We start from the raw sequence: 993,244 nt of genomic DNA, 5'->3' as shown, positions 1-993,244 counted from the left end.
TTTATTTTTGAGACCAAGTCTCGCTCTGTTGCCCAGGCTGGAGTGCAGTGGCTGGATCTTGGCTCACTGCATCCTCTGCCTCCCGGGTTCAAGGGATTCCTCATGCCTCAGCCTCCCAGATGGGATTTCAGGCACAGGCCACCACACCCAGCTAAGTTTTTTTGTTTTTTTTTTTTTGAGATGGAGTCTTGCTCTTTCTCTCAGGCTGGAGTGCAGTGGCACGATCTCGGCTCACTGCAACCTCCGCCTCCCAGATTCAAATGATTCTCCTGCTTCAGCCTCCCGAGTAGATGAGATTTCAGGCACCCGCCACCACACCCAGCTAATTTTTTTGTGTTTTTAGTATAGACAGTGTTTCACTGTGTTGGCCAGGCTGGTCTCAAATTCCTGACACTGTGAGCCACCTGCCTTGGCCTCCCAAAGTGCTGAGATTGCAAGCGTGAGCCACTGTGACTGGCCCAACATCTTTTTTAATTAAAAAATTAAAGCCAAGTGTAGCGGTGCATGCCTGTAGTCCCAGCTACTCAGGAGACTGGGTCCGGAGGATTGTTTGAGCCCAGGAGTTTGAGGCTGCAGCGAGCCATGATCAACCCACAGCACTCCAGCCTGGGTTACAGAGCAAGAGGTCTTATCCCTGGAAAAAAAAAAAGATATAGCAGAGAAGCCCATTTTGTGTTTGAGAAAGAGCTGAACTCGTAGGATTGGATCTGGAGGATGGTGTGGGAAATATGGGGTATTGCAGCTCTAAAGTAGGCAGAGCTATGTATGGGTCTCATCCTCATCTCTTAATTTTTTTTGGTGGGGAGGGGTGGACAGAGTCTCGCTCTGTCACCCAGGCTGCAGTACAGTGGTGCAATCTTGGCTCACTGAAACCCCTGCCTCTCTGGTTCAAGTGATTCTTGTGCCTCAGCCTCCTGAGTAGCTGGGATTACAGACATGCACCACCACGCCTGGCTAATTTTTGTATTTTTAGTAGAGACGGGGTTTCACCATGTTGGCCAGGCTGGTCTCAAACTCCTAACCTCAGGTGATCCGCCCACCTCGGCCTCTCAAAGTGCGTGAGCCACTGCACCTGGCCTCATCTGTTACTTTAAAATAAAATAACAATAAATTATTTTAAAATAGAGGCTGGGCATGGTGCCTCACACCTGTAATCCAAGCACTTTGGGAGACCGAAAGTGGATCACAAGTCCAGGTGGATCGCAAGGTTAGGAGTTTGAGACTAGTCTGGTCAACATGGTGAAACCCCGTCTCTACTAAAAATACAAAAATCAGCCAGACATGGTGGCACTTGGGGAGGCTGAGGCAGGAGAATCGCTGGAACCCAGGAGGCGGAGGTTGCAGTAAGCTGAGATGGCGCCACTACACTCCAGCGTGGTGACAGAGCAAGACTCTGTCTTGGAAAAAGAAAAAATAGGGACGAGGTCTTGCTATGTTGCCCAGGCTGGTCTCAAACTCCTGGGCTCAAGCGATCCTCCTGCCTCAGCCTCCCAAAGTGTTGGGATTACAGGCGTGAGCCACTGTGCCTGATCTCATCTTCATCACTTACTTACACCTCATGAAGCCTCATTTTCTCTCCTGTAAAATGGGTGTCCCCCAAAAGTTGTGACCATTCAATAAGGCAGAAGCTATAAAGCACTGAACTGAGCACAGGAGCCTGCAATGAATGGGCGCTTCCGTTATCTTTATCATCCTGAAGTTATTTCTCACTCCCTGCCTGTCTGCTGGCACTTCAGCTGCCCCCTGCCTGACTTCAGTACTGTTGGATCCAACCACGGAATCTGTGACCTGGGAAGGCGGTGAGGCACCCCCTTCCTGGAAGTTTGCAAGCAGAAGCTCTGCACAGTAGCAGAGGCCCACATGCACTGTAGAAGGGACTTTGTACCCCATGATGTGTCATGGCCACTGCAGGCATGAGCATGTCAGTATAGGTCTATGAACAAGCCTGTGAGGTCCCAAGGACCAGGTGGGTCGGTCTCTCACTATCACGTTCCCCTCCAGTGCCCAGGATAGCGTTCTGCACATCATATGTGCTCCCTCCAGCTTCCATTGCGACTGACACTAGTGATGTCATGTCGAAGGAGGACAGTCTTGGTCCTCAGAGAGAAAGATCTATTTAAACAGATAATTGCACGCACACAAAATCATGTTGAATGTGAGGCTTGCCATGAAGGAGGAGTTTAGGACACTGGGGAGGGGGTGATAATAATGGCAGGCCTGACCTAGTTGGGAGGCGGGGTGCAGAAATGTCCTCTCTGATGAAGGGTAATTAGCTGAGGTTGAAGGCTGAATGCTACTTGGTGGGGCAAGATGGGGGAGAAAAATCCATGTTTCACACAGCCAGGCACGGTGGCTCATGCCTGTAATCCCAGCGCTTTGGGAGCCAAGGTGGGCGGATCACCTGAGCTCAGGAGTTTGAGACCAGCCTGATCAACATGGTGAAACCCTGTCTCTACTAAAAATACCAAAATTAGCCGGGCATAGTGGCGGGTGCCTGTAATCCCAGCTACTCAGGAGGCTGAGGCAGGAGAATCGCTTGAGCCTGGGAAGTGGAGGTTGCAGTGAGCAGAGATCCCGCCACTGCACTCCAGCCTGGGCCACAGAGCAAGACTCCGTCTCAAAAAAAAAAAAAAAAAAAAAGAGGGCCCAGCACAGTGGCTCATGCCTGTAGTCCCAGCACTTTGGGAAGCCGGGGTGGGTGGATCACGAGGTCAGGAGTTCAAGGCCACCCTGGCCAAGATGGTAAAACCCCATCTCTACTAAAAATACCAAAATTAGCCAGGCGTGGTGGCAGGAACCTGTAATCCCAGCTACTTGAGAGTCTGAGGCAGAGAATTGCTTGAACCCAGGAGGTCGAGGTTGCAGTGAGCCGAGATCACGCCACTGCACTCCAGCCTGGGTGACAGAGTGAGACTCCATCTCAAAAAAAAAAAAAAAATCCATATTTCATAAGCCCTGAGGTGGGATGGAGCAGGGCTAGTCTGAGGATGTGAAATCTCAGTGTGGCTAGAGAATGGGGAGGGGAAGTCGGGGGGAGGGACTGGCAGGGGCCCCCAGTGCCGTGTTTGGAGTCTGACTTTCTCTCCAGGACAGTGGAAGCCACAGAAGGTTAGAAGTGGGGGAATGGCAAGGTCATATCTGTGTCTACAACAATTCCTCTGGCTCCCAGTGAGGAATGCATGGGGGGCTGGAGGTAGGGAGGCCAGTTCCCGGGACTTGGGGTGGCAGTGGAGCTGGGGAGAGGTGACAGCTTGGCCACTGAAGGAGTGAGAGGGAATTTATCAGCCTGAGGCCAGGTGACAGACGGAACAGGCTGTGAGCTGCGGACCTCTCCACCACCCAACAGTTAATAAAGAGAGGAGGTCTGGGCTGGGTGCCAGGGTCCCTTCTGCACAATGGGCCATGCCAACTGGGTAAACAGAGGTAGATACATGATATTCCTTAAAAACAAAATCCTGATTCATTCACACTCCTTGCTGTTTACTGGAGGTGTTTGTTTTTTTTCTCCTGGTCTATTTCAGGTTTGACAGGTTTGTGGGGAGAGCAGAGCTGGGACTCCGTGCCAACTGGGAGGGAGAGGGACTCACGGGGAGAGAAAGGGCCCCTCCTTCTTCCTATAGGACTAGGAAGGGGTCTTGGGCTGGGCTCCTGTGGAATGCTCTTGGGCAAATTGCTTTCCTTCTCTGGGTCTTGGTCCAAGCTCTGGCTCTGACCCTCTGAACCCTCCCTTTCAAAGCCAAATATTATTATTCTTCGCCCTTGGGTCCCTGCTTCCAAATATGCTTGAGGGTGTGGTGGGGATGGGAGGGGCGGGGCAGGTTTGCAGGGAGGCAGTGGGCAGAAGCCACTTCCAGAGAAAGGCCTGATGAGTCAGGAGCTGTAGGTGGCATTCTCCGTTCAAGAGGGGCAGGCCCAGCAGGTGGGCAGGGAGAACCTTTCCTCTCTGCTCCAGATGTAGATGATTGCCACCCTTTGTCCACAGCCCTGGCATTTTCCACCAGGTTCTGGGGCCTGAGCCAAGAAAAGGGAGTGGGAGCCCCTGGTGAATAGAGACAGTGTCCAGAGTCTTAGAAAAAGAACAGAGATCCCTCCGCCTTGCAGATTTCAGAAATCCTTGCTATAGAAAGAGCTCTTACAAATCAATAAGAAAAAGATAGACATTCCCACAGAAAAGCAGGCAGAGGATATAAATTTTAAAAGCCACAAATGGCCAGGCTGGGTGCGGTGGCTCATACCTGTAATCCCAGCACTTTGAGAGGCCAAGGGAGGCAGATCACTTGTGGTCAGGAGTTCCAGACCAGCCTGGCCAACGTAGTGAAACCCCATTTCTACTAAAAATACAAAAATTAGCCAGGCATGGTGGCGGGTGCCTGTAATCCCAGCTACTCAGGAAGCTGAGGCAGGAGAATTGCTTGAACCCAGAAGGTAGGTAGAGATTGCAGTGAGCAGAGATCATGCCAGTGCAGTCTAGCCTGGGCAACAGAACGAGACCCTGTCTCCAAATAAAAAAAAATAAAACCCACAAATGGCCACTAAATGTGTGAAAAGATGTTTCCATTTACTCAAAAGTAACAAGGGGACATCAAAATGGCCTTCAGCGTGAGGGCAGGGGTTTCCAGCATTTTAGAGTTGAGAAATTCTCTGATGTCAAACTTCCTGGAATCCTTCGTAGTGCTGATGACTATATTTATTTTTCTTTCCTTAAAAAAAAAAAAGGGCAAATAACTTCATTCCTTCCTCACCCAAAGACTGTAACTTTTTGTGTTACAAGAATTGATTTCTTAACATATAGTAGAGAGAGTTTAGAATGTTTAAAGAGCTTTACAATCTTTCCAGAGTGAAAAAAAACAACAACAAATTCTGTTGTGGATGCTCAGGTTGCCTCCTCATCTGGGGTCCCACCAGTCCATGCCAGGGCCCACCCCTCCTTCCCTGCGGGAAGTCCTAGATCAGCCATCTGGCTTGGGCCCCACAAGGACTCACCTTGCTTCCTTTTGCTCACACTCACGCCTTTACCTGTCACACCTTCTCTTTGCCTACCTGTTCCAGTGTTTGAACAAGGATTGCCGTATGCATATGATGGAATATATATACATATGTACATACATATATATATAAAGAGGCAAGGTCTCACTCTGTCACCCAAGCTGGAGTGTAGGGGCAAGATCATAGCACACTGCAGCCTCAAATTCCTGGGCTCAAGGTCTTACTGCTTTGGCCTCCTAGTAGCTGGGACTACAAGCATGAACCACCAGGCCCAGCTAATTTTTAAAAAAATTATTTAAGCGGGCGGGGCTCAGCCGTATCCAGCTTGGGGGGGGGCGGATGAGTCAGGACGAGCCACGGTGAACTTCTACTAAAAAAAATTACCGGTGGGGCTGTACACTATGACAGGAATCTAACCTGGAGGGGAGCTGCAGTGAACGGTGGCCTGCACTCAGCTGGGCACAGAGCTACTCGTCTCAAAAAAAAAAAAAAAAAAAAAAATTATTTAACAACAGGGTCTCTTTCTGTTGCCTATGCTGGTCTCAAACTCCTGGCCTCAAGCGCTCCTCTTGCCTCAGCTTCCCAAAGTGCTGGCATTATGAGTGTGAGCCACCGTGCTCAGCCTGAATATCATTTAAAAAAAAAAATCCTTGCAACAAGGTATTCAACTCTAAAATGGGCTTTATCATTCCTACCCCAGAAGCTATGAGGACAGTAGGAGGCAGAGAAGTCCTTGGTGTGACACCTGGTCTGTGGTCCATCTCCATAAATGGCAGCTATTTCTGAACCTTCTTCAAGCAGGCTCCTTCTTGCCAATCAGGTCCCAAGGCACCGTCTCCTCCTCCTTCCTAGAACACTTTCCTAGATGGCATCCCACCCCAACCCCACTTGTCACCCTATCCCATCGTAATGTTTATTACTCTCTGAAGTCATTTTATTTATTTGTTGTATTTTTTCATAAGACTATAACCTCTGTGAAGATGAGGACCGTGACTTTCTTGCATGCTGATATATCCCCGATACCTAGAATAGCACCCAACACATAGTAGGTGCTTGCATGTTTATTTTTTCACTCTAAAATAAATGGTGGCTCACACCTGTAATCCCAGCACTCTGGGAGGCTTAGGCGGGAGGATCCCTTGAGCTCAGGAGTTGGAGACCACACTGGGCAGCATGGTGAGATCCCATCTCTATGAAAAACATTTTTTAATTAGCTGGGTGTGGTAGCCCAAGGGTGAGATTGGAGGATGCCTTGAGCCCAGGAGGCCAAGGCTGCACTGAGTCCATGTTTGCCCCACTGCACTCCAGCCTGGGCAACAGAGAGAGACCTTGTCTCAAAAATAAAAATAAAATAAACTTTGTTGAAGCATAATTTTGATATAATAAAATGCATCTGTTTGATGCATCTGTACAGTTTGATAAATTTAGATAAATATGTACTCTTACCAACACCTCAGTCAAGACATAGGACCATTTTTATCCCCCTGAAGTTCCCTCCAGATTTTTTTTTGCCATCAATTCTCCTTCATCCCACCCCTAGACAAGGCAGGTTTTTTTTTGGTGTGAAATGAATGAATCTTGAATTGTCAGGGACTGGCCCCAGATTTGCGGAGAGCTATTCACATGTGTGCATAGCACCCTACTGTTTACAATGCCTTTCCACTTTTTTCTTTTTTCTTTTTTTTTTTTTTTTTTTGAGATGGAGTCTTGCTCTGTCACCCAGGCTGGAGTGCAGTGGCGCGATCTTGGCTCACTGCAACCTCTGCCTCCCGGATTCAAGCGATTCTTCTGCCTCGGCCTTCTGAGCAGCTGGGACTACAGGTACGTGCCACCATGCCCAGCTAATTTTTGCATTTTTAATAGAGATGGGGTTTCACCATATTGGCCAGGCTGGTCTCGAACTCCTGATCTCGTGATCTGCCTGCCTCGGCCTCCCAAAATGCTGGGATTACAGGTGTGAGCCACTGCGCCCGGCCGCCTTTCCACTTTCATCTCATGTGCCTCTCACATATGAGGCCATGGATGCTCAAATGGATTAGGTGACATGTGACAGAAGGTCTCCAAAGCAAGAGGAGACCTTCTGGATGCTCAAGTTGCCTCCCCATCTGGGGTCCCACCCTGGGCCAGGGTGGAACCCGTCCCTGGGCCAGGGGCCTCACACGGTAGGCAGGCTGTGGGTGTTCCAGGCTTGGGTGTGCCATGAAGGCTGGGGAAAGGCCACTGTGGCCCCATCTCTACCCCACCTGGCCTAGGCCTCCAGCCCAGCCGAGAAGATGCCTCTGGTGTCCAGATGCCAGCTAGCTCCAGCTAGCTCCTCCCTGGGCAGAGCAGACCCTGCAGTTTGGGCTATGAGAAAAACGAAGCGAGGTTATCAGCATCACTTGCTTCTGGTTGCTCAGAGAGAATCAGACACTGGGTGCCAGGAGACTTGGCCTTTGGCCAGGTTCTCCCTCTGCCTCACTGTGTGCCCTTAGCAAGTCACTTTCCCTCTCTGGGCCTCAGTTTCCACCTCTATAAAAGGAAACTAGTGATCCCTACCAGCATGACTTCAACTCCACCTGATGATGACTCTTTGACGCATGAATGCATCCTGCCCTTCAAAGGCTGGGCCCCTGCCCACGCTGTCCCCACTCCCTGGAATGCTGTTTCTCAGTATCTGCTGTCAAAAGTCTTGTTTTTCAACTTCCAGTTCTGGTCCTACCCCCTCTGTGATTTTCCTTCAAACAGAATGTTCTGCTCCTTCCTCAAGCTTTGCTAAGCTCTTGAGGGCAGGGACTATGAAGAATAGAATGACACGTTCTGTTTATTGAGAGATGATGGACCTGGTGCCAGGCACCATGCTGGGCATTTTGTGATATCATTTAACCCTCCCCCAAAAAGCATCATTCTCTTTTGACAGATGAGGTAGCTGACGTTCAAAGAGGTAATACCACTTGTCCAGGGTCACAGAGGGGAGGGCAGCTTGGGCTTCCTCCTCTTTTCACCCCCAGCATCTAGCAGAGGGCCTGGCACACAGGTGTTGACCCCCCGTTGCTGAATGACTGGTAAGTGACTGAATGCATAAATGAATGCCTGCCTCACTTTAATCCATTTCAAACCTACCTCCTGTGGTGTGCACAGGCCTGAAGTACAGGTGCTCAGCAAATTTAACTGTTATCATCATCACTTCCTGCCTTATGCCACAGTTACACTAAGCTGTCCAATAACAGCCTGAAATGCGTGAGAGAAGTGACTGCTTAGTTACCAGGGGTCAACAGGCAGAAAGTGGATGGCCTTGTCCCAGTGCAGATCAGGAGATCTGAGCACCAGCAGCCAAAGAAGGATTGAGATCTGGGGATCCCACTTGTTAACCTGACTGTCTCCCCTGCCAGCTTGGGAGGTCCTGAAACTGAAACACATTCCCCTGGCACTGAGACCCACCCATGCCCAGCCCCATAGGCTGGGTCTCCGGGTTTTGATTCTGGTAGTCTTTTGCAAACTGTAAAGTGCTACTGCTTTTTCCTTTTCTGATTTGCTCTGTCCCCCAAGCCGCCTCCTGAGTGAAATGCCAATATGCTGGGCCTGAGGCTAGCCCGCCTGCCACTGGGACGGGGGTGCCTTCGGGCCCGAGCCTTCCTCACCCCCTTCCTATAGCTATTGTGCAAGACCGGCCGGCACACCTTCTGGGGCAGGTCGAATTAAGGCCAGGGAACTTCCTGAGCGCGGGCAGTGGCGGGCGGGACTGGGGGGGCAGGGGGCACTGTTCAGGGAAGAGGAGGGGGCGAATGCCGAATTCCGGCCCCTAGGTCCAGGCGTCCCCTGCCAGTGCCCCACATCCTCCTCGGCGCGATTCTTTTCCCGCGCAGGCAGGGTTGGGGAGGGGAGGGGACGGGGGTGACACTCAGGCTGGAGTCCCCCAGAGCACCCCCAGTTTTTCAGATGCCCCCACCAGCCCCGTCTCTTTCTCTGCTTAGGTACAGGGCGGGTGCGCTCTCCGCAGTCTCTCCGCGGTCTCCCTTTCTGGGACCTTCTCTTTGTCTCCTTCTCCAGGGCGGTCCCGGCGTCCCCCGCCCCTGTGCCCCGCCCGCCCGAGGCAGCGGAGGGGGCGGGGCATACGGGGCGAGCCCTGGAGGGGTTGGGTGGGGCGCAGGGGTGCAGGACCGAGGGCGGGGCGGGGCGCGGCGGGCGCAGGGGTGCAGGGCAGCGGGCGGGAAAGGCGGGGTTGGCCTGCGGGGGCGTGGTCTGGTGGGGCGGGGCGGGGCGCAGGGGTGCAGGGCGGAGGGCAGGGAGGGGGCCAAGGCGGCCGGCGGGAGGGACGGGGCCCGACCGGGAGCGGAGCCGGAGCGGAAGCCGCAGCCGGGCGGCGGGAGCGGCGGGAGCGGCGGGAGCGGCGGGAGCGGGGGAAGCAGGGCGGGCCGGGCTCCATGGCGCCAGCGGCGTCCTCCTGAGCAGCGCGGGCAACAGCGGCGGCGTCGGCCGGATCGGGCCGCGACTCCTCCTGGCCATGGGGGACGTGCTGTCCACGCACCTGGACGACGCCCGGCGCCAGCACATCGCAGGTGAGGGTCGCGCCGCGCCACGCGCGCCCAGGGTCCCGCCGGAACCCCCCGACCACGCCCCCGCCCCGGCCAGCAGTAGGCGCCGGGGCCGGGGTCTCGGGGGAGTCAGGCCGGGAGAGTGGGAGCTGCCAGGGAGCGTGCCCCGCGTCCGAGCTCGTTCCCTCCGAGCCTGGGCGCCCCTTCCCGCGCTCTTCTGAGCGCCACCTTTCCCGACTCAAGGGGACTCGGAACGCCTTCTCTCCCGGAACCCCTTCGGACCCCGGGCTTGGCGGATCCCCAGCCCACGACCCCGGGCCGAGCTGGGGCAGGGGTCGCAGCCCGCTGCCCACCCTTGACTGTCCCCGCCCAGAAGCGTTCCAAGCCCATCCGCTACCAGCTTTGGGATCTCCCAGGCCCAGCCAGCACGCGCTCACCTTCCTCCCCAGCCGTCCCGTCTCCAGCTCCGCCGGGCCCCAGCCCTGGTACACGTGGCGGAGGCTTCCTGAGGACGGGCCCATGAAGGCCCGGGACTGATCCTGGGGAGTGGGGCCAGGGATCGATGGGGCGCCCCGGAGGCGGTGGGGTTCCATGTCCTTTGGCGCAGACAGCAGGCTGCCCCTGCCAGCAGCAGGGGCCAGGGGACCGGTCAGCAGAGTGGGGGACCCTCAGGGCCGGTCGCCAGCCCCTTCAACCCCGTCCTTCAGCCATCCCTGCTCTCAGCCTATTACTGCACAGTGGCCACTTCTCCCAGGGACAGCTGTCCCCAAGGCTCCTGGGGAAGCCGGAGCTGCAGCGGGGGCCTGGGTTCCTTTTCCCCACAGACTCTGGAGAAGGGGGAGATAGGATGAGGATCTCGGCTGCCTGAGAAACTCCTCGCTGGCCGATCTCTCCTGGCTGGTGGAGCTGCCCTGGGTGGAATCCCAGCATTTGCTTCCCAGACATCTGTCCTGTACACCTTGGTTTTCTCCTCTTTGAAATGGGGTCAGTGATTTCTTCCTTATTAATGAGTTGTTGGGAGGCTTACGTGAAGTAACTCATGTGGCTTGCTTAGCACAGGGCCTGGCATAGGAGAGGTACTTGTACATGGGGTGACGGTTCAGGTGGGTCACCCCTCGCTGTCTAGTGGCCCCTGAGCACCGCGTCCGCCTGCACTTATTTTTGTGTCCTGTAGAATTTCACCACCGTGTTCTACACGCTCCCTTAAGAGTAGGAAGCCCTGAGAGCAGTGGCCAGGTGTCCTTTAACTCCATGTCTCCAGGGCCACACCCATGCTGGGCACTAGGGAGGTGCTGGGGAGGTCTGCCAAGTGACTGTGGGCCAAGTCCCAAGGCCAGAGTCCCTCCTTTGTGCCAGGCCTGGGGCTGGCTGGGCACAGGGGTGACTGGGATGATGTGGAAATGAATCGGACCCTCTCTAGCCTCTGACCAGCATGGGGTTAAGTCCTGGAAAGCCTCCTTGTCCGACCAGGCCTGGACTCTGGGAGGAGGAAGGGCCAGGGCGGAGTCTTCCTGTCCCCTCCCTGTCGCAACAAGCTCCTGGGGCTCTGTAACAGTTCCTCCATTCAGGACCTCCTGTTGAGGCCCCTCGAGGGGCCTGGGTGGGGTGTGCCATGCGTTTGGTGGGGTTTTTCCTCTCCCCATGCTCAGTGCTGGGCCTCCGTCTTCCTGTCTCCTAGGCTGAGAATTGCCAGCCCACCCTCTCTCCCCTGGCATGTTACAGAGGAGGGGACTGAGACCACAGAAGGTGAAGTGTCCTTTACTGGAGAGAGTTGGATTTGTTTTCTGGATACCAGGCTGGGTGGAAGAAAGTTGTGCCCACTCAGAGCCTGCTGGTCTCTCTTCTCCACACTTCAGTGCTATTTATAATCCTCTTTAAATGCCTCGAATTCCTGGTCCAGACTCACCTGAGAGGAGTTCCTGATGTGGGGGGGTGGGTGTTGGAAGGGGGCAGCCGGGAAGCCTCCCAGCCTCCTCCAGAGGAAGTGAGCTGCCTTTAAAATCTCTGCTGGAAGGGAATGAGGGCGTGTGTTTGCCGCCTCCAGTGATCCAGGCACCCTCCTCACCCCACCCAAGGAGCAGTAGGTACTCTCAAAGCTGGCAATTAAAATTCCAGAGCCCTCCCTACCTGAGGCCTTGTTCTCTGCCCCAGTAGAAACGTCACAGTTAGAAACATCCCTTCCCACAGTGCTCTGAGCTCCCAGGCCTGTTAGGGTTCTGAGGTTTGACCTGCAGCTTCATGCCCGCCCTGAGCAGGTGAGCAGGTGAATGCCAGCCTGCCTGCAAGTCCTGGCAAAGGTCAAGTGTGCTCCCGGCCACGGTGCTGTTTTGCTGCCATGGCATCTTTCATCCTGGGATTTCAAAGCCCCTGGCAAGCAGAGGCTTGTTTCCACACCAGGAGCCCCTCGGGGCTGGTGGCAGGATGACTCCTGCCTCCTTACACGAGGGAGTGTGCGGGGAGGAAGAATCCTTGGCCCGGGATCTGGGAGGCCTGAGGATCCTTGGGCAGGCCACTTCCTCTCCCTGGGTCTTAGTTTCCCTAGTTGTGAACCGAAGTGGGTGGGCCACTCGATGGCTGAAGTCCCTTTCAGCTCTGAGGGCCTAACAATCCCAAATTTTCCCCACAGATCTCCCCCAGACTGAAGCCAGCTCAAGGTCCCAATATAACTCCTGCAACCTTGGAGTAATATCTTTTTTTTTTTTTTTTTTTTTTGAGACAGGGTCTTGCTCTGTCACCCAGGCTGGAGTGCAGTGGCATCATCATAGCTAACTGCAGCCTCGACCTCCTGGGCTCAAGTGATCCTCCCACCTCAGCCTCCCAAGTAGCTGGGACTACAGGCATGTGCCACCATGCCGAGCTAGTGTGTGTGTGTGTGTGTGTGTGGTGTGGTGTGTGTGTGGAGAGAGAGAGAGAGAGGAGAGAGAGAGAGAGAGAGAGACAGGGTCTCCCTATGTTGCCCAGGCTGGTCTTGAACTCCTGGGCTCAAGCAATCCTCCTTTGGGAGCCTTGGCCTCCCAAAGTGCTAGGATTACAGGTGTGAGCTTCCCACCCATGAACTAACATCTTTTTTTTTTTGTTTTGTTTTGAGACAGAGTCTCACTCTGTCTCCCAGGCTGGAGTCCAGTGGCACAATCTTGGCCCACTGCAACCTCCACCTCCTGGGTTCAAGTGATTCTCCTGCTTCAGCCCTTTGTTACAGGTACGCACCACCATGCTCGGCTGATTTTTGTATTTTTAGTGGAGACGGGGGTTTCACCATATTGGTCAGGCTGGTCTCGAACTCCTGACCTCAGGTGATCCACCCTCCTCAGCCTCCCAAAATGCCAAGATTATAGGTGTGAGCCACCACGCCCAGCCAAAATAATAGCTTTATTGAGGCATAATTCACATACCATACAATTCACCCACCTAAAGTGTACACTTCAGTGGTTTTTAGTATATTCACAGAATTGCACAACCATTGCCACCATCAATGTTGGAGCATTTTCATCAGCCCTGAAAGAAATCCTCTACTCCTTAATAGTCGCTCCTGTTTCCTCCTAGTCCCTCCCAACTCTAGGCAACCACTGAACATTTTGTCTAATTGCAAAAGTAATGTGTGCACAGGCCAGGCATGGTGGCTCACGCCTGTAATCTCAACACTTTGGGAGGCTGCAGAGGGTGGATTGCTTGAGCTGGGGAGTTCAAGACCAGCCTGGGCAACATGGCAAAGCCCATGTTGTATTTGTAAAAATACAAAAAATTAGCCGGGCATTGTCGTGTGCGCCTGTGGTTCCAGCTATATGGGAGACTGAGGTGGAAGAATTGCCTGAGCAAAAGTAACGCATGCACAAACAATTTAGGAGGGTAAAATAAAACATGAAAGCACCCTCCATCTTTCTCCCTTAAATCCCACTTCCCAGAAGAAGTCACTTAAGTGTGGTGTGTCACCATTTCCAAGCCTGCCTCTCTCTGTACATGCTCATAATAGCTTGGTATATAAAAACAGATTTTTTTTTTTTTTTTTGAGGTGGCGTCTCACTCTGTCACTCAGGCTGGAGTGCAGTGGCAAGATCTCAGCTCACTGCAACCTTTGCCTCCCAGGTTCAAGCAATTCTCCTGCCCCAGCCTCCTGAGTAGCTGGGATTACAGGCGTGCACCACCATGCCCGGCTAATTTTGGTATTTTTAGTAGAGACAGGGTTTCACCATGTTGGCCAGGCTGGTCTCAAACTCCTGACCTCAGGTGATCCACCCACCTCAACCTCCCAAAGTGCTGGGATTACAGGCATGAGCCACCATGCCCAACCTATAAAAAGAGATATTACTCTATGCTTCTGTGGTTTGATTTTTTTCACTCGGTAAATTGGTGGACATCTTTCTGTGTCAGAACACACAAGACTACCTCATTCTTTTCTTGGTGAGTTCGTTTCTGTGCATGGATGGTTTGTCTACCCAGCCCTCTGTGAATGGGCATTTGGGTTGTTTCCAGTATTTTGCTAGTATTCACAGTGCTGCTTGAACCTGCTGGTACAAACCCTCTGTAATATTCCAGTATGAGAGAGGCCCTGAAATGGAACTCCTGGGTCACCTTTTTTTTTTTTTTTTTTTTTTTTTTCCTGAGACAGAGTCTCACTCTGTCGCCTGGGCTGGAGTGCAGTAGCATGATCTCGGCTCATTGTAACCTCCGCGTCCTGGGTTCAAGCAATTCTCCTGTCTTAGCCTCCCGAGTAGCTGGGACTACAGGTGCCCGCCACCACACCTGGCTAATTTTTGTATTTTTAGTAGAGACGGGGTTTTACCATATTGGTCAAGTTGGTCTCAAACTCTTGACCTCAGGTGATACATCTGCCTCGGCCTGCCAAATTGCTGGGATTATAGGCATGAGCCACCATGCCCTGCCTGGGTCACCTTTTGATAGATGGACACATAGCCTTTAAGAAGGCAGCAGGTGTTTGACACTCTCCTGCCAAGATGGACCTTAGCATTGAGCATTTTCATCCTTTTGACAACCAGATATGAGAAGAAGGGTGTCTTAATTATTTATTGAGCAAAACAAGTAATGCCTCTTTCCAAAGTGATTTTAAAAACTTACCTCTCTGCTGGGCGCGGTGACTCACGCTTGTAATTCCAGCACTTTGGGAGACCGAGGCAGGCAGATCACCTGAGGTCAAGAGTTTGAGACCAGCCTGGCATACATGATGAAACCCTGTCTCTACTAAAAAATTAGCCGGGCCTGGTGGTGCGTGCCTGTAGTCCCAGCTACTTGGGAGGCTGAGGCACAAGAATCGCTTGAACCCGGGAGGTGGAGGTTGCAGTGAGACAAGATCGCACCATTGCTCTCCAGCCTGGGTGACAGAGTAAGACTCTGTCTCAAAAAAAAAAAAAAAAAAAAATCTACCTCTCAGCATTTGGGAAGTAGCTGTGAAGAGTGAAGGGATGGAGGGGTTCCACCTTCTGCCACCCCTTACCCTGCTGTGTGGCTTCCTCATTGCTCCCCTGGACTTTGCAGAGAGACCAGCCTGGCCGGAAGCAGTGCCTGGGCCTGGGGGCTGCTGCCCTTAGCCAAGGTCCGGGTCAGCCCCTGGGGGCGAAGCGTCTGGGCATGATGCTGTCTCTCTGTTGGGTCTTACATAACATGCGTTTGTTGGCTTTGACCCTGCCTTCCCCTCCATCCAGCCTCCTCTAGTCCCCCCGACTCTGTTCCTTTCCCACTGCTGGGGCCTGAGTGCCGGCCTCTCCTACTCAGAGCTGCTCCAGCCTTCTCGGAGCCTCTAGTCCTTCCTACACACACTGCCAAAGAGACCTTTCTAAACCCACGCTGGGCCATGGCTGCCCTCCCTGCTGTCCGAGGAGTGAAGCGGAAAAACAGGAATAGGAACCACTCACCCGCCATCCTGCGATAACCACTTCATCCTCTGGGAGTACTTCCCTTCTGTGTCGATCATTACACTTTGCCGGGACCATGACTCAAGTTTGTGTCTCACTTCTTTCACTACGTGATCTATAATAAACATCTCTCCCAGGTCATTAAAAGCTCCCTGGAAGCATCCCCAAAGGCTGCATTTTATTCCATTTGAGGACAGAGGGACACTTTCCCAGCTTTTTCCCTAATGCTGGACATGAGGTTGTTTCTCACATGTTGGTCTGTAGGGGCAAACAGAGCCACTGTGTGTGTTTCTTTTCTGGCTCCAGTCAACTTCCCTGTCGAAGACCGATTCATCTCCCAGCCCAACTCTTCCCGTGCTCTGCTTCCACCAACCTGGGCATTTACAGGGAGTCTCCTTCCTGACATCTCTGAGCATCGTTCGGGGCTAGTGGGCTTGAAGGGGCTGCCTGTGTATTGGGGACGGGGACTGATGACCATGGCTTCTGGGTGTGTGGCCATACAGTCTAGCCTGCGGTGTGTAGGAATGGATATATTTTCTGTCTGAAGACATGGTTGATAGAGCAGGGAGGAGCAGTAATCAGGCTCGGGGTGATAACTGTAAACATTAGCAACGGTTTAACTGAGCACTTGCTATGTGCCAAGCCTTCCTTTGTCTGTATTATCTTATTGAATCCGCACCTCAGTGGCAGGCCTGGATCGGATAGTCCAAGGCCTTAGCTATTTAAACCACATTCTGCTATGACTATGTCGTCCGTGGTGCCCAGATTGGGCAGGGGGACACTGTGAAAAAGGCCTCCAAGCGAGGTAAGCTTTTGGAGGCGGGGAGAGGAAGTGGGAGGAGGAGCCGAGTGGGAATAGAGCAGCTTGTGTCAGGCTCCCTCCCATAGGTTGCACAAATCTATCCCGCCCGTCATTACTCAGTCCGAGAGTCACAGCCTCTGACCAGCCCCATTCTCCTTCCCCGCGCCCCCCTCCTCCTTCCCCGCGGGCAGAGCTCATGACTCACTCCACCCCGGGCTCCTGCAAGCATCATCCTGTGGTTGCAGAAATTCCTGCACTGCTTTTTCCTTCCCCTGCCCCACCCCATCCACTTCTGTGCTGGAGGAAGAAGGGTATTCTGTAGACGCTGCTGGGCAGAGGTTTAAGGAAGGAGTCGGGGCAGATGCCTAGGTTTAAAACCCGTGAGGGTGGAGCAAAGCCATTCTCTTCTCCTGGTAGAATCTTAGGGCCTGAGTCATGGAAGGCTACAATCTTTTGATCTCACAAATTTTAAAACTGGAAGAACAGGAAGTGTCCACCCCTCAGGACTGGTCCCATTTTTCTGGAGCTGGGCTGCTTCTGGCCCACGAAGGTGAAGGGGCCTGCCTGGTGAGGTAGTGGATGGTAAGCCTGAAGATGCAGGGAGCCCAGAGGTTTTGGGGCAAGGCTTTGCAGGCAGACTGGGTTTGAGTCCTGGCTCTGCCACTGGATGGACTGGTGTTTAGGGGCAAGTCAGTCACCCTATCTGAGTCTTAGAGCCCTCCTTACATGAGGATGATAGTTCTGGCGTCTCAAGATATGAAGGTCAAGTCCCCTGGTCGGTGCAGAACAGCGTTGGTGGGAGGTGACAATACATGAGTGATATCTGTTATGATTATGACTTTACTGAGCTAACTTGACACCCAGGGAGATGTGTCTGGTCTGTCTGTGGCCTCGTGCATCCCCTGCTCCCTGCCATGTGCTCCAGGAAGTTGACATGACCCACTCCCTTCCTAAGCAGCCCTAAATATGAGAACCTTCTTCCCTTCCAAGGTCAGAGGAGCACCAGCCTATGGCCCTGGACACCTGGGGTATTCAGCGAGTTCCTGGAGGGCGGTGGGATGGAGCTGTGGTTCCAGCAACGTCAGTCACTCTGCAGCAGCATCCATCTGTGCCTGGCATTTGGCAGTGCACAGAGGAAAAGGGTGAGAAGATGGATGGGAACATGCTCCCTCCTTGCCCACCCATGTGTCTTAAGCCTGGTCCCATTGACCACTTGCTGTGTGACTCTGGACCCAATGGCCATGCCTCTCTGTGCCTTTTCTCCCCATCTGTGACCTCAAGGCCAGTATCTACTCTTGGGAATTCTCTGCCTCTGAAAACCCTTTTGTAGGGGTCTCAAGATGCCTTCCAAAGGCAGGGCTGGTGGCTTCTATGTAGAAATAGAGGTGCATGCCTGTGAGACCATCAAGGGGTGTGATGAGCTGTGGCCCCCAACACACGTAGTCCTTATTTCTTGTATTACTTCAATCAATAGTTATTGAACACCTACTGTGTGCCCGGCGCTGTGCTGGGCACCAGGGACACACAGCTACACAATCACATGGTGCCTGCCTGCGTGTGCTTCCTGGCTGGCTGTCCCTCCTCAGGGCAAGCAATGTTCCCAAAGGGAAAGGCCTTCCTCGGGAAGGTGTAAGGGAGACTGGCCAGGGGTGGGCCCGCCTGCTGGGACTCAGGATGGGGGAGGTAGAGGGAACCGCAAAGGCCGGTCTTGGCGAGGTGGGGCCTTTGTCCTTAGGGTCCCGGGGAGGCCTTGGAGGCATTTTCAGGCAGAAGTGGCACCGGTGGGTCAGCTGTGAGTGAGTGTGGATGGGAGGAGGTGAACCCCATGGTGAGAGGGACTGGACCTGCGTGGGTGGGGGTCGGGTGCAGTGAGGGACAGAGGAGTGGCGTGGCCAGGCTTCAGTGATGGTGCTGTGCAGGGCTGGGGCAAGCTGATGTCCGTGACTCTTGGCTACAGAGAAACCTGTCTGGATTCTGTAGTTTGTTTTATCAAGGCAGACCTTCAACCACTGGTCTTGCAGCCTCCGCTCCCACTCCTCCAGTGACAGGAAACTCAGTCCCTTCCCAGGCAGCCCTGAAAATGAGAACCTTCTTCCCCTCCAAGTGTAGAGTAGAAAGAGGCCGGGAGTCGGACGACCTGGTTTTGAGATGCTGCCAGGACTGCCCTGTCATTTGGCAGCTGCCCTCCCTTCTCTGGACCTCAAATTCCTCATCTGTAAAGTGGGCACAACAGTATCCCAGGCCCCTGAGGTTGTTGTGCAGGGACGGTGAGATGATGTGGCCTTAGCTCTTTGAGCTTAGGGAACATCGGCTCCTGGTTCATCCACTGTTACCGTTATGTGTGGTTCACACAGGACATTGGCCAAGGGAGGCCCTCCTCTTGCAGATCAGAAGTGCCGGGTGTGGGTCAGGGTGCTGGGTGGAGGGTCCACGTGCAGGGGTGGGGGCCCAGGAAGTAACTGGGCATCCAGGAGGGGAGGAAGAATGAACTGTGGTTTGCAAAGTGCAGACCCCACTTTCCCACCTGCCCGTCTGTGGCCAAGCCAACTGCAGCTGCCGTCCGTCTTTCCCATGCCCCATGCTGAGCAGAACTATTTGTGTCCAGCCGAATTTGTGAAGCTTAGCACCTTCTAGAAAAGGAGTCCCTTGGGAAGAAGCTGCCCACCCACTCGTGCTCCAGTCACCTCTGATTTATTCCACCTGCCAGGAACCACTGGTGGGTGTGGGCTAGGAGGCAGGCTCCCCAGGATGGGTGCCTGGAGGCCTCTGACAAGCCCTTCCTTCTCTCTGTGCCTCCTCCTCACTTTGCCTATCTGTGCAACGGGCATGCCCTTCCAGCTCTGACCTCTTAGGAACCTGTGGGCCTTGGGCTGCACTGAAGGCACAGAGCAGGTGCAGCACCTCCACATTGCAGGAGGCCATCTTGCTGTTGAAGGAAGAGCTTGCTCTGAAAGCTGTCCTGTGCCTGGCCTGAGCTGGGAACTGGGGACGAAGCAGTGACATGAGCCCTGATCTCATGGAACTCATGCCAGCCAAGAAGGTTCCATCAAGCTGGATGTGCTGTGGCTCATGTTACAAAGCCCGTGGATCTTTATGTTTCCCAGAGTGTATGTTGGTTTCAGCACTCAGTCGGCCCATCTCAAGAGGCAGCGTGTCTGGCCCTGACCTGGTGGCAGTATGCTTCCGCCACTGAAAGCTGTGTGGCCTTCAGCACATAGCTCTCCTCCTTGGAGGTCCAGTTGTCGCTAAGGTGGGATTGGTGCTCCCTGCCTTTGGGGTGGGTGAAGGTTCTGGGAGGTGCACTGCGCAGTTCCTGGCTTGTGCACGGTGCTCAGTAAACAGCAATTGCGTTTTAGCTGAGTTCTTAGGGAAGCTGTGTGTCACTTGCCTGGCCTGTCAGAGATTTAAGGGGTGATTCAGGCATCTAGAGGAGGAGGAAGCTGACAATTGCACTTCTGTTTTGCTTTTTGTTTTTGCTTTTTTTGAGAGCAGTGTTCTCTGGGAGGCGAAGGGTAGAAAAGAGAGCTGAGTTTGAGCTTTGGGGAGGGCAGGCCTGGTGGGCTGGGGGAGGTGTCTGCCTCTCACCCTACCGCACCTCCCCCAGCCCTGCCTTGATTTTTGAGGTGCTGATGAGAAGTGTTTGCTTTTCTTTTTCAGGCCCAGACCCTTCCTCCTCCTAGCCCTGGAGGACCCCATGAGCTCCTCTAACCAATCCCCTCCTTTTTCTCACGCCCGAGTAAACTGAGGCCCAGGAAGGGGATGGGACATGCCTGTGCTCTCAGGGGCACCAGAGCTTGGCTGGAACCCAGGGCCTTGACCCCAGCATGAAGCTTTTCCCTCTCCGACTTCGTACTCCCATCCTCCGCACCCGTGCGGGGCTCCAGACAGCAAGGGATGGTGAGGGAAGGAATGATTGGGCCGGGTGGGGCTGCAGAACTTATAATTATGAAAACTGGGTAAACAAACAAGCTCTCTGGGAGAGAAGCAAGCCCTGTGCGGGCCTCACAGATGGGCCTGTGTCCGAGGAGACAGCCCAGGCCTGTCTATGCGCAGACAGTGAGGGGCTGTGTTGGACTTAAAAAGCCAAAGCCACACTCCCCTCCCACCCCCACTCCTATATTTCAGGCTGCCAGGAAAAGAGGGGGGGGAAAGGGCAACTCTTCCTTCTAAGGAGGTAGGGGCCGACCCCCTAGGACTCTCCTGGGGTCAGCCCTCCTGGCCCAGCTTGGGACAGTCACAGCTCACTCTGTGACCTTGGTCAAGGGGCATCTCTCCTCTGGGCCTCAGTTCCCCATCTCTAGAGTGGAGGTCACCCCATCTCTCAAGGAGGGTGGCAGGATGGGGAAATATTTGAGCCAACTGGTTGAATACACTGAGCCCTTTCACTCACCCTGACCCGAGGCCAACTGGGATCTCAGAAACTCTTCATTTCTCTCTGGCCAGAGGCAGGGGCCCCTCTTGGAGCAGAGGAGTGACTTTCTCAGTGACCTGAGAGCCGGCCTGGTCCTGGGAGGCCAAACCTCCAATCCTGGCCTGACTGTAGCAGGCTGCCCAGCTCAGCTTTCCTGTCTTCCTGCTGAGATTGTGGCAGAATCCGAGAGGAGCTGTTTCTGGTGCCTGCCCTGCAGGCTGGGGGCTGGGCAGCTTGCCCTACCTGGAGGCCCCTGGGTGGAGCCTGGCAGACTTCCTGTGCAATTGGGGCTGAGCCCCTGCCCTCCTTCCCCTCTTCTTGCAGTCTCCTGTGTGGCTTCTGGGAGTCCAGCTCTGTAGATGGGAGGCCGGTCCTGCTTCAGACCTCTGTGGCCTTGGGTGAACTCCTGCCTCTCCTCCAAGCCTCAGTTTCCCCCATGGTTCAATGGTGGGGTTGGATAAGAGCCTCTGGTAGTAGAGTGACCTTGCTACTAACCATGTGTCACCCTCCTTCAGACTGACCCTTCCAGTCTGTCCTGTGTCCTCGAGGTCAAGCCCAGATCCTGAAATGCCCTCACAGACCAAGCCCTGCAGCCAGTAGCCCCACTCCTGGTAGGCTGGATCAGGCTCTTCCTCTGAGCTCCCACAGCCCCTTGGCCACCCGTGTGTACCTGTAGCCCTTCTCACATGGTTGTGATTCGTTTTTGTTTTTCAGACAGGGTCTTGCACTGTTGCCCAGGCTGGAGTGCAGTATTGCAATCACAGCTTACTGCAGCCTCGACCTCCTGGGCTCCAGCAATCCTTCTGCCTCAGTCTTCCCAGTAGCTGGGACCCCAGGTGTGCACCACCACATGGGGTGAATTTATTTTTATATTTTGTATAGGCAGAGTCTCCCTGTGTTACCCAGGCTGGTCTCAATCAAACTCCTGAGCTAAGCGATCCTCCTGCCTGGCCTCCCAAAGTGCTGGGATTACAGGTGTTTGAGCCACCACGCCCAGCCCATGGTTGTGATTCTAATTCCCATCTGTGATATGAGTACCTGAGGGCTAACTCACCATGGGTTCCCCTGAGGTGGACAGGTGGCCTCACAGCTCAGACTTGCTCCACCAGCAGCTGAACAAGTGCCCCTAGGTCAGGTGCCGTGACACTTTATGCCTTAGTTTCATTAGCTGTAAAATGGGCATGATGATACTTCTACTCCACTGGATTGTAAAGGTTATTATTAAATTATGTGTGTAAAGCACAAGAAATGCTGAGGAGTCAATAACTATAATGAACATTTATTAATGCCAATTGTTTTAGTTCCCTAGCAGGAATGAATGAATGAATGAATGAATGAATGCCATTGCAAGGTCCTACATCCTGGGAGCATAGGGATCCCAAAGCTCTCTGGATGAAGGGCCTGGTAGGTGCAGAATGTGTGTGTGTGTGGTTGGTGGGGGTTGGTTACAGAGGGGCAGGGCAGATGTGGGAGGGGTTTGGGGTGGTGACTTCCCCCCTGCCCTTGTGGAAGGAGTGGTTTGGGCCCCTCCGTGTCTCAGACCCGCAGGCACAAAGCCATGTGGCCATCCACAACTTCCTTCCTCCTGCCTGTATTCCTCGAAGCGTGACTCACTGGCTTTGAGCCCTTCATTCTTGTCCTTGAGCCCCGAGGGTGAGGCGGGTAGAGAGTCTTTCTTGGAAGGGTGGCTCTCTCTCTGGGTTCCTCTCTATTCCTGGCCCTTCTGCAGCTTCTGAGTGTGACAGGCAGGGATGGAGGGGTGGGGGTAGGGGGGGTGGACACCTGGGTCCTGGTCCTGGTGGCCCCAATGACCCCCTGTGTGTCAGGCTTGGGGTGGGCACCCACTGAGGGCCCACCCAGGGCTTGGATCTGAGCTGGTGCGGCTGAAACAGCCCAGTCAAGCTCACCTGGGCCCTGCCCTTGTAGAGCTCCTGGCTGGTCAGGAGACACACGGAACAATTACCACCCAGTCATTAATTAAAATCATTACTGGAGGGTGAATTGCTATAAAGAAATGGCCACTCTTCCTAGGAGCTCATGTGTTGTGGGATCTCCCCAGCAGTGCCTGTGGTTTGCTCTCCTGTCACAGAAGAGGAAACACAGCCCACCGAGTGGGAAAGAGAGCAGGCTCAGCTCTGGGGCAAGTCCTGTGCCCACCTGGGGCCTCAGGATCTCGTCACCCGTCTTAGAGGTGTGCTGTTCAAGTGATCTGCCTGTCTTGGCCTCCCAAAGTGCTGGTATGACAGACATGAGCTGCCGCTCCCCGCTAAGGTGTGCTGTTCAGGAGGCCCGGGGTCGCCGCTGGCCCCCCATAGTACTGGGTGGGTGGGCTGGCATTGGGGTTTTAGCCTGGGGACTGTGGAACTGCAGTGACAGCTGGGTTTGTTGTCTTGAAATCCCTCCTTTGTGTGTCCCTAGACAGAAATACGGGGTCTAGAAACCGCTGTGACTAAAGTATTGGGACCTTCTAAAGGCTAGGCAGGAAATGGGGGCTGGCAAGGGTGGTCGTCCCCCTTCCCACTCCCTCTACCAATACACAGGACAGCAGAAAGGTGGCCCAAAGCCCTGGGAGAAACCCACCCCAACATTTCACATCTAGAATGTACCCCATTAGGTAACAAAATGGTTACATTACAGCATGGGGGATGGAATGGAAGCAGTGTATTAACAGGCATTGTTCAATGGCATAATATGAAGCCATTAAAAGTGATGATTCAGTTTTGTATCTCTGAAAGTGTGTATGTTTATATAGGGATAGAACAAAATAAGGAAAGAAATTCACCAAAATATAAATAGAGGTTATTTTGGGGTGGCAGGATAATGGATTATTTAAATTTTTTCATTCTCTCCTGATTTTTTTTTTTTTTTTTTTTTTTTTTTACAGTGAGTGGATTAAATAAAAAAGAATAACCTGGCTGGGTGCGGTGGTTCAGGCTGTAATCCCAGCACTTTGGTGGCTCACGCCTGTAATCCCAGCACTTTGGGAGGCTGAGGTGGGCAGATCACCTGAGGTCAGGAGTTTGAGACGAGCCTGGCCAACATGGTGATGAAACCCTGTTTCTACTAAAAATACAAAAATTAGCCGGGCATGGGGTGCACGCCTGTGGTCCCAGCTACTCGAGAGGCTGAGGCAGGAGAATCGCTTTAACTTGGGAGGCTGAGGTTGCGGTGAGCCAAGATCATGCCATTGCACTCCAGCCTGGGTGACAGAGCGAGACCTTGTCTCAAAAAGCAAAAAAAAAAAAAAAAAAAAAGAATAACCCTATTGACTGTTTTAGTGGAACAATTTGATTCCTGTCTGACTTCAGAATCTAAGCCATGCTGGCCCGACTGGAGCCCCAAGGGGGTTGCAAGCACAGGGCAGGCTCCAGAGCGGAGAAGAGAGAAGAGAAAATTCTGGAAGAGGGGTGTTTGAGCTGAATCTTGGAGGACAGGAGGGATTTTATCCAGCAGAGTTGGGGTAAGGGTGAGTGGAGGGCGTGGCCTGGCGTAGACCCTTGCTTATCCAAGGTGGGGAGCTGAGCACAGCCTTGAGTGCCAGGCAAAGGGGTTGGGGAATGGGGAGTCTTTCTCATGAACACGAGGACTCAATTTCTGTGACGAGAGCAAGGAGCGCAACAAACTTGTGTTAGGTAGTCTCTGTCTGTGTGCCTAGTCTCTGAGCCCCCAGTGGCTGTGAGCAGATAGGATTGTGGTAGTTTAGCCCAGAGATGGCAGATGGATTCCACAAATAAGGAGTCTCTCTCTGTGGTGAGTGCTGAAGGCCGGGCGTGGGTGGGGGCATTGGGGTGGTGAGGAGTGGTTGGGTACCATCCAACTGGGAAAGCCTATGACCCATCAGACCTCCAGTCCGGAGGTGCCCCTGCTAATTAAAAAAAAATTAGCCAGGCATGGTGGCACAAGCCTATAGTCCCAGCTACTCTGGAGGCTGAGGTGGGAGGATTGCTTGAGCCCAGGAGGTTGAGGCTGCAATTAGCTGGATCATGCTACTGCTCTCCAGCCTGGGCAACTGAGCAAGATAGGGCTCCAGGCCAGACAGAGCTCCAGGTCCCCAGGGTAATATGCACAGGATGCTGGTATCTGGCATAGAACTTGGGTGGCCAGAAGCATGCGCTGCACGAGGCTGAGCACGAAGACCCCATTCTGCTGTGTTTGGGGCTTCCCTTCCGCCTGTCTCCATGATGACCTCAGCTCTCTGCTTCTCCTTACCCATCTGTAGCATGGGGATGGTTGCAGCTACCTTCAAGAGGGTTGTTGTGAGCTTTATGTCAGGGCCACCCTGGTACCTGGCACACAGCAAACACTCAGGAAGAGTTTCTGTCCTCGGGGTTCAGTCCCCAGCCAGGGAACTCCTTCCCTCCTGGAGGAGCCTCAGCAGCCTGAACTTGATGGCCAGGATGGTATTAGATCAGGTTGCTTGGCAGTGAGCTCTGACCTCCCCCTCAGACCCACTGTGGCTCCCACCTGGCAGCATCTGCCAAAGGGCAGGTTCTCACAGCTCTGGAGGTTTGGTCTTTCAACTTTGAGCTTCCCCAGTCTTCCCCCTTTATTATTTTTCCCCTTTTATCATTATTGTTCTTGTTACATAAGCAATAGCTAGTGGTCAAAGAAAATTAGAAAATACAGATAAGTAATAGGAAGAAAATGAAAATCACCAATAATCCTACCACCCAGAAAAGACTTTCGGGCACCTTCCTGATGCATAATTTGTTCTTCTACCTTAATAGTGGGTAGTGCCTCCTTGTGAATGGATACAGAATATTCCATTATGGCTGAGCGAGGAGGCTCATGCCTGTAATCCCAGCATTTTGGGAGGCTGAGACAGGCAGATCACCTGAGTCAGGAGTTGGAGACCAGCCTGGCCAACATGGTGAAACCCCGTCTCTACTTAAAATACAAAAATTAGCCAGGCATGGTGGTCGCGGACACCTGTAATCTCAGCTACTCGGGAGGCTGATGCAGGAGAATTGCTTGAACCCGGGAGGCAGAGGTTGCAGTGAGCCGAGATCACACCACTGTACTCCAGCCTGGGTGACAGAGCAAGACTCTGTCTCAAAAAAAAAAAAAAAAAAGAAAGAAAGAATATTCCATTACGCCTCAGTAGTCTGTATTTTAACTTACTGAGCCAAAGCCCTGTTGCCAGGCAGTTAGGCTTTTTCTATTTTTCTTTTTTTGTTTGTTTGTTTGTTTTTGAGATGGCATCTTGCTCTGCTGCCCAGGCTTGAGGGCAGTGGCACCATCATGGCCAATTGCAGCCTCAATCTCCTGGGCTCAGGCAATCCTCCCACCTCAGCCTCCCAAGTAGCTGGGACTACAGGCTTGTGCCACCATGCCTGGCTAATTTTTAAAAAAAATCTTCTGTAGAGATGGATTCTCACTTTGTCATCCAGACTAGTCCGAAACTCCTGGCCTTAAGTGATCCTCCTGCCTCAGCCTCCCAAAGTGCTGGGATTACAGGCATGAGCCATGGTGTCCGGCTCTATTTTTTGTTGTTGTAAACAGTGCTGTGTTGGAAAGCTTAAATCAATTAATGGGATTGATCCATTGATTCCACATGGTTTGAGAGCCATCTCTGCTCAGTGTCAGGCTGTGTGCTGGGACTAGGGGTGTTGGGTGGGGAGGCGGCCATGGTCCTCACCCTCCTGGGGACCCCTGTCTGGGGAAGACAGGCCCAGCATGGCACACCAGCAGAGGTGGGGGCTTAGGGCATCTTTGGGAGCCAGGGAGCAGCCCTAACCCAGACCTGGAGAGTCATGGGAGGCCCAGCTGAGGACACCTGCAGCTGGTGACCTGAGGGTGGGGCAAGCCCTGCACCTGCTGCTGGCCGAACTCATGGGAGGGGACCTCTCAGGTGAGCCACAAAGGATACAGGAGGAGAGAGTTTCAGGCAGAGGGCAGCTCTGCAGAGGCCCAGAGTAGACAGAGCATGGGCATTGAGGGAACCAAAACTTCCCAGAGATCGGTGTTGTGGTTCTTGCCAGCCTGGCAGCAGCTCCCATGTGCATGACACTGTGGTAGTTCTTTTCTTTTTCTTTCTTTCTTTCTTTTTTTTTTTTAAGATGGAGTTTTGCTCTTGTTGCCCAGGCTGGAGTGCAGTGGTGTGATCTCAGCTCACTGCAACCTCCGCCTCCTGGGTTCTAGCAATTCTCCTGCCTCAGCCTCCCAAGTAGCTGAGACTACAGGCATGTGCACCACGCCTGGCTAATTTTGTATGTACGTATGTATGTATGTGTTTATTTATTTATTTATATTTTTATTTATTTATTTTTGAGACAGAGTCTCGCTCTGTTGCCCGGGCTGGAGTGCAATGGCACAATCTCCACTCACTGCAACCTCTGCCTCTTGGGTTCAAGCGATTCTCATGCCTCAGCCTCCCAAGTAGCTGAGATTACAGGTGCCCATCACTGTACCCAGCTAGTTTTTGTGTTTTTAGTAGAGACAGGGTTTCACCATGTTGCCCAGGCTGGTCTTGAACTCCTGATCTCAGGTGATCTGCCTATCTCAGCCTCCCAAAGTGCTGGGATTACAGGCATGAGCCACAGCACCCTGCCAATTTTGTATTTTTAGTAGAGACGGGGTTTCACTATGTTGGCCAGGCTGGTCTCAAACTCCCGACCTCAGGTGATCCACCCACCTTGGCCTCCTAAAGTGTTGGGATTACAGACATGAGCCACCGTAACTAGCCGGTAGTTTTTTTTCAAAGTGCCGTTCTATCTGTCCCTTTGTGGGGTGGGGATCACTGGCTTCCCTTTTCTTAATGAGAACACAGAAGCAGAGTGATGTGCGTGCCCCAGGGGAGTGGCTGGCAGACCCAGGCCTTTCGCTGGCCCAGCACACAGGGGACCGGGGGTTGAAGTGCAGGATCCGCCAGCTCTGGTTTCCCGGCTCTTTGCAGGTGCCGGATCATTTGACAGGATCCAAGCAGGAAGAGGACGCAGAGGATCTGAGCTTAGGTGACAGCCTTAGTTTCCATGAGGAGGTAGTGACCTTTTCTGCTGCTGATGTGTGACCTTGGCCTGACCCAGCCCCAAACCCAGCCCTATATTTGCAGGAAGGGTGCTGCCTCTTGGGCCATACTGGGATTGGAGAGGCCCTGGTTTATATGGACCTTGGGGGCTGGGAAATGTCTGTCCCCAAGCTGGAGTTCACCTTTCTGGGAATACGCCATCCTCCTCTGTGTCTGAACTGCAGAGCTCTGGTCTAATGTCACACAGTCAGGGGATAAATATTTCTGTGCAAAGTGCTGTGCTAGATGCTGGGCATATGTTATGAGTGAGACAGACAGGGTCCCTGCCCTCCTAGGGCAAATGGAGATGGAACAATGAATTATTAAAGCAAAGTTGTGCTAATGACTAACAGAGGGGTCTGACCTGTGTGAGCAAGCTGGCAACAGTCAGGGACAGTGCTTTTCAGGACCCTAGACTGGCAGTTAGGACTCAGGTCAGTTCGATCAAGGCTTAATGGTGGGCTCCCCTGAGCTTCCCAATGTGTCGGGAAGGAGCGTTGTCTCATGTCCCAGGTGGAGGGCATCAGGGCATTGAGGGTCCAGCACCATGGTGTCCAGTCCCTTCACGATACGGGGAGGAGACAGGGAGCCAGGAAGGGTGAGGGGCTTGTCCTTGTCACCCAGCAGCAGTCAGGTACCTGGACTCGGGGCCCAGTGCTCTTAGCCCTGTATCACCACCCCATTTCACTGGCCAGTGATGGGGAGACATTGAAGCGGTCCCCACTCACCCTCAAGGGACTCCCCCAGGGAAGCAGACCAAGACCACAGAGCCTGTTGGCTGTGTAGGGTCTCTCAGGGAGCACAAATGGGGTCACCCAGGCACCTGAGACAGAGAATGGGAGGCTGGCGGGGCTAGGAGGGGAGCCATTCCCCCACCTCCCCTTCTGGTCCCCTCTGGAGCCTGAGGACACCTGCAGCTGGTGACCTGAGGGTGGGGCAAGCCCTGCACCTGCTGCTGGCCGAGCTTAGAGTACAGACCAAGGGAGTCTTGTTATTTGAATAAACTTTCCTTCTATCCATGTAAAGGGTCCCTGGCATTCCAATCTGAGATGGGGTTTCCTCTGGCCCAGCAGCAAGCACATGAGTGGATTTTCATATTGGCTCGTCTTTCTTGTTCTCTTCTCCCCCATCTTTCCCTCCCTGGCTTTGAGAAGGTAGAATCCCCCCTCCTCAATCCCACTCGCTGAGAGGACCCTGCGAGCCAGAAGCTGCAGACAGCAGCATGCATGTGTGTGCACATGTGTAAGCGTGCATATGTGTGTGAGTGGATGCACGTGTGTGAGTGTATATGCGTGTGTGCCTGCACATGTGAGTGCATGCGTGTGGGTGTGCATGTGTGTGCATGTGCGTGTGCATGCACATGTGAGTGCATGTGTGTGGCGTGCAAGTGAGTGTGAGTGTGCATGCGTGTGGGCATACACATGTGTGTGTGAGTGTGGGTGAGCAGGGGTCACGAGGCAGCTTGGGAAGAACCTGACTTGGACTTAGGGAAAGGATATTAGCAGTAGAGGGTGCTTGGCTGATGAGATGTGTGGGGTTTGTGTATCCGAGTTTAGTCCTTTTCTATTGGGGTTGCGTCACAGTGACTGGCACTTATTAGCTGTTAGTTCTTATTGGAACAGAAGCTGGCATTTATTGGGCTCTTCCTGGGAGTCAGGCAGGGTGACAGGTGCATCTCACACATCTTATTTAGTCCTCACACCAACTCTTGGAGGTGGGTGCTCTTTGGCCCTCCAGCCTCTGCTTACACACCTCCAGTGATGAGGCCCTCCCTACCCACCAGGGTCCCCTCTCCTGGGCATCTGAGGCAGGTAGAAAGCCCTTGCTGGGATCTTGTCTGTCTTCTGTGGATGACTTGAGAATGGGCTCTGTTTGGCAATAGGGCGTGGCTACGGCTGGGCTTCCCCAGCGTCTGTTTTCAGGGAATTGTCCAACTCTAAGGTTTGGGGAGAGGAACGAAGTCCTCCCTCCTTTCCCCGAGCAGCCCCTATGTGGTACTTAGCCCGTCACAGCTTCATTTGTCACATACCAAGCAAGTCTGAAACTTAATGTTGAAACCCTAGAGGTATTTGCATTAGCATCGATCTGGCTGTCTTAGTCAATGCAATAAGACAAGAGAAAAAAAAGAGAAGTATAAATACAAGACAGCGGGAAAGCCCTTGTGGAGTTCGGGGACTGGCGACAACAAAGCACTGTTGGTCTTTGGACTTCACCCGCTAAGGCTGCCTACAGGAAGCAGAGTTTTGGAGAGACCAGAACTTGCCCAGGGCCACACATGAGTTGGCGGCAGAGCTGGACGAGGACTCAGGGCCTTTGATTTTCCCAACCAGCATCTCTGCTGATGGATGCAGCAGCTAAGGGAGAGGCGGCAAGGCCAGAGCATCCTCCGTGCCAGCGTCGCAGAGCAGGGGGGCTGTGGTCCGCCATGGTTCTCGGGTGCGGTTCGTTTGGGTGTTGGCTTTCAGGAGTCTTCACTGATGTTTCTCACTCCGCTTCTCCTTCCTGATGAATTAGCCTGAGGGATGAGGGTCCAGAAAGATTGGACCCCAAGCATGTCACCTTCTAATCTCATGACCCACCAGCTGAAGGACCAGGGAGGTGCTGTTCCAGTCGCCCTTTGCTGGTTCCCGTTGCGTGGCGTGAAACATGGGACAGAGAACTGCCGTGAACATTAATGAGAGACGCCAGTGGGCGCCCTGACCATTCATGTCCTGGCCACCAATACTGGGACAGATGGAGCTCCTTCGAGAGGTTCCATCACTGCCATTGATAACACAAGCCCACATTTGCCCAGGCTCTGTGGGTTTATTCATTTCATTGAATCCTTATGACACCCTGAAAGATGGGGGATTGTAAAGTTGCTGGGGTTTTTTGTTTTTTTTTGTTTTTGTTTTTGAGGTGGAGTTTCGCTCTTGTTGCCCAGGCTGGAGTGCAATGGTGTGATCTCTGCTCACCGCAACCTCCACCTCTAGGGTTCAAGCGATTCTCCTGCCTCAGCCTCCCGAGTAGCTGGGATTACAGGTATGCGCCACCACGCCTGGCTAATTTTGTATATTTAGTAGAGACAGGGTTTCTTCATGTTGGTCAGGCTGGTCTCGAACTCCTGACCTCAGATGATCCACCCACCTTGGCCTCCCAAAGTGCTAGGATTACAGGCGTGAGCCACTGCGCCTGGCGTTGCTGTTTTTTTTTGTTGTTGTATTTTTTGAGATGGAATCTCGCTCTGTCGCCCAGGCTGGAGTGCAGTGGTGTGATCTCAGCTCACTGCAACCTCCGCTTTCTAGGTTCAAGTGATTCTCCTGCCTGAAGCTTCCGAGTAGTTGGGATTATAGGCATGCGCCACCATGCCTAGCTAATTTTTGTATTTTTAGTAGAGGTGGTGTTTCACCACGTTGGCAAGGCTGGTCTCAAACTCCTGACCTTAGGTGACCTCCCAAAGTGCTAGGATTATAGGCATGAGCCACTGCACCTGGCCAGGTTGCTGTTACTCCCATGTTACAGCTGAGGAAACAGAGGTTCAGAGAGAATTGAGCCATGTGTTGCTCAAAGTCCTATAGCCAGCAAAGGGTGGAGTTAGGATTTGAACTGAGATCTGGTTCCAGGACCTTGACACTGCACTGTTGAAGGGCCCTTCTTGACCTAGGACATGCTGATAAATCTTTGTGGAATGGATTAACTCTTTCATGCCTGTCCGAATCTTGGCCTTTCCTGGGTCTTCTGCTTGGCACACACTCCCTTCCCAGTGTCCTCCCTCCCCTAGCAGGGACTCTTCGTGTCTCAGCTGCTACCTCCCTCTGGGAGGCTTCTGTGACCCTGCAGGCTGGGTCAGTCGCCTTCCTGGGCTCCTGTGACCTCCTGTGCTTCTCCCAGTTGGGGCTCCTAATAATTGTAGTTTTTGTTGACAATCTGCCTCCCTCTTTAGGGTACTCTCTCCTGAGTACCCAATGGCCCGGATTGCTGAATGAATGAGTGAGGGCAACATAAACCCTTTCTTGGCCATCGTGATGAAGCCTCAGAGCCTCGCCTGAACTTGGTGACTCGCCTGACATCTGCCATTTTGGCTTGGCCTGCGCTGGCTGATGGAGGACATGGGATCTGGGCTGGGTCGTGTCCTCAGCCCTGCCCCAGTGGTTGTGACCTGTCTGATGGGGTGGGGCTGGGTGGTGACACTGGGGACATCTTGGGGGAAGGGCTTGACCACAGGCTCTTCCTGCATATCTCAAGGTCCAACTCCAGGGTGGATGCTGAGGGGAACATTGGTGGTGGCTTCTCAGGCCTAGGGCAGGCGTCCAGGCCTGTGGGGGGCACCTGCCAATGTGCACGAGCCACAGCAGAGCACCCTGGGTTCCCAGTCCAGCCTCGGCCCTGGATGTGACTGAGAGAAGGGGTATGAGGAGCACCTGTGGACAGGCGTGGGGATGCTCCTCTGGGGCCTGGGGCAATTTTGACAGGTGGCTGGCTAAGGCTCAGGCTCCTGTGGGGGTGGTGAGGATGACAAGAAAGGAATGAAGGCCAGGGACATTGCTGAGAAAAAGTCAACAGGAATGGGTGACTCCATGTGAGGGGAGAGGAAGGTCGTGTCTACACAGTCACTGTCATAGATCAGCCTCCTCAGGCGTGGCCTCAGCCGGGGGGCTGCAGGACGGAAGCCCTGGAGTGTGGGTCTTGCTCTGGGCGGTGACGCTGCTGGGGGCCTGGGTACCCCCTGGGCTGCCCTCCCAGCAAGGATCTGTGTTCCCAGACGGCAGGCATGCCTCATCCTGGGCTCCCAGAACAAGCTGCCACTGTGGGCTGTGGGCTGGGGCCGCTGCCAGGCAGGCGGGGTGGGGGGCAGGAGGGGATGAGAGGGCTTTTGTTTCCTTCTGTTTGTGTCAAGATGGGAATGGACTTCCTCCCACCCAGGCGGCCTCGAGGTGTAAAGGAAAGGGCAGCCCCAGTGGGCGGGTTTTTGGTCACCCGTTTTTTGGAAGGCATTTCTCTGGGCTCCTGCCTCAGCCCCGCCCTCTCCTCCCAGCCCTCCTGCCTCAAAGCTCACCCTTCCCCACCAGACCTGTTGTGGCCCAGCCCTGGTTAAATATTTGCCAACCGAGAAGAGTTTTCAAGGCAGCCTTGTGAAAAACCCCAGCTGACTCCTGGCTCTGTTGGGCCTGACCTGCCTCTGTGATGAGACCCAGACGGCCTGTGCCCTCAGACTGCGTCCCAGCCCACCATGGCCTCCCTGGTGACCTGTTTGGCGTCTGAGGCTGGGTGATTTAACACTTGTTCGGCACTTGTTTATCAAGCACCCCCCTGGGCCTGGCGGGAGCCGGGTGCTGGGGAGACAGCAGAGAGCAGTCCCAATCCGGGGAGCGTCTTAGATGAGGCATTAACTGCGGTTGAGGGCAGTGCTGGGGAGCAGGCCAGGGGCTGTGGGGGTGGAGGCCAGGGAGGCTGTGGAGACCTGGGAGGCCGGGACTTGTCTGGAGGGAGGGTTCCGAGGAGGTGGCACTTGAGCCTGGGGAGGAGAAAGAGGAGTTGGCCAGGCACAAGGGGTGGACGCTAGAAGGGCACTCTAGACATGGGACCCCAAGGCCAGAGGCCAGATTTCCTCTGCTGAGGAGGAAGCTGAGGGGCTGAGGCTGCGGTTCACTTGGGTTCGCTGGGTGTGAAAGCCCATTCACTTGTTTCTCCCCAAGCTGGTCTCAGAGGAGCTGGGACACTAACAGGGCAATGGGACCCTGGGCAGCTTTTCCCCATTTCCCCAGCCTCAATTTCCCCATCTGTCCAAAAGATAGGTTGGACTTGATCTTGGAGGTCCCTTCCCAGGTCCAGTGGCCTGTTAGGAGTATGTGGCTGGCCCGTGAATGAGGGAATGTGTCATGGCAGGGATTCTACCAGCACCAAAGGCCAAGATAACAGCCATGGCCAGGTGCAGTGGCTCACGCCTGTAATCCTAGCACTTTGGGAGGCCGAGGCGGGTGGATCACCTTAGGTCAGGAGTTCGAGACCAGCCTGGCCAACATGGTGAAACCCCGTCTCTACTAAAAATACAAAAATCAGCTGGGTGTGGTGGCACATGCCTGTAATCCCAGCTGCTCAGGAGGCTGAGGCAGCAGAATCGTTTGAACCTGGGAGGCAGAGATTGCAGTGAGCCGAGATCATGCCACTGCACTCCAGCCTGGGCAACAGAGTACTCCATCTCAAAAGAAAAAAAATTAATTAATTAATTAAATAAAAGAAAAAAGAAAAAGATAACAGCCATGTGCCCTTATAGGGCTCACCCAGCCCTATCCTGGTGTTAGCAACAAAAGCCAACATCTCGTGAGTGCCCCCGCCCCAGCAACCTTGTGAGGTGGTGGTGGGGGACTATGACATTAGACCCATTTTACCGATAAGGAAACTGAGGCCCAGAGAGGCTGTTCTGAGCTCAGGGTTTGCTTCTTGTTTTAAGCATGGCTCCAGAAATACTCATCTCTGTGAGAAACCCACCCTCCTCTCCCAAGGCCAGTGCCATGTTAGGTACCAGGGATACAGAAGTGAACAAGATACCATTCCAACCCGGGAAGCTGCCAGTCGAGCGAGGAATGTCCCAGCAGAGAGTCAGCAAATGGTTCTAGCTCTTCTGTCTTCCAGCACAGTTTGAGCAGTGAACAGAAGCAGGCTTGGGTTCACATCCCAGTTTTGCTCTTACCTGTGTAATATTGGGAAAGTCACTTAACTTCTCAGGAGCCTCAGATGCCTTATCCATAAAATGGGTTTGGCAGTACGTCCCAGTGAGGGTTAAATGAAATAACGTTGACTATAATTTTTAGCATATATGGGATCTGCCTCTGTGCCTGGCACGGAGCTGTTACATGCATTAGCTCATGTTGCAATTATGATTATAATTATACGCAAATGGGGAACTGAAGAACGGTGTGATGGAGGAGAGGTTGGGTGAGCAGGGCCTTGAAAGTCTGGCTAAGATTGTGAACTGTGGAATTGAAGGGAAGGGCGGTCCAGCCAGAGGACACAGCCTGGATGAAGATATGGAGGTAGGAAATGTGTAGTGGAGGCGAGAGATGCCGAGGGTGTGGGGATGGGAAGGAGAGCGGGGCTGAGGTTGCGGATCTTGGGTGTGATTCTGTGTAACATGCTTGTGGGCTTCAGTGTGCCAGGCCTGTGGTGACAGGTGAGTCCACAGTCTCTTGGGGCCATCAGAGCCCAGAGAGATCCTTTACAAAGTGCTTCATGCAACCATCTTCCAGATGTTTCCACGGCCCGTGGAGTCTACGTTCAGCCAGCCTGGGCTCACACCCCAGCTTGGATTTTGGCTCCCTGCTTGACAGCTGGCTGACCTGGGACAAGGCCCTGGACCTTCCAGCCTCTGTCTTGATCGGGGGTGATTCCTATACCACTTCCTGCAGCTGTTGTCCAGGTCTATGTCAAATGGCATGAGGTGTCCCCAGCCAGCGTGACACCCATTAGCTTTGGGTTGGGGGGGCTCCCTAACTGTTCTGTGCCTTTTTGTTCCTGGTGTGGAGACAGAGCCTTCCTCCCTGGGCCATTTTGAGAGTCAAGAATGATCTCACACTGGAAGTCCCTAGCTGAGGGCTGGCTCATGCAGGGTCACACGGCTGTCATTGTCTGGCCTTGGCGTGCTGAGGGATGCTGTCTTTAAGGGAAGAGGTTTTTCCTTGTTGATAACTGGCCTTGGGGCCAGGCACAGTAGCTCACGCCTGTAACCCCAGCACTTTGGGAGGCTGAGGCGGGTGGATCACCTGAGGTCAGGAATTCGAGGCCAGCCTGGCCAACATGGTGAAACCCCATCTTTACTAAAAATACAAAAAATTAGCCAGGTGTGATGGTGGGCGCCTGTAATCCCAGCTACTGGGGAGGCTGAGGCAGGAGAATTGCTTGAACCTGGGAGGCAGAGGTTGCAGTGAGCCGAGATTGTGCCACTGCACTCCAGCCTGGGCAACAGAGCCAGACTCCGTCTCAAAACAAAACAAAACAAAGCAAAACAAAACAAATCTGGCCTCAGGGAAGGGTGACGCAGCCAAGGGCCCCTTCAGGGCACCTAAGGCCAGCAAGGGGGGAGATGTCGGTGACGGCTACCTTCCCAAGGAAGGACAGCACAGTGTACATTTCCTCATCCCCAGGACCCAGCCAAGAGCCTGCTGGGATGTCAGCCTCTGTTTCCATGGTGAGGAATCTCCGGGGTGTGTGGGGGCTTATTGCTCAGTGGCTTGGTGGCTCTCTTTTGGGGGTGGGTCTGGCCTGAGATTGCCACTTCTGGCCTGTTGCTGTAGGCTTCCCTTCCTTTTCCACTGTGTGCCAGGCCCTGCCCCAGGACCGGGGGTGCTGCCTGTGGGAGCCACATGAGGAACAGACCTTTACCCACCAGGAAGCCAGCGGTGGGCTGCGGGAATAGGCGGAGGGCTCTCAACCAGCCTGGGGCTTTCCAGGGGAAAGACTCACGGTGGCGGGCTGAGGAGTGAGCTTGGCGGAAGACTGTATTCTGGACATGGGGAGCAGCCTCTGCAAGACCCCAGATGCCTCGGGCCTGCGGGCATGGTAAGGAGCTCAGCTCCATCCCAGAGGCAGTAGGAGCTGTACCACTGGAAAGTTTCTGAGCCAGGAAGCTTTGGGCAACTCCCCTGTGGCCCCTGTGTGTGGGAAGGATCAGAGGCAGCCAGGATGGAGTAGGCAGGACTTCGGTGGCTGCGGCAGGCACAGGACAGGAGTGGCCTGGCTGGGGGGCAGTGACTAGAGGCACAGGCTGGGTGGCCCCTTGACTGGCCTCTGGGCGCTGGGGAACCTACCTCACCCTGTTGGGCTTGTGCTAGGGGGCAGATCGTGGTGGGGGTGGGAATCCCATAGGCCCTGTTTCTCTCAGGCCCAGAAGGGGGGTCCCAGGGGTCTGCCCTTGTACCCGTTCTTCCAGGGATGGCTCATGGAGGGACCCTGAATCCGTCCCTTGCCTTCTCTGGTATGGTCCCCCTTCTGGACAGGAGTTGATTGGGTGGGGGACACTCAGCTGTTCTCATCTTTGGCCTGCCAGATTCTGGCTGCTGGCTCAGGCTCTTCTCGTGGATGGGCTGCTGGCCCCCCTCCTGCTGCTTGATGGAGCCTGTCATTACCCCTCCCACCCCCTGCTTCCCACCTGATTACAGGTCCTGAGCAGGAGCCGTGTGTCTGCCCTTCCCATGGAGGCCACCCACGGCTGGTGCTGCGTGGAAGCCGGGGTGAGATGGTTTTGCCCAAACGTTGGTTCCCTGTTCTGAGTTCATGTCATTTACAAGCTGTGTGTCCCTGGAGAAGTCGCTTAACCTCTCTGAGCCTCAGTGTTCTCTGGGAAGTGGGGACAGTGCATGAAATAATGAGTGTGCATGTGCAGTGCTGTGCTGGGCACAGAGGTGGTGCTGACAAGTGGCTGCTGCTATTGTGTGTTGATTGTGACAGTAGGTGGGGGGGGCGGGTAGAAAGGTCCTGGGCAAGGCACTGGTCTATGCCTACCCAGCTCTGTTGGACATGCTGTGTGGCCCTAGGAGAGTGTCACCACCTTTCTGGACCCCAAGCTCTCCCTGCTGTCCCAGGCACATGATGGAGATGGTGGTGCTTTGCACAATCTGAGATCTGGGAAAATGGAGTCCCTGCCCCAACTCTGCCTCTGCTGGTCCCTGGGCTCTGGGGTGGGTGGGGTCGGCACCCCCCTCCTTCCCCCACCTCCCCATGCTGGACCTGCTCCCCATACCCTGGGAACCAGGCGGGCAGGTTCTGAGCCCGCCCCACCCTACAGGGTGCTGCTACCTGCCTGGTTTCAGTCGGCAAACCTCTCAGCCCTGAAACCCTGAAACCAGGCCGGGCCTTGTGGGTGAGGTGTGTCCCTGGAGCCCACTGGAGAGACCGGATGAGCCAGGAATGGGTCTGGCACAGCGCCCTCCGCTTGGACCAAACCAGGGCTGGCGCCGGCGTGCAGCCCCCGTGGTGGACGTGAGCTGGATGTGGTCACAGCTGGAGATGACCTTCTTCCTCTTGGGCCCACCATCCGTGTGCAGCAGGGTCTCAGGCTTACGCACCAGGTCGGGACCAGGGTGCAGATCCTACCTCTGCCTCTTCTCAGCAGTGGGATTTGGCAGAGGTACCCAGTTCTCGGTCACCCGGTCTGAAATGTTCTGCCAGTACCAATACCACCTGGCCTGAGGTTGAGTTGAAGAATCGGGGGCGTGGGTCCAAGCAAAATGCTTAGCACAGGTGCGGCACATGGTGGCTTTGGGGAGCGGCATGAGAAGGCAAAGAAGGAACTCCTTAGCTTGGCATTCGAGGCCCTCCGGGATGCACCTTTTTAGGTCCATTTTCTGAGAACCCCTGGACTCCTTCCTCCATTCTCAGCTCAGCAAGCCTCCTCTCCTCTCTGAGCCTCAGTTCCGCTATCTGCACAGTGGGCCCGGTACCCCATCCCCCAGCTCCCCAAGCCTCCAGGCCACCCTGGGGCCTCCCCAGTTCTTGCCCAGCCTCGCTATCTGCACAGGAAGTAGCGTGGCCCTTAACATTGTCAGTTTGGAAAATCAGAGATTAATTAATGTCCTGGCCGCCTTGGCTGCTGTTGGAGCTGGTCCTGGGGTGGGCCAGGCTGCGTGCTCAGCCTCTGTTTCAAGGGCCTCACTGTGGGTTAGAGGAACCTTGACAAGAGGCACTTCTTAGGAGCCCCCATTGGTGATGTGCCCCCTTCTTGCCAGGGTAAAGGGCTTCATGCTCAGTAGCCCGTTTGTCCTCATAACCTAGTCAGGCAGATACTGTTGTGCCATTTTGCAGAGGGGAAAATAAAGGCTCAGAGAGGGGAAGTGCCTTAGCCAAGGCCACACAGCTCATAGGTGGCAGAGCTGGGACTTGAACCCAGAGCCTGTGTGTCCATGTAGAAATGGTGCCTTGTTTGCAGGTGGTGGGGGGTGCCTAGTTCTCCCCCTGGTCGTTTTGTCTGGCCCGAGAGGGTTGTGATCAGCTGCTGGTCAGAGCTGACTCACCAGCAGCTCACAGGAGGTGCTGAGGCCAGCATCCCGGTCAGTTCCTGGGGCCAGGGCAGCACTGATTAGATTGTCGTTGAGATTTTCAGTCAGCTGAGCTGACAGGGACCCACCCTCCCATTTTAAAGGTAGGAAAATTAGGGCCCAGCGAGGATGAAGAAGTAAGGCTCCAGTGTGTCTGATGATTCTCCACCAGCTCCAACCCGACAGGGGCCAGTGGAGCTGGAAACCCTAGACCTCAGTCCCGGCTCTGACACCTGCCAGCTGTGGCCTCGGGAAAGTCACTTTGCCCTCTGAGCCTCAGTTTCCTCATCTGTAAGATGAGGATAGTAAAGCCTTGTGTTGCCTCGTTCTTGGGATTGGGCAAGAACCCAGCAAGAGAGTGGAAAACCAGGGCTTTGAAAGCGGCATTGCGGGTCCTCATGAGGGGTCACTGGGATGAGACGCTTTGCGGGGTGGGGCTCTGTGCAGGCTTTGGTGGGAGACAAGGTCAAAACCCACCTCTTTCCCCTCCAGGCTGTGTGTCTTTGAGTGAGTCAGTGAGTCTCTCTGAGCCTCACTTTTCTTCCTTTCTTTTTTTTGACTGACCCAAATTAGATCTTTATTGTATTTTTCCACATATCTATCATTCCCCAAAGATCAGTCAGCTCGATCCTTACTTTTTCTTACTATGAGATGTCCCTAATACAGTCTTTATATAAATTATCCATTTTAAGTATATAGTGAATTCCAGATGTGATCACAACTGCATTTCTTTCTTTTTTTTTTTTTTCTTTTTTTGAGATGGAGTCTCACTGTGTCTCCCAGTCTAGAGTACAATGGCGCAATCTCAGCTCACTGCAGCCTCCGTCTCCCGGGTTCAAGCAATTATCCTGCCTCAGTCTTCCGAGTAGCTGGGATTACAGGCGCCCGCCACCATGCCTGGCTAATTTTTGTATTTTTAGTAGAGATGGGGTTTCACCATGTTGGCCAGGCTGGTCTCAAACTCCTGACCTCAAGTGATCTGCCTGCCTCGGCCTCCCAAAGTGCTGGGATTACAGGCGTGAGCCACTGTGCCCGGCAGCACAACTGCATTTCTTTCTTTTTTTCTTTCTTTGAGATGGAGTCTCACTCTGTCACCCAGGTTGGAGTACAGTGGCGCGATCTCGGCTCACAGCAACCTCTGCCTCTCAGATTCAAGTGATTCTCCTGCCTCAGCCTCCTGAGTAGCTGGGATTGCAGGCACGCATCACCATGCCCGGCCACACAACTGCGTTTCTAAATAGCCATGTGACACTGACTGAGTGCTTCCTGGGTGGCAGCTGCTGTGTTTAGCCTGAGTCTCACTTTTCTTATCTGTCAGATGGGATACTAATACCTGTTAGGATTAAACAGGCTGTGGAGCATGCAGTAAGTTGTCGGTGGATAGGCACCTATCCCTGGCAAACCCTGGGGATCCAAGGGCAGAGTTAGGAGGACTGGCTTGTGAGGGGGTCTTTCTCAGTCACCCTCAATAGCTCGATAGGGTGCAGCCCGTGGAGACAGGGTTCCAATCATATGGGGAGCAGAGCCCCCCGAGATCCACAGAGCACCCCCTTATTCAACCAACTTGCTGAAAGGCTTGACTCTCAGCTCCACAACAAACCCACAAGTGTGCGTTGTGAGTTTTGCCCTGGACCTGCATTCCCAAAAGTGGCCTCTTCAGAGGTGGATGCAGCCCAGTACCCATAGAGACACCACGTGGAGACAGAGGCCTGGGATGGGAGTGGCTCCCTGAGGTCCCTGGGCACAGACCAGGACTCAACTCCACTCCCAGAATCCACACGCTGCCCTCTTGGGCTAAGAAGGGAACCGGCACCCCTACAGGCAGGTGCCTTTTGTGACAACCTCTGCGAGGGGCCTCGGCAGGTTTTGTGGACTGACAGAGCGGACTTTCCTGAGCCGTTTAATTGTGCTGAGCCTCAGTTCATACAGCTATAAAGTGGGGGTTGTATTTCCCTGTACTCACCTCTGGGCCATTTGAAGAATGGTGTGTGTTGGGGCAAAGAACAGGTGGGCCCTGTGTCCGATGGGCGTGGGCTTACCTCCTGCTGGCAGAAGGCGAAAAGGGGGCAACCAATGGCTCTGGGTGCCAGCAGAGGCTGAGGGTTATGCCAGGGGATCCCAGCCATGGTCAGGCGGGACCCGCCTCCCTATCACACACAGGGCCCTGCTGTCCCCCTTGGCTCCCTGACGTCTGTGATCTTTGTTTGTGGAAGGCCTCCCATTATTATCATTATTATTTTGTGATTCTTGACCCGGTTCTTCAGAAAACAAATCTTTATTGGATTATTTCAAACTATAAAAGTTATACTGCTAAGAAACATTTCAAACAGTCTCTTATGACTGCCGTTCTCAGCTGAGGACTGTGATGATTAACAGTGATGTTTATGGAGGCCTGGAGCTGAGCACCTGAAACGCTATCAGGTCCTGCAGAGCTCAGAGCTCGGGAGTGGCTTCGGAGAGGCCCATTTACAAATGAAGAATGTGAGGCTCTGAGAGCCAGGCGCTTGTAGGGCTGGCATATGGCAGGGCGGGGACTCTGGTCCTGACTTCAAGCTCCTCACCAGGAGTCCGGGCACCTGGGGCCGCAGGGCAGGCTCTGTGAGTCCTGCCCCACTCCATCCCCTGCCTTCTCACTCAGCAGCACCTGGGGCTGAGTCAGTGCAGGGAGGCAGAATGGATGAGATAATGTGGAAAGTGACGAAGCTGGCACACACCTTCAGACCGCCCCACCCCAGCCTCTCTGTAGCTACAGAAGCGAGTGATCGCTACCAGCAGCTGGAGCCTCCCAGTTCCTGGGCCCAGGACCTGCGGGCCAGCCCTGCTTCTGTAGATGGGGGCACAGCCTGTTTCCTCTCTGCCCTCTAAGGGGAGGTAGGGGGCCTGTGGGGCCCTGTAGACAATGGCCAGAGCCAGGACGAGGAGGGTGGCATGCAGCCGGCTATGGCTCGAACCTGATTGCCTCTGTCTGGCTGTGTGACCTCAGCTGAGCTGCTCACCCTCTCTGGCTCACATTCCTCTAACAGGGTGGTAAGCCTGAGTGTTGGAGGCCCTGTCCAACATCTGTCCCAAATCCGTGGCGTGTGGTGTCTCCAGAGGCTGTGGGAGGAAATGGAAAGAGCTGCTGTGGGCAAGTATGGAGGAAAGAGGGGTGCCCGGGCTCAGGACCCCCACAGACACCCAGGCCGGGACGCTGTGTGGGAATTTGAATTGTAAAATCCTGAAGCCACAATGCCAGGGGGAGAGCCACTGCAGGGAGCAAGAAGGAAAAGTGGGGTACTGGGTGGGGCCTGCCTGGACTGCAGCCCCAGAGCTCAGCAGGTAAGGTGGTGGCCAGGCTGGGTCCTCTGGTTGAGCCCCCACCAGGGCTGCAGTGCCCGCCTGGGTCCTCTTTCAGCAGGGTCCAGCCAGGAAGGCCCCTGCAAGCCCTTTGTCCAGGCTGGCCCCCTCCGAGTGCTGCTGGCCTTTTGGGTCCCTCTGGCTTCCACACCTGGGGCCCCCAGCACTCGAGTCCTCATCTTCTGTGTCTCTGGGTTACTTCCTCTGTACAAAGCACGTGGCGGTTCCTTCCATGCTGGCTGAGGACATCTCTCAAGAATGTGCTCAGGGCTGCCCCTGCCAAGAAGCCATCCGTGGCCCTGTTTCCCATGGTCCTCCCTTTCTAGCTCTCCCTTGGTCGCCACCTTTCTTCTGAGTGGGGCTGGCTTCCCGGTGCTGCCTGGGCGCCGTCCTTAAGGTCCTTAACCCCTTGCTAATGCCGTCCCCCTACCTGCAGCATGGTGCTCCCTCAGAATCCCCCCGATGCCTGCCCCACGGCCTTCCCTTGTTTGGACTTAGTAACTATTTGGCTGCTGGACCAACCCCCCACTCTTCCTCCCCTTGCCGACATCTGCTTGTGCCAGGCCTGGTGTCCAGGATCCAGTGGTGAGCAAAAGGAGACCAGAACCCCCCCCCCCGCCCCGCCCCCAGCAGAGTTCCCGGCCTTTAGCCTTGACCTTCAGCCTTGACCTTCAGCTCCTGCCCTGACAGGCAGTGGGTCCCCACGCTCCCATGTCTCCTGTCCTCAGAGCTTCCTGCAGCTTCCTCTCCTGTCCACAGCCCTGGCCCAACTTGGGCCTCAACTGTCCCTCGGTGGGACATGCCTGGGCCTTCTCCTGGCTCAGTCTTGCCCTCTTGTGTCCTCCCCAGCCCAGCCCAGGGGCCTTTCTGAACCCAGCTCCTCCCTGCCTGGACTCCATATCTGGACTGTGCTGTCCGGGCAGCTGAGCATGGGATGCGGTCAGGCAGACCTGTGTTTGAGTCCTCACAGCAATGGCAGCTCCCTCCGGGGCCTGGCTCCCTGAGGGCCAGGGTGGCAGACTCCAGCCCTTTGGGATCTGTCTGAGGGCTGGGTGCACCGGGGCTGGCTGGGGGCCCTGGAGCCATGGCCAAAGGACCCCTGAGACCTGCGGGCCCAAGCCTGCCCATCCTGCCGGCCACGTTGATAGAATGCCTGGGGGGTGCGTGGCTTAACACCTCATTCCTGAAATAGGAAAACCACAGCACTTGCTCCCTGGGGTTCTCATGGAGATTCTCTGGGTTCACATACATAAAACCTGCCGTAGCACGGGTTTAATGCTCCGCGAGTGGTGGCTATGATGATGACAACCGTGGTACCGATGTTATTGTCAGCTTCCATCCTCTTTTCTCTATTAGCCCCAATGTATGACTCTCTTCCACTTGCCCCCTCTCTGCCTCATCATTTTTCAAAACAATTCCCATGGTCTCAGAGAGAGTTCTGGTTGTTTATGGTTTTTAAAAAATAGGCATTCAAAGCAAATTCCTCATTTGTTCTCCCCTTCCTCCCCTCAAACTGGAATCTGGACAGACATGACCTCATTTCAGGAAAGGGGAGCACAGGGAGGGACAGGGTCTGTGGAGAGGGTTTGGGGGGCATCCCCCCACCCCCATCACCGAGGCAGGGCCCAGGGTGTGGGCAGACACCCAGGAAGGTCATGTGCCTGGGACCCTGGTTATGAGCTGTGAGGCATGGCGTGTGGCATGCCCTCTCAGCCCTCCTCCCAGGCCGCCACCTCCTGTTGGGGGCCCAGGACTGCATCCCAGCTCTACCACCCACTGGCTGTGTGACCTTATGCCAGTGACTTAACCTCCCTGGGCCTCAGTTACCTCCTCTGTAAAGTGGGGATAACAGAGGCTCTCCCTCACAGAACTATAGAGAGGATGGAATGAAATGTCATCCTAGCCAGGTGCCCTCAGTACCTGGAGACTGGCCACGGGAGGGGCGGGGTCCTGCCGGCTCCTTTTTTGAGAAAGGACCAGGTCTTTGAAACCTGGAATCCAAGACTGTCAGAGGTGGCAGGGCCTGTCCGTCATCGAATGCAGCTTCTCAGTGCATGGGGGGAAACCGAGGCCCAGAGAGGGGAGCCGCACAGCGGGCCAGCACAAATCCCGGTCGGGACACGAGCTGCAGCTTCTTAGCACCAGGAAGCCTCTCCCCTCATGGTTCTGAGACCCTCTCTGGGCCTCCTCCTTCATCTGAACATGGGGGTGCCCAGGAGCACACTTGCTGAGCCTGATGTGGCCTGGGCCTGCCCTCAAGTCCATAGCACTCACCTCTATTCAGAAACCATGCAGAAGACAGGAGCAAATGGCCAGTGAAAGCAGAAAGGTTGTTCACTTGGTAGAGGCATTAATTTTAGAGTGTTTATTTTTTATTATGAAAGGAATCATGATTGTAAAATAATTTGAATGCTATAAAAGGAAATAAACAGAAAATGAAGTTCACTCTGCACTCCCCACTCCCGCACCAGAGGTCCTGCCTTCCCCGCCTGGCATGCTGCCTTCCAGACCTCCTCCACGCACCCAAGCCCAAGTAATCTATATGCACAAATAGGAGGAGTTTTGGTTTTGTTATGTGTGTGTTGAGACAGGGTCTTGCTCTGTCGCCCAGGCTGGAGTGCCGTGGCACGATCATAGCTCGCTGCAGCCTCGACCTCCCTGGGCTTAAGTGACCCTCCCATCTCAACTTCCTGAATAGCTGGGACTACAGGCACATGCCACCACACCTGGCTAATTTTGTTTTGTTTTGTTTTTTGAGACGGAGTCTCGCTCTGTCGCCCAGGCTAGAGTGCAGTGGCACGATCTCGGCTCACTGCAGGCTCCGCCTCCCGGGTTCATGCCATTCTCCTGCCTCAGCCTCCCGAGTAGCTGGGACTACAGGGCCCGCCACCACGCCTGGCTAATTTTTTCTATTTTTTATTAGAGACGGGGTTTCACCGTGTTAGCCAGAATGGTCTTGATCTCCTGAACACGTGATCCGCCCACCTCGGCCTCCCACAGTGCTGGGATTACAGGCGTGAGCCACTGTGCCCGGCCTTTTTTTTTTTTTTTTATTTAAGATAGAGTCTTGCTTTGCCACCCAGGATGGGGTGCAGTGGTACGATCTTGGTTCACTGCAACATCTGCCTCCTGGGTTCAAGTGATTCTCCTGCCTCAGCCTCCTGAGTAGCTGGGATTACAGACGCCCCCCACCATGCCTGGCTAATTTTTCTATTTTTAGTAGAGACGGGGTTTCACCATGTTGGCCAGGCTGGTCTTGAACTCCTGACCTCAGGTGATCTGTCTACCTTGTGCTCCCAAAGTGCTGTGAACCACCGTGCCTGGCCAAACTTTTGTATTTTTTGTAGAGATGAGGTCTTGCTGTGTTGTCAGGCTGATCTCAAACTCCTGGGCTCAAGCGATTCACCTGCCTTAGTCTCCCAACGTGCTGGGATTATAGGTGTGAGCCACTGCACCTGGCCAGAAAGCGGTTTTTTTTTTTTTTTTTTTTTAATGAGATGATAGTCAACAGATGACTCTGTCACTTGCTTTCTTTCCCTAATGGAGCATGAGCCCTTTCCTTTTATTGGCACCTATCCGGATAGGTCCCTCCATCTTTTTTTTTTCTTTAAGGAGTCTCGCTCTGTCACCCAGGCTGGAGTGCAGTGGTGCAATCTCGACTCACTGAAACCTCTGCCTTCCACCAAACTTCCAGGTTCAAGTGATTCTCCTGCTTCAGCCTCCTGAGTAGCTGGGCTTACAGGCGCCTGCCACCATGCCCGGCTGATTTTTGTATTTTTAGTAGAGACAGGGTTTCGCCATGTTGGCCAGGCTGGTCTTGAACTCCTGACCTCAGGTGATCCACCCGCCTTGGCCTTGAAAAGTTCTGGGAGCCACCATGCCCGGTCCCCCTCCATCTTTTTACTTTTTACTGTCCTGGGTGAACCGACGTATACCGATCATTGCTAGAGATCACATTCAGCTGCTCCCCGTTATGGCCTCTGCACATTCGCCTTTGTGTCCTCCTGCGAATCGTTCTATGGGGGCAGATTCCTAGAGGTGGGAGCATCCAAGGACAGGACACCCACCCTCCGAAGTGGCTGTCCCCATTCCCGGCACCCCCAGCTCTGAGTGACATGGCCTGTTTTTGGACGTCCCCACCAGTGTGACTAGAGGAAATGGAGTCTTGGTTCTGTTTCCATTTGTTTGATTCTCTGTCTATGGCCATTGCCTGCTTTCCCATCTGGAGGTTCACCCTTTCCAAGGCAGTTGGTTTTCACAGGAAATGTGGGGCTCTGGCCAGAAATGCAGCGCAGATGAGCGCGAGGAGCCTGTGCAAACAATTCCACATGCAGGAATTTGGGGCTTTGCAGCCACTCCCGCCTAGGGGAAGGATCGCGATGTATCAGCATCCCTGAGGACCTCAAGCTCCTGCTTGTCCTTCTCTTCCAGAAAAAACCGGGAAGATCCTGACGGAGTTCCTCCAGTTCTACGAAGACCAGTATGGCGTGGCTCTCTTCAACAGCATGCGCCATGAGATTGAGGGCACGGGGCTGCCGCAGGCCCAGCTGCTGTGGCGCAAGGTGAGAGGTGCCTGGAGGGCTCGGGTATGTTCTGCTACTTTTCGCCATATGTGGCCTCCGGGGAGTGACTTTACTTTTCTGGGCCTCAGTTTCTCATTGTTACTGTGATGGCCTCTAAGGGTCTCCCTAGCTTTTTTAAAAATTATTTTTTCTTTTTTGAGACAGTCTCAGTCTGTCACTCAGGCTGGAGTGCAGTGGCGCAATCTCAGCTCACTGCAACCTCCACCTCCCAGGTTCAAGGCACTCTCCTGACTCAGCCTCCCGAGTAGCTGGGACCACAGGCATGCACCACCACGCCCAGCTAAGTTTTTATATTTTTAGTAGAGACGGGGTTTCGCCATGTTGGCCAGGCTGGTCTCAAACTCCTGACCTCAAGCCACGTGACTGCCTCAGCCTCCCAAAATGCTGGGATTACAGGCAGGTGTGAGCCACCATGTGTGGCTTATTAATTTTTTTTTTTTTGAGACTGGGTCTTGCTGTTGCCCAGGCTGGAGTGCAGTGGCGCAATCATGCCTCGCTGCAGCCTCAACCTTCCTGGCTCAAGTGATCCTTCCACCTTAGTCTCCCCAGTTGCTGGGACTACAGGTGCACACCATCACTCTAGGCTAATTTTTGCATTTTTTGTAGAGATGGGGTTTTGCTGTGTTGCCCAGGCTGGTCTCAAACTGCTGGGCTCAAGTGATCCTCCAGCCTCAGTTCTCCAAAAGTGCTGGGATTACAGGTGTGAGCCACCATGCCTAGCCTCCTTCCCACTTCTGAATAGGTGGGTAACCCAGGTCGTGTTGTTGAGACCCCTTCAGTGACCATGGATGACTTCTCCCAGCTCACCTCCTCCACCGTCAGAGCTGGGGCTCTAGAGTCTTGATAATCTCCAATTCAAGGCAAGCTCCTCCAGTAAGAGCCTCAGTTTACTCATCTGTCAAATGGGATGAGAACACCTCCTTCACAGGGTGGTTGTGCCTGAAGCAGGGAAGGCGCTGTCACTGGCTTCATCATGATCTGCTATGATATAAATAGTAGGATGCTGTTTGCTAAGGAAATATTTGTTGAATGAGGGATTAGAAGCTGCCTGGCTCTACCCTGAGGGTCAATATGGGCCAGAGGGGGCTGGCAAAGCCTTCTGGGAAGAGGAACCTGTGATTGACTCGGACACGGGGCCGGGGGCGGGACTCGAGATCCTCCCACCTTGGCCTCCCAAAGTGCTGGGATTACAGGCCTCAGCTGCCACACCTGGCCAAGGCTGAGCCTTTAAGTGGCTCATTCAGGATGGCAGAGGCCGGGCCAGCCCAGGGCCCTTTCTGCCGTGACTGCAACCTGGCCGGTGGAGGGAGGTCAGAACTGTGTGTTGGAGCTGCTCAGAGCATCACCTTTGCTTTTGGACCCAGAAAAGGTTGCCTCTTCCCCCGTGTCATGGTAACCTCTTGACCCTGTGGCAGCAGAGCGGCAGAGGGGCCCTGGCTGTGGCCTGGCCTGGGTGTCTGGCAGGTGCGTATCTGTGTGGTAGGAAAGGAAAGAAAAGGAGGCCTTGGATGCAGCCCAGGTGAGCGGGGCCAGAATGGCTCCCCTGTCTGGAAAGAAATGTCATGGGCAGCCCAAGTCCCTATAATCCAAGACAAGTGGGCACTGGCTGAGGGCGTGAAGCATTTCCTCTGCGTGAGGCCTCATTTAAGTCTGGGGAGGCAGGAGTGCATGTTTATTGTAGAAAAATAGCAACATGTAAGCAAGGAGAGTGAAATGAGATCACTCACCCACAATCCCTGAAAAGCAGTATTTTTGGTCTCATTTTGCCACTCAGGAAACCGATCGTCACAATGCAAAGTTACGATGACATCATAATACTAGAAATAATACTAATCAGTGGTGATCAAAACAACAGTGGTTTTTATTAGAAACAATAATAGAATACAAATAAAAATAGTGATAATAATGATAACATCATAAGACAACAGAAATAATAAAACAGCAGTTGTTTTTTTGTTTGTTTTTTGCTTTTTTGAGATGGAGTCTCACTCTGTTGCCCAGGCTGGAGTGCAGTGGCACAGTCTCGGCTCACTGCAACCTCCACCTCCCGGGTTCAAGCGATTCTCATACCTCAGCTTCCCCACTAGCTGGGATCACAGGCGTCCACCACCACACCCGGCTAATTTTTTATATTTTTATTAGAGACAGGGTTTCACCATGTTGGCCAGGCTGGTCTCGAACTCCTGACCTTAGGTGATCCACCTGCCTTGGCCTCCCAAAGTGCTGGGATTACAGGTGTGAGCCACATCGCCCGGCTAAAACAGCAGTTATCTTGTGCCCGTACTGTTTGCTCAGCCCCATGGCCCCACTCTGAGGGAGGGGCTATGATGATGCCTGCATCACAGATGTAGACATTGAGGCTCAGAGATGTGGAGCTACTTGTCCAGGATCTGGCGGTGGGTGGTGCCAACACAGGAGTCCCAGTTGTCTGACCTTGGGGCCTGTGCTCTCTCTGACTGAGGCATTGGAGAGCTTTGCAGAGTCTAAAATATTTTGCCTGGGCTGTCGAGTTCTGTTTCATTTCCTGCAGGCCTTCCAATTGAACACGACTCTGCCATTTGAAAGTCTTAAAAATAAAACCCAAACCCACAGCCAGCCACCCACTGCCAGCTCCCCAGGGTCTGGGGGCGGACTGGGTGGTGGGGGTTGTTGAGCCTGCCTGGGCCACAAGCCTGCTTCTGCACAGCCTCCTGCTGGGACTGGCCCTGTCCCGGAGTGCCGGTCCCTGTGTCCCGGGGCTCCTGCCCTAAGCAGGGATGAAGACAAAAACCAGAGGCCTGTTGCTAGGGAGTTATGAGAGCTCTGTCTGCTCTTTCTAGAAAAGACAGGGATTTGAGCTGGGTGTGGGCAGTTTATATATAGACGGCTGAGGGCAGCTCTGGCTTGGGCAAAGCCCACTGTGTGTGGGGGTGGTAGGGGAACCATTTTCTTTTCCTGTAAATATTTTTATCCCCGGTAGGAAGAAGCCTGCAGGTCCTATTGTGTGAGCACAATGGGCTCTCCTTCTCCAGGAGTGTTTTGTGTTTCCCCTTGAAGAGCAGCAGGGAGGGAGCTGGGGAGAGGGGGACATGGTGAAGGGGGCGGAGGGTCAAGAGGAGATGGGACTGCAGGGATGGGCCAGGGCAGAGCCAGGAAGCCAGGAAGGTGCAGGCATGATGGCAATCACCCTTTCCCCATGACTGCCTCTGAGAAATGTTTCTTTTTGCAAAACGCACCTTATTTATTGTAGAACAAATAGAATTTGCAGAAGAACACCGTACTCCCCTGGGTTCCCTCCCATCCAAGACGAAGCCTCTTCCATTGTGGTCTATCTCCTTCCAGAAGCTTCCTGGTGCTTGTCTGCTCAGGACGCCTCGCACCTGGCCATAGCTTCCGCTTGGGCCCCCAACCCTGGTTTAAAGATCTCCCTTCTCCTTCCCCATCCCCAGATAAGTCAGTCCCTGAGGATTGGAGGCTGTCACAGACGCTGAGTCCTACCAGTAGTAGTCATGGCGGTCCTGTGTATTATGCACCTGCCTGTCAGGTGCCAACTCTTACTGTTCCCATTTTACAGATGAGGAAACTGCTGCTCAAAGTGACTAGACACACTGTGAGTCGGCAGAGCTAGGGCTTTGTAGGAAGGTCCGGGTGTTTCTGCAGCCCACGTAGATCACCAGCCTGCCAGGACACGGGTCAGACATCAAACACCCCCAGACAGAGGCCCCCTCCATTCCCCCCCCATTTTTAGGGATGCGTCTCATCAGCCTTCAGAGCTGACAGGCTCTCTGGAGCCACCTTGTTCAAGTTGTCATTGCCCTGAGGGAAAACAGAAGCCTAGAGCTGGGGAGAGACTTGCCCAGGCACTGGGGCCCTCGCAGTCCTGGCCCCTGGGTGTGCCCCCTGTGCCTGGAGCGACCTTGGGGCACCAGTGCTATAGCTGTAGGTGGGTGGGGAGTAACCATCTCCCCAGACCCTTCCAAGGTAGCTGTGACTGCCCAAGGCTGGGATGGAGAGGGAGAGCCTGACTGTGGCCAGACCCTGCATCAGTGCCTGTCCTGAGTTCCAGTCCTGACAGCACCACCCTGCCTGGACCCTGGGTTGATTCCCTCCACGGCTCCGAGTCTCACTCCTCATCTGCAGAATGGATGAGATGCAGCCTGGCCTCAGGGGCCTTGGGAGGACTTGGGGAGATCCAAAGTGGAGGACATGCTAGGCAGGGGGTGCGCACACAGGCTCTGCTGGCTGGGCCATCAGCTTCATGGGGAGCACCCCCCACCCAGACCTAGGCCTCACTCCCCGCCCCCTCCTGCCCACAGGTGCCACTGGATGAGCGCGTCATCTTCTCGGGGAACCTCTTCCAGTACCAGGAGGACAGCAAGAAGTGGAGGAACCGCTTCAGCCTCGTGCCCCACAACTACGGGCTGGTGCTCTACGACAACAAAGTGGTGAGGCCTGGCCCCGGGCGCCACACTGAGCCTCCCTGCTTCCTCCATGTGTGCCCCCTCGCCCCACTCGGAAACTTAGGCCCCAGATGCCACCGTCACAGCCTGCACGCAGTCACCAGGGCCAGAGCACAACCTCAGCCCCCTCCCCTCCCCCAAACTGGGCTGCCCTGGGTGCCCTGTCTGCACAGCAGCTCATTCTTCATCTCTGGGGAATATCGCTGACTCCTTCTGTCCCTTATAACCAACTGTCACTTACTCCTCCCCATCCCTCCTGATCTCTCTTCAGTCCCTCCAGCTGGCTCCAGGGCGTTCCTCCTGCCACCTCCTTGTCACTGGGCTTCCTGCCTGTCCTCCAAACCCTCCCATCCTTGACAGCCACAGTGAGCTGTTGGAGGCACAATCTGGCCATTCCTTGCCGTGGCTTGGCCCTGCCCTGAGGGTGGGTAGGTGTCCGAGAAGGACATCCTGTGGGAGCATTGTGCCTTATCTTTTCCCGGAGCCCTCGGGGAAGCCCCACCTGGTTGAGCCACAGACCTGATTTCTTCAATTGCTCATTTCTCCAGAGCAGCCAGAAGGACAGGCCTGGGCCCTGTATTTCAGGGAAGATCAATGTTAGAGCAACATAAAGTCAAGAACAACCTCGTGCTACAGAGTAGTGGTTCTCAACTGGTATCACCTGAAGGGCTTGCTGAAAGATACGTTGCTGGGCTTTCCCCCAGAGTTTGATTCAGGTTGGGAGCCAAGATTTGCGTTTTTTTTTTTTTTTTTTTGAGATGAAGTCTAGCTCTGTCGCCAGGCTGGAGTGCAGTGGCGCCATCTCGACTCACTGCAACCTCCACCTCCCTGGTTCAAGTGATTCTCCTGCCTCAGCCTCCCGAGTAGCTGGGACTACAGGCGTGCGCCACCATGCCCAGCTAATTTCTGTGTTTTTAGTAGAGACTGGTTTTCACTATTTGGCCCAGATGGTCTTGATCTCCTGACCTCATGATCTGCCCACCTCGGCCTCCCAAAGTGCTGAGATTACAGGCGTGAGCCACCGCACCTGGCCTGTAAAGATTTGCATTTCTAATAAGTTCTAGGGTGGTGTTGAAGATTAGAGACCACGTTTTGCAAATCAGTGCCCTACAGGGTCTGAGCTACTTTCAGGAACTGTTGTATAGTGACACCTAGTGGCAGGGAGTAGCATGGTAGCCCTGCTGTATGAGCTATTCCGTCAGAACTGCTTTGCCCCCTGCTACTGGTGGAAGTTTCTAGACCTAATTCTCCTCCAGAGGTTGCTTGTGTGATGCTCAGAACCTAGGAAATTGGTGGGGGCAGTTCAGGGTAATGGTCAAATACCCCAGGCTCTGGAGATAGATAGCCCTGGTTCATGTCCTACATCTGCTACTTCCCAACTGTGTGAAGTTGTGGGTGATCCACCTTTTGGATTGGGAAAATTTTGTGAAATTAAGCATGCAATGCCCTTAGCACAGGGCCTGATATGTAAGAAACGCTTAACTAGTGGAGCTGCTGGGAACAGAGGCAATAGCAGCAGTAGCAACAGTAAGAACAACAACCTCGGCCAAGTTCGCTGAGTCCTTGTGGTGTGCCAGGCACTGCAGATTATCTCACTCAATCCTCACATGGCTCTGTGAGGCAGGAATGGTTATTACCCTGGTTTTGTTTTTATTTTAAAATGTTTTCCCCATCCTGAATATTCTTGATTCCCTGGTTTTATAGATGAAGAAGCTGAAGTTTAGGCATTTAAGAAATTTTATCCTCAGCATCACACAGACACTACCCGGTGAAGCCAGGAATTGAGCCCAGAGCTGGGGTCTAGGTTGCTGTGGATGCCACACTGCCCCAATCACCACGATAGTGACATTCTCCCCTCTGTTCCTCTCTTGCCTCCTCTTCTTCCTTCCCCTTCTCCTCCCCACTTTGGGCCACACTGAGTAGGGCCTTGAAGCCTGGTGGGATTTGGGCTTGGCTGCACCCTTAACCCTCAGGGACCCTCTCTCTTGCCTCCCTCAGGCCTATGAGCGGCAGGTCCCACCACGAGCCGTCATCAACAGTGCAGGCTACAAAATCCTCACGTCCGTGGACCAATACCTGGAGCTCATTGGCAACTCCTTACCAGGTAAAGGAGCACCCATCCCAGGCCACGATGCCCTGCACAGGCCTCTGGAACTGGCCAGGGGAGGGGTGGCCCTGAGCCCATTGCTTTCAGCTCCACTTTTGCGGAGAGACCAACTAGGCTTAGAGCTGTGGATGGGGACCTTGCTGTTTGCCTTTCCCATCTCCCTAAGTCCTTGAGAGCCTCCTGGAAGATGTTCAGTGACCTTCACTCATAAACCTGTGGGTCAGCACTGTGTTCGTCAGGAGTTAACTCTTCTTGGCATTCTGCTTTTGCTTCACCTTGGCTGAAATTCCCTAGAAGCCTTACAGAACAACACTGGCCTCTCTGATGATCCCTGGGAACTAGAGGGCGGGGGACATGCCTGCCTGGGGGGCAGGTCGTGCCCTAGGGACTTGAGAGTAGAGTCATGCCTCCATTCTGTGGTGATGGAGGGCCTGGGCATTCCTGGATTCCAGCGTGACTCTGTCTTTGTTTCACAGTGGACTCTGTCTTTGTTTCACAGTGTCTGCTCCGGCGAGTCACTCCCCCCTCTGAATCTCAGCCTCTTCAGTGTCTACAAAGCACAGGCACTAAGAGGATTGCCCTCAGGGTGTTGTGTGGACCCTGGAGGGATACAGGCCAACCCAGAGCCAGGGCAGAAAGAAGAATTGTTATTGTCATATCATTAACAGCAGTGGCAGGGTCGCAGCCCAGGACCAGTTATCTCACTGGATCTTACATATCCTTGAGAATGAAATCGAAGGAGGGAAAAATTCCTTTTGCTGTATTTTGTTCCTCCCCACATGCCTCCCTCCCCATGTGGACACTTAAGCCACACTTTGGCCTCCACAGCCGAAATTTGAAGGGAAACCCAAGAAGATAGTGCTTGACCCTTGAACCTGGGGGCTCTGACCTTGTGTTGTTTGTGCTTTACACAGAGTTTAAAACCTAACCCAAGAGTGGGGTGGATGTGACTTATTACCCACTGTAAGAAATGGGTCTACACAGATGCTGGACTCAGGTTTTGGGCTGAGGAGGACACAGCCAGAAAGAAGGCTGCTCCCGCCCCCCCTGGCTCGCTGGTCACCCTGGGACAGGCTGGCCTTCTCTGGGCCTGAGCCTGACCTCAGAGCTGATGCCAAGGGATCAGTTCTCTGCCATCCTCTGGTGGAGGGCAACCACAGAGGGCAGCTGCTCAAAAGGAACTGTCTCCACAGGGACCACGGCAAAGTCGGGCAGTGCCCCCATCCTCAAGTGCCCCACACAGTTCCCACTCATCCTCTGGCATCCTTATGCACGTCACTACTACTTCTGCATGATGACGGAAGCCGAGCAGGACAAGTGGCAGGCTGTGCTGCAGGACTGCATCCGGCACTGCAACAATGGTGAGTGGCCTGTGGGTGCAGGGGCGGTGGGAGAGAGGGGCAGGACCTGGGTTATTGCTGAATGGTGACACCTAGTGGCTGAGTATGGTGTGGCAACCCTGCTCTACAGGCTGTTCTAATTTCCCTTCTGGGGTTATAAGAAACCATGTAATACCACCCTTAGTCTTCTTCCTTGATGAAAACAGTTTTGTGCTGCTCAGGAAAGAAGTAGGAAGTTATTCACAGAGGGGTGTGGTTGTTGAGCCCTTGGACCCTGAGTCACAAAGTCACAATCCTGATTCTGCCATTTATTATATCTTTTTTTTTTTTTTTTTTTTTTTTTTTTTTTTTTTTTTTTTTTTTTTTTTTTTTTTTTTTTTTTAAACCACCAACCTGCAGGGTGATTTGGAAACTTCACTGCCTCCCTCAGGGCCTCATTGCTCTCATCTGTAAACTTATGGGGTGACTCTTCCAGCTCAGTCATTTATTCAACAAACATTTTTAGTGTCTACTCTGATTTTAGTGTCTACTCAGATTTAGGCACTGGGGGTGCAACAAGGGAGCAAGAAACATTCCCTGCCCTCCTACAATTGGCAGTCTGGTAGGGGAGACAGATGATGGACAGAAGAGGATGCCGGGATAATGGCTTACAGCTGTGCTGGGTGCTGGGTGGAGCCATCCCGGGAGCCGTGAGGGTGTGTGTGTGTTGGGGGAGCGGTTGATCAGGGCAGGCTCCTTTGAGGAGGTTATGGTTCAGCTTCAGCAGAGACCTGAAGGAGAAGTCCCAGACCTGAAGGAGGAGATGCCAGCAGTCCCAGGGCCCCTCACATCCTGCATAGAGGAGAGGGGAGGAGTGTTCCAGGCAGAGGTAGGCAGTCAGCATGAAGGGAGACCCACAGGTGGTAGGGGTAGGCCCGGAGGAGGAACTGCACGAGGCCCTGAAGCAGGGAGGGGGTGACCTGAAAGGGGCTGGAGGGAGGCCTCTGGATCAGGTCTGGAAGAGCCTTGAAGGCCTCTAAGGAATTTGAACAGAAAGGCTGAGGATGGTCTTCCAAGGTGAGGGTGGGTCCCTGGGGGTCTTTCTGCCCCTGAGGAAGGAACAACCCAGTCTTGGACACTGAACTGCTTCCAGGTGATCTGGCCTGAGGGAAGCTCCTGCCCCCACCCCACCCTTGGGCGCAGTGCCACATGGTGCAGAGGTGGAAGGTTGCAGGGGACGGAGTGGGCCACCAGTGGCCTCTGGGCTGCTGCTGCGGGACTCAGCTCACCCCCACCCCTCCTGCTCGCCTCTCCAGAGCCACCTCTGCCCTGTCTGGAATCTGCCAAGCAGGAGGAACCAGGTCTTCTGTCAGGCCAGCCCCTGCCACCTGGGCCCAGCTGCCCACAAAGGGCCTCCTGTTCCCAGGTCTCGGGGACTGTGGGCTGGGACTGGGTGGAGGCACTCAAGGCTCTGGCTGCCTGGCCCAGGGCCCTCCCGCCTCCCCAGCCCCTGGCCTGGTGCCATCTCTCCAGGTTTCCAAGGCTAACGGCTGACCTGGCCTGGCAGGGTAGGTGACCTGCGCCAGATAGGGAAGGGATGGGCACAGAACAAGGTAGGGAAGGGCCACCGCAGTCCCCCATGTGTGCAGTGGAGATGATGATAAACTTGAGCTCGAGAGATGATTGGGAAGAGCTGGTCTGGGTGGGGCACTTGGCCGTGAGCCTGGCACGCACAGTGAGCACTCAGCGGGGAGGCCATGGGGGAGTTCTTGGTTCTAGGGTGCAGTAGACCAGAGGGAGGCCCAGGAGAGCTGCTGGGCCAGGGAATGAAGGGGTGTCCCATGCCAGGAAGGTGTCCTGCCAGGTGGCCCCTTCTTCCCAGGGCGGGAGCTGGTGAGGCTGGTTTCAGGTCTTCCTTCCACCCCACGGACTGTGAGAAAGTTCTCTGCTTCCTCCGTCTTGGAGGCTGGGCTTGGAATTTGTGGAGCCTGGAATTGCTCACTCCGGGGGCTGCCAGGAAGTAGGGGGTGGGGGGAAGGAGGCCAAGCTGGGCGGACACCAGCGGTCCCAGGGACCCCTTCACATCCTGCATTCCTGGAGCAGCTGGGGGTGGCAGGAGGCAGCTGGGGCACTGGCTGTGCCGGGTCCTCAGTGTTGGCCTGGGGTGCAGAGGTCAAGGCTTCTTCCTGTCTGACCGTGGTCCCCCTCTGTCTGCTGTCTGGGAGTGAGGAATGCAGTTTCCTTTCTTGGAAGGTCTCCAGGTCTGGCTAGAGTCAGCTGGTCCTGAGTTCAAGCCCCGCTCTGCCGTCCACTAGCTGAGTAGCCTGGAGCAGTAACTGCCTCTCTGAGCCTCAGTTCTTTCCCTGGGAAAAGTAGGGCACAGTGAGCTGAGGATTCAACGAGCTGATGTGTGTGCAGCCTCAGCCAGGGCTGGGGCCTCAGTTTCCCAAGACTGCCATAACGAATACCACAGACCGGGCGGCTACACAGCAGAAATCTGTTCTCTCCCAGCTGGAGGTCTGAGTCGAGGTCAAGGTGTCAGCAGGGGTGGTTTCTCCGAGACCTCTCTCCTTGGCTGGTGGCCGGCTGCCTTCTCCCTGGGTCCTCACAGGGTCATGCCTCTGTGTGCCTGTGTTTTCTCTTCTTTCAAGAAGAAACGTACTTTTCTTTTTTTCTTTTTCTTTTTTCTTCTTTTTTGAGACAGAGTCTTGTTCTGTTGCCCAGGCTGGAGTGCAGTGGTGCAGTCTCGGCTCACTGCAACCTCCACCTCCCAGGTTCAAGTGATTCTCCTGCCTCAGCCTCCCGAGTAGCTGGGACTACAGGCGTGTGCCACCACACCTGGCTAACTTTTTGTAGCCAGAATGGTCTTGATCTCCTGATCTTGGGATCCTGCCGCCTAGGCATCCCAAAGTGCTGGGATTACAGGCGTGAGCCACCGTGCCCGGCCAAAATGTACTGTTCTTTTAAGGGCACTAGTTGTATTGGATTTGGTCCCATCCTCATCTCCTCCATTTAACTTACTTCTTTAACACTCTGGGACCAAGGGCGGGTGTGGTGGCTCAGACCTGTAATCCCAGCACTTTGGGAGGCTGAGGTGGGTGGATCTCTTGAGGTCAAGAGTTTGAGACCAACCTGGCCAACATGGTGAAATCCCATCTCTACTAAAAATACAAAAATTAGCCGGACATAGTGGCGGGTGCCTATAGTCCCAGCTACTCGGGAGCCTGAGGCGGGAGAATGGCTTGAACCTGGGAGGCGGAGGCTGCAGTGAGCCAAGATTGCACCACTGAACTCCAGCCTGGGTGACAGAGTGAGACTCTAATCAGGAAAAAAAAAAAAAAAAAAGACCCTGGGTCCAAATACAATCACGTCCTGGGGTACTGGGGGTTAGGACTCCAGCATATGAATTTGGGGGGTGTGGAGACACTTCAGCCCCTAAGAGCTGGCCTCACGGGAAGAGCTCAGGAGGGGTGACCCTGAAACTTGTCACACTCAGCGGCTGGGTGTGCAGAAAGAGAGAATCCCAAGGGTCAAGGCTGGCCGGCCTCCCTCCCGCTGTCCCGGCCCTGACTTGGTGCGCGCAGGATGAAAATTCCCTCTCCTTGTGGCAGAGCCTGCAGGTAACACACTGTCCAGATTTTCTAGTCAAAACTTGGTTTCTAGGAGACCATGCCCTTCTGAGAGGCAGGTGGGGTGGCCGGGGGACCTCCTCCCTAGCCCAGGTGGGCAGCCCCCACCCAGGGCTCTGCATGCTGCTCTGGCTGGAACATCCCTGCCCTGTTCCTGTCACTCCTGCCTGACTTCAGGTCCCTGAAATGCAGGAGTGAGACTCCCACAGGGCCCCGTCCCCATCCAGGCAGCTGCGCTGTAGGGATGAGGGCTGGGCCTCCCCCTGCTCAGCTCCCATGCGGCTCTGACAGGCAGTGATTTCTGTGGTCAGCTGGGTGTGGGGAGGGGAGGGACCCAGAGAGGGGCTTTTTCTCTGCCGGTGGTGACTCAGCCCATAGTCATGGCAGTGGGAGCCTTGGGTTTCTGATGCACAGGCTTCCGTTTCCCCTTCCTGGGCTCTGGGGATGCGGCGGTCAGAGGCACGCGGCCAGGGGAGTCTGCCTGCTGCCTGGCTCGACAGTGTTTAACCACCTTCCTACCCCAAGTCAGATTTTGCAACTTCCTGCCAATTGCCTCCCGGGCACTGAATCTGGAGGTCCACGCCTCACTCAGGGGTTCACCTCGCTGGCATTTGGGCCACTGACAGCACCAACAATGACAAAAATTCAGAAATGGTGTTTTTCTAGCTGTTATTTATAGTAAACCCTTCCATTCTTTTTTCTTTCTTTCTCTTTTTTTGAGACAGAGTCTCACTCTGTCACCCAGGCTAGAGTGCAGTGGCGCAATCTCGGCTCACTGCAACCTCTGCCTCCTGGGTTCAAGCGATTCTCCTGCCTCAGCCTCCCTAGTAGCTGGGATTACAGGCGCCTTCCACCACGCCCAGCTAATTTTTGTATTTTTAGTAGAGATGGGGTTTCGCCATGTTAGCCAGGCTGGTCTCAAACTCCTGACCTCAAGTGATTTCCCTTACCTCAGCCTCCCAAAGTACTGGGATTGCAGGCGTGAGCCAGTGCACCCGGCTTCGTTATTTAACAAAGTTATTCAAGCATCTGTGCCAGGTACTGACCTGGACTCAGCAGTGAACAGGACAGACCCCGGGCCCAGTGGGGCAGGCAGCTGGCTCCTCAGTTATTGATAAAAAGTGTGGCGCAGGGCAGTGCTGGGCCCTGATCTCCTGTCCCTACACTGTGGCCCAGGGAGCCCCACAGTGGACCTGTGAGGCCATTGTTCCATTGTTCGGAAGAGGAAACAGGCCGTTTGGGGTTCAGTGATCTAGAACCAGGCTCTGCAACCTATGGCCTATGGGCCCAGATCAGCCAATCGCCTGTTTCTGTCAACAAAGTTTATTGGAGCAGAGGCATGCTCATTTGTTTCTGGATGGTCCATGGCTGTTTTTGTGCTGCGACTGTAGAGGCGAGCATTGTGGGAGGGGTTTTATGGCCTGCTGGGCTGAGAATATCTACTGCCTAGCCTGTTGCAGGCAAAGTTCAAAGGGCCCTGATCCAGCAGTAAGGGAGGAACCGGGGCTCGAACAAGGGTCTCTGGGTGCCTCTAGGGCCATTCTGGGTGGCTGCTCATGGGACGGGAACTTCTAGTCCTGGCTGCCACTCCCTGCCCTGTGACCCTGGGCCCGTGGCCTGGCCTCTAACCAGTTGTCTCTTCATCTGTAATCATCTGTAAAGCAATAAGGCAAATGATAGTGCCCAGGTCTTGGGGTGGTTGGGAGGATTTCAGGAGCTAAGGTGGAGGCAAGGGGGGCTGCCTCGTTGCTGTTGGTGGTGGGGTCATTACTGCTGTTGCCTGTCAGATACAACCATGACTGCTCTGATGACGAGGGGAGTGAGGGTCCCAGCTGCCCCTCCTGAGGTGCATGCCGTGTGTGTGTGGGGGGGGTTCTGGTCAGTTGTCAGTTGGTCTTGGTAGAGGCCGCTGGGCCATGTGCTGACCTCCTCTCTCCCTCCGTCTCCTGGGCAGGAATCCCCGAGGACTCCAAGGTGGAGGGCCCTGCGTTCACAGATGCCATCCGCATGTACCGACAGTCCAAGGAGCTTTACGGCACTTGGGAGATGCTGTGTGGGAATGAGGTGCAGGTGAGGCCAGACAGGCTGGTGAGGAAACCTCGGAAGTCACCTGAGGACCCAGCAGGGGAGGGCAGGGGGCGGGGTGCAGAGATGGGGCTCTGGGGCGCTGCCGGTTTGGAAGGAGATGACGTGCTTAGATTTGGACAAGTGCAGGGCCAGTGGCCGTGGAGATACTCGCTGTTTTATTCATCACTTACTGGGCATCTGAGCACTTACCCTGGACGAGGCACTGGGGTGCAGCTGGGAACGATGTGGGCACATCCCTGGCCCTCAGGGAGCTCTCTGTCTAGCAGGAGAAACAGACATTTGGCAAATAAATGTACACTTCCACGTGCAGGCAAAGCAGGGAGGGAATATGGTATTCTAGGTAGGGAAGGCAGCCTGTGCAGAGGCCCTGGGGCTGGCCCTTGAGTCTGAGGATCCTATAGGACACCCAGGCAGATCAGTTGGGACCTGTGGGAATGAAGCTCAGGAGAGAGGGCAGCGGGGAGGGTGAAGCAATGGGCCAGTCACGGAGGAGGTGGGGGCTGGAGCGGCCCGGCTTGTGGGAATGCAGAGAGAAACAGGCCAGCTGAGCGCTCTCCAGCCCCTGGCCTGGCTTGTGCCTCCTCAACCTAGATCCTGAGCAACCTGGTGATGGAGGAGCTGGGCCCCGAGCTGAAGGCAGAGCTCGGCCCGCGGCTGAAGGGGAAACCGCAGGAGCGGCAGCGGCAGTGGATCCAGGTGGGTGGGCCTGGGGCCCTGGAGTGGGGATGGGACCTGCAGCTGGTGCGGTGCCCTCAGCCCTGGTGCCGATTCAGCTGCTCTGCCCACAGATCTCGGATGCTGTGTATCGCATGGTGTACGAGCAGGCCAAGGCGCGCTTCGAAGAGGTGCTGTCCAAGGTGCAGCAGGTGCAGCCAGCCATGCAGGCCGTCATCCGAACCGACATGGACCAAATTATTACCTCCAAGGAGCACCTTGCCAGCAAGATCCGAGGTAGGCAGCCACCCCCGTGCTCGACGGGCCCTCCAGGGGCCAAGGTGGACTTTCTTTTTATTTCATGATCCATGTAAATTTCACAACAATGACTTGCTCATTGATCATTTGTAAGAATTAGAGTCAAATCTGCACTGTGGTACTCCAACCCCTGTGAGTTGTTTTGTGGCTATTATTTCTATAAGCCCAGAACTTGAAGAGAAAAATTTTTGTTCTGGAGGTTCAAGCCTTCTTTTCATCTCTGACTCGTCACAGATTTTTACCATGTGTCATTTTAAAGTACATTTACGTTCAGCAAGTATAGCTTTCCCAGGTCAGTTTATTCTGTCACCCAGGCTGGAATGCAATGGTGCGATCTCTGCTCACCACAACCGCCGCCTTGCGGGTTCAAACAATTCTCCTGCCTCAGCCTCCTGAGTAGCTGGGACTACAGGCGCACGTGCGCCACCACTCCCGGCTAATTTTTGTATATTTAGTAGTGATGGGGTTTCACCATGTTGGCCAGGCTGATCTTGAACTCCTGACCTCGTGATCTGCCTGCCTTGGCCTCCCAAAGTGCTAGGATTACAGGCATGAGCCACTGTGCCCAGCCTGTATGCCTTTCTCTTCCCAGCAAGATGGCATCCTTTCACCAGCTTGGTCCCCATAACACATCTGCAGAGCTCAGTTTTAGCAATTGTCACTTTCCCATAGGACGTTCTTTTTATTTTATTTTATTTATTTCATTTTATTTTCTTTGAGACAGGGTCTCACTCTGTCACCCAGGCTACAGTGCAATAGCACGACCTTGGCTCATTGCAGTCTCTACCATCCTCCCACTTCAACCCCCCAAGTAGCTGAGACTACAGGCACGTGCCACCACGCCCAGCACATTTTTGTATTTTTTGTAGAGACAGGGTTTTGCCATGTTGCCCAGGCTGGTCTCAAATGCCTGAGCTCAAGCAATCCACCCACCTCGGCTTCCCAAAGTGCTAGGATTACAGATGTGAGCAACTGTGCCCAGCCATTATTATTATTATTATTATTATTTTGAGATGGAGTCTTGCTCTGTCGCCCAGGCTGGAGTGCAGGGGCGCAATCTTGGCTCACTGCAACCTTGCCTCTCGGGTTCAAGCAATTCTCCTGCCTCAGCCCCTCAAGTAGCTGGGATTACAGGCACCCGCCACCATGCCCAGCTAATTTTTGTATTTTTAGTAGAGACAGGGTTTTGCCATGTTGGCCAGGCTGGTCTCAAATTCTTAACCTCAGGTGATCCACCTGCCTTGGCTTCCCGAAGTGCTGGGATTACAGGCGTGAGCCACTGTGCCTGGCCTGTTTTTTTTTTTTTTTTTTTTTTGAGACGGAGTCTCGCTCTGTCACCCAGGCTGGAGTGCAGTGGTGTGATCTTGGCTCACTGCAAGCTCCGCCTCCCGGGTTCACGCCATTCTCCTGCCTCAGCCTCCCGAGTAGCTGGGACTACAGGCGCCCGCCACCATGCCTACCTAATTTTTTGTATTTTTAGTAGAGACAGGGTTTCACCGTGTTAGCCAGGACGGTCTCCATCTCCTGACCTCGTGATCCACCCATCTCGGCCTCCCAAAATGCTGGGATTATAGGCGTGAGCCACCGCGCCGGGCTGCCCAGTCTGTTTTTTAAGAGACAGAGTCTTGCTCTGTCTTCCAGATGGAGAGCAGTGGTACAATCTTGGTTCACTGCATGACCTCCTGAGCTCAAGTAGTCTTCCCACTTCAGCCTCCTGCGTAACTGGGACTACAGGTGCATGCCACCACGCCTGGCTAATTTTTAAATTGTTTGTAGAGAAGGGTTCTTGGCTGGGCAAAAGTCTGTCTCTTTTAAAAATTTTTTAAAGAGAGAGAAGGGGGTCTTACTGTGTTGCCCAGGCTGGTCTCGAACTCCTGGCCTCAGACAATCCTCCTGCCTCAGCCTCCCAAAGCACTGGGATTACAGGCATGAGTGGCCACGCCTGGTCTCCTGTAGGTTATTCTTTACTAGCCAGATCCTGAGTATTGGTTGACAGCTGGATAGGACACTGAGAGTTGACATTTCTTGTGTGGAACAAAGAACATTAGCTGGGCTGGGATGGGGGTGGACATCTAAATATTCTCGGGTGAAAATGCTTTGGTCAGAATGTTCTGGAGATGGTCCCCACCCACAAGGAAGAAGCCTTTTACATAATTATGCAGAGCCAGCCACACTATTCCAGAGAGGATCAGCCCAGTTTTTGTAAAACCAAGAGGCTCATTGAATCTACTAACGTGTTTTTCGTTGCTATTTTTCTTTTTGTTCAAACGAAGAAGCAAGACCCATCCTAAAGGAGTTTTTGTCTACTTCTAGCTAAGCAGAACACTGCTGACACCTCTGGGCTGGCAGTTTTCTTATTTTATTTTCATTTTTAATTTTTGTGGGTACATAGTAGGTGTGCATATTTATGGGGTACATGAGATGTTTTGATCAGGCATGCAATGTGTAATAATCACATCATGGGAAATGGGGTATCTATCCCCTCAAGCATTTATCCTTTTTGTTACAAACAATCCAAGTATATTCTTTTAGTTTTTTTTTTTTTGGACACAGAGTCTCACTCTCGTTGCCCAGGCTGGAGTGCAGTGGTGCCATCTCAGCTCACCACAACCCTTGCCTCCCAGGCTCAAGTGATTCTTCTGTCTCAGCCTCCCAAGTAGCTGGGATTACAGGCATGTACCACCACACTCGGCTAATTTTTGTATTTTTAGTAGAGATGGGATTTCACCATGTTGGCCAGGCTGGTCTCAAACTCCTGACCTCAAGTGATCTTCCCGCCTCGGCCTCCCAAAGTGCTGGGATTACAGGCGTGAGCCATTGCACCTGCGCAGCCTCTTTTAGTTACTTTTAAGTGTACAATTAAATTATTATTGATTATAGTCACCCTCTTGCGCTATCAAATACTAGGGCTTATTCATTCTATAACCAGAAAGGGGTCCTGATCCAGACCCCGAGAGAGGGTTCTTGGATCTTGAACAAGAAAGAATTCAAGATGAGTCCATAGAGTTAAAGCAAGTTTATTAAGAAAGTGAAGGAATAAAAGAATGGCTACTGCATAGACAGAGCATGAGGGCTGCTGGTTGCCCATTTTGATGGTTATTTCTTGATGACATGCTAAACAAGGGGTGGATTATTCATGTCTCCCTTTTTAGAGCATATAGGGAGACTTCCTGACCTTGCCATGGCATCTGTAACCTGTCGTGGTGCTGGCAGGAATGTAGCAGTGAGGACGACCGAGGTCACTCTCGTCACCATCTTGGTTTTGGTGGGTTTTGGGCCACTTTCTTTACTGCAACCTGTTTTATCAGCATGGTCTTCATGACCTGTATCTTGTGCCGACCTCCTATCTCATCCTGTGACTTAGAATGCCTTCACTGTCTGGCAGTGCAGCCCGGTAGGTCTCAGCCTCATTTTACCCAGCTCCTATTTAAGACACAGTTGCTCTGATTCAAACGCCTCTGGCATTTCTATTTTTTGTGCCCATTAACCATCCCCATCTCCCCCTCGCCCCCCAACTACCCTCTCCAGCCTCTGGTAACCATCTTTCTACTCTATCTCCATGGGCTCGATTGCTTTGTTTTCTGTTTATTTGTTTGTTTGTTTTTACCTTTTTTGTTGCTCCCACAGGGGAGGCCCCCTCCAAAATGTCAATTTGCTTTAATTTTTAGACCCCACAAATAAGTGAGGACATGCGATGTTTATCTCTCTGTGCCGTGTTGTTGCAAATGACTGAAACTCGTTCTTTTTTGCGGCTGAATAGTACCCCATTGTGTATATGTACCGCATTTTCTTTATCCGTTCGTCTGTTATGGACACTTAGGTTGCTTCCAAATCTTGGTTGTTGTGAACAGAGCTGCAACAAACATGGGAGTGCAGATATCGCTGTGATGGGCTGATTTTCTTTATTTGGGTATATACCCTGCAGTGGGATTGCTGGATCATATGGTAGCTCTATTAGTTTTTTGAGGAACCTCCAAACTGTTCTCCATAGTGGTTGTACTAATTTACATTCCCACTGTGAACCCTGAAAATTTGAGACAGGTCTCAGTTAAATTAGAAAGTTGATTTTGCCAAGTTGGGGACACGCACTCGTGACACAGCCTCAGAAGGAACTGATGACATGTGCCCAGGTGGTCAGAGCACAGCTTGGTTTTATACATTTTAGGGAAACCTGAGCCATCAATCAACATATGTAAAATGGGCCAAGCGCAGCAGCTCTAGCTGTAATCCCAGGACTTTGGGAGGCTGAGGTGGGTGGATCACTTGAGGTTAGGAGTTCGAGACCAGCCTGGCCAACATGGTGAAACCCCGTCTCTACTAAAAATACAAAGCTTAGCTGGATGTGGTGGTGGCGCATGCCTGTAGTCCCAGCAGCTCTTAGGAGGCTGAGGCGTGAGAATTGCTTGAACCCGGGAGGCAGAGGCTGCAGTGAGCCGAGATCGAGCCACTATATTCCAGCCTGGTCAACAGAGTGAGACCCTGTCTCAAAAAAAAAAAATGTAAAATGAACATGGTTCAGTCCAGAAGGGCGGGACAACTTGAAGGAAAAGCAGGACAACTCAACGCAGGCATGGAGCTTCCAGGTCATAGGAAGAAAAGAGACAAATAGTTGCATTCTTTTGAGTTGATGATTAGCCTCTCCAAAGGAGGGAAGCAGATATGCATTAATCTCAGTCAGCGGAGGGGTGACTTTGAATAGAATGGGAGGCGGGTTTGCTCTAAGCAATTCCCAGCTTGACTTTTCCCTTTAGCTTTGTAATTCTGGGGGCTTAAGATATTTTCATTTCACACCACCAACAGCGTACAGAGGTTCCCTTTTCTCCACATCCTCATCAGCATTTGTTATTGCCTGTCTTTTGGATAAAGCCATTTTAACTGGGGTGACGTGGCATCTCATTGTAGTTTTGATTTGCAATTCTCTGATCAGTGATGTCAAGTACCTTTTCATATGCCTGTTTTGTGTTGAGTACCTTTCATATGCCTGTCTGCCATTTATATGTCTTCTTTGGGGAAATGTGTATTCAAATCTTTTGCCCATTTTTAATTGGATTACTAGGATTTTTTTTCCTATAGACTTGTTTGAGATCCTTATATTTTCTGATTATTAATCTCTTGTCAGATGGCAGTTTTCTTAGTTTTTTGCCATCATGGTTTCAGAAAGATCAGGGTCCAATCTCAGAACACCTTGTCATTTATCCTGCATGGATTTCTCATCTTTATCCACTGTTTCTCTGAAATCATTCAGCTTGCTAATGTTACCCCCAGTGGTTTTCTTTAAAAATAATATTGGCCAGGTGCGGTGGCTCATGCCTGTAATCCCAGCACTTGGGAGGCCAAGGCAGGAGGATCGCTTGAGCCCAGGGAGTTTGAGACCAGCCTGGATAAACATAGACCCTGCCTCTTAAAATAATAATAATAATAAAAGTATTGATGGGGGCTGAGGGCGGTGGCTCACGCCTGTAATCCCAGCACTTTGGGAGGCCAAGGTGGGCGGGTCACCTGAGATTGGGAGTTTGAGACCAGCCTGGCCAATATGGTGAAACCCCGTCTCTGCTAAAAATACAAAAAAAAATTCACCGGGCATGGTGGCGCGCACCTGTAGTCCCAGCTACTTGGGAGGCTGAGGCATGAGAATCACTTGAACCTGGGAGGCAGTGGTTGCAGTGAGCTGAGATCGTGCCATTGCATTCCAGACTGGGTGACAGCATGAGACTGTGTCTCAAAAATTAATTAATAACAATAATATGATGGGAAGAGAGAGTTGAGAGAGGGCTGAAAAATCACTTTTTGGGCACTGTGCTCATTACTTGGGTGATGAGATCAATCCCACCCAAAACCTCAGCGTCACACAATGTACCCGTGGAACAAGCCTGCAGTGTACCCCCTGCATCTAAAATAAAAGTCGAAATAAAAATGATAATAATATTAGGAGGCTGAAGTGGGAGGATTGCTTGAGCCCAGGAGTTTGAGGCTGCAGTGAGCTTTGATTATTCCACTGCACTCCAGCCTGGACAACAGAGTAAGACCCTATCTCAAATAAAATAATAATAGGCCGGGCATGGTGGCTCATGCCTGTAATCCCAGCACTTTGGGAGGCTGAGGCGGGTGGATCACGAGGTGAGGAGTTTGAGACCAGCCTGACCAACATGGTGAAACCCCGTCTCTACTAAAAATATAAAAATTAGCTGGGCACAGTGGCATGCACCTGTAGTCCCAGCTACTCAGGAGGCTGAGGCAGGAGAATTGCTTGAACCTGGGAGGTGGAGGTTGCAGTGAGCTGAGATCGCGCCACTGCACTCCAGCCTGGGTGACAGAGTGAGACTCTGTCTCAAAAAAAAAAAAAAAAAAAATAGTAATAATAGTAATACAGTAGCCTCCAGCACCTGGGCTCTGGAATGGCTGGGAGGTGCTCCTTGGGGAGCCCCTGCTGACCCGGCTCCCTCGGGGCACAGCCTTCATCCTCCCCAAGGCAGAGGTGTGCGTGCGGAACCACGTCCAGCCCTACATCCCGTCCATCCTGGAGGCCCTGATGGTCCCCACCAGCCAGGGCTTCACCGAGGTGCGAGATGTCTTCTTCAAGGAGGTCACGGACATGAACCTGAACGTCATCAATGAGGGCGGCATTGACAAGCTGGGTGAGGTGAGGCCGGCACCGCCCCTGGGAGGGGGTCTCCTGAGAGTACGTCTGGTCTGTCCCAGAGGGCCCCAGCTGCGTGACTCAGGGCAGCCGTTCCCCTCCAAGGCTGTCCCTGTAGACGGGGAGGGGCTGCTGGGGACTAGGGGCAGAGGCCGTGAGGCCAGGGCTGTTGGAGTCCTTGTGGGGCCTGCAGTTAGAGGAAAGAGGGAACATTAGCTCCCGGCCATCAGCTTTTAGAAACCAAGAGTGGTGCTAAAATAGAAAAGAATTTAACAGAGAAGAGAGGGAAGGAGGGAAAGAAGGAGGGAAGGAGAGGAGGGGAGAGGGATGGGCGGGCTTCAGGTGGAGCAATGAGATCGATAAGGCAGAATTCACAAGTCACGCGCCCTCCAAATAGAGACAGCCGTTGCCCTTACTTGACCTCAGTTATCTGGCTCTCGGGGTGGACGTCCTTCCACAGTCTCCATCTTGAGGTGGCTGCCCGGAGCCCACGTAGTTGTCAGATCGAATTTATCCTGTATCTTAGTTTCCTCCTTTTTTTTTTTTGAGATGGAGTCTTGCTCTGTCACCCAGGCTGGAGTGCAGTGGCGCGATCTCGGCTCACTGCAAGCTCCGCCTCCCGGGTTTATGCCATTCTCCTGCCTCAGCTTCCCAAGTAGCTGGGACTACAGGCGCCCGCCACCACACCCAGCTAATTTTTTGTTTTTTAGTACAGACGGGGTTTCACCGTGTTAGCCAGGATGGTCTCGATCTCCAGACTTCGTGATCCACCCACCTCGGCCTCCCAAAGTGCTGGGATTACAGGCGTGAGCCACCCCGCCCAGCCAGTTTCCTCCTTTATACTCTGAAATGGGGAGTCCACAGGCCATAATAATCCCAGAATCTGAGACCTGGAGAGGACCTTGGAGAGCATGAAAGCTCTCTCCCAGTTTTGAAGCTGAGGAAACTGAGGCCCAGAGAGGGTGAATGACTTGCCCAAGGTCGCCCAGCACCTCAGAAGGGATGAGAGCCTTCTCCCGGCACCTAGGCTGCCTCTCCACAGCGCTGTGCCACTGGGCTGCGCCCTCCGTGCCTTCAGAGCCTCATGCTTCTGTCCTGGGCCCTCCTGGGTTTACCTTTGTGGCCATGAGCACCAGGTGGCCATCCTTGGTAGCAGGCGCCAGCCCCAGGGCCTGGACTTCGAGGACCCAGGCAAAGTGTGTGGGGGGTGCTGCCTGGCCACAGGGTGGCCCCGCTCAGCCCCCGCGGCCCCACTCCCTGCAGTACATGGAGAAGCTGTCCCGGCTGGCGTACCACCCCCTGAAGATGCAGAGCTGCTATGAGAAGATGGAGTCGCTGCGGCTGGACGGGCTGCAGCAGCGATTTGATGTGTCCAGCACGTCTGTGTTCAAGCAGCGAGCCCAGATCCACATGCGGGAGGTAGACCTGAGGCTACGATCCCCACTCCACACCCTGCCCACCGCCTTCCACAGGCCCCCTCGCCCGGGGGGTCCCCTCTGCTCCATTCCCTGTCACACCCTAGCCATGCTTGCCTGGGATGCTCTCTCCTCCTCTGCTTGGAACATCTGTGCTTCTGCCCACCTGGCTAATTCTGACTCACTTCCCAGGTCTCAGCTTAGAGACCCCCTTCCTCCAGGAAGCTCTCCTTGCTTCCCCAGGCCCCTTCCCATATTTCCTGTTGTCTTGAGGCAGGGACTGGCCCCAGCGTGCAGCGCTGTGAGTGGGCAAATGAGTGAGTGGGCACAGACCGCTCGCCATTCCTCCCTGGCAGGCCTCGGGGTGGGGGGCTGGCTGAGGATGACCCCTCAACGGCACCCAGGAAGGGGCTGTGGTCACCCCGGGGGCTTCACGTGTCCGCGGTATGCCCCGCAGCAAATGGACAATGCCGTGTATACGTTTGAGACCCTCCTGCACCAGGAGCTGGGGAAGGGGCCCACAAAGGAGGAGCTGTGCAAGTCCATCCAGCGGGTCCTGGAGCGGGTGCTGAAGGTGAGTGGCCCCACGCCCTGCCCCGGACGGTCCTAGGTGAGGCCAAGCCCCGAGCCCCATCCCCGGCCACCACCAGGATTGCTGTCCCTGCAAGGAGGCGCCATGGTCCTCTTGTGTGGATGAGGACTCAGAGGCTTGGGTCAGACCACTGGCCTCGTCCTACCCTCAGGGCCAACGGAACCCACTGACCTGCAGAACCCCCTACCCCCTTGTTCCTGCAGAAGTACGACTATGACAGCAGCTCTGTGCGGAAGAGGTTCTTCCGGGAGGCGCTGCTGCAGATCGGCATCCCGTTCCTGCTCAAGAAGCTGGCTCCTACCTGCAAGTCGGTGAGCAGCCCCCACCTGCTCCAGCCGTTTGGGCCCTAAGTTGGGGGATGGAGCCCACAGACCTCCCTCTACCCTTGGCCCTGACCTCTCATCTCTGCTGCCCCACCCGGGCAGGAGCTGCCCCGGTTCCAGGAGCTGATCTTCGAGGACTTTGCCAGGTTCATCCTGGTGGAAAACACTTATGAGGAGGTGGTGCTGCAGACCGTCATGAAGGACATCCTGCAGGGTGGGTGCCGTCCTGGGGTGGGGACTATTGCCAGGAGGATGCTGGGGGGGGGCAGCTGAGAAGTGGTGGGAGCTGAGGGGGTCAGCTAAGGCTCAAAGAAAAGCCCAGACTTGCACCTGGGGGCTGGGTGAAGCCCACTGTTCGCTGTGTGGCCCCAGGAGTGGCCTTAGCCTTGCATCTCTGTGCTTTAGTTTCTTCTCGCATCCTTGGCTTTGCTGGGAGGGTCAGATGAGTGATTAGATGACATGTGGTCACCAGCCTGGGCCTGGAGTTAGCATCACAGCGTTGCTGCTTTTAGCAATGAGGCCTGGAATGAGTCACATCCCAATCACAGAGCCCCATGGCGGGATGAGACGGTTCTCCTTTGAGCAGAGTCCAGCGCAGGAGCGGCTGTGGGATCAGTGCTGTGTCCTGACCCTTCCCCTGTGGCCCTGCAGCTGTGAAGGAGGCCGCGGTGCAGAGGAAGCACAACCTATACCGGGACAGCATGGTCATGCACAACAGCGACCCCAACCTGCACCTGCTGGCCGAGGGCGCCCCCATCGACTGGGGCGAGAAGTACAGCAACAGCGGCGGGGGCAGCAGCCCCAGCCCCAGCACCCCGGAAGCAGCCACCCTCTCGGAAAAGCGACGGCGCGCCAAGCAGGTGGTCTCCGTGGTCCAGGATGAGGAGGCGGGGCTGCCCTTTGAGGCTAGCCCTGAGTCACCACCACCTGCGTCCCCGGACAGTGTCACCGAGATCCGAGGCCTGCTGGCCCAAGGTCTGCGGGCTGAGAGCCCCTCGCCAGCGGGCCCCCTGTTCAACGGGGCCCCTGCCGGGGAGAGTCCTCAGCCCGAGGCCGCCCCTGAGGCCTCCTCACCGCCTGCCTCACCCCTCCAGCATCTCCTGCCTGGAAAGGCTGTGGACCTTGGGCCCCCCAAGCCCAGTGACCAGGAGACTGGAGAGCAGGTGTCCAGCCCCAGCAGCCACCCCGCCCTCCACACCACCACCGAGGACAGCGCAGGGGTGCAGACTGAGTTCTAGGCCAGTGGGTCCCTGGCTGCTGCACATGGCACAGGCCGTTCCCTTCCGGACCCAGGCAGGCTCGGCTCTGGGGAGGGCACCCTGGTCTGTGCCTTGTGGGTGGCAGCAGGGCAGGGCTGTGTGGTGCCGCCAGGGGGCGCCCACCTGAGTCACTTTATGGGGTTCAGTCAACACTTTCTTGCTCCCTGTTTTCTCTTCTGTGGGATGATCTCAGATGCAGGGGCTGGTTTTGGGGTTTTCCTGCTTGTGCCGAGGGCTGGACACTGCTGGGGGGGCTGGAAAGCCCCTCCCTTCCTGTCCTTCTGTGGCCTCCGTCCCCTCATGGGTGCTGCCATCCTTCCTGGAGAGAGGGAGGTGAAAGCTGGTGTGAGGCCAGTGGGTTCCCGCCCACTCACCCAGGAGCTGGCTGGGCCAGGACCGGGAGAGGGAGCGCTGCTGCCCTCCTGGCCCTGCTCCTTCCACAGTTAGGGGTGGACCCAGCCTTGCTTTCCCCACTGTTCTGGAGGGAAAGGGAAGGAGGGGGTCTTCAGAAGGCTGGAGCCAGGCTGGGGGTGCTGGGTGGAGGGATGAGATTTAGGAGGTGCCTCATGGGGTGGGTGGGCCTGGGGTGAAATGAGAAAGGCCCAGAACGTGCAGGTCTGCGGAGGGGAAGTGTCCCGAGTGAAGGAGGGGACCCCCATCCTGGGGGATGCTGGGAGTGAGTGAGTGAGTGAGATGGCTGAGTGAGGGTTATGGGGAGCCTGAGGTTTTATGGGCCTGTGTATCCCCTTCTCCCGGCCCCAGCCTGCCTCCCTCCTGCCCACCTGGCCCACAGGTCTCCCTCTGGTCCCCCTCCCTCTGGTGCTTGGGGATGGAGCGGGAGCGAGGGGTGTAGTGGGGCTGGGTTCTGTCTTCTACAGGCCACCCCGAGGTCCTCAGTGGTTGCCTGGGGACCCGGACGGGGCTCCTGAGGGGTACAGGTTGGGTGGGCCCTCCCTGAGGTTCTGGGGTCAGGCTATGGTTTGACCTCTGCTGCCTCTCAGTCACCAAGTCACCTCCCTCTGAAAACCCAGTCCCCTCTTTGGATGTCCTTATGAGTCACTCTGGGCCTGGCTGTCATCCCTCCTCAGCTTCTTGTTCCTGGGACAAGGGTCAAGCCAGGATGGGCCCAGGCCTGGCATCCCCCACCCCAGGGCCCCCCAGCCCCCTCCCCTGCTGCTTTGCGGGGGGCAGGGCAGAAATAGGCTCCTTCAGGGTCCTCGAGGTGGGGTCCCCTCCCAGCCCTGCATCCTCTCTGCCCTAGATCTGCTCCCCAGAGGAGGGGCCTTGACCCACAGGACGTGTGGTGGCGCCTGGCACTCAGGGACCCCCAGCTGCCCCAGCCCTGGTCTCTGGCGCATCTCTTCCCTCTTGTCCCGAAGATCTGCGCCTCTAGTGCCTTTTGAGGGGTTCCCATCATCCCTCCCTGATATTGTATTGAAAATATTATGCACACCGTTCATGCTTCTACTAATCAATAAACGCTTTATTTAAAGCCAGTTGCCTTGAGTGGTGCTGTGGGGGTAGGGGACAGGGGACAGGGGGGCCTTGGCTGGGGACTGTGTCTAGGCCCCCATATGGCTTGGCTTTCTGGGCTTCTCGACTGAGTGCCGCTGTGTTTATGATCTGCGTTCTTATTCCATTTTACAGAGGAGGAAACAGGCTCAGCGAGAAGGGACTCGTCCAAGGTGACCTGCCTTCTGGTGGCAGCTCAGGCAGCTTCCTCAGCCAGACCTGTGCCGGGTGCCCCTCAGGCAGCCTTGGGCGATGGTGAGGCCAAGAGGGACGACGGCAGGCAGCAGCTTCAAGACCATTCAGGGCCCTGGGGTGCCCACAGCGGGGTGGGCCCAGGCTCGGGCTGGATCCAAACAGTGATGCCGGCTCCTTCAACGCTCCCGATCACACACTACTGTTTACCAAGCGCTCACTCCGGGCCAAGCACTTTGTGTGCGGGAACAGCAGCCTCAAGAGAGCTCTAGAAAGTGGACACTGTCATCACCACCATTTCACCGACGTGTAAACTGAGGCCTTGGAAGGTAGGAACCTGGGCTGAGCTTATGTGGCACGGGAACAACCCTTAAGCCCCTGCAGCTGTTGAGGGTGGGTTGCCCCATCTATGGGTAAAAACATGTCCCTGCTGGGTGGGGTGGTAGCCAGTCACCTTGGGGATGTTGGCTTCCCTGATGCCAGCCTCTCCATGGTGGCCTAGGGCTTGGGCCTGGCCTTCTCTCGGTCAACAAGGGCTGAGGTGCAAAACAGGGCTGTGTGGCCAGAGACCAGGGATGCAGCTGTCCCTTGCTGTTGTCCTTGGCAGGTCACTGAGCCTCGAGCTCCTCCGTGAGGCCTCCCTGGGCCCTAGTGAGAGCGTAAGGAGATTTGCAAAGCACTGCGCTCTAGGAGGTAGCCCCACCTGCCTCAGCCTCTCCCCTCTTGGCCAAGTTGAGCCCAGGAGGGTGTTGGGAGGAGGGGGAACTGAGGGGGAACTGTCGGTGGGAAAAGGCCACCCAGCTCCTGCCTGGGAAATGACTCACACGACAAAGGGTATTCACCTGCCCTGTTCAGTGCACAGGACTGATGGTCTCAGTGAGAGGGAAACAGGCCCAGGCGTAGGGATTTTTCTGCCACCCCAGGACCTGAACTCTCCTGCCTGCTTCTGCAGACGCTGTACTTGGGGCAAGCACTCAGCGCCCCCTGGAGGCCACCAGCCGGTCAGGGCTGCATCACATCCTATGTTGAATGCATAGGGAAATGGGCCCAAACACTGTCTAGGATCACTGAGTGAGCTGGAGGCAGAGCCCAGGTGCTCCGAGCAGGCCTGCCACGAGCCCAAGGAAGAGGCTGCACCTGGCTCAACACCGTGTGCCAGAAAATGCGTAATCAACGTGCACCTCTGCAGCGAGTGCAAGTGTATATGGCTCCAAGAATTGTGCAGTGACCAACCGGCACAACTGCACGGGTTTGAGGGTGAGGATGCTTCTGGGCCTCAAACCCTGCATCACCATGTCCCAGTTGCAAGGCCCTGGGCATTTACCCCCATCAGCCTCAGCTGCCTCAATGGGATAATGGACGGAACATACAGGGCTCCTCCGCTCATGGAGGCACAGGCCACAGCCATCACCGGCCCTGGCTGCCTCTGGGCTCTGGTCTCTCCACCTGTGAAGGGGGCGCTGAGATAATGCGACATTCAAGATGGCCCTACCTGACCTCTCCTCTCGACTGAGGTGCAGCCCACTCCTGGCTCCTTCCCCGAGAAGAGCTGCCCTCTGCCCGAGCCCCATCCCCAGACCTCGTCCCCTCCCCTCCCTGGACTCCCATGAGAACCCAGTGATGACTCAGGCCAAAGGCGCGCTGAAGACAGGTTTATTGACACTCCTGCTTCGGATCGAGCTACATGGGGTAAGGAGGGACAGTTGTGGAGAGCAGGAGGGCCCCAGGGTTCTGGGGAGCGCAGAGAGGGAGGCCCAGGGGTGCTGCTGCCACTGTGAGCACAGGCCTGCACCACACACCTTCCCAGGAAGGCCTCCCCTCACCCAGCCAGGCCCTCCTGCTCCCTTCCACATGCAGAGTGGGACGGGACTGTGCATGGCCCCCAGATGAGGACCCAAGCTCCTGCAGGGGCGGTGGCCTTCAGTCAAGACAGCTGGGAGGCAGCAAATCTGTGATTAGGCTGGGACGCTCGCTCCCAGGCTCGGGTGGTCGTGCAGCGGACTCTCCAGCCCCAGCCCCCGGGACCATTCAGACTGGTGGTGTCATGGATCAGGAGCACCTCTGCCTGGCCCAGACGTGCTTGGAGCTTAGGATGGGGGCTCCTGGGCGGTGGGGAAGGGGCCCAGGGCAGGAGGAGCCTCATACGAGTCTGGCTGGCACAAGGCTGAGCAGGAGCCCGGGGCCCACAGTGGCTGAAGGCAGGGCCAGGACCAGGCCCAGGTGGGCAGGCAGCACTCAGCTGCTGTGGTAGATCCGGAGGCGCTGGGCAATGTCCTGGCGGCACAGCGGGCAGGTGCGCAGTGGCTGGCAGCACTGCTGGCAGCAGCAGACGTGGCCACAGTTGAGGAAGATCATCTGGGCCTGGGGAGGGAGAGCGGGAGCATGTGGCCGGCCCTACCGGGTTCCAGGAGTCCCAGGCCCCGGGCCTTTTTTTTTTTTTATTTGTTTGTTTTTGAGACAGAGTCTCACTCTGTTGCCCAGGCTAGAGTGCAGTGATGTGATCTCGGCTCACTGCAACCTCAGCCTCCCGGGTTTAAGTGATTCTCCTGCCTCAGCTCCCAAATAGCTGGGACTACAGGCGCGCACCACCACGCCTGGCTAAATTTTTTGTATTTTTAGTAGAGACGGGGCTTCACCATGTTGGTCAGGCTGGTCTCGAACTCCTGACCTCAGGTGATCTGCCTGCCTCGGCCTCCCAAAGTGCTGGGATTACAGGCGTGAGCCACCGTGCCCGGCCAAAAGATGATTTTCTAAAGCCTCTTCAGAGTAAATCATGTTGTATTTCATGATTTGGGAAATTTTTTCCTAACATATTTATTAAGTAGGAACAAAAAGAAAAAGGTCCGGAAAATGATGTGAGCACAGCTCATATTTGGGTCATGGGACCGGGGGTCATTTTTATTTCCTGCATTCTTTCTAGATGAGCACAGTCTACTTAGATAACTGGAGAAAACACGTTCAGAGACAACCCTGTACCTGGAGAATCTGAGGAGGGTGGCCACAGGGAGGGCAGGCGGGTGGGGAGGGTCCCGGACTTACCTCCCGTTCCAGGCACACGACACACTCTGAGGCCTGCACCTCCAGCTCTGCAGGGGGAGCGGATGGCCTCACAGACTCAGGAGGCTCCTGGGGGGCCATAGGGGTGACGACCTCACCCGTTGGTGGTTTCGGCTCTGTGGGGACCAGACAGACAGACTGAGCCAGAGTCATCTCCGCTGACCCCAACCCCTAGGGGCTCATCGTGGCCCTGCCCATCCCCATGGTGAGTGAGCTGGAGGGGTGCGGGAGCCTCTGCTCTCAGATCTGAGGGAAGTGCTCTCCTTGCCACACACTCTCCTCTCCTCTGAGCCTCATTTCCCATCTGCGGAATGGGAGTGAAGTCTCTCTCTGCAGGGATGGCCGCAGTGCTTGTTAAGTGGGTCCTCTGATCTCTAATGTCTCCAGGACCCTTCATAGCCACCCTGCAAGTAGGGCTTGGCACTTTCAGAGATGAGACATTTGAGGCTCAGAGACAGGGAGTCACTCAACCCAGGGCCATGTGGCCATCTGGTGATGCAGCTGCAGATCCCTGGGGCAGGAGCTCTCAGTGAAGGGCCAGCTCTTGGCTTCTCCACCTGGTTGCCCAGGAGACAGGATGGGCTGCTGCCCATCAGGTGACCCAGGGGAGCAGAATGAGAGGCTCCCCCCAAGGCTTCTCCCCTTCCCCCAGCCCCACAGAGTCCCCAGCATGCTGGCTGCTCTGCCCTGGAGCTAGCATCCCCTGCTAAGACATCAGAAGCAGCCCTTACAAAATGCTAAGTCTCTTTTTTTTTGAGACAGTCTCGCTCTGTCACCCAGGCTGGAGTACAGTGGTGCGATCTCGGCTCACTGCAACCTCTGCCTCCCAGGTTCAAGCAATTCTCCAGCCTCAGCCTCCCAAGTAGCTGGGATCACAGGTGCCCACCATCACGACAGGCTAATTTTTATATCTTTAGTAGAGACGGGGTTTCACCATGTTGGCCAGGCTGGTCTCAAGCTTTTAACTTCAGGTCATCTGCCCACCTCAGCCTCCCAAAGTGCTGGGATTACAGGCGTGAGCCAATGCACCTGGCTGCTAAGTCTCTTTTTCTATCAGGCAATGTGAGCTACCCACTTCCTTGACTCTATCCCTCGTTCCCTTCCTGATCACGGTTCACTTTATTCTACGGCTTGAATTACAAGCATTATTTTTTTATAACAGGAAAAAAACTAAAGTTTTTTTAGGCTGGAGTGCAGTGTGGTGTGATCTCAGCTCACTGCAACCTCCGCCTCCTGGGTTCAAGTGATTCTCCTGCCTCAGCCTCTCCTCTTGCGTATCTGGGACTACAGGCACACGCCACCGTGCCCAGCTAATTTTAGTAGAGAACGGGGTTTCACCATGTTGGCCAGGATGGTCTTGATCTCCTGACCTCGTGATCCGCCCGCCTCGGCCTCCCAAAGTGCTGGGATTACAGGTGTGACAGCCACCGCGCCCGGCCAGAACTAAAGATTTTTTTAAAGGCTGTTACAACACTAGACCCTCTAAGGGTATCAGTGCTGCCCCCAAACCACCATTTTGAGAGGGCATTCATATATATAATATATATATATATATATATATATATATATGTATTTTTTTTTTTTTTTTTTTTTTAGACAGGGTCTTGCTCTGTCACCCAGGCTGGAGCGTAGTATCATGATCACAGCTTACTGCAGCCTCAACCTCCCAGGCTCAAGCAATCCTCCTACCTCAGCCTCCGAAGTAGCTGGGATGATGCCTTGCTAATTTTATTTTTTTGTTTTGTTTTGTTTTTGAGATAGTCTCACTCTTTTCCAGGCTGGCGTGCAGAGGCACAATCATGGCTCACTGCAGCCTTGACCTCCCAAGCTCAAGTAATCCTCTCACCTTTGCCCCCCAAGTAGCTGGAACTAAGGTGTGCACCACCACACTCAGCTAATTTTATTTTATTTTTTGTAGAGAAGGGGTCTCCCTATGTTGCCCAGGCTGGTCTCAAACTCCTGGGCTCGAGTGTAGGCCTCCTCCCGCGTAGGCCTCCCAAAGTGTGGGATTACAGCCATGAGCCACTGCGCCCAGCTTCTATATTTGTTTTTTCTTTTTCTTTTTTTTTTTGAGACAGAGTTTCACTTTGTCACCCAGGCTGGAATGCAATGGCATGATCTTGGCTCACTGTAACTTCCGCCTCCTGGGTTCAAGCAATTCTGCTGCCTCAGCCTCCTGAGTCTGGGACTACAGGTGCACGCCACCACGCCTGGCTAATTTTTGTATTTTTAGTAGAGACAGGGTTTCACCATGTTGGCCAGGGTGGACTCAAACTCCTGACCTCAGGTGATCCGCCCACCTCAGCCTCCCAAAGTGCTGGGATTACAGGTGTGAGCCATCACACCTGGCCCCAGCCTCTATGTTTGATATAAAGTATACCGATTTCTGGGAGTAATGAGAATTGCTAGGAAATTGAGGGTTTCCCTTGCCTTCTGGAACTGAGGATGGATCCCACCATGGCCCCTTCCCCTGCCAATGGGCACAAGCAGGAAGCCCTGAGCAGCCCAGGCATCCATTTTCTGCATGTGGCCACAGATCCTCATGGCCGATCTGCTATGGAGAGGAAGAACCTGCTTGTTTGCTCCAGGGATGACTCAAACAGTGAGAAGCAGCCGGTCCTGAGGACTGCTGGGCTCAGAGGCACTGCACGCCGCTCAGGGTGAAGGGCACCTGTTTGTGACTCCTGCTCACGTGAGGCTTGTCTGCCAGGGGTGACCCCAACTCCTGATGGAAAACTCTTCTGATCTCCAGTCTGAGAGCTGGGGGTTCAGGAACATCCAGAAGGGGCCTATTCTGCATATGACTTGATATCAAAAAGCTAAGAAGTTTAATGACTTTTTGGGGGTTGAATCAATGTCCTTGGAGTAAAAGTGGCTGCAAAACTGGTGCCTGAAGCTATCCTGGGGCTGCAGTCAGCCCAGCCCCCTGGAGCCCCGGGACCTCCCCACTGAGGTCCAGTCCAGAACTCCACCTTTGCCTCAGCTCCTCTGCCTCTTCCTTGGCTCTGGCTAAAAATGCCCTGCCCAGAGCCTCGCCCAGCCCAGCAGCACAAGCCTGCCCTCTCCTTCACCCCTGCTCTGGCCCCTCACCTCTTCCCCAGGGAAGCAGTCAAGCCCAGTGGTTCCACCATTTGCCAGCAATGGGACCTGACAGGGGACATGCTAACCTCTTTCCGCTTCAGTTTCCTCATCTTGAAAATGAGGACCACAACAGTGCCTCCTCACGGGGTTGATCTGGAGGTTCCGCAACGTGGTTCATGCACAGCGGTGGGCAGGTGCCGGGCTCCCAGATCATGCTCAGCACATGGCAGACCCCAGACTCCACACCTGCCCCTTCTCCCCACGGGCCTCATGACCTGCCTTCGCCCCTTCACAGCCTGTTGTGGACATCTCTCCACGTCCACAGGCATGCCTCAGGCCCAGCATTGGGCATACTGCAGGTCCTGGGGACAGGCTATTTCTCCCTCTAGTCCAGAGGCCCTCAGTGTGTGGATACCAGCGTCTGTAGGGTAGACTGAGGGAAGGCTATGGGACAGGGAGCTGGGGGGGGCCCCTCCACTGCTACGTGGAGGTCTCCTGTTCTCCCAATTTGGTGGCCCGTTTTTCCCATCTGTAAAACGGGCTCACTGATCCCTAAGCCTGCTCCTTGGGAGGGAACCTTACCAACCAGCAGAGGCTAGAACCAACCCTCAGGACTCATCCCGAAATGTAAGCAAATGACTGTCCCCACCAGAGCCCACACGTACGGCTGGAGGCCTGCCCGGAAGAGGCCGGAGCTGTGCTGGTACCTGGCTGGATCCTGGCTGCATCCAGCAGTTCCTGGACTCTACGGAGGATCTCGTGCTGCAGGCCAGCTTCTGAGACACCCACCTGTGACAGTTCAAGGAAGTGCAGACTGTGGCCTGGGCGGGAGCCCGCTAAATGGTGTGAGCCACCTGGCACAGGCCCAGGCTCACAGGACCGTCGACATCTCCTGCTGGAAATGTGGAAGCCTTCCGGGGCCTGGCGGGGCCCACGGTCAGGATGAGGCAGTGCAGCACCATAGCTGTGAGGGCAACCTCCCCAGGCCTCAGCCCAACAATCAGTGTGGCAGGGGTTGGGGGGAAACTGAGGCCCAAAGGGAAACCAGCACTAGCAACAGCTATGGTTTGGCAGCTGCTTCCTGGTGCCAGGCTTCACCTGCACACCTCAGCCACTTCCCCACCAGGTGGGGCAGGAGAGAAGCCTTGGAGGCCAAGCCACTAAGCAGCAGCAGCACGTGAGCCCCACAGTCCCTCAGCCTCCAGAGCCTGAGTGGCACGGCCCGTGACCCTCAGGGCCATCCAGTCCTCTTGGACCCTGGTGTCTGCATCTGTCCAGGGAGGGGCAGGACAGTCTCATGGCAAAGAACACGAACTCTGGGGCCACACTGCTTGGGGTAGAGACCTCACTCTGCAGTGTGACCTTGAGCCAAGTTATTGCCTTACTGGGTCTCAACTGAAAGATGATGATAACGATATGTACCCCACTGGGCTGTCGGGAGCATTCAGTGAGTTCGAATACAAAAAGTGCTTAAAATGGTGCCCAGCACGTGCAGGTGCTACAAAGTTAGCTGGCACAGCGATGATTATTCTGTTTTGAAGAATAAGTGGATTAATGTGCTGTAAAGAGCTCAGCTTGTGCCCAGAAAGGAACAGGGGCTCAGGCAGTGCTACGGCCATGACAGTCTGTGACACCATGAGGCAGGGCAGAAGCTGGATCGGATAATCCCCAAGGGCCTGTCTTGTCCCTCCAGTCTGAGCAGGTCAGCAGGACCCACCTCCCCAGGATTTCCCAGTGAGACAGTGTGCAGGGCACACACAGGTGGCTGGGGCAGATGGGCAGGTGTTCTGGCCATCTGGAAGCAAGGTGACCCTGGGCCATTAGGTAAGCACAGGCCTCAGTGAGGACTACACAAGGAGCAGGTCAACCCCTGGCTGGTCAGGACAGCGGCCTTGTGCACCCCTCCCCTCCCTGCGGACGGCTGCTGCCCACCTTGGCCAGGTCCCTGGGGCTCATTTGGCTCAGCAGGTCCAGTGAGAGGCGGTGGTGTGCAAAGATGGGCAGGTAGTGCTCAGCTGACAGCTCCTCCAGGAGGGCCACCAGCTGGCGCTCCATCCCCTCTTCCTGCAAGACAGAAACGTGTACCATGAGCGGGAAGGAAGAAAAGATCCCACTATTTACAACAGGAAATGAAGGGTTTGAATATACATAACATAATACATAGAATGTACTCGGGATTTTTCCTACAAAAACTCATATGTAGGCACCCAGAGATAGATAGGCCCAGGGGTTCACTGCCGCTCTGTCTGCAAACCTGAAAATAATAAGCAACTTGAGCATCCACCAAGAGGGGGCTGTTTCAACTGCCTTTCTGTCCCTGCAGGTGCTGGACAGACAGTGGCTCCCGGCACAGGCTTTGGTCTACTGTGGGCTCAGTGGTCTCTGCCCTGCACAGCAGTGACCAGTGCCTTGTCGTCCCCCTCACCAGAATGAACACTCCCTTCTCTCACTTCTGTCTCCGTTGGGGCTTGGCACAGGATCTGGCATGTTAGAGTCACCAGAAAAGTAACAAGAAGCAGAGCATGGTGGAGGCCCCACAGGCGCCTCTGGGAGGAGGTCCCCGGGGCTCCCTGGCCAGGGTAGGCACCAGCAGTCCTTACTTGCAGCTTCAAGGACAAGGGCTTCTGGTTCAAAAGCCGTTGATATTGAATCAGCCAGTAATTTTCCTGCCTGGTTTCACTTTTGGCTTCTAACTCCATCTGCCAGGAATGAAGCAGGCAATGTTAGTCACAAAACGGTAATAAAACCTGTAATAACAATGATGGTTGCCAGGCGCAGTGGCTCATGCCTGTAATCCCAGCTACTCGAGAGGCTGAGGCAGGAGAATCTCTTGAGCCCGGGAGGCGGAGGTTGCAGTGAGCTGAGATCGTGCCACTGCACTCTAGCCTGGGCAACAAGAGCGAAACTCCGTCTCAAAAAAACAAAACAAAACAAAAATGATGGTTATGAACTATGCTCCTCTGAGCGGGTGAACAGCACTTGGTACTTTATTTTTGAGATGGACTCTTGCTCTGTCACCCAGGCTGGAGTGCCCAAGTAGCTGGGACTATAGGTGTGTGCCACCACGCCCGGCTAATTTTTATATTTTTTAGTAGAGATGGGGTTTTCACCATGTTGGCCAGGCTGGTCTCAAACTCCTGACCTCAAGTGATCAGACCACCTTGGCCTCCCAAAGTGCTGGGATTACAGGCGTGAGCCACTGTGACCGGCTGGCACTTATTTTACAGAGAACTTTTCCACCCGCTTATTGTCTATAGTTTATAGAAATGAGAAAAGCAGGAAGCATCACTGTCTCCAATTTACTGCTGAGACGATCTCAGAGAAGGCAGCTGACCTGCCCGACGCCACACACCTGGTCAGGGGGAGCGCCTGAACCTGAGCTTCTGCCACCTGGTACCACACTCTGCCACTCCCTCTGGGAGGTACCCCCTGTCTGTCTGTGGGAGAGCAAGCATTATGCAGCCCAAGCTGCCTCCTGGGTGCCAGGAAAGGGGGACACAGGTGCTAAGGACACCTTCAGCTTCTAGAGTGGGCTTCACTGTCTGACGGAGCTGAAGAATGATCAATGTGCTATTGATCATGTTTTTTTTTTTTTTTTTTTTTGAGACAGTTTCACTTTTGTTGCCCAGGCTGGAGTGCAATGGCATGATCTTGGCTTACTGCAACCTCTACCTCCCGGGTTCAAGTGATTCTCCTGCCTCAGCCTCCCGGGTAGCTGGGATTACAGGCATGCGCCACCACACCTGGCTAATTTTGTATTTTTAGTAGAGACGGGGTTTCTTCATGTTGGCCAGGCTGGTCCTGAACTCCCACCTTAGGTGATCCGTCCGCCTCGGCCTCCCAAAGTGCTGGGATTACAGGCGTGAGCCACCACGCCCGGCCTGAATATGATTATTTTATTTCGCCATTTGATAACTCTTCGTTGAGTACTGTTCTAGGTGCTGGGAATACAGCAGTGAACAAACGATGCTGATAACGGCCACGGTGACAACAGGCATAGCCGACATGTTCACAGTACCATGTGCCAGACCATGCTGTGCACCTAAAGATGCCATCATTAATTCTCACAACTCCGTGAAGGAGATTCTACCTCCCAGGTGAGGAAGCTGAGGTTCAGGGTGATGAGTAACCTGCCCAGGGTGGGGCCAAGAATCAGACCCAGGCCTGTCTTGCTCCAGAGCCCATGCTCAGAACAATGGAGCTGCTCAGTGAGGGCTGGCATGACATGGGGAGTGGGATCAGCACAGGCGTTTCCCAATCCCTGCTGGGCCTGACTGCCCTTTAGGGGCCCCTCCTGGACCTGGCCACGCCCACTGTTCCCTTCCGCCGTTGGCCCTCCCGGGCTGCAGCCCCTCTCTTCCAGCGCCCAGGAGCTGGACGGGCTGTGTTCTGCTGGGGTGGTGCTTCCTCCTTTGGTGGTGACCCCCAAGGCCTACAAGGGCAGGAGCACCAGCCACAGTACCTGGCTGCTACAGCACAGCGCCAAAGCACCATCTGCAAAGTAACCTGATGTGTAGGAGATGGCAGTAGGGCACCGTGAGGAACAGGCAGCTTCCTCTGATGGGCACAGGCACCACTTGGCTTGTTCAGGGCTCCAGAAGAAGCTGGTCTTTCTCTTCTAAACCTGCATGGGGCCCGGTCTAGGACGCAGCTCAGAGGGCGTCTGGTGCATTCACAGGGACACAGGAACGACTCGGTCTTTCCCACCCCAGATGGTGAGCCTGGCCTCTGTCCTCATTGCTTGGATGCCCTCTGGGTCTAGAGGAGACACTCTCAAGGGGGCCTCTGCCACGCTGAAAATGTGCCAGTGTCAAACCCATCAGGGGACAGGGGACAGCTGGGCCACTCCTGCCAAAAGCTTATCAAACGGCCTGCCCTGGACATAGCGAGTCCTGTCTGGAGTGAATACTCATGGCTGTTCCCGAATATTCGACTACAAAGGCATTCGGAGAGCATCGCCTAGAAAAGTTTAAAAACCAGAAGTAATCCACATACTCAACAATAGGGGCCAAGCACAGCCTTGAGAAAGGACGTCAAGGAATAGTTTAATGACTTGAAAAGAATGTGCGGAAACAGGCTGCTCAAAAAGGGTATGCAGCATGTCACGTTTAAAAGGCACATACACGAATAGCTATAAAGATGCATCACAATGTTTGGAAAATATGCATCAAAACAGCAGGAGAGGCTGGGCGCGGTGGCTCACGCCTGTAAAACCAGCACTTTCGGAGGCCAAGGCAGACAGAGCGTTTGAGCCCAGGAGTTGGAGACCAGCCTGGGCAACATGGCAAAACCCCATCTCTACGAAAAATAAAAAAATTTGCCAGGCATGGTGGTGATGCCTGTAGACCCAGCTACTCGGGAGGCTGAGGTGGGAGGATCACTTGAGCCCAGGAAGTCAAGGCTGCAGTGAGCTAAGCACTCCAGCCTGGGCGACAGAGTGAGACCCTGTCTCAAACAAACAAACAAACAAAAAATAGCAGGAGATAACGCTTGGAAATGCAATCATTTTCCTTTGTACTTTCCAGTTTTTCTTTGATGAATAACTCTTACTTGAATAACAGGTGTTTCTAAAAATGGCAAGTCTGTTAAAGAAAAGCAAACGCGTGTGTGATGCTGAGCACAGAAGCCAAACACATACCAGGATTTCCCGGAGCTCTTCCTCTCGCTGCTGCTTCTCTTTGAGCAGCTGCTGGAGCAGGGAGCTGAGGGCCCAGCGCTGCTCCGAGATCATCTCCTGCAAACAAGACCACACCCCGCACCACCGTGAGCTGGTGGCAGCGCAGGAGTCCCGCAGTGGCACGATGGAGAAGGGCCTGGCCTCCCATTCACTCGGTTCTCTGCCCAATGCCTCCAGGCTGAGTTGGGGGACAAAGCTAAGAGGCCTTTCTGCCCCCCTTCCCCTAAGCCTGCATCTCTCTTCCTTGTGGGGTTAAGTCAGGCATGGGATCCTGGTGACTGATGACAATGGGATGGTAAGAAACATCAAACAAAAGAAATGACAAGCCGCAGGTGCCTGCCTTTGGTCTCCCAGACAACAGAGCACATGGGCAGAAGCAAATGGCGGGGAGGGGTGTGGGGCCCCACACAAATGGAGGTGCATGCAAACCAGAGCCTGGGGTCCCTGCTTCACTCCCGCACCTGCTCTTGGAAACCCCATGGGGGCCCTGACAGCCAGAGCCCTGTCGCACTCGTGGGCAGGGACTAGGGCACCCACCAGGCACAATGGCTGCAGCTTCTCTGAGAGCAGCCCCAGTCCCCTCATCTCTGGAGATCGTTTCAAGGCTCACAAAGGGCTTTCCCTTGCTAGCTCAGCCTTCTCCGATGGCCTGATGGCACAGGCTGGGCCTGGAGGACCGCTGCCATCTTATGGAGTAGGGGAAGAAGTCCTGGAGGGGCAGAGGCCTGTCTAAGGGCACACAGCACACCTGTAGTGCACCTGAGACCAGGGATCTGGACCCCAGACCCTTCACTGCACTGAGGAGTCCATGGGCTGGCTTGAGACTTCTCCACTGAGAACAGACACAGGGACAGTGACAGACCGAAGGCTCTGCTCAAACTCCTGGCACGGGCACATGTCCTCACACACCACCCCATCCAGCCCTCCATCTGCAGCTGGAGAGGCTGAGGTTCAGAGAGGGGAAAGGGCTGCCTCTCCTCCCCCACCTGCCAAAGTTGCACAGCAGGCTGTGCCGGGCCACACCCGGCCCCCAGGCATCCAGTCCAGGACGCCAGCTGCCAGTCCCTGCTGCCCTCTCATCTGTGTGGGCAGGACTCCCGGGCTGGAGCCCCAGAGATGCTGCCTGCAGGGAGTTACACAGATGTGGCTGGGCCCTCTCCTCCAGACAACCCGGGACACCCAAAAGCTCCAGCCCTAGAGGATGTCTGCCCGGGGGCCTAAAGCATGGCCTACAGAGAGACAGGAGCTCAGTGGCAGGCCCGCACCCAGCACAGGAAACGCAGTGGAGATGGAGCAGGGGAACCTTGGCAATGAAACCCTCCTTCCTCTGACCCTCCTGCCTCGCAACAGGCTGACCACCTCTAACCTTGGCCTGCGCTGGGCCTTCTGGGGCTTGGGGGTGTCCTCTGGTGTCACAGCCACAGAGGAGCTCTGCCCTCTGTCTGCTGGGGAAGCCCTTGACTCCCAGGGGCTGGCGAGCAGCTGCCAGGGGCTGGTAGGGAGCACCAGGTAGGGGTCTCACCACGTGAAGGAGGGCAGGGGCAGGGAGCCCTACATACCTGGAGCGTCTCTGTGTCCAGGGACTTCCTCTTTAACTCCAGCTGTGTCAGCTGCAATAACTCAGTTTCTATTAACTTAATCTAAACAAAAGACGAGACGGGTTTTTTTTACTCACATTAACCACAGTTCAGTTTTGTGCTGCCACTCTCTGGTGACCAAGTGGGTCTAAGAAGCCTTTCTGGGGAGGCTGGGGAGGCTCTGGAATGAGGGGAACCTGTAGGCCTGGGAACCTTATCAAGGGGCTTGAACAAGAATTCGTTCCTTCATGGCCTCGCGTTCCTGGGGTCATGGACTTGCTTGTTGTGGCCAAAATTGTTTACCAAGAGGCCAGCACAGGATCTGTCCTAGAGTGCGCACAGGATAAAGGCTTGTGCAATGGAGAGGGGGCTTTCCTTCGGGATTCAGACCAGAGTAAAGCACAGACAGAGCTATCACCCAGCCTCCTGCTGGTCAAGTTCTCTTGTCCCTCGCATCGCTGTTGCAGGGGAGAGCAGAGGGTAATGGGAGTGACTGAGTAACAGTGGTAGTAGCAGCTGGTGTGTCTTGAGCACCTACCATGTGCTAGGCCTGTGCTGCACACTTGATGTATCATATTTTATCAGTTCTCTGGCTGTTAGGAAGTATTATTGCCTCCATTTTATAGACAAGAAAACTGAGGCTCGGAGAGGTTGTCACTTGCCCAAGGGCACAGAGCAGGTAAGGGAGAGATCCCTTTCTCTGGGATGCCTCAGCTCAGGGTTTAAGGGCAACAGCTGACCTGGTCAAAACCATCTGCAGTGAGAATGTCGGGGGCCCTCGCACACTCTCCAGGGTGTGTCTAGGGGATTTTAGCCCTGGGCAGGGGTGGGGGTCAGACCCCACAGCCAGTACTTCTCTATCCTGTGCCCATGACCCTGTGACCCTCATCCCTAAGTCCCTATGACACCACCAACCCCTGGTCAGAGGAATGAGCTTCATGTCCGGCAATGTGGAATTGAAATTAAAGAGGGAAATTAAAAAGGTAAATTGGTCCAAAAAAAAGAAAGAAAGAAAGAAAGAAAAATAGAGAACGAAAGAAGAAAAACATGCAAAAACGCAAAATTCAGTGTGCTGAACATGATGCAGGAGCACTCCCATAGCCTGACACTCACTTCAGCCCCAGCCCCACTCCACAGGCGGTGACCACCAGGCCATGTAGATGGGCTTGCCCAAGGACAGCTCAAAGGTCAGCAGCCAGCCTGCCCGGGGGCGGGGGTTCTTGTCATATGAGGGAGGGTCTATGAGGAGGAACACCTCCTCCTGGGCCGAGGTCATTTTTCAGCAGGCGTCAGGACCACGGTGGCTCACAGCTCCCCCTGCCCTCTTCTGGGGGAAATACTATATGCCCCTGAGACACCTCTGTCTGTCTGAGCTGTAGGAGCGCTGGGGCCTGCACTGGCTGCTTTTCCCAGTGGGGAAGTCCTGCCTGGAGCACGGACAGCAGGAGGCAGCCAGAGCAGTCAAAGCCACACATCAGCACTGCCCTCCCTGGCCCAGGCGTGGTGGAGACCCGCCTCGCTGGCAAGACCCTCGCCAGACCCTGGAATAGGAGGCCTCTAGGCACCCTCCCAGCAGCCCTGACACAAGGTTGGGAGCAAAGGGAGGTTCTGAGGCCAAGGCCTCGACCTCTTGCTGGGCTAGCAAGCCAAGGAGCTGGGGTTCAAACCTCAACTGCTGCGACCTGCCGCCCTGGAAGGCCACTCTGCAAGTCTCTGAGAGAGCAGGTCCAGGGATCACGGCCCCAGTGCTCACCTGGCTCCTGATCTGCCGATGCATCAGGTCTTTCTTCACCTGGAGTGCCTCGAATGCAGCCTTCTGCATCGCGCTCTGCAACACAGACCACCAGCCCTCAGCAGGGGCTATGCCCATACTTTTCCCTGCAGCCCCATCCCTGTGAAAAGCAAAAGCTGTGTACAAAGCACCTTAATGGATGGGTTTTTTTCTGAGAGAGGGAGAAGATTTCACCTCGCTTGTGTAAACCTTAAAATGATACTAGGGGCTCACTTCGGGCGGCCTCTACTTGATGCACTTCCGGCATCACACCCTGAGTTTCCAACACAGTGGACCGTGGGGGTGTTTTTACTGCCCCGCTTCACAGATGGGGAGTGACACTCAGAGGCATGAATCAGCGGCGCTGGGACACACACCAAGCCTATCCAGCTCCCGAGCCCCACTTAACCACAAGGCAGATGCCTCCTCTGAGAAATGGAGAATTTTCCTCAGACAAGCTCCACAGATACTAAGTCAAACCATTTTAGAACAGAGATTGAAATTAGGGAGGAAGGAGCAGGGAGGGATGACAAACACACAGAGAACAGGGGAGAAAGGCGAGGGAAGAAGGGAGGCAGCCGCAAGACTCCCACAGGGCTGCAGGAAAGAGCTGAACAGGCCGGTGGCTCACGTCTATAATCCCAGCACTTTGGGAGGCAGAGGCAGGAGGATTGCTTGAGCCCAGGAGTTTGAGACCAGCCTGAGCAACATAGGGAGACTCTGTCTCTACAAAAAATAAAAAAAAATTAGCTGGGCATGGTGGCCCTATAGTCTCAGCTACTCAGGAGGCAAAGGTGGGAGGATCGTTTGAGCCCAGGAGTTTGAGGCTACAGTGAACTGTGATCACATCACTTCACTCATCCTGGGCAACAGAGCAAGACCTTGTCTTAAAAAAAAAGAAAAGAAAAAAAGGAAAATAAAAAGCTAAGCAGGCCAGGCGCGGTGTCTGATGCCTGTAAATCCAGCACTTTGGGAGGCTGACGCGGGTGGATCAGCTGAGGTCAGGAGTTCGAGACCAGCCTGGCCAACGTGGCAAAACCCCGTCTCTACTAAAAATACAAAAATTAGTTCGGCGTGTTGGTAGGCGCCAGTAATCCTAGCTACTTGGGAGGCTGAGGCAGGAGAATCACTTGAACCTGGGAGACAGAGGTTGCAGTGAGCTGAGATCGCACCACTGCACTCCAAACTGGGCAACAAGAGGGAAACTCCATCTCAAAAAAAGAAAACAAAAACGCCAAACAGAGTAATATGGACACTGAAGGGGAGGAGGTCACGGGGGCCCTTCGTTTCATCCACTCAAGGGCCCTGCCAGGCACCTCCTGAGCACCACAGAGGTGAAAGAGCAGATAGCAGCACAGCAGGTCTGGGCATGAGAAGAGGCCAGAGGTCCCACAGCGTCCTCTGTGGCCTGACCTCATGGTGTGGTCACCATCACCTCCTGCCACTTAAGTCCGTCCAGTGGAGCCCCCTACACAGGATGGGGGTAGGAGCCTCCCAGAGAGCAGGTGGAGGTGCTTCTGTGGATTTTAGTGACCAGAAGACCATCCCCCGGGCCCCCACTCAGCCTCTCTCTACCCCTCACCCTGATCACTTGTACACTTCTATGGTCACAAACCTCTGTGGTCCCACATGCTGTCTAGGAAGGGCTCTGTGTGGAGCTCTGCGCTCTGCCCTGGCTCCTGAACCTCCCTCCCGAGCCCCCACCCTCAGGCCCTGGGCAAGGGCTCACCTCCTGCAGGATCTGGCTGATGGCTTTGTTCTGATCCATTTGCTGCCATGACAGAATCTGCTGGAATCGTTCATCCATTTCGGCCATGCTGCCAGAAAGACAGCAAATTCATTCATTCTTGGAACGTTTCCCGAGCACCTACTATGTGCCAGTCCCCTTGGAGGAGATCAAGATAACCCATTTCTTCAGTGGACCACACTCATGGAGTACCTGCTGGGAGCTGGGCCCTGGGTGGGCCACAGACACTGAGTCTGTCTGAATCCCATGGCCTGGAGGGAAGGGGATCGAGTTGGGAGCTGGGAGAGAGAAGCTTCCAGGTCCTCTCACCCAACCCGCCACCAGAATCCCCTCCACAGCATCCCCCGGAAGTGGATGCCTGGCCTCTGCCCAGCCACCTCCATAGGTGGGGAGCTCCTGACTCCCATGGGTGGTGAGCCACCAAAGTGTGACAAAGTTGTCCTTCTCGGCATTCTCACCCTGGGCAGGAGCAGGGAGCAGCCCTTGATTTGGGCACAAGAACCTGCAGCTTCACGTATGATGTCTGTGCTTTGGCACCATCTTGGTTGTTTGTTGTTGGTTTTTTTTTTTTTGAGACAGAGTCTTGCTCTGTCACCCGGGCTAGAGTGCAGTGGTGTGATCTTGGCTCACTGCAACCTTCACCTCCCAGGTTCAAGCAATTTTCCTGCCTCAGTCTCCCAAGTAGCTGGGATTACACGCACCTACTGCCATGTTTGGCTAATTTTTTGTATTTTTAGTAGAGACAGGGTTTTACCATGTTGGCCAGGCTGGTCTCGAACTCCTGACCTCAGGTGACCCACCCACCTTGGCCTCCCAAAGTGCTGGGATTACAGGTGTGAGCCACTGCACCCAGCCACCATCTTGGTTTTGTTTGTTTCATAATAGCAATTATTTTTTTCCAGTGAGGTCCCTGCTTCACAACAATAGCAAGTATTTATTGGACCTTTATGCACTAGACATTATGCTCATTAACACTCATCAAATCCTCCACCAACTCTACAGGTAGGTACTATGATTTACCTGATAAGGAATCTGAAGCCCAAGGAAGGAGACTTGCCTGAGACCTCACGGTTAGTGAGCAGAAGTGGGACCTGGATCCAGGTCTGTTTGACCCCTGCGCTTGCAACTCCTAAGCACAGTGTCATATATCAGGAAAGGGGGGAGAAATTCCCACATCTGCAGGGACCCATGGGAGGCCGGCACAGTCCAGGTGCCCTGGAGGGTGGCAGCTGTGCCAGCCACCTGCATGGGAGGAGAAACAGGGCATCCAGGGCTGCTGGCCTGTCCCTGTCTGGGGCTCCTGGGCACTGACTGAGTTTTCCCCACTGGCTCTGCTGGGCACCTGTGGAACCTCCAACAAACCCACAGTGCACAGTGAGCACAGGGAGCCGGACCCCAGAGCGGCCATCAGCATGAAAGCAACCCCTTCACTTATCCCTCCAGGGCATCCCACCCCCAACTGTGGGGGTCCTCAGACACTGATGAGTGTACCACAGTCAAGAGCACACTCCTCCCCTCTGCCGGGCTCAAATCCTGGCTCCGCCACCTGCTGGCTGTGCTTCCTTGGGTGCGTTATACAGTTTCTCAGAACCTGAGTCGCGATTGTGAAATTGGGCTAATAACAATGCAGTCCCTCCTAAAATCAATCAGCGAATGCGGTTCATCGCTTAGCCGAGTGCCTGCCACACAGAGAGTGCAAAAGAAATGGGAGTGACTGTTACCACTTTAACACAGCCCAACGCTGAATCATGGACCAGGCTAGAAAACTCAAGAAGAGCAGCCATCACTTGCCCCTAATGGCAGAGCGGAGGCTGGGGTGGCCCAGGGCGGGAGGTTTAGTGCCCAGCTCTCATCCCACGGACTTGGGCCCTGAGCCAGCTCCCCCAGCTCCCTCACCTGGGAGTCCTCTTCCTTACCTTACCTGTAACAAGCCTGCTGGACCAAGTTCTGCCTCTGAGATTCGTAGGCCATCTGGATGAGCCGGTTCTTACAGCTCTCAGTCAGCATCTGCTGCATGGCAGCTGTGGGAACATGAGGTGGGGACAGCTGAGTGGAGTGGCTGCTCCTGGGGCGCCTGGGCAGGGAGGCAGCAGGGATTTCCACGGGAACTGAGGAACAGGCCTTCAGGCCTCACCTGGTTACCTACCTGATAGTCACCTTAAAAAAACCCTTTGTTCCTTTTTGTTTTGTTTTGTTTTTTGAGATGGAGTCTCACTCTGTCACCCAGGCTGGAGTGCAGTGGTGCGATCTTGGCTCACTGCAAGCTCTGCCTCCCAGGTTCACGCCATTCTCCTCCTCAGCCTCCCGAGTAGGTGGGACTACAGGCGCCCGCCACCACACCTGGCTAATTTTTTGTATCATTAATGGAGACGGGTAATGTGTTAGCCAGGATGGTCTCGATCTCTTGACCTCACGATCCGCCCGCCTTGGCCTCCCAAAGTGCTGGGATTACAGGCGTGAGCCACTGCGCCTGGCCTGTTCTTTTTAACTATAAAAGCAACGTATGCTGGGAAGGCTAATTGTAAAACACTGAATAGCACATACATAAAATCTCCTGTGATCTTGTCATCCAGAAATATTATTCCATTTTGATATATATTCTTCTAGTCAATTTTTATGCATTTAGGAGTTAAAAAAATGAAAATAGGCCAGGCATGGTGGCTTATGCCTGTAATCCCAGCACTTTGGGAAGCCAAGGCAGATGGATCACCTGAGGTCAGGAGTTCGAGACCAGCCTGGCCAACATGGCAAAACTGTGTCTCTACTAAAAATACAAAAATTAGCCAGGCATGGTGGCAGGTGCCTGTAATCCCAGCTACTTGGGAGTCTGAGGCAGGAGAATCGCTTGAACCTGGGAGGCAGAGGTTGCAGTGAGCTGAGATCATGCCACTGCACTCCAGCCTGGGCAACAGAGCAAGACCCTATCTCAAAAAAAAAAAAAAAAAAAAAAAGAAAAGGGAAAAGAAAAGAAAAATAAAAAAATTAAAATAATTGAAAGAAGGAACTAGAATAGATATTTGTACACACAAATTTGTAGCATTATTCATAACAGTCAAAAAGTGGAAACAACCCAAATACCCATTGATAGATGAATGGATAAATAAAATGTAGAGGCTGGACATGGCGGCTCACACCTGTAATATAAGCACTTACGGGAGGCCAAGGTGGGAGGACTGCTTGAGCCCAGGAGTTTGAGACCGGCCTGGGCAACAGAGTGAGACCCTATCTCAAAAAGAAAAAAAATTAGCCAGGTGAGGTGGTGTATGTCTGTAGTCCCCACTACTTGGGAGGCTGTAGTGGGAGGATTGCTTGAGCCCAGGAGGTGGAGGCTGCAGTGAGCATGTTCACACCACTGCCCTCCAGCCTGGTGACAGAGCAAGGAAAAAAGAAAGATAGAAAGAAAATGTGGCATATACAGGCAATGCAACGTTATTTAGTATTAAAAAGGAAGAAAATTTTTCCCTGGTAGGCCAGTGTTTAGAAATAAAGAAACAGGAAAAAAAAAAAAAAGGGGGAAAGAAATTCAAACACATGCTACAACATGGATGAACCCGAGGACATTATGCTAAGTGAAATACAGTAGACACAAAAGGAGAAATATTGTATGATTCCACATATAGGAGGTACTTATAACAGTCAAATCCATACACAGAAAGTAGAATGTTGATTCCCAGGGGCTGAGGGGAAGGGGGCACAGGGAGTTAGTGTTTACTAGGGACAGTTTCAGTTGAGGAAGATGAAAAAGTTCTGGCGATGGATGGTGGTGGCAGTTGTACAACAATAATGCCACAGAACTAATAAATTTTAAAATGAAGGCCAGGCACGGTGGCTCATGCCTGTAATCCCAGAACTTCAGGAGGTCGAGGCAGGCGATCACTTGAGGTCAGGAGTTCAAGAGCAGCCTGGCCAACAAGGCAAAACCCCATCTCTACTAAAAATACAAAAATTAGTCTGGTGAGCCAGGTGCAGTCGCTCACGCTTGTAATCCCAGCACTTTGGGAGGCCGAGGCGGGCGGATCACGAGGTCAGGAGATCGAGACCACGGTGAAACCCCGTCTCTACTAAAAATACAAAAAAATTAGCCGGGTGTGGTGGCGGGCACCTATAGTCCCAGCTACTTGGAGAGGCTGAGGCAGGAGAATGGCGTGAACCCGGGAGGCGGAGCTTGCAGCGAGCCGAGATTGCGCCACTGCACTCCAGCCTGGGCAACAGAGCAAGACTCTGTCTCAAAAAAAAAAAAAAAATTAGTCTGGTGTGGTGGTGTGCGTCTGTGATCCCAGCTACTCGGAGGCTGAGGCAGGAGAATCGCTTAAACCTGGGAGGCGGAGGTTGCAGTGATCCAAGATCGCACCACTGTACTCCAGCCTGAGTGACAGAGCGAGACTTTGTCTCAAAACAGAAATAAAATAAAGTGATTAAGATGGTAAAGTTTACATGATGCATATTTTACAATTAAAAAAATGAAAATGGTATCATCCCACTTCCCACTTTTTATGAACACTCCCCATGATAACATGCTAATGGATGCTAATACTGCAGAGTGCCACAGCACATGGATCACTAACATTTATTCAAACAATCCTCTATTTGGGGGCATTTGGACTTTCTTTTTGTTTTTTTGAGAAATGGTCTTGCTGTGTTACCCAGGCTGGAGTGCAGTAGTGTGATCACAGCTCACTGCAGCCTTGAACTCCTGGGCTCATGTGATCCTCTAGCCTCGGCTTCCTAAAGCACTGGGATTACAGGCATGAGCCCCCACACCTGGCCCATTTCCTCCATTTTATAACTAAGAAAATCGAGGCTTAGAAAAGTTGGGGAGCAGTGAGCAGTAATGTCCCTAAGGTCACATGGTGAGTGTCTGAACTGGGACTCTGCATCCATGTCTAGGCTGACCCCAGAGCCTGTGCTCCATGGCAGGACTTGACTGCCTCTCTCGAGGGCTAACACTCAGGGCCCTCCCTGCATGGCCAACAGAGGGAGGGCCATCCACCCTGCCAGCCCAGCCAGCAGGCAGCGTGCTCACGAGCTCCCCATCCCGAAACTCACAGGCAACCTCACGTCGCCGCAGGTTCTCAGTCTCCTCCTGGGTTATGGACATCAACTGTTCCATTCTTATTCTAGAAAAAAATCCGTCCATTCATTCAGCAAATTTAACATTTCCAACAGGGAATCCCAGCAGATAAACACCACCTCCTCCAGGAAGTCCTCCTTAATTTGGCAACCTACACCTGGATGGGCTCTCTGGACGCCTACCGCATCACAAGCAACGCTTGGGGCCCTGTTCGCCTTCAGCCTGTAGTTCGAGTGTCTTGTGTAAAAAGATGGACACTTCCTTAAAAAATGGGCAAAAAAAGCAAATAGCCAATGCTGAAATTCAAGTGATCAATAAACATCTGGAAAGATGCTTAACATAACTGGTAACTAAAGAAAGTAAAATCTTTTCACCTACTAGGTTGGTTGACAGTAAGAAAACTGGTAAACTGCTGGTGATGGTGATGGTGGTGGAGAAATGGGCACTTTCCTACACTGCTGAGAGGAGTGTAAACTGGCAGAATGTTTTTGGGAAGGTAAGTTGGCACCTAGCAAAATGTCCTTTAAATATTTCCTTCACAAATAGTCACATGGCTGGGTGTGGTAGCTCACACCTGTAATCCCAGCACTTTGGGAGCCTGAGGCAGGAGGATGACTTGAGGTCAGGAGTTTGAGACCAGCCTGGCCAACATGGTGAAACCCCATCTCTACTAAAAATACAAAAATCAGCTGGACCTGGTGGTATGCGCCTGTAGTCCCAGCTACTCAGGATGCTGAGGCAGGAGAATCACTTGAACCTGGGAAGTGAAGGTTGCAGTGAGCCGAGATCATGCCACTGCACTCCAGCCTGGGTGACAGAGTGAGACTCCGTCTCAAAAAAAAAAAAAAAAAAAGATATCCTAAAAATTCTGCTATAAATATAGCCTGTCACTTTTTCCATTAGCAATATGTTATGTTTTCCCTTAATGAGAAATATTATTCAGTAAGACATTTAATGGCTGCAGGTTATTCCTCCATACATAATTTATATAACTAAATAATTTTTCTTTCCAGAAATGTAGATTTTTTTTCTGAAATTTTTTTGTTTTAGCTGGAACCACAGGCGCCTGCCACCACTCCTGGCTAAGTTTTGATTTTTAGTAGAGACAGGGTTTTGCCATGTTGGCCAGGATGGTCTCAAATTCCTGACCTCAAGTGATCCACCCACCTCGGCCTCCCAAAGTGCTGGGATTACAGATGTGAGCCGCTGCGCCTGGCCTGAACTTTTTATACTAGGAATATAGTTGGACATTATATATCTAGCCTTATTCATGTCTCTGAATGTTTTTCAGGAGTGTATATGTTTTAATGAACTTGAAGACAATGATTCTTTGTAATTAAATATCGTCTAAGGAGGTGAATCTCCTCATAGCTTTAGGGAAATGTCCTGGCATAATCCTCTGGAGAATCACAAGACATTCTCTCCTCAAAGCTGCCCTCCTCGGCTGGGAGCAGTGGCTCATGCCTACAATCCCAGCACTTTGGGAGGCCGAGGCGGGCGGATCACGAGGTCAGGAGATCGAGACCATCCTGGCCAACATAACATGGTGAAACCCCATCTATACTAAAATACAAAAAATTAGCTGGTGGTGGTATGCGCCTGTAGTCCCAGCTACTCGGGAGGCTGAGGCAGGGGAATCGCTTGGACCCGGGCGGCAGCAGTTGCATTGAGCCAAGATTGCACCACTGCACTCCAGCCTGGCGACGGTGCAAGACTCCATCTCAAAAAAAAAAAAAAAAAAAAAAAAAAAATGCTGCCCTCCCCTGGAAGAACACTTACCTTTCATTTTCCAGCGATTTCAAAATCTCGGAGCTTTTCTTTTGTCTGTGGAGAAAATCATAAAAGGTCCTGGCAGTCACCAGCAGGCCTGTTTCCTGTCTCACTGCGTTAGCTGCGCAGAGGGGCTTAGGAAATGGGCTGGGGGCACCTTAGCTCCACCACCCTGAAGCTCTGGGTTCTTAGCCAGTTACTGAAACCACTCAAGTCCCAGGTTTCCTCACCTATGAAATTAGAAGAATAAAAAAACCCAGGCGAGCACGGTGGCTCACATCTGTAATCCCAGCACTTTGGGAGGCTGAAGTGGATAGATCACTTGAGGTCAGAAGTTCGAGACCAGCCTGGTCAACATGGAGAAACCCTGTCTCTACAAAAATTAGCTGGGCGTGGTGGCACAAGCCTGTAGTCCCAGCTCCTTGGGAGGCTGAGGCAAGATAATTGCTTGAACCTGGGAGGAGGAGGTTGCAGTGAGCCGAGATCACACCACTGCACTCTAGCCTCAGTGAGACAGCGAGACTCTGTCTCAAACAAAACACAGTGAAAACAACCCAGCTTCTTGATGCATTTGTAAAGAGTTAATGAGGAAATAGACATAACAAGCTTGGCACATAAAAAGCACCCAACAAGTGACTGGTTTCCTGAACTCATGCAGGTACTTTTGAAACTGACAGGTGAGGGAGGAACGAGTAAATCAGGGTTAGAAAAAAGAGGCCTAGAAGCAGCAGGGCACATGGCTAGAGCCTGTTTCTGGAATTGACCTGCAATGGACCCCCTCACTAGACTTCTCAGGCTTTTCTGGTGCCATGTCTCCCCGGCCCCATCAAAATCTGCTCTTAGTAGCTCCTGCCTTGCACAGGGTTTGTTAAGGCAAATCTCACTACAGGTGAATAGCTGACCTCAGTGCAACAGGTTACGTAGAACCCAAAATATGGAGCAGGATGTGATCCCAACTATCTTGTCAAACCCACTCACTTTATAGATGGGAAGCTTGGGGCCCAAGTGGGGACACACTTGCCCGAGGCCACAGGTCCAATCTGGTAGCAGTCTCATGCTAAGAAACCAGACTTTGTAATGCCTGGGTCAGATTCTTTTCTCTGTACGCTGTGCCAGTTGAAGCACCCAGATTGGATCCTGACAAGGGAAGCCCAGGGCAGGGGCAGAGGCGGTGAGGGAGAAACACACTCCTCCTGGCTCCTCAGGGGACTGCATGGGGAAGGACTCGGGCTGGGGCCGAGGAGCAGAGCCTGACCTCTGATTGTCCCGCAGCAGCTTCTGGATCCGGCTGGAGATGTTCTGTTCTGTCTGCTTCAGCTGCTCCTGCAGCCGCTGCCGCTCTGCGTCGAGGTGGCGCTGGCGCTCACTCAGGCCCTGCTCCAGCCGGGACCGCTCCTGCAGCAGGAGGTAGGGGTCCTGAGCCCCTGGGACCCCCTCAAACACTGTGAGGGGTACTGACTGGGGTTAGGAGGCTGGCTTTCCCACCCCGCTTTGCCAGTCCTTTCTGTGTGACCTTGGGCCGGCTCCTCCCAGTAGGCTACAGAGTGTCCACCTGCACACAGGGAGGCTGGGCTGGGTGATCTGTAAGGGCCCTCCCAGGTACTGGGGGACAGAAGGAAGTGACATCTTCATTCCATTGCCTTTCCACATCCCAGGGACCTTGGCCCAAGCCAGGAGGCCACTGGTTGGGGGGTGCAGCCAGGCTGGACCCTAGCAGGCAGCTCACAAACCTCCTTGACCGTCTGAAGGATCTCATCCTTCTGGCTGCTGCTCTGCTGAAGGAGCTGGGCGTGCTCCCGCTGCCCCAGTTCCAGGCGCCGTTCAAACTCGAGTTTCTCCAGCATCTTCTCTTCCTGCAAGACACAGATCCTGGTGACTGTCAGCACAGGCCCTGGGGGAGTTAGGACACAGAAGTCAGGAGAATCCATCCTTCAACACTGACAGGGCAGGCTCCAGGTCTTCATGCTGAGCAACCCCCACTCCCCTCCAGGGCCCAACTGTAATAAAACAAGCTGTTATAACAGGAAGAGGCTAGTGGTCTACAGCCCGGTGCTGGGCTCAACCCCACTGAGCCTCGGTCTCTGCACCTGTCCCATGGATGCTCTACCACCCACCTGAGGCACGTGAGGATGCAGCAGACCATGTATGTAAGAGGAAGGCATTACTGTGACCTCTAATTCTGAGCTGGGAATTAGTCATTTTCTCAAATATTTTATGAGTTGAGTTGAGATCTTTAATGAGAAAAGAGTGACAGAAGGGTAAAGGCATTTTCTTACCTTCCTCTTCTCATAGTCTGAGAACCTGTTCTGGGAGGAAAAAAAGACAGTGGTCAAGAGAGGGTGGCAGCAGTGGTTCTCCCTGGCATGGGCACCAGGAACCCCCGGGTGGCCTGATGTTATACAGACTCTGGCCCACCCCAGACCACTGCCTCAGAATGGTGGGGTCGGGGGATGAGGGGATCCATATTGATCAAGGGCACCAGGTGGTTCCAGTGGACACCTGATGAGAACCCCTGGGCTGCCACTGTGTGCATGGCACTGTAGGAGGGGGCTCTTCAAGCCATTTCTGGGATGCAGCCCTGAGCAGGGATGGTGGTCTGAAGAGCAGAGCAGGAAATGGGATATCTGATGCCCATGGATGTCTGCGTAACACACCTACAGCACCGAGTTCCAGTCCACCAAAATACTCACAATGCACAAAAGTGTGGGTACAACTTCTTGCAAAATTATTCAAAAGAGCAAAAACACTGGAAATAACTCATACATCTATCGATGTCTGTCCATAAGTCATGGTGCATCCATACAGTGGACTATTACATAACTGCCAACGGGGCAAATGCGTGAGATCCCTCACCTGTGTGTAGCACGATTCTACTTTTGCAAAGACATCATCAAGAAAACTCAACTCTGGGCATATGTGTGAAGGTATTGAGTCAAACATCAAGAAGGACAGTCATTAATCAATCAACGATGACTACCTCCAGGCAGTGGGAGTGCAGGGTGGAAGGGTTGACATTCACTTGGTTTGTAATTGTCTGTATTGTTTAAATTTATAACAAGGAGCAGGTATTAAACATCAATAATGTAATGTAATTATTGGTGTTTAATTAATTATTATTGGTGTAATTAAACAGCAATACATACACACACAAGAGTTAGGTTTTGTTTTTTTTTTGAGACAGAGTTTTGCTCTTGTTGCCCAGGCTGGAGTGCAATGGCACAATCTTGGCTCACTGCAACCTCCACCTCCCGGGTTCAAGCAATTCTCCTGCCTCAGCCTCCTGAGTAGCTGGGATTACAGGCACCCACCACCATACCTGGCTGATTTTTTGTATTTTTAGTAGAGACAGGGTTTCACCATGTTGGCCAAGCTGGTCTCAAACTCCTGACCTCAGGTGATCCATTTGCCTCAAGCTTCCCACAGTGCTGGGATTATAGGCATGAGCCACCGCGCCCGGCCCACACAAGTTTTTTCTTTGAGATGGAGTCTCACTCTTGCCCACGCTGGAGTGCAGTGGCACAATCTCAGCTCACTGCAGCCTCGACCTCCTGGGCTCTAGTGATCCTCCCACCTCAGCCTCCTAAGTAGCTGGGACTGCAGGCACGCACCCACCATCCCTGGCTAATTTTTTGTATTTTTGGTGGAGACGATGTCTTGCTATGTTACCCAGGATGGTCTCAAACTCCTGAGCTCAAACATCCGCCCGACTCGGCCTCCCAAAGTGCTGGGATTATAGGCGTGAGCCACTGCGCCCGGCACACGGGTATTTTTTGAATGGTCCTTCTATTTAGTTATCCTGCTCTGACAACAGGATCAGTCTCTGAATTATAAAAGCAGCAACCTATAAATAGGATTTTTCCTATGCCAATGGTAGGAATATAATTTTAAAATTAATCTTCAATTATACAGATAACATCTCAATATATTCTCCTTGTAAAAGTTTGAAACATGGTATAAAAAACCTAAAGCACCTACTAAGCACTCCAGCCTAACCGTGGTTCCCCTCCCATCCCACACCTCCTGTCAGGTGTAACTGTCATTATCAGGCCCAAGGCATGCATCTGTACATATACAATTTGTGCCTTTGGGAAAGAAATATATTTGTATTTGTGGGCATATATAAACGTATTTTTTAATCAAGTATAATCTATTTACTGTAATTCACCCAATATAAGTGAACAATTCTATGAATCTTTATATATGCATAGAGTTCTGTAACCTCTAAACACAATCAAGATAGAAAACAATTCTGGGCCAGGCGCGGTGGCTCACGCTTGTAATCCCAGCACTTTGGGAGGCCGAGGCGGGCGGATCACAAGGTCAGGAGATCGAGGCCATCCTGGCTAACATGGTGAAACCCCGTCTCTACTAAAAAATACAAAAAATTAGCCGGGCATGGTGGCGGGCACCTGTAGTCCCAGCTACTCGGGTGGCTGAGGCAGGAGAATGGTGTGAACCTGGGAGGCGGAGCTTGCAGTGAGCCGAGATTGCGCCACTGCACTCCAGCCTGGGTGACAGAGCGAGACTCCGTCTCAAAAAAATAAAATAAAATAAAAAATAAAAAATAAAAATAAATAAATAAAAATAAATAAATAAAATAAATAAATAAATGAAAACAATTCTGGCCAGGCGCAGTGGCTCACGCCTATAATCCCAGCACTTTGGGAGGCTGAGGCAGGTGGATCACTTGAGTTCAGGAGTTCAAGACCAGACTGGCCGGCATGGTGAAACCCCATCTCTACTAACAAAATACAAAACTTAGCCAGGCGTGGTGGCGGGCGCCTGTAATCCCAGCTACCCGGGAGGCTAAGGCAGGAGAATTGCTTGAACCTGACAGGCAGAGGTTGCAGTGAGCTGAGATCACACCACTGCACTCCAGCCTGGGCGATAGAGTGAGACTCTGTCTCAAAAAGAAAAAAGAAAACAATTCCATTACCCTCAAAAATTCCCTCATGCCACTTCATCATCAAATCCTCTTCCCACTCCAGCCACTGGCAACTACCTGTTTCCTTTTTTTGTTCTGAGTTTTTTCTTTCTTTTTTGAGACAGGGGCTAGTTCTGTTACTCAGGGTGGGGTGCAGTGGCATAATCTTGGCTCACTGCAAACTCCAACCTCCTGGGCTTAAGCCATCCTCCCACTTTAGCCTCCCTAGTAGCAGGGACCACAGGCACGTGCCACCATGCCTAGCTAATTTTTTTGTATTTTTTGTAGAGACAGGGTCTCGCCACATTGCCCAGGCTGGTGTTAAGTTTTCTTTTTAAACATAAAAATGGAAATAGACTAGCCCATCCTGTTCTGCAATCGGCCCTTTTCACTAATCCATGCATCCTGGCGAACCGAGGCTCAAATGCTCCCTCTCATGGTGTGCAAATGACCCAGGGGCAGCCCCTTCTCACTGACAAACATTTGGGGGAAATCCAATACTACAAATAAGGCTGCAATAAACACTCCTGCAAATGTCTCCTCATGCAAGCATTTCTCTTGGGTATACATTGAGAAGCAGAACTTCTGGATCATGGGCTGTGCCCATGAAAATTTTTGATATCTGGCGGGTGTGGTGGCTCACACCTGTAATCCCAGCACTTCGGGAAGCCGAGGTGGGCGGATCACTTGAGGTCAGGAGTTCCTGACCAGCCTGGCCAACATGGCAAAACCCCGTCTCTACTAAAAATACAAAATTAGCCGGGCATGATGGTGAATGCCTGTAATCCCAGCTACTTGGGAGGCTGAGGCAGGAGAATCGCTTGAACCTGGAAGGCGGAGGTTGTAGTGAGCCGAGATTGCACCACTGCACTCCAGCCTGGGCAACAGAGTGAGACTCCATCTCAAAATAAATAAATAAATAATAAAAAAATTTTTTTTGACATTTACTGTCAAATTATCCTCCAAAGTAGTGATACCAATTTTCACTCCTAAGAGCAGTTTATGAGGACACCTGTTTTCCCACACTCTGGCCAACAGAAATTGTCATGTCAAAATGTGTGCCAATCTTGAGGAAGGAAATAGTATTTCAATGTTGTTTTAACTTACATGCCTCTCCTCTGATTACCAGCAAAGTTGGCATTTTTAAATGTTTATTTATTTGTTTGAGACAGAGTCTCACTCTGTCACCTGGACAGGCTGGAGTGCAGTGGCGCAATCTCAGCATACTGCAACCTCCGCCTCCTGGATTCAAGTGATTCTTGTGCCTCAGCCTCCCGAGTAGCTGGGATTACAGGTGCACGCCACCGTGCCTGGCTAAGTTTTGCATTTTCAGTAGAGACAGGGTTTTACTACGTTGACCAAGCTTGTCTCAAACTCCTGGCCTCAAGTGATCCACCTGCTTTGGCCTCCCAGTATTTTTTCTATTGGGATGGTTTTCTTCTTACTCATTGGAAAGAGTTCTTTTTTTTTTTTGAGATGGAGTCTTGCTCTGTCGCCCAGGCTGGAGTGCAGTGGCGCAATCTCAGCTCACTGCAAACTCCGCCTCCCGGGTTCATGCCATTCTCCTGCCTCAGCCTCCCGAGTAGTTGGGACTACAGGCGCCCGCCACTGCGCCCGGCTAATTTTTTGTTTTTTTAGTAGAGACAGGGTTTCACTGTGTTAGCCAGGATGGTCTCGATCTCCTGACCTCATGATCCACCCGCCTCGGCCTCCCAAAGTGCTGGGATTACAGGCGTAAGCCACCGCGCCCGGTGGAAAGAGTTCTTTCTATGCTCAATCTACGGATCCTTCAGCAAGTGACTGTGTTGCAAATATTTTCTGAGAACGTGAACTGGCACAATTTTCCCATACAGCCTTCTCCTTCCCTCTCTAATTCTTGTTGAACTATAAAATAATAATAATAATAATAAAATCCCAAATGCATTCCCAGCAGCCGTGGAAAACGGGAAAGGGTGGCATCTAGGGACCAGAGATTAAGAGTCAGTGGAAGATATGAAGCCAAATGCTCGGCAGCTGGCACTCCTGCCCGGTGATGGCCTCTCCCATCTACCAGCCAGCAGAGGACCCTGGATCGTGAGCCTTGGGGATGGGGGCAGAGGGTGCACCCAGGCTAATGTGGCAAACCCTGAGCTTTCTCCTCTGTGTCGTCCTGTGCTAGCTTGTCTCCAGGACCTGACAGGGCCAGCCTGTCACTGGTGCTCACACATGTGCGTGTCTGACTCCTTCACTAGACCCAGAGCATAGTGGGTGTGTGTCCCAGACAGTGAGTAGCATTTTGTCCAGAAGTATTTGCTGAGAGATAGCAATGAACATTACAGACACAATCCCTATTCTCACAAAGCTTCATCCAGCAGGGGAGACAGACATGAGACAGATCATTTCCCATAGAGTTCCTTATCAATTTAGCGCTGTGGTAAGTGCTACCAAGGAACTGTGCAGGGCACTCTGATAACACACAACAGGAGACCTGACCTCGACTGGAGCTTCTCAGAGGATGTAATATTTAAACTGGGAACTGAAGGAGGCTGAGCATGGTGGCTCATGCCTATAATCCCAGCACTTTGGGAGTCTGACGCGGGAGGATCACTTGAGCCCGGGAGGTTAAGGCTGCAGTGAGCTATGATCACACCACTGCACTCCAGCCTGGGTGACAGAGCAAGACCCTGTCTCAAAAAAAGGAACAAAAAAAAAAAAAAAAAAAGAACTGAAGGATAAGACAAGTGAGTGGGGAAATTCCAGACAGAGGGAGCTGCTTGTTCAAAGGCCCTGAAGAGGGAAGGATCGTGGTTAGTTCAGGGAACAGACAGTAGCAGGGCACAGCTTGTGCTTGGCAAGCTGGTGGGGTGAGGCTGCCACAGCAGGCCTTGAAAAAGCAGTTCACCCCTCCCTCCCTCCTTCCTTCCTTTTCTTTTTTGAGACGGTTTCCCTCTGTTACCCAGGCTGGAGTGCAGTGGCGTGATCTCGGCTCACTGCAACCTCCCTGCCTTGGGCTCCTGTGATTCTCCTGCCTCAGCCTGCCGAGTGCCTGGGATTGCAGGCACGCACCGCCACGCCTGGCTGGTTTTTGTATTTTTGGTGGAGACGGGGTTTCGCCATGTTGGCCAGGCTGGTCTCCAACTCCTGACCTCGAGTGATCTGCCTGCCTCGGCCTCCCGAAGTGCTGGGATTACAGACGGAGTCTCGCTCACTCAGTGCTCAATGTTGCCCAGGCTGGAATGCAGTGATCTCGGCTCCCTACAACCTCCACCTCCCAGCCGCCTGCCTTGGCCTCCCAAAGTGCTAAGATTACAGCCTCTATCCGGCTGCCACCAGTCTAGGAAGTGAGGAGCGTCTCTGCCTGGTCGCCCATTGTCTGGGATGTGAGGAGCCCCTCTGTCCAGCCACCCTGTCTAGGAAGTGAGGAGCACCTCTGCCCGGCCACCACCCCATCTGGGATGTGAGGAGCGCCTCTGCCTGGCCGCCACCCCGTCTAGGAAGTGAGGAGCGCCTGTGCCCGGCCGCCCTGTCTGGGAAGTGAGGAACGCCTCTGCCTGGCCACCCCATCTGGGTGAGAGCGCCCTGCAGCCCCTGTCTGGAACGAGAGCCCTCTGCCTGCCGCCACCCCGTCGGGATGGAGCGCCTCTGCCCCGCCACCCCGTCTAGGAAGTGAGGAGCGCCTGTGCCCCCCCCCGCTGGGAACGCCTCCCCGCCCCTCTGGAGGGCCTCTGCCGGCCCCCCTCTGGGAAGTGAGGAGCGCCTCTGCCCCCCCCCTCTGGGCGCCTCTGCCCCCCCCCTCTGAGACGCCTCCCCCGCCCCTCTGGGAAGTGAGGAGCGCCTCCCGCCCCCTCTAGGAGGCCCCCCCCACCCCTCTGGGAGGGGCTCTGCGGTCTGGGAAGTGAGGAGCGCCTCTGCCTGGCCGCTGTGCAACCTTCCAAGTGTGAAGTGACAGCCTTTCTGCAAGTGTACCCAACAGCTCCAAAGAGACAGCGACCATCGAGAATGGGCCATGATGACGATGGCGGTTTTGTCGAAAAGAAAAGGGGGCAATGTGGGGAAAAGAAAGAGAGATCAGATTGTTACTGTGTCTGTGTAGAAAGAAGTAGACATAGGAGACTCCATTTTGTTCTGTACTAAGAAAAATTCTTCTGCCTTGGGATGCTGTTAATCTATAACCTTACCCCCAACCCCGTGCTCTCTGAAACATGTGCTGTGTCAACTCAGGGTTAAATGGACTAAGGGCTGTACAAGATGTGCTTTGTTAAACAGATGCTTGAAGGCAAAAAATAAAATAAAATAAAATAAAAAAATAAAAAAGAAAGAAAGAAAGAAGTTATATGGAAAAAAAAAAATAAAGAAAAAGCAGTTCAACTCGTCAGGAGGCCAGTTCTAGTTCTATGGAGGAATCTGGGAGCTGCAGCTCTGAACCACCGCCCCCTTCCATTCCCAGCTCCCTCAACACACACACACACGCACGCACACGCACATGCACACATGTATGCGTGCAGCAGACTGGCTTGTCTTACCTGCCACTCTAACTCCTCCCTTGAGAATCTGTCCGTGGGCCCATCAGGGCTGTCCCGAGAGTTCTCGGTTCCATCTTGCTCCAGAACTGGCAGCAAGTACTGAGAAGGGGGGTAGTATTCCAGCCCTGACTCTGTAAGAGAGGGGACACAAGCTGACCAGGAAGGAGGAGACAGCTGAGGTACCCAGAGACACCCGCTCCCACTGCCAGGGCAGCCGGCCCCACCCTGACTCAGCCACTGCTCTCCTCTCCCCTAGCCTGGGCACTCCGTGTTTTTCACCGGTCCTGGCCCTGGACCTGGAATGTGGCAGGTGCTCAGTAAATGTCAGTGGAGTGAGTCAATGGGTACTGGCTACACTTTCCACCTCTTTACCATCCAAGTGAGAATGAGGTGATGAAAAAGCCTGAGATAAGAAGTCAAACCTGCGTCCTAGATCCAGCTCTACCAATAATTCCCTGAATGTGAGACCTTGGGCAAGAAGCTTTCCTTCTCTGGCCATGTGTAGTTTTGCCTGTAAAATTTCAAAGGGTTCATACTTTAGACTCACTTCCTATTTGGCTGTTTGTCTTTTTCCTGTTGATTTGTAGGTGCTCTTTATATATTGTAGTTAATAACCTTAGGTCTATAATATGTTGTAACTATCTTCTTCCAGGTGGTAACTGGTCTTTTAACTTCGATGATGGTGTCCTTCCGGGGTAAACAAGTTGTAAGTTTTGATGTACTCAAAGTTATCTTTTTTCCCCTCATGGGAAGGATACAGTCATGTCACAAGAAATACTAAAAATGGGCAGGAGACGTATGAAAAATATTCACAGAATCAAGGAAGTGACATTAGAATAATAAGGGGCTCTCTTGTTATCCATCCGATTAGCAGACTCTTTAAGAAAATACTGCGTGTTATGCAGGTTGTGAAGGGGGAGAGAGGTCCTCCCAGCCACTCCTCATGGGATGGAGACTGGTGGGACCTCTTCCCAGGCACCCTAGGGCGCTCGTGCCTTCTCACCCACCCTAGGGGAAAGTGCATACGGTGACAGAGAGGTGTCGGTTCAAATGTTCAGAACAGCAGGAAACTGGAAATGCCCTCCAAGTTCACCACAGGGATGGCTACGAAGCTACAAGTGCCACCACATGAAATCCTGTGACCAGTTTAAGGGGACATTCAAACTATATTATGAGACAGGAAAATACCCAAGACTTTTCTTGAGAGAAAAAAAAGCAAGGCATAGAATCACATCATATGATATCTTTTATGGTTTCTTTAATGTTTATTTTTATTTTTTTTTTATTTGAGATGGAGTCTTGCTCTGTCACCCGGGCTGGAGTGCAGTGGCGCAATCTCGGCTCACTGTAACCTCCGCCTCCTGGGTTAAAGCGATTCTCCTGCCTCAGCCTCCCGAGTAGCTGGGATTACAGGCACGTGCCACTACGCCCAGCTAATTTTGTATTTTTAGTAGAGACAGGGTTTCCGCATGTTAGTAAGGGTGGTCTCGAACTCCTGACCTCAGGGGATCCGCCAGCCTTGGTCTCCCGAAGTTATGGGACTATAGGTGTGAGCCACCATGCCCAGCCTCTTTAATGTTTTTAAAAAGGTCAAAAAACAAATTTTACATATATATGTATACTTCTACATAGTTTAGGTAAATTGAAAAATTATTTCTTGGCCAGGCATGGTGTCTCACGCCTGTAATCCCAGCACTTTGGGAGGCTGAGGCAGGTAGATCATGAGGTCAGGAGTTCGAGACCAGCTTGACCAACATGGTGAAACCCCGTCTCTACTAAAAATACAAAAATTAGCCAGGCGTGGTGGTGGGCACCTGTAATCCCAGCTAATCAGGAGGCTGAGGCAGGAGAATCGCTTGAACTCGGGAGGCGGAGGTTGTAGTGAGCCAAGATTGCGCCACTGCACTCCAGCCTGGGCGACAGTGAGACTCTGTCTCAAAAAAAAAATTATTTCTTGCTGGGCGTGGTGGCTCACACCTGTAATCCCAGCACTTTGGGAGGCCGAGGTGGGTGGATCACCTTAGGTCAAGAGTATGAGACCAGCCTGGCCATCATGGCGAAACCCTGTCTCTACTAAAAACACAAAAATTAGCCAGATGTGGTGGCTAATTTTTCTTTTTTTTTTGAGATGGAGTGTTGCTCTGTCGCCCAGGCTGGAGCGCAGTGGCGAGATCCCAGCTCACTGCAGCCTCCGCCTCCTGGGTTCAAGCAATTCTCCTGCCTCAGCCTCCTGAGTAGCTGGGATTACAGGCATGCGTCACCACGCCTGGCTAGTTTTTGTATTTTTAGTAGAGATGGCGTTTCTCCATGTTGGTCGGGCTGGTCTGGAACTCCTGACCTCAGGTGATCCACCCGCCTCGGCCTCCCAAAGTGCTCAGATTACAGGCGTGAGCCACCAAGCCCAGCCCAAAATCTTTTTTTTTTTTTTTTTTTTTTTTTTAACACAAGGTCTCTCTCTGTCACCCAGGCTGGAGTGCAGCGGCACAATCTTGGCTCACTGCAACCTCCACTTCTTAGGCTCAAGCAATCCTCCCACCTAAGCCTCCCGAGCAGCTGGCACTACAGGTGTGCCACCAAGCTGGGCTAATTTTTGCATTTTTTGTAGAGATGAAGTTTTGCCACGTTGGCCATGTTGAACTCCTGGGCTCAAGCGATCCACCCGTCTTGGCCTCCCGAAATGTTGGGATTACAGGCGTGAGCCACCTTGTTCAGCCCCAAAATCTTTTTAAAGAAAATAAAGGCATTGGTCTAGCTAGCTCAGCCATTGGCCAGGGTGTATACTGGAATCACCTGTTGCTCAAAGACTCTAATTTGCATATGTGTGGCCTGGTGGCTATGACTGTAGCCACCCCCCTCCACTTTCTTTTAAAGTAAAATATAACATACATACAGAAAAGAGCACAAAATCTTTCTCTTTAAGATTAGTCAAGTGCAGCGGTGAGAAGAGGGGAAAGAGTAGAACAAGGACTTAAATCTGTAACTGACTGTGAGCAATCAGTTGAGGTAACTCACTGCCTTTGGGCCAACCGAGAGCACAGAATCTTCATGCAGAGCTTGATGAATGTTTAAAGGTGAACACACTCTCATGACCAGGAACCAGTGCTGCTTCAAAGCTCTGTGGTGACTGATAGGAGCACATATTCCTTTGTGAATGGCTTCTCACACTCCACATTGTTTGTGAGACTCATCCAGGTTGTCCGAAGGAGCAGTCGCTCATTCTTTCCACTTGCTGTGTGGTATCCACACATGAGTATAAAACAGTTTAGTTATCCATTCTACTCTTGATGGACATTAAGGCTGTTTCCAGTTTGGACTGGCATAAATAGTGCTGCTATGAACATTTTTGCACATGGCTTTTGGCATTTATTCATATGCATTTCTGATGGGCATTGATATGGTCTGGCTCTGTGTCCCCACCTAAATCTCTGAATTGTAATCCCCACGTGTTGGGGGCGGGACCTCGTGGGAGGTGATTAGATCATGGGAGCAGTTCCCCCATGCTATTCTTATGGTGGTGGGTGAGTTCTCATGAAATCTGATGGTTTTATCAGGGGCTTCCCTCTTCACTTGGCATTAATTCTCTCTCCTGCTGCCCTGTGAAGAGTTGCCTTCCTCCATGACTGTAAGTTTCCTGAGGCCTCCCGGCCATGTGAAACTGTGAGTCAATTAAACTTCTTTTCTTTATAAAGAATTTCTTCATAGCAGTGTGAGAACAGACGAATACAGACATGTACCTAGGAATGGAACTCATGGGCCACAGGAGATCTAAATGTTCAGCTTCAGTAGATATTGAGAATAACTTTTAAAGTAATTTTCTTTTTTTTTTTTTTTGAGACGGAGTCTCGCTCTGACGCCCAGGCTGGAGTGCAGTGGCGCAATCTCGGCTCACTGCAAGCTCCGCCTCCCGGGTTCACGCCATTCTCCTGCCTCAGCCTCTCCGAGTAGCTGGGACTACAGGCGCTCGCCACCACGCCCGGCTAATTTTTTTTTTTTGTATTTTTAGTAGAGACGGGGTTTCACCATGGTCTCGATCTCCTGACCTCGTGATCCGCCCGCCTCAGCCTCCCAAAGTGCTGGGATTACAAGCGTGAGCCACCACGCCCGGCTAAAGTAATTTTCACTTTACATTCCCACCTGCAGTATGTGGAAGTTCCTGTTGCTCCACATCTTTGCTAATTCTTGGTATTGCCAGTTCAATTTTGGCCATTTTATTTTATTTTATTTTTCTGAAATGGAGTCTTGCTGTCTCCCAGGCTGGAGTGCAGTGGTGCAATCTTGGCTCACTGCAAGCTCCTCCTCCTGGGTTCACACCATTCTCCTGCCTCAGCCTCCCGAGTAGCTGGGACTACAGGTGCCCGCCACCACGCCTTGCTAATTTTTTTTGTATTTTTAGTAGAGACGGGGTTTCACTGTGTTAGTCAGGATGGTCTCGATCTTCTGACCTCATGATCCGCCCACCTCGGCCTCCCAAAGTGCTGGGATTACAGGCGTGAGCCACCGTGCCCAGCCTATTTTTTGTTTTTTATTTCTGGTTGACTTGTCAGCAGGAAGTTTTTTTTTTTTTTTTTCCATTGAAAAGTTTTGGCCATTTTAGTGGGTGTGTCAAAGTATCTCTTTGCAGCTTTAATTTGCATTTTCCCATTGACTAAGATGATGTTGTGCACTTTTTTCAGATACTGTTTGTTATCTGTATATCGTCTCTTTTTTTTTTTTTCTTTTTGAGATGGAGTTTTGCTCTGTCACCCAGACTGGAGCACAGTAGCACAATCTCAGCTCACTGCAACCTCCATCTCCCAGGTTCAAGTGATTCTCCTGCCTCAGCCTCCTGAGTAGCTGGGATTACAGGTGCCTGCCACCATGCCCAGTTAGTTTTTGTATTTTTAGTAGGGATGGAGTTTTACCATGTTGACTAGGCTGGTCTCAAACTCCTAACCTCAGGTTATCTGCCCACCTTGGCCTCCCAGAGTGCTCGGATTACAGGTGTGAGCCACCGTGTGGATATTCTCTTTTGTAAAAATTCTTAGTCAAGTCTTTTGCTAACGTCTTTTCCTCGTGGATCTGTAGGATTTCTGTTTATAGTCCAGATCCCAGTCCTCTGTTGGATATATATGTATTGCAAATATCATCTCTAACTTTACGGCTTTCCTTTTCTTTCTCTAAATGGTATCTTTTGAGGAAGAGAAATTTTGATTTTAATTAAACTTTTTTTTTTTTTTTTGAGATAGGGTATCGCTTTGTTGGAATCTTGCTCCAGGCTGGAGTGCAGTGGCATGACCACAGCTCAGGCTCAAGTGATCCTTCCACCTCAGCCTCCCAAGTAGCTGGGAACACAGGCACATGCCACCACGCCTGGCTGATTTTTGCATTTTTTTTTTGTAGAGACAGGGTTTCACCATGTTGCCTAGGCTGGTCTCAAACTCCTGGGCTCGAGATCCTCCTGTCTCGGCCTCCCATAGGGCTGGGATTACAGGCGCAAGCCACCATGTCTGGCCTTAATTAAATCTAAGGTACCAATCTTTTATAATGAGTACTAGCCTGCTTCCTGTTTGAGGAAGAGGTTAAAGTTCATTTTTTCCACAGGGACATCCAGTTGATTCACAATCAGCTATTGAAAAGACCATCCTTCCCCACTGCTTTGCAATGGCCATGATAAGTCATAGGCATGTGTGTCTTGGTTGCATTCTGAAAGTCCCATAGGTGACCAGAACCACTAGCTAAGAACTTCCAGCCTGACAGGGCATCCTGTTCTCCTCCCGCCTCCAGCCAGTGCTGGCTCCGGGTTTTAGCTCCTTCTGCTGTGCGTCTCTCCTGGATGACCCCGACAGCCTCCTAACTGGTCCCCTGTCCTGCACTCTTTCTTTCCTTTTCCAATCCCTTCTCCTCCCTGCCACCTAATGACTGATCACATGCTCTCCCACTGGACACTGGGCCCGGGCACTGTCTTTGGCTTCCCCCATCTCTCTTCTCTCTGCTTCCTCACTCCAGCTACACTGGCCCTCTCTCTGTCAAACTTCCCATCAAGGCCCTTCCATATGCACCTACTGGCGGAACAGCTTTCTGATTTTTCTAGATCTTAACCATGACTCCATGTCAGTGGAGCCACACTCTCAAAGACAGGCCTTCCCTGTGGCCCCAACCTAAATCAGCCGCGCCACTGTACTCCCATAACCACAGTCTGTAACTATTTCCCTGTAATCATTTGTTTTGCCTGTTTCCCCTGCCAGACCTCGAACTCCAAGCAGGTAGGCACTGTGGCCATTTCTGTCTCTGCTGTTCCCCAGCCTGGGCTGGCACAGGGTGGCCGTGGGGGTCATAGTTCCTCAGTGAGGGGAGGAGGCAGTGGCCTGGCTTTACCTTTGCAGAGGAACTGCAAAATGGCCGCGGTGCCGGCACCACACACCTCCTGCGGTGGGTAGACCATGGCCGAGGCGTCGAGGCTCAGCATCTGCAGACACAAGGGTAACCCGCTTTACTGTGCAGTTCACTACCAACGCAACCAGAGACCACGTGATTTCCTTATCAATTTGTGTGTTCTCTGTCACCTCCACCCAGCAGGCATGGCCTGACAGCAGAGGTGGCTGAGCTGTCTTGTTACTTACAGCTGTGTTCCCAGCGCCTGGGATGACTGTAGGCAGGCAGTGTGATACCCTACCTTGTTTTAACCTGAGTGACTCTCTCCTAGCAGAGAGAGAGCCAGACAGACTCCATTTTAGTTTCTTCACTTGCAGCCCCCTTTACCTCCCTCCCTTAAGGGCATAACTAGCGTAAACTGACTCAAAGCACGTCCAGGAATGCACTTACTGATAAGATATTGAGGCGAGCTGCACCTGCAGCTCCTGGGGACACACGCACTGGATGGCACACAAAGCCCCTGCATTTATCCCTTTGTGATAGTTTAAGCCCCTGCACCTGGAACTGTTTATTTTTTGTAACTGCTTTTGTAACCAATTAATTTTTTAACTTTTTGCCAGTTCTCCTTCTGTAAAAATTGCTTCAGCTAAACTCCCCCCTCCCCTATTTAGACCACAGTATAAAAACAAAACTAGCCCCTCCCTCGGGGCCGAGAGAATTTTGAGCATTAGCTGCCTCTCGGTTGCCGGCTAATAAAGGACTCCTTAATTTGTCTCAAAGTGTGGTGTTTCTCTATAACTCGCTTGGTTACAACAGCAGCAAGCACTTTTTTACATTTTTCTGAGACAGGGTCTCACTCCCATCGCCCAGACTGGAGTGCAGTGGCACAAACACTGCAGTCTCGACCTCCCCAGGTTTAAGCGATCCTCCCACTTCAGCCTCCTGAGTAGCTGGGTCTATAGGCACATGCCACCATGCCCAATTTTTGTATTTTTTGTAGAGATAAGGTCCCACTATGTTGCCCAGGCTGGTCTCAAAGCCTTGGGCCCGGGCAATTCGCCCACCTCCCAAAGTGCTGGAATTACAGGCATGAGTCATGCACCTGGCCTCTCAGTTCAGTTTGGATACATACATAAGTGAGTGAAAAAAAAAGGAAGTTATAGGACAGCATATAGAATATGATTCCACTGGCTGGGTGTGGTGGCTCATGCCTGTAATCCCAGCACTTTGGGAGGCCAAGGTGGGAGGATCACTTGAGCCCAGGAGTTCGAGACCAGCCTGGGCAACATAGCGACACCCCATCTCTATTAAAATATACATATATATATATATATATATATATATATATATATATATAGGATTCTTCCTTTGTTAGATAATACATTCATACACTTTCACATTAATATTTTATAGAAAAAAATTGGAGGAATATATATCAAACTCAAAGTGATTTCCTCTAAAAGGAGATTCTGGGTTACTATCTACATGAAATGCTATTATTATTTGAGACAGAGTCTTGCTCTGTGACACAGGCTGGAGTGCAGTGGTGTGATCTCAGCTCACTGCAACCTCTGCCTCCCCGGTTCAAGCAATTCTCCTGCCTCAGCCTCCTGAGTAGCTGGAACTATAGGCACGCGCCACCACACCCAGCTAATTTTTGTATTTTTAGTAGAGATGGGGTTTCACCATGTTGGCCAGGCTGGTCTTGAACTCCTGACCTCAAGTAATCCACCCACCTCGTCTTCCCAAAGTGCTAGGATTACAAGCTTGAGCCACTATGCCCGGCAGAAATGTTTCTTAATATTTGCATTTTTTTTTTTTTTTTTTTTACAATATACAGTATGACTTTTAAATTCTGTAACAATTTAAAAGTCATCAGTGCACACATGCAGATGCCTCCGTGTTTATGAAGCCCAGGAAGCAGGGGCCTCAGCTCACAGCCACAGAACTGCCCCGTCCACGGTGTGAGTTGTGTTGGACCCAGCCCTCCCCCTGCCAACCTTTAACTTCCCACAGGCCCTCTGATCCCACTGAGTGCTGGCAGGCACTGATATCCTCTATGCCTGGGTATCAGGGGAGTCCTGGAAAAGCAGAAGGCCTGGGAAGCTCTGATTTTGCTGTAGCACAAGTGGCTGGGTGGGAAGGGTGGCTCAGGTCCCCCAGCCCTGGCCAGCCCAGCCCTCACACAGTGGGTGTTGAGTGAACGTGCTTTGCACAGGGGAGTGGGAGACTGCCCCAGGGAAAAGGAACTGACTGCCCAGATGCTGAGGGCCCAACAGCAGAAAACCCCATACCTGGAAGCAAATGAACCCCACACGGGTGCTCTTAGTTACCATCAGTAAAGCTTGGTGGCTTAAGGGCATGGACTGTGGGCTATACCAGGATGCTGGCTATAAGCCATGTGTGACCATTTACGGTTACATTTTAAGTAAATGAAGATAAATCTGATTTAAAGTTTGAGTCCATGGTTGGTTGCAGTCACATTTCAGGGATCCAGCAGCTACAAGTGGCCGGGGTGACCATGTCGGCTGCATAGATTATAGAGCATTCTAATCGTGGGCAGCAGGAGCAGTGACTGGACATTGCTGTGCCAAAGACACTGACGTGGCTTCAGATCCCGGCCCACTGCATGCTGGCCGTGTGTTTGCTTGATCAGGCCCCTTAGTGTCCCGGGGCTGTGGTCTCCTTGTAGCCAAACAGGCAGTGTTACCGACCTGGGGGGCTGTTTGGTGGGTGGCGTGCGTGACGCCTGAAGAAGATCTTGCCCACAGTACGGCCTGAACTCGAATCAAAATAAAATGAAGTGTCCAGGTTGGGTGCGGTGGCTCACGCCTATAATCCTACCTACTTGGGAGTCAAGGCGGGAGGATTGCTTGAGCCCCAAGACTTCAAGACCAGCCTGGGCAACACAGTGGGACTTCATCTCTACAAAAAATAAAATAATTAGCCAAGTGTGATGGGATACACCTGTGGTCCCAGTTTCTTGGGAGGATGAAGAGGAGGATCTCTTGAGCCCAGGAGTTTGAGGCTGCAGTGAGCTATGACTGAGTCACTGCACTCCAGCCTGGGTGACAACATGAGACCCTGTCTCAAAGAAAAAACAAATTGAAGTGTCCAGAACTCGTACTAGATGTCGAGGATGGCTTCAGAATTGGGAACGTGCTCTGAGCTACGTTGTCTAAAATGGTAGCCACTAAGGACCCACGGCTATTTAAATATAAATTAATTAAAATTCAATGAAATCAAACTTTTAGTTCCTGGCTGTACACACAAGCCAATTCCAGGTGCTTGATAGATACATGTGGCCAGCGGCTGCCGCTCTGGACAGCACAGTCACCAGGTGCTCGTCAGATACACATGGCCAGTGGCTGCCGCTCTGGACAGCACGGTCACCAGGTGCTCGTTAGATACACATGGCCAGTGGCCGCCGCTCTGGACAGCACGGTCACCAGGTGCTCGAGAGATATGCATGGCCAGCAGCTGCCGCTCTGGACAGCATGGTCACTGAACATTTCCATCATTGCAGAAAGTTCCAGTGGGCAGCAGAGAGGACAAGCCATGTTGGCCCGTCTCCCCAGCCGTCCCTTCCTCAGGCAGGAGGGCCCCGGCTGCTGAGGTCAGTCCTTCCTCTGCTGTCTCTGTGCTCACCCACCCACTCTGACACAGACGCCTCTGCTCGGCAGGCTGAGCTGGCTGAGAGTGGGGCCAACTCCAGGCCACTCCGGAATGCTGGCCAGACTGCGTGCCACCATGAATGGAGAAGTCCCTGTTCCAGAAGCCGAGTCATACAGAGGTGGGGAGCACAGGCGTCAACTTCAGACGGCCCGGTTTACAACTATCTCTGCTGTCAGTGACTGTGTGGCCCTTGGGCAAGTTTCTTAAACTGCCTGTGCCTCAGTTTCTTCATCTACAAAGTAGCACAACAGTATCTGCCTCATAAGATTTCTGTGACGATACACGGAGCGATTCCAGGTTATGCCCAGTCTTAGAAAGCCCCAGATAAAGGTGAGCCACCTCATCAGCATGACTGTGAGAGCCACATTCCCTGAGCAGCTGCCCGTCAGTGTCTGTCATGGGCTGAACCGTGTCCCCCTCCCAAGTTCCTATGTGGAAATCCTAATCCCCCCATCCCTCAGAACGTGGCTGTATGTGGAGACAGCATCTTTAAGGAGGTAATTAAGTTAAAAAGGGGTCACTAGGCTGGGCCCTAATCCAATATGACTGGTGTGCTTCTAAGAGGAGGAAATTTGGACACGGACATGTACACAGGGAAGATGAGGTGAAGACACAGGGAGGGAAGACAGCACCTACAAGCCAAGGAGAGAGGCCTCAGAAGTCACCAACCCTGCCAACACCTTGGTCTTGGACTTCTAGCCTGTAGAACTCCCCTGGCCTGGATAATTCTGAAGCCCCATCCCGACGGCTCCCTACCTCCTTCTCTCCCTCCCAGCTTTCTGGGCCCCATATCACACAGTCTCAGCAGCTTCCAACCACATCACTTCCTCGCCCCTCCCTGAGACAACCTGTGCTTCCCACCACCTGCCTCCTCCACCTGGGCTGCCCCTGTTATCCAGGTCTGCTCAGAATTTTTTTTTTTTTTTTTTTTTGAGACAAAGTCTTGCTTTGTTGCCCAGGCTGGAGTGCAATGGCACAATCTCGGCTCACTGCAATCTCCAGCTCCTGTAATTGCTCCAGCAATTCTCCTGTCTCAGCATCCCCCGAGTAGCTGGGATTACAGGTGTGCACCACCACGCCTGGATAATTTCTTGTATTTTTAGTAGAGACAGGGTTTCACCATGTTGGCCAGGCTGGTCTCAAACTCCTAACCTCAAGTGATCCACTTGCTTTGGCCTCCCAAAGTGCTGGGATTACAGGCGTGAGCCACAGCGCCCAGCCCAGAAATCTTATTCCTCCTTTAAGATCTGACTTGAATATCACAACTTTTTTTTTTTAACTTTTTTTTTCTCCTGCAACTTTTACTTTAAGCTCAGGGGTACATGTGCAGCATGTGCAGGTTTGTTACAAAGGTAAACATGTGCCACGGTGGTTTGCTGCACAGATAATCCCATCACCCAGGTTTTAAGCCCAGAATCCATTAGCTTTTCTTCCTGATGCTCTCCCTCCCCACAACCCCCCTCTGACAGGCCTCAGTGTGTGTTGTTCCCCCACTGACAACTTTCTTAAAGTGTCAGCTTCTTCTGGATTGAGGATTCTTTCTTCTTCATTCTTAATGTACATTTTTCTGCCTCTATTATGGCAGCAAAGGTCATAGAATTACGAACGTTCACACATCAGCCTCTCTACAAGCTTCCAAGGACCATGCCTTGGGATCTCTGTGTGACCCTGGCACCGTAAGATCAGAGCAGGCACTCAGTAAAGTGGGAGAGAGGGTAGGTAGGCAGGCCAGAGAGCACCCCAGGTAAAAACAGCTTCCCATTTACCTCCAGGGTTCGAACGTGAGCCAGCATCTGTGGCAACCTCTGGATCTCGTTTCCACTGATGTTGAGGGTACGCAGGCTTCGAAGCTCCCCCAGGGTGTCTGGAAGCTCCTTCAGCTTGTTGTCTGCAGAGACCCCAATAGCACAGCTCAACACCCCAAATCCCCATCACCAGCTTCCTGCCTGATGCCCGCTGGGAGCCACTCTGACCTCTGGGGCACACACCAGGTCCCGGACCTTGAGGTTTCGTAGGATCAAGAAGGTGGAGTTCCAGTTCAAGTCCCCACTATACCAATTACTAGCCAAGAGACTCTAGACAGCTGGCTTTGCCTCCCTGTGCCAGTTTTCTCACCTGGAAAATGGGAACGACACTGCTACCCAGCCTTATAAGAACACGGGGAGATTGGAGGTTCAGGTAGATGATGTGTGAGATCCTCCGCACAGGGCCCCTCACGCTGTAATGACTGAGCAATGGGGCGCCACTGTTGTTCTCATTATTCATATGTTACAGTTGATAAACAGAAGCACTCTGCAGGAAGTGCTTAAGGACAGCCAGGAGAAGGGAGAGAGCTGGGTGTGGTGAGCAGAGCGCTCCTGTGGGTAAGGCGCCTGTGCAGTGGTCTTGGCTCTGTCACCATCCCACGGGGTGGTCTTGAGCAAGTCACACTTGATTTCCCGGGCCTTGTTTTCCTCGTATGTAAACTGAGGATGGCACCACTGCCCTCAGCCTGCCCCGTGGACTCCTCAGGAGGCTTGTTGCGTCACTGGAGGTGATAGCACTGCTCAGAACCTTACTGCGGCTCCTTAGGAGCTCTCGCCCCATCAGTCCACTACACTCACCATTATAAATACGAGTGACTGAGGCTCGGGGCCCAGCTGCCCGCCTCCCCATATGGCCATATGGCCCTGGCTCTGAGGAGCCACAGGAACCCTCCAGACAGCCTGTCTCTGGTTACCGTGGAGACAGCTGACCCAACAGGGGTCAGTCCATTTACAGCGACCCCTGGAGACTGGCTGCCTCCTGCTCAATGGCTCCTGGGCGGGGCAGCCTGTGGATCCAGGCCAGGACGGCCCAGAGCTGATGGAGGGTCACACGGACACGGCTTCTTGGTCCCTACCTTTAACATTGAGAGTCTGGAGCTGGGTCAGTTTCCCAATGGAACGCGGGAGCTGCATCAGTTGATTCTTTTCCACGTTTAAGACCTAAGAAAGAGGAAGAGGCAGCCAGGCGCAGTGGCTCATGCCCCCAGCACTTTGGGAGGCTGAGGCAGGTGGATCACAAGGTCAGGAGTTCAAGACCAGCCTGGCCAACATAGTGAAACCCCATCTCTACTAAAAATACAAAAATTAGCTGGGCATGGTGGCACACGCCTGTAGTCCCAGCTACTCAGGAGGCTGAGGCAGGAGAATTGCTTGAACCCAGGAGGTGGAGGTTGCGGTGAGCTGAGATTGCACCATTGCACTCTGGCCTGGGCAACAGAGCGAGACTCTATCTCAAAAATAAGAAAGAGTAAGAGGTGACACGAGAACCCACACACAGATCACAGTGATGACCCCTGCACCCCTTGCCCTGCCGGGCCAGGGCACCCAGGCACTACACACACAAGCCCTTATCTCCCCCTGCTGGCCCTTGAGGAAGACAGAAATTCTTAAGTTTCCCCTGGAGATAGGAAAAAACTGAAGCTCCGGGTGGTGAAGTCGTGTGTTCAGGAGAGCAGAGCCAGGCCTTGAACTGCTTCTGGCTTATACCGACCACAAAATGCTCAGTAACTGCCCCACCATCAGGGAGGGAGGAAGAAGGGGACTACAGACTCAGGGATCTGGGGAGGCGGCACAGGAGGCTCTAGTTCCCCCCGCATTAAGGAAAAGGCTGCCCCAAGGCTGTGTGATCCACCCAAGGCCTCAGGCCGGCAGTGGTGCTGGGACTGAGCCAGGACTTGTTGGATTCTGAAGCTGTGCTCCCTCCAGAAGGTGGCACCTTGAGGTGAGCGAGGCCAACAGGATGACACACTGAGTGACCATTAAAAATAGATGCAATGGGGGCCAGGCGCGGTGGCTCACGTCTGTAATCCCAGCACTTTGGGAGGCTGAGGTGGGTGGATCACGAGGTCAGGAGATCGAGACCATCCTGGCAAACATGGTGAAACCCCGTCTCTACTAAAATACAAAAAATTAGCTGGGCGTAGTGGCGGGCGCCTGTAATTCCAGCTACTCAGGAGGCTGAGGCAGGGGAATTGCTTGAAACCGGGAGGTGGAGATTGCAGTGAGCTGAGATCACGCCACTGCACTCCAGCTTGGTGACAGGGCGAGACTCCATCTCAAAAAAACAAACAAGCAACAACAAAAAAATGACGCAATGGAAAGCTAAGTAGCCATTAAAAATAATAAGATGAATATTTGATGAGCCAAACGATGCTACGAGTTATTGTCAGGTATCCAAAAGTTACAAATTAGTGAATGCAGCAATTCTATAAAAATACACCTACTGGCCAGGTGCAGTGACTCATGCCTGTAATTCCAGCACTTTGGGAGGCCAAGACGGGTGGATCACCTGAGGCCAGGAGTTTGAGGTCAGCCTGGCCAACATGGTGAAAACAAGTCTCTACTGAAAATACAAAAATTATCCAGGTGTGGTGGCATGTGCCTGTAATCCCAGATACTCAGGAGGCTGAGGCATGAGAATCTCTTGAACCCGGGAGGCAGATGTTGCAGTGGGTTGAGATGGTGCCACTGCACTCCATCCAGCCTGGGTGACAGAGTGAGAAAAAAAAATACACATACAAAAAGTCCTACACCAAGGTATTTATTGTGGCTCAAAGTGGTACAATTGGTCAGGCGTGGTGGCTCACACCTGTAATCCCAGCACTTTGGGGGGCCAAAGTGAGTGGATCACTTGAGGTCAGGAGTTCGAGACCAGCCAGGCCAACATGGTGAAACACCATCTCTACTAAAAATATAAAAACTAGCCGGGAGTGGCCATCTCTACTAAAAATATAAAAACTAGCTGGGAGTGGTGGCACACGCCTGTAATCCCAGCTACTAGGGAGGATGAGGCAGGAGAATCGCTTGAACTCAGGAGGCAGAGGTTGCCTCTGCAACTCTGATGGTGCCACTGCACTCCAGCCTGGGCAACGCAGTGAGACACTGTCTCAAAAAAAAAAAAAAAAAAAAACAAACCGAAGAGCCAAGGGGAGGGTGGAGCTGGCACTGAGTGCAGCCTGCTTCCACTGGCTGGAGCCTGGCCAGAACATTCCAGGCTTGAGTGACTGCCTGGTCTCACTAGGGCCATCCGAGGTGGGTTTCTGTTTCTGCAGCCTTACCTGGAGGGCAGTCAGCTGCCCCAGATCATCAGGAAGGGCTGTCAGCTGATTATCGTGGAGATCTAGAACCTGCAGAAGGAAAACCCCTGTGAGTCTCCAAGTGAGAAAGTCTCTCAGACTCCGGGCTCCAGAGCGGTGAGGAGGGGCTGGGGCCACCTCACACCCCCAGTGCAGAAACAGAGTGCCTGCCGCTCCTTTCCCACTCAGTGTTGATCATTCCCGCCTCATTTTCCTTCTCAAACCATTATACCATTTTCTTATTTTATGTATATTTATTTTTACTGTTAACTGAAAAACTATGCTATAAAACAGTATGCCTAGATACTAATATGTTAAAAAGAAACACCCCATTGTGTAAATATATAAGACTTTCAAATATGCGATAAAATATTGATAGTGGTACTCCACAGTGTAAAATTATAGATGTTTCCCCTTTTGCTTAACTGTACTTGCTAATTTTTAATTTTATTTAATTTTATTTTGAGACAGAGTCTCACTCTGTCACCCAGGCTGGAGTGCAGTGGCATGACCTCAGCTCACTGCAACCTCCACCTCCTGGGTTCAAGTGATTCTCGTGCCTCAACCCCCCAAGTAGCTGGGATTACAGGCACATGCCACCATGCTCTGCTGGTCTTTTTGTATTTTTAGTAGAGATGGGGTTTCGCCATGTTGGCCAGGCTGGTCTTGAACTCCCGACCTCAAGTGACCCACCCGCCTTGGACTCCCAAAGTGCTAGGATTACGAGTGTGAGCCACCACAACTGGCCGCTAATTTTTTAAAAATGAAAATGCACAAAAAAGGCCTTGGAGAAATATTTATACATGCGCACACACAGGTACCCTCCATATCTATGGATTCAACCAAACTCATGTTCAAAATATTAAAAGAAAAAAAAAAGCAAGCATCTGTAGTGAACACATACAGGCTTTTCTCATCATTATTCCCTAAACAATATAGTATAACAGATTGGGCCTGTGCTGCCGGGCTGACACCTGTGCTGCTGGCCTCCTCTGAAGGTGCATACCACTCTCCCAAGCTCAGGTCTGCACACAACAACCCTGGGCTCACACCTCCCACATCTTGTGAATGCCTCCCAGCCTGTCCAGGGAGGAGCTCACAGTCAGCAGGGAGTCCTTCCAGATCACCTGGGTGTCCCTCCTCTTCCTTCTTGCCTAGGACTGTCAGTCTCCTCGCCCTCTGTTAGCTGACTCGCCATGAGGCTGTCACTTGGCTTTCCTCCTAGCACGTAAACTCCCCAGGGACAGGGCCTGTGGCTGGTCATCTTTGTCACCCTATCCCACACACAGCCCACAGAAGTATCCAATAAACCATGCTGATCAAATCCCAGATTGACTGGTAAATTGGGCCCCTCTGACATACAAGAGGTGGCCCAAAGGGAGCAGGCGCTCAGCTGCCGCCTGGAACCCCATGCAGAGCCCCAGCTGCCTGGGAAGAGGGCCCAGTACCTTGATGGTTGCCAGACTAAGGAGGCTGCAGGATTTGGGAAGCAGGGAAGTGAGGTGATTCGTGTGGACGATCAGCACCTGTGTGGAGAGATGTGCGGCCATGTTGGGCTGAGGAAGAGCAGCAAGCAGGGCAGGATAAGGGCCTGGGAGCCAGCCCAGCACCCTGCCACGTCCCACCATCTTGCTCTCCCAGATACCACAACAGGGGATGCGGGTCAGGATCATGAACTCTCCCAGTGGGGAATCTGATGCCCTTCCTTAAAATCCGGATCTTCAAGGGTGAAAGAGACCTTAGAGGTCTACATCTTCCTTCCATCTGAGAAAGGATCCCCCTGCAGCCATCCTGATCATAACCTTCCTAGCGCCAGCGTCTTCATGTGGAAAATAGAGAATAATAAAGTGCCTGCCTCCCAGGGCTGCCATGATGTTAAATAAAAGCTCATGCACAAAATGTCCAGGGCTGGCAGAGGGGCCAGGGCTCAGTCCAGGTCATCTACTGCTATTTTTCTTTCTTTTTTTTTTTTTTTGAGACCAAATCTTGCTCTGTCGCCCAAGCTGGAGAGCAGTGGTGCAATCTCAGCTCACTGCAACCTCCACCTCCTGGGTTCAAACAATTCTCCTGTCTCGCCCTCCTGAGTAGCTGGGACTACAGGCGCGTGCCACCATACCCAGCTGATTTTTTTTAATTTTTGACAGAGACGGGGTTTCACCATGTTAGCCAGGATGGTCTTGATCTCCTGACCTCGTGATCTGCCCGCCTCGGCCTCCCAAAGTGCTAGCATTACAGGCATGAACCACCGCACCTGGCCGATCTATTGCTATTTTTCTTAGGCATCGACTGCTGCCTAACACTTCCAGCACAGACTGGGCGTGATGGCTCACACCTGTAATCCCAGCACTTTGGCAGGCTGAGGCGGGTGGATCACTTGAGGTCAGGAGTTCGAGACCAGCCTGGCCAACATGGCGAAACCTCATCTCTACTAAAAATACAAAAATTAGTTGGGCGTGGTGGTGGGCGCCTATAATCCCAGCTACTCAGGAGACTGAGGCAGGAGAATCACTTGAACCCAGGAGGCGGAGGTTTCAGTGAGCCGAGATTGCACCACTGCACTCCAGCCTGGGTGACAGAGCAGAGCGAGTGTCCATCTTCAAAAAAAAAAAAAAAACCTTCCAGCGCCAAGGACCTCACTACTCTGGCGGCATGATGGAACACTTTTTTTTTTTTTTTGCATATTCTCATTTAGATACCTCACTTAGAGCACTTCTACCCATCTGCATTCAAAGTCGCAACGCTCTGCTGAAAAATCATTCACTCCGCTCGGAATATCCCCGGGTGACCAGAATAAAAGGGGTGAGTTTCTATTACTACTAACACCGGGGTTCATAAGCCTTTACTACGCGGCAGGCATGTACACTCAGTATAGTTCTATCTCTATCTAGTTATCTACCACTCATTTAATTCTCACCGTACCTCAGAAAGGAGAACTATGAATGTCTTCATTTCACAGGGGAAGAAACTGAGAAGTAAGAGTTTAAGGAAGTTGCCGAAGTCATGAAGCCAGTGAGGGCAGAGTTAGAATGTGACACAGGAAGGTCCAACCCCAAAGCCTACTCTCCTATCTGTGAAAACACCTGCTGCAGGCCAAGAGCATAAGAAGCAGAGAGAAAGGAGGTGTCTACGCTGGGAAGACAACTCCTCAAAGTCCCTCGTGGGTTCAAACAAGCAGACATGCAGTAAGAAAGTCTCTGAAGATGAAGCTCCATCTTACCTTCTTCTGCAGAACTTTGCATGTTGCAAAAGCTCCAAATGGAATCTAAGATAAGATAAACAAAAGTTAAGTGTCTCCCCTCCTGCCAGTTTTTAGCTTGTTCTCTGAGTGCATTCACGTGAGGAACAGACAGGCAGGAGGTGAACAACGGCAAAACGCCACAGCAGGTGGCAGTGCTGAGCCCAGGGGCAAGGCTGGCAGGCAGTGGTGCTGGGGATGTGGCCGGCCCTTCCCTCAGTCAGCTTGCAGGAGACTGCCCTGCCCCACCCACCCTGTCCCCATTGTGAACCCCTTCAGGGGCCGGAGAATGCCAGGCCCTTCCAGCAACCTAGGAGCCTGTGGGTACATTTTCTACCTAGACTCCTTGACTCTTGGAGACTACGTTATATTGAGGCCTTTTGGACAAGAACAAAATCTAAGGAAACATCTCGTGACTGGAGCTTCTGGCCTTTCTAAAGCCCCAGTCCACCTCTGTCTTTCCTAGGGGCACATGATCCAAGAAAACGGGACAGATCCAATTCACAGCCCAACACTATGCTCAGTTTACCTCTGAAAGCTCACATTTAGAGATGTCGAGAATGTCATCTGCCCCAGCTTCTTTTGCCTAAGGATAAAAAGAATTTTTAAAAAGTATTAAGACAAAACATCTTTGCAGAGTGGACAAGCCAGACAAAGAACATAAATGGAAATAGCTGCAAAGGACCATAGACACTATCTGGTTCCACTGGTCCATTTGGCAGGTGAACCAATGACCCCTGCTTCCCCGGAGCTTGAGGCCCAGAGGGATGAGGAACTGAAAAGCAATGACAGTGCGCTCAGTCTACAGGGAAGAAGCACCCTTGACGGGGGTCCTCATCTGTTGGGTCTAAGTAAGGTATTTCTTCTGTGGGTGGGGGAGGCAGATGGGAGGGAGCACGGCTTGTCGGGGGCAGTGCGGAGGCCTACTCCATGGGGACCGAGGAGGAGATGGGATAGAGTTAGAGGAAACCCACTTTCCCTCACCAAACACATCTGGTACTCCAGGCGTTTCCGAGCCTCCTCACTGGGTTTCCGCTTCCGGAAGAAGAGCGGCATCCTTCCCTTTTCCCAGAGCAATCTTTAGGACCCTGGGACACAGGAGAGAAGTTAGGGACTGGGGAATTTGTCACAGCCCCCAACACCTGGGACAGGTAGTGCAGTAACACAGAGCATGCAGCTGGTCTGCTGGACCATGAGTTCCATGGAGGCAGGGGCTGTGTCTCCCTAATGAGTTCCATGGAGGCAGCGGCTGTGTCTTTCTAGAGAGTTCCACGGAGGCAGCGACTGTCTTTCCCGTGAGTTCCACGGGGGCAGGGCTGCGTCTTTCCCGTGAGTTCCACGGGGGCAGGGGCTGCGTCTTTCCCGTGAGTTCCACGGCGGCAGGGGCTGCGTCTTTCCCGTGAGTTCCACGGCGGCAGGGGCTGCGTCTTTCCCGTGAGTTCCACGGGGGCAGGGGCTGCGTCTTTCCCGTGAGTTCCACGGGGGCAGGGGCTGCGTCTTTCCCGTGAGTTCCACGGGGCAGGGGCTGCGTCTTTCCCGTGAGTTCCACGGGGGCAGGGGCTGCGTCTTTCCCGTGAGTTCCACGGGGGCAGGGGCTGCGTCTTTCCCGTGAGTTCCACGGGGGCAGGGGCTGCGTCTTTCCCGTGAGTTCCACGGGGGCAGGGGCTGCGTCTTTCCGGTGAGTTCCACGGGGGCAGGGGCTGCGTCTTTCCGGTGAGTTCCACGGGGGCAGGGGCTGCGTCTTTCCGGTGAGTTCCACGGGGGCGGGGGCAGGGGCTGCGTCTTTCCGGTGAGTTCCACGGGGGCGGGGGCAGGGGCTGCGTCTTTCCGGTGAGTTCCACGGGGGCAGGGGCTGCGTCTTTCCGGTGAGGTCCACGGGGGCAGGGGCTGCGACTTTCTGGTGAGTTCCACGGGGGCAGGGGCTGCGACTTTCCGGTGAGTTCCACGGGGGCAGGGGCCATGTCTTTCTAGTGAGTTCCATGGGGTCAGGGGCTGCGTCTTTCTAGTTCTTCCATCTGTGTCCTGAGCCCACCGCAGGCACTCAGTACTCCTTGTTCTTTGTTGACTAAACATTGAGCAGCAGGATGAGGTGGAGACAGACAAGCCAGATGACCTGGGTTGGGGCCCACATTTGCCACTGACCCATAGTGAGGCCTTGGCATTATCCTTTTCCTGTTCTAGGGAAACTTAGAGACGTTTCCTCAGGCGCTTTCCAAGGCTGTTCTTTGAGGACTCTAACAGACTCTGCCAATCAATCACTTCCAGCCTCCCAAACACTGTCAGAGCAGGATCAGCAGGAGCAATCCAGAGCCAGCCAGGACCTCAGGGAGCTCAACTACATCATGACCAAAGAGACCTCTGCGGTGAATACAAATTAAAAAGCAATTCTCAGCTTACCACCCTCAGTTACTATTCCATTTTGTTCTCACCATATCCCTTTTTAAAGTGAAGAAACAGGCCGGATGTGGTGGCTCATGCCTGTAATCCCAGCACTTTGGGAGGCCAAGACAGGTGGGTCACTTGAGCCAAGGAGTTCGAGACCAGCCTGGGTAACATGGCGAAACCCCGTCTCTACTAAAAATACACAAAGTAGCTGGACGTGGTGATGTGCACCTGTAGTCCCAGCTACTTGGAAGGCTGAGGAACGAGAATCGCTTGAACCCAGGAGGTGGAGGTTGCAGTGAGCCAAGATCACGCCACTGCACTCCAGCCTGGGTGACAGAGGTAGTCTCTGTCTCAGAAAATAATAATAAATAAATAAAGTGAAGAAGCAGATGCTTATTAAGTTCAGTGGCCTGGCTGTACAGCCTGGATTGCAGCCTGGAACCGTGGTCTCTCAAGTCCTGACCTGTGGGATTTGCCCAACTGCTTGGTGCTCACATAACTTGGCACACACGAAGTACACTGTCCTGAACTCAGAGCCAGGTGCTCACTGCCTGCCCAGGGCCTGCACAGTGTCTGTAAATACCAGAGCTGGATAAGGGATGGCAATGAGCCAGGAAGCAATCACCCAGGGAAGTGCATGGTGAGCAGCACAGGCTTTGGGATGAAAGAGAACTGAGTTTGAATCCAAAATCTGCCACCCACAACTGCAGAGGTCACCTTGGCTCACCTCTCAGAGCCTCAGTTTCCTCATCTGTAAACTGTGAGTAACCATGCTACCAACACTGGCTTCTGTCCTCCAATGACTTCATGTATGTCAAGCCCGTAGTACAATACCTGGCACACGAGCGCTCAATAAATGTTAGCCACAAAGCACCCCACATGCAAGCAACATTGATTCAGGGCCCGCTAGAGGAGCTAGGGAGAAGATGGTCATGGGAGGAGATGCAGCTGAAGAAGACACACACCCAGTCCTCAGAGGGATGGGTGAGATGGCAGCTCTGCACCCACGGGGGCGGGGCTGTCTGGGGAGGCAGCCAGGCCTGCAGAGCCAGTTCAGGCCCCTCTTGTCACCCCACCTGCCTGCAAGGACGGGGAATGGTTTGAAAACAGCCCTCCCCCATCCCTCCCTGATGACCAGCACTTATCCTTCTACTCCCCAGTCACTAACCCTCCTGCACCCCCTTCCGATGTGCAGCTCTCCCCACTTCCTCCCAACCACCATCGCTCTCCCACCCCTCCCCGAAGATCAGTTCTTTCCAGGCTGCCCCACATGCCTGTCCCTCCCTCTCCGACGTCCAGCCTAGATGCGGGGGGAGGGCCACACCCATATTTCCTGGGGTGGGGTGGGCAGTGGCTGACCTGGCTTTGCGGATGGAGGGGTCCCCCACGTTGGGACCCGCTGGTGCACCCGAGGGCAGGTCGATTACTCGGAGGGCTTGGTCACGGACTCGGGGCCGCAGACCACCCGGCACGGGCCGGGCGGAGCCGGAGTCTGGTCTCCTTCAAAGGCAGGCGCTGGGGACAGAAACTCAGAATCTCAGAAAGTCACGCAGACCGGGATGACGAAGTCTGAGGCTCTAGGAACCGCGGACTCTCCGAATGAACAGCGGGACTGGATTTCCACATAAATAGACTGTTTTCATAACTAAAGTGCACACACCAAGTGCTCGAGGGAGCAGGGGTCGCCGCGGTACTGGGGTCTCGGAATGGGACTACGGACCCCTCAGGGGAGGGGCGGGGCTCTGGGATTGGGTGACGGGGACCGGGGTGACACTCACGATAAAGGAATATGGGAAACAGCTAGGCCTGGGATCACGGGAGCAACCCCTCTTCTCAGACTTCTCCGGAGCGAACTACCCGAACCCCCTTTCGGAATCTCTAGCTTCAGCGCACCGCGGTGCCCGGCTTACCAGCCATCAGCCTCAGGCGCCTGCCCACAACAAACATGGCGACAAGGGCGTCTCTGGAAGGCTGGGCAGTGACGACAGTTCTCGCGATAGCCGTGTTTTCCTGCCTATATCCGGCTTGTCCGCGCGATTTCCTGCCTCTCGGCTTTCGGCTCGGAGGAGGCCAAGGTGCAACTTTCTTCGGTCGTCCCGAATCCGGGTTCATCCGACACTAGCCGCCTCCATCATGCCGCCGAAGTTCGACCCCAACGAGATCAAAGTCGGTGCGTGCTGTAGTTGTGGCCGGGGCTGCGGGATGGAGCATCCCTCGGCCCCGCCCCGCGTGCAAAGCTTTCCCCGTATGGGGCTCTTAAAGCCGCTGCCTCCTAGAGGTCTTCCCGGTGCTGCGCTGCCCCGGCCAAGCCTCAGCCTTTCTGGGCCTTAGCTTCTTCACGTGTAGGTGGGGAGGGAGGACTGGACCACCTGTGGCGGCTTGGGAGCCCGCACGCCCTAGGGTAAGGCTTGTCTCCGGGCGTTTCGCCCCACTGGCCTGGGTTCGCGGGCGACGGGGCTCTCTCCACGCCTCCCCGGTGTGAGTTTCGGAGCTGCCCACACCCGAGGGAGGAGCGGGTGGCCCGCCTCGCGCTCTGTGCTGTTTCGAGAAGAGGCAGAGGGTGGTGTGTCCAGCCCCGGAAAGACGCTGAGAGGGCTGTGGCTCCGGGGCTCCCTCTGCAGAGACACTAACTCTTTTTCTCCCCCAGTATACCTGAGGTGCACCGGAGGTGAAGTCGGTGCCACTTCTGCCCTGGCCCCCAAGATCGGCCCCCTGGGTCTGGTACGTTATTCCCTCCAAGGGGCATTTTTTCACATTTGTTTGACTTTAAGCGCCGGCTCGTGGAGTCACGACTGTGCCAGAGGTGCCCTCGTGGCTTGGACTGTCACCCTCAGTAGGCCTGAGCCAGCGAACTAGTACTAGGTACCTTAGGAAGGTCGTGCGTGAATAATCGAACCCGGTGCCTTTAAATTGTAATTAGCTCCATGTGTCTCCACTGCTGCTTTGGTGTATCTGCGGGGTGGGCCCAAGGGGGAGTTTTGAAGTTAGGAGTGGCTTAGTGACGTTGGGCAGCCAATATCTATTTCCTCGTCAGGAAGTGGGCATGGCATTGTTGGGAAGATTAAATGGGGTGTGGGTGAAGATCCAGTGAGCGTTTCCAGCTGTGTCGTAGATGTAAACCTAGCAGTTAATGTGACAGGCTGTGTCTCATGCCTGCTGAGTAACTGCTGGCTTCCCCGTCATTCTGTCCTCTTGGATTTCCCTGAATTTCATTAGGCCTTTATTTAATCCTTGCACAGTGGTCCCCTGCCCCAAATGCTCTTCCCCATTGGTCTTTTTTAACTTGTATCTTAACTATTCTTCCTTGGTCGTTAGCTGGCACTTAAGGGACACTTAGCCTCCTGTTGAGGCTAAGGATTACTAGAGAAGAATTTCAGAGTAGCAAATAATCAGACCTCCATCCAGGAAGATGGACGTGGGTGGTCTGACATGGGAGCCTAGTATTTTGAAAGCTCCTTAGGTGACTCTAATGTCAGCAGGGCTGAAAATCCCCCTCCTTAAGCACATGGGCACTTAGGAGGGGGTCTAGGTTACATTGTGGCCAAGTCTGCACTTTACAGTTCTGGACAAGACAACCCCAACCCCCAGTTTATGCTATGGTGATATCTGTGCTCTGATTGAGATGGTGCCCTTAGGTACTTGAGATAGCTTCCTTTGTTGCCAAGTGAGAAGTGGTGGGCAGGTTTCAAGGCCGTGGTTGACCTCTGGACACCATGTTGATTACATGCCTTTATTTCTAGTCTCCAAAAAAGGTTGGTGATGACATTGCCAAGGCAACAGGTGACTGGAAGGGCCTGAGGATTACAGTGAAACTGACCATTCAGAACAGACAGGCCCAGGTATTTACTTGTGCTTGGTTTCGGAGAGGAGGGTGGGGGGACAGAGGTAGCAACCCTCTGGGATTCCTGAAGAGTATTTCTGCCACCAGAGGTGAGCTGAGAGTGATTTTACCTTGTTGGGGAGGCTTTGTCAAGAGTACGGACTTAGGGCAAAGACTTGGACAGTGTGTGGCCATGATTTTTGAGAGCCAGCGTGCATGGCAGTATTCACTGGAGGTGGAGTATTCACTCAAGAATCTCTTCTGCAGATTGAGGTGGTGCCTTCTGCCTCTGCCCTGATCATCAAAGCCCTCAAGGAACCACCAAGAGACAGAAAGAAACAGAAAAACAGTGAGTTGTCTTTTCCCTAGTTTGGTTTTGGTAATGGTTTGTGAGATGTTTGATATATGTGGCTGTATTTTCCCTTAAAGGAAACCTGGGGTTGACACGGGTATTGGGTGTTGATATGGTTAAGGTTGCTAGAGCCAGGTAGTATCAAAAAGTGCCACGTATGCTGGGTGGCTCACACCTGTAATCCCAGCACTCTGGGAGGCTGAGGCGGGCGGATCACTTGAGATCAGGAGTTCAAGACCAGCCTGGCCAACATGGTGAAACCCCATCTCCACCAAAAAGTACAAAAATTAGCCTGGTGGTGCTCGCCTGTAGTCCTGGCTACTCAGACGGCTGAGGCAGGAGAATCACTTGAACCCAGGAGGTGTGGGGGTTGTAGCAATGAGCCAAGATCGTGGCACTGCACTCCAGCCTGGGTGACAGTGAGACTCTGTCTCAAAAAAAAAAAAAAAAAAAAGTGCCACGTAGTCCCTGTGTGGGGCAGGCCCCAATCAGTGCATGTGGGGAAGATGTCAGCAACAATGACCTATAATCAGGAGACCACATACAGCTGTCAGGTACTGTGCAGTTTAACTGTCCCTGGCAATTTAAGCTTGTCATTTCTCTAAAACTGTTTCTGCCATGTCAGATTTGTGAAGGCTTGGTTTTGCCCTCAGCCACCCGCCACTGCACCTGACCAGGTCTCTGTTGGCTGGTGCAATCCAGTGGTGAGCTGATAGTAAATGCCAGCTTAGGAAACAGGGTTGTTCTTCATGTGGATGACTCTGTGCCGAAAGCATGGGAACAGCCTAGAAACAAAATGAAGGACACATGATCTGCTTTGGCTTCAGACTCTAACAAAGCTTTTGCTGTTTTTTCTTCTGCAGTTAAACACAGTGGGAATATCACTTTTGATGAGATCGTCAACATTGCTCGACAGATGCGGCACCGATCCTTAGCCAGAGAACTCTCTGGTAAGAGCAGGACAATGTGTAACCGCCGTAACTGTAGTTGTGTTTTCACTGAGTGATAACATTCTTCCTATTGAAGGGTGCTCAGTGAGACCCAAGATGGGGTGCAGTTTTCTGGGACTGAAAGAAAGGATGGATGGTAAATTGGATGTGTTTAATCTGGGCATCAAGGACCCATGGAAGCTTTGCATTCTGGGTTGTGGAACTAGATGGAGCTCTATATTCTATATTAGGGGAGCAGGAACCTCATTCCTTCCATTGCCTGCTATGAACCCCTTCAGTATTCCCCAGTATCTGTGGATTGTGAGGGACTGAGCCAGCACCTCCAATGCCACCATTTCTTAAAGGAACCATTAAAGAGATCTTGGGGACTGCCCAGTCTGTGGGCTGTAATGTTGATGGCCGCCACCCTCATGACATCATAGATGACATCAACAGTGGTGCTGTGGAATGCCCAGCCGTAAGTGACATTTTCATTGTTACAATAGGGGTGAAAGGGGGGCCACCCAGTGTATTCACAGAGATAAGCTGGGAAGTTTTGGAAATGGTTACTGGTGGGGTGGGATAATCCTTTTAAACTTTTCCTTTTACTGATTTTTTTTTTTTCTTTCCCACAGAGTTAAGCACAAAGGAAAATATTTAAATAAAGGATCGTTTGACAACTGGTGGATTTTCTGGTGTGGTGTCTTCCTTGAGGGAGCTAGCTCCTTTGTGGGGTGGTCAGTGGAGTCGGGGTGGCAGAACCTGTGGAGAAGTAACAAGCACCTTGTGGTGGGTAACAAAACTGCCCTGTATGGGCTGGGCTGAGCTCAGAAAGGAAGCCTTTCTTTTTTTTTTGAGACAGAGTTTCACTCTTGTTGCCCAGGCTGGAGTGCAATGGTGCAATCTCGGCTCACCACGACCTCTGCCTTCCAGGTTCAAGCAATTCTCCAGCCTCAGCCTTCCTGAGTAGCTGGGATTACAGGCACGTGCTACCACGCCCGGCTAATTTTCATTTTTAGTAAAGACAGGGTTTCTCCATGTTGGTCAGGCCGGTCTCGAACTCCTGCCTTTGGCCTCCCAAACTGTTGGGATTATAGGCATGAGCCACCATGCCTGGCCAGGAAGCACCTTTTGTAGACTATCAATCATGAAGCCTTTCCTAAGAAATGCTCTAACAGAAAACTGGAACACATGGGGAGTATAGCTCTCCATCCCTGACCAACTGAAGTTATGAGTGGGTTGGGGGCCCAGGACCCATTTTGCTAGCCATTCCAGTGCACAGCCAGGGCTCAGAACCACTGACCTGACCACTCTGCAAGTCCTGGACTAATCCTTTGGTCCTGTGAAAGTGAGGTTCACGTCATCTGTTGAAGTAACCATAAACTATTACTCCAACCTTTTCTCTGAACTCACGTGGCTTAAAGTATTTTCTGCTGTCTCTCTCACCTTTCTCAAGTCTCATCTTCCCACAGTTCTGTTCCTTCTGATGAACTTTCTAGAGCCTGTATTCATCACTGCCTTTTGTTTTGGGATGAACCCTGAAGCACTCCTGAGCAGCTTGAAGCACTGCCTGGGAGAGGATTCTGGGTACTGGAGTAAAGGGAGTTGGAAGTTGTAGCCCAGAGAAATTGATTTCCCCTATATGACTCATTTCTTTGCACATTAGTTTTTGCCAGTGTCTCTAGGTCAGTGCTTTTATGTCACCTCAGGTTGGAGAACTGCCTTAAGTGGAAAGGACTAACTACCTGGACCCCCTGAGTTAGGGAGAGGATTCTATTTCGGATACAGTGGCTTGTGCCTGTAATCCCAGCACTTTGGGAGGCTGTGGCAGGAGCATTCCTTGAGGTCAGGAATTAAGACCAGCCTGGGCAGCATAGCCAGACACTTTCTCCAGAAAACTAGCTGGGTGTGGTGGTGTGTGTGCCTGGCTACTTGGGATGCCGAGGTAGGAGGGTGCAGGAGTAGAGATTTCAGCAAGCTATGATTGTACCACTGCACTCCAGCCTAGGTGGTGAGAGGGAGGGGCTGGCACAAAAGCATTCCACTGTCCTAGAAGGGACTACCAAGTCACCAAGGAAACAGTAAAGACAGCAGGCCAAAGGCAAAAATCTGGATCTCTAATACAAGGGGTACACAACTGTTCTCCATGAGGGAGGAGTGAGAAGGAGGAGCCTGGGGCAGTTTATGACACCTGCCTCTGAGTCCAGCATGGCTGTCACACACCTCCCCATTCTCGGTGCTTCCTATTCTCCATGGAAAGGGATGTGCCTCTCGGTTCATTAGCAGCACGCTCTACCCTCAACACCAGTAACCTCTGGGTGGGCTATTTTTTTGTTAAGACGGAGTCTTGCTCTCACCCAGGCTGGAGTGCAGTGTTGTGATCTTGGCCCACTGCAACCTCTGCCTTCTGGGTTCAAGTGATTCTCCTGCTTCAGCCTCCTGAGTAGCTGAGATTATAGGCACATGCCACCACACCCGGCAAGTTTTTGTATTTTTAGTAGAGATGGGGTTTCACCATGTTGGTCAGGCTGGTCTCAAACTCCTGACCTTGTGATCTGCCTGGGTGGCCTCTAACAGCAACAAGCTCTACAAAGGCTGGGCCTGGCTGTGCTTTTCTCAGTTTTGGAACATCAAGGAATGTTCCCCACTTCAAGGAGATTGTGGTATTTCATAGGTGGCTCTAGAATCCCTTTTCTCACTTGTATTTACACCTCCCGCTGCCCCAAATTTGATGGTTTTTCAATCGTTTCTGGCCAACGCTCAGTTCTTTCACAACATTTCTCATTACTTCCAGGAGAAACTGCCAGCATTGCCCAAAGACTGGGCCAAGTTCTTTACTCATTGATCTGGTCACTTAACGCCGAATACTCAGGTTTCTGGAATGCTTACCAAATAAAGTGCTTTGGCCCACTGTCTGAATAAAGGCAAACCTGCAATTGAATGGAGCCCTGGATCTTTTGATGATTACAGAAGGTGTTAGCTGAGCGTCCACACACAGCATGTGAAATAGTGGCTATTTATTGAAGGTGTTTTTGCATGTGGCTCTGGGCTGCAGACTGTAAGTTAGATGTCTTCAGATGCTTTCAAGCCTTTAGCATTTCTCAGATCCTCACCCATCTGTCCTGAGTTGGCATGTCCAGGACTGTCTCCACTTCTACCATGTTCCTAGTTACTCTCCGGTGTGGAGTCTCTGATGTCTAACGAAGGCAGAGCTGCACCGGAAGGCCTTCCCACACTCGTTGCATTTGTAGGGTTTCACGCCTGTGTGGATTCTCTGATGCTGACTAAGGGACGAGCTCTGGTTAAACGCTTTACCACACTCATTACACTCATAAGGTTTTTCTCCGGTGTGAATTATGTGATGTCGAATGAGGGCTGAGCTCTCACTGAAGAATTTCCCACATTCATTACATTTATATGGCTTCTCCCCAGTGTGGGTCTTTTGGTGGATTATGAGATTGGTACTTTGGCTGAAGGCCTTCCCACACTCGCTGCACTTGTAGGGTTTCTCCCCAGTGTGAGTCCTCTGATGGTTTGTGAGGTTTGCACTCTGGCTGAAGGCCTTCCCACATGCGGCACATCTATAGGGCTTCTCCCCGGTGTGAATCCTCTGGTGCTGAATGAATGCTGCGCAGTAACTGAAGGCCTTCCCACACTCGCTGCACTTGTAGGGCTTCTCCCCGGTGTGAGTCCTCTGGTGGTTCGTGAGGTTTGCACTGTGACGGAAGGCCTTCCCACAGTCACTGCATTCGTAGGGCTTCTCTCCAGTATGAATTCTCTGATGCTGAACAAGAGCTGAGCAGTCACTGAAGGCCTTCTCACACTCGCTGCATCTGTAGGGCTTCTCTCCGGTGTGGGTTCGCTGGTGTTTGGTGAGGTTGGCGTTCTGGCTGAAGGCTCTTCCACATTCACTGCACTTGTAAGGTTTCTCTCCAGTGTGAATCCTCTGGTGCTGAATGAGAGATGAGCTCTGGCTGAAGGCCTTCCCGCACTCACTGCACTCATAGGGCTTCTCTCCAGTGTGGCTCTTCTGATGCTGAGAAAGGGAAGAACAGTAACTGAAGGTTTTGCCACATTCATTACATGCATATGGCTTTGCTCTGTGAGGTTTCAGGATTTCCGAGTTCTTGAAGCTCTTGGTGTGCGTCTCACATTTGCGAGGTCTCGCTTCCACGGGCACTGTCTGTTGCAGAGAGAGGACTGGTCTCAGATTGAAGCTCTTCTCAAGTTCACTGGTCCCATGGTCTGAATCCCCAGGGGGCATCTCTACACGTGGATCTTGGAATGAAGCTTCAGAAAGGGGTTGCTCTGGTGGTGATCCAGATATAATCTTCCAGCCTGAAAAAAAAAATGAAAAGCTGTTGTGTTCCCTTGGTGGCAGGAATACCAAAGGCTGAAGGAGTCTGGCCAAGCTCTTACACACACGTTTGGTGACTCATCTTTTTTTTTTTTTTTTTTTTTTTTTTTTGGAGCTGGAGTCTTGCTCTATCACCCAGGCTGGAGTGCAGTGGCGCAATCTCAGCTCACTGCAACCTCTGCCTCCTGGGTTCACACCATTCTTCTGCCTCAGCCTCCCAAGTAGCTAGGACTACAGGTGCCCACCACCACGCCTGGCTAATTTTTTGTATTTTTAGTAGAGACAGGGCTTCACCGTGTTAGCCAGGATGGTCTCGATTTCCCGACCTCGTGATCCACCCGCCTTGGCCTCCCAAAGTGCTGGGATTACAGGCATGTGCCACCACGCCCGGCCACCTCCTTTCATAAGAGTGTAATGGAGCCTACTACCTACTGAATTCAAGGCCATTGTAATGTCGTGGTGCAACGCATTACTCACGTTAGTGGTGATGCTGGTGTAAATAAACTTACTGCGCTGCCAGTCATATGAAAGTACAGCACATGATACTTAATAAACAACTATGTTACCAGATTATACATTTACTAAATATATATTTCTGAGACAGAGTCTCACTCAGGCTGGAGGGCGGTGGCACAGTCACAGCTCACTGCAGCCTCAACCTCCTGGGCTCAAGCAATCCTGCCAACTCAGCCTCCTGAATAGCTGGAACTATAGGAGCACAACACCATGCCTGGGTAATTTTGATATTTTGGAGAGACAGGGTCTCCCCACATTGGCCAGGCTGGTCTCGAACTCCTGGACTCAAGCGACCCTCCCGCCTCGGCCTCCCAAAGTGCTGGGGATTACAGGTGTGAGCCACCACACCCAGCCTATACCATGCTTTTAGTAGTTATTTTACCCTGTACTCCTTCCACTAAAAAAAAAGTTATCTGTAAAACAGCCTCAGGCGGGTCCTTCAGGAGGTTTCCCAGAAGGCATTGTTATTTTAGAGATGACAGCTCTGTGCTTGTTGTTGGCCCTGAAGATCTTCCAGTTGGACAAGATGTGGAGGTGGAGACAGTGATATGCATGATCCTGTCAGGTCTAGGCTAATGTGCGAGTTGCTTAGTTTTTAACAAGAGTTTAAAAAGTAAAAAATAGTACTACACACACACACACAGACACAGATTTTGAGACAGGATCTCACTGTCACCCAGGCTGGAGCATGGTGGCACGATCATGGCTCACTGCAGCCTCGACCTCCTGGGCTCAAGTGATCCTCCCAACTCAGCCTCTGAGCAGCTGGGACTACAGGCCCGTGCTACCACATCCAGCTAAGTTTTGTATTTTTTGCTGAGATAGGGTTTTGCCAAGTTGCCTGGGCTAGTCTCAAACTCCTAGGCTCAAGGGATCCACCCACCTCAGCCTCCCAAAGAAAAATGTGTAAAGTAAACTTAGTGTAGCCTAAGTGCACAGTGTTTCTAAAGTCTACGTACAGCAATGCCCTCAGCCTTCACACCCACCCACTCACCCAAAGTCCTGCAAGCTCCACTCATGGAAAGTGCCCTATACAGGTGTACCATTTTTTATCTTTTATACTGTATTTTTACCATACCTTTTCTTTTTTTTTTTTTTTGAGATGGAGTTTCGCTCTTGTTGCCCAGGCTGGAGTGCAATGGCGCGATCTTGGCTCACTGCAACCTTTGCCTCCTGAGTTCAAGCAATTCTCCTGCCTCAGCTTCCCGAGTAGCTGCGGTTACAGGCGCCCGCCACCACGCCTGGGTAATTTTTGTATTTTTGGTAGAGACAGAGTTTTACCATGTTGGCCAGGCTGATCTTAAACTCCTGACCTCAGGTGATCCACTCACCTCGGCCTCCCGAAGTGCTGGGATTACAGGCATGAGCTACCACGGCCGGCCTGATATGGAGCTTTGCTCTTGTTGCCCAGGCTGGAGTGCAATAGTGCGATCTCAGCTCACTGCAACCTCCACCTCCCAGGTTCAAGCAATTTTCCTGCCTCAACCTCCCAAGTAGCTAGGATTACAGGCATGTGCCACCACACCCGGCTAATTTTCTATTTCTTTTTTTTTTTTTTTTTTTGAGACGGAGTCTCACTCTGTCACCCAGGCTGGAGTGCAGTGGCACGATCTCGGCTCACTGCAAGCTCTGCCTCCCGGGTTCACACCATTCTCCTGCCTCAGCCTCCCAAGTTAGCTGGGATTACAGATGCCTGCCACCACGCCCGGCTAATTTTTTTATTTTTAGTAGAGACAGGGTTTCACCGTGTTAGCCAGGATGGTCTCGATCTTCTGACCTTGTGATCTGCCCGCCTCGGCCTCCCAAAGTGCTGGGATTACAGGCGTGAGCCACCGTGCCTGGCCAATTTTGTATTTTTAGTAGAGATGGGGTTTCAACATGTTGGTCAGGCTGGTCTCGAACTCCTGACCTCAGGTGATCCACCTACCTCGGCCTCCCAAAGTGCTGGGATTACAGGTGTGAGCCACCGCACCCGACCGTTTCCTGGAATTTCTATACACAGTCTTCAACCAGACTGCCTGGGTTCAAATCTGGGCTCCACCTCTTACGTGCTCTGTGACTTTGGGCAACTTATGTAATCTTTTGAAACCTTGGATTTATCACCTGTGAAAGCAGCTCCCTCATAGAATCACCGTGAGGATTAAATGAGTTAAGACACATAAAGGACCCAGAATGGTAGTTGAGACACAGTAAGTGCTATCTGCGTGGTTCTTGTTATCCTGGACCTTCTCCTTATAAACTATCCTAAAGCATTAAGTAGGCTTCCCTCAGAACTGCAAGTGCACACCAATGCCCCCAGTCAACCAAGAGCACAGAGGCCCCCATTGCAGGCTGAGAGCGTCTCTGTGTAACTTGGAGTCCGATCATCTATGGGTTTGACAGTTTTTGAAAGCAGACCATCTATTTGAGTAAAAAAATACAAAAGGAGAGGAAGAGTGACAAGAAGCCATGGGAAGAAGGGGCAATTCAGAGGACCACGTGATGCTCACAAATGGCCTGTCCCTCAGCTCACCTCTCTCGAGTGCTGGCTCCAGTAGAAGACTGATGACATCTCAGGCCTGACACACCCCAAACAGAGCTACTGATCTCCCTTTTAACCCAGCGCCTTTGTTAATCTTCCTACTTACCCAACTGTTCAGGCCAAAACCTAGGGTCATCCTTAATGCATCCTCCCCTACATCTCACATCCAATCCACCAGCAAGTCCTGTTGGCTTTAACACCAAAATATGTCCTGACCCCTCTCTTACAGGCCACCATCACCTCACATTCCCATGTCTGCAAAAGCCGCCTCCTGACATCCCCGCTCCCATGCCTGACCCCCGAATGTCCATTCTTCACGCATAACGCTGAATTCTTTTTCATTTTTTTTCAGCAGGGTCACTTGCCAAATGCTGAATTCTTTTAAAACATAAATCTCATCCCTTCCCTGCATCAAAACTCTTTAATGGCTTATTTTCTTAGGTGACTAAAATCCAATGCCTTACCATGGCTCCAGTGCCCCCACACAATCTGTCCCCTGCACACCACTCTTCCTCGTGTTTACTAAGCTCTGGCCACACAGGTCTTCTAATCCTTAAGCAAGCTCATTCCCACATCAAGGTCTCCACATATGCTGTGGCCCAGAATGTTCCTCTCCTAGGTCTCCTCCACACAGCTGGCTCATCCCCTTCCTTCAGATCTCGGCTCCCATATCACCTCTAAAGAGTCTTTCCTCTTCATCAGCTCCCAAACAGCTCCCTCCCCTCTATTCCCGACTCAGCCTTGTGCCCCACTCACTAATCCCTTGTGCCGCTTTATTTTCTTCACACAACTCATCACCATAAAAAGTAGATTAGTGGATCGGACACGGTGGCTTACACCTGTACCAGCACTTTGGGAGGCCGAGGCAGGCGGATCACAAGGTCAGGAGATTGAGACCATCCTGGCTAACACGGTGAAACCCCGTCTCTACTAAAACTACAAAAAATTAGCTGGGCGTGGTGGCGGGCGCCTATAGTCCCAGCTACTCGGGAGGCTGAGGCAGGAGAATGGCGTGAACCCAGGAGGTGGAGCTTGCAGTGAGCCGAGATCGCGCCACTGCACTCCAGCCTGGGAGACAGAACGAGACTCCGTCTCAAAAAAAAAAAGAAAAAAAGTAGATTAGTTATTGTTTGCTCAGTTTATGTTCTTCACGAAGATGTAGGCAGAGACTATGTCCTCATCCACCCTCAACAAAGGGGATACATATTACCCATGGCAGCTAAAATGATGCCAGGTATGTACCAAATGCTTAAGGCACATTTGCTGTTTGATGAATGATTCAATGAATCAGAATGAGTAGAACTGGCCGGCAGGGTCTGCGAAAGTGTTAACACCCACCACAGAAGTCCCTAAAGTGAGCAGCAGGGAGAATGGCAGTTTCAACTCCTGGGTCTGTCACTTGGGAGGGGTAGGGTAGAATAACCCAGGGCCCAAACCCAGCCCTCGGAGGCACAGTGATGCCCAGGACATGCTGTTAGAGCAGAGGCCATGTTGAGCTCCTCTAATAGCTAGAGTGCAAACTTGCCCCTGGCGACTTCTGTTCACTATCATATAGCTTACATAACTCTACAGCTGACAACTTTTTTCATATATATGTTAACTGGTGAAATAAGAAAGATTTTATCATCTACATTTTTCATATATGGAAACATGACTACATAATTCAGTGGTGTGTCTGGAATCCATGTAGTTAATGCATGGCAAGCAGGGATTGTGAGTATGTGTCTTTCATATTCACTGAGATATGAGATATACGTGTATATGTATGTGTGCGTGCATTGTGTGTGTATTTCACCCACAGTTCCTGGTTCATAACTCCCATAGCCACTGCTACAGTCTTTCTTTTTTTTTTTGAGACAGAGTCTCGCTTAGTTGCCCAGGCTGAAGTGCAATGGCACGATCTTGGCTCATGGCAGTCTCTGCCTCCCGAGTTCAAGCGATTCTCATGCCTCAGCCTCCCAAGTAGCTGGGACTATAGGTGTGTGCTACCACGCCCAGCTAATTTTTATATTTTTAGTAGAGATGGGGTTTCCCTATGTTGGCCAGGCTGGTCTGAAACTCCTGACCTTGGGTGATCTGCCCAACTCGGCCTCCCAAAGTGCTAGGATTACAAGCGTGAGCCACTGCGCCCAGCCATTGCTACAGTCTTTTGTTAAAACGTAACAGCACTTTAGGCCTCGGAAACAGAATCTCTCTCTCTCTGACCTCCCCCTGCCCTTCTTTCACCTGCCCAAGCAGGACTCTAATCTGACTGTGGGCCATATGACCCCCATTCCAGAGAATATCCTGCCCCATGCCCTGGAGGAAGGAATGCTGCACAGAGGCCAGGAAGAATCTGCACAGACAGGCTCTGCCAGGTGTCCCCACTCAGTCTACGGTGTTCAGTCAGGCGCTTTCTGTCCAATCTTATCTCAACATGCTGTCCGTGTTTCAATCACGCCTATCCAATGAATCAAAGGCCCAGGAGGGCAGGGTTTAGAGAGCTTCCAGAGAGCTGAACACATGGAGGCTCCTGCAGGGCGGTGGTCCAGGGAAGGCATGAAAGCTCCCTGCACCTTCCCCACCCCTCGTCCCATGCATCTCTTCATCTTCATCTTTTCTAAAATAAGTGCTTCCCCAAGTTCTGTGTCCTTTCTCTAATAAATTAATGTAATCCAAAGCGGGGTCGTGGGAACCCCAATCTGAAGCCAGTGTAGTTCTGGAGGCCTGGACTTGCGACTGGTGGGAAGGGGCAGGGGGCGCCTTGTGGGACTGAGCCCTCAACCAGTGGGATCTGATGCTATCTCCAGGTAGATGGTGTCTGCGTGCTTGGTGTGTGGGGGAAAACCTCAGCCCTTTTTGCTGACGGAAGTCTCCTATGTTGACTCCTGCTGTGTGTAAGGGCAGAGGTTGTGGTTTTCCGCTCAGGGGCACCCACACCAAGAGCTGCTTCTACTGCCCTACACTGCTGCCTCAGAGCACCTTCTTGGTGGAAATGCCCCTTTCCAACTCCTGTTTCTAAGGATGTGATGATTTCAACCTTTGGGGCCACTGTACTGGGGTGAACAGCGCCCCCATATCACGTCCACCTCAAAGTACAGAATGTGTCTGTGCTTGGAAACAAGGTCTTTGTAAATGTAGTCAAGCTAAAATGAGGCCATACTGGATTAGGGTATTTTAATGCCCTAAAAAGAAGGAAATGCAGACACAGATCGAGAATGCCACATGATGACAGGAACAGAGATTGGCGTGATGCAGCTAAAAGCCAATGAATGCTGAAGATTGCTGGCAACCACCAGAAACTAGAAAGAGGCAAGGGAAGATCCTTCCCAGAGCCTGCAGAGGGAGCCCGGCCCTGCTGACACCTCAGTTTCAGACCTCTAGCCTCCAGAACTGTGAGCGAATCAACTGCTATTGTTTTAGTCCACCCAGTTTGTGGTTATTTCTTATGAGAGCCCCAAAAAACTAATACAGCGACCTTTTCAGGGTCTTGAACCCCTCTGAGACTATGATGAACACTCTTCCCAGAAAAATGCCATTGTTCCCCTCGCCACTAAACACTGCTCTCAATTTCTGAAGCTCCACAGAGGACTTCAATCCTCTGTATAGACTGTAGAGAACACAGAGATGCCCAGGCAGCGGGGGCCTTGGGAGAAGGAAGCAGCAAGGCCAGGGAGGCTTCCTGCCACAGGCAGTGTCAACAAGCATGAGTGGTGCTGGGCACGCCACGAGGTTGAGGTAACATGCAACAGGCTGCTTAGAGGATGGTAAGATGGGAAGGAGAAGAGGCAGCCCCAGGGAACCATGCAAAGAATGCTCCAGGGGCTTTGTGCCCATTGCCCTATCAGTAGCAATAACTTACAACTTAAGAAATAAAGCGACAAATAGACAGGCTGCCTCTTTTTTTTTTTTTTTAAGACAGAGTTTCACTCTTGTCACCCAGGCTGGAGTGCAATGGCATGATCTCGGCTCACTGCAACCTCTGCCTCCCAGATCAAGTGATTCTCCTGCCTCAGCCTCCTGAAGTAGCTGGCATTACATGCGCCCGCCACCACACCCAGCTAATTTTTTTGTATTTTTAGTTGAGACGGGGTTTTACCATGTTGGCCAGGCTGGTCTTGAACTCCTAACCTCAGGTGATCCACCTGCCTCGGCCTCCCCAAGTGCTGGGATTACAGGCATGAGCCACCACGCCCGGCCCAGGCTGCATCTTTAGAAACATGTCAAATGTTGTCACCTCAAAGTGGTTTAATTCATTTGTACCTTTGATGCCTTAAGTCTCAAACATCAAGTGACTGGGTCCCCAGGGAAAAGCTGCTGAGGCCCTGCCAGAGGTGGCACCAGGGCAGAGGCTGAGAGAGATGAGGGGAGAGAGCAGCTGTACATGGGTGGTAAGAGAGATGCAGTGGAAACTATGGTCTCCTTTCCTTCTGTTTTCCTGGAGTTTCTTAGTATCAGCCCTTTGGAAAATTCTGGCATGGCCACGCAGTGAGAAAGGAGGAGCAGAATGAATTAAGGGGCCAGATGGGGTGGCAGCAGGAGCTGTGACCTGGCAGCAGGCCATACCCAGTGGCATGGGTAAAGGTGGCACCTAGGCTCCTCAGTGAGGGAGACCCCAAGCAGGGAATGTGCCAGCAAAGATGACTCTTGCTTCCCAACAATAAGGAAGGATACTCTTTAGAGGCCTGGAACATCACACATGCCCCCAAACACCTCCTGGCCCTGGGAGCCTCCATAAGGATGAGGTGAGGAAGAGTGTGTTTTAGAGGCAGACAGAGCTTGCTTCAAATCCCAGCCTTGCCACTATCTAGCTGTGAAGCTTTGAACCAGTGAGCCAGCCTCTCTCAGCTCCATTTCCTCATCTATAGAATGGGGGTAATAGCACCTCACAGTTGTTATGATAATCAAATGCATTCATGTGTGATTTAAAGGCGCTTTTGCTCCCAAGACTCCCACTGGCTAAGTGCTTGCTCACGTACCTGGAGAGGGACTTCGCAGGTCTTCGCCCTCCAGCATCCATGTGCCTTCCCTTTGTTCCAACTGGGAGTTCATGCCAGGCTGGGAAACTGGAAGTCCTATTCAACGGGAAAAAACAGGCTTTAGAAATTGTAAGTAAGTATGAACAGCCACCCAGAACTCAGGGGAGAGCAAGCAGGCCAGTCAGCCTGTTCATTTCATTCAGCCAACAAATACTTATTGAGCACTTACTTGGTGCCTGCACCAGGGGCTATAGCAGTACATACGAGACATGGTGCCAAGGTCTTTTTAAACATCCTTTTAATTTTAGAGGCAGGGTCTCATTGTGTTCCTCTGGCTGGTCTCAGGTGACTGTTCCACCTTGGCCTCCCAAAATGCTGGGATTACAGGTGTGAGCCACCTCACCCAGCCATGCCAAGGCTACATAAAACATTTCTGGAAGGAGCTAGGAAACAGCCTCAAGGAGGGGTCAAGCCAGGGAGCTAAGCTAAACTCACAAGTTCCCAATTTAGGAAGATGGAAACGTACTGAACATAGAGGAAATGACCTGAGGGTTACCCCACCTCTCCTGCGAAATGAGAGAATGGGGAGGTGTAGCCTTGGGGAAAGCAAAGGGAAACTGCCTATTTGCCAAGTGGGCATGCAGAGACCTTCCCCAAGAGAACAAGAGGAATAAACACCATCCCTCTGGTACATCACAGCAGTCAGAAACCCCTTCATACTGGAAAGCAAGTGCAACAGATTTTCAGAATTGAGTGATTCTAAATCTTAAAGAAACAGTTTCCTTACCTAGTAGGACAAGGTTCCTGCACTTTCCTGGTATCCCCTCCTTGAACTTGTCCCGTGGAGTAGACACGAGGCACCTCCACCCTTTCTGTGCAAAAGCTACTGTCACACTGCTGAAGAATGTGGATCCCTGAAAAAACAGGCACATTTCATCTTGCCAGTGGCCTTAGGATCTAGGGTGATAGGGGTGGTTAACGTTGGCAGTTTTGGGGGAGCTGGAAAAGAGTCTTTGAAAAGATTCAGGTCTCTGGGTAGTTGAAGAAAATGGCCAGGTGCGGTGGCTCATGCCTGTAATCCCAGCGCCTTGTGAGGCCAGGAGGTGAGGCAGGCGGATCACTTGAGGCCAGGAGTTCAAGACCAGCCTGGCCAACATGGCAAAACCCTGTCTCTACTAAAAATACAAAAATTATTTGGGCGTGGTGGCACATGCCTGTAATCCCAGCTTCTCAGGAGGCTAAGGCAGGTGAATTGCTTGAACCCAGGAGGCAGAGGTTGCAGTGAGCCGAGATCGCGCCACTGCACTCCAGCCTGTGTGACATGGCAAGACTCTGTCTCAAAAAACAGAGAAAGCATTTATTGATCACCAGCATTGCAGTGCCTAACACTATGATAATTTGACACACACACACACACCACTGTCTCTTGTCTTCACACATTTATAATTCTGGTAGACTTTATGTATAAATAGAGTGTGTGTGTGCGTGTGAAGTAACTGGGCAAAAATTAATGGGTGCTTGGGACTTGAAGAGGTAATATAGAAAGAGCAAAATTAGAATGTGAGTTGATGCAGTAAAGAATCAGGTACAAATTATCAAAGAAATGTGAAAGATGAATTTTCAAAACATTTAACAAATATTTCTGTGAACGCAGATATCACCCAGTACAGCAGGAGAGCCAGGTATGAGCACAATCAAATGTAGCAGGAGTCAAAGAAATAGACAGACAAGTTGCCAGGAGAACAGAAAGGCGGGGAGGGAGGACCACAGAGAGAAAGCAATTACTGAGCTGGCTTTGAAGGAGAAGGTTCCCAGATGGAGCAAGAGAAGGCTATCCAAGGCAGGAGAGGCACCATGAGTAGAAGCATGGAGGTGACACAGTCCTCGTATGTTTAGGAAATGGCAGGCAGTTTGGGTGAGGGGATGAAGAGTGGCAGAAAGGTTGTTGAGGTCAGAATGTAAAAAGCCTTGAATCACTTGATAAACGTGATGCTTTTATCCCTCAGGCAACAGGGAGCCGCTGGAAGGCAACTGTGTCTTGAGATGGAGGCATGGAGAGGTGGTTTTAAGAACTCCAACGGTGTCAGTGTCGAGTTGAGAGAGGATCCTGCTTGAGGAAAGGGACTAGATGCAAGGCCAGAAATGAACTTTGTGAGAGAAGAGCTGAGAATGAATCGAAGATGTTTCCTGCTTGAAAGACCAGACAGATGACAGTGTCATCACAAAGAGAAGAAACATGGGAAGAAGGGGTCTGTTAGCAAGGTAACTAGTTTGTTTTGGGGCCCACAGAGTTTAAGGTGGCCATAGGAAATCCAGGTGCAGATGTTCTATCACAGGTGAAAACACGGATCTGGAGTTAGGAGACTCTGGGCAGGAGCTGTAAGGCACACAGGTCAGCTGAAGAGTTCATGTAACAAAGCGGCACCTACTCTATGTAATGCATCCTCTGCTAGGTGCGGGGCGGGAGGACAGGGATAGCCAGATGGAAAGGGAAGAAACCAATCAGGAGATAACACACGGTATTAACCTAAGGCAGAAATCGTCTCCTGGTCAGGCCCCACAGGAACCTCAAACTCAACAAAATGCAACAGAGAAACCCATCTTCACCTGCTGTTCCTTGTCTGTTCCCAGCTCAGGGAACGAGGCCTCTGTTCACCTAGCTGGCCAAGCCAGCAACCTGGGTGTTATCCTCTCCTTTCCCGCGGCATCAATCCCTATTGATTCTTCCTCCTAATATCATGAGAAGTCACCCGTTTATTTCCACTCCCCTACCACTGCCTTGCAAACCAGCAACAATTTCCATATTGGAACCAGTCTCCAGGCCTCTGATTTTACCTGCTCTTCCAGTCCATTCATCACACCGAGAGGTACATTCAGTGGAACAAAGAGGGTCATCTTTTAAAACGAAGAAATATTTATGCCGGGCACGATGGCTCATGCCTGTAATCCCAGCACTCTGGGAGGCCAAAGCAGGTGGATCACCTGTGGTCAGGAGTTCAAGACAACCCTGGCCAACATGGTGAAACCCCATCTCTACTAAAAATACAAAAAACTAAAAAATATTTAAAATCTTTGTGTAACTTCAAAATAATCAGGAAAGTAATATCCATTATAAAGATATAAATGTCATGAACCAAATAACAAAGAAATATATAATACGTAAAGAAAAAGCTGCAGGAAACGCTAAGAGAAATTTAGAATATTAGGGTTTTGAGAGATGTTAAAATAACCCAGTCATTGACAATCCGCCCAAAGTGAATAAACAACAAAAAGAATAAAGATATGGAAGATGGAGCAATTTAATAAGGCTGAGCTGACAAGAGCTATCAAACTCTATACCCTGCAATCAGACTGTGCTGGCATTTTTTGTTGACAAGAGACACAAACTCCATCCTCATAAAGCACAGACCAGCCAAATGGGCAGATAAAGAAAGCAAAATAATAATTTTGGAATATCTAAAAAAAATAAAATACACAGCCAAAAAATCTCAACGTAAACAAGGAAGAAGGTGAGTTAAGGATTCAACTCAAGAAGTTAAAAAATGAATTTTTGGCCGGGCACGGTGGCTCACGCCTATAATCCCGGCACTTTGGGAGACCGAGGCGGGTGGATCACCTGAGGTCAGGAGATCGAGACCATCCTGGCTAACATGGTGAAACCCCATCTCTACTGAAAATACAAAAAAATTAGCCGGGTGTGGTGGCGGGCGCCTATATTCCCAGCTACTCGGGAGGCTGAGGCAGGAGAATGGCATGAACCCGGGAGGCGGAGCTTGCAGTGAGCCGAGATCGCACCACTGCACTCCAGCCTGGGCGAAACGGCCAGACTCCGTCAAAAAAAAAAAAAAAAAAAGAATTTTAAAATAAACCTGAGGAAAGCAGAAGCAAAAGATTAATAAAGAAAAAAATATATTAATAAAGGGCAGAACTGACAAGGAAATCCAAGAGCAAACTTTAAAAACGAAAATAAATAGCTAATTACCTAGTCAAGAAAAAAGGACAGTTCCTACTCTCATAGGACTATGTGAAAGAAACAATGTGTTAGAGAGCACCGCACTGGGACAAAAACAGACACGTAGATCCAGAAAGGAGAACCCAGAAATAAAGCTGCACACCTCTAACCACCTGATCTTCAACAAAGCCCACAGAAACAAGCAATGGGAAAAAGACTCCCTACTCAATCAGTGGTGCTGGGATAGCTGGCTAGCCATATGCAGAAGAGTGAAACTGGGCCCCTACCTTTCACCATCTACAAAAATTAACTCAAGATAGATTGAAGATTTAAATGTAAATCCTTAAACTATAAAAACCATAGGAGAAAAACAAGGAAATACCCTTCTCGACCTTGGGTCTGGAAAAGAATTCTTGGCTTAAGTCCTCAAAAGCAATTGCAACAAAAACAAAAACTGACAAGTGGGACCTGACTAAAGAGCTTCTATACAGCAAAAGAAACTATTAGGGCCAGGCACAGTGGCTCACACTTGTAATCTTAGCACTTTGGAAGGCCAAGGCAGGAGGATCACCAGAGGTTAGGAGTTTGAGAACAGCCTAGCCAAAAAGGTAAAACTCCATCTCTACTAAAAATACAAAAATTAGCCAGGTCTGGTGGTAATCCCAGCTACTCAGGAGGCTGAGGCACGAGAATCACTTGAGCCTGGGGGGCTGGAGGTTGCAGTGAGCTGAGATTGTGCCACTGCACTCCAGACTGGGTGACAGAGTGAGACTCTGTCTCCAAAAAAAAAGAAAAGAAAAAGCAACTATCAACAGACTCAACACACAACTGACAGAATGGGAAAAGATATTCAAAAGTTTGCATCTGACGAAGGTCTAATATCCAGAATCCATAAGAAACTTAAAGCAACAAACAAAAAACAAACAACCACGTTAAAAAGCAGGCAAAAGACATGAGCAGACACACTTAAAAGACATATAAGTGGCCAAAAAAGAGATGAAAAAAATGCTCATCATCACTAATCATCATAGAAATGCAAATCAAAACCATGACGAGATATTCTCTCACACCAGAAATAATGGCTAATATGAAAAACTAAAAAATAACAGATGCTGGCAAGGCTGCAGAGAAAAGGGAAAGGTTATCACTGCTGATGGGAAAGTTAACTAAATTAGTTCAGTCACTCCGGAAAAACAGTTCGGAGATTTCTCAAAAAACTTAAAACAGAGCTACCATTCGACCCGGCAATCCCATTACTGTGTAAATACTCAAAGGAAAAGAAATCATTCTACCAAAAGATGCATGCATGCGCATGTTCCTCGTCATGCTGTTCACAACAGCCAAGACATGGAGTCAACCCAGGTGCCCGCCAATGGTGGTCTAGATAAAGAAAATATACACGTGGAACAGGAAATGCATGTGGAATATGATGCAGCCATAAAAAAATGAAGTCATGTCCTTTGCAGTGACATGGATGCATCTGGAGTCCATTATCTTAAGTGAATTAATGCAGGAACAGAAAACCAAATACCGCATGTTCTTATTGATAAGTGGGGAAGCTAAACATCAAGTATATATGGACACAAAGATGGGAACAAAAACCGCTGGGGACTACTAGAGGGAGGAGAGAGGAAAGGGGGCATCAGCTGAAAAACTACCTATGGGGTACTATGCTCCCTTGAGTGATGGTATATCATCTGTACCCCAAACCCTGGCATCACATAATACAACCATTTAACAAGCCTGCACACGTACCCCTCAATCTAAAATAGTAAGGTGAAATTATTTAAGAAAAAAAAAAAAAAAAGAATGTGTTAGACATGATTTGATAGAATACGCAGTGAAATGGGAGAATGTTCATCGAATTCTGATGAGTGGAAATAAAAACATTACTGAGCAGAATAAACCCACTTTGGGAAAAATATAGAAAAGAGAGAATATGACCTGGGCACAGTGGCTCACACCTACAGTTCCAGCACTTTGGGAGGCTGAGGCAGGTGGATCACTTGAGGTCAGGAGTTCCAGGCCAGCCTGGCCAACACGGTGAGCCCCATCTCTACTAAAAATACAAAAATTAGCCAGGCATGGTAGGGCGCACCTGTAATTCCAGCTACTTGGGAGGCTGAGGCAGGAGAATCGCTTGAACCTGGGAGGTGGAGGTTGCAATGAGCCGAGATTGTGCCATTACACTCCGGCCTGGGCGACAGAGCAAGACTCCATCAAAAAAAAAAAAAAAAAAAAAGGAAAAAGAAAGAAAAGAGAGAATATGACTGAGGACACAACCCAAAATGTTAGGTGCCATCTTTCTGTGGGATTAAGAGTGATTTTTAACTTTTTGTGTTTTCTCTATTTTCCAGGTTTTCTGCGGTGAACATAAATTACTTTGTTCACCGCAGAAAACTTGTAAAAAACAAAACAAAACAAAACCAACAATGACGGGGTGGGGTGGCCCACACCTGTAATCTCAGCACTTTGGGAGGCAAAGGCTGGAGGATGGCTTGAGCCCAGGAGTTCAAGACCAGACTGGGCAACATGGCAAAACCCTGACTCTACAAAACTTAAAAAAAAAAAAAAAAAAAAGAGTTGGGCATGGTGGCACGAGCTGTGGTCCCAGCTACTTGGGAGGCTGAGGTGGGAAGATCGCTTGAGCTCAGGAGGTCGAGGCTGCAGTGAGTCGTGATTTCACCACGGTGCTGCGTTCTAGGTGACAGACTGAGGCCCTGTCTCAAAAAAAATAAAACAGGCCAGCCACAGTGGCTCACACCTGTAATCCCAGCACTTTGGGAGGCCAAGTCAGGCAGATCACTTGAGGTCAGGACCTCGAGACCAGCCTGGCCAACATGGTGAAACCCCATCTCTACTAAAAATACAAAAAAATTAGCTGGGTGTGGTGATGCGTGCCTGTAATCCCAGCTACCCGGGAGCTGAGGAAGAGAATCGCCTGAACCCAGGATGTGGGTGGAGGTTGTAGTGAGCTGAGATCATGCCACTGCACTCCAGCCTGGGTGACAGAGTGAGACTCAGTCTCAAAAAATAAAGAAAGAAAGAAAACAAACAAATGACAACAAAAAACAAGCCAACCCTATCACTAATATTAGGGGTGAAGAAAAGGATGCCTTCCAAAGTTAATTTCCAACTTACCCGGGGCCCAGCTGTGAGGAGACCAGCAGCCATTCCTTCCTCTCCTGTGTTTTCCTCTTGGGGAAGGGCAGAGTCTGGGGAAGGCAGTACTAGAGAAAGAGAAAAAAACTAATAAGGTTAAAAGCAGTTTATGAAGTCACCAATTCTCACTGTGAAGAGGGGACATAGCAAGTACCAGGGCACGTGGGCTGAATCTGCAGACCTGTAGTGTGATGTAAATTTCTCCATTCCCTCCTACCTCAGAAATTCCATCAACTCACTCAGATGTAGGGAGGCATTAGAGGGTTCACAGACTCCCAAGTATCCATGATCTACCACTCAGCAGCAGTGTGCAAATCACGTAACCTCTCTAAGTCTCATTTTTCTCATCTGCAAAATGGGGATGATAATCCCTTGTAAGGGATAATGTGCTGTGAAGATTAAAGGAACATACAGATAAAGCAGTCAGCAAATGCCCAGCACATAAGTATACAGTTTAAAGAGATTATCTATTGCTTAGTTCTTTGGAGAAAGTGACTCTGCAAATTTAAGGCATTTGCTTAAATGAAAAGAAGAGGGCTGGGCAGAGAGTCTCACTTCACACCATATATAAAAATTGACCCCAAATAGATCAGAGACCTAAAGTTAAGAAGTAACTCTTGGCTAGGTGCAGTGGTTCATGCCTGTAATGCCAGCACTTTGGGAGGCTGATGTGGGCAGACTGCTTGAGCCCAGGAGTTTGAGACCAGCCTGGGCAACATGGCGAGACCCCGTCTCTATTAAAAATACAAAAATTAGCCAGGCTTGGTGGTGCGTACGCATAGCCCTAGCTACTTGGGGGACTGAGGTGGAAGGATCGCTTGAGCCAGGGAGGTCGAGGCTGCAGCAAGTTGTGATCACACCACTACACTCCAGCCTGGTTGACAGAGTGAGACACTATCTCAAAAAAAAGAAAAAGGGGTAGAACTCTTAGAAGAAAACCATACATCTTTGAGAGGTTGGATTAGGCATTGATTTCTTAGATATGACACCAAAAGCACAAGCAGCAAAAGAGAAAATAGGTAAGTTGGATTTCTTCAAAATTAAAAACTTTGTGCTCCAAAAGGCTCTGTCAAGAAAGTGAAGAGGCTGAGTGAAATGACTCACATCTGTAATCACAGCCCTTAGGGAGCCCAAGAGTTCGAGATCAGCCTGGGCAACATACTGAAACTCCGTCTCTACTAAAAATACAAAAATTAGCCGTGGTGGCGCACACCTGCAGGCCCAGCTACCTGGGAGGCTGAGGTGGAAAGATGGCTTGAGCCCAGGAGGCAGAGGTTGCAGTGACCTGAGATCACACCATTACGCTCCAGCCTGGGCAACAAAGCAAGACGCTGCCTCAAAAAAAAAAGAATTTAGTTATTGACTGGGTACAGTGGCTCACACCTCTAATCCCAGCACTTTGGGAGGCTGAAATGCTGGCTTAGCACATAATTTTCTGTGTGTATTTTTTTTTTTTTTTTGAGACGGAGTTTCGCTTTTGTTGCCCAGACTAGAGTGCAATGGCACAATCTCGGCTCACTGCAACCTCCACCTCCCGACCTCCCGGGTTCAAGGGATTCTCCTACCTCAGCCTCCCGAGTAGCTGGGATTACAGGCGCGCACCACTACGCCCGGCTAAATTTTTTTTTTTTAGTAGATGGGGTTTCACCACGTTGGCCAGGCTGGTCTCAAACTCCTGACCTCAAGTAATCTGCTTGCCTAAGCCTCCCAAAGTGCTGGGATGACAGGTGTGAGCCACTGCGCCTGGCCCTACTAAATTCTTAAATGGGCAAAAGATTTGAACAGATATTTCTCCAAGCAAGAGATACAAATAGCCATTCCCTACGTGAAACTGAACATCATTAGTCGTTGGGGAACAGCAAATGAAAAGCACAATGAGAGAACACATCACACCTACTAACATGACTATAATAAACAAGATGGAGAATAACAAGTGTTGATGAGGGTGTAAGGAAACTGGAAACCTCATACACTGCTGAGAATAGAAAATGATGCGGCCACAGTGGAAAAAGTTCAGCAGTTCCTGTGAAAGTTAAACAGGGTTGTATGACGTAGTAGTTCCACTTCTAGGTATATGCCCAAGAGAAATAAAACATACACAAAAATTCATTGAAGAATGGATACACAAAATGTGATCTCTCCATACGATGGAATATTATTCTACCATAAAAAGGGATGAAGTACTGACGCATGGTATAACCTGGATGAACCTTGAAAATGATGTGCTAAGTGAGACACAAAAGGTCACATATTGGCGGGTGGATCGCCTGAGGTCAGGAGTTCAAGACCAGCCTGGCCAACATAGTGAAACCCCGTCTCTACTAAAAATACAAAAAATTAGCTGGGCGTGGTGGCGGGTGCCTGTAATCCCAACTACTCAGGAGGCTGAGGCAGGAGAATCGCTTGAACACGGGAGGCGGAGGTTGCGGTGAGCTGAGATTGCACCATCGCACTCCAGCCTGGGCAACAAGAGCAAAACTCTGTCTCAAGAAAAAAAAAAAAAAAGTCACATATTATGAGTCCACTTATTTGAAATGTCCTAGGCAAATCCATAGTGACAGAAAGTAGATTAGTGATTGCCAGAGACTTGTAGAGAAATGAGGGACTGGGGAGTGACTCCTAAAGGCTACGGGGTTTCTTCTTCAGATAACAAAAATGTTCTGGAATTAAACAGTGATGGTTGAAGACTGTGAAAATACTAAAAACCACCGAATTGTTCACTTTAAAAGGGTGAATATTATGGTATGTGAATGATATCTGAATAAAATATAGATCTGGATCCTGATCTTAGGACAGACCTTCTGTTACTAAGAGTTATCTAACGTGACAGCCCTTCCTTTCCTCTTTTGTAGTATGGGGAAGATGACGACCCATCTGCTCTGCTTTCCCGGGTCTCTGGGAAAGATAACACAAAATACTGGATGTGAAATTGCACTCTCTACTCTTCAAGTGCAAGACCAAACATAAGGATCTCTTGGCCAGGAGCAGTGGCTCACGCCTGTAATCCCAGCACTTTGGGAGGCCGAAGCCAGTGGATCACTTGAGGTCAGGAGTTTGAGACCAGCTTGGCCAACATGGTGAAACCCCGTCTCTACTAAAAATACAAAAATTAGCCGGACGTGGTGTCGGGCACCTGTAGTCCCAGCTACTCAGGAGGCTGAGGTGGGAGAATCGCTTGAACCTGGGAGGCGGAGGTTGCAGTGAGCCGAGATTGCGCCACTGCACTCCAGCTTCGGCGACAGAGCGAGACTCCGTCTCAAAAACAAAACAAAGCAAATATAAGGACCTCTTGATCTTGGGGACAGCACCAAATTCTGGATGTAAAATTGCACTTGTAGAGTAACAGACCAAATACAGTTGATCTAGGGGTGAACAGCAGAGGTGTTGGTGGTTAAGACTTAAAAGAGGTTGCCTGCTTACACATTTGTTCTGTACCACATTCAGGGTGCTTTCAAAAGTGTTATTTCATTTGAGAATTACAATTCTCAGAGGTAAGCAAAGTAGTTAACGTTATTTTGTCCTTTCTTCCATGGAGAAATACAGGTTAAGAGACCTGGCTGGTACCTCACAGCTTTCACAAGAACCTGTGCCTTCTAATTGCAAATTCCCCTGTCCTCCACAACTTCACAGTCCTACTGGGCTGGCCTGCCCTCAAACTTTCCCGGGCTTCCAGGCATCCCTGGCTGCTTCGAGAAGGGCTAGAAAGAGAAAAGCGACAGAGGAGTCCTCAGGAACCCACTTCTCCTACTCTCCACTGTCATTGGTCCATCAGGCAGACTGGGGTACGTGGTACAATACTCAGAACTCACGCAGGTCTAAGGTCCTCAAACTTTTTTGACCCCCGAATTCTTTACTCAAAAAAGGACTGTAGGGGGCACATGTTCTCAAGATCTCCGGGGGCTGTGTCACGGGCAAAGAAAGAAAAAATGATTGTTTCCAACTACCTGTAGGAGAGATAAAGAGAGTTCTGATCCGGCTCACACAGCGGCAGTCGTGGGCAAACGAAGCAGCAGCCGATCTCTTGACGATCGCTCCCTCTACCACTCCTCACCTCCTTCCTCCAGCATTTGAGTCCCACCTTGCGCCACAGCCTCCCAGCAGTTCTCTGGGCGTCAGGGTCTATCTACAGCAGCCCCCACCCCGTTCTGCAGGGCTGCTCTGACGGTTCCCAGGCTGGACTCTTCCTCTCCAGCGTCTCCCCGTAGAGGCACGGTCTGATCCTGCGGTGCTGGGTCGCGGGAGCCCGGACTGGGCCTGCCCAGCCGGGTGTTCTACTTCGTCTCCCGAGTCACAGCCACTCTTTGGCTCGGCCTCAAGCAGGACGCGGTGAAAATGCCGCTGCTGGCTTTCTGAAAAACGATTGGCAGCTGGCAACTGTCAACAATCGACGGGCAACCGCGAGAGCTTAAGAACCGCTGTCCAAGTACTGCCCAGCGCCAGGTCCTTGCTCCGGCGCCAGAGGGACGCGCCTGATTGGCGCCACTTCCGGTCACGCGCACATGCCCCGCGGCGACCCCACCGCGGACTCCATTTCCCAGAAGTCGCCGCGGGCCTGTTTCTGGCCAAAATCATTTTCATTCCTGCCGCCAGGTTTGTGATACACACACGCTCAGGGATTGTACTTCCCAGAGAGGCTTCCGCCTGTGCTTGCTCCCAGAATCTATTATCCAGCGTGCTTTTTTGTTGCACACGTCTTTATTTAATTTAATTTAATTTAATTTTATTTTATTTTATTTTTTTGAGACGGAGTCTCGCTCTGTCTCCCAGGCTGGAGTGCAGTGGCGCAATCTCGGCTCACTGCAAGCTCCGCCTCCCAGGTTCACGCCATTCTCCTGCCTCAGCCTGTCCGAGTAGCTGGGACTACAGGCGCCCGCCACCACGCCCGGCTAATTTTTTTTTTTTTTTTTTTTTTTTTTGTATTTTTAGTAGAGACAGGGTTTCACCGTGGTCTCGATTTCCTGACCTCATGATCCGCCCGACTCGGCCTCCCAAAGTGCTGGGATTACAAGCGTGAGCCACCGCGCCCGGCCACACACGTCTTTAAAGTCCACCAGAATCCAACGATACACGGAGCCTCGAGGACAGGAAGCGGCTTAGCCGCGAAGGATCCTGGGAACGCTGGGCTTACGCGGGCGCAAATCGTCGCTGGCGCTAGGTACCTGGTTTTCTCTCCGCGGCTCGCTGCGCACGGTATCCCTGTCCCTCCTTGGCCTTCCACTCAGGGCAATCCCCAGCCACTCTCAGGGTGTTCTTGAGCCGTACTGAAAGTTTGGGAAGACTAAAGGAAATGAGAGGTCCCTCAGTCTGAACAGGACAGCGGTGGGTGGGTGGCCAGGGATCCTCAAAGTATGAAAACCTATCGGCCGGCAGGAACTGCTTCAGTCATTTCAGGGGCAGAAATGTTTGATCAGCACTTCTGCGGGAGGAGGTTCCTGAATCCTGTGTTCCTTAAGGGCTTCCTTGCTGCAGGCTGGGGATGTTTCAATGGGCTTTCCCTTGAGCCCGTTGGAAATTACTTCTCAAGCAATTTTCCGATGATCAACTCCTTTTTATAGGCAGTTTGTCGTTAAGGGGAGGGGACTGGGTTACCCAGGAAATAAGTGAGTATAGGGATTCTAAGGCCCCTTTTCATTTTGTCTTGTCTCTGTCCCTTTCAATCACAGCTGGTGGCATTTTTGCCAATGTAAGTTTCTTAATTTTGTGGGTCTTCCTATGAATCTTAATGGGATTCGCTCCATCGGACAAGCCACACTCACAAATGTCTTTGAGCTAGCCCTTCTGTACATTGGGCAGCTGTAGTTTGGGGCTTACAGTTTTCTAAGAAGTCTGAAGTGGGTCTCACTGGGCTAAAATCAAGGTGTCGACGGTGCTGCATTCCTTCTGGAGGTTCCAGGGGAGAATCTTTTCTTGCCTTTTCCAACTTCCAGAGGCTGCCTGCATCCTTGACTCGCAGCCCTTTCTTCCAACTTCAAAGTAGCAACCTCAGCCAGAGTCCGTCCATTGCTGCCCTCTGTATGGTTCTCTCTCCTCCGCAGCCCTCTTCCACTTTTAAGGACCCTCATGGTTAACACTGGGCTCACCCAGCTAATTGAGGAGAATCTTTAAGGCCAGCTGATTAGCAACCTTAATTCCATTTGCAATTTTATTCCCGTTTGTCATGTAACCTAACATATTCAGAGGTTCCGGGGATTAGGACATGGATATCTTTGGGGGGGGTGGTATTCAGCTGACCACAGCGGGATTAGAAAACCAGATGGAAGTGAATGGATACCAGGAATCTAGGATCCAGCTGGCTGTGAGGCTGGCAGAGGTATCCCAGACCTGTCAACTCTCAGGAAAGCTGCATCCAGAGTGCTTTTTGGATCACTGGGGGATACCTGGCCTCACTCTAGACTCACTGCCTTGGTCGTTTCAGGATTGAACCCATGATCAGGAAATGTTCCCAGTGTTGCTGATGTACTCCTTCCACACTTGAGAGTCCTGAATCCCGTCTCCTGAGGAGAGGAATTGGGCTCAAGTGGCTAGAGAGAAGTTTCTTGTCAGAGAAATCTTGTTACCTTGAGGAGAGGAAGCATAACTAGACTGGGATGGATAGGACACTTAGGGAAGAGGAAGTGTTTCATATCCCTGGACCAGGAGGCCAGAATGAGGCAAACTTGACCCTCTGTCTGGCCTCCTGTGTTGAGGAGGCCTGAGGTGGCAGAAGGAAGATGGGAGAAGGGCCCCCAAGAAAGCTCTAGTCAGCCTCAGGCTGTCCCCACCCCACCCCGCTGATGTAGCATATGTGGAGATAAGGCAGCACGCAGGAGCAAGTGTCACCCCTCCCCTCCCAACAGCAGCCAAAAGGGTCATGGCCCTGGCTGCTCTAACTTGGCCCTTGTGTGTCCTGAAGCACAGACACACTGCTTAGAAAGATCATCCTGGTCGTGGTGTCTCACGCCTGTAATCGCAGCACTTTGGGAGGCCGAGGTGGGCAGATCATGAGGTCAGGAGTTCGAGACCAGCCTGACCAACATGGTGAAGCCCCGCCTCTATTAAAAATACAAAAATTAGCTGGGCGTGGTGGCACGCACCTGTAATCCCAGCTACTCAGGGAACTGGAGCAGGAGAATCGCTTGAACCCGGAGGCAGAGGTTGCAGTGAGCTGAGATCACACCACTGCATTCCAGCCTGGGCGACAAAGCAAGACTCCATCTCAAAAAAAAAAAAAAAAAAAAAGAGATTCTCCTTTGTCTTGCCTCTCAGCTGTCATAAGCAATCAGTGTCCTGTCCCCTTAATAATATGGTGGTTCTCAAAGTGGGATCCCCAGGCTAGCAGCAGCATCATCCCCCTTAAAAGTTGTTAGAAAACCAAATTCTGGGGTCCCACTCCACACCTATAAAACAAATTCTGGGGTCAGGGCTTAGCAGCCTCTGTTTTGACAATCCTTCTAGTTGACATGCTATAAAGTTTGAGAATCACTGACTCAGAGGAAATAGCTTTGTGGCAAAAATGAGCCAAGGCCGGGCGCGGTGGCTCACGCCTGTAATTCCAGCACTTTGGGAGGCTGAGGCAGGTGCATCACCTGAGGTCAGGAGTTTGAGACCAGCCTGGCCAACATGGTGAAACCCCATCTCGACTAAAAATACAAAAAATAACTGGGTGTGGTGGCACACACCTGTAATCCCAGCTACTCAGGAGGCTGAGGCGGAACAATCACTTGAACCCGGGATGCAGAGGTTGCAGTGAGCTGAGAGCTCACTGGGAGACAAAGTGAGACTCTGTCTCAAAAAAACAAAAAAGGAAAGAAACGAGCCGTAGGAAAGGCCACAAGACAGCTACTTCCTTCCACAAGCACATGCTGGGGCTCCCTGCCTCTCCTTTTGCTCAGAGCCACACTGGCTCTTAATGGCTTCAGGAGGTCACACCAGCCTCCGTCCTGCCACACGACCTTTGCACTTGCGGAGCCGTGACCAGCAGCACTCAACAAGGCTGGCCGCTTCTCATGCATGATGTCTGAGCGTACGTCTCAGGAGGGGCCGTCACTTAGTACCCTGTATAGTAACAGCCCTTGCTGCTCCCATGGTGACTTTTTATTTCCTTTTAGCATTTTCTACTTTTGAATAAGTTCACATAGATTGGTTTACTTTTTTTTTTTCTTCTTAATTTAGACACAGTGTCCTGCTCTGTCACCCAGGCTGGAGTGCAGTGGCACGCCACTCATATAGCTCACCACAACCTTGGACTTCTGAGCTTAAGCAGTCCTCCCGCCTCAGCCTTCTGAGTAGCTGGGATTACAGGTCTGCACCACCACACCTGGCTAATTTTATTATTTATTTATTTACTTATTTTTTTAGACAGAGTTTCGCTCTTGTTGCCCAGGCTGGAGCGCAATGGCATGATCTTGGCTCACCACAACCTCCGCCTCCTGGGTTGAAGCGATTCTCCTGCCTCAGCCTCCCGAGTAGCTGGGATTACAGGCATGTGCCACCAGGCCCGGCTAATTTTTTGTACTTTTAGTAGAGACAGAGTTTCTCCATGTTGGTCAGGCTGGTCTTGAACTCCCAACCTCAGGTGATCAGCCTGCCTTGGCCTCCCAAAATGCTGGGATTACAGGCATAAACTACTGTACCTGGCCTATACATATATATACACATATATATGTGTATATATAGATATGTATTTGTATATATATGTGTGTGTGTGTGTGTGTATATATATATATATATATTTTTTTTTTTTTTTTTTTTTTTTGAGATGGAGTCTCGCTCTGATGCCCAGGCTAGAGTGCAGTGGTGTGATCTCGGCTCACTGCAATCTCCGCCTCCCAGGTTCAAGCGATTTTCCTGTCTCAGCCTCCCGAGTAGCTGGGATTACAGACATGCACCACCATACCCGGCTAGTTTTTGTATTTTTAGTAGTGATGGGGTTTTACCATGTTGGCTAGGCTGGTCTTGAACTTCTCACCTCAGGTGATCTGCCCACCTCGGCCTCCCAAAGTGCTGGGATTATAGGCGTGAGCCAACATGCCAGGCCAGACCTGGCTAATTTTTTAAAAAAATACTCCCAAAGCACTGGGCTGACGGGTGTGAGCTGTTTACTTCTTTTGTTTGTTTCTTTACTTCTTATTGTCTGCCTCTCTTCAGAAGCTAATTCCCATTACAGCAGGGTGCCGTATTCTTTGCCGCCACCATATCACCAGTGTCTACAACTGCCTGACACACAGTAGGTAGTCAGATGCTGAAAGAGTGAATGAATGATGTTCCCTGAGGGCAGGCATGGGTTCTCCAAGTGCCTATTTCAATACTCCTCCCATGCCACCACCCCTAGACCCAAGCTTGGCATTCCTTTTTTCCTGAGTGATCAGGAAGGCACAGCCACTGTCCTCGGCCTAGTGTGTGATGTCTGTAACTAAGCAAAAGGCTCCGTCCTTGCCTCAGCTCTGAGGGGTGGGGCCTCAGAGATAAGGAGGACCCTACCCTTGTGTTGCTGGCCCTTCTTTTCAGCATGTCAGATGAATTTGTGATTTCAACCCCAGCCTTTCCCTGCCTTAGCCATAGTTGATAAGGCAACAATTGGGCCTCAATTTCCTGATGACCAGAGTCCACCAATGGCTGCTATCATCGTGTTATCTCCTGGTCAGCTATTCATGGCACCATCTCAGCAGTGCCCCAGTCTGGCCAATGCAGAGGAAATCACCAAGGAGGCTGGGAGGAGAAGCCTCAAGTTTTGCAGAAACTATACACGGCACCTGCTCTGTCACACCTCCTATGTGCTGTTCCCTTCCTTTGGGTGCCTCTCTTGTCTCCTGGCCTGCTCTTTTGTCATCAAGGCTGGGCTCGAAGCCTTCTCTGGGAAGCCCCTGCAGATGCTTCAGGCACAACGATCCCTTCTGTGCAAGCCCGCAGAGCCTTTCCTGTCTCACTGCTCAGTGACTGACCTGCCCTAAGTCCTTTTCTCCTAGATTTGCTCCCCAAAGACCAAGGAGGGTCTTGGTCATTTCATCTGGTGTCAAGCAAGGTGTGCCTCGGTCTCCCGTGCATAGCAGGTGTTCCAACAGTGGGACCTCTGGCACATTGACAGAATCCTAATGACCCAGGGACTGAGACCCATCATCACGTGGGTGGTCAGGACAGCAGGACTGAGGCGGTGACTTAGCTACAGCAGAGGAAGCCAGACCAGACCCTACTGGGTGTCCCCCCAACACAGTGTCCCATGTGAGGTTGCAGCGCCCATGCCACCACCCCCGATGTCCTTGAGGGCGAGTTGGGTTCCCCTTCTGGAGGCCATTAGTGCTTGTCACAGCAGCGTGTTGGGAGATGGAGTCTGAGGGCCGTGATCTGTGCTCCCTCTGGGAGTGTGGTCTGGAAGGGACAGAGGAAAGAGGAGCAGGAGGAGCCAGAAAGCAAGCAGGCGCGGTGGCTCACGCCTGGAATCCCAGCACTTTGGGAGGACGAGGCAGGCGGATCACCTGAGGTCAGGAGTTTGAGACCAGCCTGGCCAACATGGTGAAACCTGTCTCTACTAAAAATACAAAAAATTAGCTGGGCATTGTGGTGCACGCCTGTAATCCCAGCTACTCGGTTGGCTGAGGCAGGAGAATCGCTTGAAGCATGGAGGCGGACATTGCAGTGAGCCGAGATCACACCACTGCACTGCAGCCTGGGCGACAGAGTGATACTCTGTCTCAAAAACAATCAAACAAACAAAAGAAACCAAGCAGAAGCAGGTTTCACCCCCTTCGGCTGATCCTGCCTTGTCCAGCAGGCTGAATGAGCTTTGGAGCCATAATCAATCACTCTCCACTCTGTTGGGGACCAGAGGCAGCGTCATCCTGCCCAGGCCACAAGGCAGCAGCAGAGAGCGTCACAAGTCAGCTGGTGGGATTCTGCCCACAGCTCCAGGCTCAGTAGGTGCCAACCCCAATGGCCACTACAGGGTTGCTGGCTTAGCCCTGGGATCCCGCATACGCCCACCAGGAGGTAGCTGAGTGTGTCTTGCTCTAGCTGATGCACTTCCACCCCTGGTCCCCAGGGGGTGTCAGGGACAAGTCTCTGGTTTGCAGAAGCCAAGTTACTCTGGGGCAGGAGCTGGGATGGTGTAAGCGGGTAGTGGGCGTCCGTGGGCCGTGCAGATTTCGGTCCTGGGCTGGGTAAAGCAAGCTTATGCTGCACCTGTCCCCTGGGGCTGTTCTATCCAGTGCTTCTCTCCATAATCCTTTCCTGATGGCGCCAGGCTGGGCTTCTGGGGCCCCTACAGGATGGTCAATGGGGGCTGGCTATGGGTCCGCGAAGCATTCTGTGCTCTGATGGGAAGGCTTAAAGGGAAATTAAGGGACCTCTGAAGAGTATGCATCCCGTTATTGGCACCGGTAAGTGGGTACTGGTAGCAACAGCAGGTGGTGCGGGTGGGAGTTGCCAAGAGGGCAAGGTAGGAAATAGAATATAAGGAGAAAAATGATTGAAGATCTCAAATGTCCCTTTATGAACCCCCCCGGGGCCTCCCACCCGCCTAGCACAGCTCCCCACCTTCACCACGCCCCCTGCCCCACCCGCACTCACACCAGTAACAACAGCGGCCATTGCCTGAGCACTTACTCTGTCCCATCACCAGGTTCAGGTGCTTTACATAATTCTTGCCTTTCATCCTCACAACTCCATGAGGGAGGTAGTGCCATGATGCCCATTTTACAGATGAAGAAACAGAGGCTGAGAGGGGTCAGGTGAGTTGTCCACATCACGTAGGCAGGGAGTGGAACAACCAGAATTGGAACTAAGCACACTGACTCTTAGCCTCCGTGCAGACTCCAGCAGAGAGCAAAGGAGAGAGGCTGAGGAAGAGTTCGAAGCCACATTGACATGTTCCTTGCCCACATGTTTACCATCTCTCTTGTAGCCTGGGGGCTGACACATCCTCCTGCCTTCCCTCTTTTTTCTTGTGCAAGCCCTGGTTTGCAGAGGCTGGAGAACAGCCAAGCCAGAGCTGGGAGCAGTCTCTGGCCTGAAGCCCCAGTTGGAGAAGTCATCCAGAACAAAGACCAGTCTTCTGTGAGGTGGATGAGAGTGGGTGTCCCGAGCAGAGGCTGTAGTTTAGGGAGGTTAGGCTGATTGCCCAAGCCCTGTGTGGCCTGAGATATCAAGCAAAACAGCTGTCTCAGTCATTAGATACCTAATGTGTGCATGAACCTGTCTCGGGTCCTCTTCCTTGGTCCATGGTGTGGACTCCCCGATAACTGATTTGGAGATGAGGGAATAGGTCCCTTTGAGACGCAGCCCATGTGTAACCTTCTGGGGTGTAATAGCTTTGACAATGTACACCCCTTGGCCAGCAGTGACACCTCTAATGCTCTAATGTTCCCTCCTATGGAAGTTTCTGTTCAGTTAGGCACAGGTCTCTCTTTTTTTTTTTTTTTTTTTTTTTTTGAGACAGAGTCTTGCTCTGTTGCCAGGCTGGAGTGCAATGGTGCGATCTTGGCTCACTGCAGCCTCCACCTCCCTGGTTCAAGTGATTCTCCTACCTCAGCCTCCTGAGTAGCTGAGACTACAGCCACGCACCACCACTCCCAGCTAATTGTTTGTTTTTGTAGAGACGGGGTTTCACCATGTTGGCCAGGATGGTCTCAATCTCTTGACCTTGTGATCTGTCTGCCTCGGCCTCCCAAAGTGCTGGGATTACAGGCATGAGCCACCACGCCCAGCTGGCACAGGTCTATCTCTAGTTCTACCATCTCTATCTCCAACTCCATCATCTCCATTTTCCCCACCATCACCATCACCTCTATCTCCATCTCCGTCACTCATCTCCATCATCTCTCTTCTGTGCCACTGCTCTCCCCTCTCTCTTTGATGCTGCTATTGTCTCTCTCATCTTCCTCTAAATTTATATCTATATAATAGCAAAATTAGCAATAAGCAGAAAACTGGAAACAACGTAAATGTGGAGCAATTGGAGTTAAGTTCTGATGTATTTAATATGGGGTTGACTTCAGTTCTGACATATTTATATGATGAAATAATCCTACATTCAACATATTTGAGTACCTGTCTTTGCCAGGCACCACGATTCCAAAGGCAAACAAATACTAAGTAATTATTAAAATGATGCAGAAAGTTTAGTTCAAGATGGTGAATTAAACTTACACATTTACCTCCTTTTCTCCCTTGCCAAATCCCACTGAAATGACATTGGAGATGTATAGAAATGAACACATCCATAACAAAACATAGAATAGGTAGAGAGGTGGGGGAGGGGGAAGACTTATAACAGCTACTGCAGTTAAGCTGCCTAGTTCTTTATTCCTAAATATGGACAACTGAAGCTCACCAGATATTTGAGATAAACCAGCAGCATAAAAGAGATGGCCCAACATAAACAAGCAGATCACCTGATCCCAGAGGAAGTCACAGAACAGAAGACAACTTTGAAAAAGCGTGTAAGTAGCTGTATTCCTCATAGTGAATGCCAGGTTTGGTGTGGTGGAGGATGTGAGCAGCTGGAACACTCCTACACTGCTGGTGGGAATGCAAAATGGTGCAGCCACTTTGGAAAACAGTTTGGCAGCTTCTTAAACATATGACATGACCCAGCGAGTCCACTCCACACAAAGACTTGTATGCAAATGTTTACAGTGGCTTTATTCATATAGCCCCAAGTTGGAAATAGCTGCACCACCATGCTGTTATATGGGCTGAAAGAGGTTTCCTCACTACACCAGGGTCCACCATCATTAATGCTTTAATAAAAATTCTTCTCAAGGCTGCTTTACTTCCAAAGGAAGCTGGAGTCATTCACTGCAAAGGCCATCAAAAAGCCTCACACTCCATTGCTCAAGGCAACAATTATGCTGATAAGACAGAAAAAGAAGCAGCCACTATTCTTACTTCTGTCCCTCATGGCCAGTTTTTCTCCTTCTCATCAGTCACGCCTACTTACTCTCCCACTGAAGTTTCCACCTATCGATCCCTCCCCACTGAAGGCAAATGGTTCTTAGACCAAGGAAATACTTCCTTTCACTCTCACAGGCTCATTCCATTCTGTTGTCCTTTCATAACCTCTTCCATGTAGGTTACAAGCCACTAGCCTGCCTCGTAGAACCTCTCATTTCCTTTAAGACATTTGCCCTGCATTTCACTCCATCCTTGGCTACCTTCCCCCTGTAAGCCAGAGCGGGTGTGAGGAGGGGAGACGGTAGAAGGATTATAGGGTTGGGGAGCAGAAGCTGAGGAAGAATTAGGACGTGGCTCAGCCTGGCGAGGAGCAGCTTGGGGAGGAGGGAAGAGGTCAGATGGGTCCATAGAAAAGGAGGATTCAAAGGACTTGCAGCTTGGGGTGGAGACTGAAGGAATAGACAGGAGAGAAAGAAGAAAGATTTAGGACGAGTCACACTGGGAGCAGAGACTAGGGAGGGACAAATGTGTAAAAGAATGCCTGGACATCAGGCACCTCAGACTATGCCCATTTTACAACAAAAATTATCTAGTTCTTGTAGGATGGAGAAATTGAAAGCACCGTTTTCTGGCTATTTAGAACCATTATCGAGTTTGTACTGGGGCTAAGTGGTGTTGCAGAAGAAAATAAGACACTTAGGTTTTAGGTCAGGTGAAAGTTGAAGAGGTTTTACGCTTTTGAGAACAGAGGCTAAGGGAGAAGAAGGGGGAATGGAGGGTGGAAGGTTGCCCATAGTGAAGGAGGCAAGCCCAGAGAAAAGAGAGGGTGGAGACACAGAGAGGGGGGCGGGTACTTGCCACCCAGGGGGGTGGTACTTGCTACCCAGGGGAGGTGGTACTTGCCACCAAGGTGAAGGATCAAGGCAGGCCTCCCCATGGTGATCAGACATCTCTAGAATGGGGGTGAATAATCAGGCAGGCATCCCTGCAGTGATTAAACACCAAGGGAAGACTGTCTTCCCGAGTCCATGACCGGTGCCGGCGTTTTTGGTTCACAGATAAAACGTGTCTCAGGCCGGGCGCAGTGGCTCACGCCTGTAATCCCAGCACTTTGGGAGGCTGAGGCAGGTGGATCACGAAGTCAGGAGATCGAGACCATCCTGGCTAACACGGTGAAACCCCGTCCCTACTAAAAATACAAAAAAAAATTAGCTGGACGTGGTGGCGGGCACCTGTAGTCCCAGCTACTCGGGAGGCTGAGGCAGGAGAATGGCATGAACCCTGGAGGTGGAGCTTACAGTGAGCCAAGATCGCGCCACTGCACTCCAGCCTGGGCGACAGAGCAAAACTCTGTCTCAAAAAAAAAAAAAAAAAGTGTCTCCTCTGTCTCTACTGGAAAAGGAAAGGAACTGAAATTAAGGGAAGGGAGAGACTGAAGGGTGGCGCCGAAATTGAAAGAGGTTGGGGGATAATGAGAGGTTGGAGAAGAGTAAAAAGTGGCTGCTTACCCGATTTAAAATTGGTGAGGTGTTTCTTGGGCTGGTCTGAGGACCCGAGCTTGTGGGTGGATTTTTCTCATGGAGCAAAGAGCAGGAGGACAGGGGATTGATCTCCCAAGGGAGGTCCCCCGATCCGAGTCACAGCACCAAATGTCATGCGTGTCTGTGTAAAGAGACCACCAACAGGCTTTGTGTGAGCAATAAAGCTTTTTAATCACCTGGGTGCAGGTGGGCTGAGTCCGTAAAAGGAGTCAGCAAAGGGAGATAGGGGTGGGGCACTTTTATGGGATTTGGGTGGGTAGTGGAAAATTATAGTCAAAGGGGGTCATTCTCTTACGGGCAGGGGCGGGGGTCACAAGGTGCTCAGTGAAGGAGCTTCTGAGCCAGGAGAAAGAATTTCACAAGGTAATGTCATCAGTTAAGGCAGGAACTGGCCATTTTTCACTTCTTTTGTGATTCTTCAGGCTATCTGGATGTATACATGCAGGCTTGGGCTCAGAGGCCTGTCAGTTACATGACTGTATACATTTGTCATAAGTCATTAGATTTTATACTTACAATTATTGAATTTTACTTAAGTAAGTAATGCCTCAATCAAAGCTGTTTTTTTTGAGACAGAGTCATGCTCTGTCGCCCAGGCTGGAGTACGGTGGTGTGATCTCAGCTCACTGCAACCTCCTCCTTCCAGGTTCAAGCAATTCTCCTGCCTCAGCCTCCTGAATAGCTGGAATTAGAGGCGTATACCACCATGCCTGGCTAATTTTTGTATTTTTAGTAGAGACAAGGATTTGCGATGTTGGCCAGGCTGGTCTCGAACTCCTGACCTCAAATGATCCGCCCACCTTGGCCTCCCAAAGTGTTGGGATTTCAGGTGTGAGTCACTGTGCCCAGCCTAAAGCTGATATTTAAAAAGTGAAAATATGTATCCTTAGAGAAAGTCAAACAGGCAAGCCATTAAAAAGAAGAGCACAGGATGCTACAAAAAAGGCACAGGTTTAGAAGATACCAAGGAAACCAGGAAAATTAAAAAAAAATAATAAATAAAATAAAAAGGCACAGGGAACAAGACAGTATTAGAAATTACTGCCAAAACAGAGTGGCGATTTTCATGTCAGACAGGGTCAGACCTCAGAACAAGGGGCAGTACCAGGGATAAAGAGGGCCATTTCCTAAAGATAAAGGATGGAGCAATCAGGAGAACAGTACAATCCTAAATGCACAGGTGCCTAAGAACAGAGCTCCCAAATGCCAGACAAAGGCCAACGAACTACAGAGCTGGACAATACACATGCAGAGGTGAGATTCCAACACCCTCTCTCAGTAATCGACAGAATCAGTGGACAGAAAACCTGGATTTAGAAGACGTGATAGTTAATTTTATGTGTCAACCTGACAGGTCAAATATTATTCTGTAAAGGTGTTTTTGGATGAAATTAACATTTGAATCAGTAGACTGAGTGAAGCAGATTGCCCCCCTCAATGTAGGTGGGCCTCAGCCAATCCCTTGAAGGCCTGAGTAGAACGAAAGTAAGGGGAAACGCTTCCTGACTATCTTGAGTGGGGATGAGAATCTTTTCCTGCCTTCAGACTTGAACTGCAATATTGGTTCTTCCTGTATCTCCAGCCTGCTGGCCTTTGGATTGAAACTGCACCATCAGCTCTCCTGGGCCTCCAGCTGCTAACTCACCCTGCAGATCTTGTGACCTCAGCCTCCGTAGTCATGTGAACTGATTTTTTTTCTTTCTTTTTTTTTTTTTTTTTGAGACAGTCTCTGTTGCCCAGGCTGGAGTGCAGTGGTGCGATCTTGGCTCACTGCAGCCTCTGCCTCCCAGGTTCAAGCGATTCTCCTGCCTCAGCCTCCCAAGTGGCTGGGATTACAAGAGTATGCCACCATGCCCAGCTAATTTTTTTGTATTTTTAGTAGAGACAGGGTTTCATCATGTTGGCCATGCTGGTCTCAAACTCCTGACCTCAAGTGGTCTGCCTGCTTTGGCCTCCCAAAGTGCTGGGATTACAGGCATGAGCCGCTGCATGCTTGGCCTTCATGTGAACTGATTTCTTATTTCTCTCTCTCTCTATATCTCTCTCTGCATACACATACAACCCCCCCCCACACACACACACCATTAGTTTAATCTCTGGAGAACCCTGATTAATACAGAAGCAGACTATTAAACAACTTGACCTAAGTGACATTTATAGAACACTCTGCCCAGCAAACAGCACAGTCCATATTCTTTTCAATTGCACATGGAACCTTCACCAAGATAGGTCTCAATACATTTAAAAGGATCAAAATTATGTTAAACATGATTAACAAAACAGAACATTTTGTAGAAGAGCTAGAGGATTAAGTAAAAAAAATTGCTAGAATACAAAGACACTGAAAGAGTATATAAGTGAAAAATTGAGGGAGGATACTGTGCCAGGAAGCACAGTGTCTGCTAGAAATTTCAGAGGAAACAGAGAAAATCAGGGGCTGGGATGTGAGGATGAAGAAGTAAAAGAAGAACAAGTTCCCAGAAGAAAGTATTGAGATTCAAAATCTCATGGTATCAGAGGCGTTTGAACCAGAGCAACTTCATCTTGAGTAGGGGCGGGGTAAAATGAGGCTGAGACCTACTGGGCTGCATCGCCAATGCCAATGGTGAAGGCATTCTAAGTCATAGGATGAGATGGGAGGTCACCACAAGATGCAGGTCATAAAGACCTTGCTGATAAAACAGGTTGCGATAAAGAAGTCGGCCCCAAACCCACGAAAACCGAGATGGCAACCAGAGTGATCTCGGTCGTCCTCACTGCTACACTCCCACCAGCGCCATGACAGTTGACAGATGCCATGGCAATGTCAGGAAGTTCCTTTATATGGTCTGAAAAAGGGTGGCATGAATAATCCACCTCTTGTTTAGCATATAATCAAGAAATAACCATAAAAATGGGCAACCAGCAGCACTTGGGGCTGCTCTATGGAGTAGCTTTTCTTTATTCCTTTACTTTTGCTAATAAACTTGCTTTCACTTTACTGTATGGACTCGCCCTGTCTCTACGAAAAAGAAAGAAAAAGTGACAGTAAAATAAAGGCTTTTTAGGCATGGAGAAACTTGCTCCCTCTGTACCTGTCCTGAAAAAATCACTGATATCAGACATGGTAGCCCTGTGAAGGTGTAGCCCTGCAAATTGAAATGGAATCCAAGAGGCCGGGCACGGTGGCTTATGCCTGTAATCCCAGCACTTTGGGAGGCTGAGGTGGGCGGATCACTTGAGGTCAGGAGTTCAAGACCAGCCTGGCCAACATGGTGAAATCCCGTCTCTACTAAAAATACAAAAAGTTAGCCTGGCATGGTGGCGGGTGCCTGTAATCCCAGCTACTCGGGAGGCTGAGGCAGGAGAATCACTTGAACCCAGGAGGCGGAGGTTGCAGTGAGCCAAGATCGAGCCATTGCACTCCAGCTTGGGGAAAAAGAGCGAAACCCTGTCTCAAAAAAAAAAAAGAAAGAAAAAAAGAAATGGAATCCAAGGAGCAAGGTGTGGAACCCAAGAAGCAGAGAAATTAACCCAGGAATCAATGAAAAGAAAACAGCTTTGCAGCAGGTCCCCCAAAACAAAAGGTCAGAAGGAGAAAAAAATGGATTCCATGCAACAGCTAGCATATTACAAAGGGGAAAGACCTCAGTCACGTGGTGAAGAAAATGATGCGTTTCTTAAGAAGGAAGAAACAAAAAAACAAACTCCAAGAGAAAAAGAAATCTAATATTATCATGTCCTAAATAAGGTACAAACTCAAATCTGGCATTATTTTAATTAACTGATGTAGTATAAGAGAAAATCCATTTTATATTGCTGCTTAGAATATTCCTTTTTGGGGCCGGGCATGGTGGCTCACGCCTGTAATCCCAGCACTTTGGGAGGCGGAGGTGGGCGGATCACGAGGTCAGGAGATCAAGACCATCCTGGCTAATACGGTGAAACTCCGTCTCTACTAAAAATACAAAAAATTAGCCGGGCAAGGTGGCAGGCGCCTGTAGTCCCAGCTATGCGGGAGGCTGAGGCAGAAGAATGGCGTGAACCCTGGGGGGCGGAGCCTGCAGTGAGCCGAGATCGCGCCACTGCACTCCAGCCTGGGTGAAAGAGCGAGACTCCGTCTCAAAAAAAAAAAAAAAAAAAAAAGAATATTCCTTTTTGAGTAACACAGGCTGACTGACATAGGATTATGTCTTTAAGTCCATTTCGTTAGGTTTACAGTAATGATGTTTATATAACCATAATGTTGTGAATACTTCCTCCCCGCATTCATAAGCTCTGGGTTTTATATATTACTAACCTAAAGCCATGTATCAGTGGCTTTGCTTGAGCAAAGGATCATCTGGACTCAGAAAGCTTATTTTCAAGGCAGCTTTAAAAAAGTCGAGTGGCAGGGCAGCACTGTTCACATTTTGATGTGCACCTCCCCATCACCTCCCCCCACCTCCCCATCACCTCCCCCCACCTCCCCATCATCTCCCCCCACCTCCCCATCACCTCCCCCCACTTCACCATGATCTCCCCCCACCTCCCCATCACCTCCCACCTCCCTATCACCTCCCCCACTTCCCCATCACCTCCCCCCACCACCCCATCACCTCCCCCACCTCCCCATCATCTCCCCCCACCTCCCCATTGTCTCCACCCACCTCCCCATCGTCTCCCCCACCTCCCTATCATCTCCCCCACCTCCCTATCATCTCCCCCACCTCCCCATCGTCTCCCCCTACCTCCCCATCGTCTCCCCCACCTCCTCATCGTCTCTCCCATCTCCCCATCATCTCCCCCGGCCTCCCCATCTTTTTCCCCACCTCCCTATCTCCCCCCACCTCCCCATCGTCTCCCCCACCTCCCCATCGTCTCCCCCCACCTCCCCATCTCCACCTCCCCATCATCTCCCCCACCTCCCCATCATCTCTCCCACCTCCCCATCGTCTCCCCCACTTCCCCATCGTCTCCCCCACCTCCCCATCGTCTCCCCCTACCTCCCCATCGTCTCCCCCACCTCCCCGTTGTCTCCCCCACCTCCCCATCGTCTCCCCCACCTCCCCATCTCCCTCCACCTCCCCATCGTCTCCCCCACCTCCCCATCGTCTCCCCCACCTCCCCATCGTCTCCCCCACCTCCCCATCTCCCCCCACCCCCCATCATCTCCCCCACCTCCCCATCGTCTCCCTCCACCTCCCCATCATCTCCCTCCACCTCCCCATCGTCTCCCTCCACCTCCCCATCGTCTCCCTCCACCTCCCCATCTTCTCCCCCCACCTCCCCATCATCTCCACCTCCCCATCTCCCCCACCTCCCCATCATCTCCCCCCACCTCCCCATCATCTCCCCCCACCTCCCCATCATCTCCCCCCACCTCCCCATCATCTCCCCCCACCTCCCCATCATCTCCCCCCACCTCCCCATCATCTCCCCCACCTCCCCATCATCTCCCCCCACCTCCCCATCATCTCCCCCCACCTCCCCATCATCTCCCACCTCCCCATCATCTTCCCCACCTCCCCATCATCTCCCCCAACCTCCCCATCTCTCCTACATGCTTGCTTTGGCCCATGTTAAGCTTCAGTCTGAAGCTCCAGTCGGTGGCAAGAGGGCAGCCAGAGCCCTACATCCATAACCTCCAAGCACAAAGCTGATGGTAAGAATATATCTCTAATGATTTTTATTTTATGTATGTATGTATGTATGTATGTATGTATGTATGTATGTATGTGAGTCTGTATTTTTGAGACAGATTCTCATTCTGTCCCCCAGGCTGGAGTACAGCGGCGCGATCTTGGCTCCCTGCAACCTCCGCCTCCTAGGTTCAAGGGATTCTCCCACCTCAGCCTCAGCAATTCTCCTGCCTCAGCCTCCTGAGTAGCTGGGATTACAGGCAGGCGCCACCATGCCCAGCTAATTTTCTATTTTTAGTAGAGACAAGGGTTTCACCATGTTAGTCAGGCTGGTCTTGAACTCCTGACTCCACACGCCTTGGCCTCCCAAAGTGTTGGGATTACAGGCGTGAGCCACCGTGCCCGGTTCCCCTTTGTATTTTACTTTTATTGTTAAATGGTTTACAAAAGCATATACAATTTTATACCAGTCTGGAAAAAAAAGTGCTTGATAAATTGCTACTATTACTTCATTGAGATGCAAAAAGCAATATGGTTCTCACCCGATTAGTGGACTGCCACGCAAGCACTGGTAATGCGGATGCCGAGGTGCGGCCATTGCCACGGGAGATGCTCCTGCGAGGAGACAGGACCCTGCTTCTGGAAGGCCCGCGGGGAAACTGGATTTGCTACAGCTGAGAGTTGTTCAAAGTCCTGTGCACGGTTTCACACTTCACTGAAATCAGAGCAGCTGCTGCAGATCTGGAACTGATGTGATGCGGCGCCTTGCTCTGCCTGGTCCACGCTGTACTTCAAGTGTCGCAAAAACAGGCCCTTGCTCTCTGCCCTCATGATGTGACTTAATGGGAGATGCCAAGGTGGGCAGGCGCTGGGGCTGCAGGTCTGGGAAGTGGACAAAGCAGCCGTGAGATGGGAAGAATTGTTCCCTCTACGTAGTGTCGCTAGACAGCCTGTGTGTTGGAAGTGAGATCTTTCAAGATAGAACTGAAATCTTTTTTTTTTTTTTTTTTTTGCAGGGGTGGGGTTGGGGTCTCGTTCTGTCTCCCAGGCTGGAGTACAGTGGTGCAGCCTCGAATTCCTGGGCTCAAGAGATCCTCCTGCCTCAGCCTCCCAAAGCACTGGGATTAAAGGTGTGAGCCACCATGCCTGGCAGAACAAAATCCCAACAGAGATGTTATCTCTGGAAAGGGGTGGCTGGAAATAGTTTTATCACTGTTTATCCAAATAAACGAGTTAATATTTGTAAAGTGCTTAGGACAGTGCCTAGCAGCTGGTGAACAGCTATAAAAATGATATTAAATCTGCTTTTTAATTTCCCTACAATGAATACATATTAGCTAATTAATAACAAAATTATAAAAGACTTCTGGCTCCATTAAAGTCAACAGAACAAAAGGTTTTTTTTTTTTTTTTTTCTGTCCATTTTTTAAACTCAACAAGATTTGATGGCTGATGACCCAGGGAACTGAGCCCAAGGAAGGAGCCAGAAATGACTTCTCCGTGCCAAGGGTAAGCTTGGCTGACCATGAGCAAGTAAAGCCACAGGGTGTCCCGGGCAGCGCCTGTCTAGTCCTGGAAGTGATGGGAATAAACCCTTTTCAAACAGCTTGCACAAAGCCCAGAGACACTGACCTGATTTTCTGTGTCAATCTTTATTTGGCAAACAATGTTCCTTCCCGATAAGGCAGCCCCGTGAGAGGAGCGACCGGGTGCCCAGCACCCAACCTCCAAAAGCACCTCCAGCCAGAAGACAAAGATCCCAGAGGCCCACCTCCCCTTCCGCTGCTTTAGTGTTGCGCATGGAGGGCTGACCGCAGGTCTGCAAAGCTCGAAGGTGTTCCCGAGTCCGCAGAGCAGCAGCAGGAGCTGGAACAGGAGGCAGTGAGCCTCCTAGCCCCGGGTCGTGGGCTGGAGGGAGCATGACAGGAAGGAGGGACCCTGCAAACCAAGGCTCCGAGGGACTGTGCTCCTGGATTCTGGCTCCCCTGGGGCAGGCAGGGGCTCTGGGCTTGGGCCTAGCTTGGAGTCACAGGCTTGCTCCATCCCCTAGTGAGTGGCTGTCATCGCCCCTCAAAATGGGCTGTGATTTGTTCCAGAGTCTTTCCTTTAGTTTCAGGGACACAGAACAAAGTGAAAAGGACACTGAAGATGCAGAAAGCGGAGGCAAGCCAGAAGGCACCATAGGGCCTGAGGACCTCCTGCAGAGAGAGGAAAGGCCACGGGTGGACACGGGGAGACATCAGGAGGCCCCACGCAATCACTGAGACAGCTCTGCCACACCGGGTGGTCCAATCCCCTGACCCAGCCTGCCCTGCCCAAGGCCACACCCATTTTGTCTCCACCCAGCTCTGGGACATGGAGGATAGTCTGGCATCCAGCCTGGTGGCTTGGGCCGAGCACTGTCCAAGATACCGAGGTCGTATGGCTGGGGAAACTGAGGCTCACAGCAATGAAGTGACTGCCTCAAGGCCAGAGACCCGCTATCCAGTGACAGCTGGGCTCCTGCTCCAGGTCTGACTCCAGGGCCCACAGACCGACCCTCCACCCTCAGCTTTGGCCCCACCCTGAGGCCCCCAGGGGGTTCTTTCGTAGTGTGGTGGAAATGGGTGAGACAGGGCAAAGTGAGCATGGCCCCAGGAGCACATGGGGACTCTCAGGGCTAGTGGCATGGAGGCAGGAGTGAGCCGTCCCCTTCAGTCAGAACCCGTCCCTGCCATCCCCCACCACTGTGACCTCCCATGTGCCAGAACTAAAAAGGTGCTTCGCAGCTCCTGGTCCTCCGGGACCTGCTGATCTCTCCCTCCTTGAAGGCCTTCTCTTGGCCTCTTGGACAGTTTCTCTCCTAAAAAAGGACTGTTAGGTCCTTCGTCACCTCCTTCTTGGCTTCTTTTCCTCCTTCCTTTGCTGCCCATCCCCTCCCAGCTGCAGCAAGTAATCTCCACCCCCAGGCATCGGCCCGGCCCCCCGATGTGCTGCCTAAGCGGGTCCCAAGCCCTGCACAGACCCCAGGCTGGCCCCTCACTCACCCGCCCCACCACATCCTAACCCAGCCCCACTGGGGTTCATTCCCCCGCCACTGCCATGGCCTTTCCCATCCTTGTCATAAAGGGGACCCTGTCCATCTTGTTCATTGCTCTCCCTGGTGCCTTGAATGGGCACATGCCAGGAGACCTGGAGGGCACAAATGACTGAACAAACAACCAGATCATCTACCCCAGAACTGTCTGTGTTGGCTGGGAAGCCCCGGGATAGGGACCACACCTGTGCCAGTCCATCTGTGAGAAGGCAGCAACAGGATGAACTGAATTAATGCTCCCATCAGTCTTAAGAGCAAGCTGCTGTTACTCTCCTCCAGTTTCAGCCAAAGAAGCGGGCTCAGAGAAGGTAAGCATCATACCCAAGGTCACACAGCAAGGAAGTAGCCAGGGTGGGGCTGCAGCCCAGTCCTGTCAACTCTTCCCATGTAGACCTTAGGCTCAAGGCCCGCTTTCCTGACATTCACTAAGGGGAGAGGCCAGCTGTGCTGTCTGACTGCCAAGACAGGCAGAGGACTCCCAAGGGGTCACAGCCTGGGTTCCCCATCTGGCCCAGCCCATCTGCCTCCACTTCGCCTTGCCCAAGATGGCCAGTGGCCCGGGCATGGTGGGGCTCAGGCTGCACGTAAGGCCACGACCTTGGGTCTTCTGCAATACAAGTGGTTTTAGAAAGTGCTTCTCGACTGACTACACGAACGTGGTGCTGGTGGAGCCTGCACTCACCATGAGGCTGCTGAACTCCTTGGTCACGAGAAAGGCCATGAGCCAGTTGGTGAGGACGCAGATGCCTGTCGCCACGCCCTTGACATGCAGAGGGAAGATCTCTGACATGAGGAGCCAGGGGATGGGCCCCCAGCCCACCGCAAAGCCTGTGGGAGTGAGACAGGCAAGACAGGCAGCAGGGCCCGCGGGGCTGGGCTCCTTGGCTCACTGCAGAGCCAAGAGACCCAGCTTCCCAGCCTGTGGGGCTGTGGGGTCCTGGATCCCAGTGTGGTCCCGCCAGCTCCATGCTTTCCTGCCAAGGCCGCGGCCAGCCTCTTCCCTCCTCAGGCACAGGCTCTGTCTCTGAGATGGGGTCACAACGGGGCCTGCTCGAGGGCCGCTCAGGGGATTAAGTGAAAGGAACGCAGAGGGGCCTAGTTCAGCAGCTGCATGTGGTCAGAGCTATAAACGCAGAGCTTGGAACCTACGAGGCGAGAGGTGAGGCTGGGGAAGACCTGCCAGGAGCCGCCAGAGCAGGGCCGGGGGATCACCTCCCACTCCTCGCCCAGCTTCCCACAGGCCCCCTTACCGGCGATGAAGAGGCACATGCTGCCCACAGCCAGCCAGGCCAGCCCCACGCTGGCATCAACAGGCTCTGCGGAGACAGGCGCCGAGAGGGCCACGTGCGAGGAGTTGCCAGCGCCACCCTGGGTCAGCTTGAAGTAGGCGCCGAAGGCACTCGTGCTGAACACCATGACCACACCTGCAGGCGGGAGGGCGGCAGTGGGCAGGGCACCCGGGGACAGCCCAAGGCGAGGCAGCATGGCCTGGATGCTTCTGAGAGGGGCAGGCCCGGCTCCCAGAGAGCGGCCAGCTTGGTGTTCTGGCACCTTGGCCGCAGGAGGCCTGACTGGGTGGCAGCCACCCCGCCTTGGACCTCAGCGAACTGCAAATAGTTCCTGGAGCAGACCCTCTGGGCCGAGGAAACGGGAGGTACCGGCGCAGAAGCAGCAGCAGGTAACCCTCAGCCCCGACGGTCGTCTTTGCAGCAGCTGCTGGGTACCAAATGTCCATGCGCCGCAGCTCTTGCTGAAGGCCTCACGTGGATCACCTCCCACTCCTCAGAATGGCTCTGAGGGAGGCGCTGCTATTACCCCCATTTCCCAGAGGGGGAGACTGAGGCTCAGAGAGGTAAAGTCACTTGTCCAAAAGGACCACAAACTCCTGAGTCACTTGACCTTCCTGGCCCTCAGTTTTCCCATCATAAGCTGGGGCTGTGACGGTGCCTTCTGGTGGGTTCACCACAGAGGTTAAAGGCATGGTGTGGGAGTGCCACTAGCATGGACAGGCCTGCAGTGAGTGCTTGGTTACGAGCTGCTGTCAAATCACGGCCGCATTAGTCCACAATGTTTGTCATCACAAATATTCCCTTTCCTCCTCCTGCAATGTGGTGGCCTTGGCAAAGGCCCTCCAGCCCATGGCGGGGAGGCTGCACAGGGGTGAACCCTCACCTGACAAGACCAGGAGCAGCCTCCGCCCTGCTCTGTCCATGATGAGAGCTGCCACAGCTGTGAACAGCACCTGGATGACACCCACGATGACCGAGGCCAGGCTGCTGTCCTGGGGGAGACAGAGCCCAGGCAGGTCAGGCGGGCCAGCCGAGAGCTGGGTCCCTCCCTCTCCGGGCCTGTGCTGGGTGGCTGGGCCCTGGGCTTGGGGAGGAAGCTCCATCTATGTGGGGGCTGGAGGAGGCAGGCCAGGCAGAGGCCCTTTTACCTTGAACTTGGCCTCTTCAAAGATGGTCTCTGCATAGAACATGACGGCGTTGACGCCTGACAGCTGCTGGAAGGCCATCAGGGAGACACCGATGATGAAGGGCTTGTAGATGCCGGGCTGCCGCAGCAGGGCCAGGTGGAAGCTCTGCTTGACGGATACTGGCCATCAGGATTTCTCTCTCCCCTCCCGCAAGCGGCCCCCCTCTGTGGGCCTGCTGTCCTAAGGCTTGGAGAGTGTCTCGGCGCCTCATCCCAGTGCCCCCTGTGTCCTCAGGTGTGCAGACAAGTCCCAGCCTCCCCATGTGTCAGGTGAAATGACCCTCACCTGCCCAGGGCACTTCCTGATAGGTGGGGGGAGCCACAAAGAGGTAATCTGGGCAAAGAGCAAGCTGCCGCCCTCATCCCTGCCACCACCAACACATCCAACACCTGCCTCAGGTCTGGGCCTGGCCCTAGCTGAGCACCTCCTACAGCTCTCTCCACTGACCCCTCCCCCTCCCACTGACCCCACCCTCCTCACTGACCCCACCCTCCTCACTGACCCCACCCTCCTCATTAAGCCCCACCCTCCCCACCAAGTCCACCCTCTGAGCCCCACCCTCCCCACTGAGCCCCGCCCTCCTCCCTAAGCCCCACCTTCCTTCCCCCCACTGAGCCCCACCTACCACTGTCAAGCATGTGCTGACTCCCATGTCACAGGTGAAGAGCTAAGGCTTAGGTGAGGGGCAGTGTGGGGGCTTCAAACCCATGTCTGGGTGACTCTAAAACCCAGACTTTTAACCCCCTATCCTGCCTTACAACTCCCTTGTTAAATCCAAGTCCTCAGCTCTGCCTCTGTATCCCCCACCAGGCCTGGCCATTCTCTTCCTGGGACAGTAAGGGTCAAAACTCGGGCTTTGCTGGTGACTTTGAAGGCCAGGGCCCAGCTCCGTGGGGCTCCAGCTGTCTTGACCTGCTCAAAGACAGGACACACTGGGCCTGTCCTCGCTGAGGGTGGAGGGTGGACAGGCACCTCCCTGTCCCCCACCCACCAAGGGTGTGGCCTTGGAAACAGGCTGTGCTACCTTCCTGTGACTGCTGTCCCAGTCCTGTCAGCTCTGCCTTCCAGCCTCTCACCTGCTCAGCCCCGATAGGGGGGTCTTCCCAGCCCTGCTCGGAGCCCCACAGGAACCGCAGGGCGGCCATGGCCTCCTGGTGCCTGTGCTGAGTCAGCAGGAAGCGTGGGGTCTCGGGCATGAAGCACATGAGCAGCAGCATGAGGGAGGGGGGCACGCAGCCCAGCACGGCCAGCCAGCGCCACTCCAGCACCCAGCCTGCGGGGGGTGGGTGGGGGAGGCTGGCGTCAGAGCCAGGGTGAGCCAGCCTGGGCCTTGCCAGCCTCAAAGACTCAGCTTCAGAGATGGGGCCTCACTGCCTCTGCACATCTGCCCTTGTGTTTGCTACTGACATTGCCATTATCACAACTGTTCATGAGGGCACATGGCACGGGCCAATCACGCCAGCTGTGGAAGCGACGGTGGATTATGACAACACGGACATTACTAGGCTGCATCTGTTCAGCGAAACATTTATGTAGCCACAAAACAAAGGATGAGGTGCTTGCTGCATGTCCGCGTGGTACGATGTGGCACCATTTGTAGAAGAGGTCGGGGAGGGAGGATAAATATGCATATCCCTCATAGGAACAGACTCTCTGAAGGCTACCAAGAAACAGGCAATGGGGGCTCCCCCAGACAAGAAAGGGACAGAGGCGGAGGAAACTTTTCACTGGACATCTCTCCACTCTGGCACTTGAGTGTTGAGTCATTTGAATGCATTATCTATTCAAAGTATACATGAAAGTAGAGAGGTGAGAGGATTTTGCTGTCTTGACGTATGAAGGACAGCATTTAAGTGCAGAATTACCTAGGTTTATATAAAGTTAAAAGCTTCTCTTACAAAGGGGCCCTGGAATAAATGAGTCTAGGGCATTGCTGCTTTAATTATTAATTTTTCGTAAGCCCAAGGCTTACCCATCCCTGGTTCCCAGTGGAAAAATACCTCTAAGACAGCCATGATGTCCCTATTTTTCTTCTGTGCTGGGGGTGAAGACAATCGTTCTATGAAGTCTAGTTGTTGGAACATGATTGCCCCAATGTGAAGCAAACGTTGTCACCACCATGTCACTTTGTGGAGTTATTAGAGTTCACCCACCCCAGTGGATCAAAACTCACAGAAATTGATCAGGAAAGGCAGGAGAAGCAACAAGCACATATTAAGATGAGCTGAAGATAGTGCCACGGGTGGGTGGACACCCAGTACCTGTCCCCGAAATGATGAATGTCAACACCTGCACACAGTGGGGGCTTTGGTTTATTCAGGTCTCCCAAGGTAGCCAGATCGCTGGCAGGATTCTGAATTTGTTAGGGTGGTTAAGTGGGTAAAAATGAAACACCAAAGACCTGTGTATCATCCACCCTGAAGATGCAGAGGGCTTGTGCCCTGGGCCAGGCCATAGCCCGTCAGGCCCCTGAGGCCTCCTACCCCGATGATCCCCATGGTTCTCATGTCATCCCTTGACAATTCTCATGTGGAACCCACTGTTAGGCCCTTTTCATGTGTCACTTAATTTAATGGACAGGTACTGGACTAGATGAGGTTATGCCCATTTCAAGACAGAGAAACTGAGGCTTCCAGAGGTGGTGTGACTTGGCCAAGGTCACACAGCACGTAGGACAGGCTATCCCCAAACCCAGGATGGTCAGATGTGAAGCCTGCCCTCGTTTTTTCTTTTTTTTTTTTTGAGACAGAGTCTCACTGTGTCGCCCACACGGGAGTGCAGTGGCGCGATCTCAACTCACTGAAACCTCAGCCTCCCGGGTTCAAGCCATTCTTGCGCCTCAGCCCCCCAAGGAGCTGGGATTACAGGTGCCCACCACCACGCCTGGCTAATTTTTGTATTTTTAATAGAAATGGGGTTTCACCATGTTGGCCAGGCTGATCTCCAACTCCTGACCTCAAGTGATATGCCCGCCTTGGCCTCCCAAAGTGCTGGGATTACAGGTGTGAGCCACTGGGTCTGGCCTCTAAAGCCTGGCCTCTTTCTAATGAGAACACACCTGCCTCCTGAAGCTTCTTCATGCTGGCCCAGCTTTGCCCTTTGGGGTCCCTAGGACCTGGCCTCCTTCACGTTGCAACTCGCTGACATGGTGAATCCGGCACTGACATTCTCAGGGGGACTCGCTCAGCCCTTTATGTGCCTGGGCTGAAGATTTTTACAGGGACCCACCCACCTCTGGAGCCCTCTGGTTTGTCACTGCACAGTAAGGTACTGACCTAACCAGTCAGCCCTTCCCACACCCCTAGAGGGGGCTTCAGGAAAGATGAGGATATCACCTTCTCCAGCTCTCCCTGGAACTCAGTCATAAGACACAACTATCGGCTGGGCGCAGTGGCGCACACCTGTAATCCCAGCGCTTTGGGAAGCTGAGGTGGGCGGATCATGAGGTCAGGAGATCGAGACCATCCTGGCTAACACGGTGAAACCCCGTTTCTACTAAAAATACAAACAGCCAGGTGTGGTGGCACATGCCTGTAGTCCCAGCTACTTGGGAAGCTGAGACAGGAGAATTGCTTGAACCCAGGAGGCGGAGGTTGCAGTGAGCCGCCACTGCGCTCCAGCCTGGGCGACAGAGTGAGACTCCATCTCAAAAAAAAAAAAAAAAAAAAAAAGACTCACCTATCCCAAGGTCCCAGGAAGGTAAGCCTGGCATGTTGGGCACTGGCTGTGTGACCTCAGACAAGTCCCTTGACCTCACTGAACCTCTGTTTACACATCTGTAAAATGGCCACATGACCACAAATGGGAAGCAAGAGATAATGACAACTATACCTGCCAGGTAGGCCAGGAGGATGCCGACGACGACCATCAGCTGCACACAGGAGCCGAGCAACCCCCGGACTGCTGGGTAGGCGATTTCGGAGATGTAGACCTGCCAGCAATAAGATGAGGATTTATGGCTGGGTGCAGTGGCTCACGCCTGCAATCCCAGCACTTTGGGAGGCCGAGGCGGGCAGATTACCAGAGGTTGGGAGTTTGAGACTGGCCTGACCAACAGGGAGAAACCCTGTCTCTACTAAAAATACAAAATTAGCTGGGTCTGGTGGCGCGCATCTGTAATCCCAGCTACTCAGGAGGCTGAGGGAGGAGAATCACCTGAACCCGGGAGGTGGAGGTTGCGGTGAGCCAAGATCCCACCACTGCACTCCAGCCTGGGCAACATGAGCGAAACTCCATCTCAAAAACAAATAAATAAAAATTTTAAAAATTTTTAAAATTTAAAAAATTAAAAAAAAAAAGATGAGGCTTTACTTGGGCTCCAAGATTTCTTAAAATGGAAAGGTCTCAGCCATTCCGAGCTGAGGAAAGTCCTTGCAGGGGGTTATGGCAGGCCCTGAGGCCCCTTAGTGGAACCTGCCTAGGTGAGCAGAGCCATCCCCAGGTCCCCACAACTGAAAGATCTGTGGCAGGTGTTTAAAAGGGATTAAGGGTAATGGAGAGGGCTGCATATGATGACGAGAGGCGGTGGGCACAGAGCATCTCAAGCCTTCGTTTAATGTGCACAGACACCCTGGATAAAACGTAGATTCCGATGCAGTAGGTCTGGACAGGCGAAAGATTCCACCTTGCTAACCAGCTCCACGTGATGCCCACCCAGGATCCTAGCCCAGGGCCCACGCTTTGAGTGGTGGCCTTGGACCAGAAGCATGAACTCTCTGCCTCGGTCACTACCAGTGGCTGCCACTGCTCCCTCCTGGGCCCACAGGCCACCAGGCCCTCACCCATGCATCTAAGGTTATTCCATAGCTTAGGCCCCTAACACAGGTGTGCTTCTGCCCAGTTAAAAAAACCAAAGTGGCCAGGCGCGGTGGCTCATGCCTGTAATCCCAGCACTTTGGGTGGCCGAGGTGGGAGGATCACCTGAGGTTGGGAGTTCGAGACCAGACTGACCCACATGGAGAAACCGTATCTCTACTAAAAATACAAAATTAGCTGGGCTTCGTGGCGCATGCCTATAATCCCAGCTACTTGGGAAGGCTGAGGCAGGAGAATCGCTTGAACCTGGGAGGTGGAGGTTGCGGTGAGCCAAGATCGCACCATTGCATTCCAGCCTGGGCAACAAGAGCAAAACTCTTGTCTCATAAAAAAAAAAAAAAAATACCAAAGACATAAAAGGCCCAGCTTCTTCCCCACCCTCTTCTGGTCCAACTGCTGCTGCTGGTTAGCAAATGTTGGTGAAATGAGCACCCAGGGAGGGGCTTGAGCGGCTACTTTCAACCTCACTTGGGTGAGATATTGTCCAAGCCCATGGCTGGGGGCAGTTCATGGTTCACCAAGCTGTCAGGATCCAGTCCTCCACAAGCCATGCCAGGGGCTGTCTATCCAAAGTCCCACTGAATCCTGACCACTACCTCAGGGGCTAATGCCGTAATCCCTGTTTTCCAGAGAAGGAAACTGAGGCCCAGGGAGGCACTCTGCTCAGGTTAGTGGCAGAACCAGGATTTGATCCAGATGTTCGGGGCTCCCAAGTGGGCAGTCTGGGTCAGGAAGGGGAAAGGGGGAAGATGGGGAAGCCAGAAGGGCTGGCCTGTGAGAAGGGAAGGGGAATACAGAGGCCAGCAGCCTTTGCCCCAAGAGAAATCAGGACAGGAACTTCCTGCTAATTGCAGCCATTGACCCGAAGCCAGGGATGAAAACCAAAATGTAGGGAGTGGGCTCCTGTGGATCATCCGCAGGTTTGTAGAGCAAAAGAGGGGCACAGCTAAGTGGGACAACCCTGAACCAGCAACTGCTTCCCCTCTGACTAGCTGTGGACCCTGCCTGGGCAAAGGACTTCACCTTTCCGAGACTACATGTCATGACCTCAGTGTAAAATGGAGAGAACAGCAGGATCCTTCCCAGGGTCGATGGGAGGGACCGCGAGATAACGCAGGGACTTCAAGCCTGGCACCCAGAACGTCCCGCCAGGGGGAGCCGCGCCCCCAGGCCTGGGGAGCGGCTTGTCCCACTCCACCTCGGTCTCAGGCCGCGAGACAGGACACTCGCGAGACGGGACACTCACCGGGGCCACTAGGGAGGCAACACCGCAGGCCAGGCCGGTGAGGAGGCGGCCCCCCAGCAGCATCCACACGTCCTGGGCCGCGGTGATGACGGCAAAGCCGGCCACGAAGGGCATGGAGCACAGCAGGAGGCTCAGCTTGCGCCCGACGCGGTCCACCAGCCAGCCGCCCAGCACTCCCCCCGCCGCGGCACCCAGGGTCACGACGGCCTGGAGGCGGGCGGCTGCTGAGGAGGGGGCGCCGAAGCCACAGCCCATCCTTCCCCTCCGCCCACCCCCCGCGGGCTCGGAGGCAAAGGAGCCGGGGGCCCGGCGCCCGTCCCGAGGGGAGGGGTGGGGGCTGAGGGGCTCGACGCCCGTCCCGAGGGAAGGGATGGGGGACAGAGAGGCCCGATGCCCGTCTCGTGGGGAAAGGTGGTGGCAGCGGGGCCCGATGCCTGTCCCGAGGGGAAGGGTGGGGGGCGGAGGGTCCCGATGCCCGTCCCGAGAGGAGGGCGCGGGGTCCCAGGGCTGGAGGAGCGAGCCCGGGGCCTCACCCCGAACCAGGAGGCGGCGGCGTCGTCCAGGCGCGGGGCCGGGGGCGCGGCGCGCTGCAGGCTCGGGATGGCCGGGGAGCTGTAGCCGAGCGCGAAGCCGAAGCTGAGTGGGCCCAGGGCAGCGGCGAAGGCGGCGAGGAAGACGCGGCGGCCGCGCGGCGCGCTGCGGGGACAGGGCCGGGGGTGAGCGGAGCGGACTCGGAGGGGCGGGAGGGCGAGGCCGCGTCCGGGCGTGGGTTCCCCGGAGCTCACCTGCCGCCAGGAGGCCCCAGAAGCGGCTGGGTTTCCTCTGGGTCCTCAGGCGTCATGTCCGCGGCCAGCTCTGGCGCCCGAATCGCCACCTGCCGCGCGAGTGCGGCCCGCACCGGCCTCTCGCAGCCAAGGGCGGCGGGGGGCGGGGGACGGTGCTGGGTGGGATCGGAACCGCGGAGCTGGAGCAGCCAATAGGAACGCAAGGCGGGGCTAGTGAATACGCTAGGACCCGCCCTTCACGTTAAAGCAGACCAATGGAAGCATAGAGTCGATTAGCGAAGCGCGCTGGAACCGCCCCTAGGGCGGAGCCGCCCAAGATACAGGTGGGGCGGAGTTTCCGTCCGGGAGAACAACCACCCAATTGGAGTGTAGTGCGAGCCCGTAGACGGGACCAGAGAACTGCCTCAGAACTGAGCTGGCCAATGAGGTTGGAGGGAGGAGTTTTTTTTCTGGCACCTCCTCTCAATCTGGCTTCAACCAATGAGGGTAGGGGCGGGGCGAAGGCGAAGCACGTGGGCCTCAGCCGGAGACTTCCCGCCCCCAACTCCGAGAAGCTGCATCTGTCCTGCCCGGTCCGGTCTGCAGTTCCTGCCCCGCGTTAATCGCTGCCCTGGGGCCTGTATTGGAGGCGTCTGACCTCTGCCTGGGCCCAGCTCTGCAGGGGAGAGAGCCTCTAAGCAGACTGTCCTGGAGCGCCTCCCTCTCCTCTAGGAGGCCGAGACTGGTCAGACACTCCCGCTGGGCTGCTGGCGGCGGAGGCGTGGCCCTGTGCACCGAAACCCACTTTCATGCTTCTCAGATTGCTGAAGGCTCGGGTCTCCAGGTGCTGAGGACCGGTGGTAGGTGGGGTCCCCCAGATTTGTATGTGTGACAAATCTGGGCTCCACTCCCGCTCTTAAGTGCCACTCACTTCACAGGGAGTCCTGACTCTTGAATCTTCATCTACCTGCCTCCATATTTTGAGTTCCCTGTGGATTTTAATGCCACCTTCTCCCCGTGTGCACCCAAGTCGAATGATGAGGCACTGTTGGATCTCACCACTTGTACCCAATTCATACCCAACACACTGGGTGCAGGCAGCTGCGGTGGAATACTAGTGTAATTCTGGAAAGAGCCAGGGCATGGGAGTAAGAGGCTTGGCTTGTAATCCCTCTCTGGGCCTTGTGTTTCCTCATCTCTAAGTGGGGATGACCATTATCTTCCAGGAGAGTTGTGAAGCAAGGTAATGTATGTAAGACATGTGAAGCACTCAAAGGCTAACCGGTATGATGAAGATAGTCATTTGACATATTGCAGTCACCTGATGGTTCTAGCAGCCAACATTTTTCAATATGACCACAAGACTATCTTTAAAGACTTAGGCAACTGCCCTGTACTCCCACAGCATCTAATGCTTGATAACTCGAGCACTACATGTGTATTCTTATCACAGCATTTATCACTGCTTTGTGATCTCCTGTTTACTTCCGTCCTTCCCCCAATGGACATGACCTCCTCTGGAGAGGAGGCACTTGGTGTCTGGATAGTGGATCAATGCCTCAAACTCCATAGGTAGACACTGCAGTTAGATGATTTTCTGTGTGACTCAGCCAGTCGGGTACACAGAAAGGATTATGTAGGCAGGATGCTCCTACCCTGTGGCCGATGGCTTCCCTTCCCATGAGTGTGCAGAACTCACTTCTTGGCCTTTGTAAACAAATAATGTTGCCAGAACAGCCTCTTGCCCCCTTTTCATAGGCAAAGCACCATCAGCCTGATCAGTAGGGTCCACCTCTTGCCCTCGCTACATCACTCCTCAGACCTGTGACTCTTGTCAAATTGTGGGTGGCTCTAATGCTGCTGATTTGGAAGAATGCTCTAAAATAGTCCTTGGGTTTTTTAATGCTACACTGTGAAGCAAGAAACTTCAGGAAAAAAAGGAAAAACATAGATACAAGCTCATAAAGCTTACAAATTAGTTTAACATGAAAAACACCAGCCAGATCCAGCTGACACAAGGCACTTAGCCTGGCTCTGCATGGCAGACATGGGGAAAGCATGGGCTCTGGAGTCAAAGAACTTGCGGGTTCAAACCATTTCCCCTTTCTAAGCCTGTTTCCTTATTTGAAAAGCAAAAGGCCGGGTGCAGTGGCTCATGCTTGTAATCCCAGCACTTTGGGAGGCCAAGGTGGGCGGATCACGAGGTCAGGAGATCCAGACCACGGTGAAACCCTGTCTCTACTAAAAATACAAAAAAATTAGCCGGGCGTGGTGGCGGGCGCCTGTAGTCCCAGCTACTCGGAGGGGCTGAGGCAGGAGAATGGCGTGAACCCAGGAGGCAGAGCTTGCAGTGAGCGGAGATTGCGCCACTGCACTCCAGCCTGGGCGACAGAGCGAGACTCCATCTCAAAAAAAAAAAAAAAGAAAAGCAAGAATAATAAAACATAATTCATTAAACTGTTGGTGGGGTTGAGACACAGTGTTTTTTTCCCCCTATATAGGAAAAGGGCATAAAAAACACAAAGGAAGAATGGGCATGCTAACTGCTGCAAAGAATATGAGCAGCCGCATTTGGTTATAAACAGCCCCATCTGGGTATATCCAAAAAGCACTGTCTTTACTACTCTTGCCTCTTGCCTTCTGCCAAAGATGAACCAAGCAACCTTCAGCTTGGGCTATCATGCTGATCCGTTTGTACAAAAGACAGAGAGGGGAGCTTTCCCCACAGTGTGCAAGGCCCACTAGGAGGTACGACCCAAACTTCTATAAAATCTGTCAGACCAAGGTCCTGTCAAACTCAGTTCTCCACACTCACAAAGAAGGCCTGCTGGCCGGGCGTAGTGGCTCACACCTGTAATCCCAGCACTTTGGGAGGCCAAGGCGGGTGGATCACGAGGTCAGGAGTTCGAGACCAGCCTGGCCAACATGGTGAAACCCCATCTCTACTAAAATACAAAAATTAGCTGGGTTTGGTGGTGCGTTCCTGTAATCCCAGCTACTCAGGAGGCTGAGGCAGGAGAATCGCTTGAACCTGGGAGGCGGAGGTTGCAGAGAGCTGAGATCGTGCCACTGCACTCCAGCTTGGGCAATAGAGTGAGACTCTGTTTAAAAAAAAAAAAAAAAAGAAGGCCTGCAGAAGAACTCTTCTGAGCTGCTTTAACAGGGTAACAGGAAGTTTCTTTTGATGAATAATGTAAGTAGGAAGAGATAGAATAAAATTGAATTGGGTAGACTAAAGCCAAAGGTAAAATACCTTCTTCACACAGATTAAAATATTTGCAAACAATGCTAGTGAAACTGGATCTCCCCTTGGCTTGTGGCTGAGATTTAACTATTTCTTTTGCACTTGGCCCAGTCTCATTTCTTTCTGCTCACACTGGAGAGGGAGCCAGGAAAGGCAGGTAAACCAAATTATTATCTTCATATCATTTATGTGAAAGAGTGAGGGGGACTCAAAAAGAAGGAGGAGTTTGAAAATGCTTTCTTTTTTTTTTCTTTTCTCTTTTCTTTCTTTTCCTTTTTTTTTTTTTTTTTGAGACAGAGTCTCTCTCTGTTGCCCAGACTGGAGTACAGTGGTGCAATCTTAGCTCACTGCAGCCTTGAACTCCTGGGCACAAATGATCCTTCCACCTTGGCCTCTCAAAGCGCTGGGATTACAATGAGAATACTTTTAACCACAAGGAGTAGCTGTTCTCTGGTTACATTATTGCAGAGTAACAATAAAACCACACAAAATAATCTGAAGACTTTTGACAAGCTCCTATGTCTTAATATTTTTCATGAGATGCAGGAAAGAAGGAGGAGCTTCTAAGATCTAACCAGCTTTTCTCAAAAGTCTACAGGCAGGAATGCAGCTGGTTCCAATCACAGTGAACTGAAACAGCATCCGGGGCCAAAGGTGCAGAAAGAAAACTTACTTATAATAAAGTTAAAAAGCAATGACTTTTCTTTATAAAAGAAACACATTATGTGACATAAATCAAAACTGTAATGAAAAAATAATTTTCCATCTAAGTATATAAAATATGAGAAGGTTGCAGTAAATAAGAATGAATATTTCTGATTTATTCAAAGTTTCAATCTAAAACCTCAATGAAATCTACCACCTTTATTACAAGGGGACTGATGGTTCCTGAACAGAAAGAAACAAAGGTCAGGAAAGATGGCACTGGACATTGGAGAGGGAACTGGCCGAGTGTGCAGAAGGTTTGGTCCAATAGATCACTGACAGGCTAAAAGCCACATTTTGTTGAGAAATTACATCAGAACTGTTTAAAGAGTATAAACCTCCATAGGAAAACTAAAGATGGCAAATGAGATTTCAACTCTGTTACTTCAAGTCAATAATGTCTTCATCGGAGAAAGCCGTGAGCTGGAAGGGGCTGCTGCCGGAGACCGGGCTGCCCTCTCTGTCTGCCACAGGGTCCTGGTCAGAGCTGGTTGAGTGCCCCTCAGGGTTGGCTTCGGAAGTAGAAGCACTTTCCAAGAAGCCTGATGGGATCCTAGAAGAGACAAGTCACTGTAAGAGGATCCTTGGGAGTACCACGGAACTGGGCCTATTTTTTTCTGGCAATTTCCTGCTCATCTGAGCTCATGAGTTTGGCTCCCCAAACCCTCACTGTTATGTGGTAGAGGTGGGGAAGTGATGGAATGCCACCCCCATCACCTCAGGGGGTTGTGAGGATTAAAGGCTGAGTGTGTGACACATGGAAGGTGTTTGTGAGGCATTATTTACCTACCTTTCTAAAGTGCAAATCCAGATAATGTCACCCTGCCTAAGACCCTCCCATGGGTGCCCAGGGCCTGAGGATCAGGCTGAAACTCATAGCCAAGGTTCCGGGACCAGGCCTGTGACCCCTCCAGCCTCCCAGGGCACCCCTGACTCCCTCTGTTTCCTCCAGCTCCTCAGGACTCTCTCAGTAGCTGCATATTAATTTGACCAATATTGGTTTGCACTTCTCAGGGAGTTCATGCATTCCACAAATACTCATTGGCCTGCAAAAGCCCACCCAGCCCAGCCGCTGCCCACTCTCGGCCTCACACAGTTCCTGGCTCCGTTCTCTCTGCTCAAGCCTGTCCACTCTTCCTCCCGCCTTTTAACTGGCCATGCTAGGCCTGCTTCGGGGCCCTTGCCCTGAGGTTGTTGCTATCAGAAGGGCTGTTCCCCTAGCTTCTTACCATTCATTCCAAGCCCAGCCCAATGCTATTTCCTCAAAAAGCTTTCCTTGACCCTTCTCTCAGAGTAGACCTTCTATGTGCCAGCCCCGTCACTTCTTTTCAATTTCTTTGTCGTCCTTGTCACTATTTGAAATGATTTTATTTGCTTACTTGTTTACAGGTTTGCTGTCTGTTTTCCCACACTAGAATGCAAAGTCCCTGAGGGCAGGGGCCTTGTCAGGTTATGACTTCTGAGAGGAGGCTCAGCCTCCCCTGATGTTTGAGACCCTCCCTGCCCCAGGTGTGGGCTGGATGGCAACCCTCCTTACACATCACCTGCCATGCTGGAATGCAGTAATTGTCTGGACCCTTGTTGGTCTTTGCCACTGGCCTGGGAACCCCTTGAAAGCACAGGTGGGGGCTTAGTCCTTTCCATATCTTAATACCCAACTAAGTCCTAGGTGCTCCAAGAATGTGTGTTGAGTGAATGAATGAAGCTTGGACATACGAACTATCACTCCCCACACTGGAGCACGTGTGATGTTGCTTGAAGGATAACAGAGATCTTATAGGACAAATCAGTGTGACTTAACTACTATTCATTGACATGTGATGCTGACCTGGCATTCAGATAGGCTGGACTGTGTATATGCTACCAGTACTGCATTACTGCATAGAGAGCACCTGTTTCCCTGCAGTCTTACTAAGTGTTTTTTGTTTGTTTGTTTGTTTGTTTTGAGATGGGGTCTTGCTCTGTTACCCAGGCTGGAATGCAGTGGTGTGATCATGGCTCACTGCAGCCTTGACCTCCCAGAAGGAGGTGATCTTTCCACCTTAGCCTCCCAAGTAACTGGGACTACAGGCACATGCCACCAGACCCAGCTAATATATATATATATATATATATATATATTTTTTTTTTTGTAGAGCTGGGTCTTGCCGTGTTGCCCAGGCTCAGATTGAACTCTTAGGCTCATGTGATCTTCTCTTCTCATCCTCCCAAAGTGGTGAGATTATAGGCATGAGCCACCATGCCTAGCCAGCATTTTTATTTTAAAAACTCTCTGTCAATCTGGTGAGGAAAAAGTCTCTCTCTCTCTCTACATATATATAATATATATATTAAATATATAAACATAAAATATATAATAAATATATATTAAAATATATATTTTATATATATATTTTTTGAGATGGAGTCTTGCTCTGTTGCCCAGGCTGGAGTGCAGTGGCACGATCTTGGCTGACTGCAGCCTCCGCCTCTCACGTTCAAGCGATTCTTCTGCCTCAACCTCCCAAGTAGCTGGGACCACAGGGATGCGCCACCACGCCCGGCTATTTTTTGTATTTTTAGTAGAGATGGGGTTTCACTGTGTTGGCCAGCCTAGTCTCGAACTCCTGACCTCAGGTGATCTGCCCGCCTTGGCCTCCCAAAGTGCTGGGATTAAAGGTGTGAGCCACTGTGCCTGGCCAGGTCTCAATATATTTGAATTAGCTTTTGACTGCTGGTAAGGGTGCCCATTTGTCTAGCTCCCTCCTTGGCAAGCCTGAGGGTGTGGGGACCCTCAGAGAGGAACAGGCTGCTGGCCCTCTGCTGTAGCTGCCAAAGGGGCCACTAGTGGCATTATCAATCCACAGAAGGGGCCTCCTGGGCGGTGCTGTGACTCATAGGTCCACCACCCCAAACAGGGGCCTCTCCCTCTCTTTACCTGTCACTGCTAGATGACCTCACTGCCCCTGGCTTGGGGCCTCCTTGGCTTTCTTCTAACCGCTTCCGGGGTTTTGATTTGGCCTTTGGCGCTCCTTCTGACTTGGGTCCACCTTCATCCGAGAGGCCTGGATTGAGAATCATAGGTCAGAGGGTCACTACCACAGGGCTGCCACGGAGACAGAAAAGACCCTTATTTTTTCTCGGTTGGGAACTGGTGCATTGTTGTGCTGGAGTCAGGAAGAAAGATGATAGAATATATATTTTCAAATTATTGGTTTTCTGGTTGGTAGAAGGTTTTTCTTTTCTGATTATAAAGTATATACACTTTGCAAAAAATTTAGACTCAAAGAGCCTAATGAGGACAGATGATTTACAGTCCTACCGTTGATAACCCTGTAATTCTCCAATTCAGAGGTTCCGTTTTGCAAAAGCTCAGTGGTTTGTAAACAGTGCAGATCAAGCTTTGATATGGAAGACTGCATCAAAAATAGCAATACATTTATTTTAAAAACACAGTGGAAGGCACCAACTGGAAAAACCAATGGACTTTGTTAGTGTCAAGTCCTGCCCTGTCAGGTGGCCTGAATCCCCTCCTCCAGTTATTCAGGGAATATTACTGCAGGGCAGGGATGTGCTCAGGCCAACGTTCATGCAGATCCCATTCTAAGTTTTCAAACCAGTTTCTCCTGGTTTAACATGTCACTTCCATTTTTCCTTATTTTGTTTCCACAAATCTGAACAAAAAGGTTTCTAACAGTCTAACATTTTCACACTTACCTGGGGCTTTATGTTTCTCTGGTTTGGCCTCTCATCTTTTTTTTTTTTTTTTTAAAGACAGAGTGTCACTCTGTCACCCAGGCTGGAGTGCAGTGGTGTAATCATGGGTCCCTGTAGCCTTGACCTCCTGGACTCAATCGATTCTCTTGCCTCAGCTTCTTGAGTAGCTGGGCCTATAGGCACATGCCACCATAGCTGGCTAATCTGTATTTTTTGTAGAGATGGGGTTTCACTATGTTACCCAGGCTGGTCTTGAACTCCTGAACTCAAGTGATCTGCCTGCCTCAGCCTCTCCCAAAATGCTGGGATAACAGGTGTGAGCCCAGTCCCATAGTTATACTGAGAGAAGCTAAGAGCTCAACACATATCTTGCATCTGTTCTATCCACAGACCTGCCCCCACTGTCTAGGGCTGGGAGAAGTAATAAGGGAACTGAACACACACGTGTAAAAACATGGTACGTTTCCACTTTGGGATACACCAACATAAAATGTTGCCTGAGGACTGTGGGATATAAATCCTTCTAGATACCTTTCTAGGAAATCATACATAGATTGGTACTTTTATTTTTAAAAATGGTATCAGACTAGACATAGTGTTTTATAAACTGCCCATTTCCCTCCTTCACATGGCTTGAGCAGCTTTCCACACCAATCAATATAGATCAACAACATCACTGTTGGTGGCTACACTATAGTGTATTCCTTGGTATAGATGTATTAGAACTTACTTAAAAATCCCTTCTTAAAAGGAAACTTTCCTTTTAAACTCATTGTTTCTGAGGACAATTCATATCCAAAGATAAAACCAGCTGGTCTGTTCACAGACAGTGGAAACCAAGATTGAGAACCATTACCCAGTAGTTCCCTGCGGGTCCTGCTTGCTATTTCTTTGATCTCCATGCGAGACAGGGACAAGGAGTGCGTGACAGGAATGGCAGCGAGGCCCACACTGATGGGAGTGGGTGGGGTGATGACCTTGGAGACTAAGGGCGACTTCAGAGGTCGTTCGATGCTTCTGCCCACGAGGTTTCTAAGTGGAATCTTGTACAGATTTTTTGATTGAATTTCACCTGAAATGTGATTTCAAAAACAACATCAGAACTTTCAGAAAAGTTCATATTATTTACAAGAGAGTAATTTCTTGTTCCTTAACATAGCATGAAGGAAGATTTTATGTCACACGCTGAACTGTGATGTCCCACTGGGAGGGCTGGCCGGGGGCACTAATTTGAGGGCGCCTGATGGCTTTGTGTTTTCTAAGAGTATTTTCATGTGGAAATTAGGTAAAATGCACTCACGACTGCACAGGAAAAAAGACTAGACAAGAAAAGCAAAAAGTTGCCCTGCTTGGGGAATTCTGTGCTTTATTTTAACTGTGTGCAATAAAGACGAGTGATGTGGTAAGAATGTATGAAAAGCGCTGTATTCAAAGCGATGAGGTAACCACAGCAGAGGCCTCTGGGGTTTGCGGGCAAAGCCAGATAGAGTGAAAGACTGCATGTGCTGGGGAATGTCTAGGCTTGATGACTCTATTCTTTTAGCTTTCAAAACCCACTACTGTTAACAGCCCTGAAGGAAAAATAACAGCTGTTGCAAGTTGGAAACTCTATAGCCTTTAACTCCCTCCTCTCCACTGAAACTTTTTGTTTTTTTTTTTTTTTGAGACAAGGTCTTGTTCTGTCACTCAGGCTGGAGTGCAATGATGCAATCATGACTTACTGTAGCCTTGACCTCCCAGGCTCAAGTGATCCTCCCACCTCAGCCTCCTGGGTAGCTGCGACCATAGGTGCATGCCACCACAGCCAGCTAATTTAATTTTAGTTTTTGTAGAGACAGGGTCTCACTCTGTTGCCCAGGCTGGAGTGCAGAGGTGCAATCCTGCCTCAATGCAGCCTTGACCTCCGGTGCTCAGGTGATCCTCCCACCTCAGCCTCCCAAGTACCTGGGACTACAGGCACATGTTACCAAGCCCAGCTAGTTTTTGTATTTTTTTTTTGTTTAGAGACAGGGTTTTGCCGTGTTGCCCAGCTGGTCTTGAACTGCTGGGCTCAAGTGATCCATCTGCCTCAGCCTGCCAAAGTGCTGTGAGCCACAGTGCCTAGCCCAGTTTATTTATTTATTTATTTATTTTTATAATGGAGTTTTGTTGTTGTTATCACAAGGTTTCTTAAGAACACAACCAATGTATTCAGACTGCAAGATTTCTTCTTTTTTTTTTTTTAGATGGAGTCTCGCTCTGTTGCCCAGGCTGGAGTGCAATGGTGCGATCTTGGCTCACTGCAACCTCCACCTCCCAGGTTCAAGCGATTCTCCTGCCTCAGCCTCCCAAGTAGCTGGGATTACAGGTGCGTGCCACCACACCCGGCTAACTTTTGTATTTTTAGTAGAGACGGGGTTTCACCATGTTGGTCAGGCTGGTCCTGAACTCCTGGCCTCAGGTGATCCACCCACCTCGGCTTCCCAAAGTGCTGGGATTACAGGCGTGAGCCACCGCACTCGGCTGGTTTCTTTTTTTAATGGCTTTAAATAGTAACTTCTTTAAGCAGTAATCGCATGTAGATATTAGACAATGAACTAGAGAAATTAGAGTGGATTACGAATATTAATAAAACAGTAAAACTTGGACTTCACCTTCCCCCAGGGAAGAAGGAAATACTGGAGTATCTCGGCCCGGGGGTGTCTGAGGAGAATTTCGGGCACTGGCCCCCTTGGAGCTGCCTCCAGATGAGACCTCATTCACAGCTGCAGTTGCTGTGAAGTATATATCCGACTAGAAAGAAAGAGAGAGCATTACCAGGCTGCCTCGTGTTCTAGGCCTTGCATCCACTGGCCCTCCTGCCATCACTGCAAACCCTCCAACTGGTCCCCATCCTTGGAGCATGCAGTGCAGTGTGGGATGCCAGGGTAAGGGATGGAGGGAGCCTTCTGGAGGAAAGCCCAGCGTGGCTAGTTACACTTTTCCTGAATATTCCACTCCCCACCACTTTTCATCATCTATTTGTTGATCCACAATAGAAAACAGTCAGTGTTCCACCACACATCTTCTGCAATCACAAACACAGCACACGCTTCCCTAACAGGAATCTCAGGCACCTGGAGTGTTAGAACGGGAAAGATCTTAGGGATTCAGTTAGGCCCATTTGGCAGATGGGGAAATGGATTCTTCATTCACTGATCCGGCAGATACTCATGCACACCCACGATGCGCTGGCGCTGCTGCTAACAGCAGTGGTGTGCTGGATGTGATTTATGAGATCCAATTTTCAGGAATTTTGCAAACTGGCTGTTAAACACATGATTAGAAATTAAATTATACAAACCTAAAAAAACAAAGGCCCTAAATATCCAAATCCAGCCATTCCTAATTATTTGACTGTGCTTACTATTACATCTGCTCTGGAGTTATTGACACCAACAGTGTCTGTGTGGAGCTTGGGGGAGAGATACTGCACCATGGGGCATAACGCACGTCTCCCCAACACCACCTGCAGTGGCGTCACGCTGGGAGCTTGGAATCAATCATGGAGGGACTCTTTACACCATGGAATCCAGCGAAGACTGTCAGTTTGACTTTGATTTGTTGTTTTGTTGATTGTCTAGACTTACAGTGATGGAGAAAGTACTAGTGTAATGAACAAGAAATGTGGAAGTGTGTTTAGTCAGGTACAGAAGCTGAAAGAAGTTTCAGTTTAATGACTGAATTATATGAGGGTGAAAAATAGTTTTATAGCAGATTACCTATCAGATTAAATGACAATAAACATTGGAAAAAAATGACCGGATTGAGATATAACTCCAAGTGTAAAATCATGGTTGAACTGCAACTGTAGGTTGGCTATGGGTACAAGAGTTCAGCAAATATTAACAAAAACATTTTGTAAGAACCAATTGGCTAAGTGGATTTTTATGATAAACAGCATTGTATATTTATTATTTGTAAATTGTAAGCAATTTACAATCAACTAATGTACATGCATATAATACATACATGCACATATGTACACATATCATACATATATGCACATATGTGCACACACACACGTTTTCCAGAGCATTGCGGGACCGAAGCATTCAGCACACCACTGGTACTATGATGGTAGACAGCATGGCGTCTGCTCTCACAGAACCATCAGTGCAGCAGCAAAGATGAACAAATAAGCAGTCACCTACCACCAAATGTGATGGATGTCAGGACCAGGGAAGGGAACAGGGGACACAGCGGGGGAGCCAGCCCAGTCTGGCAGGGCTGGGGAGGACTTTGTGGGCCTGACTCAGGGGAGGGGACTAGAACAAGAACCCCCAGATTATGTGCCAGCGACAAAAGACCTCTTGGAAGGCATCTTTGTTCCTGCGTCCCTCCGTTTTGCCCTAGCTCTGGGTTATGAGGCATGGATTAATCAGTTAACCATGTTTCATAGGCTATGAATTCAAATTGAGGATAGAGGGTGGGAAAGGAAGAAAGATTGCAAGCTCTGACTTTTCTAGACTTGGACTGTCCTCCAGGGCAGCAGTGACATGAATAACTGACCCAGTCTCTGATTGGTGATATCTCTTTTCATCTAAGTGCTCCCCAGCTGCCACCAGCACCGAATGACCATTAACAAAGCTGGGGCGTGTTCTGAAAGCCCACTGAAGTCACACATGAAAACCCAGCAGATCAGTCTGGTCTCAGGCTTTCCATCTCGCACTGACGTTGTGACACAGGTCTTCATCAGCCTAACTTGACAAGAGGCGGCTTCTGTGCTCACCTGAAATCCCACAGTGCGGGGGTCCCCCAAACCGCTCAGAGATAAAATCCCAGTCCTACTCACCCTGGAGGCCACGAGCTGCAGCTGCGGCACGACTGCGGTGTGGACCAGGTTCCCGTTCACCACCAGGCGGATCTCCATGGAGTCGGTGGTGAAGGCCAAGAGATACGGGAAAGCACAGACTGCAAGGGAACGGCAGTGTCACCTCCCAGCTGCTGGCTTGGTGGCCGCGAAGGGGCTGTGACTGTGTCATAGTCACACTCACTTCTCTAGAAACTTCCATCTCTCATTCCTCTGGCTGCTTCTCTCCTTCCTTCACATGTGCATGTAGCCCTGATCCTAAGGTAGCCTTGGCTCCCAAGACAGCCTCCCCTCGGTTGCCACACTGCGCCTCCCAGGAGGTGTGCACTGTCACCATGCTTGCTGCCATTTTCCCCTATGGAAACCCCATTGCCTGATCTTCCAGCGAGGCAGCTCACTTGCCAAAGTCCTGTGGGGAGTCCCTTCTGTTGTTCAGATGCCAGCCTGACATTCTGTCTGCAGGCCCAGGCCATCCTGCCTGGGACCCTTCCCTTTGGTTGGTCGCTCTTCAAAGCCCAGCCCTGGTGTCCCTCAGTGCCCCTCGCTCCTCCCCTGTGCTCCTCCAGCTGCACGTCTGAGCTGGGGCTGCATGTCTGAGCTGGGGCTGCATCTTATTCCTCACTGGCCCTCGCAGTGTCCCTCGGGATCAATGGGTTTGCTGAGTTATTTGTTAAGGGCTGGCCCCTCTGCTTGAAATGATTTGGATGACACACTGGCTTCCAGGCACTGTGCCTGCCCTGGCTGCCCTGTGGCACACCTCTTTCTTCCTGGCCTTTGTGTCGTCCCCTTCTTCACACTGGCTCTCTCTGCACTCTTTCCGTGGATGAGCACATCTGCTCTCCTGGCTTTCCTGGTGACTCTGCCTACCACATCTATGCCTCTAGCCATGACTTTCAAGCCCCTCCAGCAACATGGTTCAAAACCTCCCTTTCCTGTCTACCAGGTCTAATCTGTCATCAAGTCTGACTGGTCCTCCCAGGATCTTAGGTTGGTCCCTCTGCCTTCCTCTCAAAATGCTGTCCTGTGGACCTATTAACACATAGTTTTATTGTGAGGACAAAAGAATGAACTGGAACATTCTCGGCTCTGATCTGACTCCCAAAAGGCAATGGCCAGTTGTGGATCTTGAGTCACAAACACAAAGCATCGCTGCTCACGTCCTGACATTTTAGTGGCAGGCAGGTACCTGAGTTTCTATGAAACATACCGATGGCCCTGAAAGCATTGTGCTTCTCCCCGAGGTCAGTCAGCATTTTGAGGCTGGAGACCTTACACTTGAATTTTAGAAAAAGGAAAGTGAGGCCCAGAAATGAACTGAGGTGCTGAAATGACAACCAAGTACTGAAAAATGACATTTAATTGCTCTCAAATGCACATGCTCAGGCACTGAGAGAAACTAGGAGGAACAGTAGAAGACGATAGTCCCGAAAGGGGAACAAAAAGAAAAGAAAAAGAAAAAGAACGCTGTGAATACTCATCATGCGCATATAATTTACAGCAATTTCGCAGTAAGCCAGTGATTTGCTTACATAGGAGTTGCTTACAATAGTTCAGACATATCTATGAAGGGGAAAAGCGTTATGATAAAGATTTTTCTTACCAATTGCACAGGGAGCCTGGTTCCAACAGAACTGGAAATCTGACGCAGAAGGTTGAACCAAAAAAGAGCCACCATTAAAGGGACAAACCTTTTTATAGATGCAACTGTCTGCAATGAAAACAACAGCAACTCATTTTTGTTAGAGACGACACTTAGATGACTGTAATTAAAGAAATGAAAAACAGGCAACAAGAATAGTATCCTATCTGCTAGTTCTTTATAAATAGCCAGTATGAATACCGCCATGATGCTGGATACTTAGGGTCAAAGGCATTCTGAGCCAGAATAATATTACTACTACAAACAATAAGAGCTGCTGTTTTGGGAGAATTTACTATGTGCCAGGCACTGAGCTTTAAAGCCATTATCCCATTTAATCTGTAGAACTTCACAGAGTAGATACCATTATTACACTCACTTTACAGATGAGAAAATTGAGGTTAGGAGAGGTGAAGTAGTTTGTCCAAAGTCTCACAAGCACTGTGTGGGGGAAGCAGGGTTTGAACACAGGTCTGTGTGACTGCAGAGCCTGTGTGCTGCATGCCTATGCCCTACTGTCTCCCACACTTGTGAACGGTCAAGAAGGGACACCTGATGGCAGCCCTTGGGTGGAGAATGCCCTCCTGCAAGGCGGATCACACCTTGAGCCTCATTCAGGACAAGGGTGGTGGGAGCCAGATACCCCCAAACATTTTATTATTATTCAAGAGGACTTGAAGCCATACACTTGTATCCTCTTGGTGAACCTCAACCAGTATTAGATGAACACAAGGTTCATTCGAGTACATTGTTCCTGGCCTGCTGCAAGCTCTGAACACAAGTCCACGTGGTTCAGACCACGTGGTTTCTCTTAGAGTGAGAAAGTCCAAGGAGAAACAAAGGCCCCATTTATTACAGCGGTCCATCACATTTTTAAATTAAAAAAAATTTTTTTGGAGACGTCTTGTTCTGTTGCAAAGGCTGGAGTGCAGTGGCATGATTACAGCTGACTGCAGCCTCCCCATCCCAGGCTAAAGTGAGCCTCCTACTTTAAATCCCCCAGTAGCTGGGACTACAGGTGCACACCGGCACAGCCAGCTAATTTTTTTTTTTTTTTTTTCAGTAGAGACAAGGTCTCTCTATGTTGCCTAGGCTGGTTTCCAATTCCTGAGCTCAAGCAATCCCTTGGTCTCGGCCTCCCAAACCATCATGTTTTAGCCATGCATTTCTTTCTCAATGAAAGACCGAGTTATTATTATTATTATTTTTTTAATTTTTGAGATGGAGTCTTGCTCTGTCACCCGGACTGGAGTGCAGTGGTGAGATCTCGGCTCATTGTAACCTCTGCCTCCCAGGTTCAAGCGATTCTTCTGCCTCAGCCTCCCAAGTAGCTGGGACTACAGGCACCCGCCACCATGCCCAGCTAGTTTTTGCATTTTTAGTAGAGGCGAGGTTTCTCCATTTGGCCAGGCTGGTGTCGAACTCCTGACCTCAAGTGATCCACCCGCCCCGGCCTCCCACAGTGCTGGGATTACAGGCATGAGCCACCGTGCCAGCCTAAATTTTTATTAACATCATAAAGAATGGATGTTAATAAATATCTGAATGTTAATTATTGACACACAACAGGGATGACTCACAGACATAATATTGAGCAAAAAAAGAAAAGCGGCCAGGCGCGGTGGCTCACGCTTGTAATCCTGGCACTCTGTGAGGCCCAGGCGGGAGGATCACGAGGTCAGGAGATCAAGACCATCCTGGCTAACACGGTGAAACCCCATCTCTACTAAAAATACAAAAAAAAAAAAAAAAAAAATTAGCTGGGCATGGTGGCAGGCACCTGTAGTCCCAGCTACTTGGGAGGCTGAGGCAGGAGAATGGCGTGAACCCGGGAGGCAGGAGAATGGCGTGAACCCAGGAGGCGGAGCTTGCAGTGAGCTGAGATCATGCCACTGCACTCCAGCTTGGGTGACAGAGCGAGGCTCCATCTCAAAAAAAAAAAAAAAAAAAAAAAAAAAAAGACAAGCTGGAAGCTAGATATCTGAGCACATACTGTATAATTTCATTCATTTAAATGTTTAAAACTGTCTACAGAGGGTAGAGGTAAAGACGGTAGTGTTACTCTGAGAAGAGATAATGACATGTAAGACCAGTATCTTGGGTTCTGCTAATGCATTTTAGTTCACAAAATGTCCTCACCTACATTTTAGAATCACATTTCTAATTTCTGAAAAAAAAGGAAGAAAACATGATATAATTAGCAACTTGATGAGTCTGTAGATACAGGGTTTTGTTGCAATTGGGTCTTGGCTGCATTAGTATGTGTACTGTTTGAAAAATAATGAAACCAATTTTATTTTTTAATTATTAAAAATAACAGCTTTACTGAGATCATTTATAGACCACAAAATTCATCCATTAAAAATGTACAATTCAGGCAGGTGTAGTGGCTCTCGCCTGTAATCCTAGCACTTTGGGAGGCCGAGGGGGGCGGATCACGAGGTCAGGAGATTGAGGCCATCCTGGCCAACATGGTGAAATGCTGTCTCTACTAAAAATAAAAATTAGCTGGGCGTGGTGGCGCATGCTTTTAATCCCAGCTACTCGGGAGGCTGAGGCAGGAGAATCACTTGAACCCGGGAGGTAGAGGTTGCAGTGAGCCAAGATCGTGCCACTGCACTCCAGCCTGGCAACAAAGCTAGACTGTCTCGAAAAAATAAAATGTACAATTCAATGAATTTTAGCATATTTACAGGGTTGTCCGACATCACCATGATCTAATTTTAGAACTCTCATCACCCTAAAATGAACCCTCACTCCCCATTTCTTCCCCTAGCCCTGGTCAATCAGTTTATTTGCTTCTGTGTCTGTAGATTTGCCTTTTCTGGACATTTCATATAAATGGCATCATGCAACATGTGGCCTTTTGTGTCTGGCTTCTTTGACTGAGCTCGATGTTTTTGAGGCTCACCCACGTGTCAGTGCATCATTCCTTTTTATGGCCAAATAATATTCCACTGTATGAATAGCCTACATTTTGTTGATCTACTTACCATTTGATGGGCATTTGGGTTGTTTCTGCTTTTTGCTATTGTTAATAAAGATGCTATGAACATTCCTGTACAAGTCTGCATGGACATATATTCATTTCTCTTGTATAGATTGCTGGGTTATATGTAAGTCACATGATTTTTATTCAGAATGTTATTTACTGTTAAATACTTTGTATTTACTGTTAAATACTTCATTTTTTTTCCTGTGTTTTGTTGTATAATATTTGAGGAACAAAGAGAAACATAAAGAAGAAAATTTTAAAAACCATCTGCAACCCTATGTCCCAGGGAGAAATACTGAGACACACACACACACACACACACACACACACACACACACATATATATTTTTTGAGACAGAGTCTTGCTCTATCACCCAGGCTGGAGTGCAGTGGCGCGATTTTGGCTCACTGCAACCTATGCCTCTTGGGTTCTGCCTCTCGAGTTCAAGCGATTCTCCTGCCTCAGCCTCCTGAGTAGCTAGGATTACAGGCATGTGGTTTAGTAGAGACGGGGTTTCACCATGTTGGCCAGTCTTGTCTCGAACTCCTGACCTCAAGCGATCTGCCCACCTTAGCCTCCCAAAGTGCTGGGATTACAGGTGTGAGCCACCCCACCCGGCCGGCTTCTGCTTTAATGTCGTCCTTAGAAAGGCTCTCTCCACCGCTAAGACTTGGTACACAGTGGTTCATGTTTCCTTTTATAAATTTCAGACACTGACTTTTTATATTTCACTTTTAATTTATTTAGAACTAAAAACAGAGGCATATATTTACTTTTTCCAAAAGTTTGTCCAATTGTCCTAACGTTATTTTTCAAAAAATTCATCATGTCTCTACAGATTTGAAATGCTACTTTCATCGTATACATTTTATATATACTTGAGTTTATTTCTGGACTTTATTCTGTTGTATTGAGTGGCTTGTCTGTTCTTGTACCAGCATCATACTGTGGTAATTATTGTAGCTTTGCAATAAATTATAATGTTAAAGAAATAATCATCCTTCATGACAAATCTTTTAAAAAATTTTCTGGCAAATCATTCATCTAATCACTTAGCAGATATTTATGGAGTGCCTACTACATGCCAGGCACAAAGAGAAAAGAATTGGGATTCTGACTGGAATCACATTAATTTATTTCATCTGAGGAGAAATATACATCTTTGTAAGATGAAGTCTTCCCATTCAGTAGCATAGTATATTTGTCCACTTGTTCAAACTTTTTCTTAGATTCTACAGTGATGTTGGATTGTCCTTGTCCCAAATTCCACGAGGGTTGGGACCCTTTTGTGGAGGCTAGTTTTTAAAAAACTTTCCAATATCTTCTATACTTACTGACTCAATCAGGTTTTCTGCCATTTTTTAGGACAATTTTAGGACTTTATTTTCAACTACAAAATTGTTCTTCTTACCTAGATTTCAAAACCTACCATATTTCATTGAATCTAGGATGTCACTGAATAAAAGATGTACCGTTTTTCTGGCAAAAGTAATAAGACATCATTTAAAATGTCCCATAAAAAAGAAAGAAAGAAAGCTGTCCACTATAATTATAAGATGCATGCTAAATTCAGAGATGTTAAAATGTTAAGAGGCTGGCCGAGCACGGTGACTCACGCCTGTAATCCCAGCACTTTGGGAGGCCAAAGCGGGCAGATCACGAGGTCAGGAGATCGAGACCATCCTGGCTAACACAGTGAAATCCCGTCTCTACCAAAAATACAAAAAATTAGCTGGGCGTGGTAGCACACGCCTGTAGTCCCGGCTACTCAGGAAGCTGAGGCAGGAGAATGCCGTGAACCCGGGGGGCGGAGCCTGCAGTGAGCGAGACTCGGTCTCAAAAAAAAAAAAAAAAAAAAAAAATGTTAAGAGGCTGGGTGCAGTGGCTCACGCCTCTAATCCAAGTATTTTGGGAGGCTGAGGCAGGTGGATCACTTGAGGTCAGGAGTTCGAGACCAGCCTGGCTGACATGGTGAAACCCTGTCTTTACCAAAAATACAAAAATTAGCCGGGCGTGGTGGTGCGTGCCTGTAATGCCAGCTTACTTGGGAGGCTGAGGCATGAGAATCGCTTGAACCCAGGAAGCAGGGGTTGCAGTGAGCCAAGATCACGCCACTACACTCCAGCCTGGGTGACAGAGTAAGACTCTGTCTCACAAACAAACAAACAAAAAAAGATGTCATTGGAGGTTACAGTCATCAGAAGGCTTGACTTGGGTCTGCTTCCAAGATGGTGCACTCACATGGTTCTTGGCAGAGGACTTAGTTCCTCACCACAAGGACCTCTCCCCTGGGCTGCTTGAGTGTCCTCAGGACATGGCAGCTGGCTTCTCCAGAGTAAGTGACACAAGAAGGAACAATAAGGCAGTCGCAATGCCTTTTTTGACCTAGTCTTAGAAGTCGCATACCTTCACTTCTACCATATTCTGTTCGGTAGACAGGAATCACTAAGTCCAGCCTGCCTACAAAGGAAGAGGAATGATCTCCACCTCTTGAGGGAAGAAGTATCAAAGAACTTGTGGACATATTTTAAAACCTCCACAATGGACATTTGTGTTGTTTTCAGTTTCGGGCTAATACAAATAATGCTGCTATGAATATTTGGATACAAATCTTTGTGGGGACATACATATGCTTTCATTTCTTTTTTGTTTGTTTGTTTCGAGACAGAGTCTTGCTCTGTCACCCAGGCTGGAGTGCAGTGGCACAATCTTGGCTCACTGAAACCTCTGCCTCCCGGGTTCAAGCAATTCTCCTGCCTCAGCCTCCCGAGTAGCTAGAATTACAGGTGCCTGCCACCGTGCCTGGCTAATTTTTTTTTGTATTTTCAGTAGAGCCAGGGTTTCACCATGTTGACCAGGCTGGTCTTGAACTCCTAACCTTAGGTGATCTGCCTGCCTTGGCCTCTCAAAGTGCTGAGATTACAGGTGTGAGCCACCGCACCCAGCCTGTGCTTTCATTTCTTTTGCATCCATTCCTAGAAGTGGAACGGCTGGGCCATATGGCGAGTGAATGTTTAACTTTTTGAAGAACTGTTTTCCAAAGTGATTATACCAATTTACATTTCCACCAGCCACACATGAGAAAGCCATTTTCTTCACATCCTTACCAACACTGATTACGAGCAATCGTTTTCATTTTAGCCATTTAATAGTTGTGTGGTGGTATCTCATTGTAGTTTTTTAAAAAAGTTTTTTTTTTTTTTTTTTTTTTTTTTGTAGAGATGGAGTCTCACGATACTGCCCAGGCTAATCTTGAACTCTGGCCTCAAGTGTTCCTCCCATCTCAGCCTCCCAAAGTGTTGGGATTACAGGTGTAGGCCACTTTGTCCAGCCCTCATCGTGGTTTTGATTTGCATTGCCCTAATAGCTAACGATATTGAACATCTTTTCATGTGCTTATTTACCATGCATAAATCTTCTTTGATGGACTACCTGACCAAGTGTTTTGACCCCTTTTTAACTGGGTTATTTTCTTATTATTGAGAGTTCTTTATATTTTCCCTTTACCAGTCCTGTATGAGATAGGTGATTTGCAAATATTTTCTCTGTCTGTGTCTTGCCTTTTCATTTGCTTGTGTTTTTCAAGGAAGAGTTCTTAGTTTTGACGAAGTTCAATTTATTAATTTTTTCTTTTATGGATTATGCTTTTGGTGCGATATCTAAGAAATTTTTGCCAATCCAAGCTCATAAATATCTTCTATGCTTTCTTGTAGAAGTTTTTATTAGGTTTTAGGTTTTTCATGTAGTTTTATGATCCATTTTGAATGAATTTTTAAATCTGATGTGAGAGGAGTCTTTCCTTTTTTTTTTTTTTTGAGACAGAGTTTTGCTCTTGTTGCCCAGGCTGGAGTGCAATGGCACAATCTCAGCTCACCACAACCTCTGCCTCCTGGGTTCAAGTGATTCTCCTGCCTCAGCCTCCCAAGTAGCTGAGATTACAGGCATGCGCCGCCATGCCTGGCTAATTTTTTGTATTTAGTAGAGGCGAGGTTTTACCATGTTGGTCAGGCTGCTCTCGAACTCCTGACCTCAGGTGATCCACCCACCTTGGCCTCCTGAAGTGCTGGGATTACAAGCACGAAGCACCACCCCCAGCCTCTTTTTTTTTGAGACGGAGTCTCACTCTGTCATCCAGGCTGGAGTGCAGTAGCCTGATCTTGGCTCACTGCAGTCTCCGCCTCTTGGGTTCAGGTGATTCTTGTGCCTCGGTCTCCCAAGTAGCTGGGATTGGAGGTGTGCACCACCATGCCCAGCTAATTTTTTGTAATTTTAGTAGAGACAGGGTTTCACCATGTTGGCCAGACTCAAGTGATCTGCCCACCTCAACCTCCCAAAGTGTTGGGATTACAGGCGTGAGCCATGGTGCCCAGCCAGGAGTCTTTCTAAACAGCAGCAAAATGAAAGTGGCCGATATTTTTATTCACTCTTCCACCAAGGGGGTGACAGATCATGTATTATCTCTGCAACCTGAAAGACCTCTTTTGTACTTTTAGGCTTTGATGTTCTTTTTTTTAGAGACCAGGGTCTCACTATATTGCTCAGGCCGGTCTTGAACTCCTGGCCTCAAGAGATCCTCCCACCTCAGCCTCCCAAAGTGCTGGGAAAACAGGTGTGAGCCATCGGACCCGGCCGATTTTATCTTTCTAAAAAGGCTGGGTGGGTGCCAGTATAACAGCGTCTAGGACCAAATCACTGTAAATTGTCTTGAACTCAGCCACTCAAAGTTATAGCACCACCTACACATTTAACCTATATTCCTATGTTGTTGTTTTGGTTCCCAGAACTCATGTAGGCCACCTGATCTCAACCTAACTCACTAAAACACCCACTCTGATGCCTATACGCTACAGCAATAGCAATACTTGAGGCTTCTTTTCAGTTCTCTAGGAAGGTCCCTGGTTCATCTGGTGGTTCGATCTTACTCACTTTAAAATTCTCTGGGACTTGCAATCCATGGAGTATTTGTTTTCCCTTTCCTAGGATTTAGCTTCCCAACAAGAAGTACATTCTCTTTGTTCTAAGAAAGTAGCAAGTTTTGTTTGAGCCTGAATATTTCTTCTCTGGCTTTTGAATGACATCAGGCTCACAAATTATCTATTAGGTAACACACAACTTTCTATGCATATTCTCAAGGACAGCCTTCAAAATTTAATTCAGCTGTAATTTTGTTCTTCATAATAATGTGGTTACAGCTAGGTAGGCCCCTTTATCTTCTGGAGTCCACCCCTGACTCCATGCTTCCACACTGGGAAGTATATTCAAATGTTAAAATTCCCAAAAGGCAATCAACACAGAGGGTTTTCTGCAACTGGTACTTCTCTGGTTCTTGCATTATCTGGGTATAGTTCAAAGTTTGAAGCAAAGTAGCAGATCTAATAAAAAGCCAGTTTTGAACTGTAGCGTTTTGTGTTTTTGTCTCTTAATTTGATAAACACATTCCAAAGCTGTTGCCACCAGTCTGTGCAAAAACAAGTGTGTTGTTCCTTAGTGTGTCTCAACATTCAGATAAAACACATATTGCACTATGTAGAGCTAATATTTACAAAGTAAGTAAGATCCAGGAAAACTTGAGAGGTCCCAGAGTTCTTACATAATTTTAATTTGCCAGCATAAAAACTACTATTGTCCTTAAAAGATATTTTGTACAAGTCAGATATCATTATGTGGACCATTGTTTTACAAATACAGATTAAGAATACATAGTAGACTAAACACATATTACCATTATCTCCTACAGGAAACACTTCTTGTATCCCCATCCCCACAAACACCCATAACCTCATGGCTTCTTTCTTGGTACTCTTATTCCCCTACACATCTCCTATAGCACATTGCACCAATTTGTTTATGTGTCAAGAATCCTGGGATGGAGATGGGCAAGGATAGTGTCTTCCTCCTCTAAAACAATACTTGACATATTGTACTTCTTTATTTATATATTCTGAATAAATGGGTGAATGCTTTGAAGAAAAATGAATGAATGAATGAATGTGAGGTATGGATCAAAGTTTTTGGTTAGCCGGGCATGGTGGCACGCACCTGTAATCCCAGCTACTTGGGAGGCTGAGGCAGGAGAATCATTTGGACCTAGGAGGCTGAGGTTTCCGTGAGCCAAAATCGTGCCACCGCACTTCAGCCTGGGCAACAAGAGCTAAACTCCAACTCAAAAAAATTTTTTTTTGCATATGTCTATCCAATTATTCCGGTATCATTTGTTAAAAAAGACTCTTATTTTGCCATTGAATAGCCTTCGCACCTTTGTCAAAAATCAATTTACCAAATATGTGTAAATCTATTTCTGGATTCTTTATTTTGTTCAATTGACAAATTTGTTTATGTAATTATATGTGATAACAAAATACATAACACATTAATGATATACTGTTATTGACTCACTTGATTAAAAAACATTTAAAATATATTTTGTCATTATGAAATCAAAAACTATGACATTGAAAATCTTGAATAAAGTCTATGGCACTTTTTCTGTAATAGCATTTTATATTCTACATAAAATTTGCCTTGAACCAAGGCACAGCTGGCAGGTAAATAGATGGGGAATGTATCCCTCGATCTTCAGCCTCTTGCTCAGAACAAGACTGGTGAGCTGCTCCCGTTGTCACCCAACACTATGACACACACAGCCTGCACCAGTTCCTTCTGTGCTTCCCACAGAATCACGGCACACTTTCTCCTGTCTCCAGGAATCTCTGGAAGTCACATAGGGACTTCCTATGTGAAGGAAGGCAGAGGGAGGCAGAGGCCGGCTTAGGGAAGGGAGTCCTGGCTAGGGAAAATGAGAGGATCGCATTAGGGTTTTAGGAAGCTGACTCGAGCAGCAGTGCAGAGGGGAGAGGTGGGTTGCTCTAAGATGGAGCCAAAGTCCAAGAAATTCCGTGCGTGGTACACTGACCAGGAGAGGAGTGACTGGTCCATAAAAGATAGGCCATTTGGAATGAATCTGAGCTGTGTGGGAAGACAGCTTGGAGATGGGGAGTAAAGGCAGGGAGAAGTCCATTGTGCCAACTGTGTCTCTGGCTTGGCTGATGGGTGGAGGGGTGCTGCCCTTGCACTGGGGTGGGGCACATCAGAGGAGGAGCACATGTGAGGAGGAAAGATCTTGAGTTCAGGGTGGATAGGTTGAGTCCAAGGTGCCCTTGAGCTGCTGAAGTGGGCTGTACGGTAAGGAGTGTGATGCACTGGTGCAGTTTCAGCAGTGGGTCTGGACTGGAGAGACCTGGGAGTCAGCAGCAGCACACTGGCGATCAAGCTTGCAGGGGAGAATGAGCACGCCAGATGGAAAGGCGAGGACAGGGCCCTCTGGAATGCCAGTGTTTAAGGGGTGACTGGAGAAGAGACTGAACGGCACGGCACTGAGACAAGAAAGCCAGAGGGGCAGAAAGAAAGCAAGAGGATGGGACAGAAGCTGGGAGAGAAAGAAGTCTGAAAAGGAGAGTGGACAGCAGTGTCAGAAAGGCGGGGACAGAAAAGTCTCCTTGGATAGATCTGCCTCTGATATGGCTCTCTGATACAGGGCACAGGTTTGGCTCAGTCCAGCAAAGTTTATGGACACAAGCACTGTGCCAGCTGGGTCCTGGGGTCCGGGCCAGAGAGCTGGGCCATGGTCTGGCCTTCTGGATGTTTGTGGTTCACTGAAGGAGGCTCTCCCCTTCTTTTCTTTTCATGCCATCTGCTTCCTTGTTCCCTTCTCTCTGGGCAGCACACTTTCAACGGCATCCTGTCATATGGAATCCTGTACAGTTTAACAGTTCTTTTTTTAAACTCCTGATATTTCCCACTTCCGTGGGAGAGAGAGATGTAGAAAGCCGGAGCTTGGGATCAAGGCCTGCGCTGCGGGGCAGGAACAGGGGAGGTGACAGCGCCATCGGAAGCTCCAGAAACAAGTACCTCTCCCACCATGTCGAATCTTTTTGGAATGTCCTGGCCCATCGGGCTTAGGGACTCCTTTGATGTGGCCACTGTGCCTTGTAAAACAGTTATCTTAGTGTCTTACAGTTGTGTATCTGACAGAGTGAGTTAAGACAAAAAGCTAACCACAGTCAAGGGAGCCCTTACTTCCCGAGAGAACAAATGCTCCAGAGAGGACACCTTGGGCACCACTGCCACGGCTGCCTGTGGCTCTGATGCTCTCAGGTGTGGCCAATCCTTCCTCTTCCCACTGTGTCCTGATGGCTTCCACAGATGCAGGGACTTGCTCCAGCAATTCTCCCCCTCTCCCTGACACCACTAGTCCTCCCTTCCCTATTGGAGCTTCCCCCATGGCCTTACAAACTTACTATTTATCCCACACTTCAGAAAAACAAAAAGACCCTTCCTGTAGCTATTACACCCCGCCTCTCTCTTTTTCCCTTAAAGCGAGTCTCTGAAGAATCATCTGTGCTCCCAGTCTGCTTTCTCTTCTCCCACTGCCTCACAACCCATGTGAGCAAGTGTCCCCCCTGCTTTCCAGAGATGCCCGCTCTTGTCTTCCAAATGACCTCCACCTCGCTGGGTCCAAGGGTCCCTCTCAGACAGGCCTCGCCTGCTCTGGCGGGGGCACAGGCGGGGATGCCCTCCTTCCTGCAGGCTCCTGGTAATCCCTGCCTTTCTGGGCACTCTTCCTCAGTCTACTTTGCTGGTACCTCTGTCTCTCCCTTCCCCTTGGTAATTTCTTTAGTTTCATGACTTTAAACATCATTTATATGCTAATGAAAGAGTTCCAGGCACAGCTCTTTCTTGAGTGCCTTGGACTTGCACATGCAGGTCACTGGGCATCTCCATGGGGGTACAGGAAGGCACTGATGGGTCCAGGCTGGACTCTTGAGCTTTTCCTCAAACTTGCTCTTGGCCGAGCTTTCCTCATTCAGGAAGCCGTGTTCTTCCTTCTCCCAGCTGCTCAGGCTCCAAACTGCAGAGTCTTCCCTTTTTTTCGTCTTCCTCTCGCATCCCAAATTTGATTTATCAGCAAATTAGCTTGTTTTTTTTTTTTTTTTTTTTTTTTTTTTTTTTTAAACTGAACACCATTTAATAAAAAAGCAGTATTGTAAACAGGAAAGCTGCACGAAGATACCGTGTTGCTGTGGAAGGCTGGTGCTTGCTGCTGGGAAGCTGAAGGCAGGGGAAGCAGCAGATTTGAGGGATGTGTACTGGATCTCTGTTCTTACATTTGAAATGTTTTTGTTTTGTTTTGTTTTGACAGCCTTGCTCTGTCACCCAACCTGGAGTGCAGTGGTGAGATCTCAGCTCACTGCAATCTCCACCTTCTGGGCTCAAGCGATTCTCCTGCCTCAGTCACCCCAGTAGATAGGACTACAGGCGCGCACCAACACTCCCGGCTGATTTTTGTATTTTTAGTAGAGACGGGGTTTCACCATGTTGGCTAGGCTGGTTTTGAACTCCTGACCTCAAATGATCTGCCCGTCTCAGCCTCTCAAAGTGCTGGGATTACAGGCATGAGCCACTGTGCTTGGCCCTTATATCTGAAATGCATTTCGGGGTGGGCACAGTGGTTCACGCCTGTAATCCCAGCACTTTGGGAGGCTGAGGCAGGTGGATCACCTGAGGTCAGGAGTTCGAGACCAGCCTGACCAACATGGTGAAACCCCGTCTCTAACTAAAAATACAAAAGTTGGCCTGGTGTGGTGCCACGTGCCTGTAATCCCAGCTACTCAGGAGGCTGAGACAGGAGAATCGCTTGAACTTGGGAGGCAGAGGTTGCAATGAGCTGAGATTGTGCCACTGCACTCCAGCTTGGGCTACAGAGCTAGACTCTATCTGAAAAAAAAAAAAAAAAAAAAAAAAAAAAGGAAATGTATTTTGGACCTGACCTTCTCAGCATCTCCACTGCTGTAGTTCTGGTCCCACTGCTGTCCTCTCATCAGACATATGCAGTCGCCTTCTCCCTGGTCTCCCTGCCCCTACCCCTTCGGTGAATGTCCCATAGCAGCCAGAGTGCTCCTCTTCAACCTTGTGGATCCTGTCGCCTCTCTATTATATAGGAGGCTGAGGCAGGAGAATCGCTTGAACCCGGGAGGTGGAGGTTGCAATGAGCCGAGATCACACCACTATACTCCAGCCTAGGCAACAAGAGTGAAACTCCACCTCAAAAAAAAAAAAATAAAGTCTATGAAGGTTAAAAAACTGAGTTCTGAATAAATACTCTGATGATTCTGGAATAAATAGTGGGAAAATAAAATCCTGTCATGTCAGGCAATGTGTTATGGGCTTTACAGGTATCATCCTGCTTAGTACTTACAACAGTTGTAAGAAGCAGGTTTTGTATTCTTACTATTACTTATCTGGAAGTGAAGACTTAGTGAGGTTAAATATGATCGCATCAAAAACAAGAGGCACTTATGCGAGCTTTTCTAGTTTTCCTGGCATGGTTGTCTTTAAAGCATCATCAGCAAACCCAAGAGTTCACCCTTAGCACTGAAATTACTTGAATTAAAGGTGAATGACTACTGGGTGCTAAGGGCAGAGCCAAGTTTTCTTTTTGTCTTTTTAAACAGTTAAAGACAGACTTTGGTAATAAAAATAGAGTTTAATTATTTAAAAAATCCAACATTAGTAGCATATTGAACAATTTATCCTATTTTTTCCCCTGAAGTTTACCATGTGAATATGTATTTTTTTCAAATAACACATAACTGAAAGTTGCAATCTCCATTATAAAATATTTTCAACTTTAACATATCTGAGATAAAAATTCCTCCACATAAAATTTATTTTTAATTTTGCTTTATTTTTAATACAGAAAAAACTTCAATGATACAAATCAGTTTCAAATTTTGGGGAGAGCATTATCATTCTGCAGCACCTTGTTGAAAAGGGGTTTTATTGTACAGGCATCTATGATCAAGTCAAGAACATAGACTAAACAGGCAAATTCCACGTGTGCTGTGTGTGCAGGAATGAGTTAGAGAAGTGACCTGGATGACCGTGGGGAGAGAACTGTTTTATTGGTGTTGTTCACCAGATGCCTCCCAATGTCTTGGGAAAAAGAAATATGGAAAACAAAAGCCAGATTCCTGACCCAAAGAAACGGGAGGAAGTGGCATGGTTTGGGGTAGACTGAAGCTATGGGAACCTCTGAGGTTGCCAGGGCCTTGACCTTGGGATGTAAAGATACAGAGATGTAAAGATACTTCTGATGTAGTGGACCTGTGAAAACAGACCCACACCGATCCCATCCTGAGATGAAGTCAGAGCCTGAAGCTGGAAGATGAGCAAAGCCATGGGAAATGGAACTCCCAAGGAAGGGCTCCGTGAGACCCAGAGGCTGTGGGAACCACAGCTAATGCAGCAGCTACTGAGTGAGGAGCCCGGCCTGTTCCAGTCAGCACTGGCAAGTCTGGCACAGAGCCCATGGCATCCACATTTGTTTCCATGCCCTCTTTTTGTTTGGGATTAATTCTCCCACTCTAAAAACCTGCTCTTTCTGTTCCTAACTTCTCTTCCACCTAAAATCCCTTCCATCCTTTCACACGGTTAAAGGATAAAAAAAATCCAAATCAGTTTTTAAAACATTCTGCCCACAAGTTATTCTCATAGATGTCTCAGAAAAAAGAGCATACTTTAGAAAGGTGAATTTCTTACAGAAGTGACTTCTACCACACAGCCTCATCCCCTCCTTGTCCCCATAAACCTGGGGATGCAGGGCAGCAGGAGCGGCAGCGGCCTGGCCCATGGGGTGTGGGAGAGTGGCCTGTTCCTGCTGCCTTGATGGGGCCCTTCTCATCACATGGGCCTTTAAAGACCCGCTGTTCTGAGGAGGGTGCACAGTTCTGTGCATAAAATGTCCCCAAAGAGCAATTTATTGTTGAAGAGGTTCAACCACCTTCTCCTAATTTATTCCCCATAAATCTCGAATTTTGAAAGATGTTTATAAAACAACCTTCTCTACTAATAATTAGCTTTCTTATACTTATTAATCAAATATTAATTAATCAAAACATCTGATCCAGCATCACCACTCTAAATTGATAAAATCCTAGGCTGAAAAACAAACATGTTTTATGTCTTGTTAGACTGGGCAGCTTTATCTAGGAAAATAGCTTACTTCTTTTCTTTTACCCTTAAAAAATCATTTTTATGAAAATGTATTACAATATTAGCTTTTGAAATGCTGAAAATCCTTAAAGATCCCATTTGATACCTTTGGTCTGCCCAACACCTACCCTGCCACCTAATCCAAACTAGCCCAACTGAGGCTGGATACCCTGGCTGAGGCTGATTTCATTAATACCTGAGAAACAGCAAAATGTAGAATAGTGACAGTGGTTAAAATTGTGGGTGCTGGAGTCAACAGAGCACCAGATGCAAACCCTGGCCCTGCTGCTTAGTAGCCACAAGACCTTGACGAGTTCACCTCTCTAGGCCTCAGTTGCCTCATCTCTAAACTGGGGATAATAACCGAGCCTGCTGCAGGCATTCCTTGTGAGAATCAAGTGAGACAATGACCACAGCATACCGAGCACAGCACCTGGCACACAGTAAGGGCCCCCTAACTGGAAGCCACCGTCATCACTGGCGCATCCTGGAGACAGCACCACAAGTGCCAGTTCTTGCACTGTGTCACCAAGAGGCCTGGTGCGCAGCAGGAGACGCAGGGAGGAAGGTATTTTTCAGTTCCTTCCTGGAAGGCAATTACAAACCCAGGAATGATACACTGGGTAAATCTAAGGACAATCTTCTTAAATTGCCCAGAAAAAAAACAGTCCATTTAAACAAATAAAGATAAAAGCACATCTTTAACTTACAGTTGTAACACAACAGCAAACCAGCTTCTCCGTCTTCGTACACATCAATAGCTGCAACAAAATTAACCTGCAATGATAACGGGCAACGGTAGTGGGCAGGCTGGATGCTGACCCTGTGAAAAGACTTTTTCAAGTTGTGAGCATTTGCAGGGGCCGTGGCCCTCTGTGATGCAGGTGCCATAGGGTCATGTCTGCCCCACCAGCACCCACAATGCACATCGGGGGTTGGGATTATAATACAATGGAAGTGAGAAAGAAAAGAAAAGAAAAGATAAAAAAGAAAGAAAAGTCTCTCCATTCTTTCTTCTCTGGGACTTTCTCATCATCTTTTCATAGCTGTTGAGAAGCTCTGTGTTTGATATGTCTCCTCTCTCTATTGAAATGCCTCAGGTTTATATGCCATTATTTCCAATGGCAAAAACCGCAATTACTTTTGCATCAACCTAATATTATTGACATTATGGTATAATTATCATTTTACAGAAGATAAAAGTGAGGCTCAGGGTGAAGTCACTTAAGTCCCTTGGCTGGTACACGCCACAGCCAACATCTGAACTAAGGTTCTGGTTCTCTTTCAACCTTACCGCTCTCATACCTCCAGCGAGGCATCCTTCTGCCTCCAACAGATAAAGTCTGTGCACCTTAAAATCGCCACGGCATGTCTTCACACTTTATTCTTTCTCTGTTCTTCATGTCAAGAGAGGCAGCATGGTGCAATGAAAAGGGTGTCAGAACACCTAGTTCCATGGTCTGGGGCAAACTCCTTTCTCTGGGCCTCAGTTTCTGCATTTGAGAGGAGGGCACTCAACCTGATGGCGTCCTTGGTCCTTCTTGATTTTCAAAACTCCAGCCCTCTAAGAGCCTCATGCTCCTTTCACTTCCTCACTTGTATTCTCAACCCTTAGAGCCTGGTCTCCCGTGCTTTCAGGAAAATCACCCTTTGAGCTCAGCCAAGATCTCCTTCTCCCCAACCGAAGGCCTTGGCCGCTGCTCATCTGTCCATCCTGCCCTCTGCAGCCTCTGATGGGTGACATCTTCTGCCTCCTGCCCTCTCTCCCACCTCAGATTATTCTTCAATTTCTTGGCTCTTCTCTCCTTAGTAAAACCCCACTTCTATAGCTACACATTTTGCTTTGCGCTCAAAACTCTAAATCCACGGGCTCAGGCACACATTCTCCACAGGGCTGCAGCCCCTAGACTATGTCATTTGTTCTCAGATGCAACTGATTCCACATCCAAGTCATTAAAAGCAGGAGGTAGTGGGTTGGGGGTGGGGGGGTTGGAGAGGCACAGACTGGGCAGACAGACAGGAGATCAAGCCCTGTCTACGCCACTTACTGCCTCTGTGGTGTGTGGCAAATGGCTTAGCCTCTGGCCTTAGGTCTTTGTCTATAAAGCAGGCATAATGAGAACACCGACCTTGCTGGATCGTAATGGGAATTCAGTGAGACAAGGCAGAGATTTTAGCACAGGGCCTCATGAATGATGAGCACTCAGTGAAGGCTATTGGCTTTTTATCTCCCACACAACCAGCTTTCCTTCTAAACCTCCTCCTTTTTGCTAGCATAACTATTCTCAAAGTCTCAGGGCCGCCTCCAACCCAAGTCCAGCAGCAGCCTCTTCACACAGTTTCTCAGGTATCTTTTTTGTGCCCCTGCTGCTGTTCTAGGCTAAGCCCTGACCTCCTCGCAGGAGCACCATGTTGTGGGCTCCTGCTGGCTCCTCTGTCCCAGCCCTTCCGTCCACACTGTGCTCCTCCCACTGGCCCTGCACTGGTTGACTCTCCTCTTCACTGGTGTCACCAGAACACAGCCTTCACCTCTAAATGGTCTCATTATGGTGCCAAGGCACCAACTGGCCATCCTCAGCCAGTGCCACTGCCTGGGCTTGGGTGCCCCTTCCAATGGAATCCCCAGCTCTCTCCCATCTGTCATTATCTAGCACTGTACTCGGTGCCATTAGGATACAGAAAAGAATAAGGTGAGGTTGACCCCTTAAGAAAAAAAAAACAGAAAAGCACATAAGTACATAAAACAGGGTATAATGGGGCAAATGCCTCAACCAAAAGTTGCGGGAGCTCAGCAGGGAGTGACAGTGAGGACCAGTGGCCAAGAGCTTCAGCACTGGCATTGGAGAGACCTGCGGGTTGTCAAATCCAAAATAATCCCCATGGCTCCTATCATGCCCTGTGTTTTAGGCTCTCTGCAGAGCGTGCCTCACCCTCTGGTGCTCTCTTGTCTGTTTGTTCCCTGTGGCTCCCCTCCCCATGAGATCTAAGGCTCATGACACAAAGGCCTGTCTGTGCTGCTCACTGCTGGCCCCTCAGCATCCAGATCAGGGCCTGGCAGGTGGCAAGGATAGAATAAACTCATCGGATGGACAAGTGAGTAAATGAAATCCCAGCTCTATCACTTTAGAGGCGTGTGCACTCACGCCAGTTGTTTCCCCTCTCAGACCTTCAGTTTCTTCATTTGTAAGATGGTAGAAAATAAGAGTATCTAGGCCTACTGGCTTGAGGACTCCAGGAGGTAACTTATCTAAGCACCTAGCACAGGGAATGGAGCTTGGTAAATGCTCAATGTTGGCTGATATCTTCATTTAGATAAGGAACCAGCACCAATGGGTATATTACACGAAGGATGGTCCTGGAGTCCCCTCTGACCCCAGAAAGGAGCCTTCCTGGCCCCACCACTTTGACTTAGAATCACTTCCTCCTCAGATGTCCTTGTACATGTTAGTTTTACTTCACTATCTCAGCTAGAGGCTTCGTGCTGCACCGTGTCTGCTCTGCCAGACTGGGAGCTTCTCCACGGGAGGGGCCGAGTGCTACCAGCTTTGTGGCTGGACCTGCCATCGCCACCAGCTGTGGGAACATGGTCTCTGGAGTCAGCCAGCTGGGGTCCAAGTCCTGCCTCTGCCACTTACTAGCTGTGTGTTCTGGGGTAAATAAGTGACTTCTTCCTTCTGACTTCAGTTTCCTTTTCAACAAAAATGGAGAAATGGGCCAGGCATGGTGGCTCATGCCTGTAATCCCAGCACTTTGGGAGGCTGAGGCGGGCCTGAGGTCAGGAGTTCGAGACAAGCCTGGCCAGCATGGCAAAACCCTGTCACTACTAAAAATACAGAAAAAGGGGCCAGGCACGGTGGCTCACGCCTGTAATCCCAGCACTTTGGGAGGTCGAGGTGGGCGGATCACGAGGTCAGGAGATCGAGACCATCCTGGCTAACACGGTGAAACCCCCGTCTCTACTAAAAATACAAAAAATTAGCCAGGCATGGTGGCGGGCGCCTGTAGTCCCAACTACTCGGGAGGCTGAGGCAGGAGAATGGCATGAAGTCCTGGGAGGCAGAGCTTGCAGTGAGCCGAGATCGTGCCACTGCACTCTGGCCTGGGCAAAAGAGCAAGACTCTGTCTCAAAAAAAAAAAAAAAAAAAAAAAAAAAAATTAGTCGGGTGTGGTGGTGGGCCCCTATAATCCCAGCTACTTGGGAGGCTGAGGCAGGAGAATTGCTTGAACTTGGGAGGTGGAGGTTGCATTGAGCCGAGATCACGCCATTGCACTCCAGCCTGGGGTACAAGAGCGAAACTCTGTCTCAAAAAAAAAAAAAAAAAAAAAAAGGAGAAATGAAGAGCCCCTCCAAGACATAACGCTTATGACATGCTCTGACCCAGGGCCTGGTACACAGAGGTGGCCATTCAGTGGTGGCCACAATTATTATAATTATGGGAGGGTTGACTGCAGTGGGAAAGGTGGAACTAGACAGCCTTTTAGTTTACAGATAAGGCCTGTATGTGTGTTTGGGGTGGGGTGAGGGAGGGTGGTAGTGGTGACACGTATGGAGGAAGTTCAGGCAGCCTTTTAGACCAAGATCTATGCACAGTGACCACAGACACCAGGGGGGTTCTTGGCATCAAGTAAGTCTAACAAGGGGCTCCAACGCTGTGCTGACAGGCAGACAGACGTGGCAATATTCAGAGAGTTGGGCTGCAGGGCAGGTGGTAGCAGGCTTCAGCCCCAGGGCCAGGTTTCAGGAACAGGCTTGGACTTAACCCTTAACCACTTCCTCCTCAGGCATGCCACAGCACTTTATTATTCAGACCTTTATTAACACTTATCACAATGAGACCTATTTTATGCTTTGATATAGGTGTCTGTCTCCACCTTGGGAGAGGGGCCTGGAGGGGTTCTTGCTCCTAGAGATCCTGATACGGCAGGTCTGTTGTAGGACATACGCATTAAATCTTTATTTCATAAGTTTGATTAAAAATAAGTAGTTCTGGCTGGGCATGGTGGCTCACGTCTGTAATTTCAGTGCTTTGGTAGGCCAAGAAGGGAGAATTGAACTATGATTGCACCACTGCACTCCAGCCTGGGACAGAGCTAGACCCTGTCTCTCTCTCTCTCTTAAAAAAAAAAAATGTAATATGTAGTTCATTTTATTGGTATTTCAAAATGATAACAAATAATATATGGTGGTTGTAAAAATTCAAAACACAGACTTGCAACAAGTGAAGTAGGAACTGTACCTCCCCTAGCTGGCTCTGCCTTCAGCCTTCCCTGTGATTCTGGATTCAGTCCCCAGCTGAGAACCACTGGATTCTGGGCAGATGTCAAGATGAGGAACTGAGCCCCTCTCATAAACCAGGGACCCATGGCCATGCGCAGTTCCCCCTAGAGGAGCACTTGGTTTTGGGAATGAGGTCAGTGCTGGTGGCTAAAGCAGCGGCAGTGGGTCACAGCAGGCCCACTGGTACACTGAACTTGACAGTGACTTTCAGAATGTTGCTTTAGTGCTTCTTAAACATTTCCTCTCTTGAGCTAGGATTGTTATAGAACCTGGGGTGGGTAGAAGCCTGAAATAGGGATCAAGTGGTCCTGGCTAAGAGAGGAGGAACGGGAGCAGGAAGCGAGGCCTGCCCAGTTAACACTGGTGCCCGCAAAAGTGGGCAGGCAGCAAGTGTAGACGGAATGGAAATGAAATTCCAATGACCTACGCTGTGTCAGCTTCTCTCTGCTGTCCCCACTGCCCTGGTGCTGAGCTGCAGGAATATCTTGGTAAAAAGCTAGTCCTGTTCCCCCAAGGCCTATTTCTAACCAGCTATTAGAAAACATGCAGCTCATTATCTTTTTCATTTTCTTAGGGCTCATCTCCCCAATCAGACAGTACCCTCCTTGAAAGATGAGTGAGTGCATCTGACTAAGCACGTGTGCCTGCTGGGAGCCGTGCAGCCGCCATTCCACCACGGGAGGGCTGTACATGCTGATCCTCTCAGAGCCAGGAAACAGGGAAGGGTTTTTTTTTCCTCTTTTTGCCTTAAAAACTTTTTTTTCTTGTCTGGGTGCGGTGGCTCACGGCTGTAATCCTAGCACTTTGGGAGGCCGAGGTGGGCGGGATCACGAGGTCAGGAGATTGAGACCATCCTGGCCAACATGGTGAAACCCTGTCTCTACTAAAAATACAAAAATTAGCTGGGCGTGGTGGCCATGCCTGTAATCCCAGCTACTCGGGAGGCTGAGGCAGGAGAATCGCATGAACCAGGGAGTCAGAGGTTGCAGTGAGCCAAGATCACGCCACTGCACTCCAGCCTGGGTGACAGAGCGACATTCAGTCTCAACAACAAAAAAAAATAATTTTTTTTTTCTCTTAGGAAAAAACTTTGTATATTTGTCTTTTAAGAAGCACATAGAAGAAAGGACAGAAAACTTGAGAGTCGTTCCTGACAGCCATCCAAAAGACAAAACACAGAAGTCATCAAAGAAAATGGTTTTTAACACAATTTATCCAGGGTCTTTACAAATCATAGGAAAAAGAAATTCTATAATGAATTATAGGACATTAAATATAGGTAAATAATAAAAACCATCATACAAAAGAAATTTCATAAAATGACATTCTCTATAGCTACCCTGATGAGTAAGTAAACTGCATAATTTTCATCCACTTAAGCATGATTTATTTTAAAATAGAACTTGTCAGAAAGTTTCTCTGAAATGAGGTGAGGACTTTTCCACTAGCAAAAGCTGGCTAAGTCTTAGGAAACTAGTTGCCAGGAAAAGGACTGATTGAACAAGGACCTGCTGCACCATGGCATTTCTGCTTTGTTTGGCTGCTTACACAGTTTTGAGAAGGAAGAAGGGGGTGAGAACTTTTTTTTTTTTTTTTTTGAGATGGAGTCTCACTCTGTCGCCAGGCTGGAGTGCAGTGGCACGATCTTGGCTCACTGCAACCTCCACCTCCTGGCTTCAAGCGATTCTCCTTCCTCAGCTTCCTGAGTAGCTAGGATTACAGGTGTGTGCCACCAGACCCGGCTAATTTTTGTATATTTAGTACAGATGGGGTTTCGCCATGTTGGCCAGGCTGGTCTCGAACTCCTGACCTCAGGTGATCCGCCGGCCTTGGCCGCCCAAAGTGCTGGGATTACAGGTGTGAGCCACTGTGCCCGGCCAAGGGGGTGAGAACTTTTAAAGTACAAATCAGGGCCCCAGCTCTTCAGAAGTCAGTGGGCGGGAAGACATGCTGGTCCAGGGATGCCCAGGCAGTGGGGGGAGTGGGCAGCATTCCTCCCAGCTTTAAATTAGGAAGTTTCAGGACCCACTCCTTCTCCTAGGTCTATATTAGTATCACCTGGGGGCAGACTTAAAAAAATATTGGTTCTCAAGTACCACACACCCCCAGATTCTGATATAATTGGCTTGGCCTGGGGTCAGACACTGATCTTTTTAAAGCTCTCCAAGGGATGACAGCCAGGGTTGCAAAGCAATGAAATATACCAGGGATTCCCAACTTGGCTAAATATTAAAATTATCTGGGGACCATTTAAACATACCCAAACCCATGCCACGCCCCAGACCCAGGAAATCCCTGGAGGAGGAACACAGGCAGTGGTAGCTTTTCAAACCCCTCAGATGACTCCAATTGCAGACAAGTCTGGCCACTACCAATATAGATAAGAGAAATGATAGACCACTCTATGATCAATAATAGCTGAAGACAAGAAGGCCTCCTAATCACAACTACAGTTTTCTATTTCTGATTTTTCTGTTTCTTAAAATTTTGCTCTAATTAGGTCTTAGGTCTTCCTAAAATAGTAATCAGCAATTTTAATATTGATACAGAGCATATTTACAATTAATACAAGTTGTAAAGCATAATTGGAAGAATTCTGCAGTCTGTCTGATTTAGTTGAACAGGACTGGAGGTAGCCTGTGGGTCCGGAAGCCCTCACTAGGAACTACAGTTTCCCTGGGGCTGACATCCCCATTCTGTGGTTTCCTTAGTACCTAGGCCAGAATACTGGCTTGCACTGCATGATGAAAACCTCAATGGCTCACTGACAGCAGGCCTTGTCCTGCCTCACAGAGATACATATGTGGGCTGAAGAGCTCTGTGATCTGCTAATGTCAGTGTCAGTGTTGAACGCTCTCCAGTGACAGACAGGCTGCCAGGCCTCAGGGTGGTGAGTGCTCACCACTGTCCAGTGGGCGCCAAGGTTCAAACCCCACACAGTCACCTTTAGAACATGAGTGCAGTTTTGGGTGGCCCTAGATTTTGTGCCACACTAGGACATCCTTGTTCTCTGTGCATCAGGCCAGGGGTGTAGACTCTCAGGGCAAATCTGCCTGCTCACTCTCTCCTAATGGTTTTCTACCCCTTATTCCTTTCCTACTGGGCTTTTAAGGGGGTAGGGAGGGTGCGGTACCCACCCCGGACACCCAGTCCCCAAGATGAGAGTCTGCAGTGCCTCAGAGGTCAAACTTATTCTCCAAGGACCCACCCAGGACAAATCATCTAACAAATGCTCTCATTTATTTAGTTATTATATTCAGCCTTTTGACTCTTCATGTCTTTTTTTAATTTTAAATACAGACAGGGTCTTGCCATGTTGCCAAGACCAGTCTCGAACTCCTGGGCTCAGGCAATCCTCCTGCCTCGGCCTCCCAAACTGCTGGGATTACAGGCGTGAGCCATCGCGCCCAGCCTTTTCATATCTCTTATTCGGAAGGATGGAATGGCAAGGAAAGATCTGAAAACTAAACAGGGCAAACGGGACAGTCACATGATAATAGAACCATTCTCACCTATAAAAATGGCAACTTCACATGGCTCAGTCTAAATAGTGAATCACATAATACTGATGTGATGAATAGTACATAATTTTAAAGAAATCCAAATCATGGCATCTCAGGGTTAGAATACACAATGATGATTAGTCTTTTCTGATTCTCACTTGTCCCCACAACCACTGGCTTACCCTGTTGGCCTCCACGTGGTGCAGCCTGAAGGCTTCTCCTGTGCTCTCGTTCACCACATCAAATTGGTGTCGATAAGCCACACAGATGAGATTGTCACTCTCTTCAGCTGGCCCATCCACTAAGGTCATCACCATGGGAGAGTCGGACAGACAGATCTCCTGTGTGGTTGGTGAGGATATAAGAGACAGGGGTGAGAACAGAGCAGCCAGCTCCATGCCAAGCCCCACTGCCCATTCCCTCCTAACAGAGAAGGCACCCTCTCCAGGCTCCTGCAGAGCCCCATGCTACAGGGAAGAAGGGACAAGAGAGCAGTGCCAGGGGTCACATCAGACATCTCCTTCCCATAACCTGTCCTCAAGACTCAGGCCTCTGTCTACTGGAAAGGGTCGAGGCCAGGAAACAATTAAACAAAATGCAATCAACAGCATGGTCTGCTTTATCCCTTACGTCGTCTGGTCCTGTCCTGGGATTCAGTAATAGTATTAATAATTGCTAACTAATCTATTTGTGTACTTAACATGTGCTAGGCACTGTTCTCATTGAATCCTACTTATAAGGTAGGTACAGCTACTATTCTGTCTTACAGATGAGGAAACTGAGGCTTAAAAGTCAATCACAAAGTTTACACAGGGTAGAGCTAAGATATAAACTCAGGAGATCTAATTTCAGTGCTCATATTACATAAATGTATATGTTGCATGTAAATCTTCATTAAAATAGCAAATCACTATAGGAAGAAAGCTAACACTTAAGTAGAGCAAGATTTTAACGTGTTTTAACTTAACTGTCATGTTGCTGTGTCCCATGAAGTTGAACATTAGCAGATGTGTTTTAACTTAACTGTCACGTTGCTTTGTCCCCTGAAGATGAACATTAGCAGACATGTTTTAACTTAACTGTCATGTTGCTCTGTCCCCTGAAGTTGAACATTAGCAGAAATTGATAGGCATAATTCAAAAGGCCTTAACTCTAGGCAAAAAATACCTTCTCAGCTCTCCAGTAGAAATACTCCATCTTAGTGGCCAATGCTAGATATATTCCATACCTTAATGTACCCTAGTCTTTAAAGGATAAGAGATGGTGACGTCAGGGAGGGAACTTGAGCCTGGAGGAGGTTTCTCTCACAAGGCTCCCCCTTCAATCTCCCAGCAAATCCTGCTGACTGAGGCAAGCAGGAAAGCATTGCCCACTGCTTCTTCCCATCTTTCCTGCTACCAAAGCCACCAGGATCCTGCACTGGTCTCGTAGCAGGCCTTCTTATTTCCACCCTTGGCCTCTTAAGCTCCCCTCTACCCAGAAGCCAGAACAATCTTTTCAAAACATGCCACTTCTCTGCTTCAAACCTTCCAATGGTTTCCCATCTCACTCAGAGTCAAGGCCAAAGTCTTTGCAATGGCCTGAGGGCTCAAGAGTATATTTCCCAGTTCTCTCTGACCTGCCTGCCCTGTTCCCTCTGCTCTTGACTGTGCCTTCAATAGGACCTCAGGGGCCTTGCCTGGCTGCTCCCGCTGCCTGGAATATCCTTTCCCTAGATATCCACATCACTCACTTCCATACTTCTTTTGGATCTCTGCTCACAGGTAACCTATTCAGAGAGGGCTTCCTGGGACATTCTTTCTAAACAGAATCTCCCAACTCCCTGCTCCATTATCCTTTGTTCCCTGGCCCTCCTCTATGTTTAATTTTAGTATTTCTTTATGCCAGCCATCATAGCTTTATTTGCTTATTTCTGTTAACTGTCAACTGGAAAGTAATCCCCATCAGAAGACTTTGTTTTGGTCATCACTGTGTCCTTCGTACCTAGAACAGCACCCGTAGATGTTCACTGGAATGAATGAATGAGCTTTAGCTTTAGTCTTCTGGGGGAAACAAGGGCACCAGAGATGAGGGTTTCCCTAGTTGGCTACTAAACAGTGGGACAACCTCAGTGGGTAACAAACTCTGGAAGGACAGAGTCTGCTTCAAGACAACTTGGCTGGGAGATAAATGATTTAAAGAGCAAACCTACCCTGATGTACTGGAATTCTTCAACAGGTGACTCAGACAGGGGAGATAACAATGAGGTGCTGGTGACCCCGCTTGGCTTGTTGTGTTTTCTTGTGATCAGAAGCAGTTTATTCCGAATTGCGACCACAATCCTCAGCTCTCTGCTGTGGTGAGTGTTAACAGCATATAGGTGGCAGCCTGGGAGGAGAAAGAAATGATGCCCTACACATGACATGCGGGTGTGGAAGCCCCCAGGCCTTGACAATTTGGCAATACCTAGGAACCCTGGAAATTAAGCATAACTCAGTGAATGGACTAAGAATGTTTCTGATACTAGGCAAAACAGAGACTAGATATTAAAATTAGGTTGAGTTACAGGAAAATTAAGAAAGTCCTATTCCCAGCTGGGTGCGGTGGTTCACGCCTATAATCCCAGCACTTAAGAGAGGCCGAGGCCAACAAAAAACCTGAGGTTGGGAATTCGAGACCAGTCTGGCCAACTTGGTGGAACCCCATCTCTACTAAAAATACAAAAATTAGCTGGGCATGGTGGTGGGCACCTGTAATCCCAGCTACTTAGGAGGCTGAGGCAGGAGAATCGCTTGAACCCCAGAGGCAGAGGTTGCAGTGAGCCGAGATCGTGCCACTGCACTCCAGCCTGGGCAACAAGAGTGAGACTCTGCTGAAAGGAAAGGAAAAAGGAAGGGAAAGGAAAGAAAGTCCTATTTCCTATATTCTAGAGTTTGTGAACTTAACTTCATACCTACTACATGATATCAATTAAAGTAATCAGAGCTCCGGGAACCAAAGTCTAAACATTTCTTCAGTAACAGATTTGCTAATAGAGTTTAATGCATCTCTAGAACCTGTTATGCAAGGCCTAGAATTTCTTCTAGTCCTCAACGTGTTTGTCTAGCTTTCAAGCTCCTTATGGAAACAGTGATGCTATTTTTGTGATGTTTCCAAACAAAAAACAAACTAATAAGATCAAATTCCTACTCATTTTTATTTTCAGTAATAAAATTTTCAGGGCAGCCTGAGAGAAAAAAAACGAATTGAATGGAATCTACCAATCTATCAAGTCACCTTTTGTTTTCTCCAACTTGTTTTCTCTGCAGTCAGACCTGCTCTTCCCAGCCTGCTTCCCCTCAAGGCCCTTTTGCAGAGCGCTTAGCCTGAAGACAAAGAGGCGAGCGTCTTTTCCTGGTGACGTAAAAAAGACAGAGGAGGAGATTAAATGGAAAAGTAAGGTAACCTGGAAGGCCTCCAAGGGCAGACTGTGTAGAAAAACTAGGATTGGAGGTGTTCTGGAATTCAGGAGGCACCCCACACCACTTTAATCTGACAATGTAATTACGTATGCACCCCTTTCCCCCCACGGCTTCCCTCCCCAGAGAACAAAGGGGCCACTGAGGGATCCCAAGCACTGGGCATCAGGAAAGGAAACAGCTGGCAGAACCTATGCAGTCAGACCCTGGCGACCTGTGGTGTGGGCCGCAGAAGGCAACTGTTTTCCTTCCTTCACAGCATGCCACCCAGCAGGGGATACCACCTTTGTCTGCTCTGAGAACCAGAAGGTCCAGGGTCTCGAGCACATGCATCTGCTTCACTGGCAGAGTTCTGTCAAACACGGGCACTGATGGAAGGTCATCTGGAAAAGGAAACCTGGTTATCCATCACTGCAACCCAGCCCACGCTTTCCAGAACCCATCAAACGTGCCTGTGGGTAGTTTTGAACCCAAGTTATCTCTAGGCAAGGAAGGAAGTCAGCTTCTAGGGCTTTCATAAGCTATACAAAATACGTTCAAGCACTATTCTCCTCCTAGCTCAGGAAGAAGTACTGATGCTTTCTTCCCATAGGCAATTCTATATTCCGAACTCTATATATAGGGGGCGTAGCAGCAGAGGCATGAAAACGCTATTTGTGTTCATCAAAGAAAAAGCAACATCTCTCAATACCAATTTTTACTAGGGTTGTACCAAAGGCCTGAACACCAAGTTAAAAAAAAAAAAAAAAGAGCAGCCATTTTTCTCAAGTATTTTCTTATTTTTATGTAATATTTGAAATTGCATTATATCTTAGGTCATATTGTATATATCTCAAGAAAGCAAAATCAAAATTTCCTTTTGGACTTAAGATAAATACAAACACACTCTACCCTAACATGTCCCGTGTTTGTAGCAATAGTAGTTTGCCTATACATTTTCAGTATTTTTTCCCAAAGGAATAGGAAATCTCCTTTTTAGACAAAAACATAAAGAGAAATATTAACTAAATTGCCAAAACAGCAGGAAAAACACACTGAAGTGGAAATGCTCAGGGAAATCTCCAATAAAGTGATGGTGCAGGACATTGCACTTCCACACACGATTTGTTGTTGAGGTTACTTACTGGGAATCTAAGTTGCTAACAATTACTTTGCTCCTAGGGGCCCCGAGGACACAGGGGGCTAAAAGAATTACTAAGGCTGTTCCATTCAGTTCTGTAAGCAAAAGGGTCTGTTCTGAGATGGATGGCAGAATCAGGGCAAGGCAGAGGTGTCCGGGATGGTGGAGACATTTGGGGCAGGAGAAGTGGCTGGCTCATTCCTTACCTGCATTTATTCTGCAAATGCTCTGCTGTGGGGGTGGGTTTAATTAAAATTTAGGAGCAAGGGGCCCTGAGGATCTTTTCTTTTCCAGAAATCTAAGTGTGGTTGGGAGTTCATCCCTTCCTGGATGGTCCAGGAGGGAGCAGAGCTTTCACCATCAGGATTAATAACTGCCCCACAGTGGGGAGAGGAGCTCCCACTCCTGTAGGCCTCTGAGGGCTCCGATTTGTCAGAGCACAGACTAAGCTAAGTTTAGGATTACACCTAGGGCTTGTCTCTTGTTCCTCTCAATTACTGAGGCAAATGTAAATTTTATGATAGCTCATCAACCACTTTTCTTCCTCCTCTACCCTGGGCTCCCACAAAATGGAACTAATTCTCAGGGTCTTTGTACTTCCGCTGGGGCAGACTTAATTTTTCAAAACACCAGATGATCACCCTCATACCCATCATCATAGTTGGCTAAATAACTATAATTATTCCATTTGTGGGAGAAGAGAAGTCACAGCAAGGACAGGTAACATATACTAAGGGCTTTCCATATGCCAGACCCTAATGCTTAGGGTTTCATATGTTTAAATTAAATGTCCCAATGACCTTATTAGGTAGGAACTTACAATACTCCCATTGAAGAAACGAGGAGCCTGAGGCTTGGTGTTAATAACTTGTCTGAGGTCACGCCACCAGCATGTGGAGCCCAAGCCTGTGCAAGGACAAAGCCATGCTCTTCACCAGTGTTGGAACATAAAATGGGATGTTGGAGTAGCCCCATATCCCAGTGGATAGAGATGCGACCACAGCTGCAACAGCACTCCAACAAATTAATAAATGACAGAGGCCCTTCATTTTACATAGGAACAGAGGTATACATTGTACAGTTGCCGAGCTGTGTACAGAGTGAATTAGCACTTAATCTCCATCCAGTCTTTCTCAGATGGCTGAACAGGTTTGTATACAACACAAGAAGGAGGAGGAGGCAAGGACCTGACAGAGCGACAGGTGGATTTAATGACTGATTGATGACAATGCTTTCCTTCCTGTAATCTCTTTATGAAGAACAATCTTTTAGAACCAGCTTTTCTGTTACTGCAAAACCAAAACACATGGCGAGAGCATATTTAATCAGTATTTAGTTTCCTTTCAAAGTAGGTTTTGCTAACTTAGGATACAAAAGGTCTTGATTTTTAATAATGACCTTGAAAGGAGTAGACTCTCAAGGGATACATCTAATGAAATTAAGCAAAGGCTAATGGGATAGAGTGGAACTCAGTCTGAAACAAAATGGATGGATTCACTCATGGAAACATCTCATAATATGATTAAATGTAGACAAGAAAAAGGTAAACAAAGAAGAGAATTGTGGCTTAAAAGCACAACAAGAAATACAAAGAAGGCCCTTAAGATTCTTCTTTTTTTTTTAAGCAAAAACAAACAGAAGCATCATTGTACAATAAGGACATGAAAAAACTAATTTAAATCATAAATCTAATCCAGTGGTGGGTGTAAACAGCTACACCCACCATCCTGTTGAAGGCGACTTCCTTCAAATTTGGAAGAAAGAGTTTCCTGGCAAATCACAATACTCCTTATATCTGACATTTCCATTAAATTTTGGATCCTTAAGATAAAAATTTCAGAAAGGAACTTGGTAATTTTGGTTTGGATTTTGCATTTAAAAAAATAGAGGCAACTCAAATAGAATCTTTTGGTTTTAGGGAAGCTTACGAATAGTCATTATGAAGCATGCTTTCTCTTTCCCAAAAGGGCAAAAGGGAAGGAGTGAACATTCTTTAAATCACAAAATTTGTCATAATTATTTGCCCAGGGCTATATTTTTGGAAATCTGTGTTAGAGACATTGGTAGAGTTTAATATAATGTAGTTGGTTTAGTGGAAAGAGCCCTGGACTAACAATCACATCTGGGTACTAGTTCCAGATGTGCCACTAACCAGTTTTGTGATCTTGGGTAACTCACATCATTTATTTAGGCCTCAGCTTGTTCATCAATAAAACTAACAGACTGCACTAAACCTCTAAAGTCTGTTTTTTGCATTCCTTTTTTTGTTGTTGTTGTTTCACTTTTGGCAAGATCTAAGGATTTTATTACTTTTCTTTTTTTTTTTAGATGGAGTCTTGCTCTGTTGCCCAGGCTGGAGTGCAGTGGTGCGATCTTGGCTCACTGCAACTTCCGCCTCCCAGGTTCAAGTGATTCTCCTGCTTCAGCCTCCTGAGCAGCTGGGATTACAGGCATCCACCACCACATCCGGCTAATTTTTGTATTTTTTTAGTTAGAGACGGGGTTTCACCATATTAGCCAGGCTGGTCTCGAACACCTGATCTTGTGATCTGCTCACCTCGGACTCCCAAAGTCCTGGGATTACAGGCATGAGCCACTGCACCCGGAAGGATTTTATTACCTCTTAGCAAGTTCATAGAGACATAGTAAAGATAATAGCTGCCATTTAATAAGTTACTACTATGTGCCAACTACTATGTAAACACTTAATACAGATAACTTTATTTAGCCCCTACAATCCCCTCCTTCTAGTTGTGATCATCATCCCATTTTGTTTCACCAATTTTCATCATTATAAACTATTTTCAGCATCTTAAAAAATTATCCCCAATTTACAGAAACTCGAGGCTCATAGAGGTTTTCTTTAAGATCACAGTTTCCAATCATTTTGTAATTTCAAAAATTACATATTGAATTTAAATGATAAATTTATGAATTTTAAATTATCTGCCTTAAGTTCATTATAGATACAATGACTATGGGCACACAATTGAAACACATATCAAAAATAACAGATGAGGTCAGAAATAGATCCATTATGAAGCATGGCTCACATCTCCTATCATGCTTCAGAAGGCACCTGGCATGGGGCCCTGGCATACAGGAGGTGCTTGGTAAATGTGCCCAGTAAGCGTCGGAGGGAGGACGTATAGGTTGTACTGATGGATGCGAAGATGCTACAGTTTTAGGCCATTATGTCATTCTCACAGTGGTGGCTTCGGGATTCTCACAAAATGTCACTATGGTAACCAGGGACTGGGCAGCTGTTTCTGAGCAGTCCGAGGAAATGCCCTTTGACGACATTGTCTCTGTGCCTATGGCTCCCTCTGAAGCCCAGGAGACAACCTGTTACTAGTGTTTAGCTCCTCCGTCATTCATTCAGGGTCTGGAATAATCTAAACGGGACTCTTGATGGAAGGGACCACACTGTCCTTGAGTCTACACCTGCTCTGAATTTGCACCCTCTCTGGGCGACGGTGGCTGATCTGTGGCGACAGAGAACTGACTAACCCCCCAGGCAGGCTAATCTATCTGGCTGCCAGAATGTGTGATTTTATATTGAGCTGGAATCTGTTTCCTTGTCAAAATCTTTTTGTTTCTACATCCATCAAAAACGGGTTATCTAAGATTCTTATTGTTTGTTTTGGACATCAGTACTTTTTGAATCAGAAATCTTTTTTTTTTAAGACTTCGAGAGAGGGAATGTCCCAGAGACAGTGGTTCTAAATAATGTATCCCTGTTGATTTAAAGTAAAATGTTGGAGCGATAATAAGTATTGGCTGAAAAGGAGATTCTTTTTGCAGGTCATTTGATATCCACAGTCCCATCATATATTTTGGGAAGAGAACCTATGGCCCACCCTCCAGCATGCTTGGTTCAGAGTATATTTCCTCTGCTTGCCCTGGAAACAAGGGTTTAATTTCATAAGGAAATAAAACTTTGCTAAACTCTCTGCAGATCACACATTTATGGCCCAAAGGGAGTTGGTTGGTGGTCACTCATCTTAGAAGTACTACAAGTAATATGAAAAAGACATTTGTAGGAGCAGCTACTCACTAACCATCCACTAGCAAGACGCCAGCATCAGTGGAAACCAGCAAGGCCTGGCCCCAGGGATCTGCACACACGGCTTCGTGAGGGAAATTACTGCAGAAACACTGGGGCTCCCACGGCTGTGAGGCAATACAAGCATCGGAAGATAAGTGCACCAGAAAAAATACACTGCAGCCCACCAAATGGAAATGTACAGTACCACACCTGAAACAGTAACACAGATACCCCCGTGGGAGCGGAGTCACTCCAAACCCTGGGGTCTGGACTCAATTACCTTTCTTAGGAAGAAAAGTCTCCTTTCAAATACGTATGCAATAGGAAAAGAGTGAATTCACAGGTTTCTGGCACCATAACCTGTCTCCGTATTATAATGTTTCTCAGGGGCAATTGACGCATTCGTAATGGTTTCTAAGGAAACATTTCCCTTTAACACCTGGGAGTTGGGCCAAATGGTGCCTCTGTTTTAGAGAATTCATATTAGTTCATCATTAAAGGAAGTCCCACATAATTCTATAAAAAGTCAGATTCCTGTGTTGCTGATTCAGCAAATTAGTAAAACATACATGATGCATTAAAAGGTTGATATTGTTTTCACGTGAAAATGCTTATTGACCCACATAAGATACAAAATCTTAAAGAAAAAATAACATCTGTTTGGCAAGTGCTGTAAACAGAGCTAGTCAGGTTTCCGCATGACACATCTGTATCAAGCAAACTCTTCTTCGTTCATTTCCATCTCAGGCATAAAGGGGGAGCCTTACAGCCACATGTGGATGTGTGGAGTAGGAGGCATTGTGTACCGTGATCTTAGTCACACCAGAATTGTGGACATTTTCAACAGAATTCTTAGCTTCCCTCCAAAGCACTGGATGAGCCTCAATGAGTTTGTGGAGATTCTCGGGCCCAAGTTGAAGCCTTACATCTTCACTTTTACTCTCAGTCAGGCATCAGGGCCTGATGTGTCCCACCTGGGGCTGTAGTAGAGCCTGTGTGTGTACATGTAGGTGTGTTCTTAAGTACCCAGGCAAACATGCACTTGCATACTCAAGGTAAAGCAAAGGGCTCTGAGGACCACCTTTCAAAATGGCATTAGGGCTGAGGGTAAATACTGTGTGTTACTGCTCTCTTAGAAAAGGAAAGGATGCTCTCCCTTTAGGAAATGCATGGCCTCAAAAAGAATATTCTAATTGCTAAGATGGAACTTGTGATGTTCTAAAAAGATCCCCTAAAGAATGTGAAAACATTTTGTAAATGGAAAAAAGGCTAAACAAATGCAGGTCATTAATTGAAATGGCATTTCCCCAAGAAAATTTCTGGCAATTCTGAGTTTGTGACTTACACCAAAAGGACATAAAAAAAGCAAAGTTAATATAAATGTCAATAGGGAGAAGACACAGACATCAGCAGTAGGTAACACCAAGACAGAACAACCAGTTCTTAGTAACAATATGTTTTCTGCCCAGAAGACACAAGTTTGGAACACTAAGGCAGAAAGTTCTTCCCCCATAAGATCCAAGGGCCCTACAGGATCCACAGAGGTCTCAAGGAGGTCTGTGAAACCCCCAAAATTGTACTCAAATGCTGCATATATATGCCATTTTAACTTTTTTTTTTTTTTTGAGACAAGGTCTTGCTCTGTCACCCAGGCCGGAGTGCAGTGGTGTGAACATGGCTCACTGCAGCCTTGACCTCCTGGGCTCAAGTGATCCTCCTGCCTCAGCCTCCTGAGTAGTTGGGACCATAGGCATGAGCCACCATGCCCGGCTAATTTTTTTGATTTTTTTTGTGGAGACAGGGTCTCACCATGTTGCCCATGGTGGTCTCCAATCCTGGGCTCAAGTAGTCCTCCTGCCTTAGCCTCCCAAAGTGCTGGGATTATAGGCATGAACCACTGCACCCAGCCCCATTTTAATGGGCGGGTGCATGCAGGGTGTCCATTGCTTTACACGGGTGCCAGTGACCATGTGAGGTCTGAGGAACTGTTGAATATTGGGGTGTGCAGTGTCAGCAGCAAACTCAGATCTGGTCCCACAGTTGCTCTGGTCTGACGACAGACAGTGTTTGCCATTGCCCTGGACTCCCTTCCACGGGGGAGCCTTCATGAGGATTCCACCAGGTGAGAATGTGGTCTCCAGGCTTTCATGTCTACGTGCAGACTCTTCCTGGGTTCTCTCTAAGAACATGACCACACAGCTCATGAAATGATGAGTGCTGAACAGGTGGGCAAAGCCAGGTTCTCTGGGCACAGAACACTCTTGGGAACAGCAGGGGACTCTGGCCTCTGCAGAGCCAACTGCATAGCAGCAGCCCATGGGGCCCTCTGGAGCTGAGTTTCTCTGAGGTGGTCTATGGCCTGCGGGTGGGTTATAAGTACTGACCTCAACAATGGACGCTCACTCTTTGTTATTACCTGGTGAACAAGTTATGGTTCCACAACTTCTGTTTTTAATATAAGCCTAAGAACTTCTTATCGTTATTAAATCTTACTGGAATCTGTATCTATAACGTGCTTGGAAACAGTAAATTCCTACTATGCATGGGAACAGGCAGACACTGGAACTGCTGCAGCCTTTGGGAAAGATGCTTTTCCAGTAGTCTTGTCTGAAGTTGGTTGTGGTTTTTAGGGTTAATTATATTTTGAGCTCATCATTTTCCTGAAACCAGACTTTAAAGCACGTAGGCTCACATCATCTATACCTTTATTAGTAAGGTAAATGTATTCATAATTATTTTGCTTTTATAATGGACACTTCTCTGGTGATGTGCTGTAAATCTGTCCCATTTAACTTTTATGTATTCTGAATGGAGATATAATTAAGTACATGGGGTACTGTTCTACAATACAAAATCATATTCATAATATAATTTGTGTATTTTTATCTGTTCTATTTTTGATAATCACCTAGTTTTTACCCCCATGGAAAGTGGAACAAGATGTAGATAAATAGCCAAAGAATTTTTTGGCTGGCTGAGTGAAATGTAGATTAAGCATTGGTTTTTCAGCTGTGGTCCTCTAACCAACAGCATCAGGATCACCTGGGAAGCCATTAGAGCTGCAAACTTTCGGGTCCCACCCCAGACCTGCTCAATCAGAAACTCTGGGGGTGAATTCAATACACACTAAAGCTTGAGCAGCACTGCCCAGGAGCCTTGCTGTTTAAAGCGTGTCTGTGGTCAGCAGCACAGGAACCACGTGCAAGTTTGTTGGAAACACAGACTCTCAGCCCCACTCCAGACCTACTGGATCAGAACATGCATTTAGTCAAGGTGTCCAAGTGATGTGTATGTACATAAAGCTTGAGAGGCCCTGTGGGGCCTGGCCTGCCTGACCAGGTCGGTCCTCCAGCAGCTCTGCTCCATTGAAGCAGGTGAAGGCATGCGCATACCACGGCAACTCAGAGGCTCTCACTAAATGGCCACTCAATTTTATCTAGGGCTTTCCCTGAGGACTCTGCAGTAGACATGCTCTTCTTCCTTCTGCTCTCAAACCTTTTTCCAATAATCTCAATCATTTCATTAAGGAAAAGGGGAATTCAAAGTTCGAATTGAAAGTATCATGAACTCACCTCTTTTTTACAGATCCCTGAAGCTGCCAAGCTTGATGGAGCATCTCCTCTCACAATGGATTTCAGTTTTAGTGCCTTACAGAACAGAGATCTCTATTAAAGTTTACCAGGCGGCAAAAGTACAGCAGGATAAACAATTATGATTTGACAAAAATTTAATAAAACAGGAGTAATTGCAGGCTAACATTTCGGGTTCCTCTACTGACTTGTTAATCAAGAATTGAAGTTAGCTGGACACAGTGAAGCCTTAATGACAATGTCCCAACCCAAATTATCCAAATGCATTTTGTCATTTCATTTAATCAATATATCATTACTGTGATTTATAAACCATGAGCTGAAAAAATGCAGATTCTCCAGTCCCTCCTCAAACTTGATGAATCAGAATCTCTGGGAATAAAGTCTGGGTATCTTTAAACAAGAACCAATGTTTGAGAACCTTGTAACTAAGCTTCCTTTGATTACATGGCTTTCCTCTCTCCACCTGCCTTGTCCAGGTTTCTACTTCTGGGCCAGAACCTTATTTGCAGCTGAGGGTACTCCTCCTTCTCTATGCTGTGATGTGCGATCAAGGCAGACAGCTGTGTCACTTCCCGGAAGTGAGAAATGCCAGTGTCACATGCGAGCAGGGCAAAGAGAGAGTGATTTTCTCCAATGCCTGGAAAAAGGGGATGACTGGGCACCACCTAACTTCATGGTGACTTGGATTGTTTCCAAGTCATAGGGTGGTAATTCAAGTCTTCTGTGAGTGCCACTGCCACTCTGTGCTTCCTCCTGCCAGTCATGGGTTTAAGGGGCATTTCCCAAATTGGCTCCTCACTCTTCAGAAAATTCCTAGGAGGCAGGCAAGTGATCTGTGCTCTCTGGAAGAGGGGGGCCCAGAGCTGGACCCTGTGGCTACCTGCCTTGAGGCAGTAGCATTCCTACCTCTGCAGAGTGCTGCTCTCTCAGTGATGCCTGCAGAGAACTGCACCTACTCAGTTCTCAAAAATCTTACTCGTGGTTGCCACAACAATCCTAAGAGAAATTACAGAGCTCCTACAGCAGCAGGCAAACAAAGTCTTTGCACGTGGGCCATCTGGTTAGGATGGGACTCAAAACTACATGTCTTGCAGAAAAGGTTTCAGAAGAAAACCCACCTGCCCTATTCTAACAAACTCTGCCTGGCGGGCCTCCTCTTTCTTCCGCGCTGACTTGGGTGACTCTGGTAAGACATCACTAAAAGATCGTCTATTAAGCATGTTCTAAAAAAGAAAAACAAGTTATGAATTCCACAAACAGTTGTTAAGTCTCATCTTTTGGCTTCTCATAGTGCACAAAACTATTTATCCAAATGGTCCTATTTCTACCTTCTGTTTCATTCACTCAATAAGCATTGATGGAGCACCTGCTGTGTACCAGGTCCATGGTAGATACTAGATTCAGTCACTAGGTGGAGAGCCAGCATTGCATGGGGGCTGAGGACATGGCTTTGAAATCAGCAGACCTGCAGCTCTATCACTTACTAACTTACTAACAGTGTGACCTGGGCCACCACATTGCACAGCTCTGGGATGCCAATCTTACGCAGCAGCACCCCCTGGAACACAACAAACTGAATTCTATGAGAACAGTACCCCTAGAGCTGTGCAAATCTGCAGCCCTGTGGGTCGCCTTGAGCAAATTAGTTAATTTCCGAATCTCAGTGTCTTTGTGTGGTTAATACCTGTCTCCTAGGTGTGTTATGAGGTTTAAACGAGGCAATGCATGTAAGGTACTTCGCACAGTGCCTAGTGCATACTTAGTAATGTTAGTTCTCTTTAAAACTGTAGTTACTGAATGGGGTACAGTCATTTAATCAGCAAGTACTGACTGAGCACCTAGTCCTCTGCCAGATTTTGGGAATGTGATAGACATAGTCTCTCTTTGTGGAGCACAGAGTCTACTGGGAAGGCAGATTAAGTAATGACATGTTTAGCACATGTGATCACTGCTATGAAGGGGAAGTGTGGCAAGTATATGAAAACATTTAACAGGGGACCTGGCTTCAACTGGGGGGCTAGGGAAGCCTGGCTCAGGCAGTGATGCTTCAGCTGGGATATGATTACTCATCTTGAAGGACATCATTACTCATCTTGGTACCCTCTCTGTATCTTCCCTGACCTTAGGGAATTGACAGATTACCAATTAAGGTTTGCTCTTTAGGGTCCTGGGGTTAGCCTGGCCCAATCCCTGTAAGTAGTTGGGGTATACCGACCAGACAAGAGTCAAGGAGTGCCTATAAAATGGTGCTGGTCGGCTGGGTGCAGTGACTCATGACAGTAATCCCAGCACTTTGGGAGGCCAAGGCAGGTGGATCACCTGAAGTTGGGAGTTTGAGACCAGCCTGACCACCATGGAGAAACCCCATCTCTACTAAAAATACAAAAAATTAGCCAGGTGCAGTGGTGTATGCCTATAACCCCAGCTACTTGGGAGGCTGAGGTAGGAGAATCGCTTGAACCCAGGAGGTGGAGGTTGCGGTGAGCCGAGATCACGCCACTGCACTCCAGCCTGGGCAACAAGAGAAGCTCTGTCTCCAAAAAGAAAAAAAAAGAAAAGAAAAGAGCACATGTGCACCTGAAGTGATAGAAAGGTGTTGGGTCTCATCAGTGTGGCTATGCCTCAGGCCTACGAAGTATCTGCGTCTTCAGTAAATGGGAATGCTTGTTTCAGTGCCTGAATATGGGGCTGGCCAATAAATCTCCAAAAAAAGCACCCTATGTCTTTCTAAAATCCCACTTTTGCCTGCCCATCGGCTCACATGACTCGCAATGCTGAGTAGTATTACCAAGAACAGCCACCCCAAAAAAAGCACTCTTCAATGCTCCACAGATTGCTGATTGATACCCAACCTACCTGTCCCTGGTTTGCACCTTGATTTCCACAGGTCCTGGCTTTCTGGAAATTGCATTCCTGTGTATGGAAACCCAATGTCCTTCCTTCTTGTGTCACAATGAGAGACTGTCAGCCCATGGTGGCAACAGCACAGTCCTGACAGCAAGGATCAAGACGCCTCCTATGCTTTTCTCACCAGGGCCTCATCGCTGAGTTGAGGACTTGTGTTCTCAACTCAGACCCAGTAAGAAGGAAAGAAGACCATGGACCCGGAATTACCTTATGCAAATCTGGCATCAAATCCTGGTGTAAAGATCTAATCAACATATCCAGGGTACGCCGACGTTTCTGGGCAAATGTTGGGGTTTCCAAAGTGGCTTTTTCACCATTAATTACTAAAATAAATCAAGTTAAAAAGGGAATTACAAGATATCTCTTGACACACACACAAGAATTGAAACTATGCATGTCTGTTCTTTTCTTTAGTTCTGTGACTGGGAATTTTTTTGTTTGAGGTTTTTTTTTTCTGCTTAGTACCTTGGAACAATCCATTTTAAAGCCTCGTTTCGGCTGAATAAAGGAAAAGGTCAAGATTTTTGTTGAAATACCATTTCCTGTAATCTCGGAGTTTTCAACCTCGCTGCTCAATCCACTTTGGAATTCCAAGACCCTCTGATCCCCCGGCTGCTACCTGTCCTCTCAGTGCACCAACCCCTCCTGGTCCTTCCTGGCTCCACACTCCATCTCCTCAACACACCCTCTCCATCACCTTGAGCCTGCATTCTTCTGCTGTTTCCACTTTCAAATCTTCAACGTCAAATCAACCCAGCCCTTTGTTTCATTTCACCCCAAGTCTTTGACAACGCTGATGAAAGTCCCTCTGTTGACTGGCTCCACTTACAAGCTGGGTCCTTAGTGCTGCTGAATGATCTCTAATTGGTGGTTACAGGTCTTTAGTGGCCCCTTCCTTGCCACAGGCCACCTACAGTGAATGCTGTCTTCCTGAGCCCCATGCTGCCAACACTCTTTCAGCTTCCAGTAGCTATACCCACTCTGTTGCTGACTCTGTTTCAGATCTGTTTCTTGCTCTCTATCTGATCCTCTGGACTTGAACACATGAGACTCAGACAATTTCACATACAATTTCAGCTTTCTGGCTTGATTTGAAAACTCAGAGTATCTGGCAACCCTGGCCATGGTGCATGCTCTGAAAGGCCTCAGCTGGATGGAGTGAGTACACGCTCTCAAGTGTGTCACAGCTCCCAGCACTCCTGACTGTCCTCCACTCAGCCCGCCTCACTTGCTCATGCTCCCTGCCTCGCTCTCCAGGCATCTGAGTTTGGGACCTTGTTGTAGCATTTGAAATAATGAGTATAAACACTGGAAAGGGAGGGACAAAATCATCTGTTGCACATGGTTTGCAATGTCTGCTGCCTCTAATGTGTCGAGGGAGACATCACCCATGGACCCTGGTATAGGTTGGAGTATGGGAGGTAACAATGCTGGTGGTCCAGCTGGGAAGAGAGGGAGCCCAGCTGGAATGCAGAGGGAGCCTCAGCAAAGGTGTCTTTCATGTCTCTGTTCTCCAGGAGAAAGTTGTGGAATCATGCCGAGGTCTCTGTAAGGGAAGGGAGGGGTTTCCTATGGAAGAGAGGCTATCAAACAGCCTGGCCAGGACTTGGATGTTTCTGGTGACTAGAACTGACACTCATGCTTGGCACTGTTTCTGTGCAGGAGAAGTCATGTTTGGGACTGTGAAGGAGTGACTGGGGAGATAGGAAGACAGAGAAGAGACAACATGTGCCTGTCCCTTGCCCTGGTCTGAGGGACTGGTTTGCGCCAGTACTGGAGTAGGATTAAGATTGGAGGGTGGGTAACACTTGTCCATGTAGGACTCAGTGGGGCTTTGGGCTCAGTCAATGCTTCCTTGAGGCCAGGTGACCAGGATGGACAGAGAGAAGAGAGGGAATTCTAGATGTCTCAGAGCTGCACGGCAACAGTGACAGACTTAGGCAAAGACTGTAGTGGGGAGGAGTTGGGGGTGGGGACAGGAGGCAGCCAGCAAAGCAGCTGCAATGCCCAGCATACCTGGCAGGAGGCTGGAAAGCAGTATCTTCATGGAGGGCACAGATCGAGCAGCCCTGCCAGGGTGTGTGGCTGGCAAGCTGCGGCAGATGAACCCGAGTAACTTGTTTCTGATCAGCAATGACACAGTCCCACCATGGGACTACCAGAAATAATTCCCAGGGGTGCCCTGAGGAGGGATGCACAGAGCTCTTGTGCTTTAGCAGATGTGGCCTCAGAGTTGGGTATTTGGATATTACCAGTAGAGTGAAAATACGTGCTCGCCAGCAAGTGATGCCTGGCAGTCACGGTCTACACACATTATGTTCTCATTCTGTCTTTCTCTTTCCCACACATGTGCATGGGTGCACATATACACTCACACAAGTGTGCACACACATTCCCCAACAACTCTCCCTATCCCTAAGCATATACCCACAACCACTCTTTCCCCCACCTACAACCCACTCTCTGACAGATACAGATACATATACAAGCAGAGATTCAGCATTGTATATGTATATATATCTAATGACTCTATCAGAACACAGGGCAGAAAGGCGAATTTGAGGCCTGAGGGTCCTTAGTGAACGAGTGTAGAGAAGCTTCAAGGCAGGTGGCAGGATGGAAGGTGGGGATGAAAACATAGGAGAAAACGTGCACAACGTGACCAGAATACTAACACATGTTGTGCAAAGAATTAATGGAACATAGAATGCTTAAACAATGACATTCCCTTAAACAGCATCCTGGGAGAATCTGAAGAAATGTATTCTGACATAGAACAAGTTGCAAAATGGTTTCAAAACAGAAACTTACATTTCACTAGCAAAAAGTCCCTGAATTCCTGGTGGTCTGTAAACACTGGTGGAGTTGGCAAGGGAGGGCCAAAGAGTGGTACACTCTCTTCTGAAAATATTTTCAGCCTACGTAGAGAACATTACAGAATTAATATTACCACTTGATATGGTTTGGCTGTGTCCCCACCCAAATCTCCACTTGAATTGTATCTCCCAGAATTCCCACATGCCATGGGTGGGACCCAGGGGGAGGTAATTGAATCATGGGGGCCAGTCTTTCCTGTGCTATTCTTGTGATAGTGAATAAGTCTCATGAGATCTGATAGGCTTATCAGGGGTTTCTGCTTTTGTTTCCTCCTCATTTTCTCTTGCCGCCACCATGTAAGACATGCCTTTAGCCTCCCACCATAATTCTGAGGCCTCCCCAGCCATGTGGAACTGTAAGTACAATTAAACCTCTTTTTTTTTTTTTTTTTTTTTTTGAGATGGGAGTCTTGCTCTGTCGCCCGGGCTAGAGTGCAGTGGTGCGATCTCGGCTCACTGCAAGCTCCGCCTCCTGGGTTCACACCATTCTCCTGCCTCAGCCTCCCAAGTAGCTGGGACTACAGGCACCCGCCACCACGCCCTGCTAATTTTTTGTATTTTTAGTACAGACGGGGTTTCACCATGTTAGCCAGGATGGTCTCGATCTCCTGACCTTGTGATCTGCCCACCTCAGCCTTCCAAAGTGCTGGGATTACAGGCACGAGCCACCGTACCCGGCCCAATTAAAGCTCTTTTTCTTCCCAGTCTTGGGTATGTCTTTATTAGCAGTATAAAAATGAACTAATACACCACTATTCTGTCCTTCCATTTATCCAGCTGCATATGGGATGTGTCAGAAATATTTGTTCCATGCCAGGAGTGCCTTCTCTGGTCTGCCAGAGCCGAGGCCACTACCTCGCTTTCCCCTCCAGCTTAGTCAATGTGCTTTGAGGGTAGAGACCAGGTCTTCCCAAATCCTTCATGGTCCAACCCATCAAGCCAGGTACCCAGGAAGAAGAGCAATGGCCATCACTGAGCACCTGCTGCATACCAGGCAGCATACTTGGTATTTTAAGATACAGTATTGCCTCTGATTGTCACTACACCTGCCAGGGTAGTGTCATTACCTTCACTCTACACAGAAGGCCTGAGGCTCCAAGAAGATAAAACATTTTTTTCAAAGCCTCAAATAAATGATAGAGCTGGGATTCGAACTCAAATCTATTTGGCTCAAAGTTCAGGTTCTTTTTACAACATATTACCTTTTAGCAGATTAATATTTGAGAACAGAAAGATAAGCAGGCAAGAATGTAGACTAGGAAAGGATGAAGATCAAATATATCAAACCTGTTCCCATGGTAAAGTACAATAAAATATCAAACTAACCCTGACCCCTAGGTCTCCTGCATGGAACAACACTGGATGGAGTAAATGTTTCCTGAAGAGACAGTGGCCTTGAAGAAAGTTTTGTCAGGTGAGGGCACTCATATTAAATCAATCAAGAAATATGTATATCAGGAGTCTTATAAAAATCAATGCGAAATTAACAAGCATGAGAATTAGAAGAAGCAATTGAGACAAAGTCATTACCTACCTGTAATTGTCATTTTGTTGATCATACCTCACTAAGGCAAAAATATCTGTGGTGATGGTTAAGGGAACTAATCACAACACTGATGCTCACAACTGACAGCTTGCACTCCGAAAATCCCTTGTGCAGAGTCATTCTCGACCAGCGCTTCTGTGCTTAGGGCACCTATCACTCTTAGGTTGGGACAGAACCTATACTTCTTTCCAAGAGACAGCCCAGGGAGACTTATGTGAGGGCACCATGAGTAGGTTCAATGTTTGTATCTGCATCCTTTGGGGAAAAGGTTTAAATCTCCAAAGCTGTCAGAAAAGCAATAGAAATATAGCTATTAAACAACTAAGCAGTCAGCAAAGCAAAAAGAGCAGTTCCCTTGCCTGGAAGTACAAACAAGATCCCAATAGGAAATTAGTAATACATTTCATCTCACACATTTGGAAAGGCAAAGCAATTTAAATGTTTCCGCTGTATACCTTCCCTTTCTCTCCTTTTGGGTTTGGTAGACAAAACAAAACAAGCCTGTTGTAGCTGGTGGCAGATTCTGAGCAGAATCTACTTAGCTTGTGCTGGGGTTTGTGCAGTCTAAAATAGCAGGAAAGAATCCATCCAGATTCTTCCTTTCTCCCACCCTTCTTCCTCCCCTTCCACCTCCACCCACCATCTCCCAACCCCTGCTTTCCTTAGCTAGGGCTATGGAGCTATCAATTCCTTAGTGTCTCCATTTCTAGGCTCCCTGGAATGAATCTGCCTTAATGATCTGCTTGCCCCTTTTCAGGAACAAATGTGCCAAGCCCCAAATCTAAAACATATAACTCAGGGAAATTCTAAAAAATAATGACTACCTCTCAATCACCTGAACAGTCACCTCACCACTGCTTCTACTGTGAAGTTGGAGAAGTTTTCTGTTATACAAGAAGAACCACCTCTAGAAAGGGGAAATATTAGTCCTAAATCCCAGGGGACAGGGGCAGATATTACTCAGAAAGCAGGGATGAAAAGGGAAGAAAATTCTAACCAAGGTGCAAGTGCATATCGTTTGCTTCCCTACCCTCATGGAAGAAAGTTTGGAAACTGTTAACTTTTAAACACTTACTTCCATCCTCTATTTTTATGTCACAAGGAACAAGTCCAAGTCTCCAGATGCAATGAGTCACCGTGGGCCTGTCTCCAAACATGTTTACTTGGAGCCTCCAGGGAAATGAGTAACTCGACTAGAATTTATTCTGAAAATGCTGATTTGTTGCCTTTTGCTCATTATGTATAACCAGTAGAGCCACCAACTTTGGGTTTTGCTGTCATGGTCTGGGACCCAGAGCAACAGGGCCACAACTGAGTGTCCGCTGGGCGGGTCAAGCTCATGCCCCATGCCTGTCTGGCAGAGCCGAGCTCAGACACTGCAGAAGCTTCAGCCCCACTGCTGGACTTTGCCAGCAATATGAGCTGAACAGGGATTAGGGGAATCAGATAAAAATACTATTAATTCTATCATTTCTCAGATTTCAAGAGATGGTAATACAACAGCTATTACCAGGGCTTAAATCAACAAGAAAAATTATTTTGGCCTTTTATCTTAACTTGCAAGTTTTTATGCCTAAAGCAAATTTCTCAGAGAATTCACTACCTATAATTCTTCTAAATCATTTATGACTAAAGGATAGCAGGAAGTTTTCCTCATTTTGCAGACTACCTGAGGAAAGAGACCATATTTCAGGAGTCAAGAATTCTCTGAGAATTAATCCATCTACTACTGAAATGGAAGGAGAGAGGAAGGGGGAACTATACACAATGCTTAGGAAAAATTCCCCAAAAGTGGGTCTAAAGCTAGCATTACAAAACAAGTCCATGACAAGATTTGGTTTAAGGGTCATGGAAGTCCAATGAGGCTGAACCACAGCTTGCCACACTGGAGCATTTACAAAGGCCCAGGATACGTGTAAAGTGGGAGCGGATCATGGAAGGCTTAAAGGCAGGAGAAGATTCCTCTCCTTCTTGGAACACAATGGTGACAATATCGTTTCCGATGTGGCGTTTCCTTTCCACCTGTAGTGAGCATAAATAATATTACTGAGAAAGACTCTCAAACACGGCACATTCACAGAGTTAAAAAACCATAACCCAATATAACAAACCACAGCCACTATGACAGAGCCTTGAACTTCAGACATCTTTGACTTCAGGCCTCCCATGTTTTGCCAGCCTAGGCCCTTGCTCTCCAACCCATCTCCTCTGCTCCTGTCTCAGTGGCCAAGCTCTGGGGTGGGTGAGGAGTATCTTAGAGGTTTTTTCCCAGCCTGGCACAGCCCATGTAGATACTCAGTGTTAACTTCCTGCAGTGACCTAAAAACAATACTTGTCAACCATCACACAGGACCACTTATGATATGTCCTGGATAGTCTCATTTTGACAAGACACAAGGCACACTGAGAGAAGGCACAGAGAAAAGGTAACACCTATACAAAATAGACTCTCAAGAGTCCATGTTGGATAGAAGAATGTTTGAATCAAATATATTTAAAAAAAAGAGACAAAAAAGTCTATGAAACCACACTCGCACACATACAAATACCTATACATGTTTACACATAAACACGCACGCACATTATTATCTCTGACCCCTTATTTCTCTAAGGTGACAGCACCAGTGAGAATAGCTCTTCCTAAGATTTGTTGAAAGTTCCAATACAGACCACCAAAAGCATCCCTAAATTGGTGGCTGCAGTTCAGCTCATATGTTAACCGGCATAGCCTCTAATTCTATGGAATCATAATGGTGCCCTCTCCACACTCACATCACTGTTTGATGATTTGTATGTTCACATGTACCTGCTGCTTGTTCTCTTTGGAATATGGCAACATGGTGGAAACATGAAACATGATCTCATGCCCTTGGTACACAGTATAAACTGAATGTATCCCTGTGGTATCATCTGCAAAATATAAATATGCATTCAGTGAGCACAGAGAATTTGAGTCAAAAGGAAAGCGTTTTCATTTGCAGACTAGGGAAATACTGTACACAAGACATTCTCAAAGATATTTGGATTATCCACCTTCACGGAAGCAACAACCCTCCACTTGAAGCAACCCCCCACGTGGAAAGGCCTCTTCCTCTCTCCCTAAGCTCACTTGCTGTCCGATTCATGCCTTGCCTCAGAATGGAGGAGGTCATAAGAAGTCCAGGCTAAAGAGGAGAGTATTGCGCTTCCTTGCCTTGCAGTTGCTGTGGGAGGTACAGGATGAAATTAACACAAGATGACACAAACAATTATGTCCATAAACCAAAAGGAAGTGGTATTTGTGACAGAACTGTTTGTGATTAAAAGCAAAGGCTTTACAATGAGGCCGACTTGGATTCAATTTGTCATTGGCTATGTGGCTTTTGACAAGTTACCTCACTTCTCTCTGAGCCTCAGTTCCTTAATTTGAAAATGAGGATAAAAGTCATATCTAACTCCTAGGGATATTGGGGAGACTCAATGAGATTATATTTGCAAAGTGCTTAGCAGAATGCCTGGCTGTATCAGGGGCTCAGTGGATGGTTGTTATGACCATATCGGAGACGCTAAGGGTTGGCAGTGGGGGTATGAGTGGCAGGCATTGAAGAATTCACCTTGTGCACTCTATGTGTGTTCGAGTGAAGCTGGAGCCTGACAACTGGGGCTCAATCCCCCATCCCTGCATCTGTCAGTTAGGGCACACTTAGCTCTCCCGAATTCGGAATCCGTGATGCCATGGCGGGCTGGTGGGAAGATGAGGCTCCCAGAGGGTAAGGGTACCTGCACTCGAAGCCTATCACTATTAGGCCAAAAGGGCCTCACACCCGCTGCCTGACTTACCTCAAGGACTGACTGTGAAGATCAAATAAAGCAAAAAAACAGACACAAAGGGAAAAGCTAGCAACGCTACACAAAGATGAGATGGTGAAAGAACTTCCAAACCTAAGCTTGTAATCTTACCTACCTTCCCCACTCAGGCCCCCATCCTCAAAATGCTTCCTTTCAGGTGTTTCCAATCTCACTGCCGGTGCCAACCCCACGCAGCTACCCAGGGCAGAAACCCTGAAGTGTCTTCAAGTACTGTCTCCTCTTTCATACTCCACTTGCCAATTCTACCATGAAAATGGCTCTTGAATTAGTCCCCCTGTCTCCCTTCTGACCTGTGGCCCTCTCCCAAGGCAACCCTATCTCGTTTGGACTGTTGCCACAGCCTCTGAGAGCAGGCTTCTCCTCTGCCTCCCCTGTCTGCTCAAAGGTACAGATCTAATCTCACCACTCCCCTACTTGAAACCCCTTAATGACAGAATAAATTATTAATTTATTCTTATTAATATAACCTCAGACTTATTAATATAACCTCAAAACTCCCTTCAGGGTCATGCCCCGTCTCCTACTCCAGGCCACATTGCATCATTCTCAGTGCCTCGTTCCCTCCAGCCATAAACACATTCTCTTAGTTTCTAGAACACAACATGTTCTTTTCTGCCTGAAGGTCTTCATGGATGTTCTCTCTGCTTGGAATTCTCTTCTCCCCTCGAGACCCTCTAATTACTCCGACTTGCTCCTCCCTCTGGTCTCAAAAAAGCTCAGAGAAGCCTTCCCTAATCCCCCAGATTAGGCAAAATGCCCCATAGCACTCTGTACTTTTTCTTCTTAGTTGCCTTCTGTACTTAATGCTAAATCATTTGATAATTATCTGCATAACATCTGCTGGATGTCCCCTGGACTGCAGGCACCTAGAAAGGAGGACCCCATGTTGGTTTATCCACTTTTATATCCCCAGAGTCCTGACACACAGATGGTGCTGAGCAGTAATATTCATGGGCAGATCAGGACTTCTGACACTGTCCAGGGCTGTGAGGGCTGATTTAGTTTTACGAAGCTCAATGGAAGTGCCAAACAGGTCCGTGACTCTATGTTGAACAGGGTGTGGCGCTCACCTCCCTCCAGTCTTCTGTCATCCATCCCTTCCCCCATCTCTGGTATAAGTTCAGACATGGGTCAGGCTGACTTACAAAAGTTATACAAATTACAACAGAATAGATCAAGAGGCAGGCTTACTTTTGGTATCCAGACCGCCACGGTAGCCCGTCCAGCCCTTTAGAGTGATTGTGTCACCCAGAAGATTTAAAAATTTTTGAAAAGCCTCGCTTCCAATTTCTGCAGGAAGAGGTAGAGTATGAGGAAAGTATGGGCATCAACAAGTCCTCATTTTCTAACTATGCACTGGAATCGCTGGAAAATTAACCAGGCTCTGCCGATTGATGCATGGTAAACGGCATGGGTAAGTCACATTTGCTTCTTCTTGAGGACCATGAGGAAGGCCCACAATTCCCAGGACTCCAAGGAAAGGAAAACTGCAGAATCAGATGAACCCAGCTTACTACTGCCAGCCTGGGACCACAGGTGTTTACTATCACAAAACAAAAATGTTATTACTGCTTGCATTCAGAATAAGCAGGTATTTAACACGAAAAGTGCTAAATATTAGGAAGATGACGCCATCTTATAATTCTCCCTCTCATAAAAATCACAGAAAAATCTTCCACTGCTCTTGGGACTGTGTAGAACCAAATTCTCCAAATCCCATGTGCTCTTCTGTCTCTCCAGTGCCCGGAACAGTGACTGGGTACAAACAAGGTAGTCAATAAATATTTGCCAAATGAATGAAACTGGGCAACAACTGCCCTACAAAATTCATGCTGAAATTGTGTAAAACTATCTCCTCGTATTAAAGACTCCAACTCAACAGACAAGTTAAGCTCCAACTGGCAAGAATGCAACAAAGCAGGACAGGGTCTCTGGCAGCAGAGAGCGGGAGATCACTCACCATTGCTGAACATCTCATCATCAGTGAGCTGCCCGTCTTTGGCAAAAAGAACCCCAAACTTGAAATTCACAGAGCCCTTAGGATAATAATAAAAGGTGTTACAGTTAATTTTATCATCACAGCATATATAGTTCTGAGATGTGCTGTTCGTGACTTAGCACAATGGCAGTCACCAGGATGGACAGTCGGGGTATCCCTTCCTCCCATCCATCCGGGTTTTGACCAATGTTAACAACAATCATTCCTTCATTTTTATAGGTATTTGTAGCTTACAGATGAGACTGTATGCCTTTATGAATTAGTTCATTTGTAATTTATTATAATGGCATCTCTAGGATACCAGTCCTGTTCTGTGGCAAAACAGGGTTCCAACAAATGGCCACAGGAACTCATAGGCCTGGCACCATCTTCCAATCAACCCATGAGCAACAGTCCAAATCCCAGTCAGCAAAGAAGAGTTCGTTGTAATTCAAAGCTTAACATAATCTCAGGCTGATATATTGTGGACTCTTTTAGAAACAGAAATGAAAATTATAGGCAATTTATACTAAAAGCTCATTTTCCCCAATTCCTAAAGATATTCGATCTGAAGAAGTCACAAAACAGATGTGGGAAAAAAAAAAAAAAAAAAAGCAAGCCCAAGCCAAGCAAGCAGTAGCTGGTACAAACGTGCAATCTACCATCTCCAACTTTAAACCAAATTAATTCTGATCTGGTGGAAATGATAAATAGCAGCTTCCACAGGGAAGGGAGGAAGACAGAGGAACAGGGTCAGGGAGTCATAAACAGGGACTCGATCATATTTTTAATGTTTCTTTTCCTTAAATTGGGTAGTGGTTTTTTTTTTTCTCTCTGTTTTTTGAGACAGAGTCTCACTCTGTCACCCAGGCTGGAGTGCAGTGGCGTGATCTTGGCTCACTGCAACCTCCACCTCCCTGGTTCAAGTAATTCCCCTGCCTCAGCCTCCCGAGTAGCTGGGATTACAAGCGTATGCCACCATGCCCGGCTAAATTTTTTGTATTTTTAGTAGAGATGGGGTTTCACCATGTTGGCCAGACTGGTCTCGAACTCCTGACCTCAGGCAATCCGCCTGCCTCAGCCTCCTAAAGTGCTGGGATTACAGGCGTGAGCCACCATGCCCGGCCGGTAGTGGTTTTGTAGGTCTTCATTATGTTATTCTCTATACTTTTTTTTGTACGCCTGAAGTATTTCATAATAAACACAAAATCAAATGTTGGAAGAGAATCAACCTCTACAAGGTTGGTTGACCCACCACTAGATAAGGTTTTGGTGGTCAATTAAGGGTAGACAAGGGACAAAGATACTTAAAGCACACTGGCCAATGGGTCAGAGGCAGGAAGTCAAGGCGATTGCCAGGATTCAGGATAGCTGGATCTGGGAGTATTAAGAATCTGAAAATCCAAGTTCTAAGGCTGTGCATCCGAACATTTTTCTGTCCCCAACACACCTGAGATGCACATTTATCACTAACAGTGGTTTTCTATACAGGAAGAGGGAGGACACTCCCAGACTGACCCCTCCACCTGGAACTCTTCCACAGTTCCGAGGATGACTGGCTCTCTCCCATCACGCGGGTTTCAGCTCAAGTGTCAATTTCCAGAGTGGCCTTTCCTGATCTCCCCATATAAAGCCACCCTCCTTCCTGCTGTTATTCTCCATCAGGGAACCTTGTTTATTCTCCTAGAAGCACTATTTACACTCCGTAAATCTTTTATTGAACTTGCGTATCTGTTTCTACCACTAGAACCTGAGTCCTGTGCAGGAGAAATCATACAGTTTTCTTTCCATTGAATCCCCAGTGTTGACCATAGTACACTGGAAAAGATTAATAAATATTCATGACATAAGTGACTGTATGCATAATAAATGAGAAAAGAAACTTTGTCAGAAACAACTTATTTTTCATACGATGTCTCCAAATGATCACTGCTTCCTTACAAACTAGCTTTTGATAAATTTCTTAGAATGTTTTCAGGGACCTCTATTCACTTTAGGGTTTTATGGTTTGTAACTTTTCTTTCTCTGTTTTGGAAATGATGACAGCAAGCACATGTCTCAACAGTCCCTTAAAAAGCACCTACAGTAATTTGGGGTCTGACATATGATCCTCTTAGAATAATAGTGCAGGAACTACAGTTGTGGTTCTCAAAGTTGACTAGGCATCAGAATCACCTGAAGGGCTTGTTAAACTAAAGATTGCTGGGTTCCACCTCAGGAGTTTTCAATTCAGTAGGTTTGGGATAGGGCCTGATAATTTGCATTTCTTTCTAAGTTCCCAGGTGATGCTGATACTGCTGGCCTAGGGGCCCCACTTTGAGAATCACTGGACTAGAGAAAAAACCAAGAGGCTGTCAGGAGGCCCAGGATCAGGTCCAGCTGAGCTGACAGCTAGCAAGAAGGACTAGGTCAATGACCATAACTCTGAGCCATAAACTGACAGCTTGCTAAAACCAGAAAGGACCCTATAGTCTACTGAGTCCATGCTTTTAAGACAGGACAGGGAAGCTCAGGGAAGACAGGGACTTGCGCGTGGCTGGAACTAATTAAACGGTAGGACCGGAGCTGGAACTTGGGTCTTCTGACTTTTGATCCAGCATTCTTTCCAATATCATGGCATAATCTTCTCTGAAAAGTTTCGAGTGAAACTGAGATATACAAGCAGAGATGGGGCCTACTACCACCTGATCACTGGCCAATGCTTTTAAAAGCTTTTATAGGGTTGCTCTGAGACTGGCACCATGCTACCATACCCTGCTGAGGACCTCTTCTGCTTCAGGTGGAGACTCCAGAAAGACTGGTTTTGCAAGGTCTTGTCAAGTCTTCATCACAAGTTATTAGGGTCAGACAAGAGCAAAGTCTCTAAGGCATCAAGGGTTGCATGATGGGGGTCTTTTAAGTACCTGTGCACCCAAGGGTGTAGGATCTTCAAGGTAGGGAGATCATGTGTCCAAGTTTGCCAAGACAGCCCTGGCTTATACCTGTTTTATCTGTTGTCCTGATGTTATTAATAATTACTCTCAAAGGGTTCCTGTTTAAATGATAAATTATATGAATTCCTCCTGCTTCAGGTGGAGATTCCAGAAAGACTGGAAGTACTTGTTAAGTACTTGAACCTACTTATAGAGCCTCATTTAGGTAATATGGAGTCCAGGACTTCCCAAATTATGTCCGTGACTAACAGTTTTCACCTATCTCCAGAAATCAAGGTATGGCTCATAATAATGAGGTATTTCATATTTTAGGAGGGGATAGTTTGATCTGGTGTAAGTGGACTGTCACAGATAATATTTTAACCAGCCATTCAGAGCTCTCAAGGTCTGAAGGCCAGACCTGGGTCCCTGGACGGAGGTGCTGCTGGAGGGAATTCACAGGTACTGGTTTTCTCAGGATGTAAGTCTTGCTCAAACATTCAACATACAGGTAAGGTCACATCTGTCATTCCTGCTTGGATGGAATTTAAATTTTCTAAGTTCTAAATTTTACAAGACAAAACTCAACCTGATTACAAACCAACAGGCAGTCACATTCTTGGAAATCAGTAGTATGCTATGAATTAGAGTTCTTCCGAGAAACACAAACTATGAGGGGAAACTAAGGTCCCAATGATTCCAGAAGAATTTTTTGGAACTGAGAAATGATGGCCTTATTCAAAATGAGACACCCCTGGTTCCTTGTTACTCCTGTTTAGGCAACGCCTCCATATTTCTAGGGTTCCAAAGGTTCCTACACATCTCTCTCCATGTGTAGTACAGCTTGGGATGCCGTGTTCTCTTGTGGGGGTGCCTCTCTATGCAGCAAACAAAGCATGGGTTTCAGGACACTGACATCATTTTACCAAAGTGCTAACCTTTCGGGAGCCTCACTAGTATTCTTCATTGGATTATCTGCCCATCTTTGCAGCTAATAGTTTACCACTAGAATAGGCTGGAATTGGGATAAATGCTCCCAATTTATTCCAGTTGAGAAGCAGCAGGGTTAAATAGAGTGCCTCGCCACACAGCTCTCAGAAGCTCTGGAGGATCATGGTCATTGTTCACACTTCGAGATGTCATGACAAGTGACTAGTGTTGCCTCAAGCTAATATTCCCTTAGTAAGGAAATAAAATTGAGAAATAAAGAGATCAGCAACTTATTTTTCACAACTTGGGAGTTTCAGAAAAAGCAGAGGAGGATGCAATGAACAGTGAACAGGCGTTCTTTCAGGGGCTGGAAGTGGTGAAGTCGGGGCAGGGGGAGTGTTCACATTTCCCATCGGTACATTCTCTCTATTGTTTGTTTCTTACAACAGGCATGTGCATGCACTCAATGGGTGCTCAATAAATATCTGTGGATTAATGAACAGAGTAATTTTGAGATATAAAAGCTATATATAATCCTAATTTTATATAAAATGTAAAAAACATATATACCAAAATGTTGATAGCAGTCATCTTTGTGACTGCAGGTGATTTTTTTCCTTTTATCTTTTGTGTATTTCTTTATTTTTCAAATTTTTACCAGAAATGTGATTATTTTTACTTTTTGCCTTTTACAAATTATACATGAAGTCCATAAATTCTCCTGCAACAAGCATGAATCTAAGATGGACAAAATATGGATAAAAATGTAGTCAGGTATGGTGGTATGAGCCTGTAGTTCCAGCTATTCAGGAGGCTGAGCCGGGAGGATCACTTGAACCCAGGAGGTGGAAGTCAGCCTGGGCAATATAGAGAGACCCTCTCTTAAAAAATAAAAAAAGCAGGCATCTCCCTTTGCCTGCTCTCTGCTGTATCCCACCCCAGTTCCACTGTCCTGCCCAAAAGTAACTCCTGCCAACAATTTGGGGTGCATCCTTTCAGCCCCTTCTTTGTATTTACATCTACATGTTCAAGAATCAGCTGAGGTGTCACTGCCTCAGAGAAACCTTCTCTGTTCAATGTAAAAAACCTACCCTTTACTGCACACCCCACCTCTGTGCATTACTTTCTTCACAGCTCTTGGGGTTACTGGTCTTACCATGTTTCTGTTTGTTTGTTTACTTGTTTAGCTTGTCTTACCCCACCAGACTGTAAGCTCTGTGAAGAAGAGACCTTGTCTTGCTCATTGATGTATCCCCAACGCCTCAAACGGTACATGGTACATGCATGGTGGGAGCTCAATAAGTATGTGTTGAATCAATGAATGAATGAATATACATACAAATATTTGTTTATAAAAACATAATTGGGATTATATGTAAATAATGTCCCGTGAGTTGCTTTTTTCAGTAAATACTATGTGGTGGAAATCTTTCCATGCCAATAAGTAAAGGTCTATGTCTTGGTCTATTTGGGTTGCTATAACAAAATACCATAGACTGGGTGGCTTAAAAACAACAGAAATTTATTTCTCACAGTTCTGGAGGCTGGGAGGTCCAAGATCAAGGCAGTGGCAGATTCGGTGTCTGGGGTGGGGCATATTCTGGGTTCACAGATGGTTCCTTCTTGCTAAATACCCACATGGTGAAAGGGGCGAATAAACTCCCTTGTTTATAAGGGCACTAATCCCATTCACAAGGGCTCCCCCCCATGACCTAATCACTTCCCAAGGCCCCACCTCCTAATACCACCACATTGGTAGGCAGGCTTTAACATATGAATTTTGAGGGGATACAAGCATTCAGACCATGGCACTCTATCTCACTCTCGCACTATGGGTGCATAGCAAGTATATTATATATTAGTATTACATATTAGGTGTATTATATATTAGTAGGTATATTTATGAGGTACATGAGATGTTTTGATAATAATCACATCATGGGGAATGGGGTATATATCCTCTCAGGCATTTATCCTTTGTGTTACTACCTTATTTTTTCTAATGGCATCATAGCATTTCATAATATATTCATTCAATCAATCAATCAATCAATCACTTGTTCAACCAACAAATATTTACTCATAGTGCTTATAGTCTCTGCTCTCATGGTGCTTTTATTCTCATGGGGGAGACAGATAATAAGCACACAATGAAAATACCAGCATTAAGACAAATCAAAGAGGCTAAGGGTGAGAGGCAGGGTATACTGTTCTAGACAGAGTGGTCAGGGAAGGTCTCTCTGAGCAGAGGTCCTGATTAAGTGAGGACATCTGGGGGACAAGCATCCCCAGCAGTGGGAACTATAGGCTTTTTCTGAGGAGATGGAAGAATAAGGAATTCAGTATGGTTAGTGTGGAGTTGACGACTGGAGAGGTAGAGGGGCCAGATCATGCAGGCTCCAGCAGGCCACGGTCAGGATCTGGGGCTTCCCTTTGAACAGGACAGGAAGGCTTTAGAGTTTTGAGCAGAGAGATGACCTGATTCCACATGTTTCAAAAGGACAACTGGCTACTATCTGGAAACCAGAAGAGAGGGTGAGAGTGGAAGCTAGGAGAAGAGTTAGGAGAGTCTGCAGAGCCCAGGCAAGAGAGGATGGGGTGGTAGAAGTGTTGAGAAGTGTTTGGATTAGGGATAGTTTATGAAGAGGTGTCACCAGGATGTGCTGATAGGTTAGATATAGGATGAGAGAGAAAGATATGGATTAAGGATTTTTCCAAGTTTGGCCTGAGCAACAAGACAAAAGATACTGCTATTTACTGAGAGGGATAAGATACATAAACCATAATTTATTTACTCCATTGCCTATTGATAATATTTTAGATGTTTCCCTATGTTAGTTATATACTTAGAAAATCCAATATATTTATATTTTTAATGGGGGCAACAGGGAATGGCAACATGCAAATAAATTCAGCATTTTGTATATTAAGAGCATCCTAATAAAGCATAAACACCCTACTTTAATGAAAATTAAAACCTCATTACTCACCCTGATCATAAGCTTAACACATTAAATGTTTCCAAGCAGATTTAAGTAGTTTGTTTTCATAGCTTTATAGCTAGATGCATAGAAAATTCTAAAATATACCTTAAAAATACATGCCAGTAAGTTCTTTCCATGCAATGTGTCCCACTGTGCAAATCTGCATGGAGATTTGGCTGAAAGCAAAGGCTGGGTTCACAGTGAAAGGAGAAGTATATTTACAAACATGGAGGCAGAGGAGGTGCAAATATCTCCATAGAATTACTCACCTCTTGTTCTTCAAGAACCAGCAAGTCCTGTCAAATAAAGTTTTAAAAGTTACATCCAGGCATAACAGTAATTATTTCATTTTGACTTGCTGTGAAAGCCAAGCTTCGGTTTGCTCACACTGACATTTTGAAAATAATTTTAAAAGTTGGTTATAGGAGCTTTGTTTGGGGGAAAAAAACCCAACAACTATGACAAAGGTGGGTGCCAAGAGTCTTGGATCTTTTTCCCCTATAAGACCATCTTGTAAGAGCAGCATGGAGCAACAAACCTAAACAATCCTTTGAATCCCTGCTGTCGCATTCTTAACTGTGTTTGGGCACAAGTCATTTAATCTATTTGGGTCTCTCCTTCCTTCTGTCTTAACCCCTGTGAAGATCACTGTCAGTGTGTGTGGAAGACCTGGTACACAACGGAGATTTAATCAACTTAAATTACTTTCCTTTTCATTCTCAGTCACCCCATATAAAAGTTTGTAAACTTATTACAAGGAAGTCCCATCTTTTCCAGAATTTCTAAAAAAGTAGATTCTGGTTGATAAGCGGACACCAAAGCCAACGCTCTGACAGGGACCCTGTGGCTGAACGGAGGGGGAAGGAATGGCCAAGGTGAGTCATGGGGACAGTGCAGAGGCGACGAGGGTCAGGATGCAGGCAGGGAGGCTGGAGGGACCCTCACCCTCTTTCTGGCCCAAGACTCTCTGGGGAAGAGCTGTGTCAACTGGTGACATGGCAATTCTGAAAGAACTGTAAGAGGCAAACAAACCTCCATTTTATTTAACAGAAAGTCTCTTTCGTTCAGAACTCAGCCATCTTTATTATTTTATTCTTTCTTTTTTTGTTTTTTTAAGGAGACAGGGTCTGGCTCTGTCCCCCAGGCTGGAGCACAGTGGTGTGACCTTGGCTCATTGCAGCCTCGACCTCATGAGCTCAAGTAATCCTCCCACCTCAGCTTCCCAAGTAGCTGGGACTATGGGCGTGTACCATCATACCCAGCTATTTTTTTGTATTATTTGTAGAGATGGGGTTCCGCTATATTGCCCAGACTGGTCTCCAATTCCTGGGCTCAAGCGATCCTCCTGCTTCAGTCTCCCAAAGTGCTGGGATTACAAGCGTGAGCCACCATGCCTGGCTGTATTATTTCTGAATTCTGGGAAAAAATAAAATTATGTTACACATTTTTTACATTGGGACTTTATGTTTGCATGTCACTGTATATGTCATTACAAAATTCTCTCTTTCCATGGTTTACTTTGATCTTCCTCAACACCTTGTGGTTTTTTATTAATTTTTTTATTTTTAATTTTTATGGGTACACCAGTAGGTGTATATATTTATTTATGGGGGGTGCACTTTAATTGTTCCTGAATCACAGGTGGAGGAATTGGATCTCCAGTTAAGGTCATGTGGCCTGTAAGTGTCAGCTCTGAATCTCATGCCCAGTCCTTTTAATACCCACGCCAGTGCTCCTTCTTGCTAACTGTGGTGAATAAGAAAAGGGTCGCACCTCTCAGCTTCTCAATTGCCACTAGCCCTGCAAGCATTAGGACTGGGATGTTTTGCAACCAGTCCCTGGCCTGGTAATAGAGGCTGCTCCTCAGTGGGCTAGGCTGAAGGAATCAGAGCCTTGCAACAGGAGTCCCCGCTGAGCTCAGGGCTAGAGTCTCAACACTCAGCTGTAGAGGCAGGAGGGATGTCATAGGCTGTCAGGTTACATTTGTGTTACAGTTTCTTTATTTTGGATTACATTTGTTCAGAAGCGAATAGTTCTGCAATTTGCCCTGGTTTGCCAATGTCCCACTTAACACAATTCAGATTTTTAAAATATTCTTGTTCCTGAATTTGTGAGCATCGAAAGTCCTCTTTTTTGCTGCTTTCTAGTGTGTAATTTTAGCCCAGAAGGTATAATTTTGGCTAGCAATGGTGTTTCTCAATACAGTCCTACTGGCATTGCTTTTGATGTATGCATGATTCTAATCATTAGTTTGAGGCTGACACTGATTTTTTTCATATATATGAGATTTGGGAGAGTGATTTTACATACATTTTTTAAACCTAGAAATGTTTTAAAAATCAAATTTAGCTCTACAGGTTTTTATAAAATACCTGGTCATTTAGGAAACATATCGCAACTATCTGGGAACAAACTTGATGGGTAGGAGTGGGAAGAAACACACAGATACCCTGATTTCTCTATCCATTTAAAGCTAGCTTAATCACACATTGCTTCTGGATTTTGGTCAAGGAAAATGTTACTACAGTATAGCAGCCAGAAACAGACAAATAACATTTAAAAACAGCACCAGCCACCTCCCCTCTTTGTGGAAAGATGCCTTCTTTATAACACAATTGGTTTACTTACTGTTTACTCTCTGGCTCCTACCATTTTTAAGAACTCTTTCCTCTCTACCTAAAGCCAGTTGCTCAACTGTTCCTAAGGGAAATCTACAGAAATGTGACAACAGCCTTCACCCTGCGTCTCTGAGCCTCACACACATGTGCAAATTCACACACACATGCACACTCACACAGAGGACAAGGGGAAAGTTCACGAAGGGTACCTTTTGTTAAGGGGAAAAAAGCCAAAATACAAATGTAGGAAAGCATAAAGGTACCTTTTGTTTGGTAAAAACAGGCACAGAGTTGTGATATAAATAGGCAGAATGCTGTTATATCTTTTTTTTTCTTTTCCTCTTCTAGAAAAATCAGACAGGGATGACTGAGCAGAGATGAGCTCTGCCGAGGGAACTGGCTCAGTAGCAAGTGGCAGAAAGAAGCGTCACAGAGCTGGCTCTGTGGGTTTTGGGGCTCCGTGTCTGGGAAGCAGAATTGGTGTGGGGGATCAGACCAAGGCTTAAAGAAGGATTAAGAATAATAACCTGTGTGAGTGAAGTAATAAGGGTACATGGGTACTGACATATTTATAATTCTAATTTGTTTTAAAATTTGCTATAAAGTGTCACTTGTAATAAGCCTGGATGGCTTAAAGTCGCTTACAGTTTAACCTAACATACCCATTTTTGCCTGAGTTCTGTCTGGGGTTGAGGCTGGGTGTAAATACTATTTTAAAAATTACCTCAAAACAAAAGATATGGGAATTCACAATTCTCTATATTTGGGGTAAGCCAAGAGCTGATAACCTTATTTTAAAAGCTAAACGTATTTTAAAGATATGCAAGCAAAGATTGTTCATGTTCCAATCAATCCTCCTCTTGCTATTTACCTAAAAGCAAATTTGAGCATGATGCTCCCTGCTTAAATATTCTACTGGCTCCCTGCTGCCTCCTGGATAGAATTCTAGCCTGCCTCTCCAGCCTCCTCTCTTGTCACCCATCCCTGGCATACCCAACTACTTCAGTCTCAGCTTCACACATGACAGGCACACTACTAGTGATGGCTGTGTTTGTAAGTTTCAAAGCTAAATTGGTTATAACTACAAGACAAAAGTTTGGTTGACATTTTTCTGATAAACCATCACCTAAATTATGACTAAATTTTTTTCTCTCCCAAGGCAGACTGTTTTCCCTTAACAGTAAGACCTAAGAAAACAGGAATGGCTTTCTGGATACCTTTTATCCTCGATGGTAGCCAGCGCAGTCTACTATATGAGTAAGAGCTCAATCAACCACATTTTGTATTTATTAATTTTTTAAAAATCTCTTTAACATTCCGGGCTGGGCGTGGTGGCTCACGCCTGTAATCCCAGCACCTTTGGGAGCCTGAGGCAGGTGGATCACCTGAGGTCAGGAGTTTGAGACCAGCTAACATGGTGAAACCCCATCTCTACTAAATTAGCTGGGCATGGTGGCGGGCGCCTGTAATCCCAGCTACTAGAGGCTGAAGCAGGAGAATCGCTTGAACCCGGGAGGCGGAGGTTGCTGTGATCTGAGATCGCACCATTGCACTCTAGCCTGGGCCACAAGAACGAAATTCCGTTTCGAAAAAAAAAATTATTTAACATTCTACACAATTCTATATTACTCAGTAAAAAGGGTGGCTTTTAAGCCAATAAGATTTTTCTGAATGTACACCCTATTGGTTCGTGGATTGAGGACAGTTCTGCGGTTCTCAGGAGTGGCTATGCATCAGAATCACCTGAGGAACTTCTGAAAAACTCAGATACCCAGGCCCTACCCTACACCCATCAAATCAGAACCTTAGGTGTGAGGTTCTCCCATGATGATTTTTTTAAAGTTACATAGGTGATTTGGCTTTGTATCCTAGGCTAAGGATTACTGATGACCTGTCAGTTCTATCCTAACACTGTAATCAATTTTGTACAATTATGAAGCATAAAATTGTCTGTTACCTTTTGTATTTCAGGATGAAAAATTTCCCTGGGGCCTTTCTCAAATTTGTCCAGATTCATGGCACTGAAATAGAATGGACAGGATGAGCTGCAGCATTAGAGAAGCTAAAAAGGAGCTTCTAGAAAATCACAGCTGTTTTCCCTAAAGGGCCTGACACTCAGAAGATACAAATCAACAAATGAGTGATCAATGAACAAACAGATGAAAGTAACCAACACCACATGTACTTGACTTATATAACTGGCTCCTAGTGATACTCATAAGAGAGGGAAAGAGAAATCAGGAACATCTGTTTCAGGTAACCTTGGCTATTCTTCCAGATTCTTATTTTTATTTACTAAAAGTGATGAATGTAATTAAGATTTAACTGAAATTTCTATGCCACATAGGGCAAAAGACCATCCTTAATAAGGCTTTTTAAAATGTTTTACTTTGGACAAGCAATGTAAATTCCCTTGAACCTAAGTTCCCATAGAGGTAAAACAAGGAGATTGAAACAGATGATCTCAAACCTGCACATTGTGCACATGTACCCTAAAACTTAAAGTATAATAATAATAATAATAAAAAGAAATAGATGATCTCTAGAGTTCCTTTCAGCTAATATTCTAATATTTATAAGTGAAAGCCGAAAATAATAACGAACTTCTAGACTACTTACAATACACCAGACACTGTGATAAATGCTTTTCATGAATTGTCTCATTTAGTCCTTATGAGGCAAGTACTATTTTAGCCCCATTTTAAAGATGAGGAAATTGAAGCTCAGAAGTTAAATAACAGGATAAAAATCTGGTAAAAAGCAGAGCCAGGACTTGAATCTAGGCTTATGTGACTCTATAGCATTTATATTTTAATTTCCTTTTAAGTTTTCAAGTTCATTCTTGTAACAAAAGAAGATAAAATCTTTTCTTCTGCTGGCAGCAACTGTAGAATGTGCAGTTTGTCATATCTTTTAAAATCTTGCTGTACCTTGCTCTGGCTATGAGGGTGTACTGAAAAGCTAAGACTTGCTCATACAACTAAATGAAATTATAACAAATGAAATGCCTAGTTTTTAAACATAAATAAGAAAGGAGCTAGAGTAAACTTCTTTTTAGAAAAAATAATTCACAGAAATCTTAAACCAGTATAATTTAAGGTATTACTCTCCAAGCAAATTAAGATTTATAGTTCCTTGAAAGCAGCAGGATATTTCTGTGCTCAGCAAAAATGTTAGCCTCTTGGTGGAGAGGCTTAACTCAGGCTTTAGAACTGCTCAGAAGAAAAATCAGAAGGCACAGAGCAGACAGGAAAAGGTCTGCAATCTGGAGACCAAACTAAGCTTGAAAGTGGGATATAACATTTTTCACTTCTTAATCTTGGTTCCTTTATTTTTTTATTTTTTTATTTTTTGAGACAGAGTCTCACTCTGTCACCCAGGCTGGAGTGCAATGGCATGGTCTTGGCTCACTGCAACCTCCACCTCCCAGGTGCAAGCAATTCTCCCACTTCAGCCTCCTGAGTAGCTGAGACTACAGGTGTGTGCCACCACACCTGGCTAATTTTTGTATTTTAGTAGAGATGGGGTTTCACGATATTGGCCGGGCTGGTCTCGAACTCCTGACCTCATGATCCGCCCGCCTCGGCATCCCAAAGTGCTGGGATTACAGGTGTGTGCCACTGCGCCTGGCCTTAGTGCCGTTTAATCAGCCAGATGCAATCCCCAACAGATAGGGTCAAGTTTGTCACTGTAAGAGCCATTTTGGTAAGGATGAGTTGTAGCTATTACGTGTCACCTGGGAACACTGGAAACACATCTACCATCATGTAGCTGCAGATGAATAGAGAGGAAATCACTAGGGCTCTGAGATAAGCTTTGTCCTTCATACGATAGGGCATTAGTGGTTAAACAGCCCAAGCTCTGGAGTCACATGGACTCCAGCTCTGTGATTTACCAGCTGTGAGATCTTTGTCAGATCCCTTCACCTCTCTGAGGCTCCAATTCCTGATAAGTGGAGTGGAATAATAATAGATCTACTTCATGGAGCTAGTTTAAAGATTGACTCAGAGAACACTCATAAAGCATTCATAACAGTGCCTGACAAACAGAAGCTACCATAACTATGATGTAACATCTTAGCTGGTAACAAAGCAACAGGCTGGATCCAAGTGGCGGCATTCCCTAGGGGAGGCTGCCACCTAAGCATGGGAAAGAGATGAGAGGGAGGTGGGAGGGTGGGGGAACAAGAGGCGGCTGAGCAGGGAGCAGCCAGATGTTCCATCCATTTAACGTTTTGTCTGGCGAAGAATAAGTACATTCTTTGCTGACATCTGGGTTTCTATTTCGAGGTAGAAAAATGGAAGGAAAAATATTTCTTGATTATCTTTATAAAACTAAAGTATCTGAGTGCATGCAAGAAAAAAGAAGCTGACAACTAATGTGGTACGGAGAGATGTCTAAGAGCAATGCTCAAAATCAGTTGGACCTGGACTCAGGCCTTGGTTCCACTACACACTTGCTATGTGATCTTGTGGCTTTCTCTCTCTGAACCTCCATTTCCTCATCTATAAAATGGGCACAGTCACAGCACCTGCCCTACAGGGTTGCTGTGATGATGACACGAGGTGATGCATGTCATGTCAAGTGCTTAGCAAAATGTCTCACACACAGTCAAGGCTCAAGACAATGGAAAGGTAACATCAGAATGATCACAGGCAAAAACAGTGTATAATGGGCTCCAAATCCATGCGTGGGCTTTCTACCCATTAGAACTCACCTTAAGATGGACTTCACAGAAAGAGTTTTTGTGGGACTGTAGGGAAGGCATATTTTCTGGGTACCCTGGAAAAGTCCAAACATCAAATCAGTGACAAGTTCTACAACTTCCTTCTCCAAAAGAGCCTCTCTGGTCATTCAAAAGAAACCCATGCCCAGTCTTTCTCCTTTCTCCTCAAGGGTCATGTACATGAATAAACACATTCTATGAGTGAAAACAATCTTGCTCAGGTTTGATAGCAACTTCCAGGATCTCTCCATCCCAACATGTGTGGATTTCAGCATGGCCTTCAACATACAGGTCTTCAGTGTCTTAGGTATTATGGAGAGCACTTGAGCCATCTGAACCAGATGAGAAGGGAATTTGTTTTTTCGTTGTTGTTGTTTTCCTTTTTTCTTTTTTTTTTTTTTTTTTTTGAGACGGAGTCTCGCTCTTTCACCCAGGCTGGACTGCAGTGGCGCTATCTCGGCTCACTGCAAGCTCTGCCTCCCGGGTTCACACCATTTTCCTGCCTCAGCCTCCTGGGTAGCTGGGATTACAGGCGCCCGCCACCACGCCCAGCTAATTTTTTGTATTTTTAGTAGAGATGGGGTTTCACTGTGTTAGCCAAGATGGTCTCAATCTCCTGACCTCGTGATCCACCCGCCTTGGCCTCCCAAAGTGCTGGGATCACAGGCGTGAGCCACCGCACCCGGCCTGTTGTTTTGTTTTGTTTTTGAGACAGAGTCTGGCTCTGTCGCTTAGGCTGGAGTGCAGTGGTGTGATCTCGGCTCATGCAACCTCCGCCTCCTGGGTTCAAGCAATTCTCCTGCCTCAGCCTCCCGAGTAGCTGGGATTACAGGCATGCGCCACCGTGCCCGGCTGGGAATTTGGTCTCTGAGCCAAGCATCAAATAAGCTTCAAAGACCATAAGAAAACAGTCTCCACATGTTCAATAGCATCCAAAAATAATGTCTCCCAGTCAAAAACTTTTTGAACTAGAAATTCCCTGAATCTTTCAGAGAGGTTTTCATAATGCACACTTTTATATTTATCTGTGTTTTCTTATTTAAAGTCTCTTTTCTCCTAAATGAGCATCAACTGTGACTCATTCATAGGAATATTCAATGAATATATTTTGACTAAAAAGGGAATGAAGAATTGCCTAACTGATTGAGTCTCAGGTCCACACCACCCGGAACAGATGAGTGGTATTCTCTTCCTAATCGTCTAAGAAGAGGTGACATAGATTTAGGATCCACAAAGCTTCACACTACACAGTTAGCAAAAGGGATTATCATATACCACACATTTAAAACTTTCTTCCTGACTTCGATTAGTAATACAGTTGTCATCACAAATGGCTAGAGGAGGGTAAGAACATTTCTTTTAGGGAATGGGCAAAGAAATATGATTTTTCTTGTGCTACTGGGACACATCTGCCAATTCATCTGTCCAAGCTCTGAACAATGGCAAGGGAGAGGAGTTCTTTGAGCTTTCCAGGCCCATGGTCTCTTTGCATAAACAAAACTTTCATGCCTACACCCTTGGAGGCCTGCTACTCTCACCCCTCTCCAGGCCAGGGAGGAGGATGTCTTTGGAGCTGAGGATGAGTAGCTGCACTAGAGAGAGCCCTTCTTATGGGTTCTCCATTAGCCAAGGAAACTGGGCTGAGCTTTTCTTTTTGTAGTTTGTGTTACAGAGATTAAATTTTTTTCCAATTATAGAGGAATATTAAGATAGAAATACACGTTTTCTGATTTTACAGGTCCTTCCCATTGAAACCTGAGTTCTTCTGTGGCTTTGCTTTTTAACTGGCCCCAGCCTACAGTACACCCCCTGTCTAAGAGATGGTCTTGAATCTGCCCCTCTAGCTCAGATCCTACCTTGTCTACCTTTTCTTCTTACCCAACACACCAAAGGCAGTTTTATTTTTATTTTTTTGTAGCAGGCAGGGTCTATGTTGCCCAGGCTAGTCTCAAACTCCTGGTCCCATGCAATCCCTCTGCCTTGACCTACCAAAGGGCTGGGATTATAGGCATGAGCCACCATGCCCAGCCCAAAGGCAGTTTTAAAGAGAAGCCAAGGGCAGCTTGGGGGAATGTGTGGCATAGCAGAGGGCTCCAGTGCTGCACTGGGTGACAGTGACACCTTCATGAGCTGCCTATGTGGGTGCAAAACCCAGGGCTCCTGGGATTGTGGGTTTGTGTTTTTCTTCACCACAAACTGGTAAAGCTCTTCCTCATCTCCTCCCTTTTGTAGCTTCCAGAGTCAATGTTCAAGTAAAACGGTTCTGTGTTCAGTGGAAATATCAAATGCACAGGTAGAGTCAAGTCCATGTATGTATCAGGCAACACCCAGTGAGCACAGCAAGGATGCAGAAGTGCATGTCGAAGATTACCCTGTGTAACAGGTGTGTGTGTGCAGGTGTGTGTCTACATGGATGGATGTCTAGAAGCCTGTTGCAGTGATTATCTCTGAGGAGTTGGATTCTTTTCACTTGCTGTATTGTTTGGATAGAATTTTTACAATAAGTATAAATCATTTTTCATATTTTGTGTGAGCCATTTCTGTGTATTTAGAAGAAACACAGTAGAGATATGCAAGACTGTGTAGAGTTATATGTTTAGCTAGTTTTTTTTTTTTCTCTTTCTTTCTTGCTTTGATTTTGTAGAGACAGGGTCTTGCTCTGTTGCTCAGGCTGGAGTGCAGTGGTACAATCATAGCTCACTGCAGCCTTGAACTCCTGGACCCAAGCCGTCTTCCTGCCTTACCCTCCCAAAGAGCTGGGATTACAGGTATAAGCCACCATGCATGGCTAAGTTTTTATTTTATTTTTCGTAGAGACAAGGTTTTGCTATGTTGCCCAGGCTGGTCTTGAACTCCTGCGCTCAAGTGCTCCTCCCACCTCGACCTCCCAAAATGTTGGGATTACAGGCATGAGCCACTGTGCCGGGCCTAGCTAGTTTTCTAACTACTTTATAACCTAGAAGATGTGTGCTGGCAGTTGGGATAGCGAGGGTTGAATCACATATTTCTGTGGACTTCCCATAGCCTCTAGCACTAGTTTTAGGCCAAGAGGGGCTTAATAACTGACCCCTTGTACCAATGCTCAGTTTTGATTTATCAGTTCTTCCCTCCCTTCAGCACTTCCATCAATAGCTGAGAACTCTCTCACTGTCGTTGGCACATAACTGAAGGCTAAGGGAAGAGGTGTTGGGTGAAGGCACTGGCACTTCTCATCATGCCCTGCCCCTATGCTGCCTTCACAGCAGTCCTGGGGTTTAAATTCCACCTCCTTGGCTTCTCTAATACCAGGTATGAGTAAACCTTGTTTGTCTCGCATTTGTTGCTCCTTCTACCTGGAACACTCTCTGATTCCCCTTCTACTCGTCAAATGACTGGCTCCCTTCCATCTTCAGGCCTCTGTTTGCTGGGCGCCGCCTCAGGAGGATTTCCCTAAACTGTCTCATCTAAGTGGGGCTCCTGCAGCATGCTCTGTCATTCTCTGTCTTCAGAGTGCTTATCACAGCTTATAATGTCATATAGACAGTATCTTTGGAAATTAAAATAAGCAAATGTTCCCCCTGCATTTGTCCCACTCTGTCTCTCCTCATACATGGCAGCCATCTCAGTGAGGATGTCTACTTGCCACTTCCTGGAGGAAGAAGATATGGACATTGAGAAAGTCCATTCCAGAAAAGTGGAAGAAGTGGGAAACCCACCCTCTCCTGCCTTGGAGGGAGGGAGAGGGAGGGTGAAGGAGGGGGAGGGAGGAAGGAAAGGAGGAAGGAAGGGGGGAAGGAAGGGGGGAAGGAAGAAAGGCCGGCCAAGAGGTGGATGCCAGGGCCCTTGATGCCCCCATGCCAAGGACAGGCTTTGAAGGCGTTGTGGGATGCTGTAACTCTGTCAAGGGAAGACCTGGAGGCACCTCAGAACCAGAGGCACCTGTGAACCAGAGGCCCCTTCCCGGGCATGGCCTTGCACGGGAATCTTAAGTCCAGGCAGCACCTGGTTTGAACTTGGTGAAGGGTAGCAACTCAGTGGCTGCAAGTGTTTATGACCAGAAATATGATACACGCAGGCCTATGGCAATGGTCCTGCCTCCTCACATCTGACCTATAGCTCATAGGAGATGTGCCCCAGGAGGGGATGGAGAGCTTCTAAGAGATTCAGAGACTGGCAGAGACATGGGATCAGGACAAGGAGTGACTTCACAACAAGAGGCAAATAGCTGGCACCATGGGTTTCAGGGGCAGATGCTTTCCAATGACCCAAAAGAGCCAGAGGAATTATATCTCCGTGGTCACGAGTTCAGAGGTTGGATCAGTCACTCCACAATGGAAGTCAGACAGAACTCAGAGGGCCCACGTGGATCCACGGTTCTCTTCTGTGACCATTAGATCTCATAAGCCCTCTCCCCATGTGCACAAATACCAACCGCAAGAGGAGCAGGAGGAAGCGAAAAAATTGGAAAGGCTTGATTCTTTGCCCAAAAGAGACAGAGTCATCCCAAAGAAAATATTTAAACTAGAAAAGACTAGAATGCTGTAATTAGCAAACATAAAATAAATAAGTTTTTTTTTAAAAAAAGGCCAGAAAACAGTCTCCTGGTGCAGAAAATAAGGTGCTTTGGGCAAAGGCACTGTCAGCTTCTCAGAGGTGAATCACGGGAAGACTATGAGGCATGCCCTGGAAGAAATTGGCACACAGTTCCACAACACAGGGGTTATCTCCTGAAACTGATGCATACATTTTGCTTCAAGTGTGAGCCATCTACTTACTGTTTTTCTCCAAAGAATTGCACGGTATTGAGGGACACGTTGATTGTTTTGGTCAGAAAGGGTCACGGACAAGAAGAAAGGGCTCTTCTCTGCATCGTTTCCAATGTAGTTCTGATGGACTGGAAAAGAAAGGTTTAGAATAGTGAGAATGCAACTGATCCTGCCAGTCACAGATGGTAGAGGACACTGCAGGTGGTGTCCAGCCCTTCCCACATGCTCAGGGAACAATAATCCCAAAGCCAGCTTGGGATGGACCCTGATCTCTCTCGGGGGATCATGTATTCCTCTTCCCCTTGCTCTTGACTGGTTCAGGAACGAACATGTGACCAAATTCTGGCCAATGAGACTGGAGAAATCGACCAAGGGGCTTCTAGAGAGGCTTCCTCACTCCTAAATATGGCCTTCTTCTTCCTCTGGACCTGGTGGAGTCTAGAAGTGATGCCTGGAATTCCTGAAACCATCTTGTGACCCTGAACAGGGCCAGCCCAAGGGCCAAGTTGCCACACTGAGGATGGGGAAGCAGAAAAAGGGAAAAGGCCTGGGTCCTTGACATTACCGGGCCTCTGAATCCCCCAACCCTGGGGCTTGCCCTGCCTCTGGGTTTTTTGTTATATCCTTTACTGTTTGTGCCAGTTTGAGTCAGGTTTTCTGTACTGCACCTGAAGGCATCCAAACTCATGGCACCATTTTTCTCTAAAGTCCTTACTGCTCTGAGCACTACTTGGAAGCATTTGGGAAGATGACAGTTTTCCTGCTGATTTCCTTTTTTTAAACAAAAGCTTCTATATCCCCCCCACACCAGTAAACTTTGCCTGGCCAAATAAAAGAACTTCTTACAATAATACACAGTCAGATTTCTTTAAAGGCATCATTTAGGTCTGCTCACTCTCATTTCATCATTCAAGCATCATATCTACAAATGAATACATTAGCCTGAGAAGCAATTTCTCTAACTCATTCTGAATCCCAAAATAGTGATTATTCTTCCATTCTCCAAATCTTTTGTCATTAATCACATTCCTGTTTTCCACCTTTCTGTATATTTTCACTTGAGCCCTTCACTTTAAATGTACATGGCTATTAATGACTGAGCTGTTGGTATGTGCCAGGCACTGGGCTTAGTGTTATTCCTGCATATCTCATTGAAACTTCCATTCAAACCTACTAGATATGCACTTGTAATATCTCCACTTTACAGAAAGGAAAACTGAGTCTCAGAGAAATGGAGAGTAGCTAGTGTAAGGTCCTTTGATTAATAATGACAGGATCAGGATCCAAACCCATATCATGAGTGTCTTTGCCACTGTATCCCCATTGCTCTGCACATTGCCTGGCATGTAGTAGGTGATAAATACTTGTCATGGTTGAATGTATGAATGATGCCAGAGTCTACAGTCTAATGTCTCTCTAGTTCTATACAGGCCCTGGAGCTCAGGGAACCAATTATCTCCCTCATTGCCTTGAACTAAGTATTCAAAACTCAGTATAGACAGGGCAATTGCCTTGTTAGGTCTAAAGTTGTTTTTCCACCCTGGAAAATTCATCTTATCTCTCAAATCACTTTTTCAGATGATCTAATCTTTAGCTCTCCAGGGATAAAAATGACTGTCCATAAAAAAAGGAAACTATGAGCAAAAACTCTTAGGGCTGAGACTCTGAATTTAATCTTTTAACCTACGAAGCTTACTACCGACCTTGAAGTGAAATGCCCTGATGTTAGTGTTCCTAAAATGGCTAGTTTCACTCATATAGGATACCAGCAATTATATGAACACTAACTTCCATTTTGAATACCCTTTCTTCCCTACCACCACAATAGCATAATTACCTTGTCCTAAAAAATATTTGAAATACCATCTGGTGTGGTATTCTGGGTTCTCTAAGTGCACGTCTGTTCTTCGCCAAGTACCAGGCAGGGCAGTTGCATTCTGTAATGGAACAAAGTTGTGACATTAAGAGGCTTATTCAGAAAGTAAACATGAAGCTGGCAATGAACCAGAGGCCAAAGAACCAGAAAAATCATTGTTAAAAGCATACACCCAAGGGCTGTGGCTGCATGTTCTCATTAGAAAAGACACCCAGTCTAAATTCACATCGTGGAAGCATCCAGGAAGCCTTTGGGGTGTAGGAAAAATAACCAGTGAACCGGTGAGTTCAGCTATTCCTAAAATGGGTACCAAGTACCTCTCCTTTCTGGGCTGAAACTTACACAATATTTGGGAGTTGGTGCCCCCTAGAGGAACCCCCTCCTTTTTGTTACCCCTGTAACAGGCACAATTCATCTAGAATCCATCCATGTTTTGGTAGGTTTTTTCTGTTGTTTTTTTTTCCCCCATGCATATACATATGTATTTTTCTTAATAAGATGAAATTATATTGAATATACAGTTTTGTGGCTTGCTTTGCCAATAACTATTTTACATGTCAATAAATATAATCCTATGTTATTGGCTGTATACTCTTTTATTATATAGATACAACTAATAATACTGGACAATTAGGCTGCTTCCAATTTTTGTTATTGTAAATAAAATTTATCATCTTCTAATTCCACGTTTGCATACTTGTTCAATTATTTCTTTAGGATAATTCTTAGAAGTTAAGTTTCTTTGTCAAAGGGTATGTACATTGTCGAGGATCTGCAACACAATGCCAATCTGACATCTAGGAGGACTGATACAAAATTATAGATCCACCAGCAATGGCTGAGGGTACCATATTCCCTACACTGTCAACATTGCCTCTTTACAATTTAATGGCAAAATGTATTTTTTTTTTTTTTTTTGAGACAGAGTCTTACTCTGTTGCCCAGGCTGGAGTGCCGTGGTGCCATCTTGGCTCACTGCAACCTCCACCTCCTGGGCTCAAGTGATTTGCCTGTCTCAGCCTCCTGAGTAGCAGGGATCACAGGCACATGCCACCTTGCCTGGCTAATTTTTGTATTTTTAGTAGAGATGCGGTTTCACCATGTTGGCCAGGCTGGTCTCGAACTCCTGGCCTCAAGTGATTATTGGTCTCCCAAAGTGCTGGGATTACAGGTATGAGCCACTACGCCTGGCCTGTATAACATTTAGATTGAAGCTCTTCTTCATATTTTTATTGGTCATTTACAATTATTTTGTGGGTTACCTGTTTATGTCCTTTGCCAGTTTTCTGATTATTGTATTCTTTTGTGAAATCTTTGAAATAGATTGCAAATAATTTCTTCTGATCAAATTTTTGCTTTTAAACTTGTTCTATGGTATTTGTGGCCACATAGATGTTTCAAAATGTTTACATAAGCAAATTTTTCATTTTTTTCCCTTTATGGCTTTTGCCTAATTAGTATCAAAAATTCCCCCATCCCAGCATTAACAAAACTGTTTACCTCTATATTCTTTTAGATGTTTCATTTTATAGTTCATTCCTTATCATTTATTTTGATGTATGCTCTGAGGTAAGGATCAATTTTCCCCAAATCATTTATCAATTAACTCGGTTCTACTTATTGAATACTCTTATCATTCTCAATCCTTATAAGGCATTAAATTACTGTTTACAGTAAATGTCTGAATCTTGCATGGTGTGGGCTGAGACTGTGTTAGATGTCAGTTTTCCCGCATGACTGATGTCACTCTATTGCAGCTTTGTTGGTATCTCCATCATGCCACGTATGTAAGACAGACTACTGGAACATACTCTCTGACTTTGACATGCCTCTAGCGATTTACTAGATGTCTGTGGTCAGTTTCTTTATCATGCTGAAGATGTTTCCTTCAATTTGAAGTTTACAAAGAGGCTTTTCTCAGGAAGGAAAATTGAATTTACCAAAAGCTTTTTTTGGGGGACAACTATTGAGAGAACAGGTTAAATGGGGGGAATCACAGTATGTAATGTAATGAATGAATAATGAATATAGTAATAGCTCTTCTGGCATTGAAAGGTTCTTACATTTCTGGAATGCACCCTACTAGGTCATGGTATAGTATTCTTTTAAGATATTGCTTGACTTTAACAAATGATTTACGTATCATATTTGTTTGTGTGATAGATCTATAGGCTTCCTTTCTATTTGTATTTCTGTCATGCTTTCAGGGTTATGTTACCTTATAAAATGAAACGGGAAGCTCTCTGTCCTTGTCATTACTCTGGAAATACTGACATGCATTGAGAGAGTGCTAAATGCCAAGTATTAGGCTAAGCATTTTATATGCATTATCTCCAGAACCACCCATCAACCTTATGAGATAGATTCTATTTTATCCCCCTACTTTCAGATGAGGAAATTGAGACTTAGTTTAAATATGTTGCCCAAGGTTACAGAGATAATAAGTAGTGGAGCTGGAACTGAAACCAGTTCCAATTCCAGAGGTTTCTTCTTTTTTCTTTTTTTATCTTAACCATTACATCATCTTCTGTGTCCTTTTTTATGTCCTGCCTTTTAGGCCTATTAAGGAGTAAAAACATAGGTGAAAATTTTAGTATTATTTTGCTTTTATCTGATTTTCTGGAATTTTAAAAAACTAGCTATTGCTACATACATATGAATTTTTATTTGGAAATAATTTTAAATTTATATAAAAGCTGCAAGAATAAGAGCAGTGTAAAAAAGTATGTTTACCTTTTACTTACCAGATTTACCTACCGTTAATGTTTTACCCCACTGGCTCATTTGTTCACAACCCCCAACACACACACAAACATACACACATATACAATATTTTTTCTGAACCATTTAAGACTCAGATGTAAAATAATAGCCTTCATCCCTAAATGCTTCAGTGTGTGTTTCACAAGAGTAGGGCTACGTTCTTACATAACCACAGTGGAGCTTTATCAACTTTTCTAAGTCTAACATTGATGCCATCTGTATTCTAATGTTGTCAATTGAGTCAACAATGTCATTTTAAGCATTTTCTCTCTTCAGTACAGGATCATTTCATTGTTTCTTTAGACTCCCTTCATCTGCAACATTTCCACTGACTCTGTCTTTATGACATTGACATTTTTTTTGGCTGTCACTATTTTTTTTTCTTTCCAATTTGTATTTTAGGTTGAAGGGGTACATGTGCAGCCTTGTTACATGGGCAAATTGTGTGTTGCAGGGGTTTGGTAAACAGATAACTTTGTCACTCAGGTAATCAGCATAATACCCAATAGGTAATTTTTCTTTTTTTTTTTTTTTTTTTTTTTTTTGAGACGGAGTCTCGCTCTGTCGCCCAGGCTGGAGTGCAGTGGCGCAATATCTCGGCTCACTGCAAGCTCCGCCTCCCGGGTTCACGCCATTCTCCTGCCTCAGCCTCTCCGAGTAGCTGGGACTATAGGCGCCCGCCACCTCGCCTGGCTAATTTTTTGTATTTTTTAGTAGAGACGGGGTTTCACCATGGTCTCGATCTCCTGACCTCATGATCCGCCCACCTCGGCCTCCCAAAGTGCTGGGATTACAAGCGTAAGCCACCACGCCCGGCCAATAGGTAATTTTTCAATCTTTACCTTCCACCCCCAAGTAGGCCCCAGTGTCTATAGTTCCCTTCTTTGTGTCTGATATTGACATTTTTGAAGAATGCAGCATCTTCCCTCCTCATTTTGGGTTTGTCTGATGTTTCCCCAGTTCGATTCCGGGTATGCAGACTTGGCTGGAATACCATGTAAGTGAGGTTTGTCCTCAGCTTATCATATTTCAAAATACCCATCTGTTCCTCAGTGGTGATGTTAATTTTGATTACCTATTCAAGATATTACCTCTTAGTTTTGACCTTTGGTGAAAGCATATCATTGGATTTTGCTCCTTGTAGGATTTTCGCATGATTCATTATCAACAGTTATTTACTTTATAACCATGAACTACTGGCAGTACTCTTGGTATCCAGGTCTTTCCACTATGCCACTGCGGGGCATGCAGCGATGGCATGACCCACCAGCCAGCCTTAGGCATCAGCTGACCAGACATAGAGGGAGTCCAGCCAAGGAAGCTGGCCTCACCCAGACTCCACAGTGGTTGGTGTCATGGTCCCAAGGCCTTGGATCCTACAAAGCTAGAGCAGAGCCTAGAGAGTAAACTTTTTATTTTATTTTTTTTATTTTTTAGTATTTTTAAAACTTTTATTTACTTGATACATTAAAAAAAAACTTGTTAGCCCTATTAGAAAACAAAGGTTAAACAAAAATCACCTGAATTTTCAAATTAACATTTTCGTGTAATGTTCCACAATTTTTCATTTGCATATATAGAGATCATAATATGCATACTATTTGGTATCACATTTTCCCACTATGACTATTCACAAATATGTATTTACATCATAACAACTCCATGTATTCACTGCATAATTGCATATTATTGTGCTTGATCAGTCGCCTATCACAGTTATTTTTCTTTGTTCTACTAAAAGCAACACTGTCATGAACGTCTTTCTCTCTCGCCTAGAGAGTAAACTCTTAAGCTGTCATCAGAACGTTTAAACTTCTGGGGCCTCCAAGAGATGCGTCGATGGCACAGAGAAGCTTCTTGCAGGTAGCAGCAACAGATCTTAGTTCTGTGCTTCTCAAATTTGTTAAAATGTGTACTCTTGGGCCCATCGTAAACTTCTTCCTTAAGATCTCTACGAGTGGGGCACCAGCATCTATTTTACAAGTGGTTCTGATGAAAACTGAACTTTGAGAAACAATGCTCTATGCCAGTTCTAAAAGAATTCAGCACAGAGAGCGGGGCATAAACTTGGATGGGGCAAAACAAATATAATTTTATTTTCCCTAAGTTCTAACTAAAATTTAGTGTTTCATTCAGTTATGAATATATGCAAAAAAACTATAGAATGGACAGTCCTGGTAACCATGCTGACAAAAAAAAAATCAAAGATATTTCCAGAATTCATTATAGTGATTGCAGATATCTCAAAATACTGTTTACACTCTTCACTTTTCAAAATTACAGTATTTATGAGGCCTGCTGCTAGATTTATTATTTAATGTATAATTAATTAATTAATGTATTTATTTTTTGTTGAGACGGAGTCTTGCTCTGTTGCCCATGCTGGAGTGCAGTGGCGTGATCTCGGCTCACTGCAACCTCTGCTTCTGAGGTTCAAATAATTCTACTACCTCAGCCTCCCGAGTAGATAGGATTACAGGTGTGTGCCACCACACCAGCTAATTTTTTTTTTTTTTTTTTTTTGAGACAGAATTTCGCTCTGTCACCCAGGCTGGAGTACAGTGGCGCGATCTCGACTCACTGCAAGCTCCGCCTCCTGGGTTCACGTCATTCTCCTGCCTCAGCCTCCTGAGTAGCTGGGACTACAGGCGCCTGCCACCACGCCCAGCTAATTTTTTGTATTTTTAGTAGAGATGGGGTTTCACCGTGATAGCCTGGATGGTCTCGATCTCCCGACCTCGTGATCCGCACACCTCGGCCTCCCAAAGTGTTGGGATTACAGGCGTGAGCCACTACGCCCGGCCACACCTGACTGCTTTTTGTATTTTTAGTAGAGTCGGGGTTTCGTCACGTTGGCCAGGCTGGTCTCGAACTCCTGACCTCAAGCCATCCGCACACCTCAGCCTCCCAAAGTGTTGGGATTACAGGCGTGAGCCACTACATCTGGCTTATTTAATGTATTTTAAAATCATATATATTACTGTATCATAAATCAGGTTTCAAAAATCATGTTGATAATTATTTCAATACAACTGTTTTCCTTCGTAATCCTATGTATTTAATTTCATGTATTTAAAAACATTATTCTGAGAAGGGGTCTACAGGTTTACCAGATTTCCAAGGGGATTCAAAGGCATGGAAAATGACCTGCATGCTCTAGGCTTCTGAAGCACTTGCATCTGTCTGCCTCCCAGAGATTTGAACACTGCCAAGTGTAGAATGGAACACCACAGGGAGGCGCAAGGCGCCGCTCAGCATCGCAGAGGGAGAGATGGGACTCCAGAGGCAGTGGCATGCTGAATACCAACTGTCAATATGAAGAGTTTTCTTTAATGATTAAAAAATTACTGGGCTAGACATAGTGGCTCATGCCTATAATCCCAGCATTTTGAGAGGCCGAGTTGGGAGGATCATTTGAGGCCAGGAGTTCAAGACTAGCCTGGGTAACATAGTTAAATCCTGTCTTTACAAGAAATAAATAAATAAAATTCAAAAATAAAAAATAGCCAGGTATGGTGGTGTGTGCCTGTAGTCCCAGCTACTGGGAAGGCTAAGGTGGGAGGATCACTTGAACCCAGAAGGCTGAGGCTGCAGTGAGCCATGATAGTGATACTGCACTCCAGCCTGGGCAACAGAGCAAGACCCTGTTTCTTAAAAAAAAAATTAAAAATTAAAATAAATTAAAATAAAAGTTACCTATTTCACTTTCCTCTTCACTGAATACTTAACCAAAACACAGGGGAAATAACCCAACTCCAAAAATGTTGTGAGTCTCACAGAGCAAGACACATCCCATCCCTTGCTAAAACCACATTTGACGAGGTGTAAAGACAAAAACACATACAGGAACTGACAAAGGTAATGGAGACTAGGCAACAAAAAACAACAAAAAAAATCCCGCTTTTCCCAGGACCCTGAAGAAGAACTCTGAACACAAGCTCCAGGTTCCGATGGTGTGTAGTACTAGTGGACAGTAAAGGGCACAAAGAAGTGCAGAGCCAAAGAATTTGTTTTACATTTATACACCCTCATAACCATTACCTAGATCAATATAGAAAATATTTTCAGTATTCCAGAAGGCTCCCTTGGTCATTTCCCCCGTCACATCCCAAGTATAGTAGGGGTGGGGGATATGAAGCAGTGAGAGCTTTGTGCTTTCATCTGATGCAGAATGATTCAGACTTTTGGTCTTGTGGCATGTACACATGAATGCACATGGACCTTGAGTTATTTCCTTTGTTGTAGGCTTTCACAAATGTTTACCTAAAGGCATAAAATAAGCATGAGTTTGACATGCCAAAAGAGAACCACTGTCCTAACTTCTATCACCATGGATTAGTTTTACCTGCTCTTGAGCATTACGAAAATGAAATCATATGATGTGTATTTGAGTCAGGCTTTTTATCCTTTGTCATTAGGTCTGCAACATTCACCTGTGTTACTGGTGTGGCAGTGGTTCACTCTTTCTCATGGCCACGTAGTAGTCCACCGGATGAATACCACAATTTACGCATTCATTCTTCTATTGATGGACATTTGGATTGTTTCTGGTTTTTGGCTATTAAGAATAAAGCCACTGGCTGGGATTGGTGGCTCACGCTTGTAATCCCAGCACTTTGGGAGGCCGAGGTGGGTGGATCACCTGAGGTCAGGAGTTTGAGACCAGTCTGGCCAACAGAGCTAAACCCTGTCTCTACAAAAAATACGAAAAATTAGCCAGGTGTGGTGGCACATGCCTGTAGTCCCAGCTACTCGGGAGGCTGAGGCACAAGAATCACTGGAATCCAAGAGATGGAGGTTGCAGTGAGCTAAGATCACACCACTGCACTCCAGCCTGGGTGACAGAGTGAGACTCTGTCTCAAAAAAAAAAAAAAAAAAAAAAAAAAGAATAAAGCCACTATGACCATTATTGAGTCTGTCTTTTGGTGGATACAAGTACTCATTTCTGTTGGGTATACATCCGGGGACACAGATGATGCGTGTGTTCAGTTTTAGTAGATACTGCCAAAAAATTTTCCAAAGAGGATACACACACCAATTTAAACTCCTATTAGCAAGATATATGAGAGCTCTAGCTGTTCCACGTTCTCTGACCAAACTTTTAGCTTTTCAGTCCTTGCAGTTCTAGAGTGGGTGAAGTAGTACCTAATTGTGGTTTTAACCTACAATAAATCCTAACTAATTTAAGTGTCACCTATTTTACAAAAGATCTTGGAGATATAGAAACTCTGTCTATAGCAGTTTAAGGCAACAATGAAACAGGAATACATTATTCATTTGGCATCAACTAGAAAGTTAGGAGAAAATAGGCTGATGAGTACATTTTCCAGATAACTGAAGTTTAACATTGCAAACACTCATGCTTATTTTATGCCCTTTAGGTAAACATTTGTGAAAGCCTACAACAAAGGGAAATGAACTCAAGCTGCTCCATGCTGCATTCATGCCTGTACATGCCCACAGAGACCCAAAAGTCCTGAATCATTTCTGCATCAGATCCAAAGCCCACCAAAGCTTCTCACTGCCTTCATTATCTTCCCCCACCCCCTACTTATACTTGTGGGATGTGACGGAGGAAGACTGAATCTGGCCAGGATATTTTGAGGAGAATGTAATAAAAATCCATATATGACACCCTGATTTTATTTGAGTGTTCTCAAATATTTGACTTTAAGCAGGGAATCCACAAAATACAGACACTCAGAATACAAATGGTATCCAGTTTTAAAATAATTCCTTTGATTTTTCATAGAGTCTATTCCAGAGTGAGTTCAATACATGAATGAATGCAGTTACGCTGATTTCACTTCAGTCCCTAGGTTAAACTGCTGAGATAACATAGCAGTAGGGAAGATGGATTCTTTTAAAAAACAAACTAAAACTTTTAAAAAATTACAAATGTAAGCATGAAAGATGATTACAAAAACTTGAAACCACACAAAAGTTAAAATCTTTTTCTTTCCCCCATCCTCCATGACCCAACCTACTTCTTTTCCCTCTAATAACCATGCTACTAGATTGGTCTGAATAATCCCAGATCTTTTTATGCATTTACAAAGATGTGTTTACTTTATACATACATACACACATATTACACATTCACATACATATATACATACAAAAATATATATCCATACATAAGCCTATATATACATATGCATAATTTGTTTTCATAAATGGAACAGTAGTATAGATATTACACTGAAAAATTTTTCTCTGCTAAAGAAAATATCTTGGGAATATTTATTTTTATTTTTATTTTTTTTGAGATGGAGTCTCGCTCTGTCGCCCAGGCTGGAGTCCAGTGGTGCGATCTCGGCTCACTGCAAGCTCCGCCTCCCAGGTTCACGCCATTCTCCTGCCTCAGCCTCCCAAGTAGCTGGGACTACAGGCACCCATCATCATGCCCGGCTAATTTTTTCTATTTTTAGTTCAGACGGGGTTTCACCGTGTTAGCCAGGATGGTCTTGATCTCCTGACCTCGTGATCCGCCTGCCTCGGCCTCCCAAAGTGCTGGGATCACAGGCGTGAGCCACTGCGCCCAGCCCGGGAATATTTCTATGTCAGTACATATAGATCTACTTTGTTCTTTTTAACAACTACATAGATTCTTCTTTTAAAAAATTCAACTCTTCAGTTGAATGAATATAAGCTTGTAAAATATGTAAACAGTATATGAGGGCATCGAATGGAAAGTTAAGGTCCTCCAGCTCCAGCTTCTTTCCTGAGCTCCCATTTCCATTCTCCAGAAATGATTACTATTATATTCTTACGTATCTTTTCAGAAATTTTCTCGCATCTTGACGAACATATTTCCCATTTTTTTGTTTTTAAGAAAAATGGCATGATATTAAACAAGTCATTCTGGAACTTGCCTTTATGTCTAACACTGTATCTTAAACACTTTTTGTGTGGTAGTACATATGTGTCTACCTGATTCTAATGGCCACTAACCAGTTCATTGTGTAAATGGACCATAGTTTACATAATAATTCCTCCACTGAAAGAAATTGATGCTGTTTCCAGTTTTTTTCCTATTTTAAATAATGCTACGATATACGTCCTAGCAATAGAAGGTCTTGCCAAATGGTATACACATTTTTAATTATTGCTAATTGCCTTCCCAAAAGATTGTACTAATTTACATATCCTCCAACTGTATAAGAGTCCTCCCGACCGAGCGTGGTGGCTCACGCCTATAATCCAAGCACTTTGGGAGGCTGAGGCGGGTGGATCATGAGGTCAGGAGATCGAGACCATCCTGGCTAACATGGTGAAACCCTGTATCTACTAAAAATAGAAAAAATTAGTCAGGTGTGGTGACAGGCGCCTGTAGTCCCAGCTACTCGGGAGGCTGAGGCAGGAGAATGGCGTGAACCCAGGAGGTGGAGCTTGCAGTGAGCCGAGATCGCGCCACTATACTCCAGCCTGGGTGACAGAGCGAGACTCCATTTCAAAAAAAAAAAAATGAGTCCTCCCAATGCTAAGGAAGATAGATTTGTAAAAAGCTGAAAGATTGTCCCCTCTGCTGCACCATCTACTAATTGATACATACAAGTGAACTGTAAGGGAGGTCCCCAGTGATCCACCCAGGGGTCACACTCATTTTAATTAATAATCTGAATAAGCACACAGATGGCAAGACAAGCACATCTGAAGGTAAAATAAAGCTGCTCAGTGGGTTAGCTAACAGGACAGGTGACAGAATCAAGATGTCACCAAAAAGTCTCGACAATTAGGAATTATGAGACACACTAATGAGATTAAATTCAATGTAGACAATGCAAGATCCTACACTTAGATACAAAACACAAATTACTGAAGGACAAGGTCAGATGGTATAAGGAAGGATTTCCCCTCTCTTTTTACCCATTAGGAAATTGAGGCACAGAGACACTGAATTGTAAACTATAGAGTGAGAGCTGAGGTTTGAATCCAGGTTTGTTTGACTCCAAAATAGTCTCCATTATATCATAGTGCTGCCCCACAGCTAAACACCAGCACATGTGAAAAAGATGGGGGGTGGGCAAAGTAGCATATTATAGGTTCATAATGAGTCATTAGGGTCCATAAAAAGAGGTAGAGTGTCTACAGCAAGGAAGGCGATGAGCCTGCTCCACTCTGTGGCTGTGTGGAGCATGCCCAGAGCCCTGTGTTCAGTTCTGAGCACTTCAGTCCAAAAGGTTCATTAACAACCTCACATGTGTCCAAGGAACAGCAATAAGGATGACAATGATGGAACTGATCCTGTGTCTTAGGAGGAAAACAACAGATGTCACACTGAAGAGGGCTCAGACTTATAGTCTGGGGCTATGGAGAACATAAACAGAAACTCTGAGTGGAAAATACAGACGATAGTTCCATGTGTTGCTTCAACTGGCAATAGCGGAGGGAACCACCTGGGTTTGTGAAATGGCTGCAGACATTTCTGAATCCAATGGGGCCAAGTGCAAAGGAGACCTAAGGAACAGGGCCGAGTTAGATGCTGATTACCCACTGTGAGTCCTTTATTGTGGAGTCTGTTCATTACCAACAGGCTACTGTAAATATATGCCTAATGTTGCTAAATGTAGACAATGGTTAGAGAAGAATTTTCCAAATGAATTTGCAAAACTTACTTTAGAAAATTTACCCAAACAGGGCCGGGCGCGGTGGCTCATGCCTGTAATCCCAGCACTTTTGGAGGCCGAGGGAGACAGATCACTTGAGGTCAGGAGTTCAAGACCAGCCTGGCCAACATGGTGAAACCCCATCTCTACTAACAGCACAAAAATTAGCCAAGCATGGTGGCACATGCCTGTAGTCCCAGCTACTCGGGAGGCTGAGGCAGGAGAATCACTTGAACCTGGGAGGTGGTGGTTGCAGTGAGCCGAGATCCCGCCACTGCACTCCAGTCTACGTCTCAAAAAACAACAACAAAAAGAAAACTCACCCAAACATGAAGCTGGAATTAATGAGGGTCAAGGACCAGGAGGGGTAGAAGAGGAGAAGAAAATACAAAAGAGAGGTGAAAGGGGTCAAATAAAACAAAGAAAAGAAGGCCGTACCAGAAAAGGTTACACAGCCAAAATTCCCAGAGCAGAGAAGAAACATGTAACATGAATGTGTGGCCTCTAACTTTTGAAATTGATCTTAAAAAAGCACAAAGATTTTTTGATCAAAAATTGTGTGGTGCCTCAGTAACAGAAGAGGAAGAAATTATCATTCAGGAAGACTTTACAGATGATGTAATTGATGTTATTCAGGAAAACTGGCCAGAGGTAAATGATGACAGCATTGAAGATCTTGGAGAAGTAAAGAAGCGGTTTTGAAAATCTGCCTGTTTTTAATGACCTCAGCTTAATCTTGATATGGCCAAAGGGAGACAGGCCTTTAAAAAAAAATGTATATATGGCCAGACATGGTGGCTCATGCCTGTAATCCCAGCACTTTGGGAGGCCGACGCAGGTGGATCACCTGAGGTCAGGAGTTCAATACCAGCCCAGCCAATATGGTGAAACCCCATCTCTACTAAAAGTACAAAACAATTGGCTGGGCGCGGTGGCTCACACCTGTAATCCCAGCACTTTGGGACGCCAAGGCGGGCGGATCACAAGGTCAGGAGATCGAGACCATCCTGGCTATGGTGAAACCAGTCTCTACTAAAAATACAAAAATTAGCCAGGTGTGGTGGCTGGCGCCTGTAGTCCCAGCTACTTGGGAGGCTGAGGCAGGAGAATGGCATGAACCCGGGAGGCGCAGCTTGCAGTGAGCTGAGATCACACCACTGCACTCCAGCCTAGGCGACACAGCGAGACTCCATCTCAAAAAAACAAAACAAAACAAAACAAAAACAAAAAAATTAGCCGGGCGCCTGCAATCCCAGTTACTCAGGAAGCTGAGGTGGGAGAATCGCTTGAACCTGGGAGGCAGAAGTTGCAGTGAGCCAAGATCGCACCATTGCACTCCATCCTGGGTGACAAAAGCGAAACTCTGTCTCAAAAAAAAAAAAAAAAAGTATATATATGTTCTACAGTAAAACTGCAGACTACCCTCGTCCTTGGCATTTTCACTGTTCTGTACAAGGCTGCTTGTTTTTTTATTGCGAAAGTCAGATAAACAGGGGAGACTGTCACGCTTATGCATGGAATAGAATTTAGTCAAATAAAAAATTTTGGTCATTTGGTACTAACTTTTCTGTCTTTTTTTTTTTTTTTGAGACGGAGTCTCGTACTGTTGCCCAGGCTGGAGTGCAGTGGTGCTGACTGCAAGCTCCGCCTCCTGGGTTCATGCCATTCTCCTGCCTCAGCCTCCCGAGTAGCTGGGTCTACAGGCGCCCACCACCACACCCGGCTAATTTTTTTGTATTTTTAGTAGAGACGGGGTTTCACCGTGTTAGCCAGGATGGTCTCAGTCTCCTGACCTTGTGATCCACTCGCCTCGGCCTCCTAAAGTGCTGGGATTATAGGCGTGAGCCACCGTGCCTGGCCTGACTTTTCTCTTTCTCTCTTTTTAACTTTATTTTTGGAAAAGCCCTGTAGGCTTTTTGTGGGAAGCATTTCTGTTGACTATTTTACAGATCTAAAGTTGAGTAATTTTTTTTAAAGAATTTGAATTTGGCTTCCTCACCAGTAATACATCTTCTTGCTTCTTTGATGTAATAATCTTGAGATAGGGGAGAATCTAATACACTTGTGGTTGAATTTGCTTCATTGTTAGCAAGTTGACTCTGGAGGCATAATAACATACTGTCAGTAGGACTTTTTTGAGCTACTCTGGAGATTATTCAGTAAATTATATTAAAAGCCTTAAAACCACATGTACTGTTTGAACCATTAAGCCACTTCTTTGATATTATTCTAAAGAAATAACCAGTCTTGCATAAAACTTATGGATGAAGGTGTTCATTACAATATTATTTATAATATAAAAAATTACAAGTATAAAATGATAGAAATGAACAACTGGGAAATAAAGAAGTGATGGTGTATCACGTGGTAGAGTATTATGCATAGAGTTAAAAACCATATTTTCTAAGAAAACCTGGAAGCAGGCCAGGCATGGTGGCTCATGCCGATAATCCTAGTGCTTTGGGAGGCCGAAGTGGGTGGATCACCTGACGTCAGGAGTTTGAGAACAGCTTGGCCACACGGTGAAACCCTGTCTCTACTGAAAATACAAAAATTAGCCAGGCGTGGTGGCAGGTGCCTGTAATCCCAGCTATTTGGGAGGCTGAGGCAGGAGATTCACTTGAACCCAGAAGGCAGAGGTTGCAGTGAGCCGAGATTGCGCCATTGCACTCCAGTCTGGGCAACAAGAGCCAAGACTCCGTCTCAAAAAAAACCCCAAAAAACCAAAAACAAAAACTTGGAAACATGTTTGGTGACATCAAGTTGGGGCAGACCCCAGATACATTTTAGACATTTATTATCATCACTGTTTTGAGTGGAAGGCCATTCAGAGAGGCTAGAGGTTTTTATTCCGGCTATAAATTGTGTGAGTAATTCTACTAACCAAATAAAAACAATACACACGCATGCTCAACAGATAGTTTGGGAAATAGCAATTGAAACATGTCTTTCTCACAAGAGAAACTGAACAGCTTTAATGAGTACATTCGATGAATTTAAACTCTAAGTCAGGTGCTGCAAATTGAAAAGAAGACTTGTGTTTTAAATTGCCATAGACAGCTTTAAGAAACTTAGAATCCATGAAGCCACTGTTTATTGCCATGCAAATTACAATCTGGAATGACTTTTTAAAAATAAAAAATGTGTAATAAAGATGTAAATTTTAAAAATGGGATTCTGCATTAACTGAATTTTACTAAATAGAATTACCTGGTGAAGCAAATTTATCCATCAAGATCATTCGGTATGTGTTATGTATGTATTCTGTTGGTGCTAGAAGATGTCTATGTGCCTATATCGACACATGTGACTTCATGTAAAGTTTCTTAATGTTCACAGTTCTTAGCAAATGCAGTTTCAATTCATAGATAGCTAGCAATGGATGTTGTTATACTACAGGAAAATGTAGGATTAAAATTGTCCTTGTGTTAAAAAAGAAAAAAAAGAAAATACAGGCTAGGCTCAGTGGCTCACAGCTGAAATCCCAAAACTTTGGGAGGCTGAGGCAGGCAAATCACTTGAGCCCAGGAGTTTAAGACCAGCCTGGGCAACATGGCGAAACCCCATCTCTACAAAAAATACAAATATTAGCTAGGCGTGGTGGCCTGCGCCTGTAGGCCCAGCTGCACAGGAGGCTGAGGTTGGAGGATCACCTGAGCCATGGAGGTCGAGGCTTCATTGAGCCATCACTGCACCACTGCACTCCAGCCTGGTGACAGAGGGAGGGAGACTGCGTCTCAAAAAAAAAAAGAAAAAAAGAAAAAGAAAATACAGTAGACAGGTGAATTATGTTCAATAAAAAGACCTTTTTAGCAATTAAGAGATTCTGAAAAATGGAATCAACTGCTTTAGGGGTGTGGTATAATGGGAATATGTATTTGGTCTTTGTTACTGGTTCCTAGCACAGAGCTCCTGAGTGATAAGGGTGACAGGAGCATCTTTTGTTCTAAGGAGGGGACTCTCAGGGGGTTCCCAGATAGCTGCAGGATTGGGGGTGGCTGCCAGAAAGACTAAGCCTTGATTAGAAACTTGGAACTTTCAGCCCCATACCCCAACTTCCAGGGTGAGAGAGGGTTTGAAGATTGAGGCAGTCATCCATGGCCAATGATTTAATTAATCATGCCTACCTGGCCAGGCGTGGTGGCTCATGCCTGTAATCCCAGCACTTTGGGAAGCCAAGGTGAGCGGATCACCTGAGGTCAGATCATCAGCAGCATTAGATTCTCGCAGGAGCATGAACCCTATCGTGAAATGCACATGCGAGGGGTCTAGGTTGTGTGCTCCTTATGAGAATCCAATGCCTGATGATTTGTCACTGTCTCCTATAACTCCCAGATGGAACTGTCTAGTTGCAGGAAAACAAGTTCAGGGCTCCCACTGATTCTACGTTATGGTGAGTTGTATAATTATTTCATTATATATTACAATGTAATAATAATAATAGAAGTAAAGTGCACAATAACTGTAATGTGCTTGAATCATCCTGAAACCATCTCCCACTGCCTGGTCCGTGGAAAAACTGTCTTCCACAAAACTGGTCCCTGGTGCCAAAAAGGTTGGGGACTGATGCTTTATATCAGTAATAGTAAAAAAAAAAAAAAGTGCTTCCATGAATTCTGTGAGTGATTTTAGGGAATTATGGAAGCTGAGGAAGAGGCTGTGGTAATGGCTACCTGACTTTGTAGCCAAGTTGGTCAGAAATGTGGAATGTAGGTAACCTGGGGACCCAATGCTTGTGACTGGCTTCTGAAATGAGGACAGTCTTGTGGGACTGAGCCCTTAAACCTGTGGAGTCTGACGCTAACTCCAGGTAGTTGGTGTGAGAATTGAATTGTAGGACACTCAGTTGGTGTCAGAATTGATTGGTGTCAGGAGGAAAAAAGTCCTATCAAGGAGGTATCAAGTTTCCCATTACTGGAGATATACTCAAGCAGGAACAGATCGGCTAACTGCTGGCAAAGCTGATGCAGGAACTCATGCATTGGGAAGGGGATTGGCCCAGATGAACTCTAAGACAGGAAAGTATGGTCCATTCTGATGGATGCCAATCTGCAAACTGTTTACTAGCCCATGACAAGGTGTACAAGAAACCTTTACAGTGTTCTGACATGCCTGTGGCATATAAGTACATGCTCAGTGGATTCATCTCATGAAACAGTCCAGACCAATCTGGATGATATCCAATTCCTTGATGAGTTGCATAAGGTGGGTTCTGTGTACTAGTTATGCAGAGTAGGACCACATATTTAATTTCCTGCAACTGGCCGGAAATTAAAAAGATGGACAGTCTGGGAAGCACTGCTCAGAGGCTCGGCCTCACTGGCTGTCTCTGGTAAGGGCTTTCTGATGACCCCATCTTAAATAGGGCTCTTCCTGTTTCTTTGCACCATGGTCCTCTGTTTTTGCCACAGTAGTTACCAAAATTTGCAATCCTTCTATGTGTTTGTATTGTTTACTGATGGCTCTCCCTGCCATCTGTAGGCCCCTAGGAGCAGGGACCTCAGCAGGCTTATTCAATCCTACATCCAGGGCTCAGCCTGACTGGCACTAGGAAATGACCCTATGAATGCCAGTTGAATGAATGTTTTGTCATGTTATATGAAAAGCACTCCCAATATAACTTATGTTTTTGGTAATGGCAGGCTAGGTTATTCAGATCAACCCTCCCACTGAAAAAACTAAAAGTACTAGAAAAATATTAAAATCATCTCCTTAAAAGCACTGAAGGCTGGGCACAGTGGCTCATGCCTGTAATCCCAGCACGTTCGGAGGCCCAGGCTGGCGGATCATGAGGTCAGGAGTTCGAGACCAGCCTAGCCAACATGGTGAAATCCCGTCTCTACTAAAAATACAAAAATTAGCCAGGCATGGTGGCACACACCTGTAATCCCAGCTACTTGGGAGGCTGAGGCAGGAGAATTGCTTGAACCCAGGAGGCGGAGGTTGCAGTGAGCCGAGATAGTGTCACTGCACTCCAGCCTGGGTGACAGAGCAAGACTCCATCTTGGAGGGGGGAGGGGTGGGAAAAAAGCACTACAGTGCTTACCAGATAGTAGGAATTGCCAACTAAAACTGAAAGGCAAGTGGGAACCTGTGAAAGCCCATTTTGGCTTGAGGATGTTTGTCAATCCCAGCAAAATTGAATTTGGGTTTTGGTGACCTCGTGGGGGACAAAGAGTCAAATCCCAAGACCCACTGGGGTAGGCAAGTCCAATAGGAGCCCTGCCCCACATTATGCTAGGATCCCAAAGGGCTGCACACTCAAGGAAGAGGGAATCAGAAGAAACCACCTCCACCACCAAAAACTACAAGGAAGTTGTCACAGCACCAAGAAGAGCTGAGCAGGGAATGTCTCTGAGGTGTGGTGACCACAAGCTGGCTTTCACATAAATCTGTAGCTGTAATCTGCAGCACTTTGGTAGTTTAAAAGGTCTCAAGCTGGGTATTTGGTTTAAAGGTATCTGGCAAAAGCAAACATAAGTCCTCCCTACCAAAAAGCAACTCATCTTAGGCCTCATATTATTCCTAAAAAGTAATTTTTAGGAACAACAAATAGCACACAATCAGGCAGCCTAGCACACAAAGAAGCACATTACATGAGGAGCACAGGCCAGAGGAAAACAATTAAACAACAGCCACAAAAACTTCGCATATTGGAATTCTCGGTCGCAGATGATAAAACCATTACACTATGTTTAAAGAAATAAAAGACAAATTTGACATTGTCTCAAGGGAACAGTAAACTATAAAAAGTGACAAAGCAACCTCGGATTAGGTAATGATTTCTCAGACATGACAACGGAAGTGCAGGCAATGAAAGAAAAAAATAGACAAACTAGACATGATCTAATCTTAAAGCTTTTGTGCTTCAAAGGACACAACCAAGAAAGTGCAAAGATAACCCACAGAATGGGAGAAAACTTTTGCCAATCATATATCTGATAAGTGTCTAATTATCCAGACTATATAAAAAACTCTTACAATTGAATAATAAAAGGACAAATAACCCCAAAACAAAATTTGCAATTTGGTTTGTTCAGAGGTTTGAAATTTTTAAGCAACTATATATAGTGAGTCCTTTACTGCACTAACTGCTTTAACTAATTCAGAGCAAGCCAGCTGTTTTTTCCCTCTGGAAGTCAAGTGCCCATAAGGTCTTTTATCAGGCTAGAAAGTACCATTGGCCAGAAACTTTTAATTGAAGACCACCAATACAAAACAGCCAAGGTGCTCCAATGGAGCATCATGCTCAGTAGTTTTGGTGGAAATAAAACCTAAAACGGTATTCGATCCTTGATATTATATTTCCAGAGAAGCAATTTGAGACAGGACTGTGTTTTGAACACAACAGACTGCAATGACTTGTGAAATCAGTAACTCCCCCAAATTGTTCCCAAGATGTCGACTGAATTGCCCAAGGCCACATTGCTGGTGAGTTGTAGGGCCATGATTTGAACCCTGGGAAGTCTGACTCTTAAGCCACTCCTGATCATGACCCAAGCACAGGTTATTTTTAACCCCTGACTGGGTCCCAGAACCTATCCTCTGGTGTATGGCAGAGCCAGGTGAGCAGTGTTTGACTGCCAAGTGTATGGTGATTAAGGATCACATGAAGGCCCCATTGATGTCTTTCCTGGGAGGTGTGTATTTCCTCCAGACACTGGATGCGGCAGGGGCCAGAGTTGTGCTTACATAGGGTGGCAAAGTCCAGTTTGGTTTGTCCATTTCAGGCTGGGCTGAAGTTCTGCAAAATTTTGGTAGCAGAAAGATGTCTCAAGGTATACAGCCTCCATGGGCTCTCAAAGTAGAAACTCAGCATGGTGGCCACTAGCTTTCCAAGCACTGGAGAGCAACAACTCAATGCCTCTGTGCCTGGCTTAGCTACTGAGAACCCTTGGCTGCCTGAGCTTGTGGACGTGAGGCTATCTAGTCCCAGGGGCCAGGCCATTTGGAGAGGGCTGTTTCTAAGGTTCAGAAGCAAAATTCTCCATGAGTTCCTTCTTCTATGTGGGTCAGCTAACATCATTCTGAACAAGAAGTATGTGGGTACCTATTCAGGGGTATTCAGCCTCCATTTGGCTAACATGTCAATGGCAAGGGTCAGGTAAATGTATATGGCTAAGGCCAAGGGTAAAAATGAGCAATCACTTCCCAAATGTCATGAGCTTTCAAGTTAAATTCATAGCTCTTTACTGAGAATTTGCATTAGGAGGTGGTCAGGAGAAAACTGGCAATGTGGCAGTGATGACAATAACAATAACCATCAATAGCATCATAACTAGCACTTGAAGCTTACTATGTGCCAGGCATAGTGCTAGGAGTTTTACAAACACAGCTCGCTGAATTCTTGCAATAATCTTGAGACAGTTTCTAATTTACAGATGAAAAAAACTGAGGCTCAGGGTGGCTGGGGTCCTTGCCCAGGGTCAGGGTCAGGGAGCTAGAGCTATGATGAGCCACCGTGCAAAAAGGCAGCAAAGAAGAAAAAGGCTGGGGAGTTTTTGCCATACTCTGCAGTTGAAAGGGTAAACCCCGTGAGATAGAGAGAGTAGTGGCAAAAAAAAAAAAAAAAAAAAAGCAAGATGAGTCCCTGTGGCCTGCAGCAAGGAGGACCCAGAGAGCCCAGAAAGTGGGCGTGGCCCAAGGAGCAGTAGGCAGTACCAGCCTCTTTTCCTGGTGACATTTTGTCATTGCAGTAATTTTTGGCATCTCCCTCCTGGACCCTGGCACTGCTCGGATGGCTGTGCCAAGCTGATCAGCCTGGCAGAGGAAGTACTGGGACTCGGGGCCATTCACAGAGGGTGGCAGAATTGTCTTTGGTGCCACCGCTGGCAGAACAACTTCCTGTGTCTACCTGGTTTTAACATAGATCTTTTAAAGGGTATGTGTCATCCTATGAATAGCATCTTCCATGCCAGAATACTGACATTTCCCTTCCATTTGCTTCAAGCAAAGCTCTGAAAAGCTCTATTTACCTCTTCCAGAACTCTTTCACTGCTATATCCCAGGCACTATAATCATGTGCTTGGTGGCATTACAGGAAGTGGGGAGGCTTCCTTACCTCATCTGAAGAGCCATTTTCCACTCTGAATCTTCCAGCCCTTTGGATGGCTCCATCAGCATCACTGGAAATAAGCTATGGGGGAAAAAGCATTCAATTAGGAAGCATTTACAATGTCTCTTCTATCTGTATGTAACTATCCTGTAAGTAAGCCACATCTAAGGACACAGGCTGGAGTGCCCAGCCTAGAAGCTAACAGTTTTTTTAAAGCTCTATCAGCCAGGTACTCATACAGTTGGCTCCCACTGTCCTTGGGAACCCAAGAGTAAGGAATGCCTAACCTGCGAGAGTAGAAGAAAACAAGGGCATCACATTTAAATTTGAACACATTCCGATACTGATGCTCCCAGCAAAAACAATCTTAATATACACCACATGTGGACAAGCGGCAGTTCACAGATGGCAAGACCAAAAGCCAACTCTCAAGTTCAGCCGCCTTCACAGGAAAGCCTAAAGAACAATTAGCGGCTGGCAAGAACTCCAGGCTCTACCACCATCGGAGAAAGCGCCTGTGTTTCATTCAGTTTTAAACAGTTTCCAAAAGGCCAATTAGTCCCTCCCCAGGCAGGCAGACTGTGTTTTAGCTCTGGCAAGGTGATGCTTGCAAACAGACAGTCTCCAAGGGGCCCGATGTTCGAAAGAGGTGAGTGAACACACCGGGGCTTGGCACTTGAGTCCAAAATTACTGACTCAAGATTTAACTTATTTTCTCCTTCTAGATTTTCTCAGTAGTGACTTGGGAAAGCAACACATCTTTTTTTAGCCTTTAAATCTACCCACAATTTGCAACAAAGATCTGCAGCAGACTCATCAGAACGCATCTGCCCTAAGGGGCACTTCTCACCTCTCTAACTCAGAGCTCGCTCCGCAAAACAGAAATGTGATTTCTCAGGAAAGATAGTTACCTCATATTTTCACTAGCGCTTAAGAGATACAATGGTATAAAAATTAATAGAAAAAAATTTAGGGAAAAACTCCAAAGAATTTTCTCAAGGAAAATTATTTAAAAGAGATTGATAAATTTTTCCTACGATAAATATAAAAACAGTATCTGGTATTTGTTGAATGCCATGCATTCTTTTGCTCTTAATATGTATTATCTCATTTAGTTCTCATAATAACACAAGGTAGGTATTATTATTATTCTCATTTATGAACTAGGAAACTGAGGCAGAGAAGGGTAAAATAACGGGCTACAGTCACTTAACGAGTTAGTACAGGTAGAGCTGGGATGTGAACAGAGGTAGCCAGACCCCAGAAACCCATTGTCCTCATCTAACCACCACCCTCCCTAACCATCTTCCAGAGAATGTCCACGATTAGGTTCAGTTTTTATATTTCATCTCTCTCCTGCAAAATAATTTCTAAAAGCAAATGTTTTTGATGACATCAGATCATTACACTATCGCTAAACTGAGGATGAGCCCAAGAGGCTGTGTAGTCATGAATTTCAACTTGTCCAAACAGAGGTCTAGCCTTTGTCCTCAGCTACTGGGAGGTGATCTCTAAGACCTGGGAATGACCTCTGTTAGTGTCTGATTACTTAGGGGCTCTGAGCCACACTGATTTATAGTGCGGGCTTTGGGTCACACAGTATCAGCTCTACCTCTGGAGGGGCTGAAGGCTCAGGTAGGCCACGTGGGTGGTCAACCACATCTACGGATCAAGCCCTGCTAAAAACTCTGGATACCACAACTCAGGTGAGCTTCTTTGATGAGTAACATTCCACTCGGTGCTGATGTTGCCACACATCATCACCAGGAGGAGTTAATGCTGTCTACAACTCCATCAGGAGAGGACAATGGGAAGCTCTGCAATGGAACACTCCCGAACTCTGTCCCATGCACCTCTTCCCTTGGCTAATCTTAATGTGTATCCTTTTGTTGTAATAAACCATAAGTGAGCTTAGCAGCTTTTAGTGAATTCTGTGAGTCCTTCTAGCAAACTATCAAACCTGAGAGTGGTCTTGGGGACTCCTGAACGCTGTAGTAGCTGGTGTCAGAAGTGAGGGTAATCTGGTGGACTGTCTCTAACTTTACAGAGGCCAATTTTAAAGTACAAGAGAAAGATAAATTTAGACATCATAGGGTCACTGCCGTTTTCACAGGGGAAGTATAGAGGATTCAGCATCAGCAGCTTCTTTGTGGGTTTCTACTCACTGTTAAAATAGAGGGAAAAGCAAGCAGATTTCAGGTAGAGTGTTACTGGTATAGGCTGCCTCAAGGGCTTTGGGAGAAGCATTCTGAGATGACATCTGGACTTGGCAAGAAAAGAGCACTATGATCAATTAATAATGTCTAACATAGGTCTATAGAGACATGGGACACACCCTCACCTTACTTGTTACCCTTAAAATAGAGGTTGCTAGAGATAGTCCTGACTATAACTAGTCTCATCAAGGAGTCGAAGCCTTGGGAGAAGAGCTGATAGTCATTCATTCATATAAAAATGTAAATTAAACATCATAAAACACACTATATTTTAGACACAGGCATATGTAATAATGCTCTTTTCATTTGTTGGGTTTAGAACAAGAAGCATATTGCTTGTCTTGCTTAAAAAGTTCAAGAAAAAAAGGAAGAACAAATTTAACGATTTGATGGTAAAAAGAAATTCAGCTCCCTTTGAACTCATGAAATCCATAAAGACAGAGCTCACGCTAATGGTTTTGACTATCACCTTTACCATTTCACCATCCCCATCTTCATTCAAGTCACAATAATCTGTCACCTTGATGACCACAACCACCTCCTACTGAGTCTAGACACCCATCTACCACTGCTCCTCTCCAAGCAGCTCCTCACACCGAAGCCTGCAGCCTGGGTGATTATGCAAACTGCAAATATGACTGTGCCACAATCCCACCTCTATTCCAGCATCCCCACTTCTTCTCACCGAAGGACACATGCTTGGGACTTCCTGGCTTGGAAGGCCCTCCTTTCTCACCTTCCCCTAAAAAACTCTACTACTCATCCTTCAGTTCCACCAAAGTCCCCCTCCTTCTGTATACCTTCCCTGACCCACTGCCTGGGAAGATGACCCTGTCGTCAGTTCTTGGGGCACTCTGCAGAGTTGTGATTTACATTTCTCTGTCATTACTTGGTTCGCACCTGTCTTTCCTCAGGCGCTCTCTCTGCTCTCCAGCAAACGTCAAAAAGACAGCAGCTATATTTATTTGTTCTCACCACTGCATCTCCAGAGCTAAGCACAACACCTGACATAGTATCGATCTCATTGAATATTCATAAACAAGAAATACGGGAATAGATGAATGCCAAATTTCTACTGCAAATGGCCAAAGGGATATAAAAACAGGGGTAAGACCTATACTGGCCCTGGAAAGCAGAGAAGGTTCATTAATCATACAAGAAATGTCAAAGAAATTCTACCAGCTCTATCATGAAGAAAAGGCCAAAGTGAAGGGCAGGCCAGATAACCGGAAGCACCACAGGCTGGGGAAAGTCGGTTGGGAAGTAACTTAATCAAACCATGCAGGTTCACACCAACACCCTGAGCTCATGCTGGCAGGACCTGCCTGAGGAGAGCATGGGTAGGAGGGCAGTAGGTGGGCAGGAGATCCTACTGGTCACGCTCAGGGCCAGCACAGAGTGGCAGTCTCAGTGCTCCCCCACCCCAGCTGGCTCACACAGCTTGCTAACTAAAGCAGAGGGGGCTGTGGTGGCTGGGGCCTGATGAAGACCAGTATATCAGCTGCTGTGAAAGGAGAAAGTGCCCCAGCAAACTAGGGAATGAAAAAACTAACATTTCAGGAAAAAATCTTTTTAACACAGTAGAGAAGCTGATTATCAGGTAGCTATCTCTGTCCATTTTCTTTCTATTATCCTCACAAACCTTTGATCTGGCCAATTACAACTATAAAAAATCTACACTTTCTTTTTTTGGGAGAAGATTTGGCTCAGGAATGACATAATCTCTATCAGAACCCATCTAAATGTCAAAACTGCACAACCTAGAAGCCCTCTCCCTCAATTCATCCAGATGGTACAGAGCTCCAGCTGCCACCAAAATCCACTCTCGCCATTTGTCACAGTGCAGAATCATAGCTGGACAAAAAGCTAGACCCCATTTCCCTAGAGGTGGCCATTTGACTGAATTAACTCCACTTGAAGGTGGGCCAAAGCTCACCTGGGTACATTTATGGACCCAGGCCCTTTAGGAGAGGGGAGGTACCTCTTCCATGCACTTTTTCCTTCTCCACTGGCTAGAACCCCAATGACCAGAGGGATCCTGGAAATTCACGTTGAAGACAGCAGATTTTCTTGAGCCTGCATGTGTGATGCAGACCCACCACCCACTTAGAATTCCTGGCTGCATATGAGAGAGAAATGAACTTGTTGTTTTTTACCGCACCGTGACATTCTAAGCCAACTAATACACCCAATAAGGAAGAATCAAGAGAATAATCACTGATCCTATGATAATTTCATAGTATAAAATGTAAAATCTGAAATATCAGAGAAAACATTCTATGAAACAGATTTACTACAAAAAGTACAAGGAATGTTTTGAAAATTTCTAATTATGGTAATAATTTGGGAGCATATTGGATCTATGAAAATGGGACAATCTATAATCAGCTTTCAGATGAAAAGTGTAATTACTGAATTTCAAAATGTAGTGACCATGGTGAACCAAAAACTAAAGAAAATGCCCCTAAAGAGTAATCAGAATATCAGTTTGAGATAAATAGAGGAAAATCATTATGAAAAACAGAGAACATATCTGGGAGAAAGTGTAAAGAATGGACTGGGGTGTTACGAAAGTGGTCCTTGGGCAGAGAACAGAACACAGGAATAAGCAAATCATCTCCTACACTAACTACCCCCTCTAGCAAGGTTCTCTACTAATGAGTGAGACCAAGACTAAAGGAGGACTGCTAGTGAAGGCAGATCAGCCTACATGGTGTAGAAAGAAAGAGGACAGCAAGGCAGTCTGAGATCTTACCCCTCCAAAGCCAGCAAAGAGGAAGTTGGTTAGGTCTCCTCTCACAATGGAATGCATCCAGCCCTTTGTTATTCTTCTGGGAGAAGGGTCCAGAAAAGAGACTTTTGCATGTGTGCTCTGACCTTTGCAAATATAGCTCTGTCTATCCAGGAGTTTAGTAATTAGTAAGATGTTATCTAATCTGATCAATCCAGATCTGTACTCCTGAAGGATGGAGTGAGAGGGAGGGATAAAATGAGCAAGTGGATAAAGAGCCTGGAACTCCTCCTAAAGGTAAACAGAACAGCATAGATGTTTTAATAAATATGAATTGGTTACATTTCCCTACTAAAACAAAAGACTTGATCAGTAACATAAATGAAATATATTAAATACAATAAAGCAATCATGAAAAAGAAAGGCAAAGTAAAAAATATTCTAGGCAAATTGGGACAAAAAGAAAGTAAGGGAATAATAAAATCACAAAGTAGAACTTAGGAGAAAAAGACATCAAATAAAAAAAGTTATTTTATATGGATAATTAGAACCACCCATCTCCAAAATTTAACTATAAACATTTATGTAATGAATAACAACCTATAATTATAAAACAAAAACTATTATAACTAGAAAGAAGAGTTAATAAAATTATAATTGTAATGGGAAATTTTAGTACTTTTCTCTCTGATAGGTCAAGGCAAAAATGAGTAAGGATTTATAAAGGAATCAAATAATAAATTTAATAAACATGATTTAATAGACACATATTGACTGTATCAAGGTACAGAGAATACACACCTTTAAAAATATCTAGTAAACTTTAAAAAAACCGACCTAATATTGAAAAGAAAGAAAAGCGAGTTTCACTCTTGCTGCCCAGGCTGGAGTGCAATGGCGTGATCTCGACTCACTGCAACCTCTGACTCCCGAGTTCAAGCGATTCTCCTGCCTCAGCCTCCCGAGTAGCTGGGATTACAGGCATGCACCACCATGCCCAGCTAATTTTGTATTTTTAGTAGAGACGGGGTTTCTCCATGTTGGTCAGGCTGGTCTCAAACTCCCGACCTCAGGTGATCTGCCTGCCTTGGCCTCCCAAAGTGCCGAGGCATGAGCCACCATGTCTGGCCCAGAAAAGCAAGAAAAAGTTCTACAGAACAATATAAAATAAAAAACTTCTAAAATATTCTATAAAACTGTACAGGTCATTTTTAGCATAATGCGACTGAATAAGAAATTAGTATCAAAAGGATTTTAAAAACTGAAAATCAGAAAATATGCATCTCAGCCTATTGTGCCTATTGTCCCAGCTACTTGGGAGGCTGAAGCAGGAGGATCGCTTGAGACCAGGAGTTCAGTGATATAGTGTGCCATGATCATACCTATCAATAGCCACTGCACTCCAGCCTGGGCAACACAGTGATATCCCATCTCTTTAAATATACGCATATATAAATAAATTTATATATGCATATATACATATATAAATTCTTGAGTCAAATAGGAATAGTAAAATTAGATACTATTCAGATGTGAACAATAAGAACAGTACATATCAAAACACATAATGTCATAGGTGCTATATTTACAGAAAAATTCACATTTTCAATGCTTTTATTATTAAACAAAAAAGGATAAAAACAATGAACTAAGCATTAACCACTAGAAGATAAAAAAAGAACAATGAAATAAGCCCAGGGAAAGCAGGGGAAAGGAATCAATAAAAGATCAGAGCAGAAATTACAAAACTAGAAAGATAGTATAATTGATTAATATATCCAAGATATTCCAAGGCAAGTCTGATATTAAAAAGCAAAGAACAAAGACAAATACATATAGTGATAATAAAGAAAATAGAACCACTAAGAAGAAAGAGATTTCTAAAAGATTAAGAGAATGAAATTATATTCATTCATTCTATATGAAATTACACCAATATCATCAAAAAGTTCAATGAAATGGCAAATTTTCTAGGAAAATATACACAATGAAAACTATTTTAAGAAAGAAATCTGAGTAGACCAAAAGCTAGTTGCAAAACTGAAGATCTTGTCAGAACACTGCCCCACAAAGGCAGCCCTGGCCCAGAGCGTCTTCTGAGGAGGTGAAGGATCTGATGCTCCACACCAGAGCTACACGAGAGCCACATGAGAGCCACATAAGAGCCACACACTCACAGAAAAGTGGGGCAGTTTCCTTCGAGAAGAGGCACCAGATCTTTTGCATTCATTTTGATGGATATGTTTAGGAAAAGGGTATTAACATGTATGTGTAACATCACTAATGCTAAGAAAAGAGGACAGGATTTTTTTAACTTTATTTGGTCTTACATCTCTGCTATGGTCATACACCAAATAATCAGATTCTGAGGAAGACCGTGCCCAGGAGGCAGAAAAAGGAAACAAACAAACAAACAACAACAACAACAAAACGACTTTAATGATCATTTGGCTAGGATCTGCCAGGCACCGTGAGTGATTCCTTCTGAGTTCTTGCACTGTCCAATACTGTGGCCACCAGCCTTGTTTAAATTAAATTAAATTTTATTTTTTTTTATTTTTTGAGACAAGGTCTTGCTGTCTCCCAAGCTGGAGTGTAGTGGCACAATTATGGCTCACTGCAGCTTTGACCTGTTGGGCTCAAGCAATCTTCCTGCTTCAGCCTCCCAAGTAGCTGGGACCACAGGCACATGCCACCACGCCTGGCTGCTTTTTTATTTTTCATAAAGACAGGGTCTCACTATGTTGTCCAGACTGGTCTCGAATTTTTAGTCTCAAGTGATCCTCCTGCTAGGGTCTCCCAAAGTGCTGGGATTACAGGCGTGAGCCACTGTGCCCAGCCTAGATTTAATTTTAATTAAAATAAAAAACATTCAGTTCCTGAGTGCACTAGTCACATTTCAAGTGCTCAGTGGCTATGTGTGACTACTACACTGGACAGCACAGATAAAAATATTTCCATAATTGCAGAAAGTTCTACTGGACAGGGCCACAGCCCTGTCCAATTATACGTATTTTTATGTATAATGACGTGCTGCACATTCATGCAGCTCGGGTGACCCGAATCAAATTGGTTTCCCATTCAGTTAGTTAAGTAGTGAAAATTCATGTTATTTAACATCCTGAGTAGAGGCCTTGGTCTAATCTCAGCAAAACTAACTGTTTCATTTAACACTGAACAGCGTTCAATGTATTAGATGTTTTATCTCAGGAAAAAAAATAAGATCCAAGCAAGAATACTTGTTTGTAGAATTTAACAAATTAATTTTTTTCAAATAGAAAGCATAAAATGTTATTAACTATAAATAAAAACATTATTAGTTTCAAATTGTAGGCAATTATTACTAAATGAGGATCTTTCTTAGATTAATACAAATATGTAATTTTTCAAAAATAAAAAGCACTTCCTCATCTATTTCACTGCTTTGTTTCATTGGGCTGGTGCTTGTTTCCATTCTAAATCGGTGCTGGGATTCCCTATGATCTCCGTTCAGCATGCACTGTGTACCTGGCATTCAGGAATATAAATCACAGGAACAGTATTTTTACTTAGAAAAAAACTCAAAAAGGTTATGTAAAGTACATCTTTAAGCATAATATGTAATATTTTCTCCTAGATCCCCTTTCTTTAAAATGAGTGGTTATGAGTATGGGTTTTGGAGCTCAACTGACCAGGTTCAAATCTCAGTTCCATATTTGTTAGCCGTGTGACCTTGGGAAAATCACTTAATTTTTCCTCTCTAAATTTTAGTTTCCTTATGTCTAAAATGGGGACAATGACTATACCTACTTCTAGGCTTGTGGTGAGGATTTAATAATGTAAAATGTATAACGAGCCTAGAATAGTACCTGGACATAATAAGTGGTCAATAAATGTTATGATGCTGTAATATATATTGTAGTAATATGATAGTGATTCATATAAAATGCTCTGATTAGCATGATTAAGCCACTTTATGCTACATTTAAACTCTTGGAAGATCTGTTTAAATATTTGTCCATCTAGCAAACATTACTGAAACTATTTTTTTCAGGGCCTGTACTAACTGCTGGACAAAGATAAATCCAACATGATCCCTGCCCTAGAGGACTGCAAATCCTAGAGGGAGTGAGAGACACATATACATATAATCAGATAAATCACAATACAACCTGGTTAAATGCCATAACAACAGACAAAAGAACAGGGGACAGACACTGGAGAGACCAACTCTGCCTGGGGAAACTGGGGAAGGTTGCATTGCTGTAATGCAATTTATTCTGGAAGATGTACAGGACCTTTGAGAAATGATTTCCAACATAAGCAGGTTTATTTAAACTGCAAATACTGGTCAAGAAAGCAGATCCATTTGACCCTGCACATGCAAATTACAGACAGACACAGACACAGACACATCCCTGACTTAGAAAGTACTACTATTCAGAAAGGAAGAAAGAAAAGTTTAAATGTCTGCATCAAAAAGAGAGGGTGAGAAAAGGCATAAACATGGGTAGAATGAGCCATCCCCTCACTGCTGAGTGCTGCCCTGGGGCCTCTCTTCTGGTCTCTTTTAGTCCACTTCTGTGCCTGCAGGGAAAGGCAAGGGAGAAGGAGCCAGTGCGAGGACCAGAGTAGGGGGAAGGGGCAGGTTTTTTTCTCCTCCTTCCACTCCTCACCTTGATCCTATTCTGCCTGTGTCGGGGGACAGGGAGATCTGGGTGACTGGGCAGCTGGGGTGCTGAGAGCACCATGGCGCATACAGAACCAACCAGGTGGCAGGCAGATTCCCCAGCCAGGAGGATAAATGTTGGCTGGAGGAGAGCCACCAAGGCCCTGGATCTGGACTCAGACTTTTCTTATCATCCTTGTCCCTGGCCCCTGTCCTCAGCAAACTCAACACCCATCACTATGATTGATCTGACAGCCTGAGCTCATATTCTTCTGCCTTTTCAAATCGAATACCTCCCAACTCCATGGCTCTGCCACCCATGCCTAACTCCAACAGCATCCTCTCCTTGTCACTGGCACAGCTGTGGCATCATGGGACCTACCTCATAACCCAATCGGGCTCTTTTTGGCATGGGTTCTATCTGGGGATCTGTGGTTAATCAGGCTGCACTTACCACCCCACAGACCTTGCATGCTGCTCACTCCTCCTCATGCCACCAAGTCAAGTCACTCGCTCACCCCCTGCCAACTGAACTCTCACTCTTTTTCTGTGTTCAAAGAAGAGTTTACATCTGACCAGGCCTACAACATGCTTATGCTATTTGACTATGGCTAGATCCTCACCACCATCCAATCTTTTGAGCCATTATTTTTTTACTTCCCATCACATCCTCCACCTTATCTGTCACACGTTACCACTACAGAAACACCCTTTCTCCTAACAGATGACCTTTCTGCTATTTTACTGAGAAACGTGAGGCAATTCAGGATGAGCACTGTCATGTAGCTTTCCAGCTCAAAATATACCTGTCTTGGCTTTCTAATTAAAATCATATCTGAATAGTAGTCCCTGACGTTCCATTTCCCAGTAAAAGACTTGTGAAAATTCACCACAAATGATGACAATTCTTTTGAATATTAAGAAGGAATGATTGGCAATCCTATGTCCAAAATATCAAGATATTTTCTACTTACTATATGGCCAATGGAGAAGAATCGAGAAATGTATTTGGTGACTGGCTTTGTTGCTTGGAACAGAACAAATCTGTGATAATTATGGAAGGTTGGAAGGCACTTTTTTATTATATTATTATTATACTTTAAGTTTTAGGGTACATGTACACAATGTGCAGGTTTGTTACATATGTATCCATGTGCCATGTTGGTGTGCTGCACTCATTAACTCGTCATTTAGCATTAGGTATATCTCCTAATGCTATCCCTCCCCCCTCCCCCAACCCCACAACAGTTCCCGGAGTGTGATGTTCCCCTGGAAGGCACTTTAATCTTCCCCACACCATCTAATTTTAGCTAAGAAACATTGGGTCTTTCAGAAGAGTAAGAATAAAACACTAGGAATCATCTTTTTACTGCATGGGCACTGCATTTTGAGGTAGCCTCACTCGTACAAGCACTTCTTTTTCATGACAAGAAAACATTGGACAAGAAGTAGGGAGGGAGAGTGAGTCCATCTTAGAGAATGCAGTCCTCATAAACCAAGTGCCCTAGGTGGGGAGCGAGACATGGAGGTCCTGAGGGCAGAGCATCTTAGGGAGTTTAGTTTCCCCAACATGCCAAGGGGCTGGGAGAGATTTAACCTCTTCACAATCTGCATCCTGTTTTTTGATCTAGACAGCTGGCATTTTCTCAAGCTTATGTAAAGAGCTAAGCAAACATTACTTCAATACGCCTCTTTCAACCAGACTGCTACTGGTAGTTCCTAAGCCCCTGTCATGTATAAATTCTAGAGCCACTGGTACAGAGCAGCAAAAAGCCAAGCACAGGAGAACATCCTATCTCACTCCAGCAGAGCTTTATAAGATAAACACCAACTAGACCCTGGAAATTGATCAAGGAGCTTTGTATAATCTCCAGCCATCCAGTTGTTTAACTCAGAGAAGCTACAGTCCCAAATGAACAACGATAGCGGAGAGCCAGTTATACATTCTGAATGTTGAAAAAAAGAGTCTGAATAGCTCTTTGTTTTTGTTTGAAGTAAAACAAAAACAAAAACAAAACAAAAAAAACATGGGGGCTATGAAAAAATGCTACACATAATTCTGAAAACTAAAAGAGGGAAGCATACCTCTAACCATCTTTACTATGAAACCAAAATAAAATTTCAGAATAGCCATTGCTGTCCTCAGGGAGAGAGAAGACATGAGCTCTTTGCAATAGTGTAGAAACCTTGTGCAAGTGGGTGAGATAAAAGAGGGCGAAAAAATGCAAATGTAGGATTAAAATCTTCACTGGAGGAGGAAAACAAAATGTTAATTTTAGGGAACTAAAACAGTAATATCTCCATCATTTTAGATGCTGATTATAGAATGGAAAGGAACAAAACAAAATGAAAATAAAAAGAAAGAAAAGACAGTCTTGGAGGACACAGAAAATGGTCTTTACTGTTTTAGGGGAAAAAATAAGCAATAATCAAAGATATAACGGAAGAAAATATTCATCATTGATTAAAGGACTGGATCTAAGAATCCCAGAGGTGCAATGTTTTAAGGAAAATGAATGAAAATAGAAAGGTGCAGATAAATTATGGGAAACATGTAAAAAATGAAAGATGAAAAGAAAAAAAAATTTAAGAAAAACCCAGCCAGAAAAGATCACCAAGAAAGAAACTGAATTGGAACTGGCTCAGATTTCTCTTCAGAACACTAAAGGGCAAAAGGTAACTGTACTGGTTGAATAGTGTCCCCTCCAAATTCAGGTCCACCTGGAACCTCAGAATATGGTCTTATTTGCAAATGGGGTCTTTGCAGATGTAATTTGTTGATATAAGGTCCTACTGGATTCAGGTAGGACTTAAATCCCATGACTGATGTCTTTATAAGAGAAAAGGAGAGGGTGATTCGGATACAGAGATACAGAGAGAAGGTGATGTGATAACAGAGGCAGAGACCGGAGTGATGCAGCTACAAGCCAAAGGGGGTTAAGGATTGCTGCAACCCCAGAAACTAGAAGAGGCAAGGAAGGATTCTTCCCCAGGGCCCTCAGAGGGAGGATGGCCCTGCTACACCTTGATTTTGAACTGTTAGCCTCCAGAACTGTAAGAGAATAGACTTCTGTTGTTTTAAGTGACCCAGCCACCCAGTTTATGATAAACTCTTACAGCAGGCCTAGGAAACTAACACAATAACAGATCAACATTTGTGAAGTTTTAAAGGAAAAAGGTGATGACTCAGACACTTAAAAGCAGGTAAAGTTGTTCTTGTGAAAGCTATGAATCAGAGACATGCTCAGACATGTAATGATTAAGAAAAGACACCCTCATGTATAGCCTTAAAAACTTACCTGAAACTCCAGGACAAGGACATCTGCAACTATTGCTATTTATGATTGCTTTGGAGGTCATAGCCAACGCAATTACACATGAAGAAGAAAAAAGAGATTTGGATATAAGGAAATGAAGTCATTTACGGAAGACAACTTTATGCCTAAAAAGACTATACTTTGTTTTTAAGTAAAGAAGCCCAATAAAATACATAAACCCATTTTGTACACAAATTCAATTACTAAATCGATGTGTACTAAATCATAATAGTGATTATTTGTAGGATTACATATGAATTTAATTTTCTTCTCTGTGCTTTTCATTATATTTCAAATTTTCTATAATGACTATGTATTCCTTTCATAATCAGAAAAATATATATTAAAAAGTATATCAGCATCACATGCAATACACAAATACTATGAAGTAATATAAAAAATTTAAGAAAAAGAATTTATTAGAGATATTTTTGGCAAAACCCATCTTCTAGCTGATTCGTGGATGTCTGGCAATGAGCCAAGTACTGCTGGGGATACAATAAGAAAAGCACCATAATCTCTGCCTACTAGGACAGGTAAGAAATGCTCACAAATAATGACAATGTAAAATATGACAGGTACCATAGAGAAATGCAAACAATTGTGGGGTTCTAGATAGCGAAAGATGACTTTCCCATAGGGGAATCAGGTAAGGCTAAATGGAAAAAATGAGACTCAACAGAGGCATATTTCAAGAGGGCATTCTAGAATGATGAAAAGGTATAAGGAAGTCTCAGGCCTGGGCAATGGTGGGTAAAGGCCCGTTTGCTGGATCATGGATGGGTCACATGAGCTAAGTAAGGCTCACAGATAGGTTGGAGCAAGACTGCAGAAAGCCTTGAATGTCAAGCTAAAGACTACCTACTTTATCTCATAAGCAAAAAAGAGATGCTGAAGGTTTGCTGTTGTTATTACAGCAGGAATTTGTTTGTATGAATGCATAAAGATGATGTTGCCAGAGCTGTACATTAGGGAAAGTACTCTTTACAGCATTAAGGAAATCAAAGCTCCCAGGATTAGGTTAATTATATCTGAGGACATGGACAAACTAGATGTAATCTTATCAAGAATTTGTTAAATGGAATTTTTGAGAAGTCAGGGAGAGCAAGAGAAAGTGCCAGCAGCTCAGGGAAAGAGGAAATGATACCAATGTCACACAAAAGAAGGACTACATAGAAGCAAACATCCTGTTCTTTTCTTACTTGTATTTCTTCAAGAGTCTAAATAAGAAACACATAAGGAATTAAAAGTCACTTTCAAAATGTAAGCTTGTAAAAAATGCACACGACTCAGTCCACTCCAGATATGCCAAATCAGAACATGGGTTTTAAACAAACTGCTCAAGTGATTTTTATGCATAATCAAGTTTGAGGGGCACTGGAGCAGCCTGTAACAGCAGCAAGATCATGGATCTTTCAAGTAAATAAAATCTATTGTGGATGGGAGTTGGGGGACACCCCCTACACTTACCACTTGACCTTGGACAAGTTAATTTACCTCTCTGAATCTCAGTTAACTCATCTGTAAGATGGGGATGATAACAGTACTCCCATCTCATTAGGTCATTGTGAAACGTAGTTTACACATACGAAGCACTCAAAAGGCTGTCTGACACTGGCTGTACACAGTGATGTGAATAAAGAGCAACTGGCCATGAAATCCATTGAGAATATATAATAGAACTAATGGGATTTGGTAAGAGACTGGGACATGGCTATGTGTGATTTCTTGGTTTCTAGAATTAGCAACTGAAAGGAAGATGGTGCCATTCACTCAGTGGTTTGGCACAAGAGAGACAGGGTGAGTTCAGTTTGGGGCATGTTGCAGTTTAGTTGCCTATGGGTCATCCCAGGAGAGATTGCCTGTGGGCATTTAGGCAAATGGGCCCATGCAAAGAAATCTGTGGATAGAAATCTGGACTCAATATATGGATCTGGGAGTCACCAGTTTTAAGACAGGGAAAGATTACCTACAAAGAGCTGGAGGCAGAATCTGGATGAGCACCAACATTTAAGGGCCAGGCAGAAGAGAAGGGATCAAAAAAAAAAAAAATGCAGAGAAGGTGAAGCAGGGAGGCAGGAGGAAAAGCTGATAGTATGGAGATGTCAAGAGAGGAGAAAGTTTTAACAGGGCTACAGAGTTGTCATGTAAGATGAAGACTGACCTGTAATCCCAGTCTTGCCTTGGGAGGCTAAGGTGGGAGGATCACTTGAGGCCAGGAGTCTGAGATCAGCCTGGATAACATAATAAGACCCCATCTATACAATCAATCAACCAATTCAAAATGTTTTTTTTAAAAAAAGGCAGAGTTGAAGAATGCCAACTGGATTTGGTAGCAAGGAAGTCTTTGGTGACCTTGGCAAGAACAGTTTCAGTGGAGTACAAGGGAAGCATCAAAAGGAGAAAGTAAGAAGGGAAACTGTGGAACCATTACAAGGAGCAAAAAGAGAATTTAGAGAATGGCTGAAATGTACTCCCAAAGTAATTAAAAAGCCTTCATATCTATTATGCACGCACAGTTTGAGATTATATTTTAAAAGACTGCAACACAATGATAACTGCAATAGACCAATTAAAAAGTTGAGGCCAAAAAGCATACAATCCTTTTCTTACACATAAAAGAACCCAAGGTAACTGCTTTAATTATGTGGGTAAAATAGTTCAATATAAAAATATTACTTATAGCTCAACTAACAGTAGCAGTGTGATACCATGAGCCAGCCATTTATGGTAAGCCAATCATGGCAAGCTACGCTGGATTTTTTTGCATGACTTTCCCTAAATTTGATTAGTGATATAAAAGGGAAGCAAATTTCAGAACCCACAGATGTTCCCCTCCTTAACAAACAGGGCCAAAAGCTCTTCTAACCCATGGAATGGATATGTGCCCTATGAAAACAGAAACTTGCCTTGAGGCAGGAGAAAGCTGAAAGGCAAGGGGTTCATCTTAAGGGCACCAAGAGAGACTTTGATGAAGCCTCAAATTCTCTTGGATCCTGCATCCCAGGGAAACTTGTTCCAAGTTGCCTGCCAAGGGGCAGTTAATAAGTTAAATAGGCTAGACTTTTCTCTGAGGGCCTAAAAAAAGAGCTCTTAAAGTCCACAGCCCATGTGGGGAAAGGTTGGCAAAAACACCAAATTCCTCTTCATCTTTAACAGCCTCAAAGAGGTAAAAGAGTGGTTTTCAAACTCTGTGCATGTTTATGGCACGTGAATACCACAATTTTGAGGGAAGACCTGCATAAGTTCAGAAGAAAACATAGGTTCTGAAAAAAAGCAACTTTGAGAAAACAAAATATATTCTATTGCTAAGAGCAGTACATAAAGGTATATTACATTATACATTTTAATCAAGTTTAAAATTTATTCCTGTTACAACAGATGATGCATACTGCTGAGCCTGGTCTTGCTTATCTGAAAGTTGAGGCAGGTACATGACAAGCCATGATGCAGGGCAGAGAATGATCTGGGACAAGTAAGGTGTGAACAGCAACGGCTGTTACCAAACAGACACCAAGAAAGTCTGCGTGTTTAGAGACTTATGTGAATTTTGCCTCCTGAGTATATGAAACCACAATCAAGGTAGAAAACTGCTCTACTCAATTTCCTTTGCTGAAGAGTTAACCAGGTAAGTGGCGTGTTCACAGTTTGTATTTCTGGTTATATGAAAAATAAACTATTATACATTGATCAAAATTTGGAAGTGTTTTTATATACATCAGGGGACCATATCCCATCAGTTGAAGACTACTGGAGTCAAAGAACAGAGACTCCCAGGATACCAGCATAAGGTTGAGGAGCCTGAGATTGTGAGCCAAGCCAAGGTGGCTGCAGGAGAGCAGCACAGAGGCACAGACAGGCTTGCCCTGAGGAGGAGAGCCTTGAGTGGCACAGGAATGGGAGACTCCTGTGGCCTCTAGGGAGAGCATGAGGAAGCCAGGACTCAGAAAGGAGGGAGTGGGGTGCCTGTAACTCTGGTTTTGAAACTAGAGAGCATGCTGATGTCTGGTATCACTGAGGTGGCTCTTCTCAAGGTTGATTTTGTCTGGGAAAATTTGGAGAAGTTATCTGGTATTCTTATTACAGCATGTGTTCAGCTTGTGGATTTGTTAGTTTGTGACCCAGCTATGCATGTCATTAACACAGCACTTGGAGCTCAAGATGGTCACCAAATGGCTGGTCAGGTGGTGTTAATTCTCCCCAAGTTTTGTTGATCCTAGAAAAATAGGTCATAAAACCATACTGTATCAAAAAGTAGGGTAGGGAGGAGACAAGCATCAAAGTTATTCTACAAACCAAAATCCTGTCAACGGAGGATGAAGGATTATGCTGTTAAGGCTAGATACAGAAAACTTTTATGTTTATGCTCTACCTTATTTTTTAGAAAGGATTTAAAAGCAGCCTACTTAAATATATCTTACTTAAAGGATAAAAGGAGATACTGAGCACACTCAGAACAAGGAAAAATCAAGTGTAGGTAAATAAACTGAAAACAAGAGAATGAGATGAGGATGTATGTTATAAAGTCCTTTAAGACTGTTAGAGATAAGCCACAAATGGAGTTCTGAGCTTCCTAGGAGCCAATGCAAAGAGGAAAAGCCCTTTCATTTACAGGATTCCCACTGCTTATAAGGTTAACAACAAGCCAGCTTCTCAGGAGAAGCATGACACTTTTTGGTCCTGAGAAAAATTTTTTCTCATAGGTCTTTTTAAAGGAGACTCTGTATATGACAAACATAAAATTCTTAGCAGCATCCTACAAGCAACACACCACCAAGATCTGTCTGGCTGCTTTCCACTCTGTCCATCAATGCAGGTTAAAGGCATAATGCCATGGTACAAGTCAAGAAAAGCAAATCTGAGAGGGGCCAACAAAGGCAGGCCAAGTGTTTGTAGCTAACTTATGGTTGGGCTTGATCTAGGAATTAAATTTAAACCATTTAAGGCATGGGCATATCTTTGGATAACTTCTTATGGACATTCTTAATAGCAAGCTTTTGTTAAGATTTGGACGAAAAACAGTTTGAAATTATATGTTGGAATGGAAATCTAAAGCAGAGCTACTTTATGCTTTTGATTAAGGACAGCGGTATTTGTTCTAACAATCAACCTAATTTTCTTAGGAAACACTCTATAGACAGCAGGGCTTTAAGAGCATGGGCTTGCAGGCGAAGAGATTAAGCGCAGGGGCTCTCGGAGGCACATAGACCTGGGTTTAAATGTCACTCCTGCTTCTTCCTAGCTGTGGGACCACTCTGATATCATCAGTTAAATGGGAATCCATTTAATATTCACAAATGTCTTCTGAGCATCTACAGTGTGTGGCCTAGTCAAATAATGCCTACCTCATATGGTTTTTTGTGGGGATTAAATAAGTAAATACATCTAAAGTATTCAATAGAGACTGGTACATGGTAAGCATTCAATAAAATGTTAAAACTAATAATAAAAATAATAAAATAATAACCTTAATAAAATATTTCTGATTCCATTCTAATGTACAAAAAGTAATTATTAAAGTCTCAAAATTCTACATCACAGAAAATGGTTACAATAATTTTGGCCTGAAAAAGTTTGAAAGTGAGCACTACCAATCACCAACAGAGGCAGTAAAAATATCAAAAAAGCACCATCCATAGTTTTAAAACATGTTAACTTGTTGGTGAATGTTCTGATATACGTTGTATCTGGAGTTATCCACAGGAGTTGACTGGGAGGCCGAGGCAGGTGGATCACGAGGTCAGGAGATCAAGACCATCTTGGCCAACATGGTGAAACCTGTCTCTACTAAAAATACAAAAATTAGCCGGGTGTGGTGGTGTGCGCCTGTAGTCCCAGCTACTCAGGAGGCTGAGGCAGGAGAATTGCTTGAACCTGGGAGGCAGAGGTTGCAGTGAGCCAAGATCGAGCCACCAGCCTGGGGGACACAGCGAGACTCCTCAAAAAAAAAAAAAAAAAAAAGAGTTGGCCTCCTATGTGAGACACAGATATAAGCCAGATAAATTTTAAAGAACATCTGTCAAAATTATGATTTTAGCCGTACAACGCTGAAGTCTTGATGTTTTGATGTTCCTGAGGGAAATATGCTGGTACCCTCACTAATCTCTCAGTTCGGTAATACTAGACAGAATATAATTTCTCCCATAAAATGCCTTTGAAAGTAAAAACCCTACTTAACCCTGAGTAGAGCACAAAACTGAGTTGTGTTAGGGATGCTTGACAGGCAGTTAAATCACTCATTAGCAAAGCATCATCTTTCTTTACAACAGTCCCACAGGTATAATTCCAATCTGTGCCTGAACAAAAATACAAATTACTACACATCAGACTTCCAAGAGTCCTCAAACAGTCAAAACCTCAAATGTTAAAATCTGCAGATGCCAAGCAAGTTCATCATCAACCGTTCTTTTGATAGTTATGAGACAGTACAGCCAGATACCCTTTGAGGCTACCCTGAGTTCATGACAATAAAATCATGCTATCTGTATAGAGAAGCACTGATATATTTATTTTCTATATAGCAGGGGAGCATGCACGTGGCTCATCTAAATGCAGGTTTGAGTCATTAAGAAACAAGCTTAAAAAGGAACGGACAATATACTATCCTGTTTTATCTTGACTTGAAATCACCAGTAGATCATTACTTACCCAGAAGTATCAAGATATGGGGTTTTATGAGAGTCAGCAGCTAGGCTGGGGAGGGGAGAGGTGCTCAATAAATGGTATTGTGCTCATACCATTTATCACTGATACTGTATCAATTTCCTAGCCATCCAGTTTAAAGGCCAAAAAAAATCAATAAAAGCTACAAACAATCTTGTGCTTTTTCTGACAGATTTCAATATAAAGTGATGAAGAATGGTTGATGGTGTGATAGCTGTGTCTTGCCTAGAATGCTGCCATGAGAGACAAGACTTGCAATTCATCAAGAAGAAAAATGGCATATGCTTTTGATGAAATGCACTGTCAGCTAATGAGCCTAAGTATTTTGGCTGAGGGGGGCAATCAAAGAGGCTTGTTTTCTCTTTCCTTTATTTATTTTTGATGGGTTAGACCACTTTCTAATTTCAACCAAATTGGATCATTCATTCATTCAATCAATTGTTACTAAGTAACTAATGCTAAGCATTGTGCTTGGTTCTAGAGATACAGTGGCAAATAAACATTATTCCTATTTTTAGGGAGCTCATAATCTATATCTTTATTTATGGTATTTAAAAAAGTACAGAGATAAGGGAGTCCATCAGCCGAGGAAGAAATTTTCACTAAGTGCTTTTAGTTTGAGCTTTTAAATTCTCGCTATATGAAGGAATGTTAATGGACACATTTGGGAGTTTCAGCTCAGCTCATGCCCTTCTTTGAAACTGACTTGTCTATATCATCTCCAGAGAAAATCTGCCCTGCTCCAGAAGCATTGCTGAGGGTATGGGCCTCAAAAGCCATGTTTATAGTCTATGACCCCACTACCCTGAGCACAAGTGTTTGAATCAGGGATAGATACCTGAACAAAGAGGAAACAATCCATAGTATTCTATTTGGAATTTGAAATTAGGATCCAAGAATGAAGAGACCACGGTGGCCAACAGAGCTGTAACCCATGTAAACCAGGGGGATTGGGGGGCCAGAAATCAATTCAGTAATAAAAAAACATTTATAAGAACTTAGTATGTGCCAGGCGCTGTGCCAGGTTCTAGAAATTAAACAATGAACAATACAGAGTAGTAAGTAAGTGGTAAATGAAATGAATATAGATTGTGATAAGCACTGCTAAGAAAACAAATAGGATGTTGAGTTAGAGAATAGCAGAGGAGGGAACTAATGTTGATGGGATGGTCAGGGGAGGCCCCTCTGAGAAGATGGTATTTAAGCTGAGATCAGTCGTGAGAAGCCCCAAGAATTCATCAGTAAGAATGACTAGTAAGCGCAGGGATCCTGGGACAGGGAAGAGCTCAGTGTGTTCTAGAGACCAGGATAAAGGCCAGATGTTTGAGGCACAGTGAGGAAGCGGCATGAAAGACGGTGAAAGAGAAAGGCAGGGTAAGGATCACATAGGTTCTTGTAGGGCTTGGTACATGGTCTGGCCTTGAAGTACAATGAATACCTGAAGAAACATTTTAAGAAGGAAAATACATTGTATTGTCAACATTTTAAAACATCATTCTGTCATAAGGACAGACATATGGACCAATGAAACAGAACGGAAGCCCAGAAACTAACCCTCACATCTATAGTCAATTGATTTCTGACAAGGGTACCAGGCCATTCAGTAGGGAAAGAACAGTCTTTTCAACCACTGGTGCTGGGAAAGCTGGATGTCCACATTCAAGAGAATGCAGCTGGACTCTTACCTCACACCATATAGAAACAATGAACTCAAAATGGCTCAAAGACATAAAATGGCTCAAAGACAGCTAAAACCATAAAAGCCTTAGAAGAAAACATATGGGAGAATCTTCTGGACATTGAATTTAGCAATAATTTTTTGGATATAACACCAAAAGCACAGGCAACAAAATAAATAATAGATAAATTTGACTTCATCAAAATTAAAAACTTTTGTGCATTAAAGGCACTGTCAACAGAGTAAATAAGCCACAGAATGGAAGAAAATATTTGGAAATCATCTGATAAGGGAAAATAACCAGAATATAAAAAGAACTCCTACAACTTGACATAAAAAAAAAAACCCAAAAAAAACAAAAAAAAAAACAAAAAACCAAAACAAAACAAAAACCCCAAAAACCCAATTCAAGAATGAACAAAGAATTCGAATAGTCATTACTCCAAAGAAGATACACAAATGGCCAATAAGCACATGAAAAGATGCTCAACATCACTAATCACTAGGGAAATGCAAATCAAAGCCACAATGAGATACCACTTCACACTATTACAATGACTAGTATTTTAAAAATGGAAAATAACAGGTGTTGGCAAGATTGTGGAGAAATAGAAACTTTGTGCATTACTGGTGGAAATGTAAAACGGTACAGCCACAGTGGAAACAAGTTTGGCAGTTTCTCAAAAAGCTAAAAACAGAATCACCTTATGATCCAGCAATTCCACTCCTAGTTAATATACTCCAAAGAATTAAAGCAGGACTCCAACAGGTATCTGTACACCAGTGTTCACAGCAGCATTAATTTTAATAGCTAAAATGTAGAAACAACGCAAGTGTTCATCAACAGATGAATCAATAAACACGCTGGGTGCGGTGGCTCATGCCTGTAATCCTAGCACTTTGGGAGGCCAAGGCAGGAGGACTGCTTGAGGCCAGGATTTTGAGACAAGATTTTGAGACCAGCCTGGACAACATAGAGAGACCTTGTCTCTACTAAAAGTCAAAAAAATTAGCCAGGTGTGGTGGTATGCATCTGTAATACCAGCTACTTGGGAGGCTGAGGTGGGAGGATTACTTGAGCCCAGGAGGTCAAGGCTGCAGTGAGCCATGACTGTGCCACTGCACCCCAGCCTGGGTGACAAGGCGAGATCCTGTCTCACAAACAGACAAACAAAACAGATAAATGGATAAACAAAATGTGGTGTATCCATACAATGGAATATTATTCAGCCATAAAAAGGAATGAAATTCTGCTACACACTATCACATGGATGAACCTTGAAAACATTATGCTAAGAGAAATAAAACCAGATACAAAAGGACAAATATTGTATGATTTCACTTATAGGAGGTATCTAGAATAGGCAAATTCATAGAGACAGAAAGTAGAATAGAGGCTACCTGGGGCTGGGAAGCTCTGTTTTTAGCTTTTGAGGAACTGCCAAATAGGAATCCAGTGTTTAATTGATAAAGAGTTTCATTTTGGGATGACGGAAAACATTCTGAAAGTGTATAGCAGTGATGGTTGTACACCAGTGTGAATGTATTTAATGCTCCCTGAACTGTACACTTAAAAATAGTCGAAATGGCAAAGTTTATGTTCTGTTTTACCACAATAAAAAATAAACTAAAAAAGAAAACACCACTCTGGCTGCTGGGAAAATGAGCTGGAGAGAGGCAACTGTGCCATCAGAAGAAGCTGTTCTGCAGAGAGGAGAGTGATACAGACACAGAGAAATGTAAAGACAAGAAAGCATATGGACCAGAGAGAAAGAGAAAATAGTGGCTTGCTGGCTTTCCATCACATGAGGTGCAGCTGCACTTCCCTTCCGTGAGATTTACCCATATCCTTTCAGTGAATTGCTTTATACTTGACCTAGACTCAACAGATCTCTGTTCTTCACAAGGAAACAATCCCTGGTTAAGGCAGGGAAACAGCTGAGATCCAGATATAACACAGCCTGGGGACACAGTGTGAGGCTGCTGGTTTCTAAAGCGAAGGCTCCATGAGAGCAGAAAAATGGTTTTGCTTTTCCCCCCTCACTCTCAGTGACTCGCACAGTGCCTGACACATGGATGACCCTCAGTAAATATGTGTTGAAAGAATGCTAAGTAGTTCTTCCCACGAGTCTGTCAAGATCTGGGTTTCCATCTTCTCATCACCAAACTAATGCAGGATTGAAACCTAGAGAACTAAGCCCTAAGTCTTCTCTCACTACTGATATGAATGGCCGAGCTTCATTCTTCACAAGACTTGTGACTTGTTCAAGGTCAGGAGAAGTTCATGCTAAAATTTCAATTTTATATAACCTTAGATGCCTTTCTGGAAAGTTTGAGTTCCAAGATGCCCAATACTTATTGGGTTCCCAACAATTTTCATCACAGCAGGCATAAGAAAAGTCAAACTCACTTTTTCATAAACCTACAACACATAATGGTTTGTAATTTAATAATACTCTGTTGTTCAGAAGTGAGAGGAAACATCACTCTCCTCTTAAAACACTGCAGTCAGAATTTCAGGAGATCCTCAGATAACAAGAACGGAGCTCTGCTCATTTCACTTTTCCCAACCTTTCTGACCACCAGCACACATGTCATTTTTAATACGGGAAAATGAGAAACAACCTAATTTTACAAAATTTACACAGATAATCATTTATCACTATGTTGGCCTATCATGTACCCATTAAAATATGACTCTGAAGACTATATAAGAAGACATTTAGAAAATACAGTATAAATGGAAAAAGAGGAATGCCAAATTAAATTAAATATATAATTTCATTATAACAATATAAAAATGAAGTTTGTAGCTATAAGGACTGGAAGGTACCAAAAGGAGATGAAAACAGTTGCTGCAAGGTAAGATTATACATGGAATTTTAAAATATATTTAAAATGTATTTTATAATATTCTAAAAAGTCAACTACAAATACGCATACACACGGTCATGGCCCCAGAGGAAAAATGTGAACAAATGGATTGAAGAATGTTTGGTCAATTGGATACCTCATCAGGCTGAGGATAACTGATAACCTAGCTGAGATCCTCTAAGGCAGAGCTTCTTAAAGTGTGATCTGGGACCAGCAATATCAATATCAATCTGGCAACTTGTTAGAATTGCAAATTGTAGGGTAACCTTGGATCTACTGAATTTGAAACTCTGGGACTAGGGCCCAGCAATCTATGTTTTAATCAGCCTTCCAGAGAGTTCTGATGTCTGCTCAAGTTTGAGAACCACTGCTCTCAAGTACTTTTCCATTCTGATATTCTGTGATTTCCCCACATCTTTAAAGAGTCCATCTTTCACACCCTTGTTATCTCCCCCAAGTAGTATTGTCACTGTTTATAAGAGCTCCATATTACTTGCTAGGCCAAGTCCAAAGTGTTCACCTGACAGCCAGGGCTCTACTTTTGCTACTGAATTTTGTCTTTATGACTGCAGCTAGTTAACATAAACTGTGCTTATGTGCTAAGTACTTTATGTACATGATCTCATTTAATCCTCATAACAACCCTCTAAGGTAGATAATAGAAATATCCCCATTTTATAGATGAGAAAACTGATGCCAAAGGAAGTCCAAGATCATACAATAAGTGAATGATGAAACAAGAATGACTTCAGAGCACATGTTCTTCAGCATTACTGAGGTTCAGAGAAGTAACCTGACTGGTCATAAAGATAAGTAATAGACCTGGTATGGGAACCCAGGCCTACCTGATTCCAAAGCTTGCTTGCTTTGTAATCACAAAGCTCTTTGCTAGGCAGGACCATTTGCTCGCTGTCTTGGAACACAGCATTGCCAGGAATCATACTGTTAGCTCATACCTACTGTCTATCCTCTCTGCCACCAACCCACATCCCACAGCTCTCTGCAAAGTCTTCCATGGTGTGTCTCTGAGACCCCTGGCCAGAATGGGTGATCCCTCCCTTCTCTGAACCCCCGTGGTGCTCTACATGCATCTCTTTCACAGTACCAATTCCTACTCTGACTTATAGCTATGCACCTGCTCCTTCAGGGGAGGTGGTGGTCTAAGTGGCGTGGTGTCACCAGTGACAGACAGAACAGGTGTTGACTGAATCAACTGAGGTATCTTTTATGTGGCTAAATTCATTCTTCGGATATTTTATGTGTCTTATCTGCCCAGCCAGAGGACAGTAAGCTCCTTAAGAACAAAGATCATATCTTACTCATTTTATATTTTCAAGAATACCCAGCTCCAGGCTAGGTACAGTCAAGTCCATAATATATGCTTGAGTTCAAGTAGAACACCACTGGTACACAACTCCAGTATAAATTTTTCTACTACTTAAACTCTGCAAGGATGCAGCTCATATTAATAGGGGAAAATTGGGTACTACACAAATAGATACAAGCAACTCATTTTTAATAAATAGAAATAGTAGATGATGTCATTAATAGTGTTAAATAATAATCAATATAATTTTATGAGCACATTTCTTTTCTGAAAATTTGTTCAGATTTTCATGTAATTGGAAAAAATCACATTCTATCTTTAAAAAATATTGAGACTATTATATGCTTTCATTATGGCTCTTTTAAAATGAAAACATATAATTTTTAAAAATGATAGCACAAACACTAATGTCTCTCATTAAGGAAAATGTAGATATTTTCATTCCAAATATTGATCATCCATAATAGTCATTTATCTAGTCCAACCAATATGCTTTTAACGGGAAAAACAGCTCTCATAAATATTCTAACTCCTACCACACACCCAAAAAGCAAACATACAGAAAATCAGAATACGTATTTCAATAATATTTAAACCTTGAAAACTAGATTTATAAACTTTTAGGAAAAAGATCATATATAAGCCAAATGCCACCTTTCTTAATTCATAAATTGTTTTATTTAATTATATACACAGAGAAAAATAGCAAGCCATAACATATTTTTAACAAACTGGAAGACAAGATTAAAAAGTATGTAACAATAAAAACAAATAGATAAAGATGATCAAATTATCATAGCCTTTGTATAGTTATTTATTCCAATCCAATCCTTACACTGTACCCACATGGTCTAACAGTAAATATACAACAAAAGATCTGATGAGCTTGGCGATCATCTCTAAATCTAAATCAATGTACTACCACTGAACAGACAGCATAAACTTACCAGCTCCACAGATCCATAATGTTTCCTACTGAAATCCCCACGTCTACAGCCTAGGTCTTCCGAGACAGAGCTGGAACAAAAATGCTTCATCAGTATTATACATAGCGATCTGGCCACAAACCTTCTGCAAAAATCAACTACCATTTGCAAAAAGGGCTGCTATGGAATAGACTTGCAGTGCCCCAGCTCCTCACTGCAGGGGAGCCTCCTTGCAACAGACACAGTCCCCAGCAGCCATTGCAGAGCCTGGCTTTCATGGAGCCCTCAATAAAAAGCAAATGCCAGAGTCATCCCTGGAAGCATAGGCAATGATTGAATTAAATATTTAGTCATTTGGAATCGATTGAAATTTCCAAGGCTACTGGTGGTTCATAATTTCATTTCTGTATAACCAGAGAGGAGAGAAGCCCTGCAGTAAACTTGAGGCAAGGGACAAAGCTGCTGAACCGGATCTTGCAATTATCTTTCATTTAAGAGAGGCTCTTTGTCCCAAATATGCAACATAAAAATAACCAGCATTATTTAATGCTATATTTTAAGTAAGAGAAAGAAACTTCACAATCTTGGTAGGCTCCACCCCCTGTCCCCCTTTAATTTAGGATTTTTATGTGGCAATATGAAAAAAGACCAGAACTAACAGAAAATCTAATGTCCAAGTATATTCAGCTTTTTACATAGCAGCAGCTACCCACCCCCCAAAAAGGCTTAAATCAGATTTCAAAAATCACATGTTGTTGAAGAGTAATTAAAACAAGGGCAAAATTGTTACTACGTTTTCATCCTGAATGCACAGTTGCACACTCAAAAGGCACGAATCTTACTAGTTAGTATATTTAGCACTCAAGCAATACTCATGAAACCACATGAGATCCACAAAATATAAAGTTTTAATAAGTTTGATTCTAATATGTCATGCAAATAACTCTACGATAACATAGAAAATAAAATTATATAGGAAAAACATGTTTACTATATTCAAAACATTTGGGATCTAACATGCAAAGAAAGGTGCATTTAATACCTTTTCATCCTTCCTTAAAAGGTAGGTTGCATTTTCTAAATTACAGCCCTCTTGGCACATGCAGAAAGAGACTGACTCTGATGTTTAGCAACCAGAGAACTGACTCTCTGCCAGGACACTGTTTGATAGGCTCCAAGAAAGACAGCATGAGAGAAATGAGATTAGAGAGTCTAATGGTATTCTGCTTCCACCATTTCACAGAGATGGCTGAATTAATCTTACATGAGAAATTTAACCTTTTGTAGTCCTCCCTCTCTTAGCTGAAAATGGGCAACACATCAATGCATGCAGTTTGAAAGAGTGTTCCAGATATTACCCAGGCTACATTCTTGCTTCTAGTGATATGATTTTCTACCCAAAAATCTCCAAAAAAGAATAAAAACCTTCCCTCCATGGTCTATTCCAATCTGTATGAAATATGTCCTCTATGCCCATTTTCTTAGCTCATTTTGAAAACCTTCCTGGAGGCTACTGCCATTGCCCTACATATCAGTTGCCAAGCCCGCATCACTGGCGGCTCCAGTGAGAGGAGTGCCGGTGGACTTGGACAGAGATCGGGCACAGAGCAGATGCCCAATGGCTGTTGACTAAATGCTCTGTGTGCCCAGAGCTCAGCCCGCCGCTTCAATTTCAGCCAGGCCCACTAGGAAATCAACAACAGCAACAGCTTCTAACATGAATGGCCAGTAATACGAAAAAAGCGAGGATGTGGAGCACTGGGTCCTCCCTGTGCTGCCATCAGCTCTGCTGAGGGGGTTCTGAGACACGGTGCCAATTCCCTAACTTTACCAGCAGCCAGACACAAACACATAACCCTATATCCTATACCCACCACCTTCCTTAGATGCCTCACAGAAGGAAAACAGCATCCTATGAAAACAACCAGGGAGCGAGCTATAAAGAGAATGTCCACTATGTGTTGCCCTCCCTTCCCCCATATTACATTTCATTCAATATACCGCAGAGGGATGCTTGCTAATAGTGGAAACCAGGCTGACCTATATGGGCTGCATTTCTTGGGTTGTAGGAGGCATTCAAACCAGCCAAGTTAAAAAGACCTAGCCGCTTCCCTCTTCCTTTCCCAGGATCTCTGGCCTCTAGGCCTCCAGCACAAGGGTTAGGAGTAGAATGGCTCACCCAGAGCTCCAAGGGGAGCTTTGTTCTCCTCCTAAGGCCCCAGTGTCTGGCCTACTGCTTGGCACATAGTGGACATGCAGTAAATGCTTACTGCATTAATGAAGGTATTTGTATATCTTTTGAATCATACTAGCTAATGCCTGACAGCACCTCTTCTACCAGGGCAGGCTGCCCACTGCCACCCCTACTAATGAGCCATTATTATTCCCTGCTGGCCATTATTCCCTCAGTCCAGAGTCCTGGCCTATAAGGCAGCCGCTGCTATGTGCATGCCAAAACCTGTTCTCCTTTTGTCTTGGGCTTGGACTACCTTTCCCAGCCCCTCTTGCAGGATGTGTGGCCATGCGACTGAGCTCTGGCCAAGACAACACAGGCCAAAGTGATGGATATGCATCACTTCCAGCACATCCTCTGAAATGTGCCTGATCTCCTAGCCTGTGGCCAGCTGGACAGAGAGGCTGTAGAGACCTGCAGGAGGGCAGAGCTTCAAGATAGAAAAACATGGGTCTCTGATTGACCACATGGAAGGCCACACCATGAAGAACGTCTGTATGGAAGGCTACACCACAAAAAACATCTGTACTAGAATATGATGTGAGCCAAATGTAAACATTTAGTTGCGTTAATCAGGTAGAATTTGAGTCTACCAGTTAAAGCTGCCGTTTTACCTGAACTAATACAGAAGTAGGTATCTTGCAGTGGGGTGCCGCAATAGCAACAACCTAAAGTAGTAGGCAGACAGCAGCCAGTGAGGAAATGGATCTCAGAGGCTGGAAAGAGAAATCTGTATTAGATGGTAGCAAAATATTTGGTAAAACTTATACCTGCAGTCATTCAGAAGGTGGACCGTGTACTCAGCGAGCCTGCAGATCTAGGGAAAGTGGCTAGAAACAATCATAGTGAAGTTGAGCACCGGCTCCTCTTGGCTGAACTTAGCAAGGTTCTTCACAATGAAGAGACAATTCCAGGAAAGAATTGGAGGGGTTTCAAGCAAACATAGATGAAAACAGAATGAATCTAGAGACCAAGGGCCTCATGGACTTGAGAAATCAGTTTCTGGATCCCAAACAATAACAGCTCTGGCCAAAGAAATATGGGTAGAAATGAGGGGCACCTCTACCAGACCCAGCCCATAAAAACTTCCCATGAAGGCCGGGCGCGGTGGCTCACGCCTGTAATCCCAGCATTTTGGGAGGCCGAAAGGGGCAGATTACCTGAGATCGGGAGTTCGAGACCAGCATGACCAACATGGAGAAACCCTGTCTCTACTAAAAAAAATACAAAATTAGCCAGGCATAGTGGCGCATGCCTGTAATCCCAGCTAATTGGGAGGCTGAGGCAGGAGAATCACTTGAATCCGGGAGGCAGAGGTTGCAGTGAGCTGAGATTGTGCCATTGCACTCCAGCCTGAGCAACAAGAGCAAAACTCCATCTCAAAAAAAAAAAAAAAAACCAAACAAAAAAAAACCCAACAAAAAAAACCTTCCCATGAATAATCCTTGGTCTCTTTCCTCATCTGCCAGCTGCATGGAGAGGACTCTGGGGCCCAAGAGGGATACAGCCACAATATGAAGGGGCCTGGGTCTTAAATGACCACATAGAAGATTCTTTTTTTTTTTTTTTTTTTTTGAGACAGAGTTTTGCTCTTGTTGCCCAGGCTGGAGTGCAATGGTGCAGTCTCAGCTCACTGCAACCTCCACCTCCTGGGTTCAAGCAATTCTCATGCCTCAGCCTCCCAAGTAGCTGGGATTACAGGTGCCCGCCACCACACCGAGCTAATTTTCGTATTTTTAGTAGAGATGGGGTTTCACCATGTTGGCCAGGCTGGTCTCGAACTCCTGACCTCAGGTGATCCGCCTGCCTTGACCTCCCAAAGTGTTGGGATTACGGGCATGAGCCACCGCGCCCGGCCCACATAGAAGATTCTAACCAGGAGTAGCCTCATTGGGCTCTGATATAAGTGAGCAATAACTTTTATTGCCTTAAGTCACTAGGATTCAGGGTTTATCTGCTACATTAGGCAATTTTATCTTAGTTGATACAGCTCTACATAGGTAATAGAAAGTAGTGTAAGAATAAGTTCCACAAACACGGGTTGTCAGAGGGCTGGTGGGCCAGGATGACTCTAGATCAGGGGTTGGCAAACTACAGCCCAATTCAGCCCACTGCTTGTTTTTGAAAGCGAAGTTTTATTGGAGCATAGCCATGCCCAGTGGTTATGAACTGTCTATGGCTGCTTTTGGATTATAACAGCAGAGTTGAATTGCTCCAACAGAGACCCATATGGCCCACAAAGCCCAAACTATTTACGAACTGACCCTTTAAAGAAAAAGTTTGCCAATCCCTGTAGTATAGTCTCCTGAATCCCTACTGTTGGTTTTAGGCCTACCCAGAAACTGATTAGTGTGTCAGTGAAAAAAATTCTGACACCATGTCAGAGGATATGTTCCTCAGACTTTAGAGTCTGAGCTTTGCAAAAATGCAGATTCCCTGGCCCTATTCTGAGAGGTTGTAAGTCAGTTAATCTGTGATTTTAACAAGCAGCCAGGGGAATTCTGATGCAGGTGGTCCACAAACAATGCTTTGAAACATACTCCTTTTCCAGATGACTCAGGAATCCTGGGAAACCTGTAAACCATTCTGTAGCACTCTTTATAAGGAAGGACAAGGCTAACTTAATCCAGGTTTCTATCCACGGGAGGAGATGCAATGTAGTCCCTCAGAGCACGCACTTCAGTCACAGATATGGGTTCTCAACCTCTCCAGGCATTAGTTCCTTCATCTGTACAATGCAATTGAAAATATCATCTACTTAGCAGGGTTATAAAGAATAAACAAGAAAAAGTAGGCAAGGTTCTAAACACAATGTCTGTTGCCCAGGCTAGAGTGCAGTGGTGTAATCATAGCTTACTGCAGGCTTGAACTCCTGGGTTTAATCGATCCTCCTACGTTAGCCTCTTGAGTAGATGGGACTACATGCCTGGTTAATTAAAAAAAATTTTTTTTGTAGAGATGGGGGGGGCGTCTCACAATGTTTCCATGGCTGGTCTCGAACTCTGGCCTCAAGTGATCCTCCCACCTCAGTTTTCCAAAGTGCTGGGATTACAGGTATGAGCCACCACATCCAGCCAGCTCTTATTAGTAATATGAATTCCTCTCAGGTTTTTAGAAAGGGACCTGGAAAGTTAGCATAAATGATTACTAAATTTTAAAATAATTTTAAATAAAATGCTTTGCCTTTTATCCCCAGGTAGCAGTAAGGGAGACCCAGGGCCAAGCAGCAGGCTTCCCAGGGCAGCGCTGAGGATGGCATCATGCTTCAGCACTACATCTCCTCCCTAAAAGCGTTGGCCTAGCACTTTGACCTCACCTAGAAAATACCTGGGACCCCCTGTTGCCATGACAAGGGGAAGAGACTTTGAAACCTGGCTAGAGGAAGTGACCTAAACAAGGCAAGTACCAAAAAGAACTTCAAGTTTCCCACAGGCAACGTGGTCCAGGCTCTAAATATAAACCCTTCTGCTTTGGCAATTTAACATGTGAGGATGCTGAATCACACTTCGCAGGCATGAACAGAGCTGAGGACCTACATGTTAAATCTCTAAATACGGCCTGGGATGAGAGCAAAGATTTCCAGCTCCACGTAGAAGCTAGACAGATTTCCATGATGTAAGTCACATTCCTGGAAAGCAGGACAACCTCCTCCAAAGAGTCAAGAGTTCTTAAAACTGACAAGGAAAGAAAAGGAGTCAGCCAGCCCCCAAGGGCAAGCCAAACTCAGAGATCCAGGTCATCACCCAACTGACACTGAGATTAGTGCTGACCTCACAACAGACCCCGCAAGGCCAGGCCTCAGCAGTGTCCAGGCCTGGTGGAAGAGGTAAGGGCAACAGTGACAAGGGAGACTCTTCCTAGATCAGTAGAGAGAATTTGTGAGAAGTAACAGGCAATTGTTCAGAAGCCTACCAACAGTTAGGAGCTCTAGGAAAAGGCCTCAGCCCCTGCTCTACGATAGGCAGACAGTAAGAAACAGATGGAAGGGATTCTCCTTATTGAGGGACAGAGAAGCTAAACCATGTGCCAGACTGTAGTTTTAGGCTTGTAGGGAGCCCAGGGCCTCCTAACAACAGGTGCTAGAATAGCTTCTTGCACAGAAGGGACCAGCTGTCTCTCCTCCTGAAGATAAGTGCCACAGAAAAGCAGGGATGCGATGACATTAATTTCTTTTCTTTTTTTCTTTTGAGACAGGGTCTCACTCTTTGGCCCAGGCTGGAGTGCAGTGGCAGCATCACAGCTCACTGCAGCCTCGAACTCCCAGGTTCAAGCAATCCTCCCACCTTAGCCTCTCAAGTAGCTGGGACTACAGGCATGCACCACCACACCTGGCTAATTTTCATATTTTTGTAGAGATAGGATTTTGCCATGCTGTCCAGGTTGGTCTCAAACTCCTGGGCTCAAGCAATCCATCTGCCTCGGCCTCCTAAAGTGTTGGGATTACAGGTGTGAGCCATTGCACCTGGCCCACATTAACTTCTAATAATGAAATGGAACAATTCTGTCTTCTTGAAGGCCTTTGAGACATACGACATAGGAAGTAAGCAGAAAGATTGCCAAAGCAAAAGGGGACCCAGGAAATCAGGGCACTTTGATTCTTCTAACTCTCCAGACAGCTCCCTGCTCCGCTGTTGTATTTCTGGGGGTACAATACCATGTGTTCCTTGTACCAGGATCTTAAGTTTACCATCCCTTAGCAAGATCCACCAACCATAAAGTGGTTAGATACTCCTGGATTTGAATTTCAGCTCCATCACACATGACCACCGTGACTTCAGACAAGTTACTTATCCTCTCTGAACCTGTTTCCTCATTGCAACAGGGGGTTAAAACAGTATCTGTCTCCATGGGAGGACTGAAAGAGATCATATGGCACACAGTAGCTACTAAATAAATCCTGGTTATTCTAACTGTCATGGATCTTACCTGTCTTGGCCATCACCATGCCCTGATGCACCTTACAGAGTTCCTGGTTCATAACAGGCCACTTGATAAATATTTGCTGAATAAATTAATTGTGAATAAATTACTACATTTGCTCTACTTGAACACAGGTGGGTTCCTTTCCCTTTCTCTTCTCCCTGCACCCCCCCCAACAACTGCCAGTATACATTCTCAGACATACTTTCAAGTACATTTGAAGTTACTGTTTACCGTTTTTCAGTCACCTTTCTCATTCTACTTCTCTTTTCTCTAATTCTGGAAAGCACACCTCCTACAGAATCGGTGTGTCCACTAAGTTTCTGATGCAGACATGTGCCCCTGGAATTTATGTGGTTCACTAGCATTAATAAAGACTTGTGGAAATTCACGGCAAGATTCTTTTCAATAACGATCTCTATCAGTGCCTTTACTACCATATCTCTAAAATAAAAAATAGTAACCATACCAAATGCTGGCAAGGAAGTGGAGAAGCTGGACCAGTCATCCATTGCAGGTGGGACTATAAAATTTTAAGCTAAGCCTCTTCAGAAAACAGTTTGGCGGTTTCTTATAAGTGAAATATGCAGTTACCATGTGACCCAGCAATTGCACTGTTGGGCATTTATCCCAGAAAAATGAAAATGTATGGTCAACACCCTGCACAAAACTGTTCAAAGCAGCTTTACTGATAACAGTCAAAAACTGGAAACCACTTAGATGTCCTTCAAAGGGCAAACAGTCAAACAAACTGTGGTACATCCACACCACAGAATATTACTGAGTAATTAAAAGGAACAAACTACTGATGTATGCAACAACTTGGATTAATCTCCAGGGAATTATGCTGAATGGAAAATGTCAATCCCAAAAGGTTACAAATTGTGTGATTCATTCTTGAAATGACCAAATTATAGAGGGAGGATGGAGGGAGGTGTGGTTATAAAAGGGCAACATGAGAGAGCCTTTGGGGATGGAACTGTTCTGTATCTTGTCTGTGAATACAGGTAGATACAGGAACCTACACATGTAATAAAACTGCATGTAAAACTGGGCAAATCTAAACCAGTGGATTATATCAATGTCAATTTCCTGCTTGCAATACAGTACTATAGTTACTATAGTTACACAAGATGCTGCCCCTGGGGGAAACCTGGTAAAGAGTACATGAGATGTCTGTGTTATTTCTTACCACTGCACATGAATCTATAATTATCTCAAAATAAAAAGTTTAGGCCGGGCGCGGTGGCTCACGCTTGTAATCCCAGCACTTTGGGAGGCCGAGGCGGGCGGATCACGAGGTCAGGAGATCGAGACCACGGTGAAACCCCATCTCTACTAAAAATACAAAAAAAAAAAAAAATTAGCCGGGCGTGGTGGCAGGCGCCTGTAGTCCCAGCTACTCGGAGAGGCTGAGGCAGGAGAATGGCCAGAACCCGAGAGGCAGAGCTTGCAGTGAGCCGAGATTGCGCCACTGCACTCCAGCCTGGGTGACAGAGCGAGACTCCGTCTCAAAAAAAAAAAAAAAAGTTTAATTTAAAATATTGTATCTGAGTGAAAATTCTTTCACTCACTTAATAAACGGTTACTGAGTACCTGCAAGGTACCAGGCACTGTGCCAGGTGCTGAACCTGAGATATGTGGTCCCTGATCTCATACAGCTTACAGTGCAGTGGGAAAGAAAGATACAAAGTACACAGGACTTCACAGGAACAAAAATATTGTGCAAGCAAAGCATAATATGTATATAGCAAATCTGGCAAACTGTAAAACAGCCTCTTTTTATCCCCTTCGTCAGTAGCATATGCAGTCTTCGGGTGTGGGTGCCCACAGCAGAAGCCGGGGAGGTCTGTCACACTCTTCTCAGCTCAAGACCCATCATCCAGAAACCTGGGAAACATTACTAACTAAGTGGTTCCTGTGAAGTACGATGTTTTGCACACCTGCTCCCTCCTTTCTTAACTCTTCAGTGACAGCGACCTTGGCTTCTCTTTTCCTGTAAGGTCAAGACTTGAAGGTTTTCCAGCCCAGAGTATAATTTAGTTTGGGAAACATCACTCCATGTGGGATCTATAAATGCATGACCAAATTGTATTAAACGGAAACTTAATACAAGGAAAATAATTCAGTAGACAACATATGTTGTGGCATACCTCCCTTAACCACCTGCAGATCTACCTCTTTGGGGAAATCCCTTGAAAGTCTGTCTCTCCAGGTTCATAAGGCTTCCCTGCTGGGATTCACAAGATCTGCCCCCAGCTGTGCCCAGACCTTCAAGGGATGCCTACTATTTGGAACAGGTGTTTCTGCACAGTCCCTAGGTAGCGAGATTCCTAGAGAACACCAAGGTCATTGTGATTCTGCTGCTCAGTGTGGTCTTTTGATATGAGCTGGTGAGAAATGCAATGTCCAGGACCCACTCCAGACCTAAGAAACAGAATCAGCATTTTAACAAGATTTCCCTGGGATTCATATGCACATTGAAATCTGAGAAGCACTGATTGTAGATCTTGGTTCTCAAACCTAGCTATGTATCAGAATCACCTGGAATTTTGTCTCTAACTTGTTCTATTATCAAATATTTCAAGATACAGAATAATGAAGAATAATATAATGAACATTACAGATATACTTAAAACCCCCGTGTACCTCTCCCTGACCCCATTTACATCTCTCCCTCCCCTGAAACAATCACTAATTGGGCTTATACTGCCTGCTCATAGTTTTATATTTATACTATGTACTTACTCATTTCCAATATACTGCATTGTTTAGCATGTTTTAAAAATTTACACAAGTAAATTCTATACCATGCATATCTTCCTGCAACTAGCTCATCTGGCTGAACAATTTGCTCTTGAGATTTGTTCATGGTGATGCCTGTAGCTCTAACCCACCCACTTTAGCTGCAATTTGATATCCTGCTGCATCAATATTCTCCATTCTCCTATTGTTGGACATTTTGGTTGTTTCCAATGTTTAAATAAAGCTGTAATGAACATCCTTTTACACACCACCTTGAATACCAGTGCAATCATATCCCTAGATTCCATACCCAGGAGTGAAGCTGCAAGGTCATGATGCGTGCACTCTTATTTTTTCTACATAGTGTCACATTTGCTTTCCAAAGTGAGTATGCCAATTTACCCACTCATGAGCAGCAGCATATGCATTCTAGTTGCTCCACAGTCTAGCTAACACTTGCGATTGTCAGACATTAGTTTTTGCCAGTCTGAAGAGTATGAAATGGTATCTCACTGAGGTACGGCTTTAATTTGCATTCCTCTGATAGCTCAAGAGCTTGAACATCTTTCTCTTTGCTTATTGGCCTTTTGGGCTACCTTTTCCATGATTTGCCTATTCCAAATCTTTTGCCCCCTCCTTTTTTGTATGTTGTTGGTTTTTTTCCAATTAATTGGTAGATTTTTTTTTTTTTTTTTTTGAGACAGAATCTCGCTCTGTCACCCAGGCTGGAGTACAGTGGCGCAATCTTGGCTCATTGTAACCTCCACCTCCCAGGTTCAAGCGATTCTCCTGCCTCCGCCTCCCGAGTGGCTGGGATTACAGGCACGTGCCACCACATCTGGTTAATTTTTGTATTTTTAGTAGAGATGGGGTTTCACCATGTTGGCCAGGCTGGTCTCAAACTCCTGATCTCAAGTGATCCGCCTGCCTCGGCCTCCTAAAGTGCTGGGATTACAGGTGTGAGAATTGGTAGATATTATTTGTATATTCCAAATACTAACACTTTTTTTGTTAACAAATTACAGATGTCTTCTTCCAGATAGTTGTTTTTCTTTTTAAATTTTGTTTCTGATATCTTTGATCATGGATAAGTTTTCAAATTCTAATGCAGACATTTTCAACATTTTCTTTAATGGTCTTTGTTTTTCTGACTTAAGAAATCCTTCACCATCATGATTTCCTGAAGAGTCTCTATTGTTCCATGCAAAAGTTTTAAAGTTTGCTTTATAATTTTTTTCATCTAAATAAGTAAATGTCCAGTTCCTACCCCAGACCTCCTCAATTAGAATCTTCAGGAATGGGATCCAAGCACCTAAATTTTAAACTAAAATACATTTAATAGGTGATTTTGTTACAGTTACCCTGAGAGATGCTGACCAACTCATTTCCCACCCACCAGATGCCAATGAAAGGTATCTTCTCTACAAAATCCCATGAAGACATCTCACCTCTGTCTCTTTCACTGGGTTAGAAGAGACTTCAGAGACTTCCAGGTCCAGAGACTTAAGGACCTTCTAATGTCTAATCTTTTATCTGCAATTGTGTGTCCTTTACCAGATACTTGAAAAATAGCCATCCAGTCTCTACTGGCACACTCTCAGTGATAAGAAACACCCCCACAACCCAGGTCCTCCCTTCTTCCTGTTAAACAGATTTTTCTATATTGAGTTGAAATCCATCACACCTTTATCTCCACCAGCTGGTCCTACACCTACACCCTTCATCTTTTCTTAACTTCCTCATCATCACTCCCACACCCCCAACCACCTGCCTAGTCTGGCACCACTCCCTGCTCAGCACTCCAGCCATACTGCCTTTCTCCTATTCCCTTCCATTTGCTGAGCTGCCCTTAGCACCTAGAATGCTCCCTCCAAACTCCTCCTTCTTCCTGACTCTCCCTCCCAAACTGGGAATTACAAAGAGGGAATCTGATTAACACCCGCCTCCCCACCTACAATTTAAGCTTCACAATGGGTTCCCTGTTTTCAGTACTGAGCCTAACCACCTAACATACTATCTGGAACAGACTTAGTTCTTAGTAGGGTTTTGTTAAATGAAAGAGTGAATGAATGCAAGCAAGCCAGCCAGTCCTTTGGGGCCATATAAAACAAGTTAAAATCACTTGTATAGGAAAGCCCTTCAAATATCTCAAATATCTGAGGACAGCCATCATGCCCCCTCGGTTTTTTTCCTTCTGTAAAGGAGGCTGGGAGTAACAGGGGAGGGTGAGGCCAGCTATACTGGGGAAGTGTCTAAAGAAGGGACAGGGCAAACACACAGACCAGTTCATAACTTTCTGTAGGGTCAGGCCCATGAGACAATCCCTTGGCTCACAATCCCACTAACAGCTGAAGTGAACTGCCTTATACAGCATATTCATGAAATTTGTTTTTGAGTCAGACATAAAAATGCTATAAATTTTGCCTCAGGTTCATCTAAAAAAATTCATTTCAGGGGTTAATACAATGCCACTAATGTAAGTGAACAAAGAAAATACTGTGGGAGCAATCACAATGAATAAATTGTGACATGGCTCACTAGCTGTCAGTTCACGATGACATTCCCCATGTCTAGAGATTGATGTTTCTCAATACATAGATAATGCAATTACGTGGAACTGACTGGCACCATAACATTAAAAAATCAATCAGCTACAACTGTCAAAATTCATCCCACTGTATATTTAAGATATCTGCATTTTACTGCATGTAAATTACAGCTTAACAAAAAATTCCAAAACAAAGATTACATACAGAAAATATAGAACTCTGAACTTAAACTTAAATAAATATGTACATGTGTAGAGAAATTATATGTGCGTAAATGTTGCTTGGTATCTACTTAGCCCTGTCTGACTCACCACTAACTCACTGCTTGATCTTAGGCAACAAACATCGCCTTCATGGACCTCAGTTCCTACAACTATACAATGGGGTTTGTTGGTTTGATTAATGAATTAACTCAACAAATATTTATCATCATAGTGTCTTCCCATCGGATTTAATGAAAAAAGACATATGAAGCACTTATTGTGGTGTCCAGCTTACACAATAAATATTTGAATAAAAGGCTGTGTATCCATGCTTCTCATCAACAACAGAGAAGAAAAAAGGTCTCTGTAGATGGCTAGGAGCAAGCCAGAATTTGCTGGAGTCTACAATTTTGTTGCTTTAGGAACATAACCATGAGGGAAGAAAAACTTCCTCTACCCTCTTAGTTCTTTCCCTGAGGCCTGCAAATTTAACTGGAAAAAGACAGATTGACAGGAGAAAAAGTATACAAGTGTTTTTTATGTTTAATTTTATATGCAGGGAGGTTCCACAGAAAACAAATAAAAATCCAAAAAGGCACTTACACTGGGGGGCTTATATGCTATTTTGACAAAGGGCGATAAATTTGGGAGAAATGACTAGACAAAGGAAAAAGGGTTTGGGGTTTCTAGGGCTGGCAACTTATTGGAAGGTATATGTGGGAGAAACTAACAGTAGTTAAAGATTATTTAGTAGAGTTTGTCTCATCTCTATCTCCATCTCTGGTGATAAGTGTTGTTCTCCCCTTGGTGCAGTTAAGGGGAGGGAGCATCTTCACAAGGGGAAATTTATGCCCTGCTTTTAGGCAGATAGAAAAAGGGCAGAGAGTTCTTCTTGTGTCTGCTTTTTTTCAACTGCCTTCAGCTCAAAATAATCCTTTTGCCAAAGTGGTGTATTTTGGGGTGGCATATTCTGATCCCTCTCATTGCCAATACCAATATGTGAGAAATTCTTAGTCTCAAACATAAAAATAAATGTTGTGGAACTGACATGAATTTTGCCTTAAGGGATTGGGAGGCACAGAGCTACTTTTCAAATGGTCTCTATACTGTATTCCAAATTTCTGGACCAATTTAGGTCCACTCCATGTTATCTGTGCTCTGTTTGTCTTCAGGCACATTCAGACCACGTAGTGGAAGAAAAGCAGCTTACTCTGTGCTTTTAAGGTCAAACTATATTTTTGAAAGATTTTCTAAAATATTTACTTCACTAAGCTGCTCTGATTCTGAGATACTCTCCTGAAAAAAAAAATTATGAAATCAATGGTGATTGAGAGTGATGAGGGAAGGGGGGATGTTCTTCAAAGAAAGCAGAATAATAGATAAGCCAAACTCATGGAAATATAGGAAGCAAAAGTATTTGAACTAAGAACATTTATTACTATAGGAGATGACGAGAAAACAACCAGCCTGTTTCTAAGGACGAAATTAGATTTATAAAAATGAGTGCTGGCTAAGGTGAATTTAGGGCAGGGCAGCCCAAACAATTGCCTTTTGCCTCTTAAAAGCACTGATTAAAAATAGTAATACTATCTAATCCCTATTTATAGTGTGCCCTTATGGTGTGCTGTACTGTACTTTGAGATAAGGTTAGCACCAAAAATGGGTTACTGGTCCTTGAGGAACATGAAAGTTGAAAGACCTGAAGACTGGAATAGTCAAAGGAATAGAATTCTTAGTAATGGCATAACCTCCTTGAGGAAAAATGATTACTTTTAGCAGTTATTCCTGCAGGGGATGCTGAGCTCAACAGTGAGCAGGGCATCCAGAAAAGGGCCAGGACGTCCTGGCAGGGAGCGAGACCATCCTCCTCCCTGTTCTTAGGGCACAAGGAGCAGCAACAAACGAGTTCGGTTCTGTGCTTGCAGTCTAGGAGCAGCATCCTTAACTCTGTGTCACCTTGAATGGTGAAGATCCACATCCCTCTCCCTTCAATTCAGTCCACCTCCCTCCCCGAAAATCTCGACAGTGCCTGAGTCTTCACATATTAGCTCTGTTCTAATGACTCTCCAAACCAAACCTCCAACTTGAATCTTTCTCCCCAACTGCAGACTCAGACTTCAAAATACTGAACATGGTTCCATGGATACCCCAGCAGCCCCCAAAATATCATGTGCCCCTAATCAGACTTACTGCCACTCCTGCATTCCTGACTCTGTTAGCAGAGGGGCTGCCTTCTTACCAGTCACTCAAGCTACAAAGTTCAGAGTCATCTCCCATGTCTTCTCTCACATTCCACATCTAATCAGTCACCAGGCCTGCTACTGCTCCCACCACCACGTTGCTTTTGAAACATGTATGACTGTATCTATGTATTTGTATTTTATTATTTAAAGATATAACACATTCAGTTGGTTCAAAACTCAGAGTACACAAGGCTGTACAGGAAAAAGTCTCCCCAACTTCTGCCTCCCAGCCCCCATTTCCTCTCCCCACAGGCAACCTTTATTTTTTCTTGCACAACTCCCAGAGGTATTGTATGTATTTAAAAGAAAAAGAAATACATCTTCCCCTTTCCCCTTTTTTGTGTAATGGTAGCACACTACACCAATCCTACTCCTTGTTCTTTTCATTTAATGTATCTCAGCAATCCTTCCAAATCAATAACAAAAAAGCTCTTGTATTCTTTCTTTTTTTTTCAGACAGAGTTTCACTCTTGTTGCCCAGGCTAGAGCCCAAAGGCGCGATCTCGGCTCCCTGCAACCTCTGCCTCCTGGGTTCAAGCGATTCTCCTGCCTCAGCCTCCCGAGTAGCTGGGATTACAGGCGTCTGCCACCACGTCTGGCTAATTTTTTGTATTTTTAGTAGAGACAGGGTTTCACCATGTTGGCCAGGCTGGTCTCAAACTGCTGACCTCAGGTCATCCACCCACCTCAGCCTCCCAAAGTGCTGGGATTACAGGCATGAGCCACCACACCTGGGCCTCTTGTATTCTTTCTTATATTGAGTAGACATACCATATTTTACTTAACCAAGCCCCTAGTTAAATGGTTTTCAATAATGATGCTGCAATGCATAATCTTTTATTTATTTATTTATTTATTTATTTATTTTAAGACAAGTTCTCACTCTATTACCCAGGCAGAAGTGCAGTGACACAATCATGGCTCACTGCAGCCTCAACTTCCTGGGCTCAGGTGATCCTCCCACCTCAGCCTCCCAGGTAGCTGAGACCACAGGCACACACCACCATGCCCGGCTAATTTTCCTGCATCTTTGGTAGAGATGGGGTTTCAGCATGTTGCCCAGGCTGGTCTTGAACTCCTGGGCTCAAGTGATCCACCCACCTCAGCCTCGCAAAGTGCTGGGATTAGAGATGTGAGCCACTGCACCTGGTCCATAATATTGTATATGCCATTTTTCACATGAGAATACTCGTAGAATTCCACCCTGTCATAGTTTCTTGCCCCTTCTCCCCTTTCCATTTTTACTTTCTTTACTTTAGCTCAGATCTTCACTGCTACAGAGGCCTTCTAACTGGCATCTCTACTCTAGTACCCTTAACTTACACACAACAAATAGTAAGCATTTTTTACATGCCAGGTACTCTATTAAGACAGGGAAGAAAAAGGAAATAAAAAAGAAAACCCAGCCCAAAAATCCTCACCTGTCTCATAGTCGTTGGAGCTTTGGGAACTTATTAATAAACAAACCCTTTCTTGCCTTTTTGGAATTAGTTGGGAATTAGTGACAGGAGTCAGGCAAATGAAAAACAAAATACTGGCCAGGCGCGGTGGCTCATTCCTGTAATCCAAGCACTTTGGGAGGCTGAGGCAGGCAGATCTCTTTGAGTTCAGGAGTTCAAGACCAGCCCGGGCAACATGGCGAAACCATGTCTCTACCAAAAATACAAAAACATTAACTGGGCATGGTGGCATACACCTGTGGTCCTAGATAATCAGGAGGCTGAGGTGGGAGGATCACTTGAGCCCAGGAAATGGAGGCTGCAGTGAACCGAGATCACACCACTGCACTCCAGCTTGGACAATGGAGTGAGACCCTGTCTCCAAAAAAAAAAAAAAAAAGAAAGAAAAAAGAAAAAGAAAATAAGAAATTTCCTTGCTGTCAGTGTTTCATTGACAAACAAAGCTGAGTTCAAAAGCAAATGGGTTTCCTACTACTTCCCAGAAGTTTAGACCCTGGGGCAACCCTCCTGTGGGAGAGTCTGATCTGCAGACAGGCAGACACCTGCCAAGTTGGCTGCAAAGGAAATAGTCTCAGGACTGTCAAGCTCCAACAGGGGAATGGAAACAGATGGGCCCCCACGCCTACCTCTAGAAGACTCGGGTGTATTTTCCCACATAGAAATAGGAGGCGAGGTAACACACAAGCTCTGTGGGCAACCAGATCCCAAAAGGAAGAGAGGAAAGAGGGCAGGGGACAAGTCAGCCACCCTTCCAACCTCTCTCCTCCATGGGAGTAAAGCAGAAGTTTCTAATGGAAACACAAGGGCAGGGGAATAGAATTCCTCCTAACAGTAAACTAAAAGCTTACTTTCTGGCACTTGTTTTAAAATACAGTAGCTCTACGCTTAGGAGCAAACTAGCTATTTCAAAGCTTCTGAAAGCTATTAAAAAGGGTCTAAATACAAACTTCACATGTTTTTACTTATTTGTGGAATTAAATATTAAAATAATAGAACTCACGGAGATAGAGAGTAGGAGGAGGGCTACCAGAGGCTGGGAAGGATAGTAGGGGACAGGGGGTAGTGGGAAGCTTTAATTAATGAGTACAAAAAAATAGAAAGGATGAGTAAGACCTAGTATTTGCTAGCACAACAAGGTGACTATAGTAAAAAATAATTTAACTGTATATTTTTAAATAACTAAAAGAGTATAATTGGGTTATTTGTAACACAAAGAATAAATGCTTAAGGCGAGGGATACCCCAATTACCCTGATGTGATTATAACACATTACATAACTGTATCAAAATATCCCAGGTATCCCATAAATATATACACCTACTATGTACCCACAAAACTAAAAACAAATAATAAAAAATAAAATTTTAAAAAATATCTAAATAACAAAATTGCCTACTATTTGTTAAATGCCTTGGTGACAAACTCAAACACATGGCAACTTTGCTCAAAAGATCAAAAAGTAAAATATGGACAGTAGGAGACAGGGAGGCTGGCAGGCATCAAGAAGCACGGGGAAAGGGAGAAAAGGAGGTGAAGGAATAGGAGACAACCATCTGACTTGACAGCATTGAGGCCCTGGATCTAATCAGCCCTGAAGCCAGATCCGTCCCTTTTCTTAGTTTGGGTTCCATGAACCCATACATTCTCTTTTTGGCCTAAGCTAATTTGAGTTGGGTTTCTGTCACTTACGACCAAGAAGCCCCTCACTAGTCCAGCCCGTAACTGGGCTCTTCAGTGTACACAACAGTGAAACTAATTTTCTAAAGCAGACATCAAACCACCACTTGCCTGTCTCAAAAGCCATTCAGCACCTCCCAATGACTCCAGGATTCAGTACAACATCTTGCACAATATGTCCCTCAATTTGACTTTCCAGACTTTCACTACTTCACCACACAAGAGGCAAACTAAGACAGCTGTTATTCCTCAAAAATGCGCTGAGTGTCCCTGCTTTGTGCCTTTGCCATGCCAATCTCACCATCTAGAATCCTCTCCTCCCCAATCTTTGCCTATTAAAATTGATGCAAAAAAAAAAAAAAAAAAAAAGAAGGAAGGTCTACTCCTTTCTCAAGGTCCATTTCACCTTCTCTCCAAGAAGACTTTCCTAAGTGCCTCCTGTTCCCGAAGATATTACTGTACCCTTCTTCAGCCCTGACAGCAAATTTTTTTTTTTTTGAGACAGAGTCTCACTCTGTTGCCCAGGCTGGAGTGCTGTGATGCAATCTCGGCTCACTGCAACCTCTGCCTCCTGGGCTAAAGTGATTCTCCTGCCTCAGCCTCCCACGTAGCTGGGACTACAGGCGCGTGTCACCCTACCTGGCTGATTTTTTGTACTTTTAGTAGAGACGGGGTTTCACCTTGTTGGCCAGGCTGGTCTCGAACTCCTGACCTCAGATGATCCACCCACCTTGGCCTCTCAAAGTGCTGGGATTAAGGGCATGAGCCACTGTTCCTGGCCCCTGATATCATTTTCTACATGATCTTTGCTTTATTCTATCTTATATTTTGTGCTTTCTCATCTCAGTGCCCTCTTATTAATGACAACACCAACTACTCAGCTCCCTGAGTTGAAGCTTTGAGCCTCACTTCCTCACCCCACAACCCACACGCTTACCAGATCCACTCTAATCTTTCTCAAAATACTTCCCAAATCAATCCCATCATTCCTGTTGCTCATCAGAACTCTTAACATCTACCTTCATATCTTCTGCTCTGATAGGTCTTCCTGCCACCAGCCTCATCCTACTGAAATCCAGTTGCCTACTGATGCCAATTATCTTTTCAACTTTCAAATCTGAGCATGCTATGCCACCTTCTAGAGAGTCAAGACCAATGGCTCCCACTCCCCAATGGGTTGATTTCTGTCTCCCTTTACAGGCTCATTGCCCACCACTCCCTAAGAAGCACCAACTTCAAAGTAGGTCTTTGAGGTACTGTGGTACCTAGTGTAAGACCCAACTTGGTGCTTGGTCAACTTCATTGGTGTTCTGCACTGGACTGTTGTTATATATACTTCACTGGACAGCAACGCGAAGCCCTGTGGATGCTGCCATCCCATAAATATTTTTCTCTTGATTGCACGCCTGAGTGTGCTGAGGTTAAGAGATGGGCACTGGACCAGACAGACCGAAGTATAATCCCTGTTCTGTCACTTCCAAGCTGTGTGTCCCAGAAAAGGCTGGGCCTCTGCACCCTTACTTGTAAAGTGGAGATAACAGCACCTATCTCATTGGGGTTTTGTGAATAAATGAGAAAATGCATTTAGGATGCTTGGGCAAGGTGCCTGGTACACAGGTGATCAATAAATATTTGTTCAATGAAGGAGTTAATGAACAGAAGGCCCACAAAATGGTAGTGGTTCTTAAAGACACATCTTTCCAGGGAACCCAATCTCCGGCTGCCTTGCAATTTGGTTTCAAGTCCGGCCCCTAAGTCTGGGGTCCAGAGCAAGGCCTGACTCCACCCATTTCTACATGCCGCTGGGTGAGATCAGCGGGTGAGGCCACGCAAGTCCAGAATCTGCCGCTGGGCTCCTTCCTAAGGACGGAGGTGTGCACACTACTTGGTCCTACCCGGCAGCAATCGCAGTCCCGCAGCCCCCACCCCGTGCGCGTGGCAGCTTTGCCATCCCTCCGGCCGCCAATCACCAGGGCTCGGTCTCACCCTGATCGGATTCACCAATAGGGCCGGAAGGCGGCCCCTCGGGGTGCTTCCGCTGTGCTCATAGGCTCTCCAGCGGTCCCGCCCGCCCCTGTTACACGTCATCCGCGCGGTGCACTGTGGGCCTTGCAGTCTGGAAAGGAGGCAACGCGGGCTAGCTGCATTGCCGGGACTTTAACTCCTGCTCCGAGCTCCAGCGCTGAGCGTCCCCGGGTTACCTCCAACCCCCCTCCGGACACAAATTCCTTCTCCTAATTAGTGATAAAGTGGGAAGACGGGGCTACCCACCCGCCCCACCTTTGGAGCTGACACCCTGGGTTCCCTCCCCTCCTCTGCAGTGGGCTGGGGCCACCGAGGACCCGCGAGACTACCGGGTCCATCTTGCTCAGATAATTCAGTATCGCCTGAAATTTGAAATTCCCATTTCAGATCAAGGAGACATTCAATATCTTATTCACCTAAGAGGCAGTTTCTGGAAGGTGCGGAAGCTCTGAAAAGCCAACAGTGACTCCTGGCTTCGCTAGTTTCCCTTAAGAATCCGCCACAGAACTGACCATCACGATTTTATCTAAACGATGTGACCTGTTTACATTCCAAACTGCATCACTTCTTAAGTGCATAAAAGCTGTCAATGGTGCCCATTGCTTAAGATGTAAGGTTCAGGCCCCTGAGCTAGGCATATAAGGTGCTTCATAATTATTTTGTATTTACTTATTTGCGGTTACATTTCTTAAAAGCAGCGTTTTTCAACGTCTACCCCACGTCAGAATCACCTGGGGAGCTTTGTAAAAATACGAGTTCTTGTGTCCCACCCTAGACCTCAGAATTTTGGAGGGACAGGGCAGACTTCTATGTTTTTAAAGCTACCCTGGGTAATTTTCACGTGCAACCCGGGTTAAGAACTGTTGGTTTACTGCGTATCAACACAGCCTCATGCATGTGAGCCTTTGCTTTGTGGCATCCTCGTTTTAAAGAGGTCTTCTTCCCTCTCTCTTGCCTCATCAATGCTCATCCTACAAGGCCAAGCTCAACTGTTATCCCTTCTCTTCCCTGTCCTCCAGCAGGTGATGGTTTCCTTTAGCACGTTATTCACGCTGCTTCTCCAGCATCACTGGCATGACCTGGTGACTTGTCTGTCTCCCTGGATAAGTAGGGAGTTCCTTGAGGGCAGACAAAGTGTCTTCCTTCACCCACTTCAGATCCACTGAATCAGAATCTCAAGGGGCAGGTCTCAGGCATAAATGACTTTTAAAGTCCCACTGGTGATTCTGATCCATGTCCCTATCGAGGAACTCGCTTCACAAAAGCACTGGGTACAGTAAGTAAGCATACAAATATTTGTTGCATTGAATTGATGAAGCATCTCATTTGTTTTGAAGTCAATCGTGTTGTTGCATCTGGCTGCCTTTGATTACCCCTGGAAAGCTAAGTACCCCTCTCTTGTATCATCTTTATTCATTTACTTATTCATTTATCCGAGTATTATCATACACCATAACAAAGGCCTGGGGATTCAGGAGTAAATATAAAAACACGGTTACCACCCTATAGGCCTTAGAGTCTACTGATGTATTAATTCTATTCTAGTTATTATTAAAATTTATTTTGTATTACATTGGAATGTTTTTGCTTCCATATACTATTTATATTCAAAGGTAGGTAAAATGTCTTATTCTCTAATATCCCCAGTAGGTTGCTGGCACAGAGAAGACATTCTGTAAATGTTTATTGAATCAAGGCAGCACATTTCATAGAGCTTATTACAATTTGTTAGTATTTATTTATGTGATTATTTGAGTAATGGCTATCTGTCCCATGTGCTGCAAGCCCACTGATGACAAGAACTGAATCTATTTTGCTCATAATGTCTGACACAGGACCTGGACGGAGTAGGTGCTCAATGAATATTACTAAATACACAAATAAGAACAGAAACGCAGTCTCCCAACCAAACATCCACTCCTCTCTCCCTCCCCACTATCCCCCCAAAAGTAAAAAGTATATTCTTCCTAAACATGGAGATTTCAAGCTATGGTGAACATAAACCCAAACTGAGATGATGCTTCTTTTACTTACTTACAGGTTGACCTGGGACTCTAGTTCAGGGTCTTTCGTTGGCCATGTCTGAAGGGGCTGGATGCCGAAGGAGAGAGACGACTTTGCTTTCCATAGAATGGTTTGTGCCATCTGACTCCCACAGGGCCCCTTCGTTAATGGGTCCATCAGTGGGCCTGGAAGCTGGGCAGCTGTCCTGAAGCAGAAGAGTTGGGAAGGGCACTAAGAGACAGAGAAGAACAGCAGGCCAATCCCTGACCTGCTTTACCCTCCTCCCAAAGGGCAGCCCCACTGGTAAGCAAGGAAGAGGGTGACACTGAAGCACCCTCAAGACCCAGGGGCCCCACCAAGACCGCATATGACCTTACTGCATCAAGGAAGCATTGGGCCATGGAACCATCCGAGTCCTGTTACATCCCTCAGCAATCAGTTAAGTCAGTGGAGTGTAAAATAAAAGGAGGCCCAGTGAGCATTTGAACAATCACAAACTTGTTTAGAGAAAGGCAGTATGAATTTGGTAAGGGAAGCTAAGTCTAGAATGCTTCTGGAGAATCACTGGTGGTAGGACTTCATGGCCATCACTGCGGTAATCCAGGAGCACTTGGTTTATCTTCTAATTTAAAAATCCAAGAAAAGCCATAAAAAGGGCCTAGACTGGCAACAACACTGGAGACAAGGACCAAAGCCCACAGTTCAAGAGTAATAGCATATAGTATATATAAGCAGTAAATGCTTGCTGAATTAATAAATGGCTTGTTCATGGGAATAAACTGAGAAATGCATTCCTGAGATGTGTTTGCTCCTTTCTCTGATGATGCATCAAGGAAGGTGGAAAAGGCAGTTGTGGGATGATGGGGCTACTTTGTTAGGAAATGCAAGCATCATGCTCCTTCTGACTGAAATTATTTTCTGAGCCAGTTGGCAGGGCTCTTCACTCACCTCTACCTCAATTGACAGACAAACAAGCCAGCAAAATCCAATTACTTGGAAATGGAAAAATAAAAAGCAATCCTATATAACACTTTGGTCAAAGGGGACTCTATAATGTCTTCTTAAGAAACATGTGACATCTCTGGCTGGAGTCGTGAGTGAATTTAAAAAAGAAAGAAAGAAAGACTGTGACAAGACAAAAGGCCTAATGGCTCAGAAAGGTTTTATGTATGAGAAGGGAGTGCTGTGAGGCTGGAGACCAAGAAAAGCGACTCCACACAAGTTGGGGCTTTGGAATCAGATAGGCACTGGCCACTCTGAAGGTTCTATAGTGGTGCCAATTAGACCCAAGGCTGCAGGCATATTAAAAAACAAACAACAACAACAACAAACCAGGCCGGGCATGGTGGCTTACGCCTGTAATCCTAGCTATCTGGGAGGCTGAGGCAGAGGAATCACTTGAACCCAGGAGGTAGGGGTTACAGTGAGCTGAGATCGCACCACTGCACTCCAGCCTGGGTGACAGAGTGAGACTGTCTCAAACAAAACAAAACAAAACAAACAAAAAACCTCAAAAAAGTCACCATAATGACCTGTGCCTAATGCAGGAAGGATTCAAGACTCACATAACCTCCTACCTGTCCCCTTTGTCTTCTCTCTTGCCAGGTCCCTCTGGTATTCCTCTTATAAATGATGACCTGGCTTCCCCCATCGCCTTTCCTGGGCCCAAGAGGCCACATGCTGCATACCTGACCCAGACTTCTAGGTGATCTCACTGTAGGCTGCCTTCAGGCCATTTATCTTGGCAGCAACTAGATAGACATCAAAGGCTGAAGTCGCCACTTATGACAAAGCGCAAGAAACCAGGGTTCTGTTATCAGTTGTTCTTTACCCAAAGGAACCCCGAGTTTTCTAAAACCCAGTGTCACTTGAGTTTACGGCTACCTTAGTGATACACCAACAAATAAATAACAAATCAGGGCTTTGGGATGAGAGACACTTTCTTTTTCTTTTGAACCTCCCAGATTTAATTACAAAGATAATACTTGTATGCAAAAGATTTATTAAGCAGTGCTCTCAAAAGATACCGATAAGGGAGTGGAGGAAGCAGGACAGGGAACGAGAAGAAACCCAGTGAAACTTCAGTTTCAGGCAGAGCCCTGTGGAGGAACAGCTTCCACGTGACTGACGCTGTGCTGTCCGACTTGGTAGCCACTAGCCACTACTGAGCAACTGAAATGGGGACATCCCAAGTGAAGTGTGTTATACACTGGGTTTTGAAGACTTAGTACAAATAAAAATGAATTTTAAACATTTCAATACTTTTTCACACTGATTACATGTTGAATGATATAAATACATTGTTAGAATGATTTTAATTAAAAAAAATTTTTTTGAGACAGGGTCTCACTCTGCCACCCAGGATGGAGTGCAGTGGCACAATCATAACTCACTATAACTTCGAGTTCCCAGGCTCAGGAGATACTCCTGCCTCAACCTCCTGAGTAGCTGGGACCACAGGTGTGCACCATCATACCTGGCTAATTTTTTAAAACATTAATTGTATAGACATGGGTCTCCCTGTGTTGCCCACAGTGGTCTGAAACTCCTCAGCTCAAGTGATCCTCCCACCTCAACTTCCCAAAGTGTTGGGATTATAAGCATGAGTGCCATGCCTAGCCCCTTATTAAAATGAATTTTAATGTGGCTACTAGAAAATGTAAAGTCACATATGTAGCTTGCTTTATATTTTGGACACTGCTGCTCAAGGCAACTGACATCTCAGACTTGTCCCCACCTGAGACAAGGGGCGAGGCTTCCATTTCCTGCAGCCTCAGTCACTGGCTGAGGGCCACAGGGTGGGAGTGAGGATGGGGTGCTGTAAAGGCCCAAGTGAATCCTTCAAGCTGTCTACGCATGTGGGGTGCAAGGGTGCAAAGGCAGTTCACCTGCGAGTCACCATTTTGAGTGCTGGCGGTGCATGGAACTCAGGATGGGAAAAAGAGCACAGAAACGGTAAAAGGACCTGAGAGCATCTAAGGGGACTGGCTGACGATGTCCATGACACCCCCCACCCCACTCCCTTTCCTCTTCAGTAGCTCCCTACCACTTCAGTAGTTTGGTCTCCTACCATTCTTTTCTCTATCTGCAAACCTTTATGCAATATATATGCTCAGACTATACAATGTTCTGTGACTTGCTTTTCTTTCTAAACTAGAGGTCTTATACATCTTTCTACATCAGTAAATATGCATGCATCCTTAATTTGGAATACTACAGAATACACTGTTTACATTCTTCTTAGCTTTTTAATCTTTAAATACTAAGATGATTTAATTGTCTTACCATGTTCTTTTCCAGCCCTTTAATATTTAAGATTTTACTAAAAATTTAAAAGGCTAGCCTTTTTAAACCTTTTCTCTCATTTAATTTTATCTTTTTGCCATCTTTACTCTTAGAGTTCTTTTTTTGCACTTTCATCTAATTCTTTGACTTCTGAAACTGTTCAGATTTTGTCTCATCACTGTTAATTTTAATCTATTTACTCATTTCTTTTGTTTTTTCTAGTCCTAACTTTCTAATTTTAAAAAATATGTTCCTCTTAACCTTCTGACATATTTTACCTTTATCTTCTCACTATTTAAAATATATAGCAGTTGAAGAACTTCTTGGAAAGAAGTGGAGTAAGTACTCATCTGCATAATTACTCCTTGGCGCTCTTGGAAAAAAGCAAAAAATAGCTCAATATATAAAGACAACTTATTGAAACAAGAGAGTGGGCAAACTCCATGCTAGAACTCTGAGATCTGCTACATATGATTAAGTGTAGACAAACTGAAAGAGATCATTGAGAGTCTGTACATCTCCCATAATGTGAGGGAAATGACCTGGCGTGTCCTGAAGGCCTGGCCAGGCTTGATTTGGAGGGGTGAGGACTGGCAGCAAGGGTGGGACTGGGCAGAGGGTTTCCTCTTCTTTTTGTTTTTTTTCACTGTCCCAGCTTTCTAATGAGAAAGGGTGACCTTCTGAAGACAGGCTGCAAAGAAGAGAAGGATAAGTATGTCTTAGGAGCCACTTAGATCTCTTGAAAGATATTAACCAAAGTACACGTGAACCTGCCCAAAGAAAAACTACAAGTCAGGGGAAATCACACTGACCCACAGAGGGTCTTGCCTTGAAGTGGGGGGTGAAGGCTGGAAATTCAAGGGAAGCCCTGCCAGGGGGGTCAGATACAGCACAGGAACAGGGAATTGGGTGGACTGATGGGAAAATGTGGGACTGGTAAGAAGAGATGGCACATTCCTATTGCCTCTGTACCCTCCCCACTTCCTGAGGCCAGACCTCAAGCTCAGGTTCTAAAAGAGAAGATCCAACCATTGCTCAGATAGAGCGGGAAGGAGTCTAGGTGGTTCCACCCACATTATTAGTGGATACGTGACCCAGGAGAGCTGCTTCTAGTCAAAGATGAACATGCAAGACTACCAAGCACAGGACCTATGAGAAACGGCAGCACTGGGCAGATGAGGAGTACAGATCAGGTGGTTTCCACAGGGAGCACATGAAAAATAAGACACCAAGAGAACAAAGGTTCTCTCAAAACGTCAAATACTGCAATAGGCAGATTTCACAAGGCTCTAGGATAAATATCCCAGAATAAGGTAGGAGAAAGGATGATTCAGTGTGGAGGTGCTTTCTCGGGGCAGTGGACCTGTAGGAGAGGACATGGGGGTATTCCCTGAGCAGCTCTCCTATGGAAAGTGTTTTTGTATGTATGTGGTTTCCTATTTGACAGAGGACAGCACTGAGAAGCATACAGTTTACAGTTTTCCCCTCCTGTGTTGTGACTCCCAAGCCCTAGGTGTGCCTTGAGTCTCACTATTGTGAGTCCAAAGGGATGGGGGTAGAGAGAAACATAGCCTACTTCACAGGCCTCTCCTCAAGGCCACAAGGAAGTAACAGCAGTCCAGAGAACTTGTATGGGAGTTGGACTGGGCCCCTCTAGCTGTGGCAGCCACAGCCAGGCCTGATGAGGCCTAATTATGAAGTCTCAAAGAGACCATACTTTGGGAGGCCGAGGTGGGCGGATCATGAGGTCAGGAGTTCGAGACCAGCCTGGCCAACATGGTGAAATCCCGTCTCTACTAAAGATACAAAAAAATTAGCCAGGCATGGTGGCATGCTCCTGTAATCCCAGCTACTCAGGAGGCTAAGGCAGGAGAATCGCTTCCTGGGAGGCAGAGGTTGCAGTGAGCTGAGATCACACCATTGCACTCTAGCTTGGGTGACAGGGTGAGACTCTCTCCTCAAAAAAAAAAAAAAAAAAAAAAAAAGGCCAGGTGCGGTGGCTCACGCCTGTAATCCCAGCACTTTGCAAGGCCGAGGTGGGTGGATCACCTGAGGTCGAGAGTTCAAGACCAGCCTGACCAACATGGAAAAACCCTGTCTCTACTAAAAATACAAAATTAGCCGGGGTGGTGGCACATGCCTGTAATCCCAGCTACTTGGGAGGCTGAGGCAGGAGAATCGCTTGAACCCGGGAGACGGAGTTTGCGGTGAGCCAAGATCGTGCCATTGCACTCCAGCCTGGGCAACAAGAGCAAAACTCCGTCTCCAGAAAAAAAAAAAAAAAAGACCACGGAAGAACACAACTGTGCCCAGAAGGCATCTCAAATGTTAGTAGGGAGACCCCTGAATGCAGCACAACAGCAAAAAGGACAAGATCTCAGTTTTGGCTCCTTCAACTTGGCAGCCACTTCACCACCCTGATCACTGACCTTCAGCCATATCCCACAGGGAACATGGGAAGCTTCAGGGAGCTACACCCACTCACTTGCACCCTTAATCTTGCACACTCCTTGTTCTGATTGTTCACTGAAAACTACCTGGACCCAGTCATAAATCATCATTCTTGCAGGTCTTCAAACCAATATCAGCTTTTGGGGTTGGAGTGATGCAGCCACCAAGTGAGCAGCAACCCCCACAGAGCTGGCGTAGTGGGAGGCTACAGTGAGCAGCCGGCTGTCAGTGGACGAATCAGGAGTGGACATCAGATTCCCTGTCACCAAATCTAAACTGGCCCCTCCCATGCACACTCCTTATATGCTATCACCTCCTACTCCATAGCCCTCATCACTGTTGGAAGTCATCCTAGTTACGCATTTGTTTATTGGGACATGGTCTATCTCCCTCCACTAGAATGTCAGCTCCATGAGGGGGCAGGAACCTCATCTGTTTTGTTCATGGTGTATCCCAAGCACTTAGCACATAGCAGTCTCCACAAATAGCTGCTGAATGAATACATGACTATGTGAATGCGAAAAGCATGAGAGAGATGTTCATCTGGCATAGGGAGAACATGTCAGGTTGATCTGGCCTTTCTTGAATGAGGTCACTGCTGGCTTCAGTCAGGCGGATGGGAAACCTGTTCCACGGCTTTACCAGTCTCTGATAGGCAGCTGCTTTGTGAGGACTGTGACAAGTACACAGGAGCAAAGACAATCCATCTGCAAAACATCAACCTGGGCTTGATCTATGGAACTGACACTGGGGAATACTTAGTGGCTGGCAGTGCTTCTAGAGACACTTTTTTCTCTGGTCATAAAATGCAAGACAGATATTTATGTCCTTACTTTCATTTGTGCTGAAACTATGCAATTGCTGACACTTATGGTTGGAAAGTCTACCTCAAGCACCCAACTGAAGCTGGACTGCCCATTTTTACCTCTTCACCCAATAAGGTGGTTCCCACATGGGCATGCCAGCTATGCAACAGCACACCCATGTACAGGGAACCTTTGGCTACTGTGTGACCAACTTTCCATCAATATGTCTCATTTATTTTTGTTATGATTGGAGAAAAATATTGTCTGTGGCAGATACTGTGGAATGACTTGCTCAATACCCACTTCAGTCCCCTTCCACTGTGCAAAAGTTGGAAAGCTAAAACTTAAATGTTCTCAACTCCTTTGCAGTTAGAGTTCTGGATGTGATTTAGATTCCACAAGTCAGATGCACTCATGAGAGACTCTGACTTGGAACTGAGTCAGTGGTGCAAAAGAGAGGATACAAGCATCATTCTGGTTTTACAGACAGTGACAAGGGTATCATGGTTCTAGAGTCAGCAGCTTCTTGATTCTCCAGCTTTCTGAAGTAGCAGTGGTGGCTCTGGGGATCCAGGCAGAGTCGGCAGCATGGGTCTGTAGTTAGTCAAGGTGCCAGGAGCTCCTTGCTTCTTGATTGATCAGCTTCTTGACATGATGTGGCAGCTTCCCTTTCCTGAAGACAGCAGAGCAGAGTGGTCCTGGGAGCTCAGACAGCAGTCGGCTCTCCAGCCCTTCCAACAAAATTGTACACACTTAATTCCCTGGATCAGTACAACATCCTTTACTGCTTATGTTGGGTAGAGTGGATTCTGTTGTCTGCAGCAGATTACTAACTGATATGCCTTTTTTAGTGTCTGTCAGATTGGATTGTGAGCTTAACAGTTTAAATGACCCTGTGCACAGCGTAGAGTAGGGCACAAATTTCTTCTTCTGGCAGAAGTAATGGATAACCTCCAGGGCAACAAAAAGAGACTGCATATTTTTATTGGAATACATAGGAATGTTGTCTTTTAGAACAAAAGAGAGCCTGCTCAAAGCACTAGGTATTTCTGCTCAAGCAGCAAAGAAATGTTGAGGAGCAACCAAAAGAATAGCACACCAGGGTTGTGTGGAGGCTCACACCTATAATCCCAGCACTTTGGGAGGCCGAAGCAAGGGGAACTGAGGCCAGGAGTTCGAGACCAGCAAGGGCAACATAGTGAGACCTTGTCTACAAAAAGTTTAGTCCTAGTTACTCAAGAGGCTGAGGTGGGAGGATCAGGTGAGAAGATCACTTGAGCCCAGAAGTTCAAAGTTACAGTGAGCTATGATCACGCCACTGTGCACCTGACTGTCTGGTCTAGAGACAATAGGTCTAGAGACCCTGTTTCTAACAGCACACTAATTGAGAATACTTCTGAGGTCACCGTTACACTGGAGTGTGATTGTGCTATCACTGGTGCTGACCTGCTTAGCATTGTTTTGAGTCTTTTCAAGTTTGTTACCAAAAATTATATTCAAAAGTGTGCAGAAAACATAAAATAGTTGAGAAATACTAGTCTAACTTAGAGATGCTTTGACATTTCCAATAACATTTTTTACTGCTCCTTATAGTAAGCCATCCTAGCTTGGAGCAGAACTAACTGTAGGAATGTACTTTCAGGTGCTGAGTCCAGCCAGTTTTAGCATACCTCATACCCCCTGTGATTTCAGGTCTAGCCAACGGCCATACGCCGAGTGAACCTAATTTCTCTGTAAATGAAACCCTGTCAACTGTGGTAAGGCTGCTGTCATATCCTCCATGAATTTTCTTTTTCATGTAAAACACTACTCTCCCATATTGATTTTTTCCCTTTTTGGATCACTTCCATCAGATATAAACATCTTTATAAAACAAGAGCTAAAAAACCCAAACAAAAACATACAAACAAAAACAAATTTTCAACTCACATTCCCTCCACCTGTGCAAAGAGTTGATTATATTCGTTGTTTCCAATCATCTCCTCTCATTATCTCTTGAAGCCAGTCCAGTGAGATTTTCACCCTCACTGTTCCAAAGAAACAGTTTTGTCAAAGGCCACCAATGGACCAATGATGCTAAACCCAGTGGTCAACTCTTAGTTCTTCATTTTGTTTGACCTATCAACATATGACACAGAAAATCACTCCCTCTTTTTCTTAAAAAAAACAAAAAACAAACAAACAAAAAAAACTATATGAATCTTACTTCCCCCAAATAAAAAAATGTCAATCATATTATGTATCCATGACACAATGATTTCACATTCAAGTCTCAAGTCTACATTTCACTTGAGATTTATATGAACAATTAATCAAAGTCTACCAAATCACAGGTTACCTTTCCTGACTAATAAAGTTTCTGTAGTGATTCTCTTTCCTAACATCTCCTGATATTCCTTTTTTCCACAAAATTTTTATGTTTCCCTATTTCACTGTGATTCACAGTCACATTAAATAACAAAGCTAAACAAAACAAAAACCTTGGTGCATTCTTTCAAACGTTTCCTACCTGAGGATCCATATCTGCTCTGTCCTAAGGCAGCCACCAACCACAGGTGGCTACTCAGCACTTAAAATGTGGCTAGCCTGAAGTGAGATGTGCTATAAGTATAAAATGCATACTAGATTTTGAAGACAGTATGGGAAAAAAGGAAACTTTCTCAATAATTTGGCCACTAGAATTTTTAAATTACATATGCAATTCTGTACCCTGGCTATTGCCAGAAGCTGCTTATTTCTCTTCACTTAACACATATGTATATGCTAGGTATCTTTCCAAGCAGAAATATAAATTCTAACAGATTATTTATATTATATTGACATACTTCTGATGGACTTAAAAATAAAACTTTTATAAGTGCTATGGTCTAATGTCTGTGTCTCTCCAAAATTCATATGTTGAAACTTAATCCCCAACGTGATAGTATTAAGAGGTGGGGTCTTTGGGAGGACACGAGGGGTCAGCTCTCATGAATATGTCCTTTTGTGTCCGTATAACAGAATCCCAAGAGAGCTTATTCACCTCTTCTACCACATGAGGACACAAAAGGCGCTGTAACAGGCCCTCACCAGACACCAAATCTGCTGGTACCTGGATCTTGGACTTTACAGCCTCCAGAAGTGTGAACAATAAATTTCTGTTGTTTATAAATTACTCAATCTAAAGGATTTTGCTTTAGCAGCCCAAATGGACTAGGGCAACAAGCAATCCTACAGTGAATAGCCTTCTTCTTAAATCTCTTTGGGCAGTCACACCTCATTGCTAACTCATACTTGCTTACTGTCCTCTAAGATCCTAGCTCTAGAGACAACCAGATGTGGGGTTTCTATTTTCCCACATCTCTACACTCTCTGCCTCTGTATATCTCTGCATGCCGCTGTAGAACTTCTCCTCCCAGGAAAACCAGCCGTGAGTCTCACTGTAAAGGACAAATCTTTTATAATTTTCCTACAGCACTGTTTGTCAGACTTTATCTCTCTTAAGATCTTTAACTCTAGAAACCAGACAACCAAGCATAATCTCTCATATTAACCTTCTAAAGCAAAACTAATTTGACTATTGTCTTCCTCCAAGAAAGGAAGCTGGTTTGCATTAATTTAAAATCTTAGTGAATAATAAAAGTTGTTTTTTCTCTGCTCTTAGGAGAACAGACATAATATGAAAATTAATTTTCTTCTGCTGGCCCTAAGAGCCCATTATGTCAGCCCAATACAAGACAGCTTTTAATAGTCTTTCCCAAGAAGACTGTTGTTTTTCCAAAAGAAAACTGACAGCAGCAGATTTATTTGTGATTAAATACTTAAGGGCCTGATACAAAAAAAAGAGTAATAACCTAACACAGAGGAATGAAGACTGTGAAAAAAGCTCACGTTAAAATATTTGTTCACAAAACTACCTGAAAAAAAGAAAGTCTGGAAAACTACAAGAAAAACAAACTCTAAGAGTCCCAAGAAACATACGGAAGAAGAAAAGGAGGCACCCCGATGCATAATGGATAACTGCTCTTTTCTGAACTTATCTTGGCCTGGAAAGCAACATTCAGGAACAAGAAAGCATTTGTCTTGGCATCGAATTTGTTCTCACAAGGCGTGGGTTCTATGCATTACTAATAAGGAAACCACCATGTACAGAGCAATATTTGGGAAAGTAGAAAATATGTTTTCCATTTGTAATTCAAAATCTTCTGTCTATGGTAGGGCTCTGCACCCACAGTGGCTAAACTTAGCAAGCATAATTTAACCACTTAACTAAGGCAGTCTTTTACAACAAAAACTAAAAAAAATACAGAAACCCCAATTCTGTGACCCTGGGTGGCATCTGGGTATCCATATTTTGGAAAACCATTCCAGATATAATGACTTTTTTTTTCTGCCAACCCACTATCAATTCCCTTCTTCTGGTAATAGCACTGTGGTTTTCCTTTGAGAAATCGCTACCTCTTGGTCTTTGTGAATGGAAGATTTCAGCATGTGACCAGGCCCAGCCAATCAGCATGTTTCACCCTCTTCTAGCCAAAGCAATTGGTTCAAGGATAACCATGGAACCCAAGAGAGCCAATGAATGTCAACTCAGGGACATATGCTAGAATTATTATTGTTATTGTTATTTTAAGAGACAGGGTTTCACTCTGTCACCCAGGCTGGAGTGCAGTGGCATGATCCTGGCTCACTGTAGCCTCAAGCTCCTACTCTAGTGATCCTCTCATCTCAGCCCCCTGAGTAGTTGGGACTACAGGCATGCAACACCATGCCCAACCAATTTTTATTTTATTTTTTATTTTCTTTTGAGACAAGGTCTTGCTCTGTCACCCAGGCCGGAGTGTAGTGGTATAATCATGAGTCACTGAAACCTCGATCTCCTGGACTCAAAAATTTTGGGATTACAGGCACAAGCCACCATGCCAAGTCATATGCTAGAATTATTGAGAAAGCAGCACTATATTTCTGCTGGAATCCTACATTGAAAGTAAGTCTGGAGTAGTTAACTTTCTTTGCCTCGATGAGGAAAGGCCTTGAGAATAAAGTCAACTCAGAAGATGAAGACTACTAATATCATTATTTAAGCACCTGGAGCCATCTTTTCCTAACGCTTGGTCTACCCCAGCATTTTGCAATTGCAGGAACCAATAACTCTCCTTTGCTTGTCATTCATAGCTTTTGACAATATTAAGAAAAAATTTAACTACTGGTAAGGCACTGATATCAGCCAATCAGGAAAGATGCTAATGCAGGCTGGGCATGGTGCCTCATGCCTATAATCCTAGTGCTTTGATAGGCCAAGGTGGAAGGATCACTTGAGCCTAGGAGTTCGAGGCCAGCCTGGGCAACACAGGAAGACCTCATTTCTACAAAAAAATTTAAAAATTAGCCAGGAGTAGTTGTGCATACTTGTAGTTCTAGCTACTTAGGAGGCCGAGGCAGGAGGATCATTGAGCCCAGGAGTTCAAGGCTGCAGTGAGCTATGATCATACCACTGTACTCCAGCCTGGGCAACAGAGTGAGACTCTGTCTTTTAAAAAGACAAAAAGAAAGGATGTTGATGAGTTACTATTCCTGCTTCAGTAGCTGAAGGAGAAGGGTTCAATGGTGATTACAAGTGGGTAAGAGCCACCTGACAAGGCTACACCTGGAATCAGCCTACGAACATTGGTACTACAAGTGGCCATGAGAGCATCATGAGTGATGGGTGGCAAGAATAATGAGGCAAGCTTTGACTTCACTCTCAGGGAAAGATAATGCAGCTGCTCAATACTAAAAAGGCTTGCTTTATGAAGTGGTGGGCTCCTGGACCTTAGATGTAAGAAACAGAAGCCAGATGATCAACTACAAAGGTTGTTGCAGGAAAGATTCTGGTATTACTCAGAGGGTGGGTTTTCGAAGTACTGTATGTCCCTGGGCCAGCAGTATGGCATTACTTATGAGCGTGTTAAAAACAGATTCAGAGAACCCACTGATGACCTTGTGAATCAGAATCTCTGGGGGTGGGGCCCAGGCAACTGTGTTTTAAGAAGCCCTCCTCCTGTCTATGCTCTGTTTGAGAACTGTATTAGCAATCTGACTCAGTTTCATGAGCCCCATTCCACAGATTCCGACTAAGTAGATTTGGGGTGAGGCTTGAGAATTTGTATTTCTAACAAGATCTTAGGGAATGCTGATGCTGCTGGTCCAGGGACCACACTTTGAGAAGCACTGTCTGAGCAGTTGACCTAGGTGATGTCTAAAGTTCCATTCAAAGTTGAGATTATTTGATCTTCAGGATTTACCTCACAAATTCAATCCTACTAATATATAACCCTGTTAATGTGGTAGCTCATATGTGGTTTGGCCTCTATGAAATATTGCAGCCAAAATGACACAGCTCAGCAATCGAAAATAATTTAAAATAACTCTGGTTCATCAATTGCTTGATCACCACAAAGGGACAAAAGACAACAGATATATGTCTTAAAATATTGTTTGCCTGGCCAGGCATGGTGGCTCACGCCTGTAATCCCAGCACTTCGGGAGACCGAGGCAGGCGGATCACGAGGTCAGGAGATCTAGACCATCCTGGCTAATACAGTGAAACCCCGTCTCTACTAAAAATACCAAAAAAAAAAAAAAAAAATTAGCTGGACGTGGTGGTGGGCGCCTGTAGTCCCAGCTACTAGGAAAGCTGAGGCAGGAGAATGGCGTGAGCCCGGAAGGCAGAGCTTGCAGTGAGCTGAGATCGCACCACTGCACTCCAGCCTGGGCGACAAAGCAAGACTCTGTCTCAAAAAAAAAAAAAAAAAAAAAAAAAAAAAAATATATATATATATATATATATATATATGTGTATACATATATATATGTGTGTATACATATATATGTGTGTATACATATATATACACACACATACACACATATGTATATATTATATATGTGTGTATATATGTATATATTATATATGTGTGTATATATATGTGTATATATATTATATATGTGTGTATATATACATATATATGTGTGTGTATATATATATCATTTGCCTGTATTAGCCTCCCTCACACAAAGTAGGTTTTCCTGTATGTTTCACCTCTAAACACCCCTAAAAGTTTTGTTCAGCCAATTTTAACCATTTCCCTAGGTACCTATTGTCCTTTTCCTCACCTCCTCTCTTCCTAAATCTGCAGCTCAAAAATGCAACAAAGCAAAGCGGAACCTTATTCTGAGGGCAGGGAAGGAGGAAAAACTGAATAGGCAAAGCCGAAGTTTCAATCAGGCAAGGGGAGGAAAAGGTTGAGAAGAATTTTTATGTAAATGTCTTTTTTTTTTTTTTTTTTTTTTTTTTTGTGAGATGGAGTTTCACTCTTGTTGCCCAGGCTGGAGTGCAATGGCACGATCTTGGCTCCCTGCAACCTCTGCCTCCTGGGTTCATGCGATTCTCTTGCCTCAGCCTCCTGAGTAGCTGGGATTACAGGCATGCGTCACCACGCCGGCTAATTTTGTATTTTTAGTAGAGACGGGGTTTCTCCATGTTGGTCAGGCTCGAACCCCCGACCTCAGGTGATCTGCCTGCCTCGGCCTCCCAAAGTGCTGGGATTACAGGCATGAGCCACCACGCCCGGCTGAATGTTAGTTACCATTTACTAAAGCTTTGTGCCAGGTACTGTTTTTTAGCACTTTGCATAAATTAGTTCATTTAAAGCTGACAGCAATACTTTGAGGCAGGTCATTTTATAAAGGAGTTAACCAAGGCTCAGAGGGGTTACGCAACTTGTCCAAGTTCACAAGTGGTGAGTGAAAAGACAGAAACTTGAACCAAGTCTGTCTCACTCCAAAGCCCTTGTTCTTTAACACTATCTGATGTGCCTTCCTACAAAATGATGGCAAATACATCCAGGGCAAGTGGTTTAACAGCATAAGTGTCTTACTCTACTGCATCCAGGTTTCCCAGCTACTCTCTCACTGCCCCTGCCTGGAGGCCTAATGCCTGGGGCTATTCCCATCGCCTTTACATTAATCCGTTTGCTGTGTCTGCAGGCTAGTTAGTTATCAGAGCTGACATCAGATATTTAGCCAACAGAGTTGCCAAAGTGAAAATAAGGCCTTTCTTCTCCTGATGCCAACAAGATGCTTAGGTAAATATGGCTAAACCAGATTCTGAAAGGCCCTAAACATGAGGCATTTAAACTGCTGGGTATGGTGGCTCAAGCCTGTAACCCAGCACTTTGGGAAGCCAAGGCAGGGGCATAGCTTGAGGCCAGGATTTTGAGATCAGCCTGGGAAACAAAGTGAGATCAAGTCTCTACACAAAATTTTAAAAATTAGCTGGGCATGGTGGCGCTCACCTGTAGTCTCAACTACTCGGGAGGCTGGGGTTGGAGAATCGCTTGAGTCCAAGAGTTCAAGGATGCAATGAGCTATGATTGTGCCACTGCACTCCAGCCTGGGCAATAGAGTGAGACTTTGTCTCAAAAATAAATGAATAAATAAATAAAATTGATACAACAGGAAATGAGAAAGAATTCAGGACTCTGGATAAGGGAGGCTAATCTGGTAACAGGCCCACAATTGAGGCAGGCGCTGTTGCCTCTGAAGCACCTGCAGAGCTTTCTGAACATCCACAGGCCCAGTGCCACTCTGGACTTTCTCAATCAACAGGCCTGGAGCAGGGGCACCCATATGCACCTGTATGGCTAAGATGGTCCACAGGTGATTCTGACGCACAGTCAGGGTTGTGAGGTAACTTGGATTAATGAATTAAGGAGGTAGATTTTTGAGGCAACAAAAATAAGGGGAGAAGGTATAAACAGATGAATATTTATCTGTTTTAAGTTAAGGAATTCACTTTTACCTAAGCATGAACAGGGCCAGGCACAGTGACTCACACCTGTAATCCCAGCACTTTGGGAGGCCGAGGCGGGTGGATCACTTGAGGTCAGGAGTTTGAGACCAGCCTGGCCATCATGGTGAAACCCCGTCTCTACTAAAAAATACAAAAGTTAGCCGACTGTGGTGGCATGCGCCTGTAATCCCAGCTACTCAAGGCTGAGGCAGAAGAATCGCTTGAACCCAGGAGGCGGAGGTTGCAGTGAGCCGAGATTGAGCCACTGTCCTCCAGCCTGGGTGACAGAGCAAGACTGTGCCTCAAAAAAAAAAAAAAAAAAAAAAAAGCATAAACAGGAGGAAGATCTGACTAAATTTTAAAACAACAACCACAATTTTAAAAAGCTTTATCAGAAACATAAAGAAAATAAAAAGGCAAATAATAAACTGGAAAAAGTATTTGCTATATATTTGACCCAAACAATTAATTTCCTTAATAAATAAATAAAAAGTGCTTCAATTCAATAAGGAAAGCATAAGCATTCCAAAGGAAAATAGACAAAGTGTATGCATCTATATTTCATAAAAATAAGTACAAATTATGGATAAATATAAGGAAAAGTTTCACCTCACTATGAAACAAAGAAATTCAAATTAAAACAAGGTACCACTTTGGCAAATATTTATAAATGGTAATGCCTAGTATTGAGAGTGGGGAAAAACAGGCACACTCATATGCCCTTGGGGGACTATAAATTGGTACAACTCTCTGGTGGGCAATTTAGCATTATGCTTCAAAAGGCTTTAAAATGTTCATTTTCTTTGATCCAATAACTCCCATCACTTCTATAAATTTATGATGACCTCTTTATAAAAGTTGACCTCTTCATAGCAAACAAATGCACATGGATTTACAGCCTCTTTAGTAAGAGTGAAAAACTATAAGTAAACTACATATGTCCAATAAATAAATGGTAATATATCCATATGACAGAATACCAGGTAGCAATTTAAAATAGATTTCAGAAATGTTTAAGGATGTGTGGAAATCCTTACACTATATTAAGTGGAAAAGCAAGTTAAAACATTAATATAAATATACACATACATAGTTAAGAAAAAAGGCTAGTTAATACCTAGTGGTATTATGGGTAAATAAAAATTTAATTATCCTTTTATATTTTTCTTGATTTTTCAGATTTCTTCTCACAAACACAAATTAGTTTTATTTTATTTTATTGAGATACGGTCTTGCTCTGTTGCCCAGGCTGGGGTGCAGTGATGCAATCACAGCTCACTGTAACCTCAAACTCCTGGGCTCAAGTGATCCTCCTGACTCAGCCTCTGGAGTAGCTGAGACTACAGGCATGTGCCCCTATGCCTGGCTAATTTCTTTTAATTTTTGTAGGGATGGGGTCTTGCTATGTAGCCCAGGCTAGTCTTGAACTCCTGAGGCCTCAAGTGGTCCTCGTGCCTCAGCCTCCCAATGCACTGAGTATAGGTGTGAGCTGCTATGCCCAGCCACAAATTAGTTTTGTCTTGTTTTGTTTTGTTTTGAGATGGAGTCTCACTCTTGTGGCCCAGGCTGGAGTGCAGTGGCGCAATCTCAGCTCACTACAACCTCTGCCTCCTGGGTTCAAACAACTCTCCTACGTCAGCCTGCTCAGTAGTTGGGATTACAGGCACCCACCACCACACCCGGCTAATTTTTGTATTTTTAGTAGAGATGGGGTCTCACCATGTTGTGCCAAGCTGGTCTCAAACTCCTGACCTCAAATGATCCATCCGCCTTGGCTTCCCAAAGTACTGGGATTACAGGCATGAGCCACTGCGCCTAGCCCACAAATTAGTTTTATACTCAGAAAAAATGATAATCATTATTATCCTACAGCTGATAAGATAATGTCATGGAGTATCAAATAGAGAATAAGAAAACTCTGGAGGCCAGGAAATCATTAGTCTTTCAGGTGTAAGGTTATAAAGACAAAGGAGAGGGTAATAAAAGTGGGAATTCAAAGGAAAACATTTTCTAAACTGGCACTGCCCAATATGGTAGACTTTAGTCCTAGGCGGTTAAATTAATTAAAGCTAAATAAAATGTAAAATTCAGTTCCTTAGTTCAAGTAGCCACATTACAAGTGCTGCATGGCCACAGGTGGCTAGAGGCTACCATAACAGACAGCATGGATTATATGTTTCCATCACTGTGGAAAATTCCATGGGACAGCGCTGCTCCATGCATTCCACTTCAGGCCTGAGGGATCCAGCTTCCGGCTTGTCTCTTCAGCCTCATCCCCTGGTTCAGTTTCTCACATCCTTCATGCTCCAGCAACAGGCATGTAAGCACCATGAGCACAAAGACCGTATCTGTCTGGTTCTCCAAGTCTAGTGGGGGAGACATACTACCTGGGTAACTACACGCAGTGTTATGTGGCCTTGAAGACAGGTGCGCAGATTATTAACACAGCAAAGAGCTCAATCTGGGGTTCAAGGAAGACTTCCGAAGGAGGAGGGGTGGGCGTATACAGAGAGGAAAGGAAAGAAAATTCTAAGTAGACAGAAGAGTATGATATGAATAAGGGCCCAGAAGAGAAACAGTGCAGCACAAGGGAGGAAGCACTAGCGGGTCAGACACTGACTCATACAACACACAGTTGATGTCCCATGGGCCAGGCCTGAGACAGCTCTGGGCACCCAGCAGTGACCAGGCCAGCTCTGTTCCCTGCCCTCGCGATGCTTATATGCCAGGCTCACCAGTACTGCTGGAGCGCCAAGGGTGAAGCAGGGAATGCCAAGAACTGAGGATGGAGGGAAAAGGCCAAGTCGAGGGCCCCGCACCTCACCTTAAGGATCCTGGTTAGTTTGCTTTTTATCCTAGCAATAGAATCCTCTTATTGGCCTCAGTGCCGGTCGGAGTCCACATCCTTCTCTCTCTCTGTCCCCCACTCTGGTCCCTACCACTGCTGCGGGTGATGGGGAGCTCCTCAACGGGTGTTGGCCGCGAAGGGCACAGTCATGGCTTTAGGGAGACCCCTTTCGCGGCCGGCTGGGGTGTGGATTTCAGAGGTGTCAGAACAGAGACGGGAAGTGTGGCTGAGAGGACGCTGGAGTCATCTCCAAGACCTGAGAAAATGGTAGGGCCGACTTGAGCGACGTCGAAGCAGGAGAATCCGTTCCAAGTTCAGGGAATGCCAGGGAAGCTGAGGGAGGGCACGCGCCCGGGCGGCGGTCGTCCCGTGAGAGGCCCCGGGGGAAGAGCAGCCGAGGGGCGCCGGCGGCCCAGGCAGAGGCCAGCGTCGCGAGGGAGAGGGGCGCGCGGGCCGCGGGCGCCAGGCCGAGCCGGGCCGCGGAGGCAGCAGGTGTGCAGCTGCCAGGGCACGCGGGCGCCGGAAGGAAGCCTCCAGTGGACGGAGGGGTGAGCTCCCGACCTTGCCCTTGAGGGTTTACCAGAGGTGGGCAGGGCACGTTCTCCTCAGCTCATGCCCCGCCGAAGCCGCGGGCGTGCGGGGCCTGCCACTGGACCGACGCTTCTGGACGCCCGACACCCGTCCCTGCACCTCCCGCGCGACGGCCCGGCCCCTCCCACAGCCCACGGCCGCTCAGCCCGGGCTCCGCGCCCGGTCTCCTCAGAACCTCCGCCGACCCTTCCCACGCCACGGCCTCGCCCCGCTGTCCCTTTACATCGCCATCCCCCCACGTGGCCAGCACCCCGTCCGGCCGCACCCCTCCCCGGCCGCAGTACCTTGGGCTCTCGAAGCTGCACCCCCTGCGCCGCAGCGCCGCCCTCTTCTGCCGCAGGATCGCAGCGGCCACCCCGCCGGGCTCCGGCTCCATCGCCCCGGGCGGGGGCCGCGGGCTCGGGCGCACTCGGGTGGGCTCGGGCCTCGGCCGGCCGCTCGGCTCGCGCGCCGCAGCCCACGTCCCGCCCCACGCCCCTCGCTGGACCCAGGCCCCGCCCCGGCCCCGCCCCGAACCACGGCCCAGCCCGCGTCGCGCCTCTCATCCTGGCTCAGGCCCCGCCCCAGCCCCGCCCCGAACCCCAGCCTGCCCGGACGCTCCGCTGGGCCCAAGCCCCGCCCCACGATCATTCACCTTGGTCCCGGCCCCGCCCCGCGGCCGCTCAGCCTGTTACAGACCCCGCCCCGTGCCCGCTCAGCCTTTTACAGGCCCCGCCCCGGCCCCGCTCCCAACTCCAGCTCTGCTTCCCCCGCGCCCTCGGCCCAGAGCAGGCCCCGCCCACGCCCCGCCCACGCCCCGCCCCGCGCTCCGGTAACGCCCCTCCCGCGCCAGCCCCGCAGGGGTCTTGCCGCCGGCTTTCTGCTCCTCTGCGGGGCCCACAGGCCCAAAACGCCCACCCTAACCTCGACTGTCCCGTCCACGACCCCGCCCCTCCTGCTGCTTGCCCCTCGGCACAGACCCAGGCCCTGCTCACCTACCCCTGCACTACTGAGCTCGCGCAAGGCCCTCGCCCTCACCTCAAACCTCTGCTTCCTCGAGCGTCGTCCCTTGGAGTTCGGCCTCTCCTCGCCTCAGCACCTCCTGGCCCTTTCTATATTAGCTCCGCCCCTCGGGCCCTCCTTTCCCATGTCCCGTCCACAGGTATGGCTCCGCCCCCAGGAGCCCGCCTTTTCCCTTCGAAGCCCCCACTCCTTGCCCGGACCAGACCCAGCTCCACCGCCTGCTCAGTTCTGCTCTGACAGGGCCCGCCACAGCCCCGCCCAGCCACGAGAGGCCCCGCCCGCACTCGGTGGCCCCGCCCAACCACTCCCTCCTCCCGCGCCCTCGCCCAGCCTGCCCGCAGGCTCTGAGCTGGGTAGATGCCCGCACCCGGGGCTAAAGCGTCGTTCCGCCGTCTGGTCTGCGTTGGCTCCGGGATCCCGCCATCCATCAAGGCGGAGGTACTGCTGTCTCCTGGTGGCCGTTTGTGGCGCCTGACGCCTTGAGGCTAAGGGGCTGGAACTTTGCAGGATACCAGTTGTGGGTTCGAGTCTTGACTGTTTAGTTTTCAACTGTGACAACCCCCAACCCCATCCCCACTTCGCTAAGTCAAATGCATTCTTCTCAGGGCCCTTGAACACTGCACTGTGACTGAAGGCAGCGACCCTATCTGGGTAAAGCTGGGGCCACCGTGCCGTCTAAATCAGGAGGAGGAGGTAAGCTAGGGCTACCTCGGCAAGCGGGGTTTTGTCGTAGCTAGGGAGGTGTGGCCATGCTGGCCTAGAACTGGGATGGTGGAGCAGAGCCCGAGGAGTGTGCTTGTTGGGGGGAACCTGTGCTTGGGGGACTGGCCACTGCAGCTTTGGAAGGCACTGGCTGGGAAACTGAGGCAGACCGGGCCAGGGGATCCTATAGTCAACTTGGATCACATCACCCCCTGGTGCACACTTCCTCAATGACTTCCAGGTTCTTTCTTAGTAAGGCCTGAACTTTGTGAGAGAATGAAGGGGCTGCCCAGATAGCACTGAAAGATGTAGAGGAGGCCTGTTTCTCCTTCCAGCCCCTCTAGAGATGCCCCTGGTCCTCCCCTCAGGTTTCCATGAGATAACCCTTTTAAGACAGCCCTCCTTTTTCTCCAAGCGAGGTATAGTGGCGTTCTGGATTTTTGCCTAACATCATGAAGTCCTCCCAACGTATCTTTTCAGACTTAAATCCCATTACCCCCGCGAAACCTGTACTCAGTGAGATCAGGTTGCCTCCTTTTCCCCAGCCTCATCCTGCTCCTTCTCATTTCTGTCTCCCTATTGCCCCCACCCTTCCTGTGTTCTGCAACCTCTGAACTGAATCTCCAAATACCCACTGCTCTCTAAAGCATCCCCAGGTCTCCTGCCTCTCTCCCTGGAGTGCCTGTCCCTTCCTGAGGATGCTGCTCCTGCATGGTTTTTATGTTCTGGTTACGTCCTAGCTGAGTTTTGGGCACCCCATGCCTCCTTTGTGTCTATCTGAAACAGCAACTGTTTGCTAAGTGAATGTGTGTGACTTTAATAAACTGAGCAATATTCATTGGAAAACACATTTAATTTCAAAGTAAACAAAGATGTTTGTACATTATTTAATTAGTGAAATAATTATCATCAATGTAACAAGCTGAAAAATACAGCAACTTGATACAAGACTGAGGTAACAAAATACTTCACCAAAAATCTAAAGAACCCCATGGAGGGCTGATTGATGTTCAGTGGTTACTGCGGGTGAGACAATTCACAAGAATTAGAGAAAGTCCTTACACAACTGCATGCAGGGGTCTGCTGGAAAAAAAGACAGCCCTGGAGAGTGCAACAGATTTAACAGGAAACGAATTAAAATGTAGAAACTGATTTTCAACTTACTTCGAAGAGTACATAAGAAATTGAAAACTACTCTCTATGCAACATTTTGAATGCTAAGTGGAAAACCATGCATTTTGGCACGAAATGTATTAAAGATTATACCATACTAATAAATTAATTACTATTATTTCATTACTGAATAGTCACAGTCATTCAGCAATGGATAAAGAGATCAATGGTTCTAAAATGGACAGATGAGCTCCTGTGTTGCTGCTGTAAGCGGGGTTTTGAGGCTGCCCAGGGGGTGTACACGCTTGTGCAGTATAGGGCTGCAAGGCGGTCTCAAGTCCATGGTACAAGTTCTCAATACCCAAGAAAATGCAGTTCTCGCTCATATTGTAGTTGTATTTAACATTGAAATTAAAAACAGAAACCTATGGAGCAAATACTGTGACATTTTGACCCTACTCTCTCATTCCACCTTTGGAATCCTTGGCATGCCCAACTGCAGCTCTGTGCTTGGCTCTTCTGGGCCAAGCAGCCTCTAGGATAGTGACTTCATCCTCATTGCAACTGAACTCGCAGACCAAGAGGATATTCAGTCTGTTGAGCCTTTTGATGCCTTTCTGGAGGATCTATGCACAGGATTTATACTCAGGACTAGGAGAGAGGCAGTCTTGCCTAAGGAGATAGGTGTGGTGGGGACTGCTCGTTGAGTGGTCAGGTCCATGAGGGCAGGGATCAGATCTGACTTGTTCTTAGCACAGGCAGCACTTGCTAGTGATGTGAATGAATAAATGAATGAATGGGTGGTTTTGTGCACAGAATCTGTTATTTCTAAAGGACTAGGAGTTTGTTTTTTAACATGAAACCACTTGATATGTAAAAAGGATGTAAAGCTCTTTTAAGTCATTTATGGGCTCACAAACCAGAAAGCTGTATTTTTGGCAGTGCTCCCCAGTGGTTACAGCCATCAGCAGTCTCAGGGAAGGGCTCTGGGCCCCACCCGAGGAACAGAGCAGATGTTGCTTACAAGTGGCTTCCTGTTTCATGGAGCATTTCCGCCTGTAAAATGGCATCTGAAAAAGTACACCTCTTGGGGCTTGGGAGGTGGGGGTAAGATGATAACTGGCCATCTTGGTAAGAAAAAAAATGCTCTATAAATTCAATTGGCAAAAGAGAGTGAGTTTCTTCCTAAACAAAATCTCTTCAAGTATCTACTTCCTCAGGTTCCAGAGCCTTATAGGGAGGGAGGGGGCCAAAGTCTCTCACTGGGCACAGTGACAACAAGGTTTCTACTGCTCTCTACCGAACCAATCCTCCATCGAGTACGTCCGTTGCCAGAATGCACCTGACTGATCTTGAACGACAAAACACGTTCAACAGAGAGACAAAAATTAGTCCTAGGGAGAGAGGTGAGTTGTTCTTGGGACAACAATGTTACCAGCTACCAACTCCACAGTTGTAGACAGCTTTCTATAACTTTCATTTTGGGGTGCCATGATCCATTTGCTTAAAAAATACAGCATATGCATATAAGAAATAATCCCTTCAATGGCTTTATGAACATTTGTACACTCTGGGCAGTCAAGGAGCAAAAACTAGAAATGCTTCCCTCCAGGGGGGAGGGTCCACCCATGGACTTTCCCGCCTTGTGGTTGGTGCCTGGCCCTCTCTGTCTCAGACTCACAGGGTTCAAACCAACACCGGGAAGACAAGCAGCACTTAACGGCCATGTTTGGCCGAGCCCCTGCTTAGAGAGCTGAGTGTCTTCCAGCTTTAGCTCCAGGACTCTTCCGGTGTGGTCAAGGCTCTTACTGCTTCTATAAGGCTTTTACCAACAAAATCTAAAGAGATTCTTCAAGAGTCCAAGCTAAGAATGTTCTTGAGAGAGGACGAGGAAGCAGACTCAATTAGTGAGAAGACTAACCATTTTGAATTGTGATTGTGCTATTTCAAGTTAGGCTAAGAGATGTTTGTGAAAGAAAAGACAAACTTGTAAGGGATTGAAAATTACCTGTTTTTGCAGTGCCTGAAATTCTGAGGTTTTGGATTGGCATCTATAATACTTCATTGGTGTGAAAAACCAGGACAGTTTACAGAGTGGAAAAACCCAAGGAAAATAGGTAGTTGATGTTCCACATCTTGCACTTTCATCCAAACTTACAACTTTTTAAAAGTTAACAGGTAGAATCAGATTCAATGTAGGTTAAAGTGTTAACACTGCATGGTTCTGATCAGAGGTGGGGTGTTTGGCATTGTCATTCAGCCTCTAGATGCTGATTTGAATAGTCATCGGGAGAATGAGGTGCAACATCCGCGTGGGTGTGCAAAGCACCCAGTGTCAAGGTTTGATGGCATCAACTTTATCACCTGGGAGTTTCTCTTAGAAGGAAAGTATTCTAGTCTTCGCTCAAAAAGAAGATGAAGTACTAAGCACTGTAAGGCTCAACTACAAAATGAAGCCCTGGTGACAACTACTTTCCTCACCAAGCCATTCAAATTTCTAGAGAAGTTGTCATTATTTGGTCAAAATACAGTGATGGGTCTTTTGGTCATTTTGAAACTGACCTATTACAGTTTACTGGTGTTGATGTTGTTCTGAAGCATCCAGCCCAGAAACTCTTGAGGGTAGCTTGATGCCTGATTAGTCTGAGCTCTGAAACCATCACAGCTGCAAGGACCCAGAAATTCAGTCTCTTCCAGAAAACTGTTTAAGGGTTAACTTCTCAGAGTTAGGCTATCCAAACTAAAGGGGAAGGGGGAAGAGAAGATACTGTGATAAAGAGTGATTTATTATTTTGAATAAAAATTATTTGTGCAAAATAAAAATCACTTTAAAATGTGACAAAAGGTGACAGATAAGGATGTGGTTCATGTAAAGAGCTCCTAACTGAATGCAGAGGTTGGACTGTTCACTCCCCGGGGCTTTGCTCTGTTGTCACACGGTCATCAACAATTGTGCCCTTGGACTTGGAAAATGGAAAACTTGCTGGTGACTGCATTTGGGGCCAAGACTGGGGAAGCTTAAGGCCTCAGGGTCACTCAGCTTCCCGTCATGATCAGGAATCTTGGTGGGCCCCACCCTGGCAGTGCAGGCAAAGGGGTGAGATGATGGGGGCACAGGCTTTGCCCTGCGGGGAGAGGTCGGTGCCTCGTGGCTCCTGCACAGCTGATCACTATGAGCACGTTGGTTGGAGCTGCAATGTCACAACTTCCCATTCTGGCATGGTGGGAAGGGTGAGAAGAGGAGGGCCTCAGGCCCTGCTAGGAATGGGGAAGGGAGGAAGCAAGCAGGCTAGCAGCCCAGTCCACAGTCCTGAAGCCAGGTCCTGTCTCAGAAGGGCTGACAGCAAAGAGGCCTGGAAGCAGGCCTTCCAGATGAATAGCACCCATAGGAACAGAAAACAAGACACAATTTAAGGCATTGTTTGTTTACAGTAAAAGAATGCGAGGGACCCTTAACACAGGAGGAATCTAGGCTCTCACGCTGACCTTCCTCGGTGGACAGGGCTGTAACTTAAGGTTAAAGCAGGGCCTCAAAGCGAATGAAGTGTGTGATGTCACAAGTCTTGTGCCAAAATGCATGTTTCTTGAAGAGTTCACACTCGCTCACACACACACGTACAGCACGCACACGCAGAGGACGCTTCGGGGTTGTACAAAATCTGAGGCAGCCCTGTGGGCGAGCAACCCCGTGCACTTGGGGTGTAAAAAGCCTGTTCCACAGCTGTTCCTTCTCTCGGGTCCCTCTCGCAGGTTAGTTAGCGCTGTCCACTCTGCGCAGTAGAAAGCACTGAGAACCCAACGTGGGCGGGGCCTTCTCTAGTCGCAGATGCAGGTGGTGGGCCCAGAGAGGGAGAGCGGGGTGTCCAGTCTGGGGTCTCACCACTGCCCCAAGAGGCAGTGCTGCAGAATGAGTGTCATGAGAGTCGCTGGGGACTGACAGGTGGATCCCACACTGGTGAAGCCCTCTGGGATGGTGAGGCCACAGGCCGTGTCCCCTGAGTCCGGCTGTGAGTTTCCCAGCACCCTGGCTCACAGCCTGTGCCCAGGACTGCTCTTCACCACCAGGCCCAGCCTGGGTTCCCAGAAGCCTCTGAAGTCACTCCACATCCTGCAGAGACTTACTCAAATGACATAAGGTTTGCAGGTACCTAGAAGAGAAAGCTCAGCCTCTTGTTAAAGTTCCAACCTCAGAGAAGGACAAGGGGTGGTCCCTAGGGGAAGGGACAGGCCTTTCCCTGTGAGTCTGGGAATGAACAGGTTGGGGAGGGAGAGGGTATGGCAATAACAATAGCCACCCCATGTGAAGCAGCAGCTGCATGCCAGGCACTGCTCTGAATCCACCGCATGCACTGCGTTCTTGAGTCCTCACTTCAACCCCATGGGGCAGGCACTGGGATCGTCCTCATTACAAAGACAGGAAACTGAGGCTTAGAGAGGTTCAGTACACAGCAAGTAAGCAGCAGGGCTAAGAACCCAGAGCCCACGCTCTCAACCTATCTCCTTCAGTGAAAATCAAACTGCGCTTGGGGCAGAGAGACAAATCCTGAAGGCCTGAGGTGTGTGCAGAGGGTGGGTGGCTGGAGTTGGCAAAGGGAAGCATGGGAGAAAGAGTCAGTTCGGGGATATCAGAAACCCCAAGACCTTCCCATAGCTCTGCCCCCAGGACAAGATCCTAGCCCCCTTTACTGGCGGGACCACTAGCCCCAAGGTCAGAGTGTTTCTGCCACCCCCCAAAGCTGCCAACAGGCCCTCAGCCCCAGACCTCCTCCCTCAGCACTGCTGTGGGAGGATTTGATTAGAAATAATTTCATTTAAAAAAATCCATTTTGGTGTCAGTTTGGTCAAACGATGAATTAGGAAAAAATGCATCTCCATGTACCAGGAGACAGTTAAAAGAATGGTCATTAGCAGCACTGTTCACTATAGCGAAAAAGTGGAAAATCAGTCCTGGGATGCCCAACAGAAGAACTAATAAAAACAAAATCAGTAAAAATAAATGAATGACTGCTACATGTGGTAACACAGATGAATCCTAGGAACGTGTTATAGGAGAAAAGCAAGACATAAGAAAATGCATCGTTATGGTTCTATTTATAAGAAAGTTTAAAAATGCACCCCAGGCTGGGCGCGGTGGCTCACGCTTGTAATCCCAGCACTTTGGGAGGCCGAGGCGGGCGGATCACAAGGTCAGGAGATTGAGGCCACGGTGAAACCCCGTCTCTACTAAAAATACAAAAAAATTAGCCGGGCGTGGTGGCAGGCGCCTGTAGTCCCAGCTACTCAGAGAGGCTGAGGCAGGAGAATGGCGTGAACCCGGGAGGCGGAGCTTGCAGTGAGCCGAGATTCAGCCACTGCACTCCAGCCTGGGCGACAGAGCGAGACTCCGTCTCAAAAAAAAAAAAAGAAAAACATGCACCCCAGACAATACATGAAGGAATCAAGTACGTGACCTGCAATTCTAAAGGAATAATCAGCAAACAAATCAGGAGAGTGGTTCTGGGGCATAGGTGGGAGGGAGAGAAACCGAATTAGGAAGAGGCCACTGTGAGGGACAGCATTCCAAGGCCCTGGTGGCTCTGCTGTTAGGCGCATGGTGGCAATAAGGTGTTTTATTGCTGTTGTTTATAGCTATACATATGTTATAGATAAGGTTTAAGTGTATTCAGTGTTAATAAAAACAAGTTTAGGACATGCAGTTCCACAGAATAGAAAATCAATCTAGTCACTGCGATGTTTCCTCGTGAATAGATGCATTTCTGTCACACTCTTTCTTACACCCTCCTGGCACTCCATCACACGGATGTACTGTGATTCACTTAAATCATCCTCTGCTGTTGAATATTTCAGTTGTTGTCAACTTTTTATTATTACATATAGCACAGAGTGGGAATATTTGGTTGAAAGTAAATTAGAAATAAAAAAAGGGAAAAGTAGGAAGAAAAATCCCCTCCTCCAGGTCTGAAAATCAGACAAAAATCCTTAAAAGTTGTAGCCTTGCCATGCTACACCACATTTGCCAATACATGAAACTGACCCATTAGTGCTCTGCTGGATCAGCCTGCCCAGGCACTGCTGCCTGCTGGGGCTGTTGTCATCCTCTGGCTGCTCCTCCAAAGAGGGACAATGGGTTTTACTCAGGGCTACCACTGCTGCTCCTGACTGGGGCCACCATGGTGCCCAGGCTTCAGGCACAGGGCCCTGCCTCCTTCCCCACACCGCCCTCCAGGTGGTACACCTCGGGGATGTCAGTTCCTGTTGGACCTGGAGCTGCTCCGGCTTCCTGTGTGTGGCAGGTGAGCTTCAGTGCGCTGTGCTCTTAGAGAGTGGCCCTCAGAGCTACTGAGGGACCCCAGACACACATGGTGTGACCAGTGTGAGGAGGCCAGGATGCTCTTCCTCTCTTAATGCAAGCTAGGGTGGCGGCAGCCTTGTTCAGGTCTTGGCACCTTGTCTCAAGGGATCACCTTAAGATGGCTGCCGACCAAAACCCTTGTCTTCCTGTCATATGGATGGCTAATTACATTTATTCAATGTACAAACCATACATAAAGCTCTCTAGAAACTATAGAATTACCATTTCTTGTGTATCATCTTAGAACTTTTATACAGATGAGATCATCCTTTCCAAATGTTTTTGCCCTGATCTGCCTCTTTCTAATAACTATCAAATGTCACATAATAGGGACCCCCTGAGGGTCACAGAGGCTTCCAGGGTTTTGTTCCTATCAAGAACAATGCTGCGGTGAACATTCTTAAACACATCTTTGAGCACATGTGTGAGCACATCCCTAGGACAAATTCCCCAAAGTCAGACGGGTGAGTCAAGGGAATCAAGTGCAATTTATTTGGAACCTCCCTGTGGCACCTCATGTTTCTTCTTGTATTGGTCTTGTCCTATGTTAGTTGGTTGAAGACTAATTCTGAGAATTAGACTAATTCTGAGAACTTGCTAATTCTGCTTTCTAGCTTCTTATCATCTATAATTTCAATCAGCTTCTCATATTTGTCCTCATCTGTGTTACACACCAAGCTGAGCACAGAGCCCTAGGACCTGTCACTGTCACTAGAGACCTCCCTCCAGCTTCCAGAACCACTTGGAGGGACCAAGAAGTCTGTGACTGTGCCGTGTGGCACCATGAAGTCCCCATCCTCCTGGACCCAAATGCCTGGTATGAACTTGCCTTTGCTGAGGTCCCCCACACTTCAGAGCTGCTGCCTGCAAGGGGCCTGCTGAGTCTACTCCCAGGCACTACCCCTAACTGTCCTCCTTGAAGGGCCACCCTCTATGCCATGCGCCTAGCCCTCCCAAGATGGGCTAGGAGAGGACTCCTGCTTCCCCCGCTCCTCCTCTTGCTGATCCCTGGGGAAAACACACATGGACACTTAGGGACAGGAGCATCAATGCTGCCCACCTGACCCCCAGGGAGCAGGAGGCTTCAGCCCGCCCCCATCTGCTGCTGAGGGCTCAGGTAGCCATTTCTCTCACAAGCCTGGACAGCTGGGGATGTGCTCCCAGTCTTTTGCTCAGCTGCAGGGGTTACCAGGGAAGTGGAGGCAGGAGGGCTCAGGGGCAACAAGTAGAGAAGCAGGGGAGTCAGGCGGACCTGGGTTCAATCCCAGCTCCACTGCTCACTAATGTGGGACCTTAAACATGTGTCTGCCCCTTTCTGAGCCTCAGGACCCTCAGCATAAAATGGAGACAGTAAGAGAATCTACCTCACAGGGATGTTGGGAGAATTCAGCCAATTCCTGCATGTGAAACATTTTGCATAACACCCTTCGTGGGACGGCTGGGGGTGACCGGGGAGGGGGCCATACCATGAGCCAGGCCCAGCAGGCCAGAGGGCGCCTACGTCAAGACAGATCCCACTGGTTCAAACACACTGAGAAGCTAGGGACTCCCCTTCACCAGCAGCCTTGCGTGGCCCATGGCTGGCTGTCAGTAAGTTAGCTAGCAGCATTATTCCCAAGGGTTGTGGGGCAGGGAGGCCCTTTAGTGAGTTTGGAGTATTCCCATGAAGTCAGCTCTTGGCAGGGATGACCTAAACAGATGCTAGAACCTGATCCTGGGGTGATATCACAGCTGCTCATAATTACCCCCCAGTGGGTGTTTCTGTGGCATTTCCTATTGTGGGAAAGACACAGGAACCAGATTCAAAGTTCTGGTCTGGAGCTGGGCTTAGTTCTAAGCTGAGCAAGGGGGTGCCTTGTCTCAAGGGAAGATGCTGATCAGAAGAGGGTATCTGAGAGTGTGGCCAGTGGGCTCTGAAAGAAGAAGGGAACCCTGTTTTCTAAAGACCCTTAGTTCCAAGGGTAGGAGAGGATATTTCAGGTGACAAGCAGGATTTTGGTGACTTTACCTGAGGCCTGTTGCTTTTACATGCATCATCCAAATGCTTGTGCCACAGTATTGCATGAAATCGGGAACCAGTCTGAAACTTGTAAACATTGCCTGATGGGTAGAGAAACCGTGAGTTAAGAAGAGGGCCACGTAGGAGGGTCAGCTGGTGACTGTGGCATAAAGAGAAATGTAAACACGGGTAACTAAACTAGGAAGGTCGGCCCCAGGTGAGCTGGAACGTGCAGAGAAAGCAGCCTCCAGGGCTCCCTCCAGTGGTCTCTTTGGACCATGGCTTTTAACCATTTTGGGGCCATGGTGCCTTTGGCTGTCTGGTTAAATCTGTGGGCCATCCTCAGAATAATGTTTCCAAATGTGTAAAATACAAAGGAAATCGATAATACTCAAATACAGTTATTAAACTACTAAAAAACAAACCAGCGGTATAATTCTATAGGTGCTTCTACATTAAAGCACTAAGAACAAGATCTAGTACAGGTCTGATACTGCACTGTAATTTCAAAGAGATGAGCATAAGTGACATTTTGAAATGTAACAATATGTGATTCCTCTTGGAGATAAAGTCACAGGTATTGTTAACATTTTTGTTGTTGGATGCTTATACTCATAACTGAAGGAGTCAGAAGTCACTGAAAACAAAGATGCATTTCTTTTTCCACCCAAGTTCACAGACCTCTTGAATTCTATCCATGGGCCCTGGCCACCCCCGTGTCACATTTCCTTAAGAAACCACTGCTAATCCGGTCCAGACTGTAGAGGGAAGAAGAAACTCAAATGGTATCCAAACTCAGGACACACTGCCACATGTGTGCAACAAATGTGGCTTCAGTCACTCAGACACGGAGCAGAGAACTTGGCAATTTATTATCTCTTCCCCATTCCAGGCTCCTGGAGGCTCCCTTTGTTTCTCTGCTTCTCAGCTAAGAACACTAGAGCCTGACACTGAAGGCATGGTCTCCCCACCAGCACTGCCATCTGCATCGCCCGGGAGCTTGTTGGAAATGCAGAATCTTGGTCTCTACCCCCAGATCTGTTGAATCCAAATCTGAATTTTAACCGATCCCCAGGTGATTTGTGTGTTCATGAACCCTACAGTAGAACATTCCTGTTAAGGTGTGAAAATGCATGGGGATTTTCCAGCCCCAATCAGTTTGCCTGGTTGGAATCCAATTGACCCAGGCAATTTTGGGTTTTTGTCATGTGACATGGGTTACTGAGGAGACCCACCATAGTCTGTTCTGAATGTCAGTGAAGACGGGGCTACTGGACAGGATGGCATCCAGAATCTCTCCTCCTTCCCAGCATGATCATGAAGTGGTAACCAGGAGGAACTGGGAGATAGCTAGAGAAGGCTGGAGCTTTGGGAAGTTAAAAGGGTTCTTCTCTGAGTTGGCCTTGGATCTGGACACTGCCAGTCTTATGGCACAGGCACGTGAGGGGATCCCTGAAATCTCCCCAGAGCCAAGACCCTTCCAGCCTCATGGCCCTGCCTCATCCAGCCTTACTATATTTTCCAAGACCATGAGGCTACAGCTCCTGGAGTGATGGGCCCCAGCAGCCATAGGTAAGGCTGCAAAAAGGATTCCAGCACCCTGTGCCTCGTACCCTGCTCAATGGACATGCCAACCATGATCTATGCAGCTTTTGTGGACTAGCGTGGACCGAATGAACATCAGAATCTAAAGCAAAGGGAAGGCAGCAGCCTCAAAAGCTCCTAATAACTTCAAAATGCACGCTGTGCAGGAGAGGAAATGGGCAGAGAGCAGCTGCAGGCGCCAGCTCTGGCCTGCTGCCTACCTTTGTCAGGGTTGTTCAGCTGGAAGATATCTGGGTGCTCGGGGTCATCAGGCAGCTGCACCATCCAGCCCACGATGGAAACCTTTTTGCCAGGTGTGGATTTATACTGGAGGAGAGCAACAACACAGCCGGAGACCCGGGCCCAGCCCTCCACTCCACAAGGGAGGCCGACCTGGGCCAGGCAAGGCTCCCTCCCTCCCCTGCCACCTTCCCACCCACATCCTCCGCAGTTCACATAGATCCCTTTCCCACCCCCATCCTCCACAGTTCACGGAAGTCCCTTTCCCACTAGAGGAAGTCCCAGCACTAGAGTCCTTTCAAGGGACTTACGTGTTTTCTCTCTGTGCCCCGCAAGGATTTGGCTCCATAGTACAGGAGGGTGGATCCTGAGAGTATGACCCAGTACCTGGTCCACGAGGACAGCTACAGAGGAAGGGGAGGCTGAGTGACGCCACCAGGGGTCGTGGGGGTAGAGGACCCCTGGCTGATTACAGACCCAGCCATCCCATCAATGCCAGTGCAGGCCCCATCTCTTCCCTGGCCCTCCACCACCCCCTGGCAATGCCAGCTTCCACCTAGGACCAAGAGAGCAGGCGTCTTCCCTCCCCTCTCTTGCTCCTTTACTCAAGGAGCCTTTCCTTTGTTCATTTTAAGGCAGTGTCAGGTATAATTCCTGAGTTCAGCTCCCTGCACGCCCAATGCAAGCAGAGCCTCTGCCACACATGTGACTTTCTTGCTGAGACCTCTAGGAGTGGGCACTATTTACAGATGGGGAAGCCCCTGCTGCCTCGGGTGGATGTGGGTCTGTACTTACTGCAGGCTTCCGCCCTTCCTTGAGCAGGGTTTTTCTTCTCAGAGGCCCCTCCATGGTGGGCATAGCTGCGGAGTTCCCCAGAGAACAGATGCATGGGCCGGTGGGGCTGAGGAGAGACTACCAGTCAGACATCGCCCTGGAGGAGCTGAGGTCAAGCACCCTCTCACTCACTGGGGACCACAGGTGCCCCACTACCAAGTCCATGACGTCCCAGCAGTCCAGACTCAACGGTGCAGGGCAAGGCCCGGAGAAGAAGGCCAGGTGATAACACACATGAAGGGCCCACTGCCAAGGACTCCCACACCCGTCTCTCTGGGGCTGCAAAGCTCCAGGCTTGGTGACCAAGTTCTTCATAACCCAGGCCCTGATCAGCACCCCCACCCTATCCTAAGGGATGCTTTTGTCGCTGCTGCAGCCTGGCCGCTCCCTGGGGCTGGCGTGGGCTCCTCCACACCTGAGGAGCTGATGCCTGTGAAGCCCCAGCTCCAGCAGCCCCTCCTTCTGGTGTTGGCAGGAGCCTCAGAGGAGCAGCGAGGAAGGGAGGAGGCGGTGTGGAGTGACAGGAGTGACGTGAGCCCACACGCACCATTCCCCACATCTTTCCCAGGCTCTTCACTCACCCTCTCCCTTGGGGACTCAAGCACCACCTACAGATGAAGGCGCCCAAGGGCATGGCAGTCCACACCTCCCTCCTGAGCTCCAGATCTGCCCATGCCCTAGGAATGGCACCACCCCCTACTGGCTGCTTCAGCCAGAAAGTGGGGGTTTTCTTCCTCTCGGATGCCCCTGCAACCTAATCATTCCCAAGGATGCACTGGGGATCAGGTACTAAATATGTCTGACCATCCATCTTAGCCATCCCACCACACCTTAGGCCACCAGACCTTCCTTTGAGCCACTGCCCAGTGTGCTCCACGGGCCTTCCTGGGTCCACACCGGCCAGTGCCTCCACCCTCCCCCTCTCCTCTCCTCTACCCGCCCACAGCAAGCCCCTTTCATGGCTCCCTGTTGCTTTTAAGGTCTGAACCACCATTCTCACCCCTGCTGGATGCTAGATGCTGGATGAGGCTCCAGCTCATCTCATGTTCCTGCCCTCTCTCATTCCTTCGAACACTCCCTTCCCTTCACTCGAATCATCAGGCTCTTTCTGCCTCAGAGCCCATGCTGTCCCTTTGCTGGGAGCATTCTCATTGCCCTTCCACTTCCAATTATTTGGCGAATTCCTATCATTCTTCCAGTCTCTTCTTCAGGGAGGCCTTCCGTGATCTCCCGAACCAAGTGAGCTCCCCCTCCTCTTCCTGAGTGCTCCTCACCTCCTCTGGGACAGCCAGTGCACCTGGCAGTAGCCTCATGGAGGCAAAGGCTGTGTCCGTTTCTTTTGGCAGCCTCTAGCACAGTGCTTGGCATCCAACAGGCCACATAACAAGCTATGTGTCAAACAAATGAACACATGAACACATGAATACCTGTAGACACAGCTCCGGGTTCTGGGAGAATTCCTAACTGGAACCCGCCAGTTGGGCCCCAGGGTGGCATAGAGACGTCCCCTGCTTCAGAGGAAAAGGGTTAAATTTTAGCAACAGCTTTGAAAGACCAGATGCTCCTGAGGGAGGCAAGAGCAGCCTGGACTACATAGTCAATTAGCTCAGGAAGCCCTGCAGAGCAACCTCCCTCCCTCCCCAACTCCTCCCAGCCGCCTCGGCCACACTACAAGCACACCTGGAGCTGCCAGGCCAGTAAACACAGCACCCCTCAGAGTCTCCAAGTCTCTGGGTAATTCTTTCAATTTTTTATTGAGTGTTCACCCTTTTTCCAGTGTCAAGAACATGATTAAAATCCAGGCATGCCCACTTGCCTCAGCATGGAGCTGAGATGTTTCATAGCAAACACTGTACAGCCCAGAGAGTCCATGGCAAGTCCACATGAAAAGTGCACACAGAATTGTGGGCAACCTTGCAGGTTGGGCCTGGGGGTCATTCACCAGGACACAACTGGAGCCTTCTGTTTGCTGCATCCTCTCCACTGGACAGTCTCCTCTGTGGCTCCGCCAGGCCCCTGCAAACTTGCTCTGTGACCTGCTGCAGCATCCAGGAGTCCATGCTCCAAGCTTGCTCCGTGGGCGGCCCTCTGGCTTTCCTCTCACCTGCACTCCCCGGCAGTGAGCCTTTCCAGGGCAACGTGCAGCTTCCTGCTCAGCCTCTTTGCGGGGAGGCACCCTCTTTCTCCTTTAGCCTCTCTGCTTAGAAGACTCACTTCCTGTATCCACTTGATGTTCCAACCTTCTCCCTACCCTTGAGGCATGGCCTATTCTCTGACCACAGCTCTTCTTGCCCATTGGCCAGACAACAATGTAATCAACTTAATAAAGTCAGATGAGGCCCAGAGTTCCTTTATAAGATCCCCTCAGTCCTCCATGGTCAGCTGTAGGTTGCTGCATGTTGCTCTGTGACACCAGTACCTGTGGGTAGTGTGGGGCCGCCCTCACGCATTGTAGCAGGTACATCGTACCTGCCCAGGGGCCTCTGTCCTCCTCCCAGGAAGGAGCTCTTCTTGATGACCATCTCAGGTCCACTGTCTGGGGGCCCAATTTCAGGGCTGGTGGGAGTCTGATGGTTAGCTGGGACGGCTGCTCCAGGCCCTCGAGCCTCCTGCCCCCCGAGCCTCCTGCCCATCGGCTCCTCCTCTCTGGGTGATGGTGTACCATAGCATGTGCTTGGCCCCCCTGTCCTCTAACATAACGGGTGTCAGGGTGGTCATAGGCTGACCCCACCACCACCCACACTGAGCTGCAGCACAGACGAGAGAGGCCCTGGTGTGCTCAACTCCCAGGCCACTGGCCCATTGGCCACCTCCATCTCAGAAAGAGGGGTGGAATGCAGCAAGTGAACGTGACCCATGCAGATAACCATGATTCTCTCATTTTGGACAAGTCAAACAGTCACCAACTTCACTGTTGCTGGCACCACGTGCTGGGTACCTCGCAAGTGAGTGCAATAGCACAGCAGGTCCCGAGCCCATGCAGAAGCAGCACGGCTCAGGGGAACCGGCCACGGCTGCCTCCGGGGCTGCTCTTCTTCCAGCCATAACTGGGGATTTCTTCTGAGCAGGGTCCTGACAATGGACTTTTCTGCAGTGAGATCCTTTGTGGCTTTGTCTGCTACCCAGGGATGTTTCCTCCTCACCTGGGCCAGATTCCAGCTCTGAGCTGCCGACTGTTGGAAGTTGAGGATGGAGTCCCCCTTCCCAGAGCTGGGCCCTCTGGCCCCTTTGCCACTTTTCTTCTCATGAGTCTTTTTCCCTGTTACCTGAGGAGAATGTGATGGCAGTGGACCATCTGCAGTTCCCACAGTACCTGAGACAGGGCACAGTGGCCAGCGCGGCTACTACCTTCTTCCCATCATTCTCTCCTTTTGCGTGAGACAGTGCGTGGCTTCATATTTCACAGATGTTTGAAGGAACTGACATCTGCTGATGGAGAGCTTGAAACGAGCATCTTCCAAGCAGGCTAGCCTCGTAAGCAGCCTTTCCTCATGTCCTCCCTAAAGGAGTGAGGAGCGGACTGGCGGGGAGCACAGGGACACCAAGGGTCTCTGGGTACGTCTTGACAGACCAAGCAGTCACTAGGTAGTGAGCACTCACATGCTCTGATGCCCCTGCAACTTCATCGAGTGCACTCGCACTGCCACCGAAGCTTTGTGTAAAGCACCCTTACCCTCCCCACAATGAGGAAACTGAGGCTCAGTGATGTGAATCTACTTGACCAAGGCATGAGCCTTGTAAGCTAGGACTTGAACCCAGGACTGTCTGACTCTGCAGCCCAAGTTCGTCACCACACTGTGAGATGCAGCCTTTCAGGAGAAGGGAGAGGCGGCAGCGTCAACATGGTGGGGTCTGTCATTGGGACTGGGCCCACTGTGGGGGCCCTTTCTGGCATTCTCCTCTCAAAGGCACCTCTACTTGTGGATCCCCACCTGCACTCATGCTGCCTGGGATTTGTCAGTGTCTGAGACCAAATGACCACAAGATTCTTAGGCTTGGGGATCTCCCAGGTCTCCTGGTCCCTTGGTGGCCCCAGTGGAGCAGTCTCCTGGCAGTTGCTGCCTGGCACTGAAGAGCAGCTGCCTCTTCTCAACTGCACGCCATGTGCCAACTACATGCTTTCACACAAGAGCATGCCCAGCTCTGTGAGAGGGGCCCTGTTCTCACAGTTTTAGATGAGAAAACTGAGGCTCAAAGAGGCGAAGCCACTTGTCCCACCCTACTGGCCTGTCATTAGAGACAGAGACTCAAGTGTTCACAAAGGGAGGCTCATTTTCTGGTGCGGGTGGAGGGCCTGTGCCGGGGTGGCTGCTCCAGGCTATGGAAGTCAGAGCCTGCTCTCTCTGGAGCCACAGGGAGCGACCCCAGGCCTTGAAGGGCGGCACCAGTGTGACCTTTCTCCAGGCCAGCCTTTAGGAACACAGAGTCAGGGTGGAAGTGGCCAGCCTTCCCTCCACGTGAGCCCTCCAGAGCTGGAGGAGGACCGTGCTGGACAGGACAACTCTGGCTGCCTGGCAGGCCAGCATCAGCATAGAGGAGCTAGGATCTTCAGCCACTGGAAAACCAGACAACCTGAAAGTGTCTGGAAATGTCCCTGCTTTGAGAAAATTTGTTATTTGAATGTTCAGGGCCAGAAAATGCAAAATGATTAGGTGGTGGTATCAGAGGAACTCCACCGGAAATCATAGTTTTTGTTTTTGGGTTTTTTTTTTTTTTTTTTTTGGTAACTGACATAGGGGCTCACAGCCCAGAACCACAGACACCTTTTCCAGTGTCATTCTGAGAACCTGTGGCTGAACACAGTGTCCTAGGAAGGCCATTTGACTAAGATCCCTCTTAGGGATCTTAGGTGGAGTCAGAAGGAGGACGGCAACAGGCAATTGAGGCTTGCCCAGACCAGGAGCTTGTGGGAACCTGGGTCTGGGGAAGACATCGACTGACAACAAAGTACAACACTTCAGTCCCAAGGGGTGTACAAGGTGATGATGAGCAGGAGGATGGGGCCATGGGATGATGATAATGATGGGACAATGAGATGATGGGATAACGATGGTGGTGGTGGTGGCGGTGGTGACAGTAAAAGTGGGAGGATGAAATGAGGACGGTGATAGTGGTAACAGTGGCGGTGGTGGTGATGAGACAATGGGTGCCAGGCAATGTGCTAAGCAGGATTTGCTCAGCATCTCATTTATTCATATAACACTGTGAGGTAGGCACTATTATTATCCCCACCTTATAGATAAAGAACCTGATGCTTGGAGACGTGGAGTCACTTGCCCAAGATCACGACACTGGGAAGAGGCAGAATGGGTGGTGCTATTGAGGTGGAAGTGGCCAGGGCACTTCCTGGGCCAACAGCATCATGAGAATTCAGACTAGTCAAGCAGGTCTGAAAGGCCATCTTCACTCCATCATTTACTACATACACATTAGGTTGTAGGTATCCTGGGGATTACATTTCATAAAGCCCTAAGTCCCTGTTTCTGGGCTAGGAGGTTGGGGAGCAACCTCCCCAGAAAATAATTATGTTGAGGCCTTGGTAATGTTGGTCTTAGTAGAAGTAGGGTCCCTCCCTGATATGGTTTGGCTGTGTCCCCACCCAAATCTCATCTTGAATTGTAGTTCCCATAATCTCCATGTGTCATGGGAGGGACCCAGTGGGAGGTAATTGAATCATGGGGGTGGTTACCCCCATGCTGCTGTTCTCATGATAGTGAGTGAGTTCTCATGAGATCTGATGGTTTTCTAAGGGTCTTTTCCCCCTTTTGCTCAGCACTTCTCCTTGCTGCCACCATGTGAAGAAGAACGTGTTTGCTTCGCCTTCTACCATGATTATAAGTTTCCTGAGGCCTCTCCAGCCATGCTGAACTGTGAGTCAATTAAACCTTTCCTTTATAAATTACCTAGTCTCGGGTATGTCTTCATTAGCAGCGTGGTAACAGACTAATATACTTCCCCTAATCTTCTGTACACAGAGCCCCAGCCTCAAGTCCACAGAGCCTGGGTAGGAGTGCACATGTGGAAGGGCCCAGGTGATGCTACTGATCAGTAGTGTCCACCTGCGCCTGCACACCCTGGATGGGAAGCCATCCAATTAGGCCATGGCCTACGCTGGCCACTTTCTGATGCTTCACCCTCATCTTCAGGCAGGAAGCTGCTACCCTGAATTCTGCTGGGCCCTGGGATGTCCCTTCTAGCAGCACTTTTTGAAGGATATTTGCTCTCTATGGGCCACCCACTCTTCTCTGGGCAATGTCCCTGATTCACTAACTGGGCCCCTAGGAACCACATTTGTATTGTATGTCCCCATCCTTCTGACAGCTAAGTGGACAGGGCAACACCAGTGATCCAAGCCAGGTATGCCAGATCTTCTCTCCTGGTGATTAGGAACCAGATCTAAGAGACTGAAAGTGAGGCTCAGTGGCTGGGCGAAACTATCACATGTAAACTTGGGAGCTCTGAGGCATCATCCATCTTCCCCTCTGTGCACTGAGAAGTTCAGAAATCTTGTCTGAGAGAGAGTGGGGAGGGGTAAAGCAGATATGCACAGAGAAGGATGGACACAAGATGGAAGGAGTGTCCTGCCCGCTTTCTAGGTGCTGACTCTGGAGGAATTGTAGATATTGGACAGAGAAGCTGTGGGCACAGATTTCTCAGCTACCCATGAAGCAGCAGCAGCTGCCTGGCAGGGCTCGAAAACAGAGTCAAGCAAAGGCCCTGGCACCTAGAGGCCAGGGGTTCTTTGTGCACTCTTCTCTCTGCAGACTTCTCTCAGTCTGCTGGCTGGAGCCTCAACTGCCAGACTTTAGTGTTTGGAGCTAAGGGAGTGAGGCAAGAGATCACATATTGGAGGGAAACCCAAATCAGAAGCTGGCAAATTGTCTAACTGGGCTGCCACCCAGAGGACATTTGGTGAAGAGAACCCTAGTGATCCCTCGAGGGGGGTCCTGGGACCTGAAGAGGCTGCAGGCTCTGAGTCATGCACCAAGCTGGGACAGGTGGCCCAGGGCTCAGTGTCTCTGAGTCTCATGCAGGAGAGATAGGCCAAGTGTCCAGAGCACTGCAGAATGAACCCGAGGACACCAGACTCAGGGGAGGAATGACAGCCTGGGATCCTGGCCTCAGCCACAGGTGTGGGGGACAGTGAGGTCCTCTGCAGCAGTCACCCTGAGAATGGCCACTGGCATGTCTGCTGCAGCCAAGGGGATCTATCACCTGCAGGATCGCCTCCAGAGCCTGGCCTGCCTCTCCCAAAATACTGCAGAGTTTGGGGCTTGAGAGGCATCCTTGGGACCTGGCAGACCTGGGCATCTACCAGGGTCCTCTTGTCTTCTCAAGGAAGGAAACGAGTGTCTTTTAAAACTCAGTTTTTGGGGCAGGAGACTTGGTGCTCTGTCACCATGACTGCATTTCCCTGGTGCCTCCCTAAGGATGTCAGATGATCCCACCAGCTAAAACGAACAGGTAAACCTCATATGGGCAGAAACTGCATCACCCAACTCCCTGAACGCCCTACAGCACCACCCTACAGCACCACCCTACAGCACCACCCTACAGCACTCTGGGGGGCAACTGTCTGCAGTGACCTCTTAGAGGGGCGCTTCCACAGTCCAGTGTCATCCTGGAGGCCAGCAGGTGCTGGTAGAAATTTGCCATCACTCCGGTCTATCCCTCCCATGATGACTTAACTGCATTTGAGGAAATTTTTCTTCCCCCTACCCAGCGTTAGACCCCTGGGTTGCTTTCTTGGTGGTAAGTAGTACCTATTGAGGGAAATTCATAAAAGTCTCCAACTCAGGCTGGACACAGTGGCTACTGCCTGTCATCCCAGCACTTTGGGAAGTAAGGGTGGGAGGATCGCTTGAGACCAGCTGGGAAATACAGTCAGCCCCCATCTCTACTGAAAAACGAAAATAAAAAAAATTACCCAGGTATGGTGGCGTGTACCTGTACCCAGCTACTTGGGAGACAGAGACAGCAGGATCGCTTGAGCCTGGGAGATCAAGGCTGCAGTGAGCTATGACAGTGCCACTGCACTCCAGCCTGGAAAACAGAGTGAGACTCTGTCTAAAAAAAAAAAAAAAGTCCCTAAATCAGTTCCTCAGATGTGGTAGCTCCACCTATGTGTTAGATCTTCACTGTGCCTAGCCTCATCACAGGGCTGAGGAATGGAGGCTCAGAGGTACTGAGAGCTGCCCAAGGGCCTGGGAGGATCAGTGGTCCTAACTTCAGGTGCCCCCACATGGCTGGCTGTGCCTTTCACTGTGGAGGTCAACTGAGAACTTCAGAGAACAGGACCTGCCATGGGGCCCAGCTCTCCTGTATGAGACTCTCACAGACACCAAGCCCTGGGCCATCTGTCCCAGCCTGGTGCATGATTCACAGCCCACAGCCTCTTCAGGTCCCAGGTCCTGCCTCGAGGGCTCTCTAGGGTCCTCTTCACTAAATGTCCTGGGCTGCTGCTTAACCATCCCCTCCTCCAGAAGCCACCTCTGGAGGTGGCTGATGCAGGTCACCCTGTTGGATCCTCCCACTGCATCCTGCACAACTGCTTCCCTGACAGGACTTATTTAAGAGTCTGAGCTCTGACCCATTCCCTCACCTCCTCCAGAGCAGGAAGAGGAACGGGCTTTGCTTCAGAGAGGGTTGTGCACCGTACCCCCCAACTCTGCCCCAGCCTCACTTCCCTCACCCACTACAGGGGCCTCCTCTCACCCTGGGCCTTCCGAGGACTCCCTGATCCCCTACTCTTCCCACTACCTGTATTACAGCCTGTGCCTCACATGAGAAGGCCCTTCCACAGAGACAGGTGATTCCGACCAGGGGAGATGGTGGCCAAGGGTTTCGTAATCAACTTTGTGGCACTTTCATACTTCAGTTGTTAAAAACTGATCAGTAATCATTTCTGATTATGTCTTCTTTTATACAGTTAAATGTTAATTGTTTTTCTGGGTAGAAAAGAAACATTTACGCACTGTGGAAAATCTGAAGAATACAGGGAAAATAAACTCACTCAATAAACCTAGAGACCAAAAATACTCAGGATGAGTGAGACTCTATTTTCATATATACATACATGATCGCCGCTACAATCCATTTTGTTTGTCTTTTTAAAAACACCTCATTTAAAATCCTTTAACTCATAGGCTGATATTCTTGTTTTCATCTTAGTGCCAACACTTGCTTTCCAAATCAGGCAGAAAAAGGCATCTGTTATCCATTACTGCTGCTCCTGACTAAACGCTCCCTTCCCTGTTGGTTTCCGAGGGGCCCGAGGATGGTTGGAGATTATCCTGACAAGTCCATAGCCCTCCTCTCCAGGCAACTGATGCCCTGTGGCCGCCTCCCCGCCTCCCTGGGAGAGCAGAGTGTGCTGGGGGACCCCCTTCTCTCCTCGCCCCTACTCTCCCTGGCATGAGGTGAGGAAGACTGCTGACCAGGGACACTAGGTGGAGTCAGAGAAGAGCAGGCCCACCCCTGCCCATAGCTCTCTGGTTCCTGAGGGCCGTGGCCCAGGACCACCACCCTGTCCTCATTCTGGGCCCCGAGGGTAGGGGAGGGTCTTTAAGGCAGCCTGGGAGCTCAGAAGTGACTAACAAACACCTCCCTGCATCTCACTGCCCCTCCCCGGCCCCACAGGCCCTGTGACCTTGCCAAGGCTGACGTGGGTGAGGAGACAGGAGGATGAGGAGCAGAAGAGGGTCCCCTTTGCTCTCTGTACCCTTGTTCCGCAGTCCAGTAGGAACAGGCCCATTCCCACCGAGGGCAGTACAGCAGCACCACAGGCCTCAGTGGGCTCCAGCTCCCATGTGGAAGCTCTTTATGGCCGAACACTTTGGGGATCTACTGGGCATCTGCAGCCTGAACTCCGGCTACTACCCAAAGAGGAGACATCTATGTGTGTAAACTCAGGGAAGGCAAATTCACCAGACGGGCATGCGGGGTCCCACCCCTGGCCAGACAATAGAAACTCCTGCCTGCCTGCTGACAGCGGCATTCTTGGTGATGAAGGTGTGCCCTCAACCCACCAGAGGTGTGTGTGGTGTGGAGGAACTGGCCTGGGGTCTCCCTGTCTTTCCTCTTGGTATCTGGCTCTATTTCTCTTCCTAGCCTGGGCAGGCTTATTACCAGGGCTGAGGGGCAGGGGGCTGGTGGCAATCTTCAAGAGAAGATTGTGGCCCCTACACTTCAGAGCTGTGGGGCGAAATGCTGTCTCCCCCACCACGGCCAGGCCTCTTCCTCTCCTCTCTCACACCCTCATTTCTCTGAGTGGGCCCCAGGCCTCCCCTGCACCCTTGGCTCTGGCTCCACCGCCTCTGTCTGCTCAAGCGGTGTGACCTGCAGAGAAAGCTGTGTTCTTTTTTTTTTTTTTTTTTTTTTTTTTGAGACGGAGTCTTGCTCTGTCGCCCAGGCTGGAGTGCAGTGGCGTGATATCGGCTCACTGCAAGCTCCGCCTCCCGGGTTCACGCCATTCTCCTGCCTCAGCCTCTCCAAGTAGCTGGAACTACAGGCGCCCGCCACCACACCCGGCTAATTTTTTTTTGTATTTTCAGTAGAGACGGGGTTTCACCGTGGTCTCGATCTCCTGACCTCGTGATCCACCCGCCTTGGCCTCCCAAAGTGCTGGGATTACAGGCTTGAGCCACCGTGCCCGGCCGAAAGCTGTGTTCTTATGGCATCTGCAGGGAACAGCTGGTGGGGTCTCCGAGGAGGGGAAGCTCTTTCAGGACAGGTGCTGGCCTCTGGGCCCAGGCAGGCTGACACTCAGCTTCTGAGGAAGAGGGAGTCTGCTCCCCATTAGAGTAGGAGGATTTGGCCTGGGGGAGAGCTGGGGGTGGAGGGAGGACCTGGAGAAGCTAAGCATCGGGCTCATGAAGGTCAGGAATAGAGAAGACCCAGGAAAGGGCATGAAGGTGAGTAACTGAAAGGAAAGAGCCACAGGCAATGAAGATTTTCAAGCTGCAAGAGGTAAATCTTCCCCTCCAACTCTCCCGTGGACTCTCCAGGAAGGTCCAGAATGCTCCGGTACTTTTGCGAGTGTGGATTATTTCAGGGAATGTAAGAGGCAGTGCAGGATGGAGACGGAGGCCGGTAGCCAAGAGGCAGCTGGCATCTGCTCATCAGGACTGCACGGGGCCTGGGTCTTGACTGGAGGAGACATCACAGGCCCACTGGCATCCTCCAAAGCAGGTGGCCTCCTGCTCCCCTCAGCAAGGTGGGGCTGGGCCAAAAGCCATCCTCTGAGGATGAGAAACAGGACATCCTCCCTGCAGGGATGTTTCAAGACTGCTGGAGGCAGAGCCGGGCATCTGTGCCAGCCATGAGACCAGTGCTTGGAAGAGATCCTAAAATCACTTATTGTAGACATTCAGATGGATAGTGATCTAAATGCTATGAAATGCTGTGGCCTACAGTGATCATGACAGCATTGCAAACAGCATCATCTCCCTGGGACAAGGAATTCTCTCTCACCATCCTCCTTCCTAGAAGCTCTAGTCTCAGTCATGAGTACTTAGCAGGAACTGTATCTGCTACACCTTCAGTAACTAGTGTGGTGTCTGGCCGGGAGCAGTTGCTTAACAGCTGCTGAATGGATAACTGAGTGAATGAAGGAATAAGCGAGTGAAAGAATGAATGAATGAATGAACAACAGGTCCAGGTCTAGCTGCTATTCAGGATCTGTGCCTGTTTGCCATTTGATGTCTTCTCATTGGCCTGAGGCCAGGGGAGGTGCTGGCTTGCCTGTAAGCCATCTCCCTCAGGGTGTCCCCAGGAGTCCCCTGACTGATGCTGAGAGTTCTAGAGTCTGCCCTTGTGCCTGTCCGGTTCTCCTCCCCACTGCTGGGGTGGCTTCCAGGGTCAAAGCTACTGGCCCATTTGCCTGAGCAACCCAGATGGGTGGGGAGGGGAAAGAGAGAGCCTCTGAGGGTTGGCATATCGTCACTCCCCCACCAACCCCCATCTTGGGTTTCGCAGGCAGACAGACTGACTGACCAATATGGGACAGTCCCCGTATCTGGCCAAGCTGTAGAGCAGTGATGAAGAGGTGGCTCAGTGGTCAGGAGGCTGTTGGATGTGGCTCAGCTCTGTTCATACCAGAGTGTGGAGCAGGTAAGTCACTTTACCTCTCTGAGCCTTGTTTTCCACATGTATAAAATGGGGACACTATGAATGGCTGTTGTGCAGGAGTGCTGAGGATTTGGTACATCCATGCATGCAAAGCACCAGGACAGTGCTTGGCACAGGCCATGCTCAACCAAGAGCACTGACCAGCAGGCAGCCCCTCTGCCCTGGGAGGAGTTGCTAGGCAGCACTTATCTTCTCTCTGGCCAATTTATGATTATGGGAACTGAGGAGAGAAGCTTTAGCGCCAGAGGAGAAGTGTGTGTGTGTGCATGTATGCATGTGAGTGTTTATGCATGCAAATGTGTGAGAGTGTACACGCATGCATGCATATGTACATGTGTGAGTGTATACACCCACATGTGTGGCAGTGTGGTTATATGAATGTGTACACAAGCACATGTGTGAGCGTTTGCCTGTGTATGTGAGACTGCATGCATAGGTGAGTGCAAGTGTACAGTGTGTGCATGGGTATATGTGAGTGTGTAGGGTGTGTATATGCGAGTGTGCATGTGTATGTGTGTGTGTGTGCCCAGGGCCCTGGATATTGGTGCAAACCTGCCTTTCCTGCACATTCTGTGTCACTGGATGTTTCCCACCTCCCTTCAGACCCTGAGTCGCCATGATGCCCCTGGTGGTGCCATGGCTGTGGGGGCACCCCCTTCACAGCATCCCCTGCCTTCCTAGTGATCACCTGGCGCCTGGCACAGGAAAACACCAGGACATGGAGCTGTGGGATGGGAATTCCTGAGCAAGAGGCCTGGGGCCCTGGCAGACAGGCTCTCCCAGGGAGCCAAACCCTGGGCCGAGGGATCCTCGAGGGAGGCAGAGGGATCCTCGAGGGAGGCAGAGGGATCCTCGAGGGAGGCAGAGGCTGTGGCCACTTCCCTGTCACCAGTGCCTAGCAGGGTGGGGGTCAATAAATACCCAAGGCCTGAGGCCATTAGGGTGCAATATTCTTAGACCCCACCAGGCGGAGCCACATGCCCATCTCAAGAACAAGCCACTTAGGCTTTCGGTTTCAAGAACCCACACTTCAGACCAAATCTACTCCCAGGCCTCCTGCAGCTGTGCTGGAGGAAGAGCCTCCTGGATCAGGGGAGGCATGGGGCTGCTCAGAGCATGGGGGCTGGGGCCCCAACAACCATCCTGCTCTTCCATCCTCCCTCCTAGTCAGCCCTGCCCCGGCCAGGCTGCTGGAGGAGCCACAGCCTCATGGGGTGGGTGGGGCAGGGCCTGTCCCTGCCCGGGGCCTGTCTTTGGCTCCCTCAGCCCTGAGCACCACCCCTGGGAGGGAGGCCATGCTGAGGCCACACTCACCTTTCCAGCCCTGAAGACATCTCTTCACTAAACTCTGAGCTCTCACTACTGCCTGGAAAAGGAACACAGGTCAATGAGCACAACGGCTTCACAGAAGAGGGGCCTGTTCTGGGTCACGGGGCCCAGGCCCCTGAGCTCACAGAAGTGCCACAGAAACTGCTTCCTGACATTGGGAGCCTCAACATACTCGAGTTTTTGCTGCGAGTTCTAACTCTGCTCTGGGAGGGTCAAAGAACCACCCCATCCCACTGTTCCAGGCAGGTCCTCTGCTACCTTTCCACTGCCCCCGGGGGCCGCAACTAACTGCCCACTGGCCCACTGGGGTCTGGGTCCTCAGGCTTTCTTCTGGGCCTGACCTGGCTCCACCACTGCCTCCCTTCTGGCCCAAGGGAAGCCAGGACTAGAGCAGGCCTCACCTGGTGAGGCCAAATGAGCACCTCTTCCTCTTCCCCAAGGGTCAGGGCTTGACTAGACGCTGGTCACAGTGCAGCTACCTGGCATTAGACAGAAGCCTCAAGGGAAAGCCCCTGCAGACCCCTGGCCAGTGGGGTCACAGAGAGGGGCTGGGTCCCACAGCTTTGCTACCTATTCCTCCTTTAGGCCTGTCCCTCTGGGCTGAATGGGCGACCCTGCTTCTCCCGGGCTCTCTAAGCCCTCTTGAAGGAGAGATTTTCTCCTCTCACCCAAGCATCCATGTGCAATGCTTCTGGAGCATCTCTCAGACCTCAGAGGCTCTGAGGTTTAGTGCTCTTTGCCTGAAAGAGCACCAAGGCCGAGCACTGGGAAAGGGAGAGGGAGGAGATCCCAGGCCCCTTGGCATCTGTCTTAGTAATGGCCCTCATCACAGAGGGGAGGACCAGCCCAGCTCCTAACAGGGCACATGCACACATGGCCACTTAATCAGGGCTTTTGGCCCCAAACAGAAACACAGTTTCAATTCCCCAACTTGAGGAGCCGGGAACCAAACAACCTTAGGATCTCCCGTCTGGACGTTGGACAGCTCTGCATCTGACTCCGTTTTCTGTCTCAGGAATAGCAAGGCACGGACTCAGGCACAGCTCAGAAAGTTTTCTGGATATAAAACAGCTGTTTTGCCGCCCAGCTAAGTGCTGTTGGGCCGGCATTTCCCAGAGGGCATTCCTCAGAACCCAGGTCCCATTGGACACTCCGAGGAAGAGGGTCCCATGACCAAAGAATGTGGACACTGTGGACTCTGATGCCTTCTTAGAGGACTCCCACCCACCAGCACAGCTTCGCCTCTGGGAAGAAACCTGCACACCTTTGCTCAACCCAGCCTTTCCCCATGCATGACCTGGAACTCTTCTCCCAAGGCACACCTCGGAACCCTGGACACATTGTCCTGAGCCGTTGTATAACCCTGACTGGCTCCAAACAGGATGACCTCCTCTGAGGACAGAGGCAGACACAGAACATGCTTGTTAGACTTCCAGGGCATGGGAGATGGCGACCCCTGGACTGATATTGCCCATGCCCTCTGAGACTGACTAGCTTTCACAGAGACGTGGGAATGATTCCTGCCTGTTTCTCCTGTGCCCTCCCGCCCCCCACCCCCATGCTCTGGGCCCTCTGCCCTGCAGTCCTCACAAGATCAACTCCCAGCTCAGCAACTGGTCTAACCACCAGCCATGGGAGGACTCCCTGCTAAGGGAAGCCGACAGACACACAGACACACAGACCACAAAGGCATAGGCAAACTGAAAGGCAACAGGCATCAGAGCGCACTGGCCTGATGGCCGTTAATAACAGGGTGGTGCCCACCTGTCCTCAGCTGACCTGGACACTGCAGGGGTACGGACTTAAAACCAGAGCTCAACACCAGCCTGAGTCCTAATGTCAAGTTCTTCCTATCCTAGCCTCAGCAGCACAATTTCTGTCTGTTCTGTTGCCATAAGCACCATGTCTGGCTGACGCTCAGTGATACAATTTCATCCCTGAACATCAATTTTTCATCCTCCCTCCTTCTAGCTTCCCATTGTGAAGACAAGTAGGCAGTGAGAACCCAGTGGCCACCCAGCTACCCTCCCTGGCAGCCTCTCCTGCTTTGCCCTGCAGGGCCCTGTGGGTCATCATCCCTCAGGGACAGAAGCCTGACTGTGGTCCAGTCTGGTCTGGGGAGCTGCCAGCCAATGGCAGCTGGTGACAGGCATGTATTTGGCTGCTTTTTCTACCTGCCTGCCATGCCACCAGCAGGATGAGGACAGATCCAGGGCTCTTCATGAAGCCCACGAGGCTAGGAGACAAGGGTTTCCCTGGCTCTGGGTGATTCCTGCAGGCAGCCACCTCTGCAGGGAGGTGAGGGGCCACTGGGTCCCCCAGAATGATAGCGCCACTGGGCATGGCACAGTGACACAGAGACAGACATGGAGCACACGCTGGGCCTACAGCCCACCAGCCTATCATATGCAGGCCGGAGACGCTTACCTAGGGAGAGTCCATTGGTGACAGCAGAGGAGGAGGTCAGGGCCAGGCCCCTTCGGGGGCTGCGGGACTCTAGGACACTGTCGTCCAGTAGGTGCCTTGCTTTCTCCGATGGGAATGTCGCACTTTTACTCTCAACTACACTCAACTGACACATCATACTGGAAAATGGAAAGGAAGAAAGAAGGCAAAGCTCCTTATCTATGGAGTGACAGTGGTTACACCTGCCTGGGGCCGGAGCAGATGGTGCAGCTGCAGGAAAAAGGCCTCCACTCAGAGCCATGATACAGCCCAGGCTCTGTCCTCTCTCACGCCATGACCTTGGGCAAGTCACATCCTTTCTCTGAGCCTCAGTTTCTCCATCCATCCGATGGGGATAACGATACTTGCCCTGCCCGTCTCCCAGGTGGCTATAAGGCTCGAGTGAGCAGATGCTGCTTGTGAGTGATGAGGCTGCACAGGTGAGCAGCAGTGGGCCTGAGGCCAGGATGTCTGCTCCTAGAGTCACACGCACCGAGTCCAGACCCTTGCTCCAATGTTTTTCCACCATTGCAAGGAATTTCACCTTGTTGAACCTCATTAGACTCATTCTCAAAATATGTAATAACAGCACCCACATCAGAGGCCTGCATGGGGACTCAGGGAGATCATGCTTGACAGGCATATGCAGAGTGTCTAGCACAGAGGGCTGCTTAACACTCAAAGAGCGACTCTTTCTCCTCCAGCCTTGGAGCTCCTCCAGGGCCTGCCTGGGCTGGGCTGAGGCTTGTACCTTGGAAGTGGTAGGTAGGTAGGTAGAAAGGAAGGAAGGAGGAAGGGAGGGAGGGAGGAAAGGAAGGGAGGAAGGAAGGAAAGAAGGAAGGAAGGAAGGAAGGAAGGAGGGAAGGAAGGAAGGAGGGAAGGAAGGAAGGAGGGAAGGAGGGAAGGAGGGAGGGAGGGAGGGAAGGAAAGAAGGAAGGAAGGAAGGAAGGAAGGAAGGAAGGAAGGAAGGAAGGAAGGAAGGGACTCATCTGTTCGGAAGCCTGTACCTAATGCCCTGGAGACACAGGCATAGTTGCCCTAGCCATGCCGAGGGCTCACGCATGTCCCCCAGCTATGGGCCTCGCAGGGCTGATGAGCCAGCAGGTTCACTGCTCTGTAGGCAGATGCCATGAGAAACTGAACACTGCCCTGGATGACAGTCACTGGTGTCCACTGGACTTTGGGGTTTTCCATGAGTCATTAACTGGGCTTGGGCAAATTCTCTGGAATGCCACTGCTACTTCCCTGCCCTTCCCTGCACCCTTCCTCCATCAGCTGCTGAGCCTGAGACACCTATCGGTGTTGTGGAGTCAGTGCTGCCACAGTGCCCCTCAGCTCTTCCCAAGCTCACACCAGCCTCAGGAAAGCGCACTGGCCAGGATTCCAAGAGCTTTCATCAGCAACTCCCAGAACAGGGCAGAGGAGGGACCCAGCCAGCAAGGGTTTTCCCTGCACTGTGCCCAGGCCCATGTGCAGGACGGTCTGAAGCCCGGCGGGGAGGGCTTGCTCAGTCACCCACTTGTTGCCTAGGCTGTGGCTCTTCCTGTGTCTGGGGACTGGAGGTGTGGGGAGGCTGCCAGCAACAGATGTATCAGGACATGTGGGCCTCCGGCTGAACCTCGCAGAACCGGAGCCAGCAGAGGGACCTGCAAACAGAGCAGAGAGAGCAACAATGGGGGTTATGATGGGAGGGTGAGGGGCTGCGCAGGCTGGGTTGGGGTGTGGAGGTGGGCCCTGGGTTTGAAGTAACAGCAACTGGCCCAGCTGTCACAGGTGGGGCAAGGTTCATATGAGCCCTGCAGCTTCCTACTCATTAGATATTGATCCTTCACTCTCCATATAGTAATTGACTTCCAAGGCTGATAATCAAGTCTCAGGATGGTCAATGTCCTGCTGTCCTGGACGAAGGGAGGGCACCATGGATGGACATGGGGATAAGCAGCCTAGTCTTGGCCCTGCTTCACCATGGCATGACTTATCCAAGGACACCCAGCTGGTGAACGACAGAGGTGAGACTTCAAAGTATGTCTTCTAGGCTGGATGTGGTGGCTCATGCCTGCAATCCCAGCAGTTCGGGAGGCCGAGGCAGGTGGATCACCTGAGGTCAGGCATTCGAAACCAGCCTGGCCAACATGGTGAAACCCCATCTCTACTAAAAATACAAAAATCAGCCGGGCATGGTGGCACACGCCTGTAATCCCAGTTACTCGGGAGGCTGAGGCAGAAGAATCGCTTGAATCCGGGGGGTGGAGGTTGCAGTGAGCCAAGATTGTGCCACTGTACTCCAGCCTGGGTGACAGAGTGAGACTTCGTCTCCAAAGAAAAAAGTGTGTTTTCTAACACCAAGTCCATTCCCTTACCCCTGAGCTCTTACACAGCCACTTTCTGGTCTCTATGTACTCATTAAACAAAACGGGGCAAGAGCACAGCTAGACAGATAGGGTTCAGATCTTAGGTCTTTCGTTTGCTACCTGGGATCATGGATAGGTTACTGAACTTATCCCTTGAGCCGCAGTTTCCTCGTCTGAAAAGTGGGAATAATTCAACTCACCTTGCAGGTGGTCAGAAGAAGTCCATGAGGTAATGTACGCAGACTTTCATAGTTGGCCCTCATACTTAATTTATTATTACCGTGTCCTTCTCAACCCAGTCATGGGGCTAACAGGTCACCAGAGCCAGGGAGTTAGGGGTGCAAACCTCACTGTGCACAATACACAGAGACTGAGGCCAAATCCTTCATGCTGGCCATGTCTTCAGCTATGTCTGGAGGAATGTGACCCTGGCCACTGTGGCACTCTTTAGTTTCTGTGGCTTGGGAAGGGAGGTCTTTAAGGGAGGCGACTTCAGAGGCTCGCCTAGCTCTGGCTATCTGGGCCAGGCACTGAGGGTGGGAACCAGTGACTCTACAAAGGGGCTCAGCTGCTTCCTGCAGAGCACATCAAATGCAGAGCAGATCAAGGGGGTGGCTGCCTGGCCATGGCTGGAGAACTTTCCTGGGGGGGCCCATAAAGCCCAAGCCCACCCAGAGCTCCAGGTCCTCCAACACAAGGCCCTACAGACCCACCAGTGGCCTACAGGTTCCCATGTCCTCCAGCCTGCTTGGGTCATCTTAATGTCCAAAACAATGACCCACACTCCCAGCCCGTATACCATGGGAAGTCTGGCCCATCTGGCATTTTGGCAGATTCAGGAGGCAAGGGCACTTGCATTATCTCCAGTTCTGAACTCCTGCTGCCAGCTGAGTGCTCACTTCCCACGAGTTGTCTCCTCTACTGTCCCCCCTCCTTCCCAACCCCACTGTGCACAGGCACCTTCTTCATCCGCCCCCCACCAATCCCTTTATTAGGCCTTAGCCAACTTTCTTATTCTCAGTAACATTCCAAAATGTCACTTCTTTCCTTAGTGCCCCTGGGCAACTCCAAGACCCCAACCCTTTCAAATGCTGCCACTCTTTACTTCAGTGACAACACTGGTTGTCAGGTGGGATCTCTCTCACAGCCACCCTTGCGGTGGCCATGCACACCTCCATTCACACTGGCCTTCCCGCCAGGCCGGGGCCCTTCTCTTCTCTCAGGTCCTACCCGTCTCCTCTGAGAATTCACTGCCTCACCTTCCCCTTCTCGCTCTGGCTCCTTCCCCCAGTCTACAGGCAAGCTGTAGTCTCTCTTTTCCTGTAAGCCAAGGTCCTTCACTGGATCTTTTCCCAGCAAATGGAGGTCTGTGCTCCTCCAGTCACTCAGCTCTGACTTCTGTACCTAACAACACGTCTACTGACCTCCTTCTTGCCAAATCAATGAAGGTTTGTCAGCCTCCTCCCAGAGCCCTTGGCACCTGGTGCTCGGGGTCACTCCTTCCTTGGTGGGCGCTATGCCACACTCTCCTGCTTCTCCCTGTGCCTCTTCAATCACTGTCACCACCTCCTCCGTGAGCTCCTCCTCTTCCTTGAACACCCCTCTTGCTTAAGTTGTCCACATAGGCCTCCCTCTTTGGCTCCTGTTTTTTATTTGATTGGATAGCTGATGACTCTTAAATCTTGACTATAGTCCTCTTTTCTTTTCTTTTTTTTTTTTTGACACAGGGTCTGGCCCTGTCACCCAGGATGGAGCGCAGTGATGCCATGATGGCTCACTGCAGCCTCGACCTCCCCGGCTCACCAGCTCAAGCAACCCTCTCAGCTCAGCCTCCTGAGTAGCTGGGACCACAGGAGGGTGCCACCAGGCCTGGTCCAGACCTCTTTTCTGAGCCTGAGACCCATATATCCACCTCTTGGCACTATTCCTCCATCTGCCCTTTCCTAAGATGCAACAAGTGCAGCACAGCTGAGGCTAAGCCTGCAACTCCTTCTCCTGTTTCCAGCCTTGGCTGGAGGCACTGTGGGTTACCCAGTCGCCTGGCCTGGAATGGGAGCCCGCCCTCGGCTCCTCCCACACGGCAACTTGCCTCTTCTCTCCTCCCTTTCCCTCCTCACTTGCTGCACAGTCACCATGGCCTCCAGACTCTGCACAGCCCCTCCCTGCCCACCTCTCTTGTCACTGACTGGTCTGGGCCCCCACATTTTATTGTCTTCCTGCCTCCAGTCTGATCTTCTAAAATCTAACCCAAGCACAGCTTCACAAGTATTTGAAAAACGTGAAGCTAACCATGTCACCGCCTTGCTTGAAATCATCCATGACATGGTGTTCAAAGTTCTTCCTGACCTGGCCATTTAAGCCGATCTTAAAATCCCGATGGAGGCCGGGCGCGGTGGCTCACGCCTGTAATCCCAGCACTTTGGGAGGCCGAGGTGGGCAGATCACAAGGTCAGGAGATCAAGACCATCCTGGCTAACATGGTGAAACTCCGTCTCTACTAAAAATACAAAAAATTAGCTGGGCATGGTGGCAGGTGCCTGTAGTCCCAGCTACTCGGGAGGCTGAGGTGGGAGAATGGCATGAACCCGGGAGGCGGAGCTTGCAGTGAGCCGAGATCGTGCCACTGCACTCCAGCCTGGGCAACAGAGTGAGACTCCATCTCAAAAAAAAAAAAAAAAAAATCCTGATGGAAAAGAAAAGGGGCAAAGTAGACAAGACTATTCTGAAGAAAAACAGTGCAAGACTTGCCCTACTGGATGGCAGAACAAAACCTAAAGCAGTAGTATTCAAAGAGTGTGGTATTGGGCACGGATGCAGACACAGTTCAGTGAATACAAAGTGAGAGCCCGACCTGCTTCCTGATGGTGGCAGCATTACCAGTCAGTGGGGAAAGGAGGAACTTTTCAGGATGAGGGGCAAAACCACTGGGTTCCATGTGGAAAAAGACAAAATTAGAGTCCTGCCTTATGTTAAGCAAGTGGATTAATGTCACAAATGTGAAAAGCAAAACTACTGGGAAAAAAATAGGAGACAATCATTATAATCTTGGGGAACAGGAAGAAAGAAAAAACACAAATCCTAAAGGAAAAGATGAATAAATCTGACAACATTTCAATGTCTGTACCAAAACAACCGACCAAAAACGACATCAAAATCAGTGTTAAAAGGCGAATCATAGTCTGGGAGAAGGTATGTGTCACCCCTAAACCAACACACGATTAGCTTTCAGATATACAGAGAATTTCAAATATCTGTAAGAAAGGACAAACCACACAGAGACAACAAGCAAAAGACATGAAAGGCAAATTCAAGGAACAGAGTCTCCAAATGGCCAGTAACAATAAGGAAAGACGCTTAACCCCACTGGTAATAATGGAAATGCAAATGAGAGTAAAAGGAGACATCTTTTTATTACAACAGATGGTAAAAAAAAATTTAGCCTGATAATGTATTGCACTGGCAAAGGTGGAGGAACAGGAACTCTAGTTCGGGGCTTATATGAAGGTAAAATATTTGGAAAGCAATGAGCAATGCTGAATAAAGGAAGATGCCCTGCCTTTTATATCTGGTGATTCTAATTTAGGTTTTTACTCTAGAGAAACTCTTGCATATGTACACGAGGAGCCACATATACAAGGATGCTCAAAGTAGCATTGTGCGTCATTGCAAAAAAGCAGAAACAAGCTACATGCCAATCAGTAGGCAAATAGATAAATGAGCTGTGGTTTATTTACTCAACAAATTCTACAAAGAGAAGAAACTGCATCTACAGGTATCAATATAGACAAATTGTAAAAACTTATGTTTCAGCCTGGGCAACATAGTGAAACCCCGTCTCTAAAAAAAAATACAAAACCTAGTCCAGCATGGTGGTGTGCACCTGCAGTCCCAGCTACTCAGGAGACTGAGGTGGGAGAACTGCTTGAACCCAGGAGGTGGAGGTTGCAGTAAGCTGATATCATGCCACTGCACTCCAGCCTGGGCAACTGAGACCCGTCTCAAAAAACAAACAAACAAAACCCAAAACTTATGTTAAGTGGAGAGAGTAAGTTGCAAAAGAATGTTTATGGCATTATGCCACTTAGGTCAAATTTTTAAAAACACACAAAACAACAGTATATATGTTTACACACAAGTATATATGCAGTAAAATGCAAAACCTGCACAAAAATAATGTAAATCAGCACAGCAGTTATCCGTAGGGAGGAAAGGGAAATGAGGCAGGATGGGGGTGACAGGCCTTCCTTCCATGTGTAGTATTATTACTTAAAGAAATATGTGGTGAACCTGGCAAAACGTTAACTGCTGTTAAATACGGATAGTGAGGACAATGGGTATTCTCTATGCATTAACTATTTCATTATTTAAAGTGAGACTACTTTAAAAATAGTGGCCACCTACTCTGTGCCAGGTGCTGTGCTGGAATCTCCATCTGCCCCTCCAGATTTGTCCTCCACCCTTCTCCACTCTGTGCCATGGACCAGGGGGCTGCATATGGGGCTAGGTCAATAGGCTCCCTGGCCCCCTCTGGCTCCTCACTGGGTTAGGCTGACGGGGAGCAGGCTGAGGCACTGCCTCCTCTGGCTCTCTCCCTGCGGGGTCACTCCTGAGAGGTGGCAGTCTATTTCTAACCCTGGGGTACTGAGCTGTCCTTTGGGGTCCCCACATTCTGCCCACATCTTTGTCAACAGTCCCATTCTGAAACTCTCCTCCAACCACCCAACTTGAGTGTGTCATTTGTGTCTGCCTTGACCCTGTAGTGCCTTCACATTTAATCCACACAGCACTCCTCTGAGGTATTATTAGCTTAAACTTGCAAGTGAAGTAGTAGAAGCTCAGTGGGTAGGCACCAAGCATGCATCCAGGACCTGGCTGGCGATGGGGTTAGGTTCAAGTCTAGGCCTTGTGGGTGCACGAAGCAGACACCTGGGACCACCTGCCCAGCACCTTCTCAGGAAGCACGTTCTCCTCCCACTGATGGAGACAGGGGAGGCAATGCCAGTCCAAAGCGGCCTCGCCTCTGGCCCCAGCTGATGGGTCTACGAGTGGATACCCTCCCCAGGATTTTTGGATTTGAGCCTAGAAAGCATTTGAGGACAATCTCTGTTTGATGAATGAGAAATAAAACCTAGATACTAAGGATGGCCATGTTTCCCTGCTTGTGGTGAGGGAATCTGATTTGTGGTGACAGAAAAAGAAAGTAACCTCACTGAGTGAGGCCACAAAGCAAGGTGGAAGAGAGCTCTGTTTCAGTTGTTCCTGACACCCAGTGTATCCTTGGCCTGGCTGTTCAGCCCTCCCTGGATTCTGTGAGCCAATGGGTCCTTTTTTTTTTTTTTTTTTTTTTTTTTTTTGAGACAGTCTTGCTCTGTCGCCCAGGCTGGAGTGCAGTGGTGCCATCTTGGCTCACTGCAACGTCCACCTCCTGCATTCAAGTGATTCTCATGCCTTAACCTCCCAAGCAGCTGGGATTACAGGCGTACGCCACAATGCCTGGCTAAATTTTTTTTTTTTTTTTTTTGTACTTTTAGTAGAGACGGGGTTTTTTAGTCTTTTAGTAGAGACGGGGTTTTGCGACCATGTTGGCCAGGCTGGTCTCATGCTCCCGGCCCAAAGTGATCCACTGATCTCCGGCTCCCAAAGTGCTGGAATTGTAGGCATGAGCCACTGCAACCAGCCCAATGGGTCCTCTTTTGGTTGAAGTCAGCCAGTCTGTCTTTGTTGCTGCAGTTCAAAGAACCTTAACAAAGAGACCCCACCACCCAACACTGCCTCTCGGCGCAGCTGCCTAAATAAACTAGCCTGGTGGCAGGAGAGAGGAGAGGCTCTCTGAGGCCCCAGTTCCTGCTTTCAGATGGCATCTCAAGAACAGGATCTGACAGACCAATCCACCGTAATGGAAATGGAGAGGCATGACTCTAAAGGAAAGGTTTGTGGTCTAGACTTCACAAACCCAGGAGAGGTGTATAGAGGACTGAAAGTGCAGCTAAGCTTTTGTATCTGTGCATTTTCCCCGCAAGGGGTTCCATGTGGTCATCAGCTTCTTTGAGGCTCAGGCGGATCATGAGGTCAGGAGTTTGAGACCAGCCTGGCCAATATGGTGAAACCCTGTCTCTACTAAAAAATACAAAAAATTAGCCGGGTGTGGCAGGGGGCACCTATAGTCCCAGCTACTCAGGAGGCTGAGGCAGGAGAATCACTTGAACCCGGGAGGCGGAGGTTGCAGTGAGCCGAGATCGCGCCACTGCACTCCAGCCTGGGCAACAGAGTGAGACTCCGTCTCAAAAAAAAAAAAAAAAGAGGCTCTAATTCTTAACCAAAGAATATATCAGAACCATCTGGAGACAGTGTTAAAAATGGAGTTTCTTGGGCCACCCCTGGAGGTTGAGTCTGTGGGCCACAGGTGGGTCTGGACATTGCAGTCAGCCAAAGCTCTCCAGGTGATTCTGCTGTGCACCCTGGGGGAAGAAACTCTGCTCAAAGCACTGCAATACAGGCAGGCTCTGTTCCGAAGGAAACATCTCGTGCAGTTGTTCCAGAGAGGAAAAGGAAGAATGAAAACCATCCTGCTTTGTTTTGGTTCTGCACATATTGCTCAAGAAACGAATCCATGTAGAGGGTGGATCTTGTCCTTGTTTATCAGCAGCCGTGTGTGAGGGATTACAGTCTCACTGCCTGAGTCACTCTGGCTCCCACCCTGCCTCAGAAAAGTGTTTTCTAAAGGTCAAACTGCATTGCTCCTCCCTTGTGGTTTGGAGTGGAACCCAAGGCTACCTGGTGTTGTGGTAGTAATAATAATGATGATAATTATAATCTAATGTGATGCGCCCGGCGCTATGCTCTGTACCTGTGCCACAAGACTTGAGGTGGAAAGTCTAAGTAGCCCCATTTTACAGATCAGAAAGTGGGGCTTACAGAGCTACAGCACGCTGGAGGCAGGACTTGATCCCAGGTGTGTGGCACTCTTGTGGTGGCTGGGGAGGAAGGCTAGCTGTTCACAGGTCAGGCGCTGGTCAGAACATGAGCAAGGGGGAACACGATGGCCATATCTGAAGTGATCTAGTAAACAGGAGACATTTCCTCCAGGAAATCTGTAGTGGGTAAGACCCAGTTACTACCCTTGAGGAAAGGAAGGTGATGGGAACTAGCATCTATTATGCGCTGTGTGCCAGACTTGAGTCCTGTTCTTTGACTCCTATGAGGTTAGTAACTTTTATCATGGCCATTTTAAAGGAAGGCTCAGAGGCATTCTGCAGTCACACAGCTGGAGGGGTGCAGTGAGATGCAGAGGCTCCAAGTCTCTTCTGGTAACTTCTTCGGCCCTTCCTGCTCACTCCTGCCTGACTCTTTTTCCTGTCTATCTCCATGTGTTTCCTGCCTCTAGCTCCGATTCCCATGCCCAGTCTCTCCCAAACCCACTGGACTTGCCCTTGATCTCTTCCATTCAATTCTTGACTCTCCCTCCAGGACTAGGCCTGGATCTGCCGCCTCTTCTTTCGGCTGTGGATGGCCCTGGGAGGCACGCCTGGCCTCAGATGCCCCTTGACCCAACTGGAGGAAGGGTGGGGGGCCCAGCAGAAGAGCCTGCAGCCTCCCTGGGCACCGTTTCAAAGCTGATGCTGCTCTCCCTGCTCTGGGTCTCAGCTCCTCCCCTCTTCTGCATTGTTGACCAACAGCCTGGGTCTGACACGGAAGCAGAAGAATTCCCATTCAACTGGGCCCCAGGGATGGGGGGCCTCTCTGCCAGTAAATGACACCCTCTGCTACTGAAAGGCCTCATGTTTTTGCCCTGCCAAGCCTGGGGTGGCCACCACGTGACAGCACCAGGGACACGTGTCTTCTGGGACTGCTTGTGAGCTGGGTGGCTGGCAAGTTTGTTTCTCCATGTCCTGGGGCAGGGGCAAGGGTGTGGGTGGTCATAATGCACCAGGGCTCTGGGCTGGCTGAGCAGAGTGCAGTTCCTGCTGCCAGCCCCGATATGGCACGGACAGCTGGAAAAACTGACCATGTGGCTTGACTATCTCAGAGGATTGCTCCATTTTTCCTCAGCATAATTTTTCCATGAATAATCTTTAAAGCTCTTTAAGTGGCTGTTTCTTTAGCAGTTTTATTGGAACATATGAGAACTGACAGTCTCTGTGGGGAACGAGATATCATGTTGAAAAAAAATCTGGTTTTCATTACATTTCTTTCAAGAAAGCAACAGGCTGCCCAACAGACCACTCATTGATTGGAAGAGAAAGGAGCCCAGAGCCTCCTAACAACAGCCTTGGAGCGGACAGGATGATGAACAGTGATGGCAAAGACTCAGGATCTGAAGGCAGACAGGCCTGGTCCCCCACCTGTGTCTGCCACTTGCAGGCTGAGTGACCTTGGGCAAGTCACCTCACACCTCTGAACCTGAATTCTACATCTGCAAAACAGGAATGGTGACCCTGACTGACAGCTTCCCTGTGAGGAGTAAGCCATACAGCATCCCTCCCTCCTTCACGTGACAAACTTTTCCTGAGCCCTGACCTTGGGGGCAGGAGCTGGAGATACTACACTGGATTAGAAAGATGAGTTTCCAGTCAAGTGTGGGAGAGAGAAGTAGCCAAGTAATTACACCAAGAGAGACATCTATTTTTACATGAGAATAATAGCAATAATAAACACGGTAAAGGCAACAACTACACCAGTAGTATAACTACAACAATAATCATGGTAATAATGACAGCAGCTAACATTTACTGAGCATCTACAAGGTGCCAGGAACTGTGATAAATGCTTTGTACACCTGATCTTATTTAAGCCTCACATTAACACTGCCATGCAAGTACTGTTGCTATCTCACTTTTAGGATGTAGAACCTGACGGGGGAAGAGTTCAGGAACTTGCCCGGTTGAGCAGCCAGTGAACGGGACAGCCCTCAGCACGGTGCATGTGAGAACACAGAGGGGACCCCTGGAGGGCCTGATGTCCAGGTGGGTGCTAGAGCTCCAGCAGGAGCAGTGATGGATGCAGACAGAATAGCATGTGCACAGACTCGGGGTGACAGAGAGCAAGGCCTTTGAAGAAGCCTGGAGTTCAATGAGGGGAAAGTGTAGAGATTTTTAGGAAGGGGCACTGATGCATTCAGATGTGTACCCTAGAAAGTTTGCTTTGGTTGGAGAGCAACCAGATGTGGCTAAGACTTGACACCACAGGCTGGGGGTATGGAGGGAGGGGGACTTGGGGTGACTGTCGGTGGAGTGGTATTCCTGGTACTGTCAGGTTTTGGGGACACGATGAGAAGTTCATTTTGGGATTGATATCTGGAGGCCACTGGGTAGATGGGCATAGTGCTCATGGCTGCTGAGGAAGACATGTGTTTGGGACGGGAAGCCTCGTTCCCACGGATTTCCGGCAGCATCCAAGTGGCCTGCCTGGGACAGCACTGCCCTATTTAAGCAGCCTGGCAGCCCTGCTGCCGCTCACAGGGGCACTTTCCAAGTATCGCACATCAGAAATTAATGGGAGGCAGCTGTGGCAGAGGGGAAACTACTCAACTTGGAGTCACAAGACTTGGGTTCCAGTCCAGCCTCTGCCCCACGCTGAGCTGGGAGCTCACAGTCCAGTCTCATTCTTTGGAGCCCGTGTTTTCTCATTGGAGGAGGGGGCTTGACAACTGTGCAACTGGGTGCTCTTGCAGGTACCACTCTGAGCCTCTGGTGCACAGGGTGACTTTCGCCTAATGTGAAGGGGGCTCAGTGTCCCTCCTGCCCCAGCTGAGAATCCGGTTCCCAAGGACTCAGGCCCTCTCCAGGTCTGCCAGACCCTGTGGCTCTCCAGGACACTGGGGCCCCTCTACACAGAAAGTCTGTGTTGAAACCCTTCTCTGGCCAGGTTTCACAGTGGAGCCTGGGAGCTGGTCACTTTCACATTCACACACATTGTTTCTCATACATGCAGCTCTCATGAGTTCTCGCTGTCAGCCAAGAGCTGTCTCACACATCATTTAGAGGGCCTGGTTCATTTCCTTTTTTTTTTTTTTTCTTGAGACAGGGTCTCGCTCTGTCACCTAAGCTGGAGCGCAGTGGCGCGATCATGGCTCACTGCAGCCTCCACCTCCTGGGATCAAGTGATTTTGCCTAAGCCCTGAGGAGCTGGGGCTGTAGGCAGGCGCTACCATGCCCAGATAATTTATATACTTTTGTAGAGATAGGGTTTTGCCATGTTGCCCAGGCTAGTCTTAAACTCCTGGGCTCAAGTGATCCTCCTGCTTCAGCTTCCCAAAGTGCTGGGATTACAGGTGTGAGCCACTGCACCTGGTTGACCTTGATCATTTCTTTCTGCAAATGGCATCCAATCACCCATCCTAGGGCAGATTCCTAGGCCACGGGGAGTGCAGAGCAGCAGATGCTGGGGGAGCCGCTAGTACTCGTGAGGAGCTGGGCCACATCCAGGCAGGGAGTTGGCCAGAGGTGGGTTTGAGTCTCGCCTCTTCTGCTTGACCTTGATGTGACAGGCTGCTGAGATGGGAGACTCCAAGAACAAAGGAGATGTGAAATCCCAGAGTAATGGGCCACAACTGGCCTCCTATCCCTGAGCTCCTCATGGAGGGCCCCCCCCACCCCGCCCATCTATTCCGAAAATATAAACGGGCAGAGAGAGTATGTTTCCAGGGAGAGGAGCACATGGAGAGAGGGCCTACCGCTTGCCCCTGGCTGTTCTCTTTTTCTACTCACACATAGTTAGGGGGAGTCTCCACAGACCCCCTGGGGAGGTTGAACTATGTTTCTAGCAGTCAGGAGACCCAGGAGAGCTGCTGTGCCTTACTCAGGTCTGACGAGGCCAAACAGCTGTGCCAGAAGACAGCGGTGGCCACAGGTAGGTCTGTTGTGCTCACAGGTCTGTTAGAATGAGGACAGGTATGGCCTCCTGTGGACCGAGGTGGCCCACATGAGGAAAGCTGGCAGAGTTGAGGGCTGGAGGGGACCCAAGCATCAGGAAGCTGGCAGTGGGCACCAGACTTTGCAGGGGGGCATGGAAGGGGCTGCAGGGGTCCCTAAAATAGATTTGCATCTGCCTGAGTCAAGGGACTTGTGGAATCTCTGAAATACCCGTGAAAGTGCCTGGGAGAAGAAGCATCAGTGATATTGGCTGCCAGCTAGAAGGCCCTGTGAAGTGGTTTGCCCCCTCCAAATCTCATGTTGAAATGTGATTTCCAGTGTTGGAGGCAAGGCCTGGTGGGAGGTGACTGGATCGGGGGGCAGATCCTTCATGAATGGTTTAGCACCATCTGCCTGGTGATAAGTGAGTTCTCACTCAGTTCGTGTGAGGTCTGGTTGTTTAAAAGTCTGGGATCTCCCCTCTCCTCACCCCTGGCTCTCTTGCTCCTGCTCTCACCATGTAACATGCTTGTTCATCCTTCACCTTCTGTAAGCTTCTTGAGGCCCTCACCAGAAGCCAAGCAGATGTTGGTGCCATGCTTGTAAAGCTTGCAGAACTGGGAACCAATTAAACCTCTTTTTAAAATAAATTACTCAGCCTCAGGTATTTATTTATGGTGATGCAAGAATGGCCTTACACAGAATATAGGTACTAGGAGTGCGGTATTTTCTGTATTAGTACATTTGCATTACTATAAAGGGATACCTGAGGCTGGATAATTTATAAAGAAAAGACATTTAGGCTGGGCGTGGTGACTCATGCCTGTAATCCTAGGACTTTGGGAGGCCAAGGTGGGCAGATCACCTGAGGTCAGGAGTTCAACAGCAGCCTGGCCAACACAGTGAAACCCATCTCTACTAAAAATACAAAAATTTGCTGGGCAGCTGGGCATGGTGGCGGGCGACTGTAATCCCAGCTACTCGGGAGGTGGAGGCAGGAGAATCACTTGAACTCAGGAGACAGAGGCTGCAGTGAGCCGAGATCACATCACTGCAGTCCAGCCTGGGTGACAGAGCGAGACTCCATCAAAAAAAAAAAAAAAAAAAAAAGGAAGGAAGGAAGGGAGGGAGGGAGGAAGGGAGGGAGGGAGGGAGGGAGGGAGGGAGGGAGGAGGGAGGGAGGGAGGGAGGGAGGGAGGGAGGGAGGGAGGGAGGAAGGAGGAAGGTAGGTAGGTAGGTAGGTTTAACTGGCTCATGGTTCTACAGGCTGTAAGGAATTATGCTGCCAGCATCTGCTTCCAGTGAGGGCCTCAGGAAGCTAAGGTACAAGTCACCACGCCTTGCTAATTTTTTTTTGTTTTTTAAACAGATGGGGTTTTGCCATATTGCTCAGGCCGGTCTCAAACTCTAGTCCGGGCTCAAGCCATCTGCCTGCCTCGGCCTCTCAAAGTTCCAGGATTACAGGCATGAACCACCACGCCTGGCCCCTAAACATGAGATCTGCAGGGGAAACATACTCTCGCTGCCCGTTTATATTTTCAGAATGGATGGGCGGGAGGGGCCCTCCGTGCGGAGCTCCAGGGATAGGAGGCCAGTTGTGGCCCATTACTCTGGGATTTCACATCTCCTTTGTTCTTGGAGTCTCCCATCTCAGCAGCCTTGACATCAAGGTCAAGCAGAAGAGGCGAGACTCAAACCCACCTCTGGCCAACTCCCTGCCTGGATGTGGCCCATATCACCCTATGCTCCAATTACGACTGTATCCTCTCCCCCTGTTGCCACAAGCCAAAGAGATGGAGAAAGGCCTAGGGAGGGAGAAGGGCCAAACACCCCTCCCTCTCTTGCCACAAGCAGCCAGGCCTGAAGCACCCCAACTAGGTTGTGACAAGGAGATTAGAGTTAATGTTAGATCAGGTTTGGAGTTCTGATTCTTACATGGAAGTTGCCTTCTGAGGACCAACTGGGGACAATGTGTGACTCAAAAGTGACTGTAGGAAAGTCAAGGACATGCCAATGTAATGCTTACTTGCACTATACAGATACATGGAGCTATGGGGACAGAGCCCAGAGGCTGTCCAGAGCCTCGGGCTTGGCAACTGGTTCTGCCACTTCCTCAATGCATGAGGCTGTGCAAGCACCTGCATCTTCACCTATAGAATGGGGATGACATTGGCCCCACCTCACAGTGTCTGTGTCAGGGTCACTGAGTGAGCACATGAGAAGTACTTACGATGGTGCTTGGCAGAGAGTACATGCTCAATGCAGCTCAGCTGCTATGACTGGTATTATGTAACTCTTGGAGCCTCTGTTTCCCTCCTGTGGAACAGCTGAGGTGCTGGCTTTAAAACCTGTCCACAAAGTCTTTGAGGCTGCTCCCATTCAGTGGTAGGTCTACGTCCCTCTCCTTGGACCTGCAGGCCTTCGTGACTGCCCTGAGCAGCAGAGTGTGGCAGCAGTAAGGCTGCGTGACTTCTGAGGCTGGCTCATAAGGGCTCTGTGATGCAGGTTCTACCCTGCTCTCCTTAGCCATTTGCTCTGGGTGAAAGCCAGTTGCCCTGCAGGAGGCTGCAATACTGAGGCTGCCATGCTGTGAGGAGGCCCAGGCCACAGTGGGAGGCCACAGGTAAGTGTTCCGCACCCCCCACTTGTAGCCCCAGCCCCATCTGGCAGCAAGCACTGAGCATGTGAGTGAAGATGGCTCCAGGTGACTCCAGCTCCAGCCCGAGCCCTGTTCAGCTTCCTGACCCACAGAGACTATGCATGTAATAAAATGGTTGTTTCATGCCCTTAGGTTCTGGGGTGGCTTGTGAGTGACAGCAGTACTGGTATGCTGGTGAGTGCCTCAGCGGGAGCTCCCTCTGTCCCCCTACCAACCCCCCAATGTCTGGACGGCACCAGAGCCTGCCTGGGAGGCCACGAGCTAACACTCTCAAGAGGTGAGTGTATGCCAGGCACTGAACTAAGGGGACTTCCCCAGAGACCCTGTGAAGTATGTCTGTATGAAGATTCCTATTCCTATTTCTCCAATAGGAAAACAGAATTAGGGGGATCAAACCAATGACCCAAGGGCCTACAGCTAAGAACTGCTGGAGCCAGGCTCTGAACTGAGCTCTGCCTGACTCCAGAGGTGGTTTCTACCACCAGGCAATACAACAGGGAGACACACAGGTATGTCAGAGAGCAGTCCTCACAGTGCGAGCACAGAAACCAGAGGCCAAGGCTGAAGATTTTCCTGGACTCGCGGTGCTGCCCAGGAATCTTCCGAGAAAACCTGTCAGTTGGTAAAGCCACGTGGAGGCGGGGCTAACAAAATTTGGAAATGTCTTCACCAGTTCCAAAGTACACACAAACATTACTTGCCCTCTCTGGGGGTCAACATTCTTTATGATTTTTTTCTCTCCAGGAAAATATTAGTTCATTTATAGAAACTAAACATTACATGTGGAGGGAAAATGGAAAACGTGGCATTCTTGGCCTTTTTTTCTCCACAGACACAGAAACTGAGAAGGTTTCTCCATTTCCTTTCTCACAGCCTATTTGTTGGTGTGGAACTGCCTGTGAAGTCATTCTGCAGGGGTGGAAAGTGGGGGCCAGCTCTCTGTGGGCAACAGGGACCATCCCAGAGACAAAGGGCAGCCTCAGCTCACAGACCACTTCGGACGTGAATCAAGGCCTCAAAGGGCGAGACCTGGGCCACTGTCAATGCGAGGGCAGGTGGGCTGGGTAGAGGCGTTGAGGCGTGGGCGCTGCCTAGAAGAGGGCCAGAGAGACCGCCCGGCACATTGGTCTTGCTCCCACTGCCTCCTTTCAGCTCCTCAGTGTGCCCATCCTTGCCCCTGGCAGCTTTTGCTGCCTGTTTCCCCGACTAAAATGTGAGCTTTGGGGGGAAGGTTCTTGCCTTCTCTTGCTGGGCACCTGGCTCACAGCAAGTCCTTGGCCTGGAAGTCTTGGGTGAATGAATGAACGAACATGTCTTAGGGCCTCTCCTTGGCAAGAGTAGGGGATGTGCCTACTGGAAAGGGCACCGAGCTGAAGCCTCCCCTGAAGGCTGAAGCTTCCCCTCCTGAGGAGCCGGGGAAGCCTGCGTTCCTCCCATTCCTGGGACTGCAAGAGGCACATTCCTGTCCCTGAGTCTGGTCAGGCTCCTGCCACGCAGCTCAGTCTGGCTGCCAGGTCCAGAAAGGCATCCCTGGAGCTGCCCCTCTGGCCCCACCCTCCCCGGACCCCAGGCCATCCCACAAACTGCAGCAGCACCCGTTCTCTGTCTTCTGAGGCTGCTAGTGGGAAGCTGGGACCCCCGAGTATGTCTGAAGCCTTCCAGGCACTCCTCGACCCTCTGGGTGATCGATGAAAACCTTCACATCCTGCTTCCAGGGCTGAAGCCAGGGATTTGGAAAATTGGTTGAAAACACTCCTATGAGCTGGGGCTTGCTCTGCTGTGGAAAACTGCGGGCATCAGCACTTCTCCCAAGGCTGTGCCGAGTCAGCAGTCGGCCCACTCTGGAGCTGCCTCTGAGGACCAGGTGCCTACAGGACCTGTAAGGAGCTTGAAGAGTTGTGGCTGACGGAGGGATTCCTGTCCTGGGCTCTAGGAATTCTAGACTGGGCCCTTCCTCAAGGGGCTTTCAGTCTGGCGGAGCAGACAGACATGGGCAAATAAGCACACAACTAACTGTGCCATCACTGCAGAAGGAAGTGCCACAGAGGGGCATGAGGGCCAGTTGCAGGAAGGAGCCAGGGCCAGCATGTGCCTGTAAAAGCCAGATAGTAAATAGTTCAGGCTCTGCAGGCCACAGGGTCTTTGTCCCAAGCACTCAACTCTGCCACTGCTGCATGAAAACAGCCACAGGCGATATGTCAACCAAAGGGGGGTGGCTGTGCCCATATGAAAACAGAGGGTGGATTTGTCCCCCAGTTTGCCAGGGCCTGGTTGTTACAGGGCCTGACCTGATCGGGGGTGGGGGTGATAGTGGGGAGAAGGCTTCCCCGAGGCAGTGGTGTTTAGCTAAAAGCTGCAGGCTGAGGCAGTGATGGAGGCAGAATCACAATATTGACAATTATGATAATCACATCACCATGATCAAGTTCCACCTAACACGTGTGTTCTATGTTGCGCACTGTGCTAACAACACAACCCTGTGAAGGAGGAAGATTTTATGCCCACTTTACAGATGGAGACACTGAGGCTTGGCAGTATGCTGAGTAGTCTGTTCACACAATTCAGTTGCATTTTTTGCCCTGCCCACTTGCCACTTCTGGTCGGGGGAGGCTGCCCCCTGAGATGCATCTCCTGGACCCCTCGCCCCCAGCTTTCTATTGGATTTGGCCAATGAAAGGCTCTGGCGGCAGACTGAGGGCTGGAGGAGAGAGAGGCCAGGGATTTCTCTCTGCTCCCTCCTGCTTCCTCCTCCCTGCCCACAGACCCTGCACAGCCAATCATCCTCCAGAACCCAGCCATCCCCAGGGATGGTAACACTTCTTCCCCATGCCCTTCAGCCTAGGACTCCACCCTCCCCAGGACCCTGGGCTGGCCCATGGGTGCCTCGCCATGCTTTATTGGTTCTGTTCATTAAAGTCTCTTTATGTGAACCATCTGGGGTCCATTCTGTCCCCTGCCAGGGCTCTGATGCTGCAGGTTGGCTGGCTTGCTGGTTTCTGGTCTCACATGGCTAATAAACAACAGAGCCAAGTAGAGGTGTGGGTGGATCGTGGGAAAGGAGGCTGTACCTGAGGAGGCTGGGCCAGGGCTGGCTCCTGGCTCCCCAGCTGACTTCCAGGACAGTCAGGGGTCAAAAGAGGCCAGGAAATGCAGTGCCTCCTTTCCTGCCCCAGGGCCCAGTGAGTGACCCCATTCTTGAGGCCCCCAATTAGCACTTTTACTTTTCTAAGCCTGGCTCCAGGTCTGCAACCTCCTGGTCTTCTCCCTAACCCTAGCAGGGGGAGCCAGTGTTGTTCAGTGCAGACCTGGGCTGGGGGCTGGGGCTGAAGCTGAGGCTGAGGCAGGGCCCTGGGCTCTTCCTCAGGGAGGAGATAGTGGGGCAGATGGTGGTGAAATGAAGGGACCAGCTGGGTCAGATAGATGCCTGGAGGGGAAGAGGAAGCCTCTGTCGCCATCACCCTGGCAGGAAGCAGCGTGCAGGAGTGTTGAATGGCTGGTGCTAGGGAGAGCCAGGCTGGCAGATGAGGGCTTGGGTTGGAGGTGAGGGTGGAGACACTAGGGAGGAGAAGAGCCCTCTGAGCCTCAGTCATGAGGCTGCAGCAACAGGATCTCCTCCACAGTTGGGCTAGTGTATACCAGAGGCCCACCCAGAGCTGCAGCCTGACTCTTCATCCACCCATCTATCCACCCACCCACCCACCCACCCTCTCCTCCAAAAGCCCTACAAAAATTGAGCATCTACAAAGGGCAGGCATAATGCCAGGTGGTAAAGATCCAACAAGGAATGAGTCGGGCCCAGTGACCAGACAGAGAATAATGACAAGTTGTGGTGAGTGCCATAAAGAAGCCAAGAGCTGAAATAAAGGCCACCCTGAACCCAACAGAATGAGCAGGAGCAGACCACAAAAACAAGGGGAAGAATGTCTAAGGCTCGAGCGAGGGGCCTGGGGAAGAGAACTTCACAGGCCTTGCTACTCTCAGGCAGAGGTGAGGCTAGGGTGTGGCCTGTGGATGGACAGAGCCACTATGGAGAGGCAGAGTTGGCTCACGCCAAGGCGAACCCCATCCTGTGCCTGACCCTGGGCCCTCCCACCTCTCCCTGCTCAGTGGCTGCAGCATGGAATCAGGCAGCAGGAAGGCGCACCGGGAGATGAGTATTCCAGAGCTGTTTGAAGGACAGCAAGTGTGGCATGGAGACTTCTTGGCATTTAGAGAAGTCCAGGGATGTGGCTCATCCTGTGAAGGCCATTGAACTGAAGAGGCTGCAAAGGCCAAACAGGCCTCTTATTCACACTAATTTGGAGGGGACTCGGAAGGACAGACCACCACTTTCATTTTGCTCCAGAATTCTGGCACTATCTCCCGATGCAATAGGCTAGTCTTTGCTAGCATTCCTTCTGTAGCTCTAAACAACTGCTGTCTCCTACAGTCTTCTGATAGGAACCCTGCCCTGCTCCCTCCTCGTCCCCCACAGGTCAGTTGTAGGTGACTGCGCACCTAAAAGGAGCAATGCTGACCGAGGGGGAAGGTGTTCTAGAATGGCAGAAATGACAAAGTAGAGACAAGACCAGCACTAGGAGCTTTCCTTCTGGCCACGCTTGCTGGGGGTCACCTGCCACGTATGGAAGGCAATGGATTTGGAAGACTGCAAGAGATATTTTAATACTGGGCTTATGGAAACCCTGTGAAAATCAAGCTTCCACCAGGACTGTCTTGAGGTATAGACAACAGCATTTCCAGAGGCCCCAAGAATCAACCAGCATGTCTCTCTAAGATACCAGAGGCCCCCAGGGGTGCTGGAGGTAGGGTCTGGCTTGTACAATGCAGCCAGGAGAGGCTAGAAAAGGCAAGCAGCCCGGAGTCCCCCCTGGGAATCAGGGCAGAGCCTTACTGGGTGGGGCTCATGAGAGGCTGCCACACTGGCCCTATGGGCTCTGTGGTCCTGTGTCTACCAGGAGCTGTTACAGAGGTTGGCCTGGCACCAGAGAGTGGGGAGAGTGGCTTGAGCAGGTCAATGGGCTAGGGGAGGTGTGGCACCACGTAGCAGCTTGTAGCAGCCACCCCCTTACAAACACGGCACATCAGACTCTGAGCCGAGTGCCTTCCAAATAGTATTTTGTTTTTGACATTCCAACGTTCCTGGGAGGAAGGTTTCATCATCCCGTTTTATAGGTTAAAGAAAAAAAAAAATGAGGCCCAAAGGGGTTAAGTCACTTGTCCAAGACTGCAGTGGCCTAGAACCCAGGGTGGTATGACCTAGAGCGCAAACCAGGGGGAGGAAGTGCTGTTGGGTTCCCCTTGACCCCCCACGCCCCCGACGGAGATCAGCTCCTGTTGCTGAGAGTCAGTTGGAATATGAGTAAAAAGTAACCATTAAATAGCAACGATGAAGCAGCCAACACTGAGTGCACTTTCACAATGTCAGTGTGAGCAGAGCACTTTACAGGCAGGCATGAGCTTACTCAGGCATCACAACAACCCGGGAAGGTAAGTCCTCATCTTCATTCTGTGGATGAGGCCACTGAAGATTACAGGTAAAGCAACAAAGCCAGGAAACGGCAGAGCTCGGGCTTGACTGCAAAGCCTGGGCTCAAATCACTAGGGGACAGTGTATGTGTGTTTCACAAGTCTGATGAGCCACCTGAATCTGGTGGCACCAAATACCCTGGGCATCCTCCCCATCCCTCCAGGGCACATAAACCCAAGCCTGGACAGCAGCCCAGCTAAGGGTCTGCAGAGCCTGGAGAAGATGCTGGGGCTTTCTCTACCTTGTGTGCGCTCCCAACTTGGGGCTCTGATCCTGCCTCTCTTGGGGCTGTTCAGGCCCAGGCTCTAACACTCAGGCTCTTCCAGGGAGCCCTGGCACAGAGGGCAACCACAGAAGTCCCCCATGATCAGGAGCCTGGGCAGGTTGGTGCAGGAGGGCTGTGAACAGGGATAGCTGAGTCTGCTAAGCTGCAAACTTGACTTGCCCTTGGGCTCCCCAGTCAAGGCCAACTCTGGCAGCCACAATTAGGCTATTAAAGTGGGTTTGCTCCCACTCAAGGTAGCTACGATACCTGCAAGATCTTCCTTGGAAGAGACTAGTCTTGGAGAGCTGCTTCCTGGTTCGATTCTGAGCGACAGTCTGAAAACAAAGATTTTCATAAGATCAGATGGGCTCTGGTTTACCACACAGGAACCTGTTTCGGGCTGGGAAAAGCTACTATAGTCACAGAAGCCAGGAATACTGTGAGATCTGCTCCAGATCACAGTCACTTCCCTCTGAGGTCTCCAGGGGGTTTCCACAGCCAAGAAACAATGGTTAAGATAAAGTGAAAAGGAGTTGAGTGTGGCCTACTGTCTACTGAGCACAGATGTGTTCACTCTGAACCAGTACATTTTCTAGATGAGGAAACTGAGGAGTGGTGAGGTTAAGCAGCTTCCCCAAATTCATAGGATTAGCAAGTGGCAGAGTAGGGGATCAAACCCAGGACTGTGTGACCCTGAACCAGAGTTAGGTTTTTTTTTCTTTTTTTCTTTCTTTCTTTTTTTTTTAGATGGAGTCTTGCTCTGTTGCCAGGCTGGAATGCAGTGGCGCAATCTAGGTTCACTGCACCCTCCGCCTCCCGGGTTCAAGTGATTCTCCTGCCTCAGCCTCCCAAGTAGCTGGCTAGGAATACAGGCATGCATCCCCAACCCCAGCTAATTTTTGTATTTTTAGTAGAGACGGGGTTTCACCATGTTGGCCAGGATGGTCTCAATCTCTTGACCTTATGATCTGCCCGCCTCGGCCTCCCCTTTTTTGAGACAGTCTTGCTCCGTTGCCCAGGCTAGAGTGCAGTGGCAAGATCTCGGCTCACTGCAGCCTCTGCCTCCCAGGTTCAAGCGATTCTCATGCCTCAGCCTCCCGAGTAGGTGGGATTACAGGCGTGTGCCACCATGCCTGGCTAATTTTTGTATTTTTAGTAGAGATGGGGTTTCACCATGTTGGCCAGGCTGGTCTCGAACTCCTGAGCTCAAGTGACCAGCCCGCTTCGGCCTCCCAAAGTGCTGGGATTACAGGCATGAGCCACCGCACGTGGCCTCTGAACCAGAGTGTTTAATCATTACACTGCACTCCCCATCATCAGATGCCCTTAGAGAGGGACAAGGCAACAGACATGCTATGAGGACTGGCCCTTCAATATATCTTTTTAAAGCACCGATTAAGAACTTCTGGGTGAAAATGACAGAGTGAGACTAGATGCCAGACTCTCCCTCTCCTCCCAAAACCAACAAAAAATTATAAAAGCTTACGAGTAAAATAACTCACCAGGTGCAACTAAACAAGGGAAGGGGCATAATTTAAAGCCATGAACTTCAAAGAATTAGAGTCAAGGAAAGAAAAAGAGGATTCTGAAACTGGACCAAGAGTTGCATCATGGCATGGCTCCTGTCAAGCCCAATGACAGGTCTCACTGGGTCTGAGTGGGGGTCCTTATCGTTCCCTCTGCTGAATGGCACCAGATGCTAAGGAAACAGGTGGAGAGCATGGCAGCTCCTCTGATGGAAATGAAGGCTCCATGGGGCATGATGTGAAACCTGAGAGTATCTCTTTCTGGAATGGGATACAGCTCCCCAACGAGGTGAAGGAAACTCCAACATAGGCCTTTTGCCAGAAAACACATATGTGAAACAGACTGCTTGCTTACTGCCTCCACAGAGCCTGAGCCTTCTACTCCCCCAGGCTACAGAAGAGGAGAAAGACTAAAACCCCTGGACCTCCCAGCTAGCAGTAAGGGATTCCCCTCTCACACACATGGGAGGAGGGCCAGACATCTCTCCCACCCTCATATTACAGCCATGGAACATCCAGACAGAGCCTCTCAAATGGGAGCCAGAAGAAAAGAAATGGAATGGCAATACAGCCAACATACTCTTGCAAAAGAAGGAAAGAGAACAGGCGAGTATTGCCCAATGGCCCAACCAAGAAGGCAGCCCCAAGAGCAGAGGAAATCCCATCAAGTGCTTAGAGCAGTGGAAACACAAGTAAAACAAAACCTGAAAAATGAGATGCTAAAACAAAGGAATGAGAAGAAAAAACGAGATTGAAGACCTAGGGGGAACAAATCCAGGACTGAAATAAGAGAGTGCTGAATGAATACCTAAGTAGAAAGAGACAATCCCAGTGACAGCTGATGAACAAGATGGAGATTGCCACTGCTAGCAAGAAGTGAATGGCTATGATGGGCAGAGAGCATCCAACACGGATTCCTGGAATCCCTGGAAGAGAGACGCCACGAAATGGCACACAAGTAGTCAAAGATATAAACAAAAGGAATTCTTCTGCCATGAAGAAAGATGACGACATCATGGTCTGGGGAGATCTGGTACAGAACCCTCTACTCTGAGGCATTCTCTTATGAAGCTTTTGAACTTTAAGGAATTCTTCACCTACCAGGTAGACAAGACCCTTAACAAGAGGGAAAAAAAAATCAGACGGGCTCATTCTCTACAGCAACACCCAAAGCCCAGAGGCAACGGCACACAGCCTGCAGTGCTGAGGGAGAGAAGCAAAGGAGGGCAGCCAGCAAGGCCGGGTCCAGTCCAATGCAGACATTTCTCTGAGGGAATGCAGGGCATGCGGGCCCTGTGAGCATTTTTATTTTTTTGGTGGAGCAGCAGGTAGAGGGACCTACTTCCTGATGAAATGCAGCTAAATTAAGGGACTGATTAAAATAAAGACTGCAGGAATGGAGAAGCTATGGAGAAACAACAGGTGGTAAAAACTGAATCTGTTTAAAAATACTAAACAGTAAGAATTATGATTCCTGAACATGTTTATGTTATAGACTTGGACTATGTGGTAATAATAACATAACTAACAAAAAGTTGGAAGCTGGTGAAGTGGAGGTTAAGGAAGGGGAGAGGGCTAATATTCTCATCTTTCATAACCTGAGTTGGCTGACACTGTTCACAATGGAAACCTAGTTAAAATAAAACTTATTGACTCAAGCCTCCTAATGTTTTTCCTGACCTCTTTTATTATCATTATTTTTTTTGAGATGGAGTCTCACTCTGTCACCCAGGCTGGAGTGCAGTGGCGCAATCTCAGCTCACTGCAACCTCTGCCTCCCAGGTTCAAGTGATTCTCTTGCCTCAGCCTCCCGAGTAGCTAGGACTACAGGCGTGAGCCACCATGCCTGACTAATTTTTGTATTTTTAGTAGAGATGGGGTTTCACCATATTGGTCAGGCTGGTCTTGAACTCCTGACTTCAGGTGATCTGCCCTCCTTGGCCTTCCAAAGTGCTGGGATTACAGGCGTGAACAGGCATGAGCCACCGTGCCCGGCCCTCTTTTATTAACTTTGGAAGGCTCTTTTGGAAAATAATCTCTCTTTTGGTAAATAAATATTTAAAGAGCAGCATTTTTTTTTCACATGAAAGTTTTTTTCTAGTTAAATTAAAATGAAATTAAAGTTAGTATTTTAAATTAAAAATAGCCAGTGTAGTGGAATCCAATTTTAATATTCTATCCTTCTATCCATCCATCTATCCATCCTTCCCTACATATATATATATTTTCTATGCATAGAAAAATGTCCAAAAGTATGTTCACTTAATGCTAATGGTCATGCTTTCTAGGTAATGGGAAATTGGGTAATTTTTCTTAAATAAAATAAAATAGAATAAAGGCTGTGGGAAATAAAGCACTGGTTGGACCTCTTGGCATAATATCTCCAAAGCAGATGGGGGAGAATGTCAGCAATGCAATGCCACTAATGTAATAACTAAGCCATTGCATCCTTGTGGGTGAGGAGCCAGCCTCCAGATGTCAGTTGGGCCATGGAGTGTGGGTCCTCAAGCAGAATCACAAGCTCTGCCCATCTCTTGCCCCTTGGAGCCAGGATCTCCCTGGGGAGGAACTCCCTTGATGGTCTGAGGGCCGGGGGTGAGAATGCAGGCCTCCTCCCTGGGTTTGTCCACTTTGACCACAACAAAGAGCTAGGCTGACTGCTGTTTAGCATCAGGTGCTGGGGCGTTACTCCTTCAAAGTAGAAGGAGTAATTACTCATGATTTGCAGCTTGTCCAAAGATTATCTCATGGTCAGAAGTATTTATAGGGCATTTTTCTCTCTAAAGCATATTAGTGTTAATGAAAAACCATTGTCTCCTTTATCACAATACTGGTGCATAAATGGAAAATATTATCCCAGAAACTAAGTGGGAATAATTTTGTACTCCAGGGCACTCTTTTCAGGAAGAGCAAATGCTTTGTAAATAAATAAAATGAACTTGATTTGTGGTAAGCATAATTTTAATGGTAATCTCTGGCTTTCATCTATTGTTGTTACTATAAGGTAATAGATCACAATTTCATATTATATTTTTTCTTTTATTTATTTATTTACTGTACTTTAAGTTTTAGGGTACATGTGCACAATGTGCAGGTTTGTTACATATGTATCCATGTGCCATGTTGGTGTGCTGCACCCATTAACTCATCATTTAGCATTAGGCGTATATTTTAACAAATTATTATATAAAACAACTAAAAGCATTATGTCTATGTTCCAAAAGATCATTAGAACCACCTAGGGAGCTTTGAAAAAATACAGATTTTCAGGCCCCACCCCAGACATCTGGATGGTTAGAGAGTTTCCCAGGTGACTCTGGTTTATAGCCACGGCTGCAGACCATGCCTGTAAAGCTGACCAGGTGGGACACTGCTTGAACATCCGTTCCCCTTAGGGTCTTTCCTGGTGAGTGAATTGTGGGTAACGTGGGGGTTGTTTCTATGGCTACAGTTCTCTACAGTTTTCACTATCTTAGATGAAGACCATGTAGTCTGGCTAATTAAATTCACAGACACAAAACTGGAAGAGAGAAAAAATATACTGGAATAACAAGATTCCAAGGAATCATGGCATACTGGAAGCCACTATAAGATAAGATTTAAAAGAATACAGATGCTCCTCAATTTGCAATGGGGATACATCCCAATAAACCCATCATAAGTTGGAAATATTACAAGCCAAAAATGCATTTAATACATTTAACCTACCAAACACCATAGCTTAGCCTAGCCTACCTTAAATGTGCCCAGAACACTTATATGAGCGTACAAAATCGTCTAACACAAAGCCTATTTTATAAGGAAGTGTTGAATATCTCATGGCATTTATTAAATACCGTGCTGAAAATGAAAAACAGAATGGCTGTATGGGTACTCAAAGAACAGTTTCTACTGAATGTGCGTTGCTTTCGCACCACTGTAAAGTTGAAAAATCGTTAAGTTGAACCATCCTAAGTTGGGGACCATCTGTGAATGTGAAGTTGACATTTAAGTGGTAAATAATTGATTATAAGATGGCTGGGACTTGCCTTAATACCAGGTCATATGAAAAAGTACTGAGGTTCTTAGTCTCAAGCTGAAAATGGGCCAAGAGGACTTCCAAGCAGTATGGCAGACAGGGTTAACACGAAAAAATCCTTCTTTTCCCTCCAAATACATAGAAATGCTGGATAAATTCCAAGATGCCACAAATGAAGAAAGAACTGAAGGCCTCAGCAGGGTTAGTGGAAGATGAGGCCAAAGGGCCCATGGGTTTGTTATGAGAACTGGGTCTACTCCACAGGGGTTCTACAGGGAAGGAGGTAGGGCCTTGAATACTGCAGAGAGCTGAGAGTTATAAGGAACTGTCTCATCCATGAAACAGGCTCTTGGAGAACTCTGTTTGCTGGTCTGGAGATATGGCTAGAAGCTGCCTTGCCACCCAGCACTGTGGGTGGGGGAGTCACTTGTGAGAACCAGAACACCAAGCCTGTGCCATTCACAGCTGTGGGGTCCAAGTTCATATTATCCACGCCATGTGGGAAAGCCACACTAAGAAGTTAACACAACACCTTCCTCTGAACTGGGGGGCCTATAAGGATGGGGCAGAGATGGGTATGAGAGCTGTTCAGACATCACCACTGCGGGGCTGTGAGGTTGAAGGTAACACTGCACACGTGTGCTTGTGTGTGCTGGGGCCTGGGCGCTACTGCCGTGGATTCTGATAAGCCCTGCAGGTGGCTACTCACTGGTCCCAACAAGGGCTAGGCCACTTGCAGGGACCTGAGCACTAAGGACAAAAGTGGGGCTGGGAGGCCTGACGCAGGAGTAGGTGGGGACTTACTTGTAGTTGTCGTCTTCCACAAACTTCTGGAGCTCTTCAATGTAGCGTACAGACTTCAGGTACTTCTGCACATGGGGCAGGGTGGTGAGGTGATCTGCAAAAGGTGGACCAAATCCAGAAACTTTAGGCTCTCCCCATCTTTAGGCCCCCAGATGAGGAGTACAGAAATCACGATTTTAGATGCTCCCGGGATACTGAGCCTCATTCACTCTTCCAGCAGTTGCTGATGCTCTTTGGGGACTGGCCCTGTGCTGGCCACTGGAACAGAGGGATCATCAGGCCTGGGTTCTGCCCTCAAGGAGTGCCTCCCAGATGCCTGGGCCTTAGTCACCACACTCTGAGGCCACCATTTTTTTTTTAGCCAGGAAGGAGGAGCTGCACCTCCACTCAGATATCAGGAACTGGGGAAAGATGGCTCCCTGGCCTCCAGAACAGACCAGAGCCAGGTGTCTGTGCCCTAAAACAGGTTTCCATTGGAGTAAATGGGCAAGCCTCCTATATCTACCCACCAGCTGTGTGACATGAAGACAAGAATGAATGAACAGACCCTGTCCAGCCAGGTGTGGAGGCCTAACCCAGAAGCTGGCCTATGACTGGACCTGCTGCATCCTAGGAAGAAAGGGAGAGGTCCCTGAACATGCCTGTGCCAGGCTCTGCAGCAGGTAATTTTATAGGAGTCATCTTTGTTAACCTTCACACGTGCCTCACGTGGGAGAAACAATATCCCCATTGCACATAGGAAGAAACTGTGGCAACCTGCACAGGTCACATTGCTGAGAAGGGCAGAGCTGGGTTTGGACTCCAGGTGATGGAAGGCTTCTGCCACATAGTGTTGCCCGTCTCTGGAGGGACTGGTGTCAGCTGCTCTCTGCAGACCTTCACAAACAGTCACTGCACTCCTTCTGAGAGGGCCACTGGGTGGGACAGAACAAGCCAAGGGGAGAGGTGGAGGGAGTAGAGGAGGTCGTGAAGAGGAGCAGAAAAGAGGGTGGAGAGGACCCTCACTTTCTGGAGAGGTGCGTCCAGGTGCAGCAGGAACACCTGATAGCTCTGGCCCTTCATAGCGAGATTCTGAGCAGATCATTTTGTTTCTCTGAAGCCTCAGTGTCCTCTCTCTGAAGTGAGGATGACACCTGTTTTACAAAGCTGATGGTGGAGATGACGCAGGTGAAGGTGAACAGTGGTAAGAGAGCATCTGCTGGGCTCTCATGAAATGCCAGGGACTGTGCTAAGGGCTCTGCATGAATCCTATCCCCATTTTTATGCATGAGAAAACCTTCAAGGGGAGAAAGTGACTTTTCAAGAGACAAAGCTGGAATAGGAACCGGAGTCTATCTGACCCTGAAGCCCATGTCTGGTTGCTCTGCTGGCCAGCGGAACAAGTATCAATGTATTTGTGTTGGAGAAGGCCTGGGCCAGGAGAAATCTGCCCTGGGAATACAGGTGCCTCCTACCCCTCCTGTCAGAGGAAAGCTGCCCTGAAGTGTGGGAACCCCCACCCTGCCTAGGGATGCTGTGGAGGGGCTGGTGAGCAGGGCTCTTGCTTTGGTGAACCCACCCTGGCTTCCCTGTGACGTTCCCAAATGGAGGCTGTGGATTTTCTCACAACCTATACACAGCAGGTGAGGCTGGGTTCCTTCCTACCACGCCCCGTTGGTGCTTCTAGACTTTTACTCCTCTGCCGTCTTGTGAAAACCTTGCTCCCCAGAGGCAGGTGCCTAGAGCCCCACCCCCATGCGCCACACCCCCTTCACAGCTGACTTCCGCTGACTGGCCGCCTGCTCATCAGTGCTAATTCCCAGAAGACTTCAGCACCTGGCTCACAGTCAAGCTCCACACCCCAAGTCTGCCATCTTCTCGGGTGAAATCAATCCCCAAATGGATGGCCCATCCAGCATTCTGATATCATCTCCAATGACTTTCTCCATCCCTCTTACACACCCACCATCATGGGCGCACTGTGGATCTGGCCACGTGCAGCAGAGTGTGGCCAGTCGCTCACCACATCATTTCCCTTCTCCTAGGCCCACAGTTAGATTATATTTCCTAGTCCCTGTCAGCAAAAGTGGCCTGCACTGCTTGCAAGCCTGGCCCATAAAACCCACCCATGTGTGGTTCTCTCTCATCCTGCACCTGCCAGCTGGATGCAGAGTCCAGTGGAGGATTCTGAGGCCATGGGAGATGGCAGGGTCACAGAACAAAGAAGCCTGATCCCCAAATCTGCTTGGAGGAGAGCTGCCCAGAAAGCTCTTCATGCATGAATGACCCAGGAGCCAGAAAGACCTGGGCTCTGCCACTCATTAGACGTGTGATTGTGGACAAGTGACTAAACTGTTTTCAGCCTCAATTTCCTCACCTGTAATACAGAAATAGTAACACCTAGTTTGCACAGCTTTTGAAAATCAAAACTACATATAAAAGGATCTAGTACATGTTTGATGCTCGAGATATTAAAATGAAGAACTTTGTAGTTCTTTGGTTTCTAGAGCTCTCTCACTGATAAGACCCAAATTTCAATGAGGTAAGATTTCACAATTCTAACAAAAAGGGTACTAACCATAGCTGCAGGAAACTTGTAAATCAGCAATTATTCGAAGAATATTGTTCATCTGATTGGATCTTTGTTCGTTTTCCATGATGCTGCCTGAGGCAGGATATGCAGAATCAATGTAGATTAAATCCAGAAGATAGATTCCTAAAATTAAAGAAGATATTTCATGACAGAAGGAGCTTACCACAAACCAGAACAAAATAGCACAAAATAGTACTGATCTGCTAAAAAATATAAAGGGTGACTTATGGAAAACTGAGATAATATTTGGACTTTAATTCCAATCCTGATTACTAATTTTTTCACACAGCACTGCCCAACTATAAATCAAACATCTGAGCAACAACCAAAATGTATGCTGGCAAGATTTTAGCATTTCTAGTTCAAATACTCTCCAGCAATAAGGCTTTTACCTGTAATCCAACTAGAAAATAACGGGACATGAAAGGGATGAATACTTGTGTTTCTTACCAACTGCTGAAGTTTAATAGGTCTAAGGTGCCACGTCCAGGAGAACACCCATTTGGGCTGAATTCAGTTTCTTCTTTATTTGCCCAGCTGTCTGTCTATTTGTTCCCCTACCCCTACCTCATCATACATTAACTAAGAAACAAAAGAAAAAATTAAAAAAGCAACAGCTCTCAGTACAAAGAACTAAAGCTAGAGAATTTGGCCAATGGTGCTTAATAAGAAAAAAAGATGTGAAATAAAAATATGGCTATGTTACAGAAATAGTCATATGTAGTTTGCACAGCTTTTGAAGATCAAACCTATGTCTAAAAGGATCTTAATAAGATCCATCGCAGGCCAGTGATAAGCTGGGGGGATTTGAGGACAAACTGCCTGGCTGGGGAAGGGGAAGGGCCGCTGGATATGCAGCCACTACACAGCTCTTAGCTGGCTGACTAGCTGCAGGGCCGAGCTTCAGACACCTGGAGATGTGCATGGGCCAAGAATGGAATGTCCTTTCAGCTGCCCTCCAGGAGCACTGCTGTTGTGCCCACCACACTGGCAGAGTTGGGCAGTAGAAGTGACATAAAGCAGAATTCAACCCAGAAAACATTAAGCAAAGCAAGGAAGAGTGCTTGCTCTAAAAAACAAAAGCCCAGGTGATCGAGAAGATCTAATGGTTATAAATTTATATGCATAAAGAAACAATACATCAAATTATACATAGTATAAAAAAGTTAGAAATGAAAAGTGAGTTCAACAAAAACACAACCATAGAGGGAGGCTTTGGTATGTCTTTTCCAGAATTTATATAAGTATAAATGTATACATCATACACATATATATACACATATACACATATATATATATTAATGCAATGATATAGTATTACGGTAACAACGTTAACAAGCTTGGGGAAGAGCATGGTGGTTCATGCCTGTAATCCTACCACTTTGGGAGGCCAGGGTGAGCAGATTGCTTGAGCCTAGGAGCTCGGGACCAGCCTGGGCAACATGGCAAAACTCCGTCTCTACAAAAAATACAAAAATTAGCTGGCCATGGTGGTGCATACCTGTAGTCCCAGCTATTTGGAAAGCTGAAGCAGGAGGATCGCTTGAGCCCAGGAGGTGGAGGCTGCAGTGAGCTGAGATTGTGCCATTGCACTCCAGCCTGGGTGACAGAGCAAGAGGCTGTCTCAAAAAAAAAAAAAAAAAAAAAAGGCTAGGCATGGTGGCTCATGCCTATAATCTCAGCACTTTGGGAGGTCAGGATCACCTGAGGTCAGGAGTTCAAAACCAGCTTGGCTAACATGGTGAAAGCCCATCTCTACCAAAAACACAAAATTAGTCAGGTGTGGTGGTGGGCACCTGTAATCCCAGCTACTTGGGAGGCTGAGATAGGAGAATCACTTGAACCCAGGAGGCGGAGGTTGCAGTGAGCTAAGATCGGGCCACCGATCTGTTGCCAGCCTGGGCAACAGAGCAGGACTCTGTCTAATAATAATAATAACAATAACAAACTTGGTTTTCTATAAATGAAAATATAGTTCTTTTCAGGTACCCATGGAGTACAAAAATTGATTGTGATATAAAGAAAACCTCAGTAAGTCCTAAAAAGTAAATGCTGTATTATCTACTTTCATTGACCTTACTACATCTAGGATTTAACAATAAATACAGAAAAAAACCTAACCATTTGAAAACACACACGCATGCACACACACACTCATGTAACTCTTAGGTCAAAGAAAAAATAAAAAATCTCTTTGAAGAATCTATTCGAAGACAATGACAAGGAGAATACTGCATATCAAAACTTATGGGTTCTGACCAAAGTGGTAATCAGGGGGAAATTTATAGCCTTAAAAATTTACTATTAAACAACTAAGAATTATTACAAACATTGGAATTAACTTGGTTAATTATATAAAAGTTGTGAGGGTTTGTGCATGGATAGATGAGCACTGCACTAAGAGTTATATGTTCATTATCTGATTTATCCTTCTAACAAGCTATTTTACAGAGAAGGAAAAGGAAACTCAGAGAGGATGTGTAACTTGCTCAAGGTCATGCAGCTGGTAAATGATAGAGACAGGAGTCGAACCCAAGCCTGCCCCCTCCAGAGTACACACTTCCTGTCGTTACAGTGGAGCACTGGTGCTAGATACCATGAGTCATTCGTCTGCTTTTAAAATAGATGCACATTGTTACGGGAAACTGTTAAATCACAGAAACATATGCTAATGCTTCTCACAGGAGCCATTACCACTTCCTTTCTTCCTGGTGGTACCATGTTTCCAAAATTTTAATAATTAGAAATAATTTCCCTTGTAGAGAAACTCCAAGTTTGGTGAGTTTGAATCCACAGATTTATTCTTTCTCTTCACCTTGTTTTTCTTCTCCCCTCTTAAACATGTAACTCAGTTACCACCCTGAAGTGTCAGCAATGGCAATCCTGAAAATGCTATTACGGCTTCACCCACAACAAAAAGCATCCTCTAGTGCACGGCAGGGAGTGAAGAGATGTGGGACATAGGGCAGCTTTATTCCAGACGCAATGTGCAGACTTCGGCCCAGCTGGCTCAGAGTGGCAGAGTGAAAGCTCAGCCTAGGAGCAGAGAAACTGGAGAGTAGGATGGGGGGAAAGGAAACTTGCTCCCGGGGGATCAAATCCAAGACAGAAACTTCCCTTCTGTCTCATGGGATCCTGCCACCAACCCTGGAAAGTAGGAGGAGAAAACTAAAGCTCAGAGAGATTAAGAAACCTGCCCAAGGCCTCACAGTAAGGGTGATGGAATTTGAACCCAGGTCTATCAGGCTGCTGCACCCATGTTCCCACCCACTGGTCATCAGAAACACAGAGGGAGTTGCCTTTTCTCAAGTAACACCCTCAACATGAAAGGTGCACCCTATGCTGCCCTGTGAGGACAGGTGCTGGACACTGGGCCTCCTCTTGGGTTCCTGGAGGTGGATCCCTGAGTGGTGCTCTGCAAACTGAGGCCCACAGAGTTCATAATTCCCCTCTACAAAACGTGCAGATGCCCACACCTGCCTACTCCTCAAGACCCAGGAGTGTGAGCCAAGGCCATACCTGCTGAGGACTGGGTAAAGCACCCCTCAAAAGGAAGCCTCCTGGCTCCAATGACGTGGGGAGACCTTGAGCCTAGGCAATGCCTAGAAAGAACCTCCATATAAATAGCCTTTCACTCCCACAACGAAAACCACAGCACAAGCAGCAAGTTTCCTACAGTTAACAATGCACAAATCCACAGAAATCTTTTCAGTACTGTATTAGGCCACAACAGAGATATGTATAAGCCTAAACTATAATGAAATCATAAGAATAACCACCTTCCACTTGTACCATGTCAGGCACAGTGCTGAGCCCTACATGTAGTTGGCACTCCCCACAACTATACTCAGACACTTGTTTGCATCATTTGCGTATTTCAAATCTGATTCCCCATCAGGCCTAATGCCTCAAGGGCGGGAAGTGTGTCTTGCTCCAGGAGCTCAATCTCCAGCATCCAGAACCCAGCACACGGGAGCTGCTTGGTAAATGCTGGCTGACAAAGGAATGCATGAGAGAAGGCATATTTTATTTAACTCATAAAATAACCTTATGAAGCACATGTTACCCTCGTTTTGTAGCTGAAGAGAGAGCCACCACCAGTCAAGTGATGATAAAGAGAGCTAATGCTTACCGAGCACATACTGTGTGTCAGTTGCCCAGATTATCGATTCATAAGAAAAATGCTGTTGTCAGGGAGGTTTCATTGTGATTTTATAAGGGAAGAAACTGAAGCTGAGAGTGGTTACACCGCTTGTCTGTGGCCACACAGCTGGGAAGTGGCAGAAGCAGGATTTGAGCACAGGTCTGTCCAGGTTGCCTATGGGCAGTTCTTCTTTTACTCCAGCCAGACTCTCTGGTGTATGGCAGCCAGTGAGGCAAGATAGGGGCATAGGTGAACCCAGGCTATGGCTGTCCCTGCCTGATTTCCCCTATGGGGTCAACACTCTCCAAAAGGGTTCATGAATCTACTGTGGCTGCCTCCCCTGTGCCATCTACCACCTGCTACTCTCCACCTCCCTCATGCCCACTGTGGTCAGTCTGGTCAGCCCCCAGGTCCCATCATCAGTGTCCCACCCAGTCCTGGGGGTCCTTCCAGCTCTGCTACATGACAAGCAGCTGTGGTATAAGTGAGAGAACGTGGGGCCCCGATCCAGGAGACTCGGAACCCTGGCTCTGCCGCTCACCAGCTGGGTGGCCTTAGGCAAGCCTTTTTACCTCCCAGGGCCTCAGTTTCCTTGACTGTGAATAAGGGTAATAACAGTGGTTTACACGAGTCTCCCAGTCCAGGGCCTGGACCACTTAAGTGCATAAGAAGCTGAGCTGACCTTATGGCTGGCCCTATTCGAAGCAGCAGCATGGGAGGAATGAGCCCAGCTGGGTTTGCCACAACCATGGATGGCGCCCAGATGCCGACTGCATGGTGGCCACCCCCTAGTTGGACCAGTGCTTGGAGCTGTCACCTGGACTGGGACAGCACAGCTGGACACCTCAGCTCCTATTCCTATTTACACAGAGTTACTAAAGCAGATGACGCTGTGATGTTGGCCTTATGAAGATGGACAGTAATTGGATCAGCCATTGGCCCTGGCTGCCTTGGGGCTGGACAGTGCCAGGGACCAGGCAAGGCTGAGAGGTGCAGACCTGTTGGGGGAAATAACCCTGACAGTAACAGCCACTGTCTACTCTAGGGAAGGTAGGTATTGTGTTTACCATGGCACCTTACCAGTGACCCTGTACAGAAGGCACTCCTGTTCCCCACCATTTTACAGATTAGGAAACTGAAGCTTAGTTTCAGTTGGCCAAGATCACACAGCTTGCAAGTGAGAGAATTAGGATTTGAATTCAGGACTGCCTGACTCCAAAGATCTGGGACAGAGAGGAGTGCTAGGGGCTGGAGGCTGGGGGCTGGAAGTCATTGGCTGGCACAGGGATGAGGATTCCAGGCAGAGAGTTGGGGGTGTGAGGACCCCTGCTGTGGCCTGTCTTCCCCCAATCCCCAGGACACTGCTGGCAGCTGGCATCTGCCCCATGGCCATGCCCACCCGCAGACTGGACCTCCTCTGAGACAGATCGCAGACCATGCTTAGGCTCTGCTCCCTCCTTCCATGCCCCACACAGGGCCTGGTGACACTGCTGTAGCTGCCACATGAGTGCCAACCAGACCGCCGTGGTGAGGCAGACCCCCAGGGCCAGAGTGAGCAGCTCTCAGCTCGTTCTGCTCCAGAAGCTCTCTGCAGCTGGGCTGGCCTCAACACAAGGGGCAGGTGGCCAAACCTGCTTCCTGACAGTGAATACAGGCTCCCCACCAGAGGTGTCCACAGGACACCCGGCCCCAAGGAGGGAGTGCCAGGCTGACAAAGGAGGTGCTCTTCTGAACAGACACCTTCTCTGAAGCTGAGGGACACCCATGCTCGATGGCCCAGAGCCTGCTTGAAGCTGGGCGCTCATAGCCTCCCCAAGCCAAAGCCCGCGGCTGGCACCAGGGCTTCCCACAAGCCCAGAGACTCACTGCTCCCTTGTTCTCCCATCGCCACCCCGTCTCACTTCCAACCCGAGTCTGGTTTTGGTTTTTCTCATACAGCTATCTTTTTAATAAGGAAAATTCTGCTGTGTTGAGGGGAAAAAAAAAACCCTCTACAGCATAAAAATGTGCCACATTTCCATCTTATACTTTCCATTTTCTCCCTCTCCCTTTTTCAAAGTTTGAGATGAAAGACTTTTTTCCATGTTTTCCTGCTTTGCCTTAAAAAGATCACTTTCAAACTTCAGTATTGAAGAGTGCTGGCATCCAGAACTATACTTGTGTGGTTTGATCATATAAACTGTCCTGATAAATTCCAAATGAAATAACAGAGCAGCAACTCATTAGGATGTGTGTGCTCTCTTTAAGAGAGCACAAAGCATTTCCATCTACTGCATGACGAGATCTCAGCAGGCAGCCCAGGCTCCCTGAGAAGATGGGGAAGACTGTGAGTATTAACTAGCACCTGCTAATTAATATCCATCAAGCAAAACAGGGCTTCAGAAAAAATCCTCATTTAGAGAGTATTCCTTTTGTGAAAGCTATTGGAAGCTTACTGTCACTGAGACAGTTTCCTTGGTCTGCAGAAGGGGGCAGGCGCAGGCAGTCACATGGCAGGTGGTCAGAGGCCATGCTTTCTGGATGAGCACATGGCCTTGTGTATGACTTGGGGTTGTGGCTCATGAATCACAAAGGCACGTGGGCAAAGTCCTGCTGTCTGGACAGAATCCTGAAGTCCAGGGAAGCCAAATCACCTCCTGGCTCCCCAAGGTGAAATGAGGACACAACTATAGATCCCCTCATGCCCTGGGGATTGCCTGGTAATGTACAGGCACAAAGAGGTAATCCACTGTTTGCAAATGTTCCCCCAGAGTGCAATGGATGGCACAGCGTGCACTGGGGTTCTGACTGGCAGTAAGAAGGGGCATGAGGAGAGGGCATGCATCTGGTTACTGTTATTGGCCTTTTTTCATGCTGGACACTGTGCTGAGTATATTACATGTACTAGCTCATTTAACCCTTCAATGACATTTGGGAATAGAGAAGAAACTGACACTTTTTTCTGCCTAACACCCACTCCCTATTTTGGAAACAGCCCTTGATTTCCTTTTGGGGAAATTATACCTCCCACACTCATAACCCATGTGGCTTCGGGGCATCTGGAGCAATTCCACCCCATTCTCTGTCCCAGGGGTAAAAACAAATTTTTAAAAATAATTATTTGGGAAAGAAAAAACACCAAATAATTTTGAGATGAAAAAATAAGTTAAAATTAAAATATCAAAATTATCCACAATGATTCAAGGCCATGTAACTACTGAGAGAAAAGTCCACAGCCTCAAATGCTTAAATTAATAATTAAAAAACATTTAAAAAGTGAACTTAGCATTCATTATATAGAACTAGAAAAAAAACCGAGAAAACAATTTAAAATATAAGAACATAAATAATGAATTTTAAAAAAATCAACAGTCTAGCAGAGTGATAAATAAAACTGAAAGTTGGTTCTTTGAGAAAATCAATGAAGTGGACAGTCCTTTGGTATGTACGACTGAGGAAAAAAACACAGATGAACAATATCAGGGATGAGAGAGGGGATATGATTTCAAATATGGAAGAGATGTTAAAATAGTGGTCTGTGTAAATTTTATGGTAACATATTTGAAAATCTAGATGAAATGAATGCTTAGTAGGAAAATATATCTTCTCAAACTTCTCTCAAGAAGAGGCAAAAAACTTTAATTTACTAATAAAGAGAAAAATATTAATAATGGAGAAAGATACTATTAGATTGGTGCAAAAGTAATTGCCATTACTTTTAATCGCAAAAACTGCAATTACTTTTGCACCAACCTAATATAATTAAAATACAATATCTAGATGATTTTAAGGAACTCATGCATAAAACCGTAAAAGAAAAACTTAACATTACTTAAACTGTTCCAGAACAGGAAAAATCAGAAATAGCTGCAGTTCATTTTATGATGCTAGCATAACCATTACACCCAAACCTGACAGAGGTGGCATAAAACAGAGACCAATCACATTAATAAATCAAGATGCAGGGATTCCAAATAAAACATTATCAAATAAAACTCACTGGCGTGTCCTGATAAAGCACTGAGCTAGACATAGACTTCCTTAATGTGATAAAGGATACACATTAGAAAATTAAAACAATGTTTATACGGAAATCCTATTAAATAGGAACAAATCAGGAATATCTGACATACTGCTATCATTTAACACTATGCTGAATGCACTAGCCAATGTGATAAAGCAAGACAACAAATGTGGAATAAATATTAAAGATGCATATCACGTGTCATTTTTGCAGGTGATATGATGAGTTATCACATTAGTGATATAATTAGACAATTTAGGATAATCAACTGAAAAACTATTAGAATAACGAAGTTAACTTCAAAATAAATATACATAAATCAATGTCATTCTTATATAACAGTAATCATCAGCTAGAAAACACAATGGAAAAAAAAGGGTAATTTACAATAACAGTAAAACTATAAAACACCTGGGAATAAACTTAGAAATGTGTAGATCTATATGAATAAAACATATTTGGTAGAAAAATCATATATAATATCTATTAAAATAAAGTATACACATATCCTGGGCTTATTAATCCTTCTCCAAAGAATCCATTTTACCAAATAAAGGCACAATTCATAAGAATACAAACCTTTTATCTACATCTCTTTGTATCTGAGTTGTTGCAATGAGAATGTAACGCTTTGGTAATTCAGGTAAAAACTAATGAAGTAAAAATATCTGAAGGATTGAAAGATGATGTAAATAAGTAAGGAAATATATAATATTCTTAGATGGGAAGACACAACATTGCAAGGATGTCAATTATTGCCTAATTAACATACACATTTCATATCTGAAATGATTCCAAAGTTCACTTGGAAGAGGAAATGTATGAAAATAAACATTTTTAACAAGAAGAATGAAGAGAGGGGCTTGTTATAAAATGTGCTGTAAGGCCCAGTCATTAAGCAGTATAGTATTGCTACAGAGTTAGACAAATAAAGGGAGCCCAGCAATACATACATAGAGATATAGAAATTTAGTGTACGATGAAGGTATATTTCCAATCAATAGGAAAAAGAACAATCCTTCAATAAATGATATTGAGACAAATGATGATTGGCTTGGAAAAATATAAAGCTGGATCTCTACTTCATTCCTAAAACAGAATAAATTACACATAAATTAGGGAGTTGAAATCTAAATAATACAAGTACTTGAATAAAATACAGGAGAATAATTTTATAATGCTGAGGTATGCAAAGGCTTAAGTGTGACATAAGACCCAAAACCATTAAAAAAAGACTGACATCTGGGGTCCATTTCTTGAAACCCACACACTTCTGCATGATCAAATAAAACACCATACATGAAGCTGAAAGACAAATGTCAGAGTAGGAAAAATATTTGCAATTTATAAGACAGTCAATAGTCCTAATATATAAAGAGCTCCTACAATAAATGCAAATTATGTTATAAAAGATGAGCAATTTGTGGAAGAGTATAAATGTAAATAAAAATGTGAATGATTCCCAAGACTCAGTAATAATCAAGGAATTACAAACTAAAACAAGATATTTTTTCCCATTTATACTGAAAAAGTTCATAAAAATTGATAATAGTGTTGATGAGTGTGTGGAAAAAGTCACATTATACAAGAGTGACTACAGCATAAATTGATAGAAACTTTTGGGAGGAGAATTTGGATGTTCAATAATGTGTTTTCTAGGACCCAGTAATTCCACTTCTAGAAATTTACTCTACAGCAATACTACTACAAATTGGCAAACATTAATAAGAAATGTTCATTGCAGCATTGTTTGTAATTTATAATTATACAAAAAATGCATGGTTTATAGAAATTATTTTATATCCAAGTAGTGGGACATCATGCAGCTATTGTAAGGATAAAATATATTTCTAAGAACTGACACAGAAAGATATCCATGATATGTTTTTAAGTGAAAAACATCAGGTATACCTGTATCAATAGAGAAATCACACACAGAGAACGCATTGCTCAATCTGTTATCGATAGCCATCTTTGGGTATGAAACTGCAGGATTATTTTCTGCTTTATACAATTTTATATTATTTTAACCTTTAGCTATGAATATATACTACAATTTTAGAAGTAAAAAAAGAAGCAAGGTATTTCTTTCTCTTTCTTTCTATTAAAGAAGCAAACACTGTTTTGGCAGGGAGAAGGAGAGCAATATGTGAAGACAAGAATTTCCGAGTGTTCTCAGACCGTGGTTGGTCTTTAGGTTTAGATTTAAAGGCCACAGACATTGACTCCAATCTGTTAGTGCTTCCTATCCCCTCACTCATCTCCCTGCTTTTGGTATCTCCATTTCCAGTCCAGTCTATATCCTGTGATCTTTCTTAAACCCTATTAGACCGTGCTCCTCACCCACTTAAAAATACCCAGTGGTTTTCCATCCCAACAGGCAATGTGAAAACTCCTTAGCACAGCATCCAAGGTCTCTGGGCTCTGCCCCACACTACCTTTCCAGCCTCTTCCTCCACGTCTCATGTGATGGCCCCAACTATGCCAGCCCCTCCATGCAGCCCCTGATGTGCCCTCTGTCTCATGCCTCTGAGCCTCAGCAGAGGGGTTTCCTCCCCTTGCCTCTGTGCCTCCTTCTCCTTCCTGGCTGCTAACTGGCTCCTCCTGGGCTCGCAGCACACTGTCCTTTCCTCGATTACAGCATTTATCCAGGGCAAGGGCTGTGCCTTATCCATCTCTGCATGCTCAAGTGCCCAGCAGCAAGCCTAGCACAGAGCAGGGGCTCAGAAAATGGCTAGGGAAATGACTGGACCCCATGTTGAATCTTTATTTGAACATACACGTCTCCCTTCAACCTGGCCTCTGAAATTCTATTGCTCAGTGGAAGGGTGGCTGTGGTTGCCAGGCACCCCACTCCACAGCCACTCTGTTAAGGGACAGCCCCACACTGTGGTATCTGTAAGCTAAATACTCATATTTCTCAGAGTGCTATAAAGTGCTTCCAGAGGAGCTAACGTCACTAAAAGGAAATGCAAGATGATTCCCCCAGTGAAAGCCTTAGAAACCTGCCTCTATATTGGGTAGAACCGAGGCTGCCCATGTGCCAAGGAAAACACTCTCGAGCTTGTCTTTCCAACCCTGGCTCAGAGATTTGCTACTGTGCACAGAAAGGCTCCCCGAACGTCCGAGGCCACCAGGATCCCGGCCAGAGAGTGAGATCAGACAGCCGCTTCAGTCGCCAAAGTATTTTCCATTTCCACTAATGCACTCGCGTATCTGTGACCACACTGTATCTAGTCTTTAAGTATAACAAAAATAATAATGGAGGCAGATGCAAAACTGTCAGCTTTATTCATTACTCAATGGAAACTGCGTAACAAAAGACAACATTCTAAACCTCAACTACCAATCCCTGCATTCTCTGGAAAACAAGCAACAGATTTTCAGAGGGTTAGCTAGATCGAAACTGATTTTCACTTCCTTAAAGTAAATTCTTTACTGATTTTGCTGAAATGAAATACTGAGAGGTTCCTTGGGCCCTCTGGAAGGAAGAAGGCATCTGATTGTGAATTTATTTGTGGTTTTCAGGCTCAGGTGTTTTGATCTCTCCCTGCCTTTCTCAATGGAGATGAGAGGATGTGAGTCCCCATGGGGAGGTCCTAGGCTTTCAGTGGGCAGGGGCTCCTCCTACTCCATGGCATGAGCCATCTCTGTGGGCTACACCCTTCTCCAGGACACCCTGTGGACACAAGGCACTTGGCCTGGTCAGATCCAGCTGGCCCAGCAGCAGTCCTGCTAGCCCTTGCAGGCCTAATGCCCTGGTCAGGGTCTGTAGGCAGCGCTATTCCCACCAAGCTTGGGAGCCAATCTCACCCAAGGCAGGCCAAGCACTCAGCCCTCAGCTCTGCCAGCAGTGGGTGATGGAATAGCCAGTGCTCTTGTTAGTCTGGTCTTGTGTGGTGGGGTGGGATGGGAAGGTAGGGGAGAGCCTGGGCCATCACTGGCTGGGGTCAGCTTCAGATTGGAAGGCCTACCTACACCTACTCTCCTTGTATTGCCTCTCCTCTGCCCATGAGACTCAACTCCCTTGGAAAAGGACCCAAGAAACTTGACCCTCTGGACTCTGATCTTCCGGTCACCTCCTTGAGACCCATCCTTCTGCTCTGCACCAATTAGTGCACTGGTTCTCCAGCACCAGTTTTACTCAATTCTGACTTCCCCTTCTGCTACACCAGCAGGCCTTGTGGCCAATGCTCCCCTCATTAGAACATTCTGGCTACACTGTCAGAGGATGCTCTGCAGGGAACAGAGGCCGAAGTGGCAGGAAAGCATGTCTGCTGACCAATTAGAAGAAGGAAGGACCCTGAAGGAAGGTGGCAGGTCATTGTGGGGAGAGGAAGCTGCAAGGGCACAGGGTGATGTGCTTAGGGACCAGCTCACTCAGTGATGTCTGCCGCCATCATGAAAGGGCCTTAGCATCACAAATACTCACTGAGGGCCTCCCACATTCTAGACACAGGGGTATACAGGAGAACAAGACAGGCACAGTCCCTGAACCCATGAGGCATACAGCCTGGCAGGAGAGGGACATTCAACAGAGGCATTAATTACACCAACAGTTAAGGGCATGAAACTGCTAAAAAAAAAAAAAAAAAAGTAATCCTCTAGCATATATTTACTTGGGGGAATCAACCTCAGGTGCCAATGAGAGACCCCAAAGGAATCAAGAGACGAGTGAAACAAAAGCGGGTTAGCTATGTCTTCAGCATTCACAGAATTCATTCAACTACTCTCCCCCTGCCCCGGCTACTCTCCTCAACTCCAGAGATGTTAAGTAATCTGCCCAAGGTCACTCTGTGACAATGGTAGGATTCCAGCCCAGACAGTTTGACTGCAGAACCCACACTCACATATACTTTGTCATATGTGATGTTCACATGTAGCTCAACACATACACTGGAGGAAAGAGACGAAAACTACGAAAACCTGAGGCATCTGTGTTCAAATCCTGGCATTGCCACTTATTGTTCAGTGTGATTCTGGGTGAGTTATTCAACTCCTGGAACCTTGCTTTCTTTCTCTGGGAGATAGAGATAGTATCTGTAACTTTCTCACAGGGCTGAAGAGGAAAGGAGATAACGCATGTGAAAGGGTTGCAGATTATCTGGATAATGTTGGCCCTCAATGAAGTTACTTGAGAAAAAAAATCCCTGAAGCTTTAGGAGGAGATGGGGGTACAGACCAGTTTCTGGAAACCTTCCAGAAGAGACTAGGTAGCCCCTCACAGAGCTTTCCCTGACTTACCACTAAAAACCTCCTTACCAACTAAGACTTATGTACAGACAGCCTTAGTGCTAGGATCTAAGAAATTTAGTATACTACAGGGCAGATATACAGGACAGAAATTGAACAGATTTATACCTTACCTCTTGAAACCAAAATAATTCGTATCTCCTGGAGCTTTTCCCAAGACACAGTGATCCAAGGCTATGGAAACCAGAAAATTTGGGCCAATGACCAGTACACTCACTGCCCAGTAGGAGCTGATCGGAGGGGTTCTAGAATGCTCTGACTCACCCTTTGCCCACCATCTTCTTACATTCATTTGGAGATTGCTACTTCCAGAAAAGAACTGGAGTGTGCCAGGAGGGAAGCCCAAATGCCTTGCCTATTAATAAACCCCAAAGCTGAATAGATTTTACTACATTCAAGGGTACATTCAGGGGAAAGAAAATCCAAAAAGGAGCATAGGAAAGAATACTTCCAAGTAATGGGTTTGAACTGCAGGTAGGAGAAGTAGAGGGATAAGAGAGACCACACCTCCCCACACAGTCTATTCCAGGATCTGGAAGAAAGTTCAAACAGCTTTTCTTTTGAATACAGTACAAGAAGACAAGACTTCTGTGATAAGAGAGAACTATCAGAGATGAAACCGCAGGTGGACGCGATGGAAAGAGAGATGCATGAGATACGAAAAAAAATAAAAGAATACTAAAAACATAGCAGAAAAATTAAAAAATTAAACAATAAGGAGTGAGGCAGATACTGCGGAGATTTGCATCATGGATGTGGTGGGCAAGGTTGGCAAGCTCTCCCTCAGTGCCAATGAAAAGAGAAAGGGAAGAAGGGGAAGAAAGAACATAAGGGGATACAAGAGCCTGAGAACAGAGAGATGACCCAGAGAAGGGTGTTTTCCTGAATTCAAGTAGTTAGCCAGAAAGTATCTAGGGATAGAACTCAAGAGTATATCAGGCTCCAGGAAAGAGATCTATGCCTAGATACATTCTGAGTTTATTAGGTTCCAGGAAAGAAATCTATGCTAGACACATTCTGGCTAAACACTTGAATTAAAAACAAAAATAAAAACAAAAAACTCCTGCAAAGACTCAGGCAAAACACAAAAAGCAAAAAATAAAAAATAAAAAAACCATAAAAGTGACCCCTGACCCTCTTTATTTCCCTTTTCCCTCTGCTGTAATTGAATTATACACTCCACCAGACGAGCTATGATGCTGTATGGTAGCTGCTGGCCTTACCACCTGCTTCCCTGCGGGAGGAGGAGCTTCTAGAAGGCAGGAAGGACTGTTTACCCATGAAATATTAGTGGACATCTGATGATACGTCAATTGCTTTGATTTTTTTTAAAGAAGGATATTTTCCCTTAGTAATTATGGTACTTAGATATAAAGACCCAAAGAGATAGGATTTTGGATGCCATAAAATTCTGGTCAACGCACATGTTTTTCCATATAAATCTATGGGGTTGTTTCACCATCACAGATCAGCAGCGGCAGCAGCTGTCAACTTCTGAATTCACTCTTTTTTTTTTTGAGACGGAGTCTTGCTCTGTTGCCAGGCTGGAGTACAGTGGTGCGATCTCTGCTCGCTGCAACCTCTGCCTCCCGGGTTCAAGCGATTCCCCTGCCTTAGCCTCCCGAATAGCTGGGACTACAGGCATGTGCCACCAAACCCGGCTAATTTTTTTTGTATTTTAGTAGAGACGGGGTTTCACCATGTTGGCCAGGATGGTCTCGATTTCCTGAGCTCGTGATCCACCCGCCTCGGTCTCCCAAAGTGCTGGGATTACAGGCGTGAGCCACCGCGCCCGGCCCTGAATTCACTCTTAATGGATCACAGCCACTGTAGCCACACTCCCTCATCAGCGGTCTGTGAAGCCCGCAAACTCCTTCTGCAGATGCCACCCAAATCCCTGGGGCAGAAAGCAAGCACTTGGGTGGCTTTCACGGTTGCATCCCATCTGGTGAGCTCTAAGGATGAACGCCTTTCTTTGGGGCTCGGTAGTGAGGCTGCCCTAATAATCCAGTTGTAAGAGCCCAGGAAAGGGCATCTCTGTCGAGTCCAGTTTGAGATGGGGATGAGGATGCCTCACGCCAACTCCTTGAGCATGAGCATCCCAAACGCAGGAAGCAGGAGCTTATACTTGGTCATGAAGGGCATACAAATGCCCACTCTGCACAGGCTGCACCTAGTGCAGCTGTGTGGGTGGGGTGAGGGGGGTGGTAAAGTAGCCTAGGGATACCAGTAAGAAGGCCCATTTGGAGCTTGGAAAGCTTAAAGCAATGGTGAAAGAGGAGTAATTTGAAGTGTTCTCTTCAAAGGCTGCAATGGGTACTGGTCTGGGAAAAGGCCTGCTTCTCTCCTTCGGTAAGGGTTCCTGACAGTGATCTGGCCCCTGGTGACCCTGAGCCCACAAACAGGGGCACTGGGAGAGGTGGGGCTCAAATGAGGCTCCTGGGTCAAGGGAGCTGCCTCAGAGCATGAGGTGGGAGAATGGGAGCCTGCAGGCAAAAGAATGCTGGGAATGGTGACCGTGGTCACAAGCTCTGGGCTGAGCAGCACTTGCACAATTTCATGGAGTCTTCATTTTACAAAAGAGGAAAGGGAGGCTCAGAGAGGCTAAGTTGTTTGTTCAAGATCATACAGCTAGTGTGTGGCAGAGCTGACACTGCATCCCAGGTCTGACTCTTGAGTCTGGGCCCTGATCCATGGCATGGCTTCAGCTTGCCCTTCCCAACCTGGCCTTATTTGACTGCATGTGAATGTGTGAAGCTGCTGAGCCAGGGCAGGGGTGCTGCCATATGGGCTGACCTGAGCCATCTCCCAGCTCATCTACCAAAAGCACTCCAAGGAAAGCATCATGACCTTCTCCATCCACGTGGGGAAACTGAGGCTCCGAACGGTAGGGTGAGTTTCCCAAGGTCTCTTGGCCCACAGTTGGAGGAGACGAGGTTTGAATCCAGGTCTGGCTGGCCACAAACCCCGCTCCTTCAACCTCCTGGCCATGGCTGGGTAGACTCCAGGGGCCCACCTGTCAGCCATGAACCTCTGTTTTGTGTTCACACTGAGAGCTGAGTTGTGTGGTCCCCACTCTCTGTGATCCTTAATCCAGTCCTGGAGGGTAGGTGCACAGGCCTTGCCCTCAGAGGGGGCAGATGTCCTGCTGGGGACTGGAAACATCTCCAGACCAGAACAGGACTTAGTTCCAAGTGGATTACCACGAGCTCAGGAAGACAAGTCTGATTCACAGCCCATCAAACCTCACTGAACAGGCTCATGGTGCCCAGCTCCACTATGTTGCTGGGCTCAGGCCTCTAGAGCCAAACGCTTCCTTTAGTAAGATCCCGGTGTCAGCACCACCCCTATCATGGACCTCACAATAAAGCCTTCTGAGATTTCTCAGCTCCAACATTGGAAGACAACGATAAGACACCAGTGTCAACCAGTGGATGAACTAAACTCAGAACCAGAAGGCCTGCCACACTCTGCAATAGCAGCAGCTGCTCCAGGACCAAGCGATCCTCTGCAGGCCAGCCTGGACAGGGTAGGGCTCTAGAGCCAGGCGGTCTCGGTGGGTCGGGGGGATGCTGCCATTGACTTGTGGCTTCAGGACAGTTCCTCAGCCAGAACAGTTCCTCTGGTCCTCAGTTTTGGCCTCTGTAAACAGGGGTAACAACGGTGCCTCCCTCATGTGGAGGTGTAGACAGAATGAGGTATATATGAGGTCATTGCTCAATAAAGGTTAGGGTGATGGTGATATCATTAGTAGAAAATGGCAGGCCCAGACTGCAGAGAAACGAGGACCCAGGCCTCAGTTTCCACTCCTCTCCAACGTGTTCTCCCTCCTCCAGCCCTACATTCTGTTCCATCCACAGCGAGGGCTGAAAAAGTATGCAACCGCCTTGAGAACAACTTATTCCCTTGCCCTTGCCTCCTCTCTGATCCTCTATCACAGCCAGAGGTGAAATGGGCTCTCTTGTTTGGGGAAGGGGATTCTCCATGGCCTGGGAGCCCTCCCTACTCTCCGGGGTAGCACAGGAGGTAGGGAGACCTGGTTTGAACACCCACCCCACTGGGTGACCCTCGTTAAACAACCTCACCCTTCTGAGCCTCATCTCATGTGCTCTCACCTCATGTGTCCAGGCTGAGCATTAAATGAGGTCATATGAGCAAACCAACACGGTGCCTGGCACACAGCAGCTTTGTTCATTCATTCAGTCATTCATTCGTTTATTCACCAAGTAGCTGCTGAGCACTTTCTCAGTTAAGCTCTGTGCTAGGCTCACAGGATACAACAGTGAGAAAAACCAGACGCTCCCTACTCCCCTCATGGGCCTGACAATGGCCAAGCACTGAAGAAGTGCCTGTGTCCTTCCTCTCTTCCATGGGAGCCCCACATCCAGCCCAACTGGCCCCCACCTGGGTGTGCAGAGAGAATCCCAGGCTGGGGGCTCACAGCTCGGGAGGCCAGCTGCAGTCTGGGCAGGGATGGCAGCCTGGGAATTCTGCTTATCTTCTGGGCAACCACAGCTTCTCATACATCAGACCCACAGGTACTGTGCTGCCTCCCACAAAATGTGCTTTATTTCTAAGACATGTGTGCCCAAAAAAGTATAATTATATATCAGTAGTGCTACCAATTCCTGGTCTATGTGAAGGGACTCAAGGTTTTATACCTACTGAGGAGGAGTTTAGGGCAATGTTAGGTTACAGACTTTGCTGTAAGTTCTAAAGGACATGGGCAAGTTAAGATATTTACTTTATTTGAATCTTAATTCCCATTTTTTGCAAGATGAGCATAACTCCAACCTTGCAAGGCTGTTTTGAGAATCAGAGTTTTCATGCGAATGCCTTTAATACACCAACAGTAATGATAATGATAACACCACCACCAGTGACCAACATCTGTTAGCATTTACTGAGTGCCCAGCATCGTGCTAAGTGTTTCTCAGGCATTAATTCATTCTTTTATCCAATAAATATGTATCGAGGGAATAGAAAACTCAGAAATAAAGCTGCACACCTACAACCATCTGATCTTCAACACGGCTGACAAAAACAAGCAATGAGAAAAGGACTCCCTACTCAATAAATGCTGCTGGGATAACTGGCTAACCATATGCAGAAGATTAAAGCTGGACCCCCACCTCTCACTGTACACAAAAATGAGCTCAAAATGTATCAAATATTTAAATGTAAGACTTTAAACTATTAAAAATCCTAAAAGACAATCTAGGAAATACTCTTCTTGACGTCAGCCTTGGCAAAGAATTTTTGGCTAAGTCCCCAAACGCAAATGCAACAAAAACAAAAATAGACAAGTGGGACTTAATTAAACTAAAGAGCTTCTGCACAGCAAAATAAACTATCAACAGAGTAAGCAGACAACCTACATAATGGGTGATGATATTCACAAATCATGCATCTGACAAAGACCTAATAACCAATCTATAAGAAACCTAAGCAAATCAATAAGCAAAAATCAAATAACCCCGTTAACAAATGGGCAAAAGACATGAACACACTTCTCAAAAGAAGACATACAAGCAGTCAACAAACATGAAAAGCTGCTCAGCATCACTAATCATCAGAGAAATGCAACTCAAAACCACAGTAAGATACCATTTCACACCAGTCAGAATGGCTATTATTAAAAAGTTAAAAAATCAACAGATGCTGGTCAGGCTGCAGAGAAAAGGGAACACATACACAGTTGGTGGGAATGTAAATTGGTCCAGTCACTGTGGAAAGCAGTCTGGAGATTTCTCAAAGAACTTAAAATAGAGCTACTATTCAACCCTGCAATCCCATTACTGGGTATATGCCTAAAGGAAAATAAATCATTTCTATCAAAAAGACACATTCAAGCTGGCTGTGGTGGCTCACGCCTGTAATCTCAGCACTTTGAGAGGCTGAGGCAGGAGGATCACTTGAGGTCAGGAGTTTGAGACCAGCCTGGCCAACATGGTGAGACCCCATCTCTACTAAAAATGCAAAAATTAGCCAGGCGTGGTGGTGGATGTCTGTCATCCCAGCTACTCAGGAGGCTAAGGCACAAGAATCACTTGAATCTGGGAGGCCAAGGTTGCAGTAAGCTGAGATTGCACCACTGCACTCCAGCCTAGATGACAGAGTGAGACGCTGGCTCAAAAAAAAAAAAAAAAAAAAAAAAGACACACGCACTCACATGTTCATCACTGCACTATTCACAATAGCAAAACCGTGGAATCAACCCAGGTGCCCATCAATGGTAAAATGGATAAAGAAAATGTACATATACACCATGGAATACTACATGGCCATAAAAATGAAATCATGTCCTTTGAAGCAACATGGATATAGTTGGAGGCCATAATACCAAGCAAATTCACACAGGAACAGAAAAGCAAATATTGCATGTTCTCACTTATAAGCAGGAGCTAAACGCAGGGTACACATGGACATAAATATAGGAACAACAGGCATCATGGACTATTAGAGGCGGGAGGGAGGAGGGGTGTGGGCTGAAAAACTACCTATTAGGTGGCATGCTCCCTACCTGGGTGATGAGAGTCATACCCCAAACCTCAGCATCATGCAATATTCCCATGTAACAAATATGTACATGTACCCCCATACCTAAAATAAAAGTTTGAAATTTAAAAAATAGATAACGTATCGAGAATCCACCATGTTCTCCCTGCCACAGATACTGCAGGAAACAAAACCAATACGGTTCCTGCTTTTGTGCAGCTTACTGCCTAGCAGAGGCGTCAAACAGTAAACAAATAACTGCATGAATAATTACTTAAATAAATGGAATAATATGAACAACAAAGACTACATCCAGTCTTCCATTTATATAAATGCCATTATATATATTTTCTAGATGAGGAAACGAAAGGTCAGAGAGGTTGGGAAGCTTGTCTCAAGCCACAGACCTGGTAAGTGGCAGGGCTAGGCCTCAAATCTCATTGAATAGGAATTATTTTGCCTAAAATAGCATCAGAGTTCAAAAGCATCTGCAGAGAGCTCCACATCTTCTGGGGCTCTACCTCTAGTCTAAGAGCTGCTCAGAGTAAAGGCGGAATCGGAGCAAGTGGCTTGCTGTGCCTCCACGCAGCCCTCCCCGGGCTGAGTCAGAAAGATGGAGGGCTGGGTCCCTTGGAGTTACTTAACCCTGGGAAAGAAGGCATCATGAGGAAGAATTCTACGTCCTCCAATAGTCAATAAATGAGTTTAGGGAAGTAACTGCCCCATTTTTGAAAACATAAGGGTAGCAGATATCACCAGTAGGTGACAACCCAACCAGGATACCTCAGAGGAACCCTGGGTGAAAAGATGCAGGTCGTCACAGGGCCTGGAGGGTAGGCGTGCCCACCTGGCTCTGCCACTGATCAGCGCTGTGGCCTGGAGTTCCTCCTCTAAAAAACAGGGAGAATAAGAGCACCTCCCTTGGAGGGCCACTGTGAGGCTACAGTGAGATAGTACCGACGAAGTGCTTAACTCAGTGCCAGGCACGGAGAAGCTGTCCTCCTGTAGACACTGAAAGTCAAGCTGGTCCTCCCTCCAGCAAAGTGGATTTCAACAATGAAATACAACCCAGCTGGAGTGTCAGGGCCCAGCAGCTCTATTTCTTATCTTGCTTTATATACTGTAAGGCTATTTTTGCCTTACTTACATATCACCTTCATGATTTTTGCCAACATAGTACCTATATTTTTTTTATTGTGGCCAAATACACCCACCATAAAATTTACCATTAGTGACATTTATTACATTCATGCTGTTGTGTAACTATCATCACTATTTTGTTCTGGAACATTTTCTTCACCTCAAAATGGAATGCTACAACCATTAAGCAATCACTCCCCATTCCCCCCTTTCCAGCCTAGGCTACCACTAATGTACTTTCTGTCTCTATGGACTTACTAATTCTGGACAATTCATATAAATGGAATCATACAATATGAGACCTTTTGTGTCTGGCTTCTTTCACTTAGCATTTTCAAGGTTCATCAGTGTCATAGCATGGATCGGTACTTCACTGCCTTTATGGCTAAATGGTATTCCACTGTATGCATATACTACTTTTTGTTTATCTATTCATCTGTTGGTGGACATTTCAGTTGTTTCCATGCTTTGGCTATTGTGAATAGTGCCATTATGAACATTCATGTACAAGTTTTTGTTTGAACATGTGTTTCTTCTTTTGGGTATATACCCTGAGTACAATTGCTGGGTCACACTATATGATTTTTTACTTCACTTTTTGAGTGAAATCATAAGTTTGATGTGTTAATAACATTAAGATAAATACTTAGCTATCAAAGTAAGGTTATCTACAATGCCATCTAAAATCATGAGGACCGAAAGTAGTGCATGCCCACACTCTGGGAAACTCAGATTTCATGTGTTCCTGCACGAATCGTCCATGAGGGCCACTGCTGGGGTACTACGGGCCCAGGAGCTAATGCTGGGTGGGGATCCAGCGGTCACCTGATGGGTCAAAAGCACTGTTAGAGGGGGATAGCCAAGGCTCTGAGCCAGGGAAGCAGCTCCATTTTCAGGCCTCAGGGCTAAGCTTTCAGAACATGGGGTGGAGAGGATAAAAGGAAGTGGCAGGGAAGGAACAAGGCTGAGGGTTCCAGGCTTCAGCACCAACAACGGAGATGACTTCCGAGCAGAGGCTCAAAGAGGGGATCTGGGGGCTAGTCTCAGGCTGCCCCTCCCACAGTCTAATCCATCCTCTGCTGTGCTTGTGGCCAACTCTCCAGGTGCCCAGAAGGGGAGGGCAAGGGCAGAGCAAAGGGGCTTGCCTTCAGCTTTCTTCAGACATTCTCCAACGAGGAGTCCTGCCCCTATATGGAGACCTCTGTCTTGGTAATTACGGAGCACCTAGAAAGAAGGGTTGTTTTCAGTGGGAACTCTTTCATCTCTGTCTTAAATTATACATCATGACTTAATGTTAACTCTGATGTCTTCTAGAATTCAAGTGAGACATAAACATACTCCCAGAAGCACAGAGTCTGCATTCATTACTGGGACCACCTTGACCAAATAAGAGGTGTCACCAAGTCTATTTATAGTTTAAATATCTCTCAACTGCCCTTTCTTAAAATCTGTTGAGGTAGTTTCCACATAAACAAGGAGGAATGTCTAGGCCCTATCATCATTCTTTCATTAGGGCTTCATATCTAGAGGGTAAGCAGACGTCAATCAAACCACAGCATGGGGCTATGGAGAAAAAGTATAGGAGCTCTGGGCAGAGCAATGGAGTGAACTGAGAGGTGTAGATTAATAAATAAAAGCCGCCATTTAAAATCCAGTTATCATTGAATTTAAAATAAGACCAGTGTGAAAGCTAGCAGGGTTGTGGTGAAATCAGGAAACCCATACACTGCTGGAGCAGGGTGAGCTGGTTCAACCCTTTGAGAAAGTATCAGGGATTCCAAAGCCAGAATAATATTGGTATCCTTTGACTCAGCAGTTGCTCTCCCAGGAACTTATTCTGAGGAAATAATTCTAAAAGAAGGGAAAACATTGTACACACCAGGGTATTTATTGCAGGGAAATCTACGGTGGTTAAAAGAAAACAAACAAAAACTTGGAACCATTCTAATATCAAACAATAGGGAAATAGCTAAGGAAATTAAAATAACTACTTAACAAAAATACAGAACCGCAAAGTACTGGAACAGTGGAATTTTAAGTGCTTTAAAAAATTTTACAGCACAAGCCGGGCGCGGTGGCTGACGCCTGTAATCCCAGCACTTTGGGAGGCTGAGGCGGGTGGATCACCTGAGGTCAAGAGTTCGAGACCAGCCTCAACATGGAGAAACCCCGTCTCTACTAAAAGCACAAAATTAGCTGGGCATAATTAGTGGTGCATGCCTGTAATCTCAGCTACTCGGGAGGCTGAGGCAGGAGAATTGTTTGAACCCGGGAGGCGGAGGTTGCGGTGAGTCGAGATCGCGCCATTGCACTCCAGCCTGGGCAACAAGAGCGAAACTCCGTCTCAAAAAAAATAAATAAAAATAAAAAAATAAAAAAATTTTACAGCACTGTTATATAGTTTGTACATTTTAAAAAAGAGCCGATTAATCATTAAGATATAACTTTCTTCTAATAATTGATATTTACTGTCCAGATTTATTATCAGAGTAGCAACATAACCACATACATACATACACACACAAATGTATATAATGTAAATATAAATAAAGAGTCAACAAGCTCAAAGAACAGTCATTTCCTCTCAAAATGCCAGGCAATTAACTATACAACCCTCTTTTCAGTTATTTAATTGGCTGATCATTGTGTGTTCTAAGCCAGAAGCAAGTAAAATGTCTGTGGTCCTGCTGTGATTCCAGAGTCTTATTTGCAACCCAAGAGAACTGAGCTTGGAGGCCCTCCTGTGGAGGGAGTCATGGACCTGCTGACTCAACCTGACCTGCTTGGACACTCCATGGTGCTTCTCTGCTAGCCACCCTGGCTTTTGCTTCCCTCTAGATGCGCCCATCATGCCCACCCCTCCAACTGCCTCCAGAGTCCTCTTCATCCAAACAATTAGGTGGGATCACTTAGCCTAGCACTCTAGGCTGTCTGCAGTTTGACCCATCTCACAGACCACTCACAGCATAGTGTGGCACTCACCAATGAACACACTGCAGAGTGGATGATCACCTCCCTTTTCTTAGACACTCTATTCCTACTGTTGCAACCTGAGACCAGGGCTTCCCATACATCTGCATATGAGGCTGGTCTGTAAGGATGGATCCCCTAATGCCCTCTTAGAGGCATCTCCTGCTCTCTATGATGTGACGAGCCATCTAGGGCTCAGACCGCAGGGCAGGAGTGCCCACAGCCTTTGCTAGCCTGCCACTTGTATTTTCTCCCAGAATGTTCCAAATGAAGCAACTACCATTTAGGGTGTTGCTCTTGTCATTATCAACAGACCTATGCAAGGCTGGATTTTTACAAAGGACTGTGGAAAACACCAAGTACTATAGTGGAATTTATTGAATATGGGGTTACATATTCAATAATGTGATTTTTGAAAACATACTATTACTGAATAATTTATTGAATACATAACCCCAAATGACAAATTCATATCAATGATTCATTTACATATGAAGTAAAACATGCAATAAAAATTTACATTTCAATTTTCTATATTTAAAATATTTAAAATGAAAGACACTTTAAAAAAACCTTTTAAAATATATTAGCAAAAGGCTGCCAGTTGTCCTTACTTGGGAAAAAATATTCTTTATTCTGAGATTATGCCCTGCTTACATTGTAGGTGTTAAAATGTTCCTTTCTCCAGGAAATGATAAGGATATTTTCTTTTTTTTTTTTTTTTTGCCATTAAAAAAAATTGGCAACCCTGTGAGAATCTCTGTAGTTTCACTTTGAAGCTTCCCTTGCCCATGAAATCCAAAGTCTGGGACCCACTGGCCTGAGATCATACGTGGTTCTCTGGCAGCAGTCAGGCTGTTGGTTGGCATGGACTGTGCCTGAGCTAGAAACCCCCAAGGGTGCTTCTGAGCAAGGAAAGCGAGATGGCTAGGGAGGGAGGCAGCTTTGCATTACTGTTGGCTGGAGGACCTTTAAAACTTAAAATATTTGAAAGTTAAGTAGGCAGGAATTTCAGTTTGGCACAAAAATCTCAAACTTGAGTTTACTTCTTCCCTCTTTTTCAGTCAGAGTTTATATCTTACTGTATGGCTGACTGCCTGAATCCCAATCTCACGAACACCCACAATCCCTGGCATTCCCTGGCACTACCCAGCAAAGCCCCATCTTTGCATCAGTCTCAGAAGGAGTTTCCCAGATGCTGCACCAGCTGCCCAGCGCTGCTGGAGGAAATCTCCACCACTGCAGAAAGGCCATCCCTCCACTCCCTGGACAGCCCTCTCCACGTCACCCACTTGGGTCCTCTCCCACTCCCTTTGGTGCCTGGTCTTTCCCAGCAGCTGCCTACCCCCAACTCCCTGCTGTTCAGCCCTGCAGGCACCTTGACTCCTAAATGAATGACCTCAGCTGCCAGCCCCTGCCCCCTTATTGATCTGCCAGGATTTCCACCCTTCCATCTCTCCAGGGCCTGCCTCTGCAGCACGGCCAGGCTGTCCGTCACCTCCATGTTCCACCCTCGCCCAAGTCTCTTCCAGCGTGGACTCCATGGCTGCCCCATGCTGTTCTGTGTATCTTAAATGTCTCTACCAGATTTTTTTTGGCGGGGGGTTAAAACTTTTTTTTTTTCAATTAAAAGGGCATTTATGGTCATTCTAGAGAATATAGAAAGGTATAATGAGAAGTATAACTGCCTGTAATCCCATCACTGTGAAGTAACTGCTCTTAGGATTTAGATGTGTCCTCCGCATAAACATACACACCTGTACAAGCTGATCACATGCTGCCATGTGGTCCTGGTGGAATGTTCTGTTGGTGGAAGACCCCAGGGGATTCATCCTTCAGTGGAAGTGGAAAGGATTCCAGCCCAGGTGGGCACCAAGACACTGTTTTAAGTGCTGGGTGCCCCCAGAGGCCTTTCATGAAGATCTAAGGGGGTAGACAGGGGCTGTTGGCCCCTGGGTACATCCCGTTCAGGCCTTTCTTGACTGCAAATAATCAGAGCTACCATTTTACACAAGTGCCTGGATGGCTCTGGGGTCTGCGAATGGGCAGCCACAGCACGTCCATCTGATCTGTCAGCCAGAGACTGACCTGTTGCACTGCCTTCCAGGGTGCCCCAAAGTCAACTCTCAAGGCAGGATGAAAAGTGGTAAAAGGAAAAGGACTGGCCTCCTTGGTAAAGAAAAGGAGTTGGCCCTAACAAGACAGCCAAAGCTCCCTTTTTCTTTCCTCCCACAGTCTCACTGCTGTGATAAGGGTGACAACAATAATAATAATATACAAAAGCTGACCAGTGTTGACAACTCCCTGGATGCCAAGCATTGTGACAAGCCATCAACACGTGTCATCTCCGTGTTTCCCAAAGGGTGGACACACGCCACTGAGCGGATGGCGGGTGGCACGGGCGGGTGGCATGGGAATAGGGATTTGTATCTATTCTTAACATGCATTAGAAAAACTACGGCACATCAAACCCCTGAACTCAGACTATGAATAAAATAGACTTCAAGAGAAAAACTGAGCAAGAAAGTTAATAGAAATGGCAAAGGTGGTCAGAGATGCCTGAGGTCTGGGAAAACACTGTGTTACCTCGCTGACTCCTCTCAGCAGCTGTTCTACCTACATGGAGGCCGAGGCACAGGGATACCACCTACACCACACACCTGACTGGTGGTGACTGGGATTAGGGCCCAGGCCTGTCTTGTCAGAAGTGGACCTCCACTGGCCCAGGGCCCTGCAAAGGAAGGTTCTGCTTCTCTTCCCCTTGCCCTTGATGCTGACACCCCCACCCCAACTGCTATTCAGAGCCCAAGGCAGACGCTCCAAGTGCTGGGTCATGCCACTGGTCATTGGGCACCATCTCCTGACAAGCTTCCACTACTGGTCCTGTTTGTATGGGCATCTCAGCCGGCACAGCTGGGCACAAGGTGGGTTGGGTTCATGAATGTTTGTGCCACTGCTGAACAAGAGGCCCCATTCCTGAAGAGGAGAAGATGGGGTGGCCTGACCTGGGGAGTCTGCCTCGGACCTGGCACTTACAACTTCCTGAAGCCTCACTAGTCAGAGTGACCCAGGAATGGCAGGTCAGCAGCTTCTGGAGATGGGAACATGGGTGGCTTGTCAAAACTCATACCTCACTAGGTCTGCTGTGTGTCAGCACAGGACTACGTGACCCACCTTCTGGCCAAACCTTCCTCTGAGGCAGGGCGAGCCCAGACAACACACTGTTGGCCCTGAGGTCTGTCCCTGGCTTCCAGGAAGGATCATCTTCCATCCCTTCTAAGGACAGAGCTGAGGTGCAGGGGCCAAATTACAGGGCAGTAAATTACAAGGAGAGATAGAAGAATCAGGTAAATCCCAAACCAGGAATCCCCATCTCTGACAGGACCAGGACAGAAATGTGAAGAATTCTGATTCAGTGTGAACTAAAAATTACTGCTAATTAGAGAGCTATCTACCCCCCAGTAACAGTAACCCTAGTGTATTAATAATAAACTAGTGAGAATGGCTACCATGAGCTAAGCTCCTAATGGATGTCACACCAGGCTTTTTCTGCATTAATGAGCTCCATGGAGTCCTCACGCAGCTCTCTGAGGCAGGCACTTCCTAGATGTGGGCACTGAGACTCGGGGACACCCGAGGTCACACAACTAGCCAGGGCGTGTGGAGATGTGGACCTAGACTCTCTGCCCTTCCATGGCTGACCTCCACAGGATTCTGTGGCTCTGCAGGGCTGATGACTGGCACCAAGGGCCTTTTCTTTCCAGGAGTTTCTTCTATAGAGTATGTATAGCAATTGTGAGCTTGCCCAACACCTATTCCCTGGAGTGGTGTGTGCCCAGGATGGTTCAGGGTTCTGCCTCTTGCACTGTCACTGTGGTTAGTGAAGCCCATTTGCCCTCTGTCATCCAGACTGTGGGAACCCTGGAGCACTCCTCATTCTCACTGGTGGGTTGATGGCCACAGTGCTCAATAAGCACTTACCAGGCTGAGCAGGACCTGGGGTTCTGGCCTCTCTTCCCAGCTCTTCCTTACTGACAATGCAGCCACGGACAAATTGCTGCCTTTCTCTGTGGCTTAGTTTCCTCACTGATAAACGAGGGGGATGGAACTTCCAGCTTTAACATTCAAGAACATTTTGATTCCAGAGATTGGAATGCTACACCACATAGAGCATAAGTCTGTGGAAATGAACACATGTTCGCTACCCGGGGAGGCCTCCTCATTCTTCGGCCATGGCCTACAGCATCCCTGCAGAGCCGAGCCCTCCTGCCTTCTGACAGGATTAGCTCTCCCATTTGCGGTTCTCATAGGCCCTTGGCCGCTCCTTTGTGATAATCAGTCACTTTGTAACTGAAGGACTCTAATCATACTGATATTAGTGGCTTCCATTCTCTGAGGGCTACCTGTGAGCTCAACACATATTATCTCCTATTTACAGACGAGGGACCTGGGCTCAGAGATATCAAACAACTTGTTCAAGGTCAAATGGCCATATCCATCTAACACCTTAGCCTCTACACGCTGCTTGCTCAATACATGTCCCCACCAGGCTGCAGGTCCAGCAGGGTCAGAGCCCACACCTGCTCTGCTCACGCCATGTATCTCCCTAGTGCCCAGGTGGGGCACCAGTCTGAGGCCGTGGCTGAGGTAGCTGGGTCGCATGCTCTTCTCTACAATCAGGTGGTAGATGGGCAAAAAGAACAGCCATCCCCTTAGGCAACCTTGTCAAACAGGCCATTATCTCAGTCACCCATGCATACTTTCGGCTTTTTGTCAAACTCAATTCCTATTAATTGTGGGGTAGTTAAAAATATACCCCTCTCCCAAGGCTGAGGTTAAAATCTCTGACATGGGTCATTCCTGTGGCCATCTGTTCCCTGCCACCACTGAGGTTGCCTCTACACTGGAGTCTACCGGTTCCCATGTCTTGAGTCCCTGCTTCCTCCCTCCCAGGAGGATGACAAGAACAGAGCCGGTGGTGATGAGAATCTAGAGCAGTGTTAGCGCCCACTGACTCCATGTGATCAGAGGCAGAAAAGAGCTTGGGTTTGGAGTGAGGCAGACCTGAATCTAATCCCTGACCCTTAATCACTAAGACAAAGGTATCCCACCCAGAAAACCAGGTATGCACCAGGTCCTGTGTGATCACAATGAGGAGATGATGAAGGTGAGGTGATAGTGAGGAGAGCCTGCAAGTGTGGAATGCCTCTGGGGGCCAGGGCTGAGCTCAGGACTCCACGTGCTTCTGCTCACTGTATCCTGATGACAACCCTAGGAGCAGACTGTTTTAATCGCTGTTCCATAGACTTGGACAGTGAGGCTCAGAGAGGCTGAAGAGCTCTCCCAAGGCACACAGTCCCATGCAGGGAGCTGGCATGCAAACTCCACCTTCTGCAGTGAGTGAGTGGTGGAGGAAGAAGCCTCTGGGAGCCCCCAGCAGGGTCCCGGGAAGAGGGTGGGTGCTCCGCAATGCTCACAAGGCTCTCTGGCTCAGCTCCTGCTTTCTTCTTTCCCACTCTCTCACTTCACTAAATCATCTCTGCTGCCATAGGCCTCCCCCTCCCTGGCTGGCAGTGCCGGCAGGTCTAATGCATTTGGGTTCCCCTTTGGGTTGCAGCCAGCTGGAGCTCAGGGGGTGCTTCTGCCCCTTCCTGCCACTTCTCTCAGAGAGTGTGCAGAGACTCCTTGGGTAACCCTAGGCCTTCGGGCATTTGTGGAGGTTCAGGTGGCCAGACCACAGACTCACAACCTGGGGTCACTGGATGGCTGAGGTCGTTACTACTTTATTGAGGAATCTGGATCCACCAGGGGTATAAACACAAAATGCTTTCGTTCTCTCCAACACCCACTCCCCGACTATGCTATGTTGCCTCCCCTTTCCAATTTTGGGCAGCAAGTCCCTAAATGAAATCTAGGCCAGATTCTGTAACTTTGCAGTCACTTTCCATTATTAGAATAGTCTCATTTCAGGATTTGACACTTGGTTCTCTTTATCTGAAAACTTGACTCAAACGCAATTCAAAGTTCATCTTTGTTCTCCTTGCATGTCCCTTCCCCACAGTTATTTACGGCTCTGGGAGCTGGGAGGAGGTAGGATAGAGTTCTGCTCTTTACCAAGTCCCCTTGCCTTTGCCTTTGTAAACTTCCTCCCCTACCCCCTTCACAGACTCTAGCACAGCCTGGCTGGGGCGCACTCTCTCAAGCAAGATCTGCTCCCACAGGGGTTGTCCATCCGTGGTGGGGAGGGCCCCTGGTCTGGTTCCTTCGGATGTAGGTGGCTCCTGTCAAGCCGGTCCCCACAGAGGTGGTGATCTGGGTCTCCTAAGGTTGTCTTTGGCTTTGCCCTGGCCCCTCCATTGCCAAAGGGCACTCAAATCTTTCCCTGCCACAGGGGCACATGTCCCTGGCCCCTTCTCTGGGCTGGGTGTCCCTTGCTTGGTACAGCAGCCCCCTGGCTAGTCACAGCTCCAGCCCCTCTCCAGCCTCTGTGCCCCTTCACATGGACCCACAGTAACTTCTTGGCTCCATGTGGGCCCATCTTGCAAGGGCCACAGAGACAGGAATGAGAGGGTGGAGCCCACTTCTTCCCAGATACTCAAGTCCTTCCAAGGCCTCGTGACCCCATGGGTTTCTGCTTTCAGAAATCTCTATAATAGAAACAGGCACCAGTTTCTATGTTCAATGTGACCCAAACTCCAGGGGCTACATGTCAATCTCCCTCCCCAGAGAGGGAGAGAGGACTGAAAAGACAGGGCCCCTCTTCTTCCATGCTCCTTGGTGGGCTGAAGGTCTATAGCTCATCACATTCAAGTGCCCCAGGCAGCAGGCCCACCTGTCTCATCTCAGCACTACACTTGCTGCAAGTCTAGGACCCTCTCTCTTCCCCACAGTGCCCATCTTGGACTCACTGGGCCGGAGAGGCAGTGGAGAAGGAATTGAGCATGGGGGTTGGGCAGCGAACCATTACTTTGGTTTTATTCTGACAGACATTATATGATTACTCTCAGCTGTTCAGAATCTCTGAACAGTGAGCTATGAGTTTTTAAAAATAAAAGGGTAAGACATTTATTTTTATTTAATATAAGCAGCATGTTTCACAGAGACTGTATACATTGCAACAACAACAACAACAACAAAATCAAGATCTGAGTCAGTTTAGGCAGCAAGACCTTGCTCTGTAACCCTGGCAAGATTTTTCTCTTTTCTAGGGCTTGGTTTCCTCATCTATATAGTGGAGATTAGAATCATCATACCCATGGTGAGGCGTGATGGACAGCAAGAAATGAATTAACAAAGAGCTTCACATCATACTCAACTTCACAGTAGGCATGGCTGCTATTATTACTGATAGATTTTTTCAAAACCCAGAGCTAAGAAGAGGTAATGAAAGGGGTCTTAGGTGGGGAAAGGATCCAAGCCACTGGCTCAGTGTCCTCCAGGCTGCTCCCAGCTCTGCAGAGGAACCTAGCATAGTGCCAGGCACACAGCAGGCCTGTAACACGTATTTTGTTGAATGGGTGATGTCCTCTGAATTCCAGGATTCTATTTATCTGCTGCTTATCAGAGGTGTTCGGAATACAGATTTAAATTGCATTTAGTCTAGCAACCAAAAGAGACTGTGGGTCTTTAAAAAAACAAAGAAGGAGAGACCCCCCTGTGTGTGGAGGGTGGGCAGCCATCCCATCCTGGCCAGGCAGGAGCCAGCAGCTGTCTCCCGGCGCCTGCCGGAGCTGGATGACGGCCGTGAATATTTTCTTTCTTACGTGAAGCTCCTCTCTGTGTGTGCTGAATCACAGCATTCACGGGGGGGAGCGAGGACAAGAGCATTTACTAAGTAGATACTGGGCATTACCCGGAGCAGCCTGGGAGGCAGGGGCAGGGGACTAGGCCGGGCCAACACTCAGTCAGGAAAGGAGCATCTGACACCCACAGTGGGTGCTGGAGGCCCAACGATGAACACTCTGACCACAGAGACCGGGCCCAAAATAGGCCGAGCGTCTGGGGTGTCAGCTGGGATTTGCCCCTTCCAGCAAGTCACGGCTTAAGCATTCTGTTTACCAAACGTTTCTGCACACATAGAAACCAGGATAGTTTTGGTTCCACGTTAAAGAAAATGGAGATGGTCCCCCCAGGGTGGATTTTGAGGTGTTGGAAGCTTCTCTGACAATGCTGGGAAGGAGGGCCAAACCTGGGGCTGCCCAGAGCGAGCCTGGCAGAGGAAGAAAGGCAAGGGCAGGCTGGCGGGTGAGTGGGTGGCAGGGTGGGGCTTGTCCCTACTGGGTCCACCCCACCCACAGTCCTGGCTGGCAGGTAGCAGAAAGGGGGTGATATTTGCAGGCGAAGGCGGCTCTGCAGAGGGGGACACCACCTCAGCATGCTCTCAAGCTTGCTGAGTAAACAAAACCAGCTGAGTCTGTCAACTCACAGTGAAGACCGAGCTGCGCTTCCAAGGGCTGCCAGGAAGAGGGGGTTTCCAGTGTCAGAAGCTTGAGGATCTTTCTTTATCCACTTTCCCTCTCTGCTAGGCTGCCCTTCTCTCCCCCTGGGGGCTGGGGCTGAGGGTCCAGGGCACCGGGCAGGGCAGCCTCCCCAGGGTGCACGGTGCCTCCTCCTCCCATTCCCTCCTCATGGGGCCACACTGCTCTCTCCACAGGCTCCTTCCCTACCCCTCTGTGAAGGTGGTGGGGAGAGAGTTAATGCTTACCATGTGCCAGCCACACAGTTAAGCACCTGACATGTACATGTCCTCAATGGTCATGAGAACTCTATGAAGTAGGTGCTTTTTCATCCCTGCTTTGCAGATGAGGACACTGAAGCATAGAGAAGTGACATGAATAAGGGCACACAGCTAGCATGCAGTGGGGCTGGAATTTGGACCTAAAAGTCTGGTTCCAGAGCCCACAGTCTATACCAGTACACTGGCCTTCCTGGCAGTGTGAGGATGAGGATGATGATGTTGATGATGATTATGAAGAAAAAATTAAGTACTTACTATATGGCAGGCACTTTGGATATTTTATATCATTTAATTCTCATGGCAACCTTACAAAATATGGGTATTATTTTTATAATCCCCAATTTAGAAAAGGAGAAATGAGGCCCATGTTAAGTTACTTGCTCAGGGCCATTCAGCTGGGAAGGGCAGGCCCAAGGTTCAAACCCAGGTCCCTTTGACTCTAGTACCCGGCGCTGCACCCTTCACTCATTTGTGTGACAGCAATGCTGACTGAGCACCCCTTGGTATGTGTCAAGCACCGTGCTGGGCACTGGAGACCCAAAGGCAATGAGGTGGCTGCTCCGCCCTTACAGCGTGCTGGGGAGGGAAGAACACTAATCACACCATCGTGTCAATAAACCTAAAATTCCAAGGCGAAGCAGAAGTATACCTAGTCTGAGCCCTGCTTCAGGTGTTTTGTTGTGGTGGGGGTAGATAATTCACAGAAGTAATTTCTGCAAGATGATTCATTACCTTTTCTTAACGTACCTTTTATTTCCTTTTCTGTTTCAGGAAAGCAATTGGAAATCAGGGACGTGTTAATGTAATCAGTCGAATGAAGCTTGTTTCACATTCAGACATCACAATGTGGCTTAAATGCTACATTTTCCCAGGGTCAATGACACTCAGAAGAGTGAAAGGGCAAGACAGCCAGCTCCCAGGAAATGCCTGAAAAAAGCCAAACCGCATTTTTCCTGCATGATACGTAACCAGGATCTGCACTCACGAAACAGCTCTCAGATGCAGGTTATGGTCACTGCCAGCCCAGTCCTGACTCTCCTTCATGGCAAAATCCTCTATCTCGAGGAGTAGTTCCCACAGCAAGGGCCTCATGTGAACTTGTTAGAAAAGCAAATTCCCGGGCCCCACCCCAGATTTACTGAATCAGAAACTGGGGGTGGGGCCCAGCAAACTTTGAACAAGTTTGACAATTGAAATTAACAAGTTTAACAGTTGATCTTGAAGTGCAAAAGCTTGAGAACCACTTACCTGGACTGAAGTGGTGAGTGCAAGGACCCGCCACTGACTGGGTGCCTGCTATGCATATCTCAAGCACACACCTCCATGAACCTTCACAATAGTTCTGGACATAAACAGGATGATCCTACAGATGAAGACATGAGGGTCGGGAGCCTCCCTAAGTTGCCCAACCTCGCATTGCTGGGAAGCGGTAGAGACTGAAGTCTGTTAAGAGTGTGGACTCTGGGTCAAACAGGCCCATGTCTAAATCCCGACTTTGCTGCTTACTGGCTGCATAGATGTAGACTCCCTCACCACTCTGAGCCTGAGCTACCTCATCAGTTAAAATGGAAGACGGATGAAGAGAACTTCTCCTGAGAGGCTCCGTTTTTGAGAATTCAATGACGTAATCCATGCAGGAGGCCTCCCGGTGCAGGCATGTGGTGAGTGTGTAACAGATGGCAGCTGTTGGCTGTTACATTAGAACAGAGGTCTTGCAAGCCCCAAAGACCCATGAGTACCCAAAATTGATGTGATCAAGTCCAGGCAGTGAGTCTCAGTTACTTTATTCACAGGAGAGCCCTTTAGACTAGTTTAGTGACCAGTTATTTTTATTTACAAATAACTCTTGTCAGATTTCTGAAATCTCAGCTGGGTGAGAAGCAACAAATCAGGAGAGGGATGAGAGGCTGCTAGGAAAGTAACAACAAACACGGCTGCCTGGGGCTTACACGGCTTCTGTCAACAGTGCCCTGCACCCCCACAGCCCACAGTCAAGCTAGTCTATTCAAGACGACTGAGTCACCAAGGAGCGGCCAACAGTGTAATTAGCCAAGTTTATGGAGGCGAGTGCACATATGCATGTGTGGGTCTGTGCAGAAACATAACAAGAATGAATACAAATTTTAAAACACTGTATGTTTAAAGAGATAACCCTGTAGCTTTCTAGCCAATTCAACTGTATAAAATGATGTGGTCCCCAGGGCCTGGAGAGCTGAGCCTTCTCCATCACATAGGCAGATAACGAAGAGGTTGAAAGGGCAGGCTTCTGGGTGCCAGACTGGCCAAAGGTCAACACTGGCCCATTGTGTGACCCTGGACAAGTCCCTTAACTTGAGCCTCAGTTTCTTCATCTGAAAACTGGGGAATAATAAAAGAACCTACCGTAGCTCATAAGGTTGTTGCGAGGATCAATAAGTGCTCGGTGAGTATTATGAATTATTTTTGGATATCAATCATGCACTGTCCTTCCATAAGCTTGCTTTCTACTATGTTAAAAGGATTCTTTTCTTTGGTTAAGCAGACTTCATATACAGGCTGCAGGCAAAGGAAAAGGCAGAGAAATACTTCTTTGACTAAAGGACTATTAGCAGTGAGGCTCTATGGCAGTGGTTCTGGGGACAGTGACAGATGTGCAAACCAAAAAGGGACAACTTAAAGGAAAGCTGTCCGGAGAGATATGAAATGACTGATGACCTTCAGAGGACCCAAGTGTATTAGAAACCCAAGATAACAAGGCTCCAAATTACTAAAGGAAGAAAGCCAGCATTTATTGAGCACCTGCTGTGTGTCTCCAATATTGCACTAGGACATCTGTACTCACATTGTCTCACTTTTTACTCCCGGCCATCTTGGGAAGGTGATATTACTATCTCCAGTTCTTAAATGAGAAAACTGAGACTCAGGAAGGATAGGTAAATTTCACAAGTTACAGGGCTAATAAGTGGTGGAGATGGAATTCAAACCCAAGCCTAGCTGACTCCTATCACTCGACCAAGTCACCTATGGTCCAACAGGGAGGGAGCTGGTGACACACGTGTCCTCACTCGCTTCCTATCTTCTCACTTCCTGTGGGCACCTGCCACAGGCCAGCCCTAACCCAAATCCAGAAGGTAAGAGAGCCCATAGAGGCAATCCCCACAGGTCAACCAGCATCTGGGCACAGGGCAGGGTGCCAAAGAGCAGATCCTGGGAGCAGATGAAGAATATTGAGCAGACAGGAAAAACAGATCCCTGGTCTCCAGGGTTCCAGGCCTCAGAGCCAGGATTACCCGGCCCAGCCCAGGGAGGGATGAGGGAGGGCAGTGGGGTAGTCTGGAGGCTGGCAGGGCTGAAGCAAGCCTCCTGCACTGGCTGCCTTTACTCCCTGCGGGGCCTATGTGGGTGCCCCTGAAACCCCCAACATCAGACCTACTAGTCAGAAAGCTCTCTGCCAGAAGCCCCTGTTGTCCAGCACCAGCACCTCTGTCTGGGGTGACACCACCCTGCTCTCATTCCTGGGAGGCTCACTCTATCAGTCTTTTGCCAGAAGCCCTCGTTTATCTAATCAGCTGCCTCCTTGGGTCCCAGGAAAGATAAACAAGGTCAGCAACAGCTTTGCTGCTCTTTGGAATGGGAATTTCAGCAGGTATCTGTGTAAGGGGGTTGGAATCCTCCCCCCACTGACTATAAAGCTGCCCTCAGTACCTTGTCTCCTGTTTGGGATATAGGTCCTGTCTGGCACAGACAATGTTCCAGAAGTGACAATATTTTTTAAAAATTTATATTGGATGGGAATTATTTTAAACAGCTTTGGAAAGCGTCTATGAATTTTTCGCTATGAAGAAACAAAGAAAACCAGCAAATGAAAATTAAATCTCTACTCTTGCCAGTCCTCAGTCTCTTCTCTTGGGGATGGGGCCATGCACCAGCTATGGTATGAGAGAGCTGGACACGCCCTAAAATACTGTTATGAGACAAAATGAAAACCAGTCAGCTAAAATTCTCAGCAAATTGTCTTTGGGCAAATTGACCTAGAGCCCAACTCTGGTGCTCAGATGGGGCTTAATATGAATATCTGTTGGCTGTTAGGTGACACCCACACTTGAGGAGAGATGTTGTCCTCACAGTCCCCTGGCAAGTGAGTTGAGAAGTCACACATGAGCTAACAACAGGCTCTCAAAGCTGCTTTGTACCCGAGCATGCATCCTGTTATGACTTTTGGATATACTTGTTTGGCCAGCATTTAACAGTCACAGTGTCCTCAAAGGGCTTTCCATGGTGCCTGGATATGCTTTGTGACACTGGACAGTAGCACCACCTTAGAATCGTCCCACAAGTCCAAGTCTCCTAACTTCTCCTCACCAGAGCCAAGGAACATGTGGTTCCCCCACCCGGCATGGTGCAGAGAGTCACAGGACCTGACCACGTGCCTTCAAGACAGGAGGGGACCAGCTGGCTCGCACTCAGTCTAGTGGCAGCTGTTTTATTAAATCTGGACCGATGGAGGCTTCTGGCAGTTCCACAGGCTTCTTGATGCTTGGACACTCCCCCAGACCTTTCCAAGGCCAGCTGACCAGGAGAGGAGGGGCTCTGCCTTTTGGCTCCTCGGCCACAGGCCAACCTCACTGGGGCCTTGATGACTAAAACTGCCACACTTCCTTGAATCTGACAAGTCATCAACTGTAAAAGCGTCACATTCTAGTAGGAATGAAAAACTATGATACACCACTGATGGTGAGAAGCATCTTGATTGGTCAGAGACCTTAAAACAAGAAGCAGCATGCTGGTATTAAACAAGAGCAACTTTCAGCACTGTTCACAATAGCAAAGTCTTGGATGCAACCCAAATGCCCATCAATGATAGACTGGATAAAGAAAATGTGGCACATACACACCATGGAATACTATGCAGCCATAAAAAGGGATGAGTTCCCGTCCTTTGCAGGGACATGGATGAAACTGAAAACCATCATTCTCGGCAAAGTAACACAAGAAGAGAAAACCAAACACTGCATGTTCTCACTCATAAGTGGGAGTTGAACAAGGAGAACACATGGACACAGGGAGCGGGGTGGGGGGCTGGGGGAGGGATAGCATTAGGAGAAATACCTAATGTAAATGACGAGTTGACAGGTGCAGCAAACCAACACGGCACATGTATAACTATGTAAAAAACCTGCACGTTGTGCACATATACCCCAGAACTTAAAGTATAATAATAATAAAAACAAGCACAATTTTTTTTTTCAGGACAATTCTGTTCCTCTTAGCTTTGATGCAGATTTTAATCACAGTCCCATTATTTCCTAGCTGTGTGGCCTGATACAAGGAACCTCACTTTGCTAAGTCTCAATCTTTTTGTTAGTAAAATAGAATAGTAATATTTCACTCATATGGTTTTAAAATGAAGTGATACCTATAAATGTTGAGCTCAATGTCTAGCACATCACAAGTTGCTACATAAGGTGCTCCAACAGGGCTTGTGAGGACAGTACATCTCTTTCATCTTCTAGTGCTCAGGTGGTACACGGAGATGTACCAACCTGGGATCTTGGGGTTGACATTTCCCAACAGACCATGATCAGAAGCAGGGAGGACAGACAACTGGATGAAGGATGACCAACCAACTAGGTTTATGGCAGAGCACCAACAGCAGCAGGGGTACAGAAGGTGTGGGTGAGAAAACAAATTCAATTGGGATATGGGGTTCCAGTTCCCTGAAATGGAGGAGTGGACTGTTTTGAACAACTACTCTGGTCAATAACAATTACAAACTCAGGACTAAAAAAATAAAAAAAAATTTAAAAAGACCTGCTTGAAATCACTGGAGAAGGAAAGCACACTAGAGCATTTCCCAGTTCATGGTGACACACAGAAGAATGAATCTAAAACAGAAAGCAGTAGTCTTACTGTGTGGGAAGATGGGAAAGAGGTTGGACTTTGAGGGTAGAAAGTGAGTGGGGAAATGCCAGAAAAGACAGAATTACAGAAGAGGAAGCCCCAAAATTACTATACCAATTCCCCTCAAATCCTTAGCTAACTCCTAAACTGTATACAAGTAGAGAGACTCCAAGGAGCACAACAGAAGGCAAAGTAATTTAACTGCCTGCTAGAACACAACTCAACATTCTTTAGAGCAAGACAAGAAAATACAGAGTCTTTCATGTATCACCCACAATGTCCAGTATGCAATAAAAAATTATAAACATGTGAAGAAGCAGGACAATATGACCCATAATCAAGAAAAAAAAAGCAGTAAAATCAGACTCACTAATGAGCCAGACGTTGGAATTAGTAGGCAAGGATTTTTAAATGGCTATTATAAATATGCACAGGATTTTGAGAACATGAAAGATAGAATGAATCAGTGGATATGGAATCCCAGAAGAGAAATGGGAATTATAAAAATAAACCAAGTGAAAATTCTAGAACCAAACATTATAGTATGACATAAAATACTTTAGATGAAATTAACAGCAGATTAGATGCTGCAGATAAAAGGTTAGCAAATGTGAAGACAGGAAGGAGAAGTGATCCAAACTGAAGCGTGAGACAAGATAAACAAATGAAGCTTCAGTGACCTGTGGAAGAAGAAGTGTGTAAATGGAGTTCTAGAAGGAGAGGGGAGAGATAATTGAGCATAAAAAATATTCAAAGAAATAATGGGCTAAAAATTCTCCCCATATCCCTATATTTAGTAAAAACATATAGGTCCAAGAAGCTCAGTGAACCCACATGGAATAAATGCAAAGAAAACCACACTTAGTCACATCATGGTCAAACTGCTGAAAAATCAAAGATAAAGAGAAAATCTTACAAGAAGCCAGAAAATAAAAGATCCATTATGTATACAGGAACAACAATAAGGAAGGCAGTTGACTTCTCATCAGAAACAATGTTGGTCAGAAGACCATGGAAAGACATTTAAAAAGTACTGAAGGTAGCAGGGAGTTGGGGGTAGGGGTGGGGTGGGGTACGGGAAAGAGTCAGTTTGGGATGTGTGAAGCTTCAAATACTGGTGGCACTCTGAGAATGCAAGATACAGCAAAACTGCCCCCTCCCAAGTACACCCCTCTAGGAAACAGTATACCTGCATCCCCTGACCCACCACTCCTCATATATACACAGTCTCCCAATAGACAGAAAAAAACCTGTAACTGTCAGGAAGGTGGTAAGACATGAAATCATTCTTACGAATTGTGTCATTTACATGAAGAATCTTTGTATTCTACCACCACGTAAACGTCATGCATTTTTCATCCTGATAAAAACTATAAAAAGGAAAGGAAGATTCATGTCTCCTCAAATGCTTTAGTCACATGATGCTTCTGTCTGACAGACAAGTGGAAATGTGGGAACGGTGCTCAAGGAGGTCAGGGGACACTGAGATCCAGGAGTCACCAAGTTAGAAGCATGCTGGAGAGGATCAGGGTAGGATTGGGGAGAAGTCTGAGGGCAGGAGCAGAAGCAACAGCAGGAATTTCCTGAGCAACCGCTAAATGCTGCAGCCAGGCGCAGGGCCGAATGCTTAAGCCCCATCATCTTACTCAATCCTCACAGTAACCCTGGGAGTAGTAGCATCCCCTTTTTACGAGTGAGGAAACAGAGTTTCAGAGAGAATAAGAAAGTTGCCCGAGATTAGTGACAGAGTTGTGATTTGAGCACAGGTCCCTCAGACTTTGAGCCATGGCTCTTCATCCTCCTCCAGCCAGCAGTTCGTTTATTCACTCCTCTGTACTGGGCTACACAAAAGGAGGGCTCTACATGGCCTGCACACACCCCTGCCTCAGGGTACTCACAGGCCAGTGAAGGAAGCAACAGAAACTACAAGAGCTTTTTGTTGAGCCTTGTACTAGACAGTGTGTGTTACACTTAACGTATCACATCTTACTTCATTTTCACAACAGCCCACAGCCCTGTGAGGGAGATCCTCATATCATCCCCATTTTACAGATGAGGAAAGTGAGGGTCAGAGCAACTAAATGGTAGAACTAGAATCTGACTTCCGAGCTCCACAGTGCCCAATGCCACCAATTTTGACTGCCCAATGCCACCAGTGGGGCAGGAGGTGTGCAAAGATGGACGGGGCAAGACACCCTGGTGCTCCTCCTCCACTGAGAGGATCCTAAGAACTTTGAATCGTGAAAACAACTTTCTTTTAGTAACCAAGGGGCTTGTACTGGACCTGTTACCAGAGGGTGGGAAAGTCCTAGGACACTTTGTAGCTCACATTAATCCAGTCTCCACTCAATAACTAATGTAGCCTTTAAAAAATAAAACCAAGTCTCAACACTGTCTTGCTCAAAACCTTTCAGTGGCTCCTTACTGTCTTCGGAATAAAGTTCCACCTCTCTAACAAGACCCCATCTTCTCTCCTCAGTCACAGTGCACTTCTCTCAGCTCCTCTAAAGGGCTCCCTCCAACTGCTCTTGCCCGAGTCTATCCCAGTTACTAATGCTGTGTAACAAATCACCACCAAAATTTAGCAGCCTAAAACCACCATGTATCACTGGGGCCTGTGGGTCAGGAATTTGGAGATGAAACAGTGGAATGGCTATCTCTGCTCCCCAGTGTGTGGGGCCTCAACAGGAAGACTCTACAGCTGATAGTGATGCAGCATCTGGGGTGACTCTGTGGCTAAGGGCTGGGATCATCTACAGGCATCTTTCCTTGCTCATGTGTCTGCGGGTGATGCTCCTGTCAGCTGGGACCTACACTGTGTGTGGCCTCTAGCTGGACATCTTAGGCTCCAGCTTGGCTCGGGGCTTCAAAAGCGAGTGTGCTGGTGAACAGGGCAGAGACTGCATTGCCTTTCCTCTCTCAGCCTCAGAAGTCAGGTGGTGCCACTTCCACCACATTCCTCTGGTCACAAGCAAGTCACAAACCCTCTCGGGTTCAAGGCGAGGAGCAGGGACCTCACTGCTCCATGGGTGAAGTGTCAGGGTCTCCTTGGGGACTGGAAGAGATTGCTTGGGCCATCTCTGAAAGAGGAATCTGCCACAGGGTTGAGAGGGGTGCCTGGTGGTAGGGAGGATGCCTAGGGGCAGGGAGAGTCCCATTAAAGTTTTTCTCCCAATTTGTTCCCAAACATCATCACCACCATCATCACTAAAACCTTTTTAAAAAAGCAAAGATACCACCAATATTTCACATGTTCTTGTCCAAGCACCGGGGCAAACTTGTACCCTGGGGCTCCCTTCCTGGTACCTGCCATCCTCCTACTCTCTGTATCCCCGCAGGGTGCCCGGCAGCAGGCCTGTCCTCCTGCACTGACTGTACCTTCTCCCAGGCTGCCGGTGCTGACACGTCTGGACGATGCTTGCATTGTGCGGTCCAGTGCCATCCTCTCCTTTCTGATTCTATCAACATTCACAGAGCTCCACCTATGCGGCTGGCTCCATGCTGAGGACTCTGATGGAGTTCCAGTGTTTGTTCCTAGAAGAGCCCAATAGGAGGTCACATTTTGATGAAAACATAGGCTAAAGAGGATCACAAAGCAGAGGCTCTGGGAGCAGGAGACCCTTGATCCACCCATCTCCAGAGTCCTAAGCTCAGTTCAAGGAGGTGTCCTTGACACTGTGCCAAGCTCCTTCCCATGTGACCTCACAGAGTCCTCGCTGCAGCTGTTGCAGGTAGATTACTAGTATTAATTAGCTCATTTACTGATGCATGGAAGGGATGCCCAGAAGAGGTGAAGTGAATTAATCAAAGCCACTCAGGTGTGAAGTCACAGAGCTTTCCCCCAGTGCTGCCTCCACCCTCAGCCTGTGGTATTTCCACCGTCCTAAGCCACTGCCTCCTGCTAACTTCGAGCAGCTCCGATGCCACAGCTTCTGTGTGGACAGCCTTGGACTCCCTTCCCCAGGGTTTAGAGATGAGAATGAGGCCTCCACGAAGGGCCGCTGATGGGGAGAGGCGCTCTGGGCTGAGCTGCCCCGCCCGCCAGCCTGGGGCTCAGTGGGGCAGTGCCCAACGAGGCATCCAGGGGGAGGACCCGCTGCCTGCTGCTCGCACGCACGGGGCTGCACGCACAGCTGGAGCGGATCTAAACCCATTCCCTGAGTCAAAGGGGAAGCGCTCCGCCTCGCAGCATGCAGGAGCTGCCTGAGCTTTGGAGAGAGGGCGGGCCAGGGAGCAGAGCTGGCCAGGCTGCCCGTGCCAAGGAAGGAGGGGGCCTGCCGAGGCCGCCAAAGCGGGCTGGGCGGGAGGGGCCAGGCCAGCTGGGGCCGGAGCTCGTGTGACATCACCGGGCGGCCCGCCTCTGTCTGGGGCTGAGGGGAGGCCCGGAGCCTTTCTGGGGCCTGGGGGATCCTCTTGCACTGGTGGGTGGAGAGAAGCGCCTGCAGCCAACCAGGGTCAGGCTGTGCTCACAGTTTCCTCTGGCGGCATGTAAAGGCTCCACAAAGGAGTTGGGAGTTCAAATGAGGCTGCTGCAGATGGCCTGAGGATGGACCCCAAGCCCCGGACCTGCCGAGCGTGGCACTGAGGCAGCGGCTGACGCTACTGTGAGGGAAAGCGGGTTGTGAGCAGCCCCACAGGACCCCTGGCCAGCCCTGGCCCCAGCCTCTGCTGGAGCCCTCTGTGGAGGCAGAGCCGGTGGAGCCCAGTGAGGCAGGGCTGCTTGGCAGCCACCGGCCTGCAACTCAGGAACCCCTCCAGAGGCCATGGACAGGCTGCCCCGCTGACGGCCAGAGTGAAGCATGTGAGGAGCCGCCCCGGAGCCAAGCAGGAGGGAAGAGGTAAGGGGCCAGCTCTGCGGCCATGAGAGGCAGGGGCGAGAGGCAGCCGCTGGCTCCGTGGCTAGGGCTTCCAGAACCCTGACCCTCCAGCTGGGGGTGTGTGCAGCCGAGTCTCAGAGGGTCACTCCCTGCTATCACTTGGAGCCAAACAAGGCATGTCCGGGGCAGAACCTGTGGACACTTGGTGGTGTTTGGGGGCACATGATCATGGGCTGGCATCTCGAGGACTTCATGAGTAAGCCTCACTCTCCTCTTTTGGACAAAGAGCCTTTGGGGTGCCGGCCGGCAGCTCCCGGCATGGCAGGGCAGCTGGGAGTGTGCGTGTGTGTAGGTGTGTGCTTAGAGGGCAGTGGACTGAAGAGCTGCAGAAGGCAGGGGTGGCCCAAGGACTTGGGTAGTCACTTTGAAGCTTTGGATTCCTACGCCCCCAGGCCGGGACAATGTGAGGCAATGGCAAGCGCTGTGCTGAGGTGCTGGGAGCCCCTGCTCAGAGAGTTACAGGAGCTGGGCTGCCTCTGCTCACACCCTCCAGCTGGCGAGGAGAGCAGACGCACCCAGCACGGGAACAGACGCATCACCCAGGGGCTGCTGCACTGGATGGTACCCTGGGTCTCCAACTGAGTGGATGTGGCCAAGATACAGGGAGGATGCGGCTTCCCTGGTACCCCCGCAAGGGGACAGCAGGGGCTCCACATACCAAGTCGCCTGAAAGCACTCAGTATTAGATAACATTTCCAAACAAATTCTTCACTGATCCTTCCCTTCTCCTTCTGTGATATGTGTGTCATGGGTCAGCTCTTGCCTCTGCTGTAGGATTATGAGAGCTCCCAGAGGCCAGTTCAGTTACTTGGAAAAGGATCTCCTTTCACCCCAGTCTCTGGGGAAAGTTGAGAATGCCACTTCCGAAGCCGGCCAAATGCTCCCCACATGTATTTTTCCAAATGGAGGCAGAGTAGGGCAGTCCTCATGAGTTGGCTTCAAATCCCAACTCTTCTACCTACTAGCCAATGGCTCTGGCAGAACACAGCCTTTCTAAACCTCAGTTTTCTTATCTGTGAAATGGGATAATAGTGCCCAGGTGGTAACAACGGCCAGAGAGTAACAGCTAACACTTATATTGCACTTACTCTATGCCAGACTCAACTTGTAGAATCCTCATGACCATCCTATAGCACAGGCATTATTATTCATCCCCGTTTTATAGGTGAGGAAACTGAGGTAAAGTAATGTGCCCATGGCTACATGGCTAGTAAGTGCCAGGACCAGGACTTGAACCCAGTGGTGTGGCTCTGGAACCACTCAACCACACCCTACTGCTTTCTAGGAGAAAGCTAGGCGCCAATGCCTAGGAAGGCCCTGGCTTAGTGCCTGGTGCACAGCAAACCCTGAGCAAACCTTGGTCACTGATGGTTACAAACCACAGCAATCAGGACTGGCACAGAGGGAAGGGAAGAGCAGAGACACAAATTCTTTTTTTTTTTTTTTTTTGAGACGGAGTCTCCCTCTGTCACCCAGGCTGGAATGCAGTGCAGTGGCACAATCTCGGCTCACTGCAAACTCCGCCTCCCGGGTTCACGCCATTCTCCTGCCTCAGCCTCCCGAGTAGCTGAGGCTACGGGTGCCCGCCACCACACCCAGCTAATTTTGTGTGTGTGTGTGTATTTTTAGTAGAGACAGGGTTTCACCATGTTAGCCAGGATGGTCTTGATCTCCTGACCTCGTGATCCACCCACCTCGGCCTCCCAAAGTGCTGGGATTGCAGGCATGAGCCACTGCACCTGGCCAGAGACCCAAATTCTTTCCCTGTTCTGGACATATCCTGCTAAGGTTTTCAGAAAATCCCACAAGACAGAGATAATACTGTGGCTACTACCACTGCCCACACTGGAGCGCTTTCCAGGAGCCTGAGAAGGGGGGGCTTTATGTCTGGGGTTTGGGTTTGGGGCCACCTGCAGTGTGCCCGCATCCTAGAAGTCCATACTAAGAAAAAGTGCAGACATATTAACAAAAGGATCTAATACCAACCTTACAGGAGGAAGGGCATCCTCCTTCCCACATGGACACTGCCTGTCTGCCTATCGATCTCCCCAGCAGAACCATAGTGGATAAGAAAATGCAGCTACCTTAGTGCTGTGGGAAGCTCACAAAATCAGGAGGATCCATAGTCAGGTCTGCCCTGGAGTAACAGAGGAAGAGGCAAGGAATGGCCATCACCAAGTCTGGCACTATGGTGGCCATGTCTGGTGGATCTTACACCAGACAACACTGACACATCTTAGCCAGGGAGAGGAGCTTCTGTCCTGTGGCCCCCTGAGGTTCCAGTGGGCTCCCTGCGCGCTTGGAAGCATTTTGAAAAGGCGATGTCAAGTATTTGCTTCTCTAGCACAAGGCCTCTGGGGCTACTGAAGCCACAGGTTTCCCTCCTCCAGCCTGGAACCATGGTGGCTCACTGTCTTCTCTGGGCAGCTCAGGATGAGCAGAGGCTCTGACTTACTTCATGAGCTTGGCAAAAAAATGGGACTACTTACTACTAATGAGGCAGTCTGGGTGGAACAGACAAAAATGTTTAATGCACATGGTCCAGCAGGGGACTACATCTTATTGCTGAAGCTCACGGGCAGAGCAAATAAGCTGTTCCTCCATCTGGCCCTCCATCCCCCGGTGATTTAGGAAGTACCCACTGGGCTAAGTAAGGCATATACATTATGTCATTTCATCCTCACCACAACCCCCAGAAGGTAGGTTCTAGTTTTAGCATCCCATTTTACAGATGGGAAAACTCAGGCTCAAGAGGTTAACTTGCCCAAAGTCACAGTTATGTGATTATGTGGGACTGGAACCCAGCTCTGTCTAGCTCCAAAGCCCCTGACTTCCTCTCACTTCAGTGCCTTGTTTAGATGCCTCAACTTCTCTTATCCTGTCACTGGGTCCCTGCCCAGTGTCGTCAGTAGCCACATCTGCTTTGGTTGCTGTCCTATCAAATGCTGCACCAACCCCTCTGAAAATCACGGACTTACTCGACTTTAGCGCATTCCTTGCTCTTCATGGAAGCCTACTTCTGAAGCAAAATAAGCATGACTGTTACTCTTAGAGATGAGCCTCAGCACAGTTATGAGGGTACCTGTTATGTGGTAATATGGTTAGTGACAAGAGGAACTGAGCTTTGAAACCAGGTTGGCTGACTTGTTCCATGTGCCTGGGTGCTCTGAGATACTGTCTCACCACATCAGCACCAGGAAACTCTGTCCCCAGCTCAGTGGGGGCAGAGCCTCAGGGAAACACTGGTCCATGTGACTGAGATAATACTGATGTGCTTTCTACATCCCTACTTGGAGGCTCCTTTAGGACTGAAGAATCAGAGCTCAGGTCCTCATCACCCACAGTGGGTCACACACGAGCAATTTCTGAGAAAACATCAGGGAGATGGCAATGGGTAGCTACAACAGAACAAACAGACAGCAGCCCTGCCAAAGCAGGTACATTCAGCAACTGGCCTCTCTGAATCACAGCCCATTTAATCTGGAATGGTCTCAACTGACAGCAGGCAGATGGGGGAGGGGCTCTGCTTCACAGAGCCCACAGCCCAGCAGGACTGGGCAGACGGTAAATAATCACACAAACACACAACTGTGTGAAAGCTGTAAAGAGGTGGCACAAAGAGCTAAGAGGGTCCTCAAGGTGGGTGGTGCTGTCCCCGTCTTACGGAAGTGGAAACTGGGGGTCAGGGTGCAGCACCTCTCCCACGGTCTCTCCATTCATGGGCCAAAAAGCAAAGATTGAAACCCAGACCTGTGCTGGTTCCACCCCAGCCTGCTGCCATCCTGGACAACCACACTGTTGAAATCTCAAGAAAGAATCAATTCATTGAATAGCGTTTCTTTTTTGTGAATTTATATAAAACACCCCAAATAGAAGAGTTATTCAGCCACAGGCAGCTTGGAGTTTGTGGTGATACATAGGTCACGTCAGAAGCCTCATTCTGGGGTTAGTTTCTATGACAAAACTGTGTTCTTTCACATGGACTGTAAGCCATATGACTGAGTTCATAACAGTGTTGGGGGTTACAACGTTACGATGCCCTGTTACATGTACACATCAATCGTGAGCCACATTTTGGTCCCAGGAATGTTAAAATGTTGGGTGTGGCAGGAGAATCGCTTGAACCCGGGAGGCGGAGGTTGCAGTGAGCCGAGATCGCGCCACTGCACTCCAGTCTGGTGATAGAGCAAGACTCCATCTCAAAAATAAAAAATAAAATGCTGGGTATGGGGAGCCAGGCCTCTCACAGCTGAGCTATTGTGTCAGTCCATTCTCTGCTGAAATCAGCCTGTCTGGGGCCAGCAGCCCCAGAGCCTCAGCAACCCCCTGCTGCCTAGTCGTCCAGACAGGCAGTACCAAGACCACCAAGGAAAAGCCCAGAATGGACTCTGTTCTTATCTTAAAGAGATGCCTGAGGACCTGCCCAGCTCCAAGAATCCTTAAAGTCCTGCCTGAGGTAGTCCCACTCCAACCTCCATGAGAGAAAGGCTGTGTCTGTCTCAGTTACTGCCGAATCTCTAATACCCACTCAGGGCCAGGCAGGAAAGATATCTGTGGAATGAATGAATCAATGAAGCAAGCCTCAGACCCAGGCTCTCAAGCAAGCAAGCTTCTCTACCCCAGGGTGCCACGCCATTCCTCTCTCTGTTGTCCAGCCAAGGGCTTTTCTGAGGCTAGGTCAGGTGCCCCACAGCCCCCCAAGTTTCCCTACCTGGGCATGGATCTCTTTGCATTGCAAATGCCTAGTCTCTGTCTCACCTACTACCGTTGACCCCTTGAGGGTAAGAACCTCACCCACCTTGTTCCTGTTCTACCTCCAGCCCCTGGCACAGTGGCTGGAAGAGGAGAACTTATTGGGAAATACGTTATATGAATGAAGTTCTTGAATTCCTATTTAGTAACCTAGGTGCCATCCTGGATACTCAGTATTCAGAGGAGGAATCTGCCCTGGCCCTGCTCTTTAAAGAAGCTGTAGTGAGGAGGGAGATAACCAGATGACTGCAATCTGAGTCTTGGGTGTTGGGTTGGAAGCAGCCACAGCTGCACTTGTGAGCTGAAGGAGGGAGGGAGGACCTCACTGAACGGATGGCTTCATGGTGAGGTCAACTTAGGAAGACAGGCAGGCATCAGCCAGGACAGTGGGGGAAGGTACTGGAGGCAGGAAGCACAGCACATGCAAAGGCAGGGAGGCATGACAACACAAGGTCTGTTTTTAAGCAGGACGCTGACATGATCAGATGTGGGTGTCAGACAGACAGCCCTGGAGTTGCATGCAGTGTAGGCTCCAGGGGAGAGAGCACCCAAAGGCAGGGAGGCCAATTAGGATTGTGGGGGTAAGAAACCTGGCCCTGGGGTAGACAAATCTGTTTCTGGGCCCAGCTCCACCACTTGGTAGCACCATGCCCCTGGGCAAGTGGCTTCATCCCTTACCCTTTGTTTGCTCATCTGTGAAATGGGGATAGTCACAGCCCCTGCCTCAAAGAGCTACCGGGATCAGTGAGGCAGACACAAAAATTGGTTGTCCCAGTGTCTGAGGAACAAGTCCATCCAAACAGCCAAGGTGGCCCTGATGCCAACTTCTCAGCCTGGCCCAGAAAAGCAGCTCCAGGCAAGGCCTGGACTTCCCAAGAAAGCCACCCTGGGGCAGTGCTGTCCACCCAGCCCTTGACTTCTCCCTCTTGTCTAGGGCTTTCCCAGTTGTAGGGTTCCAGAGCACACTAGGCGCTGCCGGAAATGCAGCAGCCAACTCAGAAGCTGGACTCTGAAATGGCTTCTGCAGACTCTTCCCCGCCTCTGCTCTGTTGGCCGAGGCTCCTGGCACAGAGGGCTCAGTGCACAGACTTTGGGGGAATCTCAAAATGGTTCCCAAATAATGCACTGTGAAAAAGTAACAGCAGTGTCCTTGTCCCCCTGGCAAAGGCAACCAGCTCCCCCACTCCCTAACCACATCCCCCTCTACCCTATGATCTCACGGTGTGACCATAACCCACCTCCTCCATGAACTCTTCTGGAGCCAGCAACTCACCAATGGCAGTAGCACAACAGCCCAAAGCATCAGGCAGATTCGAACCCCCAATGCTACTCCTTCAGGAAAATCTTTCTTATCCTGCTTCTCTGACTCATGGCTCCCATCACCCATGACCAGGTAGTAGCAATGCACAATGGCTAGCTGGATTGGAAGTCTAAATGGGTGGGTGATGGAGGGCTGGCTGGATGGATAAATGGTTCATTCAATGGTCTTATGAGAGCTGAACTAGAAGCGTTTGGGAATTGGCTCCAGACTCCCCGGGTGCCTTCTGGTGGGGAATGATTCATAGCATCCTCAGCTGGGAGGGGAGGGCAGTTGGAGATCTGGATATGCCCTCCCTGGCCTCCGGGCTGATGGTGAATCATCCAGGACAAACGATGCACAGTCCTTTCACCAGGTTCTCCAAGGTGAGGGTGTCACTGCTCATCCCAGATGCCCATTTTGGGGTCTTACCACTTGCATGATCAAGCAGCTCTTTCCAACATCCAACAAAACACACCCTTGTGCTAACCTGAAAGCTATTTCTACTTATTCAGTCAACAGTGAGTAACATGCAAGCTGCATCTCAGCCATTAAACAAACAAGCACCTTTTATTCATACTGGTTGAAGAGACAATCTTGATGCCAGTCAGGGTTTGGACCTAGCAGTTGACAGCTAAATCCCAGTTGTGATATTTACTTCCAAGTGACCTTGAACAAGCGACCTAACCTTTCTAGACTTGGGTTTCCTCTACTGCCAAATGCAGATATAATACCTTTCTCTTAGGTAATGGGACCATATAGTTTGTTGCTCAGTCAGGACAATATTGAGAGTGAAAAGTGGGTGCTATTAATAATTACATAAGACCGTGACCAGCCTGGCCAGTATGGTGAAACCCCGTCTCTACCAAAAATACAAAAATCAGCCAGGTGTGGTGACAGGCACCTGTAATCCTAGCCGCTCAGGAGGTTGAGGCAGGAGAACTGCTTGAAACTGGGAGGCAGAGGTTGCAGTGAGCTGAGATGGTGCCATTGCACTCCAGCCTGGGTGACAAGGACAAAACTCCATCTCAAAATAATAATAATTACATAAGACAACAGACCTTGACTGGGGCCAACCAAGATGTATGGTCCCCTACTCATAGAGCTATTAAGAGCCAATGAGATAGAGTACAGCTGGGCACCCAAGCTCACAACAAACGACGGCCATTATTAGCAATACTACTGGTCACATGATCAGCTGGGCCTTTTCCCTTCATCTAGATCCTTCCCACATCTTGGATTACCAATTGGTTTGGATACTTCCCTACTAGTACACCATACATTTCAACAGCTTTGGTAGGAACACCTGCTAGCTAATGTTGATGTTTTCATCTGTCTTCTGTCCTGATGATAGTTTCACAAACTTGATTCATGCTCAGGTCCACCAGACTCACTCAAACACAGCTCAGGCTTCTAGCTTCCCAGAACCCCAATGTCAGGGGCCAGCTGGCATTTCCAGATTCCCCGACTGCCTTGGCAGAGGCTCGCTTCTCAGGCCTCCTGCAGTGCTGGGATGCCTCTTCTGGCGTGGACCCATAATTGGCCTTCATTTGTGATCACAGACCAATGGGCAGTGCTGACCAGAGGACGAATGGACGGGTGGTTCTATAAGTCCTCCAGGCAGGCCTACAACCTGGACTGATGATGAAACAACTCCTGAGATCCGGATTTAATTTGGAGGCTTCCCTGGGATCTGCAGGCCTAAGGACGGCAAGAGCACTCCTGTCGTCCTCCTGCCTAGAGGGTCAGAGAACAATCTCTTTTGGGCTTCCAGTCACTTTGGCATTTTGGTTTCTCTTTATTCACAGTATGGTATCTTTGGGGGTTATTTTTGGGGTGTATTAGTGGCTCTACTACTTAGTAATTTGTGATTTGGGCAAATGACTCGCCATCCTCAAATCTCAATAGTTTCCTCAACTGCAAATAGGGATAAATGTCAGCTTTGCTGTTAGCCTTAAAAGCATCTTTGTGGGCATTAGAAAACTGCTGCAATATAAATATAAAAAACATAAAGACTATGAATGTGAGTTGTGTCCCCCAGAGTTGTATAGTGCACAAGTGGGGCCACCATACATGGCGGCCCTCAACAGGCTGCCTTCCAAGGGCTGTTGGAAGGATTAAGTGAGATAATGTATATAAAGTGCTTGAGCCATAGTGACAATTAGTTGTTATTATTCTTTTTATTACTGGAACTTTTCTCATTTCTAACCTTTGGGGTGAACTCAAAAGAGGATCCTAGGCTGGCAGCTTCTGCTACAGGGCAGAACATACAGCTCCATCTTATAAAAATGACAGCTCTGCCCACAAAGCGGCCTCTTGCTTGGGCTGTAGCACCACAGTGGTGAGAGGGATGCGGACACATGATGTGTGGCCCCACCACATCAGGCCAAGCGGGGACATTCAGAAGCAGCCCACCGGAGACTGGGTGGGACCCAAGCCCTGGAGAGGCTGCCTCCCAGTGTACAAAGGCTGTCACGTGGCACAGTCACACCAGCCTCACTTGTGGGGAGGGAAAACCCGTGCGTGATGGAAACTCCTCACAATACAATGTGGAAAAGCAATTTTAAGAATCGTTTTTATTTTAATTCTGAAGCCAAGGAAAACAGTTGGATTTGCTTTTCTTTGTTGGACGCAGGAAAAAAATGAGGAGCATCACTTTGATTGGAGTTGAGGTCTTCTGCAGTCCTAAGATGGCTGGAATGCCGGGATGGGGGCGGGGAGTGTTATTTCTCTTGAGATACAATTAGTTGAATAAATATCAAGAGAGCAAAAGTAAACAAACTTATTACTGCCCATTAAGAGCCGCCAAACTGGCAAAAAACTGCTGGGGGGAGGAGAGGAATTGGGGTTGGAGTCTTGGACTCCAAGGAAAATAAATGACTCTGAGGCTCAAAGAGAAGCCCAAGGAGCATGGCCCTTGGTCAGGCTGACCCAAGTCCTAGACTCAGTCAGCTTTGGCTATCTGCTGTGTGTTCCTGGGCAAATCACTGAGCCTGTCTGGGTTGCAATGTCTCTGTTGATAAAACAGGGGTGAATAACAACCCACCGGATTACCTGGGACAATGTATGTCAGGCGCCCAGCACAGTGCCCTGTTCCTTCCCTTCCTTCCTGTAACCCAATCAGTTCCGAGTCACCCCACTAAGCCTAGGCCCCACAGAGGTATAACAGTAGGACTCAGAATCAATATAGTTTCAAGAGGTCCCACTGCTAGCAACATGACCTCAAAGTCAGCTACTCCCACACCTTTTTGAGCTTCAGTTTCCTCAGCCTAGAAATGGGCATAACACTAGTAAGTCACTCTGAGTGTTGGAATGATTAAATGAGAGAACGTTGATATGAAGGGCCTGGAAGCCCTAAAGCCCTGTGCAAGCATTAGTCGAGGAGATGGTGTGAGTGCTTGGCACGCTGCCTGGCCCACGCCCAGCATCCTCACTGTTGTTGTTTGTTTCAGCTTTGTTCTTGCTATCGTATTGCTAACACATTATTCCAATCTCCCGTTTCTGATGTGCTTCCACGCTGCTCACCCAGTGTGCAAGGTGGGTTGGATCACCCCATTTCACAGAAAAGACTCAGCCTTTGAGGTCTCAAGTGCAACGGCAAGAACTCTGCCGGGGAGCCATGAGAGCCCATGTTTGGGAGAGGATAGAACTCAACGATAAACAGTGCAGCCCTCTCAAATCTGGAGGTACAGGAAGGCTTGGAAACCAACCTTGTCTTGCAGCCAGGTTCCCTCCTGGGCCTCTGGCAGTTTCTTGGCCACCATGGAGCCCTGAGCCCACATAGGCACAGAGAGGTGTTTGTCACCCACTGCCTCAGGTGAGCAGCCTGAAGAAGGCGGTGGCCCAGCAGGCCTGCCCTAGCCCAGGGTCGGGGGCGGCTCCTCCCCATTGTTCTGGGGTGGGTGTGGCCACTAGCACAGGGGCAGCCAAAGCACCGCTGGAAACCAGGCAAACACTTCCAAACTCAGTTGGGTTTCCATTGACGTCACTGCAGCCCCACCTCCTAGCAGAGCCCAAACCAGAGGCTCCCGCACACCTTTCTCTGCCTGGCCTCAGAGAGGCCTGAGCAGGCCATAGGAATCATGCATGCTTGGGCTTTGTCATTTAAGTGGAAAACAGCTCAGCAAGGCCCCAGGGACCACAGGGTCTCTTTTGTAACCGCTCAATGGCTGGTACAAGGTGGAGCCCAGACCCAGGGTCCTCACTGGAGAAACCCCCAAAAGGGTTCAGGGAGGACAAAATCTTTAGGTCCTGTGTCATGCTTGTTATTTTAGCATCGATTAATGTGAAATCAGAAAAGTAGTGATGCTAATACCCTTTTACTAGTAAAAACCAGATTAAATATATGCCTGTGTCGTTTTTAAGAGTTAGCAGATTCAAATCCAACAGCCCAGGGTCGAGCCCTGGTTCTGCCACCTTCTAGCTTTCTGATTTGGGGCAAGTCACTCAGCCTCACTGAATCTCAGTTTCCTCATCTGTAAAATGTAAACAGCAACAGTATCCACCTTAAAAGGAGATTATGAGAATATGGGAAAGTGGAAAACACTTGCAAAATGTTTAGTCCAGGGTCAGGTATATAGTGGACCTTGGTCAATGGATGTTATTAATAAATACATACACAGGCCCTCCTCTGCGCAGCTCTGACCTCCTCAGGTAGTCACTTGTCCATGGGATCCCTGCCCCAATCTATCCCTCTTTCCAGCACTCCCAGCTGCTCAGCAGCTGTTGGCAGGTGTGTCTCGTCATTCCAACAACAAATATTTATTGAGCTCCTATGTATTTCAGGCCACGCGGTAGGCACTGCACATGGAGTGGTGACTAACACAAACACCCCCCTACCCTCATGCAGCTTGCATTCAAGGGAATGGGGAGGAGACAGCGTGTATCTTATGGTGATAAGGACACTGGAAAGGGAAGGTGGTGAGGTCACAATCTTAAATCAGCAGGGAGGGTCTAACTGAGAAGGTGATATTTCAGCAAAAACTGAAAGAGGTGAGGGAACAAACAATGAAGAAGGAAGGGGGCAGGGACCAGCAAGTATAACGGTCCTGAGTCCTAAGTGTGCTTAGAGCACTTGAGGGACAACCAAAAGGCCAACCAGGTGGTTGGAGGAGATGATCGAAGGGGAGAGGGGTCAGAGACGAGACCAGGGAGGAAGTGGGGGCCAAATCATAGAGTGTCTTGGAGACCCACTAGCTTTTCCTCCAAGATGGTAAGCCACTGGGGGGTTTTGAATAGAAGAGTGACCCCGTTTGACTTTTTAAAAAGGACCACTCTGGCTGCCAAGTTGAGGACAGAAGGTAGGATGGGCAAGGCTGGGGCAGGGAGGCTAGTTAGGAAATTACTGCAATAGTCCAGGTAAATGGCACAGGTGGGTTGCACCAGGGTGGTGGCAGGGAGGTGGGGAGACACAGGACTCTGAGAATATTTCTTGCATCGAAATTTGGCGGTGAATTAGATCTGGGGTATGAAAGAAAGAAAGGCATCTAGGATGACTTCAAGGCTTTTGGTCTGAGCAACTAGAGTGGACATTTACGAACACAGGAAAAACTGGGATGAACAGGTTGGGTTGGAGATATGGGGAAAAACGAGTTCATTTCTGGACGAGTTGAGATACCTAGCAGATAGTCAAGTGGAAATGTCCGTAAAGCAGCTGTATGTATGAGTCTAGAGTCCTGGGGAGAGTTCCAGAAATAAATGCGGATGTAATCAGTACTTGAGGGTGATCACCAACGTGACCTCTGGATGAGATCACTAAGGTAAAGAAAATTCTGAGGACTGAGTTTTGGGTCCCCCTCAACAGTAAGAGAAAGGATAGGAATATGAGGATTAACCAGCACAGGCTCTGAGGAGGAACAGCCGGCAAGACAGGAGGCAGGGTGGCGTTCTGGAAAGGAAGGTCAAGAAGGGAGCCCAACTGTATCCCACAGTGTGAGAGGGAAAATATTAATGAGGATCAAGAACCAGCCCTTCCATCTGGCAAACAGACAGGGGATCCTGTCTAGAGCAACCTAAAATGAAGGGGAGGGGGCAAAGCCTGATGAGGGTGGGCTCAAGAGAGACCAGGAAGAGAGGAACTTTCTGGAAATGGTGAGTGCAGGCAACTCTTTGGAGGCGTTGCTAAAAAGGGGAGCAGTGAAATGCAACAAGAGCTGCAGAGGGGATGTGAGGTCAAGAGAGGGTTTTAAGTTGACAGAAAAAACCGTATGATTATAGGAAAATCATCATGATGTTGGGGAGATGGTGAGGACTGCTGGAGCAAGGCCCTCAAGTGGGCAAGAGAAGGGATCTAGCACATGTCCTCCCCTCCCTCTTGGCCCATTTAACTCCTACTCATTCCTCAAGGGTCAGTGTAAAGGGCACTTTCTCAGGGAAGCATTCCTGACCCTCCGATTAGGTCAATTCCCTGTAATACCCCTTTACAGCATGTGATAGTTGTGCTTTCCGGCATTTGGGAATGGCATAATGACGTGAAAGCCCCATGAGGGCAGGGGCTGGCTCCATCCTGTTGGTAGCTGTATCCCTAGCCGCTAGCATGCTGTCCAGCACATCACAGGTGTTCAATGAACATCTGGTGAAGGGATGAATGGTCCAAGAATAGAAGTGAAGCAAATCTGGAGACACATTCTGTGTTCTGCTCCCTTCTAACTTAATCACGTTGCAGTGGTCAGGACTGTGCTGTCACTGGCTATTGCAAATATTTGGATTCAGAAGGGCTCGGTTGTTTGTTCCTGTTTTGGCTCTGTAGCTTAGCTAACACAGTGACCAGAGCCACGTAACTGGACACATCCTTCCACTGACGCTGTCCACTAAAACTGAATGTATTCCATAACATGTCTAACGATTCATTCCTTTATCAAATATTTGCCCAAAGTGCAATATCCTGGGAATACAAGGTTGAATCAGACACAGGACGTGCCCTCATGGAGTTAGAATCCAAGAGAGAAGATCAAACAGAACTGCTATTCAGCACAGCGGTGATAGGTATTACAAGGGGAAAGTTCAGGGGGTGTGAAAGTATAGAATAGGGAGACTCAACAGTCTGAGGAGCCAAAGGTAGCAGAGGAGGGAGACCAGAAAAACCCTCCCTCTGCCTCTGCTCCCCAGCTTGAAGCTGCCTGGATATGGCTCTCAGGCTCTAGGCCAGGAGTTCAGCAAGGGGGCTGCAGGCATTGGAGCTGGCTCTGGGAGTAGCAGGGCTATGGCCTCCTGCCTTCAGATGCCCTGAGACCCTCCCTCTTCCCTTCTACCTCTGCTGGGGCCTGCCTGTCTCCTCTTGCTTCCAGAATGGCTGCCTGTTCTCTGACTCCAAGAGAATGTAACCCAGCATCCTGAAGCTGAGTTTTTGGAAAGCTCTGCCTGCTTGGCGAGAAGGCTGGGATCACTGAAAGCACAGGGCACTGACAGTGGTGGGACCGTCACTGATTCTCCCCTCTGTTTACTTTCAGGCTTTCATAGATTCTATTCACAAAGAATAACCACCATTTTGCAAGGACCATGAGGCCACTGTGCGTGACATGCTGGTGGCTCGGAGTGCTGGCTGCCATGGGAGCTGCTGCAGGCCAGGAGGATGGTTTTGAGGGCACTGAGGAGGGCTCGCCAAGAGAGTTCATTTACCTCAACAGGTACAAGCGGGCGGGCGAGTCCCAGGACAAGTGCACCTACACCTTCATTGTGCCCCAGCAGCGGGTCACAGGTGCCATCTGCGTCAACTCCAAGGAGCCTGAGGTGCTTCTGGAGAACCGAGTGCATAAGCAGGAGCTAGAGCTGCTCAACAATGAGCTGCTCAAGCAGAAGCGGCAGATCGAGACACTGCAGCAGCTGGTGGAGGTGGACGGCGGCATTGTGAGCGAGGTGAAGCTGCTGCGCAAGGAGAGCCGCAACATGAACTCACGGGTCACGCAGCTCTACATGCAGCTCCTGCACGAGATCATCCGCAAGCGGGACAACGCGTTGGAGCTCTCCCAGCTGGAGAACAGGATCCTGAACCAGACAGCCGACATGCTGCAGCTGGCCAGCAAGTACAAGGACCTGGAGCACAAGTACCAGCACCTGGCCACACTGGCCCACAACCAATCGGAGATCATTGCGCAGCTTGAGGAGCACTGCCAGAGGGTGCCCGCGGCCAGGCCCGTCCCCCAGCCACCCCCTGCTGCCCCGCCCCGGGTCTACCAGCCACCCACCTACAACCGCATCATCAACCAGATCTCTACCAACGAGATCCAGAGTGATCAGAACCTGAAGGTGCTGCCACCCCCTCTGCCCACTATGCCCACTCTCACCAGCCTCCCATCTTCCACAGACAAGCCGTCGGGTAAGTCCTTCTGGGATCGTGTTCCATGTGGGTCTCAGAGCCAGGCACCAGGCTTCCCTTGGCTGTGTCCACAAATGGGGGAAAAGCCACGGCCAGTTGAAGCCGGGCCAAAGACGTGCACAATCCCCCAGCAAGCCCTTGGGCTGAGCTGCTGGAGCCAGTGGGGTGAGGGGAGGGGGACCACATTCCTTAGATGGATCCTCAAAGGTATTACCAAGAAATGGAGTTTCAGAAGAGGGCAAACACTCTCTGGTTTCTGACAGGAAAGAACCCAAGGCCTGTAGTTTTCTAGGCTCTGCATGAGATCCCGTGTGTTGGCAGACAGAAGAGAATGACTCTCCTGCAGCTCATGCATTGTGCCTGGCACAGGGTTGGCCTTCTGTAAATGCTCACCAAATAAACAATGGGCCAAAAGAAAAGAAAGTATTACCCACATTAAGAATATGATAAACACATTGTAGGGGCTGGGCATGGGAAGGAGTCCTTCCTAAAGCCCACACACTTCCTAGAGTCTGCTGCTGTCTAGAATTTTCAATGATGCTTCCATATGCTCTTACATACACGTTTCATCTTAAAATATAGCAATTCTCAGAATACCATTATGGGGGAGGAATGGGATTGCTGGCAGGTTTTAAAGCTTAACCAAGATACTGGCACTGGACATTTCCATGTATGTTACATAATTAACTCCTGGAGCTCCTTGCAGACAGGATGAGTAACTTGCTAATAGGCTTAGGATGTTCAGGCAAGATTTGCATTCAGATCTTTTCACTTTAAATCTCTGGCTGACTTCTCTATGCTCTAGGACTCTAGGAATCATCATTTCTGGAAGAAGCAGGCCAGAGGCTCCCCTGTCAGAATGTCAGCATACATCCAGTCCCCTGAAGCTCAGCCCCTTGTTCATCCAGAACACCTGAGCCTTCCCAGTGGGCTGCCATATGAGAACTATATTCATCTCTGCAAAAACGAACCATGTATCTACTCCAAGTCAGTACTTTCGGTACCACTTCATTGTATAAGCAGGGAGAGATTTTTACTGAAAATATCCTGCTTTACACTTATTTCACACTTTTAAAAATAACCACCAGTACTGGGAATAGCAGCTTCTTGCTAATTCCAAAGAGGGGCTGAACCTGAGTGCAGGGGGGTGGCCAGTGCAGAGGACAAGGGCAGCATTGTTTTCAGATAGGGCGGGTGAGGTGAGCTAAATGCAAGGTGAGCATCCGCTGCAGCACCTCAAAGGAAAGACCTGGCCTGGGTGCAGGATTGAGAGCAGGCGTTTTGGAGTAGGCTGGCTTGGATTTAAATCCGGGTTCCTCCACTGATTAGCTCTGGGACATTAGGCAAGTCATTTTGTCCCCCTGAGGCTCGGTTTCCTCATCTGTTAATTGAGGATAGATTAAAATAGTGCCTGTCACTTTAGGAAATGAAATACTGCAAAAAACATGTTTAGCACAACGCTGGGTCCACGGCAAACTACAAGCCTCCTTTGATCTAGGTCTTTTCATCTTAAAACAAGGAGACTGAAATAAACAGTCCCTTTTTTAGCTCTGGCGTTCCATCTGTACACGTGTCTGCTTTAAATCAGAAGCTCTGAAAGAGAGGGCAGGGTGTGTTAATTTGTCTTGATAGAATACCAAGAGGGTAAAACGTGCCCTTGGGCACCAAACAAAGGCTCAGCTGAATGTTGTTATAACCCTGACTGGAGACAGGCTGGACTCAATGGTTACTCAACAGATCTTCTCTGGCCTAAGTGTCTCTGGTTTCTAACTCAAAACATTTCAGGACATTCCTGGGCTTGAACTAAGCTGGCAGATACATAGTATAGGAATAAAGACCTGGGTTTGCATCCATGCTCTACCCCTTGGTTAGCTGTTCGCTCATGAGGTAGTTATTTAACTCTTCTGAGCCTCAATTTTCTCCTCTGTAAAATGGGGACAAGCGTCATAACCTCACAGTGTTATGCTGTGGATACAATACAATCAAGCATGAAACATTATGTCGTGTAGTACAGCCAACATTTGCTGAGCCCCTACTGCATGCTGGTTGCAGCACTAGACTTGGGGGAGCAGGTGACAACTGTGGTCCCTGACCTCCAGGAACTCAGTCTGGGGTAGATGGCAGGTGCATGAATGCATCTGGGATCTGTCCAATGCCCATGATTTCTAGTCCCTAACATCAGCACATCAGATCTGACAATGGATTTCTCTGGGAGGGAGTATCCGTCGAGGCCAAAATTTCTAAAATCAGGAATGCAGTGAAAACTGGGCTGTCTGATCACTGTGGTGATACCCTGGTTTGCTAAGTGCCCTGGCGGACAGTAAGGTGGCATGACTAATTCTGCCTAGAGGGAAGGGAGAGGTTAGACAGAGGTGGCACTTCTTTGTTGCATATTGAAGGATTCGTAAGATTTTTACCAGGCAGACCTGGGAGCTGGGAACCCAAGTGACTAGTGGATCCCTGATGGAGATGAATCTGTGCAAGGGCCCAGGGGCACAGTTCTATTCCTGGCACCTCAAATGGTTCAATCTCCTGCTTCTTTGTGTTCACAATCCAGTGTGGGCTGTGTGTATCCAAGGGTCCTGCACTCGCCCACCTTTGTCTCCCACTTAAGAAAGCACGCCGTCATGGGAGGGAATGGCAGTGATTTCATCACAGAGATAACTGGAATGCATTAGAATTTATCCGTTTTTGTTACGCAAGGATCCCCAAATGTTGGTACTTGCTCATTACTAGTAGATTTCTTGTGACCCATCTCACCACTGAGCTCCCACACAAGGCGCTGCCAGCTGGGATTGAGTGCCTAGCTGTGGAAGATGAATGGGTAGACAGAGCCCAGGAAGAGAGCAGCTGGGGGAGGGCCCTGCCCTCTCCTGGTGTTGAGGACTGAACTGGGAGGAAAAAACAGATGGTCTCTCTGCATGGAACAGTCAGGGCATCCAATCAGCAGAGAACATTCTTATCAGGTCTGTTCAGAGAGCTTGGGGCAGGTTCTGATCCTAGAAGACAAAACACTCTTCTGTGCTCTTACCCAACAGATCCTTTGTTCTTAGGGACATCACTCAGCCAGAAATACCTTTGCAATTAAACACCTTTGCACCCGAGCCTTGGCAGCTTCCAAATCTTTCACTCAGCAACCTCAGAGCCATGTGCTCTTTTCTTCGTCTGCCCACAGCACGCCCTTCCCCAGGGGACTAAGGGAGCCATGGCTGCTTATCTGAAGCTGTACTCACAAGCCTGTTCCCAGCCTTACTGAGACAGTAACGGGGTGGCCCCAGGCCAGGATGGACTGCTGATAGCCTGAGTGAGGAGGCACAGGCAGCTCCTGGCTTCCCTGGCTCTTCACCTGGGCTTTGTCCTGTGTCTCTCAGGTCTGGCCAGACCCAAAGGCATTTTGGTTAGGATGATTCTGTGATGAGGCCTGGGCCAAATGGCCCTGTCTGTGGTCCTCTGCCCCACATATCCTGCTGCTGCTATTAAAGAGCAAGGCTACAGGGGTCATTCTCTAAGAGGCAAAGGATAGAGCAGGCACCTGGGTTCTGGGAGGCCTGGTCCTGTTTCTCAGCCCACCCAAGGCAGAGTCACACATTTGCCAGCCCTCCTACACAGTGCCCATCCCAGAGACTGATCAGGGAGGAAAGGACAGTGCCAGCAGCAGCTGCCACAGATGGGCTTTGTCAGAAACTAATCTTTAAAGACCAAAAGGAGTGAGCACTTTTAGCTGTTTTCTCTCCTAAGAGAATACAACCAGTTCAGTTTATTTCTCAATGAGTGAAGAAGGAGGGGCCATAAAACCATGAAATACCGGAACTGTTAGGAGCCTCTCAGATCCCCTAGCATGGCCTTCCTGTAGCAGAGCCTGTTGGTGGCAGAGCAGAGATCGATCCTGGGACTTCTAACTTGCAGGATATTGAGGTTCATAGAGGTCAAGTAACTTAGGCAAGGGAACATAGCTAGTAAGTGGCCCGGCCAAGGCTCAAACCAAAGTATGTCTTAACTACTCTGGATATTGCACACTTCCACGGGAAGGCTGGAGGGGAACTGGTGTAAAAATCACCCCATGAATGCTTGACTTGGCCCCAGCTGCCACAGGGACCTGACATTGTATCTCTACTTCCTGACCTTCTATCTCTACTTCCTGATCTTCTATCTCTACTTCCTGATGCCATGTTCCAAACAGTTCCTTAAAATGAGCTCTGGGAACAGAGGTGGTAGATTTGTTATTAGAATGCTCATGGTTCCAATAACACAAAATACTGTCGCTACCAACCCACCAACATCATGCTCCCCCTCCCCAGGCCTAGCAGGAACCAGCCAAGCTCTCCAGTAGAAAGCACAATGTGCACCCGACTCCCAGCAAATGGTCCCAACTGAAGTCTAATTTTTATCAAATCTGGACATATCCTCTGGGGTTCCTTCTACTCAGCATTTCAATGTATAGCTGAGTCTTTCAACATATACTAAGTGTGAAGTTCTGATTTCTTTAAATGTTAGCCCTGACTGTATAAATGTCAGTAGACATGACCTTCCCTTGGGACCACATTAGGAGGCCCCTACATTGCTTCACTGACAACAGTGCACACGTGGAAGCCACCCTCTCACAACAGATGGTCTATTGGGCTATGGCCAGGATGGCATGGACAACTTGAACAAGAGTGTTTTCCTAGATGGATTTTCCACCTGTATTTTATTCTACCCTATAAGGTAGGAAATATGTACACGATTGTGGTTCCCCAGCACAATGGTATGTTTTAAAACAGAGAAACATATGATGTTGTAGCTCCCATTCTTTCTGGAGGTCAAGCAAGCAACCAGGTAAAAAGGTGTCAACCCATGTGTGGCTGGGTCAGCTCCAGCAGGCTGGGCGTCCAGGCTCAAGCACTGTAGAGAGGTGGAGACGCACAGGGTGTGTGTGGTGATGGTGGTGAGTGAGGGTGACTGCCCATCCTGACTCGGCCTTCAAGGTCACAGAGGCTGAGGGAAAAGCCCACCCAGGTCTCCTGCCTCCAGAGCGTGTGCTGTTTCCACTGTACAATATTTTCTTTTATTCTAAAAGGTTTTGTTAAGCAAAATAAGATTCCAAATTCAGTACAAACTACATAATCCAGTGATTTCCCAAAGAGCATTCTTTGCTAGCTTCTTCCTAAACAAAATCTACTCTAGGAAGATGGCCCACCTGGATGATGGTTCCAGGAGGGCCAGCTCCCTTATTGCTTTGCTTTCTCTTCCTCCTCTTCTGGTACCTTGGGGAACTGATCACAAAGAGCCTTTTGAGTGTGATGGAAAGCTACTCCTCCATTCCTCAGGCAGTTTTCCAAAGATGACACTTAGCTAAATGCTCATGGTATTTACAGTCATAGGAGATAAACTATCAACTTGTTACTGTTAAAAAAATCTCGTGATCTGGGATCTTGATGCCTGAAAATCCCAAGATTGGTACTTGGCAAACCGAAAGAAATCTAGAAAACCCTACAGATCCGGCATCTGTGGCCAGCTAATTGGTCATACAAATGGATTGTTGTGCTGAACTTGTATAGTATTAATCCTAAGATGCTGTCCCCCACCGCCCTTACCCCCACAAAAAAAATAAATAAAGTAGTATTAAATTAGCCTCATACAAATGCTGGCACCATGCTCCTGGACTTCTCAGCCTCCATAACTGTGAGCCAAATAAACTTCCTTTCTTTATAAATTACCCAGTCTGTGCTATTCTGTTACAGCAGCAGAAAATGGACTAGGTTTAGTCCTGTAAAAGTAATGAAGTATATACTTCCAGTGGTTTATACCCACATCAGTGAAGGATGCAGGCAGCAGAGACCTCTTGACGGGAACACTGGAGATGATCTTTCCTACTATCCCCGCATCACCACTGCCTCAACTTCAGCTCTCCCTGGCATGAATCTGGTCAAAGATTATGCTGAAAATAAGCCTGATGGTCCTCATCTTATATCTCAAGATGAGGCTATGGAGCTACAGGGCCTGGAGTATTTATGTGATCCTTTGTTTAAAAAAAGTTACTTTTCCCTGATATTTTTGAATACAGTAAGTCAAAACTACTATATGCACAGAGAAAAATCTTGCTAAGAGAATTTGTTTAAATTATAAATACAATAGCTCCTAAATGTTGAAATTAAGTATCTTAGATGGTATGTCTAGAGTAGGGTCCAAATGAACAAAAAATCCACTCATCTGGCACCATCCCAGACATAATGTGCAGAGAGACTACTGCAAACTGTCCAGACTTTCCCACAAAGCAGGTTCCCTTTGCCAGGGTTTGGTCTGGATGTGGATTATCATCTGTTGTGGGGTCTCTGTTTCCAGATGGATTTATTATTATTGGTTCTCAGCTGGAAAGCACAGAATGAAGGTAGCAAAGGGAATGCAGCTCAGGATTGTGAAGGATGGAGGGTGAAGGATGGAGGATTGAATGATGGAGGGAAGCACACAGAGCGTTGAGGGACTCATGGAGTGAGCCTGCAAGGGCTCCTGCCTGAAAGGAGCCCACAGTCTTATGGGGACACAGATCCCCAACAATCCTAATGTGGTGTGATAACTGCAGCACAGAAGGTGGACCTGAGTTCTAATCCCAGATCCTCCACTTTCCAGCCGTGTGATCCTCTTGAGCCTTGGCTTTCTCGCAGGTGCAGGGGCTTATGAGGATGAAATGAAACAGTGTGCAAAGCACATGACAGGTGAAAGGCTCTAGATACATGATCATCACCATTCTTATTTTATTCCAGCAGAGATAAATATACAAAGCATTTTGGGAACCCTGAAAAGGATTAAGTAGCTTTCCTGGGGTTGGGGAAAGCTTCCTGAAGGAGGTGATGAGGAAGGTAAGGGCCTTGTGGTGCTCTCAGAACTACCGCCAGTGATAGTCAAGAAAACATGAAGACAAGGCTTGGTGCCAGACAAATGTCCTGCTTTCAGAAAAAGAAAAAGAATGTATACCAGAAATCACATACAACTGGCTTGTGGTCAAACCCCAGTAAAATTATAGAAAAGAGTACACGAAGGGTTCATGAGCATTTGGAAGATTAAAAGGTCACCAGTGAAAGCCGACATAGGTTCTTAAAGAAGAAACCAATGAAGCTGATCCCTTCCTTGGAAAGGGTTAATAGGCTGGCCAACTATGGGACTGCTACCTGTCCAGTATCTGTGGATTGTAGTCATGGGTCTGATAAGTTCTTCCACGATGTGCCTGCAGGACAGCGCCACAGTCTCTGACAGAGCCATGGTAACTCTCATTAGTGTGCCTGTGGAACCCTGGGGCACTGCCCACCTCTACATCAGAGACCTCCCTCACCCAGGAAGCCTTGGGTGCAACTGGCCACTGCCCCCAGGGAGCCAAGGTGAGCTGCTCACCTCTGCACACAGTGAGACCACCAAAGCCCCTTCTAAACTCTTTTTTAAAATGTCTTTAAAGCCCCTGTTTCTCCTCCTGCCCAACAGCGCTGGTGGAAACCTAAGAGTGACGTAATGCTTTGGACAGTGGCCTCTGGAAAGCAGCGCTGCAATGTCTGTTTCTCCCGAGGTCAAACGAGCAGAAACAGGACCTTTATAAGCCCTTTCTGGGCCCTAAGAGTTCTTACTTGAGAGGCCTCAGGCTGTATCACATGCATTGAAATGACCTACCTCACACATTTAATATAATTTTTACTGGAACAATTTTGAATTTACTGGAATACTTTTGCTTTTAAAATTATTTGGCTAAGAGTAACTCAATTAATTTATGGTTGGATCTCATTTCTCAGTAAACATCAAGCACGTTCAGGAATTCTTGGGAAGTGAAAAAAATCTAACCTACAAATTGTTTTCAAAAGTAATAACATTTTCATGAAGACAAAATTTAACAATTAATGAACTTGACAAGATGTCACACTTTGTAGTAATTTAATTACATACAATAAATTTTGATTTTGCAGTTTTCTTTTCATATTTTAGAACCAGTAAGTTTTTTTAGGCCTCAAACATTTTCATCAACTCCTGAAACACTCCTTGTCCCCAGGCACTATGCCCATCGTTTGAGGACTAAAGCGGCCTGAAAGCAGGCACAAGCATTTGGACCTTTTCCCTGGAATGATCAGAAATGATATGTGTGATGTCAACTCTGAGGTTCTGCAGGAACTGAAATGCCTTTGGGACCATACAAGCTATTCCTGTGTTTAGGTTATTGTTTTGAACTCTGGTTCGCTGAAAAGCAGTGATTGACATAGAATATATATACATCCATAACCAAAATCTTATTTTGCCAAGCCTCTGGATAAATGACATTCGAAGACCCCCATACAACTGCTCCTCACTGTAGCCACCCCTCACACCCCATCCCCCGACCCTGTGTGTCTGTTATCCTGCCCTCATGGGGTGCCCAGTGAGTCCTGATGCTGGCCTGGGTGGGACTCTCACCTAAGCAGGCCACGTGCCGTGGCACTCAGATGCATTAATTTGGGTAGGAAATTGCAGATCCAATTTCAACAGTTAGTCATTTCTCCTGTTGGAAAAATGTTTCAGGGAGTGGTGAGAAGACTTTTTGGAGACAGACCATCAGTGAGAGTAACTGAAAACAGCATACAGTTCTCATGAAAAGCAGACTGCATCTTAGTGATATCACAGAAGCCTCTCCCTAGTGCCTGCGTATGGACTAAAATATTCACAGGAGTGACTTCCCAGAACTAAGAGCCCCCCAGAACATTTCCCACAGGCCACAGGGTCCTCTGAGTGGCCTAAGGTGGTCAAATTCTGACACCTGGGGCTGGACTCAGGGGATAAAAAGGACTGTCAGGCTGCTGGCCAGCCATGGGGTCCAGTCCCACTGTGGGCAGGAAGGACTCTGCTCCTCCCCCCACACCTCAGGCACGTCAGAGAGAAGAGGCATCCTTCTTGCCCACGAAGGCCTCACTGCTTAGCTCCCAGCCTCAAGGTCAGATATTCACAGAGCCATGTTTTCCTAGTAGGAGGGGCACTGCACTGAGAGCTGATGCAGCTTGTGAGCCCATTTCTCCACTAGGGCCTGGACCCGTAAATCAGGCTGACACTGGTCTGCCCCAGACCCACAGAGAGAGAATTGGAAATGGGAAGTTATGCTTGCCTGGCCTAGGTGCCGGTTCTAACTCAGCTTGACCAGAAAGGCCCTGTGTTGCGAGTAGCAAGCACTGTATCAGCCATCAATCAAGTGGGTCCTGGTTTCCTGGGAGGCCATGGTCCTTGTGTGCCTAATCCCTGTCAAGAACCCCAGAGAGGGCCGGGCGCGGTGGCTCACGCTTGTAATCCCAGCACTTTGGGAGGCCGAGGTGGGCGGATCACGAGGTCAGGAGATCGAGACCACGGTGAAACCCCGTCTCTACTAAAAATACAAAAAATTAGCCGGGCGTGGTGGCGGGCGCCTGTAGTCCCAGCTACTCAAGAGAGGCTGAGGCAGGAGAATGGCGTGAACCCGGGAGGCGGAGCTTGCAGTGAGCTGAGATTGCGCCACTGCACTCCAGCCTGGGCGACAGAGCGAGACTCCGTCTCAAAAAAAAAAAAAGAACCCCAGAGAGGAGGAAGGAAGCACCCAAAGCTGATCACCTCCAACACTTACCAGGATGTGGCAGTGAGGTCCAGGCTGAGACCTGTGTACTTGGTACTCCCCCACTTGCTGATGTCCCTCCTCTGGGGGCCTCCTGACACCAGACCCTGTGTGCCTACCCATTCTTGTTGCTTCTCCAGGGAACCACACAGACTCGGCTCAGCCACGGGGCTGCATTTCTCTTCACGTGGAACATTTGGCCACAGCTCCGCCAAGAATGTAAATGTGGTCTTTATAGAGATGAGGTCGGGGCACTCGCTCCACTCTGAGCCCAGCTGCTGCCGAGTTAGTGTTGGCCTGATGCTCTGGGCAGAGCTGCCCTCTCAGAAGGGGCGCCAAGTTAAACACCGCTAGGTACTCTGCACTGGTCCAAAGGGAGCGCTTTGCCCACTGCACGTTGAAAACTCAGTTTCATTGACAAAAAAGATTTCCATTCTCCATGTCAATATATCTTTGTGGCCTTCTTCACTGAAATTCTGACTTAAAAATATATGGAAAACATCTACTGGTAAATATCTTACATTTAGTCTTGTATTGAAAAGCAAATATAGCAACGTGTGCGGAGGAGGAATTAGTCGGGGGGGGCGGTGAACAACTTCAAAAATGTCAGCTTTCATCTATCAAAGGAAACAGAAAGGGATAATCTTCACAGAGCACCTGCCCCAGCTGGCTCCCATGCTGGCTGCTCTTGGGTTCATGACATCCTCAGAACAGCTATGGTCTCTTCCCCATTTCACAGAAGAAGCAATTGAGGCTCAATGAGAACCCTGCCCAAAGTCACACTGTGCATAGGTGAGGCCATCGAGATTGGAGCCGAGGGCTCCTGACTCCAAGTGTGGGGTCTTCCTCCAGCCCTCGCTTCCTCAGCCAGGTCTTCATCCATCGAGGCCAAACCCTTGCCTGGCCCCCTACGAGGGCATTATTTATATGGAACGGTTATAGATTTTTCACAGTATTATTTATACGTTACAGTTGTGGATTTCTCATCAAAGTAGCATGTTTTGTCTCTGCTATTTTAAGGGAGCCACATAATTTTACTGTTGACAATTTTTCAATGTTAACTCTTTTTCTGACTAATTTTCATCCATTATTGATGTTTCTGACCTTTGCCACTGGTGTGTGAAAAGGAAATGTGTTTGAATGCAGGAGATTTCATAGAGGTCTACTAACGGTTCTGAGGGAAATTATGTTTGAATATGTGTTTTTGATGGAAGCTAATGGGATCTGATTGTCATTTGAAATTCCGTGTACAGACACATATGCACATTTTTTGTAACAGCAGAAAATACTAAACACTTCTATACAATTTGATACCTACTCCATTATTCTAGAAAGCCTTAAAAGAATTACCATGTTTGCCTTTCTTAAAAAAAGAAAAACTTCTACGTCATAACAAACACTACAATAGTTGAAAAATGGGCAAAGAACACCAAAAGGTAAATATGGAAGAAAAAAATCATTAAAGATTTTTAAAAGTTTTACACCTTGACAAAGGACTATAAATTTTTATGTTTTATTTTTTCGCTGGCTGACTGGCAAAGATTAACTTTAGTTCTAAGGACACAGAGTTAAGTCAGCCTGGGTCCCTCATTCTTGAGTTCGCTCTGGTTGGGGGAAAAGAAGAGTACTTTAGTGTGTGAACTCTGAGACACCCCCTGGGTGCATACACCTGCTGTGTCCTTTACCCACCAGGTAACCTTGAGGGGATCCTCTAATGACCACAGGGTCTGCTTTCCTACCTCATAGGAGTGTCAGGAGGGTCAGCTGTGGAAATACGTGGCTAGGACCATAGGAAATGCTCAGTACACACTGGCTATTATTATTACTTCAGTCATGACTCTTAGAACATGGAGTTTATAACCTGGGACTTTGGGAATCCATTACCTTCTGAAACTGTCTGCAGAATTGTGTGAGTCTGTTCATTTTTCTGAATAAAGGATCTAGAACCATCCCCAAATTCTTAAAGGGACTAGTAGCCCCAAATCATTTAAAAACACTTGCCTTTAAAAAGAGCCCTTGGTGGAAATGCCAAAGGTAAAACTGAGATCACTGATGGCGCCCACAAAGACAGCCCCAGCTGGAGCCACGAGGCCAACTGCCACTCTCCCAGCAGCCTCCACAGCCTCTTCCTACGTGGCGCCTCCTTCAAAGGCAGCCTTTACCTCTGACAATTCTGTAGCAGTCCTGGCAGCTGTGCAGTAAGAGGCTGGGCTGCTCGCTCTCAGTGGGCGTTATTTTGCAGGCTTCTGCCGGATCTTCCGTCACCAGCATTCGCATCAAACAGCCTCTCCTGTGCTGCTGACTTGGTAAGGAGCTGGGAGGCCTCCCACGCCCACCGGCGCTCTGCTCCAGCTGTTGGGGACAGACTCCCATTCTCTGCCTCTGTCCCTGGGGCTTCAGCCGAACACAACCAAAACCTTTTTCTCCTTCACAAATGCTCTTTCTGGAAGTCTGGCCTCCCCTTCCCCAGGAAGGATACTGAGGGGGTGGTGGGGGAAAGGCAGGAAGTGGCACTGGCAAAGGAAGCAGCTGCTTGTACCCCATCTGCTACCCAGGGGGTAGGGAGCATTGGGTCCTGCCCCATCCCTTGAAGAAGAGGTCTGGCAAAAAGGTAAATGGGTGAGAAGATTCTTCCTCCCCGGAAGATGAAGGGAGAAGCCCCTGAGTTAACTGTCGACACCCAAACCAATCTTTCTCCTACGGGCGATACTGGGCAGTGGGAAGCAAGGAATGAGCAAGACAGCCCCTGCCTTCCCATCAGGTTCTAGGTGGATGAATGCTCAAACACAAGGCTTCTTCCTCAGGAAGAGCCCACCTGAGATGTCTAACAGAGACCAGAAACCTAAATCTTTCTGGTTTATAACCATTACCTGTGAACTAGTTGAGCCCAAACACCAGCTAGGAAGGAATCTGAGAAGTGTGACCTGTACCAGAAAAGCTGAGTATACCTGTCACTGATGGGCACCTCCCTTCAACTCACACAGAAAGAGAAAGGACAGGATTCTACAGGAATTCGAGTGGGGAGGAGGTAGGGAGGTCATCTCCTCCCTCGCAGGGCATCAGAGCGGCCCCACCCTGCCCTGAGCTTCCGCTGCCCAGCACTGCATCTGCAGAGGCTGGGACTCAATACACAGTTGTTGAATAAACATACAAATTGATAGAAAACATACAATGGTACTTTCTTAGCACTTTTGTCCTTAACCAGTCTCATTGTGGGGATTTTTTTTTTTTTTTTTTTTTTGAGATGGAGTCTTGCTCTGTCGCCCAGGCTGGAGTGCAGTGGAGCCATCTCAGCTCACTGCAACCTCCACCTCCACGATTCAAGTGATTCTCCTGCCTCAGCCTCCCAGGTAGCTGGGACCACAGGTGCATGCCACCACACCTGGCTAATTTTTTGTATTTGTAGTAGAGACAGGGTTTCACCATATTAGCCAGGATTGTCTCGATCTCCTGACCTTGTGATCTGCCTGCCTCAGCCTCCCAAAGTGCTGGGATTATAGGTGTGAGCCACCGTGCCCGGCCCTATGGGGAATATTTTGAAGAGACTGAAGCAAAATGTGATTTTCTTTCTTTCAGCCATTTTCATGTGAATGGCTAGGCCTTGACCTTCTAAAGCTTCCTCAGATCAGTGAGAAAGGCCCCAGCCTGTCCAGACCCTTGGTGACTCAAGTCTGTACCTTCTTGCTGATGTGACCAATAGTGGAGCATAAGAAACTGCCTGGGGAGGGCAGAGTTGATGGGCAGGGGTGGTGAGGGCTGAAAGACCTGTGGTATAACACCCATTCCTTCTGACTGGGCTGCCCAAGCTCAGTGGAGTTACAAAGAATCACAGAACCCTCTGGTCTCAGTTTCAGAAGAAAGCCATGGATTGGGCTGTATCCTAGACATCATCCTTTAAGTTTATGAGCCTGCAAGGAAGACCTCAGAATGCGTGAGTGCCAAGCATCTGGCCCTCACTGAGCTTCCTTTGGAAAACACACAGATTGAGCTGAAAGGGAACCTGGCCCCCTAAAAACACACTTGAAGAGCAGTGAATGAATTGCAGAAATATCCCAAAGTCTCTGGCTACATGGCCAAATTCTGGGCATGGCCTAGGCCCCCATGACTGTGGAAGTTCATTTAGTAAAAGCTGCAGCAGTCATCATGATGCACTGTCACTGGAAGGGCAGATGTGGAGTCAGAATTGAAGGGGGCCAATTGCACTTGGCCCCCAGAAACAGTAATCCAGTGGAACCGAGTTTCCTTGCAGAAGCAAAGCCATCAGAGCCTGCAGGCACTGACTGATGTTGCCACGTTTAGTAGGTCCACATCTCTTTTTCCTAATATAATGAACTTGAAAAAGATCACTCCAGCAACTCCTGACAACCCTGTATGAGGGAAATCTGATCTCCCTTCTACAATTGGAAGAAACTGAGGGCTGGGAGAAGTGAAGAAGTCTGCCAAAAGTCACACTATGAGGCGGGTGAGAGAAGAAAGTGAGCTTGGAGTGTGGGCATCCTGACCCCCGGTCCGAGGCTCTTGCCTTTATAATTATTTATCAAACTCGCAAAACAAAAATTGGTTACCTAGACTGCGGGCCTGTGGCTCCCGGGTGGAGCCTCACCAGAGGTTGTGCCTATTTGGGGTGCAGCTGGGGGTGTGGCCTGGTGACAGGCAGGTCTGTGATGTATGTGTATGTCTGTGTCCCCAGGCCCATGGAGAGACTGCCTGCAGGCCCTGGAGGATGGCCACGACACCAGCTCCATCTACCTGGTGAAGCCAGAGAACACCAACCGCCTCATGCAGGTGTGGTGCGACCAGAGACACGACCCCGGGGGCTGGACCGTCATCCAGAGACGCCTGGATGGCTCTGTTAACTTCTTCAGGAACTGGGAGACGTACAAGGTGAGTCCCGGCAGGGGCTGTCTGTGCTGCCCACAAGGTGACTGGCCCACCCCAAGAAAGGCCTGAGCGACCAGTAGAAGAGCCCACTCAGAGGTACAGGCTGACCAAGTCCAGGCCTGTGCGGCCCCAACAACGCACATACCTGAGGCAAGAAGGATGCAGACAGGGCCATTTTGCAAACCCACCAGGGGTAGTGAGGACCAGCACCTCCTCTGCCTGCTGCTAGAAACTGCTGCAGGACAAGAGTTAGTAGACCAGACCACCACAGCCCCACGGGACAGGGTGAGAGTTTAGAAACGCTGGTATGGGGGCCCAGGGGTGGGGAGCATTTCACTCCCAACTGGGGTTTCCATGAGGAAAGACCTGCTCTCAAAGCCCAGAAGGTGCAAGTCCCAAGAGGCTCCCAGTCCCTGGGAGAATCCCCCAAAGAGTCCTGGTAGGGAATTGTGGCAATGCTCAAGTCCTAATTCCAGGCTCATCCTCTGGGCTCCCTGGTTCCCGGGGAGTTGAAATGCTCATCTGTGTAGCAGGGAAAGTTGCCAGGACTCAGTCATACATCGTTCTTCCCCCTCTAAACAGAGGTGGCACTAAGGAAGGCAAGAGTGGCTCGGTTTGCTGAGTGCCCAACCTATGCCAGCACCATGCTAAGGGCTTTCGTGCGTTATTTTGTTTAATCTCATATCAACCCCCTGATGGAGGTTCTGTTATGGACCCAGCTTACAGGTGAAAGTGTGGAGTAATTTGCTCAGGGTTGCAAAGCCAGGAATTGGCCCAGTAGTGACTGCAGCTGAGGCCTCTGACACTGAAGCTCACAAACTACCTGAAGCCATGATGCCTTGCACACATGGCTCTGCCATGCCCCTTCTTGAGTCTCCTGTCCTGGTTGCCCCCCACCCCACCTCTTGACCAGCCTGTGTCTCTGCTTTCTTCTCCTCTTCCACCTACATTAGGAGGAGGAGACTCTTTCCTCCTTTCTTAGAGGCAATACAGTGCAATGATTAAGACTGGGTTCTTGATTCAAATCCTGGTTCACCCTCAGGCATTCTGAGGCCCTGAGCCTCTCTGGGCCTCATTTCATCCATACTAGGGAGGATAATGATAGCACTTAGTTCTTAGAGTTGACATGAGGATTAATAAAACAACCTATGTAAAGTTCTTAAAACAGTGCCAGCACATCACAAGCGCTCAATACTAAATAATAATAATTATTATATTAATGAATCACAGATTCCTAAGACTTTAGTGGCCATCACTCAGCTGCTGACCCCAAAACCACATGCAAAAAAAACAATAACCACAAAACCACTGGGTTTTAGACCTAGAGGGGAGCCCCGGTGGATGGGACACATGCATCACAGCTCACACCCGTCTGGTGCATTAGAGCTTACACGTGACCCTCACACACAGCTCATCTCCAGAGGAGGAGGTGAAGCTCAGTGAGGGTCAGAGACTTGTCTGAGGAATGCCTGCTGCATGCCTACTGAGTGCCAGGCCCTCCACCTGCCACAGCACACGTGTTCCTGCAGCAAGCCTGTGGGGAAGGTAACGTAGCCTCCCTGACGTAAGAACAAGGAGTCTGGGGTTCACATGATGCCTGGCACAGGGTAGGCACTCTACATATTTTTGAATAATGTGTGAGTCATAGAGAGATTAAGTGGTGGAGTAGGGGTCTGAACCAGGTCTGCTTCATGCTCTGCTTGTTTCCCAGGCCCCTCTATCCAAGGCTGAGTGTCTGACAGCCAAGCCTGCTGGCTGCAGGTGCTGCAGGCTCCACATTAACACTCTCCTGGGTTTTCCCCAGCAAGGGTTTGGGAACATTGATGGCGAATACTGGCTGGGCCTGGAGAACATTTACTGGCTGACGAACCAAGGCAACTACAAACTCCTGGTGACCATGGAGGACTGGTCTGGCCGCAAAGTCTTTGCAGAATATGCCAGTTTCCGCCTGGAACCTGAGAGCGAGTATTATAAGCTGCGGCTGGGGCGCTACCATGGCAACGCGGGTGACTCCTTTACATGGCACAATGGCAAGCAGTTCACCACCCTGGACAGAGACCACGATGTCTACACAGGTAGGAAAAGTGGAGTCAAACCCAGGTGCACGGTAGAGAAAAGAGGTCAACTAAAGCCAGAGCCCCTGACTTCAGGGCTTAGAAACGGGAAGATCCCAGGGTGAGAAGCAGCTGGGCCAAGCTGCCTGACCCTGTTACCACCCCATGAGGGTCCCTTCTCCTGCCCACAGGTCCCCTTCACAAAGCTGGGTCAGAGTGGCATTTACAAATTAAAAAAAAAATGGGGTGGGGGGAGACATAAAGAGGTATACAAATCACACATACCAGGGCCAACTGGGGCCAATGCAGAAAGACATGTGTTGGGCTGTGTCCTCACCACTTATGTCCAAGGCACCTGGTATAGAGCTAACCAACTGCGTAGGCTCTGGGCCACACACCTGGGCTCCAGTGCTGGCCCCACCTCCTACCAGCCACGTGTCCTTAGTCATGCTGCTAAATCTCCCTGGGTCTCAGTTTCTGCATCTGGAAGTAAGGACAAGAACTACATTGCAGGGTAGGGAGAAGGGTAGAGAGAATGTACCTAAAGTGCTTTGTCTAGGATTTGGCACACAGCGAGGGCTCCATACAAAGTGGCTTTCTTCATGGTCACTGTTACTGCATGTAATGCTAGTGCAGTGCTGAGAGGAAGCTATTAAGAGGAAAGCAGATAGGACAGAAAAAGTGATTTGTCTAAGATCACATGCTTCAAACCTAGGTCTTTACTAAGAGTCTTTATTAAACAAAAAACAAGAGAAAAAAAACAGAAAATTAGAGGAAACATAGATATGGTCTGGCCCTGAGTCCAGATATCAGACTCCCACACAGTTAATGCCTCCCCAGGGCCAACACCCAGTTTCTTGAAATGAAGGCCTCTCGGTCTGCCACGCTCCTCCCTGAGGCTGGCACCACCTGACGGCCGATGCTGCCTCCAGGCTCAGGCTGTCTGCTCTCAAGGGCAAACCCAGTCCCCTCCTGCCTCCATTTCCTATGTGGTGTTGGCCAGAAGGCTACTCCCTCCCACTTGAGAAGCGAGCTCTCAAGACTGTCCTGCACTTCAGGCAGGCCCTGAAACCTACATAGTAAGGTGGAAGGGATCCTCATGCCAGGTACCCATGGCAGCCACATTCTGAAGGGTAATTCTCCCAACATCAGGGGACAGGAGGGACATGACCTGCCCATCCCTGTATCACACAGACACCTCTGTCCACCCACTGACACTGAACTGGCCCAGCCCGAAGGGGCCCTGGAAGAGGAGCAGGCCCTCGTTCTGAAGCAGTAGGGGCTGCTGAGGCTTCTAGAAGAGCAGGGCAGGAGGATAACCTTCAGAGCTGGTCAGACCCTGGGACACAGGGGCTGCTACAGCCTTTCTGGAGGGCTACCTCCTTAAGGAGCGGCAAGTGTATTCTATGATCCAAACTCAGATCTAGCCAGCAGCAAAATCAGTAGCTGGCAAGTTCCTTGTCCCTGGAGGTGTGTGGGACCTCCGCTGGCAAAGAGGAGGCTGGTTATGGCGTGCCCAAGGATCTCCCTGCTACACCAGTCCAACACTGCCACTCGGTCCCTGTGGCCTGGAATCATGGCCCAGAAGGACCCCCAGAAAAACTCTGGGAAAACCTGGACTGCACTTCCCCTCTTGCTTTCTGCCTCAGACTGAGTGCGACCTCCTCACCTCATCCCACGGCCTCGGCCACCTGCTCTGTTGGGCCCTCCAACCCACAATCCTGACTGGAGCAGCCCCTCCCCTGAGTACGGGGTCCCTTTGCCAGGCCTAGTGAGGAAAGTGGGGACCCCCCTTCACTAAGAGCAATGCTGGCAGATAGTGGCCCCCTGTCCTCCTGCCACAGAGTGCACTGCCCCTGCATGCCCGTGCGCACCTTCCCAGAGTTTTTACTGTTGTTCTGAACTGCTTGTCCTTGGCAGCAAAATTCAGCATGAAGTGATAATGCCAAAAGTTTTATGGAAATACCTTTCCTTTGTGAAGTAATACAAAAAATTGTTTGGATGAAATACAAGCCAGGGAGGACTGGAGGAGCATTTCTTCTTAAACACTTTCTCTATCATTCTTTAAAAACTCCTGATCCAACAGTTTCAACTCTAAAAATTCCTAAGAAAAACCTTTTCTCCCTCCCTGCCCACCTCAGGCCATCTCCATTTCCTATCAGAACACAAGGTGTGGAGTTCCCCTGGGGCCTCCTTTGCACCCAGCCCTGGGCTAAGTGTCAAGTACGCATCCTCATTCAATCCTCAGAGCCATCCTGTGCGGCAGGCGTCATTTTTATTCTCATTTTACAGATGAGGATACAGTGGCTGGGAGAGGTTAAGTCACTTGTCTGAGATCACACAGCTAGTTAGTTATAAAGCTGAGCCTCAAAGGCAGGCCTGAAGCATGGCCTCTCACCACCCATGGAGACGGGTCCACCTCTCAAGCGTTCTTGCTCCAGATGCCTCCCAGAGAGGGCTTTGCTGAAAGCCCCGAGCACTACGGACGCAGGTAGAATGGCCTCTTCCCAGACACCCTCTCACTGCATTCTCTCTTGCAGGAAACTGTGCCCACTACCAGAAGGGAGGCTGGTGGTATAACGCCTGTGCCCACTCCAACCTCAACGGGGTCTGGTACCGCGGGGGCCATTATCGGAGCCGCTACCAGGACGGAGTCTACTGGGCTGAGTTCCGAGGAGGCTCTTACTCACTCAAGAAAGTAGTGATGATGATCCGACCGAACCCCAACACCTTCCACTAAGCCAGCTCCCCCTCCTGACCTCTCATGGCCATTGCCAGGAGCCCACCCTGGTCACACTGGCCACAGCACGAAGAACAACTCCTCACCAGTTCATCCTGAGGCTAGGAGGACCAGGATGCTGGATTCTGTTTTCCAAAGTCACTGCAGCAGATGATGGAACTGAATCGATACGGTGTTTTCTGTCCCTCCTACTTTCCTTCACACCAGACAGCCCCTCATGTCTCCAGGACAGGACAGGACTACAGACAACTCTTTCTTTAAATAAATTAAGTCTCTACAATAAAAACACAACTGCAAAATACCTTCATAATATACATGTGTATGAGCCTCCCTTGTGCACGTATATGTATACCACATATATATGCATTTAGATATACATCACATGTGATATATCTAGATCCATATATAGGTTTGCCTTAGATACCTAAATACACATATATTCAGTTCTCAGATGTTGAAGCTGTCACCAGCAGCTTTGCTCTTATGAGAAAAGCATTTCATTAGTGTTGTATTACTTGAGTCTAAGGGTAGATCACAGACTGTGTGGTCTCAACTGAAAGGATCACCCTTGGCATCTGTGTGCCTGGATTCTTCCAGGATGTCTACAATGCTAATCTCTCACATAGAGGTTCCCAGCTTCTTAAGAACCCCTTTTGGCACCTAATCAAATTTCAAAATCCCTCCCCCTCCATTTTCATACTTTTCCCCATTCTCAGGACTTTTCACCATCCATCACCCACTTATTCCTTCATTTGACACCATTCATTAAGTGCCTTCTGTGTGTCAGTCCCTGGCCACTCACTGCAGTTCAAGGCCCCCCTTCCTTGTACTGTACTCTGCTGTACTCCTCGCCTACCTACTCCTTGCCTTTTCTGTCGCACAGCCCCTTCTTTCCAGGCGAGATTCCTCAGCTTCTGAGTAGGAAACACTCCGGGCTCCAGGTTTCTGGTTGGGAAGGGAAGGCCAGGCCAAAAGCTCCACCGGCCGTATAGATAATGTACTCGCAGTTTTGTACTTCCATTCATACTTTAGCCTACAGGTCATTTTAGTCTTCACACAAATAATAACCTATCTGGCCAGGAGATAATCGGTTGAACAGAAGTAATCAGATCATCAGAGCCCCCAGATGGCTACAGACCAGAGGTTCCACACTCTCAGGCTGACTAGAGTCCGCATCTCATCTCCAAACTACACTTCCCTGGAGAACAAGTGCCACAAAAATGAAAACGGGCCACTTCTCAGGAGTTGAATAATCAGGGGTCACCGGACCGCTTGGTTGATGCACTGCAGCATGGTCGCTTTCTGAGTCCTGTTGGCCACGAAGTGTCAGCCTCAGCACTCCCGGGACTATTGCCAAGAAGGGGCAACGGATGAGTCAAGAAGGTGAGACCCTTCCCAGTGGGCACATGGGCCAGGCTGTGTGAGATGTTGGATGTTTGGTACTGTCCATGTCTGGGTGTGTGCCTATTACCTCAGCATTTCTCACAAAGTGTACCATGTAGCATGTTTTGTGTATATAAAAGGGAGGGTTTTTTAAAAAATATATTCCCAGATTATCCTTGTAATGACACGAATCTGCAATAAAAGCCATCAGTGCTATTTGGATGTATCTACACTCTGTGTTACTGTTTTAGAATGCCTTCCTGGGGCCTCCCATATCAGAGCCTCTTTAAGTAAAACCAGGAAGAGATTCAGCACCAGGACCCACACCAGAATCATTTAAATCACACTCACCCTATCTCTGGTTACCACCGATACCCTCAGAAGTACCACAGTAGTACTTCAGGCCAAGATGGCTCTCTGGAGCTCCACTTCCTCACATCCAGCTGTGTCCTGGATGTCTCCCCCAGATGTCCTCCAAGCACCTCACGGGCGGTGCACTTGACACCTGACATACCTTTCTTCCAGGTCTGGTCCCTTTTCACCAAATGGCACCAGGTACTCAATTGCTCAGATCAAAAACAAGGACCTCGGCCGGGCACGGTGGCTCACGCTTGTAATCCCAGCACTTTGGGAGGCCGAGGCAGGCGGATCATGAGGTCAGGAGATCGAGACCATGGTGAAACCCCATCTCTACTAAAAAAAATACAAAAAAATTAGCCGGGCGTGGTGGTGGGCGCCTGTAGTCCCAGCTACTTGGAGAGGCTGAGGCAGGAGAATGGCGTGAACCCGGGAGGCCGAGCTTGCAGTGAGCCGAGATCGCACCACTGCACTCCAGCCTGGGCGACAGAGCGAGACTCCGTCTCAAAAAAAAAAAAAAAAACCAAGGACCTCTCCCTTCCCCTGCCAAGAACAATCCATCCCTCCACACCAAGCCGTCTTGCCTGCATTAGCGTAGGATCTCATCTCCTCTCCCTTCAACTACTGCACCAGGCTCCAGACCAGGAGTCTCCATCTCCCTCATTCCAGTCCAATTTCCACCCTAGCCACTAGAACTGTCTCCTTGTAAAACAAATCTGTAGGTTGGGAAGTGATTCTAGGCATGACAGGAAACCCCAAAACCTAAAGGAAAAGACTAAAAGATACAACTTTTTTCAGAACTCAAATTTTCTGCTTTCCAAAAAACAAAACAAAAAATAAAACATGACCAAGATTAAAAGGCAAATATCGAACAAGAGAAACATATTTGAAACATATATAGCAAATACAGAATATTCGTGCTATGCTAAAACCTCTTTCAAATTAAGAAAGATGCAAATCCTGTAACAGAAAACTTGGCAAAGTACACATACACATGAGAAGACTCACAAACGGCCAGTAAACAAGATGTCAACCTCAGTAGTAATCAGAGAGGTGCTATAAGTGAAGGATAAACCATGACATGTTGCCTGTCAGATTGGCAAAGATGAAAAAAATGCCAATCTCCATGTTGACAAGGGAATGGACAGATGTGTGCACTATGGATGGACGTATAAATTGACTCCATATTGTTGAAGAGTAACTTGCCAGTGTATACATCAAAATTGTAAATGCACTTATACCCTGGGCCCCAGCAATCCTTCTACCTAATGACCAAGTGACATAACCATATGATAGCTTTTTCTAGTAAAGCTGCAGTTAGGGAGAGATGCACTGATACGCACTGAAGCCTACCATGTGCTTAGAAACAGGCGTGTGTGTGTGTGCGCGTGCATGTGTGTTTTACGTCACCTTCATAGAAGCTCTGTGAAGGAGGGATCATTATTCTTACTTTACAAAAGAGGTGGAAATGAGGCTTGAAGTCAGACTGCTGGTAAGAATACCCCAGCAGCAATTAATCCAGAAGGTGCTGGGTGTCAGGCATCAAGTAAGAGTTCTCAACTCCCTTCTCCTAAGCCCCTAGTCAGTTGTTGGGATCACAGTGGAATCGGAATGCTATTTGAGGAAAGTATCTTAATCTTGGCCCAGACTATAGTCACCCCTCCACACACATCTGGAGTGGAGTGTGTGGGACATAGGGAACAAGAGCAAAGGAAAACAAGGCCCAACCTTACTGGTCACCAGTCTTGGCTCTAAAACCCCAAACAGAGAGCTCTGGAAAGCCATGCTGGACACTGTAGAACCATCCTTTTTCTAAACTAGTTAGGATTCAAATGAAAGCAGGTCATGACACTAGCTATTTCTCCCAAATCCCATCTCAATACCCAAGCCTGAATCTTAATCAAACCACACCCAGGCTATATGGAAGGAGAGGAAGGAATAAGCTCATCAGAGATGTGGAGAAAATGAAAGGTAGGGGTCAGTTCACTAAGCTGGTGGCATGGAAGAAGAGCATGGGGCAGGAGGGCTCTGCCCAAGCACCCTAGCCTGGGTACCCAGTGAACGGCTCTACCTGCCAGCAAAGACAGCCAGTCAGCATCCTGGGGACTTGCCAACCAGACCATCCTCTCCTATCCCATCGGTGACCTTTTAAGGCCTACAATCACAGGAGTCCTACTATTACTAAGTTCTCCATGGTGGCTGCACTGCATTTGCAGACCCAGAAGGAAGTCAATGAAGCCCAGACTTTCTCCTGCCCCAGCCAAACCCCTGCATCCCAGTTTTAGCCAATACCTTGGTCTCTTGGGGGACAAGGGGCACCCACCTGCTGGGCTTGTGTGAACAGGGCCAGAAGACAGTGACGTTTTCTGAGCAAGTGACACTGAAAAAGACCCCCTCCCCGTAATCTTGCCGATTTGAGCAAGACTGAAACAGAAACCTTCACATTACTGAAAACAATCGTAATGGGAGTGTACCATGCTCACAGTTCACAGACACCCTTAGGAGGTTCAAGGTGTCCTCTCTGATCTCCCAAGACCCCCTCATCTGTTTCACACAGACTTGTCAAGACTCTGGTTATAGTAAGAGAAACCCACATGACTAGATTAAGCCAAAAAGGGAAGCTTTTAAGTGTAACAACATGTTTAAAAGGCGCTCTTTCTGCTTCAGTTTTATCTGAGACTTCAAAGGCTAAAGGACAAGATAAAAGCTGCAAGATCAGCCCTGCAAAGGGCATGGCCCCACACTGGCTCTCTGGAATTAGCTGATGGCTTCCCTGACGCTGTGTGAGAAGTATAGAAAGAAGGTCCTGGGGAGGGGAGAATGAACTGTCCTTTACGTGTCTCCACCACCACAAGGAAGGTGGGTGTTTTCATCCACCTTCAGTCAAGTGAGAGGGACTTCAAGGGACCATTCCCACAGCCTGGCATGGGATGGCATAAGCACTCCTGTCTGACTCAGGCCAGGGGCACAAAGAGCAGTGGGAAGAGGGGCCCACGTTGACAGCACAAGGCCAGCCCACTGAGGCACAAATTCAGGCTTCCTAGGACCAGAGGGCTGCCTGGATGGTGGGGGTGGGGGCAGGGCAGGAAGTACAGGAGCCAGGGAGGGAGCTATACATTACTCCACCAAAGGAGCAGCTGAGTCAGAGGTGCCAGGAGGGAAATTCTGAAGCAGCAGCTGCCAAGAGGGTGAAAGGCAGCGCTGGGTTGCTTGCATAAGCATCTAGCAGACCCACAGGGCACAAGCTCTGAGTTACCAACAGCTATGAAAGATGGGCTGTTCTCTCTCCCTTCTTCCTCCCCTGTTTCCACAGGCCAGAAACTTCAGTGAACAGGTTGGGGAGGCAGTGGGACTGGCCAGGATCCAGTGAAGAAGGGGACTGTGTGTCAGCCAGGTGCTGTGGCTCACACCTCCCAGAACTTTGGGAGGTTGAGGTGGGAGGACTGCTTCAGCCCAGGAGTTTGAAACCAGCCTAGGCAACATGGTGAGAACCCCGTCTCTATCAAAATTAATTAATTAATTAACTAAAAAAATCAGCTTGGCATGATGGTATGTACCTGTGGTTCTAGCTACTCGGGAAGCTGAGGTGGGAGGTTCACTTGAGCCCAGGAGGCAGAGGCTGCAGAGAGCCAAGATCATGCCACCACACTCCAGGCCTGGGCAAAAAAAAAAATGAGACCCTGTCTCAAAACAAACAAACAAGCTGACCATCTGTCTTCCCCCACTCCAGATATCCACAGCTGGTCAGCTTTAGGAGTCCAGACTTGCAATTACTACAGTGGACTATCTGGAATGAAGAATTGTTAGAATGGATTGGGCTGTTTCATGGGTAGCACCTGAAAGACCAAAGGACCTGCTAAGTTCTCAGCTTTGACTGGGAAAAGAAAAGTCCATAGAGTAGGCTCAAAAGGACACCGGGGAAAAAACGAGGTTGGTTTCTTCTTACACCTGATTGAGTCCAGCTCATTTAATAAGCTGGTTACATAAGGACACGAGGTATCTCCCCAAGTCCACGGGCAGGGACACAGCTGGGCCTCACAAGGGCCAGGAACCAGAAATTGCCTGGAAAGCCTTCAAGATGCAAGGCAGCAACTTTCTCAGCTCCTCTCCCTTGCTCTTTCCTTTCCCCTTTCCTGCAGGGTCTCCTTCTCTGCTTCTCATCAAGCATCCATCTGTGGACTATTCTCTGCAGCTGTCCTGGCACATGGCACCAGACGGCATTTTTCACTTCACATCCTCCTGATCTGAGTGCCAGCACATCTATGTTCCAATGCTGGCTCCCAGATAGAGGATCCAACTGGCCCAATTCAGGCTGGGTATCCACCCCAACTCTATGGGCTATGACCGTGGAGCAGAGCTAGGTGGGGGAACACTGCTGCTGGCGTGCACTGCCAAGGGAGAAGCAGGGGAAGTAGGTTCCCAGAGAAGGAGGGGTCACAGGCTGGGTCTCTATCCAAAAAGGTGTCTAGACTACACTCCAGATGTTATTGGTCCCCATCCTCTCCAGGACCATATTTTGCCAGCCAGACATTACTCATTAGATGGGATCCTATTCCCCAACCTCTCCTGCTGCTGACCCCTGCACTATCCCAGAAATCACATCCAACCCTTCTAAGGCCAGGTGGCTAACTAACATGACACCTGGCTGTGCCCAGATGGGCCTCTTCCTGGGTACGCTGCCCTTCCTGGGTATGCTGTGTTTCTCAATAGAGATACAGGGGGCAACAGGGTTCTCATTGATAGGGTCTTCTTAGATGTATTTTCATGTGGAAAGCACTAATACTAGCCATCATCTATAGGGTGCCTTCCATGTGCCAGGCAGTATGCATGGCTCTTTAAATTCTCACAACAACTCTACAAGGTGGATTCTATAATTACTCTCTCTTCAACATAATAGAAAACTTACATCAAAGAGGTAAGTGAGCTGCCCAGGTGCATGCAGTCTGACACGCAGAATGTGAACTGAGTCAGTCTAATTTCTGAGCTCCTACCTCTACAGCATCGATCACTATACCCAGGGAGGAAGTGAGATCACACTACAGCTCCTATGTCACCCCATATTACTCAGTAATACATCTGAGAATCACGGTGATATGGAGCCTCCTGCCCACAGCAGTGGATATGTCAGGTGGCCAGCCAGCCTGCCTACGCAGCAGCAGCAGCTTGATATCAGAAAGTCCCTAGATGTCAGGAAGCCAGTCCATAGCTGTCTGCTTAATTTATCTCAAACAATGGACACGGAGTAACGAGGGGCAGTGCTGGAGAATGTTCCGCAGCTCCTTGGGCTACCAATCCTTTGCCAGGCTGCAGCTCCTCTTCTTCTTGCCATCTGTCCTACAGCTTACAGACTCATCAGCCCCCCTGCTTTGCTACTCCAAACATCCTACTTGTGGATGCTCTGGCAGTCACCAGATGACCAAATCTACCTGGTTCAAGCCCTGGTCCTCATTATCTGGTAACTGGGTTCCAGTAGTGGTGGCTCATCTCCCAAATCTATGCCTCCAGGCCTGGTGCTTGCTTACAGGTCTCTCAGACCTCAGAGGCAGGCGTGAACCAGCCCTAGTCTGGGATTCTGCCTCTGTGGACATGACGTTTCAATCCCTGAGACATTCAAGTATCCCTGTCTCTCCTGAATGGCCATCCTGGGCCAGCTCAGCCCACACTGGGAGCCCAGATGCAGACAATCTCTCCCATCTGCGTGGCATTCCCACAGCGCTGCCACATGCAGCACCTCCTAGGTGGGTGGGCCATCTGCCTGTCCCATGCTGTGCTTGCTGATGGTCATGATATTAATAAATCCAGCTCCATGGGCTGGTCAAGGAATGTTCCCTTCCCCACTGCTGCAGCACATCCTGAAGCTGAAGGCCATCTCACAATACCAGGAGAGGGCTCCTTGAACGAGGAAAGACAGGCCACATTTGCCCTGAGCCTCAGCAGAGCTGGGAATGGCCCAGAGCCTAGAAGGATAGTTAATGTGGAGGGAGTGGAATTAGAATTCCCTTCTGGGGCCATATGATGACAGAGGCCTACGCCCTATTCATCTCAACAGGGGAAAAGGATTAAAAGAAGCACACAGCCTTCTCCAAGCCTGGAATGTTGACCAATGCGCAGGCAAGTGTGCAGGGGATGGATTTAGGTCAGCCTCCTCTCCACAGGAACCAAACAGCAAGGCAGCCTTTCCTCATCAATCAGGGCAGTGCAGGCCTGTGCTGGGGACACAGGGAGAGGGAATAAAGATAGATACTCAGGAAGCAGAGGCAAGGGCAGAGGGTGGCTGATCAGTTGGGTGGAAGGCCTGAAGGCCTGGCTACCTAACTTAGAGCCCAAGAGAATTGGTGGGCAGAGAAATGTATATTTTAAAAAAAAATGCCATCTTGTGCCTATAATTTTAGCATAAATAAAACATGGTGGATAATATCTAGTGTTGGTGAGAGTGGAAAAAATAGGCATACTCATATCCTGTTTGCAGAAATATAACTGCAAGCATTTCAGAGGGCATTCCAGCAGTAGGCACTGTAAAGTTGCAAAGAGTTTTTGCCCCAGCAATTCCACTTCCAGCACTCAGTTTCAGAAGTACTCTAACAGGACGGTAAAGACACACAGATAAGGATGCTCCCCACTGCACTACAGGCTGAGCGTCCCTTATCCAAAATGCTTGGGACCAGAAATGTTCCAGATTTCAGACTTTTTCAGATTTTGGAATATTTGCACTATACTTACCTGTTGAGTGAACCTAATCTGAAAATCTGAAATCCAAAATATTCCAATGAGGTTTTTCTTTGAGTGTCATGTTGATTTTCAAAATGTTTTAGATTTTGGATTTTCAGATTAGGGATATTTAACTTGTATATGTAAAAGGGAAAAACTAGAAACAGTCTAAATATTTATCAGTTGGGACACAGCTAGGCAAATCAGCACTCATCCAGGAGATATCCAACACGTTGCCCGTACATCTGTGGGTGCCAAAGAGCTACCAGAAAGAACAGGGGAGTTCTAGATTTGCTGCCACTGTACAATATCTATGACAGTTTATATGTGCAAAACAACACATATAAAATGTTCCCATTTTGGTTAAAAAGCACAATATCATATGTGCCCCTCCACAGGCACGTCCTTTTGTATTTGTGGATAAGAATGTCTGGAAGAACACACACCCACTGCAAACACTGGCTGCCTCTAGAAAGTGGGAGAAGAATGGCACATTCACTTTTTACTTTATAAACTTCAGTGCGAATAATTTTTATAACAAGCAATGTGTTACTTTTGTAATATTTAAGTTTTTAAAAGAATGAGTGGGCACCAAATGCCTTTCTGGATGGTCACAAAAAAGGATATATCCTTTGAGTACCCTTGAGTACTCAGGAGTCCACTGTACACTCCATCAGGGAACAACAGGCTTCCTAAGGTTAACCTTCCAGGCCCTCTCAGACCCTAATCAGTCATCCCCAGGCACCCATCTTTCTTACAGAACTGCAAGAACTCATCATCTCTCAAAGCAGCAACCACTCTCTCTAGCCTATTGAATCCCCCCACCTCAAAACTAGCTTTCCAGAGGGGTCCAGCACGTCCTGCTGCCCTAGATGCCAATGTTATAGTCCTTTATGTGTTGAGTTTTACAGTTGATTTTGTCCCAATACAGATTGGTCAACAAAGTAATAATTGTGCAGTGATAAAGGTTGTGCAATGTGCTCGTTATCCATTGCTGTGTGACAAATTATTCTAAAACCTAGCCTCTTACAGTAAACATTTATTATCTAGTAGTTTCTGTGGATTGGGAATTTGGGCATGTCTTAGCTGGGTGTCTCTGGCTTAAGGTCTCTGATGAGACTTCAGTCAAGCTGTTGGCTGAGGCTGCAGTCTCATCTGAAGACTCGCCTTTTAAGCAGAATCTTCTTCCAAACTCCGTCACATGGTTGTTGGCAGGTCTCAATCCCATGCCACACGGGCCTCTTCACAAGACTGTCAAACACAGGGCAGCTGGATTCCTCCAGGATGAATGATCAAAAAGAGAGTAGAAAGGGCAAGCACTCAACATAAAAGGGATAGTCTTTAATGATCTAATCTTGGAAGGGACATCCCATTATTTCTGTCATATTTGTTAGAAGCAAATCACTATGTTCTGCCTACACTCAAGGGGAAGAGATTATACAAGGATGCAAACACTAGGGAACAGAAATCATCGGGGGCCATCTGAAGAGCTGTCTACTACATGAGACATCCCAATGGCTCCAGGTTAGTCCTGAGGATGCAGAAGCTCCCCAGTCTTTCCTTTGTCCCAATCCTTTTCTTTATTTGGGCCAGCCCAGGTACAAGAGGACAATAAGAGTGTGTCAGTAGAAGACCAGTGTCTACTCAATCCACTCTGTCCCCACCCATGAATCAATGTGCTTCTCCAGGACCTCCCACCAGGAAGTCTCCTTGTTCCACACAGGAAGAGTCCCTAGAAGTACTTTCCTTCTCAGCTGTGGTTTTTCCCAGAGGTTAAAGGCCTGTTCTGGGGAATATATGGCATATTTTGAGGTTAGCAGTTGGGGTACTGGAGTCAGACCTGGATACAAGCACTGATCTCACCATTTACTAGTGTGTAAACTTTAATGTGAATCTTGTTCATATTTTGCAGCTAGCAAATAAGATAAAAATAATGCCTCCCTCAGAGGAAGGAGTGTTGGGAGGATTAAATGAGATAATGCAGTGCAATCACATAGTAAAACAGTAAACATGAGTTTTTGTAATTAGTGTTAGTTTCTAATTCGAAATCCAAAAAACTAAAGGAAGTCAAAGAGGAATAGTCATCCTAATGAGTATAAAGATTCCTACCATGAAAACACTTTTTCTTGCACAAAATGGGCTTATGCTTATACCTCGTTTTGCAGGGTCAGACACAACTTCTTGACCCAGAGAAAAGCTGACTGCAGATTCTCCCTTTGCCCCAGAAGGGACAAATGGGACAAGGTTCTCCCACTCTGGACAGCAAAGCATTCGGGAAACAAGCCTTTCCACCTAGTGCTCCTTTCTTGACCCCCACATGTTTTCCTTCCACTGTTTATTTCCATGGAGACGGAGATATTAAAAGGAGGATGCGTAAGTTAAGGCTGGGTGGAACCCCAGCAGTAAGCATGAGATCTTCAGTTAAACTTGGTATCCGCCTTGGATATGATGTTGGGTAAGTCATAAGTCAAGCTATGTTTTTTTCTTCATTCATAAAATGGGGGTTTTAATAACATCCACTGGCCTTTTGTAAGAAATGAGAAAGACTACGGAGTCCCAGAAAAAATGTGAATTTTAAGACAACAAATCCGGAGATTGCAAAAAAGAGATTTGAAACAAAATGTAGCTAACCACTCTTCAAAATCATGGAAATAGTTTCATTTTAGATGGGATAGTGTCTTTGAGATCATTCTGTTGACTGAGAAGTATGTGTGAGCCTGAGATCGAGGGAAGCTTTTCCTTGCTTGCTGGATCCCAGAGAGGGCTGAATGCCTAGATTTAGGGAAAGGGAGATTTGTTCAAAGGCTTCCTGGGCTGGGGGTGGGGAAGGCAGCAAGTTGGCCCCTGTAGCATATGGCCATCAGGGCAGAATAGAAAAAGGAACATGGCCTATGGCTCCATGGGCAGGCAGACCAGAATCCAGCCTTAAGCTTTGCTTTGTGGACTGACAGAAACCTCCTTTTCCAGCTAAGGAAGGAGCCTGGTTCCACACAGGTCCAACTAGGAAAGGCAGGAGGGGACCAGTGGGAGGGCTCAGAATTTTGGGGCCAGGCAGCTGGCTGAGGCACCAAGCAACAACCAGGATGGATCTGTGGAACAAATGAGTGTTCCTTGGGGAACCTTGGAAACGTGGGGAGGGGAAATGAAAAAAAGGCTGGATTTCCTGCATGTGGAATGGAATTTTTTCAGTTGGGCATTAAAAGCTGGCCAACCTGGGGACAGCCAGTTAACATTATCGCTAATCCTGACAAGGGAACTACTGCACCTTGGTCCTAGGGTGGCGGCCCCCATCAAGGGGGGCAACAGCCACCACTCATATCCCTGTTCCAGGAAGCAGCAGCTCTGCCGCATCCTTGGCTTGATCCCACCCTTGCTTGCTCTTTCCTCTCTGCTTTAAGGGGGCCCACAGCTGAAGTGCACAAATGGATTCTCAAAACCAGAGTACAAGGACATGCTATGTGTCATCATCAGGTATAAGGGATATACTCACTGACAACTGTTTTAGGTCTCTCCAAGGCTTTGCTCTAAAACGAACTGCTTTTAAAGCACCTTCCCCCTCCCTGGAAATTTCTGAAATACAGTGACTCATCACAGGCTTCTACAGGATCCCCTAACTGACCTTCACTCCTCCAGCCTGACCTCCTCAAAGCCACTTGCTGCAGCCAAGGTGATGTGTGTTCAATGCAAATCCAACCCAGCATGCCCTTGCTTAAAACGCTTTCATGTCTCCCTACTGCTTCTAGGTTGGTCAGAGCCTGGGCTCTCAACTGCCTCCCGACTCCCATGTCTAGGCCCTAAGCAATCTTCCCCTCCCTTCCACTGCAGCTGCTCCACACGACACCCTCCCCCTCATTCACTACTCTCCAGCCAGTTTTTCTAACAAACATGTTTTTCCTCACTTTAGGGTTCTGCACAAGCTGTCATCTTTGTGTAAAATGCTCACTTCCCACCTCTTCACCCAGCTTATTCATCCTTCAGGACTCTACTTCCCTCACAAAAAGCCCTTCCTGGTTCCCCCAGACTAGCTGGGGCCCCCTTGGTTTGCTCCTTTGCCTTTTCCTTCATAATGCTCAGCTCACTTGCAGTTTCTTGTCCAGTGCTGGTGATCACAACTGGACTGTGAGCTCCATGAGGGCAAGGGTGGTGTCTGACTGGGGGGCTTTGGGGCATCTGAGTAAACACTTTTTTTGACAATGATCACTTCTTTTTGAAAGCCCTTTTAGATATCCAACAGTTCAGCCCTGTTGATTTTATATTTGGAAAAATTTGTCTTGATTTTAAACTTTAGAATTTATATTGATATTAAACTTTAGAATTTATATTTGCAAATAAAGTCCTACTTTTTGAAAAATAGAAAGGTTTGCTTGTTTGAAGGAATAACTTACATTCTAGAAATTTACTTCACATGTTAGAAGTCTGGGTAAATTTACTAAGAATGTCTCCAAATGTTTTCTGGATTGCTGGATTGTATGGTAGCTCTATTTTTAGTTTTTCAAGCAATCTCTATCCAGAAGTGTTAGAATACCTAATTTTTGTTCCTTGAGAGATCATAATTTTCCACACTGCTATGGTTACTTTTAGAATCAGCTCTAAACCATTTAAGATCCATCACATTTCTAATTTAGTTATTTCCTGAAGGAAATAAGTAGTAAGAACAAAACACCCCCTAAATCAATACAGCTATTTATAAGCAAATGATGTAGACATTCTTCAAAGCTCTTTGCTTGCTTTTGTTATCATTCCAATCTAACCAGGTATTTGCAAGGAGCTGCTATCAGATAAAATCAGCTGCAAATAATTGAACTATTTCTCATCACTGTTTTCACACTTTTAAGTAATCTGCAAGAAACTTTTTGATTCAAAGAGTCTTATTTTATAAATGTAATACATTTTTCCCTCAGTATTTTTAAAATTATGTTTCATCAGGAACTCACTACACCAAAGTACAGCCAACTGGCTCTACAATTTGCATTAAAAGGAGTCAGAATCACATCCACGTGGTTAGTAACAAAGGCTAGTACTACATAAAGGCATCTTTACATGGAACAAAGAGACACATATGTGAATAGTCACACGAGCCCAGTTAGCATATAGAATCTTCCACAGAGGGTTAAAAGAATTGTTACAAAAATAAAGCCCATAATTGCTATTAGAGGCAAATAACTGCTGAAGCAGCATTCGTGGTCTCAAGCAACAGAAGTAACAAAGCAGCTTGAAATATCAGGGACTGACCTACAGTTCCTCCCAGCAAACAGCCTCCTCTCACCCCAAGGGGGAAAAGACCTATCGTGAGGACTTTGCCAGAGAAAAAACAAATGGTTTCAGATATTTTTTCCTATGTTGTACTTTCCAGGAATTATATAACTATTCCTCTTTAAATAAACAAATCTGTCCCTGGGACAGGTTGGGTTTTTGAGAAGAATACACAACCTGGATTTGGGTAGGGTATGTCCAAGGCAACCAGACATGCATGCAGGTGGAACTCCCAGCTGCCTCAGAAGGTCTTGCTTCATTCTTTTTTAAGCAAACTATGGCACCCCATGGTAAACCCTCATACACTATCCCAAGAACAGAGAGCAGGTGGCAGTCACCTCCTCTTCTCTCCCTCTGACTTGTATATGTCAGATGCAACATGAGAAATGTAGTCCACCTGGTTGAAAGGGAGAGGAAAATAATCATAAGGCTGAAGGGATAAGACCACAGCAGTTCAGCTGGACTCGCTTACAGTCAGAAGCAGGAAGAATGCAGGAGGATGGAGGCCTCTGTGAAGCCTCTTGGGAAGCACCTGCCAGGAAGCAGCAGCTGAGATGAGGTGATCAAGGACATGGGGGGCTGCATCTGTCTAGAAACTCTGAGGGGCAAGAGGCCTGAGGGCTGGCACAGGCTGACCAATGCCCTTGGAAGCCCGAGACTGCACTGCTTTGTGGTCCCACAACAGAGAATGTCACAAGAAACAGTAGCAATAATTTATCCCCTTCACATAGTGCCTTATGGGGGCCACCCACAAGTCATAAATAGCCAGAGGACACAGGTGGTAATAACCACAAGGGTGTGTAGGAAAGTAATGACCTGAATAGGGTGGGGAATCAGGAGAGGGCAGTGTCAAGAGCTTAGGGCTTATAGCCAGGCCATCTGGGCCCAGTCCTGGCTCTGTTACTTTCCAGTTATGTGACCTTAGGCAACCTCTCACTGCCTGCTTATTCACTGGGCTATTGTAAGCATTCAATGAAATGATGCATTCAAATGCCTAGCAAAGTGCTAGGCACAGAGAAAGCAAACAATGCACAGCAGCTCTCATGATCATCCTTATTCGAGAAAAGAGGCCATCCTTAATGACCCTGGAACACCTCTGCTAGTGGAACCCGTCGGCTGCACTAGGGTACCCTCACGGTAGTACCATCAACGCTGTCTCTCAACTGATGAGCCTCAGGTGTGATAGGAATGGACTTGGGTGCTGTGCACAGCAACATGCCTTCCATCTGTAGACCTCAGATGGGGATTTGCCAGTAACCAAGTAGAAAGACACTGCAGTTTATGGTAAGCCAAAGAAGAAAACAAGGAAAGATGCAAAAGCATGAAAAAAAGGAAGCAATAGAATTCAATCTACGGCATAAGGTGAAACAAATATGAAAGTGGTATATTCCCCTACTAAAAGGCAAGGTTTCTCATGTACGGTCCAACTAAATGCTGTTTCCAAGAATCATGACTAAATCAAGGCAACTTAAAATATTAAAATCTCGGCCAGGCACCATGGCTCATGCCTGTAATCCCAGCACTTTAGGAGGCTGAGGCAGGCAGATCACCTGAGGTAGGCAGATCACCTGAGGTCAGGAGTTCGAGACCAGCCTAGCCAACATGGTGAAACCCCGTCTCTACCAAAAATACAAAACTTAGCGGGGCATGGTGGCGGGCACCTGTAATCCCAGCTACTCGGAAGGCTGAGGCAGGAGAATTCCTTGAACCCGGGAGGCAGAGATTGCAGTGAGCCGAGACGGCGCCACTGCACTCCAGCCTGGGCAACAAGGGTGAAACTGAGTCTCAAAAAAATAATAATAATAAAATAAAAAATTAAAATCTAAACTATAGCCAAAGATTTATAAAATAAATGCAAATGAATCAAAACCACAATGAGATATCATCTTGGGCCAGCCACAATGGTTATTATTAAAAAGACAAAAAACATGCTGGCGAGAATGTGGAGAAAAGGGAACTACACACTGTTGGTGGGAATGTATGTTAGCACAGCCACTGCAGAAAACAGTATAGAGATTGCTTGAAAAACTGAAAATAGAGCTACCACACAATCCAGCAATCCCACTTCTGGGTATTTATCCAAAGGAAAAGAAATCAGTACTGTACTTGCATGTTTATTGCGGCAGTATTCACCTTACCCAAGATATGGAATCAACCTAAGTGTTTATCAGCAGATAAATGGATAAAGAAAATGTTTTACACACACACACACACACACACACACACACACACACACACACACACAATGGTGTACTATTTGGCCATAAAAAGAATGAAATTTGCTGTCATTTGCAGCAATATGGATGCAGCTGGAGGTCACTATGTTAGGTGAAATAAGCCAGGCACAGAAAGACCACTATCACATGTTCTCACTCGTATGTGCTAGCTAAAAAAGCTGATCTTATGGAGGCAGAGAGTAGAATGATAGATATCAGAGGCTGGGAAGTGTGTGTGGGTGGGAAGGAGGAATAAAGAGAGGTTGGTTAATGGGTACAAACATAGTTAGAGAGAAGGTATAAGTTCCAATGTTCAATAGCAGAGTAGGGTGATTATGGTTAACACTGTATTGTGTATTTTGAAGTAGCTAAAAGAGAGGACGTGAAATGTTCCCAACACACAGAAATGATGAATACTCAAGGTGCTGGATACCCCCAAATACCCTGACTTGATTATTATACATTCTATGCATGTAACAAAATACCACGTGACCCTTAAATATGTAAAATATTATCTATCAATACAAATAATGTCTTCACTTAGCAAAAAAATCCAAATGAAAAACAAAATAGATGTCACACAATTAATATCAGACGATAAAAGTTAGAAGTAAAAGCAAGTAACAAATGGAACCAAGATAATTTTGTATGGAGTACTTCATAATGAATCTACAACTGTTACAAACTTCTATATACTAAATATGTAAGGCAGAAACTACTAGAAATATAAGGGGACTGTAATATATACTTCTTTCTGGATAGACCAAGTTGTCAAAAATTCATAATTTGAACATTACAACGCAATTATAAGATTAATTTGAGACATTACACCTTCTTTTCCAGCATGCACCATGAAACATGTATAAAAACCAATCTTACATTAAGCCACAAAACAAATCTCAAAAATTAGAGAAGACTATGTTTTTAAAAACCTAAGCCATTCATAGAAGCATTATTCATAATAGTCAAAGAATGGACACAATTCAATTGTTTATCAAATAAATGTATATCGGGAGGCCAAGGCAGGCAGATTGCTTGAGCTCAGAGATTTGAGACCAGCCTAGGCAACATGGCGAAACCCCGCCTCTACAAAAAATACAAAAAAATTAGCTGGACGTGGTGGCGTGCACCTGTAGTCTCAGCTACCTGGGAGGCTGAGGCAGGAGGATCACTTGAACCCAGGAGTTCCAGGATGTAGTGAGCCAAGATCATGCTACCGCACTCCAGCCTGGGCAAAAGAGCCAGACCCTGTCTAAAAAAACAAATGGATAAATAAAACGTGGTGCATCTGTACAATGGAATATTATTTGGCAATAAGAAGGGATGAAGTACTAATCACACTCTAGCATGGATGAACCTTGAAAACATGATGCTATGAGAAAGAAGCCAGTCATAAAGACAGCATATTGTATGATTAGATTTATATGAAATTTCTAGAACAGGAAAATGTGTGGAGACATAAAGTAGATTAATAGTTGTCTAAGGCTGAAGGTGGGAGAGGAGGGTTGGCTAGAGGGAAACGGGAATGACTGCTCATGAGCGTGGGGTTTCTTTATGGAGTGATAAAAATGCTTTAAAACTGATTGTGGTGATGGTTTGCACAACTGTGAATACTACTAAAAACCAGTGAATTGTACACTTTAAATGGATTATGTATTAATTATAGTTCAATAAACTGTTTTAAAAACAAAAACAAAAGCCTAAGCCCTTGAAAATGAAAAAAACACTATCTTAAATATTTGCATAAAAGAAAAATTAAAACTATAGAGAGTATTTAAAGAATGTCACTGAGACCATTACATACCAAAACATGTAGGATGCAACAAAAGCAGTAATTAGAGGAAAATTTACAGCCTTAACTATTTTCTATATTAAAGTGAAAAAAAATAACATACACAAATAAACCAGTAATTTAACTCTAGTAGTTAACAGAAATGGTGAAACAACTTAAGGAAAACAGGAGAGATGAATTATAAGAGACAAACATGGAAAGTCCATATTTCATTATGTTTAAGATGTCACCTTTTATCAGGTGTGTCTTTTTTTATGTATCACTAAGAGAAACTGCTGCCAATTAAACAATGTCACAATGCTTTGTTATCAATTGCAAGATGTATCCCAATTTCAGAAGTGTTAAAATGTGGAAAGAAAATGCACATCCTTGATTGATAAAATATAGTAAACTAAAAAGCAGAAAGACAGTGTGACTGAAAACAAATCCAAAATTTAATCTTTGGAAAGACCAATAGACAAACCTCTGGCAAGGATGTAAATTTTAAAAAAGAAAGAAAACAAAAAATACAAAGTATGAGAAATACTAAACTATTAGAAATACTAAAGGAAATATAACCACATATATATATAATATATATATAATATATATGTTTGCTTTAGTATTTTTTAGTTATATTTTAGTATATTTTGTTATATTTGCTTTAGTATTTAGTGTATATATAGAGAGATTCAAATTTATAAGAGAATACTATATTGTCAAAAAATTAAATAAGAAAAAAACTATGCTAATAATATTGAAAATCTGGATCAAATGGACAATTTTCTACTAAAAAACAAATTTTCCAAGTTGGCTTTAAAAGAATTAAATATTCTAATTAATTTTTAATTAAAAGAAAGAAAATCTAAATAAATAATGCTCATGAAAGAAATTTTTAAATTGTCAAAAATGTAAATTCAAAAAATTGCACTAAATCCCTTGCAAATATCAGGAGTCACTTCTATATAATGTTGGTTTCCCTTGTTATTAGAATTATTTTAGATCATAAAAGATCAAAAGACTTTTTCATAAAACTGGCATAACCCTGACATCCAAACTACAAGAAGTATTTTTCACCTATCAAATTGGCAAAGACAAAAAAGAAAGAAAGAAAACGGAAAAACAAAACCATGAAAAAGCATAGTATTTGTAATGTGGGAGAAACAGGCAATTTCATCCCCTTCTGATGAAAGTACAAATTGACACAAATTCTCTGGAGTGCATTTTGGAAATATACATGAAAAGGCATACGTTTTTTTGCATATGTTTTGAAGCTGTGCACACTTCTAGGAATTTATCACAAGGTAATAATCATAACTACATGTAGAAAGTTTTTGCAATAAGGATGTTCATTGAGACATTTTAATAGCAAAAATGTAGAAACACCTTAAATCAGGGGTTCCCAACTCCTTGTTAGGAACTGGGCCACACAGCAAGAGGTGAGCGATGGGCTAGCAAACATTACTGCCTGAGCTCCACCCCCTGTCAGATCAGTGGCAGCATGGATTCTCACAGGAGCGCAAACCCTACTGTGAACTGCGCGTGTGAGGGATCCAGGTTGTGTGCTTCTCCTCAGAGTAATTATCTGAGGTGGAACAGCTTCATCCTGAAACCACTCTCCTCAGCCCACTCTCCATCCGTGGAAAAACTGTCTTCCAGAACTGGTCCCTGGTGCCAAAAAGGTTGAGGGCTGTTGCCTTAAATGGTCAATACTGGAGAGCAGATTCGAGTTTGACAAATCCATCTGATGGCACTGAGTCATAGTATCGAAAAGTAGGTAACATTTTTAAGATAAAAATAACAGTTTTAGGACAGAGTAAACATACATATTTTAGATATGCCCAAATCAATAAGATATGAAGCAAATATCTTCAGGTGAGATAACAAAAGATACTTTCTTCTCTAATTCCTTACAATTAACATGCATTATTTTCTAACCAGAAAAATTAATAAGCATTACTATAATTTAATTTGTACAAATAAAATATACTAATAATGCCTAGAGAACCAGAACAGAGGGTTTGTGCCTGACATGCCCCAGTTCAGGAGGATGTGGATGAACCAGTAAGAGTCTTATCACTCTCATTGTGACCCCTCTGGGCTGCAGCCTGGGGAACCCTGGGGCCCACAGGTCTTTCATATAAAAAGCAGAATATCCTTTATATATCACCCTAATCTATGTTTCCATCCTTGGGAAGTATCAACAGCCTGTTCCAACCCAAGAAGCCAACCAAGTGCCTCTTTATCTACAGGCCATGTCACTTCCTGGAAATTTCTCAAGTAGAAACTGTAAAAACATCTTATTTGGCACAGAGTAGGTTTCTTAAAAAATAATAAGCCAATTCAAACTCCTACCTAGATAGGGAATACTTGGAACCATCTTCAGGCTTCGGATATATTCCCGTGTCCGCTTGTAATTATCTTCTTTCGACATCAGGTAGTCCAATTTCTCAAAGGTAGTCTTGTCTTTTCGATTCAAAAGCTAGAATGAGAAGAAAATACAGCAAAATAAATAAACCAGAAGAAGCTAAAGAGTGGATAACTGTGGATGAAGACTAAAAGGGAAAATCCTAAGTGGCACATTTATGGTGTGCCAAATCCTGGACAGAACTAAGGATTTTAAAAGGCTGTTTCATGCATATGAGGTAGGAGACAGGACTTGACTCCAGAGGTGGGGCTTGGACACTGGGCCAAATTGAGGACTAGCTAAAACAGGGATGAGGCAGAAGCAGCTTTCTATAAGACACGCCCACCAGTGTGCCATGTCAGTTTACCATCACCATAGCAACACTGGATGTTACCACCCCTTTCCATTGCAATGGCCTGAAAGTTACCACCCTTTTTCTAGAAATTTCTGCATAATCTGCAACTTGATTTGCATGTAATTAAAAACATACATAAATATGACCTGCCTCTGAGCTGCTACTCTGGGCACAATGCCTATGGGGTAAGCCCCACACCATGAGAAGCAACATCTCTGCTGCTGCTGCTATACACTGCCACTTCAATAAAAGCTGTTGTCTAACACCACCAGCTCACCCTTGAATTCTCTCCTGGGCAAAGCCAAGAACCCTCCAGGGCCAAGCACCAATTTTAGGGTTTGTCTTCCCTACATCACAGAGATGGAAAGCTTCAATCTTGTCATTGTCACAGAACCTCACACTTGGAAGCTATCCCCCAAAGCGACCTGGCCCACTGTTCTACGTGATGTCAGGATACCCCACATAACAGCAACTTGTGGGTGCAGAGAGCCTACAGAGCAAGGTGCTGAGGTAGAAAAGCAGACTGCTCAGGGTCACCTGAAGAGTTATTTCACAGCTACACCAAGTCTCTTTCCCTGTATCCATAGCTATTTGCTCTCCTCACCATCTCCAGGGCTGAAAGTCCCAGTAAGTTCCACACAATTCACATGTCCATGTACACAAAGCCAAGCCAACACTCGAATCCAGGCTATATCCTCCAGATCCCCCACAGTCAACTGTGTCATATTTACACTGGGTGTGGTAATTTTAATCAAAAGAAGACAACCTTCTTTTCTATATGCAGTCATCGAAGGGGCAACTTAGTTAAGCAAATACAGGATGAACATGTATCCCTAGTCAGAGATTAGAGAAGCAAAATCCTTTGTGACTGAGATCTCTGGTATGTAAAGCTGGCCACCAGAGAAACAGTGGCTCAATGTGCATTTGAAGCCTTCTCAAAAGAAAGGAACAGAAACCAGAACTCCTGGTTTTCAAGACTTTATGCTAAGGACTCAGGCTGTGGTTAACCTGAAAGTCCCAAGTCAAGGCCCAGTGCCAGCAAATAGCAACATGGCTGACTAAACGTGGCTTTAAGGAAAGAAGTCTAGGCAGAAAGGCCAGGCTTAAAAGGAGGAGTTGGGGGAGGGGTGGCTGAGGCAAAGCATGAGGCTGATGCTGGCAGCGCCCATGAGTCTAGCTGCCAGGGTCCAGTGCTTCTGGGATTGGAGGTCAATGGCTAAGCCCAAGAGGGTGAATAAACAGAAGCCCCAGGGTTGGAGTCCCTTTGGCCAAGGTCTTCAGACCTTGATGCTCTGTGCAAGGACCTAGAACAAGAGACCCACCATGTCCATCAGATTGATGTATTGACGTAGGCCAGTGTTCAAAAGCCCCAGCGTGCAATGGAGAGGAGTGGGACAATGACTGCCTAGCACCTGGGGAAGCAGTGCAGTTCCTGAGACCTGGTCTGCAATTCCCAAACTCAGGCCATGTGTGGTGCGTTAGGGAGCCCTGGGCTGCTTTGGGCAGGCCCTGCCTGGTTCCTTCATCTTCAGCCTCTGGGGCCACAGAGGATGCAGCCATGAGACAGCCCACTTGCACAGAAGCAGTGATAGCTTACGAACTTCGGTAAGGAGAGGCAGAAGAATATGCTGAAAGGAAGGTTCTGGTGCTGAAGAAGTTGAAGAATAAAAGTGAACTTTTCTTTTCCCACTGGGGAATTCAGGACATATCAGTGTGGGGATGCTACACAGATGCTCAGGACAATGGCTGCTTAACTGGTCCGCTAAAATGAACACGGAAAAACACCATCTTCTACTTGCTGTTTGTAAGACATTGTAATATATAACTCATCTAATCTTCACAAAGCCCAGTGGTAAAAATGGAGCAAGGACTTTTACCTCCATTTCCAGTTCATAATCACAAGTATTAAGTAACTTTTCCAAATATCTTTGGAGAACTTGATTCAACACAGGAGAGTAATATAGTACAGCAATGTGGTAAGTAAACAGACACTGATAACCCAGACAAATAATAAATGAGCTACTTGGGAGACTGAAGCAGGAAGATTACTTAAGTCCAGGAGGTTGAGGCTGTAGTGAGTCTTGATTGCGCCACCATACTCCAGCATGGGTGACAGAGCAACGCCCTGTCTCTAAAATAATAGTAATAATAATAATTATTATTATTATTATTATTTTTTTTTTGAGACGGAGTCTCACTCTGTCGCCCAGGCTGGAGTGCAGTGGCGCAATCTCGGCTCACTGCAAGCTCTGCCTCCCGGGTTCACGCCATTCTCCTGACTCAGCCTCTCCGAGTAGCTGGGACTACAGGCGCCCGCCACCAAACCCAGCTAATTTTTTTTTTGTATTTTTAGTAGAGACGGGGTTTCACCGTGGTCTCGATCTCCTGACCTCGTGATCCGCCCACCTCGGCCTCCCAAAGTGCTGGGATTACAAGCGTGAGCCACCGCGCCCGGCCTAATAATAATTATTATTGTAAATGAATTATGGGGAAAGGAAGTGTCAAGGAAAGCTATATAGAGAGGCAGCATTTGAAATGAACACTTAAAGATGAGAAATTTGCCAATGAACAATATATACTCAGACCAGAACCAGATACTTACTGGAAAACAGCTCCATTGTGGTTTGTTTTGTTTTGTCTTTGTGGAGACGGCCTCTCACTCTGTCTCCCAGGCTGGAAAGGAGTGTTGCAATCTCAGCTCACTGCAACCCCTGACTCCTGGGTTCAAGCGATTATCCTGCCTCAGCCTCCCAAGTAGCTAGGATTACAGGCATGTGCCACCACGCCCAGCTAATTTTTCTATTTCTAGTAGAGACGGAGTTTCACCATGTTGGCCAGTCTAGTCTCGAACTCCTGATCTCAGCTGATCCGCCCGCCTTGGCCTCCCAAAGTGTTGGGATTACAGGCATGAGCCACCATGCCCGGCCAAAGAACTGCTCCTTTGTTAAGCAGACCACTTATGTCCCTTATTCAGGAGGTCATTCTTTATTAATACAACCTAGAACCCCTTACTTGTTTGGCAATGCCAGCCATTAAACAAATCTGGATGTCCTCCTCACACACACTGCGGCTGGGCCAAGCTGGCTCCCAGGGCTCAGGCCACTGGTTCTCTGGTCTCAGCTGGAGGACTGCCCACGTTCCCTGCCATGCCCAACCTACCTGCCCAGCCTGTCAAGTGCCTGTATAGACAGCACCTCAAAGCTGATCAGCCTATCTTCTATGCCTCATCCCCAACTTGCCCCACACACTCACACAGACATTCAGAAGAGCTAAATCTAGTTAACTTTACTCATCTGCTCCCTTCTGTGCCTACAAATGAGACTCAGACAGTATCAGATTTCTCAAGAACAGTGCGTAGGTCACTAGAAGACATCAGAAAACCCTAAACATGTATTTCCCATGATGTACTTGAAAACTGAGAATTTCCTCTAGAAAAATGCAGGAATAAGCCAGGAATTACTAAGACATGGGAAACGGGAAATTGTGGATCCAATCCAGGAGTAGGAAAGGGAGATTCTGGGATGTCCAATGAATAGCAGGCCTTAAGAACAACTGGTCCACATTGGATCAGCCCTGGAAGAGATGTCCCCACAGAAAAAGAAGGCTTGGTTAAAAACCTGACATGATGGCACATGGAGGGGAGGGGATAGACATATTTATTATATATAATAAAAAATAAATATAAAATAATTTTAGGATTTCTTAGATATCTGGTAGATAATAGGATAAGGAATTTTTTTTTTTTTTTTTTTTTTTTGAGACCGAGTCTCGCTCTGTCGCCCAGGCTGGAGTGCAGTGGCGCAATCTCGGCTCACTGCAAGCTCCGCCTCCCGGGTTCACACCATTCTTCTGCCTCAGCCTCTCCGAGTAGCTGGGACTACAGGCGCCCACCACCACGCCCGGCTAATTTTTTTGTATTTTTTTTTTTTAGTAGAGACGGGGTTTCACCGTGGTCTCGATCTCCTGACCTCATGATCCGCCTGCCTCGGCCTCCCAAAGTGCTGGGATTACAAGTGTGAGCCACCGCGCCTGGCCAGGAAAAGTTTTTTAAGGCAATTAGAAATTCCAGAAAAATGGGTAGGGCATGGTATCTCACATCTATAATTTCACTATTTTGGGAGGCCAGGAGTTTGATACCAGCCTGGGCAAAATAGCAAGATGTCATCTCTACAGAAAAATTTTAAGGCCGGGCGCAGTGGCTCATGCCTGTAATCCCAGCAATTTGGGAGGCCGAGGGGCGGATCATGAGGTCAGGAGTCTGAGACCAGCCTGGCCAACATGGTGAAACCCTGTCTTTACTAAAAATACAAAAATTAGCCGGGCGTGGTGGTGTGCGCCTGTAATCCCAGCTACTCAGAAGGCTGAGGCAGGAGAATCGCTTGAACCCGGGATGCAGAGGTTGCAGTGAGCCAAGGGTGGGCCACTGCATTCTAGTCTAGGCCACAGAGTGAAACTCTGTCTCAAAAAAATAATAATAAATTTAAAAAATTAGCTGGGCATGGTGGTGCACACTTGTAGTCCCAGCTATTCAGGAGGCTGTGGCAGGAGGACTGCTTGAGCCCAGGTGTTCAAGGTTGCCGTGAGCTATGAGCTATGACACTCCAGCCTGGGCAATAGAAAGACCCAAAACAAAAAAACAAAAAACAAACAAACAAAAAAACCCAACCGAACCAAACCAAAACCAAAACAAAACAAACCAAAACCAAAACCAAAAACAAATAAACAAAAAAAAATCAATCCAGGGAAATGATAAAATATTCAAGGAAGGACATGTTATTCATAGTTTACTACTTGACTATATAGTGACGCATATTTACCCATTCCTAATCATTAAAACACCAAATATTCATTTAACAAAAGTGATTTCACTATAATGATGAATGTGTTTGAGGAACAAGGGAAGGTGGTTCAGGAAAACTAAACCAACATCTACCATACAAAGAAGTCACCAGATGCTGTCTAAAGCAGATGGGTCAAGAAACTGTAGCAAAAGCACATTGGTAAGTATATGGCAGAAACTACTAGAAGAAGCCAATAAACTGAAAGTGGTTGCCTCTGGGGAATAATTGGGGCGTGGAGAGATGAGTGTTGAATGTCAGTTGTTTCACTAAACCTTTCAGTACTTAGTGATTTTTAAAATTCATGTGAATATAATGCTGATAATAATTTTTTTAGGTTTAATTTTTTAAATGTAGGGTTTGTTTACTCAGAAAATAACAGCATTTACTCACATGTTTTAAGCTTTCATTACAAGAACCATAAACTGCAAACCTCATCTGAACTTGAGGGTCCCTTAGATTTTGGAGTTTATGGGAAGCCTCAGGAAGAAACCATCAGAACTACATACAAGAAAGTAAATTGTCTGCTTACCCAGAGTCAAACAGATACTAAAACCATTCTTGTTCAAGAAAAGAGATAAGGAAGTAAAGTTAAAGAAAAATTTCACTAAGTCTAACTTCACTTCTAGTAAAGTTTAGAAGTCTTGGGGCACCCTGAGATTTTCTTCCATAATATTGATCATGATTGTGCTTGACCGTATGATTACATTTGTGTCTCCCTCAACAAATTATGGACTCCATGAGGAGGCTGACCATGCTGGCTGCATCCACTCTACTGTTCCCTGCATCTGGTATGATTCCTGACACAGAGGAAACACTGCCAAAATATTTGCTGCATAAAAGAATAATGAGAAAAATAACAATAATAACTGAAAAACCCAATTACTTGGAAAATTTTGAATATTCAAATAATTCTTGGGCAAAAGACCAAATAAAAGCCAAGATAATGGACTATTTACAAGCCATACATAATTAGAATACTGTACATTAAACTATGTGATGAGGCCAAAAGCACATTAAGAGGAAAATTTGTGGCTTTAAACTCATTTATTATTAAACAAGAACTAATATAAATGAACTAAATATTCAACTCAACAAGCTAAGAAAATAGTGGGAAAACTGGAGAAAGAAATCAATGACAAAATTGGCATGTTAAAAAACAAAACATCAAACTGAAAAAAGCTAAACATCAAACCTACAGAAATGATAACTAAATCTAAGAGCTAATTTTCATAAAATACCAATAAAATAGGTAAAATTTCTATTAAGAAGCAAAAATATACAACATAGGACTGACAAAGGGGCTATAACCACATATGCAAAATGAATTAATTTACAAAGTAAAAACAAAGTCCCTGCTTATTAATTGTGAATCATTTTCATGGTACAAAGGGTAAATGGGACTCACAAACCACGAGGTCAAAAGCCAGGAAGATCACAAATTTGGAGAAATACCTGAAGAAGTGGGTGGCTTTTGGAAATTTCCCGTCATGCTCTGAGTACCTTGTATGTGGCACTTGTATTTGACTGATCACAAACCACCACTCCCCTTTCTAGTAAAGCAGTTCAAATCTGGAAGTTGTCTCCATGGAGAAGAAAAAAATTTCTCCAAATTTTCTTTATGAGGACTTTGGTGTCTTGTTCCCTTGCCTCAAGATAATAATATTTCTTGATGCATGGAAATATTCTTTAGCAAAGAGACTGTTGCTCCAAATATGTTAAAATTGGCTCAAAATTCCATTTCAATTCCAGTGTCTACTGTTGATATGGAAAGAATTTTTAGTGCTGTGGATAATCTATGGACCAATGGATTCAGCAGACTAAGTATGGAATCAGTAAGGAAATGAACTGGAATTTTTAAAATAATTTTTTACTTCTTTGGATGCAAAATACCCATTTCTGAAAAATAAAAAACTACAAAGTCACATACCTAATATAAAATATTAGATGCAATGGGACTACTGTATGTAACACAAGGAAAAACTATAACTGAAATTTAGCGGTGTCCTGGCTAGCTGTCCATGTTTGTCTTTGACTAAAGCTATTTTAAACCCTGTACAGACAGAAGTTAATTTGTAGAAAATGTAGTAATATAAATAATTCCTGTCTACAGAAAGGCAAATAATGCCTCATAAAATGCTACTGATTATCACCATGGGAATACTGACTAATTTCATACCTTTTTTTAAAGTGATTTTAACCTTCCTTACCTGATTATAAAAGTGTAGTACTCTAGCTTCTCTTTTGATATGGTTGTAATATCTTACTGGTTCTCTCCTTAATCAATAAGTTAAATAAAATCTTTGACAAGTATTCATCTTATATTTGTATGAGTCATGATTTTATCTTTTTAAAAAATCATCCTTGGCCAGGCGTGGTGGCTCACGCCTGTAATCCCAGCACTTTGGGAGGCTGAGGTGGGCGGATCACAAGTTCAGGAGATTGAGACCATCCTGGCAAACACAGTGAAACCCCGTCTCTACTAAAAAATACAAAAAATTAGCCAGGCATGGTGGCGGGCGCCTGTAGTCCCAGCTACTTGGGAGGCTGAGGCAGGAGAATGGTGTGAACGTGGGAGGCGGAGCTTGCAGTGAGCAGAGATGGTGCCACTGCACTCCAGCCTGGGTGACAGAGCGAGACTCCGTCTCAAAACAAGAAAAACCAAAACAAACAAACAAAAAAAATCCTTAAACAGTTACACACACACACATATATACATGTATCCAATCACATGCATATACAAATACATACACAATCCCGTAGGACAATTTTCTCATTTATTTCTAATAATGTTGCTAATTTTTTTATTCCAGCCATGGCAACCCAGCAGATATTCCCACAAAGACCCGAGAGAGAGAGAGCTGGGAGGTTGAGATCGATCCCCTGATATAAGTTTGCCAAGGGCCCATTCAGGGTCCAGATCTGGTCTGGTGGTGGGCAGAGAGTCAGGCACCAAATATACATCTCATTTGTTCAACCTGGTTTAGCAAGGAAGAATCAGAAACACTATATAGGAGAGGACTCTCTAGGGGAAGAACAAACTCTATTACCCAAAGAAGGAACTGCAGGAAGGGGTAGTCCTGAAAACAAGTCTAGAGGGATTTCAACAAGCACAGGTGGGGCTGGAGAGGCCCCGAAGCCACAAAAGGCATGAGCGCGGGCCTGGAGGTGGGCACACAAGGGATGTTCAAGGAAACAGCAGTTTGGCTAAAGTGCAGGTAAGTGTTGCTTTGCATAAGACTAGAAAAGAGAGAGATGGAAACTCACCTTTGGAAAAAGTGTGGTTTTGACTTGGCCATTTGGATGCCACAGACATGTGAACACCATTTTGACTGCTTATTCTACTTTTCCAGATACTTCAGCTCAACTTGCAAACAGGGTGCCAATCACAAACTGCTAAGCATGAACAGCAAATCGAAAAGAATGAGTTGATTATGGCCATGTTTTAACAGAAAATTCCTCAGGCCAACTCTAGTATCTCTTGCACACATGACTTGGGGCTCTGAGTTGCTGTGTTGCTGGCGGTAGCAGATGCACTGCTGGCCACAGCTGAAAGGTTTATGGTTGTTTTTTAGGGTCAGGAAGTAGATATGAAACATTTTGGTGTTTGCTGCCAATGTCAAAATGCCTCTATTATGTCCTCAGCACTCTGCAAGACACTCAGCACCCACCAGCTTTCATCATGTGCCTCATCCCCAGATGCAAGTCTCTCTCAGAAACACTCATGAGGACAGACCAATTCTTTCTCTCATTCTAGCTCAGTCTCTTTCCTTCACTCAGAGGCATCACTGAAATACAGGGTTGGAAAACCACATGATGGTTAAAAACTGGCTGACAAAATATTATCATAAAACTGAGGGTGAAATAAATGCTCAAATGGCAGATCAAAAAGAAAAACTGGTGTCAGAATGGTTGTATCTGAGCACAATGCCACTCTGAAGGAGCGATGGCACAGAGCCCCCATCCTAGCAAGGTGGACGAGGGGTTGAAGGAGAACACTAAGAACTATCTTTAACCAGGGATGTGAAAACCTTGAAGCTACGTTTGGAGAGATCATTCCAGTAGTGGTGTGAGGATGGCCCACAGAGAGCAAGTCCCGAAGCAACGAGACCAGCTGAAAGAGGATGACAGTTCAGGCCATAAGTAAAAGGCCCTGTCATACAAGGAGGGAAGCCTCTGCCAACGCATTCGAGAATAGTCAAGAAGAGCTGAAAATAATAATAATAATAACAACAACAACAACAACAACAACAGGTAATACTTACCTAACCCTCAATATGAGCCAGGCATAGTTCTAAACATTTTTTCATGTATTTACTCATTTAATCCTCCCTGTAAGAGGTAGGCCCAGGGCTCAACCCAGGTGTCTGATTTAGGAGGCCATGCTCTCAATCTCCATGCTTCTCATTTCTTGGTCTGAGGTCCCCACACCAATGCAGGTCACATGTAGTATGTATTCAGATCCCTTCGCTGCATGAGTTTCAGGCTAGGGTGACAATTTCTCATAGATGAGTTTTTCCACTCATGCTCCCTTGGGGCTCTCCTAGGCTGGAGAGGGACTTTTCGATGCAGCAATACCTGACGTGTCTCTCTGATTTCTATGGGTAGCTGAATTCCAGCCCCCCATGTGTGTGCAGCTGGACCCTCCTCTCTGTTCAGGCATTACAACCCTAGCTCCCAGCTGCAAAGGCTTATACACAGCAGTTTCTCTGAACTCTGCTCACTGTTTTGACTCTGAGAGCACTTTATTTTTAACACATGGTGACTTCCCTTTCTTGGCTTCTAATTTAGCTTTGCTTGTTGGTTTTTTAATTTGGTTGTATTTTATCCAGAATTTGTGTTTGTGTGTTTGAAGCAGGAGACTGGGAGGGAGAGGCTTATTTCTCAGTCTACCATATTGCCTAAGAGCCTAAAACACAGTCTGTTAAGAGAGTCTTCTGGCACTCACCATCATCTTCCTGGAAACCAAAGTTTGATTTCAGACACGCCAAGTGTGAGCTGTCAAAGGAACATGCAAGCAGAGGGATCTATGCAGCAGACAGCTGGAACAGGGTTCTGGGGTACAGGAGAGAGATCAGGGCTACAACTGAAAAGCCAGCCATCACTGGGGTACAGGAGGTGACACTTGAAGCTCCCCAAGCAGATGAGACCACCAAGGGATAGCAAATGGATCAGGGAGGTGGAGAGATCACAGCCTTGCAGAACATCCGCATCCATAGCAACAAAAGGAGTCAAGAGGAAGAAAATTAAGCCAAGGGAAAAGAGATTTTTGAAGAAGGGAGTTATGAACAGTGTCCAATGTTGTAGCAATGTCAAGGAAGATGAGGGTGCAAATGTCAGCAGATTTGACTGAGAACTTCTGAGAAGCAGTTCCAAGCCAGGCTATGAGGAATGATGAGGATGTGTGAGTGAGGGCTACAAATGTTGGTTTCCTCTGCATCCATCTCCTTATCACCTCACCTGACTCACCTCCCACCTGACCAAATGCTCAGAAATGCCTCCAAAAAGCAGCTCAGGCCTATCACCACCTTCTCAACAACATCAGAGGGTGGCTACTGAGGCACTGCATCTGACAAATAGGGGCAAAGGGCACTTCCTGGATGAAAGACTTTGAATTCCAAAGTATGTGAATGTCACACATCTGCCGTCCTGTGATATTTGCAAAGTGGCCTTAGTTCTCTTGGTATAAGGAGCAATTCTCTGAATTGCAGAGCTCAATGACTGTGTCCCCAGATATCTAGGAGTGAGAGCCCCACTCCCAGGATAGTTCCCCTTTCAGGTCACCACCCTCCAGAACAGGCCTCCTGACCCATTGGCTATGATTTCCTGCCTGCAAAATTTCAATTTTCACAATGCTGCTGCAAATGCGTCAAACTCTTTGGATCAATTCAGTAGGAAAGAGCGAATCACTCTGGGAACATGCACAGAGCAAGAAGAGCATGTACGTATGTGTGCACACGTGTGGGGTATGAGCATGTTTATGTACATGCGCACACGTGGCATGTCTAGCACCTGACTGTAATTACTGTAATGAGTGACTCATCCATACTCTAGGAATTCCATACCCCTACATCACTCACGAAGCAGTCAATCTCCTCTTGAGATCACTCTAATCAAAGAAAAGGTTTCATCAGCTTCTCGGTTGCTCAGGCCCAAAGCCTAGGACTCACCCCTCATTCTCTTCTCTTCATCTCGACATCTCATCCAGCAGACAATCTGTCAGCTCTCCCCAGCATATCCAGTATCAGCCTGCTGTTCTCATATCCCCAGCCACACCCTGATCCTGCCAACGTCCCCTTGCTCCTGAATTCTGCCCTAACCTCCTGAGTAGGCCCCCAGTTTCCACTCTTGGTCCCCACCCCCCACCCAGTTTGTTTTCCACACAGTAGCAACAGTAATTAAAAACACAAAAACCAAAGAGCAACTGGAAGCCAGATTGTGTCCGCCTCCTGTTTAAAATCCTTCAGTGCACTTGGAATAGAACCTAACTCCTCTCCCAGGCTTTGAGCCCTACATGATTGGCCCCGCTGCCCAGCCACTGCCTCTCACATCCATCTCCTCCTGGCACGCTGAGCTCTGGCCACACTGACCTCTGAGTTCCTTGCTCACACCAAGCTGATTCCTGTGCAGGACTTTGCACCAGCCATCTCCTCTGCCTGGGATGCTCATCCCCTCATCTTGGCATGACTGGTTCCTTTTTGTCATTCAGGCCTTGACTGAAAGTACATGGCCTGAATGTACGTTAGGCCTGTACTTTTTAGCATGACACTAGGGAAGCAAGGCCTTCCCTAACGCCACACTAAAGCAGGCACTCAGTCATTCTCTGTCATGTATTCTGCATCACTTTGCTTCCAATTTGACAGCTCCTTGCTGATCACTTCATGTATTCAATAAACATTTATTGATCACTTCTTGTGCCAGCCAGACTAGGCACATGTTTATTCTCCCCAACATGAAAGCCCATGAGGACAGGGGCCTTGACTATGGCTTCAGAGCCTGACATTTGAGAAATGTTTGATTTGCAGAATGAATAACAGCCACACGGTGATGTGTACTCAGGAAATCAGAATTGGCTGCTACAACTTCTTGCTTAGGTTTCATGGCTTTAAGGGAGCCAATATTCCAAAGTGGTCCCAGTGCTGGGATAAATCATTACCCATCTGCATTTTTCCAGGCCAGCTATGGTAGCCTTCCTGTCTGTGTAAGCAGACAGCATTTACTAAGGGCCTACTGTGTACAGGCCTATGTTCAGTGTCAGTCGGTCCTGTCTAGCTCACCCAGCAGCTAGCACTTAGCAGCCACCCATGGAGAGGCCAACAGGACGCCCTGCCCTAGCTTAATGGCCAATTCTCTGGAGGTCATCCGTGATGCGGCCAAGTGGCAGGTATCCTCCCACACCTGTAACTCCCTTCCACCAGGTTCCCCAGATATTCAGGCTTTCAGTGCAACCCAAAGGGATGGCACATAGAGCTGGCCTGAACTGTCCCCAGGCTCTGTGTGCTAGCTGCATTTCTCTAGCCTCATTTCCCAAGCAGTGTAGGTGTCTATTTGTCCCTGCCCTGTGCCCAGCCTGATTCTCTCACAGGTTCTTGCCATTAGCAAGCCATCCAGCATACCCGCCAAGAAGACGGACTGTGGATTCCAGCAGGATGAGGCTGTGCCATGCTGGTTCTGTCACTCACCAGCTCTGGATCTTGAACAAGTCATTCTACCTCTTCAAACCTCAGTATCCTCCTCTACAAAACAAAAACTATCATAGCACTGCCCTTTGGGGATGTTATGGCTGGTTCTTCCAATGCCACCTGCACCTCCCTACTCTGTGGCACATGAGGTCTCACCAGTCCCAACCCAAAGGACAAGTGACCAGAGAGGAAACAGCTCTCTTTGGGCAACATTTCTATGGCAATCTCATACCAGAAATTAATAGCAAAAGAAGAATGCAATGCAACTCAGGACAACACATACAATTCAAACAACAAATGTACAGTGGCTGGGCACCAAGGATACAGAGAAAAATCAACATCATCAATGAGGAATGCAGTCAAAAGGGGGAGGCAGACCTATAAACAAAACTGCAGAGTCGGTGCATGCTCCACCCTGCGTGCTGTTACCAGACAAGTGCATCAAGAATACAGACAGTGGAGTCTCCCATTCCACTGGGGCTGGGGGTGATTTGGATGAAAGAAAAAAATGATGAGTTTGGCCCCCTCTGTTTCCTAAATGCTCTATGCCAACTGCAGTCCTTGGATTAACAAGACATGTGAGTGAGTGAGAGGGGAGAGTCTGATCTAAAACAAAGGCTGAATAGTGGGTTCACCAAGAACAAGCAGCTACCCCACAAGTGACCTTGGAGACCTCATGTTGTAATCCACACAGTGTGTATCACCTCCTCTCTCCCTGACACAATACTGTGGCAGCTGCCATTCTTATTTCCTACGATGCTGCATCTACCCACCTTTTGCCCTGGTAAGTGGCTCTCTGTAACCAGGGAAACAGCCCTGGCTCAGCCCTTAGGACACAACAGGGAGGTTTCTCAGAATAGGAACAGGGACATGTTGTTGCCTTGAGTCCCCTGCTCTTTGGTGACATGTAATCTTAGTTCCCTGGCATCTTCCTCTTCCCCACCAGCTAAATGCCAACTGAGGTGCAAAGACAGGAGCCAACCCAGGGAAGTAGAGGAGCAACAGAAGCCATGGTATAAACAATCAATCCAAGGAATGAGTGGCCAGAAGGCATTTGCAGGGCAGCCTTCAAAGTCCTGCTGCAGCTCTCTGGCTCACTGGCTGCACATCCCCTCCCTGACAGGCCCCTCCTCTGACTGCTCTTTCTGCTGCACTCCAGCAACCAGGTGCCAGGCCAGCAGCAGCCACAGCCAAGACAGAGACCCAAAGGCCCGGGAGGCACCGGTAGTCTACCAACCTTATTTTCAAGTTCCTAATGCAATACTTATGGTACAAAAGGGAAAACAAAAACAAAAATTAAAAAAAATAAGACCTCTCTCTTGTTTTGGCTGACAGGGGGTAGGCTGGAATTGTCTTTTTTGTTCAGTGGGGTATGGTGGTTAAGAGCATGGATTCTGGAGCCAGTCTGCTTAGGTTTGATCCTAGCCCTGCCACTTAGCTGTGGGACCCTGCATAAACCATTCTACCTTTCTGTGTCTGTTTCCTCATCTATAAATGACAATAGTAACAGTGCCTATCTCAATGGGTAGCTGTCAGAACAAAATGGTTAATATATGTAAAGTGTTTAGGGGCCAGGTATAAAAGCTGACACCTGTAATCCTAACAGTTTGGGAGGCTGAAGCAGGAGGATTGCTTGAGCCCAATAGTTTGAGACCAGCCTGGGCAACATAGCAAGGCACCATCTCTACAAAAAACTTAAAAATTAGTTGGATGTGGTGGTATAGCTTGTAGTCCCAACTACTCAGGAGGCTGAGGTGGGAGGATTGCTTGAGCCCAAGAGGCTGAGGCTACAGTGAGCTGTGTTCAGGCCACTGCACTCCAGCTGGGTGACAGAGTGAGACATACATAGATAGATTAGATAGATATAGATAGATAGATAGATAGATAGATAGATAGGCAGACAGACAGACAGACAGATAGATAGATAGATAGATAGAAAAAGCATTTAGGGCGGTGCCTGCCACATGTTTTTATCTTGGCATATGTGTGAGGAAGAACACAACCCAGATGGCCTGGAAGGGAGCTAGGTGAATATGCCCACGCCTTTGAATGGGTCCTGGGTGCAAATTCCATTCCAGGCTCCCCAAAGAGGTTTCTTCTCTCTCTCTCTCTCTCTCTCTCTCTCTCTCTCTCAATCTCTCTCTCTTTTTTAGAGATGGGGTCTTACTCTGTCACCCAAGCTGGAGGGCAGTGGCATAATCATAGCTCACTGCTGCCTTGAATTTCTGGGCTCAAGGGATCTTCCTGCCTCAGTCTCCTGCATAGCTGTGACACAGGGGCACACTACCATGCCCAGCTAATTTTGTGAATTTTTGCAGAGATGAGGTCTTGCTATGCTGTCTAGGCTGGTCTTAAACTCCTGGCCTTAAGCAATCCTCCCACCCCCAGCTTCCCAAAGTACTGGGATTATAGGAGCGAGTCACTGCACCTGGCCTGGCGGTTTATTTTCATTACAGCAAAGAACCATCAACAGGAGTGAAGACCCAGCCACCTTGAGTAGGGCGTGTCAAGCCAAACAAAGTGGTCCTGGAGACTGCTGTGACCTGCTGCTGCCCACTGTCCTGGCAGTACACAGCATCCCCTGGAGGACACCATTGCTTTATCCATGGGCCTGGCCCTATCACTGAGTGGACCGTATCACTGCGCAAGACCCTTAGACATCCCAGCCCTCTGTGCTAACTATCTCTGCCTCCACCAACTGTACAGCTTATAGGGATTGTTGAGAGTTACAATATTACTGACAGCAAAGTCTAGGCATCATGAGAAGATTCAAAAATCATCCTGCTGGGTCCTCACATAGCTCCCAGCAGTCCAAGAAACAATAACAGCATCTAAGTGATGGAAAATTCATTTGAAAAAGAATCTCCAAGCAACTTTTGAAAAAAAGCCTCACTGGTCAGATGGACTTGGAATCACAGGGCTGGCAGCAACTGCTAAGACCGGTGGCTTCCAAACTTGCTTTCGACCTCCAAAGCCATTGCTCAGTTGAAATTCACCCACAAGTCCAGTACATAAAACTGATACAAACAGAGCTGTTTGGAAATAGTGCCCAAACTGCCTGCTTGGCAGCATCTCTCCACTCTCTCAGCCCCTGGTGGCGCCCAAGGCAACTCTAAAGAACCCCTGGGACTCCACGCAGCACTGATGGAAAACCAAGAATCTAGGCCAACCTCCCCGAGTTGATACGAGAAAATAAGTCGCACAGAAGTCATGCTCTTGAATGGCACCTGAATGCAAACCCAGTTTTTTGACACTGGGCTAAAACTTCTCACTCTACTTTGCGAGGACTAGATCTATGGAAAACAGCAATTTAAAGAAACAAGGCTCATTTTCGATCACCTACAACATAATCCCTGAGTATTTTAAAGGCCCTTGAACCAGCCAAGTAGGAAACAGAGCCCAGCTCCACAGACTGGCAGAAAGCAGTTCAGAAATGAGTTGCAGAAGCACATATGACAATTCCATATAGTTTCTGTCAGTTCCGTGGGATATAAACAGGTCTTGAAAGGCTTGTGCTGTGTGGCTGTGAGAGACCCCAGATCAGACAGGCCAGGAGGTGAATGCTAATGAGCTATGGAAATAGCAATTACTTCCCCCATGTCAGGCACTGTGCCAAGCGAAGAAGGATAAAGAGGTCTGAGATATTTTTAAAGTATTTTTACAGCAGAAAAACTTTCCTACAGACTCAATTATGTAACTATCAGACTCCACCTCTGAGCTGAAATTATCCAGGGCCTTAGGAAAAAAATCAGTTTTTTCCTACACGGGGGTCACAGGTTTCTCCAGAGAAACTTAGCGGTATGGCTAGTGACCCAGGGCAGCTGCGAACCATCAGCCCAGAGACCTTCCCAAGGACAGTTTGGAGCCTGCCAGAGAAAAATTCCAGCCAAGTGGAGGGCAGAAGTCATGCCGCTGACCCGGTCATCACACATGACATGGTGGTGTCCAGGAAGATCCACTCTGGGGGCTTCTGACCCCAGCCACGTCAGCACCTTCACCATTCCCTGGTGCCAAAACGGGGCTGGGGTCACTGACGGAGTGAGGATGCCTACAGAACTGTCATCAACTCATAGTAACTCTGTCGTTGGCAAAGTATAGACAGTAAGAGAAAGGCTGGGGCTTGTGGAATGAAGAACTTCACCAATGAAATGATAGCCAAAATCAGATAGACTTAGGGAGATTAACTTACAGCCCAGGTTTTTGTCAGCCTGAAGATGGGAGCACTTTGTAATGCTGACACCACAGACATGAGAGAATGAAGGTTGTTGAGTTCTAGAAGTTTCTGAAAAAAAGATATGGAATAGATTATTTTGCTGCTATAAACAACAGAACAAAAACATGCTCAAGTGTTACCAAATGTCATATTTATGAAATTCAATTACACTTAAAAATATCTCATGTAGAAAACATAGTTCTAAGGATTTCATAGAAACCATATGCTTTTTTTCTCTTAAATTGTCAAAAGGTGAGTCTGTATCTAAAACGTGCAACATTTCATAAGCTGACTAGTCTGGGCAGAAATGTGGCACAGGGTAATGTTTGATAGTGTGCATTACATTCTTTTTTTAGACAAATCTGAATACTGTCCCAGCAGGCTTTTGTAAACTAAAACCCCGAATGTGCCAACAGCATCAACGTGGGTCTTCTATGATTATCTTAACACCAGAAGGAGACAGAGGCTGAGGAAAGATGGTACCAATCTGCATAATCCCTCTCAGCTGGGAACGCAATGCTCGGGCCTCCCCATCACTTGACCATGTTCCTTTGAACCAGACCCCAAATTAGTGAGAACATTTGGATTCAATTCAGTCTCAGACAAGTTTCTTACCATGGAGGGAAACAGAATGAGACACAGTCGAGTGTAAGTGCAGAAAAATGCGACTGCTCTGTTCCTGGTTTTATGCTAAGAGAAACTTGCTAACAGAACGGGGGTGCCATTTCTCATTCTCGGGAGTCAACGAAGTTTGGGTTATTAGGCAGGCTCTATGGAACCAAAAGACCTGGTTCCAATCCCAGCTCCCACTACTTGTGTGTCCTTCAGCAAGTTACCTAATCCTTCTGAGCCTTGGTGTCCTCATACTTAAAGTGCGGAAAGCAATCACAGCACTTCTGCTACATGAGACAGTGCATATCAACTGCCTAGACCAGTGGCTGGTCCCAGGGCAGGAGCTCAGTACAATATGAGTCTCAGCCTTGTCTTTTCCCACCCCCGTCACTTAAGTATTTCCAAGCTCAGTTGCCCCTTCCTCTAATATGTCTTTCCTGACCATGTCCCCACAGAAGTCCATGCATATCTGTAGCACACTGGATTGTACTTGCTTTTTACTTGCCTCTCTCTCACCCTGAACTGTGTGTTTCCTGAGAGCAGGGACAAAGTTTTGTCTACCATCGTGTCTCTGGTACCCAGTACAGTGCCCAGCACATTGTAGGGCCTAGTGAAATGCATAAAGAAAGGAAAGGCCTTTATACTTAGTCCCCACAGCTCTGTTCTACTTGGAAATTTATCTCTCACCACATGAGCTAAATACTTCATTTCATACATCTCGTAACATTCTCTAATTGTTTCCTGCGTGTAAGAATAGATTCTCTAAGTGAACTGAATTTCATTCTATGTATCTGCATGGTTATTCCGGCCACAGAACTTCTTTTTAGAGCTGAAAGGAAATTATCTAACCCACGACTCTGGAAATTATCTAACCCACCCCTTTCATTTTATAGATGGGAAAACCAAGGCCCAGAGAAAGGAAGGGGCTTGCACAAGGAAAGACCCAGGGCACAGAGCCAGCATGACAGTCTGCCACACAGAAAATGGCAGAGATTATGGAGGGATCATTTTGGATTCCATGGGTGGGCACCATAAACACATTTCCAAACTGACAGCCCAGGAGGACTGGAACCACATCCTACTTTCTCTTGTGGCCCAGTACAGAACTGATTGACAGCAACAAATATCATTAAGCCCAGCACCAGTTCCAAGTACTTCAGGAGAATGCACAGGAAGTAAATGTGACCATTGTTCTTAACATAAATAGATGATGCACTTAACCTGCCCATGAGGGCCAGCAGAGCAGCTTCCCTGAAGGCAGAGAGGCACGACTCCGATTCCTGCCCCACCACTGACTGGCTATGGTGCCCTGAGCATGGACACTTCACTTCTCTAAGCTCTCCTTCCTCTGCAAATGGAATAATAATCATGTGAGCACTGAATATGATCAGGTCAGTAAAGCAGCTGACCATAGCATGGTGCCTGGCTCGTAAAGGGAAGCTTTCCTAGGACCTGGGTGGGAAGACAACACATGCACACATGAAGCAAGCAGCGAAACAGCCAGCATGATGCTGTGGCTGAGAGTCAGGCAAGCCTGGGTGGTTGAAACCAGTGTATGGGGAGGAGCTGCTGGGCATGACAGTGGTCCAGGATGGCCCACGGGATGGCACATTCCTAGAGATAAGGGAAGAGGAGAGAAAAGGTGATTCCCATCAAGGACAGAACCTATCAGGCCAGGGGGCAGGAGGTGGGGATGGGGGGCTGCAGAGTCACCTGGCCCAGACCTGAAGCTCAGTGGGAGGCGGGTGGGGTGTGCTGACTGCTGACAATATTGTGCAGGATGTGATGATATCACAAGCACTGAGCATTGATGCTAACTAAAATCCATCAACCCCCAGAACTCCTAAAGTAGGAGAATGAATGGATTCCAGGGGCAGCCTCTGGGTCCTGCCTTGCGGAGAGACTGTGAAAGCCCAGGTAAGGAGAATGGCTGGCTGCCAAAATTATAGGGTGTGGCGCATGCTGCCAATTTGCACACAAGGTGCTAGCGGGCTGGTGAGCACCCAGGCAGGTCTAACAGCTGGCTCTGCCTGGGGAAGTCAAGCCACAGCACCCTGTTTGAACTGTGCCTGGCAGGCCCACAGCAAAGCAGCTCCCAAAGTACTGAGGAAACATATTTTTGGGGAGGAGGTGTGGGAGAGAAGAGGAAAAGGAAGGAAAAATAATAATAAAAAGCTTACCTTGGCTATTTTCACAAAATGGCTGAGGATTTCTGCCCTTATTTTTAAAGTCTGTGCTGTTAGAATTTCTCGTACAACCCAAAAACTGACCTGTAGAGTCAAATACACACACATACACACATACACACCAGAAAAGTTGTTAATTGCTGGACCACCCATGTCCCCCTTGCCCACCGCTGTTATGGGATTTCCAAGAGGTCAGGAAACGGGGAGAGGATAGCCTGGGGTCACATGAGTTAAAGGGTTCCTCTACAGCACCCAACCCTGCAAATGGGCCGTGTTCTGGGCACCCTGTCTCCAGTGCACGCTGCAGTACCAAGAGAAAGCAGCACTTTCCTCGTCATCCCGGGGAGGGCTGGGCCTCCATGACACGAGTCTCGAGAAGAGCTGCTGGGAATCTTGAGATGAATCAGACTGAATTCCTGCTCAGAAGGATCCCAGTTGTGGGGAGATCATAGATGATGGGTGGATGGAGGGACAGATGGACAAATAGCCAAAGGGACATGTATATTGGTAGGACCACTTGTGAGGTCCATATCCCCAGCCAGCCCTAAGATAAGGAGGATTCATCAATATTTGCACAATTTTAACAAATTTAATATTTTGAGAGAGGCTCATCCCATAATGTAAATGATATGGAAGTATCTCTTTCGAAGTTCCATAAAGCAATGCCTATTACAGGGCATGTTTTCCTGGAGACAGCATGCACCAAAAAGGGTATGATGGTAGCTTTGGTTCAGAAGCCCATTCATGCTTGACCTCTCACATACAGCAGCAGCCTGAACCCCTGTGTCTGATGGTGGAACAGGAAAGTCATCTACCAGAGTGGAGCTGACTCACATGGCACCTCAATGCAACGGAAGAGACTCATGCCAAGAAATGCTGGGAAGTGGCTAGCTCTTCCTGTTTATGTTTCACTTCTGTAACAACAGTTCTATGTGAAACACGGATGCCCAAGAGTGCAATGACAGCACTGCAAAGAAAGGTGGAGAGCCAGGCAAAGCACGGGGCATAGGGAGAATTAAAAAGAAGGCAAGGCATCTAAAACCCCTAAACTTTATAGGGAAAAATATAGTTAAGGATATTCCAGAGCTAATAAAACAAGCTTACTGCTGCAATAAAATGTATTCTCATTATTGAAATACCATCACTTTTCAAATAGAAAGCAAAGAAAGAGAAACCAAGAATCAACAATGTGCTTTTTATATTATTAAGCAGGAGTATTATAGAAATGTTTTCTCAGTGTAATTATCTGTGGTTGCCTCCAGGACATGACTGGGTTTCCATAGAATCATTTTTTCCAAGGAATTGCCCACAATTAAGTTCACACTCAAATATTTACTAGCCAGTTACAGAGAAAAGTTTTTCTAAATACCAAATGGGATGCCCATAAACCTTATATTTTAATATGTGTACATTTTTATGCCATATTATCACACTCAAGTGTGATAGTTTACACGTATAATAGATTCCTGCATGTCAAAGAATCACACGTTTATGGCATATTATGGAACGTGGAAGCATTGACTCTGGAACTGCAGCCCATGTTGTGCAGAGGCAACTCTGAGTCAACAACTCGATTCAGCAGAGTTCCATGATGCCCCTTCGGTGTGCGGGCTCCAGGCACTGGGAGCCCAGACCTTCCTGAAATTGAGGTGACCAAAGGAGGAGGCAGAATCCTTAAGGAATCACTATATTAGAAGGCAGCTGGTAATAGTGGCCATGGAAGAAGTTCAAACAGTAAACCAAAGTATGAGAGAGGTAATGATAGAGGAAGGCTTCTTGAAGAAGACAGGCCTTGAAAGATGGGTAGACTTTAAACGAGAAGACTGAAGTGTGTGGCCTTATGTTCCATGACCAGGGATGGCTGGATAGGCTGAAAGGACTGGTGTTGCAGGAGTGCTGTGGTTGGGGGTTGTGGGTGACGATGAGGGTAGGGAGGGAGAAAAAGACCAGATTGGGTGTGTGGTGGGGAGGGGAGGACTTGTGCAACAAGGTGAGAGGAAGGAGCTAAAACACTATGATACACAGGGACTTTCAGAGGCTTCTGAGCAGGGTGATAGATGAGATCCTTTGCAAGGATAGAGACACCCATTAGAAAACTGATGCAACGGTCTCAGTGAGAGATGAGGAGGTCTGAGCCAGGGCCATGCTGAAGGAGATGGGAAGAAGAGGGAGATAAGGAAGACATTACAAAGGTAGAATCAGCATAGTTTTAAACACTTTTTTATTTTATTCTCTTTTCTAACTACAAAACTTAAGTTTTTAACTTCAGAAGTTTGATGCAGAAAACAAGGAATAAGAGATAAGTACAAAAGTAAGACGTAAGACGTAAGTACAAAAGACAAAGAAATCTCAGTCTCACATATAGACCAACATCATAAACACCGTGGTATGCGTCCTTCTAGTCTTTTTTTCTTTTTTTGAGAGGACGTCTCGCTCTGTCACCGAGGCTGGAGTGCAGTGGCACGATCTTCGCTCACTGCAACCTCTGCCACCTGGGTTCAAGTGATCCTCCTGCCTCAGCCTCCATAGTAGCTGGGATTACAGGCATGCACCACCACACCTGGCTAATTTTTGTATTTTTAGTAGAGATGGGGTTTCACCGTATTGGCCAGGCTGATCTCAAACTCCTGACCTCAGGTGATCTGCCTGCCTCAGCCTCTCAAAGTGCTGGGATTACAGGCATGAGCCACCATGCCCGGCCATCTTTTTTTTCCTCTGTATAGAACATGTTTGTCTCTTAAAACTAAATTTGTGTATATTAATTATATATCACAAGATTTGTATAAGTGAATATTCTTCTACAATTTTTAGCAGCTTCCAAGTATTTAATCATAGAGAAGTATCATCATTTTCTTAAATGACCCTCTACTGTTGAATAGGTTATTTCTAATTTTGTTGTAATAATGCTGAGATGAACATCCTTATACATATGTTTGTACGCTTTTTATTAAGGTCTTCAGATAAATTCCTGTAAAGTGGAGTGAATAAAAGCGTGTGTACCTGTTTTCAAAAGTATATGTAAAAAAAAAGTGGCCTCCAAAAGGTCTATCTGTTTACCTATCAATAATAATAATAGATCCATGTTGCCATACACACGCCAATACCAGTTACTATCAGTTTTTTTTTAACTAATTCAATGGAAAAAAATGGTATTTCACAGTTTCAATTTCACATTTCTTTCATGACTATTCAGGTGTTGTTTGTTTTGCTTTCTTTCAGTTAACATTTTTTTGTTCCAAATATTTATAGGTCATTTGTATTATTTGTCTTCTGAACTGCCTGCACAGGTCCTTGTGAAGAACTATCTTTCTACTGGGACATCTTTCCTTCCAATCTCAAACTCCTGGGCTCAGGTATCCTCCCACCTCAGCCTGTCAAGTAGCTGAGACTACAGGCACGCATCACCACACCTGGCTTTTTTTTTTTTTTTTTGGTGTGGATGGGGTCTCACTATGTCACCCAAGCAGGTTTTTTCTTATTATTGATTGATAAAAGCTCTTTGTGTATCAAATAAAAATACATGTTGTGAGTCACATATTGTACCAAGAGCATGTAGACATTGGTACTCTTATACATTGTTTGGAGGAATCGAAATCAGTAACATTTTGAAGAACAACTTGAACATATCTTTCAAGATGTTTAAGGTATAGTCTCCCTAGAATATTTACCTTATAAAAATACAGAAATATAGAAACACAGATATACAAGGTTTCATTGAAGCACTATCTACAATTTTCAAAAGCCCATTGATAGGGAATTGGTTACACAATTTACACTACCACCTCAAACTCTGCAAGGAAGTCACTAAGCTCAGCCAATATTTAACAAGTGGGAAATTAAATTCTACCTTCTTGAGGTCTAATCTACATGGATTATTTGAAATTCTTCTGCATGAGAGATTTGTTGATTCTTCCACATTTATTTATATCAGTATAGACTTGTGGATATTTATTTTATACTTTGGGTTACAATCCAATACTGTTATTTATATGCTGCTCAACTTGTTCCAGCTTTGGCCTTTGAGAGTTCTTTCAGTTGGCTCCTGCATCCCTTTGACACAACCCCTGTATTGTTTTGGTTTGTTAGTTTGAGCACTTCCTTACCTTCCAGCAATACAATATGCAGGAGGCTCATCTTTTATATTTCTTGCCTTAGTCTTAAAATTAGTCATTTCTCCAAGGAACGTTGGTTCCTTTTATCAAATAACAGTATTAGAAACCAAGATTAGCACAAAACAGGTATGAAGTATGCTTGCTGCTACTGGGGTATCATCATTTCTAGGTCCTCTCAGCTGGCAGAGCCAAGAAATGTATGTGTGTGTGTGTGGTGTGTGTGTGTGTGTGTGTACACTAACCCATGCCTATATACATATCTGTAAAGATTTCTATATGTAACCATCTATATCTGTATTAAGCTAAACATGAGTTCATACTGATGTCTCCAACTGTAATCCATTACCACATGGATCGTTCTAGCCTCCTCACACCTAGCTTATCTGTAATTTCCCACTCCAACAGTGACAAACTTGGTTCCCACCATCTGCCACCCATTTCCTTATCCTCTCTTATATTCATCCATTTCTTATATTGTTTGATTCCAGTACACAGGGATAATGGTTTCAGAATTGTCACCCATCCCCCTTGGGAAACAACTTTATCAAATAGAGTATGGTGCTTATATACAGTTCCTTTGTCTTTAGCTTTATAGGCTCCACTCTATTACAAATGTACTTAGGTCAGCAATGTTTTCTCTCCCCATCCTCAGTGAGGTTGTTCATACATTTATAATAGATTCTTTTGTTACATTCTGCTAAAACATTTGGTAACATTACATGTAACAAAATGTAACAAAGTGTTACACTGATCCCTCAAGTTGAATTTTAAAAATTTGCATATATTAAGGTTTCCTCTGGGTGCTATAAAGTTCACAAATGCACTGTGTCATGTATCCATCATGACAATATCATATAGTTTCACTGCCTTAAAAAAACAAACAAACCCAGGCTTCACCTATTCAGCCCTCTCCGCTTTTCAAAGCCCTGACAAACACTGATTTGTTTATCATCTCTATAGCTTTACCTTTTCCAGAATGTCAAAAAAGGAAGTATAAATGTAGAAGTATAATCATGTTGGTAACTTGATTTATGCTAGCAAGAACATTTTCTTTGCTTTGTAATAATCCAACAATAATGATTCAGAAGGAGGAAGAAAAGAGAAAAGGCATCTTCCATATGCAACCTTTCAAGATTGGCTTTTTTCACTTGGCAATATGCACTTAAGATTCATCCATAACATAAAGATGGGAATAACATACACTGGGGACTATTAGAGGAAGGAGAGAGAGTGTGGCAAAGGCTGAGAAACTACCTATTATTGGGTACTATGCTCACTACCTGGATGACAAGATCATTCATACTCCAAAACCTCAGCATCATGCAATATACTCATGTAACAAACCTGCACATGTACCCTGAATCTAAAATAAAACATGAAATTATTTTTTAAAAAAAGATTCGGGCTGGGCACGGTGACTCGTGCCTGTAATCCCGGCACTTTGGGAGGCCGAGGCGGGCGGATCACCTGAGGTCGGGAGTTCCAGACCAGTCTGACCAACATGGAGAAACCCCATCCCTGCTAAAAATACAAAATTAGCCGGATATGGTGGCGTATGCCTGTAATCCCAGCTACTCAGGAGGCTGGGGCAGGAGAATCGCTTGAACCCAGGAGGCGGAGGATGCAGTGAGCTGAGATCACGCCACTGCACTCCAGCCTGGGCAACAAGAGCGAAACTCTGTCTCAAAAAAAGAATAAAAAAGATTCATCCATGTCTTTATATGACTTGATAGCTCATTCTCTCTTTTGTGGATGAATACTATTCCACTGTATGGATTTACCATGGTTTATTATCCATTTACCTTACCTAATGAAGGATGATATCTTGGTTACTTCTGATTTTCAACAACTATGAATAAAGCTGCTATAAACATTTGTGTGCTTTTTGTGTGTGTGGATATAAGTTTTCGGATCAGCTAGGTAAATACCTAGGATTGCAATTGCTGGACTGAGTGTCTCATTTCACATTCCCACCAGCAATGAATGAGTTTGTGTTGCTTCAGATCTTTGACGGCAATTGGTGTTATCGGGGTTTTTTGTTTTATTTTGACATTCTAATACGTATGTAGTGTTTTGTATTTCCCTAATGACAAATAATGTTGAGCATCTTGTCATATGTTTATTTGCCATCTGCATATCTTCTTTGGTGAGATTTCTTCAGATCTTTTGCCCATTTTTTAATTGGGCTATTTTCTTATTGTTGAGTTTCAAGAGTATATTTTGGATACAAGTCCTTTATCAGATATGTGTTTTGCAAATATTTTCTCCCAATCTGTGGTAAGTCTTTTAATTCTCTTTACCATGTGTTTTGCAGGGTGAAAAAATTTAATTTTCATAAAGTCCCAACTTATTTTTTCTTTCATGAATTGTGCTTTTGGTGTTTTATCTGATAACTCATTAACAAATCCAAGGTCATACAGGTTTTCTTCTATGTTTTCTCCTAGTTTTGTCTTTTACATTTAGGCCTGTGATCCATTTTCAATTAATTTTTAGGAAAGGTCTAAGGTCTGTGTCTAGGTTTTTTTTTTTTTTTTTTACATATACACACAAATATTTAAATTCTTCCAGCACCACTTGTCCTTTCTCCACTGAATGCCCTTGTACCTTTATCAAAGATCAGCTGACCATATTTATGTAGGTCTATTTATCAGCTCCAACGACCTATGGGGCCAATTCTTTTGCCAATACCATGCTGTCTTGATAACTGTAGCTTTATAGTAAGTACTGAAATCAGGTAGAGTGAGTCTTCCAATTTTGTTCTTTTTCAGTATTGTGTTGATATTTGTAAAACAGCTTTCTAGGATTTTGATTGGGATTGCACTGAATCTATTGACCAAGTTGGGAAGAACTGACATCTTAACAGTATTGAGTCTTCCATTCCATGAAGATGGAGTATTTCTCTATTTATTTAGCTCCACTTTGATTTCTTTTATCAGTTTTTGAGGTTTCCACATTAACAGAACCTGTACATATTTTGTTAGAGGTATATCTAAGTTTTATGGTTTTTTTGGTGATATTGTAAACGGTATTGTTTGTTAACTTCAAATTGCAGTTCCTCATTGCTGGTCTAGAGGAAATCAATTGACTCTTGTATACTGGCCTGTGTCCTGCAACTCTGCTTACTCACTTCTTAGTTCCAGGAGTATTTTTGGAGATTTCTTTGGAATTTTCTATCTAGATAATCATGTCACCTATGTATAAAGGTCGTTTTACTTCTTCCTTTCCAATCCGTATACATTTTAGTTATTTATTTTCTTGTCTTACTGCACTAGCCAGGACTTGCAGTAAGATGTTGTACAGAACAGATGAGAGCACATCCTTGCCTTGTTCCCAATCTTAGGTATTCAGTGTCTTACCATTATGTATGATGTTGGCTGAAGGACTTTTGTAGATTTCTTTATCAAGTTGAAGAAGTTCTGTTCTATTCCTAATTGGCTATTTTTTTTTAAATTATGAGTACTGGACTTTGTCAGATGCTTTTTCAGGTCAAATGATATAATAATATGATTTTTCTACCCTAGCCTATTGTACAGTGGATTACATTAATTGATTTCCAATTGCTGAAGGAGCCAAACACACCCGGAGCATATCCCCAGTGGGTCATGGTGCTAATAAACTTTTAATACACGTAAGCTATTATTAACACTATTATTGTTATAGTGGTATAGCTAGCACTGGCATTTAGCTACTGAGGACTATAATGTCTGGGAAATGCCACGGCGGAATTATAAAAAAACAGAATAGCTATGGACACAACTTTATTCAGTTAACCAACTATGAATAAAAACAATCAAAGAATAAAACAAAAAAAAAAAACAACAAGAAAAATCCAGGTTTAAGAATACTATCATTTCTTATGAAAAATCTACTTTTGTCACAAATTTCTCCTAAGTCCATTCACAGTTTTCTTAGAAACCAAGAGTTTGAAAGAATCTTAGAGGTCCCATCTACTACCTGCCCTGACAGCTGGATGGTGTTCTACAGTAATAAAGCCCTTGTCTGGTCTCTGCCTCAGCCTTCATGGTTAAGAAACTTATTAGGAGAAGGCCAACTGCCTCCCCATTTCCATCCCTTGGGCCCTGTACTTATTGACCAGGCCCCATAGATTATGTTTAATACAGCTTCCCCATTAAGAACTCCTCAATTGCTTGAAAACCTTGATGACCTTCTCCCTGAGTCTTCTCACTCACAGATCCTCCACCTATCCCTGTATAACATGTTTTCTTTCCTCTACTCTTCTAGTCACTGTAATACTTACATGCCACTCCTGTGTGATAATTCCCACCCTCACCCCTCATGTGAGGCACCCAGAACCAGACGTAACTGTCCAAGAGTGGTCTGGATAAAGCTGAGAAAAGCAAGATTACTACACACATATTGGAATGCCTAAAACACAAAATAGCTGACAATATCAATTGCTGGCAAGGATTGAAGCCACACACTCATTCATTGCTGGTGAGAATACAAACTGGGACAGACACAATCTAGCTTGTGCTCCTAGGTATATACCCAGCTGATTTGAAAATCTGGCCGAGTGCAGCGGCTCACGCCTGGAATCCCAGCACTTTAGGAGGCCGAGGTGGGCAGATCATGAGGTCAGGAGTTCGAAACCAACCTGGCGAACATGGTGAAACCCCGTCTCTACTAAAAATACAAAAATTAGCTGGGTGTGGTGGCGTGCACCTAGCTATTCCAGAAGCTGAGGGAGGAGAATTGCTTAAATCCGGGAGGCGGAGGTTGCAGTGATCCGAGATCACGCCACTGCACTCCAGCCTGGGCAACAGAGTAAGACTCCACCTCGGGGAAAAAAAAAAGAAAGAAAGAAAACTTTGGTACACACGCACACACACACACACAGACACACGCACACACACACACAAATGTTTGTAGCAGCTTTATTCATAGTTGTCAAAACTGGAAGTAACTAAGTAACTGAGATGTCCTTCAGCAGGTGAATGGATGAACAAACCATGGATGGTAAATCCATACAATGGAATATACACATAAAAAGAGCTGTCAAGACATACAAAGTAATATAAAGACATGGATGAATGTTAACTACACATCGCTAAGTGAAAAAAGTCCGTGTGAAAAGGCTACATGTTTATGATTCCACGGTAGAGATGGTAAACAGATTAGGATCTGGATTGCTATCTTCCTCTCCATATCAATCCTGCCTTCTTCCTTGGGCAACTTCAACATCACTGCAAATGACCCTGGCCTCAGATCCCTTGAGCACTTCAACTTTAGCAACTAGACCTCCCTACCACCTCAGCCACCTCTTTCTTCTTGATTTCCCAGATCTGCTCTGTGTCAGAAAACTTCAGTTCCATCTGGGGCCACGATCTTTAAACATTCTAGTCCTTACTCTCTCCTTGATCCCCACTGTGTCAGACCTTTCCTCTCACCACGTCTTGGATTCCCTGGCAGCCCTTTTCCTTGGCATCCTTTTCCTCTTAAGCAGACCAATCCCCTATCATTTGTCACTTCAGCCTTTTCTTTTCTTTTGAGACAGCGTTTCGCTCTGTCGCCCAGGCTGGCGTGCAATGGTGCAATCTCGGCTCACTGCAACCACCGCCCCCCAAGGGCAGGCAATTCTCCTGCCTCAGCCTCCCGAGTAGCTTGGACTGCAGGTGTGCACCACCACACCCAGCTAATTTTTGTATTTTTAGTAGAAATGGGATTTCGCCACGTAGGCCAGGCTGGTCTTGAACTCCTGACCTCAGACGATCCACTTGCCTTGGCCTCCCGAAGTGCTGGGATTCCAGGCATGAGCCAGCATGCCCGGCCTACTTCAGCCTTTTCTTTGCCACTAGTTTAACTTCCCTTGCATCTTGATCCTTCCAAAAAATCTGCTTTGCCAACCCCTAAGGGGTTGGGTCTAACCATTTGCTCTTCCATGCACCTACTCTTAGGCTAAGAAGTGCAACTAGAGAAAACCATCTACTACCCACATGCACTGGGGCCACTTAGAAAATCACAATCTCTATTTCATCTGGGCCACCATCACTGCCCAAGAGTCTTGCTGTATTTCCAGAGTCAGCTCTCTCTCCTTTCCTGTGAAGCAGATTTTTTCAAGCTTTCCCCAAACCCATCAATCTTCTCACCCCACTCCTTCCCCCTTTCCCTCCCATTTCACTGATGAAGAAAAGCCATCACTCTCCTTGTATTGCACCTACAAATGGGTCTACATCTGCCCCTTTCCTTTCTGCTGACTCATCTCTTACATTGAAGAGGCACCCAGGTCTTGGCTTCTTCCACCTTTTCTGAGACTTTACCTCATTAAGTACTTCCTCTCTTTCCTCATCTTTAACTTTTCCAGGTCCACTGGCTCCTTCACATCCTTAAGGTTCCGCTCACTTCAAAGAAGAAAAAAGCATGCAACCACCTCCCAGGACTTCTTTGACTACTCCACTCTCCAGCCACTCCCTTCTCAGCTCCCCTTGGAGCCACTGTTGTTAAGAATCACTTACACCTGCTCTTTTATATACCACTCAACCTGCTACATCCCTGCAAAACTGCCCTTGCTGCTAAAATCAAAGGACTCTTTTTCAGCCCTGTCTTAGATGACTCATTCTGTAGCATTCCCTCATTTCTGAAACACTGATTTCCAGATACTGCCCTTTCCATATCACCAAGTGTTCTGCTCCCAGGCTGCTCTCTCTCTGCCTCCTGTGTGGCCTCCTCTCCTCTGCCCATCCCTTAAATGTCAGCAATCCTCAGGTACTCACTTGGGCCTCTGTTTCTCCTTGGATGATTTCACTGACCCCGGGCCTTCAAATGCAGATGACTCCAATATTTGCATCCCCAGACTGGACCTTTCCCCGACTTCCAGACTCAAATATCCAATGACCTCCTGCATACTTCATCCCACATGTCCAAACCTAACTCATCTCCAACTCTCAAAACTGCTCCTCCTTTGTGTTCACTGTCTCAAGTGAACTGCCAAATACCAAAAGAGGACCCTCTTTTACTCTTCTCTGTCATTTCGCTCCATAACCAATCAATCACCAAGGGCTGTCATTTTGTCTTCTAGTATTTTCTTGTGCCCAGCCAGTTTACAGCTCCAATCCCTCATGCAGATTGATGGAACAGACCCCACTCTGGCCTCCCTTGCTCCTGAACATGCCTCTCCTCTGGTTTCCCTGCCCTAGCATGGATTCCCCTGGACTGGAATCGCCTCCATCATGTTTGCCTCCCGCACTCGACTATGAGCTGACAATGGCAAGGGCGACAACTTGTTTATTGTTGACCCCCTGAACCAGCACAGAGCCTAGTACATATTCAGTCAATGACTACTGAATACATAAATGAATATAACTACAGTAATGAGCCTCACATAAAACGGAGTATTACACAATGAGGAAAGAGTAACTGTTTAGAGATAGCATGTGGAAGACAGGAGAGTGCTAACATTGTCTCCCAGCCCTGTGATAAATTAGGTTTGGAAAAGCAGAAGGTTCTATTAGAAAAATGTTCAGAAAAAAACAGAAGGCCCCTTAAGCAGAGGAATTCACAAGCTATGTAAATTTGAGGAAGTTGTTTCACTTTGCAGAGCCTCCGTTTCTTTATCCATGAAATGAGTATAAAATATCTATCTCATTAGGCACGTGAAAATTGAATTAGATAGCACGGGTAAAATGCTTAGCATAGTATCTGACTCAGTAAGTTCAGCATAAGCACTCAATAAATGTTTTTAAAATAGTTTCAATTAAAGCCAAGAGGAAGCAGAAACATTCAGTGACTAGGCTCATGAGCATGGGAGTTCAGAGGGCAGACACGACTTGAGAGTGACAAGGTTATCAACGGAATGGATTGGGGAGAAAGCTCAGAGCAGACTGGAAGAGTACAAGAGAAAAGAAGGTCTATGACAACTATCTGTCTTCCTTTCTGGCCCTCATTCACAGCTTCTTCCTTCCAGAACACCCTGATTTTCCTTGAGGAAATACCCCTTCTCCATTCTCAGTCCATGTGGCCTAGGCCTACCATCTCTCCTCCATAGGAAGGACTGTTTCCAAGACCTGGTCAATCAGAGCTTCATGTCTTCCTGGTCAGAGTGATTAGATCATAACAAACAAAATGGGCCACAAGCCAGGGGAATCTGAGCCACTGAGTCTCAATTCCAGGGCATCAGATAGAGCTACTGAAAAAGCAGCATGTCTTTTCTCCTGAGGTTGCCCTCGGAATATGATACAAGCCTGGAATTGTTGCTAGCCATCCTGCAACCACAGGGGGAGGCTATCTGAGGTGGAACCAGCTCAGAGGAAAGCAGAACCTGGAGGTGGAGAGAGCAAGACCAAGTTCAGATGGTACTGTCCCCACTGCCTAGATTCAGCAATATTTGAAGTCAGTATCTCCCTAGATTTAGTTGTTATACATAAGCCATGAAGCTCTCTTTTGTGCTTACCTGAGTTTGAGCTGGGGTTTCAGTCATTAGGAACTATAAAATGTGTCCATGAGAAAAGCTGGGAACATTTGGCCCTGTCCAGTCTCCATGAATATAAAAAGGACCTGAGACCCAAAGAGAGGAGCGGCCTTAAAGCAGGTTAGCAGCACAGCCTAGACTAGAACCACGTTTCTCCCAATTCCCTCTGCACCTTTTCCAAAACTTTCAGCATCTTTGTGATACAAGCCCAACCTTGCACTTAGACCCAAGCCTGTTGGTCTGGTCTTAACCTTCCTTTCAGCTCATAGCTCCCACTACTCTGTCCCTTTGTTTAAGCTTACATGGAATGTTTACTAAGTGTCAAGTACTGGGGTAATCCGTTTATATTCATGATTCTTGTTCAGTCTTCAAAATCCACTTGAAATTATTCTTCCTGTTTTACAAATGAGGACTATGAGGCTGAGAAAGGCCAAAAGCCAACCCAAGATCACACAGCTAATAAGTTGTTGCGATAAGACTCACACCCAGGCCTGTTGGATTCCCTGAGACACAGCTTCTCAGTCTATTGTCCTCAGACCCATAAATGTCCACACATAAACTTTAGGAAGGCAGTGAACACCCTAAAATTAATGCAAATTTGTATATCTGTGCAGTTTTCTGGAGGAACATTCATATGTGATACTGTCAGATTCTCAAAAGAACCCAAGACCCAAAAAAGATTGAGAACTTCTGTGCTACACGGTGTATTCCTTGGGGTTGTAACATAGGCTGGCTCATAAAAGACCTTTAGTGAACTTGGCCAAACTCTTCCATCTCAGCCACTCTATGAGCAAATCCCAAGGGACTCAGATCCCATGGAGAAGCAGGCAAGCACTAGCCACCGGGTTTCTGTTTGGCCACAAGAAGCCTCAAATCCCCTGGCAACCTCCTCCCAATCAGCTGATCTTCACATTTCTCTTTTCTTCTCCCAAAACATTTGGATGCTTACTACATGCCAGACATTGTGCTAAACCTCTTCATATTCCATTTATTCTTCATAATAACAGTGCAAGGAGAGCACTACTATTATTCTCAGTTACAGAAAAGAAAGCTGAGGCTCAGACAGGTAAGTGAACTGCTTTCTTTTATTTGGAGTCTGATAAGTCTTGTTCTCACACATAAAATTCTGCCAGGAAGGGACGCCAACAAGTTCATCCCAAAGAAGGCAGCCCCAATGGCTGATCAGGCCTGGCCTCCAGCCAATTTTCAAACCAGAGCTACCAGGGCTATGTCCAGGAGCTGCTGGCTCTCCGACTGGCTGATGGGCCAGCAGGAAGACCATTTCCCAGAGCATTGTTAGAAAAAAAATGTGACTTTGCTTCTGGCTCATTTCATCACTTGGTCTGAGCTGGACACAACACAATTGTTCACAGAATAAGCCACACCGCCTTTGCCAAGTTGACCTGGCATCCACATGCAAAGCAGATTGATCCACAAGCAAAGCAAAACAGAGCTCCCTCCTCTGGGAGCTCTGTGGCTGGTCAGAGGTGGGGACTGAGTTGGCTCCCAGTCAAATAGTTTTGTTAAGGAAACTAAGATTCCCTGACAAAATCCTCACACTTTTTTTTTTTTTTTTTTAATTAAAGACTAAGCTCAGTTGAAAAGAGACGATTTTTCAAAACAAAGAAAAAAGAAGCAAAAGACTTTGGAACTTCTCTTTTCAAAACAAACAGTGTGCAGCCCCTACTCCAGATGCACCTAGGTCTTTCTTGGTTCCTACTATATCTCATCAAATAATAATAATGCTAATTCCAGCCCCAATCTTCAAACTACAAGCTGGTGCCTTTCTGAGGATCCCGATGGACTTGGGGTGGAAGGTCAAGGCTGGAGAAGCCTGGAGAGGGTTGAGCAACAGTGATGCACAAGACCAAGCATTTCCGAGAGAGAAGGCCCAGCTGGAGAGAGGGCCCAAAGGGAATCCAGGCCCCATCACCCAGAGGGCCAGTCATACATACTATGCAACCTCTAGGCCACTGGCCTCATTTGAAACCAGAAAAATAAGAATGAAGGAAATCTGTCAACAGTACAATTTGGGGCTTTGGTTTGCATGCCTTCTCCTGAAGATCATGCAGGTCTGGCTGAGAAATAAAGACACCCTACCTCCCTCAGTTGATCCAAGTCTCCAATCATCATTCCAGATCTTCATACCTGGAGCACAGGTTCTTGTTGGACCAAGTCAGTTTAAAGTAGTGCAAGGCCAGGGAACAGGCCATCAGGAATTCAAGAAAGTTCAATTTAAAAAGTACTTCCTGAGCACCTCATCTATTCGTTCCATATACAGTTAATGAGGGTCTATGATATGCCTGACATTGGGCAAGGTGGTGGGGGACACAGTAATGAACAAGATAGACATGCTCATGGGGCTCCCAGGCCAGCAAGGAAGGTGGAGACTACAGAGTTATACAACATGAGGACAAATTAATAAAGGACCACATGGAGTACAGGGTACAATGTGGGGATATGTGAACTCATACGGGCTGGGGATTCAGGGAAGACTCCCCGAAGAAATGACATTCAGGCTGAGATCTGATTGGAAGTTGAACAGGGAGGAAGGATTCTGGGCTGTGAAGACCACACACACGGGGCCTGACAGGACAGAGATAAGGTATATCAGGTAAGAGAAGGAAGGCCAGGAGGAGGGAAAAGAGATGAGGCTGGAGGGGTGGACATAAGCGAGATCCACCATGCTGAACCTTGCAAAGCATATTAAGGTACCTGAACCTTAGCTTAAGTGAAACTGGAAGTCACTGAAGTGATTTAAGCATAGGAAAGGTATGTTCAGTTCCACCTGCTCTGTGAAAATGGACTATAATGGCACAAAACTGGATAAAGGTGGGGGACTCAGGAAAAGAAGCTGAATCTGGGGCCAGGTACCTGGGAGACAGCTTTGCGGGGGCGGGGGTGGGGGGGCTCGCAGCCTATAGGGGACAGCAGCAGATTGCTCTCTGGATAGGCACATGCAAGGGGTGTTGCTTACCTGGTTAAACCTCCGGGTAAAGGCCACAACGTTAGGGGCAAGACTGTGTTTCTCCTTCTTACTCCATCCACAGCTGGCTAGTTCCTAGGAAGCACAGAATGAATTTCAACAGTGATTCTAGTTGGGATGCAAAATACACCAGGGGCATCAAATGGGAACATGAGCATGCATGAAGGTGGGAAAGGGCTGACACCTTGGCTGTTCCCATCTTTACCAGGTGGGAGAGGAGGGCTGGGTTTGTAGGTGACGGTGCAGCCTGGGACTACCAGAAGTGAGGATAAGTGGAATACTTTTCTCCACAACTCTGGCCATGTTTCCCAGGATTTCTGTGCCAAAAGAAATCCACTGCCACTCTGCCAGCTTCTCTAAGACCAGAAGTCCTTCTTACAATGCAAATTGTCTGAGGGGGCACAGAAATGTTTTAACCAGCAGAACTCATCCCCACATAGTTGTGATGCCAGGGCTCCATTAAAAAATCTCAGATTTCACTGGCCACATGACATCATCCATTCCTGGTGTGAGGCAAAGTCTCAGTCCAAGCCTACTGCAATCAGAGAAGCTTCTGGTATGACCTCAGATTCTGTCCTGAAGTTGGCCCCTCCAATCCCTCATATAACCAAAAGCATGCAGAAGGAAAGGTCCCCTTTAATATCTTGTCCAGGGGCCTTGTCTCTTTTTTTCCACTACGTTTAGCATTATAATTTGAAAAACTGAATTATCTAGATTTTATTTATCAGTAAGGCTGGCTCTTAGCCAAGGGATGAAAGCTGGACACAACAGGACCAATCTAATAGGATTACTTGGTGTTACAAAAAAGGACCAAGGAGAAGCCGTCATCCAAATGCCCAGCATTCTCAGCTTGTGCCTTGTGGAGCCCTGACACAGACTAGAGGAAAGGTAGCAAAGGTTGCAAATTCTGAAATTCTCCACCTGTAAGTTACAAGACCGCCTTTTAATTCCTACTGGGCCTCAGTATTACTGATAACATTGTTTTTTGCCATTCACCTAGAGTTTTCGTAAGATCTTTAGTGAGAGGCAGCTACCCAGCAGCTACAATAGATATAGATCAGGGGTCTCCTAGGAAAGGAGGGAGAGGAGCAGTAGGAACAGCCCAGGACAAAACTGGCCACTAGCAGTCACGTCTGAAGGGCCACGCCTGTCAAACACACCTTAGGACCTGACAAACAGCCACAGACAGGGTCTTGGTGGAAGCCTGGCTAAAGGCAACAGCGGCTCCTGGTCAAAAGATGAATGCCCTGGACTTAGGAACACAGAGGAACCGGCCAGGAGCCGAGACGCCTCCTCCTGGTGCCTCACTTCTGTCCTGAAAGTCACCCACACAAGAGAACACAAACAACCTGGAACCTGCCATGTCCTTCACACCCTCACAACTTAGACTCAAGTAACAGCAATGACAACAGAATTCACTGGTGCTACCATTTAGCAAGAATTCCCCACACAGCAGGCGCTGGACAGGGCATCTCACCTATGTCATCTCTTGTAATTCTCGCCACATCCATTTTAATAAAGAGGTTTCTTTCTCTTGGATGAATATTGTGACTCTACTTCTTTTCAAAAGCAGAGATGAATCTCTTTAAGTTGTAGAAGTTATAGCTCTTTACTATGATTCTTCTTATTCTGATGACATATATTTGCACTTGGTTTCTTTTTTTAATTTTTATTTTTGTAGAGATGGGGGGCTCACTGTGTTGCCCAGGTTGGTCTCAAATTCCTGGCCTTAAGCGATCTTCTTGCTTTGGCCTCCAAAAGGGCTGGGATTACAGGCATGAGCCACTGCACCCAGCCTATGTTCGGTTTCAAATGTATGTTTGACCTACCTCAGTTACATGTACTATCTCCCTCTCTTTAAAACACATACTTGAATCACTTTGCAAATATATGTTATTATTGCCCTTTTAAAGTTTGTTTGTGAAGACAAAGGCCTCTCTCCCCAGTGAATCACAAAGCCAGTCCTGGAAAAGTATGGGTTTATAATCAAATATAAAACCCAACTCATAAAACTGATGTTTCAGGACTGAGGCATAGTTGTTGCTCAATTTCTAGCTGATAATTGCTCCCTTTGTATTTTTCCTGAATTTTCGAATAAATAGCAGAAGTCGTGTGTGTGTGCACGCGCACGTGTGCATATGTGAATTTAATTCAGACTCTGTAGTCTTATTTCCACACCATAATAACTTCAGACAACACCCAGAAAGGGAGCAGTGTGGACCCCAGGGTCAGATCCTGGCTGGCCATACCCCAGCTACACGATGCTTATCTTCTTAGAACTTCTAGTTTCTCATCTTAAAGTGGGTATGATACTATATTTATCTGTGAAGCTCATTATAACAATTAAATGAGATTAAGACATGCAAAGCACATAGCACGTGACAGGTACTTGATAAAGGTTACCTGCCTTCCTCTTCCCAGGGCCACGCTGCTGTTAAGCAACAAGGCAGTATTCAGACTCAGCTTGAACGCCAAACGTCTTCTTTTTCCCACACCATTCTCTCTTTACTGTCTTGAATTATTAACAAAAATCTATTATTATTTCTCTTTCATTTTGCTGATATCATGCAGGCAAGAACCAGTTGGTACTTAATACATCTTCCCTAAATTTACTTGGTTTGAACATTTCTAAGACCCTAATTCAAAAACTCTATGTGGAGTTATTGGGTTTTGACAATTTCCTAAGGAACCTTTCACACTGGAATGCACATAACATTTAAAATTAAAACATCAGCAGAGTAAAACATTATGTTTGAGAAGCACTTTGATAAAATGGATGGAGCAAAGGATTTTGAGCCAAAATATCTTGCTCTGAATCCCAGACCATGTCACTTATTTCCTGGGAAACTCCAGACAAATCATCTCTCTTGGCATCAGTTCCTTCAGTACTAAATATGAAGATGCTGTAGCTAACCCCATAGAATTGTGATGGAGACTGAAGGAGGCAGAGCCTGACAAGGGAGGTGACATGCGGGGCACAGGGCCTGGCTGGCAGTAGATGCTCAAGCAGCCTCTGTTGAATGAATGAAGCATGAGCACTCCTCAGTGTGAAGACCTCCCAAATTCAGCACAGATTTATCACAATGTCAGAAGAAATAAGACCATTCTATCTGTGCTAAAACAAGTACTGGGCCTGACCGCTTTGGCACAGTTCCTCTTCTGTGTTTGGCCTTACAGGATTACAAGAGATTCCATCCGTGTTAAGTGGGTTTAGGAAAATGTGAAGTAATAGAACAAAACTCTTTCAGTCACTAATGCCTAAAAAAGGTCCACACTGTGGAACTTATTTGAGTGTAATTTAGTTAAAATTGACCAGAGGAGACAAGGCTGATACTAGAAGGGAGACAAGGGTTTGGGATGAGCCCAGTACGGCCCTGGTAGCTCTGTGTCTGTGGTGAGCCAATGAGCTGCCCAGGGACTGTTGCACAGCCCTTCCCATGGGCGCTGAGGCCCACATCTTGCCCAGGCGGTCCCTGGCCCTGACTTCATGGCTGAGCTGACTGGATGTGAGGGGACTAAGAGCCTGTGCAGTCTTTTGGCAGGTGCTGCTGAGACCTTCTTCCTGTCACCAGGGTGTTCCTCAGGCTCATCAGGGAAAAACAGATGCTATGAGAAGAAAACTTCCTGCCACCAAACTTAAATGTCCTTGCATCCTCTCCCTCCTTCTAGCTTTAATGAAACAGGGGCTTCTTTCGCTCTCTTCCTGCCCCCATCCCACCCCTCTGCCTTCTCAGAGACCTTACTCTGATGCCCTCTGTCATCCCTGTACCTTCCACGTCTTCCTCTCCAATTTCTCCTTCCTGCTAGCATTTTAACATGCATTAAGCTTCTCCCATTAATATTAATAACAATAAAAAACACCTCTCCCAGACCCTGCCCCCTCCAGCTCCTGCTCACTCTTCTCCCTTGCAAGAGAATGACTTAAACTCACTCCCCTCTCCTACCTGCCTTCCCTGCTCCCTGCTCCCCTGTAACTGTTCCTTCCCCTAAGACAACTTCCCAACTAGGAAATCAGTGCCCCATCACCGGCTGCTCTTGGCCCCCACCATATATGTTGTCCTCTGCCTTGCCTTTGCACACTGTGTTCTCCTGTTGTCTCCCCACCTTTCGGGCCCCTCACTCTTAGTCTTATTTTCCGGCTGCTCTTCTCTTTTCTGACACAATCTCCACCTCAACTTATCCAAGGTCATCTTCTACATTCTTCTATATTTCTCCCTAGAAGATCACATATACTGACTGTTGTGGCTTCAACTACATGTCTGTGTCCAGCCCAAGTTTCTCTCCTGAGCTCCCGTCCAGCATAGCCAGGTACCTCCTGGCCACATCTTCTTTGGCATCCCACAGACAACTCAAAATCAGTGGGCCCAGAACCAAAGGGGTATCTGACCAGCTGCCTTAAATAAAAAACACATAACAACATAAAATTCATTTAGCCATTCACTCTGACAGTCAAAGAAGAATGTTTATCACAAAGACACTGTGGAAATAATCCCTAACTGTGCAAAAACAACTTAGTACCCCCACCTGTAAGCATTCCTAGGTGAAAGCAAGAATCAACACTGGTTTCAGCCGCCCCTGCAAAGCTGCTCTGGGCCACCCCACCATGAGGCTCACTCCACTAGCTGCCGGTTTTGTGCTTAGGGGTCTGGGAGTCAGATGCCTTGAGGTGGGCTGAGAAAGGCCCAACCCTGACCGTGTCTGGAGTCCATCAGGTAAGGCCTTGGGAAAGGAGACTGGGGAGTGGTGACAAGTCCTCTCTGAAGACCCCCATGGCATCTAGGCCATTGGGCCACAGGAAGCTGGTGTCAGCACATGGCCCTTCCACGTGTGCCTCTCACTGCAGTCATCTCCAAATCATGTTCATCAAACGTGTCCACATGGAAAACGCATTGCCTCAAGGGCGAGTCACTACAACAGACCTCAGGACCACTGCCAGGCTGACACCAGCCAACAGCACATCACCACTGTGCTCAATGGCTTTCTTCTTCCTCCTCCCTCCATGTTTCTACCACTCTTCCCATCCTACCCTCTCACAGGAAGGAAAACAACAACAACAGGAAAGACCTGCCAGATTTGCTTTTATAAATCATCTTCAGAAGAACTGGTGGGACAATTACACACCTAACCAAAGGAGTTCTAAAACACCCTAGGAGATAGGTGACCCAGTAAGGCGGTCAGGGAGATAGTGCCAGTTTTGGGGACCTGACCAGAGTGGGTCTGACTGGGGAATAAGGCATTCAGGGCCTAGACTCTTGTGACAGAGTTAAGAATGGGCTAAGGAGATGGGCAAATAATAGAGAGTGGCTGGCGTGTCCTTCAGGTACTTCCATGCCTTGTCACCCACAAGAAGTCTACATTCTTCTCTATCCATAGTTCACCCCAGGAGACCACATATACTGACTGCTGTGGCAATAGCAAAGGTGCACGATGTCCACACCTTCCTTGTGTGGAAGTTGGGGGTCTAGAGGCCCAAGCAGGAGCAACAGAATTCCATGAAAGCTACCCACCTGGGATCTGGCAGAGGGGCTGGCTCTGGTCTCAGGAGTGAGCTCTGAGGACACAAGGGTCACAAAAGAGAGGCCACAGTGTATAGTAGTTAAGGACTTACATGGACCAGGGCTGATTCCCTGGCTGTGTGACCCTGGACAAGTCACTTGAACTCTCAGTGCCTGACTTTCTGCATCTGAAAAATGGCATTAATAATAGCACTTCCTTTGTAAGGTAGTTATAGGAATTAAATGGGCCGATATTTGCAAAGTGCTTAGAAAAAAATGATACATTGTAATATTTTTAATGTGTTTATTAAATTAAATAATGCTCAAAAGGGAAAGGCAGCACTGAGCAGTGGGTGCAGGGGCTGAAAATCCAGGCCAGGAGAGCCCCTGGAATCAGATGGAGGAGGCACACAGGACAGCAGTCCCTGGACACGAGGACTCCAATGGTGCCAGGATGAGAGCCAAGGCCCAGGGAAGCACCAGCAAGATTTATTGAGCACCTACGTTGTGCCAGGAACTGTGCTACACACTCCACAGAGACCATCTCATTTTATCCTCACAGAATCCTTACAGTGGATACGACTGCTCTGACCTCCAATTTCTAAATGAAATAATATGTAACAAGCAGGTAAATTAATTTGTCCAGACCACACAAGTAGTGGATGGTAGAAGTGATGGGAGCCCATCCTCACCACAGCCAGAACAGAGCTGCAGGCCTCAGCTGGGGCTCCGGCAGGCTTGCAGCCTACAGGAGAACTGGGTGACATGAAGGCATAGACCAAAGCAGAACCTGGGCAGGCTTCTGAGAGCACCACACCTGAGTCAGGGCCAGCCCAGGAATCGGGCTGCCATGTCCAGAATGGGGCACAGTGCCTCTGGCAACACAGGCAGGGCTTAAAAGACAAAAGGGATAGTAGGATCCAGAGTTTAAATGTCTGCAGATACACAGGGAGCTCCTCCAGGGGCAGAGACTTAGGGATATCTAGAATCAGTGTTTACTGAGTGTTAAAATGGCCTGCTAGACTCTGGGCTAGGGGACTTACATGCCGTAACTTACTGAATCCACAAACAAGACGATGAGATAGGTACCATTTGATGGATGAGACTATGAGGCCCAGAGAGATTGCCACATGTCTAAGGTCACACGGCTAGTAAGTGCTGGAACTGGGATTCAAACCTCAGTCTGATTCCAGAGCCCACGCTCTACATGGTGTCAGAAAAGTCAGAACTCAGAACAATCTGAGACTATAAAGCAGGCTAAGGGAAGCAAAGAAGCTTCTTGGTTCTTTTAGGCAGCAAATGCGCCATAGTTTATGGATATGCTAATTGGGGAGAATACTCATCTGGTCTGCTTCAGGGAAGCCCCATCCACTGGTGGGTGGGGGTCGCATCCAGTACCACTAGTTCTCCCCTTGGTAAAATCTGCAGTTCCAGCAGATCCTAATAGTTATTAACAAAATATAAATGCTTGCATTTGTGTATATTTCACTGTAAACACAATCAAATATCATCTTTTTCTATAACTCTTAATAAGACCATGAATCAAATATGTGAGAGGACAGTGAAGTTAGTCCATGATTAAAAACAAGTTTCAAAAGGGAGAAGCTGATTCCATCATGTGTGTCTGTGACAAACCCAAAACCACCTACAACTGGTGCCATATTAAGTTCAAAATGCGATGCATGTTCAAATGACACGGGACATACACATTTGCCTAACATCACTCCCAAGACCCCTCTGACAAAGCACAGAAGTAAAAGATAAACCTAAACTAGGAACGAGAATGGAGTGGAGGGCACCACTACCCTCGTCAAATGAGAGATTTCAACACATTACTGGAGATCAGCACGGATTTTGATTAAATGAAAACAGAAAGTCTCAAGCTAGACTATGCCAGGAAGGGGCTACAGAGGTGGTGAAGTCAGGCTGCCTTGGGGGACCTCAGAGAGGCTCCTGGCTCAGAGTCATTAAGGAACAATAAACGGAGGACAAATGAAAGGTCAGTGTACTGGACACTGTCTCAGCCAGCACCCCCACCTGCTGCCTGCTAGCATCCACCCCCAGGCAAAAAGTGGGATGGGAGAATTAAAGCCTTCCATGCTGGAACCCCCAGAATAAAGGTCGCCTCCTTTTGCTGACAGTTAGAAAACTGCACCCTGCACGCCAGTCCCCACCCTGTCATCCTGCAGTGTGGGCAATCTACTGTGTCTTGCCTAGGCCACTTGGCTCTCCCAGGCAGACTCCCCTCAGGAGAAAAGCCAGGGGAAAAAAGTCACAACACCTACAAGCCACCAGGCATATGAGTTAAGCCAACAGAACAGAAGGAAAACCAAGGTAATAAATGACAATGACTCTCGAAGAAAAAGAGACAAAAACTTAGAAAAAACCCTCTAATGTACTTAGACACTGTTAAGAAAATGAAAGCAACAGACTGAAAAAACATTTTGTAAAACAAATATCTGATAGAAAAGATATTTGTATATAAAATACAAAGAACTGTTACAACTCAACAATAGAAGTCAAACAACCCAATTGTGATGGTTAATACTGTGTCAACTTGATTGGATTGAAGGATGCAAAGTATTGATCCTGGGTGTGTCTGTGAGCATGTTGCCAAAGGAGATTAACATTTGAGTCAGTGGACTAGGAGAGGCAGACCCACCCTTAATCTGGGTGGGCACCATCTCATCAGCTGTCAATGCGGCAAGAATATGAAGCAGGCAGAAAAAAATGTGAAAAGACTAGACTGGCCTAGCCTCCCAGCCTACATCTTTCTCCCGTGCTGGATGCTTCCTGCCCTCAAACATTGAACTCCAAGTTCTTCGGTTTTGGGACTCAGACTGGGTCTCCTTGCTCCTCAGCTTGCAGACAGCCTATTGTGGGACCTTGTGATCATGTGAGTTGATACTTAATAAACTCCCTTTTGTATATATATCCTATATACATACAAAATTAGTTCTATCTCTCTAGAGAACCCTAATACACCAATGTTTTTTAAAAAGTAAACCACATCTGTAATCCCAGCACTTTGGGAGGCAGAGGCAGGAGGATTGCTTGAGCCCAAGAGTTTGAAACCAACATGGCAATACAGTGCAACCCTGTCTCTACGGAAAATTAGAAAAAAAAAAAAAAAAAAAAAAAAACACTTAGCCAGGCATGGTGGTGCTTGCCTGCAGTCCTAGCTACTCAGGAGGCTGAGGCAGGAGGATTGCTTGAGCCCAGGAATTCGAGGCTGCAGTGAGCCATGATCATACCACTACACACCAGCCTGGATGACAGAACGAAGATTGTCTCAAAAAAAAAAAAAAAAAGTAAACAAAAGATTTGTTCATACACTTTACCAAGAGGATGCATGGATGGCAAGTAAACACAGGGAAAGGTGCTCTATGTCATTAGTCAGTAGGGAAACGCAAACTAAATGACAATGGACACCACATTTAGTTCAATCATTGCAAAAAGCACACATAAGCGACAGACAATACCAGGTGCTGTGGAGGATCAGAAGAGCCATTTAGGAAAGCAGGTGGGCAGTTTCCCATCAAGTTAGGCACACACTTATCAACTGCCCCAGCAATCCCACTGGTAGGCCCAGCAATCCCATTGGGTAGGTATTTACCCAATACCAATATATGTCCACAAAAAACTTGTATGTGCATATTTATGGCAACTTCATTCTCTATTTCCCCAGACTAGAAACAACCCAGATTTCCACCAGCTGGTGAGGGGATGAACAAATCATGGTACAGCCATTATAATCCAATACTACTCAGCAATAAAAACAGGAACGACAGAGTGACACATACATCAGCATACACGAATGTCAACAGTTTTATACTAAGTGAAAGAAACCACACAAGAAAGTATTATGATTTGACTTACATGACATTCTGGAAAAGGTAAACATGACAGAGACAGGAATTAGATCCTTGGTTGCCAGGGACTGGGAACAGGAGGCAAACTGGCTACAAAGGGGCACACAGAACTTTTGGGGTTGATAGACAAGGTCTCCACATGAGAACACTCATTCTTCACAATCACCAAACTGTTCACTAAAATGGGTGATTTTTACTGGATGTAATTAAACCTCAATAAATATGATGAAGAAAAAAAAAAGGAAAGAGTCCAACCATAGAGCATTGCAAAGGAAGGTCCTATAAAAACAGCTGCGCAAAAGACTGGACAACAACTAGTTCACACTGGAGCCGGACAAAGGGCTCCTGAAGGGAAGCCTCTGGGGAAATATAAAAGCAACTAAAAATATAACACGAATCAAAATATAATACATACCCAGTATCAAGCAATCAATGGATTAAAAGAAAAGAAAATCTACAGGTCTTGTGAGGCATATTCTCTTTTGAATGGTCCAGGGTTACTAGGGAATGAAACACAATCCTGGCATAGTACTTGGCTTGACTATATGTAACAGTTACGTAGCCGTAATAATAAGTGTTGTTTGATGGTTTTCAACTTTAAGAGTCCACCTAAGGAAAAGTGTGATGAGTTTGGTGAAGCTCGTTAATTAGGCAATGTAAAAGTGTAATCAACAGAAGGTGGGCAGTGGAGAACTGGAGGGAAAGCATGGGAAGTGAGCGGTCACAAGATACCACACAAAGCTGGTGAAACAAGAAATTCAGGCTTTGGTGTGCCAAATAAAATTCCAAAAGTAACCAGTGGAAAAAACAGTTTAAAGAGTATACCTTTGGGGAGGGGACTGAGGTGAAGGTTTTTCTTCATAAGCTTTCCTGTACTATTTATCATGTACAAGATTACTTTGAAAAAAATAATTTTTAGTAGATGACATATTACACATTGTAAACCTTGTAAAAATTAAATTTTGAAGTTGAGTAAATACTCTAAAATACGCCAAATTTTTATAAAGTCATAACCTGCTTATAACCTATCAGTGTCAACATTTATAAATAACACATAGTTTTCACATGACCACTAGGTGCTTCTGTCCTTTTTTTTTTTTTTTTTTTTTGAGACAGAGTCTCACTCTGTCACCCAGGCTGGAGTACAGTGGAGCGATCTCAGCTTACTGCAACCTCTGCCTCCCAGGTTCAAGCAATTCTTCTGCCTCAGCTTCCCGAGTAGCTGGGATTACACGCACCCGCCACCATGCCTGGCTAATTTTTGTATTTTTAGTAGAGACAGGGTTTTGCCATGTTGGCCAGGCTAGTCTCCAAATCCTGACCTCAGATGATCCACCCACCTCGGCCTCCCAAAGTGCTGGGACTACAGACGTGAGCCACCGCACCCAGCCTGTTTCTGTACTTTTTGATGGAGTAATCATGTGCAAATCATGACCAGCTGGACTTAGGGAAACACACCTATCCTACAGGAGAGTTGTTAAGGCTAGAATCAAGTGCATGCAGGTCCCCTGGTAGCAGAGGGAGGGAGCGTTAGCACTGAGGGAGTCAGAAAAGCTCATGGCTGGAGGGGAACTCACTGCCAGGCACTGTCCCAAGCCCTCCCTAGAACAAGACCAGCTGCAGTGAAACATGAAAGAAAAATAGGAAGGAGAGAAAGACAAAAAGAACAAGGAAGCAAGGAAAGAGGAAGAAAAATTGAAGAAAAGAAGGGAGGAGGAGGAATAAAGGGATTAAGGGCAAGTGGGAAAGGAAGAAGAGAGAGCCATCTAAGTGCCAGGACTGTGCTGGAAAGGTTCTACAGTGAGTCAGACCAGGTCTTGAGCTTGGTGTCTGCTCAAAGTGGGGACAGACAGGAACATAAATTACCAGAACTCAAGGCCACAAAGGACAACTGGACTTTCCTGCTTTATTTCCCAAGGTTGCAGTCCTAATAGACACTGCCTAGGTCCAAGCCTTCTGGGAGCTGCCAGTGGACTGAGGTATCTTTAGTTCTTTCTCGGATGATGATGGTGGTGGTGATGGTGATGACGACGATGATGGTGTTTGAAGAAGGGAAAGGGTTGATACGAAAGGATAAAGGAGGAAGGAAGAGAAAGGAAGAGACAACAGTGACTGGCAGTTTATAAAGCACATCTATTTGTTTATTCACCAAAATTCATTCATTTATTCACCAAAATTATTCACTTATTCACCAAAATTAAAGTATGTTTTAGGAAATGCAGCAGTGAACAAACAAACATGCTCTTCATTCATTTATTCACCAAAATTAAAGTATGTTTTAGGAAATGCAGCAGTGAACAAACATGCTCTTACTTTCATGGTGCTGACCTTCTACAGGAGAAGAGAGATTCTTAAAGAAATTGTAATAAGTCAGATGATAACTCCTGTGAAAAAGCATGAATGAGGATGAAGGTAGCAATATTTGGAGGAGATGTCTCAGCAGGCCTGTCTGACAAGCTGGCATGGAGTAGAGACATCTCCTCCAAAGGATACCACGCTCTGCAGGTATCTAGGGTAGGGGGGTCCCAGGCAGAAGGAAGTGAAGTGCACGGGTCAAGACCCTGAGTCAGGAACACCATGGGATATCTGAGAACAGCAAGGTAGCCCATGGCGGGAGCAGAAGGAGCCTGGGGAGGAGTGGGAGAAGAAACAGTGAGACAGGACAGAGGTGGGAGGCCAGGTCCCAGCCTTAAGGGAAGGTAAAGAGTGGAATTTTTTTTTTCTGCGTGGGATGGGAAAACAATGTAGGGACTGGGCAGAGGTGGCTCCCCAAACCCTCACATGGAGTGTTTGGTAGGCTGTATTGCCCTGATGCCATGAAGGAGAGCATGGCAGAGAGGGCCCAAACCCTTTAAGCACCTTCTACTATACTAGAATCAAGTTTGGTAAGTGCATGGGATATTTGCATTTTCTTATGTGAGAGCAACTCACTTTGGTAATTTGAAATAAATACCTGTTAAGGGCTGTGTGTGTGGAGAAAGGGAGGAGGCAGGGTGAGCCGTGGAAGAAATGAACATGAGGGCCTCCCAAGGCCCCAGAACCCCTAGCTAGACAAACCACAAGAGGGGGAAAGGATCACTGTGGAAAAATGGTGCCTCCAGTGAAGTCAGTATACACATGTATGTACTCACTGAATAAGCAGAAGCAATTCATCTTTCTCAGCTTTCAGGTCATACTAGTTTCTATAGAATAAAACTCATTTACAGTCACTACTGTTTCATCAAATCCTCAAGCTACCATCTGCTTGGAAAACATGCAGACTTAGGGTCAGGAAGATGATGCAAATTTCCCAAAACCTTCCCTCTCCAGCCCTAGTACTATGTAGCTCTGCACAATTAGAACCAGCTGTCAACGCAGGGCAGCAGCCAACTGCAACCCTGTGAGCAGTCTCCTGTCCACGTGACAGAGAAAGAGCCCGATTAGCGGACTGAGAGCAGCCGCCAGCAGCTCTGCTCACAAGATTAACAAACTGGGACTAGGCCCACAGGGCCACATGTTCATTCCACTCTTACACTGGGAACTATGTTCAGTTCCCTTTCTCCATATTCTTGGGAAATGTTTTTTTCCAAATACATCATTCACATGTTCTCTTTTAAAAAAAAAAAAAAGAAGAAGAAAAACTTTGCTTTTTTTTAATTAGGGACCTAATACATGTTCATTATAGAAAACCTGCACAATACAGAAAGCCCAAAGAAGAATTTTTAAAAATCTGAATGCCTTTTTTTTTTTTTTTTTTTTTTTTGAGACAGAGTCTCCCTCTGTTGCCCAGGCTGGAGTGCAATGGTGCGATCTCAGCTCACTACAACCTCTGCCTCCGGGGTTCAAGCAATTCTCCTGCCTCAGCCTCCCGAGTAGCTGGGATTACAGGTGCCCACCGCCATGCCCAGCTAATTTTTGTATTTTTAGTAGACACGGGGTTTCACCATGTTGGCCAGACTGGTCTCGAACTCTTGACCTCAAGTGATCCACCTGCCTCGGCCTCGCAAAGTGCTGGGATTACAACTGTGAGCCACCAAGCCTGGCCGGCAGGGTCTTATTACATTGCTTAGGCTGGCCTTAAACTCCTGGGTTCAAGCAATCCTCCTGCCTAAGCGTCCCGAGTAGCTGGAACTATAGGCAGATGCCACTGGACCTGGCCTCCAATGAAGAAAATTTAAATTACCTATTAGCCTTAACAGAGAAAACTAAAGTTTACATTTTGGTTTATCATAACGACAATAAAAACAATAACATTTACTGAGGACTTTCTAAGTGTCAGGCACAATGTCAATCATTTTACATATATTTATCCATTACTCCCTGAATTCTCACAACACCCCTATGAGATAGGTACTATTATTGCCCCATTTTACAGATGAAGAAACAGAGGCGTTGCTGGAAAAGTTCAACAATTTGCTCAAATCCTCATATGTGTTCAATATGAGAGCCAGGACTAGACGTAGGCCCATGGCCTCTGGAGCCTGGACCCTCAGCCACAGAGCACATCCATGGCCAGGACGGTGGCTATGCCCACACTCACAGGTGCAGGGGCACACACATGCACACGCACTGGCTCTCAACTGAGCTCATACTATAGCTGTGGTTTTATAATCTGCTTTTGTCCTTAATACATTACAAACATTTTCTCACATCTGCCCACCCTTCCTTTTTAGAATTCCTGTAATATACACACACGACATCTCCTAGAAACAATTCATCACATTCATCTTCCTTTGTTTTTGCTCTGAGTTTCAGAAGAAAATTGTAGTTTGTCCCTTAATTTATTACTTTGGTTTTCTGCAATCTCTAACTTGCTGCTCACTTTTCCCATTGCAATTCATGTGTCTCAGCACAGTTCAAGCTTTCTTAATGTTGATCCTCATGTGCTGCAGGGTCATCCTGACCACTGCTGGGAATACAAAATGAAATTTTTGGAAGTACCTGCTTCACAGGAAGGTGCAGGCTCTGACCTAATCTTCGCACTGCCTTCTATTTTTGACTAACTGAAACTTTTCTGTATTTGATGAGTATGCCAAAAACCCTGCAAGAAATGAAAAAAGTTAACCCAAAGGTTCCAGGACCACATGGTTTTACCAGTGAGTTCTCTCAGGCTTTTGAAGAATACATAATTCTTAACAGCAAATAATTTATACCACAGCACAAAAAGTGATGGAAAAAAAAATCCTCAAACTTAACAAGTTTGGCTAAGAAATATAGGAATCTGCTAATGTTAAAAATCAAACAAGCATATTGATAATTCCAAGATAAAAAAGTGATATGATCCTCTCAATAGATATTGAAATGGTAACTGGCAAAATGTAACATTCATTTGAGATTTTAAAAGAGAGAAAAACAACTCTGAAGCTTAGTAGTATCTGTCTCAAACCAACAGCCCTCATTATACAATTGAGAGAAACACTACAGGAATTTGAATTGAAATTTGAAACAACAAAACCCCCATGACACACGTTTACCTGTATAACAAACCTGCACACCCTGCACATGCACCCTTGAACTTAAAGTTAAATAACAGCCTCAACCTGGAAACACAAATGTCAAGCAGCAGAATGGACAGACAAGTTGTGGTACATTTATACAATGGAATATTAGTAAGCAATAAAAAATAATGAACAGCAGCTGGGCACGGTGGCTCACACCTATAATCCCAGCATTTTGGGAGGCCAAGGTGGGTGGATCACAAGGTCTGGAGATCGAGACCATCCTAGCTAACATGGTGAAACCCTGTCTCTACTAAAAATACAAAAAATTAGCTAGGCACCTGTAGTCACAGCTACTCAGGAGGCTGAGGAAGGAGAATGGCATGAACCCGGGAAGCAGAGCTTGGAGTGAGCCGAGATTGCGCCACTGCACTCCAGCCTGGGCGACAGAACAAGACTCCAATTCAAAAATAAAATAAAATAAAATAAAAAATGAACAGTAAATGCATGCAACAACAGAAAAAAGATAACAACAGGTGCTACAGCCTTTCTCATCTAAGTTTCTTATCTGAACCACAGAGCACAGAAAATGATTTGAGTGACTGTTTCTTAACTCTCCTGAGATGGTACATTCATTACATACAATGGACCTTCAGGCACAAGGCTTAATTCTCTCATGAAATCCTGGTTGAGAAAGGCCTATGAGGCTATAACCCAGCAATGTCCAGCAGAAATATAATGTAACCCACACATTTTAAATTCTTGAATACCGTGTTTTGAAAAAGAAACAGGTAAAATTAATTTTGACCATTTATTTTATTTAACTCAATATAGTCATGTACTGCAGAATGACATTTTGGTCAACAGTGGACCACATATACAACAGTGGTCCCATCAGATTATAATGGAGCTAACAATTCCTATCACCTAGTGATGCCATAGTCATAGAAAGGTTATAGCACAACTCAGTACTCAAGTGTTTGCGGTGATGCTGGTGTAAACAAACCTACTGTGCTACCAGTCATATAAAGGTACAGCACATACAATTATATACAGTACGTAATACTTGATAATAAATGACTGTTACTGGTTTATGTATTTGCTATACTTTTCATTGTTATTATTATTATTATTTTTTTTTTTTTTTTTGAGACAGAGTCTCACTGTCACCCAGGCTGGAGTGCAGCAGCATGAACTCAGCTCACTGCAACCTCCGCCTCCCAGGTTCAAGCGATTCGTGTGCCTCAGCCTCCAAGTAGCTGGGACTCCAGGTACACGCCACCACGCTCAGCTAATTTTTGCATTTTTAGTAGAGATGGGGTTTCACCGTGTTCGGCAGGCTGGTAACTCCTGACCTCAAGTGATCCACCTGACTTGGCCTCCCAAAGTGTTGGGATTACAGGCGTGAGCCACTGCACGCAGCCCACTGTTATTTTAGAATGTACTCCTTCTACTTTTTTTTTTTTTTTTAAGTTAACTATAAAATAGCCTCAGGCAGGTCCTTCCAGAAGAAGGCATTATTTTGTTTGGTTAGTTGGTTTGGGGTTTTTTTGTTTTGTTTTGTTTTGGTTTTTTTTGAGATGGAGTCTTGCTGTCACTCAGGCTGGAGTGCAGTGGTGCAATCTCGGGTCACTGCAAGCTCCGCCTCCCAGGTTCAAGCAATTCTCCTGCCTCAGCCTCTCGAATAGCTCGGATTACAGGCGCACCAACATGCCCGGCTAAGTTTTTGTATTTTTAGTAGAGATGGGGTTTCACCATGTTGGTCAGGCTGGTCTCAAACTCCTGACCTCAGGTGATCCACCCGCCTTGGCCTCCCAAAGTGCTGGGATTACAGGTGTGAGCCATAGCGCCCAGCCAGAAGAAGGCATTATTACAGGAGATGACAGCTCCACGTGTATTACCATCCCTGAAAACCTTCCAGTGGGACAAGATGTGGAGGTGGAAGACAGTGATATTTATGATTCTGACCCTGAGTACACCTAGGCTAACGTGTGTGTCTGTGTCTTAGTTCTTAACAAAAAAAGTTGAAAAAGTAGAAAAAATAATTTTAAAAATACAAAAAATCTTATTGAATAAGGATATTAAAAAAGAAAATATTTTTGTACAGCTGAACGGTGTGTGTTTTAAGCTAAGTGTTATTACAAAAGAGTCAAAAAGCTTTTTTTAAGTTTGTAAAGTAAAAAAAAGTTACAGTAAGCTAAGGTTAATTTATTATTGAAGAAAATTTTTTATAGATTTAGTATAGCCTATGTATACAGCATTTATAAAGTCTACAGTTGTGTATTACAGTAATGTCCTAGGCCTTTACATTCACTCACCACTGACCCACCCAGAACAACTTCTAGTCTTGGAAGTTCCATCCATGGTAGGTGTCCTATATAAGTATACCATTTTTATCTTTTACATTATATTTTTATTGTACTTTTTCTATGTTTAACTATGTTTAGCTACACAGATACTTACTCATATATTACACTTGCCTACATTACTCAGTGTACTCATGCTGTACAGGTTTGTAGCCCAGGAGCAAGAGGCTATGCCATATCACTTAAACGTATAGTAGGCTATGCCATCTAGGTTTCTGTAAGTACACGATATGGTGTTCGCACTAGGGCAAAATCACCTAATGATGCATTTCTCAGGATGCATCCCATCTTTAAGTGACACATGACTGTATATCCAAGATATTATCTTTTCAAAATGTAATCAATAGAAAATATAATAAATTATTAAGGAGATACTTTCCTTTTTTGTAGTAAGTCTTTGAAATCTGGTCTTTTTTTAATATTTACAGAACATCTCAATTTGAAGTAATGACATTTCAAATGCTCAACAGCCACATGCAGCCACCATATTAAGACAACACAGCTCTAACTGATATAAAAAGACATGACATTGAAATATAAGGTGTACTTCTTGAAAAGGTGGGGTCAAGGTAGGAGAACCAAAGACAAACCATGAAGCCCCATCAATAAGGGCTGGAGTGAGCTAAGAACCAGAGGGCAAGGTCAGCCCAGGACAAGTAGGAAGACTGAACAGATGATGACACTGCGTATGACTGACCTAGGTTGTTTATATCTCCATTGCTTGAAGTCTGTCCCCACCTCCACGCCTCACTCCTGCAAAAGGAGGTAAGGCTTGTCATTAATGGGTTAAGTAGATCCAGCTGCAACTGTTAGAGGCCTCGGGTTATAGGTAGAATGAAATAAATACAAAAAAAGACCTACAAGGATACATGCAGCTCACATTGGCAACTTTATATTTTTATGAGGACTTCCTAAGTCAGGAGTCCTGGGTTCTAATCTGAGATGTGTCCTAAACCCCCTCTGTGACTTAAAGTCAGCCCATCCCACTGCAGGAGTTACAGATTCCTCTCTGTAAAATACAGCAGCACCAGATGGTCTTTGAGATCCTCCCAGCTCTCCCATTCTGTGAGCCTAAGAGAAGCAGGGGCCATATATCTGGCATTACATAAAAACGTTATTAAGTAAGACCTGCCCCTGGAGACTGAGCAACTGCAGCACTTTTCTTTCTCTCAGTGTTTCGAGGGCAAATGGAGAGGTTGAGTCCAAGAGAGACAGTCAAGAAGGGGTGGGGGCTTCTAGGCACTGCACTGTTGTACAGGGATAAATTGGACAAGACAATCTGGTGTGGCAGGAGACAGGAAACAGTGGGGTGGCAGGGAAGGAGGGAGGCTGGGAACAGATGGGAGCAGATGAACAGAAAAAAATGCAAATGGAAAACTCAGGTTCCAGAAAAAGAGACAGAGAGAAGACAGAAGGAAAAAGGAGAAGAGAAGAAAGGGAAGAAAGGAAAGGAAGAAAGAAAGAAAAGAAAAAAGGAGAAGGAAGAGAAAGGCATTCAAGGGCAGAAGGGTTAAACCCCAGGTGGGATCAGGTGCATCTTTTGGAGGTGGAAACATGGTGTGAGAAGTGCCTCCAAGTGGAGCAAGGCAGGGAGGGAGGGAGGGATGTGACGTCCAGGGCAGGAGAAGAACTTGGGAGAAGAGGGGAATAAATGGGTGGCATATATGAAGTGTCCCACATGTTTTCCATGTTCCCAAGACAAAGCTGTTTCTGAAAGTTCGCAGGTCAGGAGCAGACACAACCAGATGGTCAGATACCAAAGAGGCAACCTAGGCCATCTTACATTTGGGACCCATCTTGGGGAGGCTGAGACCCAAACCGTGTAGCCCCAAATCTCACCAGGCAGGACAAGAATACAGCGGGAACACACTGAGATAACCAACTGCCAGAACGCCCAGCTCCTCCTCACTTTGAGAGGCGAACAGAGTCCTTCAAGATCTGTTCGCAGTCCTGTTCCCAGGCTGAGAATAATAATAATAAACAATAATAACAGCAGCTAACAGTTTGCTTACTGTATGTCAGGCACTAGGCAAAATACTTTTCTCACATTATGCCCCTTAGGGCACCCTGAGGAAGGGCTATGATTACCCCCAGGTTACACATAACTAAAATTGAGATTCAGAGAGGATAATTAACTTGTCTAAAGTCAATGTAACAAATAAGTGGCAAAGTGGAATTCATATCCAGGTCGGCACTCCAAAGCCCAGGCTCCTAACCACAGTGCTGTCAGCCTGGGCAGGCACTGTTACCATGATTTTCTACCAGTATTTTGAATAATACTATCTACAAAGTGAATGGCACCACAGGGGTTATAAAAGGAACAAAAAGACAGGGAAGGAAGAGAACTATAAGTTACTGCACATTTCCTACATTCTAGGTACTATATAATGGGCTTAAATCTACTTTATTTTATTTAAGTCTCAAAACCAGACCATAAAGTAGATTTTACTATTTCATTTGATGGATGAGAAGGCTGTGGCTCACAGAGATTAAATAACTATGCAAGTGCATCCAGGTAGTAAATGGCAAACTCCAGAGCCTGACCTCTTAATAAGCAAAGGTCCCAGGTATGATGTAAGATAACCACATAGGAGACCAGGAAGTGGACAAACATCACCTAGAAAAGGCTGACGAGGCAGGGGATGGGGGCTGTAAAAAATGATATGCCTAGAGGATGCACAGGGACTGAAGGCTGTCTCAACCCTAGGGCCACACCCCCCACCCCCAGGCCTCCCTGCAGTGTCGGCCGAATTCAGTATGCAGCAAGACAGACTGCAAGAGGGACCACAGGGTAAGACTCCATTCGTCAAGATAATAATTTCATTCAACATTTCACAGCCAAAGAGTTTTCTCCTCCATCCCAGTAACTCACTTTTTGATCACAAGCAGCTTGAAGTCTCTAGACAGAGTAGGATTCCTGGAAACAATGCCAGAATTTGATAAATTCCAGCAATGGCTACGCAGTGGAACATCTTATGGGGTGCTAGGCTGTTCTGGCATTTGTACTGTCTGATGATGGCTACAGATGGCTGGTGTGCACATAGACCAAGAGGAATGGCTCTTTCAGGAAAGTTCCCTTTCCTAAAAGGCTCAAAGGAAAAACAACTTTCAAATGTTTGATCTATACATGGATACTTAAAAGTATGAGGAAACCTTGTGGACATTTGAGCCACTAGCCTTCAATGGTATGAAACCCCTTTTTTAAGGCTGGAAGCAAGACCATGGCAGTGTTCCCAACCTCAGGCCCGGACTGCTCTGTTTGCCTTAGCTCCCCAGCTCTGTCGCCTGCATCCTTTAATCAGTAATGCCAGTCAGTCTTCATGGAGTGCCTCCTCTGTGCCCAGCACTGTGCAAAGCTTGGGAGGACAGAGCAGTGACAAGACAATGCTTGGCTTCCAATGGAGAAGACAGGCATCAATTATGAACATGTTGCTGAACGCATAAGGACAAGTTCAGAGTGCAATCACTGTGTAAGAAGGACTGGCTTAGCTGAAGCGGGGGGACTAGCATGCCAGGCAGAGAGCAGAAAATGCACAGGCCTGGAGGTAGGTTCAAGGACCTGTGGGAAGGCCAGAGGAGGTGAATCAGAGAGTGAGTCGGGAGGCCAGAAGAGGGCTGGAAGGAAAGGATAAGCTACTCCTACCTGCACGGACCCCTTAGAGATGTGGAATCACCCAAAGGCACTGGGGAAACCACTGGAGATGCTGAAGAGGCTCAGAGGACAGAGATTTAAAACCACAGAGTGGGCAACAGAGTGGGATGGGGTAGACATGGGTGTAGAGATGCCCGCTGGGAGATAAATGCCAAAGTTGAGGGGTAGCACTGGGGACAGACAGGTGGAAAAAGGGGAGATAGGGTGTGGGGACTGACTGGGAGCAGAGACTGTGGGAGAGAGAAGGGGCGTCAATGACAGACACCATGCTTCTGGCCTGACTGGGTGGGCAGGCATGCCATTCCAGGGGTGTGTACCACAGCGGGATTCTGGGGAAAGAATCAGGCTTGGTTTGGGGCACCTGTAGGACTTTGGCTTCTGCCTGTTCAGCTTCTTGAAGGAAGCACAGCTCCTAAACAAACCTGCTCTGCCAACGCCCACAGAACCAAGGCCATAGTGGGGCCACTCTATTCTCCAGTCTTACTTCCCACAAAGCCCTTCACCTTTGCTTTAGATCAAACTAATCTGCTCACTGGTCCCTGTACATGGCCACTTTCTTCCCAACTGCCTTACCTGTGTTCAAGCTGTTCCTGATACCTGAATTGCCATTTCTCCCTATCTTGTGCCCAAATTATACCAGTTCTCCAGGCCACAATGGGAGCTCCACCAGGATGCTTTGGGTGTTGTCCTAGCTGGAAGTATTGGCTCCCCTCCCAGATAGCACTTTGTCCTCTTTAGTGAGACCCTTGTAATTATTTAGGTAAATCTCTTACCTTTCCCATTAGACCAGGGATTCCTCATTCATCTTCGAGTTCCCTGAAATACCAGGCAGGGGGTCTTACACATGGTATGTGCCTGGTCAATAGGTGCTGAACAACTGAGTGACTGATAGACATGAAGTCACCATCCCAAGCAGACCCCAGGAATGCCTAAGCCAGCCCCACATGAAGATCATTTGGAAGAATTATCCTCTAATTACATTCAAATCTACAACTCCACTCAGAAACCTCAGACATCTGGCCCCTTGCACACCAGCCATCCCCTAGATGCCATTCAGCCTCCAAGGGCTGCCTTAGTCTCGGCTTCAGCACATGTGCGGCTGAGACAGCTCAGCCCATCCTGACTACCCCCACATCGGAACAGCAGCGTCTTAGGGGCTTCCACAGTCTCACAATCACCTCGCGGTGTCACCCGGGTCTGAAACGGACCAAGGGGGCTATAGTCAGGGGCCTGCCATAGCCCAAGCCCTGGGTGCTCCAGGTCCAAGAGGAGGGAAGGGAAGGGTGGCCGAGACACAGGGCTGCTCTCTGTAAAGCAGGCAGGCTCAGGGGGAGATGGTACAAAATCTGCTGCCCAGGGAAGTATCTGGGCATAACATTTTGAGGCTTTTTAAGCTTAAACTTTTTAAGCTTTCCCTGCTTAAAAAGTTTATCTATAATTCAAAAGGGGGAAATAAAACAAACATGAGATGACTACTTATTAGTAGGTTTTATCCAAAAACTTCATATTTTCCACTGAAGAAAAAGCCAGTCTGACTCTGAAGATTCACATCCTCAATACCTACACTCAGGAGAAAGAAACAATCTGCAGCCATAAATTAAAGCTTTGCTTTAAACTCTCATTTCCCAAGAGAGTCGGGGTTTCAGGGCCCTCCACACCCTGCAATTGGGCCCTGACTGTCTGCCCGTCTAGTCAGAAGGCAAACAACACAGGCTATTTGTAATGACAAGTAAACACTAATGAATTTCGGAGCATGTCTGGTGCTTGCGTTTATGGATCATAAAATAATCTGGCTTCTTCCTGCCCCATGCTGACCTGCCAGTGAGGCAAACCCAACTATTTACAGGCAGGCAGGGGCTGCCAGGACCACTCTGTAAGACAGGGGACAGGGGATGGGAGGAACTGCCTATTAATCTTCCTGTTACATACAAACCAATTTTTATGCTCGGATTTTCAGCCTAAATCTTGGCATGTAAAATCCTATGGTCCTATAAAAGTATTTATTTTTTAAACTTCTTAGGGTGAGAGGGAGAGTCAACCTAACTGTCTCAGTCAAATATAGGTACAAACCTAGTCAGAAGTTACTAACATGGCTATTAAAATATCAGCCAGATATAAATAAAGCTTTTAAAATGCACTTTTTCTAGTTAGACATATAATTTGTCTAATATACCCTACTGAATTCTAAGAGTCCCAAAGAAGTGCACTTCCATAAAAAATGGGCTCTTGGCCAGGCGTGGTGGCTCACACCCGTAATCCGAGCACTACAGGAGTCCGAGGCGGCAGATCACCTGAGGTCAGGAGTTTGAGACCAGCCTGGCCAATGTGGTGAAACCCCACCTCCACTAAAAACACAAAAAATTAGCTGGGCATGGTGGCGGGCACCTGTAATCCCAGCTACTCGGGAGGTGGAGGCAGGAGAATCTCTTGAACTCAGGAGGCAGAGGTTGCAGTGAGCCGAGGTCACGCCACTGCACTCCAGACTGGACAACAAGAGCAAAACTCCATCTCAAAAAAAAAAAAAAAAAAAAAAAAAAAAAAGGCGGGCGGTGGGGTGGTGGGCTCTCGGTCTAGGAACACCCTACGCATCTCCAGCCGCCAGGGCAAACCCCCTCATTGCCCAGCCAAGATACAGCCCCTGGCCTGGCCACACTGCTATGATCACCACAGAGAAGGGACTGAAGTAGCTCTAGGACTCCTTCCACCCCAGAGGAGGTCTGGGGGAGCCTCCACAGAAGGCGAAAGACCCAGATAGGCCACTGATATATGGGACTCTCCAGAGGCAGACTTCATCCCACAAAGAGGCAGCACATCAGAGACCAAACAAAGAGTTACAAACATGTAGAATGAGCTCTCTCATAAGGGGAATCTTTCTTAACCCCAAATAGCTATGTAAAGCTTACTTCCTAATGGCCAAGTGTCCCCACATCTGACCCAAGTCATGTAAAACTAAAGGCTGCACTAACATGGATGATTTTGAGGCCATCAATTAGCAGGAGGCATCACTCATCCCCTGACTCCTCTGTGGGCTCCCAGCCCACCAGCCCTGCTGCCATGTTCTTGGCCTCTGCTCAGAAGCCAGCACAATATGAACACGAAAGGCACTGATCAAAGCAGACAGGGCTCTCAGAGCCAGAAGGGCCCCAAAAGGCAAATGACATATTAGGACAAGCGGATGTTGACGGACAATGGCGCCCATTCCTGGCATCTTGAGAGTGCTCGGCTCTCAACCATCCCCACATCTCTAGGAACAACGGTACCTTGCCCTCAACCCCAGCCAGGGGTGGAATCCAGGCAGTCATTTTGAATGACATAAATCTGAACCCTCCAGTCAATTAATAAATTCACTATGTATGAATTTGGAAGCTAGATGGAGGGAGAAAAAGTCAGTCAGTCTCTAGGACTCAGAAGCTGCAGGGCAGTCACCTTAATACAGTCCGAGGAAGTCAGGGGAGGCAGGAGAAAGGGATGAAGGACAAAGAGGAGAGAGATGAACAACTAGAGCCTGGCCAGGTGTCCAGGCTCTGGTTCCAGCCTCTCCTCACCTCTAGCCTCCATGACACCGCCCCGTGAGGATGGCCAAATTCCTTGTTTGGTCAAGCTGGCTCACCAGACTCACCTGGCCTCCCACTGTTCTACTCTCACAGCCCTTCAGCATGGTGGCCCAATAAAGGAAAGGCAAAGCTCCTCTCTTGGGGAAAATGGAAGCAAACAGGAAACCAGGGACCTCCTTGGAAGAGTCAGGAGCCAAGAAACATAGACCCAGGGGCACAGTTTCCAATTCTGTGGAATTCTAGAATCTCTGTTGATATTCCTGGTGTGCAACTTTGCTTCCCTGCCTCCCTTCAGGGAAGTTAGCAGTTAAACATCAACAAACTGAGGGCTGTGGGCTAAACCTTCAAGAAAGTGGGAAGGGCAGAGGCTAAGACAGTACTCCATCTCACAGGTATGCTGGGGACATTTTTTCCAAGGCATAAAGTAGATGGTGGTAGCTTTAAAGAAGAGAAACAACAGCCTAGACTCTTAGGCTCAGAGATTCAAAAAAGTGAGGCAAATTGCCCAAGGCCACAGAACAGTAAGTGGGAAGGCCCAAATTTCAACTTAGATAAGCCAAAATCCATGCTCACAACCCCTTCAATAGATTTCACCCACCCTCATCTCCTAGGTCCTAGATCAAAGAAACATAAATAAAGATATCCGTGACCATTAATAATGAAATCAGATCCTTTCTCTGCTAAAAGGGGCCATTTATACCCACAAACTTCAAGGAAAGGCGGTCCTGTTAGGTGGAGGGTGCTCTGACCTGCTGGTCCCCTTGATGGATTGGAGGATGTGTGCTGGGCCACAGGTGCTGGGGAATCTGAACTGCTCTGTACAGTAAAAGGAGATGGATGATCCCAGGGACAATCCATGATAAAGGATGAGGGGGGAACAAAGAGTCGTTCAGGGGAAAGCTGGAAGAGGCTGGGATGAGCTAAAGGGCCCACAATCATGAGGCATCCAATGGCTATGTTAGAAACAGTGATGCCTATAGTGCCTATTAAAGCTGACAGTGCAGCTCCCAAATTTTCCTTTCAATGAAGTGTATGTGGCTCCCTAATGTTCTATATGACAGACTCTTTGAGAAGAACTTGCAGAAATGTCTCCACATCACTGTGGTGCAGTGAAAAATGGTATATGTGACAAAAATAAGCCTCTAGGAACTTGCATGGATTTTGAAAGCAAAAAACCTTCCTAAAGCCTTTCTAAAGCCACAGAATTGGGATTCAAGATTCAAGAACATACTTCTCAGAGAGACATCTGAGTGACGATTATAACAGCAAATGAAGGCCAAAGGAAAAGAGGAAGAGAAGAAATAGCAGCAGCAGCCATTTCCTGAGTATGTTCCAGCCAGGATCTAAATTCATTAAACATGAACTCTCCCAATAATCCTATGAAGTGGGTACTATTATTTTCACCATTTTACAGATGAGATAATGAAGATTTTGAGATGTTAAGCCCAGATTTACATATCTGGTTGTGGTAGAGCAGGATCTCAAACCCAGCTTCGTCTGTACCATAATTCATGCTACTAACCAGGATGTCACCAGTCTTCCCAGAGACAAGGTGCTTGAGCTTCCTTTCTGACTCCTCCCTTCCTTTCTGGAGAGTTCTAGACAACCAGGGATCTAATCTAAGATGTTCAACTTCACCCCATCCCACTTTTCCCACAGCTGCCTCTGCCAAGGGTTTTGTTTCCCTGGTCCTGCTGAGGTCCCAATCCCCAAAGACACTTCAGCCACTACTGAGGTTCTGGTGGCAAGCCAGTCCCAACCAGATCCCTTCACAAGCCTAGAGGTCCTCCCACAGACAGGTCCAGGGGCAGCTGCTTCTAAGAACCTAGAGTTCTGCCAGAAGGCATGAAGATTAGGTCCATGGAATAGCCCAGCTATTTGAGCAAGAAGTGTACTAGCCGCACAGTCATGCTGCTGGCACAGGATACCTCATGCAGGTGTCACACAGGCACTTCAAACTCAACATGTGCAAAACCAAATTCTGCACATATCCGCCCCACCCCAACATCATCTGGTTGTTTTTTGACCAGTCTCCCAATTGCCCAGGCTAGAAACTTGGGAGATATCCTTGACTCCTCCCTCTCTCACAACATCCACATCCACCTTAGCACCAAGGCCTGCAGAGAACAGCACCTAGACATTCCTGCATCTATGTGGTCACCCTTCTCCACTGCATTATCCTCATACAGACCACATCGTCTTTCACCTAGACCACAGGAGAGTCTCTGAACTGCTCTCCCTCGAAGGTCTGTTCTCCACAGAGCAGCCAGAGCAATCCTTGCAAGCCATGCAAATCTAATCAAAGCTCTCCCCTGCGGGAAACCCTCCAATGTCTTATTGCTATCAGCGGACGATCCACACTGCCTGACCTGTCAGACAAGGGTCTTCAGCCCTGACCCCTGGCTGGCTCTCTAGCTCATCTGTGACTGGCCTCATTGTGGCGTGACCCAGCCATGCTGACATGTATTCTTTCAGTTCTCTGCCCTCCCTGTCTTGCTTTCTCTTGCCTCAGGCCTTAGTACATGCTGCTCCCTCTGCCTGAAAAACTCCTTCTCCCCTTTACCAGCCCATTCCTCAAGTCTTGGCTTATATACTATTATTCAGACAAGCTTTCCTGAGCCCCCCACCGTACCCCAGACAAAGCTGGATGCTCCTTCTATGTACTTCTATGGCACGTGTAATTCCCTCGACAGCCCCTACCATTCTTTATTAAATTGCTTCTCGAGTCATGTCTTCCTTCCATAGGCTACAAGCAATGTGCAAGAATGGGACCTGACAATCTAATATGTGCATCTATGTGTGTCTGGTGCCTAAGGAAGCACCCAGTCATAGAAGGCATTGAATAACTAATTGTTGACCAAATGAGTGTTATCCTGTATCAACTAGTTGGAAGTAAAGTGTTTGGAAAAAGTAAGTTTTCCAGAAAATAGAGCTTTAACTCTTTAAGCACAGCAACTTTATACTCAATGAAAAATTACAAAACAAATACTATGTGCCCAGAACTATGCTAAGCACATGGGAGACAAAGACATACAGATGTGGTCCCTGCTCTTGGGTCTCAGGAGCCTCTGGTATCCCTAATAACAGTTACGAGCTCCCTCCCCAGTAAAATGTAAATAACCAAGGCATGAGAAATGTTGTACACAATTTATCTTAAAGTTAAATTTTAAAAATCTTTTCAGAGATTATTTTCCCTCCCCTCCTCTCTCTCTCCTCTCTCCCTCTCTCCCTTTCATGCACAAAAGTTAATACCGACACCCTAAAAAGAATCAAAAGAAATCCAAATTGTGCCAGTAAGATTAAAATGAAAACTATAACACAAAGTATGCTGTACCCTGGCACAACAGAAGCAGTTACCAGGGGTGTGGACATGTGGACCCTGGAGCCAGACAACCTAGGTTTATATCTAACTCCACCACTGAGCAGCCCTATTACCTTGGGCAATTTTATTAACCTCTCTGGACCTCAGTCTCTTCATCTGAAAATGAAGATAATAAAACTGCCTTCCTTATATTAATGGTGGAAATATTCAATGGGTTAATTCATGGAAAGTTATTAGAATAGTGCCTGTCACATAACGAGCATTCAATAAACAAATTATAATGATTATTATTATTGAATGTAACACTGGAATTGTGAAACACTCCTTGACATTTGGTCAACCTGACTTTTTAAAATTTAGATACCAACAAATGCTTGAAAACCCAGACTCCCAAAGGAAGGCAGTGGTATACTAAATCACCACTCCCAAGGCCTACTGACAAGAGTCAGTGAATGTCAGATGTCAAAGAACGCCACCATTCTCCAAGGGTTTTCCAGCTGGATCAACACTGCATCGTTTTCTTTTTTCTTAAGTCCCTGAGGAAAACAATGTCAAGGATTCCTCACGAATGGCTTGTCCCCAAAGGACTGTGAATCCATACTCTGTTTTCATGTTTTGCTGAGCAGAAGTTACCTTCAAAAGCAGACAGTAGGAGTGGTGACAGTGGGCATCCCAGTCTTGTTCCTGTTCTTCAGGGGAATGCTTCCAGCTCTTGCCCATTCAGTATGATGCTGACTGTGGATGTGTCATAGATGGATATTATTACTTTGAGGTATGTTTCTTTGATGCCTAGTTTGTTGAGGGTTTTTAGCATGAAGAGATGTTGGATTTTATCGAAAGCCGTATTCACATCTATTGGTCTCTGCAGATTTCTGCTGCTGAAGACTAAGCATGACTCTGCCACTCCCAAGCTGTACAAACATTTCTTCCAGCAGGAGAAGGTTTGCAGACTTGTCCACCCACGTCTCCTCTTGTAGAAGGCAGAGTGGCTAAAAATGCCCACTTTTTAGCAACATCTATAATGGTGAATTGAAAGGTTTACCTCACTCACATGGCCAAAAATATCTGGTTAAGTAAGACAAGTCATGAATGAATTCCTCTTTCTCTGTTTTGTGAGTTTTCCTTTCCTTTCAAAGAAAAAAAAGTAGAACTTCAGCCTGAAGTTCAGTCAAGTACTTCAAGGCTTATCCTTTGGAGAGCCAGTGAACTCCTGTGCAGTCGAAGCAGCTTTCTGTTCTGCTCCATTTCATAAAAAAACCTCCTGAGATGGCAGTGACTCAAGGCCTGGCTCTGATGAAATCATAGGCTGTCAAAGCAGGCTTTCAGGACCATTGCAATCTTTGACATCAATGCATGCTGACATAGAAAGTCCCAGCCACAGTGACAGGTGGGCCTTCTTGTTTCATGAAACCTACAAAACCAGAAGTATTGCCAGAGAAAGCAGATGCTTCATCTGTGCACAGATAGCCTTGACATTCCTTTCAGTCAAAATTTAGCTTGGCAAAGGAACTGTTTGCCATTTTGAAGACTGAAATTTCTCAAAGGGTTTGCAGTATAACAATTCTTCTTGGATGCTGACAATATGCAGGTACAGATGTCAATAGGAGCTGGGTTGCACTAAAACTATCACTAGCAGTTCATGCAATGAGTTTTAAGAGAAATGGCACTGTTGCCAATTCTTTCCACAACCTGCTTCAAAATACCAGAAGACAAGTGAGCTACTCTAGAAATCACATCACTTGACACAGGAGCTAGTTAATCTCCTTCCTCTGCTCTGGGCCACAGCTCAGCTCAGTCATGTCTCAGTTAAGCAGCATCACGAAGTTCTCTCCTACCAGAATGACTTCTTTTGCTTGGCAATGCAATAACCAATTTTGAAGGGTATTCTAAAACAAGGCTGTTGTATTAGGGTAAATCTGTTTTCAAAAATTTCCAGTCTTTTTAAGTTAAGCCTTCTTCTCATAAATAAGGTCCCCTCTCCCTTATGTATCTTCTGGAGGTGGATGCTCCTTCCCCTTTGCAGATGTCATGCAACCATTGACAAGAAGCCTATCATTGCAGACTAAAGGTCTGCTTATGAAAGTAACACTAAAGATTATGTAAGCTTCACAATATATTTTTTTCATTGACATTTTCCAACTTAAGCTAACATCAAATAAACACAAAAAGATGTGTATAATCATAAAGATAAGTTAGTTTTATAAATTCCTTTCAAATGGAACATATTCCAGACACTATAACAGTAGACATAACATAGTGACATGAAAACTGCAATTACTCAGACATACATAGCGGCACTTCATGCCATCCCAACCCTTTAGAGTAGAACAATGCCTTAACATAATTTAAGAAAAATAATTTGTTTCCACAGAAGATTGTTTTCAAAACAATTACAGGCTCATGCCTGTAATCCCAACACTTTGGGAAGCCAAGGTGGGTGGATCACCTGAGGTCAGGAGTTTGAGACCAGCCTGGCCAACATGGCGAAACCCTGTCTCTACTAAAAATACCAAAATTGGCCGGGCGTGGTGGCAGGTGCCTGTAATCCCAGCTGCTCAGGAGGCTGAGGCAGGAGAATCACTTGAATCCAAGAGGCGAAGGCTGCAGTGAGCTGAGATCACGCCATTGCGCTTTAGCCTGGGCAACAAGAGTGAAACTCCATCTCAAAAAAGGAAAGGGAAAGGGAAAGGGAAAGGGAAGGAAAGGAAAAGAGAAGAGAAGAGAGAAAAGAAAGAGACTTTGACTCTGTCTACGGCAAAGTAACTGATACTAACCATAAAAATTGGATAAAGTAACTACAATAACAAAAGCACAGCAATTTAAAGAGAGAGAGCAACTGAAGAAGCCAGGATTTGAGGCCCAAGATGCCAGAAAGAGGATAAATGTGCTGAGGTGAGCTCTGCATTTGGTACTGTTTCGTCTTCTGACAACACAAAGTGCTGACAGAGATGCTGGACAACTGAAACTCTCACAGAGTGCCGACAGGAATGTGAAATGATACAGTCACTTTTTACCTAGGTGATGGGCTGGTAGATGCAGCAAACCACCACAGCACACATTACCTATGTAACAAACCTGCACATCCTGCACATGTATCCCACAACTTAAAATAAAATTTTAAAAAATAATTAAAAAAAAAAAGAAAAGAAAGAAAACAGTTTGGCAGTATCTATTAAGCTAAATATACACATACCTTACAAGCCAGCAATTTCACAATCCCACGTATTGCATCCAAGAAAAATGGGAGTTTATGTCTAACAAAGGCATGTTCAAGAATGTTTGTGGCATCACTACTCATAATAGCTCCAAACCAGAAACCCAAAATATCCATCACCACTGAAAAAAAATATATATATGATCTACTCATACAATGAATGGAATACTATACAAAAATGAGAAAGAAAAAAACTCCTGCTACACACAAAAACATGATAAATCTCACATATATAATGTTAAGTGAAAGAAGCCAGACAAAACGTACATATTTTATGATTCTATTTATATAAAGTTCAAAAACAGACAAAACTACCTATGGTGATAGAATCGTGGTTACAATTGTACACAGCTGATGACTTGGAGGGGGCATGAGGTAGCCTTCTGGGGTGCTGGTATGTTTTATATCTTGATCCAGATGGTGGCTACATTGTTTGTTTGCTTTGTAAAAATACATTGAGTTATAGCCTTAAGATTTGTGTACCTGATTATACGCATTTAAAAAAATTTCTTTAAAAGATAATAGACTTTAACAGATTATCGTTTAATGCAAATGTAATAACAACATAGAGACTACTGCATATATATTTTATTTTTATTTTTTATTTTTTATTTTTTATTTTTGAGACGCAGTCTCGCTCTTGTTGCCAAGGCTGGAGCACAATGGCACAATCTCGGCTCACTGCAACCTCCACCTCCCAGGTTCAAGCTATTCTCCTGCCTCAACCTCCCAAGTAGCTGGGATTACAGGCACGCGCCTCCACGCCCAGCTAATTTTTGTATTTTTAGTAGAGACGGGGTTTCACCATGCTGGCCAGGCTGGTCTTGAACTCCTGACCTAGTAATCCACCCACCTCGGCCTCCCAAAGTGCTGGGATTACAGGTGTGGGCCACCGCGCCCGGCCCGATTATTGCATATTTAGAAGAAAAATGTATGACAACAATACTGCAAAGAATAGGACGGAGGTAAATAGACATACACTGTTGTAAATGTCTTACATTATACATAAAATGGCATATTATCACTTGAAAGTAGACTATAAGTTTAAAATATATACTAAAAACCCTAAACCAACCACTGAAATTACAGAAATTATACCTCATAAGCCAATAAAGAAGTTAAGGTGGAATCATGAAGTGTGCTCAGTTAATTAAAAAGAAGTCAGAAAAAGAAGGAAAAGAGAACAAAAAATAGTGTGAACTTACTTTTTTTTTTTTTTTTGAGACAGAGTCTTGCTCTGTCACCCAGGCTTGAGTGCAGTGGCACAATCATGACTCACTGCAGCCTCAACCTCCTGGGTTCAAGTGATCCCCCACCTCAGCCTCCTAGTAGCTGGGACTACAGGCATGCACCACCATGCCCAGTTAAGTTTGTTTTGTTTTGTTTTGTCTTGTTTTGTAGAGACAGAGTCTCACTATGTTAGGCTCAAGCAACCCTCCTACCTCAGCCTCCCAAAGTGTTGGGATTATAGGCGTGAGCCACCATGCCTGGCCTGAACTTACTTTTTTCTCAAGCTCACACCAAACATTTACCAAGACTGACCATATTCTTAGCCACTAGTCTCAATAAATTTAAATTAAGTCATACAAAGTATGTTCTCTAACTACATTGGAATTAGAAATCAATAGCAGAGGCTGGGCACGGTGGCTCACGCCTATAATCCCAGCGCTTTGGGAGGCTGAGGCGGGTGGATCACCTGAGGTCAGGAGTTTGAGACCAGCCTGACCAACATGGCGAAGCCCCGTCTCTACAAAAAAATAAATTAGCCAGAGTGGTGGTGCATGACTGTAATCCCAGCTACTCGGGAGGCTGAGGCAGGAGAATCGCTTGAACCCAGGAAGCAAAGGTTGCAGTGAGCCGAGATCGTGCCTTTGCACTCCAGTCTTGGCAACAAGAGCGAAACTCCGTCTCAAAAAAAAAAAAAAAAAAGACAAGACAAGACAAGAAATCAATAGCAGGAATATACCTAGCCATTCCTCAAATATTTGGAAACTAAATAACACATCTTTAATAGCTCATGGGTCAAAAAGAAATCAAAAGGAAAATTAGAAAGCATTTGAATTTAATGGAAATGAAGGCCCAAAATATCAAAATGCGTGGGAGCAAAGCTAGAGCAGCACTTAGAAGAAAATTTATAGCATTAGATGCCTACATTAGAAATGAAGAAAGTGCTCAAATCATTGACTTCAGCTTCTACTTAAGAAACTATAAAAGAGCAAATTAAACCCAAAGTAAGCAGAAGAAAGAATATTAACTGAAATCAAAGGATCAGAAAACAGAAAAGCCCCAGAAAAAAATAATGAAACCAAAAGCTCTCCTTGAGATCAATAAAATTAGTAAATTTTAGCTGGACTGACCAGGGAAAAAAAAGCAAAGAGACACAAAATACCAATATGAAGAATGAGAGCAGGGGACATCATGACAGATCCTACAGATATAAAAGAATAAAAAGGGAATATTATGAACAACTTCATGGGAATAAATTTAACAACTTAGATAAAATGCACAGGCTCAATGAAAAACACAACCAAAACTCACTAAAAAAGAAACAGATAACCTGAATAGTTAGAGAAATTAAATTTGTGGTTTAAAAGCTTCCCATAATGATCTAGCAATCACTCTCATTGGTATTTACCCAAATGGGTTGAAAACTTGTGTTCACACAGAAATCTGCATATGAATCTTTACAGAACCTTTATTCATAATTGCCGAAACTTTGAAGCAATCAAGATATCTCTCAGTAGGTGAATGGATAAACTGTGGCATATGCAAACAATAAATTATTATTCAGCACTAAAAAGAAATGAGCTATCAAGCCATGAAAAGACATGAAGAAAACATAAATGCTTATTACTAAATCAAAGAAGCCAATCTGAAAAGGCTACATACTATATGATTCTAACTATAAGACATTCTGGAAAAGGTAAAACTATGGAGATAATGAAAAGACCAGTGGTGCCAGGGGGTTAAGAGAGAGGAAGAGATGAATAGGCGGGGCACAGAGGATTTTAGAATAGTAAAACTATCCTGTACGACACTATAATGGCAGATGCATGTGATTATATATTTGTCAAAACTGATAGAATGCACAACACCACGAATTAACTCTAATGAAAACTATGGACTTTGGGCGATGATGCTGTATCAGTGTAGGGTCATCAATTTTAACAAATCCACTCTGGGGGAGGATGCTGATAGTGGGGGAGGCTGTGCATGTATGGGGTCAGGAGATACAGAAAGTACACTCTGTACTTTCTGCTCAATTTTGCTAGAAATCTAAAACTGTTCTTAAAAATAAACTCTATTCAAAAGAAAAAAAAAAAACTTTCCACAAAGAAAACTCCAGACCTAGGTGGCTCTACTGGTGATACCTACCAAATATTTAAGAAAGACTCATACTAATTCTATACAAACTCTTCTTGAAAATTGAAAAGGAAGGAATACTTCTCAACTGATTTTGTGAGGGCAGCATTATGCTGATACCAAAACCAGACAAAAACTTTACAGGAAAATAAAAATATGGATCAACATTCCCCATTATGAACACAGATGCAGAAATTCTAAACAAAATTTTAACAAATCAAATCCAACAATATACAAAAAAGATAATTAATTCATCATAACCAAGTGGGGTTTACCACAGCAATACAAGGTTGGTTTAATAGTCAAAAATCAATCAATGTAATTCTCTACAGTAACAGACTGAAAAAGAAAAACCATATGATTATGTCAATAGATGCAGGAATAGCATTTGATAAAACTCAAATACCCATTCCAGATTAAACTCTTAGTAAATTAGGAATACAAGGAAATTTCCTCAATCTGATAAAAAGACCTCTATGAAAAAACCTACTGCTAACAGCAAACATCATCCTTAATGAGTAAAGACCACTTTTCTTCTAAGATCAGGACCACGCCAAGAATATCTGCACACACCACTTCTACCCAACATTGTACTAGAGGCTGTAGCCCATGCAACAAGGCAAGAAAAAGAAACAATAGCATCCAGTTCAGAAAGAAACAAGACTGTCATTATTCACAGAGGCATCATCATCTGTGTAGAAAATCCTACATATATTTGGCAAAAGATGTATAAGGCCTATACAATGCAAACTATACAACATTACTAAACTAAATTAGAGAAGACCTACATACATGAGGTGATAAACTGTGTTATGAGTCCTTAATACCTGGAGTTACATTGTGTTTCATAGTTCAGGTGATGCAATATCATTAAAATGTCAATTCTCCCCAAATGGATCTACAGATTCAACACAATCACAATCAAAATCCCAGCAGACTTCTTTGGTGAAACTTAACAAGTTGATCCTAAAATGCATATTGAAATGCCAAGGATTAGAATAGTCAGAACAATTTTGAAACAGAACAACAAACTTTAAGGACGTACACTACCTAATTTCAAGAAAAGTGGGAGGAGTGGAGGAAGAGGAAGGGATTGCAAAGAGGTATTAAAAAACTTTTGGGGTGATGGGTATGTTCATTATACTGAGATGGTGACAGTTTTACAGATACATACATATCAAACTGTTGACTTTAGTATGCATAGTTTATCATACGTAAATTATACCTCAATAACACTGAAAATAATCTCATGCTGTCCTCATGACCAATCCTTTTGAGGTCATATTATAATTTCCATTTCATTGATACAGAAACTGAGACTTAGAGAGGCTAAGTGACTTGACCATGGTCACAGAGATAGAAATCCAGGTCCTTCTCTCTCCAGAGCCCAAGCTCTCAAGCTTTAAGCCATACAGGTGGAAATGCTTTTCTACACACTTGTCATTCATCAAACAAGTACTGACAAGCATTGATCCTGTCATGTACCAGACACTGCTTACTCACTGCTTGCCATAAGGGACATAGCAATGACAGATGAGGTCCTACCCTTGGGAAGCTTTACATACTGCTGAGCCCAGAGCCCTTCTCAGCTTGACTTATTAGGGCTGCCTATTGCTTTTCTCCTTATTACATCCCTGACTTCTCTCAAAAATTAAGAAACAATTTGTGGGTTTCTGCCATGTGCGAGGCCCATTCTAGGCCCCCTCTTACACAATCTTCTTAACCATCATAACACTATGAGATGGGTATCATTTCCACTTTACAGACACACAGAAAGATGAGGGAACTTGCCTATGATCACACAGCTACAGAGTAGCAGAGCCAAGTTTCAAATGCAGACCTTCCTGTCTCCAAAACTTATGATCCTCTCACTACCCCAAACTTCCTGGGATCATGCAGTTGTTCCTATGACAAAAGTTCAAACAAACCCTCTTTTCCTTGCAGACAAAAATCCCAAACAGGCGCCAAGTCCCCATGGATGAAAACAGCTGTTCACCAAAGGCTCTGTTTTGTGTTATTAATTCACTTAAAAGGAAATTTGGTTTCTAACCAATACTAATGTCATATCCATGCTCAAGAAGGAAAAAAAAAAATGAGTCTCAAAGTTGCAAAGTGTTGGATCAAATGTGCTGCTGGCCTGTGTGTGCAGCCAGTTCAGACTCCTGCCCCAGTAGCCTCTCCCCACCCTTCAGGCAGGTCTTATCCTGTGGCTCAGAGAGGAACTCCAGCCCTTACTCTTATCTCCACCATGAAATGAATGGAGTTGGGGGGGAATTCCTTTTCTACTCTGTTTCCATTGTGACAAGAAACTGTTAAAACAAACCAATTCCTAGAAAATGTGCAAATAACAAATGTGAACTCAGAGCAGTAACAAATTAGACAGCTGTTTAGCCTTTGGGTGCAAAGTAACAACAGCTCTAATGAGTCTTATGCTGGGAGCCATCCTTTCTATGCCTTGGCCCCAACTTGTGGACACCAAGACTGCCCCTACTGCCTAATCCAGTTTTTTGAACAAAGAGAGGCAGATAGCATAGAAGTGGAAAGGATTCAAGGGATTTTAATATCATTACTATTGCTACATCCTAAATGTATTCGACGAATAACAAACAACATCAGGCACTGCATTAGGTCACAGGAGTCAGGGATGAAGAGTACTGGCATGATCTCTGCATTCCTGGAGTTCACAAACCAGGAGGGAGACAGACTTTGAACTCAAACTTTTAAAAGTCATAATATTTCAGTACGAGGGTGAAAAGTGCCATACGTAAGAAGTATGAGGCAGCTATGAGAGGGAGCATGAGAAGGAGAAGCACTATCTCAGAGCTCTGACTGCTCATCATCTCCCGGAGGCAGAGCAGAGCATTCCAGGCAGAGGGCACAACCTGTGTGGAGGTGCTGAGACAGGAGTGAACACCAGGGAGGCTGTGGTGTGCACACAAAGTGGTGAACTGGAGCAGGAGAGAGTCAGGAAGTCTACTGCTGGCCTATTTCACAGAGCCTGGGAGGCTGCATGAAGGCGGATCTGCATCCTAGGAGCAGTGGGGAGCCACAGAGGGCTCTAAGCAGGGCAGGGACATGGTCAGACTTTGGCTTTAGAAAGATGTCTCTGGTTCCAAAGAGGAGGCTGGGGGATGGAACTCAATGTGAGGACACGTGAAAAGGCTGCTGCCATCATTCAGAGGAGGGGTGGCAGTGGATTAGACTAGGCTGGTGTAGCAGAGAGAAATGGTCTGAGAAAACTGCCCAGCATGTGACCTGAGAGAGGGGTTTTAAGGATGTCAGCGAAACCAATCTCCACTTTACAAATGACTGCCTGCTGGCCACATTATTCCCTCTCCGAGGGCCAAACACTGATTCCAAGGAGCAGCAAAGACACACAGGGTTTGTCCGACGTCCAACATTGACCTCGGCTTTCTGGAATGCCCGCTTCTTCAGAGCAGGCAAACGGCATCCAGACAAAAGGCCAGAGGGTCAGGTTCCTGGACCCACAGGCAGTGTTTTCCTGAACTGCAACGTGTCATGTGGCCTGGAGGAAACTGTGGGCTTCTGCAGGGAGTCTTCCATTCCGACAGGCCAGCCTTTCTGTAAACCAGAAAAGGACCCAACAGATGCTGCTCAAGTCAAGCTCAAGGTCTCAAGCTCCAGCCTGATGCAGGGAGGGTGAAATCGAATCCCTCTAGAGTAAGTGTCCCAGAGGAATATGTCTTTTATCTGCAGAATGCCTCCTTTGTCCCAAAACATTTCTGTTAATGCTGCTTCCACTTCCTCATTCTAACCAGAACTGCCTTTTCCTTAAAACACACTTAGGAGGAACTTAGCAGGTTCCCTCCAGGGCCACAGACAATGAGGAAGAGGGAGAGGACCAGCAGGCCCACCCAGACCACCCCTGGCCTGCCTTTCACTAACACTGAGCACCTGGTCTATGCCTCAAACCCAGGAATAGATACTGGGGATGTTCTGGTTCCTCACCTCCAAGGCCCACAGTCCAGGCCCACAGCTTGTCTTCTGGGAGGCCCAAGCCGGGTCCTGACACCTCTACTTCCCCTCCATGCTGCTGTCCGCTCTCCCACCATGATGCTCCCTTGCCTGTAGCTCTGGCTCGAGTCTTCCCCTCCTCCCATTCTCCTATTGTCATCTCCACACACTTCACTAAACTTCTCACTTCCGGGTGCCCCCATGCCTCAACCTCTCCTGTGCTCCACAAAAGCACCGCCATCACACCTTCAAGCACAGTCACCAGAGCCACCCCACCTCAAGGACCCTGAACTCTGAAATCCTCCTCCCTCCATTATTTCCTGGCTTCCCTCCCCTTCCCCTAACCAAATCTGTGCTTTGCTCTCTTCTTGACTTTTGGTCCTTCGGCGATGATGACGATGATGATGATGATGATGATGATGATAAGATGGGGTCTTACTATGTTGCCCAGGCTGGCCTCAAACTCCTAGGCTCAAGTGGTCCTCCCATCTTGGCCTCCTGAGTCCTTCAGCCTTTTTTCAGGCCATCAGCTGTCTCTGGCCCTTCTGGCCTCCCTCCCTACAGGCAAAACATTGCTGACCACCCTGCTTGACTTAACTAGGCCTCCTCCTACCTCTAGGGCCACTTTCTCTGCATCCTTCCTTCTGCTCCCTAAGTGGACAGGCCACTTTTCTCCAGGCACAACTACAGCCTGCTTCCTCTCATCTTGGCCCTCGCAGCAGCCTCACAACCAGTATAACATCCAGCCCTGCCCTTCTCTCCAGTGTGACCACCTTGCCTCATGCAGACTGCTGCAAAATCCTCCTAACTAGTCTCCCTGACTACAGTGGGTTCTGTCTCAGTTGAAATGAACGTCTTAAAATACAAATTTGTCCATGGTGCTCCCCTTTTAAAATCCTTCAGAAGGCTGGGTATGGTGGCATTACACCTGTAGTCCCAGCTACTTGGGAGGCTAAGGCGGGAGGATTGCTTCAGCCCAGGAGTTTGAGGCTGCAGTGAGCTATGATCGTGCCATTGCACTTTAGCCTGGGCAACATAGCAAGACTTTGTCTCCATTTCTTGTTTTTTTAAATCTCCTGAATGCCCAGGGCTAACAAGATAAAGCTCAAACTCCTTAGTTAGGCAAGTCTAAGCCTCCCTTCCAAGCCTCACTGCCCTCTCCTGCCCAACTCAAACTGCCTGGCCCAACCTGGCTCTCTTGACACATGTCCACGCTCCTCAAAAATGCCAGGCCTTGTATGTCCCGGTTTCAGTGCAAGGCCTCTGAATCTCTCGCCCCCGCCAGGCTTGAGGCTCTTCCTTTCTTGCCACCTCCTTTGCTGCTGACCTCACCATTGGTCCTTGTATTTCCTGGCCACTCATCCTCTGGATTTTGGTCCTGGTCTTGCAGGAGAGACCTAGATACACTTCTCCCGTCATGATAGACTTCTCACTGTTCTCCAAATACCCACATGCAACTGAATCTGTCTGCTTTTGCAATGTTCTTGGCCACCCCGTTCTCCTGGCTTCCTTATTCAAACATCTCTTCTGTGGGACATGCTCCTTGCCTTCTGCCCATCCCCACCCTCACTCTCTCCTTGATACGCTAGCCCCCCAACCCCTGAATACTTCTTGTTTACTATTTATTTACATATCTGCCTGACTCAGGTTGGATTGTGCTGAGGTCCCCTTCATTGTCTCTCCAGCATTTAACACAATAGACTGATGAATGAGTAAATGAGTGAAGGCAGGGCCGACTACTGGGAAATCTGACAGTGGGGATGGAACAATGTTGGCAGGGGCAGTGAGAAGACTGGAAAAAACATGAGCACTTAGGAAAGCTTTCCACCTCACTGAAATGGGTACCCACTGCAGTTCGTTTCCATCACACTGAGGCCCACTGTACACCCATGCCCCAGCTGCCAGTCGGCAAGGGAATGAAACACTGACTTCTGGTAAGCCTTTGGCATGCACCAGGGCAATGATGCCCTGGCAGAGCACAGAACTGAGGGAAGAGCAGGTTCTCCTTTTCTTCTCTCAAAAACACCAGGCACTAAAAGTAGTATTAAATTTTGCTAAGCATATCACCTGTCTTTTCAAAGGGTTATTCATTCTGCCTGAAATTCCAACTGCACCCCAACTCCCCAAATCACCAACAAGAGATGATCTCTTTCAGCCTTCAAGGCCTAGTGATAATGTCGCAACCCCAAGACTGAGTTCCTCACATGATGTTTGCAGGGCCCCTAGGGCACCATGGTGTATATCTTGTTCTAGACCTCAGCCTCCCAGCTATCCAGGGCACCAGGAGGTGAACCTAGGTCTGAAGGATTCCAGGTACCATGCTCTTAAACACTCTGCTACACAGGTATCACCTCCTCTGGGGCACTGGCTCCTGCACAGGCATCACTGAATATTCTGAGCAACAACCTCGCATCTATAACCCACAGTGCCTATTCAAACTATACATTGGTGAAATGATAGCCACGCGTGACTAGGAACTTGCTTTGTACAGGCACCGTACTAAGTTCCTACATGCCCACTGTAAGGTAAAAGCTATGATTTCCACCCCCCGCCAACTTTACACATGAGAAAATCAAGGCATAAAGAAAATACAGGACTTGTCCTAAGTCTCCAAGCTAGAGGGGTGAGGCTAGAACTCAATCTCAGCTTCATCAGATCAAAGTTCATGCTCTTCAAGCTGTGTGGCTTTAACAGACCCAGCAGCTCGGCTGTGACAGAACCCTGGGCTGAATAAAGCACAGGCTGTGCCCATTTTCAGCACATTCTGAGAACAGCAGTTCCCCCTTGATGCTGCTACATGTTAAAACTAATGACAAAAACAGTTCTGACATTTAGACCAGCCTCTGAGACACTGCTGCGCCTTCAACTCCATAGGCTGGGAACTGGGCATACTGACAGACAGATTTGTTAAGGAGCTCTGGTAGAGACAAAACACCACCTTAAAAACATACCCTTTTAGAAGGCTGCTGCCACCAGGACCTTCAGACAGACCTCCTTTACAATGCAGCCCTTGCCCCGAGCCCTGGCAACCGGGAATCCACCCTGCAACCCAATCCACCACAGTGGCAATGGGGTTCTAGGCCACAACTTGTAAGTTCAACACAGCTGTGAGATATTATGCTACAAAGCTGTATCTGCATTAATACACCAATTTTTGATAAACTTGGTCACTCGTTAGAGTCACCAGGGGACAGGGCAGTTATGGTTCGGTGTTTGTAACTTCCATTTTCCTTACTCTCTGCCAATCCTTAACTCACCGTCTGCCTGGCTTCCTCTAAGCCCTGAAATGATGTTCTTTGTGGTCCCCCTTGCAGAAACCAGCAGAAGTCATGAAAAGCCACAGCTCCACCTCAGTTATCAACTGCATTTGGAAATGTGAATCTTCAAAAGGCTGAGCTCATCAGGAAATACCCTTGCTTTGCGGGAAGTGGTTATACCACAAAACAGACACCCTGGTAATATCGCTCCTTTGGCTGGCACACCCCCTCGCTTGGCAGTGTGCCTAAACATAGCCAGATAATGTTCTGCTGTGGCGCTTCCCCTATCATTCAGGCATCCATTCACACTCCACTCATTCAACGAATATTTATTATGTACTGTGTTCCAGGTACTGGGATTACAACAGGGTATCTCAGTATGCAGACCCTCTAGAACCAAATTAGCATAACCCTCCTTTTCTGTCCTGGTGCTTCCAAAGACCTTTAAGGGAAAAGTCCAGGGGAGAGGCCTACTTGGATATATAAGTAGCAGGAAAGAGAGAAGACAAGAAGTAAAAGAACTAACTGCAAGAAAATGTTAAAATTTGACCAGTAGTCTATTGCTTAGTAGTAATATTGGTATTATTATTTTTAAATTATTTTACATATATATGATGGGATAATTAAAAAAGTAAGTAATGTTGCTAGGAACCAAAATTGTCATTGTAAAATAAAATATATAAATATCGAGGGAATTAAGTAACAACTCTATAATGTTAGATTTGAATTGGAAAGATCAGTATTATGTTAGTCAAATTTTTACAAGATAATGTAGTATAACGAACAATCCTCAAATCTCAGATGCTTACAACAGCAACATTTATTTCATGCTCATAGGTCTGTAGATGATGCAGCTCAGCCCAGCTCTGCCAGGTTGGCTTTGGCTTGTCTCAGTGTGGAATCTAGACTTCAGGTCGGTTCAGGTCAACTGTAATGTCCTCATTTGGGGACTGAAGATAAAGAAGCAACAGCGGTACATCATGGGGAAGGGAAGTTCCAAGACAGCTGGCCGAAGCTTGCCACGCCTCTCAGCAGCTCAGCTCAGATCTGCACACTGCCATGCTGCCCACATTCCATGGGCAAAACCAAGTCACAGGGCCAAGCCCAAAGTCAATAGGGTGGGGAGATATACACCACCCACAGTGAAGGTATGACAAGGAGTAAGGAGAGAAGGAAGAATCATGGAGAAATAATATCATCTACCCTAACTATGAACTCATGATTTTTTCCTTTTAAAAAATAATTGTTTAGTAGCTCTGTCCATGGCAAAGGCCTAAAAGCAATGGCAACCCAGTAATACTAAGCAGTCTTCACCCAGATTATGGTTTCTAAATTATTCCCCACTAAAAGAAACCCCCGAAGGAATGCCTAATTCCAGGTCTGCAGCAGAAAATATACAACATAACCCTGGGGATCTTGTTGGGCCAAAAAGCAGGGAAGTGATCAAAAATGAATGGGATCACATTAAAAAGATACAGGAGCCAACATAAAAGGGATCCTACTGGTCAAAGACAGGACAATTTGTATACCAAAAAGAATGGTGACTACAACTGACTGAAACACACAGGATGTATAATAAACATCCACAAGTTCATCATGACGGAGGAGAGAGACTGCTCACCAAAAACAAAACAAAGCGGTTACACACCCACAAGTCACCATTAAAGGTAAGTGGGGCACCAACTGCTTACTCTGAAAATTGATAATTAAAAGGAAAGAATTAAGTATGTACAAGTAGCCCTAGCTGATGAGGAAAAATTCTTCTTAAGAATTTCAGCTATAAGAGTCAGGCGTGGCAGCTCATGCCTGTAATCTCAGCTACTGGGGAGGCTGAGGCAGGATAACTGCTTGAGGCCAGGAGTCCAAGACCAGCCTAGGCAACACAGTGATATCATGTCTCTTCAAATATTTTTTAAAAATTAGCCAAGCATGGTGGCACATGTCTGTAGTCCTAGATTCTCAGAAGGCTGAGGCAGAGGATGGCTTCAGCCCACGAGTTTGAGGCTGCAGTGAGCTATGACCACACCACTGCATTAGAGCCTAGGTGACAGAGCAAGACTCTGTCTCTGAAAAAGAAAAAAAAAAAAGGAGAGAAAAGTCACCATTTTGCTAGGCCCAATAAAATACTCAATTCAGGCAAAGATCATTGACAGATGAAATAATTAGGTAAAAGGTAGATGGGGAACTTTACAATGAAGGAATAAAACAGTCACCACCTGAACCCATCAATAAATCTTCACATGACACAGAGCAAAACAACTGGATGTCTCCTAATGTGATATGTGATAGAAAGTACCCAGCACCACCCAGGACACATTCTTCCCAAAAAGACTGACCCAAAATCCAATCAAGCCTCTTGGGTTAACTTCTAGTTGAAAGAAAATAGGCGACAAGTGAACAAGTTAAACCACCAAGAAGCAGCAGAATATTCACAATTTAGAATATTACACAGTGCAACTAACCTTTCAAGAAGTTAAGCGCATGAGGGAGGAGAGGGAGGATGGACTACACTAGAATCAAAAGGAATTAGAGAAACATTACAACTAACCAAATGCAATGTGCAGGCCCTGGAATTGTCACTGCTGTTAGTGGGTTTTGTTTGTTTTTGAGACAATTGGGGAAATTTGAAATTCCCCCAATTTGATCCTAAAGAATTATGACTAATTTTGTCAGGTGTGATAATGCTATTGTGATTATGGTAGAAAATAACTTTTTAAAGAGCTATACATCTGAAGTTTGAAGGAGGGAAATAATAAGATGTTAGGCATTTGCTTTCAAAGATTTCCAGGAATAAATAAAAAGAAAAAAAGAGGTAAATGAAGCAAATATGGCAATTGTTGGATCTAGGTAACAGGTATACAAAGGTTCATTTTACCACTCTTCCTATATAAACCCAGTATGTGCATACACGTATCTATTCGAAATTGTTAACAATAAGAAATGTTTAAAAAGAACAGGGCTGGGCGTAGTGGCTCACACCTGTAATCCCAGCACTTTGGGAGGCCAAGGCGGGCAGATCGCCTGAGGTCTGGAGTTCGAGACCTGCCTGGCCAACATGGTAAAACCCCATCTCTACTAAAACTACAAAAATTAGCCGGGCGTGGTAGCAGGCACCTATAATCCCAGCTACTTGGGAGGCTGAGGCAGGACAATTGTTTGAACCCTGGAGGCGGAGGTTGCAGTGAGCTGTGATCACGCCACTGCACTCCAGCCTGGGTGACAAAAGCAAAACTCCATCTCAAAAAAAAAAAAAAAAAAAGAAGAAGAAGAAGAAGAAATATTTTAAAAGAATAAGAAGGAAGGGGAACTGAGAGGCAGGAAGATAGGAGGACAGCAGGGCAGTGGGCTGAGGCAGGAAGGCATGTATCCTAGGGCAAGCCAGAGACTGACACAAAGGGACACTGGTGGGTGACAACCACAGTCACAGCCACAACAACGACAATAGTAATAATAGCAGTAAACTCTGAATAAAGTCTTTAACTGCTCAACACAATGCCTGGTATGCACTACACATTCAAAAATGGTTGATGTTGTTTTACTAGGTTCTAGCCTCTGTGCTAAGTACTCTATATGCATTATCTCATTTCATTCTCCAAATAACCCTATGAGGGAGGTACTCTTACTATTCCCACTCTATGAATGAGGAAACCAAAACTCAGAGAGGTGACGTGACTTACCTAAGGTCACATAGCTGGGGCACTGGCAGAAGCAGAATTGTGAAAGTTCCAGAGTTAGACTACCTGTATTTGACCTTCTGACCTGAGGCCTGTGGTAGGCAGTCTCCAAGGGGTCCTCCACTTCCTACTTGCTGGTGTCCAGCTCTTGTATAGTGCCCCCCTTGGTGAAGAGGGCTGATCTGTGATATTAATAGGATACTGTGCAAATGACAGTATGTGACTTCTGAGCCAGGTCACAAAAGTCCTTGTTGGCTCCTGTCTTGTTCTCTTGGGTCACTCATTCTAGGAGAAGTCAACTGCCATGCCATGAGGACACTCAGTGGCTCTATGAACAGTTCCACATGGCAAGGAACAAAGGATTCCTGCCAACAGCCAGGCATTGTGCATGAGCCACCTTGGACGCAGACTTTCCATCCCAAGTCAAGCCTTCAGATGACTACAGTCCCAGCCAACATCTTGACTACAACCTCCTGAGTGACCTTGAGCCAGGATCACCCAGCTAAGCCACTCTTGGATTCTTCACTCACAGAGACTGTGAGAGATAAATGCTTATTATTTTAAGCTGCTAAATGTGGGGGTAATTTGTTACATAGCAACAGAGGACTAATACAGTAATCATGGACTAAGTTACAATACTTAACATGTCTGAGCTTTAGCTTCCTCACATATAAAACAAAGACAATAACAGCAGGTACATCATAAGATTGTGATGAGGATTAAATGAGACCCTACAGCTAAGGAGCCTAGCCTAGAGCTTGCACACAGTAAATGCTCAGGAAAATGTAAACAGCCCAGGCTACCCAGCAACAGTCCACATCAGCACCCACCCCTTTTCAACCCTGTGCACAGTGAGCCACTGGGCATTCAGGGCTTACGTCAGAGGGCTAGGAAGCCAAGCAAGGACACAGAGGCAAGGGTCTGCATGGGCAAGGGTGTTGCCCACCACTCCATCACTGGGAGCTGCCCTCCAGACAAGCACCAGAAACTCAAGGACCCCCATGGCGGGGAGGGCTTTAGAAGCCTTTATGTTCAAATCTCCCCTACTCCTCCATCAAAGCAAGTGTCCTTGACCACACCCTCTGTGCATGCTAATCCAACTACCTGGAACATTCTTCTTCCAGGACCATCCCGAATACTATCCAAAAGTATCCAGGTCTCACCATAACTCCTCATAGCTTGCTCAAAGCCTTTCAGATCTCCAAGGACAAGAATCATGGCCCTCAGGTATCTTCTTTTTTCAAGCTAAATACCCCCAGCTCCTCATTAATAAGCACAGAGTTGGCAAACAGCATGATGAGAAAGCAGAAATCTGAGCCAGGGTGGAAAAATGACCAGCTAGGAAGTGGCTGATGCCTTCCAGGACAACCCCAGAAGTCCAAATCACCATATCTAAACCCAGCCAGGATCAATTCTCCAGTTGTGAAGGATCTGAACAGCCTAGGAAAGGCTCATAAACTATATTGCTTACACAATGGAAGCCTGGTAAGATGGCTGTTTCCACATCAAAAGAGGTAAGAGCCCACTGTGCAGTGCAGGAGTCAGGCTACACCCACATGCAACAGGGGCTGAGAGCTTGAGCTCTAGGGTCAGGGCTCAGACAGGCCTGGTTCAAGTCCTGGCTACAGGGTCCATGGTTAATATTCTTCTTCTTATCTCTGTGGGCTGAATTAAGGGTAATCTTAGTAACTAGGCAAGAAAAAATCTTTAGAAAATTAGGATTTCAGCCGGGCGCGGTGGCTCACGCCTGTAATCCCAGCACTTTGGGAGGCCGAGGCGGGTGGATCACGAGGTCAGGAGATAGAGCTCATCCTGGCTAACGCGGTGAAACCCTGTCTTTACTAAAAATACAAAAAATTAGCTGGGCGTAGTGGCGGGCGCCTGTAGTCCCAGCTACTCAGGAGGCTGAGGCAGGAGAATGGTGTGAATCCGGGAAGCGGAGCTTGCAGTGAGCCGAGATCGTGCCACTGCACTCCAGCCTGGGTGACAAAACGAGACTCCGTCTCAAAAAAAAAAGAAAAAGAAAATTAGGATTTCACAAAGCAAATTGCTTTCGGTCTTACAATCACTACATCCCTGGTTCTCATCCAACTGGGAACCCACTAGGGTGCCCAGTCAAAAGCAGATTCCTGAGTCACACTCTAAACCTAAGCATTTGGAATCTCTAAGGCTGAAGCCTAGGCATTTGTAATTTTTTTAAAGAATTCCCAAGTGGATTCTGATGCACAGCCAGGGTTGAAAAGCACTAGTCTACAAGTTTCCTGATCTCCTGGGAGCCTAGGTCACTCACAGCACCCATCTTGCCCTCAGATGCTGGCCTCTGCATCCTTACAATTGTACTTTATTCATGCCCTTCCAACTCTGGGGTGGTCCAGCCACAACATGGCAGGCATCCCCAAGAAGAAAATTTTCAGTTTTCAGTCTGCTAATGATAATAACATCAGCAAAAAAGCTGGGGCAGCTCCCAGGGTGCTTCCTTTGACCACAGTTTTGACAATGAGGAACAAACTCTTCCATTTTTAGCTAACATGTTATAGATCCAAAATGTTCAAGTCTGGGGTTTCTCCAGATACCTCAAAGCAACTAGTTCTGAATCCTCACTCTGCCTCAGAATTACCTGGGAAACTTTTACAAAATAGGGCTGATTACGTTTCAGACCCCCATCAAGAGATTCAAGTTCAGATTCAATGGTCTGTGGGGGAGTGTGGGGAGGGGGCTCTGGGTACCCCCATGTTTCCAAGATTGTCCAGGTGATTCTGATGTGCAGCCACGATTAAGAACCACTGCTACAAACTACAGTCTTGAAAACAAAACATCTCCACTGTAACATCTTGTCACAACTTGAACTAAGATATGTGTTGATGAGGTACCTTCCAAACTGTGGCACCCTGGGGAAAAGTCTTGGTCTGGCCTTGGCTATGCCTCTGAAGAGGAAGAAACCCCCACCCGCTTCCCTCCTTCCAGCAGCCTGGCAATGATCCCAGTCTCCTGGGCACATGCAGGTTCAGGGCTGACGGCAGGTGGGCTGCCCTCCTTGATGCTCGGATGAAGAATAAAGCCCTAAATGTCTAAACTGCTCCAGATCAGAGCTAAGCAGAGAACGTAATCAGAAATAGCTTCAGCTGAGAACTAAGGCAACCATCACACACCTATTCTACCAAAAGGCTCCAAGAGGCAGTGATTTGATGTTGTTTTTGATTAGAAAGAATGGATCATACCACACTAGAACAAAACAGAAAAAGAATGGAAGTCAGCCAATTCAAAAAAAGCAAACAAAGCTCTGTTCCCCAACCCTAATGAACACAACACACAGACACAAGCACACACACACACACACAATAATACAATAATACAAATAACTGCCACGTCTTCACATAAATGCTGAACAATGCTAGTGGTACTAGTTTCCTCCTAATTTTTAGTAGACTAGGTGCCAGCTCTTGGAAGGCTTGAACACTATGACTTTGTGTTAAGATATGCTCTTTGTCAAAGTCTTAACAGTCACAGTTCTGTAAGAAGAAAGGCATTAAGTTAAGAATATTCTGGAATTCACACCCTAGTTGCAGTACTTTTTGATCTACCTCCCCAACCACACTCCTCTCCTCTGAGGTCTGAACCTCACTCACAAGGCTGGGTCCCTCAGTGTTTGCCCACGTTGACCACATACTCTTGGCCTTAGGTGACTGGACCAGCATTGGACATATGACTATGCTGGCCTGGACTGAAATCTGCTGGTCCCAGTCTGGGGCGGTGACTTAAAGATCATGTAAACGTGGGCCCTTTGGAAAGGCCAAATCAGGTCAAATCAGACAAGAAAGCAGGAGAAGGAGAGGTAAAAGTGGAGCAGGAAGTAGTGACTGCCTGTGTCCTGGTGGCTCTCTGGGTGCCTGAACTCACCCCATGAATTCTGTAAAGTGCCCCTTTATCCTTGTAATAAATTCCTCTTCAGCCTATTCAGCTACTTTTTTTTTTTTTAGACAGAGTCTCGCTCTTTTGCCCAGGCTGGAGTGCAATGGCACGATCATGGCTCACTGCAACCTTCACCTCCCGGGTTCAAGCAATTCTCTTGCCTCAGCCTCCCTATTCAGCTACTTTGAAATGGATTTTTGTTTACCTGATCTCACACGCACACACACATACACACACCCTGGGTAAAATAACCAAAACCTTGTTATCAATTGCCAAACATTTCCAGGAATTTTTTTAAGACCAAAATCAACTTTTTATCCTTTACTGAATATGCTGTTTCTAAAAATATACATATGCTTTTTTTTTTTTTTGACACTCACTATTTTGCTCAGGCTGGTCTCAAACCCCTGATCTCAAGTGATCCTCCCACCTAGGCCTCCCAAAGTGCTGGGATTACAGGTGTGAGCCACCACACCTGACCAATATATGCTTTCAATGTAAATATGTACATGTTTGCTATGGCAACTGGTTTCAAAAATAGAAACAAGGCAACCACCAGAATTTGGGATCAACAAAAGGAGAACTTTCTAGAAAAATGTTCCCTCGCATCACTTCTTGAAAGTAAACATTTTCAGCAGGAGGAGTCTGGGAAAAGGAATGAGGGTGTTAAGACCTGACTCTCAGGCATAGAGTCCTGTGGGTACCAACTGCTCCCAGCCCTGCCAGAGTAATAAGCCAGACAGGAGACATTCTCTGGAAAATCCAAATAACGGGCTCAAAAACATGAGCACCATCAAGAATAGAATGGGGTTTAAATCGATAACATGCATTTATAGAGCCTTCAAGAGAGAAACTGAGAAATGGAGTCACTCTAACAGTGGCTGACTAAATCCTCGCTGCCCACCCACAGCATTAATAGAAGAGGAGAAAGACAAAGTACAGACCTCCGGCTGGATAGCTTTAAACACAGGTATATCCATTAATGTAATCTGGCTCTGCAACAAAAGAGAATTAATTTTAGAAAATACTGTACATCAAAGATAACTGTCATGTTACTTTATACAGAGTCATATATATTCATAAAAGTTATACGCTCCCCTTTGAGATAAAAAACAAGACCGAATAGAGTAAAAAATTGGATACATTTCTGAAATGCCTCTCCCATCCCTTCCCCCTCTTCATAAATCCTGATCCACACCCTTCTTTCTTGAATGTGAGATGAACTTTCAATTTAGGAATTGAAGAAGTTGTTTGGAGGGTGGGCGTGGGAGAAAAGGGAACAGTTTTATTTGGAAATTTTCATACTATTTGAATTTGTATTTCAAGCATGAACTACTTTTGTAATTTTTTAAAGCTGTAGAAACAATATTTAAAATTAGAATGCTAAACAGAAACACTATTACTATAAATTAAGTTCATTTTAAAGTTGTGGCTTATAGAAATTATATTTTTCTTCTGAAGTCACTGATACTGCCCCTAAATTATATGGTAGAGTGCTATTCAAGATGCACCCACGACCATCACGGGACCACAAACTGTTTATTCCACCAGCCCACAATGAGAGAAGTACAGAAGCTGAGAGCAAGCATTTGGAACTTGCATAGCAATTTTTTACATGACCATGACATTTCCATTATATACATTTTAAGTATCTGTCCTCAAATTATTGAAAATGGAAAAAACTAGTCCTTCACCACAGCCGGCTTAAGAGGCAGCAATGTCATCAATAGAGAAGACACACATCGGGTTAAAAGGCTGCGCTCATCATAAGAACCTCATCTGGTGACAGTAAGAGGAAGCATCATCCTGACCATTTTTCAGACCAAGGCATGAACTGAACTGCCTTCACATGATCCACCTACCTCCATGTCACATGGGATGCCAGATGTCAGTTAAGAGATGCCTCTGTGACACGCCAGGGAGAGGAGAGCTGAAGACCTTTGGATGCCTTTAATGTGAGAAGACACTCTGTCCATTGAACACAGGCCATCCAGGATGACATGATACAGGGAACAAATGGGCTCTGGAGTCTACAGAGCTTGGGTGTGTGTCTGGACACTGTCACTTAATGGCAATGTTCTCTTTGACACACAATCTCTCTCAGTCAGGTACCACATCTAGAAAATGATGACAATAATCCCTATTTTACAGGGTCTCGGTGAAAATTCAAGACAAGAGGTAGTGTTCCTGGCACCTGACAGATGCTCAATAAATACATAAGAGAGTGTGTTTATGTGTGTGTATCTGAGTGTGTGTGTGTGAGTATATGGTGTGTGTGACAGTGTGAGTGTAAGTGTATAAGTGTGTGTGAGGGTGTACGTGTGTGCGTGTGTATCAAAGTGTGAGTATGTGTGTGTGAGAGAATGTGAGTGTGAGGGTGTGTGTGTGTGTGTCAAAACGGAAGCCACACAGATGGGCTCATGTACTGGCATGTGAACTTACGGTTCCTGACCAATACATAAGCTAGCAAATAAGGGACTATTAATTTGGTTGAATATCCATGCACTGAGGTTGCTCTAAAGAACATGTTTAAAATCCACTGCGCCAGTAAAAACCCTTGTATTAAGAATATATTGGAGAAAAATGGCAATACACTCAAAGGTGGTTCAAGGTCACTGGGTTCCTGAGAAGCACGGGATACAGGCCAAAGCAGACCATCCTCAGGCAGAGTGGAGAGGAAAACATGCGGCTGGCTTCAGTGGAGAACCTCTTTTTCCTCTCCCAGGAGCTAGTGTTCCTCATGGAAACGGATGAAATGCTGCCACCAGCCTGGCTGAGAGGTGGGAGAGAGGACCAGGAATAAGGAAGCACTGGAGCGGAATCTGAGCTCTTCTGCCTCCAGGTTCCACCCAACACCTCTTGATGTCAAGGAGACTCTTGACATCAGCATAATGTATCTGGCCCTCATAATCTGGGTGTTGAGTGGCCATAAGCTCTGAAGGCCTATAGGTCTATGTTTGGCCTACAGCTACATGGCTCAGAGCTATGTCCTGAGCAGTGCAAACAGACTGGAATTTCTTCTGCCAGATCCATCAAGATTGTTAGCCAAGTGCTTCTCATATTTGGATTAAGTCTGCCATCCTGGGGAACAGAAAGGCCTTGTAAAGACAGGAGATTTGAACTGAAAGCTCAGAGGACCTTGGAAATCTCCCCTGCAGTTCAAGTTAACACCCTATCCGGGAGAACCGGCAGGATGTTTGCAATGTCATTTAGGAAAAGAACCAAAAGTCTGCTAATGTGAAAATGAGAAAACTTCCTTTCCATCCTGCCACCAGTTCTAGGGTTTGCTACTGAATTTCCAGATGATTTATTAAAGCAGTGACCTTACATTTCACATTTTTTGGATGGTCCAAGTTTCAAATATTCTGCTCTCTACTCAGACCATAAGTCAGAAAATGTGTTCAGGTGTTTTATTCAAAACAAACAACAACAAAGGTCACCAGACTTAGACTAGCTAGTCCGAAATACATAATGAGGTTTCAGAAGAATCTCTCCTATTTCTATCCTTTCAATTCTGACCAAAAAAGATACAGTGTCTAGAGCGAGGATATTTTGATACAAGATACTTATAAAGATCATCAGATTATCGATTTCATGCCATTTTACTAAAACGCCAAACATATGTTAAAGAGGTTGCTGATGACTAATCCTTCCCCGGAAGTTTGAACACTCAAGGCCACTCGGTTTTATCAAAAAGGGGGGTGGGAAATGTGGGTATGGGGGTGTGGTAAGAGGTGAGGTCAGGTCCCGTCACACTTCATAGCCAGCTCTCGGGACCATGTCAGCGCCCTGTCCCTCCCTCAGGAGAGGTACCTTGGTTTCCTGGAGAGAAAAGGCATTTTCTAAGAAACATGAGACAAGGAGCCTCCCACTCTCGTTTCCAAGCAGCAAATCCGGCCAGTAGTAGGGCTGAGCGAGAACACTCATAAGGCTCTTAATGGCCTATCCTTATTTTGAGAAATAAAGCATTAACATAAGATGTTCAGTCAAGCTAGTCACCTGGCAATGGCTTCCTTAAGCCTACCTAGTCCTTTCTCCCATCTCCTCCTTCCTCCTAGTCCAGGGCCCTCTAAAAACCCAGGCTTTTAAGGGAAATGCTACTTGGTTAGCCAAAAGGAAAAAAAAAAGTTTTTTTGCATATGTTAAATGTGGTATTTCTCCTCTCTAACAGTGGCTGACTAAATCCTCTCTTCCCAGCCTCAACCTTAGTGTAAGGGTCTTCCAGACCCCAAATAAACAAACAAAAAAAGCCGTTGGCTTTACCCTACTCCACCAAGGCATGGCCAAGAGGGCTCACAGAACAAAGAGTAATCAGCTCCAAAGATCTATTCCTGCTTTGACTCACAGAACCACAGAAAGCCCGTGTCTGGCAATTTTAGAAAAGAGTCAGGGGATGGGCCTAGGAACTGTTCTGTTCCTTTTGAAAATTAATCAAGCAGTAACTTATTTAAAGCTTTTTTAACTTTTTATTTTTAAAAAATGTCAAACTAGGCTGGGCGCAGTGGTTCACGCCTGTAATCTCAGCACTTTAGGAGGCCGAGGCTGGCGGATGACTTGAGGTCAGGAGTTCGAGACCAGCCTGGCCAACGTGGTGAAACACTGTCTCTAATATAACATACAAAAATTAGCCGGGTGTGGTGGTGCATGCCTGTAATCCCAGCTACTCAGGAGGCTGAGGCAAGAGAATTGCTTGAACCCAGGAGGAGGAGGTTGCAGTGAGCCGAAAGTGCACCACTGCACTCCAGCCTGGGAGTGAGATTCTGTCTCAAAACAAAACAAAAAGTCAAATCTACAAAAAAGTCACAAAGACAAATACTATATGACTCCACTTACATGAGGTAACTAGAAGAGTCAAAATCATGGAGTCAGAAAGTAGAACAGTGGTTGCTGGGGGTTGGGAGGAGGGGGAATGGGGAGTTGTTTAATGGATACAGAGTTTCCATTTTGCAAGATGAAAGCAGTTCTGGAGATTGGTTACATAACACTGTGAATGTACTTAACACTGCTGAATTGTACACTGAAAAATGTTAAGATAGTAAATTTTATATTATGTATATTTTGCCACAATCAAAACGAAAAAAAGAGCCACCCCAGAAGTTCTTCAATGTGACTTGTCCCAATCACAAGTCTCTCTCCCACCAAAAGTAACCATTATCCTGACTTTCTTCAAGTTTTTTAAATAATTTAATCACTCAAGTATATACACCTATACATCACAGGGTAGTCCTGTCCACTTTTTAAAAAATTTAATAAGTGCTATCTACCTACCTACCTACCTATTTTAGAGAGAGGGTCTTACCTGCTGTCCAGGCTTGAATGCAGTGGTGTGATCATACCTAGTGAGCTAACCTCAAAATTCTGGGTTCAAGTGATCCCTCCTGCCTCAGCCTCCTGAGAAGCTACAACTACAGGTATAAAGCCACCATGCCCAGCTAAGTTTTTAATTTTTTGTAGAGATGGAGTCTAGCTCTGTTGCCCAGGCTGATCTCTAACTCCTGGCCTCAAACAGTCCTCCCACCACAACCTCCCAAAGTGCTGGGATTACAGATGTAAGCCACCATGCTCAACCTGATACGTACTTTTTGTTTGTTTGTTTTGATATGGAGTCTCGCTCTGTTGCCCAGGTTGGAGTGCAGTGGTGCAATCTCGGCTCACTGCAACCTCCACCTCCCGGGTTCAAGCAATTCTCCTGCCTCAGCCTCCTGAGTAGCTGGGACTACAGGTGTGCGCCACCATGCCCGGCTAATTTTTGTATTTTTAGTAGAGACAGGGTTTCACCATATTGGCCAGGCTGGTCTCAAACTCCTGACCTTGTGATCCGCCCACCTCAGCCTCCCAAAGTGTTGGGATTACAGGCGTGAGCCACTGCACCAGCCGATATGTACTTTTTAAATCTTTTAATCTACAAATATTCTCTCCATCCCTTTATATTCCTTGTAATACATCTGCTGAAGAATCCAAGCCATTTGACCTACACAGTTCTCCACACTTACGGAGCAGGTCAATGTGTTCTTCCATTCTTGGTGTGTCTGCAAATCAGCAGCTGAACCCAGGGACTTCATCAGACACAAATGCATCCCTTTGGCAAGACCGCAGGTGGTGGCACACTGCTTCATCAGGAGGCACACAATGGCTCTCCTTTTGTAATGTTAGTGGCTATTGATGTTCACTGCTTAGATATTTTCATTCACTGGGGTTACAAAATGATGATATTCCAATTCTTTCATTTCTTTTCCTTTTCTTAACTGAACTAATTTAATAGACACTTTCCCTCATCTACTGTTTGGTTATCCAGTGCAGTTAGTTCAAAAGTAAAAGGCAGGACAAATGTTTGATTCTTTCCTCATATTTACCAGTTTTTAAGATTATAAACTGCCCCATTATCATCGAAAGGTGGCCCATTGCTTGATGAGTTTCAATCATTTGCAATTGTTATCCCTTTGAAGCTCAAATTGTGCCATGATGGGGCAATGGGAGCTTCTTCTAGCTAGCTCTTGAGTCCTTTTGCCACGGACCCTCCTATTCCTTCACAGCTTCCTCACTGGGTACTGGGAAGATGTACCAGGCTCATCTTGAACATGTCCTTTCCCAGGCTTGGAATCAACCAGTTCTCTGGAAGCCATGGGTTCTTTTAGTAAGAAATGCTATTTCAAGACCACAATGCAGAATTCATACTGATATTTCCAATTCAAATTCAGGGCATTTTTAAAAACTTACTTAACCTCTTCTGTATTATATCTGTATCTCCTTTCTTCTATTTTGAAAATCTTGGTCTCAAGGAAACAGAGTATACTAGGATTCCAGAATCCCCTAAGTTTTCATTTATTTTATCCTATAGTCATACTATATCTACCATCTGGGCATACATTCTTTACAAACTATACCCTCTATCTTTAATCCTCATTCAGTCTTAATTCCACAAGTAATTGCATGTTTACTGCTCTCTGTCTTTATAGTGATGGTTCTCTAATTATGTTCATTATCGAAGATTCATTCTCTCATAGATTCCTCAGGAAGGGCTCAGGGGAATAAGATTCTGAGGCCTTGCATGTTCACAACAGTTTGTTTGTGTCCTTTATACTTTAAAGTCAGTTTTGCTGGATATATTATAAATTCTTTGGCTCACTTTTTCTTTCTTTCCTTAATTATATAGTTCCATTTCCTTTTGGCAAAAACGTGTTTCTGTCAAAAAAAGACTGATGGTAATCTAATCATTTCCTGTATATGTCATTTGCTGTTTTTGCCTAAATGTCCAAATGATTTTTTTTCCTTTAAAAGCCAGTAGTTTGTAAAAAAAATATGTCTTTAGTATTGACCATTTGGGGTTGACATTCTTGGCTTCATGGTGTGCTCTTTCAATATGCAGTTTCGAATCTTTTTTTTTTTTTTATTTCATGAACATTTTCCTAAATTTTAGTTTTAATTATTTGTGAAGTTCCCTTGCCTTTTTGTTCCCTGCTTTCAGGCATTCCTATTATCTGTATGTTGGATGTTCTTTGGCTATCATGAATATTTGTCACTTTTCCCCAAAGTCTTATTCTTTCTTCATTTATTTTCATGTGAAAAAGTTTCCTCTTTTAGGCATTTTCTGTTATGTTTATGTGTTCCTGTGTTCTACTAGTTCAATCTTCATTTCCAAAAGAATTCTTTTATTTTTAAGTCTTTCCTAAGTTCTGCCATCTCATTTCTGAGATTTTCGTGTTTCTGATTTATGATCTTCATGTGTGATCTTAACATATCTTAGCTCATTTAAAAATAAACAGTTACAGGTTTTGTCTGTTTTGTGGCATGCTTTCATTGTCTATAGGGATTCTTGTCTCTTTTTTTGTATAATAACTTTGAATGAGATTTGACAGCAATAATTTCCTGTTGCTTATTTTTATGCAAAATTAGTTTTCCTGAGCTTTTACAGGGCAATATGGTTCAGAGTACCTCTTCTTACTTCACACAGCTCTGTTTTAGGTTGCTTTCATGTAGTGTTCAACACCATAGCCACTATTTCTTGAGATTTCTCACACACACACACTCACACACACACACACTCTTAGATCATCTTTTGCCACAACTATCTCAATCCTTTCTGATCATTTTGACTCCACTCCATACTGAATTTCTTAGGTATGCAGCATCATTCTATAAGGGACCCCTTAGTTGCCTGGTTTCGAGAGGTCATAATGGCTATTCCACAGATCCCTGCTACTCACCCATTATTTGAATAGTCAAAATCCCTGCCAATTTCAGCTGCTATTCCCACCCTGACCCACTGAACTTTCTAGCAAATACCTATTGACAACTTTGGGGTTCTCTTATTCTCAAGTCTATCAAATACCCCAATGCTTATTCTGCTTTCTCCTCTACAGATGCTGATACCCTGAAGGTCTTGTGGATGCTGGTGGTATATATTCAACCACTTGTATTTTGGGGGTGATGAAGATAACTTGTCACCTAGGTTTACTACAATTTTGTTCATGGATTTCAGGGTTTGCTATCTAGTTGTTCTGAATGTTCACAGTGGGGCAGTGGGGGAATACGGATTAAGAGATAATTTAAAAATATGCTACTGCCACCACCATCTTCCCAGAATCACTTAAATAATTCTTTCAGTGGGTTTTCATGTCTGGGTTTTTTCTTTCACTAGACAGGAAACTAAAATGCCAGTTGGTCTGGTTCAAGTCTAACACCTAGGCACTCCAGTGCTTTCCCACAGGCCAAAGACTCCAGAGACCTGGTTTCACATGTAAGCTAAAGACACACTAGCTCCAGCAGGGACAGCCACAGTTTTAGCACTGTATTCTCAAAAAGTATTCACCATCCTTCCCTACAGTCTTCCCAGCCTCAGAAAGGCAGCCTGAAGCAAGCCAAGCAATACCCTACGGCTGAGGCTAGAAAACCAGGCCCTGAATCTCACCAAGGAGTCCTGTTAGGCAATGTTTTTCTATGACGCAGTCTAACTCTCTGCCATTCCACAGGGTAAACAGCTATAAAGGGATTTTTTAAGCCTCATTATTGCTTCTTTCATGAAGCTAAAAAACATGACTCTTAAGAGTACAAGTAAACATACATAAATAGAACATAGAAGCTAGGCCATCAGCCTGCAAGATCCGTGATGTCCTCTAAAGGAGAGGCAATACAGCTTTGTGGCTAAGAGTGCAGACTCTAGTGTTACACTGTCCAATATGGTAGCCACTACCCACATGTGGCTACTGAGCATTTGAAATGCTGTTAGCACTATAAAGTGTAAAATACACATTGGAGCCAGGTAGAGTGGCACAAGCCTATAGTCCGAGCTATTTAGGAGGCTGAGGCAGGAAAAGGGCTTGAGTCCAGGAGTTCAAGGCACTGCACTGCGGTGTAACTGCACCTGTGAATAGCCACTGCACTCTAGCCTGGACAACATAGTGAGACCTTGTCTCTTACACACACAGACATCAGATTTTGAAGACTCAGCTTGTAAAGAAAAAGAATATAAAGTATTTCAATAATTTTATGTTGCTTATATTTTAAAATGATAACATTTTAGATATACAGGGTTAAATAAAACATTATTACAAGTAACTTTACCTCTTTTTTTAATGTAGTTACTAGAAAAATTTTTTTTTCTCTTTTGAGACAGAGTTTCGCTCTTTTTGCCCAGGCTGGAGTGCAATGGCGCGATCTCGGCTCACTGCAACCTCCGCCTCCTGGATTCAAGCGATGCTACTGCCTCAGCCTCCTGAGCAGCTGGGATTACAGGCATGCGCCACCACGTCCAGTTAATTTTGTATTTTTAGTAGAGACCTGGTTTCTCCACGTTGATCAAACTGGTCTCGAACTCCCGACCTCAGGTGATCCACCCGCCTCAGCCTCCCAAAGTGCTGGGATTATTTATAGGCATGAGCCACCGCACCCGGCCGATTAGTAGAAAATTTTAAATTGCATATGTAGCTTACACTGTATTTCTATTGGAAATCACTGGTCTACAGTGTCAGACAGCCCTGGTTTTAAATCCCAGCTGTGCCATGTACTACCTGTGTGAAGAGACAACTTTCTTAAGGGTTGACTCGCTTATCAGTAAATTGGGAATAATAATTATACCTAATCTATAAGGCTGTTATGAAAAGTAAATTAGATAAAGCATGTAAAACATTTAGCACAAGACCTAGACATAATCAGTGTTCAAACATAGGAGTTGCTCTTATTATTACTTCCTAGCATTACATGGGTAATTAGGAGATGAGAGTTTCAGACCTGGCTCTGCCAATACCTGGCTATATAATCCATGTAAGAAAATTAATCTCTTGGATCCTTACTTTATCAGAAAATTGGGAGCTAATGATATGTCTCATTGAGTTGCTGTAAGAACTGAACTCTTGGCCAGGTGCGGTGGCTCCTGCCTGTAATCCCAGTACTTTGGGAGGCCGAGGCGAGCAGATCATGAGATCAGGAGATTGAGACCATCCTGGCCAACATGGTGAAACCCTGTCTCTACTAAAAATGCAAAAATTACCTGGACATGGTGGTGTGCGCCTATAATCCCAGCTACTCAGGAGGCTGAGGCAGGAGAATTACTTGAACCTGGGAGGCGGAGGTTTCAGTGAGCCAAGATCCCACCACTGCACTCCTGCCTGGCAACAGAGCAAGACTCCGTCTCAAAGAAAAAAAAAAAAAAAGAATTGAACTCTTTCAGGCAATACATATTTTCTGAGCACCTACTATGAGCCAGGCATATTTTGGGCACTGGGAAAAAACTCAGTGAACAAGTGAGATAAGTTCCCGTCCTCAGAAAGTTTATATTCCAGTGGGAGAGATATGAAATAAAAAATTATTATTATATAGGCTAGGAGTGGTGGCTCACGCCTGCAATCCCAGCACTTTGGGAGGCTGAGGTGGAAGGATCACTTGAGTCTAAGAATTGGAGACCAGCCACAGCAACACAGTGAGATCTCATCTCTACTAAAAATCAAAAAAATTAGCAGGGCACGGTGGTGTGCACCTGTAGCCCCAGCACTTTGGGAGGCTGAGGCAGGAGGATCACTTGAGCCAGGGAGATAGAGGCTGTAGTGAGCTGTGACTGTGCCACTGCACTTCAACCTGAGTGATGGAATGAGATGCTGTCTCAAAAAAAAAAATTATTCTATAATGTAATGTTGAGTAGTAATAAGAGTTATGAAGAAAAACAGAGCAGAGTAAGGAGAAAGATAATGATGGAAAGATGTTACTTTAGCCCAGTGAAAGTCCTAAGGACAGACATTTGAACACAGAGTGAGCAGACAACTAAGGAAGAGCCATGAAGACTGAAAAAAGAAAAGGACAGAGGATGCAGGTGAGCCTGAGGAAGAAAGAGACAGTGGGAGAGCACGGAGGTGGGGGCAGACGAGGAGGCTTGGCCAGACCATAGAGAGTACTGGAGGCCTCAGGAGGAACTCTGGGTCTCATTCTAGTAGGAGGGAGTCACTAGAGAGTTTGAAGGTTTTAAAATGATCCCTCAGACACACTGAAGGAGATGATGCATGTGCCAGGCTCAGTATGGCCTTGCATAAAGTAAACATGGAAGAAGCCAATGATGGCAGAGCAATGACATGGGGCCCAGCTAGTTCCCTTGGCACCCAGGAGGACAAGAAACCTCTTTTACCAAAGAGGGTAGAGAAGACGTGGGTATGGGTTAGAAACACTTCCAGGGTTCTGGAGAGAAGTTCAACGCTTGGACAACACTCTCAATCAGGTTGAGGTCACCCCAGAGTCAATATTCTCCCTCTACTGTCAAAGTGCAAAAGGAGAAAACCAAGTCATGGCAAAACAAGGAGCCAACACTGCTCCACTACAAGGGACAGTCCCTTAGTTAGACCGGGAGCAACACACTGGTTGAAGATATATCTTTTTTTTTAAATTTATATTTTTTAAAATTGCCCAAATAATATTGTTTATCATTGTAGAAAATGGTTGTTATAAAAATATAGAAAGTATACATAAAAAAAGAAAAATTAAATTCCAATTACCTGGAATCTATAACCAAATACTATAGTAAATAATATGTTTGGCTACACAGATCCAGATATTTACCAATATGTAAACAAAAAATCTAGACCTCGTGCAAATACATGTCATACGTGTGTTGTACATGCTTTTTTTTTTTTTTTTTTTGAGACAGGGTTTTCCTCTGTCACCCAGGCTGGAATGTAGTTGCACGATCACAGCTCACTGCAGCTTCAACGTCCCAGGCTGAAGCAATCCTCTCACCTGTCTCCTGAGTGGCTAGGACTACAAGAATGTGCCACCACACCTGGCTAATTTTTTTATTTCCATTTTTTGTAGAGGCAGTCTCCCTATGTTGCCCAGGCTGATCTCGAACTCCTGGGCTCAAGCCATCCTCCTACCTCAGCCTCCCACGGCGCTGGGATTATAGGCGTGAGCCATCTTGCCCAGCCTGTACATGCATTTTTTAAATTGCATGTTCTCCATAAACTGTGCTTTAGTCTGCTCCTTTCACTTTTGTGTATATAGTGTACAGCCTTCCAGGGTAGTTAATTTCAAGACAGCACCCTTTTTAATGCTGCATTGTATTTCATAAAGGGTGGTACGGACTTTACTCAACACTCCCCTCTTGGGCATATAGAGTGTTTCCAATCTAAGCCCAAAGCCTAAGTGGTGGCTCCCTCTAGTGCCCTGTTGTGGTGCCCAGCCACCCACACCAGCCCTGTTTCACTTACAGCAAACTCCTCTGGGGTCACTTTCAAGACATCGAAGACAACAGCATCATAGCTCTTGCTGGCATAGTCGCAGCTCTGGCCCTCCAGAGAGTCCGAGCTGCTGCTGCCCTGTGGAGAGCAGGGAGAGATAGTGCCAACTGAATGATCTGACGTGGAATCACTGCCTCCCAAACCTCCTCGGAATTGAGGATGGGAGAGCAATGGAATAGTACAATAAAAACAGCTTCTATTGATTAGAGCTTTACCCCAGTCCAGGCACCGTGTTAAGCACTGCATGTGTATCATCTTATTTCCTTCTCATGTGTGCCCTATGAGTATACATTATTATTGTTCTCATTTTATAGATAAGGAAGTAGAGGCAATGTTACTTCTCCAAGGTATCTCAGCTATGAAAGGGAAAGCCAGAAAATAAACTTACTTTTGTATCTATCCAACCCCAAAACACATACCTTCAGTTGCCACACCCTAACTTTCTCTGGCCAGTGGTTTAGTGGTGGTGTAAAAAATTACAGCCCAATCTTCCTTGAGGGAGAACAGTACTGCATGTCTTAGGAGGCCTGAGGAGACAATCTGCTTCATGATGTCTTTCAAACATTACCTGGTTTTACCTTTCTTTTTCCTACTTGAAGTCACTGCAGGAAATTATTACACAAAATGTGAAAGTAGCTCTCAAGGCTTATTTATCATGGGGGCCACTTGGAATTCAACGCCTGCTTGCTAATGAGCTGAGAGGTAACCAACTGGCTTTAGAGGCTGGTGTGAAAGTTATATTTAGTAGAGTCCTTTGTGCTAAGGACACTCTGCATCCTGCATGGATATGAAAGAGTCTCCCATAAAAAGGCAAGTTAAAACTCCTCAAATGTGGCTGATTTCATGAATCTCAACACTGTGGGGATCCCAGAATGTTGAATACACTTTCTCTTTAATTTAACTTCATCAAGCTCAATCAAGCTTACCACCCAAAAACTGTGCCCAGTTCATAAACGATTTTATTCGTCTCAGCTCACGAAGAAGGATTTTGTGGTTTCCATTAACCTCAACATCTTGGACTGGGATTTAGAGAATATGCTTTTATTAATTCTTCTTTATTTCACTCTGTCCAAAATGGCTATATCTGGAAAAACTTTGTAATCTTCCTGAAAACTAGAGTGCTTTTAGGCCAGTGAGGGAAACCAATAGTCAACAACTGGAAATGTAAGGTTAAAAAGAAGAGCAGGAAATTAAACCTGTAGATTTCGATAGGCCTGTGTCATCAAAAGATTTTAAAATGAGTCTACTATACCAAAAACTCTTAAGATGATCTTAAGAAGCAGTATACCATAGTGGTTAAGAGCTCTGAGGTCAGATAGGCCTGGTTAAAATGCCAGCTCCACACCAGTTGCTGTCTGTACTCAGACAAATAACTTCGTTTTACTGAGTCTCAGTTATCATCTGTAAAATGGTGATATTAAACCTACTTCCCAGGGCCATAGTATGGGTTATATAAAATACAGCTTAAAAAGTAACTGGCAGAATCTGCCTCCACCCCCAGGAGGGCTGATTCGAGGGGACTCCAGTGAGCCCAGGCATGGTTATTTTTTTTTTTTTTTTGGGTGGGAGTCTCGCTCTGTCACTCGGGCAAGAGTGCAGTGGTGTGATCTCGGCTCACTGCAACCTCCACATGCTGGGTTCAAGTGATTCTCCTGTCTCAGTCTCCCAAGTAGCTGGGATTACAGGCACCTGCCACCACGCCTGGCTAATTTTTGTAATTTCAGTAGGGGTGGGGTTTCACCATGTTGGCCAGGCTGGTCTCGAACTCCTGACCTCAGGTAATCCACCCACCTCGGCCTCCCAAAGTGCTGGGATTACAAGCATGAAGCCACCACACCCGGCCCAGGCATGGCTATTTTTAAAGTTCCACAGTGACAGGACATTCTCCCCTGAGGAGAACCTACGCAGAGTGAACTTTTGAAAAGTTATAAAGACTTCTCCTGATGCTGCTGGAATTGGCAGTCTACTCCATCTCCCAGTCTCATATGTAGATCCTGAGCAGACAATTCTGTACAAACCGTTCTGTACTTCTACACCCACCTTCCAGAAAGCAGAATATATCAGGGTGACAGGGTGGATTTTCTTTTGGATGGTATAATGTCATGGTTAGGAGCACCGGCTCCAGAGTCAGGGAGGCCTGGCTTTGAATCCCCACCCACCTGGCAGCTGTGTGATTCCAAGCCAGCTTGTTCACCTGTCTGTGCCTTAGCTTCCTCATCTATAAACTGGGGATAAAATAATAATATACACCTGATGGGGTTATTGTGAATATTAAATTAGACAATGCCTATGGAACATGCAAAAAAGTGCCTGGTATATAGTAAGCAACAAATTATGGGGCTATGTGGGTGTAACTGTATCACTCAGACATCAAAATTTATTGAGCACTTCAGTTACACATGTATTCATCCATTTGCTCATTCATTTATTCAAAAAATATTTATTGAGTACTTACCTTGTGCTGGATACACATATATGCACATATACACAGCATATATGTGTGAATGTGTATAATGTGTATACATATATATATATACACTCAAATATATATATATACACACACACACACACACACACACACATATATATATATACACACACAGACCAGAGAAAAAAGAAGCTCACTCTAAATGGAAATAGAAGTCTGATTCCTCTAGTTACAAAAAGAAGTCCATTCCTGGGATTTCAGGTATTACAACTTTCCAGTGAAACACCATTGTATCTGCCCCAAATACACACAATCATACAAGGGGACTTGTTCAATCAAAGGCTGCCCCAAATACATTCATTGGTGATGATGATGAGGGTAATGACAATTCTGCTGCAGCAGCAGCTTTACTTAAACCTATCCCGATTTCAAGACCAGAGATCAAAACACTGAATTTTCTTGAACGGTTTATAAGAAATGAACTGAGTCCTGTGACTTTTTGGCTGGTTACCCAGGATCACTTCAAAAGCCTAGCATAATGAGGAGGGCCTTGTGGGCTCAAACCCTGGTATGGCCTTGCCAATCTGTCAGAGGAGCAGGCATTACACACACAACAGGGTGGTGGCATCTTGGGCCTCAAATGGCACCCACTCCTCCTGCATGCTTCTGTGCCATTACTGAGTGTGGAAAGCAAACTCCCAAACCCCACAGCAGGGGCCCTAGCCCAGGCCACTGCAGACCACCAGTCCTTACAACCATTTCCTACTGAGCAAGGTAAATAAGAACCCAGGGCCGGTTGGAATGACTTCTGTCTGACTTCATTCCGGAATGTGTGTGACTTATTTATAATCAGCAGCAGCTTTTCCTGGGAAAGGTCTGATCCCTTCTTGCCACCAAAATGGAATGTGGCACTTGCTACGACTGAACTGGGCAGGTATTTGTTTTTCTTTGAAGAGAATGACTTCAGAAAACATGCTGATCCTCAGGGCTGACTGCCTCCCAAATCTCACGCCTGGCGTGGCCAGGGGCCTTAGGAGTGCTAAGAATGGTGGTATTCATAGAGCCCTACAGCCTTGCTGTCCAAGGCTCAGCTGGGGCCTGGGTTAGCTGAAAGGAGATCCCTCTACCCACTGTCCTGATTCTGGCAGCCTCAGTACCTGTGGAGTGGCAGAGGTGACCAACACGCTAGCCATCAGACCATTCCTCTTGTACATAGTCTCCAGGCCACAGGGAGCTTCAGGGCAGCCTCTGCAGGTAACATAACCTGTCTGGAGAAGTCCTGCAAGGCAAAGGGGCTCATAAAAACCAGTCTTCAAAACAAATTTATCCCCACCCCCAGGCAAAAGTTGTACCAGACTTGAGCAGATCATCTCAGAAGAGACCTTTAAAGAAAGGTCATAAGCTAGTGGCTTTCAGGCTAACTATGGCCCACAGATACAGTTTGATGGGCTTGTACAGGGTATTAATATTTTTAAAATTAATAATCAACATTTAAAAATTAGACGATTTCACATAGAATTCTGGATTTCTGACTTTTCTGGCAATACTGGGCCCATTTTCCTGCATGGTGACCATCAGCCAGCTGAGTGGCGGCTGCCCCTTGGATTGGAGCAGGGCCTTTGAGTCCCCAACTGGCTTGTGCAACCATTTCAGTGTGTGCCTGGCCCTTGCAGGCTCTAGAGTTTGTGATCTTTGTCTTATTTATTTTGAGACAGGGTCTTACTCTGTCACCCAGACTGGAGTGCAGTGGCTCAATCACGGCTCACTGCAGCCTCAACCTCCTGGGCTCAGGTGATCCTTCCACCTCAGTCTCCCGAGTCGCTGGGACTACAGGCATTTGCCACCATGCCCCACTAATTTTTTTGTGGAGGTGGGGTCTTGCTATGTTGCCTAGCTGGTCTCAAACTCCTGGGCTCAAGCAATCCTCTCACCTCGGCCTCCCAAAGTGCTAGGATTACAGGTGTGAGCCACCGCATCCAGCCTTGATTTTTCTTTTAAAACAAAGGCAGGGTGAAGAAGACAGGCAAATTATCCTGTGTTCCCCTGGCACCACACTTCATCAATAATAACCTGGGTAATAGCTAACCCCATACAGTATTATATGCCATGCTTGGCATACATTAGCTCATCTAACCCAAAAATCCTGAAGTAGGTCCTATCATTACACCCTATTGCATGTGGGGAAACTGAGGCACAGGGAGACAGATACCTCATTATTTGATGGCTTTGTTCATGCCACCCTACCACCCTGTCATCATTCAAGACCCTGCTCAAATGTCCCTTCTTCTGGCTATCATGCCTGAACAACCCAAAACAGAGCCAGCTGTTCTGTCACCCAAGTGCACACACCTCTAGTAGAGCATTTACCACATCACTGAACACAGAAAGCTGTGGCCACTGACAGCTTTTTAGTGGCAAGTGACCAGGAGAGTAAGGAGGGGGTTGGGAGGAAGGCAAGGAGAAGACAAAGACTGGAACCAACTGCAGTTATCCAGGCAAGAGGTAAGGAAGGGCCCCTGAGCTGAGGCTGCAGCAGTCAAGTCAGAGAGGAGAGAGACTGAGAGACAGGAAGGACAGAGACTCCCTGGGCACTGAAGTGGAGGGGAGGCAGAAGCACCAGCTGAGAATGAGATGGTTTTTGGCATGAGGTACCAGAAGGATGGTGTGTCCTTCTTCAAGGAAGGAACAGAGGTGACATAGTAGATTTGGGGGAAGGATGATGAATTTGATTTGGGAAATGCCGAATCTGTGATGCCTATGTGAAAATCAGTCCTGGAGAGCAAGAGCTAGCCCAAAGGTCACTGCGAAAAATGATTTGCCTGGATAATTGCAGTTGGCTCCAGTCTTTGGAGGTAGCTCAAAAAGAAGAAAAAGTCAGCCTGATAATATTGACTCCATCTGCAACCCTCCCAGGTCCCTCAGTCACAGGGCCCGGCACACAGCAGTATGCTGTCAAAGAAACAGGAGCGGCCAGGCACAGTGGCTCACATCTGTAATCCCAGTACTTTGGGAGGCCGAGGTGGGCAGATCACTTGAAGTCAGGAATTCGAGACCAGCCTGGCCAACCTGGTGAAACCCCATCTTTACTAAAAACATAAAAATTAGCCAGGCGTGGTGGTAGGCGCCTGTAGTCCCAGCTACTTGGAAGGCTGAGGAAAGAGAATTGCTTGAACCCAGGAGGTAGAGGTTGCAGTGAGCCAAGATCTCACCACTGCACTCCAGCCTGGCGATAGAGCAAGATTCCGTCAAAAAAAAAGGAAACAAGGAAGGAAGGAAGGCAGGGAGGGAGGGAAGGCGAAGGAAGGAAGGAAGGAAGGAGAAGAAAGGGAAGAAACAGGGGCAAGCAACCAAAAAGGAATGTCCAAATGACCCAGGCTCTCTCCTGGTACATCTCCAGTGCTGATAATGACTCTTCTCTCATCCCTCAAAGTTGCTCCAATACAATATATTCACTTCAGTTATCCCCTCCTCAGTTCTATCCTGTGAGCCTTCTACCTTCCCATTCTTCCCAAGAACACTCAGAAGAACTAGCCTGCCCTATAAACAACATTTGGGAATCAACTGGGGAAAGCTGACTATGGATCTTAGAGGGTACCACTGACTTGTTGTCAATTCTCCTAAGTATGATAACAGTGCAGTGGTTAAGTAGGAAAAGGTCTTTATGCTTAATGAGGTATGTGTCAACATATAGACGTAAAGTGAGTTTAAAACTTAGGTTCAAATGGGTCAGCAAAATATATGTGAGTAGAGAAAGGCAAATATGGCAGCATGATAACGATGGCTGAATCTAGACAAGAGGGTATAGAGGAGTTCATTGTACCAGTCTCTGCACTTTTCCAAGTGCTTGATAATTTTCATAGTGAAAAAGAAAAAAAAAAAAAAAAAAAAGAACTGGTCAGGTAAAGTTTTTCCTTAGAGAAACAGCTGAGCTGGAGAGGCCAAAGTCCTCTTTCATGAGCAAGGAGAAGAGACGGGCTGAGAAGTCTCATTTGTTAGTCATTTTTGTCCTGAGAGAAGCCATGTTTGCCATCACCAAGAACCAGAGATCCACAGCTGGTGCAGGTTTAAAAAGCTGCTCCACAGAAGATTTGAACAGATACTTCACAAAAGAAGATATATGGGCCAGGCACAGTGGCTCACACCTGTAATCCCAGTACTTTGGGAGGCCAAAGTGGGCAGACCACCTGAGGTCGGGAGTTTGAGACCAGCCTGGCCAACATGACGAAACCCCATCTCTATTAAAAAGACAAAAATCAGTCAGATGTGGTGGCACATGCCTGTAATCCTAGCTACTTAGGAGGCTGAGGCAGGGGAATCGCCTGAACCCAAGAAGCGGAGGTTGCAGTGAGCAGAGATTGCACACTACACTCCAGCCTGAGCAACAGAGTGAGACTCCACCTCAAAAAAAAAAAAGAAGAAGAAGAAGATATATGAATGGCTAATAAGAGAAATGCCATCAGGGAAACACAAATGAAACCATAATGAGATACCACATCATATCTACCAGGATGGCTATAATTAAAAACAAAAGAAAACAACAACAACAGGCCATAACAAGTATTGGCAAAAATGTGCAGAGACGGAACCCTCATGCATTGCTGGTGGGAAGGCAGAATGGCACAGCCACTTTGAAAGATCGTTTGGTATTCTCTTAAAAAGTTAAATATAAATTTATCACATGACCCAGTAATTCTACTCCTAGGTATCTACCTAAAAAAAGAAAACATATGTCCACACAAAGACATGAACATGAATGCTTATAGCACCATTATTCATAAAAGCCAAAAGCTACAAACCCTCCAAATGTTCATCACCTGGTAAATGGACAGAGAATTCAGTCGACACACCGCAGGATGGAGCACTACCCAGCAAAACAGAGAGGTGATGCACTGATACAGCCATCACCAACAAACCTTAAAACACATGCTCGGGGAAAGAAGACAGATGCAAAGGAATGTACTGTGTGATTCCATTTTTAGGAAATGTCCAGAAAAGGCAAATTTAGAGCGACAAAAGTGCACATCACTGGTGGGCCGGGGCAGGGGCAGAACTGACTACACAAGGACACAGGAGTTTCTGAGGGATGGAAATGTTCTAAAACTGGATCGTGGTGGCAGTTAGCTCTAAAAATTCCCTAAAACTCATACAATTATACCATTAGAAGGGGTGGGTTTTATGAAATATAAATTATACTACAATAAAAGAAGCACACCTTCAGCTCTGTTTCATGATGGTGATCTGAACTTACATGTTTAATCTTCCATCTCCCATTCCCCTTGAAATTATATATATAGATAGATATAGATAGATATAGATATAGATATATAGAGAGAGAGTTTTTTGTTTTTTTTTTTTAAAGAGACAGCTCTGTTTCCCAGTTTGGAGTGCAGTGCTGCAATCATAGCTCAATGCAACCTCAAACTCCTGGGCTGAAGGGATCCTCAGCCTCCCATGCAGTTGGGATTATAGGCACATGCCACCATGCCCAGCTATTTTTTTCTATTTTTTGTAGAAATGAAGTCTCACTACACTGCCCGGGCTAGTCTTGAGGCTGGGCTCAAGCAATCCTCCCACCTTCACCTCCCAAAGCGCTGGGATTATAGATAGGCATGAGTCACCACACTTAGCCAGGATACTATTAATAAGCAAAAAACTTTGAAGAATGTCTAGTGCAGAAGAGACGGCACCAAGAGGAGGGAAACAGCCCCTGGAGGCAAGGAAAGCCTTCCCAGGATGGAGTGGCTGGGACCCTCCAACAGAGACTCCCATGAAAAACCCATACACTTCAAAATAGGAAACCAAAAACTGAGACTAAAAGTAAATCCAGCTCAAGATTCAAAGGCAGTATAAGGCTGACCAACTCAGGCTGTCTGTTCTAAGCCAGAACAAACCAGCTGGTATGGATGGAACCTGTTCAGATCAGTTCAAACAGGATTAAAGTGACTCAATCCAGGCCTAACAGAGAGTCACCACAGAAGACCAAATGGAAGACAGCCAGTTTGATCTTCTTTGAGTGGATCCAGCCTGTCTCAGGCCCAGGCTGAAGTGGGCTTGACTCCTTTCTGGGTGTGCCTGGCACTCGGTAGCTCTTCCCAAGGGGAGCCCAGACATGGAGCTCAAACTGCTCAGCCTGGCCCAAACGAGAGGCCTTGCTCTCCCTGCTTTCCTAACAACTGAATTCTCAAGTCTCACAGACCTTCAACAGTCCTCAGGCCCTCTTCTGTCACTGGCCATCAGCACACACCCTCTGCCCATCTGAAGGGCACCACCACGCTACCCACTTCTCCAGCTTCACTGGGTGGCTCCGCTCCACACACCAACACCAGCACTAAAGTGAGTGCAGGTGCTGTGCAAGGCACCTGGCTAAGCATCACGATTAGCTCATTTAATCATCACAACAGCCCCATGAGGTAAAGACTACTTAGACTTCAGGGAAATGGAAGCACAGTTAGGTAATGTGACTTGCTGTGAGTTAGTGGCAGGACTGGGAGGTGCAAACCCTGGTCAGTCAATGCCAAGGCCTGGGCTCTTCATCATCCATGATGCTGCCTCTTGCAAGAGTCCAGGTGAGCACTGGATGAGCAAACGTATTTAAAATGCTCCATCGGGGCCAGACATAGGGCAAGTAATCAAGATTATCAGTTACTATTGGTGTCAGTGTTATCATACAATTTTCTATTCATTTATACCTATTCTTTTTTCCTAAAACAAACAAAAAATTAACTTTAAGTGTTTGAGAAAGAACTGTATCATGCTTTGTAAAACCATGGGCTTCCACTGCTGGGAAGGGGATCACCAGCAGTGGGTTCCAGGCTCTCCAGGGAGCATAGCTGAGTCCAGGGGTCCAAGTACAGGAGTCCTCTCAACCTGCCCATCCTCCCCCTGTGGCCCACCCCACCTACAGATGAAGTATGGCAGTCGTAGTGTGTTACCCATTATGCTTTCCATGGGAGGTCTGACCTAGAAGGAAAGACAGAGCACTTGTTTCCAGTCTGACTCCAGCATGTCTCGCCCCTGACAAAAATGGCCGAATTTATGGGCAGCGACTCTCAGACAAGTGATACTTCACATGCTAGGAAAGTACAGGATCAAGTACAATGGACTGTCCTTTTCAAGGCTCAGAGAAACCCCCACCCATCCAACTTCAGTCCCTGAGGCCTGGCTGAGCCCCCAGTTCTGTATCAGGGAGCAGACTGCCATTGAGGGGGTCAGCCTGGCCTAGCTCCTGCCTGAGAACAGCTTCCCTACCCAGAGTAGGGCCCTGAAGATAGGGAACTGTGCTTCCTAAGCCAGACTGACTAGACCAGGGTGCCCCCTGGTTCTCCTAGGAACTCAGGACCCTGAGATATTAGTCTCTGCTGGTCAACTAAGCTAAGGTGCCACACCCTCGGGAGTAGACAGTGGCCCCATGCAGGGACAGTCTGGTCAGAGGGATGAAAGCAGGGGGAGGAAGCAGATGCACAGACAGGAACTGAAGAAAGAGCCTGTGTCTGAAAGAAAAGGAGAGCAGCCCGGGGCCCGGCGATAAATGCCTCTCTGTCAGCATCAGGCAGTTAGAGTAGATTTCCACAAGACCTTGACCAAAGCTCGTTCCTAAACATCAAGTTCATGCCAATCCATGGGAAATCTGACCCTGGAAATGCACTGGCTCACTGGAAAGGGGAAGACACACACTATTCATTCACTCACTGTGCCCCTACCTCATGCTAGACACTGTCCTAACCAACAGTTGCTAACGATTTTGTGTCTTAGACCCTTCTGGCAGTCTGATGAAGCCTCTGGACTCCTTCTCATAGAAATGTTTTTAAGTACATAAAATTATACCGAAAAATTATATTGAAATATATTAAATTGTTTTTTAAATAATTTTTTATGTAGTAATATATGTATTTCTTTATGTAAGGGAATATATATCTTTATTATTGTATTCAATAACAAGAACTATTGGGGAGTCTAATAACTACCATAATTTCAAAGTAGTTATGAGCACGGATATTCTGAGTTGCCCACAAATGTTATGTGACATGAAAATATCTGAGCGATGTCTCAGCGATGTCTCAGATTTCTATTGGTGACCAAGTCCCAGGTACTGTTATTACTGTGGTTTACTGTCTATATTAATAAATGAGATAAATGCTAAATTTCAGTTCAAAGTTAATGAATGTCACTTTTTCCATCCAAATTCATAGATACTCTGGTCAAGAACCTCTGTCCCAGGCACTGGACACACAAGGTGGGCAGGCACAGAAGGTCCCTGCTGCCACGGAACTTATATTCTAGGTAGGGAGTCAGAAAATGCACATAACAAAGAAGGTAACTGAAGATACTGATAAATGCCTTAAAGAAATGAAATAGGGTGGAAGATGACATTTGCCAGGATGGTCAATGAAGGACTCTCTACAGATGCGATATGTGAGCTGAAACCTTAGGAAGGAGGCAGCCATACAAACCAGTGGGAATATGAGTATTCTTTGCAGAAGGAACAGCGAGTGCAAAGGCCCTGAGATGCACATGAGCCTAGCAGGTTTATGATGGAGGGAAAAGGCCATGGCTGGAGCTGAGTCACCTGGAAGCAGTGGACAGACAGGCTGGGGCCAGGGCATGAATGGCCTTGTAGGCTATGGTGAGGAGCTGGGGTTTCATTTGGAGTATACTGGAGGGTATGCCAGAGAGGTTCTTCCTTTTGAGACAGAGTTTCACTCTGTCACCCAGGTCCCAGGCAGGAGTGCAATGGTGCAATCTTGGCTCACTGCAACATCCACCTCCCAGGTTCAAGCAATTCTCCTGCCTCAGCCTCCCGAATAGCTGGGATTACAGGCGCTGGGATTATAGGTGCCCACTACCATGCCCGGCTAATTTTTGTATTTTTAGTAGAGATGGGGTTTCACCACATTGGCCAGGCTGGAGTTGATCTCCTGACCTCAAGTGATCCACCTGCTTTGGCCTCCCAAAGTGCTGGGATTACAGGCATGAGCCACCATGCCTGGCTGTGCTAGAGTGTGTTGAGCAGGGGAGTGACATGATCTGATTGGCACTGTTTTGGAAGATCACTTTGGCTACTTTGTGGAGAATTACATTGGAAAGGCCAAAATGGAGGCAGTTAAGTCAGTTAGGAGGTAATAGATGGCAGCAGCTTGGATTCATGGGGAATGGATCCAGGAGATGTTCTGGAGGTTGCACAGACAAGACTTACTGATGGACTGCATGCAGGGGGAAAAGAAGAGAGAGGAACCAAGGATGCCTTCTAAGTTTGAGGCTGTTATGAATGAGTAGATGGGGGCCTAACTGCCACACACTGCTTGGTAGTTCATTCATTTGTTTATGAACTACCACCCACTAGGTGGTTCACTGGAGCACAAAGAAGTGAGTGACCAATACCTCTGGGGGTCAAAGAAGACATCGCTGAGAAGAACCACTGAGCTGGGTCTTAAAGGATGAATGAGAGGCTCCAAGTAAAGTGTGGGCAGTGTGTGGAGGGCGCTGGGCATGTGTGGATGCACAGGGGAACAAAGGACAGGTGGGATACCAGCATGCTGGGGCATGAGTGGCAGGTGTCCTCTCCCACCTTCCCCAGTCCCATGTCCATCACAGATTAAATGGGCTCTGGGGACACAGCAGCAAATAAGATAGGCAGGACTCCCCACGGAGTTTATCCTTTCACAGATGGAACTAACACCACAATATAGCAACAGCATCTTGCCTCCTGTTCACTCCCTCATCCACTCAGCAAACTTTATAAAATTTTCCCAAGCCCTGCTCTGTGCAGGGGAGTCACACAAGCCCTGGGCCTCTAGGAGCTCATACACAGTCTGATCATTGTCATTGAGACAATTTATCAGACACTTACTTCGTGTCAGGTGAGAGGATTTATATACATTAAGACCCACTTTACAGATGAGGCAACTGAGGCTCAGAGAGATAAATTAAACTGTAGGGGCTACATTTTTATACATCTACATCAGCTGTGTCATCTACTACACAGGGAGGTAGCCTGGCATAATGGTGAGAGCACCAGCTTTTTTAGTTTGGGCAAATTAGTTTGCACCGCACCAAAAATGCCATTCTTTCCGTCCTCCTTCTGCCTCTCTCACCTTACACATACACACACGCACACACACACACACACGCATGCACGTGTACATGCACACACATACTCTGGCTAATTCCTCCCTGGAAACCAAAACACTGCAGGAGAAAAAGTGATTCTCATGATGTAACTTCTTAAGAACGTGGCAGTTGTATCAGAACCACAGTACAATCCCACATCTTTTTTTTCTGCTTATGACAGAATCTGGTCTTGTGTGGGGGGACTCCTGAAGAGGGAAAGGAAAATCCCATATGCAACCTTGGTTTCCTTCCAATCTTCGAGAATTCTCCTTCAACGTTTCAGGTTCAGGAAACCAAGAAAATAACACGAGACAGTCCAATGCAGACCACTCCTGAGAAGGCATAATCATCACTTTTTCCTAGCTTAAGGAGGCTGTTTCAAAGAAAATACACACATCCAGGAATGTTCAATTACAAGAAAGTGATTTCTTCCAAATGTTTCAGACAAGTATGAAAATGGATCCCAAACACCATTTCCGAGTCCACTTCCGCAGTGTGGACGTGCAGCTCTCCCACGACTCTGCAGCTGCCTCTTCCTCCTTTCTGTGTCATGCACAGAAGCTAGACAAAGACAAATAGGAAGGTAACAAAGAAGGATTTTGCCACAACTCCTCCAACAACTGTTCGGTCTACTCCATGAACAGTAAGTGTACACGTGTGCACACAGGCACATGCACAAGCACGCACACAGACACGCGCACACAGACACACACACACACACACACACACTCAGCCATAGCCACAGCACATCAGATTTTGTATTGCCAAAAGGTTTCCCACTAGGGCACCCATTACTCTGGGTCTGGACCTCCTGCCAGGAGTTCAAGAAAGGCCCCCTTGTGCAGGGATGGCCATGCTGTTACCTCTACCTCCTCCTGACCCTCTCCAAACTCTCCAAGCCTCCTTTCCTGGCAAGTAGCAGCATCTGGAGGCTTTCAAAGAGAGCCTGGCCATGTAAGCACATGTCAAACTGGAACGGCCATCACTCACTCCAGTGTTTACCGGCTCCCTCCTCAACTCCTTTCAAACTACACCACTCAGCATCCAACCTCTGGCCTCTCTCCCAAGAAAGGAGAAATAGTGAGCTGAGGAGGCACCACTGAGTCCAAAATGCCATGTGGGGCTGGGCCTCCATGGAGGAGAGAAGTCAGCAGTGCTCAGTAAAGAGGGCTGGCTTTAGAGACAGGATCCTCCACAGGTACTAGGAACAAGGGATAGAACTTGGGAGATTGAGCAAGCATGGAAAGAAGGGCCAGGAAGAGCGTCTTCTTGGGGAAGGGAAGCACCTATGTTTACGGAGCTGAAGTGGGGGCCGGCACAAACAGGCAGCCATCCTGTGACAGGCATTCTCAAGCGCCCCCATGTCCCAGGCTCTGTATGCTGAAGCTGAGGAGGCAGAAGGGGACTGAAAACCCATCCTTGGCCTCAGGAAATTTATAGTCCAGCCCAGGGATGCCTAACCTTTTCAAGGATAAGGACTTTCTGAATTTTTATTTTATTTATTTTTTTTCTTTTTGAGATGGATTCTCACTCTGTTGCCCAGGCTGGAGTGCAGTGGTGCAATCTCAGCTCACCGCAACCTCTGCCTCCCAGGTTCAAGCGAGCGATTCTCCTGCCTCAGCCTCCCAAGTAGCTGGAACTACGGGCATGCGCCACCACGCCCAGCTAATTTTTTGTATTTTTAGTAGAGACAGAGTTTCACCATATTGGCCAGGCTGGTCTTAAAACTCCAGGCCTCAAGTGATCTGCCCACCTCAGCCTCCCAAGTGTTGGGATTACAGGCATGAGCCACTGCGCCCGGCCTCAATTTTTAAAAGAAAAGTAATTCATATGCATAGTAGAATTACGTAAACTGGATACAAAGGTATAAAATATAAAAGTAAAGTCTGCTCTCCCCAAAGCCCCTACCTAGTCCCTGTCCCCAAGGTTAACACTGTTCACAGTGTTGGGTAGCATCTTAATGCACACACCCACACAGATACTCTGATATGTGTGGATATACAGGCATATAAATATAGAGGGAAACACACTCTAGAGACCCGCCTTTCAACACTAAAAAAAAATGTAGTTCTCTTTTTGACATCTGTTAAGGAAAAAAACCTTCTGTAACAAAAAGCTATGATAAATTCACCAACACTCTGGTTTAACAATCCCTGCAGTAGCTACATATATTTGAGTAATAGTAGGGGCTATGCACAGCACCTACCCTTCATTCTATAGACAAGGCTCAGAGCACACCTGGATTTGGGGAGGCCTTAAAGTCACCTGTAGCTCAACCCCCACCCCCACCAGGGTAACAAGCCTGCAGTGCAGGCTTGATAGGAGCACAAAACAAGGCAGCTACAGAGCAAGTCAAAGAAGCCAGGCTCCTCCCTGTGGCTTAGGGGACAGAGAACCAGGATCTGAACACTCACCTTTCACTTACTTTGTGCCCTTGGCCAGTTGCTTGACCTGGCCAACATCCACTTTCCTCCTCTGGGGAGAATCATGGTACAGGCTGCGCATCCCTTATTCGAAATGCTTGGGACCAGAAGTGTTTCAGATTTCTGATTTTTTGGATTTTGGAATATGTACATTATCTTACCAGCTGAGCATCCCAAATCCCCAAATCCAAAGTCCAAAATGCTCCAATGAGCATTTCCTTTGAGCATCGTGTCAGCACTCAAAAAGTCTCAGATTTTGGAGCATTTTTATTTCAGATTTTCAGAGTTGGGATGCTCATCTTGTACCTACCCCTGTACCTACCTCACAGGAGGCTGAAAGGATTAATAAGATGATGTATGTAGAAGTGGCTGGTGCAGGGCCTGGCAGGTAGCATGGATTCAAGAAATGACAGCTATTGTTTCTGGTAACACCCCCTCCACCACCACTTCACCTTCCAGGGCAAGAGTGAGCACAGACAATGCTCTCTTAGCCTAAGACCACAAGAAATCAATTTGAAGGTGAGGCAGTGAAACAAATGTGAATGAGGAATATGCATCTCTCTGAAGACCAGGAAAGGTTCTCTGGTTGGCAGGAGAGTTTTCTTTTAGACCCTCTATGAAAGGCTGGCTAGAGCGTCCCCATCTCCCACATGAGCATCTACAATCTACTCCGGAAATCAAAGATTCTCCCCTTCCAAAACAAGGTGCCTGCAGAAGACAGGTGAAGGAGGAAAAAATCCTCCCCTGCAGCCACCAGCTGGCAAGACCTGATTTCTTCTATAGGGAAAGGAGGCAAATTTTAGGAAACTGGGAGGCCAGGGGATATTTGTGGGGGTGGGCTTAAAGGGAACATCAAGAAATGAGGGTGAAAGGGAGAGTGAAGAAATGAGGGTGGTCTACCTCAGACATACCAGATACCCACAAAAGCCCTGGGTGCATCAGAGGTGCCCTGCTATTCTGGAAGCCTGAATAGTGAAGCTTCCCCTTGTGTGTGTTCGGAATCACAGCGCGCAGTAGCCAGGCCAGGAACTCAACCCCCCATTTCCTTTTCCTAACTCTGTAAAGCCCTCAATCTTTTTTTTTTTTTTTTTTTTTTAGACAGATTCTTGCTCCCTCACCCAGGCTGGAGTGCAGTGGTGCAATCTCAGCTCACCGCAACCTCCATCTCCCAGGTTCAAGCAATTCTCCTGCCACAGCCTCCCAAGTAGCTGGGATTACAGGCATGTGCCACCACGCCCAGGTAATTTTTGTATTTTTGGTAGAGACGGGGTTTCGCCACATTGGCCAGGACGGTCTCGAACTCCTGACCTCAGGTGATCTGCCCATCTCGGCCTCCCGAGTGAGGTATGAGCCACCGTGCCTGGCCAAACCCTCAGTCTTAATCAGGATCCAGGGAACATGTACTTTGGGTATCGGCAGGCAACGCTGTCTGGAACTAGAAGGGGTACTGTCTCTGTCCTGGGCCATCATGGACAGAGAAAATTCCTCTCTGTGGAACATGGTCAGGTCTCACCACCTCCAATCCCTCCATCTTGATCCAAGCCACCAAAACCTCCCATCTACCGTGAAAACCTCTTACGCAGTCTCCCTGCTGCACCCCTGTCCCTTTATGGTTTATTCTTAATAGAGTGATTGCAAAAGCTAAGTCATAACTTGCAGAACAATACACTAAAAAAGGTACATTTTCCTATATCTAAAGCATACCCAGCTGGAGAAAAACAGAATGCATCTTCCCCTTCTCCAAACGGAAGCTGAAGAAATACCCTGACTGATAAGAGATGATGTCTGCCCCAGAGAGCGACCTTATCACACAGAGGCAGAAAGCAGGAACTGCAGAAAGAATTCAGTCCATGGTATAAGGTACTGCAGAAACACTTGGGATGAGACCTGAGAACAGGCCTGAGGATATAATGGCAAGAGCACCCTATGTGCGGTGTCAGGGAAGGCCCGACACACAATGGGATCTAATGGTCCTGACTCTCCCAGGGCCAAGTATAGCAGAAAGGGGAAGACGAGATGAGGGCAGCAGATTGAGGTTGGGGTTTTGAGGTGCCTGAGGAAGACTTCTAAGCACATCCTCAGACTCAAAGAGTTAGCAGAGGGCAAAATATTAAAAATGCAAGAGAAGGCCAAGCGCAGTGGCTCACGCCTGTAATCTCAGCACTTTGGGAGGCTGAGGCAGGCAAATCATGAAGTCAGGAGTTTGAGATCTGCCTGGCTAACATGGCGAAACCCCATCTCTACTAAAAATACAAAAACTTAGCTGGGCGTAGTGGTGAGCGCCTGTAATCCCAGCTACTCGGGAGGCTGAGGCAGGAGAATGGCTTGAACCCGGGAGGCGGAGGTTGCAGTGAGCCGAGATTGTGCCACTGCACTCCAGCCTGGGTGACAGAGTGAGACTCTATCTCAAAAAAATAAAAAGCAAGAGAAAGAGAGGACACCTGACAAAGACAGTCTTAAAGAAGTGTCAGACCCTGTTAGCTGCTTCCCTTGCAACTGGAGGAAGGAGTACAGTGGCCCACTCATACCTCACCTGGAGGAGGGCAGCAGTGGGGATCCTCCTGGGCTGCCTGCTGTGGACAGGAAGACTCATGTCCATGGGGAGTGCCAGCCAGGCCAGGCACCTACAACAACACCTGCAGGGCTGGATGAGACTCTTTCACTCTATAGACTTGATAAATAGAATCACCAAAACTAGACTCTAAATTTCATCCACCAAGGCTCAGCTGAGACCTTCTGGACAGACTAAAGAACTATTACAGACCAGAGGAAACTGATGAGACTCAATGGCTGAATGCACTGAGGGACTCTAAACTGGATCCTGAAACAGAAAAGGGACACTGTGGGGAAAACTGGTAACATCTGAAAAAGGTCTGTAGTTCAGTAAACAGTGTGGTACCTATTAATTTCATAATAGTACTGTGGTTATGTAAGCTCTGTACTGTTTTGCAGTTTTGCAGCTTTTCTATAAATCTAAAATAATCTCAAAATAAAAAGTTAAAAAAAATTCAAGGATTCTATATTCTCATATCCTATCCCACCCTCCCTCCCCACCCAATTTCCCTCCCCACAATCTCCCTTAGGAACAGGTCTAAAAACAGGGGTCTCAACATTTCCTGTGAAAAACCATTATTGGAGGACTGCAGCCCTGGGTGTTGACATTCAGGCATTTTATACCTGTTATGTGCAGGCCAAACAGAAACCATCTAAGGTGGACTGTGGAGGTGTGTAGGGAGCAGGGGGTCTTGACCTCCTTTTCCCTCCCTCTTAGATCCTGCCAAAGGCAGAGACATTACTGGTCTGGCTGGTACCAAGCCAGATCAGGATAGGAACACATCCGATAGTGTCACTAAGTGCCAAAAGATCATCACCTATTCAAGGCCTTCTCTTCTCTCCACTGCTGTTGTGAGATGTGTGGGGAACTAGGGCCTCTGCTTGAGCTCAGCCCTCTCTGACTCCTGCATGCATGCCTAAGGGTGCCCACCAGGCCTGCATGTCCCATACACTGCTGCTGGCTGGCGGATGGTAAGGGACCCAGACACAGATCAAGCTCAGGCAAGTGGGAGGCCCCCATAGGTTGCGAGCCCATTACCTGCTCCAACCCAGCTTTGACCAGAGGGCCCTGTGTTGGGGTGCCAGGCTAATAATGAGGGTCTCTGAGTTCTCCTTGGCTGCTGTTCCTTCTGCAATCAGGTACCTCAGAAACCTTGAGGCAAGGGGTAGGTTGGCAGAACAGGATACCCACATTACATTATTGGGCCTTGTTGACAAACAGCATTGAGTCCTGGCCGTATGCCCTGATTTTCATAATAAACAGCCTGGTCCTTCCCTTAAAATAAGAAGGAAGCTGTCTACAGAGACAGGCAGGGTAGGTAAGGTCTGGTTGGAAAAGGGGGAGTGAAAGCAGTCAAGGCAGCAGTAGGAGAAAGACTTCAGGAGTAAAGGGCACACCCCAGGCGGCAGGAAAACGGAAAACCTGTGCCCAGTTTCAAAGGCTCTTCAGGGTCAGCCCACATTCCATGGAGAGCACTGCAGGGTTGATGGTGTGAGTTGGAGGTGCCCGAAGGGCACAGGGACAGATGACACTTTCACATCAACCTCGACTAATAGACTATGAAGATAATGAGACGAGTCCACACATTTGCCTTCCACTCTCCAGGTCCTGTTGAAAGGACCAAATACGTAAAACATAAGGCCGGGTGCGGTGGTTCACTCCTGTAATCCCAGCACTTTGGGAGGCCAAGGAGGGCAGATCACTTGAGGTCAGGAGTTCACAACCAGCCTGGCCAACATGACAAAACCCTGTCTCTACTAAAAATATAAAAATTAGCCGAGCGTGGTGGTGCATACCTGTGATCCCAGCTACTTGGGAGGCTGAGGCAGAAGAATCGCTTGAATCCAGGAGGTGGAGGTTGCAGTGAGCTGAGATTGCACCACTGCGCTCTAGCCTGGGTAACAGAGTGAGTGAGACTCCATCTCAAAAACAAAAAAAGAAAAAAGGGAAAAAAATCTGTTGCAGCATTAAAATACAGAAAAGGATGACATCAGTGAACTACAAATTGTGAAGAATTTCTAGATTTCAAGCTAATGGAAGTGGATTAAAGATAAATCTATGAATGATGTCTATCCAGCCATAAAATCAACAATTTTCTCTGTATGAACAATAACCAGCTAGAAAGCATAATGGCCCAAGAGCCCACTAACAAAAGAGAAAAAGATCCAGAAATAAACTTTAAAAGAAATGTACAAAAATCATTTAAAGAAAATTATAAAACCTTACTAAAGGACAAAAAAAAAAAAAAGACTTAAATCAAAGGAGAGACATTTCACTCCCTTGAATAAGGAGACAGTATTGTAAAGCCATCAATTCCACCCAATCAATCTACAAATAAAATCCAAGTTCACTCCAAATCCTAAGGGAATTCATTCTGGAACTCAACAAATTGATTTAAAATTTCATCTGGAAGAATAATTAAAAACAGCTAAGACGTTTTCAAAAAAGAACTACAGTGAGAAGGGTCTTATCCTGCCAGGAAGCTACAGTCAATGATAAATGACACAGAAACAGAGGAACAGATTTGCAGGACAAGACACAGTCCAAAACACAGGATCCAGTATATGTGAGGAGTAACATATAACCAAGAGGCATTTCAAACGGTGGAGAAGATAGATTCTCCAATAAATGTCGATGAAACTATTTACTATTCACTTGGGAAAAGGAGGAATTTGTTTAAAATCTTACTCAATATCATATATAAGGATAAACTTTTGATGGATTCAAGACTTAAACAACAACAAAAAAAGGAAAATACTAAAGAAAACACAGATCAAAGTTTTAAAATAATTTGGAGGTAAAAAAAAGTCCTCTCTGAGAGTGATACAAAAGCCAGAAAACTACTGGCAGATTTAGCTACATTAAAATTAAAACTTCTATACAGGAAAAGACATCATGAAAAAAATGAAAGGCAGTCAATAAACTGGGAAAAGGGTGTTTGTGATGTCACATGACAGATGATGAATTAACATCCTTAATACAGGATGGCTCAACACTAGGAAGATGGGTGGACCTGAACAGGGGGTTTGTTCTCTCTAAACCTCACCTTTCTCATCAGGTTAAAAAGAGAAACTAACAGCAGCATCTTTCTTACAGGTTTGGTGTGAGGATTAATATGGGCTATTTTTTGTAAAGCACTAAGCCCAGAGTTTGAACAAAGCAAAGAAATAATCAGCTAGACAACCAGAGTATGTTCCAGGAAAGCTACTGACTGTAACACTGGCTACAACAAAGCCAGGAAAACACTTGAAAACCACATAAATGTGCTCCAGTTCAGGCAGTTAGAACACATCCATTCAATGGGATACTAGGCGGTAGATAAAAAGGTGAGGGTCATCAATACTTCCTGACAGAGAGCAATGTCCATAAACTCAGGGCACACTCACTCTCATGCTTTCACTCAATAAATATTTCCTGAAAAGCTAGTATATATCAGGCACTGTCCTAGGTGCTAGGGATAGAGCAGTGAAAAAAAAAAACCCAAAACCCCCAGTATACTCTAGTAGCGGAAATAGACACTAAGTAAATCACTCAGTAAAAGATAAGGCTTGCCAGCTGGTGGTAAGTGATAAAGAAAAAAGTAAAGCAGAGAAAAGTAGGCAGGGTGGGAGACAGGTCATAAATTTCTCTTTTTTTACACTTATTTTTAATTTTTGCAGGTATATAGCAGATGCATATATTTATGGGGTATATGGGACATTTTGATATAGGTATACAATGTGTAATAATCACATCAGGGTAAATGGGGTATCTGTCACCTCAAGCACTTATCCTTTGTGTTACAAACAATCCAATTATACTCCTTTTGTTATTTTTAAACGTACAATTCAATTATTATTGACTACAATCACCCTGTTGTGCTACCAAATACTAAATCTTATCCAATCTTCTTCCTATTCTTTGTATCCATTAATTATCCCTCCTTCCCCAAAAAACTCCCCCGCCCCGACTAGACAAGGTCATAATTTTAAAGGGGCGGGGGGGTACATGAGAGGTCCTCACTGAGAAAATGACACTTGAACATGTTTTAAAATCTTTATAACACATGTGAACACACATATAGAAGTACAGAATGATATTCACTAAACTGTTAATATCACTGCCTCTTAAAGGCATTATTGTATGGCACTTTTACTTTCTATTTTTGTACACTTCAATATTTTCTGGTTTCTTTTGAAATAGGTATGGAAAACATTTATGAGCGGCACAGCGTTTCGGGGAAAAAACTGAAAATGAACTTCCACAGACAAGGATGGCTCAGAGCTGGGTATTTAAAGACAGCGGTTCCCAGGTTCAGGTCTGGTGCCTGGTGCTGCAGCACCACCTGGTGGCCAATCACCTAACTACTCAATTTCATACAACCATGCCGAGGAAGCAAGAGACAAGATGCACTTTTGTACACAACAGCATAAGAATATACCTGCCCGACGGATCACGAGGTCAGGAGATTGAGACCATCCTGGCTAACACGACGAAACCCCATCTCTACTAAAAATACAAAAAAATTAGCCGGGCGTGGTGGCGGGCGGCCTGTAGTCCCAGCTACCCGGGAGGCTGAGGCAGGAGAATGGCGTGATATATATATATGTATGTATGTATGTATGTATATATATACACATGTGGATATATATACACATACGTGTATATATACACACATACGTATATATATACATACATATATATACACACATATATACATACATATATATATACACATATATATATACATACATACATACACACACCTGCCCAATGGACAGGGACTGAAGAAAAGTACACAAACATAAACACTACTCAGTATGTTGGGGTGGCAGGTGGCAGGATCATAGCAGAATTTACGTGGCTTGGATTTTCAATCATAGGTTTATAATGATGCTTCATTTCTTTATTTCTAACTGTGCAATGGAACAGTCCAACATGACATCTGAATGTACTCACTCACTCAACAGAAGTGGAGTGAGAGGCGGGCTGGGCAGCACAGATTCATAACCTAGGCTATTTGCACATGGTAAAGAAGTGTGACAGGACCTCAGGGCACAGGTTGCTTGAAAAAGGAGGGGTCAGCCTCAATGGGAGTGCCTGGGAGATAAGATCCCAGAACACTGGCTTGGATGAGTAGCCACACTCCTGCACTCAAATGATTAATCATTAATAGCTTGTACACAGACGACTGAACTAGTACCTCCTCACCGAAGCCCAGGGGTGAATGAAACGTATCCCTTAGGTGAGCAGGAAGTGACTTTGATCACACTGAGGACACTCTACCTAGAATACTGTTTCCTTCCCCCCCACCCAACAGGCCTCCAGCCTGGGTCCATGGCCTTCCTCTGCAGGCTCTCTGCTTGGCCCTCTGCAATGCTTGTCACTCTGACTTGCCAATGCAGCTGCTCCCTGCTCAACCATAAGAGCTCTGTAAAGCGAGGGTCATGTCTATCCCATTCACCCTCTATGTCTGTCTCACTCACTCCCAGAGAAGGACAGGACTTGGAAGTCCAACTGTCCTGGGTTTGAATCCTGTTCTGCCATCTACCACCTATGTGGCAAGTGCCTCTTGGGTTCTATTTCCCCTTCTGTAGAGTGGGGATACAGGATTGTACCCATCTCATGTGGCTGTGGTAAGGATTAACTAATAGCAACAGCTGGCGCTCAGGAGTACTGGGGGTGCCAAGCACTTGTCTAAGTGCTCTATATGTGTTAAGTTCCTTAACTGAAGCCATCTCTGTGCAATAAGTGTTGATCACAGTGCCTGGCATGGGATACATGTTCAAATACTGTTATTTCAGCCCCAGTTTCCAGCACAGTGCCCAGCATAGTCTATTGTGTTCTCAATAAAAATGAATGAATACTTCCCCTGCCTACTATGGAAAGGAGAAAGGTCAGAGTGAGCCTGTGATGCTCAAGCCACCCCATGAGCACCCAAGCTGCCTGGTTCTGCTGTCCCAAAAGGCTCAAGGATAGTAGAAAGGGACTGGAAGCAGAGAAGGTGCCCTGACAGACACAAGCGACCCTGCAGGACTAGGGGGCAACGAGAATCACAGAGCCCATCGGGGGAGCATGTTCTGTGCTGAAGTGCAGACCCTCTGCCCCCCCTCCCACTTCCAGCCCTTAGAAGTGGCTCCACTGTAGGTACAGCCCAGCCAAGGAAGGAGAGATTTGTGGATACCACATCAAGTCCCAGAAGATCATTCGGGCACATCCCTGGCCATACCCAGCCTGCTTCTTTCACCACCAGCAAAAACGGGGGCTAGTTTGTCTCCCTAAAACCCTCCTTCCTCCTCTACTCCTGGCTCTTTCCTACTCTTCCATTCTCATTTAAATGTCACTTCCTGTGGGAAATCTGCTGTGATGTCCTAGGTAGGTCCTTCTCCTACAGCTTTTAGAGCATCTAGACTTCTCCATAACACTCAAAACATTTGTCGTGAAGTGTGTGTTCATCTTCCTCACTGGATTGTCACAGCTGTGGCCACCCACAGCTTCCATGACTCACAAACCCTTTTCTGAGCAAGCCTACTTTGAAAACATATCCTTATTGCTATAGCCAAACCCAGTAGGGGTCTACAAATAAGAAGCCATCAACCCATCCTTCCTTGTACGCCCTCCCCCTTCCACCCACCTCACTTTGAGCCGCCAAGAGCACATTCCTCCATGCCTTTCTGCCTAGCAACATGTAACCATGCTGGGCTCATGCCAGAGACCAGCGTCATGGCCTCCATGCCTGCTGGGTCCAGACAGATCACGTCAATGGTGAAGCTGGAGGTTTAACAGAATAGGGACAGACAGGGCCTATGGCTACTACACCACCTAAAACTTTACATTTTCAAAAGGTGTAGAGTATTCAACTGGCCAAAGAAAGCATCAGAGAGGGAGATTAGACAGAGCTCCTCAGGTAGGGTAGCAGATTTTTTAAACCTAACGATATATCCTGGCCTTCTCTCATGCCAATTTATAGAGAGCTGGCTCCTTTCCAACACTGGTGATGGCTGCTCCCCTTCTTTTCACCTTTTTGCCACTATAAACAATGATGCAGAAAATGGCATTGTATGTACCACTTTTTGCATCGGTGCTTTATTTCTGCAGAAGACACTCACAGAAGTACGCTGCTGGATTGCGAGACACAGATATTTTAACACTAGATATTTTCAGATCATGTTCCCCAAAAGTTGAACAATTCAGACTCCCACCAGCAATGTAAAGGAGCACCCACCTTCCCCATTCACTTGCTGACACTGGTTTTATCCATCTTTGTGACCTTTCTGCCATTTAACCTGTTTTTGTAACTTGCATCCTGGTAGGGATTATCTTTTGAGGCCAAGTTCCTTTCTTTCTCCTTGCCTTCTTTAGCTCCCATCTTTAGCCAAGCACCCCTACGTTCCCTTACAGCTCAGTGTGCCTAAGCTCTATTCAAGGAGATGCACATGTTAAAGCTACGTAAAACTTCTGAGAAGTGTCTCAGAAGGGAAGGGGCACATCCTTCTTCCTCCTTTTCTCCTCTGAATCCTGGAATGCGGATGTGATGACTGGAGCTCAAGCAACCACACTGGGTCAGGAGGCAATCTGCTATGGATGGAAGAGTTGCAAGATATAAGGAACATGGGTCCATGATGTCTTTGATCCCACTATACCAACCCTAGACTGCCCATCTTTTTACTTTTTTATGTGAGGGTGTAAACCCATTGTCATTCAGGTATTATTATAGGCAACCAAATCTAGTCCTAATATAAGTTCTGATCTCTAATAGTCAAAATTGAACCCTTATCTCTCCTTCTGTAACACAATGAATAGCTATGTGTCCATGTTCTGTGTGCCCTATGTTTAAGTGCACTTGTTTCCCCACTCTCTCATCCTTCCTCCCAAAGCCTTAGGTACTGGAGAAATGGTTTAGGATTTTCAGTCTCAACCTATTATGATGTTTTCCCTTACAACAGATCTCCTTTATTTTTAGAACTCTTTATAATTTAGTAATAGAAATTCCAACTCACAGCAGTTTAATCCATTGAGATTAAACTACATGCACTAAAAGATGTGCTGTTCCAGCTGTGGCTCATGCCTGTAATTCCAGCACTTTGACAGGCCAAGGTGGGCGGATCACCTGAGGTCAGGAGTTCGAGAGCAGCCTGGCCAACATGGTGAAACCCCATCTCTACTAAAAATACAAAAATTAGCTAGGTCTGGTGGTGCATACCTGTAATCCCAGCTACTCAGGAGGCTAAGGCAGAAGAATCACCTGAACTATTTGGCAGATGGAGGTTTCGGTGAGCTGGTATCATGCCACTGCACTCCAGCCTGGACAACAGAGCAAGACTATGTCTCAAAAAAAAAAGGTGCCATTCCTGTTTCCTGCACTCCTTCCTTACCTGTCTCCACATCTCTGCTCCGCTTCCATTGTCCTTAGGTTATAGAACTTCACTGGATATTTTCCTCAGGTACATTTAATAAATGTTTTGTGTCCTCACATGTTTGAAAATGGCTTTCTTTTGCAATGGCACCTCACTGACATCTTGGCTGGGTATATAGAGGACTTGGGGCCCTCTCCCTTTAATAGTCTGGAGGTACCAGCCCGCTGTCTTTCAGCCTCCAGAGTTGCACAGGGGAAGCCCAAAGAGAGCCTAATTCTCTTTCCTTTGGAAAAAGATAATAATAAATAAATCTGTTCTTGCTGCCTCTAAGTACCTCACATTTTCATTATTCCCACTTCTTGTCATTATTACTCTGGATCATGAAATATTTTTCCTTTGACCTTCCAAACTACTAATTTCAGTTCTTCATTGACTTTTAGTTCCAGAAAGCCTCTCATATACTTTAATCTCCTCTCTTTGGGAGTTCTCTCCTTATAAAGTTCTTATGCAGTCACTCCACTCATCCTGCCTCAAAAGTGCCACAGCTGCAAGTATGAAGCTTGGCTTCCTTCTCTCCCTTCCATGGCCAAGAGTCCTTAAATGCAATGTCACTTGTCTTTGCCTGTCAGTGAGTGCAGGTTCTCTATCCCCTGTTCACAACAGACTGCTTGACCTCCTGCTGCCTTAGCATGCCTGAGGCTCGGGATGACTGGTCAGCTGTCATCCAGGTGGGCCCAGGTGAAATGGGTTAGCAGACTGCGGTCTTCCTAAGAGAAATGGAAACAGATTCTCTGCCCTTTGGTCCCTGCGGTGACAAAGCGGGGAGGCAGTCCTCCCCTAGCTAAATGGACTTGGGTCAATTCAGCCCAGATTCCCTGGGACTGGCAGGATCCCACCAGCCCCTCCAAGAGCACAGGCAGCAAGTGGGCAGCTGCTGTGCTTCTAATGGAATCCAACTCTAATCAGACAGTGGAGAGAGCTCCACTTCTAGAGCCAGAGACGGACCTTGAGTCCAGTCCAACTCTGCCACTTCCTTGCTGTGTGACTTCAAAGAAATTACTCATCTCTGAATCTCATCTCTGAGATTACTCCTTTGTTGGTTTAAAGCAGAGAGCATATGAGAAAATCAAGACTGGTTGTTTCTAGCATCCTCCTTAGGAGAACCAATCCACTGATATATAAAGTTTTGGAAACGTGCTTCTTCTAAGTACTATACGAGTTACTTATAGTGTTGTTAATCATGCAATATGAAAGAAGACTGGGCCCCTGTGCAGAAATGCATCAGAAACTTTACCTTCTGCCTCTTTTGTGAAAACAGGTTGACAGAAGAGTGAGGCTACCAGAAGAATCTGAGAAATATTGTTAATATTTCAGCTTTCAACATTTGTTGTGGCTGTTCCTACCTAAACTGAAGCACCTAGGATTCTTCCAGGCGAACACTCTCTGTTTCTTCCCTTATTCTCTCGTTAGCTCAAGACCTGAGTGCCACGGCAACAAAGGAGACGGATGCTGGGAGCCATAACAGATTCCATGCTGGTTTCAGCCTTGTAACATTTATTGAGCATCTCCTGTGTGTAAGGCATTGAGCAAGACACAGACTTTGCCTTAATAGAGATTAAAGTCTAGTTAAGGAGATAAGGTAGGAGGTACAGAGTAGATCAAAGCAGCACGATGCAATGCAGAATGTGGCCAGGGCCACAGTGTCATGAGGGTTTAAGGAAAGAAGAGCTCCTGCGAGCTGGGGAGAGCAGAAAAGCATTCTTAGAAGAGGTACCAAATGAGGTGGGCAGAATCTCAGGGGGCAAGAATGGTCTGCAGTGGTGGGGAGGGGAGGTCAACCAGTTCGTAGTTCCTTAAAGACAAGGCTCATGTCTTATTTGTCTTCACATTCCTTCACCCCATTCTCCCATGGCCAAACATAACTCACACAATGAGCTGGCCCTTTCTGATTAAGGGTCTGAAGCAACGACAGCTCTAAGTGAGGAAGGGAGGTGAACTGGAAAGAGAGAGGAGGGGGGCTTCTGGGTAGGTACAGGGACCTGACTGAGGTTGACGGGAGGTTGCCCAAGTAAGCCCAGCTGTTGGGGGAACAGACACCAATGGGAACACAAGGGTGACAGCAGGACAGGGTAGCAAAGAGGTGTGCACAAGGAGGAGGCAGAGAGAGAAAGACAGTTAAAAAACCGTTGACAGGAGAACCAACAGAGAAAACCCCAGAGCTTCATGTGGTGAAGAAGCCCCTAACACATCCCCTGTTGTGTGGCTCGCGGAGGCTGCCTGATACCCTGAAAACCACTCTGCAGCGCCTTAGTCCCGTCGGGCTCCGCTTGGCAGGAGGTCTCTCTGACTACAGCACCACCCAGCTCCCCTGTACCCAGTATACACCTGTGGGTGCCCACACGGCACGACCACCTACTCAAAATGGCACATTTCACTATGGTCAGGGCACTGGCTTACCAGGAATACATGCTGGGCTTCATAATCCCCTAATCAATAGGACATACCTTCCCAGCACGTCTCTTTCCAAACAGTAGCCACTATAAAAGTAGGGAAAATAATTCAATTTACATTGATGTTCCATATGGTTAAGACTTGTCTTTCAAAGCTCAGTTATTTGGACCAGTTACAGTGCTACAAGGTCTGACTTCAATCTATTCTTTGAAATGTTAAAATACTTTTCCCATGCATCCACATTTGATATCATCATTAGCCAATCAGGTGGCAAATCCTGTCCTAAAATCATGGAATTCATCCTATGTGGTCACTATTTTCCTTTCCCATCATGCTTTGGGTACACGCTGTGGTAAATAAGCATGTAAGGTGTGCATGGGGAATGAACCCCAGAGAAAAACTGACTCTGTGGGAAAATGCATTCTGACAGGCCAAAAACCGAGCCAAGGCCTCGGGCACCACCCAGCAAGAAGGGACCTCAGGAATGCCCGGACACAAACGCTCCTGCCCCAGGAGCATGTTGCTGTGTGAAAAAGAGTATAAAGGCAAGGGAGGGTGGGCGTGGCACGCCCCCCCATGCAGGCACACGCAAGCATTGTGCACAAGGTGCTACGAGCTCAGTGGCCGCTGGCTCATCTTGTCTCCCATGGCAGCTGTTCCAACGCACCCCCTCACCATACCCCACACCTTACTCCACACCTGTGCACAGCCAGGGCAGGTTGTGAGGGGGGCAGCCTCACAACCTCCTTCACTGAGGGAAGGTGACTTCTGCTCCCTCAGGACCCTCCTGAGGTCTTCCCCTCCCACCTCTGAGGAAGGCATCTATTGAGAGCCAGGGCTGGTGGCAGGCCCTGGACTTGGGGTCCACTTCCAGCTGCCAGTCAGGCAGTCAGCCCGTTTTCTTGCAACCTCAGTCTCTGCCACTCCCTTGGTTCTTCTCTCTGCCTAAGAACATCTTCAGAACAGCTTTGACCCTTGAACCCCAAGCTACTTCCCCATCAGACACTCACCTGCTCAGTAACCCCTGCCCGAAGGCTGGGGTCACACTGGCCCCTCTGGGGTCCCAGAACCTCCTGCTGCTAATTGTTGAGACTAGTGGCCTAAGGCTCTCCCACCTCATGGCAGCTTTACCTACTCACCAGCCCCTCTTTCTGGAGTCATCCCTCCAGCCCTGATGATGCCCCGTCCCTCTTTCTCCTCCCATTTCCTTAGCCTCGCTGGTCTCCGGCCTCCTGTGCTGGCTCCTTTCTTCTGTTTGGATGCCACACCAGCGCCGCCTCCCTTTCGTCCTCTCACCAAGCTTCCTTTTCATTATTCTCAGTCCTCCGGCTGGGTTCCAGGCCCCTGCCCCCTCTCCAGCTTCACCACCACCCTCCCCTGCCCCACATTTCATGATCCTACAAGAAGGAAAGCAACCCTAACACAGGCCGCCAACTGAATAGCGTGAGGCTCACCCACTCAGCCAGCTGTGTCCACAGCCTGGCCGCGGCTCAGACTGCCCCCTCTTGTGGCGGCAAGCCTTGGCTCACCAAACTTTATGATCCTTCATGAACAATAGTTAAAAAATATTAAGCAAGGCACCTCTAACATGTATATATGTATTTGTAAATTAATTATATGTTCTAACGTTTCAACATTTTTGTTTTATAAAAATGTTTTTACAACATTTTTGTTTTATAAAAATGTTTTATAACATTTTGTTTTACAATTTACATTATATAATGTACTTTATATAAATGGACTTGTATGGTCCATAACCTTTTCTATCTGTATGAACATTATGTTTGTGGCATTCATCGGATTGTCTTCATGGGCTCATACATTAACTCTGACTACAGTATTCTATCATCGGAGTGTACCACGTGTATTATCCCTTCTACTACCAATGGACACTGGGATTGTTTCCAGTTTGAGCTATTACAGATGGTGCTGCTAGAAGCGTGACTGAGCATGCCTTCTGGTACACATCCATATGTATTTCTTTGTGTCTGTCTCAAAGTTGGGTTGACACCAAGGAGTGGAACTGCTGGGTCATAAGGTATGTATTCAGCTTTGATGGATGATGCCAATTTTCCAAAGTGGCTAGACCGATTTATACTCCCACCAGCAGTATGAAAGCTGATCGCTCCACAACCTCACCAACATAATATTGTCTTTTTCCCCCTTCATTTTAGCCCTTCTAGTAAGAAAGATACTACCAAGTACCACAATCCCTTTTCAAGATGAGGACAGGGAGACTAAGTGCCTCTCTCAAGCTCACAAACCCAATTTGAGTTGGAAGAGGCACCCAGATCTTCAAATATGCTATGGTTTCCAAATATGCTAAGGTTTCCACCATGGCAAAGTATTGTTTCCAACGTAACAGCCTAACAACAGAGGAATTCTGAAGCACTAGTAAAAAAACATGTTTGCGGACTATGCTAATCCCAACACATTGCTCCTCTATCAACTCACCTTTGAGGCAGACACACAGAAAACTGTCTGGACACATACCCCAGGTATTGACAATGAGATGATGGCTGTTTCTTTCTTTTTTGTCTGTCTTTCTTATTTTTTTACAGTTAAAATTTAATAAGAAAAAGTTATTTTTTTAATTCAGATATAATTTATACAACATAAAACTCACCTTTTAAACCATACAATTCAGTGATTTTTAGCATATTCACTAAGTTGCACAACCATTGCCACTATCTAATTCCAGAACATTTTTATCACCCTACAAAGAAATCCTGTAGCCAACCCATCAGCAGTTACTCCCCACTCCCCCTGCCATGAGGCCCAGCAACTATGAATCTACTTTCTGTCTCTTTGGGTTTGCCTCTTCTACACGTTTCATACAGACGGAATCATACGGTATGTGGACTTTTGTGTCTCGCTTCTTTCACTCAGAATGTTTTCAAGGTTTATCCGCCTAGTTTATTCTTTTTTATGACTGAATAATACTCCTTTATATGTATATGCCACATTTGGTTTATCTGTTCATTAACTGGTAGATATTTGGGTTGTTTCCATTTTTGGCAAATTACTAATAATGTTGCTATGAGGCTGCCCACTAGTAGTCATCCTCCCTTTCTTCTTTTAGGTAGACACATGGCTTCCCTGAGTGTGGATTAATTTCCTGGCTTCCCTTACTGATAGTTGTGGCCGTAAGACCAAGATTAAATGACTGAGATGTAAGAGGTATGATGCCGAATTTCTGGATAGTAGCCCTCAAAGGCTGGAATGCATATGGAAAGGCTAGAGCTCTCGCAGCCATTTTAGGCCATGAAGTGACTTTGGACTTGGAAGGAACCTGGGTCTCTGACTATGCAGGCTCCATACCTACTCTGGCCTAATTACCTTCTGACTTCTTGCACATAAGAAACTTCTAACTTGTTTATGTCTTTGTTATTTTGCATTTTCTCTCACTCATAGCACAACCTAAAGTGGCCCTCTCACAAGGAGAGTGATAAGAGTTAAGTGAGAAAATATAACACAGATAGCCATTTTTATATTCCCTCAACAAAGAGTTTAGCACTGCTTTCATATAGTAGGCAACTCAAACATTTGTAGAAATGAGTAAGAATCTGGAAAACTAAAGGCAATTTCACTCATTTAAAAAACTATCTTGGCCAGGAGCAGTGGCTCACGCCTGTAATCCCAGCACTTTGGGAGGCTGAGGCAGGCAGATCACTTGAGGCCAGGAGTTCAAGACCAGCTTGGCTAACCCCATCTCTACTAAAAATGAAACCCCATCTCTACTAAAAATATTTTTTTAATTAGCTGGGTGTGGTGGCACAGGCCTGTAATCCTAGCTACACGGGAGGCTGAAGCATGAGAATCGTTTGAACCTGGGATGTGGAGGTTGCAGTGAGCCAAGATTGCACCACTATACTTCAGGCTGGGCAATAGAGCAAGACCCTGTTTCAAAAAAATTAAAAATAAATAAATATCTTATTTTTTTACCAACTTATTTTTCCAGGTAAACATCATTATTTTTTCAAGCTTTTTAAAATCTCTCATAGGAATTGCATTAAATCTTTGCCAACATTTGGAGATAAAATATTGTCTTTATTACTATATTTAAACTTCTTTAGAAAGAGCCAGGAACTGATTAATTGATTTCATCTTACTCATTCAATACATATTTAATATGAGGCTCTTCTGTAACAAGCCTAATTATAACAACGGGGCTTTGGAGTTAAAAAAAAAAAAAAAACTAAAATAAAATAAATAAACAAACATTAGGTAAAGAATCCTGGTAGCCAGGCTCAATGGCTCATGCCTGTAATCCCAGATTCTCAGAAGACTGAGGCAGAGGAGCACTTGAGGTCAAGAGTTCAAGACTAACCTGGGCAACACTGCAAGAGCCCATCTCTAAACAGAAAATTTTTTAAGCCAGGAGTGGTGGTGCACACCTGTAGTCTTAGGAGGCTGAGGTGGAAGGATCACTTGAACCAAGGAGTTCAAGACTTCAGTGAGCTATGATTGCACTACTGTACTCCAGCCTGGGCAACAGGGCAAGACTCCATCTCTGAAAAAGTAAAAATAAATCCCTAATGCCACTTCCCCTCAATGTCTATCCACTAAAATACTCAGGGAAGTAGAAGTGGCAATAAAAATTTATCAGTCAGGCACGGTGGCTCACACCTGTAATCCCAGCACTTTGGGAGGCCAAGGCAGGCAGATTACCTGTGGTAGGGAGTTCGAGACCAGCCTGACCAACATGGAGAAACCCCGTCTCTACTTAAAAAAAAAAAAAAAAAAAATACAAAATTAGCCGGGCATGGTGGCGCATGCCTGTAATCCCAGCTACTCGGGAGGCTGAGGCAGGAGAATCGTTTGAACCCAGGAGGCAGAGGTTGCGGTGAGCTAAGATCACGCCGTTGCACTCCAGCCTGGGCAACAAGAGCAAAACTCTGTCTCAAAAAATAAAAAAATAAAGAAAATTTCTATCATCACTAAAGACTAAGGTTATTTTGTCCTCATCACCTCCAGGTGTTGATTCAGAATCTCTTGCCTCTCTTCTTCACAGCCAATAAGACTACTTTGATCATACTTAACAGTTCCTACCTTGTACCTTTTCATTTTCTATCATGTCATGTTTTTATGATTCTCCACTGCTATCCTTATCCTCTCAGTGTTCCAGTAATTTTGCCAGTGGATCTGGTTTTCCCTCTCATATGCTGCTAATCTCATACTGACCTTGTTACTGTTGATGTTGTTCATTTCAAACATTTATTATACAGGTAGGATTTGGTCCAGTGGAGATATCTACAGAGGTACTCACATGATGGTCATCATCATTATCATCACCATTTACCTGTGACAGATACTTTGCTAAGCACCTTATCCATAGAAATATACCACCAAACCCATGCAATAATTCTCTAATGAATTATTAGAGAGAGAGTGAGAAAACTGAGGCCCAAAGAGGTTAGGTAACATATCCAAGAACTCACAGCCAGTAAGAGTATCCCTGTCCGGGCGCGGTGGCTCACACCTGTAATCTCAGAACTTTGGGAAGCCAAGGCAGGCAGATCACCTGAGGTCAGGAGTTTGTGACCAGCCTGGCGAACACAGTGAAACGCTGTCTCTACTAAAAATACAAAAATCAGGCAAGTGTGGTGGTGGCCACCTGTAATCCCAGCTACTTGGAAGGCTGAGGCAGGAGAATCACTTGGAGCTGGGAGGTGGAGGTGGAGGTTGCAGTGAGCCGAGATTGTGCCACCGCACTCCAGCCTGAGCAACAAGAATGAGACTCCGTCTCCAAAAAAAAAAAAAAAAGTATCCTCACTGGTAGTATTTGTGCAAAGGCAGGATTTGAACACAGCTCAGTCTGCCTCTTATTCTGAAACATTTCTTTATGTTCTATAGGAGCTGAATAGCATTTTATGTTCTGTACTGGTACACATATCTCATCATCATGCCTCTACTTTCTATCTATCTGTTCTATTCTCTTTGCCCAGCATTTGGGTTTCTCAGCTCAACCAACATTAATTCCTTTTCTTCTTCCTTCCCTAAGAAGCAAAAGGCATCACACCAGGGTGGTCAGTCCTGGTATTAAGGACTCCCCCTCAAGTTAACCCTGATCCTTCTCACTACTCCTCAGCTGTGGCTTTCAGCACCAGGATCAGTGGCAACTAGGTCTGTGCCTTTATCCTACACTCCAAGGTCTTAGGGTTGAGGATAATACTAACAACACACACAACGGATCACAGATCAGTTTCCCACTGGATCTCTCAGATTAAAGGCTCTTCACCTGGTTCTGTAAGCTGAGCTCAGCCAGGCACTTAGGCTTACCAGGGAGACAGACTTCCACTTTTACCAATTTAGCATACCACCTCCCATACCGCCACCAGCAGTCTGAGTAGATCCCAAGTACTCTAACTCTCAGACCCCAACCATAAGTTCCAGAAATTGTATAACAGGCTTTTCCCTGCTACCCAAGCACAGGATATAAAGTGGACCAGGGATGCATCCCAACCCCAAGTCAAAGATACCTACCCACGCATCACGTTAGTCTAATCTGAATGTTTTAATCATCTTCTCAGACTCCAGCCGTTCCAATCAGCTGCCTTTCCTAGGACCCAGACACACATCCCTGAGGTTGCAGATCCATCCTGAACCTCACAATGTTAGATGGGGGAGGACGCAACTTTCTGGCTTCAGGGGACAGAGATTTTAGTCCCAAGGACCAGCAATAGAAGGCATGAGGGAATTGCTTGAGAAGGTTGCTGGGAGGCGCTGAAGGGGGTAGAAACTGTCTGCAGCAAATAGCCTCTTTCAGTCCTCTGCACACGACAACAAAGGTAACTGAAGCATAACCTCTCATGGGAGACTGGCTCTGACACTAGTGTAAACAAATGTTAACGGGAGGCACGGAAGGCTCAGCTCTAGGCGGCAGGGCAATAATTCCCTAATGAATTACTAGAGAGAAAAATGAGAAAACTGAAGCCCTGCAGGGAAAGAAGTGGAGGTTGGTGCCCCCACCACCTGTTTCCACACCATCGTTCTTCCTGTCTTTCTTCCTAGCTGCCCATTCCTCCTCTTGCTTCTTCCCCGACTTCCACTTCCACCTCTCATGCTGACGCTCCCCCAGCAATTCAGCCAGGACTCTCACCCACTACCACACAGCCTTCCTGAGTGATCCCATCCTCTCCTACAATACAACTTCAGGGGCCAGCTATGCAAGAATGACCCCAAGTATCTCCTAGGGCATCAGAACCATCTGTGAAAGCCCTTAAACATAAGACAACCAGCCTCCCTCCCCTCAAACACTACAGAGAACTCATGCTCTAGAGTGTGAGAACCACTGTTCCAGCCTAGATCTCTCTCTCAGCTGCAGATTAGCAGGCCAGTCGCCAAGTGATCAGGTCCACCAAGCAACCCCACAGCCATTCCAAACTCAAAATGGCCCAAACCAAATTCACAAACTTCCTCCTACCAACCCAGTATTCCTTTCACATTTCATAGCTCAGTGACTGGTCCTACCATCTCATGGCACCGAGTGAGAAACTCTGACATCACCCTTCCTCCCATCTACCAAGTAGGAGAGGCCTCTACATCAGTTTCTTTTGAACCTGCCTTCTCCTCCCCATCCACCTAGCCAGGACCCCATCATCCCACTCCTGAATTCCTATAATAACCCTCACTCAGCTCCCAATCTCTAGTCCCCTTTCACGCCATCATCCTCCACACTGCCACCAGGACTATAAGTGACAATCCTTCTCTCCTCTTACAGCTTGAATGATTCTCCACTGACCACAAGATAACACCTACACTCCTAGGCACTGCCTGCAAGTCCCTCTGCGAACTGACCCCAAACCACCTCTCCAACCAGCTCCTCCTCCCTCCATCCTCCACCATAAATCTCGCACTCCAGCAACACCACACTGTCCACCATCCCTGAAGCACATCATACTCCCTCCTGCTTCTGTACTTTTGTACAATCTGTTTCCTCTGCCTGTATCCTGCTTCACCTGGAAAACTGAAAATCTTTAAGAGCCTGTGAGTCTTATTTGGTCCCATGAGCTTCCATTTCCACTACTCTACTTCCCACGACACTGTATTATCATTATGTATTTACTTCTGTCAAGTCTTGGTGCTCCTGAGGGCAGGGTCTGCAGTGTCAAGCCCTATTACATGCTTAGCAAATGTTTACTTAATGACTGAAAACCACTAATGAGGTCCAAGTATTTGCTTCCACACCTTCAAGAAGCAAAGGAAGCAACCAATCTCTAAAGCAATAAAAATAAGGCCAACTGCTATATTGGAAACCACAGGTAATGTTTCAGTAATAGATGCTTTTGGTGACAGCTGGGGAGTTATGAAAAATGAGTCAGCAACTACATAATTTGTCCATTATTTTTGGCATAGTCCAAGGAAACAAGGCCATGACCAGAACATGAACACTGGTCTCTCCCTTGCTGTCAGTGCTTTAGCCATGCTGGCTCCCCAGTACATCTGGAGTCCTCCATGCTCCTTCCCCAGCTAGGATGATGGCAGATGCAACTGCCACCTCTCCACCTGGCTAGCTTCAATTCATCTTTCAGGTGTCAGCTTAAAGGCCCCTTCCTCTGGTACCAGCTGTCTGACTCCCCTAGCAGGAAAGCCATTAAATATATGGTCTCTTAGCACCTTATACTCCTCTTTTGCAGACATCAGTGCTATAATTATTATTTTTTTTTAGAGATAGGGTCTATGTTGCCCAGGCTGGTCTCATTACGTTGCCCAAGCTAGACTCAACTCTGGGACTCAAGCAATCTTCCTGCCTTAGCCTTCTGAGTAGCTGGTACTATAGGTGCACAACACTATGCACTGTAATTTTTTTTTCTTTTTTTTGAGACAGAGTCTCACTCTGTCTCCCAGGGCCTGAGTGCAGTGGTGCCATCTCGGCGCACTGCAACCTCTGCCCCGCAGGTTCCAGTGATTCTCCTGCCTAGGCCTCCCAAGTAGCTGGGATTAAAGGCACGTGCCACCATGCCCGGCTAATTTTTTGTATTTTTAGTGAAGAGGGGGTTTCACCATGTTGGCCAAGCTGGTCTTGAACTCCTGACCTTGAGTGATCTGCCTGCCTTGGCCTCCCAAAGTGCTGGGACTATAGGTGTCAGCCACCGCACCCAGCCCCTGTAATTACTTTTTTATGTACTTGTTATTATTTTTGTTATTTAACCTTGCTACTAGACTGTAAGCTAAAGGACAGCAAGGACCAGATCTGTATTTTTATTTATTTATTTATTTATTTTTGAGATGGAGTTTCACTCTTGCTTCCCAGGCTGGAGTGCAATGGTGCAATCTCAGCTTACCGCAACCTCCACCTCCCAGGTTAAAGCAATTCTCCTGCCTCAGCCTCCTCATTAGCTGGGATTACAGGCATGCGCCACCATACCCAGCTAATTTTTTGTACTTTTAGTAGAGACAGGGTTTCTCCATGTTGGTCAGGCTAGTCTCAAACTCCCGACCTCAGGTGATCCACCCGCCTCGGCCTCCCAAAGTGCTGGGATTACAGGCGTGAGCCACCATGCCCGGCCTGTCTTTTTTTTTTTTACCACCGTGGCCTCACACTTGGCACGGCACTGGCACTCAGTAGACCCTGGACAAGAACTGGGTGGATGGATGGATGGCCAGATGGGCTAGTAGGCAAGTAGTTATGGAGGACAGGGAAGAATAAGGAATAAGGCTACCTTCAGTTATTGGTACAATCCTTTATAATCATCCAGCTCTCTTTGTTCTGACTTAAGCCTCATAACACAATCTCAGATATTAAAACTGGGGCTTTCCTACTGAAAAAGGATGCATGCACACCAAAGATATTCCTATTTACATGGAAAGTGGGAGTCTCAAAGCAAATGGACACATCTGGCATTCTGACTTCATATTCATTGATCTTTCTATATACCAGGCTGCTTCTCTGTTCAACAGGTACTACTGGCTATATTGATAAAACTAGGTTCCAAAAATCTCTTAGTCCTTAAGAACCCCCTGAAGTGATTATCGTGTTAACAGACCACAACAGGCACTGTCTTTTCTTAACTAGCCACCAACACTGGACTAGATATTGCAGCTGTGTGCTAAGTCAAGTTTGCATCCTTTTCCTATACAGTCACACTGCAGATTCAACAAAGGCCCTTGAAGCAGACACTTCCATCTGAGATAAATGCTTCACCATGGGCATGGTTTATGAGCAGCAGTACATGAACTGCAGGCAGCTGTTGAGAAACTGTTACATGCATATGGACATGTTCGAGTTAATGGGCTTTGTCAGGTGGGGAATCAGGGCACCTGAGTATGAAACTCTGCAAAGCCTCCACCCTCATCTGGAAAGTGGGAAGAGTAGACTCAATGATTGGTAACCATCAGGATAGACGGACACTATATGTGATAAGCACAAAGGCCATAGTGATGCTCATTGCCAAAGTGTCCCATAACAGACACAGCCAGAGATACATTAAAGAAATAAACTAACTGAAACAACAAGTATCTTCTGAAAACAGCAAAGGATGCTACATATCAATCAGCAAGTAACTTCTAATCTTATCAAAAAAGCTTGTCAGCCAGATGTAGTGGCACTTGGGAGCTACTTGGGAGGCTGAGGCAGGAGGATCGCTTGAGGCCATGAGTTGAAGGCTGTAGTGTGCTACAATCGCATCTGTGAATAGCCACTGCACTCCAGCCCAGGTGACTCAGCAAGACTGTGTTTTCTCAACAAGAACACAAATTTTAACCCTAGTTACAAACTAACCATCACAGGTACCAATAATTAATATACTTTAGCCATTTACAGGAAAGTTCAGTATTTTCTGACCCATAAGCATGAAACAAGACCTTAAACCCATCATTCCAAATTTAACTCAACTCCTCAAATTCAATTATCAGGAAACTGAAATATCTAAAACAAAGAAAAACTATTGTAAGTACCTTTTTCCAATGAAGCCCTGTTGCCTTATCTCACCTGTGACTTCTACAATGAGTGTGTCAGAAGCCACACCTTGAGGCAGCCAGCAGTATGAGAAGAGGCACTTGAGGCATTAGGACCCTCAGCTTCTCTCATAGCTACATCTTGGGCAATGTGTTTAACCTCTCTAAGCTTCCATTGTCTTCTATGCACATCAAAACCTGCCCTACCTACCTGCAGAATCAACATAAGGCTGGAATAAAAAGTGCGAGGAGACCTTTCTAAGTGTTGTAAAGTGTTGACATATTGTATAATGGACAGAACCTCAGCTCTAACAATGTTCTCATTTTATAGATTCAGATCAGTCACTGGGAGCCCACTATTTACTCCATTTGTTCATCCAGTAAACATTTACGGAGCATATACTACAGGCCGGATGCTAGGCTAGGCACTGAGGACCTGCTGGTGGGCAAAACAGTCACGGCCCATGACCTGATGGGACTGTACTGTACCAGGGGAGACAGACATATCCAGCAATTACCCTAGAAAGCATATTCTTACACCTCACCGGCCATGCTAATGATTTGGTCTTTTTTTCTGACAGAAATTATAAGCCACTGGAGGCTTTTAAGCAAAGGGAATGGCATGCTCAGACCATTCTGGCTGCCTTGTACCAGCCCTGGGGTAGGCCCTGAATATGCAAGAACAAATGTAGACTCTCACTCTGCAAAGTCTAGAGAAAGGTCATGAGGGAGTCACTGGTGGGCACAATTGTACTGTATGCTACGGCAGGGCACACAGTGAGAGAGTTGTGGGAGCCCAGTACGAGAGCAATCTATAAATGCTAGTGGACTGAAAGTGTTAGAGATATGGTGCCTAGAAGGAAAAAATAAACAGCTGCACAGAGGACTAATCCTCTCTGTAATTCCACATAACGAACTTTATGCCAGAGAAAGACACAGCAAATTGTCTTGAATCTATTAACTTGTTTTCCATAAATATTTAATTATTCAGAAATATGCCAAAAGCACAAACTTCCCTTGCCCTAGTTATCAGGCTTATACAACAGTGGGTGATAATTACTGTATCCAATAAACATGGACTTAAATACATTCCCTATTCTTCCTTTCATCTCAGATGATTTTAAAAGAAACCTATGAATGTCAAGGCCAAACATTTAAATTTTCTTCTGATTACTCAAAAATTGACTTAACCTTAAAATATAAATATTTAAATCCCGAAAAGGGAAAGTATCATGTTGCATTATTAGTTTATATTAAAGACCAATCATTTACACGGAATAACAGAATGATTAAAAAGAAAGAACTTGAGAAGCAGCCCCCAGTTGCTAAATGGGCCTGAGGCAAAGGCTCCCAGAATGGCTCCATCCTCTCCCTCACCAGTACCCTGTCTTTGTGGGAGCTGAGGCTTGCCTCTGCAATCCCAACGCAGGAAGAGTTCTGCCCGCCACCCTGGACATGCTTCCCAGACCCCCATCACCAAGTACGTGTGTGTTTTAACACATTGCTTGTGCAGTAACTCACATAACTTCCATAAGCAATACAAATTAATACCCTGAGAAAAGCATCCTAAAAATCTTATAACCCTGGGTGAAAAGAGGAGACTATTCTAGCTCCCATTTCCTGGGTGCTCACAATGTGCAAGCCCTCTGCTAAGCCCTATCCTGTAGCGTCTCCCTGAAACCCTGTACAAACCACACAAAGGCGCGTTCTATCTCACTTCTTGTATTGATGAGGAAACAGAGGTATAGTCATTTGCTCAAAGCCACATGGCTTGTGAGTGATGGTGTCAGGACACAAACCCACATCTGTTTGTGTCCCAACTCCAGAGTCCGTGTTTTAAGCACTGCCCTATCTGCCTCTCTGACGCTCAGGAGATAAATCTCCTGCAAAGAAGAACATGACAGATTTGAAAGCTCTACAGAAAAACCAAGGAATGATTTGCTGTTCTGGGTCTTCAGGTCTCTGCACTCCTCAGCAAGTACAGGAGAGACAAGTACAACTCACGCCTCTCCTTGGGGAAAAGTCATGGACTTGATCAGCGCAGGTACTCGGACAAAGAAAAGGTGTTCACAATGATGATGGGTGAAATGTATCTTTCAGAAGAGCTCATGCAGAAAGTGGGAAGGAAACACTTACAGACAAGCCTATAGCCCTGGAACCATAGTATCACCCACAGGGCTGGTGAGGAAGGTCCTGAGGACTCCTTGAGCGCTTGGTGACTTCAGAGTTGATTTCTCAGACGACTTGACCTTCACATTCAATACCTAATTTTCACCATGACCATGACACATCACTAGGACCATGAGAAACAGCTCAAGGGGTGCTTCTTGGTTCTCCCACAGCACCACGTATAATTACAATAGTGAGCACTCGCTAAGCATTAGCTTCCTGGCAGGCACTGTGCTAAACACTGCACTGCATTATTCCACTGAAATCTTCAACAGCCCTAAGTTAGGTAATACTGCTATCCCCACTTTACCAAACCAGTAAACCAAGACTCAGAGCTGGGAAGACACCTGCCCATGATCACACAGGTTGTCTGTGACAGAGGCAGGATTTGAACCCGGGTCTGCCTGGCCCCAAGCCTGAAACTGCTTGGCCACTTCACGAGAGGTTCTCTGTTATGGCCAATCGCCTTCAGTCACCTTCTGTTTGTGGGTGACTTCTCCACTGACTGTGAGATCCCAAAGGGCAGGGGCAAAGCTTCATCTGCATGTGTCCAGCATCCAGTACAAGGTTTAGCCCAAAGCAAGAGAGCCCAGCAAGGCAGGTTAATGAATGCCCACATGAAGAAAGTCAAGTGTACTCTCTGCTACGAAAGGAGGCCCAGAAACACTCCTCACAGAAGCCAATCCAACCAACTCTCCCCCCGAGTTAAAATCTATGAGCCACCTACTCAGCTCCTTTGGCCTGCTGCTCCACAACCCCAGCCCAAGGCAAGGGACAGCAGCCATACTTCTGCAGAAAGGAGAGGTGAGTTTCAGCAAGCATGAGCAGCTCATTCCAGGCTTGTCCATTTTTCTGCTTCCACATCTTGACTTTCAGCATCTGCAACAAATATTTCCTTCTTCTCCATCCCTAAGACTTTTTAGGACAAGTATCATGAGCCATACCCAAAGCCTACAACTAGCATATAGCACAGCACATGCCTGTCTCAGAGCCAGCACTCAAATATTTGGGGAGTGAAGAAGTAGAGTCCAGAGAATGGGTTTCACCAGCGACCTGGTGATATATAAATAAGAATTTGCCACCATTTAGTAGTATGATTTGTCTAAACATAGGTCCATCACACTGTTCAACAAGAGCCTACCCTGTGCCAAGCTCTGGAGACCCAGCAGCAAAGAAAGCAGGAGACTTTCCTTGTGCAGAGTAGAGACACAGGCAAAAAGTCACACATGCAATAAAATGACATGTGCTCTGATCCAGGTATACACAGAATGAAAGTCAAGGGAGTACAAATAGGAGGGTGCCTGGAAAAATCAAGTAGGTTTCACAAAGGAGGGAAAACTTGAGCTGAGGAGGCATTCCCAAATCACCCCAGGGAGAAGTCACTGTTCCCTGCCTCTGTGACCTAACACAACGCTCGCCTCCCACCACCTGGCCCACTATACTGTTTGGTAATCAATGGCTTGTGTGCCGATCTCCACACACAGCATGTGAGCACCTCAAAGGCAAGGACTTTAGGTATTGTCCATGGCTCACCCTTAACTGTCCAGTAAATATCTGCTCACAAAGAATAGAATCTATTTCAGATTATTAATAACATGGCAGCTCATCCTTCTTAAGCACCTACTATGACCTGCTATTGCTGTATGTACTTTGCATTGCATGATCTCACTTTCTCTGCACAAAAACCCCCAAAGACAGATCCTATTATCATTATCTATTTTACAGATACGGAAAGTAAGATGCAGAGAGATTAGGTAAATTGTTCCAAGTCACACAGCCAGTAAGTGACAGAGCTGGACTTTGAATCAAGGCCTGAATGGAAAATCAGTTCTCAATTACCAGCGAACAAATCTCTTTTCCTTTCCCTTTCTGTACTCTGCCTTGCATCCAGATACATGGATTGCCCTTTAATCTACTGTTCACAGGGACCAAGGCCACTTTTTTTCCTAGGACAAAGGATGTCTCTTGTTAGTCTTCTAAACAATGACTGCCAACCAATACTGAGTAAACATCATTGGGGCGTGGGGTGTGGAGGTACAAAATTATGCTTGTATCAGTCAAAAAAATTTATTAAGAAGGAACTGTACATACTAACTGACACATTTTCCAATGTTAGGACAATGTCCAAAGTAAATCAAGTGGATACATGAAGCGGCAATGAGTATGTATAAAATGCTATTCTTTGTGTAAGAGAAAGAATATATAATAAACAAGAAACTGGTAACAGTGGCTGCCTCTAGGGAAAAGGACTAGGAACTGTCAACTTGAGGCAAGAATGACACTTACAACTTATTCCCCAACTCGCCTTAAAAAAAATCCATGTGCGGGCCCAGCGCAGTGGCTCACACCTGTAATCCCAGCATTTTGGGAAGCCGAGGCGGGCGGATCACCTGAGGTCCAGAGTTCGAGACCAGCCTGACCAACATGGAGAAACCCCATCTGTACTAAAAATACAAAATTAGCGGGGTGTGGTGGGGCATGCCTATAATCCCAGCTACTCGAGAGGCTGAGGCAGGAGAATGGTTTGAACCCGGGAGGCGGAGGTTGCTGTGAGCTGAGATCACGCCATTGCACTCCACCCTGGGCAACAAGAGTGAAACTCTTGTCTCAAAAAAAAAAAAAAAAATCCATGTGTGATTTTTTTTTACTTCCTCAAAATATAAAATAAAAACTATATTTGCTAGACGTGGTGGCTCGCGCCTGTAATCTCAGCACTTTGGGAGGCCGATGGGAGGATCACTTGAGCCCAGGAGTTCGAGACCAGCCTGGGCAACACAGTGAGACTCCCATCTCTACAAAAAATTTAAAAATTAGCCAGGTGTTGTGGCGCAGTACTTGGGAGGCTACGGTGGGAGTATCATTTGAGCCTGGGAGGTCAAGGCTGCAGTGAGTCGTGACTGTGCCACTGCACTCCAATCTAGCTAACAGAGGGAGACCTTGTCTCTTAAAAAAAAAAAAAAAGTTTTAAACGATATTCAAAGAAACCATTTATTACTGGGCCTTTCCCAAAGGCTTACATACATACAATTGCAACCATGAAGAATTATGTATGTTTACAAACAAAAATTGAATGAATTTAATGTGTGATGAAATGGAACCATGCAACAACTTTTGTCTTTTACGTTGAAGTTCACTAATTTTACTAATGTTACAATATTTTTGTGCAATAAATAAAATGTATGTTAAAGGTACAGAAACCATACACACAAAAGTAGCAGGGACAACTTGCCACACCTTCTTTCCAGTTAAAGTCCTTCATCTGTTCTTTCAACAAGCATTCAGTGAGCACCTACTATGTGCCAGGCAAGGTGCTAGACAGATGTTTGTAAAAGAAGAACTAAACAACAGGTCATTAGTTTCCACCCTCCTCCTGCCTTTGAAGAAAATATGACGGCATGCTAACCAGAAGGCCAGAGCTAGAAGGACTCTTGGTGATCACAAAGTCTAACACCCTCCTCACACAGCTAAGAAACCCAAGGTCTGGAGACAGGAAGGGATTTGTTCAAGGTTATATAAGAAATAGAGGCCTCAGAATTCCCTGTCCTGCTCTCCTTGCACGTTACAGGCTGTTCTGAGTGGCTTGTGTTGAAAGATGGGCAGGCAGTGAGAGACAGAACAGGACCCTAACCAGGTGGATCAGGTGCCTTCTCCCCTCCTGTCTCATTTATTTTTCATAACAACCTCACAAGGTGGGCATGGTTTCCTTGCTTTACAAATAAAGAAACCAAAGCTCTGTGAAGCTAAGGAAGTAGTGCTGGTTCACTCGGCAGGAGGTGGCAGCCTGCGGTTTCAAACAGACCTGACTGACTTCCAAGTCAGAGCTCTTACCCTCCATACTGAAAAGGAAAATCCATTTCAAGAGGTGGGCCATATCACAGAGCCTCAGATGCAGTATTTTTCATTAATGAAGTCTTTCTCTCCACCCTGAATGTTGCTAATCCCCTCATTATTCAACACATGTTCTAGGTCTTCTTTGCCACCAAGTTTGAGCTTTCCTTCTAACCCCAAGAGCATGATGGTCACTCAGACAGCAGCAGTCTCTGAGAGCCATTAACACCGCTTCTGCCAAGACAGAGTGGGAGAACTCTCACATGCTGCTTCTAGATCCTCTGGGACCTGCCACACAAGCACAGGCACCAGTAAGGGCCTAATTCCCTCAATGCTACTGGGTCACCACTGCACCAACTAGTGGTAATGAGGGAGGCCAGCACCATGGTTTCTGGCCCCTAAAAGTTCCACACCTTCTACAGTGGAAAAAAAAAAAAAAAAAAAAAATGCAGGTTAGTAGAGAAGCCTCCACCTACCTTCACTTCTGTCCATGCAACGAAGGTAGGAGGCATTACAGTTTGGACTGGTCAACTACCAGTGAGCAGAGGCACTGGGCTTTGAAAGGTCACATATATGGGTATACAACACTCTTCTGAAATTCAGAAAAAGCCCTGTCATCTTGCTTCCTTCTCCCCGCCCCTGTGGGTACACAGTGGAGTCGGGCATTGCCTTCTTTTGGGGGTCTTCTTTTTGGGATTTTTGTGTGTTTTGAGACGGAAGAGTCTCACTCCATTGCCCAGGGTGGAGTGCAGTGGCACAATCTCGGCTCACTGCAACCTCCGCCTCCCAGGTTCAAGCAATTCTCCTGCCTCAGCCTCCTGAGTAGCTGAGATTACAGGTGCCTGCCACCATGCCCGGCTAATTTTTGTATTTTTTAGTAGAGACGGGGTTTCATCATGTTGGCCAGGCTGGTGTCGGACTCCTGACATCAAATGATCCACCCGCCTCGGCCTCCCAAAGTGCTGGGATTACAAGCGTGAGCCACCCCGCCCGACCCTCTTGGAATGTGGTAAAATCGGGGTCTGTACTTGGATGGGGGCAGAGGGACTTCCATAGCCTCAGGCCTGAGCTTTATGTTCCAGCTCAGAGTCCTCACCGGGGTTGGGGTCTAAAGGTCAGCAAACAAATGTTCTTCTGCTTCCACTTGCCACTGCTCCCTGCGTTGCAGCAGCTCCCTCAGAGGCCTCGCAGGGAGAAGCAGTCACGATCCAAGACAGCTGAGTCTTTTGGGAACTCCCAACAAAACCTCATCCCAAACTGCGAAAAGACAGTGGTCTAGTCTCACTTCTTAACTAGAAACAAACCCTCTCTTCTTTAGACTCTCCAGTCCCTGAATCCAACCTGCCCATCGACACAAGAAAAAGGGAATTCATAACTTTATCCAGCGATTTGCTCAGTAGGCACTGTTTCATCCTATCCTCACCAGGCCCCTGGGAGGCACACAGGCAGGTACTAACATGCTCATTTTGCAAAGGAGGAAACAGGTGAAAAACTCTCTCAGGTAGCATAGTCAAAAGCTTCTGAATTCTCATCCCTGCTCTCCCCACTTACCAGGCTGCCATTTCAGTCTTTTTGAGACGCACTGCTGAGATCTACAGCAGCTTCTGGTATCAGTAGCCAGCAAGCCAGGACCCCTCCGAGCCTCACACTACTCTTCAAGCACACACATTTTTCAACAGCCGATCATCCAATGACAGCCAACCCCCCGCCCCCGGCATCCTGGCATGCCCCTTCAACAGCAACAGGAAAGCCCCTGAGGTGCGAAAAACAGCGCGCCCCACTTAGGGCGCGGCGTAGCATAGGGGAGGCAGCCGGCCAGTAACCAGGATAGCTGAGCTCCAAGCACGAGTCAGCAGAGGCACAGGCAGGCCCGGACGGCCCTTCTAGCGGCAGCCCCGGATGCCCCCAGAATCCGCAGGAGCCCAAAGCCCCCGCTCCCACCCAAGCCCCCCTGGGCAGCGGAGAGGGCGCCCTTTCTTTCTCGGGCGACCACCCACCCTCGCCCGCTCCTCACCTGGGGCCCTGCTTCCGCACCGCAGCCACCCGGGCCCCGGGCCCCGCCCCCCGCCGCTGCAGGTCCCCGGGCCCCGCCCCCCGCACCTGTGCTTTCCCCGGGTCCGGCGCGCCGGCCGCACCCCGCAGCCCCGCCCACGGCAGCCTCGCCGGCCCCGCCCCCCGCACCTGCAGCCGCGGCGCCCCGGCCCCGCCCCCCGCGCCCGCGCCTCTTCCCTGCCGTCCTTCACGCTCCCGGGGACCAGCGCGCCCCCGGCCCCGGACCCCAGAACCCCCGGACCCCGGCCAGGCCCCGGCGCCGGGCACCCGCATGCACGGCCCCGGCCCCGCCTCCCGCACCGAGGCCCCACCCCGGCGCCGGCGGCCCTCGGGGTCCCGCCCCCAACACCTGCAGCTCCCTCAGGCCCGGCCTCAGGGCCCGCCCCGCCCCGCCCCGTCGGCCGCGCCTCTCACCGCCGCTCTCCCCGCCGCCGCAGTCCCGGCCGGTCACCTTGACGCGGGCCGCAGTGGCTGCCGCCGCTTCCTCATGGCCCTGGGAGCGGCCCAGCGGCAGCGGCGCCTTCGCTCGGAGGCCGGGGCCGCGCCAAGCCGGGCCGAGGCCGGGCCGGGCGCAGCTGGAGCGCGGGCAGACGCGGGAGCGGAGCTGGTGCCCAGCCGCAGTAGGAACCGTCCGCTCCAGGGCTTGAGCGGCGGGCCGCTCATCCAATCGGCGCGCGGCGCTAGAACAGCCCCCCAACCAGCTCGTTGCAGGGGCGGAGACACGCAAATCGGCTGGCTGGTCGTACCAGTGCGCAGCCGCTGCATCCGCGGTCCTCCCGGGCCTCGGCCTCCGAGCTGATCTGCAGACGCCCTCTCCGCCCGCAGGGATGCTGCGCTGCCAGCACACCCGGCCTGCCGTCCGCCACGCCCATCCCCTGCCTAGAAATAGCCGCGCATCTCATTCCCCACACGGCCGTCCAGGCCTCACCCAATATCCCCCCTAAATCCCTACCTGGGATTTATCGTTTTCAACAAAAATGGTTTTGTGAGCGAGACATCGCCTTAGTGCCCATTCTTCACAGCTGGGAGGTAGGCACAGAGCCCAGAACGTCAGAGCCAGAAGAAACCTCGGAGATCCTGGGGGTCTCATCCATTTTACAGCTGGGCAGAGTTAGGCCCAACGAGGTGAAGGGACTTGCCTAAGACCACACAGGGGCAAAGCTGGAGAATGAGCCCAGATCCTGTCTCCCTGCTCCCACATCTTTACTCTGTGCCAGGCACGGTGAGGTGGGCACAGAGGTTAAGTCATTTGGCTAAAGTCGTAGGGATAATAAATTGCAAAGACAATTGAAGCCAGGTCTGTGAAGCCCTGGAAATCTAGAACCACAGTAAAACTCTGTTCTGCCTCCCACAGAAAGGAGGTATTATGACCTGCCCTACTCCGAAAGATTCTTGGACAAATAGAACATCATTTTGACAATCTTCAAAGTAATTATGCAGTAATATGAATGAATATGGAATGATTGGTTACTATGCTTCCCAAAGCTTATGAAAGGAAAAAAGAAACAAACAAAAAAGAAAAGAAATAGAGTCAGTAGAAGTTAAACCACCTGTGTCTTAAAAGACCTCTGGGAGAAGTTTCTGCTACTTTGTATTAAGAAAACAGTAATCATCGAAGAAGGTGCTTAATTGTTTTGCATAAAGAGAACAAGAGCCTGGTGAGGTGGCTCATGCCTGTAATCCCAGCACTTTGGGAAGGCAAAGCGGGAGGATTGCTTGAGTTCAGAAGTGTGAGACCAGCCTGGGCAACATGGCCAGACCCTGTCTCTAATAATACAAAAATTAGCGAGGCGTGGTGGCGAAGCCTGTAGTCACAGCTACTCAGGAGAGTGAGATGGGAGGATCACTTGAGCCCGGGAGGTCAAGTCTGCAGTGAGCCTCAAGCGATGGCGCCACTGCACTCCAGCCTGGATGACAGAGCGAGACCCTGTCTCAAAAAAGAGAGAGAGACCATCCTGGCCAACATGGTGAAACCCTGTCTCTACTAAAAATACAAAAAAATTAGCCGGGCGTGGTGCGGACGCCTGTAGTCCCAGCTACTCAGGAGGCTGAGGCAGGAGAATGGCGTGAACTTGGGAGGCGGTGCTTGCAGTTAGCTGAGATCGCGCCACTGCACTCCAGCCTGGGCGACAGAGCGAGACTTCGTCCCCCCCGCCAAAAAAAAAGAAAAAGAAAAAAAGAGAGAGAGAACAAGAGACAGTGTAGTGCAATGGTTCTGCCCTGGCTCTGCCACCAGCAAGCTGTGTGCATGTGAGCAAGTTACTTAGCATATCTATGTGCCTCCGTTTTTTTGTTTTTGTTTTTGTTTTTTTTTAGAGACGGAGTCTTGCTCTATTGCCCAGGCTGGAGTGCAGTGGCACGATCTTGGCTCACTGCAACCTCCGTCTCCCAGGTTCAAGCAATTCTCCTGCCTCAGCCTCCCGAGTAGCTGGGATTACAGACGCCAGACACACCACGCTCAGCTAATTTTTGTATTTTAGTAGAGATGAGTTTTCACCATGTTAGCCAGGTTGGTCGTGAACTCCTGACCTCAGGTGACCTGCCTACCTCGGCCTCCCAAAGTGCTGGGATTACAGGCGTGAGCCACCGCGCCCAACCTGCATCGGTTTCTTTATTGAAAGATGAGAATGATAAAAGTAGCAACCTCTTTAGACAGGCTGTTGGCAGGAATTAATGAGATGATGCATGGAAGAGTGCCTGGCACCTAACAGGACCTCAATAAACATTGGCTACTATTATATTTACCTGTGTGACTTTGGGCAAGCACAGAAGTGTGTGCAATGTACGCTTGCTAAATGACATCTATACTTTTATTATGCTTATGCATACTTTCTAAGTTTTTTCAATGAACACAGATTCTTTTGTAATATATTAGAAGTTATTGTAAACCCAATTTTAAAATGAGAAAAGGTTATTTAATCTTGATTCTTGATGCTTCCAGAAGGATGTATTCATTCTTTCTACAAACATCTAATGGTTCTCTGCTATGCGTCAAGTGCTACTGTAAATGCTGAGAAAACAGCAGTGAATAAAAGAGACAAAAATTCTTGTCCTCGTGGAGTTGACATTCTAGTGGGGTAAGGCAGCTATTAAAATCAATATTTACAGTAGTAGGATAGATAGAGAAAAGTGCTATGGGAGTAAAATGAAGCAAGAAAGAAGGGAGTTCAACGTTAAAGAAGACAGAAAAGCTTAGATGATGATAAGCGAGAAATAATAGGTTTCTTAAAGCAATAAACCCAAGTGCAGTCTGAGAAAGAGAGAGAGAGAGAAGGATCTGAATAGACATTTCTCCAAAGAAGATACACAGTGGTCAATAAGAACATGAAAAAGTGCTCAATATCATTAGCCATTAGGAAAATGCAAATCAAAACCACAAGGAGACACCACTTCACACCCATTAGGATGGCTACAACAAATAAGATAGACAATAACAAGTGTTGGTGAGAAGGTGAAGAGAATAGAACCCTTGGCTGGACGTGGTGGCTCATGCCTGTCTCCCAAGGCGGGTGGATCACCTGAGGTCAAGGGTTCAAGACCAGCCTGGCCAACATGGTGAAACCCCAACTCTACTAAAAATACAAAAAAATTAGCTGGGTGTGGTGGCAGGTGGCTATAATCCCAGCTACTTGGGAGGCTGAGGCAAGAAAATCACTTGAACCTGGGAAGTGGAGGTTGCAGTGAGCTGAGATCGTGCCATTGCACTCCAGTCTGGAGGACAAGAGTGAAACTCCATCTCAAAAAAAAAAAAAAAAAAGAGAGAGTGAATGGAACCCTTATACACTGCTGGTGGAAATATAAAATGGTACAACCACTTTAGAAAACATAGCGTTAGCATATGACTCAATCATTCCACTCCTACGTATTACCCAAGAAAAAATGAAAACAATATGTCTGCACAAAAACTTGTACACAGATGTTCATGGCAGCATTATTCACAATATCAAAAAATGTGAATAACTCAAATGTCTATCAAGTGATGAATAGATAAATAAAATATGGTTTGTCTATACAATGGAATGTAAAAGGAAATGAAGTACTGATGCATGCTACGACATGGATGAACCTTGAAAATATGCTAAGCAAAAGAAGCTAGACCACATATTATATAATCCCTTCTATATGAAATGTCCATAATAAGCAAATCTATAGAGATGGAGGGTGGACAAAGTGGCTGTCTAAGGCTGAAGGAGAGGAGGATTTAGGGGCAACAACTTAGGAGTTTCTTTGGAAGAGGATGAAAGTGTTCTAAAATTAATTGTGGTGATGGTTGTAAAACTCTGAATATACTAAAAGCCACTGAATTATACTCTCGCTCTTTTTTTTTCTTTTTTTCTCTTATTTTTTTTTTGAAACAGTCTCACTCTGTTGTCCAGGCTGGAGTGCAGTGGCACGATCTCAGCTCACTACAGCTTCTGCCTCCTGGGTTCGAGCAATTCTCCTGCCTCAGCCTCCTGAGTAGCTGGGACTGCAGGCGTATGCCACCACACCTGGCTAATTTCTGTATTTTTGTAGAGACGGGGTTTCGCCTTGTTGGCAGTCTGGTTTTGAACTCCTGACCTCAAGTGATCTGCCCGCCTCAGCCTCCCAAAATGCTGGGATTATAGGCATGAGCCACCATGTCTGGCCGAATTATACTCTCTAAGTGGGTTAATTGTATCCCAATGAAGCTTTTTTTTTTTTTTTTTTGAGATAGAGTCTCACTCTGTTGCCCAGGCTGGAGTGAGGTGGCAAAATCTTGGCTCACTGCAACCTCCACCTCCCGGGTTAAAGTGATTCTCCTGCCTCAGCCTCCCAAGTAGCTGGGACTACAGGTGGGTGCCACCATGCCCGGCTAATGTTTTGTATTTTTAGTAGAGACAGGGCCAGGGTGGTCTCGATCTCCTGACCTCACGGTCTGCCCGCCTCGGCCTCCTAAAGTACTGGGATTATAGGTGTGAGCCACCACACCTGGCCAATAAAGCTATTTTTTAAACTTATTGTTGGCCAGGCACAGTGGCTCACACCTGTAATTCCAGCACTTTGGGAGGCCAAGGCGGGCAGATCACCTGAGGTCAGAAGTTTGAAACCAGGCTGCCCAACATGGCAAAACCCCGTCTCTACTAAAAATACAAAAATTAGCTGGGTACGGTGGTACGCGCCTGTAGTCCCAGCTACTTGGGAGGCTGAGGCAGGAGAATCACTTGAACCCAGGAGGTGGAGGCTGCAGTGAGCCAAGATCATACACCACTGCACTCCAGCCTGGGCAATACATAGAGACTCCATCTCAAAAAATAAATAAATAACTAAAATAAAGCTATTGTAAAGTCTGGTCAATCCCATCATTCCCATGCTTAAATATGTGTAACAGGATGTGGAGAGGATCTTCGCTGTGCCCACTAGAGTTCACTGTCAAAGTGTGATGTGCTGGTGAAATGGGCACATTCTTAGTATCTGATGTGTTTGAGTCACTCTCAATGAGGGAAAGGAACTTTTGAGCCACAGGAGGAAAGGAGGATTGGAGAAATCACCAAGGGTCAAGCCTCAACCCAGCTGTCTTCGCACAAACTTACACTTCATGGAGAGCCAAACTTGGGAAGGTTCAAGGAGTTATTCTCATTAGAGATGCTGACCCATAAGGAAGGTGTGGCAGAGAGACTCTAAGGTGCCCCCATAATGCCCACCTCATTATGTCCCTGCCCTTGTGTGGGCAGGACCTGACTTGCTCCTAGCCAATAGAATGAACCAAAGGCTTTAGGAGGTATGTGATTGCATTACAGAAAACTGTAACCCATCTTGCTAGGAGACTCTCTTGCTGGCCTTGAAGATCTAAGCCGCCATGGTGTGAGCTGCCCTATAGAGAAGACCATGCAGCAAGGAACGGAGGGCAGGCTCCAGACAACAGCCAGCAAGAAATTGGGGGGGGCCTTCAGCCAAGCGCGGTGGCTCACATCTGTAATCCCAGCACTTTGGGAGGCCGAGGCGAGCAGATCATGACGTCAGAAGTTCAAGACGAGCCTGACCAATATGGTGAAACCCCATCTCTACTAAAAATACAAAAATAAGCCGGGCATGGTGGCACACGCCTGTAATCCCAGCTACTCAGGATGCTGAGTCAGGAGAATCGCTCTAACCCAGGAGGCAGAGGTTGCAGTGAGCCGAGATTGTGCCACTGCACTCCAGCCTAGGTGACAAAGTGAGACTCTGTCTCGAAAGAAAGAAAGAAAAAGAAAGAAAGAAAGAAAGAAAAAGAAAGAAAGAAAAAGAAAGAAAGAAAGAAAGAAAGAAAGAAATGAATGAATGAATCTGGGGCCCTCAGCCCAGCAGCCTGAAAGGAACAGAATGCTGCCAATAATCACATGAGCTCAGAAGCAGATCCTTCACCTGTTGAGCCTCAGATGTGACTGCAGTCACAGCCAACACCTTGATTATAGCCTGTGAGACTCTGAAGAAGAGGGCCTAGCGAAGCTGTCCCTAACCTATAGAAACATTGAGATAATAAATGTGTGTTATTTTAAAAAATGCTGCCACATTTGGGATAAAATTGTTACACAGCAAAAGATAACTAATACAGGCCATAACCCACTCTTTTCTGTTGCCTAAGAGGTAGCTCCTGCTCAAAGGTCATCAACACCCAGGTGTTATAAGGATTCTGGAATAAAGTATCCTCCAGATCCTGGTGGCTGGTATCTCTGGGGGCATCAGAAGACAGAAAATAGGGCTCAGGAAAGAGCACTGTCATTAGGGACACAGGTGCTTTTCCTGTGCACACAGGTACAATGGTGAGGTGCCACCAAGGGGCGGCAGGGAAAGCAGCCATCAATATGGGAAGCAGGAAGGAGGTGGAAGAATAGGGACTGAGAGTGAAATTTTGAATTTGGTCGGTTCTAGGAAACAATCTTGGCTTTTCTGCTTCCTGTCTATGTGGCCTTGGACAAATGTCCAAAGCTCTTTATGCCTCGGTTTTCTCATTTCTGAGAAGATAATATCCAGAGTACCTATCTTACAGGGTGCTCCTGAGGAAAAGTGAGTTAATCCCGTAGTGACCATGAGAATGCACCTGGCAGACTTCCAACTATAGGGAGGTTATTTGACCAAGGGCTCAGCTTCTGCACTCTGAAATCCATCAACGCATTGGCACCAAAGCCATGTTACCCATGGGCTGCACCCAATGACCATGGCAGGAATACTAAGGCAGGCCTGGCCCCGGGTGACAATGGGAGTCCTCTGGTGATAGATAATCTTTGGCTCAAAGACAGCCCGACAGCCTTGCTGACCCTTTGTTGGACTGTGTGGTAGCATGGGATGCTTCCACACACTCCCTTCCCTCTCTCCTTTACTTGAGGTCAGACTTGATTCACAGTCTGATGGCTCTCTCAACCCATTTCCCCCTGATAAAATCTTTGCACGTTTTTTTGGTTTTTTGAGACAGAGTCTCACTCTGTCTCCCCAACTAGAGTGCAGTGGTGCGATCTCAGCTCACTGCAACCTCCGCCTCCCGGGTTCAAGCGATTCTCCTGCCTCTGCCTCCTGAGTAGCTGGGAGTACAGGCGCGCACTGCCACGCCCGGCTAATTTTTGTATTTTTAGTAGAGACGGGGTTTCCCCATATTGGCCAGGCTGGTCTCGAACTCCTGACCTCGTGATCTGCCCGCCTTGGCTTCCCAAAGTGCTGGGATTACAGGCGTGAGCCACCACACCCTGCCAATTCTTGCATGTTTAATTCTGTTATGGCACCTGCTCCTTAGTGAACCTGGACAGACACAAGAAGCACCAGGAATAGGCAGTGAAAATAGGTGGTGAGATGTGGATTTGGGATGATTCGCCCACTGCTCAGTAGGCACAGAGAATACCCTCCTGCTGGAGCACAGATAGTCCCTGGAACAAGGTGGTGGCTCACATGCTAAAGATTTCACTGACAGCAACCTGGGAAAAGACCCCCATGGAGGAGAATGCTGTGCTGGGCACATATTTTCCAGAGTCTGAAAAATATGGGGAGAACAATGTGGACAAAGACAGAGGAAGTTAGTTGACTGGCTGTGTTGCAGAAGGATAAGGAGAGACTGACTGACAGCTGTTCAGGGGCAGTTAAGGGCTAAGCATGAGAACCAGAGAGCTTTGATAGTAGCTTATAAAAAGGCTCTTATCACCTGTGGTGGTGAAGGACAGACACAATTGAGTTGCAGGCTGAAGAGCTAAGCTACACTCTAGAGCCCCAGAGATGTTTGAATATTCAGGCAAGGAAGGTCTATTGTGTGAAGGTCAGGATCCCCTGGTGGGGTAAACCAAGGATTCTAAAACATGGGATAAGGACATCTGGATGGATATCCCTGAGGATGTGGACTCCATGAGATGTACCCCAGGCCTCTCTGGGCTTCCCAAGCTGAGTTAGGACTGGAGCTATTGCTGTGCTGGAAGATGCTACAGAGGCTCTTCTGCCACAGGCAACACAAGCCCCCGTGGGTGCTGCCCCCGCTTCCACTCCTGGCTGCCAGGCTGGAAACTAGGATTAAATCCCAAAGTAACCTGGCTGGGGATAGACTGGACCAAACAAGGGAGAACAGAGATCCCCTCCCTAAATCGCAAAAATTAACCGGTTTCTACTGGCACAAGCCGGGGGAGTACCCCTGGGGTTGGATTTGGCGGGTACTTGATCAGGGAAGCTGGAATGTGAGATTGGATAAGCAAGAAATCATTCACTTAAGGACACTTTCTCCGGACAAGGGATTTATTTATTTATGTATTTGAAACAAGAGTCTCGCTCTGTCGCCTAGGCTGGAGTGCAGTGCTGCAATCTCGGCTCACTGCAACCTCTGCCTCCTGGGTTCAAGCGATTCTCCTGCCTCAGCCTACCGAGTAGCCAGGACTGCAAGGCACACACCTCCACACCCAGCTAATTTTCTTTTTTTTTTAAGAGATGGGTTTTCACCATGTTGGCCAGGCTGGTCTCGAACTCCTGACCTCAAGTGATCCACCCACCTCGGCCTCCCAAAGTGCTAGGATTACAGGCGTGAGCCACCGCGCCTGGCCAGCACAAGGGATTTAATACCTCAGTGAGCAATCCAGCTATTGGGGTGGCTCTCAGAAGCCTGGCAAAAACAATGGCCAATTCTCAGTGAAGTGGAAATTCTCTACCATCGTCCTCTACCCTGGCAGATGGCAGAAGTAGGCATGCTGAAACAGACATACGGTTGATCCTCATTATTCATGGATTCCAGTTCCATATTTGTGAATTAGCCTGCTCACTACAATTTATTTGTATCCCAGAATGAATACTCGCAGCACTTTTGTGGTCATTCATGGACATGCACAGAGCAGTAAAAAATAATTGGAGTCGGTCGATATATACATTTCCTGCTGAGGTCAAACAACACTCTGTCTTCTTGTTTCCTCTTGTACTATAAATAAATATCCTTTCTCCGTCTATTTAGTGCTATATTTTTCATATTTTTGTGCTTTTTCTGGGTGATTGCACTGATTAAAGTGGCCCCAGGTACAGCGCTGTAATGCTGTCTGGTGTTCCTGAGCACGAGCCGGCTGTGGCGGGACCTTACTGAGAACATATATGAGTTAGATAAAGCTTCATTCAGGCATAAGTTGTAGTGCTGTTGGGTGTGAGTTTCGTGTGTGTTTGTGTTTTTGTTTTTTTGTTTGCTTGTTTGTTTGAGACTGAGTCTCGCTCTGTAGCCCAGGCTGGAGTGCAGTGATGAGATCTTGGCTCACTGCAGCCTCCACCTCCTGGGTTCCACTGATTCTCCTGCCTCAGCCTCCCAGGTAGCTGGGATTACAGGCATGCGCCACCACGCCTGGCTAATTTTTGTATTTTTAGTAGAGACGGGGTTTCACCATGTTGGCCAGAGTGGTCACAAACTCCTGACCTCAGGTGATCCACCCATCTCAGCCTCCCAAAGTGCTAGGATTACAGGCATGAGCCACCACGCCCAGCTGAGTTTAATGTTAACAAATCAACAATGTATATTAACAAGGTATCTCTAAACAGAAACACATAAAATACAATTATATATTGATTTTTTTTTTTTTTTTTTTGAGACGGAGTTTCGCTCTTGTCGCCCAGGCTGGAGTGCAATGGCGAAATCTGGCTCACTGCAACCTCTGCCTCCCAGGTTCAAGCAATTCTCCTGCCTCAGCCTCCCCAGTGGCTAGGATTACAGGCACACACTACCACTCCCAGCTAATTTTTGTATTTTTAGCAGAGACGAAGTTTCACCATGTTGGTCAGGCTGGTCTCGAACTTCTGACCTCATGATCTGCCCGCCTCAGCCTCCCAAAGTGTTGGGATTACAGACGTGAGCCACCGCACCCGGCCACACCATTTCCGCTTGATGATGGATTGCTGCTGTCCATGCTCAACCTTACGGCTTGGTGGATCAGATTATACTCAATGCATGATGAGCAGCTCAGTCACATAGTCACTCACTGTTCCCACATTAGGTGTTCAATTTCAACAAGGGCTCAGTAGCAAGACATGAGATGTTTCTCAAAAGGAGAAACTTGTCTACAGACAAGGGTATGACTTTGCAGAGGTCTGCATCCTCTTATTGGGGCTGCGTAGAGGCTCCGTGGAGCACTCCTATTAACCATACACACTTGGAACATCAAAGAATCTACTTAGTCATAAGGCCCAAGTGGCAGAAAACCTTGCACTGCAGTCTGGATTTCTCCAGACATTTCTCTTGCTATAGGTCCCACTCAAAACCAGCAGCTCAACAGGTTATTGGTAACTGGGTCAGAGCAGCTCACTCAAATATAATATATGTTGTATCCAAAATCCAAAAAGTCTCACCAAGCATTGTGTTTCTTTTTAATGATAAGCAGCGTATGGTGAAACATTCTTATTTCACATTAGAAGGAATATCCCAACATTCTCCCAAACTGCTGGATCCTCAGGAACTTCCTTGAGGTAGTGGGCTCCTGAATCTTTGGGGGGTTTATCTCCCACTCTTTGGCTCACATGTGTCTTTCTAAGACATCTAAACACTTGCTATTTCCTGCCCTGTAATCCAGTTGTAGGGGAATGGCTCCTCCATGGCACTCTGGCAACTTGCACTTATCCACAGAGGCCATGCATTAAAAGCTTGAATTGCAGCCGGGCACAGTGGCTCACACCTGTAATCCCAGCACTTTGGGAGGATGAGGTGGGTGGATCACGAGGTCAGGCGATCGAGACCAGCCTGGACAACATGGAGAAGCCCCGTCTCTACTAAACTACAAAAAATTAGCCGGGTGTGGTGGCACATGCCTGTAGTCCCAGCTACTTGCGAGGCTGAGGCAGGGGAATTGCTTGAACCCAGGAGACAGAGGTTGCAGTGAGCTGAGATCGCGGCACTGCACTCCAGCCTGGTGACAGAGCAAGACTCTGTCTCAGAAAAAAAAAAAAAAAAGCTTGAATGGCAGCTTACCTGAATCTTGGAAGAATGCCTCGAAATCCTCCTGAACACAAGCAGATGGAAAGCTTGTGAGGACTCACCTTCCTATCTTCCCTAGGAGGTTGTCATGGACAGTTTCTTATTGCTCCCAGGTTCTGATGAGGTATGAGACTTCCCAGATCAACCCCTCAGAATAGATAGAGCTCCAAAATCAGTCCTGCAAACTGCTTAGCTTCTTAGTTGCCAAAGATATTGACTCCCCATGAGCTATTCTTCTTTTTGCTGTCTGAGTAATAAACAATCTAAAAGCGGCTCATTGTAACTTTATCAGTTATCAATCACACCTTGGCCTTGACCTTGCTTTATCCTGTATGCTTGACACCAGTACACATGATTTATCAATGTAGTCAACCAGCGTGACATTCTATGGGATATCAAGACAATCAAGATCTCTGTGGACTAGATTATGAAAGAGGGCAAGAGAATTGAGGAAGCCTTGAGGCGAGATGAAAAAGGTATATAGTTGACTATGTTGACTATGTCAGGTGGTCCCTGCAATTTTGCATAAAGAAAAAGAACTTTTTGGCCGGGCGTAGTGGCTCACACCTGTAATCCCAGCACTTTAGGAGGCCGAGGCAAGCGGATCACGAGGTCAGGAGTTTGAGACCAGCCTGACCAACAAGGTGAAACCCTGTCTCTACTAAAAATACAAAAATCAGCCAGGTGTGGTGGCACGCACCTGCAATCCCAGCTACTCAGGAGGCTGAGGCAGGAGAATCGCTTGAACCTGGGAGGTGGAGGTTGCAGTGAGCCAAGATCGTGCCACTGCACTCCAGCCTGGATGACAGAATGAGACTCTGTCTCAAAAAAAAAGAAAGAAAGAAAAAGAAAAAGAAAAAGGACTTTTTTCTAAATCAGTATCTGCATACCAAGTACCAAGGACTATGCTGAATTGCTCCAATAGATTCCATATCTGGGAGAGTAGCTCCAATTGAAGTAACCATCTTGAGATACTGCAACATAATACAAAATATATATTTGGTCTTCATCCCTGGTTCCTGCCACAGAGCTCCTAAAATCTTTGTAATTTCCTGAGTGATAGAGGTGAGAGGAGCATCTTCTGTTATTCATAATAAGCTCCTTTCAACCATACCTGTGTTTATGCTAATGAGATGACCCTTGGTGGGCCCCTAGATAGCATCGGGGTTGGGGGCTAATTGCCTGAGGAACCAACCTTGTAATTAGAGGGTTGGAACATTCAGCCCTGACCCCCAACCTCCAGACAGGAGAGAAGGGCTGGAGATTGACTTCAATCACCAGTGGCCAATGATGTAATCAATCATGCCTATGTAATAAAACCTCCATAAAGTGCCCTAAACTGTGGGCTTCAGAGAGCTTCTAGGTTGAACACATCAAGGTGCTGGGAGGCTGGTGTGCCCAGAGAGAGCAGGCCTTCCTGTGGCAGGACAATTCTCCTTGACAATCACATAAATAGGCCTCCATGACAGTCACACAGACAGGCTACATAGCACTCCACTTACACAGACAAATTTCCACAGAGCTGCCTTAACATTGAGCAAATAATTAAACCTAGGGAAATCAGTGCCCAGACATCAAAGCTAGACATGAAACATATGGTCAGTAGGAGCCTTGCATGGGCTTCTCCCTAACTTGGAGCAAGCCAAAATAATGGAGACAGCCTTCCATTCCTAGTGCCAGGACCCATCTCAGGTCGATGAAATCTGAGATGAGTCAAGGTAACAGAGGCAGCTGTGTGAATAGATTTATTGGACCGTCTAAAGCAGCTCTCTGGACCAAGCTGTTAATGAGATAAGACAAAAATAATCACTCCAGTACCACAGTAGACAGGCCTTGAAGGTACTGAGGCCCCTTAATTGGACTTAGCAATCATTTTTTTGGCCTCTGACCTAGTTGAAACAAAATTAGTTACCTGTAGACTTAGGCAAATGCTATACTGCACATAGGCACATAACCCCAACCTGTATAAGCACTAAGAAAATAGTAACACTTTGAGTTGGTCTGGTGGAATTATCTCCAGCCTTCTCCCTGTATCCGGTTACAGCAATAAGTTCCCTTCTTTCTTAGTTTGTCTGCTTCTTGTTATTGTGCCACAAGAAAATGCAGCTGGACCCGGCTCGGTTCCAGGAACATTCCCACATCCCTTACCCCATTCTCCTCCATTTGGCTGTCCCTGAGTTGTATACTTTATATTAAGGCAGTATTAGTAAGCAAAGTGCCTTTCTGAGTTCTGTGAGCTATTCTAGGAAATTATCAGACATGAGAAGGGGATTGTGGGAATCTCCAATTGCTAGCTGATTGGTCAGAGGTATGGGAGGCCCAGACTTGTGATGGACATGTGGAGTAGGGGCAGTATTGTGGGACTGTACCCTTAACCTGTGGGGTCTGCACTAACTCCAAGTAGTTAGTGTTAGAATAGAATCAAATCACTGGACACCCAGCTGGTGTCTAGAAAGTTGGAGAACTGGTTGTTGGTATGGAAAAAAAAAAAAAAAAAACAAACCACATGCATTTGGTGTCAGAAGTATGAGTAGAAATAGACCACAGTACATCTAATCCACAGATATTCTCCAAGATCATCCTTTTTGTACAGTTCAAACAGGTAAATTAAATGGGAATGAGACAGGAATTACCACCCCCATGTATTTCAAGTCTTTACTGTCATTCTCTGCAATTCTCCCTGGGGAAATGGTATTACTTTTGGTTAAGTATCCTCGTAAAGAAGAGAAATTCCAAGGGCTTCTACTGGGCTCTACCTACCATTAACAATCTTCACTCCACAGATCAGGGAGTCAATGTGGGGGTTCTGCCAGTTATTGAGTATGTCTATTCCAATCATACATTCAAGAACTGCGGAAATGACCATATGTGGTCTATGGATCTGCCAGGCCCACAGTGGGACAGACTTTGGCCAAAACTCCATTTTTTTTACCTACTCACCATAAGCCCCTAGTTTGTGACACATGGACCACAGTGGTACTTTGTGTGGCAGAAATTATCATCATCTATTTAGACCCTGCAACAGACTAAATGTTTATGTTCCCCCAAAATTCATATGCTGGAATGGAACCATTTTTTTTTTTTGTATTTTTTGTGTGTGTGTATGATGGAGTCTCACTCTGTCACCCAGGCTGGAGTGCAGTGGCACAATCTTGGCTCACTGCAACCTCCGCTTCCCGGGTTCAAGTGATTCTCCTGCCTTAGCCTCCCGAGTAGCTGGCATTACAGGTGTCCACCACCATGCCCAGCTAATTTTTGTATTTTTAGTAGAGACAGGGTTTCACCATGTTGGCCAGGCTGGTTTCAAACTCCTAACCTCAAGTGATCCACCTGTCTCGGCCTCCCAAAGTGCTGAGACTACAGGCATGAGCCACCTCACCTGGCTATTTTTTTTTGGGGGGGGTGGGGGTGCCAACAGAGTCTCAGTCTGTCACCCTGGAGTGCAGAGGTGCAATCTTTGCTCACTGCAACCTCTGCCTCCAGAGTTCAAGCGATCCTCATGCCTCAGCCTCCCGAGTAGCTGGGATTACAGGTGTATGCCACCACACCCAGCAAATTTTCATACTTTTAGTAGAGACGGGGTTTCTCTATGTTGGCCAGGCTGGACTTGAACTCCTGACCTCAAGTAATTCGCCTGCCTCGACCTCCCGAAGTGCTGGGATTACAGGCATGAGCCATCATGCCTGGCCTCATATGCTGAATTTTTTTCTTTTTTTGGAGGCAGAGTCTTGCTCTGGCACCCAGGCTGTAGTGCTGGAGTGCAGTGGCATGATCTCCGCTCACTGCAACCTTTGCCTCCCGGGTTCAAGTGATTCTCCTGCCTCAGCCTCCTGAGTAGCTGGGACTATAGGCGCATGCCACCAGGCCCAGCTAACTTTTTTTTGTATTTTAGCAGAGACGGGGTTTCACCATGTTGCCCAGGCTGGTCTCGAACTCCTGAGCTCAGGCAATCTGCCCGCCTCGGCCTCCCAAAGTGCTAGGATTACAGACGTGAGCCACTGTGCCCAGCCATATGCTGAAATCTTAACCCCCAAGGTGATGGCATTTGGAAGGCCTTTGGCAGGTGATTAGGTCATGAGGGCCCTGCCCTCACAAATGGGATTAGTGTCATTATAAAAGAGACCCCCAGAGAGATGCCTTGCCTCTTTCACCACGTAAAGTTAGTGAGAAGATGGCTGTCTATGAGTAACAGGCCCTCACCCAACACTGAATCTGCCAGCACCTTGATCTTGGACTTCCCAGCCTCCAGAACAGTGAGAAATAAATTTCTGTTGTTTATAAGCCACCGAGTCTATGGTATTTTGTTATGGCAGCCTGAACAGACCAAGACAGAGCCAATATCTAATACTCCTCAAAAGATGCACAGTCACTTTAGTAAATAGTTACAGGTACCTCGGGTGCCAGTACTGCAGAATCCTTTCTCAAGGAAAAAACCTGATCTCCTTTCCACTATGGAGCTCAAGGGCTATGAACAGGCTTAGGTCCAGAACTAGGTGAAAAGTTACAACTTCCCATTATGGGCACTTGAGTTGGGTTCTTTTTTTTTTTTTTTTTTTTTTTTTTGAGACGGAGTCTCGCTATGTCACCAGGCTGGAGTACAGTGGCATGATCTCAGCTCACTGCAACCTTTACCTCCTGGGTTCAAGTGATTCTCCTGCCTCAGCCTCCCGAGTAGCTGGGACTACAGGCTCGTGCCACCACGCCCAGCTAATTTTTATATTTTTAGTGGAGACGGGGTTTCACCATGTTGGCCAGGATGGTCTTAATCTTTTTTTCTTTTTTGAGACAGAGTCTCGCTCTGTCCCCCAGGCTGGAGTGCAGTGGCGTGATCTCGGCTCACTGCAACCTCTGCCCCTCCAGGTTTAAGCAATTCTCTGCCTCAGCCTCCAAAGTAGCTGGGATTACAGGCACGTGCCACCACACCCGACTAATTTTTTGTATTTTTAGTAGAGATGGGGTTTCACCATCTTGGCCAGGCTGGTCTTGAACTTCTGACCTCGTGATCCACCTGCCTCGGCCTCCCAAAGTGCTGGGATTACAGGCGTGAGCCACCGTGCCCGGCCAAGTTGGGTTTCTACAATTAGAAATATTTTCTATTATAATGATGAATCAAATAATACTTCAGCAGGCTACCTGTTTCATCCCTGGGGATACCATGATTAATTAACCACCCACAAGATTCCCTATAGGTCATAACATTCTGATTGCCACCGTGTTCTTGCTGCCCATGGTGGTCGTTATGCCCAACTTCTGTCTGGTATTTTTTTTTTTGAAATGGAGTCTTTCTCTGTTGCCTAGGCTGGGGTGCAGTGGTGCAATCTCAGCTCACTGCAACCTCCGCCTCCCAGGTTCAAGTGATTCTACTGCCTCAGCCTCCTGAGCAGCTGGGACTACAGGTGTGCTCCACCACTCCTGGCTAATTTTGTGTGTGTGTGTATTTTTTTTTTGAGACAGAATCTCGCCCTGTCCCCTAGGCTGGAGTGCAATGGTGCGATCTCGGCTCACTGCAACCTCCACCTCCCAGGTTCAAGGTATTCTCCCGCCTCAACCTCCTGAGTAGCTGGGATTACAGGCACCGCCACTACGCCCGGCTAATTTTTGTATTTTTAGTAGAGACAGGATTTCACCATCTTAGTCAGGCTGGTCTCGAACTCCTGACCTCAGGTGATCCACCCGCCTCAGCCTCCCAAAGTGCTGGGATTACAGGCATGAGCCACCACGCCCAGCCTTTTTTTGTGTGTTTTTTAGTAGAGATAGGGTTTTACCATGTTGGCCAGGCTGGTCTCGAACTCCTGACCTCAGGTGATCCGCCCACATCGACTTCCCAAAGTGCTGGGTTTACATGTGTGAACCACCGTGCCCGGCCTCTGCCTGGTTTTTAAAGGCTGCCTGCCACTTGACTTTTGTCACCATGAGTCCCATCATCCTCAATGAATCCAAGTTTCAGTCAAGCAACCTGGCAAACTGCCACTTCTAGTTGCATGAGCTGACACAATGAATCCAGGCTCTCCGGTCAGAGCACCCATATAAATAAATTCAGCCCTGTCCAGTGTTCCATTCTGTCCTCCTTGGTCTAACCACTGCCAAACACACTGCTTAGGTTTTTGTGATATAAATGGCAAAATTATTTCAATAAATGGTAAGATCATTTTGTAGTATTTACTATCTCCTTCCAGGTCACACTTTGTATTCTGAAGCATGCTGAAATCTGATGCTAGATACAATTGTAGGGGTGATTAAGTGGTAGATGGAGTGGGTCTTGGAGAGAACGGACACCTCCATACAAGGCCACTGTCCCAGGTGAGATGATTGCTGGCTTTCAAGCAAGGAAGGAATTTTCCTCTCAGACATGAGAAGGCAAGCTGTGTCCCTCCCACATAAGGGAAGGAGACTCAGAGACATTCAGGGGTTTGGGGATTCTCAGATTTATCTGAGTCTGCCTGGATGCTCCTGTCAGGATCTCAGGCTTCCAATCTTTCTAAATCAATGCCCTAAATTTTTCATGAGAAATGTGGCAAGGCTGTGAGTTCAACTAATATTTTAATTCTGCAACCCACAAAGTTTGGGTCTGGTTTTCACTGAGGTTGACCCACACCTCAAGAAAGAAGAGATGCACTCAGACCCACCATAAAAGCCCATGGATTCTCTAACCATGACTCGAGTCTGAAGCTTCTCATTTTCTTTCTGTGAGTGCTCTAGTGCAGTCAGAGAAAGCCATTCCTTTCTCAGCCCTTGAAGTTAGTATTCCTGCCTATCAGTAAAAGCGGCAGCCACATTTCATCAAAATCAAATTCAGAGGATCATTTCATGAGTCATGATACTGCTATATGCTGTGCGTTTCCAACTTGCGCTTTCCCATTGGCAAGTGAGGCAGCAGTGCATTTGAGACCAGGAGAACAACCAAACCAGTCCCAGAGTCCCATCCTGAAGAGACCAGCCAGAGCCTAGGCAAGAGGAAGAAATCAGCCAGGTGCGGCCGGGCGCGGTGGCTCACGCCTGTAATCCTAGCGCTTCGGGAGGCCGAGGCGGGCGGATCACGAGGTCAGGAGATCAAGACCATCCTGGCTAACACGATGAAACCCTGTCTCTACTAAAAATACAAAAAATTAGCCGGGCGTGGTTGCGGGTGCCTGTAGTCCCAGCTACTTGGGAGGCTGAGGCAGGAGAATGGCATGAACCTGGGAGGCAGAGCTTGCAGTGAGCCGAGATCATGCCACTGCACTCCAGCCTGGGCAATAAAGTGAGACTCCGTCTCAAAAAAAAAAAGAAAAGAAAAAAAAGAAATCAGCCAGGTGTGGTGGCTCACACCTGTAATCCCAGCACTTTGGGAGGCCAAGGTGGGCAGATTGCTTGAGCCAAGAAGGTGAAGACCAGTCTAGGCAACAAAGCAAAACCCCAACTCTACAAAAAATATAAAAATTAGCCAGGCGTGGTGGTGTGCACCTGTAGTCCCAGCTACTCGGGAGGGCAAGCTGGGAGGATCAGTTGAGCCCTGGAGGGTGAGGCTGCAGTGAGCCATGATTGCACCACTGCACTCCAGCCTGGGCAACAGAGTGAAACCTTTTCTCAAAAAAAAAAAAAAAAGAAAAAAGAAAAAAAGAAACAGAAATCACAATCACACTCATTACTTCAGCAGAGATAACTTAAGAAATGGGTTAAACATGTACTGGCAGTCTAAGAAAAAATGAAAAGGGATCACTAAACTGTGAGAGGCAATAACTGTGGAAGGAAGCTACCCTCCCTTGGGCTGGGTGAATAAAAGGGAAGTGTTTGGGGTTACTAGGATTTAGAGGTTTGAAGAAGGGACCCAGCTTAATACTGGGAAAATAGGTTATACTTCTCTCCCAGTATTGCCATATTAACATATTTTTCTTCTTTAAATCAACTTTATTAGGGTATAATTAAAATAAAATATTCCCATTTTAAATGTATAGTTTCGGCCGGGCGCGGTGGCTCACGCCTGTAATCCCAGCACTTTGGGAGGCCGAGGCGGGCGGATCACAAGGTCAGGAGATCGAGACCATCCTGGCTAACACGGTGAAACCCCGTCTCTACTAAAAATACAAAAAAAAAAAAAAAAAAATTAGCCGGGCATGGTGGCGGGTGCCTGTAGTCCCAGCTACGCGGGAGGCTGAGGCAGGAGAATGGCGTGAACCCCGGGGGGCGGAGCCTGCAGTGAGCCGAGATCGCGCCACTGCACTCCAGCCTGGGTGAAAGAGCGAGACTCCGTCTCAAAAAAAAAAGTATAGTTTGCCGAGTTGTTTTTTTTTTTTTTTTTTTTTTTTTTTGAGACGGAGTCTCGCTCTGTCACCTAGGCTGGAGTGCAGTGGTGCAACCTCAGCTCACTGCAACCTCCACCTCCCCGGTTCAAGCAATTCTCTTGCCTTAGCCTCCTGAGTAGCGGGGATTACAGGCACTCACCACCACACCAGGCTAATTTTTGTATTTTTAGTAGAGACGGGGTTTTGCCATGTTGGCCAGGCTGGTCTTAAACTCCTGACTTCAAGTGATCCACCCACCTCCTGAAGTGCTGGGATTACAAGCATGAGCCACCACTCCAGGCCCACCACCAGTCATTTTTAAAATCTAAGTTACAACTGAGGCTGTGAGCTGTTCAGGGGCAGGGACCATAAAGACTTTATGTCTGTGGCCTAGTGCCTCGCAAGCACCAAGCACTGCATTCTAGTGGGGCTAAAGAGAGACTCTTTATACAAGCCCAACTATCCAAGTGGACTCAGATAAATTTGAGAAGCCCGGACCCCTGAATCTCTCAGAGCTTCTTTCCCTTCCGTGGGAGGGATGCAGCTTGCCCTCCCATGTCTGAGAGAAAAAGCCTTTCCTTGCTTGAAGACCAGCAATAATATTATCTGGGGCTAGAGAAAGGCACGATGCAAAAACACAACTACAAAGGAAGTCAGACTGTCTTCGGAAACTACAAATTTAAAACCAAGTGAAGCAAGAAGAATTATGATATGCAAAGACACCTTAAAGAGACAAGTTGGCCAGGTGCAGTGGCTCATGCCTGTAATCCCAGCACTTTGGGAGGCCAAGGCAGGGGGATCACTAGAGCCCAGGAGTTCAAGACCAACCTGGGCAACATAGTGAGACCCCATCTCTACAAAAAATAAAAAACATTAACCAGGTGTGGTGACACCCACCTTTAGTCCCAGCTACTTGGGAGGCTAAGGGAGATTGCTTGAGCCTGTGAAGTCAAGGCTGCTGTGAGACGTGATCACACCACTACACTCCAGCCTGGGTGACAGAGACCCTGTCTCATAAAAAAAAGAGACGAGTTGACTCTCAGGCTAAGAAAACTTGACTGTTCTCTGAAAAAGAAAAAGTTAACCACTCTAACGGAGGAGTGGATCCTTTAGAAGGCAGGTTGCAGCCTGGCACGGTGACTCACACTTGTAATCCCAGCACTTTGAGAGGACGAGGTGGGCAGATCACGAGGTCAGGAGATCTAGACCATCCTGGCTAACACGGTGAAAACCTATCTCTACTAAAAATACAAAAAACAAGATTAGCCGGGCATGGTGGCAGGCGCCTATAGTCCCAGCCACTCGGGAGGCTGAGGTGGGAGAATGGCATGAACCCGGGAGGTGGAGCTTGCACTGAGCCGAGATCGCACCCCTGCACTCCAGCCTGGGCGACAGAGTAAGACTCCATCTCAAAAAAAAAAATAAAAAAGAAGGCAGGTTGCTTGGTCACAGAAGCATTGTAAGAGGGTCACCAAGGTTCACATTGGAAATGCAGAGCTGAACACCAGGAACGGGCCCTCCATGTGTGTCATCTAGGGCCACTCTCCTGTGCTCCAGCCACTTTGGCCTTTTTCGGTTCCTTGTATATGTCAGGATTCTTCCAGCCTCAAGGGCCTTGCACATGCCGTTCCCTCTGTTTGAAATGCTTTTCCTTCCCTGCCACCCCCCTTACCTAGTAACTTACTCACCATCAGGTTTCTCTCAAGTGTCACTTCCTGTGGCTCCCACATGGGGTCAGATCCTCCTGCCATAGGCTCTCCTGGTTCCCTCGACCTCGTCTTCATTGCATTTTGTGATTATGTGCTATTCTGGCCATGTGATTAATGTGACTGATGTTTCTCCACTGCTAAACTCGAAGCTTCCATGAGGGCTGGGCTGTCATCTTTGCTCACTACTGTGTCCCTAATGCTTAGCACAGCTTTGGGACATGATTGACATATACAGTCTAAAGTAGGGCAAGCTATGAAGGCACATCCCACTTCACACCACCTCAGTATTGTACAACCCTGACCAACTGAATCTCCAGAAGTCTCAGTTTCCACTTCTGTAAAATGAATATAATAATAGTATCTACCTCACAGAGTTGTTCTGAGGATGCAAGGAAATAATGCATGAAAAGTGCTTGGTATATTGTTTGGCCAGGCACAGTGGCTCATGCCTGTAATTCCGGCATTTTGAGAGGCCAAAGCGGGTGGATCACTTGAGGTCAGGATTTCGAGACTAGCCTAGACAACATGGTGAAACCGTGTCTCTACTAAAAATACAAAAATTAGCTGGGCATTGGTGGTGGCGTAATCCCAGCTACTTGGGAGGCTGAGGCAGGAGAATCACTTGAACCCAGGAGGTGGAGGTTGCAGTGAGCTGAGATCACACCACTGTACTCCAGCCTGAGCGACAGAGCAAGACTCGATCTCAAAAAAAAAAAAAAAAGTGCTTAGTATATTGTCCAGCGCTAATTAAATGTCTAAGAAATGGCAGCCATCCATGTTAGTACTACTAGAAGTGGCTGAAAATAATGTGGCAATCTGTCTGATTATTGCATTCTACTAGGTCTCTGAAATTTAACACGGTGGCATTCTAATTCTATATGTCAGTTTTACACGTAGTGACTGTAAGTCAGTGACAGATTCAGATCCACTTTCCCTGTGTCTCAAAGATAGATTTCTAGGTCTACAAGGCTGAGGACTAGCCCCAGACCCTGATGAAGTTACCAAGGCAATCTACCTTGGAGAGCCAATTTATTGACCTTCCCTTGATACACATGGCATTCTCTGCAGCAATATTCTCCACAAAAAGACCTTTTTAACTTAGACATTTCTACAGTAGACACGCTGTTAAGTGTTCGTTGAATTGAGTTCTACTGCCTCCCCATGGCCAGAGGGTGAAATCCAAATTTCTCAGCTTGAAATAAAATACACCTTAATATCTGGCTCCAACCACCCTATCCACCCTCATTTCCTAATTGCCAGCATTTACAAAGTATTTACTACATTTTATCTCATGAAGTATACTATCTCATTATCTCATTCAATAAAAATAGATATCTATACGCCGGGTGCAGTGGCTCACACCTGTAATGCCAGCATTTTGGGAGGCCAAGGCAGGTGGATCAACTGAGGCCAGGAGTTTGAGACCAGCCTGGCCAACAATGTGAAACCCCGTCTATACTAAAAATACAAAAATTATCCAGGTGTGGTGGTGCACGCCTGTAATCACAGCTACTCAGAAGGGTGAGGCAGCAGAATCACTTGAATCCGGGAGGCAGAGGTTGCAGTGAGTTGAGATCACTCCACTGCACTCCAGCCTGGGCAACAGAGCGAGACTCGGTCTCCAAAAGAAAAAAGATAGATACCTATAGGTATCAAATATAGAGACCATTATTTATACATTATGTAATATAACATCATATCTTGCATATACATGTGTATACTTTATTTTATTTTTTATTTTTTTATTTTTTTGAGACGGAGTCTCACTCTGTCACCAGGCTGGAGTGCAGTGGTGCGATCTCGGCTCACTGCAACCTCTGACTCCCTGGTTCAAGCGATTCTCCTGCCTTAGCCTCCCGAGTGGCTGGGACTACAGGTGTGCACCACCACACCTGGCTAATTTTTGTATTTTTAGTAGAGACAGTGTTTCACCATGTTAGCCAGGCTGGTCTTGAAATCTTGACCTCAGGCCGGGCACGGTGGCTCACGCTTGTAATCCCAGCACTTTGGGAGGCCGAGGTGGGCGGATCACGAGGTCAGGAGATCGAGACCACAGTGAAACCCCGTCTCTACTAAAAATACAAAAAAATTAGCCGGGCGTGGTGGCGGGCGCCTGTAGTCCCAGCTACTCGGAGAGGCTGAGGCAGGAGAATGGCGTGAACTCGGGAGGCGGAGCTTGCAGTGAGCCGAGATGGCGCCACTGCACTCCAGCCTGGGTGACAGAGCGAGACGCCGTCTCAAAAAAAAAAAAAAAAATAGAAATCTTGACCTCAAGTAATCCATGCACCTTGGCCTCCCAAAGTGCTGGGATCACAGGCATTAGCCACTGCACCTGACCACATGTGTATGCTATGACTTAAATAGTCTCACACAACACAGGTTCTTTTTTAAGTTGCTTTTCCACACTCAAAAGTGCATCATGGGTATTTCCTCATGCCATACAGGTTTATTTACACATGCATAAGTCATTTTATTATCATTATTATTAATTGTAGAGATGGGGTCTTGCTATGTTGCCCAGGCTGGTCTCAAACTCCTGGATTCAAGTGATCCTCCAACCTCGGTCTCACAAAGTGCTGGGATTACAGACATGAGCCACATGCCGAGCTTACAACGTTATTTTTAATGACTCACTAGTATAGCATTGTAGGAATGTACCAGATTTATAGATAGACATTATAGTGGCTTCCAACTTTTCAATATTATAATCAACACTAGGATGAATAAATTTGTACATCTTCAGTTACTTAGAGTATTTTCCTAGATTGAATTCTTAAAAGTAGTACTGCTATATCAAGGGAGTGATACATTTACAATTTTGAAACGTGATACGAAATTACCTTCCAGAACTCGTTATACCAGCTTATATTTCCAACAGCAGGACATGAATGTCCCATTTTCCCCTACTCTTGTCGATGCTGGGTATTGCCAACTGAATGGGTAGGAAAACTGGCTTTCATTGTTGCTTTGTTTTCTAGTGAGGTAAAACATCTTTACCATGGATTATATTTATTAGCCTTCAGTATTTCTTTTGTGGATTGCTTCATGTTCTTTCCCCTTTTAAATGGGAGTATTCATCTTTTTTCTTATTAATTTTACAAGCTCTTTGTTCTATATGTTGCAAAGTTTTTTTTCTTAAATGTGTAGTTTACATTTCAATTATGTGGGTTTTTTTGTTTTGCTTTTACTGAACACATTTTACATTGTATATAGTCAAATCTGTTTTTCCCCTTAGGATTTCTACTTTTTGGTCTTATCCTTAATAAGATCTTCCCTACTGCAAAAGTAAGTAAATCTTCAACTCCTTTAAAAAAAATAAATAAATAAAATAAATAAAAAAAAAACTAGGCCGGGAGCAGTGGCTCATGCCTGTAATCCCAGCACTTTGGGAGGCCGAAGTGGGCAGATCAAAAGGTTAGGAGTTCAAGACCAACCTGGCCAACATGGTGAAACCCCACCTCTACTAAAAATACAAAAAAAAAAAAAAAAAAATTAGCCAGACATGGTGGTGCATGCCTGTAGTCCCAGCTACTCGGGAGGCTGAGGCAGGAGAATTGCTTGAACCGGGGAGGTGGAGGTTGCAGTGAGCCGAGATCATGCCACTGCACTCTAGCCTGGGTGACAAAGTGAGACTCCATCTCCAAAAAATAAAAATAAAAAATAGGCCAGGCGCTGTGGCTCACGCCTGTAATCCCAGCACTTTGGGAGGCTGAGGCAGGTGGATCACGAGGTCAGGAGATCAAGACCATCTGGCCAACATGGTGAGACCCCGCCTCTACTAAAAATACAAAAATTAGCCTGGCGTGGTGGTGCACTCCTATAGTCCCAGCTATTCAGGAAGCGGAGGCAGGAGAATCGCTTGAACCCAGGAGGTGGAGCCGAGATCGCGCCACTGCATTCCAGCCTGGTGACAGAGCGAGATTCCATCTCAAGAAATAAAAATAAAAATAAATAAAATGTTTTAAAAACTAGTTTATGGCTTCATTTTTCTATAATTAACAGTTTAATTCACCAGAATTTTGTTTCATGGTTCTGTTCTCTCTCCACCTAGCGGGGCCCCCTCCCTCAGACTAGGCCTCTTCTGGTCCCTCCTCCCTCCAGCAGGATGTAAGTTCTCAAGGGACCTCCAAACTAGCCCCAGGCAATCTCAGCCCTAGGCTGAGGCCTCCACTTACAGGAGGTGTGCACTGGCTCTCCCCGTATTCTGCCCCCCAGGACCCAAGCGAATGGCCATCTTTGTGCCCAGGGCAAGTCCCAGGTACAGAATACCGTTCCTGAATCCTCTGCCCTCTTGAGATCTCTCGGGGTTGCCAGGCCTTTGCCAGCCCTGTGGGGGCAGTTGATGAGGTTCTGTGGACCTTATCTTCCACATAGAGCCCCCAGGAAGGGAACAACTCAACCCTTTCCAGCTGGGCCAGACCATTCTATTCAGATAATGCCTGACACTTTGTAGGGCCTGGGAACCACTTCCACGAGTACAATCACAGAGAGCTGTGGCTTTATCTTCACGGTGGAAGGCTCTAATACTCACAGGGCCTGCAGCTGGCCATCCCCTGACCACGGTCGGAAGTGGGGCCTTTCAAAAGAGCCTGGTGGCAGGAGGTTCCGGGAGGCCCATTCTGGGGGAAGGTCGGCACCACAGTGGAGGAAAAGAAGGGAACTAGTAGTTTAGCTATTGAACCTAATAACATTCCCATTTTACCACCAGCCTGACCAGGGCACAGCGAGCAAGAAGGAGAGAGGCCAGAACCTGGAAAAGCCACTGTGATGAAAGGGCAAAGAGGAGGAGGGTGAGACTAGCAACTGGCCCAAGTGCCTTCCCTCTGCAAAGATGATAACCAAGCAAGGCAGGAAACCCTTTTCCCAGCTGAGGTGGTACCAGCGCCTGGGAGCTGAGACCCAGCTCCCTGAGGAAGCCAGAGCACCCTGGAGAGCAGGCGGAATCAGTGATCAAAGCAAGAGGAAGCTCTCAAAGAGAATGGATGGCATGAGAGGCCTGGGGGAAATTCAGATGCAAGACGCTCAGAGCCCAGATCTCTCAAAGTAAAGGTGATGGCTGGCTTCTGATTCTCACCTGAATATCTGGAGAGGGAAGGGGAGAGAGGGAATGGGCTGAAGAGGGAAAAAAGGATTTAGAAAAACCCCTGAAAACAGCACGCAGGCCCCCTATGTGTGATGAATAGATCATCTGGCAGAGACAGGCTAGTTAAAATCACAGTCACATAAAAGTAATTTGCTGGCCAAAGAAGTTTTCCTCCAAGTTATGGGTTCCACCACCTTGGTTACAAGAAAATTCTGTTGGAAACAAGCCCCTAAATTGGAGGGGGCGTGGGCAGAGAGAAAGGGCAAATCTGTCCCCACAGCCTGGACTCCAGGAGAAAGGCGATAGCCCAGACACACATTTTGCCTAGGGAAGCCCAAAGAGAGGGCTAGAAAGACTGGATATTGTCACTGAAGGTTTTTTTTTGTTTTTGTTTTTTTAGATGGAGTCTCGCTCTGTTGCCAGGCTGGAGTAGAGTGGCGCAATCTCGGCTCACTGCAACCTCTGCCTCCCTGGTTCAAGCGTCCTGCCTCAGCCTCCTGAGTAGCTGGGACTACAGGCGCCCGCCACCACGCCAGCTAATTTTTATATTTGTAGTAGAGACGGGGTTTCACCATGTTGGCCAGGATGGTCTTGATCTCTTGACCTCGTGATCTGCCTGCCTCGGCCTCCAAAAGTGCTGGGATTACAGGTGTGAGCCACCGTGCCCAGCCGTCACTGAAGATTTAAAACACACTGTGGTCCCATGGAGTAGAACAGACAGCAGGGGTGCAAGCTCCAGGGAGGCCGATTTGGGGTTCATCCAAAGCTGTCAAATTTGCAGAGTCCCTTGGGAGGCAGCCGGTTTCCATAACTGGAGATTACTTATGTGGACGACTACAGGAGCCCCAGTACTGGCAGGCCAGATAGTAGCTCACCTGTGACGTCCTTCTCCCACTGTCAGGAAACTGCAAAGGTCTTCCCCTTCTACTTCCAGCACTCTGGGAAAGGGAACAGAATTCAAAATGACCTTCACTCTCATTTGCACACCTAAAATACACACATAGGCGGGGCACTTTGGGAGGCTGAGGTAGGAGGATCACTTGAGCACAGGAGTTCAAGACCAGCCTAGGCAACATGGCAAAACCGTGTCTCTACAAAAAAATTAAAACATTAGCAAGGTGAGGTGGTCCGTGCCCACACTCCCAGCTACTTGGGAGGCTGAGGTGGGAGGATCAATTGAGCCAGGGAGGTCAAGGCTGCAGTGAGCCACAATCATGCCACTGCACTCCAGCCTGAATGACAGACTGAGATCGTCTCAAAAAATAAAACACACATACACACACGTATGCAGGCACCAGTGAGTGCTAGAGCAGTGAGCTTTATTGTACATCTTTGGCCAGGCAAAGCACAGCAACTACATAGCACAGGGTCCATGCATGATCCCAAGTTGACATGGTCTGTAATGCCTTTCCTTCACCATCGCCTCTCTGCCATTTCGTCTTCTGAAATTGTGAGCCCTACATGCTGACGAAAGATGCACAAGGTAGGTCTGCTGTGAAAAACCAAAGGAAAACATCATAGGAGATGTTTAATAAGTGCCATTGAGCCAGGCAAGGTGGCTCACACCTATATTCCCAACACTTTGGGAGGCCAAGGCAGGAGGATTGCTTGAGCCCAGGAGTTTGAGACCAGCTTGGGCAACATAGCAAGACCCCATCTCTACGAAAATTAAAAATTAGTCAGGCTGGGCACCGTGGCTCACGCCTGTAATCCCAGCACTTTGGGAGGCCGAAGCGGCGGATCATGAGGTCAGGAGATGGAGAACATCCTGGCTAACACGGTGAAACCCCGTCTCTACTAAAAATACAAAAAATTAGCCGGGCGTGGTGGTGGGCACCTGTAGTCCCAGCTACTCAGGAGGCTGAGGCAGGAGAATGGCATGAACCCGGGAGGCGGAATTTGCAGTGAGCCGAGATCGCGCTACTGCACTCCAGCCTGGGTGACACAGTGAGACTCCGTCTCAACAACAACAACAACAACAACAACAACAAAATTAGGCAAGGTGGCTCACACCTATAATCCCAACATTTTGGGAGGCCAAGGCAGGAGGATCGCTTGAGCCCAGGAGTTTGAGACCTGCTTGGACAACATAATGAGACCTCATTTCTACAAAAACTAAAAATTCGACATGGTGGCGTGCACCTGTAGTCTCAGCTACTCAAAAGGCTGAAGTGGAAGGACTGCTTGAGCCCCGGAGGTAGAGGCTGCAGAGGGCTGTGACCGCACTACTGCACTCCAGCTCGGGTGACAGAGCAAGACCCTGTCTCAGGAAAAAAAAACAAAAAACAAAAAAACGGCCACTGAGGATTGAGGAGCTTGAGGGAAATGGTCCAGGAAACAGAGGTGAAGACTAGCAGACAACTGGGGATTAGTGGTTGTCCTGTGACATTACAATATTCATAAACATCCCTGAAGCCACCCAGGTTTGGCCAACAATTGTATGAATTATAATTGGAAGAAACCAGAGTAAAGATAGGTCTGACATCAGGACAAATGAAAGATGAACCAACGACTCTGCCAATGGCCTTTGCCAGCAATGCAGTACAGTGTGGCCTACACAACATCTGCTCCGACTCAGTGCGTTGGCCTCAGCTGATGCTCCTATTTCCAGGACCCCACCCCCTTGGGATATTCCTCGAACCCTGCTGGAGAAGAAGCTCGCCCGCTTCTTGTTGTTGAGCTACTTTACCAGCCTTAGGGAGTAAGCAAATTCATCAGAAGCCACTGCCTCACATTTCAGAGTCACCACAGTCAAACTGGGGCTAACGAAGGCAAGTGGCTTGCTAAAAGTCACAGTCAAAGGCAGGGATGACAGCCAGACCTTCAGTTATGCTAGCCCATGCACTTTCTCCATCATTCCCTTGCCTCCCTCAGGAATCCCCGGACCCCCAGCTGGCAGGTGAAGCTGGTTCCTGTACAGACCTTTCTTGCTGTGCACCATCTCACTGCCCATCTCACCCTAGAGGAGGCCTGGTGAGAATTTGCTTAACAGCAGCCCTTATGGGTAAGGAGCAGGTCACCTCACAGCCCCACAGGAGCTGAGGTCAATCTTGCCTACATCCCAGCTACACTGCCTTGTGTGACCCTTCGGGAGACACGCATTAGCTCATTCACTCAACAAACACTGCTGAGTGCCTACTGTGGTGCTGGGTCCTGTGCTAAGGATACTGGAGGGAGAGAAAAGAGTTTATAATCCCTGCTGTCAGGGAGCCTCCAGGTTAGAGGGAGAAATACTAACTGAATCATCTCGCTAATTAATATCCAATTACAAACTGAAATAGGTGCTCCAAAGAGCAGGAACAGTTCAACAAATACTATGTTAGAGGGGCCTGACCTGGAGGGCTGCTGGCGGGAAGAGGGGCCCCTGGGCTGGAACCTGGAAGAGGAGGGGGAGTTAACTGGCTGAATGGAGACAGAAGAGCCTGTGCAACCCCACACTTTGTGGACAACTGAGCAAGAGATATTCTCTGCAGGCGCGAGGGGCAGGGATTCACAAGCGATTCGTTCTGGGGGCGCCTGGGTGCAGACCGAGGCCGACAATGCAGTCGCCACACAAGAGGTCAGAAATACACTCGCTTCTTTCTCTTCTTTTCAGCACGATAGTGGCACAAGAGCTTCTTAGGAAACCCTAACCTTTCAAAAACAGTGATTACAGAAACTATGACGCTGCAGATGTTTGTCAGAGCCAGTGACACTCACCGAAGCTCAGGGGGGCCCACGCAGAGGGAGACCACAGCACATTTGCTCTAGCAGCATTTTTATTTACAAACAGCAATGTCCATTGACTTTATTTATACCATAAAAAAGCCATTTACAAGCAAGAAACAGGAATTCAGAACAAAATTAAGCAGCACTGAAATATTCATGTCACAAATCTAAAACAAAGTGAATACAAGAGTAAAATATCATTTGAATAAATAGTCTTAAATTCATGCTATAAAATAATCCTTAATGGCAAGTTACTAGTTGATACAGCATCCGCTTAGCTAGCTTCATTTACTTCATATGGTGATGAAGTGTGGAGTTGTGAGGTTACCAGTTTATATTGCAAGATAATGACACTGTGTTAAGTCATTCAAATTGCTCAACCATTTATAACGGAAAAAAATGTTAGCCCTACTAATAAAAGTGGTGAGAGAGATGGTTTTCACATTAGGAAAATGGTCATTCTCAAACAAACCAGGTAAGTTTACCTCTTACAATAGTCAGGGCAGCAACCAAAGGCTTGGGCAGCAAGTCCAAAGGTTGAATTCACAGCATACTTGTCACTGAGGGGCAGCAAGAGGTCTGTGGACTGAATCTGCTACAAGGAGAGCCAGGCAAGGTTGACTCCAGGACTTGATCAAGAACTACAACAGCCCTGTCTGTGCCAGACCCAGGGAGGAAACCAGAGAAAGCAGGTTCTCTTCTGGGCTGAGAAGTCAAGCACTGGGCAGAAACAGTGGGAACACTCTGGCACTTACTGAAAAAGACGCATGTGACATGTGACAACCATTACAAATTTGGAACAATGTGAATGACTTTTCTGAACTTTTAGTTCAGTTGCACTGAGTAATATGAAATCTATGATTTATGAACTAGATAGTTTCATATAAAGAATTTACATAATTCCCCAATACTTTCATATATAAAATTTAATAAATAACCCTGACCAGTCTAGAAGCACCATTCAAGGGGCATGTGCCCTTGGAAAATAGTTTAGGTGTTGCATATTTGAGTCCCTTTCAGTGGAGGCTTCACAGGAAACCATTACAGAATTTAACAATAACGAGGACAACAACAACAAAAATCACAGTAACTAAGAGAAAAGGTCGATAAAATAAAAGACATTGATCTCTTTAAAGTAAAGCTCATTCACATAGATGATTTTCCCCCCAGCCCTTGTTTTGTGTTCCTGCAAATTTTTCCTAGAGTCCAGGCTGTAAGAACGAAAATAAAAACAAAACCACACACAAAATATGCAGGCCTATATGGTCTGGGCTAAGGGAAAAACAAAGAGTTGGTTATATTTGCTATCATTAGAAAAGACATTTACTCATGCTCTGGAAGATTTAAAAATTATCATTTTCGTTCTACAGTATATTCTGCTCAACAGTGAACCGACAGTATCCTTTCTGCTGTTTAAAAAAACAAAAAAAAACTAAACTAAAAAAAAAAAAAAAAACAACAACAACAACAAAAAACACAACTGCCAAGGCAGGGCCAATTGGTTGGGAGGCTTTTTCCACTGACCAAAAAATTAACTTGTCTCCATATACTGTATTTACAAATATAATTTCTAAATGTATTTACAGCTTTAGTAGAAATTAGAGGGTAGAGAACTGATTAGAATGAAAATAACTGTTTAAAACCACAAACATTAGTAAAAGTATAAAACTCTTTGTCTTCACAGTTTGTAATAACAGGCTAAATATCTCTAGAAAAAGGACGCTGTCACTGTCTTCACATTGTCTAATATTGAAAAGGTAGCTCAAGAAGAGACTCAATTATGAACAAGCCTATATGAATTCAGGATATATTTTACTGTAAAAGATTTCTTCACATATCACTTTATCTTAATTGATTTCTGCATCTGTTATAAATGAAACACCTAACCTAAAACTGTACAGAAATAGGGACTTTACTTTCCAAAAAGAGTTGCTCTAAGGAGTTACACAGCGTACTTCGTCTGCGGAGACGTGAAGTGAACTTCAGGGAGAGAATATTTCGGTTCTGTGGTCATGTTAATCCTCCTGACACATCCTCATGCGGCAAGGCACAATTAATTGCTGCTGCCCGATCTGAATGGAGTTAATCTCTCACCAGTCACACCCCTGGGAAGCATGACAGTGCGAACGCTCAGAGAGGCTACACAGCTCCGTGCTGGCCTAGGCGCTGCCTCCCTCGAAGCCCTGCGGAACTTTACAGTACTGTGTTATGGCTTGAGAATTCATTCTTAACACTGCGAGCAGTGGAAAGGGTAAAGTGTTAGCAACATGAATGGGAGCAAGTGGAACTTGCAAAATGTGGAATCATGATTCTTAGAGAGAAACTCAATCAATTTTCTGCCCCTTAACAGTCCCATTACAATGTTTGAACCTGAACTGTACAATCAAAGCAATGGATATTTTTGTCAAAGACAATTTTGGATAAGTCACTCTTTGGTAAACTCAAACCAGTTAAACAGATTCACAAATACAAAGAACTCCAGGTAAATAAGGTTAAGACGGACAATGCCAAGAGCCAGGACGCTGGAGGTGCCCGCGCCAGGTGCCCTCCCTCCTCACTGTCTCTCATACCACGGAATGCTCTGGAGACCTCGCTGAAGGCCCCAAGCCTGAGTGAAAAGGAGGTTCCTTCCCTGAGCTTGACCTCTTATGTCCTTGGATTTGGGCATTTCTTGTCACAAACTTAACTTGTATCACAACACAAATTTTTTGCATTCAATTAAAAAAAATCAAAACCAAACTTACTCATGTAAGGAAAAAAAAAAACCACAAACATTTACCTGAAACCCCAGAACATATTTAAATGGGTAAACACTTGGGGTCCAGCCTCCCCTTGAGGCACCGGGCTTTAACAGGAGTTGAACAAGTGCTTCAGGGAGAGAACGACCCTCTACTTAGGCAGTTTGACGAGGAAAAAGGCATATACTATATACCCGATTTAGCAAAGCCGCTCCTCGGGAGCAGCGGGATTAGAGTGTAATCTGTAGGGAGTTAACACTGATGTGTAGCGCAGCAGTTCACACGTGAACAGATCCTGTGTGCTAAAGAGATGCGACTGCACAGCTGCCACCCCTGGGGGCTATTACACACAAAGGGCTTGAATGACTTTTTTTTTTTTCTCAAAACAAAAAACAAAAACAAAAACAAATCCACCATTGGTATTTTAGGAGCCAAAAAAGCACAGAAAACCAGCAAACATCTAATTCTGTATTCCTTTAACTTCTAGACTCTGAAGCTGGTCCTTCGTTCGTTTTTCTTTTAGGTGGCTGCACTGTTCTCCTATGGAGGTGCACTGGTTGTGCGTCTCAGAGCCCAGGTTCTCAGGCAGGTACCAGAACGCTGACATCCCACAGGCAGCCTGCAGCACAAACTCACCACCAAAACGCCTACAAAATTACTCTCTGCCAGAGTTTACAGTACCGAAGCAATCTTGTAAAGCCTGTTTGTGTATGTGAACACAATACAGAACTGAAGACATTTCTGAAAGTACTAATAAAACGTTATTCAAACAGGACTCAGGCATCTTTTCATACAGTAACGTGTTTGCCAGCACGTGCTTTTGAGGTCTCTTTTCAAGCTATGAACTCGAGAGAGGAAAACAATTATAATTCATTATTACCATCAGATTTCACATTTTCTACAACTATACTGACCTAAAAAGACACTTAACAAAAATAGCACCACATGACCAAAAAATGGTGACACACAGATTTGGTGACACACAGAGTATCTTAGAGGGCTTTTAAACTGTTGGTTCTTTAAGCAGGAAACACTGAGAGAGTGGGGGAGCCACTGAGGCTCTCATTAGCACACACAATACTAAGATAGATATATTGCTTGCAATTCCCATAGAGTATAGCTTTACAAAAAGTACAAATTCTAAGTTCTGCAGTTTCCCTGGGAACTGCATGTAGAAAAAGTTGCTGTGCACCTGAACTGGCTGTTTGAAGAGAAAGAAAAAAAAAAAAAAAAAACCACAACACTGCTTGGAGAATTTTGTAGACAGAACTACAAATCCCTTTCCTTAAGTGCGAGTGAGTACTAACTCATGATAGAGAGTGATTCGATTTAGTTACCTGGTATGTATGTTTCTACAGTACGGAATGAAGGTAGATTTGTAGGCCAGTAAAAACCTTGAAAACCACTGCTCCTTTGGGGTTGGCTAATATAACACTACACTATGTAAAAAGGTCAGCACCACAGGTCATCCAGCTCACCTGCTGGACAACTAACAAAAATTCCGAACGGTTTCCAACTAGAGTTGAAGAAATTTTATGGCATTTGGTTTATGTATTTGTTATGAAGCAGAGCTGTGAACACTGTGATTTGCTTTGCTTGCTTTTGGACACAATGATTAATATAAACCTACTAACATTCTTTTGTAAGGGAAATGAAGGGGCAAAACCCTAACATATTAGGTAGGGATGAGACAGACTCAGAAGCCCTGTTCACATTGTATTAAATTATATATTCCTCTTACATTCACCTCAACCAGAATAAAATCAAATTTGAGAATGTATATATACTATATATATAATAATAGTTTTATTATATATATATATAAATTGTCTAACTACCCCCTAAAAGGAATTTTAAATTAGAAAAGGTTACCCATTTGTATCAGCTGACGGCATCCTAATCTCCCTCCGTGGAAGTGCACTGCTGCCAGCGCACACAATGAGAGAGAGTATGCCTCTTGGCAGAGAATGGAGGGTCAACCAGTTGGCATAGCTAAATCACTGGCAGATTTTGGATTAAGAGTTCAGCCAAAGAGGAATACTGTCAGCCTGTGTTTTCCCTGGATGCGTTGCCCTTCATGCTTTGAGCTCCTTCGGGGAGGGAGGGCAGGGGAAAGGATAAACACAACGAAGTGTTCCATCCAGAAACTTTAGAAAAACTGCCAAGAGACCAAGAGATTTCCAGATGGTTGGGAAAACCAAAGATTACAACAAAGCAAATCACAAATATGCATTGATTAATGTGCTTTGTTTGGGTGCACTTCTTTACCATCTTAATCGGGAGCATCAGACACCGTGTGAATTTCCATCCGGGAATCTAGGCCCATCTCTGAGGCTGATGCGTCATTTTCTAGTTTCTGTTCCACATACACATCTGTTCTCTCAGGGGACTCAATGCGACTCCTGACTTCAGCAACGCCTGGGTGGTTTTTCCGCAGGTGCTGGTTGAGGGTACCTTGGAATGGAAAGCACTTCCCGCAGATCTCACAGCGGAATGGTTTATCATCTGTATGGCCCCGGATGTGGTACTCCAGTTGGTCCTTCCGCGTGTACTTCTTCCCACAGAACTTGCACACAAAGGGGGTGATTCCCATATGGAGTCGCATGTGCCTGTCAAGGCTTCCTTTCTGGTTGAAGGACTTTCCACAGTAAATACAGATCAACCTCTCATTGTACGGGTACCAATGCCCTCTCGCACTCCTCTCCCGGGGACTGCTCTCATACCCGGGGTTGTTCATCATGGCTTCACTGTCAGAGCCCTGCACCAGGCCCTGCAGGTCACTGTGCAGGTGGACAGACAAAGCCCGCTTCTGGCGGGCACGCCCTCCTCGGAAACAGCTCAGCATAGACCTGGATGGGCTGGAATTACTCAAACTTCCAAAAGCTTCTGATACATTGGTTGGCTGTGAGGCTGCTTGGGAATAGGAGTATGCGTGCTGGAGCACAGAACCATAGGAGCCCACATTCACTGCCACAACTTGTTCCCCATCAACCATCTCGGTGTGGTACCCATCGTCACCCAGGGAGGAGCTGTCGGAACAGCTGGGCCGGTCGGACTTCTCCATCTTCACTTTCACCTCGGTGATCTGGCTCTCCCTCACCAATAGGTCTCCTTGCTCATGGTCTCCCTCTATCTGAATCTCATATTCAGAAACGCTCCCACTGCTCCCGCGGTCTGAGTGCCCCTCCTCCTGTAAGCGGCTGCGCAAAGCTTTGCTGGGGGTCGTCTCCATCCGGAGGTCACTGCTTGCGGTGGGCTGCCGTCCCTGAGAGCAATATGGAGGAGAGATCTCCACTGGGTTGGCAAAGAAGCTGCTGTCTTTCACTCCGTTTCGACTCTCGGGATTCTCTTCAGCACCGACGGTAACAGAGTCAACATCTCCAACGCTGATTTTGGAATGGATGCTCTCTAGGATCTGCGTGCACTTGTCAATGACACACTGCATCTGAAGAAAGCTGGCTGCAGTCAGAAAACTGACAACATCCTTCAGCTGCAAGGACATTCTTCCAGTGTAACAAAAAGAAAGCAACTGCTCAAACACATTGGGATTTTTAATCACTGATATTGACAAGCCACTCATGGTACTTAACGCTGAATGGTCCCGGAAATATGGGGAGCTGGCAGCAAGGACTGCTTTGTGGGCTCGGAATGGCTGACCCTGAATGTGTACAATGATGTCACATAGTTTCCCCTGCAGGCGGAGTTCGTTTAGCTGGCTCAGAACGGTGCTGCTGTACTCGGGCACATCAAACTGAATAAAACTGCTGCTGTCCATTTCTACTGACATGAAGCGTACTCTGTGGAGAGAGAGAGTTTGCATCATTCACCAATGACTCCTCACTAAGTACAAGTGGCATAAACATAAGCTTACAACGACAATACCATTGTGGCTATCATACCTCCTAAAATCTACCTGAAGCATTCTTCCCCTTGTTTTAGTCTTTCATGTTTTGGTTAATTCACCTAAAGCCAAATAAACTAATGATCAATTAGCCTAGTGTCATAATTGCCTAATATTCATCTTGATCAAAAGTAAAATATTTTACACATAGTAGGACTATTTTGGCTCTGACTGAGAAATTGGTCTCCTTTTAGGAAAAATATTTCCCCATTTCAAGTACTTTTGAGGGTTTGAAGTACTTTGTGAAAAATAACTAAATTCAGGCCAGGCGCAGTGGCTTACACCTATAATCCCAGCACTTTGGGAGGCTGAGGCAGGCGGATCACTTGAGGTCAGGAGTTTGAAACCAACCTGGCCAACATGGTAAAACCCCATCTGTACTAAAAATACAAAAATTAGCCTGGTGTGGTGTTGTGCACCTGTAATTCCAGCTACTTGGGAGGCTGCAGCAGGGGAATCACTTGACCTCAGAAGGCGGAGGTTGCAGTGAGCCGAGAGCACACCACTGCACCCCAGCCTAGGGGACAGAGTGAGACTCCTTCTCAAAAAAAAAAAAACAAAACTAAATTCATCTAAAAATGTTCTGCCTTACTTGTGTATTTCTGATTGGTATTTTTCAACTCTGTAGCACACTGGATACAATAAATGGAGCTAAACTCTTTTCAGTATTAGTGTCTTGATTTGTGTGTTTGCCCTTCAGCTCTGTACACCTTTGTATCTCTTTTGGGTTGGGTTGGTTTAGCTGAGACTTACTATGCTCAGTCTCCTTCAGCGAAGAGTTGTTATTACTTTTTTTTTTTTGAGACAGAATCTTGCTCTGTTGCACAGGCTGGAGTGCAGTGGCGTGATCTTGGCTCACTGAAACCTCTGCCTCCTAGGTTCAAGCAATTCTCATGCCTCAGCCTCCCGAATAGCTGTGATTACAGGCATGCGCTACCATGCCCAGTTAATTTTTGTATTTTTAGAAGAGACAGGATTTCACCATGTTGTCCAGGCTGGTCTCCAACTCCTGACCTCAGGTGATCTGCTCCCCTCGGCCTCCCAAAGTGCTGGGATTACAGGCAACGGTCACCACACCGGCCTATTATTACTATTTTTTATTAGAGATGAGGTCTCATTATGTTGCCCAGGCTGGTCTTGAACTCCTGAGCTTGTGATCCTCCCGCCTCAGCTTCCCAAAGTGCTAGGATTACAAGTGTGAGCTGCCACACCCGACCAGTGAAGAGTTATTTTAGACAATATTTTATTTTGTTTATTTTTACAGATGGAGTCTCGCTCTGTCGTCCGGAGTGCAATGGCATGATCTTGGCTCACTGCAACATCTGCCTCCTGGGTTCAAGCGATTCTCCTGCCTCAGCCTCCTGAGTAGCTGGACTACAGGCGTGCACCACCACACCCAGCTAGTTTTTGTATTTTCAGTAGAGATGGGGTTTCACTACGTTGGCCAGGCTGGTCTCGAACTCCTGACCTCAAGTGATCTGCCTGCCACAGCCTCCCAAAGTGCCTAGATAACAGGCATGAGCCACCGCGCTCTGCCAGGACAGTGTTTTTAAACAGTAGTCATTTTAGACAACAAGAGTGAAAAGGGTGATGGACACATCAAAAGGTATCACCGTCTACTAGCGCTCACAGCTGTGGCACACCTACAACAGGTTTCCTTCCTGTGGCCTAAAATCTGCAGCACCAGACTGCTCAGAACTACTTAAGTATATACAGCCCCGGCTCCATCCTCTGATGGAAACACAACAAAACCAGATCTAACAATTATATTTTAAAACCTGACCAACAGAAATGTAAACACCTCCTAAGTATTAGATCAGAAAAAAATCTAAATGGAATAAAACTACTTAGACAATGAGAAAACTCGTAAAATCTGGGTTTAGGAATGAAGTTTACTCACGTCTTCAACTTACTTGAGAATGTATCTCCAAAAAAGAGATGGACAGATATGTGATAAAGCAAACACAGTAAAATGTTAACAATTGTAGAGTCTACATGGTGAATATCTGGGCACTTATTGTGAAATTTTCTCACCTTTTCTGTTTGAAGTTTTTCAAAATGAAATGTTGAGAGTTTTGAAAAAAAGCTGTAACAGGAAAAGTCAGTGCCTTAAGAGTTTTTATCACTAAACAATAAATACTAAAAACAAGTGAAATGACTGAACTCAGGAGGTCAGAAAAGGAAAAACAAATGATGCCCAAAGACAGTAAGAAAATAACTAATACGGAAAAACAGCACATAATCACAGATGGAATTTTTAAATTTCAAGACAAGACAACGTGTAACTAAATCTAAGACTCTCACAGGAAAGGATCAGTTAAATGTGCCTAGATCATGTCCGAATTTTTTTTTTATCACATCAAAATTTGAGTTAAAACATTTTAGTCGAAGAGGAATACTGTGCCCTTATTTATCCTAGATTTATGATTGAAATCAATTTGAAATCTGTATGAAATGAACATATTTTTAGGATAACATAAATTGGCAGAACTAAATAAGAAACAGAAGTGCCAAGGCACAAATGATCTTCAGGCCGTTCACACTGTTCTAGATGCATGTAAAAACATTTAAAGCATCTCAGTTCATATGGCACAAATCTGATACCAGAAGATGACAAATAGCAGAAAGAAGAAAACTGTCTACTTCATCTAAATAAATAGATTTTAAAGTCTTAACAGAAATGCTAGCAAATACAACCTATTAAAATAATATATTATGACCAAGAACAGCTGTTTCACAAATGTAAGGATGTCTACATGTTCAGAAATAAATAGACGAATATAAGTTGCAACATCAATAAGTACAGGAGAAAACCCATATGACCAAATCAATACTATGTAAAAAATGCATGTGAGAAAAAGGTAAATGCCCTTTAGAGTAAGGCAAAAATACTCAATAGGCTAGAAACAGAACAATACTTTCTTAATACAATAAAGTGTATCTACTACAAACCAATAGCAACATCATCCTTAAAAAGGAAACACTGCATATGTTGGTATACTTAATAGGGAAAAGAAGGAAGGAAGGAAGGGGAAGGGGGAAAGGGGGAAAGGGGGGAAGGGGGGAAGGAAAAAAAAAGGAAACATGATGTCTGCATTTCCCAAAATGCATTTAGTAGAACCCAAGCCCAACAGCTAGCCCCAATATCCTCACCTCCTAGGGATTAAAACACACATTAGCATAATATCCCATCAGAAAAGTCCTGCGGACAAGAATCCTGCTTAACTCAGCAGTTCGCAAACTCATTTAATGGTGGAACTGTTCTCTCAAGGTACACATATTAATATTCCCAAGAATGAGTGTTCCCTGGAGCATACTTTGGTAAAACTTTAGTACAGTCACTCCCATCAGTGCCTGGGAAGATATACAAGGTTATCTGCCATCACGACTCTCACTTAACATTATTTCAGAACTTCTAACCAAAGCAACATTAAGGCAAGTAGCCATTAAAAAAGAGACAAAATTACTATTACATGTAGATATAATATGCAGATTATTATACAGAAAACCCAAGAGAATCACTTGGAAAATGTCAGAATCGGCATCTACTAAGTAGAGGTTTCAAAAAATTATACATAAAAAACAGGTAAGATAATGACAATAAGGTGCAACCAACAATATAGCAACAGGAACTAGAAAATACCTAGGGGTGGGGGAAGATAAGCAAAAAACAGGGTCAACAAGAAAAATACAACTTATTTTAATATGGACAAAAGCCTGTATAAATGAAGAGAGAGAACATGCTTCTGGCAGGATGATTCAATACCATAAAGAAAGACACTCTCCCCCAAAATTAATTCATAAATATAACATAGCCTGATGAAATCTTTTCTTAGAAACCTGAAAAAATGATTTTAAAATTCATCTAGAACATTGTGGTCCAACATAAATATAAGACACTGCATGTGTAATTTAATGCTTTCTAGTAGTTACAGTTTTTAAAAGTTAAAAAAAATAAATTGTAGTAATATTTTATATAACCCAATACATCACTGCAGCATGTAATCAATATCAGAAAGTTAAGACATTTTACATTCTTTTCACACTAAGTCTCTGAAATCTGATGTGTATTTTACACACAGCATGGCTCAGTTTCGACTAACCACATTCCACGTGCTCAACAGCTGCATGTGGTCAGTGGCCACCAAACTGGATAGTGCAGATCTAGAATACTAAAGAAATTTTAGAAATAGACAAATACAACCAAACTTATAGATGTCAAAATATATGATTGGGCTACAATTCATCGGCTAAGTATGTATTAAGTGTCAGGCACTGGGGATCCATCAGAGTTTTAATTCTCTCATCATAAATCATGATAAAAGCTATGAGATCTTTCATGATGGGGGAGCGGTCAGAGAAGCCTACGTGAACAACTGCTATTTTAAATAAGAACTAAAGGACAAGTAAAGGTTAGTCGGATACATGTGGGTATCAGGGTGCTGCAGGGAAACTGTCCAGACGGAATCACACGTACAAAGGGTTGGGGAGGAAGGACGTGCTGGAAATGTGTGCACAGCTGGAACAAGGCGCAAGGGGTAGGACAGAAGCCACGTGAGGTTGTCAAGGTAGAAATCAGACTGAGATGGCCTCATGGGCCATTTCAAGTAAGTAAAAAGGGGAGAATTACTGAAATAGATGCTGCTTAGAGAATTTGAATTAATAATAAATTTAGATCCTTCTTCACAGCATACCCCAAAATAACCTCTAGACGTTTTTCTAAGCACACAAAGATACCAGAAGAAATGTAGGTTTAACTACAGAAGAAATACAACTTTTATATATCTAAAAAATACTTTTTAGCAAAAAACAAAACAAAACAAAACACTGAGGTAGAAAACAATAAAAAATACTTAGAACATACACAGCAGAGGCCAGGGGCGGTGGCTCACGCCTGTAATCCCAGCACTTTGGGAGGCCGAGGTGGGTGGATCACCAGGTCAGGAGATTGAGACCATCCTGGCGAACACGGTGAAACCCCGTCTCTACTAAAAATACAAAAAAAAAAAAAAAATTAGCCGGGCATGGTGGCGGGTGCCTGCAGTCCCAGCTACTCGGGAGACTGAGGCAGGAGAATGGCGTGAACCTGGAGGACGGAGCTTACAGTAAGCCAAGATCGCAAGATCGCGCCACTGCACTCTAGCCTAGGAGACAGCAAGACTCCATCTCAAAAAAAAAGAACATACACAGCAGTCTCTCACAAATCAATAAAAGCCAAATGTAACAACTGAAAAACGCGACTATGTATGTATTTCTTTAAAAAGAAATAAAAATAGCCTTTACACGTAGAGAAAAAATGCTTAGGCCGGGCACAGTGGCTCACACCTGTAATCTCAGCACTTTGGGAGGCTGAGGCGGGTGAAATCACCTGAGGTCAGGAGTTCGAGAACAGCCTGACCAACCTGGTGCAACCCTGTCTCTACTAAAAATACAAAAATTAGCTGGGCGTGGTGGCGGGAGCCTGTAATTCCAGCTACTCGGGAGGCTGAGGCAGGAGAATCTCTTGAACCCGGGAGGCGGAGGTTGCAGTGAGCTGAGATTGCGCCACTGCACTCCAGCCTGGGCAACAGAGCAAGACTCCGTCTCAAAAAAAGAAAAGAAAAAAAAAATGCTTAACAACTTCATCAGTAAACAAACATCGATATGAGGCCAGGCACAGTGGTTCATGCCTGTAATCCCAGCACTTTGGGAGGCTGGCTGAGTTAGGCGTATTGCTTGAGCTCAGGAGTTCGAGACCAGCCTGGCCAACATGGTGAAACCCTGTCTCTACCAAAAATGCAAAAATTAGTCGGGCAAGATGGTGGGCGCCTGTAGTCCCAAGTACTCGGGGGGCTGAGTACTGGAGGTCAAGGTTACAATGAGCTGAGATTGTGCCACTACCCTCCAGCCTGGGTGATAGAGTGAGACACCGTCTCAAAAATAAATAAATGCATAAACATGAGACAAAATACTTCTTTCTCAAATTGGCAAAGCTTATAAAAATGTAACTCAGCTGGCACCTAACAAATAGGCAAATGTTACCTACTGATCATAGCATTCTCATGACACGGGGCGTGTAAATAGTGACTTTTGGAATGCAAGGACAAAAGCAAGGTGGGTTCAGGCTTTTTAAAGGTGTGGACTGCAGGGTGAAAACCAGTACAGAAAAGAATGCAACAGAGCATTTCTGAAATAGAATGTACAACTGAAAGCGGCTTCCCAATGAGGCTTCCTCCTCCTCTGTGTGGTTTTTTCTTATCTACTTCTCAGAAGAAAGGTGGAGAACTACACTTGAAAGATAATCACTGAGAAAAACGGAACGCCATGATTAACACCTAAGAGTGGGATTCCATTTTTCTGCAATATGAGAAAGGAAGTGCTTTGCTCTCCTCTCCCTTACATTAACACTTCCTTTCCACAGTGACAATGAGATTCAAAGATTCCCCCTTAGAGCTGCTAACAAGCCACACTCTTGAACAAGAAGCTTCTAAATGACTGGCACATAGTGAACTTACAGTTAATTTCAGTCTGAGCCATATGACCAACTAAAGGAAGAGAAACTCATCATCGATCACAAGTTCTACACTCCACGTGTGGATTTATCAGGTCCAGTGATCCCAGGATAGAGGTCAGAGCCTCTTATGTAGGCACAATTCAAGTTCAAATGAGATCCTCTATCCCTCTGTACTGGCAGCTTTACAACATGGACTACTCCCTGGTTTCTTGAAGGTCTTGATTTTCTCCCCTGCATGGAATGTCAGTGGGCCTACACCTAAGTTAGATCAATTTTGAATTACTTTTTTTTCTTAGAGACAGGATCTCACTCTGTTGCCCAGGCTGGAGTACAGTGGCACAATCTTGGCTCACTGCAGCCTCAACCTCCTAGGCCCAAGCTATCCTCCCACCTCAGCCTCCTGAGTAGCTGGGACTATAGGCACACACCACCATGCCCAGCTTTTAAAAAAAAATTTTGTAGGCTGGGCGCGGTGGCTCACACCTGTAATCCCAGCACTTTGGGAGGCTGAGGTGGGTGGAGCACCTCAGGTCGGGAGGTCGAGACCAGCCTGGCCAACATGGCAAAACCCCATCTCTACTAAAAATACAAAAAAAAATTAGCGGGCATGGTGGCGGGCGTCTGTAATCTCAGCTACTCGGGAGGCTGAGTATTGCTTGAACCCAGGAGGCGGAGGTTGCAGTGAGCCGAGATCGTGCCATTGCATTCCAGCCTGGGCAACAAGAGCGAATTTCCATCTCAAAAAAAAAAAAAATCTGTAGAGACAGGGTCTCACTATGTTGCCCAGGCTCGTCTCGAATTCTTGGCCTCAAGAGATCCTCCCACCTCAGCATCCCGAAGTCCTGGAATTACAGACATGAGCCACTGCACCCGGCCAATTTTTAATTAATTTTATCTTTAAAATAAAATATATGCATATGATAGAACTTCAGATCATAGAACAGAAATAATAAAACTTTCCCCCAGCCCCTCTTCCAAAGATAATCACTGGTAGGAGGGAGTTTTGGGGTATTCTTTCAGAGAAAATTTTCAACATCTATCAGCATAAACTGTTCTGTACCCTACTTTAAAGAAATGTATTTAATATACCTTAAAATCCTTCCGCCTGTAATCTCAGCACTTTGGGAGGCCGAGGTGGGCGGATCACGTGGTCAAGAGATCAAGATTACTAAAAATACAAAAATTAGCTGGGCATGGTGGCACACACCTGTAATTCCAGCTACTCGGGAGGCTGAGGAAGAAGAATTGCTTGAATCTGGGAAGGGGAGGTTGCAGTGAGCCAAGATTGCACCACTGCACTCCAGCCTGGCGACAGAGTGAGACTCCGTCTCAAAAAAAAAAAAGAAAACAAATCTTTCCATAGCAGTACACACACATTGACCTATTTTTTTCTAACTTCACAGTATTCCACGGATGGCTATATCACAACGTACTTAATCAGTTCCCAGTTGATACTAAGATAGCCATTACAAACTCAAAATGTCACCCCCACTCCACACACACACACACCCCTCAGTTACATCTTGGCTTTCTTATGTAAGCAAATCTGTAGCCTCAACTTCGAGCAGAATTGTGGTAAATTTTTCATTTCAGTTGATAATGCCAAATTACCCTCTAAGAGGTAGCAGCAATTATCTGTTCACAGGGAAGGGCCTCCTTCCCCATAACCGCCAGCAATGGGTATCGAACCTTTTCACTTTTTCAGCCAAACTGATAGATGAAAGATGTACCTCATTGTTTTGATGTGCTGCCTTTTTTTTTTTTTTTTTTTGAGACAGAGTCTTGCTCTGCAGCCCAGGCTGGAGTGCAGTGGTGCAACCTCCACTCAAGGCAACCTCCGCCTCCCAGGCTCAAGCGATTCTCCTGCCTCAGCCTCCCTAGTAGCTCAGACCACAGGTGCAAGCCACCACGCTTGGCTAATTTTTGTATTTTTAGTAGAGACGGGGTTTCGCCCTGTTGGCCAGGCTGTTCTTGAACTCCTGACCTCAGGTGATCCACCCACCTCGGCCTCCCAAAGTGCTGGGATTACAGGCATGAGCCACTGCGCCCGGCTGCATTTGTTTAATTATAAATGAGGTTGATGTCTTTTCCCATGTTTAATGGCAATTTGTCTTAAGTTTGTCTTTGAACTGCCTACTCATATCCTTTGCCCTTATTTGCCTTTTTTATTGATTTGTAAGAGCTCTTCGCAAATTAAGGAAATTAGCCTTTTGTCATGCGCTGCAAGTATTAGATTTAATTGCAATCACTAAATGGCACACTGACTGGGAATTTAAATTATTTTTCCTACATTTATAGGAAATATTCACTCAATATCAATCTCTTACATAAAGAAAACCAAAGGGAATTCAAAGATGAATACAAGTCCCAGTCTTGCAGTTTGATAGAGGCTTAATGCAGATTCCTCCCCACTCAGAGAGAGATGGGAATGGAATTCATTTTTGATAATACAGAGTAGTGATTTATATTAGTTTTTCATTTAGATTAAGTTTGCAGCTGCCTCAGAAAACAATAATGAATTTGATTATTCCACTCACTAAAACCATCAGAACCAGGACTCTTTAATTCAGGAGATTAATCATAGGTGTTTCTGTCACATTATTCTAGGCAAAAAAACCACACCCAAATTAGACATTTACACTGCTATTATTTTAATTGAAAAAACAAGCACATACAAGCTGGATTTATTTTCAGTATCAATATGTATTTTAACAAAAATTTTGTTTTTGTTTGTAAAAACTATACTCTGGAAAAAGAACGTGAAATACTTCTTTTAAAAAATACACATGGATAGAACTTTGTTGAAATGGTTTTTTGTTAAGTTCAAAATTGTCACCTCCTCAACTTCTTCACAGGTCTCTTCTGTTCACTCAATCAATGGAAAGACAATCTTTCTGCTCTTTCAATTTAATTTCTTACTTCCGCATTCTTACTTTCTTACAAAGAAAGAGAATAATTTCACACCTGTGGAATAGCTTTCACCTCACTCGCAGCCTCTGCTGTGACCACACAAGGCCACCACTGGTCTCCCAGGTAGCTTCTGGGAAGGACCACCTCTGATGTGGGCAGGACTGACATTCTCCTACTTCCAGGCACCCAGCCGCCCCCACACCAGCCTGGGCTACTGTAAAAGGGGATGACTGCCCCTGCTGCCACACCCCTCAGCCTTCCCCCTTTACTTGGCAGAGTCACTCCACCACCATCATCATCCGTGACCAGCTTTTATTGAATGTGTGATACATGCCAGGCATGTCGTAAATAAGGCTTAGGATGCAGTATGTCTCTGAATCCTCCCAAGCTGCCCCTTAAGGCAGGTACTATTGCTCCCATTTTAAAGATGGGGAAACCAAGGATCCAAGCAGCTGACTTTCCCAAGACCCTTCTGAAGTGTGCGCGTCTAGGCCTCCACACAACAACTCCTTATCCCTAGCGAGCATGCCCTGTGTTACATTCCTGCCCTAGGACAGTGTCAAGGAAAGGGATGGAGATGGGGTGGGGGATGCGGGTGCGCAAACATCCTCCCTATTGCTGCCCAGAATAGAGAAGGCAAATGAGGGCATTTTAGTAATATCCATCAAGATTACATCTGCATATTCGCTGTGACCAAGCAATTTCAGCTGTAGGAGTTTAGTGAAGCACTCTCTTTGTAGAGCAAAATCTCCCTCTTTTCTAGACCAGAATCACTGGCAGAAGGGTTATGAGGAGAAAAATGTTCCAGGTGGGCCCCGCAGCCACCATGTATCATGCCCTCCATATTCACAGCTTTGATCCCCCTTTCCTCCTCAGAGCCCCGGACCCTGGCTCACTCTACTTGCTTTAAATAAAAAGCTATCTTTACATGCGAAAGCCTCAATTAATTAGAAACCACAGATCTAGGGCTCAAGTAAACCGGTCTTTTTGGTGTTTGAAGGTGAAAGTCACAGAGAGCAGATGCTGCCAAGAAGACACAGGGTTCAGCCCAAGTTCAACAGAATTCAAAGCAGCACTGAGACCGGTGCCCTGAAAGCAACAGCAAACTGTGAGGGGCCCTCCAGGACTGACCAAGCAGTGACGAAGCCAAGTCTGAAAGCACCAGAGGATGGCAGACACGGAAGCCACACTGCAAAGGTGAGCACAGCTGAAGGCAAGCAGCTTTGGGAGAAATGAACACACGCTGCGGAGTGATGGCCAGCTGGGCAACCAGAGCAGGAGGCCACTCACACAGTGAGGCACTGTGGGTACAAGCCACAGGGAGAGCGGCACTGCCTGGAAATGACCGCACGAGCCATCCTGGGACACTCCTCCCACAGACCTGAAGTCCAAAGCCAAAGCGGGGGCTCTGGAAATAAGCAGGCATGGATGCGCTGAAAAGAAAATTAAGGTCTGATGCGAGACCGTATGACGACAGGCTTGGTAAGTAATGCTGCTTGACATCTTCGCAAGATCCCACTCAAAAAAGCTACAGAATCCGTCACTGCACCCATGCATCAGGACAGCAAGAGGCTGCTCTCCAACAACACACAAGGGAGAGACACCCCCAATCCAGGTTAACGCATTTCACCCAAAGGGGCTTAAGAACAAAAAGCCACTCGACAAAGACAGGAAAAGCAAGCGACCATCATGTCACATTCACAGCTGATGCTGAGAAGGGTGAACAGAAACCAGTGACTCAAGCCCCTGCTCTTCCATTCAGCTCCCCACCCTCACTGAGTTAGTAAAAGAGGCAAAAAGGCAATAACGGCCCTTATATGTAACATTAGAGGGTCACATAAAATACCATGGCCCACCAATGGCAAACACAGCTCCTTTGAATTTTCAAAGGTGTCACATGTTAACCAATTTCTTATAAAGCACCAAGGAATGTATGGAGGATCTTATTACTTTCCATTTAATGCCATTCTATTCCTATGCCAGTATTTTTAAAAGATTTATCACCAAAAAAAAAAATGAAAGAAAACATAGGTGAATTTATTTATAATACTGACATAAAGGCCTTTCCAAGCATGACATAAATCTCAGACGCCACAAAGGCAAAGACAAATACATTTGACAACACAAAAGTATATGACAAAAAAAAATACCCCTTTTCCCCAAAAGCCAAAAGATAAATGATATATTGAGGAAAAATATATGCATATTTGACAAAGAACTACTTTCCAAATTCCTTAATTTATAAATCAAATTAGGTGACATACACAAAAAAACCCCTAAGAGAGAATGGGCAAAGGATACAAACAGCTCAAAAAAAAAAAAAAGAAAAATGACAAAAAAAGAAGCAAAGATGCTAAAATTTACTTCTGATTAAAGACGTTTGAAATACAAAAAGAAAAAATAATGAGATACCATTTTTAATCCATCAGCCTTGCACAGTTTAAAAGCGCTGGCAAGTGTAGTCCTGAGGAATGAATAATTTGGTAATATCTATCAAAATGTAAAAGGCATTTACCTTTTGTTCCACAAATAACGGGGAGGAATTAAGCCTACTAATATATAGGACATACGAAAGTGTAGGAGAGACATATGAGAATGACCACTAAGAATTTTTCTTTGCTATAGCAAAAACAAAAAGAACTCCCAAAGGAAACTGGTTTCAAAAAATATAATCAACAATGAAATACTACGCAGCTATTAAGAAGAGTGGGTAGATCTGTATGCTTTGATAATGGAAAGAGTGCTAAGATTTAGCCAAAAACAGCAAGATGTAGACTAATACGTATGCATATATGTCATTCCCTTCACGTACATTTTGTAAAGGAATTATATTATGTTGCTTGCTGTATCCATTTTGGAAGGAACCGTGTGGTACTATTAATGGTGGTCACTGCGGGGAAGGACTAAGGAGAGGGAAGGGAAACAGACTTTATTTTATACCTTTGCATTTAAAAAATCATACAACTGTATTATTCTCACTAGAAGTTTTTTTTAAGACATGTAGGTTAGTACCTACAAATATATAATTTTTTAAACCAAAGAATCTGGAGGAGAAAGATGGGCTACAAATGGATAATTATTACATCAAGCAGACAGTTATAGAGGCAGAAACAAAGAACTACAAGGAACAATACAAGGCTGATTACTTTTGACCAAAAAGATTTTTAAAAAATCAAAATAGAACAAACGAAAACTTCATGGAGGAAGATATTTTTGAACAGGGCCTTGCATTTCAAAGGGAAAAGAAAGAACACTCTAGACAGAAGGAAAAGCAGGAACAGGGCACAGGGGAATGCAAACAGACAGCGTCTGGGGTAAAGCAGGCAGCATGTAGTGGCCCCAGCTCAGGGACAAGGAAGGCCATGGAAGAAGAAGGCCACAGCTGGAAGGTGGAGGGCCTTGAACACTCAGAGAACTCAAACAGAATTCTGGCGGCAGCACCTGGAGACTGAGGCATGGTGTCTACTCGGAGGCCATTTAGCTCAGCCAGGACAAGCTGGGCTCAAGTTTTTCACAGGGTCGTGGGAAATACGGGGCTGGAGCTAGACAGCAACATTAGACCCGAAGATACTGATTTGGGAGTGACCAGGTACTGACTGAGGATCGTTGTGGTAAAATGAGGTTACTCAGGGAGGGAAAAAAAGAAAGAGAAGGCTGAGAATAGAAAGGGTGTTTGCTCCTAGAAAAGAGGAATGGAAACACAGCACCTGACGAAAGGGTGCTAGCCCTTCATCTAGCCCTCCCCTCAAGCCTTTCCATTGACTAGTTTTGTTTTTGTTTCTGTTTTGTTTTGAGACAGTCTCGCTCTGTGCCCAGGCTGGAGTGCAGTGGTGCGATCTCAGCTCACTGTAACCTCCGCCACCCAGGTTCAAGAGATTATCATGCCTCAGCCTCCTGAGTAGCTGGGATTACAGGCATGTGCCACCACGTTCAGCTAATTTTTGTGTTTTTAGTAGAGACAGGGTTGTACCATGTTGACCAGTCTGGTCTCAAACTCCTGGCCTCAAGGGATCCGCCTGCCTCATACTCCCAAAGTGCTGGGATTACAGGCATGAGCTACTGCGCCCGGCCCCATTGGCTAGTATCTTTAAGTAAAATTCTGCACCACGTATTCTGTTAAGCTGTGAGGAAACGAAACAATGGAAAACTAATGACATCCTCTCACACTGCTGACCCATTCTGCAGACAACCTAAAAATAAGAAGGGACTCTCAGATGCCATCTGGGCAAAACACCCACCTGGGCCTTAAAATCTCCTCTGCAGCTTTCTTGGATAAAGACTTGGAATTGTCTCCACATATCAACAACCAGAACAAAAGCAGAAATGTAAAAGCTGAACAATTAGAAATGTGCTGATTCTGTGAGACTCCTCGCTGTTGAGCTTCCACTCCTGGCGGTGAGCTCTATGAGGGCAGGGACTGCGTGCCCAGAGCCCAGCAGTGTGTCTGAGGCAGAGAGGCTCTCAGTACATGTCAACTAAAACAAGCTGGTGGCTCAAGATCCATGGACTGCCACTACAGCCGCACCCTCGGCTCTGAACTTTTCCTTCTGGAGACCCCAGAGATGCGGGATCATCTCTGCCAACAGCAAAATCTAGCAAGGTGGCTTATTCCAACCTAACCCATAAACAGTCTAATTTGCTCCACAAGATGCTACACTTTGTTTAAAAATATCCAGTTACACTTCCAAGAAAAGAAAGGAAAGTTACAAATTTGGAAGTTGTTTAAGGCACCAGGAGGTACCTATTATTCTCAATCAAGATGCTCATGATTCCAAACCCAGATTTGCACCTGCTGGCTTCAGTCATTTGCTGATACCTGAGACACGGCTCAAACTAGGCTTTCTCTGGCAGGCATCAGAAACCTGAAGATCCCTAATTTTCATTTTCATATGAAGTCATTAAAAAGACCACAGATTGAAGCACTGCAGACAAAAGGCATGGTAACAGAAGTAACAATTACATAAAAATAACTTTTCTAGGTATTTCTGCCTGGGTCTAGATTAAAACCAAAATTGAGCTGTCATGAGCTGCAATCTAATCTTTTAGAAAGCAGTAGTCAAATAACACCAGGGCTGCGTGAAACATTCTGGTGCTACTGAAACCCAATGCAAGAAAAAAAAATAAATAAAATGGCATTCTGTGATGGATATTCATGAAGCACTCATCCTAATTTAAAAGAAAACAAGTTTAGAGTTCTTACTGCATTAATTCATGTGAGCCTGAAAGAACATTTTTATCCAAACTGTTACATTTCCTACCAAGGCGTTAACATTCTCCAGGTCTGCTCAGATACACTAATTCCAAGAGGGTGCGATTTGTCTTTTAGTCAATGCAAAACATCATCAGAAGCTTCTTCTGAGCTTTCCAAGCAGGAGAGGAATTGCCTCTTTAATTTTACTAACAATGACAAGGACTAACGGTCAGTAGGCTCCTACTGTGTACAGTATGGTAAGTAAGCTCTTAGACGACACTAAGAGGCTGCAGTTATCCCCATTCTACCAGACGAGGAAGCAAACTCAGAGAGGCTGAGAAACTTACCCAAGGTCACTCAGCTAATGACTGGCTGAGCCAGGATTTGGACCTAGATTTGTCAGTCTCAGACTCAGAACTCTTATCTCTTGTAAGAGTAAGATTTTAATCCAGGCCTACTGGTGAGATGCAGGATTTTTATTGGTGCTGGATTCTTACTGATCAACTCCGAGTAGAAAGAGAATTCTCATTTAAGGATGTTCCGCCACACAGACAAAGTCAGGCTGGGTCTGACACTGTGATGATTAAGGGGTCACAATATGTTGTACTTCAAGTGGTTTGCAGCCATTTCTTTGCAAAATGTCCATTATTTTTACTTCTGTCAGTGAAGCAGGCAAAAAGATGTTTCATATTTTAATCATTAATTGAGAGGATTTGTTTCAGATAAAAGAATAAGCTTTCTTAAGGCAAATAACGAAAAAATATTAAGGCACAGAATCTTATCTGCTTACTGCTGGCTAGCATTTCAGGGGCACTGGCCCTGGAAAATACATTAAGTCCTGCCTCTTATGACAAAAGGATTAGAAAAGCTCACCTTGACTTGCATTCTTCCATGAGGTTTTCCTTGCCATCAACATCAACCAGAAAATAACCATTAGAAATTTAACTGCGTTCAGTTGATGACCTTCACTAAGCTAAATTCAGCAGTTTGTCAGCTACAAAACATTAAATAGACACAATTAAGAAGTTTGAAAAACATTAAGCAGAATTTAAACTAAAGTAACATGAACATTAATGGGAAGAAAACGTAACTAGATTCATGGTACTGACATTTTAGACAAGTGCTTCAAATGGAAGGCAAAAGTGGGGGGACACAGAGGTGCAGAAATCCAAAACTCAGTAGGTACACAGTTCAGCAGCTTATCATTTCTCCACCTTGATAAATGTACACCCAATAATGACAGTAACAATAATGAAAATGTACTAAGCAGTTACTAGGTGCTGCACATTTTTCTACTTCGTTCCATTTTCGTTTACAGTTCACAGTAACCCTATGAAATGGATTTTATTATCCTCCACACTGCAAATAAGAAACGGAGGCTCAGAGGCATTAGATAAATTGCTCAACTTCATAGAGCTGGTAAGTAGACTTGCTAGGATTCAAAACCAGGTCTGTCTGATTCCAAAGCTGCTCTTCTTTCCCCATAGCCTCCGAATGAAGAATCACATGATTTTTATCTTTTTCCATGATCAGAGGGAAACGTTTTAAAGTTTCAAAAGATTCGTTTTGTGCTTTCTGCACCCTAAGAGAGCAAGCTGAAAACATCCACCTTGAATGGTAGCATTACATATCACTTATATACGACACAGAAAGCTGATAAAAACAGATTCTCCTTAAAAAAAAAAAAAAAAGGCAAATTACAAAACAAAACAAAAAGTTGTTTACCAACAAAAATCAGGAAGTATTTGAATACCTATTATAGAAGTCCAGCCCCAGTATTAGATACTATAAGGGCTCCGAGAGGAATATTAAGACACCATGCCCTTAAAAAAACTCCCGCTCCAGTTGGGACAAGAACAAGTTCAACACCCAAGGAACAAGTGCTGAATCCGAGTGCCACAAAGCCATGGGGGCAGGGAAGTCAGGGAACACCCTCTGGAGGAAGTATATCTGCAGCAGGGGCTTGAAGGAAGTGAAATGGAGAATTTGCACAGAAAAGAAAAAGGAGGCCAGTGCTTCAGAAGGGGGAACAACAGAAGCAAAGCCCAAGAAGCCGTAACTAACTCAGTTCTGCAGGGGACAGACTTGGAGAAGCAGAGAATAAGGTTCAGGTAGGTGGGGTGGGGCCAAACCACGGAGAGTCTTGAAAAGACAGGGTGGGCGGTGGCTGGACCCACAGTGGCAGGCAAGAGGCCACTACTCAGCTTTGAACAGTGGTATAACTGCCGTGGCCTCTTAACTGATATCCTGGCCTCTAGCTTCTTCACCAATGCTTTCAGTAGTTTCAACTTTGACCTAGTGTTTGAGTTGAGGAACTAGCCCCGGCCCACCTCTCCTCCTACTTCCCTCCTATATGAACCCTTCTCTGCCAGGAGACTGGTCTATTCACTAACTCCATAGGATCACTGGGCCTGATTCCTCTTTTCCTATCTGAATGCTACTCATCCTTTAACACCCGGCTCAAATCCCGCCCCCTCACTAAACCCTCCCTAACCACTCGGCCTACAGTGACCTCCATCTCTCCTTCTTAATTCTATAGCACACGGCCTTGTCTCATCAAAATTACCTTTTCATAGGTAATGTCTCAGCACCCTGTGTAAAGCTGCTTGGAGACTGTAAGTGTGCCTTCTACTACTTTCCCACCACATGGAACAGCATCTTGCCATTTAATAAGCAAGCAAGCACTCAACTATTTTTTGACTTCCTATAGTAAGTTTGGCTTTAGCATAAAGGAAGGATGGGGGAGGGGGGAACCTCTGGAGTCAGAGACCAGCTAAGAAGCTGTTGCAATAATCCAGATGTGAAGCAAAGAGGGCCTGGACTAGGGAACAAAGAGAATATGGGCAAATATAAACAACAAAAAATTCTGCATGCAAAAACTCGGCGGAATGTGATTAACTACTACTAGGGACAAAAGCAAGGGATGAATGAGGATTAAGGTGAGGTTTAAAAAACGCTTCTTGAAATCATTTTAAAGCCTGTCTGAAACAAAATGCAGTAAGTGGCTTAAAAAGTCCACACTGACAAAGTCTTCAGCGAAACTGCCCAGTATCTTGAATCAGGGACAGCCCTTCCAATTTGAGACATACACGGAATGGCAGAGCCAGAAGGGTTCTTAGAGAGTTAAATGAAACCCTCAATGATCACATGGGGAAACTGAGTCCTAGCATGGAAGGGGCTTGCGGAAGGCCTCAAGACAGACTCCCAGACGAGTGCCGCCCTGAAAGCACAGCCACTTGGCCTAGAAGGGCACTGTTTACACCCCCGGTCAGCCCCAGCCCAGCCCTCTGCAATGGCAGGACCAACTGAGCGCGAGTGACCATGGAGACGTCTGGGGCCAAGCGCAACCCGTCGCCGCCGCCTGTTTACCTGGAGGAAGGCGGTGGCGTGAGGCAGCGGCTCCGTGGCAGCCACCCGAAGGGCCGACCCCTGGCCCGGCCGGCTCTCCAGGGAACTCAACCATCTGCCCTCTCTCCCCGTACAAAAGGGAGCGCCCCCAGGGCTAGGGGCCCGGAAGCTGGGGATCCCGAGACGCCCCGGGCGGAGGCTGGGGAGCCCAGGGCAGCTGCCCGAGCTCGACCCTCAGCCGGGCCAGCGGCGCCCGGACTCCAGGACCGAGCACAGTTGGCCCCTCGGGGGCGCGCGCCTGACCCCAGCAGGTGCCCGGGGCCTCCGGACCCCGCCCGGCCTTGGCTCCCGCCCGCGCCGGCCGCCTGCCCGCGGGACTGACCAGGCGCGGAGGCTCCCGCCCCGCCGCGCCCAGAGGGAGCCGGACAGCGGCCCGGGGACTGCCCCCCGTCCCGCCTGCCCCGCCCGCGCCTAGCCCGCTGCTCGCCGCCCCCGGCCAGCATGCCTCACCTGCCCAGAGCGCCGCGCTCACATCGCCCGCCCGCGGCGCCCCCTCCGCCGCCGCCGGCGCCAGGCCCGTCCCCGCCGCTCCGGCTGCCGCCCCAGCCCGCGCCCCCCGCCCCCGGAAGCGCTTCCCGGCCCCGCCCCCTGGGCGCCCGCGCTTCCGGGCAGGCGCCGACCCGGGTGGCGGCGCTGCGCGGCGGACCTCTCGCCAGGGCCCGGAGTCCTGAGCCCGCCCGGTTGTCGTCCCAGAGCCTCGCCGCGGGCGAGCGGCAGCCTTGGTCTGGACCCCGGAGTCCCGACTCCGGGGAGCGGCGTCGGCTCTGCCTTCAGCCCGCGCTCTCCTCGGCGCCCCCTGCTGGCGGAAGGAGGGCGGCGCAGTGGGGCGCGTTTCAGGGGCTCCCGGAATCAAACGGGTGGGAGAGAACCCAGGACCCTCGACCCCCTCAGCACTGGGGGACTGCCTCCAGCCCAGCCCTCCCTTCCAAGACCCTCCCTCCTGCATCTCTTCAGGCGCTTGCCACGCACCCGAGCTGCTCCTGGCAGGGCAGCTGAAAGCAGCAAGGTGCAGTGGTTAGCAGCAGGGCTCTGGGGACCTGTCATAGGGGGTCCCCTTATGACCTTGGGCAGGTTTTCTCTCTCTCAAAACGGAGGTGGCTCCCGCCTGTAATCCCAGCACTTTGGGAGGGCAAGGCGGGAGGATCACTTGATCCTAGGAGTTTGAGACCAGCCTGGGCAACATAGGGAGACCCCATCTAACTTTTTAAAACTTAGCCAGGCTTGGTGGCACATGCCTGTAGTTCCAGCTGTTGGGGAGGCTGAGGTGGGAGGGTCGCTTGAGTCCCGGAGGTCGAGGCTGCGATGAGCCATGATCGTGTCACTGTACTTCAGCAGTGGTGAAAGAGCAAGACCCTGTCTCAAAAACAAAACAAAACGGAGGTGAAAATTCCCAACTCACTGTTATAAAACCCATGTCACAGAGCATGCCTCAAAAAATGTGCATTTCCAGACCCTTGGGGACACCCCAATCTTCAAACCATTGGGTGGGAGTGGGAGCCTCACCCAGCATTTTCCTCTCAGCTTTAGACCAATGTAACACTCTTTGAAGAGCTTCCCTTTGCATTTTGGTGGAGTCAGTAGTTGTGGCAGAGGTTTATTTTCCTTTTTCTGGCTTTGTAATAAAAATAAACTAGGAGGAAAGATACCAGCTCCTCTTCAGGACAGAAAGCTGCGGAGACTTCCTGATGTTACTTCATCCTTTGCAAGCAGGAACTGTCTCTCCAGGATCTGTCCAGTGGTTATCCTCCAATAACAACAGCTACCCTTTGTCAAACACTCCACACAGGGCACTGTGTACACACTTGACAGCCATGACCTCATTTAACACAACCTAAGGAGGTGGCGATCTATTCCCATTTTAATCTAAGAGGGAACTGAGGCTCAGAGAGGTTGAGTGACTTATCCAAAGTCACACAGCTAGTAAATGGCAGACTTGGGATGAACTCCCTTGTCTCTCTGCCTTCTTATAGCAACAGAACATCCAAGCATAGGATTTTAGGCAACCCGCCTATAACTGCAGGCACCTGGGCAGACAGGTAGTCTCGCTCTTGATTTGCTATTGCACTTGAGTTGTTTTCTTGAGATCTGTCCCCAAGGGTGAGGTACGTGTGCACCCAGGGCACAGGAATACATCATCTTGTCAGGTTTCCTCCGGATTACTGAGCTGATTGTTATGCCCAGAGTTTTTCCTGCAGATCAGCCTCATCATTTTAACTGATTTTTGCTAAATTCGTTGGTAAGAGTTAGGGTCTTCTTGGCTGTGACACAATATTTGCATGTCATTAAGGACTATAAAGACTAAAATAGTTCCTGAGTTTTTGACCCTCCTCTGCCAAGTGTCTCAAAGTTGTTAGCCATCTGTCTGTCCATTGGACGCTGGGTGTTTCCCTCATAGTTTATATTTACTCTCCCACCTAACTGGGTCACCAAACTCATCATTTATATATTTTTCCAGCCCCTTGCTTTTTTTGTTCTTGTTGTTTAGCTGATTGTCATGGTCTCTACTAATTTTAGTTAAAAAACTGTCACTCCTCCACAGTTGAGGTGCATATGTGTTTCTGTTTTCCCATAATCTTTGTGGCAGTTTTAAATGATTTAACTCGTTAGCTCCCTTGAAATCAAGAAGTCTAGGGAGTGATGTACAAGTCTCATTTTAATTTATTCCACAGTTATCCATTTTCCCCAGCAGCATTTATGAAATGATCCAATTCACATTTTGTTGAAGTTTGGTGTTGCCCTTCAATCCACAGTTAAGAAGGGGTTTTCTGGCCAGGTGAGGTGGCTCATGCCTGTAATCCTAAACACTTTGGGAGGTTGAGACAGGAGAATCACTTGAGTCCAGGAGTTTGGGACCAGCCTGGGCAATATAGTGAAACCTCATCTCTACAAAAAAGAAAAAAAAAAAAAAAAAGCTGAGTGTGGTGCCACGTGCCTGTGGTCTCAGCTACTTAGGAGGCTGAGGTGGAGGATTGCATGAGCCCTGGAGGTCAAGGCTGCAGTAAGCCATGATCACCACACTGCACTCCAGCCTAGGCATCAGTGTAAGACTCTCTCTTAAAAAAAAAAAAAAAAAAAAGATGCAGGGATTCCCATCGTGGGAGTCAGCCTATGTGAGGGTGATGGCTGATAGCTTACCAATACTTGTGTTCTGCCTTCTCTTCTTCCACAGCACATGGCTAAAACACATCTCCAGCCTCCTCGCCATGTCATGTGTTAATTGAGGTAGCCTGTGAAGTGCTTGGCATGTGTGAGTCTGCCGTAAAAGTTAATTCCCTTCCCATTCTTTCCTCTTCTCCCACTCCTTGGACAGATATGGCCTGAATCTTCGCTTCTCATTGATTCCAGATTCCTGAGCACTTGGAGAGCCAAGATAGCCAGGTTATAACTGGTCCCAGCTTCTCCTTCTGGCCTCCACAAGGGACCCTTTCTGCCAGAAGTCCGGCTGCAGGACTTGGCTGTGGTCCACCTGGCACTCCTCAGATTTTGGCAAAACCTGTTGACTGTTGGCACCTGTTAGTCTTTATACACACATGTAACTCATGTGTCTCCCTTAAACAAAATATATGAATTATTTGGGGTTTCCTCATTCTTCCTCCTCTAACCAGGACCCACTAGTGTGTCCCTTCCACCTGCCTCACTACCTGAACAGTACCGTCGAAGGGGGAGCCTGTCTCTCCAAACAGTCCCAAGATGTCCACTGACTTCCAGATCATTCCAGTAGGTCAAGTTTCCTTCTACCTGGCCACCTCTGCAGAGGAGGGTGAACATTCCTCCTGGGTCAGGGAGAGCACTTCCTTGGAGAACCCTCAGACACTCACCGCCTTTGCAATGGGGACCAGGTAGTTGGTTTACCCCTCGGAGCTTCTCTTCTTCACCTGTTAGATGATGGTGAGGCTGAGGGGTGTGATTTGAAGAGCTTCCTTTCCGTGATCAAGACCGGGCAGTAGAGAATCCTGTGGCTAAGCAATGAGGCGGATCCAGGTCTAAACTCCAGCTCAGCCGCACAAGACCTCTGTGACCTGACATGGGTCTCAGGTCACATTTGACCCTACTGAGCCTTGGCCTCCTCGTCTGTGTAGCAACGGGGATGGTACCCACCTCAGTGGGCAAATAAGATAATAATTTAATGTTTTCAGAATGGCATACTCAATAAGTATTTTTGATGAGCAAGAAAGCAAGGGAAGGCCGGGTGCAGTGGCTCACGCCTGTAATTCCAGCACTTTGGGAGGCTGAGGTGGGAGGATTGCTTGAGCACAGGAGCTCAAGACCAGCCTGGGCAACATGGCAAGACCCCTTCTCTACAAAAATTAGCCAGGCATGGTGGTGTGTGCCTACAGTCTTAGCTACTCTGGGATGCTGAGGTGGGAGGTGGGAAGATCACTTGAGCCTGGGAGATTGAGGCTGCAGTAAGCTGTGATGGCACTGCTGCATTCCAGCTTCGGCAACAGAGTATGACCCTGTCTCAAAAAAAAAAAAAAAAGAAGAGAAAAGAAAGAAAAGGAAGAAAGGAAAGGAGGAAGGGAAGGAAGGAAAGGGAGGAAAGAAAGGGAGAAAGGATGGTCTCAAGAGCCGCTACCCATTTCCATGAGGCCACTCCTCACTTCCTGCAGAGATGACTTGCTCTCTACTCTCCGCCTGTCTCCCCTGTTCAGCTTCCATTCGAGTCCTGCCTGTCTCTGACCTGAGCCCTGCTGACACCCACTGGGCCCAGGTGCTGCCTCTGGAGTTCTTCCTCTCTGTAATTTTCTTCCTGGTCTGCGCCCTCCTGGTTTCCTGATGGTTCTCCAGCACTTTTAACTGACTCTCCTGGCACTCTGCACTTCTTTGTAGTAATCACAATGGTAATTAATTACCTGTACAATTATGTGTTTAATAGCTGTGTCTCCTACCACTAGCCCGTAAACTCCATGAGGATGAGAACTTGTCTGACTTCTTCTCTGCTATTTCTTCAGTGCTTGATACTTAATATTTTTTGGATTAATAGAAAATGAGAGGCTACCTGTTTTTCTTCTATGTTCTCTGAGGGCAAGGACTGCTTTAGTGTTCCATTTTCCCTGTACCTTACAGAGAACCTGGTACTGAATGGGCAACAATGTTTGCTGAATGAATGAATGAATGAATAAATGAATGAATGAAGAGACTGAAACCCCATTTCTCTTCCCCTTTTACCTGTATCACGCCTTAAGACTGGTTCTCCCCTCACTGTAAATGCTTTCTTGGTCCTAACCAGCCCCTACCTGGAAGCTTCCCTTGACCCATAAGGATAATAGGTGAGAAGAGAGAGAAATGCCTTCCACATTTGTAGGGAATCCTCATTAGAAAAATAGGATTTTCAGGCCCGGTGCGGTGGCTCACGCCTGTAATCCCAGCACTTTGGGGAGGCCAAGAGGGGTGGATCACGAGGTCAGGAGATCGAGACCATCCGGCTAACACGGTCAAACCCAGTGTCTACTAAAATTACAAAAATTAGCCGGGTGCGGTGGCATGCGCCTGTAGTTCCAGCTACTCAGGAGGCTGAGGCAGGAGAATCATTTGAACCCGGGAGGTGGAGGTTGCAGTGAGCCAAGATCGCGCCATTGCACTCCAACCTGGGTGACAGAGTGAGACTCTGTCTCAAAAAAATAAATAAATAAAAATAAGATTTTCAAGAAATCTGCATGGACCTCTCCACCCCAGTTCCTGCAGAGGACACACCTACCTGGTCAAAAAGGATGCCTTCAACAGGACCCACTTTTTCAACACAGTACAATTGCCTCTCAATTTTCATCAGAGCTATTAATTGGAAAGTTTCATAACCACACGCACAGTACCGTGGTAGGCAGTGTTGTGTGCTGCTTAAGAGAATGGAGGGGTCTTTAAAGTTGCCTTGGGTGCATCACTTAATCTTTTTTACTTTTTCTTACTCATCTGAAAACAGGGACTAATGTCACTGAATTTCTGTTCTGGAATCAGAGGACAACTTACAATCAATGCATATATTTAATATGGTTGTGTGTTTTTTGCCCCAGAGGCAGTCATTACATCCAGAGTATAGCTCAGAATCAATGGCATTCTTGAAAGCTATGTCTCAGGGTGGACTGATGTAACTCACATTGCATTTTCTCACAGGCAGTCAGAAAAGTGAAGACATCTTCAAAGATCTAGCCTGATTTAAAGAGGTGACTTTGTGCTATAAGTGTTAGAAACCAGGCAGAAACCTGCTGAGCACACCCTGGATTTCAGTGAAGGGAGCCAACCGCACGTGAAGAGCATTCACACCGCCACATGTGTTTAATCTAAAGCCAACATCCTGTCCATCAAACATGAGACCAGAAACATTGCTCGCCTTCGCTCAGAAGTCAGAGGGCTTTGCAGGATGACTTTGATGACCAAGGCTTTTTAAATAGATACCTGGGAAGATGGAACCTTTTCCCTCTAAGTAAATTTCCCTAGAGCAAATAGTTCCACTGACCTTAGACATGACTTTAGGGCTTTCTTCAGAGTTGAGAGCTATTTAAAAATAAAAGTTATGGAATCTGATTGCTTGAAGACCTCACTAAAGATTTCAAATGTGAGGATCTGGAGAGTAGAAGGGGAGGGAGTCTCTCTTTAATCTCTTTCCTTTTTTTTTTTTTTTTTTTTTCTTCTGCTGGTCCTTTATTCCCTTCCTCCTTACAAGAGAATCAGAATGGAGAGGAGCCCTTTGGGGATGAAAATCCCAGGGGCCTATGAGATCATTGTCCCAAGCACTGTGGAGGAGGGAGAGTCTGTCTTTGCTTTTCTTCTTTTAATAAACTTTAATGAGGTATGATGAGTCTTGACCGATGTACACATTTGTTCGCTGTCACCATGACCTTGCTTTTTTTTTTTTTTTTTGAGACAGTCTCACTCTGTTGCCCAGGCTGGAGTGCAGTGGTGCGATCTCGGTTCACTGCAACCTCCGCCTCCCAGGTTCAAGCGATTCTCATGCCTCAGCCTCCCGAATAGCTGGGATTACAGGCATGTGCTACCATGCCTGGTAAATTTTTGTATTTTTAGTAGAGATGGGATTTTATCATGTTGGCCAGGATGGTCTCGAACTCCTGACCTCAGGTGATCTGCTCGCCTTGGCCTCCCGAAGTGCTGGGATTACAGGTGTGAGCCATCATGCCTGGCTGACCTTGCTTTTTTGACTTTTGCCTTTCTTCCTGGCTGAGCATCAACAGAGTACTCAGCATCTGTTTTAACTCTGCTTCCTAGAGTCCCCATGCATCCTTGCCTTGCTTGTTCACACTGTGAAATAGTCAGTGAAGGAGTCCCAATCAGGTGAGAATCACCATGCTGCATGCAGACCCAGCTGCGCAAGGGAGGCCCACGGTGCCAGGGAGACCCTGTCATGAAAACTACTGTTGCATGCTTATTCATTCAACAAATATTTATTGAACTCTTACTAAGTGCAAAGCATTGCTCTAGAATGAATGTGAATATAGAAGTAGACACAGGAGGCCAGTGCAGTGGCTCACACCTGTAAATCCTAGCACTTTGGGAGGCCAAGGCAGGCAGATCACCTGAGGTCAGGAGTTCGAGACCAGCCTGGCCAATATGGTGAAACCCCGTCTCTACTAAAAATGCAAAAATTAACCAGGCATGGTAGTGCACGCCTGTAATCTCAGCAACTCGGGAGGCTGAGGCAGGAGAATTGCTTGAACATGAGAGGCGGAGGTTGCAGTGAGCAGAGATTGTGCCATTGCACTCCAGACTGGGCAACAGAGAAAGACTCTGTCTCACCAAAAAAAAAAAAAAAAAAAAAAAAAAAAGAACTAGATAGGGGAAAAAGCCCATACTCTTAAGCTTACACGATATCTCATGCTTTCATGGGAAGGAGAGGCATAGAGTAACCGTGTGTGATATGCTAGATGGTGAGAAGGGGTGTGGGAAAAATAAACTGGGAAAGGGGAACAGGAGAAGAAATACATTACCAATGAGGGTGTTTTAATACTAGTTTGAATTCTTACTTTTCTTCTAGTCTTGCCTTACTCTATGAAACAAGAGGAGGCTCACGGATGTCAGGGGAGCAGGGACCCCTGGTACCATTACCTGCCTTCCTGACCATCTTCCTCGCTGCTGATGTTCAGCCGGGGTTTACTTGAGCCCTGTTTACTTGTCCTGCTGTGATCAGTCCTCTTCTGCTGGCTGCTCTGGGATCTGCTCCTCGTCAGCTCCTGGGTCCCCTTTGTCTCCTGGTTCCAGCTCTGTAGTCCTGCTCCCCATCCCTGGCCCAGAGCTTCACTGGCCTTGTTTTCACATTCAGTGCTTCCACTGTTACTGGGCAGTTGACTTCTTTCACTGCATTTCCGAGATTGGGCACACATGGTAAAAACCATGAGCCTTTGGGCAAATTAATCAGACTCTTGGGTTTCTCCTCTGTAAAATGGGCATCGTCACAGTACCTGCCCCAGCTGGTTGTTAGAAGAATCCCAGGAGATAGCAGAGGTAAAGTGGTCTGCAGAACATTGCACTTACTTGGTGGTGGGTCAATAGGAGCTGTTGGCATATGAGGGGCAGAGCAGATGGTAGCAATGCAGGGGGCAGTGAGGGAGCAGCACAGCGTGGAGGTGCACCCTGGCTTTGTTTCCCCCTCCCCTCCTTCAAGCCTTCCCCTCCCCCACTCCACCCCTGACTTGCTGTCATTCTGGGCTCCCCTTTCATCATGGAGCTTAGCTCTGTGGAATCTTTGCCTCTGGCCACTTAATGAGAAAACTCTTCAACCGATCTGCTCCCTCCCTCCCTTCCACCTCATAGCCTGAAGAGCTGTCTCTGTTCAAAGGGGAGGATGTCTTCCTTGTCAATCAAGACTCCGGAAGACTGAGGTATCTTGGCTCTTCCTTTATTTCTAATTCCCTGGCTTGCAAGATACCGTTTTTCTCCCTGAGAGTAAGTAGCTTTTAGAACTTCCAGAAACCTTGGTGCTCACTGCCAAACTAGTCAGTAGGTTAAATTCATCCAGATGACTATTTTTTTGCACAGAGAGAATCTCAGTATCTCTGCTTCAATCCCTCCTCCTGGCTGGAACCAAAGCAGGTTTTTAATTTCCAAGCCCAGAAGCCTGGCTTAGCTGACAAAAATATACTAAAAGACTTTCCCTATAACCTGCCTCCAGTACTCATAGGACATTCAGATAAGTGGGTAACCTGCACCCATTCTCTTCAACAGAACTTTCAGACCTGAAGTCTAGTTAGGGGTGGCTCAACTTCTGGTCAAGCAATAAATTAAGGACACAGTTTCCATTGTCAAAACTCACTGAACAAAGAAGATGCTTTTCTGAGCTTCTGTTTCCCCATCTATAGAATGGAGATAATTGTTTGATCCCACAGGGTTGTTGGGAGTAGTCCTAGGAGATAATGATTGTACGGTGCTTTACAAAGTGCCTAATATGTGATAAACATGCAATAGATAGTAGTTCTTATATCCAGGTTGGAGTTTGTTGAGATGAGGTCTTATTTTCCTGCAGCTTCTCTATCACGCCCAACTTACCTGGGAACTATCACACTGAGCCTGGACATCTGCTGACTGTCAGGCATAAGCAGCTTAACGACAGGGACCTTGTCTTGCTCTCTCGTGGTTCTTAGAAGTTACCAGCATCTCCTATTGTCACGGGCATCCTGCAATTTGAGGGCAGGGACTGTCTTATTTCCCATTGTGGTCCCTGAGCATAGCACCAAGCTGAGCACAGACAAGTGCTCAATAAATGTTTTAAAATAAGGAACAAAGGAAGGACAAAAAGAGGTCAGGCTCCCGCTAGGATGAGATGGCTCGGAACCAGGGAACACAGATTCGTAGCACCCTCTGGATTAGGCAGCATTCCAACCACCCTGCCTGTAGGCAGACCATCTCCCACCATGCCAGCCTTCCTGGGTCCTTATGCTAACATCCTCTCAAAACTGCTGCTCACCCTGCCTTTCCATACAGTTGAAAAACAGGCAGAGTCCACTTGTAAGAGACGACCAACAGCTAAGCCCCAGGAGGGCTGGGTGTAACTGACCTCGTTCTCTCTCCCAGCGGGAGAGTCACCTGCAACAACCTCTCCTCCATCATCGCTCTTGTACCAACAATATGTTCCAGAAACCCACTTGTGGGACAGCGATTCTTTTTATTATTTATTTATTTATTTTGAGACAGTCTCGCTCTGTTGCCCAGGCTGGAGTGCAGTGGCACGATCTCGGCTCACTGCAAGCTCTGCCTCCTGGATTCACACCATTCTCCTGCCTCAGCATCCCAAGTAGCTGGGACTACAGGCGCCTGCCACCACGCCCGGATAATTTTTTGTAGTTTTAGTAGAGACGGGGTTTCACCGTGTTAGCCAGGATGGTCTCGATCTCCTGACCTCATGATCCACCTGCCTCGGCCTCCCAAAGTGCTGGGATTACAGGCGTGAGCCACTGCACCCGGCCTGGACAGCGATTCTTTTCAGTGAAATGGTTGGAGCATTTCTTCCTGTTTGCTGATTATCTTGGCTTTTGGATTCCTCTTCCAGTTAAACTTCTTCAGCAGAGGCCAGGCGCGGTGACTCACGCCTGTAATCCCAGCAGTTTGGGAGGATGAGGCGGGCAGATCACGAGGTCAGGAGATCGAGACCAACCTGGCTGATACGGTGAAACCCTGTCTCTACTAAAAATACAAAAAAAAAAAAAATTAGCCGGGTGTTGTGGCAGGTGCCTGTAGTCCCAGCTACTCAGGTCGCTGAGGGCTCCGCCCTCCTCAGCCTCCCAAAGTGCTGGGATTACAGGTTTAAGCCACCGCGTTCAGCCACAAAAAAATTTTTTAATGTTATTTTGTAGACACTGGATCTCCCTGTGTTGTCCAGGTTGGTCTCCAACTCTCGGGCTCAAGCAATCCTCCCACATCAGCCTGCCCAAATGCTGGGATTACAGATGTGACCCACCGCACCCGGCCACTACGATCCCATTTATATTGAGTTCAAAGACAGGCGAAACTACTCTATAGCGCTACTAGTCAGGATAGGTTACCCTTGGAGAGAAGAATGAGGGAAATTTTGAGCTCCATGTTTTTTCATCTAGATACTTGGTGACATGGGCACATTCATTTTGTGAAAATTCATTGAGTTGTACATTTATGATTTGTGCTTTTATGCTTGATCATACTTCAGTTACTAAAAAAAAAAGTGCATGTGGCCAGCAGGAAATCCTGAGGTCCATGACTGAATCACACAATGATAATGCAAGCTTTTGTGTAAATTTCTTTAAGTTTAAACTAATAGCGCGATGGAAAGAATGGTGCATTCAGCCAAGTTCTCCTGTGTCCATAGGAGTCATTAAACTCTACCAAGAGAAAACCTTCCTTTTCTAGTGAATAAGGGTTGGCAGGGGGCGGTGGGAATGCTTATCCAGGGTCTCTTCCTTGGATCACTGTCTGTGCAAGTTCCGTATCATTACCCCTGATGGAGGCCAGGGGTCAGTAGCTGCTGGAAAGTGCAGCTGTTACAGGAGAAAATCTGTAAGAGCAAGTAACAATTTTGCCTGGAGCAGATAAGGGTCATATTTGGGGAGGGGCTGCCAACCACAAAGGAGGCTGCCCTTCCACCCGGCAGAATCCCCCCACCCCCCAACTCTGATCACAGGACAAGCTGCCTCCCAGGCATTCGGTAGAATAACAAGTTGACTTTCATCCTGCCCAAGGTAGAGGGAGGCAATTTGGGGTCCAGACTTCTGAAAGGGAGGTTTGTGACCCTGATAAGATGACTCAAAGAACAAGAGACTGTGTTTTTAAAGTCAGCCAAGCTAGTCATTTTTTTAAGTTCCAAAAGAAAATCCAGCCTGAATGACCATGGGCCTCCATTTGCAGAGAGGTGCAGAGACCAGGAGGTGCAGAAGCAGCTCAGCTAGGGGTAGAGTAGAGGGTGGCTGACATACAGCCTGGTCAGACCACTTTGGCTTGTGAACAGTGACCAGTTCCTGATCCCAGGCACCGCACGCCAGCTGTGACAGATGCTCGCAGGCCAGGCTGGTGGAGGAGCTGCGGGAGTTTCTTTGTGGCTCAGCACATTTCAGTCCCGAAGAGGGGAGAAACTTGAATGTGACAAAGCTGACCTGCGACACCCAGTAATTTTTTTTTTTTTTTTTTTTTTTGAGACGGAGTCTCGCTCTGTCACCCAGGCTGGAGTGCAGTGGCGTGATCTCGCTGACTGCAAGCTCCGCCTCCCGGGTTCATGCCGTTCTCCTGCCTCAGCCTCCCGAGAAGCTGGGACTACAGGCGCCTGCCACCACACTCGGCTAATTTTTTTGTATTTTTAGTAAAGACAGGGTTTCACCGTGTTAGCCAGGATGGTCTTGATCTCCTGACCCCATAATCCACCCTCCTGGGCCTCCCAAAGTGCTGGGATTACAGGTGTGAGCCACCGTGCCCGGCCAACACCCAGTAATTTCTGAAGCAGGTCCTGCCTGGCTTGGGAGTGGCTGGTAATGAAACATCTGTATTTACTGGATGATTGAATTTACAAGAGGCAACACAACCACTAAGGGTGCAGTTTCATACATTTGTAGCCCTCACCAGAACAGGAATTGGGTATCTCTGGATCTCAGGGAGTATTTTCGTCTCCCCAGTCTCTCACCCTGCTAGTGCCACTCCCAAGCCTGTCTTAAGACTGTAGGAGACTGTTGTGACCTCAACTGAACAAGCATCTGTTGGGGGCCAGGCCCTAGGCTGTAAGGAACACAGAAGTAAGCTGATCTCGCAGCCCTCTGGTCCTCACAGAACTAGAAATGTGCTCTAAATGATGCCTGTGTGCAGGACACGACCTAAGCTTTATGGGGTTCTAAGGAAGGACAGATGATGCTGGGCTAGAAAAGTGGAAGTTTCTTAGAGGAGTTGGCATTAGAAATAGCCTTGCCTAGGCCGAGCACGGTGGCTCATGCCTGTAATCCCAGCACTTTGGGAGGCCAAGGCAGGTGGATTACTAGAGGCCAGGAGTTCAAGACCAGCCTGGCCAACATGGCGAAACCCCGTCTGTACTAAAAATACAAAAAAATTAGCCGGGTATGGTGGCACGCGCCTGCAGTCCCAGCTACTCAGGAGGAGACACAAGAATCACTTGAACCCAAGAGGTGGAAGTTGCAGTGAGCAGAGATGGTGCCACTGCACTCCATCCTGGGAGACAGAGCAAGACCTTGTCAAAAAATAAAAAATAGGCCGGGCATGGTGGTTCACACCTGTAATCCCAACACTCTGGGAGGCCGAGGTGGGTGGATCACCTGAGGTCAGGAGTTTAAGAACAGCCTGGCCAACATGGTGAAACCCTGTCTCTACTAAAAATACGAAAAATTAACCGGGTGTCGTGGCACGTGCCTGTAGTCCCAGCTACTCGGGAGGCTGAGGCAGGAGAATCTTGTGAATCTGGATGGCGGAGGTTGCAGTGAGCCGAGATCATGCCACTGCACTCCAGCCTGGGTGACAGAGCAAGACTCCATCTCAAAAAAAAAAAAAAAAAAAAAGCTTTGCCTAATTGGTAGGATTCTAGCAGGAGGAGAGAGCACAAAGGGGGCATCCCAAAGGGTACAGCATTAGCAATGCCTACATCCGGATACAAGGGAACGTTCAAGGAATATGAGATTTGGCTGGAGAGTAGAGTAAGTAGGATGCAGAAGTGGGGAAGGAAACAAACCAGAAAGAAAGTCCAAGCCTATGGTCTGAACTAGGCATAGGTCTACAGTAGTTACGCTTTAGCAGGAACTGGGAAACCCATGGAGGTTTCTGAGCAGCCTGGCAGCATGAGGTTTTCGAAAAGTGAGGCAGATAGGAATGTGTAGGATGATGTGGAGTGGGGAGGCCGGGCTGGAGCAATCATCCAGGTGAGAGACAATGAGGATGGGTGGGGACAGCCACCTTCCAGGTATGAAGGACTGGACCTCTGAAGTATGTGTGTGGGATGGGGTTCTTGACATTCCCTGCCAGCTGCCCTTCCCTGTGTGAGCCTCATGGAAAGGAGGGCATGAGCATGGCTCATCCTGAGGACACTGGTGGAGCAATCCTTGATTATATGAAAGGAATTGCTCAGTGGAGTTTGGCTGGCATACATGACTGGAAGATTGTGTGACCACTGCCAGAGGCAAAAGTCCCATGGAAGAAAACCAGGTTTAGGAGCCTCTGCAATCCTTGTTCTCAGATGGCCCTACTTAAGCTAACAACAGCCCCCCATTAGGCTACTAGGAGTTGGGTTTGCCTCATTTCATCACTGACTATGAACTTGACCTACCTGGGCTCCTAGTGGCTCCTCCCTCCAGACACCTGTTCCACACCCAGGAGACCATATTGGTAAGCCTATTATTAGTCACTCAACCCACGTAGGGAATGCAGCACACACACCACGTCCTAGATCCTATCATTCAGGCTCATCTTCCTGGAAGCTCTGATGAGGTCCTATGAAATCAAGTCCACCGCTCCTCAGCCTGGGATCTGCAGCCCTTTGTGACCTTGTGCAGCAATGCGGTGTCATCATCGTGAGCTGGGGTGCTAGCGTCAGATGACCTAGTTCAGAATTCCAGCTCTGTCACTTAACCTGTCTCAGCCTCAGTTTCCCCTCACCTGTCAAGCTGGGTTGTAGTATGGACCTAATGAGATTACACATCCGGAAGGCAGCACACAGCCTGGCATAAGTAAATGCTCGGAAATTGATATCCATTACTATGGTAACAATACGGCCCTCAACCTACCTTTCCTTCTGTATTTCCACAGCTACCTCCACACTTTCCCACCTCCGTACCTTTCTTCATACTTTGGTGTTGGCAGTGGATGGCCTCTTCCTCCCTCCAATCCACATTTCCGAAGGTCAGAATTCCACCCATTCTTCCTGCATCTTTCCTAGGTATTCTGTTCCTACACGAGAGTCCGTGGTACTTCTCATTCGCATTGGAGAGGGACCACTCTTACCTGTCTTTAGAATGTGAACTCCAGGATAGCAGGGATTTAAAACATCTATTTTATTTACTGCTGTATCTCCAGTGCTTAGAACAGCACATAGCATTAGGCTCTTATGGTTTTTTGAAAGCATGACTCTGGCTACTAGATGGATAGTGCTGTTTGACGGTCTGATTTATTCTACAGCTTCCATGCTGCCCTTGTGAAGTCGACGTGCTGAACTATGGCAGGTGAAACCTAAGAAAAAGGTTCCGCTCAAAAAGGGAATGGGAAAAGCCTAGGAGGCAGAAATAGAAATCTTTGATGGAGAACTTGTGCCCCTTTTCAAAGTCAGGTGATAAGTTATGAGTTGACTGAAAGTGCCCAGCAAAGGAGATGTGATTGAAGGTAGCTACACAGCTATTACAAGAAGTGGCCTTAACTTTGGCCTTGTCCTACAGATCAATTAAGCTCAGTAGCTTGGACCATATTGACATTAAGAGTGTCCCAGTTAGGCTGGGCACGGTGGCTCATGCCTGTAATCCCAGCACTTTGGGAGGCCAAGGCGGGCGGATCACGAGATCAGGGGTTCGAGACCAGCCTGGCCAACATGGTGAAACCCCGTCTCTACTAAAAATACAAAAATTAGCCAGGCATGGTGGCGCATGCCTGTAATCCCAGCTACTAGGGAGGATGAGGCAGGAGAATCGCTGGGACATAGGAGGCAGAGGTTGCACTGAGCTGAGATCATGCCACTGCACTCCAGCCTGGGCAACAGCGCGAGACTCCGTCTCAAAAAAAAAAAGTGTCCTAGTTACCAAGCACAGTTAGCTTTGTTTGAGAATTGTTCTCTTTAAGTTGATGGTTAAATTTTATTTATAGGTCTGGATTCATAAGGTTTAGCCAATTATGAGACACAGACAGCAAAAGACCTATCTACTTTGTGTACTGGACTGATTTTCACAACCCCTGAAGACAGGGAATCACCATTGCAGACCCAGCCCAGAGTCAAAGCTGATGGTCAATAAATATTTGGTAAATAAAGGAGTGAATGACTAAGCCAAAGAACAGACTCTGGAAAGGATATAAAGCTACTTTTGAAGTCTACCATATATTTGCACTACTACTTACCAATTTTTTTTTTTTTTTTTTTTTTTTGAGATGGAGTTTCGCTCTCATTGCCCAGGCTGGAGTGCAATGGCGTGATCTCGGCTCACCGCAGTCTCCGCCTCCTGGGTTCAAGTGATTCTCCTGCCTCAGCCTCCCAAGTAGCTGGGATTACAGGTGTGTGCCACCATGCCCAGCCAATTTTTTGTATTTTTAGTAGAGATGGAGTTTCTCCATGTCGGTCAGGCTGGTCTTGAACTCCGGACCTCAGGTGATCCATCCGCCTCGGCCTCCCAAAGTGCTGGGATTACAGGCATCAATTGTATATTTTTTTGAAGAATAAATGTAAATGCATTAAGCATTACTGAATTCATAATAGTTTTGTGATTTTGAATTTTTCTTTACCAACTATTATGTGGTGGAGGGGATGCTCTGCAAAATTTTCTAATGTCCAAAACAGGCCGGGCACGGTGGCTTAAGCCTGTAATCCCAGCACTTTGGGAGGCTGAGGCGGGTGGATTGCCTGAGCTCAAGAAGTTCGAGACCAGCCTGGGCAACACGGCGAAACCCCGTCTCTACTAAACACACACACACACACACAAAAAAAGCCAGTCATGGTGGTGCGCACCTGTAATCCCAGCTACTCGGGAGGCTGAGGCACGAGAATTGCTTGAACCCAGGAGGCAGAGGTTGCAGTGAGCCGAGATCATGCCACTGCACTCCAGCCTGGGCGACAGAGTAAGACTCTGTCTCATTCATTAATAAATAAATAAATAAATAAATAAAATAAATATCCATCCTTCTACAGTACTTGAAAAGATTGGAAACAGTTGTCCTAAGATGCTTCTGAAGCCCCTGCCAGCAGAACAGCATGGCACCTCCTTGGCAGAGCTCCCTGTGTGAGTCACAGACTTCACTCCTGCCCTTTCTAACTTCGGGTGGTCTGAACAGGCTCACACCATACTCTTCAGAGCTGATTCACACGAAACAGTTTTTTATTACGTATAACCACCTAAGCTATCTAGCCCACATTCTGTGTTTCCTGACTACAACGTGCTACTGTTACTTGAAGCTCAGATTGGTGAAATCACAATTTGAAAGTTGTCCAAAAGCAACTTTCGGTCCTTAATCAATTGCCACAAATTTCAGTATCAGATGAAGCACCAAATAACATGTAATCATCTGCTTTAGATTGTGCCAAAACCTCACTGAAAATATGCCCTTCTAGAACAAGCTTCCTAGCAGAAATTAACAACAAAATTAGTCACTTATTTATAACTGTAGTTCTGGTATATGTAATCGAGAATGTGTCAATTCCATTTGTTCTACCTCCAAAACTAGTTGACAACTGTCATTCTCTTGACACACACTGACTCTACCAGAAACCCCTTTCTGATCAATCCCACTGCCTTCTTCTGCCTGACTTACATAAACCAGTGTCCAGTATTTCAGCTAAGTGTCTGCTGAGATACAAAACCTTTCATTTGGGTTAGAAAAGAAGACCCATACTTATCTCAGAATTCTCAGTTAACAGGCAATTCTGGCGACACTTAGGTGACATTCAGTTGGAAGAGGGCACTTCGTAACATTGTCGTGTGCCTGTACTTCCTAAGATCTTGGAAGCAAAAAGTTCATGGCTGTAACTGGTAGATAAAGACTCAACAGTGAATCTGCATTCATTTAAAAAAAAAATCAGCTGTATTGATTGAGTGTGGATCAGGACTGTGCCAGGAACGGGCAGACAATGAAGTCATAGTTCCTGTTTCGGAGGAGCCTGCTGTCTAGCAGGGGACATGTGGGTGTGTGTGGCGGGGAGGGGAGTGAAGATGGATGGTATATACAAAATTACCAACTGACAAGTGCCACAGCAGAGCCAAGTTCAAAATGAAATGGGGCCAGGCGTGCTGGTTCACCCCTGTAATCCCAGCACTTTGGGAGGCTGAGGTGGGTGGATCACTTGAGGTCAGGACTTCTAAGACCAGCCTGGCCAACATGGTGAGACCCTGTCTCCACTAAAAATACACATATTAACCAAGTGTAGCGGGAGGCGTCTGTAGTCCCAGCTCCTCGGGAGGCTGAGGTAGCAGAATCGCTGGAATGCAGGTGCAGTGAGTCAAGATCATGCCACTGCACTCCAGCCTGGGGGACAGAGGGACTCTCCATCTCAAAAAAAAAAATAAATAAATAAATTGAAATGGGATCACTGAGTGCTAAGCAGCTGGGTGGGATGCTCAGGGAAGGGGTCTTGGCAATGATTTTTGCAGAGCCTAGAACAACAGAAAGGAGCTCACCCAGGAGGGGAAAAGCCAGAGGGGAGTGAACAGAAAAGAGGAGGAGGGAATATTCAAGGCAGAATCATCATGAAAGCCAAGAGAAGCCTTAGCAGAGTAGCCAGGTCCCAAGTGGGGAGCAGAGGAACAGAACCAACAAGAGGGCTGGTGTCAGATCTGGAAGGGCCTTGGAGGTCAAGCTGAGGAGCTGAGATCCTGTCAGGCGGACCTCACGTGGGAGATGATGGCATCAGATCTGCTTAGGAGGAGGCCTTGGAGCAGTCAAGGGCAGAAGACTACGTGTGGAGTGGAGGCTGCTGTGAGGGAGTGGCTGTCCCAGAGCAAATGGGAACAGGGCAGGCCAGCTTGGGGCCCAAGAAAGGGGAGATAAGCAGGTTCTGCTGGTGTTGAGACCCACAGTCTCTTGGAGATAAACACTAGGGCAATAGTCAGGGGCCCAGATAAGCCCTTGGCCTTTAGAACCCCTCTCTAGGGCACCAGCAGGCAGAGTGAGGTTTCCTCTGACGTTCTGGGCCCTTGGGCCAGCAGTCACAAGATAGCAACAGGGCATGCGTAGCTAGCTCAGTGGGGCCCAGGACACTGGCTGCCTGGGTTTCTTACATCTGTGAAAGTTAGTGCTCTCCTGTTAGATAGGGACGGCAATGGCACCTACCTGGCAGGGTTGGTGTCAGGGTGAAGGCTTAATCCATGGAAAGCGTTTAGAACGCTGCAGAACACAGTGGGCCCCAGGGAAATGTAAATGCTAGCAAGGAGTGAGCCCTTTGGCCAGTGTGGCATGTGAACTTAAAACCGCTCTGGTCGGGAGCAGACGGGGAGGGGTCAATGCTCCTTTTACCCGCCCATTCCTTGGAGTAGGCCTTGATGATAGCTTTTCTACTAGTTTGAAAATCACTGGACTTTGTATTCCTGGGGTTAATTTCTACATGTATTTCCTAAACCCGAGGGTTTAAGTAGGGTTAGCTGCTGGTGCCAGGCCTACAGCACAGTCTGGGGGTGGAGTCTCTATTTCTCCTCAGAGAGCCCAGTGCAAGAGCCTGAGGGGGATCCGGCGAGTCACCTGCCACCTAAAGGCATCAGTAGGACAGCCTGGCCTATGTAGGTCCTTGTTCCCCAGCATGAGAAGCTGGCCTTGGTGCCCTGAGAGGGACAACTGTCTGCATCTCACTCCAGACATAGACATCCCTGCTGGTCCAGGAGGAAGGCCTTACAGACGGGTTTCCCTGAAGAAAAACATCTCACCAACAAAATAGGAAGCTGTCATCCTTTTCCACTACATGAGGCCTGGAAGGAAATTCTCCTTCATGGTTCTGTTATAAATGAGTTAATCCAAGTGACGTTCTTCACACATGTTAAGCATGTAGTGGATCTTCACTTAGAGCTGTTATTTTTACTCCATAATCCCAATTTTTCTTATATCTATTAAAGTCGGCATGGTGTTTAGTGAGTTGAGTGGGTGTTCAGAGTCCAATAAATATATACAACTGCAGTAAAAAAAAAAATTCTCTCCAAGAAAAATTCGCTTATATTCTTCATATTATGAATAGACAAAAGAGATTCACACAATATGACACGCTCTATGTGAAGCAAAAATGAGTCCTTTCTAGTTTGGCTGAAGGTCACTTCGCTGTCATGTTAAAGCCTAGAATTTCTAGCTAAGCCAGATCCTGCAGGAATTCTAGCAGCATTTACAGCGTTGGCATCCCTCTATCCTGAGTGGAATGCTGTGCAGCTGAGGATCTTCCCCGAGAATCCTAATAAGTGAGATTTTATCACAGCATTGCTAACCCCAAATTAACAAGACGGTGGCAGTTCTAGAGGCAAGCCTTTAGCTTCCATTAACAAAGGTTAGCTGTTGCACTAAGCAGACCAGAATACTCTGGGGAGTAACATAGTATCTTATTAAGTTATAAATACATTTAACGGCTTTTGTATTGGTTTATTTTGGAATGAGGGAAAAAAATACATCTCATAATCACTGCAGTCTAAGTAAAAAGCCACTTTTAAAAAATAATATGTATTTACCTACAATATTGCTTATGAATTATCTTTTTATATACAGCCCACAAAGTCCCTCAAAGGACAATGGTAATTCTTCCTGTAACTGCATCAAGCTACTTGCAATGCTGAACTTTGGCTTATTTGGAAGAAATTAAAAGTGGTACAAGATTTTAAAATCAAAATTTTTTTTTTGAGACGGAGTATCTGTCGCCCAGGCTGGAGTGCAGTGGCGCAATCTCAGCTCACTGCAACCCCTACCTCCTGGGTGAAGCGATTCTCCTGCCTCAGCCTCCCGAGTAGCTGGGATTACAGGCATGTGCCACCACACTCGGCTAATTTTGTATTTTTAGTAGAGACAGGGTTTCACCATGTTGGCCAGGCTGGTCTCGAACTCCTGACCTCAGGTGATCTGCCCACCTCAGCCTCCCAAAGTGCTGGGATTACAAGCGTGAGCCAGTGCACCCAGCAAATTGTTTGGTTTTGATTCAAACAAGTCAAATCAGTTCAGAAAAAGTCCCCAAGACTCCTCTCCCCACCACTACTTCACTTTCTGTTTCCCTGTTAAAGGAGAAAAATGTTCTTCGCACCCATCTTCACTCACTGAACTTTAAACATAGAACATTTTCTTAAAAAGAACCTAAGAGTTGGAACTTAGGGTACCGCGTCCTTATCCTTCACTTATCTGCACTGAGAAAGAACATATTTTACATCACTTACGGAATAACAGACTGTTACAGCAAGTTCAAGCTTACCTCATTTCCAATGACCTGCTAACTGGTCCACTGACTGGGAAAATTCTAGAGCCCTGCACCCTCCAAGATGCCCAGGGATGGAGAGTGTCTCAAGGAACGCTTCGGTGGTTTGGTGGGAAGTAGCAGTCCCTGAGCTGACTGTGACGGAATCAAAATAACCGCACAGGTGTTAAATGCTCCATGTGGGTGACACCCCTCACATCCCACCCCCTTCTGTTCCCAAGCACAAAGGAACCACTCCATCTTCTTTCTCCTCACAAGAAGCGCAGCGCTGCTCTCCTTCAACCCCACCGGCCTCCACCCCGGGGAGACGCATGTGCAGTGGGGACACCTGCTTCCCAGGTGTGCACAGCTGGTTAACCAGGGCCTCAGTGGGGTCCTCTGCAGGGCTGAAAGTGGGGGTCAGAGAGGTCACCATGCTGCAGGGGCTGAGCTACTTGTCCTTGGTCAGGATGGACAAGCCTTGCCTCAAATAAAGTCTAGAAGTGTTTTTTCTGGATGACTTCTTCCCCATACAGAGAATGGTTAAACTAGCTGAGGCAATCTGTAGTTGGCTTCAAAATCAGCAATGGGGAGGGGGAAGAACCTCACAACAAACAGTGGTAACAGAAGGTTTGTGTGGGAAGGTGGTTGAGTTTGGTCTAAAACAAGCAGTGTCTCTGGGTAATGAGCTGTTGTTAGGAAATACCCGGCGCTTGCAGCCTTTGAAAGAGCACCGCTGCTGCTTCTCGAGGGCAGGGTTGTGGGGGTAGGAGAGGGCAAAGTGACGTGAAGCAAAGACCCAATGAACACTAAAGTGCGCGGAGGCATGAGAGAGCAGTGGAGAAACCCACCGCCAAGCGTGCCAGCCGCGGATCATGCAGAGAAGCCCAGCTCCGCTCTGGGTGCTGGACGACCTTTGGTACCTTACTTACCTTTTCTGAATCACAGTTGGCTCACTGGTAAAATGAGGACACCTAATCTACCAGCCAGGGTCCTGGCAGGAGACAGATGGTACACTCAGATGGAGTGACCAAGAAGAGCTTCATAAAGGGACTATTTACAAAGGGTGTGGGCAGGGTTAAGAGACTCCAATGAGGACAGTGAGGTACCCGAGGCCTGGCAAAAGCAGGGAGTCAGGACTGAGACTGGCTTGAGGGGAAAAAGGGAGGGTGTGGCTACTAAACCCCAGAAGTTGCCTGACAGGACTTGTGGGCCTTGGCAGAGGAGCCCAGCCACCGCCAACCCACAGCTGGCAGGAGGGGGCCAAGGGAATGAATTCCCTGACTTCACTGTTCTCTCTTCTGCCAGGCTCCATCCAGAGTGTCTCTGGATCCTGACCGGAAGCCAGGACAGGTCTACAGTGGCCAGCTTCCTGGAGAGAAGTGCACAGCAGGAAGGGGACCCAGAGGGGCACACAGAGAGCCTCTAGCACACCCCCAAGTACCTGATGGGGCCAGTGGGGGTCTAAAATATTACTATAAATGCCTGCCTGGCAGTCACTCACTGCCCATTGGATCAGATTATTTGGCATTTACTTACCAAAACGCCACCATATAACTGTATTCTCAGGTGGCAAAACCCAGAGTCAAACAAGATGTGGTCATCTACTAATAGTGAAAAACAAAACTTTTTACAAAGTTGACAGATAACATTTATTAAAACATGTCATACAAAAGGGCATGATCTCTTCTATAAGAAGAAAATATTAAACATTAACATTCAATTAAGTAAAACCATGCTGTACACTGAAGACAGCAATATATAAAGACAAAACTATTCAACTTTTGCAACATAGGCATAACATTTCACAAAATATCAATAAGATATGCACCTAATGATAATCTGTTTATCATCAAATGGTTTTGTGGCCTAAGAGTCACCTGACTTGCATAAATAAAGTACTTTTCTCGACGAAACATTGGGAACCTCATAAAAGGAAAGAAGGCAGCAGCAACTAACATGACACTGGCTTCAAGCAAAAATTAAAAAAAAAAAAAAAAAAAAGTCACATTTGCAAAATGTGTTCCAGCATCTTCCCATAGGGCACTATCAGTAGAGATTTGAAATAAGAAACTTGTACCTTTAAATATGTAAGTAGCAAAGAAAAAAACCCCAAACAAACCCTGGTTTCACTGAAAAAAAGTTAGTCACCCACTAAAGCAACCTAAATCACAAAACTGGTGGCACGGGAGGGATTGGGGATAACACGGTGCTGGTTTCCAGCATCTCTAAATTATCAGAGACCTTCCAAAAGCAAAAACCTGGACTCGTTGTGATGGCGCCCTCTCCACGCCCACCCAGGAGGCCGCAGCGCATCCCCTTCCCCAGGGAAAGCACGGCTTTGCAGCTTCTGCTCCGTCTCAAATTCACTTCCACAGCAGCTTTGGGGTGTGTGGGCCTCTCAAGGAGAGAGCCCTGGAGGCTAAGCAGCTTTCCCCGGTGGTTAGAAGCCAGCCTTAGGGTCGGGTTAGTTCAGCAAATGCCCACTAGAATGGAGGGGATCCTTTTGGGCAAGCTTTTAAAGTAGTGGCCAAAAGGGACCAGAGGAAGATGAGACTTAGAAATCGAATCAACAGGCTGGGGCCCTGGAGCGCCTGCAGGCAACCTACAGCCCTGCAGGGTAAGTTACTGCAGTTGTTCCTTAGTTAATGGTGACATGCACTTCACCACGTGGATTACTGTAATGTGTGTATCTAAAGGTAAAAGCGTGGTATAAGTATGATTTTTTTTTTTTCGAGACAGAGTCTCGCTCTGTCGCACAGGCTGGAGTGTGGTGGTGCACTCACAGCTCACTGCAACCTCCGCCTCCCAGGTTCAAGTGATTCTCCTCCCTCAGCCTCCTGAGTAGCTGGGATTACAGGTGTGCACCACCACGCCTGGCTAATTTTTGTATTTTTAGTAGAGATGGGGTTTCACTATGTTGGTCAGGCTGGTCACGAACTCCTGACCTCAGATGATCCACTCATCTCGGCCTCCCAAAGTGCTGGGATTACAGGCGTGAGCCACTGTGCCTGGCCCCAAGTATGCATATTAAATACCACTGGTGGTGCCTTGAAGCCCTTTCCCACGGGGATTGAAGAAAAACCACAGTTAAGACTCAAAGTGGAGGACAAATAGCTTGGTTGTAGGCCATTGACGTGATCCCTGAAAGACTGTTTGAACAATGTTACCCACAACTCTCCAAACTCATTAGGAAAGATAAAGATTTTCTAAAGCTATATTGAGGTGAAGAGAAGAGACTATTCCTCCAACCCAAGGTGGGGATGAAAAAAAGGTAAAAACTAGAGTTTACAAAAATTCACTTTTAATATTCAAATGAAAGCAATCTCCTTCTCCTGCCTCTCTGAACATGGCCAGCATTTCAGACACCCTACCACCTCACAGGCTCTGGCTGCCTGATAAAAAAAATCCCAATTTTTGCCAAAACCTCAAATACCACAAAAAACTTAAAAGAACAGATGTGAGCAACTTATTTAAGTTCTATATTTAGTAGCTGATGGACACATAAGGCTTTCAAGAAGACACTCTTCTCTTCACAACATATTAAATAAGTCCTAGCACAAGTGACTGCTTCCAAAACTACCACCCAAGCGTGCCACCACTCTTGGCTGAACAGAAACTCTTCCTCATGACAAGGGCACTATGCTGATTTCAGCAGAACTGAAGGACCACGACTCTCCCGGAATATCTGTATTTTTACCTCTCAGACTCTTCTCCCGCAATGTCCTAATGATCACGTAAATAGTCTTCAATGAGAAACAGGACATCAAACCTTCCAAACAGGCAGAAAATGCTCTGCTAATACCATGGGAGAGGGTGATCAGTTTTTGGCAGAACAAAATGGCATCACCACCTTAGTACTGAAATTAGTAGGAGTAATAGAACAATTTCTCCTCAAATATAATGGCTAGGATCATACCTAAAACCCACTGGCCTCTACCATGAGTGAAAGAAAAGGAGACAATAGGCTTGATTGTACAGTCCCCTCTGTATACGTGTGTCAGGTACACAGAGAAAAGACTGCTAACCAGTAATGTTTCAATACTAAGAGAAGCTATTAATGTGGTAAACAACCAAGAGGTAATATCTAGTTTCTAGGTTTAAAAAAAAACAATATATATATATATATTTATAATAAAGTTTTAAATACAAAGTGCTTTTTATATATCGAGAATGATACAGTGTTGTGAATAAATCCCTGTTTGTAATCTTGCTTACAAGAGTTAACTGGTAAATAAGTATTTTCTTTCCTCTTTCCAGACAACGTTCAACAAGTAAACACCCTGGTGTTAGGAGCTTGAGAATCAGAGGCCATTGCCAGCAATGTCTATTACATTACAGCAAAGCCAAACTTTTCAAATAAAATTTCACCCCAAATCCAAGAAGAATTATTTTTATTTTAAGGAAAAAAAGTTTCTATTTAGAAGTAAATAACCCAGTACGACTGTGGAAAAGATGGCATAGTAGTAGCACCCTGTCCTACCCTGGTGATAACCTCAGGTGTACTACACAGCTTAAAAGCATGTGTAATATACCTTTCTTTTTAACCTAAATCATCTAACTGATGGGCAGAAAAGGTCTCAGAATAGTTGCTTTTCTTGTTTTTTTATTTTTTTTTCTGGTCGGCATAGTTTTGTGGACTTGTAAGTTTAAGCAGCTTTACCTATAATGTGGGAGCATGATTCTGCAGACTACCTTGCTAAACTTAGGACTCCTTTTACAAACACACTCCAGCGCTCATAAAGAACTGGCAGTATCAGCTCAGTGTACCCTCTAAAGAGTATCTCCCCCACCTTGAAAGAGTGTATTTTCAAGATTCTTCTTGGGCAGTTTTTTCCCCCTTAAGTATAACCACTCATAGAATCCTGCCTATCTGCCCTCTCACTCTGGTTGGTAGACTGTCACCTTAGCACTCTATGAACTACTCAAGTTCACAGGGAACTCTCAGCCACAACTTGTGGCTCCTTCTCAATAAATGTGGTCATGGACCATCCTCTTTGTAAAGCACCATAATCTAAGACAGAGCAGGGGCTGCGGCGGCCCGTGGTACCGTGGTCAGTCACAGCAGCTTGGTGTCTACCAGCCACAGAGCAGACCCCACTGCATGGAGGCTACAATTAACCAAACAGGATTTGGGAAAGCAAACCAATGAGAAATACCTATCTCTGGCACCCTAGAGAATTACAATTAGATACAACTGTCCAAACTCAATGTTAGAACTAAAATACAAAACACTGCCTTATCAAGAGTCTGAAACACCTTGTGACAGTAGTGGCATCTTACAGAAACTGACAAGGGCACTATATCAGCCTTGTACCGTAAGTTATCTGTTTCATATTTAGAAAGTCACTCTCTTAGCATTTCCATAGTTTTAGTTAAAATATCCTTTAGAAAGAATAAAACCAGGCAACAGAGCTCTGTTAACCAATTTCTCATCCTAGGAATCACATTATTTGTAGCTTTTATATAAGTAGCACTTCCTTCAGTGAGATAGCTACCAAAACAAATCCACATTACCTAAGTATCTATAGCAAGAGCAAAATAAAATTTCAGCATGACCTTGTAATAATGAGTGATCCAAAGCTGCTGCCACCCGAAACGGAACTGGTGGGTGGAGTCCAGTTCCAAGTGCAGGTGTCTCTGTCCACCTGTTTCAATCACAACCGGTCAGAAGGTTTCCCTTGCCAGCTGGGCGGTGGGTTAACTCACACCATTACCCATTCCAGGCCAGGACTGGAACACACAAATTTGAGGAATTAGATTTTTTTAATTGGCCTACTTAGAGCTGGTCTTTCAGAAATATCTTCCTTTTTTTTTTTTTAAGCTTCTCTCATAATAGCAAGTAGCACGCATCATCTGTGCCCAGATTTGCATTAATTACCATAGTTTATTTTTGTGCATGCCACTCAAGGGCCAGATCCTATTTTTAGTTAGCCTCAGTTGTATTCTGCTCAGCCTTTGCAGCTTCGTAGGACTTGGTACAAGAAGTCACATGCCGGTGGAAACTGTCCCTCCACATAAACCTCTTTGCACAGATATTACACTCATACGGCTTTATGCCCGTGTGAATTTTCATGTGGCCCACGAGATGGTGCTTCATTTTGAATTTCTTACCGCAGACACCACAGCCGTAAGGCCGAAGACCGAGGTGCATGCTCATGTGCCGATCTCTCTGACTCTTGTGAGTGAAACTTTTCCCACACTGACAAGGATACAGCTTGTCGGTGGCTGAGAATCCTAAGTGGGAAGCTTCTTCTTTAATCCCTGTTACCATTTCAATATTCTCACTGTAGCCTGCTGCAAGGGCAGCCTCCTGTCTGTGCCCAATTAGATTCCCATCTGACCTCTCTCCGGAAAACTCTTCCATGGAAGAGCCATAGAAATCCACCTGCTCATCATAATTGCTTTCATCAGCCTGTTCATCAAACTCAGCTTCCACTTTCTTTTCCCCAATATGGAAGTCCTCCTCCACTCCCGAAGGCTGGACCGTGTGCTCTGTCTGCATGGTGTTGATGGACTCTGTGACCTGGTGCTCGTCATAGGTCGCGTGCACATCCATGCCCTCGCAAGCCTGTTCTAAGCGCTCGGGCTTCACGTGGATCCAGCGTTTGTGAGCCATGATGCTGGGCTTGCTGTACATGGGCCGGGTGTAGTGGAACTCGGCACTGTCGCTGGCGCCCTCCTCCCCATCCTGGCTTGCCATTTCCGTGCTCAGGCGGTCATGCTCTGTGGACGAGTTGCTGGGCAGGTATTCATGCTCGGTGAGCTGGGATGACAGCTCGTCTTTGGTGCTCTCCTCTTCATTTTCACCATCCCTCAGTTCTTGGGCTTTGGGAAAATCAGTATGACCCCCAGAGCCCAGCTCAAAGCTCTCTACCAGGCCATTATAACTACTGCTGCTTGGTGACTGGTGGTCACTGCCATGATTTAGCTTCTGACAAAGGACTGTAGGGTTTCCCTCTAAAACTTCAGTGCATTTGTCTACCACATGCCACATCTGGAGGAAGCTTGCCGCTGTCAAATAACTAACAATTTCTGGAGCGGGCATTACTAGACGTCCTGTATAACTAGATAGGAGAATGTTCTCAAACACTCTTGGGTTCATCACATCAGGCAAAACAATTCTCCTGCTGTTTTTCAGGAGTACCTGGTCACAAAAGTAGGGTGAACTGGCAGCAAGAACGGCTTTGTGTGCCCGGAAAATGTGGCCTTGGACAACAATGGAGACGTCACATAATTGTCCTTGCTGGCGCTGCTGGTTCAGTTTCTGTAGAATGGTGCTGGAAAAATCAGGAAATTCTACCCGAAAAGAGTTTGTTCCAGGCTCCATTTCATCACAAATCTTGTTCGGTGCTACAAGAGAAAGAAAAATTAGTACTAATTCCAGCCCAAAGACAAACTTATTTTATCCTCTCCTCTATCGTTAAGACAAGTTCCAAAGTTCCACAAAGTCCTCTAGTCTATGGGCCCCACTGGGTGAGGGATTCAATCCCTAAAGCAAAGCTTGCAGGTGCGAGTTTGCCAAAGGCAGGACTCACCACCGCTCCTTGTGGAACTCCTGACTCTGTGTCTGTGGGTAAGAGAACTGAATCCACAGTGACAAGATTTGTAAGCTATACAAATCTCCTAAGTAAAACCAAGTACTGTAAATATTTACAGTTAAAACAAACAAGATACCCATTCAAATAATATATATATTTTTAAATGAGATGGGGTCTTGCTCTGTTGCCCAGGCTGGAGTGCAGTGGCACAATCATAGTTCACTGCAGCCTTGAACTCTTGAGTAATCAAGCAATCATCCTGCCTCAACCTCCTGAGTAGCTGGGACTATATGTACATGCCACTATGCCCAGCTAGTTTTTTTTTTTTTTTTTTTGAGATAGAGTTTCGCTCTTGTTGCACAGGCTGGAGTGCAATGGTGTGATCTCGGTTCACTGCCACCTCCACCTTCCGGTTTCGAGCGATTCTCCTGCCTCAGCCTCCCAAGTAGCTGGGATTACAGGCGCCCGCCACTACACCTGGTTAATTTTTTTTTTATTTTTAGTAGAGATGGGGTTTCACTATGTTGGCCAGGCTGGTCTCGAACTCCTGACCTCATGATCCGCCCACTTCAGCCTCCCAAAGTGCTGGGATCACAGGTGTGAGCCACCGCGCCCAGCTGCCCAGCTAGTTTTTCTAAAAAATTAATTTTTTGTGTGTGTGTAGAGACAGGGGTCTCACTTTTTGCCTAGGTTCGTCTTGAATTCCTGGCTTCAAGTGATCCACCTGCCTCAGCCTCCTAAAGTGTTCGGATTATAGGCATGAACCACCGCTCCTGGCAGAATTTTTTTTAAAGAGATGAGGTCTCACTCTTTTACCCAGGCTGGAGTGTAGTGGCACCATCATAGCTACTGTAGTCTCGAACTCCTGGGCTCAGGTGATCCTCTCACCTCAGCCTCTTGTGTAGCTGGGTCTATGGGTATACACCACTGTGCCCAGCCCAAAATGATAGAACTTTTAAGCCTCAGATTTAACTGATATTTGACAGGTTGTGGTGAGGGTGGGAGAACAGAATGGTGGGAACAAGGAAAAGCATATGCAAAGGCTCTGAGGCAGGAATGCATTTGGCAATTGCAAGGAACTGAAAGGAGACCATTAGACTAGAGTACAGTCAGGGAGTGAGGGACCTGGGGGCTTGAACAGTGAGGACAGGACAATTGCACCTTTGGTCTTTCAGCACTAAAGAGGCACAGTCACTCAGGCCCTGAGCAATGCAAGTTTCTCCAGCTGCTGCCAGAATTTTAGCCCTTTAAGAGATTCTGAGGATATGAAACTGAATGAAACTGCAAGGTGAGGTATGCTTCTTATCTGGTGATCTCCAAACTGTGTAAAGAGGTATAGACCAAAGAGGATAGTAAGTCCCTGCTACTGAACAGATTCGATCAGAAGACAAAGTTATAACGAAGAATAAGGCATTGCCTGTGTTGCTACTGTAAATATATTCTGTGGGGTAAGTCAAGCATTAGAAACAATTCCTAACGATAGCACACAAGATGAGCTGTGCTAGAGATCCTGCCCATACTCTGTAATTCCCCAAAATTCTGTAATTAAAGCAAAAAAACCACCCAAACGATTTATCACTGCTATATGTCACCTTGCTCTGATACTATATCCAAACATTGCTAAATTACCAAGTGTTCTTTTGTTTTTTTTGAGACAGGGTCTCACTCTTGTCACCCAGGCTGGAGTACAGTGGTATGATCACAGCTCACTGCAGTCTCAAACTCCTGGGCTCAGGTGATCCTCCCATCTCAGCCTCCTGAGTAGCTGGGACTTCAGGCATGCACCACCACATCTGGCTAATTTTTGTATTTTTTGCAGAGACAGGGTTTTGCCACGTTGTCCAGGCTGGTCTCGAATTCCTGAACTCAAGCGATCTGCCCACCTGGCCTCCCAAAGTGCTGGAATGACAGGCGTGAGCCACCACGCCCAGCCCCAAGTTTTCTAAGTATGATATAAAAGAGCGAGACAACCCAGACAAAGACTGAGTCATCTTTGAGGGATAGGGAGCGATGACAAGAGAAGAAATGAAGGTTTCTTGAGTAATTATGATATGCTAGGGACTGATACATTTTTTTCACTTAATCTTTATAATTACTCTGCAAATGTAGGGCTTGATCGTCTGAAGTTCAGCTAACTTTCCCAAGGTTAAAAGCTAGTTTTTATTAAGTCGAGATGTGAATCCAGGTCTGGATGACTCTAAAGTCTATGTGATTTTTCTTATCACATCACTCTGCCTCCTCTAAGATGCCAAAAATGCCAGATTAGGCACTAATAATTTTAAAAGACAGTCTTTTTAGAGTGAAGTATTAATTTGTCATTTTATACATCTTAAAACATTTCATAGTAATTTAAAACAAAAATAGATCATGAAATAAATGATTTAGGTATTCGTAATTTCAAAAAGAAAAGTTGACTATATAAATGAATAGACTAAAAGTATGCAAATTCTGGAAACTACATCTGGGTGAACAGATTCTCTGCTAGATCTCACCACTGTAGAATTTTGTTTTTAGCTATTTGAAAAAGGGGGTGTGGGATAACACATGCACATGTAAAAAAAATTTGTAGAAAGGTGTAAAAAAAAAATCTCTCCATCATTTATTCCTAGTCTCCCCCAAAGGAAATCACCATTAAACTCCTGTTTATATTTCTAGAAACTTCTCTGTGCATATATCAGAATAAATCATATACATCCTTTAAAAATCCCTACTCAACTGGGTTCATTACCTACATTTTATTCTACACTTAGCTTTTGTCACTTAATATATCTTGGAGATCTTCCCACATTAGCACAAAAAGAGCTAACTCATTCTGTTTAATGGCCACATAGCTTTCTATTATATGGATGTATCGTAATTTAAGCAGTTCTCCTTTCACAGAATTTCAGTTGGCAGGGGTTTTAAAATCACAAGCAATGCTATAATAGATATTTTTGCATAACTATCTTGCATACCTTTGGAAATATTTATAGCTTAATTTCTACCGGTGGAATTGCTGGGTTAAAGGGCTGTGCATTTGACATAGCCTTGAACTCTTGGGTCATCAAGCAATCCTTCTGCCTCAGCCTCTCAAGCAGCTGGGACTATAGGCATGCCACCATGCCTGGCTAATGTTTAAAAAAATTTTTCTGATACATATTACCAAACTACTTGCCAGAAAGCCTGCACCAAGTCACATCCTCACCAACAATCAATGAAGGTGTCTACTTAACACACTCTTACCAAGATTGGATATCATTTAACAAGAAAAATAAAGTCTGCCTATCTCCTAAGTGACATGATTCATTCCTGTTCTGATCTGCATTTCCTTAATTATGAATGAGGCTGGCACTCTGTACTTAGTTTACTGGTCATTTGTGGTTTTTTCTTATAAAATCAGTCATATCCTTGATTCAAATAAATTGGGCAATTAATCTTATTGATCTGTGGGGCTTTTTGTAAATTCAGGAAGTTAACTTTATCCTATGTTGCGATTTGTTTTTCAGTTAGCTGATTTTATAGATTTTTTTGCCAAGATGAAATTTACATAAAATAAGTACTCTTTGCTTTTACTCTTTGCTCCAGGGTTTGTGTCAGATATAGGAGGGCATTCACACCTCCAAAATTATTATTATTATTATTATTATTTTAGAAATGGGGTCTCACTGTGTTGCCCAGGCTGGTCTGAAACTCCTGGGCTCAAGCAATCCTCCCGCCTCAGCCTCCCAAAGTGCTGGGACTATAGGTGTAAGCCATTGCATCTGGCCCGAAATTATTTTTGAAAATAAAAATGAAGGCTGGGCACGGTGGCTCACGCCTGTAATCCCAGCACTTTGGGAGGCCGAGGCGGGCGGATCGTGAGGTCAGGAGATCGAGACCATCCTGGCTAACACAGTGAAACCCCGTCTCTACTAAAACTGCAAAAAATTAGCCGGGCGCGGTGGCGGGTGCCTATAGTCCCAGCTACTCAGGAGGCTGAGACAGGAGAATGGTGTGAACCCGAAGGCGGAGCTTGCAGTGAGCCGAGATCATGCCACTGCACTCCAGCCTGGGTGACAGAGCCAGATTCCGTCTCAAAAAATAAATAAATAAATAATAAAATCTTTAATACATGGGCGTTTATTTTGGCATGAAGAGTTAGGTTGGGACCCAGCCTTTTTTCCTCCAAAATGGCTAGCCTATTTTTCTAACACTATTTGTCAAATAACCTATGCTTTCTTCATAAAGTGCAAGTTATCTGTTGTGGAATTCTTTTTTTTTTTTTTTTGAGACAGAGTTTCGCTCTTGTTGCCCAGGCTGGAGTGCAATGGTGCGATCTCAGCTCACCACAACCTCTGCCTCCCGGGTTCAAGAGATTGATTCTCCTGCCTCAATCTCCCAAGTAGCTGGGATTACAGGCATGTGCCACCATGCCCAGCTAATTTTGTACTTTTTTTAGTATAGATGGGGTTTCACCATGTTAGTCAGGCTGATCTCCAACTCCTGACCTCAGGTGATCCGCCCACCTCGGTCTCCCAAAGCACTGGAATTACAGGCATGAGCCACCTCGCCTGGCCTCTGCTGTGGAATTCTACATGACTGAGAATAATACATTTAAAATCAATTCTAAAAAAATAAATGCCACAAGAGAGGTTATGGAAAATGGTGGATTCAGAAGCTCCATGGGTTGGTTCCTCCACCAATACAATCACGAAGCTGAAAAAATGATCAAAATCACGATTTCAGGACTCTGGAAGCGGATCAGACACTCACAGCAACCAAGAGAGTGCTGGATGAAGGGAGGCTGCTGAAGTTCAGAAGAGATCAGTGTGCATAAATCCCCATTCCGCAGCCCTGCCACACACAGCCTGCAGAAAGGTGGCCTGTGTTCCCACAGCAGCTGGCTCATGCAAGGGGAGGGGGGTGGAGAAAGGACCTTGTCCTCCAAAAATGTGCGGTTGTGCATTTTGGCCAGTCTGGCAAACCCGCTCAGCTTTGTTTTGGCCCCCTCAGGCTGCAGTGGTTTCCCTGGTGGCACCTATCACAAGATTTAAAACACCTACACCTACATCTATACACGCACACAAACAGATCCAGACATTTAAGGAAATCTACCTGGTCACAGGCTGGCTTCATGGATAAGAGAAAAAAAAAACTTGAGCAACTACATGCAACAAGGAATACAGACTTTACAAAATAGGAAAAGTCATTGTACAAACAGATAACTAACCTCACCAAGTCACAAAAGCAATCCCTGAGGAGGCGTAGAATCTGATTTCCAGAGTTACCACAATATCATACTCCAAATGTCCAGTTCTCAACAAGAAAGTAAAAGCATACAAAGAAAAAGGAACACACAGTACATTCACAGGAAGAAGAATTAGAAACTGTTCCTGAGGAAACACCAATACTAGAATCACAAGTCGCAGAGGTTAAATCCACTGTCTTAAATATGCTCAAAGAACAAAAGAAAATGATGAATAAAGTAAAGGAAATCAGGAGAACAATGTCAATAAGGAGACAGAAACTATAAAGAGGGGCCAGGAGGCCGGGCGCGGTGGCTCACGCCTGTAATCCCAGCACTTTGGGAGGCTGAAGCAGGAGGATCACGAGGTCAGGAGATCGAGACCCTCCTGGCTAACACGGTGAAACTCCGTCTCTACTAAAAAATACAAAAAATTAGCCAGGCGTGGTGGCAGGCGCCTGTAGTCCCAGCTACCGGGAGGCTGAGGTGGGAGAATGGCATGAACCCGGGAGGTGGAGCTTGCAGTGAGCTGAGAACATGTCACCACACTCCAGCCTGGGAAACAAAGCGAGACTCCGTCTCAAGGAAAAGAAGAAAAAAAAAAAAAAGGCGGGGGGCGACCAGGAGTGGTGGCTCATGCCTATAATCCCAGCACTTTGGAAGGTCAAGGTGGGTGGATCACTTGAGGTCAGGAGTTCGAGACCAGCCTAGCCAACATAGTGAAACCCCATCTCTATAAAAATTATAAAAATTGGCTGGGCATGGGCCGGGCATGGTGGCTCATGCCTGTGATCCCAGAACTTTGGGAGGCCGAGATGAGTGGATCACCTGAGGTCAGGAGTTCCGGACCAGTATTCAACATGGTAAAACCCCACCTCTACTGAAAATACAAAAATAAGCTGGGCGTGGTGGTGGGCGCCTGTAATACCAGCTACTCGGGAGGCTGAGGCAAGAGAATTGCTCGAACCCGGGAGGTGGAGGTTGCAGTGAGCCAAGATCGCTCCACTGCACTCCAGCCTGGGCAACAAGAGCGAAACTTCGTCTCAAAAAAAAAAAAAAAATTGGCTGGGCATGGTGGCACGAGCCTGTAGTCCCAGCTACCCAGGAGGCTGAGGCATGAGAATTGCTTGAGCCTGGGAGGCGGGAGGTTGCAGTGAGCCGAGATGGCGCCACTGCACTTCAGCCTGGGCAACAGAGTGATGCTCCATCTCAGAAAAAAAAAAAAAAAGGGAAAGAAATTATAAAAAGGAACCAAATGGAAAAAGCTGGAGCTGAAAAGTGCAACGATGCATTACGGGCAGAACTGCATTTCCCCTGCTGCCCCTCAGTTCACACACTGAAGCTGTAATGCCCTGTACCTCAGAGTCTGGCTATATTTACAAATAGAGCCTTTAGGAGGTGATTAACCTAAATGAAGCCATTTAGATGCACCCTAACACAGTATGATGGGTGTCCTATAAGGTGAGATTTGGACACACACAGAGACACTAGGGATGCACAAGCACAAAGAAAAGACTCTGTATGGGCCCAGTGAGAAGGAGGCCATCTGCAAGCTGAGGACGAAGGCCACAGAAGAACCCAAACCTGCTAATATCTTGATCGCAGACTGTCCACTTCCAGAACTGTGAGAAAATACATTTCCATTGCTTAAGCCACCCAGCCTGTAGTATTTTGTTACGGTAGCCCTGGCAAACTAATACAAGCTGAAATTACCTGTTCATAAGAGGGGGTTTAATGGCATCCTTGAGCAGGCAGAAGGAAAAAAAAAAAATCAACAAACTCAAAGATAAGGTAAATAAAATCCAGTTGAGGAGTAGAAAGAAAGAAGAATGAAGAAAAATGGGCTGGGCACAGTCGCTCATGCCTGGGATCCCAGCACTTTGGGAGGCTGAGGTGGGAGGATCGCTTGAGCCCAGGAGTTCAAGACCAGCCTGGGCAACATAGTGAGAACCTGTCTCTACCAAAAATACAATAGCCAGGCATAGTGGCATGCATCTATAGTCCCAGCTACACAAGAGGCTGAGGTGGGAGGATCGCTTGAGTACAGGAGGTTGAGGCTGCAGTGAGCCATGTTCATGTCACTATACTCCAGCCTAGGTGACCGAGTGAGACCTTGTCTCAAAAACGACAACAACAAAAGAAAAATGAACACAACCTGAGGTGCCTGTGGGACATCATCATACATATCATGGGAGTTCCAGAAGTAGAGGCACAGAAAAGGGCTGAAAAACAATTTGAAGAAATATATCATGGTCAAACACTTCTAAAAACTGATAAAAGATTTGAATCTACACATCCAAGAAGCTCAACAAACTCTAGGCAGGATAAAGACACATTATACTCAAATTGTAGAAACAGCCAAAGCCAAAGAGAATCTTGAAAGCTGCAAGAGAGAAGCTCCTAGTCACGTAAAAGAGATCCTCACTAAAATTAACAGCTAATTTTTCATCAGAAACCATAAGCGGAAACCATATGGAGACCACAGGCAGTAGGACAATCTATTTAAAGCACTTAAAAAAAGAAATCTGTCAATTAAGATCTGGCAAAAGTATCCTTTCAAGAATGAAGGAGAAACTTAGATTCCCAGAGAAACAAAAGCTAAGGATGTTCACTACCTGTAGACTTGCTCTACAAGAAATGCTAAAGGGGTCCTTCAGGCTGAGATAAAAGAACACTAGACAATTAAAAGCCACATAAAAAAGCAAAGATCGCTGGTAAAGGTTAACTACTTAGGTAAATATGTAAATCACCACTGGTTGGGCTCAGTGGCTCATGCCTATAATCCCAGCACTCTGGAAGGCCAAGGCAGGTGGATCATTTGAGTCAGAAGTTGTGATCAGCCTGGTCAACATGGTGAAACCCCATTTCTACTAAAAAAACAAAAATTAGCCAGGTACGCACCTGTAATCCCAGTTACTCAGGTGGCTGAGGCAGTAGAATCGCTCGAACCCAGGAGGTGGAGGTTGCAGTGAGCAGAGATCACGCCACTGCGCTCCAGTCTGGGCAAAAGAGTGAGACTCCGTCTCAAAAAAAAAAAAAAAAAAGCCATCATTGTTGTACTTTTGGTTTATAATTCTTTTGTTTCTATATGATTTAAAAGACTAATGAATGCATAAAACAATAATTATAAATTTATGTTAATATACTTACTATACAATATATAAAGATATAGTCAGTGACAATGACAACATGAAGGTGAAGGGACAGGAGATATACTGTGCTGTGACTGTACTAAACCTAAGTTGGTACTATTCAAGTTAAGTTGTTAAAAGTTTAAAATGATAATTGCAAACCCCAAAGTAACTACTAAGAAAATAACTAAAAACATACACAAAAAGAAGAGAATCAAAATGGTTTACTGCCAAACAAACCCAAAACCCCTAAATAATAAAAAGTAGGATGGGGGCAATAATGGAAGAATTGAGGAATAAAAAACATGTAAGACATACAGAAAACAAATAGCTAAATTGTAAAGTCAATCTTTCCTTGTCAGTAACTGGATTAAAAAACGACTCATCTACATGCAGTCTACAAGAGACTCACTTTAGTGTATGTGCTGCTGAGATGAGCATGAGACTCACTTTAGATATAATGACACAAAGAGGCTGAAAGTAAAAGGATGAAAAAAGATATTCCAGGTAAACGCAACAGAAAATGGCCTGAGATGGCTATATTATTAGAAATGATCGATTTTAAGTCAAAAAAGGTTACAAGAGACAAAGAATTATATGTTGAGTAAACAGGTTCAATCTATCAAGAAAATATAACAATTATAAACATATACACACCTAACAAGATAACTCTAAAATATACAAAGTAAAAGTAGACAAAATTGAAGGAAGAAATAGACAGTTCTATAATAATAGGTGGAGACTCCAATACCCCACTTTCAAGAATTGATAGAAAAAAGCAGACAGAAGATCTATAAGGAAATAGAAGACTTGAACAACATTATAAACCAGTTAAGCCTGCTATAAAGACATATACAGGCATACCTCAGAGATATTGTCGGTTCGGTTCAAGAACACCACAATAAAGCAAACAGCATAATAAAGTGAGCCACATAAATTTTGGTATCCCAGTGCATATAAAAGTAATGCTTACACCATACTGTAGTCTACTGAGTGTGCAATAGCATTATGTCTAAAAAAAAAAAAATGTACTCACCTTAATTTAAAAATACTTTATTGCTAGAAAATGCTAACAATCATCTGAGCCTTCAGCCAGTTTTAATCCTTTTGCTGGTAGAGGGTCCTACCTTGAGTGGATGGCTGCTGACTGATCAGGGTGGTGACTGCTGAAGGGTAGGGTGGCTGTAGCAATTTCTTTCTTTCTTTTTTGTTTCCCAGGATAGGGTCTCGCTCTGTTGCCCAGGATGAAATGCAGTGATGTGATCACGGCTCACTGCAGCCTTGACCTCCTGGGCTCAAGCAATTCTCCTGCCTCAGCCTCCCAAGGAGCTGGACTACAGGCATGCATCACCATGTTCAGCTAATTTTTGTTTTTTTTGTAGACAGGGTCTCACCATGTTGCCCAGGATGTTCTTGAGCTCCTGGGCTCAAGCAATCCGCCTGCCTCAGCCTGCCAAACTGCTGGAACTATAAGCATGAGCCACCGTGCCTGGCCTGCCAATTTCTTAAAATAAGACAACAGTGAAGTTTGCCACATCAGTTGATTCTTTCACAAAAGATTTCTCTGTAGCATGCAGTGGTGTTTGATAACATTTTGCCCACAGAACTTCTTTCACAAAATTTGAGTCAATCTTTTTAAATCCTGCTGATGCTTTATCAATAAAGTTTATATTCTAAATCAGGGGTGTCCAATTTTTTTGGCTTCTCTGAGCCACAGTGGAAGAATTGGACTGCACATAAAACACACTAACACTAACCATAGCAGATAAGCTTTAAAAATACATATATATAGATAGATAGATATACATATCTCTATATATATATCGGCCGGGCATGGTGGCTCACGCCTGTAATCCCAGCATTTTGGGAGGCCCAGGTGGGCGAGCAGCTGAGGTCAGGAGTTCGAGACATGGTGAAACCCTGTCTCTACTAAAAATACAAAAATTAGCCGGGTGTGGTGGTGGGCGACTGTAATCGCTTGGGAGGCTGAGGCAGGAGAATTGCTTGAACCCGGGAGATAGAGGTTGCAGTGAGCCAAGATAGTGCCATTGCACTCCAGCCTGGGCGACAAGAGAGAAACTCGGTCTCGCAAAACAAACAAACAAACAAACAAACAAACAAACAAAAAAACCTCATGTTTTAGGAAAGGTTATGAATTTGTGTTGGGTCACATTCAAAGCCGTCCTGGGCCACAGGTTAGAAAAGCTTACTCTAAATCCTTTGTTGTCAATAATGTTCACACCATCTTCACCAGAAGTAGAGTCCATTTCAAGAAATCATTTTCTTTGCTCATCCCTAAGCAGCAACTTCTCATCCACTCAAGTTTTATCATGCCTTTGCAATAATTCAGTCCCATCTTCAGGCTCCACTTCTAATTCTATTTCTCTTGCTATTTCCACTACATCTCCAATTAATTCCTCCACTTAAGTCTTGAGCCCCTCAAAGTCATCCATGAGGGTTGGAATCAACTTCTGTTAAGGCTAATATTTTGATTTTCTCCCACCAATCACGAATTTTTTTTTTTGGGATGGAGTCTTGCTCTGTCGCCCAGACTGGAGTGCAGTGGCACTATCTCGGCTCACTGCAAACTCCGCCTCCTGGGTTCATGCCATTCTCCTGCCTCAGCCTCCCGAGTAGCTGGGACTACAGGTGCATGCCACCACGCCCGGCTAATTTTATTTTTAGTAGAGACGGGGTTTCACCATGTTAGCCAGGATGGTCTCGATCTCCTGACCTCATGATCTACCCGCCTCGGCCTCCCAAAGTGCTGGGATTACAGGCGTGAGCCACCGTGCCTGGCCCAAGAATGTTCTTAATGGCATCTAGAATAGTGAATCCTTTCCAAAACATTTTGTGTTTCTTTTCTTCTTTTTTTTTTTTTAAAGACAGAGTCTTGCTCTGTTGCCCAGGCTGGAGTGCAGTGGCGCGATCCCAGCTCACTGCAACCTCTGCCTCCCGCCTTCAAGCAGTTCTCCTGCCTCAGCCTCCTAAGTTGCTGGGATTACAGGCATGTGACACCACGCCACCACACTAATTTTTGTATTTTTTTTTAGTAGAGACAGGGTTTCACCATGTTGGCTAGGCTGGTTTCAAACTCCTGACCTCAAGTGATTCACCCACCTTGGCCTCCCAAAGTGCTGGGAGTTACAGGTGTGAGCTACCGCGCTGCCTCCAAAACATTTTCAATTTACTTTGCCCAGAGATCCACCAGAGTGTCAGAGGAATCACTCTCAACAGCAGCTATAGTCTTGCAAAATATCTTTTTTTTTTTTTTTTTTTTTTTGAGATGGGGGTCTCACTTTGTCACCCAGGCTGGAGTGCAGTGGTGCGATTGTGGCTCACTGCAGCCTCGACTCTCTGGCTCACGTGATCCTCCCACCTCTGCCTCCTGGGTAGGTGGGACTACAAGTGCCTGACACCATGCTTCACTAATTTTTTGCATTTTTGGTATAGATAGGGTTTTGCATGCTGCTCAGGTTGGTCTTGGACCCCTAGGCTTAAGCAATCTGCCTGCCTTGGCCTCCCAAAGTGCTAGGATTACAGGTGTGAGCTGCTGCACCTGGCTCAAAATGTATTTCTTAAATAATAAGACTTGAAAATTGAAATTACTCCTTGGTCCACGGGCTGCAGAATGGATGTTGTATTAACAGGCATGAAAACAATACTAATGTCCTTGTATATCTCCATCAGAGCTCTTGGGTGACCAAGTGCCTTCTCAATGAGCAGTAATGCTTTGTAAAGAATCTTTTTCTGAGCAGTAGGTCTCAACAGTGGGCTTAAAATATTCAGTAAAGCATTCTGTAAACAGGCTGTCTCCAAGCTTTCACTGTGCCATCTATAGAGCACAGGCAGAGTATACTTAGCATAATTCTTAAGGGCCCTAGGATTGTGGGAATGGTACTTGAGCAGTGGCCTCAACTTAAAGTTACCAGCTGCATTAGCCCCTAACGAGAGAGTTATAGCCTGTCTTTTGAAGCCAGGCATTGTCTTCTCCTCTCTATCTATGGAAGTCATAGATGGCATCTCCTTCCAACAGATGGCTTTTTCATCTACATTGAAAATCTGTGGCTTAGTGCAGCCATCTTTACCAATTATCTTAGCTAGATTTTCTAGATAGCTTGCTACAGTTTCTACATTAGCACTTGCTGCTTCACCTTGCACTTTTACATTATGGAGACACTTCTTTCCTTCAACCTCATAAACCAACCTCTGCTAGCTTCAAACTTTTCTTCTGCAGTTTCCTCACCTCTCTCACAGCCTTCAGAGAAATGAAGAGAGTTAGGGTCTTCTTCTGACGGCTTTGGCTTAAAGGAATGTTGTGGTTGGTATGATCTTCCACCCAGACCACTAAAACTTTCTCCATATCAGCACTAAGGCTGCCACTTTCTCATAATTCATGTGTTCATTAGAGTAGCACTTTAAATTTCCTTCAAGAACTTTTCCTTTGCATTCACAATTTGGCTGTTTAGAGCAAGAAGTCTAACTTTTGGCTTATGTTTGCTTTTGATATGCCTTCCTCACTAAGCTTAGTCATTTCTAGCTTTTGATTTCAAGTAAGAAGCATATGACTCTTCCCTTCACTTAGAAACACCAGGCCATTGTAGGTTTATTAATTGGCCTAATTTCAAGTGGTTGTGTATCAGGTAATAGGGAGGCCTGAACAGGGGGAAAGATGGGGGAATGGTCGGTCAGTGGAGTAGTCAGAACACACATTTATTGACTAAGTTTGCTGTCCCTTATGGGTGTGATCTGTAGTGCCTCAAAACAATTACAATAGTAACATCAAAAAATTACTGATCAAAGATCACCATAACAGATATAATGATAATGAAAAGGTTTGAAATATTGCAAGAACTGCCAAAATATGACACAGAAACACAAAATAAACATGTGCAACAGGAAAAATGATGCTGATAGACTTCCTTAATGCGGGGCTGTCACAGACTATCTATTTGTAAAAAAAAAAAAAATGCAATATCCGTGAAGCACAAAATGAGGTATGCCTGTATAGGATGCGTCAGCCACCAAGTGCACACAGGACATTCTCACCAAGTGCACATAGGACATTCTCCAGGATAGATCATATGTTAGATCATAAACAAGTCTTACTACACTTAACAGGACTGAGTCTTTTTAAAAATACAAAGTATTTTTCTAACCACAATGAAATGAATGTAGCAATCAAGAGAGAAAACTGAAAAGCTAATAAATATATGATAAATATGTGGAAATTAAACAATACCCTTGAAGACCTATAACTATCAAGGACATTGACTCAATAAAGAAAAGATCCTAACCTGATGGCTTTGCTGGTAAATTATAACAAACATTTAAAGAAGAATCGACACCAATCCTTCTCAAACTTTTCTAAAACACTGAAGGGGAGGGACTACTTCCTAACTCATTCTATTAGGTCAGGTGTGCCCTCTGATATGAAAGCCAGATAAAAACACTATACAAAAACTATAGACCAATATCCCTTATGAACACTGGAGTAAGTATCAACAAAATACTACCAAACCAAATTAAGCAGCATATTAAAAGAATTATACACCACCAGCAAGTGGGATTTCTTCCTGGAATGCAAGGATAGTTCAACATATGAAATCAATCAATGTAACACAGCACATTAACAGAATGAAGGGGAAAAAAACACATAAAACACATATCATCTCAACTGATACAGAAAAAGCATCTGACAAAATTCCGCACCCTTTTGTGACAAAAACACTCAAGAAGCTGGGCATGGTGGCTCATGCCTGTAACCCTAGCACTTTGGGAGGCCGAGGTGGGCGGATTGCTTGGGCTCAGGAGTTAGAGACCAGTCTGGGCAGTATGGTAAAACCCTGTCTCTACACAACGGCCATGTGTGGTGGCTCTCATCTGCAATCCCAGCTACTTGGGAGGATCACTTGAGGCCAGAAGTTTGAGTCCAGCCTGGATGACACAGCAAGACCTTGTTTCTAAATATACATATATATTTTTTAATTAGCCAGGCATAGTGGTGCACAGCTGTAGTCCCAGCTACTTGGGAGACTGAGGCAAGAGGATCATTTGAGCCCAAGAGTTTTAGGCTAAAGTGAGCTCTGATCCCACCACTGTAGTCCAGCCTGGGTGACAGAGGGAGATTCTGTCCAAAAAGGAAAAAAAAAAAAAAAGAAAAAGAAAAAAACTACAAAATACTGCTGAAATAAATTAAAGGCACAAATAGATATCCCATGTTGTTTATGGATTGGAAGACATAATATTGTTAAGACAACAATACTACCCAAAGCAATACACAGATTCATACCAAGCCCTATCAAAAATCCTTGCCCTTAACTTTGGGTGAATATGGCATTTCTCCATATTCTCTGACCTGCAACATGTTAAACTTCTACAGGTTTTTCTATTACAAACTCATAAGGAATTGTGACCTATACTGAGAGTATAGCTGTTGTTTCGGTTATTTAGATGATGTCATAGAAGTAATTAATTAGCTCACTAAAAAACCTCATGGGGCCGGGCGCAGTGGCTCACGCCTGTAACCCCAGCACTTTGGGAGGCCGAGGCAGGTGGATCACAAGGTCAGGAGATCGAGACCATCCTGACTAACACGGTGAAACCCCGTCTCTACTAAAAATACAAAATAATTAGCTGGGCGTGGTGGCAGGCACCTGTAGTCCCAGCTACTCGGGAGGCTGAGGCAGGAGAATGGCATGAACCTGGGAGGCAGAGCTTGCAGGGAGCTGTGATCGCGCCACTGCACTCCAGCCTGGGCAACAGAGCGAGACTCCGTCTCAAAAAAAAAAAAAAAAAAAAAAAAAACTTCTTGGAACATTATATTCAATGTATTATGGGGGACTTCAAAGACAATCAAGAAATGTCACAGTACAGCCGGGCATGGTGGCTCATGCCTGTAATCCCAGCACTTTGGGAGGCTGAGGTGGGCAGATCACTTGAGCCCAGGAATTCAAGACCAGCCTGGGCAACATAGCAAGACCCCATCTCTACAAATATACAAAAATTAGCCAGGCATGGTGGCATGCACCTGACATCCTAGCTACTCAGGAGGCTGAAGAGGGGAAATCTTTTGAGCAGGGGAGGTCAAGGCTGCAGTGAGCTGTGACTGCCACCACTGCACTCCAGCCTGGGTGACAGAGAAAGACTCTGTCTCAAAAAAAAAAAAAAAAAATAGTGGAAATGGGGCCAAGTTGAAGGGAAACACCGGCCTGAAACTCCACTTCCTATTCCAGGCAATTCTGACAGGATCAGTAACACTTTCACTTGGAGTCCCAGAGCTAAAAGCCAAGGACAGACAGGTCCTGCAGACTGGCAAAACTCAGAGGTGGGTGGTATTAGGATACCAAAGGTTGCACATTGCCTTGGCAGAAGGAAAAAATATTAACATAAGGGGGTGGGGCTTGGTAGCCCCAGGAAGGAGGTAAAGGCATAGCCATCATTTGCCAGTTGGGCCAAAGACAACAGAGGGTCCTAGTATCCCAATTTCACCAACTGCAAAGAAAGTACACAGAGCTCAAGCTCCCCTGAGAGTGCCTAAGGCCTACCCCTCCAGCCCCACTCAACTGATCCCAGATGTCAATGTGGTTCAGCCCTACATCTAGCTTAAGAACTAAGAGCTGATTCTAACAATATTCAGGTATACAGCAAGGGACCCAAAAGCAAATTTCAGACCTGAACAGAATGTTTCCCTCTCAAAAATTAAACAAAATAAAACCAACACGGGTCTGTGGATATATTCCAGAATATCAAAAAGGAAAAATGGCAAGAAATAGACAAAGAGTACATTTTAAACAATTTTTAAAATGTTTTTCACAAACTTCATGAAACCACAGTCTCTGAATAAAGTATAAGGAAGATGAGACAAAACAGTAGAATGATATGAAAAAAAAGGGCAGACTGAATTAACGATAGGGTATCAGGAAACTAATATAGAGCAGAAATTTACACAGGCGATAAAAAGCAGAATTACAACAGTAAAAAAAATGGAATCGATAATGTGGAAGGCACTTTGGGGACCTTCTACTAAAACACAGGAAAATGAAAACAGCGAGAGAGAAGATGATAAAGCAGGAGAACAGAGAAGAGAGATCAATGTACAGCCCGTTACTGTCCTTGAGAGAAAGAACCAGAGAATGTGAAATAATAAAAAATAAATTTAATTGAAGAAAACTGCCCTGAGTGGAAAACCTTGAGTATTCAGAAAAGCCTTACCTCAGTAGTGGGGACAAATTAATTCCAGACAAAATGCAGTACTGGTCCTGCCAAACAAAGCTTAAAAACAAGCCTCAGAAGGATCAAACTGTTTCCAACTTAATTATGTTCCAGAATGAAACTTGAGAACATTTACATAATACAAAAATATCCAGCACCGAACAAGGTAAAACTCATATCTGACATCAAATTTAAAAATCACCAGGCATGCCAAGAACTAGGAAAATATAACCCAGGATACTGAGGTGGGGGTAGGAATCGATCAACAGAAACAGATCCAGAAATGACAGGAGATTTATACAACTGGTAGACAATTCTATATTCTGTATTTTCAAGAAAGTAGAGGAAAGATTAAGCATGTTAGGTAGAGACAGGGAAAGTACTGAAAAAAAAAAAAAAAAGAGAGAGAGACCCAAATAAAACAACTAGAGATTTAAAAAACAAACATACATTGGGATGAGAATAACAACAGAATTGACACTGCAGAACATTAGTGAGCTTGAAAACATGGCAACAAAAACTTACACAAAATAAAACATACAGAGGAAAAAAAAGGCAAATAAAAAGGGAAGAGAGTATCAGTGAGCTGTGAGACAACTTCCAGATACCTAATGTAGACATGATTGTCATGGGGAAGGCAAAAAATTTTATGTGATAAGCTATGAGACACATGAAAACTATATATATATATACTGTTTTATATACTGAAAACTATATATATATATAAACAACACACACACACACATTTTATACATATGTGAAAAAAACAGCCAAAACTTTTTCAAATTTGATGAAAACTACAAACTCAGACTTAAGCAGCTCAACAAACTCCAAGCACAAGAAACATGAAAAAAACTACAGCAAGGCACATCATAATCAAATCATTCAAAATCAGTGGAGAAAATCTTAAAAGCAGCCAGACAAAAAAAGGCCCCTTGTGTACAGAGAACCTCAGAAGCAATGCAACCCAGGAGACAGGAGACCATTTAAAAATACTGAAATTAAGGTGGGGGAGGGGCGGAAAGGCCTGTCAACTTAGAATTCTATACCCATAAAAATATCTTCAAAATGAAGGCAAAATACTTTTTTTCTTTCTTTCTTTCTTTTTTTTTTTTAGACAGAGTCTCACTCTGTTGCCCAGGCTGGAGCGCAGTGGTGAGATCTCAGCTCACTGCAAGCTCTGCCTCCTGGGTTCACGCCATTCTCCTGCCTCAGCCTCCCAAGTAGCTGGGACTACGGGTGCCCACCACCATGCCCGGCTAATTTTTTGAATTTTTAGTAGAGACAGGGTTTCACCGTGTTAGCCAGGATGGTCTCGATCTCCTGACCTCGTGATCTGCCCACCTCAGCCTCCCAAAGTGTTGGGATTACAGGCATGAGCCACTGCGCCCAGCCCAAAATACTTTTTCAGACATAGAAAAGTTGAAAGAATGTATCACCACAAAGGTCAAAAGTTAAAAAAAAAAAAAAAAAAGTCACATGAAAACAAAAGTCAAGCAACACAAATATCAAAGTAAATTTCAGTGTAAAAATCATCAGCTAGGATGAAAGTTTATTGTTAACTGATGAAACCTATAATTCACAACGAAGTTTTTACTCTTCATTGTGAACTTTTATGTGTCAGAGTACAATATTAGAAAATAAGGCAACAGTAACAGAAATGTAATTGTAGCAGGAAATACAAGTATCCCTCTTTAATTCTTAATAAATCAAGTAGGCAAAGGATAAGAATCTATAGGTTTAGACAGCTATCAATGAAGCTAATTTAATGCAATACCTATATACTCTACAAATAATACTCCTTTTCTAATGTCTGTAGGACATTTACAAAAATGATAATATATGTGGCTACAGAGAACATCAATAAATTCCCCAAAGCAGAAATGCACAGGGCACATTTGATTACATGTGACTATACAATGGATTACACAATATGATAAAACTAGAAATGTTAAAAGTAGGGGGGAGAAGAGGACAAGGCAATAGGGTAGGAGAAAATTCATAAATTTTATACAAAACTCTGGTATCAAAATTGGCCAACAAAAGAACCCTACAAGCCAATCTCATTTATTAACATAGAAAGAAAAATTATAAATCACATGACATTCTGGTTTACACACTTTAATCTCTTACGGGTTTGGTACATCATAAGTATGATATGTTGAAGAAACTGAGTTATTGGTCCAATCACACTAGCGGCAAGATCTTAGATTATGGTGAAATTACCATCAGAAAGCCATTTCAGATCTCCCTTGGGTCTCTTCCACTTAAGACTAACCCTGGTGACACACACATCATTACTTGTGCTTCCTTCCACCAGTGACAATAAGTGATGGGAGATAAATCTGGAAAAAGCCGAATGAGACGTCTGCATTGGGGCAGCACTGAAAACTTTAAGTGACGTGTTGTGAGGCACGGTTAAGGAAGGTTGATCTGCTGAAGGACTAAAGCAGGAGAAAGTCTGAAGTAGAAGCTAATTATAAGATTTCAACAAGTATAGTCTAGGTAGTAATAAAAGTAACAGTGGGGCCGGGCACAGTGGCTCACGTCTTTTATCCCAGCACTTTGGGAGGCTGAGGCACGTGGATCACTCGAAGTCAGGAGTTCCAGACCAGCCTGGCCAACATGGTGAAACCCTGTCTCTACTAAAAACACAAAGTTAGCCGGGCGTGGCGGCACACACCTCTAATCCCAGCTACTTGGGAGGCTGAGATAGCAGAACTGCTTGAACCTGGGGAGGCGGAGGTTGCAGTGAGCCGACATCATGCCACTGCACTCCAGCCTGAGCAACAACAGCAAAACTGCATCTCAAAAAAAAAAATTAAAAAAAAAAAAGTAACAGTGGGTATGGAAAAGGGGTGGCATTGATGAGACTGACAGAACTGGTCAGCAGGAAGATACAGCAGTAGTACAAGGTACAAATGATACCATCAAGAAAGTGAACAGACAACCCACAGAATGGGAGAAACTATTTGCAGATCATGTAACTAACGAGTGACTTGCATCCAGAATACCTCAAGAACTCTTACAACTCAATAATAAAAAGACAAATAACCCAACTGAAAAACAGATTAAGGATTTGAAGAGACATTTCTCCAAAGAAGATATACAAATAACCAATAAGCATATGAAAACCACTCAACATCATTAGTAATTAGAAAAATGCAAATCAAAACTACAAAACACCCCTTCTCATTCACTAAGATGGCTGTGAAAAGTAAGACAGACAATAACAAGTGTCGGTGAGGATGTGTAGGGATTAGAACCCCCATACACTGCTGGTGGGCATGTAAAATGGTACAGCTACTGTGGAAAACAGTGTGACAGCACCTCAGGAAGTTAAACATAGAGTTACCACGTAATCCAACAATTCTCCTAGGTACATACCCAAGAAAAACGAAAACATATGATGTCCACACTAAAACTTGTACATGAATGTTCATAACTGCATTATTCTTAAAAGCCAAAAAGTGAAAACCATCATAAGCTCCATCAACTTATGACTGGATAAACACACAGGATATATCCTTAGAATAGGATGTTTGGCAATAAAAAAGAAATACTGATAGATGTGACAACACGGCTGCCACTTGAAAACGTTATGCTAAATGAAAGAGGTCGGACACAAAAGGCCATATCTTGTATGACTCCATTTACATGAAATGTCCAGAATAGACAAATCCATAGAGACAGAAAGTAGATTCATGGCTACAGGTAGAAGAAATGGGGAGCAACTGCTAACTGGGTTTCTTTGAGGGGAGACAAAAGTTCTAAAATTAGATTGTGGTGATGGGTATACAAATCTGTGAATATACTAAAAAAAAAAAAAACAAACCTCTTTATTACTTGTGAATTATGTCTCTGTAAAGCTGTTTTAAAAAGAGTAATGTGGCCAGGTGCAGTGGCTCACGCCTGTAATCCCAGCACTTCGGGAGGCCGAGGCGGGTGGATCACAAGGTCGGGAGTTCAAGACCAGCCTGACTAATATGGTGACACCCCATCTCTACTAAAAACACAAAAATTAGCTGGGTGTGGTGGTGGGTGCCTGTAGTCCCAGCTACTCGGGAGGCTGAGGCAGAAGAATCACTTGAACCCAGGAAGCGGAGGTTGCAGTGAGCCAAGATTATCCCACTGCACTCCAGCCTGGGCAACAAAATGAGACTCCATCCCAAAAAAATAGAAATAAATAAAATAAAAAGTAATGCAAGGCAAACTGATGTACCAATGCCAACTTTGAATTTCATGACTGAGTGACTAGGAAAATGTCATCATTAATAGGAAATAACAGCAACTACTATTTATGACATACATATACAAATATATAAACTGCTTAATACATTGCACAAAGTCTATGCAAAGCACTTTATATGTGCTGTCTCACTTAATCTTCACAGCAACCCACTCAATAGGTATTTTTTACTTCCATTGTACAGAATTGGAGATAGACAAAAAAGCTAAGCAATTTAAGGTCATATAACTGGTAAGCAGTAAAATTGAGATTTAAATCTAAAGTACTTGTTCAGGCCCACTAGAGCTTAAGAGGTGGAAAGAAAAGGTGAATATAATTTTTTTTTCTTTTTTTTTTTTTTTTTGAGATGGAGTCTCTGTCACCCAGGCCGGAGGGCAGTGCTGCCACTTCAGCTCACTGCACCCTCCGCCTCCCAGGTTCAAGCGAGTCTCCTGCCTCAGCCTCCTGAGTAGCTGGGACCACAGGTGTGTGACACCACACCCAGCTAATTTTTGTGTTTTTAGTAGAGATGGGGTTTCACCATGTTGGCCAGGTTGGTCTCGAACTCCTGACCCTCATGTGATCCGCCCACCTCAGCCTCCCAAAGTGCTGGGATTACAGGCGTGAGCCACCGTGCCTGGCTGTGAATATCATTATAGTTTGAGAGTACGGAAAGTAAACGTGAATATCATTTTCACAAATAATCTAAATAATTTTATTATATACAATACATTCACAAACTTTAGCACGCTGACCATCCTTAGATTTAAGATGGCCCAAGCCAGGCATGGTGGCTCACGCCTGTAATCCCAGCACTTTGGGAGCCCGAGGCGGGCAGATCACCAGGTCAAAAGATGGAGACCATGCTGGCCAACATGGTGAAACCCCATCTCTACCAAAAATACAAAAAAAAATTAGCTGGGCGTGGTGGCCCACGCCTGTAGTCCCAGCTACCTGGGAGGCTGAGGCAGGAGAATCGCTTGAACCCAGGAGGCAGAGGTCGCAGTGAGCCGAGATCGCGCCACGCACTCCAGCCTGGGCGACAGAGCGAGACTCCGTCTCAAAAAAAAAAAAAAAAAAAAGATGGCTGGGCACAGTGGCTCATGCCTGTAATCCCAGCACTTTGGGAACACAAGGCGGTGATCACCTGTGGTCAGGAGTTTGAGACTGGCTTGGCCAACAAGGCGAAACCCTGTCTCTACTAAAAATACAAAATTAGCTGGGCATGCTGGCAGACGCCTGTAATCCCAGCTACTCGTGAGGCTGAGGAAGGAAAATCTCTTGAACCTGGGAGTCAGAGGTTGCAGTGCACGGAGATCCTGCCACTGCACTCCAGCCTGGGCAACAAGAGAGACTCCATCTCAAAAACAAACAAACAAACAAAAACCTTAATAAGATACCAGCAGTTAGTGGGCCAGGCGCAGTGGCTCACGTCTGTAATCCCAGCACTTTGGGAGGCTGAGGCCCGTGGATCACAAGGTCAGGAGTTCAAGACCAGCCTGGCCAAGATGGTGAAACCCTGTCTCTACTAAAAATACCAAAAAATTAGCCGGGTGTGGTGGCCGGCACCTGTAATCCCAGCTACTCTGGAGGCTGAAGCAGAGAACTGCTTGAACCTGGGAGGCGGAGGTTGCAGTGAGCCGAGATCCCGCCACTGCACTCCAGCCTGGGCAACAAAGTGAGACTCTGTCTCAAAAAAAAAAAAAAAAAAAAAAAAAAAAGATAACAGCAGTTTTATGTCACTTTGCACATGTATTTTATTTTTTTAATCCAATAGCAACAGTTCTAAAACAAACACACTGATCCCAGCCTGTTCCACTATGCTTCTTAAAAGCTATTTGGCTTTTTTAAAGCAGATGAGGGGCAACATACTGAAGAAATCCTGAACTAGATGACCTTCAAGATTCCTTCCAACTTTGATGAATTTAATAACAGCCACTATTATTCAGCTGAGGAACTCTAAGTAAAATTTTATACGTGATTTAAACACCGATTAAACATCCTAAAAACACAGATGACAGCAATGTAATAGGGAAGCAGACCCACCAGCTATTTATTGTGAAGTCCTTCAGAGAGTTCTATAATCAGAGCATATGGTAATTTGCAGGCTTACTATAGAAAGCACATTTAAACATAGTAAATGTTGCTTCAGTAAATTTAAAGCCTGGCACAAATGTACAAAAATACCAGTACCCTATGCCTACTCTTTACATTAGTGAAATGCTTTAGAGTTCACAAAGCACACTATGTAAACCTGCATTGTACAACACTCCTGTATCATTGCATCCTTTTGAAATGTGAGTAAACTGAAGCTCAAATTAAAAGACCTGCCAGTGGTTACACATCTCAGAAATGGCATGTCAGGATTCAAACAGCAGTATAACTCCAAATCTAACATTTTTCTAAGTTAAACAAAAAAATCACTTGGCAGAAAAATTTCTCTGACATTAAATGTCCTATCAGTGCAAAGTATGGCATTGGTGGGCCTTAGAAGGTGTAACATCTCTTCAGAAGAGAAGAAAGAATCTTCTGGTCTAGAGGAATTAAAAATCTTAATAAAATACATTATTATTTTTGCTAAAAGAGAAATGATTACAGTAAGTAATTTTAAAAATGGTATCATGAGCAAGTTTATAGCTTACCTAATGCAAAGCTGTATTCCTGAGATAAAGTTCCTTATGCCATGGCCATCAAAAAGCAATATAAATAGAATGAGGAAGAAGAACCCATTTCAGTTTTGCTTCAAATTAAAATCACATTGACTTCTGGAAGGAAGAGTAACAGTGAAAATGTAAAGGAGATGCTATGTACATGTGTATTTGCTAATAAACACTAGAGATGTACATTAGTGGCAGAAAGAAAAGTAATCAAGACTGGCATTTTTGGTTATATTAAATTCCATTCTGCAACTTCGTAGCTCCTGCTCTTGTATTTTTTAAAAAAACAAACTTATTTTGTAATAATTTTAAATTTTCTAAAAAATTGAAAAGACAGTGCATAATTCCCATATACCTCTCATCCATTACTGTGGCATATTTATTAAAACTAGAAAACATGGCCACTGACTATGTAATTTTGCAGAATATATCCTTTGGAAGAGCGCTATTGGTCTCCTGACCATTGTCAATCAGTATTCTTCCATTTTTTTCCTAATTAGAACACTTCGGCCAAATAACTTAGTATAAACTATTTTAAGATGCTTTTAAAAAAAAAAAGCCACCTGCTTTATGAAGTTTGATTCATGACTCCCTTCAATTTTAAGCCATGGCTGAATGTTTTACTTAAAAACTTCCAGGACAAACATTCTATTACAGCAAACTCTCTGAGATTCGAAAGAGAAGGTAACATTCGAGAAAGTAACCCCCCATTTATCGATCATCCTTCCATTGAATTTCAATAAAGCCAAGGAAATGTTTTTAACTGTACTCTCATGTGCATTAGAATTCAGGATAAGAAGTTGAAATCAAGAAAGACCGCAGAAACAGCACTCATTTCAAGAAATTAACAACATATCAACAAATTTTAAAAAATATTTTTTCCTCAATATGTTACAAATAAGACAAAAGCCCCTATTCTAACTGCAAATATAAATAGAGTGAAAAGGAAAAGTTCAGGCCCAGTGCAGTGGCTCACACCTGTAATCCCGGCACTTTGGGAGGCCAAGACAGGTGGATCATTTGAAGTCAGGAGTTTGAAACCAGTCTGGCCAACATGGTGAAACTCTGTCTCTACTAAAAATACAAAAATTAGCTGTGTGCGGTGGCAGGCGCCTGTAATCCCAGCTACTCGGGAGGCTGAAGCAGGAGAATCACTTGAACCCAGGAGGCGGAGGTTGCAGTGAGCCGAGACTGCCCACTGCACTCTAGCCTGGGTGACAGGGCGAGACTCCATCTCAAAAAAACAAAAACAAAGAAAAAAAAAAAGTTCATGAAAATGATACTCTTCAATTAATTTTCAGACATGCATTTTTTCACATTTTAAAATTCCTGAAATCAGAATGTGATCACCAGGTGGCAGTTTTAATAGCTGTCACTGCCTGAGACGATGGAGAACTGCTGAGGTCCTCATCAGTGTTCTTGATGACACAAAGGATGACACTCTAGAAAAAATATGGACACACTCTGAATTGAAAAGTACACAGAAGAGTAGAACTTGGAATGTTAACTTTAATGAACACTTTAACCAATGTATTCTTATTTTTCCTCTGTATATATGTATTAGAATAGGCATTGATACCATGTTTCAGTGTCTAAGTCTAAAAGTGTTTTCAATAATAAAAAGTCTAAACGATAAGAGCGCATTAAGCCATAGTTTAATTAGCAGGGTTTCTCCCTTCCTTGGTGGTACATGAAATAACAGCATCTAGGATTCAATTAAATAAAGTAGTAATTCAGTTGCGATATCTTATTAGAAAGCTTGATAAACTACCTTAAGGGCAAATAGATAGCTTAAATAAGAGATTTTAAAAAACAAAAAAACCACAAAGGCATCCCCCATAACAAAACTCAAGAAATAACACATAATTTTGCATTATAATAAAAGGGCTATTTTTCAGCCTTATGAGTTTTCTTCCTGTGAAAAGCATAATTATCAAGTATCCTACTTATGAGCAGATTCTTGCACTGATTCCAAGAAAGGCGGAGGGAGGAGAGCCAGGGCAGAAAGTAAGTAGAAAGCTTGAGGAAGATTTTAACCAAATTCACTTAACTAAACTTTTCTAAGAACCTCAGCTGTACCCACTGCTGTAAAGAGAGTAGGAATCAATAAACACAGGTTCAACTGTGTTCCTAACACCTACAGAATGAATTTTGAAAAATTACATGTAAAAGGAGCTTATTGGTTTCAGGAGTCTCCAATGAATACTGTTTTTGTTTTTTGTATTGTATAAAATATACATAAAACTTTAAGACTTAACAATTTTAAGTATTTTTAAGAGTCCAATTCAGTGAAGTACATTCACAATGTTGTGCAATCATCACAACCCATTTCTAGACCTTATTCATCATCCCCCAAAACTCTGTTCTGTAACATTAAGCAGTAACTCCTCTCCCCAGCCCCTGGTAAACTATTCTACTTTCCATCTCTTAATTGGTTCATTCTAGGTACTTCATTTAAGTGCTCTCAAACGACATTTGTCCTTTTGTGTGTGGTTTATTTCTCCCGTGGTACTTCTGTAAAGCAAATAATAAATTCCCAATTATTAGGTTTCTTATAATTTAATTGAAAATGCTGACACAATCTCTGAACTAAGCACGTAGTTATCCCAGAAACCCTGCTACGTTCCAGTAGCCCCAAAGACCTCAGTCTGATCCTTCCTTAGAGCAGGCTCCAGAGATCCCTGGAGACCATCCCGTGGTGAGTGGACGGAGCGAGGGATGTGGGAAGCTGTGCAGGCCTGAAAAACCACAGGCGAGAAAAGGAGAGGACTCATCAAGCTGCTCTGGTCCTAAAATGGGCCTCCTGTCTCCCTAACAAGCTCTCCTGCACTCTGAAACTTATGTTGAGCGACACCTGTCAGAGTTGAGGCCAAACTGCGGTCGAGTCACTGAGAGAGTCACCAGTGCAGGGAGCTTCACGGGGTCATGAGTCACCTTCCATGGCTCAGAGGTCTGGGCAGCCCTGCCCCACCCAGACAAACTCAGTTAGGAAAGAGAAACAAGAGGAAAAAACAAAGTTGGCAGAAAGAGAGAAACAGACAGATGGCCAAAAAGCCAGACTGACAGGCCCTGAATTAGAGTAACGGCTGAGTGGCAGAGACAGGGTGAACAGACACAGAAGCAAGGTGGAGACAGATATAAAACAGGATCCAGATACCCCGACAAAGACAAAGTGGAGAGAAATATCAGGTTGACAGGGACCTAGCTGAAAGACAAAAAGGGCAGGTTACAACAGGTGACAGAGACAGCAACGGGGGTTGCTGAATGTTTTACTTAAACAGAAGATCAGCGAAGTCCAGGCGCAGTCTTTCTCCCAGCTCAGCTCGTCAGGTCTCACGCATTGGTGGCTCGAACCCGAGGCCGTCAAGCCGCGCCCACCCTACGCCCCCAAAGGCCAGCGGACGGACGGGGGCGGGATCTCTAAGCGCTGTGGCCGGCGGAGCTCCGCGGCCGCGAGGGTGACCTTGGGCAAGAGGCTGCCCCAAAGGCCTTGGTGTCGCGGTCTGCGCGCCGTGTGGGCAGGAGACTGCGGGATTTGGAGCTGGAGCGCCGGGACCCCAACCTCCCGCGCGGGGCTTTGGCATGCCGGTCCACGGAATGGGCCTGGCGGGGCCAGCGGCGCGAGCGTTGGGGCCTGCAGAGGAGCCCTTAACTCCCCTACCGACTTCTCCTCCCCTACCCTTGCCGCCCGTGGTCCTGGCCACGCAGTACCTGCCAAGGGCTCAGCGCTCACATCCCCCGCACGAGAGCTTCTCTCCGCCGCCGGCGCAGGCCTGTTCTAGCCTCCGCTGCCGCAACAGATTCACCCTGTACCTTCAGCCCCCGGAAATGCTTCTCGGTCCCGCCCCCCGAAACTGACAGTGCTTCCGGGGGTGCGTCAGAGAGAAAGCCGAGTGCGCATGCGGGACTCACTGTCTGAGCTGGGCGTCGGGAGGGAGCGCAGAGATAGCGGGCGCCTGCGCAGTACAGTCTGGAGCGGGTCAACTTTAGGGACTGACTACGCTGTTGAAAATAGGGGAGTAGATACCGAGTTCTAAACCTTCTTGAAACCTTGACATAGGCCAGGCGCGGTAGCCCACGCCTGTAATCCCAGCACTTTGGGAGGCCGAGAGAGGATGATCGCTTGAGGCTAGGAGTTCGAGACCATCCTGGCCAACATGGTGAAACCCTGTCTCTACAAAAATTAGCTGAGAGTGGTTGCGCGCGCCTGTAATCCCAGCTACTTAGGAAGCTGAGACAGGAGAATTGCCTGAACCCGGGAGGCAGAGGTTGCAGTGAGCCGAGATCACGCCACTGCACTCCAGCCTGGGCATAGAGCAAGACTCTTAAACAACAACAACAAAACAAACAAAAACACCTTGACCTTCTCCGTCTCTTCTCTAAACAAACAAACGAACGAAAACCTTGACCTCAGTTTGCCTGGCGGAGATTATCTCCAAATCCGTTTCTGCCTTCACAGCACCCATCCCGCTTTTTGGCATGTAGTAGATGCTCAGTAAACGTTCAATGAAAGGACCAGTGCCTTTCCTTGGGCTGCATTGTGCTGGGCACTGGGGTCACACAGATGGTGGGACAGAAACAATCTCTCTAGCCTCCAATTCTCCCACTCCCTCCCAAAACCCTCCATACCTCTTCTCGCTGCTTTCTTCCCCACTGCCCCACCATGTTAGTGTAGAAGAGAGAGAGATCTTTAGCAGTGGGACTCTTACCTTTGGACCCGTTTACAGACCAAGTACCCTCTTTGTAGAAGATCTAATTGATACCTGAAATCCAGGCAGCTGAAGAGTTGTGGTCATAATGCCTTCTGGATTTAGGGTGGATGTTCTCGTGGGGCCCGACATGCCCGTTTGATATTGTCTGTCTCAGTTTAAGCTGATTGGTTTCCCAGCTGTTATGCCTGTCTTGCTTGTTGTAGGGCCCTAGGACACAGGAGTGTAGCTTTCCTAGAGAATTCTACCCAAAAAAAAAAAAAAATTTTTTTTCTAGAAAACAAAATGAAAGAAAACAAATATGGAAGCACAGAAATGGGAATGGATGCAGAACAGCTTGTCAAAGATTCTGCTTCAAACATGTATACTCCAGCTCCCCCGCCTTTTTTTTTTTTTTTTTTTTGAGACGAATTCTTGCTCTGTTGCCCAGGCTGGAGTGCAGTGGTGCAATCTTGGCTCACTGCAACCTCCACCTCCCAGGTTCAAATGATTTTCCTGCCTCAGCCTCCCGAGTAGCTGAGACTAGAGGTGTGCGCCACCACGCCTGGCTAATTTTTGTATTTTTAGTAGAGAGGGGTTTCACCATCTTGGCAAGGCTGGTCTCGAACTCCTGACCTCATGATCCACCCGCCTCAGCTTCCCAAAGTGCTGGGATTACAGGCGTAAGTAATTGCGCCCAGCCTAGTTGAGTATACTCTCTAAGTGTTTTGCTACTTTTATTCCTGCCTCTAAGCAGACCTGAACTTTGGAAGTTCAACTGCCATCATGTGCCTATGAAGTGGTAAGTAAATGCTAAGGCTGGCAAAGCAGGAAGATTGAGAGAACCTAGGTCCCATATTACATTAGGTCACAGTTCCAGCTTTGGACACCCTTAAGTGTTTTGTTGCATGAGCCAAATAAACTTCTTACTTGGACTTTATTTCTGGCAATATTGAGGACTATATATTTCCAAAAATTACTACAACAAAATATGTAAAATTGCTAGAAGAAATATTTAGAATACCCTCTTAAATGCATGGATACACTTGCAAAAAAAAGTCAGGAAAATTATCTGAAGCTAGGAGGAAAACAAGAACACAAGCCTAGGAAGTCAAACAATTGATGTTCAGAAATTATGCAGAGGTACAGTCTGCATCTGTTCCGATCCATTGGTGTATGTCCTGTACTGACAAACATTTTCAAAATTATCTCTGGAGATAGGTAAACACTGATACTGCTACCAGCTATAGGAGCATTCACCTGGGTCCAGGCAGGATAAGAGTCAAATTGCAACATCAGGTTGGGACTCAAGAAGAAATATGTCCTCAGGTGAAGGATAAACTATGGTGGAAAAAATCTGCCATACAGAGGTGGGCAGCAATTAAAGATGTCTCTCTGTGCCTTGGCTCTGAGCAGAAGGGGAAAACATTCCCCTGGAGGATTCATGGCCAAAAAGTCTGACTATCAAATGGCCACACAATTTGCATAGTTCAAAAGCCCACAATCACTTTAATTTGAAATGAACCTGAGTAGGTGGTGCCTACAGTATTTGGCCAAAACAAACACAGATCTTCTCTGGAAGAACTCACTGGCAACCCAGGTTTCAAAGAATTCCCACAGATAGGGTTCTAAATAAATATGAACTCACAACCAGAAACCACAAACCCCTTGAGGAAATAAGCAGAGAAGACAAGCAGTAGAGGTGGATCCACACTAGCTTTAGATATTAGGTATTTTAGAACCAGAATATAAAACAAGCATGCTTAGAAAAACAAAGGGGCTAAAAGCACAAGTGAATATCAAGAAACTCTTGAAAACTTGCCAGGCAGCCGGGTGTGGCAGCTCACGCCTATAATCCCAGCACTTTGGGAGGCTGAGATGGGCAGATCACCTGAGGTCAGGAGTTCGAGACCAGCCTGGCCAACATGACGAAACCGCGTCTCTATTAAAAATACAAAAATTAGCCGGGCATGGTGGTGTGCTCCTGTAATCCCAGCTACCCAGGAGGCTGAGGCAGGAGAATCTCTGGAACCTGGGGCAGGGGCAGAGGCTGCAACGAGCCGAGATTGTGCCACTGAACTCCAGCCTGGTGACAGAGCAAGACTCCATCTCAAAACAAAACAAAGAAATTAGCCAACCGTGGTGGTGGGCGTCTATAATCCCAGCTACTTGGGAGGATGAAGTGGAAACATGAGATTTAAAAAAAAATCAAGCTATACACTGTTTAAAACACAAACCTGAAGAAAATTTCAGGCCAGGCATGATGGCTCCCGCCTGTAATCCTAGCACTTTGGGAAGCAGGTGTATCACTTGAGCCCAGGTGTTTAAGACTAGCCAAGGCAACATGGTGAAACCCCATCTCTACAAAAAACGGTGTGGTGGTGCGCACCTGTAATCCAAGCTACTTGGGAGGCTGAGGTGGGAGGATCACCTGAGCCCAGGAGGTTGAGGCTGCAGTGGGCCATGACCTTGCCACTGCACTCGAGCCTGGGCAACAGAGTGAGACCTGTCTCAAAGAAAGAGAAAAAAAGAAAGAAAAGGAAAAAAAGAAAAATTGAACTAAAAGAATGGCAAAAGAGATTCTGTGCTGGTTAAATTATATTAACATTGGATAAATAAGGATAGGTATGGCAGCTCATACCCCTAATCCCAGCTCTTTGGGAGGCCAAAGTGAGAGGATCACTTGAGGCCAGGAGTTTGAAACCAGCCTGGGCAATATAGTGAGACCTTGTCTCTATAAAAAATAAAAAAATTCAGACTGGGCAACATAGTGAGATGCTCTCTCTTCAAAAAATAAAAAAAATTAGCCAGGTGTGGTGGCACACATCTGTGGCCCCAGCTACTCGAGAGGCTGAGGTGGGAGGATTACTTGAGCCCAGGAGGTCAAGGCCACAGTGTGCCATGATTGCACCACTGCATTCCAGCTTGGGCAATAGAGTAAGACCCTATCTCAAAAAAAAAAAAAAAAAAATGCCAGTGTGGTGACAGCTGTAGTCCTAGGTACTCAGAAGGCTGAGGCAGGAGAATCGCTTGAGCCCAGGAGTTTGAGGCTGCAGTGAGCTATGTTCACGTCACTGCACTCCATCCAGCCTGGGCAACAGAACGAGATTCAGTCTCAAAAACCAAAAAACACTGGATAAATAGACTGTAAAACAAAAAGCATTTCTAGAAATATGTGGTAGCTTATATTGTTGTTTTCAATAATTTGGTGGCTGTTCCTGTGAGAGGCTTTACTTCCCATCCCATGGATGTCAGGCTTGGTCACTGAAATGTGAGTGGAGGTTGAGCGTGCACTCCTGAGCACAGCTTTCAGAACCATTGCTCTCTCCCTGCGCCACAAGAAGAGCGTGTCCCAGATGGGATTGATTATTCTTCCTGCCTGGGTCCCTGGATGAAGAGAATATAGAATAAAGAATGGATAGTGCCACAAATGGCACACATAAGTCATACAACGTAAGTGAGAAATTAACCGTTATTGTAAGGTGCAGAAATTTTTGAAGGTAGATGTGTTCAGGTAGCTTTCACTAATGTATTATTATTATTTTTTGAGACAGAGTTTCACTCTTGTTGCCAGGCTGGAGTGCAGTGGCGCAATCTCGGCTCACTGCAACCTCCACCTTCTAGGGTCAAGTGATTCTCCTGCCTCAGCCTCCCAAGTAGCTGGAATTACAGGCGTGAGCCACCATGCCCAGCTAATTTTGTGCTTTTAGTAGAGACGGGGTTTCTCCATGTTGGTCAGGCTGGTCTCGAACTCCTGACTTCAGGTGATCCACCTGCCTCGGCCTCCCAAACTGCTGGAATTACAGGCATGAGCCACTGCGTCTGGCCTCACTAATGTATTATAAAACATGCATTATTTCCAGGTGGGCACTTTAAGAATGAGTGCATGATTCATGCTATCATGCTGTTACTGTGGCCTAACTTAGCAAAAGATGGGTAATACAAATAGGTGATTTATAATGAGAAAAGGTTCAGCTCACCAGGAGGACATAATACTTCTAAATTGTATCCATATAAAAATATAGCTTCAGGCCGGGCATGGTGGCTCACGCTTGTAATCTCAGCACTTTGGGAGGCCGAGGCAGGTGGATCATGAGGTCAGGAGATCAAGACCACGGTGAAGCCCCGTCTCTACTAAAAAAAAAAAATACAAAAAAATTAGCCGGGCATGGTGGCGGGCGCCTGTAGTCCCAGCTACTCGGAGAGGCTGAGGCAGGAGAATGGCGTGAACCTGGGAGGCAGAGCTTGCAGTGAGCCAAGATTGCGCCACTGCACTCCAGCCTGGGCGACAGAGCGAGACTCTGTCTCAAAAAAAAAAAAAAAAAAAAAAAAAAAAATATATATATATATATATATATACATACAGCTTCAGGCTGGGTGCAGTGGCTCACTCCTGTAATCCCAACACTTTGGGAGGCCAAGGTGGGTGGATCACATGAGGTCAGGAGTTCAAGACCAGCCTGGTCAACATGGTGAAACCCCATCTCTACTTAAAAATACAAAAATTAGCCAACCATGGTGGTGCACGCCTGTAATCCCAGCTACTTGGGAGGCTAAGGTAGGAGAATCACTTGAACCCGGGAGATGGAGATTGCAGTGAGCCGAGATCGTGCCATTGCACTCCAGCATGGGCAACAAGAGTGAAACTCTGTCTCAAATATATGTATACATACACACACACACACATACACATACACATATATATAATATATATTTATATATATATAGCTTCAAACTATTGTATAAATATTGATAGAACTATAAGAAGAAATAGACAAATTCACTCTCATATGGAGATTATGCAACTCATTAGTTGCTATGGTTTCAGTGTATGTGTCCCTCCAATATTTGCATGTTGAAACCTAATCTCCAAGGTGATAATATTAGAAGGTGGGGCCCTTGGGAAGGTGATTAGTCATGAGGGACCCACCCTCATGAATGGGATTAATGACCTTATAAAAGAACTGCATGGGAGCTGTTCACCCTGTTTTGCCCTTTCTGCCCCTTCCATCCCTTCCACCATGTGAGGACACCACTGTCCTCCCTTCTGGAGGACTCAGCTTTTAGGGTGCCATCTTGGAAGTAGAGGCTGGGCCCTCACCAGACACAAAACATGCTGGTACCTTGATCAATAAATTGCTCACAGTTATGGACCTTCCAGCTTCCATAACTGTGAGCAATAAATGGATGCTGTTTTATAAATTACCCAGTTTCAGGTATTTTGTTACAGTGGCACAAACAGACTGAGAGAGGATATAGGTAGAACTCTGCACAGAAGAACTGGATAATGTACATCATTTTATTATATGACATGTTTAGAACAGTTATAAAAATTGTGTGCTAGGCCATAAAGCAAACCCAAAAAATTTTCAAAGAAATAAAATCACCTGGGTTATGTCTCTTACCTCAGTGGAATTCAGTAAGGAATTGACAACAAAATAATACAGTCAAAATAGTCTTTATTTGGACACTTAACAACACACATGAAAATAAGTAACAGGTAAAGAATAAGAGAAGAAAGAAAGAAAGAAGAGAAAGAAAGAAAGAGAAAATAAGTAACAGGTGGCTGGGCGTGGTGGCACATGCCTGTAATCCCAGTACTTCTGGAGGCCGAGGTGGGTGGATCATGAGGTCAGGAGTTTGAGACCAGCCTGGCCAACATGGTGAAACCCGCTTTACTAAAAATACAAAAATTAGCCAGGCGTGGTGGTGCATGCCTGTAATCCCAGCTACTAGGGAGGCTGAGGCAGAAGAATTGCTTGAACCCGGGAGGCAGAGGTTGCACTGAGCTGAGATTGCACCACAGCACTCCAGCCTGGGCCACAGAGCAAGCCTCTGTCTCAGGGGGAAAAAAAGAAAGAAAGAAAAGTAAGTAACAGGTTGAAAAAGAGATCCTAATGAAAAATTTAAAATGTTTATAATTGAATGATTATAAAAACACTACCTTCCAAATCTGTGTTGTCAGCAAAAAAAGTTTTAAGAGGGAAATTTCCATCCAACAATTATGATAAAAGAAGAAAGGGCCGGGCGCGGTGGCTCAAGCCTGTAATCCCAGCACTTTGGGAGGCCGAGGCGGGCGGATCACGAGGTCAGGAGATCGAGACCATCCTGGCTAACACAGTGACAACCCGTCTCTACTAAAAATACAAAAAATTAGCCGGGTGTGTTGGCGGGCGCCTGTAGTCCCAGCTACTCGGGAGGCTGAGGCAGGAGAATGGCGTGAACCCGGGAGGCGGAGCTTGCAGTGAGCCGAGATCGCGCCACTGCACTCCAGCCTGGGGCACAGAGCAAGACTCCGTCTCAAAAAAAAAAAAAAAAAAAAGAAAGGTCTAAGTTAATGAGCTAATCACTTAAAAGGTTAGAAAAATGAAACAAAGTAAACTCAAGGAAAGTGAAAGAAAGACACAGGAAAGGAAAAGGTAAGTTTGTATATTAATTAGAAAACAGAGATACAATAAGGAAGACCAATAAAGCCCAAAGTTAGGTTTTTGAATTGACTAATAAAACTGACGGATCAGGGGCTGGGTGCGGTGCCTCACGCCTATAATCCCAGCACTTTGGGAGGCCGAGACAGGCAGATCACGAGGTCAGGACATCGAGACCATCCTGGCTAACATGGGGAAACCCCATCTCTACTAAAAATACAAAAAAATTAGCCGGGTGTGGTGGTGGGCGCCTGTAGTCTCAGCTACTCGGGAGGCTGAGGCAGGAGAATGGCATGAACCCAGGTGGCGGAGCTTGCAGTGAGCTGAGATGGCGCCACTGCACACTCCAGCCTAGGCAACAGAGCGGGACTCCATCTCAAAAAACAGACAGACAAACAAACAAACAAACAACAACAACAAAAAAACTGACAGATCTCAGGCAAGATTGATAAGATATATATAACATAGAGAAAGATTTACAGAGATATCTTTGAGATGTATATATCATAGATCATAGAGAGTATCTCTCAAAGATATCTCTGTAAATCTCTCTGTATATATTATCTATCTAGAGAAGAGAGAATAAACAAACCTCCTATTTAAGCCACTGTTTTGAGGATTTTCTTTTGTTTGCAGCCAGATATGTTTCCAATTGATAAACCAGTCAGTTTGAGAGCATACTGCAGAGGCAAGAGGCAAGTGTAGAGTTAGCTATTGTTAAATAATAACTGCAAACTTAGTGGATTAAAACAATAATAATTTGTCCTTCCTCTGCTTTAAACTGCATCTCTGGCAGAGCTTGGCTTTTCTCTTTGCAGGTTGGGGGCCAAGTCTGCTCCACATGTATTCATTTAGGCAGGTCCAGGCTAAAGGGACAGCAGCTACCCAGGAAAAGCTCATCTCATGATGATGTCAAAGCGGCTAAAGGGAAAGCCCTACCCTGCAAGCACATTTTAAACCTTCGTGGATGTCTTATTTGCTAATATTCTATTGGCCAATGCAAGTCACATGATAGCCCAAAGTCAAGGGCAGGAAGCGCACTTCACCTTTAGAGGGAGAAACTAAAAAGTCATATGAAAACAGGCATGTACACAGGGAGGGGTGAAGGATTGGGAACAATAAACCAATTGACCAGAGTTGCCATCTTACAATTGTTTAAATTCCTCCCGCATGCAAAGCACATTCACCTCAATCCCAAGACCTTCTGAAATCTTATCCGGACTTAAAATCCTCACAAGGATCGAAGTTCAGAGACTTGTGATCTACATTGGATCTGGATGTGGCTCCTCTGCGTTCTAAAACATCTACAAACTAGAAAGACAAGTTGTCGGCCTTCTCAGCCTCACACAGTGATAGAATAGGAATAAGATAACTGCAATAAACACTCTCATTTGAAAATAGTTAAGAATGGGAGGCACATAGCAGTCAGTCACTGGTCAATAGCAATTCCAAAATCCCAGTGGACAAATATTACCAGGTCTCACTATGTTAGGATTAAGGCCCTTGATTTCTCCTTGAGAGTAGCTCCTCAATCAATTCTCTACAGCTGTTGGTTCTATCCTCTTGGAAATCCTTCCTTTTGCAACAACTCCCTTGCTTAATTCTGAAGCATGTCTTGAAGATAGCATTGAAAAATATGCACTTTTTTTTGTGGCTGATCAGCTTTCTCAGGTTGCTACATTCCCAGAGATGGTTGGGGGGATCTTGGCTGGGCGCGGTGGCTCACGCCTGTAATCCCAGCACTTTGGGAGGCCAAGGCGGGCAGATCACGAGGTCAGGAGTTCGAGACCAGCGTGGCTAATATGGTGACACCCCGTCTCTACCAAAAATACAAAAATTAGCCAGGCATGATGGTGTGCGCCTGTAGTCCCAGCTACTCAGGAGGCTGAGGCAAAAGAATTGCTTAACTCTGGGAGGTGGAGGTTGTGGTGAGCCGAGGTTGCACCGCTGTACTCCAGCCTGGGTGACAGAGTAAGACTCCCTCTCAAAAAAAAAAAAAAAAAAAGGAAGAAAGCTGGGGAGATCTCTGCCTCTTTCCATCCAGACTGGTGGCACTTTTGCCAGTACATAGCCCTCAAAGACATTGTAGATTTTTCTATGTATTTGATTCCAGTCAACTTCATATGACAAAGGTATACTTATAATTTTTCTCAACATGTGCCTCTTTCTATAGACTCAGTGTACTTACTGGCACTTTAGGGGTATTAAAATTTTGTGGGGCCATACCCTTAATACCTCTTAATCTTTCTAGAAGCCTTTTTTGTCAGCTGCAAGGATCCATGCCCTTGATTTAATTTTTGTCCCTAAATTGTATTTTGACAAGAATCTTGTTTTTGTTTGTTTGTTTGTTTTTTTAGTAGAGACGGGGTTTCACCGTGTTAGCCAGGATGGTCTCGATCTCCTGACCTCATGATCCACCTGCCTCAGCCTCCCAAAGTGCTGGGATTACAGGTGTGAGCCACCACGCCTGGCCTTGATATAAGAATCTTTTACTGTCTGGAGAGGTTGGACATTATTTTTATTTTTCCAACCTAGCAATTTCTGGACTCCATATTCTCCCTAATTATTGCTTGTGAAATTGGCCATTTCTTTTCTGAGCACATCTCCTTCTTATAGTAGTGTCTTTTCAAATTTATCTAACACCAAGAAAGTCCTACTTTTTTTTTTTTTTTTTTGAGACAGAGTCTCTCTCTGTTGCCCAGGCTGGGTGCAGTGGCATGATCTTGGCTCACTGCAACCTCCATCTCCTGGGTTCAAGCAATTCTCCTGTGTCAGCCTCCTGAGTAGCTGGGACCACAGGCCATGCCACCACGCCCGGCCAATTTTTATATTTTTAGTAGAGACGGGGTTTCACCATGTTGGCCAGGCTGGTCTCGAACTCCTGACCTCAGGTGATCCACCCGCCTCGCCCTCCCAAAGTGCTGGCCTGAGCCACCACGGCCCCCCAAGAAACTCCTACTTTTGACATTTTGCCTCTAAATGTCTTCTCCCAACTCTAAAACTTCATTAGATACATTTTTCTCATTCAAATCTTCATACACAGGAGTTTTACTAAATGTTTCCCACTACTTAACACAGGCTACCTTTTCCTGTTTCCTATAAGTTTTCTCACCACTTTCCAGCCCTCTGTAAATATTTCCTGTTGCTTATTGCCTGGTCCCAAACCCAATGCCTCATATTTGAGGTTTTTATTATGGCAGGCTCCCAGTTTCAGCGCCGATGACTGCGTCTGCCTGCTGTTATTACGAAACAATCCACCGCAAGGCTCAGTGGCTTACAACAGTAATTACCTATTCTCATTCGTGTGTCTGCAGATCAGTTAAGGGCTGGCTGGTTTAAGCTAGGTTCAACTGGGCAGCTCTGCTTCAGGCTGTGGGACCAGCTGGACACCCCAGGAGTTGTGGGGAGCTACTGGAAGAGACACCCTTTTGTTGGATGGTGTGGGAGGATGTGAAGTCAGGAACCATTGCAGCTATTTTGTTTCTGTAAGGAGAGAGCCTGGAGTTGCAGGAGCCTGTGTGTGTTGGGGGGGAGGGGCTGGAAATGAAGTTGACAGCAAGAAAGACATAAAACACAGGTAGAAAAAGTCAGTGTCTTGGTGAGAATCTGGATCCAGCTTCACCTGACCAGATCCAGGTGAACCAACACATTCCCTTCATTGCTCATCAGTTTGCGATGTTGTTTTTGTTTTCGTTTCTTTACAATCAAGACAGTCTTAACTGATACACAGGCTGTGAGGTGGTTGCTCGGGGGAGTGATTGGAGGACTCACCCACTCTTTCTTCCAGGGTTCTGGCTTTTGGGGCATGTGTGCACATGTCTGGGTAGATGTTCTAAGCTGCACGGAACAGAAATGGAGTCTGGCTGATTACAGTAGAAAAGGAATTCACTAAAAGGATCTGATCTCCAAGAGGGCTGGAAAATCGAGCTCTGTGACTATGCAGCCAAGCCGCACCCACAATCAGGCCACAGAACTGGGGTGGCCAGAACACTGCTGCCACCACCATGGCCACCACTGTTGACAGTGCAGTTGCTGCTGCCAACTGGATCCCCCGTCCCCTCCAGTCTGCACTGCGCTGCCCCTGCTACTTTGGAAGCAGATCTTGCTGCCACCACTGCCCTCATGTGCCACTAGCTGCCAAGTCAGAGTCCTCTGGTTGGCTGAGCCTGGCCCAGCGTCTGCTCCCTGGCTGCAAGGGAGGCTGAGGAAGCAACAAACTGGCCCTTTGGGCTTCTACAGTGGGGTGTAGGTTCTGCCTCTCTCCAAGTTTTGGAGAATGGGGAATTCCTCAAACACAGGATGGGGTGTCATGCTAGGGAGTCTCAATACAGGGCATAATGGATTGAGATCAAATAGAGACAATGGCTTCAGCTTTATTCCTGGTAGATCTAAATTGGAGAATGCAACTGGAACCTGGGGCCAAAATGGGGCTACCGACTCTTCCCGCTCCCAGAACTGAACTTCTTTTCTCTTTTCTTTTTTCATTTTTTGAGACAGAGTCTTACTCTGTCACCCAGGCTGGAGTGCAATGGCACAATCATGGCTCACTGTAGCCTTGACCTCCCCAGCTCAGGTGATCCTCCCACCTCAGCCCCTTGAGTAGCTAGGTGTGCCACCACCTGCCCAGCTAATTTTTTGTAGAAACAAAAATACAAACACGGGGTTTCCCTGTGTGGCCCAGACTGGTCTCAAACTCCTGCACTCAAGTGATCCATCCGCCTTGGCCTCCCAAAGTGCTGAGATTACAGGCGTGAGCCTCCAGAACAGAATTTCTCTCCCGGCTGTAGGAGAGCCCTCCTCCTGGAGCAGGGATGCTCTGACTTGCTCTTGCTGAGATACTGCTTGACATCGGGAACAGAAACAAGGGACAAGCTGTTGATGAGGGCAGGTCCAGGGGAGGCCAGTGTCTGAGCTGTCACCTGTCCTCTGCCTCCCCACATAGAGGGGTGGAGGCGTAGGATCCTCTAATGCTATTTCCATTTGAAGATGGAAAGTCCCATCCATTTCCCAAAGAGGAAACAGCACAAAAACATGGTGTGGTGGGGTGAGAGGGGGCATGAGGGGGTCAAGGGGAGGCAAGTTTTCCCAAGAGGCAAAGTCAGTGATGCAAATGAGAAGAACAGTAGACATTTGCACATTAACTATATAAGGATGCATGTTCTTTTTTTTTTTTTTTTTCGAGACGGAGTCTTGCTCTGTTGCCCAGGCTGGAGTACAGTGGCGTGATCTCAGCTCACTGCAACCTCCACCTCCCGGGTTCAGGTGATTCTTCTGCCTCAGCCTCCCAAGTAGCTGGGACTACAGGTGCGTGCCACCATGCCCAGCTAATTTTTTGTATTTTTAGTAGAGACGGGGTTTCACTGTGTTAGCCAGGATCTCAATCTCCTGACCTCATGATTCCCCTGCCTAGGCCTCCCAAAGTGCTGGGATTATAGGTGTGAGTCACTGCGCCTGGCCAGGATGCATATTCTTAACATCCACACAAAGCTATGTCATTCTCATTTGTCCTTGGACATTGGCTCCTATATGTGTATTTTTTGTCCTGCCATTTTTTTTTTTGAGACTGTGTCTTGCTCTGTTGTCCAGGCTGGAGTGTAGTGGTGCAATCTCAGCTCACTGCAACCTCCTCCTCCCAGGTTCAAGTGATTCTCCTGCTTCAAGCCTCCCAAGTAGGCTGCTTCACCATGCCTGGCTAACTTTTAGTAGAGATGGGGTTTCATCATGTTGGCCAGGCTGGTCTCAAACTCCTGGCCTCAAGTGATCCACCCACCTTGGCCTCCCAAAGTGCTGGGATTACAGGTGTGAGCCACCACGCCTGGCCATCCTGCCACTTCTGAAGGACATGTGACAGGCTGGCTGTCTTCCATTTGGCTCTTCCCCCAGACCCTCTCTGCCTCCCCACTCCAAGTCTGTGTCTGGGGGGCTGATTCATATGGACTCTTCTGTCTGCTAGCTTCCAGCTGGTGTGGCCCCTGGGATCCCCAGGGGAGACTGGAGGGAAGGAGGAGTGCATTTAAAAAATCATTTTCCGGGCTCCCTTCCCGTGGAGTCCCCATGGGCTGGCCACAGCCCTTGACCCAGCCTCAGCTCCGTCAGTAGCTCTCTCTCTCCAGGTCCCCTCTCTGCACCCCTTCAAATTTAGGGTGGTAACAGTCCCCAGTGTTCCTAGCCCCAGGGTACTAAATCATTCCTTCCCTGTTGCTTTTCTTAATCCCTGTTTATACCTTTGTAAATAATCTCATTGCTAAACTCTCCTCAATTACTCAACTTGAGTGTGTCATCTGTTTCCTGCTGGTACTGGAATGATATCTATGGAGTCTGGAAATACTTCTCCACCCAAAGGAAAAACAACAGCTCACATGCACCAGCAAATAGGACTTCAGTGCGTCTCAGATTCCTGAATGTGAGGGAGGCGGTAGGGAAGGGTAGAGAGTGTGACAAACCAAAAGCACGTGACCATTCATACTCCAGCCTTTTGTTGCCATGACAATGACAGCCTAGTGTTGCCTGTTCTTCCCATTTTTTCAAGAGTAGCAAAACATCAAGATTTTTAAAGTAGTACCTCCTGATTTTTTTTTCTTTTCTTTTTGAGACGGGGTCTCTCTCTGTCGCCCAGACAAGAGTACGGTGGCACAATCTCGGCTCACCGCAACCTCCACCTCCTAGGCTCAAGCAATTTGCCTGCCTCAGCCTCCCGAGTAGCTGGGATTACAGGCGTGCGCCACCACACCCAGCCTGTACCTCCTGATTGTAAATTTTGGCTCAGGCCGGGCATGGTGGCTCATGCCTATAATTCTAGCACTTTGAGAGGCCGAGGCAGGCGGATCACCTGAGGTCAGGAGTTTGAGTCCAGCCTGGCCAACATGGTGAAACCCCATTTCTACTAAAAATATAAAAATTAGCCGGGCATGGTGGCACATGCCTGTAATCCCAGCTACTTGGAAGGCTGAGGCAGGGGAATCACTTGAACCGGGGAAGCAGAGATTGCAGTGAGCCCAGATTGTACCACTGCACTAAAAAAAAAAAAAAAAAAAAAGGTTGGCTCAAATTTTTTGAAATCTTGGTGTGAGCCAGGCAAACAATGAGGTGGCTGAACTTGGCCCTGGATCACTTTTTCAGTCTCTGTCCTCAGTGTACAATGTCCTGTCAAGCCCCAAACCCTCCATGGTGCAGACAGCCTATGGGAAGGACCATAGTGACAGGCCATTAGTGAGACCCTCAGGACCTAGTGGTGGGAGTGGAGAGGCCTGGAGATGCCACCTCCTCCACAGATGCTCTGCGGTGGAGGTGCAAGCTCCAATTCCTGCAATGCTGTTCCGCAGCCTGCAGCCTTGCTGTGCTTGCCTGGTCCATCATGTCTAGTACGGGTGTCAGCAGAAAGTAAATTAAATCCACTAGGCTGTAATTTGCAAACAAAACATTTTGTGGCAGTAACTAAACAGAGCATTATGTTTTAATCAGGTTTTTAAAATGTTTTAAAAATCATTTTATTGTGCAGAAGCTGGTATCCTAAGAGCTATAACTCCTTAACTAACAGTATGCTAATACAATACCCTCTAGTCTAGAGGTTCTTGCCAGCTGGGACATTTGTCTTGATGCTCTTAAACCTACGAACTTTCAGAGTCAAAGCTCTACACTGCCTTCCCACAACTTGAATAGGGAACCCCAGTATCACCTTCTGCTGCATTTTGTCCTGGCTTTGAAAGAGAAACAAATTTATTCATCTTTCCTTTATTGTATTTATTCATTCGTGTGTTTGTGTATGTATGTATGCATGCATGTATGTATTTCTTTGTTTAATGAACACTTGTGTACTGCTATCTACGTCTTTTGCAAATATTAGCCCAGTGAACTCTTACAATCCCTCGACGGAGGTGCTATTCTTAGCTCTATTTTTACAGATCAACAAATTGAGGCACAGAGAGGTGAAGTAACTTACTGAAGTTCACACAGCTGGTAAGTGATGGGGATGAGGGTCCGGCTCCTGAATCCATACTCCAAGCTACCTCGCTGTACTGTCTCATCTTTCTGCCTCCAGCCTAGTTCCTGAAGCCCCCAGCCCACCCGTCTCCTGCCCTCTCTCCTGCCGCTCCTCTCTCATCCTCCAGACCTTCACTCATTCCTTCAAGTGTCTGCTGTGTACCAGCCCCTAGGCTAAATGCTGGGAACCCCACATTGAGCTGTTCTGACATGGTTCTTGATAGATGGGGCCCACAGTCTAGGAAGGGAAACAGCCTGGTGCCCAGGTACCTCTATCCCCTGAAACAAAAGGAGTACGGTCAGCCCCAGGACCGCCTATGAGCACCTGTGTTAGAAAAAAGATGCCGCAAGTGGGCCGGGCGCAGTGGCTCACACCTGTAATCCCAGCACTTTGGGAGACTGAGGTGAGCAGATCACAAGGTCAGGAGATCGATACCATCCTGCCTAACACGGTGAAACCCCGTCTCTACTAAAAATACAAAAAATTAGCCGGGCATGGTGGCGGGTGCCTGTACTCCCAGCTACTCGGGAGCCTGAGGCAGGAGAATGGCGTGAACCTGGGAGGCGGAGCTTGCAGTGAGCCGAGATTGTGCCACTGTACGCCAGCCTGGGCAACAGAGCGAGACTCCGTCTCAAAAAAGAAAGAAAGAAAGAAAGAAAGAAAGAAAGAAAGAAAGAGACGCCCCAAGCATTAGTCACTTTACTACCTCGGTGGAGAAATTCACGTAAAGATGTGTGTGATGACTCTGATGATTAGGAGTATGAACTGTGCTCTTGGAGTCATGCACGACCTCCTCAACTGCACATCCTGGACCTCATAAAGCAGGCCAGGGAAGATCGGAGGAGGGGCCAGTCCAGGAATAGAGCAAGGGCCAGAGAGCTTTCCTGAGGGTAGCTGAGATTTGAAGAAGGAGTAGGAATGTGTGGGTGAAAAGAGAAGTGGGGACCGGGCTCTGGGCAGGGAAACAGCATGTGAGAAGAGCCCGGGTGGCTTGGTACTATGTCCATTTAGCTAAGCTGGAACTTCATGTCCCAGAATGCCTTTCCCTGTGTGGTTCTGGGTCAGGTTTGGTTTCAAGAGAAATTTGTATGAGTCAGGAAGGTGGAGACCAAGCAGCAGCCTTGGTTTTGCTTAGTCAGGTGCTACTGCAGCACACATATTTAGATGCAGGGCAACAGACAGAAAAACCGCTTACCCATCAACCACAGTCTCAAGAAAAATCCTAATGATCTGCTCCTCTGAGCAAAGTGATCAATAGAAGGACTAGCACAGGATGAGGCTGGAGGGGTAGGCAGGGGCTAGACCATGAAAGGTCCTCAGGGTCAGGGGAGCCACTGAAGGTTTTATTTTTTTAAGATTGATACATGATTTCACATACCACAAGCTTCACCCTTTTAAAGTGTACAATTCAGTGATTTTTAGCATATTCATAAAGTTGTACAACCATCACCACTCTCTAATCCAGAACATTGTCATCATTCCAAAAGAAATCCTGCACCCAATCACTTCCCATTCTTCCCTCCCTCGAGTTGCTGGAAACCACGAATCTATTTCCTCTTCAGATTTGCCTGTTCTGGACATTTCATATAAATAGAAGCATTCAGTATGTGGCCTTTTGTGTCTGGTTTCTTTCACTTAGCATGTTTCTAAGATTTATCCCTGTTGTCACATGTAACAGTACTTCCTTTTCAGAACTGAAGAATATCCCAGGCATTTGGATCCTTTCCACATTTTGGCTATTATAAATAATGCTGCTATGAAAATTCATGTACTAATTTTTGTGTGGACATCATATGTTTTCAGATCTCTTGGGCATATACCTAGATGTGAAGTTCCTGTGTCATATGATAACAGTATGTTTAACTTTTTGAGGCACTGCCAAACTGTTTTCCATAGTGGCTGTTCCAGTTTTCATTCTCACCAGCACCACATTAATACAAAATTTCTAATTTCTCCACATCCTCTCCAACACTTGTTACTGCCTGACTTTTTTGTTATAGCCACCCTAGTGGGTGTAACGTATCTCATTGTGGTTTTGTTTTATTTTGTTTAATTAAACAATTGTTTTTTTGTAGAGTTGGGGTCTTGCTATGTTTCCCAGGCTGGTCTCAAACTCCTTGCCTTAAGCAATCCTCCCATCTCAGCCTCCCAAAGTGCTGGGTTTATAGGCATGAGCCATCATGCCCCACCAATTGGTGGTTTTGATTTGCAGTTCTCTAGTAACGAATTACATTTTGCATCGTTTTATGAGCTTTTTGGCTATGTGTATATTTTCTTTGTAGAAATATCTATTCAGATCTTTTGAGCATTTAAAATTTAGTTTCATTTGTGTTTTATTGTTGAATCATAATATTTCTTTATATATTCTGGATACTAGACCCTTATCATATATATGATGTGCAGACATTTTCACTTTCTCAATACTGTCCTTTGAAGCACAAATTTTAAAAATTTTGATGAAGTCCAATTTATCCATTTTTCCTTTGGCTGGTTATGCTTTGATGTCATATATGAGAAACTATTACCTAATCCAGAGTCACAAAGATTTACATCTACATTTTTTCCTAAAAGTTGTATAGTTTTAGCCCTTACATTTAGATCTTCGATCAATTTTGAGTTAATTTTTGTTTACAGTGTGAGGTAGGGGTCCAACCTCATTCTTTTGCATGTGGATTTACAGTTGTCCCAGCACCATTTGTTGAAAAGTCTAAACTTTGTTCCACTGAATTGTCGTGGTACCCCTGTTGAAAATCCATTTACTGCAAATGTATGGGCTTATTTCTGGGCTCTCAATTCCATCCCATTGAACCATTATCTATCTTTATCCTAGTAATGGAAGGGTTTTAAACAGAGGAGTGGCACACCTACTTTGTATTTTAAGACTGAAGTGGGAGAGATCTGTAAGGAAGCTATGGCAGTTGTCCATGTGAAAGATGTTTAAGGCAGTGGCTGTGGAGACTTAGAGGAAAGGGCAGATTTGAAGGCCATTTAAGAGAACTAACCGGTCTTGCTGAATAGTGAATGTGGGAGTGAGGGGGCAGTTGTCCAGGGCAACTTTTTGGTTTTTGGCATTGGTAACTGGGTCAACTATCATAGTGGCACTATCATACACCCACTGCAGAGGAACATAGGATAAGAAGACCAGGTTCAGGGGAGGGGGCTGAGTTGAGTTTGGGACATGCTGAGTTTGAGGAGCTAGTGGAATTATCCTAATGGCCATGTTCAGGAGGTGTTTTGGTGTGAGATTCCAGAGCAGACCAGGCTAGAACCAGAGATGTGGGGCTCATCTGCACATAGGTGGCTGGAGAGGCAGAGGACTGCGGGAACATCAGAGAGGAGTGACCACAGGAACCCTGATTAAGAAAGAAAGAAGGGCCAGGTGCGGTGGCTCACTCCTATAATACCAGCACTTTGGGAGGCCAAGGCGGGCAGATCACGTGAGGTCAGGAGTTCGAGACCAGCCTGACCCACATGACGAAACCCCATCTCTACTAAAAATACAAAAATTAGCTGGGCATGGTGGCAGGCGCCTGTAATCCCAGCTACTTGCGAGGCTGAGGCAGGAGAATCACTTGAACCTGGGAGGCGGAGGTTGCCATGAGCTGAGATTGTGCCACTGCACTCCAGCCTGGGCAACGAAGTGAGACCCTGTCTCAAAAAAATAAATAAATAAAACAAAAAGAAAGAGGGGGGCTTAGGATGAAGAAGAGGGGCCTCTCATTTCCCATTGGATCTCTAATTCCTGATTTCAGGTCCTCCTAGGCCCTGGTGGCATTTCGAATTTTCAGTGGTTGAAACATCAAATTCTCACTTTAGGGCATTAGCCTATCCAAGTAGGTTTCTTTCTTTCTTTCTTTCTTTCTTTCTTTCTTTCTTTCTTTCTTTCTTTATTGAGATGGAATCTCGCTCTGTTGCCCAGGCTGGAGTGCAGTGGCACGATCTCAGCTCACTGCAAGCTCTGCCTCCCGGGTCACGCCATTCTCCTGCCTCAGCCTCCCGAGTAGCTGGGACTACAGGCGCCCGCCACCACGCCCGGCTAATTTTTTGTATTTTTAGTAGAGACGGGGTTTCACCGTGTTAGCCAGGATGGTCTCGATCTCCTGACCTCATGATCTGCCCTCCTTGGCCTCCCAAAGTGCTGGGATTACAGGCGTGAGCCACTGTGCCCCGCCATTTTTTTTTTTTTTTTTTTTTTTTAACAACTGAAACATTCTAACTGCTTTGGCTAGCCTACCTCCTGGTTCTCCACTTCACCCTGATGTGGCATCCAGTGAGGCCAGATTCTGGCATGACAGAGGGGAAGATGTAACTGGGCCACTTCTAAGGCCTAAGAGACAAGGAAGAAGGCTGGCAGGAAGCGGCTTGTGTCTGAACAGCCTTCTTGCAGAACTGCTGGCTTGGGGTCCTGGGATAGTCCAAGTGGTGATGAGGGGAATTGCAGTGGAGGAGCCAGCGTGACTCTCTCAGTTCCCAATCCTCCCACTCTCTCCTATCTGAAGAAAGAGGGGAAGCTTCCTGGTTGGCGTTCTACGCCCTCAGTGGTCTGCTTCTACCCCCCTCTCCGGGCACTCCTCTCACCCCACTCCTTCACCTTCCAGCCTCTGCACCACAAGCCCCCCACCCCAATACCACAGACCCCTATCACATTGAACTTCTGTTTCCAGAAGGGATGCTGTATTCTTCCATTTTCACGCTGCTGATAAAGACATACCCGAGACTGGGAAGAAAAAGAGGTTTAATTGGACTTACAGTTCCACATGGCTGGGGAGGCCTCAGGATCACTGTGGGAGGTGAAAGGCACTTCTCACATGGCAGCGGCAAGAGAAAATGAGGAAGAATTAAAAGTGGAATGCCCTGATAAACCCATCAGATCTCGTGAGACTTATTCACAATCACGAGACTAGCACGGGAAAGACCGGCCCGCATGATTCAATTACCTCCCCCTGGGTCCCTCCCACAACATGTGGGAATTCTGGGAGGTAAAATTCAAGTTGAGATTTGGGTGGGGACACAGCCGAACCATATCAGGTGCTGTAACACAGTAGGCTCTGGAACTGGCCTATTTGGGTTCAAACCCCAACCCCACATCCTATAATTTATATACCCTTGGGAAAATGACTCAATCGCTGAGCCTCAGTTTCGTCAGCTGTAAAATGGGGTCATCATACTGGCCTCAGAAGAATGTTGTGGAGACTCAGTGAGAATGCAAAGAAGCCGTTAGCACAGGGCCCAGTGTCTAAAATGCGTTCTGTAAACATCAGGAGGGGAGGAGGAAAAGTGGGCTGGGGACGGAGGAGTTGCCACGGTTCCAATAGCTCTCCAGTTCCTGGTTCCAGACCCTCTGGGAGGCCTGCAGGGAACGGGTGTTGCTGCATATGGTGGAGGTGGAGGTCCATTTCATGTTTTCTACATGGTACTCAATTTTGTCCCAAAATTACTTATTGAAGACTCTCTCTGTCCCCTACTGCTCTGTGGGCCCCCTCTGTCATGGATCATGTGCCTGTGTGTTTGAGGGTCTGCTTCTGGGTTCTACCTTCCCCTCTATTGGTCTTTGTGTCTGTCCTTGTGCTGAAACCACACTGTTTTAATGACTAGAGTGTTGTGATAAGGATGGCCTGACCCCTCCTACCTGTTGCCTTTGAGAACCTCTCAGCTATTCTTAGCCAGAGTGTTCTAAAAAAAAAAAATGTATGCCAAGTCTCATCACTCCCAGCCTAGTCTCCTCTGATAGCTTATTAAGAGGAACTAATGCTGGGAATTTGGCAAGGCCTTAGGAAGGGCTGGAATAAGGCCCATGTTGCTGCTGGGAGCCAGGCAGTATTCTTTCTCCTTGCTCAAGCAGCTTTTTTCTCCTTAACCTGCCCTCACTCTCAAGTCTTTTTTATATAGATTAACCCAGACCCTCTAGCTTGTTTATGTGAGATTCACCATTCACCCAGAATCCCCACAAGAGAAGGGCAGCCAGAAGCTGAACCAGCAAGCAAGACTCCTTCTCCTTTACTAGGGCAAGGGTGTGGAAGGGGAAGGTGGCTTCTCAAACATCGATCATTTTCTCTCTGGACACCTGGCTGGGCACAGTGGCTCACACCTGTAATCCCAGCACTTTGGGAGGCCAAAGAGGGCAGATCACTTGAGGTCAGGAGTTCGAGACCAGCCTGGCCAACATGGTGAAACCCTGTCTGTACTAAAAATAAACAAAAATTAGCCAGGTTGTGGTGGTGCACACCTGTAGTCCTAGCTACTCAGGAGGCTGAGGGCAGGAGAATTGCTTGAACCTGGGAGGCGGAGATTGCAGTGAGCCGAGATCGTGCCACTGTACTCCAGCCTGGGCAACAAGAGCAAGACTCTGTCTCAAAACAAAAAACAAACAAAAAACTGTGCGTCACTGGGCCTGATTCTTCAGTCCCCCTGCATGTGCACCCTTTGCCATGTAACTTCATGGTCTTTCCCACTGAAGGTGGAGAATGCTCCCACCCTTGACTGCTCTTGGCCAGTGAGATGTGGTGGAAGAAGTGTGGGCCTCATTTTAGTGAATGTCACCTCCAGGTGTCCAGTTTTGCAGAAATGTGAGCCACGGATACTTTTTGGGCTCTATTTCCAGCTTCAATCTCCACATCCATCCACTATCTCCATTCCTGTCTCCTCTGCCCTAGTTCAGGCCCTCTCCCCCAACCCCATCCTCTCTCACCTGACTACAGCGGCTTCCAAATTGGGCTCCCTAACTCCAGCCTTCCCCCACTCTGCTCCCTACAATGCAAGGCTTCACTGTATAGCCCGAGGGTTGTTTTAAAAACACAAATCCCAGCCCTTTGGGAGGCTGAGGGGGGCGGATCACGAGGTCAGGAGATCTAGACCATCTTGGTTAACACGGTGAAACCCCATCTCTACTAGAAATACAAAAAATTAGCTGGGCATGGTGGCGGGCACCTGTAGTCCCAGCTACTTGGGAGGCTGAGGCAGGAGAATGGCGTGAACCCAGAAGGCAGAGCTTGCAGTGAGCCAAGATTGCACCACTGCACTCCAGCCTGTGAGACACAGGGAGACTCTGTCTCAAAAAACAAAACAAAAACCCCCAAAACCCCACAAATCTGCTCGTGTTCCTGCCTACCTCTCCTCTCTCCATGGTGCCCCATGCTCTAAAGCTGCAGGTTCAAATCCAGTAGCCCCGGAACTTCTGCTGCAGTCTTGTCTCAGGCCCTCCCCATTCTCACTCCTTTTCCCTCATACTGGCTTGCTTGCTTTCTCCTCTCTCTTTCTCTTGTTCTTTCTTTCTTTTTGTTTTGTTTTTTGAGATGGAGTCTTGGTCTGTCGCCCAGGCTGGAGTGTGGTGGTGCGATCTTGGCTCACTGCAACCTCCGTCTCCCGGGTTCAAGCAATTCTCCTGCCTCAGCCTCCCGAGTAGGTGGGATTACAGGTGCCTGCCACCACAGCCGGCTAATTTTTGTATTTTTAGTAGAAACAGGATTTCACCATGTTGGCCATGGTGAGGAGTGATCAAGGGAATCCTCTGGCTTTGGGGTTCTCTCACAGCCTGAGTGTTTTCATCTGTCAAATGCGCACAGCAGCAAGATCACAGCACCTGCAGCGAGATAACAAATGTCAGTGATGTAGGCCAGTGCTTGGCACACAGTGAATGCAGGTGAGAGGCCTCCCTGATCCCCAGGCCCCCATGAGCCCCAGGCACACCTGGGTTATCATGCTGGGGTAGGTCCCCAAAGATCCGAGTCTGAGTCCGATTTCTCCCTAGATCCCGGGAGAATGACTGAGTGAACAATTAAAAAACCTAAACTGTGTTTTTGGAATGTTTCTGGAAGCTCCAGGCCTGATTGTCCTGGAACCCCTCTCTCTCCCTGCTCAGAACTCAAAATTGGTCTCTAGCTGGCCTCTGGGGGAGCGGCAGTTTAGCGTCGGCCAGCAGATGGCGCTGAAAGCTAAGGGAAGACGCCCCCTCCCCCGGGCCTCCTCCCGTCGCCTCCCGTTTGCCAACTCCAGCTCCCAGGCTGCCCTTCCAGCAGGGGCGAGGCGCCCTCCGCCGTCTCCTGGGAACCCAGGCCCATTTTGGAGAAGCAGAAAGAAAGCCCGAGACCCTGCTGGGATTCCTGGTTGGGGCCTTACACCCCGGAGACCTCCCCGATCTCCACTCCCTGGCCTCCCTCCCAGGAAATCACTTTATAAATAGGGCACGAGGGTCCCAAGTGAGAGGAGGTTTTCCTCGGAAGAGCCACTTCATCTGTGAACAAGGAACTATGAAACCTTTAAGAGCGGTCTGTGACCTCCCCGTCCATCCTGTGTAAATTATGAAATAAGAGTTTTAATTACCAAGCTTGGAAGGCAGCCGAAGTATTTAATATTTAATGTCTCCGATGCTTGTGCCCCAGGCGTGCCGGCACTGACAGAATCGGGGTTTCCCTTGGGTTGGCTCTAAATGTGCTTGGAGAAGGGCCAGGCAGCCCCCTTCCCCATCACCTGGGAGCCTCTTGTAGCCCTGCCTGGACCCAGGCTCGCCCTGGTCCTCCCACTCCCTGAGGGACCCCTGCTAAGGAGGCCTGGTCTCCCACCCTAAGATCAGGACCTGGAGCTCTATGAAGCCATCTAGTACTCGACTCAGTCCAGCTCCTGGCAGGGGATGGAAGTCAATGAAGTCAGGCAGCGAGAACAAATAGAGGGGCCAGACCCATAGACCTGTTTTTTTGTTCGTTTGTTTGCTTTTTTTTTTTTTTTTTTTGAGACGGAGTCTCACCCTGTCACCTAGGCAGGAGTGCAATGGTGCAATCTCGGCTCACTGCAACCTCCGCCTCCTGGGTTCAAATTACTCTCCTGCCTCAGCCTCCTGACTAGGTGGGATTACAGGCATCCACCACCATGCCTGGTTAATTTTTGTATTTTTAGTAGAGACTAAAAATGGTCAGGCTGGTCTTGAACTCCTGACCTCGTGATTCACCCGCCTCGGCCTCCCAAAGTGCTGGGATTACAGGCGTGAGCCACCACGCCCGGCCTTTTGTTTTTTGTTTTTGTTTTCGTTTTGTTTTGTTTTGAGATGGAGTCTTGCTCTGTCACCCAGGCTGGAGTGCAGTGGCACCATCTTGGCTCACTGCAGCCCTGCCTCCCGGGTTCAAGCACTTCTCCTGCCTCAGCCTCCCGAATAGCTGGGATTACAGGTGAGCACCACCACGTCTGGCTAATCTTTGTATTTTTAGTAGAGATGGGGTTTCACCATGTTGGCCAGGCTGGTCTTGAACTCCTGACCTCAAGTTATCTGCCCACCTTGGCCTCCCGAAGTGCTAGGATTATAGGCATGAGCCACCGTGCCCGGCCCAAACCTGGGTTTGAATTCTGTTTTCCTGCAAGCTACTCAGCCTCTCTGGGAATCACTTTTATTATTCATAAGGTGGAGAATGTACCTCTTATGTTATGGGTTGTTAATGGTAATAGATTGCCACTTTCGAGGCTTAGTATGTGCCTGGAGCCCTGCTAAACTCTTTGCATATACTGAGTGCTTGTCATTTACAACAGCTCTGCCAGGTGGCTAAGATGAGATTTGAACCCAGGATATTCTGACTCCAGAGCTTATGACTCTGAAAGCCTATATGCAAAAGCATCAGGGATTTGGAGCTTGAAGGGGACAGGGCCACCCAGTCTTAGGCCCTAGTTTGTCCTATACTGCAGCCCCTCCTCCTGTCTCATAGACAACCAAGAAGATTGCAAACGGGTCTCAGGACAGGAGCCCAAACCAAATCAACCACATTCCTATTTTTTGTTGCACGTTTCGACTTCCTGAAGAGAGGTGGTGAGCAAGCAAACTGCATTTGATTTTTGTTTTTTTGTGTGTGTGTTTGTTGTTGTTGTTTGGAGACAGGGTCTCACTTTGTCACCCAGGCTGGAGTGCAGTGGCATGATCTTGGCTCACTGCAGCCTCGACCTTTTGGGCTCAAGCAATCCTCCTGTGTCAGCCCTCCAAGCCAAACAGCTGGGATACAGGTGCGTGACACTACACCCAGCTAATTCTTTGTAGAGACAGGTTTTGCGATGTTGTCCAGGCTGATGCATTTGCTTTTTTTTTTTTTTTTGAGACGGAGTCTCGCTCTGTCGCCCAGGCTGGAGTGCAGTGGCGCGATCTCGGCTCACTGCAAGCTCCGCCTCCCGGGTTCACGCCATTCTCCTGCCTCAGCCTCTCCAAGTAGCTGGGACTACAGGCGCCCGCCACCACGCCCGGCTAATTTTTTGTATTTTTAGTAGAGACAGGGTTTCACCGTGGTCTCGATCTCCTGACCTCGTGATCCGCCCGCCTCGGCCTCCCAAAGTGCTGGGATTACAAGCGTGAGCCACCGCGCCCGGCCCATTTGCTTTTTGATGAGTTGATTGGCACCTTCAGTGTGAGTGGAGTTTGAGGGGCCATCTTGGGACTAGCCATGCACCTTGGTTTGTCTTTAGACCTATGCACCATCCCTTGTCCAGCTGGCTGTAGCCAAGTTAGTGCCTGTGTCACCTCCCTGACAGAGCACAGTACATGGATGTTATGATGGGGCATGAGGAGATGCATCAGCAATTGGAGCCACTTGTGTTAAAAGATAACCAAGGCCAGGGGCGGTGGCTCACGCCTGTAATCCCAAGCACTTTGGGCGGCTGAGGCAGGCAGATCACGAGGTCAGGAGATTGAGACCATCCTAGCTAACATGGTGAAACTCTGTCTCTACTAAAATACAAAAAATTAGCCGAGTATGGTGGCACACGCCTGTAGTCCCAGCTATTGAGAGTCTGAGCACGAGAATCTCTTGAACCTGGGAGGCGGAGGTTGCAGTGAGCCGAGATTGCGCCACTGCACTCCAGCCTGGGCAACAGAGCGAGACTTCATCTCAAAAAAAAAAAAAAAAAAGACAACCGAGGCTGGACATGGTGGACCACGCCTGTAATCCCAGCACTTTGGGAGGCGGGTGGATCACAAGGTCAGGAGATCGAGACCAGCCTGGCCAACAAGGTGAAACCCTCCATCTCTACTAAAAAAGTACAAAAATTAGCCAGGCATGGTGGTACACGCCTGTAATCCCTGCTACTCGGGAGATTGAGGCAGGAGAATTGCTTGAACCCGGGAGGTAGAGGTTGCAGTGAGCCGAGATCGTGCCACTGCACTCCAGTCTGGGCGACAGAGCAAGACTCTGTCTCAAAAAAATAATAAATAAATAAATAAAAAGAGAGAGAGGTGTTGAGAAGCTCGTTTGATCCTCATCAGATAGGCTCATGCTGGTGAAGACACAGGGACGCAGAAACTCTGGTCCTGGCAGGACAGTGAACTGGTGTGGCCACTGTTGAGAGTACGCAACCCATGCCCAGGCAATTCCACTTCCAGGCACAAGCCCCAGAGCAACTTGCACACAAGTAGACAAAGACACTTGCCTGAGGATATTCCTCCTGAAAGCATTTATTTGTACTGGCCAAGGTATGGAAACCACCGAAGTGTCCACTCGTAGAGGAATGGGTAGGTTACTGGTAACACAGGCAAGTAATGAAACCCCATGTCGCAGCTCCATGGAATAAATGAGAATGATGTGCTTTAGCTCTGGAAGATGGTAAAAACGTAATGCCAGACAAAAAGTCCTGCAAATACTACTTACGAATGCTGCAATCTATGATTTCATGGAAACACACACACTGACGACAGAAGAATGTTTGCCTGTGGGAGAGGGGAGAGAGACAGGAGTGGGTGGGAGAAAGTGGGTGAAAGAATCAGAAACAAAAGAAACACACCAGAGGACCCACGTGTGGTCTCTAGTGATTGTGAGCTGAGCTGATGGTCGTGATTGACCTAGTTCCGAGCATCTGAGGTCCAAAGCGACAAAGAAAAGAAGTGAGGGAGGGGCGAGGACTTCGATGAGCTTTTTATAAGGCTCAGAAATGGTTCGATGTTTGGGGATTTTGCAAACTAGGCCAACAAATACATCATCAAGTTGTATCAGAATTGGTTACTAGGCTCCTGCTGGGCCAGGCGCATTCCAGGTGTGTAGTGTGGCTGTCTCACTGTATCCTCACAGCCCCGCCTTGAGGTGTTACATCCCCACCTTGAGGTGTTACATTCCCATTTTACAGGGGCTCAGAGAGGTGAGGTGAGTTTCCCCAGGCCACTGGCTTGCAGTGTCAGCCGGGCCCCTGTCACCTGCCTCCCAGCCCAACCAGGTCATCCAGGCACACTGTGGGGTTCTGAAAATACATTTCTCTGGGATGGCCTGGACGTGGTGCTGCTGCAGCTGGTCCAGGACAGGTGAGCAGCCTCAGCCTGCGAGGTGGGGGTGGAGACAGATCTTCAGGGGATGTTGGAGTGTCCCCCTGGGCTTGAGAGGGGCCCTGCTCCCCAGTTCTGGGGTCAACAGAGATGCGGGAAGAAGATCCAGGCATTGATTTCCAGCCGGGAGAGCTCCCTGGAATTTGGAAGCCTGCGGTCCATTCTTTGCCCTCCCCCAGCTCCCAGGACTGGGACCGAACATCCTCCAGGAAGGAGACCAAAGACCCGGGCTCTGGCCAGGTGCGTTGGCTCACCCCTGTAATCCCGGCACTTTGGGAGGCTGCGGCGGGCGGATCACAAGGTCAGGAGTTCGAGACCAGCTTGGCCAATATAGTGAAACCCCTGTCTCTACTAAAAATACAAAAATTAGCTGGGCATGGTGGTGAGCGCCTGTAGTCCCAGCTACTTGGGAGGCTGAGGCAGGAGAATCTCTTTTTTTTTGAGGCAGAGTCTTGCTCTGTCACCCAGGCTGGAGAGCAGTGGTGCAATCTTGGCTCACTGCAAGCTCTGCCTCCTGGGTTTACGCCATTCTCCTGCCTCAGCCTCCCGAGTAGCTGGGACCACAGGCGCCCGCCACCACGCCTGGCTAATTTTTTGGTATTTTTAGTAGAGACGGGGTTTCACTGTGTTAGCCAGGATGGTCTCGATCTCCTCAACCTTGTGATCTGCCCGCCTCAGCTTCCCAAAGTGCTGGGATTACAGGCATGAGCCACCGCGCCCGGCCAGGAGAATCTCTTGAACCCGGGAGGTGGAGGTTGCAGTGAGCCAAGATCGCACCACTGCACTCCAGCCTGGGTGACAGAGGGAGACTCTGTCTCAAAACAAAACAAAACAAAAACAAAAAACAAAAAAACCTGGGCTCCGTGACGATGGCTCAGGGTCAGGATTCCAGGAATGTGTACAGATAAACCTAGGTCTGCATGTGAAAGGAACCCCCTCCCTAATCCTGTCTTCTTTTCTTTTATATTTTTCTTTCTTTCTTTCTTTTTCTTTGTTTCTTTCTTTTTTTTTTTTTTTTTTTTTTTTGAGATGGAGTCTTGCTCTGTCACCTAGGCTGGAGTGCAATGGCTTGATCTCGGCTCATTGCAACCTCTGCTTCCCGGATTCAAGCGATTCTCCTACCTCAGCCTCCCGAGTAGCTGGGATTACAGGCATGTGCCACAATGCCCGGCTAATTTTTTTTGTACTTTTAGTAGAGACAGGGTTTCACCATGTTGGCCAGGCTGGTCTTGAACTCCTGACCTCAAGTGATCCACTCGCCTCGGCATCTTAAATTGCTGGGAGTACAGGCGTGAGGCACTGTGCTTAGCCCAGACCAAGTGTTTTTCCTGCTGCTCATCTCTCTGAAAAAGAGCTGGCCCTAGCAAGAAACAAATGCCCTGCCCAGGGACACATCTGCCTTGCAGACACTGAAAGGGAGGGAAAGCTGGCAGTGGGGTGGGGGCAAGTCAACTGCATCTGTTTCTTCTGTGATGGGGCAGGGGGAAGGCACAGTCAGCTGCTCCTCCAGCATCCCACTGGCACAGCCTGAGACAAAGGCTTGGGTGCAGACAGTTTACTTGGGATGCGATCCTAGGATGCAGGGTGACAGGGAAAGGAGAATGAGGGAAGGAAGGAGAAAAAGTTGGGGTAAGGATGCCTGGCTGAAGTCGCAGCTTCTATAGCAGGGTCCCCACTCCTCCAGGGCCACTGTGAAGGGTTCAGAAGCCTCCAGGAATGGTCTGCCGAGAGGATGGGTGGGGGGATGTGCCGGGGCACCCACTCCCCGCGTTTCCAGGTCTCACTGGAATACAGGCTGAGCACACAGCCATGGTGCTGGAGCAAGGGAGAGACACATGGAGTTTGCTGGAGGCAACATTGTTAGCATGGAGGAGTCTGCGCTTGTGTGGAACTGTCCACAGCAGCTGTAGCTGAAATCCGAGGCGAGTGGAGAGGATGGGACACAGGACCCTGGCATCCCAGAAACTTTCCTCGATGTTCCTTCCACCTCAGGGTCAGGAACTATTACTGCAGCCCTTCCTTCCTAGAGCGCAGCACTCTCTCCTGAGCCTCCAATCTGCAGACACAATTGGTCCATTGATCGACATCTGACTCTCCAGATGCCTCACAGTTTCCTCAAACCCAGAGACCAAAACCAAACTCAGCACCTTCATGTCAAACCAGCCTCCCTTCTAATTGTCCATCCCAGCATCCACCCAGGTGTCTAAGTGGACAAACTGAGACCCACCCTTGAATTCTCTGCTTCTGTCATGCTCCACCTCCAGTCACCAATTCCTGTGGATTGCATTCACCTTCCTGTTTTTCTCTTCCTCCAGCCTGCCCCACCCTTCCTCTCCTTTCTTCTTTCCTCTCTCTCCTTCCTTCCTTCCTTCCTTCCTTCCTTCCTTCCTTCCTTCCTTCCCTCCTTCCTTCCCTCCCTCTCTCCCTCCCTTCTTCCTTTTTTCCTTCCCTATCAAATTAGCACAGATTAAAAAGAACAAGGCTGGCCGGGCACGGTGGCTCATGCCTGCACACCTGTAATCCCAGCATTTTGGGAGGCCGAGGTGGTGGATTACCTTAGGTCAGGAGTTTGAGACCAGCCTGGCTAACACGGTGAAACCCCATCTCTACTAAAAATACAAAAATTAGTCAGGCATGGTGGCGGGGGCCTGTAATCCCAGCTACTTGGGAGGCTGAGGCAGGAGAATCGCTTGAACCCGGGAGGCGGAGGTTGCAGCGAGCCAAGATTGTGCCGCTGTACTCCAGCCTGGGTGACAGGGCGAGACTCTGTCTCAAAAAAAAGAAAAAAAAAAAGAAGACTCAAGACTGCCTGTACTGATGACAGCACACTCACATACTTTGGTGACAGGAGGGCACATGGATAACCTTTTGGAAGCCAACGTAGCCGAATACATCAGTAGTCACAAATGGTGTTACCCCTTAACCTAGTTAATCCACTTCTAAGAATCTATTCTGAGAAAATAATCCTATACACAGAAAAGGCTTTCTGCACAAAGATATTCATGGCAGCAGTGTTTATCCTAGCAAAAACAAAATAAGGCAAAACTACTAACAACAATAACAAAAAGTTGGCCAGAACCTAAACGTGAATGCTTCAGTAATGGTTAATTTCTCACTGGTCCACCTTCTTCACGTCAGGCATCCTTCAGGGCTATTGTTCTCTGGGCATCTGCCCTGTGGTATCTTTGCTTCTCATGCTACCTGCTCTCTGCTAAGGTAACCCTGGAAAGAGGGCGTGGGGAGGTAATTAAGATTATATTAGGTCATGAGGGTGGGGCCCTCATTACAGGATTAATGCCTTATAAAAACAGGAAGAGGCTGGGCGTGGTGGCTCACGCCTGTAATCCCAGCACTTTGGGAGGCTGAGGCGGGTGGATCACCTGAGGTCAGGAGTTGGAGATGAGCCTGGCCAACATGGTAAAATCTCGTCTCTACCAAAAATACAAAAATTAGCTGGGAGTGGTGGTGCACGCCTGTAATCCCAGCTATTTGTGAGGCTGAGGCAGGAGAATGGCTTGAATCCAGGAGGCAGAGGTTGCAGTAAGCTGAGATGGCGCCGCGGCACTCCAGCCTGGTTGACAGAGTGAGACTCCATTTCAAAAAACAAACAACAAACAAAACAGGAGGAGATACTGGATCTCTCTCTCCTCTCTGCCACATGAGGGCACAGTGAGAAGACAGCTGTCTGCAAGAGGAATTGGACCCTCACCAGATACCTTGATCTTGGACTTCCCAGCTCCATAACTGTAAGAAATAAATGTTGTTTAAGCCATCCAGTCTATGGTAATTTGTTATAGCAGCCTGAGCTGAAACACTTCCAAAGCTCCGCCCTTCTATACCAAATCTTACCCCTTAGTTCTAATGGAATAAGATTTGGCATAGAAGGGCGGAGCTTGATGCATTCTAATTACTTAATGAATTTCTCTCATTCGGGATAATTTAAATTAAAATTAAATTTTCTCCTTAGAGGAAGAATAGTGGAAAAAAGGGTGAGAGATGCCATGCTAAGCTAGGGTGACACCGCGGCTACCGAGTCAGACATGGTCCCTCACTCCGCAGAGCCCACACGGTGGCAGGGAAGGCAAACATTACATTATTATGTGATGACTAAGTGAAAGTAGCCAGACTCAAAAGGTCACATACTATAGAGTTCACTTATGTGGTATCCTGTAAAAGGCAAAATTATAATTACAGAAATCAGAACTGTGGTTCCAGGAGCTGAGCTCCGAGAGGTGAGCAGAGATTGCTATTGTCATGTAGCGAATGTTGGCAGAGGGCAAAAGTGCCTACCAAGAGGCTGTTGAAATGGTCCAGGTGAAATAGAACAATTCCTTAAACTAGGGTAACAGTAGTGGAGATGGACAAATGTGGACAGATTCTAGAAATATTTGGGAACTAAAATCAATTAAACTTGGTGGCCAGTTGGACACATGGGATGGGGAGAACCAGGGGGCCTGGGTCCTCTGGCTTCTGGCTTGGCCAACTGGTTGTATGGTGGCGTCTTCTGAAATACAGAACCCCTGGAGAAGGGTCAGGTTAGTCGGGGGAGACCCTGTGTTCATTTTCTCCAAGTGGAGTTTGAAAGTGTCTAGGAAGAGAACAAGTGTGGTTAAGGAGGCACCTTCATGCTTCTCTCCATCCAGAGGAAAGTTCCTGAACCCCAGACCATATCTAATGGGATCAGGGATGAACCAGCTGGGCTGGGGAGAGCCAGATCAGCAGCCTGAGGTTTGAAATGAAACACAGATGGAAAGAGAGGAGATGGACACAGGGACCACAGGACAGAGACTCGTCCCCTGAAGGACACACGCTCGTGTTGCTGACACCTCAGCATGGCCCGGGTTCCTGACCACTCTGGAGTATGGCTGTCCTTGGATTCTGTGAGATAATCTAACATTCTCCCAAAGTCCCTGTTTTTGATTAAACTAACCTAAATGGGTTTCTACTCTTTGCAACTCCTAAGACCACCACAGAAACAAGGCTGTTTGATTTCTGTGCCCTTTTTGAAAGCTCTCTTGGTCTATTTGCCAGATTGTCTACCAGCATTTTAATTAGTTTAGTTTTATAGTATCTAACTTTGTAAGGCAAGCCCCCCATGACTCTCCTTTTACTTCCCAAATTTCTTGACTATTCTGTGCAATCGTTGCACCAGGTGAACTATAGACTCAGTCTCTCGGCCAGGTGCGGTGGCTCACACCTGTAATCCCAGCACTTTGGGAAGCCGAGACGGGCAGATCACGAGGTCAGGAGATCGAGACCATACTGGCTAACAAGGTGAAACCCTGTCTCTGCTAAAAATACAAAAAAATTAGCCAGGCATGGTGGCGGGCATCTGTAGTCCTAGCTACTCAGGAGGCTGAGGCAGGAGAATGGCGTGAACCCGGGAGGCAGAGCTTGCAGTGAGCCAAGATCGCGTCACTGCACTCCAGCCTGGGCAACAGGGCGAGACTCCTTCTCAGAAAAAAAAAAAAAAAAATCAATCTCTGAAGATAAAAAAATCCTGGTGGAGATTTTCATTGAAATCACATCAAATTTACAGATTATTTGAGGGAGGATTGACAATTTTACAATACAGTTCAAGAACAAGATCAATTTCTCTATTGATTCAAATCTTTTTTTAATGCCTTTCATCCAACTCCCGAGTATATCTTTGCACATTATTTTTCTAAGCGCGTTCTTTTTTTGTTCCCCTGATGCATTCGAACCTGTTATTGCTGATGTAGAGAACAGGCATTGATCTTGATATATTTATCACCTTGTGTCAGCCTCTATAGTCAATGCCATGATTAGTTCTTATAGGGTTTTCAGTTTATTCTTTTGACTTCTCAGGGTGAGCAAACACATCATCTATAAATAATGAGAATTTTGTCTCTGCCATGCCATGGGTTATCTTATTCACGTGGCTGGCACCTCTAGAATAAAGACAAGTGACAGCTGTGATAGCAGACACCCTTGAAATGTTGCTACCTTGAATAGAAAGACCCTAATGTGATATTTCCAAAACTGTCATTTGAAGAACACAGATCAGAGGATGCTAATAGTTGTATTGAGGACGAAAAGTGTTCTGGGTCCAAATAACTTTAGAATATACTGTGTTAAACAAAGACAAATTCGTTTCCTTACTTTAACAGTAATCAGAAAATTTGACATTGACTTGCCTTGCAGATGTGAAAGAAGGAGATATACTAAGTAACATGTCTTGAACTAATTTAACCACTGACATTTACATGCTGTGCCCTTCTTGTTCAACATCTCCTGTTAAGTAGTGTTCCACAGGGCAGTACTGGAAGTGCTGTTCTAAGAATTCACCTCAAAGTATGATGTTTGCTGTGATTTCTGGAAAAAGAATTGTTGGGTGAATAGACAAGTACTTTCTATAGTGGTAAGACTATTTTCTTCAATTCCTGGTTTATTGAGAGTTTTTTTTTAAGTTAGAAATAGAAGTCAATTTGATCAAATGGTTGTTAAATGTCTATGGGAATGGTCAACAATTTTCCTCTTCTATTGATTGATTGATTTTTTTTGGAGACAGAGTCTTGCTCTGTTGCCCAGGCTGGAGTGCAGTGGTACATTCTCTGCTCACTGCAACCTCTGCCTCTCGGATTCAAGTGATTCTGCTGCTTCAGCCTCCTGAATGGCTGGGATTACAAGTGCCCACCACCACACCTGGCTAATTTTTTTGTATTTTAGTAGAGACAGGGTTTCACCATGTTGCCCAGGCTGGTCTTGAACTCCTGACCTCAAGCCATTCACCTGCCTCGGCCTCCCAAAGTATTGGGATCATAGGCGTGAGCCACCACACCCGGCCAGTTTTCCTCTTTTAAATTAGTATAGTGAAACCCCACCACAATGCATCCTATGTGGTTCAAAATATCCCACAGGATCAGAGAATTGCATGTGGCGGAGGAAGCTCCAGCAGCCAGCAGGCCCCGCACTTCCAGGGTCTGTCTGCTTGTGGCAGCTAATGTGCCCCTGCTTCAGCGGCAGATTGCTGTCTCCTGGTGGTTGTTTGCTGCTATGACTTAAATATCCATGGGGAAGATTCTGAGCTCGGCTGGCTAAGACTTCTGGGATAGGAGCGGCAATTCCACAATCCCCTAGGTTATTTGGTACTAATTTTGTCAAACCAATATACGGAGATTGGCCTGGAAGAATCCCAGGAACACAGGGACTCACCCTCTGGTCCCTGCTCCCTGAATCTGAGTTTCCTGCCCTGTCTTGCCTTCCTCTCCATATCCCTCCACTCTCCTCACTCAGAAACGGAGAAATTTAGTTGATTCCGGTTTGAGAACTTGGGCTGGGTGAAGAACTCAAGCGAATTTCCAATTGCATTATCAAGGGGGTTTGGAATTATATATTTATTTATTTATTATTATTTTTGTTTTTATTTTTTATTTTTCATTTTTTTCTGAGACGGAGTCTCGCCCTGTTCTGTCGCCCAGGCTGGAGTGCAGTGGTGCAATCTCGGCTCACTGCAACCTCCGCCTCCCAGGTTCAAGCGATCCTCCTGCCTCAGCCCCCCTAGTAGCTGGGATTACAGGCACGCACCAGCATGCCCGGCTAATTTTTGTATCTATAGTAAAGACAGGGTTTCACCGTGTTGGCTAGGCTGGTCTCAAACTCCTGACCTTGGGTGATCCATTCACCTCGGCCTCCCAAAGTGCTGGGATTACAGGTGTGAACCACCGTGCCCAGCCTATTTATTTATTTATTTGAGACAGAGTCTCACTCTGTCACCCAGGCCGGAGTGTAGTGGCACGATCTTGGCTTACTGCAACCTCCGCCTCCTGGGTTCAAGTGTTTCTCATGCCTCAGCCTCCTGAGTAGCTGGGATTACAAGTGTGAACTACCACACCTTGCTCATTTTTATTTTTATTTATTTATTTATTTATTTTTGTAGAGATGGGGGTTTGTTTGCCATGTTGGCTAGGCTGGTCTCAAACTCTTGACCTCAAGTGATCTGCCTGCTTCGGCCTCCCAAAATGCTGGGATTACAGGCATGAGCCACCGTGCCTGGCCTTGAAATTATTTTTTAAATGAGTACTTACAGCTAACACTTGTGTGCTGTGTACCAAATACTTAACTAAGTTCTTCAAATGAATAATTTAAATTTACTCCTTCCATCCCTCTGAATTAGGTATTATTATTTCCATTTTACAAACTGGAAAACGACCATAGAGAGGTTACATCACTTACCCAGGTTACCCAGCTAGTTCCTAGCGAGTAGTGAAGCCAGATTCAAAACCTGGCAGTTTACCTCCAAAACCCACGCTCTGGAGTGAAACCAAACTTACCCTTTGCTTCTAGGAATAAATCTGATAATAGTGTGCTAGCCTTTTTACTCGATTCTGTTTGCTCACATATATTTTAGAATTTTTGCATGTAGGTGAAATTTTTCAACAAAGTTTTCTTTTTTTGTGCTTTGTTTTGTTTTGACGTCAGGATTATCCAATATTCATTAAACAAATGGAAAATTTTCCATATATTTTAGTGCGTTTTAATACTTCGAAAACTTTTTAAGGAATTTAGGCAGTATCTGTTTGTCAATAAAGGCAGTATCTGTTTGTCAAATGTTTGCTACTTCATCTGTAAAACCATCTGCCCTGGGGCCTTTAACAATTACCTTAAACTTGTTACATTATTAATCATTTCTGGTTTCTCACGATTGAGTCAATTTGAGTCATTTATATTTTGCTGAAGTAATTATTCTGTCTACCTAGAGAAGTTCAGATTTATTAGAATAAAAAATAGTTTTACTTATAATTTTAAAAAGTCTCTGCATCTTTCCCTCTCTTTTAAAGATCTAATCTTAGGGCTGGGTGCTATGGCTCATGTCTGTAATCCCAGTGCTTTGGGAGGCTGAGGCAGGAGGATCGCTTGAGGCCAAAAGTTTGAGACCAGCTTGGGCAGCAGAGTGAGACCCTGTCTCTACAAAAGGAAAGAAAAAAGAAAAGAAAAGAAGAAAAGGGAAAAAAGATCTCATCTTACTCATGATGTATTTTTGTGTTTTATTTCTTTTCATTTCTTCATCAGAATTATAAAAAATGTAATAGTAGTAGAAGTAGAGAAATATAATGCAAATATTTATGAAGTGTTTACTCTGTGCCAAGCACTGTTCTAAGCTATATTAACTCAATCTTCATAACAACTTTATGAGTTAGGGACTACTATTATCTAATTTTACAAATGAAGGAATTGAACCACAAACTTAGTAAGTGACTTGTCTAAGGGCACACAGCTAATAAATGTAGAGCTGGGATTTAAGCCTAGGCAATTTCTACTTTTATGTTTCTACTTTTATATTAATTTGTTCTTTCTACTTTTTAATTTTTCTTCTTCTAACTTTTTGAGAAGAATGCTTAGTTTCTTTCTTTGTAATCTTTCTTCTTTGTTAATAAAATCATTTAAGGTCAGAAAGTAAGTATGAGTAAAAATAACCCATGGGCTCTGATATTATTGATCTTTTGAAAGAACCAGCTTTGGCTGGGCGCGGTGGCTCACACCTGTAATCCCAGCACTTTGGGAGGCCGAGGCAGGTGAATCACGAGGTCAGTGTCTGTGCCACCACCCCTGCCACCACAGTGTAGCTTTCTGATTGGCTCACCCTTAGGACAGGTCGAAAGAGAGAAAAGAGAAGAAAAGATGCCCTACACTCCGTAACTCACGAGAGGCCCCTTTTCCAATTCTCCGTTCAGGAAGATGGGTTTCTGTTGGAGGTTTTGTTGCCTGCACCTGCTACACAGTTCCAGATCTGGGCCACCCTCGGGTCAAAGCTGGGTGATAAAAGAGGAACACAACCCTGGAAACTCACCCCATTAGGGTCTTTCTTCAAGTTTTCGCCCCTCTTGCCAATCTACTTGTTATTTCCTGAATCCTCAGGCGGTGCTTTTTGTATTTTGTCCAGATCTTTTAGTTGGCAGTCCGTGGGACAGAGAGGTTGTGGTGGCACACGCTGCCTTGGCCAGCATCAGAACTCTGGTGTAGAATTTACAAATTGAATTGGTGTGTGACATAGTTACATATGCTTAAGCTATTAATGCATACTTCTAAATTGTTATTTATTTATTTATTTATTTATTTATTTATTTATGTATTTCTGAGACAGAGTCTCACTCCATCGCACAGGCTGGAGTGCAGTGGCACGATCTCAGCTCACTGCAACCTCGGCCTCCTGGGTTCAAGCGATTCTCCTGCCTCAGCCTCCTGAGTAGCTAGGATTATGGGTGCGCGACACCACGCCAGGCTAATTTTTGTATTTTCAGTAGAGACGAGGTTTTACCATGTTGGTCAAGCTGGTCTCGAACTCCTGACCTCAGGTGACCCCCCGCCTTGGCCTCCCAAAGTGCTGGGATTGCCGGTGTGAGCCACCGTGCCTGGCCTATTTTTTTTTTTTTTTTTTTGAGATGGGGTCTCACTCTGTCGCCCAGGCTGGAGTGCTGTGGTGCGATCTCAGCTCACTGAAACCTCCGCCTCCCGGGTTCAAGTGATTCTGGTGCCTCAGTCTCCCAGTAGCTGGGACTACAGGCACCTGCCACCAGGCCCAGCTAATTTTTTGTATTTTTAGTACAGATGGGGTTTCACCATGTTGGTCAGGCTGGTCTCGAACCCCTGACCTCAGATAATCTGCCCACCTTGGCCTTCCAAACTGCTGGCATTGCAGGCGTGACCACTGCGCCTGGCCCTAAATTGTTCTTTAAAATGGCATGTCAATTTACATTACACTAGAAATCTAAAAAATCTTCTATTTCCTTACCAACAACTGATATCCAACTTTCTATTTTTTCCCCAATCTATTGGGTGAAGAGAAATAGTATCTTGTTGATTTGATTTCATGTTCTATGTTTGCTAGTGAAGTTGGAGCATCTTTTTATATATTTTCGGCCATTTATATGTCCTCATTTGTAAAAAAGTCCCTTTCAATCCTTTGTCCATTTTTCTATTTGGTCATTTGTCTTTTTATTATTGATTTGTTGAAATTGCCTGTGTAGTTTCTACTGTTTGGAATTTATCAAGGTTTACTTTGAAACTCATTACTTAATCAATTTGTTTATATGCTCTGAGAGCGCTGGAAAAAAAGGAATTCCCTGTTCAAATTCTATCTAGATATATTAAAGCAATCTTGTTAATCTTGTTATTTAGATTGTCTTTATGATTTTAAAAATATCTGACCTGTTAAATTTTGAGTCAGGTGTTTTAAAATCCCCCACTCTGCATGCTTTTGTAAAATTCTCCTAGTTTTTCAATTTTTGCTTTTTTTTGAGATGGAGTTTTGCTCTTGTTGCCCAGGCTGGAGTGCGATGGCACAATCTCAGCCCACTGCAACCTCCGCTTCCTGGGTTCAAGCGATTCTCCTGCCTCAGCCTCCCCAGTAGCTGGGATTACAGGCAGGCACCACCACACCTGGCTAATTTTGTATTTTTAGTAGAGACAGGGTTTCTCCATGTTGGTCAAGCTGGTCTCAAGCTCCCGACCTCAGGTGATCCGGCCGCCTCGGCCTCCCAAAATGCTGGGATTACAGGGGTGAGCCACCACGCCTGGCCTCACTTTTTGCTTTATATATTCTTTTCAGTATTTCTGCCCATGTATCTGTCTGATTTAGATTCATGGTTAATCAGCCACTCAGTGATTGAGCACGAACTCTGGGCCCTTGTGAGGTGGCTCATGCCTGTAATCCCAATGCTTCGGGGGGAGGAGGCAGGAGGATGGCTTAAGCCCAGGAGTTTGAGACCCTGTCTCTACCAAACAAACAAAAATTAGGAGCAGTGGCTTGCATTTGTAGTCCCAGCTACTCAGGAAGCTGAGGTAGGAGGATCCCAGGAGGTCGAGGCTGCAGTGAGCCGTGTTCATGCAACTGCACTTCAGCCTGGGAATCAGAGTCAGACCCTGTCTCAAAAACAAAAAACAAAAGCACAAACTCTGGTGTTAGGGTACATGGTTTCAAATCTTGGTTCTTCCCCTTACAAAATATGTACGGGTGGAGTAATTACTTAATCTTTCTTTTTTTTTTTTTTTTTTTTTTTTTTGAGACAGAGTCTCGCTCTGTCGCCCAGGCTGGAGTGCAGTGGTGCAATCTCCGCTCACTGCAAGCTCCGCCTCCCGGGTTCACGCCATTCTCCTGCCTCAGCCTCTCCGAGTAGCTGGGACTACAGGCGCCCGCCACCACGCCCGGCTAATTTTTTTGTATTTTTAGTAGAGACGGGGTTTCACCGTGGTCTCGATCTCCTGACCTCGGGATCCACCCGCCTCGGCCTCCCAAAGTGCTGGGATTACAAGCGTGAGCCACAGCGCCCGGCCAATTACTTAATCTTTCTAAGTTTAGTTTCCTCATCTGTTAAATGGGGCAAAAAAGGTAGCATTTATCTCACATGATTGTTATGAGATTAAATGAAATTATTCATATAAGTGTTCAACAAATGGCTATTATATTTTCTTGATGATTGGGTATTTTATCAATACAATTATTTTAAAAATCCCAGCCAGGCATGGTGGCTCACGGCTGTAATCCCAGCACTTTGGGAAGCTGAGGTGGGTGGCTCACCTGAGGTCAGGAGTTCAAGACCAGCCTGGCCAACATGGCCATACCCCGTCTCTACCGAAAATACAAAAGTTAGCCAGGCGTGGTGACACGTGCCTGTAATCCCAGCTACTCAGAAGGCTGAGGCAGAAGAATTGCTTGAACTCAAGTGGCGGAGGTTGCAGTGAGTCAAGATTTCGCCACTGCACTCCAGCCTGGGCGATAGAGAGAGACTCTGGCTCAAAAAAAAAAAAAAAAGGGAGTTGTCCTTTACAATGTCTTACTGCCTCTTTTGTTATCACCCACACTTAAAAAGCATTATTAAATTAACAATAAGGTAAATTACACATTATAATTGTTTATGCCTTTTATATTTCAAGAATCCTTTTTGAAAGATTGCATAAAATTCCACAACCACATTGTCAGGCATCAGAATAAACTATCAGCTTAACAGTTTTGATTTCTTACTCATGTTTCTTGTAGACCACATTTTAAAAAATACCTTATTTTAACTAGATACTTCTTGAAGTAACTTTTTCAGAAACGATATATTGGTGGTACAGGTCTGAACTGCTTTTGTCTTTTATGAATAGTATTCTGACCGGGTATAGAATTCTAGCATCGGCGGGGCGTGGTGGCTTAATCCTGTAATCCCAGCACTTTGGGAGGCTGAGGCGGGTGGATCACGAGGTCAGGAGCTCGAAACCATCCTGGCTAACACGGTAAAACCCCATCTGTACTAAAAATACAAAAAAATTAGCCGGTCGTAGTGGCGGGTGCCCGTAAGTCCCAGCTACTCCGGAGGCTGAGGCAGGAGAATGGCGTGAACCCAGGAGGCGGAGCTTGCAGTGAGCGGAGATCATGCCACTGCACTCCAGCCTGGGCAACAGAGCAAGACTCCGTCTCAAAAAAAAAAAAAAAATTCTAGCATCAAATAAAAAAATAAAAATAATTCTAGCATCAAAATCCTTTTAGTTCCAGAACTCTGCAAAAGATATCTTCTCTCTCACACTTAGTATGGTAAATTTGATATCCGCTGCCAATTTTTTATTCCTTTCCTTGTCAATAGCGTGTTTTGTCTGTCACCCACTGAAGTGGGTGAACTACACGCAGCATTACTAAATAGCAGCCCTTAGAAAACCCATATCTTGTGCCCCTCTCAAGAGGGCTTGGTGGTGGCGTCCAGCCATGGGTCCCTAGAGGTCAGGGAGGAGATTCAAAATATTTAACAAGCAGTAGGGCAGGGGCGCTGAAGCTGAACAGCAAGGCAGTGCAGTGCCGCCAGGATGCTGTGCAAGTGTGGCGTCTCAACCCTAGCTGACAGCCGCCTTTGAGCTGCTGTCCCCTGGCACAGTCCCCTTGTCTGGCTGCCTTCTCTGTAGTTCTCTTCCCTGACTGGCCCCTCTGTATTTACAGAAACTCGGTTTCTAATGTGCAAGTTTCTATGCTTAAAATGCAGCAGCCGCTATTTTGCTGTTGTTACTCCTCTCTCTTTCCTATTAAAAATCATTTCAGTTACACAAGAAATATGTTAACAGACGTGCAAAAAATGAAAAGTGACTCGTTGAGCCCACTCCAAGGTAACTACTGTTAGTAGTTTAGTATGTCCTTTAAGAACTTTGGATGGGGCGCAGTAGCACACAACTCTAATCCCAGCGCTTTGGGAGGCCAAGGCAGGTGGATCGCTTGAGCTCAGGAATTTGAGACCAGCCTAGGCAACATGGCAAAACCCCATCTCTACAAAAATACAAAAGTGAGCTGGGTGTGGTGGTGCATGTCTGTAGCCCCTGCTACTCAGGAGGCTGAGGTAGGAGGATTGCTTGAACCCAGGAAGTGGAGGTTGCAGTGAGCTGAGATCAGACCACTGTACTCCAGTGTGGGTGACAGAGCAAGACTCTGTCTGAAAAAACAACAACAACAACAACAACAACAACAACAAACAACTTTGTCGATGCACACAACACTCACTTTTTTTCTTTTCCAAAATCGGAATCATACTAATTCTTAAAATTCTTAAGTTCTATAAATGTGTTGTTAACTGAGTCATATTGTGGGCATTTTGCTAAGTGCACATTCATATCTACCTCAGCCCCCCAACCTTTTTTTTTTTTTTGAGACAGAGTCTCACTGTGCTGCCCAGGCTGGAGTGCAGTGGCATGATCTCGGCTCACTGCAACCTCTGCCTCCTGGGTTCAAGCAATTCTCCTGCCTCAGCCTCCCAAGTAGCTGGGATTACAGGCACATGCCAGCATGCCTGGCTAATTTTTGTATATTTAGTAGAGACGGGGTTTCACCATGTTGGCCAGGCTGGTCTCAAACTCCTGACCTCACGATCCGCCCACCTCAGCCTTCCCAAGTGCTGGGATTACAGGCGTGAAACACTGCACCTGGCCTACCTCACCCTTTTAAAGCCTGAGTACTCTTCCGTTTGTGTTTAAAACGCCACTGTCTAACAGAAATATAATGTGAGTCTCGCATGTGATTTTAATTTTCTCATAGCCACGTTGAAAAAAATTCAATGAAACAAGTGGAATTAATTTAAATAATATATTTTACTTAACTCAGTGTGTCCAATATATTACAATTACAACATGTAAACAATATACGATTATTAATGACATAATTTACATTCTTTCAGAATATTAAGCCTTTGAAATCTAGCATATATTTTACACTTACAGCTCATCTCAATTTGGAATAGCTATTTTCTTTTTTTTCTTAAGGGATGGGATCTTGCTCTGTTGCCTAGGCTAGCATGCAGTGACACAATTATAGCTCACTGCAGCCTCAAACTCCTGGGCTCAAGCGATTCTCCTGCCTCAATTCCCCAAGTAACTGGGATTACAGGGTACCTGACTAATGTTCTTTGTTTTGTTTTGTTTTGTTTTGTTTTTAATTTTTTTGTAGAGATGGTGTCTCGCTTTGTTACCAGGCTGGTCTCCAACTCCTGGCTTCAACCGATCTTCCCACCTTGGCCTCCCAAAGTGCTGAGATGACAGGCATAAGCCAACATGCTTGGCCCTGGACTAACCACACTTTAAATGCTCAGTAGCCATATGTGGCCAGTCCCCACTATACTAGGTGACATAGGCATCAACCATAACTTATTTAACTGTGGGCCTGCTGATGGAAATATAGGTTGCTTCCAATTTTTGCCATTATAAGCAATGCTACAGTAAACATTCTTATGCTTATCATGTTATACATGCATGTGATTATTTCTTTAAGATAGATTTATAGAGCTAAAGCTTCCAGGTCAGAGTTTCTGCATTTTATAGTGTAATAGATGTAGCCAAATTACTCTCTAATAAGGCTAAACCAATTTATGCTTCCACCAGCAGTACATAAGAATGATTGTCTCCCCACACTCCTGCCAAATTGGAGGGCATTTCTTTTAAACACTTTGTTATCTGTACACTGGGGCAATGTGTTTCATCACAGAGGGGGAGACCCATTTTCAAAGCTGCATTTTCCCCAATTGGTTACCATTATTGGTCGGATAGAGAATGTGTTGGGCTGTGTAGATAACAGAAAACCCAACGAATGTTGGCTCAAACAAATAACTTATTTTCTCATGTAAAAATACGGAGAAAGCTGGCTGCTTATGGTGGTTGACACTCTCCTTATGCCTTCAAAGCTCTTTCTTTCAGCTGGGTGCGGTGGCTCATGCCTGTGATCCCAGCAATTTGGGAGGCCAAGGCGGACGGATCACCTGAGATCAGGAGTTTGAGACCAACCTGGCCAACATGGGGAAACCCTGTCTCCACTAGAAATTACAAAAATTAGCCAGGCATGGTGGCAGGCGCCTGTAATCCCAGCTACTCAGGAGGCTGAGGCAGGAGAATGGCTTGAACCCAGGAGGCAGAGGTTGCAGTGAGACAAGATCAAAAACAAAACAAAAAACCAAAAGAACGCTTTCTCTCTTTCTAACTCAATATTCTTAGCAGGTGGGCCTCCCTCTCCTCATGACTGTCAACTTGCACTCACTTTTTTTATGGTTACAAGGTAGCTGTCACCACTCCAGACAGCATGTCTCTGCCCCTGGCAGGATGGAGGAAAGGCAGATGACACTAGCTGCCTCTTACCCAGAAGCCACCTGGAATACTTACATTTCATTGTCAGAACTGGATCTCACGGCTATCCCAGTTGCAAAAGAGCCTGGGAAAAAGCATAACAGCTTTCTGGCCTATAGTGGATGGTGGCAAGGGTAAGTGAGATAGGCAATGGCTGATTGATTGGACAAGAACAGTATGCTATACCATCTACCCCAATTGTAGGTCTGAGGCCTTCATGTAAAGAATCCCATGGTTGAATTTAGGGCCACAGTCCTTGTCCTGGTCATAACCCCTGGCTGCACTCATTATTCTGACACCACCATGCCTGCCTTCTCATTGTATTCTGCTTTGAAACACAAATTTCAGGGATCCTTCTGGGTTCTGGTTGTGGCTGGAGAAGAGGAGCTCCTAGGAAGAGTGCTTAGGCAAAGTGCGGTGGCTGACACCTGTAATCCCAGCATTTTGCGAGGCTGAGGCAGGTGGATTGCTTGAGCTCAGAAGTTTGAGACCAGCCTAAGGGCAACATAAGGAGACCCTATCTTTCCAAAAAAAAAAATGAAGAAGAAAAATTAGCTGGGTGTGGTGGCACACACCTGTAGTCCCAGCTACTCAGGAGGCTGAGGTGGGAGGGTCAATTGAGCACTGGAGGACAAGGCTGCAGTGAGCCGAGACTGTGCCACTGCACTCCAGCCTGGGCAACAGAGCAAGATTCTGTTTCAAAGAAGTAAAAAAGGGCCTGGCGCGGTGGCTCACGCCTGTTATCCCAGCACTTTGGGAGGCTGAGATGGGCAGATGAAGAGCTCAAGAGATGGAGACCATGCTGGCCAACATGGTGAAACCCATCTCTACTAAAATACAAAAATTAGTCCGAGTGCAGTGGCTTACACTTGTAATACCAGCACTTTGGAAGGCCAAGGTGGGAGGATCACCTCAGGTTGGGAGTTCAAGACCACCCTGACCAACATGGAGAGACCCCGTCTCTACTAAAAATACAAAAAATTAGCCGGGCATGTTGGTGCATGCTTGTAACCCCAGATACTCAGGAAGCTGAGGAAGGAGAATAGCTTGAACCCGGGAGGCAGAGGTTGCGGTGAGCCAAGATCACACCATTGCCCTCCAGCCTGGGCAACAAGAGTGAAACTCCATCTAAAAAAAAAAAAAAGAGAGAGAGAGAAATACAAAAATTGGCTGGGCATGGTGGCATGCACCTGTAGTCCCAGCTACTCAGGAGGCTGAGGTGGGAGAATCGCTTGAACCCGGGAAGCAGAGATTGCAGTGAGCCGGCTGAGGAAGGAGAATCGCTTGAACCTGGGAGGCAGAGGTTGCAGTGAGCCGAGATCTCGCCACTGCACTCCAGCCCGGGTGATAGAGCGAGATCCATCTCAAAAAAAAAGAAAAGAAAGAAAGAGTGTTTGCAATAGGCAGCTTCTGACTTGGTTCCTAATGACCTCACATTCTGATATTCATGCCCTTGGTTGTTCACCTCCCCTTGGGAGTGACCTGCTTCTAATGAATAGAAGATGGCAAAAGTGATGAGACGTCATGCCTGGAACTAGGTCACAAAAGACTTGGCTTGCTGCCATCCCCTCTCTATTGCCTTCTCAGCTTGGGTGCTTTGCGATCCCAGCTATCATATGGGAAAGGCTTATATAAGGTGGGACTGAGGGTGCCTCTGGCCAGCATCCCACGAGGAACTGAATTCTGCCAACAACCACATAAGCAAGTTTGGAAGCAGATCCTTCTCCAGTTAGCCTTAGGATGACCGCAGCCCAAGCCAACACCTTAATTGCAGCCTCCGAGAGACCTCAGAGCAGAGGACCCAGCTAAGCCGCACCTTGTAGGAGTCCAGACCTGCAAGAAGCCATGATATAACAAACGCTTTTGTTTCAGGCCCCTGTGTTTTGGAGTAATTTGTCACGCAGCAACAGAGAACTAATCCAGTGCTGCTGGAAAACCATCTCCTTGGGAGCAACCAATTGCTTTCTCGGTACCATTTTCCTGCCCTTTAAAAATTCACTCTTCTCACACAACTTTAGGGCAAGGGCAGTTGTGATTAAGAGGAAAAAGTAATTTACAGGCGTTCAGAGGACAGAGAGGTGTTGTGCAAACCTTTCCCATCTTCTCACATTTTCTGATGAGTTTCTTGGGACTTCATCTCAGGAGAGAGGCCAGGGATGGAGCTCCCCTTGTTGCTAGGAGGACTCATACTTCCATGAGGAATACTCCTGACTTTTCTCTGCATCCCTCACTGATTCTGCCCCAAGGGAGGTGAGACGACTGTGCATTTGGGATTAGGAACTGAGCTGCCCCTCCCAGCCCCTGTGGGGCTCTCTTGACTCATCGGCCTGCCTGCAGGGAGGGTGCCTGATGCCTGTTCATGACAGGGGTGCTGTAGGCAGCCCCCGAAGCCTCTGCCCATGCAGGGGTAGCCTGTGGAAGGGGCAAATTCAGTCCAGGAGGAGCATGAGGAAGCCATATTCTCCAATCCGCTTCATCAGTCACGCAGCCCATATTTCACCTGTCTCTGTGACTTCTTTCCCATTGCTTCCAAGCTCAGAGGGAGAGGGATTTTATTGGTTGTCTCTGCCCCCAAATATCAATAGGTGTATTCAACATCACTGAGTTTTTTAATTTTTTATTTTTATTAAAAAATTTTTTTTGAGATGGTCTTGCTCTGTTGCCCAGGCTAGAGTGCAGTGGCACCATTCTGGCTCACTGCAACCTCCACCTCCAGAGTTCAACTGATTCTCCTGCCTCAGCCTCCTGAGTAGCCAGGATTATAAGTATGCACCACCACACCCGGCTAATTTTTGTATTTTTAGTAGAGATGGTGGGGTTTCACCATGTTGGCCAGGCTGGTCTTGAACTTCTCACCTCAAGTGATCTGCCGGCCTCCGCCTCCCAAAGCGCTAGGATTACAGCCATGAGCCACCGCACCCAGCCCCAAATCACTGAGTTTTTAATTGAAGATATGAAGCAAGTTTTGATAGACAGGAAGAATCACGCCGCTGGGGCACGGTGGGTGGAGGTGTGAGGGGGGTGTGTCTCCTTTGTGCCTTTGTGTCCCTGGGCTGTCCCTGACACAGGGGTGCCTGTGAGCGAGTGGGTGTGTGTGTCTGTGTCTACAGCTGCCCGTCTCTCTTCTATACCAAGGACAGGGACTCCTGGGTCCCCTTCTGGTTCTTGCTTCTCTCTGGGTGGGTGGGTCTCCCCAGAGCCTGGGGAAGGTTTTGACTCAACACAGCGTCCCTTCCCTCAGAGGCCCAGGGCCCCACAGAGCAGGCCCTGCTCCTGCAAAGCACCTGCCAGCCAGCATCCACCAGAACTGCGGTGCGGGGTTCGGAGCGGGCCCCCCAAGTTGCTCCTGCCCCTGCTGCTTCCCGACATCCCCCATGTTCAATGCGTGATTTTTTACGATCGATCTTATATCCGGCACAATCAGATTTATGGCTCCTGCATCTTATGAAATTACACAGATGTTGCTGCTCTGCTTCTCTCCAGGACAGTAAAAGGCAATAACGTTCTTGCAGATTTCGACAGCAGGCAATTCAATAAAGGGCCATGTATATTTTATAAGTACAATAAAGACGAGGCTCTGTGCCCGCACTGCGGCCCACCAGGGCCCGGCACTGCATTGGCCGCCACCCGCACCCCACCTTTGCTGTCTGCTTGTCGATCAGGCCTCTCCCCCCATCACACAGGGGACCAGGGAGATTTATCCTTTTTCTGATCCATTACTTAAGTTTGGCTCCAGGGACCCTGCAATGGGGGCTGTTTAAAATTTAAAGGTGTTTGTGGAACTTAATACTTTCCTCCCCCTGATTTGCACTATAAAATTTTATCTATATTTTTGTTGCCCCATAAAACGTTTCTATCTTATCAGGATGGCTTGTCCTTTCACAGGCAAAACCATAAATACCCGATGAGGTGAGGGTTGGTGGAAGGTCTCACAGAGGAGTCCCGTGGGGAGGCAGGAGAAGAGAACTCTTCCCAGCTCTGCCCCCGACACCCTGAGTGGCCAATAGTGAGCCGTCATCCCTCCCTGAGACTCAGTTTCTTCACCTGTAAAATGAGGAGCACCATAGCACCCACTGCACAGGGCTGTTGCAAGGACTCAGGGCAGCGTGGCACCAGATGACTTCACTTGGTGCCTGGCACAGCATGTGCAAAGACTCAGAGGAGGGAACAGTCTAGGGGTGTTGGGGGAACATGATGGAGCTCCGTGGAGGGAAGTGGCTTCCTCCCCAGGGTCAGGATCACTGTGCCAGGCTGGGCTGGGAGCAGATCTGTGTGTCAGCTTGGCAGTCACTTCCCTCTCTGGGCCTTGTGTCCTCATTTATAAAATGGAGATGTTTAAGTTCCCATCTCATCGGGGTGTAGAGTGGATTAAGACTTACTGCAATGCAAGTGGCTCAGAGCCCCACCCATAGTACCTCCTTCCCAGATATCATGATCACATGTGGCTGTTTTTGTTTTGTTTTTTTGTTTGCTTGTTTATTTGTTTTTGAGACAGGGTTTCACTCTTGTTGCCCAGGCTGGAGTGCAATGGCACTATCTTAGCTCACCACAACCTTGGCCTCCTGGGTTCACTGCAACCTCCACCTCCCAAGTTCAAGCGATTCTCCTGCCTCAGCCTCCCTAGTAGCTGGGATTACAGGCATGTGCCACCCGGCTAATTTTTGTATTTTTAGTAGAGACGGGGTTTCTCCATGTTGGTCAGGCTGGTCTCGAACTCCCGACCTCAGGTGATCCCCCGCCTTGTGTTTTTTTTTTTTTTTTTTTGAGACAGAGTTTTGCTCTGTCTCCCAGGCTGGAGTGCAATGGTGCGATCACAGCTCACTGCAACCTCTGCCTCCCAGGTTCAAGCGATTTTCCTGCCTCACCCTCCGGAATAGTTGGGATTACAGGCGCCCACCACCACCTCTGGCTAATTTTTGTATTTTTTTAGTAGAGACAGGGTTTCACCATGTTGGCCAGGCTGGTCTCGAACTCCTGACTTCAGATGATCCACCCAAAGTGCTGAGATTACAGGTGTGAGCCACTGTGCCCAGCCCCGTGTGGCTGTTAGTGTTATTGTTATAAAGCAGCTTCCCAGGGAGCAAAATATAAGAAGGTGCTCACTCCCAGAAGTATGCAGGTGCAGGGTGAGCACCTCCTTGCACTCTGCGGTTTACTTTGGGCCTGGCCCAGCTACCTAGGACTCTTCCACCTTGGCTGGTAGGCAGACGTGCCTGGACAGAAGCAGGCCCCTGGGATTCAGGCAGCAGGAGCAGTTTCACCTTCGATAAAACCAACACCTCCTTGAAGTCTAGTCAATACTGGGACAAGATCAGACAAATCCTGTTGGGGCCAAGCCAGGCCTGTCCCTTGCAGGTGATATTCACATGCCTGCTTTGGGCCCGGTGCTTGCTGGGCACTGACAGTATTGAGGAGAATCCAACCTAAGTTCTGCCCTCAAAGAGTGCCCAGTCTAGTCTAGCTGTGTGGGGTGGTGGTGAGAGGCATCAGAAAACACTTCATGAAGGAGGTCAGTTGAGCTGGACCCAGCAGTGGGCAGAGCATTCCTCATGGGGTCCCAGCACGAATCACAGCATGGAGTGTACAAAGGACAAACCCGTGGGGGCTGAGATGGCAGGTCAGTGTCTGGGTGAGGAATGTTTGTCCATTGAAGCTCCTGGTGATCAAGATGCAGGTGGAGGTCCTCAGGGAACCAAAGCATAGACAAGAGTCAGTCAGTGCCTCCCAGGGAATGGGAGGAGCATATGTTCCCCAGACGAAGTTCAAAGCCCAGAGGCGTCAGGTTGGGGCCTCAAATGCTGCTGCGGCTAACCTCACTGTGGTCAGGGGCTCCAATGAGTCTAGCTAGAACTGTTCCAGTGTTAAGTACAGTGGTCCTCAAACTTAGATTTGTGCTAGAATCCCTTGGGGAGACCGTCACATGACTTTATCTTGTCCTTCCTGCTCCCAAGAGCCAGAGCAAGGGAAGCAAGATTGGGCAGAGGGTGAAGGTGAACTGCCATGTAGGAACGGCAGAGACCTCAGCTGATTGTGCCAGGAGCTTTGAAGCTGGGACGGCTCTTCAGAGATACTCTGAGTTGAAGCTGGGCCTCCTCTGCACCGACCAGTCACTGAGCATGTGCCATCCTGAGGAAAGGAATGTAAACTTGGAGGAGGCAGGTCCTTCCAGCCAAGGGCAACTCCCAGGGAGGGAGGAGTTTAGTTGTAAGCTGTCAGCAGGTGACACTTCTGGAAGCTGAGTGAGTGCCTTGGTCCTGAGGGTAATCTTGGCAGCTCATCACAGCCAGCATGACACCGAGGCTTGCCCTGTCAGTGGGGATGGCTGGGCGCCCATCCCAATAAAAATCCATTGACCTGTTGATGGACACTTAGGTTTGTTCCATATTTCCAACACAAAAAAAGATAAATGTTCAAGGTGATGGATGCATGTATTGACACATCACATATACACCATAAATATGTACAACTATTCTGTATCAATTAAAAAATTCAGACCTGCCACCTCACACTCATTGGGATGGCTGTTATCAGACAACCCTAGAAAATAGCAGGTGTTGGTGAGTACATGGAGAAATTGTGGTAAAATACCCAAAACAGGCTGGGCATGGTGGCTCATGCCTGTAATCCCAGCACTTCGGGAGGCCGAGGCGGGTGGATCAGGAGGTCAGGAGTTCAAGACCAGCCTGGCCAAGATGGTGAAACCCTGTCTCTACCAAAAATACAAAAAAAAATTAGCTGGGCATGGTGGCGAGTGCCTGTAATCCCAGCTACTTGGGAGGCTGAGGCAGATAATTGCTTGAACTTGGGAGGCGAAGGTTGCGGTGAGCTGAGATCGCACCACTGCACTCCAGCCTGGGCGACAGAGAGAGACTCCGTCTCAAAATAAAAATAAAAATAAATAAAAATCTAGACCTGGAGGGGCAGGAGAAGGCATGTTCTGGGCACTTCTTTTTCAGGGTAATGTCCCCTTTCCAAGCATGCATCTCCATGAGAGCAGCTATTTCGTGCAATGTCAGCCTGATCCCATAAGCTCAGAGGATGGCCAAGGGGTGGGCTGTGTGTAGATTGTGTTCTTAGGGAAGCAGGAACTGAGAAAGAGTTAGGAATGCAAACAGTTTGTTGAGAAGTATGCCTGTGAAAGGAGAAAGGAGGAGGAACTGGGAATGGGCGTGTGAGCCATGAGATGGTGATGCAAACCGACAAAGGCTGTGCCCGCCCAGTGGAGAGCTCCAGAGAACAGTGATCGCCAGTTGGAGGAGTCCTGTATTGGGCCCATCCACCACAGTCTTGCACAGTCATGGGTTGAGACCACCCCAAGAAAAGCATGACCTTGGCTGCGAAGCTGAGGTAGACCCGAAAGAATGAATAGTTAGGGCTTGGCAGCTAACTCCCCTCCTTGCAGTAGGGCAGCAAGTTCTTTCTTGAAGGGGGATGTAAGTGATAGATCTCCATGTCTACCATGGCCAGTGTCCCAAGCTGAGCCAGTGATTTCTTTCCCTAGATTTAGGATCTTGGATCTAGTGAGGGTGGAATCAGGCTCTCTTGATGGCCCAGGCTGTAACATGGCCAACTCTGGAGCCCTTGGTAGACAGGTGTCCTGTCCTGTGGACATATGGGCTGAGGGATAGGGGAAGTTGGTGTATAGTGGGAGTGGAGGGTTAAGCAGGTATGCAGAGAAGTGGGATGAGCAGAGATGGAGAGAAGACCACACGCAGCACTCCACTCCTGGGATCCAGGGATTGAGGTTCAGCCGCACCCCTGTCCTTCCTCAACTTGGTTGTTCACTATTTTCTTCTCTAGGATTCTTCCAATAAATCCCCTTTTTTGCTTAAACTAGTAGGTTGTGTGTGTGTGTGTGTGTTTTTTTTTTAAATCACAATAACTCAGAGGTTTTTTTTTTTTTTTTTTTTTTTGAGATGGAGTCTCACTCTGTCACCCAGGCTAGAGTGCAGTGGCGTGATCTCGGCTCACTGCAAGTTTCACCTCCCAGGTTCATGCCATTCTCCTGCCTCAGCCTCCTGAGTAGCTGGGACTACAGGCGCCCGCCACCATGGCCGGCTAATTTTTTGTATTTTTAGTAGAGACGGGTTTTCACCATGTTAGCCAGGATGGTCTTGATCTTCTGACCTCATGAAACGCCTGCCTCGGCCTCCCAAAGTGCTGGGATCACAGGCATGAGCCACCGCGCTCGGCTCTCAGAGTTTTAACTACTACAGGGAAGAGGTGCTGGGGCTGGAGGAAGAGGAAAAAGAACCACAGAAACAAGAAGACTAAGAGGAGGAGATGGAAGAAGCGTCGCTGCCTGGGGATGCTCTGCTGTCCTGAGGGTGTCTCTTGGGGTTCATCATGACCTTACCCAAGCTGTGGCTGCTCCTTCCTGGACTCTGGGTACTGATTAGTAAAGTTGAGGATGGAACTGCACTGAAGACTCCTGGTCTGCACGAGCCTGGGGGTGACACTTTGGCTGAACACTCAACTCCCAGGGGCCAGGCAATCTGCTTTCCTGGCAGAGACTAAGTGAACACAAAAATCCTGCCATCTTTCATTAACCCCTAGAAATGGTAGGACAAGATTTATAAAGTAAGTTGATGAAAACAAAAGGATACTCAAAAACAAAAAAGAGAATGTTCTGAGCAATAGAAATAGAAAAATAATAGAAATAATAAAAATAATAGAAAAAGAATCCCTGAAAGAAGGAAGCAGCTAAAGTCACAGCAGGAAGAAGGAGGCTGTGCCACTACAGCATATGCTGGGGGCTCTTCTCCAAAGTGAGCATGAGCTGAGAATCAGCCAGCACCCAGGGTGCCAGTGCTACCAAGAGTGAAGAGCAACAGTGAGCTCAACAGGTGGGGGACACACCCAAGGAAACAGATGAGTGAGCAGTCAGAAAAGGACTTTGTCCCAGCACTTGGGGAGGCCAAGGTGGGTAGATCACCTGAGGTCAGGAGTTCGAGACCAGCTTGGCCAACATGGTGAAACCACGTCTATTCTAAAAATACAAAAAATTGGCCAGGCGCAGTGGCTCATGCCTGTAATCCCAGCACTTTGGGAGGCCAAGGCAGGCGGATCACGAGGTCAGGAGATCGAGACCATCCTGGCTAACACGGTGAAACCCCGTCTCTACTAAAAAACACACAAAAGTTAGACGGGGGTGGTAGAGGGCACCTGTAGTCCCAGCTACTCGGGAGGCTGAGGCAGGAGAATGGTGTGAACCTGGGAGGCAGAGCTTGCAGTGAGCTGAGATCGCGCCACTGCACTCCAGCCTGGGTGACAGAGCGAGACTCCATCTCAAAAAAAAAACAAAACATTAGCTGAGTGTGGTGGCACGCAGCTATAATCTCAGCTACTCATGAGGCTGAGACAGGAGATTCGCTTGAACCCAGGAGGCAGAGGTTTCAGTGAGCTGAGATTGCGCCACTGCACTCCAGCCTGGGCAACAGGGTGACTCCACCTCGAAAAAAAAAAAGGACTTTGAACTAAGGATAGTTGTGATCATAGAGATAAAGGAGGGAACCCCATTTATGGAACAATACAAATAGGCATTTATAAAAGAACCTGGCTGGGCACAGTGGCTCATGCCTGTAATCCCAGCACTTTGAGAGGCCAACGTGGGTGGATCACAAGGTCAGGAGATCAAGATAATCCTGACCAACATAGTGAAACCCTGTCTCTACTAAAAAAATGCAAAAATTAGCTGGGTGTGGTGGCGCATGCCTATAGTCCCAGCTACTCAGGCTGAGGCAGGAGAATTGCTTGAACCCAGGAGGCAAAGGCTGCAGTGAGCCGAGATCGCACCGCTGCACTCCAGCCTGGGTGACAGAGCAAGACTCTGTCTCAAAAAAATAAAAAATAAAAATAAATAAATAAAAATAAAAAATATAAGGGCAAAAAAATTGAAAGATAACCAATAAAACAACAGATATAGAATATATGACTTTCAAACTTGAAGAGGCAGAAAAGCCAGGGGGAGATGAAGCCAGACAGAGGGGTAGGAGGGAGACCAAGATGTGGGAGGAGGGTGATTGAGAAAGGGTGAGGAGAAAGATCACATACAATATATGTGATATGTACAGATATATAAACATACACATACATGTGTGTATACATACATACGTATGTATCAGGGAGATAGTGGCAGAGAGAGACAGAAATGCAAAAAAAGAAGCATTGAAGGGGAGACAGAGAAACTAAGGGAAGGACAGAATGTGAAATGAGGGCCAGGTGCTATGGCTCATACCTCTAATCCCAACACTTCAGGAGGCTGAGGCAGGCAAATCACTTGAGCCCAGGAGTTCGAGACCAGCCTGGGCAAAACGGTGAAACTCTGTCTCCATCTAAAATACAGAAATAAAATAAAATAAAATCAGTCAAGCACGGTGGTGTGTCTGTTGTCCCAGCTACTCGGGAGGCTGAGGTGGGAGGATTGCTTGAACCTGGGAGGCAGAAGTTGCAGTGAGCTGAGATCGCGCCACTGCACTCCAGTCTGGGTGACAGAGTCTCATCTGTCACCATTTTTTTGAGACCCTATTTCAAAAAAAAAAAAAAGAATGTAAAATGAAGAGAGAGAAAACAATACAGTGAGACAGAGAAGGATGAAGAGAGAGACACAAATGCAGAGACATCAATGGAGAGAGAGATGAGACATAAAGAAAGACAGACTGAGATAGGAAGAAAGAGAGAGGGAGAGAAAGAGGAGAGAGGAGAGAGCACGGCTGATGGGTGGGGGTGGGGAAGAAAAAAGGACAGGAAGAAGGAGAAAGTCATAATGAGAAAGACGAAACACATGGCAACAGAAAGTGACAGAAAGAGGAAGAGAAGACAGAGAGAAATCATGAGGACTGAGAGGCAGAGGGAAGAGGAGGCAGAGGCGGGGCAGCGTTTGGGACTGCCAGCTCCCTTGTCTGCAGGGAGGCTGACACCCGGGAGTGGCTGGCTCCCCCCACCACTGGGGACCACCCGCCCCCCCGCTGCCACTGCAGCCAAAACGTCCCCTTCCCCCATCCCTGGCATCAACCAGAACTCAAACACAGGAGGCAGGAATTTGGGTACAAGTATTCCTCATTCAGAACAGAACCATTAATGTATTCTAAAAAGCTTTTTAGCTGTGGCCTGCTCTGCATGTTATTAATTTCTTTATTACAGATCTTGTTATTTTCAGAGGTCCCTGGGGACCCATTAACAACGGGTTTTTATGGGAAAGAAGTCGGTTAAAGTGGTGGGAATAACTGCTCCTCAGCCCTGACTCAGTAATCGGAGTTGCACCGAGGATAATGTAGGCTGTTTTAATTTCCAAAATAGCAACAGTTCAGACATTTAATTGCAGTTTTATGCCCTTTTTTCATGCTGCCGAGTGTAAAATATGTGACCAGTGATATATAACGGCTAACCACTGAGCCGCAGTCTGCCCCAGCCTCCTTATCTCTCCTGGAGAGGGGAATAGGGAGGAAGGAAGGAAGGAAAGAAGGAAGGAAGGAAAGAAAGGCAAGTGGAAGGAAGGGAGGGAGAGAGGGAAAAAAGAAGACCCTGAGCATGTTTCACTGATTTCAAACCACTGTGTCGATTCAGTTCTTTCCAGCATCTTCCTCTCTTGTACGTTCTCCCAGGCCCTTGCTCCATCTCTGTATTACTTTTTTTTTCTTTTCTTTTTTTTTTTTTTTTTTTTGAGACGGAGTCTTGCTCTGACACCCAGGCTGGAGTGCAGTGGTGCGATCTTGGCTCACTGCCATCTCTGCCTCCAGGATTCAAGCGATTCTCCGCCTCAGCCTCCTCAGTAACTGGGATTACAGGCACCCGCTACCATGCCTGGCTAATTTTTGTGTTTTTAGTAGAGACGGAGTTTCACCATATTGGCCAAGCTGGTCTCGAACTCCCGATCTCAGGTGATCTGCCCGCCTTGGCCTCCCTAAGTGTTGGGATTGCAGGCGTGACCCACTGTGCCTGGCCTATATTGTATATTTTAAGAACTTTGTATTTTTTTCCTGTTGCCTCCACATCTCCACAAACAGGCGCAGAAAGCACCCTGCCAGGTGACCCGTGTGATAGAGTAGGCTCCTTTCCTCCCCTGACTGTGACCTGGTGACATTCAAATCCACCAGTGAAATTCCCTTGCACCTTTTCTTGTGCACTTCACCCTGACCCTTGATAAGGGCACTCAACCACGAGTCCTCCTGCAGTGATTCTGTCTCTCCAGGAGCTGTGAGAATAATAAACTTTCTTTTCTTGAGCCTCTCCTATGTCCCCCGCTGTGGCCCCACCTAACTGACCATCACCTGAAAGAAGATAGGATAATCTCCTAGCATGGCAACAGATGTTTAGGAAATCTTTTTTGCTTGTACACGTAAGCTTCTCAGGTGACAGTGCAGGGGGCAGTGGTGGTCCCAATGATGAGCATGCCACAGGGGACTGTTGGGCCTGTTGACGGGAAAAGCTACTTGCCTCTTGGCACCAACAAGCTCAATGTCTTTTCTGATCCCTTCCTCTTTTGTGTGTCAGGCTCCAACTACTTAAAACCTTCTAATTTGTAAGTTCCACAAAAGCTGATATTGTGTTAGTTCTGAAGCCTAATGCAGTGCCTGGCCCATGGGGAAAATCTTTTGAAGATTTCCATTTTCCCTTTGGTTCCTGCCATCCTGGCACCCAGAGTGGAGCGTGAGCTCCTTCTATGCACACATCCTCTACTTTCTCTTGTGATCAGGGTACTTCACATTAGTAAGCAGCTCTCCAAAGTTCTCAATTCCTGCTGGGGGTGTGGCTCATGCCTGTAATCCCAATGCTTTGGGAGGCTGAGGCAGGAGGATCGCTTGTGGCCAGGAGTTCGAGACTAGTCTGGGCAACATAATGAGACTCCATCTCTACAAAAAATAATTTTAAAAACCTGGGCATGTGTGGTAGCACACACCTGTAATCCTAGCCATTTGGAAAGCTGAGGCAGCAGAATTGCTTAAGCCTAGGAGTTCGAGGCTGCAGTGAGCTATGATCATGCCACCGTACTCTAGCCTGGGCAACAGAGTGAAACTCTGTTTCTAAAATCAACCAACCAACCAACAAAAATTCTAGCAAAGTCCTCGATTTTACACAATACCAGTTGAGGGCTGTGAACCAACTCCCTTTTCTTGATTCTCAGGGGAAGGCCACAGGCCATAATGTGACATATGTCCCTTGGGCATAGCTGATTAAACCAGTAGTGGACACAGGACCCAAGCTGAGACCATCAGATTATCTCTCCATGCCATTTGGAGAATGCTTTGACAGAGCAATCTAGTCTCAATCAGCATCTGAAATAATAACTTGCAAGTTTATGAGCTCTAAAGCCATTATATTCCCTGTACTGCAATGTTCTAGTGCCAGCGTGGTTAAGCTATGAACTACCGCTCCCAGAATCTTCTTCCAGGGGACACTTGATCAAGACAGGAGGTGGCTGGAAGAAGTGCAGGAGTTGCCATGGTTCCCTGGTTGTCACTGTGTTAGAGTATGGTAACAGACAGATGCTGAGGTGCCGGGTGGGTCCCAACCTGTCTTCCTTGTTCTCTGTTCCACAACCGGCTCTTCTTGTTCACCAGGAGCATCTCCGTGTCCCCTACAAGACGCTTAGCTGTGGAGTCAAGGAGGAGGAGCTACCAAGAGGCAACAGCATTCCATGGACCTCCCTACAATGATCCCTTTGCAGTCCCATTTTTAGTGGCTCGATGTATTTGGTTTTGATTCCAACCAAGCCTCCAGTGCATCAGGAGGAGGATGACTTAGTGACTTTGCCTGTGATCCTCCAATGCCCCCCATGACCTTCACTTCCCTAGCTCTACCCACATTGTTCAGGCCTAATATCTAATAAATCTGTATCCTGTAACAGTCACAGTGGCTCTGCTTCCCTAACCAAACCCTGACTGATACAGTTATTGATGCTAATAATGCTTTCCAGGGAAGAGAATGTTAAGGATGGGAATGTGATATGGTTTTCCCATCCGAGTAGATACAGAGGCATTAAGGATACTGCTTTTAGGAGTAAAGGGGATGCCGGTGGTTGATGGCATGTGCTAGAGAAGAGCTATTAAATTATCATCTTTAGACCCTTGGCATCAAGGCCTACAGAAGGCATGACTTTCGTTGACCAAGTAACTACTGCCATAGAACATTTTGGTGGAAATAAATGGTACAAGGATTCAGGGGTTGGTTGGTTGCTTCTTTACTTTTTTTTTTTTTTAGACAGAGTCTCGCTGTGTCACCAGACTGGAGTGCAGTGGCACAATCTCGGCTCACTGCAACATCTCCCTCCTGGGTTCAAGTGATTCTCCTGCCTCAGCTTCCCGAGTAGCTGGGACTACAGGTGTGTGCCACCATGCCTGGCTAATTTTTTTTTTTTTTTTTTAGTAGAGAAGGGGTTTCATTGTGTTACCCAGGATGGTCTCAATCTCCTGACCTCATGATCCACCTGCCTCGGCCTCCCAAAGTGCTGGGATTGCAGGTGTGAGCCACTGTGCCTGACCGGTTGGTTCCTTCTAAGTGCACTGAAAAATTTGGAGAAGATGATGATGAGTGCAGGGCTTTAAATTCTCAGATGAAGAAATGGGTAAACAATCAAGAAGCACTTCTGCCTGCTCTGAAAAGAAAAAACTTCACCTCCTGGAGCTGCAGGTTGATTTCTAAAAACCAAACTCTAAATCTAATCCCTTGGGTAGCTAAATTATGATGCTGATTGAATTTACAATCTTGGAAGGTCTCATGTTAAAGTTACAGGTCATTTATTGAGAAGGAGTGGGACCCTAAAATTTGGAGTGGGGATATCTGGGAAGATTCCGGTGAAGATAAGAACCTTGAACTCCCAATCCTACCAAGCTTTTTGTCAGTGGAAGCATCCCTTCCTCTCTGTCTGGGGAGTTTACTCACCACTTGTCTGGAAAATCTCTAATGGCCTCTCCTGAGGTGATATTCCTACAGGGGAATGGCCATCTTCCTCAGGACCTATACCACCCCCACCCCGCATACACACCCATTGCTTCTAGAACTATAACCAGACTCAAGACCCAGTAAGCTTCATGGGATCAAGCACAAAGTGTGACTCATGAGGAGGCATTGTACCTACAGAAAAGAATTATAAGGTGTTTCCAACTTGTATCAATATGGGAATGGACCCTAACTGTCAGATTTTGGTGGGAGCAATATAATGTAGAATCTGGCTGAATTTATTGATATGAATGTATAAGTGAAGTCTCTAGATTTACTGCAGTAGTTTGAGTGGCTGAGAGGGACTCTAACAGTTGCTCAGTTGGTTGATTGAAACCTGGATCCAAATATGGACCATACTGAATAAGGATGAAATTTCATGACTTCCTTGATATACTATAGAGGGAGATATCCAAAACTTAGGGACAGAAGGCTGGAAGAGATTCATTGTTTATGTCCTACTCACCCACCCCCTCTCCATGTCTCCCAGGAAGGCCCTAAGTTTATGCTTACCAAGGCTTTAGGAGATAATGAGCTCACCAATAATTAGTTTTAGGAAATAATATGCTCACCAAGGCTTTTAGAAATAAGGCCGGGTACAGTGGCTCACTCCTGTAATCCCAGCACTTTGGGAGGCTGAGGCAGGAGAATTGCTTAAAGCCAGGAGTTTCAGACCAGCCTTGGTAACATAGTGAAACCCCATCTCTACAAAAAAACTGAACTGGCCATGGTGGCACATGCCTGTAGTCCCAGCTACTCAGGAAGCTGAGGCAGGAAGATCACTTGAGCCCAGGAATTCAAGGCTGCAATGAGCTTGATGACCAAGTGACAAAATGAGATCTTGTCTCAGAAAAAAGAAAAGAAAAGAAAAGAAAAGAAAAGAAAAGAAAAGAAAAGAAAAAGCAATGCATTGGTATTGATGAGGGGAGTCTCAGCAACTCCGAAGAGTTCCATAGTATCAGTTCTCTTCAAGGAGGAATTACAGTGGGAAATGATGCCATGAGCCATGAAACCGAGCTCTCTGGATTCAATAGGGGTGATGGGATCCTGGCGTAGCAGGGACCAAGTGGTAGCACTTAACAGAGACAAGGTGGGCATTATTCCCATAATGGACAGTGAAGCCAAAGCAGTATCCAGAATGGTCTGATCTGAAGAATGCTTTAGCATTGGCAGTTGATTATTAAAGTCTTGCTTGATTAGGATAAGCAAAAAAGCTCTAGGTCTGGTGAATGGAAGTCTGACTTGAATCAACACAAGGAATGCTACTGCCAAAAGTGTGTACTGCAACTTTTTCAATACATCATGACTCTTCCTCCTAGACTTTCCTAAAGGGACTAGCAGCCATTTCCCAGGGTGACTATACACTCGGGAAGGGGAAAGAACCAGACTTTTGGAGATCGCTGCATGCTTGGGGACCCAAAATGATATTGTGTTTCACCAATGAAAGAAGCGGATTATGGCATTTGGGTGATTAATGGAGTTTTGGCTTGTGTCAACTTCACCGTGTGCCTGGTGGGCCCACAAACAACTCTGCAGTATCCACGTCATCATATCCCATCAATCCCTCAGCAAGCAGAGGTGTTTCGTACTAGGTTGGGCTTGACTGGATCTGAAAGGCACAAGTGACTCCTGGTTCTGCTACGTTGCCTCCTCCTTTTCAGTCTGTACCTGTGTAGTCATGAGAAGTTTCCCAGTGACCAGTTAACTGAGAAAGAAAACATTTGGGCTGGAAAATAAGTGGTTCTGCAAGACAGGCTGGAACAATCTATAGGTGGACCACTGTAGTACTAAACCACACTCTGGGGTGGTTCCGAAGAGCAGTTAGGAATGGGAAGTCCTCCCAGTGGAGAGTTGAGCAGTGCAGCTTATTGTTCATTTCTCCTGGAAGGAGAGCTGGCAAGAGGTATAGATCTGCAGTGATTAATAAAAATTAATTGCAGGAGGTGGCTAATGGTTTTGTTGGATGGTCAGGGACTTGGAAAGAACAAGATTGGATAGTTGGTGGCAAAGAGATCTGGGGAAGAGATATGTGAATAAACCTAAATTGTCACATGGTGTGAAGATATTTGTGTCCATGCAAATGCTCATTAAAGAGCAACTTTAGCAGAGAAGAATCATAATACTCAGATGGACAGGATGCCCCATTCTCTGGATTCCAGTCAACCTCTCTCCCCAGTTACTCCTGTATGGGATGATGAATTAAGTGGCTATGTAGGCAGGGATAGAGGTTATTCATGGGCTCAGCAACATGGACTTCCACTTAACAAAGCTGATCTGGCCACGGTCACTGCTGTTGCCTGATCTGCCAGCAGCAGAGACCAACACTGAGCCCTCAAGATGGCCCCATTCCCCACAGGCTCCAGTGGGGGGCCTATTCCCCCCATGTGGTGGCAGTTTGGTTATACGGGCTACTTACAGCACAAAGGGGGCAGCACTTTGTTGCCACTGGAATAGATACTCTGGATGTGGATTTGCTTTCTCTGCTCACAATGCTTCTTTCAAAATCACCATCCACAGCTGTCTTAGTCTGTTTTGTGTTGCTATAAAGGAATGCTACTGGAGACTGGGTAATTTACAAAGAAAAGAGGTTTATTTGGCTCATGGTTTTGCAGGCTGTACAGGAAGCATGGTGCCAGCATCTTGTTGTGGTGAGGGCTTCAGTTTGCTTCTACTTATGGCAGAAGTTGAAAGGGAGCCATACGTGCAGAGAGCATGGCGAGAGAGGAAGCAAGAGCGTAGGAGAAGTGCCAGGCTCTTTTTAATGATCAGTTCTCATAGGAATAACTAGAGTAAGAACTCACTCTCTCCTAACCCCTGAGGAGGGCATTAATCTATCCATGAGGGATCTACCCCCATGACCTGAACATCTCCTATTTAGGCCCAATCTCCAACTTTGGGGATCAAATATCAACATGAGATTTTGTGGGGACAAACAAAGCATATCCAAACTATGGCAACAGCCTTATCCACAGTCATCGCCTTCTGCACAACATCACTTCTAACCAGAGAAAAGTCATTTTACGGAAAAGGAGTAAGTGTGGCAGAAGGCTCCTGGCTGATAGAATTCACTGGGCTTATTGGGTTCCCCATTACTCTGTGGCAGCTGGCCTGATAAAGCAATGATATGGCTTTTGGAAGACTCAATTGTGACACCAGGTGTGTGGCAACATCTTGTAGGGCTAAGGCAGAATCTTCTAAGATACAGTATATACTCTGAATCATTGTGACCAATATGTGGTCTCATTTGTTCTATAAACAGGATTCAGGTCCTGGAATCAATAGGTGGAAATGAGAGTGGCCCTTTTCACTTTTACCCCAATGGTTCACTAGCAAAATTTTTGTTTCATGTCCCTGACACTTGGGGCTCTGCTGTTTTAGAGGTGTTGGTTCCAAAGGGAGGAATGCTCTCATTAGTGGGTATAGATGTGGTTTCATTAAATTGGAAGCTGAGTTTGCCAGCTGGCCACACTGGGCTCTTCACACCAATAAACTAACAGGCAATGAAGGATTTATTGTACTGTTTAGGTTGATTGATCCAGAAATCAGTCCAGAATTTGGATTTCTATAATAAGGGCAGGGAGGAGTATGTGTGGAATACAGGAAGTCTTTAGGAGGTACCTCTTGGTAGTCTCATGTCCTGGAATAAAGGTTAATGAAGAACCACCACATCCCAATAGAGACAAGGCTGCTAGTGGCACAGACCTTCAGAATGAAAGCTTGGGTCAATCCAGAAGGCAAGGAACCACAACCAGTTGAGTGCTTGATGAGTGCAAAGGGACTATGAACTAGGTGATTGAAAGAAGGAAATTTAAAAAACTTATGATAACTATGTCACCCATTGCAGAAATAAGGACTGATGTATTTTTTAGTATTCCTTCCATCATTTATTATACTATCAATCTATTTGTATGTTTAAATCTAAAGTTTGTCTCTTATAGATCATATATATTTGGAACTTTTTTTTAAATAAATGGTTCTCCCAATCTCTGTCTTTTAATTGGAGTGCTCAATCCACTTACATTTAATGTAATTACCGATAAGGTGGTATTTAAATCTACCATTTTGCTATTTGTTTTATATATGTCCTATGACTTTTTTGTTCTTCTATTCCTCTATTACTTCCTTATTTTGTGTTAAATATATGTTTTCCAGTGTATCATTTCATTCTCTTGTCATTTTTTAAACTTGATTTATTTTCTTAGTGATTGCTCTAAGGATTATAATTAACATTTTAACTTATAACAATCTAGTTTATATTAATATGACTACAATGGCATACAAGAACTTTATTCCTACATACTTCCATCCCCTTCCCCTTCTTTGTGCTATTATTTTCATACAAATTACATCTTTATACATTGAGTGTCCATCAGCACAGATTTAAAATTATTGCTTTATTCAGTTGTCTTTTAAATCATATAGGAGAAAAATGTTACAAACAAAAAAATACATTTATACTATTTTTTAATATTTACCTATGTTGTTACCTTTACCAGTGATTTTTATTTCTTCATGCAGATTGGAATTGTTGCTTAGTGTCCTTGCATTTCAGTCCTTTCATTGGAGGGACTTCCTTTAGTTATTTCTTGTAGGGTTATAGCAGACCTACTAGTAATAAATTGTCTAGGATTTTTTTCTTTATGAGGGAATGTTTTAATTTTTCCTTCATTTTTGAAGGATAACTTTGCTAGATATAAAATTCTTGGTTGACTTGGTTTTTTTCTTTCAGTACTTTGATATATCATCTCACTGTCTTCTGGCCTCCATGGTTTCTGATGAGAAATCAGCTGTTAATCTTATTATGGCTCCTTGTCTGTAGTGAGTCACTTTACTTTTTGTTTTGTTTTGTTTTGAGACAGAGTCTCGCTCTGTCTCCCAGGCTGGAGTGCAGTGGCAGGATCATAGCTCACTATAATCTTGACCTCCTGAGCTCAAGCAACCCTCCTGCTTTGGCCTCCCAAGAAGCTAGAACTACAGGCATGGGACACCATGCCCAGCTAATTTTAATTTGTTTTGTAGAGACAGGGTCTTGCCATGTGGCTCAGGCTGGTCTCAAAATCCTGGCCTCAAGTGATTCTCTCACCTTGGCCTCTCAAACTGCTAGGATTACAGACATAAGCTACCATGCTGAGTCTACTTCTGATGTTTTTAAGATTCTTTCTTTGTCATAGTCTTTTAATAGTTTATAATGTGTCTAGGTGTGGATCTCTTTGATTTTATCTGACTTGGAGTTCATTGAGCTTTTTGGATTTGTAGATTAACATTTTTAATCAAATTCAGAAATTTTGGAGCCATTATTTCTTCAGATATTATTTCTGCCGCTTTCTTACTCCTCTCCTAGAACTCCCATTTTACATATGTTGGTTTACTTAGTAATGTCCTGGAGGTCTCTGGGGCTTTGCCCATTTTTCTTCATTTTTTTTTTCACTTTGTTCTGTTTCTCATACTAGAGAATCTCAATTGACCTATCTTCAAGTGTATTGATTCTTTCTTCCACTTGTTCAAATCTGCATTAAGCCCCTCTAGTAAATTTTTTACTTCTGTTATTTTACTTTTTGACTATTCTATTTGGTTTTTCCTATAATTTCTTTCTTTTTTTGAGAAGGAGTCTTGTTCTGTCACCCAGGCTGGAGTGCAGTGGCACGATCATGGCTCACTGCAACCTCTGCCGCCTGGGTTCAAGTGATTCTCCTGCGTCAGCATCCTGAGTAGCTGGGATTGCAGGTGTGTGCCACCATGCCCAGCTAATCTTTGTATTTTTAGCAGAGACAGGATTTCACCATGTTGGCCAGGCTGGTCTCAAACTCCTGACCTCAAGTGATACTCCTGCCTTGGCCTCCCAAAGTGCTGGGATTACAGGCATGAGTCATACTGCACATCCCTTTCCTATAATTTCTATCTCTTTATTGATATTGATATTCTCTACTTAATAAGACATTATTTTCGTGCTTCACTTTAGTTTTTAGATTTGGTTTCTCTTAGTTCTTTGAACACACTTAAAATAGCTGATTTAAGTTGCTTTCCTCATAAATTCAATGTCTGGGTTTCCACAGGTACAGTTTCAATTTATTGCTTTTTTGCTGTTTGTGGGCCATATTTTCTTGCTTTTTTTTTTTTTTTGGCATGTCTCAATTTTGTGTTGAAAATTGGCCATTTCAAATAATTTAATGTGGCAACTCTGGAAATCCAATTCCTCCTCTCCTTTCTGTCCCCAAGGTTTGTCTTTGTGGTAGCTTTATGTTGTTTGTTTAGTGACTTTTCTGAACAAATTCTGCAAGGTCTATATTCTTTGTCATGTGTGGCTACTGTGACATATTCCTTGTCATGTGTGGCTACTGAAATCTCTGATTTGTTACCTTAGTGGGCCAGGTAACAGCTGGACAGACCTTTTCTTTTCCTTTCTTTTCTTTTCGAGATGGAATCTCGCTCTGTCGCCAGACTGGAGTGCAGTGGCACGATCTCGTTCACTGTAACCTCTGCCTCCCAGGTTCAAGTGAACCTCCTGCCTCAGCCTCCCAAGTACCTGGGACTACAGGCACGCGCCAGCATGCCCAGGTAACTTTTATATTTTTAGTACAGATGGGGTTTCACCATGTTGGCCAGGATGGTCTCCATCTCCTGATTGCGTGATCCACCGGCCTCGGTCTCCCAAATTGCTGGGATTACAGGCGTGAGCCACTGTGTCCGGTCGACATCTTCTTAAATGCCTAGAACCAGTAAGTCCCTAAGTCTCTTTGAGGGGCTATATTTGTGTATATGTGTGTTTTGGGGCATGCCTTCAACATCTAGACAGGCAGCGTACAACTCCTCTTTTGCCTTCACTTCCTGCTGACACAGAGCTTCAAGGTTAGCCAGAGGTGAGAGTTTAAGGCCTTCCCACATCTTTCCAGAGCATGTGCACAGCCCTACAGATGTGTCTGGCTTTTTTGATTCCCTGGGATACGTCGGAGCTTTTAAAAGGCCCCCTATTGTCATCTCACTCCCCAGATTTTCCTTTTAAGCTTTTTGCTCAGCTTCTTGCTTGCCCCAACAGCTACGGCAGCCTCTGGCACCCAATGTTCAACAATTGCCTCTAATGTTTTGGGCATATGGGCCTGAAGAAAAGTTGTTTTCACTGGGTGAGCTCTGAATCAGGTGGAATAAAGACAGCTTTCTAAGTGGGATCTTCCGTGGAACCGCCAGACAAGTCAAATAATGAGAATTCTCTGGGAATGGGACTTTGAACTGCTCCAACCCCTTCTGTCCCTTCCACTGGTTACGAGACTGTTGATTTTTACTGTAATTGCAGTTAAAAGGCTACTGGAGAGCTGGGGACGGGGATATGGAAATAGGAAAAGTTAAAATGCCACAGAGCTCGCTGTTCTTACTGAGATTTAGCTGTTGGCTTTTTTTTTTTTTTAAATACTCCCAGATTGCTGCAAGCCTTTGGTTAATTTCCAGAGTTCTGAAAGAGTTGTTTCTGACAATTGTTGCCAGTGTTTTCATTGCTTTTATGAAGGAAGGAACTTTCAGAAGACCTTACTCTGCCATTTTTGCTGACGTCACCCCCTTTTTTCCTTAGGGGATCAAAAAATAATAGCGTTTCTTACAATTGCTGAAATCTCAGGTTTGATAAAATATGGTAAGCATTAGCTCTAAAACATAACTAACTAATGGGAGAGTAAAGAATAAGGTGAAACTACCCCCTCTCTACTAAGAATACAAAAAAAATTAGCCGGGTGCGGTGGCGGGCGCCTGTAATCCCAGCTACTCGGGAGGCTGAGGCCGGAGAATGGCGTGAACCTGGGAGGCGGAGCTTGCAGTGAGCCGAGATCGCGCCACTGCACTCCAGCCTGGGCAAAAGAGCGGGATTCCGTTTCAAACAAAACAACAACAACAACAAAAGTGAGGTGAAACTAAAAGCTAGGCAATAAGGATATGGATGATGGGGCTGACACATGAATTAAATATCAGTCCTCATGTTATTATGGAGATATTGGATTATTATCTCTTGGCTTTATTATGTCAATTATGTTAAAATTTAAGGATAACTATTCAAATAATATAAATAGAATATATAATTTATGAACCAATAGGGGAAAAGGGGAAATGATTAATTCAATGGACGACAGAAAAAAAGAAATAAGGGACAAAGAAAAGTATAGTGAAGAGACCCATGCAGACATAAATAAGATGTTATAAATAGTTCTAAATAAAATAATAGTCACAGTAAATATGAACAAATTAAATCCACCCACTGAAAGACAGAGATTTTCGGATTGGTTTAAAAATTCAGCTATAAGGCCAGGCGAGGTGGTTCACGCCTGTAATCCCAGCACTTTGGGAGGCCGAGGCGGGTGGATCACTTGAGGTAGGATGTTTGAGACCAGCCTGACCAATATGGATAAACCCTGTCTCTACTAAGAATACAAAAATTAGCTGGGCGTGGTGGCACATGCCTATAATCCTAGCTACTCGGGAGGCTGAGGCAGGAGAATCCCTTGAACCTGGGAGGTGGAGGTTGCGGTGAGCCGAGATCATGCCATTGCACTCCAACCTGGGCAACAAGAGTGAAACTCCATCTCAAAAAAAAAAAAAATCAGCTGTAAGTGCTCTTTACAAGAGACACATCTACAAGAATGACATGGGTTATAGTAAACGTATGGAAAGAGACAAACGGTAAGTAGATAGTAACAAAAAGAGAGCTGGTATAGCAATGTTAATTGTAAACAAACTTCAGGGAAAAGAGAACTATTAAGAAAAGTGGGTGGTAATTAATGATAAAAAGAACTTCCCAGGAATATGTAAAACTGAACTTGATGTAGCCTGAAATGCATTAAGCAGAAATAGACAGATCCTCAATTATACTAGGAGATTTTAACATGTTTTAGCAGAGGGAATATGAAGAAAAAAAAACTAGTAAAGATAAAGAAGATATAGAACACTAAATAACAGAATTAAGCTAATATAAAGAATCCATGTTGAATTCTGAATGTAGCAAATGGAGCATATACATTCTCTTCCTGAATATGTGGAATGTTTGTAAAAATCAACCCATTCTAACACATAAACGAAGAAACAAAAGTAACCAAGAAGCACTATCGTGCAGACCTCGTGAAATTAGCATTTAATCGTAAAAGGCTAACTAGAGTGCAGGACTATCTGTAAATAGTTAGTGGGTTAAAAAAGGAACTATAACATCCCTTACAAAAATTTACAAATATTTGCCACTGAAGAACAATGAAAGCTCTACATGAGAAAATGTGTGGGTTTCTGCCAAAGTGGAACTTAGAACATTATAGCCTTAAATACCTGTATTAGAAAAAACAAGATGACTAACAACAATTGAACCAAATTTTCAACTCAAGAAGACAGAGAAATGAACTAGAAAACAAAGAAGCAACAGAAATTACCACCAAAGTAAAAAATTAGTTCCCTGAGAAGACTAGTAAAATGGATAATCTCTAGCAAATTTAATGAAGAAAAAAAGAGAGATTTTTTTTTTCAAAGGGACGTATACAGTAAAGATGAAAAGGATCATAAGGGACTACTTTGTTGTTGTTTTTGTGGTGTGTGTGTGTGTGTGTATGTGTGTGTTTTTGAGATGGAGTCTTGCTCTGTTGCCCAGGCTGGAGTGTAATGGCGCAATCTCGGCTCAGTGCAACCTCCGCTTCCCGGGTTCAAGTGATTCTGCTGCCTCAGCCTCCCTAGTAGCTGGGATTACAGGTCTGAGCCACCACGCTGGGCCCATAAGGGACTACTTTGACTCTTTGCCAAGTCATTTAAAAACTTGTATGAAGGCCAGATGCGGTGGCTCACACCTGTAATCCCAGCACTTTGGGAGGCCTAGGTGGGTGGATCGCCTGAGATCAGGAGTTCAAGACCAGCCTGGCCAACATGGTGAAACCCCATCTCTACTAAAAAAACAAAAATTAGCTGGGCGTAGTGGTGCATGCCTGTAATCCCAGCTACTTGGGAGGCTGAGACAGAAGAATCACTTGAACCTGGGAGGTAGATGTTGCAGTGAGCCGAGATTGCACCACTGCACTCCAGCCTGGGTGACAGAGTGAGACTCTGTCAAAAAAAAAAAAGAAAAAAAAATTATATGAAATAAAACCTTTTTTAGAAATCTAAAAAATGATCAATATCAGTTTTGGGAAAAAATAGAAAATTCAAATAGATCTATAACCACTTATATAACCACTTAAGAATTTGACCTACAATTAAAACCTCATGGCTGGCCAGACACTGTGGCTCAGGCCTGTAAAGACAGCATTTTGGGAGGCCAAGGTGGGTGGATTGCTTGAGGTCAGGAGTTCCAGACCAGCCTGGCCAACATGGTAAAATCCCATCTGTACTAAAAATACAAAAATTAGCCAAGCATGGTGGTACACACCTGTAGTCCCAGCTACTCAGGAGGCTGAGGTGGGAGGATTGCTTGAACTCAGGAGGTTGAGGTTGCAGTAAGCTGTGATTACACCACTGTACTCCAGCCTGGGTGACAGAGTGAGACTGTGTTTCAAAAAAAAAAAAAAAAAAAGACAAAAACAAAAAATCTCAGAACTTGGATTTATTTTTAGGTGAGCTTTACCAAAATTTCAAGAAACAGGTAACCCCTTCTTATTTAAACTGCTTCATGAATAGAAAGAGAATGAACCCTCACCTCCATCTATACTGTGGCTAAGATAACCTTGATATCTAATTTAGAAGAAACAATAAGAGAAATAAAAATGACAGGCCAATCTTACTTATGAACACAGATGTAAATATCCTTTAAAAATGTTGGCAAAATGAACCTTAAATCTTACACTAAAAATACACCAAGACTAAATTAAATTTATCCCAGGAACACAAGAATAGCTAACTACTAGTAAATCTATTGGTTCAATTCACTACATTAACAGATTAAAGATAAAAATAATTTTTAGTATCAATAGATGGAGAAAAACCATTTGCAATGATAATAAAACATTTTAAATTCTTAAAAAACGACATATTTATAGAAAAACAGTATTCATAGAAAAGTTGACATTAAAGAAAATGTTTTAACCAGATAAAGTGAACCTATCACAAACCTATTACAAAGAATATAAATGGTGAAATCTTAGAAGCAACCCCTTTGATTTTGTACTGAAGAGGAATCAGGATTAGGGATAGGAAAGGAAATAATACATTTGATATTATTCATTTAAAAATGATCTATTGAAATAAGCACTGGGAGATAAAGAAGTAAGTAAAACAGAAAAATTTTCTGCTCTTAAAGAGCTTGCATTCTAGTGTAGGAAGCAGGCAAAAATAAGGGAACAATTTATACAGTCCTAAGAAGAAAAATAATGTAGAATAACGGAATAAAGAGCACTATATGCATGTGTATTACTTTATATAGGAGGTCAAGGAAGGCCTGACTGATTAAATGATATTTGAATAGAGACCTGAAGGTAGTGAAGAAATGAACTGTACAGATATCTAGGATAAGTGAGTTCCAGGCAAAAGGAATAGCAAGTGGAAGCATCTTTGATATGATTCTCTACATTGAAAATTTACAAAATGTATTAGAATTCAGAAGAGAATTTAGCAAGGTTGCTAGATACAAGATAAATTTTCAAAAATCAATTGGGTTTCTATACAACAGCAGAAACCAATTAAGACATATAATGTAAAAAAGAAAAATATTTAATTTACAATGGCAACAAAATCCACATAACTATAATTAAATGTAATAGAAGATACACAGACCTATATGTAAAATAAATTATAAATATTAATCTAATAATATTGAATCAAACCAAATCTAATAACATTTATTAATTAATATCTAAGTAAGTGGACTGTGTTTATGAATGAAAAGACTCAGTATTATAAGAATAGTAAGTCCCCACAAATTAATATAGAAATGAAATGGAATTCCAACCAAAGACATAGCAAGTTTTTTTTTTTAAGGAAGTCTGTCAATTGATCTTAAAATTCCTGCAAGGATAAGAGCCAAGAACAGTTGAGACAATTTTAAAGAGGAGGAACATGGGGAAGGGTAGGTACATACTTAGTCCTGCTGTATTGGGGTAACACTAGCTGCTGAAACAAACAAACCTCAACATATTTAAGGCTCAAGCATAATAAAAGTTTATTTCTAGGCCAGGCACGGTGGCTCACGCCTGTAATCCTAGCACTTTGGGAGGCCAAGGTGGGTGGACCACGAGGTCAAGATAATCGAGACCATCCTGGCCAACATGGCGAAACCCCGTCTCTACTAAAAATACAAAACTTAGCTGGACATGGTGGCACACACTTGTAGTCCCAGCTACTCAGGAGCCTGAAGCAGGAGAATCGCTTGAACCCAGGAGACGGAGGTTGCAGTGAGCTGAGATTGCGCCACTGCACTCCAGCCTGGCGACCGAGCAAGGCTCCATCCAAAAAATAATAATAATTAAAAAGAAAATAATAATAATTTATTTCCAGCTGGTGTAAAATCCAAAATGGATGTTTCTTTTCAGTGGGCAGCTTTGTTTATGTAGCAATTTAGAGACTCAGACTTCTTCCATTCCGGGATCCCATCTTTCAAGGTCATCATGCTTGTTTGCATCAAGGTGGTGGGAGGAGAAACAGGATGAAGGGTCATGCATGGGAGATTTTATAGGCAATGCCTAGAAATGGTGTATGTTGTTTCCATTCACATCAGTGGTCAGAACTCACTTAAGTGGCCACATCTACTTACAAGAGAGGTTGTGAGATGGAGCCCAGTTGTGGTACCAAGAACAAGAGGAAATAGGTGTAGTGAAGAGCTAGCCAGTCTCTGTTGCATCTGCCCACCATCAAGATTTCTTATATGGATACACTCATTAAAACCGTGTGGGTGGGGCAAAGGATAAACAAGTAGATCAATAGAACAAAAAGCAGAGCCCAGAAACTGACTTCCAAATGTCAGAGAAAACTCTGTATATACCCGTGACAGCTTCACTAATCAGTGCAGAAGTGGGGAACCATGTAATATATAGTGCTGGAAGAACTGGCTATCAGTATGAAAGCCAATATAAAATAATATATAATATTTGGAAGATCATATATAGAAATAAATTCTAGGTGATTGAAGGCCTAAATGCAAAAGGAAAAAAAAAAAAAAACCAAAGCATTTAAAATAGAAGAAATCAGCTGGGTAAGGTGGCTCACGCCTGTAATCCCAGCACTTTGGGAGGCTGAGGTGGGTGGATCACCTGAGGTCAGGAGTTTGGGACCAGCCTGACCAACATGATGAAACCCCATCTTGACTAAAAATACAAAAATTAGCTGGGTGTCGTGGTGTGCGCCTGTAGTCCCAGCTACTCGGGAGGCTGGGGCAGGAGAATCGCCAGAAACTGGGAGGCAGAGTTTGCAGTGGGCTGAGATTGCACCACTGCACTCCAGCCTGGGTGACAGAGCGAGACTCCATCTCAAAAAATAAATAAATACAAATAGAAAATAAAATAGAAGAAATTATTAAAGAATAGCTCATGGTCTTGTTTAGGGAAAAATTTCTTAAGTATTGGAAAGAAAGAAGGAAGGAAGGAAGGAAAGAGGAAAGGACAGAAGGAAGGAAGGAAGAAATAAAAGGAAAAAGGAAGGAGAGAAGGGAAGAAAGGAAGGAAAGAGGGAGGGAGGGAGGAAGAAAAGCACCAACTCTGAAGACTGATAAATTTGACTCTTCATTCTGTTCTATTGTTTTATTTGCCTAACCTTGTGCCAAAACCATTATACATAAAGGCATCCTAAATTTAAAAAAGTTTTTACATCCATTGAAGTACAAAAAAAATTTATCAAAATTACTGAGTTGATTTTATATGTTTTGACCATGAAAAACTAAGAATGTGCAGTGATGGATTTGTTAATTAGCTTGCTTTGATCATTCCACAATGTAAACATATATCAAAACATCACATTGTACCCCATAAATATATAATATATACAGTTATTTTTTGTCATCTAAAAATGAAACAAAGTTTGAAATAACACTCTTCAAAAGTATTTTAAAACCACAAAGTGAGAGAAAATATTTTCACAATAAAAAATGTAAAGGATTTATATTCAATTTATGTAAACAACTTCTTCAGTCCAATAAGATGAAGACACACAACCAGCAGAAAAGTAGACAAAGGGTGTGAACAGCAAATACGCAAAGGAGAAAATGGGAATTTCCCATAACAAATGAAAAGATGCTCAGCTTCATTCATAATTGGGTGAAGACCCAAACAGTTAAAAGATTAACAAGATATCATATCACATCCTTCAAATGGGCAAAAAGTTAAAAGTCTGGCAGTAGCAAGTATTAATAAGGACATGGAGAAATGAAGATTTGCGTACTGCTGGTGGCAAGGTAAATTAGGGCAACAACTTTGGAGGGCAATTTGGAAATACAATTTGACAATATACATACCCTGGCACCCAGCAAATCCACTCCTTCGTGTACGTGCCAGAGCCATTTTGCTGTAATACACAAATAGACATGCATGAGGATGATCATTTGTAATTGCAAAAAAACCAGAAAACAATCCGTATGTCTACAAACAGTGGGGTAAATAAAGAAATTTCGGTCGTTTTGTACAATGGGCTACTTATCAGATAAAAGGAATGAACAAAAGCTGCATATATCAATGTGGACAAATCCTAGAAAATAATGTTTAGTGAAAAGTTGGGAATGATTCTGTTCAGGTAAATATGTACATGATAGTTTATAACAACTTACGTAAATACACAAAATAATGCTACATTTTTACAGGTACCTTTATAGTTAAAGTGTAAACATGAGAACAGGCAGAATAAACACCAGTTAAGAACAGTAGTTGGCCGAGCGTGGTGGCTCATGCCTGTAATCCCAGCACTTTGGGAGGCCGAGGCGGGAGGATCACCTGAGGTTGGGAGTTTGAGACCAGCTTGACCAACATGGAGAAACCCCGTCTCTACTAAAAATACAAAATTAGCCGGCTGTCGTGGTGTATGCCTGTATTATCAGCTACTCAGGAAAGGCTGAGGCAGGAGAATTGCTTGAACCCAGGAGGCGGAGGTTGCGGTGAGCTGAGATCGAGCCATTACACTTCAGCCTGGGCAAGAAGAGTAAAACTCCATCTCAAAAAAACAAAAAGAAAACAAAAACAAAAAACCGTAGTCACTTCTGAGTCAGTAGGCGTGAAGAAGGTAATAAAAAGAGACAAGGAAGGCACAATCAGATAGATATAATAAGGCACAAATCTTTTTTCTTTTTCTTTTTTTCTTGAGACGGGGTCTTGCTCTATCACCCAGGCTGTAGTGCAGTGGCGCAATCACAGCTCACTGCAGCCTTGACCTTATGGCTCAAAGAGATCCCCCTGCCTCAGCCTTCCAAGTAGCTGGGACTACAGGTGTGTACCACCACGTCCTGCTAATTTATTTTATTTTATTTTCGATAGAGACGATGTCTCGCTATGTTTTCCAGGCCGCCAGGCACCCATATTTAAAAAAAAAAAAAAAATCCAGCAGTGGTTCTAATGGAAACCCTGGATAAAGAACAATCACCTAAGGCCCTGGGTTCCAATCATGGTGTTGAATCCCTGGCTCAGGTAAGTGGGAACAAGCCTTTACCTGCCTAGCATGTGCAGGGGTAGGAACTTCTTCCTTATGACAGACAATCCCTGGTCCTCCAGCCTGCAGCCACACGGAAACAAAGGAGAGGGCACACACAGGTGGACTTGTTCTGGGAAAGCTCCCACTCCCAGACTTCACCCTCCAGTAATGCCCTTGGCCTTAACCACCCACGTTGGCTCCTCAGGGGTGTGGCTTAGCGGTAGGTTAGGGAAGAGAGGAACCTGAGCTTTCCTAGAGGCCAAAAGTGTGGCCTCTAGGAAAAAGAATAGTAATGAAAACAATGACTTCCAGAGCACTTCCAAAGTGCCAGACACTGTGCAGAAATGACGTGCCCAAAGTCCCTAAGCCAGGGGGCGGCAAAGTCAGGATTCAAGTCCAGGTCCTTCATTCAGACTCCCTAAGCCTGGCTCTTAATCACTGTGCCACAGGAACTTTGGGTCATTCAACCTTCATGGTGTGGCCCAAAGCGGTTTCCTCTCCTTACTGCCTGCCCATGACTGCCCTGCCTGCCTGCCCCAGAGAGTGTACTCTCTTCCAAGCACATGGAGCACCCCGTGGTGGCGATGATGCTGTTGACAGCTGCATGCCTTTCTTCTTACTGTGGTCCTTCCTGCCTGGTGCCATCTATGTGGCAAGGCCTCATTGTTCCTCAAGGCTCTACAGAATGCACCAGGCTCTTGGTTGCTTACCTCTCTGCCTCCCCTATTTCAGCTGTGCGCTCTCAAAGGTGGGGACCGACTGACTTATCTCTGTATCCCCAGCTGATGAATAAATTGAGGGGATGAGTGATACACGAATGAGTGAATGAATGAATGGTAATGGCGATGGGAATCAAATGGCAGCAACGCAGAAGAGGGAGATGCGGTGCCTGTAACCATAGTAACGATGATGTCGCTGAGTGATAATGCTAGGAAAATGGTAACCATGGTAACACTGATGGCGAGGTCTGCTCGGACAGTCCTGGCGCCTCAGCTGCCGTGGTCCATGCCAAGCCCGACCTGCTCAGTGGCCGAACAAGATGCTGAGCACAATTAGCAATTGCTGTTCTGTTCCCTGTCCCAAGACCCCCACCCGGGGCTGAGTTTCACTGTAGTCACACCCTCTTCCTGAGTGGCTCCAAGAGTCAGGAAAGAACACGTTTGGGGGGCGGGAGGGGTGGCGTGCAGCTTGCATGCATGTGTATGTGCGTGCGCGGAAGAGGCTGTGTGATGGGCAAGTGGGTAAGGTGTGGTGTGCGCTAAGGGCAGTCCTGCCGGTGCGAGCGCCAGGGGACTGGGAAGAGGAACGGTTTCCTTCGTTCGCGCCGGGCTGATGCGTGGGGGGCGCCGCGTGAGTGCGCCGGTGGCTGGGAGTCCGGCGGCCGCGTGTGTGGCAGCGGGGAGGTGTTTCTGGGAGGGGCGCCAGGTTCCGGGGCTGGGGGCGGGGACCTCCGCCCCATCCATCACCCGGAGCGCAGCGAGCCAGGCGGATATCACGGTGTCAGGCGGCTCTGCTCGCAGATCTTATCCTCTTCATTTCCGCCCGAGCCTAGCCCGCCCGCGCGGGCTCCCTGAAGGCTCCATCCATCACCTGGGATCGACGGGGCGGCCCGGGGGGGGGGGTCTCCGACTGTGCGGGGAGGGAGGGAGCGGCGGGAGCCAGACCCACCATGGACACCGAGAAAGGAAAAGGACAAGTTTTTAGTGGGCCAGGGGGGTCTGGGTTTGCTTTTCCACGTGGGGGAGGGGGACGCTCTCTGCCCTGGAGGGGGAGAGCTTCTCGGGCCAGCTCGGCCCCTGCCTGGGACTGGGGCCGTTGGCTGGGTCCCGATCCCCGAGTGCCTGGGGCAGCGCTGGGAAGGGAGAGGGGCCTCGCCCGCCCGGGGAGAGGCTGCTGTGCGCAGGGCCCGCACCTGGACCCTCCAGGGTGACCCGGGGCCTGGGCAGCGCGGGCGGGGGCGGGCGCCCCGGGGGGAGGCCTTATTTCATTTCCCCGCGCCGCTGAGGTTTCTGCGAAGTGTCTCTCTCACCTCTTTAAATTTTACGGCGCTTGGCCCGTGGCCGCCGGGCCCCGCCCTGGGGAGGAAGCGGGTGCTGGCTCTGGGAGCCTCCCCGGCCGAGGGGTGGCCCCACCAGGCCGGGCGCGGGTCAGGCCCGGGGCGTCCGAACTCCGAGGGGCACCCGGCCTGTGCCCTACTGTGGTTCCCCGGGCCTTCCCGGAGGGGGTCTGGGCTGTCGGGGCCCAGGGGGCGGGGCTGGCCTCGGAACGTCTCAGTCCGGCCCCGCCCCCTTTCTGGGCTCCGTCTCGGGCCACGCCTCTCCCCTGCTCCCTGGGAGCGCAGCGAGGTGGGCGGTGGGAGGGGACTGCTGGGGGAGGGAGTCAGAGGAGCAGAAATGTGGGCCAGCCTGGAAGCCCAGTTGCCACCGCCACCCCCAACTTCCCCTGGGGGCAGAGCGGTGTCCCCAAGACCTGAGGCAGGGCGGAGTATTCCAGTCGAGCCAGGCAGGCCAGCCAGGTCCCCGAGGCCGGCCCGGGCTGGCACCTGCTTGGAGACCAGGTTGGGGGCTGGAGGTAAAGGGAGGGGCATGGGTGGCCTCTGGGCCCCAGCGCTCTTCCTTCAGAACCCTGAGGTGACTGACCAGTATCAATCTGGAGACAGTGGGGAACCTGCCCTCGGTGTGGGCGTGAGAGGCGTGTGGCCTGGGGGTGGGATCGAAGGAGGAGAGGGGCACATGAACAGGAGATAAGTGTGAACAAGAGGGGCCTGAGGGAAGAGGGGCTGTGAACCGCAGAGGGGTGAGAGAGGAGGAAGGGTGAGCAGAGGGCACGGAGGGTCTGAGGAGTCACTGCCCAAAGACACAGAGCCAGAGTCAGGATTTGAACTTGGTTCTGTCTGACTGCCAAGTCACCTGTCTTAGAGTTGCAGTATTTAACTTGATTCCTCTACAATGTACTCCTTATTAATTCAGCCCCAGGCTACACAGCAAACTGCCACAGACATAACTTTGTGACATGTATGTAACCAGAACAAGGAAATGGGACACAGAACAGAAGTACACAGAACAGAAGTACACAGAACAGAAATACACGGAACAGAAATTTGGTTCCATTGGTCTGGAAGATGCAGGGGCCAGTGGCCTGGAGGTGCCTGGGGTGCCCCCTGCAGAGGCTGTGGGATGCCAGGGCTGGTGCAGTGCAGAGTGGGTGGGGCCCGGGGGCAAGATTGCAGCTGGTACTGCCCACAGAGTGACTGGAACCTGCCAGAAGCCTCCAGGCTGAAGAAGGCTCTGGAACATTCTTTTTCTCTATTGACTTGGAGAGAAAAGGTCCTAGATATCACACCCCAGGGAGGTCAGCCCCAGCATCTGTATGAGGAAAACTGGTCACTTTCACATGACCCAGCAGGGGCCTGAATGGCCACCCTAGTCCCTCCCTGCTCCTGTGCCCCCTCTCAGGATGACGCTACCATCCTTTTTGCCCCAATATCTCACCAAGTCCAGCTGCTCTGTCCTTCTAAACATCTCTCCAGTCCGCCGCCCCCCCCCTTTTTTTTGAGATGGGGTCTGGCTCTGTTGCCCAGGCTGGAGTTCAATGGCCCAATCTTGGCTCCACCTCCTGGGTTCCTGTGATTCTCGTGTCTCAGCCTCCTGAGTAGCTGGGATCACAGGCGTGCGCCACCACACCTGGCTAATTTTTTTTGTATTTTTAGTAGAGATGGGATTTCACCATGTTGGCCAGGCTGGTCTCGAACTCCTGGCCTCAAGCAATCTACTCGCTTCGGCCTCCCAAAGTGTTGCAATTACAGGCGTGAGCCATGGCACCCAGCCAAATCTGCCCCTTCCTTGCATATCCCCGCAGCTACACCCTTTATGTTGGTTACTGTGATCTCTCTTCTGCATTATTGCAAGGGGCGCTTTGCTGGGTTCCCTGGCTCCTATCCACCCTCGATGCCATGAAGACAATAAGGCCATGTCACATTCTCCTAAAACCGTTTAAGGCTGCCCACTCCTTCCCGGATAAAGCCCAAGTTCACAGCAGTGTCCTGCAAGCTCCATTGTGGCTCCTTTCTGTGGTCAGCTTTTCTGCTTCCCTCCCCTTGTTTTACTAAAGTCACTGCTGTTTCGTTCCTCTGAGCCCACCACATTGTGCTTCCTTCTGCCTGTAATGCCCTTCCCTCCCTTTTCTTTTCTTTTTTTTTTTTTTTTTTTTTTTTTAGACAGAGTCTCACTCTGTCACCCGGGATGGAGTGCAGTGGCGCAATCTTGGCTCACTGCAACCTCCACCTCCCAGGTTCAAGCAATTATCCTGCCTCAGCCTCCCGAGTAGCTGGGATTACAGGCGCCCGCCACTACGCCCAGCTAATTTTTGTATTTTTAGTAGAAATGAGATGTCATTATATGTTGACCAGGCTGATCTTTAACCCCTGACCTTGTGATTCGCCCGCCTTGGACTCGCAAAGTGCTGGGATTACAGGCGTGAGCCACCGCGCCTGGCCCTTCCCTCCCTTTTCCACCATGCTAATTTTTTTGCGGCTTGGCTCAAATGTCTTTGCTTTGGGAAGCTTCTTCGCAGGGAGCACTCGCTGTTCTGTGCTCTCATGGCCTCTTGTGCTCCCTTGTCCCTTGGTTGTAATTGGCTTTTAGGGCCTGTCTGAGTCTTGCACTAGCCAGATACCTCACCGCAGGCAGGGACCCTCATCTGTCAGAGGATCCTGAGGGCCTGGCCAGAGGAGGCATGAAGAGACTGTTGTTGAATGAAAAAGGTAGAGCTGGTATTATGTGGGACCTAGCAGCAGGCCGAATCCACCCTGTTTCTGGACTTTCCTGGACCGGGGACTCTGGGGCCATCATAACTGGGGTATAGGCAAAAAAAAAGATGCTAGCAAGTGGTATTGTGGCTAGTTTGAACATGACCCCTTCACACAAATTCTTTCTCCTCTGGACCTCCCTCACACTGTCCCCAAGGCTGCAGGAGACCCACCTGTAATGAGGGCTTCAGATTCAGGAATGTTCCACTCACTGCCTGTGGCTTTTGCATCTCGTCGCACAGGATGACTGGTTGCCATGGAAACCCAAGTGCCAGAAGCACTGCTGGCTCTTTCCCACAGTGGGAGGGGGTGCAGGCGGAGTGCCCCATGCAGACTGGCTGAGCTGGTGCTGGGTGCCTGGGGCCTGCCCACTCTGGGCTCGGTTGGGTCTCCTCATTCCTTCCTTAGAAGTTTATGGGTTTATCCCAGAGCATTGGCCAAGGCTGCAACCTTGAAAATACATTTCCTCTTATCTGGGGAGCATCAGCCTCTGGTTAAACACTCAGCCTGAGTGTTGTGTGGTCTCCAGCAAGATATTTGATTTTATGAGCCTCGGTTTTCGATCTGTAAAATGGGGATCCCAGTAGCACCATGGAATTTCTACTTTTGGCAAGATGGTGGACTAGTGCTCTCAAAGGTCACCCCATGAAAATATAACTGGATTCTGCATGAATTACGAAAACAAGGCCGGGTGCGGTAGCTCACGCCTGTAATCCCAGCACTTTGGGAGGCCGAAGCAGGTGAATCACCTGAGGTCAGGGGTTCAAGACCAGCCTGGCCAACATGGTGAAACTCCGTCTCTACTAAAAAAAAAAAAAAAAAAAAATACAAAAATTATCTGGGTGTGGTGGCGGACGCCTGTAATCCTAGCTACTTGGGAGGCTGAGGCAGGAGAATCACTTGAACCCCAGAGGCAGAGGTTGCAGTGAGCTGAGGTTGCACCACCACACTCTAGCCTGGGCAACAAGAGTGAAACTCCACTCAAAACAAACAAACAAACAAACAAACAAAAACAAGAATTACTAAAACAAAACAAATAAAAAACCATTATTTTAATGCATTGCTGGATTTCCTAGAGAGTAATGGAAATCTCTAAGGACTAAATGTCCTCTGCCAAGAAAAGCGTGGCAAGACAGCGGGGAACTGAAGCTAAAGCATGGAGCATTGACTAACAGGGAAACAAGAAAATCAAGCTAAATGATGAAATAAGCACTGCGATAGGCAAATTAAGTCTCGGGCAGAGGCAAGGTGAGAACACTTGAGACTCCTGCCTTGTGCCAGAGTCATTTAAAGGTGGCTAAAGTCCTCCCAGGTTAATAGCAGCCCCTTGGCTCCTGGCAGAAGCGAATGCAAATGCCTCAGTAGGAATGTAAGTCCAGTGTAGGCCCTCAGGATTCCCACAGATTAAGTTCAACAAAATATGAACTCACAATCAGTGGTCACCAAACTACACAGAAACAAGCCGCTATGAGTGAGAGTCAGCAAATAAAACAATATGCGTAGACATACCCCTTTAATACTTCGGCTGTTGGAGTGACCAAATACAGAAAATAACATAATTATGTAGAAAATATTTAAAGAAATGCAAGATGAATTCACACACACACACACACACACACACACTGAATGCAGAATACAAACCTACCAAAAATGTCCAGAAAGATTGGAAAATAAGCCAAAATAGAACTTGCATAAATGAAAGTTATAATTGATGATACAAAAATCTCATCAGATGATTAAATAGCAGATCGGATGCAGCTGAAGAGATAACTGTGAATTATTAGGTTGGTGCAAAAGTAATTGTGATTTTAGCCATTAAAAGTAATGGCCAATACCACAATTAATTTTGCACCAACTGAATAGAAAATGGATCTACAAAAGTACCTATTTCTGCATAATTTGCAACTCAGGAAAAGGAGATGTAAAATGTGAAAGATGCTTAGGAGAGAGGGGAGGGAAAGATGAGAAGGTCTACTACATAACTAAGACCCACAGGAAAGAATAGAGACAGCAAAGGTGAGGTAACATTCAAAGAATAATGGCTGAGAACTTTTCAGAACTTACAAGAAACGTGAATTCACACCTAGGCACATTGTAATAAACTTGCAGAAGACCAAAAGGTAAGAGAGGACCTCAGAATCTATCAGGGAAAAGAAACAAGCTGGCTGCAAAAGAATGACATTTGAAATACTAGTAACTGAGGCCAAGGCAGGTGGACCACGTGAGGTCAGGAGTTCAACACCAGCCTAGCCAACATGGTGAAACCCTGTCTGTACTAAAAATACAAACAAATTAGCTGGGTGTGGTGGTGCGTGCCTGTGATCCAGTTACTCAGGAGGCTGAGGCAGGAGAATTGCTTGAACCTGGGAGGCGGAGGTTGCAGTAAGCAGAGATTGTGCCACTGCACTCCAGCCTGGGAGACAGAATGAGACTCTGACTCAAAAATAAATAAATAAATAAATAAATAAAACAAAATACTAGTGGCTTACCAACAGCCACCACGGAAATCCCTAAGAAATGGAAAAATATCTTTGGAGTTCTAAGACAGAGTAATTATCATCCCAAACTGAAGGGGCGGCCTGCCCCTCCACACCTGTGGGTATTTCTAGTCGGGTGGGACGAGAGACTGAGAAAAGAAATAAGACACAGAGACAAACTATAGAGAAGCAACAGTGGGCCCAGGGGACCGGTGCTCAGCATACAAAGGACCTGCACCGGCACCGGTCTTTGAGTTCCCTCAGTTTTTATTGATCATTATCTTCATTATTTCAGCAAAAAGGAATGTAGCAGGAGGGCAGGGTGATAATAAGGAGAAGGTCAGCAACAAACGTGAAGAATCTATATCATAATTAAGTTCAAGGGAAGGTACTATGACGGACGTGCACGTAAGCCAGATTTCTGTTTCTCTCCACCCAAACATCTCAGTGGAGTAAAGAATAACAAGGCAGCATTGCTGCAAACATGTCTCGCCTCCCACCATAGGGCGGTTTTTCTCCTATCTCAGAATTGAACAAATGTACAGTCGGGTTTTATACCGAGACATTCAGTTCCCAGGGGCAGGCAGGAGACAGTGGCCTTCCTCTAGCTCAACTGCAAGAGGCTTTCCTCTTTTACTAATCCACCTCAGCACAGACCCTTTACGGGTGTCGGGCTGGGGGACGGTCAGGTCTTTCTCATCCCACGAGGCCATATTTCAGACTATCACATGGGGAGAAACCTTGGACAATACCCCGCTTTCAGGGGCAGAGGTCCCTGCAGCTTTCCGCAGTGCATTGTGCCCCTGGTTTATTGAGACTAGAGAATGGCGATGACTTTTACCAAGTATACTGCTTGTAAACATTTTGTTAACAAGGCACGTCCTGCACAGCCCTAGATCCCTTAAACCTTGATTTCATACAACACGTGTTTTTGTGAACTCTAGGTTGGGTCAAAGTGGCTGGGGCAAAGTGGCTGGGGCAAAGCTACAAATTAACAACATCTCAGCAAAGCAATTGTTTAACGTACAGGTCTTTTTCAAAATGGAGTCTCTTATGTCTTTCCTTTCTACATAGTCACAGTAACAGTCTGATCTCTCTTTCTTTTCCCTACACTAAACTTGTACACTCAATATAACTATCTTTTTTTTTTTTTTCGAAACAGAATCCCACTTTGTCACCCAGGCTGGAGTGCAGTGGAGTGATCTTGGCTCGCTGCAACCTCTGCCTCCCAGGCTCAGGTGATCCTCCGTCTTCAGCCTCCCTAGTAGCTGGGACTACAGGTGCACGCCACCATGGCTGGCTAATTTTTAAATTTTCTGTAGAGATGGGGTTTTGCCATGTTGCCCAGGCTGGTCTCCAACTCCCGGGTTCAAGTGATCCTCCTGCCTCAGCCTCCCAAAGTGCTGGGTGTAAACAACCACGCCCAACCAGTGTAACTATCTTTAAAGAATGAGAACAAAATAATGTTATCTTCATATGAACCAAAACTGAGGGAATTTACCACTGTTAGACTTTTACTAAAGGAAATGAAAGGAAAATGATCCCCAAAAGTAATTGTAACACGCAAGAAGAAATGATGACAAAAGAGTTGGCAAACATGTAGGTAAATCTAAGTAAAAATTTTCTGTATAAAATAGTTTCAACAGTAATAATAATGTCTACTTTGTGGACAAAAAAGGGCAGAACTCAAATACTGGATATCAGTTGTATGCAAGCTGGAAAGCATGATTGGAGTTAATACACTTTAAGCGCCTTGCATTATTCAGGAGGATAAGATAATTATTAACTTTAGACTTTTTTAAATTTGCAAGGCAAAATTTCCAGGGTAATTACTAAAAGAATAGGCAAGGAGTATGAAACTACCAAATATGTACAGGAAAATAAGTGGAATAAAAGAGAGAAAACCATCAATCTTTTTTCCTTTTTTATGTTAATTTTAACTCCTTCCTTCCTCCCTTCCCTTACCTTCCTTTTCTCTCTCTCTCCCTTCCTTCCTTCCCTCTTTTCCTCCCTCCCTCCCTCCCTCCTTCATTCCTTCCTTCCTCTCTCTGTCTCTCTCTCTTTCTCTCCTTCCTTCTTTCCTTCCTTCCTTCCTTCCTCCTTCCTTCCTTTTCTCTTTTCTTTCTTTTCTTTTCTTTCCTTTTCTTTTCTTTTCTTTTCTTTTCTTTTCTTTTCTTTTCTTTTCTTTTCTATTGTTTTCTCTTTTTCCGCTGTCACCCAGGCTGGAGTACAGTAACACAATCATAGCTCTTTATTAACTTGAACTCATGTGTTTAAGGAATCTTCCTGCCTTAGCCTCCTGGGTAGCTAGGACTACAGGTGCACACCCAGCTAATTTTTTAAATTTTTTTGTAGCGACAGGGTGTCCCTGTGTTGCCCAGGCTGGTCTCGAACTCCTGGCCTCAAGCGATCCCCCGAGCTTAGGTTCCTAAAGAGCAGGGATTACAGGTGTAAACCACCACACGCCCCTGGCCACCATCAATTTTTTAAAAAGTAAAAGGAGTAACAAAAACTATGAAAAAGATGGGTGAATCAAAAAGAAAGCACAAAGTTGGACGGCAAATGCAAGTCCACATTTATCACTAGTTTTTAGGAAATGTAGATATGCTACTAAACTCCTTAGTTTAAAAAAAAAAGAAGATTATCAGATGTAAGATTTTAAAAATTCAGTATAGATTGCCTACAAGAGCCACTCCTAAAATGCAAGGATGCTGAAAAGCTGAAAATAAAGATATTCAAAAGGGTGTATCAGAAAAACACCAATCAAAATAAGAGTGGCTTTATTAGTATCAAAAAATAGTCATTAAAGTCAATATTATTATGAGAGATAAAGAAAGTTCCTAATAATGATAAAAGTTTTAGTGCACCTGGAAGATATAACAATTCAACTAATAAAGCAGCCTCAAAATATATGAAGCTAGAAGGGATAGAACCACAGAGCAAAATTGATAAATCTATAATTATTATGGAAGAGTTCAACATGTCTCCTCTAACTATTGATATTTCAAAGTAAAAATTAAGATAGATATAGAAGGTTAAAACTACATAATTAACAAACTTGAACAAATGGATATAAGTAAAATCCTAAATCCAACAATTAGAGAATACAAATGTATTCATGAACACATAGGGAATTTATAAAAAGTGACTACATATTCTGGTCATAGAACATAATAAAACCCCGTCTCTAGTAAAACAACAACAACAACAAAAATAACATAATGTAATTCTGAACAAATTATAATAACTAGTATACAGATCATGTTTCTGTGACTCACAATGCAACTAAGTTAAAAGTTAAAGACAAAACAACAAATAAAAAAATTGCCATATGTTTATAAATACGAAAAACATCACATTGAAATTTTTTTTTTTTTTTTTTTGAGACCGAGTTTCACTTTTGTTGCCCAGACTGGAGTGCAGTGGCACGATCTCGGCTCACTGCAACCTCTGCCTCCCGGGCTCAAGTGATTCTCCTCCCTCAGCCTCTCACGTAGCTGGGATTACAGGCACCCACCACAATGCCCGGCTAATTTTTTGTATTTTTAGTAGAGACCGGGTTTTACTATGTTGGCCAGGCTAGTCTCAAACTCCTGACCTCAGGTGATCCACCCACCTCGGCCTCCCAAAGTGCTGGGATTACAGGCCTGAGCCATCGTGCCCAGCCCACACTGAAAATTTAAAAGATACTTAGAATCAAATGGAAGTATTACATATCAGGCCAGGCGCGTTGGCTCACATCTGTAATCCCAGCACTTTGGGAGGCCGAGGCAGGCGGATCACTTGAAGTCAGGAGTTCGAGACCAGCCTGGCCAGCATGGTGAAACCCCATCTCTACTAAAAATACAAAAAAATTAGCCAGGTGTGGTGGCACGTGCCTGTAGTCCCAGCTACTTGGGAGGCTGAGGCAGGAGAATGGCTTGAACTCGGGAGACAGAGGTTGCAGTGAGCCAAGATCGCACCACTGCACTCCAGCCTGGGTGACAGAGCAAGACTCCATCTCAAAAAAAAAAAAAAAAGGAAAAGAAAATATTACATATCAAAACTTATGTAGTGAAGCAAAAGCAGTAATTTATGGAAAATTTAAAGCTTTAAATGCTTTTATTTTTTTAAAAAAGGCTAATAACTAATGAGCTAAAGCATGCAACTTAAGAAATTAGAAAAAGAACAACAGAGCTCAAAGACAGTAGAAGAAAGGATACAATAAACCAATTAAATAGAAAAATAAAGACAAAATAGAGCGAATCAACAAAGCCAAAAATTGAAAATCTTTGAAAGACTAACAAAACAGATAAACATTTGGCAATATTTTAAAGAATGAAAAGATATATGACATAAATAAATATCATTAAGAATGGGAAAGGAAATATTGCTACAGATGGAGCAGAGATTAAAAAGATAAGAGAATATCCTGAGAAGCTTTGTATTAATACCTTTAAAAACACACAAAATGGATAAATTATTTGAAATACATAACTTACTGAAACTGACTCAAGAAGAAATAAAAATCCTGGATAGTCTCATAACCATTAAACATAATTGAGGTGGTAGTTAAAATAGTTTTACATAGAAAACACCAAGCACTGGCCAGGCATGGTGGCTCACACCTGTAATCCCAGCATTTTGGGAAGCCGAAGCAGATGGGTCACTTGAGGCCAGGGGCTCCAGACCAGCCTGGCCAACGTGGTGAAACCCCATCTCTGCTAAAAATACAACATTTAGCCAGGCATGGTGATGCAGACCTGTGGTCCCAGCTACTCAGGGGGCTGAGGCAGGAAAATCGCTTGAACCCAAGAGGTGGAGGTTGCAGTGAGCTGAGATTGCCCCTCTGCACTCCAGCCTGGGTGACAGAATGAAACTCTGTTACACACACACAAAAAAAAAGGTTAAAAAACAAAACAAAACAAAACACGAAGCCCAAATGATTTTAAACATTCAAGGATTCGATATTATAATATTATAATTTTTTTTTTTTTTGAGATGGAGTCTCGCTCTGTCACCCAGGCTGGAATGCAGTGGCGCAATCTTGGCTCACTGCAAGCTCCGCCTTCCAGGTTCATGCCATTCTCTGCCTCAGCCTCCTGAGTAGCTGGGACTACAGGTGGCCACCACCACGCCCAGCTAATTTCTTGTATTTTTAGTAGAGATGGGGTTTCACTGTGGTCTCGATCTCCTGACCTCGTGATCCGCCTGCCTCAGCCTCCCAAAATGCTGGGATTACAGGCGTGAGCCACTGCGCCTGGCCAGATATTATAATTTTATATAGACTCTTCTAGAGAAAAAAAAATGAGGGAACACTTATCAGCTCGCTTTGTGAAACCAATATAACCTTATCACCCAAACCAGGACAACCTCATGCATGTACCTAGGTGCAAAGATCACGAAAGAATAGTAGAAAACTGAATACAACAAAACACTTTAAAATGTATGGCCAAACTGGATTTATACCATGGATGCAAGGGTGGTTAAACATTAATACATATTATATATTAACATCATATTAATATCAGAAATATGGCTTATATATTACTTATATATAACATATTACACATTAGAATATCATGTTATATGTCATATAATACTATTTTTATGTACATGAAATGTGTAAATATATGCAGTGACAGTGGATTGAAGGAGAAAATCTGTGCAAAAGTGCATTTAATAAAAATCAATATCCTTTCATGATTAAAATTATCTCGCTAGGAATACAAGGGAATTTTTTTTTAAGTTGCAAAATTTAGCAAAATCACACCTAGTAGTAAAAACTAAAACACAAGCCGGGCGTGGTGGCTCACGCCTGTAATCCCAGCACTTTGGGAGGCTGAGGCATGTGGATCACTTGAGGTCAGGAGTTTGAGACCAGCCTGACCAACATGGTGAAACCTCATCTCTACTAAAAATACAAAAGTAGCCAGGTGTGGTGGCGCACGCCTGTAATCCCAGTTACTCGGGAGGCTGAGGCAGAAGAATCGCTTGAAGCCACGAGGTGGAGGTTGCAGTGAGCTTAGGTTGTGCCACTGCACTCCAGCCTGGGCAACAAGAGCAAAACTCCATCTCAAAAAAAAAAAAAAAAGTTAAGACCTAAACAAATAAGGGGATTTATTCTTTTCAAGGGAGGAAAGACTAAAATTGTCCATAATTTTATCAATTATCTCCATATTGATCAAAAGAGTGATTACAATTTCTTTTTTTTTTTTTTTTTGAGATGGAGTCTTGCTCTGTCGCCCAGGCTGGAGTGCAGTGGCGCAATCTCCGCTCATTGCAAGCTCCGCCTCCCGAGTTCACGCCATTCTCCTGCCTCAGCCTCTCCGAGTAGCTGGGACTACAGGCGCCCGCCACCACGCCTGGCTAATTTTTTTGTATTTTTAGTAGAGACGGGGTTTCACCATGGTCTCGATCTCCTGACCTCGTGATCCGCCCGCCTCGGCCTCCCAAAGTGCTGGGATTACAAGCGTGAGCCACCGCGCCCGGCTGAGTGATTACAATTTCAATCAAAATCCCAATCGAATTTTTCAAGGTACTTTACAAACTTTCTAAAACCTATACGGAAGAGAAAAAGCTCAAGAGTAGCTGTACATTCCTGAAGAAGAAATGGTGGAAGAACCGGTTCTAAGTGCAATAGAGACATTATAAAATATTAGTAGTTAAGACTGTGTGGGACTGGCACAGGAATACATCAACAGAACAATGTGACAGTAATAAGCATACTGATGGAAACCTGACATATCACGGAATTGGTATTTCAGATTGCCAGGAAAGGCTACACTATTCAATGTAGGGTGCTGGGATCATTTGTTATCCACATGGAAAAATAAGACATTGGATCCTTCCTTCATCTCTATCCAAAAAATAAATTCTCATGAGCTGAGATCGCACCCCTGCACTCCATTCTGGGTGACAGAGAGAGACTCCGTCTCAAAAACAAAAACAAAACACAACAACAACAAAAACAAATGGCATGTCGTTAATAAATAGCTCAGTGAATAGTGGCAATGTGAATGCAGCAATGTGGGTGCATGCTGGAAACAATCTTGAGGGAAAAAAGAAATTAGCAGAAGACTGCACATATCTGATATCACTCATATGCGGCTCAAAAACAAGCAAAACTGAACAATATATAATTAGGGGATCAGAAGCTATTTTTAAAAAAGCAAGGCAACTGGCCGGGCACGGTGACTCACACCTGTAATCCCAGCACTTTGGGAGGCTGAGGTGGGAAGATCACTGGAGCCCAGAAGTTAAAGACCAGCCTGGGCAATATAGGGAGACCCCATCTCCACAGAAAAATAAGAATAAAAAATTAGCTGAGTGCAGGGGTGTGCACCTGTAGCCCCAGCTACTTGGAAGCTCAGATGAGAGAATAATGTGAGCCTAGGAGTTCAAGGCTGCACTGAGCTGTGATTGCCTTACTGTACTCCAGCCTAAGGGACGGAGTGAGACTCTGTTTCAAAATAATAATAATAGTAATAATTAGAAATAAATAAATAAAAACAACCCATTGATAAACATACAACGTAAGATAGTGATTATCTTCAGGGGTGAGATAGGAAGATGGGATGGAGCGGAATACACAGGAAGGCTCAATGGTTTTGGCAATATTCTAGTTCTTATGGTCGGCGTTGGCATAGGCGTTCATTTTATTATGCTTTAATAACTTACATCAATTGTATATTTTCTTTGTGTATGTATCAAATATAATACAGTGAAAATAAACTCCAGTATTGTGCTGCTTTTTTAAAAAAAAAAAAGATAAGAAACAAAAACAAGGCAAAGATTGTTAAATAAAGTGCTGGACAAAGACAAAGCTATTGTAGATTAAGGTAAACAAAAAATAATATAGGAGTATCAACAATATTATCAAAGTGGAATTCAAGGCCAAAAGCATTTAACAGAACAAAGAGAGACAATATTTAATGAAGAAAGATGCGTCCTTCCCCAAGGAACATAAAACAATCATAAATTTTGTTGTATCAAAAAACACAGCAGCTACATATATATATGTATGTGTGCGTGTGTATATATATATGTAGCTGCTGTGTTGTTTGCAAAAACAATCACAAAAGGAAAAAAATCACAATAGTTTGTCTTCATATTTTCTGGCTCAGTGGTAGGACATCCCTCCTGAGCAGTGTCCTGGCCTGAGGAGTCCTGGCTTTGAGGATCTTCCTATCTGTGCTGACTGGTTACGTGAACACTGGGACAGGTTTCTACCTTCTCCAGTAATTTGGAAAGGGGCCAAGGAGTATGGCCAGGCTCCCTAGTGGTCCCAGTCTGGCCTTGTCCAGCCTCCCAATCCCAGCTCCTACATCTGTTCCTATATCTGGCCTCCCCATGGGATGATCCCTGCTCCTTCCTGCTTCTCCTGACCTGCTGTATTAGTTGGTTCTCATGCTTCTAGTAAAGACATACTGGAGACTGGGTCATTTATAAAGAAAAAGGGGTTTAATGGAGTCATAGTTCCATATGGCTGGGGAGGCCTCACAATCATGGCAGAAAGTGAAGGAGCAAGGGTACGTCTTACATGGCAGCAGGCAAGAGAACGTGTGCAAGGAAACTGCCTTTTATAAAACCATCAGATCTAATGAGACTTACTCACTATCACAAGAACAGCACCAGAAACCACCCCCACCCTGCCATGATTCAATCACCTCCCACTGGGTCTCTCCCATGACACATGGAGATTAAGGGAGGTACAATTCAAGATGAGATTTGGGTGGGGGCACAGCCAAACCATACCACCTGCCTACTGTTGGCCAATTTTTTTTTTTTTTTTTTGAGATGGGGTCTTTCTCTGTCACCTAGGTTGAAGTGCAGTGGCATGATCTCTGTTCATTGCAACCTCCGCCTCCCCGACTCAAGTGATCTTCCTGCCTCAGCCTCCCGAGTAGCTGGGACCACAGGTGCATGCCACCACACCTTGCTGATTTTTTGTATTTTTGGTAGAGGTGGGGTTTTTCCATGTTGCCCAGGTTGGTCTCGAACTCCTGAGCTCAGGTGATCCACCTGTGTCAGCCTCCCAAAAGTGCTGGGATTAAAGGCATGAGCCACCATGTCCAGCTGTTCACCAACTTTCTAGGCTCCTACGCTACCCAATGCCTTCTCCTGAAGGGCCTTTATTCTGTAAAAAGTGAACCCATTCTCTTCCCTTCCCTTCCAACTCTGTAAAGCATTTCCTATCTGTGCTTGGTTATGTGACCTTAGCAAGCTGCTGACCAATCTGAGCTCTGCCCTTCCTCTCTGAACAGCACAAGGCAAGGATGTAAGGAGCCCAGATTGTTCCTGTTTGGGGCTGGGATGGGCCAAGAGAAGGAGCATGGCTCTCTGGCCATCAGTCTCCCTCTCTCCCTGTTCTTCTTGTCTTGTCATGTCTGAACAAACCTGCTGGCTGGTGCCCAGGGAGCAGCTTAGGAGGGGCCACACCTCCCAGCCCTGCCGCTGAGCCCTCATTGTAAAGAGGCCTTTACCCCGACCCTCAGGCCACTCCAAGGCACTACTTGGCTTAGAGCCCGGGTTGGTGAAGGCTGCCCCACCCCTCAGAATGGCATAGTTGCAGAAAATTTGGGGCTCTTCCTGTCTGGGTCTGTCCCGGCTTTTCTTCTAGGCAGAGTTGCCTGTTTACACTGGTAACCTGCTCTCAGGAACTGCTGTCCACCAGCTCTGTGACCTTGAACAAGCCCTTTCACCCCTCAGAGCTTTGGTGTCTTCATCTATGGAATAGGGATAATAATAACACTCTGAGTGAGAATTGAATGAGATAATGCCTGGGCCAGGTGTGGTGGCTCACACCTGTAATCCCAGCAGTTTGGGAGGCCAAAGCGGGCGGATCACTTGAGGTCAGGAATTTGAGACCAGCCTGGCCAACATGGCAAAAGCCCCGTCTCTACCAAAAAATACCAAATTAGCCGGTGTGGTGGCGTGCGCCTGTAATCGCATCTACTTGGGAGGCTGAGGCGGGAGAATCACTTGAACGTGGGAGGCGGAGGCTGCAGTGAGCCGAGATCACACCACTGCACCCCAGCCTGGGTGACAGAGTGAGACTCTGTCTAAAAAAACAAAAAACAAAAAAAAAGAGATAATGTCTGAAGCACTGACCCATCACGATAAGTACTCAAAGTCCAGCAGCTATCATCATTGTGGTCGTCTTCGTTATTACCACTATTACTAGGTGTTGGCAGGGCATTTTATAAGTAAAAAGATCAAATGCAATAAGTTGCCTTCTTGCAGAATTGCAGCTTCACTTTATTTTTGCAGAGCATGATTGCAGTTTTCTGCCCTTGTCACAATCACTCTGTTTGTGGACATTTTTGTGATGGGTATAAACTGATTATTTGCTTATTAGTAACTCAGCACCAATAATTCACTTTTTCAATTGAACTCTGTTGCATATGAAGTACCCTGCTGCCTGTCCCTGAGGCACAGACTCAGGTTCCAGCTGTGGGTAAATCACAGCTGTCCCTGCTCTGTGTGTGTGAGGGGGACCAGAGGAGACCCCACACCAGGCCGGTGCTGGTGACCACGAGAGCTGTGATAGCAAGAACCTCTGTTGCAGCGATGATATATGTTGTCCATTGCATATTTTACATCAAAAATCATCATTTTCATTTGTTCCCAGGAAATCTCTTGACAATATCCCGTTGGATGCAATTTGCAGAAAAAATGTCTCCAAAGCAATGCCTCCTCTTAAATACCAGCTCAAAGTCCGTGCACAGGTGAGGTGTAGAGTTTTCGCAGACCATGTGTGTGTAAGTGAGACGGAGTGATGTTGTGAAATGTGAAGGAGAAAGTGCAAAGACCGTCTTTGTGCTCTATTGAGAATCATTTTAGCTACTATTTTTTTTGAGCACTGATTTTTATACCAGAATCTTAGAAATATCTCATTTATTCACCCCAAAACTCTGTGAGATGGTGTGGGGTTTAATCCGGACTCTTTGGTGAGAAGTGACAGAGACTCAAACTAGCTTAAGCAATAAGTGCTTTATTGGCCATTTATTTGTTAGCCCTTTAATGCCTCCATAAACTGAAGCCTTGGGGCCGCCCCTCTGACTCTTCTTCTGCCTGCGAATTGGCCGTGAGCTCTAGGGCTCCCCCGCGTGGTGAGGAACATGGCTGAGCCCATCCCTGCACTGTGATCCAAGAAAGGGCCTCAGCTTTCGATGGGTCACAGGGAATGGGGTGCTCTGGCCACCGGGCTCAGAGCTGGCGGACTGGCAGGCACAAGCTGCCACTGCCCAGGCCTCGATGCCGCCTCTGGCGCGGCCCGTGTGGTTCCGGGAGGCCCAAGTGTCTGTTCCCCAGACAGCTGCCCATCAGCCTCAGAGATCGGGCAGGGAAGGCTGGTGTCACAGGAAACAAAGCTGGCAGAAGCTTCCCTGGCCTAAAGGAGGTATCCACCTGCTCTGGAGGTATCCACAGGGGACGGCTTATCCCCTGGATGGATGAGCCTCGCTCTGGTAGGGGAGCCCCCCTCATGTGCCCAGAGGCGGTCCTGGGGAAGAGGAAGCTGGACTGGGGCCTGGGGAGGGCCTAAGCCTGCTGACCTTGCTCGAGGGAAAAGGGGCCAGCTGGGCTGGGGCTGCAGGTGGGGGTGGGAGGTGGCAGCTCAGGGAATGGGGGTGGGAGGTGGAGGGTGGCTGCTCAGCTGTCCCCTACTTCCTCCTCGTGGCCCTCCCTCTGGGCTCGGGGAGCTGCGGGTAAGCGCCGAAGGCAGGGGCTACGGTGCTGCGGGTAAGCAGCGCCCCCCAGGCTTTTAGCCGTCCTGATCCCCACCATCCCCAGCAATAAAACGGGGTGGCAACAGTGCCCGCAGCACAGGTCGGCGTGAGGAGTCCGTGGGTCGGGCATAACAAGGCTCCAAAGCGGTTGCTATCTCTTTTGGTTTTTCCCTGCCCATCTCCCTCTATTTTCCTCTTCGTGTGTCTCTGCACTGCCCCAGCCCTGGTTCAGACCCCAGCCTGCCGCTTCCCAGCTGTGTGGCCTCAGGCAGTCTCCTTAACATCTCTGAGCCCGCTCTCCTGTCCTGTGAAATGGGAATGCGCGCTTCCATCCACTCAGGGTTGGGTGGGGAATTCGCGGTGTCCTCGGTGAGCAGCGTCCACGCAGTGCGGGGCTCACAGAAGCCTCTGCGGAGGCGGCGTCCTCGCTCCTGCCTTCTTTGGCCACGATCAGGAGCCCCCGCAGTCCCCGCCGCCCCTCAGCGCTCCGCCGGCCAAGTGGGCTACACCTGACTGACTCCCGATCGCCACCTCGTGGCCTGACGGGTGACTGCAGGTTTGTAGCGAAATTCAAACGCGCTTCTGGTCTGTTCTGGGGATTTAACAGCAAAGCGCCCCAAGATTTGATACGGGGAGGGGGATTGGGGGCGAGGAGTGAAAGTGGAGTGCTCCCCACAGCAAGCCACCTGCATGTTCGATGCAGAGGGAAGATGCACCAGGGGCCGCTTTCCCTTGGGCCCGTTCCCACGAGATTCCGGGCTTTCTGTGCTGTGGCTGAGCTATTGGGATCAGTTTTCCCAGTGAAGAAATGAAGGCTCTTGAGACTATGGTGGGGGAACACCCAGGACTCTAAGGAATTAAAAATGTACATTTTCTTTATCTAGTAAGTGGGTAAAGAGGTTTTTGTCATTCCTCTTTAGGCCATGAATAAGTATGTTTGAGAATATATACACTCCTTTGCATTTCCAGTATCTCATAGTGTGCTCATTTTATTCCCTGCTAAATCAAAGAACAGGATGTGACATGTTAAGTGTCTCTTGCTGCCAAGGACCTGACTGACCCTGGCATGCCCAGCGTGGTAGTGCTGGGGCTCTCACCTTCTGCCACCTCCAGCCTTCAGACTGTGAATCCAAGCTGGCTGTGCCCTGCTGCCCCAGACTTCTGCAGCTCCCACCTCTGAGCCTGTGCTCCACCTGCCCGCCTCCTCTCACCCCACGCACGCTGACTCATCTTTGCAGGCTCAGCCCGAACGTCCCTCCTTTAGGAGGCTTTCTCTGCTTTCCCAGGCACAGCCATTAGCCTGCCACTCGTTGAGTCCTGTAAGTCTTTCTCCGAACTCCTTCTTAGGCTCCGCCCAGGTAGGCTGGGTCTGGGAAGGGTCTGCCAAGCCAGGGCTGATGGGCAAAGCAAGAAGCAGCCCAGGGCAGGTCTCTCTTCTCCTGTCAGGCTGCAGGGGTTGCTCTGAAGTCAAAGCCGTGAACAGAGTCCCCGTGTCCATCAATGCCTGGGGTCAAGGTCTGCCTGGCATAGAGTCAGGGGAAACTCATGCCAAAAGGGGCTTCTGGGGCAGACCAGTGGCAGCTGGAGGACAGGGGGTCCTGGGAGGAATGGGGTTGGAGGGCCGTGTCCTCGTCTCCCAAATGGACATCATTTGCCCCCAGGGCTGCGAGGCGTCAGTGAGGCAGGATACAGGAGGCTCAGCCAGTGTCAGGTACGTGGGAGTGCTCCCTGAGTGCTCCCTTCCCTGCTGATGAGGAAGTGAGGGGAACCCAGGAGCCTTCTCCCAACGCTCTGCCTCTCCACCAGCTGACCACCCTGCAGGCCAGGCATTGACCTGCCACTGCACTGCCTGCATCCAGGGTGCCACTCACATGGCGCTAGGGATTGCATGGCCCTATGCGGTGGTCCTCCTCCTGACCGTCCCCCACATGCCCATCTGTCCAGCCTGATTGTCAATCTGTATAGCTGCTGCACATACCTCACCTTCTCCAATCTGGGGTGTGTGACAGGGGCCGGCAGCAGTGAGGGGTTCCAGAGGCAGGACTGGGGGCTCTCAGAGTCATTGAAGATAAGTTTTGTAGGGTGATCTCAGAGTCATGTTCCTTGCCTGTGATCTCTCCTTTCTCAACTCCACAGGACCCATGGCCTAAACCTCCAACCCCAAATTCCTGGGAGGAATCATTCCGGAACAAGTTACTCTCCAAGCCTCAGTTTTCTTATCTGTGCAATGGGCTAGGAGCTGTTCTGAGTTGTTGTGAGGGCCAAACGGCCCAAAGTCTGAGACTGGCAGGGGCAGGCATTCCACTAGTGTCCATCCTGTTTAACACTGGCCTCTGGGCTGGGCACAGCGGCTTGCACCTGTAATCCCAGTGCTTTGGGAAGTCAAGGCGGGAAGGTTGCTTGGGACCAGGAGTTCAGGACCAGCGTAGGCAACAGAGACTGCGTGTCTACAGAAAAACTTAAAAAATTAGCTGGGTATGGTGACATATGCCTGTAGCTCCAGCTACTCTGGAGGCTTGGGTTAGAGGATTGCTTGAGCCCAGGAGTCTGAGGTTTAGAGTGAGCTATGATTGCACCACTGCACTCCAGCCTGGGTGACAGAGTCAAAATTAAAAATCTGCTCCCAGAAAGGGGGTTCAGAGGGTGACCGCTTATTCCCTGGGACTCAGCCTACATTTTCTCTGCCAACCCATGCCTTTACCTTCTGGGCTAGGGGAAGAAGACAGGCAGGTGACAAGGGAGAGACGGATTAGCACAGCTCCTCCCCTTCACCCCTCCCCCCACATTTTTTAGTGACAGGATTTTAAATGGTTGCTGTAGGCAAGAGAGCTGTCAGCCCATTATGGGCGAGGGTGGAGCTTAGAGGGCTCCTCACATGAGCCCGGCCTGTGGCTTGGACAGAAAGCCCCATTAATCCTGCCTCTGTGCTGTGCAGTCTGGGCTGAGCCACTTGATTTCTCTGAGCTTCAGTGAGGCACTCTGAAGGTAGGAGTTTCCTTGTTCCTGGGGCCCTGGGCCTGACCTGGAGGACTGGATCGCAGGGCCAGAGAGTCTGGTCTTGGGAAGGCAGCTGGGGTGGTGGCCAGCCCATGGATTTGCAACCGCACCTGGGTTCGAACCCTGGTTCGGCTGTCCCTTGCTAGCTTTGCTGCATTGGGCTGGTCGCTTTCGCCTTCCGAGCCTTGGTTTTCCCTTCGGAAACATGGGGACCTGCCTCTTGGGGTTGTTGGAGTGTAGAGGAGAACATGAACCGGAGGTCCTCCAAGTCATTAGACTCTGGACGCAGCTGGAACTGCCCGGGGCGGTCTGTGAATGGCCAGCCCAGAAGAGGATGCAAGGCGGGGCCTGCCCCTAGGGGGCGCTGGTGCCTGCGGGCATCCAGAGGCATAAGAGGTGGCCTTCGGGTGGTCCCCGCCACAGGTGTGGGGAAAGGAGGCCGGGAAGCAACCAGAGGGCTGGCGGAAGGGAGAGAACACTGGGACGTCAGGTCTGTGGACAGGAGGCCCAGAGGCCTCCCAGATGTAGACATGCAAAGATAGGCAATGATGCCGTGAGGGGTATGCAAACATCACCAGCACATTGCCACATCCCGGACGCGCGTCTCCAGGTGCAGAGACATGCGGCCTCGCCAGGAGACACAGCCATGCACAATGGCCTGACACCTGCAGACCCCCAGCTTCATGCAGGACATATCCAGGCAAACCGGCCCACAGACCTATTCCATAGACACATACACGTCCACACATGCACATACACCCTGAGAGTTTCAAGGAACGCACCTTGGAAACCAAATTCCCTCGAGTCTCTGCCATCACCACCACACTCCCCATCCCTGCCACCATCTCTGGGGACTCCACAGCCACATCCCATCCCAAGTCCTCACGATTCCTCAGGGTTTGGCTTCAGCTTCTTCCTCCTCCCATGCCGTACTCCTCTGGGGAACTCATCCATCCCATGCCTCAGTGGCCAGCCACCTGGTTGAAGACCCGGGTGCTCAGCGTCCCGTCTGGTCACTTTGAGGCCCAGCCCTGGCCCAGGACGTCTCCACCTGGATGCCTGGGAGACCCTAAGCTCACATGCCCAGACCACACATCTCCCCATTCCCTGTGCCTCCTGTGCCCCCATCTCGGTGATCCAGGGACATAGATGCTGCCTGGACTCCCCCCTCACCAATATCTCTGGGATCTGCCCCGGAGACTGCCACCCTAGTCAAAGCCATCGTCACCTCTCGCCTGGTGACCCAACTGACCTCCCTGCTTCCATCCAGTCACCTTGATCTAATCGGTTCTATTCCCTACTTGGCAGCAAGGCCCTGAATGGTCTGGCCCTGCCCTCAAACTTTGCTGTTCTTGCAGTTTAGGAGATTCACAAGATTTTGCCTGCCTCTGAGGTTTTGGACAAGCCTGGAATGCTCTCAGACACCCCTTCTCACTCTCAGTCCTCCTGATGCCAGGTAACTTCAGATCTCAGCTTAATATGTAGCTTCTTCCGGAAAGCCTTCCATGATGCTCCACCCTCCAGACGAGGTTGGGTACCCAGGCAACAGGGTTTCTTTGTACCTCAACTGAGCTCGTATCACACTGTTGATCTCCTGGAAGCAGGGATAGCCAATCTCCTGTTGTCAGCCTGGTGGCTGGCACTTAAGGGGCCTTCACAAATACTGGTTGATTGAATGAATGAATGAAAGTGTTGGAGAACAGGATAGAGTGAAATGGAGATGGGGTGAACGCACTTCTTTTAAGGTTGGAGATGGCTCGGGGTTGGGATGAGACAAGGGTGGAAGAGAAGAGAATCACAGGAGGGTTGGGCAAGAATAGGGACCTCAAGCCTTCCCGCCTCCTGACCTGCTGTCCCTGGTGGCCATCAACAAATCTGCTAATGTCGCGTGCAAGACCAGCCCAGGCCCAGGCCAGCCCCTTCCTCCACCCGGGCCCTGCCCACCAAGGAGAAGCACCACAGGCGTGTACAGGTCAGTTTATTTACAAATATACTGATGTCTCATCTTTTTTTTTTGTTGTTTCCATTTTCTGCTGTTGTGGGAAGAGGTGGAAGGTGACAGTGGAGGGCAGGGTGGGGGTGGTGGTGTGGTAAATGCTAATAAATAATTTAACAATGACAAGTTATTAAATAAAATGTGTCTGGGGATGGCAGGTGGGCAGTGAGAGTCTGTCTGTACAAGGAAAACAGGAATGGCCGGTGGCCCATCCCCACACCTGGCTGGGCTGGGCTCCCATGGGACCCCCAGGTGGGGTCGGGGGAACCAGCAAAGAGGCTCATTGGCAATGGCGCCTTCCAAGGGCCAAATGTTGGTGGGGTCTTTCCTGCTCCCCCAGTCCCCAGGCCACATGTGCCTGTGAGTATGGGTCCACGAGCCTCCGTGTGCGTCCAGGTGTGAGTGTGTGTGTGCGAGCGAGCGCGTGCGTGCGAGCATGAAGCCCTTTCCCCCCAGGGCAGACTTAGCCCCAGAGCTGCAGGCTCTCCCTCACCCTAGGTGGTGCCCAGAGCTCAAGGATGGAGCCAGGCAGGCATCAGGCAATCCTCCTTCCTGAGGTTCCCTGCGTGCGACATGAAAAGGGCATTCAGATGGGGGCAGAGTGGGGAGGCAGCCTCTTGCTAGGAGGTTGCAGGGCTTCCCAAAGGAGAAGAGGCTTGTCCCTGCCGGGCCCTGCTCATCTGATGCAGCGCCAGGACCTTCCCACCTTTACCCACCCTCAGGAAGCCTCCTAAGATGCCCAGCCACGTGCACCAACCCTTTCTGAGCTCTTTCCAGGCTGTGCTGGTACCTTGGTCTGACCCTTGCGAGCAGTGTCTGTGTGTGGCCTCTCTGTGCGTTTCCCAGGATAGCAGAGTACCTGGGCGGCTTCACGGAGTAGGCGGATGAAGCTCTGGCTGGGGCCATGCCTGGCTTCTTGTCCCTCCTCTGCTCTGTGTTACCTGGGGCAATTCTTTCCTCTTTCTGAGCCTTGACTTCCCCAGCAGGGAAGCGGAACTTGGCCTTTTACCAAAACTCCCCCTGCCCACCTCTCATTCTCTTTTGCTCTGGAGACCACACAGTTATCTCCCACTTCCTACTCTAGCCCCCTTAGTGATGAAGGTTCCATGTCATGACAGGGGCGAGGGGTGGTCCTGGCTACTCCCCGCCCAGCTCCCAGCCAGGGCTGCAGCTCCTCCCATAAAGTGGGAGGTTGCCCGGCCCTGCAGGCTTCTGCTGGGTGGCCCTGAACACATCGCCTCCCTTCTCCGAGCCTCAGGCTCCTCATCTGAGAAATGGGTCCCTGCCATGTCTGGACTCCCTGGCTGGGTTGGAGAGTCTGGCTTTCCTTCTAGGAGAGACCCCTCAAGGCAGGCAAGGCAGGCCCTGCATCTTATTCATCTGCATGCCACACCCAGTCTGGGGCTGGGCCGAGTGGGCGCTGGTGTCTGGGAGCCTGTGGGCAGCAAGGCACAGCATAGAGCAAAGGGCCCCTAGCCACGGCTGACAGGGCGCCTCCAGCATAAGGGGCTCTCTGAGATCCCTTCTGGCTTTAACAGTCTGTGGGTCACAAGCGTGCTGTCCCTAGACCAGCTCCTGGCATGGGGTCCCAGCTGGATTCGGGGGCTTGTGAGGCCCCAGAATGGGAAAATGTGACCCCAACAGCTGGCAAGTTTACTAAGAACAAGTTGTGACCCCCTGACCTGGAGGTCATTCACAAACCACAGGGGACAATGGGGCACAACGTCCCTGTTCTCAGCTCAGCTCTGTCACTAACCCGGACCTTGGACAGGCCTCTTTCCCTCTCTTGCCTCAGGGTTTCCAACTATAAAATAAGGGGCAGATGAGATAACCGCTTCTGACATCCCTTCCAACTTATCGGGTCTCAGAGAGAAGGGCCAGGTCTCCTGGGGGATAGGGTGTCTGCCCCTGAATCTGCCCAGAATGTCCCTGGCACGATTCAGATGGTGCATGTGCAAAAGGAGAAAGAGGGCTGTCTCTCCAGAAGCCAGTGCAGCTGCTGCTCAAGGGACCCATGGTGGCATGGACCCTGGTGGGCTGAGGCGGCAGAAGGACCAGGACATCAACTGAGGTCCTTGGAGAGTCTCTGTTTGTAAGAAGAGCTGCAGAAGGGCCAGCTGGCTGCTGGGGCCCGATGGGTGACACGAGGCCTCATGTCAGGCGAGGAGGTTGGCCCAGGACACTCTGGGGGGACTGAGTTCCCCAGCAAACAGGGGAGCAAAACCACAGAACAGGTTGAACTTAGAGGATTCCAGAGATCCAGGCAGAGGGCCCCAAAGGTGGAAAAGAGACATTCATCATCCTTACTTGCTCAAAGGTTGGACCAGGCAGACTTTAGGGTGGTGGCCTAGGGCTTGACTTCAGAGTTAAAGGCAGGGTTGTGAGCACCTGAACAAGGGGACATAGTGATCACAAGGGGACACAGTGATCACCAGGGGACAGGGTGGGCTCACCAGTCAGGCCCTAGCAGCCCAGCCTCCTTGCTCTGACAGGGTTAGAGCTGAGCAGACTGGGGCTGGGGATGAATCTAGTGCACCTGGCTTCCAGCAGGGCGCCTGACACAATCTTCTGCAATCGCCCTTGGGGAAGGGGGCAGGAAATGCAATTGGAATGTGTCCCCCAAAGAGGATGGATTAATGGGCCAATGTCAAACAGGGAGAGGCCACCCTGGTCCACACACCTCAGGTGAGACACCCAGGGCCAACTCCTCACTGGGCAGATGTGCTGGGAGAGAGTAGAGCAGTGGTCACTGAATCAGGGTGCAGAGAAATTCCACAGGCTGGAATGAATTGAGTAAGAGGGAATGGAAGAGGAAATAGGTCACGGTCGCTCACTCAGTCTAAACAGTAAGTGCAGGCTGGGTGCGGTGGCTCACGCCTGTAATTCCAGCACTTTGGGAGGCCGAGGTGGGCAGATCACCTGAGCTCGGGGGTTCGAGACCAGCCTGACCAACATGGAGAAACCCCGTTGCTACTAAAAATACAAAATTAGCTGGGTGTGGTGGTGCATGCCTGTAATCTCAGCTAGTAGGGAGGCTGAGGCAGGAGAATCGCTTGAACCTGGCAGACGGAGGTTGCGGTGAGCCGAGATCGCGCCACTGCACTCCAGCCTGGGCAACAAGAGCGAAACTCCGTCTCAAAAAATAAAATAAAACAAACAAAAAAAACACAGTAAGTGCCCCCATCCTGCATATACAAAGAGAAGAGATGTGGCTTAGCTGTCACTTGTGTGTGGGGCCCGGGGATTTAGTTACAGCAGGGCAGGGTGAATCTCTAAGGTCATGTGGCCAAATCATTGTCTTCTGGGCCAAATTAACAGAGGAAGGGTGCCACAGCAGGAGGTGATGTGCCTGCTCACTTCTGGCTGGCTGACATCAGTGGGAAGGTGAAGTGATACCTGCCCCACACCTTTAGAGGGACAGCTGGAGGCCCGCTGTCCCTCCCCGCTAAGAGGGAGAGCTGGGGAAGCCTGGCTCTGGGATGCAGGACGGCATAGCTGCCTTGGGCTTGCTGACCTAGTGAGCTCCTTGCCACTGGAGGTATGTGAGGGGAGGCAGAGGTGGCTGGGGAGAGGACCACATTGCAGATGGGGTGCCCAGCAGGTGCTTCTGAAGTCCCTGACCACTGGAGGCTCTGCTGTCTGGCCCGATGCTACCTGGTTCTGGGGGCTCCATCTGTCTCTAGAGTTGGTGGGGCCTGGGGCTGCCCTCCCTGCCCAGGCTGCCCCCATCTGGGCCCAGGCTGGGATACAACTGGGTCCGATGCTTCAAGCTTGCCTCTTCCTCTCCCCTTCCTCCCTCTCCAATCGCTCTTAAGAAGTGGGGGGGTCCCCTGCCCCTATCTGGCCTCCTTTTCCCTTTCTGACAAGGCAGGACAAACCCGCTGAGCATCCCTGTCCCTTCTGGTGTCCCCACACAGCTGTGTGTGTTTGCGTGGGTTTGTCTGCGAGTGTGCATGTGTCTGCACGTGCCTCTCTGTCCCTTTGCGCCTGCCCAGGCTCAGGCTCTGAGCCGGCCTCCTGACAGTGCCTCCCCCTCAGGCCCCTCCCCACTGCTGCTCCAGACTTAGGCTGAGGGGGGTGCGGTTCCAGGCAGTGGGCCTGCCCCCAGAGGCCACCCCTGCCCTTGCTGGGGCACGGGTACACACGCTTCTCAGGTCACCGCCTCATGACACCATTGTCCTGGGGCTTGCATGGAGGGCCATGGACACAGAGAGGACATTTAAAAAAATAGAGAGAATTTAAGCTTCCCAAAAAAGAGATGGGGAGGAGGCGATGGAGGCCGAGGTGGGGCTGGGAGGCGAGTGGCCGTCCGAGAGCTCTGGGTCCCTGGGGATGACAAGGTCTCTGTGGGCAGGACACAGCCCCTGCCCAGGCTGTGCCCATCTACCGGTCTGGCTGTACCCAACGGGCACAGTGGTCAGGCCCAGCCGGCCGAGGGGAGGGCACCGTATGGCTGTCTGTAGTCTGTGCGGAGAGCAGGGCAGGGGTGGCCAGGCTGGCCGCAGAGGCTGGCGGTCCCCCCCAGGCCCCTGCCCAAGCGTCCGTGCGCCCGGCTGGCTCTCAGGAGGCGAAGTAGGAACTCTGCATGGAGTAGAGCCGGTCGATGGGGTTCCCCACACGGGCCTGCAGGGAGCCCACGTCTGAGGAGCCGAGGAAGCAGTCGCTGAGGCTGGTTAAGGAGGTATCGCTGTCGATGTCGTGGAAGATGGAGTCGTTCCCTGGGGGGCAGAAGGGGTGTCAGGACCCGGGTACAGGCTGGGGCTCCTGGGGGCCCTGTTTGCCCTGTAGGCTGTGTGACTGGAGGCCAGGGAGAGACAGGCTGGCCTGCTGGCTAGTGCCGGCCAAGAAGGGCTGGGGCCCTTCCTGTTAGCAGGAGGCAGGAGGGCTGTGCTGGCCATGCTGCCTGAGCCCTAGGGCAGCAGGTGGCTGTCCTGGCCCCAGGCCTGCCTGGCCTGGCAGGGGGGCAGGGGCTGTGCTGGGGCGGGCGGGCGGGGGTAGGGCGGCTTACCATAGGGGTTCATGTGGTCACCTGGCATTTGGGGCGGCGTGAGGCCCTGCTGGAAGGGGTCGCTGCTGCCGTAGGGGCTCTGTTCCATGGCGACGATCTGCTGCTGCGGTGGGGCCAGCGGCGTGTAGGAGGCCATCATGCCCTCCATGCGGCTGGACAGGACCTCTGGGGGCACAGTGAGCCTTCACCCACTGGCCTAGCCCACGCCTTCCCAGCTACACCCCAGCAGCCTCCCCTTCCGACCTCCTTGGGACTCCCCAGGCACCCCACTCTGGCTGAAGCTGTCCAGACACTGACTCCCCAGCCCCTTCCCCAGGTGCACACTCCAGCTCCTCCTCCAGACTCAGCTTACCAAAAGCCAGAGTCCTCCCCTCCCCATCTTCTTTCCTCCCACTACCCCGCCCCTCCAGGGGATCCAGGGAGGAGGCAGACCCCACACAGGCAATAGTGATTCTGCCCTGCATCTGGGAGCGCCAAGGTCCCAGACCCAGGCCAAAAAGGCCCCGGGAAGACTTCCTGGAAGAAAGAGCCCCCACCCCGATGTGACTTAAAGAACTAGCAGGGGCTCGCCAGGCCGGAGCAGGGGAGGCAAGCCAGGCTGCGGGGCGGTAAGTGAGGGTGCAGCACGCGGGGCCAAGAGCCAGGGAGAGAGGTCGGTGTGGGGGAGACCAGCTGAGAGGGACCACAGGTCATGGGGAGCCCTGGGGCGCCGAGCTGGGTGGGGGTCCCCGAGGCCGCTGGGAGCCGCGGGAGGGTTTGGTAGACGAGGGTGAGAAAGGCTGGAGGAGGAGACCAAGGCTGGGGCCAGTGGGTGAGGAAGCCAGAGGAAGGGTGGGGTCTCTGTCAAGGTGGCTGTGGGAGAGACAGCTCCTAGGAGGGTGCGAGAGACATGAGAGGACTTCACTCCCCAACTTGGCACCTCAGTGGATCAGCAGCGTGGGATGGGGAAGGTCAGAGGTGACTCCTGGTTCCTGGCTCGGACAGGGCGGACGGTGGTGCCATTTGCAGAGAAGGGTGGGGAGGAGCAGGCATGCCACGTGCATGTGGGCAGGATGGAGGATACAGCATGGGTTGGGATGAGCTGGGGGGACTGTGGGACCTTCTCAGGGAGGCTGTGTCCAGGAAGTAGCTGGGAACACTGAGGGGTGAGACATAGCCCAGGACCTGGCTGGGAGACCAGAGGCAGTGACTGCAGCCCCAGGAGGGGCAGAGGGGGAAGCGAGGAAGCAGCAGGCGCTAAGGCTGTGTCCTTAGAAGCCGAGTCCAGCCTGGGACACTGGCCTGGCTCCCCGTACCCTGGTATCTGCCCATTGGTGCCCTGGCACCTGCCCAGAAGCCTCCCTCTCACCGGGGCGCAGGCAGCTCTGTCCCCCGCCCACTTCAGCAGTCCCAGGGAACTCCCTGCTCCTCCCTCATGGCCTTGAAGGCCCAGGAGACCAGCCCAGGCTCAAGATTCTGATGTGGAAACATGATTTTTGGTAAAGCCCAGTGATGAGGGGGCCTGACTCATGCCCCTGAAACTAGTCCCTCCCGACTCAGCAGGACCTTCACGCCCTGACAAGCTTTGTCTGCAGAATTCCAGCAGTGTGGTAGTGTCATCCTGTTAAAGGTACAGGCTTTGAGCTCCAGGCTTGGGGCTGAGGTCCAGCTTTGCGCCTTACTGGCTGAGGGATCCCAGGCAGTCCCTCAGTTTCCTCATCTGTGAAATGGGACGTGGCAATACCCTTCCTTGCAGTGATTTATGAGGACAGGGTGAGATGGGGTGTGCTGAAGGCTGAGACCCGTGTCTGCATGCAGTGAGTGTGATCTTGATTGCAGAAATTCTGCCAACCCTCCAGGCCGCCACTCTGCCATCTCTCCTCCCTGGGTCCCCTAGTCCCCGTGGCTTCTCTATTTCTCAGTGGTTTTAAAGCAGAAGTTCCCTGGGATCTGATGGCCTTGGTGGAAGGCTTTTCAGAAGTTTTGTTAAAAGAAACATCCCAGGCCCCTTTGTCCCTAGCCCTGGGACAGGCGCAGCCGCGGTCCCAGCCCTGGCCCAGGCTCACCCAGCCCCAGCCCCTGCCCCAGCTCACCCTGGCCCAGCCCCGGCCCCGGCCCCGGCCCCAGCCCCGGCTCACCCTGGCCCAGCCGCTGGGAGTTCTGCTGCTCCTGCTGCTGCTGGTGCCGCCGCGCCAGCTTCTTCATCTGCAGGGAGAGCGCAGTTCAGGCTGGTGCTGCCCCTTGCCCCCAGGCACAGCCAGCCCCACGCCCCCTGGACCATAGTCTTCTGGCTGTCCCCTCTAGTCCCACCCTACCCGGGACCAGTGGGGGTGGGGGGTGGCCTCTTACCTTTGCTCTTTGGTTCTGAAACCAGACCTGGACCACGCGCACACTGAGGCCCGTCTCCGCTGCCAGTGTCTCTCGGACCTGGTCCAGAGAGAGGGGAACAGGTCAGGCCCTCCAGGGGCAGCAACTGGGAGACGGTGGGTTTAGGGGTATGATGGGATGTGCAGAGACGGAGGATGGAGGGGTGTCCCTACCCCCAGCAGGAGCAGGGGGTGGTCTCCAGAAAGGCAGTGGGTGTGCAGGCATCAGCCTCAGCCCCGCCCCGCGGCCGCCCCTCACCTTTCGGCAAGGCTTGGACGAGACCTCAAAGGAGGCCTTGAAGGCTCTTCGCTGCTGCGTGGTGAGGATGGTCCGGGGTCGCTTGGGCCTCCGCGGGTCCTTCCCGTCATCCCCGCTGCCTTTGCTCTGGCTGCCCTGCCCCTTGGCCGGCTTCATGTCCCCATCTTCATCCTCGCTCTTCACTGTGGGGGACACAACCCGGCCTGTGAGGAAGGGGCGGGGCAGCCCAGGCCTCAGCCTTGTCCCCTTAGGCAACCTGCTGCCCGACAGGAGCCTGTCCCCTCTGTTGACACCTGCCGTGGCTCCCCAGTGCCCCAGGATAAGGTCTCCTTCCCTCCCCTGGCCCACAGGCCCTGCCTTATCTGGGCCCTCGTCTCCTGCCTGCTGTACCCTGAGAGTCCCTTCCCCAGCACACATGCCTCACCTCCTCATCCTGGGCCGCAGGCACACCTGCACAGGAACTCACACAGGTGCGCCTCGGACAACCACAGCACAGGTGTGCACACACGTACATGTGGCTGCACACACATTCAGGAAGGCAGGCCCACTCGGGGAACAGGCACACAGGTGCACACACGGTTGTGCACATGGCTGTGTGGACATACACGAAAGTGTGCAAGCAAAGACACACGCCGCAGATATTCACACAAGAGTGCTTCTGACCACAGCGTATGCACGCACACACTCGTAAGATGCACACTCACCTGCTGCCACATACACACGGGCCCACAAAGGCCCTCGCGCATGGAACTCACAGGCGTATTCGCACACATGGGCCCATGCTCACGGGCAGGAACGTACAGGCATGCATGCATCTAGACAGACACACACAGCGTGCAGAAGCATGTGCATTCACCCAGTGCTACAGCCACACCCACCATGCACACACGGCACTTCCCCGCCCCAGGTTTGGGTCTCAGAAATGCCAGCAGCCCCAGATGGATGACCAACACTCCCCAGCCACCACTGGGCCTCCCGCTGCCCCCCGGGCTGGTCTCCTTTCTTCAGTCCTGTTATTGGAATGTGAGGCGGGTGGTCTCCTCCCACTGAGGCCCCCACTGCTGGGGCTGGGCAGCCTCTGCTCTTCCTCAGGAGTCCAGGCAGCCGGCAGCCATGGAGCTGGCTGCAGCGGTGCCCTGCCCAGGGATGGGTAGGGACAGATGGTGGCGGGCTCACTGCCTCCACACAGGCCCTGGCCATGGAAAACCCTTCCCATGTGGCAGATCCTGTTGCCGGAGGGCTTCAGGTTACCCATGGGGCCTGGCAGACCGGGACACCTCCTCTCCATGCCTACTGCTCCAGTCCTTCCCTACTGTTCCCAGGAAGAACAAGGACCAAAGCCACCTCCTGGGTTTTCCCTCCTTAAGGCTCACTCCTGGCTGGGCTTGCCCTGTCCGCCAGAAGGGCTTCAAACTGGCCTCGTCCTTTTGGGGGCTAGAGCAGAGTAGGGAGGGTCCTTCACCGTGGGAAATGGGGTCTTTCCCTCCAGCATAGAGGGCCCAGCCCCCTCCCGTCAGCTGGGAAACAGAGGCTGGCTCGAGGCTGTTTGCTTCTCACTGCTGAAGGTTCCAGGGGGCTGAGAAGGGGAGGGCACATCAGATCCCTGCCTCTCAGGCATCCCCAGACTGTGGACCAGGTGCTGGTGAAGACCCCTGTGGAACTGGGCTGCAGGTTGGCGGGGGGCCATCAAGGCAGAGAGGGTAAGGGGGGTGGGCCAGAGAACAAGAGGTGTGTGTGTGTGCACACAAGCACAATCCGCAGTACATGTGAGCATGTGGACAAACATATATGTGCAGCCATGTGGATCGGTGTTTAGTGCACAAGTGTGCTGTGTTATGTGTGTGTATGCTTAAGTGTGTACACTTGTGTGTACCTGGGTGTGGCTTTTGCATTCCCGGCTTTGTGAACACATATCTCCACATACATGTACATGTATCCATACTCAGGGTAGGGGTATTCCTGCATGCATTTTATGTGCTTGTGTGTACACATGTGATCACACATATGTTTATATGTATGGATGTGTAGGTCTCAGGGGTAGTGTGCCTGGGGGATGCATGTTCGTGTCATGTGCACACAGGTGGACACGTCAGTGCGCGTGTGCATCTGGATATGTATGTACCATCTGTGTGCAGCTCAGGTCCTGGAAGCAGAAGGTGGCTTCTCCAGCCGGGACTCCCCTCCAGGACACCCCAGCAACCCCCGTCCCTGAGGCCTGCCCCCAGCTCAGGCCAGGCCTCACCGGAGTCGGACTCATCGGGGCTCACGGAGCTGAGCAGGTCCTTCTCCTTCTCGTAGTCACCCTTGCACAGCAGCTGGCCCTCCTTGAGCACGAACTCGTCGCCCTTGCGTAGCTGCCGCTCACACACGCAGCAGCAGAAGCAGCCCAGGTGGTACACGCACTCCAGTGCCCGCATCACGAACTCGGTGGGGGCGATCTTCTCCATGCAGCCGCTGCACTTGGCCGCAAAGAGCCTGCGGATGCACAAAGCGGGCATGTTGGCTGTGCTCAGAAGTCCCTCCCAGAGGCCACTCCCGCCGAGGGTCTCTCCCTCTTGCCACCCTGACCCTCAGGCCCAGATGGGAGGCAAAGGCCCTCCTCGGGCACCGGGCCAGACAGCAGAAGGGGCCTGCAGCCCTATTCTTCTGCCTACAGGCCCCCAGTGGCCCTGGGGTGGGCGCTGGCATCCTGCCTAGAGTCACCTGTCCCGGGCATGGCAGCTCAGGGCCCTTCCAGCTCAGAGACATGGTGGCCACTAGAGGGCAGTGTGCAGGGTCCACTCAAACTTTCCCTGGGGGCCAGGTCAGCCCCTGTCTGGAAAGGATCCTTTCTCCCTCAGCTCCCTGGTCTGCCTCTCCTCTGATCCTCCCTCACCAACACATCCAAGCAATTCCCAGCCCTGCCCAATCCACTGCCCAGCCTGGGCCTCTCCTCTCCTGCCCGAGCAACTGCCTGGTCCCCTCTCTGGACTCCTGGCCCCTTCAATCCTTCAAACCCCAGCCCACACAGGAGCCGTCACATACACAGAAGCCAGGGAGATCTTTCTAAAATACAAATCGGATCAAGCTGCTTCCCTGCTCCAGACTCTTCCATGGCTCCCTAGTGCCCTTAGGAGACCATCCGAGCTCCTGAGGCTGGCACTCAAGGCCCTTCATGATCCCGCCTCTTCCTTCTCTACCCTCTGCTTCCCCAGGCTGCAGCCCCAAAGAACAGCCTGCAGTTTCTCCAGAGCACTATCATGGCAGCCTTTCGACACATCTTTCTCTGTCCTTTGGCTTGGCTAACACCTTCCCATCCCTCCGTCTCAGCTTATGCATCTCCATCATGAACAGGTATTCACTGAGCACGTATAGAGTGCCAGCCCTGCTCTAAGCATCTTATGTGCAGAGATGCATTTAATCCTTGCAACAACCCTGCAAGAAGAGAACGAACATTAACCCCATTTTAGAGATGAGGAAATTGAGGTGCTAAGAGGCAGAGTCGCTTGCTCAGGGTCGCATGGGTAGTAAATGCTGGAGGCAACTCCCAGGCTAGGCCTAATCCAGCTTCCACATGACAACGTGGTTCCATCTCCCATCTCCCATCATCTCTGCAGACAAATGAGGGCCGGGGGAGGGGGTGGTCTCCAGGCCCTGGCCAGCACTAGCAGGAGAGCTGGGCAGCACGGCCCCTCCTCTGCTGTGTCTGCTGACCGCTCCTCCCGACACTCCTCCACCCTGTCACGTGTCCTGCTCTGTGGGAACTCAGCTCAACAACACTTTGATGGAAAAATTTATGAAGAATCAAATTATTGCTGCTGGGAGGGAATTAAAACCATTTTTCATTCCCGGCGTCCCCGGGCCATGTCTGCGGGCGCCACCTTGGGAGCGCTGTGCACATCCCATCCCTCTTTATGGCCCGCCATCACGGGCACAGATTACAGCTGCAATTCTCTACTAATCGGCTCTGGAACAGAAATGGCCATAAATGGGAGGCACTCGCCTGCCTCCCTTCCTGGAGCTGCCGTCAGAACCGCCCACGGCGAGCTGGTAGGGCGAAGTGGGCAGGGCCGCTTTGAGCTCTGCACGCTGCCTGGGCACTGGCCAGAGCACTCAGCAGGGGGCACCCCCAGCAACCCCTGCCACCCAACTCTATTCTACCCAGCAGGCTCCTACTCATCCTGCAATGCCCAACTCCAATGCCACCTCCTCTGGGAAGCCTCCACTGATGCCCCAGTCTGGGGGAGGTGGCCTCCTCTGTGCTCCCCTGAGCTTCCCCCAGCCTCCGTTTACTCCTGTAAAATGGAGATGTCAAGCCCTTCCTGAAGGCTGTTGTCAAGATTCGAGGATGCTGAGCATGTAACTCAGGACACGGGTATCACAGCAGAATGACAATGCATGTCCCTGTTGGTGCCCAACTCTACCACCTCTACCGGGGTTCCATGAGACAGGACCTGGCCCCATCTGATCCTCAAGGGGGCCTCCGTGAGTGTTTACAGAGTAGGTGAGTAAAGGCCTGGGGTGAGCTAAGGCTGAGGCCAGGCTCTGCTCTGGGCATGCTGGACCCCTCCAGCCTGCAGGGCATGGCTCTGCAAGGGGAATGTGGGCTGGATTTTGGCTCTAATTTGGCCCTCTGGCTGAATCCCCTTGTTCAGGGCACAACCTACCCAACTGTCAGTGACAGCTTTAGGCAGAGGCCCTAGGAATCTGGCTGGCTGTCTAGCTCTAACGAGGGGCTGAGGAAGGAGCCTGGGTTTGTAGAACCCGGTGCTCTGACATGGAGGGTGGTCCTCCCCCAACCCCCACTGCCCCTCTGTCCCCTCCCCACACTCCACCTGACCTAGTGGCCACAGTAAGGTCTGCAGCCTGACCTCTGTGGCCTCTGAGTGGACAGACACTGGCCATGTCGCTGCTAGCGTGGGAGGGCCAGGGTCTCAGGGTCTCAGGGTCCCAGGCCAGGGTCAGCACACCTTGGGTGACTCCCGGAGAGGAAATCTTCTTAGGCTGGGGAGGGGGCAGCAGGGCAGGTGACCTGCATTTGCAGTCAAACCAACAGTGCTGGCTGTGTTCAGAACAGCCGTGCTAATGCCTTGGCAGCAGGGGGTCGATTGCTACTTTCTCCAAACTCATCAACACAATCTATTATTAATACTTCTCCAAAGGCTCGGTACCGCCATTACGGAGGCAGCGCCAGCCACTCAGGGCATCATCTGTTATCTAGATTGCAAAAACTCGGGAAATAAAACAAACTGCACGCACTTTATAAACAGAATGCGCCATCCATTTGGTCTCCAAGCATCTCTCCACCCAATAAAACATCGGGGGGGAATGCATGAAATACTCACTCCCAATTATGGGGCTGCCTTTGTCTACTATGCTGGGGTAAGAGCGACTAATGGCGTGTGTGGGAGGGGTTGGGGATACCAGCGGGGTCCCCTCTTCTCTGTGAGCCCCCATTCCCCCTCTCTTCGTGCCTCCCACCACGGAGGACTATCGAGCCAGCCACTGAGAAGCAGGCCCAGCCACAGACAGGTGGCATTGGAATCACATGGACTTGAGTTCCACGCCTTGTCCCACCACTTGCTAGCTGGTGACCAGGCAAGTAATCTGTCTTCTCGAGCCTCAGCTCACTTATCTATACAATGGGCTGGACAACATTGCCTGCATCTCAGCATGAAGCTGTAGTGAGTTGTCAGTGTAAAGCAGCAGCGGTGGCGGGCACAACCTCCATAACTTCCTCGCTGTGCAGCTTTAGGCAAGGAATTTGACCTCTCTGAGCCTCAAATTCTTCATCTATAAAATGGGAATGATCAGGCCAGCGTGGTGGCTCACACCTGTAATCCCAGCACTTTGGGAGGCCAAGGCGGGCGGATCACTTAAGGTTAGGAGTTCAAAACCAGCCTGGCCAACATGGTGAAACCCCGTCTTTACTAAAAATACAAAAAATTAGCCGGGTATGGTGGCCCACGCCTGTAATCCTAGCTACTCCGGAAGCTGAGGCAAGAGAATCGCTTGAACCCGGGAGGCAGGGGTTGCAGTGAGCCGACACTGCACCACTGCACTCCAGGCCTGGGTGACAGAGAGAGACTCCGTCTCAAAAAATATATAAAAAATAAAAAAAAAAATGGGAATGATCATCCCTGACCGTGGGGTTGTTGGCAGGGGCTGGATGCATTTAAAGCACCCTTGGCACCACGCTGGCATGAAGAAGGTACTCCAGGTACCCCACATTTCTTTTCTTCGGTGTGTGCCCAAAACGCCTTTGTTGCTCACCCTTGCTAGAGTCTCCATGATTCCTGGGGGCAGCCTCCCTGACACTGACTGGGTTTACAGGGCCCCACTGTGCCTCCTTCTCACCACCACCCCGGGTTCCGGCCACCCCTTCCAGCTTGTTTGGCCTGATCTGGACAGAGCACTCCTGGCTCCGTTATCAGTCTCAGAACATTATTGAGGACTAATAACGCTCAGATATCAGCTACCTGCATCACCTCATTCAATCCTCACAGAACCCTCAAAGGAAGATGCTGTTTCCATTCCCATTTTACAGATGAGCACAGAAAGGTGCAGAGGCCAAGTCACTCTTTTAAGGTCACACAGCAGCATCACCAGATACTCCAGATACTCCCACCCTGCTCTGTGCATCTCCGTGTGCCTTTGTTCATAAGCTGCCCTTACCCTGGGCCCCGGGTACCGTGCCCGTGTCTGTCTGTTCCTGAGACTTGAGACCCGATTCATCTCAAGTTCTTATTACTCAGCACCAGCCCGGCCTCCAGAAGGTGGGGGTGGCCATACACATCTCCCTCCCCTCCAAACACATTTTTCCCCTCCATGAGATCATCTGATATTATGGAGTAAGAAATTCCATTTTCGGGGATGGCCCTCCTTTGAAGAGTCCCAGGCTGTGAGAAGGTATCTCCATATCCTCTGAGTTTTTATGGGTTTATTTGTTTAATGCTCAATTTATTAAACTCATAAGGCTAATAAACAAAACTCTGAAAGCCAATTTTTTCAGGAGCATTTGAACATGGATTACTAATCTGATTAATTTCCTTTTTTTTTTGAGACGGAGTCTCACTCTGTCGCCCAGGCTGGAGTGCAGTGGTACAATCTCGGCTCACTGCAAGCTCCGCCTCCCAGGTTCATGCTGTTCTCCTGCCTCAGCCTCCTGAGTAGCTGGGACCACAGGCGCCCGCCACCACGCCCGGCTAATTTTTTGTATTTTTTAGTAGAGGGGTTTCACCATGTTAGCCAGGATGGTCTCGACTTAAATCACTGGCAGCTGCAGAGACACACAGGGTATGGCTGATTCTTTCACCTCCAGTAACACTGGCTTCCTAATGTCCTGGGAGCACTCCACCTTCTCCAAACAGGTCTTCATGCCCAGATCTTAGGGTCCAGACAGCATGCACTGGGCTTGGAATCCCAGCTCTATCACTTCCTAGCACTGGAATCTTGCACAAGTCCCTTCTCTTGAGCCTCTGTCTCCATCTGTCCAATGGGGATGATGACAGAGGCTGCCTTACAGGGCTGGGCTCAATAAACGGCGATCGTGATCACTGTTATCAACTCTCCAGGACTTCTGGACTTCCTGCTTACCACCCTTGCTGAGTCAAGATCTCCTACCCGCCTCGGAGGGTGCCATTCCCACATCCCGTCACTGCCCTTTACAGTTTATGTGGCTCTTCCTTGGGTTCTCAGAACAATTCACGCTTCACACTCCACTCAGGTCTCTCTACTCTCAGTGGGCCTCTTCCACTCCTCAAGGCAACCCTGTCCAGCCCCTCTGCCACAGCCTAGGGCAACTCCCAGCCTTTGTCCACTTCAGAGAGAAAGCAGAAGGTTAGGAGAGAGACACCCAAAGTTTGGTCTTGCCTCCTCCTCAAGTTAGATTACAAACCCTCTTCATTTCTGAATGTCCAAGAGCACCCCAAAATGTCAGGATAAGCCCAGAGACCTCGCTGTGGCACTCAAGGCCCCACCCACCCTGTGACACCCAGCTCTCGCGGCCAGGCTTCTCACTACTCCCTGAACATAGCAAGTCCCTTCTTGCCTCAGTGCTTAAAATTCCATCTGCTTCCAAGGCCTGGCTTCTCTGCCCCCTTCCTTTGCTTCTTGCTAAACTCCTCTTCATCCTTGAAGACCCAATTCAAGTGTCACCTCCTCTGTGAAGCCTTCCCTGATACCCAGAATCCCAACCACTCTCTAGTTATTTGTGCGTCTGAAGTCTCTACCAACCTAGAAATCAGACACTGGGTCTAATTTACTGGCATGGAGGAGGTGGTTAGTGTTTGTCAAATGAATGAACAACCTTGTGTGAAACGAAATGGGCAGCCAGGTAGCACAAGAAAACACCAGGTATTCTGCTCCTAGGGGTCTGAAACCGCCACCAGGTAACAAGGTAAGTGAACTTGCCCTTCTGCCCCCAGCCCCTTCACAATGACACAACTTGGGTCCGGTTTGTTAAATTTGTATCAGTGGAGTTCCACGCATGCCTCCTGCAGGGCTGGGAGTCCCCCACCCCAAAAGCACCCTCATCCCCTGTACCAAGGGAAAGACCCCGGGGGCACCATGTTTGTACTAAGTGACTCTTGTGACTGTAAGTGATTGGACCAGGCCTGGACATCTGACTCAAGGGGAGCCAATCAGTCCCTCTGTCCTGTGTCCCTTCCTTCCCCTGCTCACTCAAGAGCTCTGTCAGCTCCCACTCCATCTTCAGGTGTGGCTCCTACATCTCCATCACCAGCTGCACAGCCTTGGGTGATTCACATCCCTTCTCCAAGCCTCAGATTCCCGTTCTGTCAAATGGGGGTTTGACCTGTCCCTCCCTGGGTAATTGAGAATCTGGTGATTTTAACCCTTGTGGGAAGGCGTGGCCCAGCGTCTGGCACAGGAGGGATCTTAATAGGTGTGTGCTCTCTTCTCCTCCCCAGTCTAAGTCTCTGGAACTTTCTCTTCACCACCTCCCATTTTTTGTCTGAAGCCCCGTAATTGCACTGTTGGGTCTGTGCTCTCCCTGTCTGTCTGTCTGTCCCTTTATAGGTATGCCCCACACTGGGGACCAGGCAGATTCTAGGCTGGTTTCCTTTAGGGCCTCTCCATGCCCAAGCCCACGGCCCCTGCAGCAATCACTGCTGGAAATATCCTCCTCCCTCCATGGGGACCACGAGGTTTGGCCCCTGCAACTGCAGCCCTTCTGTTCCCACCGGCTACACCCTCTCACATTCACCCAGCAAACACCCATGGAGGCTGACTCTGGGCTGGGCTCATGGACTCCGGGCATGGAGTTAGAATCTCATCCCGTAGGACACATGCTTGGATGGGGTACTGGGGCATGCTGGGCAAGCAGAGAGGCACAGAAAGCACCAAGAGTCTATCTGGGGACTTCCTGGAAAAGGTGACATAACTCATACCTAAGAACCTGGTTCTGGGGCAGAAGGAATGGATTTGAATCCGGGCTCTGCCACTTCCTAGCTGCCTGACTTGGGACAAGCCCCCTCGGCTCTCTGAACTGGTTTTCCCATTTGAAAGCTGGCGATCCCAATTCCCACCTTATGGGTAATCATCATAATGTATTGACCTCCCTGTGTCACACCTCCTTCCTAGGCTGGTGGCGAGGTGTCCAGGATGGCAGGCTGTAGAGCATGTCGGACGGTAAGCGCTCAGTGTGGTGGCTGAGGTTATGATTGCGGGCGGGACTGGGCTCTGATGATGCCGGCTGAAGGATGAGCTGCAGTTCACAGGAGCTAGGCGACAGGACCCTAGACACTCTGGGGGTCACGGCTGCTGCTGCTAGAGTCAGCCTGTCACTTAGAGAGGGAGCCGCCCGGCCTCCTCCCTGCCGGACTCGCTGACATCTCCCCCACGTGCCTGCCGCGTCCTTATCATTCCGGGCGTAGCTGTTTTTTATTTTGAGACAAAAAAGGGCCTGTTGATGGGGATCCAACTCAAACCAGCTGCAAACATCTGCTTTGATGCGGCGGCCACGGGCCGGGCGGGCGGCGGCGGGAGCCGCGGGCGGGGGCCCGGGTACGCGCGTCAATCACGCGGCTGGAATGCGCGGCGAGACGGGCGCGCTCTGCGGGCCTCGCGGGGCCTCTCCCAGCCTCCTGGCCTCCCCAGGCCTCCTCGCCGCGTTGGGGCCGGGCCTGCAGCGAGGGCTGCCCCTGCGCTTCCTGCGGCCCGGGCGCCGACACAGCTGTGCGGGGCCGCCGGCCCCTCGGCCCTTTGATCCGCGCCAAGGGCGCTGTCGGGAGCCCCCAGCCGGGGCTGGAGGTCACGGGCCAGGGACAGGGAGGGACGGGCACAGCCGGGAGCCCGGGGAGCCATCCCAGGCCAGCCTGGCCAGGGAGGCCCACATGCACATTTGGCGATTCCACAAATATTTCTTTTCTTTTCTTTTTTGAGACAGAGTGCCGCTCTGTCACCCAGGCTGGAGTGCAGTGGCGCGATCTCGGCTCCTTGCAACCTCTGCCTCCCGGGTTCAAGCGATTCTCCTACCTCACCCTCCCGAGTAGCTGGGACTACAGGCAGGCGCCACCGCGCCCGGCTAATATTTGTATTTTTAGTAGATACGGGGTTTCACCATGTTGGCCAGGCTGGTCTCGATCTCCTGACCTTGTGATTCCCCCCACCTCGGGCTCTCAAAACGTTGGGATTACAGGCATGAGCCACCGCACACGGCCCCACAAATATTTCTTTAGCGTCTACTATGTGCGGGCCGGCGCTGTCTGGAGGCGGGGCTAGAGCAGTGAGAAGAGAGACAGCCCCTCCCAATGCCCCCACCCCCAGTTCCTTCTTACCGGTGGAGGACATTCTCATAGGCGGAAGGACAGTAACACTGATCTATTTTAACACGTAGATAAATCCATTTCATACACAGTATGACGAATGGTGACTACAAGGCAAAGAAGAGTGAAGACAGGGAAGAGAGATGGGGCTGCAGCTTTAGAAGGGCCAGAGGCATGAATGAGACACACATTCCAGCAGACACCTGGGAGATGGTATCTACAATATCAGGGGAAGTGGCTCCTTGCAGAGGGAGCAGCCACTGCAAAGGCCCTGGGGAGGCTGGGCTCTGTGGCTGACCCCTGTAATCCCAGCACTTAGGAAGGCCGAGGCTTGTAGATTGCTTGAGCCCAGGAGTTTGAGACCAGCCTCGGCAAAATGGCTAAAGCCCATCTCTGTCCAAAAAAAAAAAAAAAAAGGCCCTGGGGACCAAGTATCTGCAAGTATCTGGGATGTGGCTGGAGCAGATGAGTGATGGGGACAAGGTGCAGGTAGAGCTGGGGGGCAAAGGGGACAGATCACACGAGATAGGGACCCTGGGAAGGGTGGGGGGGGGCTATCTGATTGGCATTTTATTTTATTTTATTTTTTTGAGACGGAGTCTCACTCTGTCGCCCAGGCTGGAGTGCAGTGGCGTGATCTTGGCTCACTGCAACCTCTGCCTCCCGGGTTCAAGTGATTCTCCTGCCTCAGCCTCCCAAGTAGCTGGGATTACAGGCACCTGCCACCACACTCGGCTAATTTTTGTATTTTCAGTACAGGAAGGGTTTCACTATGTTGGCCAGGCTGGTCACGAACTCCTAACCTCAAATCATCCACCCACCTCAGCCTCCCAAAGTGTTGGGATTACAGGCGTGAGCCACTGTGTCTGTCTCTGATTGGCATTTTAACCAGGTTCCTTAGGCACCTGTAGGGGGGCACTGGGTTAGAGGGAGGAGCAGGGAGTGGCTTTGGGAAGTTAGCACAGTGAAGGTGTCTGCTCAGCGTCAGGAGGGCAGGGGAAGCCTTGTGAAGGCAGACAGGGGCCCGAGAGGACGCGAGAGAAAGGATGACATCGGGGATGAGTCCCAGATCTCCTGGCTGAGCATCCGGAATGACAGAGTTGCCACTAGAGGACATGGCGTCTGTGGGGAGGCAGGGGAAGAATGGGGAGGGCAGCCCTGGATGTGTTAGGTCTGAGCTGCCTCCTAGGCAGCCATGGGGATAGATAGGTCCAGGGGCAGCTGCTTGTGTGAGGCTGGAGTTGGGGGAAAGGCGCAGACTGGAGATGCTGTGTGGGGGCTGCCAGGATGGAGACACACCCAGAGATACAATCACACAGATACACTTACACAAACACACTGCTACAGGGTGGGCAGCCGTGTCCATGTGGCTTGGCACCTGACAACTGGTTTCCCACCTTTGGGGCTCTGACTTCCGATGGGTGGTGGGGATATTGAGGCTTCTGTGGGGACCAGACCTTCCCTGGTGACAGGCAGGAGCCCTCCTGCCATCGGTGAGACAGGTCAGGTGCAGGCAGGAGGTGGAGCATCACATCCCTCTGACCATCCTTCCCTGCATCGTTTCTGGCTGAACTTGGGACTCTAGTCCAGGCTAGAAGAGCCGCAGGAAGTCCTGGACCAACCGGGCATCAGGGAGGCTGTGAGCTATGATGTGCCAGGCACTGTGCAAAGGGCTTTACCTGTACTATTTCACGACCTTTGAGTTCACCCTCTTCCCCCTTCTTTCTGCCCATTGACTAGTGAATTCAATACATTTGATGATTTGGTGATTCACCCATTCATCTAACGTTTACCCAGCACCTACTATGAGCCAGGCCCTCTCCTGGTCTGCAGTAGGAACCTTCTCCCACTTGCTCATCAAACCGTTTGAGCTAGTCCCAGGTACCTTCCCCCATTCTCACTGAGGTCACCAGCTCCTGGTTGCCAAATCCAACATTTATTATTATCGTTATTATGGCTTACTAAGATGTATTGACTGTTTCCCACATAGCAGGCTCTGGGCTTTATTTGCCCGTGGGCTCCTCCTCTATAAGACCCCTGTGAGGTAGGCATCATCACTCTCTTTGCTAGAGAGGAAAGTGCTGCTTGGAGAGGGTACACAGCTGCTTAGTGTCTGAGCTGGGGTTTGAGCCTGGCACACGGGGCCTCCCAGCTCCTGCTCATCCTCCCGGTCCCTGTGCTTGGCTTCCTGGACCTCCCTGTTCTTGAAGCCCTTTCCTGCTTTAACCTCATCTGCCCTGGCCACCTCCCAAAACAACTCCGCACTTGCTTCATCGGCACGGAGCTGCTGGGCCTCTGGCCTGGGCTGGGGGCACCGGGGTTATGGGGGGATGATGGCGCCCACAGTCCAGAGGGCTGACAACGCACGTGGAAGGTGAGAAACCCCGGGCCATGGGAGGCAGAGGCCTTTGGATTTCTCTCCGGGGCCCTGCATAGCCAGAATAGGCCAGGCCCAGAGCCAGGAGCCCCGGAAGGGGTGGGGGCTCCATGGCAGTCTGAAGACATTCAAACTCAGCCAGGTGGAGGGCAGAGTGGTGGGACAGGAAGGACTTTCTGGAGACTTCAGAGTTCAGAGGATTCCAATGGGGGAAGTGTTGGGGCTGGGATGGGAATGTGTGTATCTGAGGCCAGAGTCAGGCTCTGTGTAGAGGTGGAAAAGCAGAGAGCCCATTCTAGGAGGGAGAAGTTGAAAAACAGCAATGGCATGAAGGAAATGGAGGCCATTTTCAGGGTTAGGAAGATAGTGGGTCAGGTTGGACACAGTGGGTCAGGCTGGAGTGTGGGCGAGAAAGAAAGGTCAGGCTGGACACCTTGCATGTTGGGCTAAGGAGGATAGGTCGTACCTCTCTTGTTCTCATAAAATCATCCATTTATCCACCCATCCATCCATGCATCCATCCACCCATGCATTCACTCATCCGTCCATCTGCCTACCCATCTATCCACCTGTCCCCCATCCCCCCACCCCTTCAACCATCTATCCACCCATACAAATATCCACATGTGCATGCATCCATCCTTCCACTTAACCACCCATCCACCACCCATATATTACCCATCCCCCATCTATCCAACCTCTCAACCAGCTACCCATACGAACATCCATGCCTCCATCCGGCTCGCAAATACTTAGCTACATCCACCCTCTCCACCAGCTATGCATACAAACATCCATGCCTCCATCCGTCCAACAAATACTTAGCTACTTGTTCTGTGCCAAACCCCATGTAGTGACTCAGTTCCTTCTGAAAGGGCTGAAACTTTCACTCTATGATTTGTCTATTCTGTAGGCACTAGCAAGCAGCCACCATGACTAAGCTCTGTGCTAGGTGATGGGGAATCAGCAGGGTCACAGCCTTCAGTAGACTCCTGGTAGAATGGGAAAGCAGGTATTCCATTCGAGCGGAGTGTCAGATCTCCAGGGTACCACTAGAGTGTCCAAGTGGCTGACCAAGCTGATATTTTGACCCCACCATTATGACTTTAAGGATTTTGGACTGCTATAACATAGACCATAGCATTTTAATCAGGGTTATAACAACACTAATAAACTTTCTTTGAGCAAGTGTTTTCTGGAACAAACTCCATTAAAGCAATTTTTTAATCAATTTTCTTTCTAGTACAGTCAAATAATTTTCTACTTTCCCCATTATTTCCCTAAAATTATTTTCATTGAGATAATTATTTTTCATGAAAAACTTTCCATAAAGCTTTGCTCTAGCATCAGGTTTTTGCCCGTATTGGATCCTGCTGATGGACTCTTTGGTTAATTTGTGGCCAGTGACACATCTTGGTGTGGTCGTCTCACTGCTGTCAGTTATATTTTGTATGGATTATTTTACCAAGTTAAATTTTCCCCAGGATCAGGATGGGTGGTTTTCAATGTTAACAAAATTACCAAAGTTTATTACTACAAATTTTACCAGGCAGGTGATAAAAACATGTTCAGGGTAAAAACCATGGGGTCGAGACAGATTTGGGGGTCATATGTTGGGTTCAAATGTCCAGCTTCAGCTGGGGCCCCACAGACTAAGTGAGCTCCTTTTTGCCCTGCAGAGACTCAAAGACAGTTGACACCTCCCTTTCTTGATTAGGCTCCTGTGGCAGCTTCTCCACAGTCTTTTTTTCTTTTTTTTTTTGAGATGAAGTCTCGCTCTGTCGCCCAGGCTGGGGTGCAATGGCACGATCTTGGCTCACTGCAACCTCCACCTCCCGGATTCAAGCGATTCTCCTGTCTCAGCCTCCTGAGTAGCTGGGATTATGGGCGCGGGCCACCCCGACCTCAAACTCCCGACCTCAAGTGATCTACCTACCTTGGTCTCCCAAAGTGCTGAGATTACAGGCGTGAGCCACCACGCCCAGCAGTTTCTCCACATTATAATCACCCTCTGAATGAGCCTGAGTTTGTCCATATAAGCCCTTGAGGCATGGAGTCCAGTAGCTCTCTCCTCCAGAGGGAAAGACCAACCATCTCCTCCCTTATTTCCCATCCTATGCTCCCCTTAATGCAGCCAGAGATAGCACCAACTGTGTTAGCCCAGTCATGGAGGGCCTTACTACCTAGTCTCTTTCCTGAGATCTGGACTAAGCTTCCTCCTCCCTGCAATGCCCTTGAGTACATGCCCTGTGCTCCTGCTCGAATGTTTGAACCCAGGCTGTGAATGAAGCTGGCAGACGCTCCTACTAGACATTACACTCACGGGAACCAGCCCAGCCCTGTGCTCAGAGCTTCACACGCAGGGGCCTCACCGATGCCTCGTGACCACTACCGGAGGTAGGAGTCTCTTCCTTACACGGGTCACCCAGCTGGTGAAATGCAGAGCTGGGGCCCCAGGTCAGCTGGGCTGGTAACCACCACACTCTCCTGCCTTCCTGGAGGTTGGGAAGGTAGTTAGGGACTGGGAAGCAAATGACCCAGAGGTTTGGGAGCCTGATACCTGCTTCTAGCCAGTGACCTGTTGTGCCGCGCTTTTTGTGGAGACATAGCAGTAGTAGGTAGGCAAGATGAGTCCCCTGGCTGCATCATCTACAGAGGCCTGAGAGAATATCTTGAGAAGGGAGTGACAGAGAGGAATAGGACTCCATGCTGAGCCCAGGAGAGCCCGGAGAGGAGGGTGCAGGAGTGGGAATTAAAAGGAGGTATATGAAAGTGTGGGTGCCACTCATTTCCTGCCAGAGATGGGGACCCTCTCCCAGGGATGGAGAAGAGAATCTGGGGGACCACATCCCTGGGTCTCCTGTACTCTGGCTGGGGACGGGCAAAGGGCAGGCGAGGCAGGTCGGGGCTTGGCCTTTGGGACAGGCAGGGCACGCCGCCCGCCCATTTAGTGGGTAACTGATCGCCCCACGCCCCGCCCCAGCCGCCCGCTGCCAGCCTGAGCCGCTTAATCACCGCCCGCCCGGCCGCATTAGCATAGTAATGGCCTTTAAATTGAGCCTCTTTGTTTTTTAATTAAGCTCCCAGCAGGTACAGAGAAGAGCGATTATTGAGGAAGCTGCCAGTGCTAATCGCCCGCAGTCATTTGACAATTAAAAAGCGCCTAGCTTTAACCCTTTCCCCTCGCCCGCAGCAGTTCCCCCAGCATTTACCCAGCGCCAACTGTGCGCAAGCCCTCCCTACGGGATCTGCGGACCCCACCCCTGGCAACTCCGAGAGGTCCGAGAGGTCTCTGCCAACACCCCCATTTTGCTGATGAGCAAACTGAGGCTCAGAGAGGGGAGCTAACTTGTTCAATACACCCAGTTTGGTCACGGAAGAACTGGGGTGGCAGACAGGTTGCTAGAGAAAGCCAGCCGCCTGGTCTTTGCACCTTGTCCGCGCTCTACTTGGAATACTGTCCCGCTGTGAGTCTGGCAAAACGCTTCTCATCCTTCAAAGGCCAGGTGGGCACTTCCTAAGCCCCATGGCATGGAGTTCCCAGGGTATCCTCCTCTTCCTGCCACTTCATCCATTCCCCCAAATACTGATGTGGTGCTTACTGTGTGCCAGGTATGGTGCTGGGTGCTGGGGACGGCAGCGAACAAGCTGCTGGGAGACAGCCCATCCTGGGGACTGTGGTGGGGAGCGAGTCAGAGAAGGCCACTTTTCGGAAGACAGAGATATGGGCTGAGACGGGGAGAGGAGGGCGATCAGCCAGGCAAGGATGGGAGGTGACGGAGAGGCCAGGCAGGAGAGAAACACTGAGTGCAAAGGTCCTGAGAAACAAGGAGAATCAATGAGAAATAAAAGGTGCAGAGGGTTGTGAGGGAAGGGCGGGTGCCTGGAGCAAGAGGAAGCTAGGGAGTGCAGGAGCCTGCCTGAGTGTGCAGGGTCTTACACACTATCTACTTAACATTTTTTATCTTAAAAATAATTGAATTTGTTTTTGAAGAGGTAATGCATTCCATAATTTAATACTGAAATGTTCAAATATAAAAGGGCATTCTCTGCATCCTCCTCTATCCCATGCCTAGCCATGGGTCCCCTCCCCAGAGGCAATCCAGGTCTTACATTTGACCCTCCTCCAGAGATGTATCACACGTACACAAGCCCACATACACCAAGCCGAGTGCACCTGTCATTCCCCTCCCCGGCCTGGTTTTGAGTGTATTTTGGGGGGTTTTGTTTTGTTTTGGTAATGAGGACTGATTGGGATTTTTGTTCACTTTCTTTTTTATACAAACACTAATATGCTCTACAACCGCCACCCCCACCCCATGACTGGAGACAACTCTACGTCGGGACAAGGGCACCTGATTTTACAGCTGCCTGATCCTCTATTGCAGGGCAAACCCTAATTTATTTAACCCATGCCCTGTTGATGGCCTTGTGGGCCATTTAAAGGATTTTTGTCTTAATCTCAAGAGCCATGGGAAGTCATTGAAAGGTTTTAAGTAGGGAGTGGCTTGAGTGATTTACATTTTTTAAAGATCATTTGTGGGGAGACTCGCTCAGAGGGTCCAGGCTGGTGCCCTGCAGGTGAGAGGCACAGCGGGTCCTGGCTGGGGTCTTGGAGTGGGAGAGGGGGTGGGTTATCAGAGAGCCATGTAGGGAGTTCCTGAAGTGGGCAGGGGCTTTGGGGTTGAATGGGAAAACTGGGGTGGCTCCCTCGGCCCTGTCAGGTGCGTGGTCGATGTGGATGGGGGAGCCCTGCCTGAGATGGGAGCACAGGGTGGCAGATGGGGGACCACATGGAGATGCCAGGCAGGCAGTCACCTGGCTCACTGCACTGACTGCCAGCACAGCATCCATTCATCTTTGGGTCAGGGATCTCCCCACGCCAGGCTCTCTGATGCCCAAGAGGAGACAGATGGAGCTTAGCTGCCCCACAGGTGGCCCCAGGCCCCATCTCTGCCTGTTCACACTTAGCAGGGGCCTGTTGTTGGTGTTCCTGAATGCCCCCCCAACCTCCTCCACCCCACACCCCAAGTGGAGCAGGTGTTCCTGAAGAGGAGCAGCCCTGAGAAAGCCTGGCAGTGACTTTTTAATAAAGGAAGAGAAGCTTCCGCAAGGCACGGTGTTGGAGTGAGGAGGGCTCCAGACACTCAGAGACATATTCTGCCCCTAGTCACCACTGGGGAAGACCCCCTTCTCCTCTGTCCTTGGCTCCCTGGTGGGGGGAGGAGCAAGCTGTTGATGCCCTGGAGCCCTCCTCACTCTGTCCCTGACTCAGAACTAGAGGTGCCCCCCCAGAGAGGAGCTAGGGGCACAGCCAGGACCATCTTCTGGCTGCCTTGTACCGAATGGACAAGGCAGGGAGCACATAGCAGTGCAGGCAACGAGGGGTTAACAGTCCGCCCATCCCCATCTATCAGCCAGCATCTCCCAAACAGACGGACAGACAAGGCAGCTGTCCAAACAGGCCTGTGTACCTGGCCACGGCCGCAGAGAGGACAGGGCAGCGGCTGTTTACTCTGCTGCCGCCACAGGCGCACACTCACACACACACTGGCAGGCCATTTCCATCCAATCTCCCCGTGGGGATGCGCCCTCCACCCCTGCCCCTCCCACCACCCCTGCACAAGCAGATTCCTAAATGCTCATCTCCCAGACAAGGGCTGGGAATCTTCAGGAGTTGGGGAGGAGGTGAGGCGCCCAGGGAGCACAGTGCTGGCCCCTAGCCATGCCCCCGATGCCCCCTCTCTGCCCAGAGTGGAGGTGGACTATCTCAGAGCCTGGGGACCTGGTGAAACTGGGTGCCTGGAGAACCACCCCCTCAAAACCCCCCTGGCCTCATTGTTTGGCCCCAAATCTGTGTCCCCTTATCCATCTCCACCTCCCTGATGGTGCCAAAAGCTACCTCCTGCCCTGCCTAAGGGAGCCCTGAGCTTGACCCCATCGGCCTCCTGTGCGGCTCTCAGATCTGCCCAGCTCCCTGGTGCGGAGTTGTTTGTGGGGCCTGGTGTGTCAGACACCCAGAAAGTCCAGCCAGCAGCACGCAGGGCCCTCCCTACCCTCTATGGGTGGCTCCCCATTCACTCTGACAGGTCCCCTTAATGCCCTTTCCCTAGGGAGGGGCTCCCTGTGGTGTTGGGGGCTCCCCCAGACCCCAGCATGGATGCCTGCTGTGAGCCAGGCTCTGGCCTGAGCTCCTGGAGTTCTCATCTCCTCTCGACCCTGGAAGGCAAGGAGAATGAGTCTTCCCATTTCTCAGATGAGAAAACTGAGCCTTGTGCCAAGCCTCACAGCTACAAAATGCCAGAGTCCCCAGTAAGAGATAGGTCAGCGTGTGGTTGGGCAAAAGCCGAAAAGAGCCTCTTGCTTTGTGTGTGCGAGGAGTCCACAGGTGGGCCGCGAGAGGTGCACCATTCTGACCAAGTCCTGTGCCAGGTGCCATGTGCCTGGGCACGTCACTGGCCTCACTTCTGGCATCACTGGGGCCGGCAAGTGATAAAAGCCAACGCTCCCGCTTACCAGTGCCTCTGGGAGAGAAGCTCCTGCCAGGCTCTGCTGGCCAGGACATGGTGCAGCCAGGATTCTGTCCTGGGCTGTGTGCGCCCCCCTCCCTAAGGCCAGGCCCTGGACTGTTCCTCAGCCCCCCGCACCCCATGTGACATCTTTACGGCACATGCTGGGTCTGAGAAGGCCTGAATGGGGCGAGAGGGAGGCAGGACATCCCTCAAGTAACGGATTGTAAATTCCTGGGCCCCGGCTTTCCATCCCTAACAACCCCCTCCCAGGCTCACAGTGCCTGTCCCTTCGCAGCCAATTTAAATGAGGGGTCCCAGACCCGGGGCGTAAAGCATTCCAGACTTGGGAGAGGGGCAACTATTGTTTCTCTGGGAAAAAAATAAAATAAAATAAAATAAAATAAACTGAGTCTCTGCAGCTTCTAATCACTCTCACATGTGCTGCACGGGTCCCGCCAAGGACAGCTCTCTACAGTGTGTGAGCCCCGCATGGGCACAAACCCTGCCTCACCTACAGCCTGTGAGGGAGGCCCCTGATCTCCATTATTCCGTGGGAGAAACTAAGGCAGGGGGCGCTGCCAGACACTGGCTCTCATTTAGTCCCTCTAATAACCGTAACTCATGATCCCATTCCACAGAGGGTACAACTGAGTGCCTTGCTCAAGGTCACCAGCCAGTACTGGGCCAGCCAGGATGGCCTCCAGCAGACAGGCCCAAGGGATTTGAAGCCGGTCCTTCCGCCTCCAGAGCTGGAGACCTTCACCCCTTGCAGTGTGGCCTCCCTATGTGAGGAGCATCCACTGACCCCTTGGATGGAGCCCGGCCCCAGCAGCCCTGCCCCAGGCAGGTCCCATCATGGCCACAGCTGGGGCCCGGGAGCATCAAGGCTGGTTTTTAATAAGGAAGATGAATTTACTTGGAAGCCCCAGTCCAGGAGAAGGGGGTGGTGGAGAATGCCGACCTCGATTCCCTCTCTGCCCCTCTGGACGGAGGGGAGTGGAGGCCTGGCCAAGTGGCCTCTGGGCTGCTGGGGGCCTGGGCTGTGGGGGGCCGCTGCCCTGGCCTGGAGGGAGCTGGCTCACTCTCTCTCCCCGAGTAAGCCCACAGGATATTACACTGCCTTTGTGTGCCTGGTGACCCAGCTGCTGGTTATTGAAAAATTCCACCGCTCGGCACAGGGCAGGCCCGCTGACCCCTCATCCCGGGGCGCGCCTATCTTTCAAAAGATACAGGATTAGAGAGCCAGAGCCGGCCTGGAGCAGTGCCCCGTCTGGGGTGTCTGTGTTTTTGCGGCCTCTCGGGATACTGGCTGGAGTGGGCTCTTGGCGCAGGATTTAATTAGTTGGAATCAGCCTGCGATTACTGCGGCGACTATTTACCCAGCCACTCTGCAGTCTGAGCTCTGCTCGGAACAAAGATGGGCCCCTCGGCCCTGGCTGGCCAGGCCAGGGGCCCCAGCTGAGCCCGGGCCCAGCTGCTGGGAGGGGAGGGCTGTGGGCCTGGCAGGCCTTCTGCTGGCGCACCTCATTTAGCTGATATTTGTGGGTTTTCGCAATGCAAAGCATCTACGTGGGGCTTTTAAAAAATTAAAGCATCTCAAGAAATTTATGACCGATTTCCGAGCGGGGTCCCCTCCCCCCAGCTCAGAGCTCGGTGGTGGCGAAGCAGAGCTGGGTTTACTGGGGTGGGATTGAATTCCTGCCAACGGCTGGTGAGCTGGGCATGGGGTTGTGCCCGGGAGCCAAACTCTGGAGAGTAGGGGAGGTGCCCCAGCTGATGGTTCTCTTGCCCCCTTCTCTGCCACCTGGGATGGCCCCTGGCTGTGTATCTGTCCTGCACTCCCCTCCAGACAACCACAGTGGTGGCAGCTGGCGTGGGAGGTCTGTGTGTGCTGGGCTCCCAATCCTCATGCCTATCCACAGCTACACCCACACCCATGAGAATTTGCCTGTGACACGCGCAGTAAGTCTTCACTTACCCTTGTGGATGGATTCTTGGAAACTGCGACTTTAAGAGAAACGCCATATAATGAAATAAACTTTTTTCATCCATGTTATATGGAAACGTTATTTGAGGACCCTCTGTCTGTGGTTTCGCTTAATGTCACAGTTTCCAAGAAACTATCCAAGAGGGTGAGGGAGGAATGACTGTACTGCCACCCACAGCACCCAGGTACCATGTATGTGTGTACACCTGTATTGCATGTGCCAACAGTCTAGGCCCTCACCCGTGTCCACCCACACATGCCTGCCAATACATATGTGTATGTTGACACTATGTGTGCATATGTGTACTCAAGCATGTCTACCTACTCACACCTACCCGTCCATCTGCATCTGCCCAAGCCTGCTGTTTACACATGCCCACATATGCCCCCACAATATACCGGCAAATCTGAGCGTGTCTGCACCCATATGCACACATACTGGCCACATACACTCACATGCACGCTCTACACACCAAGGATGCGTATCTGCACAACTCTATCTACAGGCTGCTGAGTGTGCTCACACATTTACACACATGCACAACTGCTGATGCATTTGTACATGCACATGCACACGTGTCCACCCGTGGGGAGGTCTGCGGCCTCTACTCGTGTATGCACATGTCTGGCCATGGGAGGCGGCTGTGGGGGCTGTTTCAGGGCTCTGCCCCTTGGAGGGGGTCACTCAGACCAGTGTCAGGTGACTGCTCTGGGGGCCCAGCTGGTATATTCTGGGAGATTGAGGCACACGCCGGGACTCTCTTGGGAATTGGGATTTGGGTTAGGGCCCTCCCAGTGCCAGGTTTCTGGAAAAGTTGCCAGGAAGGGGGTCTCCTCGCTGTCTGCTGGGTGACCTCGCCCCTAGTTGTCACCAATCCTCCACCCAGGAGCCCTGCCCTCAGCCTCTTCGGAAGGCTTCATTTCTCTCCTGCCCCCTCCACTTCTAACCATGGCTGCTGTGGTTCCTGTCCTGCCTTGTGGCCTGGAGAGTACCTGGGGGCCATCCTGGGGGAAGGGCAGAGGAGCGGACTGCCCAGATCCTGAGGAACTTTGGACTCTGACGACCTCCTTTTCTGCCCTGCCCTAGAGACAACTGACCCCAGCCCTCATCCCATGGACACACACCTTAACACATGTGCACACATATGAGGTGACCAGAACGGCACCTACTTACACAGAGAAACATACTGCCATATACAGACCTACACACAGGCACCTGGGGTCACACACAGTGTGCACAGACATACCCAGAGGAGACAAAAGCCCCAGTTATACACTCACACACGTGAACATGAGACGCTGGACAAACAAGGATACATCAAAACGAAGACCCGCAGGCCCACACGGATGCTCAAGCCGGCTGCAGGTGCCCAGGGACACACCCAGACACATGTGAACACACACACATGCGCTCATACAAATACACAATGCAGACCCGAAGGAAACTCTTTTCTCAGAAGTCCAGGAAGGCCCAGGCAGAGAGGGCAGTGACCCACGCACAGTCTGAGACTGGTTGGTGGGGAGGCCAGGGCTCCCGACTCATGGATTGGCCCCTCCCTCTCCCCAGGCCTCATCCGCTGGGAGTCCTCATATCCACAGGAGCCCTCATCCCTGTCTCCACCCTCGCGGCCAGGCCTTGTTTCAGCCTCACCATCCAGGCAGTCCATGCCCTCTCAGGTGCACCCTCGCCGCGTGGAATGCCCTTCCGCCCTCCTGCCCATGCCAGCTACAATCTTCCTCTCGTCCCCTCGCCCTCTGCCCTCGGGGTCCAGGACTGCTCAGGGCTCAAGCTGCCAGAGAGCCCCTTGGCAGGGTTGGGCCCCAGGCCTGCTGCTGCTTCCGTGTCCATTTCTAAACAGCAAACGAGTCTGGCCGTGACTCAGTTTCCTCACCCAGTCAAGCATTCTTGATGGCGTAACAAAGGGCAAGTGCAGCATGCTTTTCCCAACTGTGGATACAAAGAGCCAGGTTCCAGAAGGCCCCTCTCCCTACCTGTCTATCATCCCCTGTCAAGCACCACCCAGGAGGGCCTGGGGGATGTGGGGTTAGGGGGACAAGAGGTGAGTGGGGCCTCTTTGGGGTCTGAAAGATGTGGATTTAAATTCTGCTTCTGGGCCAGGCACGGTGGCTCATGCCTGTAATCCTAGCACTTTGGGAAGCTCAGGTGGGTAGATCGCTTGAGGTGAGGAGTTGGAGAACAGCCTGGCCAACATGGTGAAACCCCGTCTCTACTAAAAATACAAAAATTAGCTGGGTGTGGTGGTGCACGCCTGTAATCCCAGCTACTCAGGAGGCTGAGGCAGGAGAACTGCTTGAACTCAGAAGACAGAGGTTTTGGTGAGCTGAGATGGCGCCACTGCACTCCAGCCTGGGCGACAGAGCGAGACTCCATCTCAAAATAATAATAATAATAATAAATAAATCCCGCTTCTGTATTTGTGTCTTAGCTTTGTGACCTTGGGCCCATGACTCTACCTCCAGAGCCTCAATTTCCTTGTCTGTAAAATGGGAGGTTATGATCTGCCTCTGCAGCGTTCTGGTGAAGGTGTGATGAGACAGTAAGCACTGAGTGGCCAGGACTGTGCTCAGGAAGTGACACAGCCTGACTCCGCCACCCTTTCCAACCCAGAGGGATCTTTCCCTGCAATGCTGAGGTCTCTGCAGACCCCTGGTCTCAGTAAGATGTCTGTCCCTGAGCCCCAAACACCAACGTGCTTCCTCAGCAGCTCTTCTTCTGCTCTCCATTTCCTACCCTGCCAGGACACTCCACTCCTTTCAGTCCCTCAACCTGCCCCCTCTCACCTTCCCTGGCCAGCCCTGCTCTGTCCACACCCAGTGGGACCACATCGTCACCTGCACTTCCTTCCTCAATCAACCTGCTTTCAGCTGCCTCTGCTTTCCCTAAGCTATCACTCAGCTGAAAACAAACAACACCTTCCAAACCCAAGCGTCTCATTCATTGATTTATTTATTTAACTGGCCCTTGCTTACTGAGCAGCTACTATGGGCCAGGCACTGTGCCAGGGGCTGGACAACTAAGCACACGCTACCCTCTGCCACTGGCCACCTTTGGCCATCCCTTTCTTCTGGAAACTCTCTGAAGGCACACCGTCTTGGTCTCTCCCCAGAGACGTGTGGGTTCCTAGTTCTCCACCTGCTCTTAAATGCCAGGACCCTCAGGGTTCTTGTTCTCTTATGGCTTTGAGTGTCACTTAATGCCAAAAGCTCTCACACCACCACCTCCAGATCTATAGCACTGGCCCCTCCCTCAAGCTCCCAGCCTCTCTGGGGATCCAGACCCCTTTACTGGCCTGCTTCCTGGGCTGCTCTGTGGATGCCCCTAAGGCAGCACTGCCCAGTGTGTTTACACTCCAGCTCCCGTCACGCGGCACATGTGCACAAAGACATATGTACCAGGATGCTCACTGATGTATGGTGTGTGTGACAGCAAAGCACTGGCAGCTGCCCAAAGGGCTGTCAGTAGGGAAATGGGTTCATAAATCAAAGTTCACCCATTCCCTGGACTGTTACGTCGTGGCTGCAAGATATAGCAAATCTGCGTGTACTGATGTGCGCAGGTGTTCTCAGCGTGTTGCTAAGTGGGACAAGCCAGTACAGAGCAGAGCAGTTAGAGGAAATATGGATCCCGTCAAAAGGAAAACCAAGTGGATGTGCACAGAACATGCTCCTACGTTGTAGGAAAGGCCTGGAACGTTACCCATCGGTCGAGTGACCGCCTCTGGGAAAAGGGTGGGGGAACGGATGAAGGCTGTCCCATTTTGTTTGACTTCTGCTTTGCCTGAATTTATTTTACAATGAGCGACAACGATTGTGTAATATAAAAAAGAAAAAATCTATAAGAAATACAGAGAAGAAAAAAAAGACCAATTTGTCATTTCCCCCTAAGCTCAGTTCCCTCTGACCAGCTCTTCTGCAAATGACTGTTCTTCCAGGGCTGAGAGAGAAGAAACCTCGAATCCTTCGCCCAGGCCTCTTCCTCTCCCATTCTTCCCACGCGCCCCTCTGCAGGCCCTCATCCCTGTACAACTGCCCTGCCCAGGCCTCCTTGTCCCCTCTGCTGTCCCCTGTCTCTTTCAGAATGAAAATCGAACTGCATCATGGCCTGCTCAGAAGTCTTCAGTCTCTCCACTTACACGCAACAGGACAGGGCAGCCCTGACTACCCAGTGTGTTCTCAGCATACAGCACATAGAACACGGGTATGTAAAGCATGTAGAATGGCGCCAGCAAGGTTATTAGCATTGCTATTATTTTAACAACCTGTTTTTCACACTTCCCTTCTTCCTTTTGCCCTCAATTTCCTTTCTTTGCTCTCACTTACTTTTCCACCCTCTTTTTCTCTTCCTGCCTCCCTTTCCTCTTTCCAGAAATGGATCTGCAGCTCCAGCCACACCAGGGCAGGCTCTCCCTAATCCCATCAGCCTCCATCACCTGGCTCAGCTGCTCTGAGGTCTGTGCCCTCAACTCCGTGCCTTGGCTCTCCCTGTCCCCTCTCCTGGGCCTGCCCCCTGCCCCTCCAGGGCTGTCAGCTGAATGCTTTTCATCCTTCCAGGCTGGATTCGATGGGCACTTCCTTCAGGGATCCTGCCTGCTCCCAGCATCTTCCAGCGGGCTGCCCCCAGGCGGTGGTGAGCAGAGCACCAGAGCTGGGTTCAGACCCATCTGTGCCTCTCAGCAAATCTCAAACCTCAGTTTTCCCATCTGTAAAATAGGCCAGCCATAGAAGCTGCCTGGTAGGTTGTTCTGAGGGTTACTGAGGCACAGGGCAGAGCGCCTCAGCACAGCGCCTGGCTCGGGAACCTCTGCGTGGGAGCTGTGATGAGAGGCCTCCTCCGATCTTTGTTCACCAGCACAGCTCAGCCTCTCCGCGCATGCTGCCTGCTGGGTTCTGGTCAGCGTCTGCATTCACCCCGGAGACAATGGTGTTGCCCTCCCCACGCTGGCCTTGCTGGGGCTGTGGGGAGGTCTCCATGCAGGGGGACACAGCTGAGCTGCCCCGGGCTGGCATGGGCTGGCCCCACCGAGGTAGCGGGCTACCCGGGGGGTTGGTAGGGGGCAGCTGGTGCCTACTCTGTTCAAAGGCCAGCGATTCTCCACGGCTGGTGAAGCGGGTGGGAGGGTGTCCTGTGAACCCCTCCTTCCAAAGACACACCACCCAGGGGAAGGAGTGGTCCAGATCAGAGACAGGGCAACCCCGCCCCTGCAGCCCAGCACAAGGAACACCGGAGGTGCTTTTGTTTCTCTGGTAAGAGGAGCCTCCCGCCTCCTCCAGACTCACCCTCCCGGAGCAGCCCCGCTGGCCGGCGGCCGCCGAGCTCCAAACTGGGCGAGCCTTTTCTGCAACACTCAGTAAATACTCAATACTGCATTAAAGCAATAAATAGTCATTTTAAGGAAACCGAGACTCAATTTAGCCACCAGAGTCAGGAGCAGTGGTTAGCAGGGCTGCGGAATGTCACTGCACAGCTGGCAGCCCCGCCCCCGCCGCCCCAGCCCCGGCTCCAGGGGGAGGCCCAACAATGGCCGTGCCAGGCTGCACCGCCCCTCCCCCCAAATCAGGTTACGATGGACCGTGGAGGAGGGGGACTGGCTCAGCCAGCAGCTAGCTCCAGGGAGCTGGAGGAAGCCAGAGAGGCGCGAAGGCATGGAGGAACACCCCACCTCCACCTGGGGATAATAATAATAAAACTAACAAGAACAGCAGCACTGGCAGGATTAGAAGACAAGCAATTCCTGAATGGACTGAATGGACACTTGCCCAACGCAAGCACAGCACTAAGGACGGTACAGGCATCCCTGTGTTTAATGCTTCAGCCCCTCCAATGAGAGAGATACCTTCATCCCAACTTCGTAGGTAGAGAAACTGAGGCTCAGGAAGCTGAATTACTTTGGTCAAGGTCAGGAAATAATTGCACAACGTGTGCATTTATTTATTTTTTTTCGAGACGGAGTCTCTCTGTCGCCCAGGCTGGACTGCAATGGCGTGATCTTGGCTCACTGCAACCTCCGCCTCCCAGGTTCAAGCGATTCTCCTGCCTCAGCCTCCTAAGTAGGTGGGATTACAGGCGCGCACCACCACACCCAGCTAATTTTTGTATTTTTTAGTAAAGACGGGGTTTCACCATGTTGGTCAGGCTGGTCTTGCACTCCTGACCTCGTGATCTGCCCGCCTCAGCCTCCCAAAGTGCTGGGATTACAGGCGTGAGCCACCGTGCCCGGCCAACTTGTGCATTTATTAAGCACCTAGTACAGGCCATGCACTATCTCTGTGACATGTTCCCATTCTACAGACAAGGGAAGTGAGACTCCCAGCATGGAAGGGACTTGGAGGTGACACCTCTTGGCTCCTTGCCCACAGGGCCCCTTGGCCTGGTTCAAGGGGAAGGGGTATACTGCCTCCCCCCGCATCCCTGGGGCTGTCTGTTTGGGTGGGGGATTGGGCTGGGCTGCACTGCAGGGGTAACTTGGGGGGGCCTGGTCCTGTGATTTGGTCTCCAAGTTATGTGGGCGAAACAAACAAGGCTCCTCTGTGCAGAGCTGGGGGATTTGTGCTCACCGCCATGGAAACTACACAGAGCGTGGGGGAAGGGGAGTATGGCGCAGCTCCCCTTTACACATGTGAGACCCCCCCAACAGCCTCAGACCTGGGGCCAGCTGTGGGTGGCCTGGAGGTGGCTGGAGGCAGACGAGGGCTGGCTGGACAGGCATCCTCCACCTGGTATCCCCTGGGCTGGGGTTGGGAGACAAGAGCCTGGCACAGGACTCAGACTTGGGATCTGTGGGTGCAGCTGGCACGGGAGGGCAGAGGAGCCCTGGCAGTCAAGATGTGCCAAAAATACCAGGCAGAGATAAGAGCAGCAACTCCTACCCACCTGGCTAAAAATAGCCCCATACTGGGAGGCAGAGAGGCCCCCGGGATTCCCCAAAGACAGCCTGGCCTGCTGCCCCGCCCCATGGGTGGCCTGGTCTGGGATGAGCCCATTTCCCAAGCAGGGCAACCAAGGCCAAGGAGAGGGCAAGGGCCAAGCACGTCGTCTTGGGAAAAGCATTCTCAAGTACCGTGTGCTGACTATGTGCCAGACACTGCCTGGCAAGTGATCCACAAGCCTGGTGTCAACCAAAACAAATTGAAATGGTGATAACAATGGAGGCAGGCATTAATGTTTACTGCATACTCATCAGGTGCCAGACACTACTCCAAACATCGTATGTGTTTATCTCATTTTAGAGACGAGGGTTACTATTATCCGCATTTTGTAAATGAGAAAACTGAGGCTCAAAGAGGTCAAATTCCTTGCCAAGGTCACACAACTGTGGAAGTGGGAGTGCTGAGATTTGAACCCAAGTCCCTCTGCTCTCAAAATTCTTTTTTTTTTCTTTGTTTTTTTTGAGAAAGAGTCTTGCCTTGTCACCTAGGTTGGAGTGCAATGGTGTGTTTTCGGCTCACTGCAACCTCTGCCTCCAAGGTTAAGTGATTCTCCTGCCTCAGCCTCCCGAGTAGCTGGGAATATAGGCATGCACCATGCCTGGCTAATTCTTTGTATTTTTAGTAGAGACAGGGTTTCACCATGTTGGGCAGGCTGGCCTCGAACTCCTGACCTCAAGTGATCTGCCTGCCTCAACCTCCCAAAGTGCTGTGATTACAGGTGTGAGCCACTGCACCAGCCTCAAAATTCTTAAGCCTTAGGTTGTTCAGCTGAGGTCAGTAAGGCTCAGAAAGGGACATTCGCTTGCCCTGGGTTGCACAGCAATAGAGCCAGGACTGGAACCCAGAGTTTTCTGACTCCCAGGTCCAAGCTCCTCTCCAGATCCCAAGTGAGTCACCACTGCCAACGCCACCCTCCTTGCCAGCAGTGTGTTTGGATTGTGTTTGTCTGTCTTCCTGACGGGTAGTCCTGCCTCTGCCCCAGTCTCCTCTGTCTGTGGGGTCCCATTTGAGCTGAGGGCACCAGGCTCCCTATCTGTCCCTGGTGGCACAGCCCCACCTGGAGGAAGCTTAGGCCAGGGCCTGGGGCTGCCCTGTCTAGACACTTCTTGAATCCCGGCAGCGGTGGCCGCTTTCGCGGGCCTGGCCTGGCTGAGCCCAGCAACAATGGGCCCTCTGTGCCCAGCTTGGGGCCTGCTCCAACAGGCCGCCCACCGGCTCCCAGCCCAGCCCACACTTCCACCCATACCTCTCTGGGCCCCTGTGCCCACCCTGGGAGCAGGCCTCCTTCCTCCCGAGGGCAGGGCGTGGGAGCCTCCCATGGCTAGACCGGGGAACTGGTTCTGCAGAATTCTCAGGGCTGCTCTCCCAGACTGGGCTGGGAGCCAGGAGGCCTCCAGGGGCAGGAACCAGTCCCTGCCACTACCCTCAAGCAAACAGATCCTGGCCCCACTTTACAGCCAAGCAAATTGAGGCTCAAAGGGAATTCCCTGACAAGGATCACGGGGAACTATACACGAATGTCTCCTGAGAAGGTATAGTAATGATAATCATTATTATTATTAAGCCACCATGTACTGAGCAGTCACTTGCCCCAGGCTCGTTATAAGCACCACACAGGGGCCACTATTAATCAGAAGAGCCTCCCAGTACAAGGCATCATATAACCCCATTTGTACAGATGAGAAACCTGAAGCCCAGAGAGGTAAAGACACTTGCATAAGGACACACAGCGGGCAAACAGCAAAGCAGGGACTGGTAGCAGCAGCCCTGTGTCTGTCTGACTCCAGCTTTCTTTATCCTGCAGGGCGCTGGGTGGGGGAGGGGTGCAGGGGGCTCGGCTGCCCCGCAGGTGTCCCATGCCTAGTGGGCCTAGCACGGGAGAAAGGCCCCTTCCTGCTGCAGTTCCGCCTCCACAATCCCTGCATTGTTGATTCATTAGGTAATTTCCCTGGAAGCACCAGCTGTTCAGAGGGTACGGAGATGACTGATTGAGGCGGCTGAGGGCTGCAGGGGCCACTGGGCCAGGGGGCGCTGCAGGCCTGGCCAGGTGTCCCCCTCCCCTCTGCAGCGGCCACACCTTGCAGGGAACCCTCAGGGCTCCAAGGATAGCGAGGGGCAGGCCAAGCCCCTCCCACTGGGGCCTGGCATTCTCAGGTGCCTGCTCAACTCGGGCCCGCAGCCACACTGCAGGCTGGCAGGTGGGGAGGGGTGGGCGGGGCCCCATAGGGCTCCAAAGAGCCCCAGGCTCCTGGTGGCCCAGCTGAGCTGGGGCAGTTGGGGCAGGAGGGAGGGCCCTCCCTTGTCTAGGGTTCCTCTGAAAGCCGCCTCTCCATGGCCTCCGGGACTGGCCCATTAAACCTGCTCCTGCTGCCCCACAAACAGACAGCGACCATGTGCTTCGGCTCAGCCTCTGTGCCCCCCACAGTGGCCCTCTGCCCACCATACCCAGAGCAGCTGCACCATCCTGGCTGCCTAGTCTGTCCTACTGCTCAGAAACCCACTCTGGCCCTGACAGACAGAGTTCCTGGAGAGAAGCCAACAGGGCCTTGAAGGGGGCCAGGCATGAGGCGTCCACACTGGCCCGAGAGGTCACCCCGCGTGGGGTGTCCACACTGGCTTGAGGGGTCGCCCTGTGTCAGGGTGTCCACACTGGCCTCAGAGGTTGTCCTGTGTGTGGGCATGTCTACTATGGTTAGAGGCTGCCCTGTGTGAGGCTGTCCTATGTGGGATGTTTTCCAAATTTCCATTCTTCTTCCCCTGGCTACCTCTCACCCATCCCAGATCCCAGCTCTTAGTTTAGACGTTGCTTTTGTAGGGACATCCTCTATGGGGTCCCTTGATTGGTTGAGCACTCCTGTTCTGAGTCTCCAGCAGCCGCCTGTGGGTCCCCTACCATGGCATCTCCCAAAATGCCCTGTCACTGCCTATTTCATCATTTGTGTTGAGTCCCACCTAAGAACCATAGCAGGCATTGACTTCAACTGGCTTGGTTGGAGCTGCCGCCACAGCCGCACTAAGGGCTCAGGGAATACTGTTGTTAGGTGAAGGAAGGGGCAGATAAACAGTAAAGTTCAGTGGAGATCACCCCAAGGGTTCACATCGGCCTTTGCAATCCCCCTCACATGGATTCCAAGCTCTTCTATGGGTTTTCCATGTTCTAGGCTTTGATATAAGCCTTTTACAATGTTAACTCAGTTCACTCTCACAGTGACCAGTGGAGGTGGCTATTGCTACTAACCCCAGTTTACAGATGAGAAAGCTGGGGCACAAAGAGGGTAAGTGTCTTGTCCAAAGTCTCACAGTAGTCGAGCTGGGGTTTGACCCCAGGCCACCTGGCTGCAGCATCCACATTCATTGCTACACTATTTACATTGGCCTTAGAAGTCACTTCTTGGGCAGCTCCAAGCAGTTGTACACGGACCACAGAAAGCTTACATTGCCTTGGCCACACCAGGACAAACTATAAGGCCAGTGTAGACACACACATAGGACAACCTCTGAAGCCAGTGTAGACACCCCTACACAGGACAATCTCTAAGGCTAGGGTAGACACCCCCACACAGGACAACCTCTAAGACCAGTGTAGACACCCCCACACAGGACAACCTCTGAAGCCAGTGTAGACACCCCTACACAGGACAACCTCTGAAGCCAGTGTAGACACCCCCACACAGGACAATCTCTAAGGCTAGGGTAGACACCCCCACACAGGACAATCTCTAAGACCAGTGTAGACACCCCCACACAGGACAACCTCTAAGACCAGTGTAGACACCCCCACACGGGACAACCTCTGAAGCCAGTGTAGACACCCCCACACGGGACAACCTCTGAAGCCAGTGTAGACACTCCCACATGGGACAACCTCTGAAGCCAGTGTAGACACCCCCACACGGGACAACCTCTAAGACCAGTGTAGACACCCCCACACGGGACAACCTCTAAGACCAGTGTAGACACCCCCACACGGGACAACCTCTGAAGCCAGTGTAGACACTCCCACATGGGACAACCTCTGAAGCCAGTGTAGACACCCCCACACGGGACAACCTCTAAGACCAGTGTAGACACCCCCACACAGGACAACCTCTGAAGCCAGTGTAGACACCCCCACACAGGACAACCTCTAAGACCAGTGTAGACACCCCCACACAGGACAATCTCTAAGGCTAGGGTAGACACCCCCACACAGGACAATCTCTAAGACCAGTGTAGACACCCCCACACAGGACAATCTCTAAGGCTAGGGTAGACACCCCCACACAGGACAATCTCTAAGGCCAGTGTAGACACCCCCACACAGGACAACCTCTGAAGCCAGTGTAGACACCCCCACACAGGACAATCTCTAAGGCCAGTGTAGACACCCCCACACAGGACAACCTCTGAAGCCAGTGTAGACACCCCCACACAGGACAACCTCTGAAGCCAGTGTACACCCCCACACGAGACAACCTCTGAAGCCAGTGTAGACACCCCCACACGGGACAACCTCTGAAGCCAGTGTACACCCCCACACGAGACAACCTCTGAAGCCAGTGTAGACACCCCCACACAGGACAACCTCTGAAGCCAGTGTACACCCCCACACGAGACAACCTCTGAAGCCAGTGTAGACACCCCCACATGGGACAACCTCTGAAGCCAGTGTACACCCCTACATGGGACAATCTCTAAGGCCATTGTAGACACCCTCACACAGGACAATCTCTAAGGCCAGTGTAGACACCCCAACACAGGACAATTTCTAAGGCCAGTGTAGATACACAAAGGACAACCTTTGAAGCCAGTGTAGGCACCCCCACACAGGACAATCTGTAAGGCCAGTGTAGACACACACACACAAGATAACCTCTGAACCCAGTGTAGACACTCCCACACAGGACAATCTCTAAGGCTAGTGTAGACAAACACACGGGACAATCTCTAAGGCCAGTGTAGGCACCCCCAGATAGGATAATCTCTAAGGCCAGTGTAGACACCCCCACACAGGACAATCTCTAAGGCTAGTATAGACACACACACAGGACAATCTCTAAGGCCAGTATAGACACACATACAGGACAATCTCTAAGGCCAGTGTAGACACCCCCACACAGGACCACCTCTGAAGCTAAGCCAGCATCATCAGAGCCAGCAGAGCCCCTGGCCTAAGAGTGTGTGAAGAGGCTGGATGGGCCATGCCCGCCCTGCTGGGATGAGGACGGATGGGGGCCTGCAGGGCTGACCTAGCCCTGGCCCAGCTGGAGCACAGGACAGCCTCCTGGGGACAGCGGGAAATTGCCATTCTCCACTAAGGGGCCGCTGCTGGAGGGAGCCTTCCCAGCCCAGCTGGGAGAGGGTCAGCAGTGCCCCTGGACATGTTCTGCCTGGGCCTGGGACCCTCCTCACCACCTGCCCAGCACTGGTGGCCAGGACAAGAACCAGACAGGCTTGGGGCATGAGTTGCCTGAAGCTGTCACTCTCTATGGGGGAAGGGGGCCCATTCAGGCTTGTGACAGGGCCCTTCTGGGGCTAGACAAAAGGCCCTGGCTCCCAGCAACAGACAGTAAGAAGTGTGCCTGTGAGTGCATCTGAGCGTCTGCATGTGTCTGCATGCCTCTCTGTGCGTGCATGAAGGAGAGGATACCTCGGCAGACCCCAGCCCCAGAACACCCGCCTCTCAGCCCCCTGAAGGGTCCCTCCCACTCTGTATCCCAGCCTTGGATCAGGCCTGCCCCAATCCTATGTGGGTCCTCTAGGTGCCTCTCGCCTCCAGTATGGACTTCTCATGTCCCCAGGAAGTCCTCCTTCCCTCCACAGCAAACCAGGCCTGATACGGGCAAGGGGGCTTTCTGAATTTGAACCCCCGGTCTCTCCTGCTGCAATTAATGCAAATAACTTTCCCAGGTTTTGGCTTGATAATTTGATTATTTGTTCGGCATTTATCTTAAGCAAAGTGGATGACAAATAACTGCAAACTAATGTGATAAAAGCCATTTATAAAGCTGCCTCGTTCGGGGGCCTTCCCCTAACTATTTATGACAAGGTAATAACGCTGCCGCGTGCGGCCGCCTGCCTTTAAATTGGTTACTTAGAGGCATGATGGATGACGGGCGAGGCCACCTTCTTCTGAGGAGAGCTCCTGATTTCTGATCTCATTTTTGAGGATAATGAATTATATCTAATTAGTCCTTCCCAAATCTAATCAGGAGCTGGGAATGTGGACCAGAGGGAGGGGGCTGGCAGGCAGCAGGGAGGGCAGGGGGTCAGCAGGAGGGGTGCCCTGGGCCCGGCAGCCTGGGGGAGGGCCAGCCAAATTTGAGGCTGGCTTGCTGTCACCCACTTCCCACACCCTGGCCGAAGGGATCCAGAGCTAGTAAGTCCCTCCCTCATTTTAGAGCCTTGACTCCCTTTCTCCAAACCCCAAGCCTGACATTTGGTACCCTTTGCAGACTCACCCCCTCCTGCCCTGTCCCACTCCTACAACCCAGCCCCCACATTTCCCAGACACAGACCCCTGACCTCTGCACTTGGCTGGGATTCCCTCTCTGCCCTTCATACCCAGGAGTCTCCGGCTTGGTTGTTCCCACTCAGGTCCCTTGGCCCCTCTTCTAAGACCTCCCTGTTCCACTGCTTACTCCCCCAAGCAAGGACCTAAGTAGGGCCTCTTGCCCATCCTCTTCTGGAAACTGATCACTGGACAGCTAGCCCACACTGGACTGTGCTGCTAAGTGAGGCAGGCACCCCTTCTTCTGGCCAGACAAAGGACTGTGCCAGGTCTAGTCCCCAACTCACTCCTAGGCTGGGTGCCCTCATGCAGGGAACATCCTGCATCACAGAAATGGACAGCCCTAGGTGATGTCACAAAACTGGGAGCTCCCTGCGGTTCCTTGACTTGTCTTGGTATTTCTTCATCTCATACGCTGGCTGGCGCATAAGCAAGTCCTCACTAGTGGCCGAATGCTTGCCTGAATGAATGAACGGATGCATCAAGAGTCTCCCACTTCCAAAACTCTGGCCCGGGAGCTGCAGAGCCAGGGCATGCGTGCCCCTGTGGAAACGGCAAGGGTTCTGTGGTGAGGATGCCCAGCCAGCCTCCCTGAGGAGGCTTCTGGGATCCAAAGTCTGTGGATCTTCTCCCCCCAACCCCAGTCCTGACCCCAGATGCAGGCAGCCATCCCCTGCTCCCAAGGATAAGGTGATCCTGGAAACATGTCACCATTGGGGAGCAGACTTGCACATAAGCAGAGTTCTGCTTGCAGAGAACTGAAAGTATGATCAGATTCTCAAATACGCTTTGCCTATTTCATGCATTTTGTGTGTCATATCAGATACCTGACCAAGAAAGATACTTGCCAGCATTTTATGCTCTACCATATTTATGTGTTCAAATGTCATTATTTCTCTTCACCATCAGACAGTCTTATGTTCACCTTGCCAAGCTGGTGATGTCTACCTCTGTGGGAAGAATGTTTCTTCTTACTAGTAGTAGTGCTTTTATTTTGCCCAGTTCTCACTTATTTTACTTTTTCAAAATCTCAGAACAAAATGCAATAAAATATTGAAAAAATTGCACAAGTGCTGCTTAAAGGGTGGCAGTAGGGCCAGGCAAGTGTTAGGTGACCAGGGCCACCCCTAAGAGTGTGAATCCTTCTTTCATCAGGCGATAGGAAAAAGCCAGATCTGGGGTAGAGGAAGGTTTGGGGGTCTGGCACATAGAAGGTCAGAGGGCCTGGTGTCTTTCCCTACTCAGTGCTTCTCAATTAGAGGTGATTTTGCCTCAAGGGGCATTCAGCCATGTCTGGAGACATTTTTGATGGCCATGGACTGGGGGATGCGGTGCCAGCGGCATCTTGTGAGTGGCAGCTGAGATGCTGCTGAACACCCTACAGGCATAGGACAGCCTCCCACAGCAAAGCATGAGCTGACCCACCACATCAACCTGCTGAGCCTGAGAAACCTTGCAGTCTGTTTTAGACTCATGTCAGAGAACTCAGCTCTCACCTGCTGAGAGCATGAAGGCTTGAGGGACGGGCAGGAAGAACACGCCACCGCCCTCCAACTAGACTCCCACCTCTCCCCATGTCCCAAGAGTTCCCTGAGGCATCACATCCCTTCCTTCCTCGGTACAGTGGCCTTCAGAAATGCCTCCTCCAAGTGGCTTCTGAGGCCTTTGTCCTTGTCTGTCTGAAACCATGAGCCTAGGGAGATGGCCTGTGAAGATCGATCGATCGATCGATCTATCTATCTATCTATCTATCTACCAGATCTCACTATGTTGCCCAGGCTGGTCTTGAACTTGTGAGCTCAAGTGATCTGCCTGCCTTGGCCTCTCAAAGTGCTGGGATTACAGGTGTGAGCTACTGCATCCAGCCTGAAGATCTTGTTTAATATTTCACTTCAACAGAGGTGCTCATTGATACTTGTCTGTTTTCCATTCCTCATCTAAGGAAACTGCAAAAAATAAATTTGGTAAAAAAAACAAAACAAAAACAAAAACAATCTCCCAATGAACTCATCAGCCTCCTGTGGTCAGACAATGTGAATTCTCTCTCTCATCCCATTTTTCCTTCCATTTGGGCTGCTAGGATGCTCAGAGTTCAATTTAATCCTCTACTTTAGTGGAGACTGGCCTGGGTATTTGACATACTTCCCCAGTACACTCTAGGGATTTGATCCTCTGCTTTTATTTTTGAGAACTTGACTGACTCTTCGCCTCCTCTTGGAAGCTGTCTATACCCTTTTGGGAAGTAGCAGGTGTGCAACATAAACGAAAAGACAACCCGACATCCATGGCGCAGCTGTGAGCCAGGCACTACTTTCAATGATCAAAACAGCAGCACTCAACTTTGTGAGCATACTAAAAACCACTGAATTGTACACTTCGAAATGGTGAATTTTATGTTATGTGAAATTTTATGTTATGAAAACAATACCTAAAACAAAACAAACAGCATCATTATATCTCCATTTCCAAGGGAAGCTTAGCAAAGTGATTCACCCAAGGTTGATTCATTCATTCAACAAGCATTTTTTTTAGCCCCTACTATGTTCCAGGCATTGCTCTGGGTGCTAAGAATACATCCGTGAACAAAACAGGAGAAACCGCTCCCTCCTTGCTGCTTACATCATGGAGGGCCTCTCAGCTAGCAGGGGACAAAGCCGGGATTCCACTCCATGACACGGTCACCTTACAGCTCCCCTTCCCATCTGTTTGTCTTCCCTCTTGAGACAGAATTCCTCTGTGCTGGGCAGGTGTCCCTGGCCAGCTCCCTCACCCCCACCGGCATCCTCCTCCAGCACCTGCCACTGCCTCCAGTGCTCGAGGGGTGGTCTAGGGCAGCCAGGACCCTCAGATGCCCCCATCGAAGGGGGCCACCACATCAGGTGAGGGGCAAGGCTCGCAAGGCCTCCAGGGCCAAGCAGTGGTCAGGGCTGAGCTGCGGACAACCTCCTGACAGTGGCCCCAGGCCAGGGCATCTTTGGGCACCTCCAAAAAGTTGATTATCCCGTGGCAAAAGCACAAGTCTTCGTCACATTCACTCCCATCACCTCTTCCTTTGCTCCTCCCAGGAGTGCATGAGGAAGATCCTAACACCACCGCCCCATTTCACAGGGTAAAGGGACTTGCCCCAGGTCACAACAGGAAGCAACAGACCCAGGACTGGGTGTCACAACTGTGGGGGATGGGGGTATGGCAGTGAGTGCTGGGTAGGTTGGCAGGACCAAGCCTGGGGACTGGGAGCCCAGGTCCAATGGAGAGAAGGGGAGAGTTCCAGAAATGATTAGTATGGTGAATGTCTAGGCCTGGATGGCCAACCATTGGCCTGATGCAGGGGATGGGGAGTAGAGATGAGAGATACCAAGCCTACCCTCTCCTCTTCTCATGGGCCCACCCGGCTCTCCGTGGCATGCTCAGAGTCTGGCATCCAGCAGGCACTCAGCAGTTGCTCCTCATTTCCTTCTCTAGAGCCAGGTGCTCAGACCTCGGCAGTGGAGTCACTTGGAGAAGACAGAGGGCACGTGGGAAAGGCTCCATTCTGGGATGTGTGGCTACAGTTTGGGCAAGAGAGAAGCAAACAGTCCCTCCTTCTACCTGCTCCAGCCCCTGGCTGGCTGCCTCCACCCTAAGTGGGCATGCCAGGCTGACCTGGTACCTACCACCAACCTACCCGTTCATCATTCACACAAACCAGATTCAGGTGCCAGTTCCCCACCTCATAGACAGGCTCACCACACTAAACCAGACACAGTCTGTGCCTGCAAGTTATTTGCTGTCTCTGGGGAAGGCTGCTGAGTAAACAGACCATGACAATACGTGAAATCAGGGCTGGAGTGGGGGAGGCACGGGGGTTTGTGGGAGCCCAGCCAGGGGGCAGCAACCCTGAGCAGAGTGTCAGGGAAGGCTCCCGGGATAGGACATTCAGCTGAAACCTGCACTAGGGCAGGAGCTGCCCATGAGGAAGCACGGGTGGGCGCTGCCAGGACAGTGTGGCATCTCAGGAGTGGCTCAGAAGGGCTAGAACAAACACAGAGAGTGGAGACTGGTGGGATGAGTAGGGCCCCAGCAGCGGCATATTCCACATTCTTATCCTAAGAATGGTGGAGCTGTAGGGATTGGGGTATGGCAGTGAGTGCTGGGTGGGTTGGCAAGACCAAGCCTGGGGGCTGGGAGTCCAGGTCCAATGCAGAGAAGGGGAGAGTTCCAGAAATGATTAGTAGTGTGAATGTCTAGGCCTGGGTGGCCAACCATTGGCCTGATGCAGGGGGTGGGGAGTAGAGATGAGAGATACCAAGACAACGTCCTAATGTTCAGCTTGGGGGCCTGGGAAGTGGAGGTGCCATTTAGTAAGATTAAATAACAAAACAACACAACATAACCCAGGGGGCTGGGGATGGAGGGCAGGAGGGAGCCAAATGTGGTCATGAAAGGGCAACAGGAGGGATCCTGTGGGGTCAGATCCAGGAACGTACACATGTGATAAATTTGCACAGAACTCCACGCACAAACACACGCAACACTGGAGAAGTCTAAGTGCAGACGGCTCTGCGTTGATGTGGACATCCTAGCTGTGATGTTGTCCCACAGCTGTGCACGACTGGGCAAAGGGTACAGGGACCTCTCCATTATTTCTTGCAATTGCCTATGAATCTACAATTATCTCAAAATAAAAAGCTGAATTAAAAAGCATCTACTTAGGGCCAGGCATGGTGGGTCAAGCCTGTAATCCTAACACTTTGGGAGGTCAAAGCGGGCAGATCAATTGAGCCCAGTTCGAGACCAGGTTGAGCAACATGGCAAAATCCCATCTCCACAAAAAAATACAAAAATTAGCGGATGTGGTGGCACTCACCTGTAGTCCCAGCTCAGCGGGGGGAGCTGAGGTAGGAGAATTGCTTTAGCCTGGCAGGTCAAGGCTGCAGAGAGCTGTGATTGTGCCACTGCACTTCAGCCCGGGTGACCAAGTGAGACCGTGTCTCAAAAAAAAAAAAAAAAAGCATCTACTTGAAACAAAACAAAACACTGAGAGGGGAATGGGTTTGGGTTTGGGATGGGGGATGGGGTTTAAGCTAAATCAGCTCCTAGCACAAAAAGACCCAGGCCCTGCCCTGTTCCAATCTTCGGGCAACCCTGGGCCCTTTTACTGGGTTTGTTTTCAGTCTTGCCCAGCCCTCAGCTGGCCCATCCTGCTCCCCTGATCTGGCCCGTGCCTTGGCCTCTCCACAGGCTCTTTTCTTCTCCATCAACACCCCCTGGGGCTACACCTCAGCATCCATGGAGCCTCTTCCCTATTGTCCCTGCTGTGCCCACAAGTGAACTGTGATGTCACAACCTCTGCTCCTGACCCATCCCCTTGTTCCCACAGGCTCCAGGTATTTCACTCTGGAGACAGGACACAGGTGGGATTGGCAGGGACCCCCCATCATGACGGATGCCAAGCAGTGCCCAGTCCAGTACAGGCCCAGATCTGAGTCCCTTCTTTTTCCTGTGCCGAGGGCAGATGTACTCTGTGCCCACCCACACACACACACAGTCACGCACAGGTGGGAGCACAAACTGGCCTAGAGACGTGCACACACAGAGGACAGACCTGCACACACAAAGACTATGGGGTGCACATTCACGTAGCATTAGCGGTAGCCACGTTCCCGCGTGGACACACACACCCTGGAGCCAGCCCCGCCCAGGCGGCCGCGCCCCCACCTGCAGGAAGGCTTCCCTGCCAGGTGCAGTTATCGTTCCAAACAAACCTCCAGCTGATAAGGAGACTGCCTTTGAACGGGAGCCCTTCCCTCCTCTGTGATCAGATAAGCAGGCCGGGAAGAAAGAGAAAATCCCCCCCTTTCTCCTCCTCAGACTCCTGCTGCTCCACACAGGGGCTGCCTGGGGGCCTGCAGCCCCCTCCCACCTCGCCCCCTCTCAATCATGCCTCGGATCACAGGATCACAGGCACCGTGACAGGCAGCTCCTCCGGTTTGGGTTTCAATCGGGAGAGCTGCAGCCTCAGGCAGCCAAGCCGGGCCCCTCCACCTGGGTCTGAGGGGCCGCTGGATCTCTGTTGGACCCTGCCTCAAGGGTCCTGGCTGTTGGGACCCCCAAGCCTTGGAGTATCCCACCGCAGGCAGGCCCCCCGCATCTCTGGCCACTACCGAGGCTTGTGGTTTGGTTGGGGTTTCTTTTTGTCTCGATGGCCCTGGCTTGTAGGGTCCCCGTTCAAACTAGATTGTGGGATCCTCCACCTAGTCCCCTCAAAGGGGACTCACCAGTTTGTCGGATTCCTCAGAGCAGACCCCGCCTGTTGAACTCGCAACTCAGACCCTGGCCTGTGGGATCCTCATCTCAGAGATGCTGGGGACAGGGACCCTGTTCTCAGAGGCTCTAATTTCTGAGCACCCCATGTTCCTGAATCTGGGTCTGTGGGACCCCTCTCCTCCCTGCAGTGAGAACTGAGTCGGCCTCAGGAGAGGAGCGGGGCCCAGGGGAGAGGGGTCAGGCAGTGGGTTACAGGGCAGTGTTCCCACGGCCCTGCCTGGGGCTAAGGCGTAATTAGAGGTCTCAGGTGTGTGTGTTGTTGGGTGGGGGCTGGGGGGAGGAGAAGGTGGACTCCAAGGGCCTTCGTTTTGTTTATCCTTCACAAAGACCCCCAACAGGAGGCCACTGTCCCCTTGAGACAACCCTGCAGTCTCAGCTCTGGGCTGACCCCCGCCCCCTGTGCCCCACCCCCTGCACCTGCCAGCTGCCTGCTGAGGAGGATGGCAGCCCTCGGGGTCTGGGGACAGATAGGCCAGGCTGCCCTGCCCGGGGCAGCTTGGAGCCACCCCCAGTCCCTCCTTCCAGGTGCCTCCCCCACTCAGCTGACTCAACAGAAAACCCCATGATTTATTTATGCCCAGGAGCAGCCTCCGCCCGGGATGGAGGAGGATCAGTCAGCCCCAGCGAGGAGAGAAGGAGGGAGAGAGAGAGAGATGGGGAGAGGGAGAGAGAGAGATGGGGAGAGGGAGAGAGAGAGAGAGAGATGGGGAGGGAGAGGGAGGCAGGCCCTTCTCCTCCACCCTGGAGCCCCATCCAGGCCCTGTCCCCATGTCCCCACATCCTAGGAGTCCTTCCCCATCACCGCCTCATCTGGGCCTTAGCAGACCCAATTACTTATAATAAACAATTCCGTTTATCTTTATCAGAATCATTATCTAAATTGGCTACATGACACATACTGTTCTCTAAGTGCGCCCCGGGGAGGAGGGGCCATAAAAGCTGGGTTCTGCACTCCGTAATTATCCCTCTATGGGCCATAAACCATTACACTGGTGTTTAAAATAGGTATGGCGAGCAGTTTCCCTGCCCGCCGCCGAGGGCCGCCCAGGGCACCCACGGAAAGGATGCGCGGCAAGTTTTGCTGTGGCCAACAACTTCCAGCTGCTCGGAGGCTCCTAGAGGGTTCCTGCCTGCCCCGGCCACACTGGCCTCAGGAAGGGAGAGGGGCTGGCCTGAGCAGTGGGCAGTGCTGAGAGGCCAGGAGTGAGGGGGCCACTAGGCCTGCCTGGGGCTTTCCCGCTGCCCTCCTGTTGTCATTAACACCCTCTTTCCAGGACAACTGGCCCTTCTCCCTGGCCGCTGCTGACTCGGGTTTCCCTCGCTGTTTGCAGAAGCACCTCCACCACCCGTGGGGCTGGCCTCCCCTTTATCGTCCCCAGGGAGGGCCACATCAGCATCTCACCCATGATTAAAACAAAACAAGGCTGCGCCCTCGGAGCTCCCGCCTGCCTCTCAGCTGACCGGTCAGAGCTGCGGCTCTGGTCTCGGCTTCCCAGAGGCCTCTGCTCCCTCTGGCCCCTAGAAAAGATGACCGAGGTCTGTGACCCTACAAATGGCCCACATCCCTGGCAGCCCAGTCCCTTGCTTGATGTGCCAGGACATGCCGCCGACTTCCGGGCAGGGCAGGAAGCTCCTTATCTGAAGTCTCCTATGCCCAGCCCTCCTCAGTGGGCTCAGGAGTCCCCAGAGTGTGGGACAAACAGAGACAAAAGGCTGCTCAATGGAGGGGCTCCTGGCTGCTGCCTCTGCTGGGGGATGTAGGAGAGGATGAACAGGGGCTCACCAAGCTGAGAAGGGAAAGAAGGAACATTCTCAACAGCAGGCACAGCAGGTGCCAAGCTTTGCAAGCAGGGATGACACTGATATTTGAGAACAGTTCAAAATTTGGTGTGCTTGCACCAGTGGTTCTCTGCCAGGCTCAGTGGCTCACACCTGTAATCCTAGCACTTTGGGAGGCCAAGGCGGGCGGATCGCTTGAGCTCAGGAGTTTGAGACTAGCCTGGGAAACATGGCGAAACCTGGTCTCTACCAAAAAATACAAAAATTAGCCAGGCATGGTGGCATATGCCCGTAGTCCCAGCTACTTGGGAGGCTGAGATGGGGAGGATCACTTGAGCCCAAGAGGCAGAGATGGCAGTGAGCCAAGACTGCGCTACTGCACTCCAGCCTGGGGGACAGAGTAAGACCCTGTCTCAAAAAATAAATAAATAAATAAATAAAACAACAGAGGTTCTCAAGATGAGGTTCCTCCATCAGTGGCCTCAGCATCACCTGGGATCTTGTTAGATATGCAAATTCTTGGGCCCCAGCCCAAACTCACTAAATCAGAAACTCTGGGAAAGGAGGGGTGGCAATCCATAGTTGAACAGGCTTGCCAGGGGATTCTGAGGCCTGCTCGAGTTGGAGAACTCTGGTTCTAGAGCACACAAGGGACGGGCTGAGAGGATGCAGGGAGGAAAAGCAGGAGAGATGCCTCTGGAAGATTCCTAGAGGTCTTGAGTCCCTGAAAGGGTGATAAGGGCATGGAAGGCTTTTAAGCAAGCAAGTGACAGGATCAGACCTTAAAAAAGTTCACTCTGACTTCAGGGCCGGGCAGGCAGACAGCAGGCAGGGAGGCCAGGAAGAGGCTGATGCAGTTGTTCAGAGGAGGGATGGGGAGGCCTGGGATAGGGGAGGCGAAGGGGATGGAGAGAAGGGGACAGATTTGAGTGATGGTCAGGGGGTCAAATGGTCAGCCTGTAGGTGAGGGAGAGGGAGCACCAAGGAAGACACAGGTAGCTTAGACCTAAGAAGCTGGGAAGATGGTAGGTGCCTCTCACCAAGACAGGAAGCAGGCAAGCGGGCCAGGTTCTGGATGGGCGGGTGTGAGGACCATGACTTCAGATTATGCTGCTTCTAAAGGACCAGCAGAGCTTCCCGTGTGGCATGGCCTAATCCGGGTGGAGCTCTGCCTCTGGGAGTTGCCCACGTGCAGAGGAGGCTGCAAGTCATCGCCTCCCTCCACCCGATTACCTGGTCCCAACTTCCAGTCCCTACTGTCACAGCCCCCTCAGTCCTGGTAACCTCTAGGGTCCTAGGCAGCCTTGACACCCCTGGTGCCTCCAACGGGCAGCCCAGCATCCCCCAGATTCCAGCCCTCATCTTCACCTGAAGAGTCATCACCCATGCACCTGTCCATCAATCTATCCATCCAGCTTGCTGTGCCACCAACATGCCCAATCTCTGTGCTCCTTGCTTTATATTAATGATCGTCCCCAGTCCTCTCATGCCCCCTGAGATGGATAATTAACACCATTTTACAGATGAGAAAATCAAGACTGGGAGAAGCCAAGTCATCTGCCCTGGGTACCACAGCTCACAGGAGGGAGGAGTTGAGATTTGAAGCCGGGTCCTGCCCCCAACACTCCATCAAGATGATGCTTGCATTTTTCTCTAACACAGAGCCTGGCATGGTTCTCCCAGGGCAGGAAGGAGCCAGTGCCAGGGTGGGCAGACCCACAGGGCTGGGACCTGCCTTCGAGGGAGGCCAGGGAGCCTCGAAGCCTCCTTAATGCGCCCATAACTCATTCCCTGGGTTCACTAATGTTCCCGGCTATTAGTGCTGAGCACAGCTAAGCAAACTACAAAATATTCCTCTGACTCAACAATCAATTTCCATATTGTTACAAATGGAGTCCACGCCTGCCACGGTTCATTTTTCTTCTAGGCCCTTTTTTCCCCCTTCCCTTTTCCCAGTTCAGTGAGGAAGTCATTACTGGGTGTTATGAATTTCACAACGTGCTGAAAAAATAAAAATGCATTGTGCATAGAGTCAGGGCCACAAGCTGGAAAGCTGCCTTTCCCAACACCCAGGGAGCTGCCAGGGTCAGGAGAGCAGAGTGGGAGGGCACAGATGGCAGCTCCCTGGGGACAGGAGGATGGAGGGTTGGGGGCAGATGTCGGATCTCTGGGGAGAGAGGTCTGTGTCCCTGTGAACTCACCCAGTCCATGCCTGGAACTGCCCCAGGCTGGCTGCTCTTGAGGCTTCTGATTTCCCAAAGGACACAGTGTGTGCTTGTGGAGTTGGGCCTGGGGTTGTGCTAACATCCCTGGGCTTCCCCAAGAAGCTAGCAACCTCATGCTTGGGCCAGGGCTCCACACTGCCCTGTGCAGGAGCCATCAGTTCCAAGGGTCCTCCCTGCGTGGCTTCCTGGAAGGAACTGCTGGGTCACGGATTTCCCCCTGAAGCACACAACACGTCAGCAACCTGAGCCACTGACCATTCTTAAACCAGGCAGATTTGAGTGAAAGTCAACAGGTCAAAAGGCCAGGATGCAAACCCCACTGTCCATCATCAGGGAACTAGTTAAATGAACACTGTGCCAGTGCACAGTGAGGAGGAGCTGAAGGCGCCAAGGTGAAAGGAACGGGCAAGTGAAAAATGCAAGCTGCCAAAAAGCATGTGCAGCACGGTCCCGGCGTATCCCAAAGTTATGCATGTAGAACAGAATGTAAATGTTGTCGAACAATGTCCAGAGGAAGTTACTCCACCTTCTAAGGGAGTTTATCTTCAGGGACTGGGCTTGGAGTAGGGGGAAGGATCTTTCATTTCTTTGCTTATATAGTCTATATTATTTGAATTTTTCCTAGCATTTTTTTTTTCTTGAGATGGAGTCTCACTCTTGCTCAGGCTGGAGTGCAGTGGCTATTCACAGGTGCCATCATAGCACACTGCAGACTGGAACTCCTGGGCTCAAGAGATCCGCCAGCCTGTCTCCTGAGTAGCTGGGAACAGGCGTGCACCATACTGCTTTTGTAATAATTTTTAAAAGGATATTTGATCAAAAGAGTGATCTCATTTGTTTCCTCTTACATAAGACCTTCCCTGATCCACCAAAGCAAAATGTGTTAGTCTTTCCTTTTAACGACCCCTTGAACCTTAACGCTAGAGCACCTATCACATTGTGTGTTCCACCCCCCCACCCCCTTGTTAGACTGTGACCTCAGTGTTAGGAGCCGGTTGTTCAATGTACCTTAGCGATTCCAGAGCCAGCACAAGGAGCAGAGGGTGAGTATGAACAGGAATCTTGTCTGCTGTGTCTCAGTGAAAGGGCAGGGTCTGCACAGGGCAGGAGCTTGACAAAGATTTGCTGACTGGACCAAGTCTGCTTCTGGGAACACGGTCTCTGGCAGACTCTGCTCATCCACCAGAAGTAGAACCCAGGGGCTGAGGGGTTCATCTTACAGGGGTGCAACCTGGCTCTGGCCCCATGGGAGAGGGGCAGGCTGCACCTGGCCACCTGGACAGTCAATCTCTCCCCTGGACTGTGGGCCCCCGAGGGCAGGTGATGCCTGTAGGTTTCACTGTATCTTTATTTGCCTAACATGGGGTCTGTATGAAGTGGATCCTGAGTGACTACTGCGTGGATGGAAAGACAGATGGAGGGAGGGATGAATGGATGGATGGATGGATGGATGGATGGATGAATGGACGGATGGACGGATGGGTAGATTGATGGACAGGTAGGCGGATGAGCGGATAGATGGGTGGATGGGTAGGTAGATGGACGGATAGGTAGGTGGCTGGATGAGTAGGTAGGTGGACGGATAAATGAGAGTGGGAGGGGTCAGCACACCTTCCTGCTTTTTTAGACACGCAGACTTCCCTCTTGTCATCCATATTTTACCCTGACATGTCACTTCATATCACCATAGAGCAAAAAGAGGTTTTCTGAGAGGAGGAACAGAGTTTAGCCCAACATTCTGCCCCTAATCACACTGCCAAGAAGGCAGGGATCTCAGGCCTCAAATGAGGAGAAGTGAGCTAGGATTCTAACCCTTTTCCGTGGTTTAATAATCGGCTCAGGAAGTATTTCTCGAGTGCCTACTAGGTGGCAGATATGGTACCAAGCATGTTCTGAGAGCCAGAGCAGGCCCTACCCGCACTGGACTTCTATCTCAGGGGCACGGCAGGGCTGTTTCCCTGACCTCCCTCCCTCAGCGGCTTCTCCCCCACCCCATCCTCCACAAAGCAGTTGGGGTTCCAGAGCTCTCTTGCTGGAAATCCCCTGTGGCTCCTTTTGGACTCGAGAGTCAACTCCAACTCTTAAACGTGGAATCCATGAATTCCGAGGACAAAGCCCACTTCCTCGCTAGCTCCTCCTGGAATGGTTCTCCAGAGACATCATCCCCTGCCCTCCCTCCTTGTGTGCTCAAGGCTCCTGGAGGGCAGGTCTTCCACCCTCAGCCTTGCCAGCACCATCTCTGACTTAAGGCATCCACACTGTTGACTTCTTGTTCCCCCAGCAGGCTGCCCTATGTGGCTGTGTAGGTTGTTCACTGAACAAGATGCTCCTCAGAGGGGTGAGTGGGTTGAAATTCAGTCTGTGCTCAGCTTGGGAACGATGTCCCTTGCAGGAAGGGGTGGGTTAGAGATGGCCTTGCTCCCTGCCTGGCCCGAGGGCAGACCTCAAGCACAGCAGGGATTTGGGATCCCATGTATGTCTCCCTCACAAGACTGACAAGACTGGGTGCTCCCCAAGGACAGGCTCCGGGTCTGAGTCCTCCCTGTGTCCCTCCACAGGGCTGACTGGGCCCAGGGGAGATGCCAGTGAAGGGGTCTGCCGGGGATCCAGCACAGAGTTCTGGAGAAAGGTGCCCATCTGGTGTGGGAGAGGTGGTCTCTGGGAGGTGGGATCCCTGGTCTGAGCGATGCTCTTCCACATGGACCTCCAGTGGGGCGGTGGGGGGTGGTGGGGGGGAACCCAGCCAGATGAACGCGATTCAAAGCGAGCTGGAACAACACAGCGCGGCAGGACGCCTATGCCGCTGGGCCAGGTGGGACAGAGGAGCCGAGTGCCTTCATAGGGTGGGGGCTCTATTGGGGCAGACTGACAGCAGGTGGGCTGGGAGGGCAGGAGAAGCCCCCAGGCCCTCCGTCCTTGTCAGCGCTTGGCAGGGATTCTGAGGAACTCAACAGAATTGCTGAAAGGGCCTGTCTTGGTTGAGAGAATCCCAGGTGAAACACGCCTGTCTCCACCAGCTCCCGCCTAAGGAAGCTGCAGCCAGGAACTTCCCTCAGCTTCAACCCCCGACTACATACCCTGCGAGGGTGGTGGTCCCATTTTACAGACAGGGAAGCCGAGGCTCAGGGAAGGGCAGTGACACGGCCAGGAAGTGGCAAAGTAGAGTTCTCGCTCGGCCGAGCCGGAGGGCAAAGCCATTCTCTTCCCCAAGCGCTGTTTCATGGAGGGACCACTCTGAGCATTTCACTCTATAATCCCACAATGCAGGGGGCCATGGGGCTTTGCAGAATGAAACAAAGAGCCTCAGACTAGGGAACAATTGATCCCCGAAGATAACTGTCCTAAGCCTGCGGGAAGGGCGGGCACTCCCTACCCCCGTCCTGGAGAAGGGAGCCAGTTATGCGGGAGAAGAATAGTGTGGGAGAGAGTGAACTTTCCCCCCTCCCTCTTCTGAGCCTGACCCCACCATCCTCAGTTGGCCATTAAGCTTAAATGCTGACTTGGGAGGGGCCGGTCCGTCGATCAATAGCTCACCCAACAAACAGGTTTTTCCAAACTCGCACTTTATGGATTTCTCTCCTCATCTCATTCTTTAATCCTGACAGCTGCTGAGCTGACGGAGGAGACTCTCCAGCCTGGGAAACGACTTCTGCAGATGCCCCCCGGTGGGGGCGCAGGACACCGAGGACCCAGAGAGACCAGCGCAGGCCCACCAGCCCCGTTACCTGGCAGGGTGAGATGACTCCCACCTGGCCTCCAGATGGCCTTTATCAGCCGGGCCTCTTCTCCTCTCTGCTGCTGGGCAGTGCGGGCCAGTGACTGAGACTCCCATGGCGGAGCTGGCCAGACCTGCTTCTAGTTCTGCCACTTTCTGGCTGTGAGACCTTGGCAAGTCACTTGACCCCGAGCCTCAGTTTCCTCATGTGCAAAGTGGGTATAAAAGTGGCGTCTACCTGGTAGGGCTACTGTGACAATTCAATGAGAAAACACAGTGCCTGGCGTGCAAGAAGTGCTCCATAAAGGTTATACAGTATGGATTCGAGTTAATTCCTTTTTAAGACCCCAGGAGCCCTTCAATCACCAACAAGTACTGGGGAAAGACAAGGGAGTCCATGGACACACCCTGTGGCCCTGTACTGATAGGTGACCAGAGATCCCAGGATGCTCAGGACAGTCCTGGCTTATACCTGTGGTCCCAGCATAATTACTAATGACATCCCCTTTCGCTCCAAAAGTGTCCCAGCTGGGATAATGAATGATTGCTATGTACACCTAACTTGCTGAGCTGCTCAGCTGTGTCAGGGACAAACAGGATGTCACTAAATCTTGTCAACAATCCAGGGGAGTAGAGACTGTGCTCCCCAGTTAGAGAGGAGGCAATGGAGGTTCAGAGAGGTTTTGTGATTTGCCCAAGGACACACAGCGGGCAGTGACTGAGCCAGGGTCACACTGCTGAGTCTGCATGATGCACTGCACCATGCCATCCCCATTCATCTGTTCTGCTGGCTCTATCAAAGGTGCACTTGAGCCTCAAAGAGAGTTGGTGCTCCCAGGGGCAGACAGAGGCCCTGAGACCCCCAGTTCCTCCTGCAGCTGTCTGGAAAGTACCCAGCTCCTCACCCCACCACAGGCAGGTTACTGAGAGCTGATCCAGCTACCTGGAGAACTGCCCGCCAGCCTCCACCCCGAGCCCCCAGCTGTGCACACAAGTCAGCCTGACCCGGGATAACAAGCTGTGAAGATCTTATCAGGCCTTGATGGCTGATACTGACACCAGCAAGCTGTCCCCCTGCCCACTGCAGCCTCAGCTCCTCCCAGGCTGGGGAATCCTGTTTTCTTTCCTAAGTGGAACATCAGATTATTCAGGTCTGATTTCACTGACTGGGGGTGGGAAGAGAGCGCAGTCCACTTAACACCCAGTCACAGGGTGAGGCCGATTCCCGATTTCCCGGGCTGCCGATCCATCATCCCTGGACGGAGTCCCTGTCCACACCCAGGGCTGACAGGGTTTCAGTCCGTTTTCCCTTCCACCCCAGGGTGGGAATTTCTGAATGAGCAGAAAGCCAGTCTGTTTCATGCCTCCAAGACACGAATGATCTGAGATGATCAACAGAAGCGTTTCTTCCCCCTTGTTTCACTCCATTCACTCAGCAGACCCTCCCCAGTGTCTATGTTATGGCAGTAGAGACCCACCCTCCGGGAACACCCATGCAGTGAGGGAAACAGAGGCAAAGCCACATGACAAGGGCTGGGGCAGCTGGGGGTGCCCAGAGGAGGCATGGCCAGCCCCTCCAGGCAACTGGGGTGGCTCTTCTGGGGATGACCTGGGAGAAGCAGAGTTTGCCCGGTGAAGAGAAGGAAAAAAGCATTCTTGGTGGAGGAAACAGTGTAGACAGGGGAAGTGGGAGTACGGGTGGGGCTGAGGCTCTGGTGATAGCACCGAGGGCAGGTGGAACAAAGACGGTGAAGCACCTGAAGCCCTGGCATCGGGGCTGCAATCTGTCTGGAAGGGGCCAGGAGATCTTGGAATGGCTGTGAGGAGAGGTTTGGGACACAGGCTCTGGGGACTTCACTCACTCACGCACACATATGTACTCACTGGTCCGCTCAGCCAGCTGCATGCTCAGGAATCTTTCCCAGGCCCGGGTGTGCCAGGCCCTGTTGTAGCAGCAGCAGGCAGACTGCGAGCAGGATAGACCCAGCTCCAGCCTCCTAGGCTGGCCAGGGACACACATATGAGCACAAACTGCCTTGGCATTAGGTGCCACGAGACACACCACAGAGCTGTGGGGTGGAAGAACTGTTCCAGGTGGGGGCTTCGAAGGGGTTGTTGGGGGAAGCTGTGAGTCTTAGCTAGGACTCCAGCAGGAATGGGTCTGCTCTGAGGCTGTTGCGTCGTCTGTAAAATGGGGACAAGCTGGTCCCTATCTCACAGGGTTCTGAGAGAATGTGGGTGAAGTGCTCGCCCAGGGCCTCGCCGGGATAGGGGCACATCAGCTGTGACCACAACTGCTCATGCGTGAGTGGCAAGAGGCTGGGGTGGGGCTGGTGCTGTGGACAGCAGCTGTGTGGAAGGTGGATTGGATCCAGCAGAAACCTGGGAGAGATGGTGAGACTGGAATCCCCCAGGAGGAGGGAGAAGAGAGTCCCCTTGAAGAAAGAGCCTCCCCAGTGCAGCTCAGCAAGCAGCGTGGTGGGTTCGCGGGAGGGACTGGCTCAAGGACAGAAACCTGAGCTGCTGAACAGGAGTGGGAGGAGGCAAGACGGGGAGGAACCCAGCTGGGTGGGGGTGGTCGCTTAACCCAGCCCAGCCCAGCCCAGCTCAGGCCCGAGAAGACCATACTATCAGGCACCATGGCTAAATGCAGGGCCCATGAAGATATGCATACATGGGTTCGTGTCCTGTTCCTGCTTTTAGCTATGACCTCAGGCAGGTGACATAAAACTCTCACAGCCTCAGTCTGTGCCTCCATAAGACGAGGATACTGATGGTACCTATGCTTCTTGAGGATGCAGAGAGATGATGCTTGCAAGGCACTCAGTACAGTGCTCAGCACGCAGTAAGTATTCAGTCAACGGCAGCTTGAATTATGACTATAATCTCAGAGGCCTGGACTTCAGGCTCCCCTGTGCTCCAGGAAAGGGGACCTTCCAGACCAGAATTTGGGGCCTACAGGCCAGAGGAGCCTGCACAGACCTCCCCAGAAGGCCCAAGGCTGTTTCTCACAGCTCCCTCCACATGCCCCCGTGCCAGGCTGCTTGCCCAGCTCTGTGCCTTGTGGAGAAACTCGGTTTACTTGTCTTGGACCATTTCCCCTGGTCACTTCCAGGCAGGTCACTTGGAAGTGCTTCCAGAGTCTCTCTCAACTCCTTTTCCCCAGAGGCTGTTTTAGAGAGTCCAGAACAATTGCTGGTAGTCCGGCCTGAGCTGTTCTGCTATATGGCTCTCTGAGTGTCCCCTCTGACCCCACCCTGCTATCTGAGGGCAGAAGGCCACCCCTGGCTGGCCACCCAGCCTGCGGACTCACTGTCAGGAAAGCAGGAAGCTTAGCTTGGGGGAACTGCACGAAGAGGTGGGAGCCTCCAGCTTGCTCTGGGACGCCAGCATCCTCTCTGCCCTCAGTCCAGCCTGAAAAAAGGACCAGCACAGCCTCCAGGAACCGAGCTCTGGGATAGTGATCAGCCCTGGCCTATCCTGGCCATGATCCCACACCTATCCTTCCCAAGGAGGCCAGGACAAGAAGGAGAGGTGCAGGTGGGTACAGAGGCAGAGATACCCCTGGCCTGGGAACTTGGGAAGAGGACACATCTGGTGAACATGGTGAGACCCCACAAGGACTTGTCACATACATGACAGGCATGTCACAGAATCACCCCCACCCTCAAACGCCCAGGACTGGTGCAGCCCCTGACCTCAGATACAGGACACAAAAACTGGTGCCAGTGGAAGGACTGGCCTTCTTGGTTCTGCAGCTGCCCAGACTGGGTAGGACAGTCACCTGAAGCCACTTGGAGGGGTCCCATAACAAGGCCTACAGGGCACAGAGCTCAGGATACCTGAAGCACAGGGCTGCCTGCTGGTCCCTCTTGGTACCACCACCAGCACCCCACACCTCAGCCCCAGCTCCCTAGGCCAGCCCTCAGAGGTCCCCGCTCCGGAAGCAGCAGACATCTGGGACCCAGGGCCCAAAGGGCTCCCTCTTCAATGGACACATCTTTAAATATATACAACGGGGTGTTCTCTTTTTTTCCTCCTCCCTTCTTCTTTCTATACATTGGGCTCTAAAATCTGGGCCATCCCGCCACCCGCATTAACTGAGTTAAGGAGGAATTATAAAAAGAAATCAAATTTCCCATAGCATTTGAGCGCCATTAAAATGCCAAACAATAAACTACCAGGCTGCAAATTAGATCAGTGGAAATATCAAACACATTGAGGTATAAAATCCATAATTGCATTTAGTGGCAGCTGTCCCTGGAGAGGCCCTGCTAAAGATCATCACAGCCCCACATATGAGAAGCTATTGACAGAAGAATAAAAATCGACAGGCCAACCAAATAAACTGCGCGGGCCTCATTAAATATTCAGCAACGGAAATTTGACTATCCTGGGCCTCTCCCCTTGGTCCCATCCTGAGCCCTCCTCTGCCCCTCCCCAGTCACTAACAGCTTGCACAGGCAGGGCCAGGGGAGACTGTCAGCCGCGGTTGGTGGGGAGGGGCCAGGCTGCGGCAATAACGGGGGCTCCGCTGGATTATTATTGTTGGGCGCGTGTTATTAGCTTTCACCCCAGAGTAGGTGGCCCGAAGTCTTTAATTAGGTCATTACAGGGTAATTTCCAGGGAGGTTTTAACTCCTTAGCAGCTGAAGAGCCTCCAGCCCGAGCCCAGTGGAGCTTAGGGTGAGACCCTCCAGGCGGGTAGACGGGTGGGGCATGGGCCGGGCTTTGTTCGAGGCCCCTGGAGAATCAGATTCACCTGCTCTAGGCCAGACAGATGATGGAGGGGCAGGCTGGCTGGGAGCCCCATTACCGAGCCCTCGGGGACGGCCCCAGGATGCAGAGGGGCCCTCACCCGGCAAAGCGGGACCCCAGCCCCATTGGGCTCCAGCCCATCTGGGGGCCCCACCCTCTGGAGATAGCTTCTGGCTGTGCCCCTGCCTCATTGTCTCTCCCTCCCCTCCTCTCTTTCCTCTCCTTTTCTCCTGTCCAATTATTCCCTTCCTTCCCCTCCCCTCCCCTCCTCTCCTACCAGCCTCTTCTCTCCTCTCCAATTCTCCTTCCCAACTCTCCTTTCCCCTCCCCTTTCCTCCTCTCCTCCCCCTTCTCTCTCCTCCTCTCCAATTCTCCTTCCCAATTATTCCCTCCCTCCTTCCCTCCCTCCTCACCTAGAGCCCGGCGATCCGCCCCTCCCTCCGTCGGCACCTAGGAGCTGCCATGTATAATGCATGCAGTGGAAGCGCCCAATAGGATTAGGCACCTCCGCCCGTCCTGGGGAGAGAAAGTTTATGTAAATGACTGATGACAGCGCTATTGTGTGAGGAATATCAATGGAGTAATTACAGTTACATCGGGCGCCCGCGCCGCCGGCCCGTGTTAATTTTTCACCGGCTCCCCCGGGAGAGATCGGAGCGCGCTCCGAAGAGCACAGCTAATAATGGGAGCTCCGAGCCGCCGCTGCGCCACGCGCCCCGAGGTCTTTCTGAGCAGACTGCTAAGCACTGGCTGTCTCCCCGGAGAGCCGAGAACAGAGATAAAATGATTAAAAACTGCCAAGCGGGCCTGGCAATCACTCGCTCCGCTGTCAGCCCCAGACAAGACAAATCTCTGCGATTTTGCTCTTCCCTCCTCTCCCTTTGTGAGCCCCCGAGCTGGGACGTGGGGGGCCGGGTGGGGTCGGGGTCAGCTCCCCAGGGTGGCTGGGCCGCGGGCTGGGCAGTCAGTGGCAGCGGGGAGGGCGCTGGCCTCCTGGGCTGCAGGGTGGTGCAGAGGCTGCAGGGAGTCCCGGGGAGCCCTGGAGGCCCCGTCGTTCACCTTGCTCCTCCCAGGGAAACTCCATCCGGGCACACCTGTCAGGGCACACTTGTTGGGAGAGATGGGCAGGTGCACCTGGGAGGGCACAGCAGCGGGGCACCCCCACCGGAGCATTCCTGTCGAGACCCACCTGCGAGGGACACCAGCAGAGAGGGGCTCACCTGGGCCGGGAGCTCCTCAGGCTTCCGGAACTTGCCCCCTGCCCTGGAACTGCTGCCCCCTCTCCCCATGCTTCCCAAGGCAGCCTGGGCACTTCCAGACCCTGAGATCCCAGCCTGGACAAGGCTCCCTGCCATGGGCCAAAGCAGGTCCCCAGGCGGGGCTGTGGAAGGGGAGGAGTGGGGTTTGTGCCTCCTTTCGGGGTGTAGGGCCTATGGTGGGAGGGGGCCCTGGGTGTCCATCCCTTTGGCCCTGAGGCTACAGCAGGGCCAAGTTCCTGAGAAGACAGAGAGGAGGGGAGGGTACTGTACTGTTCCCAGTACTGAGAGCGGGGGGAGGGCAGGCACCACAGTCCCTGAAGGCAGTCACCCATCATCACCCTGCCCTCCCTTGCACGTGATAGAGGTGAGAGGAAATTCCCGCCAAAACCTGGGCTGGCTCTTGGAGCCTTGGTCACGGACGTCACAGGCCAGGATTGGCCATCTGCTGCTCTGCCTGTCACACCCAGCCCGCATACATACATCACACCCGCAGGGCCCACACTGACACAGGTGCACACCCTCCCCACGCCCTGACACATTAGCCCACAATGGCCAACACCACACGGACACCCAGACTCACACAGCATCCTCAGGATGAGCCTGTATGCCACACACCACAGAATCACCCACAACCCGCCTCACACACAAATGCACATGCACACGCTGACTGCACGAGCACACACAGATACAGGGCACCCTGAGCTGTGCTCATGAAGTGACAGGCGGGCACCCTCAGCCATAGGCACAGAGGGTGACGTGCAGGCTCAGAGACACACCCACAGCACACACAGGGACACACACTGACACACACACACGGACACAGGCGCCGCCCCTGCCGTATGCTCTGGCATCTGAATTCAGAAGAATAAGCCACAGTCCCCAAGGAGGAGCTGAGCCTGCCTCTCCAGATGCTGCCGGTTCCAGAGCACAGTGCACCGCCCACCGCTGCCTGTGATCAGCTCAGCTGCAGTGAGTAAGGCAGGTATGCTTGCAGCAGCGATAACTCCCTGACTGATAGCACTGGCACGAAAGCTAAGCAGAGCTTATGCTGGTGGCCTCTGGCTGGGTGCAAGGTGTCTATGCCAGGCTGGGCCAGTCCAGACCAGGCCAATAGCTGCCTACCCTCTTGCCCAAGGCTTCCTGGGTCCCACCCAGGGAGTATGGCCAGAGAGATGCCACCTCACCACTTGTCATGTGCACATACGTCTCTAGAGACACACTCGCACATACATGTGCCTGCATGCGTGCACACACAGCCATGGACGCCTGGTGCCCACCGAGATCTGAACTGCACATATTCGCTGAGTCTCTACCATGGGCCATTCCCTGTGCCGGATGCTGGGTGATAGCCCTGACCTAGAGGACAAGATGGGGCTCTAATTCAGCTCAAGTCCCTGACACCCCCTACACACACGTGTACTTGCAGTCATGTGCACTAGGGTGCACACACTTGAACACTACCTTGTAGCGCCCCTCTCCCCGCGTCCACAGCCTCCATCCACTCTCTTCTCTGGCCCCCCACCTCCCCTTGCAATCCACACAGCAGCCAGAGTGCATGTTCTAACCTCACATCTGACATGACACCCCCCTGCTTAGAACCCTTTCATGGCTTCCAGGGGCCCTGGAGTAAAGGCCAGACTCTCTAGCACAGACTTCAAGACCTTTTGTGACCTGACCTCTCCAGGCCCTTGTGCATGCTGATCTTTGCCTGAAACCTGCTCTCCTGCCCTCTTTCCCTGGATAATTCCTCTGCTCTCAGCTTCAGCTCTCCCTCCAGGAAGCCCTCTTCCATCCCCTAAGTCTGGGTGAGGAGCCCTATCCTCTGGGACCACAATGCCCTGTGTTCCCTCCATCAGGGCCTTTATAAGCTACTGCCACTGGGGAGGGCTGTGTCTGCCTTGTGTCTTTAGTACCCAGGACAAGGCAAGCAGCAGCCTCTCAGCAAATATCAGAAAGGAGGAAGGGAGGAAGCTGCTTGTGGGGTCCTAGCTCCTAAGTGAGAGTGGGGCCTGCAGAAGGCTTGGGTCCAAAAGGGTCATAGAGGGGAGGGCTCTAGTGTGAAGGACACCCAGGGAACTCATCGGGCTGTCTTCTAGCAGGAAGTGGCTGTCACTCCCATCACTCGTCCCCAGTGCTGGTCCCTGGGCCATGGGACGCCTCTCCCTGCACACCCCAGAAGGGCTGGCAGCCCACAGGGCAGGTTCTGGCTCAGCCTGCAAGTGTTCAGTTAAGCCTCAGGCCCTCCCCTCCTTTCCTTTGAGAGGCCACAGCCCATGGCACCTAAGATGTGCAGCCTTTAGTGCTATTTAGTCAGGCCCAAATCCAAACAACTCACTCCCCAGCTGGGTGGCCTTGGAGCAGTTACTTAACCTCTCAGAGCCCCAGTTTCTTTAGCTGCAATTTTGTGAGACTTGGCTAATAATCATCTAGCAGCTATCATTTCCTCATTTGCTGGAACCCCTGATTGGGTTTTTAGAATAACAATTTTACAGGTGAAAAAAACAGGGTAAGTGGCAGAAAGTGACAGAACCAAGGTTGAGACCACCAGCTTCCTCTGAAACAGTTATTCCCCCGAACCTCAATAGTCATGTGGGTGACTGTGCTGTGACATCAATCATCAGCATGGCTGGGCTTGTCAGCCTCCACGCCTTTGCCCAGGCAGTGCCCTCAGCCTGGAGTGCCCTCGCCATAGCATCTCCTCTGACTGCAACTGGTTTTGCAGAAGCTTCTCATGCCCGCCTCCTCTATGTAGCTGTTCTCAGCCTTCCAAGTCCTAGTGGTCTACCTCCCTTGCCTTTGTGTAAGCCCCGGGACATCTTGCCTGCTCCCTGTGTGGGCAATGAGCGAGTGGGGGCAAGTAGCTGACTAGAAGAGGAGTGGGAGGGCTGGGGGAAGGGTGGGCAGGAGCTGGAGTCAGACCTGGTGGTGAAGCTCCCCAGCCATGTGGCCCTGGGTAAATGGCCTCTGGGTTTTGGGTGTCAGTTCCCTCATCTGTGAAATGGGAATGACAGTAACACCTGTCTTCCAGGCATGTCAGGAGGCTTCATATGGTGCTTGTGCTTGGCTGGCATGCGGCGGGTGCTAGGGCTTAGAAGCAAATCTGCAGAGCCACACTGGCACTGGCTTGAGGGTGAGAGGACAGCCAGGGGCAGAGAGGAGAGGGGAGGGAGTGCGGAGCCCTGTGCTTCTAACAGGCCACAGGCTTCCACGTCTCTGGGCTTTGGCCCACACTGTACCCCACACCTGCAAAGCCCTCCTCTTCCCCTTTCCTGACTCTGTCCAAATGTCACCTGCCTGGTAAAAGCTCTCCCACCTCCCCAGGCAGCACCCCTTCTTCCAGGTACGCCCACAGCAGGACCCTCCCCTGGATTAATCGCTACAAAATTAATCCCTACAACAACCTGGACAGTAGGAATAGCTGTACCTATTTTATAGATGACTAACTTCAGGCTCAGAGAGGTCAAAGGACTCAAATAGTGGCTCATGGATGTGGCATTGGGGGGGTGGTGTGCAGAACCTGGCACCAGAGGCTAATGCAGGAGGTGGGTAATGGAAAATCTCCATGGGGACAGTCCCTGAACACCTCCTGTACACCGGGTCTGCTCCTGGCATCTGCCGTCCCTTGGCTAGACTCACCCTGTTCAGCACCATGGTGGCAGCCGAGGGCAGGACGTGGAGCGTTTTCTTCCCCATGCCTCCCTGATGCGCACACAGGGTGTGGAGGGAGGAAGTTCCACATTCGTTTCTGGAATGCCTGTATGAAACTGACGCTGTCTTCAGACACCTGCCTGGTGAGGCCTCTCCATGGCGCCCCCGTCACTGCCGGGCAAGGAGGCTTTCCAGTCTCGGGCTTCACCACAGTGCCTTCCAGGTGCCCTCACATGCCCCATCCTGCCAAAGTCGGTGCTTCTCCTCTGGGTTTCCCTGTCCGCTCCTCATCCCAGGCAGGCCAGGCTGGGACTATCTTGCTCATTTGGAGTCCTGGCGTCATTCCAGTCCTGCCTGGAGTGGGGGTCCTTCGGGTTGGACGAGTGAGCTGGGCTTCCTTCTTCCCTCCCTCCTGCCTTCCCCAAACATTCGCTGAGTACCTACTGTGCCAGGTGTATCCCTGAGGCATCAAAAGCGGGAGCCACAGGAGGAACGAGGCATCTCGGAGGCCAGCTGGCAGAGGGGTCACACAAAGCTGTGTGAATTTGGACTGCCGACTACCCCTTTCTGTGCCTCGGTCTCCATATCGCGGAAATGGGGATAATAACAGACTCTGCCTCACAGACTATGAGGCTTATGGTTGAATGAAATAATGCGATCCTTAAATCAGTAGCTGCACAGGGTAAAGGCTCTGGAAATAACAATCAAACTCTCTTCTTCCATCATGCTGTATAATTATGTGCATGCTGTATAACCATGTCAGGAGTGGGCAGTCCTTTCGGAGGAGGGGACAGCTATAGGGAGGATGTGCTGGTGGACTCCGTGGCCTCTGCCCACTTCCCATCTCCTAGAGGGTACTAATTTTGCCCTTCCATCCCCCAGCCTGGCCCCCATGTCCCGAGGTTTCAGGAAGAAGGAGAAGAACCCTGCCCCAGCCAGTCCCCAGGATTGGCCAGGCGTCCTCCCAGTTGTCCTGTGGAGCCAGACTTGCTGCAACCCACCCACCCATGCCAGGCAATGGGCTAGGCCCAGGGAGCTTCATCCATCAATATGGACAGGTAACCACAGTTCATTCATTCATTCACAATGACATGATACACGGATGCACCTACCAAGTACCAGGCCCTGCACCAGGCTTGGAGGTGCCCCGGGCAGAGGTTCTCATACCTCAGCATGCAAGCCTTCCCCCAGGGGCCATCTGGAAATGTGGACTCATGGGCTTCACCTCGAGAGTTCGACTTCTTTGACAGATCTAGGATTCTGCATGTCTCACAAGTGCTGCAGGACAGATCCAAGCCTGGAGGACGGGGGTGGGGCTCAGAGCCAGAGAGACTTCATGAAACTGGTGACTCTTGTGCCAGGCCTTGGGAGTAGGGAGAGTTTTCCAGAAGAAGAAAGGATGATGGAGGCCAGGGGACGCCTCCTGGGCAACCACCACAGCCTGAGCAAGACCTTGATGTGGGCAAGTGTCTGAGACATGTGGGAATGGCAGGTGAGCTGGGGGCTCACCTGCAGGGCTCAGCACAGAATGAAAAGGCAGGGGCAGGGCCACTTGTTCAAAAATTAAGAATTTCAAGAGTGTGACAGCAGAGCATTAAACCATGCTAAGGGCCCTTCTGGGTGTGGGGCCCAATGCTGCACAGGTCAAGCCGGCTTTTCCAGGGACCCAGGTAAGTGGGTCACCCCTGCTGGGACCAGCCCAGAGTGCTCAGGACCCCAAGGCCTTAGCCAGGCAGCTGAGTACCTGGGGTTCTAGCCACCCCAGCTCCAAGCCCCAGGCCTCTGTGACCCTCCCTGTGCCCTGTTCCCTCTCTGGTTCCTGCAACTACCCTCACCTCCAAGGTGGCAATAGCCTCCTCCCGCCGGTCTAATTCCAGGCGCATGTTGCCAGCATCAGCTCCATAAAGTGCCTCTCCAGTTCCTGTCACTCCCCTGTCCAATAACCTTCAATGGCTCCCTCCTGCTCACAGGATAAAATCCAAACGCCAGAGAACAGCTACAGGCGCCTGCCCTGCTCTGCAGCCTCCAGTCCCAGCAGCCCCTCGGCAGCCCCTCCGCCAGACTCACTGTCCCAGCCCACCCATTTAACCCCTAATATTCCTGCTGCCAGGGCCCCCTCCTGGAATGCCCTCCCCAAATCCTCCCAAGCTGCAGCCTCCCATCTCACGGGCACCTGCCTGGGGTAAGCTGGCACACACTCTTGCTGCCTTCTTGTGTGACTAACGAGGCCCCTGCCCACAACTCTTCTAAGAAAAACGGCTCCCATGGACTGGTATGGCTCTTTGAACACAGCATCTCATCTCGCTGTCCCCACAACCTGGAAGGTAGGTTCTTTACATGCATCTTGCTTGCGAGGGAGTGGAGGCTCTGAGAAGCTAAGGAATTTGTCAAAGGTCACACAGCTAGAAAGAGGCCAAGCCCGGAGTCCAGCCCAGCTCTAGACCCTTATACTTTCTTTCAGTACGAACTGAGAACCTACCGTTCCCTGTTCTAGCTGAGACCCAATACATATGGTCAAAGGCAGCCCCCTTTGAGGCCTGGCACAAAGGACTGTGGGAGCATCAGTAACAAAATCGGCAGGAACCACTCACCTAAAGAGGACTGGCATCTGCTCCCTCTGAATCATCCTTACCCGGAGGCAGGGGTCTGGTCCTTAGTAAACTCTGAAGAAACTGAGGCACAGAGAAGTTAAAGCCTCTAACCTAAGGTCACACAGCAGGAAGTGGGAAAACCTGAGGTTCCAAAGCACTGGTGAAAAATCTGGTTAAGTTCTCGGCCTCCCAAGGAATCAGTTCTGGGGTCACAAAATCCAAGAGCCAATAACTGCAGGTACAGGGACTGTGCTGGCCTGATTTCTGCTCAATTCTGCCCTCGCCCCTACCCCCACCTCACCCCACCCCTCCAGCTCTGGTTCTAGTCGGCAGGCCTGGAGCCGAAGGGGCGGGCAGGGCAGTGGCCCCCCTGTGGGATGTCAGCCTGGGAGCTCTCTGAGGGCAGGGTAGGCCTGCCCCATCCTGGCCTAGCTGAGCTAGGAAGCTGAGCAACTCAAAAGGCCCCCAGCTGGACTTGTGGGAATCAGCAGCCCAGACCTAATAGGCATTAGGTCTCTTACCTAATACCTCTTCTTCCTGGCCTCCTGCCACGAGCCCTCCCCAAGCAGAACACAGGGTTGGGTCCCTGATACTCCCTGTGCCCCAAGGCAAGATGTTTCCTTTTACAAATCATTATTATTACTATCATTACTGTTATTTTAATTTAAATCTTTTGACGTTCAGGCAGATGTTTCTCTGTAGCCGTAAGGGCATGTCTGTGGGAGGATGGCACCTCCGGGACTGGCCTGAACTCTTGCCATGTGGGACAGCCCAACCAGTGGGCAGCCAGCTCCATCCTCCTCCAGGGGTCTGTCGCTGCTCACTTATCAGGCTGACATCCCACAGGGGGGCCACTGCCCTGCCCGCCCCTTCGGCTCCAGGCCTGCCGACTAGAACCAGAGCTGGAGGGGTGGGCAGGCGGGGGCACGTGGGAGGGGGCCGAGCCCTCACCACAGGCCTCTTTGCAGTTCAAAGTGACACACTCAGGCAGCCGTCCCTTCAAAGGCCAGACAACGCCTGCCCTGAATTGCTGCACCGGCAGCCCGGAGCCAGGAAGGCACTGCAGGGGTAAAGGTGGCCCTGTGAGGGCTGGCCACACTCCCATCCATGGGATGGACTTCCACTATCCTGGGCAGGAGGGCAGACCCTGGCCGGCCCCACTCTGTGGTGTAATCCTTGGAAAATCACCTTCCCTCTCTGAATCTCACTGCTTTCACTATGTATTTGCAAAGTACTCAGAAGGCGCTCGGGGTGGTCATGCATAAAGCTGACAACACTGATGACGAAGATGATGATTCAGAGCCTCTCTCTGAGAGGCACCGCCCCAAAGACAGGCCACCTGAGTGTGGTTCCCATCAGCTGCTCACTAGCTGTGGGACCTAGGGCAAGACACTTAGGTTCTCTGTGCTTTAGTTTCCTCCTCTGTAAAATGGGGCTCGGAAGGGATGACACCATGCCTGTTTGGCACCAGACAGGTCACAGATAACAACCCTCCCCCCAGTGCTGAAATGTGCCCTGCCTACTGCTAGGAGAGTTGTTCAGGCCAAGTCAGACCCACTGAGAAGGCTCAGTGCAGGTGCTCCCCCAAGCCTGGGTTCCTGGGAGCTGAGAAGTGGTTCCAAAGGCAGGTTGTGGCACCTGCAGATGCTGACTCTGTGCTGCATAGCCCCCCACTGGCTGTGTGGCCCTAGGTGTGTGGCTTCACCCCTCTGAGCCCCAATTCTGTCACCTGGAAACCCAGGCAAACAATAGTGCTTTTTTTTTTTTTGAGACAGTCTTGCTCTGTCGCCCAGGCTGGAGTGCAGTGGCACAATCTCTGCTCACTGCAAGCTCTGCCTCCTGGGTTCATGCCATTCTCCTGCCTCAGCCTCCCGAGTAGCTGGGACTACAGGTGCCTGCCATGACGCCCGGCTAATTTTTTTGTATTTTTAGTGGAGACAGGGTCTCACCGTGTTAACCAGGATGGTCTTGATCTCCTGACCTCGTGATCTGCCCGCCTCTGTCTCCTAAAGTGCTGGGATTACAGGCATGAGCCACCGTGCCTGGCCAATCATAGTGCTTTTAGGAAGTCTCATCAAGATCTAGGGTGCCATCTGAAGCTGGCAATCATCAGCTTGCCACCTTGGGAAAATCACTGCAGCCAGGTCAAGCTTCGATGTTGGCAAAATGGGAAATAATATTAATAAAACCTGCCCCCAGAGCAGTGAGAAGATTCAGTGAGTGAATCCCCATCAAAGCCTCACCACAAGCAGCATGAAATGAACACTGGCCATCATTCGTTAGGAGCCATTTCTTCAACAAACAACATTGAGTTGCAGTACCAGCCCACCACCGGGGCACCAATCCCAGCCAGAGGCCAGACTCCACCCTCCCAAAAGGCTGCTGAAAGTTTTCTCGTGACACAATGCCTGGGTTCCATTTACTAGCTGTGTGACCTTGGGCAAGTTACTTAACTTCTCTGTGCCTCAGTTGTCTTACCTGAAAATGAAAATAATAATGGAAGCCATGTTGTAGTGTCATTAAAGAATGGAAAGTGCTGAGAGCAGTGCCTGATGGAGCACAAGTGCTAAACAAGCATCAGCTGGCGTTATTATTGCTGCTGCTGTCGTGCACGCTCCAGGTCTGCCCCACCCGTCAGAAAGCCCCATGCAGCTGGGCTTCCTTCTGTGGCTCACAAACTTGGGAAGTGTTAGCTCCTGAGAGGTGCCCCAAGTACCCTGCAGAATGGAGCTTCTGTGGGCTTCCTCTCTGGTCTGTTTCCCTAGCAGCTGGAACGCTTAGAAAAAAAGCACCCAGCCTGCTGGGCTTGTCAAAGCAGGGCTGGCTTTACTAGAACCAGGTTTGGTTGGTAATTTTGTGGTCATAACTATTTTCCTTACATACTGCTATAGAAAGGGGAACCCCTGCTTTTTTTTTTTTTTAACCTAATTGAAGACACCATCAAGCGTAAATATGCTGGAGTTTTTAATAAAAACACGATGGAGAAAAATATTTAAAGCTCAATAATCAGAAGCAATTTGCGTCGCAAGCAGAGATGTGTCATTCCTCCCACACCCCCCTCCCCACTTGGCTGTGCTCTGTGCGAGACTGGCTTTGGGGATGGCAACTTTAGACCTATGGCAAAAATAATGAACAGCAGTGAGGCTTAGAGATAGCCTGAAAAATATCCTGGAAAAGAAAAACATATGCCAAAGAGTGTGGTGTAAAAGTCATATTTCATGCCTGACTTTAGAGAATGTTAATAAGGATTAGAACCATACTCCAACAGAACAACTATCAGTCAAGGCGGGGTAATTAATTTCGCTTCAGATCTCTGTTTGGGAAAATGAAAGCGGTAAGTGTTGTTTCGCAGCATAGAGATTCCATCGCACTAAAACAATCCAAAGAACTTCCAAAGCCATGTCTTGAACCCAGCTGAGACCTGGCTGTTGCTGGCGGCCTCTCCTGATCTGTCGCCTTGTAGATTTGGGGACTTTTTTCGAATCCTAACAATATCAAACTCTTTTTTCCCCCAGGATTGGCTAATAAATATGATTAAGATAACACGACCCAAACCACATGTCCTCTGCTCGGCCTGCAACATGTGGAGGACAGATGTGTCTTCCGTGCACAGATGACCCAGCCGGCTGCTCCCCTGAGGCAGGGACCCTGGGAGATGGAGTCTCAAGAGGTCCCAGCAGCCCACTGGCCCTCTGAGTCCCCAGCCAGGCCTCTGGCCTCCCCATGACCCACTATAGAGAGGAAGGGCCAAGCCCGGGGTGTCTGGGAGTCAGAGACAAGAAAGATGGTGGGATGTGGCACTGTCCTCACCTGGCTTTTGTCCCCCAAGGTCCCAGTTTAGTAGACAGAATTCCCAAGTCACGTGACCCCATGTTATCCAGAAAACTCTCAAAATCATTTCATTGTCCAGGTCCACCTGTCACCCCCTCTTAAAGAGCTGGGATTGAAGAACCTTCCCATCCCTGAGACCTGGGCCCAGGGAAGACAGAGTAGACCAGTGTTAAAGCCAGAGTCTGGGAGAGGGTTCTTAAAAGGACTGTGGAGTTGCCACACAGCCCCCAAGCCTGGCAGCGTGCAGCTTGGGATTTCCGCCTCTGCTCTGCTACAACAGGACAAGTCCTAGCTGCACTTGGACCTTGGTTTTCCCATTTCTCCTGGGATCTTGAAGAGCCCTTCAGCTGGGATATCCTAAAGCAGCCCAAGGTCCCTGTGAGTGTGGCCGTGCTGTACTCAACTGTGGTCACTGGAGGCCACGCAGAAGGCCCTGGAAATCAGGCCAGGGAGGCCTGGGCCTGCTGGGGTTGACAGCCCTGCTCCAGCTCTGGGGAAAGAAGGGGAGCAGGCTCAGAGGCCAGGGCTGGTGGGGGAAGAGCCCCTCCCACCCTGACCAAGCAGGGCTCCCAGCACCAAGGCAAGGCTCTGGGCCAAGGCATGAGTGAGCCTCCTTCTCTGCTTTCCCTTAGGGACAGGAGGGAGAAAATAGAAGAGTCCCTCAAAGTTAGCTCAAGCCAAGCAGAAGGGCTCCAGCTGGCAGGAAGAAGCAGGGCATTCTATCACTGCATAGAATCAATGAAGTCAGAAGCAAGCAGGCTGAGGGCAGGGCAGGGCACGTCTCTGAGTAAAAACGGGAAGAAGGGTCCCTGGGGGAGGGGCACTATATCGTGGATGAGCCTCAGCTGCCTGCAGGGCAGGGACAGGGTAACCCGGCCATAGGGAGGAGACCGGAGGGTCTCTCTTCCTGCTGGTCCCTACTCAGAGGCCACTCTGGTGACCAGACACATCAGGCTCCTCCTGAGCCCAGTGAGGTCAGGACAGCCTGGCCAGGGAACCCTCTGACACCAGTCTCCGAGGCCTCCTTTCCACTGGGGCCGACTGGGCGTGGGCTGTTGCGTCCAGACCCTTCTCAATGCTCAGGCGGGGGCCTCCCCCAAGACCAAGGCCTCTTCCCTGCAGAGGAGCCCGGACGGACGGGCGGACGCTGCGGGCCTGGCCGGGCTGATAGGAACCATCTGCGTTGTCTTAGGCCGCCCTTCGGCCCACTATCCCTCTGAACTCGGCCGGTTCCCGCGGGCCGTTTGATGCTCGCAGGGTCACAGACCCCCGCACACAAATCACCGCCGCGGGGCTGGGGGTGGGGCGGAGGCGCTGAAACCTAATCCGCAGAGTTTGCTCCGCCGCCGCCTCCTCGCTCCTTCCCTCGCTCGCTCGCTCGACGCCCCCCACCCACCCCTTTCCAAACAAGGCTTATTTTTCTTGCCAAAAAAAGTTGGTATCAAGTGTTTCGAGGGAGAAAGTCTCTCCCCCACCCCTGACCTGGAAGGAAGGGCCGGTTGCCGACTGAGCCGGGATTGCAGAGTGGGCTCCAGGAGAGGACGGGCGGGAGGTGAGCTCAGGGCTTCTGGCTCCATCGGTCCCCTTCCCCGCTCTCGCCTGCCCGTCCCATACTTAATGGCAGTGAATCCCATGGTCCCCGGCCCTGCCCTATCCCTCTACCCGTCCTGCCCGGAAAGGGTTTCCTCCATCGGAGCTCCCGGTCCCTATGCTGTCAGAGATGGAAGCATCACTTCCTGCTCCTTCTCCCTCCCCATAAAACAGCCCTTGCCTGTCGCTTTTACGAGGTGACACTCTGCTCTCAGCCCGATCCTCCCTGCGCCCGGAGCCTGGGCTCGGCGCGCAGGAGACTGCGTGCACTCTGGCGTCCCCGACCTCTGCCAGGGAGCACGGGGACTCCAGAGCGGATCCTCTACGAGCTCTAATAGGAGGCCAAGGAGCGGGGACATCAGAGACAAATTCCTCCGAAGTCCCCCCTCCGGTTCCGCTGACTGGAGCCTTTGGGCTGAAACCCTACGAGCTCCCCACCCCCATGTCCATGAGGGGAGCAAAACGGAGCCCCCGCGGGCACGCAGGCTTCGTTTCTGGGTGTTGGTTTTGCTTTTGGTTTTTTCAGCCGGTGCAGCGACCCGGAACAGCGCGGCCGCTTCTCCGACGCCCGCGGCTCCCTACTGCGCCGAGGCGAGCGCCGCGGCTAAAGCCCGAGCCTCGGCGCCCGCTGCGCCTGCCGGAGTTCTGCTTGTCCGAGCAGGCAGCGGGGCTCAGGCACGGCGGCGACGTCGAAGGGCCAGTCGGCAGACAGGGCTGGGTCTCCGCGGCCAGGGCACCGCAGGAAAGCCCTGCAAACGGTGGGACGAGGGTGGTGGTGGCGGCGGCGGAGGTGGCGAGAAAGGCGCCACGGGCCTGGCGGAGAAGAAGGTTTCCGTGGGGGTCGAACAAAGGAATTCGCCCTCGAAAGAAAGGGGCCGAGCATGCAGCCGGGAATGGCCAACCCTGGAGACCTGCAGGAGTGCGAGCGCTGCGACATTAGTCCCAGGGATCCAACGAAATCTGCCCCGCTGAGGGCCCCAGCCTGGCATCTCCATTCGGCCTCTCTCTTCTGGTCAATCCCGCTTTAATGGGGGTGGTGGGTGTGCACCCAGAGTTCCACCTTTCCTGGTAAGAGGGGACAGAGCAGGACCCGTGCTCTCGGTCAGAGGAGGCAAAAACGTCCCACTAACCCTCCCCCCATTCATCCTCTAGTCGTGGGGTCATTGTCCCCATTTTCCAGACGCTGCCAATTAAGGCACCCGCAAAACCACCCCTTCCCCCGCCCCCGCGGCAACGCTCCAGCTCCTGAGGCCCAAGCGCCCTCGGAAACGAAAAGCGTCAGGGGGCTACAGGGCCGGAGCCCCCTCTTCCCGCCGTCCTCGGAAGGGGTGGAGGGGACACGGTTGTAAGGTGCTCGGCTTCTTTTCTGTGCTTGACATGAATAAGGGGATTAGGACGGCAAGTTTCCGTCGTTCACTCCGTGGGACAAAGGGCCCCGCGGTTTGAGCGGCACAGCCTCTGATTAAACGACAGAGCCCTGTCACTCAGCACCATCCTAGGTACTTGTGTTCGTGACATAATCTTATTAGAAGATAAAACCGGCGAAATCCTTTTCATAATGAAAAGTTACATTTAATGGCCGGACTCGCCCCCCACCTCCCTCCCCGGAGCCTGCTCGCCTTTCCCCGTTGCTGTTGGATATGGCTCGCCTATAATTGGCATTTAAAGCACCAAGTCCGGGAGAAAAACGGGGTTTAGGGTTTTTGTAATCCCCCTAAACTGTCTTTGTTCGAAATCTCCACAGATACAAGTCTGTTAAGAGTAAATATTTGTGGATTGATACAACCACATTTCCCCCCTGCAAACCAAATCCAAAAAAAAAAAAAAAAACCCGCCACTCGCCGCCCTCGGGCTGGGGTGCAGGAGGGAGGGGGCTGGGGTCGGCCCTAGCGTCCGCGCCGGGAACTCGGCTTCGGGCCGCCTGGTTGCCTCCAGGAGCTGAGGGACTTTGCACATTTCTCAGGCGGGAAAAGGGTCTTAGATTCTCCCCCGCTACCCCTAATTTTCTGTACTCTCAATAAACAAACCTCCCGAACTTGCTGCTTTTGGCCAGCCCGAGGGGGTCGGCGGGAGGGCTTGGGGAGGGGCGAAGGCTGTGCTCAACAAGGAACGAAAATGCCAACTCTCCCCGCCAGTCTTACTCCCTCCAGCGGGAGCCTGCAGTGGCTCCAAGGGGAATCACTGACTCTGGACTGCGTAAGGCCCCACCTGGCGGGCCACCCCGAGCCCAGCCCAGGAGAGCCCCCGAGCCACCAAGGGTCGCCGAAACGCTGAGGAGTCCGAAGGCTGCTGCAGGGCCCTGGACTCCGGGCTCCAGCCCAGCGCGTCCCAGGATCGGATTCCTCCATAAATCAGCGGCCGGGTGAAAGGGCTGCGCTTTAGAAAGGGCAGGACCGTGTGCGCGTATTAGAGCGCGCGGTTCCCAAATCCGGGCTAAACCCCTGGTGACACCGAAATTCATCAACCGCCGCTGGCGCCCACGGCTAGGCTGCGGAGCCCAGGAGCCTATGCGTGGTGTCATCCCACTCCCAGGAAAGAACATGGTGCACGAACCACCGAGAGGTGGGCCTGGAGGGGTGCGCGGGTGGAGGCCGCTGAAAGCCGCCCCATCTGCGTGTCCGGACGTCGTCGAAGGAAGCTCTCCCGCCCAGGGGAAGGCAATTATTCTAACCTTTTTCTTCCTCTGGCCAGGGCTGGCCCTACAGGGGGCAATCCGCGCAGAGGAGGTCAGTGACACCCTACCTCCCAGCCCTCGGGTAGCGACTCCCCCTCCCCACCCCTCCCAGGCTGGGCGCGTTCTCGGGGAGATTAGCAACAGTGTAGAGCCCGCACCTTCCGGAAGGTCGGTATAGGAGGACTTAGAGAACCCATCCGGCTTTGGGAGTTGGACCCACCTAGGGGGAAATCTGCTACAGGGTAACTCTGGGCCTGGGGGAAATTGTTCAAGCTGCTCAGCCTCAGTTTCCTCCCCTAACCACAGGGTTGGGACAGTACAGACAGTGAACTTCACAGGGGCTCAACAAACACCAATGCCTTGCCCTTCTAAAGGCACTACTGCGGGCTGCCTCCCTGTTCAGTAAGGCTCTGCTCCTGCAAGTTCGCATCTACACTGACCATGCTCAGGAGTCTCTTGGAAAAAAAGGGACCCACGTGTCTCAGTAGTAATGAGGGCCCATCCACAGGCTGGCCTTCGCTCTGAGGAGCAGCCTCTGGCATCCAGACCGGCCCCATGCCCTTTTCAAGGGTGGGGGGGAACACAGGCTCCCAACCTGGGTGAGGAGCAGAAGGGTGGGCAAGACCCCTCTGGGAGGCCTGTTCAGGAGGCTGCACTTTCTGGGCCTCCCACGCAGGACAGACAATGCATTCCTGCCAGACGGGGCTGCCTTCGGCTCATTTCCCAGCAGGAAGGAAGAAAACATACATTGACTGCATGCCCAACACTGGCTGGCATCGGGGTTTGTTCCACTTTATTCTCAGAGCAACCCTGTAAGATTGGAATTACTACCCCCTTTTCACAGAGAAGGGAACTGAGGCTCAGGAAGAGCTGTCAGTCCTTCCCTAAAGGCCCTTGGCCTTTGTCACTGGGAGATGGAGACATTCTGGATCCCCATTCTATAACTGCCAATAAGCTTGCTCTTCCTTTGAGAAAATGTGCCCCACCCAGGACCCCTCCATTTGGAGGAGGTCACCCCAGAGCACCCTGATCCTCTGGAACCCCAAAGGCCTGGGCAGCTTAGTCCTGGTCTGGCGCCCACACCCAACAGCCCAGTAACTATAGCAATCCAGGAGTCACATGACAAGAGTCACAGAGTCCCCTTGGAAGGCAGGAGGCTGGAGAAAGGGGAACAGCAGTCACACCCAACTTGTCCCATCCCAACCCAGTGCCGCTCCTCCCCTCCTGTCGCTGCTGAAGCTCCCGGAGAGGCGCTTGGGGGAGGGACCCCTGGCGGCCCTGTGTCTCAGCATGCTCAGTTCATCTTCAGCTACCCAGCAGCTTGGTGGCCTCCTCATTCCTGCCAGCCCCAGTGGGCATCGCTGTTGCTCTGGGTGGCCGTCACAACCTTCCCCAGCTAGCCACCTCCCCACAGTTCCCGGGGAAGCCTCTCTCACAGCACTGGCCCGGCCAGGAAGCAAACATCTTTGTTTCTTCTGGAACCAGGCTCCAGGAACCAGGTTTTTCCTTCAGCAACACTTCCCCCCGGTTCACCAAGTGCCAAGGCCAGCCAGGTGCCCTGCCATCAGCCAGGACATTCGTCCAGGGCTGGTCCGGGCCAAGATCCCAATTGAGACAAAGCCTCCCCACAAATGTACCCACACATCCCCAGATCCCCAGCCCCTCATCCTCCGTTTGGGGCCCCAAGGTCAGCAGGGCAGGTCCAGCGGCTGCCAGTCAAGATGCTGAGCAGAAATGGATACAGTATTATCCAGGGAATAACAAAGGAAGGGCCCACGCGGAAATTTATTTGTACTGATCAGGCGAAGCAAAGGTAAAGGGCAGAGAGGAAGTGCTGTCAGCCGGCCTGAAACCCAAGAAAGTTGCCATTCCGAGACAGTGGCCCCTTATGCCCCACCACTCCTCACCGCAGCAGTAGTTAAAGCAAACACAGGCCCTTCACTGCCCCGTCAGTTACACCTTCCCCCCAAAATTACACAAACTTTGAAACATTTTTCTGAGAGAAGATGGATGCTTCAGGAGACTTGAGGTCAAGGCTAGGCTGTTTAAAGTATATTATTAACAAATAAACATTTACTGCAAAAAAAAAAAAAAAAAGGGAGAGAGAGAGAGAAAAAAACTCTATAGGCCACCGGGGAACCAAATCATGTTGCTTTTGGCATCAAATGACAGGAGACATTTATGACATGAATGGAGAACACCAGCCGGTCGATGAAATGGCAAACGTCTGCCACTTCGCTTCCTCTACCTTCGTGAATCAACTTTTTTCAAATATGGTTTTCAGCCTTAGCCCTCTCTCACTACCACCGTCTCTCCACTTCTGACTGCAGTGGCAATAAATATATGTAATTTTGGTTTTGCTCTTTGCTGCCATCAGCACAGAATCTGGTTGGAGAGGGCCGGAGGAACTTCCGGCTGGGTCAGCCAGAGAGCCAAGGGCCCTGGGTCCTCGGGCACCCCCAACTGACTGACAGCTCACACGCGGCTCCTTGGATGAGTAGAGTATCCCTCCCTTCCTCCCTCCCCTGGCTGAGGCTTGACTGTGGTGTCCAACAAATTGGAAGTTATAACTCATGTCGGTGAGAGTATCCTCCATCCTTCAGTCTAACTGATGCCAAAGTAGGACTGGTTTTTTTCCTCTTCCTTTTCTTTATTTTTTAGAAACTCCAGAGCTGCAGGACAAAGGCGGCTCCTTGGAGAAGCATCGCCAGCCACCCATGGGTGGAAACCTCACAAGGCCACAGAGCCTGAGCTGGAGGGGCCTTCTGAGTTCCTGGATTGGTGTTTCTCTACCTTTTAAACCTCATCTTCCTTCTGAGACATAGACAAATCCCCCGGACCTCTCCCCCACCTACCCCCTTCTCCATTGGCTGAGCTTTATTTTCTGTGGCTTCAATCACAAAACAGTAAGTACAAACAGTTCTTCACATATGAATTATTAAGCTTTTCCAAGCTATATGCAGGCCTTGGAGATGCCAATTGTTTCCCCGTGGAAATACTGTTGCTCTGGACCACCCTCTGTTTGCCCCCAAAGGAAAAAGAGCCAGCACACCTAGCTACCCTCCGTCTGCCCCCAAAGGAGAAAGAGCCCAGCACAGCTGGCCACCCTGTTGCGGCCCTTTCTGATAATGCAGTTGGCATCTGTGCACACCCACACAATCAGGTTTTCCACCTCTCTTGAGGTGCAGGAGAGGATAACGGATCCCCCGGAGAGTGGAATATTTTTTAAAGTTCCACCAGGTGCCTGTGTAATCCTCACAACCACCCTGCAAAGTCACGTCATCACCCCCAGTTTGTTGATGAGGCCCCGGCTCAGAGATGGGCAACCACTTAGTGAAGATCACACAGATGCTAAGACTTGGGGCTGGGAGGTGAACTCAGGTCTGACTCTGAGTCTAAAGCTCTTTTCATGGCTGAGGAAGGCAAGACTTTCACAGCGTCCTACAAAGGGAATGGCTTCCCCAGGGTGCTCCTCATCCTCCCTGCATGGAGAGGCTCATGGTAAACCCTGTGTACCATGGAACCTGGGTATAGAACCTGTTGGCAGCGTGGTGTGTGTCCTTGGAGACAAGGTATTCCCTGCCATGCTCATGGTGAGAACAGTAACAGCAATAACTTCCAGAGTATGATAACAAGCCAGGCAAGATGCCAGGTCCTTTGGGGCACCTTATCTCAAGTCCTTATGAGAATACTTGCCCCCAGCAGAATAAGTCCCCATTTCACAGAGGAGGATCAGGTAGGTGCCAGGGCCGTGTGGTCCCTAAGCCTGGCTCCAATGGACAGCGCAAGAGAGAGCTGACAGTCACCAATCACATACCCCAGAGGAGATCCTCCCAGCCTGCTTCCCCCACTCAAGAAAAATAGGGCAAACAAATAAGGCCACACCAGCCCAGCGCCCGGGGAGTCGAGGGTGAGCCAGGAGTCACTGTGAATAATGTCTCCGTTCAGCAGCAGGGGACTGCAGCCTCAGGACGGCCTGTGCTTACCGTCTTGCACACAGCCAAGGTGCTGGGGTTAAATGGAGAGGTACCCTCCAAAGGGCCAGAGGGTCCCCATACTTGGGCTGCCAGGGTGAGCCCTTTGGGCCTCAGCCCCCAGAGACAGCACCATAGAAGCCTTTTTGTAAGGCAAAGTCCTAGCTCCTCCTCCCAAGCAGACAGTTTCCAGGACAGGCGCTCTGCAGCCCTGAGTGAGTTTGATGGTTGGGGCAGGGGGGCTCGCTGGATGGGGTACACACTGGGGAAGGGGTGCTGCTTGAGACTGGCACCCTGCAGGAGGGCCTATGGGAGGCCTTCCAGGCTGGGAGAAGTAGCAGCCAGAGAAGGCCGGAGCCTGACTGCTCTCCCCCTGGGCCACACCCGAACGCGGGAGCTGGATGGGGAGTGCGGGGGGAGAGGTGAGCCTCCCAAGAAGGTCTTTCCCGGGGTAAACACTTCCAAGGAAAGGAATGTGCAGGGCAGAGCGGTTGGGGCACTGGAGCCACAGCCAGCTGGGGGAAATTTTTTAAAAACTCACCCCAGGACTCAAGAGGGCTTTTTGTGAAACTCAATCAAAGCCTCGATACTCCCCTTCTGCCAACGTAGGCACATCCTACCTGGACAGGCGAGCCCAAAGGGCCCCCGGCGGGCCCGGCGGAGCCCTGGAAGTCTGTGCCGCCGAGAGGCTCGGCCGCCCGGGCAGGCCCTGCGGGCGGAAGGGCGCCGCGGCCCCGCCGCCGAGGTAGGAGCGCGGCCCGGGCCGGAGCCCCGCGTCTCGCCGTGCACAAAGGCGCCCGCTTGCACCCCAGCGGGTCTCGGGTCGCCAAACCTGGGAGCTGTCTTACAAGCGATTAGACTCCATTTTGTGACAGATTTTTGGACTCTCCCACCGACCCTCCCCCCTTCCGGAGCCTCCTCCAGGAATTCTCCACCTCTTCAGGATAAAAACCCTTTCCAGACGAGCGACAGACGGCAAGAAAAGAGAGTTACATAATTCTATTCGGCCAAGCCGCCAAGAAAAAAACATGAGAGTGGGGAACGTGCTTTATTTTTCATTTGTTCTCCGGTGGAGGACGGTGAAAGGTGTTCCTGATTTGGGGGAGGCTGCGTTTCCTCTCCATTTCCTAACTGGTTTTCTGTCTGAAAAGGCTGCTTTTTCTTTTTTTTTGAAGGAGCCCCCAACAATCACACATGGGGAAAAAAGAGATTTTTGGAGTTAAGAGTGAAAATGCCCAAACTCCGCGGCCGGCGCTCTGCTCTGCCTGCCAAGGATGTACAAGAGGATTTTTATCAAATTCGGCTCAATGTGCCCCAGTGTCAATTAATCACCCCCGTGGTGCGTAAGAGAACTTGGCACTTCTGGGTGTCTGGGATCTTTGAGAACAAATCGAAAGGAGGAAGAGACATTTACTAAAAATGGCAACCTCTTTTTAAGGACGTAGCCCTGCAACTCAACCAGGGGTGAGGACACATTTTTCAGAAGTTGTGTTTTGTGGGGGGATTGTTAATTTCCCAATACCGCTGACGCACAGACTCGACAAAATCAAAAAGGCACGTTTCTGTGCCCGCGTGCTTGGATTCCTGTCTGAAAAGCATTTACGCACAGATGAAATAAATATGCATCTGCAATTCTCAAAGAAAAAAAGAAATGTGAATAAAAAAAATTTTATTGTGCAAAGAACATCCCTTTCCAGTGAGCTGCTGCCTGCCTGGAGCTCCATCTCCCTGTGAAACGACTCACTGGGTATTTGTCCCCAAGATTGTCTTGATAACAACCACCCCACCCCCCACCCCCCACCCCCAGCACATCCTGCCGGCCGGCCTAGCAGATACCTAATTGGCGTTATTGGAAAAAATGGAATGAGGGAGGAGGAGTGAACTGTCCACAGCTAGAATAATGCACTCCCCACCCCAGGCTTCAGCCCCACAGGATCCAGACTGAGTGAGGTCTTCGGACCTGAGATTCGCCCTGTGCCAAAAATCATTCCCAACACACCGGACTGCACTGAAGAAGCTGGCTCTTAGGTGACTCTTTCCTTTTCTTTTTAAAACAAAATATACCTTGGACAAAGCAGTCGCAAATGCTTAATGTTTAATCGTTTTGTAAGATGAGGGGGTGAGCCGCTCATCTCTAAGGCAACATCCAGCTGAAATTTCATGGCTTTACCATTCTGTGCCTGAAGAACCAGGGGTTATCCTTTCTTTTTTTTTTTTTTTTAAAGAGAAGCTCCGTAAATAATTATGGGGAGTGGAGGGAGGGCAGAATATGTACAAGCGATTCATAAGAGTCTTTTCGATATATTAAAAACTTTTTTTTCTTTTTTTTAAGCTGTGCAAATGATTTGGAGGCTGGTTCTAGTTTCCTGGGCCCCCTTCCCCCACGTGTTGTCGTCAAGGCTGGTGGCTGAGCTGGGTGTAAGTGGCACTGCCAGAGCTTGGGATCAGGCAAGGAGAGTGAGGCCAGGGGTGCAGGTCGTGGTGGGGAGGGGGCTAGAGGCTGGTGCACCCTACAGAGGGGCTCCTCTAGCCAGCCCAGAGCCCACAGCCACATCTACCCCAAACTATTTTCCCCATTCAATTTGTGCTGCTCTATGCTTGAACTGTGACTGAACGGACTGGCATCTCCCTCTCCGGGAACTAGAATCATATTAGTCCAGGGCACAGCACAAAGCCGACCTACGGCAGTGTGCCTAAATCTGGGGTGCTTCCTACTGAGAGGAAGGCCTCAGCTGCACTCTGGGACCAGCAAAACAGCTGAACCTCTGAATGGACTCCAATCCCTACCCAAAGATCCCTCAGCCGGAAGAAAGAGCTAAGTGCAAAAAGCAGCTCAGGCTCAGCCCCCAGACCACCAGGCACAGCCAGAGCCTTTTGGGGTAGAATCCGATGCCCTCTCTAGGGTTCTGGTCTACACTATTTCCAGGCCTCAGTTAAACAGTTGGGCTGCGCTGCTTTTCACTAGGCCCTGGACTGGGGACAATCCCTGGGCAGAGCAGGTAGGTTGCACTCACCACGAGGCGCTGGCAGCCCAGCTTTTCTTTCCCTGGAAGCTTGGGCATACACAGCCCTCTCTGAGCACCAAACCACCTAAGCAGCCTACCCACTCTGCAGCCTCATCCAGGACGGTTTTCTGGCATCACGAAAGTTTTTGCAGGCACCCACTGTGTCTGCAACAGAGCTTTGGGGATCACCAAACCCCTCTTTCAGTTGTGGCTCCTCACTGCCTCCCTCCCAATTGCAGTGCCAGGCAGAAAACCCAACAGGTCAAAAGAAAAAGCCTGCATGTCCTGTTATCTGTCCCCAACCCCGGACATACAAATCCAGTCTCAGCTGAAAACTAGTTAGCAAGAAGGGCTCAACCCACATCTCCGTCCTCAGCCCTGAGGTTTGGGTTATACCAGGGCAGAGCGGGCCATCCCCCTCCTCAATACACACTACCAGAAAGGAGGCCTTGTGGGGAGGGCTGATTCAGTCAGCTCCTCACTCCCATTGGGAGCCCCAAATTGTAACTTGCCACCTTTTGAGGTCCTCTTCCTAGAATGCTTCTCCAACCAAAGAAAACTGCAAGTACAAAATTCCCGCATGGAACGGTTTGGGGAATATGGACATTCTTTTCTCTCCATCAGGGACTAAAAGTGCAGCAGGGAGCCTGGCAGAAAGGGGGCCTCCCTTGCCGCTCAGGCCGTTCAGTGTCCCAGCACTCCACCTCCTGGCTCCTGGCTCCAGGAATCCCAAACCCCCACACACCAGGACCTTGAAGCAGTCCGCCAGGCTTGGCTCCCTAAAACATTGTTTTCCTTTGGAAATCAATTTTGGGTTCCCAATTCAGGCCTCCGTAGCGCCAGACCCTATATCCCAGGACCCAGGCACCAAATCCCTCGACCGGCCCAGCGCAGGATTCCGGGACAACGGATGGCAACTGGGGGCCGTCCGGAGGCTCCCAGGACCCCATCAGTGCCGGCTGGGCTGGGCTGGGCTGGTCCGCCCCAGCCCCAAGACGCGCAGCTCTCGGAACCCTTGGAGCTACCCGGCCCAGCCGCGCACAGAGCCGGCGGCAGAGCGGGCGCGGGCCGGGCCCGGCAAGGGGCTGACCGGGCTCGAGTGCCGGGCGGTGGCGGGGAAGGAGGACGAGAAGCGCTTACTGTTGGTAGTCTTGTTTGCAGTACAGTTTCCGATCCCGGAAGTAGCAGCTGGTGGTGAGGGCTTGCTGACACGCCGCGCACTGCAAACACTCCTCGTGCCAGGACGACTCGTTGACTCGCATCAGGAAGCGGTCGGAGATGGGCCGCTGGCAGCCCTCGCAGACGGCGGGATGCGAGCAGTCGGAGCCTGTAGCGCACAGGGCGAAAGCCCGGCCGTCAGCGCCGCCCGGCCCAGCCCCGGCGTCCCGGTCGCACCGGGCCCACAGCCCCCGGCCCCGAGGGCTCGGGCCGCCCGGGATCACCGTCTGCCGCCTGCGCTCCCCGGACCGCCGCGCCAGGGGCCGTGCGGCCCCGGTTAGTCCGTCCCAATCCTCGGGCTCCGGCGTGGAGAGGCCGCGGGCCTCGAGCCTTGGCTCGGCGCTGTGCTCTCCCCTTCTCCGGAGAATCCGCGCTCCGTGTTAAGACAAATGAGAACGAGCACGGCGCAGGGTGGCCGGCTGGGACCAAGACAGGCGAGGTGAGGCTGGGGCGCTCGCTGGCTGACACGCCCCACGGTGGCGTTCGTGGTCTTCTATCCCCGATCTCCCCAAAATCTGTGGTTTGAGTGACCAGGGAGACGTTTTTCTCTTAGAATCTCCCCCACCCCAGGTGACCTTGCGCCTCTCTCAAGCTCGCCAAGGTGATTGCTAGGTCCTCCATCACCCCTGCCACCCGCCACCTACCACACCGGAGTGGCAGCTCTAGAGCCTAGGCCTGGAAAGGATGGTGGGTGGCGACTGGAGCTGTCCTGTCCCCTCAGGACGCCTGCCAGAGGCTTACTTGCGGCCCTCTGGCGATCACTCCAGGAGTCCTGTCCCTGCCTCCTCCCCATGTCCTGCAAACCCATTTCCTTTATCCGTTGGCCCGGACGCCCGTGTCCACAGCCGGACGACGCCCCATCCCACGCCCGAGACCACTCGGGAGTTCCGACCCCGCACTCACCCAGCAGCACCCCCAGAGTGGCGGGCCCGGGGCGCAGGGCGTGCTCCTCCATCTTGATGCCGTCCAACATCTTGGCGCAGTCCGTCTGCCCGCGAGGGAAGCACCTCTCCAGCGACTCGGGACCTGTTGCTATATCCATGGGACGCGGGGCGCGCTGCGGACCCCGCCGGCCGGGCTGCTCGCCCGCCGGCCCGTCCACCCGCTCTCCGCCGCCGCGGCCCTGGAGCCGGGGAGGCGCGGCCCCCGCAGGGCAGGGGTTGCGCCGGCCCCCGGCGACCGTGGAGCGGCGACGCGCTGGCCCCGGGCCCCGGCGTCGTGCGGGCGGGCCGGGGCGGCTGCAGCCCGCGCCGCGCTCTCCCGGACACTTGCAGCCACGCGCGCCGGCTCCTCTGTCACCTGCTTGTCAGTCCCGGAGCCCGGCGGCGGCGGCGGCTGCAGACGGAGCCGCGGGGAGGAGGCGGCGGCGGCGGTGGCGGTGGCGGTGGCGGCGGCGGCGGCGGCGGGCGGGGGAGGGGGTGGGGGTGCAGGGGCGGCCCCGCGGGCCGCGGGGGGCGCGCGCGGCGCAGCGGGGTCCCGGGCGGGGCGCAGCGGGCCGCGGGGCTCCGTGCGCGCTCCCCGCGCTACTCCAGTGCCATGGTGCGCCCGCGGAGCCGCCGGGTTTAGAGCTGGGGCTGGCGGCGGAGGGATACGGGCCGCCTCACCCTTCGAAACTTCCTGACATTTGAACCCCGCGGCCGGTATCCCTGCGCCGGGATGCGCCGCCGGCTCCACGTCAAATAGTGCCGTCCCGCCCCCCCGCTCGCCCCGGGGCTCCGCGCCCCCGGCCCGCGCCCCGCGCCGCCCCTGTCCCCGAGCGCAGGCCCCGGCGCCCCGGCCCGGCCGGCCGCCCCGCGGACCCCTCGCAGAAGTTTTGATCGCCTTCGAAACAAATCCCTCTGCTCCACCCCCTTGAAAAATTGATTTGGGAGTTGGGGAGCGAAGGCTTTCTTTTTTCTCCCCTGCGTTCTTTATTATTAATATTTTGTAAAGCTCCAGCGCTACGAGGAGTGGCCCCGAGCGAGGTCAGACTGCGCGGACGGCGGGGAGTGCGGCGGCTCCGCCAGGGGACGGCGCCGGCTGGGAGTGAACCCCCTCGGCTGCTCGGGAACCCCCGACTGTCGGCCGAGGTAGGTCGCGGGGGCTGAGTCGGCGTCCCCCGGGCGGCGGCGCCTGCTCGGGGCGGATTGGTCCGCGGAGAGGGCCAGCTCCCAGGAACGAAGGACGGGGGCGGGCAGAAGGCGAGGACGGCTGGCCCTGGACTCATGCGAGGGGGGCCCAGGCCCAGGAACGGGGAGTGAGCCCGGAGTGCGGGTGAGGGGTCTGGGAAAGCTCCGGGCCTGGCAGAGATTGGGCGGGGGACTGAGCCGATGGGAGGTTGGGGCCCCGGGATCGAGAATGGGGGACACTGGGCCGACAAGGAAGGTCAGGCCTGGGTTCAGGCGACCGAGAGTTTAGAGGACAACTAAGGTTGGAAAAGGGGTCCCCGGGCAGGGGCAGGAGCAGTGGGCAAGACCCGGGCCTCCTAGGGTTTGCAGTGAGGGGCGCTAGGAGGGAGTGGTGGCCCCAGGGTAGCGGCTCTAAAGAAATTAGGTTGGCTGCCAAGATCGGGGTCCTTTGGCGGGCCGGGTGCCCGGCCAGGGGTCGCTGGGACGCGCAGATCAAGGACAGTGCTCTAGCCAGCCTGGGCAAAGTGGGCCTCGGCAACGGGACGCGAAAGCTGGCGAGATGGAGCTGCCGAATCCCGCGCCAGCCGGGCCTGGCACCCGCGTCCGGTGCGAGAGGCCACTGCGTCGGACCGGCTGTCTGCGGCCCGTGGTCCCCACCGACGCGCGGCTCACCGGGGAGCAGGGGGGCGGGTGCGGCCTGGGGTAGCGGCCGGCTGACCCCCCGCGATCCGCTGCGGGGCGGCCCTGGCCCCTCCCGGAGCGAGGCAGCGGCGCGGAGCCGGGCGGGGGCGGAGGGCATGGGGGGCGGGTCCCCTGACCTCGCTGGAGGCGAAAGGGCGGATCGGATTTGGAACCTGCGGGAGGCTTGGTCAGAAGTGTCCCCCTGCGCCGTGGGGCCCCGCGGAGGGGCCTGGCTTTGTGGAGGATTAGAGGCTCCCGCCCCACCCTACCTGCGTGTGTGTCGGTGGGTATCTGTGTGTGTCTGTGCGTGTCGGGCCCCCGCCTCTGCCGCTTTTGCCTCCGTGTGCTCCTTGGCTCTGCACACACGGTGTGTGTGTCCCTGCAACCTTCCAGACTCCCAGGGGTGAATCTGTGGATCTGTGTCTGAGTCCCCTGCACCCGTGTGTGTGTGAATGTGTGGGTCCTTCGTGCCTGTGTCTGGGGTGTGTGTCCGCATCACTTCGTGCGGGGGCCTAAGTCTTTGTGCGTGTCTCAGCCTCTGTATTGTGTCTGCGATCCTTTTCTGTATGGGTGTCTCTGTCGCCTTTGTGTATCTGTGCGTATCTCCGGGGTTCTGAATGCTTCTGTGTGCTCGCGTGTCTCCCAGCGTGTGTGTGTGTGTGTGCGCGCGCGCGCGCGTGTGTGGTGGGGGGCTTTGTGCCTTCGTGTATTTCTAGGCGCCTTTGTGTGTCTAGGTCGGGGAGAGTGGACAGTAAATGTGGAGTTTCTCTCCCACATCTCGGTCCCCTCTTTGCTTGACCTGGAAACCCCAGGCCTGGACCCGCGAAGTTGGGCTGGGCCTGAGCCGCCTTCTCCGGGCATCTGGGGCGGGGGCGCGGCTGCTGCAGGGAGAAGCCGGGCGGGCAAGGCTTCGGCGCACAGAGCCAGAGCCCCGAGGCGCGGAGCCCGGCTCGGGGCCGGCGGGCGGACCAGGCACTTTCTGCCCTCTGCTGGCCGCGGTCCGTCCCTGCAACCGGGGCTGGGCGACTGCCTTCAGGCGAGAGTCCTCGTTCCAGGCCCAGACCGTCTCCCTCTCCTTCAGGGTGCACATGGTAATACTCTCTCGTCACAGGCCCTGCACCCCCAACTCCTGGCGCAGGGCTCCATCCCCTCCCCACCTTCCCTGTGCCTGGCCTCTCCTACCCTACAGCTCTCCTTTACCCCTCCTTGGCTGAATGAGGGGCCCTGCGACCCGGCCTCCCAGGCTTCTCTAACTCGGGTTGGCGTCCAGTGCCGATCTGGGGCCGCTGGCTGTGCCCAGAGGCGCATTGCCCGGACAACTCGAAGGCCTGGTTTCAAGGCAGGAGGACTTGTGGGAAGTCCCCTCTCCGTGCCGCGTCTGGTCTGTCCTGGGGCGCATGCATTCTCAGCGCCTCTTCCGCGCTCCTGCCAGTCATATCCCACGCCACCAAGGCGGATATAGGGCGGTCTGCCGCGATGCGGCCCGCGCCCAGGTAGGGGCGCTGGCTCGGTGGACGCCAGAGCCTGACTGCCTTCTCTGGTCTGGGGTGGGGCTGCTGAGTCCACACCCCTTGGGCCCCTCTGCATGCCTTCCCCGCTGTCCATTCATTCCCCCTACACACACACACACACACACCACACACACACACACACACACACCGTCCCTATAGGCCCCGTTCCTTGCCCTTTGTCCTCACTCCTCGTGTCCCGTGCTCCCAGCTGAGTTGGCCGGTCTCGGGTCCTTCGCACGCAGACGCGCAGAGGCCCCAGGTCTTTCCAGCACAACCGGGGCTCCCGCGCCTGTCCACCGCTTCCCTTGCCGAAGAAACGGTCTACTGGACGGCACAGCAGGGGCCAAGGCCCAGAGCCGGCTCCTGCCCGCAGGCGGCGAACGGCACCTTGTTCCGCCAGGCCCCTGCGGGTGCGATCCGTGACCCGCAGATTCTCCCAGGCGCCTCTGGCCCACGACGCGGGGGCCGCTCGCTCCACGCAGGCGGCTCCGGGATGCTCTCCCGCTCGGATTTCAGGGGCAGAAACAGCCTCGGATTCTCTCTACCTGGGGGAAAGACTGAGTCGGCGGCTCAGAAACACTGGAAGAAGCGAGAATGGAAAGGGGGGCTCCGGAGCGGGGGTCCCGGCTCCTTCCAGTCTGCGGACGCCCTAGCTCCATTGAGCCCCGCCCTAGCCCCCGTTGCTCCTCTTCTTAGGGCCTTGCACCCTCTCCTCTGTGCTACCCGCCTCCCTCGAGCACGGCTCTATGAGCTGCCCTCCCCCACCCCACCCAGCCCTGTCCATCCCGCCCCAGGCTGTCTGGACTGTTTTGTGCTTCTGACCAGAGCCAGAGCCACACTGCCCCCTCCCAGTTTACCATCCCAGCTGGAGGCACGGATCTAGGGCAGCGCAGGGTGCAGTCCTGGCCGGGTTCGGAGGAGTGGGAAGGCAAGGACCAGGAGCCGCGAGTGTCTCTATTCCACTCTGCCGGGAGAGCCAGGGCTGCAGGGAGCCTGGGCCGTCCCACGCTGCCCGCTGCCCCGGCGCCATCAGCCCTGCTGAACCTCAAATCCTGGAGAGGCGGCCAGACTTGGGGGACCAGAGCCGTCCCAAGCAGTGGGCCAGGTTGGGGGCTGATATTCCTGGGAGGTGGCCCCGGGTCTAGGGTCCTGGGAGAACCACATTGACTCCGGAAGTGGAGCGGGAACACCCAGAGACTGAGTGGTGGAAACTTTCCAGCCAGCAGTGACCATGTTATGCTTTTTGGACCCCAGCGGGGCTGGACCCCAGGGCACATGGACCAAAGTGTCAGGCCCCTTCTCAGCTAGAGATGGCCATGTGTGATCATCACAGAGTAACACAGCCACCCTGCCGCAGCGCGGTGCAAGTGTCTGTGGTCTTGCTGTGCCAGTGGGAGACCTCACAGCGACCTTGAACCCAGATGGAGGCCCACACAGAGGAGTAAAGGGATGGAGCCCAGCTGGGGTCCTTTGAATCCGGGCTGGGAACTGGTTCTCTCTCCCATTGGGGTTTTCCAGCCTGATGGGAGAGGGGCTGCAGGGAGACAGGATTTGTGGCAGAATTTGCTGGTGAGGCAGAGCTGGGGCTCTGAGGCTGCATACAAGTGTGTGTGTCTGTGTGCAGCAGGGAGACAGCCAGCCCCAGCAAAGCCCCTAAGTCCTTCCTGCAGCTTCCCCTTCAGTGGGTAGGGGCTCTGGCCACAGACCCGTGACTTTCCAGCACAAGGTCTGGGTCTTTAGTCATGGGATTCCTCCACAGTGGGTCAGGAGACGGCTCCCTTAGAGCCCAGGCTGCTGTCAGCTCTCAGGACTGGAGCTCTGAGGGAGACAGTGCCCTGGCCGGGTGGCCCAGTGCTGAGGTCTCGCAGTGGCTAGGAGTGGTCAAGAACAGGTCTTGGGGAGCCACCCAGATCTGGTTCAGGATCTGGCCATGGGACCTCAGGAAGGTCCTGCCCTACTCTCTGCACCTCAGCTTCCTCATCTATCCCGCAGGGTTGTGGAGAGGCTGAAACGTAAGTGCTCACCACAACACCCAGCACCTACCAGGCTTCTATACATATTTGGTAAATAATTGGATGGACACTTTGGGAGGCTGAGGCCGGTGGATCACGAGGTCAGGAGTTCAAGACAAGCCTGGCCAGCATGGTGAAACCCCATCTTTACTAAAAATACAAAATTAGCTGGGCATGGTGGCATGTGTCTGTAATCCTAGCTACTTGGGAAGCTGAGGCAGGAGAACCACTTGAATCCAGGAGGCGGAGGTTGCAGTGAGCCAAAATTGCACCACTGCACTCCAGCCTGGGTGACAGAGCAAGACTCCGTCTCAAGTAATCATAATAATTGGATGGAAGAGGGGCCCTGCTACCAAGACTTGGGGAAATCACAGCTCCCTCCTTCTCCTCCAACCAGGGCTTCAGGGCAAACAGATCCCCTGGGCTCACCTGTGTACCTCCCTCCAGGGCAGGTGAAGCTCAGCTCCAGGCAGGTGTGGGCTGGGCACAGGAGACCTCCAGGCAGTGCCCAGAGGCCCGGCACAGCCTTTACCACTGGCCCTGCTCTAGAGTCTGGGCCTGCAAGTAGCTGCTCAGAGCTGGACCCTGGCAGGGACACAGAATTAGGGGCGTTAGCCCATTACATCAAAAGCAACCATGTGGGATTCTCAAGGTGTCACATATTTTAAAATTTATTTTCTTCAAGAATCTTTGTCTTTCTTGCCAAATGGATGGGCTGGATTATTTCTGCAGCCTGTCTGGAACCGGGAGCTTCCCCAGCTGAGGACCAGAGTGAGAGCAGAGAAGGCCCAGGATCATATTTGAAACCATAAAAGCCACATTAAGACACTAAGAATAACTCGCAGAAAGACATTTTCTATGAATTGGACACAGAGTCACAAAACCCAGAAAGTTCCTTGGTCTCTATCTCACAGGCCTGTGGCTGGGGAAGGGGGCCCGATTTGAGGCTGGGGCCAGTGCCCATCCTATTTGATCTTTATCTTAAATCCACTTCAAAATGCTGTGGCTCAGCAGATTGAAGGTTCACCCCTTCCTGTAATTATTTGGTGTCTGGTAAAGTTTTTATGGGTGTTTGTGCAAATACATGCATTTGATGTGCATTTGTTTTGGTTAATACCACTTTATGTAGGAGGTGTGTGCATCTCCTGTTGGCCCTCAGAAAAGAAAAGAAAAATAAAACCAAGACTTCTGGACCAGGCAGAGGGGTGGAGCTGGGGCAATTCCACTGCCAACCGCGACCCCTGTGACATCAGTGGCTCCTGGGCACCAGTGACACTACCAGTTGTGTTTGTATTCTTTGGGTTTACCTTGTGGGGGTGATCAGGGCTGGCAGGTGGGCTTGGTGAAATCCAGACTCTAGGTAGCCTTTTTTTGAAACATAACTGGATCTGCCTCTTTTTTTTTTTTTTTTTTTTTTAAGACAAAGTCTTGCTCAGTCAACCAGGCTGGAGTGCAATGGTGCGATCTTGGCTCACTGCAACCTCCTCCTCCCAGGATCAAGCGATTCTCCCACCTCAGTCTCCCAAGTAGCTGGGATTACAGGCACCCGCCACCGTGCCTGGCTAATTTTTTTGTGTTTTTAGTAGACACAGGGTTTCACCATATTGGTCAGGCTGGTCTCGAACTCCTGACCTAAGGTGATCTGCCTGCCTCGGCCTCCCAAAGTGCTGGGATTACAGGCATGAGCCACCACACCTGGCCTGAGTCTGCCTTTTGATTACTGTCCTCTGGGCATTCTTGGTAAAGTAAAATGTATAATAAATAAGGGTGAGTTTTTAGGGGACTTTATCATTTAAGTGACAGAGCTCGTCTGTTTCTCTAGAATGTGAGCTCAGCAGATCTGGCTGAGAGGAGCTGTGGCTGTCCAGCCCTCTCTGGACAAGGCAGCAGGGTGGGGCAGGATGGGCGTTCCTCCTGTATGGCTGAGGAAGCACCTGCCCCCTAAGGGTGTCTGGGGCCAAAAGCACCCATGCCTGCCTCACGTCCCCAGCCCAGAGTCAGAAGGCAGCCTGCAGGTGTGTTCAGCTTGGCCCCTATAGGTAGTCTCTCCTCCCAGCACTGCAGCCTTGATTTATTTGTTTTAAAATTATTCTAGCATTTTTATTGAAGTATAATACACAGTAGAAAAGTGCACGAAGCATAGGATTACAAAGGGGACATGCCCATGCCACCAGCACCCAGATTAAGAGAGAGAATGTTGCTGGCTTCCTGAACTCCTACTTCATGTTCCCTCCCAGGCACCACCCACCTCCCTCGAAGGAAACTACTATCTTGGTTTTGCCTGTTTTGAATTTTCTATAAACGGAATCATCCTATATACTCCTTACTATACTTTAATCATGAGATTTTGCATGAAAATTTTGCATGGATTTTTCTCCTGAATAATCAGAGGTCTGATCACTTTGGACCCTCATTCCAGCAGCATGCTGACAAGCTGGGCCTAAATTTGTCCCTTCCACCTCCATCCCAGGCAGGACACCCACTGGATTCTGTTTGCCAGGGAGCATTTGTCTTGGTCACTCCAGCTGTCAACCCTTGGCCCCTCCCCTGGTCTTCAGCCCATCCCCAAAAGGAATCACTGGATATACACTGGGGAACTGCATCCAGAACCTTCTCTTCTCTCACCCCACCCCTCCATCTGCATCCAGTACCCTTTGAGGCAGAGATCATGAGACCTTAAACAGGTGAGGAAATTGGCACCTCAGAGAGGTGAAGTCACTTGCCCAGGGCCACACAGTGTTGTAAAGGTCAGATCCTGGATTCAAACCCGACTGGCCTGACTCCAAACCCCAGGCTCTTGTCATCTCCCCACAAGGCTCCCTCGGGCATCCAGACCCAGGCGTGAACAGTCCCCTCCTGCCTCCTTCCAGTGGGGAGGAAGCTGGACTTTTTCCAAAGGAAACGCTGGGAAACACAAAGCCCCAAACAGAAAACAGGGCAGGGATGGTTCCCAGGCCCTGGCTGCCTAACCTTGGGTGATGCAAGTCTAGTCTGGGCTAGGCTGGTCTGGACTGGTGCAGCCTCCCCAGGTGCATCAAGGGAAGGTGGCATCATGCCATGCACTGAGTGTCCACCATGGGCTAGGTACTTCATCTGTCATTCCCCAATACTCACAATGTACCTGTGAGGTTTGTATTATTATTTAGCCCCATTTTACAGATGAGAAAACTGAGGTTCAGAGAGGTTGAATGTCCTGCCTTAGACCACGGCGTCTGAGTGGCTGAGCTGGGTTTTGAATGCGTTGAGAATGGCTTCCATGCCGTGACACTGTGCTACCCTGACACTGTGCTACCCTGGCCCTGTTCTCCTTGGCCTGCCTTTCTTCTCGAGCGACCTCCACTCTCCTGTGGTTGTGAAGCTGTGACCAGGTGCTTGGTGATTTTGCAAGTGGCTCCTGCAATTAAAACTCAAGCCAGGCCAGCTAGACTCCAGGCCTGAGGTGGATGGCCTCAGTCTGCTTATCTGGAGAGTGGGGATAATATTACTGCTATCTATCTATCTATCATCTATCTATCTATCTATCTATCTATCTATCTATCTATCTATCATCTATCTATCTAGATTTTTGAGACAGAGTCTCACTCTGTTATCCAGGCTGGAGTGCAGTGGCATGATCTCAGCTCACTGCAACCTCCATCTCCCAGGTTCAAGTGATTCTCCTGCCTCAGCCTCTCCATTAGCCGAGATTACAGGCACCTGCCACCACGCCGGGCTAATTTTTGTATTTTCAGTAGAGATGGGGTTTCGCCATGTTGGCCGGGCTGGTCTTGAACTCCTGACCTCAGGTGATCCATCCAGCTTGGCCTCCCAAAATGCTGGGATTACAGGTGTGAGCCACCGTGCCCAGCCTACTTTCTATTATTATTTGGAAGTTTAACAAAGTCTGTAGACTTTTGAATCTGGAAGAATTAGCAGTCGCCTGTTAGAGTGGGAAGAGGGCTCACGGATATGCAGAGGTCCTGAAGCAGGAAAGAACTTGATCCGCTGGAGGCCCATGTGGCTGGGTCAGAGCAGGCTCTGGTGTGGCTGCAGGTATGGACAGTGGCCTGACCACAGGGCATTGTAGGTCACAATGAGGGGTGTGGACCTGATCCTCAGGGGGAACCTGAGTAGGAGCCATGGAAGGGTTGAAACAGGGCAGTGTCCTGGTCAAGTTTGGTTTTTAGGAAGATCTCTCAGGCCGAGGTGAGGGGTGAGACCATAGTCTGGAGGCCAAGGGATGAGGCCTTTGGGTTTCAATATCCCTTTTGTATGGAATGAGGTTGGGCGGTCCACAGACCAGACCTTATCCTCCAATTTCCCATAGAGGCTGTGTTTCCAGATTCAGGGTTTCATGTTACACAGAGTTATTCTTTCTGGAATGTGTCCCCCAAGCAACCCCGCTGGACCCTCTGTGGAAGGAGGGGCTCTTCTGAATGCAAGATTCGCATGTATGCAAAAAAGCGAACATGCCAGCCCTGCGCCTTGCTAATGTCTGTCCCTGAAACAGAACCAGCAACCAGCAGACAAAGCAGTGCCCAGGAGTTGGGCCAGGCTGCAAACATCAACAACAACAGTAATAGTCATAATAATAACCTTTATTAATAAAGCCTCTGACCTAGAATTATCTCGTGGAATCCTAGAGGAAGCCTGGGACGTAGTTGTCATTACAATTGTACGAATAAAGAGACTTGTGGGAAGGAGGGCCTTGTCCAAGGTCGCTGAGTGGCAGAACCAGGCGGGTGGCTGCAGCCCCGACACTGTCACCTGTGGGCTGGGCAGCCTCAGAGGGGTGGTGAGTCAGGCATATTGTTGAGCTCTGTGGGATCTAGACAGCCCTGCAACTGTCCCCAGTGTGCAGAAAAGCCAGAAAATTCCATCTTGGCGTCCTGATCTCCACCTCCGCTCCAGCTCACACAATCTGCCCAGTTGAGTTATTCTCCCTGGAAGAGCTCGGCAATTTGGGCTTTTCCAAACCCAGGAAAAGCCTCCAAGTCTAGAATCCTCCCCGTGGCCTCTCCCTGGCCTCATCTCTTCCTCCCTCCCCTTGGCTTTCCATGCTACGCTGAGTGCCGAGCACATCAGCCTGATTTCTGTTTCTCAAGCTGCTCATACTCTGTCCTGCCTCCAGGCTTTGAATGGGTCATTCCCTTCACCTGGAAAGCCATCCTCACTCCCTCTTCCTAGCTTATTCCTATTCATCCTTTCTGTCTCAATGTAAAGGTCACCTCCTCCTGGAAGCCTTCCTTTACCTCCCAGGCTAGCTTAGAGCTACCACTTGCATGTTCTCAGCAACCCGTGATTGTGATTCTCCTTCACGGTGAGATGGGGTTGCATGTCTTTTTCATTCCTCATTCTACGCCCTCGCAGTCTCATAGAGAAACCCAGGAACAACGAGAAAGGAGTGACGGGAAGGTTGCCCTTCAGTGTCAAGGAGGTGGAAGGGGATCTGTGAGACGGAGAAGGGACATATACCCTTGAATATTACATAGTCCACGTTGTGCTGGTTCTGTAGCAGGGGATATGCCTTTCCCATGTAGATCAGCCAAAGACTCAAGGCAAAAAACAACAGGCCAGCTTCCCACTGGGGCCCATTGTGGGGGCAGTCGTAAGGTGACAGTCCCGAGGAGACTCTGCCAAAGGAAAACTACATTTTCAGGATATGCGGGTACAAGAACTTTTAAAAATATATGTTTTCTACCATTTCTTTGAGCAGCTCTTCCCGTTTATTTATTTATTTATTTAGAGACAGAGCCTCCATCTGTTGCCCAGGGTGGAGTGCAGTGGTGCCATCTCAGCTCACTGCAACCTCCGCCTCCTGGGCTCAAGTGATTTTTGTACCTGGGCCTCCCGAGTAGCTGGGATTGCAGGCATGCGTGACCACACCTAGCTAATTTTTGTATTATTAGTAGAGACGGGGTTTTGCCATCGTGGCCAGGCTGGTCTCAAACTCCTGACCTTAAGTGATTTGTCCGCCTCGGCTTGAGCCATTGCACCCAGCCACCTCTTAACTTTTAAATAAAAGAATATTAACAAGTGCGACAGAGCCTGGCATGGTGACTTATGCTTGTAGTCCCAGCTACTCAGGAGGCTGAGGTGGGAGGATCTTTTGAATGCAGTTCAAGGCCAGCCTGGGCAACATGGCGAGACCCTGTCTCTGAAAAAAAAAGTGGGGGGGGCGGCTGCAAAAAAATACAAGCTTTTTAAACAGTAAATATTCTCTGTGTTTAGGAATTGCCCTATTGGAGAGGAGAGAAAGCTTTGTGAGAATCTTGGAGCCCTGAGCTCTGGATTCTTATCTGTGTGGACCCCAGAACAGTCCAGGACTTCCTGAGAGAGCCAAGGGTGCCTGGGGGAGAGCCTGGTGGTGATGGGAGATGATTCCATACATGCCCTAAACATGCCAGAAGCAATAGGAGGTACCTTTGTATTTTCTTAATTAAAAGATTACCAAGCCCCACCCCCACCCCCCGCACCCCCACCAGGACTGGGCACAGTGGCCCATGTCTGTAATCCCAGCACTTTGAAAGACCAAGCTAGGAGGATAGCTTGAGGCCAGGAGTTTGAGACCAGCCTGGGAAACAGAAAGACCTCATCTCTACAAAAAATTTAAAAGTTAGCCAGGCATGGGAGCATGTATCTATAGTCTTAGCTACTCAAGAGGCTGAAGTGGGAGGATCACTTGAGGCCAGGAGTTTGAGGTTACCACTGCACTCCAGGCTGGGCAACAGAGCAAGACTTTGTCTCTGAAAACAAAACAAAAAACCCCAAGTATTTTTTGGCCAATTTAAGTATATAAAAACCCTCAAAAACTCAAGACAATGAAACTGTCACATACCTACTTAAAATATTAAATTTATGAGTTTGGTACTACCTGCAAAATTACAATTTTTATTGTAATTTTGGATGTTTGTAGCAGTAACCTGAAAAACAGGTTTAAAATAAGATCATATATATAAACACTGGTTTTTCTTTTTCTTTCTTTTTTTTTTGAGACAGTCTCATTCTGTCACCAGGCAGGAGTGCAGCAGCATGATCTTGGCTCACTGCAACCTCTTCCTCCTGGGTTCAAGCGATTCTCCTGCCTCAGCCTCCAGAGTAGCTGGGATTACAGGCACCCGCCACCACGCCTAGCTAATATTTTGTATTTTTAGTAGAGACAGGGTTTCACCATGTTGTCCAGGCTGGTCGCGAACTCCTGGTCTCAAGCGATCCGCCTGCCTCAGCCTCCCAAAGTGCTGGAATTACAGATGTGAGCCACTGCGCCCGGCCTTAAATATTGCCTTTTCTTGCAGTTTCTGAAACAATTTAATTTCAAACCCTCGACCTGAATATTTTTGCTATTATCTTTTAATTTTGGTGAAGTATACATAACATGAAATTTACCATCTTCACCATTTGTATGTGTACAGTTCAGTGATAGTAAGTACATTCCTGTTGTTATACAACCGTCATCACCATTTATCTCCAGTACCCTTTTCATTTTGTAAAACAAACTGTATGCATTAAAGAATAACTCCCCAGTGCCCTCCCCTGACCCTAGTCCCTGGCAGCCACCATTCTGCTTTTTCTGTCTCTACATTTGACTACTCTTAGGTACCTCATGGAGGTGGAATTGTACATATTTGTGCATGTGTGATGGGCTTATTTCACCTAACATAATGTCTTCAAGGGTCATCCATGTTGTAGCGTGTATCAGAATTTCCCTCCTTTTTAAGGCTGAATAATAGTGTATTATGTATATATATATATCTCACATTTTGTTTATCCATTCATCTGCCAGTGGACCCTTGAGTTGCTTCCATTGCTTCATTATTGTGAATAATGCTGCAGTGAACATGGGTGTGCAAATACCTCTTTGAGTCCCTGCCTTGAGTTACCTTGTGTATATACCCAGAAGTGGTTTGCTAGACCTATAGTAATTCAATTTTTAAGTTTTTTAAGTAACTGCTGTACTGTTTTCCATAGTGGTTGCACCATTTTATATTCCTTTCAATAGTGCACAGGGTTCCAATTTCTCCACATTCTGTTTTTTTTTTTTTTTTTTTTGATAGTAGCCATCCTAGTGGGTATGAGGTGGTATCTCATTGTGGTTTTCATTCGCATTTCCCTAATGATTAGTGAAGTTGAACATCTTTTCGACCATTTGTATATCTTCTTTGGAAGGATATCTATCCAAGCCCTTTCCCCATTATTTATTTATTTATTTATTTATTTATTTATTTATTTATTTTGAGATGGAGCCCTGCTCTGTTGCCCAGACTGGAGGGCAGTGGCACGATCTCAACTCACTGCAACCTCCGCCTCCCAGGTTCAAGTGAATTCTCCTACCTCAGCCTCCGGAGTAGCTGGGATTATAACCGTGCACCACCACGTCTGGCTAATTTTTGTATTTTTAGTAGAGATGGGGTTTCACTATGTTGGCCAGGCTGGTCTCGAACTCCTGACCTCAGGTCATCTGCCCACCTCAGCCTCCCAAAGTGCTGGGATTAGAGGCATGAACCACCGTGCCTGGCCCCCTTTCTCCATTCTTTAATTGGGCTGTTTGTTTTTTTGTGATGGAGTTGCAGGAGTTCTTTATATATTCTGGATATTAACTCCTTATCAGGTATATAGTTTGCCAATGTTTTCTCCCATTTCATGGGTGAACACTTCACGGGTTACCATTTCACTTTGTTGATTGTATCTTTTGATGTGCAGAAATTTTACATTTTGACAAAGTCCAATTTATTTTTTCATCTGTTGCTTGTGTTCTACCTACTACGTGCATGTGTGTGTGTGTGTAACAGGGTCTTACTCTGTCTCCCAGGCTTGAGTGCAGTGGTGCAATCTTGGCTCACTGCAGCCTTGATCTCCTGGGCTCAAGCAATCATCCCACCTCAGCCTCCAGAGTAGCTGGGACTACAGGCGAGTGCCACCACACTGGCTAATTCTTGTATTTTTAGTCGAGACAGAGTTTTGTCATGTTGCTCAGGCTGGTCTTGAACTTCTGGGTTCAAGCAATCTGCTGGCTTCATCTTCCCAAAGTGCTGGGATTACAGGTGTGAGTCACCTTGCCCAGCCTCTACCTGCATTTTTGAATCTGTGTCCTTTGTCATTACCAGGCTACTTTTTGAGATGTCCATCATTTTCTAGCACACCTATCTCCAGTTCTCTAAGTTGTTTGTTACAAATTCTTACACAGTGCTAAAATTATCCCAAACCAAAAATAACTGTTTGCTGAACATTAGGCTACTGGGTTACTTTTATTCTTCTGGTAAGTATAAATTCATAATCTGCACACCTTTTTTATTGTTACAAAATGGGCAGTAAAAGGCTTGTTTGCAACAATATCCATCCCCTGTGTGCATAAGACCACACTCCCTGGAGAAATTCTAAAGCTGCAACAAAATTACCTTATCTTTCTTTTAGCCCATTTGTCAGGTTACTGCCATTAGCATCCAAAATGAGCATCTAGTGAGGCCATTTCAGGCTAATGCATCTTTCCTAAATAGCATTCTATTGGCCAAAATGAAGTAATTGGGAATGTGTCCCATAATACAGCATACTCTCTAAGTGGTCAAATCTAAGGCATAATTTTTGGGGAAAAGCCCTGCTTTATATTCTGGCTAGGCCTAACAACGATAACAATAACAGCAGTAGAAATAACCACCATATGTTGGGTATCACTCCAGCCTGGCACTGAGCTCAGTGCTTCACACATACTCAAACACTGAATCCACAAAACAGCCTGATGAGGAAGATTCTCATTGATGTGGTTTGGCTCTCTGTCCCCTCCCAAATCTCGTCTCCAGTTGTAATCCCCACAGGTCGAGTGAGGGGCCTGTAATCCCTACAGGGAGGGGGATGTTGAGGGAGGGAGGTGATTGGATCATGGGGGCAGTTTCCCCCATGCTGTTCTCATGATAGTGAGTGAGTTCTCAGGAGATCTGATGGTTTTATACATGTTTGGAAGTTCCTCCCTCACTCTTCTCTCTCCTGCTGCCTTGTGGTGAAGGTGCCTGCCTCCCCTTCGCCTTCCACCACGATTGTAAGTTTCCTGAGGCCTCCTCAGCCATAAGGAACTGTGAGTCAATTAAACCTCTTTTGTTTAAAAATTATCCAGTCTCAGGTATTTCTTTATAGCAGTGTGAAAACAGACTAATACCCTCATACTCTTCCCAATCTACAAGTGGGTAAATTGAGGCTCAGGCAGGTAAAGGCACATGCCCACCGGCCACACAGATTCTGACGGGTAGATCTGGAATTTGAACCCATGTCTCTGAGAGCCCAGGCTTTTGTTTGTTTGTTTGTTTATTTATTTTTGAGATGGAGTCTTGCTCTGTCACCTAGGCTGGAGTGTGGTGGCGTGATCTTGGCTCACTACAACCTCTGCCTCCCAGGTTCAAGTGATTCTCCTGCCTTAGCCTCCTGTGTAGCTGGGATTACAGGTGCCCATCACCACACCCGTCTAATTTTTGTATTTTTAGTAGAGATGGGTTTTTACCATGTTGGCCAGGCTGGTCTTGAATGCCTGACCTCAGGTCATCCACCCGCCTCAGCCTCCTAAAGTGCTGAGATTACAGGCATGAGCCACTGTGCCTGGCCTATTTATTTATTTATTTATTTTTATGGACATGGAGTCTTGCTGTGTTGCCCAGGCTGGCCTTGAATTCCTGGGCTCAAACTGATCCTCTCGCCTAAGCCTCCCAAGTAGCAAGCTCTTAATCATCACATGACTCTGCTTTTATCTACATGATTTATGCCTGCTATGAGTGTCCTAGCACCACACGTGCCCCAGAGAGAAGCCTGCCCAGGTAGCTGGGTTTGCAGTGCTCCTACCTTGAACCTGCCAAGTCAGCTGCCGTGCTGGGGCCCATACCCAGCTTTGTTCCCTCTGCCCCATGGTTGGTGGTCCTTCCTGGGATGCAGGCTGATCCAATGAAGGCACATCGCATGTGGCTCCTCCTCACCCCTTCTCAGGCAATTTAGAACCAACTCATCAACATACTTGGAAGGAAGGAAAGAATACTGGGAAGAAAGCTACCACTCACTCTGGCCACATGTTATACACAATGGTGACAACATAAAAACACCTGAGGCACAAGAAATCCTGGTTGCCTCTGCCTTGGTTTTGGAAAGGAGCTTTCCAAAATGTTTATTTCTTGTTAGCTTTTTTTTTTTTTTAATCATGGAATATTTCAAACATATATAACAGTAGAATAATGCACTGGTTACTCAGCCTCAGAGTGACAGCTCATGCCCAATCTTGTTTCCTCTACTTCCCACCCCAATACCCTTATCTCATTGGGTTATTTTAAAGCAAATCCTAGACACCATAACGTTTCAACCATGACTATTTTGGTATATATTTCTAAAAGATAAGGGAGTCTTTAAAAGGTTATAATAGCCATAATGCCATTATCACTCCTGGAAAAATTATCATCAAATTAATCTAGTCAGCGTCTACAATTTCCCTGATTGTCTCATACATGTTTTGTACATCTCATTAAAAAGGCCATGTGTGTTTTAAGTCTCTTTTAATCTATAGTTTATCTCTCCCCACATCTCTGTCTCTGTCTCTCCACCTCTCCACTCTTGCTGTTTATTAATATTTGTGGAAGAAACCCATTGTTTGTCCAGCAGCATTTCCCCCAATCTGGATTTTGCTGCTTGTATTCCTGTGGGGTCCTTTAACATGTTCCTCTGTCTTCGGAATTTCCTGTAATTAGATCTAGAGGCTTGATCAGATTCAGGTTCGATTTTTGGCAGCAATACTTCATAGGACGTATTGCTCTGTGTCCTTTTGTCAGGAGGCCCATAATGTCTTGTGATCTCTTTTTTTGGATGAAGTTTGTAGTTGTGGATGTTTACTGCCTAGATTCACTATTTCATTAAGGATTGCAAAAATGATGATGCTTTTTTTTTTTTTTTTTTAGACAGGGTTTTGTTCTGTCACCTTGACTGGAATGCAGTGTGCGATCTTGGCTTATTGCAGCCTTAATCTCCTGGGCTCAAGTGATCCTCTCGCCTCAGCCTCCCAGGTAGCTGGGTCTAGGCATGTGCCACCACACCCAGCTAATTTGGTGTTCTAATTCTATCTTCCTTCTTCATTTATTAGCTGGAATACTTGAAAAAGGGCATCTCCTGATTAACTCTTTGTTTACCCCAAGGCACAGTATGCCCTCTTTCAGTATATACACGATAGACAGTGCAAGACTTAGTTAGTTCTTTAACGGTTTTCAAATAATGAGTTTGTTTCCTAGCATCCTAAGAGGGTTTTTAAAAATTGATTTTTTAAAAAGTATCATTATGGGGCCAAGCTTGGTGATTTACACCTGTAATCTCAGCACTTTGGGAGGCTGAGGCGAGATGATCACTTGAGCCCAGGAGTTCAGGACCAGCCTGGGCTGGCAAGACCCTGTCTCTATAGAAAATACAAAAATTAGCCATGGAGCACATGCCTGTAGTCCCAGCTACTTGGGGAGCTGAGGTAGGAGGATTACTTGAGCCCAGAGGTCCAGACTGCAGTGAGCCAAAATCGCGCCACTGCACTCCAGCCTGGGCAACAGAATGAGACCCCATCCCCCAACCTCTCTCAAAAAAAGAGTATCATTATGAATATAGGGACTGAATGCTATTTGATGTGTTTCAGTCCCCTGTGATTCTTATTCTTATTGGTGTTCAAATGATCCTATTCAGCCAGAGAGAACCTCTTTGGATTAGTTCCTGATGTCTTTGACCCCAATTGGCTTTGATGGCTTCCTTGCTTTCTGGAACAGCAAGGTGCTCCAGACTCATCTTGTATACTTTCTGCCCCAAACATGGAATCAGCCATCTGTCTAAGGAGTCCTGGTTCCTTTGGGTGCAGAATGTTATTTAGAAAGCACGATCTTGTTTTATGCAATGCTCATTACTATTGGGTTGGTCATTGTTTCTGGGCATTTTGAGTGAATAGAGCTCAGAAATACATTTTTTAAAAGGTAAAATGCATCATAAATCATGATTACCAAAACTTGGAAGCAGCCAAGATGTTCTTCAATAGCTGACTGGGTAAACAAACTGTGGTACATCCAGACAATGGAATATTATGCAGCGCTTAAAAGGAAGGGTTACCAAGCAATGAAAAGACATAGGAGAACCTTAAATGCATATTGTTATGTGGAAGAAGCCAGTCTGTAAAGGCTACACAGATGATTCTAACTATACAAAAAGGCAACACTATGAAGACGGTAAAAGATCCATAGGTTCCAAGTGTTTTGGGGAGGGAGGGCTGGACAGGGGGCACACAGGATTAGTGAAACTACTCTGTATGATATTATAATAGTAGGTATATGTCATTATGCATTTGTTCCAACCCATAGAATGTAAATCAAGAGTGAATTTGGATGTAAACTATGGACTTTAGTCAATGTCTCATTATTGATGTAACAGTTGTAATGAATGTATGCCATTATGCAATGTCACTGGTCTGATTTTTAAAAAAGAGCACTCCATTAATGAAAGATGTTCACAACAGGGGAAACTGGGAGGGGGTGGGGGAGATGACGGGATATACGGGAACTCGCTATTTTCTGCTGAATTTTTCTGTAAACCTGAAACTGCTAAAAAAAAATAAAGTCTACTAATGTGCTTAAAAAATCATGACACTTCTAATTTAAATTCAGGATTACCATGTTTTTACTTAGCCTTGTCTGTTCTTTCTCCCATGAGAAATGCCCTTTCTTTTTAGTTCCCAGTGAAAGATAAACTCATCTGTTGAGTCTCACTTGACCCACTTCACACTCTCAGATAAGAATGCCAGTTCTATCATGTCTTAGTCCATCTGGGCAGCTGTAACAAAATACCTTAGACTGGATAATTTATAAACAACAAAAACTTATTGCTCACAGTACTGGAGGCTGGAAGTCCAAGATCAACGCCCAGCAGATTTGGTGTCTGGTGAGGGTTTGCTCTCTGCTTCAAAGATGGCGCCTTTGGCTGGGCACCTTGGCTGGCGCCTGTAATCCCAGCACTTTGGGAGGCTGAAGCAGGCGGATCACTTGAGGTCAGGAATTTGAGACCAGCCTGGGCAACATGGTGAAACCCCATCTCTAGTTAAAAAAAAAACACACAAAAATCAGCCCAGCATGGTTGTGCGCACCTGTAATCCCAGCTACCAGGAGGCTGAGGCACGAGAATCGCTTGAGCCCAGGAGGTGGAGATTCCAGTGAGCTGACATCGTGCCACTGCACTCCAGCCTGGGCAACAGAGTGAGATCTTGTCTCCAAAAAACAAAACCAAAACCAAACAAAACCAAAAAACAAAGATGGCGCCTTCTAGCTGTGTCCTCACATGGTGCAAGGGCAAAGGGATGAATAAGCTCCCCCAGAAGGGCACTACTCTGATTCATGAGGGCAGTCTTTATGACCTCATCACCTCCTAAAGGCCCCACCTCTTAATACCACATCAGATTAGGTTTCAACATAGGAATTTTGGGGTGACACAAACATTCAGACCACAGCGCCCCAACAGTATGATTATTATTTTTTTTCTTTTGTAGTTTATGTCTTTATTTTTGCTTTTTCTTTAGGGAATGTCTTATTGGGGAGGGACAGTCAAAATGACTGCGTTTTAGTGACCTGAGGTAATTCTTCTCTGTGTGGTGATGTCGCCAACTTGCCATAAGTTAGCCTTTTGGGTTTTTTGCTTTTGATATTTGAAATTTCCAAGCATTTCACATTATTTTATGATTATTTAAGTATTTGCCTGGTTTCCAAGTCAGGTCTACAAAACAAGAAATATTATGAAGGGTCTGTCTCCCCCGCCACCTTGTTTCCTTCCTCTCCCTTTAGAGAAATATTGCTGCTTCAAGTTTTTGTTTTGTCCTTCTGTTTTAAAAGTTAATGCCTCTACTTGTCTTAGAGAAATGGGAGTATAAGCTACATACTCTTCTCCCAAATTATAAACTAAATTTTTTTTTCTAATCAAGCTCCCGATGCTTGCAGAGGAAGGCCTGACCTCAGACCTTGCACATCATCATCATCTACCCAATTTGAAACAAGTTATTTCTGCTTTTTGTCAAGGGTCGATTACTATTTGTAGGCATTGCTTTTGTTTTGTTTTATTTTGTTCTGTTTGGAGAAAGAGTCTCTGTTGCCCAGGCTGCAGTGCGGTGGCACAATCTCGGCTCACTGCCACCTCCGCCTCCTGGGCTCAAGCGATTCTTGTGCCTCAGCCTCCCAAGTAGCTGGGATTACAGGAGTGTGCCACCACACCCAGCTAATTTTTGTATTTTTTGTAGAGACAGGATTCCACCATGTTGGCCAGGCTGGTATCACACTGCTAACCTCAAGTGATCTGCCTGCCTTGGCCTCCTAAAGTGCTGGGATTACAGGCATGAGCCACAGCGCCTGGCCAAGGCATTGTTAATTGAGCTTTCAAACAACCCCATGGGTTAGGTATTATCTCTGGTTTTTGTAGAAGAGGAAACTGGGACTCAATGAGCTGGGATTTGTACAAGTGTCTCCCTGATTTCACTTACTTGTTCGTAAATATTTCTGCAGCACCTCTTTCAGACCCCATCCTAGGTACTAGGATACAGAGATGACCCACAGAGGGTCCTGTCCTCCTGGAGCTCACATCTAGTGGGGTCATCATGGTCTGAGCAGACAACTGTGGTATGGGACTGTCTGTCTGCCCACCTACTGCAAGGCAGCTCCTCAAAGGAATCTGCATCTGATCCACTCTGGGCGACAGCCCAGCACAGCTGAAATCAGTGGATGTTTGTTGAATGAATAAGTAAATAAATAAAGTTAAAAACAAAACAAAACAAAGCTTGAAGTTGTTAATGGAAGTCTAGTGCCTCTGAAACTAGCAAACCTTTGTAAAAAATTTTAATAACATTTAAATTATGAATATAATATACTTCATTATAGAAAAATTGGGAAGCATAGAAAAGCACAAATAAGAAAATAAAAACAATCCATAATACCAGCCCCCAGAGTTAGTCTTTTTGTTTTTTATTTTTTATTTTTTAATATTTATTTATTTATTTATTTGAGATGGACTCTTGCTCTGTCACCCAGGCTGGAGTGCAATGGCACAATCTCAGCTCATGGCATCCTCCGTCTTCTGCGTTCAAGCGATTCTTCTGCCTCAGCCTCCTGAGTAGCTGGGATTACAAGCACACACCACCATGCCCAGGAAATTTTTTGTATTTTCAGTAGAGATGTGGCTTCACCATGTTGGCCAGGCTGGTCTCGAACTCCTGACCTCAAGTGATCAGCCCGCTTTGGCCTCTCAAAGTGCTGGGATTACGGGTGTGAGCCACTGTGCCTGGGCTTATTTTGGTCTTTTTTTCTGCATAAACACCCTTTAAGAAAAAAATTTGGATCATACCATCTACATGGCTTTGTTGTTTGCAATGAGAAAAATCTCTAACAATGCACCATGACCATTTTCCTAAGCGAATATCTCTTTAAAGCTAAGTGTCTACTTACAGGTTGGATTTATTTTTTGCCAGTGATGACATTCTTCACCACATAAAATACTTATAAACTCAAGATTAAGGCTGAAATCACAATGGGAAGAATAGCAGGCTTTGAGGCTGCACGCTGTGCCTCAGTCTCGATTACACAATCCTTCCCCAGCAAACGCCAGGGAAATTCGACGAAGACATCAGCCTGGGGGGATCAGTCTTCCTTGGCCCCTTTAATACTAGGAGTGGTATTGTCAGCATAACCGCTTTCTGCAGTTCTGATCTTTGCAGGTACCACTAAAATTTCCTCTTGGCTGCAGAGAGGAACTATCATACAGTCATTAGAGCATTTGATTAAGGGCTGGCTCTGGAGTCGGACCTCCACCTAAGTCCTGCTCCACCTGAGAAGGTCGTGTGACCTTGGCAAGGGACTTCACTCTGTGGGCTCTAGATCCCTCATCTGTAACTCAGGGCAGCTACTGTACCCACCTGTGCAGGCAGTCATGAGGAATCAATAGCACAGTGCCTAACACATAAGCCACCCATAAATATCAGCTAATATTATGACAACTTGTGTGTTTGGAGCTTCTGCTCTTATTTTCTGAGCTGCGCTTGCCATTCGCTGGTGTCAGGGCTGCTCTTGGCAGCTTGTCTTGACGGGAAGATAATCCAGGCCTTATGAAGTACCTGGATGGCTGCCATCATCTTGCCTGGAGGCACTGGGCATGGGTGTCTCAAGCATGCTCTGACCCCACCTGCACCTTAAGCAGCCACGCACCACAATTCCACTGACAGAGGCTTATGATTTTATTTTATTTGTTAACAAACTCATTTATGACATCTTACATTCATTATGATGTGATTACTGTACAAATAATCAGGGGAGGCAAGATCATGTCATAAATAAATTTATGATTTTTGGAGTTGGACAACATGGGTTCAAATCCCAGACCTCTTACTTAATTTTTTTTTGCAACACAGGGTCTCACTGTGTTGCCCAGGGTGGAGTGCAGTGGCCCACTCATGGCTCACCACAGCCTTGACTTCCCAGGCTCAAGCCATCCTCCCATCTCAGCCTCCCGAGTAGCTGGGACCACAGATGGCATGTGCCACCACGCTTGGCTAGTTGTTTTGTATTTTTGGTAGAGACAGGGTCTCGTCATGATGCCCAGGCTGGTCTCGAACTCCTGAGCTGAAGTGATCCACCCACCTCAGCCTCCCAAAGTGCTGGGATTACAGGCGTGAGCCACTGCACCAAGCTATTTATCTGACTTTGAACAAACAATTTCCCATCTCTGAGCTTATCAGTTTCCTCATCAGTAAGTTGGAGATTATAATTGTGGATGGCTTTATTTTCCCCCATCTAGCATCCATTACCATGATTTTGCTTTTCCTTTGGGAGAACCAATTCTCTCCCACCCTGAACCATGATTCATTCCTGGACTCTGAGTGGGGCATGTGACCCAGGCTTAAGCCAATCAGAATACTCCAGCATCTGACCGCAGAGATTCGTCTGTGGGTGGTCATGTGACTCAAGCCAGTCCAATAGCAGGAATCTCCAGGCTTTTGCTTGAAACACTTCTTTCCCATGGCCTTGCAGGTCAGAGGATATTAGAGGAGCTGCTACAAAGCCATCTTGCTCCCAAGTGGGACTGCTTGTCTGAGAATGGAGCTGCAATAGAGGAGGTAGAACCAAGAGAACCCACAGTATGCGCATAACTTTTGAGCCCCTGCATGAAGCTGATCATGATTTTCTATTGATACAAGCTAATTAATTTTTATTCTTTGCTTAAGCCAATTTGAATTGGATATTCTGTTACTTTCAGCTGAAACAGTCCTGGCTGATAAAACAATAGTATGTATTTCCTAGAGTTAAAAGGAGTAGACAAGGAAACATATAAATCTAAAGCCCTCGATACACAACGCCCTTGGCACAAAGTAAGTGCTTAATAAATGGGAGTTGTTTATATCATTGTTATAAATTTAACTGTAGAAAAACAAGAAAGTGCAGATAAAACAAAAAGGCAATCAAGAAAAACATTGCTTTATTTTTAATTTTTATTTTGTTTTTGAGACAGGGTCTTGCTCTGTCACCCAGGCTAGAGTGCAGTGGTGTGATCGTGGCTCACTGCAGCCTTGAACTCCCAGGCTCAAGTGATCTTCCCATCTCAGCCACCCAAGTGGCTGGGACCACAGGCATGCACCAACATGTCTGGCTAATTTTTTTTTAATTATTATTTTTTGTAGAGACAAGGTCTCACTATATTGCCCAGGCTGGTCTCAAACAATCTTCATGTGTTGGCCTCCCAAAGTGCTGAGATTACAGGCATGAGCCACCATGCCTCGCCCAGGTTATTCTTAATCTCACCTTTTAGAGGTAGGTAAGTATTTTGAAATATTTTTATTCCAGACATTTTCCTATATATGTGTATTTATATAAGTGCCAAAATAGGATTACTCTGTAATACTGTTCTGTAGCCTATTTCATTTGGATATAAATCAAGCACATTATGAAGATATATCTGTACAGCACAGCCATTCATAATGGCTGCATAGCATTCCATGTTTTCGTTGGCTCTTCAGATGATCTCTAAATTATTTTTGTACAAATAACTTTGTGATGGCATTCTCATCATTAATCTATATCTTTGTGGATTATATGTATATATACTTTTTTTTTTTGGAGACACAGTGTCGCTCTGTTGCCCAGGCTGGAGTATAGTGGTGCAATTGCGGCCAACTGCAACTTGAACTCCTGGGCTTAAGCAATCCTCCTGCCTCAGCCTCCTGAGTAGCTAGGACTACAGGTGCATGCCACTACGCTCAGATAATTTTTAAATTTTTTTGTGGAGATGAGGTCTCACTGTGTTACCCAGGCTGGTCTCGAACTCCTGGGCTCAAGTGATCCTCCAGTCTCAGTCTCCCAGAGTGTTGGGATTACAGATGTGAACCATTGCTTGCCAGATTTTATAATCGTCTAATGATAAGTTTCTAAGGGTAGGATTGCTGAATCTGAAAGTTTTAAAGATGGAAAAACCTACAGTGTAATTTTTATTGAAATGTTTAATATTTGAATAAAGTACATTATTAAGAATTTAAATGTCTTTCACAGAAAGTGGAGAGCCCTGCCCTGTGGGCTTTAAATCTTGTTCCACTTCAGACAGTTTCACAGCTCTGATGTCATGAATACTGTGATCACCCAGCACAGGAGGGACTGCGATTGCCAGAACTCTGACATCAACAGCCTGTGAGGACAGCAAGCTGGATGTGGCTCGCTCTGAACATCTGCCTCTCCACTCAGGAGACCTAGCTCCTTGCAGAGCCTCATTCTTCCAGGTGTTTCAGGGCGACCCCAGCGGGTAGATAACATGCACCCACAGATGAGTGAGTCCTGGTTGCCACTTGATTTTGAAAGGAAAAAGTAAAATTGCATTTATTTCCAAATGACATGCTTATCTAGGTAGAAAATCCATCGTAACCTACAAAAAAGCAACTAGAATTAATAGGCAAGTTTAGTGAGGTTGCCAGATACAGGATCAATATACAAAAATCAACCATATTTCTATCTTCTGGTGATGAACCATCATTAATTCAGTTTTTTTAAACAGTGTGATTGAGGTTTTCACATAAGTTCTGGTTGCATTTTACACCCCCTCTATCCTCCCTCACCGATGCTGCCGTTGCACTGCCAAACAAAGTTCACCACCACGACCACTGGTCATGCCAGAACTCGCAGCTTCTGGCTGCCTCTGAGCCTCCTCGGCCTGTTAGAGACAAGCGATGCTGCTTCTGTCATGATGGCTGCCACTAATCCACATGGCTCCACTTGGCCCGCTGTCCATGTGGTGCTGCTCCTCCCTGTGGACTTCCTGTGCTCTGATGACCTTGGAGGAAACGGCAAGGTCGCTGGCTTATGCTTGGTTAGGGGGCCCCACAGCAGGACAGCTTGGGCACACGAAGGGCTAGAGTTTAGAGAAACGGGGCTTCCTTCTGCACAGCGCCTCTTCTCTCCACATTGTCGGCAGACCTGTGTCCACACTGCAGTCAAGACTGCCATCTGCCCCCCAGAGGACCACCCTGTGTCCACACTGCCCTCAGCTCCCCAGCCTGGGCTGAACCCAACTCACTGTTGCTGGCTCTCTTCTCCTGGGGTAGATCCTTTTTCAGGGGCTCTCTGCTCCTCCTCAGAACCCTGCCTTGTCGCCCAGCTCTCTTGTCCTCCTTGGCTGGCACTTGTCTGAGCTCCCTGTTGCTGTGCCTCATGTTCGACCCCAGTAGGCTGCCCAGTCCTTGGCCAGATCGTCCATTCCATGACAGATGCAGAAATGGAGACTCAGGGGGCCCCGACCTGCCCAAGGCCTCAACAAATAATGACAGAGCCGGAGTTTGAGCCCATTCCTCCCTGATATACCAGGTTTCGTGCTGGTTCTGCCATGTCCTCCAGGGCCAGCTCACTTCCCACCAGCTCCCCAAATCTGGCATCTGTCAGGCTCTGCACGGGGAGGCTGGTGGGCAAAGGGGTGTAAGATAGATGAATGGGCCCTGTGGCACTTTGTGCAAGGATAGCCAGGCGCTGCCCCTCTCCACATCCCTGGCCTCTAATCCCTGCATCCTCCATCCCTAGTGCCACCCTAGAGCCCGCAAATCCTGCCCCCAGGTCCAGCTTCCTGCCCCCAAGCCTCCTGAGCCTGGAGCCCTCCACCTGCCTCAGCAGGGTGGTGTTGGTCTGGGGCTGGGTTTTGACAGGCAGCTGAGCTCACCACGCTCCAGGCCTGGCCCCCTCCATCCCCCACCCCCATCCCAGCTGGTTCCAGAAGGGAAGCGGGGGTGGGGGCAACTTCACAGGGAAACTTTTGTTCTTGCCTAGAACAGACACGGGCTGGGGACCGAGCTTCCCCTTGGCTGCCACGGAGACCGGGGCCACTTGAGTTCATGTTTATTTTCACAGTGTGGATTCCATGGAGATAATCGGCCCGGACAGGGAAGCCCTGGGAAGCGGGCTTGGGCCTCCGTGGAGCGCCTACTATGTGCTAGGCCAAAGACAGGCAGGAGACAGTGGAATCTACAAGACAGTCCTGGGGACTAGACACTGGGCCGTACTTGCCTGCAAAAGAGGCAGCCAAGGTTCAGAGAAGGGAAGCCACTTGCCCAGGGTCACACAGCAGGTTAGCAGAGAGCTGGAAGGGAAGGCTACCTGCTCCCGGGGCTCTTCCTACTTTGTGCCTGAGTTACAAGCAGAGTAATTCACTCTCCCTGAGGCTTCACGGAGAAAGTGCTGCCCAGAGCTCCAAGCGGGCCAGGGTCCCTGGAGCAGGATAGACTGGAGTGTAGGTGGCTCTTCCAAGACAGAGGCTGTAACCTAAGCTGAGGCCTTGGGCAAACAGCATAATTCTCTGGGCCACAAACTCCTCCTCTGTGAAACGGGGCTATTAATAATGTTTGTTTCATCACAGGGCTGGCATCCAGTAAGAACTCAACGATAACCGTTGCTAATGTTATTATTATTACTGTTGCTAATGCTATTGTTATCACTGCCATTCTTCTATTTCACTCAGTCTCAAGACCTTGGGCTCATCGTGGGCCCCAGGAATCTCCAGTAAGATGTATCAATGCCTCTCTGAGTGGAAGCTTTTTCTGCTGAATCTGTGAGGGATGGGAGAGGAGGGCCGGTCATGTCTGAATCATTGCTGCTGGCTGCCCCTGAGGAACAGCCCCGGATTTCTCAAGGAATCACCCCCAGCCCTCCTGGGGGGCCCACTGCCCCTCACTCTGAGCCCTGCCAGCCCTCGTCCTAGTCCTTCCCCAAAATCCACCCTCCATGTTATTTATTGATTTTTCTGGATTTACTTTTCCCATCCGTTTATTTCATGACTGAAATACACCTTGAAGCCCCGTTGTGTCCAACTCACCGAGCCGGACTTGCCAGGTCAATGATGAACACGCCGGTTAGACCAGCGTCTATGCAGGAAGACCCAAGGAAACGGCCGAATCAAAACCCAAACATGGAACCAATAAAATCCTTAACCTGACACTACAAACTTCCCACAGACTTCAGAGAAATACCTCAAGAAGGGCATGACCTTTTAGTTTCTCCCCAAGGCTACCTCCTCCTCCAGCGAGGTCTTTCTAAAATACAGATTTGACCTTGTCACTTCCCGGCTTCAAAAACCCTTCGATAGCCCCTCAGTCTTTATTATTCTTATTCGCTAACATTTATCGAGGTCTTCTGCTCGCCGGATCCTGCGCTGAATGCCTTTCATGAGTTTGTTCCCGTGGGGCAGGGACCACTGCCCTCCTGGTGTCAGGGATGAGGGAACGGCAAGGTGGGGGCACCATTCGGGGTCACACAGCTGGGGAGTGGGATGCAAACCCAGGTTGGTCTGGATCTGAAGCTCATCTACCTTCCACCTATCTGCTGCATGGCCAGACGCCTCAGCCTGCCCTTGGGGACCCCCCACGACCTGGGGCTGATGTCCCCCAGCCTCACTTCACATCATGCTTCCCTCTGCCTTGTCTAGGTTGACCCTCTCAGTCATAGCTTCTCTCCTCCAGTCTCAATGTGGAAGCTCCACCATCCCCAGTGGCCTCCAGACCTCAACCCGATGTCCTCCACAGGGACCTCCCTGCCTCCAGTAACCTGACTCAGACTTGAACTTCTGAATCACAGCAGCTCTGCATGTCTCCCATTTGGAAATGAAAACCCTGCCTGGACTCCAAGCCTCCTGCTAGCTACTGTCTTCCATCTCTCTTTCCATTTCCTGCCAAGCCTTTAAAAGAGGGGTATATAGCCCCTGCCCTTGTCCACCTCCTCACCGCCCCCACCTCTCAGCAGCTTGCTACCATCTCTCACCTGAAACAGCGGCCGGCTCGGCTGCCCCCACCTTGTGAGTTGTCTGGTCCCTTTCCCAGGCTTTTTGGCCTCATCCTACACCCTTAACGTTCCTCTTCCCTGGCTCACCACCTACCCCCTGGCTTCTCCTTCTCCAGCTACATTTTGGCATTTCTTCTTTTGCTCTGTGTCCCCATACTGGTGTCCCCCAGCATTCAGACCCAACCTCCATGGCCAGCTGCCTCCTGGTGTCCTCGCTGGGACACTCCCCAGGCCCCGGTGGCCTTCTCCCCATCAGGCCTCCTCATGGGCCCCCATCTCCCTGGGAGGCATCACCGTCAGCCACCAGCCAGGTGTGACACCCGAGCGTGCTGCAGGCTTCCTCCTCTTCTTCTCCATTTTCCACTCCTCCTTCTCCAAGTGTGGTGCCAAGTCCTGTCCATTCTACCTGTGTATCTTGGGACACCCCTCGTCAGCAGCCCCATTCTGGCTGCCATATTCTTTTAGCTCCTTTCTGGTCTCCCATCGTTACCACCCCCCTTCAAGTTCTGCTCCCTGCTGGGCACAGAGTGACCTTTCTCAAAGGCAAGTGCTATCTTGCCATGTCCCTTCTGTGGCTCCTTGTCGCTCTCACAAAAAAACCCACCTCAATAAAGCCCATCGTAATCTGGCCCCTGCCACTTCTCAAACCTACTTTCTCACTGTGGCATCTTGGATCGGTTCATTAACCTCTCTTGCCAGTCTCTGATGCTCCATAGCAGAATGAGCTACGTGCAGATCCCCTGACACTCCAGGCTTCATGCCTCCTGCTTTTTTTTTTTTTTTTTTGAGACAGAGTCTTGCTCTGTTGCTCTGGCTGGAGTACAGTGGTGCAATCTCGGCTCGTTGCAACCTCCACCTCCTGGGTTCAAGTGATTCTCCTGCCTCAGCCTCCTGAGTAGGTGGGTTCACAGGCATGCACCACCACACCCGCTAATTTTTGCATTTTTAATAGAGACGGGGTTTCACTGTGTTGGCCAGGCTGGTCTCGAACTCCTGACCTTAAGTGATCCACCTGCCTCAGCTTCCAAAAGTGATGGGATTACAGGCACGAGCCACCACGCCTGGCCTTCAGGCCTTGTACTTTTATGTGAGCCTTTCCTTCTGTCTCCAATACCCTTCCTCTCTGGCCCTCCAGGCCAACTGCTGTCCCTCCTCAAGTCTTCATGCAAATGCCACCTGCCTTTGATTCCCCCTGGGAGACTGAGGGCCCCTTCTCCTGTGGTCCTTTCAGAGCTTATACAGGCACCCATTAAAGTGAGCATTTATGATGTTGTAATAGTCTTGTCATATCTGTCTGCTGCCCCTGCCCCCCACTGAACTGGAAGTTTCTTGAAGGTAGGACTCAGGGAGGATTTCATTCTGGGTCTTTTTGTGCTCAGCTCAGGGATTGGCATGGAGGAAAAGCTCGAAAAATATTTGTTGAATTCCCTTCAAAAAAAAAAAAAAAGGGCCAGGTGTGGTGGCTCACGCCTGTAGTTCGGCACTTTGGGAGGCCGAGGCGTGTGGATCACATGAGGTCAGGAGTTTGAGACCAGTCTGGCCAACATGGTGAAACCCCGTCTCTACTAAAAATACAAAAATTAGCTGGGCATGGTGGCACATGCCTGTAGTCCCAGCTACTCAGGAGGCTGAGGCAGAATTGCTTGAACCCTGGAGGCAGAGGTTGTAGTGAGCTGAGATCGCGCCACTGCACTCCAGCCTGAATGAAAGAGTGAGGCTCCGTCTCAAAACAAAAAAAAAACAAAAAAAAAACAAAAAACTGGACTGAAAGTTTGAAGGTCCCCTTGGGTTGGGGCTGGAAATACCAATAGCCAAGGGCTGGTCAATTGAGGCTTCAAGCCAGAGCCAAACTTGGGGTCTCCTGGGCAGTATCACTCAACACACTCCTCTCCAACACACATCCTGGGGAGCAGAGTTCTGTGAACTCTGGAACTAGAACCCGGCTTCCAGTGTCCTGGATGAATTGAGGTCAACCTTGCCTGAAGCTTTTGGAGCCAGACAGGACTGGCTTTAAATCTCCACTCCGGAGGCTGAGGCAGGAGGATCACTTGAGCCCAGGAGTTCAAGGCTGCAGTGAGCTATGATTGCACCACTGCACTCCAGCCTCAGCCATACAGCGAGACCCTGTCTCAGAAAAAAACAAAACAAAACAAAAAAAATCAGCCCTTCTGCCCTTCTTCCCAGCTGTGTGGGCTTGAATAAGTTCCTTCACTTCTCTGAACTTGTTTCTCCTCTTGCAAATTAAGAATGATAATTTACACCTGCAGAGCTGTGTGGATTCAATGAGGTAGATTCAATCGAGTAGCCGGACCCATAGGGGGCACCTCGTGGGTGCTCAGGAATTGCTCGTTCATGCAATCACACAGCCTCAGTGCCTCCCTGCATGGCCCACACCCCGGCCTTTCACCACCCCCAGGGAGATCTGGCTGGCCAGAGGATAATTGTTGATGAGGACACTCAGGTTCAGAGAGATCAGGCTTTTTGCCCAAGGTCACACAGCCAGTGAGTGACGCTGGGATTTGCATTGGGCCGATCTCTTAGCCATGGGTCTACTCCGTGTGTCCTTCCCAGACCAGGCTCACCCACGCATTCCCAGTGTAGGTGAACTCGGAGCGTCCTGAACTCGGAGCGGCCTCTCTCACAGCTCTGGGAGCCAGGCAGGCTTTCCCGCTTCCCCGCCTCCCCTCTGCCCACCGCTGGATCTGTTTAAACTAGCCGAGCAGGATGAGGTGGGGAGGCGGCGGAGAAGGTACGGAGATGTTTGTTTTCCTTGGGGGTTTATATCAACATTGGTCTTGACATTTCGCCTGTTATTATGTGTGGCTCTTTAGAGGGTGAAATAATATTTTCTTTTGCTTGAGAAAAGGACAAAGTTCAGACAGAGCTCTTGGCCCCAAATGGATTTTCCTCCTTCTCTGCTTTCCATGTGCCATAGCTACTTGGAGTTCCGGAGAGCCATTTCTGTGGAGCGGACATCCTCTCAGGGCCCCGGGTGCGATCCGGGGCTGCAGAGAGCCACCGTGTGCTGTAGACACAACCTGCACTCCACAGGTTCACTCTGTGCTCTAAACACCATCCGCTTCCCAAGGATGAGGTTTGTGGGTCACTGGTACCTTCCATGGGGTCACCCCCGGCGTTCTCTTGGTATCTACGGTGTGTGCAGGCTTGCTGTGTGCTGTGTGAGTCCTCCAGGAGGCTCACTTTTCCTTAGACACACTTGGGGAGCTGTCAGTACACTGGCAGTGCTGTGGGTACACTGTCTGTGCTGCTGGCACCCTGGACATGTCTAGGAGTGGCAGATACAGGTAGTGTGGATGGCTTATCATAGGCAAATCCCATAGGCCCTAGGGGTCCCCCGTGAGCTCCAGAGAATGTAGCTAAACATCAACTAGGTGCCTGGAGATGCAGACATTCTCCAACATCCGTGGAGAAAGTCCCGCGGTGCAGGGGCACCATGTGTGTTAGGGTTCTGTGCAGCAAGTGGGAGGGCAAACACCTGCCAGTACTCTCAGGGTACGGAGACCTCTGTGTGCTCTAGAGATGCCCACCGGGTATGCCACAGATCACTGTAATGACAGTCACCGTGTGGCCACAGCCCTCATCCTAGTTTGTTAGGACTGCCATGAAAAGTACCACAAACTGGGTGGCTTAAGACAACAGAAATTACTCTCCGTTCCTGGCGGCCAGAAGTCCAAAATAAAAGGGACAGCAGGGTTGGTTGCTTCTAAGCCTCCAAGACAGAATCGGTTCCATGCCTTTCTCCCGGTTTCTGGGAGTTGCTGGCAGCCCTTGGTGTTTCTCGGCTTGTGGCCTTATCACTCGGATCTCTGCCTCTGTGGTCACGTGGTGCGCTCCCTGTGTGTGTGTGTCTCTGTGTCTGAATCTCCTTTCTCTTATAAAGACATGAGTTTTTGAATTTGGGGCCCACCCTAATCCAGTATGACCTCATTTTAGCTTAACTAATTACATCTGCCAAAGACCCTATTTCCAAATGAAGTCACATTCTGAGATTCCAGGTGGATGTGGGTTTGGGGAGATGCTATTCAACCCAGTACATTTCCCATTGCTTGAGCTCTGACTGCAAAGAACTGAGTTAAATCCCTTATACCTATGACTTCATTTAATCCTCTTGCACGCTAAAGAGGCGGGTGTCATTGGCCCCATTTTATAGTCGAGCAGTTGAGGCTCAGAGGTGAAATTTCACTTGTCCAGGATATACAGCCATGGTAAGGGGGTCTAGGATTCATGCTTAGGCCTGCTGGGGTCCCCCACCACACTGCCCTGACAACACCCTTGGGGGCTGAGGGCTCATTTCTTACATACTCTGCACTTTCTAAGCCGGGGTTTCTGTTGACATTTGGGACTGATTAATTCTTTCTTGTGAAGGGCTATCCTTGCATTTATGATTAAGTGTTCTTGGCCTCTACCCATTACATGCCAGTGGCACCCTCCCTCCAGTTGTGACAACCAAAAATGCCTCCAGACATTGCCAGATGTGCCTTGGGGGCTAACACTGCCCTGGGATGACAGCTGCTATTCTAGGTGCACTCTTTCTGGAGCAGATGTGGTCTGTGTAGGAGGATCAGGGCTTGCCTCTTTGGTCTGACAATGAAGGTTCAAGGTCAGAGACGGCAACAATAATGAAGATGATGGTGATGATAATGTATGTGCTGGGCACTCTACTTGCAGTATCTTATTTAATCCCTGCCCGAACCCCAGAGGGACCCACAGTGTGGGGTTGGTGAATGAGATTGTGGAAGCTCAGCACCTGCTTAGTGCCTGAGACGCACTTTGCAAAGGAAAGCCTTTCCCATTTTGCAAAGGAAAGCCCATGTCCTCAACACCCCCAGCGTACTCTTGGGGCCTGGGAATCCTTCCTGGGATTGCCTGGTTGATTCAAAAGTTCAAGGCAATCAAAGCTCCTGGGGAGGAAGATCTGCTCGTGGATTGCTCATACTGCTTGGTGACTGGTGGATTTCAGTACGTGCTTCCCTGTTCACCTTCACTACCTTTAAGGGCAAGCTTCTACCTGGGTGGATCCAAAATGGTAACATCCTAGTTTTATTATTTATTATTTATTATTTTTATTTTTAAATGGAGTCTTGCTCTGTAGCCCAGGCTGTAGTGCAGTGACACGATCTTGGCTCACTGCAACCTCCGTCTCCCGGGTTCAAGTGATTCTCCTGCCTCAGCCTCCCGAGTAGCTGGGATTACAGGTGCACGCCATCACGCCTGGCTAAGTTTTTTTGTATTTTTAGTAGAGATGTGGCTTCACTATGTTGGCCAGGCTGTCTTGAACTCCTGATCTCAGGTGATCTACCCACCTCGGCCTCCCAAAGTGCTGGGATTACAAGTGTGAGCCACTGCGCTTGGCCAATTTAAAAATGTTTGTTTATTTATTTATTTATTTATTTAGAGATGGGGTCTTGCTCTGTCGCCCAGGCTGGAGTGCAGTGGCACTGTCTTGGCTCACTGCAGCCTCAATTGCCTGGGCTCAAGTGATCCTCCCACCTCAGCCTCCCAAGTAGCTGAGACTACAGGTATGCATCACCATGCCTGGCTAATTTTTTTTTGTATTTTTATTTTTATTTATTTTTTATTTTTTATGTTTCTGAGATGGAGTCTTGTTCTGTCACCCAGGCTGCAGTGCAGTGGTGTGATCTCGGCTCACTGCAACCTCCACCTCCTGGGTTCAAGTGATTCTTCTGCCTCAGCCTCCCTCCCGAGTAGCTGGGACTACAGGCACACACCACCACACCTGGCTAATTTTTGTATTTTTAGTAGAGACAGGGTTTCGCCAGGTTGGCTAGGCTGGTCTCCAGCTCCCGACCTCAGGCAATTCACCTGCCTCGGCCTCCCAAAGTGCTGGGATTACAGGCGTGAGCCACTGCACCCGGCCATTTTTTGTATTTTTAGTAGAGACATGGTTTCACCATGTTGGCCAGGCTGAGCTTGAACTCCTGACGTCAGGTGATCCACCTGCCTTGGCCTCCCAAAGTGCTGGCATTACAAGTGTGAGCCACTGCACTTGGCCAACTTATACACACATATATATATATATATATATATATATATATATATATATATATATTGAGATGAGGTCTTGCTCTGTCGCCAGGCTGGAGTTCAGTGGCACTATCTTGGCTCACTGCAGCCTCACCTACCTGGGCTCAAGTGATCCTCCCACCTCAGCCTCCCAAGTAGCAGAGACTACAGGTATTTGCCACCATCCCTGGGTAATTTTTTTATTTTTTATTTTATGTTGCCGAGGCTGGTCTCAAACTTCTGGGCTCAAGCAATCCTCCTGCCTCGGCCTCCCAAAATGCTGGGATTGTAGGCATGAGCCACTGTGCCAGGCCATATCCTAGTTTTAGAAAGAGCAGCTTCTCTCCCCAGAATAAAGACTTGTCGCCTTATTAGGTCATCTCTTCTAAATATGTCTGATCCCAGCTGATAAACAGAGAAGCTGGGTGGCTCAGTCTAATGTTCTGAGAGGACCGGGCACTGTGCAGGAACTTCATGGAGTGTGTGATTCCAGGGAAAGTGTATTGGGAAAGGAGGTGGGCAGATTGCCTGAGGTCAGGAGTTTGAGACCAGCCTAGCCAACATGGTGAAACCCCATCTCTATGTGAAGGGGATGTGGCATCAAGCTGGCCACTGCGTCTAGGGACGACTGGCTGCTCAGTCCCACAGGATAAGCTGCAGTGTTGTGTGAAGGACATCTCAGGACCGTCCAATCTGGGGGAAGATGGGGAAGCACTATCCACTGGCACCAGCCCCTCCTGATCAAAAGTTAACTCTTCTTGGCTGGGTGCAGTGGCTCATGCCTGTAATCCTCGCAAGTTGGAAGGCCGAGGTGGGTGGATCGCCTGAGCTTAAGAGTTCAAGACCGGCCCGGGCAACATGGCAAAAACCCGTCTCTACTAAAAATACAAAAAATTAGCTGGGTGTGGTGGCATGCGCCTGTAGTCCCATCTACTTGGGATACTGAGGCACGAGAATTGCCTGGGAGGTGGAAGCTGCAGTGAGCTGAGATCGCGCCACGGCACTGCAGCCTGGGCGACAGAGTGAGACTCTGTCTCAAACAAAACAAAACACAACAAAAAGTTAACTCTTCTAGAATGTCGAGGCTGCATACTTGTTACCTCGGAGTGGGTTCCACTGTGCAGTGTCCCATGGTTAGCTCCAAGGCAGGAGGTGAGAGGAGCATGGGCCCCACCCGACCCGACGGAGGCACTGTCCTGTGGCCTCTGCATGGAGCCGGCTGGATCCTCTGCAGAACCGTGCGCCACAACAGACACGAAGACTGGAACAGGTGGAAGATCTTGTTGGCATCCAGAGTGCTCAAGAGTGTCCAAAACAGCTCACTGACGAGGTGCCATTTGGGCTGGGACCCAAGATGAGAGGGAACGAGCCTTGTGCCTGACCCTCTGAGCCACCTATGAGGAAATCTTCCAGAAAGAACATTGTGGTTATGGCTTTTATCCATCATTTCTTTTAAAACATTTACTTAGTTTTTTTTTTTTTAGAGATGGGGTCTTGCTATATTGCCTAGGCTAGTCTCAAATTCCTGGTCTCAAGCAGTCCTCCCTCCTCAGCCTTCTGAGTAACTGGGATTACAGGCACAAGCTGCCACACCCAGCTATTGGTCATTTCTTTTTTCTTTTCTTTCTTTTTCTTTTTTTGAGACAGTCTTGCTCTGTTGCCCAGGCTGGAATACAGTGGCATGATCATGGTTCACTGTAGCCTCGACCCTCTGGGCTCAAGCAATCCTCCTGCCTCAGCCTCCTGAGTAGCTGGGACTACAGGTGCTACCACATCCAACTAATTTTTAATTTTTAGTGAATATGGGGTTTTACCATGTTGCTCAGGCTGGTCTCAAACTCCTGGGCTCAAGAAATTCTCTTCCCTCAGCCTCCCAAAGTTCTGGGATTACAGGCATGAGCCACCATGCCTGATCAATTGGTCATTTCTCGACGTTTGGGGTAACCTGGGACCAAGCCGTGTGAGCCTAGCAGGCTTCAGATGCCCACACGGAGCCAACTCTGGATTCTGTAGAGTCAGAGCCAATAGGAGGTGGTTCTTAGGAAATCAGGTAAAGACCAGGGGTGCATTCTGGTTGGGACCTTAATGATTTGATGATGATTGTAGATGATTATAGATGCTTGTGGTTACTCTAGAGCAGTGCTGTCCAACAGAAATATGCAAAGTATACATAATTTTAAATTTCTTGGAGCCACATTCAAAAAAACAGGTGAGATTCATTTTAATAAAATATACTATTAGCTGGGTGCGGTGGCTCATGCCTGTAACCCCAGCAGTTTGGGAGGCCGAGGCGGGTGGATCACCTAAGGTCAGGAGTTTCAGACCAGCCTGGCCAACATGACGAAACCCCATCTCTACTAAAAACACAAAAAATTAGCCGGGCATGGTGGTAAGTGCCTGTAATCCCAGCTATTCAGGAGGCTGAGGCAGAAGAATCGCTTGAACCTGGGAGGTGGAGGTTGCAGTGAGCCAAGATCGTGCCACTGCACTTCAGCCTGGGCAACAAGAGAGAAACTCCATCTCAAAAAAAAAAAAAAAAAAAAAATATATATATATATATATATATAGTTTAATCCAATATATCCAAAATGTTATCACTTTAATATGTAGTCAATATTTTAAAAAGTGCTATTTTATATAGTTTCATTTTCACTATGTGTTTGAAATCTGGTGTGTGTTTTACACTAACAGCACACGTCAATTGGGACTGGCCAGATTTCAAGTGTTCGATAGCTACCATGTGGCTAGTGACTGCACTGTTTGACAGTGCAGCTCTAGAGACTAGAGCTGTTTGTATATTTGGATGGCATATTTCTATTGTCATAACTAGAAGAGTCTTAGTGAACAACTGGCCCATTGGCCAGTCACTTACCCAGGAGTCTGCTGGTGTCAACAGCTGAGGCATTATCATTGGTGGACATCCTGTGCCTTTAGAAAAAAATTAACATTTTATTAGGTTAGTACAAAAGTAATTGTGGTTTTGCCACAAAAGCAATGGCAAAAACAGCAATTATTTTTGCACCAACCTAATATTTTGAGATAACCATAGATTCACATGCTGTTGTAAGAAATAATATGCCTTTGACTCAGTTTCCCTCAATCTTGCAAAATTATGGTACACTATCCACCACAGGAAATTGACATTGATATAATCCACACAGCTTATTCGGATTCCCTTATTTTCCTTGCACTCATTTGTGTGTGTGTATGTGTATGTATTTAGTTCTGTGTATCACATGTGTAGGTTTGTGCATCCACCACCACAGTCAAGATACAAAACAGGCCAGGAGTGGTGGGTCATGCCCATAATCCCAGCACTTTGGGAGGACAAGGTGGGAGGATCACCTGAGGTCAGGAGTTCCAGACCAGCCTGGTCCAAATGGCGAAACCGTATCTCTACTAAAAATACAAAAAAAAAGAAAAAAATTAACCAGGCGTGGTGGCAGGCACTTATAATCCAGCTATTCAGGAGGCTGAGGCAGGAGAATCACTTGAACCCGGGGGTGGAGGTTGCAGTGAGCTGAGATCACGCCACTGCATTCTAGCCTGGCCAACAGAGCAAGACTCTCTCAAAAATAAATAAATAAATAAATAAATAAATAAATAAATAAATAAATAAAATAAAAAAAGATACAAAACAGTTCCATTTTGGAACAGTGATTCTAGAGGAACAGTGAGCTGATCTCGGCTCACTGCAAGCTCCGCCTCCCAGGTTCACGCCATTGTCCTGCCTCAGCCTCCCAAGTAACTGGGACTACAGGCTCCTGCCATCACACCCAGCTAATTTTTTTGTATTTTTAGTAGAGACGGGGTTTAACTGTGTTAGCCAGGATGGTCTCCATCTCCTGACCTCATGATCCACCCGCCTTGGCCTCCCAAAGTGCTGAGATTACAGGCATGAGCTACTGTGCCCGGCCAAGGAACAGAATTTTAAGGATGGGTTTTCTAAATTGGTTCTGAGGTTTCTGAAATTGGCTCTCTAACCCGATTACACTTAAAGATGGTAATGACTCTATTTCTAGTAGTAAAGAGAGCACTGAGAACTGTTTATGGAGATACACAAAATATCCCAATCAACCACTTACAAGAAGCAAGGAGCTAGGTGGCTCTGTATATGATCCTTGCAAATATTTTTGGAAAAATAAGGAATATAATGTTGTTGATTCCCTGCTCCTAATGTTGCAGGACAAAGTGTGAAAGAAAAGGATGAGCTCAGGGATTTGAATACCCAGCCCAAGAGCTGCATAAATGAACTAAGAGCTTCTAATTGTGTCCTAAATAAGAACCTCACCTCCTGCAGCCATAGTGCTGAAATTGCTGAAAATCAAATGCAGAACCTTATCCTGTAATTGGCTGAATTACAGCACCAATTGAACTCCCAGCCTTGAAGGGAGTTTACTATTAAAGTGAGGGCATCGGTTGGGAAAGAATGGGATCCTGTGTTTGGATGGGGACATGTGGGAAGGCTCTGGTGAACCTGGGGACATTGAGCCTCTAAAATTCTTGAGTCTTCTTTGCCAGTGGAAGAAGTCTCCCTACCCCCAGCTACATTGACCTCCCTACCCCCAG

At 47.9% G+C, this 993,244-nt stretch overlaps 11 protein-coding genes, 1 long non-coding RNA gene, 1 other non-coding gene and 1 pseudogene across 42 annotated transcripts; 6 read left to right on the top strand and 8 right to left on the bottom strand.

Moving 5' to 3' along the window:
- Positions 1–9,223: 9,223 nt before the first annotated feature.
- NIBAN2 (niban apoptosis regulator 2) lies at positions 9,224–72,790 on the top strand. The gene is made up of 14 exons (XM_030817851.1): positions 9,224–9,524; positions 46,363–46,493; positions 50,810–50,938; positions 52,952–53,057; positions 54,254–54,421; positions 59,963–60,078; positions 60,688–60,792; positions 60,885–61,047; positions 67,521–67,708; positions 68,969–69,124; positions 69,578–69,694; positions 69,916–70,023; positions 70,138–70,249; positions 70,687–72,790. The coding sequence occupies exons 1-14, from the start codon at positions 9,470–9,472 to the stop codon at positions 71,271–71,273; spliced, it is 2,241 nt and encodes a 746-aa protein (XP_030673711.1). The 5' UTR covers positions 9,224–9,469; the 3' UTR covers positions 71,274–72,790.
- Positions 72,791–74,635: 1,845 nt separating this feature from the next.
- Positions 74,636–128,915, bottom strand: LRSAM1 (leucine rich repeat and sterile alpha motif containing 1). 4 transcript variants are annotated; one of them, XM_030817847.1, is made up of 26 exons: positions 128,833–128,915; positions 128,282–128,437; positions 125,522–125,625; positions 125,067–125,123; positions 124,520–124,564; positions 122,751–122,828; positions 121,285–121,353; positions 119,083–119,167; positions 117,968–118,089; positions 112,530–112,620; positions 106,176–106,306; positions 99,026–99,055; positions 98,480–98,602; positions 98,005–98,144; positions 96,759–96,803; positions 94,955–95,025; positions 91,830–91,929; positions 89,891–89,978; positions 88,144–88,218; positions 86,373–86,453; positions 84,775–84,870; positions 81,737–81,835; positions 81,069–81,200; positions 79,844–79,925; positions 76,038–76,171; positions 74,636–75,359 (listed from the first exon to the last, which is right to left on the bottom strand). In XM_030817847.1, the coding sequence occupies exons 3-26, from the start codon at positions 125,591–125,593 to the stop codon at positions 75,234–75,236; spliced, it is 2,172 nt and encodes a 723-aa protein (XP_030673707.1). In that variant the 5' UTR covers positions 125,594–125,625; positions 128,282–128,437; positions 128,833–128,915; the 3' UTR covers positions 74,636–75,233. The 4 variants fall into 4 exon arrangements, with proteins under 4 accessions (XP_030673707.1, XP_003264212.2, XP_030673708.1 ...); XM_003264164.3 differs by having other exon boundaries at positions 128,701–128,887; XM_030817848.1 differs by lacking the exon at positions 81,737–81,835 and having other exon boundaries at positions 128,701–128,887.
- A 28-nt stretch (positions 128,916–128,943) lies between these two features.
- On the top strand, positions 128,944–132,711 carry RPL12 (ribosomal protein L12). 2 transcript variants are annotated; one of them, XM_030817849.1, is made up of 7 exons: positions 128,945–129,092; positions 129,570–129,643; positions 130,663–130,761; positions 131,010–131,091; positions 131,958–132,044; positions 132,389–132,501; positions 132,659–132,711. In XM_030817849.1, exons 1-7 carry the CDS (start codon positions 129,056–129,058, stop codon positions 132,662–132,664), a joined length of 498 nt encoding a protein of 165 aa, XP_030673709.1. In that variant the 5' UTR covers positions 128,945–129,055; the 3' UTR covers positions 132,665–132,711. The 2 variants fall into 2 exon arrangements, with proteins under 2 accessions (XP_030673710.1, XP_030673709.1); XM_030817850.1 differs by having other exon boundaries at positions 128,944–129,092; positions 132,389–132,711.
- Positions 131,516–155,972, bottom strand: ZNF79 (zinc finger protein 79). 2 transcript variants are annotated; one of them, XR_004031430.1, is made up of 6 exons: positions 155,434–155,972; positions 151,469–151,557; positions 145,163–145,289; positions 144,376–144,471; positions 135,137–136,361; positions 131,516–131,879 (listed from the first exon to the last, which is right to left on the bottom strand). XR_004031430.1 is itself a non-coding variant. In XM_003264162.4 (5 exons), the coding sequence occupies exons 2-5, from the start codon at positions 151,499–151,501 to the stop codon at positions 135,193–135,195; spliced, it is 1,425 nt and encodes a 474-aa protein (XP_003264210.1). In that variant the 5' UTR covers positions 151,502–151,557; positions 155,434–155,972; the 3' UTR covers positions 135,018–135,192. The 2 variants fall into 2 exon arrangements, 1 of the variants encoding a protein (XP_003264210.1); XM_003264162.4 differs by lacking the exon at positions 131,516–131,879 and having other exon boundaries at positions 135,018–136,361.
- LOC115836503 lies at positions 131,751–131,880 on the top strand. Its single transcript, XR_004031577.1, has one exon. It is a non-coding gene; the product is annotated as a small nucleolar RNA SNORA65 (small nucleolar RNA).
- Positions 155,973–162,197: 6,225 nt separating the features above from the next.
- SLC2A8 (solute carrier family 2 member 8) lies at positions 162,198–185,021 on the bottom strand. 9 transcript variants are annotated; one of them, XR_004031426.1, is made up of 12 exons: positions 184,895–185,021; positions 184,643–184,805; positions 184,110–184,316; positions 181,880–181,979; positions 179,125–179,321; positions 178,010–178,153; positions 177,745–177,853; positions 176,823–176,996; positions 176,255–176,400; positions 173,039–173,378; positions 166,864–167,017; positions 162,198–163,596 (listed from the first exon to the last, which is right to left on the bottom strand). XR_004031426.1 is itself a non-coding variant. In XM_030817845.1 (10 exons), exons 1-10 carry the CDS (start codon positions 184,948–184,950, stop codon positions 173,202–173,204), a joined length of 1,473 nt encoding a protein of 490 aa, XP_030673705.1. In that variant the 5' UTR covers positions 184,951–185,021; the 3' UTR covers positions 172,862–173,201. The 9 variants fall into 9 exon arrangements, 4 of the variants coding, with proteins under 4 accessions (XP_030673705.1, XP_030673706.1, XP_003264208.1 ...); XR_004031427.1 differs by lacking the exon at positions 162,198–163,596 and adding an exon at positions 165,991–166,305; XR_004031425.1 differs by lacking the exon at positions 162,198–163,596 and having other exon boundaries at positions 166,732–167,017.
- A 3,775-nt stretch (positions 185,022–188,796) lies between these two features.
- Positions 188,797–357,851, bottom strand: GARNL3 (GTPase activating Rap/RanGAP domain like 3). Of its 3 annotated transcripts, none has more exons than XM_030817844.1 (30): positions 357,636–357,851; positions 337,863–338,033; positions 315,791–315,860; positions 289,396–289,470; positions 268,923–269,022; positions 267,095–267,213; positions 262,332–262,396; positions 259,572–259,635; positions 255,266–255,292; positions 248,153–248,228; positions 247,384–247,482; positions 245,150–245,253; positions 244,257–244,365; positions 242,332–242,377; positions 240,733–240,839; positions 238,129–238,244; positions 236,133–236,237; positions 234,994–235,068; positions 231,435–231,546; positions 226,538–226,636; positions 226,072–226,188; positions 225,008–225,183; positions 222,999–223,157; positions 214,746–214,812; positions 198,950–199,057; positions 197,332–197,450; positions 195,152–195,290; positions 193,375–193,590; positions 191,740–191,866; positions 188,797–189,375 (listed from the first exon to the last, which is right to left on the bottom strand). In XM_030817844.1, the coding sequence occupies exons 2-30, from the start codon at positions 338,003–338,005 to the stop codon at positions 189,204–189,206; spliced, it is 3,111 nt and encodes a 1,036-aa protein (XP_030673704.1). In that variant the 5' UTR covers positions 338,006–338,033; positions 357,636–357,851; the 3' UTR covers positions 188,797–189,203. The 3 variants fall into 3 exon arrangements, with proteins under 3 accessions (XP_030673704.1, XP_030673703.1, XP_003264207.1); XM_030817843.1 differs by lacking the exon at positions 357,636–357,851 and adding an exon at positions 356,903–357,061; XM_003264159.4 differs by lacking the exons at positions 337,863–338,033; positions 357,636–357,851 and adding an exon at positions 316,812–317,151 and having other exon boundaries at positions 188,918–189,375.
- Positions 280,132–281,061, top strand: LOC105740187 (annotated as a pseudogene).
- Positions 357,852–359,156: 1,305 nt separating the features above from the next.
- On the bottom strand, positions 359,157–659,208 carry RALGPS1 (Ral GEF with PH domain and SH3 binding motif 1). 10 transcript variants are annotated; one of them, XM_030817832.1, is made up of 20 exons: positions 658,976–659,198; positions 614,900–615,021; positions 611,285–611,392; positions 599,543–599,593; positions 549,520–549,603; positions 534,000–534,089; positions 531,184–531,276; positions 514,068–514,194; positions 416,905–417,042; positions 414,348–414,441; positions 408,267–408,334; positions 387,867–387,993; positions 386,330–386,487; positions 383,888–383,939; positions 371,872–371,955; positions 370,406–370,511; positions 369,922–370,014; positions 369,592–369,697; positions 367,796–367,887; positions 359,157–363,583 (listed from the first exon to the last, which is right to left on the bottom strand). In XM_030817832.1, the coding sequence occupies exons 2-20, from the start codon at positions 614,954–614,956 to the stop codon at positions 363,554–363,556; spliced, it is 1,758 nt and encodes a 585-aa protein (XP_030673692.1). In that variant the 5' UTR covers positions 614,957–615,021; positions 658,976–659,198; the 3' UTR covers positions 359,157–363,553. The 10 variants fall into 10 exon arrangements, with proteins under 10 accessions (XP_030673692.1, XP_030673693.1, XP_030673694.1 ...); XM_030817833.1 differs by having other exon boundaries at positions 369,592–369,673; XM_030817840.1 differs by lacking the exon at positions 359,157–363,583 and adding an exon at positions 365,277–365,715.
- ANGPTL2 (angiopoietin like 2) lies at positions 459,851–495,639 on the top strand. Of its 2 annotated transcripts, XM_012509084.2 has the most exons (5): positions 459,851–460,382; positions 473,919–474,784; positions 489,040–489,233; positions 491,035–491,305; positions 493,825–495,639. In XM_012509084.2, the coding sequence occupies exons 2-5, from the start codon at positions 473,968–473,970 to the stop codon at positions 494,022–494,024; spliced, it is 1,482 nt and encodes a 493-aa protein (XP_012364538.2). In that variant the 5' UTR covers positions 459,851–460,382; positions 473,919–473,967; the 3' UTR covers positions 494,025–495,639. The 2 variants fall into 2 exon arrangements, with proteins under 2 accessions (XP_012364538.2, XP_030673702.1); XM_030817842.1 differs by lacking the exon at positions 459,851–460,382 and having other exon boundaries at positions 473,910–474,784.
- A 29,550-nt stretch (positions 659,209–688,758) lies between the features above and the next one.
- On the bottom strand, positions 688,759–713,852 carry ZBTB34 (zinc finger and BTB domain containing 34). Its single transcript, XM_030817831.1, has 3 exons — positions 713,818–713,852; positions 710,833–710,953; positions 688,759–695,261 (listed from the first exon to the last, which is right to left on the bottom strand). Exons 2-3 carry the CDS (start codon positions 710,850–710,852, stop codon positions 693,737–693,739), a joined length of 1,545 nt encoding a protein of 514 aa, XP_030673691.1. The 5' UTR covers positions 710,853–710,953; positions 713,818–713,852; the 3' UTR covers positions 688,759–693,736.
- A 22,140-nt stretch (positions 713,853–735,992) lies between these two features.
- Positions 735,993–769,195, bottom strand: ZBTB43 (zinc finger and BTB domain containing 43). 3 transcript variants are annotated; one of them, XM_003264149.3, is made up of 3 exons: positions 769,051–769,179; positions 765,325–765,447; positions 735,993–741,718 (listed from the first exon to the last, which is right to left on the bottom strand). In XM_003264149.3, exon 3 carries the CDS (start codon positions 741,693–741,695, stop codon positions 740,292–740,294), a length of 1,404 nt encoding a protein of 467 aa, XP_003264197.1. In that variant the 5' UTR covers positions 741,696–741,718; positions 765,325–765,447; positions 769,051–769,179; the 3' UTR covers positions 735,993–740,291. The 3 variants fall into 3 exon arrangements, with proteins under 3 accessions (XP_003264197.1, XP_003264198.1, XP_030673689.1); XM_003264150.4 differs by lacking the exon at positions 765,325–765,447 and having other exon boundaries at positions 769,051–769,195; XM_030817829.1 differs by lacking the exon at positions 769,051–769,179 and having other exon boundaries at positions 765,325–766,153.
- A 98,538-nt stretch (positions 769,196–867,733) lies between these two features.
- Positions 867,734–954,606, bottom strand: LMX1B (LIM homeobox transcription factor 1 beta). 3 transcript variants are annotated; one of them, XM_030816476.1, is made up of 8 exons: positions 953,934–954,606; positions 952,953–953,139; positions 877,620–877,852; positions 875,378–875,559; positions 875,102–875,179; positions 874,846–874,957; positions 872,795–872,938; positions 867,734–872,483 (listed from the first exon to the last, which is right to left on the bottom strand). In XM_030816476.1, exons 1-8 carry the CDS (start codon positions 954,070–954,072, stop codon positions 872,326–872,328), a joined length of 1,233 nt encoding a protein of 410 aa, XP_030672336.1. In that variant the 5' UTR covers positions 954,073–954,606; the 3' UTR covers positions 867,734–872,325. The 3 variants fall into 3 exon arrangements, with proteins under 3 accessions (XP_030672336.1, XP_030672337.1, XP_030672338.1); XM_030816477.1 differs by having other exon boundaries at positions 872,774–872,938; positions 874,891–874,957; XM_030816478.1 differs by having other exon boundaries at positions 874,891–874,957.
- A 207-nt stretch (positions 954,607–954,813) lies between these two features.
- LOC105740229 lies at positions 954,814–960,270 on the top strand. Its single transcript, XR_004031237.1, has 3 exons — positions 954,814–955,099; positions 959,323–959,393; positions 960,075–960,270. It is a non-coding gene; the product is annotated as an uncharacterized LOC105740229 (long non-coding RNA).
- Positions 960,271–993,244: the final 32,974 nt, after the last annotated feature.

Source organism: Nomascus leucogenys, chromosome 8 (genome assembly GCF_006542625.1).
Source record: "Nomascus leucogenys isolate Asia chromosome 8, Asia_NLE_v1, whole genome shotgun sequence".
Lineage (NCBI taxonomy): Eukaryota > Metazoa > Chordata > Mammalia > Primates > Hylobatidae > Nomascus > Nomascus leucogenys.
Note: the sequence above shows the minus strand (reverse complement) of the source record. Positions and strands in the feature narration are given on the sequence as shown.

What these genes read in the sequence shown, in the direction of transcription:
- NIBAN2 (XM_030817851.1), top strand. Translation starts at nt 9,470, where the DNA reads ATGGGGGACGTGCTGTCCACGCACCTGGACGACGCCCGGCGCCAGCAC. An exon ending in GGCAGCGGCAGTGGATCCAG is followed by an intron (nt 60,793 to 60,884) that starts GTGGGTGGGCCT and finishes CTCTGCCCACAG; the next exon opens with ATCTCGGATGCTGTGTATCG. An exon ending in CCCAGATCCACATGCGGGAG is followed by an intron (nt 69,125 to 69,577) that starts GTAGACCTGAGG and finishes TATGCCCCGCAG; the next exon opens with CAAATGGACAATGCCGTGTA.
- LRSAM1 (XM_030817847.1), bottom strand. Translation starts at nt 125,593, where the DNA reads ATGCCGCTCTTCTTCCGGAAGCGGAAACCCAGTGAGGAGGCTCGGAAA. An exon ending in CAGACTATGAGAAGAGGAAG is followed by an intron (nt 98,603 to 99,025) that starts GTAAGAAAATGC and finishes TGTGTCTTGCAG; the next exon opens with GAAGAGAAGATGCTGGAGAA. An exon ending in GCCCCAGGGACCTGGCCAAG is followed by an intron (nt 79,926 to 81,068) that starts GTGGGCAGCAGC and finishes GAACTGTCACAG; the next exon opens with GTGGGTGTCTCAGAAGCTGG.
- RPL12 (XM_030817850.1), top strand. Translation starts at nt 129,056, where the DNA reads ATGCCGCCGAAGTTCGACCCCAACGAGATCAAAGTCG. An exon ending in CCCCAACGAGATCAAAGTCG is followed by an intron (nt 129,093 to 129,569) that starts GTGCGTGCTGTA and finishes TTTCTCCCCCAG; the next exon opens with TATACCTGAGGTGCACCGGA. An exon ending in CAGAAAGAAACAGAAAAACA is followed by an intron (nt 131,092 to 131,957) that starts GTGAGTTGTCTT and finishes TTTCTTCTGCAG; the next exon opens with TTAAACACAGTGGGAATATC.
- ZNF79 (XM_003264162.4), bottom strand. Translation starts at nt 151,501, where the DNA reads ATGGCTGCTGGTCTCCTCACAGCTGGGCCCCGG. An exon ending in TCCTCACAGCTGGGCCCCGG is followed by an intron (nt 145,290 to 151,468) that starts GTAAGTTGGAAA and finishes CTGTTTTTTCAG; the next exon opens with GGATCCACATTCTTCAGCAG. An exon ending in CAGGAACCTTGTCCTACTAG is followed by an intron (nt 144,472 to 145,162) that starts GTAAGGAAACTG and finishes CCCGTTGAATAG; the next exon opens with GACTTCCAGTTTCCCAGCCT.
- SLC2A8 (XM_030817845.1), bottom strand. Translation starts at nt 184,950, where the DNA reads ATGACGCCTGAGGACCCAGAGGAAACCCAGCCGCTTCTGGGGCCTCCT. An exon ending in CCCCTATCGGGGCTGAGCAG is followed by an intron (nt 178,154 to 179,124) that starts GTGAGAGGCTGG and finishes TCCGTCAAGCAG; the next exon opens with AGCTTCCACCTGGCCCTGCT. An exon ending in GCTGCTCCTGGTCTTGTCAG is followed by an intron (nt 176,997 to 177,744) that starts GTGAGGGTTCAC and finishes TCCCGCCTGCAG; the next exon opens with GTGTGGTCATGGTGTTCAGC.
- GARNL3 (XM_030817843.1), bottom strand. Translation starts at nt 356,994, where the DNA reads ATGGAGCCGGAGCCCGGCGGGGTGGCCGCTGCGATCCTGCGGCAGAAG. An exon ending in ATTATGGATCTGTGGAGCTG is followed by an intron (nt 289,471 to 315,790) that starts GTAAGTTTATGC and finishes TTTCCCCCATAG; the next exon opens with CTTATTTCCAGTGATGCTGA. An exon ending in CCAAAGAGAACAAGCAGCAG is followed by an intron (nt 244,366 to 245,149) that starts GTACATGTGAAC and finishes TGCTCACTACAG; the next exon opens with GTGGAAAGGAAACGCCACAT.
- ANGPTL2 (XM_012509084.2), top strand. Translation starts at nt 473,968, where the DNA reads ATGAGGCCACTGTGCGTGACATGCTGGTGGCTCGGAGTGCTGGCTGCC. An exon ending in GGAACTGGGAGACGTACAAG is followed by an intron (nt 489,234 to 491,034) that starts GTGAGTCCCGGC and finishes GGTTTTCCCCAG; the next exon opens with CAAGGGTTTGGGAACATTGA. An exon ending in AGACCACGATGTCTACACAG is followed by an intron (nt 491,306 to 493,824) that starts GTAGGAAAAGTG and finishes TCTCTCTTGCAG; the next exon opens with GAAACTGTGCCCACTACCAG.
- RALGPS1 (XM_030817840.1), bottom strand. Translation starts at nt 614,956, where the DNA reads ATGTACAAGAGGAATGGTCTGATGGCTAGCGTGTTGGTCACCTCTGCC. An exon ending in TTAAAGCTATCCAGCCGGAG is followed by an intron (nt 549,604 to 599,542) that starts GTCTGTACTTTG and finishes TGTGCTTCCTAG; the next exon opens with GAACTAGCCAGCTGTGGATG. An exon ending in GCTGAACAACCCTGACAAAG is followed by an intron (nt 367,888 to 369,591) that starts GTAGGCAGCAGG and finishes TCTACCCATCAG; the next exon opens with GCAATGTTTACAAGTTTCAG.
- ZBTB34 (XM_030817831.1), bottom strand. Translation starts at nt 710,852, where the DNA reads ATGGAAGAATGCAAGTCAAG. An exon ending in ATGGAAGAATGCAAGTCAAG is followed by an intron (nt 695,262 to 710,832) that starts GTGAGCTTTTCT and finishes CTCTCTCCACAG; the next exon opens with AGTACGCTTCATGTCAGTAG.
- ZBTB43 (XM_003264150.4), bottom strand. Translation starts at nt 741,695, where the DNA reads ATGGAGCCTGGAACAAACTCTTTTCGGGTAGAATTTCCTGATTTTTCC.
- LMX1B (XM_030816476.1), bottom strand. Translation starts at nt 954,072, where the DNA reads ATGGATATAGCAACAGGTCCCGAGTCGCTGGAGAGGTGCTTCCCTCGC. An exon ending in TGCAAACAAGACTACCAACA is followed by an intron (nt 877,853 to 952,952) that starts GTAAGCGCTTCT and finishes GTGCATCCGCAG; the next exon opens with GCTCTTTGCGGCCAAGTGCA. An exon ending in TTCAGAACCAAAGAGCAAAG is followed by an intron (nt 874,958 to 875,101) that starts GTAAGAGGCCAC and finishes CTCTCCCTGCAG; the next exon opens with ATGAAGAAGCTGGCGCGGCG.